Here is a 1,144,490-nt window from a genome sequence, read left to right on the forward strand (position 1 = left end):
CAACCAAATTATGGAAGATCATATAGTCAGTGCAGATAAATTCTTACATGTAAAATACTTATCCTAAAAACTTCTTGTCTGTATGTAGCAGAAATTCATGCTGAACTAATTTCATCACTACCAGAACACGACAGTTGAAATGTTTGCAGGAGCTTTTACTGATGTCATATACTTTCAATCTGGCTGTTCCTCATCAGTTTCTCTGTTTGACTAATGCAGTCCTATCGTACTGCTCAGGAAGCAAGATGTGATCTGCTGCTTGGATAGCCCTGGAAAATATGAAACAAAATTGTTTCAGGTATAAATCAGAATAGAGAAAAACCAGCTTTGTTTTGTTGCTATGCCTTTTAGTATGAATCCTTGTTGTGGTCTGTGTTTTAGTTTCCTGCAATGAAGTGTTTGCAGTTGTCCAATTCCCATTCAGTTATTCTGGGGTGCGCAATAACAAGCTTATGCAATGAGGAATTGCAGTGCAATGACTTCAGGAGCCTAATGTAGAATGTAAAGGAGAAACACACCCCCACTCCCTCTTTTTTTTTCCCCCTGAAATTCTAATTTTGTTTTATGACATATGGTTTTCCATCTGTTCACAGATCAAACAAGCTTAAAGATGGGAGCTTTAAAAAAGGAAAGTAACCTTTTTCTAAAGCAGGAAATAGTAATGCTGTTGAGAAATCACACTGGGTTTGTGTGAAATGAAAGGGAAAAGGCTCTAGGCTCCGTGGTAAGTTTGTTGACTTTACAAGCATAAGCTGTGCTGTGTGCAGGCTAAGGTTTTGAGTTTTTTGAAGCCTCTTCTGTGCATGCTGAGTTAATTGTTTAGTACTTTACTGCTAGTCCCTCTTTTATTTCCTTTCAGACATTAGAATCTTTGGGTATTACAGTAGGCGATTACAGTCAATAAGAGAAAAATAATAATTTGGGGTGGGAGGGGGTGACATGGTGGCTGTGGAGAGCAATGTGGTTTTATATCCATCACCATTTGCCAGGTTAGAAAAGCAGGAGGATGTAAGTAGGGTAGGATTGTGTGGACAACAAGAGGGAAGAAGACCTTTCTCTCCAGAGACAAGGAAGCACCTCAGAGGAGGCAGTGTGACCAGCAGTGAAATGTCAGAGACTCTTGTGAACAAAGCAGTGACTGTGACAGTGGGCCTGGCTGAGGAATCAGTTGGCATTATTGGAGGTACTTGAGGGGCAGATGAGGTTGTTAGCTTAAAGCTTGGATTTGATAGACGCCTGTCTCCAGGCTATTGAGACGTAGTCTGATTTGTGACCACATTTTCAAAAAATGAATCCTTAGTTTAGATCACAATTGAACCTATTACCTTATGCAATCTCTACCTAGTAATACCCAGTAGCAAGTGTTGTCTTACATACAAGCTAAAAAATAGCCTCAGCAAAATAGAATGCAGTAGAGGCTGGTTCAAGAGGGATGAATACACAATAGTTCTGCAGTTTTGAGACCTGAATTTCATTTGAATTATAGGGTTGCCTACACAGTGAGTACTATTTTTAGCTGAGAAGACGGGTTTAATTTACAATAACAGTTTCAGGTGAGATTTCTCAGGTGGATACATTTGCTGAAATGTTAGTATATTTCTATGTGCTACATTGCTTTGACTAGTCCTGAGAACATGCTATGTCTGTGAAGAAAGTAAGGAGTGTGGGATTAGGAGGAGGGCAAAGTGATCTCACTTGAAATTATCTTGGCTTCTTCTTGCAACTAAACAAAGAGTTTGGTGAAAATAGAGATCATGGATACCCCAAAAGTTGAAGTGTTTTTTTTCTTGTTTGTTTGTTTTACTTTACCAAATACAAATACCCTGTTCAGTTTTCTGGAGGTCTATGGGCAGATGTATTCTGTGCTCAATTTTTAATCAAGTTTTAGGCTCCAATTTACTTTCCAACTGACTTGATGCAGTTGCTGTACTTTTGCCATTAGCTGCAGCTGATAAATTACGTCAGTGTGATTTCTTCAAAAGGAAAGACAAAGCTGAATATGGAAATGATGTAACTCACTAATGCTGAACCTTCCTATGCTTCTAGTCACACTGGCTATAAATGCTAACAGTTCCAGTTTGATGAAAGCAGGCAGAGTTACTTTCATGTCAGGCTACGGCACAAATCAGCTAAGCGTTAGGACAGTCAAATTAGGGGCAAATAGTTTGGGGAGAATGTGTGTAGCTTTGTTGCATTTGTTTTTGCTGTATTTCTTCATGACATTTGTGGCATGCATGCACTCCATATGAAAAGGAGTGGAGCTTTTCAGAGGGGTAAAATATGGCAGGAGTTTGCAGAGTAAATGTCAGGCTCAAGCTACTGCATTTTCACATTTATACCTTCTGTAACAATCTATGTAGATTTGGGGTAAGAAATATTCTTTAAGTGGTCATATTTTGGTGATAAAGGAGTTAAGTTGTTACCTAAATGTACCAGCAGTGTGGCATTGCTTCTGCAAGGCGTGTACCTACAATCTGAGCACCAGATCCACTGAAGAGATCATTTAAGCATGTTCTTAGCTATCCTACTTGCAATATTGGCAGTTCCATGAAAATTCTTTATAATGTAAGTCACTGCTTACACCCACCATGATGAAATGTGATGAGGTTGTTCTAGCAGTATGGGTCAGATGGTAAAGCATTACTCTAGTCCGACCAAATAAGAGTCGGTGTTAATTCAGTGGCTATACCAAAGGCTGATTACTGTGTTTAAACCAAAAGTATTTCAGCCAATGTTTCCCCCTACACACACTCAGTATTTTGTCTACATTTGTATATTATAGGGTATACAGCATCTGAAGTGAGTAATTTTATTTTTCATTACTATATGAACTAAGTACATAAATCTGTCAAAACTAACAAACCAGCAAACAAGTGAGAAGTCTACCATATGTTATCAAATGAGTTGGCATAATGCCTGGTTCAAGTTAAGTCTGTTCCCATTGTCTAGGTAGCATATTGTATGTTCAAGTTTTGGTTAAGTCTGATACACATAGTAACAAGATTCAAGTACTTAGCTGCCAGTTTTGTGCCAGTGTGACTCTGAGTTGATACCTCAGTTAAGGAAAAGGAGATTGCAGTAGTAATGAACAAAGTTTCTGGAAAAGGAAGTGAGATTTGTCCGGAAAAAGGGCTTGTTTAAAGAACAAGACAAAACAAATAAATCATTTGTTCATCTGAGATGAGGCGGAACATGCGTTTGTTAAGAAAAAAGGACAGTTTTCTATCTGAAAAGTAGAACAAACAAAATTAATTCCCTGAAGTCTCTTCCTAGAGTGACACCTATTTCTTAATGCATAAGTTACTCGTGGGAGAGGCATTCCATCCAATGGATACCTTGAGTAAAAATAGAGGAAGAGTGGCTCTCCTTCTCTCCTTTTATACCTTGAAAAATCAAAATACGATCTTAGCATGCTTGAGACATCAAAATTCACTTTGAGAAAAGATAAATATGGGGCTGCTTGGGAGCTGAATATGAACCCGTACTGTAAGGGCTCTCTTACTTCGGAACAGTTTTCTTTGTATTCTTTCTTTTACCACGTATTTTCTGACCTGTTTGTTCTATTCTGCTTTTATATTTTAAGTGTTGAGAAGGTTTATTTGTACATGTATTTTGCTTACACTGAGCTCATGTGTTATTGGCTGTCAGCTTGGGTCTTCAGCTTTTGATGATGCAGAAAATTAATGGAGTCTTCAGCTCAGGCATTATGATAATACAGTGCTCAAGGATGTGCCATCACCACCCACGAGACTCAATAGCTCATACTACCAATAAGCTCTTCGCCCTTTGGATTGCTGTATTAATAACCTTAATATTTTGTATTGTGGTATTTTACTGTTGGCTTCAACGCACCTAAATAAAGACAAGTTGTTTGAAATGCACCAGGAGGAAAGGGCAAGGAAGACGTATTTTCTTTTGGGGAGCATATCTCTTTACTGGTGGCATGCTTTCTACAGACTCAAAAGCAAACTTCAAGGTGACTTATCAGTCTTAGCCAGCCGTGGTGAGGGATAACATTTTTAGAGAGCTGCTATAGAGGAAGGATGGCAGTAACTACTGCCAAGGGGATATTTTACCACTGGACTCAGAATAGCTGTGCTGATCTAGATGGCTGCTGAGTTCTCCGTGTACCCAGGTTAATTTGTACTTTTTGTTGTACTTGTTCTGGTAATGCTTTGAAAATAAGATAAAGTGAAACAAGACCTTGGGAAGTGGGGAGAGGGTGTTGAAAACTTTTATACTGTCTTTTTGCTTGAAGGTAGAGAGTGCAGACATAAGACGGGGAAGCTAATGCTGAAGGGAGAGCACTAATATAAAGATGGTAGGAAAATACAATGTATGGAAATCCAAGAGTGGATCAGAAAAGAGTATGGCAGGTGGGTTACTTGGTTGCTGCCTGCAAATAATGCTAGGAAGCTGTGGAAGAGGATTCAGTGATTCCTTTCCTTGCTCTGACCAACCATACAGATAAACATGCTAAGTCTCCCTGGGGAGCCATAGAGGACCCAATACTAATCAAATTCTTGAACTTCAGATGAATTGTGAATCCTCCGGAGCACGTAGAGGCTGCTGGTTGTGATGATGATGTGTTAGATGGTAGATAGTACTACAGGGTGGTAGTCCAAGCAAGTCCGTTCCTGCAAAGGACGAAACACAGTAAGCTGTGGCAGGTATCTCTTTCCCCTTCTTGTTTTATGAGGATGTAGTTTCAGCTATGTGGCTTTTTGCTATTATCTCCTTGATCCTTGTAAGGCCTTAACTCCAAGAATATTCTGCTTTCTTGGAGAAATCCTTCCTTTGAAAGATGGTTTTCTTGACCAAGGAAGCTTTAGAAATAGAAGTTAGTTTTCTTGCTGCCTCCTTTAATGTCAGCCATGCTGAATAGTTGGGCAAATAGGGCATGGTGCTCTGTTCCATGTTTCCAGATCATGAGAGCAATTATTTCCTGTCATGTTTCTATCTAGTATGGAGCCCTGTAACTAAGCAGACAAAATGCCAACCAGCAGGCTGGCTGGAGCAGTTCACACCAGCTCCCTTAATGCCCTGTCCCCCTGCCTCTGTGGAAGTGAAGTGCCAGAAGGCACAATTTGCCCCACAGCATATGAGCCACATGAATATTTTCAGCTGCTTTTAAATCATCTGCTGTCTTGTATAAAAATAATTGAGAACTACAGTACAAAGCCAATAGCTCTAAAATAGCCCGACTCATAGAAGATGGTAATCCAGAGGAAACATGATCCTGCATGACCAGGCATCTCTAGTCTCCAGCCTGCTTAAATGCAGCTATTTTAAGCATTGGGAAGTAGAAAGTATGCTGCTGATCTATAAAAAGCTACTTAAAAATAAAATTGCTAGATCCATATCTTGCAGTGCAGACTTGTATCTTAAACATGTCTTGTATGCTGAAGTCAAAAATAAGCCCTTCAACTTTCTTTTTCTTTTTTCTTTTTTTTACTTTTGCTGCTGGTAGATGGGTTTTGAAGCATATTTCTGGTTTGTTTTCCATAACTATTAAGCTATTTCTGCTTTGGATACATTTTGTTTTTTGTTTTTGTTTTTAGGAAGTTTTCCTATGAACTAAGGTTTATTAACTGAAAGGTGGTTATTTGTCATTTCAGCAGCTGGACTTTCAGGGTACAGCAAAAAATCTGTATTCAGCTAATGCATTCTAACCGAAGGGAATGAGCTTTTGTTTATGTAATTATTTAGTGAGACAAATATATGGGCAAAATATCCCCCAAGTTTAACCAAGAATGGTACATAAGGGATAAGTATTAGCTGGAAGCACAAATAACAGCTATGACCACATAGAGTTTTACTGTCTGTTACTGGTGAAAACCTGCAAATGTTTTCTTAAAAATGAAGCTTCTAAGAGTTCATTTAAACCTTTTGTACAAGACCATTTTTCATAAATGCTCTGATAGCAGATTCACAGAAGGTAACTCAAGGTGCCTTCAAAAGATCCAAAACCTTTCAAAACCATCTGGAACGCTAGACCTGTGTGATTCACCATGCTTTGTTGTCTTTGCTGAAGATGCAGCTATAGAGCTTCCCTGGTGATTCCAGGTTAATGGCCTAAGTGCAGCAAACCCTGGAAGCAGGTTATCATGTCGTCTCCCACCCCCTCCCCCCCTTTCCCTTCCAAAACCAAAGTCAATTAGTAGTTCAGAACGGTGTTTTTCTACAGAAGAGCAAGGCTCTAGGAGTGGACAGAGATGCAGGGAGGTGGTTTTTCCTTTTTTTTTTTGAGGAGTTGAGGTACTAGAGGACTTGTGTCACTTAGCAGGAATGGCTCGCTAACTCCAGGTGATAACAGAGTAATTGGGACAAACTGAGTAAAATGTACTGAGCAGCTCAACACCCATCAGCATTATTAACAGTGGCAGAGAAGTGGTGGTTCCCTGCTTTGCGGGAGGGAGGTAGTGAGCTAATACAATGAACATCTTACAAATTCAGGACTTGCTTCTTCTTCCTCTACCACCTTAGCTAGGAATAAACTTTACCTTGTTATCTTTTCATTGCACTTGAACTTCAGACAAGAAGTTTAAGTCCAGGTATAACTAACCCATCATTCTCATGACTATTCTTGGAAGGCAGCTGTGGCTTTTGATTTCTTTGTTCTTTCTGAGAGGTGGATTGTTTTTTGTTTTGTTTTCTCTTTTTCTCCCTTAATGAAGTAATGAAGTTCCATGTAATAGGAATGGTATCAAAAGCTGAGATTAAATTGGTTATTGAGAATAGCCAGGCTATGAGAAAAGTGACTGGTATTGCAGTAAAGTACACTGCATTAAGCAATAAACTGTGCTTTAGCGATAAGAATGCTAGGAAAAGCTCTAATGTAAAGCAGGCTAATAAGAGCACACACGACGTGCTGGACAAGCAGGTACTCCCTGTTTATAGGAATGAGCAAGCCTGGCTTTTTAGCAAGGATATTTGCTACAGCCAGACTAGTAAGGAGACACATATCCAAACAAAACCCACAATACTGAAAGACAAGCCTCCTCAGTGGTGTGCATGCTTTTTATTAATAATGTGAAAACAAGACAGTTGTTGCAAACATCAGATGTCAAGGTGACTGATACCAAAAGCATCCCACAGTCATGAGGATTCTTTAAGAGTAACACTCCTAACAAAACAGAACTTGTTAACTAACTGTTGTCTTTTGAACCTCAGCATTGCTGGAGGACTATGTAGTCTAAGGGGGTTGGCAAGAACCTGAGGTAATACCTGGAGATATTGGCTTTAAGATGCAACAAAAATGTATACTCTTCTGTGCAATATACCACACAAAATCTTTATCTTAGCTATTATTAGTCTGCCAGCAGACCTACTGAAAGTAGATTGAACAACTGGCTATATACTGCCTTTACCTGCTGCACTTCACTGTTTCCTGCTTCTCACTCCATGTTCTCAAGAGACTAACACAAACCTATATATGTGACTAAGATCTTGATGTAACCATAGTGGAGGAGATCTATGTTGTAAAATAAGTATGCTTTTTTTTCCAAACCCTTTCTTATTTTTATTCTATTTGACAAAATGTCATTTTGGTGAAAGTGGAATCCTGTTGTTTAAAATCTCTAATGAATGATCACTACAGGTTTTGTTGGGGTTTGTTAATCAACAACCTAGAAATTTTAATGCTGTACTGTCCTGAATGGTTGATGCTCTGGCATTTGACAGAGCCCTTTTACCTGAGATAATACAAAAGTCATAGCAAAAAAAGGACTTACAAAGAAAAGATGAGTAAGGAATGAAGTCTGGGAAGACAGAGACAGGGCAGGCAAGACAAGTTTGTTTCTTTTAAAAAATCAATCGAACTGGATTTAGGATTGAAACAGATCTAGAAAAACTGTTCGTTCCAAAGGTACTGTACAGAGGTCTGGTGATAATCACAGACTAAAAGCACTTTGTTACATATATTGAAATATAATATAGTCATTTAACAATTTGCTAGACAGAACAGTCCTGCCTTTGAGACTAAACTGTCATAAGCAAAGTCATTACATTGTTTAGATTCAAGATGTACGTGTAATGTTTTTACACATCAGAATAATGATATATTCCATATTTGTTCTTTTGCTCTGTGATTAGAAAATTTTCTATTGTAATTAGAATAGTCTATCAGTGGGATGTTGTAGGGCTTATGAGTACACTAGGAAGCAGAACACCCATTAATTAATTAAAGCCTTTTAAAGAGCTATTATTGCTATATTGCAGTCATTGCTTTTTTATTACATTCTTAAATCCATGTTGTTATAACACTGTTTCATCAAAAATTTTTAAGCTTATGTATGCATCCCTATTTTGATAGGCCTTGGAGGTGGTTGATTTTCAGATCTTTCAATCTAGATTAAAGCTAAGGGCCCAGACCCTGAGCTAGCATTAAGCAGTCCAGCTGTTTTGATCAGTGTAATGAATCCCAATTAAGTATCTGTACCAACAAACACAGTGCTTAAAAATTCTGTATGTCCTAAACTACATGCAGTTTAGCATTAGTGGTGAAGGAGTACTTGACTAGCAAATGTACGTGGACTTGGGGCACAGTTTGGCACCCTGCGTTCTGCTTTTCACTGGCTGTGACACAGTGCCATGTCTTATTGCTCAGAAGTGCTCTGCTGAAACCTGCCAGTATGAAGGCATGATAGTCTGACACTGCAAAATGAGTACTTTTCATCTCTGTGCAGTTAAATAATCCAACGTCATTTTCAAGTAATTTAAGCAAATGTGAAGTTACAGATTTATAGAAAAGTAAAACACTAATGTATGGTTATTAAATAAGTAGGGGGAAAAGTGAAAAATCATCAGAATTTTAAGAGAGAAGCATAAAAAGTGACAGAACATTAGACTATTTCTCTGCCTCTGAATTCACTCATGACTTGAACAGGATGGATTCTCTTCTTTGCAGAACCTTTTCTGACAGCAGCATAGATTTCTTCTGGCTTCTCTCTTTTAATTAGGGGCTTCTTCTCCGGAGCTTTCATTCTCCACATCACAACAGGATGTCGTGGGCCAGTAGGACTCTGAATCTTGATAATCTTTGTGGATGCAATGTAGGACATCTTCACTGTCTGCACCACAGCATTCATTAAATTTTTGGCAGCCTGAATTAGTGAGGTGACACTATCCAACTGTAATAAGAAACAGAAACATTAGCATAGGAAAGCAGTCTGCTTTTAATCACAATATGCTCAGGATTAAACAACAGTTAAAACCTAAGACTAATATAGTAAAGCATAATTTCTTTGTTTTCTCTTGGTGTGCTTGATCATTATATTCATGTTTCATTGCTCAGAATTAAAGTGATATACAGGAATTTGTGCTGGTGAAGTGTAATGGCTTATTGAGATGTTTGTTGCTTGCCTTTGTCTAAGAAGTGTGAATTCATGATTCTTGTCTGCAGGGTATCACTGCAATTACTCCTGGTGGGTAATGAAACCACCTCCAAGAAGAGCTATAAAAATGTTACCTATTATTTTCTTTGCATCAGCACTAGATAAACGCTCCAGCTGCTCCCATCACATTCCAGGCTTTCTCACGTGCTTCTGAGCATTGCAGGGATACTGTGAAGTGGCTGAATTAGTAGCTGCTGAATGTAGTCTCAATGACCAGAATTTTAAAAGCTAATAAGTAAGTGTGGGCTAGTGCACACAAACTGCAGTGACTGTATGGTCTTTTTTTTTTTTTCATTCTTTCTTTTTCCCCCAAGAATGAGAACCTTGACAGGCAGAACGCAAAACAAACCTCTGTATCACATATTGCTGTATTCAACAGCATGCTACACAGCCAAGCAAGTGTTAAAGGTATTTTCCATAGATATTTCTGGAAATAAAAAGTAGTATATCTTGATTCCAACTGAAAATTGGCTGACTGTAGGGGGAAAAAAAAAAGACAGTTTTAACTACTATGTTATCTTTGCAGTGCTGCTCTGTAGTGGAATACAAAAACTGAACATACCATTCCCTTCTCACCTAAGGCTTGCGTGGTGTGTAGGGACTGAAAGAAGACAGTGCTTTACTTTCTTAGTTCTCTCCTTAGTCCCAGAGCCTTTGGCAGCCTAGATTGAGGCTGACATATCAGTGTTGTACAGTACAGTTGTGTGAAAGGCCAACACAGACCTACGGCATGTGCTGAGTACAGGTATTTTATCCTGACAGAACCCTCTCCCACAGTGAATCTCAAATTCTTGCGTCTTAGTTCCAGCTGGATGGAATTGTTTTCTTCAGAGTGTCTGGTAAGATGCTATGTTTTGGTTCTAGGAGGAAAACAAAGCTTATAACACACTGATGCTAAGCAGCATTGTCCAGAGCCAAGGTCACTCTCAGTGATGGCCACAAGAAGCTAGGAGGGAACAGAATGTGGACAGCTGACTTAAACTGGCCAAAGGGATATTCTGTACCATAGAACATCAAGCGGAAGGAGTTTTGAAAGGGGTATACTGTTTGTGTTTTGATAGTGTTCCCAGGAAATGCTAGAGGCACATATATATGGTATAAATCATCTTAGCTAGTAGCTTTTTATTCAAAGATACCATGCTGTATTTAATTAAAAGGCTGACAATTTCAATTGTGAAGGCATCTCCATTTTGAATAGCTTGAAGAAAGCCCTTGAGAAATAGTTGTTATTTATTTAAATCTTACTGATTAATATTTATTGCTTATATGTGTTGTAACTACAGAAGTTGCTCCAAAGTTAATGCCTCTTAGTCATTTCCAGGAAAACTACTTGAAAAGCTATTTGATAGAGCAAATTCTCAGGTACAAAAAACACTGATTCACAGCATAGTCACCACTGGTAGCTGATTGGAGCAGATGAGCTGATGGAGACATTCTGCATTTTGTGGTGTGACAGCTGTACGTTGCTGTCCAGAATGCAATTTATCTTTCACACTGCTGTCACTACTGCTGAAACACACCACCCACTGCCTCACTGTGCTTGCATCCCCTGCTTGGTCTCTATAAACATTCAGTGAATGTCAATGGGCACCATTTTTTCCGCATGGAAAAATTTAATGATGCACCTTTGCTGCAGATGCCTTTGTGTCAGTCTGCCCCTCTGCTGGCATATGCCACATGGTAACAAAATGCAAGCTAATATTGCTGTAAACAATGTCCACCTGAGCAACCCACCATTTTATGATGTTCTTGCCAAAGTAAGGAAGAGAAGCAATAAAAAAAAAATCATGCAAAATTTGCATCAGTTTGCATCTCTCAAAAGAGAGATGTTGTACTTTCTACTTCTTGCACATGCATTTGTATGTGTAAAGGTGTGTACAGAAATACTTTGTGTACACGCACACAGCACACTGTTTAGCAAACTTTGCACTTGTGTATATACCACTGCTGAAGCTCACTACAGTTTGGAGATAATAGAAAGTGTTATTTCAACTTCTGTGCGTCCTGTTTTGAAACATTTTTCCCTCTTCTGTAATAGCAAGTGAGGACCTTGAGGACTGTCATTTTTAATGGGAGAACGATCTTCAGTTTGATCATGCAGCATTCTGAACACTTTTGCAGTATGAAGATTTGCAAACTGATGTGTTTAGCCCTTAGCCAGGGCAAATGAATTTGTGAGTGAATTGATGAGCTGGGGGGAATGTGTTACTGCCTGCACAGTTGTTTTTGTAACACTTTATCCACCGGAATGCATGTAAGGCAAAAAACAGCAGTAAGTCAGGAAATGACTTGATTTGGATTTTTGGAATCAAATCTGAACAGAAGGATCTGTAGTTAATACTGAACATTTCTCCAGAAATGCTAGGAAAACACCAAAACCATTTTTTTTTTTGTCACAGGAGGTTAAAATGCTAAGAGGACTAAATACACATAAGCTATGAAAACATCTAAAATTTGGCATGGCCTTGAAAGTTCATTCCTTGCTGCAGCACGCAAGATTTTTAGAAAGGATTTCCAGTTTATGTTGTTATATAATCTTTGTACAACTGTAGTTTAAACCAGTAAGACGTATTTGGAGACAAAATGGATGCCACTGGCATTCAGCATTTTGTTCTCAACTGTTGTCTCAACAACTCTAGGGATCAGTTGTTGTGCATATATCCATACAGCTATTAAAAGACTACTGTTTCTTAAAACCTAACTAATCAAAAAAAAATCTTTTTAAGAAAGGTTTCTTTTCTAAAGGTTTTCTTTTCTAAAAAGAAAAACAGATCCACAAGCAATTGCAATTCATGCTTCACTTTCTTATAGTCTCTGCCTAAAGTAAATGTTTAAAAAAAAAAAAAAGAAAAGAAACTCAGATCTGTGATAGAACATATCAGAAGCACAGGAAAGGACAATGTAAATTGAAGATATTTATTTTGCATTGACTGTAATTCATGCCATTTTTCTACTTACAGCAGACATGATGAGCTCTCCACCTAGATTCTGGATTTCTGCTTTAACTTGACTGCAGATTTTCAGCTGATGGGAGTACAGCTTGATCTGTTCTAGGTAAGCCAACAAATCCTGTTTACATGACTGGTCTGGACACTGAGGATTAAAAAAAAAAATAGTAAGGCACATACATTTCATTTCAGACATGATATTAAATACTTAACTGAGGAGTATTCAAATCACTCATACAAACATCCTTGTACTCACTTTTTCTTTTACGCTGCAGGGACTGCTTTAGCAACACTGCTAACCAAATTATTTAATGTACGGAATGACTGCTCTTCTATTCCTAAGAGGTTTTATTTCTAAGGTCTCTAGAAGTAATAGTTAAATGGCAAATGTAAACACAAATGCAAGAAGAATGTTAACGTTTATAAAAGTTATGCTTTATCTCGATGTGCTTTTTTTTTAATTTTATATCCATGTTATTCAGCTTAATGTCAGATGTGCTGTTTCAGTGGGAATAGGAAAATAAGAACAGCTTATGGCTAATTCACTGATTTCAATACTTAAAAAATAACATCCTTCCACCTTTACTTCTATGAGCTCCCACAAATACCTGGAGGGGAAGTACTGGTTTAAATAAACCTATAATGGGCTAAAAGCCTGAAAAAGCAATAACTGTACTTAATCCAAGAAATACTTTACATAAACAACTGATAGTTGTTTAAAATGGGATGTGTTTGTTTAAAGTGCGATGATTCTTCCTGGCTCTGGAGTAGTAAACCAAAAACTTCATGTTTTGGTCTCTTAGAAGAGGCAGCAAAGAATATAACAAATGAATCTGAAAAATTGTTGATTACTATGAATGAAATATCAGTCCTTACCCTGTGTTCAGGTAGATCCACGACTAAAGTGTTCTCTGTACTTCAACATAGTTTAAAAGAAAAACAGAACAGAGTTTCTCAACACCTTCTCAACATGCACCATTTTTGAAGCGTTACCAGTATTCAAATCTCTTGAATACTTGTTTACTTCTTGCACTAATTAGTAAAAAAAATCTGTCCTTCTGGCCAAATGCAGCTGTAACCTCTTTAAGTATCACAACTATACTAAAGGTCTATTTCCTAGAATAAGGTGCTTGCCTTTATATTGCTCTGTGATTTACTTCTCCCCACTGGAAATCCTCAGCAGATAGAAAGACAGAGCACTAATACAGTATCTCATCCACTTCAACTTGTGACAGCATCAATTATAGAAAACCAGAGACAACGCTATTTTAATTTTTTATGTAATACTCTTATGTAACATTTGCAAGTTAGCCACATTTGCTATCTTCCTTTTACATACTTAGGGAAGAAATGCATAACATTTTAGGAATGCCGAAGATGGTATGCACCAAAGATAGGGAAAACATAACCTCCCCAGAGACCTTGAGGTTAAACTACTTCTATCAAAATACTGGTCTAGCGCTCAGCAGCATTTAGAAAAGCAAGTGTAAGGCATCACTGGAAAAAAGCATAAATACATTTCATAAACATGTGGGATAACCACAGTTTTACTGAAATACAGCTTTATGAAAGCAAAGCTTTACTTTACCTGGCGCAGGTAAGGAAGTATCATAAAATACATGCTGTCATCTACTGAGTCCTGTGTATGTTCACTATTTACCTAAAGGAACCTTTGGTCTGACACACTATACCCATTTTTATGTACTTTACCCATAAAACTTTATGAGAAAGGAGGCATTTCTAGGAGTAAAGATAACATTTTACATTACCTTAGGTAAGATAAAGTACAATAAAGAAAATTAAAGTCTCATACCTTATAGCATATCCCAATCAACCATAAACAGATGTTAGAAAGAAATGTACTCTGTGAAGAGGGTATTCCATAAGGAACCCTCTGCGTATTACTCAGAAACATCTGGTACAAACAACACTTGCTTACTAGTGAGACAAAACACTCAGCTGAAACAGAAAATAATTTAAAAATACTGAGATTAATCATTCCACAGCCCATTGATGGTTACCAGTTCAATGCCTAACGCACAGAAACAAGTTCTTAGCTAGAATTCCTGGCAAAGAGTGAGGGCTTCTTTTTGATATACAAGGGCTTCTTCAAAAGTAAAAGTCTTCATTGTATTATGTTGGCCCACAACATCAGAGGTATGTAGAGGTTGAACCACCCTACCAGTGGTCCATTACATTCTTTTGCTGTGCAATAAATGGCAGCAGAGGGGCAGTCTGCCAAATGGTGTCTGATATAGAAGCGCATATGAAGCAAAGGGGGGGGTCACTGAATTCCTCCATGTAGAAAAAAACAGCACCCACTGACAGTGGTGTTAGTGATCATTTATGGAGACCAGCAAATGGATGTGAGCACAGTGACAGGTGCATTTCCAGCAGTGGCAACAGAAACAGTGCATCACCTCCACTGGTGCAGATTTTGGTGAGCACACGCAGGGTCTGGTTCATTGCTGGCTAAAATGCATAGCTAATGGTGGGGACAATGTCAAAAATAGCGTTTTGTAGCTGAAGATTTGCTCTATCAACTACTGCTATTATCCTTTTTGTGTGCGTTGTAGCTTCTGCATAAATAAACAGAAGGCATTACTTCAGAGCATCCTGCATATATCAGTTAGTGGAATGTTAAGGGCTTTCTGTAAGAAAAGAATCAGAACTGCATCCAAGAGCATTCTGACAATAAAGAAAATTGTTCCTACTTTATTTTGATTTCACCCCATTTGCTAACAAAGTCAGCAGCATTTCCCTAGCACCTGAATCTGTCTTCAGCATGAGCAATACTGGGCACATTCATACACAAACCCACTACTCTACATATTTGCTTATATGTGATTTATTGCAACTATTTGTTAGCTGTAAGTTTTTAGGTGAGCTGCTCCTGTAGTTAGATGGTCATGTTGGCACATCTGCTTAGTTCATATCAGCTATTTAAAATATTACAGAATCATAGAGATGGCCGGGTTGAAAAGGACCCCTGCTGTGTGCAGGGTTGCAAATCACTAGACCAGCCTGCTCACAGCTACATCCAGCCTTACCTTGAGTGCCTCCAGGGATGTGGCATCCGTAACCTCTCTGGGCAACCTATTCCAGTGTGTCACCACCCCCTGAGTGAAAGTATCTATCATATCATCAGCTTATGTACATCTATCAGCATTTAAAATGTGATATATTTTTTTAAATTCAGAACAACTTTCCTAGGTACATGACAACAACTTCTTAATTAGGAGATTACCTGATTCTGTAGGAAGAAATGTTTCATGTTGATTGCTACGCTTCCAGAATTTTAAAGTAATTCATGTTTTCTTGCATTGATGTACTCAGTAGAAGACCATTGCACACTGAGGAGTTAGAGATCCACAAAACAGAGAAGCTGAGCCTCTGGCCAGGCCTCTGCACATACCATCTTTTTTGTTTGACGTCAGAAAAGTAGTGAGGTTGTTGGTTTTTGTTGTTGTTGTTGGAAAATAGCTCCAAAGATGGAAACTGGGGATATCTCTTGCATGGACAGGATCTGTCCAGACTGCTTGCATAGATTTAAGGCCCATTTGATGCTGCACAACATTGGGTTTCTACCATCTGATGGGACACAGGATTACTTCCTATTTCCTCCTTATAGTAACTCTGATAAACAGCATTTTAAATGATACCTCACAGTCCAAGTGCCTATCTTATCGGGATCATAATGTACCAGCACCTCCTGCTGCTGAAACAATTATTACTGAGGAGTCTTGTAGTAAAGACCTTAATCTACAGCATATGTCACTAAAAACAGAATGTACTACCTTAATCTTTGGGATTTCGGGTCACAAATTTGACAGTGAATTTGAAATGATCTTATTTAAATTTATCAGTAATATACTTGTGATTAATTTGCCTAAGTTGATGCTGAATGTGATTACGTTTGCAGTTGTTAACTCTGAGTCATCTTTAAGTGCTGTGAATATGGACTGAATTCTGCTGATTCTAACATATAGAGTCCCTTTCTTTCCAATACATGAAGATGTTACAAAAATCAGAATTGAAGAACAACATAACAGAGATGCTGTTGTGGCTGATCATTTGATAAAATACTGCAAATAGAATTTCAGTTATTTTTGGTATTTTTTTCCCCTCACACAAAACTTTACAAAATATGTAATTTCACAGTTATCAATTTCGATTCTCTGAAATTACATAGAGCATGAACAAAAATTGTTCATTTGGAAATGTTTTCTGTCGTGTTTTATCAAAGAGATACAATGATTCTTCATTATGCAGTGATTGCTTTTTCAGGTTTTTTCCCAGGTTTCAATCTAGATGGAGGAAAAAGAGCAAGTTTTGCTTTTATTCCTCACATGTCTGAATACTGAATACGCTCATCGTATGTTACCATGGTCCTGATAAAAGCAAAGGCATAGTCAAGAGTAATACTTGAGTCCTGGGATGACTGTGAAGATAAAACTAAAGTGGCCCAACTAAATGACAATATTAGAAATGATAATGAATAATTGAAGTGATGCTGGGTAAGCTCAATAGCAGGTGTCATAAGCATTACAAGCAAATAAGCATATACAGTAAAATAAGAGATGAGTTAAACATTAAACATGATTCAAAGACATAGGACTGAGTCAGATGTCTTCGTCAGCAAGTTCAATACTTCTGCACTGAACATAACTACAATCACAGCTCGACAGGCATCTGACTTAGTAGAAAGTAGAATCTTGCTTTTACTCCTACTGTCAGATGAATAATATGATTCTCTCATTTCTCTGATCACTAGAAATCTTTTCATTCCCAAGCAAAATCATCCTTTACCATACAGAGTATTTTTCTCACTGTGTTTTTCTTCAATCTACGAGGTATTTGTGAAGACTAACAATTGTTATTGTTATTTATTTTATATATATATATATAAATAAATAAATTTTTATTTATTTTATTGAGGTTATTTTACCATATTTCCTCTGCTCTGCTCTTTTGAAGAAAAGAAGTGTTACATTCTGTTGACTACCTAATAGCTGTTCAATGAATTTAGTTCAAACTGAAGGAACCCTTCAAGAATTTGGTGTCCAGGCTGGAACAGGAGTTTTGATCAAGTTTTGTGAACACCTTTCTCAGTGGCATTAACCTATTTTATCAGTAAATATGCCAGGTGTTCTTTTACATTAAAAAAGCACATTATGTGTAACTTAGAATTGTGTGTAAAAATGGATTTGTATTATTTACTTCAAAAGAAAAAACCAATGACTGTACATCATACCAACTGTCAGGAATGTATTTTAACATAAAAGTCCATGCATTCTTCATGCATGTGTTTTTTTTTCACCATTATATATAAATGCATTGCTGTATTTGAGGTACCTGTGAGATGAGTAAAGTGAATCAAGGCCTGCAACTGTGCGCAAACTCTTACTTAGGACGAACAGAAATTACCTGAGTGAATTTAGTAAAAGAGTTGATTAAATTGTAGTCACATTTCCCAGCAACTAAGGAAACACACTGGTTATCAGCACTAATAATTCATGGCTAATTTGCTCTCACATTTCTAGTCTGGAGTTATTGTAATAATACAAAAATAAAATTTTAGGTTATTAATATTTCTGTAAGAAAGACTGAATTTTCTATTCAAAAAGGAGTAAAAGGTTGTGACACTCATCTCTAGATTTGATACCACATAATTTTCTGCAATATATCAGTAATGATTACAGTTTTGAATTTTAATTTTTAATCGATGAAAGGAATTGATGAAGGATCCAGTTCATTTGAAAAGAGACATGCTGGAAGAACACTTGTCAAGATCAGAAATGGGGATGTTTTACCTTCCCTTTTTTTTTTTCCCCCACAAATTCAGATCATAACTGTGATTGACCAGTTATCAAAATTCTGTGGTATCTCTATCTGGAATTCAGAGAGAAGCGTGACAGAAAAAGAAAACAGATTGTTGCTGCTTCATAGATATTAAGCAAGTGAAAAATCAAAAACGAGGGGTAGAGATAAAGTACATGAGGATGTGGAAGACAGCAAATATACCCTGCTACTCTGGACCTAAAAGCCAGCCACAAAGACTAGGAAAATAAATGACTTCAATACTTGCAGACTGAAATTTCACTGGATTGTTCTTCTCTGGCCTGGTTCTGTAAGGCCCTACTGACCTTACCTACATAAGACAAGTTGGTTGTATTTATTAATGTTGTATTAATTAAGTTACAATGCTGCCACTCTAGCCAGGAAGATGACCATGCCTATGCATTTACATGGATCCTGTTTTGGTTTTTGGCTGGTGGAGTGGGTTTTGTTTTGTTGTGTGTGTTTTGATTTGTTTTGTTGTTGTTGTTGCTGTTTTTGTTATTTAGCTTATTTAGCTAGTAGAAGCTTTTAGAATTAATTGGAAATAAAGTAACTCTCACAGCTGTAGAACTATTCATTTTATGATGATAGATATTTCTTTTCAGTGGTAAGATATCATCTCAAGACTTCATGTATGCAGATAGCAGAATTCTACCTATTGAGGACAGTACTGGGAGAAAAAGATGTCAGAAGGAGAACCTAGATACAGCAGAAAGCAAACATTCTAGAAAATACATGTAATATGCTGCAAAACAAGTATTTTGAAGACAAAGAAGAAAACTAAAATACGCATGGTCCTGAGACCTAGCACCTCTTAACACTGCTTGGAAATACTATGCCACTCGTGAGTTTCCACATCTAAGCTGGTTTGCCTCCTTTTTTTTCTGAGTAATTTAACCAAGGAAGTGAAGAAGGAACTACAATGTTGTATTCACAGCTTAAAGCAGAATTTGAACATGCTCACAGATATACAAGTATATAAATAGGTGTATGTGTATACATATTTGCACATATTCCTAAATGCATATAGACAGGTATTTAAATAGCATGAGGAAGAGAATCCACCTATACAAGACATGGTCTATATATCCATCATCTATATATCCATCATCCATCGTAGAAATTGGGGGGGGGAGGGGAAGGAAAATTAGATCTAGATATGTTGTAGCTATTTCTGTGAGTGACCTTTGCAGGTGTTGGAACTTCTGTGCATAGGTTAAGTTGTGACAAAGGTTAATGCATTGCTACATAAATAACCTACCTGATTGGCAATCAGCCGTGCTAGGATATCCATCCTCGATCCTGACTCTGAAATCATTTTTGCTGCATTAATTACATCAGATGTGTTCTTCAATGGTCCTCTACCCCTTCAAATGAAACAGAATTTATTACATTATTCGAAACTGAGAATAGATCATAGTGATGCAGATTAGGCACAGAAGAACTCAATTGAATTAAAAAAAACAAAAACAAAAACACTGATCTATACAGAAGCAACATTAATTAAATCCCCGCTTCCAAGTGTTTTGTTTTCATGTCCCACAGATTTGCACTGCTTGGCTTCAACTGGATGCAGAAGTACCATAAAAATGTCACACATTTTCATCCTGCAAGTGCAATCCATGCTAAATCCTAAAAACATGGCTTTCTAAGCCCAGTTCCAATATCTCACATATAGATAATTCTATGGGAATGGTGAAGGTTTAGTACAGAGACTGCTTGTGCTGCTTGCTGTAATTATCCTGCAGTTATACAACATTTATGTTCCTTTCCCTTCCAGCAGTTTCCTGCTAGGTATTACCTAGTAAAGTATTTTCCAGTAAATACAAAATAGAAAGTTTATCAGAGTGATGAATTCTGAGACTCACTGTGGATGTCTGGTCAGGAAACTCAGGTTGTTTTATGAAATTGGTGTATGCAAGCATAAAGGAATTATGAACAGGAATGCAATGAAAACTAACAAATACCACTCAAAACTTGGATATGCCGTATCTAAAAATGCTACATAGTTTTCAGAACAATTCAGCGTAACTGTAAAATTCCTCTGAACAATTTTTCAAGAAGCCACCTTCAGGCTTCTTCAACTTTGAAATACGTCCGCTAAACTAAAAAGCAACATTTATTTTACCTCACACTTATCAAGTATGCACCTGTGCTAAATTCAGCTCTGCATTTCAGCTTTTATGACAGATTTGTAGTTTAAACAAACAAACAAACAACGAACTCATTTGCCCTAAAACATTATTGTATGTGGTTACACCTTCAGTAAAAAAATCAGTAAAAAAGACAACAATGGCAACACAGCATGGCTAGTAATTGTTAAACTCTTAATTAAATACAGTGTTTTGCAAAAAACTATTCTTTGATCTTTGGGGGAAAAAAAGCATGCTTTACAAATTATAGCTCCTTATTCTCAATTGTTGAAGCCTACACCTGGAAAAAAAACTAGAGAAAACACAGAACTGGATATCTTGCATATTATTTTGCTACAGAAAGGTATTTCCTTGACATGGAAAACCCACTGAGGCAATTTTCATGGTTGTTTTTACCTTTTACTCTTTAGTAGGACGGAGGAATACTTACACTGCATACTGAACCTATGCAAAGAAATCCTGTAAAGTAAAAATCCAGACTTAACAGTGAAACTGTACAAAAAGTGACTATTATCTACAACTAAAGAACCAGGGAGAGGAGAGTGCGGAGTAAGTAACAGTGATAACTGATTTTTTTGCTCGGATTTACTACCTGGCTCCAGATGCTAAAGATATGCAAGAAAAATCTATGAAAGCCCTTCGTTTTTTCTTTCCTAGTCAGCAGATGGCTTCCTACCAGTTTTAGATTTCCTTGCATTTTGTGTGTCAAATTTGAAGTATGAAAATACACCTTGCTTTGGGAGTCTGCTTCACCGTCATCCATATAACTTACCAGAATTTTTTTCCTGATACTTCACGTGGTTCCGTTTCAGAGACGTTGCATCAATGACCTTTTCCTTCTACAAATGTAGTTCAGGACTATCCTCCACTAGGTGCAAAGTATCCCTGCCTAATCTGTGAAAGTATTATGGTTCTAGTCTTGTTGCTAAAACTAGGTTAGTATAGACAATATAGACCTCCATGCAGAAGCTTAAGAACATTAGCTTAGCACATTCATCCACAGTAGATGTTTAGAGAGAGGGGAAAAAAAAAAAAAAAATTCTTCCTCACACAACTGTCTTAGTTTCAGCTGGATGGAATGATTTTCTTTAGAATGACTGGTATGATGCTATATTTTGGTAGATTCTGCTAAGCAGCGCATACAGAACCAATGTGAAAGTAATGTTTAGTGTGTATTCAGTATTGCAATCATCTTCAGCCTACAGAAACTGTATTATTGATAATTTTACTAATTACACTCTTCGATTTGTCTCCTTGGGGAGCTGGGGAGTCTGGCTATGGAGGATATAGGGGTGGACGCCTTCCAGCAGTTTCTCACCTTCCCTTTCACTTTTCCTTCTTTCCTTAGAGCTCAAGAGATAGTCACAGTAGCTCTTGAGAATTCTGAATATGTGTGGGATTTCAAACCAGCATGCTCCTATTGCTATGCATTGCGAATGTTTTTCAGGCTAAGTTTAATATTTAACAATTATTTAAGAATATCACCCCGAGATCTGTCCCGAGACAGGACACTTCTGAATGACAGGGAGTGTGGGATGGTGTGGGCAGATGGCTGGAGCAGTGGGCACCTCCAGTGCTTTGGAACTTCACCTCTGAACAACTGCAGAACCCTGAAGATCTAGTAGAATATTTGGAAAAGATCTGCAGTTGCCTAGCAATCCTAAAGAGGCACACATCACTGCAGCATGCTGGGGCTTGACCTATGCCTACCAAGCACTGTTCAACACTAATCAGCATCCTCAAGGAAAAGAAAAATACCTCTCAATCTGATGACAATGCAAGGGACCTTCCAACTTCATCAATAGTTCCTGCAGCAGCTCCTGCAGCAGCTCCAAGCATTACATGAGAGCCTGCTGTGTCTCCAGCCCTCATGACGAACCCTGTAGTTGCTCCTGCTATGGGTTCTGTGGCTGTTCCAAGTATTGCAATGAGAAAATGAAAAAAAAAATTCCTCCCAAGGGAGTTGCAGTAAGACAATACCATAAACCATTAGCAGGTCAGCAGCAGTATAAATTTTGTCTTTTACAATGTTTTCCATCTTTTTTTCTCTCTTCTATAAGAGAAATTCTAAATTCTTGGTTGTGGTGCTCATTAATTTTGCTTTTTTTTTTTTTTTTTTTTTTCCAATTGGGTTCAGAGCCTACACTGCACTCTGAATGCCATTATTTGATTTATTGTTTGGAAGATCTATTTATTTCCTCACATATTACTATTTACAAGCACTAAAGCTGTATTAGATAAGTTTATAACACATCCAGGGCTATGAAAACAAAGATGAGACACAAAGTACTGTATTTATGAGCAATTACATGCCCCCAAGGTAGTGATGGATTGTTATTAGATCACTTAAATCAATTGTTCTATCCAATGAGGAGACTGGGAGTAGTCCATAAATAATTACAGTGTGAAGTCTAGCTGTGTCTAACTAGGAGTTTAATTGGTGTCTGTACAAATGAAATCAGTTGAGAGCATCTAAGCGAAGTCATGGAAGAGAAAAAGCTTCACAGAAATGTCTCTTGAAAAGTATAAACACAAGAAAAAGCTTAGAATCTGTTAACTGCTGTAACACCAAAGAAAATACTGAGAGAAAGACCTAAGTCACACAATCTAAACACTCTTGCCCCAAGCCACGATGAACAGCATGTCTGCAGTCACTTCATTTATGCCTGTGCACTGTCTAAACTTAACTCCAATGACTAACAGGCATCACTATCAGACATTATTTTCTTTTTTCCTTTAGTCTGCAATTTCACTCTGTAAAGTAATTATCAAAAATATTCCCTTAATTCTTAGCTTTAACTTCATATTCAAAGGCTTCACCATCATAATCTTCTGCCTCCAAGCAAAGCTGAATGGCTTACTGCTACTCACTGTACTCACCTCAGCAAATGCACTTGTGGAAGGGGATATAAATAGGCTGGGAGGCCAGACTTGCAATTATCTCAAGAAGTATGGAAGAAAATATAGCTATAATTACCAAAAAGAGAACCTGTCCATTCACATAGGATAATTAAATGAGCAGATACGAAAGTGAGGTGTCAGTCCCTATGCAGTGTTACAATAAGAAACAATTTGCAGTTCCAGCTGATCACAAAAGCATCAAGAATTGGCACTAGAATGTTGCAGAAGAAAAAGCAATGGCAAAATGGTACGCACAGAGGAAAGGCAACACTGTACTTTGTACAGTAATGAGTTCTCTGTAGGTAAGTGACAAAGAACACAACATTCCTGGAATGACTTAATTTAGAAAAGAGAAGACCAGACTAGTGGATTAGGTTTGGGTTTCCTTCCTAAAGTGTCTTCTTACAGTGAAGTAAGACTCTGTGAAAAACCTGGACATGGGAATTCCTTCCACTGTAGTCAATAGATTATATGGTACTTGCACTCATGCGGTTACACGGTCCGTCAGTAAACAATGACAATTAATGTAAGATGCACGTCTTCTGTCAGTGACATCTGTTCCATCAAAGTAGCCACCTCCTGTTCCAGAAGCATAACTAGTGACCCAATTTCTGGATGAACCTAAGGTAGATGAGGCTTCTGAATTCAATACCACTAGCGTTTAAGAAAAATTTATGACAAATGAAGTAGAAGACCTTGAACACAGGAACAGCTCAAGAATCCAGACATTTCCTTCTAGTTAAATGGACAGAAGGCCAACTATTACTTCTCTGCTTTCCCAGACTTATGCAGAAAAATAATAATGCAACTGTGGCTAAAATAACATTGAAAATAAATGCCGGCATGAAAAGACATAGTAGTAATTAAATTCTTTATACCAGCATGGTAGTAGAACAGAAATTGAAAAGCACCGTTATTTGCAGCAACTTACCTATCAATGTAACTTTACATCGGTCCTGTGATTTCTTTCCTTCTGTACTCTGGGGCAGACAGATTCTTCTATCTACACTACGCTCCAGTCTACACTTCTATCAAGAGCTACCCTCTTGATCTCCTTTTGTGATTTCCTTTTCTAGGTCATCTTTTTCAATCCAAGCCCCTTGTGCTTTCAACAACTTTACAAAATAAATAAAACTATTATTTAGTGTGCTTCACTCTAAGAAGCACACTCTGTTTCTTTTTGTTGCTCTTACTTTCTTTGTTCTGCCATTTGAGACCAATCACTTAAATTGTTCATTATCTAGTTAGTGGACAGCATAAAGATTTTGACAAATTCAGTGATGAGAGCAATGTCTAAAATTCATTTCATTTCACCAATATCATTGTCATTTATTTTGACCTCTGGAAAAAAAACTGAGTCTTGTGATAATTTCACAGAACATCATGAAAACTCTCTGTTGCATTCCAGTTTTTGAGTGCCATGCCTATGCAACACAGATTCTCATCTGTGGGCCACCAGAGCCACTGAGGCTCTGTGATAGCAGACCACCGTCTCCCTGCCTCTCCCTTCTCTTTGGATGCTTTCAAGTGGCATCTTGCCTGGCTAGCATCTGGAAGAGCCAATAGTCACACCCCTGAGCGTATCTGTACCTCACCTCTTCATACTTTTCCTGAAGCATGCCAGTTCCAACCCTGGGAAGTACTGTGTCACTGCATAGTAGGAAACTATGCACTTGTGTTACTGTTGTGACAAAAGTCTGGTAAAATTAAAACAATGGGATGGATATTTTATTAATATCTTCACATTTGTTCTGAGGAGCTATACCATGCAACCATTCTATATATATGTGTGTGTATGTGTGTGTGTATTCTGTATATATTCAAAAATACAAAATATAAATACAGATACATAAAATACTTTTAAGTACTCTTTAAAATCATCCAATAGAATAATAATATAGCAACAACTAGGTTTGAAAAGCACTATAAAGTTCTTTTCATCTTTGATCACAACTGTCTTCCTGTACTAATTTAGTAACAATAGCTAAGATTGTAACAAAAGCAATGGGTTGCATGGTGTATATAGCCCATCTGAATAAATATAAAGATGTCATTACTGAGCAAATGTCACGTATGAAGTTCTATTAACTGCACTTTGTTTAGTTATAGATGAAAGTTTTACACATGTTGAAGAGGGTTTCCCCAGTTAGTTATCCAACAGTCACCTTTTCCACATGCCATGAGAAATAGCTCACCATGTCTCCCTGTTCATCACATCCATTCACAACAATTTTATCAGTACAATGTAAGACACTACTGCACCATCACACGTGTGTTCTGTTATTTTAAACAAGCATCATTTGTGATGAGGTAAGAATGCTTTTCTTCTCACTACCATTTTGGTTTTCAGTTTCTAAGACCAGCAGATCTTCTTAGCAGTCATGGGCTTTAATTTGGATGTCTATTATTTTAATCACCCATTAATATTTCTGACTACACAAAAGGTTGGTTATTTGCTTCATCACTCTCCTTTTTTCCCTATCACAAACAGAAATTATACAGAGGTTTTAACATAGATAATGTTACTATAAGAAGCTATCCAACAGGATGGATGGTTCTTTTTTTTTTTTTTTAATTTTATTTTAAATCCAAGCCCTTAAGTGGAAACTGCTTGGTTTTGAACAGACAACATTTAAAAATCTAAGCGCACATTTTAATAAACACAGTTTCTTTGCAGTCTGACCTGTACTGTGCAAACCATGGGTGCAATGCAAAATGAGATTTCAAATCTCATCCTTTACAGGAGGGCCAGATTCACTGCCCATGACACTTCCGTGGGTACCGAGAACTTGTCTGCATAAGAGATACTTAGGGTTGTCTCCCATGAGAGCTGAAAGAGTAAACATGGAGGTGTTGGCTATATGGAGTATGTTTCAGACATTACAGTGCTGCCATTCTAGGTCTGCAGCATCTGAAAGCACAGAGGTGAATTATGGTCAGAAAGTCAGAGCTCTCTCTAAGGGCTCCCACTGCAGAGTGGCCCATCTGCTTCCCACTCTTGTAAGCCATGTGTTGAATTTTCAAGAAGAGTTATAACATGGTCGAGAAAAAGCAAGTGTTGCAGCCCAGAAGCAGAAAAAAAGGCATCTGAAGGTTATTAATGAATGAAAATATGAATGTAAGTGCTACTATAGCGCAGACACGTAACACTCCCACTAAAGTCAATTCTGCCTATTAAAATCCCCTTGCTATGCTATAACTTTTAAAAAAAGAAATAAACATTCATTTTATTCTTCAAAGTTTATCTTCCCAATTTTCTGGTGGAGAAAGCAAATTAATTATTTTGAAAGTAATCTATTGTAACCTCAGTCTGTTTTCTCTTAACCTTTTTCTTCCAGACTATTTCCTTATGTGTACTGCAGGAAGGACACATAAAACCAATTAAACACAAGGTAATCCCAGCAGGTAGAGGTTAAAAGTCAATCAGAAAATTCAAAATGGCTGTTTTATGTCTACAATGCTGTAATTTGTTATGTGCATTTATTTCCCTTGTTCAGTTGTGTACTTAAATAAAGTTAAGTGCAGACCTTACCTTTTGATTTTACGGTGCTGTACAAAAGCCCACAAGCAGTTGAAGCAAACGTGTTATGGTTTTCCATAGGCATTCCATGTCATAACATCGTGCTAAACAGAGCTGGGACAGCTGCTGGGAAGTTGCACTTACCACGTGGTTTCCAGGAGGAAAGGAGGTGACAAAACCAAAACCTTACTTCCAGCTGTACCACCATTTCTGCAGCATGGTTAGAAGGCAGCTCACTCCCCCTTGGCTTGCCTGTGGTCCTACACAACCATTCTGCATATTCAACTACTATTAATTAGCCAAACTACACGCATCCTCTGTATGAGATACAAAGACTGTCCTAAGTCACCATTTCTGCATCTGCAGGAGCAGATCCTGCTGGTAATTTACAGAAGGTAAATTGCCTTCTGTATATCTGTGCACTGTTTCATCAGTCTTACAGCAGGAGCTGCCTGAAGAGTCTGGACAGGCCAGATTCTCCTACATGGCTGTTTTGCAACACACAGGAGCTGCTTGGGGAAGTCTAAACACTACTGTAACTTTTACTCAAAGAGATCCTCTGCACCACTTCACTGAATCCCTCATGAAGAAATGCAGCTCATCACTTTGTTTTCAGTCAGTCCATTGATCTAAACCCATCCACTGTCTCTGGATGCATAAAGCTTCCTGGATCACCAGGCATTTAAATGAATTTACTATCACATTCTGTGAAGTGGAACTATCATTTTAAGTCTCTTTCATATTTCTGGAACAAAGTAACATAATAGAGTGCATAGTAGAATCTTTGCCAAATGGATGGCATGTATGAATGAGCAGGCAGGTATTTCTCCCTGGAGCTTCAAGTAGGCATAATCATACCTGGAGACAGCTAATATAAAATAAATCAATAAAGTTTTTGGTATTTATCAGTTAAGTTCACAAAAACAAAACTGCTCTTTTCTCATCTTTCAATTAAAAATGCAAACTGCTGGAATAAAATCACTTGGAATTCTGACAGAGTTTCTCAAGCTATGAAACAGGAACCAGGACAAGGATCAAGGGCTGGAGAATGTTTCCTTTGTATTGTAGCTGGTAAAAAAACTATCATCTTGCAACCAGAACACTCAGCAATTCCCTTCAGCATTTTCCTAGCGTTTCTTAACTGTCTAGGCATTTTATTGATTCTGCCTCTGTTGCTGCATATAGCCATCCACATACAATTGATTACATACAATAGGTATTTCCTGAATATAACATAAGCATTGGAGACTACTGCTATTTACACACAGTGTTACTCGGGGGCTTTCAGGTATTTGGAAAGTGTGACTCCTCAATGGATGCTGAAGACAATGAAATACCTTTACCAAGTCCCAAGACTCACAACTCACATGTTTCCTGCTGAATAGGCATGAGATACTACATAAAGACAGAAAGAAAAGCTGTACTCTATTGTGCAGCCTATGCATGTGTGAACACAGCTGTTGAAAAATCTTTTGATACAATTAAGCTAAAAGCTATATCAACAACATTACAGTTTAACTTCCAAATACTTTTTACCTCAAATATTCTCATTTCCCCTGTCTACATCTTAGAATCACTGAATGGCTTGGGCTGGAAGGGACCTTTAAGATCATATAGTTCCAACCCCCTGCTATAGGTAGGGACACCTCCCTACAGACCACCTTGCTCAAAGCCCCATCCAGCCTGGCCTTGAATGCCTTAAGGGTGCAGGCAACCACAACCCCTTTGGGGCAACCTGTTCCAGTGTCTCACCACCCTCCCAGTAAAGAATTTCTTGCTAATATCTAGTCTAAATCTACCCTCTTCCAGTTTAAAGCCATTTCTTAATTTCTTCATAAACACCATCCAGAGAGTAAAAATGAACAGTGTATACTAAATGCTCGAAAGTATTTTGAGCTTTGTTTACTTCTAGAACTCAAGACTGCACACTGGTCAGGTCTTCAAGCATTTCATTTATAACCACTAAAGTCCAAATCATTTTATTTTTAAACAAAAGCTGAAGGCTCTGTGCAATTCAAAACAAGGGTTGTCTTAGCATAAACAGCCACAGTGACTGGCCTGCAATGTCAGTACCAGCTCAGTACCATGTCTGTAGTAATTTTAGGCACCTCTACAATAAGGGCAAAGGGAAGGGATGACAACTGAAAGAAAAAAAAATCTTCGGATGTGAATCAGTGATCTCAGCAGCTCATTTACTCAGAGGTCTTCAGAAGTAGATACTTTGAGAAAAAACTCATTACTAGATGCAAAAGAAAACTGGAAGAACTGACAAAACTAATCATAGCAATGTAATCGGCTAGGAAGTATGCCATGCTGCAAACAGGTCTTACTTTTGGTATTATTATTATTTATTGAGCTAACCTTCACAAAACCCTGTACCTTTCTTCAAATTCTTTCAACCACTGACTCCTTCCAATACTTCCTACTATAATACTCTTTCTTGCAGGCTTTATTGTTCCATAGAAATGTTGATTCCAAAATTAATCGTTCAGAAAAATACAAAAATAAAAAAGATGACTCTCAGGAGGTACAATTACTAATTTAACTACCCAGAGTACCACAACAAAGGTAGGAGAAAACCCCACCAAAAATAAATGAAAATATGAAATAATTGAGTCAAAGCCCGACTCAGAAACTCAGTTGAGCTATTAACCTGGTTACATTTTTTTTTTTTTTTTACAGAGATTTAATGGCATATAAAAATTATGCCAGATTGTCCTTTCAGACTGCTCATATACTGTTTTGCAAAGATCACAGTTTCTGAAAATATGATGAATGGATTTTAAGTTGAGTGATATTCAGGACACAGAACATAGTACATAAAGAACTTTTTGAGTTACTGAGTTGGTTTTCCAGTATCCGACTACTGTGTCTTACAAATGCATTTATCAGTTTTATATTTTTCATCTTCAGAACACAGTGACAGTTTTTGCCTGGTTCAGACTTTGACATTTAGAAAAGACAGGCATGAAGTGGTACAGTCTACACGATGCACATTATAAAGCCAACATCAGTTGTTGAGCTTGGAGGAGTAGCAGAATCAGGATTATCAATATCAAAACGCTGACAAATAAACCAGTCACGATAGGCTGCAGAACAGCAATTGAAGAAAATAAAATTCATCTTTCAGAATTAGCTCAATTAGTATAATCACATTCTGGAATTTATATGAATACTGTTCTCACGTTGTGTTTTGTTTTTTAAATAGCACTTTCACTGTTGCAAAATCAAACAAATGGCAGGAGATATAAGTAACACACTTTGCAGTAAAAAATAATGTACTCATCAAAAATTTATATTTTATGCTATAAATGCACCTAGTACATCTGCTGTGCCACTGTGACAGATGTTTATTAATATGGATCTTCAATCATATTCCTCGATTGCTAATGGTTCAGTAATTCATCTTCTAAATACTGCTCAAATTTCTGATTACATGTTGAACCAGTTATGAAAATATTTTCATATAATCTGTGCATCTCCGTGGCCTCAGAAAAGCACCACTGACTTGCAGCTTTGTTTCAAAATCAATATAAAGTTCTATCACAGCAATTCCTACACGGAGTCTTGTTTATATGTATGCTTAAACATATGCTGTATGAAAAGACTTGAAAGAACAACTTCTAAAAAAATAACAGAAATGTGTTCTGTTATGAGACTGATCTGTTGATGACTTTCAGAGTCATGAAAGACTCTATAGCACTGAAGGAAAAGGTTTGTGATGTTCCCATCCTCCCAGATCTCCTACTTTTGGGATGGGCCCTCCTCATTGCTCAGAAATACTAATGCAAACAATGTTGCATAGTGTGTATAAATGAAATCTTTGCACTGTCTGCCTCAAGCATTCCAGTATCAGGAGGCAAGATCCACAATACCACAAAAATGGAATAAAGATCAAGATATTTGAAATAATAAATCTGAAGTTCTTCATGCTTGCTTTCTGGTTTCTAAGCCTTCAGGGGTCACACTTTCAGGATCTGCTCAATGGCATGAAATTTATTTTAAAAATGCTGGAGGTGAATTTCACCTACAATAACATAATACAAGTGCCAAGATATGAAATAATATACATCAGAAGATTTCTAGTAAAATTGTGAGTTGTCAGCACTGACTATTGGAGCCTAAGAAGACACCAGATAAAACATAGAAGGTCTTAATCCTTATTCTACTCATCAAGTATCAGTAAGAAAGCTCTCTTGCACCCACATGGAAGTGAGAGATAAGCAGTAGTATGAGAGAAAGACACTGGTCAGTCACTGGCTAAAATCTGTCACTGGTGCTGTTCCAGTATATTGCATATTCCAGTATAAAAGCCTCAGAGGACTACAATGACTCAAAGCTATGATCTGTTTTTAACTCATCAGCAAAAAATAAAAGTTATTTGGAGCATAGGATTACAATTTGTCTAGCAATTACCACAGGCCCATACATTACAGAAGAGACTTCTCAACCCTTACTGCGATGCAGCTATGCTGCAGCTTTGCATAGGTGATGCACCCAACAAAAAAAATCAGCTGCTGAAACCAATGAACAAAACTGACAATGAACTACTGCTGAATGCTAAACAGAAACTCAAGGCATTAGTGTAAAAAGCCAAGTACTTTCTTAGTTTTGATACTAGCTTACATAGCTTACCTTTAGCATTAGGTAAAGATGGTGAGACAGATCAATTTCTGGACAGCAAGAGAACCAGTGACAAAGTCATCAAGGTGGATGTTGGAAGCTGTCCTGAATGGTGAAAAGCAAAGACTACATTCCTCTGCTTCCTCTGACACAGCACTAACTAGAAGCACACTATGTGCAAGTAACCCAGAATACCATGCATTCCAGGTGGTAACACCTGTGACAGTGTGCTCACAGTCTCTCCTTCCCCTCAACACACACTACCCTCAGAAAACCTAAGAAACTAGGATGTAAGCCCTGTTACTTGCCACTCACATAGGAAGAGGGACACACTGTATGTGTCCTTGCAAAAGTAACTCACTAATCTTTATTATATAAGAATGATTTTCCTCCCACCTACAAAAAATAATCAGGCAGGGAAATTCTAGCTGCATAAGAAAGAAACATTTACTGTAGGCAACGTGAAGATGAGAATTTGTTTAGCTCCCTTAAAGAGGGAATAATAGACCTTGTTCCATTGTTGTTATTTGTAGAAAGGACATCTTCCTTTACTACTTTGAGACATGCAGTGCACCAAAACCTTTCAATTGGCTGTAGCTAATCATGCACAGCTACTGGACCTATTTAAACTGCTGCTTAATCATAGTGTGGGATACAACTCCTTCTTGCCCCTAATGTGGGTGCTCAAACCCTGTCCAATTGCCCTGTGGAAAGCATTTCTTTTGGGGCAGGCAGTTCCTTCTAAGTTCTATTTCATTGTTCTGTATCTTGAATGCATTTCCTTTTGATACACTCTCACTGTTCAGTCTATTTCACTGCCAGTGATGTTCATAAAAAGGAAAAATCAATACAGAGCAAATTGTTTAAAATAGGTAGCTATACTCTATATTGGTCAGACTTTATAAACCATCTGCTGTTCTTCACAGCCATCTGTAAGATTTCCTCATATTTCCTCATCTCGTGGAATTGAATTTCTCCTTCCCCAAATAATCATCAAATTGTGGCACTCAAGAAGTTATCTAAGGATCCCGTTTTACAGGTTTTTGCTGTATTTATTTTGCTCCTCAGTATGCTGAATACACGTGAACCTTCCATTAATCCTAAAGACAACCTCAATGACAACCTTAGTTTCTTCATTTAAGGGAATAGATCAGGTGCAGTTGTAGGGATGATCTCAATAATAACAAAATAAATATAACTAGGGCAGGTATCTTCAAACAACAGCTTTTCAATAAACTTACCGTGGAAGGAAGATGCTCCCCTGAGCTTTGAGATGCCTTCCATTAATTCTGGCAGGTTAAACCCATGTCACGTCTTCCCTCTGCCATCATAGATGATAAAGAACTAATAGATGTGTTTGCTCTATTACTGGTTGACATTAAAGAAAACACTCTCAGATGACCTTAAAAATTCAGAATTGAGACAAGTATGCAAAAATAAGGTGAACAAAGGTCTTGTGTTTGCAATCTATGATGCATATCCCAGATGTAGAGTTTTCTACCTTTACTATCTTCTACATACGTAGGTAAACAAACCAGATACAATCTGTCAGCAAAGAACTCACGACATCACTGATGTTGGATGTTTGCTTAAATGAGACTACATTTACATGACTTAGACATTCCCAAATGCTCGTTAAAATATTTACTCACTCTGAAGTCACATATTCTATCTATTCCCAGATACTGACCTCCAAGTCCTCAACTAGCTCCCATAATACCATGAGCACAGTCTCAGTGGAAAAACACCAACTGCTGGCCATCTAGCTTACAAAGACTAGTGCTACAATTCAATCCACTTGAAAGCAAGCTTTATCCATCATTTCTCATTTAACCTCCTTTCAAGCAAATCAGATGATATGTCCCTATACAAAACACAGGACACGACCTTTACACTAAGAAAGCAGAAATCTTCTCTCAGCAAGCATCAGAGCAGTCAGGAGCTTAGGCTAGCAGCTTGGTATGGACATATCTTCTTCTGCCCTGAAGTGTGAAGTGTCAGGAATGTAGTGGGACACAGAGGCCTAGCTATCCACTGACCTTCACAAACAGCTGTAGTACGTAAGAATTGAATTGAGATATACTATGAGAACAAATGCCACTATCAGGACCATTTTAAAGACAAAAAATTGTGACCCCAAGGGTACCAAAACAGCATCCTCTGAAGGCACTGAATAGAGAATGTGTTTAAACATGCTGAACACTGTTGAAGAAAAAAGGTGTCAAAACTACTGCTAGGCTGTGTGAACCTCAAAGGTCCTGGTTTAACTGAAAAAGAGTTGCAACAGAATCTAGTCCTATTTTTAGAAGAAAAACACAGCAATTGAATACTGTTTCTGCTGTTCAGCTTGCTCCCAAGGTGAGCATTTCTGAATAGCTTTTCTCACAAGTACACACATTCAAAAAAGAAAATAAACTACAACAGTACTAAATAAAATGAAGCATACAGAAAATACAGTAAGGATGGGTGTTGTCCTGCAGTTTCTGAAAAGAATTGTATTTTAATGATTGCCAAGCCCTCATCCCAGCTTTGACTCTTCAACATAAAGAAATCAATGGTTTCTCATGAACTGATCATGCAAAGTAAATGCAAGAAAGTAAAATTTTGGTATAGTGAAGAGGAGAAGGACAGATTACATAGGTGAATTGGCTTTATGAAGCTGAAGGCTTCATTTCTCTGAAATAAGCAAGGTTTCATCTGCACAGCAATGACTGTGACTTTATTAATTACTACAGTGCTGTCAAACAAATAGTCTGTAACCCAGTTAAGGGAAGTGGGAAAAGTCACACTAAAACAGTTGTTAGGAAAGACCAGGTTTATATATTGAATGTTCTAACCATACTTCCTCTCTTCACCCTATAAATTTTTTCTGATATAACATACAACCAAATCCAGGCACGCAATTTGGAGAAGCTCTATCTGATATGGATACACTGGGTACTCATACAAAATTTGCTTTTTAGGGTAAGCACATTGGAAAATGTGACTTACTCCTTCAAAGACGTTTAAAACCCTTATAGAGAAACCTTGAAAAACATTATAAAATTCCAGTCCTTTCTACCTGGCACCATCTTTAATCAAAATTTGAGCAGCTGAATATTTGCATGATTGTCACCTCACTAAAATCAAAGCAGCAGTCTAGATTTGTCTGAATTTATCACTTCCTGTTAATCAACAACTATACCTGTGAAACACTGCTGGCACTGCAAAGTCTATACAGTTTCAACAGCATTCCCTTTTACTTTACTAAATAACATCTCACTGATCTGTTTATTTTCTACTGAACAATGTGCAACTACTATCAGTCCTCTTAGTTTGAGCAGTCAGTGTTGATTTTTATGTACCCATGGAGGGTAGTATCTGTACTATCAATTTTGCCAACTCTGCTTTGACACTTAAACTCTATGCTTGTATTTCATCAATACCAGACAGATCAACAGTACAGTAACTCCATAAATCATCTCTTTTCATCCTTGGACAATAAGCAGTCAAAAGAAATGCTGGTATACATCATACTCTGGATGTGACTGATCTCTTGTAGGAGTGGGCAGAACTTTCTATTGAATCAGCAATGAGTACAGCAAAAAAGAGAATAAAATATTATGTCAACTTTGTGGTCAACATTAATTCACTGATGTGCTTATGCTTCCAGTGAAGGGGTTGGTAATAGCACAAGTTTTTCTTTATTTCTTGGAAAACTTCCAAAAGTGTAGCTTCTAATTTGTGCTGATTAATTCAGAAAGAACCTGAACATATGGTGTTATAGCAAGAAATATATACAGCATGTGCAAAATACAGCAAATAAATTCCATAAAAATAGGTCTTACATTGTAGAGGAGAAAAGTTAGGAGAGATGCTCTGCCTTTTTTAACGACTACTACTTTATTTCTCAAAGAGATTTTGCCTGGCATTTTTATCAAACAACAGCTTGAGCAAAATAAACAGACAAGCAAGTCTTGCATCATGCCATGGAAGTACAAAAGACAGGCTTGCTGAAGTGCCAACTGGAAAATGTTACACAAAAACTATCACAGCCCTAAACATTAAAATAAGAACAGCAAACTAATGTGTCAATAATCATGACATCATTTCCAGTTTGGATACTGCCTGATCCAACAGTTTGGACACAGAAAAGCAAAAGAAGAGAAAAAGCACTTCCCAACTGCAGCGTCATGGCTCTGATTGCACAGTTTCAGCTGGGGACTCTTCCATAGCCCAGTGTGCCCACTGGCTCAGAAGCTCTAGTAAAGCTCTGGCCTACACTCCTATCTATCCCCTTTGTCCCTGACCTGATCTGAGTTACAGATCTCCAGCAATATTTCTAGTTTTACCTTCAGAGAGACTTTGGACCTACCTTGCTAGTAGCCTGTCTCCTTGTGCTCATGTTGTGCTCTGACCACTTCTTTGGCGTCTTTGGATGGACCTTAAACCTGCCTCATTAATTACCTTGTCTAGGATTGCTGATTGATCATGTTAGGAGCACCCTGTGTTGCCTGCTACTTTCAGATGCTGTATGACTGTGCTCACTGTGGATCAGTGAAAGCCCTGCAGTAGCTGGCACTGCCCTCAGATCCAGGCTTTCCTTTCCAGGAAGCAGCTGGCTGTGTGGCCTGTGTCCTCACAACTTCAGGACCTAATTCCTGCTGCCTCAAGTGGAAATGACCATGGGTGGAAAATGAGCAGTCCCAGTCAGATTGCTGGCTAACCCCAGTGAAGCCTATTACAACAGATAGCTATAAGCCATGTATGCTGGGTGCCTGGCACCTCTGGGGTGCTCTGCTTCCCCTTGCTAGAGAGCTAATGCTGCTGCTGTCCATCCCTGCTAAATGGTGAATGTCCACAGAGTATGAGGAATACACTTTGCTATTTGAGTGTAGCAGTTCTTAAAGCTGAAGCTCTATTATGCAGTCATGTATTCTGACTTTGTAGTTCATCTTATTCTAGTCCTGGGTGGATTTTATAAAGATGAGTATACAGACAAATATATCTCCCTTACTCATTATTTTAAGTTACATTTTGCTATGTTACACTTAAGATACTCAGAGGTCTTAAAGCATATTAAAGATTTCCTATTAGTATTTTGCTTCATCTTGTGCTTGCTGTTTGCTTACTTATACAGGAGGTATAACCTTAACATGCCAGCAAAAACTGTAGATTTGTACTACATAGAAACACCAAGTTTTACAAATTTAAAATCAGATGAAGGGGAAAAGTTATTTACACTAAATACTGAAATACTGCAGTGTTGCCCAGAGAGGCTAAAAAATATGAAATGTCCCATCTCAGGAATTTTCAACCTTGACTGGACATAGCTCTGAGCAAGCTCATCTAATAGTTTGTTATGAAGGGGCTGGACTGAATCACTACCACAGTTCTCTTCCGACCCTATTTTTTCTATCAGTTGGTAGGAACAGATACACAACAGGATGAGACTGGACTGCTGGATAGGAAGGAAACCCAGGTAATTAACATGCTTGCCATTATTTACCTCTCAATAACATGGACTGTTTCCATGAGAGTTGTGAGGGAAAATAAGGGGCTTTCCAGTAGAGTACAGAAAGAACCTGTTTAAAAATGAAATCTAACAGGTAGCAAAGGAATATGCCCGTATTATGAATGTTATGACCTGACTGGAGACAGAAGCAGTAGGAGAGATGGCAGAAAAGGTTTTGACAATGAAGGCAGGTGGCTTTTCACAGCAGAGGTGAGAATGGAACTGTGTCAGGAGGTTGTGATTAAAGGAACAATGAGATAACATGAAACAGAAAGGAGGCTACAAAAGAAGCAGAAGCATAAAATTTAAATTTAAAACTAAAGCTACAAAAAGCCAATGTGCATGTAAGCACATATATGCAAACTACCTTATTTCCTACTTTGATGTTGACATAGAGCTTCAGTTTATCCATTTCCTTTAGCATCTCTGGTCCAAGAGTAAGCAATGGTAAATTGTTTCCTGAAGACAATTACATGTGGTTTAGCTGCAACATTATCATAATAACGTTGCAGAGGAAAGCAAGCAGTGCTGCATTCATTATTTTGGTCATTAGCTTTTCACTATATTGGTTTAAGCGTTTAACATGCTTTGTTAGCCTGAAAAGAAGCAAAGATTACATTTGGCGTTCTCATCTAACCTCTTTAGCTGCACACTCTATTTGGCACTTGTTTGTTTCACAGTTTGAAGGCAAATTCTGACTACAATTTCTAACAGTATATAACAACAGATTACATCTCAATATTTTACCATATTTATTTAATACTACCACTATTTATGTTAATAATGCATGCTACAGAAAAAAAAAAAAAATCTGTTCAACTTGCAGGAAAATATCTAAATATTTTGACTACAGATTGTAATGGTGTGCTTTCCCACGCTCTCAGCCTGACCCTTATTTCCCATATCGCTGCTCAAGTGATCAACACCAGTGGTGGTCATCACGGCTTCATCCGACTTAAGCACACAACCATCAGTGTCAGTCATAGTGAGTGATCAGGTCATGATGGCATCAAGCTCAAAGTGAACTTGGAGGAACGTGATAACACAATAGCCCAAAGGCTAACTTCTGGCTGTGTGGCCACCTAACCACAGTGCTGGTTAGTGTTATACTTGAGCCTAATTTGGAAGAAACTGACAACTGTAGTCTGTATGCAAATATGACTGAATCAATCACCTTATGAAGTAAATAAGGATAAAATGAGGAGACAAACAGCCTCTTGAGCTCTACTGAACAGTAGTCAGCTGCACAACACGATCTCCTCTCAAGCAGGGACACCCTTGAGGTTACACCTGTTGCAGAGATCCCAGGCATCTTGATGTCAAGAGATTCCTTGCCACTAGAGATCCTTGGTAAGGGACTAATAGCTTAGCAAGCTTTGTAGGCTTTTCTAAGATTATGTCTTTAATTCTGCACATATAACCTATTAGACAGAACCCACTGACCAAGTAAGGGACTAGCAGTGGATTCAGTTACACCCCAGCTCCTTACCCCTTTGGTTCAAGGAATTTAGAAAGCAAGGGAGAATATTCTAAACCTTGTGACTCAATGGGAGGATGTCTTCGATGAGCGTTTAACCTTATTCTCTATACAGTAAATCAAGTATACGTTGCCATCTCAAATCTTGTTAAGTAGCTGTCTTATTAACAATTGAGCATTGTTAAATTACTATTTTCATAGAATCACAGAGTCACTAAGGTTGGAAAAGATCTCTAAGATAATCTAGTCCAACTGTCCACCTACCTCCAATACTGCCCACTAAACCATGTTCTTAAGTACTACATCTACACTTCCATTAAACACCTCCAGGGACAGTGACTCCACCACTTCCCTGGGCAGCCCTGTTTTAATACCTGACCACTCTCTTTTAAAGAAGAAATTGTTCCTAATATCCAACCTGAACCTCGCCCGGTGTGGCATGAGGCCATTCCCAGTTCTAACTATTGCTAGTTATGCAGGAGACGAGGTTGACCACCAGTTCGTCACAACCTTCCTTCAGGGAGTTGTAGAGGGCTGTAAGGTCTCTCCCAAGCCTCCTCTCCTCCAGACTGAACAATCCCAGTTCCTTCAGCCACTCCTCATAAGACACTTGCACAGACCCCTTACCAGCTTCATTGCCTTTCTCTGGGCACACTCCTCCAATACTTGAGGTGCAGCCTCACCGATGCTGAGTACAGAGGGATGATCACCTCCTTGCTCCTGCTAGCTGCACTGTTTCTGATACAAGCCAAGATGCCACTGGCCTTTTTAGCTACCTGGGCACACTGCTGGCTTGTGTTCAGCATTGACCAACACCCCCAGAATCTTTTCTTCTACACACGTTTCCAGCCACTCTGCCCCAGGCCTGTAGCATTGCATGGGATTGTTGTGACCAAAGTGCAGGACCTGATATTTGGACTTACTGAATTTCATCCCATCGGTGTCAGCCCATCAATCCAGCCTGTCCGGATCCTTCTGTAGGGCCTTCCTACCTCCAGGAAGACTGATGCTTCCTCCCAACTTGGTGTTGTCTTGCAAACTTGCTGAGCATATGCCCTTATCCAAATTATCAATAAAGATATTAAACAGGACAGGCCTCATCTACCATGTGAATCATTTGGTCACAGAGGGAGATGAGTTTGATCAAGAAGGACCTGCCACTGACAAACCCATGCTGGCTGTGTCTGATCCCTCCAGTTGTTCCACACATGCTATGTGATAACTTTCAAGATGGTCTGTTCCATTACCTTCCCTGGCACTGAGGTCAGGCTGAGAAGCCTGTAGTTCCCCAGATATAATGTATTAAAGACAAATATAAAGAAGGCATTGAAAACCTCAGCCTTTTCCTTATCCATGGTCGCACTCCCTGCCACATCCAGTAAAGGATGGAGATTCTCCTTGGCCCTCTCTTACTGCTAATATATTTATAAAATCATTTTTTGTTGTCCTTTACCACAGCGGCCAGGTTGAACTCATGACAGGCTTTAGCCTCTTAGGTTTTCTCCCTGCATATGCTAGCAACTTCTTCATACTCTCCTCGAGTTGCCTGTTCCTTCTTCCATAGGAGGTAAACTCTCTTTCTGCCTAAGTCTCAGCAAAAGCTCCCTGTTCAGCCACACTAGTCTTCTTCCTCTCCACCTCATCTTATGGCACAGGGGGACAGCCTGCTCCAGCAGTTTCATCCCCTTTCCCCTTCATACCTACTTTAAAGCCCCCTCAGTGAGCCCTGCCAGCTCCTGGGCTAGGATCCCTTTACCCTTTGAGGAAGATGGGTCCCATCTGCAGCCATCAGGCCAGGTGCTGAGTAAACTGCCCCATGGTAAAAAAAAACAAAACAAAACAAAAACATAAAACATAAAACAATACAATTTCTGCAATGGCACCAGCCTCTCAGCCATGTATTTATCAAATGGGTTTTCCTGCTCCTCTCAGTATCTCTCCCTGACACTGAACAGATACAGGAGAACATCATCTCTACTCTTTCCCCATCCACTAACCACCCCAATGCACTGAAATCCTTTTTGATAGCACCAAGGCTTCTCTCAGCAACTTCATCACTGCCAGCATGAACCATCAGTAAAGGGTAATAATCAGAGGGATGAATGAGACCAGAAAATCTTCTGGTAATGACTCTGACATATATCACTGCTTCAATCTTAAAACTGAAGTAATACCTCTATGACACTAATACAACAAAACCGTATGTTTGAAGAAAAAAAAAAACATGAACCAAAACTACTTTTGGTTCCGAGACTATTCCATTCCACAAGCTGATTGTCAGACTAAAATGAAGTTGTGTAAAACAAAAAAATTAGGTGCTTTCCTTAGGAATTCTATTAAAAATTTTCCTGTCACAAGATGACTGTTTAGCACTTCAAAAAATCAGTACCTCTAAGAATTATATTGGGCCTTCAAAAAATGAGGCCATTGCTATTTTTAATTAAATACTTGCTAGTACACATCCTCAGGAAACACTGAAACTCTTTACAATCAACTGCTATGCAAGACCACTGAAACAAGTATCATATGAATTATCATACGCTAGATAAATATCATATGAATAAAGACACAGTACCATGCACAAAATTCGCTCAGTCAAAATCTTTTGAGATGGAGAAGGATGACAGACACAGGATTTTTGCCTTCAAAACTCTCTATTAGTTGTGAAAGCTTGATTTGTATACGTTTTAGAAGCTCTGACATTCAGAAGGAATGAGCAATACCAGCTGACTGTGCATTACATGATATAATTTAACATGACACATCTTGACACTTCATCACGTATCTGAAGGTCCATGTTTCTACTGGAGGGGAACAACTGCCTCAGGCTACTACTTAGTATACATGCAGTTCTGGCAGGACAGTCAGTTAATCCTGCATGTACTGCAAAATCTTAGCAACAGGATTGCACTAGCTGGAGTAGTTTAAATGTTAACTAATTTTAACAGTAAAACCTCGTGTTTTATCCACTGTGTTGTACCAAGTAAATCCTAGTGATTCTGTTCATCAAAACAAATATTATAAACCAATACAAGTATGTACACACATATAAATTATTCTTGCTTTAGAAATTAATTTGTCTCAAAGCACATTTTTATGTAACTAGCTCAAGTCACAGTTAGCTTCAAGATAGGAATCAAAGGAATATTCACCTACTTTTCCATGAGGATGAATGGCCAAAATAACATTATGATGCCCTGCTGGGACAAGATTTATTTTGAAAAAAAAATCCTTCCAACTTTGGATAATTTTTGATTAAATGATAATGTTTAAAAGAAAATGCATTTTTCTCTTCTTATAATGCAGATGTTGAGTGTCTGGACTTTCAAACGCATCCCGGAATGCTTATTGAAACAACAAGCTATGAATATTCTGATATAAGCAAGGGGGTGGGGGAGGATACGTTTTTTATACATCACAAAACTGAACTGCACACATAACAGCATTCAGTTTGTTCAGGACTTTCAGGAATATAGGTATTATTACTATATTAATAAAATATTAATGATAATAAATATGTAATGCCACATTTTATGGCAGTGACTGGGTGGTGAACCAGAGAGAATAGAATGCAACGCTTTTTCTCTACATACATGGTCTCTTCAACCCCCATTAGGTACAGAATTGGCATCCTGCCCTCTTTTTACGTCCCTTTTTCTTCTTTTCCAATCAAAGATGAGCAGAGACAGCAGCTGAACTAAGGCTCAGGACTGTGGTAGTTATCAGGTGCAGAAATTCACTAGATTTGGCAGCTACACTTGGTGCCTTAACCATGAGTATTACTGAGAGAAAACATCAGGCTACCTTGCAGCCCACAAGTACTACTGGTATTAGGAGAACTGGATGGTTTTGCTAGATTTATTTTTCCAAGATACATTCATTTCCCGTGTTTTGCTATTTTTACTATTTTTCTAATATCAACTTTGATATTGGTGTCATTTTTTAAAATGACTACAGTGCCAAGAGTAAGTGAAAAATTTTCTGAAAAGCTGAGAGCTGCACTTAAAATAAAATAAAAATTCTTCATACAGTGCACTTTGAATCTCAGCAGACCTACAAAACAGATATGGGTAAAACTGCAGAGGCTATTGCTTATTAATTGTATCACAAAAAAAAGAGTGCGAGATGGACTTTATCCAGGCAGTATGAATCCTGAATCCACTGACTGGACCAGGTAGTCCATCCCCAGCCCTTAGGACATGCTGGGTGGCAGCCTAGACAGAAGCCCATTACCAGTGATAGTCTCTCTCAATACACCTGTAAAAATTACTTTGGGCATCGTGGCAATCTCTGCCTTGTATATGCAAAACTTATCACCCAGTAGTATTTTCCCTGTCAGTAAAGTTTGATAATGAATAGACCTAGCAGTAGCAGTGATTTTTGCTTGTACTTTTTTAGCCAAGTTGAAGAGAAATTGAATTGTTTTCACAATTAAAATTATTACAGCAGATAAGGCAATTTCTGGTCATTCATCTTTACAAAAGACACAATGAAACAACAGTAGAGTCCAATTGACAGTATAGTGTAACTGACCTATGTGATTCAATACATCTTCCCCTCCACATTTAAAGCTATAACATCTTTTCAAGCATTTTTTTAATCAGAAAATATTGATGCTTTTTTTACATGGATTTGAAGGAAAATGTAACATGAAAGGACACAAAGAAGAAAAAAATGCATTACACATGCACACAAAGATGTAGATGTAGGCCAGCATTTCTGTTCTTTCACCTTTAACTTTCATTTACATGTCACACTGTTTACTTTTACTGAGAGAAAAAAGTGTATTCTAGACTCTGGATCTAAGCCTACTTATTAGCAGTACATTCCGTCTCTGTAAAATACAGCTTTGAAAAACAGTAACTTGAAAATTCATACGACAGCTTGGAATCAACTGCTTTATAAGTTTTAATAAGTCTTTCCTAAGACAACTCTAAATCAAGTAAGCTTGCTGTACCCTAATATAGTGTATAAGTGCTTTAGAGTGATTTTTTTTTCCATTAAATTGTATTTTCTTTCATGTCACATCCTTACAAGAAAGTTCTCCTTCGTCTGGGGTAAGCCAACTGATTCACAGGCCAAGATTTTAACAGAAAGTACTGTACAGACTCTTCCCAGATAGATCCCACATCCCAACCTGTCCTTAAAAGTCTGCCTCTTCAGATGCCAGTTCCAGTCTATTCGTTTTCATTTAGATAAGACTTGTCAATACAATGAAACATGTCGTGTATTCTGAAGTCTAAGCAGTGCATTAATTTGTTTATATAGATTCTTTCCAGGAACCGTGTGCCCTTCCATGTTTGCTTAAAAGCTTCATCCCTGAGCTATTTTTAATTTAATGAAAGAAAACTCATTCACTGCAGAGACAGAAGCTATTCCTTTAAAACAGTATATTCCCAAACAGCTGTCTCTGCTGAAATATTGGAAGCTCACAACCAGAACAAATGACTCCTGCTTTCAAACTGGTACCCACATGCTCTGGGTTGAGTTCTCATGTTAATGGCCCTTATGCAGCTATGGCATTTCAGATAACACAGAACTAAGAATGCAAAAGGGCTTAGGTGAAACTAAATGAACATTATAGAATTTCACCAAGTCTTCAGCCATGGTTACATCACACACTGCACTGTAAGACAGTAGCAGAGCTCTGTACATGAAGAGAATTCAAAATGGGATCTAAAAAAAAACCCAAAATGCTAATCTTGAAGTCATCTAACCTGGCCAAAAGGAAAAATTATGAACAAGAGAATTCATTGTATCTCATCCTGCCCAGGAAACAGAATTCTTGCAAAAGCTGAAGCAAGTACTGAACTGCTGCATTCTTTCCCCCATAATACAACTGATCAACATTCTCTAATCTCCAGAACCTAAAACTCCAGAAGACACTTGTTAGATTAAAAATGAATGCATTTGAAAGAAAACAGATACATTTAGGTAAATACGTGACACAAACATTGAAAGTCACTATCTACCAGAGTAAATTCTGATGTAATAAACACAAAATGTCATTTTATGTGTTCTATGCCTAAGACCTTGAAATTACAGCTTGGAGTGCTCAGTCCCCAAGGCACACTGCTGCTTGCTGTGGTCTCAGCAGTCCTCATTCCTGGATTTTCAAGGAAGTAAGAAAGTCAGCTGTGTTCCTTGATGTCATCAGCCGCCTCTCATACAGTAATTAGAGGGGCAGATCCACACCAGTTCACTTGTTCATTGGCTACATAAAAGCCTTCATTTTACAAGACTGTCTGGCACCATTAAAGAAGAAAGAATAAGAAGAACACCCAAGGACACACTCACATATAGCATCCTAAAGGAGTTATATAAGGTACAGAAGTAAATAGCTGAGAAAGTAATGCCTTCTATTTATTTCCACATAAACTACAACAGACACAAAGAGTACAATTAACACTATCTGAGCAAATTCTCAGCTGTTTTACAACATAGTCACCACCATCAGCTATCCATTTTTGCCAGTGATGAGCAAGAGCCTGCATGCTCTGCTCATCAAAACCTGCACCAGTGAGGTGACCCACTGTCACCACTGCTGAAACACATCACCCACTGCCTCACTGTGCTTGCATCCACTGACATTCACTGTTGTGTACTGAACGTTTATGGAGACCAACCAGTGGATGCAAGCACAGTGAGATGTGTCAGATGCCACTTGTCAGACTGCCCCTCTGCTGCCATCTGTCACACAGCAACAACATGTAACAGAATACTGTCAGGAAGGTTCAACCTCTACTTCAACACCACCAATGTTACTTAAGACACAACTACGTACACAGTATAGTAAGGACACCTTATTTTCTCTTATTAAAAGTCTCTGAAAATTAACAGAAATCTTGATAGGACATTTTTACCACCAAGAACATACAACTTTAGCATCAAGCATATGGTACAGGAGAGTTTTATATATACTTGCTTATCTCAAACTACATTTATGCAGGAAAACAATTCATGTACTTACTAAAATTAGGAAGAGAACCAAGAAAATCCGTGTTACAGTATTGCAGAGTTCCCTACTGTACACTGAAATGAAGACTAAGATTACTTCTCTCTCTTTCCAAAAGATATTAATTTTTCCTTAAGTTTTTCTATCAGAGTCTCTCCACAGCTCCCAGTGGATTCCCTGGCAGTCAGCAACACTGAATAGAAGCTGGATCTTGAACTCAATAGTGTCAGTTAAGCTGTTTTCAACAAACACAAAACTAAGAGCATGAACTGGCCCTTTTAACCTCAATTAATCTAAAGCTAATAATTTAAAGAATTAATGAATGAGAGAGGTTACCTCAAATGTAAAACTTGACCTTATGACAGAATATTTTCTTTTGCAAAGTTCTCGATACAGATTTTATGCCCTTAAAAAGAATGCAAGGATTACACAGTTCAACACACAATTCTTTAAATCTCTCTCGCATGAAGGAGAATTTGGAAAGACGTAGCACAATTAAATTCTGTAACTGTCTTCCCCTTAACAAGTCTTAGCCAGATCTCAGTTTTAGTAGCTTTTTCAGCTCTATGTAACCTTCTTAATTCACATCTCTGAAGAATCTGTGCAAGAGATTGAAGTTTTTCTTCTTATCTTTTAAGAAATAACTTATTTTATGTGATATGAAGTGTCTTGCAAGAGTGGTTGTGTTTTAAGGCCTTGTGTATCAACAACTATTTTATTAATAACAAAGTGGGGGGGGAAAAAACAACAACAAAAAACAACCACACATACAAGAAAGAAAACAAACCAGTATTTACATCTGGTACAATTCATCTGATGAATTTACTGACCATGTATTCAGTGCACGACAAAAAAAGCTCCTGAACTTAAAATCACAGAATTGTAGCAGTTGGAAGGGATCTCTGGAGATCATCTCAGCCAACGGCCTGTTAAAGCAAATTCCCTAGAGTATGTTACAGAGAAAAGCATCCAGGTAGGTTTTTGAATATCCCTAGAGAAAGAGACACCACAGCCACAGACTCTCCGGGCAGCCTGATCCTGAACTCTGCCATCCTCACAGTGAAGAAGTTCTTCCACACGTTCATATGAAACTTCCTGTGTTGCAGTTTGTGCCCAATGCCCTTTGTCCTGTCACTAGGCACCGCTGAGAAGAGCCTGGCCCCATCCTCTCAGCACCCACACTATAGGTATTTATAAGCAATTGTAAGACCTCCTCTCAGTCTTCTCTTGCCCAAGACAGTTTCATATGTATAATTATTGCAGAGCATATACTGTCAGCAGAGAGAAATATGAGCTTTGAAAGCTATATACTATAGAATATTTTGTTTTTCAAAACTATACAGAGCAGCACGATACAATTCTAATGAAAGGAATGGCAGGTAATGTTATATAAGGTATGCATGACTGAACATATACTGCCAGACATATGCTCTGTACAGTAGGTTTTATGCACATCTAAAATATAGTACATGCTTGACAGCATGGTATGGTACAAGCAGAAGAGTAACAGATGAGACAGAACTACAACTCAGAATCAAAATGACTTTGCTTCTTTTTTTCCTTTCATTGAATGGAGAAAAAGAACCAGAGTTCAAAACTTAAAACTCCTCCCTCAAACATTTCAGTACTACTAGCTAGAGTTGTCAAGCTGATTACATTAGCTTAGCCATTCAACTTTGTGAAGACACTGCCACTGGACATTAAAAAAATATCACTATTTCCTGTCATAACGATATGACAATGGCCTCTAACATATAGATATCTTATTATAAAGATTGAAAAGCATTTTTTTGCATAATTACCTTGTAAAGTCAGTCATCTCCATCATAATCACACACATTCTCTTGGCCAAAACAATTATGTCATTGCTGGTATCATCCCATATTTCAATCTCTGCATCAAGCTTACTCTTGACTTTTTTGAAGTCAGCCACTTGCTCAGCTATCTTCTCTTTCTCAGCCTCTGGCAGTTGAGTCATCTTGGCCTGAAACATAAAATAGAGTCATAGAATGGCTTGGATTGGAAGGGACCTCTAAGATCATCTAGTAGGCAGGGCTGCAAACAAAATAGTGTTACTTGCTTAATACCTGTCTGTGTCAGAGAGGGGTTTTTTTGTTGTTGTGATTTTGGTATTTTGTTTTTGCTTTGTTATTCAAACTAGATAATAGAAAATACATAAAAATAGAGCAACCCGAGCCAACTGTCCCAGCCTGAGTACTTCTGAATTTCAGTATCAATACATAATCACTGGGTTGAGCCAAATAAGTTAGGTTGGCATAATGCAAACAGTGCCGTTCATGAAACTATTACTATTAATGCAGTAAGAGAAACAAGAGAAAATTATTCAAAACAGCCTGTATAAAATATGACTGACATATTTTCCTTTTTTCTTCAAGGAATCTAGGTTTTGTTAAGTATGATGCAGGTGACAAACTGCAATAATCTTTCAGGTGCACAAGAATGAAAGGAAAGGTTTAGTTGTTCTAAAACATTTGAACGTGCTTGTCCTCTGCTAAGAAGGCTCCTCGAGATTATTTCAAGAACTGGGAAAGATCTGCTAGTTCAAACCTGCATCTTCTGTCTCTGAGGAAGATGTTGATTGAAGCCCTAGAAAATCAGTATGTGACTAAAGTTATCAAACCTTAAATGCTAACAGAAAATAACCAACATTCAACTGAAGCCACAGCCAAACTGGGCTCAGGTGGGACACAGCTCTATATTTGGCTACAGTTCTGGACTGAATTGTTTGCAAATATTCCACAAGATAAAACTGTTTCAAATGAAGATTTAGTACAGCCAGAGATACGGTACATTCCGTGCATATTTTGGTTATGGAGTCAGAAAATTCAGTCTACATTATATGCATGTATTCTTTCTACATTTAAGCATGATGCCTTTTGTGTTTGTTTGTTTTTAATGTTAATGTAAGTCTAACATATCAAGACTGACATAATTGCTGAAAATGCAGCATGGTGAGAAGAGAAATGCTTTCCTTAGAACTCTTATTTATGAGCAAGATTATCAGTTTGCTCCAGACAAGGGACAGGTACACTTCTTTCACCAGAAACAGGCGAGAAACTAAACAAAAACAAACCAGGCTTTGCAAAAAAACAACAGAGATAAGGCAAAAAGGTATCTGATGCATGAGGACCTGCCAGAAAAAAATTACAGCTTTCACTTTCCAACAATGCAGAACAAACTATTTCTATATTACTGACCTGATAAATTGTGTAAATTTATTCTAAGAGCAGAAATACAACAAAACTACAGTTTGCAATGAAACCAGTCATTGCTTGGGATTGCGTTACTGCTGATTTGTTTGTTTGGTTGGTTTTTAAGTACTACGTATTGAACTTCTGGATGGAAATAAAAGATCACATACATGAACTAATTTTAAATAAGTCTAATTTCTCATTTTCAGGTGGAATCAAACAGAAGCGTAGCTGTGCTTCAGCTCCCAGTAAACTAGAATGTGTAGTTATGTGGAGGAAATGATTTTCAATTGCAGCATTAATTTAGCTAGAACCAAAAGTTCCCCTTGCCAATCTTCTAACCAGTATCAGCCAAATCAGATTTAATGCAGAACAGATTCCCTGCATGGGGACTTTGAGGAAGTTCATGTTCTTCCTTAGCTCTCCAGACACTGAACCAGAAGCTTATATTCCAAAGTGGCTGTTCCTGTAGGACTGCCTCTCCAGAACAGAGCTTGCCCACTTCTAAATCAGTCGTAATTGAACAGTAGGAATTATGTTCTAAGGGTACATTCTCTTTGGTATCTCTTCACCAAAACTTAAAAGTCCTGGGAGGTGATTTGAAACAAAGCTCAGGCTTCTCAGTTGACTCAGTATATCAAAACAATTAAGGAAATAATTGCTAGAAGTCAGTGAAAGAAAAAACTAAAATCTCCCTAGAAAAAGTGGAATTGCATAAAGCCTTTGCTGACTATCCTAATGATTCTTAAACAACATTACAGTTCATAGGCTGAATCCAATAAGTCACACAGAAGTTATCATGCCCACAGTTGGAAAATATTCAAAACACAGGATACAGAATATTGGATTTGAAAGCATGACAACCACATCAAGATTAAGAAAAGGCAGTTCTATTTATTCAAAATACCTTACGTATTTAGTGAATAACCTCATATACGTCTTCTGACATTTTGAAGAGTGCTTTGTGCATTTAATTTTTGGTTAAATAAAGGAAAGATTGGAAGGACACAGAAAAGTGTATTATGAAAACATCTGTGAAAACATTAAATGCAAATCCCATAGTAAATTCTTCCTTTCAGATTTGTATCTAGAACTCAAATAGAAAAATAAGTATTTGAAAGTTTATCCTGGGTTTTCTTTCATTTTTGCTGCTACAAATGGTCATGTGGGTCATACTGGCTTTGGTACAGGAGCGCTAAACAACTCAGCATGAGTAACTGACTACAGGCAATGAACTTGTGACACAACACTTTCTCTCACGTGCCCTCTCCTGACTCTGACCACTAATTTCTCTACCTGTGTGATCCTGGCTACGGACGGCCTCTCAGAGGGGCAGAAGAACAGCCTCATGGACATCAATTATATATGGACTAATGCCAGGATGACTGGAGGCTTTTTGCTCTTGCTGGCTTTTCTATACAAATTTATTCATTTTTCTTCTTCCTCCCAATAAAGCCTTATCTCAGCAGAATCCCAACTGCCTCCAGTTTTACTATAATTTAAGAAACATTCATCTTTGAAGTATAATTATGTAAATGATTAAATGCATGTCTACAGAAAAGCAAATAAAAAACAGCACATAGATACTTGAAATCGACTTCATTGGTATTCTATGCAGATACCATATGTCCCACCAGGCTGGGGGAACCAAGATCTTTAGTCTTGTTCATCTTGATGTCACTACTGTGTTTTATATCCATCGCCTTCTCTATGAAGTGGTCCACCTCATGTATTATATAAAGCAACTATTAAGACATGTAATTATCTTGCAAATGTTTTGTGGTATTCTTGTTTATAAAACATCATCTTCCAAACTTAAAACAGGAAGTTACAGCAGTGACTGAATTACCAGTTATAATTGATATAATGGGTAATCAGCTTTATACGCACTGCATACGGTTTTCGAGCCATGCGATCTAAGAGTTTTTATTTATGCTTGAATTGTTGTGTCACAAGGTTAATTTTCCCATTTATATCAATTACTGGAAATTATAGGCCTCCCAAAGTATGTTGTAATTGCAATCACTAAATTATAAAGTGTAACTGAGTAATTAAAGGAATACTTTTCCTGTTTTGTTTAAGAGAGAGAGAGAGAGAGAGAGAGAGAGAGAGATTGAAAGAGAGAGAGAGAGAGAGAGAAAGACCTAAAACAAACCTCATAAAATCAAAACACATTCACCTCATGGTTACAAGAGCTTCCTAAGACAAATATGAAACAGACAAAAATAAAGAACTGGGCTACAGAGTCTAAAGAACTGAAGTACCCCTTTTCATGCTGTTTTGCATTGAAAAACGTATGCCCTGATACACAAACCACAAGAAAGATGACATCTTAATGAGGGAAATCTGACAAAGTATCCTATTACAAAAGTCAGTAAGAATGACCTTCAGCTGGAATGAGACACATTATCCAAACAAAGGCACAAAGGAAACCACAATTCTGGACCTCCGTGTCATGGGCAGGGCTGCCAACCATCAGACCTGGCTGCCAAGGGCCCCATTCAATATGGCCTTGAACACCTGCAGGGATGGGGCATTCACTTCTCTGGGCAGCCTGTGTCAGCCCCTCCCCACTCTCTAAGTACAGAATTTCCTCCTAACATCTAACCTAAACCTCCCCTCTTTTAGTTTAAAATCATTTCCCCTTGTCCTGTCTCTATCTGCCCGTGTACAAAGTTGATCTCCCTCCTGTTTATAAGATCCCTTCAAGTACTGGAAGGCCAGTAACAAAATAAAACAAATGTATGCACAGTCTAAGTGTAGATATGACTTCATCTTGAAATAGGCAACAGATACATATAAAGTAAAGATCTAAATTAATCATGTGATATTACACCAGTGCTCGATTATTTTGCCCACTAGGAAAAGCAACTTTTTCATTACTTCTACAGTATGGTACAGGAAAACTATTAAAATTAGGAGAGAGAGAAGCTGTATTTCTTACTTTTCATTTTTCCTTAAGAAAGAAAAGTACCTGCAATATATATATATATTTTCTTTAATTTCCTTTAACTCTTGAGGAGTTATTTACATTACCTTGTTTGCAACTTGACGCTACAGAATAAGGGTAGGGAATCTTTTTTTTTCAAACCCTTTTAAGTTTCAGTCAGTTTGCTGTTACAGATTGAGACAACTTAAGAGATCAGAACAAATTATCCACACGATGACTAAAACAGAGGACCCATAAGAAGCAGCTACTTAGTGAAGATTTTGACTCTTGTCCTACTGCTGCATCATTTGCCAGTGAAATTCAACCTCAAAAATCGGCCTTAGTGCCTGACTTCACTCTCTAAGGATGACTTTTGTATAGACCTACATTATTCTCTTGAATTCTTAAACTGACATGCTTTTTGTTTTCCCAATCCCCTAAAACAAATTATTGGCCAGAGCCATAATGTCAGAATTCTTATCTCTAACATGGAGGTGTGGAGGGAAAGAGGGAGGAAGGGAGAGAAGAGAAACAGCAGAATGAAGCACCATACCTCCAAACAAATGTTTACATTATCAAAAATTTCCTGAGACAGAAACGAGCCAGATATCTCTTTGACAGGGAAGAGCTTCCCTTTGAAAACTATGTAGCATTTCCTCTATTTGTAAGGTGCAAAGTGTTGTGAGACTGTAACTAGAGAATAGGAACACTGTCTTTATACAATTTTGAAGAAATTTAGTGTCTGAAGTGATTCTGTTAACGTCAATGCATCCACTGCCTTTTAAATCACATCCTACATTCTCTACTGAGTGAATAATCACTCACATTTGGAAAAAGAGGTGAAACAGCAAATACTGGATATTAACAATCCATGGCAAAGTGAATATAAAGAACATTCCCTAGAGATTAAATGTATAGGAGTGGAAGCCGGAAGAAGCTGCATTTCTTCAGGTTTACTACCTGCGGTCACCAATTGCCTTTTCCTGGTATTAAGGACTGTAACATACTTCCTGAAGTCCAGCCTGCTTTCATCAACTTTGGTGCCTCATTTTTGCTACCATGTCAAATCCTGTGTATTTTTACATACAGCAAAACTGAATGAAGAGATAATTTCAAAAACACAAATCGTAATGTCGATTTTGCATGAACCTTCACAAAAAAGGTTGATAAGGCAATGCATCTTATTAATCTAACTCCTCCCTGTGCCAGGGAAAAAGGCCTGTAGATAAAGAAGAAACATGCCATGAATCTGGGCTGCATTGGATTGTGTCACTGGTTCTCATGTCCTTCTCTAAACAATCTAGGGAAACATAATCTCTACATAATTGGCATTGAGTGGATGCGACACTCATTGAAAAACTGTTCACAGAATACTTTTCAAGAAATCATGTCAATGTTGAAGGATCAAAGTTGTCCAGATGTGGAGTCCTCAGTACAGGAGAAACACAGACCTTATCACTATTTCAATAAAGGGAAGAAATGTAGGAAGTTAGAGAGGAAATTAAATGCTTTTGACAGATCATGACACCTGACAAGGAATCTTTTTCCATGTATTAAGCATCAAAATTATTATTAGCAACACCTGCTCAAAATCACTGAATTGGCATTGTGCTTGAATTTTTGTCATTGACATTTCCAGAGTCTATGCAGCTTTGCTAAAAATTAATCTTGCATATTATTCTAAATTTGCCTTTTCATTATCCAAATAGCAAAAGTTTGCTGTTAAGTATGCCAGCATTTATAATAACAATGTGACTTTAGATGCAAAGTCTTTCAAACTTGAACAGGAGTAGCTGTCTCATTTCCCCTCCAAGTATTCCCTTCTGACAGTAGCCCTGTCAGCCGTGGGAGCAAGCCCCATTATAAGGTGCCAGTGGAAAGCACATCTAGCCAGTCAAAAGAGATGATTCCTACTATAGTTAGTACTGAAGCAACCTCACCTTGAATACTGTTTGCAGGGATTCACAATGTAAAGAGGATGTTAAAGTACCTGAAAGCATCCAGAGAGCAACAAAGCTGGTTGCTGGGCTGGAATGCATGTCCTCTGAGGAGAGGTAAGACTTTTTTGGATGTCTTTTCAAGGCTGAATATATTTTTAGGTATTTCATTGTATGTAAGTCATAATACAAATAAAACAAGAAAATAATTCATTTTGGATTTTCTCATTCACACTATCACACACACTGAATCAACTCTTCATCAACACCAAACTGTTCTGCAAACATAACATGCAACAAATCTCTACAAATGTAGATCTTACTCTCAGATATTTTTATCTACGTATTCATGTAACAGCCTGAGAAACTGAGAAACAATGTGGGCGGTTGGTTGTCTGAGAACAGTTTTACTTTTCTCATCTGCACACAGTAAAATATTTTGTACGTTCTTCAGTATGATCATGTAACCCCACCAATAGCTTTAAAATTAAGCTAAGCTATTCTCTTTACTAATTTATAACTTCAAGCCCTTAAACTTTCTCTTGCCTCAGAATGCACATTGTCTTCTAAGTAAAAAAATGTACTGGGCAAATACTTAACGTTCTCTTCAACTCAAAACCTGATGATGACTAAGTCACAAACTACCTCTCTCTGATCACAATGGTATAAATTTCCAAAACAACATTTGTGTGATAAATTTACAAAATAATTACACTTTAGACACAGACACCAGAGGAAGAACACTTGGCATATGGTAGATCCAAATTTCAGAGTACAAGGACTGCATTGTTCCTTGGATCTGCAAGTAGCACATGTTTTTGCAGAAGCTCAGAATTTGCTCCTAAAGATTTTCAGGGCTATAAAACTGAGCTACAAATAATTAGTAATGCTATCCAGTTTAATTACTGACAGATCTCACAGCACATGGCAGAGGTTAATCCGCATCCCACCACGTGGGAAGGTGCCATAAGCACTGTCATATTATTCTTAGAGACTGGAAATTACCTGAGGGAAAGACAAGTCAGTAACATTTCCAAGATTACCTATATAGATGCAGTCAGAAATATCAGTATGAGCTTAAGTCTATATCTATTACATCCTCTCTCTAGAGAGATATTCTAGAGAAGTTATAATTAATAATGTATCAATTTTATCTACATGAAGAAAAATGAGATTTCTGAGTTAAGATGTAGCCTTTGTTACCATCAGTGAATGCATATCCAATTTGGTTTTATATGCTTTATGTATGATGAGAGAAAGAAAGAAGTCTCTTTCAAAAGCACCAGCTTCCTATTGGGAACATTGAGAAATCAGACACATGAGAGGATGGAAACACTCTTGACAAAGCAAGTGAAATCAAGAGTGCTGTTATCCAGAACTAATATGGAGAGAGAAATGTGTAAATAAAATTGACTTACTATACTGGAAACATCCAATAGAAAGAACACAAGAAGGAAAAAAAAGGTACTTTGCAATCTTGCCATACTACTTCTGGACTGCAGACATTGGTGTTATCACTGCACCAGAAAGGCTTACTACTGCACAAGAACCCGCTGCCTTGACCAACAAATAAATAAACAAACAAAAATCAATCCAACCCAGTCTAAACCTTAAAATCGATCTTCCCTATACAAAGTCTCCATACTGCTTAATCTGTTACAGGAATAAATCTTCAGATAGAAATCATCAAAAAAGCTGACCAAAGAGGCCTAACATCACTCAAATTTGCTTCAGCAGACAGTAGATTTCATAAAACATTTACTTAAAAAAACTACATATGAAAGTTTCTGTCAACATCTTGATGTGGTCTGAGAGAGTATGTGTCTTATGTAGTCAGAGTTCTCATTTTCTATTAAATTTTCTTATGATGTGCCATTTTACAACCCTTGTGTCATAGTGCGAAATCTAAGAAAATTGTTTCCAATTAAAGGATCAGAATCAGTTATTAAATAATGACTACTAAATAGATCCTCAAAACAGTGAAATGTATGGTAATTGTATTATCTGGGGGAAAAACTGAAGAAAAAGAAGTTTATTTCCAGTACGAACAAGCAACTGTTTTTTCAGACATTTGACCCACCCACAGTTTATGATGAGGTTTGTTTCAAAGAAAATTCCCTTTAAAGAAGTACTTTGTTTTATCTGAGGTGTGAACACAGGTGTGTAAAACAGATCTTTCAAAGCTTTTCTGGATCTTTTTCTGGATCTTTTGTTATTATTAGGATAGCAAACATCTACAAATTACTTTCATATTTTCTCAGTGAGAGAAAAACCTTCATCTACATTCTTTATGGAATATTTACAAAACTATTCCGTATACCATCTATATATTACATTCCAAATGAATCATATCATCTTAAAGAATAATATTTTGAAGGAAAAGTTTGCTTTTCTTAACTGCAGAAAAAATTTTATCCTGTAAAGTAAGGAAAAATCTTTTATAAATGTTACACTGTACACCATATTATAAGAAACAATTGACAGTTAATTAACATGTGATTCACATGTACAAAAGTAAACAAGCTTTTACTTATTTCCCAAAGAAAAAGAGATTAAAATTCCAGTGAGACTAAATACATTGTCCCTCAACAAATCCCATTGCCAAGAATAAGCCTTTTTTTTATTAGATTTGTTAATGCGGCATGAAGAAGTACAAAAGGTATCACAGAATTCTTCTTGAGAACAGAATATAGCCAAAAAAAAACCAAAAAAACAAAACAAAAAAACCACCCAATCCTTAACTTTTTTTTTTTTTTTACTTTTTTTTTTTTTTAATAAAATACTGACTAAATTTTACTCATTGTGTATACATAAGACTTAAATATAAACTGCCAGTAGTTTCTGAAAGATCAGTCAGGAACCATTCTAATCCTACAGTTTTCTTCATAGTTTACCTTGGGTGTTTTTTTCAGAATTCATTTTTTAAGAAAAAAAAATGGAATACAAATGAACAGCTTTCATTTTAGTTAGTATTTTTGATACGATTTTAGGGACTTAATAAAGAAAACATTTTTTGGAGCGTGCTTGCTTAAAAACAAATGTAAGTAGAATGTGAATGTAATGAGATTCAATAAGGCTAAGTGCAAGGTGTTGCAGCTGGGTCAGGAAAATCCCAGATATGAGTACAGACTGGGAGAAGAACTCATTGAGAGCAGAAATGCGGAGAAGGACTTGGGGGTCCTGATGGACAAAAAACCAGATGTGAGCCAGCAGTGTGCTCCTGCAGCTCAGAAGACCAAAAGTATCCTGGGCTGCACCAAAAGAAGGGTGGCCAGCTGGGAGAGGGAGGAGATTGTCTCCTTCTACTCTGTCTTTATGAGACCCCACCTGAAATATCACGTCCAGGCCTAAGGCCCCCAAAACAAGAAAGACATAGAGCTGTTGGCATGGGTCCAGGGGAGACCACAAAGATAGTCAGAGGGCTGGAGCAGCTCTTCTATGAAGAAAGTCTGAGGGAGATGGGATTGTTCAGTCTGAAGAAGAGAAGGCTTTGGGAGACCTCGCTGCAGCCTTTCAGTACTTGAAAGGAGCTTACAAACAGGAGGGGGACTGACTGTACACAACCAGATAGTAAAAGGACAAGGGAGAATGGTTTTAAACTGAAAGAGGGGAGATTTAGATTAGATATTGGGAGGAAAGTCTTGACTCAGAAAGGGATGAAGCAGTGGCACAGGTTCCCCAGAGAATTTGTAGATGCTCCAATCCCTGAAGGCCAGGTTGGATGGGGCCTTGGGCAGCCTTATCTGGTAGGTAGCAATCCTGCCCATGACAAGTAGTGGAATGGGATGATAGGATGATATTCAAGGTATTTCCCAACCCAAGTCATTCTATGAAAAGTGATGTTTTATTGACATCCCTTTTGTGTTAAAAGTTTGCTATTTTTCAACTATCTGTGTTGCTTAAAACATCTATTATTGCAATAATAGTAGACTAAACCAAGTGTGAGAAATCTGTTATTGCTTTAGGTAGTCTAAAAACAGCTAGTGAAATTGATGTTTCTGGCCGCATGGGTCTTTCAGCTTAAAGTCATGAACAGTTTTGCCGAAACAGTATTTAAGACAAAAATATAGATAAAAGTAACGCTTGCTAAATACGCCAATTTTGTAACAAAAAGCTTTGTGGTACTCCAAAATGTTCAGAGGCTCTTAAAAATGTCTGAATGTAAACAATAATCAGTAATATAGTGAAGTTTTCAGGTTAAATAATGATACAAGCTGCAGAACAACTCAGAACTTCCAGAAATACTTAACCTAATTGTCAAACGCTATGTTAAGTTTTGCATACTTCTTCATGAGTAATATAGAATTTTCTATAGAAATTTATGGAATTGATTCACACAGACTCTCAGAATTATACGTCTGTAACTCATGCACAGCAGTGGCTAAGATTACAGATATATCCCTTTCTCTGTGCAGGTGCAGTTACTCACATGTAGAGTTTACGTTTAGTTAATATGCACTAAAGGCTTCAGAAGGACTCAAACATAAAACTTACAAATGTCAATATAGTTTGAACTACTAGAAGTTAGGACAAGACTATAATCTGTTAGAGCTTCATCCAGAAGTATAAGAATTTTTCTAATTTACACCTTCACTGTGTATTTATAAATCACACAGTGTTTTTCTTTCTCAGGTCATACATATCAGTCATGTGACCTCTATAGATTTTCAGGTATCTATTAAGAGTCAAACAAGATTTTAATAACTCACTGTATGACTTTAAGTGGCTTCATAGCAGAAGTAATCCAATAGCATTTTTTACCTCATCAGACTGCTTTTTAAAAAAAAAGTGGTGTAATACATACCCTGTCAGTCTTCCCTTCTGTCTGAATACTAGTGCGACTACGTACATCATGGTCTTCTTCAAGGTCAGATACATCTTCAAGCTCTTCAGGTGTCTAGGAAAAAGATATTGAAGCGTTATTCTCTCTTATGGTTATTAAATTTGGTATTGATGTCAAACATAACTTGGTCTAAGAGAATGTCTGACAAACAAAAAAACAAGTCTTGCTGTAGAACAAGTGTCTACTAAATGCTAATTAACACCACATTCTGTCAGACAGCTCTGAACTAGATGAAAATAGCCATGATAACATTAAAGCTGACTCTTAAAGTTAGCACTTATAGAATTTATTTGATATTTACATCTCATGTTACTGCTGCTAGCAAAGGCATACTACAAACATTTATGTGACCAGAATGCATAGGTTTGTTCTACCTTCTCTTCCCTGTACAGAAACACTAACATGCTCACTGTAATACACTAAGCAGTTTGGAAAGACCCAAACTGCTCATATTTGGAGTATATCTCTGACTTATTGTGATGCACATACTGTACTGTACACACAATCAGAAAAACCTGAACTGCTAACATTTTTTGATACTGATTTTTTCAACTATACCCTGAGCAAATTAATGAAAAATGCTTTTTTCCTTATGATATATTTTCTGTATGAGTCAAACCTTGAAATTTATTTCCTACATTCCCATTTACCAATATATCATGAAAAAAAACCTGCAGGAGTTTTGAATTTTATCATAAATAACTCAGTAAATAAAGTACGATGAACGTGGCTAAGGGACACCCAACGAAACATTCAAAGCATGTTTAACCATACTAACATAGCAGCACACAGTGAAGCACGCAACATTCAGAATTATAAACTATCTAAAAATTAATATTGGTTCTATCAATGCAATGGGATACTCAAGAAAGCTTTCCTTTTGCTAAAGGGATTCATGTTTTAAAGAAACAAATTTACACATAAAGCCAGACTGAATAAAGAACTGGTGACAGATCTGCTGTTGGATGGTCTATTATCAGCTTGACCTCTAGACTTCCATATCAGTCTTAGTACCCCATAAGCCTGATGTGTCCCTAGAGAAACATGAGAGGATAAGGAGAGGATAATAAATGTGCCAAGAGATATGCAGAAAAAAAACACCCTGAAAATCACCATTACTTTTACCCAATTTTCAATCACATCAAATATGTATTTATTTAATCCAGAGTAGCTACGTGTTTTCATCTTTTCATTTTTACTGGTAGGTTATACATAGTCAATATTTGTTGAGAGGAGCACTATAGGGTTGTGTTACTTGATTTTCAGGCCCATAACATAGTAGCAACACTACATTAAACTGTATAAATCCACTTGCATACATTCCAGTCATTTGGGAAAGTAGCTCTGTGGCCAGCAGGTGGTATAGGTGCTGCTAGACTTCAACGAGGTTTAATTAAGGCTCTGGTATTTCAAAGCACAGAAGTTGATTTTACTCACTGAACAAAATAACAGTAATTCAAATGAGCTAATATTGCAAGAAATAAACAAAGCTACTGCCCAGCCTGACAGAAATATAATCCTGGTGGTGAAAAGTACTGCCTAGATATCCTCAAGAAAACAGACAGGCAGTCATTTTTATTTTTTGGGGTGAACACAACTCATTTACCTGCACACACTTTAATCGTAAAGCGGGAAAAAGAAACATTTTTCTTTTCAGGCAAAGATTATCAGTGTTATGAAATATTTTGCCTTTTGTCTTGATATTAGACCAAGTGAGAATTCCACGCAATCCAAATGTTACTGGCCTTTAATTCTGAGAAATTCTGGTCATCTGCAAAAAGTCTTTTTTCAATCCCCACAAAAATTCATTCAAATACACCCCTATGTGTTTAAGACTATAATCATGTTATTTACTGGTTACATGTTACACAGACAGTAAATGTGTGTTTCCATATTTATGATTTTAATAAATCTGCATTCTCACTGGTTTTGCTACTGAGAACTCTAAATTATAGTCAAGTCTAGCATTGATGACTTTTATACTGTTATGATACAAAGTCAATACAACAAGAAAACCGTATCATTCCTCTGATGAAAAAACCTTTACATTTGCTTTACTAGTACAGTGTTATAGAAAATAATAAAACTGAGGTCTGGCCTTAAGTTTTAGATTTCTGCCAGTCCTTCAAAACTGTGCAAGTGTGCTCTTAGGCTTACTTGCTTTTCAATCCATGCTTTGTAGAACAACGTGTCTGACTCTTTTTCATGGAATTTTCTCCAATACACATTTTTATATGTATACACTCCTCACAGATAACTATCCAAACAACGCTATATAGATCATGCACTTTTAAATGTCACATACACTCATCAATCTTGCAAATAAAGGGTGTCTCTTTACTATATCTGTGCAAACACAGAGCTATTTATGGTATGTAAATTCTAGAACAGCAAAAATAAATGCTTTACGTGCACTCTACAAGGGTCAGAATTTAATTCATTATATTGTTCACTGAGAACAGAATGGGTTTAAAGAGATTATCTGCTCTACTTTGAAAACGTGACTAATGCCCATATTAGAAAATTTCATTATGTCAGAAATCACGTCATTCAGAGTAACAATGTACGGCAAATGTTTCACAAATGGGCCCTTCACAAATATTTAGCTAGTGCATGCTATTTCACGTGTTATTCACAGTACTGCTGTTGCTACGTACTTAATACTGCCAGATGACAGGCTACCAGAGTTTCTTGATACCCTTGAGGGAGAAGAGTAAACTGCTAGTTTAATTTATTTTTCCTAATCAATTCATTAATAACCTCATAATCATTGATGTCTATTTCTAATTCACTAAAAGCACTTCTCAGATTTTTGCAAAAGGAGATTACTTTGAGTGTCATTTTAGAAAAAATAAAAAGCAGCATTTTAGGGCAAATTAAAATGCAATGTTCTTATACTGTCAAAATTATTAAATCCTCCTATTTATCATTAAACATGAAAATACATCTGTATTTGGAAACTGTTCTTGGAACCTCCCATTAAAAATATCTTTCTCATATTATTTAAGATATTATGGATGTAAAGTTGACACAATCATTTAAATCAAGGACTATGACTTTGTCTTTGATAGTAGTGTTGTCAACCTGTTGGCAAGGAATTTGTCATCAAGTAACAGTAAAAATATTGTCCTGCCACATCCTGTACACATCACAGATAGTTAATCTTCAAATGCAGGTGATGAACTGTTCTTGTGATTTGCTGTGCAAATAATTTTTATAGGCTTAAGCTGCAATTTCCATTAAGATTAGTAGTGAGAACAGAAACTTCAGTGAAGATCAAACAATTTAGTAGTTTATTAATGATAAGAACAAACGATGATCTTCAAAACAGAAAGTTGAAAGTAGTTTTAACAGAAGAATTATCAATTAGATCATGTTATATGATAAATAGCTGAGGTTTTCAAAATAATGATGTATGAGATATCAGATACCTTTTCACTACTGGATGCTATGTGTTTGCTGTTTTTTTTCTTTCCTCAGTGAACATTAAGTCAGGTTACAACTTTTCACTCAAAGAGAGCAGTACAAAAAAGGTAAGATTAATCACCTTTACAAATCGCTAGATAGATCAGGAGCCTAAGTAGGTGACAATCCTCGTGTTTTTAGTTCTAACTGGGAGTATATTAAGATTTTGCCTGTCAATACCTTTCTGATGACCTGAGGGCACTGACTGCACCCTCAATAAGTTTGCAGATGACACCAAGTTGGGAGGAAGTGTCAATCTGCCTGGTAGGAAGGCCCTACAAAGAGGTCTGGACATGCTAGATTTCTGGGCTGAGGCCAGTGGGATGAAGTTCAACAAGACCAAGTATCAGGTCCTGCACACTGGCCACAAAAACCCCAGGCAATGCTATAGAATTGGGGCAGAGTGGCTGGAAGACTGTGTGGAGGAAACAGACCTGGGGGTATTGGTCAGTGCTCTCCCGAACATGAGCCAGCAGGATGCCCAGGTGGCCAAGAAGACCAATAGCATCCTGGCTTGTATCAGAAATAGCATGACCAACAGGAGCAGGGAAGTGATAATCCCTCTGTACTCAGCTCTGGTGAGGCTGCACATCAAGTACCGTGTTCAGTTTTGGGTCCCTCACTACAAGAACAACATTGAGGCCTCAATGTTTGTCCTTATCACTCTCTACAACCACCGAAGGGAGGCTGTCATGAGGTGAGGGTTGGCCTCTTTTCCCATGTAACTAGCAATAGGATGAGAGTAAGTGGCCTCATGTTGTACCAGCAGAGATTCAGGTTGGATGTTGGGAAATAATTGTTCTCTGAGAGAGTGGTCAGCTGCTAGAATGGGCTGCACAGAGAGGTGGCGGAGTCACCATTCCTGGAGGTGTTCAAAAAACATTTAGATGTTGTACTGAGGAACATGCTTTTGTAGGAAGTATTTTTGGACTGGGTGATCTTAAAGGACTTTTCCGAACTTGGTGACTATATGATTCTAAGATAACATTTATCTCAGTAAGTGGCCTGAGATAGGAAAGATGTGAGCACAGGGATGTAACTGAAACATTAAAGTGTATTTTTGATAAGTGCTTTCCAAAAATCCTTTCTAAATAGAAACTGGGAAGTTGGCACTGCTTAAGAAGTTGGCACACAGAGTTTCAGCACCTATTTTCTATCCAAAGTTACACCTCCTTTGCTGAAAATCTGCATTTCAGCTCTGGTTTCATTCTTCCCTTCCCTGAGTTTGGTTGTATCTCTTGGAATAAGTATGCCACTCTCAAATAATGCCTAGAAGAGTTTGAAACAAGCTTTTCTCCTGATAATGCTGAGTTAGTTATGCTATAGTCTAAGACATTAGGGGAAACTGACCTCCTTCAATATTTACATAGCCAATTTATTACGCACAGTTTGTGTATATAAAATAAATTTCAATGTCTCATGCAAGACATGCATGAACATCAAAACTAGGAATAGCACTGCACACATTAGGGTCAAATGATACATGGAAAATAAGGTTTATAGAAATGGTAGCCATTTTGAACAAATGAAACACTATGACAGGCAAAGCAGCTTATTTTTCAAGAGAATAAATTCTTCAATAGATTCCTGAGGGCTCACTTGGGAACTTGGAAGCCTATTTGCAGATATTTCAAGGAGAGATTGAAAGTTTTCAATGAAGCATGTTTTCTACAATATTTTACAAAACAGTGTAATATCCCAAATAATAATATAATCAAGCACAGTTATAACATAGCTCCAGTCAAGGAATATCCCTGTTTATACTTAAAAAGTAGAAACTTCACCACATTACTTAGAAGTTTCTATTTTAAACTCAATAACAAACAAAGAATATTAATTTTTAATAAAAGATACCTGTTGTTTTGCTTTCTGAAAACATATTCTGTTTTCTCTACTTGGTTGACATACAGCTGCTCCATCTAGTGGGAAGCTAATTATGACATTTAATCTACAATAGAAATATTTTATAATATAATTATTTATAATGGAAATAATTCTTAAGACAGTGAAAAGCCAAATTTATAGTTCGCAGAATCACAGAATTGCCAGGGTTGGAAGGGACCTCAAGGATCATCAATCTCCAACCCCCCTGCCACATGCAAGGCCACCAACCTTCCCATCTAATGCTAGACCAGGCTGTGCAGGGCCCCATCCAATCTGGCCTTGAACACTTCCAGAGACGGGGCATCCACAACCTCTCTGGGCAGCCTGTTCCAGCACCAAACCACTCTCTCTGTAAAGAATTTCCCCCTGACATCCAACCTAAATCTCCCCTCCCTCAACTTAAAACCATTTCCCCTCATCCTGCAGTTATCAACCCTTTCAAAGAGTTGATTCCCCTCCTGTTTGTAGGCTCGCTCTAGGTACTGAAAGGCTGCAAATGAGTTCACCCCACAGCCTTCTTTTCTCCAAGCTGAACAAGCCCAGCTCCTTCAGCCTGTTCTCACAGGGGAGGTGCTCCAGTCCCCTGATCATCTTCGTGGCCCTCCTCTGGACCCTCTCCAACAAGTTCCCTGTCTTTTTTGTACTGGGGGCTCCACACTTGGACGCCTCATGAGCATAGAGGGGAACAATCACCTCCCTGTCCCTGCTGGCCACCCCTCTTTTGATGGAGCCCAGGATCCCATTTGCCTTCCGAGCCACAAGAGCACACTGCTGGCTCATATTAAGTTTTTCATCTATCAAGACCCCCAGGTCCTTCTCCACAGGGCTGCTCTCAAGGACCGCTCCTTCCAGTCTGTATGGATGCCTGGGATTCCTCCGGCCCAAGTACAAAACTCTGCACTTTGCCATGTTGAACCTCATCAGGTTCACCCGGGCCCAATGAGTTGTTCTCATTTTTGCCATAAAACCTTATAAATCATACATGACCTAAAAATTTTATAGTTATATTTGAAACAGAATACTTTTCTTCCAAACATTACTCCAACTGAAAATGAGAACAGAACTTGTTTTCTCTATCAGTCCTACACATATGAAAAAGTACTCTAAAACATCGTTACTGTAGGACTGGCAAACTCCAGATGCAAAAAAGGAGATGCTTTGCACTGTAGTCTTCAGAACGTCATAATGGTTTCTGTTTTCAAAAAAGAAGTCAAAAAAGCAAATTGGGAAAGTACAGTACAGACAGTGTCATTCCAGTCTCAGGGAAAATGATGGAATGATTCCTCTTAAAACACTCTTTTGGGCACATGAAGGACAAAGTGGTGACTGTGAACCTGTGAACAGCCTCAGCAACTTGAATGTCCTATACAACAAACCATTTCTGGGTGAGAGAAGAACAATGAATATCCTTTAGAAAGGCTTTTTTGGCCATCTCCCAGGTTTTGTAACCAAGCTTTGTTATTAAACTTTGAATGGGCAAACAACTAGATGGTTAAGATCTGCTCAGATAACCAGTCTCACAGAGTTCACAGGTTTGTTCAACCTGGTGACTGGCAGCACAAAAAGTACTATAAGGGTCTATCCCAAGATCAGTCACATATGACATCCTTACTATGTCTGGAGAAGATTATGGAGTGCACTCAGTGAGTTTGCAGATGACACCAGATCAGAGGACCAGTCAATACTATTAAGAGTAGGTCTGCTATCCAGAGAAAATTATATGTTTGTAGGAATAGGTTGACAGAAACTTCAAAAAAATTCAAAAAGAAAACGGCGAAGTCTGGCAGCTGTGAAAACCCCTAGCTACAAACAGAAGAAACTGTGGACTGTCTGGCTGATCTCATCAGCTGAAAAGGACCTGGGGATCCTGGTAGATAGCAAGACGGATGTAAGCCTGCAGTGTGCCCTGGCAGTAGGGAACATCAGGAGAACACTGGACTGTATGAATCTTTGTGCAAGCAACAGATCAAAGGAAATTATAAACTCCCTTTACTTGGCTCTTATAGAAAGCCCATAAAATCCAGTTTTGGCTCCCTCTTAGCTTATATCTGCCTGAAGAAGTGACTTCAGGACATATAAGAGCAGCACCCTGCAGCCCCACAAACCTATGAGGAAGTCATCAAGAAAATGGTGCTAGACTCTGTATAAAAAAGCAAAGAAGAAAGATGAAGGACAATAGGAATTAGCTTGAAAAAGAGAGGTTCAGGTCAGGAATAAGGAAAACTTTTTTCCCCCTTGAGGACAGCCCAGCAGTGAAGCAGGCTGTCCAGAGTGATCATACAATTTCTGTCCTCTGAGGGTTCCAAGACACAACTGATTGACACTGTGAGTTAGCACTGAGGAGTCCCATGGAAGGTAGGTGAATCCCCAGAGCACAGGAGATGATTTTCATGAAGATCCATGTAGCTAGCTTCAAAGATACAATGCTTCTTCCTTATGATGGGGACTAGTGAGATACAGAAAATAAATCTACCACTATGAAAAGAGATTTGAAATCATGCTTTGACCTTCATAAACAGACCTTCGTGCAGAAACTCCATTTATCATGGAGAAACTCCATTCCTGAATTCAAAACTAAAAATATATTTCAAGGCAGACTGTCCCATAAAATGTAGGTAAGAAAACTGAAATTGCTTTCAAAAAATAAATAAATAAATAAAAAATCAGTGTGTTAAAAGTAAAGAAGAATACATTGAAGATTGACAATTCAGTGTTTAAGAACTACAAGTAGTAAGAGAAAATACACAACTCAATTCTACAACAAACTTAGCAGATGAATAAAAGCTTGAGCAACAGGCATCAAAGACTTTTCCCTGACACGTCAAATACATCATTTCTGTTAAGTGAATTATGCTAGGTGATCATTCTAAAAGAAGTAATTAAAAAAAATCCCTTGGATAGATAGATGCATCCCTTAATAAAAGGTTTCCCATTAGAAATGCTTTTGTTATGCTGGAGTAGATGAAATTATTACCTAGGACCTGAAGACTTCCTGGAGTCTCCTGAGTGTCAATTGACCTTCTCTAGCATCAGACATGCAAGTAAAATGTGTCATCTTAAACAAAGGTGCATGGAACAGACCTGTCAGTCAAACCTTGTGCACAACTATAACAATGCAGGCTTGAATACATAGCCCAATTCTGAACACGCAACTACCACTCGCTAACATCTTCTCCAAAAAGTCCCACCTATAACTTTTTCCATTTTAGCAGATTCTCATCCATACCACCCTAGCCATAGGCTTTTTTTTTTTTATTAGTTTCATTCCTGCTTTTAATTATTAAGAGTGTTCTGATGTCTGTAACATGCATCCAGCCACATTTAGTCACTCAGTAACCAATAACTGTTCAACTGAGTGATCCGTATCAGCTGAGGAAGAACTAAACAACACATTAAGTAGATCATTCTGCAAACCAGTCTGCATGTCACAAATCAGCAATCTGACTCAAATTTAAGAGGCTATTACTAAGTAGGTTCTCCAAGTAAAGCGGTATTAAAAACAAAGCAAAAACCATCCAAAGCATTAGCTATTTCAGTCCTTGTTATTCCTGCACAATAATATTTATTAGATCATTTGGTTATAATTACTAAAGGTTACATGTACTCCTATCACTAATACATTTACTACTGCATGGAAAATACTTTGTTTTGTATACCTAATTATTTTCTAATTTGGGAAGGTTTTATAACAAACTTATGAAATAGGCAGCAAAGAATCTTCACCTTGAACACACCACGTGAGAAGCTTATTAATATTTCCCCTCTGCGTATTTTTTCAGAATACAGCATGGTAGGCATCTTAAACAGTCTCTTTTGCCCAATGAAAATGGAAAGAGAGATATTAACAAACACAGACAGATAAAATAAACAGATAAAAATGAGCAACTGTTAAGAAAGACACAAGATCCTTAATAACCATGACAGTTTCACAAAATCTGTCTCATATATGAATTGTGGCTAAACTGAATCTTCTCCCATGATGTCAAAGCTTAATCTTTTTCCTCCTATTCATTACTGAACACATGAAAACACATTTTATGCTTAATTGTGCAAAAAAAGTTTCCATATTTTAAAATGGCTATCACATCTTTCCCTTCTCTTTCTCCTACTTTTGCTGTGTTCATTAGGCTAAATAAGACTAACCCATTCACTAATTTCCTCATACCTCACATTTTACCTTAAAGCCACATTCCTCAAGAATAGGATGCACAAAAGAAATGCATCTGATGAAGAGGACAAATGTGTCAAAAAGAATACAACATCTGCCAATCCAGGAAGGGATTGTGTCTGTGACCGTAACAGTTATTTGAGCGGAAGGAAAGTATGAATTCTAGTGACTGTTCAAGGGTGTGAGCAAATCTTTAGAGCCCTAGCTCCAATGCCTTCCCTCTCTAGGGACAGCTCAGGTCTTGCCTCTTTCACCCACATTACCAGAGCATCAGCTCACGTGAGCTCATCCTCAAGTCAAGTACTGCGGTTTCCAAAATAAGGTATACACATTACTGCTTCTATACTACTTTCCATGCTGTAATATGCTCAATCAGGAAATTAAGTAGAAATCCCACAACACCATGCTCTGGGTTACAACAAAATGATAATTTCTATCAACCACTTTATGGTAACGTGCTGGTTTTGATGGATTTATTTTGTTTTTTAAAAGAGCAATCATGTTTCAGTTTTTAGAAAGGCGATTCAAAAGGTTCATTTCTTAATAACAGAAGTCCAGGGCTACTGAATTGGCTTTAATCTTCCAAGCCTTTAGCAAAGTCACCTGGCCAAAAAGAATATGAAAACTACTTATCATAAAGATGACACTATTTTCATTAAATTGCCAACTGTTTTAAATTACTTTCTTAGATGATGGCAGTTGTGGATTCCATCCTGCTTCACCCAACAATTCCCTCATCTTATATGGGAAGGCATGGCAGAGAGTTGTGAATTTAACTCTGGAAAATTGACTGATAACAGTCATTGTTTCATTTGTTTTGTTGTTTGTTTGTTTGCTTGTTTGTTTTGTTTTTGTTTAGCTCAAAAGAATTCCCCAGTGTATAAAATCCATGAAGAACCTAGATTGAGATGGACTTTCAGGCACATGAACGTAGGTGTCTGGCCTTTAAGTGTTGTATTTAACATCCATCTTCTAACCTACATCCATATTCTAACCTAGTTATTATGTTTGTTTTCACTCTTAGTAAGTCTTTCTGAATTGGATTACTGGAGCTCTCTTAAGTGTCTTTTAATATACTTTTGTATCTTTAAATATCATACTTGACTACATTCTTTATTTTATCCAAGTTGGAAATAAGAATTCATGCATTAATTACCCTTTACTAAAGAGACTGGCACCCTGTGAAAATTCCAGCATTCATATTTTACGATAAACACTTCTTATACTATCTTAGTGCCCAGGATTAGAAGTAAATCTGCATTTACATGAGACAAAATATAAGAAAGATTATAGGTGAGAAATGAAAAAGGAATTAAAGAAAGAAAGAAGAGGAAGGGAAAGAAATGAAGAGGATACAAATAAACAATGTTAATGCAAGGCAGGACAACACAAAAGAATGCCTGTGATGAACCACCTCCATTCCAGGAATACTACCCTGTCTTTATGGTAGCATATTCGTCTTAGTTGTTGAGTGGCCCCTAATATGTTTTTATTTAAAGAAATAATAATAATTTCCCTCTGTGAAGGATGCTATTTTCCTGCAACTCATGATGCCCTCAACTTCTTTTTTTCCTATGCAATAGATAAATATTTGAGCTCATCTATTTATCCAAGAATAAACAAAAAGGAAGCATACGATATATCGCAGCCTAAAAGACAATTATGTTAGGAGGAACTGCTTGCCAAACCTATGAGCTATTTGGCAATCCTACAAACTGTGCAAGAGTGAATCATTCCTTCTCTTATTATCCAAACTGCAGCTAATATTTGCTATTGAGTTTTCTGGAATGGAAAATATCAGGAGAAAATGATGGTGTTAACTGATAAACTAAACACAGACTAAAATTTAATCTGGGTTTACTTCCACCAGCTGGGAAATGTTAACTTAAGGGGCAGAAAACATTTTGTGAATTATATAGCTAGTATGTTCTACAAATGATTGGGACAATTTCATATACACACACAAAAAAAAAAAACAACCAAAATAAGCAGATTACATAATAATTAAAAAAACATAAAACAAAAACAAAAACCAAATAAACAAAAACAAAAACCAGCTGCAATGCTGCCAGAAAAGTCTTTTTATCCAGGAAAAAATAACTCTTTCAAATTCCTTCTGCAGTTAAAGGGCACATAGGGTGAGTCATCTGCTTTGTGATCTGTAAGTTTCATATAAGCAATAAAACTAAATCAAGCAGTCAAGCCTGAGAAGACGGAAGCTGTAAGACATGAATTTTAAGACTATAGTAATGTAAAAGAATAGAAAAGGATAGCTTAAGTTTTAAGCAGACACAATCTTCTCCACTGGGGATTGCTTCAGTTTCAGAAATCAGCATTAATCTATTGTCCATAAGTCCAAACCTCAACACAGGCAGGTGACACCACTATTTGCTGTTGTTCTGCCTAGCCCCACTTTACATCTGTTAAGATTTAAGAATGTAGTTACCTCACATCCACTTAACTGATCTCCTCAATAAGCAAATTACAAACTGATTAGAAAGAAGGTAATCAACCCAGAACAGGAAATGGCCTGCTTAATACAATGAATACATGTAGAAGAACAATTCATGTCGGTTACCCAACTCTGACACTGATTATTGTCAGTTCCAATCAGCATGTGGTTGTGCTTTTAAGGCTACAAGCAGACAGCCAATGAAAGAATGGCATTACTTTAACCATGGTGGTATTTATCCCAAGGGAGGAAACCTGGTTCTACTGTAGCAAAGAGAAGAGTCTCTTCAGGAACAAAGGCCGTATAGCTGCCAGGAGTGCAAGGGAGCTCACTAAAGCAGTCATCTGTCATTCCTAGGGAAACCTAAGTGAAACTCTGTGCATCCCCAGGCTGCCAAAACATCACTCTAGGCAATTAAGTGCAGCTCTTTATTCCCAGTATTCTGTATGGATGTTTTCCTTTATCCTAACATGAAATTAGTCATTATTTTTGTAGGAAAATTTAACATGTATCAAATTCCAGGATATTTCCTAAGCTAATAGGAATGGCACAGATAATAATTTCTCAAGATAAAAAAACATTTATGAAGGTTCCTTTTACTTCCAGAAAAAATAATCAGTCCAACTAAATGAATTAGATTTCCTTTTATTTCTCATAACAATATTTGTGTGGACTACCTCAAGGAAGCCTGGGGTAACAGAGCACATGGACTAAGAAACTGATTTTCCGTTAATGTTACTGCTCTGCTTTCCTAATAACTAAAGTACTTGCTATAGGGAACAGCAAGAGAGCCTCAAAAACTAATAGCTTAGTTCCACTGGAAGAATGGTGCTCCAAAGATGCAATTTCAACATAATCCATTTGCACATTTGATGCTCCCTTGCTGCAACACACCTCACTTCAGTGTCAATACATACTGACTTTGTTGGTACTGAATATAACAGAGCATCTCTTTCCTTTCTTCTTTAGAGCAGAATATAAGTCCCTGAGGTTCTCAGACAATTAGGTAGTATCTGGTTTGTCAGCCTCTACAGAATTTTTTCAGGTAACCAGTCTTCTACTTATCAAGCTCAAAGGAGGATACTATTTTTTTTTTTTTTTAATTCTCAGATTAATTTCCTTCCACAGTTTCTGCTTTTTTACTGAGTCAGTCTCCCTACTATAACTATGCCTCCTTCCTTGGTATGGCCTGCTTGCCTTTCAGCTTTGTGACCATGCCTTCAAGAAAATAATCTGGTGGTGCAAATTGGAGGAAAGAAAAGAATAAACTTCAGGAATGTATCATTAACTGAAAGAAATTAACTGAAATACACCTATGGGTTACAAGATATTATAAAGAAAGTAAAGCAAAAGAACTATCAGTAGTAAAAAGAAAGAAATAAATTCTTCCCAAATCTTTTTCACTCTCACATAGCTGCATCATATGCTGACAACTGGACCAGACCTTACACTCTATTAACTCAATGTCAGAGCAGATTAACAGCACTGCTTCTCCTTTCTTATGATTGAAAATCTGAGATCACAACCTAGAACACAGTTAATTTCTACTTTTGAAATACAACTGTATCTCAGTTGAACACTGAATACATTTGCAATGCATCCCTCCTCCTTCATGCTGAAAAGAGTCCATCCTAACTGTCAAATGATTCAACAATGAAAAGAATGGCAACTGAGAAATTTTAATCAGTCCAAGGACTATGCTGATCAATAGAAGTCTATAGCCAAATTAGTACTGAGTAATGAAGATCTCGATATCAGAACTAGAAACATTGACAGAGCAGATTTCAGAGTCAGAACTACTGCTTGAGCTAATAACTCTATCTACTGTCTCCATTTCCAGTCTTGCATTTCTCAAATTCCTATAAACCATGTGATAAGAAACAGATTTTAATAATGTTTTACTGAAGTACATGCATTTGTAACACTTCTGCTGCGTCTTCTAGTCTTAGTTTTAAAAATTTAGTGTTTTTAAGGGAATAACATTCATTCTATTTCTGTAGGAATATATTTACATTAGACATTAAGCTCTAAATGGCAAGGAAGAAATACACACTGCTCTTCTTTGTTACAAAAAACCCTTAGCAAAGATTTTCATGTTCCAGAAAATACACTGCATTATGCGTAAATTTTCAATGAGCCACTAAACTAGAGCTACTAAAACCATTCTGGAAAGCTCTATTATCCTGAAGGAGAGGAATAATATTTTGAACAATTAAATACATAAATATATGTTACATACTTGCAATAGAATTCAAGCTCTTAAAACAGGGAAAAATTGAAGTTTAAAATAGTATGCAACTCAAAATTGTTCATGCCATCCATTCCTGTACAAAACGTATTGGCTTCACAATCTGAAACCAGTAAACCCAGTACTAAGAAACTCGATGGTAAGCCATATTGCAACCTGATGCTGAAAAACTCTAAATTCACAGCCTTGCATGATACCTAAGGCTGTAGATCTTAGGCGGAAGATGATGCAGATTTGCCAGGATGTGTAATTGCAAATTTTAATGGATACAGTATGCAGCTGATTCTTCAGCACTGGTCCTTCATCAGCATTTCTGAAATCATTCATTATGTTTACTAAAAATACCCATAAAACATTTTTAAAAACAAACAAATAAATAGCAAACAGCACATCTTTCCCATTATCTGATGCTTTAAAAACTGGAAACCTAAGGTAGATTTGGAAAAGTAGTATTTTTAACTGAAAAAAAAATATAAAATAGTAGTTGGGTCATAGAGTCATTTATTGACTGCAAACAATCAGGTATAAACACAACAATGGCAAAGTGTAAAAGTCTAGGAGTTGTATGCAATGTAGCAAGAAGCTTGCTTTCATAAGTAAGAGCCAAATAAGAGAAGCCACTCTGTTCCAACTGAGTCTACTAGGTCAATTAGTTCAACTAGTTTCAAGTAGCTGAAATACATGTAATTTCTTTCTTTATGAAAGCAGCTTTTTACATTGTATTTTGTTCTCCATATAGTTAAAAATGTGGGCTCTCTAGGGAGGCCCAAAATACATAAAAGACACTGTCAGCCTTCCAGAGAACTAGAAACTCCCTAACAAAGTAAGAGAATCTAACACAAGGAGGCATTTCAGCCATTGCTTTGGCTAAAACATCTGTTCTGAGCGAATTATTTTACTGTAATACTTTCTAGGAAGTTTTAATTTTGAACCAGACAACATTTTGTTGCATGCTGTATAAACACAGAGCAAGGTGATTCTGTTCCCCCAAAGAAAGACCATCTGGAAAACTAAGTAGAAGACTGAAAAACAAACAAACAAAAAAAAAAACCACCCACAACAAACAGATGAAAAGTAGATGCACAGTGGCAAATAAACACAGAGGTAATTTAAGGAACCACTGTTAACTGCATGTAGCATGATGAATACTGATTTCAACACACACAGCAGTGATGTTCCCATTGTCATGGAATATAATAAAATTGATAGAAGAGTGTTTAGAGGTGAAAGCTTAATGAAGATATAGTAGATATGGAGATGTTTATAGGTAACATTAAGCAATTAAAGAGCAGTTCTGTTAAATACTGTCAAGTGGATATTAAATACAAATATTCAGCAATAAGGTGCACATTCCCTACACAATAGCCACAGAAAGCTGGAAGAGGTGTTGACTAATCTCTTCCCTAGGACAGTCAACCCACATATGGTAGAGATTAATTCAAGACAGAAGAGCACTGCAGAAGCAACTGTGCTGAAAATGACTAGTTTATCAGACAATGGATAATAGTATACCATTGATAATATCTATAGATATAGAATAGATAATAGCCCAAGGCTAAGCCCTGAGAGAAGTAACCAAGAGCTTTGAGAATTTTCAGCAGAATGAAGAGCTGAATGACATTCTGGAATCAACCAAGGCAAGTAAAGAGAGGAATTACAACTGGAAAGTATACAACTAAAGAAGAAAGATGCAACATCTATTATATTAGTGAAGGTGTGATAAAGGGAACTTCACCTGAAACACCCTTAAAGGGTAAAGGAGGATTCCATCCAGCAGGGAGAGTCAAAAAAGAAAATGAGGACAAGCAATACAACTGAGAAGAATGGATAAAAAAACTGCTAAGGAGAATGAATAGAACAGAAGGAGGAAACAGTACTAACAAAGAAGCAAGAAAGGGGAAGTGACAGGAAGGGAAAAAAGCATATATTGGAGATGAGTTTCTAAGATTCTGTCATTTCCTTCCAATATCGTTTCCTAATATTAGAGTAAAAAGTTCAGTTTTGTCACTTTGAAAGAAACATTTCTGACCTCTTGGCAGGAACAAATGGTAGTGAAACACTAAAGCCAAGCAGTAAAAAGGACTAATACTGCATTCATTCAGCCTTATCTTTTGCTCCATCAAGAAGAAAAAATAGCTGGCAGGTCAATGGATGTGATCATGCCACTCTACTCATCACTTGTAAAGCCACACCTGGTGTATTTTTCCCAATTTTGCTGCCCTTCAATCCAAGAAAGACATTAAAAAAAGTGGACAGTGTCCAGCAGAGGACTGCCTGATAATAAGAGGACTAGAGAACTATACACATGAAGTGAAGTTGAAAGAACTGCACTTCAGCTGAGAGGCAGTTCAGCGAGGATCTAATGACAATCTTTCACTGCCTAAAAGGTAGTTACAGAGAAGATGGAGGCAATCTCTTTATGGGAATGCCTGGCAACAGGACAATAGGCAATCAACAGAATCTGCTTCACAGGAAAGTCCACCCAGAGGCAAGACTGAGAACAACTGAACCTTGGAAAACCTTGTCCAGGGAAGAGGTGAAATCTCCAGATATTCAAAACTTGGCTTGACAGGGCACAGAGTCACACTGCTTTTCACGGAAGATGAACCAGATGATCTCGTCAGGACTTGTAAAAACCTTGTATGATCCGCTTGTCTGATCCACTTGTATGATCCACTGTCTACGTTTCTCTCATCTCTTTTCTCTTACTGACAAGAGTGTGAGATGAGTAAAGCGTCTGGCAGAGTGCAAAGTAACATTCTGTTCAAGATACTGTATATCTTGATAGGATTTTCTGGTTAGAAAGAGGCCAGTTAATCACAGTATTTTGGGGGAAAAAAAAATAATTGAATAATATTGAGTAATAACTTTTGGCCATGATCCAAAACAGTGATATGAACTCTGTTCATATCACCAAGAAGGCCAATGATATGCCAGGGTGCATTAAATAGAGCACTGTCAACACTCTGAGGGAAATAATTCTCCTCTTCTACTCTGCCCTGGTCAGGCCACATCTGGAATACTGTGTCCAGTTCTGGGCTCCTCAGATCAAGACGACAGAAATATTCTAGATGGCATCTAGTGAAGGGCTGCAAAGTTGATTAGAGGTCTGGAGCATCTCCTGTATGGGGAAAGGCTGAGAGACCTGGGTTTATAAATATCAAAAGTGTGGTAGTCACATGGATGAGACCAGGTTCTTCTCAGTGGTATGCAGTGACAGGATGAAGGGCAATGAGCAAAAACTGGAACACAGGAAATTGCATACAAATATGAGGAAGAACTGTACAATGTGGGAGACTGAGCACTGGAACAGGCTACCCAGAGAGATTGTAGAGTCTCCTTCTCTGGAGATATTCAAAAGATGCCTGGACACTTTCCTGTACGACCTACTGTAGGGAATCTGCTTTAGCAGGTGAAGTGGACTAGATGATCCCCCAAGTTCCCTTTCAACTCCTATGATACTGTGACTCTGTGATAATATGTGTAATGCTATTATGTGATGGAAAGTACAGCGATAACAGCAGGGTGGCAAAGTCTTTGGCTACAACAAATGAGGACAAGCTCATACACAGCAGCCGTGGATGCAGGAATGAATGAAGAAAAACTGCTTACCTTTGGAAGACCTCAAGTACATAGGGATCTCCAGTGAGATACCCTTGCCTACACTGCCGACCCTTAAATGAGGTCTGGGAAGGGGTAGATCCTAGCTCTACCTCTTCTGGTCTCACAGGTCCGTTGCATGCATCTGAGCTCCCTTGGGTTGGCCCTGCCTTCCCACCAGGTGCTCAACTACTGGCTGAGGCCATGACTTAGCATTTCTACTGCAATATGGAATTCTGAACAACAAAAAGAAAGTAATCAACGTTAACAGATGATAACTAATGGCAGAAATTTGGTAAATATCAAAGTGGTGTGTTCCCAGAACTCCTAAGTACTTCCTTCTACTTAATCAAAACTAGAGTCACCAGAATGGCACATGTACACAACATGGCACCTTCCAGGGGAAAGAAAATCCTCAGTCAGACCGATATGGATACTACTGACATGACACAGCATAACATCATCACATGCTTTCATATCATATGCTTATACACCCAGGTAGAGAAAGAGATCATTTCTGATACATAAGACAACATGTACACAAGACACTATGAAAATATTCATGTTCTTGCTTGAAAGTGTACATCTGATTTTGACATTCTTATACTACAAGTTAACTTATTTATGTACAAATAACATAGCATATGAATGTAACTGGAAAATGTAGGAATTGAACATACAGGGGCAATGGGGTTATTTTTCCACCCACTACTCATTTTATACCTAAAAAGAACCAAAATCTAAAACCATAAATTCCCTGCAAAAAAAAAAAAAAAAAAAAAAATTGAGAGAGATGATCCAAGACAGAAAATACTGAAAATGAGCATCATTCCTATTCTAGTTGTTGATTTTTTTTTTAACTGAAAAACTGGATTTTGTATTTTCTACTATTTTACTGATAAGTCACTACATATTCTGATTCTTTAAGTAACAAAGACCTTTTTGAAATCAGAAGGCAGCAAAACTATGCAAATGGCTGAAACATGGGTGTAGGGGCAGCAGTTGAAGGATGTGCAACAAGCTGAAAGGTAAAAACTCGGTAGTTTGAAAGTGCAGGAATATAGAACAGATGCCAGACAGTCAATTCAATTTATTTGTTAAAAAAAAAAAAAAATCTATAAATCCTCAACAATCATGCTCACTCTACGTCAATGGTTTAAGCAAAGGGGACCTAAAAATGCAGGAGGAGAAGGACCATCCTGCTTTGAGTGAAATAAAAATGTATTTGTGCTTTGGTTTTCATTCTAAAGTTTGAGATTAAAAGGTTGAGCATCTACTTTTTTTCTTATACCTCCTTCCTCCTATCTGAGATGAGAACACACCACCTGTTTCTAAAAATCAATAATTTAATCTGTTGTTTTTTTTTTTTTTCTACTAACAAAGTTTTGAAAATAATTGTGAAATCACATCAACTCTTAAGAACAGATATTCATAGCAACTTGCAACTACTCCGAACTGAAGACATTTCCCAGAGGAGCAGCTTGCTCACAAGTTGAAGACAATGGGATGAAACTTTCAAGAAAAGACAGAGAGTGGGATTTATTTACAGATTCTCTGCTGTGTGCCTTTTTTGCTCTGTTAAGCATCAAAAACACCAATACTACTGTACAAAGAACTGTAATGGTCACTTGATTTGTGGAAGATATTAAAGGCTTTAAACTAATGAAGGTGGCAGAAAATCAGACCCTTGAGTGTATTTTATGTGGTACATAAACCTGAAATACAGGCAAAATGCTGTTTGTAATAGCTTTCCAAAAAACACAAATCAGCCTTATTTATTTGGAAATACAAACTGACCTGGTACTAAATGGAGACTAGCATTTAATAGAATGACAGCATGTTAAATTGAAATGTATGCAGACTATGTCCCAAAACTGTTGCAGTACAGAGCATTTTCATAGGATATATGCAAGGTAAAGTCATAGTAAATATGACTGAGTTTATGGTGCTAATAAAGATATATAATACAAACAAAGAAGTATTTCTACAATATGAGATGACTTCCCAAAGTATACTCAGGGATAAATAACATAAGTTTCTTGATAATGCATATGTAGATAATTTAGCATACAGAATGGAACCTATATGGGACAGAGCTTGGAGTTACTTTTCTCCACGATGGTTATCTCCATGTTGGGGATCCTATCTAGAGATGCCAGCAAACCAAATAATGGGGTGGGGAGAACAAGTTGCAAGAAGGTTTTACTTAAAAATATGCATATTTGGTCTGGTGGTTTAAAGTCACCTCATTTTCCTGATAATGAAACCAAATAAACAAGGTTTCTGCAACATAAATATAACATTCCCCAGTAACACTTTTTATGTGACTCAGAATACAAACCCCAGAATAAAGCAGGTGTCCACATAGCCTTAAGTCAATCTATCAATTACCAGGCTTTAGCCAATCCATTCTACCTTACAGAGCAGTCTGGCAACTACATATTGCTGCATGTTTTGTGAATCTTGAAGAACAAAGCATAACAACGCTACACACTTTGCTTTTAGATACACAAGCAATAGGTGAGCAGATTGAACACAGCAAACAAAATGAAGGGGTAAGTAAACAAATTTAGAGTGATTCGGAGATGAGAATAGAACACTATTTTTTTGCTTTTTCTGTATGGAAAGAAAAGCTTGAAATTATAATAAAAAACAAACACACAAATAAAACATTTAAAAAAGGGGGGGGGGGGGAAATGAACAAAAGACACTAAATACCAGAAAGTTAAATGAAGATCTGAGCAACTCTTTCTGTAGGATTAGTTCTCAGACATATCAGATGGAACTTTCTGCTCTGAAAGTGTTAGAATAGCTGAATCCCTAATAACAAAGTGGTTCCTACAATGCATAAAAAACACCCAAAAATGTTTAACATAAACAGGACCCAAAAAAGCTAAAAAACAATGCAAACCTATAAAAACCACTTCCCTGAGATATTAATCATAACATCATCTAGTACTTTCTTATGGTATAATCTGCCATCCCAACCTGTCTTCCAAAAGACAGAAGTGTGGAACTAAAACAGTTAAATCAGTAACAGAACAGATGTCTTTTCAGGTAGCTTCACAGACTGCTTACACATGGAATAAAAAGTAAATAAGCAAAACCAAGCAAGGTCACAATTCACCCCTAATGTAGATCTATATCTTATTTTGAAGATATGCTATGGATGTCTCATTCCCTCCCAGTATATGTGCTTACAGTGCACTGCAATTAGAAAGTTTTCAAGAATAGTACCTTTCACAATAGTGCACGTCATCTTCAGATACTATCAAAGAATATAAAAGTAGAATTGTCACAGTTCTGCCTCAGTTCCACTCCTTCAGAAATAGTAATTAATCAGGATTAATAACTAATAAACAACTGAAAACATCAGTATGTTTGCGACATGTTAAGTAGACTTCTTAGGCTGAATTTATTTTCTGTTCTACACAACGTACTTCCAGCCTGCACTCTACAGCAACAGAATTATTCAAATACAAACTGAAAAATGCCCAGTATTGATTCCTGGGATGAAAGAATGACTTATAGATCACACATCATAAGCAAGTTCACATTGCCAGTGCCACTCTTTGCTTTGATACAGATGGTTTCCAAGAGCTCTAGGCTACTCAACCAAGAGTGGAGTAGGGTTACAATCTGGTGTAGAGATGTGTGCTATTTTTGACAGACAATGTGTTGGAAAGAGCAGTAGATGTACTACAATTGTGTCAGCCCATTTTTGGTGACTCTACACATAATTGTATGTGGGAGGGAAGGGCGATGACTCCAAGTATGTTCACAAATACTTCCTTCACTAATCTGAATATTCCCACTGCAAGCTCAGCGAATTGATGAAGCCTTAAAGAGAATCTGAAGAACACTGAGGAGGCCCCCTGCTAAACTGAAATGTCTGTATTAACAGTTATTATCAGATGAATGGCATTTCTGGGATCGTTTTTAAATGACACGAGATATCACATCCTTTTTCAGTCATAGTGCATCAAGATACACCAATCTTTGGATGACAGGACTGATAGAATGAGCTAGAAAAGCACCATTTGAAGAAAGTAGTGCATGGAAGAATGTGCTTGGTAACAATCAGTGCAAAGTACATCTTTTCTTAAATAACAAGGGTAGAAAACTCTTTCCTGGTACAGATACAAAAAGAAAAAAAAGAAAAGAAAAAAAAGGATGACAAGATAACAAGTACTGACTACATCTCTATTAGAAGCATAGTGTGTAAAGGAGAACAAGCAAAAACATACAAGAAAATCTCTTTCAGCCAGGTAAGGTGACAAGGAGCTGAGGGAAAGAAAGGTCAGCTCCAACCTAATTAGGTCAGGAGTGGCAGAAGGTGATGAGAGTTGCAGGTCTGCCTGCCTTGCTAATTGCTACTGTACAAATTCTTCCTCTTCAGCAGCTGGTGTAGGATAGAAAAAAATTAAGAAATAAGTATTTAACTGGTTTCCCAATATTTATTTGTAATGAGTCAGCATGATTCATAAATTTCAGACAACTAAGAATGAAGTTTATTAGGTTAATATAAGCTCTTTTCTCACCATGAGTTTTCACAGCTCTCTTTGAAAAACAAACAGCAGTAGGACTGCAGTAAACATGTTTTTCTAATTAGTTTCCCAGCTTTATTTTCTCTACCTTTTAAATAGAGATTCAATTCATAAGTGCTATTGCCTGCACATGGCAGGATCTAATTCAACCCAATTATGGAAATAAAAAAGGGGAGAAAATCCTGCATGTGAAGGATAATCCAGTCATTAATAAAAGCAAAGGTACATTTTAATAGAGACATTAACTGGCTGAAAGAGAAAAAGGATGATAGAAAGGTTTTCATCACTTGCCATCTTCCTTTCCCAGAAGTGTATGGTCTGAATATTCTTGCGGCTCTGCTGGATACATAAGACCAAATTCTGCCATGATGAGAGAAATCAACTGGACTGAAGAGCTCATAATCTCTCTTATCAATGAACTCTCTTACATTTCTTTAAAAATGGGTGAAATACCAGCTTTTGCAATCAAAGGAAGAAGAAAAATGGAATCCATATCAAGGATATTCTGGTATAGCCAAAACATTTAAAAAGGCAATACAGTAAATAAATGAATGTGTAGTTAAACTGCATTTGATTTTACAAAGGACATTAAAATCTACAGTGAAAGACTGATTAGCCAAAGAAACAAAAAGACAAGGAGAGGACTGGGAATACAGTGAGAATCTATTTGAAATAAAATTATGTAGGTATGATGCAAAACCAAAATGCCTGTTCTCAGGGTGAGAGGGACTATAATGATGAATGTGGCACAGAGAATAGCTGCTCAATGGCAATGAAGATACAGTCTGCAGAAGAAACACTCAAAAAGCCTAACACCATAAACTCTGAGGGAATCTGTAACCACTATACTAGAATTCTGAAGGAAACAGCACATAGAATACACATACAGCAGAAAAGATCTATAAGAAATGTGTTAAAATGAGGGGAATACTGCATTAGACAAGAACTGCAATCTCAAAAAAAATTTCCTACCCTCTCATAAAATCTGGCAATAGAAGTTCACTCATTCACTGTTTCTATGAACAAAGATTATTAAAAGCATCTAATAGTGTATATATAATAGTGTATATGAACATTTTGCCTTCCTCTTTCTATCTCCGATAAAACCAAAGAATTCCAGGAAACTCAGAACTTGGAGAATTCTTTGCCACTCCTGTTTATGTATTTATGTTAGGATGACTTCATCACCACTTCAACTATTTGCACTCATTGTATACTTCTAGTTACTACCTCTCTATTGTACCCAATATCCTAATGGGATATTATCAGCTGTTACTTCAATTCAGCTGTCTCATATTATTCAACAAACTACATTTTCACATAAAGCCTGTTGTTTTGTTTTGTTTTTAACATTAAACAACATTTTTAACATTAAGCATCATTTCATAATTACTATCTCAAAGACTGTCCACCTGTTTCTTCCGCCTTTCCCACATTTATTCCAAATAGCTAAATTCTGTCTCTTATCTACCCAGTGTATTGCCACAAAAGCAATATACTGATTAATACACCATCTACAAGTTAGTGTGCAAAATCAAGCCTTTACGATTCAACAAAAATCTGACACTTAAATAATCAAGGAAAAAAGAAAAAAGACAAGGTGCGTGTGATGCTAATAAGCACATGCAGTTAATACACCCTGGACGAAACAGCCAAATTAACAGCTACCAACGGAGGAATTCATCATCCTTGCAAGTGAAATGATGGAAAACATCTTAGAGGACACATCCTGTAGTTTCAGAAGCATTTCTGTTAGAGCTCATCTGTGCAGCACACCATCTAAGTATTTAGTTGCTCTCAAGTGTTACGCACATTATACCTGTAGGACAGGAATTAATATTTTATGTATCTACGGTTAGGCTTGGACCTTGAAAAGCATATCTGATAATCTGCAGTAATAACAGTATTTGGCAGCATTTGACAGTTAGGGACAATATTATAAAAAACATTCACTCTGTGTAATTACATGCTTGAGATGCTTCCTGAGGAACTGATCTGGTGAGTTTCCACTTTTACTCTGATGCTGAAAAATCCCCCCCCTGTGAATCAGCATCCTCATTAATTTACATTTTCAAATTATATTTTGATCAACAATTTCTTTCCTTGATTTAGTCTTGAAATCCTCTGTGATCAGCCACACATTGTTCTTTGGCACAGTATCAGTGAGGCCCTATAAAATCTGGCCCCAGAATGCTTTTATTTCCTCACCTTGGCTGCTGTGCTTGCAGCATAGGTCTGAATAACCATCAGATTTACTAAAGCTTCTTATAACCAGACTGAAATGAAACTGACATTGCCTGGAACGTATCTAATAAGGAATGCAAATAAATCTGTGCTCAAAAAAAATGAATGCCAGGGTTTTCTCCGCTCTCTTCCCGTGCTGGCAGTCAGTATCTCCAAGGGATGGTGGAGTAGCAGACTATCATTTCACCAAACATCAAAAAAACCTTCTCATGACAATTTCTGAAAAATGGCACTCATTAACTAGAAAGCTGCACATGTCCTTTTTAATGAATTAAACTCCTTTTGTTTTCATCTCCTGAGCTTTTGTCATGAGTTTGCAATTGTCGATGCTGAATCCATCCAAATACAGTTGAATACACTTTAAGCCACATTGCTTTCAAACCCATACACATCTTTTGTTTAGGATAATGGAAATTTCAATAAAGGTGTAGGCATGTTGTTATCCAATTGGCCATAACTGCCTCAGACAGGAGAAGTATCTGCTCTTTGCTATTCATAGTTCCAAATTCAGCCAACACCATAATTTCTGATACTTTGTAATTTTTTTGCCTTGTCAAATTACAATTGCAAAGCAAAAGTGGAAGACAGACTGGCTAAGAAATCTTCATACTTATGCTGTATGTTTAGGTGCTGTACAGTGATTTATGATTTTATAGATGTAGTATGCATCTACAAAGCACACTTCTACAAAGCATCCATGCTTTTATGTATTATGCATATGTACAGTCTTCTCAGAGCAAATTATTTTCCCCTCATGCCCAGAAAGAAGTAGAGGGGACATAACATACTTTACTTTTTTGAGTGGCTGTCCAGACATATATACACATCATGGAGGACTGTGAGACTATAAGCTCAGAGTAACCTATCTGGAGTGTCTGTATCTTCACAGAGACTGTGAAATATGTTACACTCCTCAGTTCATTTCCCTCCCCAAATGAAAAACTCTGTGAAGGAGGAGTCAGTCATAATCAGATTATAAGGAGTTCAAACTCAAGAAGACTGGACATATGGGAGATCCAGATCTAACAGAACAACAAGTAGAAAAAAAAAAGTTATAATATTCAAAATGAAATAAAATTTAAAAATGAAACAGTCCAAGTCATATAGTTAGGATAGCATGAACAACATGGGTATTAAACAAAGCTTAACTGATCTAGAAAAAAGTCGTTACAATGAAGTTTCTATGGCTACGACCACTGGAACAGACTGTGCTACCTAAAAGAGTATCTGTTTCAGTCTGGTTTGTTTTGCCAAATAAATCCATTCCACATGAACCACTGCTATGAGCAAGAACCTTCTGCAAAGTGTAGGAACACAGTGAGCAAGTACAAGCCTGTGAGCTGGCTATCCTGAGATTGAGATAGGCACAGAGATCACCACCAGCAAATAAGGAAAGACAGACTCATTAAACTTCAACAAGAACCTTTTGTATCACATATACCAGCATTTGGTTTTCCCTGAGTAGGATGCACAGAATTAAAGGAGGCAGAGGGAAAGAATACAACTGTCCTGTTGTCCCAAACATTTGCATTGTTGTCTAGTTTGCAAGGAAAGGATATTACATATCACTTTATTATTATTATTATTATTACATATATACACTTTTTTCCTGTGTCTAAGGCACAGAGCTTCATCCTAGAATTAATCCAAGTCCTGACTGGACTAGAATTAAAGCCAACAAGTAATATCTGCATACTGATATCATTCACAGTCTGACCACAAAAAGTAGCTGAGATCATCTACCAGAATATCTGAAGTGTGAAGGAGGCAAACGTCAGCCCTTCAGTAAGTTGAGCCTGCTCTTTCATTTCCAAAGACTGACTGCTCCCTTACAGGGAAGAGGAAAACATTCAAAACTCTACCAATTAAGCATATTGTAATAGCAGTGGTTCTCACTGCTTAAACGTGACTTGGCAGATGTTCATCTTTCCTGTTTGATTCTGAAAGTATCTGTTGTAAACCTTCTTTCCTGAAGAAAGGTTATTAGTTCCCCAATTAGCAGATAAATTTCATCCTTTAAAGTATCTGGTTGTGAAAACACATCACAAAAAACGTCCTTTGGAGCAGAAACATCTCCAGCTTGAACTAATATCAAAACATACACAGTTTAAAGGAGCAGCAAATTGAGTTGCTGCTGCCATCATCAAGACACAATGGCATAAAAAGTGAACATCTGGGAGATGTAACAGCAGAAGCCTCCTCAAAAGTAATAGTGACAGGGAGAAACAGAAGGCAAGAAGATATATGAAATTTTCTTGAATACATGTAGTAAAAGTCAGGTTCAAATAGGACTAAGAAATGTAATGAAAAAATGCTGCTGAACTGAAAACCAGAAGAACAGTGATAAAACTTTCACAAGCAGTTGTAACAAAATTAAATAGTACTGGTTGCATCTTGCTTCACAAAGTTAGATGCCAACAAAACAAACAGACCAAGCTTTAGATAACCAAATCACCAAATAGTTCTATAATTTTTTAGGCCTGGTTATATGCACAATGACCAAACAAAAAAAAAAAAAAACAACACACTGACAATCATTCTAAGAATTAAGACTAATTTGTTGGAGAGCTATCAAAAATCACTGTAAGTGAAGTGAGAGCACAGTAAGACATATATCAGTGTTTCAAGATCTTCAGTTCATAAAAAATTTCCTAAGTGACAATTGCAGCAAGGTTGATAAACTTAAAATTTGATTCTACACATTTGAATTCTCACTGAAACTATCTTAGGCATTCTAACATGATAAGAAGAGCCTCCGTAATTAATTTTCTCCACAAATTTTACCATGTAATGTATTTTTATATTTAAAGCAAATAATAAAAATCTATTTATTTATTCCAAATTCATCAATATTTCTTGGAAAATTTATCTGTGCTTTTATTATTAACTTTATTTTTAAAAAAACTACTTTTTTTTTTTTTTTTTTTTTTTTTTTTGCATTGCATTGCATTGCATTGCATCTCTTGAAATTGGATTTGCAGACTGAAAGTATTTGGGTAAAATTCTTCTTGAACTACAGAATAAAAACTAGGATAACTACATTGATTGTATCCATTTTACAGAAGTCAGGCTGTTCAGTGTTCTTGTACGCAACCGGCAAAACTCCAAGAGATTAACAGGATGATACCCTCTGTTCCTGCATTCCATCAAATAAGGTTAAGGGCAGAACTACAATCAGTTTGTAGCAACAAGCTTATCATTAATGAAGATTTCTTATCAACTCAATACACACAAATATTTTTAAAGAATAAAACACATTTTCCTACAACATTCTGATTTGGTAACCTTGTTTTCCACACAAGAGGATTCAATTTCCCCGAGTCACAACAGTCGTACCTCCTCACAACACAAAATCCCCAAATCAGTTAAATCTGAATATGAGTTGTGGGGCTTAGTTGTTATACACAGTTCTAAGCTCTCCTAAAAATGCCCTTATGTCCTGAATTATCTTACAGAAGAACTTTAAATGAACAAATCAAAAACTTACCCGAATCATCATGACTGAGCATCTGATGTTGTGAATTGTATCATAAACCTTCTTAGAAACATCCACAAATTGGTTATCATCAAACAGGTGTACTGTATTCTTGCTTAAGCTTTCCAGTGCAATATTTACTTGACTAATGAACTCCGGAATCACTATTAAAAACAAACAAGCAAACAAAATAAAAAACTTAGAACAGATAAAAACAAAATTCATTGAGGCCAACAAGGATAAAACCTCTAATTTTTCTGTCTGGTGAGCTGCCAGTCACATTAATTAAAATGCTATTTATAAAAGCATTATCATAGTAATGTGGCTGGTTGTAAGCAGGAGCACATCAGAGTGACAAAAATGCACTTGGCATGCATGTAAGCTGTCAATAGTTAATACTGAAGAGCAATAGAGCCTTAAAAAGGTGTAGATGGCAATACTCCTAAAATTTTGCCACTGATTTCAACAGCAAAATCACCCAAGGACCTCACTCAAAGTTGAAACTACTGTTCACCTATTTCACAATTTGCTTTCAGTCTGAACCGAAACATAACTACTTAAAGATCTTTAAAATAAAAAATATCAAGAGCCACTTGGACATACCACGGGAGCTGACCCTTGTTTTCTCAAATCAAACAGAAAATGTAAATTTTCAAGTTAGTTGGTACTACTTTGCTTAACACACTGGTACCACTGCATCTCCCTTCACCCTTTAAACAAAAAAAAAGCAAAGGATACCAAACCCAGAGAATACATCATACACATATCCTCAAACAAGTATAGTTCATACTCATTTGCAACAAAACTTCAAGTACTTCTTCCTATCACTTAGAGGCTAGAGAAACAGAAGAAACAGGAAGAAAAGAGATAGGTATTAACATATGCAATATTCAATAGGAATAATGTATATACCTTTAGAAAGAGAAGCTCTTTTCAGGCTCTACGTTGGTTTCAACTAAGAGTATATTATGCTTTCCATCCCTTCCTTCACAACTACAAGCAAATCCAGGGGTAAAGTTGATAATAGATGTAAGACCTCAGAAGCCTCTCTTTCAGAAGAAACAGGTATCCATTTTTAAGACAGTTGCTTATCATCGGCATCATTTGCACACACAGACAATACAAAAAGACAAAACTCAAATTCTAAAATATATAAATAACAATCTCCTCGTCACATTCTGACATTTCATTTATGCTGTCAGAGGGTTATCAAACAATTCTTATTATTTTGACATTTTTCCTGTATCTGACTTGTTAATTCCCTCAAATCCATGACTCCAGCCTTTTGGTTTTAGAGTTCTGAAGCAAAAGACTACAAAAAGAGGTTTTCTTGGACCCATGACTTATTCACAGCTCAGTGCCATCAAAAATTGTTTACATCATACATTCCTAAATGGGTTAGGCACCTCTCTGAAACATATTCTGCATTACATTGACTAGACCTGCATTAATAATGAGCATATTTCATATATTCTGGTTTATTATTCTAAGCAACCAAAAAAGAGGCAAAAAGAAAATACAGGATAAAAATGGGTTAAACTAGATTTATTTTTTCAACTCTTCAGAAAGAAAATGAAAATTTGAAAAATTGTAAGCAACCTTAAAAATTTCAAGTAGCATAAACTTGAGAAGTAACACTTTTGTGATTTTAACATTAAGTATTCTTTATGAGCGCTGCTCTGAAAGCAACGCCTCCTATATTACGTTGGCCCATGCTGTCACAGGTGGTTGCTGTCGGTACAGCAGTAGAGGTTGAACCTTCCTGACAGTATTCCCTTGCATTTTGTTGCAGTGACAGATGGCAGTAGAGGGGCAGCCTGACAGAATGGTGTCAGACATGGAAGCGTAGGAGAAGCAAAGGTGGGGAAATGAATTCCTTTATGCAGAAAAAAATTGCACCCACTGACATTCACCACTTACTGAACACTTATGGAGATCAAACAATGGATATGAGCACAGCGAGGCAGTGGGTGGTGCAGTGGTGACAGTGACAGCGGTCACCAGCACTGGTTTAGGTTTTGCTACAATTTTTCTTTTTTCTCAACAAAAATTGTGGGAAAATACCTGTAATCCTGCCTTTCCTAAAGCGGAAGACTTAAGAAGAAAATGATTCAAGAAATACTAGTATGGTTCATCAGCAATTGTGAACACCCCAGATTAAATTATAGACTTCATGACACCTGCACACTTCTTGAAATTGCACTTTTTTATTTTGGTAATTTTTCTCTTGTTTAAATAAACAATTATCTTGGCCTTTTCTTGTGGTTCTCTCCTCCTAGACCTCCCTGGACCTTGCCATCTCCAATAAAAAATAACTAATGAACTAATTATATTTTAATAGAAGTCATGACCAAACTCTTAATTCAGAAGCTAACACATCAGTATGCCATGATCACAAAAGGTAACCTGGAAAAGTACATATTACTAATCAATTTATTCCCATTAGCAGCACTATGTCTGCTATTTTTAGTAACAAAGTCAGGAGAACTGATTTTACAGAGAAAGGCTTCTATGAGTAGAAGAACCAGAAAAGGAAAGTCCACAGTATACCCCCTCAGTGAGTAATAAGGGCAGACTGGCAACTGCAGACAAGGAGAAGGCTGACGTACACCAGTACACCCAGGTCTTTTCCAGCAGGGCTGCTCTTAATCCTTTCATCCCCTTGTTTGTAATGGTAATTGGTAACGGGGGTCACATCAGTGGATAGGGGAAGAGTCACTAACATCATCCATCTGGACTTCAGTGAGACCTTTGACAGAGACATGGGTCTGTGGAGCCCATACAGAGAAAGGCCACCAAAATGATCCAAGGGATGGAATGCCTCCCGTATGACGACAGGCTGAGAGAGCTGGGGCTGTTCAGCCTGGAGAAGAGAATGCTCTGGAGAGACCTGAGAGGAGCCTTTCAGTATCTAAAGGAGGACTACAAGAAGGAAGGGGACAGACTCTTTAGCATGTCAGTTATGATAGGACAAGAGGAGATGGTTTCAAACTAAAAATGATGAGATTTAGATTGGATATAAGGAAGAAGTACCGTATAAGAAGGGTGGTGAAGCACTGGAACACGTTGTCCAGAGATGTGATGGTTTTCCCATCCCTGGCAACATTCAAGATCAGGCTGTACCAGGCTCTAAGCAACCTGATCTAGCAGTAAGTGTCCCTGTTCATTGCAGGGATTGGACCACATGATCTTCAATTGTCCCTTCCAACTCAAAAGATTCTATAATCCTATGAAAACATGAGCCATTCTACCAGCAGTTTCTAACATGTATTAAATGATTAAGATCACTCCATCAGCAACCAAGATGGATCAATATTGAAAAAGCAACAGTCTCTATAGTTAAAATTGTATATATGCAGAGTTCATCTAAAAAGGTCTTAAAGTCAATCTGTAACACACACAGACATGAACTTTTTATAGCCCATATAAAAAAATCCACTGATCCTTGACACTAATCCTACTTTTAAAATACACTTACAATATTAAGGTTTCTATTAATAAGACCATATCTAATGATAAAAAAATACATTAGTTTTGTATAAAAAACTGTTACTACAGATCCTATTACCTAGCATCCTCCTAACATTTAATCAGATTCGTGGCTCATTGGCACCTTTCATGCAAGTACTTTTTTCATTATGAGGAAAACTCAGGGCAATAGAATAGCAGAAGGCAGCATCTTTAAAAAACTGTTTTTTCTCTTCAGAAAATATTCCAAAAAACTGAGTTCACTATTTCACTAACCTCCTCCAAAACATCTTCTGAACTTTAAGAATCTAATTTAAAATTTACTTACACCACTGGGGGTCTTGCTTTGATTTCAGTAGATCTGAGAATACAGCAGGGTGGATTTAGGTTTTTTATTAGACCACATATAATTGACACATTAATTTGACATGTTTTCTTAAATACAGGAATGACATGGTCCACCAACTATATATGAAATTCCACTTATGTTCTAACAGTAAAAAGTTACTATTTCAATTTCCAAAAAATATACTGTTGATTCTTCTGATTTTTGTAGGTAAAAACTGTAAGGAGATGTTGATTAAGAGAAATTAAAAAAAATAATAATCAAAACCTGATCCTTTTAATACATACATTTCCAAACTGCTAGCTTTATGTTTTTGATGCTTTCTTTTAATGTTTTAATAACAAGTATTAAAAAAAGGAAGTTTTTTTGCTTTTATACTTGAAATTTTTACGCGCACTCCAGTACAGCTCAGGCAAGCCCGATGTTTTAATAGATAGTAATAGACTAATTCAGGGACTAATCAGTAGTCTCCTGATGTCCCAATTAAAGGGGTCATACAAAGGTTATACAAAGAAAGGAATTACAGCATACGTATAAATCCTGACCACATTAAGTGCTACAAGTCAAGCAGCAAAGACATGAGCATACTTTTCACATCTTAGGTTAATGTTCAAAAAAAGGAACATTACTAAGGTAAAAAAATTTAACAGAAACAAAATGAAAAAGTAAATCAGCAAATCAACAATTACCTTTCTAGCAAGGAAAAAAAAATTGTACAGTAGCATAATTTATGAATTTTTCTCTTTCTTCCTTTCAAATTTACTCAATGCCTGTCAGCAAAGCCTGAGCTTAAGTTTGATCAGGTTCATCTAGGTTTGATTAAAACTGAGAAAGTCACAAAGCAAAGGAACTTCAACTTTACCCTCATAAGGATACTTCTCAATATGATAATCAGGTATACAGAAACTCTATGCTGATCTGAACAAGCCTCCAGGCTGATTCATTTTTATTAGTGAGAATGAAATGTACTACCAGGACTGAAAATTTTTGTTCTAAAGATGCCCTTCATCTTCAGCAAGAAGTTAAGGTGAGTATCCCTGTGGCAGAATAATCACAGAGTTGTGACAAGTGGTGTGTATCTTGAATTTTTTATTATCCTCCATAATCTGATCACCTACCATGAAAGTCACTTTGTTGTGTATAGACAATTTGCCCTCAGAAGATTTTAGTGGTTTCCCAATTGCAGGAATTCACCTAAATTCAAAGGCATAATGGACATCAGAAGTGTAAGTGAAGTGTGGCCAAAAGGGTTAGAAACAGCTACCACTTCAATGTAGGACAATACAGCTAAACAGAATGAATTTTAAAATCTAGTTACTTAACTATACAGTCTTTATTCAGTACTTCTTTGTTTCATCTCACTCTTTGAGACCAAGTAATATTTCTCAAAGCCTGAGATTTGAAAATAAGTACCTACAATTTCTTCTATAGTGGTACCTAAGAATTTCAGTTCATAAGAACAGACCTGTATAGTCTGGTAAACTCAATTTGAACGCTATGTATTATAACTATACTTAATGTCATTTTAATCTACAGTGGTATGTGGAGGACTATTAAAATAAATAAATTATCAAATAAAATCCATCTGAGCTAATGCAGCTGTGCTGGCCAAGGCACATCATCTGAAATGCATGGGCTTATTCTGACATAAGCTTGAGTTATAACACCCAAGCTACACTATTTGGAATGGAATAAACTTTAATGAATGGTGAAGACACCTTCATTATGTGTGTTCAAAAATACATTACTGTAATAATGGAATTACTCTATACAAAGATGATTCTGCACTCACTGCAAAGGGTTGAACTCAGTGACATTGTCTTTTGAAACTCTAGTCATCTATGATTTTATTACAAATTAACACAATACAGTGCTAATATGAATTAGATTAAGCTTTTTCTAAATTTTATTCTATTATTGTACAGACAGTTTCAAGGCTCCTAGTATTTCTCTGATATAATGCCAAATTGGTGACATTTAACATTTCATTGTTAACACTGTGCCAAAAGACTTGCAGAGATATGTAAACACATATATAAGAGAGCATGAAAGTTTTATGAATGTGTCTTTTGCTTTTTCAAATATTGTTCACATTTCAAGTTTCTGTAACAAGCTTGTAGTTTACACTCTGGAAAAGGTATTAATAACTTTTTCTGAACTTGTGAAGACATTAAATATTTAATCTATGCTCCCCTATCACCCCCAATCCTAGGCCAGTATACTGGATAAAAGATCTCTGAACCCACAACCCATCGTCATACTGTCTCCCCAAGCCCAACTGTTTAGAGCATGAAGAATAAAAAAAGACTGTAGTGTTCACACTACAGTTCTTGCATGCTAAAAGTGTATTGCATCAAGATTTATTATCAAGAAGTATTACTCAAAACAGAGTTCTTCTGCACAGAAGAAGCTGCATAATGAAGTGTGATATAGTTAGTACTTGCTTCTATTTAACCCAGAGATAAGCACACTAGAATTACATCTTTAAAATAGAACTCCCAAAAATGAAATGAAGTAGATAGACAGCATATGAGATCACTCCCTTTAGTGTTCTATAGAAAGGGTGAAAAAGCATAGAAAATATCATAGTGAAAATGGGAAGACACCAGTTTCTACTCCATGTTCCCTGCCAAAGATTTCTTGATCACCTTAATGACCAACATCATTAAGAACTGCTGTCACCACTGCTGAATTTATGGCAGCATTCTCATGGTATTTACATGCTTACAGCTACTAAGGGCTAGATTTTTTAGGAACAGAATTTTCAAATATAAAAGTGAAATGATCACTGGCAATGTGAATTACTAATGAATGTCTATCCCACAGAATCCTAGTTTGAAGTAGGAAAATGTTGTAATTAATCCCTCTTTTAAACACACACATAACAGTGATGCTATTCCCTATCTGGAAAACATAAGCACAAAGACAATTAAATGGTTCAGACATACAAGCAGTCATTATTACTCTGTAACAGAGCAAACTTGAACCACATACTATGCTTCCTAGAGTTAAGCCACAAGACCCAGCAAAAGCAGAGAACACAGCTGTCTGAAGCTTCTAAAATGCTAACAGAGCTTCAGCAAATCTTTTCCAAGTCCAAAATTGACTTTCTAAGATAATATGACAAGAAATAATTGTGTCACTCATCAACAGACAAGGGAAGAGCCACTGATGTCATCTACCTTGACCTCAGCAAGACTTTTGACAAAATCTCCCACAACACCCTTCTCTCCAAATTGAAAACATAGAATTTGATGAGTTGACTGCTCAATGGATAAAGAACTGGCTTGCAGGATCAAGTCCAGAGAGTGGTGGTCAATGGTTCAATGTCTGGATGGAGATCGGTTATGAGTGGTATCAGTGCTGGGACTGATACTCTTTAATATCTTCACCAGTGACACTGACATTGAGGTGTACCCTCAGCAAGTTTGTTGATGACACCGAGCTGTGGGCTGTGGTCAACACACCAGAGGGACAGGATGCCATTCAGAGGGATCTGGACTGGCTTGAGCAGTGGACCCAGGTGAACCTCATGAAGTGCAGTAAATCTGCGTGCAATACGTTGCACCTGGATTGAGGCAAATCTCGCTACAATACTAAGTGGGGAATTGGAGGATTGGAAGCAGCCCTGCTGAAAAAGTCCTGGAAGTACTGGTGAATGGAAAGCTGGACATGAGCCAGCAGCATGCTCTCGCAGCCCAGAAAGCCAACCATACCCTGGGCTCTATCAAAAGAAGCATGGGCAGCGGGGCAACGGAGGTCCCTCTACTGTGCATTGGTGAGTCCTCACCAGCACTGCACCCGGATGTGGAGTCCTCAGTACAGGAGAGACACAGAGCTGTTGGAGCACATCTAGAGGAGGGCCACAAAAATGGTGCATGGAATGGAACTCCTCTCCTATGAGAACAGGCAGAAAGAGCTGGGGCTGTTCAGCCTGGAGAAGAGAAGGCTGCAAGGTGACTTGAGAGCGGCCTTTCATTATCTAAAGGGGAGCTACAGGAAAGAAGGGGACAGTCTCTATAGCAGGGTCTGTGGTGATAAAACAAGGGGAAATGGCTTCAAGCTTAAAGAAGGTAGACTTACATTTGGACATTAAGAAAAAAGTCTTTCACAGTGAGGGTGGTGAGACACAGGAACAGGTTGCCTAGAGATGTGGTTGATGCCCCATCCCTGGAGACTTTCAAAGTGAGGTTGGATCAAGCCCCAGGCAACCTGATCTTGCTGTGCATGTCCTTGTTCATTACAAGGGAGTTGACTACATGACCTTTAAAGGTTCCTTCCAACTCTATGGATTCTATGATTCTATGAAATTATTTGTTTTATAATCTGCTAACAGAGGAATTCTAAAAAAAGTAGTAAGTCATTGTGCTAAATCTGAATTGAAAACATTTTTAGACAATGTATTTTCTATATTCCAAGTGATTATCTTAATCCTATTCACTTCTATAGTTGAATTTCTCTGCTGACTTATTTCCTATATGAATACACATGCATATGGAAATTAGGAAAAGTGAAAAAATATCACACCAAAATACCATACATATATGGACAGGAGACACTGACAAACCTTAATACTTGTTAAAAAATAAAATATATTTTAAAAGTTTGAGGTGAGGGGGGCTAGGCAGGAAATATCAATGGGAATACCAAAGTTCCTGAGGAAATAATAGAGGTAGGCTACGCTAGATGAGTATGGATAACTCCTTGTGCCTTACAAATCTGTTAGCCTGTGCACCTTCCCCTATTCAACCTCTCTTTACTGTTCTTGTACAGCATGGCAAGTGCATGAAGCACTGCAGCTCACGTTTAAGGCAATGCCTGCAATTAAACCCCACAGTTAAATGCTTTAGCTAGTGACTTCAGGGGCTCTTTATGCCCCCACTGCACAGATGTCCAGACAAAAATTCTGCAGAGGCTTCATTCTGAGGAGGAAATGGATTTCCTTAGGTATTAGTAGCAGGTCAAAGCATCTAGAAGAGCAGAAAAATACTCTGTGATAATATAGATAATCTACCTTTCCAAAAGCTCTCTACCTTCTTCATTTTGCTTGTCACACTCATGGACAGGCTGATCATGAGATCTCAGATGAAGACGACATTTATCCCCAGGACATACTAGTGACAAACTTCAGAATTTAATTTGTTCCATTCCTTAGGAGACAGTCCAGTTCTTGTGCATCTGATCAGCTCCTTATCACTGCAAGGCACCCAAATGCTACAGAAACACCCACTCCTCCAAAATTCAGTTCACAGTACAGAACAGCATGACCTCCTTTAATCTAACTGAAGTCACAGGGCTTATTTTTCAGGTGTCTGCCCTAAACAGAATGTCCTGTTGTACACAGAAGCCAAAACTAGTGAATAAGTCTGTAAGTCTTACTAAGTCTGTAAGTATACACATATACATATATATACACACACACGTACATATGAACCCTATATCTGTATACATAATTCCTAAGTTTATTTCATGGGAGACATAGAGGTTTCTGTTTAATTTTAATTCAATCCAATTATGAACTACCATGAAATCTCTACGTGCATGTCCTTGCCTTGAAGCTAGCTGTCATGAAGCAGCATGACAAAGATCGATGAGCTGAAACACATGAAAACGGTTGTTTTTTGTTTGTTTTTTTTGCCACACTAGTTTTGAGCTGGTTCAGTGCTCTAGTCCAACATGCTACCAGGCAGGAAAGGCAAAAAGCTAGCACTGGTACAACCAAGGCAGTAGGAAAAGGCACATGAAGGTATCAGGCATAACTGCTATCCACAAAAGCTGCACTAAGCACTGTTTGAAATTACTGAATTAAAGCCTCTATTCCTATGACTACAATTGTTACCATTGATTTCCAACAGAGTTTCTCCTCACTGGCTTTGTTACATTCAAGGTCCAGGTTCTGCCAGCAGGGAGCCTACTAACACGTCAGGCAAATTTGAAAGGCTGAACAAATACTGCCAAACAAATATTGTTCAAATGTACCAAGTAGGACAAATCACCGAGAGAAAAGAAGAAATACTATGCGGAAGTCCCTTTATTATATTTTAGACAAGTTATCTTAACAGAAAACAGTTTTTCCTTAATTTAGGAGGGGAAAAGAAATCTTGATGTTTCAAATATCAATGGAACTTTCAGTAAATAAGCATTATACTACATATTGCTTAAGCCACGGGCTGACATTAACTAAGAAAATAACCAATTCTGCAACTGCCACACTTCTACGCATATTATAACATGCTGTTTATTATTATAGGTTTAATATAATAATCTCTATTGACTTTGAAATCATTAGAAAACACTTAAAGGGGAGCATATAAAGGTATATATATGAAGGTAAGTAGGATTATTTTTGTCTTTAAAAGGATGACATTTTAAGAGGTCATTTGGAAGATATGTAAAAATTTAAAAGCATTCAAAAAGAATTACCTTTTTGACCTGAAACAACTTGTATGTAAGCAAGCGGAGCTGAAGAAATGCATTAAGATCTCTGCCATGCATCAGCTCAACAACAAAAGTTGATCTGTTAGGAACACTGGAAAAGAGACAGAATTCACTTCACAGAGTGAATTCACCACTATACTAGGATAAATGAATCTGAGAAACAGACAACCTGGAATATCTAATATATTCCCAAGTTTTGCTTGAGGTTTTACACATTAATATTGCTAAGAGTAAAGAGTAGATTTGCTCACATTCTTGCTCACAGATCCTGATATAACAAAGATTTATATATGCAGAGACTGACAGTCAGCTCATTCCACGTTTACTGCCATACACAGGAAACAATGGCTGGCATAACCCTTACCTACAATGCCCTGAGCTTGTATCTCTTTAGAGCATTTTCTCTTCAGAAGATCCCCCACAGCATTCAGGCCCTGCCCAGTAAAAAAGGTTCCACAAAACAAAACATCCACCACAGGTTATGGTGGATTTGTTCTGAATGATATCTATTGTAACATTCCAGTCACATTCCCTGTGGCTGCTGTATAAAATCCATGATTTTAAACAAAGAAAAAAAACTCTGCAGAATTTTTATTTCACCTTTTAACTGATAGTTCACAATTTTTGAGTCTTCAAAGACTAGCATCATTTATTTTCTTGAGTACAACAGTAATGCTTCCTGTACAACTTTACCTTTCTATTAAATTGCATAAACACTGTATGTACACATCCACACTCCCATATACATGGAAGACAAGAGAAATAAAAAGAGATTTGAGAGGTAGTACAATCTCTTACTGCTTTCATCTAGAAAAAAAAGAAATCTATTCTAAAGCAGTAGAAAGAGAATTAGCAGTCTACAATGAGGAAAATAATCTGCAGGGATGCAAAGAACTCTGACTAATCTGCTTCCAGCACTTGTTCCCATTATCGGTATGACAGGAGACTGCTCTCACTGGTTTTTCTCTACTTTTGTCATAGTAAGACAGACTCTGATTTTTAATACCTAGGATCTAATTTCTTTTCCAATTAAAAGCTGTTATAGTGGGTCAGATGTGGAAAGTTACTGTTTTTATTTCAACAGTAAGGAAGATGGTTAATTGAATTTAAGCACGCAGAAGTATTGGGGAAGTCTAGCTTGAACAATAAAATCAATGAACAAACACTAAATATCTGTCACTAAATCTCTCTAAGTATCTCACAGCTCAGCTTAGTTTAAAATCACAGGAGAGCAACAGTATTTTTAAATACAAAGTTGTATTCTCTTCCTTAATCTTTCCTAAACAGTCTGTTTTGTTATACAACTTATTTGGAAAAATATTAACAAACAAAATTTATAAAAATAAAATGAACTGACAATTGCTTTTATAATCACAATTTTGGAAAATACAGTGATTGAACGGGTCTTCAGGTAATAGTAAATCTCAAGAATGTGTATGAGACAACGTTACATTCACCAACATGAATGGATACATGGAAATTCATCCTGGAAAAGAGATTCTGAGAAGAAGTTAGTGTTGAGAAGATTATTTATGAATGACAGATATGTGAATTTTACAAAGACCCAAGAGAAACACACAATGGGATTTCACCTTGCGTGGTTGTGAGGGAAAAAAAATATGGGTTAGGGGGTATGGGAATATGCATGCAGAGATTCGCACTGAAGTGACATGGGTAACGTTTGGATAGCTCTAACTCTACGATGTCTGAATTCCTTAGCTGGTGAAATGTGGATGTATTGAATCTGCAGCAATACTTTGCAAATGATGCTGTAAGGGTAACAGTAAATTTAAGAAAGTAGAGAAGAAATAACCGAACACAGGGCAAAGGGTAAAGGCTTCCCATAGCTTAAAAGCTGAAAGTGGTGGGAAAGAAATCTAAAGTGAAAGACAGCTGCTCTGAGCAGCAGTTAGTTAAGCATGCGGTGTCTCAACAGATCAGCAGGGGCAAAGACTGCTATTCACAGGTACTTTCACGTTCACATACCTTGAAGAGTTATTTAAGTATGATGAGGTGTTGGCATCCTTCATTCCCTTAATGCTCCTTATACAGATCATTGGACAACACATCTCTGCTAGCACATACAGTAAGATTCCTGTAGTTTTAAATTATGACTGTTGCTAACACAGACACATTTATAAAGAGAGAAAGCCAGTACACTAGTGTTACTCCAACCAGTTAAATCTTTTTTAAACTCTAACAGCCTCCAAACAAATAAATGCAAAGATTGGAAAGGGAGCAGGCCCTTACATTAGACTCAAAAAGAAAAGTATGGGGCATGCTGCCTTCTGTGTCCTGCCTTTGCTCAACTCTCCCCAAAAGGTCTCAAGATGCTGAGCTGATATAGGTGCATAAAAACAGTGCAGAATGGAATTTAGCATTTGATACCTCACTCAGATACAACGTAACACAGTGATAATACATCTTTTGAAATAGTTCCCTACCATTCCACAAAATAGTGATAGAGAATGAAATGGTTCAGAAGAGGCTCTTAACGACAGAAATAAAAACAAAGACCTGAAGAGGACCAAAAAGCAGAGAAGCATCTCATTTTTTGTACCTGGGGCCAGACTTTTCACTCTATATTGAGCAGTGTTAATGGAATGGAAGTTCTGCTAATAGAAAGAAGTCATCTTCTTCAGAACAGAACAGCTTTTGTCACTTATACCACAGTGGCAAAGAAATTCCAGATCTACTTTTGTCTTGTTATAAATCTGCAGACATAATTTAAACTGAATTGCATCATTTTGGAAAAGCAAAAAAACCATATCTGATGTGCATATCAGTCTTCTCTAGACTTTCCTACGGAAATCTGTTAAACTTTTAATCAACTCAAAAGTGTCAGGATTTTTGTTCAAAAACCCTGCATCTCAGGGTGGCCTTTGTTAATTATTGCATTCAAAGAGCACATCACTTTCAGCAGCTGCAAGGTTGATCACACCAACCAACTTAATGCTGACTGATAGCAGCTTTGCCTAATTTTCTGCATCTCACTGTATTCTCTCCAAGATGTAACTACTGACAGTTTTCAAGCTCTACTTTACAGCAGGGAACTGGGCACTTCTCTAAACTGCAAGTGTAAGAAAGAAAAATAGGAAGAAATGATCTAATCCTGCCTCACTACCACAAGGACCCTCTGTGTCTAAAGTGAGTAAGATGTTACTTAAGCCTGTAATAGATAAAAGACTGGCGCACGCTTTCAGTAAAACAATAAGCCAAACATGCAGTGTTTTAACTAGTGGTTCATACCATCTTTCACATCTTATTTCAGTTTGATTTGCAACACAGAACTGTCAATGCAATCCTGCTGTTCTGTAGTTTTCTACAAGCAAATGAGATGGGGGGTGGGGGGAAGGCAGAAGTTTTATTTTAAGGGGAACAAGTCCAGGTCACAGATTTGCAAAGGAACCCTTACTCTGTACCCTAGCATTAGCCCTGTTTGTATGATCCTCAATATTTTTTATTATACAGTCACTTTTCTTTGCAGGTTCTAAAACCTGCAAGATCACTATTTTTATATATATATTTAATGCAGGAAAAAGAAACACACTGTTGATTTTCTAAAGTGTGCAAAATCATACTTTATGCAATTCATAAACATAAAATACAAAAATACTAAAAGCCAGGCCTTCTACCCAAAAATCTGATTTTTATATCTACCTTTATTTCATATAACTCATATCATTTTGAGACACTACAATGGCAAAAATTGTAAAACACTGGTTTAATAAATAACATTTTAAGAGTAGAGACTATATTTTATCAGACTTCTCAATAATAAATTTGTCTACACAGAGGCTTTAAAAAGTAGATGTATACCCTCTAGAGTACCAAACATAACAGGCCCTTGAGCCAGATATATACCTTCAACAGTAGACTACATGCTCTACTCAGTTACTGGGGGAAAAAAAAATAGAATCATAGAAATCTCAGAATTATACGATCATCAAGGTTGGAAAAGACTTCCAAGATCATCCAGTCCGACTGTCCAGCTATTGCCAATATATCCCCACTTAACCACATCCCTCAGTACAACATTTAAATGTTTCTTGAAAACCTCAGGGACAGTGATTCCACCACCTCCCTGGGCAGCTCATTCCAATGCCTCATTCCAATCTTTCAGAGAAGAAATTTTTCCAAACATCCAACCCTGGCACAACTTGAGGCCAGACCAACTTGTGAGCAGTAATCAACAGACTTTCTGCTCAACTCTGCTAGGAGGATAAAACTTAGAAAGACACATGTAAAGGTGCACCTGAATGGAATCACTGACGACCTCTTTGTTTGATTCTCTTGGAAATCAGAAGACAAGACTGCCACATTTGTCTGCCTTGGGCACTAAGAAATACCTACCTGTAAAATCATCAAATCTTTTACATATAAATTATTACTTCTCAACGGTGATTGAGATGATTTTGTATCTATATGATAAACTTAAAGAATAAAGGAAGGAAAAAGTTATTGTTTTAATGGGCCCCAACACATAGCTATTTGTACTGGAGTTAAATGAAACAAACCTACCATAAAAGTTAGGGACAGACAGCTGTTTTCTGAGTGTCGATAAAAAGTTTTGTGTGAGATTAGATTTAAAAAAAAAAATTAATGAAGCATGAAATGTATGCATTACATTATAAGCCATGTAAAAATGCAAGGAAAAGAATATTATCCTTCCAATATTTTACACAAGTTTTTAAGTAGTAAAACAGCACTTTAGTCCACTGTATTAATTCAGTGAAAATACAGTGGTTCCATAATTAACAGAATCACAGAATTGCCAGGGTTGGAAGGGACCTCAAGGATCATGAAACTCCAACCCCCCTGCCACATGCAGGGCCACCAACCATCCCACCTAATGTTAGACCAGGCTGCCCAGGGCCCCATCCAATCTGGCCTTGAACACCAACTAATTCATATAGTTTCTTTTCCTCATCACAAGATGCTTTATTTTGCAATAAATTCAGCCTCCAAACAAAATCTAATCACACTTGGACGCTTTGTACAAGGAGTTCTTCCTGCACTACGATGATAGCGTGAAGTACATTGTGAAGTCAGAATGTAGGGCTGTAGTCTTAGAAACTGAGCACATAGATTTAGAAGCTGAGCCACTTTCCCAACATTCTAATCCTGCTGACAATAGCTTGGACAACAAAATACTAACAACAGACAACAATCTAAATATTTTATTTGGAAATGTTGCCATTTATTTTGGTACTGAAATAGAAATAGTGTCTTTTTAGAAATCTGGTTCCCCTGGGTATATATTATCATCTTACAAAATCTGAAAATAACTGGATGAGCCAAGAGGGACACTCCTTCACAAAATCCCCAGCTTTCTTTGGCACAAAGAAAAAACATGACAAAATACAACGACAAACATAAGAAATGAACTCCATATTTTCCACAGAATCAGATTCTTTGTTTTTCAGAGATATGTTAGTAAGTAACAGAAACACAGAAAAAACTTCCTTTGCCAAAACACGTTCAGGGAAAAAAGGTCACTATTTTTTAGTACAATGTCTATTATAACAGAGTAACTGCAATAATTTCATCAAGAATAATTACACTTCATGGAAGACTGATGACATTTAAAAGGCAAACACAAGTGAAATACAACTCATTAAACACTAAAACCTGAAGCTCTTAATTACAGTAAAAAAACAATGAACATGCCTTATGGTCAACTGCAAGACTTTTCTTTTTTTTTTCCCAAATACTGCCAGACAAATATTGTGTCTAATCTTGAAATTGAAAGCAAGTCTCAAAATGATTCAGAAAAATCTGCCTCATGACAAACTGTGCATCTAATTCCCGTCTTCAGCACCTTACTGTACTGTGCACTGGTATTCTGCCTTTTTTTTTTTTTTTTTTTTTTTTGGTCTATCTTAATAATGAATGCTGGTAAAATTTAGTAAACAGAACTGAGACAAGGCTTTTGAGACATAATCCAGCAGAGCTGCAGCAATCATTCCACTGATTTTAGTGTGTTTGAAATTAGGTCTTAAATGCTGAATCTGTTGCACCAGCCGCTACACAAAAACTTTCATTATTAAAACATGGTATTACTAGAATTGTTTTAAACAAAAATTGTTGAAGGTATGTTGGTATATGTAGCAAGCATGCTCAGCACATTACAGTAGGTAACCACTTGAAAGTCAAAATGCTATTAGTTGCAGAAATTGAAATTTCACCAGGTAGCCTGTTTGTGCTCATGATTTAAAAAACAAAAGAAACAAAAAACCTCAGGTAGTTCTGCCTAGATTGTTACCATGTGTGTTGAATATCAAACCACTCCAAGAACGTGTCAGATCTGCCCTCCTGCTCAAAGCAAGGTTAAAACTGAACTCAGTGCTAGTTGTGCTGGACTTTGTCCAATAGACTTTGACTACAACCCCTCTAAGCAACATTTCAAAAAGATTTCACACATTCGGATAGAACCAGCCTGTCCCTTCGTGTTAAACTGATTTAGTTATATTTACTGCAAGCTCTGGGAATATTTTACACTTTGTTTGTATATCTAATACAGATAAAACCAAATGGGAAAACTATTCTGAGAATTTTCAAGCGGGATTTTAAGATATGTAGAAACCCAAAAGATCAGGAATAGACAACAGAATAAGCAGATGATCTGATACACTAAAGCCACAGATCACGCAGAACTGATATTAATAATGAAATACAGCATTTTCAACAGTCATTGAAACGACTCCACACTCACTGAAGTGACTCAGCAGTCATTGCTTTCTTAGTTCTAAATAAAAATGAAGAGGAAGAATATGAAAGCTGTCACATACCAGTTCTGTACAGAAAAGCAGTAGCATGGGCTACCATATACAATAAAGGATGACAAAATGGTCAAATATTGAACTAAGAATTCCACTTGTACTTGTTCAACATGCCCGATATCTCAATTCTTAATTGAGAGGCAGAAAAGAATTAGAAGCAAGAAACTAAATAAGACACCTGCACTCAGGATAATCATGGTAACTGCACCTTGCAGCACGTACTGTCCCAGAATAGAAACCTTGCTTTGATCAATCAGCTACCAATGACATTAAGAAGAAAACTCTTCAGTATTTACCTGAAACTTCTTAATCAACTACCATCTGTAAGAGATTATTATTTTGCATCATCATTGTCTCAAAGCTTGCTGAGGACACAGACGAACAAGTTCAGGCAAGTCCTGGGCAAGGGTTGTGAAATCCTTTGTCTGAAGGACACAGATGAACAAGTTCAAGCAAGTCCTGGTCAGGGGTTGAGAGATCTTTTGTCTGGAGAAGTTTGATGGACAAGTCTTGGGCAAGGATTGAGAAATCTTTTGTCCAAGGGTCACAGATGGACTGGGCCGGGGGCAAAGAGAGAGAGATAAGCTGCAGCTTAATAGCTGTGAAGTGGTCTTTTGTGTGGGTTTATCTCAAGGAAGATGGCCATCTCAGGAAGTACTCGAATGACTCCTGCTAAAACGCCCAGGGATGTCACGTAGGCAGGAGGAGAAGCAGGATAAAAAGAGGAATCGAAAACCATGAGGATGGAGGGTTTCTGCCATCAGATTCCTCGCCACGGAATTCCTGCATGCTGACGGACTCTCCTGGGCCTGCTACCTGAATCCTGATGCTTCTCCTCCTAGACTGGCTCTGCGACTGCCTCCTGCTACCTGTTGCTGCCCCAGGCCTTCCACGCTGCTGCTCTCCCCCCCTGCTGCTTCTGCCTCGGACCTTCGGAACGTTGTGCAACGGGTCCGCTGCTGGATCCTGGTGGTAACTATCCCCGCTTCACGGCATTCTTGCTTTTTCCTAGCTTTTCTATCGCCCTCCTTCCCTTCCCCGTCTCCCTAATTAGGACTTATAATAAACTGGTTGGACTAACATATGAACCGTTGTTTCTTAATCTCACACTGGGTATACAGATTATTAAAAGAACCTCAGCTCCCTCCTATAAATTGGAGCGTGACACCATCTAATTAAATAAGGAACATTCACAGTTATCAATACTGATGCTACAATTGGCAAGAAGAAATTAGGAAAGGAAGCTCTGTACAAAAAAAAAAAAAAAAAAAGAGGAACAACGAAAATGATTACTTGTAATATGTACTGACTGTTATGTGCATACAGTCACAGTGAAATCGCAAAGGACTGCTGACAGATAAGGAAGCAAATGTCAGATTTCCTGCTACTTTCAGTTCTACCTACAAAGTAAAGGAAGGATGAGAAACTTTCAAAAAGTTTTTTTTATCCTTTACTTGTGGTTTAGAGCTTATGTACGCTGACTACAAGAATACTTCTTCCTAACATACAATGCAGGTAGAACAACTTTTACTCCAAGATTCAGGAGAACATACTTTAAGATTCAGCTGTGTCAGTTATCACACCCATTCATGAACAGTGGCTAGAAATATACCACATTGAGTACAACACTGCACCTGACTCTGTCAGGATATAAATTCTCAAAGTGTTCTTACTGTACAACTACATACTTAACCTTATTTGTCTCATGAAATAATGCATAAACAGGTAAAAAAAATGAGTAAATCTTGATGATTATATGCTATTCAGAAGAAATACGGTACACTGCTGAAAATCTTATGACCAGCTCTCAAAAAATAAAAATAAAAAACCATTAACAGTTTTCAAGCACTGGAGAGCAAATACTCTACAACAGAGTACCAATAGGCTTTAAAGGTTTATCTGTGTATCCATAAATGAATCCAATTAAATCATACAAATTGTCTGCATCCATTTACAATGTTTCCATGTTTCAGCTCCCTTCTGCTACAGGGTACTTCATGTATGATACCCACATTAGTATTTTGGAGACTTGCAGAATGAAAATGAAGTATTTGCATGTAACCCTTCTAACTTACAAACAAAAAACAAACAAACAAAAAAACCACAACAACCTCATTTCCCCCCCCCCAAAAAAAAAAAAAAGAAAAAAGAACTATCTTCTAAAATAAGGACACTGCAGATTTTTAACAGTAAGCATTTTCTGGGAATCTGAGATTGCTACCACACAGTGTATAAATCCACCCTTTAAAAACATTTCATTACCCAGAAAAGGAGACCCTTAAAACAACTGTGCTTAAGTATCTCCCTAAAATAAATAAATAAGTACATAAATAAGAACACATTCTTTGTATCAACATTTAGAAGAAGGAAAGTCTCCTCTGCTATAAAGCTGGTTCTGGGCCACACAATATTGAAGGCAGGTTGGCTCTTACCCACACAGCATCAGGTTGGAGATTCATGATCCTTGAGGTCCCTTCCAACCCTGGCAATTCTGTGATTCTGTGATTCCCAGACTCATCCAGTTATCATCCCTCTCACTGCATTTAACAACTGAGTGGTCATGAAAAGCAACCGACAGACACCTGTTATCCGAGTGGCAGAGGCTAAATGAGAATAGGGCTTCCAGTGGCCCACTCAGCACACTCAGTAGTTAACTTTCACGGCTAATTTAAGCTAACAGGGCTCTGCTTGGCAAACTGATATAGAAAGGAGCATGCAACCAGCCAGCTGCTCTGACAGCATCTGATTTCTCAGTTGCCTTCTTCCATATTGCAAAGTCCTTTCCCACAATATGTGGAAGTAACACAGAAAAGATAAAAGCTAATGCAGATTTGTCACTTGTTTCAGATACCACATTCACACCATGTAAGAATAAAGTACTTAGAAAAACACCAACAGTTTGATACAAGAAACACTAATTTGCAAATTAAGCTCAGAAAAAAAAGCTATGAATTTGCTTCAGACAAAAAGAACAAGCTCTTGAAAGACTGATGGCTTCTTCTAAGCATTTTTGTTGCTTAGGAGGGGAGCCAAACTGCTCACCACCTAACCTAGCTGTTAAGCTCTGACTATTCCTTACGAGAAGCATGACTGCTGCTTCATATTGCTTTGGAATAGTACCAGAAGGTTTTGATCATGAATACTTTGCAACAATGCTCAAGGTACACTCCTCCTAATCTTCAACTAAAGCTGTCCACCTTTTAAATTTTAGTTCTTAAAAGCAACCTTAACAGAGTATGAGTTACAGATAGTGGTGTATTTCTGTATAAATACATGCAAAAATGATGGATATATTATTTGACTATCTGTTATATAAAGTTTCATGTTAGGAATATTTCTGAAACAATTCACTAGACCATCTATCTGCAGTTGTTCAACAGTGCTGGGTAAAACTGAGGAGAACCACTCTTACCAATTGCAAGCCAAAACAAAGCTCATGGTATATCAGACTTTGTATAGTATAGGCAGTGGTGGAATTTGGATAGAGTAAATAATCTGTTCCCTACAAAGAAACCCTGTTTATCAAGATAACAGAAAGGCTTGGGTTGGAAGGGACCTTAAAGAAAATCCATTTCCAGTCCCTTTTTGATGAGCAGGGTTGCCAGCCACTAGATCAGACTTGCCCAGGGCTCTATACAATCTGGTCTTCAATGTCTCCAGGGATGGGGCATCCATAACTTCTCTGGGCAGCCTGCGCCAGTGCCTCACCAGAATTCCTCATCAAAATTCTTCTTAATATCTAATCCACATCTCCCCTCTTTTAGTTTAAAACCATTCCCTATTATCCTACCTCTATCTGCTCATGTAAAAAGTTTGTCTGACTCCTGTTTAAAAGCTCCCATTAAGCTACGGGGTGCCCCAACGAGCCTTCTCTTTTCCAGGCTAAGCATGCCTAGCAGCCTTAGCCTGTCTTCATAGGAGAGGTGTTCTGATCATCTTTGTGGCCTCCTCTGGACCTTCTCCAACTGCTCAACATCTTTAAAGATCTTTTCTTTAGACATGTTTATAGACATTTTATGACTATAAACAAGATAAACAGAATTATATAATTTTTAATTTCAGCAAAAATAAATTCTCCTGTGTTAACAGGGTCATAATCCATACAGAATGATTTAAACATATATAAATTGCTGTGAATTATGCATATGCTTACCCCAACAAGTTCTGCTACATCATTCCCAAATCAAACACTCTATAGTCACTACAGAAAAAAAACAGTAAGAGCTGAAAGTATGTTTGACTCAAAGGAATCTGGGTGGGACACTGAATATCTTATTTAGATTAGGTTTCTGAATGGCTAATGATGGCAAAATGCTAAATAAGCATATTTTTAAATCACTCAAGAACATGCAATATCTATCATGGTTTGTACATGTAAGACTATGATGAAAAGCACTATGAGTACAGCAAAGGGAAAACATTGCCACAGAGACTCTGGAAAATATATTTACAGTAACGACGCAAAAGGCTACAGAGATGCCTTACATACACAAGAGAAAGGCAGACTACACAAGTGCAAATGAAAGGTCCTCAGCACTAAAAAACAAAAGAATGTAACATTCTCTGTATTAAAGTTGTGGTTGAAGTGACAGAATTACCTCTGATACGGACAGATAAACATTGTCCAAGTCAAAGCTCAGTAGACACTCTAAGTTAAAAATACCTAGTAGAAAATTCAGCAGCAGTTCCTCGATCTTGTTATCAGCTTAAGCCCATTACAAATGGACTGTACGAAGAGCTATTACAACAGTGATTCTTAAGATCTAAAAGAGAAAATGCACCAAAAGGCACAGATTAAGTCTGTTTACACATTGGAAAATGATAACCCATTTCTTCAAGTAGCCTCAAGCAAAGAGAAGCAGTGACAAATTGCATGGACTGAACATATAAAGGCAATTCTATGGGGAGAGGTGGGGGAACCACGAAAATTGTACCCTGGAACACAGCTGGATGCAAATTCATTATACTAATTGTAAGAGGCAAAAGCACTTAATATACATTATTATATAAACAACTTCATTTCCTCTACAGGGGAAAACAGATTTTACTACGGACTAGTGGAATCTAAAGAAAAAAGCCAACAGTGGTGTTCACAGTCTAAGGAAGGGTTATGCAAGTGTTCTCTGCTTCAGAATCAGATTGACAATGCATGACATACTCATTTCTTCTCAGTAAACTGCATGAGACACTAAGCACAAGAGCATTTTGAAGCCATCAAACGAGTAGTTACGGGCATCTTAACTTCTGTGTACTGTTTATAATCAATATATATGTATACATTGTTATTGAAATGAAGAAAATATACTTTTAAGCTACTGGAAATGAAGGTAAGACTAGCAATAAAATGTGGTGCTATGTTCAGAGTCATATTTTGATTAACTGTAACACATACACAAAATAACTGTGATGGCATTTCTTTCTTTTTTTTTCAGAATATTCTTAACTAATCTCGCAAAGAAATGACAATTCCTACAGCCAATATTTTAACAGATTTAAAAGGATTAGAATAAAGTTTTCTTTAAAAAAAGCTTGCTGCAGATTTAAATGAATGAAAGTTGTTGACTACAACAGAGCAATGGAAACAAACTGAAGGATTATTGCCTAAGTTCGTCTTAGAATCATCTTACAGTTAATATATATATATATATATATGTATATGAAATATTTTAGGCTGTCATTCAAAAATCTACAGAACTAAAACACAGATGGGGGGAATGTTTCCCTACCACACTTTTCATAATTCGTATAACTATTCTGTTATAAGAATTTTATAATAATTCTCTGTTGAATACAGTTTCTTGTATTTTGTTTCTTGTCAGAGTTCTCCACCAACTCCAGTTCACAAATTCCATAAGCTTGCATGCTGAAGCCTCACTACAGGTTTTGGGGGTTTTTGTTCTTTTTGTTTTTAAATCAATTTTCTTTCTCTCAATCACTTCCAAAGACTTAGCAGCCTGAGCTTCACAAGCCAGGGTAAAAACCTCTGAATGCTAAACAGAGATGAATAACAAAGCACAGTATTATCTTCAAATCTCATTCTGAGTGAATAAGCAGTGAAAAAAAATGTGTTTGTTTTTTTTTTTTAATACTTTATCTTTTTAAATTACAGCTCAAATGCAATTTAAGTTAAACAAAATGCGAGAGGTTCATCCAACTTATTGTAGCCACCTCAAAGTAAGTCATCCAGAATAAGATCAGTCATATTGCTACCTTTTACGCTACAAGAGATACGGACCTTCAGAAGAGCAGACTCATCACATGTAATCTGCTGACGTGTTTTTAAGCAACTCAGTGAAGTCTCTGGAGATACTTCTCTCCCCATTTTGGCTTAGGTTGCATGTCAAAAAGAATAAAATAATGTACGGGCAAGATAAAACCCATCACAAAGCCTCCATACTTCCTCTTTGGCTGGTGCCTTTCAGTTAAGGAAGGGTAAAATTCTGTAACTGGATAAAATACAGAATCCCTACTGCAAACGATTCTGACAGCGGACAAAGGAAACTGCCAATTACATAGGATAAGCTGTTGCTCCAAGCCCAGAAACCATATTTGAAAAAAAATGAAGTGAAGCACCTACAAAAACACAACATTATTAGGTGGCACACATAAGCATGCAAGACATGGACACAGATGCAAGGAAGATCTAGTCAAATAACAATGATAACTTTTCTTTCTAAGATAAATGATCTTTTCCTGGAGAAAAGCAATGCAGTAGATTAAATCCACCAAGCAGAACCATTTAATATAGTGCCACACAAGAAAGTCCTGTTTCGGGTGAAGTACATTAGTTTAAGTACAGAGGTTGTACAACTGGTCACTTGCAAAGTGAGAGGAGACACTGCAAAGTAGCCAAAATATCTACGTTGGGGTCAAGATGTGAAATATAAATACATTCTTTATTGACATTGGCAAACCATGTGATGTGAAAACACTACCAATAGAGCAGAGAAACTGGGTCAGGAAGAACTGAATGAATTTCAGTACAAAACTATAGAAAAATGTTTCAAAGAAGGTAACATGACTTGTAAATGATTTTAAACGCAAATTAAGTGTCCAAAAGAAGGACTCAAAAGTAAACATTTTTGGCACTCTGTGGCCAAGTATTTTCTAATCCAGGTTCACACCAACAAAAGAAAAAAAAACATACAAACTGGCCACGTACAAATGCTAGGAATTTGAGATGGTCTTTCAATAGAAGTAACAGTCCTACATAGAAGACAATGGGGCCAAAAATTTCCTTAGTACCAAAGTGTTATCTCAAATAATTGTGAATACGTAATACTCTACTGAAAGCTCCTCAAGCCTCACAAAGTATGTCACGGAACTGTAAGATACAAGACCTTCCCTGGTTATGAAATATCTAAAAACCTGTACTTAACCGGATGATGAACCACATAAAAAACACCCGCGGTGAAAACAGCTACTTGTGGTATTTATGTTAAAAAACAGTATTTTATAGCTGAGAATGTTCTCTATCAAACTGTTACTTTGCTCTTTGTACCTGTTGTAGTTTCACTGGAAGTAAAGAGGAGGCCTTGCTTTTGGAGTGACATACATATTTCCGGAGGCAGGAAGAAATCTTCAAATCCATGTATAGCTTTACATTTGGCATCTATTACTGTTCTGTCTTACATATTAAATTGTCTTGATTCATGTTCAGTCACACTTCAGATAGAGCAGGTCAGTATTTTGTGTTTCATCACACAAAACGGTGTTTCTGAATGATGGATGTTTCAGAGCAATGCCTACAGCTGACCTACTGTCTGAGAATGGTTACATTTGTTTTTTATTTCAAAAGTAGTTTAATAAGTATTCCTAAACTTAAAGCTAAGCTGTATACATAAGTGAATTACACAGGGTATTTTATAGTTCTGTCTGTAGTAAGCTGTGGAAAATGGGCAGCCCTCAGCACTGCTGGCATAAAAACAAATGGACTCAAAGCTCTAGTGATTCAGAGTATAATACTTCCACTAGTTCCTTAAGATTGTTAAAGTATTTCTCTTTACTCTTTTCCCTTTTTTTTACATGAATCTTAGATCTAAATAACTAGAATACTTTATAAATGTATGAATACAGACATATGTATGTAAAAAGAATATGCACGTACATCATTATACTTTGCAATGAAAGAAAGCTGTAGGCAATATTTAAAAAAAAAAAAAGGGCCTTTTTACCATAGAATCAGAAAGATGTCATAATATAAATTGTTTATTATTAATTACTATCTGGAAGGTAGTAAAAGAAATACACTAAGTATTTTAAACAGTTATATTATTCTTGCACTGAAATGGAAATAACCTATGTTTTTATAGTCACTCTTTCTTAAAAGTTTCATCTTGCTTTCAAGCAACAGTACACAAATCCTATGAAAATGCAAGGATCTGCATATTTCAATCTAATCCGCTGCCAGCAATTAGGGATGATGGAGAGGTACCAATATTAACACTTCCAGCATTAAACATGTCAGAATCCAGCTTGCATCTCTACCACCTCTGCATTTGCAAAATTAAGACACACAGCACTTGTTTAAACTACTGCCTGCATCAAGTATGTATACAAACGGCTGAACACTCTTTTCTCCAGTAGTCAGTGAAAGTTTATATTAAACTCTGGAGCATGCATTTCCAGGACATGATACTCAATGCTGATTTCCAATCTCTGGAGTGAGGGCTGATGAAATGTTCTGTACTTTCTTTCCAACCCACACTCTCATGTCCTTCCCATTGAAACCTGAGAACAAAAGGGGAGACTCTGTCTCATCTCAATGTAGAACTAGGGTGTAGTCAGAATGCTTGCTCAAACTACTCAATACTGCACCCTAAATTCATCTGTAGCCATGTGAACTTACAGCATCACATAAGGACTCTGTACAGACAGGGACAGTATAAATTAAGCTACTGAATTGTCTTCCTGCATTCTTCTGCCCCATTACTTTTTAAGTAGATACAACGGTCAATGGTTCCCTTTAAAATGTGACACTGATAAATATCTGAAAAAGTCCATCCAGTGAATTGAGTTAAGCAGTCTAAACCAACTGCTTATGACCATGTAAATATAACGTCATAATGCGTGTAAAGCATGCAAAGATAACTTTTATTTTGGTATTAACCAAACTTAGAGTACTGGACTCTACAACTTAACTGGTGTTCTGCAGAGCTTTGTTGTGTGATTGATTGGCTTTTCTTCCTGTTGTGTGAGAAGGCACAGAACAGATGAGAGGCATACACTGAACTTAAAAAAGCAGACACTCCATTATACACGGCCTTAAGATCTATCTGGCTGTTAAAAACAACTGGTATCTGAACAGGATTATACAGCTTGAGCTGGGAACCTAGACATCAACTTTTAACACTCATTGTACAGCTATTACAATATAATTTGGGGAACAGATAACTTTGCCATCTCAAATATATGCAAAGCGTTCCAAAAGATGAGATAGATTCAGACAGATTCTTGTACTTTCACATGCATTTTTGTTCCTTTCCAATTTCTAAGTAGTACACTAATATTCCATAATTTTATTTTCAATAATTGTATACTCCCATAATTTCTCTTCAGTAGCATATTACGTTTTCATTATCCATAAAGGATGCTCTTCACTGCAATGGGTTACTCATGTAAGCTAACTAAAGAGACAATGGCAGAAAAAGTACAAAGTTCTCTCCTAGTGAAATCTCACCTTGCTACTAGTAAGCTCCTGAAAGAGCTGTTAATGACATAGTTAAACTTGAGGGCTGCAATTCAGTTGCATTTTGCATATATTTTAAAAAAGTACAAAAATAAAACCAAATCAAAATTCTCACGTTAATTGATGTTTATCATGGCAGATTATATAAGTAAAAGAATGAAAAATACATATTCCTTTTTACAACTGAATAATCTAATATTAGATTTTTTAGCCTCAAAGACATTTCTTAAAATGACACCATGCTTGACATCCCTTGACACAGCCAGACATTCCAACCCAAACCAGTTCTCTTGTCTCTTCTAGACACATGGGTTTAGGCATATTACATAGTACTGTCACAGCAATGTAACAGAATAGAAACCAGTATCAATTGCTAATGCATTTAAACATTAACAGTTCCAAAAGAAGTGTTTTCGTGTAATTGCAGCTTCCCCTATTATGTGTTACAGTACTTTCAAGAGTTATGAAAACTGTTGAAGAGTTATGAAAACACACCCAGTTCCAGATTCTCTTTTGAAATGGTCAAAAAAGGAGATGAAACCAGACAACTCTATTCCAAAATATTTTCACTATTCTGTTGCTTTTGTATCTTATTCAGTACACCAGTTCACTTGCTTCACAAAAAGGTGCTTCTGTCCCAGAGCTATTTGAACTCATGATGAAAGATGTTGAGGTAAAATAATTATCAATCAAACATAACACACTAGAAACCCGTTTAGATTGACAGAAGATTTAAATGTCTGAGTTCATGAAGCTGGATCCCACATTCTAGAGATGCACACAATTGCGAGAAAACTTCTTAATGGAATTTTAATGGCAGTAACTGCTCCACTGTTAAGACTTCCAAATAAAGAAAACTGGAACTTGAAAAGATAGATTTTTTTTGATTGAGTATATACACTACAGAAGGCAAAAAATTTAGTGTTCAAATACACAAATAGTATTAATACCACTCCCATTCACACGGACACAGCCTCATGGCTTTGAAATGCCCTTTGAAGGCCAAGTAGAAAAACCATTAATTAGAAATGGCTGACAGTTCCTCTTATTTTCTCCTTGAGAGAAATTACATTTCAGACTGGCTAGACAGTCTTTCACAAAAAGCAGCACATATACAGACACAATTGATATATATTCCATCTCTCCTGATCTCCATCTCTCCAGCTTCTGTATCATATTCAGATTTACAGTGTTTACATGAACACCAGAAATCATTTACAGACTGAGTCGTTCACAATCCTGCCCCCAATATGAAGATATTCCAATGTAGAATGCTCTCTTTTAAATATAATAGAAAAGGAAATGGATGCTGCTAAACATTTCCTAAAGTTCCACATTTGCATGGCAAATGGTGAAAATATCTGATGATGTTTAATTCAATAATCCTTAAAGCGGTAGGTTTACACAAACACAAAAATTCTCCTTCCCTGTAAGCTTGCCTTTCATCTGTCTAAAACAGAAGCAGTGAGGCCAATAAAACACAGCAGAAAGCTGCTGCCTGATCAGTTAAAAGTTTCCAGACATTGCTAATAGTGTTTATGTGAAATCTCTAGTGAAGATCTTCCAAATGTTGAAATCCTTATACAAAAAAAGTAATTTAATTTTTAAAAAATATTTTCAAACTGTATGGTACCATCATAACTGGACAGCATTCCGAAAGGAGATAACATACCACACAATGAAACGTAAGTGCATGATTAATGCTTAGATTAGAAAATCACAGTTTCTTTTAAATGTAGCATATAAAAGAATGTTTATACTATTTAAGAAATGGGAAACATAGTTTAGAAATGAGACTTACCACTCTTGGTTAAATACTGAACATTCTTCATCACTCTTTCAGTATAAGCCCCTGGCTCATAATTGTCCATCTCACCCGAAACAATATGAGCTACTCTTGAAGCACGCCCTCGGATTGCACCTGCTGCACGATCTAAATCGTCAGCATTTTGCTCTCTCAATGCAATGATACACTTGTTTACGTCCTCAAGAATATGGCTTTCTGCAAATGAAACAACATTCATTTTTAGATTGCTTGTCTTTCACATCATCATACACATTCTAGACATTGAACTGTGTTTTATTTTTCTTCCAGTTGAAATACATTGTCGAACACAGGCTTGGATAACAAACTTAGAACATGACATCTAAACTCAACTCTCTGTGAAATCCTTGAACGTACTGATTGATGGAAATTGAAGGTATTCTCATACTATCCTATGGACAACAATAAAATACTCAGTTATGAAATGTTAGAATACATCAAACCCATAAAGTCTTACATAAATTATGAATATTTGTAGTAAATTGAATTAAAATTTGAAGGGATTATCGCTATTACTTATTACTGACCCTCTCAAAACTGTGGTGACAAAAGGTTCTAGAAAAAGATTAATCACTGACAAAAAATAATAACCCCAGCAACTCAGTTCTTTAAACCTGCATGTTAGGATCTTTATGATAAATCTTATGTTAATAGAGAAATATATTTGGATAGTATTAAAATTGTATGTTGGATTAGTGCAATACACTACATTATTATAAAATGCACACTGGTTATTTGCTGTAATAGGTAGTAGTACATTTTTATACCAATACTTCTTGTGATATTACTGTGTTATTATGAATATTTTATATCATATTAGTGTACAAATATGCTTCTTAATTAATCAGTTATCAACAGATAGCATCATCAGCCTGCCTTTACAACAACATTATTTCATTAAGTCCTCTCGCCTCACAATATCCTCTCTTCAGCCAACTCTGTCATTCCCCTGATGACACAATTTCTCTTTTCTATTAAGCTTTCATTCCTACAAAATTCTCTTATTAGAATTTCCCTCATTAGAATTCATTATCACTTCACAAACATGAACTACATTTAAAAAATGAGGAAATGTCTTTTTCTTCATCTTCTGTACACTGTGGCAACTGGTTTATTGCCAACTCAGTCTAAATGATTTGACACAGCAGAGCTACAAGCTATTAATTTTAACCTTTATAATCAAAATATATACACATTACAGTGCCTTTCCTCCTGTGCAAATACCTATACATTCTAAATACTACACTCCTAGTATAAAGCTAAACATGATTTTTAAGAAGACAGGGAGATGTTAACCTATGTGAAATACCTGCATGACACAGAACTTAAGAAAGTCACGAAATCCCTTAGATGCCAGTTCCTGTATGAGACACTAGAGGATTTAAAGATGATGTTCCTAGTCAAAAGCTTACACAAAAAATAACTATTCCCAAAATAACCCTATAAAAGGAATTAAAGATGCAATAAAGCATCACAATTTTTCCATAAGAATGTAAGAAAACAATATATATCACAGCAATTACTATCTTCTGAGTATAATGAATATTTAATGCTTACAGAGCTTCATCAACATTTGATTATGCAATACAAACTTGTAAATGGGAGCTGAAGAAGTATTAGTTATATAGTTAACCAAAGAGGTATCCAGCAGTGTCTTTGCTATGGATAGGGGTTGAAGCAAGCTGATTCCATCTTCCTTAGAGATCAAACACTTCCATCTGGCAATCACCTCCTACAGAGACATTTTGGAACTGCAAAGCTGTTTTCACTGTGTTCTTTTTGACTTCTTTTTTTTTAATGGATTTAGTTGCCATACGCTGAGACAAAATCAAATCAAGCTTTTTGACACAGCTTAAGAACTGTAAAATGCTCAAAAGGGACACTTATCTTGAACTTGTCTTTGCTATTTTACTCAGGTCTATGTGACATTATGACCTGACAGAAGGGAGTTTGATGTCAATATACATCAGCCAGAAAAATTGTTAGAATGCATATAAATACAACAGGAGCATGACATACTAGCATTTTCAAGTTACCCATGCATAATGTGAGCACTTTAAAATGAATAAAAACTTGACCAGGGGGGATCAGAACTAGGAAATAGCTGCTTTAAAACTGATAGAAGCAGGTAGTGGGTTCACACAGCTGGAAACAAAAATGCAGATTAATTCAGAAGGGTGCCAAGCAAACAATGTTGTTTATATTTGAAAAGTTATACAACTTCTCTAGAAGAGATTACAATGCTTCTGTCTTTCCGAACATCAGCTTTTCCAGTAGCAACAGTAAAGTTGTATTTCTGATCAACAAATATATAGCAATGGGGGGAAAAAAAAGAACATCAGCAGGAAGGACAACAGATGAAGGAAAAAAAAAAGAAAAAAAAAAAACAGGCATTAAAATAAGAAAAACAGGTCATAAAAACAAAGGGTAGCAGACCTGAGGAGGAATGCTGATCAAGCTAGAGAACATTATCAGGAGCATCAAGAGTTACCGAAAGAATGGGTATGTAGTATGCTACAATTCCAGTTTGTATCAGCAAAGGGCATATTCTATTTTTAGGGGAAGGACAAAGTAATATAAATGTAAAATAAAACTTACAGTATAAAGGGTAAAATATAAATAAAATCTGAATGTGTTTGCAGATTTAAATCTTAAACACTTGAAAGCTTCTGTATTGGTTTTGCTATTGAATTTCCTTTTCTACATAAACCTAAGGTCTGTTGTCTCTCAGAGACTTTTGTACATTAGAAAGACCGTATCTTCAGAATTAGTCATACCATATCTTCAGAAGCACCACTATGAAACTTCTCTTACATTAAACCATAAAACATAATTCAGAATATTTATGCTTATTGTAAACTCAGATTATTACTATTTTGTATTATTAGCACTGAATTACATTTTACTTCACAAAATAAATCGCTAAACTATGATAGCATTCAGAAACATCTCCCCATTCTTTAAGATCAGTAGAAAAAGGAAAGTTTAATTGTAGTAACTTTGTCAGCCCTGCTTGTTCTGTCTGTACATATTCTTAACAACTCTGGTCTCTTGAAGAAAGATGGGAAAAAATGCATACTGGCTGCAAGGCCTAAACCATAAAATTGGATGTACAAACTAATAAGTGATAGTTAAACCCAACCAAAAAGATCCCTATCTTTTACCAACTGCTGCCATGAGAAAATAGCAAGCAAAGAAACTTCAAACAAAAAGTATAATTCAGTTCAGGGCATTCCTATTCTTCCTGTATTTGCATAAAAACAAAGCTGTTTCTTCTAATTCCCACCACTTTCCTACACACAGACATCCAGAGAAAACACTACAACCTCATCAGCAATCTTATTTAACAAATTTTCTTGGCACTTGGACTTCTTTTAGAAGTTTTAACACAGTATCTATATTCTACAAGAAGGACAAGTGTCTTAGTCATTGTTCAAATGAGATCACCAGTAACTACCTAGTGCAAGAAGGAATTTAAAATAAATAAAAATGTGTAGAAAAATTACTCAGAAAAAGGAAAATAAATGTACTCTCTTCCCTGACTGTATTAACTAAATATATTCTACCTGCTAAAATTAAGTAACTACATGATATTTTTTTAAAATTATTTGTTGCTAACCTAGCAGTCAACATTCATTCTGCCTCAGACCAAGAATCGTACTGAGAAACATGCTGCGCAAGTCTGATTTACTTGTGCATTAAAAAAATGCACAGCACATCCAAAACCCTCACTTTAGACACATACAACTAAAGTACCAAATGTATATAAATGTAAATTGTTACATATAACTTAAAAAAAAAAAAAAAAGTGAGAAAGGAGATCTAGGTAGTTTCCTGAAGCATCCACCTCAGTTCCTGGGAAAACGAAGTAAAAAAACCTCACAGAAGGCATTTCCAGGCCAGAGAAGGACAGAAGATGATTAGGAACAAACAGTATTGACTTATGAAGGGCAATCTAAAAGCATGACTAGACTGACTAAACTCAGTGATGGAACATGAAGATGAATGTGGGCAGACAAAAGAGTAGATGGCTCCCCCTAAGAAAGTTACTGAAAGTTCTTCAGGATCTATCATTATCTGCATGAGTCACTGCAGATGACCTTTAAAGGGAGAGAGTAATAATTTTACACTGAGTCCTTTTACTTCGTACATTTTCAGATACTTCATCAGGCAGTATGACACATTATCTTCATTTCTGTTCAGAGGAAATACTAATTTAAGTTTGCTTTTTTTTTTTTTTTTTTCCAGATTTTACCTTAGGGTGAACAAAGTATTGATTGAGTTGGCAGCCTCTCATTGAAGTTTGCTTTCATTTACATATGCATAAATGATTCCAAATCACTAGCTTATAAACTCTGGAAAACTAAAAACAAAACAAATTAACAAAATCAAACAAACAAACTAAATAGCAAAAAACCCAGAGTACTATCAGAAGAAAATCCTTAAAAATGAAAATATTTCTTAAAGACTGTGTCTATTAATTAAAGAGCTGGCATCCCAAAATGATCAGCCTGATTGACTAAAGAAGGTTTCATATTACTAAAAATTTCTCACTCTGTATGAGTAAGAATCTTACAACAACATTAATGCTTTCCAGAGTTTTCTTTGTTTACATCTTTCATTTTAACATCATCTCAGTAAGACGTGGATGGTTTAAAATCTAACAGCTTATATTTCAGTCTTTATTCTCACTTTCTGGGGCACAAAATCCAGATAAATTCCTGGATTGTTAATTTCCCACTCAGCATCCTGATTTATTCCAAAATATCCTGGAAATAAAGGAAAAACTGTCAAAATCTCAGCACGTTAGCTACTTCTGCCTTCCTACAGCCTTCCATGAGTCAGGCTCCAGGGTCTCTGAAGCCAAGAAGCACATTGCAAAAGCATACAGCCATCTATATGCATAGACAAAAACAAAAATCAATGAAGAAAAAAAGAGATAAAAAGACGGTAGACAAAAAGCATGGACATCTGGATAGGCAAGAAATAAGGAGAGCTAAAAAAAAATGAAAATGTAAGCATTCACAGCTGGGTAGAGGTCATTTCTCTAACCACACAGTCCTTTTTTCCCTAGGTCTACAAGATCAAGGAAACTTCCCTGAAGAAACATGCAGTGGTGAAATGAACTCAATATAACTCTTCCCCCACCTCATCATTTGGCCTTCTCATCTTAAATACACCTTTCATAGGTCATCTGAGAGAAAGGATATATTCAAGGGGCTATTCACCTCATCTTTTTTTATAAATTTGTTCAGTTGAAATAGGTCTCAGAAGTGCTCTTTTCCCTCCTTTAGCTATAAAAGTGGCTGAAAATACTTAGATAAATTTTGATTCTAAAACTTAAAGAAAATGTTTCATACTCCAATTATTCATGACAATACAGGGGGAAAGAGAACATTTTTCATGTGTTAGTACACTATAAGATAATGCTGATTTTCTAGGACAAGACAGAAAAATGAATTGAAAACTATAGCAGGACATGAAAGCAGAAGCAGTGAGGCAGTAAAAGAAATGTAGCACTCAAGGAAGTAAACAGCCTCTTTTATTCAGACTATGAACCTGGGTAACAGATTAACAATCTATCTTTCTTAAAATGATTTGTTTTCACCAAAATAACTATAATGAACATTCAATAAAAATTAACCAAAGCTGTAATTTTCCTTCCTAAGAAAACACCATCAAAAACTTCAGCTTCTCAAAGAGCAATAGAATAAACTCCTTCAATTTTTATTTGATTTCCAAATCGTAGCAAGTCCTGAAAACACTGCCTAACAGGCCATCTCAGCCATATTAGGTAGCACTGAACTGCAACACCTTTTCCTTTCTTTTTGTCTCAGTCACCGTAGAAGGACCTTTTTGCTAATGTTATGATACTCACAACACAATTCCTATGGTACATTTCTATTCCTTATATCTGATCACAAATATGACTGACAAATGTCCCCAACTTCCTCCTCTACAGCAAGTAGCACTTTAATTGACTTATACTGCAGAACTAACTACCCCAAATAGCACCAGCACCATTTAAATACATTTATACCTGATACAACATTCCCAGACAGATCCGAGAAAAGATTATTAAATAAGCATATATGCCTCATCTCCTATGCTAGTCAGGAAAGCACACTGGCATTAACAGATGAACTGACTGGTTTTTCCCTTCTTTACTGAGATGTAACGCTAATGAATGACATAATAGCTGATATGAAACGGGAGAAGATCAGAAAAAGAAAAAAAAACTACTAACAAAACTGTGAAGATAATGAGGTCCACAAGAATAATGAACAGATGCTCAGACAGGCTGTGAAATCTCTGCCCTTAAAGCCCTGCTATAAGCAGGAGGTTGAACCAGACCCTCATGTTCCATCCATCCTGAATCACTTTCTGATAACGCGATACAGAGAAAATACAGGAGGAACTTTCACCCAAAAAGGGCAAGGGCTAAACATGACATATCTGGGCTCTATAAATTTCTGAAACAGAACTGTCAGTATCATCAAGTCCTTTTTACAGATTTAGTCATAAAATTCATCAGAACATTTGCTACCACCTGTCAGCTTAATTATTTTTTTTCTTCTCATTTATCTTAAACATAATAACTACTTTTCACACATTTCTTTAAATATTGAGTAATGAGAAATATCTTGCCTTTAAAACTCAGCTTTTATTTTACTTAGTATGTATCATCCCTTGGACAAAATACACACAACAATCATTTTCTTTATCTTCATTCTGGTCTCTTAAGTGGCAGTGAATATCCAAAGCATTTTTTACTTTCCTCATAACATTCCCTTCTCAAATCATGTACAACAGCTTCCCTATTTGCTATCTTTACATTCCTCAGGCTAAAATTCAAGGAGGCTTCTTTTTCCAACAAATGAGCTACAAAAGGGGAGGGGAAAATTGAGACTTCTCCACATCTGCTTTTTCTTTGGTGGGGTGAGGGCGAGTACGTGGTTTGTTGTTTTCCTCACCACTCATTCTTACTAGTTTTTCAGCAGTCAGTAAGAACAGTCTGCGTAAGAGTTCTTACATACAAGAGAGGATTCTTCTTCAGTAAAAGAGAATGTCACGCAATACAATCCCCACAAGCCTTTGCTCAGTCTTTTGTAACCCATTCGCCCCTTCTGAAGACAGAGCTGCTTAAAAAGTTGATGAATTAAAGCAGGCAGAAAGTAGCAAGAAAAAAAAAAATTATTCTCAATGCTAGGAAAGTAGAGATTCAATTTTCCTTACCACTTGCTCTGCCAAAAGAGAAGAGCTGAAGTCTGCAGTTTTATTCCCTTAGCTGAAAAATGACTTGGCCCTAAACAGGGCATCAATAAACTTGTTTTCTGCCCTTCTATGGTTAGGAAATAGAACATTTATTGTTTTCTAAATTCTACATCCAAAATCCAAATATATCTAAAATATTATATAACTTCATGAAAAACTCTCTTAAAACAAGGAAGTTTTTAATATATCAAAGAATCCTTAAGTCTAAAAAATGCCAAAAGCAATGTTTTCTGAATATTGGCTTATGTGAAAGATTTAATTTGTGCCAAGAATTATACAGTTTTTCATTCAGCTCCATTCTTACAGATACTGTTTTTTGAACAGTCAACTAGCTAGATTACAGATAAACAGTTCAAAGCACAGATATTACAAATCAGTGCACAGCCAATACCCTAGTTAATAATTTCAGTGCAGATGCCACAGATAAATAATTGGTAATCTTTTTAGTTTGGACCAAGTAGCTTTAAAGGAAATCTGCATTTATTAAAGAATACTCGAAGTTAGTCTTTGAATCAACTGGAGGATTTGGTCAATTTATCACCACCAGAAAGAAGAAATTTCCCTTGTGGGGAAAAAAAAAAATCTATCTAATGTGAAAACGTAGCACTCATTTTGTTCTGCCAGGAGACTTTGGTACTGCCTGCTTTACAATGTGTGTAACATAGCAGACCGTGTTATGTTAAATGGCAACTATTTCAGTTATACCAATAAAATATTTTTAAATGACAATGGCAACCTCTCACTCTTTGATAATGATTCAGGTGAAAACACTGACTTTACAATAATAATCTCCTGTAACAGCTTTTTTTCTGCTGTACTGAACATCAGACAAGCAGGTATTAATTTGATTTACATAATAGCCAACACACTGAATACATTTTAACAGATGTGAAATAATTAATTGGCGAGGTATGAACTGGAGTACAAAAGTCCTAAATGTCCCTGCAGAAATGAGTAATTCTAAGCTTTCACAAATTTGTACTTTTTTCCTGATGACAGCATTAACGCACATTCATTTTCTGATTGTAGCCTTGTCCATTAGTTACTAACTTTCCAAGTACCAAAGCTGCAAAAAAGAAAAGCTAGCTCGTCACTAAAGCGCTAGTTTCCTGAAATGTAAGCTTAAGGACCATCTATCACACAGTACAATTACTGTAGCACACTTTTCCTTTCTCCAATGGCGTAAGCTACAGGAGTTCATACAGACTCTCTGCGTAAGGCTGTACAGCGCAATTAAAAAGTAAAAAAAAAAAAAAAAAAAAAAAAAAAAAAAAAAAAAGAGGATAACAAAGTGATACTGGCATATGGTTTCAAATTGCGAAGCAACAAAACTAACTGACAAAGAGAAATAACACATTTTAAAAGGCTAGTAATTCAGAATTTTAAAACTGGAGCAGGTTAATACTTTTTGTCTTTTACAGCGTCCAGTAACTGGGAGATCAAAAATACAAACAAGTACCCAAGGTGTGCTTAGCACCAGATTTGCCACTCCAAAGAAATTCATGAGAAATCTTAAAGGAGTAAGACAAGCCTTCCTAGCCCATCAACTTATTCTACTTATTCTACAAAACCTCCTCTGTCATACAACCTAAGCATATCATCAAAAACAAATTCAATTTGTTAGTAATCAACAATATGAAGAGGTTTTCTGATATTTCATGTGAATGTTCACATAAAACGAAAATCATTTCAACGGTAACGCCTTATGTATTTTATCAAATTCCCTACCACCACCATTTATTAACACACTAGTGAACATGGCTCAGAGAACTGGTTGATCAATATACAACAGAAAAATCTATCAGGTATCAGTTTACTAGTTAGTGGCCACACGAAATACAGTAACCAAAAGAAATCTGCAATAGAGATCTATTTTTGCCTCTTTGCTCTTCCTTCCTTCTTTTCCTTGAATCACATCCCTCTAGCTACGTTACTCTGAATAGCAAATCTGAGTTTAATATAGTACCTTCCATAAATGAAGTTTATATTGTATTGAGATATTTATACCGTGTAATACTGAGTGTTTATATTTTTCAGTGCAACTTATATGAATCCTGACCTGGTCGTTTCTTTTCCAATTACTAGCGTTTGTTAGGGACACTAACATCCCACCACGTTCAGTACATAACCATGATACCTCATGATTATATACATGGTCATCTCTATTCTCAGTGGTGCTGTTTTGGGTTTCTCATTTTGTTGTTTATTTTTCTTTTATTTTCTTTCCTTTTCAGGGTAGGGGAGCATGATGTACAATATATATATATATATATATATAAAAAAGAACTGAACGAAAAAAATATTTTACATCTGGAAAAGGCCATATTTTGGAAGCACATACACAAAAAGATCACGAAGGCTGTTGCTCAAAGATGTGTACACAGTGCCATCTGTGTAAAATGCACCCTCAAAAAGTGTTATTATGTGTATGCATGCACGCATTAAAAATTTATCCTGACATTCCAACTATTCGAGAGCACAATTTCTACACTTATAGCAAGACTGCAGTCAGAAATAAGGCCAAGAAAACTGTAAAACAAATTTATCTGTTACTATATTGTGATTCTAGAGAAAAATGCAGAAATGTCAGTGCACTGAGGAGGAACAATCTTTGTGTCTCACTATTGCAGTCTTGTTCCATAGTAATGTAATCACTAGTTCAATACATTACACACAAAAAAGGGCCAGGTTGTTTGTTGTTTCTCTCTAGTTTTTGTTTTGTGATTTCTGTTAAAAAAAAAAAAAAATTCTTTTCTTTTGTTGTTGGTTTTTTTTTTTTGTTTTTGTTTTTTGTTGGTTTTTTTGAAGAGAGAGGGATTGGTTTTTTTCTGTCTGCTTTTATGACATCACGTGTCACTGTCTAGGTCTAAATAAAAAAACACCATTTACATTCACTAACAACAAAAGCTTGGACACAAGTGAGACTTCATGCAATCTACAAATTCAGCTGGGGACTTCTGTCTGTTCTGCAGACAAAACAACTCAGGGTTGTTTTGTGTTTGGTTTTGTTGTTGGGTTTTGTTTTTTTTTTTTTCCATGACATGGCAAGGTTTCCCAGCTTTTAGGAAAATAAAAGCATGTCTTATCCAGTTGCTGGACATTCTAAAGAGCATGTTCCCCTCTAGTCAACAGACAAAAACTCATTAGTATCTTAGTGCTTGTTATTAAAGGGAGCCTTAGTGGAGTGTATCCTATTCAGCAATACATTTTTTCTTAGTTTGTGCGCTTCTGTATGTGTTTTGTAAAGTTTCTTTTTGAAAAACAACAAAAAAGAAATAGCCAGAGGTTTGATATGCTACACACTAGCCTAGCTAACTGTCTTTCAGTAGCAAAGGCGCAGAACATAAGTTTCAGAACTATAACATTACTATGACCTGAGATCTACTATCTCTTAGATAGAAGATTTTGTATTGTGTCCTGGAAACAAGAAAGTCTGGTATTGTGAATCACTGTAGCATCATCACTTTAAACTCTTAGTGTAAATGACTGAAAATCTTTATCATTCGGTTGTGCTTACTTGAATATCTTTTTTTTTAATACTCACGTATGTTTCCAGTGGATCTCATTAAAAAAAAAAAAAAACATCTTCCTTCAAAGCTGCATAGAAACATTAAAAGCTACTGTCACAGTTGCAGCTCAAAAGGAGTTAGTAACCAACTTGTTAGGAAATAAGCATACAAAAAAGTAATCTCAAATTGTATCCAATTCATCCCATCTTACACCGTGCTCCAAAGACTGCCTGAAAATCTGAATTTGGACAGATCGAGGTTGAATTTAATTCCAAATACATCATACCTCAAAATTCTGGCAGCTGGCAGAGGTTATGATAAGAAATGAACCTTGCAGATACCTATAGGTCTCAGCACAAACTCAGTGAAATTCAGTAAAATGTGAGCGGGAACTTAGTGTGGAATTTCAGTTTCTAAATTAAATAATTCCAACAACTGAGTCCAATGCAGAACTGCACTATCTTGCTACTTAGTCCTGCCTACTTCCTGGGTAATTTTGCATATCTTTTCATTTACTCCTCCACTCTGAAGAGCTACAAGAAGTTCATGACTCAGACATCCATATAACATTAGCAATAGGTACAGAAAATTTTGAATTAGAAAATGTACATTTCACATGGCAGGCTTCCATAGTGCAACAGTTGCCAAAACAGGTTCCTAAAATCGGGATGTGATTCTATGTGGTACCTAGCTTATGGAATACTTAAATACGCGATCCCTACTAATGCATCAATTATCAAAGATGTGCCACATCATTACACTGTTTGCCCTTGAATCTAAGCAATCAGTGTTACAAGAGTAATTTGCATTTATGCTGGTGTACTAGGAACTGTATTCTACTTATGGGGCAAGGAAATGCATGAGAGCTGCTCCAAAAGTAATGCCTCATATTTTATTTCATTGGTCAACGACATCAATGGTGGATGTTGGTGGTACAGCAGAAGAGGATGAACTTTCCCACCAATACTCTGTTACATTTTGTTGCTGTGTGACAGATGGCAGCAGAGGAGGAGTCTGACAAAATGGCATCTGACAACATGGAAGTGCATATGAAGCAAAGGTGTGGAACTGAATTCCTCCATGCAGAAAAAAATGGCACCCACTGCTTGATGAATATTTATAGAGATCAACCAGTGGATGGAACCACAGTGCACCACCAGTGGGTGGTATGTTTCAGCAGTGATGACACCAACATCAGCTCAACTGGATCAGCTCAACTGGCGCAGTTTTATGACTGTGGCATGCAGGCTCCTGTTCATCACTGGCAAAAATGCATAGCTAATGGTGGTGACTGTTGAAAACAGTTTTAAGACTGAAATTTTCTCTATCAGATAGTGTTACAGTACTCCTTGTATCTGTTGTAGTTTCTATGGAAATAAATAGAAACATGACTTTTAGAGTGAGCTTTTGTACACCAAAAGGAGGTAGAAAGCAACACTAAATTTTCAATTAAAACAAAATGGATACAGTGAATAGCAACAAGCTACTAGGAATAATATATTAATCCAAGATTTCTAAGGAAATTTAAATACAAATAGTTGAACTACAAGTTGTAGTATTAATTTCTATCAACGTTGATAACACCATCTTTTAAAGTGCTTGGTAGGGAGCATGGAAAGAGAAATCTTTGTATGTCTTGATTGGACAAACTGGTACAGTGAACAGGGAGCATATATGCTTTAGCATAGGTAATTCTTATCTGTCTTGAACTGCTAACAGTCAGGTCAAACAAACTTGAGATAAGCAGAATCAAAACAAATTGTAAGTGCATACATTTCCACATAGATTACTCACAGGCTTACTGTTTCATGGCACAGCATGGTATTTTGCTAGGGCAGATGCCAAGACAATAGCATGAAAATGCCAAGAAGTCACCATGAAAACGTATTTAGGCTTAAGTGTCTGAACAGCATTTTAATTTTTTATTTTTATCTCCATTGCCATGCTGTCAGTAAATCTATAATTAGTAATTTTTGCAATGCACTGATCTATAAACTTGCAACATAGTAATACAGTGAACCAGAACTTTGAACTGTTGATGGAAAACTAATTATATCAAGAGAGATAAGCAAGCCAGAAATCTGATTCATTATTCCATTACTCCTGGTCCAAGCATATGCTGTATGTTTTTGCAGTTTGAGTGACTTCAACAGTCTAGCTTGTTATCTTAATGACTAACTACCAAAGTAATTTGAAACATGAGCCTGATCAGATCAAAAATTCAATCTAAGGGTACTTGCAGATTGAAACTTGGCTTTGCAATTCATTGCATTCGAGCACTATAAAGCAAGTGTTTTGTTTTTGTTTTTTTAACATAATAGAAGTTCTAACAGGGTCACAGGGTTAAAAGAAAGGTAATGACAAGTTTTGCAACAAACAAAACCACAGACACTTTAGATCACTTAATCTAGAATCTTGACTGAATGAGAACTTTTCAGAATCTAAGAAATGGGCATTATAAATATTTGCTTTGCAGATAATAAAAAGAACTCTCTCTCCTCAAAAAAGTCAATTTCTTTAGAAAATTCAGATAACCTTTTCAGTTCCTTGATATGACAAAAGGTACCATGATTGCAGGTTACACAACAGTTACCAAAACAAGCGTTTCTCCTTTCTCCAGGGAAAAAAAAAGAAAAAAAAAAAAAGCGCCTATCCACTATTATTCCAACCATATCCAATCATATAAACAAAACAGCATACAGGAGGTACTGCGCAAAAAAATTTCTATGCTTACCCACAAAATAGGCACTAAGACCTGAAGCTACAATGCACCACTAAAGCTGAACTCATCTAGGAAAAGGCCTTTCTACAAAGGCACAAGTGCTTTCCACATTCTCCAGCAACAGGAATGGTCAGGAACAAGGAGGACTTTCCGTGTAAACAAAACCACAGACCTATAATTACACATCTCATTCTCATGAATTAAATTCTGAAACCTACACAAAGACATCTTAGCTAAGTGGCATCTAAATATTATTACTAGTTGCACAAGTTTAAAAAAGAAATCCTACACACAACATTTAAGTGATGCATACATGTTCCAACAGTGCATTGATGTCTGCAGCCTCTGGTGCAAGAAAGTTGATGTCAATCCTGAACATACCCATAACAGAAAGACCTCTGATGGTCCAACACCATCGCTACATAAAGGTTTATCTGTACCAAGACACAGTTTGCTATAGTTTGATCTAAAGACAAACATATGCACATATTTGCTACAGCACAAACATACTAGGTGTTTTCTTTTATCTGCATTTTTTTTTTTTAACTTGCATTATATGAACAGCTCTGTTTTGTTTTCCTTTAGGTGTAAATGAAAAAAAAAAAAAGGAACCATAGATAATAGAAAAAAATCTCACCGATGTTGATGAGCATTCATAAAATACCCATTTGGTTGGTTTTAACCAACGAAAGAAAAAGGATTTTTATACCAAAAAAATAAATAAATCTGCCTTTTCTAGGAAACATATAGGAAGCATTTCTTGAGAATTCCTTCAAACAGTGTGACGCTGAATAATGTTGAATGCTGATTGAATGCTGATTCAACAGGAGAATAGTCAACAGCAGAGACATGGGAGTATGGTTTTATTCAAGAAATATTACAAAAATTGGCAGTGTACTAGCATTGAACAAAAAAAAAAAAAAGCAAAAATCCACAAATCCATATCATACAATCCATACAATCATACCATACAATCCATATGGAGACCAACCAGTGCATGTCACCAGAATGGGGTGTGTTTCAGCAGTGATAACAGCAAGAGCAAGTCACCTCCGCTGATACAGATTTTTACAAGCGCAGCATTCAGGCCCTTGCTCATTGCTGGCCAAAATACAGAGCTGATGGTGGTAACTATGTTGAAAAACATCTAGGAATTTAATGAGAATTTTTTCTATCAAATAGTGTCATTGTGCTCTTAGTATCTGTTGTAGTTCCCATGGAAACGAGTAGGAAGCATTACTTTTGGAGCAACCTACATAGTCGGAAAAATTAAAACAGTAATGACAGAAACATAAAAGAAAGTAATTGTGTTGGGAGTTGACAGGGAGGAAGACTGTTAACCAGTGGAATGTTATTTGTCCAACTCACCTTGAAATCTAAGCAAAATGTAATGTTCTTGTTTTAGCAATCTGTAACAGAGTAATTTCTTTGAGCACAGGGGATCTTCCAAACACAACTGGGAAGAGCTACACTCCTGCAGGGAGTCAGGAAAGCTTCAACTTGGCATAGCATCTATAGACACTAGGAAAAAAAAGACCACTTTTTTAGGTGGAAAGAGAAACCACCTACTCAGCAACCACTGACTTCCTTCACCTCACATGTATTCCAAACAAAGCTCCTGAAATCTCATAAATCTCCAAGCAGGACATGTCTGTACAAGTACAGGAAAGCACAGCTCTGTGAAAGATGAGTTTGACAAATATATTTATTTTATGTGGTAAAAATTTAGAAGTAATTTTGAAAGAAAGTTTAGAAGATCACTGAAAAAGTTGCAGTCAATGGATCAGTGTACAAGTGGAAACTGGTAACGAGAGGTGTTTCTCAGAGATTGGTGCAAGGAACAGTGTTAACATCTACCGTCCTGGTAGGCAACATGGACAGTGGGATCAAGTGGGACCCTCAGCAAGTTTGCAGATGACACCAAGCTGAGTGGTGCAGCTGACACACTAGAAGGAAGGGATGCCATCCAGAGGAACCTGGACAGGCTTGAGAGGTGGGTCCATGCCAGACCCATGAAGTTCAACAGGGCCAAGTGCAAGGTCCTGCATCTGGGTCGGGTAATTCCAAGCATAGATACAGGTTGGGCAGAGAATGGCTTGAGAGCAGCTCTGAGGAGAAGGATTTGGGGGAGTAAGTTGATGAAAGACTCAACTCATGAGTCAGCAAGGTGCTCTTGCAGCCCAGAAGGCCAACCATATCCTGGGTTGCATCAAGAGATGAAGAGATGTGTGACCAGCAAGTCAAGGGAGGTGATTCTGCCCCTCTACTCTGCTTTCATGAGACCCCAGCTGGAGTACTGTGTCCAGTTCTGGGGCCTCCAACACAAGGACATGGAGCTCTTGGAGTGGATCCAGAGAGCCACGAAGATAACCAGAGGGCTGGAGCACCTCTCCTGTGAAGACATGCTAAAAACACTGGGGTTCTTCAGCCTAAAGCAAGCTCTGGGTGCACACAGCAGCAGTCTTCCACTACCTTAGAGGGGCCTACTGGAAAGCTGGGGAGGAACTTTAGAAGGGCATGTAGTGACAGTACAAGGGGAAATGGTTTTAAACTGGAAAAGGGTAGATTTAGACTAGATACTAAGAAGAAATTCTTTCTGTGAGGGTGGTGAGACATTGGAACCGGTTGTCCAAGACCAGATTGGACTTTGAACAACCTGGTCTAGTGAGAAGCGTCCCTGCCTATAACAGGGGGTTGGAACTGGATGATATTAAAGGCCCCTTCCAATCCAAACCATTCTAAGATTCTATGAACAGAGAGCTGGAGCAACCCTCCTACGAAAAAAAGGCTGAGAGGGTTGGGCTTGTTCAGGCTGGAAAAGAGAAGGCCCCAGAAAAACCTCAATATGCTCTTTCAGAACTTAAAGGGTGTCTACAGGAACACTGGGGACAGATTCTTTATCAGAGAATGTAGAAACAGGACAATGGGTAACAGCTTTAAACTAAAAGAAGGGAGATTCAGATTAGGTGTAAGGAAACAATGCTTTACTCAGAGAGTGGTGAGGCATTGGAACAGGCTGACCAGAGATAGTGTGGAAGCATCATACATTATTCAACCTGGTCTAATGGAGATGTGTCTCTCCCCTCCCTCCATGGCAGCGGGTTTGGAACTACATAGCATTTAAGGTTTATTTCAACAGAAATCATTCTACAATTAGATGCAAAAAGGAAAATGAGAAACTATTTTTCAGCTGGCCTAGGGCAGCCAGGGAGTTTCTGTTCCTGGAGATCTTTAAGTATTCACTCAACAAGACCCAGGAAACCTGATCTAATTTGAAGTTTGTCCTGCCCTGTGCAACATGTTTGATTACATAATCAAGAGTTTTCTTCTAGTATCTTTTATTCTTTCATTCTACTCTCCTGTTTTGCAATTTTGTTCCTGCTGCTATTTGTGTTAATAAATTCCATACAACATCCTGATTCCTAATTAACTATTAAAGATTGCTATTAATTGTAAAAACTGCATTTAACAGCATAGACTTCAGACCTTAAGGGACAGTGTTAGTAAAGAAATGAAGTTGCATATTTACTCCTCCTGTTTTTCTCAGTAAACTATATCCTTAAACCCAAGCTTTTGCAAAAAGACAAGAGAAAATTATTTTTTTCTGTTTGTTTTTGCTACTGTTAAGCTGAGGAAGATTTACTGACACCAAATAAAAACTACATTACAGTAGCAAAAAAAATGTGGTCACTTAGTTCATGTTCCTGTTTGGGCCATAAGGCCATGTAAAATTTGTATTAGTGTGTCATAAAGATTAATATCCACATTTATTCTTACTTTAATAAGCTATCTATAACTGATAGACAGCAATTCTCTGTTCCTAGGAACATCTACCAATAATGGTATTACTATTTGTCACGTTTCATATTTGCAATGACATGTTTTTACACAACTCATTAGCTCTTGTTTTCTTTTAAAAAGAATACACATTCATTTAAATTGGCTATTTGCAATCAGACCTCTTCCTACCTTGTAAGAGAACTAATTTCATTTGTCTCTGAAGTATTGTTTTTCCTTTAACCTGAGTTAACACATAAATAAATAGAACAAAACTGAAACAGATGAACAAAAACAACAATTTCATGAGGATAGGTGAATCAGAAAATAAGACACCCATCTACTTAGAAAAATAAGAGCAGCATAATTAGTACAATTAATTAGTTAATTGTTAGTACCTTTCTTTTCTCCTCCATTTTCAAATGCTCACAATTCCCTTCAGCCTTTTTATCTGCAACAGATTACTGTCTCTTCCCTGTGCTACATCAGAAAAGGACACGTATCACAGGAGCATGAGAGAGTTTTTCGGTACATCTTTTGTTTCAGCAACCCCACAACTGGCTCATGAAGAGTAATGAGGAGGCCTTTTTGCACGGCTTGATTTTTCTCCATCTTTTTAGCTATACTACTCCTAATTCCATTTATTTTTAAGACAACAAAACAACATATTAGAACAGTAAAACAGACACTAATCTACTTACTGCGGAGCTCTGCACAAAATTTTAGCAATGCCTTTAATAGGAGCTACATTATACCTTTAAGATTTGTATAGCAGAAACACACCTAGAAGTGCTCAATTTACCCCTCCAATTCATTAGTAAACCACAAAACTCATTAATAACACTGTTTTATAAATAAATTGCAAACGAAGCCTCAGGTGATGCTGTGTGAGAAGGAGATACATAACATGAACCACAAAATATATGTTCCCAACTCTTACCAGGTTTGGAAAGTATGCTTTCCCATCTGGAAGAAAAATCTGACCAATCGATCAACCAGAGATGCACTTTAAAACAAACTCTTAAGCTGCCAAACTGATGTAAGATTTAGAAACTTGAATTACCAGAATTACTAGGGAAGGTATGTTCTCAGTGTTTATGGAAAAAAATGTATTATGTTTTTATAATAAACATCTACCATGAGAAGACTAACCACTTCCCTTGCCTGGAAGAAGCAATTGCACTCAGCCATTAAAACCAACTATATACATCTGATACTCTGAGAAAGCACAGTATCAACTGTTAAATAAATCACATTATTTGAAAAAACAGCTTTCTTCCAATACATTTGTGTTGGCATTCACTGTAGAAAAAATTCTTAGAGAAAAAAAAAAACAGGTCCATTATCAATCTAATTTTATATTCCTCTGACATTAAAAAAAAATAAAATAAAAATAAAAATAAAAATAAAAATAAAAATAAAAATAAAAATAAAAATAAAAATAAAAATAACACTCAACCTGTATTATCCCTTTGAATGGCTTCAGTTGGAAGGAACCTCAATCATCCAGTTCCAACCTCTTTCCTTCTTTCTTTCCTTTGACTGGCAATCACTAGATCAAGAACTGGATCAGGCTGCCCAGAGCAGCCATCTAGCCTGGCCTTGAACACCTCCAGGGATGGGGCATCTACAACTTCTCTGGGAAGCCTTTCAGCACCTCACGACCCTCTCAGTAAAAAAATTCCTCCTAACACCTAACCTAAATCTCCCCTTGTTTAGTTTAAAACCATTCCCCCTTGTCCTGTCACCACCTATCCATGTAGAAAGTTGATTTTCCTCTTGTTTTTAAGCTTTTTGAAGTACTGGAAGGCCCTTATTTTATTGAATGACTGCACCATTCATTGTAATTAGTCTAAATAATCAGCTCTATGCACTAAAAAAAAAAAAAAATCTTCTCATAGGAAATAAATGACACTGTCATAAGGAAACATCTACTTAGCATTCACTTAAGTGAAAACATGAAATGACAATGTACAAAAACATCCTGAAAAAGCTTACAGAGGATGTTTGACATATGGTTTAAAGTACATGGATGTTCAGTTCTTTGGACCTCATGATAAATAGGCCTGCACACCACTGCTACTTAAGTTATAGCTTCTGCTTTTGTGAACTGTGAAACACTGAATCACTCCACTATACTCAAGTAATGTAGAACAGATCAAAAATTTATGGGTTTACTCTGAAACAAGTAATTGCCCACCGATGGATATATTTTTTTCCAAATGCTAGTGTACTTTCTTACATTACTCTTCAAAACAAGGAAATTATAAAAAATATCTGAACTTTGATATTTAAATAGATTGCATTTGCATAGTCAAAAAGAAATGTTTAATTCAAATTGAATGAAGAATTTTAAAACATAGGGTATTTCATAGTAGGTAGAAGTTTTAGGATTCGATTTATTATTAATGGAGAAAATCGACCTCTTTCTTCACTTTAGTAACAGTTCTGGTATCATTTACAGAAATTTCAGATTTGCAACCTCCCGCACCGTATAAGCAAAAGGAGGGTTTGTAATCAGCATCTATTAAATACAATCTCAGGTTATGTTTTTCTGTACTAAGATGCTTAGATAACATTTAGGACAGGAGCTCAACAAATAGTCAATTCACACTATTTCTCAGGAAATTCTTCTACATTCAAACCTAAATCACTTGGTTAGTTATACTGACCAACCAGTGTAAAGCAAGGAGAAGATCTTATCCAGCAACAGGCAAACTCAGAAGGATCCTGAAGAGCCATTTCAGCTTATGGTTTTTGCACCGTCTCAATCAGTGTTTCAATCACAAGAGAAATACCATTTGATACTCAGCTACGGGGACTCCAGTCCAGCAGTTTCAAGTTACCATAGTAAAGATGGTATTTTTGAAAAAACACAGGAATACACAAGTAAACTTTAGAGCAATCAATATACAAGGTATGACTAGTTTGGGTTATTTTGTTTATAAGGTGTTTTTAAACGTATCAACATTAAAAAGTAAGTCACGTGATTTCTAATTTCTATGTCTATCACAGAAATTACTGTAGAACCAAGTTTTACTTACTTACATAAATAAACAGCCAGCATATAAACATCCAGAAAAACTTTGGATGACTGGAAGCTTAGTAACTGCACAGCTAAAGGAAAAACCAAACTACAGAAACTGATTCAGTGCCACTTTCTTTTTCCTCCTGAAGTCAAAAATCATCAATCAATTCATTAAGTGTCCCAATGAAAGTTTCTGTTGGTATTACCATTGTAAATTACAACAGCTTTGAAGGATCTATTGAATACTAAATTACAGTATTTTTCATAATGTTACATTGGGAGGGAAGAGAACTGCCCAGACAATCTTCTATGTATATACACACTGATATGTACTTCCTTTCACAGAAAAAGACTTCACACAGTGCAGAGGATTTTAAAAGTTAGAAGCAAATGAAACCATAAAACTGGATAAATGCATCCATTCAAATACAGCAATTCTGCTTCACACACATGCAATTTGTTCAAGACTTCTACACTGTACACAGTAGAAACACTTATGCCGAGACATTTAAAACATACAGGAGGCTTCACAAATCCTTAAACAAACTGATCTTGCTGGTTTCCAGTTGAAAAATGACTCTCCTATGAAAAGTTTTTGAAGCACATAGAAAAATAATCTGATTCTAAAAGCTATCATACCTGATACAGCAAGGAAATCATCAATACTTGTTATGTCATCCACAGCTTCAGTAAGAACATGGATGTGATTCTCCCATATGCTCCTATACATCTCCATGTTGTTTTTTACAACTTGACTTTTTGGTCTTGCAGAAAGAGCTATAGCTGCGTTAATAACCTGTGCAAAACAAACAAATAAACAAACAACATAACTAAATAATTATGTATTTTGAAACAAAGTATTTATGTTATTCCAACTCTTCTTTTGCTCACTGCCAAACTATTATCTGTTAGGCATTGCCAAAGCTAACTTCCTTTTTAGCTTCAGGAAATATGAAGAGCCTACTATGGAGTATTTTCACTCAAAGAGATATTATCAGTTTTTATTATGTAAAAGCAGGTTGCTGGGGGGTCAAGAGATATATAATCAATGGCAAGGAAATAACATGTAGGAAATCTATATAAAGGTAGCATCATTCTGGTATTTCTAAATCAGTTAGGCCTAAAAGCAGTAGATATGTTCACAATTAAGAGGGTAGATTCCATCTCTCTAGAAGGAACTTAATGTTAGACAAAATACTAGATCGTAAAGTTACTACTTCATTAGATATCACTTAAATCAGTTAATCAGCTATTGAGCTTTTTTTTTTTTTTAATGTGGCTTTTTATTGATGTTACATTCAAAAACATTGTATAACTCAAACTGCATTATTTATTGAGGGAAGTGGTTGAAATACTATTTAAAGCGAAGAATAGAAAGAATCAAAACAACGTGCCACACTAATCCCCAGAGCTGAGGGTATACATTCATGAAACAGTTCAAGTATCATGCCACTGGAACAACTCCATTATACCAAAGAGTAAGAACTAGGAAATTTCTCATCCTAAATCCAAATGGTGCTTCTTTATACTATTACCAATCCTCTTGACTCTGCTTGGGATTATAAACTAAATGTGTGATGAGTTTTAATCGGTTGGTTTTTTGTTGTTGGTTTTTGTTGTTTTTTCCTGCTTGTTTGTTTTTTACCTATTACAAAATTGGTAAAATTTAAGTAATTACAAATTTTAGTAATATTCATGCTCTCATGTAACAGAAGAGAATATAGAGGCTTTCAGAATAAAACTGCTGGGATTGAGTCTTTTACTAACAGCTCTGGTAGAGAAGAATAGACCATCTTATTATTACTTTGCCAGGTAGCTGGAGAGGGAAGAGGGTATGTAACCACAATGAAGAAAAGAAAAAGCTTTCTTCACCAGTGCATAAATGTACAAAAAAAAAAAAAAAAGAGACCAGTATGAAAGCATCCTACTCTCCAGCAGGAAAATCAAATTTGCAACTGGAAAAACAAACTTAGAATTGGAACCAGCTGGACAGATAGCAACAACAAAAAAATCATTATTACATTACACAAAAATGTGTATTGTATAGAAGCAAGTCTATCATGCCAACTGATTAAAAAATAGAAAATACTATCAGAGAAAACAACAGTCTGAGAAGCAAAAACAGAAACAATATTTGAAAAATCATGAGGGCAAGTGTTTTGCTCTACTTTTGAAGTATTCATCTTTTAAGAGCAGTATCTCATCCATTTCAGAGCGCCATACTTCTAAAAAAAAACACAAATTGTTTCTCTCCCATTTAAGAGAGAACAGCATGAATTATCATTATCATAGGTCTAAAAAAAAAAAAAAAAAAAAAAAAAAACCTTTCACTTTGCAGGAAAAGCTGAAGACAGAGACCAGCTGTAGAGATTAAATGAAAATCAAATTGTAAGTAGGGGAAAAAAGCAACCACCAAAAAAGACACATATACAAAGAACCCACCGCAACAGCAAAAAGTCAAACTAACCAAACATTACCCACATTGAGCTGGCAAAAAGCTCTTCATTTACCTAAAATTCTCTAACATAAAACCAAGAACTTGTTTGAGATTAAAATTACAAGTATACTAATTGCTCAACTAAGGAAGACTGTATAATTAACATTTAATCTGCTGCATATAAAATAGCACCAACATGGTATAATTATACTAGCATACTAAAATGATTTACCATGTATTTTCATAAATCAGGAATTTAATCACCACAAATGTGCTACTTAATAATTAATAATGTAACAAATACACTCAAATATCATTTAATTTAAACACTGTTTGGTTGACTTCTAAAATGCAAGGAGGACTCTTACCACTTTGAATTACTACCAATTAGCAGCAACTTCACAAAATTATTTTCTCATTTGGAAAACAAAGGATATGCAAAATTATGTTTAAAGCTATGAAATACACCAAATAATGCTCATTTTCTAGATTACTAATACCTAAATTACTTAAATTAGACTTTAAACCCTTTAGACAATTAATTTTGTCTTAATATTTATACCATTGCACCATGCAGATAGCCTTAAATAACACACTACTAAGTTTTCACAAATAAAAAATTTTAGGAAAGAACCAAATTATCAAGTTAATATTGATTAAATGCAAAAAGAAAATGCTAGGGAGAAAAGCGTTCAACAGTTGAGCAATTAGAATCTGAAAATAGTGGGTCTTCTTTTCAAAGCTGCACAGCCTGTTTTTTAAATATCTGATTAAAAGCATCACTTGCTGTGCATCTATGATATGATGGAATAGTCTTAAAACAAATCAAAAGCATCGCAAATCCACAATCACCAGCTACAGGTTAAGCTGTTTGCTTACAAAACAAAAGAAGAAAAAAAATACAGCTCATGAATCACACCACATACATTTAAAGACAAGTTTCATCGAAGACTGACACAATCTACTTAAAACAAAGCCACTGACTTTTAAAATAATAGATGTGACAAGCCCACAACAAGTGTCTGACAAAGCAATGCTCTAGCTAGATCCAGAATGGACTTAGAACTGATGACTCTTTTTCCCATTTTAGTTAGAAAGGGGTTTATGCTAAACATGCAATTGTCCCCTTGTTTTCAGACATCTCTTCAACCTATTCCCCTTGCCATGTATTACACAATCTTATTTTAGCCATACTCCAGATCTGCAAAACCAGCAGAACCATCATTTAGCAGCTATATCATCTAGCAGCAGATCTGCCCCAGTGTACAATCCCACCCCTAAAAACAGGTGCACTCATGAAAACCATCATCCAATTCCCCACTCAATTACACTTTTTAAATGCAATTATCAGTAAACGTAATCTGCTAAAATACTTAACGTGCGGAAGGCAACATTTTTTTGAATTTTCATGCATGTTTCTCTCCTCCAATAAAATCTAAGAAACACAGTAAATCCCAGAGAGATGAGAAGACCTCCCAAAATGAATGCCAAGTACAGTTTGGATCACTGCAAAATCATGGATTATTTTATTTCTAACATTTGAAAAAAGTGGGAAAAAATGACTATTTGAAAAATAACAGTAGCACAGCAATGCTGACATGAATAAAAAGATTGGTCATTTCTACTCCATTCTACTCCTTGAAAGGCCTATTTGAAGACAACAGCAAAGGTGCTGATATTATAGGCATAAGCATATCTTCTGCTCACATTCCCATATGCACTATATATTTGCAGCATCATTTCTTTGGGAATATAAGGTCTTTCCCTGCAGACTTTTATTTATGCTCTGATAGCCAATTGCTTCTGGCTTCTCAAGTCAACAGACTGCTCAAACTGCTGAAGGCTTCAATTTCCATATACCTATATTGCTTCTACTACAGGCTGTGCAAGCATGTACTATTTTTTGCAAAGAAGCTGGGAATTTAAGAGGTTATTAGTGCTCATTTTTTAAACATAAGTGTTCAGCGTTTTTCTCTGTTATTGTTATTCCTCTGAATAAAACCTTTGACACTAAACAATGTACTTTGAATAAATACTTCATATAGTATAATGTATAGTACTATATAAATAGTACTACTATTGAATAAATACTTAAAAGTACTATTTATATAGTACTATACATTATACTATATGAAGTATTTATTTAAAGTAGGCAGTAACATATTATGATAAAGCCATCCTCAACTGACATGTGGTTTTACCACTAACCCAAATTTCTCTGTTTATTAAAACAAATACTTAAAATGAAAAAGATGCAACCACACAAAATTTTTAAACTCCACTTCAGATCAGCTTTTCAGTTACGGTGTTACCGTATCTCTCAGTACCTGTATTGATGGAGTCAACCACTTATGATTTCTATTCAATTAGAGGTGATAAAATATAATAAAAGCAAAAGTTAAGCTTTATTTCTAACCTGTAAGAAATTGCACCCAATGGTGATTACAAGTGACTTGGGTAAGACAGTAATGAAAAAATCCTATACGTGTACAAAGGAATACACAAACTAAAGAAGGAAAGGACCTGCACTGAAATCCTCTCTTTTACTCTCTATATCAACAGTATTTTCAGTTCCTAACCACCATTCTACCCATTCTATGCAGAAAGGAGGCATAAGGTGTTCTTCTCAATGCCTCGTTTAAATTTCAATGACGTGAAAAATCAAGAAGGGAAATGAGAGAGAAAACACCATGACTCAAGACTTGCACTCAGATCATGTTTTTAAAAACAGTTCTGCATTTAGTGCTTCAGGAGTACCACCTCTATGGTAGTGCCTATCACATCCTGCAGATCCTCACAGAAACTTTCAGGGAGCATAAAAAGAACATCAGTCTCCTGTTTTATTTTTCACTCATTCCCTTCCCTGCGAGATGGGGGAATAAACACAAAAAAACAACCCACAGAACTCATGACTTGAGATAAAACTTTTTACTGGGATAAAGAAAAGAATAATAGTTATGGCTGTGTGTGCATGCGCATAACAAATGATGCGCAAGCAAATGCTCACCACCTGCCAAACCAAAAATATATAAAGCAGGATTATATATAAACCATGAAGAGTTGATCCTGCATTGGTAGAAGTAAGAAGAGGAAATGTGGACTACGTGATCTTTAAATGCTCACTGAAGGCTTCCTTTCTTTAACCTTAGTGAAGTATCTGCACTTCTGAGAAACCAATTTCAGTTGCTGAGAAGATTACTGCAGGGCTCAACGCAGACAGTAAAAAATGAGAAATAAGGTGGCACTGAACTTACTGAAGAGAGATCCTAGCATAATTCTGAAACAAGTAAAAAATGAAAATTGAAGAGGCGTTTTCATTATTTCAGTTTGAAATATTACAAAAGTGCAAAAGAACTGAAAATGCAGGTAAGTATTCATCATCCACATTTGGGTGTGTACTTTGGAGTTTTTCTGAATGCCTTATCTTGGACCATGTAACTGATTGTCAGACTGTCACAAACTTTGTGTTTATCACTGCACAAATGTAATGTATAAAAGCCACTTCCAGATCATGTTACCTCTCTTTGCCTTTTTCAATGACATTTTAGCATTTTGGCTTCCAGGAACAAATAATTTCAACACAGACTGGTAGTCATTTGCTGCCTTGAAGTTGCTGCTACTTCTATGGAAACCATTTTAAACTATAATTTAAAAAACCTGGAAGCTCATCAGAAACATGAATTGGCCAAATTTGTGAGATTTACCTCTCTACACATCTCCAGGTTAGACACTTCTCTGAAAAACATGCTATTATTCCTAAAACTCACTGACGTCCGCCCCTATACAGGTGATGGAAGGGGAAGGTGGGTGTGAAGAAAGGAAAATTTGCGTCTGCTTTGAAAACTTGTACAGAAGACACTACAGACTGCCAGAAGCTTGGTCCTTAGCTGCAACTTACACATCATACATGCACATACAAGAATGTAGACCAGATAGTCCTAACCCTGGCCATGCTACAGATTTACTGAACTTGTCTCTACCTCATTCACTTTCTACTGTAGTATTAACAGAAGTGAGAAACTTAAAAAAAAAAAAACAAAAAAAAACCCAAAACAACAAAAAAAAACCTACTAAGAATAAAATGAAAAACAAACAAACAAAAACAAAACAAAACAAAGCCACCAAGTATACTAAGCTAGGTTTCCTCAGAAGTAGCTGCAGTGTTACCTGAACACTGACAAACACGTTCCTCTACTGCTGCACCAGAACTTGCCAGATTTGGAGCATCCATCTGTTGTTCCCTGCAAACAATACTGTTAACTGCCTTGAAGGTGCTGAAGCACCCATGAGGATCCCCATCACACACACACTACCGCTGCTGGAAAGCATCCCAAAACTTGGGAAGCAGCAGAGCAATGCTGTGCTCAATATCAAGAAACAAATTTACTGCAAATGGAACCATACATGATCAGTGTGGTTTCAGCTTCTTGTTTCAATAAGAGTAAAATGTTCCCATCTCTGCTATTCATACTTCTCTATTACCGCATTCTACAACTATACATATTCTCAGCTCTTTATTGCTGTCCTCCCCTATTTTCCAAAAAAACATGTGAAAATAAATCTCTTAACAGAGGTATTATTATGCTGTCATGTACTACTCTACGCTTTCCTACTGTATCTCTCCCCTCCCCAGACTCAGTATATATGCTTTTTTTTGTTTTTATTTCAGGTTTCTAACAATGCAGTTTTACTGCCTTTCTTCTCTTCCCTAGCATTCTGCTGCAATACTGCCAGCAACAAAACATGGCATCTTGAGAAAACTTACTAAATCACAATAAATGATGACTTTGAAGACAGAAAGAAATACCATACCAGGAAGAAAGCTTTCAAGTTTTAAAGGTGCATGGAAAAATAATTTCTTTACAGAACATTCATAGCGTTTTTGTGCAACACGCACCTAGAACATATACCCTCCAACAACTTTAAAAAACTTCCTCATCCCTTTGGCTTCCCAATACCTGCAGCAACCACAGGTGGAGCAATCATAAGAGAATAAAACAGAACAGCTTCTGCAGTGCTAAGAAAGATGAGGCCATTCAGCATGTGTGGGTGATATTTTTATTTACATTACAATCTGAGAATTTGTTGAGGATTCTCTTCTTACACAACAGAAACTGAAAGATGAAAGGTAAGACAGAAAACCTCTGGGCATTTTGCAATAAATTATTCTCTAAGTACTATCATAAAAGAACCAAGCAGTCACTTCCAATGTGAGATTTTCAAGGGATTCTGAGAGTCATCGTTTAATTTTTATTTTCCTTCAAACTAACGATGGGCAAAGTTCAAGCCAAAGCAAATATTCAGCTAAGCCTATTAGCATTAGAGCATAAAGCATTAGGCCTTCCAATACATTCTTCTGGCCCACAGCATTAGGATTCTATGCCAGTTAAAAAAAGTCACAAGCTTTACCATCTTTTTAAAATGACAAACTTCAATCTCCACAAACAGGAAAAGGTAACAGCCTACAACTACTAGTGCCAATAACTATGCCAGAGGAAATGAGAAAGGCTCGTATACTCATACAACAAATTGTATCAGAAAACTGTCCTGAATGAAAACTAACCTTCCTGCTCCCTTCCAAACTTAATTCTTAGTGACCTGATGCATACAGCTGAATGCTACTTTGGTCACAAGGGAAGGAAGCAGAAATCACAGCTTGAGAGTAGGCAGGGACTGAATCTCTAGCAGCACAGGAGATGTACACCAGATTAAACTGCTTGTGAAGCAAAGGTGTAAAAGAAGGAATTAAATACAGGAGCATTCAAGCAGACTATCATAGTAAGGTTAATGAGATTTCTTTGATTAACAAGAATTTTTTCATTAACTTCAGCAGCACTGTGCATGACACAGGAAAAAGCTACAAGCAAAATGCATTACTTCACCAAAACGTCTGTGCTTTGGTTTCAGAAATATTAAGTCACGATGTGTACTTTTAATTAATCTCTTGATTCAAAGACTGGAGAAGGTACATAAAAAGATAGCTGACACTGTTAGAGATACTAACATCTGTTTTATCTCTTTTAAAGCAGATGGTAGACAACTCACTGATTTATCACATTCCTGATCTAGTGGTTGGCAATCCTGCCCATAGCAGATGCTTGGAACTAGATCATCTTTGAGTTCCCTTCCAACCCAAGCCATTCTATGATTCTGTGATTCCCCTATTACTTCTGCCCTTACACAAGACTGCTGTGTGTGTATAAAATGGTGTTAAGACAGATAAAAGCAGATGCAACGGAGCCAGTTCAAACAAGATGATGAAACAACGGTGGTTATGAAAGTGATACTGGCAAACTGTTTTTATGACACCTATAAAAAGCTTCTTCAGTATCCTCCACCATTTTATGAGCAAAGAACAAAATGGATGATTGATTTTCTCTGATGAAAAAGCAAATATAGAGGAAATGTAGATTGCCAGTTTCAAAAATCTATACCATCACAACTAAACTACAGTATCTGAAAAGAAATAACACATCAAAAGAATGTTGCCCACTTATTAGCTATGAAGTCTCATTTTTACCAAGGAAAATTTTCAGGTTTGTTCAATGAAGTACAGACTTTTCAGAAAATAATTTAGAAGCAAATAATAATATGCACCAATCTGTGTCAACCTGGAAGAGCTGAACAATTTAAGTGTAAATCAAAATATAACTCAAAGGGAAAAATAAAATCCCCTATTGACTTTTGTAAGGGAAAAAAAAACAGATAAAACATTTAGTTTTAAGAAAATATTTATAGGGGAATTCACATTAAGAGCTTAAGCAAAATATAACAAAAAAAAGTTATGATCATGATTTTAAGAAAGCATACAGAGACCAGGTAGGTCCTTCTTGGACTTTAGAGTTTTAATTGAATATTTGTCCACAAGGCACACTGCTGCAACTGAGAGGCTGCTCAAAGCTTTCATGCTACTTTGTACAGAACCATAGTGTAATCAGTGAAGATGACAACACAAATGTCTGTAGAAGGTATCTAGAGCAGCAGCCACAGACTCAAAAAGCACTCTAGTAAACTCCTGATGCCACTATGTTTCTGAAAGGAATAAACAAAATTTCAAATGACCCCAGAAACATGTAAAAGTTTTATGGCTACCCATTTCAGAGACAGAAAAGAAAGCACCAGAGCTGTGCTGAAATTACTAAAATTCAAAGAGGAAAGGTCTGCAAGATCTGGTTTCTCCTAAGAACCTTGGTAGTTGTTTTTTTTGTTTGTTTGTTTTGGTGGGATTTTTTAATTTTTATTTATTTATTTATTGTTTGTTTGTTTTTACATTCTCCTCACTGTGGGTACATAGGTTAATAAAGAAGCAGTTCCGTAATCCCTGAATACTGCAAATGAATTCCAGATAGTCCAGCTAACACTGAAAAACAGATATATCAGACTTGGATAAACAAATGTACAATGTTGAAGATGATAATGTCAGATCTGTATATGAATGGCTTAGAAACCTGAGGCAGATAAATATGTTCCACAGATCAACTCATTATTTTGAGTAACAGAATAGAATACTTCAACTGGGAGACTTTCAAATCAGAGAGCTGCGCAGATCACTTAACAAGAACAAGTACCAAATTCTGCACCTGGGAAGGGGCAACTCTGGCTCTATAGACAGACTAGGGGATGAAACACAAAAGAGCAGCTCTGCTGAAAGAGATCTGGGGGTCTTGGTTGAGAGTAAGTTGAACAGCAAGTCAATAGTGTGCCCCAGCAGCCAGGAAGACCAGCTGTCCCCTGGAGTGCAAACACAGCACTGCTAGCCAGCTGAGGAAGTGACTGTCTTGTTGTACACTGGTATAGTCTCACCTTGAGTACAGGTGCAGTTTTGGGCACCACCATACAAAAAAGACATAATACTAATAGAAAGTGCCCAAAGGAGGGCTACAAAGATGTTGAACAGTCTAGAGGGGAAGACGTATGAGGAGTAACTGAAGTCCCTTGGTTTGTCCAGCCCACAGTAGAGGACACTGAGGAGAGACCTCATTGTGGCCTATGGCTTCCTTATGAGAAGGAGTGAAAGGGCAGGCACTGGTCTCCTCTCTCAGGTGATCAGAGATAGAACCCAAGGGAACGGCATGGAGTTGCAACAGAGGCTGGGTATCTGGAAAAGATCCTTCACCTGAGGGTGGCTGGGCAAGGGAAACTGTCACAGCATTAAGCTTGCCAGAGTTCAAGAAGCATCTGGACAATGCTCTCAAACATATGGTCTGTTTTTTGGGTGATCCTGTGTTGAGTCAAGAGTTGGATTTGATGATTCTAAAGGGTCCCTTCCAACTTGGATGTTCTATGATTCAGAGATCATCCAGTCCAGCTACCTGACCACTTTAGAGCTAAACAAAACTTAAAGCATGTTATTAAGGGCATTATCCAAATGACTCTTGAACACTAGCAAGCACGGGGCATCAGCCACCTCTCTAGGAAGCCTGTTCCAGAGTTAAACCATCATCACAGTAAATGATGTTTTTCTTAATGTCCAGTCTGATTCTCCTCTGGTGCAACCTTGTGCCATTCCCAAACGTCCTGTCATCAGTTCCCAGGGAAGAGAGACTGCCACCTCATCTTTGCTTCTCCTCCTCAGGAAGTTGTAAAGAGCAAGGATATCACCTCTCAGCCTCTTCTCCAGAATGAACAACCCAAATGTTCTCAGCATTTCCTCATATGACAGCTCTTTTACCACCTTTCCTTTTTGCCACCTTCTGGAGGCCCTAAACTCCTTTAAGATCCAGAGCTTGAACTTTTCAAGGTGAGGCCACATCAATGCTAACTACTGCGGAAGAATCATCTCTTTTGACCAGCTGGCTATGCTGTAGTTAAGGTACCTCAAAATGCAGTTTGCCCTCTGGGCTGTCAGTGCCTGCAGCTGACTCATGTTGAGCCTGCTGTCAACCACCACCACCTGACTGCTCTTCATAAGGCTGCTCAGCATTACAGAACAGAAGGAACTGAAAAGGAAATTGATCTAGCTTGCTTGCTCCGTTTTTCTCCTGGTAGCTGTTCTTTAAAAACTGACATACTGGGAAAAGCGAACAATGCCAGAAGACTATCTTAAAGAAATAAGAAAAAAGGGTCCCAATAATTACGCAGAAGCCTAGACAAATAACAGGCTAAATCATTACACTCAAAAATACACATTTCTTTTCCACAGCCTTCTTACCCTAGCTCCTCCTTTTGTTAGTCTAGCTTGCTGGACATACTTGTTGACCCACATGAAAGCTGATCAGACTGAATACGAGGTAAATGTAAAAATCAGTGGCATTTTAGAAAGAGAAACTGGAACCCTTGTCTACTTATTTCAGATATTCTACATTTAGGAAATTCTTCCACCTCTATATCCAACAGGTTTACCATCTATTGCTTATTTTGGCCTTTGCCATGAGACAGAGGGAGGATCAAGAGACTTCCTCCAATACATCCCTTCAGTGAAACATGAGGGGAACAAACCCAAATCCTAGACTAGAAAATAACTATCATTTTGTACCCTTTCAAAAATATAATTGTTTGCTTGCTTTTGTAGATTCTTTTCCTTTTCTTTTTAACAGATTTGATGACATCACAAATTTGTTTGCATACCGGGAGGGCAAGATGGATTCCCACACTGAACAACAGCAACATTTTATATTTTACCTACTTGCCAACACTCAAGAAAAACCTCCCACTAAAAGCTATTACCATGAACAGGAATTATTTTTCATTCCCTAAAACATATGACAGCAGCACTCTCTCTATGTTCTATTATTATCAATATAAAATTAAATATTTTTTAAATACATTCCTCAACCAATTTCACGAACAGAAATTGTTTCATATCTGCCTTACCATATTTTCTTAGCTTATCAATTTATTAAACACTTTTCTTAGCTTATTTAGTTTATTAAATTAAAAAATATTTACTAATAATCTCATTTTTAAGAACTTGAGTTCAGAATCATCTCTCTACTTTTAAATACAGTACAGTATTATTAAGAGAACATATGCACTTCTATGAATTCTAACAATTACAAGGCTTTCTTCCAGTGTTTGCCAATTTTCTGTCTACCTTTACACCAGTGCTATGGCGTCATGGGAAATTTTGATGCTCAAATCTAAAGATACCATGATGTCTTCTGCAGGTGTAATTTGGTGGGGGGGGAGGGGGGTTGAATGTATTTTCTTTTTTGGGGGTGGTGGAGGGGGCATGTTTGTTTGAGGGAGGAGGGTTTGTTTTGGTTTTCATTCAATGTTTCTTGACTTTAATCCAAACAACTTGGCTCCCTTCTGGCAACATATTTTTTCTGAGCACTGATAGTTTTGTTGGTTTTTTTTACTCTATAGATTTAAGAATACTGGGGATTTCTGCATGCAAATTTCTCCTATTTCAAACTCTAATTGATATGCTCTGCAGGGGTCTTCAGAAATAATTGTTTTCCTATGGAGAATTTTTTAATGATATAGCATAATATGATTTACTGTGAAAATGCAGAAGCCTTACTCTGCTGTTCTTACTTTGGTAAAATACCAATTGCATTCACAGGGAATGATCCTTATCTGAGAAAGCAGCAAATGTTCCACAATGAACACGCCATTAATAGTAATACAATCTTTTCACATGCATACAGCATTCTCCATTTAGATCAACTTATAATCATCAACTAATTCGTCACTGAAATGAATTTAAAAGGTTTTTAAAAGGTTAAAAAAAAAGAACAACAACAAAAACAGAAACAAAGACAATATACACCACGCCAGTGGGAAAACGAAGCAAAACAAAAACAATAACTTTACATTTTACTACAGAAAATTAAATCCTAGCAATTTAAATGGCCACAAGAAAAAAGTAATCCTCTAGTCAAAATTAGCTCTTATAGTTTCTGCTACCACGTGTGATACTGATAATTTTAAGTTTAAAAAAAAAAAACAAAAAAAAACCACTACAACTGGATGCATAATAACATATTGTAAAGGTTCCCTTGTACCCTTGGAGAAGTAAAGCCGCTGAAAGAAGCTGTTAACAAATTCTTCTTACAGGCTAATAATCCTACAAAAACAGTAATGTAATAAAGGAAATAAGCCATTTTATACAGTGATACATATAAAAACACTGAAATGCTACAAAGTTACAAAAAATAGACATTTAAACAATGACTCCTTTCAGGGAGTGTAGTGATAGGATAAGGGGTAATTACCTTAAAGAAGGTAAATTTAGGTTAGATTTAACTAAGCAATTCTGTACAATGAGAGCAGTGAGGCACTAGAAAAGGTTGCTAAGAGAAGTTGTGGAAGCCCCATCTCTGGGAGTGCTCAGTGCCAATGGGACTTCAGGCAACCTCATCTAGTGGAAGGTATCCCTGCCCATAGCATGGGTGGTTGGAACTGGACAGTCCTTAAGGTCCCTTCAAACCAAAACCTTTCTATGATTCGATGATAAGACAGAACACTTTCAAAGTACCACACTTACATACATAAATTCCTTTTTTCTCGTGCCTTGTCTTTTACTCAGTGGGTATAAAATGGACTCCTCAAGCTTGTAATCGAACGTACTGTTAATACTTGTTCTTCACCTTCTATTTCAACTATATTTAGCATTAAGCACAGAAAAGGATAAGAATATTTTGGTCACCGTGTGAACTGTAGTATTCTTCAAAGAACTAATGATCTTGAAATTATGTTGCCTCAAGGCTGAAATAACTCGTGTCAGATTCACACAAATCAACTCTGCTCTTAACAGAATTACGCAACTGCGGAAGTGTTACATGTCTGTAATTCTGAACATGAGAAACACAGAATGAATACACTTTCTGTAAGTAAAGTACCAATAAAGTATCTGCAGCTGTGCTAATTCTTATTCATCTGCTTCAGACAAAAGTTCAAGCTTTTGGTTGGTGATAATCAGAATTAATACTGGAACATTCACATACACACAAAATAAAGCAAGTAATAGCATTTCAAGTTCTGTGAAAATAAGTACTGTGCTTTGTAAAAGTAAAGACACTCCTGATTTGCCCATCATGGTAGGCTATTCATTCAGTTAGGTTTAATTTCTGAAACAAAACAGCATGATTCTTAAATTGTGATCCCTACAATTCCTTAAGACTCACAATCAATAGGCTATACACAATTTCTGTGTTAACCACTAAGAAATAGCAAAAGGATTAACTAAGTACATGCCCTTCATTTGTTATTCAATCTTCATTTAACTACACTAACTGCCATGAGAATTGAATGTGAATGTTAGACTGAAGTAGCATAACTAAACATCTATGTTGTGTAACAAAACACTGTGCATGCTCAGTGCATCGTAATGGGAATTAATTGAAAAAGTCATACCTGTGGGCACAAAGTCTCTATGTGATTAGCTGCCATTTGGACAATTTTCATTCCATCTTCATTTGTTGACAACGAACAAGCAAGATTAGCAACCTTAAATAAACAAATAGTTTTATAAGTAGGTATTCATCCCCATGCTATCAAACTTAACAAAGGCATCTATGCAAGGAAGACTTCATTACTTGGGGAAATCAATTTATCCAACAACACATCTGAACAAGAGAACTCCAGAGAAAAAAAGGGAGCTGTGGGAAGGGGGAGCTGGTAACAAGGAATCTCATGACCTTCTCACCAGTATACCTGCAGTATAATGTTTACATAACTTAAAGAAATTTCAAATTAGGATCCTATGGCTTTTTAAATCCCTTGTGGTTGTTTTGTCACTTGTCAGAGCCTTTCAAATCATATACACAGTTATGTTTTTTTTAAACTTACTGATTTTTAAGTCCTCAAGACCCAGTCAGATTTGCCATGATTTGATACAGTGAAATAGAATGATTATGCTGTGTTATACTCAGATCATTAATTAGCTGTAGAATTACCTAATGAAATAGTCATGTCAGTACAATTTATATTAAGAATATATAAGAAAACATGAAATATATGCAAGTTTGGGTTTATCTTCTGTTTTACTAAATGCAAAGGAGATACAGCTTCTATTATACGAAAAAAAGCTTTCCTACAAGGTTACAACAACTTTGCAAAGATGAAGGAAAAAGAGCACACTCTCACTTAAGTTAACTGCAGCTCAACAGCAACCCACTGTAATGGGCTGGCTTGACAAAGGCACAAGAGTGCCTTTGGGACACCAAGACCCAGTAGATCTTTTCATTGTGCTGAAGCCACGTAAGGCCCTTACATAAATTAGTACACTTTCATAGCTTCTATAACCATTTCCTGAAATAGCTGTATTTACACATCCATCACTCTTACATTAATGTAGATCAAGAACTGCTTGAGAAATAGTCCTCTGTAGTGCTGCAGCTAACAGCACGATACAAAACAAATAGGCATACTTAATCTGTAATTATTCACAAGTCATGAAATGAACTGCATGGCCCAGGTGCTGAACAATAAAAACAAATCTTCATTTATCAACATTTTAATAGACTTTCCAACAAAGAACAATTTAATAATGTTCAGTTATCAGAATTTTGTATTTACTTAATTGATATAAATCATTAAAAAGAATCTGTTAGTCCAAGGACAAGTAAATTACTCCTCCCTTCCAAAATTCTGAAGAGAATGAGGGGTAGAATTCATGGCCTTCCATGCACAGCTGTGTATTCTTAGAGATAATTTATGAACCTTTTCCTGTTATTCCAACAATTAATTAGTTCCCCACCTTAGTATTATAAAAACAGTTTCAGTACTGAAGAATTTCAGTTTTCATAGTTGCAATGAAACTACACTCTTATTTTTAGACAACTGCATTAATATTTTTTAAAATACAATATTTGAGAAAAACTGTTCCTATTCTCAATCTTCTCCTCACAAATCTTAGTTTTATGTATGTCTCAGTAATGGTCTAATCCAATATTCCAAAAGCACAAGCAGGAAACTAAGGATACAAGCATTGGGAACTTACAATAAGCCATTTTATGACTAAAGCAAACATAAGACTACATTGTTTATACTAACAATCTTTTAAAAATCAAAACAGTTTTTAAAAATGTAGTAGTCAGTCACTTTATTATAATATATTAATTGTGTTACAACATTTCAGCTCGGTTTTAGGATTACATATCGCACTGCAATCCCAACAGTGAATTTACCTCCTTGCTTTCATTTTACTTGACATTAGGAAATCTTTCACTGCCATTCAGATAAAATTTTCATCTACTTATGATGTAATCAGCCAACATTATAAACAGGAAGCATTACTTTCAGTGCAGCCCTCACATATATCTTATGTGTAAGTAATAGAGCTCTCTGTCATCTTCAGTAGCTGATTAAATTAAAAGCTATTCCACCTAAAAGACAATCCAGATAACAGTAAATCATTATCATGGTCTCAACCATAAGTACACTAACTCTTAAGTCATTTCCCTTACTATATCCTGAAGAGATCTCGTTGGTACTACAAACTAAAACATAAAATCAAGTTGATTAGCTATATAAGGGCTGCTCCAAAAGTAATGCTTCCTATTTTGTCATGTGGGCCCACAATGTCAGAGGCAGATGTTGTTTTTTATGGTAGAAAAGCTTGAACCTTCCTGACAGTATCCCATCACATGTTGTTGCAGTCTGACAGATGGCAACAGAGGGGCAGTCTGACAAAACAGCGTCTAACACGGAAGTGCAGATGAAACAGAAGTGCGTAAATTAATTCCTCCACGCAGAAAAAAATGTCACCCCTGACATTCATAGGCACTTGCTGAACATTTATGGAGAAAAAACAGTGGATATGAGCACAGTGAGACACGGGTGGTGCGTGTCAGCAGTGGTGACATCAACAGTGTGTCACCTCCACTAGTGCAGATATTTACAAGTGCAGCACGCAGACTCTTGTTCATTGCTGGCCAAAATGCCAAATGGTGACAACGTTGAAAAATAAGTGTTTTGTAGCTAAGATTTTTCTCTATCAAACAGTGTTATTGTGCTCTTTGTATCTGTTGTTGTTTCTATAGAAATAAACAGAAGGCTTTACTTTCAGAGTGACCTATATATTAAGCTGTTTATCATCTATTGCCAGAGTTTCTACTTAATTTTTATATTCCTTATAAAATGCTTCAGGATACCTCCATTTAGAAGTCACACTAGTATTTTATTTTTTTTTTTTTTCAGTTGTTAGTCTTCCGGAAACTATACTGAAAATAGATTTAACACGCATTTTCATGCATTTTGTTGCTATTCCTGCTTTTGCTCACTTTTTACCTTCTACTCTTCCAGAAACATCCCTGACACTGCTAGTTTAACTATTCTGACGCATCATGCATCTACAAGACTGCATACCTATCTTCTGGTTCCCTCTGCATTGCTCTTTTATATGCCTCCATGTCTTTCCCCTTCTGCAGAAGTGAATTACGCCATTAATGCCATAATCACTACTGGTTTAACAAAATTAGCTCTACATTGTACACTGGAGACTAACCACTTCCTCTGTTCAACTGTAACCAACTACCTTGTTAACATGAAAAAACTCCTCAGAGCATTATGTAACAGTTCTTCCTCTAACATTATTTATCAGGCATGCTAGAGATGTTATTTCAGTATTTAATTAATAAAAGGGTATTTAAACACCAACGGACTAGATTCCTGCCTATTTTCAACTAACATAAACCAACAGTCTGTTTACTACAAGTTATACATGCTCAGGTAAGTTTCATTTCATACAAGGTCATTTTGAAAACTGCTTTGATAATCTGGGTCACACACAAAATAAAAATATAAAATTAAAAACACAGCCCATTGAAGCAAAGATGACACGTGTGAAAGTGAGAACTCCATACAATAAGCATTTCAAAAATAACTTTTATCTAAGTGTCAGGCTTAATGCAGAACCTCATTTAGCTTCCTCTCGCTGCTATTGGTAAAACTAAAGACAGCTGAAGAACTAGGTTAAAGATTTCCTCTCCAGATCTCAGCGTGCAGAGTTGGGTACAGTATTATTTTAATAAATCTAAACATTCTTAGCATTATACATCTCAGAATGTGGCTGCGTGCTTTTCCAGTTATGAGACCTTTTCCAGTTATGAGACCTACAACTCCAAGTGGACTGTTCAGCTGACTACATTATTAGCCAACTTCAACAACATTAGCCCAGAATTACTATCAAAAATCAGTGGTCAAAATTAAAGCAGGATGAAGACACTGAACAGGTTACAAGTAGAAAATTCATGGAAACAGAACACAGTATTAACTGTAACTGACAGCAGTTGGCAAACAAAACTGCCCTACACTGCTCTGAAATTTATTATCATAAAACAGATTTATATAAAACAGATTAGTTAATGTTTTAACTAACATTACTGTTACTAAACCTGTGCAAAATACGCAAAACCAAAAATATTTGGATGGGTGCATAATCAGGGCCACAGACACCATTAAACAAGCATCCAGTGCTTTACAGAGTAACTGGTTAGTGAAGTTGCAAATCTTGACAGCACTGACCTGCATCTATTTGTCTGCTGGATTGCTCCGCTTTGTATTTATTTACAAATAAAGCATTTTATACCTTTGTGGAACACTCAGACTCAATACATCTGCCCTCATCACAGTCAGTTACACAAAATAGATACATTCCAGTGTAAGAAACTGTCCTCTCCCTAAACAGCTATTCAACTACAAATATCTACAGTGACTTGGATCAAGACAGCCTTCATTTCAAATCTCAATCACCAAAGAAGGAGATTAAATGGTAGATTTTGCCTTGTTCAGCCTCATTAGGTTCACATAGCTCACTTCTCAAGTTTCACCAGGTCCTTTAGGATAGCATCCCTCCCTTCTGTTTTGTCAACTGCACCACTCAGCTTACTGCCATCAGCAAACTTACTGAGGATGCTTTCAATCTCACTATATATGTCTTTAGAAAAGATGTTGAAGTGTACTGGTCACAAGACAGATATCTAGGGTACACCAACTCAACACTGGTCTCCACTGGTCCTAGACCCATTAACAACAATACTCTGGATGTGACAATCCAATTTTTTATGCATGAAATAGTACACTCTTCAAATCCACATCTCTCCAACTGTAAGATAAGCATATGATGTGGGACCATGCCAAAGTCCAGGTAGATGACAGCAGTTGCCTTTCCTTTGTCTACCAATGCCGTCACTCCAACTCAGAGACCTACCAGATTGGTTAGACACAAATTGCCCTTGGAGCAGCTGTGCTGGCTATCTAGGTCACCTCTCCATCTCAGACATGCCCAGTTTCCAGGAGGATCTGCTCCATGACCATGGCCTAGGCACAGATGTGAGACTGACCTGCCTATAGTTCCCCCGGGCTTCCCGCATTCCTCTCTTACAAACAAGAATAGTACAAACAAGGAAGTACAAGAATAGTACTTCCCTTTTTCCAGCCACTGGGGACTTCAACTGACAGCCACAACTTTTTGATTATATTGGAGAGTAGCTTGGTAATCACATTAGCTAGTTCCTTCAGGACCCTGTGATGGCAAATCATCCAGCCCCATAGATCTGTATACCTTCAGTCCCTTGAGGCAGTCTCTGACTCATTCTGCTTTCACAGTGAAAGGGATTTTGCTTGCCTGATATCTACCTAGAGGTTCAGGGACATGAGAGGCATGGGAAGTATGACTGCCAGCAAAGACAGAGGCAAAGAACTTGTTGAGTACCTTAGCCTACTGTGTCTGCTGAAGCCAGTTCTCCCTTCTCATTTATCACATGGGGTACATTCTCCTTGGTCTATCTATTCTGAGCAATGTACCAGTAGAACCCCTTCCTGCTACTTTTCACATCCCTCGCCAAGTCCAGTTCCATCTCCACCTTGCTTTTCTTGATTTATTCTCTGCATATCCAGATGACATCCCTGTATTCTTTCCAGGCCACATAGCCCTGCTTTCACTGCCTGTACATGTCCTTTCTTTCCCTCCATTTGACCAGCAGGTCCTTGTTCAGCCACGCCAGTTTCCTGCCTCTTCTCTTTGATTTCCTCTGTCAGGATGGAGAGCTTGTCTTCTTAGGGAGGTGACGCTGAAGACCTGCCAGCTCTGTCCCATTCTTATGTCCCCAAGGACAGTTTCCCAAGGCAACCCACTCAACAATTAACTAAACAGCTGGAAGTTCACTCTCCTGAATTTCTCAGTCCTGACTGCTCTTTGTAAGGCCCATATTCCTCAAGATCATGAACTCAACCAGGGAATTGTTGCTACAGCCCAGACTGCCACCAGTTTTAGCCACTTCAATGCTCTCCTCTGCACTGATGAGTGTGAAGTTCACTTCTGGTTGGTGTGTCCAACATCTAGATCAGGAATTGATCCTCAATGGATTCCAGGAATCTCCTGGATTGTTTGCAGCCATCCGCATTGCTTTACCAGCAGACATCTGATTGATTTAAGTCCTCCATTAGATTGCGAGTCTGCAAGTACCATGCCTCGTTAGCTATAGGAAGTCCTTGTCAACAAGCAGGTTTAATCAGGCAGTCTGTAGTAGACCTCAAAGCACCTTTAAAGATGTCCTTTATTGGTTTGGTCCCTAATTTTAACCCAGGTGCTCTGAACATAATTATGACTATTTTTCAAGAGGCAGATGTTCACAATCTCTCTTAACACAGAGGGCAACTCCCCTGTCCCTTCTTCTGCCTGGATATAGGAAGGCCCTACAGAGGGGTCTAGACAGGCTGGATTGCTGGGTTGAGGCCAACAGGATGAAGTCCAACAAAAGCAAGTGCTGGGTCCTGCACTTTGCCCACAGCAACCCCAGGCAACACTACAGGCTTGGGGCAGAGTGGCTGGAAGACTGACCATGTAGAGGAAATGGACCTGGGGACACTGGTTGATGCTCAGCTGACGATGAGCCAGCAGTGTGCCCAAGAGGCCAAGAAGGCCAATGGCATCCAGACTTGTATAAGAAATAGAGTTCCTAGCAAGAGCAAGGAAGTGATCATCCCTTTGTACTCATCCCTGGTGAGACCATGCCTCAAGTACTCAAGTAATGAGGGGCCCAAAACTGAACACAAGAAAGACACTGAGGCCTTGGAGCATATTCAGAGAAGGAAAATGAAGCTGGTGAGACATCTGGAGCATAAGCCTTATGATAAATAGTTGAGGGAGCCGGGATTGTTCAGTCTGGAGAAGAGGAGACTCGGGGTGACCTTATCACACCCTGCAACTACCTGAAAGGAGAATGTGGGGAGGTGGGAGTTGGACTCATTTCCCATGTAACCCGCAACAGGACTAGAGGGGATGGCCTCAAGTTGCACCAGCAGAGATTTAGGTTGGATGTAAGGAAATACTTCTCCAAGAAAGTGGTCAGGTGCTGGAATGGGTTGCTCAGGGAGGCAGTGGAGTCACCATCCTTGGAGGTGTTCATGAAACATTTAGATGTTGCACTGAGGGATGTGGTTTAGTGGGTAACACAGGTGATGGATGGATGGTTGGACTGGATGATTTTAGACGACTTTTTCAAACTTGGTGATTCTATGATTCTTTCCTTTCTATCTCTTCTGAAAAGCTTGTAGTTCTCAATCATCGTGCTCCAGTTGTGCGACTTATCTCACCAGCTGTGTGATAGTTTTCTAACTGTGTCATGGCTTCCAGCTCCTCCTAGTTGTTTCCCACACTGCGTGCATTGATGCAGAGGATCTTCAGCGAGGCTATCAGCAGTGTTAGCTTCCTCAAGAAGCTCCTGAGATTCCTTATCTCTAAGTTTAATCAAATCTGAGGTTCTTCCTTGCTGCTTCCTAAAATGACAACATTATTTGTCCCCTTCTTCATCAAATCTAGTTTAAATTTCTGCTGATCAATCTATCCATCTTGCTTCCCGAAATGCTCTTGTCCCACCTGGTCAGCTATCTCCTATTCAACAACAATGTGCCCAGTTTCTCATATATTTGTATTCACACGCACACATTTTTGTAAAAAAGTTTATGTCAACAAAGAGAAGATGGAAAAAAAAAAAGCTAAGAGCAAAACCACTAGTTCACAGCCCTGAAATTCTACAAACTACTCAACATAAGTTCACAGATGCTAGAAATAGCCGAAGGAGTACTGAAACATACCAACTAATGGGATAAGATTGTGATATCCCACCTTGCTTAAGGCTTACACCAAAAGGTTTAATGACTTCCTAGAATCACCCTACTTTTCTCTCCATATTAAATTAACCACATCAGAACTGCAAATAAAATACACAGAACTATTCAACCCTGTATATCAGCATGGTTAGTAAGCTGGGAAACAACCACAGAATCACAGAATGGCCAAGGTTGGAAGAGACCTCAAGGATCATGAATCTCCAACCCCCCTGCCACATGCAGGGCCACCAACCTCCTCATTTAATGCTAGACCAGGGACCAGGCATCCACAACCTCTCTGGGCAGCCTGTTCCAGTACCTCACCACTCTCTCTGTAAAGAATTTCCCCCCTGACATCCAACAATAGTGTCAGTGAAGGCAACGTCTGCTAGCTAACAATTGTACAAATTGGCTTCTATTATTAAAATTCAAATTAAAAAATGGATTGCAATAATGTACAAGAAAGAAAACGAAAGCAGTTCATACTGCATGACAGGTAGGATGTTACCTGAAACCTTAGGCATCATCATCATCAATCCTGAAAGGCTCTCTCCCTTTAAATGAAAACAAAACATTTTATAACAGAAGACTTTTAACTGATATCTACACAGAACTGTAGTCAGAAGTTCTCCTGCCCTCCAGAAACCAAGTCAATAGAAGTTGTATAAGCTTTTGCAAGATACAGCTTGTGGCAATGTCTGAATTCTAGCAACTTGGGACCTTTTCCTTGCTCTGGGAAGACATCTTCCATCTTAAAAAGAGGACAAAATTTACTGAAGAGAATAAACAGGTCAGTGCCTAAGGCACCTTCTTTAGCTCCCAGACCAACAACTCCTACATCATACATACAAAAACATCAGATGAATTTGATTAATTCTTTTCAAACACCTCTTTCAATAATAAGAAAATAATATTTCAGAACTTCACATATGTCAAATCTTTTAATACTTTCGGAATGTTTTTCTTTAAAGCTACCTTTTCCCAACATTCCTAGCAAAACAACTAATCACAGCCTTATCTTTGCAATTTCACTTCAGTCATTTTCCATAAATCTATGTTTCTGACAAATAGATAATTGTTACAACACAGCAAAACTGATGTGTGCATCAAAGCCACAGCAAGTGGGAAACTACCTTTCACACCAAAGGCTGGTTTCACGAATGAGCGGATTTCTAAAAGGCCATTACAATTCAGCCACTGCAGTGCCTTTGGCCAGCTGCACAGCAATACTCCTATATTAAACATCTCTGGTGCTTTTCTCCAAGCATTGAGACACAATGCCAAGTCAGTGTTAAGTGGTGTGGCATCCTCACAGCACATTAAAAATCAGAAAAAAAAAAAACAAAAAAAACTTGCATTCAGGTAACTTTTTGTTTTTACATATTACAATTACCTGGATGACTTTTTTTTTTTTTTCTCCACTAAGCTTTCCAACAATTTCAATGCTGACAACTGCTGTTTCCTAGAACTGGAAGGAGAATAATTCAGAGAAACATTTGTACAGAAAAGTACCTTAATGATCATCAGAAAGCAGTGACAAAGTCTTTCATACATCCTTGATCAAGGCAAGAAACAGTCACAGAACATACGCGTATCAATTCTTTCTACCACAAACTAAAAGTGCAATTATTTTTTACAGATTCAAAGGACATTATACAACCTAGTATTTTCAGCATTATTTAAAGATCTTTATTCTTCTTCTGATTCCTCTGAGCACGTATTGAAAAAATATACATATCTAGAGAAGGTATATACATATACCACTCTTTCAGAGAGCAGCTTTAAGGGTAAGTAGTAGCAACAAATGATCAAGTACAAATACTGACTAAAATACTGCTCTAATCCAAAGTGTCTCTCTCTCATTTTCACTGGCCATTCACAGGCCATTCATGAGTGCTCCTAAAAGCTTGATATCGTTCACATAAAGTACCTAATTCAAAAATTAAATCATTTTGAACAGCAACTGAAACTAATTATTTAGCAACCTAGAAAAAGAAGGTGTATCTCACATTGCTTTATATTGTTGCTTCATGGACTGATTTTTTAGACCAAAATTTTGGATTTTCTAGTTCAGAAAACTAGGTCTTAAAAAGCAAGGCCATTAGGCTTAGCATTCACAAAAAGTTGAGTAGCACCTCTTAACATTGACAAGTTTAAAAAAAAAGGATGAGGAAATTCAACTTCCAGAACACATAAACCCTTGTTTTGCAATCTATTCTAAAAACTCAATCAAGAAACATGCAACAAAAATATGTATCTATCTCATTTTGCTGGACAAGAACTCAGCCAATCACCATCAGTCACACTGTGCCATAAATTCAGCTCAGTTGCAGAACCTTCCACAAGAATGGAGTGCCAAGACAACACCATGGAGCGCTGCCAGAAAACAATGGCTATGAAGGCACTTGCTAAACTGATGGAAGCAGTGGGAGGTAAAGGTGAACTCGCCAATGTCTCTTACATTTAGTTCTTGGCAATATTACAAACAATCCTGCCCCTTTGTATTCTTTTATCTCTTTTTGTTTTCCCCACTGAACAACATTCAGTTCTGCTGTGCAGGCATGAAAGTCTGAAGCTAAAGTGTATGCTAAACCTGTTGAAAAAACTTCGCATACTAAGTTGATTCAAAATTTTAAATTAAATTTTAAAGCTAAGAACATGAATAGGAAGCTTTTTATGAAATAGACCAATTATATTTACGGTGGTTATAAAGTACTATTATAAGGCAATCCATAATTCGCTCATACTAAAGTACAGGTATATAAGTACGTTAGATAACTAAGGTATCTTTAAAGGAAAGTAAATGTTATACTGATCCAGTGGTAAAAATCTGATCTCCTCCACAGTGTGTAAAAAATTACAGACATTTATACATTCTCTATATTCTACATTTCAAGTCCTTTAAAAACATAAATTAACCCTCTCATTTCTATTTTTCCTTAATTCTCTCAGTTAACACATAAGTAATTTTTCTCAGGGGTATTAGTTTTCCTTCTCCTCCTAGCACATAGTATCATGAGCTGTGCTCCTGCAGCTACTATAAAAGCCATCTATAGACAGCAAATTCCAATAGCAGTGAAGCTGGAAGTAATCTTCTAGCTACAGTTCATATGGAATACATTTTGTAACAAATGTTTCTGTATCACATGAAGTCTTTCTGTCAATTAAGTTCAAATGTTTATAATATGAATTCCTTCACTGATTTGTATAATGCATTATCTATTCTAGGAAACCAAAATTTACAACCAACATTTACATACAAAGTCATTTGGTTTCCACACTGCAGATGAACTCTGTAGCATCCAGGAAAAAGCTTGCATGCGTACTCACCATTAAGCACATAAATATAATTCAAAGACTGCTCTTAATAAATTCACTGAAAAAAAACTCTTATTGAGCTTATATCTTGCTTACAGAATACCAGCCTTGAAAAAAGGCAAATGAATTCCCTGTTTATCATTGCAAAGCGATGAACATGTAAGAAACAGTCCTGACACATATAAACATCCATCCAACAAGATTTACACGGGTTAATACTAAGTTTCAAAGGAAACAAATTTCTGAGCAAGGAAGCCTAAGATTATAACCCATGAATGATTTCTGAAGAAGACTGATGGGGTACTTGTTAATTAAGACAAAACTTGAAAAAGCACCATGAACTTCCCATCACAAAAATACACAGGATATTGCCCATCCACTCCTTTACCAGACTGAGTAGAAGCAAACTGATACTGGTCAACTGACAACAGAGAGAGATAACAAGACTAGATGACGTAATTCTGTCCTGAGTCTAGGAAGAAGGCTCCTGGGGTCTGGTAACAGCTGCCTGTGTTTTTCAGAAGATAATGTTTCAGAAATTTGACATAAATAGCACAATTCAGATGGAAGGGACCTTCAAAGATCATCTAAGTCCAGCTGCCTGACCATTTCAGGGCTAAACAAAACTTCAGTAGATTAACAAGGGTATTATCCAAGTATTTCTTGAACACTGATAGACATGGGGCATCAACCACCTCACCCTCAATGGGGAAGCCCATTCCAGTGTTCAGTCATCCTCACAGAAATGAAATTTTTCCTAGCATCCAGTCTGAACCTCCTGTGGTGCACCTTTGTGCTGTCTCCATGTGTTCTGTCATCAGTGATCAGGGAGAAGAGACTGGCATTTCCACTGGTGCCCAGTATTTCAATACTATTTTAGCACTTATTAAAAAGAAGTTTAATGTTATGATATTAAAATGTGAGCAACGCAAAATGACATGTTCATGTTATTGCATACTGCATCAGTTTGGTTTCTTTTAAAGAGCTTTTCCAGAAGAATAACATACTGAAAAAAACATCTAACAGAAGGTGCCTTTTGTCTTAGCCAAGTTGTCAAAAACAAAAACATCAAACATCTCTGTTGAACAACTATAGCTTGTCTTTCTTATGATGAGAAATTCTAGTCCGTGACATCCTATTCTTCTTCCTAATTTCCTTGTTTTCTTCTTTTTGAGAACAAGTTCAGCTACTATGCTTAATTCTATGTATGCAGTTAGGTCTTCAGTGTGAAATGATTTCTCTTACATTTGCACTTCCAGAATTATTCTGTTATGGGCAACAGGCAACACAGAAGAATTCTGTCAAAACTGAGATTTCTGGGGACATGCCATGGAATCACAATTATCACAATTACTAACAATTTGAGAAACTTCTGGTTTCTGAAGTAATCCAAGAAACAAATAACTGCCAGTACACTTCTGCTCCAGCTGTCTCTATGCCATTAGCAAAAATATTAACCAAGCATGATGAGCTGGAATCTCTGCTGAATCAAAACTACTTCTTAGAAGCTTACATAATTTACAGTACACCCCACCTCAATAGCTGAAAATGTAATATGGTGAATACACCCCTGAGACACAGAATTCTGGTCTTCTGGATGTTTATCTTTTCTTCATTTGCTTCATACTTATGCAATAAAAACTATGATTAAGGGGATTAATGAAAACATCACCAGTTATCACCTGAAGCCCAATATATAACTGGGAACTTGAGCCTTAATTAATGAATTACATAAAGGTGAAAAATTTTCATATTATGAATTCAGGAATTACTGCAAGGTGCTGGAACTTTGTACGGCCCAAAATATCAAGGTTCAAAGCCCTGAAATTTTCCTGTGGTTAAAAATACAGACTTTATTTTAAGATAATTAAATTTTCTCCACAATTTTCTCCATTCACCACTGAGAGAACATTAGCACTCCATTAAGCAACCTTCTACTAACTTTAATATATTAAGAACAAGTTACTATTTTTTTTAAGGCCTCCTTCCATCTTGTCTATTGTCTTCCAATTAATGCTGATAGGTTCCTTTCATCAGAATTATAAGTGTTTTTGCATTTAAAGCATTTGTGCATTTTTCCTGTGCTGCCTGTTACTTCTGAAAAAGCTCCCACATCCCTACAATTACCATTTCCATCTTTACAATACCCTTTTGCATGCTTACTGCAAACAACCAACCAGAGCAACATCCAAAAACATCAAGCTCGTTGGTACAACAATAAGGATGACTACACTCTTTATCGATGGCCGTCACATAAACTTTTAAACCAGGTCGGTTTGTTAGAGGACTCTATTCAGCACGGTAATAAATTTTAGCTTACATAGGAAAGCAGAAGTTCAGGCCTAACTCTTGATGCTGCTGTTTTATTTCTAAACTTTGTATTTTCATTTCTAAACAACTTGCGGAAAAAGTTATCTGTAAGTAAAGATGGGAAAGTTTTGCTATTTTGCATGTTTGTGGGCTTTTTTCATTTGTTCTTATAGAAGCACTGTTTGCTACGTAGTCACAGATTTATATAAAATTAGCATACAGTTAGTAGCTGAATTGCTAAAACAGATGAAATAAAATCTTGGGATTTAACAGAATTAAAGCAATGAAAAACCTACAAGAAAGGAACTCAGCTATCCTATTTTCACTGATGTGTTATTAACTAACTCCAGCCCGAACAAGCAGTTACACACTGGTCTCCTAGAACTGAGCAAGGGGGACAAAAATGGGAATAGTGAAGGGGCATTCTGAAGCACATAGCTGAGAATGCAAGTAAGTTAGCAGACTGAAGGTAGCTTTCATCTCAACAACAAATAATTGTGTTAACTAGCTAAGTAAGATTCTGAAAAACATCAAGAACAAGATATGAAAAAAAAAAAACAAGTTAATTTACCATGGATAGATTGATCCTAGATATTAGTATGGTAATGTAAATCCACTTCCCATCCCACAAGAATCCAGCTTAGAAGTACTTATTTACAAAAAACAAAGAAATGGAAAAAAAAAAACCCCACAGTCCACTTCTGTCTGTAGATTACACTCCACAACATAATCCTGCATCCACCTGTGGGGAGCTGCTGTGCATTGTTATACATGTGAGTTCCATAGATTAAACAGTAATATGAAAATGAGGATGATGATATACTTTGCAAGTCAGACTATTTGTTGTTTTGACACAGGTGTAACTACGCGATGTTACAACAGGAAGTTTATTCTGTATAAAAGAACAACAGTAACGAGTGCTAGCGAAAAGAAAATAAAAAGACAAGCCTCATCTTACGGATGAAATTCCTTAGCATTTAACTGTGTGAAAACTAAAAACCTCTGAACAGTAGTCATTTTTCTTGTCTTCTGATCATGCTCTGAAGAAGAGCAATAAAAGATTCTGCTCTCCTTTGATATTCTCAACGTTAACGAAGATGCTCAATAATCTATCAGTTTAACTTCTACAGATGTAGAGTTTTGCAATTAACAGAAGTAATTTTGTTTTTCAATAGCTAAGTAAAACCAATTCTAAAGAACATGTAAATAAGCGTAAAGATATTATATTTATTTAGTGCTGAACAGTCTGGAACGTTCAGTCATAGAAAAGGGTGATCCCTAGCACTGAGAATACTTAATACTGTCTCTGATAGGTGTTGCAGTAGGCGTTTGCAGGGTATCGGGCTGTGATGCAATAGGACCTCCCCTGCTCTGTGATAAGGGACTGACGCGCGCTTGGAGGCACAGATGTACTAGACATGAGTAAACACACATGGACGTAGTAACATAGATAAGCATGTAAAGTATATAAGTTGCTGTTTCACTTGCAATAAACGCCATCCTGCCTAACATCACATTGGTGTGCACGTGGTGAGATGGTCGGGTCACAGCGGGGATGGCGTGAACCCTGGCCAGGCCATAGAAACACGTGAGGAACTAAGGGTTTCCTACTCGGAAACATATAGGGATGGAAATACAAATCTTGCAGTTGTCGGTACTTCAATACGTAAAGCAAAAATTCATCAATAAATGTGGATTAATAAATCCCACTTCAGTTTAAGCTATCTGCTACAAAATTATGTGTTACCCAGGATGGCATTTTATAGATGCTGTTGGTTTTAATTTTTCAGAATTTTAGTCATTTTTTCCCCATAACTGTTCACTCTGAATAGAAGAAAACTTACATGAAGGAATGTAATCCTTTCCTACCACATGTTTTGAGGTTCAAAAGAGGCTTCTTGAAGGTTTGCTGTATGCTCCACTTAGGAAAGAACAAGAATTAGATGATTTTATTTTGCCAACTCCATTTAGAACTATAATGAGATGTCCTCAGCATCCAATTTCCTGGGCTAGTATAGTTAAAATTTGCCATACAGAGTTAAAAATTACACACAAGTTTAGATTGAAACAAGTTTAGTGTGACAACTGAGAGATATCTTTTCCCATTGTATTTGAAGAGAAGTACTCAGTGTTTTTGCAGAAACTAGTGGCAGATATAGAAAGCTTTTACACAAGGTAGCAGTCCAGTTCCTTGTCTGAGAAAAAGGAAGTATTGTCATGCCATATCCTTTTTAATTTAGCGTCAGTAGATTTCTTTTGATTATCAAATACTATAATTTCAATTCTGCTACGTTTTGCAAATATTTTGATTAATATGTTTGGGTTGCAAATATGCATATACATAAAGAGGCTTTACAAATAAACAAGCAACTCAATTTTTTCATAGAAATTGCACCAACTAGTAGGTTTCTATATAGAAGAATTAATTAAGATAAACCTTACATGGACATTCTTAACCAAGTTGAATGTTGATTTCCAGTTAGATGAATGAATTTATCTTTATTCCAGTCTCTATCAGTGATCCACGTGACAGAGCCATTTTTCCTCCCTTCTTCTACAGTCTATCTACCTAAACTTTTTTTCTCAGGACAAGGGATCCAGGTAAGGGGCCACAGACCTAACTAAGCAAGACGTGCCAGGACCAAAACTGTAAGCAAAGTTCTCCCAACACACTTTAGAAAATTTTAGAAGTAGCTAAAGTAATAAGAGCCAGTAATTTGAGTCTTTTATTTTTGCCCATACTATCATATTTATTAAGAAAATTAAATATTTTTTTATACTTTTCATATTCTCTTTTTGCATTTTTTTCATAAAGTAACTATATGATTCTTTAAGGGTGACAGAGCAGTGGAACAGGCTTCCCAAAGAGGCTTTAGACTCTCCTTCTCTGGAGATACTCAAAACCTACCTGGACACTTTCCTGTGCAACCTGCGTTAACAGGGAACATGGACCACAGAATGTCTCCAGAGGTTCTTTCCAACCTCTATGATGCTGACAGCTGGGGAGCGACTTTTTTTTTTTTTTAAAGGGCATGTAGTAACAGGAAAAGAGATGGCTTAAACAGGAAGAGGGTAGATTTAGACTAGATATCAGAAGAAATTCTTTACTGTGAGGGTGGTGAGACACTGGAACAGGTTGCCCAGGGAGATTATGGACGTCCCCTCACTGGAAGCATTCAAGGCCAGGCTGGATGAGGCTGTGAGCAACCTAGTCTAGAAGGAGGTGTCCCAGCCCATAGCAGGGAGTTGGAACTAAATGATCTTAAAGGTCCATTTCCAATCCAAATCATTCTATGATTCCATGATTCTTATAGTTTGTTATGATGCAATACTGTAACTTCAGCTACAAAGTTACTAAATAATTTCACTATATGTATTTTTAGAACTCAAAAAACTTTCTCCTTTAGGTCTTTTAACATTATTTAGAAAGATCTTCAATACATATGTTGGATTTCTTTCATTAGAAACCTTTATATCAAATGACAATGTTTGTTTGTTTGTTTTTTTTTAATAACATATTAACCCTTGCATGTATCTGCTGTTGTATTTCACTACACTAAAATATGTATGCACTTACACGTATGTGCTACCTCTTACTGTCAATTATCAGCAATAGAATTCACCTTAGAAATCCTAGTTTGTGGAAATCAGTATTTCTTGTCTAACAGAAACAATGGAACACAGTCAAGACAAAAAAAAAAACATCAAGAATTAGGCAGTAGGCAAAACCCTCAAGTTTATGTATTACAGTACTACATCTGACTTCTGTATTACTAGATCAGACTACAAAGAATATGATACATTTGTGTACTGAGCAAAAAGAGATGAGGAACACAAAGTTCACTTCATCATTGCCTCCACTTCTATTAAATCCCTCAGCCTCAGCTTGGTATAGCTGACCTTTAACCACAGCAGCAGGAAATTTGCATCTGTGCCAAAAGAAAAGATAATCAGAGGATTCCTTCCTGCTCCCATCAAATTCCTTTTTTAATCTCAAGTTCACCCAGCCTATCACTCCACTTCTCAGAAATCATTACATCTCTTTGATAGAGCAGCTCAGGAGAACAGCCTGTCAGCTTTCCCAAACAAGAAATTTCCAGTTACAGAATATCTGTTTTTCAGCTTGTATAGACAGCATATTTCAGCCTTCCATTTTACCTATCTTTTGTTCACTATCACATATTTGATCACAAAACACTATTGCATAATTGATCACAATCATAAACTGTTTTCATCTCCAACAGAAGTAAAACACAAGCTAGAATACAATCTTCACTAAAAGCAGGCCTGTCTTAAAAGGCACGATAAGGAACGTACTACCAAGTCCCCTAAAGCTTTTCATGATAATTTTGATAATATTACTAGTGTTTTTTTCTGATTCATTACAGAGCAAATTTTAAAAATCTCTAAAAGACAAGAGCATTGAAGTGTTTACATATAATCAAGTACCACCTTGAGATGTGCAATTTCATTAGAACATTTTAAATGAAAAGGCATTTCAAACCAAAACCTAAATGCATGAAATCTCAAAACAGTTCATTTTCATTTTTTGAAATATCCGTACCAAAATTAATGCATTACATTAAAGAATTACTACTAAAAAAAATAATTTTCTAACCAAAATATACTTCAGGGAATTTATTTTAAGGAAGATTCACAAAGATAAAGACAGAATCTTTTAACCCAAATATGGTTGGTTTTTTTATTATTATTATTTCTACAGTACATCTTGATTTTATTATTATTATTATACAGACAAATATTTGATAAAGTATGTGCAGGATTAAGGTGTAGAGTAGCCAGAATAACCTCCATTTGAAGAATGTATAATGTAACCTTTGATACTTATAAAAATACTTCAGCTACTAAAGCTTCATATTCAAAATCCATCTCCTTGGATGGGAGTTCAGTGTAATACCCCAGGTGGGGCTTGTGTTTTGGCTGGTTGGTTTTTTTTTGTGCTTTGCTTGTTTGGTTCTTTTTTTTTTTTTTTTTTAAATCTATGTAATTAGGATTACTTTGTTTCCTCTATACATCTGAAGGCACTATTTACATTCAAAACCAAGAGATTAAGTTTTGAGAAATTACTGTGCAAAAGTGCAAAGATGTAAGCCTAGGCATCTCAAATACCTTGCCACTGCCTGAGCTCTTCAAACCCCAGCACCATTCACAAACCACCACACTCCACCACTAATATTCCTGGAAGGTGTAATTAAGAGGGCTGCTCTGAAAGTAATGCTTCTTGTTTTGTATTGCTCACCCGCAACACCAGAAGCTGATGTTGGTAATAGAGGTTGAACCTTCCCACCAATATCCTGTTAGATCTTGTTGCTATGTGACAAATGGCAGCAGAGGGGCGGTCTGACAGAATGGTGTCCAATATGGAAGTGCAGATGAAGAAAGACTTGCCATTGAATTCCTCCATGCAGAAAAAATGGCACCCACTGACATTCATTGATGCCCGCTGAACATTTATAAAGGCCAAACAATGGATGTCAGCACAGCAAGGCAGTGGGTGGTGCGTTTCAGCAGCAGTGACAGTGACAGCTGGGTCACCTCTGCTGGTGCAGATACTTATGAGTGTGGCATGCATGCTTTCATTCACTGCTGGCCAAAATGCCAAATGACTATGTTGACTACTGTGACCATGTTGAAAAATTGCATTTTTTTTGCTGGGAATTCTCTTTCTCAGTGTTATTGTGCTCTTTATTGTAGCTTCCACAGAAATAAATAGAAGACATTACTTTTGGAGCAACCTACATAACATCCCAAGCCTCTTAGCACTTTTTTTTAAACAAAAGATAGAACCTCTAGGCCAAAGAACAGTTAATAAAATCAGGAGACAGATAACAAAAGAAAACAAGGAAGAAAATACCTTGAGAAGTTTTGATTTGCTGATGAAAATAGAAACCACAAAGCATCTCTCAATATTTAATGAAGTACTTCTAATTTCCATATCAAATTCCCTGCTGGGGAAACCTTTGCAAGAAAATGAACCTACAACCTCTAACTTAGTTTTCTGGATAAATACAGTAGACCATCTCATAACCTACTATTCAAATATCCTTGATCTTTCAGAAATAGATGGGAAAAAATGCACTAAGACAGTGAAGATATCAAATTCAAAACTGCTATGAGGAGCATACGAAAATGCAACACAATGTTTGTCTACAAAAAAAAAAAACACTTTCCAAGGTACAATTCATCTCACCTCTCCTAAGCTATCTAGAAAATAGAAGCTGAAACTAATAATTCAGACTAAAAAGGACAGGCAGTTACAAAGATAAACCATCTTTGGGAAATCATTATCTTGGGTTAAGAGTAAGTTGGAGTAGATAAAGTCTTATATTGAAAAAAGACTAATACAATCTCAGAATACCCGACTTTTTCTACTTAGAAAGGAGGACAGACCAAACCAAATGAATAAAGCAATACTGGTGGTAGAGAATACTGGTATGCAGAGAAAGGATTCTTATCATTTATTTTAATCTGAATTGAGAAGTGAAGACTTAAACTAGAAATAGCACAAATACCAGTGGTTTGTTTACTTCTTAAAACAGACTTGCATCTCAATGCTACAACATAAAATTCACTACATTATCTATCACCATTGGATGTACTGGCAGCAGTATTAAAATCAATTTCTGCAAAAGTGGAGAGCTGAATATACAAATACACAGGTCTTGCTGGTCTGGATTCAAAAAATTATTTTACAAATTTCTGCACGCAAATGAAAATGTTACGAGTAAAATCATTCAGCAACAGCAGTAATATTTAAAACTGACAATCATAGAAAGTGATAACGTGCACTAACTCCTACAAAGGGCTAATTAGACTAAGAAAACTGTTGATTCAAACGTTGGCTCACTGATGATTTTGAAAATACATTATGAATGCTGTGTTATATTATGCTTTACTGTTTCTGTTTTGAATTGATATAATCTAATTACTCATTGGTGCAACACTAGCATCATCACTTCAGCTAAACAATGTTTATGGAGCATGACCAACTGGAACAGTAATATTTTTAATGAAATTACTTACAGAAACTAATCTCTAGATGATGTTTTTGTTTGGACAGAATTTCAGCTGACAGTGCATACATCTGACTTTACAACACATGTTGAATTGCAAAATTTATCTTTATGTACTAAAAAAAAGCTTTCTATTTCCCTTTCTTTTTTTTTAATGTCATAATTATGTTTTACAGGAGCAATGCTAATATCAAGCAGAAATGGACAGACCTGTTTTCATATACTCAGCAACTGAAACATGGCCTTCATGAGGTTGCCACGAAAGTGCTTGACTGTTAGCTGTATCATGTATTCCACAGTCAGATCCAGGCATGTAGATCCTGCTACTCCTTCAAGAACAACCTAAGCAGCAGAGTAACCAGGAAGTCACAGCTGACAGAGATTTAGCTTTTTCTTTTTTTTTTTTTTCCCCAGACCTCAGAAATAAATCTAGAGGAAATTCAGCAAAAAACTGTAAGCCAGAAATCTCACTGAGGGCATAGTATTGCCATTAACCTTCAATTTTTTATTACTTTTTTTTTCCCCATGGTATTCAGAGAAGAAAATAATTACTTACGAAGATTTGCAAAGAGATATCAGAATACTGAATGACGAGATGGAAAAACAGAGGGTGACATTCAATCTAGAGAAAGTGAACAGTTATTTAGGGGAAAAAAATAAAAAGTATCTAGTATTAGTAGGGTGTGCTTGCAGCCCACGAGGACAACTGCATTCCGGGCTGTTCTCCAAGGCAGAAAATAGGGATTGCTAGCATCTGAGCTGCTTTCCAGGCGTCACAGCTTATAATTAATTTTGAGAGGTCATATGTTCCATAAAGTGTATTTGCACCCCAAAAAAAGATTTTCTTCTTAGAGTATTTTGTATATAATATATAATATGGACTGCTGCATTTCCACCACTGGCTTCTGCTGTATGATCTGTTGCCCACACCAGAACTCCTTATATATGAGAACTACACGTAGATGCTAAAACTGCCTTCCTATTGATATTACAATTGTGTCTGACATCTCATCTACCTTATCTATCAGCTTTTTGATGTATTGTTGCTGTCTTATGTAATTCTTTGCAAGTAATTTCACTTAGTTGTTTAAAGTGTTTTACCTATAATTGTCATGCCCATTGTTATTCCATAGCTATATGGCATATACTGCCCACAGTCATATTTAGTAAGTCACTTCAATTATTCTCAATTACAGGGAAGCTGAAGCTCAGTTCTGCAATGGTGAGCAGTATTCCAGCTTTTTTTATTATTATTATTTATTTCCTAACCTGAAAACTGTAGGAGTACTCTCCGGCAAACATGGAAATAATATGTGCTATTTAAGAACACTCTAATCAAATGCAATGATGCATGAAAACTTCACGGAATCTGGAAACATTCTACAGAGTTAGATCTTCAATTACGTGATATCCAACTCAAAATTGCACAAACAGCATCGCATTATGAAATATATCCCCAACAAAAGTCACGGAAGCCATCCCAAAGAGGACAAGTGATACTTATAAACAGAAGTTTCACCACAGAAAAGTAAGTAAAGTGATAAATAAAATGGATAATACAAGTGCCAAAGATTCAAAACTCATTTATTTCCTTCCCATTTGTCTTGTCTTTCTTGCATGATCAAGCTCTCTGGTAACTCGTTTACCTGTATCTGATCTCTCTGGGCTATCAATTACCCACGGAACCATGTTCGGTTCAAAAACAAGCTGCAGAAAATTAAGATTACTAAGATCTAATTCTATCTACCTGCTGTGATACTCGGTAAATTAAAGCAACGGTACAGTGCAATGTAACTTTCATTTAGAAAAAGAAGTATTTTCCAAGTAACAGCTTTTGAAATGCAAAAAAAACAAAATACGCTTCCAATTCACTGCTTTAGTGTATTCAAATGCTCCTTGATTTATATTAATTGAATTGTGATCTCACTTTCCACAGGACATCTGCCATATTCTTTTTCTTTGCTGACACTGTTGAAAATGACTGATTTTTTATTTGAAATCAGATAAGTCTGCTTGTAGGTACAAGGTCTCTTAGTGACCACTTGCTTAGCCATTAATACTTCTTCATTTTTGTTTGTTTTACTTCTGGTAGGCTAGCAGCTGATGGATGCAGTGTAACTACTATCTAACTAATGTTCTGGTGAGCATAGTTTAACAAAAAGCCACTGAATATCAAACAAGCTCCTGAGAAATAAAGTACTTTAAAGCAATATAAGAATTTTCAAATTCATTATTTCAGTTGTGTTAGATATCCAGAAGGTAACTTCAATTGTACATTCATTTTGAATAGCTGTGTATGATGTAAACACCAGTAAAGAGACAAGTTAGAACAACTAATCATACAACAGCACACAACACTGTGTGCAGTCTCTATGAAAGCCAGTTACTTAAAACATTTCATTAAGTACAGTGAACAATACGTTCACTGTAGGCTCTATATGAAGTTACAACATAAATACACACACACACACTATGTATTAACATATACACTAAGATTAGCCTACTATGTATTAGAACAATTGTCTTGTAATAATTTAAGCTATTACTCCCTAAAAATCACACATTTCATAAAGTTCTCAAAGAATATTTCTGTGGAAATGCATACAATAATTTATCAAAGCAGAATTCCCCTCCATCAAATTTCTACTCAATCAAATAGTATAAATTGTCACTACCACAAAATCCATTATCTTATTACATGCTATTACATATATAAACTATGCACATAATGTACAAAAGTAGAGTATGTTTACGATGGCCCTAGGCCATTAATGCTTTCTTACGTGAAATACCACCTTAATTCTTCCCTGGTATTTGGCACCAAAGGGAATACTGCAGAGGCAATTTACTTAGGCCATGCAGTTAGAAAAAAAAGAAGTGCAAGACCATCAAACATACCTCCACAAGTCTGCTGGTATGTTCTCGAAATATAGCAGCATATTCTTTTATTTCTTTTTCTCTTCCGTTTTTAGCAGCTTCAATGAGAACTAGAAGCGGAACAGTGGTATCTAGGAAGGAGTCTGAGATGTGATCTATAATGGCTTTACGAAGCTGCAAAACAAAGCATTACATTAATATCAGCTATTTATGAAATTCTACTACATACACACTGTGTTACGTATTAACAAACTGCATTTGTGAGTAAAGTTCACTGTCATTATATATTACTATAACATAAGCATGTACACACTGCATTCCTGCATTAAGGGCAGGTTACATGACTAGAACTACAGTTTTTCCATTTAAACAGAAAATACTCTCTAGAGCTAGGGATAGTTTTAACCTACCAGTACATAAATCTGCACCAAATGAGTGTGTGTACGGTAACATAAAACACTTAAAAGTTGTATTAGTCCTCTCAAAAATCAATAGAGTCAAACAAATACTCATGTTCTTTGATGAACAGAATAAACTACTTAAATGATCCCATACATTAAAAGTCACCGGTAGGCCAATTCTAATTTTGTCTCCCATGTTCTTTTACTTGTAGTTCAGATGTCAAGGGAAAAGGCTATTTTATTTTTACAAAAAGTATTCATTTAACTATGTTTTTACTCACAAAATGCTCTGCATCACCATTTCCTAATTGCAAAATTACCCAAACATTTTTCTGCCTTGCTGGAAAACCCAACAATATAATCCAATTAGCTATATGCTACCTTTCACAGTAGTTATCTCCATTGAATTACTAATTATGCCACCCGACAACAGACTAATAGAGCAAAGAGAATTGTAAACAATTCTGAAGTTCAATTTTTCCTTTTTCAAATAATGGTTCTTGAACTTCTCTTCTAAATTATTAAAGAAATATCACATCCAGATACAAACTAGCTCTCTTAAATTAGATTTCATGTAATCTTACATGATTGAGAGGTTAATTTCCATGTTATAAACCTACACGTGCCAACTATTCATTTTAATCAGACAACATGGCATGAAATACAATGATCAAAACTACCCGTGAAATAGATGTGAATTATCAAGCTTACTGACTTTCTTACAGCAAAAAAATATTTTTGTAATAAGTATAGAAGATATTGATTGAACAGAAAAAAAAAGAAACAAAATTATTTTAAGCTCCTACATGCTGGCAGGTTTATTGCTAAAGGAAATGCTTTCCATTTAGCATACAGCCTTAATGTATTTATGTGAAAACTCTGCAAAAGTAAAGATTCATACAGCTAGAAAAACTACTTAATATATAAAAACCTTCAAAAAAAAAATTAGTTTAAAATGCTTAATGCTTTTGTCACCTGACTTACTTAATGTATTGCTTTAGGCAACTCAATCTGGATTGTACGCTCTCAAAAGTCACTTGCAAAGGCAGAAGTTATGAGATACCAACATAGAACTGGATGCTATAATTTTTTTTTTTTTTTGAACAGTCACATCCATACCAGTTCTGCTATTTTAAAAATGAAGACAACCAGGATCAAAATACACTGAACCTCCTGCCAAATCATCTTTTAAAATTTGTGTCCAATCAAAGGAAACTGATACACTCCCCTCAATGTACATCACGTTCATTAATAGTAAGTACATAAATGTGACCTTGAGGAATCAGAGTCTAAAATACAGATTTTCATTCATAATATCAACAGCAAAACACTGTGGAACCATATCAAGGGTTTACAATTCATTATCTCCAAGAGAAATGTTTGGGTTTGGGGACATAACCCAGGCTATAGTAATTTTGCAGTCTCACTACATTATTTTAGGACTGCTAACCTCAGTCACATTCGTGGTGAATTTTAGGCATTCAGTTTTAAAATAGAAGCCTAATTTTCTCTCTCATCAAATAATTATTTTCTGTCGTTTTTTACTGGTGTGGTTGGATTAATTAATCTTCCACATATAAATTATCAGTATTATTTTGTTTCAAGAAATCCTCTATCCTGCAGTTCAGAAAACAGAATATCTTTCTCTAAAAATGATAGTGCTGTGTCTTTGCTGAATACAAAGAAGTTTGAAACATGTTCTTATTTTAACTATGCTAAGAAACACCCGAAGCTGAGATTTTCAAATTTAGCCTGTGTTCTATTAAAGAATGAAGAAATGCAATGTAAAACAAGGAAAGGAAAAGGAACTGCCTGAAGTAGTATCAATTTCTCTTCAGTCTAACCCTAACAATCTTTTTTTCCACTACTCTGTATATCTGTTTTTGGCACTGACCACCTGCAGAGCAAAATGCTAAGAATTAAGTAGAAATATAGCAAGACAAGTAAACAAAGAACAATAGCAACCGCGGCTCTGGCAGGTGCTATCAGGGAAGGTACAGTGGTGATTAAAATTTATCTCCTACTTGTAAGTGAAAGAGATGCAATCAGGAGGAGGATGTTGTCTAAGTACAGGAAGTATTTCTTTATACATACCCTCTAGAAAAATATCAAAAAGCCACAGAGATACTCTGGTGGATGATACTAGTTCTAAACTATGAATTAGCTGAGCATAACTGCATTCAACCCAATCATTTTACAAAGGCTTCTGTACAAATGTAATTTTTTAAAATAAATTTTAAATGCTGCAACAGAGACATTTCTTGAGTCAATGAAAAGATGGAGCTTACTTTACTTGTGGAAGAGACAGCATAATACAAGGGAAGAGTTAACAGAACTCATGATGAACACCTGCATCACAAGGGTGTCTGAACTGAATGTAATTTTGATGAAATGTGAAAGGAAATGAGATAGCTAGTTAACTGCAAATACCATAATACAGTTGTCTTATTTTTCAAGGTTTCTCCTGAATGACCATGGGAGACAGAAAAGATTTATTTACCATCATAAAACATAAGAGTTGGGTTGTAAGACTGTATACAAAGTTGGGACGGATTTTCTTCCACCAGAGAATTGACAAACAGGCAGTGCCAGATAGGATAAAAGCCATGTGTGTTCACATTTTGTGTGGCCATAAATTTTCACACGGATGGCTGGGACTGCTTGGCTGAAAGTACTACAAGCTTTTCAACTCTCCTTTCTAAGCTGGAACTTCCTACACTTTCAGCACCATAAACAATTTTCTCAAAGATGCTTCTTGCAGCTGCAACAATGTATACAGAACTGATTGCCCACTGCTCATGTTCTGCAGTACACCAAAGTCTTAGGATAATGGGATACAAAACATGAGGTTTGACTCTGGACCAAGTATTCCCAGTACCTTTGTCTGTTGCTTAATCTCCCAGAAAAAGGAAGAACAAGACATAGACTCAGTGGTCCCTTCAAGGTATGTATTCTAACAAATATTCAAAAATCAAGTGAATGATAACTCAAGTACTTTTAGAATAAAACTAATATTGTTTTCCAAAGCACATTACCAATATATGCTTCTAGAAAATGTATACATACACACACACTTAGACGTGTGCACAGGTCTACATACATATACTCTGCCAACATCTAAATGTGGTAGGGTTTTTTGCACAGTTTTGAAAATCTGGACATATATGCTGTAATTATCTTCAGTATTTCTCTAACATAGAAGAAAGGTTTATTTACAAAATGTAGTGCCATAACATCTGAAAACTGCAGTTTAGGGAAGTCCTTAAGTCTACTTTTTCTACCGGTTCCCCAGGAGATTTACCTGTCTGCGAAGGTCTCTCGTCTTCTTGCACATACTGTCTATTGCAGTATTCAAAGCATCACTTCTTTCTTTCCTGTCAGTCTGTAATAAAACAGTATTTATTCAGTAATTCCTTGTGTTCTCAGATCATTAGAGCATTTGATAAATCATATATGATATGCTTAAGGATGATTTTTTCCCTAATTTCAATGCAAGTATCCCTGGTTTCTGAAAAATCCCACAGAAAGCTGATTTGTGATGCTGAACAAAATCCAATGAGTCAAAACAAGTTTTACTAACTGTAGGAAAGAAACTAAACAACTTTATCTCCTGAATTGCTGTCAGACAGTAATTTATAGGTCAGAATTACTAATGAAATAACATTAATATAATAATTATTATTGATGCCAATCCATTATCACCATATTGCAAAAAATCACTTTTTCCACTCTACAAGCAATTCATAAATTCAGATGTCCACAGGCTGTTTCATAGTGCTTTAATCCATAATCTTTATTGTACTCCCACAGAGCAGAATGGGTGAGTTTCAAAACTTCCATAACATTGCAATGCAAAGGCAACAAACACTGCCAATGAAAATGGGCAATCCTTCCATTTATCAGCACATTCATTCTCAGTATCAATAGAAGACAGAGCTACTGAAATATTTCAGAGGTTTTTAGAGAATCAGCTGTATACCTTCCAAACAATCTTAACTTTTTATTTATGTCTACAAGCAAAGCGCTTATATCATTGTTAGCTATTTGAAAAGCCCAGCCAGCATTTTGTTCTACTGCCCAGTATTTTTCTTATATGATACTACAATACTAATTGTCCTAAATAGTCTTTTTTCCATGTTAGCATATACTGCTTGCTAAAAATTTTCTTTTAAAATATCAGCAAACAGAGCAACATGCTTAGCATTAAAACAAACTAGAGACTAGAAGCTTTTACATTAAATGTGTAACATCTTGAATGCCTTTAAATGATTGGTACATTCTCTATCAGCAAATGGAACTACAACTTCTAAAAATTATTTCAAGATTCCTTATTAATGCTTGATGTTTTCCTATCATCTTCAGTTTCTGAAATTGCATATAATCTTCACAGGTAGACAATCAAATATATATTTTGGAGAGAGAGATCATTATAGTAACATGATTGTCAAACCAGCACTTGCCTAGGAATCAAAGTAAATAAGATTCTTGTAACATGATTTGCAAGCTATTGTCAGCTTTGTTAACAAAAATCAATCCTTTCTAAAATGCTAGGAAAACAGGCCCAATAAAAGTACTGTGGACATAAGTCAGCTCAATGTCTACCTATGCATTTTTCACATGATAGAAGTTACAGCTCTGCATGGATACATTCTTTGGAAGTCTTGTATTTGTAGTCTTTTTACCAACGATAACATAATCCACGTAAAAATACTGTGATATTTTACAAGTTCCCCTAGTAATCTGCAACTTTAATGGAGGTAACTGATGATACAATTTGCTCTAAGCAAATCTAAGTCACTGAGGCAGCTAATAGGAAAGTACATGACAAATAACAAAACCTAAATATACTGTAAAACAGTTTCCAAACATGAAATATGGACAGATCAAGAATGTGGTTAACTTCATACAGTCTTTATACGAAGCTTCAAAACACATTCCTGTTCAGGTAAATCATTCTTTTAAAGATTTAAATATTTCAGAATTGCGTGAGAGGGACATCTGACTACAAAGTCTGCTGAGAGAGTACACTCAAAGGTCAGTGGCCTTGCAAAGCATTGTCCAGCTTCTGTAAAATATCACTATCAGCCCCAAGTGCCTTTGAAGATGGAATTACTCCTTTCAGTTAAGTCTACTAAGCTCAACAGACTTTCAGATATCTACATGACAGCAGACATTCAAGTTCTACACTTGCTGACCACTTTTTGTGTTTTTTTTTAAATCATCATATTTACTACTTTAAAAGTCTGTGTTACAAACAAAGGCACGTTGAAAGTGAAAATGTCCACGCTATTTACCACTCTCCAGTAATACAGCTAAGATGTCTATACTGGAAATATTCTGCATCTGCTTGTCAGTGTTCTTCTCCTGACTGCTGTATTTAAAAATAAACAAGTTTTTTCTGAAGCAGCTCATTCCTCTAAAGGTGACTGAATAGAGGAAAGGGTTATGGAAATTCTATACTCTAGGTTATGAAAATCATGCAAATGAACTAACTCTTTTATCTCAGTTTTCCTGTACGCAGCTACTGTTTTATTTTGTGAAATATACGTCATAATGACTATATGACTCCCTTGTGTAGGTATTACAAGCAATATACAGCTCTTATTTCAATGCATTTTTAACTCAATACACGTTTTACAAGCACAGAATTACACTATTAACACTTCCATAAATGAAAACAAACATTTTAATTAACACTGCATAGCCTGAAGATAAACGCTGAGTATTGCCAACAATACAGGACTAATTTTTTCATACACTTGCAAACAACTTTAGGTGACTTAAAAATTATACATGATAAATACATTCCTGTCAGATTTTCATATAAAATAGCACACATTTAAATGCAGATGCTCAGCTGAAAAAAGTCTCCAGTGTTTTATCACAGCAGGTTGTCATGACATCACGATACTATAGGTCCTTCTTCACAAGATACACAGATGAAAATGAATACACTTGCCTTGCCTACACAACCCTGAAGGACTCAAGAATACGTTATCAATGCAGTCTTTGGTAGATATATGCCAACGCTTTAGAGTATTAGCAAGTAAAAAAGTAGTTCTTCAGATTTCATACTTTGTTGATTTCAAAAGAGATTCTAAACAAAGTAATATTATTCTGATAAAGTTTCCAATTTCATTTTTCTTAAACTTACGAAGTGCTACAAATGTACACCTAATAGTTGCACTGTGTTTCCAGTCTGAGTGCGCATTAGAGGATTATACAGAAATCTGGGAAGAAGTACCTAAATGATCATCTAAAGTACTCGAGTACTGAGGTTGATCGGTTTGAGCTAGATTTATAATAAGGATACAGCCAGTCACAGGTATTAAAATACTAAATACTGTTAGTATTTACTGTGTGACTTCAAAAACAACATCTCTTTCAGCCATAACCAAGAACTCTGTTACAACAGAGAACGTAAATGCTCTTATTGGTGGGACAAAAATAAATAGGAGCCATCTGTGCGAAATAGAGCCTGTTTATTTGAGTACGCACTGGTGCTAAAGTTTTCACAAGTATTAACTTAAATCCTGCAAGGCTGTACTCCTTGAATTCTCCTTGTAGTCACCAAAGAGAAAAAAGAATCACTTCAGATTACCTTCAAGTGGCCTGATCCCCACTCTAGGCACCACAGAGGTTGGTAAGAGACCTGGTTTCACAGGCTGAAGTTTATAGCATTAATCTATACAGCACTGAAATGCTCTGAACAGTCTATGTCCAGAAACTGAACTTATGCTCTGCTAAGTAGTGTGTGTCTGTTCCTAAATGGTTATACAATGAGGGAAACACTAAACAGGTATAAAAACTTAGTAATTATTTTCATTGTTTATCAGCAAGCTAATAAACAGTATTGGTACAACAGCTGTACCATAACTCAGCAATAAACAACTTTTGATTTACTTCCAAGTTCAAAAGACTATTTTACTTTTAAAAACACTAGGAGATGTTTTGAAATTAGGTCTCCATAAAAGTGTCAACGTAAAAGTAAACAGCAACCAATACTACGATAAGTTATTAAAAGTATAAGTGGACAGTTCAGTGAATAAGACATGGGTTGGATAGATGCAGCTACAGGTTGTTATCAATGACTCTATGTCCAGGGGAAGACCAGCCATAAGTGGTGTTCCCCAGGGGTCCTTTTTGGCACTTCTTGGTGCTCTTCAACATCTCTATCAACGACATATGCTGTAGGATTGAGTGTACTCATCAGTTTTGCTGATAACACCAAGCTGAGTAGTACAGTTGATAAAACAGAAGGGAGGGATGCCATCCAGAGGGACCTGACAGTTTTGAAAAGTGGGCCTACAAGAACTGAATGAGGTTTAACAATGGCAAGTGCAAGGTGTTGCACTTGGGTTAGGACAATCTCAAAAACGTGCACAGGCTGGGAGATCTCACAGAGAGAAGCACTGCAGAGAAGGACTTGGGGGTTCTGGTGGACAAGCAGCTCAATGCAAGCCAGCAGCGCATGCTTGTAACTCAGAACACCATCTGTATTCTGGGCTGCATCAAAGGAGGGATAGCAGCAGGGTGAGGGAGGTGATTGTCCCCTCTACTCCGCCTTTGTAAGGCCCCATCTGGAGTACTACATCCAGGTCTGGGACCACCAGTACAAGAAAGATGTGGAGCTGCTGGAGTGAGTCCAGAGGACTGCCTCTAAGATGCTCAAAGGGCTGAAACACCTCTTCTATAAAGAGACATCAAAGGAGCTGGGCCTGTCCAGCCTAGAGAAGACAACTCATTGTGGCCTTCCAGTGCTTAAAGACACTTTTAAACAGGAAGGAGGTTGACTACTTACATGGTCTGATTGTAATAGAACAAGGGAGAATGGCTTTAAACTAAAAGAGGGGAGATTTCAGTTAGATATTACAAAGAAAATCTTTAGTATGTAGATGGTGATGTACTAAAACAGCTTGCCAAGAGAATCTGGAGATGCCCCATTCCTGGAGGTATTTTAGGTCAGGCCAGATGGGGCCCTGGACACATCATCACACATCTAGGGTACATAGTGCTTATAAATGTTTCACCTTTTGAATTCAAAGGTCACTGTAAAATCTACAGAAAAGCATAACAGTAATGAAAAAAGTATCTCAAAAAATAGTTTCACACTTCACTGTATATTCAAACAATGTTGTCATTACAATGGAAAGTTACATTAATGGGTTTGTGCAAGTCCATAAATAAAATTTGCTTCCATATTCATCTCATGAAAGTGCTGTTGGTACAAATACTTTTCTGCAATACAACAAAGTCAGGAATATTTCAAGCATCTGTCTTAAAACAAACATACACAAAACTTTTTTAAAGAAGGATCCAAGTAAATCCTACTGCACTCTTCATTTATATTAAAAACATATGAACTAACAGAGAAGGGCAAAAAGGTTCATCCCCTTGATTAGTGGGTTTGTGCTTGGCAAAATTAGCAGCAGAGCTTCAGCAATCAATACGTAAACAAAACTCATATCACTACTGACATTCTTTGCTGGAGTAAGACAAAGCACCTGTTACCTGAACGTCAAGTGCAGAGTTAAGAGATCTGAGAAGCAGCAGGAGTGAGTGCTTAGCAGTGAACCAGTCCTTAGAGAAACCAAGTACTGGGCAGCCACATCAGAAGGACAACAGGTCTACAGAAACATTCCCACAATGGGAACAATCTAACACAGCACAGAAGGGTCAAATCAGTGTTTGAATAACCTCTTCTTTACAATTACAGTCAAAAGGAGGTCTGCGGGCATATCTTTCAGGACTGCCTCTGCTCCTGACACCTCCACTAGATGAACAAGCAACAGGAACCAACTAATACGAACGCCACTCCCAGCAGCAGTCTTCCTTCTCATAAATGCACTTGTCACTAGGCTGCTCTTCGAGCCTCCTTCCTTACCCTCACTCCCTGCACTGACAATGCCAGCAGCAACATTTGAACTGCAAAGAGCCAGAGACTTCCCACACTTTTACACTTAAGGCATAAGGCCCTTTACACCACTGTTTCTTAGGGTACATTGAATTTACTACTACCAGAACATGGAAATCAAGTTTCACCTGTCTTCCAATCAAAACTCTTTGTACCCAAATACATCCGTCTTCCCATATTAACAATTACTCTATTGTTGTTTTTTCCCTCCCCCTCTCTTGTTTTAGAGAGATAAAACCTTCACTACCATTACTGTCTTGCAGTATAGTAGGGAAAAAAAAAAAAAAAACCTATCACACACATTTCCAACTACAATTTTCAAGTAAAAAACAAGGTCCCTTGTTGAAACACATAATGACAAGCTAGACAAAACTTTGAGCTTCTCCAAAGCTATAGATCTCAATAGACAATCTTATGTCATATTCAAATACAGAATAAAACCAGCTGGATTTGAGGAGTTTACAATTCTTATTTTCAAGTATGTCTCACACCTTTAAACAATCTTTCAAAAAGGCCTCATATCCCTTGCAGGAATAAAGAGTAACGTTTTTGTTGCAAGTAACCTCATTGAAACAATGGGACTATTTAAACATACAAATAGCTATATTCATGTTTTTTCCATTTTTTTTTTTAATCTTTAAATCTTTCAAGAATTCAGCAGCAGCAGCATCTAATTAACACTGAGTAATCTCTTCAATGAACATTTTAGAGTTACTCAAGGAATCCCATGACAAGACAGCAAAGAAAGAACTCGATGCTTCTGACATTTTAAAGAACAAAAATTCTTTTGAAAAGCCAGAAGATTCCAGACCTTCTCACAAAGCACTTCAGAGTACATTTTTATTGAATATCAAAAGGAACCAAAAGGAAATTCATTTACAAGAATATTTATCATCTCTTTTTGTTAATAGAGGCAACACGCACAAAAAAAAAGAAGTATTTTAAGTTGAAAACACTATCTTTATTCGATAAGATTCCCTACACACTCCTATTAAAATCTAGTGCACATTTTCAACAGACACCCAGCTCAAGGAAGGTACTACATTAACAAAATAATAATAATTGCTTTAATTGACAAGGGCACAAAAAAATCACATGTAATTGAGCAAATAAGGAATGTTTTATGTGAAATTCTTTCTCACTATAAATACCCTACCCTCTTCAGCATCTTCAATACACGATGGTCCAGTTGTAATGGACAGCTCCTTATGGATCTAATGGTGTGAGATGCAAAGTGCTTCGGAAGAAATGAATCACCTCAGCCTATGTCGATATCAGATGGAGTATGGGGGGCTCTCCTCACTGTGTGAATTACCCTTTCTCAACCAGTTCACAAGAAAAATCCTGAATTTAAAGCCCTCTCTGCATAATTGCATTATACATTCAGTTATGACTAGTTCTTAATACCAAATACCAACTTCAATTCTGGATGAGCACAGATAAACAGCCTAAGGAAAAAAAAAATAGAATCTATGACCCCTTAAATAATAAAAAGTATTGTAAAAATCATAATTAATCCTATTTTCTCAGAAATAATGTTGTTGGTGGAAGATGAATCACATTGCACCTTAGTATCAACTCACTGAAATATTGGTGAGACACATGAAGACAGGAAGAGCAGCCAAGGTGCTTCCAAGGACAGAGATGGATCCCTAGTTTCTGATATGAGTATGAGGTCATAAATCCTCTCAAAAGGGGAATGTAGCAAGCTGCAGGAGGGAAAACCTATGTAGTTTTGAGTTTTTTATTGTTTCTGAATACACAGGGTCAGTATCAGTTCTTCACATGCTTTTTCACATTGAAATAGTAGAAGAATTTCAGTCTGATTCCAAGGTGGTCATAAAACATCCGGTATTTTCCTAATGCTCATCTTGGATACAGTCACGGAAAATGAATGTATCACAGCTGGTCTGTTGCATAGCGATTAAAATGATTGCTTACTATTTCCAATGCAAAAATGAAAACCCACACGTACTACTTATTTCAAATGCAACAAATGCTTAGGAAAGAAGTCACACAGGCCAATGGTCCTTTCCTTCAGGTTGTACTTCAGCTTTAAACTATTCGGGGAAATCATAAGGAAATAAAAAAATTCTTCTATTTATTTTGATCAGATATTGTTTTATTCACTGATGATGCAAATATAATCAGAAATAGAGTACTATTTATACTATCAAATTGATAACAAGACACATACTGAAGGTTTATCTGCTTTTCATTAAGGAGCAATTTTTCTAAGTCCCTGGAACAAAAGTTTTTTGATTGAATATCCATCCACCAAAGTATTCTGGCAGCTTTACAGCAGTGAAATTGGAAATTAGTTGGAGAAAAGCTCTTCTTATAGCAGCAATATAAGGCTTTCCTATGATGAACTATCATATAAAGTCCTTAGAGATTATATGCTGTTATGAGAGGGAAGAAGGGGGAGGAGAATTTGAAATAGAATACAATAGTTGCTAAGACAATCCTTCTCATCAGATTGTTTAGAGCTTTTAGCCGCACCCTTAAATCAAAAAGTTATGGTCTTACACTGAAACCACAAATGGGAAAACCTCCAGCCCTTTTTTTTTCCCTTTTTTTTTATTTTATTATAGATAATGGTAGTGAGGCACTGGAGCAAGTTGCCCAGAGGTGGTCAAAGTTTCCTCCTTGGAGACATTCAAGATCAGGTTCAACCAGGCTCTGAGCAACCTGATGTAGCTGAAAGAGTTCCAGTTCATTGAAGGGAGGCTGCACTAGGTAACTTTTAAGAGCTCTTTCCAACTCAAAAGATCCTATGAAATCCTAAGCAAAGACTACAGAATCATAGAATCACCAAGCAAACCTCCAAGATCATCTAGTTCCACTGTTTACCTACCATCAATATTTCCCCACTAAACCATGTCCCTTAGTACAACATCTACATATTTCTGAAACACCTCCCACAATGATGACTCAACCACCTTCCTTGGCAGCCCATTCCAGTGCCTGACCACTCTTGAGGAAAATAAATTTTTTCTGATATCCAACCTGAACCTCCCCTGGCTCAGCTTGAGGCCATTCCCTTTTATCCTGTTGGTAGTTACCTGGGACAAGAGGCTGACTCCCACCTCACCACAACCTCCTTTCAGGGAGTTCACTAGCTATAATTCCATGTAGTTAGGTACGAAATGTATTAGTTAATCCTTATGTAATCCAGAGAAACTAAAGTAATGTGATTTGTGAATCAAGGAGGCTGGAAGAAACTTCAGAATGATCAATGAATGAAAATAACAGTTTGTAGTTAAGAGACAGAGGCAAGTGGCTCAAATCTACAAATTTTCAATTGAACACTCATCAGATTCCTCAACATACAATGAGTTTAGATTGTATGAATTCCTTTATATGTTTTGGTATGGAGGACAACAAGATGTTTTAGGGATTGTAAGAGCAAACAATAGTAGATGAAATCACTTCACCAGTATTCAGCACTATCAGTCACTTCTGAATAAAACATCATTTTTTCAGCACAATGAAATGACTCTGAGCTATTATTCCCTGAAGCCTGAGACTAAATGCTTTCAACACACAAATGTTATTTAAAAAGTCACAACTTAAATAGAGAAAATCTATTCCACTGAAGATAGTCTCTGCTGTTAGCACTCACAGAGCAAAGAACATGAAAGAGATTGATAAAAGAGCACTTGAATGATCCTTTTACACTGACAACTGCAAGGAAAGAGGCCACTGCACAGTCATTTATTTAACAGATTGATTTGGACAGTGAGAAACTTGAGTGTTACTGTGGTAGTTGGATTATACTCTCAGTGAAAGAAGCGTACTGAGATCCTGGGGTTCCACACTACCAAAAGAAAAAGAAAAAGAAAAAAGCCATCTGATAAGTGTTGCAGCTAAGAGGGCAAGGGAGGCTGCATGTGATAGCAAGCAGGGAAGACTGCCGAAAATTACAATCTTCGGAGGGCAGGGATTTGCAAAATAATACACAAGATCAGTAAAGCCATTCAGGGCATACCGCTCCAAGGTTCTGTGCTTGAATTCTCTACTTATTTTTTCTTACTTATTTTTGCATTTAAAAAAAAAATGTGTCCCACAGAATAATTCAAACTCATTTTGCAACACTGCTGACACTTTAATGAAGTGATCATATTTTAAGTTGCAAGTATCTTTCTGCAGAACTTGTAAATTTAACATTTCAGAGACTGTTTTCCTAAATTAGGAATCTTCCAAGTTTTGGAAAAAGAAAATGTAAGCAGAGCAGACTCAGAAGGAAAATTAATAGGTACTATGATGAATAAAGCTAGGAGCAGAAAAAAAAAAAATCATGACAGGTTTAAAAGAGATATGAATAAATTAAAATCTGGAGCTGATGCATCGATTGTACAGAGTTAGCTTTCAACTGACAGGCAGCAAAGACCAAATACAGGGTAATGAACAGTCCTGATATTAGCAGAAAGCTCAAGCAGAATTGCTACGACAGGCAAAAGAAAAGATGAAGGTATGTGGTAATAGAAGGTCAGAATCATGCAATGACTAAGTCTGGAGGTCAAGAAGACAACAACTTCTGGAGGCTGTCTTGGTTAGTGATTTTACTGGTACTATTCATACTTTCTGGTAACTATATTTAATGCAGAAGCGACTAATTTCTCTGCAACAGAGAAATTAATGCTCAGTGAACTGGTGACAGCATTTTGTAATGCTGTTTTTATCAGGAAAAACAGAATCATGCAAGGTATCTGAATACCCACTGGCACACACTGGTTTCATGGACTATTCGTACTGAATGTACATTAAGCACCATAAGCAGAAAGAAAAAACCTAGCATTCAGCTTAGGTTCTACCAGAAGACATTCTTTAAAGTACGTGACTCAGATCTCATCAAGAGGTCAAAAAAAAAAAAAAAATCCTTGGGATCTAGCAAAGGCTGTACTTCAGGTAGACAAGCACTTGCTTCTTAAATATATTTTGGTGCATTTTTGCCAGCATGGTAAGAGATATGTTTGCATACTGCCACCACACAATAGAAAAAAAAAAAGATGAGAAAAGGAGCCTAGTATAAAAAGGTCAGAAAAAATAAAGTAACTTTTTTCACTAATGCAGTAGTTATTATAGAGCTCAGACGAGCATTTTCTCCTTTAATATTTATATACTTTCCTCCACTTTCAATTAAATGCATGGCTGAAATCTAGTGAGTAATCTTTTATTTCTGTAAATGTGTTTACAGATGTTACTGAATTATATAGAAAGTTTTTAATAAGTTAAAAATACATAAAAGACCTGAGATAAAAAAAAAATAGGATCACTGTAAATACTACTTACGAGTTGTAGCATACTTGTAAATTCACATGTAGGTACTCTGGTTGTTACAATCTATCACCTGTAACCCAGGTTTATAAAGATCAGTATTCTGTTTGTGTATTCTACAAGTGGTACACTGATGCACCACTATATGAGACCTGAAAGTTTTCCTCGTATCTACAGAGTATTTGCTCTCATGCCTCCCCCTCACTGATCACAATTTTGTACGTGGATCAGAGCAAGTGCCACTCAGTGACATGACTGAAGCATAATGAGCAACAGGCAAGGACAGGCACAAGTCAAACTTACACACTGACGGCACATTTCAGAGAACAGAAGGCCTTTCTTATTCTTTGGAAGTCCTTGTATATATGCTAACCACAGGTACAGTCAGTTACCATTTTCATTTGTAAGCTCGCAGATCATCTTGGAGTTCCTCACACAATTACCAATGGTAGCATCACACTCAAAAACCACATAATCTCCTGATTCCTCAGAGACACTGTAGCATTCAGTAAAAGTGATGACGGAACTCTACACGACAGCAAGGTTAAAACGTCAAGCCCACACCAAGTTGTTGATTTTTTTGTTTCTTTCTTACTACTGTGAGATGCCTCACTTAAGAAGTGTGCTTGCAGGCCCTGATACAGTCTTCTCAGAAACAGCTAGATACAGATCTTCCAATAGTAAGAATCAACAAAAAAAGAAACTTAGAAAGGGATTGTTCATGGACTCTTTGTTGTCAGTGAAATATGGAGAAAGCATAATATGCAAGCACACATTTCAAGATTGTGCTGGTATGAACACTGCTGAGAGGACATAAAGGATGTGAAGAAGAATCTTAATTCCACCATTTGTCTGCTGCTCACTATATATCTATGCATTTGTTGATATGCATAGGTGTATTATTCAAAGGTGGGAATATTAAAGGCTGCAGTTGTTCATTTTTAACTAGGGTACATGTTCCCACATAAGCAAAATATTTCTACAATCACATGGCAGCATTATATATTAAAAACATCTAAAACAATAATTATACAAAACTGCATTAATGGGATCCAACAAAATATCAGAACAACTTTACACGAAAAGGCTTTATGTCAGATTGCACTGGTAGCATAAGAGAAAATTGATGCTGTACTAAACCATATAACAAAGAACAAATTTGATGTGACAGTGTCTGAGAAGAATGTTAATAAGAGAGAAATCAAAATCATATAAAAAGAGAATGGGAAAGCCAAGCAGAAAAGCCAAAGCAAATTTTCCAGGAAAGGTTAGTTATGTGATAACAAAAGAGAGATCAAATGATAAATTATGAAAGAATTGTTTCCTACACATGAGAGAATAAGAGAAGTATGGGCAACTGAAACAAGTCTGCAAAACCGAGACGGTTTTGCTTGCTTAAGCCCATCAAGCTAAGGCTTTTTTTTTTTTTTAAATTACTGATATACTGCTTTTATGCTTAGCCATAACAATAGCCAATATTCAGCATAATCACACTACACACAAGAAGCCTCAAGTGGGAACTAATGCACAGACTTAACTACTAGCAGAAGCATATACTGACAGGTTAACAATTGGAGGTACAAACCAAGCATAAAAGTGACAAAGCTGAAGGCTCTTCTTAGAAAAGACTTCATTCTCAGTGCTTCACTAAACTACGGTGGCAACTTGGAAAGGTAGTCTGGAAACAGCGAAGATGTTTCCAGACTACCTTTCTTCTAAACCAAGTTAAAAAAAAAAAAAAAAATACACAAAACCCTGAAGGGCCATCTAAAGCAACTATGGCATTTAAAGAAAACCAGAGAGAATCATGCCACTACCTGAAGGCAGATGATGGCAAGCCATCACATGCTGAGATCCACACACACCTACACTCTGTCTGAAGACACTTCATCCATGACAGTAGAGCAAGGGCTAAATAAAGATTCTCCTGCTCCACAGGAATCCAGTTAAGTTCTTAGGCAACTACTTGTGCTCACTGCCTGACCAAGGGAGGACAATAGAAGACCAAGACAGAGGCCACAGCAGCTGCACCTGATTCACATAACTCCAAGGAGACCATTCAAAGCCATTCTCAGAAAAGCACAGAAGTAATTTTGTGTTACAGGACTACTTCCATACTAACCAAGTTCAAACACCAAACCTGTGAAAAGTCCAACAGTGATTTCATTAAATCATAATTATCATATTATTTAGCACATCTAAAAAACAGCAGTCTTTTTCTTGAATAGCTCGCATCTGAAGAGCAGAGCAACAGGTAGACAAAGACTACAGTGAATAGGAAAAAAATGGAGTTTTGAGTTTATGTCAGTTAGATCCACTGCAAGCAGCAAAGCAGGAGCATGCTTTGTAAAGTTCCTAAACAGATGTGGGTTCTGCGTCCTTTGCACTCTCTGGATATGTTTCATCCATATTTCAAAATATTTTGAGAGGGAGAGAGGTTATCAATATTGTTTTTGCAAAGATTCCTTAAATACAAAAGCCCAAAAAAGCCACATTAGCTTTGTTACTGCTTTAGCAACAAGACGACGTAATCACTCAAGCGACAGCAGAAATTACGTGAACAGAGTAGATCAGAAAGACTAAATGAAACATAGCAAATAATAAATTATTTCTCATACAATAAAGAGGTAACGATCCCTGGATATGCAAAACATCCTTCCTCACTTATCACTCTTTCTTATTAGTTATGGTACTTACTAAAAATGTTACTCTTTTTGTGTAAAGAGTAGATTATGTTGGCCACTGCAGTGCTATGAAATGTTCAACATACAATCAAGTATGGTAAGGTTTTAACTAAAGAACCATGAAAAAAAAAAAAATTGGTTCTATCTAATGACATCTAATAGCACAATGAAAGATAAATACAACTTAAGTTCCACTTGGAACCTCAGTTTAAATAAAAACAAGATAAAGCCTAAATATTCAATGCATCTAGTAAACCTACATATACCAGAATAACTTTGCTAATTAAAGTAAGAAAAGAAATAAAAACAAGTTGCTAAGAAGCACAAGAAGTGCTTTGCTGTCATTTTCATATATAATTGAAATATCAAAAAGTAGAATACTCAGAGACCATAAATGATACATGATGGAAGCCAGTGAAGAAAGAAAAAGGAAGCAACCCAAATCAGGCATCAGCTCTACAGAATTTTCAACACAGGGCAGAGAATTACATGAATTGCCAATTCTTGTTAGTTCTGTATTTCTAAAGTTGTTCCACATGACACTGGCATCCCAGAATTTAGAAAATACTAATTCAATTTAAAAAACACCACTCAGACTAGCGTCTCATCCACTTCAAGCACAATATGGACAGATACTGCTGGTAAACGAAGGCACTGTCTGACTCTAGAGACTGACACAAAACATAAGCAGCTTCCCAGTTAGGGAATAAGTTGGGTAATAGAAGAGGGAAAGCTGAATGCAGATGAGCCAGCTGGCAAAATGGCATCCTGGGAAGGTTAACACAGTGAAGTCTATGAATAGGACCTCTAACTTCCAACAGGTTTACTGTCGATATAGGCAGTGATGTTGTAACACAAAGCAGGGCTTTATCCATCTTTTTAAAGAGAAACAGAATTTTGTGGAACAAAACCAAAGACATCTCTACTACTGCTGAACTACATCAATTAGCCCCTGATGTTCCATGGTCCTACTCCTAGCAGCATAGCAATACAAACTGTTACAACAGTTGAACAGACAAAACTGATCTAATTTCTATTCCATATATAAATGAGACTAATGTCTGATTCAATTAAATCAGCAAATGACACCAATTTTATGTACATGCAACATGCATTTATTTTGAGCACAGACAACTTTGGTACCACTCTTGGAATTTTAATTTCAGTGAACGTTAAAAAGTTGTAACACTGAAAAATACTTTTAAATGAAACCCCTTTGTAAGCAAATGTACAGCAAAATAACAGGAGCCAGCACAGAAGATTCAGGAGGAATCTCTAAAAGCTGGTTGTATGATGGTTCATATAAAGGACACAAGATGCCATCTGTTATCTCATGAAGAATTTAACCTGCATCAGTTTTTGGACAATTCACCATAGATGTAAAATCATACTTCAAACATCTCTTCAGTTCTTGGACGTGTACTAGAGAAAAACTGAATCCTTTCTTACTCAATTTTCAAAACTGCAGAAACTCATTCACCAAAAGCTCAATGACAAAATCAGTAATTTGCATATCCAGATCAGTAAGTTGTATAAAATGTATTTCCTGTCAGCAAAATGTTAGACGATGTAGGCTATATTAGCTTAACAATATAAAGGCTGTAAACATCTTGTAGCTCCACTACATGATTCAGATTCAGCCCCTATTATTCTTCGCACCTTAAATAAAACTTAGGTAGCTCAAAAGCTTTTGAAAAATATACCTTGTCATTAAGTAATTACTCAAACTCTCTAATATATGTGTCTCATGACATAGCCCTAGGAGTACACTGATGCTCATTATCTGTCGCTCGTTTTGCGTTAGCTAAGAATTTATTGCCAGATTCACAAAGAGATTAAGGTAACTTTCTCAATAAAAGATAATACCGAAGAACAGCTACCCCTAGTGATCACTGATATGGGAGATGAAGTTCAAAGCTTATCACTGCTAAAAGATACTTCTCATTTTTCTCAACAAGATTACAGACAAACACAAAATGCCAAGGCATTATTTTTATTTATTGAGGTGTTGCAAAGGCAACACTCAGTGCATACACACATATTTGCAAAATCTCTGAAAGCAATTTTACCAGAAACATCTTTCCGAATAGGCCTGAGTCACATCGTTACACCCAGGTCAAAACTCTAGCTTTGAAACACTAACCTACCCCCACCTAGGGACCTGAATCCCAATTTAAGTATCTCTGATCTGACCTCCTGAAACACAGAACAGCAAACAAATCCTTCTCTGTGTTTTTGTGCAATATAAATCCACTTTTATGGGCTAACAAGTAAAGATCAGTCTCTTTTAATTACCCTAATCACTAAGCAAAGACCCTGTTATGAAGAGGGTCACGCATGGGCAGGATATCAGTGTCAGAGAGCAAAATGAAGATCACAGACTGAAGAAAGTAGCTCTTGGTGCAGGGGAAAGGAAATTTAAAGCATGCAAACTGCAGTAATAAGAGAAAAGGGAGGAAGAAATAAAAATCTCAAAAACAACATGAAAATAAATTACAAGCACCAATATTTTCCATAAGGCAGAAGACAGCCCCTCTACAGCCCTTACTTGGAACACTGCAACTTGCTTTAAGCTTTGTTCACCTTCTATATAGGTATCAAATCCTTTTCTGAATTACATTTGCTTCAGGACAGTCCTGCTTGGACATCTTCCCTACTGCTTCTACACATGCTCTGACTTCAGTTCCTTTTTCTCCCCCTCATGAAAGCCAAAGATTCTGTATTGATTTCCTCCAAGTTTTCTCTGACTGATAGTCTGCAGCTTTTACTGCCTATCTACATTTTGCCCTATTCATTCATGGGTTTACAGAACTTCCATGTGGTAACTTCTATGCAGGACCCTTAGGTAATTCAAATCTTGTCTTTTCTTGCACATATTTCACAGCATTTCTATAAGACACAGAAAAGCTACAAGAGAGGGGGATAAAGAGAACATGCACATATCAGTGTTTTGTTCAATTTAACTCCCCCATGATTTAAGTGTCGTCACCCTATGATTTCTCTGAACTCTACAGTGAAATAAGTCAATACAAAAAGAACAAGTTAGACCACAGATGCGTGCTTTTCCCCCAGTGCTCATTTAAAAAAGAAAAAAAAATAACAGCTGAAAACAATAAAAAGCTCATAGCATAGCATAATGGCTACAAAGTAAATAAACAGCCTGAACCAGAATTAGCAACACTTAATCTATTAACACTTTCATTATATGATAAAATCCACTCAGATTATCCAAAATAGGGGAGAAAGACATTTGAGAGCCTAAGTAGAGAAAAAAAATCAATTGTACAGATTATATTTAAATTAGTCACAGGTAATATGGCAGGAGAAGGGTGGGGAGGGGGGGAGGAACAGGTCATTACATCATTTTAGAGCATGCATCTTCTGACCTGAGCATTACATCTAGATGAGCACACCATTTATCTATTTAGATCTCCTTAGAGAAGGGCCGTAAGGGGTCAGAGCACAGAATTCAGTGCACAGAACCAGCCAGAGGCCTCCATGCCTTTCACACATTTAACCTGCAGCCTGGACAATCTGTGAGTGACAGGAATTTATCATACAGTCTTAAGTTCAGACTGAACTGAGAAATTACAGACAAAAAAAGATAAAAACGTTTCCTTTAAAGTAACAACTTCCACTATTTTTTGTTAGATTTTAACACTATTTCCTTTCTAAAAGGATACAGAGATAACTAAAGTGCACTGCGCTGTTCCAAAGCAAGGGAGAACATTTCCAACTTTATCATTTGACCAACAAAGAAAATAAAAAATCCACGTATGCTCTGTGATATCTCTTCAGCAGTAAGTATTAACAGGGAGTATTTTAAGATATAAAAAACAACAATATGTAGATGCAGGTAGGCTCTTAGAAATTCACTCTGGGCACTAAGCAGATGAAACTGGGGAATATGAATACTAGTGTCAGGAAAATGCTTCTACCAGGAAATGAAAAAGGTCAGATACTATCTGGGGGGGGGAGGGGGAATTATTTACAGTTGAAATGCAACGCACAATTTAAAGATGATTTGGCACACACAAGATAAAGATAAGCTGGCACGCACAAACACAGAAAAACTATGCTGAAACACAGCAAGATTTTAAAGAGTGGACAGGATTGGCCTCACCAGTGTGTTCCCACAAGTCACACACCTGAGTTACGTGCATATCCGGACAGAGACCAGCTCTGAAAGGATCACCTTATGTATGAGTGAAATTACCATCCTGCTTCAGTCTACAGGACCACGGCCCTTTATTTCCAAAGATCCAGAGATACTGTGACAAGAAAATTTGAATGATTACTATTATAAAGCCTAACAAACAAACTGTATTTCCATTTTATGTAACTAACTGCCACTACTGTATTAAGACAGTATCCATTATTTCAATAGCCATGTTATCTTCCTGTTTTTCTAATACTTGTCTCTGTATAGCGTAAATACTGCAAAGCCTTCTTATTTGTCTGGACGCAACCACATACACTGCAGCTCCAGCCTGCCTGAAAAATAAAATGTAATGAAGGTAGTAATAATTAACAGTAATGGAGTACTGGCAAACTGTTCTTGTCAGCTTTTATTGTGTAGTAGCTAATGTTGCAAGATTTTCATGAAATGTATGTCTTCAGACTAATGTAAAATATGGGTTGTAATACTTATCTGAAAGCAATGAAGACTAGGTAAGAAAATGGTACATCGACAATTTTGCTGTATCCTTGAAAGTAATTTCTTAACTGATATACCAAACACCTTATAACAACTCACTGTCATGAATAAGACTGTACTCTAAGCACTAGGTTTACTCAGACGTATTTATGTTTCAACATTACAGCTGTGGTAGTTCTTTATAGCTACATATTAAAATGTTTTCACAGGACACTTTACAAGTGTTTTTATGCTAACTGGTAGGAAAAAGCATTTATATAGCCAAGTTTTACTCAGCAGACTCTTTTAGATCCTTGAACACTGGGCAATAACAGACTTTAGCAGACAGGCTGCAACAATTTAAAAAAAATAAACAACAATAATTTCCTATGACAGTAGATGAAGTTGTGATACAACTATAAACACATTAATAAATTTGGTCTCAACATTTTGCCAATGCAGGAGTCTCTAAGGGCCTGAGAAGATAGGGATTTGATTTGAAAACACTGCCTAGGCACTTAAATTGTGATGCAGTTCTTCTTCCACTGCAGATTTAGCTTGCCTGTGCCTTACATCTGTGTTTAACAACAAAGAGTCTCACCAGGACTCTCAAATAAACATCACTATTACATCGATGCTATGTGGCCCTAGTTCTATGAAACATTTTGTAACAACAGGGAGAGCAGCATCAGCACTGAGGCAGCTGTTACTGTGGTTGCACACCATAGCCAGCAGACAGGCTAACACCTTTACTCAAAAAGTCATACAGGGTTTTGGAGATCTATTAATATTTTCTATTATGTCTTTTACCAGTGCTTCATAAGAAAGACCTCTGATGACTGCTGTAAGCGTAGGACAAAGAGTGATGAACTCGTACTCCTTGAGCATTCTCACAACGCTTCAATGATTTCTGGCTCATCTAACTCTGTTGAGGCCTCTTGGACCCGATCTATGTGAAAGAGGGTTCTCTTCATATAATTCTTGCAACTTATTCCACACGCTCTTCGTTAAAGTCTCTGTGACATTATTTTGTTTGCATTTGCATTTACACAATCCGACACTTTAGCTTCCTATCGCCATTTTATAAGTCTTCTCTGGTAGGTCTGGATGTTTCTTCTGGGCCTCGAATATGTTAAGTTCAAACAGTCTCATTTTGAAAATTTCATTCTTAATTGCTCTTTTTAGTTTCTTTCTCGTTTCTACTTTATTACCTTTGTTCCAAATCAAGCACAAGCATATAATGTTTTTACTTTTGTTGCTCCTGCAAATCTTTTCAACAGATGTAGATTTAAAACGAGTTCTTACAAGGGAACGTTTTCAACTAAGTTTAGTATGCCCTTCAGGAGCAATCGAGGGCTTCCTCTTGTTTTACACCTAAAAATAGCTGGGAGAAGGACAAACAAAAAAGCTGAACAGTCAACCAAAGAGATGCGGACAGATATTCAGGAAATACACCAGCTGGCTCCTGTTCTCCATAAGCATTCTCAGTACTCAGTCATACTGCAGTGCTTCTACAAAGATCTGCTAAGTTCACAGTGTTAAAGGAAGCCACTGAATTTCAAAGGGTTGCTTGCGTAGGGTGTGAAGGAGTAATTCAATTTCTGCTCCCACTCATTTATCATTTGGCACATCTGTTGTACCTCACAGTCAGAGTCTCAGCCGGTACAATATTCTGTAGCACATGCTATCCTTGCAAGGTAGATTTTGACCCATTCCTCCATAGTTACAAAGATAATCACAGAGCTGTTAGATTAAAGTCTTAACCAAAGCCAATTTAAGTCAAATTTCAAGAACCAAGTCATACAGAAGTCAGATGTTTCTGTAAATTTGTAAAAACCCATGTGGGCACTCAACCTTTGACTCCTGTGGTCATTTGTTAGCTATAAAGATGGATTCATATTTTCTCTTTAATATAAATGCTTCACAATTAAATTCCCTGAAGCATAAAGAGCTGACCACTTAACAACGTATCTGCTTAATGAGATTAGTTTAATTGTGCAGGTAAAACTGAATATGCAGGTCTTTACTATCACTGACCCTTCACTGCTTTCCTATGTTCCCATTAGAACATGCAGTGGTCATAAAAACAAGTGAAAGGACACCTTATTTAGTCCTTTGGTCAATACTTTCAATCAGCATCAGCATTCAGAAAACAACTCTGAAGTCTGTGACAGTGTCCTACCAGGGATAAGAAACAAATTTTGACACAGGCAGCAAAAGCTATCATGGTTATTATGATAGTCACAATTTCTATACAAAATCTAACTATGGCTACTGCTCTTCCTGCATTTCTTCTCCCACAATGTTAATATATATATATGTAAGTCACTTCACCCACTTCCATCTTTGCTTCTTTCTTCAATGCATCATGATTTAACTTAAACTTTTTAAAATGAGAATTTAAACAGGTAGATAATTACAACAAAAGAAGGAAGTTGTACAATAATTTTTGGGTTTTTTTTTTAAACTTCAGAACACAGTGGCATGTAACCTTGATGAACTTAAGAAATTAAAGAAGAAAAAAAGTATTCTGAATAATTAACTGAAACATAAATCAGCCTAGATAATATAAAACAACAGCTTGACTAGATTATAACTGTTTTTCACTATAGCTCTAATTATGAATTTTATTCATCTTTTTCACTGAAGCATTGTGAAAATAGGCCTTTAAAATGAGCCTATTCTTTAAGAGAGTGGAACAAATTCAGTAAAATCAATTTCCACAAAAATCAAGAAGTCCCACTGCCCACATTAACCACACGTACACAATGCTTTGCTGAATCGGAACGAACCGCTGCATGTCTTCACTTTTTTTTTCTTACAGTAAAATTGACCTATTTATATGACCATAGGTGAGGAAGCTTTGCCCCATACATTTTTCATTAACATAAATATGTGATTTAAAAAAATCATTAGTATGCTTTTAAAAAAAAAATTAAAAACAAGAAAAGAAAACCAGCCAACTCAAATCACAGACAATCCACAGAAGGAATTCAGAACTTAAATTATGTGTAAGTACCTTGCATTTTCTAAAGCAATTGCTAATCTAATTTAAAGATTCCAGTGATTTTTTTTAAGAGTATTTTTCCCTAAAAGATATTTTACAAGGCAAAAAGCCAAAAACCCAAACACTTTGATGTTCTGAAGCAATTCTATGAACTGTCCTGTTCTGAAAAGGCAACTCCTCACAAGGAGAAACAATTTAAGGATGTTAAGTGCCATGTTATTGCTCAAAGAGAAGTCTCTCTTTCATATACATAAGCTTGTCCAGAGATAACAAAAAAAAAAAAAATAGATACAAGCTGCTATGTAACAGTCCCAGCTGTAATACATAAGCAAACTGAAAAAGCAAAGGCAGCCTGGTCTAATAGAAAGGCAGACAACTTTACCTATGAAGTTTACAATTAAAACAGTTAAATTAGCCGTACAAACCATCTCCGAAATATTAGAGGGAGACACACCTTTAACACTGTTGTTTAAACCCACTACAGTTAAAGTCTATGTAAAAATTAAAGTCACATTCCTCCTTCCTCCTATTCTCTCATGGCCTCCAGAGCAAATATTCAGCTTAAGCAAAGTCCTAGTAAGGAGATACTCAGCAACATGAAATCTATAGCAGCTCATCTTCAACCACATCTTTTGATGCTTATAAGCTCAGAAGTGAGAAAACTTCAGGCACCTGTCATAAGCCACAGCTAATAAGCAGAATTCCAAACGTGGTGAACCAAGAAGAGAAGCTACCATCCCATGCCTCACAAACTGCATAAGGGACTCTCCAGAGGAACAAGTACTTGCAGCTCTGTCACAGATACTGCTACAATGCTTTATTTTACTCATTCTGCACAATAACCAGATCTAGTGCAAAAAGATCTTCTGTGGCTTGAGGGAAACATGTTGACTCAACACTGGTTATACATATAATTAGTCTAATGCAGTATATTATTTATACAGTGCTAAGTACCGCTACAGAAGAGGAAGAACTGTAATATAATAGCAATAATTAGCTCTTACACTGAGTATTCCTGTTTTCAGATGAGAAAATTGAGTTATGAAAGAGGGAAGTTACTTGACCATCACCATCTTCAGACCAGCACCAGTTGTTAGTGTAAATAACCCCCCAACAGAAAATAGAACACAATCAGATCTTCAGTGTTAAATAAAAGTTTGCCATTATCCAACCAACAATTTTAACAAACTGAAGAGGCACACACACAAAACTCAATAGACAGCGTCAATTTAACAAAAACAAAATCATTTTGCTTCAAACTACCCAAATCTCTCAATCTCCATACATCCACAATTATCCAGCCAAGTCTGACTCTTAGAACAATTATTCCCACTTCATAAAAGCAGAAGAATCCACCTTTTGCCAGCCTGACTTGCTAAAGTAAAGGGAAAACATCTTCCATGAGCTCAAGAGACATAAGCAAGAAGCGAATTCCAATCTCAAATAATTATAGATATCTCTCTTAATAGCTTATGGATACCAGACAACCAAAATGTAAACTGCACAACCGTGGGAGGAATGAATTCACTATTGGAAAACATAGTATTTTGCAAGTCACACAAACCAGAAAAATTAAAACATATTTATTCAGCTTAACCCGTGCCTTACTTTGTGTGGCACTAGAAGAATGAGTAATTGTTCCATTCCTTGTTCTAACAAGCACCCACAAATCAGATATATTTTCCTGAGCTGACCCCTATAAATTCCAGAAATGTATTTTGCAAATGTTGTAGTGCTGGGGCTATAAAAAGAACCAGAGCTGGCTGGAGTTTTGCTGCACATCACAAACCAAGTCACAAATTAAACATTATAGCTAAAGCTTAAATTTATCCCATCCAAGATAGATGGGTCCCTGCAAGTTGTTTCAATGTCTTCAGAATGTTGTATATCACATAACTTTATGAGCAGTGCCATCCCTTTCCCTCCTGCTCATCATTAAACTAGTAGTGGGAGGAAAAAAAGAAAAAAAAAAAATCACTCTTCACTATTTTGTTCCATGATTTTGGCGATGGATAAATCTTATTTAATATATCTAAAATGACAGTTCTTTCTTTAGATATGAAACTATAGTCCATAGGCAGGTCAGAGCACCATAAGCTATCATTTACAATCTGTGTTTTTCTCAGGTTAGGAATTAAGTCTCAGAATGAAATTAATTCACCTTACACATTCAGTCTTTAGCATTGGAATAGAGATAATAAACAATGATGTCAGTAAACAAAAGCAAGCACCATCCTTCCAAGTGCTGTTGATATACCCTTTTTCAATAAGCTCAATAAACGCAGCTGCGTATTTTAAAGTTTCGGCTTTCCTCTCAATTTCTCTGAAGGCACAATTTAGCCCCATAATCTCTTTCTCATTCTCAAGTACTGCCTTCCTAGCACTTTCAAAGAGCTGTGGACAATCCCCATTGTGAAACTCATCCCATGGAAGCCCAAAATATGAGAATGGAAGAGCCAGTAACATACAGCCCAGCTCTTGACCTACCGCAACAGTAATCTATTCAGATTATGATCAGTTCTGTACATGAACTAATACAAATCCTTCAGAGAGTAGTTATGCTTTAGGCTGGTGCACTAACTGCTGATAAAAACTCCAGACTAAAATCCAGTCAGCTTTATCAAGTTTGCAGAGTGTACCTGCAGTTGTGAGATGTTTGTTATTATCCAACCATTAGTTAATAACTCAGCAGGAGTAACACAGTGCCTCATATAATAAGAAAGGCAGAGTATTGATGCTATTTATGCTTTGCCTTTGTGGTTCTGAGACGGACGTTTGAAATTCTATTTATTGCCATTACTTGCTAATAACAGAAAAGTATCTCTGGACCAGATTTCAACTGGCTTCAACAATGGAAAGAAAAAAAGAAAGAAAAAATCTCAGAAACCTAGAATCAATTCCTTAAGAAGCAATAGCTATACAAAAAAAAATATAAACACAGGCAACTTCCAACCTTTTAGACTGCCAGGAAATAGAGAGTCTAATTTAGTACTGATATACATCTAATGGGAATTTACTCGTGTAAATGTCAAATAGATTTGCTTAAGGGAAGCTATTGTAAGGCATGAGAAATATTTTCTTTACTTGCAACATCCCATGAGATGTTTTGTTTTTTAAAAGAAATAATCCTTTTTAAGGTCTTTCTATTGTTTCTACCAAACGAACTTAACATTACAATTCTGTAATACTTCACTATGATACAGTACCTTTATTACATCCAAATTTCCTTTAATTTACTTAGCCTTTAGGCTACAAATCTTATAGTGCTAAAAGGTGGTTATTTATTTCTTATGTTTGTACTGTTTCCAACCTGATATTCATTTTCCTCCACAGAGTATTTTGACTAGCTTCATACTCATTCCAACTTAGATGAAGGAAAAAAAAAAGTTTTCATCATTTTGCACTTGGCCACTACAAAACTTAAATTTGTTTTCCAGCTGACTGGTGCACTCATAGATCACTTCTCTTTGATTGTCTTACAAGCTGCACAGGAAGTAAAATAAAAGTGGAATAAACGCTGCCTAGGTATCTAGTGCCACATTTGAAACCACAAACTCATATCTCTAGAAGAACATACCTCGTTTAGGACAGTCTCAACTCATATCTACTTGCCATCTCATTTACGAGATCTCAGAATTTACTGTTCTCATCCCGTTTACAAAGCATAGCATTTCAAAATCACTTGTGGGGAGGACAGTAGTATCCGCAAGGGAATGCAAGCATTTGATTTTAAAGGTTAGATATCTTCCAAATTCTATTCCAGCCTTCAATATTTTGATGGAGTTCACTGATCTTTAATGGTATAAATTAACATTAAATTTAAAAGCACTTATCTGTTTTCTAGTTGTCGTTGTTAATATTTGAAAGATTGCAGTGTATCTTCATGTTTGTTACTTTAAATTTTAAGTCATCTGCTTTCAATATCTGGGCCTATTGATTCATCAACGCTTGGAAAGGCACCAACAAGATAACTTTCATGCTGCAATACAGAATAACCCCATCACGTTTCTCACTCCCTTGAAATCACCCGGCTTTTGGTATCTGCGTATCGATATCTGTGCCTGAATGAGTAATGTGCCAGTGGAGATTTGAAACAGCACAAGGAACGGAATTGAACTCAGCTTAAATCTGGCACTTACATTTGGTCAGATAAATCCCTGTAGACTGCACAGACTACTCATTCAGCCCCCTAACACTGCGACGGGAGCCTCAACAGCTAAGTCAGCCACACAGCACTACACTGGAGATGCTGAAAATAAAACAGGATGAGTTCCATTTTCAGCATCCAAAATAAACAAATAAACCCACACCAAAACTACAGGTATCTATTTTTAAATGATTTTGCAGATGTCATTATAAAAATTTATGTCACTAAGTAGCTGTACCACAGTTTTCAGTATTTTCCATACTTCACTTTCACAAAGGAACACCCAAGGAACCCTTGGTCAAGCACATGTAGTCTGCCTTTGCTGGGAAGGCATTTTAAACACCTGAACATATTCAGCAATCAGCAAACCTGGGTGAGCAACCACACATAGAAGGAAGGAAGAGGATTTCAAACATATTTCTCTCAGAGTTTCTTTATTGCAAATATCTTTAAAGAAAAAAAAAAAACCGGGATTTCCTCCTTGGAGCATTTTCAAAAAACAACTATCATCCTACAGAAACGGTACTGGAAAAAATCTCAGTTTTCCATATCCAAAAATCATACCGGTAGGTCTCCTTTTCAGTAGCTCAAACCACACGCTTAGATTTCAGTACACCGTAAGGACCGAGCGCCCCGCTGGCCGCGCTCACACGAAGCAGCGCCACGCCAGCAGCCCAGCCCAGCCCCGCCAGCAGCCGCACCGCGCGGCGCAGGAGAGCCGCCTCCTCCCTTCACGTGCCTTACCTCAGCCTAATTTAGTTCGGCAAAGCAAAACAGGTTTTTGTCTCAAAAAGCAAAAAGTTCTCTATTCCGACCATAAAAGTTACGGGGAAGAAAAAAAAAAAAAGAAAGAAAAAAAAAAAAAGAAAAAAAAAAAAGAAAAAAAAAAAAGAAAGAAAAAAAAAAAAGAAAGAAAAAAAAACCCCACTTTTTCTGTAATTTTAGTCAAAGTAGTCTTACCCTGCAGCACCTTCTCTCTCCTAGGCGCCAGGAACACAAAACACCACCGGCTCCGAGTGGGACCCGCTGGTTCTAGAAGGTTCCGGGCGGTTCTGGCGCCCGCCCCCGAGCACAGCTGAAGCCTCTCAGCCACAGGTGTGAGCAACGCAGCTCGGGAGATGCTGCAGGTGCACGAGCAGGGACAGCCTCAGCCCTGCTGCCCCTGGCCGAAGCAGCCGGGTGGTAGAAAGCAGGCATCGATCAGATAAAAAACGATGCACAGAGGCTGATAGTTCGCGTACCTCTTAAATTCTGCTCTAAGAACTAGTTTTACTAAGTCTGTTTGCTTTAAAGCTTCCCTGCCTCCCCTGATTGGCACAGGGCTCTGTGTGCCAGTCCAGCCCTGAGCTGGAAATGGCAGTGGAATGCAGATATTGCACAGAAATGGGAATCTAACAATATTTATTTTGCAAATCCTCACAGGTTTTCATTGTAGTAACTGCAAAAATACTGACGGCGAGGGGTGGTATAATTCAATTCAAATAACTAATTTAATATTCACTTTTGCTGGTATAAACTGTTTATGCAAGGTGTTTATTTGTTGTCATGGCCAAATCCTTAGCAATATATCTTTAAGTATTGTCTACAGCCACAACCACAATTAGTGTAGCTTAATGAGGGTAGAACAGCTGGCCCAGTTAGCCGTAACCTGAGCCAAAGGGATGAAAGACAGAAAAGTTGTGTTTGCGTACACACATGGTATCTTTATTCCAGTTGTTATTTTTTTCCCCACCAGACTACAAGAGCTTGAACGTTAATTAAAATAAAAAATGTGGGGTGAAAATGTGTGATGAATTGGCAAGCTAGTTAGTTACCCTACTCCTCAGAATCTCTGTGGCATTACATTCTCATTTTCAGAGATGATGTTCCTGTTTTAAAAGTGCTTATTGCCTGTGCAATGTTTGGTTTCTCAGCTGTTTCGGAATGAAGTCCCAGTGTAGCAAAAGATCCTGACTCCCCAAGCAATGGAGCAAACTTCCCAGGGTGCACACCCCAAACTGCATCTCTCAAAAGAGCTGTGGAAAAACAGAGGGGGTAAAAGCCTTTTCCTTGGAGCTGAACTGAGGGTGCTTGCCTGCTGTCAGAAAATTGCACTGGCCAATCATCAGCAGATACACTGTTGACTGTATCCAACAAAATACGACAGTGTATTTTCCCTAAAGACTTGAGTTAATTCATTCAAAGCCAGCAAAAAATAATGCATTTTTCTACACAATTAAGTTAATTTTGCTTATTATTCAGAGCAAGCGCCAGGTGTACTCTACAAGGCACTCATGTACAAGCCCTCAACTGAACAATCCAAAGGAGGGTGTACATATTTATGCAGAGGGACTATAAAAATGGGGAGAAGTATAACATGATAGTATGCACTGCCTTTGTTTTGTAATATATTTTACACTGATAGATTTCAAATAAATGAGCTACTGCTTCACCAGTCACAGGAATAAAACAAAATGTCACATTACAGAGAAATGCTATCTCAAAACAACAGCTGAATGCATAGTTTGGCTACAAATGTAACTGGCAGGCAATCCCAGCAGTATTGCCTATTCTGTCATTCCCCACAGGGAATCAATGCCTGATTACATTTAGCATGGCCTTTCTCTTTCTACCTTTATTTCATCTGCTATGAAATCATGATTCTTTGTTTTCATTCCATTCTCAAGCTTTCTTTGTCTATGAATTCCTCTGATTACTAATTCCCTGTTTGGTTTGCATATCTTTTAAAACCAGAGCCCATGCTGTAGGTCTTTTATGTAAGGATTTCCCCTACGCAAGAGAACCCACATCCTCCCATCACAGAGATTGTAGAAAAAATCTCACTGCACCTAGTCTGGGGCCATCCCACTGCCTTTCAGATAGTTGTACGTGAATAAAGACAAATTGTCTGTGGAGATGCCAACTGATCTCTCCAGGTTTGTAGATCTTGTTGTGTGACTTCAAGGAGAAACAAGCAGAAGTTTCTAGTCACTCGAGGCCTCTTTAAGGCATCTGATGAACTCTGTCCAATTGAAGTCATTCCAAAAGCATTGTTGTCATTTTTGTGTACCACAAAGGATCTCAGATATATTTCTACAGTGCTGTTAGAGTTGAGAAGTAGGACATCTGGCTTTAGAAGTGCTGTTCAACACTGTAATACTCTAAGTCTTTGGGATCTCAGCATACTAAACACTGAACACACATGCTCACTTAAAGCAAAAGCCTGTGCCTTGCATCAAAGAACTTCTTCAGCAGTGGAAGGAACATGCCAACCTCACAAAAGTACTTTTATGTTGCTGGATGGAGGTGTGTGATGCTTATTGTTCACTTCACTTCCTTTAGAAAGGTAATATAAAAAGATGCATAATATGAGAAAGAAGCACACTCCTGCAGGTTAAGTGTGCTCTCACATAAGTATTCTTACATTAGAGATTTACTGTAGCTAGCTGGTGTGCTAAGAACATACTGACATTGCTACCGTTAATGTACAAGGATTTCTTGTTTACTGAAAGCAAACCAATCCATCATAACAAATTCAATGCTGAATACCTTGAAAGGTAAATGGCTTTTGTGAGGTTCATGGAATGTCCTTGAGACTCGTTTATAAATCCTATGTTAATGCCAACTAGTATACTGAGCATTATGCTAATGTTTCTTACAAAAAAAAAAAAAAAAGAAAAAGAAAAAAATATTTTTGTTCTTATTCTACGATATATTCAACACCTTGCTAAATAAGACATGATCACAGAGGAGACAACATAATTTGATGTGAAATTCAAAATGTAGTGAGAGGAAAACCAGCTCATATTTAGGATGCATCATCTTGGCCCTTCTTAGAAGGACAAATAAAGCTAAAGAGGCTTTAAAGAATGAGAACACCTGAGTGTGATTTCCCATGTATTTCTATTGTATGCCCAACACCCTGTCCCATCAGTCAGTTCCTCCTCCCACTTTTCATTCACTGAACTCATGCAGTATGTGAGAAGCCTGCTGTTAAATATGTTCTGGTTAACCCATGCAACTATGCTGACCAGTTCACAGGCTAATGAACACCCTTTATATCAAATGAATCATAATTACTTCATATTCACTGGAAACTTTAATATGGACCTCTCTTCTCCAACCAACAACTGAATTTTTTTCAGATCTTCATCATAGTGACTTCAACACTCAGAGGCTGAAATCAGTTCAAAATTTATCGACGGGGGACATTAGATACCACAGTGGGTAGTGTAATCGCTTAAAACTTTATTTACCAATAATACCAAGCTGAATAGTCATATTTTATAAAAGCCCAAAGCTTTTTCCCAAGCTAGGAAAACACTTAAAATTATTTCCCAATTTTAAGTATGAAAAAATCCTATCAAATAAGCAGTAGCATAGCAGAGGTTTATGGAGTTCAGTAAAACTTTGCAGACCAAAAGGTATGACTGCCCTCACTGGTTGCAACTTTTCTCACTCATAAGTGAAACCAGCATTGAAAACCAATGGGACTGGCTTAATTTAAGCAGAAATTAATGAGTCCATGTCAGATCCTACTCTGATAACAGGCATTTTTCTTTGTTTTTAGAAGTAATTTCATATTCCTTACAATCAAAACAACATGTACAGTATTGTTTTAGCATTCATTTGAATCTACATATGTGTATTTTTCACTTCAAGCTAGAACGAAATTCTGGGATTGGGAGAAATTGTTTTTGAGAGGGATTTGTTACCCGTAAAATAAGGTTTTACATTGCTCAATACTAGCAGCCAGTGTTTTGTTAATGATATCGCCTGCTGCGTATGACAGCATCCGAACAGGAACAGTTAGGAGAAGAGTTCAGGACAGAAAAAAAATACTCACTGTTACTTTCTAAGTTACCTGCTCTTATCTCTTGGCAGTGTATCGCATAGGTGACTTCTTGAGCCAGAGGGTGGTATCTGCCTCTTGGTACAAATCTAGATCTGCAGCGAATAAAATGGTCCTTCTGCTAGCTATTAATAATTCATTGCTATCTATTCACTGAATCTCAAACAGAAACAATACTCTAAGACCTAGACAGCCAAATGCATACCCTGAACAGTTTATGTTCATGGGCTAACATTTGTTCACAAAATGTTTCAACATTTGTGAATAATATGTAAGTGAAGAGGAATGCCTAATCATGAACAATTCACAGCCAAAACAAATGCTACTATGCCAACATGTTTATTTTGTGACAGTGTTTAGCCAACTCTTTGGCCACACTCAGTAAGCTGTGCACTGTTGGTAGTCTCTCTTCACCCCTCCAGGACCCATCAGGGTACAATGGCAATGATCAAAGGATGGGGACTACAAATTTGCCTAAAGTCTCTTCCATTGTTCCAGTTCCTTCCTTTGTGTCACTATTCCCCCTGAAGGAGGCAAACATTAAGTGGCAAAACTAATAAAATAGGAGGCATTATTTTTGGAGCTCTCATTGTATATCTCTTGATATTACTATGTCTCAAGACTACTATCTGAAAGAAAAGCAGGCTGCTGGAAGAATTTCTCAAAGTAATGTCAATGCACAGTGTTTGTATGCCACTTAGCAATGGCACTCCACCTGCCGTATATAATCAACAGGAGGAGACCGCTGTTTCCCAGAGGCAATTCAGAAACATGATGGCCAAAAAGAACAGCTACTCAGAGATAGCCAGTAGAAAGTAACAAAAGCAGAATTCCATCTTATTTCCCTTCTCACTTCAGAGTTTAGATATATGTTTCAAGATATTGCAACTCAGACTGACAGTTTCAGCACATTCTTCACATTTTCAGAACTGTTCCATCAGACTTGAGTTGAAAAGCCAAAAAATTCAGTGACATGGAGCTATAACTCAGATCTCTCCTTCCTGAGTGCACACAGATTCATCCTCCTGCAGGCAGTCACTCACTCACCACTGCTTACAGATTCATTCTGCATGCATAAGGGAACTCTATGCATTGGAGATTGGACTCAGCAGGGCTCTATACTTTCTGTATTTATCTAGATCTCTGGTTTAACCACAGATTTCCATAAAGTCAACAGTTATCCGTCTTTTAAACATAGAGTACAACTCTTCCAAAAAGAGATGCTCTGTAAGCATTCATGTGGCTATTTTGTCAGGGTCCAGTCTGATAGGGAACAAATTTATTTTGGCTCAGTTATAGTTTTTGTGCTTTTTATGCTTCTACAGCATATTTCTGAAGTTTAATATCTCAACTTAAACTAACATAATCCTCTAATTCACATTTCAATTTTTGATTCTGGCATGACAATTCTGTAGAGTTGAAATACTTATCTTTTTATTTGGCTATCAAATGTAGTGCTAAACACTGAAGCTAATATTTTCACACTTTAAACACTGCAACTACAAGTTCACTTCTATAAAATACAAATTTCAATTGCTAGAGATGGCTCGTGCACCTATCATTTCATTTGCCCCCACTAAGGTGAGAATCAGGCAATCAAAAAATTATTGCTTTGTTAAAGTTTCAGACTACACAATGATAGAGTTTGATACTGTTTAAATATCTGTGAAAATGACTGACAAATGGAGACTTAAAATCTAGCACCCCAAGCCTGATCAAACTCTTCTACAATGCAAAGTACTGCAACTATTTCTACTAAAAACTAAAGTTGGTCCTGGGTGTGGAATAAGTATTTGAGAGCTACTCTGAGAAGGCTAAGCAAAGGATCGCAATTAATGCCCTCAGGCCCACTGAGGATTTAAGAAAAGAAACTCACTGAAGTGACACGGATTTCTAGGATCATCTGAGCTTATATTAAAGATTTTCTATAAAATACCAAGTTCTATTACTCTCGCTTTCAGTATAAATCTTACAGGTTAGTTATTTAATCAATGTTAATTAGACAGACCAGTAAAGTAAAATGCATTTCTATCAAATGCAGAAAAAAATATAACCAATTTAAATTCATTTACAGCTTATCTAAAGGCAAAGGCATATACCAAGTATTAATTTAACAGAGAAGTCTGCTAAACACAAATGGATATAGTTTTGCCTACACTGATATTTATCAGTTGTAGGAAGACTTGAGATTTCTATTTTTAAACCATGAAAGCAAATATCCTTCCCTCAATTAGCTCTTAAATACTTTGAAAATGAAGTGCACCTTCAGGGAAAGAGTATTTGTGCAGCCCCACAGACACACTGTGGATTAGAAGCTGTACCTCATCACTGATTTCAGTGTGTCACTTCAGCAGCAGCCACAGGCATGCCAGGGGTGATGGCTGCAAATTGCATTCAGGTCAATCAACCTTAAAAATTTCTTTAGCACTGGTGTCATTTGAAGCTATAATTTGCTATCATCAATACGTTAGTATGATTTATGGCATCATCTCTGAAAGAAAAATAAACTTCTTGATAGAGTGCCTTTTCTAAATTACCCTCACTTCAATATCAAAAATCAAACCATTTGGCTGTCATTAACTGTCACATTTGTGCAGATAAGGAATTTGTATTGTTAAAATCTAAAAGTTTTTAGAATGTAAAATATACATATATATATATATTAAAAACTCCTTTTATTGTTATCGGTTTCATATTTTTGCCATAATGTTAAGCTTCTTGCAATCTCAGGGAATACATGCAATCATGCAATCAAACATACGTTTTAAAATTCAGTGTAACATGAAAGTGCTAATACAATGAGTATAACAAATTAAGACTATTCTGTATGAGTTTTTACTAATTCTTTTTTCTTTAATTACGCTTTAGGTAAATCCAATTTGTGTACCTTTTATAATGGAAATACCTTTCTACAGTCCTGAGGAATTAATTACCATTTGCTGAACTAGCAAAACTCTGAGTAACACATTTCTAACCAAATACTTCTCATTATGTCAATTCAAGTAGCTTCTGCTGTTGGAGATAATTTGCTTGAGATCTGAGAGTTCCTCAGCACAAGCATCCAAGGAAACCACCTTCATACACAATAAGAAATGAACAAATGTTGTTTTTACAAGGTGTCATTCCCACTGCAACCAGACTGGCAAGCAAGGCTCTATCTTCCAGTAATTCCTTACTTCCTCAGGAAACAACTTTTTTGCCATAAAAATTCTATTCCAATTGAATAGAAGCTTCCCTTAAAGAAAGTGAGAGACCTTTTTCTACTGCAGCACAAACTGAATTTTAAAGATTGAGGCCTGAAGTTTCTCATATTCCATGCAGTGTTAAATATCTTCAACCTATGTTACTCTCCACCCAGACAATGCATATTGCTGAAGTCTATTTACTCTCTTCCTCTTGTTGTTATAGTTGATTGCTCAGTGCAGAAATATTTGCTATGCCGTCCTGGCTACCCAGCTATCTTTTAGCACAAACCTAACTAATAAAGAATCAAAAAATCATAATGTATGATGTTGGTTATGTGATACAGAGGGCCTTATGGAGACATGCATTCCCCACTCAGTAGAGTAGATGCCTTTTCAGAAGACATCATTAAGTAAAACAGAGAGGATGGAGAAAGAAATGGGACTTTCAGGATAACACTGATTTAAAAAAGTACCCTGCTTAATAGCACTTAATATTTATCTAAATCAAAATGTCAAGAAATTTTATTCACAGAATGTGGACAATAGTTTGTGTCAAATGTGTAAACATACTAAGTCTAAAATCCAAAGTATAGTCAAGTTTCCCTCTTTCTGTGTCTGATTATTGATTGCCAATGGTATAACACACTTCTCTCATCTGTGCTAAGGCTCATCCTTCATCTAAATGCTGGTATATTTATCAGTATAATATAAAATGCTGTGAAACTGAAGAACCATTACTCTAACAGCACTGAAGCTAATGCTGATACTTTCTGTTTGTTGTGATGGCTTCATGTAATCACTTTACTAATGGCAGCAATTACTCTCAACTTTCCGATACGGTCAGTAAGGCTCAATAATGTCAAACCATCAAGCTGTACAGAAAATCAGCCTGTACAGTCAGAGTTATGAAATGAACTATCATTCCTTCCACTCCTCCAATTTTCTCAAAAGAAACACTTGCCATGTCTTTTTCTCAGCCAGATTATAAATTCCTAGGGCTGGGTTTAACCCTTCCTGTATACTGTCCACTGTCACTGCAGTGGAGGTCAGAAGAAATAATGTACATAACATTAAATTACCAAATTTTTGGAGTTGGTCAAATGTCTGACAACAGAACTCACAGCTGGGTTTGGACTGCACGAAAGTAGAACGTCTGCCATTACTTCATTGTAGCAAGTTTTTAAACTTCCTGACCTAAATGTATTCAAGTACATGAATACAGAAACAAATTACTCCCCATCAGATGACACCTTTCCACTTATAAACTAGAACAAACATGTTGCAACTGCATAACTTATCAATGTACTTATAAATGTTTTATTCATGTAGAGGCAGTGTAACCCAAAGGATCAAGTCAATATCTAGGATAGCCAATGGGGAGAGTAAGCTTTAGTACTGTCTGGACCCTAGTAAAAGTCGAACAATGGAAAGTCCTTATATTAAAATACCAGAGATCCTGTGAGCATGTGCAAAACAGAAAGAAGATTCTGGAGTCTTTAGGATGAGCCTTTAAGGAAGCATACAAGCAGCCCTGTATTAGTGCCGCTACCTAAAAAATCTTAGTTAAAAATGAGCAGCCTGTATTTACTGCAATGTGTCCTTCATTCCAAATCCACTTTAATTTCCCATAGTCTGGTTTTTCCTGTTCTAATAATCAGAAATTCTCTTAACCTTTTCTGCCTGATGCCCACTCCAGAACTGTTGCAATTTTAATCCTTTCAAGAACTTTCCCCTTCTACTCCATGTACTGTCTTACAGAGTTTCTTCTATCCCTTCTGCCCTAAGCTTTTTCAGTTCCTCATTTACAAGAACTGGGCTTTTTCATTAAAATTTGATTGTAATTAAAGCAATCATGAATTCCACATGCTAAGGAGAGGATTATATACTTACAGTTGGGTTTTCACTTTAGGAGGTCTTTGCTCCTCAGAATTCCATCTAGATCCAGTGGCCTCATTTCCCTTTCCTTTCTCCCATCCTCTTGCCACCTCATGCTATAATCTCAATCTCCACGCTGCCCTCAGAGTATCTGGATTCTTCTACTCTAACCCCACAGCAATTACAATCCAGCACTCCATTTGCACCAGTCACTTTCCTTTGATCCCTCTTTCATCCCAGCTGGTCTAGTCCACTACGTGCCTGTACTTTACCTCAAACATGCTCTTGAATTTGTGAGATTTTTTTGGACTATTGGGAGACATAAGCCTTTGGGGGAAAGACAACAGAAGACCAGTAAAGGCCATCTGTTTTGTTTGACTAGAGAAGGCTGAAGGGCAACCTCTCCACAGCCTGCAGCTTCCTCTTGAGGGGAGCAAAGGGAAAGGAACTGATCTCTGCTCTCTGGTGACAGTAACAGGTCCTGAGGAGATGGCAATGAGCTGTGTCAGGAGAGGGTGAGATTGGATGTTTGGAAAATATTCTTTACCAGAGGATGGTTGGGCAATGGAACAGGCTCCCCAGGGCAGTGTTTGTGACACCAAACCTGACAGAGTTCAAGGAGCATTTGGATAACACTCTTAGACATACAGTTTAATTTATAGATAGTCCTGTGTGGAGTCAGAAGTTGGACTTCATGACACTTGTCCCTTCCAATTCAAGATGCTCTGTTCCTTTCTATTTACAAAACATGCTCTGAAAGTTTACTAACTTGCTCATGGTTTACTAGCAGTGTTGTAAGGAAGAAAGAGACATTTAGATGAAGATATACATAAGACCTTTCCGCTGTGAACATAGGTACCAACAGTAGGTGCAAAATGTTTGACTTCTTGGTCAGCTAGCTGGTTGGACTTGACAATCTTGGCATTGTTTTGCAACCTAAATGATTTGTCTATGATTCTATATGGGGAAGAATAGGAACAAAGGAACAACTTTCAAAAGCTTCATCCCAGACTATAATTATACATATACATTAAAAATCTTCCCTGGTGAGATTATAGGGACAATGAAAAGAAAATGTTTAGAACTGGGTGAAGGAGAGGAATATGGCATGGCAATTTTCCCCAGTATTCATCCAAGCTCAATAGCAAATACATCCATTTGCTCTGCCTTGGGCAGAGGGGATTGGGGGAGGGGAGGAAGGGGATGAGAAAGTCACTTTGCAAGATTTTTTAAACTTACACTTCGTTAAATTAAATTCACTCCAGAAAATCTGAGTAGCACTCAGTCTGAATTACTGAAGTGGAAAAATTTAGACTGCTTCAAGCACCCCTCGGAATAACAACTGCAAAAAATGAATCAACAGAAATCTAAAAAGTGCAGTTTAAGAAATTCTTAATCTCGATGATTCACCAGTAAAAGGAGAAAAAAAAACCACAAAATAAAATTTATTGCATGGCAACAGTGAAGTGGTGGGAGTTTTATTAGGAAGATAAAAAATAAGGAAAGGAGTATTAACCGCTCCATGCCTTAAACCAAAGCCATTCTTTATTTTTTTCCTCTTCAAAACCTGTTTTTGTGATTAGAAAGTTCTGGAAATTCCAACATGGGAAAACAGGAAGATAATAATATACATCACTTCAGAGTTAACTTCTTATTGCCTTTCTTGATAAAATTATGGCAATTACACAAAAATTCTTCGGCCATAGACACTCAAATTTAATGTGAAGATAAGTCAATAGTAGCATAGGTAAGACAAACTTTTCTTTGGAGGGGACCTCGGGAAATATTTAGATTTTTTTTCAAAAAACAAATCCACTTGCCCAATCCTCACTCTGCCAGTACATTTTACACCAACAGACCCACAGACATTTCTATTCTTCTGTGATTCTAACCCCAACTACTTCCATATATGAAATCTCCAAAATCATTGAAACTCTTATTTAGTATTGTTTTATTCAGAGTGTCTGGTAAAATGTTATGTTTTCATTCTAGGAGAAAAACAATGCTGATAACATACCGATTATAGTTTATAGTTGCTGCTAGGCAGTGCTATACAGAGCCAAGGACATTCTCAGCCAAGTTGCTGGGAGGGAACAGAATTAGAACAGCTGACTTAAACTGGCCAAAGTGATATTCCATACCATGGGACATCAAGTGGAAGAAGTTCTGAAGAGGGTGGGAGTTCATTTCTCTCCACTGCTCAGAGGGACTAGATGGGCATCAGTCAGTGGGTGGTGAGCAACATCCTATGTACATCATCCTTTCAGTACATGAAGGGAGTGTATAAACAGGAGGGGGAACGACTATTTACATGAGTTGATAGGGATAGGACAAGGGCAAATGGTTTTAAATATGATATGGGAGGTTTAGGTTTTAGGTTTTAGGTTTATGGGAGGTTTTTCACTCAGAGGGTGATGACACCCTGGAAGAGGTTGCCCAGAAAGGCTGTGGATGTCCCATTCCTGGAGGCATTCAAGGCAAGGCTGGATGTGGCTCTGGGCAGCCTGGTCTGGTGGTTGGCGACCCTGCCCAGGGTTGGCAACCCTGGCGACAGCAGAGGGGTTAAACTAGATGATCCTTTAGGTCCCTTCCAACCCAAGCCATTCTATGATTCTATGATCTTTGAGGTCCTTTTCAAGCTAGGTCACTTACAATATATACTTATATATATGTATATAGTTATAACTATTATCCTTTTCCTTTTCTCTATCTTAGAGAATCCACAAGTTCCACATTTTTTCCTGATCTCTCCCCCATCTCACTGGGAAGGGGTGGGGTGAGTGAACAACTGCATGGTGCTGAGCCACCTGTCAGGTGAAACCACAAATGGGCTCAGTCCTGCTGAAAGAGGCTTGAAGCAGTACCAACAAGGTTTAACTCAAACTACTATTTGATTCTTGCTCTGATCAAAGAAACTAGTGTTAAAAAAGAGGATAATCTCTGGCACCAACATTTATCCTTCCTCCTAAGCAATGCTATCAGCAGTACTATAACATTTCACTGCCTCTAATGTCAGAAGGGATACCAATCCAGACATATGCCCAAACACAACTAGAGTTGTGAGCCTACTTTGAGGAGAGAGATTCTTAATTTTACTTTCCAATCCCTACAGTTTCAAGAATGTCTTGTAAATTTTTTAATATGTATAAAGAGAATACCTAATTTGAAAAATTACCAGTAAAAAGAAATATATTCAACTTTCTGGAAGCTTGAGATAAATAATAAATTGCAATAGATGTTTAAGCAAACAACGCACCTAAAAAAGAGACTGCAATATTGTCTATGAAAACTAGTTTTCTTGCTTGCTTCTGCCTAGAGACTTCTTGTCAAATCAGCATTATATATTAAAAGTCTAAGTTCTATATAAATGCACTCAATATCATTTAACTAATACATTAACTGTTTAATTAATCATCCTTTGACTAAAATGCTAATTGATCTAGTCTGAAATGACTTGAGAGAAAACATTGGTCTATGTTCTTCATTCATAGAATATGTTTGAAAGTTTGAATCTTATTGCGAGAACCCCAAAATTAAATCACCTGGTGAAAATGAAAACACTTTCAAATTCAGAGAATTATTTTAAAAGTTGTCATTTCCCTCCATTCATATCTATTTACACATTTCCAAATTATCAGCATATTCCAAATAAGCTGAAACAATTTTATGCTTGCTTGGATATCATCACATCATTAAACAAAACTTAATTTTCAGCAATATTTTTGGAGAGAAAAAAAAGAAAAAAAACAAACTTGATAACCATGTGAATTTCCCCTGTTCATTTCCGATACACAGATCATAAAACAATTTACTAGAACAGCAGCTCTTATGAAAAAGACAGGAATTCCTATATAAATGCACGAACCTCTGAGCAATTCAAAAGCATGTAGAGTCACAGCTCATGCTCCTATAGATGAAAAGCCCAAAATAAAAAAGCAAGATAGGGAACAAAACATAAATCAATGTAAAAAATGAAATTCTTCTGAGAGAAGTGTTTCTTGTTGATAATCCAATCATTTCACCTGTATTTGTGTTGATTTACTTGTTCCAGAGACTTTCTGAGTAAGATAGCATCTCAGAGATGAGACAATGCAGAGACACATTTGGGATGGCAGGAAGTCCTGATTTCAGAAAAAAAAACTTTGAATTTCAAATTTCAGTGGCTCCCTCTTTAGCCACTAAAATAAGCACTGTGCAGCTGCTATAGAACTACCGTTAGTTCAGAGACAAGCTGAAGTAGAAGAAAGGAAAAACCCAGACTTCTACAGGGCTAAAAGTGTAAGGGCTGGAAACATAGTTCTATTTACCTACTAAGCATGATGCCCTTAGGAAAGATTTCCAGATTTTGAAAGAATTACATACACAGAGAAATTCTGATTGTTTAAAATTAGTAAAATGCACTGCCTGTCCAAAGAGAGTAGGAAATAAAGCTATTTTTTTATAGGCTTAGAGAAGCTATTCCCAGTTCAAAGGTGGTAAGAGTAGGGTTGGCTGACATACAATAGCGACCAGTTGGGTAGCAAAGTAAGATACTGTCCTATAGAAAGAAAATTGAAAAGAAACCTTCATCCCATGGGATGGAAACAGGCAGGGTCAGGAGCTAACTAAACAGTCAGGATTCTCTGTTGTTGCGGTTGTTGTTTTATTTTGTTTGGTTTTATTTATTTCTTTTCAGTGGAAAACACGAAAACAGCAGAATTCCTTGTGGTTAAACTAGGTTTGAATTAATAAAATGGATACATTCTTATCTATTTACTATAATCATCTGCTGCAAGCATGTTTTTATTTTCATTTGTGTTTCCTGAATAAGGACTGGATCCTAAGGAGATTTCAGGAACACTTAAGTGTAGGCTTTAAGCAATTTTAATTTTTAATTTTTTTTTTCTCTGTTAACGGGTTAAAAGTTAGACATTACAATTAGAAATTTGCTTAACAAACACCTCTAAAGCTCTTCTTAAGTATTCTATTGAACTAGCAAGAATAATTTTATACCACAGACTGAGATAAAACCATTAGATACAGCAGTAAATATATTGCTTTGCTTTGTCTCATGTAACAACCCTTATTTGGCTCAAGTGATACAAGTGGTCTGAGTCACTGGAAATGCATTATAGAGAAAAGTGCACTGAATTTTCATGAATGTTCTATTATCTTGACAGACTCTACATTACTTTTTCCAGCTATGGTGCTTGTGTCTGTAATAACTCCAATTCCTTTCCAGCTGTGTGCATGGGAGCTTTCAGCTTCTGAATGACTCAGGAACACCACTGAAATTTATCTGGAAGTTGCACAAAATTGTTTGCCTACAAAGAGTTAGAACCAAGTGGAATAATGCTGTGAGCATGGTCAGATCATCTTCAGAAGCCTCTGTTATTGTTTCAGCTGTGATTACTCAGGAATTATAACAGGATTATCGCATTTTCCTTATACTCTGTGTCCAGCTCACTATCATCCTGAAACAATCTTCAAGAAAAACAAAACACCTCCCTTGTTTGCTATAGCAAAATTCCTGTAAATGTCAAATTGATATCTATTTACTCCTTTATGCATTAGAAAGTGATTCAACTTGGATTTCTATATGACTAAAAGGAACAGTAGAGAGACAGGAAACTCCTCAAATCAGAGCAGAATGCCACTGTTACCAAGTTGTGCTGAACCTAAAGGCTGGCACTTTACAATTTGGTACCAGAGCACAGAGTATTCAAACACACAGACTCACATAAACTACCTACTTCAGTGTAACATGGATGAATCTGCATGGCTTAAACCAATCTTAAATTGTAGATCTAAGAAGGAGCTGAGAGTGGTGAAACATGACATCCAGTATTCATAAAGTCAAAGAATGGCTTAGGCTGGATGGGACCTTAAAGACCATCTAGTTCCAATCCCCCTGCCATGGGCAGGGTTACTAAAAAGGGCTGCTACTTAGCAGAAATGAACCTTGCAAGCAAGACTTTTAACCACTACCTGAGGGACTCTTCACAAGGTGGTGAAAATCTCATTATCTCAGTCTCTTTCCCCATGGAATACTAATCATGAGTAACTGGACACAAAAGCTCCCTTTTAGAATGTCAAATAAGTTATCTACTTCAGTTCAAAGTTAATTAAGATGCAAATGAAAGACACAATATTACAGTGTAGCTCCCTTCCCCTAAATGAAGACACGCATTGGTATGAGGGACAACTACTTAGAACAGAAAAACTTTTTCGTGCCATGAAAATTCATATTTAAATTGAATGGTATATACCTCCTGTGGCAACCAGAGCAAACAAATTTCAGCTATGCATCATTTACATGAAATTCATCTTATGAAGGTAGTCTTCTTTGAACAGAGACATTTATCCAGCATTTTTTTTACATTAAATAATTCCTTTTCTTGGGGAAGTTAGACAGAAGTATGGCTGGCTGACGAATACCAAAACCTATTCCATTAAATAATGACAAAGCTCAGGAGGAGCAGCAGCCCTTTTTTTTCTTTTTTTTTTTTTGTGAGCTCCTGACATTCCTGTCACTGAAAGTGTTGATGTGTGACCAACAGGTTGTTTTCAAAACCAGCAATAATTCCTATAGATTACCTTGGACTCCAAAGTTAGCAAATCGCTTCAATTTTGGATTTTGCAAATCTTCTAAAAGCATTATCTAAAGCCCACACAAGCATGTCTAACACATACTCTGGCCAATGTCTGCCAGTTATGAATGTGTAAATTAAAAATGCATACATGGAATCCTAGTATAAATTATGATAGATTAATTGTTTTGAATATCAGGAGTAAAACCATCCAAATGGTGATAGTACATAAAATATTTACCTCTGATCTTTATTCTAATTTTAGAGCTCAAATTATATACAAATAAGGGCAGTGATTCATTCTACAGGAAACATAATCAGCAAAACATACTACCAGCAATTGTTAAATTGTAAAACTCATCATTAAGATCATAATAATGGCCTCTGAAAGAAATTCCAAAATTGTGTGCTGAAGCATAGCATTGTTCTATATACACATCTCTATCAGCCTCACTGATACATCTACTGACTGGCACTCTCAGAAATGTTTAAATGCTATACCATTCCTCAAAACAATGAGTCTAACTGGCCATAGTTTTTAATGCCATTTTTGTGCATGAACATGAGAAATTCCCTAATGATTTCATAAATTGTTTCATACATTTATTCTAACTTTCTTGAATAGGAACAATGGAAATAATGGGGACTGAAACAAAGCAGATTCCTTTTCTGCTGCAGACTGATGTTATGTTGAACTGTGGAAAATAATTTCTGACATAGGTAACTCTCCCAGCCAGCCCCTGACAAGGAAATAATGCATGGCCCTACACAAATTGTTCATAAAGAAGACAAACACTAGCAAAGGGTGACAGAGGCTGTGAACTTGCAAGGCACACTTTTTGAAATATGAAGGCTGCTCCAAAAGTAACGCCTACTATTTTACTTTGTCAGCTCACAACATTAGATACGGTATCATGGCAGCACAGGTTGAACCTTCCCACCAATATTCCATTAAATGTTGTTGCCATGTAACTGATGGCAGCACTCTGACAAAATGGTAACTGATACGAAGTGCATATGAAGCAAATATGTGTAACTGACCTCTTTCATGCAGAAAAAATTGCACCCAGTGACATTCATCAGCAATCATTGAACGTTTACAAAGACCAGGCAGTGGATGTGAGCACAGTGAGACAGTGGGTGGTACATTTCAGCAGTGGTGACAGCAGTGTGAAAGACAAGCCATGTTCCAGATGGCCATGCAGATTTTTATGTGTGCAGCATGCAGCTCTTGTTCATCACCGGTGAAAATTCATAGCTGATGGTGGTGCCTATGCTGGAAAAATAGCGTTTTGTAGCTGAGAATTTACTCTATCAAATAGTGTTATTGTGCTTTTTGTATCTGTTCTGGTTATCATAGAAACAAACGTGGCATTACTTTTGGAGTGTCCTACATATGCTCTAAGCACAGTGGGGCATACAGGATTTGTATTGTTTGCATACATTTTTCCTACAAGTAGCAAATAAAAGGATCTACATTAGCCATCAAGTACTTCAAGTAGCTGTCAAAATAGAACAAAAGAAAGTCATGTGGCAGATTTATTAAATGATATGCTTATAATTTGAGAGGTTAGTTTTGTGAAACTTACAGGATCAGCAAATGTCCCTTTAATCTTTTGGGTGCTTGTTGTATTATTAGTTTATGATAAGATACGGAATTAAATATTGGGGGGAAAAAAAGTGCCAACTGAGAAACTTCTCTCACTAAAATTCTGCAAATGAGCCACTTTCAATTGACAATAATTAATACTATCATCACTTAAGACATTTGACTATGAAAAAATGTGCTACTAAGAGCAGGAATTTTCTCTTTCTCAGCATCTCTGCTCTAGTTTACAATAACCTTTTTAAGTGGATCCAAGTCAGAAGTTTAGCAGCAGTAAGTTCATTCCCACAGTGTCAGTAACGGTCAATACAAAAGTACTGTTCTCACTAATAGTACAAAAATCTTCACAAGCACATGTGGAATTGGTGCACAAATGCAAATGACCAGAGTAGTAACTAATGCTGGAAACCTATTCTAAATCTGGCTTTGGATGAGACTTTGTTTTTAGCAAAATCAAAGAGCTTTGCAAAAGCAATTCTAGCAGTTCAGCTGTTGCAGAACCTGGCATGTTCACCCTTGTGTTTCTCTCATGTATCTTTCTGTATGAAGGGTTAGAATGTTAAACACTGGTCTTTACATGAACATACAAATTATCAGCTTCTTTAAAACATTATTCCTTTGATCAACAACTATCTTATATAGATAAGATGGTTCTTACATAAGGAGAAAATATATTCCAAGATATTTATAGTTTTCTTTTTGGAGACTCTTGGATACAGTGGTTTTCTTCAAGACTTCTAGTCATTTATAGATCATTCTTTTATAACAGGATATTTCCACTTGATTTTAAATCACATAGAAAAGAACACTGAAATTGCTATGCCAGATAAAATATGTTCCAACTTTCTATCTCACTGTGGCAACTACTAGGTATTTCGAACGAAACTGAAAAGATCTTCATAGGAGGCAGTTCTTATTCAATAACAGCCTTACAGTATCTAATTTTTCTTAACACCCATTAGTTCTGATCTTACTTTTTCCTATCCTATGTCAATTATCCATGCATACAAAAAGCACCAAAGAGCTTCACTGCAGAAGGGTCCCACAGAGATAGTATAAACTATATGCATTTTGATGAAGAAAGTAAAAAAACAAAGGAATATTTAGCTTCCCCTGAATGGTCCTTCTTTTCTAACTTTCCTACCAATTTCAGACAAAACATATTGTCATCATTCCATTCATGTTCTGTGTATCGGACTGGTAATGTTTATACTGGTAAATTACAATTAGATTCTCTTTTAGTCATATATTGAGGGAAAAAAATATGTACATTACTGTCCGAGGAGCTCACAGTCTTTGAAAGGAACATAGGAAAGGATTCAAGACAAGCTCAAAAAACTCACGAGTATTTTTTGCTGTGTTAATTATACATCATTATACATTAACATCTGTTTACAATCTGGACTACAGTTTGGCCAAATGACAAATGATGACAAACATATGCTTTAGGATCAAACCAGTAAACTGGGATTTTTGTAATACATAGAGAAGAGATTTGTCTGACACCTACTTATGATAAAAGACGTACCCTGTAGGAAATAGATGGAGACATTCCTATATCCTTTATGCCTGAAGACAATATACTTGATTTTGAAACTAAGCTCATGTTTATATGCCCTTTGTATTTTGTCCTAATTCCTTTTGCCATTTAGGGTCACCTGGGATGCAGAAACAGAACTAGTGACTCACTCAGATTCAGCATCAGTGTTTCCACTATGTAGGCTGATTGGAACTTCTACTTAGTTACTGACTGTCAGCACTTCTTGCTTTCTAAACTTTTCCATATGCAACTAAGCTGTTGAAGATAAAGGTGTGTTTTTTAAGCTTCTTAGCTACTTAGGAGATATAGTAGACTGGATTGAAGGACTTACAAATTGCAAAAGCTACAGTACGCAAAAAGTACAATGTGCCTATCTCACTACTGCTGCAAGAAAGAGGAGAAAGGGTAAAAGCTAATTCTCCTATCCATGTCAGCTTCGTCTCTTCCTCCCTGTGTCTGCAGCACCTTTCAAGACTCTGGTTAAGCAGAAATTAACACTGCAGATATTTTTTGCTTTACATTGTGATGCAGCAGAAAAACGTCATGCATAGCATTTGAGTTCCTTTGACTTGATCATGTAATTTATTTCTTGTCCTGTCCACTAGATAAAAAGACACTGTTAGTTTTAAGAAATAATGGAGTCTGTCACAGAAAAAAAAAAAAAAAAAAAAAAAAAAGCTATAGTAACCAAGACTTCTTGTTTTAGACAATTACATGGGAGTCTGTTACTTTTTCTGTAAACCACATAAACATGATGAGATTTGTTTGTTTCTTTTCGTTTTTTATTTAATCAGATTTCATTTAATACAATTTTATTGAGTAGACATGGCCTGAAAAGATGAACATGAAGTCATGTAAATCACATCCGTTTTCTGTAAAGCCATTTGCCAGACATACCCCTGGGAAAAGAACAAGAAGGCAAATACAGAATGGAATAGCTAGTCAAAACAATTCACCTCTTTGCTTTTTTAACCAAAAAGTTCTAGTTCATCGTTACTGAGCACAGAAGAGCGACCTCTACTACTAATTTGAAGCAGATTACAGGCTAGTTAGCTAAGCACAGCTGTCAGTAATTAAGATTCTTGATCTTTCTCAGGAGCACCAGCTACCACAGCTGGAATATTTGTAATCTGCTATAGCTTGCTTAATTGAAAAGGACTTGATTGAATTATTAAGATTACAGAAATCTACAACTTTTGATGAGACAGAAAATAAATATTTTTTGGAGGATAATAGCAGAAAACAGAATTAGGCCAAAACCAGAGGTGGAAGTGACTAAGCAAGCAACTGTAACCATTTGAAATAAATCATTTTTATGCTAGTCACATTGTGTATGAACATAATTATATGCTTCTTAACTTTGTTCATGTTTTTCTCTTGCATATCTATTCAACTGTCATGTTTAGTTTTCTCTTCAAAATGATACTAAAGCTGTACAATAACACATCATTCTCATCATCTTTGGATTTGAAAACCACAACCTCAGTATACCACAACTGAGTCCAAGAACAAGTACTCACAGAGGTAAGCTGGGATGCTTCTTTGCCCAGTTTTTCGTATAAGCAAATGAAAAGAGAAACTGGAAACAATTACAGAGTATTTCAGCAGGTCAAATGAAATCAAGATATTCTGCACTCTTAACTGTTTATATCTATACACCTCTTTGCAGTGAAGAGAAGTAATATAACTAACAACTAGAACGTAGCTCTACCTAGTAAGAATAATTGTTTCATTTACTAATCGAGGACTGACCCTAAGAAATGCTATGTATATCTTTCTCTTTTCATTTCAACTAATTGAAATATTTCTCTTTTCATTTCAACTAATTGAAATATGTTAGCTACCTTTCACAATTTATATATGCAAAACTAAAGATATTGTTACGTAGTTTTGATTGTTTTCAAAATGAAATTCTTGTAACATCTAAAAAAAGTTCCTACAGTGAATAGAAGTTGACAGCCCTTATCAGCCTATTTTGTCCTCAAAGAAATTTTGCCATAAGAATATATCTTACCAAAGCAACTAATAAAAATTACAAAAGATATGGAAGTCCATATAGATTTGGAAGTCCAAAAATGGATAGGTAGGAAAGAAAAGACATGTTTGAAAATAAATATTGTCAGATAAAAAAGGCAAAGGAAGTAATTTACTATGTTGATCAATTTCCAGAATAATTAAATGCTATTCTCATTCTCATCAATGGAGATACAGAGGTCTAAGGAAAATTAGGGTTTATGATGCAGTTTGGGTAGCAAGTTGCAATATGTTTTTGAGATTTTTGAGAAGGTGTGGTCTTCTTGGCTTTCTTATAATCAAAGTTCTTGCCAGCTGCCTTATTCTAGAAGTCAGAGAGCCACAGCAGTCAACAGATGTTGACCTGATAGCATCAGTAATTTCTCAGTTGCAGCATATGATGAGATCCCAAGGCAGTTTCATTTGAAGGACCAAGGAGCAGTTAGTTAAATGTGTAATAAGGAACACACCTAAAATTCCAAAATACCTAAGTGCATTCTATCTGTGCACTCTGTGCTGAGCAACTAAAAGATACCAATTTCTTAAATAAGCATATATGGGGTAGGAATTAAAGAGGAGAGGTTATGGGAAAGGCATGAAGAAGAAAGGCTAATCTTGAGATTTTTACCTACACATTAATACTAAAAACTGAAAAAGGCTAGGGCTTGCTGAAGAATAAAATAAAAACTTCTTGTTCCTTACCAACCACAACCATCATTGCACAGTCATATGTGATATGTGTCAGTATGTGACATCAGAGCCTAGAGATCCCAGGCTCCTGTATCCCTAGAGATACAAGGCCATATTGTGCACTTTATCACCCCTGACTCTTCAGAGGGCAGCACCGAGCTGCTCCAGGAATGTCATATTTCTGAACAAGGCTGCAAATCTGCTTGAATTCAGTTAAACAATGCCACCAGCTCCATATCCCAACCATTACTGGAGTTTTGAATGAATGAAACTTCACTACAAGATTCCTGTGTTAATTTGGCTCCTCAGAAAATAAATTCACTTCCTATGCAACAATTGTTATAGCATGGTAGAAGTCCCTAGGAGAACGAATTCTATCTCATAGGCAAACCTACCTCATGATGACATGTAACACATTCTGAATGCTTTTAGCTACATAACACGTGTGTGCTGCTGGGACAGTAAAACTGTACACTGCCTTCTGGTAATGGCCTATTGGTTCCCAATAGAGTAGGAAGCAATTGCAAGGAGTGTGGGTTTATTTTAACTTGCCTGGCATCTTCAAAAAAGACTACAGGCAGAACTGCAAACAGAGGCCACTGAGGACATCTTTTATTTTGCACTTGCACATCTCTAAGGCATTTATCATTCATCAGAGCTTGTAGCATTCATGTTTTGCAGGTTGAAGCTAGCACTATGAATAAGATATAATTCATTTCATTTTGTTCATTGATGATTACTTACCTTTTGGTTCTTCCACTCATACTCTCCTTCCACCAACATGCTAGAGGACAAGCCTGAATGACATACTACACCCACTTAAACAGAAGTACCACCTACCAATTTCAGAGAGCAAACAAAATGAAAGCTACACCTCATGTACTTGTGCCTCAAGATGATGGGACTGAAGGACTGGCTGCATGCTTTCAAACAGCTTCAGAATCATAAGGGAAAAAAATCAGTGTCCAATTCCTTGTTAAGGATACAAGAGTTGTGACAGGATCCAAGTCATCTAGCTACTGGCTGCCACAAACAAAAGTATTAGGTTCATATGCAGCATAATTTACTGGAACAGTTTATATCATAGAATGGCATAGATTGGAGGGGACTAGTCACGATATCCACAACAAGAGTGAGACTTAGTCATGATATCCACCTGAAGGAGAGCAAGGGTATCTGCCCCCTCAGGAAAGATGTTGCAATCCTGACTGAATTTGGAGGCAACCATGTAGTCGTCCAGACCTCTGGCTGTGTAGACTGCATGAGCCTTTCCTCAGCATCGTGAGGCAGCAGTCAGAGCAGCTGTGTGAGGTGTGAGCAGGTAGATGATCTGCAGTCTCTCATTGCAAGGCTACAGGATGAAATAAATAGATTAAAAAGTGTCAGGGGGACAAAAAGGAGCAGGGAAACCACAATTCACCCATGAAAAGACGGGTTATTTTAAAGGAAAAAAATCCAAGGCAGTCTGTATCACATCAGGTTGAGGAAAAAAGTTGCAATGCTGGAGGCAAGAAAACAAAGGAAAGGAGTGAATGGAGACAAGTCTGTTCTTGAAGCTGCAAATGAAAACCCTCCTTGCCTGCTCCACGGCCCCAGGTGCCTCTCTACAACAGTTGTGAGGCCCTCAGTATGGAAGGTCCATCTCTGTGTGATAACAGACCACTCAGACTAGACCAACAAGCAAAACAAAACCAGGAAAAGCTGCCAGGTATGGGTAATCTACAACTTCCCTGGACAATCTGTTCCAGTACCTCATTAACAATGCCTTTTCCTAACACCTAACCTAAATGTCTCCTCTTTTGGAGGAGAAATTCTCCATTCCCCCTATTTCTATTACTATCCAATTATGTAAAAATGTCAGTCCCCCTCCTATTTGTAAGCTCCTTTCAGTACTGGAAGGCTACAATGAGTTCTCCCTCAATCTCTCTTCATAGGAGAGGTGCTCCAACACCCTGATCATCTTTGTGGCCCTCCTCTGAACTTGCTCCATCAGCTCCATATTCTACATGATCAAAAGCCTCTGTGACATATCCAGAATGCCTACAAAATTATACAGTTGGAAGGCTTTACTATTCAATGGTGTGTTGAATAGAACTGTGCATGAGGAAAGTGATAGCCTGTGCTGCCCTGCAAACTGTGGCACTGAGGAGATTCTCCTGGCATACAAAAACTGACAGGTGTGTTCCTGATGTCTTCTACAAGCAATCAGATGTTACAGAGATGTTGTTTACTCCTAGAAAGGAAGCATGGCACTTATTGAGTTTTAGATCTTCCCCCATCTTAACATAGAATTTGTAATACACAATCGTTTCACCTTGAAGAGCTAATTGTTCCTAGCTGGAGAACAAGAAGATGTTTTCATTTATCTACATCCTGCATCTACTATTTATCACCATGGTCCTTTAGGTCAGTACTAACAAACATCTGGGACAGGACTCATCCATCTCTCAGCTCTCTTCCTTGTTTCTTTAGAGTACTTTGTTACCTCAGTCTCACTGTACTTCACGTTCCCTGAACTTCCCTTTGCCTCACTTCCTTTTCATTATGTTCACCTTTGGCAAATCCTGCATCCTTCTGAGTTTTCCTCTGTCTTCCCACGCTCTGATACCTGGGAGTTATACTCTTCTAGCTCTAATCTGATCCTCACAGAACATCAGGTTTATTCAATCACTGGCTCAAAAATTGCAAAGATTTTATTAGATTTATCTACTCTTAATGATACAGTGATAGCACACCAAAGTACCCTTTAGAACAAACTTCAATTGCTAACCCAGCTGATTCCTGTTTTCTCTATAGTGAAATAAAGTTGAGGGAAGGACATAAACCCAAACCCTTCATAAACCCAAAAAAGAACACAGTGCAGCACTTCTTATCTGCAGTTCCCCAAAGGAACATGTGATTACACTCTGCTAGACACAGGAGCTCTATCTACAAACAGAAAAACACTGTATCCAGGAGCCTACACTCTGCGCATTAAGAACATAACACATTGTGGCTAAAAAGGATCGTATTGGCTTTCTGAATGAATTTCTATTGGAAGTAACAAAAATACAAACATTTCTTTAAAAAACTCAGTTACAGCAATAATTCCACAAGTGCCGTATTTTAAGGAGCATGCATAAAAGATCTTAAGGAAGGTGATGGGAAACAAGTGACCAAACAGGGGAAGGCTTCTGACTGCTGGTTCACATAGAATCCCACTAACCACTGCTAACTGCTGTTTTCTTATGCTTTGGGAAGTTAACATTCCCTCCCTGCACTTCTCCATCCTCATCATCCTGGAGCCTGGCAATTCTGTCATCCCTCCTTTCCAAATATCCACAGCAAGTACACATATGTGGTTACTGCAGGTGCATTTGTCAGGGTCATAAGGAAACAAGAATTGCTCTTTCACCTGTTCTTTTCCAAAGCATTCAATTCCACACTGGTTCTGTGGAGGTACTAGCTTTCACAGTGAATGTGATTTTTTGTTTGAAGCTTTACTATTCTGGCTGCAATTCAGGTTAGGAAGTAATTAGCTTTTCAGAGGCGTGTTGTGGCAGGGCACAAAGGCCACAGCCAGAATGAATGTAAAAAGAAAATAAACTCAAATTTAACTAAATAAGCAAAACCAAAACCAAACATGAAATTAAATTAAAGCAAATTACTCCAGAGGCTGGCAGTGAGCAAATTCGTACAGAACAATATCCAGATATATAGTCTACTAAATGTTTAGTATCAAGAAAAAAATCTGAGCCATCTCTACTTCGGGATACTGTACCATTTTGAAACATCTTTGAGTTTAATTTGTCGGTCACGCTCATCAAGAAAATCATAGGTTCCACCCAACACTGCCTTTTCACCTGCATAAACATTAAGGCACGTTTAACAACATATCTGCCAATATTTATTTTTTTTACTTATGTCATTTTTAACCTCAGAGAAAGCCCAGGAAAACAAATCAGAGTGATCATGGAAGCATACAACTCAAAAATAATAAGGTATGTGGCATTTCAATTTATACCTAAGGCTGAAACAGAGACTGTGAAAGAGAGTACACAAATACTTGTCTTAAGAGTATTTTCTTTTCAGAATTGTAAAAATTCTGTCTTTGTAAACAGAAGAGAAGAAAAACATTGATTCTCAGTGCTAATCAGTGCTCACACACAGTCAGTGAGAAGTCACTGATTTCTATTATTTGCAGCTTTTACCTCTTGCTCCTGACTTGGAACTACTACTTCAGTACAGCAGGCAGTTCTGCCTAACGCTGATAAAGAGCACTGAACTTAAAACTTCTGTGACTACAGCAGCTAACGGACACAAACTTACACATAGTCTAAGTTAAATTCACATTAATCCTGTAACAAACTCAGAATTTTTAGGCACCTGGGAGCTGTGATATTAAAACTAGTTTATCCATAAGAAACATTAACCAGTTTGGCCTCGAGTTCTTTTTTTTCTCGTGGCATGAGTTAGAAGGTAATGCAGTGGGGTTGCAAAGACATATGAACTGTATTTGAGAGAAGGCAAAAGTTAAATCCCTTACAAAAGGTATCTTCTTATCTAAAATGCAGCTTTAACTTAATTCACTATTTTTCATAGTTTATAATATGGCTATCAGACTGTACTGAAATTCTGCTTGAAATGGTTCATACTGGGAGCAGCTTTATTTCAGCAATTTGAAAAGAAACCATTCAACTGTATGAAGATACAGAAATGTAATTTTAAAAAACTGTTTATCAGACACTGGCACTTTTCCTGCTTGTGTAATTCAAAAAGGATCTCAGTAAAGAAAATTGAATTTGGCAATCCATTAATACAGATTTGATGCTCTCTCTGTTCATCTCTTGATGTCTCACCCCTTTCAGAAAAATGAAAATAACTCATGGTAAAAGAGTGGCTGTTCCCTCACATTTGTCCACTGTATTGGCAATTATTAAAACCCTGGAAAAGCTACTGAAGCTCTGCTGACTCATGGTGGCAGAAAAATTACTTGTTAATTCCATAATGAAGATACAGAAAGAAGACAAAGGAGGAAAAGCCAGAGAACTATCAAAGTCTGAGAAGAAGGATCAGACTGAGCTAGTAAAGTCTTACTGAGATGAAAATTCAGACTTAATTTCAACCCATCTGAGTTTAGGAACCTGAGCCATTTCAATAAAGAGCTCACTTGTCATGGGCATCCTCTTCTGTCAGCAGAGGAAGAGAGTGGCAGTTCCGGGAGACAAATTGGCTTACTGAAGGTCTGAACTGTCTTCCAGAGATGCCAGTCCTGCTCCATCAAGTACACACAGACCTCAAGGCAGTGATGGAAAACCTATAATAAGCACATCAGGACAGGCACATGATACTCCTGCCAGCCAAACAGCTCCCCAGACTATCACAGTGCCCAGCACACCCTGCATTTTTTCACTGGCCTCCCAACCCAACAGATCAGATTCAACAGCTAAAGATGTGCTGTGTTGAGAATGGGAGATCATGATAAATTTAGAATTAACCCTTTATATCTCCACAAAACTGAGCCACACTGGAGAACTTTCTCACGGTGGGGCTTGATGCAGATAAGCAGTTTTGAGTGATGACATGAAAAACGATCACCAGTTGTTATTAGCCAGGGGCAACCATGCTCCTAATTTAGGCACTATAGGTAGGTGCATTAGTCCTCTAGTGCAATTGCCTTCAGCCATAAGTCAGTCACAGACTCAGTACTAGGCAATGCTGGCATTTTAAAACACGGAAAAATTTAGGTTTCACCTTCTTTTAAATTCTTCACTGCTCAAAATCCAAAGCACATTTTTCCAAGGAGTAAGGTTCCTCAGAGGGGAACAGCAGTTCTTAGAGCTGTCTGGTTGCATTTGAGGGAATATCATCTGTACTCCCCTTTTAGCAAGTAGTACACCTCAGGCTTCTACATGTTCTAGCACTACACTGAGCTTTGACTTTATACTTCTCCATCATCTCTGATCACAGTTTTCTTGGTGAAGGAAGAATGCTAACACGGTGCATTTGCTATAATGCCATCTTACCATCACTCTGCCCAGTTAAGAGGATGTGTACTTTCTCTACAGCACACAGTAAACAAAGTAAAGGGAAAGAGGAAAAGGCTCTTTGTGACAGTCCAGAGTCACATACCTAAAAGAATTCTGCATACTTTACCTTCATAAAAAATTCTACCCACGACATAACCTACAGTAAAAACAATTCACCTGATTGAGGTAACACAGCAAGCTGCTAAGTCCCCATTTTGCATGTGTCTGAAGTGTTTGTGCTGTGTAACAAAGTGACAAGTTGGGAAATAAATGAGCACAATAGTCTCTTCTAAACTCCTGACATTATACTTTTTAACAGATGAGGAAAAAGTAAAAAGGCAGAATGGCACCTCCAAAACATTTTTCATGTTGTAAAGTATAGTGTCCCCACTGAAATGCTTGGTAAGAGACACAGCGAAGGGCTGATAAATCACTAAAAAAAAAAATAATAATTGTGAGTTATTGCAAAAAAAAGTCTCGTAAGCATGTCTCGTGCAATGAGGGGAAAAAAACGCAACCCTTAGGACTGGAAATTTGTATCTGTGTCCTACAAATGTCATGTTATCCTTCCAGACAAAAGTCTCAGCGTGCATACAGAGCTATTAAGTTCAAGGATGCAAAACAGCTTTCAGAAACAGTAAAAGAGGCTAAGAGGATTTGGATATTTCAGCATACCCCGCTAATTTACATTGAAGCTGACCAGTCTGCTCCTATTAGTCACTCAGAACAATCACTCTTTTCCCAGCAGAGCTTACTCATTTGCAAGATAAAAGGAAGACATTTCTGCACATGCCCATAATATTCTTCACCACTGGGGGCAGCTTTACATAAGACTGCATTCACTGAAACCAAAGCAACAGTCGGACGGAGCTTTCAGAATGACAGTACGCAGAAGTGAGCAGAGCTTGTTCGTTGTACGGGCTTATTCTACCTGCTATGCTACAAAGCAGCTTCCTAGCCGGATCGGGTACTAAGTAAGGGAACTGCTGTGCTATGGAATACAGATGTGTGAATTCAGATAGCTAAATGGTGCTCGGAAGAATCTAAAATGCTTTCTTATAAAGAGAAATTTTAAAAGCCAGGTTCCTAACTATAAAGATGCAAAAACGTAACATCCATGAAGATCCTATTACCTAGGAAGAATTTGACATTTTTCTGCGAATGCTGTGTTGGGATTGATTTATTCTTGGAGTGTTCTGCATGGCTGGCAAAGAATAATGTTCCAAAATCGGTCCATCTCCCAAGGGGTCCAATTTTTCTTCCTGGGTGTCAGCGAGCCCTGACTCACTACAGTGCAGCTGACAGGGGCTGCCATGCTTGTGGCACACTAAGCAAAAAACAAAAGACCTAAGGACGACCTTTGAACAACACAAAGGATGGGTATGTTTTTCATGTTATTTTTTTAATATACAATTCATAGACACTGCATAGCCTCTGCTTTAATTGCTCCATAGACTTACCTTTATGTGATTTGTGATTACAGTTAAATTGCTTAGGGGTTACACCTTTTACCCAACTGTTTTTTCAGTATTTATAAAGGCATTCTTTAAAAAAATCTGAGTAAAGAAAACAATGTGAAAAGTAGTTGAGACAAGCTAGGGATTTTTAAGTGATTGTTGAAATAAAGATTTTAGCATGATTGAAAGAAATGACTGATGTGTGGGGGGATAACTTTTCTAAGTTGTTTTTATTTCCAGGTTTCAATGTAATTAGGCTACTGAGCGGATCAGCTGTAGCTCTGGTAATAGCCCCTACTGTATTACTGACAATGCTTTCTTCTGCTGAACGAGGATGCCCTAAGGGCTGTAGGTGTGAAGGCAAAATGGTATATTGTGAATCTCAGAAATTGCAGGAGATTCCCTCAAGTATATCTGCTGGTTGTTTAGGTTTGTCCCTTCGATATAACAGCCTCCAAAAACTAAAATACAATCAATTTAAAGGTCTTAATCAACTCACCTGGCTCTATTTAGACCATAACCACATCAGCAATATTGACGAAAATGCTTTCAATGGAATACGCAGACTAAAAGAGTTGATCTTGAGTTCCAACAGAATCTCCTATTTTCTTAATAATACCTTCAGACCTGTGACAAATCTCCGGAATTTGGATCTGTCATACAATCAGCTGCAGTCTCTGGGATCTGAACAGTTCAGGGGCTTAAGGAAGCTGCTGAGTTTACATTTGCGGTCCAATTCCCTAAGAACCATCCCTGTTCGAATATTTCAAGATTGTAGAAACCTTGAACTGTTGGACCTGGGTTATAATCGCATCCGAAGTTTAGCAAGAAATGTCTTTGCAGGCATGATCAGACTGAAAGAGCTTCATCTGGAGCACAATCAATTTTCTAAGCTCAACCTGGCACTTTTTCCAAGGCTAGTCAGCCTTCAAAACCTTTATTTACAGTGGAATAAAATCAGTGTGATAGGACAAACTATGTCCTGGACCTGGAGCTCATTACAAAGGCTTGATTTATCTGGCAATGAAATAGAAGCTTTCAGTGGACCTAGTGTTTTTCAGTGTGTGCCCAATTTACAGCGCCTCAACCTGGATTCAAACAAGCTCACATTTATTGGTCAAGAAATTTTGGACTCCTGGATATCCCTCAATGACATCAGCCTTGCTGGGAATATATGGGAATGCAGCAGAAACATTTGCTCTCTGGTAAACTGGCTTAAAAGTTTTAGAGGGCTGAGGGAAAACACAATAATTTGTGCCAGCCCAAAAGAGCTGCAGGGGGTGAATGTTGTTGATGCAGTGAAAAACTACAGCATCTGTGGCAAAAGTACCACGGAAAGGTTTGAATTAGCACGAGCTCTCCCAAAGCCAACGTTTAAACCAAAACTCACCAGGCCTAAACACGACAGCAAGCCCCCTCTGCCCCCAACTATTGGAGCCACTGAATCGAGCTCTGAACCCGTGCATGACACAGAACACATCTCCTTCCATAAAATCATAGCAGGGAGCGTGGCCCTTTTCTTGTCTGTGCTTGTGATCCTGCTGGTAATCTATGTGTCATGGAAGCGTTACCCAGCCAGTATGAAGCAGCTGCAGCAGCGCTCTCTCATGCGAAGGCACAGGAAAAAGAAAAGACAGTCACTGAAGCAAATGACTCCAAGCACACAGGAATTTTATGTAGATTACAAACCTACCAACACTGAGACCAGTGAGATGCTGCTGAATGGAGCAGGACCCTGCACGTATAACAAATCAGGCTCCAGGGAATGCGAGGTATGAACCATTGTGATAAAAGAGCTTTTAAAAGCTGGGAAATAGTGGTGCTTTATTGAACTCTAGGGACTATAAAGGGAACGTTTTTCTCACTTTTCTGGCACAGCTCTTCCATGTCACTTATTTTGTACATTCATAATACTGGTCATTTTATTCTCATACATAATCAAGTCATTGAAATTTAAATACCGCAATCAATGTGAAGTCTGAGCTCTGGTTTAATACAATACCTATTGTACAAATCCTCTTCTGATTTCATTAAAGTCTTGCTTGTTTTTAAATAGAAAACTTCTTTCATAACCTAATCCACTGCACCTGCAGTGAGCGTGCTTCTGTTTAGGGAGAAAGATCACAACAGTGATGAAAAATAAATAAATCAAACCCAGATCCCTTCCCAGCCCATGCTCTGAAACTTGATTTTTGAGCTAAGGTACTGTAGCATCATAGGAATTCTGATTTTTCTGAGTCAAGAGATGGTGCAGGAGCAGCTCTGAAAAAGTGCCTGATTTCTGCCTAGCACATGACATAATAATTAAAAAAATAAATCAGTCTCGGGCTTGAGTCATCAAACCAAAAACAGAGTAGACTTAATATAAATTTTAAAATAAAAACTGGAGAATGGGGTTTATTCTACTGCATTATAATAGTTTTTCTATGGCTGATAACTAGTAATTGAAACCTGTTTATGTGACTTCATACAAAAGGTGCCAGTGTTTATCCCTTACCCAGTTGCCTTTCAGAAAGTAGTCAAAAGGCATTCATTAAGTGAGGAGCAGAAATTCCTTATTGATGCAATTAGAGGAACTGAAATGTGCAGTAGCAAAAGCGACACCACTTCCTGCACACATTTGTACAAGTGCTCATTAGAAATTCTCTTTTCAAGACTGTCAAAGACATTAATGTAGCTGAGGAAACAATTAAATCTGCCATTTTCTTCTATTTCTTTCTATTTGCTGGGCTTGTTAGGGTTTGTGATGTGTTCTGTACACTGTCTCTCTAGTAACTAAATAAAGCTTCATTGCAGTCAAAGCCAAACAGCGTACGTTTTAGAAAAACAGCAACTGCAAAAGAGCTTTCAGAGAAAATTTGTCACTCACTGATCTAAGAATACCGCATCCAAAAATCCTTAAAGAAGTCAGTAACAATTTTTTTTTCCTCTCTTACCAAAACCCTGATGACATTACGAGAATTCAGATACTCAGTTTTAATGTGAAGTCATTCATCAGCTGTTTTGGACAAAATACAGATTTGTAACCTGGCTCCTCCCTTTCCTCTCTCTATAAAAGCTTTTTTTTTTTTCCCCCAATTGCTTAGAATGTAACATCCTCTCTGTTTGGAAAAATAATCATATATTCTATGTATTTTGATGGTCTTCTGAACAGATATTTTCTTTCATTCTTGGAATAACACAACAGCACCCATATAAAAGTAGAGTTAGTCATGTAATTATTTTGTAGCTTGATTTGGCTTAGTAAACTGCACATCTTTAATCACTTGGAAGAGAATGCTTCTTCAAAGCAGTTACACTGCAGCAGATTAGAGGAAGCAAAGCCTTAGCAGGATGTTCTATTGAATTTTTACTAGAAAAATAATCATCACAGCCAATCACCTTGAAATGTGCTAGATACAACGAAAACAAAGCTATGAATCATTTCTTTAAAGGAACTAATACACTTGAAGAGTATTCAGCTTTAGTTTTGTTGTTGTTGATTATAGCATATAATGAAACCAGTCTTGTTTTCAAGGACTATAGTGAGGAAATATCTAAGAATGGAAGCTTGAGACTATACTGAACCCTGCAACACTGAGATCTCATTTTATTAAACATAGAAAGGATCCTGAACATGGAAGTGCTGGAGATGTTTTAGCAGCACTGAGCAGACTATTTTTTAAGCTGAATTGTAGCTTAAAAGTTGCTACTGAAAGTCAATATAAATTGAATTAACTTAGCTATTACAGGATTCAGTTTTCCACCAGCAAGTCTTGGTAACCTCTGTGCTGAAGGATTGTAAATTTGCTTTAAACTTACTTATAAGAACTATGTCTGTACTTCTATGGTCTTTAGTGCTATCCTTGACTTTGGGAAGTGCTGACTCCATTAAAGAAATAATTTCATATAATTAATTTAGAATTTATGTTATTTAAAAATACTCAATACATATTATAAAATTTCTTATTATACTGTGGTTGTGAATAAGTTGTGAATAGCTGAGTTTGACTTACAAAATCTTTTTAATGCCTTATCATACCTCAATACTCAGGAAAAAAAAAAAATCAATCCCATATCCCCCTACAAAAAGCAATTCCTGTAAAGTTATCACTAACTCTCTTTGAAAAATATATAACTATGGGACTGAAAAAGCAGCTAAGGCCAGTATGTCATTAATCATAGATGAAAAAATAACAAAAATTCAGCACATTTATATTCAAGTAGACATGCTCAGATCAACTGTGTTATTTGTTGCCTGAGAAACAACAGATAGACTTCATATAATGCCGACTATGTACCAAACACAGATGAACGTGTAATTGCTGCTATTGCTGCTGTCTAATTACACAAAATAAAATGCCCAGTATAACTAATTGAACCTTCTTGCACAGCCTGAGGCCTGAGAATTGAGTCTTTTAATCCCACTCTAGTGTCTATGGCTTAGAAAACACTTTTTAACCAGCTTTGTACATTAAAATGTACAAAACCCATGCTTTAAACTGCACAAAGACAACATGAAATAAACTAACCTTAATCCCACTACTGTAGAATTAAACATTATAGAATTGACTTGTTTTGGGAGACAAGGCCAGCAGAGTTCAAATTTTAATCATCTTGTAGGAAACATCAACTTAACTGAGCAACCTTCAGTTCCTGTGAGAGGTTGCCCTTTTCCTAAATACAAACGAAATGATAAAGCTTCAGAGATTTCAGAGAAGAAAATTCTTGTTTGTTCCCCTTTAGTCTGGACATATAGAGTTCTTGTCCCACTTAGTCTTGGCTTTTGGAATTTTTGATGCCAGTCTCTCACAGAACTCTTAAAGTCTTCCTGGGTTGATGCTGAGAGATCTTCAGAGGGTGTGCAAGAGCTATGGTTGCTTTTAAAGCCCTACTCTTCCTTCAAGTATTTCAGGTACCAAGTTGAGGAAGGAGATGCAAGAGATGTGACAAAATGCCTTTTGCCTGTCCTTTAATGGCTTTGATGCTGTCTGTATATTCCAAGTTGAGAAGAGCAAGATTGCATTTATAAGTGTTATTGTCTGTTTTAAATCAACTTCCATTCCTTACCCTGAGACTTATCTAGTGTTACCTAGTGTTTTGGAACTACCATTTGAAGACCAAAGCATTTCAACATAGAAAAAAAATGCAGAACCCCTTAATAACAGTTTTCATTTTTCATTGGTTAAGCAGTCAACAGTTATTTAAACAATGAAAATGGAAATGTCAGGTGGGATCACCAAACAAGGCTGTTTCATCTTATAGCAGTACCCCAACAATCTGGAAAGTTGTCAGCACATCCTCTGCTAGCCATCTACAAAGATCGTACAACAATCTCTCATGTTGAAAGTTTATACGAGGCATGTTGGGAAGATGGCAAAGGAGATAACAGATTTGAAGTAATTTGGTTGAGATCACTTACCAGCTGAGTTCTGGGAAGATAAATCCAGTCACTTTCTCCAAAGGCATCCTCTTAGCCAGTGGACTAGTTAGCTTTCCAGTTAAAAGACTGAGACGCTATTCACTGGTTCTTAAAATACTTGACTGATATTTTAGAATACTAGATAATACAGAATGCACATTTTTTGAAAAGAAAATAACTAATGTACTAAGCAAATTCAAGCAGACTGGTAATGTTCATTCACTGTGCTGAGATTACCTCCAGCAATTGTAGAGTAGAAGAATAATAATGAGACCAAGTGGCTTGAATATAATGAATGCAAGTATCTCTGCTGGCTGGTAGGCTTTCATCACTCGCTATCTGCATTTACACAGTCATCATGGATTACTGTGTTTTGTGGTTTTTTTTTAATTTTATATGAACTAGCAAGCCTTGATATAAAGTTCAATTGCAAAAAATGAACATAAATTTACAATATTTCTGCAAACACAATTAAAAATTCTCAATTTACTGCAAAAGAAAGGTCTTTTCCATCAGCTGCTCAACTCTAGATAAATATTCTCCTAGATGAATTTCTGTGGAACAATAGTGACATCCAGTGGGTAGTAAGCTTAATCACAGGTCTCTATTGCATACAGATTTGTTTGCCTTTTTACTTTGTATTCTTCTGCATAACATGATGACAGCAGCTAATCCTTTCATCAAACTAAGCACTCAATTGTATTTTAATTTCATCTCTATGAGAGTCATAACCTGAACACAGTGAACTACAGAGAAAAGAATAGATGAATGGAAGAAAGAAACGGTCTATCCATTGTGTAAAGATCCACTGTCATTAAAAGGCAAGAAGCACTAAGCAGTAAGAATAGGAGCCGTAAAAAAAATTTTTTTTTAGAACTTATTACCTATAAAACACAACTAAGATAATATAAAAATTTATACTACAAACAACTATTTCAACTTCCCAAAACAGCATAAGATTAAAAACAATTTATTTTTACAAGAACAGTAACAGATGTCAAAAGAAAGGGGAACCAAGCCATTTTAACAAGTTAAAGATACAAATAATGGAAAAATTACCAATGACATGAGTACACAGCATATTTGCTTGGGAGAAGGTTATTTGTAGCAACTTGCTACAAATATGTTCTGTTGCAAGTACTTTAGGCCGGAGGGTACGTCAATACTACTGGCAATATTTTAAAATACAGTGAAGGATATAAGTCAATGAAATCAGGTTTAAAGCTACTGTAGATAACAGTCAAATCTGGTTTCCTTAAGTAGATGCACAAGAATTCATTTCACTCCACACTGAATTAAGTACAGTCATAGTTTTAGATTTTATGTACGTGGGGTCAACTATCAGATAATGTGCAGCCCTTGTTTTTGTTCCTAGCTAGCTTTCTAGAATTGGTGCTATGACAGCAACACAATACAGAACTTTGATGTGATCCTCAGGGCTACAGCCAAACTATCTCTTGGCACAATGGTGAGCGGAACAAAATTGGATGCAAAAAAAGGAAAAAGGGACAGTGTACAAGAGCTATGAACTGACCTGCAAGGAAGCTGTAAATTAGTAAAAGGTAGTATAATCAAGACAGTCCACAATAGATAGCTGGGATTTGATGGCCAGTGTTTTACCTACCAGAAAAATTATATCAAATTTAGAACTAGAACAAGCCTTGTAAAGGTAATCATGAAAAAAGACTTGCAAGGAAAGGTAGTATGTTTTATTTGACCTACCCACTTTAGAGATCACACGTCCCTAAAATTCTTGTCTTGTTCATTATAATAGGCTATCATGGCTACAGCATTAGAATTCAAATGTAAGACTGAGCACTATTTGCTAAGAAGAGATGAAAGGCTTAAAAGACACCTACTCCTTTATTAGTATTTCCTTTCTATACACATGAATGAAATTTACAGTAGTTATTACAGGAAATGTTTTACATCCATGTGAAAGCTACAATTTTAAAAATCTGTTTTAATCAAACACTTATGAGCAAAACAATCTTTAATTCTTACAGTTTCTTACTGTTTCTCACAAGGTCTTTAGTTTTTTCAATACAAGCTAGAGATCTAATCTCAAAAACAGAGATCCCTCAATTACGTCTTTCTAATCCCTAAAATAGTCTCTTCCTATGTTCCTGTGTGACTAATACATTGACCACATGTCATAACTTGAGCTCTTGATTGAATGTTATGTTTCTATTACTTCAACACTAGTGGTAGACTTAAGATCATGTAGGATTTCATAATTACAGTCCAATCTTGCAAATCTCAAAATGTTTCACTGAAACACAATCAGACTTTATTAAAATAAGGACAAAGGAAACTGAGACATTCTAATTACTCTTTTACTTACACTGTGAGCAAAGACATAAATACACTATGATGTTTATTGCTTCACTACATCACTGCAAAATCATCTGCCCAATCTGCATGCAAAACCTTTTCTTATTCAAACAAACCGATTAGATAACTAGTATGGTCTCTTCATTGCTTACTGCTAGAAAATGAACAAACAAACAAGCAACTTTGATATTGGCAGCTGTCTGCAAGAGTTGTAATCATGAAGTCAACCTTTATTATAGTTATCCTTGCTTGACAACTGTAGGAGGTACTAGTGGATATCGTATTGTAGCTGTGCCTTACCTCCTAATGCGATATATGAACTATATGATAACTTTGCATTTTTATAGACACTACTATTTATGTGCAAATTATACTGTGAGATGGAAAATGGAAAAGACTCAGGAAAAGGACTGCATATAAACAGTACCAGTAAAATGTCAAGAAAGATCAGTGAGATTTTCCAGAAGTAAGCAATTTTAAAAGATACAAAATCACATTCTAAGCTAAAATTACAGTGTTAAAATAATAGTGTTTGTACATTTCTTAAAGTATTTGTTGTTTCTTTTTGTTTGTTTTTTAATTGCTACTGACTCTGGGCATTTTGAAATATCAAACAAAAAAGCTTCTCAGTAACTTCTATTTCAAAGGTGATTTAATCAAATGGAGAAACTGACTTCCTCTGATGTAATGTGCCTTTTCTGAAGCTGTGGGACTGAGTTCACATAGAAATACTTTTCATCTTACTGTACCGTTGTCTCTTGTATGATTATTTCAACATCCCTAGCAATGATATAACACTACTTGTTGATAACACGGATTACTCTAGTTGAGCCCATTCCCCTGGCATTTTTTCTGTGCTTTGTGGCAATACATGGACTGCGTCGATGGGTCTAATGTACACTTTGTGATCAGGAACATCATAATACGTTTGAATAATGCTTCTTCTGTAGTCATTGGTGCTGCAGAACTTATGTATCTAATTTTAAATTAAGCACCATATTTCCCACTTCCTTAAAGACTACAAAGCTCTTAAATCAACATCAAAATAACGCAATGAGATTGCCAGCCTCTTCTGCCGGTTCAGCTGTAACTCAGGAGAGAAAACATGCTCAAAATGTTCAAAGGAAGAAACAAAATCTCCAATGGAAACTGGGCACCCTAATTGCCTTTGTAATTCTTCCTTTCACTGTCCACATTATTACAAGTGGTTGTGGATAGAGGAAACCCAAGGCCTGAACATACTTTTCATTATAGCACTAATAATAAGCAATAATGCATTAGTCGTACGATCTCCACACCACTAAAACACAACCATCATAACTGGATTCCTTATTCCAAAATACAGATTTTATAATGTATAGTGCAGCTTACACATTGTTTCTTTTTGCATATTTTTACTTTTCCAGTTATGCAGAAATACCTTTGGCTTGCAGTAAATTGTGCAAAAGCCACAGGTGATAAAGGGGAATACAGTTTACAAAATGCCAACTAGAATCATACAGAAAAATACTTTAGACTTCAGCACCTTACATAATGTTTGTTTACTTATTTTTCAGTTTCCTGTGGATTGATTTGTTTACTTTAAAGCAGGGAAAATTTTCAAAATCTGGGAATGGGAATTCAAGCACAGGGATAATATTCAGTTCTTGCAATAGTTGGACACAAACATCTGATAGAGTGCTACTCTTCTCCCCTTCCCCCCAGAGTGGAATTTAAACAAGACTCTTTGTTAGGTATTCAAAGTGCTCCAACCAGCTTCATGAAGCTGGTGTTAAATATCACCTTGCAGGTCAGATGCAAGTTTTCTCGGAAATCAAAGTAAACATTTGTACCTCAATCGTGCAGATACTGGTAGATACATCTTACTAAGACTGTGTGGGATGTTCATCAAAAATGTATGTGCTTGGAAATTGTCTGCTAAACTACAAGAGGCTTTGCCACAAACTCCTGCCACAGTTAAAATTAACCAACCTTGGAAAAGTGATCATTTCTGATTCAGTTTAAAAACCTACTACAGACTTAAAAGTCTATTTTTAATCAGATGAGTTTATTCCCATATTTCTTGCTAATGACAGAGTAACCTTATATGAAAATATTTAGCTAAAGTTTGAGAAAAGGATAATCTTTTCCTCTTCAAAAAATAGTAACATCAAATAATAATCCAGTACAGCAGAGCTTTTTTAGCAGCACACTGTGCTTTGTAATATAACACTGACATATCATTGTATTAGCCTTCCAGCCATCTGTAATGAGTCACATCCTCAGAACAGTGCAGACTTCACTCTGCATTGCTTCATAGCCAGATTCTCCTGAAACACACTGTACTACCCAGAATACATATACATTACATATAAAAATATTTTCCAATTTAAAAATGAATTTCACTTCACATAACACCTGTGACCCAGAGCGTATACTTAATAACCACCTTCCAAGAAAGGATCACAACACTGGTAGAAACTTTTCAGTGGGAACTTTTCCTAAGGCTATTTGTACCTATTCCAAAACAGTTCCTACTTTTAGTTCTAAATGTTGAGTCTTCCCTAATTTTCATAATCCTTAACAGTTTCCAAACTACTCTGTTGATATAAATGTGGGACAGAAGCAAAGTGAGCAGCATTATTATATGAGCTCAAAAGCTGCTCACCACTTCTAATTAGTAGCCAGTAACTTGTATTCATTAAAGAACCGTTTTCCTTCAAGCATAAGTACTGCTGGACAATCTATTTCCCTTCATCTGTAATGACATTGGCAATACATAAGTTACAATGGCAGATAATATGGAGGGAAGGGGGAAGGGAACTAACATTCTAAATCAGAATTCTGTACATTGAATCTTATATCTTCCAATTTAAAAAGCACATACGTAGAAAATTAACAGTTTACCCTGAGAGAAACAATAAACAGGGTGAGGTAGTCTGCACACAATTGCCAGTAACCAAGCTCTTTTAAATGAGAGTTTGAACTTAGAGCTTATATTTATTTTACAGCTCAAGCCAACAGCCAAAGCATCTCAACATTCCTGTACTTTATACAAATTTATTTTAATTTTTGCTTATAACATTTTTAGTACAAACTTTGAAATATTAAAGTGATAAGCAATTGTATATCAGACTGAGCAGAATAGAACAACATTGTAAGGCAAGTTGACTGTGTGTAGTATGCATTTGATATTAACTTGCATGTACTGAAGTCCAGTAATACAAAGGTTTTTTTTTTAAAACAAAAAAGCTTAATAAACACAGTAACTTAATTGAATATACACAGTTTCTTACTATCCAGAAGAATATAGGCTTGTCTGTAGCTAAAGCATATGCTCAGACTTAAAAGAAAATTTATTTTGTAGCAGTGTAAATTAATTTGCAATCATACCACAATAGGTTGCACTCTCAAATCTAAAATCATGCTGTATTGGGGCTGTAAAAGTATCTTAAAACTTCTATATAGTAAATATAGTAATATAAGTAATGAAAGTAATTCAATTATAGCAATATAGTAATAAAACCAATTTTTTTTTTTTATATCCAGAGCTACAAGAATGCTTTGGGTTCATGTATAAACATGGCAAATTCTAAATTTAACAAGGACAACTTCTTAAAAAAGCCTCATCACACTAATCACATCTATCAAGTATATAAAATACATCTTGTCAGCTAAGAACAGAGGACTTCAATTAAATGTAGAACCTTATTCAGCACTTCAAGATGTTAATGGCTCAAACTCATTAATGAGATGATGAAAAGAAAAGGCTCCTATGTACAGAGTCTATAGTGAGAATTTATTACCAGTACTCATTAATTCCACCTAAGCTCATATACTTAAGAAGCTGTCCCACATTTATGTCAATACTTCGAATACCAACAGAGAAGGATACAAAAATATTCGTGTTTGTGAACGTGCATCTACATATATTTGGGGCGAGAGAGAGAGAAGGATGTTCTTTCTCCCCTAACATAGAGTTCCCAGAATATATAGTGTGATACAATAACCTGCTTCAATCTCTGGTTGATCTGAACCTCAAGACAACTTCAGTCAAAGCTTGCTATCACTATTTGATAACTCCTTGCAAAGTTCCAGCAGTTCATTTGAAAAAATATTTCAAATTTGTCTTTAGACAGTCTGGCTACCTCAAACTGATATTAAAGTTTACCTGGAAAGCACCAGTTTTGCCTCAGAAATAAATATAGAAGAGTTTGTCCTTTGAAGTGTGCAAGTGATGAGGCCTTATGCAGAACAGAGGAAACTATCAAAGTGGCACTTTAGGCTGTCCAGCATTTTGATTTTTCAAGTAATAATAAACAACACTAACAGCAGACCATAAAGCATGCCCAGGCTCATAAAATTTTATGATTATTTTGGACAGCCTTTTATTTAAATTTGATCAGAAAAGCAATGGAAAGATGTTTATAAAACCACAAGTAAACATTTGTTCAACTACAAAAGGACTTTGGTCTCTGATATGAAAAAAAAAAACATTTCTCAGAAACTTATTTCAACTAAGCAGCTTCATGATTCATGAATTTTCATCCTTGTTGTAGACTGCAGGACTTTCTATGTATGCTTTTAACCTTAAGGAAGGCTATTACTGGAATTTCCCAGTTGCGAGATATTCTAAGAGTAGCCTTACTTCTCATAGAAAGGAAAAATATCAATATTCTGATTTCTTTTTCAGATTTCTCTTTCCCAAACCCCTTATTTCCTCTAGCTCACAGTTCCCTTCTTTTGATTGCCTATTTCCTAGGATGAAGAGAATCTAAGAGCATCCTAGAACACAAACATATGAGATGCCCTTAATTTCCAGTCTACCATGTTCTGCAGAGCTCTGCAAGGCTCTTATTTACAAAGTCAGCTCCAACATTAGAACAAAGAAATATTAGAGAAAATTTCTCATCAATTTTACATTACTTCTGCCAGAAGAGAAGTCTCACTGATCAAGAAACAAAATGATAGGGTGAAAAAATCATGCTCAGCTGCTCAGGAAATAAACCTAATACAGTGTTTTGAATGCTTACACCTTCCGCAGAAACCTGTACTATCAATTTTGAAGTGGAATTAAGAATGTTCCAACATTGTTATGCATGAGAAGACAAAAAGTTATCTCAAATTAGGGGCACTGCTGCAGCAGCTTTTAGTTACAGAGAATTGAACTTTTTGTATCAATGCTTTACTTGGGCACTATATGGATAGAACAGACAGAACATGTCATTGTGAAGAGGAAGCTGAATTCCTAAGGTTAATTTCACATTAGCTGAATTATTAATCTCTACCAAATACAGATTTTACATTCCTGAAAAGAACTCTGCAAATAGAGGTTCTCTATTTACAGATAGGTTAGTTTCCAAGTTAAACAGCAATGGTACAACACTTCTTCAGCTGATCTGGTTAGTTAAAATGCACAGTTATAACAGACCCACTTACAAATGCAGCTGAGTAACCCATTATCCCTTTTCCTGAGTAACACCAAACATTTTACATCTATGTAGTAGGGCTCTTTCTGAACAGTTTAGTGAAAAAATTCTGATATATACTCTGGAAAAGGGAATTTTCCCCTCTCTAAAACGTTTCAAATAAAACATTTTCCTAGACTTCCCTTCTCAGTATCTGTAGCCTGCACCTCTTACCTGTGCATTTATTCAATTTAATGCTTGTTTTACATAATTTAATACTTCCACCTCTTTGTATCCTCAACAGAAAGGAAAAAAAAAACACCATCATGTAGTATATTTCCAGCATAAGACTCCAAGTCCAGATTTGTTGAATGAATTCAGGAGAACATATTAACAGCTTTGAAGTGGGAGGGTAGCTGGCAGAACTGCAATAAAACCTGTGCCAGGCAGTAGATGGAACAGGATTGAAAATGGAAATCCACCTGCTACATAGCTTAGCTAACACACTGCAGTGGTGCTGCATGCTTGTGTAAGAAAGTAAAAGATTTGCAAAGGAATATTGACTTTAAAATGTATGGGGATTAAACTGTTTGGAAAACAGCCTGAAATAAAAGAATGCCTCAAAGTCAACCACTCAAAAGTAGCAGAAACCTGAGAACACAGCCTTTCCCTGTTTCTCAGTTTAAAAACCTGTGAGAATTACAAGGCTTATTTAGTCAATAATAATAAAACATAGATACCTGAAAATGAAAATAGTTCCGTTCCAGTTTTGACTGTATCTGAGTCAATACCTTCACATGTTATACAGCTTGCTCATTCACTCAGAGCAAATATTGATCATAGGGCCAAGATAATCTTTACAAGGTCCTTCCAACCCAAACCTATGATTCTATGGTTTATAACAGCCCTCTAAAATGAAACCTTTAACTACTCTAAATCAAACCTTTAGCACAAGATCTGTAGAGAAAAACCTTGACTGGGTTAGCATTTGAGTCCTTTCCAAGGAGAACGTGAAGTTTTCAGTGGCCAAGGAACTTCTGTATCCTTCAGAAAAGGACTGTATCTTTAAATCAGATGATTTGTGGGTTTTGTTTTTTTTTTTTTCCCCTGGTGAGGATTCACCAATGCACTTACAAGAGTTAAACTACGTAACCACTGAAAAGTCTAGAGATCCCAAAGCTAAATCAGCACAACTTTTAAGTCTCATCAGCTTTACATTCAGCTGCCCAATAAGCCTACCAAAAGTGACTGAAAAGAAACTGCTCTCTAGGTCATATCTTCTTTTCTAATGAAGGAATTCACATAAGACCTCTATGGTGCAGTCTGTAAAAGGGCCCCTTATTGGCAAAATCATACTGAATGATTCAAGACTTAGATTATCTTTACAATTACCTTCACTTTTTTTTTTTTTTTTTTTTTTTTTAAATGCCAGTAAAGCAATATGAATGAACTGAAGAATCACTGTATGTCCTCCTTTCCCTGCCTTTAATCTACTTAAGGGTTTGCTTAATGAACAAAACAGTGCACTGTTTTGGTCCTGGTTCTCCAATAGCAGCATTAGTTTTCTCAGGTTAACCATCAGCTCAAGTGCATTATTTTTTTTTTAGGAAGTGCTGTTCTGCTTGACAGTAGTAATACTGACTATAAGAATATATAATAGCGATTGCTCTATGCTTTCCTATTCTATTAACATGCCAGAAATCAAAGCTTGCAGAGCCTGTGGGAAAGAAGCCAGTGACCATTAGCCTTCCTATTGTTTTAAGCTTTTATAACTTTAGGAGTTTATTTTCAGGCTTGCAGCCTATAAGCTGCAGAATTGAGGCTGAAGTAAAATACAGAAATGCAGTAGATGTGTGACAAGTTTAAAACAACTTTTCGAAAATGCCCTGGTTGCCTTCCCCCAGCCCTAACAAAAAAATTATTTCAAGGCATTTGACATTTTTTTTTCCTACTTGGAGTAAATGTTGGAGAGATTATTTTCCAATAGATGTGATGGAGAGAATTTCAGGAACAGTCTTGTGAAATTTCCACTAACTTTGCACCACAGATATTATCTGATTTTGTAACAAAGAAAAACCTTCTGTCTTCACAGTGGCCAGTTCAGTATGCCCCCAGACCTCCCTGAGAAGTCCTGCTGAGTGGGCAGCACCTGACTATCTTCCAAACCCTTAATTCCATGTCAGTGGACTGGACAGAACAGGGCTGGAGCGCTCATCTCTTCATCTTTGCCACCAATACGAATACAGCAAATCCTACTCATACTAGAAGGGAGAAATCACTCTTGTATTCTCATTCTCTCCATTTTGTTTGATTCAGATACTCAATTGGAACATAAGATTTTTCCAAAGGCTAAGTGTCCTACAAAATTCAAAGGAAGAGGAGCTTATAAGGCAGTAGCACAAGGACTCTGCGTATGTTACCATAAAAGCCACAAGGGTATTTCAGAAAGTTTAACCTTCGTAACTAATTCATACATCAAAGCATTCCAAAAGGTTAGCTGAATTTTACAGAAGCCTGTCATATGCTGCAGCTTGTACATCAGCAGTAGGAAAGTAGGACACTGATATTATGCTGACAGGAGGCCTTAGCATTTAACAATTTCCTCACTAAATAAGCATGACTTGTGATGGCTGCAACAAATCCAGTTTTCTCAGTATCAGCTTTTCAGCCACTGAAAGAGGGAAGGAGTGGGGGAAAAGCAGTCAGGCTTGCCAACTTCCCCTCTCAACACAATGCGTGCCCCTTCGATGGCATCCACCCGCTTGTGTGCAGCACGAGGACAAGGCTGGAAAATCTGAAACACAATGCCACCGTTGTTGCAGGGTACACACAGAAACCATGAATGGCCTGCACTTCCCACAGATCTTCACAGACATGGTTCACACTAAGGTGACATGCCACATTAGCCATGTTGAAATTACTATTCCTTATCGATCTAAAATAATTGGCGATTCTAGCATTTAGAAATTCATTGTGATTGTGTTATATACAAGGTGTGAGGAAAGCCAGCACTACAAAGAAAGGATAATTTTGCCAAAGGGACCCTTTGTTGCATTCTATCTTTCAAACTATTTGATTAATTAAATTATATTCATATATTCCTGTTCCTCACAGAAAATGTAGCAAGAGGCAGGCAGGCCAATATGTTCAAGGGAGATGATGAGACTTGTCGTGTCTCCTGGAAATTAGGATCAGATTGTTCAGGCTATTTTGACCTGTAGGTGAAAAACATCTGCGACTACCCTTCACAGAGATTCTTTTCATGGAGAAAAATCTAGTGCTACTCACACTGCAAATGATGTTGTTTTACTGTTTCTGAGTCCTCCAGGCTGACAGCTTTCAGTAACAGACTGTATATGTCTTTATATATTTGTCTTTTTTGTGTTTAATACTTCAGGTGGGAATGGCACAGGCAATGATCTGATATACTTCCACATGTGCCCACCTGCATTCAATTCCTCCCAAACCACACACAAAAAAAAGAAGGCCACAAGATCTCTTGTGGTTTTCTCTGCTGCTAACTGTCATAATGTTGTGTGTTTTGGAAAGACAGTAGATACAGACATAAAGACACGGATTTCCTTGAAATTATGCTCTCAACAAAAATAGAACAGGATAACATCTCTGTTTTGGTTCTTCGCTTGGTGCATCTAGAAATAACTCAATCTGGTATGCAATTGTTTTTCTTACTCAGAATTTTAGCTTGAAACAAAAGCAATCACTTAATTTTCTGTGAATTTCTATTAGAAAGTAAACAGATCAAGTCAGATATTAATTAAAAATTATAACCTTCCTTCCCAACTGCTTCATAATACAATTATTTGTAATTAGAAATAAATATTCCTTTAAGTAATTCTAACAACAAAAATATTGGCACATTTTTCATTAGTCTTGAAACACTTCACAAGACTAGGCAAGCATTATTAATGCCATTTATACAGCAAAGACACCTCAGCTGGTTTTCTTACAGACTATGACAGACCGGGAGCAGACACTCAACCTTCTGCTGCCTCTCTCCAGTACAGGCTGCTAGATCTTTGTGACTGCCTGTTCCACATATCTCAGAGGAATTTTGTTTAATCAAGCCAGAATGCATTTCCATTCCTATCTATACTCTAAAACTAGTACTCAAGTAAATACTGTACATAATCAGTAGGTAGGAAAATGGCTACTCCTTTCACTACTTATTGCATTTTAAGAACTTTTTCAAACTCCACTTGAGATGGATGGGAAGAACAAGTAGAAGGGAGGCTGGAGTGCCTGAGTATCACTGGTCCCAAAGCCAGATATGCCACAGCTCTCAATCTGTATAGCCTTAAATGTGCAAAGGACTTCTCTAAACAGTATAGCCCTTGGCTGCAGTTAAGGAAACCATAATGTGAAGTTCTTTCACCCTGCATACATGTTAAAATCTGCGTCTTCATCTTAGCTATGGTCTGTTTACTTCAGCAGCAGCACTGATCACATATTTGATTGTCAGATTAGCATCATCTCAGTTCATACAGCTAGAAATGTGTATATCCTTATTCCCTTTAAGCAAATAGCTAAAGTTTAGGCATTAATATTGTTTTCTTTTTCTTACAAGAAGTAGAGAGAACCCACAAAGAGTGGGCAGAAAGAACATGAGTCAGAAAAAGTGAGTGAAGGATTAGGCAGCAGCAAGGGAGCAGCTTTAGGCACTATCATCTGAATTTGAAAATGCACAGAATATGTTGAACTAAAACATAACCTTAATCCCATAAAATCATACTTTCAAAAATCATACTTTCAGAAGTGTTACTTGAAGTTCTACAGCCTGTCAACACATAAAATGAAATTACTCAGAGTCTATAATCACCACCACAATAACTACACCTGTTCTGATTTGGCTGATTTTCCTATTACGTTGTCAAGTGTAATTGATAGTTGCCTGCAGAACTTCAAAGAAACTTAATGCTTTACTGCATGACAGCATAATAACACTGCATTGGAAAGTATATTATATTTTTCATTAAAATAAATAAACAAAAAGTTTCTTAATACACATTTCAGGAGTTACAACCACCATAGTAAATCCAGACTTCAAGTTTTTAATTTCAGTTTTAAAAGACATTCCACTTTGTGAATTATGTCTGTTCTTTCTAAAGTGACTCATGATCTGACGAGAATACATGATTGCTAGAGATTAGAGTTCAGTCAGATCACTGTAAAATTATTACTGTGAATGTCTATCCAGGTGAATATTTTCTGAAAACTGAGAAAAATAACTAAATTCAGATTTTGTATTTAACAATCTAATATAAATAAACCTCAGCTGCAGCTGAAATTATAACTTCATGCTAGCAGTGCTAGACAAAGTTCATTGTCATTGTCTGTTAATCCTCACATTTTTATTTCTGTTATTTTCCTATCCAACATGACTTAGAAAGAGCATACTGACATCATGGTTAACTCCAAAAGACTGAAGCTTATGGTTCAGAAAGTAACCCATTTTGATGCTACCGCTAGCAAGGAGCATTGAAACAAACCTGTCTAATTTAACTAATGAAATCCAGATAGAATAAGGACAAGAAATTACAAGTCAGTATTATACTTCAATATTAATACTACATAGGTCACTCTAAAGTAATGCTTCCTATTTATTTCCACGGAAACACAAGAGCACAAGAACAAATATTTGATCAAACAATGTTATTTGAGAAAGTAAATTCTCAGCTATCAAACACTATTTTTCAACATATTCACCACAATTAGCTATGCATTTTGCCAAAGATGAACAAGAGTCTGCATGCCACATTTGTAAATGTCTGTGCCAGAGGAGGTGACCCTCTGTCACCACTGCTGAAACACAGCACATCCTGCCTCACTGTACTCACATCCACTGTTCCATAAACATTCAGCAAGCACTGATGAATGTCAATGGCTGCCATTTTTCCACATGGAAGAACTGAATTCCACCATCCTTCTTGTCACTTCCATGTCAGATGCTTTTTTGCCAGACTGTCCCTCTGCTGCCATCTGTCATACAGCAACAAAATGCAATGGAATGCTGGTGGAAAAATTCAACCTCTACTGCTATACCATCAACATCCGCCACTGATGTCACAAACATAAACAGGGGTATTACTTTCAAAAAACCCCTGTATAGACAGAAATGAATAATGATAACACTTTCAGCACACAAAGCCAGACTTGTCAATACAAAAAGGATAAGGGATTATCAAGAAGGAATCAGACTATACCAGGGAGTGTACTGTCCCATCCTCTGTGCAAAGAAACTGCATCCTTTCAGGAAAGTCCTCCTGCATTCCTAAAAAAAGGTCCAGCTACACAAAGTGCCAAATTCTGCTTTTCCCCCTCCCACACCGCAAAACATGACAGCACATGAAAAGGGGGGTGCAAGTGGCATTTTAAAAGTCAAAAATTCTGTTTCAGTATGTTGACCATTTTAGTGTGACAAAGGAGCTGGAATAATAACGAGAAACCCTAAATCACACTGAAACAAGTTATCAACACAAAAATTTTTCACAGGATTAACATGGTGACTCTCTATTTAAAAAGTCCAGATCATAATGATACATAATACAATAATCTACTTAAATTCAGCGATGCATCAGTAGGAGCACTGACTGTTGTGATACTTTCATCATAAATTAAACAAATTTATATGCAGGGCATTTTACTATTTGGGCTTTCTCCTGAGATAAAGACACTGTATCACACAAGGAAGTCTCGGTGGAGATGACCTATATCTAACAACAGATAAAAGTACACGTTTACAATAGAATATAAGATACAGTAAAACAGTTATATTAAGGGTGAATAAATATTTTTTTTCAGTTTTATCTATTAACTTCATGCATGCTGATCCCATATCATACTCCTATTTTTAAATAGCTTATTTACAGATACTTTCATTATACATTCAGAGATGAAATCTTTGTATATAGAAATTCCATCATATCATCACTAATTCTAGCAGCAAGTTCTACAGATGAATTGTGCATAAAAAGATTAAGAAGTCCTTTTAAAATCAGTAACATATCACTGGAATCAAGTCCATCTAAATGTTTTGTTCAGCAAGCTCCAAATCATTTCTGTTTCTACTTCCTTGATATTACATATATTACATAATTGAAGTTCAACTCATAAGAATAGGTGAAATACCTACAGAGAAGCAATTATTTTCAGTACATTTCTAGTCTATCACATCCATGTCCAAACCCTGCTTTTGTTATCACTATACTCTGCACAAGCCTTCTGAATGAAGTGTCCAGAAGATACCACATAGTTCTTCCTCACAGCTAATCATTTACTTAAGCCCTAGCAACAGACGTTCAAATTATTTCTACTACTGCCAACAGGCAATACTTTACACTTCTCAACAATTTATTTTTCTTGGTATGCTACTGCTTATTCATCTAACTTTATCAAGCCCTGGAAGCTCCTGGCTGCCCTTCCTAAATTTGGCAGATCTTAATAAATGTATCCTATCTGTAAATTTTACCATTTTTTCATGGAAAACTTCAAAACATAGTGCCTGAAGCCAAATTTGAATACTTGAGGGCTCCCTGATGTTAACCCTTAGCTGCATGTGTACACTTCATTCCTTTTCTTCTTGCCTGCCCCTAGCCAGGTCCCATCCTGGAAAACTACTTTTCCTTTCACCACAGCACAATTTAGTTTCCTAAATAGCCTCTCTAGCAAACACTTTCTGAGAGACCAAATAAATTCTGTGAATGTACTGGTTTTTTACCCACATTACTCTGTCAAAAAACATTTATTAGCTATTTTAATGAAGCTGTTCTAGAAAATACAGTTTTCTGGGTAATACTTTTAAACATTTAAGACAAGAGTAGTTGTTCTCCACCTATCACATTGACAAGATAGAATAATTAGGAGACCAATAACAAGCAGTTATGGGCAATATTTTAAGTATCTGCAGCAGCATCCTTCCAGCAAACATATAGGAAGGACATTCTTGGAGCAGTTCTGAATTTTGTTCTTGCACTCTCCAATGTTATCCCTATCACCTGGAGAAGTATAATTGCACACATCAGTACAGGCAGTATAGGTTAGGGACTGACCTGCCAGAAGGGAGCTCTTCAGAGAAGGACAAGAGTGTCCTAATGGACAACAGATTGGCCACAAGCCAGCAGCATGCTCTTGTGGCCAAGAAGGCCAAGGATATCCTGGGGTGCATTAAAAAGAGTGTGGCCAGCAGGTTAAGGGAGGTAATAAAACATTTTATTTGTTTTCTGATTTTATTATGCTTAGTGCTAGGTTCCAACAGGGTGTTTATATTAGGCTAGACACACTACAAAGCACTAAGGTTTAACAGTGTAAAGAAACAGCTGTTATCTTCATACATATGCACTGGAATGAAACTAGAAAATTTTATTACAAAACTATCGTTCTGCAGGGGAAATTCAGTGCACAGTTCTTTTATTTTCTCTTTGAAAATCAGTGAGATGAATATGAAAATCAAGACTTATTATGTTAAAAACTATCATTCAAGCAATGTGCAGAATTAAGTTTGATTTGTCTTATTGATAAACAATGCAAATGCATGTAAATGACAAATTAAAATCCACTTATTTTATAGTTGGCAAAAAGAAGTGCACATAATGCTAGATGAAAATTGTGTACTATACATATACAAACATAGCCAGTATTCAGAGAAAAGCATATTCAGTTCAAGTAATGGCTGTCATTCTAACAACCCAACCATGAATGCTTTATATAGAACAATGAAATTATTAAAATAACATTACATGCACGTTTTGATTATAAGTCACTTATTTGGGATCAGTCATATTTCTTGCTATCCAATTAAGTTACCAACTTACAAAATCTAATATTGTCATCTGAGTTATTTTGCACTAAAAAATGTTTATTTGTCCATTCTATACCACAGACATACCTCATAGACTGTCAAGCATTCCAATTTATACACATCTTGCATATATAAAAACAGAAGCCAGTGCTTATTAACTACAACAATTAAATACCATAAAATGATATTTCCAGGTAACTTCATGGCACTACAACCCAAGAAGAATGTAATTTTCCATGCAAATTCACATAAAAAGATAGAAACCTACATGTTGAAAGCTAAGCTACCAAATCCAAACACAAGTACCTTAACTTCTGTTTCAAAGATACTGTACAGGTGTGAGCTGTGTGGGGAGAACAGGTAAAACACACAGCCTAACTTCACAGGAGCAAACTTGATCTGTAATTATGAATTTTACTTTGCCATCTAAATTAGACACAGTATAATCTTTTTAAAGTAGTATTTGGGGAACTACTTCAACAGGTTGCAGTGGTGGTTCTTTTTGTTGTTATTGTTTGCTTGATTTTTTTATTTTTTAATTTTTTTTAAAGATTCAAGTTATCAGTTTCTTTTTCAGTAGCTAGAACAGGGCTTTAAAAGTTTAGTCCTGGTTTGACAATTGTACATATTTATTTTTCCCTTCTAAGTTCTATATACTGTTCACTCTTAATATACCTCAAATACTCATTTAATTTTTTAATTTAGTTTTTAATATACAAGGACATTTGAATACACCTATTGAGAAAGAAGCTTCAGAAAACTAGCTGTTTTGTGCAAAAGTAGAAATATTGCAGTTTTCATAGCCAATGAAATGCAATTCCTTATTTACAAAAACCCAGAGGCATGTCTTGCAGATGCCAAGAAAGCATGGTTTCTTTTTCTTTTCTGTAATAAATTTATGTAAATTTAAAAAAAAAAGAAAAAACTATTTGCAACTAGGTTACAGAAATCTCCATGTAGTACAGAATATTGTTAGTTCATCTGCCTGTTATTATCAGGCCAAAGCTTAGATATATTTGTGCAAATGCCCTTACAGCCTCCTGGAAGTTTAAATATTCCCTCATATCTGTAATAAATCAGCCATTCTCCACTTAAAAGTGAAAGGTTACTTGCTTGTAAAAGAACATTTGTTAGTGAGAGGAAGGAAGGAATGTGATTGCCATCAGAGTCCAAAATTTGCTGTGACTCAGTATCTCATTTCATTACAGTTTTATGTATCCTAGTGCAGAAATAAGACTGAAGATTTTTGTGCATAATCTTACTGGGATGCATTATTACCAGCACTTTTAAGATTGTTTTAGGAAATTATTCAGTCAAATTTCTAGAGAAAAGCCATATGGAAAAGCAGTTAAACTTAATTGCTTGCGAGTTTACTCTTCACTAACTAGTCAGCATAATGACAAACATACTCTCACTAAAAATACCTCAGTTCCCACTTGCCCCATATTGCCTGCCCTGTAATTCTAAAGTGAAACAGGAACAGTATAAAAAACATCTAAAACAGTCATCATGCAGCATGCCTCAGCGTCACATAGCCTTCTAGAGATTTCAGGGCAAGTCTTCAGTCTCAATCTCTTCAATATACTTATAATTGATCACGGCAAATGTATTTAAGGCTGACTCAGGAATAGATTTTACCAGCTGGCTCAATTTTTTATTAATGTGAGTCACCCATCTCCATACTTGCAAATCCATAACAGAGCATGCACACTCATCAGTTTACCTGCAAAATTCATCTGAATACAGACACTCTGTAAAAGAAGCAGACAATCCCCAAAGAAAGATGCTTTCATGGCAAAGCTTCATGACTCCTTTCCCTGGTCTATCCACAGGAAAAAGGACAGGAAAGCCATCAGCAGAAGACAAACATGAAACAATGAGAACATGTCCCAGAAAAGGCACAAGAGAAAGAAAGGCAAATGAAAAAGACTTGTGTTCCTATCCAGAGGCCGAAAAAGCTAAAAATTGAGATGGGTAAACTAGAACACCTACCTTTAAATGAATGTATGTCAAAGTATATCAAAAGCTAAGGGGAAAGAGAACAACTTTGGGGACATTCATTTCTGATCATAAAGGATAAAGAAAAGAAGCAATAACTTGTGTAAATAGAGTAATCATTTTAAGATGTTAAAACAGCTTAGAATCGGATTAGAAATTGGTTAAATGTAGCAATAAATAATATCAAACCCCACAAAATTGAATGTTCACAGGGGAAAAAAAACCTGCATTATTAAGGACAAGTTAGCAAAAGCTATCACGTCATGCCCAGAGAAATTAAAATGATTGCCAGTAAAGAAAAAACAGCAATAACGGGAGACATTCGTTATTTCAGACATGCTGTGGTGCCAAACCTAATCTTAAGATTGTATTTCATGGAGTAGCTAGATATGAAACCCACTTAATGAAAAATAACTTACAGAATGGTCAGAAGGCACAAGACAAGAACCTCATCAAGAACATTGCAACAAAGAGGACAGTCTGCAAGAGGGATGCTGATATATTTAGATGCAATGTGTCTATTGCAGAGATAAAAGCCCCCCAAATTCTCCCTATTTAGCACTTGACTTTAAAATGGTGAGCTAAATAAAGATATAAACTTCTTGAAAGTAAACAAAATACCAGGAAGTAAGTACTGGTAGTAGCACAAGGGTTATGCTGATACAGTGTACTAAAAGCACACCTGAAAAAGAGCTATTAAAATACCCACAACAAGATGTTTCTGTGTTTAAACAGGTTAGGAAAGGATATTAGAAATAACTGTGTCAAAAAAATATTGTGACAATATGCAAACCAGCATTAATGGAAAGATCATCAAGGTTCACTCGCCACAGAAGCCATGGTGATTGCAGAAAAAACTCCCTGAAAATGCAGAAAATCTGGGAGGTTTCCATAGATTCATCCTTAGATGCTGCAATTGCAAAATTGACTGAAAACGCCATGACAGTAGAAGAGGTTGCAAACTCAACTAAAAAAGTAAATTGTAAAAACTCACCAGAACCAGCCAGAATCCACCCCAGAATTACAAAGAAATTCAAGGGTAAGAAAACTAATCATTGTGGCATGACATATAATGCTTAGAAACTGCTCCAGCAGCAGAACAGAAGACAGCATGCCTGACATTGGTTCTTACCAAGAAACCTCAAATCCAAGTTGCTGGGGATGGGTACATAAAACATTGTCTAAATTAAGTGTTAGGAGAAAAAAACACCTCTAAGTTACAGGGAATAGACAATCACCATGTATTGACAAAGCACTATTGACACCTTTGTAAGGTCATACTTCACAAAGTTATTGCTCCTTTACACAAGAGTCCAGAAACAGCTGGAAGAGCTTTACAATTATTTATTAATTAAAAGCCCAGAAATATATTAAAAATTATATTAAAAACTGTATACAGTGTGGGCAGGATCAGTCACTTGTAAGATATCAAATCAAGATTGTCACACAATAAAATCCTGCATTCTAGACTCTCAATCCCATCTCAGGTGAGATTTTCAAAGTTTAATGGAATTGGGCTCCCAGTGGACACTTGTTTAAATACTGGTATCTAACATTTTTGGACAAGGCGCAGTGACAAAGCTGGGTTCAGTCATTCCACTAACAGTGTCCTACAAGTTACTTTTGTTATTTCAAGACAAAATTAGTTCCTGGAGTGGTGTTATTTTCCTGATTGAACACTGTGATTATACAAATCCCAAGTCATTGGACAAGTTTAAAATAGACACATTATTTTTCTTTCACTCTCACTGCTTCCTTGGGTTGAAAATTCTCTAAGTCCTTTTCCTTCTCTCTCCAGTAGATATTTAGTAGCAGACAGAATGGCAGAAACCTAACAAAAATACACTTCTAAATTTTATGATGAGAAAGATAGCCAGTTTCCAGTCTGTGAAGACCTCTGGACCCTTCTCATAAGCAAAGGGAGGGCTGCTTGTCAGTGGTTGCTCCCAAAGAGACTGAAGGAATTGCTGATGGAACAGGGAAAAAGGACAGGTGAGGCATATGGCCAAAGCTCAGAGTTGCAAGCGGAGTAACCAGCTCTGTTCAAATGCACACAAGGAATTTCTGCTTCTGTTTGCTCCTCCTGTCTCCCTATATCCAGGCTGATGTGCCAGCTTCAGAGGGCAGCTGTTCCTTGTCCCTTTCAGGCCTCCCTCTTGACCCACATATGGGCCCAAGCCCACCACCTCAAAGCAAGCTCCTGTCCTGTTTTTCGGGACATCTCCACTGATGAGCTTTCAAAGGGGGGAGTAAAATGGGATATAGGAAAAAGAAGAGGAGAATCTAAGCACTTTCCGAGACCAAAAGAGATTGAAAGAAAAACAGATGACTAGCTCTGCAGTTTAAAGTAGCAGTGTTAAATGCAGTGCTGAAACACAGATATGGTGCCTGTTATTTGCTTCTACCTTGTAGCAGTTTCCACTTTGGAAGGGCATTGCGTTAATCAAGATAAGGCACAAAAGCCTTAGAGATTCACTAAAGCACTGCAGTTTTATAAATCTAAACCAAAGTTACGCATAGCCTGTCACAAACTCTCTTCAAAGGAAAAAAAAAATGTAAGTGGATCTTTAATTCTGTTTTAAAAACAAGCATGAAGAAAACAAGTCATTCTTTCCAAAACCGTCTGCTATTCACAAACACCACCATCACTTTAATCATTGTTTCTTTGAACAGAGCCTTAGGAAGAATGAAATAAATTTTAGACTAGTTTTATAAGTTATGCTCTAGAAGTTGCGCACCACGCTCAGATTTGGAACAATTTCACCTATCTATGATACCAGCTACTCCAGACTGCTCCCTCTCTGCCTGAGCCTTTTCTGCTGCAGCTTGCATCTCTTTCTGCAAATATCTGGTGGAAAGCACGGTTCCTGGCAAGCTGTCTTAGCTGTGCTGCCCACTGCCTCAGGTATAGATGCAATAGGGATCTTTTCCCTGTCATGCCTGCCCACTCCTCAGCCTTAAACACAGTGCTGGGAGAAATAATACCCCTCTGTTGTGAGGCTGCTCAGGACACTGAGAGAACTGAAGGGTATTAATTTCCTGCTCAGACATGTTAGGCAGTTCATAATAAAACCCTCTGCTACAAAGCTTTTTAAATATTTTTCTATTGACTTCCACAGGATATCTTTTTAGCAGCTCTACTTAAATAGTTCCATTGTGATTTCAAAAAGAACTATTAAATTAATATGCTAACTAGTAGTTCTTCTAAGAATAGTAGGAGAAAAGGAAAAACTTTATAATACTAATACACAAGAGATATGGATTTGGCAATTAAATCTTAATTTGGATTTCACTTAACAATGTAAGAATACTGCCAACTTTCTCAACAGACACTTAATGTATTTGCACTAACACATAGCCCATAATTGCTCCGTGCTTTCCCATGCTGAGCATTCCACACATTTGTAGTTGCGAGATCAGCTGATCCTTGATTGGGCTAGACTCTCCAGTCAGCTTCACTGAATTAAAACAGAATCAGCTCCAAACTTCAGCTTCAGAAAAGCTCTAATACATTATGCTTCATGTTAATTAGAAGCATATGGTCTTTAACAAAGTCCTCAGTGACTCAGCACTGTTGTTCATAGAATGAAGGGCAGCACATCAAACAGTTCTTATTACAAAACAAGACTCTTTTAAAATACTGGGATGAATCTTTCTAATTCATCTGTTTGTCAAAAACAATTTGTAGTTTAAAAATCTAAAAAGGAATAATGCAGCATCCCTTTTGGAAGAAAAAGAGAGTATTACAGCTCCTGCCAACCTCCTGTAAAAACAGTCCCCATGTTCAGGGTGTCCAAACAAGCCAAACAATCAAGTAAAATGTGTGAAGGAAATCTGCTCAGAAAGGTGTTCTCACGGGATTTGTATAGCATTATTACACTAGCATCACTTCAAGAAGGTGAATAATTTAAGGATTAGCTCAGCATATGCATGCTTTGTCACTGATGCAATAAGAAATAATCCTGCTTGCAGTCACCCTTAAAGAAGCCCACTGTATGGTAATACTGCCCATAGATACAATCATCATTTTATCATAAAACTAGGACTGTCCAAACTATGCAGATATTCCAGACTTCTTTTAAAATTAATTCCTTATTATGAGACCAACAACCCTTAGTTCCCAATCATTTGTGAGCGATTATGTTTTCCTGTCCTGAGTTCCAAACTTATTCTTTGATATCATTTTATACTTGTATGCAAGCCAAAAACAGCTGCCTACTCCAGCCGTCAGGAAACAGGAGTTATCTCATACAACTCCTCCATCTAATATTAATAAAACAACATACCTCATGGTTTTGTATTTGGAATTAAATATCAAGGAAATAAATGCATACTTTGGATCAATATAACTGAATATAATATATAAATACAAATTTTATAAATACAACGTTAGAATCCATACCCCAGTGTTTGAAGATCAACAAAAAAGTCTATAGCAAATAATCTGCTGCAAAGGAATTGCTCAGGTCTAGAATTAGTCAGGACTAGTGTCTCCCTTAAACATGTTGTAAATTATTATAAAGAAAACAATCAAAAACAAAACTTAAGGGCAAGACTGTGGCCCAATACTGACTAATGCTAATCAATGGAGATTCCAATAACTCATGTGAGTAACTTGTCTCCACATAAGTTAAGGGCATTACTACCTAGCTAACTCTAAAAACATAGAAAATAAAACTTAAAGATAGCAAAGCTCCTGCAAATCCAAGACTATTCATCCTGTGCAGAGAACACCAGAAAACAAACTATTTCATACCAGAGATCCAACACTCATTATTCAGCAGGCTATTGTGTCAAAACGATAGAAACCCAAAATGATTTACAGTTAATTGAAACTTTAAAATCGCTCCCTTTGGTAAGTAACAGACTTCACAGTGGTTACCTGTGACACCAAAGACTCCCTCTGTCCAGGTTCCACCCCATTCATTATTAAAACCACAAGAAAACAACACGAGGCTATGGCACCATTTTTGCTCTACATAAGGAAGAAAACCAGCCATTCCCATTTTTTTTTTTTCTCCTAGCTGAAAGGAACATTGTACCAAATATTTGGTAGAAAATTAACTCTTAGGTCCTGAGGTCTCCTGAGATAGACAGAGGCAGATTTGGGGGGTGTGGTTTTTAAGTTTTATTATATCTGCTGCTTTTAAATTAGGCAGAACTGGGATTTAAACTATCACAACACTCTCCAAATCAGTATCTGAACTACCCAGCTAACCACTCTTAAATCATTTGTTTGATTCAACTCACCCAGCAGATAAATTTTTATTTATTTCAGGATGAAAAAAAACAAACATTTCTCAGCAGTTTCAGTTTTGCTTTGTTTCCTTGTTCATTGTTAACTACATTAGCTTCCAAAAGCAACTGCAGATGCCAAACTATTCTCCAAACTTCCTGACTACAGAAGTACTTTCAGCTGCAAACTATCCTAGTAGTGAGATGCAAGGGAAAGTCTCCAAGAACAGAAGTAGCTGATAGGAGCCAGGAAGCAACGATGGCATGCTGATAAGCAGTACTGGTGATGCTCAGAGCATGTGAGACATGCTCCAGTGTGCCTCAGGCAAGGACAGAAGATGAAACCCTCAGTGTGTTTTTGCCACTCAAGCTAGACCCTGCTGTTGGCACAGGGCAACTGAAAGTCTGTGCATTCTCTGCAAGGCCAGTGGGAAAACTAGCAGACTAGGTAACAAGAGAGAAACCCTTATCAAGTAGAATCTGCTGATTCTTTCCTCCCCAGGCTGCAGTTTCACAGTTGCTTTAAATTGACACAATTACTCACTGCTACTAAAGAGTACAGGAAACAAAGCCTGAATTTTCTCCTCTTCCCTTGTGTTGGCACTAGAGATGGTACTGCATACACTGAGAAGAACTTAGTGTTTCACAGGGCATCAGTTCAACTGGAAACTTTTTTTTTTCTGTTTTAAAGTCTTGTCAAGTTCCTTGTAGGCTGGGTTAGTTCCCATCTGTCTCAGTGCCTCACAACCATGACTAGATTCAAGGAATCCTGAACCACATGTGGAACAGGTACTAGCTCCATTGAGAAAGACAAAAATACCTGCTCTTATAGCAATCCCATGTGATTCTGAGCAAATCCCATCTGCTACTTTAAAACATTTCCATCCAGCTCAAATTGCTGAGGTATTTTATTCACAGCTGTAGGCTGTGAAAATCCTCCCCGTACCTAAGAGACTGCAAACAAGCAGCTACGATGTATGCAGTGTGTGGTGGAGACAGATTTTAGACTTCCTACAATGTGACACTCTTCAGTGAGGCACTGGGGGAAGAACATTTGGCTAAGAATTTTCCTTAAATAGCCAATTTGGAAAAAGGATGTTCAAGTTCTAGAAATCACTTTCCTTTTTAAGCTATTTCATTACTTTAAGTAAACCAGCTTCATACCTCTGAGTTTTAATGCTGATTTCTTTGTGGGCTTTGGCTGCAAGACCACATGCTTCACAACTGGACAGAACTTAACTAGTGAGACAAGCTAAATGAGAAAACAAATGGCAGCTCAAGTTCTGCAAATTAAGCTGTAAGCATTCCCAAATATTAATATATTAAATTATCTTATAAGCAGAATTTACATTTGTATTTGTTTGTAAACAATTTTTTTTTTGGGGGGGGGGAGGGGATCTTGCTCACACAAGTCATCTTTAAAACTTCTCCTTGACGCTTCCAAACAATACTAAGTAGATTAAAGGACAGTATTCTGGCACTTGTACTTGTTTGAAAGTCACTCTTTCCGGCTTCCCTCTAGCTCCATACCTCTCAAATTTTATTGAATGTTTTTTTTTACATTTCAGTATTTCTGAAAATCAAGACATTTGTTTTATATAGGTAATGCTAAAGAAAATACTACGAACAAACAATTACCTAGCTGCAGCAGGAACAGCAGCATAATCACAATTAAATCCCTCCTGGCAAATGCTAGACTCATACTGAGAGTTTTTGTCAGTCTTCCAGTATGTGAAAAGGTAAGAGGTACCAAGACTGCACTTAATTTTGGGGTTCTGCTGAAACAACCTGGCTTCAGTTGCATACAATTCAGCTTAAGGAACTTTTCAGAAGCAGTCATCTCGTATCAGGGAGACAGAGATGAGGAGGAAGAGGAAAAGGAAGGCAAGAGCTTGGTAAAGAGACTGAAGATGTAATTACAAATCAAAGACAAATCCAGAGACAAAGACATTATTACCAAAAATTAGCATGAAATGATCTTAATTAAAGCTAGCATTCAGCATTTGGGTCTAGCTTTTAAATTCTTCCACTACTGCACATTATAAATACTAATGATATCTGAGAGGAACAGTGCTACTTAGACAAAGTTAGACAAACCCATAAAAGTTAGAATTGAATGTACAGCAACTGACAAACATCTGTGATAGAACTGTCCTTAAAACAGATCTGCCTTTCATTTTAACAGTTTTTATGATACTCTTTGTTGAAGTTAATCATGAAACTCAGCATGTTCACTATCAACCTATAGGAACACTAAAAAATGCTGTATACGTGCAGGTAAACACTGAGAGCTCATCCTTAGAAAGATTTAGGAGCACATAGATCTTAGAAATTTCATTTTAATTAAAGATTCCTTTTCACTCTGAATTCCAGGAGCACTTGGTATTGCATGGTGAACAATAAAATTAAGTGTACCACAAATCTTATCAAAATTGGCTTCTTGGACTTCACTGAGAACTAACAGGAAAGTCATGAAAGATCATTTACTGAAAAGGTTTTTGAGAGATAAAATACAGTCCCTAAACATAGCTGATTTACTGGGATGTGAAATTATATATAAAAAGAGAAGAGAAAGTAACATTTTCCCACAGTTCTTAAACATGAAGAATTATTCTTCTCCTTTTTGCTTCATATTAAAATTAAAGATGATGTAGTGACTCAATGAAAACTAATGTTGTAAATATTGACCTCCATAGGTCTGAAATGATGGCAGGTACCACTGAATCCTTGAAACATGGTTGAAAGAAGTAAGCGGGAAAGTTTGTAAGCTACTGTAGAATTTTCTAGTGCTGTGTGCACACTGTAAAGTCTAAAAATGTGTGCCAGACAGTAGACAGATGTGATTTACAACAATTTCTGCTCAAAAGTAGTTAACACTGAAGAGCTGATTGATCTTCACGTGACATGATTATATGATTTAAAATAAGAACTCTTTTTTTTTTTTTTTATGAAACTCAGTTTGTTAAAGTGCCTTTTTTCATGTAATACAACTGTAGTTAAAAGACATTTCTTCCTCAACATTTCATTGTCCACTTCGGCATGCATTGTGGAATATCTTACTAGTACATCTAAGGAGAACACAGCTTTTTAAATGTTACTGAGTTTAAAGGGATAATTGGAATGAGATGAGTGAACAATTCATTTGTTCCTTCTCCCTGAGGACAAAGATATTTTTCTTCAATGGAAATTCCACTACACAGGGAAACGACTTTGTGAGAGAGAACTGCTTTGTACATAAACAGGCGTAGAGGCCTGATTTAAAAAATAACACAAGTCAGTTAATTCCATTGACCTCCATCAAAAAGAATTCCTACAAAGCTTCAGCTACACAGAAAAGCAGTTTCTAAAAACGATGAATGAGAAAATAAATCTAGACTGCATGTGAAACACCATATTTCCCTGTGGAGATCTTAGCAGACCAAATGTCCCTCTAGGGAAGATGTAAATTGATTATGTTGCTGCCACTGGCTTAATAAACAAATGAGCCCACGACCATGGCTGTTCCTTTATCATGTTATAAAATTCATTGTTGTCATATTTCCTCAATTAGTAGTCAGTAAACTGAGTTCACAACATAATCTTCCCTATTTAAAAATGAAAGAAAAAGAATGGCACCCTGTAGCTCTTAAACTTAGGGACAGGTGCATTCTGCTTCCCAAAATTCATACGCACACAATGCTTGTATTCCCACAAGAGGAAAAGGAGAAAAATGAATCTCAAATATGTTTGGAAATTTTTGAATTTATGATGCAAGCAAACTTTAAATATTATTGATTATAAGTTGTATAAAATAGCACAGCAATAAGATATTATTTATTGATAATACACCAATTATATGCGTAACTTCTCAAACAAAAAAATATCCAAAAATCCCACAATATAATAACACTAAATTTAACTTACTTCAGTACCTTTAATTAAAGAAAAAATAAAGATCAGACCTAAATGCAGTTCAAGCTGCAACTCATCAGAAATAATCCTACTGCTATTTAACAGATAAAACTAGTCTCACTCTGAAATAACTCTTGTGGAAGCTGATGAAAGACCTGCTAGTACCTAATTCATGGGAATTGGATTGTGCCTGAGCTTCATTTCAGTGTAAGAGACCATTTGTTCTTTCTCTTTGTGATTTCAAATGGACCAAGAAAGGGCTGAGTGTTACAAAAAAAAAAAAAAAAAAAAAAAAAAAGATTCTCATAAACCAAGAAATATAACTCTATTTGAAAAGGTGATGGCTATAGCAAATATTTCTGAAATTCTAAGAGTCTCACTAATAATAAATCCAGAAGAATTTCAAGACATCTGAAATAAGGGTCAGATAAAGGGTTAGTGGCATCAAAACTAAATCTGTGGTGTACAAATACTGTGCAAATAGGTCACTAGAATTTATTATGTATAGGATACTGTAGCATTGGTTACTTAATTACATTTCTTCAGAACTACAGATGAATGGGAGCATCCCTTTTCAAAATTCTGCTCCGCTGTTTCAATTAGCCTGCACACTTACATTTATGAGAAAAAAGATTTTCAAGAAGAGCTGAGAATATAGCTGCTGGCAAATAGTACTCAAGAAGAATGATTACATTTTAAAAAAATGGATTGGAGAGAAAAGTACAGATACCAGCTACCTTCACATAGGATAAGCAATTAATGTGAGCTCCAGGATATCTTACATAAAGCATAAGATGTCTAGCAGAATTTTACTCCAATTGGCCTGAGCTGATACACTGCATGCAGTTGCAGATAATGCATTTTAAGGAAAATAAAGAAAAAGGCAAAACAGATGAGAAAAGGAAAATCAGAAGGAATATTGTTAACGTTATGATTAGTGAAACTGGTTTAATTTGGAAAATATTGAAGGAAACAAGAGAATAATTCCCCGCTTGATTTTAAACATTGCAAAAGGATTAATGATCAACATTATCGATAACAATTGAGGAAAAAAGGAAAGAAATCAGTAACTTGCAGTGAACATTTAGGTGCAGTAACAGAAAGCTCTTCTGAGGGAGATCACTGTTAGGCACTGAAGCAAACAAGTCATAGCTAAGTGCAACTTCCATTCAGTTTCATCTGTGTTGAGTTTTGAGTTGCCAGATGTTTTCAAGAAATACATATGTTTCTTGGAAGTCATACGTAAAAACCACAATTTATCTGAGGTTATGCAACTTTCAATAGTTTCTATTTTAAATTAGCAGAAATGGTAATCAGTATTGGGTTAAAATAATGTAATGGATTGTATGTTTATCAATGCAAGTAGAAAAGCAAGTGGAAAACAATAAATTTGTGCATGACAAAGCAAACAGGTAAGTGTGTGAGACAGAGACAGGAGGGCGGTTGTCAGCAGGCTAGAGAGAGCCAAAGTATGTGAATCCAAGATCAAATAATAAAAGCTTCCTTCCCCAGATCCACAAACAAAATCACCATTTATTCCAATAAAGAAAACCTAAACCACTAAGCATGGAAACAGTGCCAACAAACTACAAATGATGTATTCAGCACAATGAGTAATAAAAATGCCTTGGAAATGTAGAGAAGCAGGAGTAGCCAGCTATGATGCCATCAAGCTCATTTAAAATCCACCTACACTAATTATTAGGGGCCAAGCTCATTCCACCTTCCCAGATAAATTAAACTTATGCACCAACTGCATAACCACAGACTGTCCTTTACATAGAGTACCAAGAAACACAATGAAAGGTTAAAAGTTCCTTACTTTCCTGCATCTCATTTATATCAGGTATAAATTCATTTTTTCAAGGCACATCCTTATCTTTAGAAATGGCAACATTAAGTACTATATTTCGAGATTTATTGCCCTGACAATCTTGAAACCACAAGTTAATACTATTAAATTACAAGTAGATTAAAAATTCATATTCCTGTGCAAAAAAAAAATTACATTAACCATTTATTAGTATAAAAGCTTTAAAATACAGCCCTTATACAACTAGTGTGATGTCTGTCATACAGAGAGCCCTAAAACAGTCTTGTATACAAAAAATCCCAAACTGTTCTGAAATGAGGCCTCACAACATCATATTGTACACTGTCACTACTACATTTTTTATTAATTCTTACTTGAGTATTGAAAAAGGTATGAAAAAAAGCAGGAAGAAAGACAAATCCTGGTGGCAAAGGTTGAAAAGGCCTTTGTAAAATCCTAAATTAAATTCAAATGCTTTGTTTGAATAAAAGCTATCCTTCAAATGATCTCCTTACAATTTGCATAGTAGAGAAATTATGCTCACCAAAAAGCAAGCCTATCACATGGGAAAGATATATAAAGACACCACATCCATTGGTCCTTCCCAACCAAATGCTTGTTTTGTGTAGGCAGCAGTAATGGAATAAAAATGGTATGACATTGTTTTGATTGTTTAGGGTGTGTCAATGAAGGGCACAAGCAGCTCAGTGAGGAGGCTGCTAATACAGCAAGGAATTAGGTAGCAAGGAATGAATGCAGCAGCAAGTGTTTTAAGCATGGAAAGTGGTTTAATGATGACTGTGTCCTAATACTGTGTGTAAATACTTATGACTGGAAGAATTTATATACTTGTGCTGTATATAATTTTCTTAAAAGCTAACTTGAAATGCCACTTAGGGGTCTCAGTGAAATCATGGAACTTTCTACCACTCTGGAGTGGAAAGACAGTGGAATACGGACATAAAATAGGATCAGAAAAAAAACATAACTGTGACAGAAGTTACAGATCAATTTTCAAAACAAAGATTTTTAACAAGTGTATTTGATTAAATGAAAGGATAACAGACGGCATTTATCTGAAGTAAATAAACATCCCACCTCATGAACGTGAATTTGACAATTTGCAGGTTTCTACATAGTGCTCCATGCAGCTCTTCCACAGCTCAAAGGCCTTAGAAAAGCTCTGAGGAGAACAGCTCTAATGGCAGAATGTACAGACGTGCGACAATGCCCTAATAGCTGTCTTTCCCTGGACAACCAGGCAAATAGGGCTAGTAATTTATTTTTACTTTCTAAAAAGTAACCTCCAGCTGTGTCACCAACTGTAGCACTGAGGCAGAATTAGCCAGCTCGTGAAGAGATCTGATTAAAAAATGACTGTAGACTACATACCTTACATCCTAAAATGTAAATCTAACACAAACAGACAACATTTGCCAGGCACATCCCTCATGCATCAAACACACAAAAACGAACCAGGAGGCATTACAAGACACAGAGAACTGTTCTGTTAGAAATGACAAAGTAGTTCCAACCACAGAAAACCTTAAAGAAAGCCTCTCTAAAGCCTCCAAAGATGTCCTTTATTTCCCCAATGCAATTTTAAAAAAATATCAAAAGTACCTAATTCTCATTACTGGCCTATTTATCCAGAGAATTCATGGCATCCATGACGTCATCATTCAGCCACCACGCCACTTTGGAAGAACAAGACCAGTTCTCAAACAACTTCAGAGGAATCACATAGCTCGGCATCTGACCACTTGGAAATGGATTCAAACCAAACTCTTTACAAAGAGCAATCACCAACAGTTGGCAATGACCTTAAGAGTTGCCACTTATTGTCCTTTGGCACAGGCTAAAGGTCTTGTGACCACATTTTGACACCCTATTCTCAAGGATCAGGTTTTCTTTACTTTTCTAACTACGCCACATAAAACCTTATTTAGAAAATGTGCTGTGTTTGCTTACTGTGTTGCAGATTACCACTGTCCCTCCACATTTCATACAAGATTACTTGCTTCTGACTTCTGAAAAATAAACACGTATATTAAAATTGTCTTTTCTTGCATTCACACAGTATCCTTCTCTTTAACTTTATCAGGCCTTTATCACATTTCTAGCTGTGACTTGCATAGAGAAAGCCTATTCTGCTGCCATTATTATTGCCAAGCAGTTCCATCAATTTTAATGGCATCATTTGTTTAATAAGATGCTAACCAACATGAGGAGGAATGGATGAATCAAGCTCCCAGTAAGATATCTGGCTCATTTCAGCTAGAATTATGCTTCTGCTAACCACCATTCACATTACATGGTAATTTTCTCCCAACTTTCCCCTGTGCTAGCTTTTCAAGTGGTTCTTAATTAACTCTGTTTTATTTATGAAAGCATATTTTGCTAGACTTTCCCCAAGAGCTTTAGTAAACAGCTGTATTAAAGTTGTCTTTACTTATCACATCTTCTGTAATGCTCTCAAAAGTGCTGGGAGAAAGGAATAATATTTAGAGAAGCAGAGCTGAAGTTTTCTGCCTGTCTCTGAAGCATTATTTCCTTAGGAAATCACAATGGCTTTGAATGCTTATATCTGTGCATATGTCATTCTGCCTCCTTTCTTGCTTTTTTTAACAAGTTGCCCTATTTTGGCTTAATTTTGTAGAGGACAGAAGTCTTAAAAATAGTTCTTACAAATATTGAGAACATAGGGAAGAGAATACACAAGAGAAACCTGTATAAATATTCACACTGAAGGATGTGATAGCAGTGGGCTATTCAGCTCATGAGATGCAACAGAGTTGAAGAGAAGTAACTTGTCCCTCCAAGGCAGGAAAGTCTTCCTCAGCTCCCCAACAACTGGTAATGCTGCGCTTTCCACAAATACTTTAGCAATAGTTGCTAAGTTTGCAAAAGGAATGTGCACTAGTTGCCTTGAAAGTATACATTTGGATGCTCATCACTGTAAAGACAAATTTCATTGGTACTGAAAAATGAGTACTGTCTGCTGGGTAACAGAGTTGAACTTTGCACTCCTCACTTTAGCATGTTATGTCTCAGTTTGCTGTGATACACCAATCATATTTAAAAAAAAATCCCAGTGAACGTTACTAACTATAGTACACTTGTAAATCACTTGTTAGTGAAATACATTTCATTTTCATTATAAATGACCAAAAAAACATACTGATATTATTTAACATACCTCATGAAGATTTGGGACTTGAATAATGCATTCATTTACTTTTCGTGACAAACAAATCTTGTGGACTTCTCCAGATCTTTAAGCTTTTGGCATGTAGTGATGTAAGATCTGATAAAGAACAGTCCATCTAAAGAATTGCCCACCAAAAATAACAACAATATATTTAAAGTGGAGAAAAAAAAACAAAATTACATTTACTTCCACAATAGCCAACCTTTCATATAGATGTAAGAATGAATTTAAGTAATTACTAGATCAAGTCTTAATTTTTTAATTTTTTTTTTTTTTCCCCCACACAAGGCCAGAAGGACTCAAGTACTTACAGTGACCTAAAACCATATAGAAAAATTGATAGTATTTTGAGTCTGTGTTCATTATGTTAAGGAAGAAAGCATTAGAAAAGGTCATTACTCCTAAATTCTACAAAAGGATGCACAATTATGCTCATCACCACAAGTAAACAGTCCGTTAAGCCAAACACTTATTTTTCTAAACATAAATCCCCAGTTAGAAATCACAAGCTTATTTCTAAAAGCGTTCAGGAATTAAAGAAAAAAATATAATCATTTTAGATTTGAAACAGAAAGCCTCTTCAGTTTGTCTTTTGTAACTGCATCTATCCTTTCTCTCTTATTTATGGACAGACAAGGTTGCATATTTGATTTACAGCCCTTCTCCACAGCTGTGCAATCATATAGAAAAAATATGAACATCTTTACCTCACACTGTCTCATGAATCGGAAGTATTTAAATTCTTTGCTTATGAATTTCTAAAACATGTACCAGTGCAATTGTTTATCTAATGTCAGCACACTGACGTAACATGTTCTTCAATACTCACACCAGGAAACAATGGGATAAATACAGAAACAAGCAATGATAAGTGAGAAAATCTAGGCAAATTATTGACAATTACTCCCACGATTCCTTCCAAAGACTTGGGAAACACTTGGGAAACCACGCTAACTCCTTTGCTTCAATTTCCCATGCTATAAAATAGCAATATTCACCAACTTTGAAGTGGATGCTAAACATTAAGTTCAGCATATGAACTGGGAAGAATTAAAACATTAGAATTATTAAAACATAAATTCATAAATCCTTCTTCATTAGAAGAATTAAAACAAAGACTTAAAACATTAAGTTGTACATGTAAACTGCCCTGAAGGTAAAAATAACACTATACAAAGGCTACATATCGTCCCCATAATCAGAAATTCACAGTGTATAATTTCCTCCTCCATACATATGAAGGCAGGAAATTATCCTACCTAGGAGATTGATGGCACCTGGAAATTGTAGGCAGCCACCTGCTAAATTACTGTGGATGAGTCACCAACACTTAAAAGTATTAGTTCTGTGCTCAGTGTGACTGTATTTACTCTAACACATAATGTTAGAACCATAACAGAGTTGTTTGTAAGAGAGACATCATTACTGAAGACTGTAACTAGCACATACAACAGCTGGACCCAATGGTGGAAGAGATGGTTCTATTTTAATATCCCAATTCAAAACTGGTATTTCAGATCATGCAACACAGGAGAAGCTCCACTGGTTTATACAGGCAACAGAGCTGGACCTAAACCGTAATTCAGCCCCATAAGATCTATGCTGCATACACCTATCTGTTACCTTTTCCCCCAGCACCTGCCCTCGTGAAAAAGAACCCAAGAAACACAATTTACATTACAAGACACCCAAATGCATAAGAAAAGGAGCTGCACTGCACTGACAAGAAACATTTACTCAAAAGAAAATTTAGAAAGACTAACTATTCCTGTTTCTCTCAAAAGATTCATAGGCATAACCTCAGCAAGTTTAAATTAAGATAGCTTCCTTGATATTAGTGGAACTCTGTTGATTAACAGTGGATGAAAGGTTATTTAAATTCTTAGAAATAACTAAAGTACTGCTTGAGGTATTTGAAGCTATATATCCATTGAAATTCCATTCCTCATACTGTCATCTTCTGATGGTTTGCATCTGCTGGACTTTACAGGAAATAATTTCACTCTACTAATTATATGACAGCTATGATACAAGGACATGATCTGTCTGGTTTTGATCTTGCATAAATGAAATGATAGTGAGTACATAACAGTGACAGTATACACATTGAAGAGATCAGAAAATTAAGTGTGAGTACTCAGGCCATCTTGACATCAACTATCTCCATCTAAATTCTGAGCTATTGTTTTGGAATTCAGAGGCAATCGAGCATCCACTCAAAGAACAAGGAACTTTAGTTAAAAAAATTTCTTGGACACAACCTCCAAATGTAGTCATATGAATTTCAGAAGCAGCACACTAAAATGAAAACAAAGAAATCTGTGATTTCATTGTATTTTATTTTTGCATTTCACATCCTTAAGTTTGCAGCATCTCCTTATCTCAGTATTTTTCTTTTTTAGCATTGAGTTCCAGCACTTTTACTTCAAGGAATTAAATGGCTAGAAATCACCTTCTTCTGAATGTATTAAGAACAACAGTGTTTTATACATTGAAGAACTGTTTCATCCATATCTAATCTCCTCCTTTAGGATACCCAGCTCTTCCTTTCTTCATAGGTATTTTCTAAGCTCATAATTTTTACTTCTTCAGTTTGTGCCAAACCAGTATAATTAACCTCCTTGCAAGTTAACAGCACCCAAACAGTATGAGTGTTGTTTCAAATATATGTGCTACCTTTGTAAAAATATGATTCTCCCACCTCCAAATATTTTGCCAACATACATTGGCAAGAAGAGTGAATTATATGTTATTAATTCTTAATTCAAGCTATGTTGTCTTGACTACATAAAAAGAGTGAAAGTAAAAATTCCAAAATAAAAGAGACATTTAAAAAAAAAAATCTTATAAACAGATTAATTCCTAATATTTTTTTCCCCCAAAGTTGATATTGGGATTTTAGATAGTCATGTTGATGAATTTGAATGCTTCTGAATGCTTCCCACAAAATGCTGACAGCCAGTCATCATCAGATTTTAGCACAACAAACAATACAGTGATTGTACAGATATAAATTATATTATGTAATCTGTGTTTTTTTAATGTTTCCTAGAACTTAGAAAATGATTTCCATGTAATACAGTTTTGCTCAATAGCATAGAGATAGAAGATTTTTCTTCCATACTTAAATGGAATTGATATTTATGCAAAAGCAGCTCAAACCAGATTTCGCTCATCATCAATGACAAATGTGGTGGTGAGATTGAAAGTGGAGCCATTTAACCCCACTGAAGTCAAGTGTGGAGTAAAAAGCAACCCTGAATTTTTTTATTTTTATTTTTTTAATCTTTGTGGCATCTGGATAGCAAGACATCTACTGACCTGCTGTTCTCTCAGCATCAGAGTGAAAAAAATTGTAATTAGCTCAGTCAATGCTGTGAATGTTATAAACTGATTCTTATCATCACTTAGCACTTCGTATTTCCAGAAGAAAATGAATACCATCAAAAACTGTTCAGGCACAGTTTTTCAGCCTGCACATCATGATTCATTTTGGGAACAATATCTTGGAACGCTGAATCTAAATATCTCATTTGAACTATGTTCTTCCACATGGTCTCTAAGGACAAAAAACATTCCAGGGTCAGAAATTTCATAATATTTTCATTGCAAAAAAATAATAAAAAGTATGTGAAATTCCATCTTCAGCAGATACAGTTCTTCAATTTAACATCGATTTTGACTTGATAATGTTAAGGATGACATGAAAAAAGTAATGCAAATCAGTAGAAGGCACATGAAATATGCCAGTAGAAGCTAAAGGCTCAAAATATGTTAAGTATGAGGTTAAGAAAGCTTTTCTATTCATTTTACTTAACACTGTGTAATAACAGGTGCAAAGATGTTACCAGTGAGCTTTTCTCTTCAGTTATGCCGGTTTCCATGAGTAATAACATCTAATGTGTTTTAAGCTAACTGAAATTCTGAAAATACCGCAAAGGGAAAGAGTCCCTTAATTCTCATGTTACCACAAAGAAAAAATTTAATTTCTATCAGGAGAAGGAAAAAAAAGTAAAAATTGAGGGGACTCCAAAGTCCAATTCACTTAAGTTTGGTTTTCACACATCTATCCAGTGCAAACACTAAAAACCTCTTACAAGCAGTCTCATGTTGTTGTCAGGCTCTTCCTCCTATACAGAGGATTCCAGTTCTACTCTAGAACAGAAAATTCACAAAACTTGCCTAAGATTTACCAACACATAGTCAAGTGTACTTCAGATGGCAGGCACCATACTTCAGCACAGTTCATTTTCCATTTAAAAGCCCCATTTAATCTATGTCCATAAAAGCTTGCTTGAACTGTCTTGCATCCAAAATTCTGGGAGCCCAATAAGTTATATCTTCAGTATCAAAGATTTGGAGAAGAACATGGATGGGTGAATGCTTTGAGTTGGGTAGTTCTCAGTAAAATGCTATAGCTTGTCTGGAAAAGAAATAATATACATTTATCCACATTTCATAAATGACAGGATCCAGTTCACTGCTGCTGTTGAGGTACCAACTCTCTGGATTCTTCCTGAAACATCCATCCTTCCTGCACATTTTGAAAGATGGTACGATCAGGCAAAAATGTTTTCTTTCCCCCTCACAAACAGCCCAACAACCCATGAATTTGACAATTTTTCATTAGCTCAATCTTCCATTACACTAGTGGGCTCATTGAGGGGGGGGGGGGGGGAAAAAAAAAATCAATGGTCTTATTGCTCAGTGTATGCCTTTGCAGTAAAATCACTGCCTTGCTGTTAATCAGTTTTAAGAAGTGTTTAACTAATGAGTTCAAAAAAATTAGACAAATTAAATAGGTGTTGCACTCTGCATCATCCAGATAATTCTATAATCTTGCCTGCTACTAAACAACTTCCAACCAGTGCCAAGCAAGCCACTGGAGCAATCTCTACAATTAACAATCATCATAAAAATACAGCTTCTGTAATGCTCTTTATTTTATTCCAAAACCAGTTACCAGCATTTAGCTTTATTATTTTCTCAGGCACTGAAAAACAAGGACAACATAACTCCACCGAAGGCAATGAACATATTTCAACCTAATTATAACATAATCAAGCTCAAAATCGGGCAGAAACACTGGAAATTCGTGAAGACAAATGCCTCAGTTGCCTAGAGAAAGTATTTGGTAAAACATTTCTAACCTGTATGCAGAATTACTAATATCTTCAATTTTATCAACCATTCCACAATTTTTAGCACTGCTCTATTTCAGATCTTTAGGAAGCTGTCTTATTGAGAACAGCAGTCCATCAGTACTTTATGCCACCTCTTCTCTCACTGCTTACTCTTTGGTTATCCTGGTCTGACAATGGCATTAGAAGACACTGAAATTCTCAATAAGGCACTACTTATTTCAGATGAGTGACTGGACTGTCATTCCTGACAGCTTACACAGTACAGGCCTCTCTCACAGCAACAATCACTGGTTTTCATTAGCTTTAAAATAATTGAGATTAAGATATTTTATAGCATTTTCTCGCAATAACAAGATGGGAGGCAATTTGACAAGGTCCAATTTTCACAGAATCATTTTCAGTGACTTATAGTGATAGGACGAAGGGCAATAACCAAAAACCGGAACATAGAAAGTTCCACACAAATATACAGGAGAACTTCTTTACAGTGAGGGTGAGAGAGCACTGGCACAGGCTGTCCAGAGAGGTTGTGAAGCCTCCTTTTTTAGAAATATTCAAGATCCACCTGAACACCTACCTGTTTGACCTACTGTATGAAACCTGTTTTAGCAGGGGCATTGGACTCAATCTTTAGAGGTCTCTCCCAACCCCTATGATTCTGTGACTCTGTGATAATCGGACACCACAGCTTCCTGAATACCATGATGATACAAGTAGTGAGAACCTAAGAAACTAGCAAAAATAGCTAAAATCTTTCAGAGATGTAAACATCATTAGTGAAATGTTTAGGCTGGCATAAAACTTGGCCCTACAGATTTAATAATTTATCAGCAGACATATTTCAGCATCTTTGTGCAGGCATAAATTGGAGTTCATCATATTTCTGCCTAATGGAAGTAAGCAGCAGCCAAGAATTTGAGTACTGGAAAATTAACTAATCCCCTTCATGTGTTCCCAGAATGCTGCATTCTCCTCCTGCTGTCAAAAGTAATACTTTCTATAGTGGACACAGCAAACAGGAAGAAAAGAAACAACTAGAGCTAGCAACAACAGGATGTAATAAGGATATGACTGTGCTAAAAGCTTAACTTTCTATCACATTACTCTAATATTTCATTGCTAGAGTATGAGAAGGACAGTTGTGCTGTATGTCAAAATATTTTACAACTTGCTCATGTTCCCATGAATATTCACTTAAATTGGACTTCTAATAGGATAGATTGTATTTCTATCTTTCTTCCAGATTCTATTCAACATCTGAAGTACTATTAAGTAAAAATGTAATCAGATGCATATCTTCATTCACTCATTTTCATAACGGGCGTTGTAAAGGAAGCTCAAACGTTGCATACAGAAGTTTCTTACAAACTCTGTAAGGATTAGAAGTAGAAGACAAAAAGAAGGTTTAATTCATGTCCACTACCAGATTGAGCCAACTTTAGGAACATAAAGTTCCATAATAGTTGTTGTTATGTTAACAGTAAGATAAGATAGTAATAATCTGTTAAAGGTTTCTATGTTTAAAAAAAAAATCATGCTCAGTGAGGTGACATAGTGGCAGCATTTTAAACACCAAAACTCTTCCACTTAAGGTTACTTGCATTCATGCTCATCAAATGTCCACTAATTCCCTCATCCCAGGAGAAGCCTGATGAAAATGTCTCTGCTACTACTTTCTCTTCCTTTATAGAAATCACCCCCAGATCAGTGAAAGAAACTCATGCTCATTAGATTTTCAGATGCAAATTGGCACAATGGTGCCCTCTGGAGTGATTTTAAAACTCAGAGAAGGGAGACTGCATGAAGGCTTCCAGCTGGAAGTGTAATTTTAAGTGCTATTTATGGTTCACTGCAAGCAGGACTAGCCTTAAAACTGCAAAGCAGCTCTGGGAGCCCCTAGCAACTCTGACATTTGCTTCAGGTGGAGGAAGCCTTTTGTACTGGTACAGCCATATGTTTCTGAAAAATAGAATCAAAGAAATAATGATTCAAAACATTCTCAAAACAGGTGCTTGATGTTAGGTTGCTTAGACATGGCTCCAACGAAAAGAACTGCACACCCATAGGATTTAAAACAGGCTCTTATGCAGTTGGATTTTTGCAAGCTTTCAAAGCTCTACAGTTCCTTATATTTCAAAAGCCTTCTGCCAGCTTTCTTTCTCCCTTTATTCTCTGGCATTTACCCAGGTCAGATTACCTCCTCACTTGTAATGTGACCATAATCTTGTGCTTCCCTTTACTGACCAATAAGGATACTTAAGGCTTTTCCTCAGCAATTCTATATTTCATCTCTGTAACTTCTTCCCTTGAAAGGATACTACTATTCTGAGCCAAAGCTCCAATTCAGACTTTGACACAGCATCTGCTATACTGCTCGAAAGAACTATTAGTTTTGGTCAAGACAGAAAGATCAGCAGTGAGAATTCTGCGACTGATTAGTTAAAAGAGAAGCAAAATATCAGTGTCTGAAAAGAACGTAAAGGCTAGTAAAAGATTATATTTTATCTCTATTTTTATTTACAGTAAATTAAAATTATGCTAATGAAATTTGCTGATAAACAAATTTATGAAACATCAATAGCAGTGGATGGGAGTTTATACTGAAAGAGAGATACCAGGGAAGACCGCAGGAAATAAGATTAAAATTGATGGGAAATACAAGGTCATGCATAAAGAAATATTTTATCTGTTAAGAATGTGCTCATCCCATTGGAAATAACAGCAGGAAAAAATGATTTGAATGTATTCATCAATTTCAACCTTAATATGAAGTCATAAAACAATACAGCTATGAAAATAGTAAATCTGATCCTAAACATGTCAATTCAGTCAACTTTCCATAATGAAAAAGGGGTATTTACATCACCATAACAGACACAAGTACAGAACTGTAGAATGGCTTGCGTTGGAAGGGTCCTCAAAGATCCAGCCCCTACCCTGCTGCAGAAAGGGATTGCCAAACACCAGTTCAAGCACTAGATCAGGTTGCTCAGGACTCCATCCATCCTGGCCTTGACCACCTCCAGGGGCTTCCACAGCAACCCCAGGCAGCTTGACAACCTCTCTGGGCAGCAGCTTATCTTGGATAATATCTAACTTTGCTGAGTCATACTTGAAGAGATTCAAAGTGAATTTCTGTTGTGGAAAAGAACTTATATAATAATCACGTAAGGATGAAAGGAAGTTTCCAGCTTGGATTTTTTTAGCACACAAAAATTAAGGAAAAAAAGAGAAAACTAGATCTATATCTGTGCTGGTAGAAGCCAGTACTAGAGTCCTTTGTATAGACCTCATAAGCTGGATTCAGCAAAGCATCATTCCACAAGTCTTTGTCCTTAGTTGGGTATCATTTTCCCTAGGTTACATTTGATACTATCTCACAGCGATCACCTTTGCATTTAGACTACATCTTCCCCAGGTTTGCTTAACTAATGCACGTACAAAATAGCACCTCTGGTTATATACTTTGAATAATGGGAAACCTCACTACTCCAACAGATGCTATACCAAATTTAATTTTAATATATACTATAAATGCATAGTGAGCTATTTTTAAGGCATATGTCCTGGGATTCTGGAAGCAGGGATTTTAATCATCACAAAATTTGACCAAACAAATACCTATAGGTAGATACACAGACCTGTTCTTTTCCTCTAGAAGATCTCATTCTAACAACAACAGAATTCTAATATAAGGAGTAGAACTGCTACTAGAGAACCTAGTAGTAGTCTTGTAATCTTGTCAGAGCCCTCCTGTGAGAGAATACCTTTGACACACACTTGTTGTACATAACCCTTTAGGGCACAGAATGCTTAAGGTCACAGCTATGGTTTCCACAGTGAATCCTCTTTTCAGAAAAGAGTCAGAAAAGATTTTTGTGGCACTATTGTATTCATTTACCAAACTCCTCAATGAAGGTGAAATGTGCCCCAGCTGCTTTCTGACTCTGTTTTTCCAGAAATATCTCAGTATAAAATGCATTTCTATTCTCAGGCATTTTAGGAGATGAATAACAAGCCTTAATCATTAAAATATTCCTGAGGAAAAGCAGATGTCAAATATCACACCCTTTAATGTTGTAACACTACTTTGGAGAATTTAAGGATTATATAGAAATCTGGGAGCAGGAGAACTGATGACTTTTCCAGTTAATTTTAATATCTTTTGTTTACAGAAAGTTTTGTAGCTTTCAGGCAGATTATAGTAAATATTTAAGACAAGTAAGATGCTCCTATTTGAAAACAATCATAGCCTGGAAGGAATGAGAATTGTGGTGCTTATCCACTACCAGAAACACAGCTCATTTGCATTATCTGTAGCTCTCTTTATTTGTGCTCACCTTATACCTACACTGAGAGGCTGTCATCCTTGTTTTTATTTAATTGTAGCTGTAGATTACAATACTGGCTGAGGAAAAATACTTTCTTTACATTTGACAAACTCCACAGTTTAAATGGCAGGGAATTTTCACCTTATCCATCTGAACATACACAGCTTTCAGTCTGTCTACGCTAACATCTTAGACTGATGAGACAAGTACTTCAGGAGCCAAACTCATCACATTTTTGGCTGGCACTGTATAGAGGTCTGAAAGCAAAGAAACTGCTCTCCTTTTGCAAGAAACTAAATCAGAGGATGTGCTCCAGGAATGCTTCCAATGCTGCTAGTGCTCCTTCCGCAAGATCAGACATGATCTGAAAGAAAATATGCACAATGCAGATTCTAGGTCCTCCTCACCAACTGTTTCCCTCTACACATCTGCTCCAGTTGCACTAATACAGATGCAGCTTGTGTTTTCTCTCAAAGCTCCTCTAATGAAAGTTAGGACCCTTAGCCCTGACAGTTCTTTCAGCAACAGCTGGAGCTCCGTGAAGTCAATAATGGGCTATGTCTTTTCATTATACAAAAACAAATAATAAGATTAAAGAATAGGAAGAAAAATGAAGTTGTATTCTCCCCCAGGTCCAAGTCCCAGTAACCAGGAGCTACTCAACACATGAATCAGGTCTAAATTCTCAAAATACTGCACAGGTGCTAGTACATTTTATAAAAGCTATATGCATGTTTTGAGCTCATCTCCCCTTTCCACAAGTGTGGAAAAGGTGTAATGAGTACAAAGTACAAGCAGCTATGAAGAGTTTACATCAACACTTAAAAAAAAGACACTTGAATCAATTAAATTAAATGATTGGGTCTTTAACATAAGAAAGCATACATAAAAATCACCTAATCATAATTTCCAAAGCTTTCATTTGGCAAACTAAGGAAAACTGTTCTGTCCCATGTCACAAAAATTTCAGATTTTTTAAAATAATGAAATCAATATGCATCCATTAGATAACATAAATGCACAGAACATACACAAGTATTTATTATTATTATATATGTTTGTTTTTTCTTCTTACAGAATTTCTTGACTGGTAATTTTCTTTGCAAAACACTGCCACTGCAGTTACGGAAAACCTTTAATGTTTTCTTGATTAAAAAAAAAATCTCTCTTGACCAGCCCATTTTTACACAATGTTTCTCCTCAAAATAATTTCAAGTAGGTATTAATGAGAGCCCGTGATGGTATGGCTAAAACATTACACTGCTACAAAAAGTAATGAAAACAAAGAGACTGCGGCACTGTGGCAGAATGATATGACTGCCACTCTGAGGGGATGACTTTAGTCACTGGCCATAGAATCTTTGGGGATGGCACCATAATGACAACACAATTTCATTGCAGTTCTATTAAGTCCATAATACTCTGAAAATTTAATTTCATTGTTTGGCATCTAAATAGAATACTCTCACTGGACAAGCTGGAAACTAATCAAGCATTGACTCAGCAGCACTTTCTCATCAGTGCCATAAAATCTAAAACAGTGACTTTCACAGGAGATGAAGAGGAGAAGGGAAATGTAACAAAATTTGGTTTGCAACTGCTGTGAGAGACTCCCCTAACAAATGAATTCTCCATACATCATAATTACTAATAGGCACAACCAAAAAATGTACTTATTTCTGTGGACATGTGAATTCTGAGCTCACTTGTAGATCCCAAGCAGTGTTTCTAAAATGCTACAGCATAAATCATGTATCCCAGAAATTTGAGCCATAGGATATTGAGATGTGGATGAAAAATCTCACAGTTCAAGTCTAGTCTATTCTTAAATAAATCACTCAAATATCCTGAAAGAACAGTTTCAGGAGACAAGTTCCTCAATTCTTCATTTTAATAAATATTAAATAATACTACAATATAATATAATATTATAGTGAGAACAAATCCTTTTGTCCAAGTACCCATCCCAGGGGGGAAACAAAACAAAAGAACCCTCAATCAAGTAAACATATTTACCTACCATATATTGTTATTAAACGCTATTGACTAATATGAAACTCTTCAAGACAAGAGTTATCTTGCCCTTGTCTACACAACAGCTCGTTCTGCTTTCCAGCCTTTCTGATGATAGCAATATGAGGTAAGTGTTGGTATACTTGTGACATTAAGAAAATAATGGTACCACCAAGACAATCTTTAAGAGCCAAATGAATTACAGAATCACAGAATGGCCAGGGTTGGAAGGGACCTCAAGGATCATAAATCTCCAACCCCCATGCCACATGCAGGGTCACCAACCTCCTTATTTAATGCTAGACCAGGCTGCCTAGGGCCCCATCCAATCTGGCCTTAAACACTTCCAGGGACGGGGCATCCACAACCTCCCTGGGCAGCCTGTTCCAGCACCTCACCACTCTCTCTGTAAAGAATTTCCCCCTGACATCCAACCTAAATCTTCCCTCTCTCAACTTAAAACCATTTCCCCTTGTCCTGCTGTCACTCACCCTTTCAAAGAGTTGATTCCCCTCCCCTCTGTAGGATCCCTTTAGGTATTGAAATGCTGCAATGAGGTACCCTGCAGCCTTCTTTTCTCCAGGCTGAACAAGCCCAGCTCCCTCATCCTGCCCTCATAGGGGAGGTGCTCCAGCCCCCGATCATCTTCATGGCCCTTGTCTGGATCCTCTCCAACAGCTCCCTGTCTTTTTTGTACTGGGGGCTCCACACTTGGACACAGTACTCCAGATGGGGCCTCACAAGAGCAGAGTAGAGGGGAACAATCACATCTCTGTCCCTGCTGGCCATCCCTCTCTTGATGAAGCCCAGGATACCATTTGCCTTCCGAGCCACAAGGGCACACTGCTGGCTCATTAAGTTTTTCATCTATCAAGACCCCCAGGTCCTTCTCCACAGGGCTGCTCTCAAGGACCGCTCCTTCCAGTCTGTAGGGATGCCTGGGATTCCTCCAACCCAAGTGCAAAACTCTGCACTTTGCCGTGTTGAACCTCATCAGGTTCACGCGGGCCCACCTTTCTAGGCTCTCGAGGTCCCTCTGAATGGCGTCCCTTCCTTCAACCGTGTCAACCGCACCACTCAGCTTGGTGTTGTCAGCAAACTTGCTGAGGGTGCACTTGGTTTCATCATCGACATCATTGATAAAGATGTTAAAGAGCACCGGTCCCAAGACTTTTTTTTTTTTTTTTAATTCATTTACCCCTTTTTTTTTAATCCATTACACAAATGGATAAAGTGGGAAGAGGAGAAGTCTCCTCCTGACCTCTGGTCTAGCTAATACTTTGGACTAAAAAGGTATTACAGAAGATCCCACAGCAGATAGGGACACCTTTCTGCTTCCTCATTTCATCTTTCCCAGTATGTTTCACGCCCCTGTTTGAGATTAATTGCCAATAGCAATAGTTAGATAAATAGGATTTTGGTGTGATTCATTATCCAGGAGCACACAATAAATCACATTGCCTTTCAAACTCAATTTCTCCTCAAAAGGCATATCCCATTTCCCTCAGAAAAATTTGTTTGGTAATTATTTGAAAACATTTATTTTTTCTATACGATTCCAGACCTTAACACTATTTTAATTTTGCATTAGACTTTACATATTTGGTTCTTTCCTGCTTCAAAAATGGGAAATACAAATGCTACAATGTTCTATATTTGTGCGCATGCACACACACAAATTTACGGTAATTGCTTTACAGTTCTAGTGTGATGGAAAATTCACAAAAAAAAAATGATGGTTTTAGTAGATGAAAGAAAAAAAGTTTTGAGGCATATAAAAGAACACCTCCAACTCATAAGAACTACCCTTTAAGGTGTAAGGAATGATTATTCTATGTACGTAAGCATCCTGTCACAATAGGTGCATTAATGTTCACATGGCACAGAAAAATGCTGCTGCCTCATGACTATCTACTAATATAGACGTGAAGTCAGATCCAAATGCATTACAGTCTGCACATAAGAGGCTACAATTGGCAGAAGGGCTCCTCTCATAGGTCTGATCATTTAAGCAAGAGCAGAGGATAGGGCAAAGCCTTTCCCTGAGCAACCAGCACAGCAAAATGCTGTGTAGTAGGAAAAGTGACTCCTCGCAGAGTACTGATGCCACACAGCTGTCAACTTGCTCTTTGGTGGAGGATGAGACATTGCCATGCATGGACTTGCAGAATTCCAAGCCTCACAGAAAAAGACAACTACTCCTAATTACATTATCAAGTTAATTTTCGTCAATCTGCTGCAATAAAAAGTGCAGTAAAATTAATGTTTGCCGGGCCTCTACATTGACAAACCAGTAGTTATGTACTCATTTTAAAAATAAAAACTACTTTTTAGACCCCTGATGAGCTTTTAACTATAAACGTACAAATATAAAAAGCAGTTGCAGGTCAACTGAATATACACTGTGTAGGATGGGATACAATGTAAAAATGATGATAAATAATAACGTACAATAAAAGCAAACGTTCACTAAAGTGTGTTTAAGGTAACGAGGCAAAGGCCTCACTCCCCATCCCATTTAAACCTTCATTTTAACACTGAAACAAATCTAAGTAAAATGATAAAAACATTGTGCAGACATAGAAATTATAGGTGTCTATGACTTCCAAATGACATCTGTGTCTATAGTTTCAACCAAACACTTCAACAAGCCTTTTTTTTTCACTACAATCATTTCAATCCTACCATCTATGGTTTTAAGTCAAATACATTCTGCACATTCTCCAAGAAATGTACATTAAACAATAAAATACCACACAAATTAAAATGAAAACCTTGTTGTGCCTAAGCAACACAATTTCAGAATAAGAATAATACTGGGAAAGTATATCAGCAAATCCTTAAATTGAGACTACTATTATTGGGTTAGCTATTCTCTGAATAAATGTATTCTTAATGAAAACTGTCATGGTAAAATAAAATGCAATAATTACATAAAAGCAAGCGCAACTGTTGTCATCTACCCAGACTTGTGCAAGACCTTTGATGTGGTCCTGTACCACATCCTCATTTCTAAACCAGAGAAATATGGATATGAAGGGTGGAATATTTGATCCATAAAGAATTGGCTGGATGATCATAGCCAGAGGGCTGTGGTCAACAGCTCTATGTCCAAGTGGAGGTCAGTGTACTCTAGCAGTCTGTCTTGGGGCTGATGCTCTTCAACATCTTTATCACTGACGCAGACAGTGGGATTGAGTGCACATGACCCTCAGCAAGTTCCCTAATGACATCAAGCTGAGTGGTGAGTTGACACAACAGAAGGGAGGGATGCCACCTAGAGAGATCTGGACCGACTTGAAAAGCAGGCTCATGTAAAGCTAATAAGATTCAATAAGGCTAAGTACAAGCTGTTGCACTTGGTCAGGGCAATCCCAGATATGCACATGGACTGGCAGAAGAACTCATTGAGAGCAGCCCTGCAGAGAAGGATTTCAGTGTCCTGATGGATGAAAAGTTTGATGTGAGCTAGCAGCGTGCACTTGCAGCCCAGGAAGCCAACTATATCTTGGGCTGCATGAAAAGAGAGGGGGCAAGGAGGTCAAGGGAGGTGATTTTTCTCCTTCACAATCTGACTTTGTGAGGCCCCATCTGAAGTACTTTGTCTAGACCTGGGGTCCCTGACACAAGAAAGATGTGGAACTATTGGAAGAGGTCCAGAGGAGGTCCATGAGGATGATCAGAGGGCTGGAGGGCTTTCTCACAAAGAAAGGTTGAAGGAGGTGGGTTTGGAAGAGACCTCATTGAAGCCTTCCAGTACTTGAGGAAAGCTTATAAACAGGAGGAATACCAACTTCTTACACTGTTTGACTGTGATAGGACAAGTGGGAAAGATTTTAAACTAAAAAAAAAAGGGGAGATTTAGGTTAGATGTTAAATGGGAATTTCTTTACTATATAGTAGTGGTGAGGCAGGGGCACAGGCTGCCCAGAGAAGTTATGGATCCCTTCCCGTGGAGACATTCAAGGATAGGTTGGATGGGGCCCTGGGCAGCTTGATCTAGAGGCTTGCAAACCAAGCCAACAACAGGGCTTGTAACTAAGTTAATCAACGTCCCTTCCAACTCAAGGTATTCCATAATGATCCTGTGAACAAATTTACAAATTCTGCCTGCATGTAGATGGACACATAGGGGTTTACCATATTATAATAGCACATTTTTGCCTTAGGATCAGTAAGGACCAGAGCTGACTGATCTTACATACCAAGTAGTATATTCAGCACAAAAGGCAATCGTGATTTCCTAAAGCTACTTAAACACTTGTGTCAAATGTAACTTAAAGCTTGTTTTTCAACTCTTCCATAGTCAGTAGAATTTTTGAAAATAGGCTGCAATAAAAAAAAGGTACTAACACTTATTTTTTTTATACTACAGTTACATCTTTCTCTAAGTCATACAGATTTTCTAATTAGCATCAATGAGAAACTTAAACCCTAGAAGGGGTTAAAAAAAATGTTAAGATATACTAAATATAATTTTGCAGAGATATAAGCACAACTGGTGATATAATCAATGTAAAGGTTGTTATACTTATTTAGGATAATTTTAATTCAAGACATATTAATCAGACTAATTTCTTGCTCAATGCTTCAGACTGAATAGCAGAACAAATATTAAGTATTAAAAATGATATTTTGTACTAAATACATGAATTTAAATCTTCTTGTCCTGAATGATGTTTGAGGTATACGTTTTTTCTATTTTAGCTCAAATAAAAAATATCTGTCTATGGAGATACTAGTAAGTCTTCTATTCAGATTTAATTTTCTTTATTGCTGTAACTATCATAAACACAACCATGAGGAGATTAAAAGCAGGTTATGAAATATGATCGTCAGTTGTTTGATTTGTTATAAGTAATTCTCCCCTACTGCATTTAACAACATAATTAAGTTAGCATTAGTGCTGCTCTCTACTACATTGTGTCAAGAACTGCTGCACTTAAACCTGCAGCAAGGTCACCTTTCTCCAGAACTCTCATAATCCCAAATCACCACATTTTTTTTTTTTTTTTTTAAGAAGACTGCTGTCAGTGACTGAATAGATTTATATTATTTTTAAAAGTCTAATAGAATTACAGAGTTGTGCCACCGCGAATGGAGGCTAAATTTTAAGTTACTAGGCACGTAGGAATATTAGATGCACACTTAAAATGAGCTATGATGCTTTCCACATTCCATAAAAGCCAGCTTCCTCATTGGCTCTTAAAGTGCTTTAGAACAGCACAAAAACTTGCTGGTAAGAGAAATTTCTTATTATGCTAAAACTACTTCACCTGAATATATTTTCTTTGGCCTACTTTAAATAACATCAAAGAATATTTATGAGATACTGAAATGATATGGATATCACAACAGTAGAAAGTAAAATGCTTGATACGTATAAAATATGGTAGATTTGAATACTCCAGTTAGCTTCACACTTGTAGATTAGCAGGCCTATGCAGAGACCTAGTTTAGTCAGTTGAGTTCCAAAATGGCCTTGTCTAGTAGATTAATGAAATAGGGCATTTTAAAATTGTATTGGTTTGTATGTTTTCTGTATGCTGGAAAATTTCCCTAACTGTTTCACTTAAGTTAGCTTTTATTAGGTGTTAGAAGACTGGTAAATTTTCATTATTACTAATATTTTAGGGAATTATATTTGCTATGTGAAAGATTATAAACATATGGATTCCCTCTGATCTCAGCAATCTTCATCCACCCTGTCCCATCTAAGGGTACAAATTATATTTTCAAGTCCTACTTCCTTGAATTAAGACTTCCAAAAGATAGACATGCTAAGAATGGTAGTGGGGCATTTTTCTCCATCCCACATTTCAGTCTAGCTGGTTTTATATACATAAAAAGTACAAACTCTTACTAATGGGAATACACATCTCCCATGCTTGCTGTGGTTCAGATATCAGATACTTGGACCTTTTGCCACAAACATTTTGCATTGCTACTGATTTCCCCCTTCAGATCACTGCTGGCAGGATTGTTCAGAAGCTCTTCAAGTAGTAGTACTTGCATTTCACAGAAAAAAAAGAGCAAACCACAATACAAAGTACACTAGCACAGAACACACTATTTTTGTTTTCAAGTTTGTCATAGAGGTAAATTTGAGTTCTTAAGGACAAGATAATATTTTCATAGACTTCCAGCATTACTGTAGCTTGTATTTCAGGACAACAGCCCCCAAAAACTGCTAACTTGAATTGATCACAAAGATCTTTTCACTAGAGATGTTTATTTCGCTTCATTGTGTAACTACTATACAAAGGCTAGAAGATTATTTAACTTCTTTGAGCAAAGAGGACAATACATTAGAGAAGGCCAAATGATATTTTACTAAATTCTATCACTAGGCAAAAAAAAAGATTGACTTAATCAGTCTGGATTTCTGGAACTTCTCTATTTCTACTTTTCTTTTGATCAAGCTATATGTGTTAAGATGCGGTAACTCCAGGCAGGCCAAATTTACAGACTAGAGCCTTTGAACATCAAAAGAGCTTGCTGGCCCCTTTAAATTCAATTTTATCAGTAATTCAATTATGGAGAAGTTGTTCTCACTCCTTCTCACAAGAAAATATATTTCCATTTATATCATCTTATAATTTCATATAACACCCTGTGGAATTCTATTTCCCTTGTCAACTGTGATCAGATTCTCTAAGAAAGTTTTACAGACTGGAGTTGGCAAAGTATTTGCTCAGAAGGCTTTCTGTAGTTTATACTCCAGTAAAGACAATTCCAAAATCTAAAATAATTCCATCACTTTCAGGATGATTTCATACAAAAAATGGGAAATGCATCTTAGATTTTGTAGGAAAATCATATACTTTACAAATTAAATGGCATATTATAACTTGTTACATAATAGAGATGTGTGGGCAGCCAATTTTGCAAGAAAACTACCTGCTACAAAAAAAAATAAAAAAGGACTGCAATTACTTAGTTAAGTCTAAAAGCAGATGCAGTACCTGCACTGAATACCAGAGTATAACTGAAGAAACAAAAAGCAAACTCTGTTGATATCAATGCTGCATGTACATTATAGCATGAATAACTTCAGGTCAGTGGAAAACAACTTTTCCAACTTGATATAATGTCCAAGAAAAAACTGTTTTGTATTCTGACATATTTGTAAGTCAGTTATAGAAAACAAGTTGTTTCTACCATAGGCCAATATGAAAAAAATATAACGGAATCATAGAATGGAAGGGACCTTAAGTTTCAGCAAGTTCCAACCCCCTATCACAAGCAGGGTTGCCACCCACCAGATCAGGCTGCCTAGGTCCTTGAACACCTACAGGGATGAGACACCCACAGCTTGTCTGGGCAACCTATTCCAGAGCCAATGAAGTTTTCCTTTTTCCAGTCACCGGGGACTTCACCTAACAGTCATGACTTTTTACATATGATGGCAGGTAGCTTGGCAACCACATCAGCCAGCTCATTCAGGACCCATAACACAGACTTCACTGCACATAGCTTCTACCTACATATCAATTGTCTTGCAGATCACTTCATGTTGCTTATTTGCATTGATAAGGCAAAACTTTGCATCTAGTTTATTCAAGTATCTGGACTACAAAGTATCAAATAAAAATAACAAAATAGAATTTTATCAGTTTTGTTATTATCTTAGCTCTTTAAAAGCTTGGGCAATACAGTTGTAAAAAGATTAAAACATCTGGAGACCAATTCACAACTCCTAAATTTGAAGCTAATTTTCAGCAATTGTTTGGACCCGTGTTCTCAGGAAAAAGTATATAGAAAAGAGGCAATTACAGATCTCCTCCTCTGCTTTACATTCAATTACAGATATTCTCCTAGCAACTGTATAATTTTCTTTACAAACAAATACAACAGTAAAAACTTCTCAATTTTTTAATGAATTTGTCCTTAAGCAAATAGCCTATGCCAACTTTGTGCTGTTTCTACATTTGTTCTGCTACAGAGCTGTGAGCATATACAGCTCACAGCCATGTGCAATACAAAAACAGAGCCAGGCCAGAATATGTTATAGGAGTTACAGTATCTGAAATAAAAACATTAGCAGAACAGATGCCTAGCTTCCAAACAAAAATTGAGTAGCATAGAATATATACATCTAATTTTGCAAATCACCCAAGAGTTATTTTGACAAGTGTGCTGAGTTTATTAAGATGCAATGAAATGTATCATGATATTACCCCCATTTTCTTTTTTACATCTACTATTTTATTAGCATACAAATAAGTTACGGTAGATTCCTAGCCATTCTCAGTGGCTCATTGAGGGGAAAAATATCCTGCCTACCCCACATCTTCTGCATTTCAGGCATGACAGCCCTCTGTGCTACTCCATCCCACAGGACGGTCTCACCCAATTACAGCTACACTTTTACCAAGGCCTCTTTCTCTTTCTTTATGGTAGAGGGAAAGAAACTCTGTACAAATTTCCATAGGAAACAGATAGAAATGTCAACCATCTATTTTGAGCAAAAGTACTAGCTCAGCAGAAGCAATTCAAGATAAGATAGAAATAATCTGTTCTAGGAGTGCCTCTCTTCAAGAGCAACAATTCTTCTGGATCTTCAGTGAGCCATTGACAAATACCACCAGGAAAGAGTGCTCAATTCTATGGGTGAGCTGCAAGGAGGCTGTGATGAAATGCAAATGCAGAACTTCCAGCATTTTAAATATGCTGTAGACTCTGCCATACACATGGCAGAGCTATGCCAGAGTTTATGGCGCTGTAATCTATATATTTATACTCTTATACTGATGATTCGGTTCTTTTTTTTTTTTTTGATACATAACTTCAACTGAAGCATGATTTTCCTATTTAGAGTTACCATTATAGGTGTGATTAATACATACTAACATTGACAGATTTTGCAGTCCTGAATAAAGGACTTCTTAGCCAATTGCAGAAAATCCCGGATGGTGGAAGGGTGTTATCTTTCTGTAGAATAACATAAATATTCCTTGACTTGCTCCCCTCTTATTAAAAACAACTTCAAAAGCTCCCCCAAATGAAAACACTCCTGAATCAGGTGATGTTACTGTTAATGTGACCTCTCTGTGACAACTCATTTTATTTGTGATACCTGCATTTTGATGAAAAACCAGCACAGCTTCAGAATTTAACTTTCATCAGTCTATTCTGTCTCCATTTGGAGCACTAACACAACATGGAAGTGAGAAGAAAACATCTGAACAAAAGCTGAACAGATGGAACTTTGGCAAGAACATCCCTGATCCCACACAGAACAGAGATCTAAAATTTCTTTAAACCTACTTGTTGGCTCTACTCTTCTACCTAACAAGGACCATCCTCACTCAAAAAAGTATTTCTATGTTTGTTTGGTTTTTTTCTATTTGTAGAAAAATACAACAGCTTTTATTTTTCTCGGAAGTTTTCTGGGCCAAAAATGGGTTTACTTTCTTTGCAAGGCAGGGGGAATGCATCAATACCAAGGGATTTTATTTCTTTTGATTCAAGGCATCTTTGAAATTTTATGTTTGAAATAAGACTGGAAAGATCTGGGGAGATCACTTGACCCATTACTTGACTCTGGCAAGAACAGCCATGATACTGTTGCCCTTGACAAAATTGTGGCTAATCAATTTCTAACTATTTTCCTACATCGGACACTTAACAACTTCTTCCAGCAACCTGCTATAATACTTAATTACTCCTAATAGAAAAATTTTAATGCTACTGAATGCTGCTTCTTGTTATGCCTACCATTACAGTAGAATATAGATCATCTTGTCTTTGCAACAAATAAAGATTTCAAATCATCCCACTCTATAATTTCTAGACTCTGATGCACCCTGAAACTCTCCTTTAGATAGTTCATGATTATTTTGAACCTTCCTTGGGCAACACTGCTCAGTTCTGGACAGTATTTCTCTCCTGACATGACACCTCAGCGTTGATCATACTTAAAGAATTACTGTACATGTTTCGGCAGTAAAGAACTCATATGTCAAGACTATTTCTTAATAGTTTGCATGCCTTGTGCAATCCACCGGTGCCTCTCCTCCTGAAACACAGCTTGCCCAGGTGCCCCGACTCTGTGGGAACAGCTGATTATTACCACACAAACACAGAAGTTGGAGCTAGAAGGGCATCCTGTATTTTCAAACCACCTCTCCCATTCGCTGGTGAATGTAAATTCTGGCTCTGCCCTTCAACATACCCAACTCCTCCTATTATAAATTTAATATTCCACTCCATTAAACAGCTCCCTTATGACCAAATCCGCAGCAGAGACCTCTGCAGGGGATTGCTTGGAACATTTTCAAAGCGGAGAGTGACATTGCTCAGCTCACTTGTTAGTGCTCCTCCAGCTCTTCATCTTCATCTCAGCACACATTGAGCAACCTTACAGTTTGCATTTCTGAACGAGTCCTCTTTCACTTCCACATTTTTCCTATAGTATTGCAGTCAAATTCATGTACGCTAACAGACCTGCTTAAACTACTGATTTTAACACACATTTAATTACTTTCATGCTATCTTTAAATAAGCAGAAAGACAGCCTATTCTACAACTCCAAAAAGCTACTTTCTAAACATGCTTCTTAAAATACATGTAATGTGCAAAACAAGCATACAGATTAATTGCACAGTATTTGTATTTACTGGCTATCAGATAGAAAACTGTCACCACTGACAGTGTTGACCACAAGGGCAAGGTGTTACAGATGCACAGGATGTTGAAGTGTAAGAAATTTCCTGTGTGGGACATGTCTGCACCTCTGCTCAATACATCCTAGGCTTGCTGAGCCAAATGTGCTAAGCAAGTAATCTGGAGGTATTTCATCTCTGCTTATTGTGCATGCAGCACGAGTGACCTCTTTGGAAATACTCATGCATAAAGTTTTAAAACCATCTCTCTCCAATTTTAATATGCATACATTTGAGAATTCACACAAGAATATGCAATAAAAAAAGAGAACCAATAGTGAATACAATAAAAGCTAATTTCCTTAGCATGCATTTGTCTATAGCCACCATGAAAATTGCTTCAACCAGTTGTAGCTGTAGGCTGAGGATGAAATATATCCTTTCAAAGCTTAATGGAAGAAATAGGCATTAATGAAACACTTTGATTCTAAAAGTAAAGATAAGAAAATTGGAAATTAAAGTTCCTGAAGCAACTGGAACTCTTATATTTTATATGTGTATTGAAGTGAAAAATGAAAGCATATATATGCACAAACAGAATTCTAACAGCCATGAAATATTATAACCACATAACACTTCTTCAGGGGCTGGGTTTGTCAGATTTCTTGAACATTTCCTACCTGAAAATGTTACATACCCCAAGAGATCTGAGAGCTGGATGCAGGAAGATTTCCTTGGAAAATTACTTGAGGAAAAGAACCTTTCATCTGGACTTGTTAGAAATCAGCATTTGCACAGTTATGCTAACCAAATGCACCACTTTGTACTGAGATGAAAAATTCTTCACAGTTGAACCGGTTCTGATAGTAATTAATGACCTATTCAACTTAACATACTGGTCTTGATGAAAAGTGGCATCTATTATGACAGGAGCAGATGTTCTCTGTAACACTTTTACATACCTAATATACATTATAATAACCAATTAGCAAACACTTCAAAACCAAGCTAGTACACACACTGAACTATAGCGCTACTCAGCGTATTTCATTTGAAAAGTTGCAAGTAATAGACAGATGTAATCACGCGGTTTGGACACATGGGAGAGTTTAACATGGGTTGTTAGATATACAGCTAGTTTACAATTATGTTACACCTTTTTAACTCAAATACACTAAACAGATGGTCTGTTTATTTAGATGCTCTGTTTAGCTCATATATTATGCTCTGATGTTACAAATAGCTAGCAGCTCTCTGAAAGATCACTAAACATTCAAATATCTGAAGTCTTGATTTAGTAAAATCTCTCACCCTGATAAATAAGTTGTTTCCACCTTGAAATACACAAGGCCAGATTGTGATACAAAGCTGGGATTTGTAGGATTATTCAAGGATAAAACATATTTGTCAGCGAGAGTCAGTATATCAGCCTCTCTCTATTAATTCATTAATCAGTTGAAAATTTCTATTTGATCAAAATAACTATCCATAACACTTAACAGAACAGCACTGGATTAGATGCGATTACAAGATGACACAAATTCAATTCTTACCATGTGGACATATATGATTAAATCAGACATTAATAGCAATAAAATGTGGAATTTCTATGAAACATTGACAATTAACAGAGAAAAGGAAAGTTTACTGGCAACTCATTTGAAGATCCCCATCCTTTAGTGCATGCCAGATTTTCTGACAATCACCCAGTAAGAGTTACTGCTGAAATAAAGCATCCTTATAATAGCATTTACATTCTGAAGTACTAGAGCGTTAGATACTTGCTAATTCTAAAGACAGCACAAACAAACATAGAATGGCCTGGGTTGAAAAGGGACCACAATGATCATCGAGTTTCAATCGCCCTGCTATGTGCAGGGTCACCAACCACTAGACCAGACTGCCCAGAGCCACATCCAGCCTGACCTTGAATATAAATATGGGCCCATGCTATTCCTAAGGAGGTGAGGCAAACGTTATATTACTTCAATTTTTCAAAAACAGGGGAGCAGTTAAGCACCACCATTTCCTGGGCAGCCACAGCTTGCCACTGCCTGTACTTCTCCCAGCTTATAGCTCAGAGGTCAGCTCCCAGTTGTTTAAAGTCCAGTGGAAAAAAAAAGCAGAAATGGAATAGGAAAGTTTTATGATAAAATCTTTCTGCTCAAAGGCTTCACTCAAAAAGAAAAGGATGTAAAATAAATGGGAGTTCTGTTACTTCGGTACAGATTTATGTGCAAGTGGTAACAGTTCCTTAGTTCAGGCTACAACAGCTGAACTATACCGAAGGCAATCAACATTAAGTTTATTTTGAACAGATTTTTCAAACATCTGATAAAAAGCTCTTTGCATACACTATTAACCGGTCTGTGAAAAAAAATAAAAAAAAGCAGATGAATAATGTTTTGTAATTTAAAAAGTCTGACTTCTCATTTCCTATTTTGCACATCTATGTAAGTAATATGGTAATAGTAATACTGCATCTTCCTTAAGTAGTTCACCGTGAATACCTGGAGTTGCAATACGTTGGTCAAAACAGAAAATGGGAAGTGAAGCTCATAGCAATTTCACTTTGTGATAAGGGCCAAAACCCACAGATTCCAATATAGAATATAGAGCATCTGATTTAAAGATCAAATTGTAGTTATGGTGTTTATGTTAAGACAATTAACAATCATGCTAGTATACAATTGCAATGTGGTAAATGGAATAACCTGCTTGCTGAGGTCAGCTGCCTGCTGACACTTGGGAATTAATAATGGATTGTGTTTTAAAAACATCTTAAAAATTAGCTACTTTTTATGTTACCATTTGCTTGGCAGCTAGTTCCCAAAAGCGACTATCCAAGATGTTTTAAATATTCGCTCATAACCTTCTTCCCCTCCCTCACAGTCATAGCCTCAGAAAAAGCACAAGATGGGTCAGTCTTTAAGGCACCAGCCCAAAACAAGACCAGCTTCTCCCTGCCCCAGCATCAGCAGCTATTCTCTTGATTCTGTAGCATGTAATCCTAACACTCACTTGATGCCCTGGCCATGGAATTCCTCAGTAACAGACTTCGCAATGTAAAGTGGACCCATATGCACGGGCTGGTTTCCCCCCCAGAGTACAGCAGTATGGAGATGCTATTTTCTTAAAGGAAATAAAGAAATAATACTTTTTCTTGAGACATGGAAAGCATTTCTCATCCAATCTTATGGCACATTAACATCATATATGAAAAGTCTGGGTGATTTGGATAAGATAGGGTTAAAATTAGAGATGTTCTTGATTTTATTGTTGCCCATTTTATCTGAAGTGGTGGGGCAATGCTGAGCAAGGGAAAGAATGGCTGACAGGGACAGTAAGAGTATTTTAATTATAAGAATCTACATTCTGGCTGAGGTTTTACGTTAAACAATTTGCTGGTTAAGCAACCACTAGTTCCATCAAGTTAGAGTTGGCCCTGATTGAAGAAAAACATTTAGAGATGCAGTTGAGAAGTATTAATAATCCTCCAACATTTAAAAAAAAAGCACAAAAAAGAACATACAGTTCTGCCAATGAAAGCTGAAGATTCCACAAAAGTAAGGGAAAAATACATTCCAGATTATAAAACAAAATGAAGATAGATGAAAAGCTCCGCCAATCCTCACATTAGCATGTCCATATGATGGAGCTCTTACAGACAAATGAGGTGCTGCGTCTTACACGTACAAATGCATGCCAGTGAGAGACAAGATACATTAACAAACAAAACTGCAATGCTGTATCATCTCAGGTAGAGCAGTGAAGGAAATGAAAAAGCATCTATCTAACTAGCTACCACGATGTGGCAGAGAACTCAATATATTATCATCATAGCACAACAGAGAGATTAAAAGGACTCAAACCAAGAAGAGCAACACTGTAGTAATACATCAATAAATCGCACAATGCTTCAAGAAATAGAAACTTTATCAGAAAAACAGTTTTGCTGATGGAGAGTATTGAGATGATTCTCCAAAAGGGTATTTTCAAAAAGAAAATTAAAAATATATAGCTTGCAAAGCTAAGATTCCCATAGCTGGCAAGCCCAGCTCTACAAAATACTATTGCTCTCATTGCACTACTTTCTTCACAATCAGACAACCACAGCTTTCTAAAACCTTCTTCTTACAACGCGTGCATTTGTGCTGCTGTTCTTCAGAGATCCCATCCCAGCAATAAGATTGTGCTTCCCATATTTTGGCTATGTTGCAATTTCCTTACATTCCTTTATTTATCTGAAAATTAACTCTGTAAGAGTTAATTATTTTCTTCTTTAGGTCAGAAAATTTCTGTACAGCTTTATTTCTGTACTGGCTTTATTTCTAGGCTGTAAGCATCAGATCAATGTAATTCAGACCTTTGGGGCAGCAGAACACTATCAGTGAAAGCAGTACTGTCAATGCAACAGGAATAGCAATCTGGTTTCACATATGCAGTAAAAATTGCATAGCCTAGAGACTGCATTTGCTGCAGGGAAGCAAAAAGGTGATATAAAGCAGCAGCATACATTGGTCAAGCATCTTCAGGGACAGAAAGGAATAGAAAGGACAGTAGACTAAGAATAGGGACTTCAATGCTTTAAGGATAAGGAGGTGTTTGTTTGCACCTCCATTTGCTTTCAGTAAAAATAATTTGCATGAATGTGCTACATATCAATTGAATTAAAGAGAAACTAAACGGAAACAAAAAGAAAAGTAGAAGTTCTTAACTGGGCTGCGGATGTAAAAACACCCCAAGTCTCAAAGACGACATGAACATGTTAACAATTTAATGCAAAGCACCAGCCCAGAAAAACAATAGCTTCTCTTATGTGATTTTTTTGCTTATTTTTTGCTTGTTTAGACTTTGCTTTCTGAACAAAAAAGATAATTTGTGTCATTCATTCAAAGGGAATGGCTACTTTTCAGAAAATTAATTTGCCAGAGTGCTTTGTAAGCTTTATGGTGGTTTTTATATTTATTCTGTAAATTGAATGAGGGCATTTTCTGAAAGAGCTGCATATCTAGGGTGTTGAGTAGTACATCTACAAATACAACCTGAACTCAACTTTAATTATTCCTCCTTTCCTTGTTGAACTCTTCTGAAGTTGACTTATCTTTGGTGTAGGTTTCAACAGGTTTTTTCCCCATCTTTCCTCTTAGTAACATTCAGATAACAGTAACAGCAGTTATCATTTTCTTTTCTTACTTTCAAACCACAAGTTAGTATTTCAATATAACTGAATTTTAACCAATCACTTTAAATCTATATTAGAAGATATGCAAGACGCTATGCATAAACTTGCTCTGTAGAACATAAAACAATAGAGAAAGAATGTACGCCAGTCATGACTGAGTTTGCTTACCAGCAAAACCTGATCTAGTGGGAGGTGTCCCTGCTCATGGCAGGGGATAGAACAGAGTGGTCTTTAAGATCCTTTCCAACACAAACCATTCTGTGATTCCGTGGAAAGGCAGAGGGGTTGGCAGTACTCCCATGACACACAGCCCTATGGCCCGACTACTATTTCTGAGATTTGAGTTAGAAGTTATGTACTGCAGTATGTTCTTAAAAGAGTTTCTGCAACATTTTCACTGGTCTGTAGACTAAAAGATTTACTTCCTTGAGAACTGTACCTTTGCTCAGTTATTTCCAGATATCCAGAAGACTCTTTCTATCCTGTCAAAGGGTTCACCTTCAGGTGTGACAGGTTTTTGATACCACAGGGAACGGGGAAAAGAGATAAACAAAATGCCAAGTACTATTTTAACTGACAGGAAAACTACCTAGAACTACCTTGTATTGAAAGCAAGAGTAATTTCTTGGACAATTATTACAGAATAAATAAATCCGCAGAGCAATTTGCTATAAAGTAACTTCTTTCTCAAGCCATCCCTCACTAACTGGAAAAAATCATACTTAAATTAATGCACTTGACATCTGCAATCAATAATTAAGCCATATATTCTAAAAATCATGACAACTAATTTGTCACCTTTCTCTTTTAACAGATGGCCAAACTAAAGACTACCACCAAGTTCAGAAAGTCTTAAGAAAAAGCAATCTTTTCATGATAACAATTTGTCTTCCCTAGTTCCATTTCTTATCAATGCTAGGAACCAGAGTGTGGATAAAGTCAAATTGTGGATGCCCAGGCTCTGTGTAAAGCAGGTTACAACTGAGGATATGCCCACATCACTGGTTCACAAAGCCACCATAGTGACAAAGACTTGTAATAGACTTCTACATAATCAAGACCAACTGCCTGACTTCAGAGCAGGCTCTACAGACTTGGTGCACAAAGCAGTGAACCATCACAGCAGCACTGAAAACTACATTAGCTTCCCTGGAATCAAATCCTTTACTTAAACAATATCACTATACCTGAATCCTCATGTGATTTATAAAATATTTTGTTAGCATTCACTAGATTAATGAAATGTTGACTGTACAAATCTAAAATCCATTGGTAAAAAGTGAACATGACCCATTCAAACTATCTTCAGTAACTTCAAGATAAATAGTCTTTTACAGGGAATTTTCCAATACAGAGTTGTGAGACTGGCAGGCTCTGTACTAGCCATCTGCATTTTTGGTTAGCACAGCTGAATAGTTCTATGTTCATCTATTTTTAATGTGCAAAGCACACAACAAAAAGAATCAAAATGATCAAGTATTTTATAAAAAGCTGGCAACTACCTCTGTCAAATGAAGTTGCATAAAATATTTCTCCTTTATTCTAAAATCTCACTAAAAAGTCTGTCCAAATATTTAAAACATTGTTTTGTACATTTAAATAAATTTTACCTGTGAAATTTGATTGTGAAATTTGGTCAGGTTTTCAGCCCATCTGGTGTGCAATAATAAAGAATGATGGTCCAGATTTTGAAAAAGTGTGTTCTAGAAATCAATTTTGTTTCGGTCATTCTCATGCAAATTCTTGCAATGCAAATTTTATGCTAAGGTGTTCAAAGTAGATGAATCTAAAGGGGGTTTCTAAGTGGTAAAGTTAGCCAAGACTATTCTCAGTGGGAACACACACTCATCTCTCAAAAGATAAAGGCTTTTCAAATACCTTTGCTGGCTGTTTGTAAAGGCAGTAGGCATTTAGACATATACTGAAAGTTGTCATAAGGTTACTTTATAAAAAAACTGAATAACAGCTGAGTACTCTCTACTTTTGCTTGATTTTATCTAGGAGGTAGAAGCTTTTCCTCCTTCAGACAGACTTCGGGCTCTGTCACCATGGTTGACATCCTTTATGCCAGGAGGATTCATAGGAAAAAAAAACTGTTTTTCATTGTGTTTGTTTTCTTAATTAGAGCAACTTGATACATTTGAAGAAAAGTGCAGCTTTTAGGCACACGGGCCCTTCTTTGAGCCCATTCATATTTTTTGAGTGAAAAGCAGCGCTATCTGCACATTTAAGCAGCATAATGAGCAAGCAGTCATATTGCATTTCTGAGGAGTTCAACGCTGCTTCACCAAGCTTCCAGACCAAACTGCTCTTAATCAGGCTGGGTAGACGCAGGCCCACAAGTATCACCAACCTGCTGCACACTAGGAACCTACAGGTCAACACCTAAGAGGACTTGGGGTTGGCATCTTTTGTTCAGGTGCATTAGCATACACTACAGCATTTTTCTGCTGAGGAAACATTGAAACTGCTGCATGTCTTTTAAAATCAGACCCATTACTCCACCTCGAACATGCTGCACTTTCACAGGGAACAGTTCAAATACATGTGAGCACCCAAACATTTCAAAAATAGTTTTTGAGAAGTAACCTCGTGTTACCTAGGATAGTAGAATAACAAGAGCACTCCACTGTGACTAAACAAATGCAGGAAAATCCTATTCTTCCTTCACTGACAAAATGCTACTTGAACTGTGAATCAAAACCAAGCAAATACAGATAAGCTGTTAGCATTCTATTGTTAGCACTCTAAAGAAGAGACATGTACTAATTGACTTTTTGTTGGTTTGTTTATGCCTAATAAATATTAAAGTTGTAATTTATGATTACATAAAGCCACATTAGTCACATCTTTGGCCTTAAAATTGTCATTACTGTGTAGAATATGCAGCATCAGAGCCCTTCATACGGAACAAGCAAAAGTCCACACCATTTTATATTACTGTACTACAAAAGAAAGAACCAGAAAAGCCTAAAGAAATTGAAACACACAAAAATGGGAACCATGCCATGCACTGGTGCATAACATACTAAACAATGGTTTGCTCAAGCAGCCAGATGATAAGAAAGAACTGACATAATGATTATATTATTTCACAACAACTTAAGTCCTTTGGTTAGTAAGGGTCACTAAACATTGCATCAAAGCGATTAGCAACTCAGTTGCATTTTATATCTGAATCTGATGTTAGGCAAGACATGGCACTACACCACAAACACCATCACACAGAGGGCATGACTTGGCTTTATGAAACAAAGCAGTCTTTGGAATTAATCTTGAGGTACACAGAATTGGCCAAAACCACATGGATAGATTTCTCTGTAAGAAAATTCCAAATAATGAAATATTTTTATTTTTAAAAAATACACCTACATTACACAAAAATGCACTATTATTTTAAAACACCATTGCTATTTTAATCCTCAAATTAACTTTTCAAAAATCAACTTTGAAAATTCATATTATTGCATTTATATTTTAATTAAGATTGTGTGCAACAAAAACAGTTACAATAAAGAAATTCTAATCCATAGTGAGAAACTTTAAAAATCCTAAATGATTTTTCATCCTAACTCATTGCATATCTAAAGTCTCCTGTTTCTGAATTTCCATCTACGTGGAAGTTCATATTCTACCAGCAGTTGTCTGGAATTAGATGCAGGTAGAGCCTACAAGTTTCAGAATGTACATTTATCAACACTGTTAAAACTAGCATCATTTTATTATGTGCACATACCCATTAATAAGAATGGCTCACACCATCATATTTCTGAAATACAGATGGTAATTTCTTTTATGACCCACACAGTGTTCTCTATCTTTATCTTGCTCCTGCAGCCACTGGCAGGCAGTAAACAGTGACACTAAGCCAAGCAGATGGATGAACACCTAGTATACCTCTGCTTAATTTGTCCTTACAGACAGCTAGGCTTTTTAGAGCATCTAGTTCTTGAACCCTTCAAGCTGTTTTCCAACAACTTTACTTGTTTATTCTGGCAGCAAATAAGCTATCTGAACAAAACCTCAATTTCTCTTGAAACTTCTGTAGACGTTTCCATACAGTATTACCTAAATGGAACAAGAAAATGATGAGTTCACTTGTTTGAAAAATACACTCCATTCTTTTCCTCCATTAGGGATGCAGCACGTGACCCATTTTGGGTGTTCCTCTAAATCTGCTCTGAGCTCTCACTAAATATGAAGAGTTTCTTACTGTTGAATGCCTCAGGTTACACGTTCTGAAGAGAACCATTGTCTGCTTACCCACAATACTAAAAGTAGTATAAGCTGCTGCTTTCATCACCTAAAGAACAGCTGCAGATTAAGCACACGCTACTGTGTCTTCCAACATATACTCCAGGAAAGTCAAAAGTTTTGTTTGACTGAGCATTAGAAAAGATCAAACTGATTGAGCTTAATTGTATGGCCCTAAATTAATATCCTTAAGACTTATTTCCCTCACTAGTTCAGGACGTCTTTCATACAATCATAAAATCACCAAGGTGAGAAAAGACCTCCAAGATCACCCAGACCGACCATCCACCTATCACCAATATTTCCCACTATACCATGTACCTCGATACAACATTTAATATTGCTTGAATACCTCCAGCAATGGTGACTCCACCGCCTCTCTGGACAAAGGCATCTCTTTGAAGGAAAATACACATTATCATTAAAAATACCACTGGTGTCAACAGGAAGGTGGGTTTTTAAGGTCCAGTTGTCAAAGATACCACGAAGGGTAATACTAACCCAGATACAGATAGTACAGGTATTCTCTATGCCAGCCCTGTGCAAGTTCCTGCACCACGAGGTCTGTAACAGTGAGCCACAGAGGTAACAGAGCAGCCTAATTGTTTTTGGAAACTCCCGCAGTGGGTTAATCACCCCAAACTCCAATCCCTATTCTCTGAACCATGCAAGCCAGCAATTTAGGTCATTTTCAATGAACCAAAAAGGTCTAAGACAACTTTTTCTGGATTTAACTACTCTAATCAGCTTTGGTCTCTTGCCTGTTACAGTGAGTTGTCTATACCCCCTTGCTATTTAACCATAGAAATAATCCAACGTATATTACTTGGCACTGGAACAGGTTGCCCAGAGATATGGTTGATGCCCTGCCCCTACAGACTTTCAAGGCAAGGCTGGATCAGGCCCTGGGCAACCTGATCTAGCCACAGTGTCCCTGCTCATTGCAGGGGAGGTGGACTAGATGGCTCTCAGAGGTCCCTTCCTAAGGGTTCTATGATAAATATGGTATGAAAACAACTTGAACACATTCAGAGGGCAAGGAGTTTAAAAAAAAAAAGTGCTTAACTAGTAGAAATACTAAATAATATAGTATATATGGACATATTTTAATTCAGGAAAATAAATATTATATTCCACTATTGTCCACTATATCAGAAAATAAGTTTCTTATATTTGTCACATAAACACAAAGAACTTAAGATCCTTTACTGAGAACCGAAAGAACCACATACACAATGCTCCTTATCCACGAGATAAATTATATTAACCTCTGTCATTTTTTCAGCTGTATCCAATGTTAACATTCCATTACAAAATCCTTCCAATCTTAACAAGCATCTCTTTATTTAATTTACTAAAATTATTATGTGGAGCTTATTCGCTAACATATATAGTTGTAAGTACTTCACTCAGATGAGTTTTTAGGAAATTACAGTGGTTTGCAGAAAAAAGAAAACATTGCCATTGTATAGTAGATTCCATAGAATTAGTCTGTTACAGCAGTATTATGTTTGAATATTGAGTATATCTTTTTCTGTTTTTTTGTTTTGTTTTTTTGTTTTTTAAATCATCTACTAAGCTCTATTAATTTTATACATTGTCAGCTAGAAATCTTTAGATTTAGTTCCATCTGTTTGGGGCTGTTTTTCCCAATACTCTTCGGGAAGTCTCTTTTCTGTGGCAACACGTCAATTTGCCTTCTACTAACAGAGAAAGAACTTCATTCCCTTAGGGACAGCCTCTGTCAAACTGCACTATCATTTTGGCATTCTTCAGAGGTGTGTGGTGGGTTTTTTTTGTTTTTTTTGTTTTGTTTGTTTTTAAAGAAACATGAAGATGCTTTTCTTCAAAAAATTTGAGAAGAGCTCAATTCTTTCCACTCCTACTCTGTGAGCTATCTTTGAGCAGCACAAATCCACCTCTCAGAACAAGGACTCCTCCCTAATTGTAGTCTTGTTTCATGACCTGTATAAATCCTGGTACCTCCCTCAGCTTTCTGTGATGCTCTGGAATTGGCCAAGTTTCAACATGACACTAACATACAGCTGCAGATGGCTCTAATTCTGGCCAAGCCAGGATCTCTCAGCTATTGCTTCTGTAGGAAAGCAAAGACTACTGGAGAGCAATAATAAATGAAAAAAAAAGCTAGCTGCCTGTTAGGCATATAAGAAAACATAGAAGCATGAATGGAGGTCAGAGGGAAGATAGAAAGGATGAGAATTCTTGAATTCCATGATGTATGTACTAACTTTTCCCCTGGGAATATACCTGTTAAATGTTACAAGATAAATTAAAAAGAAAAAAACACCTATCATAAACAAACCGCGTCATCAAATAATTGAACCCCAAAAGGACTATTCCAATTAATATAAAGATCAACAGGCATAACACGGTACTTGAAACATCATAGAATTGCTCAGGCTGGAAAAGACTTTAAAGATCAAGTCCAACTATGACCTAACCATACTACCCTAACTCTAACAACTCCCCGCTAAATCACGTTCCTGAGCACCACATCCAAAAGGTTTTTAAAATACATCCAGGGATGGTGACTCAACCACCTCCCTGAGGAGCGTATTCCACTGGTTAACAACCCTTTCTGCAAATAAGTTTTTCCTGATATCAAACCTAAAATTAACCTGGCACAACTTAAGGCCATTTCCCCTCATCCTGTCACCTTTCACCATCATTTGGATCTGAGCCATATAATTCAAGGGGCTTTGGGATAATAAAAAAAACAACAGGATTAAAGCAGTCTTGGTATGGGTTTTATGTCTCTTCTAGGTAAGTCTGGATTGGTCACTGAAATAATACTACTCATATCATAAGCTGATGCAAGCCATGAATGTAGGTTAGATCTTTTAATATTATTTATTAGTTTAAGAGTACTGTGCACCAGAGAACACTGCTTTACTCAAACTGGTTAAAATCTCACATCAAAGCACTGATCATTTAATGCCTCAGTACTACTTAAAACCAGCTGAGAGAATAATTGAATTAGGAGAATACATAAGGTTTATTCCTTGCTCTCGGAAATAGCACAAGTTTTCCACCTTTCAGAGTTAAAGATCTCTTGAGCAAATATTTCTTAGCTCACATAACTCTGATTTATGCCAATACTATTGACAATGCTGATGTCACATCAGCTTGGCCTGCTAGGCAAGTTGCATCCACATACAAATCAGCAAGACCGGACTTAGGGCACTATGAAACTATTTAAATATCAATACTGACAGCTAATATACTCAAAATACAGAACTACAATTGGTGGTTTCACTCTGAAATTGTCTGTGCACCAGTTTGCTTTTCTGGCTCCTTTCCTGGAGTCAGGAGACCATCTTTTGACACTTAAGGCAAAAGAGCATTAGGATACCTCACTAAAAAAAGTAGCCCAAGACAGCAGATTATAAAGAACAGCAAAGGTGAATGAAACAGACAAATAGCAGCAAAAAACACAGTGTAACAGGAAGACAGAGACATTACACAAAATACAATTAACAAGTATGCCTCCTCTTAAAGAGGGAAAGAGGGAAACAACAATAAAACAGGAGAAGAAAGCAAGCTTAATAACTCGATAGCAGAGAGATAATGAACAAAGTATAAAAAAGACAACATCTATGTCTTCATCAATACCAAGCCTCCTAAATGTTTCCTAAGAAGCCCATCATTGGAGCTGTAAGAATATCAGCTTTTCTTCTAGAAAGGTGAGAACACAGTCTTCATAGTTAGATGCAGAAGCTATATAACATATCCATATGCTTTAACATGAAAAAGTGGACAACCAGCTAAAGATAAGTAAGAAAAATATCCTATCCTTAAGGTTAGCAACTGATTTCTCACTCTGAATACTTCATCTTCTGGTTTCTTCACTCTTATTTGTTTTTGTTGCTCTTTAACTTATTTGCAAACAAGCCTGATTAAAAGTCATGAGATCTCCCATCACAGCACTTGAAGGATATTAAAATTGCTCATTACATTTAAATAATTAAAGAAGAATAAAAAAAGAGATCATATTAATCACATTCTACCGAAGTCTATCCTATATATAAGAAACTAACTTTTGAGGTTTATTTTCATTCCCAGAAAGTTCAGAGCTATCTTTTTGAAATCATACTTCAGAAATTATGCTTTCAGCAGAGCCAATCAACAAATAAGAGTTTTCAGTAGAAAAGAAAAACAAAACAGGAAGCTAAAATTGTTAGTGCTTAAAATAGATCTAATTGTAGTAATACTTTTAGAATTTAGAACCATAAACAATTATTAAATACCATGAAGCATATTTCAAACTATGCATAAAGTAAAAGGAGAAGTATTTATTCAATCACACATTAAAACCTACTTCTCCAATTCTATATGCTACAACAGAACTGTTGGCCTGTTAATTAAAATACATACATATAAATGCACATACTAGTAAAGTGCATTCAAGTAAAAAAACAACTACTCAAAATTGCAGTGCAAATATTTACCCTAATAGGTTGGCTTAAGAACACGTTCCTTTTTTATTAGTAGTAGCTAACATCAATGTCGAACTAAGATTTAATAGCTATTGCTTACGAAGCCAAGCAAGCAAGCAATGCTAATCAAGTCACAAATTGTTTTCATCCCATAAATGTCACATTCTTTGCAGAAAGGAAAGATATTAAGCAAATGTCACACTGTTCAAATTTTGAGAAATCTAACAAACATGCAAGGACAGAAGGTCCAGCAGCTAGAAAACAAGTTGATTGTTCCTTGGCCTGAACCCCAATTTACTGAATTAGAATAAAAAATAAAACCTTGTTAGTTATTCATCTTATCTTCTAGTACTACTTTAAAACAGAAAGAAAGGGGTCATGCTCTATAGCAGCTGTTATCAACTGTTCATTTTGGTATTTCAATAACTGTTAAAGGTCACCGTTAAAAACAGTCTATTCAGCTTGCTCAGTTTTTTTTTAAAATTTTTTTTTTCCTTCTACTTTAATATATCAAATACACATTCACTGACCTAATAAAAATCGCCTGTCTTTCTCATGAAAGTGGCTAACAGTGGCTAAATGTTCACTGTATTCCCTCCCACCCCTCAATAAATAAATAAATAATCAGCTTTCTTTGCCGGTCATTCAACATAAAGGTTTCAGAGTATGACCTTTGTTTTTACAAGTGATTTTTATACTCTAGGAATATGCTGCATCATGAATTACTCAAAATCCATGTTAAAGATTGAACAGATAAGGAAATACGATTAGACTACTGGACTTCAATTCTAATCATGTGCTTACTAAAGTGTATGGGTTTTGTATTTTTTGTTGGTTTTTTTTTTTTTTTTAATCAATGCAAAAACAGGGCACTCAGCCACAAGAACTGAAAGTAAGGCTTGGAAACAACAGCTATTTCAATAGGAGGTTTTAAACAATATGGTTCTTATATTGCCATGGAGACAACATGTCCTCATGTACAGTGTGACAGAACAGATGGCTAAAAAGCTTAAAACATGGACAGACATGACGCAGACCTCTCCTCTGTCCTATTTCCTTATTATTCACTTTCTCTAATAAAGAGAAGAATGGCTGCAACACATATTTGATCTGGCATGACAGTGAAGACTAGGTTCAAAATAGTTAAATGGTAAGTAACACTACTGATTTCCACAATTTCAGCAATATATCTCACAGTGTGGAACCTTGAGCTAGGTAATTAAAGGCTAACACACTGGAATAGAAAAATTACCATACCCAGGCAAAACACGTGAAGCATATCACTACTGTGCTTATTGCCCAGATTTACTGAGAAGGAAAACTGTAGCAAAAGCAAGTTATTTTGAGGAACAGAAATTATCATGTTAGAAGTAACGCAACATTTGCAGTGAACTGTCCCTTGAATAGAAAACACAATTCTCCCTCATCAAGAGAGCATTAACATCTGCGTAAAGAACAACTTGTCATTTGATGAAAACTGTGACCATTAAAAGCCTTTCTACAGGTTTTTAACTTCAGCCTGGAGTGAGTAGGAATTTATTTTGAAAGAAGCAGAAAAAAAAATTGAAAATGTTATCCCTTTGTGCTTCCGTCCCTTGTACAACACCTCCATGCCACTCACAGGTAAAACCAGACAAATTAACACCAGTGCCTTGTGACATTTCTGTCAGCATGCTGACCAATTGATCTAACAACATACTGCTTTTTCCCAGGCCATTAGAGCATGGACGTTAAAAGGTTCAAATATGAAGTCACAAGATCTAAAGAACCACCACCTTAGAATACCTAAGTTATTTATATTTAAAGAAAAACCAAGATCCTTAAAAGTGACTGGCAAATTTTGCAAGCACTCATCATTTACAGCTCTTCAAAGGGCTCAGAATTTAATCTGAGTTACTCATTTCCCTACAGTAAGATCACTCAGCATATACAAACACCACCACCACCAAAAAGTATCTACTGGTAACCTCCCCCATGGTTGAATTGCGTTTTGTGAGAGGAGAGAAGGGAATCCGGATTGTAAAGCCATGATTCTCACAAGCTGGCTGTAACAAGTTTATGTACGCCTTCAACAGAAGTTTGAGTTTAATTTTCCCTTGTTTCATTGCACAGCACTAAGTAAATACTTGCTTGAAGAAGCAGACGGTGAAAGAAATTGGCTTCTTTTTCACAGCTACTCATACCAGGCAGCTCTAGGGCTTTCACAGAAAGCCCTTGCATATGCTGCTTGAGAGATGAAATAAGGGACTCATTACAAGCAAGATGTGTCTAAATCACAGAGACTTTAAATGTAGGTGTGTAGCACAGAAGGCAGTGAGAAAAGACATTAAACAACCTGCAGCCATCCTGGCATAATACTTTCTAAGGAACATTTCAAGGAGAAGCCAACTAAGAAGCTGGAATGAATACTGTGGTTAAGTCTTGTGTAGCAATCAATAAGCCAGAATCCTAATTTTACTTCAAATACTCCAAGACATACTCAGCTTATTATGGACAGCTGAGAAAGAGAGCATCTGCAAAGCTTCTAACTTACATTTGGATGTGCATATAGAACTGGTTTTAGTCTGCCAGCATGAGCTGACATAGCTGCTGACCAGACCAAAAATTCAGAGAACTGCTACATACTATCCATGAGCAGCACTGGAGCATGTTTTGGATTACATTCTTATGCAGTATTTCTCTCTATCTTACAGAAAGAGAAGGGAAAGTAAAAACCAAGTTGTTACACTGTTATTAGTAAAATGTTAGTGCAATAGGGCAAACAAAAAGGATTTGGTAAAAATTAGTCCCCCTTGGGAAGGAAAACATTACATAGGAAAAAACATTATGACTGTTCTGTGGTAAAATCTGGGATAGGCATTACATTCCCAGGCAACATTTCATATGAAAACAAAAGGGCACTTGTGGAGGACTATAATGAAATCAGTCAGATGGAAAAATCTGGAAAACTGTTCCACCAGCCTCCTTTTGTGCAAGGTAGAAATTGAAGCAAAAAGGAGGGAACGAGATACGAAATGTACAGATGAGAAACATGAGGAAACAGGAAAGGGCTTCCAATCACGATGAAGAAAAAGGCTTCATGAAGTTTGAACTAGGCAAGTTGGAAAGTTAAGAGAAAGTTAAGACTTTTGCAAGAAGCAAAAACAACATGACAACTGATTTACTAGTGAACAAGGTAGTGAAAAATAGTTATTCAGAGAAGAATCAAAGGTATCTGGGAAATGCTGAATTGTAAATACTATTAAAAAGGCTTCAGTAATGATTTGCTTAGTGCAGCATTCAACAATGAGGTTCATAGGTTTGGGAAACAGGAAAAAAACTAAGATTTTGAAAGGATTTCCCAAATGAAGATAGAAATGGCTTTCATTTTGAAATTCAAAGTCTGAAATCAAGTTGAGATTCATGGAAGAGCCAATTTAGGTAAGGTTACTTAAGTATGTTCATTATAATGTATTCTAATCTATTCCCTATCTAAAAAACCCAAGGTATTTTAATTCTCCAAATCCTTTATTCTGTTTTATATTGCCTAAAATTTTTTTAAAATAGCACTACTTAAAATTTAACCTCTGATAAATTTAAATAACATGCAAAACATGTCACAAAGTCAAAACAATGGAAAAGTATCAGGTTTGTGTTGAGTGTCATTTGAAATAACATGATTCTTCACTGTAGTCACAAAAATTTAATTTTTATTCATACCAATAAAGCCGTTGTGGTTTTACAATGGTTTCTTCCATTTATTTATTTACTTATGTACGGAAGCCAACAGCAAAACTTCATTGACTTCTATAAAGGAATTTGCTTTAGCAGGAGGGTTAGACTCAATGATCTCCAGAGGTGTCTTCCACACCTGCAATTCTGTGATAAGAAGGTTCAATTCTTGTATGTTGAGCATATACTAGTGTATTGTACTCCCATGCCTACATTATAATGACATCCTGTGTATTTTCAGAATTCTATATCACAATTCCATCACTTCCATTGCTTCCATCTTTACCTCACTTAATTCTCATATTCCACTGTAGGGCCTGATTTAATTTGTTCTTCTCATCCTCCCTCTTGCTCACGAACTCTATTTTCTCAGCTCCCTCTCTCCATGATCTCTATGGATAACATTCCTCTTCCCTATCATATTTTCCCATGGTTACATCCTTAAGCTACTGCAGATCTGCAGGTGTGCCCTTAAGTGTTCAGTTTCCAGGGTTCCATGACTGAGTCTTGAATTTCACTCCCAGAGAGTCTGAACACCACATATGCATCATGTTTAAGAAAACACCAAAAAACTGGAAATATTTCCTTTAAGTCTAAATGCAATACAAAAAAAAAAACACATTTCTGTTTCTTATGAAAGCCAAGCCAACGTCAAGCAATCAGATAAAAACACTGTCAGGAAACCAACAGCTCAATAAATACTGCATGTTTTCGCTAGAAATTCACCCATACTTGTTGACTACCAAGATACTTATCTGCTGTTAGAAGCATTCCCCGTCTATCAGTTTATATCTGTTTAGCAGCAAATATACTTCTGCTATCTCAAACAAATATCCTGCTTCTTGCAGCTCTTCATAATTGCCAGAGAGAAGGCAGAAACAAACTGTCTCTCTCTCTTCCATCCTTCTTAAAAAAGCTGATTTTTATGTGGCAACTTTTGCTTTCATGTTCCTATGAGAATTAAAGCAGACATGCTAAAACATTCACATGCCAAAAACTGGATTAAATTCCTGTCTGAATTGAACATAATGATTTTTATAATTTTTAAGTTCTGTTTTGATACACAGTTTTGTATACACACCTTTTAGCTGCATTTTCTACATAAAACAAGCCTGAAGTTTTAGATTTTCTTCCCAGAAAAATATAAGGTTATTGGAACTTTTTCTCCCCTGACACTGTACAGAAATTTAATACTAAACAATGAAGTTCAGCTTGCAGGACAGATGCTTCCCTGAATAGTATATTATAGCTTTCAAACTGCAAATTTGAGATAAGCCTAGGCTTTTGGGATGCTTACTTAATCTAAGCCTGGACTGTGAACAATCTGAAGTTCACACACCTCCAGTGATGAAACAGCATAGTCAAAGAGGTGAGAGCAATCGATACAAGTGCAGCAGTACTACTACTATAGTGTTTTGTGTTTGTTTTTTTAAGTTTAAATAATTGGAGGTATATAAAGGCAGAACTTTTACAGACACTTAGCACTATCAGAAGGAAAACAATAAGAAAATACAAGGGAAATACAGACAGGGCTGGGTTTTTTTTTTTTTTTTTTTTTTTTTTTTTTTTTTTTTTTTTAAATCTAATTACCATGTCATGAGGGTTAACATTACCAGGACTATGATCAGGGAGACTATGACCAGAACTATAACAAGAGAGACTCAGCAGCTGTCAGCAGCCCCTCATTATGCTTACAAATGAGCTGCGGTGTGAACTGGAGTGATCAGGAAGTCTTTTTCCACAAATTCTTAAACAAAACAGAAACACTGCAAATGGTTAGAACCTGGGTACTTCAGGAAAGAAAAACAAAAGGCTGTACATACTTAAGGAGGGAAAGAAGATGCAACAAGAGAGGAGAAGTAGACAAGAAGTAAAACATAGGAAATTTTATAACAGCACTGAATACCACAAATTGCCTAAAATGAACACATTCTGCATTCTACATAAGTGTCCTTTTTAATCTTTTGATTCCCCTAATATGTATAAAACTAAATCTAAAGGTAGAAATACATATAATACATGAAGTTAGACTTCAATATAAGTAATATTTTAGATAATTCTATGCTGAACCATGTGGAAAATTCCTAAGAAAGCAGTCAAAAAGTAATAACTTTTCAGTCTAAAGCATTTGAGCCAAATCTTCTCAAAGAGAGGTTTTCAGATACCATAGCACAAAAGTGGTTGAAGCTACCATCTAACATGGACCTACATTTACTGAAAGCTGCTAGATTCAAATCTATGGTGATGCCACAAGAAACCCGAAGTGTGCTGCTCTGTGGGTATTTCCCATGAGACCAAAGATACTACACACACTGAAGTAACTCAAGCAAGTTCCATTTTTAACCCAAAAAGCCATTTAAATTTCAATTCAAATATTGTATTTATCCCCAGTTGGGTCACTTGATTATATTCTATAGATTGAGTTCAATTGCTTCTTAATACAATCCTATGATTCCTATATCTTACACCCTCAAGCCCATTTGTATTCATTTAAGATCAAAGGTGATAGTAGGCTTAAAACATCCTAGGAAAGACCAGGGTTGGGTTGGGGTGGAGGGAATAGAGGGGTAGAGAGAAATAAAACATCTTTTCACATGTAGAATTCACTTTTAGTCAGAGTTTTAGACAGACCATTACCTCAGCATCAGACTCAGGCAAGAAGAATTGGATTATGCCATGGCAACTGGCTGTTTTTCATCTTTGTCTTTCCCCCAGATACCACTGGCTATGAATGTGTCAACATTTCTTGCCTATGATCAGCCCACGATAAGTTACTGTGGAGTACATCATGAACTGCTTGCTCACAAAGCCTACAACTCGAACACCCAAGAAGAAGCAGTGGAAACACACCTAGAAACTGATCTGGATCTGAGCACAATAACAACAGCAGCACGAATCAAGGAACACAGTCAGCAGCTGGCTTAACTTATGGGGGGTTGGTGGTCGTGGTGATTTTTATTTTTCCCTGTAGCAGAGGCTGCAACCAAATTCTATGTAACATTATCAAGAAGTGAGAAGACATAATATGGATTCTAGGATCCCTGTTTAATTTTTAAAAGATCCACGAAGGTTAATTGTTTCAAGTCTACAATTTGTAATTAGTTAAGTTGTGCAGTATTTTTTGACTTTAAAGTATGATCCTTGAAATGAATCTTTTTTCAAAACTCATCCTACCTGCCTGTATAAACTGTACAGATGTAATGTATTTTTCATATTGTAAAGTTTCAATTACCAAGAACAGCTGGTATGTACAGTACCATAATTTAATTACATCTTACAAGTTTCAGTTTCTAAAGTTTTAAATTAACAAAAGTTATTTCTTGTGTTATTCAGTTACTCTGTTTTGTAGGGATCATTTTATTACTGCTTCTGTGCCCAGAAACCTATAGCCTAAAATTCTGTCCTTTGCAGAATATGCACCATTTTTACCATGTTTAAAGTGTAGAATTTTATCTACTTATTCCAGAAGTAATGCATTAACCAAAAAGATGAACTATTCAGACGTCAAAGAAATTCTTGAAATACATAGCCAATTTTTCTTATAAATGAAAGCCAACAGAAATTTCACAGTTCTCCTCAGACTTCCCTGACATATATTCAGCCTGATTTTTAAAATCAGAAAAATGTAATGACGAACAGCATTTTAAGAACAGAGTTTATACGTGGAACTGTTAATCACTCTTGACGAAGTTTTGTAAAGTCTCACTGTTCTGCAAGACAAAATGAAAAGGAGGCTTCAACAGGCAGCTGTCTTTACAGAACCTGTTCTGAAAGGATGGCCTGCCAAATCAGCATTGGTATTTAACTGTAAAGATACAAGGGTCAAAACCTTCTTCTATCAGACAGTTGTTTACAGATACAGTAACAGAAACAAGCCCTCAAACTTGGAATTATACCAGTTCTGGAATATAAAATATTATTCAAAATCAAGAAGTCTCTATTTGGAAGAAAAATACATTTATTTTAACCCAATGGTGAAGGTTAACAGTCTTTTAACACACTGAATCAAGAGAAGAAAAAAATCTTTGAATACAACAAATGTAGTATTAAGTTTTAACAATTACTACATTGCTTATTTGTTTACATTTAATACTGAAGTATTCTTATATCCCATTGTTTTGTTTTGAATCTCCAAGACTTCTCAATACTGTATAACTTCTACAACATAACCCTCAAGATGTAATCATAAAAGATTACAGAAATTAGATTCATATTATATCATGCTGACTGGGTGAAATATAAAAGGGAACAGAAGCCTTCCAAAAAGAAGAGAAAAAAGTTTCATATGGTGAAGCAGCTTTTTTATAATAAAGAGAAATAATATAACCACAATATATTTTTCTGAATGTTTATCTCACCATATTTTCATGTAGCTTCAAAGCAGAAGACTGAAATTTAAAATTACAGTTCAGCTCTTTTCAGAAAATCTAAAGCAACTATAATGAAAAACAGCTTCAAAATATTGATGAAAAATTAATCTGCATTCACTATCTTTGAAGAGTCAAAATTGTATTGGTTATTTACTTAGCATTTTAGATTTTGTAACATTTTGCATAAATTATTTGCTATTCAAAATATTACTTGCCTTTCAAAGACTGATCTTAAAACTCAACGTTTCAGTTTCTTATGTTTAGTGTGTGTATTCTTGAATTTCTAGTCATTGTCTTCAGTGCTGCAATTTTACTATGCACAGTTTGAAAATACTTTGCTAATTATAAATGGAGAAAAATATGCAGGCATAATTCTGGAGCTGAGTGACATTTGTACTCCAGGAAGAAGTGAACTGCTTTATTTCAAAGTTACTTTAAAGTTTAATGCTCAGTCATTCTGGTCAAAGTTGGTCTGAGATGTTAGGCTTCAACATCATCTTATATCAGTTACTCTTACTCTATCCTCATTCTTTACTTTGATCCACTGCCCTCACAGTGTGTGAATTTGGTTCTGGCATTGATGTAATTACTCAAAGTACACAGGTGTTTCAAGGCTCCAGATACTTCTTGTTGGTGAAGAACTGTACAACAGGAATATTTTCTATTATTATCAGACACTAATGAATTTAGGGCCATGAGTTTTATTATGCTAAGATAAATTATTTTTGTCAAAACTGGCTAAAGAGACAACTGTGTATACACAAACACCTTTACATAATGCAAATATTTCTCCCTTTGCTACTTTCTCTTAATAGTGAGTCATATATTAATGACTTGTCTTATACCCCTCCTGGAAGATTTGCATTAAATCAAGATATCAGTTGAAAATGGAAGAAAAACAGGGTGACATAAATAGCAACAGCACTATCTCAATCAATTCCTTGGGCATTTGTAGAGCTCGGCCCTCTGTAACCCAGTTAGGCCACTCTTTGATCTCATGTTTGCTTCCAGTGCTCTGACAGGCAGACACAGCTCCCCTGGTTGCAAAATGGAATACGTACATACCTACACCAAATGAAGAGTGTTTCTATACCTATAACTGAATTCTGTGGTTTTTTTAAATGGACTATGTCAACCTGGAACTTGCTATTCTCTGCAGGATGGAAGTCTACAAGGACACTAAATGTCAGGTAAGTATCTTCCTAAAATAAAGACAATTAAAAAAAAATTCAGTAAAGCTAATCAAGATAAAAGACTTACTCTTTAGATCCTACTTCTGGAAAGCTGATGTTCATACTCCTGAAGATAACTGTTGGCTATGTACTGATTTGGACCACAAGGAAATAGTAAATAGAATTTAAAAATGTATCATATAAAAAAGCCCTAGGGTGATAATATAGCAAGAAGGAAGTAGGCTAAGCCTGTGGATTCAAATACTTCCAAGTCAGTTGGATATAGCATTTCCCTTTGCAATTAGATTCATAAAATAGAAATAGATGTAGCTAACAATACTAATCTCATTCTCAGTTAAGTGATACTATGAAACTATTCCATCAAGAAAGAGCTGGACAAATTTATTATGCTTAAAATATATGAATTGATGAATAGTGTAACCTCTATAAACCAGCCAATTTTAAGGAAATCAATAAGTAACAATTCACATTGTCCATCAGCGGATCATTGTTATACAGTAGTTTACAGGACTCAAACAGCCATTAGGAAGTTGAGAACAAGTATTTGAATGGAGGCCTCCCTTAAGGAACAAGGTATAGATGAAGATTTATGATTAATCTGACAGATCACCACATATTGCAAAACACCCCAAATACATTCTAGTATATTAAAATTACAAACACCAGAATAACATCAATACAAAGAAGCAAAAGCGTGTTTCAATTAAAAAGTGATCAAAATTTACAATATAATATTTTATACAAACTATTCACAAGGAGCATAAAAATAAAAGCTAGATAATGATCAAGATGGATCACAAATGGCAACATACAACAAACTACAACAAACATACCAGCCTCAGAAGTTGTGTACTGCCTTGCTCTACTTACAACCATGTAGATTCCAGCATCAGGCATTAACGTAACTCAGAACACTAATGCTGCAGCCCTGTTTTCCTCCTAAAGATTTTAGAAACTTTCAGTGGAAAAGCATGGGATTGATAACTCTAGCAAAAGTGATACTAATGATATTGTGGCAAGTTTTAATGAGAAACTGTAAATTTATTTATTTTTAATCCTTAACTAAAATTTATGTCAAATGATGTAATTAAAAGGTTTCTGTGAGATCTAAAGAAAGCACACAGCAATATTTCCCCAAAAAGCCCCATCAGACATCACCCATTTGTAGTGCAGGGACTTAGAAAGCCACAGAGAGTGTTTTAATATCTCTATGAATTTCCTGAGTGCCCTTTGAAGTCATATAAATTTTTAATATTCAGAAGTCCTGCAAAAAGTAAATTTACTTTGACAAAAAAAGTCACTTTTTCTTTGTTCTAGTACAAATGAATGACAGTGTAATAGAAATATTTTTCACTTCCATATTTGACAAAGAAATAGGATTATCATATAATTAGTAGTGACAGACTGATGACTTTCTGGTAGTTTGAATAAAATCCATCTATCCGTCTAAAGCATAGATATTATCTGAAAACCCATAGACTTAGTGATCAGATTTCCCCACTGGGAGCTACTTAAAGCCAATATTCAGCACACCAAATAGCAGAATAATTTTTCAGCTTTCTCAAGTCCATCACAAGCTTGAATGCAAACAAAAAAAAAAAACCAATCATGTTTCTTACAAACTATTGCAAAACACTCTTCAACACAGAAAGAGATGCACAAATCTTGTATTCCATGCAGGCTGGATTACGCGATTCATATCTAAAGCAAATAATCTTTAAATGCCTAAAAAAAATTCACTTTTAAGTGAATTGTTAGTGCTATTATAACATAAGGCCAAATTCTATCCTTCTGCTCTAATTATAGAACCTGATTCATCTGAATTATAAAGTTTCTGAATAAATCAATTCGAACATCAGAGTTCATGATTAATGTTATTTTAATGAATACCTAAGGAATTAACAGTTTGCCACTAGAACCTTGCTCAGAATTTTTATGTGGCTCTGAAGTGCAGCATGTAAAACTGAAAATCCCATATGGCATAGAACTTACAGTCTACTTTATCAACACCAATTTTGTATGCAAATAAATCATTCTTAAAATCATCTCTTTAGATGGTTAACTACAACAGAGCACCAGTCGTATAACAGGAAAGGAGTCTGCAACATGTATTCATTATATGCACTCCTGTTATATTATAAATCTAATACAATTGTGAGAGCACCACCACTACAGATGTGACATGTGTAATCATGGTAATTTACAAGTGAGTATTAATGTTGCATTCATATGGACTTTCTATTAAAATCAAATGACCAATGCAAACAAAAAGCTATTGTAATGAAAACTGAAAGAACTGAAAGTTCACCTATTTCAGAACAGTTTTTCCAGTTTCTATACAGTACCTCTCACTTTCTATTTCATAAGAGACAAACTTTTATGGAGGATGCAATTCAGCAATAACTCTATTTCCAAGATAATCCCGAAGTGATTGCATCAATTAAATACATTTTCAAGTTAAATAATTTGGACTTCATAAATACATGGGCTGCTATAAAAGTAACACTTCCTATTTTATTATTTTGGTCCACAGCAGCAGAGGTGGAACCTTCCTGCCAGGATAACATTATATTTTGTTGCTGTGTTACAGATAGCAACAGAGGGGCAGTCTGACAAAATAGAAGTGAGTATGAAGTAAAGGTGGGGAACTGAATTCCTCCATGCAGAAAAAAAAATTGTATCCATCCACTGATATTTGCTGAACCTTTAAGGAGAATTACTGAGATTAAAAGTGGAAGCGAGCACAGTGAGGTGGTAGGTGGTGCGTTTCAGTACTGATGACAGTGAGTCATCACTTCTGCTGGTACAGATGTTTTTTGTTTGTTTTTAAATGAGTGCAGAATGCAGGCTTCCATGGAAAAAAAATAGGAGGCATTACTTCTGGAGTTTCCAAAATGTCAAGCTTTCAAAAATATAAATACAGTGTATGTGAAATGACTTTTTCTAAAACAGCTTTAAAATGATAAATAAGGACAGAGCGATGCTGTTTGAGAATAAGCAGTATTGATTTAGGTCCTATTTTCATTTTGAAAATGTTAGAATTCATAAGAATTATGCAAGGAACTTACCTACTCTGTGGCTTAAACAGATTTTTATGCTGCATATTCCCTGAATCTTTCTTCCATTTCTTTATTTCTGCAAAAATGCTAGGTATCTTGCTGATGCTGGCTTGAGATCCAGTTATAAGATCCACCCCTGTTCAGTCAACCTGTTCAAGGTTATCTTATCACTGAAATTTCAAGTGCCAACTGTAATACAACTCCTTGAAACTTCATTCTTTTATTTAATATTTGTGTACATTTTGCCATAGAATTCTTGGGCTTCCACAGTTCTCTAGCGGAAAAAAAGCTCTACGCACTGAAATTGAAAACATATTTCAGATTATTTCCACTAGACTACATTCTAGAATCCCCCTTACATAACATGCAAAAATTCTTATTAAAATTATTTCTACTGTACTTTTTACTGCATTTCAATGTACTTTCACAGAAAGAACAAATTATTTTCTGCTTTCAGAAATGAGCAATAATGGCCTATTGTAAAGTTTTGCGCTGTGTCTTGTTTTAAAAAATTCTACAGGAAGAAGTTATACAGAAATACCTTTAATACCATAAAACTACACTAGTTACTGGAATAAAAAACACATATTGATAACTAACACCTGAAATAGCAATTTAAATGCAAGTATAATTGTATGTCACTTCTGAAGACAGATGTAAATAAAGGGGATAGAAGATATCTTGAATGCAACTAAGTTATGCTACAGAAAAAATAACAGTTCTAAAGAATTCTATGGAGCTAATGTTGAAGATATTTCAGGTTGGGTTTTAAAAGGATATACAGGCTGTTAAAGCATTAAGAGATAGAAGTATTCAATTTAATTCTGGACTGAACAAATAGAAGCAATCAACCAGATCATGAAAAAAACTTCCGCCTTCCTTACTAATGAAAACCTTTTACTTCAATTTTTTTTCCTATCATTAAATATTTTCTGTATATCTGAGTAATCAGTAGGACAGTATCATATAAATCATATAAATCATTAGGAGTGATAAAGCTGGCCTAGTATGCATGAACCAGAAGCAGTCAAAAGCAGACAGACGCTATATGCAAATACATACATCTCTATTGCCTAACTATTCCGAGAGAAAAATAAACATATCAGCTTCTTTGTTAACACTTGTTACTACTATTGACCTTGCTCACCTAAGAGTTTACAGAAACTCAGGGAAATGGAAAAGTAAATCAAAAATAGAATTAAAAGGGGAAAAAAAGCTTTTCATGATGTATAGACACAAAATACTGCTCATATGAAAATCCAAGTATATAGAGCCATGACAATACATAATGCTTGCTCATCAAAAGCAGACAAAGGTCTGATACAACTTACTGGCATATTTTCCCACTAAGAGCACAACTTTCAAAACTAACTTATAATGGAAACCTTGGAAAATAATTCAAAAACTAAGAAAATGTTATAAAAGACCAATGTTTAAATTATGAATTGCAGCATTTACTGATGTATAATCAATGAATGTAGATGTTATAATTATGAAATATACCAGAGAGTTTGGCTAAGCAGTTATTATACCCAAAGAGAATAGATAGAACGCTTACCCATATCCCAGGCCCTCTATGAAACTCCAGAGAAGAGGATCTCCAGAAGACATCTTTCCCCCCGGTAGTCAGCTCTTAAATGGGTCTAGGAGAGGTGGAGCCAGGCTCCTCCCCTTCTGGCAGCACAGGTGAATTGCCTTCACCTGTGCTCCTGTGGCTGATTCATTGCTCGCCTCAGGTGATCAATCAGAGGTTCAGGCCATGATTCAGCAGTTCCCATACAACTGATAACTAAGCTGAAATCATATAAGTTGTTCCTTTTCTAAGTTTTCGGTTCTGTCTGACAGACATTAAAGATAAATAAGCAAAACAGCAGTTAAGAATGAGAAAAGGGAATTGCTAGCTGCTAAAAACAGCTCTTGAGATCCTTACAGTTACTACTTGGGCAGAAAGACATTATCTCCTTTAAAGTTGTGCAAAAATGGACCCCTTCACTGGAAACCATCTTCTACTACATCACAAACTTTGCAAAATACATTCAACTAGAATTTTTTTTTTATTGATAGTAGGGGAAGATTAATAGCCCAAAATGAGGAAAGATAAAATAGGAAACGGTAAGAGAAGCAGATGTAAAAGGAAGTTCCCCTGTAGAGACGCCTTGTTTTGGCAGGGGTTGGACTAGAAGATCTTCAGAGGATCCTTCCAACAATTCTGAGATTCTGTGAAAAGATCCAGCTGTGAATAATTCCAAAGAACTTGACAAGTATGAACTTGAACTTGAAAAGTATGACACTGGCCAGCATAGTAGCAGGCTAACAAAAGCAAGTAAATTGGAAGTAATGAAAATCAGAAGGTACAGATTAAACTGCTTGTTTACATTAACCAGATGCAATCCTCTAGAGGAAAATAGTTAACACAATGGCAACTAGATTCAACATGCTGTCTACTTCATCTGCCATTTCAGAAGAAAAGGTGAATGTCATGTTGCATCAGAAGGGTAGGATAGTAACACAAACATACACATATAGAGACACAGACAGAAACTGCCATATGAACTGGTGGCATGTTTTCAGCTAGAATACTTCTGTTTTTAGACATCAAGGTAGATACATTAGTTTTTCTTCAGATAAAAATGGCTCTTACTTTGTGGAAATAAGTTTCAAAACAATAGCTTTTGGTTTTGTTTTTTTAAAATGCATCTTTTATCTTTTGTAAAAGCACACAGAAAAAATAAAATACTCTGTTCTCAAAATTCATACAAAAATAATAGATTTGCAGTCAGATATATGTGATTTAGGGATGATGAAGCAGACTTTGTGGGTTGAAGAATCTTGTGAATCTTTTCTAATTTCTTTTGGGGTAGAGTGAAAAGAGGAACTGTTAAAGGAAAAGATAGATTATATTTGCCTGTGGGTAATAAGGCTCCTGAAAAGGATAAGCAGCATAGACTGAATAGTTACACACAGTTTGAGATGAAAGGAGCCATACAGAATCTAGTTCTGGTCAGAAAATTCACCTACAACAAAATACTGATAAATAACAAGTGAGGAAAACTGAATGAATCACAACATTTTATGCAACTCCTTTCTTTAACTAGTTCGCTGAGCTTAAACAGTAAGTCAAGCTGGAATTTCTTCAATAGAGTGCAGAAGCAATGAAATACCTTGTGCCTTGCAGAAATTTTTCCATCTTACATGAATGTCAGTACAAAAAGAAAATAGCAAAACTGCATAGAGGAAAAGTGAAAACCTCAAAGAGGTCATAATTTCATACTATAAAAAAAAATAGCATTTTAAAAAAGTAATTTTTCTAAGAAAGGTATAAGACATTGTATTGCATGTGGGTGTCTGTCTATACAGGCACCAATGAAAAGCACAGCGCAGCATTAAGTATTCACCAAAAAAACTATTTTCTTTAAAAAGTTAAAAATAGCCCTTTAAAAAGATATATGTACCAGATACTATACAGCTCTCCTTTTTATATCCACAGAAATAAGTTTCACTCCTAGAAACAAAGAGACTTTCTAGCTTCACTAACATCAGTTCAAGTTTCACCACTGGCCTCAGCAGATTTGACATTTAAAAGTAATTGGGATTTTGGCCTTTCTATAGCTGAGAGAATTAGCAGCAGAGAGAAGAATTAGAGTTTTATTTAGCACAGTTTGAGAAAAGCAAAAGCCACAACACACTAGCTGAGCACACAGTGAAGTACTTGCCTACAACCTTCTGAAATTTCTCCTATATTTAAAAGCATATCTCCTTCCATCTCATACTGAAAGAGCCAGCCCATCCAAACAGATTTAAAATCTGAAATTAGAAGCCTTTACAGTGATTGGTCCCTCTCAGTCAGAATTAAGAGCTCTCTCCTCTACCTTCTCCTAATGAGAAGTAAAAAAGACTTTCAGCCACTGAAGGTAAGCCATATCACAACACAATTGTGTAAGAGGAAAAAATCTATTCTGCTAGATAGAAGAAATTAAAAATCAAGTATTGGTCATACAATGCCTCCCTACTCATAACACATCCTTTCTCCAAACTTGTACTCAGGCTAAGTATTCTCAGTGATTTTATTTTTTAAGATGCAAAAATTGGACATAAATCCCATCCACAAAAAAAGTATTTCCTTTCTCTGAAGTACCCTTCAAGAGATACACAATGCCATGCTTGGGAAACTGCAGGCATGGGTCTCAACCGAGTAGGCTCAGCTGTGTTCAAAGAAAGGGCATACTCCCTTCCTCCAGTAAGGCTCTATCTGAACAAGGGCTAACAGAGACCAATAAGAAAAGTTAGCAACCCTTCTCCCTGCCTCATAGCCAAAACACAACATGCAGTAACATTCAGTAAAGAGTACACGATCAAATGGCAAAAATGATACCATCAATCACATAATCCCAGAACAGAAGTCAGAGCTTATATAACAGTCCATAGATCAAAAGTGTCAGAATAAGTTAATTTTTTCTTTTTTGTACTTTTAGGAACTTGAGGCTATTTTCAAGGTTGCTTTATGTACTACTTCAGCACAAGCCAACAAGATATTGAATGAGAATTCATTAGCAGCTGGTCAAGTGTAAATAGTACATCAATCATGTTGTTTCCTTACTGATGGCAAATTTAATTTCAACTCAGGAAAAAGCCTGTGTTTTAAACAGTGAAATACATCACATAAAATAGTGACATTTGATAGTATGTTTTTAGATTCTCAAACCTATAGGGAAAAAAACAGCTTGATGCATAATGAAGCCCTTCTTCCTTCATAACCACCAAACACAATTTGATTTGGAACAAAAAAAAAAAAAAAAAAAAAAGGAGCTTCAAGTAAATGAACTACGGTTTATTCTAGAATAAATTCATTAGTTTTTGTCTAACACTCCAGTAGAACTTCTGGAAGAACTGGTCTCTTTTGTCTTATATTTACAAGATTTCCACCCAGTAAAAAATACGTATTCTTTGCTGTCCATTAAATATCTACCATTCACTATACAGGGATCTTTACTGTGAAAACCTGAACAGGTAGGTCAATAAAAACGTGAAAAAGTGGCACCCACTGACATTCACTGATTCTTGTTGAATGCTCACAGAGACCAACCGGTGAATGTGAATGCAGTGAGGCAGTGCATGATGTGTTTCAGCAGTAGAAACAGTGACGTGAAAGACCAGCCACATTCTGGATAGCCATGCACAGCTGTCACACTACAAAATGATGATTGTCTCAATTAGCTCATTTGTGCAAATCAGCGAATGGTGATGACTATGTTTAAACTAGTATTTTGTAGCTGAGAATTTGCTCTATCAAACAGTGTTCTTGTGCTCTTTCTTTCTTTTATTTTCCATGGAAGTAAATAAGAGGCATAACTTTCAGAGTGAGCTGCATATTAAATGCACACAGAACACAGTGAGAGCATAAACATTTCACAACACACGTGATCTGCCAAGCTGGCTGTTTCTCAGCCTGTTAGCGATTTTCATTGGGCTGACTAAATGTCAGTTATGACAGTCTTCTTGGAGTCACAAGAGAGCAAAGTATTACTACCTTTTGCATATAGACACTAGGAGAAGCAACACTGACTTCTACAATTATTTGATTATTATTAAAACAATACATACTAAACACTGAGTACATTGGTAACATTTAATACTAAATATCATTCATTGCATTTTTACTAATATTCTTAAGTTGTTGCAAATTTCTGTCAGAGGAAATGCTAGCAATTTCTTTTTTGCTGGCAAGGTACTGCTGTTTGTTTGGTGTTCTTGTTTTACAACGTATAATAGCTTTCTTCAGAGAAAAAAAGTTAGTAGGAGAAAACATACAAATGTAATATTTTCATTTAATCTCATACAGCAGAATTTCAATCAGTTCTTTCTTGCATTTAAGTTCAAGTTCATGAACAGATTATGGGATATAAAATTGTTAAGTGGATTCTGAAATACTAAATTTAGACAAATCTTTCTAATGTAGTTATAAATATGGTAGGGTAAAAAAGATTCCCACTAATATGATCAGATGAATCACTGTCAGCCATACTATTTTCATGCCAACAGCTTATGAGGAAACCCTTACTACATACACAAATACTCTCAATAATTTCTTTTGTATATGCATTCATCCTGCCTACATCCTGTGGAGAAAAAGGGCTATAGGAGTAACATGTCAAGTTAAATCTGTGAAAACACTTCCCACAGTTCTTTCATGAGCCCTCAATTCTGCACCAGGTGCAACTTGAAGGTTCATGCAGAGCTGCCCTCCATCCTGAAAAGGAACAGTTTGAGGTCTTGAGAGATGACAGAGATGGGACTTCTCTGGAGAGATAAACTTCTTGCTGTTCTATGCCAACTTATCACACAGCAAAGCACTAAATCGTTGCTTAGAGTTATTTTCTCCTATTCACATGGCATTCAAACTGATTGTTAATCTTCATTTCTCCACAAAAGAGCTAAATATATTCTGAAAGAAAGGAGCAAGGGGAATTCCTTCAATAGTTATTTCCTTTCACAGACGGATAACTCTTCATATTCAATGTTAAGGTTTAGAAAAAATTAGAAACATTGAATAGAAAAGATAATCCTAGATTATTGCTAAATACAGCCTCTAGTTAGGTAGCTGGCTTATCCTTTTCTTCTATCTTTATATAAATTTTCTTTAATTTTTGCTACTGGTAATGAAACTATATTTTTTAAAAAATCATGGTAATCTAAGATCACAAGGATTTTTCAGTAAGAAGAGTAATTAGAATAATTTACTTAATGTATGCAACTGAACTTTGCAGTGGTTTGAATTGAGACATGTATTTTCTCCACACACTCTACAATAAAAACAAAATGCGCCAGTTGGCACCACAGGCTTAAAAATAACCACAAGAGGCAGTTTTTCAGTCCAGCTGATCTTGAAAGGGTTTTTTTTTTCCTGTTGCTGTCTTTTAAATTAATATGGCAAGAATTTGCCCTTCTGTTTACATTTTCAGCCTTCTGATCACATACTACTCACAATTACAATAACACAAGAATGTGTACTTCCTTTTAATTTTTAGTTAATTAGAAAAAAGAAGAGTAGCACATCAGATAAAGAACTATGAAAAAATAATACATTGAAACAATAAGGTAAAACAAAAGGGAAGTGCCAATAAATGTTGTTAATAGTCAAGAAGAGAGTCTTTAAAAGCCACATTTTATTTGTCTTTTCAGAAAAAATATAGAATTGCAAAATTTTAATTTACATCCTCTGGTCTCCAGTCCCTAATTGGCTGAAGTTTTCTAAATCACTGTTTTAAGTTCGAGCTGAACAGTAAAGAAATAATCAGCTTCTTATGCAACTGTTTTACAATACTGTACTGATTTCATCAAAAGTCATTATAACTTACTTCACATGAAACTCCATTGTTCATTCCTCATGAAAACAATGGAAGTTAGGCAAGAAATTATTAACTGACAAGTCAGATATATTCTATGCAGACAGTTCCATTTCAGAGAGAAGTCACATTTGCTGGTATAAGTGAAGAATTAGAACTTTTATGTAGCTACTATGTAAACTTCTTAAATCTGAGGAACTACCAATAAAGTATTTGTTTTTAGCAACATGGAAATTTTAGACAAATTTGAAAATTCAAAAGAAGTTAATGCTTGCTTAGAAACAAGAATCCTGTTTGATACAGATTTGGATTTGTAATTGATTTATGATATCAGTAAATTTAAAGGATCAATGAATTTTTTTAAATAAGAACTGTTATATAAAGTAGTAAATACCTTCAAATCTGAAAGCAAATACAATTTAGTAATATATTTGAAGAAAAATCAGCCACTCTATATGAAGACAATAGAAATGCATTCTGAAATACAGACTTCAACAGTGTCCCTAGAAATGGCATACTAACAGTTAGAAAAATGATAAGTTTAAGATTCTTAAGAAAGCAGGAAAGTGGTTAAAAAAAACTTCACATAATGACAGTAATTTTGCACAAACTGTAAAATATATACATATATTATGTATATATTAAATAGATAGGTGGATGTTCCAATAACAACCATTTGTTATATTTTCTTCCAATGCTTTTTTATTACCACAATCAAGGATTTAATTTATCTTGGGAAGAGGAAATGCTACTTCATTGAAAGTTCCTTAAGAACAGAAAACAGTTTTCAACAATCTGATATACTTCCTCTGCTGTTAGGTATATCAAATTCAAATTAGAAACTACCGTACAGAATCATCTTCTGCAGGGCCATGAGTTGGTCATCACCCTACATTACTGCAGTGAAAGCCCTTAAATTAAGATCAGATTAATCCTAGAAATAGCTTGGATCAGAATCATTAAATGAAAAACAAAGCTTAAGAATGGAAAACCTTTTATTATATATCTCTAGTTCATGTTTGATCCAAGTTTACCAGAAATTCTGCAAGACCACAAAGTCAGGTAAATTTAACTGCAGCTTATTTTTTATCTGTAAATCTATTCAGGAAATGTACTAGATTACTTTTGTTGTTTAAACACACTAAAATCTTTTCCCCAAACATTTAATAACTAATTTCCCTTTATAACTCTTTGACAAAGCCAACAGCAGAAAAATAATTTTCAATTATACATACAAAGAATAAATATAGCTCACTATAGAAGTATTTAAAGTCACCTTAAGTACCTAGCCAATATCAGCAAGAGAATTAGGAGAATTACATGTTTTCCTCAGTAAATGCCAGCATAATATGCCATATGGGCATACTAATTTTACTGGATTTTTTTTTTTTCCTGAAGACATCATATTTGATAAAGTCATTAAAAACCCTGAATAGACAAGATCCGAGTGATGCTTTCCACCCACACATCATACACTGATATTTATACAGTTTATATTTTGCTACACCTGACTTCCAAACTTCTCTGTAAAAGCAGTTTCAGAAAATAATATAAAGAGGATAAAAAACATTTTAATCCATTCTTTCTACAGAAAAATATCTGAATGAAAGCACTGCTTGTACATGTTGCTGTTTAAAAATTCAGGGAAAAAAAAAGAAAAATCCTTAACCTGCTGGTAAAGAGCACTCAATACATAAGTAAAACAAGGCACTAGTACTCCACAGCACTCAAATACATGAGCCAAGACCAAGAGTAAGACCCAGAACTACACCAGCAATAAAGACACCTCATTTTCCACCCTTTTTCTGTTTTCAAATTTCCAGTGTTTGGGCTCACAAAAGTGAACTGCAATTACAATTTGAAATCTATACAGATGCAACTGCACAAGTTCCAACTACCCAGCATGTCTTTCTTACGGCCAGACCTTCCCCATCTACGTCAATACATGACTCTGCCCTACACACTGTTTTGTCGGTTTTTGGTTTTCTTTGAGCAAGAGAGAGAACATGAAAGCTCAGCAGATTACAATTCATTCCCTGTCTTAGGTAACCCCCCGGTACCAGACACCCTTGTTTCCCATTCTCACGTACAATTCACATGCTTAGATCCAAACATGCCTCAAATCCAAATGTGTCCTGTATTGAGAAGCTGTGGACACAAGCCCATGGTGAAGCAGAAAGTTTCAGACAACATTCAGGGAACCCAGAGAAATGAAGTTCCACAGCTGTACTAGCAAGGTAAAATTGATTTTTAGACTTCCCCTGCTTCCTTAGTAGTCTCAGTAAGAGACTGAAACCACCCCTGGTGGGACCAGGGATGGTTTGACTTTGCTCCTTGCCAAACTCAGTATGTATAATACAGCAGTACTACAGTAAGAAGCAGCAAACCATCACCCGTGGCACAAGAATCACAGGAACCTTCAAAGCTGCCAAGAGAGTTACAGAGCTGCTGATGGTTTGTACATTCACACGTGTCTGTGACTTGTGAGCGAGACACTTCTGTGAAATACTTTTTAACAGAAGAAACAATTCTGTGGTACAGATGCATTTTTCAATCTGTATCAAGTTGGCTAGTTTCTTTAGAAAGAACAAAATTTTGTTTTCAGAAACATTTTCTGATATAAATACTTAAGATTTGATACATTTTTCAAGATTACAAACTTTTTAAAATGGCAAGAACAATGCAAGTAATTTTACTGACCTTATTTGCCCTCAATCTTAGGTAATTTTAAAATAAAATCCTAGTTAAGAAACAGGTGACTTTGAAATACACAACAAAAAAGAAATTGCGATATATGAAGAAAGGTATAAAGTATACCATCTTTAGCATGAATAACAAAATACATTCAACCAACACCCTGAAAAATCCTGATAATCTAATAAACTCTAATTTCAGGAAACAACATTCCAAAGAGAAAAAAACTTTAACTCAAGAGATCAGCCATCATAATATATCTGACCTTCTTTCAACATTTTTTCTGCCTTGCTTGAATAATCTAGCAAGTGATCTTTATTCAAATCCACAGGTGGTGCAGAATAATTACTCAGATATGCCATGCCTACTAATGAAAGCAGAGAAAGCAGTGCCTGTCATCCTAATAGATGCTCACTACAGCCCACTTTAACACACATGCACAACTTACAACCTTATTATTCTTTTTCATCACCAGGTGAGTGCATATCCCTATTATGACTGGGAATAAAAGCAAAAGGAAAACTCAAGAAACATAGAGTGAAAATTGCTGAACTCCAACAAATTCAATAATTTTCAGTTTGGAAGGATGAACAGAGACATGACAATAGCTTGTCCTTACAAGAATGCAAGTGCTTATTACTAGAACAAAATGATTGCTCCTATAAATACATTATCCGCTCACCATACTATCATTCTACCACAGATAACAATCCAAATTCACATTAGTAATTTCTGCTATTTGATGTCCTGGAGTGCAAATGTATACTTTACCATTACAGATCTCTGCACAAAATTAAGAGATGATAATAACAGCACACAAATAATCCAGGAACATCCCCAAAAAGATTACTGTCTTTCAAAAGAAGTATAAATACAATATGACTAAATTATTTTGTGGATAAAAAATCTTAAGCTTCTTGGAGACCAAGTGGGCCTCTACTATTTTGCTTAAATATCCATCACATCACCTCATTGTGATACAGCCCCTGTGATAAGTAGCCACTGACATAAAAGGCAGTGTCTGTTTAAAAGATCTTTTTTCTAGCCTTCAGTAAAAGCCCTAAATTTCAATCACTGACCCCAAGAGGCTCCTGATTTTATGTTTTTCTGGCTTATTAGAGACTTAAAATAACTGATAAATATAAAACAAAAATTTAGGAACAACAAAGGCTACAATCCTCATAATGTTTCAAATAGAACTAAATCAAAAGTTCCTGTACACATGTTTAGTATAGTCAGACCTACAGAGTCAAAGGCTTTGCTGAAGTCTAGGTAGATTACACCCGCAGCCTTTCCCTCAACCACCAGGCTGAACACCTGTTCACAGAAGGAGATGAGGTTGGTCAGGAGGGACCTGCTTTTCATGAACCCATGCTGGCTGAGTCTGATCCCCCTCATATACTGCATGATTGCAGTCAAGATTATCTGCTTCATAACCTTCCCCAACACTGAGATCAGGCTAACAGACCTATAGCTCCCTGGATCCTCCTTCTAATCTTTATCATAGATGGGCATCACATTAGAAAGTCTCCAGTCATCTGGGACCTCTCCAGTTGACCAGGACTGCTGATAAATGAGAGAAAACAGATTACTCACCACCTTCAGTACCTTTGGGTGAATACCACCCAGCCCCTGTGATTGTCCAGGTAGAGTAGCAGGTCTCTAACTGCTCCTTCTGAATTGTGGGGAATTTATTCTCTTCCCATCTCTGTATTCCACCTCAGGGGGCTAAGTAGCCTTGGAATAACAGGCCTATTAAACAAAGCATACCTTGGTGGTTACATGGCAAGGAAAAATTCCATTCATGCTCAAGCTGTGGTGCAGAGCCTCTGTACCTCAGGGCACAAATACACCATGAGACCATACATGTGGACTCGCACAAAAATGTATTATGTAGACACTGGGACTTGCAGAGCATGGCAGTGCTCCCAGAGACAGGGAAAGAGTTCACCACCTTTTTCTTAACTTGCACTGCGTTAACAAATGGTTTGTATAACATCTGCAGCACATTCAATTCACATTTCTAACTTACTGAAATGATTAAGACAAGAGACCAGAAAGTAGTAATAAACCAACACACTCTATTGAATTTATTCTTAATTCTTCTGGATTAGAGTTGTAAAATAAAGTAATTGACACCTAAAAATCTCCTCAGTGAAAAATGTATTTAATCCTGTCTCAATAATAGCCATAAACAAGCATTGGTAATGGTATATCCACTGAGTTCAATATTAATTGCATAAGCAGATCAAGAGCACTGAAAGAAACTAAAAATCTTTCAACTCACTCCTGTCATTTAATCATAGTATAACACATTCCTTAATATTTTCCTTATTTCCTCCTTTATACTTTCCCCTCATACTTGCAACCTTATTCAGACAGCGTGTTCTGCAGCTAATTATATGATACTGTCCCTATTTGCCATATTTAAAGAGCTTCTACTTGACTTTCTCAAGTTTGCACTTTGAATTGAGCAATATATTCTTCATTTACCTTAGCCTGCATTATGTAACTCTAGAATTATGATTGCTTCTGAGATAAAAAAAAAAAGATAATCACAGTTTTGTTCTAAAAGTAAAAATTTCAGACCATGTGACTTACAATCATATATTTTGACTTCTTCCAAATATAATTCTACCAAAGAGTTCCTGCAACAAACCCTCAGCGATTTTTTTTGGACTGATACGAATTGTTGTACGTCAAATTAGCATACTTCCACACTTCCTGTCTACTTCAGGTTGTTGCTTTTCCTTACTGAACTTTCTGCCATTTATCAGCAAACTTGATCCAGAACAGATGCTGCAACGGACATTTGCTACAAGAAGGTATCAGATAACAATGTACCAAGCTAACCAGAGCAAAAGAAATCTCACGTGGCTAACCCATGTCTATAGGACCACCATAGGTACAAGAAATAGGTACAAGAACTGTTGTTATTCAGTTGAAACTGCTGATAGATTCTGAGTAAAAATTAGTAAATACGTCTTTATCTCATATAAGGAATGAAAGACGAATTGGAATTCACAGGTAATTATAGAAAAGTAATTCTTCATCTCACTTCTGTATTTTAATTTCAGAAAAAAAAGATTAACAAGGACAATACCAGCAAAAAGAAAATACATCCAATATGCATAAATCATTTTAGTCTCTATGCTTTGTTATCCTAATCACAATAGGATATGACAAAGAAAATACTCTCAGTAGAACAGTTATGGTCTGGTTTAACTACTATGGCTTACAAAAGAGAAAGGAAATTTGGCATCCAGAAAAAAAAACAAACAGCTGTATCATACAATTATTCTCCCAGTGTGGTGGATAAATCTTCTCCAAGTACTCTTTTGATAAGAACTGTATACATATAAAAACTCTCCAGAGGAAAGGCATAATATTAACAATGTGTACACATACTAATATCAGAGCCTCTATTGTTTCATCATTCAACAAGTAAGAAGTGCTAAGTCCATTCTTAAAATCAAATAGTTATTTTAAAAAACTATATTAATTTTCAAAAGCTCACAGATGAATTGGCCTATGAGAATTTCAGACTACTAGATTTGTGGATTCACTGAAAATCCTAGCTTTCTAATTTAGCAATTAAGTCATTTTTACCCTTGTAATTCAATGCCCTTGAACAAATCAAACATGGTGATGTAAACACTCTAAAATTATATCCCTGGCATCAGATTTTAAGAGGAAATAAGAAGGTGAAATTATGATGAAACTTTTGTTCCTAGCATAAGAAGAATCACGTATATTCTGTCCTAGTTATCGTTCACAATAAGTATAAAATTGTATAAACATATATGCCATACCTGTTATACAGCACTTTCCATAGACTGTATGATATAATTGAATTTTTACTCATTCTGGAGGTCCATACTCAGGTTTGGGTTAAATTTATATAGACAAGTTTTCCTTTCAACCTTGTAAAGATCACGATGAGAAATACAGGTTAAACCACAAGGAATTACAAGACAGTCATGCCAAATTACTTCTATTCAATATATATTCACAACAAACATTTCTTAAAAAAAAAGCCTGGTTACCTACATTGTTTATGTATTCAGAAAGCAGGTCTTGGAGAGCTTGACGGATAGCGTTGCACTCAGCAATGATGCGCTCTCGATGGAAATCACGTGTGCAGGAAGAATCAGCTAGCAAAGCTGCTCCACTGATAATAGCTTCCAAACGTTTCTCAAGCGATGGCCTTATTTTCTCTTCACTCACTACAAGAGGGTCCTGGATAATCAAATGCTGGAAAATATTTTTAAAAAGTAAAGGTAAGAATAGTCAGCCTACTGAAGTTGCCTCTTTGTTTTTCATCTGCATGAACCACAGTGACATCAGTCTTCCTTAACTTCCAATTAGCTCTCTCATCTTGATATATCAAAAATACCTTGGACTATGGCAGATCCCAGTCTCCTTACACTGGCTACAGGCACAGCTCATTTGTAGGCAAAGCCAACTTCTCTCTGCCAACAAGATCTCACTAGTTCTAGTCCAATATCCATGTTAGTCAATTCTGCTTGCCTGGATTCAGTGCTAAACTGGCATCTGAGCTTTCCAGCTTGAGCTGTTTCACACCGAAGTGCCTCATAGAATAAGATCTCATCTACCTGCTTGCCACACTGACATCTTCTGACCAAATTACTTTATCTCCAAGTTGTCTTTGTTTCCTATTTTAACTTCATGAGACTAAGTATTTTTCATCCTTTGCTTCAGTCTCTTCTACACCTGCATCTGTCATTTCTTCTATAAGGCATTTCACTGGAATCAGAAACACTATTTGTTTTCTTTATAAATATGCATGTGCTTTTATCTATGAAGTATCTTACTACTTGGTTTCTCATTCTTGCTGTGCCTAACTCTCTTGCTTATTTCATTATTATAACATCTCAATATTATTAAATTATATAATATTCCTTTATATAATTTTCATTGATTATACACATGGTAAAACTAATTATGTTTTTGTGACAAGTAACTATTCTAAGGAACAAAAAAGGGAGAAGTGACGTTTTCATGCACTGCAAAAGCAAGTATAATGGAGCTTCAGCATTTAAAGAAATTCAAACTACTCATTTTTAATCGAACTGAACATCTGAATTTGTCTTTTCTATCCAGATCATCAAGTCTATATTCCACATAAGTCTGCTTAGCTGGATCCATATTCAATGCCATGAGAAAAAAACATATTAAACAAGAAAACCATGCCATATATCCTAATGTGGAATTCAGGTCAGGTGAAACAGAATTTATCTATGCTGTTAAATATGTGAACTACTTTTAAGCCAGAAAATTTTAATTACTTTTCCAATTTAGATTTCAAGTACTGTCTAGCTTAGGAAGTTCTAAAAGTACTGAGGAAAAAAAAAATGTTGTATTACAACAAAAATATCTAGGAAAGGGAACATCAGTTACCTTTAATTTTGTGGTTTATTACTTTTTAGCTCACTATTACATACTATCTAGAGTTAGGGAGATTTAAGTCTTTTTGTTACAGGTTTAATTCTCCTATCTTTTCCAGAATACACAACAATCACTTTGAAACAGCTGTGAGATTCTCCAGAGAAACCAGAGAAAAATCAGACTTCAATATCTGAGTATTTTCAAATGAAGAATTTTAATACTGACATCAGGCAGCACAGGTAATTTCTGCAATGCTCAAGTTTAACTGGAAGTTTGTTATTTGCCATCCTGCTGGAGCAGTGTAGGTTTTTAAATGGTTCACCTTCACTATTGATCCATAACTCTGAAGTCATCAACCACATTTAAAAGTACTCTTACTATTTAAGTACTCTCAGTACATAAGCCTATTAACATATATAACATGATTGGACACCAAACCTTATTAAGTAACTTGTAAAAGTCCTGGGGATAAAAATTTCAGGCTTCTGTTCTACTTCCTATCAGAAACTGGCACTACATGAACTCTAGTCCTCAAATTTCACAGAGTGACCAGAAGGAAAAAGTAGTTCTGAGAATCTGTCTCCACGTTCACCATGTTGATTTGGGAGTTTTCATACCATATCAGAGCATCTAAAAGAAACAAATAAAAGCAGACTGTGCTACTGCCATTTCAATTTACAATTGTCTCTTCTGAGACAATAAAAAGCCTAAAGCTGTATGAATTTGTGTCACTGAGTTTATGAATTTTTGCATGAAGTGACAGGATATATCATTAAAATAGTTTATAGGTTTATGTCAAGAATTTTTATGCATCCAGTAAAAGCAATCTTAGATTAAGTTATAGCATTTCCAAATTCTGTTGGTTTTTTTTTTTAGCTCCATTCGTTATCCAGAAAGACAGAGTAAACCAGAAGGGAGCTTGAATGTAAGCAGGAGGGAAGATTTAGTAATTTTAAAAGCCAATTTAATTGCACTTATCCTATTTGTATCCCTTAATTATTTTCTAACTAAAAGCTGTAGAAAACTAAAATATTCTGACTATGGAAACAATCTCACACATAACTTCAGAAACTGGTATTAGGCCATAATTTTGTTTGCCTCTTGCCTTGCTAACAAAGCAAAGGAATAAAGGCAGTCCTCTCTTTTCAGTTTATTGCAGAAGTAAGGAATTTGAGAATTATTCAACTGTTCCAATATTCATAACAAATTTGATTTCTGCCGTCTCCAAAAGAGAAGAAATACTAAAATTTTGTCAGGGCCTGGTAGTCCCTGCCTCTAAGGGGAAAATCCAAAGAAAAGAAAGAGAGAGAAGGAGCACTGCTTGTTCTCCTTATCTGACGCATCTCCATATACCCTGAAGTCTTACTGGCAGTGGATGGAGCCAGACTGGTTTATCCAAGGCCTACAGCTGGACCCGATAAGAGCAGTAATTGAGCTCTTAGTTAAATATGAAGAGTCCTTTGTTCTTTTCTACAATAGCTACTTCCACATAAAGTTGGAAATTTATCCAAAGATGCATTTCCAGAAGTGTGAAGGTAGTAAGACACCAACTGTTCACAAGTATAACATAGAAACACATTAAGAATATTAATACTGAGGTATGTATTTTTTCCATTTTCTTCTCTTTTTTGAACTTCCTTACAGCAAATGATTGTATGGCTGAACACAAAGGAAAGCTTCACTCTATTTATCTAGGGGCAAGCTAAGTTACTTCGTATCTCAAACATTATGCACTGCAGAAAATTATGAAAATGTACTACAGGAAACTGAAAGAAAATGGTAAGAGATGCCTCTGTGGACTCTGAAATGGAGGAGAAAAAATCCTTTGAGCTGTCACCTCTCTAAGAAGGAATGCATAACTTCAAGATCAGAATTCAAATAGTTCTCAGCAATGGGAACTTTGTTTTCCTACATAACGTGTTTAATTAGTGTTTTATGTCGGTCCCCATTACTTCAACTATATCCAGATACACAACAGAACTATAAAGGAAAAAGCTTGCACTTGATCAACTAGTAAAAACTGTATGAAGCTAGACACTGATGTTTAAATATTAACTGGGGTTTTTTGTTATTGTTTCTATTTTTTAAATTAACTTATATCAAAGAGAGAATGTCAAACTACTCTTCCACAGCAAATGATAAGGGAAGGCATTCTCCAAAGTTAGTGAGCTTTCAGAGGTATTTTTTATGTGGAAGAAAGGTTTATTTTGTATTAGAGATTTGAAATACATAGAATCATAGAATCACTCAGGTTGGAAAAGACCTTAAAGATCACGGAGTCCAACCGTGACCTAACCATGCTACCCTAACTCTAACAACCCTCTGCTAAATCATGTCCCTGAGCACAACAGTTTTTAAACACATCCAGGGATGGTGAATCAACCATTCCTACTCCTGCTTTCAGTAAAGAAGTTCCTGATATCCAACCCCAACTTACCCTGGTGCAACTTAAGGCCATTTCCCCCCATCCTATCACCTGTCACCAGTGAGAAGAGACCAATCCCGTTCACACATTCATGTGTGTTTGCCACATTCACATTACAGCCCTGAATGCCAAATTGTTCTGTGGTACCTCACCTCTGCTATTGTCAAATCCTTCTGGCACTACTCGCTGGATCAGCAGCTTCACTGTTAGATCCCTGTATCTCAACTAAGCATTCTCAACCCTACACTACACAGTGTCACCATAACATAAAATGCACTCAACTAGAATATTTGAGTATAACTACAGAAAGAAGTTGCACTTTAAGAAGTAGCTTTATTACAGAAGATTAAGCCATTCCTGATTGCTACAGTCAGTTAACCATTTAGTTAGCAAAACGACTGTTTTCAAATCTCAAATGAAAATTGGAACAGAGGTTCTCCTAGGAGGCAGTTTGCAGAAAACACACAAAGATGAACAAATAATGCCGGCAAAAAGCTTCTACAGTTCAGCTCTGAACTAAATTTAAGAAAGAAGACTACTAGGCAACAGTAACCAGGAAAATACGATTTAAGATTCTGCCCACAGATTTAATTCTCAAAGCAATTTCATCAAAAAATTCTGATCAGTAACCTAAATGGAAAAGGTAATTTGATTTCCAAACAATTGGAGAATGACAGATACGCAAAAAGTAGTTACACTTCTTTGCTTTAACAGGGTTAATGAGTGTTTAGCTACCTGAGATTTTAAACATAAATGAGCACCTAACCAGAATTATTACTTGGCTACTTTACACCTCATTTGCCTTCTGATCCATGGAAGAGTGATCACCAGAATTCAGATACCAGGTTGCATTTTCTGACATTTTGGACTGATGTACAATAGTTTAACATCTCATATATAACTGTCTTGCTACATGGCCAGGGTCATTAAAGAACAACAGGACAAATGAACACACTGAGTCAAGCATAGATGACCCATATCATCTATGTCATCTATCTCATGTGAGAAATCTCTTCACATTTAGAAAATGCAATACTAGTGAAAAACATAGATAATCTGCACCTACATACTCACTACTAAATTTGTTATAGTTTTGTGTTTAATTTCAAATAATATGTTTATTCATATGGAGCCTATAAGGGAAATTCTTGAGAATCTACTGGTTTAAGAAGTTAACTGCTCTCATTCTTACTATTAGCTTCCCAATTCAAAAATCTGTAATTATAATGATACTGCCAGCACTGGCAAAGGAAGAAATGACATTGCAAACCATCTATATACTAGACTGTTGGGTAAGCTCTGTGATACTTTTCTACACTACAAATATTTAACAAGATTTGTTCCCAACAGACTATTTACGACAACGGTTTATTTCATGGCACTCTATTTGCTGCAACAAGAAAGAGCAAAGGTTATTTCAGGCCTTTAGCCAACAGAACTTTCACTAAAGAAAGAAAAGCACAATCATTTAATTCATAAGATCATTTTTAAAAGTGTAAATTATGCTTATTTAACACATACAGCTTAAATTCCAATTTGTGGTATCTAGGTGAAAATAAATTTAAAATTCCATTAACAAAATGGCTTTTTACTACTGAGACTTCTATGTTGCTATGCTTCCAATAAAACAAATTCAATCCAGACGAAAATTTTTCATGGAATCACTATCAAAATTCTTCTATTTTAAAAAGAAAGATTGTCTTTAAAAGTAAAGACAATTTAAAAATCTCATTAAAATGGCACTGCTCACATATGATAAGCTTGAGGTAGGTATATATAAATTATATATAGTTAAATTCATCTGCAGTCAGATGATGCAAGCACTTTGCCAAATTTTATCTTCTTGAGGTTTTTTTCTGGTTTCATTTTCTGTTTGTTGGTTTGTTTGTTTGTCTTTCTTAGGTTAAACAGGGAAAGAGTAGCTCTAATTTAAACTACGTTGTCTTTCAGGGCATCATCATATCACATCACTTAACACACAAGTTATTTTCTTTCATTTTGTAAAAAATAGTTTATAACTTTAAAACCTAGTGTAAACAGCAAGAATGGCTGACATATGATGTGCAATCACATTCCTTTGGGGATGAAAAAAACAGCATTACTGAAAAGTCTGTTTTGATCAATACGCTACTACTACTACAAGATTTATAACATATAGGGATTTCAAACTTTCTTTTACCATTCATTGAATATTTTAAACAAAATCTATTATCATCAGTCACAATATTTATTCTCTTAAAAATGTATCAACATCCAAGGCTGGCATCAGACAAAACTGAGTTTTTACAACAAAAAAAGGCTCACATTTGCAAATAGGTTTAGTAACTTTCATTTCCTGTTTTGTTTTTTTTTTTTCCTGTTTTTTGCTTTTGTTTTTTAATTTGGGCTTACATCTGCTATAGCGGATGAGGAACGAGTCCATCACCTCATCTTCAGGAGGTCTTTTACCAGTTTTAGCAAGATAATGGAAAATTACACATGGAAGAATCAGAAAAGTTTGAGGGAAAGGGAAAACTCAATGTGGAAGTCTAGAATTATGTTACGAGTAGAGAAAGAGCAGACATTCTCCAAATATTCGGTTAAATACAGAAGTAAAAACATTAATCTGTTAAAGTGTATTTCTCATCTCACTTAATTTAATGTGAATTTAAAAATAAAGACATAGTCAGGTTTCTTAATCTTCAATTACATAAATTACATAATGATCCCATTGACAAGTTTCAGAGTAAACAGCATCACTTTGCATTGCGCTAATTCAAACACAGTCAATGCAGCAGTGATTACAATCATTAGAGAGTCACTGTTATTTATAAACTGAACTTATGAATTCAAGGAATTTCTGTCTCCACCATTACTTACACGCATGGAAGTAATTCTTAAATTCCGTTTGAAGGAAGCAAAATAGTGAAACAAAGACTTAATCGCAAACATTTTTGAACAGTGATTCTTTCCAGTGAAATAATTTAGGGTGATACTATTCAGACTAAGACTAAGGAGAGCATTGATCTTTCACTCAACAGCAATAGATGAAAACTGAAATAACTGAAATACATTGTAGTGTGAAAAGTTTAAGGGTGCACCTACCTCAAGCTCTTCAAGTGCACTTCCTAGAGTAGCTCTGTAAGATGCAGGTTGTCCCTTTTTATTCCCAACTCCTTGGGAAGCATTAGAAATTACATTGAGGGCATTTTGTATTTCATTACAAATTGAATCCTTGCTGGCTGTAAGGGATGCAACATCTGAATGTTCCAAACAAGCTGAACATATTGAATGAAGAAGAGAAGAATTTTCTTTCAGGGTTGCACGTGCTGCAGCAATTTCATCTCGCTGATCACTAGATTTCAAATCCTGTCAGCAAAAGAACATGACATTTATTACCAAGAGCACTTCAAAACTGACAAGTAATGCATAAATGATGTTGTTTGGGTTTTTTTGTTCATTTTTCTATCTGTTGTCTGTTTAAGGACAATTTATCAAAGATTTGGAAAAAAGACTACATCTATAATTGTACTTATAATGGAATCTTCTTTATCTCACAAGGAATGAACAAGATCTGTGGAAAACAATCACATTTTTTAAATCGTATTTTATAACTAGCACTATGAAATATTCACATTTTGCTTTTCTAAAAAGAATTTTCCTGTGAAAAAAGTGGCCTGGAAATCAGCTTTCTCTCCTCTCCAACATGTCTATTTTAATAAGCAGTAGAGGACAGAGATGTAGATAGGCTTAATAAAGGAGTCTTTGATTGCTACATCTAAACACATTTCTTGTGGTTGCATCCCTGCCCTGCTGCCTGTGTCCCAAGTGCTCTGTAGAAATGAACAGCAGCTAGAGATGAGAATTTTGAACTTCAGGGAAATGGAAAACATGGAAGGTAAGGAAATAAAGAAAAAAGTGTCTATGAAAAGCTACTTCCGTAGAGCGCCACTGCCTGTTTCTCCTCTCTCCCTGCTATGTGCATACTTCAAGCATTCAGGGATCCTACAACATTCATCTTGTTCCTTTTTTCTCCTCCTGGATCTGTTCGAAACCCTACAGCCTTCTGCCATCCCAGACAATAAGGACTAAAAGTGAACCTTGAAACTGAAGGTGAGATTCAACTGTTATTAGGAATCAAGCTGTTGTGTTGTTACTTGGACAGCTGAAAGTTATGGACTTTGCAGCAAATATATAGTCAACACCAGTATTGTAAACAGCCTCCTGTCCCAGCCTGCTTTACTGTACAGACATTTTCCATATGCTCTTTCTGAATCTTGTCCATTTGTAAAAAACTAGTAAATATCTGCAAAATGGCCTGCAAGAAGGAAATAAATAAATTCAGTGGAACAGAATTAAAAAAGGAAGGTCAAACAGTACATTAGAATAATAAAAGCCAGCGGTACCAGCTTCAAATTACAAGAAGAAGCACAATGAGAAATGAACAACATGCAAACAGAGCTGATCACAGTTTGCTCTAAAGCAAGTTGGACTTTATTTTCCTTTGCATTGCACGAGGCTTTACACGCATTATTTATGAAAGCATCATAACCTCCACACCTCACTGTATAAAGGTTTGACTTGATAGACAAAGAAAAGTGCATTCAATATTGAATGAACTGGTCCTAGTTTTGAGATTTTATTTTTTTTAAATCTCATTTACTTGAAGAAATGCATTGGATGTAGGGCTGGATCTTACTTTCTCAGTCTTACTTGGAAATCTCAGGGATACAGTAGAGGTGGAAAAAAACAGTGGAGCCCTAAACAGAAGCAGACAACTCTTCCACCAGGAGGTGATCTGAATTAGAAAACTGAGTTATTTCCTTGGGCAGATTAAAATTTAATATTTAAATTTAATATATATTTTAAAAAATTAAAACTAAAAAAAAGAATAAGCCATAATATAAATGAATCTGTGTAGGAATGATTTTTGACCCTTTTGTTGAAATCCAAATACTTGATTATACTCAACTGTATTTATCATGAACTGCAGACTCTTACTCTACATTTCCTAATATTACATGACAAGAAGACAGAGTGCTCCCTTTTTTACTATAATGCAAAGGAGCTACAGATCAGAAGACACACTGGCAAGTCAACATAACATTTTAGTCTCACTGACTTCTATTCCTAAGCACTTATTACTGTGTTCCATCTTACACAGATAATTGAACTCAAAAGTCCTTCCAAAGGACTTTTCCCAATCAAAAAAATACTGCCTAACCTGGAAGAAGTAGTAAAATTGATAAGCCAGCAGCAAAAAGCTGGCAATTTTCATAATAAACAAAGCCCCACAAGTCTTCATAATAAACCCAAAGAACAGAGAAAGAAGTAGGTATGACCTAAAGTAAGTTGTCATGCTCACACCTAGTACCCAAAAATACATTAAAGTTTTGTAGACATTCTTAGAATTTCATGAGTCTTATTATCATCATATTCAATTCTATAAAAACATAGTAAAGAAATGCTGTAAAATTCATTATGAACATCCTTTGTAGATTAAAATTATTTTCCTCTTTTTCAGTTTCTGTCTCTTAGGCTTGTAAACAGAGCAGAATGAGAGGAAGGGAGAAGCAGGATTTCAGTGAACTCAGCTGAGAGATTATCAGAGCTTTCAAGAGCATTTTTTGGGTGCTCTGGGGAAGGAAGAAGGACAGGAAATGGAAGATGCACTTTAGGAAATCTCTGACTAGGATGTCTGTCCTTCCAAGGACCTCTTGAAGAAAAGGAGACCTTGCTCTTGGCAGACCTGCACAGCCACCTAATTCCTACCCCAGCTCCAAAGGAAACAGCATTTCCACAGCACTCTGTTCAGAAACCCCTGAGCAATTTCTCTTGCCTCTAGGATTCCATGAAAGGGAAAGACAAGAGATACACTATTTCACTTTGAGACTTAAGAAAGCATGTACCAAATACACCATTGCATCGTACATTTGCCTCTCTTAATGGATTTTTCATTTTTTCCCTTCCTTGACTGTTCCCTCAATTACTCCTTTGCCAGACACCGTGTTCAACTTTGCTGCACTGGTAGCAGAGAAACTTTCAAGTATTAAAGATTAAACAAAGGGAAAATACATATGTATATGCACTAGTCATTTGGTTTTAACTGAGGAGATAGAGTAACTTTGTGACTGTTGTGGCACAGGAAATAAACTGAGGGAGGTAACAGAGAAGCAAACCAAGCAAAATTTTTATGTTAAAAATAGTAAAACAATTATAAAAACAAGCTAATATCGACTCACATCTTAAATCACTTTCTCATCTTTCAATTTTCTGCAAAGAAATAGGAAAAAAATCTTTGTAGTAGACATTTAAGATTCAAATATAAATTTAAGGGTTGATGTCTAGACAATATTAAGAGACTACAGCACGTATTTTCTGACCATTAGAGTGTATACATAGGGATAAAAACACCCAGGCAAACACTAAAAGCTCCACAAGGTAACTTAGCATATATTACTACCTCCTTGTAACACAATTCACTCAAAGAAAAGTGCAGAAATGCTCAGAACTCAGACAAAAACATCCATTTTACTGTTCACAAAACTGCAATACAAAAATACGTGTAATGGTTTCTACTTGCCTTGTGCCCTTTAAGGTAGTTTTAGTGGTCAACTTGACCCCAAATCCATTACTATCCACAAATCCTCACGCAAATCCTTAAATAAGTAGTTTAAGAATTGAACAGATGCAAATGGAAGTGAAATAGTTATGGATCTTAAAGGCTCATGCGAAAAAAAAGAGCTAACATAAGAAAGCTTTTCTCACAGATTTGAGCATTAGCCAGAAAATTACTACCATTTAATTAATAATTAGACAAAGATGGGAACAATGCCTTGTGTGGTTAGAGAGACAGTGAGAGCCTCGCCTAAAAGACATCCACAGCTCCAAAGCAGAAATGAGAAGCTCCTGTGTTTGCCAAGAGGAAAGGCCAGAATCTCTCCCAATTATGTTAATAAAAGTACAGAGATAGAGATAACTTCCTCACATAAGAAAGTGATCACAAATACAAATCAGGACTATAAACATAGATCTGTATGCATGTATTAATATATAAGTACACACATACACAGGATCCATTGTGAAGGGAACATTGTAGAAGCTCTAGAATAACCACTGCCACTTCTAGAAAACCAACGTAAGATTAACTTCCATAGTAACGTGGGATTAATCAGGCTCTTTGTAGGCATTGGAGGAGTGCTGTCAGATTCCCCTCAAATTTTTTGTTCAAACCAAACAAGACCAGATCTCTCATGCTCTCTTCACAAGACATGGCACTAATCTCAGCCATCCTGAGCTAAGCAGATACACATTCATTTCTTTCAGAGTTTCTAAGCCTGTGTTTTTACAACTGCTAATAAAGCACATTACCAGTTTGGGATTTGGTAGTCAAACACTTGGTAAAAACTTGCTGCACCTTAATGAGATTTGATTTTCAAGAAAGCTGCCAATCAGCAAGGCCCTCTACGTGAGCACAGTGCCATACAGAGTATTGCCATTGCCAAATTACACATTAAGATGAATAAAAACAAGCACTTATTTTCAAATTTATTCTTCAACTGTCCATTTTAAATATTCTGCATGTTACTGATTTTAAAACATAGTGGGTTTTATTTCACACACCATTGTATCAAGTTTTAGAATTGTGGTATAGAATCATTGGTAATGTAGGGCGTTACTTCTGCTCAGTAACACAACCACAGCAAGTTAACCACTGAGAAGGAATGCCCATAAATTCAGAGCAGCAGTGAATCAAAAGGAACATACATTTGTGCATTCTCGATGACTTAATAACTTTTGCTAGTTAAGCTTACTTCAAATCATGATTTTAAGGACTAAGAATTTAATATAGTCTGCTTCTACAAAGACTGTTCTGTCTTCAAAAAACCCTGATTTACAGGACTCAGTTCCCACAAGAAGTGATGCCTTGCAACTTTATATCTACACCTATTTACTATCAATCATACACAAACTGATGCACATTACCACAAAAACATAGCAAAAACACACTAAGTATCAAAACTTGATCATGTCTGATTAACATCCCAGGGTGGTTTGTTTAACTTTTGTTTTTGTTTGCTACTGTTTTTTTTTTGTTTTGTTTTGTTTTTTTCCAGAATTTGCTGTTCAGTTAAGGAGGTATAGTTTATTTAGATGACTTCCTTCTGTCAGACTGCAGCTGCTGCACACCACTGTCTCATATCCTTCATCAACTTTTTCTAGCCCGATTACACATTACAGAGCAACACCTTGCTGTCATTTCCCTATCCCATTATTTCAGAATGCATCTAACAACCTGCTCTCTTAACTGTCTCCTAGATGAAGTTGTTGCCTTTGAAAGGTTGCAAAGAAATTTTTCCCTCTTAGAATTAATATAATAGGACTTTTATTTAAATCTAGCTCTCCTTTTTCTGCACGCAGATACCACTTAATATATTAGCTCACAAAGGTTTTCTTCTAGTTACAGTTGTGGTCATATTTGTCATAAATGAGCATGTCTAGTATTAGAGCAGGAAACATTCATCAGCAAGAGTGACCCAGGTCAAACTTCAGATCTGAACCTCCAGTACCATCTTCAGGAGCAAGAGAGGAGTAAAGAAAGGAATGAAAGAAGTGAAGAAAAAGAGATGGATGAAATAAAGCAGAAATATATATATATATTATATGTATATATAATTTAAAGAGAATTCACTTATTTGACCTCCAGAAGCCCATCCACTCAACGAAATTCAGGACAAACCTAGCTCATTGATTTTTATAAGGTTAGCATCCAGTTCTTGAAAATCATACATTGCCTTAACACTGAGAGCAGAAGGAAATTAAGACTTCAAGATCATTTTAATATGCACTCATCAGGGGAACTAAATGAGCAAACAATGCTTTGATAAACAGTCTTTTTCAAAATGCTTCATAGCTGGAATACCATGACTATGCATGTTTTTAATTATCATAAAAAAGACTGAAAAAACATCTAGGGGATTACAGAGACCTGGTATACAGGCACTGACTGATTTGCTAAGCTTATCAACTGAGATTGCATAAGAACCAGAGGTCCAGAATATACACTAAGACAGTTCCTAATTTCTCAAATATGATTAAAGACACAATAAAAATGTCATTTGTCAAAAAAGTCAGGTTAAGTCTGTAAACATTCATTCAATTTTAATATATATAGAGTGAAACTCAAGATCTTTCACATGCTAGTTATTTCTTGGGTTTGGGAAATTGTATCATCATTCATGTTCAGTACAATGTGCAGGATACAGTTGATGAAGTTTTCGAAAGTATTCCAAACAGAACATTTTCAGTGGAAGATAAATCACTGAAAATTATGTCATAACGACATTTTCCACTAATATAAATTTCTGAAATATTTTTGTCGTTGCTGTAATACACTATTTCATTATTTGCTTTGTTTATGAAAATTTTAAATTAGAAGGAGTTTGGGGATACTTATTAAATAGAAAATATTCTATTCCCTGCCTTAGTAATATTAAGCTGCTTAGAAACTTCTAAAGTAAAAAATACCAATAGCAGAAGATCACATTCTATGTAGTCCACTAGAAGTTTCACTGTTACAGTTTAACAGGTACCAAACTGATGAATCTTTCATATTTATCCTGTTTTGTTTTAGCCTTATTTTTATACATATGATCATATGTAAACATACTTCATCTTTCACATTAGTTGGAAAGAGGTCCTGAACTCAACAGTTCAAGGTCCCCAAGGTATAAGTTTCTCCTGGTCCTAACAGAGCAGAGTTCAGTTTTCATAGAATCTTAGAATCACTAAGGTTGGAAAAGACCCACAGGATCATCCAGTCCAACCGTTCACCTATCACCACTGGTTCTCGCTAAACCACGTCCCTCAACACAACATCCAAATGTTCCTTGATTCGTTTTCCTGGATTTAATACCCAGTGTTAGAGATGTGAAATCATCATGCATAAGCAAGTACAAAACTTGTATAACTGTTTCAATTGAGATTTTCTCATACATTATAGACTCAACAAAGTCAAGGTGCTTGCCACTACGTGTCTGACAAACTCCAGCTGCAGTTTAGTGATTTTAAAATATTTATGATAAATATCTGTCAACAATACAAAATAAGCTGATTTCTTTTTTCCTTGCCAAAAAAACACAAAACTATGGCAAGTTGAGTAAAATAACTCAATGACATATTTTTCCACTCTAAGAAGTATTCAATTCAAACACTGCACAGAACGTTAAGATGCTGGTATGTGAACATGTGTACAATTGATGTGTGTAAAGAACAGCTCTCAAGAAAATGAAACTAAAGTGTTGATCCATCAAAACAAGCTTATTAGCATTACCATTTTCAGAAATGTTAACAGTATGCTCTGTTTTGGCTAATCAGCTTACACTGCAAAATCAGTTTGTTTTGACTGTTATCATGGATAACAGTTTCTCTTTCTTCTTGCATATCAGCTGGGTTTTCTCACCATTGTTTTCTGCATATCCTGCAAACAGTTATAGGATAGCAACTCAGAGCAAGAAAGAAAAAGCCATAAGCCCTTGAGCTCTGTACTGAATGTTAATGCATTGGTATATGATAGATTTAATACAGAACTGAGAATAAATGTCTTCCAGCAGCTGTACTCTGGACCTATAAATTGCTGTAAGTACTGTGAAAATCTATACAGAGAAAGAACGGCTGTATAATTTAAAGCACTGGTATTTGTCAAGAAAAGCTGCAAATCAGAACTTGATTTCTTTGTTTCAAAATTCTTATAAAAATTACAAGTTGCCTTACAGAGATTCTTTTTAGATTCGAACTTTTGTTCATCTTTCCTGATGGAACTTCAGTGCAGAATACTATTTAATTCTTAATAGAATAATGAAATTCAAGAAGAACAAACATCAAATGAGTTTTTAAAAAAAATGCTAGAAGTTTGTACAAAAGAAAAATTAACAATGAGCATTTATGCTCTACATTGAATATACTTGGATAATACGAGAAAAGTAGAGTAGTGATCCAATTTATACTGTAGAGCTTATATATACTATACTAATCCACAAAAATAAAATGATGAAGAAAAGGTTTAAACAGTTGAATTATTATTTTTGAGATGTATCCCTACCAGGAACACTGACAGCTGCATCATACTCCTGTTCTTCCTTACACTTGAGAGATTTTGCACAATCAGTCCAAAAATACAAGCTAAAATACACATTATGCCTCAATAGCCACATAAAATGCTATACCACCTAACCAATGCCTAAAACTTACAGAATTTAAATAAGTTTATTGGAGAAATATAAAGATTTGCGTCTTAAAGTCAAACGTACATTTAACCATCTCTCATTTGCTAATTTGTGAACACCAAACAATGGTTTTTTAAACATCAATGATACTGGAATTTTTTACTAATCAGGGAAGCACAACTTTTGAGCTAGTGGTTTTGATTCAGAAAATAGGAAAAGATTCTAAAATATTTTTCAGAAAAAAAAAAGTCATTAAGAGTTTTAAAAGTGAACACTCTTTTCTAACAGAAGTAATTTTAAGTCCATGAAATAAGAATGCTTTGTTGAAACCCTTTGAAATAGTTACTTTCAGAATGCGATCAACATTGAACTGTGTTGTCAATGTCTGTTATGTTAACAGACTGCTATCTGCTAACTGCAGTTTAAATTGCCATATTTCTTTATGTGCTAGCTTCCAACCATCATAATTGAAATGACTCAACGGGAGACAATATCCTCCTGGACTCACAGCAAGTAACAATGAATACTGTAGCATTTCTTATGTAAGTTCAGGAAATGTAATTTCCTTTATTTCTACATATATAAGAAATAAAGCATTAAAAAAAAAAAAAAACAAAAAACACTGATTTGAGCTGTGCTAAGAAATTTAATTATTATTTTTGGTGTATAAAATCAGAAAAGTCCCAAGAAATATTTATTATTTTTGTGAAGTGAATATTCTATCAGAAGTTCAATTATCTGAAAGCACTTCAAACTGGTCAGAATTCATTTTATAAGACACAAAATAAGGCACACAATACTTCAAAACAAAACAGCAAGTCTTACTAATTATCCTCTCATATGGAACCAGCTGTGTTGAACCCATTGAATTGTAACAAATCTTAATATTAATACAAGGGCTACCACAGGCAACATCCCATAAGACAACTGCATTCAGTAGAAACAGCACGTAAAATATAATGCAAGTCTCACTAATAGAAGAAAGGAGTGGAAAGCAGTCACAGTTTAAACTTCAGCAAAGAAAATTTTGTGAAGACCCTACAGACAGACAGACACTGCAGAGCTCTGAAATTTTTATCTTTGCGATCTGTCCTTTAACATCTAAGTCAGGGCTTTGGTGTTTATCCTTGAATATAAAATAGGAATGCACAGCTGATCACAGTCACCATCAGAAACAAACCTCCACTGCCTTATCTCCATACATTACAAAAAGTCAAAACACCCTTATAAATGTTTTTTCCTTGAAGAAGGGAAATGGTAAGAACTTCAAGCTTCACACAGCAGTGGCAGCAGTTTTGCCAAAGTGTCCCCTACCTGTTCATATGCTGACTTCCTCATTTTCCCTAAATGGTTAAAAATTATTGAATTTGAGTTTCCTTTTATTGTTTATGATGGTATCTAATAATGTGGAAGAACACCAAGGAATTAAAACATGTTGCAGCATTTCAGTACCTAAAGGGAGCCTACAGAGGGGAGGGGAAATCAACTCTTTGAAAGGGTAGATAACTGCAGGACGAGGGAAAATGGTTTTAAGTTGAGGGAGGGGAGATTTAGGTTGGACGTCAGGGGGAAATTCTTTACAGAGAGAGTGGGGAGGTGCTGGAACAGGCTACCTGGAGAGGTTGTGGATGCCCCGTCCCTGGAAGTGTTCAAGGCCAGATTGGATGGGGCCCTGGGCAGCCTGGTCTAGCATTAAATGAGGAGGTTGTTGGCCCTGCATGTGGCATGGGGGTTGGAGATTGATGATCCTTGAGGTCCCTTCCAATCCTGGCCATTTTGTGATTCTGTGATCTAATTAAATGGGATGAAAAGGTTTTAGTTCAAGGTTTTGTAGAATCAATTTCTTGCATTGAAGCAATGTATAATTTTAATTGCAAACTTCTCTGCTTAATAAGCCTTAACAGAATATGCTCATTTCTATGACTTTAGTGGTTTTGCACAGATGATAATAAAGTCAGTTCTTCCATGGAGGAAATGTCACTATCAAACTAAACATTCTCATCAGTAACAGTCAGAAATTATAGAGTGTAGGGAGCTCACACAATTTAGAAAGTCAAAGACCTGACCATCAAGTTCCAATATTACTGGTCTTGTGAAGCTTTGAGATCTTAAGAGATGTGGTGCGACAGATTAAATATAATAGTCCATCTTGATTAAGGGGGAAAGATGTCTTCCACCCCATTCCCCATACCAACTGCCACAAAACATGTAGAGAAATATCAGTTTATCTGACCCCTGGTTTCCTCTGGAATAACCCCTTTTTTTTTACTCTTGCTGTGTTTCAAGAAATAACACAGCACATCGTTGATCAAGAAAGAGGACACAACCATCAGTAAAACTACTAGTACAGAAAAAGCCCTGTATTTTAGAATTCATTTAAAAGGGACAGATTAATAAAATAAGGCCAGGTAAGTCAGTCAAAGCAGCACTATACTTCACATTCACAAATAATTTACTAAGCAAACTACCTCGAAGATACAGCATTTAAAAACTTTTACTTTCAATATTTCATACAGAAACTGAATTTCAAGTGATTATGCTATTAATGACTAATTTTCCATTAATTACAATTTGATCAAACACAGATTTGATCCCAAATCCCTTCAAATCCAAGGGAAATTGCAACATAAGTTTTTGCAAAAAATGTTATGCTTTTTTTTCACATTAACAACATTATTCATAGGACACGCTAAATCTAAGATTCATATGTATTCAGATTGTTTCTCATTTAGAGTTTTTGGTGAGTGGTACGACTTGCTGTGTTGCTGACTAAGACAAAACAAATTATATTCTCTCTTCATCAACTCTAAGCCACACTGCAATCAATATAATGTCTAATAGTTCTGAGGACTATGAATAAAATATTAAAATTGCATTAGAGTTCTTTTATATTGAAGAGCTTAATTAACATGAAAATAACCTTTCAATAATGTTTCCTCTCTTCTAGATTATTCTTATAAAGTATTAATGAAACATTAAAACTTTTCTCATAGGACAATAACTCACTTTTAAAATGATAAATCACTCAAAGACTATCTAATCAATTTCCTTTTTAGTTTATTATTAGAATAACACTCCTAAAAAGTGAACAGAATTTTTAAAAAGTATAATCCTTCAGAGAACTCACCTTCAAAGCTAATGAGCGTAATCAACTTCTGAAACAGAGTAAATCTTTTATACTTTGCTATAGTACTTATTTTTAATATAAAATTGAAGTTATTTTTGCTCAAGAAAAGAGCTCCAACAATTCTGAAATACTTCTTCAAGCCCAAACATGAGATACAGCTGTGCATTTGTGTAGATCTTAAACCTGCCATCCACATTCTTCAATATTGCCTAAGAGAAGCAATATAGGGTCTCCGTTCCTCTGCTGATAGTACAATGTAGGACTGCATAAGATGCAACTAGGATCAGCTCTTCAGCATACAAGAACTGCATAAACCTAACATGATGGTTATTTGTTCCTTACATAAGGCAAACACAGAAATAAGAGAAACTACATTGAAAGATGACAACAAACTTGTGAGCAGAGAGATGTACCATTCTAGCCACACCTTCTGCTTTTTGCTCTCCTCTTAAGCACACTCAGGCTAGAAGAATAAAGGAAATGTTCAGAATTACAGTAAGTTCTAAGCTCAGTAAATGTATATGACATACTCAGCATCTTAATAATAACCAAAAAAGAAAATTTTCTTTTTTTTTTCTCATTTTAAAAGTTAGAGATTGAAAGAACCAGCACAGGATTCATTAGTAGGGAACAAAAGAACAATGGGACTAAGCAGGAAAAAGAGCCATATGGACTACTGCAAGTTCAAACGCTGTTGTGAGGCACCAAATAGTCCAGCTGTGCCACATGCACACAAAACAGTTTGTGATACAAAGCAAAGAAGCCAGAAAAGGAAGGCAAGAGGCTGGTATGTCTAAACCTAGACCTTCTGGTCAAAATGGAGAGCAAGAAGTACAGGTACAGGTGCACAGGTGGCGGAAGCAGGGACAGGTTCCCCAGCAAGAGTATAGGGATGCTGCTAGGCTGTGTAGGGATTGAGTCAGGAAAGCCAAGGCCCAGATGGAACTGGACTTGTCAAGGGGTGCAATGAAGAATAAGAAAGGCCTCTAGAAGGTACATCAACTAGAAAAGTCAAGTCCAGAAGGGCGTACCCACTCCTAGCGAGTAACACAGACAGACTGGTAACAACATGCAAAGAGAAGGCTGAGGTACTCAACAACTACTTTGCCTCTGCTTTGCCTGTTTGTTATCACAGCTCTTCACAGACTGCTGAAGCAGATAGATCAGAAGGTGGGGTCTAGTGGAGCAATGCTCCTCCCACTGTAAGCAAAGATTAGGTTCACGACCACCTGAGAAACCTGAATATCTGTAAGTCTATGGGTCCCAACAAGATGCAACTCAGAGTCCAGAGGGAACTGGCTGATGTAGCTGCCAATCCACTCTTCCTGGTGTTTGAAGAGTCTTGGCAGTAAGGTAAAGTTCCTGGTGACAGGAAAAAAGAAAAAGGCAGTTTATACCCATTTTTAAGATGAGCGTGGCCAGCAGGTCAAGGGAGGTAAAGTCCTCAGTACAGGAGAGATGTGAACCTGCTGGAATGCTTCCAGAGAAGGGCCACAAAACCAATTCAAGCGATGGAATACCTCCCCTATGAGAAGTAGAGAGAGCTGGTGCTGTTCAACCTGAAGAAGACAAGACTCCAGGGAGACCCGATTGCAGCCTTTCAGTATCAAAAGGGGAGCTGTAAGAAAGAAGGAGCAGATTCTTTAGCAGGTTCTGTTGTGATAGGACAAGGCAAAATGGTTTCAAACTAAAAGAATTAAACAAAAAGATTTAGATGGATATAAGACATGCGGGTTTTTGGGGGTTGTTTGTGTTGTTTTTTGTTGTTTTGTTTTGTTTTTTTTTTACAATAAGAGTGGTGAGGCACTGGGAAGAGGTTGCCCAGAGAAGTAATGCCTCATCTTTGGAGACCATCACGGTCAGATTGAACAGGGCTTTGAGCACTTGATCTGTCTGTAGATATCCCTATTCATTGCAGGGAAGATGGGGTAGATGACCTGTAAATGTCCCTTCTAAATCAAACAATTCTATTATTCTAAGGTTCTGTACAGATACCCACTGCATCTTAGGAGATATTCTCTTTCAAAGACAGATAATCCTTTCCTTCACAGATTTTTCATGCTAGTCTAATATCAGTAAAAACTATTTCTATCACATGGTCTCAGTCTAAGGAATATTTTTTCTTTAAAAAAAAAAAAAAAGAAATAATCCACTGAAACCAATGATGTCTGTTTATAAACAGCCCAAGTTCCCAAATTCATTTCAGTGTTCTTCATCCCACTTTTTCTCTACAGAATTATCACCAAATTAGAAACTGCTTTAGGGAATTTCAATACTGAAAATATTCTTCAGTTAAAGCAATACTCATACACTTTAAAAAAAGAATATAATTAGGGAAAAGATTTAATAAAGGCATACATCTTTATTTTGCACTTACTCAACTTCCAACACCCAGATGGCACCTATGGAATGTCTCCTATTACCTATTTTCCCCACTCTTTTAGACACTCTTCTTCTGACTTAGACAAAAATAACTGTCATTATTAAGGAGTCACAAAATGCCAATTTCTCGATATAAAAATTAGTCATATATATCACTTTCACCACAGTTAAACATTCCAAATGTGAAACATTTGAAATTCTTTAGAGGACTCTATTGAACAAGCCCTGAGAACTCAGGCTGTCTGTGAAAGTCAGTGAAATTAATTTGTGAAAGCCAGTGATTTAGTCTGCTAACGCCACAATGAAAACAGGATGCTGCCAAAAATCTAATCACATATGAACAATTGCCACTGGAAAGCAATTTTGACAACTATAATCTCTTCAATCTCTTCAGATAATCAAGAACAATCATATATAAGAACATTATTTTTCTAGCTTAGTAAAATTCTATAGCATTGGTATGTTGCATTCAATAGCTGCTATACTGAAAGGAAACTTTGTGATGCCTTTGGACCAGTATAATCTATGTTGCATTGGGCAAATCTCTCTTTGAGAGACTACTTGGCCTTGTCATCTGCAAGAAATTTTGGATGTTGATTAGTGAGAATTTTGAGTGAAGATAGGTGGCTAAACAACTTATTGAGAATTACAGTGATGATGAAAGGATTCCAGAGATCATGAGTTCACAGTAATTAGACAGCAACTAACAAAAATATAGGACGTTTTATCTGCAAGGTAAACCTGCAGTTTCATTAAAATGTCAAAAATATTTGTATAAATGGATATACGTGACAGAAAATAAAAGCAGTCTGAGCAATAATATAGCCAATTAGCAATACATTATAAGATAGGAGGAGCAGAAGTTCAACATTTCTGCAACTGAAGCATCTAGACACTTTTTCCCCCACACTGATTGTTCTCCAGCCAGAGCTTCTGCAGTAGTATGGTGCACTGCAGACTGTCTGAATAAAAAGAAACCCCAAAAGCAAAAATTCTGGGTCAAACCAGTTGTGCAAGAGAGATTGGAATCTACAGGTTGTGGCCATCTCAGAAGAAGAGCAACATTCCTTACTCCCCTCTGGTAATAAGAGATAAAAATAAAATATGATCTAATGAAAATGAGATAATCAACATTGCTTCCAAATCAGGCAGCTTACTCCAACACAAATGGCAGTTTATTCCTCCTCTGAGAGCTTGTATCTGAAAAGTATCAGTGTGCAAAACCTTGTTAACGTCACTGCTTAGCACTCAAGTGAAGTCTACCGGAAATATTAGTATCTTCTGGAAAGCTTTGACAGAAGTGCAGAGAACCTTCCTCAGACTTGCGTTATGTAAAATGCTCCTATCTGTTGTCCCCTGTCTGAAAAAAACAAACAAACAAACAAAAAACAACCGGATGAGGTCAACATGGAGAAATATGGAGAACCAAGAAAGACCTCTAATAATTAAACACATCCTTGATTAATAGAGGGGTCTACAGCGAAGGAAACATACAGAACTCTTTTGTGCATCCAAAAACACTGACAGACACAATAAATACACAAGACCAAGTTGACTGGAGGGAAAGAGGATAACACAAAAGCTGCCAAAGACAAATTTGCACAGTGTGCTCACCTAACCATAGTGCTAGTCAGAATCAGACTGAAGTCAAATTTGGACAAAAACTGTGACTAAATTATCTTGCCCAATAAATAGTGGGGAGCCCAAAAGGCACTTGAGCTCTCCTGCACATTAGCCAGCTACACAACAGGATCTCTGCTATCACCTAGGTGAGACACTATACCCCTTGAGGGTACACATCAATGTGAAGAGATTCCTTGCCAGTATCAATCCTTAGTAAATGACTAATAGCTTGCTAATCTTTGTAAGCTTTCCTAAGATTATAGCTTAGATTGACCATGCCCATATAATCCTTTAAACACAACCTATTGACAAAGTCCATGACTAGAAGTGGATTTATCCACACATATGCTCTTCACATCTGTGCTGCAAGGATCTTAGAAAGCAAGGAGGTACACTCACAACTCACATGGAGTATCTCCTGGAGAAGTGTTTATCCTCTATGCAGTGAATGATCAAGTAATCTTGCCTTCTCTAATCTTGTTAATTTGTTGTCTTATTTATGATTAAGTTGTGTTAAATCACTATTACATACAATAAATACAGCACTGCTTTTCTCTTATGAGTGAAGTATCTAATTTCATTTGTGACTGCTGTAAAAGGAAAATTGTTTCAAGAACATACCAGTTGGTTTCATAAATAGAATAAAACCATCAAATGGACATTACTAATATCTTGCTCTTTAAACAGGCTCTTTGTCAACACAAACACCAATACCCTGGCCTATCGGTCCCTGTCAAGCTCAGGCTCAGATCCCACAGAATTCCAGTCCAGGAAGAAGTGAGGATGATGACTAAGGTTTTAATCCTTGAGCTGGAAACAGTACAAACCACAGCTTGACCTTCAAATGAGGAATAAGTTGTTTAAAAAGAACAGACCCAAAGTTTGTTAGATTTAGTAATAATTCATCCTACAGTTACTGTCCAGTGAGAGAGACACAATTCTCCAACAGACTAACTATCTATCCATTAATATTGGGAAAATCTTCTCCAAAGCCGTTAATTTTTTTATTTTTTATTTTTTTAAAGGAACTTTTGTTAGTTTTTTGTTTGTTTTAAGATAACAGAGATCTGATACATGACAAACTTAGCATCTACTCTCTACTGAAGTCATTCTATATTCAGGTTCTGATTGATGGAAGGTCAACATAAATCTAACAGAAAACATGAGTGACATCACCAGCCTCTACAGAACTACAGACATACTTTCTCCTTACTTCATAAGAATGGAGATGTGGGCATCTGTAGCCTAATAAGTGGACAGATGACTTCCAGTAAGATAGAGAACAGCTGTCATGTCATCTCTAATCATCAGGAAAATTTTCAGATTTCAACATCTGGCCTTCAAATCTCTATATACTGCTATCAAATCCTAACAATTTATCAAGTATCAGATATGAAAAATCAAAGACTAATAAAGTTTTTGTGGTCAGTAATGAAACCTAAAAAAATACTATTCTGTCACTTAGATGGAGCATATTTCTCAGAATTTATCACATTCTTTTATTTTAGAATAAATTAAAGATTTAATTTTTTCAAATAAGCTGAGGCTTCAGATTGACAGTTTGTATAAATCACAAAAGTAAGACTACAGGTGATGAGCATCATCCTGTCAAGAAAAACTGACATTTTCACTCCAATACAAATAGAAGGCATTCAGCACTTCGTCAATATACAATTCATGACAATAGAATCACAGAAACATAGAATCACCAAAGTTGGAAAAGACCTCTAAGGTCATCCTGTCCTCCCATCCACCTATCCCCCATATTGCCCACTAAACAACGTCCCTCAGCATAACATCTAAACATTGCTTGAACACCTCTAGGGACAGTGACTCCACCACTTCCCTGGGCAGCCCATTCCAACACCTAACCACTCTCAGAGAGAAGTAATATTTCCTAACGTCCCACCTGAATCTCCGCTGGCACAACATGAAGCCATTCTCTCATGTCCTATTGCTAGCTACATGGGAGAAGAGGCCAATTCCCACCTCACCACAGCCTCCCTTTCAGGTAGTTGTAGAGAGCGATGACATTAGCCCTGAGTTTCTTGTTCTCCAGACCGAAAAATCTGAGTTCCCTCAGTCACTCGGTAAGACTTTTGCTCCAGACCCCTCACCCACTTCATTGTCATTCTCTGGCAAGCTTCACGGCCTCAATTTCTTTCTTGTAGTGAGGGGCCCAAAACTGAACAAAGTACTTGAGGTGCAGTCTCACCAGAGCTGAGTACAGAGGTACTGCTCCTGCTAGCAATACTATTTCTGATATTCTGAATTATGTTCTTCAAAGCAGAATCAGAAAACATGCTCTTAAACTAGTGTAAGGACAGTACAAAAAGATTGGCAGAGAAAGAATCCTGGAAATATAACAGTGGGTCAGTCTTAAATGGAAATACATATCAAATATGATTTTTCAGAATATTTGTATATGTCTGAAAAACTCCATATTCCCAACCAAGGTTACAAAAAAGAGAGAACATTGAAAAAGAATGTACAGATAACAAAGGACAAGAGTAAAAATGAAGTTGTTTTGATAACTTCCAAAATGACCCAAAAAGTAAAACCAAATTTGAAAGTAAATATTACAGCAAGTGCAAATGTTTGTACCTATGCTGGAAAAAGTAAACTGCTGGCTGTACTGCAGTCCTAAAAATACACCATCCTGCTTCAAATCTTCTGCTAGTCACCTTCAAAACAACAAATATCAAAGCAAAGTGAATGAACAGATTGTAGCCTGTAAGAAATTTTAGTAACCTTTTGTAATCTTTATTATGGATAAACCCAAGCTGAAGTGCTGGAGGATGGAGGAGGCTGAGGCTGCAATGAGAGAAGTTACAGAAAATATGGATATTTTTAAAATATATTATAGAGGAAAGAAGTCATCTGTTCTCCATGACCACTGTGGGCAGAAGACAATCAAAAACAGACTTACATGACAGCTGGGAAATCTCTGTATTAGATAAAACGGGTAATATTTTAGCAGCAAGAAGAGTGAAGATTGTAGACAGAAGCTGTAGCACAGATAAAGTATTTAAAGAAAAAAATTGTTGGAATTGGTCACTTACATTTAAATCTGATTTGGAATACACAGATTCTGGATGGTATCCTGTGTTCCTTTCAGACCTTCTTTTCTGATTCTATGAACATACACTTTCAAACAGACAACATAAATATCACAGCACTCCACCAGACCAAGCGAAGAGTTTTCACATTCAATACAGAAGGAAATGTGTCTGATCAACAGAAGAGAGTTACAAAGGCAGAAAGATTTTTTCATTATGGGTCAGTAAACTGGATAGCAGTCGTTCTGGTTATGACCAAAATAACCATCTTGTACAGACTTATATGAAAGTGTCAGGCATGCTGACAGTACAAGCCAGAAGTACACAGGGTCTGTGCTGTTGCTGTACTGGCTGTGTGGCTAAACACACCCATGCATGCAAATTTTGCTCAATGCAGCAGCTTGCACTGCCACTAAATAAAATATTACAAAGCATACAGCAATTATATATATGATCCAGTGAGTGAGCTGCATGTGAAATAAACAAATCTAAGACATTAGAATAACTGCTTACTGCACATACATGCTCTTCTCTTTCACAATGCCTGAGCAAGTTCCTTAATTACAGAACATCTCCAAACATACTACCAGACCTAAAATCTTCTTATAGATGCTTGATCACATCTCAACACCTTACCTAAAAACCTCTCCAAAAACACTGCTTACAACAGTTCTGGGAATCAGAACAAAATCCTGTCACACCACAGCTCTGCAAAGCTGTGTGTAGAGGATCTTTGTATTTCAAGAATAATGGAATTAGTGCTATGCTGACTGAAAAGTAACAGCCAATTAGACATGAGCAGGGCACTATTCAGCACTGTATGATTTAGTAGGCATGATTCCCCATTTTTCCCAATTTCCCCATTTAAGAGGTTTTCGTTTATTTGCCGTTTTTACCTCATGAATGATGTAAGCAAATGGTTGATAGACCTTGCACCAAACTGTTCTAATGGTAATACTTTTCACAGTCTTGTTATTGTCTTCCATGAAAGCACATGATAGATGTTTACAAATGTCTGTTGTTACTGGTTTAGTACCACCTTGGGTCTTTTTTAATACGCCAAGCCTGTAATCACCTGAAGTAACTCCTTCCACAGTATGTGCAGACCATACTCATGATAGTTTTTCATTTATCCATTGAGATCTCTCACAATTACTCTTACAAATAATGTCGTAAAAGAGGACTGTAGGATGTGGAACTGCTGTACTGAACTTGATGAGCCCTTGAATATCAGCTAGTCTGTAATCAGTAGTGATTGCAAGGACCTGATCTCAGAGGTCTGTCCTTTCAGGACAGGTACAGATTTTGATGGGGTCATTCACAAGTTCAGCAGCAAGTACTCATGACTGAAGAACAGAAAAAAAATCCAGCTGAGCATCTTCAGTCTCATCCTTAGCAATCATGACACCACGTCTTTTGAAATCCCACAACAGACCCTCCTTTGACAATAGGATCAGGCCTTCATTGACTCAGGCTAAAATCAGTACTATATAGCAATAGCAGAATAAACAAAATGTTACATTCCTTCACAAATGCTAAAAATGATGAGGAACTAGGAAAATACATGGAAAAAAACCTGTAACACTTCTTTGGAAGTTATTCAGTATGTAATGGAAAACACTTCTACTGGTTAGTTCATCTAATAACAGTTTAGAAACTGGTTGAATACACATTCAGAAAGGTAACAAAAATATCTATTTAACCAGCATACTAATTAGCAGATGGGCTTTCACAAGATGCAAAATATTTTTTAAAAAACATTTTTAAATTATTAGGGTATAAAATATACACTACTGGATATACTGACAACCAAATATATATGAAATCCAATAAACATTGTATAAAAGGCATTCTTCCTAAACAACTGTGTTCCCAGCTACGACACCAAGGATTAAAAAAGGGATAGGACATACAGGGAGGAAAAACTACATTCATATTTGTCCTTAGCCATTTATAGGAAGATTTTCCACATCCTCTTGTTTTGCTGGAGGGAAAAAGCCCATTCCCCAGCTGCAGCTGAACATAAACAGACTACAAAGCAGCAAGGGGCAGGGGGTTTGGCAGTCTCTAGTGACATAGCACAAACTACTCTGCCATCCACAAGACAAAACAAAGAGGCAGGATGCCATATGTATGAACAGCACTGTAAACAGCAAGGACTCTTGTTCAGTTCAAAAAAAATAATCAGATCTTGAAAATTCAGACACTGGAATGGATTCTTACAAAACAAACTCTAGAAAAAAAACAAAGTGATGTATTTTTTTCTCTGAAATCATGTATACAAAAAGGAGAAAAGATTTTTAACAACATACACCATTGCTTTAGAGCACATTTACTTCAGAAAGCTAGAACTATACAGCAATACATTAATAAGAGTTTTAGTCATTTCACAAAAACAAGAGAAAAACTGAGAGTTTATTCAGAAAGATTAAAGCTACTTTTGGAAATGCAAGAAAATGATCCAGAAAGAGGTATATTGATACATTAAAAACAAAAAACATAAACAAACAAACAAAAAAAACCTCTATAAATCCAAAGTGAAATATTACTTTGGATAGATAGAGCAAAATATTAAGCATGCTATTTTTTTCCAACATGCATTATTTGCCGTGATCCTTCAGGTCAAGGTAGCAGTTACAATACTTCTGCACATCATGCTCTCAATTTTCAGTATGCCATAGATAGCAACATGGTATAAAGTTTTCTCACTAGCTTTCTGTTCAAAAACATATAAGTTTACATCCCTAATGATTGGCACAGTCATGTGAAAGTTATTGCGCTAAATGTTGAAGTTGGTAAAAAACAAGTAATTATTGTAATAGTATTTGAAGGAGAATGTAAAGTAAATCATAGTGCTCAGTTTTAAATAGGTCATGAGCTAGAAGGAAAACCTACACCTAGGGAGCTGTGTAATCTTAATTCTCAAGTTTTCCCTGACACACTAAAAAGAACAGAAATTTAATGAATTCTGTATTACTTCAGTAGTCCTAAAACAGTTTCATCATGATAAAATTTAAACATTAAAAAATTAAACACTTCAGAAACTAAAATATTTTCTCCAAATGGAATGGAAGATGGCCATATTCCATGGTATATAGTGGCAATTAGACTTCTATTCCTGTAGAACCAGGCAATGTGCAATTCAGCTCTTAAGATTTTTTACACTGCATTACATCTGTACCCTGAAAGATTTAGACCCACCGCCGACCACATACAGACTAAACACTTCTCATTTATTTTTGAGAATTGTTATGGAAAGAATGGGTAATGTTTCAACTTTTCTTTTTCACAAGCTTCTGAAATGGATTTATGCCGGTACCAACAAGAATACTGGCAGCTTCTTATTAAATCCAGTTTGATGCAAAGCCCAATGGACAGACTCTTGCCCGATACCAGCAGACACTTCACCAGACCAATAATTATACAGCTGCCCGTACTTCTGCATTTTTCAAGCATTTAATATTGCAACCATTCTACAGTAAATATGTTTCTCCGAGGAGGTCAAAGGTCCTAACCTTTGCAAAACTCAGAAATCTTTTCGATTTGAGCTCTTTGGAAACTGTAACATATCTTTATAATGTGGTATCTCTATTCACTGATTACTGAACTCTTGCCTGTATAAGCCACACGCTATTTCCTTCAATTTTCATTATCACATGTGTACTATACACTTTCAAAGCATTAGCCAAGAAGAGTAAAAGAGGAATAACTTTTCATTACAGATCTCTGCTCTTTCTTACACTTCTATAGAGTTGTATTTGAGTAAGTTTAGTTTTTCAAATGAGTTCCAGGCATTACTGAAGAGTAAATTCCTTTTATGGTCTGAAATATTTTAATTACAAAGAATCTTCCCAATTTCTTCATCAAAATTGTTGTCAAGTATTTCCTGATGAATGAATGCTTCCAACAAACAAACAGAACAGTTAGTGTTAACACTTAAGCAGAATTTGTATTCCTATATCTAGGATCTTATTTCTGTCTCACTCCAGCTGGCACATCTATTTTAAAAACGGACATGTCTCTTTGCATGTAAATCTGTGCTGTGTCCCTTGAAGTGCATATTACTTAAAAGTAGTTTAAATATCCCTTCCTTGTTTCTAATCATATCAGCAATCTCCAAGTAGGGGAGCAGGAAGGGAGATGTTTTTCAAGTGAAGTTATCAGATAAAGCAAAAGCCTGATTCTTCAAGAAAGTAGGCCACCACCACATCACCGCAGAGTTCATCTGTATCCTGAGTGAGATCACAGGAGGACCTGCTCAAAAGTGAGCACTCCCTCCCTTCAACTTTCCAAGGTTTTACCGCACGTATCTTGTGGCTTTTGGAAAAACAAAGGTTTAAATATGTAATCAGAAGTCTGGAAGCCCTGACCACTGCGTTTCTCAATGTTTTTATTACCGTTACTAGAAGGTTATAGTATTTCTCTCACCAGTTATTTTGTTTATCAAAAACAGAAAATAAAAACACACAAATTACAAAAGTTGATTTCTTCATACCAAGGATTATTAGCTCAAGACCCATCACTGTGGGAATGTGAAAACAATGAGTAGAATTTATACAGATTTAGAAATGTATTTACATCAATTACTAAAAAGTAAAGCTCCTCTAATTCTGTTTAAACTACTTTCTCAAACAAAAAACTTCTTTAGAATGCTTATGGAAAAGGAAAGCAGAAGTATTACCTAAGCTTTCCTACCTATTCTTCACAGAAAAAAAAAAAAAACCAGCCAAAGCTTTCTGCACTCATGCCCTCAATCAAAATTACTGATGAAAGAAAACTAAGGTTTCAATGAGAATATGAACATCCTACTTTGAGAATGCAGTTGAGCAGAAGCAAATCCTCTGCCAGTTTCTTAAAGCAGTGAGATGTTGGGCAAGCATCTAATGTAGTTACTGGGTTGGCTGAAACATCTCTGCCTTAAACACAGATCCAGAAAGACAGAATTGCTGCCAGAATGCTGAAGGCCTACACGTCTCAAGGTTACACATAAGCAGTGGCTCTAAAATTTGCTCCAGTACTACTAGTTTAACATAGCCCTGCAAGGCTACAAAATAGAATATATTCAATTTTATCTAGAAGTAAACAAAATATTTATATATATATATATATATATATATATTTATATATATATATATATATATATATATATATATATATATATATATACACATATATATATACACATATATATATACATATACACACATATATATTTGTGTGTGGGTATATACATATATATGTATACATATATATATGTGTGTGTGTATATATATATATATATATATATATATGTTTCAAGCATACCCATAGATAATGTCTTTCAGCTATTTCTTACATATTATGTTCTGTTACAAAAGCTTTGGGTAACAGTCATTGTATTTGACATTTTTGATACAACGTACTACGTGATTACTTTATTTTCTGCTTGACTATTTATTCTTTAATTGGGAATGCTAAGCTTGAACATGTGGCAGTTTGCCTACTGCACCACACCTATCATCATTTATTTCAAACACCAAGTGACTCGAGATAGTTAGCATACAAAGGTTATTTTTAACTTAGATGTGAGTAATCATTTTGTCTCCACATTACTCCTGTGAGAGAAGCACAATGTCTGAAGGGGCTAAAATAGTCCAAGCCAGAAAGTAACAGTGACAACAAACAAACAAATCATCCTTCTGTATAGATTCAGAAGAGGCTGTATTAGAATACTGGCAGAAGGACAAATGCACAAATATTCAGTTGTCTCCCTCTCTAATATAGTCTAAAAGTGATTTTATTGTGAGAACCATTAATGAGGAATAACAGGTCAAAATTAAGTAACAACCATCAGCAGAAGGTATACTCAAAGGCATTGCTACAATATCTGTTGTCTCAAATGTCTGGAAACATGCAGATAATTTCTAAGTGCAGTAGGCCCAAGAGGGAATAAAAAATTTTACTTCTCCACATTGACTTCTCCATCTTGGCAACACTATCATCGATAGATTTGTAGAACACTATCTTTCCTGCACCATGCTAGGCTAAGGTTAAAGTTTGAATCACGCTCTTTTAGTTCAACATACTAACGTTATTTCATAGCAGGAAATAACTTTTTTCTGAACTATAAATGTAGATCACAAGCATCCTCACCAGTCAAAATATACTACCTTTTGTTGCAGCTTGGCACCGCTAGGAAAATTCCCATTGATTTTGCTAACAGGGCAAAAACTAAAGAACCTTGTAAAACCAGAGCAATACTGCAGGCCGCTTTATATTTACATCAGCACCAAAATACTCAGATTTCTTATCATACTTTTTTTGTGCTACTAGTCCCAGCACATCAAAAGAATTTAAACTGATCATACGCACAACATACATGTTCAAATGAGGTTAACTTAAGATATATCATGGTCACCCAACATAAGAAACACTGGCAGAACACATCTACAAACAAGAAAAATGCAGTAAGCTTGCGTGACAAAGAGTTATAATTAGTACCACTGCACAAACTCCATAAAATACAGTTATCTCACATATCACTCATCACAGCTTTTTAAAATCAACTTCAAAAAAACATCCCTTAATTACTTTCCTAGAATGCAGCTGGTTTGGAATTTTCAGCACTTGCTGTCTTAATATACAAAGACAGCTGCTACAAAACCCAATATACATGGGTTTCTATTCTGATACTAATGTTCTCCATGAGCATTATTTCAATGCCTGGTCATTTAGGCACTGAGGTCTTCATTCCACCAGGTATACCTTACTAATTATTTGGCAACTAGCACTAACCATTTCAAGTGAAAAAAGGTGTGGCTAGCATTTCTGAAGAACAGGCTACTATTTTCCAGAACACTGATTAGAAAACATATACGATACAAAAAAAAATGTAACTGAGAATGTATAACCCTTTATAAAATCCTAGGTAACTAGAATTGTTCAGAAAATCCATAAAGCACAGTATGAAGACATTCGCAGAGAAAAGATAGTAATAAAAAAGAAGATTTCCCAGGTTGGAGCATAGAAAAAAACACGTAGAAGAGAACCACAAAATGCCAACCTGCCTGTCAAATGTGCAGTCAGCTTCATTTACCCAAGAAACTTGCTCCAAGATTTCTAAGTCCCATGTTCAACTGCACACAACATATTACCAGAACTCCTTACTTACATGGAATAGCAGATCTGGCTGTCTCAAGAGAAGATGCTAACTGTTAAAAAGTATTTTGAGCCATGAAGTTTTACCAGCATAACCCAAGAGCAAGATTCTACTCTTGGAAGTTTAACTCTTATACATGTTTGTAATAAATGCCCTCCTTGTGCCACTATTTTTTGTGCGTTACTTCATCATTATTACCACCCTTTCATACATGTAGAAAGAAACATTAAAGAATACTGGATCTTCCTTTTGAACTTTATACCCTCTATTCTGGCACAAATGTCTCAAATACTGGTCTACAGCAAAGTTCTGTAGAATATGATTTAGGAATTAGTTGGATGACTACCTTATTTATACTCAGATGTTTGGCTGATTCGGGGTACCAGTATTTTCAGATGAAAAAATAAACATTAATGACAGTCCACATATTTACAGGATTGAATGAATAATTGCTTCTTTCTTGTCTTCAGGGGCAATTATTTAAAGAGAAACTGCATTTGCCTGCCTGTGGAAGCTGCCATGATCAGGACATAACAGTCAGTCAGGAGAGAAAACTGGAACAAGTAATTCCTTAGAAGTTATCATAAAACTGTATCTAAAAATGGATTTTATATTTGATTAAAATTGAGGGATTGTTTAGAATTATATCAGGAATTAAAGAACATCAGGCTGTGTTGTTTAATATACTCTGTCATTTTAAAAGTAAATTAATTTAATAGCAGCAAAGCACCTATCATTACTATATACCAACTATATAACACACTAAACGAAGATTACTTGCAAGTCTTCCAGAGTGAATTATTTTTTTTTTCCTCATAACTTTATGAGTAAAGGGACTAGACAGTATTTTCTCCTGCATTCAAAATAAGTTCACCTCTGTGAAAAGGTCATCCATGAAAAATGTTAGCCTTAAGGATGAATACTTGCAAAGCTCTGACCGTATATTACAATGACAAAAAGAAAACATTATTGCAGCTCAAACCACAGACTGTTTTTTCTAACAAGCAAATGTATAAGGAGAGAGATATTCTACTATTACTGAAACTCTTATTTCCTCATCAGGAACAGTGACCTAAGGAATTTATTTTTCTCTCAAATACATTAATATTGAAAAATAAAAAGGATTGCTTGAAATGATTTTATCAAATACATATCAACTCCCCTCTAAATGGTACACAATAAAGAAAATCTAACCTAAGATTATGGACAGCACATTTTTTTTAATCTTTATTTACAATACCAATTTGAAAAAGAAATTCATGCACAAACGTAACGCACAAACTATAACAGTGGGTGACAACTGCTCTGAATTTATTTCTACAATTAATATTAAAGCTTGTCGGTAGAATCTTCTTCCTTACACAATATTTCTTCTAACATTGCACTTTTAATACTACACTGTAGAGACAAAGAAGTCTCACTGAGAGCCAATTCAATCCAAAGATCACAGTCTCAAAGTTCACTTGATATGGGAAATTATACTGGAAAACCTACATACGTATATTCCTTCCAGTACTTATAAGTACTAGAAGGAAATATAAATATTTACAAGGGAGCTTATAAAGAGGAAGAACTTTTTACACAGGCAGAGAGCTACAGGACAAATGGAAGTGACTTTAAACTAAAAGAGAGGAGACTTGGATGTAAGGAAGAAATTCTTTCCTCCAAGGGTGATGAGGTACTGGCACAGGCTGCCCAGAGAAGTTGTGGATTCCCAAACCCTGGAGGCATTCAAAGTTGGATGTCGCCCTGGGCAGGCTGATCTGCTGGGTGGCAGCTCTGCCCATGGCAGGGGATGGAACTAGATGACCTTCAAAGTTTCTTCCAATTCAAGCCACTCTTTGATTACATACATACATTTTTTAATTATTATTTATTTACTGAGTTACAAGGGCTACTCCAAAATTAATGCCTCCTGCTTTATTATATTGGCTCACAGCACCAGAAGTGGATGTTGGTGGTATAGCAGTGGAGTTGAACCTTCCCACCAATATTCTATTAAATCTGTTGTTGTGTGACAGAAGGCAGCACAGGGGCAGTCTGACACAATGGTGTCTGACGTGGAAGTGAATATGAAGCTATGAACGCAGACAAACCATCAACTCTGACTGCTACATCATGACTCTGACTGAACTGGGGGCTCAAACTTCCCGAGTCAGGTCAGAGAGGAAGACAGTCTTTCTCTTGCAACATGATAACTCCAGACTTTGTACAAGTTTGAAAACTGTGGAGCACATTCCCAGTCTTGTCTGGACTGTCCTACCAAGCCGACTGCATAGCATGGATTTAGTACCTCCTGACTTCCATTTGTTTAGGCTGTTGAGAGTGACTGTATGAGTAACATTTTCCTCACAATAACACTTTCACAGCAGCTGTGAAACAGCAAGATACTTCTGCTAGTGAGGTGCAGATTTCCACAAGCGTGTCATGTAAGTCATGTAGTTCACTGCTCATAAAGAATTGTGACTATGCTGAAAAAACAGCTGAGATTTTGCTCTATCAAGTGGCATTATTGCGCTCTCTGAATTTGTTGTACTTTCCATAGAAATAAATAGGAAGCATTACTTTCAGAGCAACTTATGTATTTACAGAAAATCTTTTCACACTGTTTCCAGTTTACTATCTCCTATTCCAAGACTGAAATTAAATGAAACATAATCTTCTAAAATCTAGTGAAGTCATAGATTCTCAATTAAGCAGTAAGTATACAGATATATTTTCCCGTTTTCTCATGAAGTATAAAATGTTTTGGGATTTTTTTTAAATTTTTTTTCAATTTCATTACCGACAGCAAATAAGTAGAAAGTACCTTAGGCACATTAAAATTGGAACAGGCATTTTCAGGGATTAACTGTAGAAGGAAGAATAAGGTAAAAAGGTCAAATGCTTCTCATTTCAACGTGTACTTGAGATAATCCATTTGTTTCATTATTTGTACTGAGACATGCTAATCCATTTTGATACCATAATGATTTACGTATGGTTAAATGTGGTGCATATTGCCCATCAATCTTGAATTTTCACTGCAAACCACACATCGAACTACTTCAGATATTTACATGAGACCCAAACTACCTTATATTTCACCTATCTCTGACATGACTTTGTGATTTCACTGGCTTTTGGTCAACCATAGAGGACTGTAAAATACAGCTCTGCTAACATTTAGATTTAAGGATTTAGTCAGAACTGTAATAGAGGGCAAAATAAAACAGTACCCTATAAAGTCTATCAGACAGACTATAAATAACTGCAAGTTAGAGGAACTACGAGGAGCAGAGACTTTTTTTCCCCATCAATCAGTGGTAGAAAAAAAAAAAAATCAAGAAAGAAAGAAAAAGAACTTGATTTCAGAGATATTTGGGGCTCAAATTAATTTTGAATACACCTTGATGAACTATCTCCAAAGTATTTCACAGTATTTCACATTCATGCACTTCCTGATTAGGAATAGGAAAACTATGAACTACGAAGATTTTCTTTATAGAAAGTGACAGCACATATATATGTAAGTCGACAGTGACACTGCATTACTTGCTTCTCCAAATGAGATGCTCACTAGCAGCATCCTAAATAGCAAAGCCTGCTTCTTCTGCAGGTTCAGCTTCTATACTTCTCCCTGCAGACATGCATCCCCAGTTCAGTCCCTAATTCTGGCTTATACAGATTACCACAAATGCATGTTGGATTGATAACTGTTGTTTGCTGTTGTTTTTGAAACAGAACACATGCAACTGCTCCCACAGGAAGAATCACTTTGATTAGCAGTTTAAATTAATGAATAATCCATTTACTAAACACTCTGTGCTTCATTTTTGAGAACAGACTCTCTTCATCATAAAGCCTCCTACTATTAAGGACTGACTTGAAGCATTGCAGAGTTGCAGTTTAAGCTGCAGCAGGTTAAGACCATGTTTTATAAAAATGGAGCAGCAAAGATCTGACAGAATGGTGAACTGCACAATGCTGAACAAATTGAGATTCATCTGACCAAAATTTGTTAAAGCAGTAAGAATGAAATTTTCTCATACTGGACAAACTATGCTGCTTAAACATGACTGCTTCAATCAAGAAGCCCAAGAAATCAGAACCATACTGAGTTTTTAAAAGGAATACAAAACTCCACTGCACACAAGTGTTATGGACTTTTTTTTTTTTAATAAGAATGAGAGATTTGTTTTTGTGTGAACCACTGTTTATTCATACACAGAACACTGCAAAGGCTGACCATGGAAGAGAAACACTATGTGTCAATATACTATTTCAGGAAGTGCTCAATAGATGCGCATGGAAATTACAGACCTGTAAATCTGACTGTGAGCTAATTTAAGAGTTAGTTAAGCACTAACTCTAGTGGAGTTCTGAAGACCTAACTGTTGAGACAGATAAGAGAGATCCATTGGATTACAGGGCTTAAAAATCCTGATTTTGCATCTACAAGCAGTAAAATAACATATTTTAAAAGGAAGGTTAGTTCCTGAATTTTCTGTTCATTATCTGGCAAGAGAGGCAGAAAATGCCTCTGCATTACACTCAGCTGTGATCATCTTGAAGTCTATTACAAAAAGACATGGTTCCAGCACTGCTGAAAGCAGTGTCATGAAGACAGTATTATGGTTAAATATGTTTAAAAACAAGTTCAGAGAGGTATAGTGAAGCAGCTGTTTAAAATATGACTCCCTGGTAGAGAGACTTTACAACAGAGGAGGTGTTGCCAATCACTAGAATTATGTCTTCCAGAATTACTTTGAACCATGCTCTGAGCCATTATCCAGATTTTCTATCTAGGACAGCAGTGTTTCTTGAAATGTCCAGGTCCTCAATAAAGCCAGCTAGGACACTGTCCATTACTGCTGCTGAACAGTACAAGTTATATTATTAGGGTCTTACGTAAGGGGAAAATTTGTGGAGCAGATGAAACAGGTTGTAAGTGTAGATATCACAATATCATTATGCAGTATCTCATATAATCTTGTATAAATACTGTCCCAAAAGGCTTCCTATCTCTTTAGGGTGAAGAACTGGAGATTATTTCATCCAATTTCCTAATTTGTAGTAAGGATATTCAATACAAAAGTAACAAATATACAGCCTCACTGTTTTGTTTTTAGTACATCGCTTCTGAGGGTAGAAACAAACTATGATTTAGCTCTTTTCTGAGGTTCCTTTACAGCTCAGAGCAAAGAAGCCAGAATCCTGTGATCCATTACAAATGTGCTAAGAACAGCAGCAGATGTGTGTCTGTTTATCAACTTTTTCTAATAGTTATTGTCAGATAGACAATTAATTTCAAGAAACTTCCCCATCTAACAACTAGAAGTAATTTTGAAAATATGCTTTCTTCTATTGCTAAATCTTTAGTAAAGGATTAAGACTATTAAACAAAATCTGATCAAAATGAAATATCAAAGCATTTTGGAATGCAATATTTTGATATCTAGTTACATCAAATGCTAATTCATTAGGTCTACGCTCTCAAGCAACATTATGAGTCACATCTATAAATGTTTCAATCTACAAGCTAATAACATTTTTGATTAGTCTGCACATTGGCTAGCATTTACTTTTTATTAATTCTAACTTCCTCTTTGTCTTTTATACAATTACTGCAATTTACATTTGTTATTCTAAAAACAGATTAATACAAAAAGACCATGAGATGACCCACGTAGTCCATAAGTCCACATAACGTTACATCTTCTGTCCAGTGCATGACAGTGAAAAATTTGGAGCAAATACAAAACAGACAAGTGATTTCTTTTAATACCATAGCACTTTTTTGAATGCTAGACTAAAGGCAACAGTGCTATGCATTACAAAAGAATGACTGAGTAAGATATTTTCCTTATTGGTTGACTTTGGTCTTGTTCAGTAAGAAGTTGAACTGCACTGAACTGGCCTCCCAGATTTATTCTAATTAGTATTTCCTTGTCAGCAAATTTCAAAATACAATGATTCAACATAGTCAAACAAATAGATTTTCTCAACAATGAAATGTTGATAGTATTCAGTAAAATAATTTTCTATGTGAGCTAGTTTCAGAGAAAAACACACTGTCTACAACTGAATAATTTCCCAATGTTGCTTCCAAAGTAAACAGAACGTATATTTTTCACAGTAGTTTTGCAATATACAAATGTATTCTTCTGCTATGTAACTAACATATGCATGTGAATCTAGTTACGTTTTAATAGTTTTATTGAATTAGAGCCATGAAAATTGATGTTTTAAGAGCCCATACAGAGGAGTCTCATTCAACTCAATGGGATTTTTTCCACTAAAAATGACAAGGCCATATGGTTTTTTGGCTTGGATTAGATCATCACATCAATATTGACTCTCTATTCTCCTAGGGTCAATTAACATAGTCATGCAATATCCAGTACCTCAAAAATTTATTTGCAAAAAGTAGAGCTTATTCTTTAAAAGTCTGATCTTTCACAGATGTTTCTGAAGTAAAGAATTCAGCTTCAGTCAATGAAGTTGAAACTTTTATCATGCAAATCTATAGCACCTTTTACTGTTTTGTCTCATTTTCTTTACCTCAGCTCCCAAGTTAGGCATATATATTAAAATAATTTTGTCTTATAAAAGACCAGTCCCAAGGTCAGCCATTCCTTTATGCTAACGTGGCTAAACAGGACTCCAATAAAATTGTTCATGTGAATATTATTTTAACAAACAAACTATAATGTTCTGCAAACTTGCACAGATCTAGAGAAAAATATAATACTGACCACATTTCTAGATAGTTGTTATTTCTATCATAAATAACTGCATAATATTTGTATCTTTACAAATATTCAACTTTATAAATACTGTTTAATTCTGTACCAGATCTCCTCAATTCACTTTACTCAGAGGTAATTAATGACTTGCCATATTAACATGTTAATATGGTTCTTTCTACTTCTATTACTGAAATTTTCAGAATGAAGATGAATGTTGACTTGTGCTAACCTCATGCTGCTCTGTACACCTGCAGATTGCATTAATGCTGCCCTCCTGTTGTCTGCTACATCTGTTCACATTTGCCTCCAAAACATATTTCCTCACACTTTGATTTCCCTCACAACTCCTTAATAAAATCTTTATTTTCAAACATCATGGAATTGTAAGCCTTGTCTTTTTTTTTTCAGTGGCAAATATCATATTACCTCAAGAACTGCTCCACTTCAACACCTTGAGACAGCTTTTTTGCTAATTATTCCCAAAAACACACAAGTCACTAAAATATGAATACAAATTATTTCTATATATAATATAAATCATACACGCTTTCATAGATCAGTCTCTCCAGAAAATTTAATATGGTTTGCTGTTCCTTAACACATACTGAAACACCTACATGACAGTAACACTTTGAATGACAGACTGGGGCTATTAGAAGTTCATAGCAAGGAAATTTTCTAAAGCAAAATGTATGGTGACAAAATGCTCCTGGCTTTGTCTAGCAGGATTCCTTACATCATTCTGAAAACATAGCCTACAGATTGTGGTATGAAGTATCAGGATATATATATGTACCAGCTACCATTCAAATCAAGTCAAACCATAATGCTTCATGCACATATATAGCACCCACCTGATCATAAAACTTTTCACTTAATGACGTGAGAAGCAAATGTAAAACTGGCAGTTTCATAACTATGAGGACTGCCAAACATAAGCAATTGATTCCATAAGCTGTTTAACTGAAAGAATCAAGCTTCATACTTTTGGGGTGTTTTATGCCCTACAGAGGCAAGCCAGTACTATATTGGAAACCTTAGGTCTCAGATCCACTCTGACTCATGCTTGTGCAAGTCCCAATTTCAAATAAAGACAAAGTAGGCTAGGGAGATACGCCTTCCCTCTCAACTCTCTCAATGAGATTTTTGCTACTTCAAGAAATAGCATCTTTGAACTAGAGAATCTCTTTTTTTTTTTTCAGAAGGCAAAAATAAAAGAAAAAAGGCATTCATATAAACAACAGGATTCTTGACAGGCCAAATATGTTCCTGACTAGAGGAACTCATGGAGCTAGAGAAAAAAGGCTGACATGCCTTTGGTCAAAAGCATTGCCTACTGGACTAACAAAAATCATTGGCTCTCCTACAACCCCCAAAACCTTCAGACCATTACAACTGTTCACCTACAACACAATAACTAACTTTAAGACTTCATAGTAGGGATACAACTTCATACTGCAAAGCTTTGCACTTCATCTAGGTTTAACTCACCCAAAGAACAACAGTCTATACAGAAAAGGTCTTCTGGGCACACAGAATGAATAGCTTGGAAGAGTCCTTCATAAAAGAAGAAATAAGCAGAATGAACTGACATGTTTCAGGTGGTGATGTAAGAAAGTACATGCATCAAATAATGTCATTCTGATTTACATGCTAGAACATTAAGAAATACACCTTCCTCTGTTAAACACTTCCTCTGTTAAAATGTTAACAGATTAGAAAAGAACAAATGGAACTTAATACACTATTCTACATATTACAGATAATGATCACGCTGTTCACGAAAAGCTGATTTAACTGGAAAACCATGAAGGTGAAGAGAAAAATTCCAATTAAGGAAAAAAAGTGAAAGAAGAAAACTCAGAAAACATGCCCAAGAAAGAATATCCTGTCTAGTAAGACATTACCAACTCTGAAATTACTAGTTTTGACTGGAGAACTTACAATTATAACCAGAGGCATGGTTAACAGGTTAAAGTAAAATTATTTCTTAAGTACGCTTTTAAGAGCATATGAAAGAGAAATGAAAGAAAAAATATTTCCTGATTTGGTACAGTAATGTGTTTTAGACAATCAGTCAATATTGCAGAAAGAAACTGAATAGCACAGTACACAGCAGACAGTTAGACATGAAACAGAAGAAGTTTGTCTTTGCATTGTCTTCATGTTTAAATTTAGAATTGATATTATGTACTCATACATATAATCTGTTATACATTTTCACAGAAAGAAGGAAAGATGTATCATTTTATTAAGCCACAGTCCTGCTCATGAATTAAAAAGCGTAAGAGAAATATGAGTAATTAGAGTTGTCCCAGAGTCTTGTTTATAGAGCATTTATACAAATTTTTCTGATTTGTTTCATTTTTTAAATTAATTTTTAAAATAACAGCAAATGATTCTCTATACCAATGATATTACCATTTCTTCTGTTCCAATTGAAGTAGCAGCCACCTGTCCTCCTTTTATGACAGGATTACAGTTAATGAGCATGACAAAAATACAAATTTGTTTGATATTATGAAAATAACTTTTCTTCTGTGCCGTCCAGGATTTCTTATTTATGTCATAATCAGTTACAATGTATAGTTAAAGTGTTCACAAATTTCTCCAGGTCTCTCTTTCTATCTATGGAAAGTTTTAATGGTGCGGATAGCAGAAATTCTGTTTTATGAAACCTTTGTTTTTTTAAACAAGATACTTGATTAAGTTTACAACTGCAACTTCTACAAACAAATATTCACAGATGATGTAACTTTTGCAGCAAAGGAATACAGGTATCAGACTGTAATACCTACTAAGAATTGTACAAGCATTTACGATTCTGCAGAGAAGGACTGACACAATGTTTAAATACTTATCACAACCCACAGAAAGGGCAACCTTAACTGCAATGCTGGCATAGCATTTCTAAAGAGTCAACATGGAAGTAAGAACAGAATTGAGAAGGATTAAAAATAAAGTTACAGACAGAAATTCAGAGGAAATCAACAAGTGGAAGGAAGTCACAAACAAACTGCTTTTCTTTCTCATGCCAACCTGATTAAAAGAACTACCAATTATAGCATCATAATGCAGTGTGGAAAAACAAATACAGAGGACTTACTGTGAAATAATACAGTGTTTTCCTGTCTAGCGGTTGCTGGATGACAGTAATGAAGAGCACTCATTACTCATATTGCTACTTTTAATTCTTAAGAGTTACAAAAGATAAACCAGGAAACAGAACTTTCCAGACCAGCAAGTATTTGCTTGCTTTGGTTTTGAGACAACTCTCCTGTGCTCAGAGAAACTGAATTAGGCATACTGGAAAAGAATCCATCTTCTAAGACAACTGCAAAGCAATCACTGGAGAAAGATTAAGCTTCTTCCGCTCAAAAGTTAATATGTTAGATTAACCACTGATTTTACCAACCCACTGAATTTAAGTCATTTAGTCTGCCACTGCTGCATATTACAGAACAACAATATGTACAAGATGGTAGGCAAAAGTTTCTTCATCTGTAGAGAAATATGAAAAACTCAGGCAGCTAAGCACCACACAGCCTCTCTTCCCAATGGGATGTGGGAGAGAATTAGAAAATAAAAGAACTCATAGGCTGAGATAACTATTCACTAAAACAGAAAAGGAGAGAAATAATAGTAATGTTTTATATATATATATTTACAATACAAGCAATGTACAAATCAGCTGCTCACTACTCCTCTACCAATGCCCAGACAGTCCTCAACAGGAGACAGATATCCCCCACCCCTCAACTCCCCCCAGTTTTATAGTCTCCACATAATGTCATATGGTATCAAATATCACTTTGGCCAGCTTAGATCAGCTGTCCTGGTTCTGTCCTCCCCTTGTATCTTGTACCCCACCAGCCTTCTTACTGGCAGGACAGTATGAGAAACTGAAAAACAAAAGCATACTTCTCTCTGTACAGCACTACTCAGCAACAACTAAAACATCGGTGTGTTATTGATATTGTTTTTTCTCCTAAAGTAAAAGTGTCATACCAGATGCTATGAGAAAGTAAACTATCCAGCTGAAACCTGGACAATATTTTACAATATTGTCTGTAGCAACATCCCAACCATAAAGTATGCTATTCTGTTTATAGAACATAATTTATAATCTATATGCAATATATTCAATTTAAATGCAATTTCCACAAAAGGGATTTGCTATATAGTTTACACACAAAAATATAGTTCTAAGATCAGAATCCTTCAAATTCATACTTCACTGACACTAGTCATCCTATAAAGATACGAATTTTCCCGTTTAGTGCTGAAATGATTGTCTGGGGAAAATTTTAGGGAATTCAGGGACCAAAAATATCCTGAGCTGTGTTAACAGGAGGCTTAAGTGCTTTCTTGTCATAGGAGGCTGATGCAATGGAGCTTGCTCAGCCTTGGGGAAGGTATGGCTTTGCAAACACGTAATAGCAGCCACTCCAGTACTTCCAATAAGGTCATCAAAAAGCACTTGAGATTGAACAGTAATGCATGGAAGTAACTTGTGAGACACCAGGCATAAATCAGAAGACATTTAGACTGGTTGTAAGCAAAATCTTTTTCTCTAGAAGATATGCAGACAATGGATTGGGTTGCTCAAAGAGGTTGTGCAGTTTTCATTCTGAGATGTTTTGAAGTCATGACTGGATAAAGCCCTCAACAACCTGATCCAATCCCACGGCTGACCCTGCTCGAAGCAGAAGCTTGACTAGGACTCTGATGAAGTCCCTCCCAGTCTGAATAATTCTAAGGAGAAGCTAGAAGACCTGGAGGCAGTAGTCATAAATAATTCATTCTGACATTTTTGTGACATATAAAATAATATTGCACCAGATTGATTGCCACAGTCTTCATAGAGGCATATAAAGTATTTAAGTTTTGAAAATCCTGCAAACTCTGCAACTCACGAAATATTCTTAGCATAGGTATGAGCATAAAGTTTATCTGCATGATAAGATGTATAAATCAAAATGTTATAAAATTAAACAGGTTACATTTCATCACAATTAATTCATTTCATATTTTTAAAAGGATTAAGTATTACAGTAAAGCACATTTGCTAAAAGGCAAGTATGGGTTTTATTATTTAAGTAGCAGTCATACTTCAGCTTTTAACCCTGATTCCTTTGTCTATGTCAATAAATCTTGTTTGTACCAGAAAACTTTACAGAACAATTCTCACCAGTGCTAGTACTGACAACTGCACTCACACTAACAATACCAAAGGAAGCCCTAATTCAAACAAGATTCCTTGACAGGGACCACTCTTCTCATTTTGTCCTGTAAGAACAAATCCCTCCAACTTAACTACAAGAAGAATAAATGTACTGCAAACATGTGGAAACTTGTTTATATTATCACCAAATCAACTGAAGCAACAAGTTACGATTTGGAATTTCTCCTTTTTTTTTTTTTTTTTTTTTTTTTTTTTTTTTTTTTTTTTTTAAAGGGGGGTTGTTTTAAACAGGTTGTCCATATGCTTTAATGTTTCTTTACCTGACTAAATGTAACATAGATCAGTTCAATCCACAAGGCTGCTGTTCCAGAGCATACCGTTAAGTTTTAGGATGTGCATGTACAAACTAACTCTGCTTGTGTCAGAGGAGGCAAGAAGAAAATTTATGGCAGCACATTGCACATTTCACTTTCACACTTTCACTATGTATGCATAAGGCATCAACAAAGTTGTTTGTTGTTTTTTAAAAGAAGAATCTGAGTAACCTATACTGTTTAAACATTTAGGCTAGTACCCTTCTCTGATATCTAGGTAAGATGTCCCATCTTAACTGACCCACCTGAATAGGTCAAATGCAGCCACTTCAGAAAGAATATACAGATTCTTACAAGCAATACAAAACAAAGATTTGGTTTGGCAACAAGCAGGGAAAGCTCTTTGACTCAAGCCCCATGAACAATGATAGTTGCAAACCATGAGTAGAAAAGAATAAGCAGTTAACCCAATTATAAACACATTTCTCTTTATCTGGCTGTCAGGGACATTGTTGCTCAACTAAATATATAGTTAGAAAGCTGTATATTTTTTAATTAGATAAGCTGATCTCTGTAGTAGCAAGTTGTGTAGTTAGAAACGAAACAAACATTGTTTCTTCATTCTTGTCTAGTTCCCCAACACTCAGATGTCCTGCACACTCCTCAGATGTGTCTTTGAGATTCATTACTATTGTAATGCAATAACTAGCTTGGCACAGAAAGCTGAAGAATGTTTCCTTTCATATAGTAAGCCATTCATGAAATCATCTCTCCAGAGATGATAGCTTTTATTGCTGCAGAATCAAAACTGACCTTTTCAAGACCAAAAGCCTGCAGAATACCAGAATATTTCAGGCACACAGACTGACCATATATAACCCCATCTTATTAGCCTGCGTTTGGACATGCACACATAGCAATAGTGGAACTGCATAAGAATTAGTACAGGTAAGCATAACAATTCATCTCTCACTTGCCAGACAGCCTAGTTCGTAATAACAATGATCTAAGAGTGATTATAAAATCTCTCTCAAAAAGAAAACTTGATGCTACAACCAAGTTCCTTTTATGGGCATCGCATCTACCAGCTTGCAAACACTGTGTAGTTATCCCTTACTAAAAAGTTATAAAAGGCAAACGTAGAAAAAACAACAAACCTTTCGAAATCTTGACAAGGAATCACTACAACACTGTACTAGATAAACCAGTGCTGACTTACTACATGTGTAGGAAATATGCTATTTTAATAACAGGCACCGGCAACAATCTTTTATAGATGAAAGCTAATATACAAGGATTTTTTTTTTAAGCTGTCATTTTTTATGACTACTTTTTTCCCTGAAAAGTGGCCCTCATTCTTTTCACTGCTTAATCACTTCATTTGGCAATTTCATGCCCACAGGGTACAAGAACATCCAATAAAATTGACATTACTTCTAAGGCATGGGTGTCCCATAGAAGAATTAAGTACTGCTCCATCAGATCTTTTCTGGTTGCAGCACTGCCCAAACCAGACATTTAAATGAACTTCCATGGAGAAACATCCAAGAAAATCAAGTAAGATATATGCATAGTATGAAAACAGAATCCACTGCAAAGACAGCATTTATTGCAAACATATATATATACATACATATATATATATACACACACACACACGTCTCATGATTAGCAAGAGCACAAAATCAGAGAGACTTCTCAGGAAAGCTATCTTAGTTAACCTGATCATCACTCCTGAACTTTGTTTGAGGTTTTCTGTTTCTCTGCCAGTGCAATTGAGAAGTTTGTATCAATGACTGATAGAGATGATTAAATCTAGCAGAAAAGCAATGTGAAGTTAATGTATTTACTGTACTTTAAAAATGGCAAGTAACTAAGTTGCTCATAAAACCACACATAGTTGCCATATTTTAGATAAAATATCATAATGTAATCACTCTTCTCAGCTCATCTTCCAGTAATAACACATATTTTCCGATTTTTCATTTTCCATGTTCTCTCATGTAGAATACTATCAGAAATTAATTAGATGACCTTCACAAAGAATTTTTGGATGGAGGCAAATGACATTATTTTAATGGGAAGTTCCAGAACCGTTAAACATTTCCAAAACTTGGGCTGCATGACTCCTTCCCAACAATATTTCTATTTAAAAAATACACACAGTAACTAAGGACAAAAAAAAAGTAGTATAAACCAAAATGCTTATGGTTCTTTAGTTCTGAGGTGTCAGTCACACACTGTCCATGCTGTATCACGCTAGCTTTCTCCTACCACAGGAATTATCAGCTCTTGTCTGAACAAATCCAACCACAATTCAGAAATCACTTTCCTCATGGTGCCACTTCAGAAGAATGGATAGGAGTACATCAGATTAGGATTCTTCTCTCTCCCATAAGACTGGCAGGACACCCCAAAAGGCTCTACATCTGTACACATGCTCCCACCACATAACTAAAAAAAAGTTCCCCTCGTATCACACTAAAGATATATAACTATACAGAGCCATGAAGCATATCTTTCATAGTCTCAGTAAAAAAAATTGTGGAAAAAAAAAACAACCTCTAAAAATAAAGTTCTGAAGCACCTGTTAATCCATGACATATTACAAAGCACTTAGCAGCAATCCTTGATGTGATGAATCTGTGTTCAGACATTTCTCAGGTCTAGTAAGAAATAAATGTCATGTTCAGATTCTCTCTGGCAATCCATAAGCAAAATAGCCCAGCACTGAATTTTACCAGCCCTGCTGATGGGACTGCAGAAACTTAAAATAGACTTGAGAAGGCAAAAACTTAAACCAGGCCTAATTAAGATAAATAAACAAGGTCCAGCTGTACCCATTGCAGATTTGCTTACCACCAATCCATAGACTGCTAAGATTTGTGGGCGGTTGGTATCCTCACTTCTCTTCAGGTATTGATTTCTACAGGGAACAGTACCAGTACTCAGTGGACTCATAGCAACTGATCCTTAAAGTTATCTTAAATAACATTTCTGAAAATCTCATTTCTAATAACATTCTTTGTGAGACTTGCTAAGATGAGTTAAGACTTATCTCCACTTCCATTTGGTAAAGAAATATTTTAAGAGATGTCTTAGTAAGACTACCAAAAGCAGAGATAAAAGGACCTACTATAAGCAGTGGGGAAAAAAAAAAAAGAGAATGTGTTGAAATAATTTTGAATTTTCTTAAAATATTTCTCTTGACAGCTCCAATAGCACTCATAAGTTTTTACATTGTTTCTTTTCATAATCATTTCATTTTTGAAATAGGCTTCTTTCCTCCCTCTCCTGCCAACTGTTTCAGTTTTGCAACTATGTCAGAAGCATCTGTCATTTCTCTTCTACACTACTACAGACACTTGAAAGGGAGTACTTTGTGGACTATCATTGCTCACAGTAATGGTGGTAAAAGATTAGGCAAAGATTCAGGCAAGTGTGAAGGCAGAGATACACTTATTTAAATTAATCTTCATTTGTTTTAACCTTTTCAAGATTCTTAAGAGCTTCTCAGCTTGCTCTCTGCAATTCTAATGAATTATCTTCCAGGCAACATAAAAACCTTCACAATTAATTCCCAATAAGCTAAGGCCAAGATCAAGAACTCTTCACTATGCTTTCAACCATCTTTCTCGTTAACTCCTTTCCCTGACCTCCCAGGTTTGATTTTATATATACCATAGTAATGAAACTCTCCACGATGAAATGCAGAACGCTTCTCTACAGAATCTTGAGTTTAGAGGAGATAGGCTCAAGCATATCAGAACACTATGCTATCATTTTACTTGTGCTTAAAAACCGCAGCTTATCTGAAAAGTGGAGAGGAAAAGAAAATATTGCAGCTCATATCGCCTCTGTACCTATATTTGCTTCTCTAATCTACTAGTTTAGCAATAAAACACAATCAGCAGTTCCAAAACTCTGATCTGCAATCAAAGTTTATTTTCATGGACTTTATCACCTCCATTTAGGTCAGATCCTGAATGTAGAAAATATTGCTCTAAGAATGCTGGCATTAGTATTAGTGAGAATGTAACTTTCACCAGAAATACTACCCAAATGCACATGGTGAGCAGCTCATTTCTGGCACATCAATTATTTGTCTACAAACTGATGATCAGTGAGGAAGTTAAAAGGAATGCTGCACATTCTATTCAGAACTTGAAACAATAGTTTACAAAGTTCTGCAGATGAAATACTGCAGGATTCCTAAAGATGCTCATGCAAAAACAAACTGAATGATTAGCTTACTCACCTGAATATATGAAGAAATGTAATATTTCTGTCAGTGATTGTCTCTATTGGAAGTGCAGTGCAACACCTGCATCTATCAGTAAAGATAATAAATAACCAAAACAATGAGCTTTTATTCAATATGCATATTGAAGTTATTTAACATCATCAGCTCCAGTGACTTATGTCTCATACTTTCCCTTCGTCTTTCCACCTTTCTGCAATGGTCACTGGGGTTTTTCAATATATGAACAGTTCAAAGAACTTAATATTTCCAAGTATTTCCAATATTTCCAAGTATTTCCAAGTACCAGTCTGGAGTGCAATTAGGTTTCCCGATACAAGAAATTCAGTAATAGATTCAATCACTCACAGAAAAGACTGAGGAATACGAGTGATAGCTGTCAACACAGCTGTGAGAAGTATTTATAGCTATAATGACTGTTGAAGTTCATTTAAGTCATTCCATACAGCTGTTGTATTAATAAAATCAATGTAGAGAGGATATACTGAGGTTTAAGTCTGACAGTGAAATGCCTAATGCGTAAATAGAATTGTTCAGCATACAGAGAGATCTGGAAAATAGCGATAAGTCTGTCTTCTATCTTTTTAAAGGTTTTCAGGCTCTGACTAGGGAACATACATTAAGACTGGATCATGAATATACCTCATATCTGATTTCTCCATGCTTTTAGCTTCAATTCAACCAGCATTTGCAGTAGCTGCTTTATTCTGAAACCTTTTCTGACTTGACAGTTCTTGAATTGGACTTTTCCAAGCTAGATTTAGTATTGATTGTACTATAGTATTGATCTGAAGTACTTTCCTGGCAATATCTGTGAATTGCAACATTTTATACATTCTAAGCTCACTGCACATTCCTAGATCATCTCAAGATCAGGCAGGCCATCAGCAGCATGCTAATCAGACCTTTTGAATCCATAACAGCAATTCTTCTATGTCCCTTCTTCTCTTCTGGGCCATATTCCAAGTGCAAATTAAATAGATCTCTTTGGTACACTAACTCCTCACTTTAGAAATACCATTTGCAGGAACTGTTCAGAGACCTTGGGTCCCAAAAATGAAAAAGGGGAATCATGACTGATTTCTCAGCTTCCAGTTCTCCTTTCTTTGGAAGGGATTTAACAGTACACTATGACCATGTTTGTTTGTTTGTTTTTAATTCTTCTATACTTTTGTTAATCCAGTGCTGAATTACAGACAATGTAATTTACTAAACTTAGAAAATATAATGCTTTGCCTTTATGGGCTAGCTTAAAGAAAAAGAAAAAAGACATTAAAAAAGTCTCCCATAGTACCTCCCTCTTACAAACCAAACAGAACGCTCATCCTTTTTCCACTAATAACCTACCCAATTACAGCTAAAAATTAATCCCATTGTGGATGTATATGGAAAACGTGACTGGAGAAACAATTAGATTAACCCATATTATCTTTTGTTCTTAAACATTAAAGTCAGGTGGATCTTTAAATTAAAAACTCCTTTATCAAGGAAAAAAACCTTCCTAAAGACAGAAAAAACAATCACCGAATAATTTATTTTCTTTAGTTATAAAGGCATTCTTATGAGCTCAAGATCTGTCACAATATCTTCTGAAGCCATTCTTTCACAAATTGTTCATCGATAAGAAGTCCTGGACACATTAACAAGTGCCGAAAATATCAGAGTACTTGCTATGAAGAGAACACGTTAACCTGAATAACATGCTGGTTAGCCTCTAAGGTATTTTTATTAAAACAACAGTAGAAAGAAAACACATTTGGTGACATCAGCTTTCCTCAGCCAAAGGAGAGCAGTTAGTCTGTTTTTCAACCAAGACATCCTGTTTACTATTCTACTGCTGGAAAATTAGGTATTTTCTGTCTTCTGATTTGATAAGTAAAAGGCAAAGGAAAATTTTCAACTGCAACTTGACAATGTAAATTTTACCTACAAAGAAAGTTTTAATCCATAACGGCCATCTATAAACCCACAATTTCCCAAGATGTCATGAAGGCAGATTTCAGAGTAGACCAATGAGCAATAAGGTCTACACTGATAAGGAACCAACGTTGGCCCTCTCAAACCATGAAGATTTTATATTTCATATTTACATTTTAACAAAAAATTAAAGATAGGTGACAAAGAAAGGAAAATATTAGAGTCTCATGGGTCCCATCAAGTAAGAAGAAAGCCTAATTACTTTCTCCTAAGTCTTTGGGATAAAGAAAAAGAAAAGAACAGGGCTATATATCATGAACAATCAGACATCTTGGCTAAACTAGAACAAGGATCTGGAGCAGAAATGGGAATGATTAATTCAGGGTAGGAACATCAAGATTAGGTTGGGGCAGTGAATAACCCATGTTTTGTCCTCTTTATTCATGCCCCAAATCACTGTAATTTATCATTCCATACATTCTTAACTCATAAGTGCAATACTTAAAAAAGTTTAATACTTAAGACATGTCTATCCAGCAGTACTGTATCTTCTGTGCAAGACTCAGGAAAAAATATAGCAAAACAGTGTATGTATAAGTGAAATTTCTTATTTGTTTAAATCTAATGCAATAAATATCTTTTTGTGAGCAAAATGAATGAGTAAATACTTTCAGAACGAACAAACAGAAATGAGGTGTGGATGACAGATGGCCTTGCAGGAGGAAGGAGACGCTGACTTAGATTTGTGCAGTGGCTGCCTAGGAAATGTAACTGCTGAATGACTAGGGTAAGTTTTAGAGGAAAAATGAATATGAGTATCATTATGTAAACGCAAAGGACAGAATACAATTTTATATAGAATATTTGCTGAAGAAAGGGGGCTGCAAAGGGGGTCATATGTGTACGGGAGAGATGACAATATAAAAAAAATTAAGGACTAAAGGCCCAACCTTGTTATTTCACAAACCACTAAGTCAGAACACTGCCCTGAATTCTAGACAAGACTACAAAGTCATCTGTATGCAAAGTTCTTGATTTCCATTCTTAGGGTTTTGATTCTGCCCTGCACAGTTCTGCTACATCTTAGTAATATTTTCCACAAGCTCAAAGCCCAAGGGTGAATGGGCACTTGAAAGTCAAGGGCCAGAAAATCTATGAATAGGACACATTAGTCCTTTCCTATACACTAAATATCTCAATTTCAACAAATGATATACTCCCTATAATCATAGAATCATAAAATATCTCAAGCAAGAAGGGAACCATAAGGATCATAGAGTCTGTAACACAATGGAAAGCACAACAGTGATAGCAGAGTAGCAAGGTCCCAGGCTACAGCAAGTAAGAATTTGCTCAAATGCAACAGCCATGGATACAGAAATAAAAGAAAAAAGCTGCTTACATTCAGAAGGCCTCAGGCACACAGGAACCTCCAGCAAGATACCCTTGCTTTCATTACCAACCCTTAAATAAGGGTTTGGATAGCTGCTGGCTCTACCCCTTCCAGTCTTTGCATGGACTTGAGCTCCCCTGGGTTGGTCCTGCCTTCCCACCAGGTACTCAACCGCTAAGCCTTGACTTAGCATTTCCACTACAGAGTCCAACTTCTTTTGTAGAATATTCAGAAATATTTAAGACATCTATTTTCTTTTTCAAATAGAACTAATAATCATGCATCACTTTACTAGATTATGATTTCAACCAATGAAAACATACTGAGTTGTAGATCCGTAAGACAGAGGCAAAGAACTCAGCACAGACTTTGGAAATAACACCCCTCAAGCCAAATTTTTATTATTTTCAGAGATATTGTAACAATCAGAAAGATCAACACAATGGAAAGGTGATACAAGAAGTATAACGATAGAGGTACTAATGCAATGGAATGGTGTTATAAGGAAAGGAAAAAGGACTACTCACACATCTCTGAAGATCTAGGCTTATAGAGGAAAATTCCACAAAGGAAGAAAATCCAGAAAGAGATCCTTCCAGGATGGCAGTCAGCCCTTAAATGAGGTCTGAGAAAGGTGCAGCCAGGCTCCACCCTTTCCGGTCGCACACTTGAATTGCCTTCATCTGTGCTCCCAGGACTGACTGGGTCCTTTCGACAGGTGCTCAATCAGTGGTTCAAGCCATGACTCAACAATTACTATAAAGATATATGTCAGCACTTAGACCAAGTCCAAATATCAATGATAACTGTGTAAGTAAAGCAATAAAGTGTTGCTCTATAATTTTTATTTTTAAAAAATTGTCAACATTTCTTAGAGTGTAACACTTTACAAAACATACTATTGCATAAGGCTTATGTAATACAAAAATCAAGACAGGAGCATGAATTAGAATATTAAAATCCATCAGTCCCATGTCCCAGTGATACTGCAAACAAGCTGCTGCATACAAGAGTTCTGCAGGAAGGGACTGGTTAGGAGAGGAATATCTCAACGGGACATTTTACCAAGAACATATGGGAAATCTTTCTGCATGCCGCTCGTAGAAGTTTTCAAAGTACAGGCCTTATACACTTTGAACTATCCAATGGAAAAGGGAATACAGCAGTGCAGAAAATGCTCAACAAGTTCTTGTAATGCTTTAGTGTAGTGATACAGAAATGGTGAGAAGAAAATTCTTAGATTTTGTTTCAACCAATGTGGGGAAACTGAAAGTTCTGAAAGCCATTTTGGCATAACCGTGGCACTTACTACTCTTGGAAGAACAGAGTAAAAATCTGTAAAATAAAGATCAATATGTTCCAGTAAGCAGGTTTTGTTACATTCAGTTGAGATGAATGAATTTCATCCTACGATACTGAATGATTGATGACAAAGCTAGCAATGCTCCCAGTTACCAGTGTTTCCTTGTGAGAGAGCACAAAGACCTCTATGAAAATGGAAAGTGAACAAATTTGATGAGTCTTTTTTCAAGGAGAGAAAGCAAGGATTTAGACCAATCAGTTAATTTTAGTTAAAAAAACAGATAATGGAGTTCGCTATTTAATTATCTAGAAATAAAGACACGAATGAGTAGTAGCCATCATAGCTTACCAAGTTCATCTTATTTCCTTCTTCCTCAGTTCTTGGTATGTACAGAAGTATTTTTTGAGCAGCCCTTGTATGGCTAGATTTTTGACACTCATGTAACTTTCTCATAGCTAGGAAAAAAAACTAGATGAAGATTTCTTAAAAGCAGTTACCAGCAATTCACTGCTGCTATGGAAGTATCTATCAACTGATTTTCTTCAAGGGTACCTAACTTGCACAAGAAATCAGAAAACAAGGATAAGGGACTCTTAGTGTACTGAAGGATGGAATTTGACATCACAAGAACAGTAATTGTGATGCTCTCCACTCATAAGGATGAGTACAAGGCACTATATGCGGCAGAAGCAATCAGCTGCACAATGTATGAGGGATGCTCCAAAAGTAATGCCTCCCATTTTATTGTGCTAGCCCATGACATCAGAGGTAGATATTGGTGGTATGGCAGTACAGGTTGATCCTTCCCACCAATATCCTGCTACATTTTGTTGCCATGCAACAGAATGGTAGCAGAGGGGAAACCTAACACAATGGCGTCTGATGCAGAAGTGTGTATGAAGCAAAGGTATCTCACTGAATTCCTCCATGAGGAAAAATAGCACACACTGACATTCATCAACACTTGCTGAATGGTTCTGAAGAACAAATAGTGGATGTGAAATCTGAGGCAGTGGGTGGCAACAGTGACAGTGGGCAACCAAAACTGGTGTACATCATTATGAGCACAGCATGCAGGCTCATGTTCCTTGCTGTCAAAAATGCATAGCTAATGGTAGTGACACTGTCAAAAAATACAGTTTTGTAGCTGAGAATTTGCTCTGTCAAGTAGCATTATTGTATTCTTTGTTTTAGCTTCCATGGAAAAAAATATGATGCACTACTTTCAGAGCAACCCACATATATGCAGCACATGCCAGTAACAGGAGATCACTTTAAACTGTGAATTGTTCTGCCAGATTTTAAAGATTTTTAAGTTGTCTTTTATAACAAATTTAGTTCATTGCTTCAGCACTTTCTTGCTGTTGATCTCCTGCTCTCTGGCAGTTTTCAATTAAGTTTGCTAGCATATTTATCTTCAGCCCTGTTAGCTGTTGAGAGTCAAGAAATCAAATCTATTCCCACCACTGCTACACAGAGTAAGAGACAGGAAAAATGTTTCAAAGCTCAAAATACTATATGGGGAAGGGTTTATTTGAGACAACTAACAAATTCAAACATAACATTATCTAACAGATATCTAGACCGTGAGATAACACTCTGTTTTCTATTGCCAAAGACATCTATATCTTTGTCTCTAGAATGTCACACAAACCCAAAGACTCAGTTCAGGTGAAAAATCATTAGTCCTGTCTCTTAGCAGTACAGATAAGCAAGGTAAGGTATGGGTGTGTTGGTTATGGTCAGCACATGTTATCCCCAAGCAAGCCAAATACGAAAGTCATCCTGTTGTTCTTCATTCTTCTGCCTGTCTCTGAATTCTGCAACTAAATTTAACATAGGTACCAGAGTTCTCCCAGCATAGTGGCCTACTTAAATTAATTCTTTGCACCAATTTTGTTATACTATCCTCCTTCTTAACTTCTTTATACACCAAACACTTAAGTACATTAAGATGTAATGAAAATTTGAAAGGAAATTTTAGGCGGGAGAGAGTAGTATGCCTCAAGAAAAGTCTGCTTTTTAATGATTAAACATAGTTTAATCATTAAACAAAGTTCCCAAAAGCATTAAAACAGTTTATTTTCCCTTAAAAAGAGGAAGAATAAGAAGATGTCAAGACTCTTTGAAAAGTGAAATACAAGTAAATTAATTGCTAGAAAGGTAGATCAGGCACCAATGGACGTGGTCAGTGAGCACGGCAAGAATGGGTTGGGGTTGGACTTGGACTTCCTAGAAGTCTTTTCCAAACTTAATGATTCTATTGCTCTATAAGAAGAAGAAAAAATAAAAGAGCTCTGCATGAAAAAAATATATATATATTCTAAATCCCGGGCAAGCCCAGGAAAACCCAGACAAGTGGCAGGCCTGCAGCCTGTTGACATTCACAGTCCATAGCATTATGACGACATTTTTGAAGAGTCAGATTATCTTAAGTCACGGATGCTCTTGGCATGCATTATGTCAGGATTTTTGCCCTAAAGATCCTATATAAACATATGGTTAAAGAGGATATTGTTCTCAAAGGCGGAAAGCTCCTGACTGCAGGGACTTTATCTAATGGCAGAACTCCAGGTTCAAAATTGTCTGGCATAAATACAGTAAGACTAGGTCTATGGAGTAGAGCTGACCACTTCTATTTGCTGGCAGTGATTCCTGATGAGTTCATAATACATTTCCAACATTTAGTCTGAAAAAATACTACAGCACATCCACTTGAGAGGAAAGGGAGGAGGTAGGAAAGGAGACCAGAATCATTAATGCATAGAACACCATTGTTTTATGAAAAACAGAACAGTAGGAACAATGGAGAAGGCAAATACAAGCAGAAAAAAATATTTCAGTGATAGAAAAAGTTATTGCAACAAACATAATATATCTGTGAAAACATGCTCATCTTTCTTGTAGAAGAGTTTTGTGTGTGGTTGCTCTGTTGAATTAGTCACATTTATTTATTTCAACTGCATTTGATGCTCTTTGAAATTTCTTCTCTTGTTATAAGCAAGGAAAGATAAGTTCTCTTATCCTTTCTTTTTCCTAATAAATTAAGTTTTAACAGAAATAGAAAGAATAGGTGTTGTTTCATACACAGAACAGATTGCGATAGCTAGACGAAATTCCATTTTCAAATAACTGACCTTATTTTCAGTCTACCTTAATTTTTAAGATAGCTCAAGGATAGGTTAACTCTATCCTAATACGAACAATAAAACACTCCTTCCAAAATGCACTGACTGTAAAAAAAAAAACGCTGCATTTTGGTATATACATATATAAACACACACATGTATAGACATATGGATGTATATATGTGTATATATAGTTTGTGCATTCGTATATATGTATATGTATATACATGTACAAGGGCTACTCCAAAAGAATGCCTCCTATTTTATTATATTGTCTCATGACATCAGAGAGAGTTGTCGGTGGTATGGCAGTAGAGATTGAACCTTCCCACCAATATCCTGTTACATTTTGTTGCCAAGAAACAGATGGCAGCAGTGGGATAGTTTGACAAAATGGCATCTGACATGGAAGTAAATACGAAGCAAAGGTGTGGAACTGAATTCCTTCATGCAGAAAAAATGGCACACACTGACACTAATTAATGTTTGCTGAATGTTTATGGTACCAAAGAGTAGATGTGAGTACAGTGAGGCAGTGGATGGCAGTGGTGACAGTGGCAGTAGCCTCAGCTGGTGCAGATTATTGCAAACATGGCACACAAATTCTTGATTATTACTTGTAAAAATGCAAAGCTAACAGTGGTGACTTTGTTGAAAAAAAAAAAAAAAAATTGTAGCTGAGAAATTGCTCCATCAAATAGCATTATCGTATATGCTCTTTGTATTTGTTGTAGTTTCCATGAAAATAAATAGGAGGCATTACTTTCAGAGCAACCTACACATTAGATATAGTTCTTTTCTTTTTTTTTTATATAGACAGTAAGTAACATATATTTTGTCAATGGAGATTTTACAAATAGCTATAACATGAAATTCTGATATAACAACTACATAATGTAAAATCTTCATATAGAAACTATATTTATCAGGAAAAAGCATAGAGCCATAAAAGATTAACACAATCCCCAAGACACATTCTTAAAAATATTTCGCTGTTACCTCTCTCCACTTTAAGATATATTAGTGCTCCTCGAGATGTGTTGCAACCACAGGAAACTTACTTAATTCAATTGACTGATGACATTTGAACGTAAGTATGTTTGACCTTCCTTAGTTGATGCTGAAACAAGTTACACAGTATTTAACTCACAACTAGAAAGTCTATTGTTCAGCCAACAGAATATATTTTACTACTTAGGTAGAATGCAAAGTTTTAACAAAATGGGCAAGAACACTAAAAGGATACTCAACACTGTATAAATCTATTGATTTATACAAGTGGAGATAAAGATTCTAGAAAACAGGAGTGAAAACACTCCCAGCCAGTCTATGCACAACAGAAGCGAGTCTTAAAACCACAACTACTGGCCTTCCATGGTTTGGGGGCACAAAAGCATCAAGCACAATCTTTGTTAACACAAGGATTAACATTGCCTGGGTGTCCCCCACTGATCACCAGATTGTAAGGTCAGTGCTTCTCTGCTGGCATTTACAGTTATCTTTAGACTTTCCAAATGCACACATAAACAGCTCTTATTGACAACTAAAGAAAATCCACACATACCCACAAGCACACTAAGATGCCTCAAAAGAACACCCAAATGAAAGAAAGACAATCCTTTCCTTCTCTTTCTCTCTCTCTCATCCAACTTCGCTCCCATATTACCACTGCTTCTTTCCCTCTCTAATATGTTCTATCCTAACAAAATAGTATTCAAACATCTCCAAAGAAGTAATCCCATTAATTTTCACACAAACAATAAAAAAGGAATGTTCTGATCCTGTTACAGATCTGATCACATTCCTTGACCAGGAAAATTAGAAGGAAAAATCATGAATGAGAATCGTGATCAAGTTTTTGAGGCAGTATTTTCCATCCTCTCAACTGTTTACTTTCTCTACATGTCTCTCAGATTAAATGATGATGCTATTCCATTCCCTATGTCCTTAAGCAGTCCATAACAAATCAAAGTACTTCATTTCTGAAAAAAGGAATACTAAATAAACAAACAAGAAAAACAAGATTGCTTGATGTTTCCTTATTCCTCTTCTGCCAAAGATGGTGTATCACTTTAAAGAATTTTTCTTTTAGCTGGGAATGTTAAAACATTTGTATCGATTCTATTATTCTTCGGACTTTTCTAAAAGGTAGAATTCTTTGTGTCTTTCCTGAACAAAAAGCTACTCAGAAACTATTACAACTACAGATGCTTTGAAAAAGACAACATGCACACTATCTCAGTACACTCTGAATAGAAAAATACCTGTACGCATCTGCCTATGACATCAAAATAGGAAATTTTTAGCAGATTTTCCATTATCTCAAAGTTAATTAGACAGCAATTGTAATATTGTGTGTGTCTTCATAATATTAATTCTGACTACAATTCACATGAATTTTGTGCTGGTGGCAAATAAAGCTAGGCCCTAAAAAAGGAGGTAAGTAATTTAGTTTTAAAACATTTAACTTCCTGAAATTGATCCTGTGCAATTAGAATAACTTTATTGGTACAAGTTTATAACATTATTAACTTTCTGAAACTACTTCAGATGTAATCCAGTTTAACATAAACGTCAGCTCAGAATGTAGAAATTAAATTTTCAATTCAATTAAAAATGGAAGGAAGATAAGTAAAAATGGTAATTCCCTAAACAATCTAAACAGACTACCTGCAGGACAAAACAAAGTATGAATGGAAAGCAAGCAGGACAGTATAAAAAAGACCTACTTCAAGATGGATCACTTATGGTCCTTGATTGTTTCCCAAATATAGAAATTTACTAAAAGTAATCCTTCTTCATTTACTAAAAGTAATCCTTCTTCAGAGGAAATACCATTAGTCAGAAAATGAATGAAGTGACCTTGCAGTAAAATAATTTCAATGAAGAGGCTTAAACCAATACTATTCTAGCTGAACAATACATTGTTAACTTTCCTTTCACAGCAGTGAGGTCCCATATAAGAAAAATAAATGTGCACCTTTTACTACTATAATCCTAATGAAAAACAAAAATGTGTTGGGATGAGTCACAAAGTCCCCTCTTATCCCATTGTGCATTCCCATTTTGTACTATTTCATTTTCCATGCAAATTTTCATACTACAGATGTGTTAATTCTTGGGTTGATATAAAACAGTGTTCAATGTAAAGCTCATTTAACTCTTACTGCATATATTCCTTTAAATCATAGAGCAAGAGAAAAATTTTACTATTCATTGTGGTACAGAGAATTTTTTTCCACTCAAGTTTCAGAGATAACAGTATCAATAAAAACGAAAGGTTGTTTTCAAAAAATGCAAAAGAATTGCCAGACTTCTCCTGGATGAGAAAGAAAAACTATGTTCCTTAGAGGCAAAGCTCTTCAAATGGAAGACTGGCAGTATATTGATATTCTCAACCAAAAAAGATCTCTAGTGGGTGCAATCCAACTCTTGAAATACATAGAAATATTACGTTATTAATAAGCATCTTATAAGGAAACTCTACAAGAGGTTAGATGGACAAAAGGACATCCATCTGGATGGAGTTGGGGGAGAAAGAGCAAGTAATTTTCAGTCAGTTTAACACACTTTAAGCATCCCTGTGCAGGGTCATGCAAATGCCAGAGCGCATTAACCAGCATGTAGCTTGGTGCAATTCTACACCTGCATCACTTAACAACATTTGCAAGAGTCTGCCTATGTTCAACTGTTGAACAGAAATGTTTTATTTGCTTTTAATCTGGCCTGAGTTGAGCACGTTTCCACATAACTTTTTTAATAAGACATTTCTTTTGGATAAGTATGATAAGCCTATAGAATTGTAGGTGCATCTTTTGCTAACCAGTAGTAAGAAGGAAAGATCTGACATGCAGCAATTCAGAAGAGAACAGACATGAATATGTTCATCAGAGACTGCAATAGTTCAACAACAGCACCCAGATCCATGTTTGTTTCTTGCATACTATTACCACTAATAAAAGTTCGGTCCACATTCAGAGATTAGTTTCAACATGAGTAATTTTAAATATCCTTTTAAAAATTTGTGATTTTCCATCTAACTGGAAAATTTCAATATTGAAAAATTACACTACTTTTGAATGATATAGTTAGTTGTCTGCTTCCGTTCTTCTTTTTAGATAGAGAAATAAAGTGTACTTTACTACTACATAAAGCTGATTTCACCACAAATGGATTCATGCTCATATTGTACACAGTTGTTGTTCATCTCCAAATATATGGCAGTGACTCAACATTTTGGGTTAAAAATATACCTATAATCCAATAAAAGAGCACATTTGTACCTTTAAAGGTACAAACTCTGCAAAGTCAGTATTAAATGTCATAAACTCAGAAGAATTTCAGTTCCCATCCAAATCTGTGCTTTTTCTATAGTAATTGGACCAAATCTTACCCTTTCCCCAAAGAAATCAATTTATTTCCAAAGCAGGAGTCAATTCAAAGTCTCCTAGCAGCTGACATAAGTAGCTTTCCAAATCCTTTTCTGCAGGATCTCCCTCAAGTTCTATTGAGATGAAAATCTCAGTATCATAATTAGTTAGGTTACTACCCCCAAAAATCCACAAATCATAAACCTTCTGAATGGATATGCAATGTAAATTAACTGAGGTACAGAGAACATCCCTAGTTTCTCACTTGCTTTCTAATTTCAGTCTTTGCCTAGTTTGTTTTCTTCATAGCACTGTACAAGATTTTGTAAAGAGACATGCCCTAGTAAAAAGCCTATCCTCTGTCCTGTGATTGAAAGCAGGAAATGATGTTATGGCTAATACATTTCCAGTACCTCCAAATGCAAAACCTTCTGTCAACACATTTAAACACAGCAGAAAGACATAAGAAATAGCATGAGGCGATATATGAATGGCTGATATTAAAAAAGGATGTTGAAATTCTCTAAGTGGCTCACAAATACAAAATACTAAGATAGAAAACATAGTGTAGATCTGGAAACAGGAGAAAAGATACCCTTTTGAAGATGAAATGAAATACGCTATTGAAGCATGTTTAGAGTCTGCTAGATAGTCATATACAGATCTCTTGAAATAACAAGGGTTTTTGTGAAGTTGGGAATGAAAATCCAGAGAGAAATCTACCCCTAATATTAGTGATATCCTTAGAAGCAATTACAGAATTTATTCTTCCCTGGCTCAGAACTACTCTCCAAACCCTTGCAGATGTGACATTTACTATGTTTGACATAATTACAAGAGCAAGTAGCATAAACCCACATTACAGGCTAAAACTAGCATTATTTGTTAGTTGAAACAGTCTTTTGTTTATCAGCAGCCCCATGTCCAAGGGCACAAAGAAATACGCTATATTACTACCAGAATAACTCACCTAAGAAATTGCTCCTTGACCTCATCAGTTCAAGAACCAAAGATTCATGTGTTCAACCACCATCTGTCTCTGAGTCCTTTCCTCATTTTCTATCAAATAAATTACTCAATATAAACGACTGGAAGGGATCTGTCGCCAAATAAGTGAAGTGCTTGACAACACTGACACCAAGTGACAGAATTCAGAAAAATACAAAACAACTTACATAGAAATTATAGGAAGCTTCATCAGTCTGATCTGAGATAGGCAAAGTTGTTTTTTTTTCCACTCAAGAACACAAACATGAAGACCTAACATGAGAGTTCACAATTTTCACAGCTGTCATGCCCAACTTACAGAAAGCTTGTCCAAGATTAATCATGTAAATACATTTAATCATGTACACAAATACATGTTAACAGTGTAATTTAACCTCAGTCTCACAAATGTGAGTGAAATATTGGATACACTTTAAACTTTTACACAATCTAGCCTTGTAAATTCATTACTGAAGAGGAAAAAAAATTGACCGTTCACATGCACAGCAAGTATTTACTTCCATTAAATTTTGTGGATTCGTGTTCGTTTCTCAAGTAAAAACAGTACTTTTATACCCTTTAATTAAAAAGTTTGGTCTGTTAATGCAGTGCTAAATAGTCTCTAAGTCTTATGTGCTTGCTTTACCTTTCTGTATGATAAACGCATCTGTTCAGAAATAAAGTACCATGCCTTCCAACACCATATGTATTATATAGAATTGCCACTCTTCCTATTGATTCATACAATCAGATTACATGAAGCACAAAACCCTACTGATAGAATAATAACTCTATCAAATGTTCTCCTTTCCCCACTTACCATGTATACGCCCAGTGTTCCACATCTTACCACTTGGTTTCCACATCCTTACCTGCTGACGTTTGTATGCCAAATAATCTAGGTTTTCCAGATCCTTTTGAAACTTCTGGTAGGTATTTTGTAGATCAGATTTACTGGATACATTTCTTAATGTTTCAAAAGTTCTTTGAAACTGTGATGGTAAAGAAAGAAATACTGTCACTCTCACCATTTGTGGTTTCGCTTTCGTCTGGTATTTTCCTGCATAAGCATTTTAGTCTACCAAATACTAATGATATAGAACTGCATCTTCTTCAAGTATACCATATTCTAGACATGAATACATTCCTACAATTTTGAAATCAATTCTATAATTCAAAAAAAGTACATATTAATAATATTACTTAATAATATATTAATAATATATAACAATTTCCTTTAGAAAGGGGAATGGGAGATGTCATAGCACAGAGACAGGTGAAGGATCTGACAGATGGCGCCTTTCAACCTCCTTGTCATCACAACAGATCTTGAACCTAATATCTGGCCTGACTTTTGGATGAGCTTTACAGACATAGCACACTGTCTAGTGCTTGTGAGCAGAGACAGTCACAGCAAGTGACCATGCTGCTCGTTTTTACTTTTAATGAAATCATCTACCCCTCCTTAAGGATCTGATATGAATGTTTGCTACACCACTGATATGAAATTACAAAGGTATGTTGTACTCGATTCCCTCACCTCACAAAATAGTAACAAAAATAGGGAAGAAAACAACAAAGAGAAACAAAATCATTTTAAAGTTTGATTTTATAAGATTTTATAAATCTTTTTTTCTCTAGGAGATATGCTTCAGAATATGTTCTTACTCGATAAGCTTGAGAATGTCACTATGGACCATAAAGACTAAAGACATGTCACCTGAACAGGAGGCCAGAAAACAAAAATACAACATCACAAATATTTAAGGTACTTTATTGCATACAACTGGCAATGTTGGAGGAAACATTGTTAAATATGGAGTACTAAGTTTTATTCCTGACAATAACCATACAATCCCCATATAAACAGAAAAAGGCATGGGAGGCAGCAAACACTGCTTCTTTAGTTTATGAATTATGCTATTTGACAAATCACAAACTTGCAGCATTGCTTACATGGGAATATAGCTAATTCATGAAGATGATAAAGCCAAAGTTTTATTCAAGATGAGGGCAGTGAAGTACTAGAACATGCTGCCCAGTGAGGTGGCAGATATCCCAACTCTGGAGACATTCAAAATCAGGCCAGATGGGGATAGGAGCACCTAATCAAGCTGTAAGTGTCCCTTCTCATTGCAGGGGAGTTGGACTTTGAGGGTCCCTTCCAACTCAAACAAGTTTATGATTCTATGAAATGGCCTGCTGCATTTCCTTTACTTGTTCTCACTTTACATGCCTGGCTCAGATTTAGGGCCAGTACTGCAAATGCCAGTTTGTTATATTAAAAAAGAAAAGAAAGAAAAGAAAAGAAAAGAAAAGAAAAGAAAAGAAAAGAAAAGAAGAGAAGAGAAGAGAAGAGAAGAGAAGAGAAGAGAAGAGAAGAGAAGAGAAGAGAAGAGAAGAGAAGAGAAGAGAAGAGAAGAGAAGAGAAGAGAAGAGAAGAGAAGAGAAGAGAAGAGAAGAGAAGAGAAGAGAAGAGAAGAGAAGAGAAGAGAAGAGAAGAGAAGAGAAGAGAAGAGAAGAGAAGAGAAGAGAAGAGAAGAGAAGAGAAGAGAGGAAAAGAGGCTCTCTTCTGGTTTGTCTGAAACCATAAAAGTCAAACCATATTTGCCATTCAAAATATTAATATTATCATTTTCCATTGTGCAGGGCAGCAAAACAGCACTAAACTATTCATTCGTGAAATCTTTATTTTCATATGGATGAGTTAAGGAAGAAAATTTAATTTCTATTCTGACATAAGCAGTTCATTAAAAAAAAACTTATTTTAAAACATACTTCTACTTTAAGAGACTAAATTACAATAAATGTACTACTTTAAATCAACAGTGCTGAGGGCAAAGAAAGGTGCGTACAAGTTCTGGAAACAAGGGTGTGTCACCTGGGATGAATACAGGGATGCTATCCAGACTTGCAGACATGGGATCAGGAAAGCCAAGGCACAGGCGGAACTAAACTTGGTGAGGGACATGAAAAACAATAGGAAGATTTACTACAGGTACATTGGCCAGAAGAGACAGGCCAAAGCGAGTGTACCTCCTTTGGTAAATGTAAAAGGAGAACTGGCTTCAACGGACGAAGAGAAGGCTGAGGTACTGAATGAGTTCTTTGCCTCAGTCTTCACTGGCGGCCAGGATTCCAGTACTTCTCATGTCCCTGAGCCCTGCATCCCTAAACCTCTAAGTGGGGATCGGGGTGGCAAATACCCCCCCCCCCACTGTGAGGACAGAGCAGGTCCGAGACCACCTCATAAGACTGAATGTGTACAAGTCTATGGGGCCAGATGGCGTGCATCCCAGGGTTCTGAAGGAGTGGCTGAGGAGGTTGCCGAGCCACTCTCCATCATATTTGAAAAGTCATGGCTGACAGGTGAGGTCCCGGATGGTGGCCTTCTATGATGGAGTAACAGCATCGGTGGACAAGGGAAAGGCAACTGATGTCATTTACCTGGACTTGAGCAAGGCCTTTGACATGGTCCCCCACCACATCCTTATCTCCAAATTGGAGGGATGTGGATTTGATGGGTGGACCACTCGATGGATAAGAAACTGGTTGAAAGGCCACAGACAGAGGGTGGTCATCAATGGCTTTATGTCCAGGTGGAGGTCGGTAATGAGCGACGTCCCCCAGGGGCCTGTCTTGGGACCAGTGCTCTTTAACATCTTTATCAATGACATCAATGACAGAATTGAGTGCACCCTCAGCAAATTTGCTGAACGACACCAAGCTGAGTGGTGCGGTCAACATAGTTGAAGGAAGGGATGCCATTCAGAAAGACCTCAAGAGGCTAGAAAGATTGGCCTGGGTGAACCTGATGAGGTTCAACACGGCAAAGTGCAGAGTTTTGCACTTGGGCCGGAGGAATCCCAGGCATCCATACAGACTGGAAGGAGCGGTCCTTGAGAGAAGCCCTGTGGAGAAGGACCTGGGGGTCTTGATAGATGAAAAACTTAATATGAGCCAGCAGTGTGCCCTTGCGTCTTGGAAGGCAAATGGTATCCTGGACTCTATCAAAAGAGGGGAGGCCAGCAGGGACAGGGAGGTGATTGTTCCCCTCTACACTGCTCTTGTGAGGCCCCATCTGGAGTACTGCGTCCAAGTGTGAAACCCCCAGTACAAGAAAGACAGGGAGGGCCACAAGATGATCGGGGGCTGGAGCACCTACCCTATGAAGACAGGCTGAGAGAGCTGGGCTTGTTCAGCCTGGAGAAAAGAAGGTTGTGGGGTGACCTCATTGCAGCATTTCAATACCTAAAGGAATCCTACAGAGGGGAGGGGAATCAACTCTTTGAAAGGGTAGATAACTGCAGGATGAGGGAAAATGGTTTTAAGTTGAGGGAGGGGAGATTTAGGTTGGACGTCAGGGGGAAAATCTTTCCAGAGAGAGTGGGGAGGTACTGGAACAGGCTGCCCAGAGAGGTTGTGGATGCCCCGTCCCTGGAAGTATTCAAGGCCAGACGATGGGGCCCTGGGCAGCGTGGTCTAGCATTAAATGAGGAGGTTGGTGGGCCTGCATGTGGCATGGGGGTTGGAGATTTATGATCCTTGAGGTCCCTTCCAACCCTGGCCATTCTGTGATTCTGTGTAACAGGAGAAATGGTTGAAATCAATATCCAAAAAATTCTCTGAAATTCAAATTACTGAAAGCACACATTTATGAAAAAAAGTTGTTGTTCGCACAATATTTTATTCTAATGGAATGTGTAGCATGCCTTTTTATAGAGATTTATGGCCTCCTCCATCCAGGAAATATCAAATAATTTTGCTCTTGTTTTAAGAAGTTTTGAAGACACATGTTTTGGTGATAAGGCAGATACTGTTTTGCATGCACATTCTCATTTCTGCCTCCAAAGCAAAAGTGAACTATAAAATTAATTCTTCTGGGTCAGGATAATCTATGTATACCTGAGATAGAAAAAAGTGTTGATCAGGAAAACCATTCTAGCTTATATTAATTCATTATTATACCCAGAAATAAACTACCAAGAGAAACAGAACTTCCATGGTCATTTTACTGATGTACAATTTGCCCTCCAATATCAGCACTCATAAAAGGAAATTTCAGTGTCACTTCCATATTATTCTCCTATGCAGCACTGCACTTCAGTGTGTTGATGCAGAACAAAAACAGTATAACTACTCAAAAGAAAACAATTTAGAAATGCTCTTTTTTTATTATTGGTTTGAAGGCAGTCTACAACAATGGAGTTCTAGGCTCTGTCTAGACCATGCAGGAATTGTCATAGTCCCAATGAACAAATATATGAAAGCAAACACCTACTAACATCCTACCTTAATTTTCTTAAAATACTTTTCAAACCACTTTACTGACATAATAGATACAATATTGATTTTTTCCCACTTAGTACTTCTAGCAGTTGTGCACGTTCCACATTAAACTATGAGGAAATTATCTCAAAGCTTTACAATTATTTTATATGAAAAAATAATATACAAATATATTTTTATATGTAATAAATAGATATACATTTGTATCTATAAATTATATATAAGTATATAAATAACCAACCCAGAAAAGCTTTACCTCATTTAAAGCAAGTCCTATGCATTCAAAATAAGCCTTATTGCTGAGTCCAGATAAATTCACTTTCATCACTGTTTTCCCCTAGTTTGTGAAAATGACAGGTTGTTGCATATATTCTCTCCATCTCAGAGAAAACCAGAGAAAACCATTGCTGTCTAAGGCAGCCTTTCTCAGATTTAGAAATCTTATAGTTAACTCTTAATTCACCACAAAAAAAGAAGTTGATATCCTCCTTTTCCCAGGCCATGGGAAAGAGTTTTAAGACGGCAACCTAATCCTGTTACTTTATCTTCTTTTGCTAAGGCATAGCATACGGATACAATTATCTCTTGTTTTAATGATTCATGACTCTTAAAAATGTGGTGGCTGAGCAGCAAGGAGGAAGGCTGCTGCGTATTTACCTGCCCTGTCACCTCTAAAGGTGAGGATTTGCCCCTAATACACTGAATCAAGCAGACACTTTGGAAGAAAGGGAAATTATCCTTTCTCTAACCTAATAGGCATGCATTGCTCATGGAAACCCTTATAGGATGTTGGGTAGGACAGAAAACAGTGGGAAAAAAAGCAGACAAGCTGCCTGCAGCTGAAGCAAAGCTATGAATCTTCTAAGCATGAACTCCTAAAGTAGCTGATCCACATCTACACCTGAGATATAAAAACAAAGATGCTTTCACTACATCTAAAGACAAGTCTGAAGAGTCTTCTGCAGACCAGGAAGCTCTGGAGAGGAGAAGGAGAAATAAGACTGATGGGGAATCCCTATACAATAACAAAAACCAAGAAATTGATTTGCTTACAAATCTTTTCATTTAAGTGTGATTTGTTTTCAGATCTTTTCATTGCAGTGTAATTATAACCCAGCAGTTGTGTTTTTTTCTTGAAAATACAGCTACAGTCTTCCTTTTTGTTTTCTTGTGCTCTGGTAAAAAAGATTCAGGAGCCTTCAGGCTTGGTCATTTCAAAGAAAACCTGAAGTAGTTCCACCTGAAGTTGGCCAGTTAGGGTCCATTCAAAGCCATGCTTCTGACTTGCAAGAAAAGGATGATGTTCTTTTTTCAGCAGTTCCCAAATAAGACTAAAACCAGGGATGTTACATAAACTGCATCGTAGCCACTGTGGAGCCTGTTCCCTAGCAACAGTTTGCTAGAGTCATTAAGTGTTGCTTTTTCACGGGGAGCCCTAGGGGTTGGAAAGCTATGAGTCATTAGGGGGTCACAAAGCAGCACAGTCAAGATAACGAGAACAGAAGGGCATTCAGGTTCCGTTTGCAAGCAAGAGAATGTTCACTTAGAGAAATGCAGCTCTTCTTAAAGTAATTCTTAGAGGCTGCTTTTTCTTTGTCATCTATTGCACTTTACAGATTGCCATATTATTTGTGGAGTATCATGATAAACACTGTAACTCTAATTACAAATAACTGTGTTCCATGTGTCATATACGGTTCTCAGTAAGAATCCATTTCTGGTGGCTGATGAGAAAAATATGAGTATGAACCACAGAAGAAGCCAAATCCAATCTCAAACACTCCTGTTAACTTTTAACGTCTCTTGTTTACACAGGCTTCTACTGCTGTGGTGATTGTTCACACTCACCAAAGAAAAGGAAATTTTTGATTTTAAAAACTGACCCTCTACCTCTAGGGTAGACTGAGACTATTTTCTTTTTTTTTCTTTTTTTTTCTTTTTTTTTCTTTTTTTTTTTTTAATGTTGCATGGTACCACAACAGAAAGCAGTCAGGAGGTGATGTAGCATGCAAGTCAAATTCTGCATTAAGTAGAGTTATACAGGTAAAGTCAAATCCCTAAACCTGAAGCATATGTAAGCCTAAAATGACTTAAATGACTTTCTTCTGTGTCACCATACTACCCCTCTCCTGCTAAAAATATTTTTAATGCTTCCACTGCAGGGAAGGGAAGAATATGAAACACTACACCCACAATGCCCAAGTTCTCAATTCACTTCTTATTTGTAGTCATTCTCATTTCTTTTTTCCTGGCTGTAGTTAAATAACTCTAAGCAAACACTTTATGAAGATCCTACTGTCTGAGGTGTTTTTGAAAAATATGAAGACTTAAAAAATAACCCTAAAAGCACAACAAAAAGGGGGAAAAGGCAGAAAAAACACGCTGGTTCAGAATGATCTAGAATAGATAAGAGAAAAACAGACTTTTAAATGAAAAGCTCAGAACTTGTTACGGTTTTGCTGTGCTTCCTTGATCAATAAATTCAAGCAGTTCCATTACTCTGCTAATTCACTTAATTAAATAATATTGAGCACCACTAGCCACAATGAATGAGGCTGGTAATGCAGCGCTGAATCAAATAATGTGATACATAAGGTGGCTCTCTATGTTTTTTGCAACACAGTTTTGGTTAGAGAAGTCAAGCTGTAAACTAAGCATGGAAAATCAGATATCGAGAACTATTGGAAAAAAATCTGCTCTTAAAGAGTGGTCAGGCACTGCAACAAGCTTCCCAGGGAGGTGGCTAAGTCTCCGTCTCAGGAGGTGCTCAAGAAATGTTTAGATGTTGTGCCACAGGACATTGGTTTAGTGGGGAAATACTGGTAGGTAGATGGTTGGACTAGATGATCTCGGAGGTCTTTTCCAACTTTGGCAATGCTATGATTCTACAATTTAAACTCTTGCCTATTTAAAAAAAATCAAGTTGTTTAAAGATGAAACTATTTTCATTAGTGTGTTGTATCTTATTTTCTCAGTCAACTCCAATTAAAATCAGTATTTGCACTGCACTATCATACTTTTATAAGGCTGTGAATTCCACTAGAAATGACTAGAAGTATAGTATGATGGAATATGATCAGTCAGATAGTTCTAATATGCAATAGTTTTGGGTGGTGAAGATACCATAGGACTATGTAAAGAACCAAAATTATCTCCACCCTACTGGTGAAATTTCATAAAAGAATCTCATCTTCACAATGGTTCTTTTCAGTGGTGTCTGCCCAGTGCCAGGATCAGAGTCAGTGAGGAAGATGTTCCATCTAAGCATCAGGAAGCATTTCTGCACTGTGTGGGTGATGGAACACAGGCACAGGTTGCCCAGATATGCAGCACAGTCACCTCCTTGAAGATCTCCTGGCCAACCTGCTCTAGGTGGTGTTGCTGCTTCAGCAGCATTGTTGGACCAGATGGACCCAGATGTCCCTTCCAAACTCAACCATTCTGTATTTCTGTATGGCAAGCACAATACTCTTACAGGCTACAGACTGGAAGCAGTACACGTGGTTCATCCTTTTTCTCAGGTACATGTCAAATGGCAGACATGGCAGATGACAGATAACACTAGAAGAGGCTGTATATGACAGCTAGTCAAACTGTCACTGTTTCTCTCATATTCTTGTACAAAGACTGCAGAGGAAATTAAAGTGAAAATACCCAGGCTGCATTCTCCCAGTAGAAGTAAGCATAATATTAAATGTTTTGAATGACTATGAGCTAATTAATCTAATTTATTGCATGAACAAGAATAAATTCAGCACTCTTTGCTAAATGAGTTAAAAAAAAAACATAAACAGAAAATTCCCCATGGAATACTTTGTACTGGATGAGATTTAAATAACATGCTAACCAAATATTAATATGATTAAATATTAATATTATTAAATACTACTTGAATGATTAATAATAAAATACTGGTATTAATTGCTATTATTTATAATATATTAATATTTGATGATAATGGGCTACCTTCTTTCTCAATTTTAAAAATTAACTATTTTTTTGTGATTTTATGACAATTACAGAGCACAAAGTTTTGGAAATAAAAACAATGAAATGTCACATGTCTCAAATGATTAATAACAGTGTAACATTTTTCTTCACATCTTCGTGAAGAGAAGAATAAAATGGAAGGACTATTAAAATGTTATTAAAAGCTCAAAACAACTGCTAAAGACTTTTTTTAATGAAAGTTGATCTCCTGGTCATATGAATCTGTAGACACTAATAGAGCTGATACAGCAAATGTAAGGTCTACTTTCTATGCTACAGTTACTGAATACAATCTTTTTTTTATGGAATCAAGACTCCATTGAAGGGGAAAAAAAAGGAATTCCTAAGGAAGTTCTAAGATCCGATAGTTGAAGTTAAGGCCTTTGCAAGAATGAAATTCAAATTAAAATACTTAATGAGTTTTATTTAAATCTGGCTCAGCCGGATAGAGCTCAGAATCTTATCTGAATGTGGTTCACTAGCATGTGTTGAAATTACCTCTTCTAAGTCTTCTAAATCTGCTAAATCTACTCTATTTCTTAATATTCTAAGTCAGTTTCCTGATTAGATGTCAACAAGATGCCATGACAACTAATACCAATGTTACTGAGTTTAACAGCCAGTGCAGAGACTAAATAACCATGAAAAATGTATCTTCTAAAGACTAGAGTCATTTTACATAATCATTTTGGAGTGAGTTCTGCCACACTCACTGAGTGTGATTTATTCTGAGACATAAATGAGGAATGCAGTTCACACTCCTGTAGAGAATTAAACTAAAGTATGGAAGAGAAACATAACTGTACTCCTTGCAGTGTTGGAGTTTCTCTGATGGTTCGTTGCATTCGCTATGATCTCCAATTATTATTTGCTTTCATTTTCAAATGAAAATAATGAAATGAGTTATAGAGTTGTTTAGAAATACAGAAACTGTGGAAAAGAAACCTTCCCAATTACAATTCTCTTATGTAAAACACACTTAAAGGGTTTTACAAGAGTGCTTCTAACATAGTGAAAGTACTTATGTAAAAATGCAATGGGTTACCAATTAAAATACAATAATTTAAGATTTTTTTTTCACATAAACACTACAAAAGAGGCCACTTTCTTATAGCTGGGATATAACAATATAGATTTTTCTGCAAGTTAGCACTTATTTTATCCTGTGCTGCACCTCCAGCAATTGTCAAAGCTGAATGTTTTAAATAAAACACTGGAACCCAAACAACATTGTTTTGTTATGAAATACTGCAGTACGAAGCAACAAATCCTGCTGTGATTGGGAGCTAAATTTTTCCCCAAATATTTTAATGTCAATAGAACATGATTTTTTTTTTTTTAATCTGTGTGTAAGATACTAAAATATAAAAGGAAACTTGAAGAGAATAATTCCTCGTTTTTTCCAGAAGAGGAACACAGCAATACATTTTGGGAGTCAGAAGAATGATGCTGGCAACATTAAAGTCACTCAAAGCACTACAGTTATCAGCAAAAGAATTTGTGTAGGCAGGAAATTTTACTAATGTTGCTTAACAGAAATGGACATATTTTGCTTAATTATGGAATAGTAACACAACCGTGTTAATTTTATATGGTAATAGAAGAACAGGGCCATCCTTGTTTACAAAGAGAAAGAGAAAAAGAAGAAAAAAGATGACTGAATACAGCATTATTATAATACAATGGCTACTCTGAAAGTAAAGTCTCCTATTTAGTTATGTTGGCCCATGATATCAGAGGCAGATATTGGTGGTATGGCAGTAGAAGCTAAACCTTCCCACCAATACTCCATTAAATTTTTTTGTCATGTGACAAGTAGCAACTGAGATGCAGTCTAACAAAATAGCACCTGACAAGCATCCCTAAGAGTAAGAAATCAGGAAAATGTGGCAGGAGGTCTACATAGATGAGCAAGGAACTTATGGATAAAATAAAAGGAAATAAAGTAGAAATGTGGAAAAAGAGGGTCTGTCCACCTGGGAATAACATAGGAATGTTGTCAGGACCTGTAGAGATGCAACAAGAATGGCTAAGGCCCTCCTGGAATTAAATCTTCCAAAGGGGATAAAGGATAAGAAAAAAGGTTTTTTTAAGTATGTCAACAGTAAAAGGAAGACTAGAGAAAATGTGGGTCCCCTAAATGAGGTGGGCACCCTGGTAACAGAGGGTGCTGAAAAGGCAGAGATGCTGAATGCCTTCCTTGCTTCACTCTTTAATGTGAAGACTAGACCTTAAGAATCCCAGATCCAGGAAATAAGAGAGTCTGGGGAAAGAAAGATCAAGGTGGATCTGGTCAGAGATCATCTAGCAAAAATCAACACACACAAATCCACGGGCCCCAGAGGGATGCCCCCATGTGTGCTGAGGGAGATAGTAGAGGTGACTGCTGAACAACTTTCTATCATCTTTGAGGTCTTGGTGAATAGGGGTGGTGCCTGAAGATTGTAAGATAGCCAACATCACTCCAGTCTTCAAAATGTGCTAGAAGGAGGACCTGAGAAACTAGAGGCCTGTCAGCTTCACCTCTACTCCTGGAAAGGTGATGGAATATTCTGAATGTCATCTCTAAGCAAATGGAAGAGAAGAAGGTTATCAGGAGTGGTTGATTCACAAGGGGAAATCATACTCAACCAGCTTGATACCTTTCAATGATATCATCACTGACTGGGTAGATGGGGGGAGAGTAGTGAATGTTGCATACTTGACTTCAGCACTCTCCCACAACATCCTTGTTATGAAACTTAGAAACTGTGGAATAGATGAGTGAGTGATGAGGTAGATTGAGAACTGGCTGACGAGCAGAGCTCACAGGATTATCATCAATGGCACAGAATCTGGTTGGAGGCCAATAACTAGTGCTCTGCAGGGTCAGAGCTGGGTTCCATCTTGCTCAACATCTTCATCAACAACCTGTTTAAAGGGATGGCATCCACTCTCAGCAAGTCTGCTGATGATACAAAGTTGGGAGGAATGACTGACACACTGGAAGGCTTTGCTGCCATTCAACAAGAATTGGTCAGGCTGGAGAGTTGGGCAGAGAAGAATTTGATGAGGTTTCACAAGAGCAAGTGTGTTTTGTACCTGGGGAGGAACAGCCACATGCATCACAGGTTAGGGGATGACCTGCTGGAGAGGAACACTACAGAGAAGGACCTGGATATTTTGGTGGACAAAAGATTGTCCATGAGTCAGCAGTGTGCACTTGTGGCCAAGAAAGTCAATGGTATCCTGGGGTGCATTAAAAAGGACATGGCCAGCAGGTCAAGGGAAGTGATCCTCCCCCTCTACTCTGCCCTGGTGAAGTGAAGTATTCTAAAGAATACTGTGTCCAGTTTTGGGCTCCCCACTTCAAAAAAGACAGGGATCTACTAGAAGCAGTCCAGCAGAGGGTCACAAAGATGATAAAGGGCCTGGAGCATCCACCATATGAGGAAAGGTTGAGTAACCTGGGTCTCTTCAGCCTGGTGAAAAGACGACTGACGGGGGATCTGATAAATGTTTATAAATATCTAAAGGGAGGTGGGAGGCAAACAGATGAGGCCAAGTTCTTCTCAGTAGTGCATAGTGATAGAAGTAATGGCCTAAAACTTGAACATAAAAAGTTCCATACAAACATGTGGAAGAACTTACTTTACAATAAGGGTGATGGAGTACTGGAACAGGTTGCCCAGAGAGATGATGGAGTCTCCTTCTACAGAAATATTCAAGAGCTGTTTGGACATCTACCTGTGTAAACTATTGCAAGGAACCTGCTTTATCAGGGGCTCAATGACCTTCAGATCCCTTCCAACCCCTACAATTCTGTGATTCTGGGAAATGCATAACAAAGATAGGTCATTGAATTCCTCCAAGCAAAAAAAAAGTTGCACCCATTAACATCCATCAGTGCTTGCTGAACACTTATGGGCACCAAACAGTGGATGTGAGCACAGGGTGGTGGTGGGTGGCTTGTTTCAGCAGTGGCCGCAGCAACGTGAAAGACAAACCAAATTCTGGACAGCCATGCGGACTTTTTTTTTTTTTTTTTTTTTTAAAGTGCAGCATGGAGGCTCTTGTTCATTACTGGTGAAAATGTACAGCTCATGATGGTGACTATGTTCAAAAATTGTGTTTTGTGGCTTACCTATATATGTACTTCCAAAATAAATCTGTCCCCAAAATGAAAAATTAAGTTGTTTTGACGAGTATTTTCTACTGTGCAATTTTTAAAGATGTGTCAAAATTAGAGCTTTCTAGCTGTTTCCGTCTGCAGTCTGCGAATAAATAGCTAGAGCCAGAAAGCTATCAGGGGCCTTTCTAACACATCTCCCTCCCTCTCCTTGTAGCTTGTCTTTCTCAAACTGACTTGAATACAAAGAGAGACCTTGACCTACTTGGTCTTTTTCCTTCCTAAATATCCACATAAAATTCCACCTTCAAAATTCTCTAGAGATCAATTGTCCTGCACACAAATATCAAGAAGGTTTCATACATAAACAGGAAATAAAGAAAAAGGATCTAAAAATATAATTTTACAGATAACTATCTGCTAAGTTAGATGTAGGGCACTTTTTTTTTTTTTTTTTAATTTTCTACAAATCAACACTTTCACTAGTTGCCAGGGTGTTATGTGTACACACACAAAAAAAAACCCAAAAAACTCACACTTTTCTGGCCAAAGAGAGTCTGAGTTAAGTCAAAATTTACTTACCACAGTTAAATGTTCCAGTAAGTATGCCACATCAACCATATCTGCCAGAATAAGAAGCCGTGTAACAGCTGTAAGAAGAGATCGTGCTGTTTGGACAACTGCCTGCCTCTTAGGCAAATAGCAGGGATCACTGGTAAAAGACTCTGCTGATATCTTTAGAGCTTGACCTGTAAAATGAAGACAAATTCATTTAGGCTATATTACAACACTCAAGAAGAAACAGTTGAAGTTTTGTCAGCTATCATCTGGCAAGTCACAGGTATTACCAAAAAATCTAGTGTGTTTTTGTCACCCTAATGCTTTGGAATGGAGATCTATTACTGTAGATAATGCAGAATATTCTGCATTTTGAATGCTGTTTTTCTGTTCTGAATCATTTAACTCTTAAACGGTTCCTTTGGCAATCACATCATTACTCTTAACTATATACTAGAAAACCAGAGGCTCTAAGTTAAACTTTCCTAGTCACTGCTTTTTATATTATTTTGTACTTACTGTTAAGTAATTCATGGACACAGAAGAGAATCAAATATTACTTTTCTCATTACGAATAAAAGTTAACAGAATGAAAATCTCATACACTCAAGCATCTAACAAATAAAATCTATGCAAATAAGTTAGCAACTATGCAAATAGATAACAAATACTGTTTTCCAGCATTAAATTTTGAAAACTAGATTTAAATGGGCATTGCATTCCTGTCAGCATTCAGTCTCTGAAAAAAATCCCACGCAGTCATCCAAAGATCTTGGCTTTGAATTGCTCTAATAGCATTATAAGCGCCAAAATTCCCTACTACCATCTCCTTCTCTCCTTTAAACTGAGTATTTACCCAATCATACATACTTCAACAATAAAACCATTGCCAGTAAGTAGCAATGAACTTAATGATTAAATTAAGTCTATGCACACAAGCCCCACTTCTGCTGTCCCAACATCCAAGTTTTTCAATAAGCATAGAACAATATAAACAAACTTCTAGCCATCAATATCCAGCTCTTACTGAATACTCGAGTGATTGCTCAGGATGGCAAATGAAGTGAGAAGCCACAGTGCAGCACAAGAAAGTGAATATTTAAGACATGCTCTTCTCCTCAGACATATTCCTGCTGACTGCCTTAGGCAGCTGTTCATTAAGTTGGATCCAGGCTCTTAGCCATAACACTTGCATTGAAAAGAAAAACCAAACACATTTTAGATATTGTTAGCATGAATCTGCCAAGGGTCTCATATCTGGAGAATGTGGATCTCAGCACTGGTTGTTATTTTTTTTCTGCTTCTCTTCTTCTCTGTTTGAAAGCTCCTCAACATTTTTTATGCACTGGAGAGGTCCCTAAAACATTATTTTGCTTCAGGATAAAGAGAGGAAGAGTTGAAACTTAAAGATCAATCATCTAAAACATGCTATATATTTAACTTAATAACACTCTGTTTGCAAGATGTGCCAATTTGCCTGAATTTTGTTACTCTCAGCTTGGAAGCAAAGGTATCCTAGAGTGCATTACTGCTTAGTAAATTAGTATTTTAGCCTGCATGGGATTCCTAAAGAATATGGCATAAGGTTTATAATTCATTCCACAGACATTTCTACATTTTCTTTCTTTTTCCACCACACAGGTGTGAGTTAGAGTTAGGCTACAGAGACATCTGCAATACAATATCTGAACAACAGAATTACTCCAGCCAAGTGTGAAATAGAGTGGTGTCAATCACATGAAACTTTATTCATGTTGAATCTAATTCTCCACTGACAAACAGTGAGCAAAGTCAGAAGTGTCTGAAACATGAACCCAGGAACAAGCTGGCCATTGGCTGAGGTGGTTGAATCAACAAATATATGACAGCCATAGGACCACGACCCCAAAATACAGCTGTGATTGCAGACTAGGAAGAAAGGATCTTCAAGTATACAAGCAGCAGGAAATGACATATCCAACACCAATACAATGTGAAAACATTCTTCAAGTGCTGTAGACAGGCATGACACTGATGCAATTTAATCCATTTTATTGTAAATCCCATCAGGCAGATTTCTCCCCTAATTATATTTGTCAAAAACAATGAAACAGTACTAATTCAGTGGCGTAAATACGGAAGCAGAAAGATGAGCATATCCATCATATTTCAGCTATTTCAGACATTGAAGTGAAAAGCAATTAAAAGGAATGAAGTCAGGATATATATCTTAAATATATAATTAATGGAAGACAGATATCTCCAAGGCACATTTCAGCACACACACAGAGATAGCAAAGTAAATGGTGTTACTACCGTTAGCTGATCAAGACTGCTGCTGCTGTCAAATGATTGCTGTTTTGTAGATTCGCTTGACATAAGTAAATAAATAAACATGCTCAAAGAGAAAGGTGAAAACACAGCTCAGCCATGGGTAATTTTTTTAAAAAGTTAAGGATACCCATGTACTTCTCTCTAGCACCAAGAGTATTTTTAAAATTACCTAAAAATACTTTTAAAAATAAGTCAGTCGTGAGCCTGTTGGCAAGTATGCTGTTGGCAAAGCTGACAAGGGTACACAGACCTGCCAGGCTGCTTGCTAGCTGATGGTAGGCTGTCTGTACAGATACTTGCAGTAATACCGTTTACTGCAGTTAGTGAAAACTCTCCACAGACCGTGATTCAGATCATACTCCAGCAACAGCTAAATGTTTTTCCATGTTTCAGACAAGAAAATCAGAATATTGCTTTCTTCTTTTATTTCTTTGAAGTGATATTCTTTCTTCTATTTAATCCTATCTAAGAATCACATTCTTGTTTTCTGTTTGTTGTTACATCTGCCTTTCTCATTTCATTTGTGGGAGTGTGAAACCCACACAAAATGACTTCGTTGTCAACTCTTGTGTTCTCCCACAAGGAAAGTCCTGGCGCTCTCTTCCCTGAATCTCACCTTTAAGGCTGATGGACTTACAGTCCAAAAGAAAGAGTTGTGAAAGGAAGCCCACTGACCAAAGGAGAGAGGGAGCTGCTGGAGCCAGTAAAAAGAGAAGATTTCAAATCTCCTGGTGCTCCTTGGGGTAAACAGCACACCAAGCATCAAAGTGCATTCTTAGATGCTCAGTTTGCCAACAAGTAGAAACGCAGGAAGTGACTTAAACACGGCTGTGATAGCATAAAGATTATACCAATATGTCACAAGGTATATTTTTACATCTTTTCATATCTACATTTTATCTTGTGGTACACTTTATAATGTCTCTAATGCTATCTACATTTCACAGCATTTTGAGTAATAATGGTGGTAAATCACAAGGAACTGAGGCAGCACACATACATAGGGAAGTGAAGAATCACAACTAAATATGGCCACTACATTTGCCAATAGAATGTATATTCAAACATAACACACCAACTGGCCTTAATCCAATCAGACTGTACCAAACAGTTCATAGCAACAGATCAGTAATGTTTATGCAATTTTAAATGTATTGAGTAAAATGTTTATAATCTGAAGAGTTTTTGTGCCAGGCATGCACAATTACATGGAGTGATTCCCTTGTGCATCCAGCACCATCACAAAGTAATGCTTCCTTTGTAATCCCACACTGGTCTTAAGGAGTTATCTTTCAAGCTGATGTTTTTGTTCAGTAACAGTAAGGTAGTTTTTTTGGGTTTTTTTATTGTTTGATTGTGTTTTCATGTTGCTGTTGTTTAAACAACATTGCTGAAGTTATTTTGCTTCTTGTGCAACACACATGGTAATTATCATTTCTTCAAGGATCATAAATATGAATTACTGTCAGCTACATCTAAGACAGGAATTAATCTTCTGGTTACTGCAATCAGAAGAGCAAATAACCATGTGACTGGTGTTGTCTGTGTATCAGCAAGATTTTCAGTATTAATCCCTCTACAATCACCTTGATAGCCATTGTATAATTTAGGAATTCTAGTCTCAAACTCAAGAAGAAAAAAATCAGTGGTTTATACCAATAGTTGCATATTTCTAAATCCTGGATTACAGTAGTATTTGCAGCCTTAAGTTCCATTACCGGCATAAGCAGAATTAGGACCAGAGGAGACTAGGAGTTAGTTCATATCAGAGCACAAGCCTACACTTTCTAAAAACAAAAGATGAAAAAACACTAATTGTTGGCATGATCACCTGTTTTTCTATCACAAGTATCATTTTTATCTGCTATAGTTAGCCAGCTGGAGTTGGCATTATTAGTGTCAAAGCAAGGCAGATAGATATCTCCTGCATGTTCTTAATATACAATACCATTATAAGTCAGCTTGTCACAGTATCCTAGAGTAGATGTTACAGGACATTTTTCTCCTGCCACAGAGTCTGTTATTCAGCTCAGATACCATTGTATTTTGTTGTACTGCAATTACTTTACTGCTGCATACCAGGAAGTTCTACTTCCACATTTCATACTGCTGTTCCTAATGCGTAATCAGAGCCACCACATACACCCCCAACATGCCTCATGTCCAGTCTCTTAATTCCCTTTTTCACACTTAGGGACATCTGAGCCAGTTATAGATATGCCCAAAGCTCTTCTGCATGGAATCTGTTCTTGGTCCGATGAAAAGGATGTGCAAAACAGGTGATCTCAAGCTTTTGTATCTAAATTCTGCCCCCTAGAATGAGCTGCAAAGTACACGTGTACATCAATGTAAGATGAGAAAACAAAGTTAATTTTTTAATGGATTTTCTGGAGAAAATAAAAATACAAGTCAGCACTATCCCCCTTTCTTAATAAATATCCTTATTTTGTCCTCCCCATTTTTTTTCTTATGTGAATAGTCACATTTATTCTATGCCACAGTTTTCCCTGCCTTTTGCTCTCAACACTTTAAATACGAACATTTGAAAGTGGGTTTTTTTGCTGTCCTTTTTTTGTTGTTGTTGGCATCGTTTTGGGTTTCTGTCTTTTTTAATAATTTATTCTTTGAGGGTAAGGGAAGGCTCAAAATGTAACTCCAGCAAGTAGCATGCTTTCACTATGTTATGTCTGATGTAAGGTTTATCTAGGAACACACTGGAGACATGATAACAGCTAAATGCATACAAGATTGACACTGCAATAGCTAGAAGCAACATAGGCAACAACTGTTTTGTTTCTGACCAAATACAGTCAGCAAGTAATGATGATTAACACCAAGCATTTTTGCTAGGCCTGTACAATTGCTTGAAAACTATGATTCAATCTCATCACACCTTGATATAAATTATAGCAACAGGAAGTGACATGTTTAACTCTGGACTTTAAGATAATGTTTCCCCATATAAATTACATCACTATTTTGTCTCAAAATTAGTTAAGTATAAGAATTGGGACGTTAATTATACTTTGATGCTTAATATCAGCAGTGTTCATGGCTGAATGTTTCTTAATCCCTTGTATAAAGGTTAGTTATTTTACAATTTATAATAGTATGAATAGAAGGCAGTTTATTGTTATATGCTATATACATGAAAGCTGGCAGTGAGATTTTTTTTTCTAAATGCTTATATCTGGATATGCTATTTTTGAATAAAAATGGGGAAAAAAGTGCTCTTTAACAATGCCAGACCAAACCAGATTACCAGGAAAACCTGCCAGCTATGAGGCTACTGGATTTCTGCACAATGCACATAGTCCATCAGCAGCCTCTGCAGTCCTCCGAAGTAACCTGTTCCTGATTTCACTCCCTATAGACTTTCTTTTCATGCTTAAATAAGCCCAGGAGCAACTTGTTTATCCATAGAGGCCTCCCAGCATTCTTGCCTGCCTTCTTTTTCTTGGGTTGCACTGCTTCTGGGCTTGAAGAAGATGGTCCTTGAATACTGACCAATACTGATTACTGAATCAGCATTTCCACACTGGCCATAACTGTTCTAAAGTAGTATGCATTTAATTCTAATGTCATAGTCTCCTAATTAAGAAGCTCAGTGAGCAGTGATATATGATAAAAATGCGAGAAAAGATTTTACATTATTTTTTCCAGACGTTGGTCTGCAGCTCTGGGACTCATAGTTTGGTTCACATCTCAGTGAAATTACCTAGAGGATTGTTTTAGAATTCCAGGCTACATTAAATATAAACTGTGGCCAACATGTAAAAATTTATAACTGGTTTTAAAGCATATGAATAAGAATACCAGCCAGTTACCACAGAAAAATTCGAGCAGAGAAAATTAAATTCTGTATGCTATAATATGAATGACATGTGACTGCATGCAAACTCAATTAATCAGAATTTATGATCCAGATCTTTTCAAAGAGCTTAAAGTAACAAGAGACATTTAACAGCAGCAGAATGCAACTATAACAACAGGGAAAATTACATGCGGTGGGGTACACCACAAATTAAAAATAATACAACCCCAAAGGACTATAAATACCTGTAAAATCAACAAATATTAAAATTTACCGTGTGATTGTTCACCAACTTTTTAAAATTAACTTGAGCAGCTCAGCAAATCCATGGAGGAAAATGGGCTGCCAGCTTACAATTTGTCATTGCATAATGATAGGTAATAACATTGATTTAACTTTCTTTTAAAATGTATGCAGTGTATATAATCTACTTTACGTATTATTTATTTTTGTAGTCATCCCTAGTCTTGGATGAGAATCAATACATAAATTGAAGATGTGAAATATTTTTACATCATCTATGTATAAAAATCAATAGAAAACTATATATTTTTTTCTTGTCGTGTTATCGACCTGGACTGGATGGGCAAACATTTTAAGACTAATCCAAAAATGGCTGATTTTTGAAAAAGCTGAACTGATCAATATGACAGATAACAATGATATTTGCTGGATGTAATGCTTTTAATCTTAAAGTACCTTAAGTTATCTCAGACATTATATGCATATATCAGACTCTGAAATGCAGCTCTTGTTGGATCCAGAAGAATCCAATAGCTAGTAATGACTACTCTGAACAACTGCAGGCACTCAGAAACTCTCCTGGCTGCAAATGGAGAAAGACAAAATACAAAAGAAAAAACAACCTGAAGCTGTTAAATTATTAAGGGCAGAGACCTGACTCAAATGGCTAATGCAGTCCTTCAGGCACAAATTATCACATGGTTTAAGAATACACATTACAAAGCTTAGCTAAAAAGCAATGGAAGTCTACTCTATTGTTTGATAAAACCAAACGTGATTACAAGTTCATTCAACAGCACAGCCTGAAAATAATTTCATGGTGCAGACCATTCCTCTTTGTCTGTTGCTACTTATTTGGAAAGGCTTTCATTGGCTTCTCTTAGTCTGAACCCAGGCAACCATCAGGAGCAACTCACTTCTAAAATTCATGGAGTACTGATAAGAACACGTTTACCCAATGACCAGGCACTAAGAGGACTCTTCTGTCCTGATTTTCCTTTGAAATCTTCTCGTGAATCAATTTTTAAGACTTATTTATAAAGGAACCTGTTTCAGATGTCTATCATTCAGTATGCAATTATTCAAGCCTGAGTTTCTTACTAAACCAACTAGGTCCAGATTATCCATGAACAGAGCAAAAAAATCAACAGAACAACAAATAGCCTAAAAGAATGTGACTAATACTCTGGAAGCCTGTTTGGAAATGAGGAGACAGGCTATCAGGAAATGGACCATAGCAAAAATTAGCCAAAGATGAACTGCTCTGACATAAGAGGATGAGTCTTATAGTAGTGTATGGGAACTGCTGAGTCACGGCCTGAACCTCTGATTAGTCACCTGAGGCGAGTAATGAGTCAGCCCTGGGAGCACAGGTGAAAGCAATTCACCTGTGCTGCAGGAAGGGGTGGAGCCTGGCTCCACCTCTCCTAGACCCATTTAAGAGCTGACTACCAGTGGGGAAGGATCTCTCTCTCTTCGGAAGATCTACTCCACTAGAGTTTCCTGAGCAAGCCCACGACATGGGTAAGCCTCCTATTTATTCTCTTTGTCTTGCTGTGCCTAACTCTCTTGCTTATTTCATTATTATAACATCTCAATATTATTAAATTATATAATATTCCTTTATATAATTTTCAATGATTATACATAGTTGCTTGAAGCTTCTGTTGTTCTTCTGCTAAAGACTCAAAATGTAATTCCAAACAAGCCTACTGTATCTTCACAAACAAAATCCTTACTACTGCACAAAAGAAGGAGTATGTCTTTTTTTTATTATTATTTCTATCTGAAAAGGTCTTAAACTCAGATTCAGGAAAACAGCTCTTTCCAAGAAAAGAAATAAAGCGTGCATTATCTTAAACGTGCACTAAATAGTCAGTAAAATCAGCTAGGGGGATCCTGTCTTCATTAAAAAGAAAGCAAACACTTATTTTTGAAGGCAATACTATCCCTACCATAAGTGCTTTTCCACATCCCTAGCTTGCATGCGCTACATCTTCACCAGTGTTATCTGAGAGCATACAATCAGACAACATAAATTTCAGACATTTGCTCACGAAAACATATTTCTCATGGATACCTCAGCTTCTTTTCCATACCTAAGTTACATGGGTAAGCTAATTCCTTCAAGTGCCTTCATTACATAATACACTTACTTTCTTTCTGAACATCAGCCAGTGCTGCATGAAGTTCCTCCTTTAAGACAGTTGCTTCCTCAGCAATTTTTTCCCCTTTGTCCAATAGATTCCAAGTGGCTTCTTCCACAGAAGCTAACAAGACACGAGCTCTTTTTGAACGTCCCTTTTTCTTACCAGAAGGATTCTGTGGACATTTCACTAGTGTTGTAACCTACATTTAAAAAAAAAAAAGAGAGAGAATAGTGTGTAAGCTCTATAACAAATCAAGAGTATGGCTGATTTCTTCTCACTGATGACAGGACAAGGGGAAATGGCCTCAAGTTGTGCCAAGTTAAGTTTAACTTGGATATCAGGAAAAACTTCTTTACAGAAAAGGTTGTAAAGCACTGGAATAGGCTCCCCAGGGAGGTGGTTGAGTCACCATTTGGATGTGGTGCTCATGGATGTGATTTAGCAGAGGGTTGTTAGAGTTAGGGTAGCATCAAGGTGGACTCCATGATCTTTAAGGTCTTTTCCAACCTGAGTGATTCTATCATTCTAATTTATGCTGCTTTCAAATTAACAAAATAAAATCACAGTTCAGAATAAACCATGGGATTTCCCCTGCTTTAAAGAGAGACAGGCAAGTCCAGTCCACACAGTGAGAACGTGCAAAATTATTTAAGACTTAACCTGATATTGCTAATTTTTTATGTTCTCTCTGCAAGATCAAAGCAAACTCAATGGAAATTTCACTCTCATATTAATCCTGATGCAAGCTGCTAACACTGCTTAAAAAAAACCTCATCACAATATAAAAATTACTAATGCTGTTTAAGGAGGCTTCAGCCAAGCAGGCAGCAGTTCTGCATCTTCCCTCACTTCCCTCTTAAATCACTCAGGTTATCTCAGAAGCAAATATCTGAATTGAGTATAAATACATTTCAAAATACTTTCTCATCTTATATGCTAAAACTGCAGTGGCCAGAACTTAATGCATCAGAATCCTGAGGATCTTTCAGCATAAAAGTTGTACACAGTTTTAAACAGAATGTAGATTACTGCAGCCTTGTCTAAATTACAAATTTTAACAATGCACTTTAACATTAATAAAGTTATTTTTATTTAGCATCCCACTCCACATTCCTCATCATTTGAGCACAGCCTCCACATTCCAACAAAATGTTTGCAGCAGACTGTTCTCTGAGGCATTGTTTGAGTTGTCAGCAACACAGGAACACTCCTAAAATATTTTTAAAGTAAAGTGTTATAATATCTCAAGACATACTTTCTTTTTAGTAAGTTCACTAATCCTCCTTCTACTTCCATTCAGTGCCAAAATGTAGACAGTGTAGAATTAAGTACATTCCTACTTATGGGACTCAATGAACACATTTTCTAAGTGTGAATTGCTTCATTTCATTAAATAGCATTCCACACACATTGAATCAGCCTATTTATTTGTGCAGTAAGAAAACTGACAACAACCTTGCGCAAGGAAAGTTAGAGTTGTGTATGAATTTCTTAGGCCACCAGGCAAGTTTAGCTCATGGCTGCAGTACAGAGACTGGTTTGAGCACATCTGTGGAATAGTGCTCTCTTCACAGGTGTAGGAGGAGAAGATCCAGTGTTCATGAATTCATGCACTCTCATGCTTTCCATGAATCAGTACCTTTGGAGTAAATAAAAAGCATCCTCTAGAAAGCATTTCTGCAAGCCCATCCATCATTTAAAGAAAAAAAGTCTTGACCTTTATGTCATTTATGTGGAATTTGGGGTCAGATAACTAAGACCAGCCACTTAACACCAACAGCCATGGGATGTCGTAAGAAGAACATCAATATAGATAGTTCAGAATCAGTTTGTTAAAAAGGATTTTGGTATTCTGATAAACCAGGAAGGAAAGTAAATAAAAATATTTATGCACCAGCCAGCTCCTAGAGAACATGTTAGGAATTTAAATATCTTCTAAAAAAATAAAAAAATAAAATCCTACAATATTATCTCTAGAGCATTTAATGAAGCTTTAGCTAATATTTTAAGAGATATCTGAAAAGATTATAAACTGATATAAGGAAGTCAGAATACAACTTTAAAAATGAAGCTGTCACAAAAAAAAATATATTAAGAAGTCTTATAGACATCTTAACTATTTATTTTTTTGAGTTTTAATGTAAGTTCATTTTTATGTAAAATATCTGTACTGCTTATTCACATATTTTTTAAGGAAGAAGAAAGGAAACAAATGTAAAAGTAAGAAAAATAACCATTACTGCAGGTGAAAACTCATAATTCTAAGACATTTCATCTCCACTGTTACTGCCAGGAAATATCAAAAGTATAATTTCTATGGAAAAGGGACCAATGTTACTTAACAGAGTCAGCTTTTGATCTCACATACAAGTTAAAATTTGATAAGTACCTCTCGGCTCAAGTAAGTTAATAGATACAGAAGAACTACTTTATTTTCCAACACAAAATCCCAGTGAGGAATACAAAACCATAATGATGATCCTACGCAAAGAACTGAATTAAGCAGTAACAAATATAGCATGCTTTTTTGATCCACTGTCAATACAGGTTGCAAAGTAGTGACAGAACACCCAGTTAAAATGACAGCATTATCAGGCTCAGAATAATTTAAAAAAAAAAAGTGAGACAGAGCAACACACCCCATTAATCTAGCTTATGCCTAATTGCATTTCAGTTACTTTTATGTCGCCACACATATTTATTGCTGTATTCAACCTCCCAGCATTCAGTGGAAATCAATACCATATTTTACAATACTTAAGATGTTTAGGAGGAGAATTACTAAAAGACCAAAGTTTTTAAAGAATATTTTCAAGTCCATATGCCATCACAGTGGCAAATCTGTAATTGTCAGTTATTACCATTATTTATTAGGCTTGTAGAATTGCTCCGTTTTTTGTTTTTGTCGTGATTCACAAATACTGAATGCTAGGGCACTGTGCAGTAATTCTTCTAATGCTATATTCAGAACCAGACCAGTTTTCAAAAGACAAACTGTTAACACTGCAGTAGTTAAAGAAAACAATATTTTCATACCTTGAGTATGAAAATTTTGTTTATTAAAAAAAAATTAAAAGCATCAATCACAAAATAGTTTATAACTGTTGAAAAACCATTTAGGTAAGTAACTGCAACCCCTAGACATTTGACATAAACATATGAACTCAGGAGTCCAATGACAATGGCAGAAGTACCTCCCCACTGTTTCAAATGCTAACCACTCCTTGTCTGAGTCAGATGTTTGGGAATAAAAAAGTGTTGCTCATAAAAATAAATACTGCTTAATCAGTTGCACTGTGTATAAAGTAAATTCACCATACAGAACTAAAAACAGCAGTGAATCATTTCTGTGTGAGCAAAGTTTTGTCAGTATGAGTGACATGGGATTAAATAAAAGCCTTTCTACTTTCTTTATTTTTCATAACTAATATAATACAAGAAATCTTAAAACACATGCATTTGTAAGTATTCTGTAAAACTCAACTCTCTCTCACAGCCATAAAATTTCCATAGCCTATATGCGTGCAAAGAATATAAATATATGGAAAAAAATATGCTTGGTAAGGAAGAACTCTGAAATATTTGAGAAGGATACGTGTACACACATACATTAAGTGTTTGTATACATACAAATAAAGAGACAGTGACAGAATTTCAGACACAGTCTCCAAATAAGTGGCTAATCTGCATTTTACAGGGCTTGCATAGATCACAAAATAAAAGCAGTTAGAAAGTGTTTCCTTTGTGAATTAATGAAGTGATATTAATCTCATCCAGTCACATCTTTCTTAAATTTTAATTAATGTAAATTCAACAGGGACAAGGTCTAGCACTACTTTGCTACTTGTCAGGGCTGAGATAGAGTTAAGCTTCTTCACAGAGGCTCGTACAATGTTGTGCTTTGGATTTTCTATGAAAATAACAGTAATAACACATTGACTGTGTTAGTTGTTGCAGAGCAGTGCATACACAGAGCCAAGGACTTTTCTACTTCTCATGCTGCCCTGCCAGAGACAAGGTCGGAGCACACAAGAAACTGAGAGGGGACACAGTCAGGACAACTGACCCCAGCTGGCCAAAGGTATGTCCCATACCATGTGTTGTCATGCCTATTAATAAAAACTGGGGTAAAGGAGGAGGAAGTGGAAGACACTCAGTGTAGGCATTTGTCTTCCAAAGAAAATATTACATTATTATGCGTCTCTTCTGTCTTAAAAGTGGCTGAAAATCTGCCTACTGATGGGAATGAATGAACAAATCCTTCTTTTGCTTCACTTGCACACACAGTTTTTAGATCATGTAGCAAACAGTCTTTATCTCAATCCATGATTTCTCTTACTTTTACCTCTAGGATTCTCTCCCTCATCCCACTTGGAAAGAGTGGGTGAACAGCTGTGTGGTGTTGAGCTGCCTGCAGGGTTAAGCAACAACACTACAGAAGCAAATTTATATCTAGTCTTAAATGTTATTCTTAGTATAATTAGCAAAGAGATTCAGCAAGCTTTGGTCTCTGAGAATGAGATAAAGAAGGGGATACTTTTCTATTACATTAACTATTTTATGAGTAAACGTTGCACTAGCATGCCAATAGAAATCAGCAGTGCAAATGAAAATACCTTGTGACCTTCTGATTGCCTCACATTACTTGTTCCATGGCAGAGGGCATCTCTGATAAGAGCCCAGAATTATGGAAAGACTGTCTAACCATGTCCCCAACCTCCAACAGAGCAGCTGTCACTAGAATGGTACCAGTTTTGACAAAACTCATTTTTAATGTTTCAGATGTATTTACTGGAAAACCTTGATCGTAGAATTGTAGATTCTATGATTGGGAATTGTACCTAAAAGCCTTCCTTTCAAACATACTTTTCCCAAAATACCTGGAATAAAATAAAAGCCATGGACAAAGACAATCCCTTCTAGTGTTCATTTGCACGAGGGCAGGGGGTTGAGAAAGATTAAAGAAAAATTTTTCCATTACTCTAGGCACAGGGCAACAAGCAGTATGTCCCCATGAGAGTACAGTACAGGAGTATAACACTTGTCATACTAACACAGTTATGCCACTTTCCACATGTGGGTTCCTCCCTCTGCAGAGCCCTGCATAGCAATATTTTAACACACTGCCTTAGGACAGGTCACTTCTTGGGATGCCAAGAGAAAGATGCAACAATACTGGCAGCCCTGCAATCCCCTAGACATCATTTTTTAGGGATACTGTTTCATTGGAAGGGAGAAGTTACCAAGTTAGACGATTGTATGCGAAACAATGGGTTGTGCTATTTTCAGTCTCAAAGTGATCACCACTGTCAATTGCAAATTGCAGCAAAGAGAGAGGGAATCTAGCAATGTCACTTCCAAAATGACTTCTGCACAGGCTACTTGTTGTTTTCAAGTTTCCTTTCATACTGATGCCATTAACCAAATTACTATCCTAAGTCTTAATATAACTAGCCAGAACAGACTTCAAAGAATCATAAACACATGTAAGTGCTCCTATGGTCCTAAAAGACTACTCAGTACATTAGAACATATATTTCAAGATGAAGTTAAATTATGTTCAAAGCAGCAGCTAAGTGAATCAGGCTAGAGCAGTCCTATTGTATTATCTATAACTGTTATGATTGTCTTTCTAATTGTAGATCAATTTCCATTTATTGCCGGTCCAACATCTTAACCATCCTTCAATTAATATTCATTTTCAATCTCTGCTTTTGCTTTTTCAATTTTTTTTGTCCTTCCTCAGCCTTCTAAAATGCAAGTTTGTCTTTCAGAGTTCTATTACAAAACAGTTCTATTATATAACAAAGACGGTTGAGTGTAAAAAAAAAAAAGTCAAAATCATATTCTTCTTGAGCTGAAAGTCTCAATTTTTAACAGTTTCTTAAACAATATTTCAGAATATTTTTTAAATATATCAGCTTGTTTTATTGGGTTTCTTTGATCCAGTAAGATTCAGGCCAAAATTTATATTTCATCGCTTTTAAAAATGTTGTAGCACAAGCTGACCTACAGAATGCAGACTAAACCCATCCAAGCCTATCACTCTAAAACTGATTTTATACAATGGTGAATTTGGGAACTTCCAACAAAGCACTGAGCTGCTACTAAAGTTTTATATGTCAATCATACCATGCAGAAATAAATACATAATAAAGGGAAGGCAAAAGAAGTGACAAGGAGCTTAGTTAATAAAAGCTTAAATTGAGATCATGATAAAAAGATCACTTTCAGAAGAAGAGAATTTTCTAGAAGGAACAAATAGATAAAGAAGGAAAAGATCAATTAAAAAATATTTCCAAAACAATCACTTGATTAAATAAATAAATAAATAGAATTCTGGATGGATGAAATCAGCAAAGACAAATTTTCAAAAGGGGAAATATAACTTCATTAAAGATAAACTTATGTCACTTAAATAGATTTTAAAGCAATTTCTTCAAAGAATATCTGTTATAACACATTATCAGCACTTCTTTTCTTAGGTTTTAGACCATATAGGGCAATTCTAAAAGAAATTACTAATCTGACATGAAAATGCACATACATGTAAGCATCATCACACCAAACATATTTGGCATTCTCTAGTCCTCATCTTTCACTGCTGTATTCATTTTCTCTCCACTCATATCATGTGCTGCCTTTTTAGATATAATCTGACAGTTCCTTTGTATCTGGTCACAAGTCCTTGGCAAGCCCAGATAACAAGTCTGCAGAAGACTGGCTCCCAGAAAAAAGAATGAAAGACACAATCAGAGCAGTGTGTAAAAAGGAGCGCGTTCCTGGAGAAACAAAATTTACCATACGCCAAAGTGTCTGACACAGTCGAAAGATGCCAATTAATGACCCATGGGAGGGGAAAATATACTTTCCTTTTAGTATCTATTCAAGTACAACAGTAGCAGTTGTGGTTTTAATTAAAATGATAGTTTTATTTATTTTTTAATAGAGAAATTTCAGTTATAATACAATGGAAATAATAGAAAACTATATATCTTTTTTGTATATGTAACTATTTGTTGCTTCATTTGGGGTTTGTATTTTTTTGTTTTTGTTTTTTTAATAAGCTGTAAATTCCCAATTGTTGCATTACTATAAACAAAATAATGGCCAGAATACTGGATTTTCAGCCCAGTTATGTTCTGTTTACCTAACCGTTCTCCCAGTTACATTTTTGTTTGCTGTTTACTAACATATACTACTTAACAAAAAGTTATTCTCTTGTAACATGCATTACTCAATGAATTCAAAAAGATATTAACCAATCACAGAAACTAATTCAAAGTCATTATACTACCATTTTTCAGGTTGTAAGGTTGGCCAAAGTATTCTTTGCATATTAGCAAAATTTCTGAATGTGAAATTGTAGCTCACTGTACCTACACAAACTTCAGCCAGAGCAATGACTGGCGTGTAAACATATCCCCAGGCACCAGGAAAAAGAATACTTCAGAAGCAGTGTACAGCAGTGACAGGAAATACAGCATCTTGACAAGACTGAAGAACACTCATAGACAGACAAACTCATGATACACGCAATCGACTAAATAAAAACAGGTACTTGCACATTACTAAATAAAATGAAGAGAGTATTCAATGAAATTGAGATTTAAAATAGAAGATGCACTCTGTGTTCTTTTCCACATAATATATTTCTGTAGAGATCCTTCAACACACTTAGTTACCCACAGTATTTGCAGAATCATGTCAAGTCTTGTGCAAGTACGTCCTTGCCAATGCACTGGATAAAAAATAAAAGATTTCTAATCCATAAAAAATATACACAGAGTCTGTTAAAGATTCTCTCTTTAAGCACAGCATATTGAACTGGTGAATACTTCAAATAAAACTCAAGAATGCAGAACTGTTCCTAAACTGAAAGTTTCATCAATAAACCTGCAAATCTCCCAGTTCAAATTTTCTTTAGTTGGAAGGAAGAGTGCTGAGATATGCTTATACAATACCCAGCAATTATGCAGCTCTTACGGAATCTCTTCTAAAATAAAACAGAATAGTTTGTTTCCCCTCTCACCCCCCAAGAATTCACGTAAAGAAACTCACCTACAGATTTCAAGGCTCCATCCACTATTTACAATATGAAACTTTTCATGATTTGAACTCAATCTGTAGCATACTCCACATTTAAATGTCCATAGATAATACCGTGCAAAAGGCTAGCTAAAATATGCAATAGTTACTATACCATACAACATAGCATTTGCAAAAAGGAAGCGACTTTATGAATTACCAAAGCTGGAAGAAGATGTTCTCTGCACAATTCCCAAGTCAGTTTCAGAAGAGTCATGGGTATGCTTTTCCCAATAGTGTCCTTAGCCTAAGTTCTTCAAATTTATTCATTTCTCTATATATCTATCTAACTTCTTTTCTGCAATGTTAAAATACCTGAATTATAAGTGGTTCCAGTAATTTCTCCACTGTAAAGGTCTGGATCTGCAGATCCTGAGGATCAGTTTTCAGTTTAATGTTCGGTACTTTGGTTGACATTTCACCTAGGAACGAAGCAAAAAGATTTTAAAAAAATTTAGTATACAATTATTAGCCATGAGAACCCACTGCCATCTATTGGTGTTCAGAAACTGCTTCCTGGAGTAAAGGCTTGGTTCCACAAAAGAATTAGGATTTTAAGAAATAAGATTAATTTTTATGATCCCTTGCTTCTAAATTGTGAAAATATATACAGATACTCACATATACTGTGAAATAATAGATTTAAGATACACATAAAAATCTAGAAGAGAAGATATTTAATTTTACTATGTTTTTTTAAAATGCAAAAGAATAACTGTATTAGAAATCCTTTAAATATAAATTCGGTAGTAGTCCATAAAATCGAGCTTTTAAAAAAATATGTATTTCATTATTAGATCTACTGAAAAATTGCATTACTGAATACGCCGCAGAAGAAAAACACAGGTGTTATGTGTAGAAGACCTATATCTTACTTATGTGTTAAAGCACAGTGGTCGTAATAAACAGTCTGAGAACAAAAATGTCTATAGAAGCATATAAAAGTCCTGATAATTAACAGTATGAGAAAATGAAACATTTAGTTATTTTATACCTGCAGTAGCAAATTCTAAGTGTCAAGACAGATTAAGTCAAGAAAACCTATAATTGAAGTTAGTAAGATCGAATTAAAGCTAAGGAAGGTCTTTAAAATGAATAAGTCATTCATTAGGAGCTTGATCCAAAGTTCACTGATGTTAATTTAATGGTTTTCACTGAGTTAACTGGGCCCTGTTTCAGGCTGCAGTGAAAATGAGTGTGCGCCAGCAGAGAATTGCAACTGTGTTTCAGTAGGAAAGCAACTAATTATTGCTCCAAAATAAAAGACACTTTAAATTTTCCAGTAACTCAGCTTCCCATAAAACATAACTCAGCAAAGCCTTTTTATCCAATAAAGACTTCAAACACAAAAATAATGGATACCTGTCTGTTTTGGAGCAGGAGTTATTACAACCACTGATGTTGTATAAGAAAGTAATAAGAAAGTAATAAGATAGCTCGATTGTGCAGGCTGAAGGAATGTATTGTAACCTCCTGGTGAACCTAGCATTGATTTAATACTACGTAGTATGTTTAAGCTTTCTATACCAAGTTGTTGTTTGTCTTATAATAGATATCCACATTTCAATTGCAGGCAATGATAGTAAGGATGATAATTAAAGAATTGAGGTTAGAAGTAATTTAAGTTTTTGCCAATCTCAGTAAAGGTGATACAAGTGCTAAATTTATTGCTTCATTATAAACTACACTAGCTGCAGCACTAGGTTTCCACAGATTCAGTTGCATATAATCAAGTGAGAGTGTATGGAAAGAACTGATTCTTCTGTTTTAATTATATTTACAAGTCAACAGATAAGAGAACAACCCTGACATGAAATTGATGACAGTTTTCCTTCCAGGTAACATTTTTTCTTTTTAAAGGCAACTTTTGAAATGTCACTGCAAATCATTTCACTATGTTTTACACATTTATTTCTTGGACATAAGAAATTTTGTCTGTAACAAAAGCCAAGGAAATAAAATTTGGGACACCAAAAATTAGTTGTGTCAGTGGCTCTCTTTCTGTTCAGTGAATCATCAAGTAGACTGCTCCCACCATTCTAAAAGACTTCAATGTAACTTATCCCTCTCTTTGAAGGGAAGTGACTCCCTTTCTCATTATTCAGCACTTCAAAAATTCAGATGTCTCCTAATCAAAGGGACTGCAGCTCTTCTGCTAGCTCAAACTGCTGTTTATCCTTCCCCATGACAAAGTTCTATCTACAGAAGCACAGAATCATAAGGGCTGGGAGGGAACTCTGGAGATCGTACAGTCAAATCCCCAAGCAAGCATACAGATCTCGTCTCTTACTCCCACCATCTCACTGTAGCCATTAAGAAGTGATTTGAGAAGGACAACTTGGTATCTTTTGCTCTTTCTTTTCCATTCATTGTAAAATACTTATTTACTCGCAGAGCCAGGAGCAAAACAGGGATGGTGGCTAGGGCAAGGTAAAATATTTTTGTTTTCAAACTTTGTTCAAGTAAAGTTTTTAGTATTTCAGTCCAAGGAAAACCACAAGAGACAGAAGACATAAGAAGTCAATGAATTCAAAATATCTACAAGCATGCTGAACATAATAAATGTCTGAATGAGTCAGACCAACAGTCCATCTAGCTCAGTACATTTGTCACCATCAGGCTATTTAGTGAAGATATGTAAGCCCAGCCACTTCTTATGATTCATCCTTCCCATGCACCTCCAGTATCCAAAACTGACGTTAGAGGGCACATCCCTAACTAGTATCCATTTAAGGACACACTGATCATCAATCTGTCAAGACTCTTTTTGAACTTTTTGATTGAAAACAAAAGTAAATATACATACATAATTGTCAAAAAGGCGATACTTAGTAGCTCAATAAATCAAGAGATTTATTATCTCTCTCTTACAGACAGAGTCCCTCTCCATGTTCTTTTCATCAGGCAGTTTAGTAATAGGACAAGAAGTAATGGCTTCAAGTTAAAAGAGGGTAGATTAATCAATCGTTTCCCATCAGACTGGTAACCATTTTGGAATTGAAAACCTACTAGAGACAGAGGCAATAATAATCCTTTGGGTTTTGTTGTTTTGTTTTGTTTTTTTTACCAGTCCTAGCATTCTATTGTGACTATTAATCAACAAACAATTGTTTTGCACTCCACAATTTTGTATGTCCTTTTTTCAGAATCTCCTCATAAAGTAGATGACCACACAGAACTGACCTCAGAAGAGAGGGATGCAATTAAAGAGGCTGTTTTGTTGTTGATGACAAAACAACATAAAGACTTTTATTAAATATGAAAGCATCACTCATCTAACTGGTAAAACTACAACATGGTATGCATGCACTCTGAGATTGATACTGGAATCGTTATACAGAAGGATGGTTTCAATTATCTGTATTCAGAAAAATACTTCTGAAAAGCTGACATATCTAGAACTAACCACTTTCCCCTCAAACCTCCATAGGTTAGTAAGTTCCAAAGAGTGAAACTAGATCCCACAGCTGAACGCTACCTCGGAAAAACATTCAGAGAAGGAAAGTCTCCATTAAGAATTGCGCACGACTGCTTATTTCCATGGGAAAATTAAGCATCATTAGAAACACTTCAACACTTAGCCTTATGTTTCAGTAACAGAACGATAACAAGTAAACCAGTAGCTGGAAACCCTATCTGGCAAGAAAACGGCTGCACATAAAGGCATTAAACTGAACTAATTGATCTAAGAAGCATCCAGTTTTAATCCATGTTATTTATTTCAAATCCATTGAAACATTTCAAAGAAGCTGCAGCCATATGGAAGTTTTACTACTTATTCAAATTAGGCCTGTGATTCATTCCTAGGTTCATCCAGTCACAGAACCAGATTTGGTCTGACAGCTGAATTACTTGAAATTATCATTGACATAAGAACAGAATTTGGCTCATGACTAAAACATTCCTTTAATGTCATTATTATCACAGCCACAATCCTGACTACTTATAAGGAGAGCATAATTCAGGGGCGAAATAGCGGGTAAGTAATCCTAACAATATCTGTTTATACTTCCCTTCTGCTAGGACTGCATTCACTGTTTCAAAGCTCAAATTTGGTTCCTTTGAGTTGTACTTCCAACAAGATTTTTGAAAATGAGCAATGACTTTCTAAGACTACAAAGCTTTGCAGGGAATAAAACATAGGTTACACAAATGCTATCCTCATCTCTGTAATATTTTCGTGACTCCATCATTAATTGTAGCACATGTCCAGCTTCATAAATCTGCAGTTAACTGTTCTACACATACCCAAACATTGCAATGATTAGATGACTTTTGTCATCTTGAGTGTGAAGCGTTAAAAGTAATTCAGTTTTCAAAACAAAGTAGTTCTAAAAGATAAAAATTTTATACAGCTTCTGACAGTATACTCTAGGCAATATCTAGTACTTTCAGAACTATAAAATTTCAAAATTAGTAAAATATTGTAATCAATTTGTCTTAACAGAGTGTGAATGCAATAAAGCAAGAAATAACGCATACTCTCCCCATCTGCTGTTTAGCAGAGGAACCAACAAAAGTCAAACACAGTCATTCAGAGGGCTTCATAAACACACAATTTAAGACACCACGAACTTTAAAATTGCCTTGTTTCTTTACGTTGTGCACACAACATCCTAGGTGATCTGAACTATCCAACTAGAGTTTCTTCTTACAGCTTAGACCAAAGACATCTAATCTGTACTCAATCAAGCAAGCTTTCTTTATACTTTTTATCAATAGTGATTATTAGTCTAAATGTTCATTGGTTCTTCATGCATGCAAACTAAAAACAGAAGTGAAACCAAGTTCTCACCTATATAATTATTTGGGAAAATACTAAATGTATAGTGATTTCAGTTTCTACCCCTCAGTAGTGACAGATTTAGTACAAAATGCCATCTCAGAGACTAACACCTATCAGCTGCATCATTTTATTCTTAGCAAGGAAAATTCAGAGAAATTTCTCTATCTGTAAAGTTCATCAACACTGCAGCTTGTCTATAGGTATAGCTACATGAAAGACTTCCAGCAACTCTCTTGCTAATACAGCAAATGCTATCAATAACCTAGAACATAGGTTCTCACCAACATTTAGACTTCCACACACATGCTTGAATTGAAGACAGCAAAAATTGATGGGAGAGCCTTTATAATCTATTCAAGTGAGCTTTCCTCTAGTACCAACTATTTCATTTGAAAGTCATAAAATATCTGTCATTCAGGTCTCTGTTTTTCTTATCTTCAAAACTAAACTTTTTTGGCAATTAACAACTTTTTCAAGTGCCTCTTCCATAATAAACTAGTAGTACAAGCCTTTCTGGTTGACTCTGCAGGACTGGCACAGAGGGTATAATAGCAGGACACGGGGAAATGGTTTTAAGTTAAAAGAGGGAAGATTTAGGTTGGATGTTAGGGGGAAGTTTTTTACTAGGAGGGTGGTTAGGTCCTGGAACAGGCTGCCCAGGGATGTTGTGGATGCCCCGTCCTTGGAGGTGTTCAAGACCAGGTTGGACGAGGCTCTGGGCAACCTGATCTAGTAAAGGTGTATGTTTGGTGGCCCTGCTAGGCAGGGGGGTTGGAACTACATGATCCTTGAGGTCCCCTCCAACCCAGGTCATTCTGTGATTCTGTGATTCTGTGGTATATGGCACGTCTTTGCCCACCTGTCAGCATGTTGATACAGCTCATGAACTTCCACGCATAGAGCAGAGAAACATCACACTGCTGTGTTTACCCCAAACAAAAAGTCCATTTAAGTCAACAACTCTCCTCTAGATTCACTTGGATTATATCCAACCACATCATACCATAACTTTGAAAAAACATTTTTTCTTACTATCTGTAATTCATTAGTTCTCTACATTGCTCCAAGGAGCCTGCTCTCTACTTACATAAAGACTCAAAGTTTTTAATGATGCTGCTGTTTCACAATTCTTATGTTTGATATAGTTTTCAGAAACCTCCCAGTACATTAGTATTTTTTGAAATACATCACAACAAATGCAAACAGATTACATGCTGTGAGTTCCTTCTGGACCTGATAAAGATCAGATGAAAGGGAGTAGGTAAGAATTGGCTGAAAACAACATTTCATGCCTCTACCGAGATTTGAAAACCTCACAAGATGACTGTCAGGTTATTTTTTCTTCACATACAGCCACGCTTTAAGTTTGTAGAGGCTTCCACTCGATTCACTGATAGAAGGGCATTACTCAAAATTCAAAAATGAGACCTTTGCTGCTGGCAGAGAGCTTCCCCCCCTTTGTCTCAGCACACCTTCCTCTACTACATATCATCTACAGTGATTAGATCTTTTCTAAAATCTGGCAAATTGGTTGTAATTTTAATCACTTTCCACTAAAAATTCTCAAATTTATACAGTGTTACAAATCCAGTTCCATTTTTTAAGATCAGAAAAACCTCCACATGCAGAGAATTTATCTTCTCTGTGTTTGTAGATTTTTAAATCTTAGCATATTATCTAATGCAAATATTTTTATTCTTTGCTCAGCCCTTGCACAGGTTTCTGAAATCTATAATAGTTTTTTGCCTTGGGGCAAGCAAATAAATTATCATTAACTGAAAATCAATTACAAATTTTGCTTTATTGTTTCTGAAAATTTCAATTATAGTCTAAGGTATAAATGTCTTATTTAAAGACTTTGCTACTGATTCTAGTTGTTTGGGGGATTTTGTTTACTTTCTTCTAAGTACAATTCTAATGTTGTTTTTAAGCAGACAAAATAGAAAATATACTTGCAAACAAATGCAGTGAAAAGTGCAAAACTTTACATTATTTTGACACTGTTACCACTTCTTTAACTTACCAGACTCTTGTCAGTATTATTTACCACATTAGTAAAACGCTTTTTGGGTTGATTTCTGTTTGTTTGTTTTTAATAGAGACAAGTATAAAGGGTAGCAAAGAAAAATATGCTGGCAGTAGAAATTATTCTGAGCCTTTTTCTGACATATTCACTTCTTAATTAAGCAGATAAATTTTAGTGCCTTCCTCAAGATATGAAAAAAAAAAATCACATTTTTGTAGGGTTTTTAGTTTGTTTTTGTTTGTTTGCTGCTGTTGTTATTTTTGTTTATTTTTGACATGCGTATACCTACTCCCATAACAACATGCTCTCTAAATACAGTACAGATCTTGACTGCAAGATGTTTTGTTAAAAGGCTGCTTTAACCTCACACTTGGTCATATTAACCTTTACAGTAGGCAATTTCAGCATTGTAGACCAGGAACTGTTACAACACTTAGGATGTTAAGCATGTGTCACCAGATACAGCCTTCTGTTTCCAAACATCCAGTAAAGCAACCACCTGCACTCTTCTACAAGTGCTGCAAACTTAAAATAAGAACTTGTCCTGTTAGCAGATGTGCCCAAGCAGAAAATACTGAGTGCTATGAACTAAGAAAAAAATACTCTTGAAAAATAGCTTCTATCAATTTGCAGTACAGTTGAACACAGTACCTGCACTTTCTTAGATCAATGTGAAAGTAGACTGTATGCAGACACAGACCAACCAGTTAGTGTTAGAAAGCAGAGCCACAGATATTCTGCAGAAATTAAAGAAGTTTAGAATCTATTTCCTGCTAAGTCAGTAGAAAGCTAACAGCACATCACTCACCTATGCTAGAATACAAATGGTCCATATTCAGAACTAAAGCAACTGCCTATGTAATATCCTTGTTTTAGAGAGCTTCAGTGCAACTGCTTTGGCTCACTATTTGGCTTCTGAGGCATCTGCAAGGGACTGCCTGACAAGCTCTCCAGTGTATTTCAGGATGATTGACAGGACATAGTGGCTGCTGGAAGGGTGGCAGGGGGATGGGCATCCTTAAAGCTACATACAAGTGCACAACTACAGAGATATATAGATACATTAAAAAAAATAAAAGATTAAAAGACTTCTATTAAAATTAATTTTCAACAATTAAATGACACGAAATATGCCATTATTCATATTTCTAGTGCTTATTTCTTGTAAATAAATAATTTCTTCTTCTTTCAAGCAAGGCTATTGTTTTCCCATGCATTCTGGTCATATGCCAGATTCCATCTCAAGGCAATGACTCAGACCAGCTTCTGAACTGGACAGCAAAAGGATTCATAAGGCTCTAACCCAATCATTTGGCACCAAATTTGTTTTCTTTCTGCTGTATGTTGTTTCTCACTGGCATACAGTGTATTATCCTATTAATTTCATTAAATGCAAAGGCCCATTGCCTTCTGAAAAATAAAGGAGAAAAAAAAGGAAGACAAGAAAATATATTAAAACAAAGCAGGATGGATGACTATTTGTAAAAAAGATACACATGCACAGGACACCTGAGATTACTAAGACACGATGCATTGCTGAGAGTGTGTAATAGAATGTTTTATTATTTGATCTTAAATTGTCATTTATTATATAATTATTTAATAGCTCTATCAGCTAGCACCAGCACCATTTCAGAAATTAAATTTGTTAGCTTTTTTTTGGTGGTGAGTCAGTACAATGAGAGTAAATCAGATTTTATAAAAGCAACAAAAACAGTAATTGTATTTTTCCTAAATTCTTTAGATGATACTTGAAAAAATAATTTCCAGAATGGGGAAGAAAATCTGTTGAGATGTAATAGTTGGGTTTGCAACATAGCAGCATGAACTTCTGTGGGCCAGGCCACAGACTGGAATGGAGCAATAGATAGGAAGAATAGCATTCATTCAGCACTGGAGAAAATCCATAAGACGTGGCAAACTGGATTCCTATTCAAAGCTGCCAGATTATATCTTAACTACCTCAGATTTTTTCATTTCTTATCATTAGCAAGAGGAAACATCTGCTAATACAAAGGCAGTTGAAAAGAAAGAATAGCCAGAGAACTGGAAAGTAGCAAGATTCAGAGTTATTAATTATATTTATTCACTGCGGGCTACTACCAGTCTTAGCATGTAGATACAAATTTACAGTGAAGTAATCAAAAGATACCTTTAGTGCTGAGAAAGAAAATAAAACAAAACAAAAAAATACTGGGTTTACATAGTCCAGACTACATTCTCTTTAATACACTGGTCACCTTGTAACACATCTGAAAAACCACCTAAATTTCTAGGGAAACAAGATTTCTGCCAAATTCAACATAGCTCTCAGTGTAATTAAGTAGAGTGGCATACATCATCCCTTTAAAAATGAATCTACCAAGGAAAAGAAAACAGTATTAGCCTAGTCCTTACTGTGAACAGGAGAATCCACATGGTGAGGAATAGGTTATGATCTAATTGCATGAAAGGCTTTACTTAATGTTTATAGAAGAAAAATGTTTGAGATGAGGAACTCATTATACTTCAGTTGGTGAACATCTTTCAAAATGTCTGATGTCTAGTGAGACATCAAATGATGAATTTTCTCTAGATTATAACATTCTCAATGCATTCTTTTCCTTACTAAAAAGTTGTGTCTACTTCTCTCATAGTGCATTTCATCAAATCTCTTTTTAATATAGAGGTTATCTTTCAATTCCACACAAGGAAACAGAATCTGAGATAAATTACTTGCTCACAATCACATAGAATGACAGTGGAAGAACCAGGACAGAATCTGGTGATACAACTGTCCACCTAACTGGAGAACCTTACTCCTACAAACTGCAGCCAATAAACAGGCTGAGAAGAGTAAATTATTTCTGAACACGTCTTGTAACATAAATCTAGAGAATATAATCTCTTCTTCCATATTCAGGTCAAAGTTACTCAGATATTATTATTTCTTATTCTTAGTAACATCAGCTAACACATTCTTCTCCCTTAAATATACTATCAAAATCACTGCCTTGGTTGCATGCACTCTTTCACAGTCAGTTGCAACGCAGTGACGAGTTCTAGGAGACATTCCAGCAGAGGTGTGAATCCTATAGTCTGATCAGCTGCACAGCAGATGGCTTTGCACTAGCATGCCAGACTCTGCTCTTCAACCAGCAACAATTCACAAATGTGTGCTTTAGTCCTGAGTCTACAGCCATGACAAGGAAATCCTCCTCCACAGAAGTATCGCTGAAGAAACTTAGAGACCTGACGACAATCATACTATATTAGCAGTAAACTAAATAGAAGTGACAACAGAACCAAAATAATCCTACTTAGGGCTGTTAAAATATTTCTAAGCTATCTTCCTAACACTTCTTCCAAGGTACTTTTTTTCCAAGAACTGAAGTTTTTTGTCTGAGAACTACAGTGCTAATATTTAAGATTTTTTAAAAAATTATTTATTTCAGAAAGAAAAACAAAAAGGAAGCAACAAAAAAGTGCAACAGAGGCAGCATTTCCTTCAAAAAGAGAAGGTTTTCATTATGCTCTTCAGACCCTCTCCAAATTCTTTTCTAAAAACTTTTAAAAAGTCTTTTGACATGAGCCCCTGTTCTATTTTCACTGCGTGCTCTTTGAGCACTGCACAAGCACCCTTTCTCGTTTAAGTGGCACACACTTGGTACTTGGATGACTATCTTGTGCTGGCAACCATAGTTTTAAAAGGTTTGGCTCCAAGCTCTCCTCTTTGTTATCTCTTTTAAAGTGTTCCTATCTCTATTCAGAACCAGAGACTCTGTTTAAATAAAGTTCAAGTTGACCTTTCACTAAAAATAGAATATTGTTCAGTTCTTGTGTGGGAGAAAAAATTAAAAAAAATTACCAAGCATTTACCATTTTTGTTATTTGACAGTTATATACTGTTATATATATATATATGACAGTTATATACTGTAACATCTACAATGTTTTGCTTAACAGATACCTATGTCTTACTCATTTGCAATGGTTTAAAATGCTTTTCTCTTGGTGTAATTGTTCCCCACTGCTGTCTAATACCTGAACAAACCAACTCCAAAATTAATGCTAGCACATGTAATCACTGTTTTTTAAGAATGTATTAATTTATATATATGTGAAAAAAAGAATCTGTTTGCAGAAAGCACACCATGTGGGACATCCGCAAGCAGCACATCAGCTAGCATCTACAACAAGGACAGAGTGTTTAATCAAAACTGTAATCTGACCACACCTGCCTGCAGGAATGTACAGACCTCAGACTCTATCCTAGTAACTCTTATACATAGTAACTCTTCCAAGGAGGCTCCTGGCACCGCATGGCACCTTACTGACTCAACCAGTTTCAACATAAAATCCAGCTCAGAAGAGAAACACTATCTAATAGATTCACCATTTCTTCTAAAACAGTCCCAGAAATAACAGCTAAAGATTATTTTGTCCCTTTGAATGCAAAAGAAGTTGAGGATGCTCCATCTCCGGAGCTTCAAGGCCAGGCTGGATGGAGCCCTGGGCACCATAGTCTAGTTTGTGGCAGCCCTGCTCACAGCAGAGGGGTTGGAACAAAATGATCTTTGAGGTTTCCTCCAACCCAATCCATTATATGATTCTACAGTTTGACCTGCATCCTCATTCTACTACAAAAGACTTCGGCTAATGAATAATCCTACAAAACATTTCTTTGTTCCAAGGCAAATTATTTTCCTACTATTGACCAATCAATAAGGAACAGGAGAAAACAGCAACAATTCATTATGTATTTTTTTTTCTAAATGCCTGACACCAGGCCTAATTCTTTCTGTTGCAAGTATTTTTGGCTTCACTGGCTCTGAACATACCTCACATTTTAATAAGAGGAGCCCAAATGTATTCTACATAGAGAAAAAATGTCCTAACACACAAAGTTTTTGAAATATGCAAACCACTATATTGAATGTAACAGCCCTACTTAGAAATAAGTGCCTTCTTAACTTAATATCAAATAACTGTATACAATTGTCTTTTACAGTATTTTTAATACCAAGGTTATAAATGTACATTTACATAAGCCTTCCTAGCATTGGAAGCAATATCCAGTGAAGTACAAAGAGGTAAACAAAACTTAAGAACACAATTCATTTAACAACTCACTCTTCCTTTAACAATACTCTGACTTTTTTCATAAATAGAAAACACAAAAACATTGCACACCTTTGGCTACTTACTCCAAGTGACATGATCAAGGTGATTTTGAATATTCGGAGTATTAAAAAATATCATGCTTTAACGTTCCTTCTCTAGAAAGTGAATTATTTAAGTAACTATAGTTCAATTCACAGCTTCACGTTCTTTTACTACATGGAAAATTCCCTTCATTTCTCTTCAGTCTTACCTTCCAAATGAAGAATCTAACAAAAGATCCCTGAAAAAGCTTTGTGAAGAATTCCTCTTAATGCTGCTTGATTCTAGAGGCACTGATGGCAGGCGAGCAAATGACTGCCCATTCTTCCTTGCCTACAAGAAATAAAAAAGGAGTGGAAAATAGTCAAAATGGGGAGGGGAGTACCCATTTAGGACCTCCTCCTACTCTGTAAGTTTCCTGACTTTACTGACAATTTGTTGCTGTGCATAGTGATTTAAAAAAGCCCAAGCTCACTCTTAATCTTGAAAACAGTTTGTCACTAAGCTTTCAGACCCTCAATCAAATGCTATTGAAGTCAGCTGCAAAACCCCCTTTGAAATCGATGATTTTTATATTGCAGGTGAGAGGGCAAAGTGGAACAAGGAAAGCAAAATCCATTGCTGTAAAATCTAGGTCAAATACTGTTGCAACATATGTATTACAGCATTTCATACAAACTATAGTGTACGCAACAATCTTAATTTACATTTATGTCACAAAATACTCAGAAGTTATTTCCAGATCCATCTTTATAGTATTTTTCACTAAGGTACCCATTTCAGTTATTCAGTGAAGTTTTGCTAAGTAGAAATCACAGCAGCTTTGAGTACCTTGACACATAGTGTACACAGAGTGCATGTTAAAAAAAAAAAAAAAAAAAAAACAAAAGAAGGAAATTTTGAAAGGGCAGAAGCTGTTCAATACTTCTCTTTATTCTGCTAGTCATTACCTAGTCTGCTGCTTAAGACTTTAACCATTTTAAATCCTGCAGTCTGAAGATCTGTATATGAGGTCTATTTGTCAGGCTGAATTTTCTTTTTGGAAAATTTCAACCAAAGATGTTTAGCTATTTTTAGTTGGTTCAGAGGTGAAAAGGGCACAGACAGCCTGAAGGCTGGGATTATCTGACACGAGCTGAAGAGCATTGGAGAGGCTCAACTGGATGAAAATAGAGAGACCAAGGGAATGAGTAGGTATTCTGACTAATCACAGGTAAGCAAAAGCAAGATTTGGAGAGACATTAAGAGACTGTACTAAGACAGTTGCAGGAAACAAAGCAAAATCTGTCCCATTTCAGCCCTGTCATCCAATGGCTGACTGACTTCAGTTGCACCTTTTGCATTTAAAGCTGCATAGAAGATTTGAAAGTCAGGCAAAATATTATACTATATATAGATCATTTTGTGGGCCATTTTTTCCCATGCAACAGCATCAGTTATTCACAGAAACCAAGGAAAAGTTTCTAGATGATGATTTACTACAGGGAAATGCACCTGGAGATGTTACATTAAATTTACTACTTCATTTATAATTCATTCTTCTCAGAACTTCAAGATTTAAATTTGAAAGACAAGCTTTTCTTTACTCACCTCCAACTCATGAATTTAGAAGGCATGAACAGCCACAGAAAAGAGCAGCTAGACTAAAGTAAAGATTCAGCTTCCCGAGCACTATATTGAAATTAAGATGTAATCCAAGCCTTAATACTACTAACTGCTCCTAATCAAGAAGTTCTCAGTGTTTCTAAGCTCTCCTATTTAATTTGCTATTTGAAAGTTCAGAACAATAAAGGAAATCACTTAACTACAAGATTCAAGAAAAAACAAGTGAAATTAATTTAGATGTTCGCTACTCCATTTTTAAAATTCATTAGATCTTTCTAATCACATCAGTGCTTTTTTTTTCAGAAGTAAACTGGTGAAAGCAGAGCCTCCAAATTCTAATAGATATTGTACATTGTAAAAAATAGCAGTTTTACTTCATGTCCTTTGTTCTGTCATTTCCAACAGATAATGTAGAATAGGAATCAGATGTCTACATTAAACACCTACTGCCATTTTAAATACTATGCAGTATTCATCATACAAGCCTCCACGATGCCGCAAGCCTCCCACAGGAGGTGGATGTGGAGATGCTATAAGAGGCCAAAAGCATCTAAAATGGTCATAGACACACATGCTTGTGCCCTTTCATCATTCCCAAGTTGTCTTTATCTTAACAAACACTCCCAGCAGGTTGCCAGTGTAAAGCTTTTGCACCGGATCAGGCATACCCAACCGATGCTGCAGCCTACCCCTAGCCCTGCACCATCATGGAGGTGGCTCTTCACCACCAAGCAGCCCCATCCAGCCGCAGGTGTACACCCATCGCTCAGCAACAACCAAACATCAGTGCACAATTGGCACTGTCTGGGCTGAAACCAGCATGTAGGGAAGACACAGCACAGTCTGAACTCAAGTCATGGTGAATAATTTTATGCATTTTGATATATTGGCTAAATACAGTTTTGTAGACAGCAAAGCATTTGCAGCCTTGCTTTCCTTTTTTATTCGAGAACAAAGTTCAAGATTGCCAAAAAAACACATCAATTTTTTTGTAAATTTCCAATTCTATTTTCAGTTGACATAAATAACTCACCTGTGAATTTTCAAGCTAAATGCACAGAGTTGCAATCAGATATTCACCTTAAAGAAAAAGTGATCATGTCTCTTCACCAGACTTTTATAAGACCTCTTTTAATAGAGACATCACTTCACAATCATTCCTTAGTCATATCATTGCATTTTGGCAGTATGTAAATTTCTGAACAACTATTTTCAGAAAAGTAAAATTTCACCAAAAATCTCTGACAAACGCCTTGAGAATTTACTAAGAACAGCAGCTGCGTTCATTGAAACAGACTGATGCATTAGTTTCACACAAAAAAAAGTCAAAAATCCCCATAGTTTTATGTATTTTGGGCCCTTTTTTGTTTTAATAAAAATATTAAATATTAAAATAAGGTTTGTTTACCCACATGTATTAACTACATTATATATTTTATGATATAATGATAGTAATGCCTCTTGTTTTATATTAGCGCATGGCATCAGAAGCGGATATTAGCAGTATGGCAGTAGAAGTTGAACCTTTCCACCAACATTCCATTTTACTGCCGCATGACAGATGGCAGCAGAGGGGCAGTCTGACAGAATGGCACCTGACATGGGAGTACATATAAAACAAAAGTGTCTCATTGAATTCCTGCATGCAGAAAAAATGGCAACCACAGACATTCGCCAGCACTCACTGAATATTCACAGAGACCAAACAGTGGATGTCGGTGAGTGGGGCGTTACAGCAGTGTCAACAGCAGGTCACCTCCATTGGTACAGATTTTGACTAGTGCAGAATGCAGGCTCTTATTCATCACTGGTGAAAATGCACAGCTAATGGTGGTGACTACCTCGAAGAATAGTGTTCTGTAGCTGAGAATTTGCTCCATCAAATAGAGTTACTGTGCTCATTGTTGCAGTTTCCATGGAAATAAATAGGAGGCATTACATTCAGTGCAACCTAGGAAATATAGCCCAATTCCTCTTCACCCAATGCAGCCCAGGCAAGCCAAAATTTGGTCATCTACACACTGAGCAATATCAAAATGTTTAACCCAAGAGAAAATAGCCAACAGTAAACACAAACAGAATCAGACCCCCAACCCTTCTTGCCCACTAGGTCTGTCTACAATTTGTCATGGTCAGGTAACTTCAGAGATGCAGTCCAAATCAGCAGATTTTTGCAGAGTTTATCAGTGCTGAGCCAATAAAAATAAGCATCTAGTTACAGATGGTTCTGAAAGCACTTTCAAATTTTGCTGTAGCAGCTGCTGCTGAAAGTTGAGAAGAGTGTTTGCATTAATATACCGGAAAAGGGACAGAAGTGATGGAACACGTTTCTCAAGAGGGTGGATCAACAAGGCAAAGAAGGCACTAAAGTTATCTTTCAGTTACCTCCACATTAACAAAAATGTTTGCTTACTCATATGTTTATATCATTCTTTCTTTTTAAAATCCCAGAACAGCTCTGAGGCAAAGCAGCCAGACCCTTAACACCAAGAAACCTGGAAGCGTTCAGCCTGGAGAAGAGAAGGCTGAGAGTAGACCTCATAACTGCTTCCAAACACGAGAAGTGCAATTGTCAAGTTGATTGGGGTGGACTCTTTTCAGTGGCATACAGCAACAGAATGAGTGGCAACAGGCAGAAATTAGAACACAGAAGTTCCATACTAACACAAGGAAGAACTTCACTGTCAATAGTGACAGCGCACTATCACAGGTGCCAAGGGACACTGTAGAATCTCCTTTTCCAGGGATACTCAAGATTCACCTGGACACCTTCCAGAGTGACCCGCTGTAGGGAACCTGCTTTTGCTAGGGGTTGTATGAGATAATCTCCAGAGGTCCCTGCCAACCCTGCAGGTCTGCAGTTCAATACACCAGTCTGTTACTGGTTGTATCTAGAAACACCCCCCACAGCTACATTCCCTCTTCAGAAAGAGGTAGCATTCATGTATGTCACATCTTTAACCCTGAGAACATCCCAGCTTCCATATCAAAGTGACTGTCTTAGCCAACAGCCTAAGGTGCACTCACCTACACCCCTATTTCCACCTCACACATCCTACTCTCTGCCTCACCCTCCCCTACAGAAGGATGGAGGTGTTCCCGCTCCACTGCTTGACAAAACACATTCAGATAGAGGTCAGGCAGGGCAAATCTGTGATACACGTTGCTCCTTTCTGCACTCCTGCTCCTCAGCCCTCTCTGGCCCCAGTTCGCACACAACGAGAGCACAGCTCTCTGTAATAACTGACGGGAGAAACAAAAGGAGGTGGCTGCGCCGTCTCCCAGTGAGGAATTCCAACGGCCCCGCACGCGCCACCTCACCTAACGGCCCGCACGCGCGAGGAGCCGCCCCCCCCCTCCTCCCCTCCGAATCCCCACAGGCGCTGCGGGCTGTGAGGAAACCCCTTTCCTCTGCTCAGACAGTGCTCTGACAAGTAATTTATTGAGGGAGCATCAGTCTTTTAGCTCACCCAATGCTCACCAAACTGCTGTTTCGTTAAAAACAAACAAACACTTATTTCAAGCCCTGTGACAAACAGCTTGCAGTTTGTTTGCAAACAGTGCTTGCTGAGAAAGCCACGGACCACTGTGATGCTTCCACTGCCAGCGAGTGGAAAATGAAGTACATAAAATTTCCCTGCGCAGATGCTGCTATTGGCAAATCTTCCTGATAGCATCTCTTCCTAAAAGTAGCTGTGAGAACTGAATGTGCAAATTTGCATTAAGCCTATCTGTGGGGTTTTACTTCAGTCAAGTGTTCTATCAACATACATGTATTGCTCCTGACGTACACGGTTTGTCAGGTGGCAGGGTTTTCAGTTGTCACGAATCTTCTCTTTGGTTCACAAGGCAAAGTTCAGTTTTTAAACTGTGCATATTCTTCTGTAGAACAAAATAGAATATTCTGAAATTCTGGATAGAATTTCTGTGAGAGCCAGACCTCACCAGACCTAGCACCTCTGGGGAAGCACACTGAACCTTTAATAAATCTAACCTCAAATCATGGAACAAGGTGTCCATGCCTGCACTGGGGGGGCACAATCCCTAGTGCATCCCAAGCACGATCCCTGGTTACCAAGCTGAGCAGCCATGCTGACTCAGATTTTCACACATCTCGCAGATGTGGGCTTCATTCCTACAGAAGCCAAATAAAAACTGTGTAACAGGAGAAGGCTGAGTCCAGCCCCAACATTACAGCATAGGCAGGATGAGTGACCAGACTCAGGATCTTAGTCTTATCCTGGATCCACCATTGTATGTACAACCATGTTTCCTTAAAAAATGTAGACTATCCTAGACAAAAAAAAAAAAAAAAAGCTCACTTTTAAAATAAAATTCCTTAGCAGCATTTCACACAACTGCAGCAACTTCTATTATTAAGTCATTTAAACCACTCCAAAAATTACTCAAAGTATTGTTTTCCTTTAAGCACATATCCCTTCACAAACAGCACATCTCAGTATTCCAACAGTCCATGTGCCCTCAGCTATACCTGTAAGTAAATTCAGTAATTAATCTTTTCTTTCTAGGTTCAGTTGCTTTACTAATTTATTTACTTCTAATGGAAGTTCTGAGCATATTCAATATATTTCAGATTTGTACATTCTTATTTAATCAGACTTATGAGAACTGCAATTCAATCCATAAGCTACGATTTTAGACAATCAGTAGATAATATTATTTAAAAATAGCCTGCATACAAGGCAGTAATCAGTAGTACCATGAAGCTGTGCAGTGTAAAATTAGCAGGGTAGAAGCTTACGTGACAAAATTAACCATATACCTATGAGCTGTACGAATGAAATGGCAGCACGTGCAGTTCCTAAATCAATTTTAGGTCTTCTGGGAATCTGCACACAGAGAAGACACAAATCTCTAGATTTCCACTGCCTGAGATTTAATTCTTCAAGTTATCTTTTGAAATTTTCACCATGAATATTTTTCTTGAGCAGAAAAATGTAGCTTATGAAGGTGATAGAAACCAAAGACTAAAAAGAACAGAACGTTCACAGAGATCATGTGGGCCTCAAACAGTTCAACAAAAGCACCTTGTCACTGTTTCTCCACTTGTAAAGCAACAGATAGAAAACATCAAAATGCAGACCTATAAAAATCAAGCTTTTAACCCTACCTTCTCATTTAGTGTTCCACAGATATCAGCAGACAAGCAGAATGCTAACAGTAGATATATAATTAGCAGATCTTTTAGGTAGTGATAAATATGTAGAAGCTTAGTTTGAAAGAAAAAGACTACTGAGCAAAAATACTCATGGTAAATTGACTTTAACAGGTGATCAAAGTTGCATCCATTCTATCTGATACAGATATTTTGCTTTACTACTTTCAACATCCTCTTCTGTAATGACTCAAGGTCCACAAAGTATTTGATTTTACATGTGTAAATAATTGCAATGGTTTATTGCTGTGATCTATCACTGAGGCTTAATAGGAATTAGAGTAGTCACGTGCACTGGATAATTGCAACCTGTCAATGTTACAGATAAATTTTATGTTAAAATACAAATTTGTATTTCAGATGGGAGGTTTTCAGGTGAAGGGATTTTTGTTCTTAATTGCTCACTATCAGCTCATTTAAACTCTCTACTAAAGTATCTAGAAATATGGAGGTTCTAGCAAAAATCAGGATATTGCCTTAGACACACTTACAAGTTTTGCCCAGCATCACATTTCTTCTGTTTATGTACTGAGAATGAGAAAAGTAGCCTGTAAAATTCGACAAAATCATTGTTTTTCATTTCAACAATTAAACAGACAGTATATATTCACAGAAAAAAAAAAAAAAGAAATCAGACTGGTGGAATTAAAAATATCAATCTCATATTTTAAGGTTTGAATCATACAAAAGTCTGAAGTAAATTAGGGTGTCCTTACATCCATAGGGATCTTTACAGAGAACTGGGACAAAAGTCAAGCAATATAGAGTCAGTGACAGAAACATATTTTTTTTTCATATAGATGGTAAATATATTATTCTTGATCTGCATGGACAGTGTGGCAGATGTATTGTGAAAGCCAGTTGTAATTAACAGTTCTATCATGAGGGGGTTTTTTGGTGCATAAAGTAGCAGTTTCACATGACATTTAGCATACTCAGGTCTCGTAAACATATCCACTGGCATATAGTATTAGAGATATTTTCATATCCACATAAATTGTTTCCATTTAAATAAAAAATAATTAAAATTTATAGAACAGCTGCAAAAAGAAGCATAGAATATGCTTTTCATATAAATAAATCTGAAAAAATGCATTAAGGAAAAAAGGCCCTGAGCCAGTAGTGTACTTCACACATTCCTGAATATAGTAGGATTGTTTAATTAAAGATATGAATGCAGATAAACATTCAACTGCGTTGTCACCAACAGTGATGTTCAGTGATACAACTTGAAAATCGTGTAACAACAAACTTGACATTTCATTAAAAATAGAACAAGAACTATTAACACCTTTCTAAAAAGGCTCCTGAGTGTACAATAAGACGTCTAAAATGAAAACCACATACAGTTTGTTAATGTTTCCAGAGGCAGATGAGTGCTTTTGTCCCTATTTCTGTAATATATGTGAGAGTCTGCTAAACAAGCAAGCTTATGATAGCAAAAAATTCCATGGAAGCTGCCCAGCAGCTATTACATGGCATTCAGTTTTGTCACTGACAAATTTGGAATGATGAAAAGTTCTATAAATCATAACTAGATCAGTGAGTTCCCTTTGTCATTCGGTTCTTGGTATCTGATAGTTGTAGTTCAGTCCCAGAACAAATTCCATATTCACAAAAATTACAGCCATCCATGGCAGAAAAAGAAAACAACACTGATTTCTTGATAACCTTGTAACCTTAGACAGTGCTAAATCTGGAAAGTATCTGATAACAAATAATGAAGAAAAACACAGCACGGGGTTCTGAACAACTAGGAATAGTAGAAAACGCCCATGTCTTGAAAGAATAAATGTGACCCTTTTTTAAATACATTGTTCTAGAAATCATAGTGTGATGATATGCAGACTCCTTGAAAGTTGACAAGTCTATCAACTGCTTACTAGGAAGAAATCTCACAGAGTATGCAAAAGAAATTATACTAGGTTTGTATCTGATTCACAGGCGAAGTTAATTTGTTGTACTGGTCAGAATTACAAGTAATGAAAAATAGTTTTCATTTTATTAAGCATTCATGTCTAACTTCCTTTACTGCAAGCAGCAACAACAACTTCAAAAAGGTGATAAATCACTCTACTGTAAATAATCTTAAATGATTTTAAGATTAATTTATAAAAAAAAAAAAGAAATGAACCAGAAATAACACATATTTAATCCCTCAGTCATACACCATGAATATAATTATTGCGTTTAAGAGATGGATACAGAAAATGACCCTTAAAAATCTTTCAGTGATACTCGAGATGCCCTAAGAGTTCCTTAAGCTTAGGATACATCAAATACAGAATTTTTTAAATACAGAAGTATAGCATTAAAGCATCATTCTGTACATCACTGAAGTAGAATAATAGTGAGGGCAAGCAACAAAGCAAGAAGAAATTACTACTTACTGGAGCTTAAGAAACGATATCCTTTAAAGGCAGGCTGTGATATAATCTTATATCTTCCCCAGAATGAAAGCAACCTTTGATTCTGTAGCTGAAACTGATCCCCAGAACCAATACCATACCTTAGCACAAAGAATGAGAAAACGTAGCTATAAGGGATTGTCTGAAGTAATTTATTTTTCGTGATCGTAAGGCTTAGGTATTCAGATTTGTTAAGCGATCTTCAGAGCTGATAGAAGGAACAAGTTTACAGAAGGGAAAATAAGTATGCAGCATTATTTGTTATTGTTAGTCATTAGCTTTTTCAGTAATAAAACATGAAATTTGAATTACTTTAGTGTTGCTAGTACTATCTGCAATCTGTGTTGGATTCATTAATTCGCGTGTATTCTTTAAGGGAGACATAAAACTTACTCTTGAATATTTTAAGTTGCCCAGAAGTACTTGGTTACCATTCCACTGACATTGCTGTAAATGTTTCTTAACAGGCAGAATCTAATTTAATTTTTCTGTTGCAAAGATCAGATGCATATAATTAATAACGTCTAATAAAATAATTGCATTTGTAAAGTCACGCTTTTTAATATGAATAAATCCTGAAATTATTGCATTTGTAAGGCAAAAAAAGATTAATTAATTAAATATCAGGGCACAGAGCAAGAGAGTGAGAAGGGATAAAAGAAGTATAACCAAATGAAATCTGAGGTCCAAAAAAAAAAGGAAGAAAAGTGAAATGTTTAAGTGCTTGGGAAGCAGTTCCATATTTGTCAAGACAACTATTTATAGAAATTACTTAATGCTGAAGGATACATTTGGAAACCGATTATCACTTACATATTTTTGCTGCTGGTTGTTTATGATGATCTTCCCATATTTCTATTATAGTTTTTGCAGCACGTACTTAGAGAAGTTAAAGATATAAAATAATATTGGCAAATTTATCCTACTACTGCCATTATTTTGTGTAAGTCTTGAAACTGCTTTTTCTCTCTCCTTTATTAATTCTAATGTCCAGTTCTTGCTAGTTCTAACTGATTAAAGGAGTAGGAATTTTAGGACTCCTTTGGAAGAAAAATTCTCTTTCCAAAATACATTTATCCATTGGGAAATTTTATGTTACCCTATGTTCATTTTCATAGAATCACAAAATTGTTAAGGTTGAGAAAGACCTCTAAGATTAGCTAGACCAACTGCCCATCTACTACCAACATTTCCCACTAAACTCTATTCTTTAGTACCACATCTACATGACTCTTGAACATCTCCAGGGACTTGACCATCTCTAAGCAGTGCATTCCAGTGCCTGACCACTCTTTTGGAGAAGTTTTTCCTAATCTTCAACCTGAACTTCCTGAACAACCTGAACTGGCACAACTTGAAGCCATTCCCTCTTATCCTGAATTTTGGCCTGCTAGAGATTCATTAAAAGCTCATGAGAGATATAAAAGCTTTTTTACTCTTTATGTTATATTTAGTACCATCCTGAACAAAAATTTAAAGTACTAATGGTTTCAGTTTAGCCTGCATTTCCTAAGTAAATATATTAAAATTTCATTTTTAATTCATGATTTTTTTCTTAATAATATAATACTTCCTGAAAGCAGTCAAATGTAAATTGTATTCCCATTTAAAAACAGATGCCATACGTGCAAAATATTTGATATCATAGAATAATATATTTATAAAGCAGTGTTAAATGCATGAATTCTGATAATGAAATAAACCGCTTGTGTGCATAAGAGTTATTCCCACTTTCAGTCAGTGATATATCAAATGCCTTTAGTCTCATGCCTAGCTGTTTTCAGTGTCCTCCAGCAGATACCAGAAAGTATTTCTCAAGAATTGCTCATACCATTCTAAAATAGGGGAACTTAACTACCTCCTAAGGGCAAGGTTCTCCCTCCTTCTAACATCCATAGAAGGTGACCTGAGGAGCCAGCAGAGACATCAAGAAGTCAAGTGCCTACTTGAAAGCTGCGGAAGCTATTCAAACTGCATGAGACTAGTTTTCTATTCCCCTCTCTCTTCTGACATTGCCAGGTTAGCCAGGTATCTTGGACTTAAAGATCTTTAAAAATAAGGTAGTGAAAAATAGATAGCATTCTTTATTAAGTACCCACACCTGGGGAAACACTATAGTGCTTGGCAAGCTGCCTGTTTCTTACAATTTAAGAATTAATTTTAGGATTTTACTTCAGGCTTGTGCCTTTTTTTAGATATTGTTAATGCAGGCGTTCTTGGAAATATTCTTAGTTATTTCCTTTATATTGAGATCTCTTTCTCTTTTGGCAATAATAGTTTTGTAGCAAAGTGCTAGAATTCAAACAGCACTCTGCAAATACCATTCTTCCTCCTATTTGACCACTGTTCTACTACAAAGATTGTGCAGAAGTACTGAAGATTCCTCCTTATATGTAGCAACTGCAACACATCCTATCTGTTACTCTACTTGCAGCTTGCACAAAGAACACTGGAGGTCACTCTAACTCAAGTATCAATTGGAGCGAGTGTTTTTTCAATATTAAATTGAATGTAGCTGGTTAAATACAAATACTGCATGTGTCATTTGCAACAACTTGCCAGCTCTTGCGATTGTGTTTTATTGAAACTGCATCTTTATCTCAAGTCTTGGATTCATGTGAATACAAAATACCTGCAACAAACACATAAAGAAAAATTATGTTTCTTATATAATCTATTTAGGAAGTAAATTTTCCTAAATTCAAAATTTTCCTAAATTCCAAATTGTCAAACACAGGGGACACTGAGTATATTTCTAGGCTTTCTTGTTTTAGGACACCACATGTATATTTCAGATGTCTCTGAGTATTCATTTCTTACACCCTGGCAAAAGGGACTGGAGTGGTCAGGCTATGTAGACTAGGGCGTTTCTTAATCAAGAAAGGCTTAATGCAGTGTAAGAGCTCTTGAGGTAAGTTCCTCGTACTCCAGGTCCAAACCCTCAAGCCTCAGTTGTCTTGGAAATGTGTTGGTTTATTCCTGTATAGCCAACACATTTCTAGGTGAACAACTTGTAAGCCATTTTAAGTCACCACACAAAACTGTGCTCAGGTATACAGTCCTCCCAAGGATATGGACTTACCATTTGTGAGCTCAAACTGGTATTCTGTAGGAGGTCTTTGTTGTTGTTGTTGTTGTTTGGTGTGGGTTTTTTTGTTGTTGTTGTTTTTGTTTTGTTTTTTTCCCATCAGATAAATTTGGTTTAAAGCAGCAGTTTGGATTTGCTGCCAATGAGCAGTGGGAGCATTTCCATTAAATCCGAAGGCTGAGTACAGTCTAAATTCTGCAGACACACCATGCTGATGTCTGTTACTTGCCCACTTTCTCATACAAGGCACATAATTGTCTTTCCAACAAAATTTTCAGTAAATTTAAAATAAACATCTTTTAAAGGAGATTGGGTTGAAAGTTCAAAGTATGGTTCCATTGTTTAATATTGATGCTAATTAGCATAACTGATGAGACACAAATATTGTGCTATTAATCTCTAGGACAGTTATTAGGACAGCAATCAAACAACAAGAGAGTTCTGGTGACATGAGCATTTGTACATTACATTAATTATACCATTCACATGGATTTTGCTTGCAATCAAACCCACATCAAATAGTAATTAAAATAATATTTCTGATTTTCTCTTTAACTTTTTTTTATGCAGGTCAGAAATCTCTCAAGATAAGTTCTACATAATTTCCGTATTTTTTTCAGCTTGCAGTCATTGTGAGATGTATTAGCTATCCAGAATTCTTACCTAAAGAAGTATGTTCTAACACTTGAGTTAAGAAAAAAGATTTTTAAAAATGCTTCATCAATATAATACTACTGTACAGTAGCGTACAGAGTTCTCCAAAACTGCTGTAGTATTACACTTCCTCAACAGAATACAAGAATTGTTTGCAGTCTAAAAACAAAGGCATTTTGACCTAGAATTTAAGAATGATTTTACTGCTATGTTTCAGTTTCCTCAGAAATGGCTACAACTATTACCAAATCTCAACTTTGGTATACTACAATTCAGTTCCCTTTGACTCTGTGTAATAGAAGTGTTCATACATTTCATAGTACTTTCTTAAAACAAGTTACTACTTGTGTGGATTTCAAGTAGTCTATTTTCTGTAACAGCAATGAATCTTCAGCTCTTCCATTAGTATAGAAGTAAACAGCTTTGCTCCTTGTCTTCACATCCTTAAAAACATTGAAATAACATTTGTACTACAAACCTCAACAAGTATTTCCAGGTACTTACACCTGAAAAACACTTGTTTCTCCATCAACACCATCTCTGACTGTCCACTTCTATTTATCTTTGGTATCATATACAACTAGACTTGATCATACTGAAAGCACTGTTTCTCTTCCTCCTGCTCTTCATGCATTTGCTATTTACTGAGGAACTGTTATTTACAAAATAATGAGAATGTGATACAATCCTATTTTTCACCTTCCTGTATATGCTACTGGGTATACCACAGGCTTATAAAGACAGTATCTTAGCAGGCATCATACAGCTTGTGCAAGCCTTACCCAAACAGACAAAACTACGGACATCAACAAAAGATCACGTTTAGCAATCAGCAATTGAAACAAAGGTCATCATAATGCTGAACTAACGAGCAGGGTGGGGGATACAAGGTACAATAATAGAACCATTCCATATGTTCGTACTTAAAAAGTATGCCTCATTATCTAAAACACACTAAACAGCAAGAACACAAACTCAAGATTGAAAAGAAGTTTGGGATTTTGTTTTTAAACATACCCACACTAACACAAAAAGACATACAGAGTCACAGGTAGCTGACAATGGTACAAAATAAAACAGACTCCTAATAGCTGCTGTCAAACACGTAAAGATAGAAATTCAAAAACTGCAGCTTTCTAACTGTATTAACTCAAATTCAAATGATAAAAAGCATTTACTACATACTGCTGAAGTAAAACAAGTTCACTGAGTTCTTTAGTACTATGAAACAGCTGTGCTTTCTCATGTTCAGCTCTCCTGCATATCCCCCAGCTCAGGTTCCATAGAAAGGCCCTAAAAGCTAACGGGATGAGCCTATTTTAAGATCTGTATGAACTTTCCCCAATACCAAAAATATTGCTGGCTTAACAGATTTTTTAGATCAGTAACTCATACAAAATAAAACGGGCCAGGGTGGAATTACACCCAGTACCACTTTGGCTGCGGTTTAAAAAAAGTCACGTGATAGACCACTTTTTTAATACCTCAGAGAACAGAATTAGAGAAAAACAGAAAATGGTATAAAATAACACCACAGTAAAAAAAGCATATCCTGATACACATGCAGTTCATAGGCTCAGTGCTGAATTCAGAGCGCTGCAGAGGCTCCCGAGCACGACTGGTTTTCAGGAGCAAACAGAGCTCTTGTCGCAAACTGAATAAGCCAGCGGCACGGAAACTGATGCTTATTTTCCCGTGATTTATTTTAAATAACCGAATCCGCCCCCAAACGTAGCACGGGCAGAGCGAGGGCGGCAGAGAGCCGCCGAAAGCCGGAGCAGAACGGGCAGTGCCGGCAGCTCGGCTCGGCCGCTCCGTCTGGGGCGGGGCGCCGGGATGCGGCAGCTCCCATTGGCAGCCCGGCGCGCTCGGGGAGGGGAGAGCCGCAGCAGGAAGACTCGATAAGGATTTGTGCCCTGGCGGTATGTAACGAGAAGCAGCGATGGCCGAGTGGTTAAGGCGTTGGACTTGAAATCCAATGGGGTCTCCCCGCGCAGGTTCGAACCCTGCTCGCTGCGGCCTGGATGGGCTATGCTTTTCTTAGGTCATTTTGTTATCTTTGTTTCTCGTGCCTTCTTTGGCTGCTGAACGTGAGTTTATTCTCCTGCAACTCATAGGTAGTTCTTTCAGAGCACTCCTTTGCTTTTATCAAAACAAAACCCAAAAAGCAGTATGACACAAGGCAGGTTTCCAACATGAGAACAAAAACCACCTGTGAAAAGCACCAACAGAGGAGGGGTGGACACTGAGCTGTCTCCCCACGGCTCGTTACAGCTTATCACAGGTTGGTCCTCTGTGGTCAGAAGAGGCAGTGCTCTAGTGCAGAGCTGGGGTTGTTCTCCTCCACCATGTCCTACAGCTGATAAAAATAAGCATTTCTCAGCAGCAAACTGCTCTATCCCAAACATATTTCCTTCATCACACTTTCTTTTTCATGAAGGAAGCTGGGCTGATTGCTCCCGTATTTCCAGTAAGGGAATATGGTGCCATCTCTTCTTATCATTTATAGCTTTCTGCTCATGTGCACAATTTCATACAATTTTAAGAGTGAGTTTCAAAGAAGAAACACAAAAACAAATTCCTTTTCATTTAGAAGAACTGATTTAGTTTAATCCTTCAAGAATGTAAACTCTCTTTTGGTGGTTTTTTTTTTTTTTTTTTTTTTAACTTGGAGATCACACACATCCTGCTAATCTGGAACAGATGTGAGAAGCTCTGTTTTGTGTAATGATGTTTTGGGTAGCATTACAATATTTTGTAATAAAAAGCTTTAAAAGGAGTCAAAAAGTAAAACACAGTGGGTGGGCTTTTTTCTTCTCCACTACAACTCTGAAATTTTTCCCTGACTACTTTAAAAATCTCATTTCCAAAATATATACTTTATTGTTTTATCAATCTAAAGACAAAGCACCAACCCAATAATTGGTTATCAGAAAGACCACATCTTCACTATGTCATTCCACTGGAACCTCGCTAGTGATGGAAGCATCAAATGCCAAAACAAAGGGTTATCTAAAATTTTGAATGGCAAAACAAGAAGTCAGTGTGTCAGAAAAGCAGCACAAATCTCCTACTTGAAACTGATTTTCCCTAAATTTTGCAGTTGAAAAAAAATCAACAAGCAGAAGCAAACACACAAGTTAATTCCCACCCATACTCTTCACTTAGACTTATGAAATTGTTCCCATCAAGACCCTGTAGGGGGAGAGCCATACGGTTTTAGTTGCAGTTACTTTTTCTAAGGGTATGGTTGTTTTTAGTAATTACAGAAGAAAGAAACTGAGGACTGTCTAAGACTATATGCGTATCAGCAGCACTAGAATCTTGGGTTCAGGTCTCTCCTTTGTTTCCCTTTTCAAAGCTCAACAATAAGAATGAGAAAAAGCAGTAGTGAATCCAATGCTGGAGTCCAGGCTCCAAAAGCTACACATGGGCATAGCAACATACTGTTCCATGTGTCTACAACTCTGCACAATTTTCTGCCCCAAACCTGGCTTAGTGTACCTCTAGCAGAGGAATGCTTAAGATATCCAAGCTCCTTTTTGTCATGAGCTATCCATCCTGAAGCAAGGAACTTTGTCCTTTGGCAGTAATAGGTCAAGCATAGTCACGAGAGCCCTGGGAAAGACTCAGATACATTGGAAGCAAGTACAGGTAGCAGAAAGTACCAAAATCACCAAAGTGCAAGCAGCTGGAATAGTCTATTTCTCCTCTGCACTTTACCACACATGATCCAGCTCCCCTTCCCCTAGGTATCATTGACACATTGTTGTTAGATCAGAAAGGAGGAGAGCTGGCAATCAGATACCAAGCAGAAATCTGGAAGCACCACGGAAATCAATTGCTAGAAAAGGACCAGCTCTGACAGTCCTGATAAGTCTAGTTTCTGCAGGGACTGAAATCTGAGTCAAACTACATCTCCTTAGAAGTACTGCAGGCTTTTGGTGCCAAGTCATTGGATATGTTCAGAGAAGTAGCTTTGACAAAGCAGCGTGCAAATCTTTTCATCAAACATGCTGAAAACTACGTTGCACATCAAGAATAAAAATCATCTGAACACTGACAGCAAATCTCCTATTTTAGAAGTAATCCCTCTCATTCACTGCACACACCAAAAGAAGGAAGCAAGAGCAAAACACTGAGAAAATACTATAGAGAAGAAAAAAGTCGTTTTCTGCAACTTCCACCACCTGTGACAGGATGGGATATATACCAGAGACCTAAGACTCATAAAGCTTCTCAATCTCCATGCTCTGCAGCATTGTAATTATTCAGATACAATCCTTTCAAAGCTGGGACAAGCAGAAAAGATCATAAGAGTCTTATTTTCATTAACATGAAAGGAAGAAACAAGTATAGCAAAAGAGCAAACATACACAGTGCACACGTCAAAGTAGAGGCTTGGTGACTCATAGCTGCAGGACAAGCACATACACTGAGCTGCAATAAAAAAGCCAGCATAAACTAACTGATAAGCATCACCTCATCTGACGGGGACAGAAGCTGATGGCTTACGAAGTTGCTTTATCTTTTGCTGTGTAATTTCACCAGCTTTATAACAGCTTTGCTGCTTACCTTCCCAACAGTCTGGTTTCTTATTTCAGGATATTAAAGTCTATGATAGCAATGTTTGTGCTCAGGAAATTAAAGGTCGTCGATATCTGTTTTAATCATCGGGATACTTCTATTATATAGCTTATGAACTGTATTTTTTGCTTTTTTTTTTTCTGCCTTTCCGAAGAATAAAACAACCATTCAGAAAATGACCTTACCTATCATCCAGCTGTACTCAACTTGAGCTTTTTAAGTTCTATACTATTTGTATTCATTGACATTTTAATTCTTACGTTGCCACTTGGGAAATATTAGCAAGATACTTAGCAAAACAAGAAGTTTGTGAAAGACTAGAATATTCTGTCTTACATAGTCAGAAATTGCACAAATCCAGGAATTACAGCAGGAATTTAAAATATATTAATTTTTACAGTACAAGACATACCAAGTCAGATTCCCCAGATATCAAGCAGTTTCAGGGCTCTTTGTTATCTATGTAAACAACCCATAAGAGCTAAACAGGAAAGTAGGACCTCATCCCCCAGTCCTTCATGTGGCTGCCCCCTCCCCAGCTTGTGGCTTGCAGCTCCTAATCATCACACACCACCTGTGACTGTTGCTGGCCTTTCACAGCTGTCACCATTTGGCAAATTAAACTAAATTCTTCCTTTGGCCACTAAAAAGCCACATACACTTGGCTGTTATAATTACATCTTTTCAGAGCTCAAGTGACACAGCATACATCCCCTCCACCAATTTACGTCTAAGCATGAGTCTTAGCCAAGTAAGTTATATGCCTACCAGTGCAGAGGCCAAGGCACTACATTATCACAAGCAACATCACATAGGCCAGCACATCTTCCCATGCTACTAGCAACCAAGCTTCAAAACACAACTAGATATATATTTGAAAAAAATAAACATCTTCTGCTTGAGAAGGAGTAGGGGTAAGGTCCCAGCTTATCAAGCTCTGAGTAATTTGTCAGGTGCCCATTGTTTTCCTCTTTATAATGAGGGTGCCCAGCCATTCCAATTAATTGTTCTTGCTGGTTAGCAGGTGAGGTCCCACCACTACTGCTCCAGAGCAGAAACAAGCTGCACAGATTCCTCCTGTTTTCCAGTACTACTGGGCTTGGTAGGTGTAACACTGAGACACAGTGGACAGTGCAGCAATAACAGCAGAGCAACAAGGTCCTAGGCTGCAGCAAGTGAGGATACGCTCAAATGCAACAGCTGTAGGCACAGAAATAAAGAAAAGAAGCTACTTACCCTTGGAAAGCCCCAGGTACGCAGAGACCTCCATCAAGATACCTTCACCTCCGCTGCCAACCCTTAAATGATGGCTGGGAAGGGGTGGATCCTGGCTCCAGCCCTTCCAGTCACTCAGCTGCACTGCATGCACCTGAGCTCCCCTGGGTTGGCCCTGCCTTCCCACCAGGTGCTCAATCACTGATTCAAATGCTACCAGGAGCAGGTTAATTCAGTTCTATTTGAAACACAAAAGAATTGGAACTTTTCAAATATATAAGTAAGTGTAAGAAATGTCTATATCAGCATACCGGAGCATCAGTTAATAATCTGACTTCTTCATTAGGGTAAATATAAGATTATTGATCCCTAGCAGAAATCTAGCAGGGCTCAGAGTCCTCCTGATATCTGCAACTATTTATTTATAACAAATATCCAAAGGTGTTTTGGCAAAACAGCCCACTTTGAAAGACATAAGAAACAGTTTTATTGTTCAAAGACCTCCTATATGCTCTCATGTCAGTTAGGTGCTAAATCATCCACTAAAGCACCCTCTGCAAATGAAATGGGGAGGGAAAGCTGATCCCAAGTAGGCCAGCTAGTTGTATTTCCATCTTTTCAGAAAAGAGAGAAAAATAAATTATTTTGTATTCTTTACTTGGACTAGTGCTTCTGTTCCTCTCGTTTCACCTTATTTACTGTCCTTCCATGATAAAATGGACTGAAAGTCTTTCTTGAGCAGATACCTTTCCATAGAGAGAAGTATGTAATAATATTTAGCAGATATTACAAAGAATTATTACTATCATCTGTTTTCAGCTGCAAAATATACAAGGGAAAAGAACACAATAATTTTGTATAAGCAGGATGATGCATTGTAAAAATAGCTGTCACTAATGATGTCAAAGTAGGATCAATGTAACAACAGAACCTGTAACAACAGAACAGCATTACTTTGAGCTTCTATAAACAAACTGGTGCAAACACTACTGGAGTTACCACTGGTGTCAGCTCCTGCAAAGAAAACTGGCATCTGAACAACAATACAAATGTATCTAATGGTACATACACATTATCTGTGTTGCAGTGGCAAGTATTTACATTACAGCTTGTCGCAGATGAACACCAAACAGAAGCATGACAGGACAGTCAGCACATCATATTACTAGCATAACAAGGCCAAATGTGTTTCTTCAGGAAGAAGAGATGTCATACAATTGTCTCCATGTTGAGAAAAGGCCACAGTTCTTAGATTAGACTTTCCACAGAAATTGCCAGTATTCATAACTGGACTCCCTTAAATGTTTCCTTGCTGATGGGACAAGTAATAAGAAATTCAAGAGGGATCTCTTGAATTTCATTAAAAAAAAAAAAAAAACAATTCTTTCTGTATGTATGTAATTTTATTTGAATCACTTGCTGTCAGAATCACTTGCCCACACAAAAAAAACACAATGTCAATTAGCTGACGTATCAGTCAGGATTACAAAAAAAGGAAGCAAATGCAAAATAGACACAACACAGAATTTGAGAAGTCACTCAACATTTCAAAAACTTAAGTTAGATTTTAAACACATTTATACAGGCTGGCCTGATTCTTCACACTTAGGGTCATATCAGGATTTTGTACGCTGTCTGTGAGGCCACAGAAGGGAAGAAAGTAACTATTACGCTAGGACAATGCTGGCATACACATACAAGAGGTATCAGATTTCCACCAACAAATCTTAACAAGAAGAGTTTCTGTCCAATAAGGCAAGGTTCTGGAATTGCCTTCTAAAATAAGCAGTTGGTGCAAAAAGCTTACCTATTATGATAGAATGCAAGTGATTTTTGAGAGTGCTTGATCCACCACGGTTAACTGCTGGATAATAATAAGGTTCTTATTTCATTTATATTGCAAAATTACAACTGTCCAACAAGTTAGGCTTGTAGAAGTATTGTGAATGCATGCATTACAAATCACTGCAGTAAGTACAATGCAATAGAGTAGAGAACCAAAGTACATAGTTTAGAAGCAAGCACAGTTTTAAGTTCATTGTCATACAGCTTTTGGTAGATTGTCATTTAATATAGTAATACCTTGGAATCTAGCACTGACTTTTGGTTCTGCTGAGAATACAATTATTATTACCACACAATATTTAAAAACACAAGAAACAATATACAAAAAATTTGATAACTACACCAAATCACTCTACATTAATACTGAAAAGGGCTTTGCTTACTGAACCTTCTCATTAAAACAGACCTCTGCCTGTAATACTCATAGAATGTGTGTTAACAGATACAGACGTGACATTTATTCAAACAACATTCAAATCACAATGAATGAATACAAAATACAAATAACTTAAAACTGCTGCAAAAAATACTGAATTGTTGAATAGATGACCTCACACTACTGTGTATTTTGCATTTTAGATTTCATAATTTCTGAATTTCCTCAGAAGATCTGATGGGGCATCCCCTGACCAGCGGAAGCGTAAGTGCCAGTAGTTTGCCTCCGAAAATCCTGGGGGGGGGAAACAAAGAGAGAGAAACGCAAATAAATTATTACAAATCTATAATACTAAGTTGTTTGAAATAGTAACTTAATCTTCCTCCAAAAAGCAAGTCATAACTTAGTCACTTTCAAGTGCTCGTGACTAGCAGGGACAACCTCTGCATTCTTGGCACCATTTGAACAAGAACCAAAGCAAACACCAAATTTCAAGATATATATCAGCTGGAAAGAGTCAAGGGAGAACAGTAAGAATTATGAGAACTCTAAAAAGGAGAATTTAGAATGAAAGAGTGAACAAAAATCACTTGCTTAATCTGAAGAAGGAGACAGAAAAGGTGGCAGGATTAGTCTCTAAGCATGTGAATGGCAGCAGCTTGAAGGGAAGCGAACTGACTCTTTCTACACACAGAGGAGTTGAGGAGTTTTTCAGCCCTTACCTACATATTTTATTTCAGGCCCAGAACTATATTTTTAGGATCTATTAGTTGGGAATACTAAAACATGATCTTCCTACATCAGGAAGCTGAAACCTGTTACTAGATTTATTGTTAAATTATTTCATTCAGGTTGAAATGCACATGTTGAGCTGTGGTCTGTAACTCCTCTGCACTAGCAGACAGAAACCAAATCTATCTCCATTTCAAATGAGCATCCAGTATTAAAAGTTTTCCTGGATGGATCCAAAGAAAGTTATCAACATGCTAACATCAGGTATATATGTACATATGTGCGCCTTCTGGATACATCAAGTAGGCTTTTCATGGGTTTGATTTTTTCACTTTCAAATCTATGAAGAGCATATGAAAACAAAAATTGTAAGAAAGAAGATGCCTTCAAAGAAAGCTTACTAACACAAGGAACAAGGTGGCATTTTGTTTACTTTGAAATGTAATTCCTTTACAGAAGTCTACAGAGCTGATTTAATTACCTAAATTAACAAACAGTATAATGTTATAAGTTGTTATTTTTCATTACTACATTTTTTAGTTACATCTCACCAGCATTTGTTTGTAGAACTTTATTTTCTGCATTCTATAAACTAACTTTTGTTTCCTCCCAGTTTATCTTAATTCCCTGTTCAGTCAAACTGAGAAGAAATGACAAATGTTTAATAATATTTCTCTAATAATCTTATAATATATACATATACATATATTATAATGTAACATTATGAAACTGCTAAAGTATGAAACAGAACAGAGGGTGGCCTTTGTGGTAAGTTAAATTTGGTTCAGATATACTAACCTAAAAATAGATAGGAAATATTAGCTGGCCAGATGATAGCTTTTGAAATTTATTCTGGTGTGCGTGCTATTTAAAAAAAAAATACAAAAGAAACCTTCAAGCCTAAATTTTTAATCCTCATTAGCTCCTCAGATGCAAATGTGCATAAGTATTGAATGCTGGATTTAAAGAAAAAGGAAAAAAATAAAGGAATCTAAATTTTTATGTAATATGATTTAAAGTCTTGGCATTTGTTTCTTGGGGTTTTTGTTTGTTTGTTTTTGTTTTGTTTTTGTTTTTTTTTTTAATCATTGAAAATAATTTATTATTTTTACCCACTTCAATCTAGCAGGAAAAGTGAGTTTTTCATTTTGATTTAATAACAACTAAGATTGGTTTTACTATCTAGCAGGCAAAGAAACTGGGGGCAGGGAGGGAGAAAGGCCTGAAAGCTTCAGAAACAAGAAAAAACAAATCCTAAAAGCTATAACAAAATCCCAATCCAAAACCACACTAAAAAAAAAAGCTACCAGATGTCTTATTCTGAAGAATTCTTCATGACTACAAGCCTCAGTTTCAGGGCAGTCCTGCCTTCTGCAGTCTGCTGTAACTGCTGGTTTTACTTACTTGGGGAGTCTGGATTCTTTGAAGACTGTGGTTTTACATCAGGAATTGCAACATCTTGCTCTCTGTTCCCATCAGACAATCCATCTTCATTGTTTTCAGTTTTCTGGGTCCAAATCTCATTAGTTAAGTTGTTGCTATTGTTCAAGTCAGGACCTTCCAGCATTTGATCCTTCTTATTTTGGACAGCCCAGTGCATTGACTACAGAAATGCAGAAATAAAAAAAACAATGTACCAATTTCTATGCTTTAAAAAAAAAATTGATTTTTTCTTTCCTACATTGTAATAAATAATCAAATACAGTCTGGTACTAGAGAAGCTTGCAGGTGAACAGGAGAAGGAAACATGGTAACGCACTATAAACAGCATTTGAAAGGATAGCTTGTGTCAGGTCAAGACAAACAACAAAACCTAGATGTATGCCACATGACTTGAGATGCTTTTTAAGAGGGCTTGAGTGACTTCTATTTCCATTTTCAAAGCTGCCTTTGACTTCAGTGTCCCTTTTGAAAGCAAGACAATTTTGAAAGCTTTTATTACTGAAGTCTAAATTATGACTCCTGTTTGGAACTGAGCTATGCTTGGTGAGATGCTTCCATCAAACATTTAAACTCAGGCATAATGATTCAGCTAAAGAGGCTCTCAAACATCAGTAGTAAGCAGAATTGAGGCAGGCAGGACTGGAAAGGGAAACATTCATTCACCTGTCTAAATATCTGACCATGTGAATTTGTAGCAATCATGCACTGCAACAATGCAGAAAATAATCAAACATCATGGAATTAGAACCTAGTAGAAACACACCAGCAAAATTAGTAGGGAAATCAATCCTCAGAACATCTATTTCTAAGCTTTAACATGTAGATAATACACATGAAAGTGGCAATCTGAAGAATTTACTGTAAAACTAACAGCCTAAAACCAGACTATGAATGGTCTTCTACAGCCCTCCAATGTTCCCTCAGAAATCATTCTGCACCATCCCAAAAACCCTGTGGCAGCTCACTCTCCCCCACTGGAGCATTTCTCCTGGGTCAACCCAACCTCCTCTCTGTGTGCTCAGACATAGACAACACCAACCGTTTTCACAGAGCTGCTCAAGGCCTCCCACTGCTGGAAAGGAATGGTGATTTTGCTTCTCCTCCAGTAATCATAGCGCGCTCGACTCTCTTCATTGATAAGAACCTCCTTAGCTTGCTGCAGCTTCTGGAAATTCTCCACTACAAAACAACCCAAAAAGATGCTAAAACCAATACTTGTTCTCAGTGAAATCAATTCAGGTCTACCAGCAGCACAAGGTAAATTGACAAGCAAAACCAACAAGCACATAAAGGAATCTAACTATAGTGAAAAATAATTAAATCGTGCATTTAATTAGGTAGCTTTTCCACATATGCTAAAATGTTGTCTTGGATACCTGACTGCACAAATGAGAGCTCTCACTTTTCCCTACAGGATAATTTTTCATTAAATGGTTACTAAGGATGCAGCTACACATTACTATTTGTAGAAAGGTTATAAAGATTTAGATTTATCTAAGAGCCACCTGTGTTACAGTGATCTATTACTATTATTATTCATATATTCGAGTTTACAAATTAGATTTCTTTTGAAATATAAAGCCCAAACAAAATCGGTGAGCTTAAATCAAACAACAGACGACACGCTGGGAAGGCAGTTCTGCAGTTTCCTTTTCTAGTGTCACAAGTTTTCAATAAAGTTATTTTAATTACTCTTTACTGAGCTTAGTTAAGCTGATGAAATATAAAACCATAAACTTTCATCAGCAATGTGAAAAGGCATTTAACGTAAACACAGAATGTTTGGGTAAATGCGGCATCAAATACTTCTTGATAAAACCTTTCTAACATTTGGCACTTGGCCTCCCCTGAGTTACTAAGCTTCACTGACTTTAGAGGGAGCTGTAGGGCTACGACCATGGAAGTTTCTTCTTACCGCATGAGCCAGAATTTGATGCAAAGTCAATCAAATACTAGTGATGATTGTCATAGTTAACAGGTGGTAGATTGTCTCTCAAACTCCAGATCTCAAGAGGTTCCTTCTCAGAGAAAACCAAAGTGAGACATCCTACCTATTTTGCCTTTCAGCCTCCCCTTGCCAACTCACTGGAACAGGATGACACATCAAGAGGGAAAGGCAATCTGGCTGAGAGCTCTGCTGGAGGCAGTGGGGCGGGAGCCTTTCATAACAGCCGCTGCACACACAGCTCTGCTGTCCCAGGGGAGTGTTTGTAGTTAAACAATTAGGAAGGATCCAAATGAAAAGCTTTGTGCATTAACCAAAATGAAAAGTATACTTAATTATTCTACAATTTTTAGTTGGGACCAAAATTATGATCAGAACAGTTGCAAGAATTGAAGCTATTCAAAGATGAGCACAGATTAGAGCTGTCTTTTGGTTATAAATGGGTAAAACTGTCTTCAAATAATGCAGGTGCTGCTTAGACGTCACAGGTATGGCTTGGATATGATGAACTGTGCGCTTAATTGAGACATTAGCTGATGTTCTGCAAACAGATGGCTACTCATGTGGTGTTGGCTTCTCTTTATTTCCAATAATTAAATTACACTAAAAGAAACTTAAGTACATTTAATATGATTCTGATTATCTTGTTCCTGGACGCAAATTAACTAGTTGACGTAAGTGTGACATTTGAATGCCACTGGCCTTGGAAGCAGTCCAACTTCATAGGTCTAGGACGGGCTACATGCCATAAACAATTTCTGGATTCCTACCATAGGAATAAATTATTAAAGAAAGAAAAAAATCCCAGAAATAAAAAAAAAAAAGTGTCTTCCTGCTCTTTCTACCTATGAGTGTGCAAATGTTACAGAATATTAAAGCCTGCTATTTAAAGACAATATGCTCAATACACATGACAATTAAAATGTACTGTGCAAAAGAGTATTTAGTAAAATATTAAGGTTGAATGTAATATCTTAGTCATCTTAGTTATCTGAGATAAAGATTATTTTTAAACAGAGAAATATACATACCTGCTTTGGGGTTTCCTGGGTGTTTGTCAGGATGACATTCAAGGGCCTTAATCTTAAATTCTGCAAGAATTTGTTCAACCTAAACAGGATATCAGATTTGAAGTGAGTAAACACACAGAAAAGACATTCAAATTTGCTCTTTGAAAGGGGTTGGGAGAACAACAAGGAATGTCAAAAGATTCTTTTCCTATTCATTTCACAAACTTTTAGTACAGGCAAAATAGGCAACAACCACCACCTGTCAGTGACACTAACTTCATTATCCATGCACTCATCCTTGTTTTTGCTTTGGTGAAACTTATATCCAATATAGTGAGTTAGCCTTAAGAAAAACATGTACAGATCACATGTGCACACTAACCTTAGCCAGAACCACATGGGTTATCTAGCTTACATACCACAAAGCTAGACAAAGAACAGATCACAGTCTTCCTGTCAAGTTAATTTTCTGGGCAAAGACTGGTGTGGAATAGAATACATTTGTAATCAATATATGAATATTGACATATATTACTTTCAATTAACAACAAGTTCCTACATTTTATAAGGTCATAAGGTATCATAACCTCTGGAAAAGAGAGATTAAGAGCTAACAAAGCACAGGAAACCACAGTAGCTGCAGTTAGGCTTTGATTTTCAAATCTTCAGATTTTCATAGCATCTTGTTTCTTCCTGTAATTCAGGAGCCAACATTTCTTTATTCCATTCTATATCTCAAGCTTAGACAAGAATTCATCCCAAAATATCAGTTAGCTATTATTTTCTCCATGCTGGAAAAATTGTTCACATAAATTCAGCATCCTTCAATCTGATGTCCATATAAATTTTAAATGACATATTTTAAAACTAAGTTACAACATCATTTTTCTGTAAAACAAAATTACATGTCACTTAAATAGCTGGCCAAATTCTGTGGTCACATGCTGGGAAAAGTTCATGCAACTTTTATACAAAAATACATTCAATTTACATAAAAAAAAAAAAATCAATGACATATTTTACCAAAAAAGTTATCTTATACCTACTAGAATAACACTGTTCATGGATGAAGGATGTAGAATGAATATCACCTCAGCCTCTCCAATATGAAGAGGTTATGAGCCCAATTCTGCAAGAAACCAAGAATGAACACCTTTTTTTTTTTTTTTTTTTTTTTTTTTTTTTTTTTTTTTAATGTAGAGAAATGCTGTTGAAATACTTGAAGCTATTTGTGTTTAAATTGATCCAGGTCAGATCAGTACAGGGCATGAAAATACTATGAGTGTGCAAGAGTAAATTCACTTCTGTACAGGCCTAAAGAAGGGTGCATAGAAGCCTGCACTGCTACAAATACTTGATGCATATAGAAATCAGTGTGATTGCAAAATACCTGGAATGCTTCAAATCTTTTTTAAACACTAGTAGTCACGTACACTGTGCTGAGAGAAGGAATCACTGCACTCAGTCATCTTGTTATCTCAGTTTGCGCTTCCACGTCAAAAACAATGCTGTAACATCTGCTGCTTCTCTCAATAAATAGTACTTGACAGATTATTTTTCAGGACCCACTGCAATTATCCCACCTTCTGAATTTCATTTTGAAGCAATTAGAAAAATCATTATCACATGCGCATGAACTGTCCATTAATTAATAAGCCCATAAGGTATTAACGTGAGCTAGGAGACGAGAAAGCGTTTGCAAAACAAGCCTAGATATGAACTTTAACACTGCCCTCTGCTGGGATGTCACATTAGAAGTTCTCTCAGGGAAAGCTTAAAATTACCCTCTGCAACAGACCTAAGATGCTTATTAATTGGCTTTCAGTGACAGAAATTTTACCAGCATTTGACCACTACGACAAATGAAAGCATCTGATTAAATTTACTGAGCAAAATATAGCTTTTATCCACCCTGAATTTCCCATTCATTACAGCAGAGTAATCAAAACTCCCTTTTCAAAATCTGAACCTAATTCCAGCAGCTAGATTAAAAAATAATACATACCACTAACTCAGACTACCCAAAAACATTACATGGACATATTTAGGAAGAAGAGTGTTTAAGTACAAATTGTACAACTGCTTGCATACCTACAGTATGCATCTGCCAACAACAACAAAAAAAATCTAAAACTTCTTGTAAGTCATTAAAATTACTGTTAAAAATCATTAATATGACGATTGAAAAAGATGCACTTTTTGTTTTTCTTCCCAATAATGTTTTTAAAAATGAAAAAGGAATAAGATAGGTATATACTCGAGAAACTCAATAGCATCATCAGACACTGACAGCTCTGAACTTTCAGTTAGTTGCACAGTTAGCTTCTTCACCTTTTAAAACTGCAAATGTATTCCAATATGTTGTTTGCATGTTGGCAAATTTATGCACTTGGCTCACAATTTAAAACCATACCATATGTTGAACTAAATTATTTAATAAGCCATAGTTTCACCTATATCTGTAATACAATCCTGTTTCATAAGACATTTTTAATGTGAGCCTCATTCTAAGATCTGAACATTGGCATATAGATCAGAAAAACGAGCTTTGCAAAAGGAATTCTGAAAAGAGAAAAGTGGCAAGAAAGAAGGTCTGCAGTACATTTCAAATAGTTCTACCTTTAGGGATTAATAATTTCAAATCCCCCCAGTAGATACACAAGGACATTCAAAATGTTATTAATCTGAAAGGGAGGTGGGAAAGGCTCTTACCGTAGATAGTTCATCACATCCTAGCAAGTTGTAGTAATCTTCCAACTCATCCACTCTGCAGTTCAAAATTGCATCCATCTGGGCTGGTCCAGCAGGCTTCTTCAAGCTGAGGCACAGCGGGTTTAAAATATAATATCAATAGCCAGCTCACAAATAGGTTTAAAAGTAGCCTGGGGAAAGAGGCGATTTCCACACAAGTCTGCAGCTCTCTCCAGCGCTTTTTAATACAGAGAGCTGACACACATGAATTGTCTTGAATTCTCTGCCTGCCATTGGTCCCTGCAGGATGCCAATCCACTTGCACAAACCTGCTAATGGCAGTGCTCCCTGGGATTTGTAGTCACCCAAGTCATTTCAACATCAAACTCCGGGTCTCCTCCAAACTGGATTCTGGATTCTCAGTAAAATCTAGCTGTATTTGAGATACAGATTCTGCAGATAGTCAGTTAAAGTCAGTCTCACTGACTTTATGCTCTTATGCACCAGGGCCTATATATTCTAAAAGATATATTTTGCTTTATTTTTAAGTGATCGCTTCCAAAATAATGATGACTGGGCTGCACACTTCTGTGAATGAAGTCCTAATCTTGCCAAATCTCCTGGTTCTGTCAGTTCCTTCAGCAGAAAAGGTAAATCCTTGTCTGTGAAGGATAACTAGCACACACACGTGTCATTATTCAAAAAACAAACAGTTCATTGCTTTTGTACAGTTGCATGTCTGTCAAAATTAAGCCTATGAAAAGGCAGCATAAAAAGATAATAGCCTTACTGTCTACTCTCAAAAGAAACAGAAGTTCCCAGTTATTTCAAATTGCACCTTAAAGGCTTGTATCATGCACACACCTTCTCTGTAAAACTCATTTGACTTTGAAATGAAGTACATTTTAATTCGAACTATAATTAATGATCAAGGCCTAAGTCCAACAAAGCCTACACTCATGTTTAACTGTATTCTCCTACGATCTATTGATTTTAAAAGGTGATACCTAGGGGTAACAGTAACCACATGCTGGAACCTTTCCTCTGGAGCCTAAGGAGCTATATTTTTACTTTCTCTGTTCAAGAGCTTTGTAATGCAAGATGTTTAAAGTCATAAAATACTGCTAATTCTTTAAACTAACACTAATATTGCCTTGAATATTTATATAATCTTAGATGCAGTAACCTAGGAAAGTCTATGCAAAATAGATACATGGGGTATGATTGAAGCTATCACAGTGCTAAGTGAAGTAGTGAAGGACCTAGTGGCCATTCAGAACCATTTATAAAATGTGGAATACATAATCCCCACATTTATAATTGCTATGGTTTACTCTATGTTACTATTACACAAAATGTTAATCTTCTGAAATTATCTGTGTAATTACCTGCTACTTCTGGCTGTATTGTCTGAAAGGTCTTGTTTTACTGTATGTTCAGATAGCCTGTTAAGATTATAAAATACATAAAAAGCACATGAAAGAAAGAAGCAGCAATATCAAAGCAGCAATGCATGAGCCTCAGTGAAACTATTTAAACTAATTAGAAAACATCGGTGTATTTCTCAGAGTATATAAAACAACTGATTTTTTTCAACAAAGTGAAAGAATGAACAATTACAAAGTTCTCCCTCTTCTCCATTCCTTACTAACAAATCACAAAAGTGTAATAAAGAAATGAAAGCGTTTTAGCAAGAGATCATGTAAATATTTAAATAGATAGTACTTTGGGGGAGGACAAAAAACAAACAGCTGTTCCACATCCCCAGCAGCACTCCTGACATATCGTTCTTGGCCAAGTATTTCTTGCGTATTTGCATAAGGTGAAAGGGAAGGATCTTTTTAACCCCTTTTCCCTGCAGGTTTCAGTGGCTTTTTTGTGCCACGAAGTGAACTGCAGATCCAAGAGCAGGATTCAACTAACAAAATCCTGAGCCTTGAAAGCTTTTTCATCTATATTCTGTTCAGACAGAATGAACAAGGAGTCCAATTCAAACCACAGCAGTGGGCATACTTGTTTTCTCTCCTCCCAGGAATTTCCAGTGCTTGGGATACAAACAAAAGGTTTGAGCATGGAAGCTGCAAAATACTAATACAGCAGATTAGCATTGTCAACTGCTGCTCCTTACCAGAACTACTCATGGAGAATCATCAAAAAACGAGAGGAAGAGAAGCCATGTATAAAAAAATATAAAGATTACCTTCAGGAGATAAGCGTTGTTTGAAAGGGAATCACAGCACAGGAGATGGCACAGTGTGTGTGTATTCACATGTTTTGGTTAGCCTAGCCCTGAATGTACAAACAGTACAGAATGTGAGGAAATCTCATATTTGTCCTCTGTACCCAGCCACTAACAAAATGTTTGTGTTCATTCCCTACACGTAATCAACAATGTTGCTTGCTTAGAGTCAGGAGCAAAATTAAATCCTGGCTCAGTGTAACAGAAGGCTTGCCATCCACTTGTTGGTCCAAAATGGCTATTTAAATATAACAAGGGAGATCTGCAAATCTGTATTTCATTTTATTCCCATATAATGTATCAAATCTTCTAGCACCAGTTCTTCTCAATCAACTTGAGTTGTTCTGCTTCCAAAGGACAGAGCACACAGAATTCAAGGCACAACATAACTCAAATAAGTTCTGCATGTTCCACCTTTGGTGGGTCACACATACTCAGAGATGCAGGAATAGAAGAGGACTCAAGCACTGCCAAACTGACTTCCCAGTTTAGGGGCAACTACTGCAACATCATTGCACACACAAATGCTCGCAAGGTTAGAGTCAGCTTTAGGATCCTTGATTTGTTTCCTCAACAGTTTCACAGAAAGCTTTGTGTCATCCATCTGTGTCAATTACATGGTGTCTGTCTTCCTTAGAACATGGTCTTCACATAGATAAGCATTCAAACACCATTACTAAAGTAACACCTCTCTTTTTATGCCTCAAAATCTGATTCTTGTCTCAACTTCAACACAGAAAAAGAATGCTTTAGAACAAATTCGCAGACAATGATAGAATTGTTCTAATTCACATCTTATTACTTCTTGTTTTGATACACATAAGCACAAGAAATGTTATGTGCAACTTAACCAGAAGTATAGATTTATTACAGCTGATGCTATCGAGGTCTGCAAGGCAGAAATTCTACTTGTCTAATGTTGGTCTTGCCACCAAATTTAAGGATTTGGTAGTATTAAAGTCACTACGGCTATTATGTAAGTAGTTGGTGATATTAAGCAGTAATATTAAACCAAAAAAATACTGAAATCTGTATCCATGAAGTTTAGATCAATATTGCTGTGCTAGTAGGTAATGTAACCAAAGCACGTGCAAATAAAGATAGGCAACATTTCTCTTTAAAAAAACAGATTTTGTTATTGTTGCTGAAAGCAAACATTGATTCCTATCAGTTCAGAACAACTAAACAAATGAGAGGATGCTGTAAAGCCAATTCAGCCACCACTTTGCACAGCTGCCTGAGGTTGTTTTAACTCACCATTGTAGAAGAGAAAGTGTAACACAACTGTATTATACGTTTCTGTGCCTATCTATACAGCAAGAAATACAAGCAAAAGAATTGCAAACATCTTCCACACTGATATTTCCACTGGAACTCTGCAAGGCACAAGAAAGTGAGCAGCAAGCACATCTTCCAGGGACTGCTCTCAGTTTCCTTCATTTCACTTCTAAACAAAACCACCACGCAGAACCCTACTGATCGTGTTAGTGCCCAGTGCAACGCTTTGCCCTCTGAAAGTCCACATTTCAAACAGTCTACAAATACAAGAAAATAACGTGCCTACCCACTTCCACACCGTGCAAGATGCATTAACAACGACACACAAGTGCCAGTCACACCCACCCTCACAGTCAATACCACTCCCACATCAGAAAAGAAAGGCAAGGCAAGAAAAAACCGAATTCACAGTAACGTGAAGTTCAGCACCTAATAACAGGGGCCCAGGCCAACAAACAGCCCCAGCTAACTTGTGCGTGCAGCACCCAGCGCTGATGGGAAACCCGCGGCTGTGGGTAACGGTACGGCACCAGAGCGGGCGAGTTCCGTCCGGGCGGAACTTCGGGCAGGACGCCGCACGCCTAAGGAAACCCGCGCGTGTGGCTCGGGTGAAAACGGGTCACAGTTCAGCATCTACCATTAAAGCAGCAGAAGACTCCACACCAACTCAGCCACGAGCTCCGTGCGCCCCGTCAGGGACGAGCAACGTGACAATGCCTGAGCTCGCGAGTGCGGCGCGGCCAGCAAAGCGCATCTGCGACGCGCAGCCCGGGGCGGGGAGCAGCAACTGTTCGTGAGCGCTGCGTTTCAGAGCCCGCTCTGGAGAACGCTGCGGAGAAGCCCAGAGCGTTCCCCCCTCTCCGTGGCACCGGCACCAGCGACGGGCCCGCGGCGCCGCCATTTGCCAGCGGCACCCCCGCTGTCGGAACGCGTTCCCGCGACGAACCGAGGCGGGCCTCCGCCCGTTCCGGGTGAGCGGAACGAGTCGCTGACCCAACCCCGGCCCCGCAGCGCTCCCCGCGGCCGCCCGGGCTGCGCGCGGCCACGTGACCAGAACGCCAGGCCGCGCAAGGGCCGAGCCGGCGCCGGACGCCACGTGACCCGAGCCGCGCTCCCCCTCCGCCTCTCCGCTCACGTGACCCGGTTTGTTGTTGTTGCGGCCTCCGCGGGGCGGGCGCCCGCGTGGGCGGCGGCGCGGTCACGTGCCGCGTTTAAATCGCTCCCTGGGGGTGGGGGAGGGGGCCGTGGCGGCGGCGCTGCTGCGCGCTGCGCCGGGCGGGAGGGAAGGAGGGAGGGGGGCGGCGGTTGCTTCTCCAAGATGGCGGACGGGGAGGCTCCGCTCCTCCGGCCCCGCGACGGCGGCGGCCCCGGCGCCGCGGCCGAGAGCGCCGAGCCCGCGCCCAAGCGCCAGCGCCTGAACTCGGAAGACGGCGTCTGCGGCCGGGGCGCGCCGCCCGCCCACCGCCCGGACCGGGGCGCGGAGCCACCCGCCGCCGCCGCCGCCGCGACGGAACCTCCGGGCGAGGCGGCCGCCGTCAGCGCCGACGGCGACGTCCTGGCGCGGGAGGAGGACGGCGCGACGACGGAGGGCCGGAGCGGCGCGGACAATAGGGCCGCGCAGCGGGGCCTGGCCCGGGCGGAGCCGCCTCCGCAGCCGCGGCAGCGGGGCCGGGGGGAGGGGGCGGAGGCGGCGCCCGGCGAAGACGCGGCGGAGGCGGCCATTGGCTGCGAGCGGGCGCAGCGTTCAAACGGGGCGGCCGGAGCGCCGGCCCCGCAGCCCGGTGAGGACCCGACCCCATCCCCCGTCCCGCCGCGGGGCGGCCGCGGCTCGAGCCGCGCGGGGGGCGAGGGAGGCGCCGCGCTCGGCCGCCGCCCGTCGGCCGCGGTGCCGATCGGGGCTCGTGGCGGCCGGCGGTATTCGTGCCGGGCCTCGCGGCGAGGTCGCCTCGGCGCTCGCTGCTGAGATCGTCCGCGGCGGCGGCGGCGCGCTATTAAAAATGACAGCCGTGAGCCCCGTCTCCTGACAGCGCTTACTTTCTCTCTGCTTCTTGAAAACTTTAGTGGAAGGGACGGGAGCGGTCGTGCGGACCAGTTCTTTGGGTAGCTTCGAGTTAGTCTTAGGCTTCAGCAGCTGAAGCGCAAAGAGCTGCGCCGTCAGGGAGCTGCCTTTGCAGGTGGGTTTGGAGCACGGCTTGGGTGGTACCAGCGCTGAGCTCGGTCTGCTGTGTTGGGAGCGACAGGTTGGGAGGCTTTGGGGTTTTTCAGGTAGTGCTTTAAAGGTACAAGATACTGCGCTTTGCCTGGGAAGTGATCTCTATTATAATGCCTTATGTGGAGGCTATTCCTCGAGTTACTCAAATGCTCAGGTGTGTTTTGGTTTGTACTGGCTGTTTCTGGCACAAAGTCCTTTTATTCCTTTGAGGAATCAAGAGAACTCCTTGGGGGGTGTTACAGTTTAAACCGTTACTTTAGGCTATCGCATTTTATAAATCTATGATGATGTGACCTGTATGTGCTGAGTCTTTAATGACACAGACTTTGGCTCTTCACATAGCAGATGCAGTGGTTGTTGTAGTAAAATGCAGTGTGCTCGTGGGTGCTTCTCTTATTCATAAAGGTCTTTGTGTAAGGTGCTCACTGACTTCATGCGTTACAAAACAGAATTGTGATGCTTTAAATATGTAAAATCATAATAAGACATAATGTCACAAGAGCACCTGTGCTCTCAGGAGGCAGCAAGTGTAGAAAGCGAATGACTGGCCTCTACCCTTTTCAATTTAATCAGAATCATTTCCGCAATTTACTTATCCAATCAATTAAACAAATTGGACAGTGCAATGCAAAATGCAGTGTTTTTCTTTAAGGGTAAAGGTGAGGTGACCTAGCTTCAGTACGGCACAGGAGTTCATTCACTGGTGTTGGGAAGCGATGGTGGTGATTCTTTATTCTAGAGACTGAGGCTTACTTTCATTTGCTTAGAGATTTTCAACAAATTAATACACTTGCTGTGCCTATTAATAAAAAGATAATTAAAAAAAAATAGTAGCCCATATTGTAACAAACTGCTCAGAATAAAATACGGATTTTCACCTTAAACGTTAGCTTGGTATCGCCTGCTGTGAAATGAGTATCCATTGCTCTCCAGAGTCCTTGTTCTGGGCACTTGATGAAGTTAGATTGGGTTACTCTGGCTGAGGGCCACAAGTGGAGTGCTTGAAGCCAAACCCATCTGCAAGGTACAATGGTGATAAACATAGTGAAGGTGGTTCAAGGTAGCAAGTTTTTCTGTCATGAATGAAATACCACCTAAGTGTGTGTGTGTGTGGCCAGCTACTGCAAGTCAGCTGCAACAGCACAGCATAGCAAAATCCTCTAACTTGTTTCTATCCAGCTGTGTATTTGTGTGTCTTAAAACCCCATTGCAGATTGTTCTGTAAGCTGTGAGATATTGATTTTATCCAGTTTTGCAGTAAGAGCTGAGTGAAGTGAGAACCGTATGAAAAATAAGAGAAAATAATGGTAATCTTAAAGGGCTTCACTCCTTTTTGAAGGTACAAATAACCTTAGTAACCAACAGTTGATACAATGAAAACCTCATTCACATCAATGTCAGCCCACTGATGCCAGTATTAATACAGAAATCCTGCAGTAAATCAGAGGCCTGAAAATGTATTAGTAAGCTAAAAAAAAAAAAAAACCCTAAGTGGTGATGCTATCTATTCGTATGCAATTAAAGTTGAATGCAATGAATTACAACTTTAGGTTTTGTGATACATTTAAATATGCATGAACTGTGCTGCTTGGCTCAAGTCTTGTAACTTCCATTGTTGTGCTGTCTTGCAGATAACTTCCTTTTAAGCGATGAAATCATAGCCAATGGTTTCCACTCCTGTGATAGTGATGAAGATGACAGAGCTTCACATGCAAGTTCTAGTGACTGGACCCCAAGACCACGTATAGGTAGAAGCCTATGCAATTACTCTCAGATGCTGCTTGCCTGTGAACACTTGCTCAGTTCTTCCTAGTCTTCAGTTTTTTTGAAAATTGTTAGAAGAAATAGCAATTATTTATTTTTCAGTAATTATTCTCTGTATCCTGTATAATATTTAGGGGGGTTTAAAATTAACCTCTTTAAACTGTATTTCGAGAAAGAGCAGTCAACAGATTTGTTTTTCTGTAGAAATGCTGCCATAGTCCATATTAACTGTATATACACAAGCTCACTAAATTAAGTAAATGAAACTGGCATATTTCTTACCCATTTACATGGTATTACTCTTACTTTAAAGATGATGAAGCTGATTCTTGTATGATTTTAGCCATATTAATCTGTAGGGCTCGCTGTCCTATGTGACACCTTCATTTGGGTGTTAACTAGTGTGCAGATCAGTCTGTAGTACAGGTGTTGGGTGAAAAGCTTTCACCTCACTCAGAGCAATGCACGCTGCTGGAGTGACTGGTGACTTGAATAGGATGGGCTTCCAGGGCCCAGCGAGGCTGGGACTTCAAGTCTTGTCTCTTACATAGATGTGATAAACCACAGTGATCGCATTGCCACTACTGATAAACACAGCAGCAAGAAAATAACAGTATGGCAGCACAGTGTTCCACTTAAAACCTGACCCAGTCTTTACCAATCTCTTCATTACAGGTTCACTGTCAGTACCTTTTAGGTAAATGCAGTTGCTGATGGTTGTCTTTATATGTAATGTACATTTAGTTAATTTAGTTTAGTTTTAATTTAGTTTTACATAATTTAGTTTGGATCCCCTTAACTTCTTAAGATGTACCTATTTTTCTTCTACTGCTCCATTCTTGAGTGCTTCTGGAGAGATTGGTGGCTATGGAAGATCATCTCTGAAGTCATTAGTTTTAGATGACTGATAGAGCAATAAAAAAACCTGTGGATTGGTAGGCCCTATTTGTCATTAGTATACATTATAATGCATGTATGTATGTGTGTACCCTATGAAACGTTGGAAAAACGCCAATTAAGCCATTAAATGGAGAAACATTGTGAAGGTCTTGTTGCTAAACGTGTATTTGTAAGAGCCATCAAACTATGACTTCTACTCTGACTTTTCAAAAAACGGATTGTGGGTTAACAGAAAATAATCATAAAACCCTCCCTGTGCTACCATTCCTGAATTTAGACCAAGATATATGGGGTTTTTGATGCATGGAATGAAACTGCTTTAATAAAATGAAGTAGCAAGCATTAATAAATGGAATGATGGTTATACTTGTCTGAGTAAATTTCTGTTTTGTTTTGTTTTTCAATTTTCTCAGGTCCTTATACTTTTGTTCAGCAGCATCTCATGTTAGGTACAGACCCACGGACAATTCTGAAAGACCTGCTCCCAGAAACAATCCCTCCACCTGAACTGGATGACATGACACTGTGGCAAATTGTCATAAACATTCTTTCAGAGCCTCCAAAAAGAAAAAAACGAAAAGATATTAATACTATTGATGATGCAGTGAAACTTTTACAAGAATGCAAAAAAATCATGGTCTTGACAGGAGCTGGGGTACGTATTGCCACAATGACAGTGTGAGAGTATATAGTCGGTTAGTTCTTATCCAGAGCTTTATGGCACACGGACAATCTGACAGTGGCAGTATTTGTAAACAAGTAATTGGGAAGAGGAGGTACAGCTGTCCTAGATGATGCACGCTGCAAGACTGGAGCTTAAACTGGAAATGACAAGATCTCTCTTCTGACAAGAAGCTATTCTTAAACATTTAAACTCTTAAGCGATTGCTTCTACGCAAAATAATTATGAAATAAAATCACATCTACCTATTCCAGAATATTTTCTATCCTAGTCTTTTTTTTTTTTTTTACAAAGCTAATGACTTTAAGTCTCAGTGAATTTCATAAAGCGTCTAATGGAACTAGAGGGAGTAAAAGACTGGGGGGAGGGGTTAGGTTCTAATAAGAGTACAATTCAGTTTCGGTAGACAGACTTTTATGTCTGAGGTGCTCCACTATGGTGATAAGACTACTCATGATTTCACTAAACAAAACCTTGAATTGTCATGAATTTGCAGCTTTACACCTGTGTATGAGATACAGTATGAAAGTCAATCATTTTTTACCTCAGTTGACTGCACACACAGGTGTGATGCTATTCAAAAAAGATGGCTAATCCAACTTAGACCAGCTTTGCAGAAAAGCACTGCTACTTCTGTTATCCAGTGTTGTTCTTCCTATAATCGCTATGCCTGTTTTCCCACCTCTTGTTACAGTATTCTGGGGTAGCATGGGACAGTAAATTAGCCCTTATTGACTGTTACTGCAATGCTCAGCTAGTTTATTAGAGGTGTCTTATCATCAGAAGTGAGACTCTATTTTGTTACTGCATTAGCATGGTAAAGGAAAAAAAGATGAACAACTCTTCTTACAAGACTTTAGAGCTTTTAGTACTCAGTATTCTGTTACTGCCTGTGGGGATCGTGCTGAAGCTTTTTTGGACCAGGTTATCAAGTTGTGTTTTTGTGCTGTATCTCCTGCTTGTGATTTGGAGATTGGTTTGATCAACACAGAACACAATCTCTGTGTACGTGAGCGTATGGAAATATGGTTTCCCAAATAGTATCGTGGTAGCTCTTGTTATCATAGTAGCTGTTACAGCCTGATACGTAGTATTGCTTATTGCAAAAATATATTTCAGGTGTCTGTGTCTTGTGGAATACCTGACTTTAGATCAAGAGACGGCATCTATGCACGCCTTGCTGTAGACTTCCCAGACCTTCCAGATCCTCAAGCAATGTTTGATATAGAATACTTCAGAAAGGATCCCAGGCCATTTTTTAAGTTTGCAAAGGTATGGCTTTCCTATTAATCTTATCTTGGTCAGTAAATAAAAATACTTCAGATGCGTAAATGAGATTTTGCATAGCTCTGTTAACAAAGGGTGTCTGTCTCTTTCAACAAGATGGTATTTAATGAGACGCTTATTTCAGTGGCATAATGACTCTCCCCTTGGCAGGCCTTTGCAAACTATTATATCCTCAAAGATGATACTTTAGTCATTGTGTGCAACCATGTATTAAACTTATTAAAAAGACTTTGCAATATTTTATTCTTTTTAAAGCCTACTTTGGCTGTTCCCGTTACAAGTTCACTTTATATGCAACCAATCTCGTGGCTCTCTGATTCAAGGGAGGATAAATAACATTTTGTCATAATTCTAAAAGTCCTTGAAATTCTTAGCTGCAGTTACATTCACTGAAAAATAAAATGAGAAACTTTTTGCAAGCACACAAGTAATGTGGAAAACTGAATCTGAATTTGATGTGCTGTAGCATGCTGTTTCATGTCACTCTGTATGGCCACATTTTATCGCTTCATGGTTAGGAGGAGTGAAGCAGTTTCATGCACTGATAAGTTTGATCCTGTTTCAGATTTTGATGTAGCTGACACGAGGATCTGTATTTAAAAAAAAAGTCTTTCTTACAGGGCCTGTGTTCATTTCTTAAAAGGGAGGATGGAGCAGTTTTCTGAGAGATATTTGCAATATTAAACAGATTAATTAAAAATGCCTCAGAGACAAGAAGGAAATATAAATCAAAGAAGTATTTTTACAGGACCTGTAAGGACTCCTGAGAATCCATCACTGCTAGCTGTGCTTGCTGTTTCCTCCTTTTGCTCGCAGTTTGTACTACTGCTCTGTTATTGATCCAAAGCTTGGAAAAGAAACATGGATGCATTTCTGAGATGCTTGGCTTTCTTGAAAGCGCTCTATCCAAATTCTAACATATTTTGGTGTCCATTAGTATATACGTTGCTTTGACTTTTTAATATGGGAGAAGGGGAAGGGGAACCAACTACGTGAGGTCTGCCTATGTGGACATTTTACCAGAACAGTTCAAATTTAACTTGGCTGATATTTTTCATTGACATAATTTCATCTGGTATTGAAAGCAAACAACAGCAGTAACAACAACAAAAAGCACACCAAACCCTGAAACACAATAGCGACTCTGAAAGCTATTTGCTCTGTCAGAGCAGAGGCTAATTACTCAGCCAACATACTTGGACCCAGAAATTCATTTTTTCACTTTAGTACATACATTTTAAGGCATAGCTACTGTACCTGGGCTTTGCTCTATTTTTAAGGTACTTTTCAATGAGCGCTATTGGCTTTGCCTCATCTCCTGTCTCTTCTTACATCTGTGCCAAGAGTTCCACCCTTTATCACTGTATGGATGTGCATTTCTAGTTGTCTAGTCAGTCTTTTCTCACTATTAGTGCTATAAGCTCATTTTGCTTCCTGCTTCATTGATTCCTCTGTACAAGTGCTTGTTTCCACTCATTCAATGTGAAGTCTATCCTTTCTTTATTTCCTGTAATTATTCTCTCCCATGGATCCCATATTTATTTGTATGGTTAGTGGTGGCAGAGCATGTCTTGCTTTTTCAGACTAAGATAGAAAGTCTCTTAGGACCATATTACATCTGCTGGTAATTTTATAACAGCCTACTCGTAATCTAGATGATACCACTGTGAACAATTGTTGATTACTGCTGCAACTTAAACCAAAGACCTACATAGCTTCAGAAATAAGAGTAACTTGAAATATTTGGGGGGAAAACAAGTACTTTCAAAAATTCTCTTTTGGTTGTGAATGGTTAGGCTGTGGCATTAGTTAAGGGCAGAGCTGTCACGCATAACAGTTCACTGTTGTGCTCAACTTTTTGGTTCAGCTTTCAGTATTTACTAGAAAAGTAGGCAGCTCCTACTTCTTGCTTACTTTCTGTACGAAAGCCTGGGTTCCCCAGGTGAGAGTACAGCCTAGTTGCTGTTCAGTGGCAAAAGACTGACAGGAGAGCAGAGGGCTTCTCCTCTTAAGAGGTGCTCCTGAGCAAGAGGGTGCTGCTGCTTCTAGCCTCCTTGTCACACAGCAACTAGAAGTACTGCCTGGTTGGTCAGTTCTAGGCAGAGGTTCTTTGTGTGAAGCTTTCAGCTAAGTGCCCACATGCATTTTTTCTTCTGGCAAGCTCCTTTATTCACTGAGGAGATGTCAAATCATTCCATAAAAGTGTGCACGTTTCTTCCTATATATGCCTTAGAAATGCCTACCTCCTCTTCCTCGATTTAGCAGAAATGCTGAGCACCTGTGTGGGGCAGTGGAATTGCTCTTCTAAGCCATTTGGTTTTGCCTTAATGACTGTTGTAACTGGATAAATTGGCAAAGCTGGTCTCAGTGCCACCTGCCTTCTGCTTTATGTCCAATTTGTGCTTCTGTTTGGTAGCTAATGAGAGCCCAGGAATGGCTGCCAGTACAGTTGATGAATAAAAACTGTTCATATTTAACCAAAAGACCAGAATCCAAGTTCCTCATGATTATTTTTCTTTTTTGTCTGACTGCAGTAAAATAATGTCTCTAATAAAAATACTGAGGAAGAAGAGGAAGAAAACTCATGTTTTATATTTCTCAAAACCAAAGAAGACCTAGACCTTGTTTTGTGCTGCCTGAAGAACAAACTACCAGCTACTGCAATGAGCAGTTCATCCTGATACAATGAGAAGTTCAGCTGGTGAAAGAAGAGTTGGATCTGAAAGGAAAGGGCAAAATGTAAAGGGGATGATTACAAAAAATGAGTACACAATTGCTGCATTTGGAATAAAGATGCTGTGTATTCATATACACTTTCTAATGTACTTTTGAATTCCGTAGGAAATCTATCCAGGCCAATTCCAGCCATCTCTCTGCCACAAGTTCATAGCTTTGATGGATAAAGAAGGAAAATTGCTTCGTAACTATACTCAGAACATAGACACGTTGGAACAGGTTGCAGGAATCCAAAGGATAATTCAGTGTCATGGTCAGTAATTATAGTTTCCCTTTTCTTATTCTTTATGAGTAGGAACGATGCTTACTGATGTATGTGACAAGGTAATTGCTAGTGGCGTTGATATTTTCCTTAAACTGGTATTTCTCAGAAACAAATATTCTGCTTTTAAAGTAGTGTTTAGAATACTAGGTAAAATTATTACCAATAGAGCAGCTAAAGAAAACACTGCAGAGAGAGAGGCTGAGAAGCATTTTCTTCAGACACATCCAGTAAGACAGTAAGCCAAGGCACGTGTATTTCATGAGCCTCTGCTGCTTACATGACTGTACTTTACAACTTGAAAACGTTGCCTTTTTTTCCCCCCTTTCTTTCTGAGTTAGTTCAAGTAGTTAAAGCAAAAGTGTTTCTAGCAGAAATACTACTTTCATAAGTAATGCATGGTAAGTGGTGTCTTTGTGCATCGGTGACAAGCTTAGACCTTTGTTATGTAATTGGTGGTACTTTATATTCATGTATGAAAACACAGTGTGGAAATTGTCTGATAACGAAATAGATTTAGCTGCTGATTACTTAGAATAGGTTCTACTGAAATCTTAGAATACCCTGTCACTTCGGAGGCTTACCTCAGCTACATCTTATTGTAGATTCACAGTTGTTGAAATGAAATCATTTTGTTACGTTTCAGTGTCAGACACTCTCTAATTATTATACCAAATTAAATGGAACCTCCTAGGTAATTGTTTGATATGCTTACCATTTCCAAAGACTCACAGATGTCAAGTTAAAAGGTCAAGGATATGTTTTTAAGGAAAGAAGGCTTAGAGTTCTAAAGTCTATTTCTTTTATCAAAAAAATTGCTTAAAAGCAACGTTAGCATGTTTGTGAGACCTGACTTAATGCTGGTGTCAGCAGTAGACCTGGAACTGAAGAAGTTAACCTCTGAGTTAAGAGCAATAACCCTTGATCTCCCACTAAGAATATAGAGGGCTGCTGTCCCAGCAAGGGGCAAGAACAAATATCAGGAAAGAAGAAAGTATCACCAGATGCCTTTCCAACAATCCTAACGCGGAGCTAGGGAAGCAGTGGTTCCTTTTGCCTGTAACAGAGCCACTGTTGAAGCTGTACTGTTAGCACGATATCCCAAGTGATCTTTGGATGAAGTGGTACCCTGTTCTTCTTTGCCTTAGCTGTTAGCTGTGTGGCAATGCCAGCCTGGTACCAGAGGTGGCCATCTGCCCATTGATTACAACTTTCTTACAGAGTTCCACTTTTCCAGGGATCAGACTCATCTTCCTCATCTATAGAGCTTAACTCAATGGTGGATTTGTCAATTTTCTTCATTTAGAGTAAATGCAGTGCTCTGTCATAGTAACCAAAGAGAACAGAATAGAATCCACCCCACAGAATAACTGAAATCTCCCTCTAGTTTTCATATGTATTCAGCATATAATGCATTTTCTTTTGGATGTCATTCCTAATTACGAACTTATCACAAAATTCTTACTTAGCTGTGTTTTTGCACATCACCGACACACAAATGTTGGTGTTTTTTTCAGTTACATGATGCAGTAATTAGATTTCAGGCCAGCTTTAGTGTGTATGCTGTATCAGTTGATTTTCAAATAAAAAAATATTCTTTTATTGGATTCTGAGGCTTTTGGAAGTTAAAGTTAGCGTAACTACAGTTATGCTGCTTAATGCTAGCTAATTGTCTAATGGTAGTGGTTAAAGAGAAACTGAAAGTAGTTAGTTAAGGGTATCTCTTTGTTGTCTAGCTGTGAGAGCTTGACACATTCCACTGCAAGGTCAGAGATCGCCTGATTATTTTTTTAAGCCTTGTTTCATAGCTAGGACAAATCTGACAATTCCTTACTTCATTCTTCAACGTTCTGTCAACTTCTAGCAGTACACCTTGCACGGGTACAAGGCCTTGACGGGTAAACATGTGCACCAAAAGGCCACTCTCGTTTGCCACAATTTCCCTCTGTTAACATGTGTTAGCCAGCAGGTAAGGTTTGCCTTCAGGCAACGAAGATAGGAGTGCTCTACCAGATATCAGGCATCACCTCAGCTGCGTTAGAACAGGGCCGCAAGAGCTCCGGAGAGCAGTTTTACCAATGTTGCCAAACAATGAACATAGTAGCCAAGCTGAATACTAAGTTCAGAGCACTACTCTAATGGAAACAATATAGCTCTAACTGTTGACAGTTACCGAGAGGAACAATACTGTGACTTAGTTGCCTATAATGAAGTCCTAGTTAATGTATTTTCATAGTTATTTTGCTCTTTCAAAACCAGTTGAGATGTCCTGCTGCTGATGAGGCAGGGCTGACACCAGTTCTATTAATCCTATAAAGATGGAAAGTAGGGGAATGAATCAACATATTTTGTGTTTTCTTACATGCAATATATCCTCCTCCTAAAACAGAATTTGTCCTGGCTAACATCTACAACTACCTTTAGTACCACAGGAATCTTAATTTTAAATTACTTTTTAAGGACTTCTTTTTGTTTTTGTTTTTGTTTTTTGGTATTTGGTTGTTTGTTTTGGTGGGGTTTGTTTGTTTGTTTGTTTGGTTTTTGGTTTTGTTTTTTTGTTTTTTTGTTTTTTTTGTTAGCACTGCAATTTAACAGTCTTTGTTTCATAACATCTTTGGCAAAAAGACCAAATCTGAAAGTCCTCACTTCTGTCATATTTCCCTCCCCCCCCCCCAGGTTCCTTTGCAACAGCTTCCTGCCTGATCTGTAAATACAGAGTTGATTGTGAAGTTGTTCGAGGAGATATTTTCAATCAGGTAAAAACTTACTTGCTTTAGATCACTGCGGCTTTCTAATAAGCAACTTGATAACAAAACAAAGCATTGCTTAAAAGGTCTGCATTTTTAAAAGGCGTATGACTAAAAAAAAACCCGTCCTGTTTCCTACGTGCCTATCTGTACTTTAGTATTTGCTCTTGTATTTAAAAAACACACTCAGTTACTACACTGTAAAAATAAGGTAAAGTGAAAGAAGTAGAACCAAAACCATTGGAGTTTGTTTCTAATGGCCATTCTCAGAAGAGCAGAAGTTAACGTGGTAAGTAGAGAGTTGGATTTATAGGGTAATCTGAGCTCTCAGTCACACTGAGAAAGTATTTCTAGCTATTTATAACATCAGTTCCTCTTAAAGCATTTACCTGCATTCAAAATGTTGAAATTGTAGATGATGCATGGAGAAAATGCTAATATAAAGCAGCCTCTGAGCATGTAGGATAAGTGAGATGTCTGATTAACACTTTCAAGAACTGCCAAACTATTTTATGTTCTGAATTCCTCACATTTGGATGTGAAGTGCTTCATGACCAAGCCAAGAGTTAGTTCTGCTCCATCAGAGTAGAATAACCTTTGCCTTAATCGGACCCGCTTTGCTTTTCTTCTCTGTCTTTTGACAGAGACAATTGTCTGATAAGAAGGTTGTCTATATAAATGAAAAGGCACTGTTTTTCTGTATTTGCATATTTTCAATAAATACTTGACTCCACAGTTATAATTTTAAATGAGAAACACAGAGAAACATCTTTGAAGCATTACATCTGAAATATCTTATGAAAGGCTTTCGCTGAATTCTATGTTTGACTTCAAGTTTTATGAAGTGTGAATATCAGAAGACTGATGCTTTGCAATACTGAATATGAGGTCTGTTCTACTCGTCACGTTATTCTTGAGAATTTTACCTTAGAGATGTTTGCTGCTTCTTTATCTCAAAGCAAGTTAGTTGGGATTTGGACTTTGTTTTTCTTTTCCTTCTCAACAGCTGTTCCTAAGCATGGTGTAGTTTTCTATTTTGACTGTTAGTGGAAGTATTCCTTCTAACAGCACTTCAATCAGTGCACTTTTATATGCTGAACTGAACTTGTGCCCTAACGGCACGTCCCTGCTCATGGCCAGTTGTGGGAGCATAGGGATGGGAAGAGAAGCCTGCACAACAGTACTTCTGAACAAGGAGATTTTTGCTCAAGGAAGAAACATTCAATCTATGAGTCCTAATCTGACAGTACTGTAAAGGCAGCAGCACGAGTCCCAGATATGCGCAATGAGAAGTTGTTAAAAAAGAGGATGCTCACCTGTATCCGGAGATTCAGGCTCACAAGAAGACCCCACAGAGGAGGGATCTCCAGAAAGATCTTCCTTGGTGGCAGTCAGCCCTTAAATGAGGTCTAAGAGAGGTGCAGCCAGGCTCCACCCTTACAGTCACACAGCTGAATTGCCTTCACCTGTGCTCCTAGGGCTGACCAGGTCCTTTCCCCAGGTGCTCAATCAGTGGTTCAGGCCATGACTCAGCAGTTCCAAGACTTTAGACAGGTATATTTTTCCAGAGTAGGCCATGGCTGTAATACTGTTACTGTTATTTCATAAAATGAATACAGTTATTGCTGAATATGTGTGTGTGTACCTACATACATATAACAAGAAATAGCACCATTGGAAAAAAGAGTATCCTTCAAAAAAAAAGTTCAATTTACCATCATTATCTCTGCTTCAAAAACCAGCCCGACACAGTTGATTTTTCTGTCGTTCTCCAGAATGAATTAATTTCTTAGTTATCAAAAGAAACTGGTTCTGTACTTATGAAATAAAACACTGCCAAATTCCAACAGCTCTGTTTTCTAGAAATGGTTTGGGGAGTTAGTCCCAATAGGAAGCTGTTTGTATTCTCTGCAGTCCTCCACTGCTTGGAAGTTCAGTTATATGTGACCCCAGGTCCTGTTTTCCATAGAAAAGATTAGCTTTCCTTTGCTCTGGTCCTTCCTTTGGCAGTTTGAAGCGCTTCACAACAAAATAAGTCTATTTAGCATCTTCCTGGCAGGATTTCCTTTCAACATATCAGAGATGGATACTTAGAAAACCACCAGTTCCTCACTGCTGCTTTTTTTTTTTTTTTTTTTTTTTGCCAGTTCCAAGGTAGCATGCTACTTCCCTGCAGCATGATTCCATTTCTAGGTTGCTGTACGCAGCCATCCTGCTACACAAGATGAGGCAGTATCTATAAATCCCACAGAAAAACAACACTTCTGAGTAAAACTATTTTTGATTATTTTCAAAAACGCCAATTTCACTGTGCTTTTGACTATTTTAAGCAGTTTCAAGAAACAGCAAAGGCATCTCAGATTTAGGATGAAAGGCCCACAGAAACATGCACCTGTTCTTGGATGTTCTTAAACAGACACAATCTTTACTGATCTTGTTTTTGATACATCCACAGCTAATGAGGAATTCCCATTCTCTTTCATGAGACAAATACAGCAGCAGAGGTGGTCTGGTTCTGGGCCATGCTGCCCCTGGAGGGAGGGAGGATCCTAGGCAGCTGAGCGGCCAGCTATCTAGCCTTAACTTCTTGGTATCAATTTCAGCTCTTGGAATAGATCTTCCCCTTACTGATGACCTTTCTGAGGATTAGCAAAGGAGCTGGTGAGTAGTGTAGTGCTGAAACCTATTTGTGGGCCCCTTTACAGTAACTCGTGATTTGAACAGGGACAGCAGTTGCTGTACACAGATTCATTAAATAACATTATTGGACTTCCTGTAGGAGATGATGGAAACAATTACTATCAGTGTCTTTTTAAACTAAATCAGAAGTTAGAGATCTTTGCTTCCTTCCTAATACAGAACAAACAAATTTAGTTCCTAGATCTTCCAATTTAAAATGCACATGCATTACTTCCTTCGGCAGAAGAAGTCGCAGGGTAAAAAGCATCAGAAAAGTTCCAGATGTTGGTGTGTTGTTAGCTTTCTTTCTAATATGTAAAGATCCAAGGAAAAAAATCTCAAGTTTTGTTGTTGTTTTTTTTTTTTCCCCTACTCTGTTTTGGGGGATTATTTAGTTGTTTGGGCTGTTAACTCCTTACATTGGATAAAGCGATGAAGATTCTCTCTATACCACTTTCTAGTTCTTGTGCTGTATCACTTCTTACACATTTGTAGTAGGGAGATTTCTTCAAAGAAAGATTAGATTATTCAAAGACTTGAATTTTGGAAAAGGTTCTTTCACACCACAGAAGCAGCCTTTTACTTGTGATGCTTTCTCCTAGGGAAAGCATTGTCTTTGGTCCTACAACAGCCATCAAAAACCAGCAGTTGTATATTTGTGTCTTTTTGTTTTCCTACATTTTCTATAATAATAGGTCTCATACATCACTCCATGCTTTTACAAAGCACTAGTTTTCTTGTCATTACTGCCAAAGGACTGCAGCTATGTTTAGCTCCTTAGATTTATTCTGGGGTATTTTACTTCAGAGACTACAGCTGAGAAAATAATTTGCTCAGTAGTAAAGTCCTACTTGCCTCACTCACCTGTTTACTTTTTTTCTCCCTGAATAAGTATTAAATTGAAAGAGGTCAGAAAACCCTTGGTTTCACAAGGAAAAGGACTCTGCTTCTCCACAAACATAACTAGCATCTACTTTTGCTCTGTTATTGAAGGAATTGGAAATTTTAAAATGGAGACCAGACAAAAGATCTTTCCATGTTCTTATTCTGTATGCTTTTTGCTGGACACCTGCTACAGTGCCACGTTGCTTTATGCAACCAAGAGAAAGTAGAGAGGTAACGCTCTATAACATACTGTTTGATTAGGAAGGGGTGTATAGCAGATTGTGCAATGGAAACTGATAGCAAAACCAAAGCTTTTGTTCTGATTAAACAAAAAAATTATATTCCTCTCCACTAGGAGGTGATTACGCATCAGTGTTGAGTGTGACATCTAGACGCTGGCTTAGTTGTTAGCTAAGAACAGAGGTGTAGACTTTCATTGTTTCTCCAATTTGATGTAAAAGGACTCCTTCATTCTTGCTGTAGTTCTATGTGCAGACTAGAGTAAGAAGTGTATTCAGATGTACATCCACAGAAAAAATAAATGAGAAAATATCACTGAAACTCATCTTATGCCAGAGTAAATCACTGTAAATTGCTAAAATCTGAGGCTTTCAAGGTTGCAGCCACAGTAGTGATATAAGCTGTTCTACTGCAGGTTGTTCCTAGATGTCCTCGCTGTCCGCCTGATGAACCACTTGCTATCATGAAGCCTGACATAGTGTTCTTTGGAGAGAACTTACCTGAGCAGTTCCATCGTGCCATGAAGTATGACAAAAATGAAGTTGATCTCCTTATTGTCATTGGGTCTTCACTGAAAGTAAGACCAGTAGCATTGATTCCAAGTAAGTGACTGACTGGAAATTTCTTCTTTCCAAAAAAATAAGATGAAATTAAAATTCTCAGTTAAGAGTTCCAGTTCCGAGTGCTTTTTCTATGCCCAAGGCAGAGTAGAGATCTCAAAGTTATGAATTTATAATCCAGAGAACTATTTAGCTAAAAGTTAAATACCTTTGTTCTGAGATTAATTTATTTATCTCCCTGTTCATAATATGCTTTTGGAATTGTAAGATTTAGAAAGTAATTGTCTTTTAAAAGATAAATGTAGTATAAAAAAATGGAACAGCTACATCAGGTGTCTGAGCAGTAATTGAAGTCAGTACTTTACCCTAAATGATACAGAGTGGGCATTATATAGTATACGACCATTTGGATCCTTAGTTCTTAAAGGTGATAAGAAAAACCATCTGTGCTATTACTAAATAAGTCCTTCAGGAGGGCTGAGAAGATACAATTGCAGGTTAATTATTTGCCTATTAAGCGCACAACTTAACTTGTACTCTTAACATGCAAGCCTGAGAAGGGCCTGCACCAACCACCTGCTGCTCACTGGGGACAGTGCCACATCCAGCACTTCTATAGAAAAACACCTTTTACTGCAAGAAACAGGGAAATCTAGATAGACTACATAGGCATGGCACCTCACACTGCCACTTCAGCTTTGTTACATTTAAGAATTACTTGTATTCCAGATCTGACTGAAGATCTTCAGAACTTCAGAAATGAAGTTTTTTTGGTAGATCTTTGGTAGACAGTAAAACCAAAAATGCCCGTCTTCAAACTGTCTTTTCTATGTTTAGGTTCCATCCCCCATGAAGTGCCTCAGATCTTAATTAATAGGGAACCTCTGCCTCATCTACACTTTGACGTGGAGCTTCTTGGAGACTGTGACGTTATTATTAATGAATTATGTCAAAGGCTAGGTAGTGAATATTCAAAACTTTGCTACAACTCAGTAAAGCTTTCAGAAATAACAGAAAAGCCTCCACGAATGCACAAAGAGCTCGAAATGCACTCATCTGAGCTACCACCTACACCCTTGAACATTTCTGAAGACTCTGGTTCACCAGAACAAATGACTCCACCAGATACTTCAGTGGTGCCCTCAGAACACGCAGCTGAATGTAAGATAGAAAACTGTGATCCTGCCTCTGAAACTAAAGGGACCTGCACAGAGGAAAAGCTTCAAGACACACAGGCATCCTCTGAAAACCCTGAAAATACTACTAGTGAATTAATGAACTCTGAAACAATGAAGGAAAATGGAACCAACAATGGAGAAAGCAAAGAAAAAAATGAAATAGTGAAGAAGTGCTGGGTAAATAGATCTGCAAAAGAACAGATTAGCAAAAGGCTGGATGGTAAGTGTTAACTTATTTCATTCTCTTGCACTTAAGTGTTTATTCTAGACTTACTTTGAAGCAATAAATAAGTTGCCCTTGAGGGAATCAGTGTTTTTTGGTGGTTATTTCTGCTCAGAAAAGTATCTATGTTTTTTATTATCAATGTAGAGTTTATTTCTTTTGGAGAAGCCAATAGGAAAACTGTAATTCAGAATAGATTTTATAATCAGTGATTACTGAATGGTTTTAAACTGAGACAGGGGAGGTTTAGGTTAGATAATAGTAGGCATTCAAGGCCAGGCTGGATGTGGCTCTGGGCAGCCTGGCCTGGTGGTTGGTGAAGGGGGTTGAAACTTGATGATCATTGTGGTCCTTTTCAACCCAGGCCATTCTATGACTCTGTGATTACAAGCTCCCTAGAAAGATCAGAGTTCAAGAGGCAGAAGCTAAGTATCAAAAATAAACCCACCTTTCTTACATTTTCTAATGCATTTCCAGTAAAATTGTACTGATCTTGGGATTTTAAAGCACCACGTTCCAATCTGACAGCTATTTTGGAGGACTAAGGGACAAAGTCACAACACGATTTGAAAAGCAAATCACAAAGTTGGAGCCAGGCACATTCCAAAGGAAACATCAGACTTTCCAAAGAAGCCTTCCCGTGTGCAGTCTGTTAATTGACAGAACAAGTAATTGCACTAAGAAAGTCAGTGAGGATGGAGAACCAGGAAGTTACAATTTCCCTAAAGCAAAGCCTGTTTGAATTCTGTGTGGTGGGTTCCAATTCTGTGGTACAACCAATTGCATTCTTGCTGTGAATACAATGTTTACCAACAGAAAGTTCTGCTAAACATTAGAGTTTAAACACTACATCAAAGGGAGGGAGGAGAGGAACATTTAGCTTCCCAGTAAAGCATTTGTTAAATGCTGTTCCTAACAATACACTGAAGTATAAATTTTTAATGTAATTTGTCATGTTAGCTTAACTTTTGAAAATACATCTGTGCAGGTACTTTTTAACCAGAAGTCTGCAAGACCTTGTCTGAATAATTTCAGCTTTTTGTTTCTGCTGGGCAATCTGCTCTAGTTGCCCCTGCATGAGAAGGGGCATTGGACCAGATGACCTCCAGAGTTCCCTTCCTACCTCAACCATTCCATGATACTGACTTGTTAAATTCTGTTTCAGGTACTCAGTATCTATTTTTACCACCAAATCGCTATATTTTCCACGGAGCTGAGGTATACTCAGATTCTGAAGACGATATGATATCTTCTAGCTCTTGTGGGAGTAGTAGCGAAAGCGGCTCGTGTCGCAGTCAGAGCTTAGATGTGGAGGACGAGAGCGAGATTGAAGAGTTTTACAATGGCATAGAGGATGAGGATGCTGCGGAAAGGGAAGACGAAGCTGCATTTGGGGAAGATGGGGTTGAACAAGATGCAGCTGATGAATCAGCTTACACAAATGAAGCTGCAGGGAACAATCATCCAACAAGCAACAAGTTGTGAAGCGATCACTGGTTACAGGAATTTTCCACCAGCATTAGGAGCTTTGGCATGTCAGGACGAATGTTTACGTCTGGATTTAGAGCAAGGAAACCATAAGGATGTGGTGTTTATAAACAACTGAAACAGATTTTCATGCTTAGTTTTTTACCTTTTTCAATAAAATTCTCTTACTGCACACTCAACACTAACTTTTTTTTTTTAAGGTACTAGGAATATCTAAGCAATTATTACTATGTTCACTTTTAAGTCATCTGTCTGATCAGACATCCATGTATATAATACCTATTTTGCATAATAAATTTCAGCTTATATTATTTTTAAACAGTTTTGAAAAAGCCATTGGAATGTTAAACTAATATAAAGGGAACAGCTAATTTAGACCAAAGAATGGTATTATCACACTTCTTGCTTTGTAACAGTTTGGTTTATTTAAAACTTCTTACGCTTCTGCTAAACCTTTCGTTCTCGCATAGCCTATCATTAAACACTGGCATTTTCTAAGACCGACTGGCAGCTAATTTTTTGCTTTAACAGTTAGTTTGTATGTTTGAGACATACTTAAATGTGAGTAGATAGTTAAAAATGGAAACAAGACAGTAAGCACTTGAAAACTCCTAATCTTTTTTAGACTGATAAGAAGTGCTGTGAAAATGCTTCAGTTACTGAGCTTAATACTTCCTGTGGACATGAAGCTATGTTGACATTGGCTCCTTAGCAATTATAATACTGGAACACCAGTATTTTAAACAAAATGGATTCCCGATGGTCGAAGTTTTTCATGTTGTATACAAAAAGTCAAATATAGTGCAGCTTGCATTAACAATAGGATTTGATCACTTGCCAAGGCTGCAACACAGAGGCTTGGCTGCGCACACAATAACGTTCCTACCAGCACGTGAGAAGGCACGGAAACCAAATCTCTTCCTGTAATACTTAGAGGTAACAGAATCAGAAGAAACTTGCTCAGAGAGCAACAGCCTCTGCTGCTACTGCTGTGTGGGTGAAATACAGGTTAATCACCTCACCTGGAGATGTGCTACTTTGAGTGATGTCCCAGATGGGGAATGTGACTTTCCACCTGCTAGCTCCAACGTGCATCTTAGAAGCAAAGCAGCTATTCCAATGATCACATTGCGTATTAAAGTGCTAAGCTGCCTTAAAACTGGATGTTGCAAATTTTCAAGTGCGGATTGTTTCCAAGCCTTTAGAATTATTTTGTAAAATTGCACAGTGCAGTAGTAAGTGAATCAGCATTTTTTATATAAACCACTTTTTCAACATTGGCCCAAATGAACTCTACGATGTAGATTATTCAGATACTTTGCTTTAATATTTATTACATTTTGGAGATGTATAGTAGCTGTTCTTTGAAGATAAGATACATCACTTAATGAATATTTAAGAACAGCTTTCTGCATTCATCTAAAAATGTTGGCATGTTGTCTCATTGTCCAAATTTAATACAGCTCTTATTTGGCTACACTAAAGAATGCAATATGTTTAGTTTTCACTTGCATGTTACAATGTATTAGTTTGTGCTATAGGAGATATTTTAAATTGAAATACTTTGTTTTAAATTATTTTTACAGTGAGGATTGTTTTCTGCTCTTTTATATTGTATATAGTGTCTTTTATGTAATCTACTGGCATATGTTTTGTAGAAGACTGTTTAAAATGACCGGCTATCTTCCTGCAACTTTTGAAATACAAAACCAGTGTTTTATACTCGTACACTCTGTTCTAAAGTCTATTAAAATCATCATTTGATTTTTTGTTTCTGTTAATTTTTAGTTAGCTCCTAAGAACTTAACAAAAAATGCCCTACGACGTTTTAAGCGAGATCCTGGGTACTACACAATAAATTGCCTTTTCTGTCCGTCACCTATGGGAGCAAAGCCCCAGTAAAGCTGCACTGGTACAGCAACATCTGGAACCACAATGCAGTTCTGTCCTTCAGAAAACTACTTCTCTTCCTTTAAACCCTATGCCGCATTTAGATGCATTCACTGAGCAGTCCTGCTTGTTCCTACACAGTAAGGGGTTCTGAACTAGCTACAGTGACGCGAGAGTCAGAACAGTACCCTTAAAATAGTCACCCTGTGATTAGCGTTTTTAAGATGACACTTGGGCTGCCAGGACTTCCTGGGAAAAGTACTGTATGATGGCGCACACAGAGCTCAGTCAGGATGCAAGGCCCGAGGAGCAGCGAGTGAACACACAGGAAGGCAGATAAAACGAAGCAAACCGTCACACACACTGAAATTGTGCAACTTACTGCCACACGACACTGTGGGAGCTCAAAGTGCCCTGCAAGAGGAATGGGAGGAATTCGGGTGGGACAGGTGGGTTCCCAGACAGAAATCATCTTCCTTTGTGCTCTCCCTGAAGCACCTGGACCTTTACACATGGAGACAGCTTTCAGCCCGGGGCAACCCAGCAGCAGTTCCCCAGCGCTGCTGGGCGCTGTGTGACACCGACTGGTAGCGACAGAGCCAACACTGCAGGGCGCACCCTGAGCACGGCTTTCTCGGCCTCGGGGCGGTGGGTGCACGTACACGACCACACATCTTTCAAGGACTGAATTTCTTAGCACACACCAAACACGGCTCTGTGACACGGCACCGCAGTTCCTTCACTCCTCACCCCTGCAGCCTCAGCGCCGCGCAGCACGGCGTAGCGACAAACTGCCCTTAAGCCACAGATATTCCTGAAAGCCACAACTAAGGAGCTCTGCAACGACATACAGATATCTCTCACTGTTGTTTTATCCCGTGTCTACTACTCCTAACACCTGGAGGCAGCAGAGCGGCAAGCACGAACTGCGGCGGAAGGAAAGCGGCTCTCCCACGCTTCGTGGGCGGCTGAGGAGGAGCCCCCGAGTCACCCACAACTGCGCTCCGCTCCCAGCAACGCGCTCCCCACTTACCGCCTCCGCAGCGGCCCCGGGACCCGGCGGGACGGACCGCCCAGCGCCGCGAGCGAGAAGCGGCCCCAAGAGCCGCCCCCAACACGCCCAGCCGTGCCGCGTTTAAATACAGGCTCCTGAAAGCGAGGCATCCAGGGCAGCCCAGGGACACGAGGCTACCTAGCGGGAGGCTTCTCGCCAGCGAGGTGTTTGAAGGCTCCCGCGAGCAGCGGCAGTCCCTTCCAGCTCCTCCCTCGGGCACAGGTACGGCCGCGTCCCCTCCCCTCTCCCTGTACCTACCGCCAGCTGAAGCCCCGCACCTCGCTGTGCACTGGTAGCTCCGCACCTGGCGGGCACCCCCAGGCTCGCTGAGCCGCAGCGTGCAGCTCCCAGAGTACACAAGCACTGGTTAGGAAGCACACCTAGGTAGCCTCTGTGCGGAATTAAGGCACAAACAAATGAGTTTCAGCCCTACCATCTGGCTAATTGTTTCTGTAGGAGGCTGGGGTTTAGTACAGCCCACTACCTCTGCTCTAACAGCGAGGCTGGGCTATCCGCTCAAGAGGGAAGGAAGCTCACTTCTAGTCTCTGCAAAAGCCTCTGAAGTCAAATCCTTCTGCCTCACACTGCATTTTCCCCTCTCACTGGCAGTCCCACATAACCAGGCACACCACGAGTACCCACAGAGAGCAGCTGTGCCCGCAGGCCAGCCCCACCTCAAGCCTTGCAGAAAATAACGTTACCCGAGTGCTGCACACACCCAACTGCACCAAACGTTATCGGCCCTGTGGTTCACATCCCTGACAAGGTTCAAAGCCTTCATTTTCTTTCTTAATGCTCCTGAAACTGGTGAAAAAAATTAACAAAAAAAATTAAAAGCTTTTAATCCCAGCTTACATTCCTGACATCAACAACACAGTATTCTGCAGATTTGCGAAGACCCATACAGCATCTCAAAGCCAAAAGACAGGCCATGTACAGCAATTATGGCTGCTAGTGTTACTTTATCAGTCCATAAGTCTACGTAGCCCAGGAAAACATGGGTGGGTTTCTTGGAGGCTCCAGCATATAGCGTTACAGGACACTGTTATCCAGTTGATCTGATTTCAGGCCTTTAGAGGTCTAGGGAAGGTTCTTAGAGCTTGTTTCTTCAAATCTGACTAACACAAAACTGAACAGCACATTCAAAGACAAGACAGCAGCCTGATTCACCCCACTCCAGACTGAGCCAGCAACTGAGAAACACCCACTGGTAAGCAGTGGAGACCATCCCTTGTCAGGAGACAAATATTTTGTTCTTCCACCAACAAAAGAGCAATGACAGCTCTACAGTACATAGTGGTTGCACAAGGAGAAAGCCAGAGCCATCCATGTGGTGCTCACCATGTAAAGGAAAGCTTTCAATCTGTATTCATCCTAACTGCAGAAGATGATATGCCTTTAAATAATGAGCTTTGTTTTACAGCTATCTGTATCTGATGGTACTACGCTGCATTCATTCCTGGATAAACCAAGTTTATTGCAACGCAGAGCAGTGCAATGAACTGGAATCCTTCATAGGAGCATAAGACCCTTGAGGGGAATTCTACACGTTGGTGTTCTACATTAGTAACAATCTTAATAGTAGCAACTCCTACAAAGTGCTTAAGTGGAGCTCGGTTTTAATAGTTGTACTGGCTCAGAGCTACAACCCTTCGATTTCCCCCTGGAAAACAATGGGCAAGTTTCTGTGATACAGGCAAATAAAACAGTCCATACAGTTCTGTCACACAGCTGCAATCTGCAGTTCTGTACCTGTGACAGGTGCAGTAAATCCACTGCTATGACAAAAACAAACCTTCCTTCAGTAAACATAATGGAGATGGATACAGCTAACCATTCTCCAACACGAATGCTCATCAGAATACTAATCCTGTTATCAAAACTGTTTTAGAGATTTTTAATTATTGTAAAACATTCCCACTGGAACCCAAAATACTACTTTCCCCCTGTTGTTCACACAATCCTTTTGAAAGCCTACAGGTTTTCCCTGATTAATTGGAGATGTGAGAAGGAGGAAAGCATCTTTCTTCCATAACACCATAACAATTTTATCTAAGAAGGAAGTTGTTTTTTTCTTCTTCCGCACATGACACACAGCACTCAATACTGTAGGCAAAGTGCCACTTCTCTCCAAGTAGGAGAGAAAACACTTCAGCCACCTACTTCTTCTAACCAGAACAAACAAGTAAGCATTTAGCTTTGGCTTAAGTCCTTCACACAGCTGTTACAACCATTAGCAGACCTAAGGACATGGTAAGTACCAACACCTGTGTGACAGAAGTAACATAATGACTAGTCACTGTTCTAGTACTGCATAAAGTCTTTTACCTTGCGTAATGTTTGGTAACAGAGCACTGTTTCACTGCACTGAACGAGCTAACACCTGCACCACAATCAGGAGTGTTTAGCAGCTATTATCCTGTTCTGTAGGATCCAACTCCATTTCTTGCAGAGGTGGATAGAATCAAGGCTGAAAGTGCAAAAATGTTTCAGGTTAGTGCGGTCTCAAGGAACATGACTCTCATCCTGCTCTGTCAGTGGGCTTCCTTCCATGTGAAATTTAACCAGTCATTCAACCCCACGAGGCTTACCAATTCCACTAAAATTCTACGAGAGCACATCTGTCTTTCTGATACTGGAGAAATATGTACTAATTGTCATAGCAGTTTTAGTAAACGTTATCTACAATTCCAAGATGAAAGACATCTAAAGTTTTCTAGCACATCCTCAATTAAGCAAGTGGTCAAAAATGTTAATAAATAAATATTCAATAATTGGATTGAATTCTGTCTCCTCCTATCTTATCTACAGAATAAGGCTATTGCTTATTTCTCACATTAATAAGATAAAGAATTCAATATGGCAGAATGGCTTTTAGGGAAATAAAAACCAAATAGTGCTGGATTTACATGATATGCATTAGAATTAGACCTGCACAACTGAACAGAAAAATAATGCACATGTCAATTGGGTGCACTGAGTGAAGGAAGGGTCCCATGGACATCAGGGAAAGAAACAGCATTTACTCATGTAATGATACACAAGGGAAAACGAGACAGCTTGATGTTTGTCACTTCCTAATTTCCAAGTACTTGCCTTCACAAGTTTGGTGTTCTATAATCTCAGAAATTTTAATATTACCTGGTAAAATGAAGGCATAATGTACTTTTTTTTCCTCCTTTCTCCCACGCAAAATAAGTTTAAGCTGCTGCAGCATTTGTCAGATTCTCATATCTCACAACAGGGAGAACTTGCCAGCCAAGTAACACATGTTGGAAAAGATGAGATATAAAGGCTGCACGTAAAGAAATTATTAGAGGTTACATTGCATCTGAATGCTGTAAAAACATTATGGAAACATTATGGAAAGAATGCTCTTAACTGCACTGACTGCTTTGTATATTTACATCTAAAGACAAGTTCAACAATTTATTCTAATGAATCAATTTCTCTACTTTTAAAGTGAGATCTTGGCACTCTTTATTTACTGCACAGATGTTACCTTTTCACTGAATGCATCATTGATGCATGATGCAAGCATCCATACACATCAGTCAACAAAGGTTTTCATTCAAGACTTTTATTATAGCTTGAATTTTTTTTTGTCACTGCATTTAAAAATCTAAAAAAAATAAATATTTGTTTCACAGCTGCAAGTCACATCATATGCATTAACACCACAAAATCTGGAATTTAACCAGAGAAGGAAAGTCAACTCCAAAAGTGTCCAGCTAAGCACAATTGTCTCATGGTATTTATACTAAAAATAAAATTTTAAGAAAAGGGAAAAAGGGTGTTAAAGAGTTATTTCAAATGCATTTATCTGGAAAAAAGTGAAAATTGTATTAGAAACCATAAACTACACTTTCAGCATTTAAAAATAAATGTTTAACCTCTTGACAGCAACAACTGTCGGGAGCATCTTTTTCTTTTAAGCTGTATTCTTGACACATGGCTGCAGAGGTTCCCAGTGATAAATTAACCTCTTTTATAATTGCGTCCACTTACAGAATCAGTCCTTAAAAATAAAGCAATGTATTAAGTCAGCTCGTCCATCCATGTATTAAAAATGCCATTGTATGCAGGTTTTTGATGCGTTTTCGTTGTTGGCTTTTTTGTTGTTTTTTTTTTGTTTTTTAATCAGCATTAAAGTGACTGCTTCATGGAGCTTGTTGGATTGTACACTGTGAAGATGAATGTCTTTCAAACAATAATTTTCATTATTAAGGTTCTTAAAACAAACCAGAAAAATATATCTTCAGAAATCAGAGTAGTCACTCTTTTTGTTAAAAGCCATAAAATAAGCTCATATTTAATTACAAGCAATAGAAACCATACTGCTATTGGAACATAATTATTTTATCACAAAAATTTATTATTTACAAAATGAAAAGTTACCAAGTGAATTTATCAGGGAAAGACTTAAATATTCTTACTAAGTGATTTGAAAAACTTAAGCAAGTCTCTCATGCACTCACACGCCAAATTGTCTGCATAAGATGAAGTGTTAATTCATGTTAGTGAAACTTGACTCCCACTCACAATACTCTCATTTTATTGCAAGATGGCAAAATCAACATGGTTTTGTACAAGATTTATTAAGACAGTTCCTCATTTTTGTCCCCCCCTTTCTTTCTTTTTTTTTTTTTTGGCTCCAATGAATAACCATACCACTTCACATTTTGCAAATAATCAATTATATTATCATCTCCATCATTTAATCCACTGAATTTACCACCACAAAAAAGACACAAGAAGTTAGTTTAATGATCCCACTTTACACAGATCTCTCGTTTCTGAAGTTATACTAAACTGAAACCTTCATAGTGATCTATAGCCTGGATCAGCTTAGATTTTAGCGTTTCCTTATCTGTGTATTTTGGAAGATCAAGAAGATTAAAGCAAGTGTGAGCTACCGGAAGATAACCTTCTCCACCTCCTGTTGGCTGGATGACTAGTTTAAGACACTTCATTCCAAGGATTGGAATACGATCACTGCCTGTCAGAAACACTGCCAAGAAAAAACAAACAAACAAAGTCCTGAAAGCAGTTTAAGATACAACACTGTGTATTCCACATAGTCTGTTCTAGTCCTTATTCACATTTCTCAATTATTCCAGCTGTACTTAGCTTTTTATGCTGAAATTGTTGAGATAAACTTGAAAACAAGAAATGTCTTAGCCTGATCTCCTGCCTGCATGAGTGAAGCTTCCACCTAACAAGCTGTACACAAACGAAAACTTTTCATTTTCACATATGAAACCAGTGCCCTTGATAGTCAAAAATCAGAATTGGTAACTTAAAATTCATTAGCTGTACCTTTGGTGTACTTCTGAGCATCCTGAATTAGTTTGTTCAGTAAGTCAGCTCATTCACAAGAAGCTTCCCTTGTCTTAGCCTGTATATTTTCCCTCACATCAGTATCTTTAGGTACTGACAACCAGTTATAACTTCGCTATTCCACCTATTTACAATGAAAAAAACTAGAGAATGTGAACCTGATGTCAAATCACAGGGAAAAAATTGTGATCAGCAGACAGATGCCATCAGTAGCTCACACTGTTGGGCAATTCTTTTATTTTAAATGCTGCTTTGGCCTGTGTGATCTTATAAACCTCCAGTACCCAAAACTTTTCAAAACAGCTCCATGAAAGTCATAGACAAGCTTATAATCAATTGCTTCTACCCTGATTATTTTTCCCCTCCATATAGAGTTAATCACGCTGTTACTGTTCTTATTGCAAGAACATGAAATCAGTGATCCTGTTCAGATAGAAGGTTTTGCAAAGTACTGTTGAATACTTACACAAAAACTGTTTTTTCTTCTCCAAAGGCAACTGATGAAAAACCTCCCAGAATATTTTAATTGTAGGATGGTCTGCCCAGTATTCTCCTTTGTATTCCGTATTCTAAAACGAGCAGGAAATTAAGTTACTTCTCAGTATGATAATGCCACAATAAAGTATAAAGAATGTGGTTTGTGACAAGGGATACTGCACTGAAAGTTACACACTGCCATTTCCTTGGGTCAAATTTCTGCAGCTCTTCAGTCTGACTTCAACTATATGGACAAATGGATCTATCTCAAAGCAGTCTCAATTGCAGAGAAGTTGTAACAAAATCTCACAGTGAGTTTCAGTAACCAGGAGTATCTACTTATATCAGCTGTCTGCATTCTATTCACTTTTCCCCTTCTCAACTTAAATTTACAATTGCCTTTCGGTTCCGTGCAATTTTTCTTCCTCTTTGATCCCCCCAACTGATTTCCTTCAAAAATTAGATGAGAAAAATTTGAAGAGGAAAACGAATAGTATCTTAATGTCTTTATTCACTGACAACTTAAAACAAGAAGATTCTCAGTTATGCAGTCTATCCAGTAAAGGCTGGCACTGGCATACCACATGCTAATAGAGAAAACAGAGCTTAAAATGATACTTTGAGATTACTCTTGCATCTTAAAATTAAAAAAATATATATGAAACAAAGAGCCAACTATGTTGTTCGTTTGTTTTTACCTTCTCCAGTTCTTTCCAATCATAATTTGTGTTCCCAATTACCATTGACTGCAACTCGCTGGGCTGGAAGAGCTGAAGAACTTTACCTCCACATACTTTATGGAAGCCTTCATGGAATGCACTGAATAAGGAAGCTACTGATTTATTGAAGATGTAATCCACATATGCATCTACAAAATCTTGCCTGTACAAAGAAAAAATAATTATGTTGAGAGGAGAGGAAAACAAAAGCATGTGTCACCCTTCTATCCTTATAGAAGTAGCCACTTCAGTACAGAAAACTTCATGGGAAGTTGAGCAAAAAGGATCCTAGGCTATTATGTTCTGTGCTCCACATTACAGCCATAGTGAAGATGACCTGAAAACAGCACATAAATGTACTTTTTTTTTGTCCAAGACAGAGCCTGTAATGTACAAGATAAAACCAAGAATGTTTTATGCTACTGACTTCACACAGCACTGTATGCATCACAGTGAACTGGACTGAATGGCAACACACTCAAAGGCTTGGAGTTGTACACACTGTTCTGAAGCCAACTTAGTGCCAAAATTTGTGTATTTTGGCTTTGCTCTGTTTTTATTATAAAGCGTTACCATATGTGCACTGAAGATGAAAATCAATTTCAAGTAGACATTTGAGTCCTACACATTTAAAAAAAAAGAATCAAGAAAAAGTTAGAATACCGAGAAACAGATTGTCTTATCCATGCTTCAGTACAAGGAGTTCTCTCATCTTACTGCAAACACCATCTTCAGCACAAGCTAGTAGTTAAAATCTTCTGATACAATATTGATTATAATTTCATTTATTTATTAAAGGATCCTAGTTAATGCTGTTAGCTTTTGCATTGGCACAGTGACTCCAGTTATTTGGATAGCATCAGCGATAATTTAAACACTGAAGCACATTTTGATGATACACTATTAAGTTGTAGAACACATCTTCCCTATTTTAGGCACACTGTGGAATATTAACAGTGGACAGAAAACTGACAGTAGTAAACTGATTACCATAATTATACTCTGCACTAACATTTTTTCAAACTGATTTTAAAAAATCATAGAATATTTGGGCCCTGAGAAAAAAGACTTCTTCAGACAACTGGGGATGACAGCACAGCATACATTCCATGGACACTCTAAACCTCTTCTCATATTTCAACTCCAATCTCACTGTCACTCTGTGACAAAACAAACCACATCTGGAGAACTTAGAAAACATCATGTTTAAGATAAAGCACCATAAATCCTCAACTATCAGCCAAGGATTAAAGAGAAAAAAGCTGACCAGTGTAACAAGTGACTGCAAGCATCATTAGATGCTTACTGTGCTTGCTTGCTTTTCCCTTCAGTGAAGCTGCTCAGTCTTGCCACTACACTCAGAGCTCTGAACTAATGTATTTCTCTCCAGTAATGTGGATGAAAGCATTCTCACTGCACAGTTTGTGATACCTTCAATCTTCTCTCATTGGTTTTTCCTCTACAAGGATTAGCTACTCACAAAAAAAACTGCCCAAAACATACCCAAAGGTGCTTTTTCTCCCCATACAGCCTAGGTATGCCCTTTCCATTTGATTCTCCCTTCACTCAAGGAGAAGTGAAAGCTCACAGAAGACACAAAGATTAAAGCACTGATGAAAATACATGAAGGGAATGACCAACAAGGAATAGGAAAGTGATAATATTCCACAAGAATATTAGCACCAGACAGTACCAGAAATATTCTATCTACCCTCCAAGAGCAGAAGGGGAACACAGGGTGAGAGAAGCTGCTTTTATAGAACAGAATTAACAGAATCCAGGGAAGGAGAAAACCACACCCCACATACTCATTAGACAATGACACTAAATAACAGACTAATGTATCTGTTCTACAAAGTGAATACTTCTCTGAAATGGTATTTCACATAACAAGAGTTGTCACGTAACAGCATCTAAGTTGATGTTTTCACTGTGACTCAGTAACTTTCTGCAGAACCATTTCTGACCTTCTGAAGTGAAGATTGTGTATTCAAATGGGCACTAAAGAGTTTCAAAATACTTTTGAGGCCAAAGTGAAAAAGATATTGCTTACTGAGTCACCTTAGATGTCAAGTCCCTAACTACAACAGTTATTTACATAATAGACCTGAGAACAGCTTGGAAAAACAACAGTGGCTTTACCTCCCATCACTAGTGTAGCAACTTGACAAAGGATCTCTATAGCAGCCTAGTTATGTTCCCAAAATGGACAGTAACACTGAACTACACCATGATCCGTAACACTCACCTATTTTGTTTGACTACAGGAATGTCAGCACCATTAGGAACAAGTTCTTTAATTTCTGTTGTACCAAAATTTTCCACAGTGATCTATTTAAAACAAAAATAGTATTAATTTTATTTACTGTGTAGAGGACTTCTTCCCACCTCTTAGCTAACAGTATAGTGAATGGCAGACAGATCTTAGCATGTTAAGCACAGAATGCTACAATTCATGACCATCAGCAGCCAATGCTTCTGTTCAAACAATCCATCAGATGAAGCTGTAATACACAGTACAAGCTTTACTAGTAAAACAAATCAAAGATTCCAACATAATGAGAAACTTACAGTAAAATTAAGACAAAATGCCTCTTCTATGTCATCCTCTGGATAGTCTAGTAATTGCTGCATTCCTCTGAAAAACAAATTACAAAGTACTTGTACCAGTGAGAGGAGAATAAAAAAGTTCTACTATTATAATCCAGTTAATAGCTTGCTGACTTGCAGTGCAGTGCTGGGAAATTTCAAGCAAATCACATTGCTTTCAAAAGTATAGAATGCAAAGCTTTAAATAAACAATCGTTGGTTTTCCTATTACTAGTACTGTTATTTCTTTTTGATTCTCTCCAGGAGTTAAGAGAAGACTTGTACCCCAATGTCTAGCTTCAGTCCAGGGAAGGAATTCCAAGACAGAGGTCTTAGCTAAGTCCTTGTTATTAATTGATGGTATTTCCCATTATTACATTCAATTCCTCCTTGACCTATGAAAACCTTTTGCATTCACAACAGTGAAGCAATCTAACACCAACTCCACCACACCACCTGAAAACCCTACCTGTTCAAGTGCAGATATTTAGCATGCACTTGCCTCTAAAATAAGCAAAAACACCTCCTCCTCAGACCAGGCAAAATATACAGAACTCCAATTATGCTCACACTTTTTTATAAAATTAATAGCAGAATCTCAAAGCTTTCAATTTCCACAGATTCTTGCAGAACGATAAAGCACAGGAGAGATGAATATCAAAACCAAACACTTAGAGAAGCAGCTGCTTAACAATAGCACACATGTGAAATGGCATGATAGCTGCAAGTTACTCTGAGATGTTCATCCTGTGTGAATAGCATGCATTTTCTTTAAACCTTCAAAGGAAAGTGTTGAATTTTTAATTCAAAACTAATTCCTAATCTCACTCATTTTTTTCTTGCTTACCTGCCAACATCTGGCATCAACTCCTTTAAATCGTCCAGGGATGGCTTCTTATTCAACAGCTTTTTATACAAAGCCAAAGGGAAGTGAAGGTCTACAATAGTAAAATTATATATTGCTAGCCCACAGACAACACCAATCAAATGAAACAAGTCACTGTCTTCAAAGGTCTAAGAACAGAAAACAGACAGAATATTTTAAAATAAGTTATTTTAATCATTTATAGTCCAGAAAAGAGGTATGGATATTAAAAAAAACAACTGAGATACAACATGTTTTGTATTCCAAGTGATGCATGCTGCTGAAACTACCATATAAAGATTCCATTTTTGTCGGTGACTCGCTATGACAGTACTCAGTCCTTAAATATGTTTTAATTTAAATTAATTGGGAAGGAGGGGTGAGGAGCTCACTGTTGACTTCCTTGGACTAAACAGTTAAGGCTTGGAACACAACTGTGGAAACATTAATATCCAGATATCAGTGACATAAGCGAGTGCTAACTAGAGTTAGTTAGCATGTTCCTCTGATAGAGGACTAAAAAGTCAATGATCAAAACTTCCTAGCAAGTACAACCAGATGACTACCAAAAAGCAGGCCCATAAAAGTGGATGAATGCAGAAAATAAAGGTTTGACATGCCACATCAATTTTCTCCACCATTCTGATTCTGCCTTTGGAGTCTGTTGGCACATCTTCCTACCAAAGTCACCTCAACTGCAGACAAATGGTAAGGAGTAAGGCAAGGAATCAGGTTGGAAAAAAAAAGAAAGAAAAGAAAGGAAAGCTCTGATCTAGCAATGGCAAAAATTAGTTTTTCAAGATCACTTTCTTCAGCTTCTCCTCTCAAAATGAAACTACTGCAAATTCCTATGTCCATACATAATTAATAAAATATTTAAAAGGAAAGAAAATTCATGACTGTTGATAGCACCCTACCTTATCAGAGAACCAGATCAGCCTGGACTCTTCATAATACCTGAACATTCCGTATTTGGGATCTAGCAACTCCCTCATTATGAGCAAAAAAAATTCTTTGCGAACACCCCCAACATCAACAGCTTCTTCCCCTACAAAAATAACCTGAAACACACATTTCAATTAGTGCAGAATTTAAAATGGAACATGAAACAAGGTTTGTCCAAAATATATTCTTAATTACTAGCACACCAGTGAAAGACACTCAGATCAGTATGTACTGGCAGTACCTTCAATGGCTTCTTGTAGTCCACACTCTTTGTTTTTCTTAGGACTTCCACAGCATCTCCTACAATATTGTCTCTTCTCACCATTAATATCAGGCATGGGTTAACAGATTCAAATACTGGCAGAAAAAGAGAAGACAAATTCTGCCTGTGAGCCTGATCAACAGCCATCTGGGAGGGAGAAAAAAAAAAAGTAAAATGTAATTGTCAGTGGGTAACTTAAGATTCCTATCAACACTAAACATCCATCACTCTCATCTTAAAGAGGTCAGAAGACATCAGTGTGACGACCTATTGTGAGAGGTAATGAATTCACCCAAGTTTTCTTCCTATTCCTTTAACCTCAGACAATATTTTTCCTTGACTTATTAGTCTCATCAACACGAATACACTTATGGATGACACAGAATACAGCTTCTGACTTTCCAGGTAAAATATTTTGGATAAGAAAAGGAAGCAAAAAGGAAAAAAATATATAGCACCTCCCTCCTTCTAGTAAAACAAAAAAACACATTTCATTTAACAGGCAAACGAAGCCTAAGGTGTTTAATATAAATCTGGCATGAAAGAGCTTTTAAAAAGTGATTTTAATTTTTGTTTGGTTTTGTTTGTACCTTATTACTATGGGCTAACATGTGAAAGAATACATCCAGTTACCAAAAGGGGAAAAAGTTCAATGGATGTTTATATAATTATTAATTTTATTTCAGCGAGATTCCTACCAGCTTCAGTCATAGACATACTTAAAGAAAAAAAACAGACCCCAGAGGATTGAGTTGGCAGAGTGGGGAACAAATAAGAACAAAAAGAAAAATAGGACACCAACCCTCCAAAGCCACCAACTAAACCCAAAATAAGTTAGATCTTTAAAAACTGATTCATACCTGCATCTGCATGACTGCATCTGTTTGCAGAAGAGTTGTCTTTGCCTGGGCATCAAAAACAAATGGGTACGTGCAAATGGTAACAGGCATATCTGTTAGCTAGAATGAGAAAAACCATGTCATCATTCTGTTTATTGAAGAAAACTCAAAACAGCAGTTAAAAAACAATTACATTTATATTCATTTAATACATCTCTTTTACTGAAAAGAGAAATAAACCTTTATTCATTGTCAGAGGACCTGAAGCATCTCAGAAGAAGTTAAGCAGATGTTCATTAGTTCAGTATTTCAGCCAAGAAAAAACCCACCCCCACTTAACATGTTTTAATTTCACTCCTTTCAAGTTCACTCCTTTTGTTACAGCTAGTAGATATCACCAAACAAGTTTTTGTTTTCAAACTCTGCTCTGAATTTGCAACAGAAAGAACTACATACTTCTGCCCCATAAAAACCTTTTCAGTTTATAGTCCTAACAAGTTAAAGCTTTACTTCTAATGGAACACATCATACAATCCTTGGCACTCCTGTTTCTGATTTCCTTACATTCCGGAAAAGAAACCAGGTTGCAACCCATCTTACCTCAGTTAATCCATGGTTGACATCCTATGACAGCATTTGCACAAAGGCAGCAATAATTAAGATGAAAAAGCAGCATTAGTGTCTGCATTAATTATTCATCTCTGATGTAGAATTATTTAGCTATAGCTTCCCCCCATAAAAGAATGTTTACTGAAAAACTGATAAGCATTGTAAACATTTTAATTAATCTACCAAATACAACTATGCCTTTCAACACCCTGTATGTGTTCTTAAAAGGGAGCATTAGAACACCTTTTAAATGATTATTCCCACACATTAATAAATGACATTTGCTTTCACATGTATTTTCATTCTGAAGAGATTATAGCATGTCGCATTAAATTCAAAACATTTTAAATGAGTAAAAATTTAAAGATAACAAAAAAATCGGTCATTGAATTTCAAGGATTATTTAGACCTACAATACTGCATATGAGAAAAATCAACTGACTTTTGCAATATGAGACAGGCCAATACACATTGCTAGCACTGTGTGGAGACATTCAGAACAAGTTAGGTAACTCTGCTAAGGAACTAAGTCTTGCACCTGGTGGATAAATAAATAAATGTGAAATGTGATTATACACAAGTCTCTGAAGTGCAACATGTAGGCACCTACAGCTCAGCCAAAGTGATGGCCAAAATATCATCTCTGTAAAACATGCTCCCTCCGTATCCCTAATTCCTAAAGGAAACACTTTCAGCAGTCCATTTCTCACAGGAAGATTTATGCAATGCTGTACTCCTGTTGCTGTATTTATTCCTAGAACACTTTTTTCCTCAACTCCATTAAGGATGTTATTTAGTAACTTCAACATTCTCAATTTCTCTCTTGTTGAAAGCATAGCATTTTTTTTTCCCTCTTAAGTTCTTGAAGAACTCTTCTTATACATTTTTGTCTATTACTTTTCTTCCCACACTTCACTCAAGGAACTGAGCAAATAGCTTTGTCTCAAGATAAAAAAAAATGACAGTGGCAAAAGAAATTCTGATTCATTACTAATGGTTCAATAGGCAAGAACCACTAGTTCTAAGGGGATTCTTATTGTTTTACAATCGAAAGCACAAGAAACTAGTGGACATGAAGGCAAGAAAAAGCCATCCAAAACACTGATGCAGGAGATAAGATTAGTCCCATGGAATTTCTTTCAGCCCTATAATAAACCATGGTAACTGGACTTAAAGACATATACATACATGACAAAATAATAAACAAATAAAGGGAAGTCAGTATCTAGTATTTTCTCACTACTGTAAAGATACTGCTCAAGTCTTCTGATTTGACTAACAAATGCAGCTTTAAACTTTAAAATAAATCCATTTTCCAGCTCTCATTTTCCTGTATCTCGGAATTGTTTTCCCTGATCATGACAGGTACAATTCCAGTTTCTTTACATCTACGAAAAGCATAGCTGTGAAGGTCACCATCTTTCTAATTCTCTGTATCCTTCACCAGCATACTCTTCCCTTATTCCAAACATACAACCTGCTTCTACTTCCAAGACCTTGTATTTACCAAGTATTTACCTACAGCTTCTGTTTCTCATTTAATACACTATCTCTGTCAGAAACCAACACCAGCCTACATCAAGCATGAGTTATTTTTCTGAAAAGCCTGGCTGACACAAAGCTCTATGATGGCTACAATATCAACTCATTATTTCCTTACACTCCACAATTTTCCTGCTGTTGCTATTTTACTTTGCAGTTTTATATTCTTTAGCAGACAAGCTATCACTTGCTTTGTATTCATCAAATCCAGAGCAAAAGTAGGCCTCCCCATTCCATGACCTTCTACATACCACTGAAGCAGAATTACATTCATGTAGATGAAACAAGTTTATTAACCTACTCTATTCTTTCAAAACTGAAGTCAGAGTACTGTTTGACAAAATCTTATGCAAGTGATTGTTTCTGTCCATTTACTCCCACTCTTCTATTTACAGATCCAAGAAATAATTATTTCACTTCTTATCACTACACAGTGATAAATAGAAAATGAGGTTCATTATCTGCTCCCTGTAACTCCCTATTCTGTTTCCTGCCTTAGTATGACGGGACACTTGCAGCTTTCTTCAAGTCTTGATTATTCTGACTGAACATAGCTCACACAGTAACTCAGGTTATTTGAGATGCTGACCTACCAAGAGTTTTCACTTCCCTAACTTTTTTGATATGGCAAATCTTAATAGATAGCTCTCTGAGTCACCTTTTAACTAATCCATTAAAACGTTCAATGGTGTCAGTCCTAAGAAAGATGTGTTCTTTGCAGGGTATCAATTTAACAGGTCTTCCTTAACTGGTACCTGACATAAGTTGAGTCATTCATTATCACCGTCTGTCATCATACTTGTATGAAAACAAAGCATCCACATTTAGAGAATCTACAGGCTTCCATAAAAAGACAAAACCAGGTGGAAAAGAAAGATTAAATTAAAGCAAAAGAAGCCTTACCATGCCAAATACCTGCTGCTGGACCCAGTTGACATAGTCATTTCTGATATCTATCAAATCTTGTATTTCATGAATATAAAATCTGTCATACTGGATAACTTGTCCTCTTTCATTTACCTAAAGGAATTAAAGTTTATCACTTTGCATCATCTTTTTAAAAAGGATTCTCTTTTCTATATTTTTCAAGCTTTTGTTATGCCAGCCACAGAAAAGTTCTAGAAAAACAACAATGCCTACAAACAAACAAAAACAGTGGCAAAGACAAGGAAACACAGATTATTCACAATTCCATCCAAGGAGCAAAGAAAAATATCTAAGTGTACAATACTGCACAACACAGTGCTGCAATTCCGACACATCACGAGATCATACAGAAATAGCATTTGCTTATGTACAAGTTTAAGAGGTACAATTCAAGAACTTCAGTCTTACTTATGAATATTATTTCAGTTGCCTGGGATGTGAGCAACAATTTCTATTAAAAAATACTAAGCTTAGAAAAGTAAGAGACAGAAAGACCCTTATACAAAGCATAATTCTAACCCCAAGCCTTCCCAGAAAACGCACTAAATTTGCCTTTCAAAATGACAGATAAGCACCATTAATTATCAAAACAGAAAGACAGGATTTCATCTTTATAAATGGATAATCTGAGTTTTTTTTCTTAAACGACCATCAAAGAAACCCAATCCCCCCAAATAACCCCCCCAAAAAAGGAAATAACAATAAAAAAACAGATAGTAAATTCGTGAAATATCCTAGATACATGTTCTTCTTATTTTCTTCCTCTTACTTTAGCACAGACCTGGTAATTATTAAGAATTTGTAGATATACATAACTTGCTGCCCAACTGTTCATAAATCTATTTCTACATTGTTACTACATATTAGTCAAAGTTGGGCTTCAAAAAACCAAGAATTTGGAAGAGGAGATAAGGAGGGGGAACTTCAGCAGCAGTTACACACAACAGCTTCTCAGGCTTGTGATATTTAGTCAGGTTACTCTGAATCATTCGGGCTATTTTTGTTCAAAGCTCAAAAATTCATTAATTTTCACATATTAAATTAAGATACTAACACCCTGAGTAAACACATCAGAGAAGAAATGTGTCCTGGTAAAACTGTTCAAACCTACCTCAAAATACAATGTGCTCTTACCTTCCAATTTTGACCTTACTATCATTTCTAAAGTAAGAGACAGTTCTTTTCAACATGCCCTCACAGATGCAATTGCTTGGGTCAGTCACATGAAAATAGACAATTCCATCACCATGTCAGATTGGAATCCAGAATTCTAATGTTTTAATAGGTCCAAAACAAACAACTACAGATTCTTCTGTAGAATGTCAAGTTTAAGTATTTAAAACTGTTTAGTTATTTAACTTTCAACAACTACACAGCACACAATGTTGACGAATAACAAACAGATAAAGTAGTCAGTTTAAATTGATGTAAACATACCCTGTGCAGTATTTCTAGAACTCTGAAAGCTGTGTGTAGAAAGTTTGTAAATATTCTTCTTTCGGATGGAGGAATGCCAATCTTATACAACTTCAAGAGGTGGACCACAACATCCTTGTAGAGTTCCACTATTTTGAGGAACAATGGAGGTTCAAGTACAGACCACCAATTTTCTGTCAACAGATGACAAACATACTGATATAGTACTTTCCACTACAACATTATGTTGTTTTTTTTAAATCAAAAGAACCTTTCTTATTTGAAAATGTACTTAATCGGTTACCAAAAACCGTAAGAAGAGATGAGCAGAGATAGAACAACATAGTACTGATGTTCTATTACAAATTCAGCTCTGTACAGAGCAAGATTTAGAGAAACAACAGTCTTCCAACTTTAAAATGGTGCTGGTGTACGACTCCATGGTGTTATCTTCTCTGCCCACCCTGTTCTGGGATTTAAAACAACACAAGGGCTAATAGCAGCTGAGCACACCACAAGCACTACTAAAATGGGGGAAAAAATGGGGAAGCTCTGAAGAACAAAAAGAGACACTCAACAAACTTTGGAGTGCAGAAGTTAGGATAGCTTTTTTCTTTAATCTTATGGAATATTAACCCTTAACTTCCTGACTGAAAAAATTCAACAGAACTGCAAATAACCAGCACATTGTTGAGACCATGTCTTCACTGAAAATTTCTACATGTTTTTATTCCTATATCCTTTTAAGAGTAAAAAAAAAAAAAAAAAAAAAATCAATTTCTTACCAAGAACTTTTAAAGGAGCTTTTTCTAATTTCAGAATTGCTGTTCCAAATGGAATAGCTAATGTTGTGAAATTGTTTGCATCACTCATCAGTGGGCACTCTGGTAGAGTGAGATACAGCCTTAAAGCTTCAACATCTGGTAAGGAGCTGCTCAATTTTGGAATAAGGTTCTTTTCCAAACTAGCTGCTACCTACAGAGCATAATAAAATTCAGTTTACTTTAATACATTTGTACATTTCAACAAAATCTCATCTAGATAAAAAGTAAACTAGAAAATAATAATCAAGAGTTTAAGTTGAGCTACATCATAATATTTAATTTACTGCCTTGGTTCTGGATTTTAAAATACAGATGTACAGTTTGTTGGTGTTACCTTCTGGCACAACACAGTACAGTTTTAATGTATCCACAGTTTAAATATTATTGAGTGAAGAACACAACTAAATGTGTCCAAGCAAGCATAACAATAGTATTTCTAGATAGGTATAAAGATGTTTCCAAACATAAAGAAAACATGCAGCACAAACCTGTTGTGATATATGAGCATGGTCAGGCTGTATAAGTTTGTGAAATAGTAGTCTAGCAGCATTCATATCAACCCCTGAGAATCTAACGCTGGTTTTGTAATGATCGTCATTGCTATAGCAAGGAGAGAAAAATACAGAAAGAGACTGAATCCTGTATTCTCAGCACTCTACAAGTTTTTCACTTTGACTTTTTTAGTCTTGTTTACTGTGGAACTCAAGTTTTATTGATCACAGTATCAGGCAACCTTCAAAGCAATTAAAAAAAAAAAAACATTCTAACTGCCAGGCAATCAAGGAAACAAACACCTAGATCTAGAGCAGGCTATACAATATGTTCCTCTAGAATCATATGCAACTTGCAGCTGTTAAGTAATGAGTTTTGCTGGTTAAAAAGACAGCAGCCAGGTGGCATGCACTTCCAAGAACTGCTAGGAGACATTCTGCATTTGGGCCAGCTGATAAACTACCCATAATAAAGGAGCTAGAAAGTTAAAGCAAAAGCATCTGAGTAATATTAAGATAAAGAAATTGAGTGAAGGTGTTATTGTTGAAACAACAGACATTAGGAAGTTGGTCACAAACTCTTCTGTTCACAGGAATACTTGTTTAAAAGCTGAAACTTACCTCAAAGCCAAAAAGCTCCCATTCAGGCATCCAGCTGAGGAGAACGTACCATCAATTTCACTGAAAGTTTTCACATGAAAGAAGTTACATTTCTTTTGTTTTCTTTTCTACAAAATAGCATTTTCTATTAAAAACTGTATTTAATCTCTAGTGAATTACGTTGTACATAAAATCTAATTCTGACTTTAATCTGACATTTTAAATCATATAAAATCTCCATTCAAGACTGAATGTTTAAATAATGCTAAAAACAAAGCAAGAATCTTCCAGTTCATTTTTCTTTGCATTCCATTCATTTTTCTTTCCTCTTGAAAAGTAATGGAAGTAATCTTTGAGTTATGCTCAAATTCCCTTACATGCACTGTCCTTCTTCAATGCACAACTAAATATTTACATCTTTTATTGAGCTCAGGTGACTAAGCTGTGCCAGGTGAGACATGGACTAAAGGAGCTAAATTACCTTAAGTCAATGAAAGCACAGCAAATATTTTGTGCATAGAAGTCAGTAATTAAAAATACCTTTGCTATGTATGTTCAGACCCACATTCATGCCAAAATCAAATAAAATTATGAAAGACAACTTTTTTTCTCAACAAAGCTTACTTAGCTATCTCTACAGGAAGCCTTCCAGATGGGAAAGTCAGCAATCTTTGAATAAATGTTTCATTCACAGTCCAGATCTGCTTCAAAAGGTCAGGATACCTGAAGTCATCTGGTGGCACCATGTTCTAAAGTTTAAAGAACACAAAGAATCAGGCATATAAAGCTGATTTCCAAGAAATGAGTCCTGTGGTGAAGCTCTCTTTTTCCTCATTGATTGACCATTTGCCTACCCAAAGTATTACTGTGAAATAAACTAAGAGATAAAATTACTGTATTCTAGTAGTTTTGTACTTGCTATGAAAACAGAGTAAGCTATCATAAACTACAACCACTCAGATTAACATGTTAATTCACACCACAGGATCTCTCATGGCAGACATACAAACACTCTTAAAACACGAACACAAAAAAAGGCTTTAGGCAAGAATAGCAGACATCTGCTTACTATCATCCATTGAGTTCACAGCCAGGCCATGAACATACAGAAGAGGATCCATTCAAACTTTGGGTAGCTGCCCTCCCACCCCACATCCAGAAGCCTCTGAGAGTGAATCATGTTTCTTTGTTGAACATTACAGAACTTGCATTCTGATGTACTGCTCATACTGAATGAATTACAGTGAGATTTCTAATAGCAAAGGGAAACAAACAAGAAAATTATTCTGAGTAGAAGTGGTCCAGAAAGGGTTGGCAAACAGCACCAAAACTAAAATAAAACTAGTAAAAACATTTATCTTGAGGATGCGGGCTGACAAACACAGCTGACTTGGTATAATGATGACTAGCTGTTGCCAAAAATCAGTATCCTGATCCCATCCTCCAGGATCTTGCTGTTTCCCTGTCCAGCAGAAATATCATTTAGCCACACAGTGAAACAACTCAGGGAACTGACCTGTCCAAAAATTAACTTGAAAAGAGATCAAGCAGGCCTGGCTGAGACCCCTTAGCTGGCAAGGGCACACGGGTCCTAGGAGTACAGTACTCACATAACTTTGAAAGAATTCAGTGCAAACTGACAAACTAAGTAGTACTAAAAGGGATGCTTTTGCAGCACCAAAGTCCATCTACTGCTAATGCTTCTTGTGCAGTACAATAACTGTATTCATAGAGTCCACCTCAATTAGTCAGAATCTAATTCAGCAATTATGAAACTTGCACAGTAGAATCTTTTTTGAGAAAATAATTTTAATAGAGAAGTTCTGAGCCTTTGCTACCACACCTGTTAACAGCTGTTAAACTTCTATCACACACAGTAACAGTTACCAAAACTCAATCAGAACTGGAAAACGGGAGAAAAACTGTTAATTCTTCACAATCAGAACAGACTGTAGGAATAAAAGATCACGGTCAGCCTGATCTGTACTCAGTTTTGCTTGACAAACAAGGTTTTCCCCTAAAACCTTACTGTTTCCCTTCACTGCCTAATTAGTCGTTTTTGTGTTTGTTTTGTTTTCACTCCACATTTCCAACTCATGTTGCTTCATTAAACCCTACCGTCTAAAATTTAAATCTAGGCTACTATTCAGAAATATCCCCTATACAAATCCAGACATCTCTCTTCCCAAGTCACTGTCTAATAGTGCTTCCTTTCCATCATACTCCCACCTTGCCATTCACCCCTCCAACACACACACACACAATAGAATTTACAAAGATCAATTCTTATTCTCTTAAAGAAAGTTACTGTTTTAACACTAGCACAAAATTATCAATACAAACAGCCACCATTTATCATTTTTAGCTCCACTTGTTTCCTCATCACTGTGGAGTGCTGTATTGACCACAGAGCAGAACACAGCACAGCTGCAGTCAGGACTGAGGGTGGGTGGAGAGGAAGAGCTCAAGTATTCACTCACCTTTTGAGGTTGTCTCAGAGAAGTTGTGCTGTCTCCTCCTTGGAGACATTCAAAAGCCACCTAACCTGGCCCTAAGCAACCTGCTCAGACAGGTCCTGCTTGAGCAGGGGAGTTGGACCAGAGGAACCCACAGTACCCTTTCAGCCTCAATTATTCTGTGATTCCATTAAAAGGGAAGAAAGGCACACATTCACCACTCAACAAAAAGCTTGTGCCAAAATGCTTTACTGACAGCTAACACACAAACTCTATCCCAGTCTTCACCGCTAAACTGCCCCAATGTCTTGTGCTTCCATGCTCTAAAATATTACAACGTAGATCTGCGTCCTCAATATCAAAGTCTCTTTAAGTGCATCAGAAAAAAATGAAGCTGAGTTTTAAATATTTTCATTCCAAAGTATATTTAATTTATTACCTGTGGATAAAAGTAGTGTGCAAAACTTTGGTCCCCACCAGAGAAAATTCTTTTTACGCAATAATACTGCTCACTGTCTGCAATAACAATAAAACAGAGGCAACTGAAAAAGTGACTTTGAGAAATACTCAAGATGCTGCAATAAATACATTCAGTTGGGAAACAGTTCATTTGTTACATAACCTCAGAGTCAATAGTTCTTCACAATGCAACCGTTAAAGCCATCTTTGACAGAGGTAAGCACTAAGAGCTGTAAGGTAATGCTCTAGTGCTAACAAGGCACCTAACCCAACAGCACATTTAAGCAATTTTTGCAAGTACTTCTCACTGCAGAAATGGACTTTAAGAGAACAGTGCACAGTGAAAACAAACTGCTAGGAAGGAAACAATTATAGTCCTATCTCAAGATCTGCAAAACACTTATTAAGGAACACAAGTCCAAAAAGTAAATATGCCAGGTGTTGCTTACCTGCAGGTATCAGGCATTGAGTACTGTAAGGAAGCCAGTTTCCTTTTACTGTGAAGGGACTTTTCCTATTACTGGTTGTTCCTGTACCTAATTGCCCGTTACCTCCAAGTCCAAAAGAATAAATTCTTCCAGATGAAGGAACAAATGCAGTAGTGTGCTGCCTAAGGGAAACAGAATTCAGTAACAAAACTCTCAGCATCACAACATGCTTCGCGCAGGCCAACCTAAGAATTCTGTTATACCGTATCTGAAAGGTCCTGTAAATACTCCACATCTCTATTGGCAATGCACCATCACTGACAACATTGTCAAAACATCTTCCTGGAAACATTCAAGGAATGGAGATGCCAGGTTTTGCCTTGAAGCCTGCAAACAGCTTGATCCTTTGAGCATCTCTCTGGATGTTCAAAAATGTTTAGTTTGTACCAGATAGGCTGCATCCCACCCTGCCCCTGGCTGGATGGTGCTCTGAGCTCCTGATGGAGTGCCAGTTCATTGCAGGGAAATTGGGCCAGACAGCCTTGAATGATCCAATGATTCTACAGTTCCTCATCTGAACACTAGTTGCCTGCTCTCCTATCATCCACTTAGGAACAATCAGTATTGAGTTCAAATGAAACCAAATGAAAAAGGTCAAATTTGTTATGAAGAAAGGATTGCATAACACACATTTTTTTAAAATTCCAAATAAGCATATTTTGTTATCTCCACAAAAATTGCTAGAATTAAGTGTTTTGGACAAGGACATTTTCATCTGTGTTGACACTTCTTCCCATTTCTTGGGTGCTATTATAATATGAATACCACAAAAAGCATTATGAACTGTAGTTTAGTTTTATGGAGCATTCACATAATGAGCTACGCTCCCAAATCTTACGCTTATCCTCACCAAAGAGCATGTACCTCCTCCCCAAACACTCTCTTTCTTTAACAGGGAATAATTAAATGACAGCAATAAGCAAGCACATGATTATTAACATTTTCAGTTCAGATAATGAGAGCTCTCAAATACTGAAACTTTCATACTAGTTCTAGTGAATGTTTTTAAAACCTCACTAAAGCATTTATCTTTCGCTAGAGACTATCTTCCACAAAAGAAAGGTTAAAGAAAAACCAATTTTGTATTAGAATTTACACAAAGTATTGCACAAAATGAGTGTTTATCAGATTCACAGTGCTTGTGCAAAACAGACCTTACCTGCCACAAGTTATCTGTGTGACAAGACTTCCCATCAGTTCAAAAACTTTCCTTGGGTTTATCTCATGGCTGGTAGAGTTGTGTCCCAACTGACCATAGCCTCCAGCTCCAAATGTAAAAACCCCACCTTCCTGAACAAATAAATTATGTGGATTAAAATAATAATATGTCTCAGAACAAGAAAATTGTAAGAAAAAGGAGTTTAATAAATCACCTTGTCTGATAATTTTGGAACTGTAGGGAAAGGACAGAAAATAGATTTGCACAAGAGGTCCCTGAGTCACAGAAAGATCACAAGGTTAATACTGTCGTGAAAATGCAGCATTGCTATCACAGCTATTACCTTATCTGTGTTAAATCTCAGCCTTGTAATTGCACATTAGTATGCAGCAGTTCTGGCATTAACTTGAGTTACTGACAGGCACTAATCCTCATCCTTTCCTCCTTTCCAGACTTCATAATGATTATGATGGTAATATAAACTCATACTATTACAAAGTGTAGTTTGGATTTTAAATACTGAATGAAATTTTTAAAACAATGATTAAATAGGAAGCTGCCTTCCTCAGAAAGACAATGCAGAGTATGACTGAGATAGTTAACTTCATTATTTGAAAAGACAAAACAGAAATTCTCAATGCTGTTGTAAGGCAAGTCAGTTTTTAGAAGTGTTTTTGATTAATTTATCAAGAAATTAACCAAAAACTTAAATAAATGAATATTAAACCAGAAACATTTTCTAAAGTTATACAACTTACCTTACAACAACTTTAAAACTTTCCATTTTGACATGCTTTGAAATTGTAAAGCTGTTTCTTACTCTGCAACAGATTGGACCTCTGCTGGAAATCATCATTAAAATGGCAGCGTCCGCTAAGAAAAACCAACAGGTTCATTAACTGAATCAGAATAACAAATAGTGACAGGTTTTTCTGTATTTCAGAAGGGCTTGAGAAAAGGTCACACACATACATAGTACCATCTACAAAAGTCAAGACCCCTGGTTCTTCAAGGCCTGTCATGCAAAGGGAAATGGATTCATACAGGTAACAAATTTGTAGAATGTACAGTAAATCCAATATTTTGAGTCTATTGGCTTTAAAGCAAGCCTGAAGTAAACTTCCATACATAAAAAAAGGGGGAAAAAAAACGCAAGTTGTAAATTGCTGTTTTCTTTACATTCTGTATTTCCATAACCTTGTATGATACATAAATATCAATTTTAGAAATGCAAAGTTGCCACATCTTTTCCAGCCAGAAGAAGAGAATATTTTATAACACAAATTCTTTGTGAACAGTTTATTTTTCCTTTCACTGCAGAAACATCAGCTTATGTAAAGTATATAAGGTATGGCCACTCTTAAACAGACCGTATTCTTCAAAATTTTTCATTTGTTGCAGTGCAAAAATTAAAACACACACACCAAGAAGTATACATTCTCTGAAAGTAAATACTGATCTTTTCCCTCAAAAATAAAACATTTTAAATAGTTAATTCAAAAATTCCAACACCTCTTACAACATTCTGAATACAGACTCAGAAAATAAAAGCTTTGTCACTTGTCCAAATCTTCATCAGTCAGAATTCTCTACTGCTGCAAGTCCAAAATATTCCATTTATAAATCGGTACATTTTATCTAAATGCTGAAATTGAATTCAAGTATCAGAACACAGACAGGAAGGTACAGGAGTCAAGCACTTAAAAAAAGATGTACGTGTACTACTCTACCCACCACAAATTAAAGCTACTTATCACCTGATGCTTGAAATGCACTGCCCATCACTAAGATGAGACAAAGCTCCAGCGTTACTTTTCATGCCTCTCCTTAAAGTTCCCAAACCTCAAACAAACATGAGACTCCAAATTAAGGGTTTAGCCAAGTTAAGCACGCAGCAGCTTGGTACATCTAAGCTCTCTGTTTTGATTCCTACATCTCTGCATGAACAGAAAACGATTTTTTTTTGTTTGTTTGTTTTTACCCCCACCCCTCCCTCATCACCACCCTCCCCACTGGCCTTGAAATCAATGGCCAATTTTCCATAGACCCTCACGTTAAAATACTTTCTAGAGGATTATGTACATTTCCAATTTCTTAAGTACCTAAGTAGAAAAATGCAATTCAATAAGACAACTCTTTAGAAAACCACATACTGCCAACCCCCTGGGCACGGAGTTTAAATTCAATATTAACCTGATCTGACCGGATAAAAGCAACAATGCTGGAGGTGTTACACTCCAAAAGCAGCTAATCTCTTTAGCATACACTAATGTAAATACCTGCACAATTTTAATAATGCAACACACAGTGCCTTATCAAAAAATACTCTATTTTGTATGCTCACCTTTACCATGCCTGACAAGATTTTAAAACTACAGAAGGATTTTTTGCATTTTTTCCCCCAATTATTTAATCATTCTTCCAGTGTTTCCTCGATTTCATCCAATTAACACTGAAGAAGTTTTATTTGTTATTTCATAGCCAGGTAGCATTTTCTCTTTAAAATATTGAAAATGAAAGCATAAGCATTTTTAAATGTTGTACCTTTGTAAGGGCAGCAGTATGATCTTCTCCACAACATATATGAACAACCTTCTGAGTTCTCAGCGACTTCAGCAGGGTAGGAACATACCTGTCTGAGAGGTTTAATACAGCGGTGGATTGTTTATTTTGAACACACAAAAAAATCAGAAAACAAATAATTTCACCCATTCATTCTTACTGTGTTTCCAACAAAGAAACGTTTTAAATTTGTTAACAAAATACAATTGCTGTGGATGAACCTATACATCTTTGAGGTGGTAATGTCACTACAGAAAAAACAGAATTACTATATTGAGTTATTTTGTAGCAAATATCCTCATTTTCACATGATTGACCATATGTTAATACACAAATAATGAAATACAGAGCAGTGCATCATGCCTGCCATTGGCCATGACAACAGAAAAGAAACAACATGTTTTGAGAAGTTTATGTGTTTCACTATTTTAAAGCATTCCATTATGTACCTATTGGTCCTAGTTCAATGCTACTAAATGACTAATAGCATGGAACATGGAGTAGTCAGCAGGTATTAACCAACTTCCTTCCAGGGTGGCAACAGAGCAACTTAAGTCATCGAGCTACATAAAGTAATGTTTCTAAATGTTAATACTAGTGTCTATAAAGCTGTCAGGTACACAAAGATGTCTGGAAAAAGACCCTATCTAAACATAAGCAAAAACAGATTTTACTGAGGAGTTAAAAAAAAAAAAAAAAGCAGTCATCAATTTTGCAAAGGATTTTGCAAAGAGTGTGTAGAAGAAACTGAACGTTCCCACAAAAAATTGATTTCACCAGAAAATTACAGAAAGTCTGTGTAAATCTCTTATTACATAAGTATGGCCACATTTAAAGCATGAATTCACATGTTTCTTAAATACAATTTTCTGATTTTTGAGGGTGTTGGGAACAATGGACATTGTTGGGAACAAGAGAGCATCCAATCACTGAACTAGCTATAGATTCTATAGCTAACTGTATGCTGAGGGAACATGACAGCATATATTCCTGTGCCCTGGTAGCGTACATATAGAGTAACAGAACTGCAAGAGAAACCAATTTTTGTCTAACCTAACTGCTTTTTGAAATTGTTAAGAAGTATCACCACCCTAATAGAGGAAATTGTGGAAATGGTTAGCTGAAAAATCACAAACTGTTCACTACGTGCGGCCTGAGAAAGGACAACATCCACATAATGGTAATAAACAATGAAGACATCTAATAGCTAGTGCACAGAAAGCCACTCTGAAAGCCTAAGTCACAAAGAAAAACCTACTCACAGGAAGAGAAGACAAGCTAAGCAGACTAGAATTTCAACATAATGCTGCCAGAATTTTCACTACAAAATAGCCATTGGAGCAAGGAAAAAAAAAAAAAGCCTAACTCTGCCTTCCTTATGTAATCTTGCACAACACTGGCACCATCAGAACGTACTCAACAAAGCTTTGTTTTGTCCACTACTATTTCAGGAATACTGGTAGCTTCACATTCACAAACTAGGACTTTAAGCACGATGCTTTACTGTAGTAATGACTACTCACCATTATCATCATTAAGACCCAGCTGTCCAAATTTGTTGCGTCCCCATCCAAAGATGGCTCCAGAAAGAGTTAATACAAAACTGTGAGCTCCTCCTGCTGCAATCTGTGCAAAAGGGATTCCCAGCAGAGATTTAATCACATGCGGGGAGTTTTGTTTTTTATACTCGTAACCTAAGCCCAGCTGGCCATATTTATTTTGTCCCCAGGAAAACACTTCACTTCCTGTTCAAATAAAAAAAAGAAATACAATCAATATAATTTAATTATATAAGATTTATTTACTTTAAGAAAAAGTAAAAGCTAAGTCAGACACTTAATCTCAAATATTTTTCAGTTTGAAAATGCAGGCAAATGAACACTTTTGAAGCACAGCGTTCTCTCATTCAACCCAAGTATTTAAATAATGTTTCCAACCCTCAGCGCTTTTCTCAACATTCCAGTTGCAGTAGTGACAGATAAATGGTGCTCAGTTATCATGAACCAAGATGCCCCTCCATGGAGAGTTCCATCACCACACATACTTTAATGCAGAGAACTCAAAGCTGCATGCCAAACATGCAAAGGCTTCCTGCTTCCAATCACAAGCCTCACTTAAGCTTTTACATGGTAACAGACTTATTTTTCACATGCAAATATTTTAAAACATTGTATCAAATATATAATTGATGAAGAATAAAGTAATTTGGTGCCTTATAAAGTTAAAAATACATAACTTTATTTTCACGAAACACAAATCAGAGACTTATTTATGCATAAGTTATCCCCAAAAGAAAATAATTTAATGAACAACCAATGTTCATTATCATTAGGATGAACACCTAGTAACAAAGACATGGTTCACCTTAGCTAACAGGCTAATTTTCAAACATTAACATTACCTATGTCCCTTCTATCCCATTTTTTTCCAAGTGTTTATCAAGATACCAAACATTCGGGTCTACCTCTTGAAATGCAGGCCATTTCATTTATTGTTTTTATGTATTTATTTAAAATATATATGTCTAATTTTAAATACATTATATAGACATATACACAAATATAGAAATATTTTTAAATATACTTTATATATATAAAACTCAGACAAAAGGTTAAATTTATATCTCAGAATATATATCCTCAAAACAAAGGGATGTCACTAGATTATACGGAGCAAAGCTGCCAGAATGGCACAGAAATCAATACAAGTCCATGAAAAATTACACACAGAATCAAGGCTCAGGTCAGCATAAATTAATGTAAATTTTAAAAGATCAGCATACAATTAATACCCCTTCTCTCTACTTTATGCAGCTGAAATTTTAACCACACGAAACAGAAACACTATCAAACACTACCATCCTTTAGTAATCTGTTCCCTTCTCCCCCCCTCAACACCATGCATTTCCACAGTGAACATTATCTCTGTCCAGCAGCCACTTGTTTCAGAGTTTTTGGACACAACTCTCATTTGTCACAATAAAAGAAGTAAATTTAAATTCATGTTTGTCTTCATTGGCAGTTATATTTAATAGACATGTGATGCTGTGACACAAGTGAGGCCAATTAAGTATATTCACAAACCCAGAAAAGTTTTGAGAAAACATTTAACTATTCAAAATGTGGGTTATCATAGAAAATTAAGTATTAACTTTGGAATCACCAACAAAAAACAACACTTTGCAATAGAAAAGCAGATGGCAGTAAGTGCCTGCGTGCCTCAATAACTGGAACTTACAGACTAAAACAAAAGACTAGCAACAAAGCAGAATGCTAGTGGGGTAAAAATGAAGTGGAATAAGAAAAAGGAAAGAAAAAAATGATTAATTAAAAAAGGAAATTACATGAAAGCAATACAATAAATTAAAAGGCACAAGAAAAAAAAGAAAGAATAATCAATACTGCCTCAGTTTATACATTTGTTCTTTAAATTTAAGTCTAAATGAAACAGAACATTGAAACCTTAGAACTACCAGTTAAGAAACCATATATAGGTCCAGAAGAATCTTGCTTACCTTTGGAGAGTGCAAGTGAGTGATAATAACCACAAGCAACTTGCACAATTTGTATCTCTGATAAGCTTTTAATATTTCTATTGGGGTAAGAAAACAGAGAAGGAATTAAGCTACCAGATCGTGGTATGAAAAAACAAGTCACATTAAAGGATAAAATCATCAAGCGCGTCGTTTCACTGCAATAACATACATGAAACTAACTTAAATACTCTAAAAGCTATTTAGTTACATCTTAAGTCAAAACACCTTTGCCAACATCTTCAGTGATTGTCTTATTTTCAAGTTAATCAATTCACAAATGAAAGATTAGGGAGGCATATGTACTTTAGAGATGCTAGGAAGGAGATGTCATAGCTGAATGGAGGCAATGAATAAAAGAAGCAAGAAGAGATTCTCCCTTTTTAGTTTTCAAAATAAAAGAAGTTTTACAATGTATTACTCTTTTTTAAAATCAATATTAGCTGTAAAGGCTGAATTACATTCTAAAATACATTCTAAAACCTGAATAATTTTTTTTTTTAATCTCTAACATCAACTTCAAATTTGCTTACAGAGCAAGTAGGCATCACACAATATCATCAAGAAGCAGCAAATACATACATTAAGCTACAGCAAATCTAGTATGCTTTCATTTTGATGAGAAAAATGGGAACCCCTGAAAGGCCTGGGACTTGTAAATTTGATACAGAATTAAAGAACCTTTAAATTAGTTATTCCTATCTTCCACACTTTCACAAACAGTCACAGCCAAGTTAAGAATTACTCATGTTCTAAATAATTGTTACTTGGGTTTTTATCTATGTTGGAAAATAACAAACACATTACTTTTCCAGTGTAACTTCCACTCTTAGCAGATGACAATTTATAAACTACCTTAGCAAACCCACTGCATACTTCTCGCCTAAACTGACTGTTTGAGAAAGGAAATAAACAGTCTGAGGCATGCAAGCGTAACAGCTAAAACACACTTCCTAATGAGTGTTCTTAATTGTACCAGAATGGCCTGACTGGTGTGATTGAAGTACACTTTTTCAATGAAAACAACTTTACTATATACTTATTGTTTTTAACCTGGGCACTCTGATGCATTCCTCTGTTCCAGGCAAGCCAAGCTGTCCATCAGCAGCCAGACCCCAAGCATATACCTGACCCTTGTCATTTAATGCAAGAGTGTGGGCTTCTCCACATGATACAGCTACAATATTTTGGGCATCCAGGGCGCCAACGTGCTCTAAGAAAATAAGAAAAGAAATCAGTAATAAAAGAAAAGCAATTAACAAGTTAATGCTATCCACAACAGTTACAGTCATTTATCTCCTAGATGTCCACTGAAATGACACCAAAGCAAGCCTACAATTTTGCCAAAATATCCTTATCTTAGAATTATAAACATGCTATTCTAGGAGAAGTTAAGTTTGCCACCCAAACAAGAGCTCTAGCAATTAACCTGGCACGGTCACATTCAAAACTGCACAAACCCTGCAGATTTTGTTTTTCAATGTCTTCTTCTAACCTTGCTATCTGAGAATGAGCAACAAAATTCGCTGTCAAATGACTACACGTGTAGACTTATGTAAGTGGGAGAACACCTCAACACAGCAAGTTGAATTCACCTATTCATTATAAACAAAAAGGCACTGCAAAACTAGGCAGAGCCAATTAAAGACTGAAGCTACTGATTTTGCAACTAGCTGCACAATATCCTCTTTATAAAGCAAAACACTGTAGAAACAGATCCTAAAGCTTAATTTTTCTAGACGTACAATGCACACCTGTGAAAAGCAAAAACTAAAGTACCTGTGATTTCTTTTCCTGTACACAGTTCCCTCCTTGAAAATCTTATGCCCAGTTTTCAAACGTGTGAATTGTACTATTGATTAAGAATCACAATAAAAACTCCTGTGTATCATCAGTGTAATACAGAAACAGCCTAGTGCAGCCTAATTCAGTTCCAAAATGGTAGTTAATGGTATCTGCAACATGACAGACACTCAGCTTAAATAAAATGTAAAAAGTCAGCAAACAATCACTCATATTGCTAACAGCTGGTGTTATTAAAGAGATTGCCAGCCCAGTTTAGCTCGTAAGGGTCTCTACAGCTCTGCCAGTAGAAGAGGTAATGTTCACACTTTCTAGTTCAGGCAACACACACCACATACATTAGGGCAGACCATCCTTACCAGCTGCTAACTTAGCCAGCCTGACTTTGCAACTAACGTGGTTTAAGAATCATCCACAGAATCTTTGTGACAAGTAGAGCTTTGAGGGAAGGTAAAAGGTAAAAGAGAGCTAAATAGCACTGCTGGTGACACTGGTGGTAAAGACAAGCAGTCAGTGACAAAAGTATCTTCATCCAGCAGAAATACTCCCAGAAGAGCATGCACCCATTTGTAAAGACACTGAGCCTCTCTAGAATGCTCAATTAGTTATCCCATTATATTTTTAAGGGTTAAAAGACAATTCCAGCATCGTTTTCAAAGTGTAACAAGTATTCAGAACAAGTTCGACAAGTTGAGTTTCTATTCCTATTCGCATAACAGAGTTTATGAGTTTATCAGTTTTAACACTTGTTTACTGTTTCCCAACTGAAGTCCAAATTAGTCCTAAGTTACATATCAACTACATGAAAAAATCTTTATTTGGCATCAAATTCAGAACTCTGAACAAGGAATTACTAGAATATTGCATAATAGAGAGGTACTAACTTTGTTTCCATATGAACACTTTGTATCAATTATTGTGCCAAGTAACTTGCAAAACTGCTATCACAGCTACCAGAATGAACTCTTACTAAGGCTTTTCAGCTTGCTTACGAGATGCTTATTACAGAAGCACTGTCAGATGCACTGTTCCATCTCTCAGTAGCATGCAGATATGACTCACATGCACAGCTCTGAGGGGAGCCCATGTGCACACTCCTCTGCATCCCTACAAGATGTTTACCCAGCTCTGCTATAGAACCGCACTACTGAGAACCAGAAACTCATAGTAGCATAGAAAAAAGGAAAAAAGCCCTTGTAAGTTTTACATTGTGTCCTTTAGGTCCTTCCAAATTCTATTCCTCTAACAATGCATGTGCACAGAACTTATTTCATCTGTTTTTAGTTCTTAAAAAAAGAATTAAATCACACTGCTTTCATCAGACGTGCTCTATACAATACACTGCAGTATTAAAAACACACAACGTGCTTCTCAACTGTGCTATGCCAGATATTCATTTCCAGCATGTTCCAGTAGCCAAACCCATCCATATGGGGCAACACAAATCCATGTATTGAAGAAGGACATCCCCCCTTAGGATTACAGCCAGTCAGTGAGTCTTCTACAGCCTTAGGTAAAGCAATTCCACACTGAAAACAAATAGTTGCTCACTCTAGCGGAACTGGTAAAAATATGGGGACACAGCCATGCAATCCAAGCAAAGGGATGTTTTTTCAGTTAAAAATATGACCAATCTTGGAAGTACTACTGTGCATACAATTCAGCACACACAAAAGCACTGGCAGCCTTGGGCTTAATGTAGCATCACAAAGAGGAAAAAATACATCCAAACACAGGTATGCTCTGCAATTCATTTCTTCTAAACTTACCGGGTCTTTTTCTGGCTTTTTCATGCCCTAGTTGTCCTAGGTCATTGCATCCACACGTATAAACAGTCCCATCATCCAGGACAAAAACAGTGTGTCTTAGTCCACACCCCACATCTCTGATCCTTTTATTTAAGAAAAAGTCACTTCTTCTGGGTTCTAAAACAATCTCTTCATCAATTCCACCCAGTCCAAGTTGTCCAAACGATGCATTTCCCCAGCACAACATTTTTATGTTATTGGTTGCTGATCTTCCAGCTTCTCTTTTCTAGAATTTTCTTTATGTGTAGCTGTTCAAGAAAGGGAAAACGGACAGCTTTTCAGTATTGTCCCTTAAATTATGTGCCTACATAGCACATAGTCCACAAGTACACACAAATAATACAAAATATTTATATTAACCTCAGTAAGATCCTTCACTGTTCACTTCAAATTTCAGTTTTAAAATATGCAGGTTCTGGCGCTTATCGAAGTTTATTTCAAGAATTTAAATATTATCCTCTATGGCACTTCTATAATTACTTATTCTAAACTATTCAAACTACAGTCACTGCCATTTCTAGGCAATGGAGGTGACCTCAAACATCACAGGTGCTTCTAAGTACAGGCTAGTTTATTAACCCAGGGAGCTGCTTGGTTCCAGAAAGCTCTCTGCATGGCTTTGAAAAGATCCCCAAAAACAACACTTGACTCACAGCTTGGAAAAAAAAAAACAAAAACGGTCAGCTCTGATCAATGCAGTTACACAACATAAAGAATAAAACACGTCAATCATTATATTTAAACAACTGTGAGTCAACTGAACTTACAATTCTAAAGAGTAAACAGCTCAAACAGAAGTCACAATTTTGCACTAAAATTAACATAGGCCACAGCTTCAGTTACTTCTGCAGTAGAAGAAGGAAGCCACACATATAAAGTCATTCATGTCAGCTCTTACTGCTAGCATGATTAGGTTGCAAGTATTTGTTTCTGTGCTGACAAAACTTTGTGCCTATCTGCACAAGACACAACATTGCTCTTCCCTTACATTTTCAGTATTGCAGATGAAGACCATAGAATGACTTTTTCACTATTACTCTTGCTATACTCCCACAACATCAGTTTCCCCACGTTTTCAGAGCACTTTAGGAATCAGTGCAACACAGTGTAAAATCACTTCAAGTTTTCATCTACAGTGGGAAAACAGAACCAGTAGCACGACCCGGAATACAAGGCACAACCAATGCACTCAATCACACATTCTGCAGGGTCACATATGTATCGCTTCAGTGTAAACCCGCTCAGAGAAGCCAGACATCAGCTAGCACTAGAGTGTTACATAAACCAATGGCACGACTCCTGGCAGCATAACTAGTGGTGAACTAGGGTGAAATATTTTTCTTTGCAAAAGTCAACACAGAATAAGCAAAATGCCTCTTGTTATGATCTCGCAAAAACAAAAACAAACACGCAAACAAAACCCAATCAAACAGCTTAAAATACATTGTGCTCTGTTTACCTATCTCAGGAGGTGACGCATGATCAAATATTTCCCTAGCTATATCCTACCACGTTCAGAAGGGGACACCGAATGGGAGAAGTCTTCAGTTAAGACACAGCCATACAACAGCAACTTTCACATGTCCGTAAGAGCAACTGCAGCGCGGGCTTCAACCTGCAACACAAGTGAGGAAAAGATGTACGACTGTAGTGCTTCAGGGCTCCCAGGGCACGATTCACCTTCAGTCGGGAAAAAACGAAATTCCTGCTCTCTATCCAAGCAGCTACGTACTTCCACAGACGCCTCGTTCGTTTACTGTTAGAGCCAGAACGAAACCGGCGCTGTACTTTAACCTCGCTCCCGGCAGCGCGGCTTCCCTGGCCGCGGGCACCGCTCGCGTTGTCAGCCGCAGGTTCTACTACGCGTGACGTCGAGGCCCGTCACACGCCGCCACCGAACAGACGGCGAGGGTACGGCACGGCTCGCCTCCCGCAGGCACGGGGCACGGAAGGGTCTGGACGCTTCCCGCACGCACGGGCGCCCCACGCAGCTCCGCCCGCCACGGGCACCGCCGTTCTCCCGCCGCCGCCCCGCCCGGCTGCCCTAACGGGAAACGGCCCTAACGGCTCCGCTCCCGGGCACGGCACGGCAGCCCGCCCCGCGGCGGCCCCCCGGGAGCGAACCCGCCGCAGGAGAGGAGGAGGCGGCGGCGGCACACCGGGGCCTCCGCCCGCTGCGGCGGGGCCTCGCCCGGCTCCTCGGGCGGCCCCCGGCGCCGTACAGCCGCCCCGCCCCGGCCCGGCCCCGCAGCCGCCTCCCACCCACCGGCCCTCCGCGCGGCCCCGGCCGCTTTCCGCGCGGCCGAAGGGCGGCTCCTCGGAGCGGCGGCCCGGCAGCGCGCGTCACGACGCGACGGAACTCACCGACGGCCGGACGGGGCTCCGGGCTCCGGCTCCCCGTTCTTTGTGAGGCCGCGCTCCAGCGGCTCCCGGCCCGACCGCCTCGGGCTCCCACCGACCACCGCGAGGGCGTGAACTGCCCCGGCGCGGAGCGCTGACAGGGCCCGACCGGCGCCGCCGCGCAGGCGCGAGATCCGCGGGCGGGGCCGCGGCGCGTCCGCTCTACCGCCCCCGTCCTCCCCGGCCGCGCGCTCAGGGGCGGCGGCGCTGCGTGACGTCACCGGGCCGCCGCGCGGAGGGGCGTTTAACGGCCGCGCCCGGCGTCGCGTTGCTGCGGTGCCGCCGCCACCGCCGGGAAGGGCGGGGCGCGCGCGGAGCCTGAGCGAGAAGTTTCGCGGCGAGGTCCCGGCCGCTTCCCGAGGGCGGGAAGCCGCGGAGATAGACGGGCGATGGGGCGGCACGCCCCCGTTGGCGCCGTAGAGCGCCGGGCGCCGGCGGCGCTTCCGGCGGGGGTCCCGGCGAGGAGCGGAGAGCGCGGGTTCGGCGCGCGTGGTTCCTGCCGTCCGAAGCGTGACTCCGGCCACGGCGCTCTGTTACGGAAGCCGCGTTTCACGAATAGTAAACGGACGCAGCGCTCCGAGTGGCGCGTTCGGTTTCCGAGCTCCTCTCGGCGTCGCGTTAAAGCACTCGTTTGCGCTGGGCGCTTACCTCCAGTGAAGCAACAAAATGCCAGTTAGCGCAGGAGATGGGCTTGCTTAGCCTATTTTTCCCCGAGAATTTGCTCACGTCGGGCGGACGGCTCGCTGCGGTTCGCCCAGTGGGGGGGATGGAAGCAGAGCCGTGTCCCTGCTGCCCGCGCCGCGGCTCGGCCCTGCGGCTGCACGCGGGACCAGAACTTAGCGGGACGAGGCGCCCCGAACGGCGAGGGGTTTCCCGACGGCTGGGTCGGGCTTGGCTTCGCTTTGCCTCTAACACGGAGTATTCTTACAAACGTAAGCAAAGGGGCTGTTTTGGCCGTTTACGTATCCCTTTGTATATCTGAACGGGCGAGGCTCCGTAGGACTGCTGAGGACTTGTGGCTCTAATTGTGTCACTGAAGATCCAAAGCAGAAATGTTCTGTTCTTGCACGGAGAAAACAAGATAGGAATGTCGGCTACGCAGCCAAGTGATGCGGCACTTTGCAGCGTGGCAAATACACAGGTGTATTGCTTGAAGGAGACACGCAAGTGATTTGCCTCTATCCGTTTTGCATACGGAAATGGAAAGTTAGCAGCGGCTGCCATCCATCCCAAGTAGAGGATGACATTTTATTCATTACCTTCTACGCTTCCTTTTCTGTTATGTAGAGACCAGCAGGACAGTAACTGAGTAATCGCGCTGCAGAGTAGACTTTAAATGTTAGCAGTCATTGTGCAATGTGCCCTCTGGCCAGCATGTGGGGATATGTCCATGTGCTTGAAGATAACAGTAATATTCCCTGAGCAACTTTTACATAGAGAAGTATTTTTATTTAACTGGCCTTACAAATTAGAAACATATAAAGCATGAAACAGCGCAGAATGTTATCTAACAAATCTCTCCTCCTTTGCGTAATAGACATAGCTATGTTATTTAAAAGAATTACTTTAGTTTTATATCACTGCAAAATAAGTAAATAAAGCCTTGAACTAAACTACAAATGTATTTTGACTCCACTTACTACCTAGCTTGAGAACTTTTCTGTCAGATGACCCTCATCCTTCCTATCTTAGTGCCCTGAGAAAGTTCCTTCCTTTGTGGGACTAAAGATGCCAAAGCAGTGGGGGAAAGGGAGTGCCACATCACTGCTTGGATCCCCTGCACTCAGTACAACCAGTTCAGCATCCATCAAATGGCCACACTGTGGTTCCGCAGCAGCAGCAAAGAGAACCACATGCTCCTGTGGGTGACCATGCTTGCATCTCAGCGTTCTCAATATCCTTTCCAGTACTTGTAAAAAACAGTATTTTGCAGTGATGCAAAATCCAGTGAATACAAGAAATGTAAATATAGTTGACTTCAGGAAAGTGATTTACTTCTCATAACTGCTTCATCATAGAGGGCTAGCTATGACAGCTGCAGTCTTACTGATGGTCATAACAAGTAGGAAACTTTGCCATTATTAAAATAGTAATGCTTGGTTACTGCCTGGTGATTGCTGTCAGCACAATTGGTTTTTTAATTTGTATTCCAGTTAAACACCTATTTAGACAACACAAAAATGAAAAAAAATCATACAGAATGCTATCCTTATTGTTAGTACATTCGGTATGCATTTGGTATTCATGTTAGCATGCACCCAGTAAAGCATACTTTGTGCTCTAATACTGAAAAATATTAGTTAATACACATGTTTCTGATGCTGCTGTGTTATGGAGTAAAAACTCTGTGAATGGCGAATACAGGGATGAATTCTCTTCCCTCTGTCTCCATTTTCTCCCAGCAGCAGTCAGTACATACTTTTTAAACATTAATTCCTCACTTCAAACCACCTCCCCCTTTTTTTTTAATACTCTGATATGTCAGAGACAACAGAAAATAGAAACATGTGTCCAGAGCAGCTGATAAGATGAAATTAGAGGTGTCAGCTTTTTGCAGTGAGAAATTGCTAACCTTTGTGATAAGCCTTTGTTTAGTGGTGTGTTCTTGATTAAGACAAAGGAAAGGCTTTAAAAAGCAAATGGCATTACAAACAAGGCAGTGACAAATCTTTTTATATGATTTCAGTTTTTCTGTTTTATCCTCACATTTTTCACAATGGATCATATTGATGTTAGTGAATTAATGAATGCACCTATGCTCTGCTGCTTTACAGCTGAGCACGTGGTAGTTCTTTGCCTGCCCACCCTGCACATTGTAGTGATTCTTGCTAGCTCATATGTAAATGTGCTTATCAATAAGACCAATTATTTGGTAACTGATGGCAAAATAGTGAAAAAAAAAGAATTTTCTGACATGTTTGTGAATGTTAAGTCACTACATAGATGCTAAATCTAAAAGATTGCAAGCTCTTTGTCTAACCTGAGGCATGTAATTAAGGGAGCTGTTAATGAGAAGCAGAGGAGTCACACTTCCAAGTAGATAAGAACAAAAGGCTACATTACCCTTCATGCCTCCAGGCCACAAAATATAGCTAAAATAACGCTACTCATAGGATGACAGATGTACAGAAAATGGAAAAGCAGCGAAGGACAACCGTGGATGCTGGACAGGAAGACCACATCGAAGGGAACCTGACCTTTGCATGAGGTATGCAGTTCTTGTGCTCACAGACTTCTGAGCGGATCCAATATCCCCAAGCCCACACAAAGAACAGCTGGGACTTGGAGCAACTACCCAGTTTCCTTGGCAGTGTGGCAAAAGCCACAGAAGTGCCAGGTCATCTGCAGGCTGGGGCTGAAGAAGCTGAATGTTTTCAAGCATCCCACACAGAGAGGGTTAGGAGTGCAGCCCCTCCTGCATGTGGCACATTCTTCTCCTATTGCTGAGATATTTCACACTATTACATTAAATTTTCTAGTATATAAAAACAATGGAACAGCAGGCTAGGAGCTGAATGATCACCAGGAAATTTCCATGTTGTCTTTTGTTTGTTTTTATGTTTGTTTGTTTGTTTAAGTTGGATGCTGACACACCAATTCCCATGTCATTAAACTGGGCTTTTGGTCAGGCTGGAATACTGATGTTTGATTTTTAAGGTGAACTCCTCCAGAAGTACAAGATAATATTTGAGAGCCGGTTCAGCCCTGCAGACACCAATTTGAGGACATACTGAACCTCAGCTTACAAAATAGCAGCTCCAAGTGGTGCCACATGTAGCTGATTCTGACATGACACTGTGTCTTTGCATGGCAGGATGATGAAGCACCCTAAAATTAGCCGTCTTACTATTTCGTAAAGAGCAAGCAGAAAGGTAGCAGGCTGCACTGAGGAGAACAAAGAGGCACGGGAGAGGACCAGGACTGACTCTCATGCACAGACAGGTCCCACCACTTCATGGTGAGCACTCTTGGCTTCTTTGCAAATTTCCATCTTGGACTGTTTAGTGTAATTTCTTATCCTAAGCACAGGGTGACCTTACTGTGAAAGAAGAAAAGTGATTGTGCAAATGGTGAGGGGATCTATTCTCTAAGTGGGCTTGGGAAACAGTAGGGAGGAAAATGAGTGGTGAAAACAACAGTGATGATCTATTTTCCTTTTGGGGGAGGATGGGGGGGGAGGGCAGAACTGTCATGTAATTCACAGAATTAAGCTTCATGTTCATGGAATAGAACTGAGAATAGAAGAAAAAAAATAGTACTGTTATGGGATCCAGAAATACCATGATAAAGCCACCCCTCTCTGCTGAGCCAGACTGATAGTTTCCAGAGATTCAGTTCTCTTTCCACCCCATTTCTTGGCCTTTACAAAGAATAAGCTTTGAGAGAAATAAACTATAAGGCAGTGGGAAGATGGACATGGATGTGTTTGGGTATGACAGTAAAGGAAGTTTCCAAAACAACATGAAATGTGCAGATGAGTGGCAAAAAGAAACTGTTAGGAAACATTTGAATACCAGAGGGCACAATAGGCAAAATAACTAATGGATGTTAGGACTGATTGCAGGGAGAGAAGAAAGACAGCGTGATTCCCTAGGAAGCAGAGGACTCAGTTCTGTGCAATAGTCTGTGTGGCTCTGTAACTACGTGAGTGTCAGGACCTGCTTTTTTCTCTACTCCTATGGTAGGACACTGTGGAAAACTAGATGGGAGTGAAATAATTGACTGTGAGACATAAAATGTGACCAGAACTACTTCTGCTGGTAGTTCTCACAAATATGGGACTGTTTTGTGACAGATATTTTTGTTTGGTAAAGATGGTTAGATAGTACTGCTTGCAGCTTTCATAATTTAATTCAGGATGAGACTAATGATTTCACAGGTATTACTGAAACCCAGAGGGACACGATACTTTAAGATCTATTTTGGTGCAGTTAGCAAACGATATTTGGTACAGCGTGGACTGTGCCATTGGTATCAACTTCAGTATAGGAGATCTCTGCTCAAAAATGGATTCAATATTTACTGTGGATTAAGATTCCTGGATAGGTGGAAAATTAGATTTTTCTTGCACAGGTTATTAAGGGCCTCCAGAGAAATTATATGTGAGCAGTCAGAGATTGGAGCACTTGGAAGAACATAACTCTGAATTTCCTACAATATAAGTCTCAATATTAGCATTGGAAATAGAAGAATTCCGAAAATGTTGATAAGATTTTGAGGAGAGAAGCACAGTAAGCTGCACAAGATCAGCAATCAAATCCTTGTAACTATGCGAAAAAATGGAATGCACAATTTGCATGCAGAAAAATTTAATGACTGCTTATGTTCCTGGAGGTTTTGCATCCCAATAATTAACAAGCTACCATTTAGAAAAGGAAAACTGCCACAGACAAGGTTTTGTTTCTATTTAACAACACTGGAGTTGTGCAAGATGCTGACAATTTTGCTGTTGATTTTTTAATGAGCAATTTAGAGACTTATCTCCAGAAAATCATGGGATAATGTTTTTAGAAGACTGTTCCTTTGTTTATTTGGTCTGCCAGCACAGGAAAAATGGCTTCAGTTTAAAACTTCAAGCTTGTAAGAGGAGGCCAAAGCAACTATATATCATTTTCAAGCAGAAATAGTAGAGCAGTCACCTGTGCCAAACCTCCATTGCATTTAGCTGGCATTTTTTTCTTGGATAAGGAGGGTGGTATCAGTGACTCATCACCCTTGTCTGATTGACGAAGGCTTTCTTGTCATTAATGTCAGCAAGCCACTAGAGCACCACTAATTATGATCATTGATCCCAAAGAGAAATGATTAGTTGAGGGGTCCCTCAACTGGATAGTCCCCACTTAACACAGACATATTTACTTATTTCCATAAAAGAATGATACACAGCTACTTCCATCCATATTTCCAGGCAGGGCTCTGGAACAGCAAAATGACCCTTAAACACACATAGATATCAATCTTGTCATTAAGATGAAGATACTCTCGTAGTCCTAGGGCTTGGATCTCTGGTGATTCAAGAGAGATTGTTCCTGAGACTCCCTCAGGAAAAGGCACAGCATTTCCACACCATCAAACTGAGTCGCAGCAGCTTCTGTACACCTCATGACCCAGTGGAGACACCCACCACCATACAGATTGCCAGCATGAAATTCCAATTTCATCACAAAACACTTCCGCAACATTTTTTATCTTGTAAATTTGTAAAGTTTTTATCTTCTAGACTTGTAAAGCTTTTAGCTTGCAAACATGTACAAAGTATTGTGTCCAATGTGACAAAACTTTTGCAAATACAAGCAGTTCAGCGCAAAGAATACTGCATGTTGATAAGCTTGCAGCAATTTCAGCTAGGTAAACACTCTTCAACAAACAATATACATTTACAAATTAAATTCTTCTCAAAATAACAATATAATTGTTTTTCTTTTTCTTTTTTCCTTAATTAACTTAATGCTTATTTGGCCTAGTAGATAAGTGGTTGCTTTGTAATAAATGGTATAAAGAAACTACTTTTCCTAAGAAGTAAATGACAGATGATCTTTATATTTTTCCTGGCCTCTTGTTCAAGCTTGAGCCTCTAAATAGCTCCTCGCCATTATAAATCTGCTTGGGTTATCTTCTGAGTTTATAATAACCATAAGCATTAAAATAGTTTGTTTATAACTCTAATAATCCCTACTGGCTTCCCTGCAGAATTATAATAGACGTGAACCTAGAAGCATTTTGTTTATGACCACTACAACTAATCATAATTTCCAGTGAGTTATAACAGCAAAGATCTATTGTTCAAGATTGCAGTATCTGCTCATCTTCAGGGCAAACTGATGGCTGAGATTTAGTTTGGAATATTTAATAGGAATGGATAAAATTCTGAAGTTTTCACTTTTACATTTGTTCCGGTGTACCATGAGTATGACAGCTGATTTTAGCTGGATACAGAACTCACTATTTGCCCCAGTAACAATAAAACATACTGTTTTTATATTAACTTTCTCAATGTTTTCTAACAAAACCACAAGCCATTTGACAAAATTTTACATTTACATATTTTAAACTGAAATTTCAAGTATGAGAAATATACATGTTTATATTCCTTCTGTGCAGAGAAGTCAAAAAACTTGAATGTACTTCTCACAAATTCTGTCTTAAACTTTTTTTTTTTCACTCACCCACCTTAAATCCTATTTAACAGCTTTATATAGAATACGTAACTTGATTTTCAGAAAATAGTGAAGATTCAAAGATTTATATGACTGCCTCTGGTCATCTAAACGTCAAAATCTTGGCAAATACCAAGTTACATAAACACCACAATGAGAATACACAACAACACAGGTAATCCTTTAGCTTTTCAACAAATATGTAAGAAAATTGAAAGTATATGTTTTAAACTATTTTATGACAACATAGGCTTTGTCTTCATAGCCTGTCTTTGAATTTGCAAACTAGTAAATATTTCTCCACAAAATCTATGTTTTCCTGATTTAACATTAAGCACATACTTTAAGAGAACTGTCTACAATTTTGTTCAAACATCAAGTTTCCACAGTCCCACACCATTAATTAAGCAGACCGTAAAAGGTTTTTTTGTGCTTTAAAGGGCTTTTACTAATTAGATTAAATGAAAAACACTCGTCGTAATATTTGCATTTTCTTTCTGAGTGTCAGTTTGGAGTTTTCCAATATTCTATCTTTTCTAAAACAGAAGGAATTAAGACATTTTTTAAGAAAGCATATTCAAATCCATGATAGACAGAAAGAAAATTCATTTTTATAACCTGTGTGATAGCACATGGCATTACTACATGTCACAGAGGTACCAGTTGGCCAAAACTTGGCTTGTAATACACATGGTTTGTCAGACTAACACAGGTGATATGTCTTTTGACTCCTTCTACTGAGTAAATTGATATTTTGACTGTTCAGAGAGTAGACAGTTCTAGAGACTAGCACAAGAAATAGGAAAGGTTTTTTCCCTCTCTTGCTCTTTCTCTCAGGCATTGTATTGCTCTTGAGACAATGTCTTAAGAAAAGATCACAGTTGGCACAGGAAACAATTTTCACAGCCAGTCTGTATGGACAGAATGGTCAGCACCTCATGCTGTTGTTTTACTTTAGTAATTTTCTGGATCATGATCCTTACTTTGGTAAGTGAGCTTACATTACCTGAATGTCACTTGTTCTTTACCTAGACAGAGTGATTCAGATACTACTGGTGTTCAATATGCTGGTCTTTTCAAATGACTTGAGTTCTCATATCTACCCATTCTGAAAGTTCATTTGTGATTTGCCAAAAAAAAAAAAAAAAATTCAACAGTTTTTAAAATTAATTCTGTCAGTAATACTGAATCCTAAGAAAAAAATTTTGAAGTTTCACTAGCATCTGTAGATATAATTTTTGCAATGCATCTTCATATAAATGTTCACAAATTATCTTATAATGGCAGCGAGTTTAAAATTACAATGAAGAAAGCAACATTTAAAGTGGGAAGATGACTCAGTGGCTTGGGGAAAAGGAGTTCCAGACTGATGAGGCAGCATAAGGGGCAGGAGTGCCAGAATAACTGGGAGGGGCAGGTAAATTGATCTCAAGTGAGTATAATAAGGTGACACTTCAAAGTGCTGGTAAAATATTAACTATTTCTGCTAGCAATCGTTCAATGAGATTCAGAACTTGAGAATTCTAACCAAGATATGTTTTCATTAAAAAATAACCCTGCTTTAATTGGAAGGAGGGAAAATTTAGAAGCCTTAGAACTTCTACAGAAGTTGTTTCTTTCCTTTGTCCGTACAGTCAGACAGCAGGGTAGTGTCACTGCTTTTGAATGCTATACACAAGGGATCAAGTAATAGCATCCGTCCCGCTAGCTACAGCAAGGCAATACCATGCCCCTAACCCCACTCACCACTATTGCCATACTTTTCTGCTGCCACCGTGTGTCTAGATCATAGCTTCCATGCGAAGTGCGGATACGGTACCTTCCCCCAGCTGTAGGACTTTAGACAGGACTATTTGGCAATTCATTCTGTCACGTCATTCTAATACACTATACGAAGTCTTTCCATGGAGTTTGTTCCAGTAATATTTTAGCAAACTCTCATTAAAATAAAAAAAAAAAAAAAAGTTTTCCCGCTATCTGATTTATGCTTATCAAGCTCTCTGCTTTAGTTAGTTCCTCTAGCCACATCACTGGTCAGTCATGGTGCTGTCCTCCAAATTGATCAACTCTGGCCTACCTAGCTGCCATAAACTGCCATAAACATTGCTGATAAACCACTGAAACTCTCATCTGCGTGTGCTTGGGAAGCAAGGCATCTCTGGAAATTATTTTTAAGATGTAGACCATCTAGAGTGCCCTCTCCTTATTCCCTTCTGGCAATGAGCCTTTAGTCAGGATACCAAGTTACTGAATGTTTTATCCTATTAAGCATTTGCGTAGAGCTGATTTTCTCTGCGGGTCTGCTGTCTGTAACAGGTGCCAAAACCTCTAGTGTTCACCAGACATTAACTCTGGTTTGAGTTCCTCTAAGATTCTGAAGGTCTTGATCTGCACTACCATTAGGCTGAGCTGCCTCTGCTTCCTACCTGTCCCTTTTGTAGATAATTTGCTGTAGGCCTCAGGGCCTCACATAAAACAAAGAAATACACTGGAAAGCCATTCTATCTAGTTACAAAAAAAGACATGGAAGATACTTGTATTTTATATTAATTGTATGTATATTACAGGTGCAGACAAAAGGCAAAAACCTGAGTATTTTTTTCTTATTACCATGCAACTCACATTAATAGGCTTCCATAAATAATAGCAACACTTACTTGGCTCTTTTTTGTTGGAAGCATTTACAGTTTCTTAGTGAAGCCTCTCAGTTCTTTAAGGATTTTGGAATTTATTTGTAAGAGGCTTGGATGAAATTCTGTGCTATGCCATTTAAGTGATAAGAATAAAGTCTGCTCTGTAAACTGTTGTTAGACAAATGCATTATTGGCAGTGTGGTTACAAATACACCTCAGTAGACTGACTCTTAATCCAATTTTAAAAATACAGTCCATAATGCATTGTTGTGCTAATCTTAACCCAAAGTCAAAAGGCATTCATGTGTATGACCCTGTCACCAGACAACATTACGCAGTTAACAAAGGCAGACACTGTAAATGTCATGTCTGCTTGAATTCAACCATAGAAATAGCTGCAATGGAAATTATTTAAAATTATTCACAGTACAAAAGGAGAAAAAGCTCAAATACTCAAAATATGAAGTTTACAGTACATCCTTCACTTTAGTTAACCATCCCATGTTTCCTTTTCCTTCAGACTCAGATAACAAAATATCTCCTCTATTTTTATCAGTTCTAGTGACAGTCTGTTCAGTTGGTATTCAACATGGCCATAAACAACCTTATTCGGATTTTTGGATGTTTATGTTCTAGATGAAGGTAAAGAAGCTAATGGAAATGGATAGATCTGTAGCTGCTAGTGTCTAAACGTGTTTTATCTGAAGATCAGATTAGATGAGCTGCTAAAAGGGGAGACAAAACTTAGAAAAGAACAGAAAAAGTGAAAGCAGTGTTTGGCTTAGTGCCTTCTCTTACATATAATCAAAGAAGACAAGTCCAGACCATTGCTACGTCAGCTACACAAGATCTGGCAAACCTGTACCTGCACCAGACTTGAGCTAGGAGAGAGTCACACAGGAATGCAAATCTTGCAAAGCACATTAGTGTCCCACGTTAGCTGAAGACAGCAGACAGCTATTGTCAGATACCCTTCTCTGGTTTGTTTTGGACTAGACGTGCCTTGCAATCAAGACAGTGAAACTTATAGTGTCAGAATAGATCCTGTAGTCTCTGAAGATGCTGGGAGTATCACACCACCTGTAAATCTCACATCTTTCAGTCAAGATGGTTTTTTTTGGCATCTATGTCAAATCAAGCTTCCTCATGTTTTGCTTGCCCAAAGAAAGTCATGAATTGAACAACATACCCCCTCGATATTTTTTTCAGCAATTAAATCCAGTTTTTGGGTTTTAAATTTTGATCCACTGACTTCTGATCTTTTTTCTATTGATTACTAGGCATAGTCTCCACTAAGTCACTGGATTTTGTAGATAAGAGTCCTAATCAGTATTATTTCCTTTTTTTTTTTTTCTGTTTTTTTTCCTTTGTTTTTTATTTTTCCTCCGTTTTTTGAAAGCAGTCTCACATAACAGGTTTCATCAAACTTTTGATTCTTTGGGTGACTGCCAGCCTCTATGTATCAGTACTTGCCGTGTGCTCTACAGATCATTTTGTCTGATAGCAATGACCCTGGTCCAGAATGAAGTTTGATGTGAGCCAAAACCTGTATCAGATCCTGGTAAACTTCAAGGAGAGCCTACTCAGCTACATGAGCACTTCCAGATGAAGCTTGTGCATTTTATATTTGAATCACAAACAATCCACATTAAAATTTGAATGCTTTCAAATTAAAGAACACAGGTGCTTGTAGAGTGTTGTTAAGATATTCTGACTTAAAAATAGAAGTTCCCTCACAAAAGGAAGAATGTGGGAGAGCTCAGTAAAATATTAACTACACAGGAAATAGTAAAATGTGAAGAGTTTATCTTAATTTTTTTTGTGTTATATACTATAAAAGATGGTATTGTACAAAAGATAGCAGAGCACAAGAAAAAAAAAATAATTTGAACTATAGACTTAGAATCCTTTTGTTTTTGAGGCAAAGAATCCAAGTTAAAGAGATACGTTCAAAATTGTATACAAGTTTGGTTTTTTTTAATGAAAAAGGTATGTTACAAATCCCTATTTCCAATCATCACCCATAATGTAAATTATTTCTTGCTGGGGACTTTCTCTATTATTTTCTTTATTGTTCTGAGGATTATCTCTATTATTTTCTGGAAATGCTGATAACATCTTTCAGCTGTACCACTCCTACTGTATCAAAGCAAAATATTTTTTATTTCTGGACTCATTTTGAAGGGTGAGAGATGAGGGAATGTTTCAGCGTTAATATTTGAGCCTTCTGCAGAAAGGAACTACCATTTCTCTCATCATTCTGATGTCTCCACTTCTAAAACTAGAATCTGATTTGGAATCACACAATACCTGGCAGACTTATACTAAGATATGCACTGCATAATGATATGAATAGGAAATATCCAGCTGATATTGTTTGACACAAGGCTTGCAAATCACTTATGAGTTTTCTTCCTTTAGGTACCCTCAGGTACCTTTTCAGTAGCTGTGGTTGATTTTTAAGCAAAACTATACCAATTCACAACAATAATAATGTATTACCAGGCTAACATAAAACATACCAAGCACATAGCACAAGAAAAGATACTGCTCTTTCATATGTCAATTCCTCTTCCTTTCTGTGCTTAACAAGCATCTTATTATCCACTATCAGATACACCAAAAGGTGTAGTAGCACACTTTATGCACAAACACTCAATGCTGTTTGTTTTTTAACTTTTAAAACATACCCACAACATTCCCTTGATTATTTTTGTACCGAAAAAGTTGCATTTTTAAACCTCTGTGAAAACAGGATTCTTGAAATTAATTCAATGTTGTTTCATTAGTGTCTGGTTGGGAAAAGTAGATTGTTTCTGGTTTACTTTAAGGGAATTGTGAGAAATATTATCACACTGCCATTAGCTCACATGCTAGAGATGAAGGCATTTATAAAAAATTAGGTAGATCTGATATAGGCTTTATAGGAATAAAAGCAGAGATTGGTAAAGCATTTAGTTTGTAAGATAGCTGTATAAGCACTGTCTTGCTGCTCTGTATAATTTAATGTCACAGGTTCATGGGCAATTGTCTGCACAGTTTGCTGCTGTATCAAATCTTGAATGTTTACCATGCTTCACTCAGAAGAATACACAGTAAAACTTGTGAGCTAAATGTGGTTTTTTTGGTCTTCTCTCAAAACATTTTGTTATGTATGAAAATAGAAAACAAAAGTATAATATCATAGTTTCTTTTGAATGTCTTTTCTTTTGTAGACTGAGCTTTAATAAAGTGCATTTGAAACCTAAATTGTATCTACAGACAGTATTTGATTTTAAAAAGCATATATTATGTCCCTCTAAATCAAAAGCAAATTGATGTTGTTTTGTATACCACCTTTATCAGCTTAATGGCAGGAATTAAGGTGTTAAAATGCATACTTCTGAGGACTCGTGACAGCATGGTGAGACGGTTTTATGACATACATGATACCACCTTTTCTTCATAACAATTCGATAGATTTGTCAGCCTCAGAGAGGCTGTGAGCCATGACTTTGCTGACAGTCCAAACACTGATTTGTCATTTCTACCATTTGTGTGTCAGTTCCTGGTTTCCACACATAACTGGAGGATTTTTATCTGTACAACTCCCAGTTATACAGAAAATGCAGACCTTCTCATTCTCAAGTGTCCTTTTAGAGCAAAGAAATTGCCCACTGTTGCTCACAGTACAGAAGTCTACTTGCTCTTCACATTGCAGAAGCAGCACCAAACCACCATCTTCTTCTTTTGTTGTTAGTTTTTTTCGCCAGTGTGAATGTGTAGGCTGTATCAACTATCTCTGGATCTGCCTCAGCACCCTTGCCTGTCCCTTGCAGAGGCAGACGTGGCAACAACATTCTGCATTTGCCCATTGGCCAACAATCTGAGTACAAAATCACAACCTGTGACATACCTCTATCTTTAATCATACTGCAAATTCCTTTTGATCCTTATTGGTTTAAGAATGAAGCCAAGAGATTGTAATAGATAAAAACTATTTATCCTGTAGACACTGGTCACACTTTCTAATGCTCCAGAATAAGTATACTGAGCACTGGTATGTTCTTCTGAAATAATAACAGAACAAAGGTGAGAGGATATTAGAATGAGCTGTTGTTACCAGAGACATGGCCACATATGGCAGTCACAAACTACTCTTGTAAGCAAAGACACCAGAGTATATCCAGGCCCTTGATGATGATAGGTATTTAACTTAAACATTGGATGGGCTGTGAGGAGCAGCACAGTTCTGGGTATGCAGGGGAGCGGTAGGCAGAGGTTGCTCACAGTGATTGATCAGCTCCAGAAGGAAGCGTAATTGTAGCACACTCTGTGACTTGTGGTTTTGAGATCTCTCTGTGACTTTGAAGTTTGTCCAGCAGTTTTTCATCGCTAGCTTCTGTGAGAAGTATCAAACTAATCAGAGATGTCAAGTAATATATGTCCGAAAGCTTACTGCCAACCTGCAGCTGTCAGCACAACGTCCAGCACTAACCCCTAAAGCCAAAATAAAGCTTTGTATATGTGTAACTGTGAAATTGAGGTAGCATGAAGCAGATAATTTCTTATTACAAACTAATTTGGCAAATATATACTATGTGCTAGGTAGATGATACTGTCTTATCTGTGGGTTTAATGGTGACCCTGGAACTATTGCAACCTTACGCCCCAAAGAAGTGCTTGTGTGCTTCTGTTACACTGGAACAACAAGCTCAGCCCTGCTGCTTCTCTGAGCTGTTTCAAAAAAAGGATTACTGTTGGAAAGGACAATTACTTCTTCAGATGCTTTTCTTTTTTACTTTCCAAAGCTCTAATATTCTCTTATACCATGTTTCAGGGGGTACTTCTCAGTCACAGCCGTATTTGCAGGCTTACTGTCAGACCAGACAATGTGTGTGGTATTAAGGGATGTTTTCAGGTGGCCACCAAAAGACAGTGTAAGCTATCTACATAATTTTGGGCAGTCCCCATGAATATCTACCAACTGTCTTCAGCTGAACAATGTGTAACCCATTTCTTTTTTCAATAAATGGTTCAGCACATGCTATTAATAGGATTGTAGTAACTCCATCATAATATCTAGAAGATCAAGTATTTTCCAATAATGATAAATGCTGAAGGTTTACAATTACTGTCTGATAATCCTACTGTGGAATAACAGCCAGCCAGCTACATATCAAGTTCCGCTTTGAGACTCACTCCTTGTGCTTGTAAAGGTACTTTGGGCTTTGACAGACAAGATCTGGTGAGAAGTAGTGCTCACGTATTTTATTCTAGAACACTACACCTAATGGTAGAGAGACAGATGTCCCCTTCCTCCAAAAGACAAAACGACATAAAGCTGGAGGTCATGTTATCTTCAAGTGCCACAATATGACTTTTAGTACTTGGTAGTCAAAGGTTGCAGCTGACTGTCCTCTAAAAGCAGTCTCTAAGGTACAGAAGTATTTTCATGGACTCTTTTTTTTTTTTTTTTTGCATATTTCTTATGTTACTTTCTGAAGATGATGGCTCTGTAGTGACCTGCACATTTAGCATATGCCCTGATTTCTTCTGCTTCCTGGAAGTTTTACCCTTGTGCATCCTGCTGTTAAGATGGTCAGTCTGTTAGTTGCTCAATTTTAAGGTTTCTCAGTGCTGTACTTTCTGCATAACCCTTAGTTAATTTGTTGCACAGATTGTTAAATGCTTTTGAAATTCTAGCACCTCTCAATTCTCTCAAAGTGGAATTTATTTATTTTTTTTTAATCAGATTGAATAGCTACTTTGAATTGCTTAATTTTGTGTGTCATAAACAAACACCAGCAGCTCACAGCTCCACAGGACTCCCTGCACATTTTGTAATAATTCTGTTTCAGTCCAGCTCCGTATGGATATACAGTTATTTTATCAGGTATGCCAAACTTTATTTTTGAGCTTCAGACTTAGTAACTTTCATGTACAGATACTTTAATGTTCAAGCACAGTAGTATGCAGTACTGTATCCACACGCAGTTCCTGTCAGCACTCTATGGATCACATCTACTGTTACAGACATTATAAAAGAATACATTAGATCTCTGATCCAGTTATAATGTTACATTAGACATCACAGAATCACAGAATCACAGAATCGTAGGGGTTGGAAGGGACCTCCAGAGATCATCGAGTCCAACCCCCCTGCCAAAGCAGGATCCCTACACCAGGTCATCACTGAACCCATAGAATGTTTATCCTGTCCCCAAAAGAAGATCTGACTTCAGCTTTGCAATTCTTCCATATCCCTGAAGAAACCACATCACGGGATGATGTTCACAAGCTATTCTAACAATGGTATTTACAAAAAGAGAGAAACAAAAGATAACCACCTGCAGCGCACCAAGGGAAATTTTCAGAAGAGAACTGCTTTTACCTCTGATTTTTCACATTGCTACACCTCACAAAACACCTCTCCGAAGAACCACGGGAGAATCCCTTTTCTGGCAAAAGAGCTCACTTGGTAACGCTCACTGGGAGAACGAGAGAAGGTCAGACAGCCTGTTAGTTACATCACTAGTTGTCAAAATGGCTATAATTCAACTCTTCATAATATATGCACATCATTTTATTAATATTTTAAAACTGGCATTGTAGTGAGAATTTTTAGTATTATATCAAAAATCAAGCAGCATTTTTTGTAAGCTGAATGATGTAAAATTTCAGATTCTGTTATTGCTGCTGCTGCTAAGATGATGAGTAAAAAAAGAAAAACTACTCTGCATTTTCCATGGGATGTGGCAGGATTTAATCAGTCATGGTTTTAACTGGTAGCTCAGTTTTGTAAACTATATTCTTTGTACTGCTTAAAACATTTTGAAATTCTTCCACATCTCTGTTTCATTTCAAGCCAAGTTTCATTTGTCTTCTTTAATTGCTTTTCCCTCAGGAGTTTATTTCTGTGCACTCAATAACAAGTTTAGAAACAGTATTTTTAGGATTTGTAGTTATAGGCCATCCTCAAGGAATTCTGCATAGTTGTTCTATGTGTTTATTAAATTAAACACTTGAAGAGGTCAGAAATATTCTACTATTAAATCACATTTGCTGAGTTTGCATTTGGAGTTGCAGAACTTTTATACTGTTACTCACTAATGTGTTTCCCAGTGACAATAATCTTCAAGTTCTGACCAAACTGTAAAGACAACAGCAGTAATAAATAATCCTAAAAGGCTGAAGTATAAACCAGATAACAAGATGCCACAAAAGTGCCTCTTGGATGCATCTGCAAAACGTACATAAGCATCTGTAGGGTCTGTTTCATGAGTGAGGAGAAGGCACTCGGTGCCCATAGGTGCTGTGGGAGCAGTGGATTCCCTGTGCTCGATATTCTCCTGTCCAATGAGGTGGAATGCTCTGCAGGCACATGGTTTACGCTGCTCAAAATAACTTGGGACCTGCGAACTGACAAATGCTATTGCTCCGGTGGTGACAGGTTGTCCAGCTTCTTACAGCCATCCTCATAACAACGAAGGTTAACTTCTTTCACTGCATGGACTCCTAGCTGCTTGTGTTCCTGAGGACTGGAAGAATTCCCTCGCTTCCTTACCTTTAATCTCACACTCGTGGATAACTGTCATCACTACTAACTGCCAGCATTGGGCAGCAACACCTGGAGGAATTTAAAAAGGTAATGCTTCAACTTTAGATTGGTCTACATTTTGATTTTGCAGCACAGGTGCAGAAGGGTTTGATGAGCATGTATCTTTAAATGCTAATTATTGCTGATAAGACATATACAGGGAACAAATCATTTTTAAACTGACGGACTTAAATTACGCCGAGACGTGTGCATTACAGTGAAAGAGAAACAATGTTCTGCAGCATTAGAAAGGGCTTGAATAGCATTGGTGGGGTTCTCAAAATCCCTTGGAGCCAGTCTGACTCCTCCAGAGTCAACGGAAGATAATAGTGACCTGAAAAGTTCATTGCCAGGACAGTATTCTTCTTTCAGCCTTTTTTCCTTCCATTCTCTGAAATATTTACAATCTCCTGTTCAGCCTTAAACTGAGACGCCATAACGTGGGAAACGTTAAAATATTTTCTATTTATTTATTTATTTATTTATTACTCCATTTATTTATTTATTTTGTCATGTAAAATGACCCCACTGGCTATATTTAGTGCTGGGAGATCTGCTCTCTGGATTAATGTACACAACAGCTGCAGAAACAGTCCTGCTAGAAGGGCATAGCTCTCCCCCTTGAGCTCTGACTATCTCTCCTGCACTCTTTTTCTCTCTCAGAGAGTATTTGACTGTCAGTAGCAAATGTTTGGCTCAATATATTGCAACATTAAGCAGTAATCAGAAGCCCATCTTAAGTTTTACAAAATAATTTGCCAACAATGGAGAAGACAACAGAATAGCTCCAGAAAATTATACAAATCATGTTAAAGATACTGATTACTTTATCAGTATCTTTTGTTGTGGTCATGAGGTTTACATTTGTGAAGGCGCTGTAAGGGTCCAAGAGTGGAAACAAAATCAGCAAGTGTTAATGGAACAATTTCACAAACTACAGCACTGCTCTTCTCCCACTCCTATATCCCCTGAAGGTTTCTAAGGTCAAAATATTTCCTTCTTAATTTTTCTGGGTTTTTTTGTAGGCTTTTTTTTTTTTTCAGAAAAGGTGACAAAATGAAGCAACGATAGGAAGTATGTTAGTTCCCATAGCTGAGCAGTATGAAAGCAGTTACAATATTTGACTACATTTATAGTCAATTGAGGAGATAGGTTTTATATTTGACAGACTATCACGGAGAAAGAAATGCGTTCTGTGCTGTTTTGCTATTCCTGTGCACTCTCTGGAGATTTTACAATATGTCTTGCTGTGCTACTGAAGAAGCTGTTTCTTATCAACAGCTACTAAGAATTAGATATGTAGTTGTGTCTGTAAATAAATGTAAGATTAAGATGACTTGTTAAAAATGTACATACACAGAACTATAAGAGCAGTTGGACAGTACACCCTAAATTGTCATCAAATTAACTGGCCAAAAAAAAGTTTACTTTGCTGTACTTGTTTTCATAAACAATAATATTATATGAGTATGGGCAAATTATTCCACTTACGTCTCATTTAAAGTATAATAGTTTATAATTATGATTGAAATGTGGAAGTTTTTATGTTACAAAGCTCTGACTGTGAAAAAAACATAAAAAGAACAGCAGATAAAAAATACAGTAATAGTTTGAAAAAAAAAGAAAGACACAACTGAGCCTTGTTAGAAATACTACAGCCGGATTTCTTTTGTGCCTCATTTAAGGCTTCAGTTCCTTTTTTCACTACGAGCCAATATTTACATGAAAACTGAATGTCATCCTAAAAACAAAACAGCTGATAGATTTGAAATCACCAGACAAGTAGATGTGCAAAGGCACATCTATTTTGTTTGCATACCATTGCTTTTCAGGGCTTTTCTTTGTCCAGTTTGTGCTTATTCAGGCTGGCTACACAAGCAGTCATTTGTCTTGTCTTCAGATACATGTGCACAATTCCTTTGACATCAGTGCTGTTTACCCGCATGGGTAGAATAGAGAAATCTGCTCAGCATTTAAGTTGTGCAAATTCTCATTACAAGCATCTTACGGAGTGTTGTATTTTGTCAGAGTAGAGTGAGGGTATGGAGTACTCAAATCACTTATTAACTAAAAGAGCCAAAATAGAACTTTGCAGTAGCCCTCAGCCTCACGCATTTCTGGATTTTTGCACTGCTTACACATACTGATAGCAGGAATAATAGAAATGACCTAGTTTAAATCACTGGGGTCACTGTCCGTGAAAGTGGATTTGCAGTTTTAGCCATGAAAGGCTTGCAGTGCAGTGTGACTGTCTGGACCCGGCTGAAAGAATACTGTTGCCTGTTTGTTATATTTTCCATTGTGGACCTTCGCATGCACATTCAGCACCAAACTATGGACTTCTGCTCTGTCTTTTTGGGCCCTCTGTATAGGCTGTTTCTCACACGGGCAATCTCCGAAGGAATCTGGGTTGCATACTTAATAAAAACTTGTCCTGTATTACTGGCATTTGAAGTACCACAATCAGAGCTTGTACTAGCAGCTGTGGCCCTGCCTTCACAGGTCAGTGGGAGAGGAGGATCCCAGGCAGTCCTCAAAGACTACCCTCATCTCTTTTTCTTTTCAACTTTCTAATTTAAAAATCAGATGAAGTTTCTTCCAGTTTCAACTTGACTTTGCATGGAGTTTAGCAAAGATATTGTTTAACCTTGTAGTTCAGGCAGATTCACTAAGGAGCAAAGAGAATTTGAGGCATGGCTTAAGAATGGGTCTATGTTCTCATTATGAGAACTACTGTACGATGATTCTGTGAACATATAAAGACATCTTTGTGATCAGAGTAAAAAAAAACAATGTTTTTTTTCATTATGATAGTATGAAGGAAATGTGCTTTTTATGTGAAGAAGAGAGAGTTATTTTACTGTTCAGAGTGCCCACTACTGCAGCACTGAGGTCATGGAGTAGGTGAAAAAATATTCAAGGGCACGAGTCCAAGTGCACATAGGTCTATTGGAGTGTCTTCTGCAGAATTATTTGGAGGTGGGATGAGGGTTAGGTTATCTCATCTCATTTCTAAGTTGATAAATTCTATTTTTTTTCTTTTGTGAGCTGTGCAGTTATGCTATCAGTAAGAAAAGGAAGAGAAAATAGGGACAAAATACAACACATTTCACCTCTCACATTTCTAGCACTATTTGCTTGCAAAACAGGTGCTGATAAGTCTTATCAGAAGTTTTCTAAAGAAAATTAGGTGCTTGTAAGGCTCCACCATCTGAACATTTTGAGTTGCATTCAAATGTCCATGAATGAAATACTGAACTTCTCCAAACAGGATAAAAAGAGCTGTGTTAAAGGAGACCAACATCACTACAAAAAACATCAAGGTAGATTCTCCACCAAAGTAATCTAGAGTCTTAAATATTCCAAGCTACAAATCACTTGGATTTGGTTTGATACCAAACCAATTTACATCATGTTCATAAAAAAAAAAAAATCACACTGCATTATATGTGACTATATTTACATTTAATTATTTATATTGTTTAATGTAGATGACGTATAAGTGCATTTAGATAGTAATTCAGTTCTATATTCTTCAGCTCCAGAGCCACTAAATGTTAAAAATAATAAATTTTCCCCTATGTTCTAGAGAATTGGTTCCTCAATTGCTACCTTTTTTCCTCCCTTTAGCTATATATAGGTAGCACTTCTCAAAGTTTAAAGATTTAAATTTGTAAAGAATTTTGTGCGTTACCCAAGAAACAATTAAAACAATTAACTGATTGGCATTTACAAAGAGAGGGCTGTGAGGCTGGGGTGGGTAATCCTGTTCAAAGCTGCTTCAGGTAAATCCTGGGCAGTTTAAGTGAAGTCACTCCAGATTTGTGCTGCAGTGTATCTAGGGGAGAAGCTGGCCTATCCAAAGTGCTATTTACAGGAGGGGGCCTGACACTACTCCTTTTTTGAGCAGAATCAGTAGTACCAATACATCAGTTATAACTAAACATTCTTTAAACTGTCGATATTTACATGAAAGCCAAGTGCAGCAATATGTGAAGATATTTATTAACACCACACCTGTTAACAAATTAATGTTACAGTGAGCAGTATAAAGATACCAGCCTCTTTCGACTTGCACTCAAATGAAGCTTTAAGATCTGGAAATTATTATATGGAAGAAAAAATATTCTTAGAATACTAACAGGCTGTTCAAAAATACACATGAAGTAGAATATTTCCTAAACACAGACCTGTAGCATGCTTGTTTTCCGGTGTTTTTATTTCTGTCAGAAGCTATTACACTCTTGGGCATGGAAGATCTCTCCTCATTTTCCACTATTTAACTACAACACTTCACTTCATTACAAGGAATGGAATGCAAAACTACTAATGTGCCTAAAACAGAGAAGTAAATCACCTTATACACAGCTTTCTAAATGCAGTGATTACAAGTACCTTATTCTCCCATCCCCAAACACACACGACTGCTACCCTTAGTCCTCAGTTCCAGCCTAACCTTTTATATTCTCGAGTCTCTATCTGTCCTCCAGCAGCTATCGCACATCAACAGACAGCAACCGGAAATGGTGACAAAGGCAACAGCCAAGTGAGAATTCCTGCAAGCACATAAGAATGTGATTGTGATCTTTAAACACGTGGGAGACAGAGCACTTGTGTCATCTCTTAGCTTGCTTTGCATCGTGCACTCCTACAGTTGAAACACCCATAGAACTGTTAGTGCTCAACAGTGGATGTGTAAATGCAATTTATTTGCAATTAAAATAACTGAAAAAAGATAAAGCCTATAAGATCTGCTAAACTTTCTAGCTTCCAAACAACAGTGCTGGACATACAGGTCCAGAATCTTGATATGTAAAGCCTACAGAAGGGCCACTATGCAAATAAAGAACATTTTGGTGGGTGTTTGGATCCTGGGGTTTCATACAAAAGCAGCCACAAAGTAATGTTAACTTGAAAAGCCAGAGAGAAGCAAAATATTCTGACTAAAACTATTTATTTTTAACTACAACCGAAAGCCAGAGAAAATGTTTAATTTTTTTTTTTTCATTAAATCTGCTATTTGTGGATAACTTATTTTTTTTATTATGGTTCAGGCACTGCGGCCTTCCAGTACTTAAAGGAAGCTTACAAGCATGAGGGAAACAGGCTTTATACATGGGCAGATAGTGACAGGACAAGGGGGAAAAGCTTTAAGCTAAAAAAAATGGAGATTAAGGTTAGATATTAGGAGGAAATTCTTCACTCAGAGGACAGTGAGGCACTGGCACTGCTGCCCAGAGCTGGGTACCCCATCCCTGGAGGTGCTCAGTGCTACGGATGGGGTCCTGGGCAGCCTGAGCTGCTGAGGGGCAGCCAGCCCACGGCAGGGGTTGGGGCTGAGTGGGCTTTGAGGTTCCTTCCACCCCAAACCATTCTGCAGCTCTATGATTCTATGATAAGTGAAGGTGTTTGAAAAGGACATCTTTAGGGCATTAAGCATTCAACACTATTTCTAACCAAACAAAATATAGGACATACACTCAGATATACCTGTGATTCCCTTCAATTTTGCTGAGATTTCAGTACCACTTTTTGCTTAGGAAAAAGCTTCAATTCTTTTAGTGATGACTCAGCAATAGGAAATGAAAGGGTATGGCATTCCACTGCACAAGCTCCCTGGGGTAATTTTCCTGCCTTCCATATAATGATTTTCAAGCTAAGCTATTGCCTAAACAATCTTTGGAATCTAATTCTACCTCTGCGCGTATTTTATCTTTATAAAGACCACTTGGCTAATAAAAGAACATTGCTGTAAATGTTCTATGTAGGCTCATAGAAAATCAGAAAGCTTATGCAGTTAGTTTTCTTGTGGAATCTGATTTAGTGAACCGCAGAAGTAGACGCAGCCAGTTTATGCAGTCAGTTTTGTTCATGACATTCTTTGATGCCTTTCAAGAAAATAGGTGTCCAGTGTCACTGCTGTAAGTGTCCTGGAAAAGCAAAAAGCTGCCCCCAGTGTATCTGTTTGCTGCTATAGGTAATGAACCAGTTAAAACTGGAGAACTGCTGACTGCTGAAGTCAGTCATCCCATTTTCAATCCTAAGCAGCATCAGTTTATTGCTATTATTCATAACTATTATTCACTACCATTCATAACTAAACATTGCAATCCCTTCCCTTGATAGCAGTTCATAGAGACATTTTTCCAGTTTGCAAAATTCTTAGTGCTTTCACTGACACTACAGATTACTGCTTACTCTATTTGTACTAACGTCTGTCCTCCCTACTGATTATTCTTTACAGCTCAAGACAGATACTTGCAGTTATGGTGTACTTGTCGCTTGCCCTGTGATATTGCAGACATATGCCATGCACTGACTCACTCCCAGCAATCTGTGCCACTACTGGGGGAGTATGGGATCATTTTTATGTAGCCACAAAGACACTTTTGTCTCAAAGTCCAATTAGGAAAAATTAAAGAGAAGGCTCGGGGCATATTGAGGCCAGTTCCACATCAAAATCTAAACAATACAAACAGTCCAGGAAAGAGAAAGACTGGATTCAAGCCCAGGTCTTAACTTTGGAGCTTACATACTTATTTTGACTATATAATGCCTGCATTATTCTTATATTAATCAAACCTGCAGTAGCATAGTTTTCTTTTGGTTATATATTTTTGCTGACTGGAAAGACAGTCCACATATGTATTTTAGAAAATGTACTGAATTTGGCCTTAGTGCTATCTGGCCCCCAGACCTTGTCAGGCTGAATGCTTGGTTCATTTCAAACAAAGCCAGTTTCCATCAACTGTGAAATCTGAATGGCCTCAGCCTACCCAGTGCTTCTTTCCACCATCAGACTTCTATACTGCTTGAAGAGAAGAACGCCTTTTGGAGTGGGAAGAAAAGGACAGAAACTGGGCATCTTGTAAGGCATGCTTGTAACTGGATTGTCTGTCAGTCTCACAGCAACATTAGAAATATCACATCATTCAAAATGTCTTAAAACTTCAGTAGTAGCAAAGCATTGCTTCAAAATGCTACATTTGACTAGTACCCAACTTCTCCCTTACTAAAAATAGAATTTAAAACTGTCTTCTACACAAGCTGAAAATAGAGAAGAGTTAGTTATATTCTGACCCTGTGAGCTAAAAAAAAACAAAAACAAAAAACAAAAAACCACAAAACCCACCACCAAGGCCCTCTAAGCACTAAGAATTTGGCATCAGATTTGTTTTCATCAATATCTTGCTTCCCAGCACCAGAAGGAGCAGTCTGCTCTTTTCTACCCCTGTTCCAATGGATATAAGGAAGTTGTTCCAGCTGATTTCCTGGAGAACTGTTTGTTTTCTTCCACTCATGTCTGCTCAGTTGTCCTCAGCTGGGCAGAGACAAGTTTGAAACAGTGATTTGTTCATTTGCTTCCTACATGTCCTCTCAGAACTGTGACAGACAAATGATTTTGCTCTGCCATGTATGGCTGCACTGTCTAGCCTGGTCATGTGAACAGAAGATGCTTTGTCCAATTGTATTACAACTAGTCAAAACGAACCATCAGTGTAAGGAGGTTTTTATTTGATCACTTTCATTTCCTTTATCATTTTATATTTTCATCAGCTACAAGTATTCACAATGTTGTTATTTTGCAGTAATTTACTTCTGTTTTCCCTCTTTTGGCTATCAGACACTTGCTTATTCACTATACTTTTTCACAATCTTGAATTATAAAACTATTTTTCCAAACTAAACTCACCTGCTTTGAGAGTCTCCCCATACTGCAATGGCAGCCCTTCAGAAAATTAGCAGAAACTATTTCATGTTTCAGTGTCTTGTTCAAAAGATGAATAGGAGACATACAAGACCCAAAACAAAGTCTCAACCGTATGGAGCAAACAGTTGCTTTACTATGGCTAAGTGCAGAAAAGCTGCACTGCACTTAACAACTTCTGTTGAAATAGACATAACCCCTACGTGAGAAATTAATTAAAGCAATATCTTTACAGCAGAGGAAAATGAAACCCTGTGTAGACAGTTGATTTTTATAAACTCAATCAATAACAGTAATGCAGAAGTTTTTTTTACTTGATTTCAGCAGGTTTTGATCACACATTTGCATTTCCTCTGAAGACTTTCCACTGTTCTCTAAGGAACTGCATAGCCCTTCCTCAGCTCTAATGACATTTACAGACTCTGGAGATCAAATTACAACATGCCATTCTGAAATGTTTCAGAAAGAGTAGCCAAGAAAACTAGCAAGCTAAATTTTGCAAATAAGTTATACCTCTCCAGCCTCGTAAAATACAACCTTCAGCTGCAGCATCTAAAAGCACACAAAGATACCTACAGCTAGATGTTTCCATTCACCCATTGCCACATATAGAGGTTAGTGCAGAGCTGTGTCCTTCCAGAGGAATGTAGAGAGACTGTACTTCCTATGACACCCTACTAGAAGTACATGCTGCTCTCTTTTTTTTCAGGCTAACACAGCTGTATGGTGCAGAGAAAAGAACTGGCTATGACTCTGTTTCTTTCCCTCTGTTTTTAAGTAGAAGGCAGCGCATGGGAAGCAGTTCAAAAACCAATTTGGTCCTTCATTACAGCTAAACTCTATGTCTGCAATTCATTCATGTGCAAGCAAGGTTTGCCTCCCAAGCTATGAACTCCTTACATTAGAAGGTATTTAAACACTTCAGAGATGAAACCATAGATTTAGCTTTGACCTATACAGTACAAAGTGTGCAATCAGCATATAAACAAGATAATATAGCCCTTTAAAAGCATTCAGCTACAGTAAGGTTGCACAGCTGTTTAAGAAGTAAAAGCTGAGCAAGCAAAAGTAGTACCCAAAGTACTGGAACTGTATGCCTTAGGGAAACCTCTTTGTTCTCCAATGAGGTTATATTACATACTCTATCCAGTCATCAAACAGCTTATAGCATTACCTCATGTGGGTTTCCCAAATCAATGTTCTCTTATACACCACAGCTTCACTTCAACACTGTGCCAGATAATCTAACACCAAGCACCAAGATCAGTATTGCAGACCCTGGCTCAGTTGCAAGAGTGAGGCAGGTGTTGCTTTACAGCTGGAATTTGCACTGGGGACTAGATGGGTTATTTAGAAGTATATAATTTATACAGTATTTGAACTGTAGTTTTTCCCATAGGCACGAACTTATCAATATGATCAGGTGTCTTTATTGTCTTACTGAGTTTGATTGTTTCATATTACCAAAACAATGAAATCAATACAAATTAAAATGTTAAATATTTACATAGAAAATAGAACTTCATCACAACAAATTGTGCGTCAGCCAGAGGGATTTAGGTCTCAAAACACACATCAGAATACGATAGCTTTATGATCATTCACTGATGAATACAAGAAGTGTAAATAGAAGCTTTTCTTTTTATAAATAAGGAAGGGCTATTTTTCATTGTCCTGGAACAGATACTATATCAGTACAAGATATTACAATCTCATTTGCTTTTTACCATCCCTTTTCCAGGGACAACTGTTCCTCTAACAGAAAGGAAAGACTTTTACAACAGAGATACCTTTTTTACTTCTCTTTCACTGGCAACAAAGGCTGTCACATAAGGCTATGACTGGAAATGGCTGAGGAAGTGCATACACAATTCCCTTTCTTGATGCCATTACAGGAACAGAACCTACAGTGTGACAAAGGAGATACCTTGGAGTAGGAGTAGTAGAAACCACCACAGCAAGGCTTCCCAGGCCATAGATGAAAAGATCCTGAAAGAGATACTGTGCACTGCCCGTGTTCTGAGAGACAGATTCTGCAAAAACTCATGCATTTGTTTCAGCACTTGTGAGATGTCAGCTCTGAAAGGTTGTGAACATATTTATTTTTCTCCACCTTAAGATTAGCACATTAATAAGATATCTGAATCACTCTACATTTAAAATAGCTCTTACATAAATAAAAAGTATAATAACTGAATTAGGTATTAAAAGGAATGACTTAGCTACACTTATCAGGAATGCAGGATAAAAATGGACTTCATCTTCTCATGTGGTACATTTTTTTTCAAAATCTGGATGACCTAAGATAATGATTTTAAAGACCCATAGTACAAATTATGTTTGTATTGAATAATGACAAAATTCTCTACTTTACTTGAAATAGATAGCTTATTAGAAATAATGTTTAATTTAAGAAGGCATTGTACATTTAACATCATTATTGTTTCCTATAATGCAATATCTTTAAGAATTTTAAATGAAAAATTGTCATTATAGAATATATTTGTTCCTCTCTCCCCTCCGTCTTCCTTCCCCTCATCCCTCAAATGTTTTTTGAGGATTCATTTACTTACTACTTCAATGTCTTTAAAGGTAAAATTCAACTTAATTTAAAAGTACTGTTGTTCCTCCACAACTCTCAGTCCTTGAAATAGCCAGCATTTAATCTATCTGATGAGGTTGTTTCTAAGCTCACACAGCACCAATGTGAAAGATTTGACACTGAAACTTAATCAATAATTCTATAGCTGAAGTTTTGCCTGGAACAGTGTATAAATTATCAAGCAATACAGTAGCAATACAAGGCTACCAATGGTAGAAAGTTGTAAATGATGGATTCCTCTGTGCAAAGGTGATAGTATCTGGCAGCATGTACTGAAACAGGACTTTAAAACAAGGCCAGTTAATATCTAGCAAACAGTTGCACTTTGAAAACGTGTTCTGCTTTTCAGATTCTGTGCAATCAACAAATTTGCTATTGATAAGGTGGTCCTATTTGTCCTTTTTATTGGCAGCATGCAAGACGACAGTTTAGAATCCTCAACTTCAATATCTCAACTTCTGAGAGAAAGTTATTTAGCTGAAACTAAACATCAAGGGAACAGTGAAAGAAGCAGATCAGAACCAACTTCACATAACTTTCTTTACGGCAACAGTTCTGGTGATTCAGATGAGGTAGTTGCCCAAGATGACCTTCCAGATCTCTCTGCCTTTTTGAGTCAAGAAGAATTAAATGAAAGTGTAAACCTAGCAAGACAAGCTATCGATCAGAATCCACTGGAAGCTAAACAGGATGAGCTTCATCTCCCAGATCAACTGAAAAACACTGGAAAAAACAAACAAATGGCCCACTCTACAGCTTTAAAAACGTCAGACAATGGCCTGCCTGCAAACTTTTGCCAGGACCGTGCCACAGATATAAAAGGTTCCAAAGGGAGCCCTCAAGATCTAAAGAAACACCTTCCTTCTGAATCAGAATCAAAGAAGGAATTCCTAAACAAGGCAGCAGATTTTATTGAGGAACTTTCTTCACTTTTCAAAGCTCACAACTCTGAAAGGATAAGACCCCGAACCTGCAAAAATTACAGGAGCAAAATTGATTCTAAGAGCAAGTCTGCTCAAAAAGCTAGCTCTAGTCTCTCCAGTACATCAGAAAACAGAGAGAGGCTTTCCATTCCGCTACCTCTAGACTTGGAAAACAAATCAGAGGAAACATTTGAAAAAATAGATGATCAACTAGCAGAAAACTCGGAATCTATCAACAAACTGACAAGTGCGGAACTAAAAACAGAGTCAGAATCTGCATATTCTGATGAGCCTATTGGACAGCCGCCACGCTTCACTCAAAAACTGAAGAGCAGGGAAGTTCCTGAAGGAACCAAAGTGCAATTGGACTGCATTGTGGTAGGAATCCCCGCACCTGAAGTCAGGTAAACACGTTCTGCATAAACATATTGTCATTTTGTGTATCTGTAATGGTAGGTGTGTGCCTTACTCTTTTCAGATATTTTAATGCGTATATTTCAGGAATCTGTAGCTGAAGTCCCTTAATCTTCATTATTGAAATTGATTACAATGAAGAAATGCTTTCTTTAAATCATAACAAAGAACAGTTACATTTTAAGGCGACACTTTCTTGGGCATATTATTTTCTTAGAGTTTAATTGAACTGTTTTTAAACACTGTATTTCCACAATAGAAAAAAATACTAACTTCTGCGCGAGAAGATAATGGAAAACAAGACTGACTGTGTAAACTGGCTAATAAAAACACCAGTAACTGACTTGAGATTAAGTACTTTAGTCTGGAAGAGGGTAGACTGGACAATAGGAAGAAGTTCTTTACCATGATGGTGGTGAGACAGTGGAACAGTTGCTCAGAAGGGTCTTGGAGCCACCTCCCTGGAGGCATTCAAGGCCAGTCTGGATGGGGCTGTGAGCAACTTGGTCTAGTGGAGGTGTCCCTGCCTATAGCAGGGGGTTGGAACTACATGATGTCAGAGTTCCCTTCTAATCCAAATCATCCTATGGTCCTATGAGCAAACAGTTTCCTATAGGCCAAAGCCCTCCATAACAAACAGAAAAGAAAGAAATGCAACTGAGTTATTATACAACTATCAACAGCTCAATTCTAAGTCAGATTCTAACAAAATTCTGCCATGAGCTCAGAAAAATCAGTTCTATCCTATCAAGAGCAGGACACATTAATTGACACTTATCCACATTGGATGAATTTAGCCTGCTAAATCTGACCACTTTTCACCTTTATCTATGAGGATTTTGAAGGTTAAATAGGTAACATTTGCAAAGATCGCTGAAGGTGAAAGGAAGTGTGAAAGAGCTGCAATTTACTCATCAATGAGAAATAGATTACTGTGCATTTTAAATTTACCTTGAAAATTCTCAATCTCAGTGTTTTGAAATCTGAATTTGTTCTCATAGAGATAATTAGCCAAATTTACCCCTCAGTGATATTGGTGGAATCACATTTCCTTTGTTGGGACCATATCAATACAACATTAAGGAAAATTCTATCCACTTTCTAGAGAAGTACAATACTTATTTGCAAGCTACTGTCTGCAGTATCAGATTCCTTTGTGGGCATTCTAGAGCTGTGTCGTTTTTCTAAACAGTGAAAAGAACTGTTTGTGTTCAGCATCTAATTAAGGGACTGTGAATTTTACAGATGGCCCACTTTCTCCAATTGTCAGCTCATTACAACAGTTCTTGTCTTCCTAATATACTCAGACAAGGCTGGATACAGCACTGCTGCAGTCAGCGCTATTATTGTCTTTCCCACCAAACTAATATGCAACATTATCAAATGAAAAATATTTAATTTTCCAAAGATGGAAGCTCCAAAGATTTCTGCAGTAAACAATCCTTGCCTTCCGCTCTCTTGGTTTTCTGGCACATCAGATACTATTTTTCAGAAGGAAGAATATTTTACAGCACATTATTGAGTATATAGGAACAAAGATCTACAAATGAGTTCTCTTATATTCAACTCTCTTTAGTTATAGACAGTCTTGCCATGAAGAAAAGTTATGATACCTGTGGGTGACTGACATCATTCTACTCCACTAGTGCCTTCATTAGAATCATGTCCTCAGTCCCTAACACAACTTTGATCCATGGTACCACATAGTTTCTCTTGCCCGTGACAGTAATAGGAAGGACTCAATGGTTTGGTTTGAAAAAGAGGTATCTGAGCTGAAGTTGGAGAAATAACTTGTTTGGGAGGAATATGCTTTCTGTCCGTGGTCACTGCTGAAACGATCCTTTTGAAGCATACTTATGGTGGAGCTCATGCATTCAGCCCTTAAGTACAGAGTAGTCTGTCAAAAGGAGAAAACAGTGCCAGAAAACAGACAGGACATATAATTCCCCAGATACTAGCATGCCTCTCTGAATACAACACTTATAAAGGCTTTGAGACTTATCTGTCTGAGCTCTTGCCTTGATAAATCTTCTTGATATTAAAAATGTCACTAGGATGCATGGACATGAGCAATAATTTCTTTTTCTTCTCTCATTCATAATTTATAATACAAAGAGAATAAAGAAAATTTTCTCTTATGCATATAGGCCTCTACACAAACCCAATTCAGTTTTCTTTGTGTTTAAAAAAGGTGAACACCAATTTAGTTCATAGGCACATACTTTGGTCCACAGTATTAATAAGTGTTTCTTCAGAAGGCCACAGAATCATCCTTTCAAAAGGCTGTTATACTCACGTGTTTGACACATACATAAAAATGAAAAGGTATTCATGCCTTCTAAGTTTGGGTGTTAAACAAGTATCTGAATTAGAAGCTGACACTATAAAGTTACTGAAACTTCACAAGGGCGAATCAGAGAATCCAAGAACAATGACTCATCCTATGGAGTACTCATGGACATGCAGAATGCCTACCCACCTAATTCAGGGACCATTTCATTCCATGGAATTGAATTTTTGTCCCATCAAAACATAAGGTTTTCCACTGAAATTTATTTAAATGTTTAATTTTATTTTAAATAATAATCTACATAAGAGCATGACAGTCAACATGGGAGCCGTTACATTTTCATGGAACAGGTATCTGGCAGAGTTGTCCAAGGATAATACACTGCTGTCAGGCACTGTACTTCTCCATCATAAGGATGTACGTGGTTTACTGGCTCTTGCTTTTAAGAAGGATAGGGTTTTTGAAGAACAGAGAAGACCAGAAGGGAAGGAATACCTTTCTAGGGGCATGAACACACAGACAAGTTACTGGAGAGTACAAAGCATGTATCTACCAGTTGCATTAACTGCTCCACTGAATGCTCCTACTGTGAAGTAAATGACAGAAGGGAAGATACCTTGCATTCAGTGCAGCATGTTAGGGCACGAGGGTTTGAGTGCATGACAAAAAAACAGAGGTTATTTCAGAATTACCCACTCACTTGCTGAAGTCCCAAGGCCAAGGTAAATAGAGACATGGAGAAAAAAATCCCATAGAGAAAGCAAGTCCCAAGCAGTCAAGCTCAAGAAAAACATCGGGCTTCACTTCACAGTTTCACAATTCAAAATAACAAATGAAAGATTTACCACAAGGGTGCAAGTATAAACCTTCCCTTTTTGTCTGTGTGTGTATGCATGCGTTGTCAGCTGGGAGAAAGCTGGGAATGTTAGCTGATTATAATCATCTGTTATCAAGATTTGTCCTGTTCATCCAAGAGTCTTTCAACTCCACCCATGTGTAGGAGTTACACAAAGAATGAGTGTAAAAAAGTCATCTGCATGAGTAATACATATTCATGTGCTTTCTGTCATCATAGCCTTTTAAATCACTGCTAGAAGAGGAAAACAGAAAATGTAACCAATTCTGGGGTATGTGTTCCATTAACCACAGAGACTGTGAATGTTTCTTCACTAAAAATAGTGCTCATCTTTAATCTGCCGTGTAGAGCTCCCAGAACAGGGATGAAAGCATCTTGTTGGCCATAGCTGTGGAAGCTGTGGAGCTGTGCTCACAGCTGGTAACTGCCCTGCTTTTGGAGTTACAGTTTTCTGGGGTTTGTGGTGAATTAGTTTGGTATGCGTGAAGCTGTGCAAGAAGAGAAGAATTCTAATAGATAAGCCAGACAGATACAAAAATCAGTAGACCCAGGAATTCAGTAGTTAGCAAGGTGGCAAACTGATGAGAGAAAGCTAAACGGTGGCTGGTTCTGAAGTAGGATCTCTTCTTTCCTCCATCTAGCTGAATGCTCACAAATAAACAAGTATTCCTTGGACACTTGTGCTATTTCATATTTGCTTGTGTCCTGGGACTTACACTGGCCTTCTGAATCACAAAAATAAATCCCAAGTTACTCATAATGCTTGTAACATTTACACTTACAATGTTGTAGTGGTATTTTGGGAACAGAGCAGTGTGAAACAAGAAGATTCAGCAAGCTCTACAATGTTATTTCTCAGTCAACACTTGTAGAAATCATGTAGTTAAACTATAATGGTAATTATGAGGGAGGAAATCAGAGAGAAAAGATTTAGAGAGAAGCTGATCACAAGAATGGATAGGACTAGAAAGTATGATGAACATTCAGATACCACATTTGAAAGCACAACAGTACAAAACCAAATGGATGACATAAAAACTGTAAGTTCCTTTCATGATGGATCAGGGTCAAAATATCATTGGCAGTGATAGAGCAGTATAACTTACAGGCTTGGTGGGTAGCTGTCTAGTGCATGAGAGCTCACGGAGGGACAGAAAATTGGATGGAGGACCAAGAGGAAAAACTGGAAACTGATAGAAGTACCCCTGTACAGAAAGCTAAAACCTTTCTGAATTAACCCAGATAGACCCATCCAATTACTTTTAAGATAACTCAGCTTAATCTAATGAGCTGTTACAGCAGAGGAAGCCTGTTGAGACTATCAATCTAGAAAGCAGTTTCAATTAAATGTTAGCCTTTTTCAGTATCATCAGTTGAATGCAGTGACACATAAGACACTAACAAAGACTGATGCTATGGTATAAGGGCCTGCAGCTGGTGCAAACATTAGCTCACATCTAAAGAGCACTACTACAATTACTGTTAGATTACTGACTATAATGCAGGTAAGGAATAAGTATTTAAGAGCCATGTGTAGCATATTTGCTCCTTCCCATGCTTCCTTGTATAGCTCTGTTTCTTTATGAGTAATGATAGGTATGATAGTCACCTCTTTCCATGAGGCAAGCACTCCTTATTTTCTCAAGCTCAGAGGTGTCTACATTTTTCCAAACTGTCTGGCACATCACTCTTAGGTTAATTTTATTTATGAATCACACTGCATGGCATACACAGCCATCCTGGAAGTGTCATGAGGATTTAAAGTTCTAAAAACAGGCTGTATGTCACAAGGTTTCCATGAAAGCATTCTTTAACATAGGCACACAAAGCTTAAAAAGCGTATTTTAGTGCCTCTTTGTTTGAGACTAGATCTATAACTAATTGCAGATTTTTAAAATTCTGGAGTCACATCAGACTGACTAATTTTTTTTTTTCCTGGCTGCCAAATGAAACCATTTATCTGTTTTAATGCTCAAAACCTAGAGAGCCAAACTTCTCTTACATAGAACTCCAATCAAGTAGATGGATTAATACTTAGGATGACTTTGGCACAGCAGATGACACTGCTTGTGCTTCATGTGCATCTGCGTTGTATGATGAAGCTATCACTACAATTTGTGGCAGGAATGAAATGTCAGTGACAGAGAATATTGCTACTCCAGTCATGCCACGTATCTCAATGTCAGAACTCCCTTTGTAACTGACATTTAATTGCTACCATGCACAACATTTTTAATCGTAAGAATAAAATAAAAATGTTAATAAGCAAGGAATATATATGGCCACACCAAAGGTTTACCTAAGGCCTAGTTTTATAAGAGCGAATTGTTATTCACCTCTAAGAACTGAAAACAAATAACATAGCACACAATCAAATTAAAAATAATTTCACACTGTGGTGAAGATAGTATCTAAAGAACACACTGCATAGGAGAACTAAACCCAGATTTGAAACAGAAATTAAATGCTGAAGTTTTAAATCACTTTCATTGCAAATTTTGGAATCAAAGGGAAAAAATAAATTTAAAAAAATAAATCATTCTTCATCATTTCCATGAGTCTACTAAAGTAATATATTACTTATATACTAGTCACATAACTGCATGATATAGTTTACACGATGTGTTTAATTTTGTTTAAAGGAATTTAGAATTTGCCTCACAAAGTCATGCATTACAGACTTATCTCTACAGTAACACAGCTAGAAAAGCTCACCAGGAAGAACACAAAGTTCTTATACCTTACTGATGATTGTATCACAGCATTGCATGTATTTTGCATTATGGGTCACTTGATTGAGAAGCTACATTTGGGTGGACACAAAAGTATAATATTATTGTACTATGTAAGTTATTTTAATGTTCTGAAAAGATGCTGCTAAAATCATATTCTATAACGTGGATATTCTCTTTGATAGTTTTTCATATCTGCTAAAATTAACATGCTAAAACAAGACTACATTGTAAGGAAGAGGTATGAGGTAGGCATATAAAAAGACATGAGTAAGCGCCATGACTCAGCTCCCAAATGTATACAGTTGCCTACATGAATTACCCTTCTAAAAGTCTCCTTGTACATCCAAGTACACAATATGTGCTTGCAGTAACTCGACTCTGTATGAGCACTAAGTTTTCTCTTCTGAAAACATAAACATTACCAATTGCAAATCTTAAAAAGAACAGAAAAATAAATCATGTTATATACAGAATTTTAAAAAACCCTTTGAGAACACAGGAATCCTATATAATTTCCTAGTCTGGAATCTAAAAATGGCACTAATCAATTTCAAAGTATCTGGCTAATCAGCGCTCTGGTGCACATTCCTGCATTTCTCCCTTGGGACTGCTAAAAATTTCCTCTACTCACAGCTGCCAGAGTTATTCTTTTATCCCAGGCATTAGAAGTTTGTGTTCTGAATGACAAGGGCCCTGCATTTCATCTCCACTATGTTATGTCTGTATCTACAAGTTTGTAAGGGCATCACAGAACAGATAACCAAAGGTAATACTCTTGGAGAGCTAGTCAAGAAGAAAGCTTTATCTAATTACTCATAGGACAAAGACTGCAGCTGTAGCCTCCTGACTGTCCCACCCCTTCTTTTACTGTTACTTGCAGGTATCAGAAGAGGCATAGAAGAGAATTTGTATAGTTCAGTTATCCTAGATCTGCATGTCTAGTGCTCTTGTGCAAACCCACTTTCATCAGACCAGACCAGGGACAGATGGGCCCACAAACACATTTGAACCTGTCATCCTTTCTTCACTAAGAGGACTCCAGGAAAAAAGTGAACATTAAGATGGTAACATTTTAAAGCAATGCTGCCAGTGTCTGCAAGAGCTTGTCTATCAGAGTTCTATAGGCTCAAATGGAAGAGAACTGGATGAACCTTGGCTGAAGTTCTCTGTGTAAAGCAGCACCAGTTTCACTTTGGTAAAACCCTGCAAGAAGGATGTAGATATATTTTATTGTAGGAAATCTGTACTTCAGCTGTGAAATGTCATGAAAGAGAGAGAGAGCATTTCACACCCAACTAGCATTTTCTTTTAACATGATGATATTTACTACATACCTGCCTGCTGCAGTCAGAAACATCAATTTCACAAAAATTGTTATATTAGAACTTTCATTTCTCGTTACAGTGGAAGCTTGTAAAAGAAGATAATCAGGCAAATGTAAACACAAAACAAGACTTTTAGCTCTATCTATAGCAGATTGTCTTCCTAAAATTCATGCTACAAATTGGGCTACAGCTTGATACATCCTCACTAGATAAAGAGGAGGGGAAGGGGAAATTGTGTTAAGCAGTATAATTCATTCTACTGTTCAGGAGATTCCCACCATAACAGGCGGACATGCACAGTTTCCAGGCTGTCAGTGAACTGTACAGCTACAGATTACAGTAGCATGCAACTTGAGGTGGACAGGGAAATACCCTGCCTACTTTAAGCAAGCCATATTGGGCATCTGATACTGATTGTGCACAAATAGTATAGTTTACTTCTTATCTAATCAGTATTTAAGTTCCAGTTCCGTACTTCCTTATACCTCACAGTCCTTTTGAGGCTCCTTTTTCCAATTGTAAAATATGCTTCTATTAAGTTCTGGTTTTCCACACTATGGACTTCCTTATAGCTTTTTTTCTTTTATCCCCAGCATATTCATTTGGGGTTTTCTTAGTGAACATTTTGCATCACAAGCTGCCATAAAAAGTTGTTTCTAAGAGGTGAATGTAACTGACTGGTTAAACAGATTTGTGTTTTTTATATACCTAAGGTGGAATTATACCAAAACAATTTACAGTATGAGCTTGAAAATAGGAAATATTACAATTTAGTAGTCAAAATATCCTTAGTCTTTCTTCAACAAATCCTACTTGGTGCAGCATATAATAGTAAATGCATTTCTCATTGCTTTGATAGCATCTCAGAGGGGCTTTTTAAGTTTAGCTAGTTATTTAAAAACAGCTGTATTGCTGAACATCATCCCAACCTTTTAACTTTGGACTCCTATACATAGTACTACACCTTTTCTATAAAACCTAGGCTATCCTATAAAATTTGAGTCTGGTTCTGCAAACACACATGGTTTTCTGCTTTTGTTGTGCATTTTCCATTTTATCAAGCAATAATAATCAGGACTGTTCTCCCCTCCTATTAATTCTCAAAAATTGAGCTGGTGGTTTCTGTCATTAACACATCTCAGTGAGTTGTCTGTTGAGGTGCTGTTTTTCCTTGGGGTCCTACATTTGCTGAAACCACATTTCTGAAAACTGAGGGAGTTAAGAGCACGTAGGAAAGTCTTAGATGAGAATGGGAAGTCTCTAAAGAACCCAAAACACTTGAGGATGATTAGCTGGGTTTCAAAGACAAATACAGCAGTGTCATGCAGAAAAGAATTTAGGATCCAGATTTCTTACTGCTATTGCCTTGTAAGGAAGTATCACCATATTTTAATAGATCACTTCTATTTCTGTATTTATGTGCTTTTTTTTTTTTTTACTAATAGCAGATTTTCTTAACTATTTCACAAAATGAAGAGTAATATGAAATTTTCTGTAAGTTCTGAGACAATATGAACTTTGAAATCACAAATTCAAAGGAAATTTGCTTCTTTAAGGATTGTTTTGTGGGGTTTTTTTTTGCTACACTTTAAGCTACAACACAGATCTGAATGCACCTCAAGAGAATTCAGAGCTAGACTGATAGTGTTCCAACCTCATAGCTTCCTTTTCTTCCACCCTACTATTGAATTCTATAAATCAGGAAAAATACATCCCTTATATAAACTAGTTTGTTAGTATGTTTAAAATACTGCAAAGAAAGGAGCTCTATTATTTGCTGTACCTGAATATTGTGAAAACCATAAATATTTTATTCCTATCACTGTTGATCCAGCGTGCCTGCAGTACTCTGTTGAAACCTTCAGGCTAAAAACCATCCATTTTATCATCAGAAAGACTTCCAGTGTTGTCATTCTTGTTGTCAAGTTGCTTTTACTGATAAAACCAAATTTTTTTTTTTAATTATTATTATTATTATTATTATTTTACCTTGCAGGTGGTACTGTGAAGGCAAGGAGCTTGAAAATTCACCAGACATTCAAATTATCCAGACAGGTGATCGACACTCACTGGTCATTGTTGAAGCTTTTGAGGAGGATACAGGACGTTACTCGTGCTTTGCTTCAAATATCTATGGAACAGACTCCACATCTGCAGAGATTTACATAGAAGGTAACATTATAAGTTGTTTTAGAAATGGTTGCTGAAATAAGTAATACAGAATTAAGATAAAATTATGCATTTTGTATGTTACCTGCTTATTAGATTTATCACAAAAATACACAGAAGTCATTTCAGTCACTACTAACATACGTATTTCATTGCAAGATCAAAGTCTAAAAACATTGAGATTCCAATACCAACAGATGTTTTCTGCACATGGTTACTCTAAATAAAACAAATCTCAACTTTGTGTGTAATTTTAAATCAGCCCCTTTTCCCTAGAGTCATTATTGTAGATTGAATATAGGATAGCTCATCAGAGCTGGTCTTTTTACACAGGAAAAATTTTCAAGTAGCTCAATCCTAACCTATTATTGGGATGCTGTAATCAAAATGATAAAGAACGTAGAAGCAATTGGATCTTTTACCTGCACAATAGATGCTGTAAACAAAACAAAATATGTCTCTGCAGATTGAAGTCTATTTTTTTTCTCCCCTCCTTTTTCTACTTAGCATTTTCTCCTACCTTTCCTAAGAAAGGTCTATATGTTATCTCTTTATAACACCTTTTTAGTAAGGTAAGGTTTTAGATTGTATCCATCACCACATTAAGAGGATTACAAATTTAAAATAAGCATGTAGAATTTCCCTCTTTTTTTTTCTTTTTGTTTCTCAGACAGATAATTATATTAGTATGAGAGACATCACTGACAACAGTGTGACCATTCATAAATTAAAAGCACCTACCCCACTTAATACAAGACTACTTTCACTCTATCATTATTCTTCGTTCACCTCTCTAATCTGACAGCAAAAGGACAGATCCTTTTTTAGTATCAGCACTGCCCCTGACATTAAAGAGAGATGTCTGTGCTTGGCAGAGGTTTCTTAGTCCTTAACACTAGGGCCAAAGCCTGCTTTTACCTAACTCAGTGGATGCTGGGTGGAAGACATGGCAGACTGAGGTGCTCATTAGCAGAAGCCACACAAAAAAATGACAATTCCAAAGTCACTGAAGACTGCATTAGAAGTGTAACATGTCTCAAGAAGACAGCTGTAAACCGTGCTGATATCTTCTCTAAACTGTGCTACAAAGCACCAATATATGAACAATAGCTATGATCCCAGGTGGTTTTTTTTCCCCCTTTTTCTTCTAACCAGTGCTTGAGAAAAGAAGCTCTTATTTGATCCACAATGGCAATTAAAGACTAATCATAGTAGTGGCATTTTAAATAGAACCTGAGGAGTGCTCAGGTATGCATTCACTCACAGATGCTGTTTTGCTTATTTCAATTGATCCTCATTCTAAATCTGTTCTATGTCAACAGCAGTTCTGCATCTTGTACTGTATGTAATGAGCAGCATGGTTCACTTTCACTGCAACACGATCTTGCATTTTGGCATACCTTTGTAATAAGTACTGGTACAGCATTCTTTAAATGCTCTACAGGAATTCTTTATACTGGTTTGTATGATAAAATTCTCCAAAACCCACACCACAAAATACATTTTTATTCTTTTTGGATTTTCATAGGAGCCTCTTCTTCCGACTCTGAAGGTGAAGCCATCAAAGACGAAATGGATCAGTAAGTTTAAAAGAAGTTATATTTCTTTATTTTTTACAGCTAAAAAACCCACAAGTGTAGATATTTACATTTGTATTTTGCAACTTCTAGGCTTTTATTTGGGCTTTGTTTGGTGTCAGATATAATCTAATATCTGGGAAATTGTTTTATTTTTCCTAAACAAAATCCATTCCCTGTGTATTTAGAACCTCATCCAATGCTGTTAGTCTTTAAAAATCAAAGTTTTTCTGTTAACTGGAAATGGAATCAGACAGGTCAAAAGGCAAAATAGTCACTCTGTTTTGAACTCCTTCATATGCATTAATTCAATATGAAATGCAACCAATGCTTTATAAAAAGCAAACTTCAATTAGATAGACTTATGCACTCTGCTTTTTCCCCATAATTTATCAAGAATAAAGTATTTTCTTTAAATCAAATACAAAACATGGCAGTATGATTGAATTACTTCAGCCTGACATAAAGCAGATCTTGTCTTAGGTGATTTTTACCTCAAAGTCATAAAATATACCAGATTGGATTGATTTATGGACTGTGATAAGCTTAGAGGTTTCATACAAAACTTAAGAAAATCTCACAGGTTTGGAGATCAACTGCTAAGTTTTTCTGTCGTTTTAGCTCACAACTTTCCAAGTGTCTCAGGAATAGCAGTTTTTCCTCAACTAATGTAGTGTTGATCCTGATCCTAATTCTGATCATTATCCTGATTACTTGACAGCATCTCTTGAGTCTGCTAACATCATTAAATTTTGAAGTAACGTATCACATTCTTGATTACTTAAGAACAAGAATGCTGTTCTGACATTGTAGATGGATGTCCTCAAACAGTAGAATTCTGAAAGATAGGTATAATCAAGGTGTCTTTTATTTTTGCTTAGTTTCCAGCTCCAGCTCTTACCACACGCATCTGAATACCTATAATATCTCAGACTACCTCCTGGGGTTTGAAGGCTGACTTTCCTGAAGGAATTTGTGGTACATTTCAGATTAGCCAGCACATGTCTCAAAATGAAGTGTTTTTTTTTGTTTGTTTGTTTGTTTTTTGTTTTTGTTTTGTTTTGTTTTTTAATCTTAGTTCTCTGCATCATTTTACTTCATCAGAAAAATAAAAAGTCAAAATTCTTACTTCCATGTAGGAACACACAGAAGAAGTGAGTAGTTGTCAACCCATACAGTAACTCTGAATGACTTATTGGTCAGAAAACACACTCCTCTCTTGTTTGGTTGATTTTTTTTGTTTGTTTTGTTTTTAAAACTTTTCATCAGAGAATTGTTGAATTTGTATCTAAGTGGACCACAGTATATTCATTAACTTATGAGCCCAGATCTGCATACAAACTTAGTGAGCAGTGCAAGAGAAACTGCCATCACCCTTTCATGCTACTCAGAGCTGTTAATAGCAGTTTTCAAGCTACAGCTGGGCTAACCCAGGCCATGTTATTACATTTGGAGTATCTGAGCAAGACGAGTGATTAAAGTATCAGGATATGCAGACTGATTTTTCCAAAATGAAGTTTACCTGGTTGTACATACCAGAACTCAATCTCAGAAGTGCTGTCAGGGTTGACACATAGGTGGAAAAGACACAACCAAAGGAAATACATGTAGCTCTAGCTTCCAGTTAAAAAATTTCTTTCTGGTTAACACAGCAACCTAAAGCCAGCTGACACCTCCTTGAAGGTAGCACCTCCTGCTACCAGAGCTGCAACCAAGCCTCAAGAAACTTCCAAGGCACCATCAAGCGTGGTTCAGCCGGCATCTGTACCTATCCAGTCTATGTCTACACCAGTTAATCAGGTAGGAGAGACAATATATTTTGTATCAAGAATCAAAAGCAAGCTCTTAAAATGCTGCTTAATCCACAGCCTGAGGCTCAGAATCTCAACATTTTCTAGTTTTTGCTTCGCTGTTGTGCTTAAGCTTCGAACCTCGCAGCCATTTAGTAATTGGCTATGCAGACGAGATGTCCGGGCTGCCAGCTAACCTTTACCACCTGGCAAAGGGAAGGGAACCTTTCATCCCTGGGTACAGGCATCTCTGCAGCAGTGAGCAGAAGGAGCAGCTGCTGCTAGCTCAGCCAGCGGCAGAAGCCTGTGTGCACTCCAGCAGGTCAGACACTGCATGCCACGAAGGGCACTTGGAAGCATAAGTCAGCTCCCTGGCGTCTTCACATTGCAGACTGACTCAATCACTTTCAATACCAGCAGCCTTTAATTTTTTTCTCTCCCTCTCACAGCAGTTTCTCATTAATGTTAGCATGCAGTTCTGGACCTTTTCATTCCAAGCTATGAGAATAATCATAACTGTATAATTGTATGTTTTACTCTGGACTTCACTCACCAAAATCTCTTTTGTATCATTCCATGAGCATAAAGCACATTTTATACCCCTCAGTGACCATACAATATTTGCCTTGCAACCTGACACTCACTCGAATTTCTTCTTCCTTTCAGAACCTATATTTTCCATGTTTCTTGTATACAGCATCTGAATAATTCTCTCATCTAGGATTTTATAATAGCAATGCTTTTTAAAATTGATGTATTTTTCACTTCTCAATCCCAGAAATTATTTAAACTAGAATAAAATTCTTACAGGAAGCCCTTTTCATCTAAAATTCAAGGGGGGAAGGGGTGGGGGTGCCTGAGCCTTTCCATTTTCAAATTATTTAATTAGATTGTAAAGGATGTGTCACATCTCTCCTATATATGGAAAAATCTTTTGTCCTGAACATCATGTTGTATTTTGCAATCTACAGGCTGAAAGCCCCACTAACTATTTGCAAGGATTGGATGGAAGACCTATAGTTGCTGCTCCTGTGTTTACAAAGGTAATTTGTTTCATGACATGTTTCATTAAGAGATAAATTAACTGTATAGAGAAAAAACTTTTCAGCTGTGAAAGGAAATAAAGGAATTATGTATTTCTTAAGGCATTCAAGCACTCAAGTCACTTTATGAACCTTACTGAAATCAGTATTACTTCTAGTCCAATAAAACATGTACTGACTGTGTGTATTCATTTTCTTTGTTAGATGTTACAGGATATTTCAGCTTCTGAAGGGCAGCTTGTAGTCTTTGAATGTCGGGTGAAAGGAGCGCCTTCCCCAAAGGTTGAATGGTATAGAGAAGGAACTCTGATAGAAGATTCTCCAGATTTTCGGATATTACAGAAAAGTAGGTTTCTTATAGGCAAGCAACAAAACTGCTAACATAGGAACACTAGGTTTCTTACTACAATGCTAAGAGCCTTATAAGCCATACTTAGAGCAATAAATCTGGGTCCCAGAAGCCAAAACTGTGGATGAATTGAACTGCTGACAGGCAGTATCTGTCTCAGATTCCCTGAACCATCGCATTGTTTTGCCTTCTGCTTTGATCTCCTTTATAATACAGTGTCCTTTTCTAATTCAGCCTTAATTCTGCTGTTTCTTTTTCTTTCTGTACCATTTATGTAGAGTTTTGTTGCCTATGAAGTGCCTCATCTTTTACTTAAGTGCCACTATACTAGTGCTTGCAGACAGGGGATTGCTTACTTCTCCACAAAAGTAATGTGATGTACGCATTAGCATTCTCACATGTACCTGTTTGCACATAATACATGATTGGTTGTAAATATATACTTCTATTTCCCTTTTCTAATACAGCTGAAATGCCTGTGGCTTTCACATAAGTCATTAGAATGCTGAAATTGCTAAAACTCAGTAGAAAATCCTTAAATATCACACTAAATCAAACCTAAATGAAAGGCTGTTTTATCATAACTTGATTTCATGTGCGTAATAGCTTCAGAAATCATCAACACACACACTGAAGTAAAACTAAGAATGCAAAAATCTCCTTCTTGCAGAATTTATTTTCTGTCTGTAAGTGCTCAAAAGTGTTCATAATGTACCATGGATTTGACATACTGCTGAGTACAAGGCTTAACTGTCTCTGCCAGCCCCTAAACAGAACACTGCTCCAAAGGGAATACTCTATTATACAGAGAAGATCAGGCTGTAGAGTTAGCGTTCAAGAAAAAAAATATATTGGCAAAAGAAAATATATTTGATGTATTAATTCTGTTATTCTTCCCTTTAGAACCACGATCTATGGCTGAACCAGGTGAGTATCATCAAGAAGCTCACACTTTATTCACCATATATCACCATGGTGATTTAACCTCACAAAACATTAAATAATTAAGCTCTATAATTTAATTAAAGCAATTTCTTAATTTACTCACATCCTATAGCTATTAGTGAGATATATTTAACTACAGAATGTTCTGTAAACATAGAACTTGACTTAATTACATCACTTTTGAAGAAAATAACGTTTCCATTCTGGTTTGACCCAGTTCTGTCCTAGGACCTAACCATTACATGTTTACGTGCTGGGGATTAACAACATTAATGTATCAGGGTCCCCTACATCTGAGGTTAAGAAGTACACCAAATGATGTAGGACTGCACTATTTTTATCTACTTCACCAGTTGGGGATATTGCATCAGATGTTTAGCCATGTCAGCCATTCCCTTTGCTCCCTACCACGGTAATACGAGAGTATCACATCAGGTGTTCCACCCCTGATATCAGCAAATCCTAAAAAAGTGACTGGATTTGCTCACTTTAAGTGTCAGAGCGGAGCACAGACAACTCTGCTTGATTTGAACAAAGGAGTCTTATAGATTTTGATTACTTCTCCATAAAATAGTCACCTTCTCTATTATATTTCTCACTATTAAAAATAAAGTAGCCCCTCTTGAGACAGAAAAATTACCAATCGTGGAATAGAGACTTGGATAACTTTTCTTCTTGCCATATTAAAATATTTTTACCCCCAAAAACATCTTGAAATAGACTCTTGTGAAATTTATAGGATCATCCCTCTCTCTGCAATGTCTGTGCCTCTTAGATTTAGGAATGAATAAATTGAACTTCTACCAGAACCTACTGATGCCATTCCTTTACCGTCCAGTGGCATCACTGCTGAGTAATGTGAAGCAGTTTTTAGTGGGTAACCAGTTGGGTGCAGTTGTCACTGCCTCATCACCTGCTGCTCATTCAGAAGGAATCTGGATTTCCATGCATGCAGTGGTTGGCAAATCCAAGTACTATAAACTAGATACTATAATGCCTTAAACTAGTTCCTATAATCCTACTACTATAATAAACTATTATTCCTCTGTAGTTCTTAGCAGATAACCTCTTCTCTGCTACTAGATTCTCCTTAGGGATGACATGAAAATCACATTTAAGGATGGTACAGTCTTCTACAGAAATAGTCATAAAATATTAATCCTGTGAAGCTTAAGGAACATTTCTTGCAAAATGGTAGCAAAGTAGTCAATGACTAAAGAAAAAATGCTATCAGCCCATGTTTTGGCACCCTCTAGATGCTACCCTCCCTCCTCTTCCCAGCTACCTGAGGAAAAGATGTAAATAAATAAATAAATAAATAAAAATCACAGAATGATTGAAAGAGACCTCTGGAGATCATCTAGTTCATTTGCTTTATCATCTGTATTTACCAGCTGGTAGTGCTGCCTGGATGTCAGATACCGCTCAGGCAGTAATCCCTGATTGACTATTTAGGACATAATTTGATTCTCGTGACAAAATTTTGCACTCACATTTTTCATACCCACAAGAGCTTTCTTCACATAGAAGGAAAAAAGCAACTTTCTAAAAGCGCAGTCACCTCTATCTGCAAATCTTCACCACTACTTCTGAAAAATGCTGGCCATGAAGTGTGTCTCTCACTTTTCTTCATCTCACAGAGTAACTCTACTTGGCTTTTCCCTGTTAATTATACCTAATCTTTCAATTTGCAAATGTATACACATATATTTTTTTAAATGACTAGTGAAGAGAGTGCGTGATGTTTCTCCAAATTCAATTTTAAGTTCTTCACAGAGAAAGTCAACTTCACATGATTAGGAGGACATTCTCCAATGTTTTCCAAACATTGCTGCCACCTGTTCTCCACTTTTGCTGGGCATGCTGGAGCACAGAGCGTACCAGTTGCTACAGACAATGCTGATAACAGCTGCTGCACACAAAGGCTGCCAAAACTGATAATAAAGATGAATCAAATCAAACTGAAAAAGATGGCAAACCTTAATGTAATGTCCCCTATGGTAATCAAAGCTTTGTGTGTTTGTTCACTGTATGCTCATCTCAAGTAATAATACTGCTCTGATGTTTTGCAGAGGAAATTTGTACTCTGGTTATTGCTGAAGTATTTTCAGAAGATTCTGGCAGTTTCACCTGTACTGCAAGCAATAAGTATGGCACAGTATCTAGTATAGCTCAGCTAACTGTCAAAGGTAAGAGATTGCTTTAGTCCTTTGCTTGCTAGTGAATACAAACAGGGCACACTGTTGCACTGCGTGGTCCAAGAAGCATATCCATATCAGAAATACAGAATGCTACATCTTTTCAAAGAGTCTTTCCCCAGTTAGAAATGTGAAGGAATTAGGAACGTTAGGGAATGAATGCCCCACATCCCTTCCCACAACAGGGCTCTTGCTAACTTTAAGATGTATGCAATAGCCATTTCTGGAATCTGAAGGGCTCTCTAGTTGGCTGTTTCAAATGTCCTTCAGTGCTGAGCCAGAGGAGGAAATTTCCAAACAGATTATTTTATGCTGCCAGCAGGATTCATGCTGTCAAGGCACTAAGCAGATAGACAACCAAAGAACCAGTTCAAAAAACAAATAACACAGCATGCTTGACTCCAGTTCAACTCAAGGCCTGTGAAAGTACTCTTCACAACTAAAGAGTTAGAGAATTCTGTGAAAAGAAAGTTTATATTTCAAAGACACTGGTGGAAATCACAGGGGTGTGGCTAAAGAACACTACTGGATCTTCCAAACTAGGGCTCTGGCAGCTCCTCCTGCCTCTTTCCCCTTTCCAGTATTTCTTTGTTAAGGGAGTTCATTGTTAAAGGAATAAGGTCAAATTACTCTTTCCAACAGCTGGCAAAGACATTAGTCTTGAGTTTTTCCAATTTTAAATTCCCTAATTTCAGTTCACCATAATTTAAGGTATTTATCATCAAAAGTTTGATATTTATTATTTCAGCACCTGAAGACAGTAATAATGCTGCTGCCCTTCACACATTGAGCTCAATCAACTCAATTGCTACTGAAAATCAATCACCCCCACCTAATCCTTCCCAGCGCGTAGTAAATGAAAACCCCAAACCTAAACTTGAAGGTGTTCTTGTGAACCACAATGAACCCAGATCGAGTTCCAAGATAGGTCTCCGTGTGCACTTCAAGCTGCCTGAAGATGATAAAGGAAGTGAATCGCCACCAGAAGATGGACTTGGCACTACAAACAAAACCAGACCCAGCTATTTTCACGACAAGATAAACGGACAGCCAGTAAAAATACCAGAGCCAACATCACCATCCAAGGAACCTCCTCCAGTACTGGCTAAACCAAAGCTGTAAGTAAAAGGTATTCTAAGCCTCAGGAGCGTCACTGATATTATTTAGTATCTGCATTATCAAGTGTCTATTCATAGACCAAGAGATTGTTGCACTAAGGCACAAGACTCAAACATGGAACAAGCAATATCACACAGTGCTAATCTAATTAACTGTACTCTCAGAAAACACGTTCTAAAGAGATGTATATCCCTTTTGAGAAAAGCATTCTCCAAATATAAAGAAAATACTTACCCCTTTAAGGTTTGTTTAATTCTACACTGTTTTCAGCTGCAAACAACAGATAACATTGCTTCTGTTAGCAAGAAGCAAGCTTTTCAGATATATCTCACTCAATTCTCAGTATGCAGTTTTGCCGAAAGTATTCATTTTCAGTCTTGCCCACAGTGTGGGCAAGCAACTAGCTAGCAACCAGAGTTCCAAAGGCCATGCCTCAAGACTGTGTCTTTCCCTAAAAAAAAAAAAAAATGAAAAAAAAAGGATAAAATACTTGGTGTTTGGTAAGGTGAAATCAACTGAACTAAAAAGCACCCGCATGATTAGTGCGCTGAGTCCAAGAGAAAAGTTTCAAACAGCTGTGTAATTCTCTTACAGAAAAATCCTGGAACATACGCTGCAGTGTATTAAGAATCCTTTCAGCATTTTTAGAACCTCCAAAATCTAGCTTAACAAAAAGCACACTTCTTAAATAGAGAGAAGCTTAACTAAAGGCTAGGGAAGGACTTCATAAGGTAATTCACTGAAGCTTTTAAGCAGGGATGTAATTTCATAGGATGAAACATTACAAGCAAGAAAATAACTTTCTAAGTGGCAGAGGAAGAACCTGGAGCAGTGTTTTTTTTTTTATTTATTTTTATTTTTGAAACCCAGCCTCACAGTCCTATTGACTGGCAGAGCTACAGTGCATTTAAGAGGTGAGCAGAAGCAGTGTTTATGTTGGCCATGACTTGCATCACTGTCTATAAACCATGATTTCTCTCAGGAAAAACCCACAAACTGTAACAAAGGAGTGCGTTCTTACGCAGATTTATGTGTAGGAGACAAATCAAGATTGTGCAACTTCTATTCTTTCTAGTTCTGGAAGCTTGAAATTCCTACCTTAACCAGAATTTAATGTGATTTTTGTTTAGTAAATTATAGAAACAATAATTCCTTTAAGTAAAAATAACTTTGGTTAACTTCATGTACTTGGTTTGGCAGTGCCGTTTAGTTTCTGCTTCTATATTTTTCACTTTTTAACAGTATTTATTCAATACAGGACAACACATTACACGATCATTTTCTTTTAAGTTCTTTCTGGGTTTTTTGGGAAGGGGAAAAGCTAGAGTATTTTCTGTGTGCTGTATTTCCATATACATATTACATTGTGGTTTATTTTGTTAAGTATTTTTTTCTTAATTGCAAAATAAAAAAGCTTTGAATACAATATGCAGAAGATAGCATCTAAGAAATAACAATTGCATGAGTATTCTCTAACTGATCACTACTGCCTGATCACATTGACATCAAATGTCAATGTGAATTATCACAAAGCCTTATTAGCTAAAATGCTGTTCTCAGAACTGACTTAAGCAGGAAACAAATAACTGCATGCAAATTCTGGCTTGCAAATTCTCATTCCAACAAACCCAGTCCTACTTTTTTAAAAAAAAAAACACAAGCAAAGATGTCCAAGATGTCCTAAGGTAATACACAGCAGAACTGGACAATGCTAGCCCTTAAATATTTTCAGGTAAGGTCTTCAATTGTATTTTATATGTTGAAGTGCAAAAACCATTTTCAGCCAAATAATTTTCAAAGCACTTTGATCATGTTCCTAGCAAGGAACAAGGAGGAAGGAAAGTACAGAATCTAACTAGCATAACACTCTTCTCGTACTGTTAGAGAATGTCATTTAGCAACTTGCCCTAACTGTTACTCTATCACTGGACAGTCTTTTCTCTTGCAGTTCGCATACAGAAACATAGCCAGTACATTCAAGTTTTCACTCAGGGTTATGACTAATCTTGCTCATCTTTGTTTTGTATGCAGCGATCTGACCCAGTTAAAACAGCTTCACAACCAGGTCTTGCTTGAGCAACAGCAAGTACATCAGACATCTACAAGAGATTTGTCATTCAACACAACTTTATTGAATTCTGCTACTTCACTCAGTCAACAGTCCACCTCAACCACATACAAGCAAAGCAAAGCCTCTGTTTCGCAAGCGTTCAGCTATACCCGACCTAAGCAGTTCCTACCATCGCAGACCACAGCACCTCTCATTTCCTCTTCTAGCTCCTCAGTGACAATATTCAGCAGCGTCTCTCAAGGAATTCAAAGAACAAACAGCAGGGAAAACATCACAGGAAATCCTCCACCCACACAATCAAGGTCATCAGGAGGATTTACAGGCAAAAGTGAACAGCCTTCACCAAGCCCTAAAGAATCTACAGTCCCATTAACACTGTCTACATCCAGTGTAAAACAGTTTCAGCCACAAAGCGTGACTCCTGCTCCTGTCTCCCCAACTGGCTGGATTCAGAATCCAGTAGCTTTCCTTAGCGCTGTGCTTCCTTCACTTCCTTCTCCACCATCAACCAATGCTATGGGGCTGCCCAGAAGCACACCAGTGACGTAAGTAGCATTAACTGTACGTGCAGAAGCAGAGACATTAAGGAAAACTAAGATGCATTTCTGTTTGAAGGTTCAGTGAGGGGTTTCCTGAAATGCAGGTCATTCATAAAATAGAAGAGTGAGTGACATATGTTCTCATTATTTCTTCTAACGTTCACATTCAGTTAAGAAGAGAGAAGTTTCTATAAAAATAAGCTTGTATATCTTATTTATCTTCTCTTCGGAGCAAGATAAATTCAAGCTAAAGGGAGTTTTCAAACAGATGCCTACAACAGTATTGGGGCTCAGTCAGAGATTAGTAGGACTATTCTACTGGGAAAAAAAGAGATTTAATGAGCTTGCAGGATAAGTCACTCTAAGACCATTTGCCTACATCAGCTACAAAAGCATTCTGACATATTGTAAGCACTTCGTGCTAGCACTATTGTAAGCACAATTTTTAAAAGGTACCTTGCAACATTTGCTATTTCCTACATGTGGTAGATATAAAGAAATAACTTACGGAAAATTTTTTTTCTGGTTTCAATACTTCCTGTATTTAAAACCTCATAGAAAATCTCAGAAGAATTAATGGTTTGCACAGATCTATTTTAACTGACAGCCAGCATGATTTCTTGACACAATGACAATAGCACCATACAAGCAAATCAGGGTGCTGATATGCTAGAAAGATTGTGGCCCTTGCAGTTCCTTTTTCACATATAGAGTTAAAGTTACTATCCTTTTTGCAGATACTGAGTTCTGCGTTAGCATGGTTAGCATCTGTACAACTCTATTCTTACAACTCCAAATCCTGCACAAAGGGAACAATATTTCCCACTTCTATTAACAGTACGCTTCAGGTTAGCAATAGCCATCAGTAAGCACAGTCTCCTACTTATCTTACTGATAATACATCCATGGATCTGCAGTTACAACAGAAAAAGTGCCACCGTATACACAGCATTCACCACCTTCTGTGCCAGGAAATCCTGGCTTCAAATCATTGTTGCATCCCTTCTCCTTCACTTCCTAGTTGCTCAGCACAGTCAGGTAATGAGAATCACCCTGTGGCACGAGCCTGGAATCTTTTATGGCCCTACCATTCTGGGCAGACATACACAACAAACCTAGCAGGTTTTAACTGTAACCAACTCTGGTCTTTGTCCTGCTATTATAACATTGCAGCAGCAACCAAAATTGAAATGCAATTACTCATCCATTAGTCTTCCTCCCATTCAGAATTGGTGCACAAGAGCTGAAGCACTATTCTTTTTGCATTAATAACACAAGGTGCTTTCCTTTGCCTGTCGTACCAAATAAACCATTACAAAGGCATTACCAGCAAATCCTTATATTATGCCTACCAGATAGTTTAACAGTTTCCTACATTTCATACTTCCCATGTGTGCTGAACTCTTATGTAACCAGAGCTCCTTATACCAAGACCCCAGTCTGAGCAGTTACAATGCCTGTGGAACAATCCACAGGGAAGACACTTTGCAACTTTGCACAGCAATAGTCAGTCGTGCCACTTACCTAGACCTCCTGTGATTAAGATCTTAGCTACTGGAAATCTACTAGAACATTGCACTCTAATATCAAGTGGCTGCTGTGTTTCAGTTCTTAAATGACAGTCTAGAGATTGCTATTTTCAGACCTCACTAAAAGAAAACACGCTGCAACTACAAAACAAAAATTAAAAGAACTGATTTATATGTGTCATAAAAAGGTGAGACAAATGAAGGAAGGTGATAGAAAGTAAGTGATCACTGATGATGTGAGATAAAAGCCAATATAAAATTGTACTAACTTTCTAAATTACTGCATGATATAGTAAAACCTACAAATTGTATAATCATGGCAAAAATTCATTGCAACATCATTCCAGGATACATCAAAATGGAACCTAGAATTTTATTATAATGCTATAATATTTATTCTCTTTAAAATTTCATTCTTGGTAGCATTAATCAGAATGAGAAACACCACAAAAATACTACCCCTCCCCCCCCAATTAAAAAAAAAAACACCTATATTATGCTTTGGCTTATATGTAAATAAATTTTCCAGACAACTGAATCTTAATATAATATATCACACAGGTGAATATATGTGTATAGTATGCATATAAGAATTTTCTTTTAATAGCTCAACCCAGGGAGTAACAAAGAAAAATCCAAAGCCTTTGCAGTTACCAACAGATGAATCTATTCGGGAAAATAAAGCTGCACTTGTGAAGGACCTGGAAAGAAAACTACATTTCAGAGATGATACTAATCAACAAAGTAGCCAGCAGGTAAGAAAATCAAGTATTACAAGGTAATTTTTTCTTGTGAACTAAGTACGTAATACAGCTTGTGGCAGAAGTGGTGTTTACACAGTTAAGCTGCTATACTACTTTGCAAAGTAAGCTTTTGAGGTAAGTAGTGTTTGGAATAGCAAAGTGAAGCTTTAAAAGGGAAATATGAGGGGATTTAGTTTGTGACAATTTAGCATTTTTCATTTCTGGTAATCTTTATCCGAGAGTGGTAGGAATGCAGAACTTTTCTTCTCACAGAAGCTAATGCACATTGAATTTCGTTTTTCTACTTTGAGTTGTTAAAGCTCAAGGAAGTACTAATCAGTTCATTCGTAACTGGAATCAGTCTGGGCAGTGTCTATAAAATGACAAAAATTAAAAATGAAATAATATTTTGAGGTTAAGATCACAGTAAGTCAGGTTCATTCACCCTTGTAGGGTGTCCTAAGTACTTCCAGATAGCTGGTGTGGCCAAAGGTGATCACAGTTCTTACCTCAGCTGTGGAGTCCTCCATAGTCATCCCATCAGCACAGACTTAACACAGCAAGTATTGGTTTATCTGATCTGTCATCAGTAAGGTAACTTTTCGTGTTTATTAGCCCTTCTGACAAGGAACATCCAAAGATAAGCAAAAAGCCATCTTCTGGAATAAGTTATCCTCTCTGAACAATTGCAGTGTAATGCCTGTTTTGGGGTGGGTTTTTTTAGCTCTTGACCTTTCCTTCTGACACATCGCACCAAAGCACTTTGACTAAAACAACTGGCAAGCACTGTGTTTTGCAGATGAATCATGAGTGTTACAATTTGTACTTGCTCTGGTACTAAGAGAAATTATATGGGAAGCTACTGTGAAATACCAATCGGTCTTTCAAGTTAACTGCATGATAATCTCTTCAGAAACAATGATCGCCACTAGTGTCAAAGTTATCTGCTGACACAGGAGTTATTTATATACTCATTTACTATTCCAAATGACACCAAACAAAAAACTTAATTCCAAAATCCCTGAAACACTGAAAAAGTTTGTCTAATTTTTCCTCCTCAGTGAAAGCAGCGATTAAAGAGACTAGTTGCGTAGCACTGTTCAAAATTCCTATTGCTTTGCTATTTATAAGACAATCAACGCTATGAGAATCATATTTTATAGAGCTGGATTTGCACTCATTTTGTTCTGTTTTTACTTCTTGTAGTTAAAACAAATTTTAGAGTGAGACATTTTCATCTCATATGTTGCATGTTTGCATTAAATTGATTGTTATGATGTGAGAAAAGAACCTGATTCACTTTTTCTTAAATACAAGTGCAACTCTACTCTGTATAAGAGATGATGGAGTTAAACATCCACTAAGAATCCTCACCTGGCTTCCTTGTATCTTCTACATGCAATTTCAAAATATCCTTCTTATAGGAAGTGTCCTATAGCATTCTCTTTATTATAACCTCAAGTTTCAATAGCAGCATTTGACCTCATTGACAGTATCTGCAGAGCATGTAGAGATCACCCAGAATAAAAACGCAGATGATCATGTGTGTCTTAAAGTACAGGTATTTTTTTTTTGTATTACTGTATAAATTGCAGTAAAGAATGAGTGATTTACATCCCGATGCTCTATTTATTATCTATTCATTGCCTTCTATATGAAGTGTTTAGCTTACAAGTCAAGACTTTCCTATGTGTCAGCATTATGCACTCAGCATGGTATCTAATAATCCAGATGTACTCCTTCTGTTTCATCCAGTACATCATTCATCACCACCACCAAAGAAATCTAGAATCAGGATGTAGTTGGTAATCTTGCTGATGTTGCATAAAACAGAACAGATTCGTCTCCAGATTTGTACAGCTATGATAGTCAGGCAGAAATACAAATTTGATTTTGCTAAGATTCTAACCTGCAGTTTTGATGAAGCACATGCAATAACAAGCTGTTGTTTTTATTAGAAAAAAAAAAACACCACACTTGTAACTTACGTGGATGGTAGCATGTTATATTGCCAGGTGAACATTTATACAATTAGGAATGTTGGAGAAAAAAAAAATGTGATTCAGTTATTTTAAACATCTGAAATCAGATTTGCTCAGTTCTTTTAAACAGAAGATACACTAATTGAGTATCAGTTTCATCCAATTGCAGCAAGACTCAGGAGACTTAACTCAGTTTCTTCCTTGATCTGAGGACAGTCAAGTTTACAGCTTTTAACTCCCAGGACAGCTTAACTCCTTGCCAGTGGCTACAGCATACTGTATTATTCCAGACTGTAGCCCAGACAATTCTTCACCAGCAGGATAGAAATTCTGCCTTTCAGAACAGCTTCCTGATGAGGAAACCTAAGTCTCTCTCTCACCTTTTCCAGCTCAGTAAACAAACAAAACAAACAAAAAAAGAGTTTCAGACAGTGTGGAACAGGCCCTCATTTAGTGGGATATTTCAGCTTAATGGTTAGGATTGTCTACCTAAGGAAGCTGCTAAAATTCTTTCTTCTAGTTTGTGCTGGATAAAAAAAAAAAAAAAGAGAGAGAGAGAGACAGATACAAACAGGGACATGGAGAGAAAGAGAAGGACTCTCCTGCCTAGGAACTAGGACAAACACCTGGATTCTTCTTCTTGCTCTAGTGGTTATTTCAGTATTTACGCACAAAGAGAACAAGACCTTCCCTGCCTTCCCTGTTCATTCATCTCTACCTCCATAATGCCTTAATAGAACGGAACTTAGAGGTTCCTCTTGGGAACTGAGTTGGATGTTTTGTTTCACAGAATTTCAAAGACTGATAAGATCAGTGAGCATCCAGGCCACTGTGCTATTTGATGAGCAAGGAGCACAGCCACAGTTATGTGTACTTCCCCAAATTTTCACTCTAATCCACTGAGCCTTTCACCTTCCTTGCAAATAAAATATCTTCACAACATTCAGCCAGAAACAATGTAGAAACAAGACTAAGCATGGGAAGAAAGGGGCAGACAATTTTAGGAGATTTTGGCAAATTGAAAAAAAATATATAAATCTGTAATGAAAAGTGATCATTCTAAATGGCTGGTTAAAAGCATTTAGTCTTCACACAAATGGGACAAAAAGAGGGAATTATGTTTTGTGGACAAATCCCAGAAATGAATGACATTATCTCCTTTAAAATTTGCTATAGTATACAATATACAGTATACAGAAATATACAATAGAAAACAGAGGTAAAGTAAACCTCAACATTCTGTACAATGATAAAATTAAAGGAATTAGTTGTGCAAAAATAAAGATTAAAGTATTATGCCTCTTTTAAAACAGAAAAAGAATATTAACTTGTGCCCACATATCTATGTCATTTCCTGTGAAGAACATCACGTGGCACTGCTCTTTGGTTGTGTTATGTAAGATACAGACTGCCTTACTTTTAGGGCAAAGAGTAAAGCTATAGCTGTTTAGAAAATAATGCCATTATTTCCAGCCATCATATGCATATTCTTTACTTTTGCTAATGAATACTTCACAATTAATTTGAGAGTAGAATGCATGCAGGGTTTGTCCAAAAACTTTTAGATCATTAAATAGCATGGCCTCTAAAATCACATGCAGAACCTAGTTCATCACACAGACCACATCACCACTAACACTTCAACACAGAATCATTTTCTTATAGTTTCCATACTAAGTCAGCATCAGAAAGGTCCCAAAAATCACAAAGAAATCTGTTCATTGGAGCATAATAATTATACTTAATTCAAACATTCCAAAAAGCCTGCTCAAAAAATATACCCATCATATACTGGAGTCAGCAAACGCAGGTAATTTTGGAAAACAGGTGGGAATTAAGTCTCATGGATTCCTCAGTGAAGTTTGTTTGCTCTAAACTAGAAATGAAGAGGGATTTAAGAACCCAAAGAAATCACAAGATCCTGGTATTAATAGGCTTAAACTCCCAATAGTCATGGCAATGACTACTTAAACAATCACCTGCAGATGGCTTTCTCAAGACCTGGATCTAATCAACAAAATACAGATACTTTGCTTCTGGTAAGGATCCTGGCTTGAAGAACTCATCACCTAGAGGAGGAATCTTGAGCTGTTCATGCTTTTAAGCTGATAAGCCTGTGGCAGTTGGAGATATAAACTTCATTTGCCTTTTCTTCTGTTTTCATCTTGTTCAGTCACTTTGAGCTGATCTGTATTTTGACCATTGTCTGTGTACCACAGATGAATAACTAGGCTCTTTGAGTGTCCATATTTACACATGGATGCTATGACATTTGTGCTCTGTGCCATGCAAAAGGGCCAAAATAATTCATTTGCAAGTAATAAATTGCTTCAGTGATAATGATCAATGATGAGCTGTATTTTAATCCTGACTTCCAGGGCAGTGGTATGGGGGAAGACAGAGAGGGAACCCAAACTAAAAAGGAGACTTCAGTCAGAAGATTTTAAAGCCAAGTTGTTACAGCTTGGAAACAGACACTAAGATGCAATATATGCCAGCTTCTTATACAAGTTGTTAACTGGATTTAGAATAACTCTGCCAAAAAACCAATCTAATATAAGTTACAACACTGGGATTGAACTGGGGAACTTGTAGTTGGAGTTGGCAATGAGTGATAATCAGAATAAAACCTTTATATAGTGTATCTGAATCATCATTCAAGTAAGTTTCTCTAACCTTTACATCAGTAGTAATTTCCACGATTATTTGACCACAACACTTTTTACATTCCAGAAAAGTTGCCAAAATGTAGCTCACTCTCTATGTTTTTGACCCAGAAGCAGAGCTGGAACCTTTGTACTCATTCCCTTAGTCTCTTCAGTATGCTGAACTCTAGCCCAGTTTTAACAATGTACCCACTGACCAAATTGATTTGTTCTCTGTTCTTGTTCACTTGACAAAATACTTGTGTGAACCACATCAACACGAACACTTTGCCCTACTATGCTTATGTAATCATATTCAGAAATAGTTTTATGGCTTATGTGATGAAAACAGTTCTTCAGAAAGCCATATTAACAGCCATTTTCTGTCCTTGATAATCTTAGAAGGAAATCTATCACCTATGCAAAAAATTGTGAAGATTATATTCCCTATGCAATTATGTATTTCTCCTTAATTCAGGGATTTCTATTCTTTAAAGGAAGTTTAATGTACCTTCTTCAATCTATGTATGCTGGTGTTAAAATTTTAACAGCAGTGTTAATTTAGCCAGTGTTAATTTAGGTGGTTTATGTAAAAACATACAAACATACGTATGCACACTATCAACACATTTAAAGACTAAGAGTGAAGTATGAATACAATACACTGTAAAAATCCTAATATCAACATTTTTTATTGCAAAATATATGTCCTTGATTATAAGTCCTTAAAACAGGCAAACATGTGTCCAAAACCCATGCAGTCAGCCCACAGAGTTTCTGGCTTGGGAAACAGGTTCACCTGCACAAAAAGAAAATTACTTTTGTGGCTTCCATAGACGAAGGTGCAGAAGCCAGTGATAAGAACCCAGTGTTGATGGAGACAACCTGTTCCAGCGCCTCATCATCCTCATAAAGTAAATAATTTCTTCCTTATTTTTAATACTTCTAATCTTCATTCATTTTATTCTTATCTGAGCTCAGAGGTCTTATAAGAGTATAAAGTCACCGTGGATTTACCGTCTAGTTTCTGAGGTGACAAATTTCTGGGTTACCTCACCTCCTCTGTTCATCAACCCTGTTGCCCTTGAAAAATACTTAACAGTACTGAAGTTCTAGACATAGTAAGTTAGAAACATATCAAAAATGCTGTATTTGGCTTTATAATTATGCTATCATATCAGCGATATCCAGAAATAGTTACACAATTTTTAAAGGCTCTTTACATAAAAAGAATTAACAGATTTAAACAGGCAGGCTAACACATCTGCTATATTTTATTATGTGACAGATCATTGGTTGAAGGGAAAGAGAAAAAGAGACTACATCTAGTTTAATTAGTCTTTAATTAGCATACACATTTCCAAAGGCCACACAGCATGTGAAAACACTGAAAATAATTTCATTCTTAGAATTATGTATAGAATCAATAGGTCCTATTGGCTGACCCAGGGAAAAAAAAAAAAAAAAAAAAATCCTTTCTCAGAAGAAATTTTTTTGCCACAGATTTTGCTCTCTGCTGTTAAGGACTGCATGAGCAACATGAAGGAATATATTTAAAAGTTCTCAAGGGAATGGAAGGGAAAAGAGCCTCCAAATGTTTTTTCTAGTACACTGGCTGTTTGAATTACTTAGTTTATGGGAGACTAGAATCAAAATATGACTGCAGTACCTTCTGGTGACCAAGCCGTTTCTTAAAACATAGCAGTCACTCCCAGATTCTTACTTGATTCTTCCTTCCTGAAAACATGCAGACCTTTTCTTAATATCAAAGCTAGAAGACTGATTACTTAACTTTCCTCTTAGAACACTATAACTGGCTCTTGCTATCTAAAGGGAAAAACGATAGCATTGGTTGAACAGAAATCAGAGCATCTTTGATTTTTACTGTCTTAACTGATATTAAAATTTGATCTATTAAAGTGATTTTTTTGAGACATGCTGTGTGAAACAAACAAAAAAAGCTCAACATTTGAAACTTAATTATTTCAAATTGTTTGCTGACCGCCAGCAGCTGATCTGCCCACAGAGCAAACAAAGCCTACCAAGAAAGTGAATGGTACCACCTAGTGGCTGACTTTCACTCTGTGGTGAATGTCTTGCACACTCGCACAGATTTTTATTTTTTTTTTTAAATAACTTAAGTAAGATATTCTCGCAGCTGTCTGTGATAGCATAGCTAAGAAGCATCAGGTCTATCTGTAGTGCTTCACAACACCCAGGATAAATACAGGTATGGTATTAAAAACTGAACCTGGTAGTTCATGTGAAGATTAATGTCATAGCAACACATTTAATCAAATGTTTCTTGGTCTTGACATAAGACCTTCTAATGCAGAACAGTGCTGCTAAGAATGAGAGATGTCTAGATGACATCAAGGGATTATGGAAGATGCTCATAATTACAAAAAACTATCTGGAAGTGGTCATTTATACAGAGATACTAGACATAATAGTGTCCTGTTTATTCAGTGCTCTAAGGGTTTATGGGCTTATGTTTTGCTTTCTCTGCTACAGCAGAGAGGAACCTGGTCAGGTTATATCCTGAAGGTAAGATACAGCAAAAACATTTCACTTTTTTGCCAGCTTTCTCTTTTAGTAGGTATGCTATGCCTTACTTAGCTCTCAATTGAAATACGTAGCAGTATTCATTTAAATAACTAGCAGGTGACTAATTTTTGAGTTCCTTAAAAATTCTGTTTCAAAGTTCTTTTTTTTTTTTTTTTTTTTGATCAATGGTGTAAAACTATATTGACTTTTCTTGGGAATTTTGAGAAATGATTTTTTTTTTTTTTTACTGCCTTAGAAAATACTTAGTTTCATTAGTTAAATTTCGCAAAGTTCAGTTGCAGAGAATCCATGTCTGCAGAATAAATTCAGACTTTTTCAGAAGTCTTAGTTTATATAGGCTTTTTTATTTTCACTCATTTATCATTAATCCAGAAGTGCAAGTGACTGAAATTACCACATAACATGACTCATCTTGCTCAGATGCTATGCCTCTCACTCTGCAGGAATACAAGATTTCAAGTTTTGAGCAGAGGCTGATGAACGAAATAGAATTTCGCCTTGAACGTACCCCTGTGGATGAATCAGATGATGAAATTCAGCATGAGGAAATCCCTACAGGCAAATACATAGCACCCATCTTTGACAAGAGACTCAAGCACTTCCGTGTCATGGAAGGATCTCCTATCACATTCACTTGCAAAATTGTTGGGATACCTATTCCCAAGGTAAGTCATTCTCAACACTAGCAGTAAAGGGATAAAAAAGAAAAAAAAAAAAAAAAAAATCAACCACATCTCTGAAAAGTTGCATTCAGAAGAAAATATTTCTGTGAAGAGAGCTCTAATACAAGTTATTTCCCCCAAACTGCTAAAGTAGCAATACCTGCTCCTGAGTCTGGATGCACTGTATGGACTGCGTTACAACCCCATTACTTCAAGAAAATGTCACAAAAACAAAAAAAATAACTTCTCAAAAAGATGAGAGCTGATCTGAGGTAACCAAAAGAGCCTGACAATCCCAGCTGCAGAAAGGAGTCATACAACTTCCTCAGTTCAGCCTGGAATCATTCTAGTTCACACTGTCACCCATCTGTAAGTTTGTTAAGATTCTAAAACTTGTACAAGCAACTGGCAAGATCCTGTAATGTTTTTAATCCATGTTACTACGGTCACTATTTCACTTCAGAGCAAGTGTAAGCCACTGTTTTTTCCCCCCATCAGATATACTGGTTCAAGGATGGCAAGCAGATTTCAAAGAAAAACACGCATTTCAAAATGAGCAGAGAAGAAGATGGAACATGTTCTTTACATATTGAAGCTTCTACGAGTGATGATGATGGCAACTATACTATTATGGCTGCAAACCCACAAGTAAGGCATTCCTACTTCTGACACCCTCACCCTGCCATTGCAGTCAGATATTTTTTGAGATATGGTGACAAGGCAGACATAATGTTTCAGGCAGAAAGAGCAGAGCAAGGGAAAACAAATAAAATCAAGTCTGAAATCATTACTAAACAACTATTCTTTATCTAGGCTGCAAAAATATGGATCTGCAAATAGTTTTGTGCCCTAAACCACTCCCCCTCGCTGTGCTAGTTCAGCTTGCTATTTAGAAGCACAGACAACTACATCAGGCAACTTCTTCCAGTTGAAGTTTTCCCCTGAATTCTGAATTATACTTCCACCCAACTATTCCTCAGTTTCCACATGGCTGCACAGACAAAAATTACACTAGTTCAAAGTCAGTATCAGACAGTACCTGTGGAAATACAGCAGCAGGAATGAACGAGTAGGGACAGATGCTACTTAAGCTGGTGTAATGCTGTAATATGATAGAAAGCACAACAATGATAGCACAGTAGCAAAGTTCTAGGCTGCAGCAAGGATACACTGAAATGCAGCAGCTTTGGGCACAGAAATAAAGGAAAGAAGCTCCTTACCATTAGAAGGCCTCAGGTAACAGGGATCTCCATCAAGGTACCCCCCCTGCCTCCACTGCAAACCCTTAAATGAAGTCTGGGAAGGGATCCTGGCTCCATCTGTTCTGGTTACTCAGGTCCATTGCATGCACCTCAGGTCCCCTGGATTGGTCCTGCCTTCCCACCAGGTGCTCAATCACTGGCTCAAGCCATGACTTAGCATTTCCACTACAGCTGATTTACATGGAGTTGTTGCTAAATGTATTGTTGCAGCCTAGAAGAGTTGGAGGAACACATCACTCTAAGCAGACAAAAGGACCCCTGTCTCATCTGTAGTCCACTGCTTGTTGATAGCACTTGCTTCTAAAAAGCAATTATACTTAATTTGCACATGATAAAAACAAATTCTAATGCATTGTAAATATTAAATATTTATGCTTTAGAATTGAATGAGCTATTAACCAACTATTAATTCTTTTTCCATTGTGATTTGCAGGGGAGAGTAAGTTGTTCAGGCCACTTGATGGTTCAGAGTATCCCTGTTCGGGGCCGACTATCAACACTTCAGCCTCACAGGTAAAGGTATTCAAAATAAGTGGCAGCTATATCTCAACACGTTCTATTTCATTTCTCAACCCAAATGTGAAAATAAAGGCAGCATTTCCCTCCCAGTACCTCCATTCTAGAATATAACATTTTTGAAGGTCATCTTCAAATGGTTGGGTAAAGTATTATTTTACTTGTTGCGCTGGAGTTAGAGGAAAGGGTTGGATTAGAAAGATGAAATTCAGCCAAAAAAAGGCAAAAAGAAACAAAGAGCAGCTTGGAAACCCAATGATATTATGTGATAGAGTTCACTTGATAATCTCTCTACATAGAAAATATGCAATATTCAATCATAATGTAATTTTAAATTACAATCCATGCATTTCTTTCTGCCCTTTAATTTAGCTCAAGCTATCTTCATACTCTTCTACAATTTTCTTCTTTATTTAACATTAAAAAAGGATGTGGCTTCCAAATGTATACATACAGTTTTTGTGTTGCAGAGCACGCTCCCGGGTGCCGGAAGGAGGAGACAAAGAAGCAGTTCAAGAACGCTTTTTCAGGCCATACTTTCTACAGGCTCCAGGTGACATGGTAGCACATGAAGGGCGACTTTGCAGGCTGGATTGTAAGGTATTAACTCTTTCCTCTGTTTTTTGTTTTTTTTTTTTATCCCTGCTTCTATATGTGTATTGTTAGGTATTTTTATTGCTAGCATGATCACTTTCTGTTAAAGTTTTAATACTTCCACGTTTAAAATTATTGCTTATTGCCATTCTCTCTGAACTGATTCAGGGGATTTCTTTTCAACACATGCTAAATGGTATGAAGAACGCAAAGAACACAATCCCCAAAAAACAAAGGTTCAGTTAGGGGGTTGTTCAAACTGCTAGATTTGTTCACCATGTCCTTTGACTGTATATCCAGATTCTTAAATTTACAAGAAAAGAATATTTAGCACGTTGTGTTCTGTTCAAAATAGTGTTCCCATGGCATTAGACTGAAGATTAATACTCCTGAAAAAGAGGGAACAAAGCCCAGTTCATTTTGTTTCCCTAGCTTGAAACATCCCAATTTACATATTCAAATCCCCACATAACAGAGTTGTCACAGATTACAGTATGCATAATAAGCATCCAGTTATTAACCAGTATTAAGAAATTTGTCTGCTCCAACACAGATTGGTAGTTGCTCTATATCCCAGTAGCACAAACAAGAAGGTGGTGGTAGTGCTGACCCTGACCTCTTTGAAGCTCCGAAATGTTTCCTACTCTGAAGAGAGTAGAAGCTATGGAACGGATGTTAACACTTCCCTGAAGATGAATAAGGTCAATTACTATTTAATTTATAATGTGAAGTTTGCCAGGGAATGTGCCAAAGAATTTAGCTATTCTTAGCTCTGCTATCCAGGCAGAGCTTGTGAAGCCTTGAAGCATGTCTGGTATTGCACAGACCTGGAAGAAAGCAGTCCTTGTTCAGGCAAATTCCACTTCCTTCTTTCTCTAGTTTGTAGAATATTGTATGGAAAGGAATATTTTGGACATAAGTAAGTACATTTATCTGTTGGAAAGATCTTGAAAAGTATAATACAGTCTTCTTTCTAAAATGCTTCATCTTGTTACAAAGCATGCAGCTTAAGAGCTACAAATAACCTATACTTTTCACCAAAAAATATAAAATACAAAGACATTTGTATAAAATACTTTTTAATGTCTGTTAAATTGAGTGGGTTTGATTTATTATCATCAACTACAACAAAAAAAGTAGCATATACTTAGGATGGAATCTGATTATGTAATCAAGTTTTGTCCTTTCTGACTAAGAAAAATATGGGTATTTCAATGTATGTTTCTCCTGATATTTGTTTTTTGCTTTTATCCTTTTTGGAACTAATCAGCAAAAAAACAGAAGCTGACATTATTCAGATTGTATCTGAATTAAAGCTCACCCATTAACTTAATAAAATATGTTTGTCAGTTTGTCATTTCCTTCTATCTACTTCATTGTCTGTTAGGTGAGTGGATTACCTACGCCAGACCTGACGTGGTTTCTGAATGGCAAACCTGTGTTACCAGATGGTACCCACAAGATGCTGGTCAGAGAGACTGGAGTTCACTCTTTGCTTATTGATCCTCTCTCACAAAATGATGCTGGAACTTATACATGCCTTGCCACTAATAAAACAGGACAAAATTCATTTAGTCTGGAGCTTACTGTTGTAGGTAAGAATCATTGGAAAACTATTCACAGTACTGCTGTTATTTTCAGAAATCCCCTGCCTAATCTTCCTACTGAAAAGTATAAAAAAATAGTTAATTCACTTATAGTAGAGCTGTTAAACGGCAGTGTTAGAGCTGCAGGAGACAAATGGACCTGGTAGGTGCATTCCTATTACTAGCAGAGGGCTGTAAGAATTCTGAATCTTCATTACTTTACTGCTCTTGTCTTGGAAAAATGGCATTCTTAATTTTCTCCCCAGAAAATGCCTAGAGTCTGAATTCATAAAATATGTATAGGTCTTCTAGATGTCTATCCCAGTTTCATTGATTTTAAAAGTATATTTGAATAGTAGAAATTCAAATTTGAATGTTTTTCTATAATAAAGCCTTGCAAGGTGTGAGCTATTGAAATCCATGGATTGGGCATTAATTTCCTGCTATGGTAGTGGGTTTAGACCCATGCCTACATACATGCATACATTCTTTAATGAATAACAGCTCTGCATGTTACTTGTTTTATGTTCTCTTACAGAGGCTACAGTCATGGCTTTTCACTTTCCTTCCACTATCCCATTAAAAAATTTGCAGCCTATTTCAGTACCACAGCTTTTGATTGCATTCTTCTACACTGTTCAATGACAATCAAGTATCTATTGTTCACTAGTTCTGTTTCTTTTTCCAGCAAAGGAAGTAAAAAAAGCTCCCATGTTTTTGGAGAAGCTTCAGAACTGTGGTGTTCCTGAAGGGTACCCAGTCAGATTAGAGTGCAGGGTTGTGGGAATGCCACCTCCTGTATTTTACTGGAAGAAGGATAATGAGACCATCCCATCAAACAGAGAAAGAATGAGGTACTGTAACAGCATACCCATGATTGAAGTTTCTTGTAGCCAGACCAACTGTTTTATCACACAGCTTTTTACTGAAACAGGTGGTGCTCTTCTTAAAACTATTTTTTTCTCCCACATTAAGTTTTAAAATGGTGGCTTCACTGTGTGACATGAAGACCTATGTCCTTGGTACAGAAAAAGGCCTGGGGCATAATGTGCCAATGCCTCAGAGGGTAGCAATAAGCCTTTTGGGCCACAGGCATGATAAATATCTTGTTATTGAATTTATTACAGTATTTTTTCATGGGTTTTAGCAGCAACTTTGCTCTCTAAACTATTTTTTCCCCAGTTAAGCTCTAAATATAAATGAATTCAAACTCAACAATTAGAATATGGTTATGAATGCTACACAGCATGGAATAACTGAGAGCTTAGTACATCAGATATGGAAGTTGATAACAAAGCTTGGTCACAAACACAGGCAAAGACTTTGATCCTCTCTTAAAAAATGCAACAGTGATCAGGTTCAGCTTTTCCATTCAAATACATAGCTATTTTTTATTTTTCAAAAAACTTATTAGTGTTTGTAGCTGAGATTAAAGTAATTGTTTGCTTAAAACAGTTGATACTTCAGCATAGATATGATTTAAGTTGGCTCCAACTACTGATCTTATGCAGACATTGGCCGTTTGCTATCAACTACAAAAAGCACCTACTTTCACATGTGTAGCCTTCAGTCTCTCTGCAAAGAAAACTGACTCAGCAGCAGCATTTGTTGTGACAGGAAAGTTTACTTGATCCAATCTTCCCAAGAGTTTTGGGTTCCTCATTACAAGAAAGACGTTGAGGTGCTGGAGTGTATCCAGAGAAGGGCAACGAAGGTATGAAGGGTGTGGAGCATATGTCTTATGGGAAGTGGCTGAAGGAACTGGGATTGTTCAGTCTGGAGAGGAAGAAGTTCAGGTCAGACCTTATTGCTCTCTACAACTCCCTGAAAGGAGGTTGTGACAAGGAGGGAGTTGATTTCTTCTCTCAGGTAACAGCGACAGGATGAGAGGTAATGGCCTCAAGTTATGCCAAGGAAGGTTCAGGTTGGATATTAGGAAAAAATTCTTTCCACAAGAGTGGTCAAGCGTTGGAACAGGTTGCTCAGGGAAGTGGTACCTCCACTATCCCTGGAGGTGTTCAAGAAACACGTAGATGTGATGCTTAGGGACATGGGTTAGTGGGAATGGTGGTGATGGGTTGACAGTTAGATTAGATGATCTTAGAGGACTTTTCCAACCTTAATCATCCTGTAGATCCAAAAGATCTTCTTTTGTGTCAAGATATAGACACTCATGAGTTTCTGTACTACTCTTCTTAGCATAAAGCAAATTATGTAGCACTGATAGCGGAGGCTGAATGTTCCTGTTATTAGGAATTGCCTAAAGCACAAATTGTCCTCTTTACCTGAAATTTTGTTTTGGTGTTTCATTCCAGTTTACATGAAAGCAAAATGCCAAGTTTCAAAACATCCTCCAATTACAAGCATGCTGATGTGCTTATCTCCCACTTCTTCCCGTATATTGAGGGAAACATTTGAAATGATAAAACAACCACAGCCTAGAGAACAGAGGAACCTCAGTTCTCTGATATCCTACCAAATATTATTTTTTCCTGAGAACTGTGGCCAAAAAGTCACAGACTGCTTAAGAGCAAATGAAAAAGAGGCAACAATGAAACAAAGTTCACTCTGAATGTTGTCCAAATTAATCTTCAAGATTTTGCCTTTCAGGCATTTCTCTTATGGAAAAGGGTGCCATGAGAAAGTTTGACTAGCTCTGATTATTGTTGTGAAAATACCACAACTTTGTACAAATGTTATTCTTCTAGCTTCTGGGCTTGAAAAAAGATATAGTATGACTCACCAGCTGGAGCTTATTTCATTGGAATTCAATAAGCAATTCCAATATTAGCACATACAGAATAAAAACACCATGGCTTTTCACAGCTGAAAGGAGCAAGAATAGATTTCAGCTGCTCAGATTATTGTCTGGGGCTATCCTGGAAGAAAGTCTATTGAATGTAAAGGTCACAGTCTAATACTTCTTTGGGAACAGAAGTTGTGACTTTTTTATTTCATAGCTGATATACATATTGCAAAATCTCAGGGATGACATGCTCCTGACAAATTCTAACCCTAAAAAACTTGTTTTCCCAGCATGCACCAAGACACAACAGGGTATGTCTGCCTTTTGATTCAGCCTGCCAGGAAAGCAGATGCTGGCTGGTATACCTTGTCTGCAAAAAACGAAGCTGGTATTGTCTCTTGTACTGCTAGACTTGACATATATGGTAAGTACTGGCTAGTAAATAAAACAAATCAGAATTTATTTTCTATGACAGTCCTAGCTGTCAACTAATTCTTTGTTCTTACGTTACCAGTTTTGCCATGGATGAGACATTAAGCTATCACTGCATGACTGCATTTTAGCATGGCCACCAGGAGGAGATAGAACAATGCACTTAAATTATGAGATTACTTGCCATCAATCTGATGTGGGAGAGGAGAAATATTGTACAGTATTTTTTACTTTCCACCTTCCACAGACACGTAAAAGTACAATAAATGTGTATTCAGGTTAAACCTTACCTCTGTTCCTTTAGAGGCACATAGCAGTGCTACTGCACTGATCTGAGAAAGAATAAGAAATTGCACAGTAGCCCCTTCTTTCAGGGAGCATGTATGATACAAAGTACACCTAAGTAATGCAAGCTAGCTAAGATGATAATGTGCTGATTGAAGACTCAAAAGGCCTAAGCCTAGTTCAAGAACTATGGTACAACATTTAGCTTCTCTGTATCTATGCAAGATGCATATACTAGCTAAGGTAATTTGTATAGATCAACAACAACAAAAAAAACTTTGATTACTTAAGCAATAAAAATAAAAAAGAAGACGGGGTTATATCCATGCCCTCAAAAATAGTTTTCAATCTTGTTTTCTTATTTAAAAAAAAAGTGGAATAATGAAACTTTTCAGGGATAACCATAGGTCATCAGTGCATCTAAGTTTTCTGCCATCTTGTGGTGACACAAACAACAGCAATTCAGTATTAAGAGAGGGCTGAACAGAGATTGATTCAAAAACAAACACAAAATGAAAAGTAATTCCCCAGGTGTCTAAATGTGGGCAGAAAGAAATTAAGGTTTTATATGAAGGATGAACACTAAAAACAAAAATAATAAAAAAAAAAAGGCGGGGGAGGAAAGTAAGAAACGTGTCCTGATTCCAGCTGTATTTTCTAAAGAATCTACATGTCTTGTATGCCAGAATGACAGAAATTACTTTTCTTCATGCAATTTCAAGTGAAGGTTTGGTCTAGTATTTACAGTTCTATTTGTAAAGAACAAAGTACAGTAGTGAGAGTATTGATTTCAAAAATAAATACCATCAGAAGAAAAGCCAGAAAGAAAAGTCCTCCAAGGGATGGAATAGTACAAAATGAGAGTTATTTCCCATTTGTTTATCTCTGCTCATGCTGTATTGTGTCTTTTCTTTTGCTTGCAAGAGCTTGGAGAAAGCTTCACAGATTAAATGATTCATTTTTGGACTTACTGAAATTCATGTGAACATTCCCATTGAATTGAAAAGGGGTGGAAATTTGTCCATTAATATTTTAATAAAAATACTCAATGTAAATTATACAGATAGCAGTATATGAAGGAACAGACTCTAAGACAGGGAACAAATTGCTGTGCTCCCTTCAAGGATGTTGGAAGGAACTTAGACTTAGCAGTTGTGCACATTAGCTTCTGTTGTTTCATTGCTAATTTATTCAGAGGTTTATGCAGCCTATTCTGTTTTTGTTGCTTCAGCTCAGTGGCATCATCAAATTCCACAGCAAATAAAGCTTCGACCTGGGAGTAGCCGGTATGCAAACCTTACTGGCCAAGGACTCGACATGTATTCTGGCTTCCCTGCTACTGAAAGCCCTGTGTTGTTTTCATCCCCAATTCAAAAGATGGTGGAAAGTGATGAACTTTGAAAAAAGCAAATGAACAATGGTTCCAGTTACACTTGCAGAAATACTAGAACTGAAAAAAATAAAAGAGGTACAAGTCAAGATGCTCAAGGTTTACAAGCAACCTGTTTGTAATTAAGTGTACTGCTGCTGCAAATTTTGCAAGTAACGTATACAAGACTTTCACATAGTATTTTTCTGCAGGATAATTGTGGTATGGAGTGTTGTGCAATAAATTCGGTACTGTGTAGTTTGCTAAGAATTACATAGTAAACATAGTTTTCAGCACTTAAAAGCCAATACCACTTCTACTGCTAGAATTAAAGCTACTCTCCTGTAGCAAGCTACGTTAAGGATTGATGATGTTTTGCTGGAATACTGCCCAGTGAAAACACTGATATTACAATAACAACAATCCTGAATGAGGGTAAACAACATGACTTTGAATGTAATTCTAAAAAAAGAAAAAGAAAAAAAAAAAAACAGATAATTACAAAGCACAAGTATAAGGAAACAGATGTAACTCATTTTTATATATGATTAAGCCAGATAATCTTGTAATTGCTGAACTCAAGTCTAGATAAGTATAGAATTCCATATAGGTACAGCTGTATACCTTATATATTTATATTTGTGTGTGTGTGTATACTCCATGAACTGTGTACTCATGGCATAATGATTCATAAAGTAAGGTACAGGACATGTGCCCAGGGCTCTAACATAGGACACTAATCTTCCTGTAGTCTGAAGCATGTTCTGTAGAACTCATAGCTGAAACTATTTTCCAGATGTGCTTTGTATTATTTTTTTTCCTTACATTGGTAGCGATTCTCTGCTTTTAAGCATAAACTCATACCAAGCTTGTAACTTCAGGGTTTTCAAATATCAGTCTCTTTCTTCCCATTTTTAATGTGACTGAAAGAAAAGTATCTACCATATACCTCATTTTTTCCTCTAACTGAAAAGGAATTATGATCTGCTGGAAATCAATGATTTCATCATCATTTAGGAAACAATGACAAGTATGGTGTCTACTATTAAGACAGCAAATTCCATTAATACACAAAAATCTATGGACTTAAATTCTACTATAACTATTAGGAGTATATAAGAATCTAATGAAGATGCAACAGAAGGTGTTAAGAACACTTAATTGATTTAAATACATTTAGCATCTGCACAGTTGTACAGCATTTAGAATCTGTGACTAAGATTATTTCTTGCCTCTTTAAGTTATTTTTATTCCTCTTTTCTGGATAAGAAAAATTAAAAGATGAAGAATGCGAAGAAAAATTAACATACTATTGGTTTAGATCTTATTTGGACTTTTTGCAAAGTTAAAAGTGTAACTTTATTTACAAATGCCAAGAAAACAATGAGGAATTATCTTAAGAACAGAAGGATACCGGATATGGACAGAGACTTGAGAAAGAGAAAGCCTTTCATTCCTGATTTATTTCCTACAAAAGCAACTTACGATATCACTAACTCTTGGTTCCCTAAAGATCTGTGGGAAGTGAATTTATTGTACTATTCCATTTCCTATGTGAGTATCATAACACATATCACAAAAACACCATAATATAAACTCACCATTATAACTTCCCTGCTTTTGTTAGAAATCTCAGGTATGATTCACCCCAGACAGAGCAGATCAGGAAGCTAAAACATATTCTTATCCTGACAGAAAATACAAGATACAGTTACTTCAGTGAGAAAGCAGAAATGCCAGTTGTTGCTGATGTTGTATCTCCTTTCCAGCAAGTAAGATACAACTAATCGCTATGAAAAGCAGTACGTTAACTCGAGTGATTTCAGTTATGAGATGCTCAGTTTAAGACAAACTGAGGGCCTCCAGAATAGAGAAGCCCTTGTTCCTCTAATCTTCACTTGTTTTTAGGATGGCTCACTAAGTCAAAATTGGTTAAAAAAAAAAATAATAAAATAATAATAATAAAAAGATTCCCATATTTGTAACTACTCTTGAGAAAATAATCCAAAGTTATTGGATTTTATTTAATTCAGTGCCGTTGGGAAGAAGGATGAGAGGAAATTAAGACACAAAAGATCTAATTCCAGTCTTCTCATTATTTCATGTCAGAACTGAAAAGTGGATTTTGACCCAAAGTATTCAGAATTGGATATCGTTCATCAGTCTTTGTTAGCCAAGCTCTTTTCCTCTTTAGATCACAACAATGGGTCTTTTGCCTAGCTTTAAGGGATTGGACCAGATGATCTACTTAGGTTCCTTCAAACCTGAATCATCTCGTATGTCCTACATTATTTTACTTTTCTCTGCCTGTCTGTATGTCCTATGTGGATAAAGTTTCCTATTGACTGAGTAGAAACTAAGAAAACAAGGAGGCACAAGCTTCTCCTTTGGGCTGTGACATATCCCACTACGCAATTCTAGAAAGAAGGGTAAGCATAATGTCTGACTTTTTTTACATAGTTTAAAATAATAGTACCTATTGTTTGCAAATACTTGGTTACCGGTTCTAGAATCATACCTGTGAATATTACTGACATTAGTAGTGATTCTCACATTTTATAACATCAGACATCGTGTCCAAGAACTTGGCACAAACCAAAAGACTAAGAGCACAGATAAAAGATGTAAACCATCTCTCTTCGTCATTTTTTCAGTAAAATCTCTCCTGATTTACATAATTATGATTTGAGCAGACAAGCTGAAGGATAAGTCCTACATTTTTTTAAATCTACTTTTTGTTCTTGCTGTTGAGGCAGACAAAAGCTTTTCCCAAAAATCTGTATAAGAAGCATTAATTCTAAGTCATTAAATAAGAGGCCCCTGCAGATTCACAGCAAACTAAGCTACAGAGGGCATCACCAAAATCTGTCACCTGAACTATAAATATTCTCTCTTTGACAGTATTTATTTGCATAAGTCAGAGAAATTACTTTCAGTGCATCTGACGTAAACAAAATCAGAATCTGATCCCAAATAAATAGTCTGTAGTCATTAATTTTTGCTTATTAATTGCTACAGAATGTTTGTCCTTTGCATATTCTGAGCCCAGACAATGAGTGTGTAAACAAAGCTTAGTGAATGGATGTAAATGCTGTTAATTAGCAGAACTAATTTGCTCATCATAAAGACACAAAAACGATGCTTATATTGTTGACTGATGGAAAAGCCAACAGGAAAAATTGCTTGTGTAAGCAGACAACACTGAGTTGTCACAAAACTTGATGTCATTAGAGCTCATGTGCCATGAGGGTATCATACTGTGTCAAGATGCACTACACACTATGCAGTTGTGCTCTCTTCTGAACAGCTTGACTTTTCATTGTTTTTGTTCAATTGAATAGCTGATTTGATTTCACACTAACATGATATTTCATTCTCTGATTTAGGGCAGGCTCCTGCAGCAGTAAAAATCAATGTTAGAGCATTTACTGGAATCAGTGTTAGCTATTATCTTCCAAAAGTCCATTAAATCGCCACAATGTGAAACATAACATTGTATCAATGAGGTACAGAAATGTTCATTTCTGTAAACTCTCAGTAACATCATTTTTCTGATGCAGATTCTCATAGGTTTATTTAATTTCTTGTTCCCTTCCAGTCCTGTTTTTGTACGTGACCAGATGCACAATACATTTCAAAGAATGGCAGAAATAACTTCTATTCTGTGATTCTAGAAAGCAGAAGCATTATCTTTGCTTTAAAATTTTTGGCCCACCTTGGTACAGACACAGTCCTCAGCAGCTTCATATAACAGTTTGCATTAATACCAATAGACTTCTTGCCTTAAAACAGCTAGACTGAGATAATTTGCTTGCATGCAGACAGTGGAACATACCTACTGAATGATTCCCATACACTAGTGTAAAGAGGAGAGCACACAATCTAAATTATAAAAATCAAGTATGCAGCCTCTTTCGTAATTGCAACTGTTTACAGTAACAACAGATATTGCAAAGAAACAAATCTGAAATTAGAGTTACTAAAAGAACTGTGCTTTTACTGCTACAAGGTTAAAAAACATTAGTTTCAAGACAATGTCTTCATAGAAAATTATTAGTAAGACCTAATTAAATTTTTTTAATTGTTAAATATTGAATGAGTGATTCACTGTTAGTTGCCTTACTATTTCTAACACAAATTATGTTCACTTTGAGCCTTAAAATTCTATTTTATATTTTTTTCTTGATTAAAGTTGATATTTTTTATTTTTTGATCCAAAGTCATTCTCTATGGAAAAATAGTGCTAACATCAGTTTTCAAGTACATTAAGTGCGTACGAAAGCAAGAAACAAATGCCCAAATGTTCAGGAATGTATCTCTTTTCATCTCACCTTAACTTAAATAAATGCTTCAGAGTTGCATACAAGAGTGTGTCCTTGATGTGTTTAAGTAATTGGGAAAGCGTGGAGCAAAACCAGAGGTTTCTACAGAACTCAGCTGTGACAGATAATAAAATTAATGCATTTAGGCTTACATTATTTAGAAAACAATCATAAAGTACTGTCAAGTCAGGGATATGGTAGACATGACGTAGCATATAGCTGTGACATACAGTTGCTGTTTTTTCTAAATATCAGTTTGCTCTTGTTTTAAATTACACTTCCTTTATCCAATAACTTCTTTCCTCAATCAAATTTTAAAAGAGCAAGTTTTCTCAGTGGAACCAGTGCAGAAGGTAAGGAGTCTTTAGGACAATCTTAATGTTCAAGAGATCTGTAGGGTTGTCAGATTATTACCATCTTGTAGACTTCACCTCCAACACCTGTATTTGGGCATATCCTTCTATTTTACAGACTGGCAGGGATGAATTCCGCTGTGTCTCATAAATTCTTGTACCATGTTGCACCACGTTCAGCCAGCACCCACACAACACCCACAGAAATGCCCAGTTATTGGATCTAGGACCAAATCTCTTCTGTGCAGTAAGTAGGGCACTGGAGAGTGTTACAGAAGACTTATTATTTCAGCCTTTAGCTCTGTATCCAGTTCTTCAATAAGTGAAAACTGAACAAAGCTGCAGAAGCAAAGCTAATACTACAAAGATGATCTTATAGTCTTATATAGAAGACAAGTGGGAAAAAAAAAAAAAAAAAAAAAAAAAAAAAAAGATTCATTCTATTACATTTGCTGATCTTGATTCTACTGTCCCATTTAACCATGTTTCTCCATTCCTGCACAGACTGATTCTTGTGTACATCTGTAACTGCTAGATCAGAGGCAACGTTCATAAGAACATTTTAGCCCTGCTACAGCCCCACAAGCTAAAGCAGCTCCCACACGTAATATCATTTCCTCTGAGCAGTAAAAGCTGCTTTTAACAATGCTCTCATACTTCAAATCCATTATAGTTACAAAGAACTAAAATCCTACAAATAATCCTTGGGCCATCCATGCTACAAATTTAAGTGGAAGTCTCCATTTATTTCAGTGTGAAATCATGTTCAGAAACAGACCATTAACTAAGATTACACCATCTTCTAACAGTGTGTGACTACTTTTTTTCTTTTTTAAATAAAGAACTGGAGAAATATCAAAGACATTTTGAAATTTTGAAAAACTGACTGTGGATTTCAGACTGCAGGAAGCCATTCTAACACAGACTTCTTTTTATTATTTGGAGTTACATATGCAGACATCTTATGCAAATTCTGTGTAAGTTAAGATTTACTTTGCATGTTAATTTCTGTACAAATAAAAACTGAACAACAAATTGGAAAAAAAAAACTTCTAGTATACAAAATACTAAAATGTATTATTTGGTAGAAAATATTTAAATATTATACATATGGGTTTTGCTTTGGGTTTTTTAAAACTATGTTTTCTTGACACTTAATTAAAGTTAAAAACATAAAGCTTTCTTTTTTAAATGAAATCAAATGTCTTTAATATCTATGTAGAGGAAGCATTGGACTGTTTCTTCAATGAATAAATGTGTTTTTGTTCTCAGTGCATTTGCTTTATTTCCTGGGTATTTTATAGAGATACAACAACTTAGCAAAAAGAAACTGGTTTGAAAATTCTTAGTGAGTTTTTAAAGTTTAGATAAAGCCATTCCTAAATTAAAACTGAGAACTGCATCTGTATTGCCAGCCAAAATAGACTGAAACCTATATGTAATGATACTCATCATCTTAAGGCAGAAGCTTATTTTGGAACATTAAGAATACGGCAGGAAATCATGTTCTTTTTAATTTCTGCCTAGCAAATCATACCACAACAGAGACTTCACTGAGGATTTCACTACAGAAGTTCTGCTTAACAGAGTCAGGAAACACAGCTAAAAATAAATAATAATAATAATAATAAAAACTAATGATATCCATGCTTTCCTATGCAAAAAAGTTGCAATGTCACTGACCTTACAAGGCTATAACTAAAGCTAGCAACATTTTTATTTTTCATAATGCACGTATTGCAGCCCCATTTAGGCATTCCAGTCAAGAACTGAGCTTTGTCCTTTATGTGTGTATAGTAACAAATGGTCTGTGCCTTAAAAATGGTGCAATAGAAAAGAGAAACCTAACAAGCTGGAATTAATTGAAGTGATAAGACATATCCACTGGTAGCCGCAATAGCTAGACAGGAAGAAATCGTTCCATTTCCAGACCATGAAAAGTCACTGCAGTTGAAAACATCTCTCCAGTTCAAATTGAAAAATAACTCTGGCCACCTTGTAAAAAAAAAAAAAAAAAAAAAAAAAAAAAAGTGAAATGACTCAAAGAATCATAAGAATAAGACCACCTGTGCTAGTTCAAAGAGTAAATACCAGGTTGCAGTTTGAACCTTCTAGAAGAGCAGAGGTTAATTTCCCACAGATACGCTGAATTTCAATAGTGAAACACATATGTGTTTAGCAAGCAACAAGTATTTAATGAAGAAAGAATTTCTGATCCTCTGTGTATTCATAATGTGATTCTAGAACTACTGTGTACTAATATTACAAAAAGAAATATCTCAGGCTTGCACTTCTCAGTGGGACAGAAGTCTTTAAGCAGAAAAACTCTATATGTAAGAACACATCAAGTTCTGCACATCTGAAGTCATTTGGAGGCAGATTGGAAGCAATAATTTATTGGGGGGAAGTAGGACGATGTCTTAAGGACTGGTACAGAAGAAAGGTCACAGTTATTGTCTGACAAGCAGTGGGAAATAAATACTCTGGAGCAATGATGAAATCCATGTTAAATGGTCAAGTGATCATTTCACAGAGCTGCTGAAATATTAGTGAAGAAAAGCAGTCAAGAGAAGCCAATGACTTCCTGGATGGTTATGGAGTTTGAGACATCTGAACCACTGCTTGCTCTTCACATTGCAGTCAAAAAGAACTTTTCATGTTTAAAACTCATCCCCATCTCCCTCAGAAGAGCTCTGACAGATAATACATAGACAGCTATGAAGAACTTACTCTACTGCCATCAGCGCTGTAATAAATTAGAAATCCCAACTTCCAACTCAACACTGCACTCTCCCGAGAAAAAAAAATTACTGAAATGCACCATTTTGCAAAAGCACATTTCAGTCACTAATTAAATAGTTACTAATTATTATTTCTTAAAAAAGAATTAAACACTTCTCACTAGCAAAATCAAATTTAAGGAAATGGGGATTGTATTATTCAATGGCACAGGCTCTGTCAGACTACCTACTATTAGTAGACAGTGTATTACGATGCTGAATGGAAGAAACAAAATGGATGAGACACAGTGGTTACATACTTTTATGTATGCTGCATATAAACTGCAGCATCATATCCCAAAAATAAAATTATATGCCAGCAGTGCAGAAACACATTGGTACAGTTCTCATACACTGCCCTGGTTTTATATTCATATAAATTTGTACACTCCCCACATTGGGTTTAGAAGTCTATCTCTCGGTAAGCCAAGATCTTTGTGTCACAGAATTGTACATCTATTTGCATTATATTCCTCTTACAGGACAGAAAAATCCAATGCTGTGCAAGCAGTGCAGTTAACACAATTTCTGCCCAAAGTTTACACTAATTAATTAGTCTAGGATGGCACATCATTCATATCATTTATTTGAGGACTGCATTGATTATACCTGAATATGACAGAGAACTTCTTTAACGTGAGGGTAACAGAGCACTGGAACAGGCTGTCCACAGAGGCTGCAAAGTTTCCTTCTCTGGAGATATTCAAAACCTGCCTGGATGCCTACTTGTGTAACCTACTGTAGGGAACCTGCTTTGGCAGGGGATAGGGCTTGGTGATCTCCAGAGGTCCCTTCGAGCCCCTACGATTCCGTGATGCAGAGAAATTGGTCACTTAACAGTAACAGATTTTCCAACAGTATTAACTCAAGTGCGTGACAAACAACTACTTCTATTCTCTCTGTATAAACTTCTGTAAAGAAATCAGCAAATAACATGACTTCGTATTCCCAGAAGGCTGAAACTCCATAAAAAGCAAACGTAATTCAAAAGAAAAAGCTCACATTTTAATAATTACCCTAATCACTATTGAACTTAGAAAAGCCAAAATATACAGTAAAAAACATTCCTGAATACCAGTGATTAAGGGAGAAATCTGCTCAGAATTTATTTGTTTTCTATATTTGTTTAACCTAGACCTGAAAGTCTGACCCAGCAACTTTTACTCCAAATTCAATCCAACTTGTGGCTTTGGGAGCGTACTATTCCGCAAGACACTGATCAAAGGTAAAACGTCAATGAAGGTTCAGGGAGATGACAGATACTAAAGTCAGGTCTCTCTCTACATATGTAGCAGTTCCTGTAACAGCACTTAGTTTTTATTGCTGGCTCTATTTTTTTTAATTTCCATTGAAAGCTACTTAATTGTTGCAAATAGCTCTTATCAAAACTTCCACTTTTATTTTAGGATTCTGTCAAATGACAGGATATGGCAGCAGGCAGCAGGGAACCTGCCAGCCTTCCCTGCTGGAAAACTACCACCAGTTGTTTTGGGACAGCAGCCCCTTTTTTCCTTCTCCCAGATGGCTAACATTAGCAAATGGCTTGTTTCTGGAAACTCCCAACAGCAGCATCAGCAGAAGTGTCCTTCATCTTCACAGTCTGCCACCATCATAACAGGCATCTGCAGTCAGACCTTTGTGGACACATCTGCTGTTCTGCTCCTACTCTTTTTTTTTTTTTTTTTTCCCCACCACGTTCCCAGTCTCCTTTTCCTAACTCTTCTGCCTTTCCTATCCAAATCCCTCTATCTTCCACAATACAGGCAGAAAATAAATAAAAAGACAATTGAGGGCATCAGCAGGGCTGAAATAAAGCACACGTTTCAACAAAACTTATCTTTAAAAGCTGTTTTTTGGAGGGTACACTACACACACCTCCTCCTGTAACTGAGTGACAAACATCATTTGCCAGTTTTTCCTGCACACTACGCTGTCAGGGCTGAGGAAGCAGTGAAATACTAAGGGAAAAAAAGTAAGTAATTTCTAGAGTTGGAATTCAAGGTAGTATATAAGGACATATCATAGAAAACACTTTATTTATGATTTACAAAATCTGTTACTGTCTCTAGATAACATAAAATTAAAAAATGAAATGCAAACTACAAAATCCAGATGTTTAGGTTGTTTTCACACAAGCATCTCATTCACAGTATATAACCGCATGTGCTTTTACAGCCACTAAAAATAAAAACATTTTCATGACTTGAAGCTAGCTCTTTTTCGAGCATACAAGAGACACCGTAAATTGGATTAAAGCAAACCTACACAATTTTGGAACCCATATATCAAACTTACAAAGTTTAAGACAGTTAGTTCTCCAAGGACTAGAACTCCAATACAATATAAAACTTTTTCCATGGGAGTCTTTCAAGGGAAAACAAAACAAGAATTACTTTAAAGCTGACATGAAAATAAAAACGTAGAATGAAATTGATTTGTAGTGTTACTCCATTCAGTTATAGCAAGGGTCAACCTGGCCCCTGACTGGTAGGAAATACTATCGTGGATCGTAATTAAATAAAAAGACTTATTTAATTAAAGGAGCCAAATTAACTAGCAAGCAATAGTCTGTAAGATTTCAAACAACTTTCTATCAACAGTAAAGAAATTCATACTTCTTAAATGCATATTGATTTAAGTGCTCAAAGCAAATTTATTTTGTCAAATTAGTGTAAGACAGAAACACGAATAAGCTATTGTAATGCCAATATTACCTTATTTAAGCAGATTAACTCTTGCTAATTATTAAATTACACATCTGGCCTGCTGCATATTTTTAGCTCGTAATAAGTTCTAATTAGCTATTTGAAAGTGTTCAGGGTGATAGCTGAATATTCGCTGTGCATAAGGATCACTGTCTGTCGCCACTTTTTGTCCTGTATAATGGTGGTAGCTCTCTGGATGAAAGTGTTCACAGTGAAGGTTAATCCATTCTCTTTCAGTACTGTATCTCTCTGCTTCAGCAAGTATTCGTGTTAGAGCCATGATGTAACTCAAAGCCATCTGAAGGGTCTCATATTTGGAGAGCTTCTTATCCTGACCCCACTGTGGAACCACCTTCCTCAAACGATCAAAGGCTGTGTTCAGTCCTTGCATCCGCCTTCTCTCCCTGGCATTGGCAGCCAGTCTTCTCTTGGCAGCACTCTCCATTCTTTCTGTGCTGCACTTCACAACGCAGCCTGGTCCACTTCTGCACTGGATGTCCGATTCTACTCCTGAATCCAAATGACTGGATTTACAGTTTTTCATATTTATTGCAGCTGCAGCTTCAGACACATATAGAAAAACTTTAAAAATGAAGTGTCTAAACAGTTGTAGAGAAAGTACTCCTATAAGTAGCCTCTGTACCTCTTGAATCTTTTTCCAGATATTGTTGATGAGATATTTATCTTAGCATAAAAAATAAAAAACTCTTCCGGCTCTTCTGGAAGTGTCTGAAAATTGCTTATTGTTTAATGAAAGAATAAAGAGTTCTCAATGCCTTATGCTTTCTTTCTTCTCATTTCTGTAAACTCGATGACGTAGATAAAAAACAACAAGATCTCCATCCTCAAAACACGAGTTAGTGAAGAAAAAGGTCCTTTTAAGCCAGAAAGGATATTAACGGATTAAAAAGACATCCATTCCAATGGCCATTTCACTTGGAAGGAGTTCTGATTCAGTTTAGGAGGATGTTTTGATAAGATGAACTGTTGCGATCTGAAGATGTAACTTCCTAACAGAAATCTCTCCCTTCTTGACTGCCGCTGGTAAGCAATGACCGTGTCTTACAGACTCGAAGAGGCTTTATAGAAATTGCTAAAGCTAAACAGGTGGTAGCAGGTGGGCGGGCGGCACTCTGCTTCCATCCCAGTACCTTCCCAGCCTGGGAACCACAGGGGGAAAAAAAAAAAAAAGCAACAGTAAAACCCGAACATTACAGCCTTCATCTGTTGAGAAGTCTTCCAAAGCCATTCTGTCCAGCCCTAACAACTTGCCATCTGGAGCCGTGTCTGTCTGGCCCCACAAGACTCTGAGCAGTTAAGCAAAAGATCCTTTCAATTGATAATCTGTTGCAACTCAGGAAAAAAAAAAAAAAAAACTCTCACTGTGCATTGTAGCATTTGCACTTTAAAAAAGCTGAAAATTCTGGTAGGTAGTATTAGGAGTAAAAAAAAAAAAAAATGAACAGAGGAGAATTAGCTTGGTGATGTGTGGCAGACAATAGTACTGTGCTTCACTATATAATACTGAAGCAAACAGACTCAAATTATCAGGAATCTTGTAGGACTCAAGTAAAGACCACTGAGAAGAGAACAGTATCTCGAGAGAAACTGAAATTATATATTTGCATGTCAGCAATGTTATGAAAATAATTCAGAACAAGTTTAAACAGTTAAAATATAGCTCTGGATTTATCTAATAATTTTTAAAGTATTTGGAGAGGTTGTGATACAGACATGCCAGTACAAATAGTCTGAAAACTGTCCTTTTTAATATGCTTTGCATAATGTATGTATGCATATTTATGTGAATGCAAACATAGAGTGTGCCCTCTTAGGAATATCCCCAAATAGGTAAGGAGAATAAAAGAAGGTGTGGAAAAGATGAATCTGCTTTCTGGCTGTAAGAGCTCGTTTGTGCTACTAAATCTAGTGACAGTTAAGTCACCATTCAGGCACACAAAATATAATCTTGGTTTTACAGTACTTATACTATTAAAAACCATTATCTACATAAATTACAAGGAAAAATCATATGAACATGTTATCTTATACACAAAAGGTTAAAAAAAAAACTGCCACACGATGATTTATTATCTGTATTGATTTCAGACTTAATTAAACTGTTACCAGCATTCATAAATTACTAAGTTTTTTCATTAGAGACTGAATACTGTATATTTATTTAGAACTATTGTTAGACTCAATTGTTTTCATTATGACTCTAAAACTTGAAGGAGTTGTAAACAGCTGATTAATCTCTAGCAGAAGCAATGACAATGAAATGAGGTTGAATAATCCAAAAACAATAGGATGCAATTGAACACTAATGGACTCGAGCACGACAGATGTTGAACGTAGGCTGTTACGCCCAGTTGGTCTGCTCTTAATATTCTGAATCCTAATGGTCTTGAACAGAGATGATGGTTGGGGTAGGGAGTCTCCATTATTCCATTATCAAAATGTACGATGCATCTTCAATATTTAAAGAAGTACAACTTCATCACATTTCATTATAATATTCAACATTCCTATTTGTGTGCGCTGACCTGTTCTCCCGAATATAAAAAAAAGCACTACTGCACATTAATGTGTTCCTTTCTGAAGGACAATTTCTGAATACTTGTGAGTGTGAGAGAGCTGAAAACAGCACATTTCCAAAAACCGCATAACCATATGTCTTTCACAGAAGGATCAGCAATTAGACCTTGCAAGATGCTTCTTTTTCTGAAGACATTTCATGGGCAGCAATAAAAAAAAAAACAACCCACACCTTTAATCTTCATGCAATTGCTACAGCATATTGTAGTCCTGCAACTTAATATGCTCAAATAATTTTAGTTGAATACTTTGTCACTTAAAATGAATCTCAAGGGATTTTTAATGTGTAAGAAAACAATAAAATTAAGACGTTCTGTAAGTTGATAAATATTGTGCATCCTCATGGACATTTACTACTCGGTTCAAATTATTAATCACTCTTTCTATGAAAATAGTGCTGCTAACTTCATTCCTTAAGTATGAAAAGCATTTCTAACTTCATATCCTGCAAGTATGAACTACAAAGACTTCAAATATATCACAATTCAGAAAAACCTAGTTTACTCCACTAATGAATAGTAAGACAGCAGATGACAGTACCACCAATTATCCTCCTTTCTAATTGACTCTCCATCATTATCATTCTTTGAGTAACACATCGATACCATCTCAAGAGAGGAGCTGAGTTTTATGTCTCTTAAAGAACAACTAACTTCACTTTGTGTGAATTACTACGAAATCACAGAATCAGGGCACAAGTCCATCTGGTTGATGAATCTTAGGGCTTATAGGTAAGGTTAAAAATTGTTCCTTGGAAGGTCAAAATGGTTTCTTTCCATGTCTTTTTTTTTTTAGTTTCTGCTTTTCAATAGAGAAAAAATATATATTATTTGATCATACATTGTTTTTGTTTGATGATATGCATAAGAAAAAACATCTATGCTCATCTAAAAAGGCTTTTTTCCACAGAAAAATGAGTATTAGCGTCTTATCCACACAAATAATTATTTACATAGTCCATTAGCCATATGAAAATACACCATCTCAAGCTAGAAAACAAACTGCTTTACCGCTCAGATAATAATAGAAAGGTTATCAGTGACATTTTCCCAAGTCTCCCTCACCTGGCATGATTTTCTCATTTTTCCAATTTGCCCTGAGTATGACTTATGTAATTCTACTCTCTTCTCCCTTTATTTTTCCTTGCTCAGAGATACTCTTCGTGAAATTATTCATCCAACTGTTCACAGAATATTCATGATAGCAGTTTTCAAAAAACTGATCACATACTCAGGCATGATATACTGCTGTTGTGCTAAAAACAAATCTAGATTTCTAGCTCCTATTAGTTTCATCTTTGTTGTATATCAGTGATTTCCCAAAAGTTTCCCTTCTGCTCTTATTTTTTGTATCAGAATATAATTTGAAGCCAGAAGAAACACTGAAATGTTCTGTGCCTATTCACTCACATTTTAATCTTTGAATCTCTTAAGCAGTTACACACTCAGTTCTACTCCATAGCCCCAGCTGCATTATTCCTGACTTCCATTTTAATTCTAAAATGGTGTTTTTGGTCAAAATATTGTGTTTTACTCAGAGAAGAAATAATTTTTAAAAATAAGATGGGTAAGCATGCTTTTTTCATTCATAAAACAAATTTTATTAACTTTAAGTCACCAGTGATATTAGCAAAACAAGAGATACTTCTAGCCCACTGCAAAATAAACTAGGTTTGGGATTTATGACTAGATACAGAAATGCATTAAAAATTTTCTGCTAAACACACAAGATAGTAACTCAGATGATCATCACAGGAACCTTTAAGAGGACCATGATATCTTCCACGTGCATTACTATGAAAAATACAATCAAATCACTCTTGTAGGGTACTAATTTTAAAAGGAAGTGAGAGTAACACTTTGGGTTAAAACTATTTCCAGAATACCATCTCTCCTCTAGTCACACTAAAAGTAACAGAAGTAAGCAATACATCAAAGCAAGAACCTTACCTTTTCCTTCTAGCCAGATAACACTATTTTATTTCTGGTAGGACCCTTCTAAAAGCCACATCAGTTCTTACCCCACAGGAGCTTCAAAGGTAGTTTATACTGAGCAAGCCAAAAGACCTGAGTGCACTGGTCTTGCAGCTTAATTAATAGCAGGTGAGTAACTACCAAAATGTGACCACTTTTAAGGGTGCAGTCTTTCACAGCATTTGCTCTCAAGATAGACTAACAATCTATGGTGCAGGGAATAACATACTTTCCTTCCCTGGTTATTTACACTGTTTTCCCTACCACTCCAATAGGAATACTTCCCTATAGGTCTATCAGCAAAAGAAAAAAAAAAAAAAAAAAAAACTCTCAAGTGAATGCTGGTGTCCTCAAGAGAAAATTAGACACTTATTCTTATTGGAAAGTTTAATAGCAATCTAGAGCAGTAAAATGAGTTTGCAGTAATTTTACCTAGTGCTTCCCGGTGCCATACTGCACACTTCTCAGCATGTTCTTACAACAGTTCATTTTATTCTAACTGCTCTCTGAGGTGATCACTTCCTTTAACAGTTCAACAAGAAAATCTCCCAGCCACATTTAAAGGTCATCGGCCATACTACCCCTCCACTATTGCTCCTTGTCAATTTGTCTGTTTCTCTTTGCCATTCATCCTTTTCAATGCCACACTTTTTAAGTAGCTTTCCCTCAGGTGAGATGTGAGACTTAAAAAGCCCAGCATTCCCACGGATCCTATAGAGCAGCCCTTCAATGTAACTTTGTTTTAAAACATGCTTCTACAACTGGAGGACTAAAACAGACTAAAAATAATCAAACATCAAAAAAGAGAGGGGGCTTGTTTTACCAAGGTATGACAGGAACATGTTTTGCACCTTTAACTATCAAAAATGTTTCTCCCTTATATTACATATAGATGATGATTACTATCATATACATACAGATATACGTGCATACTAAAAAAAAGACAGCTCATGGAAATAAAAAGTTACCACTGAGAATGATGTTGCTACCTTTTGCACTGCTAATGAAAGACTTAAAAAAAAAAAAAAAAAAAAAAAAAAACAACACCTTTAACAAAATTTCACAGATTCTGCAGACATGGTGGCAAGGAATGGATGAACAAAAATTTAACAGGAAAATCAGCTTATGGAGTTTTTCTATAACCAAAAGATGTGGTCAGACAAATGTAATGTAGTTTAGGACATCCCTCTTAGCAGAGGGTGTGATTTGGTATTATTACCTCTTACATGCTAAAACTTCAGGCTTTCACTGAAACAGGTCGTCCTACTCCTTTCCTATTCCTAGGGGCTGACTTTGTCTCAAACACTGGCAGGGTAAACCATCACACAGTCATAAGGCAAGTCAGTTCCCAGGCTGACTGAAACACTACTCCCTTACACTGTAGTAGAGTTCTCCACATTGACCATTTGCTGAACTGATTTAGCCAATAAGTCACATGGCCATTTGTTTCAGTGTGTAGGAAGTGGCAGAACCATGTGGCTACAGGAAAGCAGGGATGGAGCAGAAAATGTAGGCATTATCAGGATATGCCATACTATAGTTACATGACATGAGGTTATATATATCACGGTCTGAGACATTATAATAGATCATGTGTGTTCTTTTATCCTTCTAATGTAAATCAAAGAGGTCAGTTAACACTATCAGGGAAAGCTGCTATTTGTTAGTCAACCTTTTCAAAACAATTCAGCCTCAGGCAGATATCCAGAGACAAAATTTCTGACTAGTTTAGCAAAATTATAAAGAATAGAAGAAAGGAATCTGTTAAAGAGCATGCAAGGATGATCAAGAGAAGAGCACTACTGGTAACCAGAGGTATGGAATGGATATTGCAGGAGGAACAACTAAGTTAGAATGGACTCTTCAGGCTGGAAAAGAGCCAGCAAAGTGGGGATTTGAGAGATGCTGGCAAAACGTAAGAAACAAAGTGCATCAAATGAGGTTAATTAGAATGAGGTTTGAAACAAAAACAAGGTAGGTCTTCACACAGTTAGTAGGAGAGATGTGAATCTCTCTGCGATGTATCTGTGGATACTAATAGTTAACATAAATTAGATGATGGACTAAATAAATTAGAGCCAACTCAGTGAACCAGACAGAGCAGAATACAGTCAGGCTGAAGAGCTGAACAGATCTAACAGCTTGTGACTGTGGAAAATAGGAGGTCTTACCATTCCTTCCTCTCTACCCCCTTCCTCCTTTTTTTCTTTTAAGGCTAAACTCCCCTTCTGCACATTCTGATGCTTATATGACTGGACAGTCACATTAATCCCTCAAGACCAGGAGAAATATTTTTTTTTCAAGGGTTGGTTTTCTGCTAGATTAATAAGTTGAATCAGCTGTCCATGCAGTCAGTTAAGTAGGTCTTGGTGTGTTGGTGGGACCACCTGGCAGATAATGGTAGAAGAATGGGAAAGATCTTCCCTTTATGGCTCTAGTAAAGCTATTAGACATACGCATCTAAATCATGTATAGTGCTCTTGAACACATAATGCGACTGACTGCTATATTACCCTGTAATTCCTACTATTTTCTCTGCTATCTGAACAATAAGAAACACACTGTTATTGCAGAAAATCACTGCTAATTTTTTTTAAAGTTTTAGTTGTACTAACTTTTTCTACTTAAAATAAGAATACCAAGATCATTAACAGGCTAATCCTTAAAACAGATTTTTGATTTGGAATTCAGAACAAAAACTATTAAAAAATCTCAAATTTAAAAACTGAACAGGCAACAATGCTGAGAAACAGTTCAGAATTTCTGAATTTCATCCTGAAATGAAATTATTTCCCTCGAGGTATCTATACCCTTTTTTCTTTTTTTCAGTATATTATATTTACGATATTCCTCATAATCGTACCTAAAACAGTAAGTGCTGTAATTTCCAATTCAAATGTGCCTGTAACCAACCAACTTGCTAATAGTTGTAACAATGGATTTTACTTAGATTTTGTTGCAAGCACTGAGTTCCAGCCTTCACAAGCCCATGGGCAACAATGCTACCTGTATGTAGAAGACAACCTGGTGGCAGGTTCTTAGCAGTTGTTGGACATTAGAGCCCTCCTAAGCTAGTTATTGGAGATTATTTATTGACATGTGAAAAGGCAGTTTTTTTCAATTTTCTTATATTTTTATTTTCTCTTAACACATGGGGATTATCTTGCTGGCAAACAAGAAAAAGCAAAGAAAGACAATGGAGAAAAATAAAGGCAGGAAGATGAGACAGAGGGAGAGATACAGGCAAGCACAGAAAGTGACAATACTAGGTAAAAAAGATTAAAAGTAAGGTAAGGATTCAAGTGAGCTGAGCAACATGAATTTATAGTGGCTCGGATCTAGAGTCTATAGTATCAGGAATTTTCTTATTTTTTCCTTTCTGACTTGTAATCTGAAGAAAAGAATGTAATCCACCTTGGAAACAAAACTGCAGTTATAAATCTGCCAATTTACATTAGGAAGAAGACTCTCAAAATTCTTTGTCTTCAAAACATAATTAAAGCTGCAATTATTGTTGTTTGCCCAAAACAAAATAATGTATAGTTTATGCCATACAGTCTACTGACTGGAATAAAAATATATAAAGTAACAATAAAAAGGGTGATGACACATGATAGTGTAAGCTTTTTCTGTTTTTATTATTATTATTTTTCACTTCAGGAGGAACTACTTTCTTGTGCAAATAGGCATAAAATTTCTACCAATTGCCCTGCTTCTAATCGATTTCTACTTGGCACAGTTTGCCAGATGCTGTTTGGTCTCAGTGTTGCCTTGACCTCCACTGGTGACGCTGGCCCCTTTTTGCTTTGTTGCCCAGCATTTTCCCAGCAGGGAGGTCCCACCCCTCTAATAGTTCAGTTGCAACTTTTGCTGAAGGCTTATAGGTTACCCATATGTTGTAGTGGAGGGGCCAGCATGACAGGAATTAACTCAGAAGTGGCGTCCAGCATTGTCGCAGGAGCTCGCCCAGGGGAGATTATAAATGCCCCAAAACTAATTAAATATTTTGTCTCCTGCTGGTAAACAAAAGCGAATGAGGGCAAAAATATGAAATGCCTGATTTAACATGTATCTTTAAGTAGCTTGACAAGAGCAAGCCTGAAGTCAGTGATGCATGATTTAAAAGCCCCTAATGGGTCAAAGCTGCTAAATAAATGAGACTTTTGTCTATTATTCTTTACTTCGTATATTTGCAAAATGTACTTACAGTTGGTTTTCTGAGCATTTCACAATGGCAGTTCTGAAGGAAGAGCTACACAGTCCAGGCTTTTAGAAATATTCGTAACTTTAGGTTTTGCTCTGAAAAGAATACAAAAAAAATATGACCACTCACAGACATACATACAAGTGGGAAGTGATTGTGTTTACAGTAATGTCCCACAGACTTGAACTGTCAAATGCTGCTTCATAAAAATGACATGCAATAATTCTTCTTATTTAATAACATGTTAAAGAACATGTATTTTTTTAATTAGTAGCCAAGTGACATTTTCAATGAATCAGAACTATTTTAAAAATCAGTTAAACTATTTCAATAATTGTTCAAATATTTTTGATACTTATCATATAGTAAATTGTCTTAAATAATATATAAGGATATAATTTAAAATACACTACTGCAGACAGAACTCCTTTTACTAATAAATAATAACAGTTATCATCTAAATATTCCATGACTATGTTTTAGAATGTTAAGTACTGTCCTTTCAAAAGCCTAGTAGTCAAGATGTTAATTCTAAACAGAATTCCCACATACTAATTTTATATACATGCTTAACCACGCGTTTATATAATCCAACTGCAGTTAATGAGACTAAACAAATAAGCAAAACTAAAAATAACAGTGAGTTTTGGTCATCATCAATTTATAATGCTGTTAGAGTGAACCAGGCAGGGACTGATCTAATGAACGAATATTTTTCTGGGATGCTAAAATCTTTCTGTTTTCCAAAATCATATTTTTACTTACTTTAATTTTTTTTTTTTTAATGATAAAAAGAAAGTTATCTTTATTTGCTGAAAGATGGCAAGAATCACAAACATGGGCAAAAGAAAAGGAAACACAAAAAACAAACTGGTGTACATATATGTGTATTTTTTATATATACAAACATATCTGTTTCATTTTAATAATACTTTACAGTTAGATTTTGACTTTATAATTAAACTATTATGTAAATTAAGTAATGCGCACTCAATTAAAAAAAAAAAAAAGGTTTACACTGTTAACTGTAAGGCTTGATGTTGTAATTAATGCTTTCCAACTTAACAAGGAACTTTTGTAGCTCTATTTTTTGTATCTGCCATAGGCAGATGAGCACACACGCATTCACGCATACAACACATCTGCTCTTTTGTCCAAATGGACAGCAGGACGCCACAGAGGTTTTTCCATCAAAAAGAAATGCAGTCCTGAAAGATTAAGATGTTGTAGTCAGGCACATGGTAACGTGTGATGTTTCAGATTTTCAGATCTCCCAAGTGTCACATTTCCAAACTCTAATGAATTAGATGTGATGGATATACTTTAAAGCCAGTAGTAAAGACAGCTGTGAACAGAGGAACAATGTGGTAACCAATCAGATATAATGCTGGATGGACTTAGAATGCACAAAGGACAATGTTTCCCACTAGGTACAAACTGATACAGAAAAAGGATTGAATATTTAGTATCAAAAAGCTTGTTATTTGTTTACTGTTCTCCTGTGGAACTAGCTGATTTTTTTCATTCCTTACTGTTTTAGAGACACCAAGAATCTCAAACGACAGCATTATATCAGATTTTACCAGCTTTTTCTCTTGAATGATCCAATTCCCAAGTTCAGGAAGTTTCCTCAGCCTTAATTAATATCACAGTGGAAATTTCAAATAAAAAGATTTTTACAACAATATATGCAGTCACTTCTGCTAAATATGAGTGCTTTGAAATGTACAAATAATTGTGTTAATTCAATTGCATATATCACCACCTACTTGTGGACTTTAATTCCTAACACAAAAAATGCAGTAAGGCAGCCACATTTCTACTGCAGCTGGTCTTCTTCAAATGCCATCGAGAATCAAAAAGATAAGTATCACTTTGTTTTTCCTTGTAGCTCAAGAAATGTTTGAAGATGGTAACATCTACAATTTTGTAATCCAGACTGGCTGACAAATGTGCATTTAATAAAAGTACTATCAGTTAGACTAATTAGTCTTTTATAATGCAACACCAGGAAACTGTCCAGGCCAAGTCCTAACACATCAAAATGTCAGGAATGCAAGCTTTAGAGCAATAGCTGCTTAATCTAACAAACCAACAAGAAGTTCCAATGGGCTCAGGACAAAATTGGAAAATCATGAACAGGAAACACAAAATATAACTTATCCAGGAAATGCAAACATTTCCTACACAATTTACCAAGCAATATTAATAGATTCTTCATAAGCTTACATTTTCATACTAAATTCGGATGTCTTTCTACTATACATAAATTACAACATACTGGCTTCAATACCTACATTTCCCTGTGAAATATCACCTTCTGTGAAATGCATCGAGGCCATCACTTAGATAGTGGTCTTTTATCTACTATCTATGAAATGCAGAAAAGACTCAAAATTACCAAAAATCCAAGACAGCAATCCAACAAACCTGAAACTATGAAGAATTCAGGCAAATTGCACACAGCTTAAGTTCTCCTGCTATCTCTACCTTCTTCTATAGGGAAAGAACACACCTTCTTTAAGCCATTAAGTGCAAATAAGTCATTCAGAAAATATTTAAAAAAAAAAAAAAAACTGTAAAATTTGAAGTGTTCATTGAAAAAGAAACAAAGCCAAATATTTTGCTGGTATCACTGAAACCCAAAACACACCACTATGTTATTCATTGTCTTCCTCTGAGATTTGCACAAAATAGGAATGTGGAAGACTGCACAGGGAACACAAGCATGTATCCTTTTTGCTTTCCAGAAAGGATTTAATGAATTCTACAAAGGTAAATGGATGTAAAGATAACACTAGACTCAATAAATTGTACAAGGCTTCTAGGTAAGTGCACACTGGGTAACACATATGAGAAAGTTCATCTCAGTTAAGAAAAGATTGGCATAATCAGTCTCAGGCTTCAATAAGAGAAGTAAGATGCCTGAAAAGAGAGTAAAAGGGAAAACAAACAGACAGAATCTAGGACCTCTCTTTTTCTTGGCTGGCATGGTATGAATTCATACTGTACTATTTTAGTGATCAATGTTTTATCAATGTTTTATTCCTTTTTGTCTATTTCATAATCCTGGGGCACAGAGCAATTTAACGCATACTCCCAGTTATCAGAATTATAACTTTTAAAGTGCAGCTCCCAGTAATTCTTCCTGGACCTGTCTGATTTCACTGTCTTTCAGTCAGTGTTGGTGCTTGAGGAGACAACTTATCCTTTATCCTAAAAAGTCCTTTGTTAAGAACTTCTAAAATTGAAAAAAAAAAAAAGTAGCAATTAGTTGGTATTCTGACTGGGACAAATGCAAAGGTGTCTTCTAGTACCCTGGGATATGGCGTGCGCTACTTTGGAAAGAATCAATCAGTCAGAGATTGATGAAGGGGTGCTGAGGTCAGGTTTGCAAACACAGAACCATCTGCAGAGTCTCCTGGGTTGGTACCTGCAGCAGAGTAATTTACAGGAGCAGGTGTTTCCTTTTAATCTTTTTTTTTTTTTTTCTGCTGAATTTGAACTTTATTGAGAAAATGCCTGCAGTTGGTTATTAATAGCAGACTACATCTATTGATGCTATTAACTGCTAAGGTTTCTGAAAGTTGCAGTTAGCATACTACTTAAAAACATCGGTAAGAATGGAGACTGTGATATTAAATGCCTGCATCAATCAAATGTGTTTTCAGAAAGTTACTACACACAAATCTATTAAAGTCCAAAGAGCTGTTTTTAAGACAATGATTTTTGTTCAGAAAGGAGACATAGAAATTATCATAATTATCATTTATTTCAGTTTATGGCTATAAACTGAATATATAAAATAAATATATTTATGACGGAAAACTTTCTGAAACAGAATAAAAATTCAAGAATGCCTAGTGGAATTTCCCACCTGAATTGAGCTTGGCTGGATGGGCACTCAAGTAACACACCTTTGGTTTGGATCCAAAATGTGTAAGCAATAGGTCAGTAGAGAACACCTGGATTCAAATTCATGTTTCTGGATTCCTTCTACCTCAGAGTTCAGTTCCAGCTCTGCTCAGCCTGTACTCCCCAAACATCCAAACTGTCAGAGCATCACTAACTTCAGTTAGTGACAGACATAGGTAATATGCCTAAGACTTAAAACTGTACTCACATGGTAATCTCTAAACAGAGATATACATCCTTTTCCACCTCACAAAACTCACTTAATTTATCCCCTACAAGTTCCTTCTTCTGCTCAGTTACTGAAATGTTTGAAATTGTATTGTCTCTACTTAATGAATTTTATCCATACTACAGTTTTTAACAGAAGAAAAATAATGTATGGGAAAGTGGTTCCTTGGTTTGAGAGTATCACAAAAAAAAATCACTTGGAAACACTGGGAAAGTGCATAAAATTTATCCACATGTGACTGAGAACACTGTAACCAGGCGATGTTCTATCTCGCCAACGAATAAGGGAAAAACAACAATCAAATTTAATTTCTCTCTACAGAAACCAATGAATTTAGAAACATTTAGAATTCAGAGTTATAGTGCTCTGCTTTAGATGCTAAGTCTAAACATCAAAGGCTACAACTGACCTCCAGTCAATTTTTCTCCCATGTTCCTACTATTGAGGATGATGATACACCACATCCACATTCTTTTGAAGCTTTACAGGTAGAGTTTGCAGCAACTTTTAGGAAATGAAGGAAATAAAGGAAAATGAAGAAGGAGTAAGGAAAGAAGGAAATTAAAGAAAGAAGGACAGTGACTCAGCAATGAAAGTAAATTCTTTGTTCTGTCCTTTTGTATAAGATTGGTAATGATTTTAAGACAGATCTATCCCTCTGCAAACACAAATTAATAAAAAGTTCCTGAAGTCAGAATCAAACTGCTTAATTTGGGTATTTCTCAGTTAATAATTGAACTAATTTAATTTTCATTTGATACATCATCGCCCTCAATTTTCTTCTGTTTTCCATTTCTTCTCCTGGGAAGGTTCCCTCTGTTTCTGGCATGTTTCCTTGTCACTCTAATGAGTACTGAGACAAAGAAATCTTTCATTTCCCAGAAATAGCCATCTCATCTGTTGCTAATTTCCCTTCCTATTCCTTGTGAACACATGGCTCCTGTCTACAGCCTCTTGTGCACACATTTGTGAAATGTTCTATTTCAACTTCTGGCAAAATTTTCCAATTTCAGAAAAAGCTTGTTAATATATGCAGTCAATTTTCACCTGGATAACACGGAAGAAATGCAAAGGATTTTCATTAATCCTTAAAAAAAAACTGTTAAAAGGCTTATTATATATAAAACTGGCTTTCTGTTTTTCTTTCTTCCCTTTTATCTGTACTTTCATTTCTATAGCAGCAGATTAATGGTTTCTATTGTTTGATTGATTATTTTCTTATTCTGCTTCCTTCCTCTAAGTCATGTACATTTTCCTATCTCCTACATGAGCTGGGCTTCTGAAGCACATAAATGCAGTAAAGTGAGCAAGTGTGCTGAAATTTTCATGTCTTGACTCTTGGATCCAGCCAGGTCTTTATTCAAAACATGGAGTGCCTTGTAATGTAATGATCCTACGTCAGAAATTTGCACAGTAAACACTTGAGTTTTACATGATCATTTAAATCATACTACATAGTCAGTCCAACAAAAATGTTTCTTAAACTAAATTGTATTTAGTTAATGTGAAAGACCTAACAACTTGCATAAAAAAGAAGGAAGTCCACAGTGACGGCATCTCCATGAAATTCTTGCAGACAAACCTCGTAGAGTTACAATGATCTACAGTTCGCGCTGCTTAAGCTGAAGATGACTTTTCTTCATAGAAACCCATCTTTAAGTAATGTCTCCTTTCTGCTTTTTTCCATATTGAATTTGGCTCCTAGTAATTAACTTTATTTACACACTGTGTTCCTCCTTTTGATGTAAAACTCATGTAACTTTAAGTCTCATTACTCATTTCAGGTGCAATGAACATTACATTTGGCACCACAGTAAGTTAGCAACTATCAAGTAGCATCCAGAACCTTGTTCAAAGTTAAGTCAGTAAAGTTTCATTAACGATACACTACTAGCAAAACTACTGGGTAAAAGCTTTGAATGAAAATGTGAAACAAGACCACACAAATTCTAACTAATTTTGTTTGAAGTTCACACAATATACTGTTTCCATTAGGAAAGCCAGACAAAATTTGTTCCAACAACCAATTTTGTTTACCGTTGACTGAAAATGTGCAATGTGCTAAAATAAGTCTTAGTGAGTAATTAGGATCACCAGGTCAACTGTACAATATTTCATTACAATAAAGTTGCTACTTAGAAAATCAATGCTCTTTTTCTTGCCACTCTCAGCAGCCTTGCTTGCTTTGCATATGGCTGCATGTTTAATTAGCGATCCTTCTGTAAGTGTCTGCAATTAGCACAATGATGATTAATAAAATAACTCCTTTAAAGCTCAATTTAGGCAGCAGAACTGCACAATAAGGTATAATTAATTCATCATTAATTAATCATGGCTGATTAACTAATCTGTTGATTAAAAACACATTACTGCATAGTATCCCACCTGAGCTCTGGTGATTTTTCTATCCAGAACTGAAAGAGACTAAGTAGTAGTAAACCATTAAAAAAAAATGCATTAAGCAGCAAGTTTATTCATTTAGTCAGGAAATTTAGATAGCAGAGATATATAAAATTTCCCAGCCTTTGTTCATTATTAGCATCCCCTGGGAAAAAAAAAAAAAAGAAAGTAAGAAAGAAAAAAAGTACTATTTGTTAAATGTCAACAGATGAACAATAATTGCTTTTTTAGATCATTTATATTCTTAAAGAGGTGGATTGTTGTTTTTTTGAAAGCATCTCAGACAATGGACTAGACTCACACTTTTATAAACCAGACTAAAGGAGCAAATGCAGCAAAACAAGCTTGCAGGAAGGCTCAAGCAGGTCTAAGGCACTAAATGGAAAGTGGTGATTTGCTTTATGAGAAGACAAGGTCAAGGTGACTGCAAAATATGCCACTGCAACACTGCTGTTGAGCTGTCTCCATTGCAGTGCCTTGCCTACAATGATTCCATGTTTATAAATTGTACATATGGTCCCTGAACTTCAGCAAGCCTGAATACAGGAAAACATGCATTTCAATTTGTTGACTTGCTTGCCACCTAGTTCTCAAGCTTTGTGGTGCATTTAAATCTCATATTCAGTAAGTTCTGTGCAGTCACAATAACAAGGAGCTTATATTTTAATTAAATCCTAGGATTTTCACACTGTTATTTGCACCAGATACTTGGGCTTCAGTGAGTTAAAACTTGTGTTGAAATTCAAAATAGCTGGAACTGCAACAATTTGTCACAAGTAACTTCCTCAGCATTTATAAAGGACTGTATATAAGATTCAGTTGTTCCCACACTGTGACAATGCCTTTGAATTCAAACCACATTATTTTCAGGCACTGGAATGGGCTGCCCAGGGAGGTGGTGGAGTCACCGACCCTGGAGGTGTTCAAGGAACGTTTGGAGTTTGTGTTGAGGGACAATGTTTAGTGAACACTATTGGTGATAGGTGGATGGTTGGACTGGATGATCTTGAAGGTCTTTTCCAACCTTGGTGTTTCTGTGATTTTTTTCAGCAATGCCCAGCAACAGGACAAGGGGCAATGAGCACAAACTGGAACACGGGAAGCTCCATCTGAACATGACAAAGATCTTTGTTACTGTGAGGATGACAGAGCACTGGAACAGGCTGCCCAGAGAGGTTGTGGAGTCTCCTTCTGTGGAGATAATCAAAACCCACATGGATGCTTTCCTGTGCAACACACTGTAGGGAATCTGCTTCAGCAGGGGATTGGACTCTATTAAGGAATTAATTCAAAGTTTATGAAAAAGGTGATCTGAAAGGGAAAACAGAACTTCAGTTGGAGTACCTCAGTTACTTTGGGTATTCCTAATGAACCCAGAGAAAGATAAGAACAGCAAAGGAAAAAGTGACATCTGAAGCGGCATGCTCAATGAAGAACATTAGAGAACAAACTTTTAATTTAGGAATAAATCTTCGGTTCTTCAAAAGCAAGTGACATTACAGTAACCAATAACATTTTCTCTTTTAAAAATTTTTAACAGTCTTCAGGGTATCACCATGTCAATCTCTTAAATTTGTTATAAATGTGAAGTGTTAAATAAGCAGAAGAACTGTAAGTCGCAGCAATTACATTTACCCATGAGAAGTACCATTCATAAAAAAGAGCTCTATTTCTAAACCTTTTGTATTTTCTTCATGTTTTAATTCAAGTAAATTAATGAACATAAGAATCATTTCAATATGTGGCAGAGAAAGGAAGCTGACTATAGTCAGTTTGATTGTTTTATCACATAAAGAAGTTTATAAATCAATCCAGAAGGTCAAGTGGCTTTTAATGGGAAAAAGAGAAAAAAAGAATTATTTAAGAGCAGAAAAATAAGAGGGATGTCCTTGGACAATTTCTGAGATCAATTTACAGGTGAAATCCTGAGATGAAAGTGAAGGAAACGATGCCAGGGATCTTCAAGATTAAAAGTGAACGTTTTCAAGCAATTTTTAAAAATGGACAATAAGTAATCAAAGATTTTAGGGAACAGTGGTAGTGCACTGCCCAAAACTAAGATATAATCAACACAATATGAGTAATGTAAAGGTGTGATACACGATACTGTTAGTGTCAGTTTCTTCATAAAGTCAAGTTTCCTTTCAATACAATAGCAAACTGCCCCGCAACTTCAACTCTTCCATTATCATGAAGTGAAATCTTCAACTCTCCTCCACGTCGAGAACATTGAAAAGCTAAATGGAAACAAGAATAACACGAATCCAGAATTAAAACTTTAGTGTTACAAATCAATTTTTATAAAATGTGTGAAAATTCAGGCTAACGTGGCCTCTGTATCTCAAACTAGAATTTGACATAGGAGTCTGAAAAAAGTGGTATGTAATAGCAAGTAATGAAGGATGGTGGTTTACTCTGTTGTAATGAACTAAGTCTTCTTTGTACATCTAGAAATGTCTTAATGTGCCCATTCATGAGATAGACCATTTCCCTAGCCAAGAAGGAAGAATATTATTATCTGCATAAGAAGAAAGAGCTTCACAGTTAATGAACTAGAACTAGACACTAGGTTCAAAGAACTCGTTTAGTTAATGAGTAAGTAAAACTAAAGTAACCAGTCTGCAAAGAAATATAGATGCTGTTTCAGCTGTCACAAACTGAAATGAAAGTCTTACACAGACAGGAACAAATTTATATAACTTCAGGATTTACATAATCCTGAATATATCATTTAATACACTTGGATAAAGTTTAATGATAAAAGCTCTCCACTGATAAATAATCACAAATCTAATTTTTTTAATGAAACTTTTTATAGTCATACTCAGTTGAGAAGATAATGCTTAGCATGCTGACTCTGCAGTCTTGTTTCAGTCAGTCCAATGTTAGTTGCAGAACTACTTGATCAGAGAGCAGCCAGGTTAGGATGGCATCTAGCAAAGGTTAGAGTTTCATACTGTTTTGCTTTTGTAAAAGGCTGCAAATGGATGACAATGTTTAGTCTCTCTACCTAATGAAATTCCAGCTGCAAAAGTTGTTGAAAACTAAAGGGAATGTGATACCCTCATGATATCCTAAATTTATAACTGAGTAGAGATTGTATTTGGATCCTGGCAGCGTATAACAGATGGTATATATACTGTACACTGTCAGATCATTTCTTAGCAACGGTTGACAAGAAAGCTCTTATTTATACAAAGATATCAGACTCTTAGACAAAGCAAAGGTTCCCAAAACAGTGCAAATAGGAGCTACATGACAGCTATGGATGCTTCCTGGTCTTTTCTCTTTAATGAATTACTAGTCATTGATTTTAACAAGAGCAGTATTTATGTATGAACAAATGCTTTCAAATACAATATTTTGGGCTGTTAATGGTCCATGCCACACTAAATTTGGTGAACTATTATTGCCAAGTGCAGATACACAGCTAAACTTTCCCACTTCTTTGAGATTGCAGATCTAAAGAAAAGAGCTAAATTATTTCTAATCTTAGAGGTTGGTTAGATTTTGCTTTCCCTTCTTCAAATGTGGAACCACTGCTGTTTCATGGCAGGCTTACTAATTTGATTTTGCTCCATTTTGTTTTATTTTTAAAGAAACCTGCAAAACATAAGGGGAAAAAAGCCACAAAGATCTTGCTCAAGACTATATGTAAATAATATTTGACCATCTTCTCCTTCTCTCACACAGAAACACTGCTATTTCACAGTGTAATTGAAAGGAAGCAAACCGGCATGGAATATTTCATTAACGAGATGATTTCATTGAATAGCAATGTCTTCAGAGAGATTCAAGCATCTCTGATGCTTTTTGGATCATGCAGCTTTTTCAGTACGTTATGATCTGTAAAAATTACCTACAGTAATTCAAGTCAGTGCCCTAAATTCCTTTGTGATTACCCTGAGATAGAGGAAAGTACAATAGTATGTACAAACAACTTCACACACTTACGTGCCATGTTGCATTCAGAAGGGGGTCAGTGACCCCATACCAACATTAACCTATTGTTTTGAGGAGCCTCTTATTAGACTAGGCCCATTTACTTGACCACTGGTTACAGAATTTGAGAACTACTGGATTTTATTTGTGATGTCATGATAACGACAAATCAGTGCTATTCTTGAAAAAAATATCTGGTTTTAGAAATCATGGTTGTTTTGATCAAATCTCTAATGCCTACAAAAGGATTGGTTAAAAAGTACTTGTACCTAGCCTTTTGTCAATATCACTGAAGTGAAATTAAGACCTCTAAGACTTATATTCCAAAAAATAAGGTCAACAAATCTTCTGATTGATGGAGTGAAAGACCTCTCCTTTGGCAGAAATGCTACACTTGTGCATAAATCTGATGCAGCCCAGTGAAAAAGAATACTAAAAAAAGCAGTGAATTCTATTGATCTATCTTTCCTGTTAATCTCATCATTTAAAAACTGTGATTTTAACTGTGCAAAACTCTCTACTTCATGAATCTTTGAATGAGCAATTCAACAAATTCTAACAAATGTAGATTTATTCTATCTTATGAAGCAATTTCTTCACAAAAAAAAAAAGTGAAGAGACTAAAAAGTTAAGAGACAGGACCTTAAGTTGAAAGAAATTCTGGCAAATGTTTTGAGAAGGTGACCTTACAGTTACAGTAAGATCTGCTTCCTTCCACTCCTCATAAACCTCAGAAGATATGGTGAGCCTGTTCTATACTGGTAAGCAATCATAGAAGTTAGAGGCAACAACAAAAGCAATTATCACCACACATTAATTTAGTTAACTGGATTAAAGAGGTTCAGAAAGATCCCCCCAGCTTTACCAAGCATTAAAAATTGTCCTGAATTAAAACTCTTCTCTTTAAATAAATTTGGAAAATCTTCTACAGTACGTTTGGGTATATTAAATTTCTTATGTATGTTTATAAATGACATAAAGATACACAAAATGACATAAAAGATACACAAAAGACTGTATACAGACACAACTGCTAAATAGTGTAAATACTATATTCACTGGCAATTATGAAAGTCTAAAATATCTGATATTACAGATTATCTTTATTAAAAATATATATAATACTATTTCAAGAATTCCTCAAATGAAGAAAAGGGTAAGGACTGATAGCAAACTCCCATTTAACACATATATTTATATAGCTCCAGGAAAAATGAGTGAAGTATCTCACCTTGTAAAAAGACTGGAAAATTCGCTTTGTAGTTATTGAGAGTGTTTGTTGTTTGACAGTTTGGTTTAATAAAGATAGGAAGAGAACCCAGACACAGGATATTATGTCTGATACTTCAGCAGAGATGTAACTGACCTCCTCCTAGAGGTCACAATACCCAGAAAGAGCTGATAACAAATTTAATGTTCCTCTTTTTTTTGTATACAATTTCATATCTCATCTATTTTGGAACGAAAGACTTTCAATTTTAAATGGAAGAAAACCTTTATTCTTGCAATAAAAGATAGTGCAAAGGCACTGCAGAAGTTTCTAGGTAGTCAAAAGATGCTTTAACTTATTAACCTTCAGTAATGCATTGACTGCCACCTTTTCTAAACAGTCACATCACAAATGGAATTCACTCCAGTAATACCTAATAACCTTCAATGCACATGGAAGGAAAAGGTTTTTTTGAACATATGAAAAAACCACAGGTTGATAAGATGTCATATGAATTTGCCCTCTTTAAATCTGTTTTGTATTATTTCCACCACACATATTAAAAAAAAAAAAACAAACAACCAAAACTGAAGGCATTGATGGCAGCAGTCATAAAGGATATTTATCTATTATGGGAAAAATACTGACAACTAGCCTGAGAACAAGGCTTGTGAGTCAGGAGCACCCCTAGAAAGGCACAGCTGGCTTTCCTGAGGCTGAATGCCTCAGAACTGTGGACATCCTGCAAAAGTCGTCCATAACGGAAAAACAAGGAACTGTAACTGCAAACTATTGTCAGGACAAACGGGACAACAATCTGGGACAGTAGGAATCAGCAACTGGTATTGGCAACTTTAGCCAAAAGAAAAGAAAGTGGTGGGGAAAAAGTAAAATGTCAGAGAGGATAGGAAGCCACACCAGCTGTCTCAGGTGAAAAAAAACAAGCAGCACTGTACAGTCTAAAGTGTGCACTCTTGTGTCTGTGATATTAAAATCTGGTATTTTCTAAGCAAAACGGAGCCTCTTTGAGAAGTTCCTGTGTTGCACAAACTTTTCTTTTTCCTAGAGAATTTCCTAAACAAACCAAATCTCTGCTGGGAATGATCCCAAAAGCCCATGACACAGATCGTCTTTGAAGTGAGACTTTGTCTATTATTTAAATGGTCCTACTTGTGAGGGTCAAACTCTTCCTAATTAGACCCTTCTGAGGTCTATTTGACACCCACTTCTGGGAATGGTTTGATAGCACTCACTACCAGTAACATTTTAAATATATGTGCATATGTAGGCAATCAATTGTAAGCATATTTGTTATTTTACTAGCAAGATATTTTTAGCAACCTGCAATACCAGAATATGTATTTGCTGCTATGTTATTTGCTGCTGCTATGTACATCTTATATATACATATATATACACACACAAAATGCATATACTTTCTTTCTTGTTAAGAAGTCATAATAGGTTGAGGTACAGTTGCATTATTAATCATAGGTATAATCTTCAGAGGTGATTTGTACTCAAGTAGAAAAATACAGGAAATAAAACCAATGTGTCTTTGTATATAATAAAGTTCTACAAACACACTGTTGTGATCTCCACCCACCTACTTGTCAGGTAACCCTTTAGACTGTGATAGGTATATTTGCACAAAATATGAAGAAATCCTACCTTGTGGTAATACGGGATTTTTTTTTATTTTTTTTTTTGCTAAAAATATTAGAGGAGATGATTACAGTATCAATTGCCTTTGCAGCTTAAGACAGTTTCTCAAAATAAGAGGTAAAACATGGTACCAGTAAAATACATGAAAACATAAAAGTAAAAAATGCCACCTAAAAATGCAGACAGAATTTCTGCCTATTATTTAAAGAAACGCTGTCTACAGGTGGGATGAAAGTTTCTGATCCCCACATTACGATCTGGAGCTGCTCAAGACCAGGTTGGACAGAGCCCTGGGCAACCCACTCCAGTACCACATCTGGAGGTTGGTGGCCCTGCCTGTGGCAGGAAGTTGGAACCTGATGATCCTTGGGTCCCTTCCAACCCAAGCCATTCTATGATTCTATAATCTTAAGACAAACAGCCAGTCCATCTGGATACAATGCCAAAGACAGTTTCTCCTTTTCTTTTCAAAAAGTATGATATTTTCTCCCCTTCTCCCCCCATAGCTTCATGGAAATTACAACAGATCTGTATGATACAAGTGCAAGCATGAGATCTTCAGAACAGATTGCAAAACTTTTCCTTCAACTCATGATGGAAAAGTCTCAGTCATTGTGGATTATCACATCAAGCTATGGAGGTCTAACAGATCCTTTAAAGAGCTTATCAGTGTCAAGAAAAGTTTGGTCTCAGACTCTTTTGGCTAAATATAGGAAAGCTTATATTCAAGGTAGCTGTTTGTTTTGAAAGACATTTACTTTAGGGATCCTATTATATTAAGGATCCAACCCTTGTTTTAGACTAAGTGACAAGAATTGTGTCTTCAGTAACAAGCACATAAAAGAACAGTATTTCCACCACCACCATCACCTCCCTCCAGGGGAACCAGAGGGTTATGAGGGTATTTCACAACTGCTTCTATTCTTCCACTTTCCAGCAAAGCAACAGAAACGTGAGAAGAGGCACTCAATGCCTCTCTATCTAGCCTTTCAAATGTAACCGTTTCTCCCAGGTTTTCTTCCCCCATCACTCGTCTTCATTATTTGCTTAGCAGTAAATATGTGATCCACTAAGCCTATCTTTTCCAAAGACAAAACAATTATCAATAATAAATCAGCTCTTTCACTTAAGATCTGGTCATCTCAAAAGTAGAACTGCAAATCATACTCATCACAAGTAAATGAAGTTGCCAGTGCCCACGCACCTTGTCTCCATTTAAATATTTAATGTTGGATACATTCAAATTGATTACCTTTTGTTCTATCCTTTCCTGCTACCATATAAAACATTATCACCATAAGAAAACTAATTTTAGGACAGAAGAAAAAACTGTACCACAAAGCACATCCTTTAAGTACAGTCTGAATGCACCATCTCCTCTTATCTGACTATAAAAATATGAGCCACTTTAAATCATGAGTTTTCTAAAGAACTCATTGAAGGAATTAATCTCGACTAATTTCCCTCTAAAAATCCCTAAATCAAACAGAACCATTTTTTCCATCTCAACACATACATGAATGGAAAGGAAAACTCAGTGATCCCTATGGTCCCATCCAACTCAGGAAATTCTATGATTCAATGCTTCTAAATTGTACTGAGAAGTATACACATTGTGAATGAGAATAGTGACTGATACCTCTTCCCAATAAAAAAAAGCAAGCTGTAAGGAGCAAGAAGCAAAGTATAATTCATTCAAAACACACAATGAACATCAACTAAAGCTCACCAAGCTTCAGTCATGATGAAAGGTCATGATAGTAAAAATATAAAAGTTGAGATCAAAAACCAACCACAGAGTTATGATCCACACGCTCAGATTCCCTACAGGCATAACGTGTCGTGCTGGGAGGTAGGAAAGAAAGCAGTTTCTTAAGGATTACCTCTCACAAAAAATTTTACTATTCAAGTTGAGAAATAGATAAGGAGTTATTACAATATTTTGGTTGTAGTTTTTTTGGTTTTGTTTTTTTAAATAGATGAACAGCTTTGCAAGAAAACAGTTCCTCTTACCAAGCATTTCTTTCTTTCCCAGCTGCTCTGACCAGTAGCTGCTTAGAACAGCATGGGCAGATCCTTAAAAGAAATTGGAACAAAAAGCACAGAATTAGAATCACTATTTATAGAGTGATTACATTCAAAATGCAAATGCCATACACAAATTGAATGTTCCATGTCTGTATGTAAGAGTAAAAATGCCTACGATTTTGCAAAGCAAACAGAACTTAAGGCTTCTGCATTTCATTTGTTTACAATCAAGCAGTAGTACTTCCTCACCTTCCAGCTTCAATGGAAATTTTGCCTAAGGGCTTTGTAATTAGCCTCAAGAATAACAGATAGTACAAGTTAAAACATTTGAGCCAAAGTATTGACTTCTGGTAAACAAGTGAGCTTTCCTAATAACCGAATCTCAAAACATTAAAATTCAATAACATTATTTATCTAGACAGTGTGTTATTCGATGGAACAAATAGCTAACCACAAGAAAAGAAAACTGAATCAATTTTTGGATATTTTTTAAGACTAGGAACAGGTGGATAGATGTCACTATGGAAAAAGAAAGAATTCCCTCCCTTAACGGTTTTCACAAACAAAACTCTGTTTGTACTTTTTTCCCCCAGTCTTGAACACTGTTAAGTATCAGGACGTAGCTCAAGATCTTTTAAGGTCTTGCTACAGCCTCTGGAAAACCAACTTATTGTATCCCAATAGGCAGATATCTTAAAACCCCAGAATGACTTCTCAGATTCATGTTGTGTCAGTGCAAATCAGCTGCTATAGTGAAGACATTCTCTGGAAACCCACATGTGAAGCAAGTGTAATTATCAGGGCTCAGGGACACCAGGATATATAATGATTAAGGGATTATTGCAAAAGAAAGATAATACAAAGTCATAACACTGTTAAAAGTATAAATCAGCTATACAGGGAAGAGGTTGTTTCTATAAAAGAACTTACAGATGCAAGACAAGCAACTATGAGCTATACGAGCCTAGAATCTCAAAGGTTCAGAAAACACCCAGCTTTTCCTATATAACAATAATAAACAAGCTCTGGGATCAGATACATCTATCAATCTGCCTCCTGGCTGTAACAGAAAAGTAGGACTAGAAGTTAAAAAAAATATATATCTGAAACATGTGGCTTATATTTCCTTGTAAAACCTTCTGCTAGAAGTACACTATAACCACCATCATTCCAATAAAGAAGTTTTCTATTCAGCAAAATATGTAATGAATCTTTTTGATCAAGTTCTCAGCAGACTAACAATTAATCTGTGATCACCGTGTACCTAAGCAAATAACATTACTTTATTCTGCAGCAAACATTATCACAGAACATAAAAGAAACTAGAAGTTCTGCCTCTAAAAATATAACTAGCTAAGTACATGTTACTAATAGGGCTTAGAACATCACAGTAAAGAGTCCTTAAACTAGAGGAGATCTCAGCTGAAGTACCACAAATATAAAACAATGACAGAAGCGTATGTGAACTTCTTCTGCAGTACTTGCTGAATTGCACAGTAGTCTTTTGCTTTTCTCTAATTTAATACATCAGGAAAAAGTTATGAAAAAAGAGGCAGGAATATCTGGCCTGATGACAGCAGGAAGCAAATTTTTTCTGAATGAGTTTGGAATCAATAATGAAAGTTTTCCTGCTGTCCACAGAAAACAGTACTTCATTGGAAGAGATGCTTTTAAGTATAAACGTACATTAATCAAGTTTAATAAATGCCTTTCAACCGAAACAAGACTAAGCCATTTACCATGCATGTGCTCACACACCTGTAACAGGGTCTTCCAGCACGCCATACCAAGGTGCAAAATATCTGGAGTAAAAATCATGGCCTTTGTCTTTTCCATTGGGCTTTCCCTTCAGAGTGAGTATGAGTCCTTTCACTTTCCCAGTTTTTTCAGCTGACAGAAAACGTTGTGCACCCACTTGTAGTTTTTCCAGCACAGACCTTGAATTTAATTACAGAATTTGAATATTCCATATTCTTCATTTAACATGAATTTAAGTTTGGAAAAGCATCAGAAAACCATGACATTGTCATCCCTGCACTCCCAAAACAGCCACAATAAAGTGTCAGAGTAGAAAGATCCCTAGCATTGTCCTCTCAAAATCATTTCATATGACTGCCCGGAACGTGTACTATACTCCTAGCAAGCAGAGGAAAAAAGATCAAACCATGCATTTCCTATCTACTTATGAAAACAGAGTGCCCAAGAATATAACCTCCAAAATGTATACTTTCATGTCAATCTTTTCATCCCTGAAAAAAGATATTTCATCATTACAGAATGCAAAAAATAAGCATTCCTACTTTCTGAATGAGCAAGCTTCTTCTATTACTCAGATCAGAGAATTCTAAAGCACTCTACAACTGGCTCAATTCTGTAAGTCATAGATACTTCCCTAAAAAATGAAATTTTGGAAAAGTAAAAATACTGAGTACTCTGCTAAGAATATTTCTTATTTGCCCATTAGCTCATTCTGTAGCCAGTAGTTAGGCCAAACTTCAACTAAAAACAATTGCAATTTAATCTAATTAAAGAATTCAGGTCTGGACAATGTATATACAAATTGTTCAGTATAACAATGAAATTCAGGTCTCGGAGATTAACAAATGCTGCGAAATGACTTGAATGGGAATTTCCTCTGTAAAGCTACTTACGATGCTCTAAAGTATGTGTAAGCAGATTAGTCAGCCATAGAGGCATAGGAACCCACAGCAGTCTGTCAGCACGTCCTGTCTCACTAAGTGCACCTGTACAGCTATGCAACTAATACTTCTTCAGCTGAGAACCAAGACCCCCAATTTCCTGTTCCACTTTTGACTCAGAAGATTGGCAAAAAGACACCATCACCAAAACTGTTTCCTAAGCCTCCCTTTCTTGAAGACAATTTTCCAACTAATCTTGTTTAGCTTTGCCAATTCCGTAAGCTCACAGGGAAGATTAAAGAATTATTTAACATGGGAGTTTAAATTTGTGCTTTCAATCTCCACCTCTTTCAAAAATAGATAAGTGAGCCATGTAAAGAACAGTGGTTATACAAAAAGACTCAGTTTCTGTACACTTGCTTCAAAAAAGTACCAGGTACCTTTCATAAGCATCGCTGAGACGGACCAGGAGTTTCTTTGTGTCAGGAGAATAACGGAGATCTTGAACAATCATGTCACCAGTGGCAGCCTGGTACAAAAAAAAAGTTAAAGAAACAAAGAGAAACAGTGTCACTAAAAAATAAAATATTTACTTACAATCTTCCTACAACAACAAAATCCCTGCTAGAATAGGGCTTATGCAATGTCCTTCATGCCACCCTCCGGTACATACAAGCAAGAAAAGCAAATGCACTGTGTGCATGAATGGATACATGTAGGTGCTAAGAGCTCTGTGTATGTCAACCTGGAAAAAAATCCAGGGACTAAGAACAGGTCAAGGACACTAGATTGCCCTTACAAGCATACAGCAGGCCAAAAGTGCCCATGAAACATGACATCCTAGCCAGCAGAAGGCAAAGTTTAACTACAGCATATTGGAGAATTCCATCTCCTGAACTACAGGACTCAGAGTTCTCAGTTTTGTCAGCCTCTGTGCACAGTACCTCAAGCAATGTGAATTTACCACTTTCCAGCCATTCTAATATATAATTATAGCTCATTTAAATGCATTTCTAAGAGAATATCTCTCGTTGTATTTACCTTTATTAACTCTTCTACTTCCTGAAGTTCCTAAAGAAAAAAAAAGAAAACTGTAGAACATAGAGTACTTACATGTATATATCTACCCAAGTAAAAATAGGTAGATATGTATCCAAACACACATACAAGCAAATATATGCTTTCCTTGAAGGCCTTTTATGAACAAAACCCTGCCTAACCTGTGGGTAGGTTGAGTAAAGCGGTAAGTCCAGCACAATATGGTCTTTCTCTTGTCTTGTTTTCAGCTCCCCACTCAAAGTCACAAAAGTAAGAACTGAGTTTGGGTTTTCTAGAGAGAGAGAACATTGCAACAGTATCAAACATAACAGTATGTTCAAAAAGTTATGCAGCTAAAAATCTAATAACTTCAGTAAACTTGTATTGCAAGGCAAAATTCCCAAATGACATTTGCATATTCAGCACTGTTCTTTAGGAAGAGAGATAGTGGGGCATCAGAACCAGTGCAGACATCAGACTACAGCCTGACAGCAGTTGGTAAAAGAAAATACCTAAGGTATCTCCACACTTGTTCTCTAAATGTTCTGAAGACTTAATTGTACAAAAAGAGAAATTTTCTTAATTAGAAACATTTTTTATAACAAATACTAAAATAACAAATAGCTTGTAAGCCTACTTTTTATGTGAAATAAAACAGCAGCTGAGGCAAGTGTAGCATGACCACAGAGAGGAACTTCATTGGCTGGGGTAAACCATCGGAGTCCAAAGCGGGAACCTTAAAAATAAAGTTTGTTTTTAAGAGGAATTGTGTTTTCTTTTCCTTTTCAATTTATTTCTACATTTTCTATGGATTAATGGCACTTCAGTCAATCAAAACGCATGTTATAATCAGTCTGGGTCTCAAAGGCTCCTACAACTCTCTTTGTTCTGATTCTTGGAATACCTATTGCTTTTGAGACAACTGGGGTCTACTCCTAATAGAGAAAAGCTACTTTGTTGCAGGAGCAAAGAATCAATGCAGCAGTTTTGCTTAAAAGCGCAAAAACAAACCTTTAACCATATGAGTGAAACAAGGCACGCCAAGGGTTTTGCTGGCATAGCAGAATCTATGCCACAGCTAAGTCAGTCATGAATTATTTTGCTTAAGCCACCAGTTGGTACTGATGAAAGACTAAAGTATGCTAAGCCTTCATTTTACTAAAAATCCTATTGCTATTAGTTGTTCAAAAAATAAAACCTAAGAACGAGTATGCTAACCGAAAATGAAACACCAGGCTATAGCCATGGCTGCAAGGCGAGCAGATTCAACAATCTGATTCAGCTGAAAACTAATCTACCAAGTGATTCTGGATGGGCTCTAGGTGCAATTTCAGGCTTCTTGGTTTTGCTAGAAACCTGTTTGTTCCAGTACCACCTCCACAGAACCTCTGAGACTTTGTGACAATCTCCAGTAAGTGATGATTTCCTAAACAGCCAAGCCAGATTCCCTTTGCAGTCCTTCACATACAAAATAAGCTTTGTGTCTCTCTTCTCCTGGTTGTACAAGAGAATTATCTCAGGAGATAATTAGCAGGAATAGGAGTATTAACAGAAGGACCTTTGCATAGCACTTTCAGGAGACTTTCTGTACACAACCTGCTTATTTTGCAAAAGGCACTAAAACAAATGATTGGATTTATGAATAGTGTTTGTGTACTGTAAAACGAATTGGAAAAGCTGAACAAATGAATCTATGTGCAAAAGGCTTAATAATATTATTAAAAGATGCATAACAACTCTGCAACTTTGCTTTTGCCATCTTATACATTAGCATCATTCTTTATAAATGCACCCACAGTTTTTTCCTGCTTTTTCTAAGAGACTGCAGGGTAAACAGAGCCACTCACTTTTGGTAAAGTCATCCGTAGGGTGCAGTTTTTTAATGAAGGCAGTTTCTGAGAGGTTCATTTCTGTCGCAATTCTTTGGTGCAAATCTTCATCCAAGTCCTAACAATGAGATGACAAACCCATTTAAAGGCAACCGATAAAAAAACAGAATCAAACTATCTTTCAAATCAATTCAGTCATCTCATTTTTCTGTGATAATAAAACAGATTTATTTTTAGTTCAAAATATTTTGAGGAAAAAAATACAAAAAAACCTTGCAGCATAAAATAGGCTAAATATTTAAATCATTGTGGTATGTGGGCATTACCCACATCTCGTCTGTAAGCCCACAGATCCTTGAACAACATGGGGGATAGTTAAAAAATGCTAAAGTCAGTCATTCCAGAAGGACATATCTTTCATTTTGATTAAAGGCACAACAAGAAGTCATTGCTAACAACCTAAAAATAGCTACAGCTCTCCTTTTTACTTCTGAGAAACCCACGTTAGCAGGGGGAATGTCGCAACGGCCAGGGCAATAACTATGGCAGTTTATCAGCACTTACTGCTGTACCCTCAACATTACTCCTTGAGCAACAGGAACAATGTGCTAAGTCAGTAAAAGTTGGAATGAGAAACTGAACTGAAGGAAGAAACATGCTGGAGCTCACTGCACGATTGAAGGGCACACGAGGTATAGCAACAGTGTAGGCTGTTACTTCACTCTCATTCCTTTCCCCACCATCACACAGACCAGCCAGGTTCAAGGGTCTGATCTATTAAAAACTAACATACAAATGAAAATGTACTAAGTGGACCTGGCCAAGTTCAACCTTGGACAGATCGAACTTTGCCCTGCTAACTTGACTTTTTCCCCTTAATAACCTTAATTCTTTGAACCAGGGATCCCATGCTATTGATACAGAACAGTTAGTGATAGGCATAGCAGACCGATCCTTCCACGGTGAAACCTATATGATGAGACAACACTCTGACCTTTCACAGCCTTTACTTTAACCCAGGAAATTAGCACTTGCTACAGAAATACCAAATTAGAACAAAGACCAGCCAACATTTTGCTGAAAATAATAGAATTTTACTGGTATTTTATAGTATTTTTATTGAAATACTGCCATCATGTGGCACTTCTGAACCTCGGCAGGGGCTTGTATCATCGCTCCTGTACTCCAGTTTTTAAAAAGCAGCTGTGAGGCTTGGAAAGGAACAGAGAACAGAAGCAGCGCAAGGTGCTCCATATGTTCTTGGAGCTCAGAATAAAATTAATTAGAACTTCAGCTTTAATGACCCTGAAGCCTCTAGCCTGCAGAGGAAATGTTAAAACCTCGACATGCCATAGGCAACATGTAAGTCACCTTCTGATCGTATTAACATAATAAGTTTATAAGTTTAAGGTAAGTGCATTTGGAGAGGGGGGTGCTTTGATTTTAGATAGCCGAAAACAGCTCTGAAGTGAGATGTTCTGTGCCAACTTGGCTGTCTTGGTAAGCGTGCTACACTGCATGAGGTCTGTGGGGGTTCGGGAAGAGCTGGGCAGGATTCAGATGGCCAAGGTGAACCACTAACAGGCTGCTCCATTTACCTTCCCATTCCTAACGCTTTCATCAAGTGATGCCACACAAATAAGACAAGGCGCATACGTTTCTAATCCGGCCTAACAGCTGCTTCTGGGGAGCGCCGAACCAATCGGCACCACCTGCTCAGAACACCTGCACGAGAATGACGGCACCGCAAGCGCCGTGCAGCCTGCAGCAACACCTGCCTGGCACGGGGACACAAAGCGACTCGGACACAGGGCTGTACGTGTCTCTCTTCTCTTCCACAGGAAACAAACAGAAAAACCCACCTCATGGAAAGGAAAAAGGTAACAAGGGCTAACCCGCCCCGCCCGGGGCAGCAGCCCAGGGCAACCTCGCCACAACGGCAGCCACCGCTGCAGCCCTTCAATAAAGATCCGTCCGTTTCTTCTGTAGACTTACATTTTCGAGCAGACAAACTGCCGCGGGGTTTCCGCTAAACGGCCGGTTTGCAAAGGCATCAACCGTGAACACGGGGACCTGCATCGCCGCGGCGCTGCCGGCCTTCGCCCGCTGCTCCCTATCGCGCCCTGCCCGCAGCGCGGCGCCGTTTATGCGGCCCGGCGGCAGGAGGAGCCGCTCGTCACTTCCGAGCTCCTCCCGCGGCCCGCCGCCGGCTCTGCGCGCGCCTCCCCGCTCCTCGGTGCCCCAGCGGGCCTTTCCGCCGCCTCGCCCCAAGGCGATTCCGCAGGCGGGAGCCGGTGAGGTTCCCCAGGCCGACGTTAACCTCGCGCGGCTTTGCCGCAGCTGTAACACTGAGGGGAAGCGAGCAGCCGGGCTTTCCCATCTCCTTTCCTAAGCCGACTCTAGGAGCTGAAGCGAGCAGCGCCCGACGGGCCGCGGGCAGCTGCGCGCGTGTGGGGCACCGCCTGCGTGAGGAGACTGGCGGACACCCGCTGCGGGTTTCGCTACGAGCGCTCGCTGCTGGCGGCACGAGGCGAGGCTCGCGCTGCCGCCAGCCGCACGGCTCGGCGCCAAGAGCGCGCGGAGCGCAGCGCGCGAACGCAGCGCGCGTGCGCCAGGTGACGCCCAGCCGCGCTCGTGAGACGAGGGGAGGCGCCGTTCGCTCGCCGCGCGTGCGCCGCTGGCTCTTGTTACCAGAGGCGCGCATGCTCCGCCGCCGTCCGGGAGGGCCGAGGTGTGCGGCGCCGCTATCGCGATAGTCGCGCGGTCGGGACGCCATCCTGCCAGCGGCGGTTGCGTAGGCTCCTGCCCGCCGGTCGCTCGGAAGCGAGGGGCTTCCTTCCCGGCAGCAGCTCCCCCTGGGACGCGTCGAGCAGCGCGCGAAGATCTCCCGGTGAGCGCGGGGGGAGGAAGGCGGAGAGGGGGCCGCCGGGCCGCGTTGAGCCCCTCCGGGCCGCTTGCGGGGTGAGCGCGGAGGCGGCCCGGGGCCGGCCCGGCACTGCGCGGCGCGGCGCGGCCCGTGGGGGGGCGGCATGGCGCCGCGGGTGGGGGAAGGGCGGTGCGGCGCGGCGCGGCTCGCGGAGCCTCGCTCCCGACCGGCCGCCATTTTGAGAGCCGTCGCCGAACGCGGCCGCCGACCCGACGAGCCTCGGCGGCGTAGCGCTGTCCGCGCCCCGAAGCCGGGGCTGGGCGGGAGGGAGCTCGGCGGTCGTTCCGAAGCGGAGAGGTGGCGGTGGGGCGCGTGGCGGGGGCAGCGGCGGCGGCGGTCGGGGGTGGGGGGGCGGCTCGGGGAGGCGCGGTAAATGGCGGCGGCGCGGGGCGGGAGGGAGCGCCACCGCCCCCCATCCGAGACGGGCCGCGCGGCCGCGTTGGTTCGGGATTAACGGCCGTGGTTCCGGAAGGGGAGAAGGAGCGGGAGCGCGGCCGGCCGGGCCGCGATGGCAGACAAAGGAGAGGCGGCGCTGCGCGGTTGCGGCCCCTCTGCCGGCACGCTGCGAGAGACAAAAGGTTACGGGCCGGGAGCGCGCCGAGCGCCGGTGCGCGCCGCTGTGCCCGCGCTGCTGCCCTGCCCGCGTCCACGTGCTTCTGTACGAGCGAGTGAAATTGCGGTATCTCCAGGGAATGGAACGAAATATCCACAGTGCTGCTGAAAGCTGCGGTGTTAATGAAAACCTACCCGATTTGTTGTGTTTTTGTGTCTCAACGTTTTATTTTTTTTTCTTTCTGGTAGCGTTTGATTTAGACAAAAATGGACTGGAGTGGAAAGCACAACGGGCCCACCGATACAACCAACGATGGGACGGTGGTGCGGCTCCGAGGGCTGCCCTTCGGCTGTAGCAAGGAAGAGATCGTTCAGTTTTTCCAAGGTATCTCTAGTATAGTCAAAGCATAAAGACCGTGTGAAAGATAAGTCGATGCTTTGCAAGCCTGTAACTTGTAATGCCCGTTAGTGGGGTGGAGGGGGGATCGCTTTGACGTAAATTGCCTTGAGTAAGGTGTATGCCCTGTTCAAATAACTGTAGATGTAGCAAAGTTGAATACATGTCTTAATTTAGCGAAGGTGGTGAATGTCTTATGATTATAACCTGTACGTTAGCGTTTGGAGCGGTTAAATTGCTTGATTGGTAGCTTTGTTTTCTTCATGTAACCTAGGTGGGTGTATGTTCGCGTAGTTAAAACAAAAAACAAGTATGGCTAAATCCATAAATGTTTAATGAAAGATCGTTGGCTTGTATTGTTGGGTGATGGGGGAACTTAAGAGCTTTTTTTCGTTGTTATTGTTTAGATGCTTTAAGTATTTTCTACAGATGGGAATGTTTCAGCCTTTAACACTGTTCCCCTTGATGGGGTTATTTGTCCTTGGGTTAAAGGGTTGGAAATCGTGCCAAATGGGATAACATTGACGCTGGACTACCAGGGGAGAAGCACAGGGGAGGCCTTCGTGCAGTTTGCTTCAAAGGAGATAGCAGAAAATGCTCTGGGGAAACACAAGGAAAGAATAGGGCACAGGTGGGGATGGAGAGTTTGGGATGGTGTTAAATGGTTATTTTTGGGGGTTGTGGGACAGTAATGCTTTTGGGGGGCTGGGGACTATTATATGGAATGGGGTATTTTAAAGAATTTTTATAACTGATCCTAAATTAACTTGGGAAATATGGTAGATTTGGGGGGCGGGGGAGACAGTATTACTCTGTGTAGATTGCTAAACTTAGAATGTTGTTTCAGTCGTTTTTCGTGTAGGGTAATTTGTGATAAGTGCTGCCATAGCCAGACATTGTTTTTCAACAGTATGTTTCTCATACTGGAAAGACATGTTTTATACTTAATTTCTACAACTAGAATTTTCATGTTGTAATTTTTGCCATTGTAAAATTTTACTTTGATACAATTAAGATTCTTAACGGTTTTGAGGAGGAACTTAAGTTCTGTGGTATCTGTAGTCATTTTTATCACATTGTACATTTAGTTATTTTTCTACTGTGCAGACAGCTTATACGTGTATTCTTATTTCTACCTTGAAAATCCTCTCTTATTTAGATACATTGAAATCTTCAAAAGTAGTAAGAGTGAAATCAGAGGATTCTCTGACATGCCGAGAAGAATGATGGGACAACAACGACCTGGACCATATGATAGACCATTAGGAGGAAGAGGGGGTTATTATGGAGCTGGGCGTGGAAGTATGTATGACAGAATGCGTCGAGGAGGTGGTGGATATGACGGTGGTATGTTTATCTAATGATAGAGGTTCTGTTGTCAGTTTCATGTTTCTGACGTCTTTGTCAAGAAATAAAGAAATGGCAGTAGCTTCCTGTTAGGTTTGACATGCTTCTTCAAAAGGAATTTTTTTACTTGTAATGTGTGGGGGAAGAAAAAATGCAGCTTAGTATTTAAGACTAATGGATGTTACTAGAAAACTGTGTATTCAGTAGAATTGATATTTCAGTTCTTGGATCCATCAGTTCAGAAATGAGTTTTTAACACTTTGCAGTGGCACTTCCAGGTGCCCAAAGACTGAAAAATTGACTCTTGTGTATCACTTTGTAATTTCTCAATAGTAACGTAATTGCTCTTTTCTTTCTGTCAATTATATAGGATATGGTGGCTTTGATGATTATGGTGGTTATAATAACTATGGCTATGGAAATGATGGCTATGATGACCGAATGAGAGATGGGAGAGGTAAAAATACATATATATATATACATATTTTTTTTAAATAGTAAAACAATATTCCCAAGGCATACATTGTTTTGTTTTTATTTTCTTCATTGAATTATTTTGTAAAGGAAGATGATTGGGGTTTTGTTGTTGTTTTTTTTTTGTTGTTGTTGTTGTTGTTGAGGTGGGGGTGCTTTTCTTTTTATAATTTATTTTTTTTAAAAAAAGTGTGTGTATGTTGTCTTCCACTTATCTTTCTTTCCTAGGCATGGGAGGACATGGCTATGGAGCTGGAGATGCAGGTTCAGGTTTCCATGGTGGCGGTCATTTTGTTCACATGAGAGGACTGCCTTTCCGAGCAACAGAAAATGATATTGCGAATGTAAGTAAAACAGCAAAATCAGGCTTTCTAATACCAAGAATTTCTGTGTTCTTTTCTTCCCTATTCCAAACTTGCTTATGGCTCTCCATTGATAGCTCTAATACTTATTAACTGAAGTCTTAAGCTACTTATGCAGGTTCTACAATACTTAATTCATACTAAGTGAGGTTTTTAAAGGTAATGTGTATGGTAAGGTTACTGAAGAAGCCAGCTGAATTACATTTAACCCCTGTATGCTTTTTCGTTTCCAGAAAAAAGAGACAGATGTTGAAATCTGTATCTTCATAAGACTCAAGTTTAAGCTTAACTGAAGATATTAATGTTATTTAGTAGAAGACTGATAGTAGATGTGATTATGGTTTGCACATTTGTATGTTGCCATGAACCTTGTTTTAGGAAGACAAAGCGCTGTGTTTGTTTGGAGCGGAAGGCTCACGTTTACCCATGAGAGTTCAAATAAAGGACTTGTAGAGAATTTCAGGAATAATGCACCACTGTATCCTTCTAATAACTGCTGTAGGAAGGAAGAGAAATTGACAGCTTTTTCTTCCCTTTTCAGGGCGGCATCATAGTAGAGCATGTTTCTTAAAGAGAGGTGTGTAGACAAGTATTTTTGTTTGCATCTCTGTTTTACAGAGAGCTCCTTAAGCTCTGCAGTTCTTCCATTTGTATGATAGAAGCCTCTAAGTAATACCTTAGAAACAAGTAATTAAATTTGTGTGACAGGATGAGAGAAAATTAATACAGTGCTTCACAAACTACTGGGACACCAGAAGACATACCTGGCTTGAAGTCTAAATTCATTTGATCTTTTTCTCTTTGTTTTTATTCTTAGTTCTTCTCACCATTGAATCCTATAAGAGTTCACATCGATATTGGGGCAGATGGAAGAGCCACAGGCGAGGCAGATGTGGAATTTGTAACACATGAGGATGCGGTAGCTGCTATGTCCAAGGATAAAAATCACATGCGTGAGTGCTGTGTTCAAATAAGAATTTAATCAACTTGATTTCTGTAGGGAGTAAATCAGTACGAGGATTCAAACTGAAGTTACAGTGCTTTAAATATAATACTGATAATGGACTTCTTGTTGCTGATCAGAACAAGTAGATTATCTCAAACTGATTTCTTGTGGATTTTCAACTATTGTATGCAGGGTAAATATTTTTTTTTACTGTGTTTTTTGAATCAAAATACAAAGTAGATTTTATTTCCTACAGAGCATCGATACATTGAGCTGTTTCTGAATTCAACTGCTGGAGGTGGCTCTGGAATGGGAGGCTATGGCAGAGATGGAATGGGTATGCATCACTTCCACATATAGCTTGTTTTGCAAAATGTGATGGAGTTGCAAGGTTATAAGACTGCACCTTCTGCTTTTCAGATCAAGGTTATGGCTCTGTTGGTAGAATGGGAATGGGTAATAATTACAGCGGTGGTTATGGAACTCCTGATGGCTTGGGTGGCTACAGTAAGTACATATTTCTGTCTTAATTTTATGATTGTGTTACTGTGTCTGTTCATATGGGATTTGGAAGGGTGGGTTTTGTGGACTGGGAGAAAAGGAAGGGGGTGGCTTAAATTATAAATCACTGGGGCATTTTTTCATAATTTGGCTATTGCAACAAATGTTTTTTCTAGAAAAATAGTGCTAAAGTATTGTTCTAGTATATCTTAAGCTGATGCTGAACAGTTTTTTATTACCCATCACGTTTTTTTCTCTTTTTAAGGTATGTATACGTGACCTTGTGTCAATTGTTTGCAGGTCGTGGCAGTGGAAATAGTGGAGGATACTATGGGCAAGGCAATATGGGTGGAGGAGGATGGCGTGGGATGTATTGAAGGATAGCCTTGCTTCTACAAAATACCCTGGAAGAAACAACAGTCTCTGGTCTACTAGACTTTCTTACAAATTTTAATTTCTTTTGTATTTTAAGAACTTTATAATGACTGAAGGAATGTGTTTTCACAATATTATTTGGTAAGCAAGAGCTTGTGATGGGAAAATCTGTTTTCTGTAGGTTTTATTTGTTGCATACTCTGACTTTAAATAAATTTTTATATTCAAACCACTGATGTTGATACTTTTTATACTAGTTACTCCTAAGGATGTATTACATATTCAAGAATACAATTGGTTTGAGATGTTGTACTATGGTTCAATAAAGGTGGTTGTACTGTAACTCCTATGAACACTGAGTTCTATGTACTCTTGGTGTAGTAAGTGAGTTTGATAAATTTTTTTGTTTAAGGGGAAAAGGGTAGATGAGTAGTTAAGCTTACTTGGTAGCAAATCCTTCCTAAATCTTTTTGATAAGTTGTATGTAATAATTTCTCAACATAGCATTAAGCTCAAGCTGTGGAGAAGTCATAGATCTGGCTTTCTTCCCTGTAATATCAGTGTCAGCTATGCTCTTCAAATGGCGTGATTGCACAAATGCATACTTCCCAAGTTCTGTCATCCACACCACCAGGCTACAACTGTTTGCTTCCATGCTTTGCTGTAGAACTCTTAGATATTCATTACACACGTTTAACTTGCAGTGCTGTTGCTAATCAAATACTAGCAAAACAGTCAAATACTAGCAAGTTGAAGGTACTTTTGCCTTTTTTCTTCACAAACTGCTTTGGGAAGACAATTATTTGAAGCAAGCTAGAATTTTCCCAACACTTGCTTCAACACCATTGAGCTTTTTTTTTTCCCTGCACATAGCTGATTTGTCTGTATTTGTTTAAAACATGGCAACCATTATATGAGTTTGTTAGAAGCCAGGTATCTCTGAAAACAATATTTGTTAAGTGACACAACCCCTACCACATTGGAAAAAAAAGTTTTTGTGCATTTGTGACATGTAAGATGTGTAAGAAAAATTGTTTGAAGACACTTAACATACCTGATGTGTAATAAGGTATTTATTCTTCTGAGCCAGTGTGATCTCCCAAATTAACTGCTTTGTCCTCAGCGCCTCCCTTAAAATGTCGAATGTGATCTTGGGTATTGAAAGTCTGTCACCTGTTTTGCTAGTACTGTGTTATATATGTAATAAATGTCTTGCTCTGGGAGATAGTAGAATGGAGTTTATTTCACTAGAGAGTGCGTGCTTGTGTCAACGTTATTGGAAGTAATAGCAGCAGGGCTCATCTGCAATAGGAAATAATCCAAATACTGAAGTATGGGGCAGAGTAATGGGAGGAACAACGACTTGAAGTCAGCGTAGCAGTGATGGTGCAGGACTCTGTTGTAAGTTGGAGCTTGCAGTAAGTAGTGCATTCTTAGTTGGTGAGGGTTGTATGTCTTGTAAAACTGAGATAACTAAGGGTGGGATAAAAATTAATCCAGGGGCAGGAAAAAATAGCATTCAGTGAGGCAGAGTACCTCTACATCTGACAGATTTCTCTGTCAGCTATCTAAATAGGTATCATAGCTCTATTTCCTCAAGTATACTTTGCATTCTGTTTTCTGAGAAAGAACACTCGCTATTGATTTAAGACTGACATACCTGAGAACAAAGTAGTCGCACTTCAAGCTATTTGGCATCACCAAGCAAGTTAACCAGAAGTCATTCTGAATCTGACTCTTGAATAATACAGTTCTGTTCTGGAGAGTGAATGTCTTATGCTTGTCCAATCCCTATTTACACATCATCCTGTAACGAGAGCAGTGTACAGTACAGACCATTTCAAGGAACTTCTCTGAGAAGAAAAAAAAATTTTTGAAGTTCATATTTGTTGTATGTAAAGCTGAAATACTTGCTGCAAAGTATAGTTCTTTTAAATTGGTTGGTTATCCACTGAGAAGTACTGACTGGTTCCTGCAATCTCTTGTGTGATGAATGCAGGCCATCAGATGGACCTCCTTCTCTGACAGTGAAGGAAAATCCAAGTATGTTAACCACCTTTGCAAGAAGGTGAGACAGCCAGTATAATCAGTGGGGGAAGGGGGAGGGGAGGAGAAGCATATTTTCTATTTGTTAATGCCCTTATATAGTTAAGTTAGTTAGAAGGAAATTACCTCCCCCCCCCCAAAAAAAAAATAGGTTGCTCTGATAGGAACAATTACAATTTCCTTTGAGGTATGCATTAGGTACACCACATACCTTCATGTACTTGGTTCAAGGAATATTATTTAGAATCACAAGATAATCTGTCACAGAACAAAGTTTTATAGAAAAACAAAATCATTACATTATTAATGGAGTAACGATAGTGTGGTCCAAAAACCTGCTGAAAGTGAGCCAGATACACAGTTCGATGCCAAAGGAAACCTGGATGCCACCTGGAACAGTGTACAGCATTCTTTAGTTCAAGGCAGCAATTTCTCTCAACATAAAAGCAGTCTAAGTAGGCTATGTACCATTCAGTAACATTTTTCCACGTAAACAGAGGAATGGAAGAGTTCATAGTTAGGCAGTAGGTAATTGATTGCATCTGTATATTACAAAAGTTTCAGCACTGGCAGTAACTGCACTGTATTCTTATTTTAAACTATTGCCTATTTTAAATTAATTTGTCCAGTCGCATAATTTTTGAAAAGATACTGAAGCAGGACTGACAAGCATGTTCTATATCCTACATCAAACAGTTTGCCTTCATACTGGGCCCATAAAAAAAAGAAAAAAACACTTCAAAACACTCAGATCGAAGTACCTTAATGAAGCAAGCAAGCAGCACTTCGTTATATAATTAGCAGGGCAGCTCCCCCATTGCCCAACAAAGGCAGAGACTCTTTAAGCAACGTGAGCAAGTCAACAAAACATTCAAAGTACTCTGCAATGCAAATTTAAATAAAGCCACATTACTCCCATCATCACATTGAAGATCAATTAAATTTATTTTTTTCTAAAAGCTATTTACACATTTACAAACATTTGTATTTTACAAAAGAAGTTATACTAGCTACTTTTAAAAACATTTTTCTTTACAAAAGCTACATAAGCAACTACACTGACGTGTCAAAAAGAACAGTTAGTTAGCTCTTGGAATATTAGCTAAATACCTATCCTCAAAAGACAGCTAAGCTAAACAAAGTGCAAGAATGACTAAAAGAAAGACCTGTTTCCAAGCTGCCGTGCTCCTGTCAGTAGGAATTCCAGGCCCATAAATGAACTACAGAGCTGATAACTGCCAACAGCTCACCAGTACTGACCAGAGTGTGGAGATTCCGTGGCTGGACCCATTCACATGAAGGGCTGAAGGGCAGAGGGCAGGTTGATTCTAGAGCAGTGACACGACAGCGAGGCTGCTGCTAAATACAACCCATCAAAGGCTGTATTTTTATTTGGCTACTAGAAGAATTGAAATGTACATTCCAGCAGAAGTTACCATGGAACACCAACATAAACAGTGGTGGGATGTGTCAGACCTAGCAGAACTCAAAAGCTCTCTGGAAAAAAAGAAAATATTTAGGAACAAACTGACCTTTGAGAAATAAGATAACAAAAAGACAAACCTTCTGGTCCAACACAAGCACCACAGAAAGGACGTGGTCCACAGCTTTTAGTGTCTCCTGGCAGCAGGCTGATGCTGCCTCTAGAGCTAAGCATGATTTTCCTGAAGATAATACGAAGACACTTCCTTGAGGCTACAGACAACATAAGGCATAAAAAAATTGGATGGACATGACAACACTCATAAGGTCAAATTAATAGCTAATTTTACAAAATAATTTGGCAAAATGCACCCCCTTTCTCCCAGTGCCTAAAGACACCGTTTCTCACCTATCTGACACCATCTCCCTCTACTCCTCTGACTATAGAATTGTCAGTGCAATATTCTTGGATGTATCAAATCTTAATAACTGAGAGGAAGCAAATGACTAAGGTATTTGGCAATAATTTACTGGGCCATCTCCATTAATTTACTTCCTTACTTCAAAGTACAGTTAAAAACCATTACTTCCATTTTGCTTCACAGCAGCATACTACAGGCAAATTCTGCATTACAATTCAGTTGTACTAGCCTGTAAAATCAGATAAATAAATCACCCTCTCAAGATCATTATGACTAGAATACCAATTAACACTGAATCTCCTCTATAAACTGCCCTTCCTTCCTCCAGAAGAGCTTCCAAGTCATTTGTTAGACTAATACTGCAATCTGTAATTTTAACATGTTCATTTTTAAGACATGCATTTTGTGGTTTTGCGTCCCATCCTCTCTATTTGTATCAACAGAAATAGTGCTGTACATTCTGCAGCTGTTCTTTGTTTGTTTTGTTTTACAGAATTAGCTAAATACGCAGGGTAATAAATAACTTGTAAAATAATCTTATGGCACATTAGAAGAACACCTCTGTATAAGTATTGCATGGCAGGAATCACAGACGCGAACAGGCTTTGGTGAGGAAGGCAGAGGCAGTTCATTGTCGGAACAAGCATTACAGAAGATCTCACCACAGTTTCTACAATGGTGCTAAATAACAGGGAGAAAAGCAGAAAAAAAAATCACAAAAATTAAAAATATACAGTGGAAATACACTTGGTAATCGGATATCAATAGATCACACAGAGAGAACAATCTGAATGTGTGATTCCTTCCAATTGTTCAGTCTGAGCATGGAACCAGTTTTCAAGAGATAATTCATCTAAATCTAAATTTATGGTGCAATCCTAGACAGACCAAACATATAAGCTTTGAATCCCTAGAATAAGACAAACTAACATGCTTTGCCAATTAAGAATATAAACAATGACAATGGATGAGAGCCTGTCAAGCAGCTCTTAAAATTTTACGTAAAAAGTAGGTGAAATAAAAATTTCTGCATATGTTAATAAAGCTTAACAATTAACACTGCTTTAAAGCCCCAATAGGCTCATTATTTCTTAAGACTAATATATATATATTTTAAAAATGTACTAAGGCTTCCATGTGTCAAATTTTAATAGCGCAACTGCTGCCAAGTACATGAGACAATGATTCCACAAGATTGGCTGAAGAAGTTTAAGTACGGTCCTCCACAGCACTGCACTAAACAAGCAACATTTCTTTTGAAAGTAGGGCCCAGCTGTGCTGCGCAAATCGAAGAACATCTCAAAAAATATCTACACATTCATCTGAAGGTTGACATTTCATGCTGATCTCATCTCTAAGACAACTGACATATTTCTCATACTATGCATAAATGAGTTGGAAGAAATTTCATTTGAGTTTTACCTTCCTTTTGGAAAGTGAGAATTCCTTTTCACATAACTTGCAATGTGTAGCCTCTTTGTCCTTCAACCAAACCTGCCCCTGGAGGAAAAAAAAGTGACCATAAATACGTGTATGGTCACAAGTAAACTTTGGGTTCAAAAGGACAAAACAAATCAATAGGAGTAATTTTTACTGCCTGAATTGCTGAATGTCCTGAGACCACTACAATGTCACATAGACACTCTGAGGCAGTACAAGCTTGCTCCAAAGCACTGATAACAGTGGGAATAGGTACAAAGAAGACATGCTGGAGGCACTAAAGATTGTCTATGGCAGAGCTGGGAAAAGCAGTAAGCTATCCAAGTCTCAAAGCTGAAACCTATTTCTCTACTCAATGAAGGAATATGTGAGGTCACACATCTCATGATCAAACACATGCCAACACAACCTCTGCTCTCAAGATGCACAATCCTCAAGTTCCCAGCCTTTCAGCAGTACAGTTCATATTTTCATAGACTTCTGGATGATCAAATATTTATTTATCATTAACAAATATACTATACATTCTGTAAAATAACAAGGGTGTACCTTTGCAATAAAATTCAGCAAAATGTGTAACTTATAGCAAACAATAAAAATAAAACAACTGAGTATTTTCTTTTGCTGAGTCTACAAAGAATCTGTGCTTCTCTCCCATCGGAGAATATCATAAAATGAGTCTCTTCTGAATAGCTGCTGCTGAAGAAGGGTCTTCTCACACTTGCAAAGCATTTCAAAGGGACAGTAAACACAAACATTTCTCTTTCCTCCAAATCCTACCAACCTGCAACGCTTTGTTTGCCTCTTTTATATCTTCTATTTTCAGCTTGGATCTAAAAAAATAAGATAATATTTCAAACTGTTATATTTTCACTTGCGGTCTAAAAATATTACAAGGCTTAGGTATTTAAAAATTAAGTGATGCATTCTGAACTTAGTGTTTTACATTACAGCAGCATCTAGGAGATGTACTAAGTACTACACAAAGACAGGCTCTGCGCTAAGAGCTAAGAATCCTCTGAATGGCTGCAGGTATGTTTGAGGTTATGCTGTTAAGGGCACCAGACAAGCACACAGCATTGCTACAAAACAGGAATTCAAACTTCTGGACTGTCTTGCCGGGGAAATCAGTTTTCCCACAGCCACCCAGTGCCAACCCACTCAGTACTGTCTGAACTACAGCATATATACTGTTAGTTTACAGGGCATAAAAGCCCACACTAGTCATGGCAAAGCAATTTAGAAAGCACATCCTTAAATGAAGCAGAGAGATATGGAGAGTAACAATTACTGTGCTCACAGCTTATTGCTCACCACAGTCTGAGTAGGTTTTGATAAGGTAATCTTTCACATAGCCTGAAGACATCGCAATAAACAATGGTCTAAGAGAATCTTCATCCCATCAAAGAAAGGAATCCATGAGCATGCAACCTCATAAAAAGATAAGTACTATCTTGCTGAAGTATAAGCTGTTATCTCCTACTTGGATTATTCTTTAGCAAACCAAGACATGCAAACTAGTCAACAACTTTCAATGCAAAAACACCTACTAATGTCCTGCAGGCCCTAAGATCTAGCTAAGATTTTCTTTCCAGAACACTATAATTGCATATGAGGTCAAGGTCACAAACCAAAGAGAAAAATCAACACATTTCACCTAATTAGAATTATTTTCTATTGATAAGTGGCTTGGTAATATTGCTTTATACACAGTAGTTTGCATGACTGCCATCCTATTCTTTTTCTTAACTCATATTTATAAGACAAATATAATATCAGGAATAATGAAATTACTCGCTCAGCTTGGATGCCAGTTCTTGGAGAGCAGCTTCTTGGTCCTGACATATCCTTTTCAGTTGCCTGTTCTTTTCCTGAAGTTTAATAAACTCCTTTAAAAAACAAAACAAAACAAAAACATAGATATATATATACAGATACACATACACCTAATATGCCTAGAAAACTGGTCCTAACCAAAGCTGATCTTACTGAGAAAGCCAAGTGAATGGATGACTCATCAGCCCCACTATAAAGATTTCCAAATTGAATTCAAGCAGCAACACTCAAGATCACAGTCTCTTAGGCCCTAAGAGATGACACCTACTTGCTTCTTCAGAAATCAAATACAATTCATTGCAGTCATCAACAGCACTATGTAGCCATGTACACAAGTTAGAGAGAACCTGAAGCAATTTCTGGCCTATCATGAGAGGACAGTCTTCAATAAAACTAAGAAAAATAAGGATTCTGGTTTTCTTTAACCAAAAGACAGAGTTCTGATTTGAAGAAGAAATGAGTAAAAAGAGAAACAATGTTTTCAATCTTTTTTCATATCTACTTGTGAGAATACATTAATCTAATCTTTCTTATCTGGTTGCAGAAATTCTTAGAAGTCCCACGTCTAAGTTCACAATTAACTTTTCAGTCAATTTCCAAGTTACTGTTCAAGTTTTATTGCAGACTTTACTTTTTTCAGGTTAATTATTTCTTGGGTCTCTATTCGCAGATGAGATACAGTTTCCTTTTCCTTTTGAAGATCATCCTCCAGAGTTTGCCGCCACTCCTTTTCTATCTTCAAATCTGTTTCCAGCTGGAGCCTAAAATATGCAAAACAAAGAACACAATCACTGTGCAAAACAGTATCGCTTTTAAAAATAATAAAAAGGAGATTATTTCTGGATGCAATATATTGTTGCCACAAACAGCCGCTCAGCTGATGTGTTTTTTAAAACAGAAACAATGCAGCAATGTTGTAACATTTCAGACATCATAATAGGTAAAATGCTACCACTTAGAGAGTGCTTTTGAAAAGAAACGCATTTAAAAGGATCAAGATTGTGGCAGCATTTTGAGAACATGACCTTAGTAAGCAAGAGAAGATTAACCACAACATTCTAAGGTGTTTTTAATATGTGAATGAAAGGAAGCCCTCCCCTTAACTCTGCGTAGTTTGTTTCTACGCAACCACACTGCCACTGATGACACAAAGAAGGACTGCATGCATCCCTGGTGCTCATAAAAGTTATTAAATATTGTATCTTCAGGTGTTACATCTTTTTGTTTAGACAAAGGCTCACGGAAATTTGAACAGAATCGAAGATAAAGAAGGAAAGACTTTAAAGTGCTATTTTTAATTGAGCTTCCTACATCGCTGAGGTTCAACATGAAGAGGGATCCAAACCCTATTAGTTTAACCAAAGTCCACTCACTGGCACTAGGGTTATTCTGATGCAAAATCACTCTAGCTGGAATTACACGATCATGGAAGAGCTGGTGTTTACAGTGTTACAGAGCAAACAGGACGGAAGCACACTGCTCAGCCTTCAACTTCCAAATCTTGACAAAACAACACAAAAGGAAAAAAAACCTGAGAGTTGTCATGCAAGGTTTTTTTTGATGGAAAAACCTGTAACCACATTAATTTTCCTGTTTGTTGTTTTTTAAAATCAAAATCATGTTTAAATGAAAGACTTACATTCGGGACACTACCTCAGCATCTGGTTGGGAAAGATCAGAAGTGAACATGACCTTGAGGTTTCAGAATTGCAGAATTCTAAGGTTGGGGTCTGAACTGTTCTTTTGCCAAAATCTGCAAAGATGACTGCAGTAGTAAAGTGAACATTTGTCACGACAGTTAAACAAGTTTACTGACATTCAGAGTTGTAAGAGAGGCAGGATAGGTTAGTAATCAGATTGGAAATCACTATCTTTTAAGCTCCAATCTTTGTGTCACGGATTTGCCCAGTCTTCAATAACATAGCTGTTATCTCCCAACAGGCTAAACACCTGCCCATCTGCAGGGAGTTTTTTTATACAGGTACTTATTTAGATCACTAATGAAGAATTTAACAAGAGGAAGGGAGGGGGTTGGCTTTTATGTTACATTTTATTATTTATAATTCCTGTGGATTAATTTTTTCTGCAGTGGCAAACTGAACAATTTTTAAAGGATTTTATCTTATTGATAATCTTGATCAATTAAACTATTCTTACGCCATTTCTCTTCGGGTTCACACCACTACACAGTTGAGAGCTTTGTTAAAAGTGTGGATTACTGCTACTGTACTAGATATTTTCTCTTGCTTACAATAGTTTCCTCATGAACTAAACCAGCACCTTCAGACAAAATATACTGTAGCTCCTCCCCCTCCTTCCAAGCTGCACAGCACTTCAGAGGTGCCCAAAGGTAGCCTGACCTTGGAACAGCATACTTTCTTCCATCTTGCCAGCATGTAACATTAATATCTTTAGTATTTACGTTCTGTTCAAAACCAATTATTAACAGCCAACTTGTATGAATGCACAAAACATTACTGCTGAATATTTTTTCAAACAGAAGAGATATACTTACAGCTGTTTCTCCTTCTGAGAGAATTCTTTCTGCAGACTTTCAGACTTATTCACATATTCCTGTTTAAGTTTCTCGTCCTCATTCTCAGCTTCCAATTGAGCCTTCTCTGCTTGCTGCAATCTGGTGTAATTCAAATCAACTTTGGGTAAAACTGAAGCTAGAATTAGGGTGTAGAGGATGAAGAAGACAAATAAAAGAAAAATGGGGAAATAGAAACATTTCTAAATAAAAACAAAGTTTGGGGGAAACTCACAAACTCAAACGAGAAATCCATACAATGCCTACAGAACTAGCTCCTGTTTTTCATACAGTCAGAGAGTGATCACTGTAAGTAATCAGGATTTTTATTTTATGCTAATCAATAACAGATGCCAAAGCATGATGATACATATTTTAGAATTGCAGCATATATCTTAATGCTTTTTTTTTTTTTTCCTTCCTCTTTAGCATATATTTCTGTGTTATTTTTGGAAGCTTTTTTTTTTTTTAAATAGCCCCAGTAGAAGTACTTTGCTTGTACTTATCACCCAGGGCAGGATGCGTGTTGTGCAAAAGCAGCTCAAAACAATTCAGGCATAAGGCTGAATACAGAGCACTGCAATCAGACAGCAAAACACTTAACTAGCCTAACACAACAAGACATACCCCAATAGGTCCCACTACATTTACAGAACTACCTCAATTACATCACGTTTGTAAATGTAAACAGTCTGTATTAAAAATAATGCATTCTTACACTAATTAAAATAGCTCCATACTAAAAACAATTTAAGTAAAACTGATCAGTCAAGAAGTGAGGGGCTGTTTTTTAAATGTAATCTTTCCTTTCTGAATGCCAGGGGTTTGTTTCTGCTTCAGGTCCAACGCCTATGGAATCCATTGTGGTTTCTCTCTGCTTTACCACCTCTTCAGTGCAAAAAAACATAGGGGTACTGTAATAAAAGTAAAGGTGCTAAGATGGAACTTGCCCTGAAAAAAAGGCAGGAAGTGGAAGTGCCTGTAAAATACCACTGAAAGTCCCCACCTGCTGCATCTTGTTTAACAAAAATGCTTCAAGTGCCCGCACAGGGAAGTGGGGCAGAAAGCTCTGATTCATTCTGTGCTTGATTTCACAATTCCCAGCAACTAGCTGAATGCAGAGTCAACTCACAGCTCCCAGTGTCAGCTAAGAAGATATCAAGTCAGCCACCTGTCTACATTTGTGCTTCAACTGATAATGTTGCCCCGGTGGGAATTTCCAAAAGCTGCTAGCAAACAAGCGATAAAAGCCTAGAACTAAACACTTCACAAAGAGTGCACTGTCCCATTCTACTATACCTGCTGTTGTGAGCACCTTCACAGACACATTTGCAGTGATAGAGCACACAGGCCCAAGCCAGATGGAAAGGAGTATTCTAGGACAAAGCAGGGCCAATTAACTGGACAAAGACACTACATCAAGCTGCACAAGTCTCTAAGTTACAGACTACACCACAGAGCAGTTTGCACAACCAAGGGAGAAAGGGAGCTTGCTGCCCAAGGTACATGCTAGCCAGCCCAGGCTACAGCATTGTATGCTAAACCAGCACCAAGAACGACAGCACAGCTGCAGTGCAGACAAAGGCTGAGTGGGACTGAAGTCTGCAGCAGGATTTTAGATTCAGATGACACTGAGTCAGATAGATACTGGTTTGCATAGAGTGACTGTGAGATGGTTAATGCTCCCATTTCTACTACAGTCTATTCTTGTTTTTTCGAGGCAAGGGGATTTTCCTTTCTCTCTTTTTAACAGAAAGATCGTGTTAAAGGCTCTTTCTGGTTTCAAAGCAAGGAATAAGATTATATATTATCACGCAGCAGAAACCCTTCTTGTATTATGGTGCTTTGCCCCTACTTTTGCAAACACATTCCCTCCCGCTGAAAGACTCAAAAGATTTTTTTCCAAGTCAACTCTGTGTTTGCTTTTCAGAGGAAATAAGGGGAAGTGCATCAAGGGCAGCCCTAAAACTCTTATTTCAGCAGCACAGGCAAGCAGCAATTCAATGCAGAAATATGATTTGCAAAGACTGCCTAGCGATGGGTGGAGAGGGAAAAGGGGTTGGGCAGAACCATGGGTTAGGATTATAGTACTGACACAGCCACTGCCAAACAAGTTAGACAGGCACCCTAAATGTAAATCCCATCATTACTACTGCTGCCATTCTAACTGCCCTGGCGCAGTGGAGGCAAGAGCTACAGCCACATTATTTGCCAGGCCCTGCGGCCCTTTCTTTCTGGAGCCCGAAGTCCAGGCTCCAAACACAATGTACTTCCAGGAAAATATGCTACTCTCCATCACATCAGGAGAATGGAATTGTGCTGTAACTGCTTTATCCTCAAACCCTGGAATTCTTCTACCATACGTACCAAATGTATGTTTACACCTCCTTTCCTTCTTAAAGGTACTATTGTGATACAGCACTCAAACCCCTTCCCCCAAAAGCCCTGATCATGCTGTTCAAGAAAGCAGTGCTAGTTACAGTGGAAAAAAGAAATAAGAGAAAAAATGAACAGAGAGCTTGCTTTTGGGATAAATATAGCCCTGAAAGTGAAAGAAACAAGCAGAGATGAAGAGAAGTATTACTCAGAAGGGCAACTTTTAAAATCTTTTAGTGCCATAAAGAACAGGAAAAATTGCCAGATAAAAAACAAATGTCATAAGTAAGTATAGTCCAAATGAAGATAGTTGATAAGCTTTTTGACAACAGACAAGTGAATAAATAACATTAGAAAACTAGCTTACATTTTCTTAACAGTAGTGCAATAATTTATGTTCTCTCTCTCTTTCTTTTTAAAAGAGGAGCAAAGCCAGATCAGAAATGATGATCTTACAGAAAACAAAACAGAACCCAGTTACGATCAGTTACAGCGCAGGATTTCTAGTACCACTTTCTATGTCAAACTGTCACTTTACAATTCTGAAGTTGCATTTTATCAGTAATATTTAAACAGAAGAGAGCTGGAGGAGCTTTCAGAATGATATATCTTTGACGAGCTTATACTGGTGCTGAGCTTCATTGCTGGCGCATTTGACAAATGACATTGCAATAGTCCTAGTTTGAGTTAACAGATCTTTGTCACTTCACAAATGCAGTGGACAAAAATCAAAGACAGATGAAGGCAGCAAAATAGTAAAAACAAAAATTAGGATGAAGGATAAAAGAAAAAGAAAAAAGAGGAAAAAGGATGTCAATAAAAGAATATTCATGTCACTAATTTTTTTTTTAATATATAACCATGTTTTTAATAATCAAATTTAAATGAAAAAAAGACATGTCAAACACCAAGATGACAGTGCTTATGGATGTTATATTCCACAATATAGTCTATTAAAAAAGACCAGCATTGCACGTAGGCCACTAAATTAAACACATGAACCACATTTTAATGCTACGTTATGCATGCAGTCTAACGACAACAGACATTTATATAGCAGAGTTTTAGTCTTTCACTTTTCAATCTTTCAGTGTAAAAACTCCCCATAATAAAAGTAACGGTTGTGCTAAAGCAACTGAATGATTTTTAATAGCTGCAGCAAACTCAGCAGTGATCCATTAAGGAGTAAACGCTTATATCAAATAATCTTGCTTATGGAATAAGCTTTGTTTACAATTGCATTTCATTCAGATGGAGAAAAAAAAAAAGGTAACATCGAATCCACATTTGAAACAGCTGAAATAACAGCTTTTGCTATTAGCACAAAAACCGAGGAAAAGAAGAAAGACAGCAGACAAAGAAAAATGAAAGATTAAGTTTTTACTTAAAATAAGTGCATTTGCTAAAAAGAAAAACAAAAATCAATCCATAAAGCACTAGTTACAGTTTCAGGAACTTTCCTTTAAAATTTTCTAGTTGAAAGTTACATTTCAGTGGCAACAGTGTGGGAATGCAGTAAAATATATGGGGATGGAGAAATGAATGAAGGAAAACAAGGATGGATCTGTACCTTTGTTCTAGTTGTTTCATAGTAGCGTTAATTTGATTGGTCTTATCCTCTAATCGACCAATTATTTCATTCTTTTCTTTCATAGCATCTTCAGAAACCTGTGTTACAAAGAAGGTCAAAGACAAAGTAGTTTTGCATTGTTACTCCAAGGAGATTTTTTTTCTTCTGAAAAAAACAGAGCAACTGTCAGAACAATACTTACACTGAATTTCACACCTAGCAAACCTGTAGTTTACTAAGGATGAACTTTTCATTTCAGTTTGCTTTCTTAATCATTTTGTAAGTCAACTTAAATTCACTGATCACCTTTTTAAGTCGCTCACTAGACCTTACTAATAACAAACCAAGATACCGAGACCTGGAAATGACAAAGGTTCTCTAACTGTTATCAGACTTTACCTAATGTGCCTGCAAATATTTTAGGAATTTTCCTACCATGCTGTACAATTTTGATTGCTTGCATAGCTGTCACAATCCCAGCTTGAAGACCCAAATACAAGGGAGAGCATCACCCTTGCAATACAGATCAACACTATAACTGGATCCCTGAACATGACATTGGGCATGATTGAACTGTTTGATTGACTCAAAAATGGGTATGAACATTATTATGTAAAATCACCTTCCCTAGAAATTCAGCTTTAAAAAACAAAAATCTACAAGTCCTGATTACATTCCCATCTTCTTTTTCTTTCTATTTGCATTTCCCCTCGTTGAATCCAGCTTCCTCACTGTTTTCAGAGGAAAAATAACATCCTGTGTCCACTACCTCACTTAATTCTCTGCAGCGTTATTTTTCCCCACTCACTCTACCAGAATTTGACTGTTTTCTTGTGTTGTTTTTGATTATTTCTTCTCTAAATTAAACCTTCTGCATAAAGAATTTAATGCTCAATTTCCCTGGTGCTTTGTTAAATTGGGTCTCTGAAATCCATATTCTCTCAAAACATTTTTTAGCTTTGCACATTACAGATTTTCTTTATTTGTTAACAGCAAACAAAACCTTGTTTTCAAAATGCTTTGCACTGCTTTGAATGCTCACATCTTCTCTTTAATATCACTATACGACTGCACCTTTTGTATTTCTCATTTTCCATACAGGACAGGTCAAGGAGTATGAACATCACTAGATATACAACTATTCTATTCCATACAAGTTAAAAGGCCATGCTCTTATTTTTATGCTTTGCTTTTCTATAATCTCAAGAAAATGAAGTGTCTGCCTTTAACAACGCTTTGTGTTAAATCACAGCAGCATCAGTAATGTTCCAAACAAACATGTTGACCTAAAAAAAAGCAGTAATTAGGCAAATAGCAGTATCTATAATGGAAATGCATCTCTCTTACTTCTGTCGTTTCATCAGATTAACAGCAGACCTTACCTGCAGCTTTTGGTACATTTCCATGTTAATTGCTTTAACTTCATCAAGCTGCTGCCGAAGGCCTATGAGTGTGTCCTGCTTCTCGTGGATGTCCTTCTCCAGTAACTTCATAGCAAGTTCTATCTCATGTTTCATGCTAACTTGAACTACCAGTTCATTCTCCATATCCTACAAAACACACAGACGACACAACACAAAATCCTTCAACAATTATTGAATGTTTTATCTATGTTTTGAGAAGGAGAAGAGCTAACAGAACTGCAGCAACATCATTCCAACACAGAACTCTCTGTAACTGTGCAAAGTAATTATCTACTGCAATAGCATTACACTCGTGTACTTAGTGACTTACGCTTGAAAAAAAAAAAAAAAGAAAGAAAGAAAAGAAAAGAAAAAGAAATAAAACACTTTTGGATAAGACAACTCGCATTACACAATACCACATCATTTCTCATAGACACAGAGTTAAGTATTAATTACAAAAATACAGCTACAGGATTTCTATTTTTGCAAGAAATACTTAACATACATACAGAACATGCAGTGCTCCTTATCTAAAACATTCTCAAAGAAATTCTATTTTCCTGACTGTGTTTTAGCAACATTGTTACAGAAATGCTAAGGCACTGACTGCTTTTTTAGAAAACCTCTCATTATCTGCTGTTATGGAAACAACACTCTGGATTAAAGGCAGAGCCTAACCAGAGCCAAACCAAAACTAGAAATAATTATACACTGACTCAAGTATCACCTTTCCTAGAAATGCTGGCTACTTCAATGAAAGAGCACTCACCTGCCGGAGCTGTGATTCTTCTCGAAGCTGCCTCCGTGCCTCATTGTACATCTCATCTAACCCCTGCCTGGAGTGTTTGTATGTCTGAAGTTCTGCTTCAACATCCACTTTAGTTACCTAGAAAGATATGCAGAATCTTTATTCATTACGAGTTTAGCCACTAATACCATAAACTTCAATCATGGTACAAACAGGAAAATAGCTACTGTTTCTGCTTAGTGGTCATCAGTTTTATGAGAACTGAGTAAACTAGCAAAATAAGCTGTACTACAGTATGCCTTATCCTTCAGTAAGTCAATCCAAAACAATACTTTTTCAATATTGAGCAATCCAAACACACAACAGATCTGTACTTTTACCTGTAAAGGGAGTTTACTTCTTATCCTTTACAAGGATTTACATTTGGAGTTACAAATCACATCTTAAAAAGCAATTGTACACACATTTTTATTCTAAATGATGTATCATTCTTTTAATAAGAAAGGTCACAACGCAGTTCACCAACCAAAACATACTCTATTTTGACAAAATTCTCAGACAATACTCATAGATGCCCTTAAGATACAGCTTTAAATATATATATATATATATATATTATAAAACAACCTAGAATCCTGTAGCTTCAACCTATTTAAACCATTATAAAGCTTCCCAAATTTAACAGGTTCTTCCCATAAGAACAAAAAAAGCTGTTTTAAATTTGGCCAACTAATGCTTTCTTCAAGATGCAAAGGAAGCACAGTTAAATGACAACAAACCACACTATATTAAAGTAAAATTGGCATACCTCTAGATGATGCTGTGTTTTCATTAAGATCAGAGTATTTTCACTTCTTAATTGATGATTTTCTTCCTGAAGTTTAATTATATTGTTTTTGGCTATTGCTAACTGGAATAATGATAAAAAATAACAAAAAGTGAGCACTGTTATAAGCAGGAAGAAAAATCAAAGCATTCTGATGAATGTGAGACCAACACATGCTCTGTCCTGTTCTTGCAGCCTAACAAAGAAAGGAACAGCATACATATCCAAGATACTTCATTATTTTATGTCTGACAAAGAAAAATATGCTTTCTTTTCATTGTTTCATTGTGATTCAAAGACCCTCAATCCCCTTTTCCCATCTTATATTTTTCTCTTTCTGTTTGAATTGAAATATATCTGATTTTGTTCTTTCTGGACAACTTAATGTATCATATGGAGCAATTTAAATAAGAAAGGCTCTTCTGGATGTAGAGAAAAAATATATACAGAAAACATTATAACTGGGCCCTTTATTATATATCCTAACACCGGGCCTACAAGCCAGCTGATCAGAACAGATGGATGGCTAAAGATGATGGTTTGTAAAGGAACCCAAAAACTCAGGACACTCAGGACAAAAAGTTTTCCTCTCTCTGAACACACGAGCACAGTAAGCTAGCTATCCCTTCAACAGGGATAGCTGAATTCAGACATCCACAGTTTCCACCTATTTCTCAGTCAGTTTGTGTTAAAAAGAAAGGCACTCACTCTTATAAAGCTAAAGACTTTAGAATCTAGTGAAGTATCAAAGATAACTGAAAATATAAGAAATAAACGCAGTACCAGATCCAGACAAATGTAAAGACTGTATGTGGTAAATAAGCAAGAAACAATCGTTCAGCTAATGCTGAGAACTGTAAGAGAAATTGCTTACTGAACTACTTTCTGTGTATCAACTGGTGTCACCCATTGAGCACTAATCGGCTGCACAAAATCAGCCTGACAGCCGGCCTGAAGAAACGCTTACTTTCTGTTGCTGACCCAAGTGGGAAATTGTCATGCTCTGTAGAATTCATTTACTGATGCTGCATGCTACCTAAGCAAGCTGACTGCAAGCTCCTGCAGCTACTGTACCTTTTCTTCGAGATAAATTAAAAACATCTGAACATATTCTAGACTGAAATAATTTAAGCATACTTATTTAGAATGTTTGATATCAAAGCACATGTATTGTATGATACTAAAAAATAATACCTCTTCAATCAGTTTAGTGTTTGACTTCTCTAATGAATCAACTCTTGCATGTAGGCTGCTAACTGTGCTACTGAGAGAGAGAGAGAAAGAAAGAAACCATTACTCAGAATTCTATCAAAAACCAAGCTCAAAAGCTTTAATTGACATACAGTCATTAACCATTAATAAGACCCAAAAGATCTTCTCCCATTATTTGAGGTTTTCTTAAACAGAAGGAAATCATGCTCCTCTGCCCAATGTTAATATACTTCTGTCCAGTGCTCAATGTCATCCTGGTCACTTGAACCAGTTTTTGAACCAGATTTTGTACCCAAATGTTTAAGGAGTTGGCTTAAAAATGAGTTTGCAATCTTCTTGTCTTCCCAGCCCCCAACCCATATATAATGAAAATCATGCTCTGGATTCTCTTCCTCCAAAAATTTATTTTTCTTCATAAATTCATTTTTCTTTTATAAGACCATCTGTTTCTCCACAGTTTTTGATACTATTCTCAGAGTCCCTCCTCCTTGCTGCTTCTTGCCTTAATTTACAACACTTGTCAAAAAAACTGAGTTTTTTTATTCTAATTTTTTAAATCAAAGGACATCCTTTGACCAGAACTTCTCCATCACCTGACAGCCCATCTCTGCTCTAAGCATATTTTTATGCTGCCCTTTCTGCACTGAAAAAACACCTATCCTGAAACACCACTTATTTTCCCACCTATTTCTGTGGTGGGGTCTATAAAAGCCATCAGTGCATTAAGAATGGCAAGGTAGAAGAAATCTACACATTTCATGATGTGTGGAAAGAAATAACCAACCTTAAAAATGAAGAGAGCTATTGAAGCATTGGTTTGCTAGTAACTTTGTGCATAAACCAGCGTACAGTAACATACAACAGCTCTTACCTGAATGATGACAGCTATTACTAAGCAACCACCGCCGTGCTTAACTGTGACAGTTCTTTTCGCCTCAATACAGTTTAATTTTGCTTGTATTGGATACACAGAGATTCTGTGTCCTTTAGGACACTTCTGCTCAGTGACTGACACTGCTTCAAATCAGAGTATCCACACCCCAACTGCAGCCACATAGTGACCAACAGATGAGACCATCAGCATTACATGAATAAATACAACTGCATGTCAAAAAGGGATCAAGATCAGCTACACTACAGATTCTACAGAGGGAGATCTGAGCAGGTTTTTTTTTTGCCAAGGCAAGATGTGAAACCACAAAGATTCATCCACAACACATGATAATACTTACTGACAATTGTTAAACAGACTGCAGTTAAAATGGTATTTCCGACAACGCATCCAGATCAAGCTTTTCTTTCATTTGAAGTTATAAATCTTGAACACCACAACCAATTTTGCCCTGCTATTTCTTTCTCAGAAGGTTCTGACTATCAAAAACAGAAGCATGAAAACACATTTCCTTCCTCAGTCTTCCAAAAGACAGACTTCTTTCAGCCTCTCTACATCCTCAGTATAAACATGAAAAATATTCGCCCATTTCCCTGAAGTTCTCTCTCACAAAGCTGTGGTAGAAAAAGAGATAGAGGCATTCTGCCTGTAAGCCTGAACAGACATGCATACTTCAAAGTAACACTTACTTCAGTTGTCTATTTAGTTCTTCAACATAATTCTTTTGGTCCAAAATTGCAGCAATCTGTTCATTTCTGAAGCAAGAAAACCATAAATTGAGCTTTAACAAAATGAAATAGTGAATTATGTTCTGAAAGTTTCAAATGCAAATGTTCACATTAATTGTACTTTAAAATAATAATAATAAAAAGAAATTTCATCTCACAGTCTTGAAGTGAGTAACTTACATGCTGTGACAACAGCGAGAGACAAAAAAACCCACTGCTTTAACTGCAAATAACTTCTGTTTACTCAGCCATAACTCAGGTTCTTTGAAATACTGAATGCTCCTTTACTCAGCTAACTTGCAATCCTTCAGTACTGTCCATCAAGGTCAGTGCAGTAGGTGAAGTTACTTAGCCTGGCTCCAGAGAGCACACATTCTGATAACTAACCAGTAATAGGGAACAGTGTACTGTGCCATTCTCCTCAAGACTGTGTTTCGCTTTTAGGAAATTTTGTTTCTACAAAGGACAGCTCATCAATCAAGAAATTATTTGTTAATATCCCAAATCTGAGGGACTTAGGGAGGACATACCTTTCCTTTCCTCCAATGTCATCGTCACTCTTTAAATACATAGAGAAATCGATCACACCAACCTAGGAGCAAACAAATGTATACAGTTTCATATGGTGAAAGTAACTGTTGTCCAGGATTCAGGGTTTTGTATCTATTTACTAATACCTCAGTTACATCAGCCTTTTAAAAGGTTTCAGTTTATTTAAGTGAAGTTCAAAAGAACTGAACAGCAACATTTTGAGCCAACAGGCCCAGTCTCATTGATTTGTTCAAAACGTTTCCTTGGAAACAAAAATAAACCATGAACCAAATCCTTCTCATTATGAAGAAATGATGACTTCTCAAACCTGAACAAGCTTAGCCAAGAGCTTATAGGAAAATTTCCAGTACTACTGAACCCTATAGGTGACTGAGGAGGCTTGAGATAATTAGTCTGCAGTATTTCAGTATTTCACGTAACAATCTTTCACAGCACACCACCCATGATGTTTCTCCCATGCTTAACTTCTCAAAATTCCATGCCCAATAGCACTACCTCTCTGCACCTGCTGACTACCAGGTATGCACACACAACTTTCCATTTCTACTTTTAAACCTTGCTAAATCTTAATCTTTACTTTCTATTCAACTGTAATTCAATCATGTATACCATAAATATCATCACCTTGAGCTCTGCTTCCAAGTCTATTCACAGATCTCTACGTAACTCATTCGCTTTGCCAAAAGTATTCCTTTCTTATCTCCATCGCTACAATAATATTTCCATTTCTCTGATGTACTGCTTCTTTCATCAGCTCCATTTAGCTTCTGCATACAAATAACTCACTACATTTCCTTGGATTGCACATTGCTCTCCTATGCATTTCCTATCATAATCTTCTGTCTGTTCTTTCCACATCTTTTCTATAGAGTCTCTCCTCCAAAAGAGGATGTGTTTTATTTAAACATATTTAGCAAAATATACCTTTTACCTTAAAAATATACCTTTAACGTTTTCCTTTAATCCTCAATGTGAACACACATCTCTCCACTGAACAGGAATCTTCCAACATACCAAAAACATACTCCCAGATGTGATTCCAACCATCCTTTAAAAGTCTCTTTCTACTTAATTCAGCTTACTGTTCTTGGTTTCTCTGAAGATGTCTTATTTATGCTACTCTTCACAAAAGGAATTCCTATAAAACCTCACCATGACATCCACAATTACCTTCCCAAATCAAGTCTTCTCTCCCCTCGTAGAACCTTTAAAGCCACTGAGTGACCTAGATAACAAAGATGCAGCTAGCAATAGCTACTTTGTAATTTATAACACACAGTAATTCTCAGTACTGAGAAAAGCACATTGATAAGGCTTTTATAATCACATGCTTTTCTGTATTGTCTCTTCTGGTAGGTAATATCAGTACCTAAAACCTTAGAGAATTACTAGCATGAACACAAAACCTATTAGCTAGAACTTTTCTTTGACAGAAAAATTGCATTTTCAATCAAACATACTGAAATAAGTAATTAACATTTAAACTACTCAGAAATTCTCCAAATTATCTGGAAAAAAAAACAATCAGGGCTGAGCACAGCTTACATATATTTATAAATACTTGCATGTATGCCTTTAAAAAGATTCCATCAAGATTCACTTAGAAAAATAGGAGTTGGAATTCAAAGCAGCCTGCAAAGCACACAGAGCTCTACTGACACACTACTGATACTGCTTGTTTTGCAGACAGAAAGCAGTCACACCCTCTCGTAAGGTCTTTTATTACACTAAGTGAAGCATGCTAGTTTTTCTTTTATTCACATTCCCATTGTGTTCCAACAATAAATGGATCAAATGGGATAAACTGAACATGGAACTATGCCCAAAGAAAAGGATGATTTACACAATTAAAATGGAAACAACTCTCCCATTGCTACTACTGCATCCATTTGACAATGAAACCTTTGCACTCTGATGTTTATCACCATCCAAAGGTCTGATCCAACTGATACTGAGGCTAATACAACATCCCCACTGACCTGGGATCATGCCCTGAGCAATCTAGTCAGATTTCTAAGTTCTCTGCACGCAAAATGCTCATTGCCTGCACGCACGTTACTTTACCTGCACTGACTTACTTGTGAATCCAGGTCTTCGCCCTTTACGCACAGGTTAGCATCTATTACATTCAGCCCAACCAGCAGCCCAACAATAACTGCTCCTTCTTCTTCCATCATCAGAGCATGATACTCATAAAATTCACTGTTAAATAAAAAGATGGTCTCAATTGGTACACTCCATATATCTATGTGCAATAAATTATAACATTAAGTGACACTTGAATCTGAACTTTCTTTGATTCTCATCTTCCTCCAGCATTCCTAAACATGAGCCAGGTCTTTGCACATTTTGCTTCCACAAATGTTTAAAACTAGGAAGCACACAGTTTGCCTCAGAAGCTATTCAAAAATACAGACAGACCCTTTGGCTGCAGAAATCTAACCCACAAGCTGGTGGAGGGCTGGAAAGTTTTGGCAGGAAGACTTCTCTTGCTTTTAAATAAGGGTCTTCCCTATACGCTTGTAGTAGCCAGTCTGGACATTAATGAAGACATACTTGAAATTAAATAAGCAAAGTAAGAGACTAAAGGGTTTAAGAAAAACAGGAAGAAATGAAATTATGTAAAGGTTTTTAAAAGAAAAATACTCCACCAAGCCACAGAATATCAATATCCTCCTTGCATTCTCTAAATAAACTTTAGACCCTATGAAACAAACTGCTCATTGAATGGAAAAGTCCACCACTGCTGACCATCAATGTCATCCTGACACATCAGCATTATTTGAGGTAAATAACAATTCTTCAAAATATTCATAAGTGACAGAACTGAAAATAAGATGGTAAGTCCTTCTTTCCTTTGTGCTTCACTCAGCTCATTACAAAGGAGGAATTATACTAGAAGAAAGCAGTGTCAGATTTAGAACTGTGGAAGGAAGGGCAAATTCAAGTCAACAGTCCTTTACACAATGGCTGCTTAGTAGGAAACCACGCATATGGTAAAGGGTGAATTAATCTCCTCTCCACATGCTTCTAATCCACATTCTGCATGGCTGAGGAACACAGCAGGAGCCCTTCCCCATCACCCCTCCAATGAAAGAGCAGTCAGGCACACTGCAGATGATGGGGGGAGACGTCTCTTCATCCATCATCTGGCCCTCAATCTTCATGAGACAACAGGGTTTGGTCTCTTGACCACAAGGACTGGAGGAAATCAGCCCAGTTGCCGGAAGCCATGTCTTGATTTTTTTTTTTTTAAGTATATATTAAAAAGCAGCAAATAGAAAACATTATTTTTTCAGGAGACTACATGTATAAAAATAAATTCTAAACAAAAACTATTTACCTGAGAAGCTCTCTCTGAATGATTAAACAGCGAAGATAGTCAGCCATTTTCTTCTGCATTAGTGCCAACCGTAACCAGGCCCGGGCACGGCCCAGTGGTGTTCTGGAAAAAGGGGATGGAGAAAACACACAGTCCAAAATCAACAATATATCAATTAATTTACTGTCTTGATTATCTTATCAGTCTACCGGTAGCGCAATTAGCATTTCTGAAACTATTCTGTTTCAGAAATATAGTTTTTAAAGTACTGAATGACACAGCACAACTCTACACGACTCACATCACATTCTAACTTCAAGTTGTACATCTTCACAAACTGTGGTATCTTAATAAGATAATTCAAATAAAATGATGGCAAATTTAGCTAGTAAACATTAATATCTAACAAATTAAACCTCAACATTTTCCTGTAAGTATGCACTTACATACTTACAAAGTGATATGCATATAGGTGGAATAGGGAGAAAAAAAAAACAGTCAAAACCCACACTGATATGCTATATTAAGATGGAAAGTGCAACAAACATAACCAAAGGTATTATTTCATCAAGCTTGATACAAGAGTAAATAATAATTAGTATACCTATATGCTTTAGATGAGGTCTAAAGCTAAAAATTATAACCTTAATGCTACCACATAACCATCTCAATGTAAACAAGCCCTTTCAGAATTGAATATGTAGTCAACTACACAGCTAGATGCAAAAGCAGTGCAGAGGGATGGAAGGAGACTGTAGCCTATAGCATAAATTCATATTCCAGAAGGATCCTGCACTGAAGGATTCTCCTATGGGCATCCAAAGAGCTGTCCAATTCTTTTCACTTCAGTATGGTACCTTTTCTTTTCATTCAGAGTATGTGTTTGCTACAGTTCTAGACTGTAGACTGTGATACAGAACCTATTCCTTTTTGTACTGTTTTTGTCCACCACTCAGAAAAGTTCTCTCCCAGAAATATCAGAAAAGCACATAGAATTCCCACTTTTGTAGCTCTTTCACATGGAACATCAGCAGCTAGCAAGATCCCCCCATGTACTCCCCCAATATCATGTGCTAGCTGTTCAAAGGCTTGATTAATGCCAAATTAAATGATTACAACCGTATTCAGATCCCGTATTTCTTGCAGTATATTTTACCAATACAACTTACTTGAGGCCAGGCAAATCTCTGACACTTGCTGCTATTTCCTCAGCTTCTGGATATAATTTCTCCACAAGTTCCAAAGGACCCCAGATAGTTTTATTGTAACTTAAAAAGGATTTTCTTACTAGGAAACAAAAAACATCACTGAGTTAATTGAAATGCTGGAGCAGTTTCCTTCAAAAATAGCTGGCCAGTTCGCCAGTGCCCAGTCATCTTACAAATTACTTTGCTGTGAACATAAAACTGCTGCTGCTAGAACAAGACAATATGAACAAAAAAGTTTAGTTAAACATACATGCTACACGTGTACAGATGTTGAATCCCTGGATCACTCACAACAACAAACGGTTTACAAAGCAAAAAGTTGGCAGGCACAGAAATGCAAATTGTAAAGTACTAGGGACAGCATTAATTAAAGAAGGAGAGAATTTACATACTTTACTGTCTTCTTAAAGAAACATGGCACACTTAGATCTGATTCAAGAGAAAAAGGAAGAAAGACTGCATGTTTGGGATGAGAAACATGCATCCAGAATAACCACCACACCTTTAAGGCCATGCTTCAGACAGTGCTCCATGACAACAAAGAACTGCTGCAGAGGAGGGTAGTCAGAATCCAGAGTACGGCCAAAGCTCAAAGCTGATTCAATGAGTCCTTTGATACTCAGTTTGGCCATGTTCAGTAAATTTGCTCTTTCTACAGCTGTTGGATCTTTTACAGCTAAGGCAAGAAAGAAAAAAACGTTATGGTTCAAGTTTTAGAAGGATGCAAAACAATGAAATGATTCATAGCTGCTTTGCTCAAAGAAAGCTTACCTTAAACTAGGTAAATTCAAAGGTATAATTCAGTAAGTGCTACAAGCCACCATGTCATGGAGAGGTGGATGGTCCAGAACAAAAACCTTCACAGATCCTATGCTGTTGTAACAGGTGAATCAGAAATGGAGGCCAAAAACATCAGTTCTCAGTTACCTTGTTGTCCTTGCACCTCTCAGCAGCAGTCAGAAACAGCAAGATAGCATGATCATCAATGCTGTGCTAAAATGCTCAGCTGCTTAGGAGCAATCAGAGCCCTTACTGCCGTATCTAGGAAGCATTTCTGCTTGGTATATTGTAGCATAATAGGCTCACAACAGTTCTCTCCTCTATAGGATTATTCTCCATGGTGGCTCTACTTTCACAATGATTAAAGGATACGTTTTCCGTTTGAGGCTGCATTTACTCTCAGTGAGTAAATCTAGAGTTTTTTCTTAACAACAACAAAAATAAGTAAAAATAAAAACCTAAGATCCTTGTTATGGATAGAAAATATTTCCTGGGCAGAAAAATCTAAGTGTAGGAAATAAAGCTTTTGCCAATAGTTCTAATTAGCAATGCACTCTCCAGAACGTACACGAAGAAATTTACATTTGGGGTTAAACCTTGTCAGTAAGAGTCCCACAGCTTTTCAAAGTCACTCTAATCAGACAGAACAGACAAGGTTCTTCTCCTTAGAGCTGCAGCTACTGAGAGCAGAGTGTTTGGGAGATTCCTAGTTCATTTTCACTCATAATGAAGCATCTCAAACACTCAGGCTGCCATCTATTTTACCAAATGGAAACGTGAGACAAAGCCACACTGTTCATTCACCGGGATCAAAAGGATTGGAAAGAAGCAAAAGAAGTTTACGATGTATTGCTTTCTGCTGTTTGCAATTAAGTATTATATGAGTGTGTGTGCATTTTCTTTATAGCAGCCAGTTCCTCACTGCGTTCCTCCAAGAGCAATCAAATCACTCGTCTGACTTCTTTAACGGCACTGCTTTAGGCTTTTAGATATCAGAAGCTTAGAAAATCACCTTCTTAACGTTCTCTATTCCTAACTGCCCATCAAACACCACAGCAGCACACAACCCAGCCTACCTCACGTCTTCTAGAAAAGAAGCATTACTGAGGTAACGCACCCAAGACAACCTTAACAATTACTTCCATATTGCCTCAGCTTACAGGCGCTTCAATGGAAAACACTGTCACACGCGGGGACAGCTGGCAGCACGGAAGGGCTGGCGAGGTGCTGAGGCAGCCCCAGCCCAGCGAGAGCACGCAGCCCCCCGCCGCCCCCAGCACGACCCACCCGCACGCCGCTCTTTTCCCTCACGTGGCCGCCGAGACGCAACGCGCGGGCTGCCGGCGGCCCCCCGCCCCACAGCCGGGACGAGCGGAGCCGAGCCGAGCCGAGCCGCGGGCAGCGTCCGCGCGCGGAAATCGAGCGGTCTCCGCACTACGGCTGCGGCGGGGTCCCGCCCGCGCCTCCCACCGCCGCCAGACGCCGCTCCGCCCTCCTCCGAGACAGCGGAAAGCCCTCGGCTCCCGCGCAGCAACCGCCCGCCGCCGCGGCCCCTGCCGCGTTGCCGCCTCTCGAGGCCCAACAGCGGACATTTTCCGCTCGCGGCCCCCGGCCCGGCGCCGCTCACCCATGGCTGGAGAGGAGGAGCCGCCGCCGCCGCCCAGGCCGCTCCCTGCGCGCCCCGCGCCTCCTCTCGCCCCGCCCCGCCCGCTGCTGCCGGAGCCCGGTCCCAAGGGCGCCCCCTGCGGCGGGAAGACCGCCCCCACTGCAGCTCGCAGTTATCGCGATAGTACGGGCTGCGCGTGATGTTAGCGAGCCCCGGCTCCGGCAGCGAGTGAGTCCGCTGCTGGGGAAAGGGAGGAGCGGCGCTTCAGCTCGGAAATGCGCTGTTCTGGTTATGATCGTTTTTACTTTTAGAATTAGCCCAGGAAAGAGTAGAGCACGGAGGCGGTGCTCAAAACCTGGCATCACGGACGCTGCCTGCATGAGAGAGCTCTGTTTCAAAAGTGACACGGGGCACAGGAACGTGAATCACTTCGTTCCTCGTTTATGGGATTGAAACAACTCCCGGCCCCAGGCAGAGCTGCAGCCAGGGAGAGCTGGGCCGGTTCCTTTCTTGCCCTCGAGCTGCTCGGAAAAGGGCATGCAGTGCATCAGCATCACCCTTGTCCCACATGCATGGAAAAACCAAGGGATTACACAAATGAGCAAGGCAACTTCAGTTGAGAGATTCATTACACTATGTATACAAATATTAAAACATTCTGTACTTAAAAATCAAAGACCATGAGGCTTTTTTCCCCAAACCACACAAGACAGCATTTTAATTAGGAATGTTAATAAATAGGGTTAGTAGATGTGACCTACATTTTAATGTGTAAAATCAAACTGGGTGCAGAGAACTGTGACTCAGTACAGCACTGAGCTCTGCACAGCCCTCCTTCTCAGATATCCCCCCATTCATATAAGCAGAAAAGTGTTTACCACGAGAAAAAACGAGCATAGAAACAGCTAAAACAGGACCTGAAGGAACGAAATACTTCACATTCCTGGTTTGTTACACATCCCCTAGTTTTAAGAGGACCAACTCAACAATCAAGTTTATTAAAGAAATGTCTATCATTACTTTTACTGGAGGAAACATTTAAAATCATTGAAAGTAATTGCAGTTCTGGCTTCATTCAGATTGAACTGTGCATGTCAGCACTCACATTCCACTAAGCAATAATTTACATTCAGCAGCACCAGAAGAAAATACACAAGAAATGTCTTGTAAAACACTCAGTCTTCACACTCATAAAATGTTACATTGGTGGATACTTTCATGAGCCCCTGCTGGAAGATTGAAGATGTAGGAAGTTAAGGAAGTAGCTCTTAAGCATTCTAGAAACAAAAAGAGTGTGTACGAATATGTACTGGTGTCATCTGTAAAGAAAACATCTAACTTTCCTATTTAAATAGGAGATGTAAGGAGCTGAAACAAGAACAAACTTGATACAGTGCCAGAGAGAATGAAGAAAAAGATAAACAGGTCACAAGTTTTCCAATCTAGGAACCTTCATCCTGAAGCATTCTCTCAGTAGCTACTTAAATGGTTCTCCCAAAAGAATAATCACACTGACATGAAGATGCCCCAAAACTTAAGATGACCAGGAAAAAGCAAAAGCATTAAAAATCTAGTCATCAAATTTAAAATTAAAAGCTATGTCAAAGTTGATTTGCAGATCACCATGGAGTTTTATTTCTACTTTTCAAGACAGAATGGAAGTCCTAGATCTGCCTATTAGCTTGTCATCAAAGTCTACTTCTGGCACATATTATACTGTGCTGACAATTACCATTGCAAACAATCTAAATGATCAAAGGTCTTCCCATTCTTACCTCCTATCCAAGGGAGTCTTACCTTTCCCCTTTCACAAAACAGTGTTGGAAAAGGATATCATTGCCTCAGACTGTAGATGGCAGAGCAGCTTCTCCAAAGGAGGGTAGCGGCGGAGCGATGGAACGCAGCCCACCATGATGAGTTTGTGCTTGGCTCTCGTGATAGCAACATTAAGTCGTCTCCAATCCTTCAGGAGGGCACCAAGCTGATAAATAAACAATCTGCTTTTATTTTTCCTATGTAAGTTGCAGAATTGGATGTAGATAATTTTCAAAATGTATCTAAATTTAAGGTTCAGGATAGTTCTTAAACTGGAAGTCAAGTTAGGATGAACAACTCACATTTTCATCGTTACTGTTTCTAACAAAAGACACAATTATGATACTTTTGTCTCTTCCTTGGTACTTGTCTATAGTGTTGACTTCCACTCTGCTCTCCTTCAGTCTTGCCATCAAATCGGTGATTACTTTCAACTGATGTCTGTATGGCGATATAATACCAATGTCTGAAGGCTTACAGCCAGCCTAAGAGAAGCAAAAACAGAAAATAGTCATTGTAGTTAGCTTGATTTTTTTTCTTGTTTTTTTTTTCCCCAGCTGAAGAAGCCTGCAGGATTATTTTTTTTTTTTAATAGTGCTGCAAGCTATCACCTCTGCACTAAGAAATCAATGGAAAATATTAATTACTGCAGGATCCCAAGCTTTGTCTTAACCTAGCATAGACAGGTATTCTCAAAATCCTCATTTTTCTTTCTTCTTCAGACTGGGAAGTAAACATGCAGAACTATTCATTAGTCTGTAGCACCCCTCAAGTTGACTAGATTATGGCCTCAAGTTGCTCTAGGGGAGGTTTAGGTTGGATATCAGGAAAACCTTCTTTACAGAAAGGGTTGTTAAGCACTGGAGTAGGCTCCCAGGGAGGTGGTTGAGTCACCATCCCTGAATTCGATTAAAGTCTGTTTGGATGTGCTGCTCAGGGACATGATTTAGCAGCGGGTTGTTAGAGTTAGGGTAGTGTGGTTAGGTTGCAATTGGACTTGATGATCTTTTAAGGTCTTTTCCAACCTGTGCAATTCTGTGATTCTATGAAATAAGGGAGAAAGGTAAATCCCTTCCCCTCCCCTTACAAGGAAGCCAATCCTCATCTCTTAAGGAATTTAGCACCCAGCTTTTTTTTCATCCCAAACTCCAACCAGGCATGAGACAGGGAACTGAATGCAGACTTCAGGCCCCTTATGTAGGGACACAAAGCCAACCATGAACTTACCCTCACAGTTATCCCTCCAAGAATAACCCCACACACGTAGTCAGAATTTCTACGGCAATATACAATTACAGAACCGTCCCTCTTGAGCAAGTCAAGTAAAAGATACCTTAATGAATAAAGTCGTGAGGAAGAACACTAGTTTGGCTTCTGTCACATTACATACACCACCTTTTTCTGTGTGTTCTGGTGCTGGGAGCTTAAAAAATATAAATGGAAAATAATGACCATCTCTGAAAGTGCACAATATTCTAATTCTTAGCTCATCATATCATAGTGTTTACACTACTTTTTTTTTTTTAAGGTAGGGGTAAATGCTAAATTTTACAGAGTATACCTATATCAGAAATTAACCTCAGAATAGAACATTTACAAAGCATGTTGAAACAATTTGACAAAACTTGTTTCCAGTAATAGCCATTTCATAACTGCAAGTTTCTAGTAAGAGAAAGACACTTCAAGAAACTGTCAAGGCTCAATCATCTGATTTCACAGTTCATACAATACATATAATAAAAATAGACTTTCTGTGGTGAGGCTTCTTCTCATTTTGCTTGACTGCTATAATACATGAATCTTATATTGAACATGGACTTCTACATTTGAGATGGATTTTGTAGCATATAAAAAATTTAAATGGGAGACAGATAAATGAACTTTACCTTCTCAGTGTTCAGAAAACATACGGGTTTATCTGGCTCAAGTACTTCTTTCAGCCATGCTTTTGAAGCATCTACAAGCTCCAGTTTCAGCATTTTTAGATTTGGCAAATTAGCAGTAGCATTTGACACCTTCTCTGATCCACATTCCAGTTTGCCTTCATACACTAGCTTGTTACTCAGTGACATAATTTTACTAAGGATGAAGAAAGAAGTGGTGTCAAATCTTGCAATTTCAATCCCACGTTTAAAAAAAACAAAAAAGGAACTGCTGTAAAAAAAAGAAGTTTAGCATACCTGTTCATTCTGTATTGCACAGTCAACTGGACAACAGCATTTTGGTTTTGCTCCAGCCTTTTAAATAAACTTTCACTCATACCAAGATCTCTAGTACAAAATAAACAATTCACAAAAGCATGTCAGACTACACAACATATTGCAAAAGCCCTCCCAGAATTCAGACTACTGGTAATTGTCCAGCAAATCTCACCTTGCTTCCGAATTCTGTACAAGCGGAGGCAGCTGCTGATGGTCCCCTACCAGCACAAACCGTTTGGAGCAGAACAGTGGGCCCAGACAGATGGGCTGGCTTATCTGGGAAGCTTCATCAACTATACAGAAATCAAACTGCTTCTGAACAAAGATGGGGTGATTTATGCCCATGCAGGCTGTTGCTACCACTGGCTGAAAAAATCGAGACACACTAATAAGAGAAAGCTTCAATCCCTCTACAGAACATTTTTCGGGTTAAAAAAAATTAAAAACATTTCAATTAGCTAAAGATAAAACCAATAAATTTTAGCCCTTGAAATCAGTGCCACTCACGCTGCACACATATTGACCTTATGTTCTTAAAGTCTTGCAATCTTGAAATTTCACTCTTTCAACTAATTTATTTTGAAGTTGCCACCACCTGTTTCTGCAATTCTTTGGGAATTATGAAATGTAATTATTATTTTGTGTAAACATAAAAAATGCTTTTCAGCTTTTAGACTGCTAGAATTAGTCATTCTTGGCTGTAATGAAATTGCAATAATGCAGGAATTGAGCACCTGGTTCAGCACAGATTTCTCCTGCCAGCAACACACTCTTGAGATGGGTTCCTAGCTCTACAGCATCTGAAAAAACAGAGTACTAACATAATATCCATTGCAGGCCTTGCAGAAACACTTCTCTCACCTGACTGTTGTAGAGCTCTTCCAAATCCATTACAGATTTAATTGATTTGGACCTGCAAATTTCTTCTTCTGTAAATTTCCGTATATCTGGATGAACCTTCTGAGCTCTTCCCAAACGCAAGAAGCCTACTTTGAATTTGGCTAGCTTCAGCAGGATATTGTCCACAGCAGTGTGTGTAAAACTAGTCAGAAGAACACTGAAGCCACAAGCAGAGAGAATTCTCACCTAGTGAGTGGAGAAGAGAAAAAAGAAAATGCTTTTAGCTTGCAGACAGACTTACTGTGACCAAGGCTGGGGTGGAACACTAAGTTTCAGATGGAGCCAACAGCAAGTACGACTTCATGAATATAATTCTTCCCAGCCAAATCAGCTACTGAGCTATTGTCAAGGGAATATGAGCAACAGATCTGATGTATCTTCTAAACAGCAGGCTTACTCTTCTGTATCACGTGTAGTTAAGAGAAGAACATCTACACACACTTGCAAACTACATTAAAAAGGCAGTGCGTCAAAGAATATCAATACTGTATGCAGAAGCCTTGCAGACCAATTCTGGAAATAATTTTTTCCATGACAGTTTAACATCAAATTCAGTAGAATGAGCTGATCTGGTAACAGCAGCAGCTTTCTCACTCTTCATCTTCCTCTTGCCCCACCAGTTCTCATGCAGCAGGGAATGAAAGAAGGCAGAAGACAAAACACCCATTCAGGAAAGATAACAACTGGGTGTGAAATGTCACTTCTTTCAGAAACAACTCAGCCCACGGCCTGAACCCAGTAAGTTCCTGCAGCCCATTTTTGCGGAGAGAAACCCACTAGAAGAGTCAGTGACCGGACCACACAGCTTCAGCATCTTGGGTTTATACAGCTCCCATTGGGCAAATTGTGGACTTCCCCAAGGAGTCCTTTCTTTGAGCTGCAATTCAAGACTAGAGGACTTCTTGTCATTTAGGGAAAAAAATTTTATCATTAAAATGTCACAAAGTGATTAAGTATTACTTCAATTTCTTCCCTCTCACATATTCCCACAGAAGCAAAAGACAATCCTATTCCACAGAGCAAATTTTCAGTTCTACCAAACAAAAGTTCTTAAATTAAAACAAAAAGTTTCCTTCTTTGAAATTATGCAAATAGCAGTACACTAAGTTAGGGCAATTACTTGAGAAAAGCATTAAATGTGTTTAACGCTCTCCAAATCTCATGAATCTTTTCAAAATCAAAGCACAGGATCTTACCAGAGCACATATTGTAGTTGTTTTTCCTGTTCCAGGCATACCCACAATAAGCGTGTAGTCTTTTGAAAGCAACACTTGTTTCATTGCCTGTTTCTGAGGCTTATTCAGACCTTTAAAGAAAAAAAAATAACAGTAAAATGTCCATACTTCATAATTACACTTGCTAGAGTAATAATGATCAACTTTGCAATATGCAGACAAGTAGTACAGGGTCTGTACTACTATCTTAGAAACAAATCATTGAAGATGTTTTGTGAACTCCTGCAGCTTATTTTTTCTGATAGCCTAAATGACCACCATATGATATCTCGTTGCTATTTTATTTTCCATTTTTCTTTTTATCATACCCATTTTCATTTTCAAACATGCAAAGTGAATTGCACAGATAGCATCATCTTGCTTAGAAAAAAACAAAAACCAACACCACAAGAAACCAGAGCTGTGTTTCCCCAGTCTGATGCAGATGAGCAGTATAGTCTGGTTATTTGGATTAGGCAAAGCTCAAGCAAAAACAAACAAATAAATAAATAATCAAGGTGCATGTAGAATTATTGGTGTCTTACTGAAAGCCAGGTTTTGTTTGCAAGTATGGGAAGGAACTGTTACTCCCTGTCTTCCAGTATTTGTTAATCCATCATTCTTCAGTTCTAGTATATACACCTTCCTCTCATTTCCTTCCCCTTTCAGTGGTTTGCTAGAAGGCTGGGCAAAATTCTTATTTGAAGCAGACCTCAAAGCAATAAGCTGCATCTTTTAGTTTTCAGAAAGTTTTTATAACAACTTATTTGCTTTAAGACAATTGAGTTAAATTTCTGTTTTCAAAGGCATTTCTGTCAGCAGTAATGAGTATTTTCACTGACTATGACACTATCACATACTCTGTTAAAAAAAAAAATCAAAACAAAACAGAAGTGCCACAAAGCTTCATATATTACAGAGTAGAGAGTAGTCAACTAGTAAATAAAAGTGCCTATAGAAGTGAATGTTTACATCAAAGCCCATCTCCTTCCTCCCACTCCCTCAAAGTCCACTTTCTCTATCCCAAGTCTTCCTTGTTCCCAATTTTGTAACAATTAGAGAACACTAAAACTGCATGCTACAGGAACTATTATAACAAAATTCTAAGCAGACATCTAGTCAAGTCTTTCAAGTAGCTCGACTGATTTAATCAGAGAAAGACACATAAGGCCAGAACTTATTTTTAAACAAAGAACTGCTACTAGACCGTGTTGTAGAAAAAGAGAACTTGTATTAAGTGTGATAAATGCTTCGGCAATAAAAATATGCCATTAATCATAAGGCTTCAGGAGGAAAAAAACAAAGACTTAATACCCTTTAAAATACTTGCAACAGCTTCCTTTGCTTCTGGAGGAAGGACTGAGCTCAAATGCTGAATAAAACGAGGTTTGTGGAAGTCAATTATCAGGTTGCGGAGCTTTTCACTATGAATGCAAAAATACAAGAATCACGAGTTTGTCATTGAGTATTTTTAGGTATTTTCTCAAAGTGTGAAATTAATTTGATTCTTCATACCTGACTGGGGAATCTTTCATTAGTTTAGAGAGGTTTTCAAAGGGAACTCCTATACCACAGTCTCCTTCTTCATGATCCAACCTAAAAGTGGTATTCTCGGGGAGCTTTGATAAATTCCTGAAGGATGACAGTAACACGCACAGATTAATTCTGTTTACAAGCAGTAAGTTGATGATTAAAGTCTCATTAATAAGGGCACGTTTCAAGGCAGCGTAGTCTGAATAATCAAAGTTACTAGTAACAAAAACAACGAAAGTATCCATAGAAACTTATGTTGGAGATACAGTTTGCAGGTATTTTTTTTAATCAGTCAACATAGGCAAATACCTAGGCATAGGGATACTGATCTGCCACCTTCAGTCAGGATGCAGGATTTTTGTAAAATCCTTCCCCGAGCCAAGCAAGAAGAGTCAGACCATTTCAGAGCTTTTTTGAGGCCTGGGAGTGCCTTTCTTGAAGCCCGAATCACAGTGCTGTCAAGCAGATGTTTTTCCTTTTGTTCTATTACCTGCCCAACAAACAGGAGATTTTTGTTGCACTGATTTCTCTCACATAGCCAGTAGCCAAGCCAAGCAAACCATTTTCTTCTCCACTCACAACGACTCTATCACCAACCAATAGGTTTGCTCCAGGTACAACACCATTTCTACGTTGGAAAGAATGCAAATATTGTCCTTCGGAAACTTCCTGAACTTGATCAATTCTGATCATGTTTCCAACACAGTCTCCAGCTTTCTCTCTGTGAAGACATTGCAAAAAAATTTAATTTTATAATATAAGATCCCCTCAGTAAGACAAATATTTTATATAAGGAAGCGAGAAATAAAGAATTTAGTCAGTTTTCAATAGCCACTCTGACCAGAAAAGAATTGTCAAGATATATAAACACCTTATACTTGCTTCAAGAAAAGACTGATACCTATAATAAAATTATAGATAACTTTGTTAAAAACTGAGCACTGAAACATATGGATACACTTCACTAAAATGTTTGATATTTGCTTAATAAATTGCTTGTTTCACCTAAAACAACACATAAACAATCTCATTTAAATGGGCCTTGTCATGGTTTTACGTTTTTTGGTTTTCAGTATTCCGCATCATAACATCATGTAGCACACGGGGAGTTAAAGTGTTAATGCTCCACTTCCAGGTACCTATCCCTAGACATTACAGAAGTCATGGGATCTGACCCTTCTGGGTGGGGCGGTCTGTTACTGCCTGGCAGTGGGTGCTGGAGGTGCTTTCCTAGCCGTTCCAAGCTTTTCAGGTTTGACTCGGTTTCAGGAACACTCTCTCTCCTACCTTATTTGATTTATTAGTCTCAATTTCAATTAGATTGTATTATATTGTGTTATCTTGCATTCCGATATCATAGTTAGTAAAATAAGTTTTCCTCCATAGATTGTTGCCGCTGTTTTTTTTTTCCCTCCCTTCCTTCCCATTTTGCGGAGCCGGGGGGGGGGGGTGAAGGGCAGGGTCCTACTGCCCCCTGTCACAGGCATAGATTGATCTAGTTAACTCCATGACAGGCCCACAAACCACCCATTATTTTTTGCATAGCTACTACGTCCAGGGATGTAAGACAGAATGTAATTGAGCCATCAAGAGCCCTTAGTGTTTATCCGCATTCTCAGGCAACCATAGGAGCAGAGCCCAAAATACATCATTATTTGTCAATAAAACCCTCAGAAAACCAGTGCAGTGAGCTGGACTCACAGCCAACATCCAGTGTCAGCCCTCAGGAACCGAAACAAAATGATACAATTTCTACTTCTGAAGGCTGAGACTGCAATTAAGTCATGCACAGGAAGCAGTAAGTTAATAGCAACAACAGAAAAACATATATCAAAAATATATAACCTATAAATGTAGCAAGCTAATGACTTCATCAGCTCACATCTCAAACTCTACCTTACAAGAAGTACATCTGATTACTTCTACAAGTAGTAGAAAACATCTAGGTTCCCTTGTGGGGAAAACAAGTTGACAATGCCTCACTTCCAAGCACTCATTTGTACCAGGTTAGAAATTCATCTTACCTTTCCAAAGAAGGCATCATCCATATATTTTTATACCCCTTTTTACTGTCTCCACTTTGCATCTCCAAGGTTAACATCAGATACCACAGACTGAAATACTCTAAATGGGAAGGTTTCAGGTGCTGTGTCTCTTTTTCAATAATGGGTATCATAGCAGGAGGAAAAGACACACCAGCCATCCTTTCTTCTACAGCTCTAGGAGTAGAAGCAAGCACAGGAAAGAATCAACTTCCACCACATTTTCTGTAAGTCAATTAGTAATGACTTTTGTCATTTTTGTAATGAGACAAATTTAAGTTTATACTGAAACACTGAAAAATATAGCATTTAATTTATCATCACTGAAATAAAGTTGATTACATGTCCTTTGTTCCTACAATCTCATTTAATAACTTCACATCATCTGTAGGATTTTAAATTAGGGAAAATAAGTAGAAGACCAATTGAAAACATCCCAAGAATAGTTCTGCAATTTAAGCATTTCATCTTCTATTTCTTTTTTAGTAAGTTATGAATACTATGGTGATACTTATTTAAGCAAATGGGATTTAACAGTTAATACAAAAGCAGCCTTCAAGTCAACTTACCTTGAAACTAAGCATCAATAGGCATTTATACATAATCATGCATATAAAAATGCAAACAAAGTGAAAAGAAGTTAGTTCAAAAGTTGTTAAAACAGCTGGTAAATTAGGAATAACGTAATGCCGCAATAGCTGAATGTTACAATGATTTAGTAATTGTTTCATAAATCATATTACACTTGTGCATAAGGCCAGTTCCCTCAAAATTTCATTCTTGAAAAAACAAACGGGCAGATCAAAGAGAATGTAAGAGTTATGTTGGAATTTATACAGTGTTGTTTTGGAGTGCAGGAGTTGTAATAAAGAAATAATAAGCCATCAAATCACAAAGGTCAAATAACAGTATGAAAGGCTGAAATTATTCTACTTTAAAAAACAAGAATCAAACTAGGGTTATGGGATTTTTTTCTTACCTGCTATATAGAAAACAATTGTGTATTTGGGAACAGTATTTACAGGCTTGACTGTCATCAATTACAGGAGGCAAAGCAGCAAGCTGTGACTGCTGTCTTCCCACAGCAGATTTATATGTACTGTGCATTAAGTAGAAGGCCACCTGGTTTCTTAGCTTTATTAATTCTGTCAAAAAAAGAACAATCTAAGCTGATATTTTAAGTGTAACTTTTAATCATTCTTAATCCAAAAGAAACCAGGCATCACACTTAAGTCAGCTAAGAAGTAGATACTCATATAGCAAAGTCCTAATGTAGTATTAATAAAACATATTTAAGTTTTGAACATCAACTTAATAGAATAAATAAAATTATGACAAATGATACAACCAAGTATAACTTGGTTCACAAGAGAAAATCCTACTTGCTCAACTATTTCTGAAATGCTTCATTATAATTAAACTAATTAAGTAGGTTTCCAGGGCAGGGGGACAACGTCACCTCTTCTATCCATGCGAGTTCCAGTAACAGGATACATAGTACCAGTTTTAAGATAAAGAAGAAAACCAGCTTCAGGATCCATTCTCCTTTCTAAATTCAACAATGTGTACAGGATAACCTGCAAACATTTTATATAAAACGTACTGCATGTCATATATATAAAAATACTAAATACAGCTTCTTAACATGATTTATGTAGCCATTACTATTACAGATAATTTTGAAAGCATAACTAATAAACACCTAACCAAGCATTTGCATTAAAAGGCATCTTCCTTAACAAAAGCTTATACACAACTACCCCTCACTCAGACCAGCTATCTGTCAAGATGCACAATTATAGTTTTCCAAGCTCTCTGCCTCGAGCTAATACTCAAATGCGTAGTAAGAAGAGACTAATCAACAGTTTTTCAAGATAAAAGCCATAAAGGTGTTTGAAAGACTTAAATAAGCATACATCCCACACCTCAGTTAATTTTTAAATCATCAGCTTTAAGCATGCCAGGGTTGGTTATCCATAAATCCAGATTACACCACATACAAACCAAATGTTTCATATTCTTGAAGTCAATCATCCTAATATGACAGGTTGCTTATAGCCACCAATAATCAAATTACACTTTTTTTTGTACCTGACTCCTGTGCTCTATGGAGTTTGATTCCTTGCCAGATTTGAGCTCTAATGGCATTATCCTGGACTGTATGCCACACTGACGATGAATTTTCACCCTGGCTGTAACATCAATCTTTCCCTTCAATCCAAACCTGGGAGACCAAATGTTCTCTTCAATGTCTAAGATATCCACAATTTCCACCTTAGAAGAGCAATCTCCTGTTTTGTCTTCACTTGGCCTAGGAAGAAACCAAAGGAAGGGGGAAGTTAATGATTTTCCTCAATATTTCAAGATTAAAACACATTGCAGTATGCATGCACTGACAAACTATTACATTTGAATAATAGTTTAATATTCCAGATTTTAGTCTTTTAGCATTTTCTAGCTTAGCCAGCTGATTAAAAGAACAAGGATGCTTAAGTACTAAGCATCTACTCTCTACCACATTGTTTACAAAGATTTTAACATCTCTGTGATTTTTATGTCAGTCCTCCCTTAGCCTTATAATAATCATTATTAATGTCTTTCCCACTACTCATAATCGTAACTAAATATGGAGCTCAATATTAGCTATTTAGGTATCAAGGCAATGAATTGCTCCATGTCAGTTAAGAGATTTGTATAAAAAGCACCCTTCTAAAAAAAAATAAAATTGAAAGTGTCCCAGACAAGATGTACAAATTAGGATAATTCCTAATTTTGGATTCTTACAGTTTCAGTTGCATTTTATTTTGGTTAGCTGGATTGTGCATGAACTCTTCTGTCCACTTAAAAAATGAAGGCAAATATTCTTCTATCTCCTGCATTACCTCTGTTTGTTTCAGCTTTAAGTGATACCTACAAAATAAGCCATTTACATTAGTGCAATAGCAAAATTAGCTTCACCTTTGGTACCAAAGTACTTCACATTCATGGAAATAATTGTCAAGTTTAAAGAACCATCTTTAAAACACAGATAGCAATACATTCACATCACCCAATTGATTCACAAAACTACAGTTGGAGCACCCATTAAGAGAAATAAACTACATTTCCCATTCAACTCTGGCAGGGCAGGCATATTAAATTACATTATAGAACAGGGAAATATAAGAGATACCAAAATCTCATTAAGATTGTTTGGTAAGATGCTCCCCTAATACAGTAACCATTTGTTAAAGCATCTAATCTTCTAAACATAAAAACAGATACTTGCAATGTACTTACATTTCTTTGAGATACTTTTGCCCATAAACAATTTTATTTGCTAGTTCCTCTACTTTTTCAGGTGACAAGTTATTTGTTATGGATTGCTGGAAAATTTCATGAAGAATTGTACCAATGAGTGTTTGCCGTGAACCACACTCAGAGCCCTGCAACACAAGTTATACAGTACAAAAAGTTTAAGATTCATATTCACTTCATGCAAATTTTCCACAGAATTTCTGGGCTTATTTGTTGCATGTGACACATCCCAATTGTTGTAATAGCAAAATCATTAGATCTTTCATCTCACTTATTAATTGACTGCAAATACAGACAAACTGCAGAGAGTCGCTCCTATTGCTTTATCTCCCATTTTTATTCCAAATCCACTATTAGGATGCAATCCCTAAGCAATTAAACAAGGAATAAATTCACATTTTAAAGTGTATTTTAAGCACATTTTCTTTGTGAACAGCATTAACAGCAGCATTTCCTAATGCAATAATCTTTACTATCCTAGAAATACTATGTTCACATTATCCATATTTGAAGCAATTTCCTGCATTTTATGAATTCATATAAAATTACTCCAACATCAGAGTGGCTCAGAAACCCACCTAGCTCAGTGACAGGAATGGATAAATTATGACTTCTGCATAAGCCCCTACCAAACAGCTGGAAAGCTTATCAGTTTGTTTGGAAGTTAATGGTATCTTTCACAGAACTGGCGATGTGGGACCTGAACACAGCTCAAGAGAGGTGTTATCAGAGTCAGGACCCTTTGTGTTGTCCCATCCCAACAATTAAGCTATTCCCATTACTCCTCTAATGAAAGCCTCCTGTTGACATCTCTTTTCAGTCTGAATGTCCTGCACTTTGATTTCTTGCTCTAGCCACAGTTCCCCAGCCAGCCTGTTTACTATTTCCCTTGCCCATCTGGATTTACATTCTCCTCATGTCTAGCTTTTCTCAGCTGGAACTGGCAGCCATTGCTTCTCTGCCACTCACATATCAGCAAGGACAACCACAAGAACCCTTTTCTCACTTTGAGTTCCAGCACAGTTGGATACAGATTCCAGAATTAGCCCACACCAACCCTGACTACAGTAAAGGTATACAGTAGCTAGATCTGGAGTAACACATGCTTCTCATGAGGTACCAGAAAAACCTTTGCCAAAATGGCTGATGTTTCAGAAGCTTTTTACTAGCCAAATGAGATTACATTTTCATATAGCCAACAAGAGGTGCACATCTAGCAAAAACTTCTTACGCACAAGAAAACACGGCTAGGAACAAAAAGAGTATAAAAGAAGTTGCCAGAAAATTAGAGTGAGAAGAATATTTTTGTCCCTATTTTCTGTATTAGGGATACAGAATAATTTCAACCGAAATTCTGAAACAAACAAACAAACAAAACAAGAGAAGAAGAAAAAAAAGTAGTCGAAACAGAAAGTTTTCCTTCTGAAATGCTCTTTTTTTGTAAACACTGTGACTAGCTACTGACGTTTTACAATATCACATCTGGAACAGTTTTAGTATTGAGCTAAGCCACCATCCTCAGCTGAAACATTAACCCATTAATGCTACAACATCGGATGTTTTAACACTTACCCTAAACCTTTCGCTCAGCACCGCTTTTCTCATACATCGAATGCTACTGGCTATCGTAGTGCCAGAGAGCAGCAAATCTGGGTAAAGAATGAGATATCCAGACTGCTCGCTTATTATCCAGGTACCAGAGCTACAGTCCCCTTCTAAATGAACAATGTCTCCTGGAACAACTGGAACAGACTCCCTGTAAAGCAAGACATTTCATCAACAATTTGCAAGCACAGGATACCACTTGAAAGAAGTGAACAGATTCAACGTACTTCAAAACCTAAGGTTTCTATGAGCTTTTTACTGATAAAACTTTAGTTGTGAGCACCAGGTCACGGATCAAACCCACGTTAAGAGAAATCCCGATGACACCAAGTCATTCCAGATTCGTTATTACAGATTCATCCTTCCAGCCATTTCAGAACTGATGTATTTTATACCGGCATACTATACTTGATCCTTATGCGATCTCCTCTTATTTCAGGGCTTAAACTGCTTCAGAAGCTCAGCAGAATCTCAAAGCACCGCTCACCAGCTGTCCTGAAGGACGCACAGCTCCGCATCCCGCGGCGAAGTGGAAGCGCTGACCGCCAGGTGCTTCTCAGGGTCGCGCCCCTCCCCCCGCACCAGGCGGACCTCCAACACGCGGTACCTGTTGTTCAGCCCGCTTCTGAGCGCCGCGTTACAGGGGTCGGTCATCGTCTTCTGAAAGCGCAGTTAACGCTGTTAAAACCACCGCGGTGCTTGACGAGGAAACAGAGCGGCACAAAGCCGCCACCACCACTGCTAGAACGCGTGTCAGCGCGGATAAACAGACGACTACAGCGTGCTTGTTAAACTGCACGCAGGCCTTCCCCTTCTCCCTCCCGCCGCCCAGCACAGCAGTCCCTCCGCCGCACAGCAGCCAGCGTCGCCTCACCTCGGCCCCGCAGCACAGCGCAGCTCAACCGAAACCCCCGCGCCGCGCTGCGCCTCACCGACCTCCACTCACGCGCAGGCGCAGCACAGCCCGCCTCCCTCGCCTGCCCGGAGACTCCACCCCCAGCTCGAGCATTGGTGGGGACGGAAGGCAGAGCAACCAATGGCAGTTGCCGGAGGGCGGCGCGAGCTTCCCGCGCGCGGGATGAAAAGCAGAAGATGTGCGGGCGGCCCGCGCTGTGAGGAAGCTTAACGGTCACTGTCCGTGCGGCTGCGGCTCGTCTGTCGGTCAGCGCTCCTCATAACGGGGCGGCGGGAAAAAGTAGAGTTAAAGGTGCTTTTCTCTCTCAAATGTTTGTGGGTGAACCTCAGCCCAGGATTTGAGCTTTCCTTATGACAAACACGAGCCGGTCAGCCAAGCAGCAGTTCTCTGAGGTGATGCAGCAGTCTCAGAGGTGCACGTTTGCCCCCTTTGCTTCTTTCTGGTCACAAGAGCACTACTTCGGGAAACTGTCACGTCGAGCTAGGACTAAAGAACGCAGGTATTCAGTCTACTCTCGATATATCGGTATGCACTTAAAATACCAGGAAAAAGAACAGTGAAGTAATTGGAGTTTGGCCTTGTTCCCTAATGCAGCCAGACACTGGGAAACCGTGTCCCCATGCTCCAGCCCTGGGAAGACAACGTGGCCAGGGGTCCGGCACCCAGCAGGAGGACCCAGTTGGACGTTTCAAGGGTAAGATGGCACTTAAGTGAGCCCCTTTTCTTAGGGGTAACACTCAAGTATGCATAGCCTATGTTTATATAGCTTTCCCTTGCAGAACTGCTAATATTCTGTCTGCTCTGTTAAACACACAAGCACACAAGTTAGTACAATAATAAAACAGATTAATGCACAGGAGCGTTTTACTTTGTACATGTGATAACCTTGCATTCTGCAGGCTCTATCTCTACATTTCCTGTGCAGAGGGAATAAAACAAAACAACACAGACACTGGAATTTAGCAGTCTAAAAAGAAGATTCAAATACAAGTTTTTCTGTGAAGTAACTGCAAACTATATAGGTAATACATAAATAAATGCCTCCGATACAGCAAGCAGAAATTTCCATTGTAAGGATAAGGAATTGAACTTTATTTTAAAGACAGTGTTTAATAACTGGAAACAAACCATCATCTGAGATTTTCAGGACATAGTATGGATAAGAGATTCTGACCTGAAGGAGTTCTGAAATGGAAAGGCTTCCTCTTCCACTTCTATATCTAAGGGTATCTGAAATAGCTGGGTTGAAAAGAAGTAAAAAGTAGTACCCAAGGCTGCATTACCAATTCTTTACAGAAGTAACTGTTTCACTGGGTAGAACTAACAGTTACAAGACTCCTAAGAAGCAGGTTTTCAGGAAATATGGCAATAATTATTATACCCACTTGCATTCAAGCCTCTCTGTATAATAAAGATATAATTGGGGTAATGACATTTGGGATAATGATCTACACTTGCAAATAAAAACTACACTAAAAACATCTTGAAATTGCAAAAAATGTTTTCTAACATGGTTGTTTTGTGGGATTTTTTTTTTCCCCACACAGAGAAAGCTTTTAAAATTGATTTTGAAGCAACTGTATCAATTTATAATAACTTCTAAAGTTCCTAGAAAGGATGTGTACAAACCTGTTCAATTGCTATGCTGTGAAACATCTGGCAAACTAGAACTAGATTGAAAATAAAACCATAAACTAATGACCACCAGCTTCCTTAACATTTAATTGCTGACAGTCCAATAACTTCAGTGTGGTAACAGAGTGGTTAAAAAGAAGTAACCTCACCTTCTCAAGTAGGGACAATTTAAATGGAAGATGAACTCAAATCCAGCATCTTGACTAATGAGAATGTTCTTCAGTAGCAATGAAATACTTCTCACAGCTTACATATATAGAATATATTTAAATTATGTGTATTTATTAGTATTTTAAAAGCAGAAAATAGACACTTCAAAGTCATAGTAAAATGGACTACCATGGGCAATACAGCCAGTCAGATATATGAAACACGTTTGTCAGATACTCAAAATAGTGTCCTGATTAAGAAGTATATTTAATAATAACCTTTTCAAAAAAGGTTAGAAATATCTACCAAAAAAATTAGAAACAAGTCTCCTCCCTTCCAGCTCCCTTTTTCCCTTCGTAGACCTTTCTGAAGTATTGTAGTACTTTCAAGTAAAATTATTAATACACTTGTAAGTTCTGCTTTGAAAAAGTAATGCTGAAGATACAGCATTGTAGGACTGTTTTTCACATTCAGTACCCTACTCAGTTGTTTTGCTGGCACATTCTGCTGCTTTCTTCTCAAGTGTATGTTGGATTCTGCTTTACACACACACAAAAATCACACAAATATATTCATTCAAAATTTTTAATAAAATAAATTCAAATACATCTTGTTCTCTGCCAGTAACTGTATTGTTAAATATAAAAGAAATAGATACTTTTAAGAAACCAGAAAAAAAGTCATAAAAGTTGGTTTGAGATACATAACTCAAAATCCAGTCTGTCAAATTTTTCAAAATTAAGCAAATTGATCACATAATCCACCAGTTTATTTAATACAACCATTACCAATTCTTAAAGGACACTGCTAAAAATATTGCAATAAATAAATAACTTATATCACATCAGTAAATGCTTTACAGCTTCCCAATTCAAGTGAATAAAATCAGGAGTACCAATGCAAATTATGTATAAATGAGTCTGAACGATAACTTCTCTACAAGGAATTGAAGGAGAAAAAGTATAATAATGTATTGCATACCATACTTTAGAAATAACACATACACACATATACAGACTCTAATATAATCTTCATTTTCCTCTCCATGTGCCTAAATGGTCCATATGCCTAAATACGTAAGTGCAGCAGCATGCAGTCCTGTTTGTCACCACATTTTAAGGTAGAGACAGACCTGTTTACAAGAGCCAGTCCTTCAAAGTACATTACGTACTCAATGCCTTCAATAAACTGAATTGAGAACTTTAAGCTTTACAGAAAAGGTACAGAAATGCCTTATAAGATTACATGCTAACTGCCTTAAGATCTTTTCTAGCACTTATCACTGTACAAGTTTCCCATTTTCATTTGTGTAGCTATTATTTTTAGAATAAAATGCATGCAAAGAAGCTGGCTTCTAAATTGCAGGATTATCAATGATGTTAAATACATCTTGTCATTTGTTACTGAAGAGGCTGAAAAAACTCCCTTATGTACCCACACAAAGATACATGCTTTGTTCTTACCATACAGAAAACTTGTACAAAAGGCAAAAAGAAAAGATGGTTAAGTTGTGGTCTACCGAGTTCAGCTTCAACAGAGTTGGCAAGTAGTTGAATAAGAAAACTGTTCCATTATATTCAAATAAGTTTAATCAATTTAAATGTTAAGGAAGAACAGATGTCTAACGAGTAGCTCAGAAAGCAATATAATCATGTGTTTTACTCCTGGAATGGTGATAAAGCTAAACAACTAACAGCTTGAAACCTGTATAAAATGTGGGTGTAATTTCAAAACTGTGCAATTCTTAACGTTTATCTAATGAAGCCTATAGGATTAAGTGCAAAAAATGTTTCTCACTAACTAATGCTTATTATGATCTGTCTCCTAGTTTGACTCCAGGAAATTAACCACATTTTGGCAATTAAAATTAAGTTGTCCGACAACAGCAGTGCCACAATATATATTTAACTTCAAGTAATTTATTCACCAATATAACTTTTACATTAAAGCTTAAAAAAAGTTCAGTTGAGGCGCAAGAATTGTTTCATAAGTTCATACGTGGTAAAAGCCACAGCCTGGGAAGGGATACAACGAATATAATTCAGTGATAGACCACGGTACAATCCTCTTCGTATTCCATGTTGTTGATACACATATTTCAGTGTCTGCACCATTGTACTGGAAAGACAGGAACTTGAATCATTATTGAATATACACATTCGATAGTTAGAATCACTTTCTTAAATATAAGACATTATTTTACTTGGTTCTTAAAAGCTACATATGGAAAAACACGAGTCTCCATATAGCAGAGCACAACAATCCTTTTAGGACTCATAAGATAGTCTGAGTTTCTGCAAGAAATCTGGACTCAAAGGCTGGAAACTGGGAAGAGGATGGTGTGGTTCCATCTAAAGAAGCTTCAGCCTAAAAATAATCTGCCCTAAAAGACATAATTAGAAATTTTATACCAGAATGGTGGCTACACATTGTTCTTTATCTGTTAGGAAGCAGTTGAGAAGCACCATTTTTGTCTTACAGAGTAGAACAATAGTTTAATCTTTTGTAATAAGGACTAACAAAAACAAATTTGCCCACTGCAGTGCACACTTCTTACATTAATCATCAGTATTCAGGTTTTGCATCCCATTCTTTTTTTTGTTTGTTTGTTTGAGCACAGGTCACACATTAAAGTTTCTGTTTAGCCCTGTAGTCTATAACTTGCATGTGTACAGCCTCCCTGCTCCAAGCAAAAACTTTCTCAAGTTTCTTCTTGAGATAAAGGCAACAATTTGTGTTAAGTATGATGTTTGACGTTATTTGTAATAGAATTTGAAGTAGTTGTGCAAGCAGGAAGATTTTCCTCACATACCTATATTGAAACTGAAAAAGCAGTCATTAAAATGCAAAGCCTTTGAGTAAAAATCTGTAAGATGCTCAACATTTCCAAGCTATTAAAATTATTACTCCTTGAGAACATCTTCAATATGCTTCAAAATTTCAAGGTTTCCTTCTTCTATTATTCTCCCATCCTCTAAAGATAAATGGCTACTACCTACTCTCTCCAAACAATTATAACAGAATTGTTAAGTGGGAAAGCCTAATTGTAAAAGTGTGAGTTCTCACAAATGCAGGAAGCAAAATCCAAGGACAATTAGCACATTCTTATTTTAGAAGCACCTGGACTGGAAAGCAGTCATCGGAAAAACCTTACTCTGCTAATGAAAAACAGTTTGAAGTTCAGAACATTTTCCACAATGACACCTAATTTAATATTAGATTTTAAGAATATTATGATACTTCATCCTCTACCGGACTGAAGCACGTAACTAAAGAAGTGTAGGAACTCCAACTACAATCAGTGTGTGCAATGTTACTGTAATTGAGGTTAATCAAGCAGGTTAAATAATGTGGTATTACATAAAATAATATTGAGAATAGATTCTGCACCATTAAAAGTATACCTTGAAACAACATGTCATTTCAGTAGAAGCAGGTAGTTTGTCCCTTAGGAATCCTAGTGATGCTAAGGATCAGCTAGTTGAGTAAAAATACACATAGCATTTTTTCATATACAGTATTAGTAACAACACAAAAGCGTGCTTCAATTTTGGTGTTTATTTTTGAACCTCAGCTTTTGTCCAACTGTGTGGAAACATAACATCTCACTAAAAGCATGAAGAAATCAACAGCACAAGAACTTTTTTTTTTTTTTTTTTAAACCAAGAATTTAACATCACTCAGCTATCGAAGAATTCAGTTACTTAAGATGAAAATACTTACAGGCACTTTTCAGAGTCCGGGAGAACTGCTCCTAACTGCATTCGCCTGCGAGTTACATCAAGGGGATATCTACACAGGAGATATTTGAACAGCAGTTCAACCAGATGTGTGATGACTATACAAATATTGTTGTGTTGTTTGTTCATTTTTAATTAAATAAATATAAATATATATGTATAAAGAAGTCCATCTGCAACCTCCAAGCTCCCTTTTCAACGAGTCAGGAATTCGGCTTAGATTCTCAACACAGCTGAAAGTTCTCCAAAAAGGGAGACTCCCCCTATACAACCAAAACCAGCAAATCAGATCTCTTAATATATTCCATTTGGCACGATTAAGGAAGATACATGAAGATCAGATGAGAGTATAAAACAGTCTGCAAAACACTGGAGGGAGAAGACGCCTGAAGCAAAAATAAAATTAACAGTTTGAAGATTAACAGAAAATGTATGTTACGTATGTAATGTAATGCAGTGAGTGATTTAGTGAAAAACTGATGCCATAGAAGTCCACCAAATTGATTTGATTTGTGGCCAAAAGAAAACATGGCAAGGACAGTATGAGAATGGAGGAAATAGGCAAAGTAAGAAGAAAGTAATGCCAAGCACAATATCTTAGGCTTTCTTTTTTCAATTCATAGACTTTGCAGGTTATACCACCTTAAAATAAACTGGAATAATACAGTTATGCAAATGATGTTAATAGTCCAAATTCCATAGCATACCAAACAAGATTCCAACTGATTTTAGTTTTATCTGTTTGTTTTAATTGACTCAGTGCATTTATCTTTAAAGCCGCTGAGGATTAAATAGATATTTAAGTGAAACGATATGAAATAACTGAATCACAGTGTCTGACTGAAAAAAACCTTATAACACTAGACTTATTTTAAAAAATCATATTCTCAGACAAAACACTTTTTTCTAGAACATCTATATAAAAAATAGCAATCAATACCCAAACTTACGATATCGTCTGAGCTATTGCTCCAGCTATGCCACCACACAGCAGATTTATGTGTGTTTTCAAAACTAAGACATCGGGATTATCTAAGGAAGGCCGTCCAAGCAAGTTAGGTGCTTGAGCAAGTCCAATGCTCTTTAAGGTACCAAAGGTAAAAAAAGAAAAACCTAAAAGGAAATTTAATTTTATGTACTTTCATAAAAGAGCAAAATATTTCTTGATGTACTTATCATCATCATAAACAAAAAGCTGCGATTACAAAAATAAGTTATTTTCCAATCCTATTAGAAGTTTTTCTTAAGTAAGAGAAACAGATAAATAATACTTAGAGCTTTACTGTAATTTCTGTTCAAATTAATTACTGGTTATAATTAGCATTAAGAGTGCTTTAAATAAGCTCAACTGTGGCTTTTAAATTACTGGTTTACTGTTAAAAGTAATCCCTAAGATCTGTTTAACCAAAAAACAAGTCTCATCATCTAAAGATGAGTGCAGTTTCAGCAGTCATTTCTGATGTTCCTGCATCCCATGTCACCCACTGCTTTAGCTTGGCTAAGTATTTATACAGAAGTCACCAGGAGATGGAGCCAATAGAGAGCCTCTAAGACTCTACCATCTACAGGGCTCTGCCCTCTTATGAATCGACGTGGGAGAGACAACCTGCACACTTTTTTGGGGGTAAAACTGGGAAACAGACAAAAGAACCACTACTTTCTCTCTTTCACTCCTGATTTCAAGAAAACCTAAATTTTACCTACTGAAGGCACTTCAACACACACTGATCAACTTAGGTAAAGACTGAACACCCACAAATGCTTCTAGCTCTCTGTTCAGTAAAATACAAAAGCCTTGATTTTAATGTAAGCTACTTAATTTGATGTGCAAATATATTAAGCAAATTCAGTAGTGCACATAAATGCTGAGGGATTTCTGTGTTCTGTTTTTAACTTACCCGCATATGGAGCCATTCCTACAACAGTTGGCATCAGCCCTCTGTAGAACCCACTAAAACCACCTTCCTTTGAAAGAAAAATACATTCACATTTGTGGCAAGAAACACAACAAATGTCTTAAGCTACACACCTGTTTGTACAGATTCACAACAGCAACCTCACTAGCATCATGTAGCAACAAGGAGCTAACACCAAGTTGCATTTCTTTTGTCTGAAGAATTGTTGGGACAACTACCTAGCTCCATAGGAGACACAGAAAGGAAAATGAAAAAAAAAAAATCTACATCCGGCATCATAACCTCAGAGACATTTCAGCATTACACATATCCCTCCTCCCCAAATATTTTGGTAACATTTCTACGTGCGATTGAAAAACAACTTTTCTTTGTTTTCAACTCCCACTTATATAAGCCTTAGCTCCATCTTAGCAGCCTAAGGAGAAGGAAGCATCCAAATAATTTTTTACATTAAGTTCAACGTGCACGCAGTGAACTCATTTTCCACCAGGTAACTAATTTCAGTGCAGTGCAACATCATTTAAAGAGTATATTTTGCTTTCATAGGACTGAAGATTAAAAGAAAAAATACCTTTGTGTAAATCATCTTGAATGCATGGATAATTCCCATGTACTTGTGTTCCCCTTTTACTTGGAATGCCAGACGAACTCTAACCATATCAAGAGGGTAAGTACAAATCACTGCTGTAATACCTTTATTAAAAACAAAAACAAAACAAGCAAACAAAACTCACCTACACCTTATCTGTTTCTAGGATTATTTTGAAAATCAGAATTTCCTTTTGTGCCAGTGAATGTAATAGCATACACAGATTATTTTGAAAAAATACTTGAAAACCCACTTATCAAACAAGAACCTCAGCAACACACAAAGGATTTATATTTATACTTGGTGTTCACTGAAGCTGCACACTTGTGCCTTGATTTTTCCACAAAGTTACAGACTTAACCGTTTCACATAAGCAGTCTTCTTCATAGCTCACAAACATATGGCTAGTCAAGTGCATCAGCCCTTACTGGATTGCAACCACAAAATCTAATCCTACATTACCTAGTAAATAAACAAAGCACCATTAATATGTTTAATTTCCAAAAACTTGTGTCAAAATTCAAATATGTGATTACTGGATGTATTTATCTACTGCACCTGAAAATACAGTATTTTAAGTCAATTCAGGAGCCTACTTGTGAAGAGTACTGAACTGCACTGCATTGCTGTATTTTTATAGTTCACATTACACTACCTGTTTTTAAAACTTTAACTAAAACAGCTATTTCTAGACTTAACAAGATGTTAAAAAAAAAAAATAAAATCTTATGAGTCAACTTATCATTTTGTAAACAGACCTCTAGTACGAAGAGTAACTCCTCTAACCGTTACCTAAACATCAAGTCCTTCCTACTGCTAGTCTTTGAGTTAAGCCACTCAGTTACTGTAGGGAATGGTTAAAACAGATTATTAAAAACAGATTATTTTCGGGTGTTATAACACTGGCACTGATAAAAATAAAATAACTGAGAAAAAGAGAGAAAGAAAGCAAAAGCATTTGTAATTCGCATTCTGCTTTCTAGCAGCTGCTTTTCTGTATCTAAAGAACACCCTTAAAATTGATCCTACAGAAGATGAGCACCCTTTGAGCATTGGTAGGTAATTCCACTTCCTCTCAAGTTTTAATAGTCTGTTAATCATATCTCTTTTTGTATGTGCATAATTTCCCATCTCTTGCATAAGGTCAAGAGAAAGCCACAACAGGAAAGAGATGAAATTTTAACAAAGATTAAAAAAAAAAAAACAAAAAAAAACAGCTGTTTCATCAAAGTGTGCTAACTTTCATATTTGAAGAGAGAATGATCAATTGTTGAAAAGTGGCAGGTAAAACATCAATATCAAATGGGGGTTAGGGGAAAAAAAAAAAAAAGAACACAATGAAGAGGCTATGGAAAAAGCTGACACTGGTCAACCATCAACTGAGTTTGTGCCTTTCTGGAATTTCCTACCAGTAACATTTATTCTAGAAGACAAAAAACATCTTTTTAGATATTTTGGACCGTTCCTCCAAACAAAAAAAGCAGGCAACTGCAGCTGATTTTTGATGCAGTCTCACCCACAGGATTCAAAAACTGGAAGCTGCAAAACACCAGAGCAATGTTAGGACTGTTTCCACTAACCTACGTTATTAAATTCAATCCCTGCAGCCTTTTCCCAAGGAATTTTCCAAGATGTCCAGAAATACTGTAAAATTGACAATTCAAGTTTCAATAAAAGACTGGAAAAAAAGAAAAGGCTTTTACGGAGCTTAAAGAGTTCACAGGAAAGTTATCCTAATACAAAACACAAACTTATCCCCCTTCTTTTTTCAAGTCATGCACTGATAAGCATCCAGGAATATTCTCTGTACAAAGACAAGCAAACAGACCAACCAGGAGTACTAGTGCTCAACACTAAGTCCAAAAACAGCACAAGTGAGGAAGAAAAAAAATCAGACTGGACTGAAAGAAGTAATATCCAGTAAACAGGACCTTTAAATAGGACTCATTTTTTCACTTTATTTTAAAATTGTGTAGCTATGGATTCTGGAGAGGAAAAGAAAAAAATAAAAAAGGATTTATAACCCTTGCAGTTTGAAAAAGCTACAAAATATGCTTTCCTGAAGCAACTCAGAGTGGCATGTTACTGCTTACTGTTCATAAGAGCTAAACGTTACATTCAGGAAGGATCCAGACTTCCTTTGAGATTGAGGAGAGACATTATCTCACTGTAAGGAACTGTAGTCATGTTTGGAGAAGTTTACAAAAACACTAATCTCATCTTTACTCCCTAAAGACTACGACTTAACAGAAGACAGACCAGAACACCTTAAGGTTGATTCCCTCTCCCAAGGAAACAATGTTTTTCAACTAATGTAAGTTTATCTAGAAATCTCTCCCATGGTTGGTTTAACAGGAAAGAATTGAAAGTCTCTGCCCAGTTCAGAGACAGGTACAGCAAATACCATCTTGTCTTATCTGAAGATATCTTATCTGAAATCTTATCTGAAATAATCCTAATAAGACAAATACCATTCCTCCTCCTATAAGGTACTACTTCTTCAAATACAGCAACTTTTTCATTGCAAATGTTTACTCAGAAGTACCTACCCCACTGAAGTCAAGAAATTGTCACAGAGAGAACATTTTACTTAATCACTTCTTCAAGAACCTCTGACCACTCTTGGGGACAAGATACTGGGTTACACAAACTTTTACTGAGGCTTAGCACAAATGAAGCACAACAGGTATTAGATGGTTCATGCTTTGGAAGTTGACAATGAGACTAGCTGTATAGGCAAATAGCTGTCTCACAATTTCCCTACTATTCCTCATTTTCTTTCCTTGAAATAAAAAATAAAATACGTAGGGTGAGGAAATAACAAGTGAAACAGGCTAACAAAGATCAGGTACCACAAATATATTTGATGCAAATGTTTTTCTGAATTCTACATCATGCTCTACATAGACCAAATTAGTACAACCAAGTTATTCTGAGGTATACAGTTTCAAAAACTAGAAACAGAAGTCACAACCTTCAACTGCAGGAGGCATATTCCGTCACAAGTATAAAAGAGATTAATTTATCAAGAAAGCATGTTCCTAAAAGACAAAGCTTTGCAAACTATACGAAGGCAGAAAAAGCTGATGTCAAAGAACATGCATCAGACAGGTCAAAGAACTGCATGATTTACAAGTCCAGGTATGTCTAGACACTTAGTACCTACTTGTATTTCTTGCTAAATTGCACCTGAAAAAGTAGACCCAGTTTGTTTTAAAATGTTGACTCGACTAAATGACTTATTTACATCCTATTTAAAATTGACATCGCATCATTCTCCTAATCCATAACATTTTCCAATCGCATTTATTAAGTAAAACAAAATCAAACAAACAACCACCAGGCTTCCTGTATCAGTGTCTTTGTCAGTTCGTTTGTGTATTTGGTTGGGTTTTTTTGTTTGTTGGTTTGGTTAATCAAGTGCAGGGGAGAAAAATAGGCATTTCTGCATTTTCTTCACTTTTTTTAAGTAGGAAAATTGAAAGATTCAGATTTGCAAAGCCATTCTGTAATACAGGCATTAGCTGACTACTTCGTTTCCTAGACCTCACTAACATCTATGATTTCTCTGCCTTCTCCTCAGTCCTGTCTTTACTTAAAAGCAGTTATAAGTAATTTATCTGTTAATGAGGTGTTACAGCTGACATTTGAATCACACAAGACCCAGGAAATTCAGAGTTGAAGTTTCCCCAGTAACTTTAGCTCGGCCTCCTTAAATGTATGCATTACAATAGGTTCTTCTTGACTCTCATTCCACTACCTCCCTGCCTTGCCTTTCCCTGTGGATAAGCCTTTGATCCCGTTTATCAGTTACAAAAGATACTCAAAAGTTTCCCACCATTTTGAAGCTGATTCAGGTCTGCTGACTGTTAGCAATGTTGGAAACACTGACAGAAGCAAGATTTAAGTAACTCATGCACTCATGTGAATGCAAACAGCTGGGTACAACAGGGACAAAATGAAATACCTAGCCATTTTCAGCTGCTATGAAACTGTAAAGACCTCTCTCCACCAACACTAAGGTGCATGAAACACATTTTCCTTCAGTCATTTAAACACAGATGAAACAAAATAACATCCCCTTACAGGCGCCCTAAGTCATGGGAGTTAAAACAAGAAATATCCCTAGCTGCTTTTAAAAGTCTTCTCATCTTGCTTGCGATTCCAGAGAACTTCTACTATCTAAAATTCTGGGCTGTGCTCTTCTTGGTAACTCTTTCCTCCCCTGTATTTTGTTGGCATACAAACCCTCTTTATCTAATGCCAGTGCTACCTGGTAAACAAATACCTTAGTAATACTCAGCAATGTCATCATATTACTCTACCTGCATGCTATATTCATTTTCAACGCACACCTATGTCTAGCTCAGACTCCTGAGTATAGAAACCACATTACTCATTTCCTTTGATCATGGTTACCAGACAGCAATGTATATTGATTTTATGTATACTGATTTTACTTCTGTCACTCTAACCATACAAAACTGATTTAACTAGAAAGGTACTCAAAACTATGCCAGATCCTATAAGTTTATCTATGGAATGAATTCCTGCATGTCAACACTGACAAAATTAACTGATTTTTCAAAGTTTTCCTAGATCTTAAGATCTCTGAATTGCCTCTTTTCATTCTTTTTCCCTTTTCTCAGATGGCATGCAAAACAAAATACTTTCATATGTCTTTCTAGTTTAACTAATAGTAGCATTTGTTTTTTCCTTTTCTCCCCCTCAAAAAGAAGCTACATTTTCATACATCACAACTAATGAAGGACTGTCAATGGACAGTATAAAGACTGCTGTACAATGTAAAAACGAAGAACCACGCTGACCAAAAATTTGCTCACTAGTGTTTAACTTCCTCTCTTTACTCTGAGCTACTTTGGCTGAGAAATGACCAGCAGGAGAAAAACAGACACATACAACTACCTTATATACTGGCAGCTTACAATCATTTTTTTCTTATTGCTACTGCACAAATTCCTATGTTGCACATCAAAAATATAAACATTTCTCAACTTTTCTGGGTTTACATTCAACTTAACAGCAATGGCTGACAGGCTGATGAGCCAATTCTGCTAAAACCTCTATCTTTATTCTTCATCCTGATGGCACTGGATCGTTCACTTTTCAGAAGCCACAATGAACACCACAAATATCATGCTTTACATCACAGCAGGGAATTCAGTGTTTGAACAGTATCAAAGAATACACATTTTTCAATTAGGTAACTGTTACATTAACCATTTACAAGTATTTTTACTTAATACAAATTTGCAAAAGTTAGACCTGAAAACTTATTAAATCATCCTTTGAATAAATATTGACTTTTCAGTGAGAAGGATGTCTGAAATGCAAGTACAAAGCTATACCTGCCATGGATCCAGCCATCAGTCGATGCACATGCCCTGAAATCCCAAGGTGCTTCTTTATTACCTACAAAATACGGAACATTCGTGACAGTTTTATATGAGCAAATACAGGGAAACGCATCACAGCGTTTGCATTCATGTGCTAGTAAAACTCTGCAGCTCCCATAACAAGTTTACAACTCTACAAATTCAAACCAGAGCACTTAATCACTGCTAAAAACTTTTTGAAAATTTAGGTTGGTACCAATTTCTTACTAAGAACACTGAAGGACTAACATTCCTCTAGCGAGGCAGAACGATCAGTTGAAATTATTCTGAAATTATCAGAAGTTTATTGACTGCTTCTTGAGTTATCAACCTGGTTCAACCAAGGCAAACTGAATACTATCTCTTTCACATTATAGAGTGCAAAGAACACTGAACAAAGTTTAAGACTTAAACATTTGATAAGAAAAATAGTTTTCTCGTGCAGAGCATGTGTGAAACTTACTCTAATAAAGAAACTTATGAATTCAACTTGATTTAAAAAAAAAAAAAAAAGAGGGAAACTGAGCAAGTATTGAGAACAAGAACTTCCTAAACTACATTAAGTCTTGCAAGAAACTAGCTTTCAAACTTACATCAAATAACTTAGAAACTTTAAGAAGTGGCTAATCTTATAATGAATCAATCATAGGATCATTTCATATGTTCTTTCTTTAAGAACTGCTTTGTTGGTTTTGTTTTTACCTTTTAAACTCTCCTGCAAAGCATCTTTAATGTTTGTTGTTAATGGATAAAAGAAAGTGCTATGAAATTAAACAATTTTTTGAAATTTGTGGATTCATAAATCATCTTCTTATAAAATATATCACATACTCTTTTATTCAACACTGCATAAAACAAGCATAGTGTTTTGATCAACGGCATTTATAATTACCACATAAAAGAACATACCAAGCTCACTGCAGTTAGCTCTTTGTATCACCCTGCTGGAATTTGCTCTTTTGGAAAAGGAATCCCAATCTGAAACTTACTCTCTAGTGAAAGTTCTACTGTTTGCTTCAAAGGTACTAAATTTGTCCTTTCAAATATGAAATTCCTCATAGCTAACAGCAACATTGTATGTTTCACCATGTAGAAACTTAAAAACACATGATGTTAGTCATGCTAACAACTGATATTTCACAAATGTTGCAGGGATTTTCTATGAATGCATTAGGAAAGAGTAAATGCATGAGAATAAAAAGGAAACATGCACATTTTGCAGGCCACTGAAATAAGCATATCTTTTCTTCCAGTTCATTTTTACCTACACTGACAGTCATTTCCCAGGTCAAACATAAGTCATTCAGCCAGACAGACTTGCAAGTTAAAGTTATTCTATCCATCAGGTACTAAGAATTCCAACACAGTATAACAAACATTAAAGAGCTTACATTTTCTATTTTCTTCCTTTTTCATTTACAAAGCACTATTTTTTAGCAACACAACAGCAGACTTAAATATATATATATATATATATATATATATACATACATACATACACACACATGCACACACACAATATACAATACAAAGCTACAAAAACTGTTGGGAATTTTGTTTTCCTTAAGCAGCACTGCAAACAGTTTCACTGTTGCCCTGACATTTTTAAGGGTTAGATTCAGATAAAAATCAAGCAACCTTGTGGAAGATGCGCAGAGAAATAAAAAGACACAGAAGTTTCAATATTAGTTTTTATCACTTAAAAAATATCAGTATTCACTGTAACCAGGGGAAAAAAAGAAAATAAATTCTACTACCTTTTTGTATTGATCAAACGCCATAAATTGAATTGCACCATATGGAAAGATTCTAATCATCATTGCCCCATTTCCTTTATACAGCCCAAGGTAACCTTCCTTTTTGGGGACAGCACACAACGTAGAAAATACTCCTGTTAGCAATGCAAGAAGAGGTATTCAACAATTACATTGGGGAAAAAAAAAAAAAATCAAGCAAGTATTACTGACAACAGGAAAGTATGCACAATAATAAAGCCCAACCTCATTGCTCATGTAATGATGGAGAGTGGAAAATGCACTTTTCCATGCCCAGCCACTAACAGAAGGAAGAGGTTTAAGGTTACTACCAACTTTCCCACCTCCCAGATTCAGTGAGCTTTCTGAATTCCTGCATCTCAAGTCCCATGTTAACTTGGACTACCAGCAATCCCACTACAGATGATAATATTCACACACAAAAGCTACAATTAGCAACAGAAGGAAGCAAGCTGAGTTGCATTTCAGTTAAACCAAAAATCAATTTAAAATAAAAATCTAAAATAATGGGCAAACATTCAACTGTTGTTACATGCCAAACTAGAAAATAAATACCATTACTGAGGAAATTAATTAAACAAGTTTAAGACTCTCATTATTTGCAACTTAGGCATTTTACACTTCCTGTCCCAGAGACATTGTAAGAAGAAGCAATCCTACTCTCTCTTAACGGGTGTTAATGCAAGATCACACAAAGTTAGGGCAAAACCTACAGTTTTATGTTGAATGCATTTTTAATTATATCAAATTGACATTTGGGTTTTTGGGGGTTTTTTGCCTTTTTTCTCTCAAGTAAAGGAAAAAACTATAATAGTAGATCAGTTTTCACATTTATATGCAGCTACTTAATAACAGTAGAGCTGAACCTGAAGAAAGTTTACACATTTCTTCTTTTCAGGCAAAAAAGACAAGAAAGGCTGATTATAAGCTTCCATTTAAAAATTAAATCAAGCAAATGTTAGTTTCAGGGGTTCTAAGAATACAGTATTAAATCTATTATAATATTTTATGCTTATTACATGCCTCTAAAAATGTTTATGCTGTAACTAGAATTGATGAGATACTGTTTTTATTTCTTACAGCACATGCTCTGAGATCCACATGCCATGAACTCCGCAGAGAAAGGGCAGGAAACAGATTTAGTGAGGCCGTGATGAACCAACCTACTCTCTCTCTGCACTAACAGGTATGCCATCCATATAATTTTCTTCTTTGCCTACATGTAACAGGAACATTCATTCAAGTCAAACACATTTCTAATGATCAAAATTATACATAGCACCATACGTAGGAACAAATCTAAGATTTTGCTTGCCAGCTATGGCACTAAACAAACTAAACAGAAAATAATAATTTAAAATATTAGTCAAACCAATTACTTCAGCCTTCAGTTGTCAGGCTGCACATTTGAATGCATACTTAAGTGACTGTGTTACCAAGCTGTCATATGCCTCTTGTATCCCTTCCATTAACATACCACCCTTGTATTCCATTTCAATATTTATTTCTGCAGAAAGATGATCTTTAAATTAAAAACTTCTAAATGTCATTACATGTAAGAAATTAACTAAATCAAAAACATTTCTTCTTGATACACACTTGAGTTTCTGAACGTAAGTTATGACATATTTGAAGAACATATGACATCAAATATCTCCATATTCCGCACAAGAGGGCACTGTTACAGCCCCACAGAGACTAGTTCTAACATGCTGCCAGTTCTGAGTTTATTCTCTCACCGTGATGCAGCACAGATGCTGAACACATCATCCCATGCAAAGCACAAGTCCGCTTTTCTTTTCAATTTGGATTGATCACGCTTCTGTCTGCAGCATTAAGTGCAAGAGTCTTGCAGGGCTCAGCAGTCATGGCTCTGTAAATACCAGCCCCTCTGCAAGGACTTCCAGGCTCTGAAAAGCACCTGTTCCCACAAGCCCTGCACACTAGTACCACCTATAAGGACAGTAGGTTACCAGCGGTGGCAGCTTTTACATACACAATCTTGAGCTTGAACCTCTGATTACCAATCTCCTGCTGACTTCAGTAAGAAGAGGATCAAGCTATAGCTCTTACGCAGTATCAAGGATTATTCTAACATCTCTAACCCGTCAACCAATACCACTTGTACAGGCTCAATGCCTCTTATTTAAAGGTATTCTTCAAACACTGTTGTGTTTTTTAACACAGTATATGGCAAAGGGACCAGCCAGCCAGAAACAATCCACTGTCTGGTCAGCACTTCTCTTTATCACAGTCGGATCACGTAATAAATCAACAAACCTATGATAAATGATACATACCACACTTTAAAAATGCTGATGACACAGGCAGTAGCCATCTTACCTAGATGTTTGTAATGGTGGTTATGAGCCTGCAGCAAGATCTTCACTCGATCAAGTGGTGCAGTGGTTGTTTTGGCACAGCATCCCGCAACACCTTTCCAAAGGGAGAGAAAAACCAATAGGATGCCAAAGCTCTTTGACTCAGCAAATAAATAAGGGATTTTCATAAGCTATTTTTATGGAGTAGGTAATGAGAAACTTGATTAGTAAGTCGCGAAAGCCCCAATTAGGAACAAAAGGCCCCTATTAAAAGTATGCTATGCAACTCTTCAAGCTCGACTGAAAACGGACACAATCTGCTTCTGCACAACCACACGGCCGAGGCTGGCTGCTCGGGTCCCGGCAATAAGTTCCAGAGAAAGCTGCCGAAGAGCAACGCCTGCTTCCTCTGTGCCAGCCCGAGCTGTGTGTGGGCAGAGCAGCTCCCAGAGCAGCACGCTGCATCCACACACGTTCCCCTGGGGCACCGGGCTGAAAGCAAGAACCGCAGCGAGAGCACGAGAAAACCTCCTTTGCCACATTACAAGACACCTGTGACAACACCCCGCAGGGAGAACACGACGTGCTTCTGCTGCAGGGGGCTGGCGGCGCGGTTTGGCGTTGGCTTGACTTCCTTCGCACCACCGCAGCCCGACAGCCGGCAGCTCTCGGGGCACCGATAAGCGGGCTGCCCTGGAGTCAAAACAGCGGCTCGCGGCCTTTGCGCACACAGCCGGCAGCTACGCCGGCCTCTCACCGACTCCGAAACGCACGCAAGCCACCCGCCTGTACGAAGTTAAGCGCGTTAGGGCGAAAATAACAATAAATTTTAAAAAGCCCACGCTTCCCGAGGTCACTCTGCCCCGGGAGGAGCGTTACGGAACCCTGACGCAGAAGCGGCCCTGCCCCAGCCGGCCCGTAGGACGGGCCCAGCGCCGGGCACAGCCGGCCGGGACGCCGCGCTGCGGAGGGCCCGCACCCACCTCCGGCGATGAAGGAGCGCAGCCAGTAGAAGTCGCGGCGCGCCGGGCCCGGGGGCAGCGCGGCGCCGGGCCCCGCCGCCGCCGGGGAGGCCATGGGGCAGCGGCGGTTCCCTCAGGCGGCGAGCGGGCAGCGCATGGCGCCGCGCGGGGCCGCCGCCGCGGAGCGAGGGCGGAGCCGGGGCCGCCCGGCACTCTCTCTGCGGCCGCGCCGAGCCACGGCCGGGCCGCCGGGCCGCGCTGCGGCGCCTGCCGATCGCGTCAGAGGCTGCGGGGCGGCTCGGCCGGACCGTGAGGCTCGGGCACGTGGCAGGCGTTCCTTCAGCGAGTACGTGACCGCCTCGCCCTGCAGCGCCGGGCTTTCCTAGGACCTCGTACCCTACGAGAATGGAAACGTTCGGTGTCCGTGCGCAAGTTTCAGAACGCGTCAGAAAGGGAAGTGGGCGCTGCAACAGCAAAAGTTATGTTTCACAATCACGGTGATAAACACCAGAATCGTCTCCGCAGATGTCAGCATTTTTCTTGGCGATTTTTCTGGCTGCCCGCAATGCCTTTGCTGAATAGAACACGTAGAGCTTACCAGGAGCCATTCGCTTCGGTTTATTTTCAAAAGCTGATGACAGAAGTTTGTCCTTAGGTGAGGACAGCACACCTACACAGCACTGGTCAGAAAGCCAATGCTGGCGACTGCCAGTGTATCTTTGTGACCATTGTACTTCTTGCCCCATACTCTTCCAGCCAAGTTTCAAGAGTTCAACATCTTGAGTTCAACGAGTCAAGATCTCGTTTTTAAAGGTCAGTCTTTCAATAAGAAGGAAACAGTCAACATTTGTACAAGAAACTCATTTCCAAACAAATCTGCTGGAACGTTTTTCTTTCTTCTCATGTCAAATTGCATTCAACAGAAATTAGTATTTTTTTCCTTTAACATTCCTTAAAAATTAAGTTGCGGTATTTGGAAAACTTTACTTTGTTTTGTTTGATCATTACTTATTTGGGGAGCGGCTGCTACAATGTGCATTTTTTCCCAGTCATAAAAAATACTTAGCAAGGGTGTGCAAGGGCTTCTTACTGGGAAAATCTGAAACTTGTACTTTGCAGCTGCTAACTCAGCCTTCTTACGTTTGTAATACACCAGGGAAACTCAGTTGTTGCTCAAGTTATCTAATCAAGTTGTTCTCTAATATGAAAGCAACTATCCTAGGGTTAAGTAACCAGGTTTATAGCCACTGCTGGTATGGTTCTACCCCAGCCAACTTGTATTCTTTTGGGATTCTGCTCAGGAGAAGGTCTCACTGAAACACAATCATAGTGCTTTGACAGCTCCAACAGTAAGCTTCATTTCTGCTATCTACTGTTTTCTAACAGAAGCATTGCAACAGCACCAACATCTGAAAGTTTTATAGAGTTTCACAAGCGACTAGAAAGGTCTGGTAACTGCATAAATGGCTGCTACTTACTTTCAGCAGAGGTGTGGTATTTTGGAAGGATACTTTGTCAGACCTTGTGAGTTACAGAAGCATGCACCACACACTTTTTAGGAAAGAAGTAAGAAGCTTGTATTGTGAAATTACACCAAATGTATCAGACGTGCACTAACAGGAAAGGAGAGATGCCATCCACTGGGACCTGGACAGGCTTAAAAAGTAGGCCCATGTGGATCTAATGAGGTTCAGCAAGGTCAAGTGCAAAGTTTTACACCGGGTCAGGGCAATTCCAGATGTATCTACAGACTAGGAGAAGAACTTATTGAGAGGAACCTTGCAGAGAAGGACTTGAAGATTCAGGTGGATGAAAATCTGGTCATGAGCCAGCAGTGTTTGCTTGCAGCCCAGAAGGCCAACTGCATCCTGCATCAAAAAAAGGGTAGCAGCAGGGTATAGGAGGTGATTGCCCTCCTCTACTCTGCCCTTGTGAGGCTCCACCTTGACTACTGTGTCCAGGCCTGAGGACCCCCATAGAAGAAGAATGTGGAGCTGCTGGAGTGAGTCAAGAGGAGGACAATGAAGATGATACAAGAGGACTGGAGCACCTCTTGTATGAAAAAGGGAGTTGGGCTTGTTTAGGTTGGACAAGAGTAGGCTCTGGGGAGGCCTCAATCCAGCCTTCCAGTACTTGAAGGGATCTTACAAGCAAGAAGGGGAATGACTGTTTGCACAGATAGTGCTAGGGCAAGGGGGGATGGCTTTAAAATAAAAGAGGGGAAGTTAAATGTTAGGAAGAAATTCTTAACTCAGATGGTGGTGAGGCACCCAGTGAGCAGGCTGCCCAGAGAAGCTGTGGATGCCCCATTCTTAGGGAGGGATCAAGGCCAGGTTGGATGGGGCCACGTGCAGCCTGATCTAATGGTTGACAACCCTGACCATGGTAGAGGGATTGGAGTTTGATGGTCTTTAAAGTCTCCTAATCTAAGCCATTCTGTGATTATATTGTTCATGCACAGTCATGCAGTGAAACAAAGCATGTTCCAAGGACAGTGAAAGTAGGGGAAAGCTACTGCCCCAAAGAGGGCATTCCATCTGACTTACAGCCTACTCTCAAGTTGTCATTTTCAAAGGAACATGGAAAGCTTGGGCCATAGCTAGAAGACTTGTTTACTATGCTATGTATCATCTGTCAGCTGCAGGGCAAGAATATCCAATCAAAAATATTTAGATTACATTCAAAGGATCTGAATAAAAGTGAGGCAGAAGAGGAAATCATAGTCTCACAAAATAGTATTAACACTTAAACTAACTGTATTCAGCATGCTTCCAGATCTTAACGTACTTCCAGTGCCTATCTCGCAGGTAGATACTATCTACAGAACAGGGGCCAAGAAAGACTAAATAAGGAAGTCATTGTCAAAACCACAATTAGAATTCTGCATTGAACACATGCTATTCAAGACTTCTCTTTCAGATATTGCCAACTGACAGTTCTGCAGGTGATTTATCTGTATTGCAGATACAAAGACATTAAAAGTGGTTGGCTTGTGCTCAGCTGGGCTTGCAGGCACAGCACCACATCAGCACAGCGTATGGCTTCCAAGGACATGTCTGGTCTGCAAGCAGATCAACTGCCTTCTCTCACCGCAAAGCCAATAAATATGAGAAAGCCTCTGCAAGGTAGATGCTTTAATCTATGCTTTGTAGTTGAACAAGGGACCGGTTCTTATGTCTCAGCATAATATTTCATTTGGCCCCAAAAGCCAACATAGACCTGGAAAAATCTAATCTTTCCCCTACAGAGCAGCTTAATTGTCTTTGCGGTGTAATTCCTAGGGCTTTTGGTTTGTGAAAGGCTTTGCTAAGGTTTGGCATCAGGCACATCTAGCCCTTTCTCACTGGATTGATAGCAGATGATCGGAAATCTGATCTGGATGACTCCACAGGAGTAATTTAGGGCCAACATCCCTGAAAAGTTCTGTCTTCAGTGTCAGAGCACTGACAGGTCTTCATGGCCCTGGTCAGCTGTGTTTGGGTCTCTGCACATACTCTCTGTCCATGCACACAGGACTTCTATTTAAGTTCATACTTGGAAGAGCTATGGAGCCAATTGATCTGAGTTTTGATGGCAGTCTTTTTTGGCTACTCTGAGCTCTGTCCAGCGTTCACTTAGATTATGTCATGTGTTGTTTTCTCATTGGGTTCCTAGATCTGATTATAACCCGTAGGCTGACTTCTTGGTTTGGCCTCAGGTCTGTCCCATCACCTGGAATTTCAGCATCCATCAGGACTCCTGGATTTACCTGCTATCCTCAGACCTATCCTGTTTCCCTTGTGTGAGTACAGCAGGAATAGGTGCTGGCCAGTGTGGTCCTTGCCCTGCTGGTTTGTTTCTGTGCTTGGCTCCCTGCTCCTCAGGGAGCAGCTGCCCTGTGTGGCTCCCTGATGCTCAGTGCAGACTTCTTGTGCTAAAGATGGCAGCAATGTGTAGCTACTAAAGGTTTGAGCATTTTATTCTTCAATATTTCAATGTCCAATTGTATCTGTTTTGCAGGTATCATTCTGATACTCCATTGGATAAAAGCACAGATACGGTAGTCCTGTGCTAGGCTGCAAATCTGCTTGTGACAGTCAGCAGCATATCTCTGGAGGAAAGCTGTAGTAGACATGGAGCTGTTATCTAAAGAGACTCTTCTACCTTCCAGTAATGTCTAGCTAAAATGGCCCTATTCCATTAAGTAGATTTTGATTCAACATTTTCCCATTACTGTTGTCTTGAAAAAACTTTTTAGCATCTGTGGTGTTGTGTAGCAGTTCTATGAGTTCTATGGTTTAACAGTGCACTCTATGAAAAAGTAAATGTCTTCTATTCTGATATTTGATACACTGACTTGATATCCTGTGCTTCAGAGAAACAGTGATCACTGTGTTAACACTTTCTATGCTGCTCTTGTTTATATAGCGTATTGTTTGACATTTAACCTTGGAGAGTTTCATTGTTCCTTACACTGTTGGTGCCCTTTATCACCCTTGTGCCTTTTCGGGTTGTACTTTACCACTTTTAAACTATGTAGATGAGAACTGCAAAATATATACAATAGCAATGTTCCCTCTTTTTTTCTCTCCTCCTTTTTTTAATGATTCCTGACACTACTGAGCATACTTAAGAGTTTTACAGAGCTATCTGTAATAGAACCAGGATCTCTATTTTGAATTGAAGTGGCTAATTCAGAGGCCCTGGTTTCCATCTTTCCCCCATGTGCTTCACTTTGCATTTTAGCAAAAGAATTTCGTCCACCATTCATGTTGCCCGGCCAGTGATTACTGTGACCTTTATATTCAGCTTTCACTGTAGTAGGCTGAGTACCTTAGCACTGCCAGATAGGATCGTCCCTCTCTGCTGCTCACCTTCCAGCTTGTTGGCACTGAAGACCACAAGCATCTATGTTTGTGTTGGTGAAAGTGAACAATTGATAGTTTTAATTTGTTTCCTAGATTTTAGCAGAGTTTTGAATGTAGCAGTGGCTGTACATGCTAGGGTTTGTTAGTTCCTGTTATATTTTATGTTCTAATCAAGCCTTTGCCATCTTGCTGCTTGCTTTCCTCTGAGTTACTCATTTCTCACCTTTTGGCTCAAGCCCACAACTTGCAATGTATTCCCACTTTCCCAAGAACCATGCTCTGTGCTTATGTGGGGTTTTACCATCAAGTTCCAGTCGTCTTTCACTTATACTGTGTGCAGCACTTGGACAGCAATAGTTTTTACTTTTCAAATCATGTGTGTGGTTGTTACCTCTTCTTTTTAGCAGGGCAGGCCTCCAGCATGACAGAGCCCTTGATATCCAGCATTGCTCTCAAGTAATCTCTGGTTACAGCCAGAGCAGAGAACCCCTGCACTCAGTTTAAGTTAGCAGCCAGAGAAAGCTGACCAGGCAAATTCTTGAAATTCAGGTATACATGGGTTCACTTTATTATATCTGAAGTGTCTGTGAGCTTGGATATGGTTCCCAAGTATTCCTTTTTGACTGTAAGGAAAGGAAGGGGAGGAGAGCAGAGGATGAAGTGACAGATCAGTGATGGATACCCATCACTGAGCCACTGCCCACAGGAGCTGGCAGTGACAATAAGCTGCTGTCTCTCCTTTCTCGTGTGCAAATGAATAGCGAATGAAAATAGCTAACGAAATGCGAACGTTCAGAACATCCTTGTAGGTACAGAGATGGGCAGTGCTGCTGCTCTCATACATAGCCGAAAAGCCTCCTCGCATCTGAATGGCTTGCTTCGCATTTTAAGTGCTTTATAGTAAGCAGCAAGGGATTTAATAATGACACTTTAAAAAACCCGTGCTGCTAGGGTGTATTGTTTCACAGATCCATTTCCAACATCTGTTCTCTGAAGGGACATCTGAGGGGACAGCGGGTTGGGAGCCGCTTTGCACCCTAACAAAAGGCTGCCGTGATAACGACCGGGGAGGAGGACGAGTGGTCCAGCCTTGATATTAAAGCATACTGCTCACCCCTTCTCTCGGGAAAGGAGCAGCAGAAATCATGGATGGCTTTTAATGGAAGGGGTGGAAGTGGGGAGAGCAGGGCAGGTTTCCCCTCGCAGAAGGCCGTTTCTCGCTGTTCGGTGCGCTGCCTCAGGGCCCTTCGGCCGCTAGCGAGGACGTAAAGAAGCTCCCTCTTCCAGCCGAAACAACAACAAAAAAGGATTTCTGTGTCACCTCCTCAGCTGGAGAGCTAGAGGCGGAACGGAACACCCGCCTCCCTTCCACTGCCTCGGACGCGCTCCCTCTCCAGCACTCCTGGAGCAGCGGGAGCGCAGGAGCCGCTCCCCCGGCCCCGAGCCCGCCTCGGGGTGCGCGGCGCTGCCGCCTGCCGCCCGCTGCCCGGGGGCGGGCGGGGAATCCCGCTCCTGCCGCGGGGATCCAGGGCGCGTTTTGCCGCCTGCCGGGAGGGCTCGGTGCGGCGAGCGCCCCGCCGAGCCGCCCCCTCCCCGCTCCCTCCCGGAGGGTCCGGCCAGGGGCGACGCCGAGAGCACGTTTCGCGGCCCGGCGCCACCGAGGCTCCGTCTGCCGCGCTGGGCTCACCGCGCCATGGGGACAGGCAGCGAGGCGTGAGCATGACCCGCTCCGAGCCCAGCCCAGCCATGCCCGCGTCGCCCCTTCCTGTTAGCTGCGGTACGTACGTGGGACGACGCGTTGCTTTCTCCTTCTCCCTCCCCCCCCCACCCCAACCCACACACTTTTTATTCTTTGCCCCGTTCCCTTCTCGCCCGGCCCGGTGTGGAACCGAGGCGGGGAAGGGAGGCCGCTGCTGGCCTGGGGGGAGGACCAGTCCGGTCTGCGCCGGAGCCTTCCTGGAAACGGAGAGACGGAGGGGCGAGCGGGGCACGTAGCCCGGAGCGCCGGGACCCTCAGCCGCTCCCGCAAAACGGCAGGGGAGCGGAGACGCGCTGCGTTCTCCTCCTCCGAGGGTGCCGCATCCCCTAGGCGAGCCCCGGGCTGCGGCGGGAGCGGCCCCAGCCTCGGCCCCTTTGTCTGCCCCCTGCAGCCCCGCTGCGGGCCGTGGGGCCACGAGGAGCCTCGGCGGGCCTGCCCCTGCCCTGCCCGGCCTCTGTCTGCTCCCGCAGCGGGCGGCGGTGCCGCGCACAGCCACGCGTGGCCAGGGCGGTGCAGCCTCAGGGTCCGGCCGGAGCCCTTCTTGCAGCAGCTGAGGAAACGTGCGCTCGCAGAGCTGGGTAGCTAGAGCGTGACCGAGCAGGCTTACGGGGCAAAGGTGTCTCTTTAAATTTTAAAGGAGAGACCTGTGAAAATAATTTTGAAAAATCATTCGAGTAGTGGCTCATCCTTGCTGTGCTCGGTGCTCTTTTTAAGGCACTTTTGTGGAGAGGCAGAGAGCTCTTCCACGCAGTAATCACCTTGTTTTCATTAATGTCAGTCAACGCAAATTAAGCGTGGAGATGGAATCCAGAAAGCGTGGCGTTGGCCATGGGGCTGGGCGGCAGCCCGGTGCCCGGCTGGGAGAAAGCGAGGCGCTGCCCCCGAGCGGTGCTCCCTCCGGCAGTGCAAGGGTGGGAGCGAGGCGGCTGCCGGCAGGAGGGGAGTCGGGGAGAGCGGGCAGGGCCGGGCTGCACTCAGCAGGTAATCGGGGAGGAATTCGTGGCGAGCACCGAGGAGCTGGCTGATATCAGGGACTTATGTAGAAACTTCTCTGGGTAGTAATTCCCAATCGCCACTGATAGTATTTTATCGTGGCTGTCCTGCTATCCGTGGTTGCCGAAGCTGGTCTAAGCATTTCCATCCTGCTTTCAGTTACTTACATTTCAGAACACCTTTCAGGCTGAAAATTTCCAGGCTTAATCTTTGCCTGAAGGTTCTCTCCTCCACCTCCCCCTTCTTTTAATTGAGTCTGAGATAAGGTGATCCAGTTAGGGTTGTTTTTAAAGGTAAAGTCTTCAAGGAAGGGAGTCAAATATTATCAGAAATAAAGGCACTGTTTAAAGCATCAGAAAAGTGTATTTAAGGGGGGAATATGATTAGCTTGGGGGTTTTCATTTGCTATTTTTATTAGTAAGTACGTGGAGCTGTGTGGTGGAAGGGTTTTGATTTGATGAGCCTCGAGAACTTAATTAAATCTTTTTACTTTTTTGCATTTCTCCCCATTAAGGTCAGTGTTGGGCCGTTCAGAACAGGTTAAAGTGCAGGCACGCTCCTGCCTGGCTCCAAGGAGTGATGCTCGCACATGCGGCGCAAGCCTTCACAATGGGTTTCTGCTGCCAGTAGTTTGCTTGAGGTTTAATCTGGTTTTGTGGTTTAAGCATGCATGGTTCCTTGCGACTTTTTTTTTTTTTTTTGGTGGTGTTTTCCCCTGGTTCACTCACTGAGCAGGTTTCAAAAGTTTATACTGAAGTCATTACACTGCAATATTCTAGATACCCTCACTTCCTGCTGAAATCGGTGAGCCAGAGTGTATGCTTCACTGCTGCCCTCTGCTCCCCCTGCAGTGGGGGAAGTAGGACTTGGGGGCAGTCCTGCTTAAGTCATGTGGCACCTACTGCCTCTAGAGCAGAGGTGGGATTCTGAAGCCAGGAGGGACAAAAAGTAGGATGAAGCAAAGGTCTTGGTGCATGACCTGCTGAACATGTGCAGGAAAAGGGTTTTGCTTTCAAGATGCATCCTGCAGTGCCTGCCCCAGGTTTGCTGTTAAACTGCTGGAAAATGTTGTCTTAAGTCAAAGTTTTACGTATGTGGATAAAATATGTCCATTTTGCTCAAGAGTGGTAATGATCATGGAAAGCAAGATGGCAGGTGTGTGCACAGTAAAACAGCAAGCAGCTCCTGAAGGGTGTACGAGGCTGCAGCCCTGTTTGAAGCAGTGTTTCTGCAGGAGAGCTCTGAGAGGCTGCGTGGCGGTGAGCAGCAGGCAGTGGGCTGTGCTGCCAAGGGACAGCCTCTGCGAGAGCGTGCATGAAACAGTTCCTGGTCCTGAGTTTCATTTTTATTTCTTAACCAAAACCAAATGGATACTCAAGGATTAAAGAAGGGGGAGGGTAAATTAAAGCTAATTCCCTCCTCTTAACCCATTTCCCTTCTTTTCATATACAAAGTGTTATACAGAACAGTCAGTAGTTGCAGAGAATGGAGCAAGATTGAAAAGTGGTCTGACTTTAGTACAGCTGGGAAGAACATCTAGATGATATGATACAGTTCCAAGAGGGCTGAAAAAAGATTTTGTGCATTGCATAGGGTCAGCTTTTCTAGTTTCTGTCTTCCAGTGTCTGTTGTGTCTTCCTTTTAGAACACTTGCTGCTGGTAATGAGATGCTTCTCAATTCAAAATTGTAGATAAGAGGTTGTATGACAACTTCTAAGTCAAATGGTGACCCCTGTTGCTTGGGACCTGTGTATTGTTATTTAAAAAGGCTTTTATGAAAGTTCCTAGGTCTTGTTCCCCCACCAGGCTAATCTCAAGTGACTTTTTAAAAGACATTTAAACACTGAAACAAAGTGCATTAAATTGGTTCATTCTGGCTGTAGTGAAACCAGGCTCAGCTAGTCCTAGCTGTGTGATTTTTTTTCCCATTCAGCTGAGTTTTTTTCAAGGGTCACTTTCTTTTCTGATGTCAGATAAAGGCTGCCACCATTTTATGAAAACTCATTTTTAAGTTTTCCACCTAGTTATGAAACAGGATCTTAATGAATGAAAAGAAAAATTCCTTTCTTTTTATTATTCTGTGCAAAAAAAATGAAAAATGAAAGAGAAGCATTTAAAAATATATATTTTTTTAATTGTTTTTCCTGCAGGCATTCTATAGGGTTAAATCCCCCCCCATTGCCTTGTAGGCAGTATTCTCATTATACCTGTCTAGAATTTTGACCTGGTTAGGACTAAAAGATTTAGCTCTTGATTAGCTTTTTAGCGGTATTTGCTGAGGATTATAGCAGTCAGTGGGATTGCTCCAGATTTATTACTGAAAGCAAAACTTAAGATACTGGCCTTACAGCCAGCTTTTGGTTTTGCACATGAATCAGAAGAGAAATCAACTCAAGTCACAAGCAGCTTCAGGATGCACTGTTACTGTCTGGGGCAGTTCCCTGCTAACCCTCCTGTACTTACTACCCACATTACTTTATAGGGACTGTCCTGACTGACTCTGCTCTCAGGGAGGGACTGAGGGGGGAGGGTCCCATCTGACTTGGAATTCAGAAGAGACACTGAAGTCAGTTTTTCTCACCAGGATGATGAAAACTGACAAGTGATTGCATTAACCCATTAGATTTGTATTTGATAATCCTAGAAATTGACATGGGTGTTTTGGTAATAGGATTTCTTGGTTTGAAATGTGACTGTCCCTAAGAAGTGACATGAGGCGATTTGCAACTGCTGCAGGCATCAACATGACAGCATTGCCAGCTGTTTACATGGAAAAGGGAGGGTAAAATATTCTGTAGTGCTACAGAAAACAAATCTCAAATACTGGACTTGTAGCTAGCTAATATTGTGATCTTAGATGTGGCAAAGTAAACATAACAGCAACAACATAAAAGTAGTTTTACTAGAAACTTTGTTTCTTCTTTTTTTGTTTTTAATCTAGCAATTGTGGTTATTGTGGCAGAGCAGTACTCATCAGGAGTATGGGGGTTTCTTTAAGGGGAAGCAAAGCCCTGTTGCTGACAGGCATTTCTCCCAAGAGGCAACCATCACCTTGGAGGTCAGCTGCTCTGTTCCAGATGGATAAAACTGGAGTCCAATATTAAAAGAAAAAAAAAGATATATGTCCTTTAGAAAGCTACTGCCCAGATCTCTTCTAAAGTAAAATTCTTTCCAGTGACAAAATTGATACAAAATGCATAAAGTCGCTACTGTTTTCCATATGTCCCTGTATTGTCTCTGACAAACGCCACCAGCCTTTTCCATCACAGTACTACTACAGTATTATACATTCCTTCCAGGCAGGTGTTTGTTTCTTTGTTTCTTTGTTTTGTTGTTGTTTTGTTTTTGTTAAAAATGAAGCAGGATGATCTTGCTTCTTCAGTCTTGAAGCACCTGTGTTGAAATCTCTAAATGCAGGTAAAGACATATCACATAATCATGATTTTAAAGAATATTAAGTTTTATAAGATTGTTATAAATGAAACTTCTTATTGGTAATTCTGCAAATAATGCTTCCCAAACTTCTACAACAGCAGTGCCAAATGTTCATGTAGAAAAGTAGCATGAACAAAGCATTAAACACATTCAGTATCTTCAAAAATCCAGTCACTGTTTCCATTCTTGATTTCCTGTTTTCTCTCACCCTTCTACTTCTGTTTCAGAGCTGATAAAGAGAAAACGCTTTATCTCCTTTCTTCTGCTCCTCTCCTGATTCACACATTTCCATGCTACCTGGCCCTTATTTGCTTGCTTTCTTCCTTGCTCTCCTGGATATAGTGTCTGAAAGTGGTTCACATTTCCTCTCCTACCACTGTTATGTAGCACCAGACACTATTGGCTACCAATGGGCTGTCTGCTGCTTATTTGCAGCTGGCTTTGCAGCCCTCCAGGCTGTCCTTTGGAACCTGGTTTCATCAAAACCACAAGAAAGTGGGCAGCCCTTTGCAGGCTGCCAGCAGCTGTTTCATGGACCTGTTAACGTGCTGCTCATGCCTCTTTGATGCTCAGTTTGTTTAGTGACTGGTAATGGCCATGCACCTCTTCCTCCATGCCATTCCAGAAAAGGGTAAGGGAAGGAAGGCACTCAAATTACTTTAACTTCAGGTTTGTATTTAATGTATTTCAGTGCCCAACCCAACTTTTGTGGAGCATTTCTTTGGGAGCTGTTTAGGTCTTTTACCTTTGGCCTTTGAAACATTACCTGCAATTACGGATGGCTATACATGTGAATTTAGTCACTCTGGGTCAGATCTTCTCCTGCAATGCCATTAGCTTGTTTGATGTGAGTGGTTAGCTTTGTTTTCTGATGTGACCTTAGAAGTGCATTGAGCCTTTTGCTGTACTGCAGTGCTGACTCCAAAATGATGTTTGAGTGCATGGAAAAAGTGCTACCTCAGTAATGTTAGTTTGGTATGCTCCTTTAAGATGCAGATGAGATATGCATGAGAATGATCACAGCATGTTTACATAGACACATGACATACATGTTTTACATTTTGTAGCACAGAACATCATTCAGCTTACTGCTGAACAGATGAGCTGGGCTTCAAAGAGCTTTAAATAAGCTGCTCAGAAGAGAGTGGAGAGTTACTGTTAGGTTTTTCAAGTATTGTGACTGTGCAGCCTGTTGATGGCTGTGACAGAGTTAGAGACAAGTTTGCTGCCAGCATGCTGGCTAGGAGCAGTGGGAGCTGGGTAGTCCTGTGCAGCAGCCATGTATGGGGTGGATCTACTACACCATTTGTGCTTAGAGGGGTTCTTGTGTTCTGGGGATGTGTTCTTGCAAACAAAGAACAGCAACCCATCTTTTGGAAAATTGTTCTGGAGCCAGAAGAGTCTGTTGTTTCCTCTAAGATGCATGGGTTGTGTTTGGGAGTTTGGAGGCTTTTTCATCACAGTCATATTTGAAGACAAAAGCTTAGGATAAATATTATGGTGTTTTGTTGATGGCAGATATGACAGTAGTCATGATCATGAAGCAGAGGTGATTTCTTACGTAATACATTTGACGTTGCTGGAAAAGACCAAGGCTTGCAATCTAGTACAGCATGCTTGTACATGATCCCAGGAAATAACACTTGGAAAGGCAATTCTTCCCTGATCCAGTTACCCCCATGAGTACAGGTTAAATGTCTTTAGAGAGGTATAGTTATTTCTCCAATTTTAACCTAGATATGTATCATGATGAGCAGCCAATGGATGAGATGTCCTTGTGGTGGACACCAGCTGAACTCAGCTTTGTTGTTGTTTTTTCCCAAATGACCTTACTGTAATAGCTTTATGTTCCACAGCATATCTGAAGATGTAAACTTTAGTTGTCCTTACCCAAGGGGAGGGTGTGGTTAACAAACCCACCAATAAGACTGAGAATGTTCAGACATCTTAAAATCGATGTAAAATGGTAAATATGAATCACTGCATGATCAGTTGAACTTTGTTCACTTCTTTATTAGTTTTCTGTGCATTTAGGCAAGCTTTCCATTTTGCAGTCCTTTCGTGCTGATTTAGCTTAATGTCTGATACTGGTGTTTCAAGTTCTACCTATGTATTTTTAATCAGTCAGCTTCATATACATGCTTTCTTCATTAATTAGATTTACATTAATGTTATTTTATCTTTTTCTGTTTCAGAGTTGACTCTGTATTGCTACAGAGACCCGCAATGGGAGCGTGCAGTTTTCTGTTGAAAAATTCTCTCAAGAGCTCATGATTTTTTTCCATCTCTCCTCTTAACATTTCTACTACTCCGCAGACATGGCTCACCACGCAAGGCCTTCCAGATTAGCAAAAAAGGAAGAGATAGGCAAAAGGAAAACTAACCAGGGTAAAAAGAAATCTAGCCAAGTGAGAAAGAAAACCACAAAGACTTCCACAAAAGCTGTTAGTTCTGGAAAAGGCAAAAAGCCGGCACAAGAAAAAGATGTTAAGAAAAAGCAGCAAGAAAAGAAACCAATCATGAGCTCTTCGGGTAGATTTCTCAGGAGCAGTGTCACCAGAACCTTGTCTGGAACACCTTGGGTGAGTTTGGAGAAAGCTGACAATATCCTCTTTCATAGCCAGGAAGCTTTCAACATCAATGGTTTTACAATGTCTCTTCGTAACCGATCGTTCTCCCGTAGATTTTCTCAAGCTCCAACAATTGCAAAACCCAGAAAAGCTGCAGCACAAAAAAAGCTAGAAACAAAGGAAAAACATGAGCAAGCTCTGGCAGTAGTAGAAGATAAAAATGTTGAAGTGTCCGAAAAATTGTTGGAACAGAATTTAGCACAAGATGAATTAGTTTCTCTGCCTGTAGAGGATATTCCATGCAGTGTAGATGAAGAGCCTGCTGCCATGTGTGCTGGTCGAGAAGAGGGGGGAGAAATACCCAAAATGAAGAACTCTGTTCCAAGCACCCAAGTGACTGATGACAATACAGCAGTGTCAGAGGTGGAGTATGAGCACGAAGACCTGCCCTGTGAGCAGACACTCATTGATCTCAATGCAAGTAGTGCAGCTGAAGCATCTGTTGAAGATGCTGCATTGGTGCTTCCATCTTCTGATTCCATAACCACCTCTGAATCAAACTCGAAGGTGTGTATAGAGACTCCCTTCGATCTGGTGCCTAACAGTAAAGAACCTGACTCTGGTTCTATCGATACCTCAGACCCCAGTTCAGCCGTGCTGTTAGAAGAGTTGGTCCCATTTGTTGAATCCCACACTGAAGCAGAGTCAGACCTGGTGCTAGCCAGTGAAGAATGCAACTCGAATTCTGCACCCACAGTTACCTCTGAGTTAAATTCACAAGAATGTTTAGAAGATCTGAGTTCATTTTCAGAGTCCTGCTTAAAAGCAGATGGGGATTTGGAGTCTGAGAATGAAGATCTTGATTCACATGAAGCTGCCACTGGATCAAATTCACTTTTACATTTTGAAAGTGTAAGCTCACTTGTGGAATCCGACATGAAACTCGTGAATTTTGTGCCTGTTCACAAAGAGCTTGATTCATATTCGGATCTGAGCTGTACAGTAGAGAATACAGAATCAGACTCAAAAAACATATTTACAGTAAGCGAACCAGTTTCCAATACCTCTTTAACCAATATTGAAGTAGAGGATATTGAACAACTTGTTAAATGTATTGATGCAGAGACATTAATTGTGAATTCAGGTTACGTCCCTGCTTTATCATCAGATATAGAAAAACGAGCAGTCGATAGACTCTCCAGTGAGAGTTCCAGAAAATTCTCTGAAGGTTTTGTTTCAGAGTTGCCTTCAAGCACAGAAATCTCTGTTCTTGCCTTAGAAAAAGCCATTAACGCAGATTTGCCAGCTGACTCGAGACTGCAGCAGAATGATTATTCATCACAGCTGGAAAGTGTTGGAATAAGCTTGAATTTGGTTCAGGACAACGTGAGCAACAGCACTCAAACAGTTGAGGCCTCAGGGCCATCCTCTCTTACAAATCCGGCTGGCGGTTACCCTCTTGCATATTCATCTCTGCTCCCTATGTTAGAGAAAAAGAAACGAAGGCGTTGTGGAGTCTGTGAGCCCTGTCTGCGGAAAACAAATTGTGAAGAATGCAGCTGTTGCAGGAAGCGCAAAACCAGTCACCGGATATGTAAAAAGAGAAAATGTGAAGAACTGAAAAAGCCACCGCCACCAATCACACTACCTCTTGAGGTAAGCCAGAAAAGTCTCAAATTAAGTCACAATTTTGAGGATTGCAGTATGTCTGAAAATGTCGCAGAAGGGGGGTTGTTGTACAGATTTAGAGAGCTTAGGGTTTCTTTTGGAGCTAGCAAGTTACACTGACTTGCTATCCAGACACGCATAGATTAAAGTGAGCTAGAGTTACTCTTGTTCCTGCAGTGTGGATGCAAAAAAAAAAAAAAAAAAAAAAAAAGAGAGAGGCAAGCATGGCTTTAACTCTGTGTTCCAAATACTAGCATACTGGCTAAAGCAATTGAGGGCATGAAAAGGTGAGAAAGATTTAAGTGCAAAATGTGAGGAGTGGGGGAGTGAGGATCATCTTAGGATACCCTAAGCTCTTAGGGAAAGGGTCTGTGTTTCAAAATAGCTAAGAAAAAGAAGGTAAAAGGTAAAATAAGGAAGGCTGTGTGTTCTGTAGAGTTAGTGATTTGCTTGTGATTACACACTTGCTGGGAACAAATCAATAAACTTCAGGATAGGATTTTAGCTGCCTTTTTCCCCTTTCATATCTCTCTGCCTTTCTAATTGTCTGTTCTTCTGTTTCTTTCATTTCATTTTCTCTGCCTCTCTTACCTTGTATATCTTACCACATCTCCCCCACGTGTTCTCTTTCTGTTTCTTACTCATTTTTCTGATCCATCAGTGTTTTATAACCCAGGTCATTACTTTTGGACCAAAGATGAGGGGAAAAGACATTCTGTATGCCCTTGTGATAACACCCCTGGCCTTCTGAGAGATTTCAGTTCAAGATCAGGCATTAAATCAGGTAAGTAGGGAATTGAACACAGATTTCCCATATCCCAGCTGAATTCCCTGATCTCTGAGCTGCAGAGTTAGCCTCTGCCTGCTCCCGGAAGTTCATATGGTTGAATAGAGACTGAGCCATGGAGAGGGAGATGCTGTCGTAGTTGTTAAGTTGCTGGGACATTTGCCTTGGGATGTGGGAAACTCGGGTTCAAGTCTCTGCACGAGCATGTGCTCTGTGCTCTCTGAGCAGTTCACACTGCAGGGAATGCACCTGCAAAACGTTTCTGAACAGCAGCTTCATTAAAACAGTGTGTTCTTACAGCAGGTAGAAATCCCAGTTTGCTGCGGGGCTCTCAGGAGACCTCTTGTTTCCAGCCCTCTGTCCGGTACTTGCTAAGGTTTGCAGATGTGCCTGTTCTGTTTTCACAGTAGGCAGGCAAGAAGAGTCCCATAGCAGTGAGGGGTCATGACATGTGTATAGGCTTTGGGTGGGAAGTGTATTTTAAATTAAAATGCTTAGGGAAGAAGATTTAAACAGGTGGGCTTAAAGTTCATTAAAAATCCTTTACGTCTCAGCTGCTCATAGAGAGCAAAGTGAGTGAAGGGACAACTAACACGTGAAGACGTAATTAAGCAATAAAGGTGATAGGGACTGGTGCTGACTTCTTGCAGCAAGAGAGTAGCAACATTAAAACCTTGGCTAAAGGAGCTTGTGGAAGAGAATTGATGGAACTGATGTAGGAAGTGATTGAAAAGCCATGATTTAGAAAAGGTTTTGGCAGGGTCAGTGAAAGAAGCACTCCAGCTTTTCTGTTGACCTTTGTTTTCTAGGCTAAACATTCTTCTTTTATTGTTGCTCAGTCTGACCTTCTCCTTGCAGATATGCTTTGCCCCTTTACCTCTTTCCTCTTTAGGCACTCCTTTTTCTTTCTTTATGAGGAATTTCTTGTTTATATTTCTTTGGCAGCTTATTTCTTGTGTGCTTTTATTTTATTAAATTGGTCACGTTTTGTTCAATGCATTTAGAACTGCACCAGAGGCCTCTTTCATTTCTTGTTAAATTTTGTACAAACTTTGAATACTGCATAGAGGAAATGAAGTATTCCTGACATTTAACAACATGTCAGGTATTTTCTCATAAAACTGTATTTGAATGAAACCTGGTGCCTGTTCAGATGTTCCTAGGAGCAAGTCTGGTCTCTCACCACTCAGAGGAAAATGAAAGAGGAAACTATTTCTGCAACGTGTGTGTGTGTTGTGAGAGCGCTTTGAAAATGTTGAGATAAAGGGGGTGGCATGGGGGGGATGGGAAGCACTGTGCTGCAGCTATCCTTCAGATAAGATTTTAGCACTCTGAAAGGGAATTCCGTTGTGTTTTCCCAGATTGAGATGGGATTGAGACTACAGCAGTTGGGATTTCCATGCCAGCGGTGTGTCACAAACAAGAGGGCAGCTGGAGAAAAAGTCTGTAGGTCTCTGTCCATGGTATAGAAAAGGAACAAAGGAATTAAAGAGAAATTAGGTTGGCTTCAGTACATTCCTCATTTGGAGGAGCTGTGCGTCTCTGTCTCGTGTTGGTGGAATGTAAGCATTTTTTGGAGGTGATTCACTGGGAGGAGGGTGTAAGGGGATAGACGTTCTCTGCGTGAGCATAGTTTAAACATTGATGTTTTGCCTTAAAGGGAATTATTTCTTTTGACTTTAACTAAACAATGCAGAAGTCGGCAAAGTGGATGAGAGCTGTGTGTTGAATGGTTCTAGGACAGCTGGTGCAGGAGTTCAAAGTCCCTGAGTGCTGCTTTAAAAAGGAAAAAAAAGGTTTATGTGGATGTTATTTTTTAAAAAGCTACCATGCTACCTTGTTGAATGGAATGGGGTTTTCAGGGATGCAATGTGGGGAAGTTGCAGAATGGTAGTGTTGCTTCTCCAGCAGCACTACTGCAGGGAGGCTTGCTTAGGCATGGGGGGAGAAAACGTCCTGCAATATATAGGTAAAAGGGTTGGGTGTCACTGCTTTCTGGGGGAGCAGCCAGGTAAGTGAGAGGTGTCAGTAGGCATTGAAAAGGAGAGGAAGAAGGTTTTATGCTGCATTACCACCCCACTCTGGGTGAATAATGCAGGAACACTCCGCAGTGAAAAGAGCATTTTGACAGGTTCCACCTACACAGGAGTGTGGAAATTTTACATTTTCTCTTGTCTCCGAGTCTGCTGCATTCTGCAATAACATGGTAGTTGCTGGAGGCTGTTTTGCAGCTATTTTCTACCAAAAAGCCCACTTTATCTCAAGAAGTGGTCTGGTTTGCTGCTATCGCACCATCGCGTACACCTTGGCGGTGTGGATACGTTGCAGGTCAGGGCTCAGTAGATTGCAAAAGCAGCATAGGAGGGTGGTGCGGGATTTGTATTGCCTTCTCCTGGGGAAGGAGCATTAGCAGGGGCCGGCATCGCCGAGGTACCTGCGTTCTGGGGCTGCACTGGGGCGGGAGCCCTGTCCCACTGCCAGCTGCTCCTGGGGAGCGTTTTCCTGCACGTGGGTGACAGTGACGGCCCCGGGAGGCTCCGTGAGACCCGGCCTCAGCCAGGTGCCCCGGGACATCTCATACGGCGGCTATGGTCTGAGTAACGGGGGAATACGGAACAACAATATGGCCTGTTTCCTTGTGGGTTTTAACGTGCCGCCCAAAGCCCAGGCGTATTTAAGGAACGTGCTGCAATTAGGGGAGGCTGGGAGCTTTCCAGCAACCGCTCTTCTGTTTTGAATGGGAGATGCTGATTTAATGGAGAGCCCCGCAGATGCTCTCTGTCTGGGCTGAGCCGTCTGGGGAAAGCTTCTCGGGGCCGACGTGAGATTCCGCTTGAGCCTCACCGAGGGCAGAGGGCTGTGCTGGCCGGGGCGCGGTGCACCTGGGCTGCAGGACCGGGCGCTCCCCTTCTGCGTAGATGCAGTTAAAGCCCCTCAGCGGCGCGGCGTGGGCTCCCCCTCCCCGCCCCTCCCTCACGGTCGGCCGCGTGCACGCGCCGCGCGGGGGCCGTGTCCTCGCCTGACCCCGCGTGCCGCAGCCCTCGCGAGGCCGCGCGGCGCGGGTGGGGGCCGCGTCCGGGCTCTCGCGACCCGTCGTGCGCGCGCCTAGGCGGGAGCGCGCGGGGGCGGCGCCGGCTCCGGGTCCGCGCCGCGTCTTGCCGGCGGCCGCCCGCACAGCAGCCCCTTTGTCCGGACGGGGCCAGCGCGAGGGGAGGCCGCGGGGGGGCGCTGCGGCGCCGCGGCGTCCCATTGGCTGGGCCGGACCTGGGCTTCGGGCGCGCGCGGCGCGGCCTCGCGAGGGGGCGGGGGGGGGGGAGCGAGCGCCGCCGATCCACGCGGCTCGTGCCCGCGCCGCCGCGAGGGGAGGGAGGGGAGGGGAGGGGAAGGCTCCGCTGCGGCAGGAAGCAAGATGGCCGCCTGGTGGGCGCCGCCGTGAGGAATGCGGGGCACCAGCGAGGTCGGCTCCGGGGGGGCGGCGGGGCCTCTCCCCTCTGCCGTCTCCGGCGTCGCCGCGTGTCGGGGTGGCGGCGGGGGGGCCGCGTAGAGCCGCCGCCGGCCCGCCGAGGTGCCGCATGTGAAGCACTCGGGTATTTGAGAAATATTGCAGTTCGATAATAAAACTGGAGGCGTCTGCTTTTGTGACCACCGCTTATTCTGCAATTTGATGTTTTTTTAGGTTCTAACTGAAAACAAAAGACCTCAGAGGAGGAAGCAAAGAGTTTTTAAGGTAACCGATGATTGCTTTCATATTTCTCCCTCACGTTAAGCGGCGTTTGTCGTCACGTACAGCAGGAGATCGAGGGTTACGCGCTGGGACGCGGCGCTTCCAGCCCTTCAGCAGCTTAGCTAATTTAACGGCACAGAACGCGTTCTTTTTCTGCCTCTCCCTGTCCCCTCTTCCCCCTCCCCCCATCCCAGCATGTTGTACGCACACCGGAGCCTCTGTGCGGGGCGCTGCGGCCGGGACGTTGGCTTCCCATTGTGCTGTGAGCCGCTTCACCCTCCGTGTTCCTTCCCCACTTGCAGAAGTACCAGCTGAATGCTGGGGGTGTTCAGCATTCGATCGGAGGGCGAGAAGTCTTTGCTATCACGTAAACTGAATTAATGGCATAGGAAGCTTCGTGCTTTGGTTACGGTGGTTTTGATTTCCTTTTTTCTTAAACTTTAGAACGCCTCAAGTGAAACTGAAAATTCTATAAACTTACAGGGGCCTTCGGTTCACGTGGTAAGGTTTCAGCAGGGCTCTTAAGATGGCTATCTTGCATAGTAACAAAAGATTGGTGCTTCAGCTCAACTGTTTCAGCTTGTTGTAACAAAATACAAGTTTACTACATTTGTGCCTAACAGGTAGCAGATCCGTACCGCATTTTTCAGTTTGCTTTTATTTTGTATAGAAATAAGTTCTGATTTCTGTTCTTTCAAGCTAAAATGCTAAAGGGTGGATGCTGAAACTGAAAAGAAGCTAAAGAAAATGAGAAGTATGTAATGTTTTTAGACTTATCTGACAGGTTTTTTTCTTGACACAGAGTGCAGCTGAATGTGATCTAAGTTAGTTTAGCATTGTTTCAGTACAGAAACATTTCAGAAATTGTTGGACGTGGTGAATGTGATAAATGCTGAGTGCAATGTGATTTTATTTGAAATCATCACGACTCTGTAGCAGCTTTGTCTTCACTGTTATATATCAGAGAAACTTGCTCAAAAGAGTCCTAAGTTTGTAAGACAACGTTAAGTTAAAAGTTAAGAATAAGTAAGGAGCAAATCAGCTCACTTGGCTTGCAAATGTGTCTGACCTCTGTGTGTGTCTCTCTCTGTGTGGGTGTAGCTGTGCAAACCATCTCCCCATATGCCTACAGGAATAGTGATTGTACAGCACTAACAAGTGTTCTTCTTTTATAAAACATATTAATCCATGACATTTAAATATTTCATTGAGTCATAGATGTGCTCTTAATTGCTTAATTTTAGTGGCTGCCTCCTTTACAGAATAGTACATAGGTGTAGTTAAAACTTCAGCATTTGTTCATTTTGTGCAGTTAAGGAGATGGTGTGTGAAATAAAAACTTGTAAACCAGTCATTCTGTTTTGTAGTGTGGAATTGGTGTACACTTGTAAGAGGAATCTTTCTGTCTTGGGTAGATCTGTTGTGTTAGATGTCTGTCCGCAGTCAGGGTTCATAGTGAGTCTTCACATTTTCTCTTGAACTTATTTTACCACTGTTTCTTGTTTGATGGCAGGGGAAGTTGCTATGTAATATGATGCTGTCATTCCTATCCTTTCCAAAAAGCCTTCTGAACAGTTTTGTGTTTTTTTTATTTTTTATTTTTTTATTTTTTTTATTTTATTCCCCTTGGCTCTTAAATGGAAAAAGGCTCGTCTGTTTTTGTGTGTGTGCATAGTATCATATGTTAGTCATTGGACTTGTGTTTATTTCTGGTTTGACTTTTCCTCTGCTGAATTGATTCTGCAGTGTTTCTTTCCCTTTGGTTTTAGAGTATTCTTTCAGTTTGCTGGTATTTTGTCTTGTGGTGCTGAATTGTATTTGCTGAGTTGATTCACGTGCGTGCATCAAGAAGGGCATGGTGCCCCTGAAGGCATCTCATGGAAGAGGTTGGGTTGCTGCTGGGGAGGTTTTGCTTTGTTTTTGGTGGGGTGAGTTGGTCATGTTAAGATAGGTTGCATTTCTGTCAGCTGCAGGAAACCCCCATTAAGCTTCACCATTTACAGTCATCTTCACAATGGCACTTCAGAAATATGATGCTCTGGTGTGTGGCTGGCCTGCCTTATTGGTGGGACTGCTGTGTAGAGCGGTGCTCTATCTACTGAATTATAACCTCAGTCTTTGTTTTAATGGTCAGCAGTGGTCGAGTGAAGCTAAGCAATGACATGTCAAAAAAAATGATGCTTTGAATTATTATTAATATTCTTTTATAGTTTTACTGGGGTTTTAGTTGTGTTTTGCTTCAAAAAAAAGGATTGTAGACTTTCTTAAAGAGGATTATGTAGCATTGTGCTCCAGTGATATGTGGAGTTCATCTTTTTCCAGTCATCCTAAGTTTGTATAGATGCACACTTATTTATTTTGTGAGTTAGCAGTTCCTCTAATTATACTTTTATGAGCCAGCGTATTCTTCTGTACCAGGTTAAAATAAGCAATGCTTTCCTGTTGAAAACAAAGTTTGACAGATATAAACATTATAACCAAAAGTGATAAATACTGTTATATTGTAGCTTTTATTGACTGTTTTTTCATTTCCATGAAAAACGTGCATGCACTGCTTTTTCCCAGCTATTGAAAGAGGAGTTATTTAGGAAATTCTACTGTGCTTCGTTCTCCATACTTATTTTGAAAGGATGTCCAAAATATTCATCTCTTTAATGAGCAAACTCTTTTTGAAGAAAGAGTCATCATGTGTTCATAGAAATAGATAACAAAGAAGGAGCACTCATGGTTTTTATTCCAAATTATATATTGTATATTTTCTCTATTTAAGTGGAAACTTCTTATGCTTTATCACTGATAATAGAAAATCTAGAAAGAAGGGATTTGTACTTAAAAATTTGCCTGCCTGCATTTCAGAAGGAGTATTGTGCATCCTCCTTCACTTAGTTATTATCATTCTCCTTTTAGCAGTGTGCTCTCTCAATTTGGGCAGTGCAGCACACCTCTTCTTAACAATGTTGGCGGTCACGTGCAAATTTATAAATGCAGCCTGGGCAAACAGGACAGTTGAAGAAGGCATTGTGTTGTCAAGGAGATCTACAGTTAGCAGTAGCACCAGTAAGGAAGCTGCCTCCAGGTCAAGATATAGCTGATGAGAGGCACAGTCTGTGGTCTTTCTAGTAGGCTCTGGGGAACTACAGCTGCCATTTGGATGGCTGCAGATGTTTGCTGCATTTGTGGAGTTATTAAAAAAAACAACAAACAAAAAGGGGGGAAAAAAAAGACTGAAGAGAGAGATCCACAGTAGTATATGCAGTGCGAAGTGAGTATTGTGACTGCATGCCCATTCTTTGTTCTCTGTCTGATTCTGTTTTTGTGTTTATGCATAAACACTGTAGTGGTGATCTGTGCACAAGGAAAGTGTAGACAACACCTGCAAAACTCTAAAACCAATTTGATTTAAGTCAAACCGAAAGCAAGAGCTCACTTAATGTCTAGAACTTTGGGTTTGTTGGTAAACTTTGTACTTAGGAGCTAGTAGGAGTCTCATTTCCATCAAAGCTACAAATACATACTTGAGCACTCTCTTTGATTTTTCTCCTCGATGTGTACAAAGCATGGTATTTCATATCAAAAATAACGTTCAGATATGAAGTTGCTATGACAGACCAGCTGTTGTTAGCCCTTTTTAAAGTGTGGTTTGTTTTGCTGCTTAAATTGCACTATTTCAACCTAATGTATGTGTTAACAAAAGTTAAGAGAAGCAACTCTAATATGCACGCTAATGATTTGAATGAGGATGACTTGAATGGATTTTTGAACATCTAAATATAATTTTTTTTTAGCACAAAATGCCTGCCAGAATATTTAGCTGGAAGTAATTCAACTTTTATTTTTTTTCCTTTTTAAAATAAGATATCAACAAATCAGTGGATGAAATTGCAATGCTGTGGAATTTGACAGAGGAAGAAGACAGAATAATGGGAGTTGGAAGGGATGTTGTACAGAAGACATGCTTTGTGATTTTTAAAGGGACTTAATCATCTTGGAATGTACTCATTTGGAAAATACCAATTAAAATTGCTTTGAGTACTGGTTGGATGTATCTGCCTACTTAGGAGTTTGCTTTTGGCACATGAACAGCTTACACAAATTATCCAACTCTTTTAGAACTACAAAAACTAAGGAGTAACTCAGCAGTTGAATGCTTTTAATTTTGAAACCTGGGAAACAGAATTGTGAATTTCTTTCACAAACGATACCTAGATTACTATCTTTAAGGACTTTTTTGATAGCTGGATGTGTGTTTAAATGGAATTATTTTGTTGTTGTTGTTGTTGTGCTTAATAGGCTCGTGTACCTCAGGTGAAGTAAGCAGGCATGATTGTGGTTGTAATAAATTACCACAGTTTGTGCAGTCTCCAGTGCTTCCTCATGAGTAACTGTATTTCCTTTGTATGGTACCATTAAGATGTCACCTGTATATAGACATTTTTTTGAATGGAATCTTTAGAAAGAAGGTCTTTGTAAATGGTCTGTAAATTAGTTATCTTACCCCATATCTTGGAGGGGGTTGAAGCCAGTCCCTGGTGGGCTTTTTGCTGTGGTGCCGATAGGGCTGAGCAGGATGCAGAGATGCTCTTCTTCCCTTACAGCCCCTGTCCTACAGAGCTCCCTGTCAGTACTACTTCCTCTCCTTCCCAGAATTGGAAGCATCCTCCAACTCACTGCTGGTTGCATGAATCAGCTGTGGGTCTAGTAACACTCCTCTGCTTGCTCAGGGAGTTGCTCACGTTGAGGCTGGGCCAGGTAGAGCCTGGTAGTTAGGGTGTTGGGGGGTGGGAGGGTTGCACGTGCTTTGAATCACTGTTTAGATCTTGCCTGTTACTACGTGTGGGATGCTGAAGGTTTCACTGTATTGAATTTAGAGGAAAGAGCTTCTTAAGAATGCCTGTGATCAAAAATGTTAGTATCAGTGAAGTAGCATTTGTGGGAAGGAAGGAAAATGTGTCAGCATGTGCAAGTAGGGCAGGTTTATAGGTATGTCTGTTCATGGTTTACATATTTCTAAGGAAGTTATGACAATACAAAATAAATTCTGCTTGCTTATTCTGGTGATGTTTTGTTGATACTAGTTATTAATTATGAAACTAAGAACTTTATTGAATACTTGCTACATGTAATGTAAGCAAATAAGTACTTGAAATAGCTTTGCAGATTCCAGTATTCAGTTGCCAGTGTTTGATGTTTGATACTCGTACATTTATAGATAATAACAGTATCTAAAAAGTGTGAAAAAGAATGCTATTCATTTAGAACCCAGTATACCACATTGCTAAGCAAGTTTTTTTCTGCTTTCAGTAACTATTGCAGGAGAAAATCCACTTAGAAGTCTCCACCTTACTTGAATGGGACCAGATTTTCATTTTTGTGTGCTTTTTTTTCTCTGTTGTTACACTAAGATTTTAGATATGACATTAATTAAAAAAATAAAATCTCGAAGATAAGATAGCAACAGATTTTCCCATGGGCATTAGTATTGTAAATACTGAATGATTTAACTTTCACTACAGTAGATTTATATTTGGATTTGATTTGATTTGGGAGATATAAACAAAGGATCCATGCATTCTTACAGAGGTGCTTTCTTTTGAAATGTCAGATACATGAAACTTAACCAATGTCAAGAAAAAAGAAAGTAGTACTTACATAAAAGAAGCCAACAGTAATCAGTTGTCATTGATTTCTCTAAAGTTAGTGTATAGAACATGCTTGTCTGCCTTCTTGTCCAGCACCTTAAGCATTTGGCCTTTTGTAACGTCAGAATTTTTCAAGGCAGACTTCAAACTGAGTGCCATGTGTTCTGACACTCAATTTTGAATTCCTTTTTCAGTGTTCTTGTCCAAATTATTCAGAGCATTTCATTGATGCTCTGTAGTAAAAATTTAACTCTAAATTTCATTTTTGTCAAATAAGATTTTATTGACGTTGTAAATTAGAGTTCCCATGTATTTAAAAATGCAAAGCATTTAATTTTGTAACAGATGATCATTGCCTGATCACTGTTATCACTGCAACCCAAACACTGTCATTTTGGCAGTGCTGCTTCGGACCGTTGTTGTTCTAGCTTGTGAGTGGAAACTGGTCATCCTGTAAGGAGGGAGTGAATGTTATATGTGTAAATTCTGTTCTCAGCTTTATTTAAAACTCTAAGTCTGGTAGAAAAGATACATTGTTTGTCGTTTTTAGGCTTTTTTTCCCTCATGGGAATAAACAAAACATAGTTGCAGGATCCTGAATAGTGCCTTGTAGCTGGGTAGCCTGTCTGATCAGTATGACTGTCTAAATTGCCTTTCGCTGGGCCTCTTAATGTAGTTATCTCTGACTTAGTTATTCTTTTAGTCTGTTGCCCTCTCATTGGCCTTAAACCAGACTAGAATGTACGTGCAATGTAGATGTTGGAATTTGGAAATGAGTTGGTGAATGACTTGTTTCATTGCGTCTCTGGGAGCCGGGGCTGGTTAGCATTGTTAACTTACTGAGCTGTGTGTCCTTGGTAGACGTGGTCTGAGAGCTGCTATGCTCACATGTAGCAGGTTGTGAATAATGTAAATGGTTGTGGGACAGATGGTTAAGCACTCAAACTAAGTCCTGTGTTAAGGAGCTGAATGTGCTCCTACTTAGATTATAGGAATTGGGGCATTACCTGAAGCAGCAGTTCAGATCCTTAGTGAGCTGAAACAGAGGGCAAGGGACTTACATTAGATTGGTTCACATACCCTAAAGCTGTGCAAGGTTTTTGTGATCTTTTGCTCTTACACTTGGGGATTGCAAGACTGAATCAATTTATGATGATTGAAGCATCATGTTTTCAAGTTCCTTTAGGTATTTTTTTACTTGTAAATTCCCATGGATGAAAATCGTGATAAAGCATCTAGTGACACGCTTAACAATTTTTTTTTTTTACTCTGTACCTCTACAAAAATGCGCAACATAGTTTCAGTTCGGACTTCCCTTGCTTTAACTTAAAGTCATTGAGTCTTGTTATACTTTTGTCTGCTAGAACAAAGAGCCTTCTGTTATTAGCTTTCTTTTCTGTGCAGGCTTAGCAATAGTTTGTGGCCTTTCGATTTTCTTTGGTAAATTGTAGAAAGTGGACTTGAGGCTTTTACTTCAAGATATTTCAATCTTTTGTTTTTCTCATGGTCTTCCAAGACCTGTCCAGCATATCAATGTCTTGCTTGAATTGGGCATGCCAGGATTGGACGCTCTGCTCCTCTGGCAGGTGTAGAAGTGCCAAATACGGGGTATAAAATAATCTGTCTTTTCCTAATTGCATTGTTATTTATGCACTGCAGAATCTTGCTAACTGTTTTGGCCACAAAGTTGCAACAGGAGTTTCTATAGTTACTGTGCAGTGTTTTATTGACCATGTTAATGCTCCTTCCAGGGTCATTGTTTCTACGATAAAACCTGTATTATGTACTTACAGTCCGATGTCTTTGTTGTTAGATACACAGCTTCACCTTTATCTGTCTTGAAATGTTTGCTTGCCAGCCAAAAAATCATGTCTAATTTTATCACTATTTGCTATTTTTCTATCAGAATTAGTTTCACTTTTCTTCTAGGTCATTGCTAAGGATCTTATATAATATAGAGTTGTGATAAATTCCCCAAGGACCCAGCTAAGAACACTGATGATTCTCAGTTTACAGTTACAGGCTTAAACATATGGTGATGGCTTCATAAATGAGTAAGCTATAAGAGACATTAGCTAGGATGAGTAAGTTCAAAGACAGATTTTATTCCATCTCTACCTTTTAATTAAAGCACATTAGGGGAGGGTTGTATTAGGGAATAAATATTGCTGGTGATTGTGGGTTGAGTGCTATGTTTCCCAGAGCTGTCAGTGTTTCTTCGAGTGTTCAAAGATAAATGATTGAATAAATCAGAACATCATGTAGAACAAACAGAAAAACTCAAGCATGATACTAGTTTGTATTGGCTTCTGTAGCAGAAAAGATTCTGTAAGAAGTTTTCCTTTAACACCTCCTCTTGTGGGAGCCTGTGTTAGGGGAGCAGGGTGTCCATGGTGTGTTTTTTGCGGTTTTGCTTTGCACTTTCACGCCCTAGAGCACAGGGTTGACAGAAACAGAAATCTGAGTAATCTAATAAATACACTTTTCTATGGGTCACAATATGAAACCTTTTGAATCTGATTAAGTGTTTTGCACTTTGTTTGTTTATTTATTTATTTTTGCTAGCAGCTGCATCCTTTAGGGTCTTCTTGTAGAAGACCTTGTAGGTCTTCTTGTAAGTGGTCTCACTGAAGTGTTACATAAGATAAGCTGGAGAACTGTGGTGGTGGTGTGGGGGAGAGAAGTGAAGGGAGTGAAGATACTACAATATAGTGTCACTATAGCTCATTCTAGATATAAATATAGATGACAAAATCCTCACACTGTTAGGTAGAGTGGATTTGCTAGCTGCTAAAAGATCCAGCGCGAAGTCTTACTTGCTGTGGTAATTGAGTGGGTGGGTTTGGGTGGGCTGGATATTCTGGGGGACAGGGGAGTTGTGAATGAAGGGGATCCATTCAGCAAAGCAAAGCACAGTTGAGTGATTTTCTCCAGCTTCACAGAACTTATAGTTGCCTTGAGTTTCCACACAAACCTGCTTACACTTTTTTACATCATTTTGCCAAGAGCAAAGATTATTTGCTTTTGTGGCTGTAGCTTCTAAAATATGGAATTGTGAGCCTGCTGTAAATGCTTGCTCAGTGCCATTGTTCCTGCAAGGAACAAAACATACTGTATGGGCAGGTTATGTTATATTATTGTAGGATCCAAATTGCTCTCTTTACCTGAAGATTTGTGGGAAATATGCTTTCTGTGAGCTGCTGTACAAGCGTGGTACTGAGAGACGCATAGCATTTCATGGCCATGGTTAATATGTAATTGGTGATAATAGATTTTAAGTTTCTGGTGAAGTTAATGGGAATGAGCCTCGGCTTGCAGCTGGGCCCCTACTTAGCTGTCCCTCTCTGTGGCCTGGTTGCCTTCCCAGAAACTCAGCTCAGCCTGCAACCTTCGGCAGCAACTTTTTTGTTGTCTGCATTATGGTAGTCAGTGACCCTACACTTTCCACAGCATCTGTTCAAACCAGTGCACAGGGTGACTAACTTGGTAGCACCCAACATAGACGAGTGTTTCCCCAGTCTGGTGCTTTCTGGCTCCCTATCCGTATCTTCTATCTCACATCTATCTTTTTATCCCCATATGATGGTCCCTTACTTACACCTCTATTAGGCAGTACCCACCCTGTATTCCATGGAGTTGCTACGTATCCTGGGGGGCAGATGCTGGGGTTATTAGCACAAGCTAATAAGTGTAATCATTATTCTCATGTTGAGAACTCTGTTCCTATGGGGGTGGAGGAAAAATATAATCGGGATGTGTACTTAGGGGACATAGCCTGTTGTGCAGCTTGTCAAGACTTGCTCTGAGAACCATTTTGTCAGTAGTTGATCTAGATATCATCTGATATTTCTGGTTTACAAGAATAATTACTGGCTGTTATCTTCAGTATAAAATGTGTTGTTACCACCTATACAGACATGAAGTGAGATATAAACCTGCAGTCTACTCTCAATTGTACAGAAAATGTGGAAAAGTCTTTAGGTTAGCCTTGACATTGTATTTTGATTGTGAATTACTGAAATCTTTGCATTACTTCACAGTCATGTTGTATTAAAAGAAAAATCAGTGTTACAGTCTGACTCTTTTGAGAGTGATTTGCTGTAACTGGCTTTTCATGTATGCTTGGAAGCATTACCTCACGCAGTGAAGTGTGTGTTTAAGAAGAAAAAGATAAACTGGGCTGTACTCTATGGTTCTTCTCCTAATAATATTAACTATTGCAAAGTTTTATCTTGAGGATGATTTGCTAGTGTTCTATATATCCAGCTAAAGAAGTGCTCCCCTTCATGAAGAAGAGAGGAAATTACTTCCACTGATCCAGTTCATTCTACCACTTTCCATTACCCTTGTATAAAAGCTTTAAAAATCAATTGGATCGGTCTTATGTGCTCAGCTTCCATGAATTTTAAGACTGTTGCTTGGAAGCATAGTATCCTGGACTGTAGTTTTCAGTGCTTTGATTCAGGACTGGAAGATAGACTTCTCCAACCAGGTTGTTCTGCTGCAGAAGCATTTGCTGAGCTATTGCTTTTGGTCTGCCAGATTTTGGCTGAGGAGAAGAATCAAATGACCTCTGCCCCTTCTAGTATGTCTGTATTTCTTTTTATACAGGGAAACAGTAGCTTTACCTATTAAACAGAAAAGGCCACAGGAAAGTCTGGTAAGAGAAGGAAAAAAAAATATGTATATCTAGGATTCATTGCAGTACAGTAACAAAACAGGAAAAGTGGCACAGTGCTCAAAAGGAAGAGGAGTTGATTTCTTTTTAAGTCAAGTTTTATATATTTATATATATATATATTAATAATTCTAATTAATTGCATGGAAAAATACAATCTGAAACAAAATCAGTGATATGATTCAGCTGGTTCTTTTTTTTTCTTGTTGCACGTAGGCAACTTCCAGTTAGTGGAAATTATGAAATGCATAGGGAATAATTTTATTAATAATGCCAGTTTGCTGCTAAGATCAATTGGGTCTTATGTGGACACAGCACTGCACTTGTATGCTTCTAGCAGGTAATGTACCGAGTATTTTCAAGCAGTTTTATGTCGGATAAAAGTACTTTACTGAGGAACGGCGTGGTTGACAGAGAAGTGGGATGTATTGCTGATGGTCATGCTTGAACTGTCCTCCTTTCCCTCCATCTCTCATTACTCATTTTGCAGACTTAAAGATTTTTTGTGGTTGTATTGAAAACCTGTAAGCTCCAAGGAATGATTTTAATCTATTTGCTTCTATCTCCTCAGCTTCCTACTCAATTAAGTAACTTTAAATAGCAGTTTTACATAGTTGGGACAGCTTCTGGACTGATAGAAGTATACTTTTATTGGTGAAAGATCAGTAACTTCATATTATGGTTCTTTCTGAAGTTAAGTGCAGAAGAAAGAAGCTGGTAACTAAAGTGCAGCCTTTGTGTAGGCATAGAATTGTGTGTTTTTACTTTTTAGTGATGAATTGTTCCAATATTCTTTGATAGTTAGGAAGCCAATGTTAATCCTTTAGCCCTGTTAACAATAGATTTATTTATCCATTTTTGTGGAACTCTTAGAAATTGCTTGGTGATCCCCTGGGTCTTTGGATCATTTGATGAATCCAAATCCAGGATCCAGAGGAGTTCAGGCTCAGAGACTAGAGTCAGCATCTGTGTGTAATGGAGAAACATGTATGGTGTCTTTCTTTCTTAATTTCCATACATTTGACTTAGCTGCAGAGATGTTGGACATGTTTTTACATAGCATTTTCATAGTATTTTGATGCCTATAATATTTAGGACACACTAGGGATTGTCTGTTATGTTCTTTATCTATTAGTGATCAGTTGTGAGGTGGATATTGGGCTCCAGATGGAATTAGGTCCATATGCTTCATTTTGCCTAGGGATTTCTGAAAGATTCGCCTTGATGGTTATGATTAATCATAAATCCATTTTACATTTGTTCTCGTTTCTTGGAGAAGTTCATGCATATTGGCTATGGCTGCTAAATTATGTTTGATTTAACTGCTTTAAATTTGGTGCTAAAAGTGAACTGCTAAAAACTTCTGTGCCAGTGTATGGTTAATTAACCAGTTCTATTGCTTGTGTGTAATATGAAAAGCAGTACTGTTTTCTGTGCTAAGTAGGGCTGAAAGCTACAGAATATTTAAATAATTCTTAGATGCTGCAATAAGATTACTACCTCAAATGAGGCCCATCTGCATACAATCTCCAGGACAGAGTATTCTGACTTGGTTGGTTTTGAAATTGTTGTAGCCACGTGAATTGTGTTGCGTCTGGGAAGATGAAGGATATATTAAACTAAATATTAAGAGTTTGCTAAAATAGTAATAATGCTAGCTCAGTTACCTGAAAAACTGTTCAGAAATCTGAAAGATACCATCTAAATGTACAAGGCAGTCACAGTGTTTACATGATAACTTTCAGATGCACTAACACCATAGCTGGCTTAGTAAGCATCTCACTTTAACTTTTGTCAGTTTTGGAGGAGTTGCAGCTAACCCAAAAAGCAGTCATTCTTGCTAGAGTGTCCAAACAAGTCGCATGTCAGTTTGAGTATAGCTGTAGAAGTATAATTATACCAAACTTTGCGAAGTCCAAGCTTTTAGATTTCAGTCTTGCTTTGAATTGGACTGAGACTTTCATCTGCTTATGCAAATTCAGCAAAAAATTAAATCCTTAGGTCAGAATCTTTACCATTTAGTGAAGGCCTTTATGTACTAATTCATTTTAAAGAAATTTAAAATTTTTCCCTACGCACAAGCTTTCTTCTTCTGCATACCCCATTAAAACACTTTAAAAAATACCTTACTATAAATATGGTCAGGTTTCAGGTTTTTTATGACTTCCTGTTTTCTTTCAACATCTATGCCTGTGCTTAATTAGGATATTCCTCATATATTCAAAGTAGGGTTTAATTGCTATAAGTAATATGCTTCTTATTTTTAATGCTTTTGAGCAGCTGTTACAAGATTTTTTTTTTTTTTTAATTATTTCATAGGCAAATTTAGAAAACAAACCAGTAAATGGCCGCAGACCAGAACTCATGGAATGCAGTATATGCGGTCATGGTGAAAAATACAGGGTGAAAACAAGCCAAACACAACCCTTTGAAAATGCACAGTCTAAGGAGAAAGAAAGAATGACAGGCTTAGAAGCAGAGAAGTGGGCACATAACGAGAAGCCATCTTTTGGTGTCCATGTCAATGGAGAAACCCATGGAACTGTGACAGGCCACGAACACTTCAGAAATGCAGAAGAAAGTGAAAGAGCGGTCTCTCCCCGTCAATTAGCTGAGCCAAAAAAATCATTTGCACAGACCATCAAAAATGGCATAAAAACCCTACATTACTTATCACCAGAAGCAGTTGCTTCACTGAAAAAAGCATCTGGAGTGGAAAGGACAGATTTGACAAGCAACTCCCATGCCCAGTGGATGAAGGCTACCAATCTGAATGACATAGTCAGCACTCTGACAACTAGTGTTAGCTGTGTTCACCCAGACAAACAAGGAAATCTTTTCATGAAAGAGGAAAACTGTACTTGCAGTGTCTTTCAGGATTCTGATAAGTCAGTATTGCAAACCAGTTCTGTTTTGGATCTGCAAGAAAGCACGTGTTATCCTCCTTTGGTTAAAGAGGAAGTGCATGGAGAGGATGGCTTCAAAGTACCTAACACAGAAACACAGCATGAGAGTCCTTCACTTCAGCCAACTTTCTTGTCCCTGATTAAAAACAGAAACCTAACTGTGGAGCAGGTTGTAGCTATTGAAGCTTTAACACAGTTATCTGAAGTCCCTTTAGGAACATCTTCCCCAGCTAAAGCTGAAAATAGTGAATGTACAGAAGAAAGAACTTCCAACTTGCTCCATAGTTATAAAAGAGATATTTCATCCTCCTTTACGTCTTCTACATTACAAGAAATCAAAGACACTTACTTACAGAAAGAACAACAGCTCTTGACTCACTGTGCTCACTCACAAAAGCAGCTCCCAAATAAGCCAGTGTTGTACAATGGCCAAAGTTCGATTTCTGAATTGCGTGATAAACCTGCCAATCTTGCTAGCGAGATGTATAAATTGCAGTTATCCTCAAGAGATACCAAAACTTTATCTGAGTTGAAATCTAATGCAAAATCATTTTCAGGACTTAATACCAAGAAAAACTATGACCCAGTCACCCTTTCACGGTATTGCAATGTTCAACATGCAAGCAACAACTTGGATACTCTTGGCCAGGTAGATCAAAAGCCAGCCTGTAATGATTTGAGCTTGGAAACTGGTTCTTTAATTAAAGAAGGAGGAATTCACAGCCAGGATGAAGAGGATGTAGCTGCACAACTAACTCAACTTGCAGCATTAATTGAATCAAACCGGGCAAATCCAGAACAGAAGAATGACATAAAGACATCACTGCTTAACTTAATATCCCATGAGAGGCAAGCAAAACATAACCAAGATCTGCTGCAGAGAAAAGAATCTGTATTTTGTAGGCATAATTGCAGTTCCTTACTGTTAAAGCAAAAACAATCAACAAATAAAAAAGGAAGTGCTGTACCATGGAAACCAAGACACAAAAAAAAACCTCAAGAAGCACGCTATCAACAAATTAATCGAAACCAACTAGAGTTGTTGTCATGCCAGCATAGTGAGTTACAGGACATTTGGATATCATCAAAACTGCACAAGCTTGGTCAAACTATGCCACAGGACTCCAGAATAGCTCTGTCTGAAAAAAAATCACCAAGAACCAAAGTACAGAAAGCACTGAATCAAAATACACTAACATTACAGGAAAAACCTAGGTTGTTTCTTCCTCAAACACAGATAAAATTCCATAGATTATCTGAGGTACCGCAGGACAAAAAAAAAGACAGGTTGTTTGGCTATGAAGTGGTGAATGAGCAAATCAAAACTGCGGGCTCCAGTGACCCACCAGGCATCATTCCACTGAAAAACGATGTTGCTGCATGTAACCAATATAGTGATCTGCTCTCCCGTAATCCTCTGTCAGTTTCACAGTTGAAAACAGCATCCTTGTTAACCAGACCAAGTGAAAACACACAGATGTTTACAGAAAAATGTAATTCTCAGGTACAGCAGGCAGTGAATGTTGGTCAGACACATCCTTTGCCTCAAACTTTTAGTCAGTCTAACCTGAGAGCTAGTGAAGCATGCAGTGAAGATAAAGCCTATGTCCAGCAGGGTGCTGTTGATCAACAGGTAGATCCGAAGTTGCAGATGCTGCCTGTTTCCTGCAGTGCGGGTCAGGTGCCAGGCACTGTGGAAGCTCTCAGGAACATGGAGTGTGCAGGTGAAGTTACCATTCTACCATCAAGAAGTTTGGGTACTGACCATCCGCAGAGCACAGGCGACTCAGGGTGTTCTCCAGCAAAAAACACACTCAGCAGTTTTCTCGAATCACCGATGAAGTTTCTCGATACTCCTACAAAAAATTTAATAGATACACCTACAAAAAAAGGACAGTCTGAATTGCCAACTTGTGACTGTGTTGGTAAGTCATCCTTTCTAGCTTTTGCTTGTACCTTTCACGTGGGCATGTGTTTGTGTTGCTCCCCTTAATGCTTGATGCATAGGTGTTGCAAAAGGATACTTGTTTTGCTGTTAGGAACTAGAAGAAAATGATTATTTCCCTTTCTGTAACCTTTGCCTGGTGTTCTTCAGGCCTGCAAATAACAGCAAAATTCAGTATTTTTGGCCTTGCATCTGATCTATTTAAATTCAAATTGAGGAAAATGAGTTTTTTCTGTTTGTTTTCTTGTTACTCGCTTGTATGCTTGTAATTTCATCTGAGTATAACAGATCAGGATTTCTATGGTCTCAAACTAGTTTCTGCTTGAGATGAGCTGGGCAAAACTTGCCCAATACCTTTTAATTGCAACCTAAGTGCCTCCTGGCTAAGCAGCAGGGAATTGTCGAGGGCAGTTGTGTTACTGTCACGGTTTGCCCTGAGGGTGATGGGAGTTTCTGTTAAAATTCCGTCAAAGGCTTGTAGATGTCTCATCTCAGAGAGAAGAGGAGAGATGGAGATTAGGTGATAAATCCAGATACGGAACAGTTTGTGTTGTAGCACGAGGTGTCGGATTGAACTCGGTACTGAGAATTTTGCAATACAACTTGATTGATGGTATTGGACATGCTGTGTTTTCAAACTATCAAAGCACACAGATGGGAAGGAAAAAACCACTTCAGGGACTTAACAACATTGTACACAGGAAGATTTTTTTCATCTTTGCTCTAATGTTCTGCAGCAACAAGCTGCTAGTTAAGAGGCCTGGATTGCATTTTTTGTTCTGTAGTATGTATATGACTGTCAGCTGATGTTTTTTGGCCTCAATTCTCCATTGTCTAAAATGAACTGATAATGTTTGCCTACTCGCAGGGGCACTGGGAAGCTTACGTAGTCAATATGTGTCAGGTCCTGCAATGAACATTGATAAAGAATGCAAGATAGTATTATAAATAGGATCTATTTGTAGCACCAAGAAAGAGAATCTACCAGTAGATTAATAGGAGAAAGCAAGCATAAAATAATATAATTTTGATGTCTCTGAGGGGAAAAATCAATCATACTACTTATTCATTGCATTTCAGGGGCAGATTTTGTGTATTTAAGATGTTTCTATAAACCATTTCTGTGCTGTCTTGTAGTGATGTAAGAAATGGATGTGCAAATTTAATTTTCTCAACCTGTTTATAGAGCAAATTATTGAGAAAGATGAAGGCCCATATTACACACATCTTGGGACAGGACCAAGTGTTGCTGCTGTGAGAGAAATAATGGAGAACAGGTGAGAAAATGTGCTTTTTAGTGCTAACAGTATCTTTGTGTAAACAGGAAAGAAGAGGAGCTGTGAGAAAACGAGTGCTGTTTGGCTTTGTTTTTCTAATACTTTTGCTGTACTCATTTGTAAAACATTTTCCTGTTCTGATATGCTTGAGGGAAGCTCACACATTCCAGTTCCAAATTCATGCATCTTGTCTGAGCTCCAGCAATTTTAGCCAGTGTGCTCGTAGGTGCTGTTGAAGTCCATAGGGATGACAGAGATTAGCAGCTGGCAGGAGTAGGCTTTCTGGTGTCCTGCATGCAAACAACCTGTCTCAAATTGGACAGAAAGTGACTAAGTGCTCTAGTATTTTCAAGCAGATAACATTTCCTTTCCAAGTAATGGAAGCCACTTAGTGACAGAAGCCTGTTACTGGAATAGATATTTCAAAATTGCTTTTGCAAATAGGACTTTGAATTTAGAAATGTTCTTTGTTGTGCTATATATTTTTTTCTCTTCTCAATAAAGTAAAAAATAAAATTGTTGTTCTTGTTTTATTGAATGTGTTTACTGTTTTAAAATATGTTTTCAGTTCCACTCCTGAACTTTCTTAATGCAGGTATGGAGCAAAAGGAAGTGCTGTGAGAATAGAGGTAGTCGTTTATACAGGAAAGGAAGGAAAAAGCTCTCAGGGGTGTCCGATTGCCAAGTGGGTAAGTTTTTATGTTACAGTAGTAAAATTGGTTTTTGTGGCTTTTAAGATTCTAATGATGTGTAGTCCTTGAGCTTATATATAATCTGATCTTTAATCAAGGTCTGTTTCTTCTTCATTTAATTGATTTACAAGTCAAACTGAATGATGAAGCTAAGAATATCACTTTTTAATCTGTGGTGCTGTAATTAGAATGAGTTTGAAAGAGGTGCTTCACAGAGCTGGCAGAGATGGGCAAATCAAGGGTAAGAACACTTGGCAGTGTCTGGGAAGCTGCAGGTCTTGTGAAGTAAGCTACTGAGAAGTGTGAAAGAAAAGAAAAGAGTGTTGGAAAACCTTACAGTAACTTTTTTTTTTAAAACTTCTTAATTGTATGAACTGTCTCATATACCATGGAGTGTGCTACTTGCTTTGAGGAACTGAACTCACTATTTCAAAACATAAATGTTATGGTGATAGTTTTCACCAAAGTTTTGTCTCACATTGCTTCATAGGAGCCAGGAAATGAGGTAACAGACAAGCTCCAGGAAAGAGCTTGGAAAGAATTGATTGTCCTTAATCTTTGCTGAAACCACTGAGGGAGGTAAAAAGTAGACTGGAAATCTTATACGTTGAGTTTTGGAAATAAAAATAATTTGCTTATTGGAATATATATATATATTTTAATTGTTGCTGTATTTAGGAATTTCAGACTTAACTGGCTGATCTGATGAGAATAACTGTGGAGTTGATAGAGTAGCATTTGTAACTAAGTAACTAAAATAAGACTGTGAATGGTACTGCATGTATATTTACTGCTTATATGCTTGGAACAGTTAAAATGTGTTTTTCGTACTCCATATGTAAAATGATGCTCCGAAAGGATTCTCCTATGTGTATGTTGCTTCAGATGATATTTAATAACAAATAGGCATCCAATAAAAAAAAGAAAAAATAGATGGTCAAATTTCAGAATCAACCATCCCAAAAAAATGGACTGTTTTTTGTTTGGTTGATTTTGTTTTTAGCACTTCAACTAAGCAAAAAATCCTCAATTTTAACAGAGGTTGGGAATTAAAATTCTTATCTTAGCAAACAGTTGTGAGCCTTTGAAAGAAGGAAGAGATTTAAAACTAGTTCTTAAACTTTATTTTGCTGTTGCCAGTATCAACATACTGCCTTTTATGTAAAACAGAGATGATAGATTCGATTGTGCATCTGCATGGGTGTAGGTGTCCAACATGTGTGTGCAATACTACAGCCAGAAAGCACTCAGTGCATATAGAAAAAGCTGTTTAAAGATTATGGTGCAGTTCAGTTAAATTTCTACATGTCAAGCATTTGTGGGAGAAAGCTTTAATGTTAATTGAACTAAATTCCAAATGTCTTTTGTGCAGCAAAGACTTTTCGTGTGCAAGCTCAGACCTAAGAGGAATGAATGCCTTTCCAAGCCTGCTGTGTGACTGCATGATACAAGAGAAGGAAGGAAATAATGGAAATCTTCTCTATTTTTCATCCTGTATACAATCCACATTTTTTTAGTTGGTATTTTTAATGTGTGAGTTAACTTCCGATTGGCAGTGCTAATATTAATCCTTAAAATGGAGCATATTTCTGTTTTGGCTATGACCAAAGAAGTATCATTCTGAAATTTGTTTGGAAGCATATGGAAAAAGTTTGCTCTACTTTCAGATAATTGCAGTCACAAGGTTCGCTCAGCTGCACAGAGACTTTCACTTGCTCATTACAGTGCTCTCTGGGACAGATTCATTTCTGCTTTGCAGATGGACAAGCTGTTGCCCCTAGGGCTCTTGAGAGACTTGCTGGCAAGAGCACCACTATGGAGCTCTGCTGAAGCAAATGTGAAGAGGAAAAAAATGAATATAGAGTCATATTTAGCTATTTTACTCCAGTAATTTTCCCTTTTACTATGAGGTTGTTGTTGTTTATCAGTTCATTAGAAACATCTTGGAATCAAAGGCTGTTTTATAAAATGTGTATATATGCATGAATATCCATATATATTATGTATATATTTATACATGCAATGCATGTATATAATATACATCTTATATATAAGAATATATATATATATATTCTTCTTTAATGGCTGTGTTTCATAATAATCATTTCCTCCTAAATTGTTTTCACCTAAGTGGCTCCAAACATGTGCGTAATGTATTAAACACTGAATGAGACAGGCTTCTTTTTTCCAATACGAGCCTTTTTCTTCCTTAGTTTTTAGGGTATAATAAACTTACAATATCTACGTAAGTGATAACTGTGTGATTAGAAAATAACAATCATTCTGTGACGTATGCTAGGGGTTGTCTTTCTTTTTTTTTTTTAATTTCTTTTGCTTTTTTATTTTGTGCAAGTCTGTCCTATTTCCGCTCAAGAAGTTAAAGGAAAAAGAGCTTTGAAATAGTGAGATTGCCAGCCCGTCTTTCTCGGTTAGACTTTTCATATAATCACGTTACAGTGCCACCCGTATCACCAGCCAGTGATGAGTGATTTATGTCATTCCCATTGCTTTATCAGTACTTTGTTTGATAATGGATGTGGCCTATCCTTTATTTTTTTATTTTTTTATTTCTGCTCTCAATGTATCTGATGGGAAATAAAGATTACCTCAATTCATTTAAGTGAAAAAGGTTTATAAATCTTCCATCTGTATGATGTTCATAAGTAGCTCACTCTAGGTATGATCCTTCTGCACTAAATTCAAAGATGATGTCAGTGACCTCAGAGGACAGCTTCAGGTCTTAACATTTCGGGATTAAACTCATTTCCTTCAGGTTCTTTCTACTTGTTTCAGTGGATGTTGGCCTGGATCAGCTTTCTGTTGTCTTCATTCAGAATTGCAATGTAATTTCTAAGGCTCTGAGTTGGAATAAAGATAGGAGATGAGAACTGATAAGAGCAGCCAGGTTGGGTGGGAGGTCCTTCTTGCTGACAGCCTGTCTCCAGTGCTCACTGATGGCAGAAGAGCGGGGCAGCCAGCTCTCAGAAGACTCACTTATTTTCCAGTAACTCATTCATCTGAGGTTCCCTAAGCTGAAGGCAGTGGCTTGATATTCCCTGACATAGATGACTTTGTCTTTATTTCTTCTTTCTTTTCTTTTTTTGCTCTCTTGTACGTGGAATTACAGTGGTAGTATAGTAATGCTTTCAGCCTTGTGCTCTGTTCCCAGCAATTCCTAGCTGTTGCTTTTGCTTTTCTTTCTGTTGCAAAACAGTGATTTCTATCATTATGTGAAATTCTCATTTCTGCATGGTAATGGCTAACCATGTGCATTAAGAGTGGACACTACAGTGAATTTTAACTGCCATTCTTACTGCCCCCTCAGCAGTATGAACTCATCTTTCATTTGTTTGCAGATTGTGCTTGTCTTTTCTCTGAATTACTTATCTACTGTTGTCATGCTTTTATTTGCCTTTGACAAACATAGAGAAGAATACAAACTTGAGCAGAGTTCTGCAGAGCTCCCATCAGACAGACACATACCAGCCTTTGTTTCTTGTCTTTTCAGCAGTTATTCACATGTTGTCTTTTCCTTTGTCCCAAGACATATTAATGTTTGCTTTTTTTTTTTTTTAAAGAGTCTTTACTAAGGAACCTTACTGAGTGGCTTCTGAGAATCTAGAAAGCCATGCAGTATGGCCAAATGATTCACTAACGTTTGGTGTCTCCCTGTGCATCATGCTTATCAACGTGATCGCTGGTTTGTGCCACAGAGCTCAGATCTGCTCTACACAGACAATGGGGCTAATGTTATCATTGGACTGGGATATTCTTCCTTGGACCATTTTCCAAACTGTAATCTCCAAACCTCCTGATATTGACGTATTATAAACCAAGACTACGCATATTGCATTTAAAAGTTCAGTTGTTTCACCACTGAGTTTCTGGTGTGGATTTCATCTGAGCTTGGCAAATCATGACTGTGCTTTGGGAAATAAGTGATTTTTTTTCTTCTGTCACTACTGTCCTATAACTGCTTCTGTGAGGGCTTTTAACTTTGTAAGGGGCACAGCCAAAGATGTGTTTTTCTGAAGTGGGAATCCTCTGAGATGGCTTTTTGTGAACACAACAGAAGTGGTTTTTGCATATCTGGACTTAACTTCTCTGAGTGCTTTGTTTTTTTGTTTTACACCTGGATGATCTTTTGACCCCTCAGATTCTGTTAGCCTGCTGGTGGCTGTAATTTGTTTGAGAAATGTGGTATGGTGCAGCTTTTATGCCTTTCTCTAACTCTTTCACTTCAGTTTTGTTCTTGTTCCCTTTTTGGGCTTTCTACTTACAACTTAACAGCTTTGTGGTCTTTTTTATAGTGGCAGTATAGCCATTCAAAAAAAAAAAAAAAGGAAGGCAGCAGACTAAAAAGAAGAAGGAATTATAAATGCTTTTACAATGTAAATATAGTTAGAAATATAGAATCCTTAGAGTTGGACTAGATGGCCTTCAGAGGTCCCTTCCAACTGCCCTTGAAGTGACAGCTTTCTTTTAAGGACGTGGACTTGATATTAGCCACTGAAATTGATCAAATTTTCAAAAAGTAATGCTTAGACAATGCACTGTTAGAGCAAAGACTTTACAGATCATTGACCTAGTAGGAATTTCTGCCTGAATACTAGAAACTACGTTTTGTAGAGTGCTCTGAGCTTTTGTTAACAATTGATTCTCTGCAGAAAAGAGTGTGTGTTTGTTTGTTTGTTTCAGTTTGCTAGCTTGGCTTCAGTTCAGAAAGAGATTGGGAATAGAGAAAGTAAGAAAACTGAGAAGGTACTTGAGCTTCAAGGCTGCCTTACACGTAAGTGAGGGTTAGAAGGGGTGTGCAATTTATTAAAGAAAATTTAGTGATAAATGTGCAAAATACTGTGCTCTGGCATAGGTGGTCATTACTAATCAACACTATCCAAGGACTGCTTTCTGTGGAGTCCAGCACCTCTAAGCAGGTTTTATTATTTCAAGGTTTTATTTCGTATGTTAAACTCTCTTTATGATCAGATGGTGATCCGCATTTGAGAAGTCTGGAAGGAAAACATTTCTGAGAGTGGTTGGTGGTGATTTTTGGACACCGTTGTATTAGAGCAGCACTTTCTTGCCATCCTTCAACACATGTTGAAGGTAGCTTGTGTAATGGGTGTGATACTATGGAGGCACTATCTTCACTGTTTGTATGAAGACTTCTCTGCTGAACACAGAACTAGAGTTTATTTTGGATGAAACATATTTGTAATATCCAAAGTCAAGCTGTTCTTTATGTGTTGCAGTGCTCTGAGATAAAAATTATTATAAATTTTTACACGGTTTCTTAAACATCTTAAAATGTCTTGTATTTTGAAAATCTACTCAACAATTAGAGTAAATATAAAAAAGCTAAGGTAAGGTAAATAAATCAGGGAAACCAAAGTTTGCTCCTAAAGGAATGCCTTCAATTTATTTCCATGGAAACTACAGCAGATAAAAAAGAGTACAACAGCACTGTTTGATAAAGCAAATTCTCACGTACAAAGTAGTATTTTTCAGCATAGTCTCTGCAGTTAGCTATGCATGATGAACAAGAGCCTGCTTGTCGCTCTTGTGAAAAATGTGCACCAGTGGAGGTGCCTCCTTGTTGCCATTGCTGAAACACACCATGCATCCCACACTGTGCTCACATCTGTTTGGTATCCATAAACATTCAGCAAGCATCAGTAAAGTCACTGGGTGCCATTTTTTCCATGTGGAGGAATTCAATGACATGCCTTCATCCTCACTTTTATGTCAGACACCATTCTGTCAGACTGCCCCTCTGCTGCCATCTATCACACAGCAACAACGTGTAGCAGGGTACTGGTGGGGGAAGGTTCAACCTCTATTGCCATCCCACCAACACCTGCTTCTGAGATTGTGGGCTGGCATCATAAAATAGGAGGCATTATTTTTGGAGCAGCCCTCATATTAAGAAAACCTCAACACTTAAGTTGTTGTTAGCACTGCGTTAAAACAAATGGTGATATCTGAACAAATGGAGCTTAGGTTCTTGTTTGTCATCCCTATCACAAAATTTATCAGTGATGTAAACAGAAAAGGAAGTTTGAGAGAACTAAGAGGGGTAACAGGGCACCAGGAGGTGAAACTTGAATTTTGGCATCATTTCTGCAGCATTGGTTGAAGAAAATGTATTTATATTTCTGTTTACGTTTTTGCAGGTTTCCAGTATTTCTTCTAGTAGAAATTTTTAAGTGAAAACACTGCAGTGGTGCTCTAGTAAAATGAAGTAACTTCACGGTATTGATGGCAACAGTTCTGTTTTAACTTAGTTGATGTAGTCTGCTGGTAATCTTGAAAAGAGAGTAATTCAGAAAGTTAAATTTTTTGCATTTTAATCTCTCTTAGATATGCTGAGAATAAAAGGATATAACACCATGCAGTAAGAAAAGAGCTTGATGTCATTTATCAAGTGTGTACGTATGGGAAATTAGGAATTCTATGAAACTAGAGGGCAAGCTTGCTTCTGCTACAAACAATGTTTGTTTCTGCTCCTGCTGCACAGCCTCACCTGCTAGAACAGCAATTCGTAGCAGCATTGCTTTTTCATTTTGTACGGATACAGGTTATTGTGGAATTGTATCGTCGCAGATCTCATACTATGTAGGACTCCAGTAGGCAGACTTCCCACTGAGGCAAAATCTAGAGATCAGAAAATCTTGAGACAAACAGTTGTAAATGAGATGCCTGTTTCAGGAAATTATAGTGGATAATCAGGATGTGTTCTCACCTTAAGACCATCTACTGCTACCCTGCAAAGGAGACAGCTATTTTACTGAAGAAATTCGGAGTGGGCTGGAAGGATTATTGCAGTGGAACCACATGGAGACAAAATAAACCTAAAAAGGACCTTTTTGTTGGTTGATTTTTTTCATCCAGACTTGTTTTGTGTTAAAATACAGTTAAAATTTTTTGTATTTATTTGCTAGTGGTGCCTCATTTATATGGAATCAAAGTTGACACAACTATTCTTGTGATCCTAAATATGAAATTAATTTCACATCCATATGGTAATTCAGCATCTGGTATTGCTGAGCTTCTATAGAGTCCTGATTCTTAGTGACTTTTATATAAGTCATGTACACAATAAGTTAGACTGGCTTATGTTTAGGACATCAAGTAATATTTATTCATAGTGCTCCTGCCAAGAGTTGAAGCAGTGCCTTTAATGACCTAAATGAAGTAATTCAAGTAAGCAGAACTGAAGCATTTGGACAGTTGGAGCAAGTTTTATTGATAACCTTTATTGATGCTGTTCAATATATTCAGAAATGATTTGAAAAAAGTAGAAAATGCTGTGGTGACAAACTGCTAAAGATACAGAGTTGTTCCAGGTAATGGAGAAAAGAGGGCCAGCTATTATGAACTGCAGGAAGAGCTCACTGTGCAGGATGGACAACCAGTAAAATGTTAGCTAAAACTCACTGTTGAGAAATGCCCATTTATGCAGGGAGTGTTGTCCTTTTATGTATGTCACGATGGACAACAAGTTTTGTGTTACTGCCTGGGGTAAAAGTTTGTTAGACATCCTTAATTTCTACCTCTGTGGCTTAGAGGTTTAGCTGTGGTAGCCTCTGATTGTATTTCTGTCCTGGCTGGCAGCCCATGCTTCACCTCAGGGGCTTGCTCATATTGACTGATTCTGCCACTTTAGAATATGTGGGCTAGTTAATAAAAGAAATTACTTCAATTGCCATCTTTATAGATGTTTGCATAAATAAGAACACGTGGGAAGCAGTAATAACACAGAACAGGCATGGTACAGAAAATGGTGGTGATGGGCACCAGACTGCAGCACAAGAGGAATGTACAATTTTTATTTTTATAAGAGATGAAAACATATGGATGTCGTCTTCTCTGCACTGGTGAGACCTCACTGGGAGTACTGCGTCCAGATGTGGAGTACTCAGAACAAGAGAAATGCAGATCTGTCAGAGTGCATCCAGAGGAGGGCCACAAGAATGAGCCAAGGGATGGAAGACCTTACAAGGACAGGCTGAGAGCTGGGGCTGTGCAGCCTGGAGAAGAGAAGGCTCTGGGGAGAACTGAGGGTGGGGCATCAGTATCTACAAAGTGGTTCTAAGAAAGAAGGGGACACTTTCGCAGGGTGTGTTATGGCAAGACAAGGGGAAGTGGTTTCAAATTGGAAGAGGGTAGATTTTGATTGGATATATGTTTTTTTTGCAGTCACAGTGGTGAGGCACAGGCTGCCCATAGAGGTGGTGCATGCCCCATCCCTGCATTCACCTAAGGCTGGATGGGGCTCTAAGCTCCTCATGGAGCTGGAAGTGTCCCTGTTCATTGCAGGGGAGTTGGACCAGATGATCTTTAAGGGTCCCTCCCAACTCAGAAGTTGATTTTATGATCCTACCCAGATGAGCTACCTGCAATGATGATGGCTGTGTACATCCAAGCACACATGCATGTTAATAGATAGCTATTCAGGAGGTGTTTGTCCCATGTGTTTTTTTCTCTTGTCCCTGATGTTGTGATGTTAGTGGACAGGCAAAAAGCAGCTTCATGTCCAGTTGAAAAGGATACAGAGCAGGGCTGGCAGGTATCAGTGAAGTGCTGGGGGAAGTTTGTCAGATGTCTGTGTTGCAGCTGAAACAAAGTATTGTTGTAAATGTTCTGATGGATACCCAGTACTGCTGACAGTTACCACTTGCTAAAGTGTGTTCAGGGATGATATGGGCCTGTGTAGCTACGAAAAGATGATGCCATCACCTAAGTGTTACATAATTCTTTACAAACTTCATACAATTCTGGGTTTTCTGATTGTTATTTTTCTGTGTGAGACACCATGAAACCATGGGGATTTTGGTGTGCAGTAAGTTTTTAGTTAGCCACTTTAAAAAGCTCTATTTAAAATTCTGTTGCTTAACAAGCAGTTATTTTCTCATTCCTCCTTAAGAGCATTACAGACCAAAGTTAACCAAACTAAAGTATTTAATTATTTATTTGAGCATTTTTTTTAAACTACACATGTGAACCATGCAGAAGTCATGGGCAGTATCTGCAGCTTTTGGAGCTTAGGGAAGGTCATGGAACAAATCCTCCTGGGAGAGATCACACGGCTCTTGCGTGGCGTCCACGGGATCAGGCCCAGCCAGCATGGGTTCATGAAAGGCAGGTCGTGCTTGACCAACCTCATCTCCTTCTACGACTGGGTGACCAGACTGGTAGATGAGGGAAAGGCTGTCGATGTAGTTTACCTAGACTTCAGCAAAGCCTTTGACACGGTCTCTCACAATATCCTTCTGTGGAAACTGGCTGTCCATGGCTTGGACAGTTTTACCCTCCATTGGATAAGGAACTGGCTGGAGGGCCGTGCTCAATGGGTGGTGGTCAATGGAGTTAAGTCCAGCTGGCAACCCGTTTCAAGTGCTGTCCCTCAGGGGTTGGTGCTGGTTCCCATCCTGTTTAATATCTTTATTGATGACTTGGATGAAGGGATTCAGTGTACCGTAAGTTTGCACATGACACCATGTTGGGAGGTGGTGTCGATCTGCCTGAGGGTAGGGAGGCACTGCAGAGGGATCTAGATGAGCTGGATTGCAGGGCTGAGGTGAATGGGATGAGGTTTAACAAAGCTAAGTGTTGGGTCCTGCAATTTGGCCACAATAACCCCATGCAGCGCTACAGGCCTGGGGATGAGTGGCTGGATGACTGTGAAGAAGAAAGGGACCTGGGGGTGTTGGTTGATGCTCGGCTCAACATGAGCCGACAGTGTGCCCAGGTGGCCAAGAGGGCCAACGGCATCCTTGCATTAGAAATAGCGTGGCCAGCAGGAGCAGGGATGTAATCGTCCCCCTGTACACAGCACTGGTGAGGCCGCACCTCGAGTGCTGTGTTCAGTTTTGGGCCCCTCACTACAAGAAAGACATTGAGGCCCTGGAATGAGTCCAGAGAAGGGCAACAAAGCTGGTGAGGGGTCTGGAGCACAAGTCTTATGAGGAGCGACTGAGGGAGCTGGGATTGTTTAGTCTGGAGAAGAGGAGGCTCAAGGGAGCCTCATTGCACTTTACAACTTCCTGAAGGGAGGTTGTGATGAAAAAGGGTCTGGCCTGTTGTCCCAGGCAAATAGTAGGACCCGAGAAAATGGCCAGAAGTTGTACCAGAGGAGGTTTAGGTTGGACATTAGGAGAAACTTTCTCTCAGAGGGTGGTCAGGCACTGGAATGGCCTGCCAAGGAAGGTGGTGGAGTCGCCATCCCTGGCAGCGTTCAAGAGGCGCCTGGATGAGGAGTAACGAGATCTGGTTTAGTAGATTGTGGTACTAATAGTAATAGGAAGGTGGTTGGACTAGATGATCTTCCAGGTCATTTCCAACCTTGTGATTCTATGATTCTGTGATTCTATGATTAGACTTGCCAGTTGACTTGTGCATTGTTTGCAGTCTGAAAAGCATTCAGATTGTTATGCTGCATTTTTAATTCAATGTTCAGCTTCTGAGTGCTTCATACAGAAGCCGTAAGTGCACTGGGAATTATGTTTACCAACTTCCAATAGCACATACGTGTATGTTTTGAATTACTGCATGAAGAATTGATTTATAAATTATATTAGCATTGTATTCCATGGTTGTTACAGCATACTAATTCCATTTGCCTTACTGAAGAAGACCACTATATCAAATACATGCTAAAAAAAAAAAGAAAAAAGTGTAGGCTGAGACTTCGTGTGTTGCTGTGTGGATGACTTTAAGATGATGTTCCTGTTGCATGAATTTAAGATGTGTGATGTTTCCATAAAGTACCAGGGGAGAATAGTTGGTTAAAACACTGCCTGGTCTAGGGATATTTAAGGGTTAAGAGATCTTGGAACTATCCCTAGTCATTTCAAGCTACAGAAACAGGGACAGAAATAGAGAAATATCTTGGAGATATTTAAAGTTAAGAAGATTCAATAGATCATCAATCAGTAAAACCTTACTAGGTCCATTACTTGGAGAAGCAGTGAAAAATCTGGCCTGTTAACATATCAAGCAAGATCTCGATAAGCAATGCACAGCTTGTGCTCATATTTTGGATTTTACCAATTACTCAGATAATCTCAGGTTCACTTAAAAAAGCAGACAATTTAGCTTAAAATTTTACCACTTAAGTTCAGAAATGTATTGGATTGTTCATTACTGTGAGAGTGGTAAGGTGCTGGAACAGGCTGCCCAGAGAGGTTGGATGCCCCATCCCTGGAGGTGTTCAAGGCCAGGTTGGTTGGGGCCCTGGGCAGCCTGGTCTAATATTAAATGGGGAGGTTGGTGGCCCTGCATGTGGCAGGGGGGTTGGAGCTTCATGATCCTTGAGGTCCCTTCCAACAAGGGCCATTCTGTGATTCTGTGATATCAGCAAGTACTAGAAAACAAATGACAAGTTGGAAATAACTTTGATTACATCAGTGTTAATGGAACTAATAAGTCACTGAATCAAGGAGCACAGTAGGAATTTTCTCCATCAGAAAAGCTGTTGTCAGGAATTACATGGTGTTTCTGTTGGCTGGGCTTGTCCTCCTCAAATGTGTTGCTCTGTGTATTAAAGTTGTGTGGTATTGCTGTGGATTTTTTATTATTGCAAGAGAGGTTCTGTTTGTTATTGCCTTGAGAATAGCATCTGTAACACATGCATGGACATCACCAGTTTATTTGGGAAAAGCAATGCGGCTCCAGCTGTGTTGCTGGCTGCAAGCCCTGAGGAACTGCAATTGCTTCAGTGCAGATTGTGTTCTTCTAAGACTAACAGGTGAGGAAAGTGCCTTATCTCCAATTACCTAAGGACAGGAGTGCTCCAGTTGCAGCACTAACTTCTTAAGAGCCACAGAAATAAAATCCAGATAACTCATAAATCCTTTAGTCACCTTTGTGGCCTGAAAGATGGTGGATTGCAGAATGTTTGTGTGTCCAATAAGAGCACTGCATTATTTCTTGCATGCACAACAAAGCAGATTCCGTCTGTGTTTAACTGCAAGGCGGTGTGATACTGGTTTGAAGTAGATTATAAATTGCGTCCCTGTCCATTTGTCTCTTTTTCTGCACCCACTTGAGGACTATGTGAGAGCTCATGAAGAGCACCCTGATGTTGTACTGAGAAACTAAGAGATATTGCATCTCCTCATTGAAGTTACAAAGTCTAGAAACCTAAGAAAGAGGAAAGAGATTAAAAGCATCACCCTTCATGCTGAGTAACAAAATTAAATTCCTCTGTTTCTGACTGGAAGGAACTATGCTGCCTCAGGAACGTACAATTCACACTGATGTGAATAACCTGTATTATGGATCAACCATAATAGATTTTCTGTAAGTCTCACTCAAATGTAAATGAGCTGCATTATTTCTCTTTCTTTACAGAAAATACTGTACCAGTAGTTCAGTCACAACCAAGAGGAATGGTAACTCAGATGCATTTACTTTTCTCATTCGGTTTAAGGCTGATTGTGAGACTGTGTAATCAACTTGAAAAGGGCGATTCTTTCTCCCTTGACACAAACTAACTTGCATCTTGCTTCTTCCTGCAAAGCAAAAATGCATTGTCCGAAACTTTTGGTCTGTTGAAAATCCTTTCATTTGCAGATTAACTGCAAGGGTATTTTGGTTCCCACTTTTAATTAGTTTAAATAATTTAGATATTCACAGTTGATCAGGCTAGGGGTCACATGAATGACCACTAGCCACGTGTCTGGCAACAAAGAAGCTTTGAGATCAGTCTGATAGAGAATCTACTTGAAAACCCAGACAGCTGGAGACATCCAATGAATAGGTGAAATTGTTGCCTCTCTGCTTTTATAGTCTATCATTATTAACATGGCTTATCCTATGAAGCAGTGCTTCTGACAAGTTCTTCACACTACCAGACAAAGTATTGTTGGGAATACCAATAGTGTCACACAGAAAAAAAAGGTTGACTCATCCAGCTGGCAATGGTGATCTCTGGTTGTAGAACACTCCTTTCAAGGAAGCAACCTTCATCTAGGAGATGTTCTCCTTCTAGAGGCTAACCCTTAAATAAGCCCAGAGGAGACTGAGACCCTGGGTTCACCCCTTCCTGTCACCTGGGAAGTACATGTAAATTGTTTGCACCTGTGCTTCCTGGCCAGCCATATTCCTTCACCAGGTGCTCCATCATCAGTTCAAGCTGTGACCTAATGATTCCCCTACACACACTTATCAGCCTTCTACCAATAGGGGGTGGTGGTTGGTAAAGCCAGAGTGGCCAACTGCTTGTACTGAGCAAGTGTTCTGCTGCAGAGCTGGAAGAGTATCTGCAATTGGAAGGGCTCACCAGCTGCGTAGATGTATCTTTTCTTAGGAAGAGAAAGCTACTCATCCTCATCCTAGAAATGATAGAGCAGGGGAGGGAGATTTAGCTTCTAGCCATACAGTCTTTGTTTTGAAGCTCTGAACGTTGAAGTGTAATGCTGAGGACTTGACCTCTTTCTTGTTGGAGGCCTCATATGGGCTCTGATGGGTCAGACGTGTCTGAAGAATAGGTAATGTATATCAAAGATTATATTCTATTATTACCTAGATTTAATGCATTTTTTTTTGTTGTTGTCTTATGACAAAAATTTGTGTCAAGCTATGACAAAACCTAAATATGTGGTATATCATTTTTTTTAGTTCATTGCTATATTAAAAGCCATTGTGATAGTGTTCTGTATCAAGTTAGTCTTTTATGTATTACATGGATAAAATTGACAAAGAGTTCTTTCCATGTCATACAGGTCACTAAAATATTTCAGTGCTCTGCTAACTACTTTAATGTTACGAAAAATCTTTTTGACTCCTTCACACAGTTTATTTTCATTGCTTTCATCTAATGTTATGTTGCAAGATGGGGATAGTTCATTGTAATGGTATGTAACTGTAGTAATCATCTTAACGTGAGTGTGTGTTTGCTTTTGGGGTGCAGCTTATGTATCTGCTTTCTGGGTTTTGACAATACTTCCTCACTATTATTTCCAAGGTAACTATTAGGTTTTCAATGGCTCTGTCATTGCAGGGTTGTTATATACTTCCAGTGGATATTTTTTTTTCTCAAACCAGTCATTATTGTTTGTGTAGAACATCTAAGATACTCCTTCTGCTATTTCTTTTATAGGTAAAAAGCAACACAAAGTCACATGCTCCAAGAGACCAGTGTGTGATGCTTTCCCAGCCCTATTTGCTGACAGACACTTCAGACAGCAGTTTTATTTTCTTGTCTGGGCCTTATGTGTTTCCTAGTTCTATCTTAGAATAAACAAAATGATTCTTTCAGGTGATACGAAGAAGTAGTGATGAGGAGAAGTTGCTATGCTTGGTACGTCAGCGTGCGGGACACCACTGTCAGACTGCTGTCATAGTGATTCTCATACTGGCATGGGAGGGGATCCCTCATCTCCTGGCTGATACGCTGTACAAAGAGCTGACGCAGAGCCTCAGAAAATACGGCTGTCCCACGAGCCGCAGATGTGCACTGAATGAAGAGTAAGCTACTGAAATTGTCACCCACTGTTGTGTTACCCTTCGAGTGTTGTTCTGAGTTTAACAGCATGGAAATTCAATAGTAGTGCAACTGATAAATCCAGGAAAACTTATTTAAAGTTACAAGCCACTAGGTGTCATTTTAGTATAAAACTTTAGTTTCTGGTCTTTTCTACAGACCAGTCACTAAGGGCTACTTGTACAATGGAAGCCCAGTGAAAGGGTTGGCAGTGAAATTCTCTTCTGTGTTTGTACACGCATTACACATGCAGCCACAGTAAGGAGCTGCTAAAAAGGTGATTCCTGACTTCCACCACACCTATGAGCCAGGCCAGCCAGTTGTGAGAGGAGGGCGTGCTACCTTTCCTCCTGTGCATGAACATTCTGCATCAGATCTTTCAGAGGTCTTTGAGGACCGTCTCCCTCCAGGCAGTGCACCTCTGCCCACCATAGGAAGTCTGGCCAGGATAACTGCAAATGTGCTTTGTTTTCAATTGTAATAGATAAATGAGAGAAGCAGTAGTGACAGTAACTGTCAGCTGCCTCATATTCCTCAGCTAATGTTGCTGTAATTCTACATAGGTGTAAAATTAAAAGAAATGGTAAGCTCAAAATCAGGGTTTTCTCTGTGCCTTTTAAGAGTGGAATTTAGTTTAATGGCCAAGATGTTGTTGCAGCCAGGGTTCTAGAGTAGAGCTGCCTTTATGCTGACTTTTTCTGTAGCCTACATTTAACTGGTCTGTAATAGCTGTGCAGTGATCTAAGTCTAATGCTTGTGTTCTTGAATGGCCAGGGTAAGTAGGGTTATTCTGCTTTAAATATTGGATCAATTTGGAGATAATGGTATTGCCTCATGTAACATATTTACTGTATTTACAGGCAACCTTTAATAGGAGTGGTATTTTTTTGTACTACTTGTATTTGGAGAAGTCAAAATCAAAAAAGCATGAGAGTATGTTTAGGTAGCTATGACTCAGTTATCTATTTCCTGAGAGTGGGACTTGTGAGACTTCAGAGAGTTGGAACTGTCTGTAAGGGAAGAAAAGTCCTCTGCACACAAATACTTCAGTAGCGGAAAATACCTCATTGAATTACGTTTGTAAATTCCTGCTTTGTTTTACTATGTATTTCAAAAAGAAAAAGCAAATAGCATTGACCATTAAGAAAGAGGCAAGCAGCATCGTCAACTGACTTCTCTTTATTTCCTTTCACAGCCGTACATGTGCATGTCAGGGACTTGACCCAGAAACGTGTGGAGCATCATTCTCATTTGGCTGTTCATGGAGTATGTATTTCAATGGATGTAAATTTGCCAGAAGCAAAAACCCCAGGAAGTTTAGGCTTCTCACTGATGACCCTAAACAAGTAAGATTTATTTTATTGTTTTGTTCTGTTTGCCTCCAAATATTTATTCAGATGATTTTAAAGACTAGAAATGGAGTCCACAGATACCAACACTCTCTCACACATGTCTGCATAGCTTTTCATACAGGCATCCGATTGAACATTTTGGAACTGCAGCAACCTGATCCTTTGTCTGACATCCAGAATAAACTGGACGACATTTTTCTGAACTCTTGAGAATTACAATAAAATATGATGCATCCAAGTGATCCTCTAAGTGCAGCTTATGAACATTAGTAATGATGTAAAGCTCAACACAGAAAATAGGACAATGGATACGATGCAAAACAATGTACCTCTTAAAAGAATTACTTGTCTCATGATGAAGGAATAATGGTGGTGTAAATAGATAACCACTGCCTGATGAACATTGAGCAGAAAGATTCTTCAGGGTATCTCAAAGGTCCCTTTTTTTCTGGGTGTAGATCTATCTAACCTCATTGCCCAGTGGACCTCCCAGATAAAAGAATTAGGTATTTCCTAGCACATCTGACGTGCTTGAAGAGGCATGTAGTATATAGCAATCTGTTGCCTATTTCTCCTTCTGGGAGTATTTCTTTGTCAGCTCCTGAACTCTACTGTTGCCAGATACAGAGAAGACCTTGCTGGTTGGAGGCCAGGTAGTAGTAGAAGTATTTTGCTATTTATAATGTTTAGTGCACATGTGTAAAGAAATATGGTGTTTTTTGGAAGAGAGATGTCAGTTTGTTCACTGGAGCTAAATATTCCTTGAAAATTTTAATTTTTTTTCATAAAATAATTGATTAAGCATCTTTTATGCTTATGTGCATGAATGCAAACCCTTCATTCTCCTCTTAGTTGTGCTGTCCACATCATGAGTATTCACGAAATTCATTAGCCAAGAGTGCTTATGGGGCTTCTGCCTAAACAGATTAGGGCACACACCACATGTCCCTCCTTGTTCATGGTGAATACCTGACTTAAGGCAGTACAAGCTGAAAATATTTCCACTTTTCTCAATTGCCTTAAGGGTAATAAACTTCCATTTTACAGAAAGATGTGTTTATTGGATTTTCTTGTTCTACTTCTCCTTTGTCCCTTTCTATTTTCTATGTTTTAGGTTCCCTCCCTACTTACTGTTGTGTTTGGAGCATTCTGTGCATGTAGGTTTGTAACGCTTTTAATAACAGTGTCTTGGGGATCAACAAAGTTGGCAATCGTCATATGTGCTGCCTAATGAAATTTTAGTCTGCATCCAGATCTCCTAAAGGACAGCTCAAATAGATTTCTCTTTCAGATCAGAATGCACTTCACAAGGATGCAGGCTCAGCTGGCACTGCTTCCTCTGTGTCCATGAAGTTGCCACCTTGAGCTGCAGAGCTGCATTCAGACACTTGGTTAAGTATAGCAGCATTCACGGTAGCATCTAGAAATGCTGCCCCACCAATGGGAGCTGTTTTGCATTGCCTGTTCACTTGACAGGTAACTGGAAGATTTTTGGAGGATAATACTTTCTATGACAGTATATTATCAGTTGACTGAAAGAGAAGGTTACTTTAACCAGCAGCGGGACATGTTCTAGATGTGTGATCTAGAAGTGCATTCTCTCATTTCCCCTTTTCCATTGAAGTTTTAAAACTCCTTAGCTTCTGCAGCAGGGAGCATGAGGGTTGCAGAGGGCACAAGTACTCGTGATGTTTGCCTGTGCAGGCAGTACGTGCACCCTTAGGCTACTGCTATGCAAAAGCCTCAGCTCTGGGTGCCAGTGGTGCCTGGGTGCCTGCAGTGTGTGCTGATTGTCACAATGTGTTAAAGAACTGAGATTACCAGTAAATAATTTTTCTCTTCATTTAGTTTTGTCATTACTTTTCTTAGCAGATAGTTCTTCCAGCTAACTGGATATTAATGATTTTGCAGATGACATAAAGCTAATAGAAGAGAAGTTAGTTTGATGTCCAGAAAGATTTGGATCATTTGATCATTTGAGGCACTGGATGGAGTGAGATGAGGTTAAGGGTGTAATTTACCTAGGTAAGAATAGTAGTAGATAATTAAGGTTGCATTACCTTCAGGATGATTCAGAAGTACATGTGGTAGCAATCAGCAATTAATAAACTGCTATTGTGCAAATTAAAAATACAGAATCATTTTGTAATGTAAATCACATTGAAAAATGTGAAAATAAACTTGTAAACACTTATGTATGTAAAATATATAATATATAATCATTAGTTGTTTTTGTGTAACAAAATAAAAGTAAGCTGTTCTAGACTATTTACTATTACAGTAAGCTGTTATAGACTGGGTGACCTTTAAATGTCCCTTCCAACTTTGTGGATTCTGAGTCCGTATTTTACCACTACACAGTATGCAAAACCGAAGCTGGAAGTGTCCCCAAAAGCCTGGCACTTGCAGGAAAACAAATTAGAAGGAGTATGTCACCCTGAATTCAGCCTGCCACCTTTTCTTTCACAGCTGGTTGGTGTTTTTCCCAGAAAAGCAAGAATTTAGGAATTGTGTTTCTGTAAATAAGAGTTTAAGTGTGCGCTGCCATACAGCTAGTTCTGTGTATATATGGGCTTCTCCCAAGGAGCTGAATATTACTTTCAGTTCTAGTAGGTGTTTCTGTAGCAGAAACTTATCAACAGAAATGAAGGCCTCATAAACAGAAAGCTTTAAGAAGGTATGGGTTTCCATATCCACACAGAATGCGGTCTAATTTTTCAGTATTCCTCTATTTTTTGTGGAATAGATCTCTTTCCTTGATTGTCTGTATATGAGCAGAAAGAAGTGATGTGAAAAACAAATTCCTTGCATACTGGGTTTCTCTACCCTACCACACATCCTCTGTTGCTATTTTCCTGACTTATAATGATCATTTTGGGTATTTTAGTTGTGCAAGAATAGGCTTGTGTACGTCCAGTGATGAAAGACTGAGGCATGGAAGCCTTATTAATAAAATAAGATAGAGATGGACATTACTAGCTTTGCTGACTTCTAAATTCTTCTAAAATAAATTGCAGCCCTCTAAGCATCATCTTTCCCTGCAGGAGGAACTTCTTGAACATAATTTGCAAACATTAGCTACTGATGTGGCTCCGGTTTATAAAAAGCTTGCTCCTGAAGCTTTCCAGAACCAGGTAGGTCTGATCTTCAGTCAGTGTAGCTGTACCTCTAAACAGGCAGTGTTGCTGGAAAAGAAGATGAGACCCCAGAGTGTGCTAACGGGTGGAAGCGGCAGATCTCCAATGTGATGAATCCCACTGCTTACCTGCAGCTATTACTTCACCTGGTTAGTTCTAGAACAGTGTATCTTTTCTGTTTCAGCTAGTGATTAAGTCATGCCCTAAGCTGTGCATTTGTAAAAGTCATACCAATAACACTGGGGAAAAAAAAAAATATTTAGAGATGTTTTGATTCTGGCGGAGCCGATAATCTTGTTGACAACAGTAGTAAGTATTGAATGTTTCATGGGAAAATACATGCTTTCTCATTATTCTTACTGGCTGTATTTATTCAGCCATAAGTGCATTTGTGGCTAATGGGGTTTTAAGTCATACACTTTCAGTCCTAAGTACCTGTAGTTTATTTTATTTTTAGGTGGAAAACGAACACATGGGCCCAGACTGTCGGCTCGGTTCCAAGGACGGTAGGCCTTTCTCTGGTGTCACAGCTTGCATAGATTTTTGTGCCCATGCCCATAAGGACACACATAACATGCACAATGGAAGCACTGTGGTATGTACTTAGGTTTTTTTCTCTTTTGTACTATTTATCCTTGTGATTATTGTGTGTTCTAAAACATTGCTTGATTTAGTGGGTACATTTGCATGAAGTTTCTTTCTTTAAGGCATTATAAATGACAAAGTGCAATTCATTTTATAAATTCCCATGCTATTTACATCTATTTATTATTAATCTACAGAGGACATAATTTCATTTTGTTATAAAGCAAAGCTAGTGAGTGATCTTTCTTTAAAAAATACCATGATTCTTTGAGGACACCCGAGCCTTTTGGACAGGATTGTCCATGGGACAGATAAGTTATTCAAATTATTCAGAGTAGAGGCTTGATGTTCAAAGGCAAATAACAATCATCTAGGGAGTTGTCTGTAGAAGATCTTAAGCAAACTGATTATTAATTTACTTCCATCAGCCTGAATACTTTTAAAATTCACTTTTTAGTTGCTCTGTGTACTTATCAGACCCCACTGTTAGTAGTTACGAGTCAGAAAATACAAAAGAACAGAGTCGTGGAGTAGGTGGTGGAGTCAGGTGCCTGGTGTAATCCTTAAAATTAAATTTGATTATCTTATTAGGAAAGGAAAATTCACAGGTGTGGGTTATTTCCGTTTTGGTTTGATGTTAAGTACCAAATACCTAGCTAGTTTGCTAGTGAGAGAATTAATCACTCAATTAAGTGATCTTTTAGAAACTGAGACCATAGTAGTGAAGAGGGACAGGCTCAAAAGGAAGCAAGATGGAATAAAACCAACCATGCCTGTGTAACTATGTGGATTTAATAGTTAGAATATTGAAAACATTTCATTAAAACTTCTTGCTCATCAGTGGAGGTGACAATCAAGAATAATTTCTCTACCAAAGGGTGCACATACAGAAAGAAGAAACACATCTAAAATCTCTGCCCTTTTAGAAACAGATACAAAAATAGAAATTCAGTTATGATGTTGCTATGATTCAAAATAGCATTGTGTTTAGGCATACACTTAACAGCATTTTTGTGTACAGTCAGTGAACTGACTGGAAGGGTTGTTCATGTTAAAGCTCTACTTGTATGCTGGGTAAATGCCTGTTACTTTGAAGCATGGAAGCAGATCTCAGTATTCACCAGGAATGCCAGTCCTGAATAGACTACTATTTTTTTCCTAACTCTGAATGTCACTTATCTGCAGGTATTTAATAAGAACCTGCTGAAAGCAGACTTTATACATAACATTAGGAAGCTGCTGCAAACAAGCTCATGTGCAAGGACAGTCACTTCAGAGCTGCTGAAGCACAGTAATTCAGACCTCTTAAAGATCCCAGATTTGAAAATGAGACTTTCTTTTCATGACAAAACGCATGGCGCGATTTTTAATTAAATGTAATTTGGGTATTCCTAAAAATATTATTTTAAGTGCTACGTTGTCTCTTAGTATAAAGACAAAATGGAAACTGAGCTTGCTGCTCGTTCAACAATATTGAATCCCAGAAAGAAAACAGTTATCCTCTTGGGGGAGTTATAATGTATGGCCAGAAATGCCTGGAGGAATGATTAGATCTGGGGTGGTTTGTGTTGTTCCTTGTTTGTTTGGGGTTTTTGTTTGTTTGTTTGTTTGTTTTTGAGGAATCTATCAGGCACCATTTCATTTCTATGACTGTGTATTTATCTATAATGGTCTGATGTTATTTCGCCTGCAGATTATGCTTGTTGGTATTTCTTTCTGTGGATTGTACTTGCTTTGCTTGCTAGTAATTCCACATCTAAGAGGCGTGGAAAATGGTGGTCTGTGTAAGGTATCTCATTACATAGGCCAGAACTCATCCCTGTTTTCTTCAAGTCCTGTCAAACTTTTAAATATTGCAGAACACTAAAAAAAAAAATTGGTTTAACTGCTGAGAACTGCATCTTGAATTGTGATCTTCATCAGATATTTCACTCATACAAATAACTGTTGTACATTTCCTACTCTCTCTATTTAGGTTTATTATCTATTGATTTTAATATACTTGAGACAATGGGCTGTATATAAATAGGAATGGTTGCAAATGTTATTATGTAAATTCACTGCTTACAAAGTCAGCGTTTTTTGGCAAGAAGGTGGCGTTCAGAGCAACCTGATGATCAACATACAGCCTCCACAGTAAGATGTGACTGTGATTCATAGGATGTATAGGCTGTTTTCTATTAGTGTATCTAGATATACAGTTACAGTGATGCATATGGAAGCCTAAGGCAAATAAATAATTTTGTTATTTTGCAGACAAAGTGATAGGGTATTAGGATAGGAAAGAAGGGGACAGACTCTTTAGCAGAGTCTGTTGATAGGACAAGGGGGAATGGTTTCAAACTAAAAGAGGGGTTTCAGACTAAAAGATTTAGATAAAAAATTTCTTCTTTACATATTTCACGGTAAGAGTGGATTGGCACTGGCACAGGCTGCCCAGGGAGTTGGTGGTGCCCCATCCCTGCAGACACCCAAGGTCAAGGTTGATGGGGCTCTGAGCTCCTGATGGAGCTGTAGGTGTTCCTGTTCACTGCAGTGCAGGGGAGTTGGACCAGATGGCCTTCAAGGGTCCCTTCCAACTCTTAATGGTTCTAGGATTCTGTAATATGCTGGGCTTTCTTCAATCTATATCAGATTGTTGATCATCAAAATTAGGATTGTTAATTTTGGCTTGTAACCAGATCTGGTAAGCAAATAGGAAAAGTGGTGGTAAGCACATCAAAATTACCATGCGTGATTTTAACAGCTGTCCACTCATCTCCTACATTCCCATCTAATTCCAGCAGCCTGTTTAGTCTAAAATAAATCACCATTTCTTATAGGCCACCAGAGGTAATGATGGAGCCATTTGCATCTTAATTGTGACATATTTTGTGTGCAAAATGTAGTATGGAATATTGCACCTTACTGAGGTGACTGCTAGCATTCTTATGAACATTCTCTAATTGTTTTCTAATAATGTGCCAATAAACAGAATGAGAATAATTTTTCCTGTTTTTCCACCCTCAAACAAAGTTTACTTACTGTTTTACTCTTGTATTTCTTTTATTTGATTTAAAAAATATATATAACTGCATCTTGCAGTTTTAAAATTTGTTGGTAAGATTGCTTCCCTTTCTTCTTACTCAGACACAAAATCTTTATTTATAAAACCCAAAGTTCCTCTAGACTAAAACAGTTGAAATAAATACATGACTGGATGGTGTGTGTAAAATGCTGCCAGCTCTATTACCAGTAGTGATGGCATAAGTGACACGTTTTCATTTCTCCTTTCAGTTGTTGGTGAATCACTTTCACCACAAATATGAAAGGAATACTGCTCAGTGCACCAAAAGTAAAGGAAAAACTGAATATATTGAAATGGTTTAAGTCAGACACAGACATGCAAAGCACTGGAGTGAGCTTAATGACCAGCATGGAGTTTACTGTATATTTAAAAGAATATCATATCTAATCAGCTGCTAAGAAGAATTTCCCCTCTCTGTCTCTGCCAGAAAAGCAGAAAAAGCATTCAGAAAAACATTCCTGTGTTATTCCAGGTGTACAAGTTTTGATGATCAGCTGAATAACTTGCATGTGATTTTGAAAAGAAATGATTATCCTTTTTGCTAGCAGTGGAGGAAAAAAATCTTGGAAATGTCTTTTGTAGATACAAGGTAGAGTAATACATTTTAACTTAGAAAAATTGAGGTTACTGCAGGAATTTGACTCGCTGAAAATCTTTCCTGGCTAACAAAATCACAGCCTGAACTGTGCAGAACTGCCTTCTGGAAGAAAAGCTAAAGACAAAAATGGGTATTTCTTGTTTGTCTCGGTAGCAGAATGAAAACATTGGGCATTTCTACAGAGGTGTGAACTGATGTGTTTATCTGGAAGAAGCAAAAGCAATCTCTGCCTACGGATTGAGTTTTGACAAACCATGAAGTCAGTAAATACACCGTCTATGACTTTTTGTCATCTTTTGGTGTTGTCCTAAAGGCCATCAATGTTACAGTGCAGTGCTAGGATACGGTGTTGCTTATAGACTGTAAATGAGCAACGCTTAAGTGAAGGCTTTATAGTTGATAATGGATTCTGTGAAATGCAAGTCGTTTTTAATGGCTTAGCTGCTAAGGATTATATTCTTAATATTTGTGCAAATCCATGTAAGTCACAGAAATAGGAGGTTTCACAGCAACGAGAACAAAATGGTTAATGAAGGCTTTGCTCATGGTGTACCATGTATGGCTCTCTCTCACCATGTGGGACCTGGAGGAAGAAGAGAACAGCTGCAGTTCTGTGTAGACATTGGTGCCACATGATCCGTAGCATTCACTGTGGAAGAAGGAAGGAGAAAAGAGAAATCTATGCTTTGTAGGCTGCTACCTTATAACATTTATTAATGGCAGCAGAACCATGTAGTGTCAGTAAGCAAACTGCCCACAAACTTTCTCTTCTGTTTTTTCTGTTATATTTTTAAGAAGATTCTCTGCTGCTGTAGTGAGTTACTGTATTTCTGTTTTTACAGTTCATCAAGTTATCACTGCACGTAGGTCCAGACCTTCGCAATAGTGACAGAATGTGTCTGGCGTTGGTTGATGGCTGCATGTTGGATCATGTCCATGCTGCTTTGTGAGCTGGTGGGTCAGATGGTAACTGATCAGGGAAAGGGTAAACCACAACACTTTAAGGGAAGGATTTTTGTTGCTTTTTGTACTGTGAAAATGGAGAAATGCTAGAATTTCTCTCCAGTAATCTGTGAGCTCCCAGGCAGCGGGTGGTGCACCACGTCATGTTGCAGCACACAGCGTGGCAGTGCCGCCTGACGTGTGTGTAGCCAGCAGCTGCTGTTAGCTTAACCTCAGGTGGTCCAAGGGAGAAATGTCTGGCGTTCCCTTTGCTGACTCAGGGATTTACACAAGCTTATTCAGGTTATAACAAGCCAATAAATTGGTGGTTTTTCAGCTGTAACAGAAAAGAAAGCAAATCTGTTTGTATTTGTGATGATGAGCAGTGACCATGCATCATCTCAGAGTCCCAAGTGGCATCCCCTCTCCTTTCCATCTGCACGGGGAAGATGAGTATAGGAAATCTGATTTTCATCTTTCAAGGTTACAAGTACCATTTGACTGCTTTTGCTACATCCTGAATTTAAAACATCTGTTCTTATGACACAGTGGAAAAGGCTACATCATTTCTGCATGTGAAGTTCAAGAGGCCGAAGGCAGATCAAAGTGGCTCAGAATTATGCATTCAAAGTTGTGTGGCTACAGATGTGTAGGAAATTTCATGGAGTTCATGGGTGCATTTCAGTGGGGAAAAAAAGTCTCATGAATATGCAGGTTTTTCCATGACATCACAAATCCCAGCATTAGGCCTGGATTTGATCACCAGGCGCTCTGGAAACATCAACAAACTACCTGACCAACATTTTCTTTGGCTTTTGAGTGGCCTGGATGATTTAGCCGCACATTCTGGAAGAAGTATTGAGCCTAGCAGGACATGCAGACTGTGTGTGAGGTTTAACTGAGTCCATGATTCTCTCGTGGTCAGTTTTAGTATTGGGCAGTTTGCACGCACTGTCAATACCAATGGAAAATGTTGCTTTTAACTTCACACCTATTGCTTCTTAGTGGAAGATTTTGCACAAATTTCAGCATTAGGGTGGCTTTTGAAACGGGCGTTTCACATTTGGTGGATTAGTCTGCTTCAGCTGTATATTGCCAGGTCGTCTGTAGGGGCCTGAATTTGTAACATGTCTCCTGGTAACATGAAGTTTTGGGCTGTCCTCTTGCAGTTATGTCCTTCTTTTTATCATAAAATACATTGTAAGAGACAGTGACCCTGAAAAATTACATGCATTAAGTTTTCTTTTATGGTTTTTAGGCTTCAGGTGTACTGGCATTCAATTTTTTTCTACGTGACTTTTAATACACATTAATTTCATTTTATTCATTCACTAGTTAATATATTGCACGTTGGAGGTACCTGTTACCTCTTCATAGTCCTGCCAAGACAGTACGGCCCTTACCTTCTCTAATTTCTCAGGAGTTCTCTGGCTTCCTTCTTGTTCCTTGTGATTGATATTGACCAATAACTTATTTCTACCTACAGGAAGCTCTTTTACCCAGTAGGAGCTTAGATTTTCCTCTCTGCTTACATGCCTTCCGCAGGTCAAGCACTGCAAACATGTACATTTCATCTACTGTTGCCTCATTACAAATCAGATTAAAAGTAATAGATTTTTAAGAAAAAAATCTCTTTATGAGAAAGAATAAATCTAATAACTGTACAAGATAAGATTTCCATCAATATAACTGGTGAAATTTGTGAAAATGCAGACTGTAAGTTGGGTGAGGGCCTTGATTTTCAAAATAAACAAGATTATGTAGATTTGAATCTTTAGGATTTAGACATTTTTCAGACTAGCAGATGGGTTCAGACACAGGATGGGCAGAATTTTTAATAAATGAGAATGGGGCAGTTTTGAATAAAAACAAATAGAAGCTAGATGACTTTCATGCAAACTTCTTTTTTGTTTTTAGTTTGGAAGTAGAGGATACACTGAGCCGTATGCAGTTGTGCTCTCTGTATATCTTACCCTTTCTCCCCTTCCTGAATAACTTTGAATCTGATGGCAAGTTTCAACTAAATTTCACTGAATTTTGCAGAAACTTGCCTTGGAGACTTCAGCCTCTTCTTCCATGCTTTGCATTGTGAGAATCCACTGCTGAGTGTGTGAGAGTCTGGGGTTATCCTGGCCTGTAGCAGGAGGCACGGAGCACCAGCAGGGCCTGCTTGCTGTCGGCTGGTGCAGTGAGGTGGCAGCGAGGTGCAGAAGGGGAAGAGATAACGGTGCTGGGATCGGGTGTGTGGGAGTGTGGGGACAAAGAAGTCCGTAGGAAACCAGGTGTCATTTGCTGCTCATGGAACAACTTGTTGTTTTTTCTAAATCTTCCTTGTAGTCCAAAGGCTGCGCAGTAGAGGTAAGTGCGCATGGAGCAAGCAATCAGTAAATGCTACTCATCAGCTTCTAATTGCCCTTTCACCTTGCCTTCTTAAGAGCCCTCTCTCAATCCTTTTAAATGCCACCTGAAAAGCTCTTCTCCTTTGTCTGTGCCCCTCAGATTTTCTCCTTTTGCTGCTCTGCAACTGTTAAGCTTTGCATATAGCTATTTCTAAAGCCCTAACCACCACTTTATTTATTTAGGATTTTTAGTTTGTGATTCTGTAATTCTATTGTGAAAATAAATCTGTGATGCTTTTATGTGAAAGCTGTGCTATATAAAACATTTGTTTTTCCTAAATTATATTATTATTTTCTCCTGTAATGTTAGGCATGGTGGCAAGATTTTGGAGAGTTGAATTAACTGGTGATATGCAGTACATTCAACCTACGCAATGATGGATGAGAATGCCTCTATTTAGGGGGAGGATCATCTCATCCTTGGATGGTGCTCAGATTCCTTGTGTGTGTTTAGTTAGTGACTCCCCATGAAATAGAAGATTAACCACGCCGTGATATGAATGCATGGCTTTTTAGTAATGCAGTACATTGTGGAAAAACAGCATTGTCCTGTGAATTTGATGAATGAAATTATTAATGGTGATTATATGGACTCTTGCTTCCAAATGCCTTGGAAAGCACAGAGTGAAGCCATGTGAAGGTGGTCTGCTCTTCTGTTTTTAAGAAGGAGATTTTTTTGGTGGTTGGTTGGTTTTTTGTTTTTGTCACTAGAAAAAAAAAAAAAAGCATTTGTTTTTAAGGTGAAGATTTAATACCAATTAATATTAATAACTGCAACTCTAGAAGGGCTGAAAATTGTAAAGTACTGAAAAGGTTCAGCAGCGACTTGGAAAAACTTTAATAAGAAAATCGTTGCAATGCATTTGGATATTACTTCACATTTTTGATGTGCTCTTATCAAACTGGATCTAGCCAGCATTCTCCTCTTGGCTCCAATATCTCACAGCAACAAATAATTTAATAAGAGAAAGTAGGTCAGTGGCCTGAGAGAAACCAAACGTCTGCTGGGTCTCATGACTTTGTTACAGCAGACAGAGCTGGGGGAGTTTGTATGCATGTAGGCAGAGAGCTAGAGCTGAGATTTGTGTTAAAAGCAAACAACAAAATAAGCAGCAATATGGATAACTTCATTTGCCAACTAAAGCTGTGTCAGAGAAACTTCTGGTTGAAATCAAATTAAAATATTTTTGTGTTCATATCCTTTACTCTTAAAAAAAGATTTTGAGCATCAAGCACATATTAAAAAAAAAATCCCTATCTTTACAACTATCTTTACAACTCAGATTATTTATGGGGTTTGACAAATATTTGTGGGTAGTGTGAGCTGAACCAAAGTTGCATTGTTCCTCTTCAAGACACAACGCCCTCACCTTATCCTTCAGGTACAGGTAATTTTTCTGCAACACCATCATAAATCAAACAAAATACTTGTCAGATGTTTCTACTTGAAAGACCTATGGCACTGAGACTACAAAACATGAGAAAACAATGAAGTCCAGGCTGAATGCATAAACGTTTAAATAACTTCTGTATTCTGACTGTATTTGTAAATGTTCCCATTCTTGCCAGGTCTGTACGTTAACAAAGGAGGACAACCGGAGAGTTGGGGTGATTCCAAGCGATGAGCAGCTCCATGTGTTACCTCTCTACAAAATTTCACAAACAGATGAATTTGGCACTGAAGAGGGATTGGAAGCTAAGATAAAAGCCGGAGCCATACAGGTGCTCACAGCATTTCCCAGAGAAGTACGGATGTTAGCTGAGCCTCTGAGAGCTACAAAGAAAAAGAAACCTGACACAAGGAGGACCCCAAGTGAAAAGCAACAATTAATGGATAAAAAATATTCAACACCAATAAAGCTGAAAACTGAAGCGCCAGAAAATCTCAGTAACACTTTGCATTGCTTAGGTGAGTGCTGCCCATCAAATTCTGCTGGTTTCTTCTGATATGGTGTTGTGACTCACCCATCTCAGGGGAAGGAAAAGCTCCTTCATACTCTTTGTTGGTTTTTTTTTCCAAGATATTTCCATATTCCGCATCTTAGGGGCTAATGAACAGTAGTTCAATGTAGTATCAATGTAGTTGATATTCTATTGGCACAGGAAAAAACAGGTGAAGTTTGTGGTGGTGTGTTAGCAATTGTGAGTAATGATAATGAACCAATGAAATGTTTTCAAGACCCCGCATTCTGATAAATAATGCTAGTAGAAGCATCTTGAAATACCGTTCTGGGAATGTTTATTTAAAGAACAGATATTAAATTCTATTATTTAAAAGTACAAGAACTGCTGTCTGCTTTGTATGAAAGACAATGGCTTTCTGACAATCAGAAGAGCATTTCCTTCTGATACTTTCAGTGACACGGATTCTCCACAGAGCAAAAGGCTTGCAAAAAAAAAGAAAAAAAACAACACAACAGTAAACTTTTATTTAATAAGACAATACTTTTCACATTTTTCTTTGAAATACTGTCAGTGAGGGTGAGAGTAGGTGAAAAGTATGCTTTCTGTGTTACAGGAATGTCATTATGCCCACAGAGTCTTCTGAAGCAATATGTGCGTGTGCAGCATAGAGCTGCTCCCTGACCAAACTGTGTGTAGTTGCTGCCGTACCTCAGGTCAGGTTTTGGACCAGCATTTTGGAGAACAAAATTTTTATGTGGGACTTTTCAGTAATGAAAAGTAGAAAAGAAAGGAAGCCATGGAGTAAACTCTGATTAGAAGGGAGGTAACAAATCTACGGCATTAAAATACAGGCTGTCTACCTTTGGGGAAATATAGTGGAGCCTAAGCCTACCTGCTGTAATTTTAAGTTTTAATTCATGAGATACGTGGTGATAGATTTAATGTAAGGAATGATAATCAAATATATTTAGAAGAGTAGCTATACTTTCTAGGAAAAAGATTGTAAACAAAACCAGAGTCTATTTGACATGTCTGTAATTTATACTCAGTACCCCGACTACATGTTTCCCTCGGCAGAATCAGGGCAACAAATAAGGTTTTGCATAGAGCAAGATGGAATAATTAAATCCTAGGAAATTAGAGTTAATCTTCGTGCAAGTTTGGGAGATGCAGTCCAGGCTCTGAATATAAAGGTTCTTCTCAGGCCGAGGACATCATCCAACTCTGGTGCAGTGATTAATAACTTCCAGCGTGCTCCGGGTGGACTGGAAGCCTTGGAAGGATTAGAGGACTCTGGCTTGTGAAGGAGTTCTGAAATCGTTTGATCTCACTGGAAAGTTGTTATGAAACATTGAAATAGCTGCCAACTGTCTACCTGCATGTGACTCTGTAGTTAAGGCATGACTTCATAATTTGAAAACCATGCCTTGAATTAGTGGTAGCTGTCCAGAATTTTGCGATATGCTTTGGGAATGTAAGATTTTCTTCACTTAAACATACAAAAATAATTAAATAACTGTATAAGCAAGTAAACTTCCATAATTTGTTTGAGCTTGAAATATTCAGGTAATTTAAAGGGGCTGCTGATGATAATAAGAGTGATGAAGAAATACTCGAAGGAGCAAGAAGGTTTTTTAGAGATGGAAAAATCAGAATATGAATTAAAAGATTTTGCTTCTATCATGAAAGCTTTTGTCATGGAGATTGTGACAGTGGAATCCCTGAAGATTCTGTAAGTGGAACACACAGTTTACGTCATTATGTCTGACTCTAGAAGGAAGTCAACACAGTAAGCCCAAATCTGCAGATGGCACATATAGCTGCAGATAGACAAGATTAATAACCGAAAGCATTTATGCACATTGTGTGTGCTTCCTGTACAGGGCAATGGCTGATTTTCACTGTAAAGATCTCTGTTCTGCCTCGTGCTGAAAATGTAAATGTTTGTAATTATGAATTTAGAGCATTATAGCATTAACTTACACATACAGCTTTTGCTGTAATAGGGGATCTGTCCTTTGGTTGATCCTTTCCATTTTGCCAATGGAAGGTGTCATTTTAGTCCTGAGAAATAATGAGTCTGGCAGAGATTATTAGGCTCAGTATGAAAACAAATCAAACAGTCTATGAGACGGAGGAGCTGAAATTAGACCATGCAGCAGTCATCACTCCTGATGGTAAACTGGAATCAATTATTTAATAGTACAATAGCCCTCCATATAAGCAGTGGCCATCAATTCCAGACATACCATTTAAACATTAAAAAAAAAAAAAAAAAAAGTTCAGGAGATAATGAAAGTGTGGAAAAACTAAATTGGGAAAGGTTACTGCCTATAGTTTTAGGTAAGCAGTGAACAGAGTACTGCTTACAGCTTCTTTAAGCACGTCAGATACTGCTGCTAAATTCTGTACCAATGTAAGAAGAAAAGAATGAATGTATTGGAAAGGAAAAATGTAACGATGAACAGTATCTGTACTTACTCAGTTTACAGGTGAGTATAAGAGTTTTAGAGTATTGGTTTTGCTTTTTAAATGAAAAAGATATGGAAAATGTGCAGTTAGATGAGAACCGTTGTACATGCAGTCATTCGTGTTTTAGGCCATGTGAAGTCAACACTCTTTAGTGTTGGCCTGGGGGGATTTTGGAGTCACAAGGCTGGCTATTTGGTATTGTCCATTACTATTGCCCATTATCCACACAGTATTTGGAAAAGATTTAACAGTCGTTTCAAATTCAGTACTGTATTCCCAGCTGGAAAGAGAGATCCCTGTAACCTGCATGTCTTCATTATACACAGAGCTGGAAATTGAGAGGTGATAAGACAGGATTATCTTCTAGTTTTACCTAGCAGCAAAGATGATAGTGAGGAGGACCTTTACGGCGCTGAAGCCAGCTTAGGTCTGCCTGGTAGTAGAGCATGCATATGTGAAGACATAGTCTGAATCCAAAATCTGCCAAGTCTTTTGTAGAAATGCTGTATGTTCAGTAGGGTGCATATATCATGCAACTCCAGTCAATATCAAGCAGAGCAACTTGTAATTTTTACATTTGTGCTCATGCTGAGAGCCTTCAAAATCCTGAACTGTCACAAAATGCATAGTAAAGATAAAAACCAGACATCCTTCTTTATCCATCATTAACCACATTATTCTTTAAGACTAAACTTTAAAGATGGCAGTGTTATTTTGTCTCCTTAAATATTGACAATTCTTCTTGGCCTATGTTGGATATAACAGGGGAGCCAGCTGCTCAGTTGCCCACAGTAGTGAAGTACCTTAGCCAGCAGATCCTGCTGGAACAGGAGGTGTTTTGGGGGAGAGATGCCATCTGAGCTGAACCTGTACTGTTTCCTCTATCTATATGTTTGAATTAACTTCTGCTTATTAACATCTGTAATATTTTCCTCCTAATCAAAACATTCTCTGACTTTGCTTTGATCTTACATCCAAAGGAATGAATACAGTTTTGTATCTTTCTAATATGTATATTCCCTATGTAGAGAATATTGATTCCAACTGATGCTGTTAAGTGTACTTTCAGTGTTCCAGATGGGTTGCTAGTGGGAGTATATTGCTATGCAAGTAAAAACAGCAAAAGAATAGGAAATTCTTTTTCACAACAGGACTTGTGGCAGTGCAAGATACCATTTGAATTACCATTTTTTACATTTAGTTAAAAGTTAAACCAGTACAAAACCCAATCCAATTTAGAAATTGATTAAGTTATGTTTTCAATTACAACAAAATGCACCTCCCCAAACTGTCCTTTCCCCTGAGACACTGCTGCCTCTGTTGCCTCATATCGCACCTTCTCTCTTCCACTAACTGTGCTGCTGCCTCAATCTCTGCTCCTTTCCCGCAGAGCAAGGAGCTTCTGGCAGGCAAAGGGGAGTTTGCTGGACTTGCTGCCTGAGTGCTTGCTAGAAGTATATTTTCAGAATACATAGCTCTCTCTTAAGAGATGATGAAAAAGTGCTGTTCTCAAGCACTGCATTTCAAGTCTTTTGAAGGAAGGCACTGTTTTGGATGTGTTTTGTTTTGTTTCTTAATTAAAAGAAATGCTTTGAGTTTGATTTCATAAAGAAGAGTTGATGCAGTTTCCTCATGTTGCCCTCAGTTACAGTATTTGTATACTAACACTTTCCCTTTTTTCCCTCACTTCTGAAAGAATATTGAAAGTATATTTTTTAATCCATCACTGTTAATAAATTAGTAGAAGAGAAAATAGTTCTTCTATATTTGGTAAAGCAGTTAAACATTGTGTATTTATGGAACAAAGAAACAACACTGACAGAACCAGTCCTTTATGAGAATGTGGAAGAACTCAGTGACACAGCTTTAGGGTGCGACGCAAAGCCCATCAGTCAATGGAACCGTTTCCACTGCTCTGTGGACTCTGGCTGAAACTTAACTCATGACCAGAATGAGTCATTTGACACAACTTTGTTCCACAAATGAGCAGAATTGCAGTGACCCAGGACTAGAAACGGGGAGCTGATATAAACTGAATTAGTGATCCCCCAGAAATTTGAAATAATGAATGTTTGCCAATTAGATGCAAGACAGAGCAAATCACACGCTGCGGTTTGAATTTACGTGCAGTATGTTGCCAGATATGTTTTAATTCTAAGCAGTTAGATGCTAATGAGCAAATTGTAATTCAGTAACTTCTTTTTCTGTGATGGACAGGATCTGTTAAACATGCTTTCTCCTCTAATAAGCTGGGGGTCGATCATTTTTGTTGTTTTGCAGGCTTAGTTTCAGACATACATTTCAGCAGCTACAGCAGCTACCTAAAATCTTCTGTGCATTGCTGCCTGGAAGAGGGAGCAGTGCTGAAGGTAGGCAGCAGCTGCTGGGTGGCACCTGTGTGAACTGCAACTGAGCACTGAATCGATTTTACCTGTTTATTTTATCCATCCCTCTGTGAAATACCTTTCTATTTTCTATACCAACAGTCTGGCTGGAAAAGGTTAAGGAAGTAATTCAGCAAGGTAATTATATATGTAGTTTTAAGTTAAAAATCACCATTTTGAAAAATGTGTAGCGAGCATGAAAATACCATCAAAGGTATGTTTAATTAACCGAAGAAAAGTACTTACCCTTTGGTGTGCATTTCTTTTAGGGAACAAAGCAGATGCTTTAAAACCTGGGATAAAAACGGAGACTTCCGATCACCTCTGTGCCATGAAACATACAGCAAACACTACTAAAAATTGCTCCTTATTAAAACAATGTACGGCTTCCTCCCCTTTTAAGGTGGATAGTTTACATCCTTATTCATCGTTAGCACATAAGCCTGGCATAACAGCAGTGACTAATATTCAACAAGATTTTTCAGTTCCCTACGGGTATTTTGAATGCAGTAGTAAGCAACCTCACGTGACACCTTATATTAATTGTAAGAACTTTGATGTGTCTGTCAAAGATTATACTGGAATTTTGCTGAATGATAAGATGAACGGTGTGCCGCCAATTCTTCCAGAGGTCACTGCTCCAGGCCCCCCAGCCCACAAAGATCCCCCACCCAATATACTTGAACATCAGCCAGACAAGCAGAATTGTCAGCCTCAGTCAGACAGTTCTCCTTCACAGATGATCAGCTCTTGCGATCTGTCAGTACCGTTAAGCTCTCCAGCAAAGGACACAGTTGGAAATGAAGCTGACTGTTCCCACAGGTGCCCAGTGGAAAAGGGTAGCTCCCATCAAGAACAGATGTGTGATTTTGACTGCATCGACGAAAAGCAAAACAGTGCATTGGGACAACCGACTGATTCTGAAGAAAAAGCTGAGGAAATGTGGTCAGACAGCGAGCACAATTTTTTGGATGATGACATCGGCGGCGTAGCTGTGGCACCTTCTCATGGTTCCATCCTAATCGAATGTGCGAGACGTGAACTCCATGCTACCACACCTATTAAAAAACCCAACCGCAATCATCCCACGCGGATCTCCTTAGTTTTCTACCAACACAAAAATTTAAATGAGCCAAAACATGGTTTAGCCATGTGGGAAGCAAAGATGGCTGAGAGGGCAAAAGAAAAAGAAAAAGAAGCAGAAAGATTAGGAACAGACAATACTGAACTGAACTCCAGCAGCAGGAAAACAAAGCAAACAAGTGAAAACAGAGAGATTTTTTATGAAGACAATGAGTTCAACCAAATTCCATCACGCAGAGCATTAACAGTAACTAAAGATAACGTAATAACAGTATCTTCTTATGCCCTTACCAGAGTTGCAGGGCCTTACAACCATTGGGCATAGGCTTTAGTTTCAAATGCCTCCTCTTGGTGCAGCGTTACGCAGTGTTTCTTTAAGGTGCTGTTAAAGAACAAGTCTTGTGTCGTTTACTATTTGCTCATCTCAACCATTTTAAGGCTGAGGTAAAAAAAAAAAAAAAAAAAAAAAAAGGGGGGATTTCTTCTTAAACTGTGACTTTAACATTTGGTGGTGCTCAAGCACATTTTAAGCAAAAAAAAAAAAAAAAAAAAAAAAAAGTTGTATAGTTTTAATACATTCTAAAAAAAGATTTTGTTTAGGTTATTAACCTTGATTGAAATCATTCAGTTTATTACCTTTAGGAATTTATATTTTGGTGCTTTAAATCAAGTCTGTTTACTACAAAAATCATTTATAAGGATTTTAACAGGTTCACATTTTATGGTGTTAAATCAAGTTATACAGTAATAGCTCTACACAGCTCTTGGTGCTTAACCACATCAAACAGTTAAAATAAATAAGCTGAATTATTACTTCATGGTGCCATTGCTTTAACAACTTCCAACCATTGCTATGTAGTACAAGTTGCAGAGAAACCTTTTAGAAAACCAATGATTCTTTTTCTCTAGATTTGTCCTTCCACATGAAATGAAGTTATTGGCAAAGACGGCTGGAAGTTGTTTTTAAGCTGTAAATATATATTTTAAAAGCACTTTCTATTTTTAAAATTAACTTGAAATAGTATAGTATAAGGATCATATTGTCTAAGGTTTGTGCATACTCTACAGAAGAAATCATTTTATTCTTGCTGTGTAGAGTTCCATATTGTTACAGCTGCAGTATGTATGCTAATAGTATGTGATTGTTTTTAGACTTGCCCTTTTTTGTGGAAGATTTTATTACATATAAACAACTTATAAAGTGCAGAAACATTTTATTATTTGAAAGAGAGTGTGCAAACATGAAATTAGGAGACATCAATACGTGTGTTGCTATTGAGGAGTTACGATTTTTGTTTTTTTAAAGGCAGCATTTGTTACGATTTCTTTGAGCAATAAGTGCGTAAGTCTCGTTCATTTGGAACATTATAAGTTAACGTGACAACCAAATGTTCCTAAGACCTCAGGGGTAGAATTGTTTTGGGATAAAGAATACCCCCTAGAGTTGCCTTATTCTATTCTGAAAAAATATATATATTAATTTGAGGAAAATATAAAGGAAGTGTTGAAAAAGAATAACATTTCTAATATTTAACAGCAAATTTTTCATTGAGAAAACCCATCTGTAGTGTTCACCAGCTAAGTTCAGGTTTTTTACAAAAATGTTTTGTAAATTTTTAAGTGATTTATACATTTTGAGTAGAAAAGGTTGTATTCTTCCTTCCAAGCATATGAGTTTTGTTTTCCGGTTCTGTTGAAAAAGTGTCATATCATGAAACGAGTATTTGCCAAACCAGAGAGAAAACAGGCACTCCATTGCTTTTAAATGCTGTAGCATCCCACTCTTCTTTCTGATTCTCCTCTCCTATGTATTTCCTTTTAAAACTTATTTATTTAAACAAATTACCAAATGACAATGTTAGCTAAGGACTGACCTCATCCTGCAACTTCCTCCATGAGAACAGTTCCACGTAGCCGTACCTGCCAGTTCGAGCGAGGAGCGCTGCTCAAACCAGGCCTCCTCTCCTGGCTGAGAGCTGCAGGATCAGGGCCCAGAGACAAAGCTGTACCTTAAGTCTGCCTCAGAGTCCTCCCGGCTGGGTAAACCCATGGGCTTAACGAGGTTAGAGTTCTCCAGTGTGAAAGTATACTAATGATATACTTGATATTATTATACTGTAGTGGTGCTGTAACAGAGGAACATGAATTTTCTAGATCTCCTTTATTTAAAATCTAGACAAGGTGCTTTTTCCTTGAAAAGATGAACTGTAAATGCAATGTTTACAGTTTTGGTACGAAAAGTACTTAAATGGTATTTTTAACATATAGTGCCAGTCAGTGAGGACCTTGGTGATACAAATACTTAAATACGGCCGTAGATCATTGAGACCGTTCTCCTGCATAAATGTATACACATGTAGTGTTTGCAGGAGCAAGGTCTGAAGTAGCAATCACTATATAATGACCTGGGGTTCAACTGCACAGATTCCTGTCGAAGTTAACAAAAATATTGATGGCAGAAGATGGCTGAATTGAACCCATTCTTTGTATCTTAAGTAAAATTTGTAAAAACCGGGTATGCTGCAAATCTTAGTTCAGAGCTTAATATTAGTTCAAATAGAGGATATGAAGGGATTGTAAATAATAATAAAACAAAAACAATATTACACCATCATTTTGTACCAGCAGTTTTATGCTTCTTGACTACGTAATATACAGTATACATCAAATCATTATGGTATTTTGTGTGCCTTAGATTTCCATTTTGAAACTCGTATATTTTTGGTGAGCCTAAGACTAGTAAGAACTCCGGCTGTCCATACAGGAAGTAGTGCTGTATGTTCTGTAGCTATTCCATTCACATATTTGCTGTCTGGAAACCCTTGTCCAAGACCGTAAGCAACCATGTACAGGACATACTAGTTGATTGGTTTCACTGTGAGCGCTGATGGCTTTAATTTGTGTAATACAAATTGAAAATACCATTCAGCACTCCTATATGAGTAACAACTTTTCTACACAAAACAATGTTACAGAGCCATCTACTTACCGTTAGAAATGTTCTGATCATTGAAGTGGATCAGTTTCACTTGAATCACCCCAATAAATGTCCAGGTTTAACTTATGTATTATTAGAAACTTCAAGATGAAAACGTTCCAGCTAAAAACCAGCAGCTTCCCTCAAAGAAGTGAGAAAGAAGTGAAAGGTGGATCTGAAAGGATACCTCCAAACATAGCTCGTGGCAAGTCACTGCTCAAGTGACAGCACCAGAAGAATTTCAGCAAGTTCAGGTCTACCTTATTTAAAATGGCAGTTTTGAGAGAAAAGTTTATCTTAACACAATAGTAATGCTATTAACTGATAGGTGCTAAAACTCAGAGTTACTACTTATTAAGATTACTTATATGAGAAATATATATCATCTGTACAATAGGTGCTCTTTCCTTGATTGTCTGTAATGTAACTACTTTCTCAGTGTGTATCTAACAGGCAGGTTAGCTGGCCACTTCTGTTTCCTGCTGTGGCACATAGCAGGCTGTGATTTAAGAAGTTAGTATTTTCTATTGCTGTACTGCAGTGTGAGAAATACAACCATTTACTGTTTTTACAACTGTGTGCTATTTATTGTAACATTTCAGAATATTTATCAGCCTTGTATACAAACTACGGTTTTTGTTTTTTGGTTTTGGGTTGTTTTTTTTTTTGCGAAAGGTTATCATTTTTATAACAGTATTTGTCTGTTAGAATTTGTAAATCTATGGGTGTATTGCTTTCCTTCACAGCCCACATCCCTACATTGCCACTTGCAATTTGCTCTTACCCCATAAGAAAGTCCTTCCAGGATGGCCAGATCAGAAACTGGATCCAAAGTTAATGTAGATGGCTAGGCCAGGCCCACAGATTGTACTTCGTTTCTGACAGCTGGCATTGTTCCTGGTGGGAAAAAAAAAAACAAAAACAAAATGGATTCAGGTATGGGCTGCTGGTGGGATGTGGTTGCCTTTGGATCCTTTTTCACAGTTCTCTAGCAATAGCTGTCAAGACCCAACGTGGGACACCTTTGATTTTCTGGGAGAGATGTCTCTCATCCCTTTCCCCACTGGGTCCAGGACCACCACCCCACCTTTACTGTGAAGGAGTGAGGAGAGAGTAGTGCTTCCTGCAGGAGCCAGTTCTGTGCGAGACACTGAGTCCATCCTGGGTTACTGCAGTCATGCCCGACTAAATACTGAATTTAATCCATAGAGGTTCTTCGTGTTCCTGTTTGTAACATCCCATCTTGCATTACAGAACACAGCAAAAATAATTTCTACAAATATTTTAGTCACAAGATCCAAAAAGCTTTGTAAGAACTTACAGATATTAGTGACCTTCTGGCTGTAACAGTTGTATGCAGTTTTACTTTTTTTTTGCAAGGACTTTCTAAGCTAACTCTCTTACTTAGGAATAACTGCTATTGTAAGTCCTTATCTGACCTATGACAGTACTTCTCTATACTTAGAACAGGAAATAACTGTAGTATCTATAGTAACATTTTATGGTAAGCATGGGTAAATTACGACTTTGTTAGTTCTAAAGATAATCCGTAACATACAACTGTTTGGATTGGTTTTTTTGAAAATGCCTTTATAATATCATTGCAGTATTACTCTAAATTTGATGGGTTAAATTTGGATCTCATTTGGGTCATTGCTGCAGCCCTGTTGACTGCAATGTGGTCATTTATCAAACTTTCATGCAATTTTCATATTTAACATTAGATGGATATGGGTACAGTTGACCAAAGTCTGTGCCAACTCAGACCCTTGCAACACTTCCACAATGAATAGCTCTTGCAAGGACAGATGCAGAGAGATTTGGAACCAATGTACATCCTGTTAAATGCAGAGGTTACGTTGTTTGTAGCTCCAGAAGTAATTCCTGGTCTGTAGAGACTACATTCACCTTGAGTTTCACACATGTGAGCAGATCTCTTTCAGACCTGTTTTGGGCTTAAGTTCTTATCAGCTTTTTAGACTTTTCTTATTTGATAGATTATCCAATGACAAATTTTAATTGAAACCCGCTTAGTAAAACTACATTGTCATGATTTTATATTTAAGACTCATGGTTCCATCTTGTTCTTTAATTTCCTATGAAATTCCTCTCTTTGAAATCAGCTCATTTTATCAAGTAGTCATCAATTTTATAATCTTTTCTTGAAACTATAAATATGATTACTCTCTTCTACTTTCTTCTCCTCCACACAAAATACTCTACCTTAGGCTAACAGGAAGAAATGACCGCACCCTCACAAATACAAAAATCAAAATTGCATGTCTGCTTCTCACTTGCTATATGTAACTACAGATGTATTCATGCAGTGTTAAGTGAACTCTCTTTCAGGTCCACTGTGGTCATTAAAATTCAAAGTGAGGTCTTTGTGATGCATCTTCCATAAAATTGTTGGTTTTATTTCTTATGTGTGAAAAATGTCTGCCCAGCTGTGCCCTGTGATTGCCTCTCTAAAGTAATTTAGAGATAAAGAACAGTCCAATCACATGTGGAAATACTGTCTGGCCTTCTTAATTTTTTCAGACCATCTGACTTTCAGGAGAAAGTGAGAAGGAATATCTTACTTTAAAAAAAAAAAAAAAAAAACAACTGCAAAGAAAGCTTGTGTTGACTGCTGTGACACCATGGTACTGCACTGCAATCTGCACTGCAGCATTGTTTCTAACCAGTAAAAGGACGTGTCATTGCGTCCCACGGCTGTGGATGCATGAACGCATTTGTCTGCTTCCATAGTTCTTCTAGGGACAGTAATTGTTGCTTTGTTCTCTGCCTGAGTATGTTGGTTTTTTTTAAGGAACAATAAAAGAAAGCAAAAAACAAAGAAGAGGGAGAGAATGTTGGTCAGTGTGTGTAGACAGCCATAGGCAAATATGTAGTAGGTACAGTACTTCTGAAATGGCCTTCTCTGTTCACATGGTGTGGTTGCTAGGGTACTTCTTAACACTGACCCTTATCTTGGTACCTCTAATTTTAAATGCAAAAGCTTTTTAAAGTCCATGTTATGTTTATGTCCTTCTTTAACATGAAATAGAGAGGCTGCTTAGTGGAACAGTTCACAAATTGGTTTTGGTGTCTTCTACCATGATCTGATCCATAGTGAGCTTTCACAAGTTGTCCACTTGGTGCTTGAGTATGTTGCAGCAAAATGTAGAGATTTACATTTGAGGTTTTCTCAGAGACCAAGGATTTCTAATAGTAATGTCTACTCAGGCGCCAGTAAACATAGAGGTCATTTTTTTCTTCTAAGTCTTTGAAAATTGATTTGAGTGTATTTTATCATTGTCTAATTAAAACACTTTTAGTCATGTCCAAAGAGTGAGCTAATTTTTTTTCTTAACACTTTGCATTACCTGCTTGTTAAATTTAGACAGTTTTCATGGTAATGCTGTGTTATCTCCCTGAGAAACACTTCATGTGATCGGTGTCAATGGGTAGGCATGCTTTCTGCCCTATACAGACAGGACCGAGTACTACAGGCAGCTTTCTCATCCCATGGTCTCTTTATGGATCATCTGTTGTGGCAAGCTGTCGGCCCTAGATGATGTTACAACTAGCTGCCAAATGCTTTAAGCACTTCCAGCTGCTCCAGAAGTCCTTTCTATCACTCTGCAGATCTGCTTCAGTACTCAGCAGCAGGAGTGCAGATGTCAGCCTGCTCATGAAAACTCCCCCACCTGCTACTGCTTTGTATGTTAGTCATCCAGCCTTCATCTCAGGAATATCATAAGAATTTATTATTCTTGTGACTGTTCCAAACTCTGTTTTCTTCATTCACCTTTTATTCTGTATAAGGTAGTTCTATTTTTCTAAATTCATGTTCTGTCTTAGAGAATCCAGAATATTGCAGTTGGATACTTTTTCATTCCAAGAAAGAAGGACATTTCAGAATCTTTCACCCTTTGGTGTTTTCTTGCTTTTTACATGTTTTTCCAGTTAACTTCAGATCTCTTGCTGTAGCTGTCATGCTGCTGTTACACATGCATGCAGCTAAAAAAACCCTTTGCTCACAGCCCTCACTCTCTAGAGTGGAAGATTTTTCTTCCTGTTGCTAGCACCTCTGTGAAGTGAGCCCTCTTTTCTTCCAAGTTACTCTACCAACTCCACCCGGGCCCTCACACGAGGTCCGGCAGACCTTGCACCATCATAAGAGGAGTATTTCTTTACATCTTGCAGCTACATTCTTGTGCAGAGGTTAGTTATCATCCTTGTGAGAAACCCTAGCATTGTGCAAGTGACATGCCTTAACTGCCAGGACTGCTTGGAAAAAAAGGAGTGGAACAATGGTGTTTTTTTTTTACTTTTTATTTCTTTGGTACTTTCTCTGTAACAGCAAGTGGAACTGATTGAGCTTGAGCAGAAAATAATTACATAGTAACTGCCTTTTATAAAAGGGTTATAGGGGTGTTGCCATTGTCTTTCTGAGATTCAAAGGCTTTAGGATTCTTTTTCCAACTCAGTTCCCCAGTTCATCCCACTGTTTGTTTATGCTGCTTCACCATGTATTTGTGACTTCAGCTTGTAAAGATGTAAGATGCTTCTTAATGCTCTTTTCTGAATTCTTCTAAAACAGCATATTTTCTTTTTTCTACTGGACCACTGTATATGTCATTTTTTGTGGACAGTTATATGAAAACGCTAGAATCTTCCATCAGTGTACTTGCAGTGAATGCAAGATTAGGGTGCTAAATGACTTACATGAAGGTGACTTGTTCTGTATGGTGTGACAATGCTGTTTTTACCACTTTGCACACTCTTGCAGCTTTCCTCATAAAATGAGAGGACACAGGCTGTAGATCTGAAAAACCTACACCTGTAAGTTTGGACAGATTTGTCAGCTAACCTACAGAGAGTTACCAGTTTTGGCAGATAAACTGAATTCCAAAGAAGTGCTGCTGCAGAGGTGTGAGGGAACAGCGAGTTTGATGTTCAGTATTGCAATTGTTGCCACAGAACATTTTAATGCTGTTGTGGAAAGTTTTGTGATCTTATCAATATTTTACATGTATGTCTGTAGTTTTATTACGTTGTAATGGAAAAGGGTCTAGGATCTGGGAATCTTTTTTTAAATTAAGAATGAAGGATTTGATTGTCCTTTATACCACTGTCCTTTGCACCATGTTAAAAGTTCAGAGAGGCTGTAAATGGATGCCCACTGAGCTTACATCCTTTGGAATACCCCATTATACTGATTGTGGTTAAAAGGTCATTAGTATAAACTGAACTGTTACCCACAGATGTGTACAACCATGGGAAATCGATGTCTTGATAGCCCTATTTTGTGCATATTGGCCATTAACATCCAGATTGTTCTTAGCTTAGAAATACAGGTTGAAAAGAAATTTCTCTGACCTGTTTTGTAAAGAATACTTAAAAATTTGTTTATATTGGCTGTGCATTTCCCAACCTTGTCTACAAAGAGAATGTGGTAGAAGATTTATACCTCAAAATAATGACCCGGCCAGAAATGTCACGGAATTGTCAACAAGACTATTTCTGAGCTTAGACAGTTTTTCTTAAAATGCTTCCTTGCTTTTATTGTTATTTGAACCTTTTACACAGTTACATAAAATGGGTTGTGAGAGTGTACCGCAGTCCATGCCTTTCTGACTTAGTCCCCAGCAGGGTGTATGGTGCTGTGTGACGTTGCCATGCTGGGATAAGTTGAGAGACAAAGCTAAAAGCCAGCATTCTGTGAGTGCCCGCTGTGTGGCACTGAAACTGCTGGCACTGCCCTGCTTGCTTGGGCCATGCAGAGCTTCCCTTGCTGCCAGTGGCAGTGCCATTTCCCATACCCTTGTGATAAATATTTCTTTCAAAAAGATTTGAAGAAAAAAAGTCTTATATTTTAATTTTTTTAATTTCTAAAGTGCAGTGATACTGCAGAGCCTAACAAAAACAGATTCCGTGCTAACTTTGTGGATGCCAGATCCATGCAACAGAAGGGGCAGTGTCTGAACATCACAAATCTCTTGTCCTGTGAACAAAAAACAACTGCAGGCAAGAAAAGATATCCCAACACCACTGAAAGAAACCCAGTTCTAACCAATACAAACACTTAGACATTTTCAACTTCAACAATTAATCAGTCTAAGGCAATTTGTTCGGTCTAGAAGAGACAGCTCTTCATAATGTGACAGTATTATACCACAACATAAATGTTGTTCAAAATCTGCTATCATAACAGCATTAATTTTTAAGGACACACTGTACCAAAATGCTATGGCTAATGAATTCTTTCCCGATGTAAAAAAATTAAAAGATTAACAATATGCCAAAAAAAAAAAAAAAGTATTTTCTGTCTTTCCTTCTGTCCTTCCTATCTCTTTCCCTGTTTTTCTTTCTCTCTTTCCTTGGGATGCATTTGATATTTATTTTTCAACTTTGAGGTTTTGCATTATTTCATTTAACAACCTACTGTATTTAGATCTGAAACATAACTTTTATAAAGCAAAAGATGATGTACAGGGAGAAAAAAATCAGAAAGAAAAAGCACTTCATTATGTCACCGTATCTACAGGAAAAAGTGTAAAAATTACTTCTTTTCTCAAAAAATATCTGGGGCCTGATTCTTTCCTAGTATAACTGAGCATAGCTTCATGAGAGTGGTGGAGCTCTGAAGAGTTACACTAGCAGAGAAACTGAACCTTACAATCTTTGCAGACAAGGGAACCCTTACCAGCAGTACTTGAAGACTTGTGAGTTGTGACTGCATGTTACTTGAAAGATCTAATTAAGCTATGTTTTTTGGTGCAAGCAGTTGTTGTACATGATTTCATGTTTATGTAGCAAGATGCATTGAAATGTTGATACTAGTATTGAAACATACATGTAAAAATTGTTGTTGTGGAAATTGTCTGTTCTGTTCTATTTTTCTTGTGTGTCTCATCTGTTTAGAACGTAAACTTTCATTTTTTTTATTGTCCTAACTGAATAAGGCTAAATGAATACTGTAATTGAAAATATATTTTAAATCTTGTCATGAGTTTTTAAAAAGACTATTACAAATTGTATCATTCCTGATTACACAGAACTTTGTGGGTGGTTTTAAATAAATTTTATACTTCTATTTTGCACTTAGTCGTCTAATTTTTCTTTCCTGAAGTGAAACATAAACATTCTCGTAAAATGCTTTGAGAGGGGGAAAAAAAGTTTTTTTCCCAATACAAAACAGAACAAAATCGTACTGAAGTAACTAAAGATTGAAAATGTATACCCTACAACCTAGAGCAAAGTTAATGCCCTTCTTCATAATACAGAATATGAAGTTATACGCTCATTTGTGTGTATGTATAAACATCATCCAAATGTATGTATGCATCTATAATGTATAACCCATTGTTTACCATTTAAAACACATTTATCACTCAGCTGTCTGGTTACCTCTGTTGTCTGTCTGCCTTTCCTCACCTTTCCTCACTGTTCTGTCCCACGCAGGGCTGTACAGTAATAGAAGCTGTCAGAAAATCCCGGAACTGAAAATCTGAAAAGAACAAAACAGTTTGTGATGATCATACAAACAGTGACTCGCTATCCTACCTGCCTTATCTGGCAGAGGAAACTTATGGGGATCATTACTACAGCTCTCTCTTTGGTTCCTATCAGGGAAGGGGTCCAGTTTTTATTTGCTTCAGCACAGAGGTTACGTTATTTTTTTCTAAAGACAAAACAGACTGTGGCTCTAGACAGCTTTATTATGTAACATTTTAGTGTAGAACAATATGAGGGAGAAATTCTGTTTTTAAATCTGAAGGAGGAAAACAACTCTGAATGTTTGCATTTGCTTCTTTTCCTTTCCAAATAAATGTAATAGCAAAAATTATCCGTCAGCATAGTAGTCTTCCAGATAACTTGACTCTCTCAGAGGGCAGAAAAATGCTGCTATCCTCAGGCTCCAGTAACTCCCTAGCATTGTAAAATACATTACATGGCACAGCATGTTGAGAACTGAGAATGGTAATCCAATAGGAATGCCTTTACCCTGCTGTGTAATTTGCTGTGCTTTTAGAGGATAATCATGAATGGGTTTTCATAGCAACAGATCTCCCAAACTGCCCCAGTCCTTCTCCAAGCAGTACTATCAAGCCTTTCAAGTAGTACGCATTCCGTGGTTTGATATTAGAGCCAGCATCCTTATAGCACAGGTGTCTAAGAATGCACATGGACTTTGAATGGTACTGAAGACTTAGGAGCAGACCCAACAACATGAGGGGCAGACATGGTTGAGGTGGCAACATTTTCCAGCTACTTTTCAGGTACTGCCAACCAGCTGCATCTTGCCTTGTCCTGGCATTGCTGCCACCCAGCTTGTTTCCTGTTAGAGCTAACTTTCTTTGTGTTATAGAGCATATTAACTACAGAGATTTTAAAACACAGCTTCCACCCATAATTGTGGGAACAAAACCAAACCTAGGCTTCTGTTTTTGCACAATGATGACCCTGACTCCATCCGAAAAATTCCTTTGGGAAAATGAAGCATTAATCCTGTGTTTCTATGGCAGATTCTAACTCTCTTCCTTCATAGCAGGTAGCCTTGTTAGGGTCAGCCTGAGTCACAGCTGCTCCAAATTCCAAAGGGTGAGATCTGTCCGGCTGTTGTAAATTACTCTCTTCACAGAGGGCAAGAGGCTGTAAATGGCACAGGTGTGCCACCACTTAACCACCCTCACCTCAGGCTGCAGCTCTTGGGAGAGCTGGCTAGCAATGTAGTCAAGGGAAAAAATAAAAGGAAGGAGACTTCTCTCTGTTAAGGGCACATCAGAAAGTCTTGCAAGTGCCAGAGGAATCTCTCCAAAGAATACAGGGCAAGCATTCCCTTTGAATGAAATGTCTACCGCCTGAGCAAACTGAGTGCAAACCAGAGCCTAAGTCCTTCTCCTTTGCTCCCTTATGCTGAAGGAGTGCTGTTGGGGGCTGGTGCTGCACAAGCAAGTTCTAAGCATGTTTGCTGTTCTTCCCATGAATTGCAGCCTGTGTAGCAAGCTAAACCTCTGAATCTCTGCACTGTGCTGCACCACATCATGTCTGCCTGTCCTTCAGATCAAAGGTCTTTGCCCTGCTGTGGGAGGAGGCTAAATACTGCGGGCAGTACTGGTAATGAGTGGTTCTGATTGAAATCAAATGTTAAACAGTAAAATATAAAGCAAGTCATAAGATTTGACTTTAGTTAAGACATTACTTTACTCTTAAAAGATGTGGCTATACTTTTCTGAAAGAGATTTCCCCCTTTTGCAAGAGTGCATTTCTCTGGAATTTCAACACTTTTATCCAAAACAACTTTCAAAAGTGTCCTTCTAATGCATCCTTTTAATCATAGGAACACTGTTCTGTTTTAATTTTGAAGTGTCAGGTGAGGTTGTTCATAAGAAAAATATTGGGAGAAGATATTTAGTTGCTTATTTAAGATAACTGACAGAGCATTGGTTCAGCTGAATGAAAGCCAGCCTCTCACAGACTGACAAAACAGCTGCAAACACAGACCTCACAGATCTCTGTGTGGGATCTGAGTGTGGCAATTAAATGGCAAGGCAGCAGCCACTGGACTGCTGGTGAGCCACCCTTCTAACATAGTGCAGAGCTGGCATTTCAGCTGCACTTCACCTGGCCACTCCTGTCAGTCTACTCTCTCCTCTCGTTTCCTCAGAACATCCTCTAAGTGTTAAGTTTCATTTTCTTATTGTTGCAGTTCAGCTCATGGTATTTATATAACCACAGAGGCAGCCAGCAGCTACAGCTTTGGTAACAGCTGGGCTCTGTTGAATAGCACCTCCCCTGCACGGCTGCTGCCACGCTGCAGCAGCTCTGTAAAAGGCATTCTTCACTTCCACCTAAAGAGCCCCCTTTTTCCTTGGGGCAGCACGACCATATTAACAGACTAATTTTTATACATCATTTTTACCCAATTTCAATTTTTTTTCAGCACTATTTCTCTGAATGTAATTACTTCATAATTTAACTCTAGCTGTGGACACGGCTACATCACAATGAAAATGCCTTCAGCTCTGTTAGGCATGTTTGTGAATGGAGCCAGCCTTGTTTGCATCACAGCAACAGTAACAAACCTGTCATGGTATATCTCAGGAAACTATTTGTATGAACTGTATCACAGACCTTGCAGGGTGAAGTATTGAGAACTGTGTTCTACTCTTCACATAATTCTGCAAACATCCAGCAGCCTACATAATCTGAGAGAGAATTCTAGGCCGACTGGGTTTCCTCCAGAAAAGTATGCTGTAGCCCCCTGCGCCAGGAGTGATGCTGGACACTCCACTGAGGCTATATTATAGCTATTAAAACCAACTAGCCTTAATAAAAGGGTGGGGTTTTGTGTTGTTGGTGTTGTTGGTTTTTTGTTTTGTTTTGTTTTTCTTTTTCATGCCTGGGAAAGGCAGTCATTGCATTTACCTGCTAAGTTCAGTGTCTAACACCCCATGGGAGTTAGAGGGTTTTCTTCCCAGAAGGACGGTGCAGATGAGATGTGGTAGAAAACCAGCATTGTGCTGGCCTTTCTTAGTACTTTAAGACTTTTATGAGTCAGTTCTTAACTCAGAATGATGAATGTTCACACCAGAATTTACAAACAAGCCACTCAGTAGTCATCCTAATTCTAGAAGGTGGACCTTTTACAGACTGTCACCTCCTACTGCTTTGGCAATGTGAATAAATGAGGACCAAGAGATAAGATTCTCTTCTTTGAGCTCCCTGAACACATGCTTTCTAGTCGTTTTACTGATTTACGACCTATTCCCTTAGGCAGTGAACTTTACCAGTTAAATGCACTGTGTGTGATGATCCCTATGCTCCTGGTGTGTGTTAACTTCAAAATAATTAAAAGTTGTTTTATTATCTGTACCAATCCATATTACTACAGTACATCTATAGTAAGTCACACTTTGTCAGAAATCTGTTCAACTTCTTTAATTTTGTCCCAATACAACAGACCATAAAAACCTTTTTCTCCTTGCCTTGGGACTCTTAAAAACAAGCAAACACATACAGAATGATATCTGCAATCCACTAAACCCATGTTTTTGAGGGGTCATGCCAGTTCAGAAACACCTTTGTCAAATCCTCTCTAAAGCAGGGAAAGACTACAGCAGAAAAACCTGTCAGTCTCTCTAAGGGTTCTAGACTACAAATGACTCCTGCAATTTGTGCACAAAAAAAGCCATTAACTGAACCATTGTTATTATCAGATATTACTGGATATCTGCAAATGTAAAAAGTTCAGTTCTCCTAACTACATAGTATGGATACAGTCAAAACTGACTATTTTTCTGACCAAAGGTAAGCCTCTTACACATCTCCTTCAATGTTTTTCTTTTACAGTTTGCACCTGAAGTATCTCAGTTAGTTCTACATGATGCAGGAAAATATCACAGTATCCCTTATGCTGCTGCATAGTGACAGCTGGTTGATAAGTATGTTATATAAGTTATTATTATTTTTAATGAAATTTAATATTTAACAACTGTTCAGCCATAAAGTATTTATTATGGCATGTAAAATATCAATAACATACAGTGATTTATTGTAGAGTAATACTGAAGCAGCCTGTGGTAGTGCAGATAGTGCCTCTGAAGCACATGTTTTATTGTGTCCTTACAACAACCTCAGCCCTGCCCATATTTTCAAAGGAAGGATGAAGTGTTATAACAGTTTCTTGTTTCATTTTATTACAAAAATAGGACTTCTGCTTTTCCAAGGCTGTCAGGTATAACTTATTTCTCAAGGCACTGACAGTTATTGTTTGCAGCTGATACCCAGTTACTCCATTAGACAGTAAAAGCCCTGCAGCAAGTGTTCTGTTTTGTGGTAACCTCATGATACAATCACAGTAAGGAGATATCTCAGAGGTGCTTTGAAGACAGTAAGGATTTACTTAATGACAAGTATATCATTATTTTTCTGTGGCTTCAACTTCTCTGAAGAGAGATCTGAAGTTGGAGTCATTTGTTTCACTAAGGTCAAATGTTTGTACCTCTAACGTAAATTATAGGACTTATTTGTGTGTGTGTGTGCCTTCCTTCACTTGAACGTGAGATACTGCACTAAACAACAAATACAGTGTAGCAAATGCTGATAGATATCAACATCAGTGCAGGTGTAAAACTTATACCATATACAGAACCAGCACAGCTCCACAGTCCCTGAGCTGATGAGGAAAGCCCTCTATCTCAAAGCAAGTCACACGTGAGGGTTTTGAACAACCAGCATGCTCATTAGAGACCTGTGATATCCACATCTATATCTGCTCTGGTTACTCTTGATACAAAGATCAGCATGCTTCCCATTGTGTGTTTATGATTTTTGGTGCATTGATTGTTCCTTCTGCACTGCTGAATCAGTAAGGCTGCCTGCTGTTGTCACAGTGGAAAATGTATCTATTTCAGTGATTGTGCTGTGACATACAAAGAGGTGTTGTTTCTGAGAGCTCTTTTAGTCACTGATTCTTAAGAACTACAACCAGAAAGCTGTTAGTGTTAAACACTTTGCAATAAGTGTTTCATTTACTCCCAAATGAACATCTGTTCAAAAAGGATATATATTTTTTCATTCCAAAAAACTTCTGGATAATAAAGAGCATGCTCACAACTGTGGATAGTAGCACAGACCACCTTCACAGCTCCCCTGGGCAAAGCTAGGCAGCAGAGTATTAAAGACCAGAAATTCCAAATAATAACTATTTGCACCCAGAGCTTTTACTGCTATGTAGCATTTCCTGATACCACAGTTGTTTCCTTTGGTCTTCTGCAGTCATCCTTGCTAAATGTGGCATTCGTGCCAGAACACATAGAAACCTCTTTATTTATAGTATCTACAAATCATCTTTCCTCTCCACAATATCCCCAGCTTGTTCTTACAGATTTCTGTAACCACCAGGAATGCTGGATGCCAGGTACACAATATAGCTTTTTACCTTTTGATTTCTCACTTTCTCTCAATTTGCCCAATTAAACTAACTTGTAGAACTGTCGCACTTTCCAGTCTTCTGTTTCTGTATCACTTGTCTGAACTGCCCAGTGCACTTAGAATACATTTAGGGCTTGGGGAAAAGAACACAGAACATTCATTTAAGCCTGAATTTTTTTGTTGTTTTGTGAATGTTTTGTTCTTGTTGTTTGTCCCTTTCTTCCTTTAAAAAAAAAAAAAAAAAAAAAGCCTAGAAGCATTTACTTTCCTTTCCCTCACTGTTTCCCATTTAAACTATTCCTTGTCATAACAGCATGGTGGTTTATCTTGCAGAGAGGATGCAGAACCCAAGAAAATCAAAAGGAGTCGTGAGTTTACTCTACAGGGCAATGGCAGTATTTGCCAGCTATGGCAGCAATATGCATACATGGAAAGGAGAAAGTACATGAAGCCATCCTCTACTTAGACTTTCGTACCAGGGGCTAAGGTTTTCTCTGAGAGCATCATGAAGAGTTAGGAATCCTCAGATTCAAAGGCCCTGGCCTTAAGGGCTGAAGAATAGAGCAGCTTTGTACCATTCTGATATTTGCTGACAAATTTCTGCTTTATAAAGTGTTGCCACTGTCCTTTCCATTTATAGCATTACATAGAACCTTTTTAACCTCTAAACCCTGTTTTTGGGTCATACAGGACAGATCCTTACTCAAGGCAACTGCATTTGATGTAGTTATGTCAGGAAGAGACATAAGTAATATTTAAAATGCAGAAATACTTAAAATATGAAGAACCATGCTGATTGGTCAAAAGCATTTAAACTTCTGCGTAAGCTCCAAGGCAGTTGTGTCTTTGTGTACTACTGAGTACGAAATGCTGAGAGGAATTGATGTGGCGGTCTCCTTTTTCTCTAGCTACCCTCCTGCAGCACAAGGCAGCCCTCTACCCCTACAGGACAGCCTGCTTCGTGTTGTTGTCCCTCAAGATCTCGTTCCATTGCTAATTTTTATTTCTAATTACAATAAAACACCATGAAGTCCTGCTCTGACTCAGTGTCTTCCTGACTTTGCCCTCCAACTCCAAGTAACACCCTGCCTGTGTATTTCACCTCAAAGTAAACTTGGCTTGAAAACGCGCTACTTGCGACATCATTTACAGACGGATGAGAGATGAGCGTTGCCCTCACACTACTTACTGCAATGGTTTCTGACTGCAAATTGCCCAGAGCAGCTCCCTGGGCAGCCTGCTTTCTGCCACCTCAGGCGCTGCCGTCACCCCGCGGGCGTGAAGCTGCCGTACGCGTCCGTGAGACACCGTGAGATGACTCTCCTTTCTGCCACTCTCTCAGTGGCTTCGCCGGGCCTGGAGGCGGCCGGGCTGCCGGGACAAGCGCCTGGCGGTGCGCTGACACACGCCAGCGGAGAAGGGACAAAGGGAACGAGCCCGCCGCCTCCGTGCACCGCAGGAGAGGCACTGCCCACACCGCAGCAGCCCTCCCGCCCGCAAGATGGCGGCCCGCGGGGGCCGGCCCGCCTCGGCCAAGATGGCGCCCGACGCCTCCCCGCCTCACAGTCCCGCTCGCGGCGGGCCGGGCGCGCGCCCAACTGCCAGCTCGGCTCCGCCCCGCGCCTGCGCGCCGGGCGCCTCCCGCCCCGTCCAGGAGGGGGTCGTGACGTCAGCAGCGTGCGCCGCTGCTCGGCGCCGCCCGCGGGAGTGCGCGCGCCTGCGCAGTGTGGGCGAGCGGAGGTGCGGGCGGCGCGGAGGGGCCGGCGATGGCCGCGGTCGGGCGGCGCTCAGGTACCGGCGCGGGGCGGGCCGGGCCGCGGGGCCTTCTCGGGGCGGGCCGCGGGGGGAGCCGGGGCCACGGCGGGCGCGTGGGACGGCGCCGGTGGCCGGGGGAGGAAGAGGAGGAGGAGCGGTGGGGGGAGGGCAGGCGGGCGGTCGTCCGCTTCCCGCCCGGGCCGTGCCGCGGCCCCCGTGGCCCGGGCTCTGCGTGCGGGGCCGGCCGTGCCGAAAGGTGTTTTGTTGCCGCCGCTTTCGCTTCTCCTTTGTACTTCTGGCGTTGCCGTAGTTAAAAATCTCCTCGTGGCGAAGGAGCGGCGGCGGGCTTTCCTCGAGGCTGCGCCGCACCGTGCGGGGGCCGCCGCTCCGCGCCCATCTCTTCCCGCCCGCGGCTCCGGGAGCGCCGCGCTGCTTTGCGGCCCGGCCCGCCCGCGGCGGCGTCTCCGGCGGCAGTTTGTGTTTCCCGCGGTGCCGCGTGCTGCCCGCCGCGTGCCGGCACTGAGCGCGATTCTTTTCCTTTTTCTTTTTCTTCTTCTTTTGTTTGCGTGTGTTTCAAAGCTCGCCGCTGCGCTCTATTCTCGTAGGTTGCGGTTCCAGAAGCTAGACGCCGGGAGCTTTGCCTTTCGCCATGGCTCAGTTCGGAGGACAGAAGAACCCTCCGTGGGCCACTCAGTTTACAGCCACCGCCGTGTCCCAGCCAGGTCAGTGACTGCACGGCATCTGCGCCGGGCTCCCACGGGCATGCAGCCCTGAAAGGCAGCAGCGTTTCGTATAAACGGCTCGTGCTGGCTGCTTCCCACACCGGACAGGCGCTTAAAGATATTGACTTAATATCCGTTGCTCTGTGAGGGGAGATGAGTAAAATCGCGGATGGATTTCTGTTGATTCTCAGGGTTAGTGAACAAGAAATCAAGTTATTCATATCCAGTGCTGCGTAAATCACACCGCGCTGCTCCGTGTTAAGTAATGTCAGCCCCAGGAAGGCACTGCTGTTCTTGAAGTGCTGCCAGAGTTTCATTTCCAGGGCAGCCTAAATCGGTGCTTATGAAGTAATTCATCTTATTAATACAGAAGGCATGCTTTGTACAGTGAAGATGTCTCTGAAGTTTGCTACTTGGTGGGGAGCAGCTGTATATATGCGTGTGTGTGCGTGTATATCTATATATATTTAATGCCAACCCAGAGATATCACCCTGCTAATAACGGGGTGTCTTTTTGCTTTACCTGAGAGGCCTCTTTGATTGCAGCACGGTATTTTTGAAAACCAGGCAAGCTATACTTTGTTTTCACGTTGTTTTATAGTGCTGAGGGCTTTGAGCCAGAAATATGAAGCTTGCTGTGTGGCAAACTTCAGGGCTGCTTTTTTCTTCTATATACAAACTGTTTCCTTAATATTACAGGTTGCCTGATGTGAATAATGGTAATAATGGTTCAAAAAAAAAAAGCGGGACATCTTCGAGGACTCAGGATAAAGAATTGTCTGTTTTCTGTGCCATTGTCCCTGGAGTCTTACTCCTGTTTGATGTGAAGCAGCATGCCATCCCTCCCTGGTCAGGGGCTTGAGTTCTGAGCACAAGTTGGGGATGCATGCCTGTGATTTACAGGAGCTGTGTGTCTGGACAGACAAACTGACATCTCTCTCTTGACTCTATTTGCTTTCCCTAAGTTACTTCATCTCCAGATTTTCCCTTGGGTGCTACTCCAGCCAGAAGGCATACTCTAAGGGCGCTGCCTGTGACCTCAGCTGCATGCAGTCCCAGGTTACCCCTGTGCAGCCCTTTGCCTCTGCTGTTGCTGTGCCCCACCAGCTGGCTGCGTGCAGTTTTCCTCATTTCTCTGAATAACTCATGCTTCCCTCATTCAAGTGGTGCCACTCCTCTGAGAAGTTGCTTACCAATGGGCAAAGGCAGCTGTAGCGAGCATGGGAGAGACAGATGTTGCCTTTGGTTGTGGTGTCTGACTTGGTGCCACCTTGGAGCAATTGAAGGACAGCAGCCTTGGGGCTGGGGCCTTCTCAGGAGCCAGCGCATCAGGGAGGTGGGTACAAGGCCGGCCTGAGGGCTGGCTCCATGCTTCTGTGGAGGGAAGGCCACACAAACCTGGAGAGAGTAGCTGGCAGCCATCTTACACCTCCCAAGGCGAGGACCAGAAGGGGCCCTGAGCAGATGGTGGGTGGAGCGTGGGCACTGGAGGCACAGCCTGACTTCTGATCCCTAGTCCTGTTCCTGCAGCTCTACCTTTGGTTAGCCTGCTTCTCAGCCTCCTTCAATTAAACGAAGTGAAGAATTTAATTGGGATAGAACCATCAGTTGCTGCTGTGTGAGGTGTTTCACCAGTTAAATGAGGACAAGGAATCTCCCGGCATTTTCAGCTGCTCATCTAATCCAGTAGCACCTGATGCTAACATAACAGCCACTGAAGACTAACGTTTAATTGCAATTCAGCCACCTTCTTGCAGTGTTTCCACTGTCCTTCGTGATCACTTGGAAGCATTTAGCTCCTTACATCGCTCTCTGTGGTCTCTTCCTTTTCCTGCTGCTATTCACAGTTGCCAAGTCTGTGTCCTCTTTCATTTTTGTCTTTATTACTGACTCCAGTCACTGGGATACTGCCACCCTGCTCCATTTGTAGTGCTCACGTACACAAAGTTCCCTTCTTTATTGGCCGACCTGATTTGTAACAGGAAATGCAAGAAACCTTTCTGAAAAACATGTGCTCCTTGGCATGTTGAGAGCTGAAGCACTTCAGCTCTGAGCTGCAGTTGAGCAGCCCCCCTTCCTGCAGCTTTCAGCATGGAGGTGTGCCTGCCTGTCTGCTGGGCTGCTCTGCTGATGGGGGGTGCTGACTGGCATGTGGTGCTTCTCACCTGCAGCTGAGCTCAAGAAGTTGTGCAGACTGGCTTCAGTAAATCGTTATGTTCATGAACAGATTGAAGAAAAAAAAAACCCAACATTTTGTAAAAGCTGTTAAATTGATTTATGAATGGCAGCTGTTTTTAATGGAGTGTGGGCTCCTTCTCCAAAGCACCAGGGTGCTTGCATACTGGGGAAAGAAATCCTGATTTTCATAGTGCAAGCTGTGTCATACGGAGCTTTTCCTAAATTTTGGTCACAAGTGGTGACTGATAATATTGCAAAATCAATTTGATTGTTGCAAAAAGATAATTTCAGGAGGATTTTTTTTTTTCTCTTGCTGACTTTAATAGTGTGTTGGCCATTTCTGGTGAAGAATCACAGAATCACAGAATTGCCAGGGTTGGAAGGGACCTCAAGGATCATGAATCTCCAACCCCCCTGCCACATGCAGGGCCACCACCATTCCACCTAATGCTAGACCAGACTGCCCAGGGCCCCATCCAATCTGGCTTTGAACACCTCCAGGGACGGGGCATCCACAACCTCCCTGGGCAGCCTGTTCCAGTACCTCACCACTCTCTCCGTAAAGAATTTCCCCCTGACATCCAACCTATATCTCCCTTCCCTCAGCTTAAAACCATTTCCCCTTGTCCTGCTGTCACTCACCCTTTCAAAGAGTTGATTCCCCTCCTCTTTGTAGGCTCCCTTTAGGTACTGAAAAGAAGAAGTCACTATACAAGTTTGGACTTCAATTATCTCTAGAGTACATCACTCTAAGGTAGTTGTAGAGTTACATACCATGTAATGAAGTGTTCCTGGGATTGTTCTGGGACAATTACTTACTAATTACTGTCTGTGCCTCTGGTGTTAGAAGACAGGTAATTCCAGGGGCCACTAAATGCCTGGTGAGGAGAGACTCTGAGGAGCCATGAAGTGAAGTTGTTGCTCTAGTGGAATGGTTTTGTGCATTGCATAACTGAAAACAGAATGAAGTCCCTCCTATGCTGGTTCAGAATAGTTAAAGCGTAGATTGTACCTATTGCAGAAACTTGAAAGGTAGGAAATAAAAAATGTGAAATTTCTAGATAAAACAAAGTGCTTGTTCTAAGTACTTCTGATTCGTGTGATGATGCGTGAATTCCTCAGATGCCTTCCTGTTCTCTCAGTGTGTTTTGTTGGTGGCATGGTGCTTAGCATGTGCTGTCTTCAGGATTGAGATGTCCCCCTTGTGTTTTGGAACCTGTTTTTGTGGAACTGAAGTTCTGGCTGATGAGTGTTTCCTTCATTGCTGTATCGAGACCTAATGTAACAGTTGTGCCCTGTGGTTGCTGGTGGCTGCTATGAGATGACTGAGAGAAGTGTCAGCGAAGGACAAGCGTGTGGTGGGAAGTCACATTTGCTGTCAATTCCGAGAGGCATCCAGAGCCCTTGGTAGGCAGGGTGCTTATTTACAGTAACACGTAGATCTATGTCACTTACCTCTGGAATTGAGAAGCAGCAAGAGGAACTGTTAAATATTGCTTAACAAATTAAAAATTTGGTTGTAGCAAGAGAAATTTCTGTTGGATGAAAGGATGTTTGAGCTGCAGCCTAGGTCTCAGATTTGGCCATAGGAGATTTAGAATACAACTTTAGAGTGAATGACAGTAGCTAATGTAGCCAAACAGATTCAAAGGTAATAGCATTAAGTGAGCTCATGTGCTAATAGGAAGTTTTGTTCAGTGTTTAGAAGTGAAAATAATGCATTTGGTGGTTGGTTTGTTTGTTTTTGTCCTGAATGAGCCAGCAAAGTAATATTAGACAAGAAAAGTGGAAGTTATTCCAGGATAACATCAGCAGAGCATTTTATTAGATCTAGGGTCTGTTTAAGGTGTGTTTTATAAGGCATTGGTAAGAGTGTGCTTCTAGATGGTCAGAAACTCAGGTTGTAATTGGAACTGGCAGAGGGAGAAGCAGCAGTAGGTGTGAGGATGGAGGCAGTGCAGGGCCTGTTGTGGGAGGAGTGCCACGTTTGGCTTACTTGGCTTCTGAAGCTAAATGAATGTTGGAATTTTCCAGGGGGAAAGTGGCATCATATTGGAAGTACCGTGATTCTGCTGTACTGTAGAATGGTTGATTTCACTGTTTACTTCCTGGAATACTTATGTGAAATATTTGATATAAATCATAGCAGTGATCATTATTTTCATGGTTCTTAATGGATTTCTTACAGATTTCATTCCGAAATTGTAAGATGCTTAATGCCATTGACTTGTTTTCCAGGTATTTTTACCTTCCTGCGGAGAGCGGTGTAGCACGGGGGATTGCCTCATTCAGAATTTGTTATGCTGATTACAACACCTGTGTGTTTTCTGTTGGTCACTAAGCACAAAGCAGTCTTACTGCATCTGTGGGTCAGAAGTGACAGCTTCATTTGGGGTCAGTAGGAACAGTGTCAAGTGTGAATCCGCAGGTAGAAAGCAGTGCTCGTACTCTTAATATCATTGTGTCTTTAGTAGCCCTGTTCACCTTGAATGTTCTGAAGGTGGCTGGCTGTCCCATTTTTGCTGGCAGCATGCTTCTGTGCCGAGCTTCTCTTTAGTTCCGTTGAAGCATGTGAACCAGACTGAGAGCTTGCTTAAATGATATTTGGTCACGCAGTTGAACATAGCTTGCTTGACAAACTCGTGCTGTAGGTGGAGCAGGTTTCCACATGGATTTGCATTTCTTTACTGAGATTTGCATTCTACAGTGTTTTCTGTACCTAGGAGTTCTTAAATAAAATCTAATTGTTGGAAGAGACAAACCACGTGGATAGCTGCTGCTTATGATTTACTTCATATTTCACAGTGAATTAAAAGCCGATGTGACAATAAAATTATTACTTTTTTCTTTCTGTACGGTGTGGATTTGTGCAGCACAGACTCTCTAGTAAGTGCTGGAGACAGTGTGGCTGGCTCCCTGTATGCGTGAGGAGTGATGAAGCTCCCTGTTGTTACGGGGCTGCTCACTCTCTACCAGCCCCCACAGCTATGAAATTCAGCTTGCTCTGGGACAAAGACAGCACTGAGTGAAGCGAAGCCTTGTGCATTTGCAGAGCACACGTTCTATAAGCCTCAGCCTCAGAGCTGCTGCTACAGAAAGGATTTCTCGCGCCCTCAGAATGAAATGCTAATTGATGTGCAGAAGAGAGCAGCAATCCTCACTGTGCTCATCCAAAGCCTGAAACGTGCTGCATCTTTTCTTGAACGTATGTGCTGGGAGCCCGCGAGAGACGGGGCTGACTGTTACTATAGACATGCAGTCATATGCAACTTGAGAGAAGGGATTCAAGTCTCTGTGCATCTGCTGTAGTGTACTATCTGTAAGTACATTTAGTAAAAGAGAGTTTGTGGCGTGATCCTTTATGCTGTTTTTTTCCCCAAGCGGGATTATCTACTTCAGGAGCTTGACTGAGGAGTAAAGCATCACATACTGCATCTAATATAACTGCGAGCAAGTGGATCTGTTTAAAGCCACTCCTAGTGCTGATGTGCGCCTTCTCCTTTCAGCTGCTCTTGGTGTGCAGCAGCCGTCGCTGCTTGGAGCCTCTCCTACAATATACACCCAGCAGACGGCGCTGGCCGCGGCAGGGCTGACTACACAAACACCAACCAACTACCAGCTCACTCAGACGGCCGCTTTGCAGCAGCAGGCGGCAGCTGCAGCAGCTGCCTTACAGCAGGTAAAGAACAGAGCGTTTGCGGTTGTCGTTAGGAACTTAGAAATATAAGACACTGGCTTTGTGAAGCAGAAGTATGTATAAGGAAAGAACATGGGGAAATACTTACCTTTGTTTTGTAAACTCGTTAAAAAAAAAGAAACAAAAAAAAAACAAAAAACAGTAGGATTGTAGGTCTGCAGCTATTGACAGATGGATGAATTGGGGAAGGTGGGAATTTTGGCTGTGGAGGTGCTGACCGTTGGCTATGGAATGCAGTCCAGGAATAGGAGTTCTGCCACACCTAAGCTGAGTGTCTCAAGTTGCAAATATCTCCACTAACCATATGTAACTTGATGTCATTTTGCATGATTTCATGCAGATTCTACTGTATGTGCTAATGTAAAGCTTTGGCTAGGAAGTCCAGTCAGAATCCAGTCTAAAGATGAAGAATATTTGTTATAAAAGTAGTACATATTGATACTATTTCTATATTCTGTTGTTACATTTGAACAGTTTTTATCTCAAACATGTCTAGCAGTTAATTGGATTTGATATTTTGGGCCTAATTATACTTCCTGTTCATGAAATATTTTGCTTTTATCTGTTTCAGCAATATTCACAGCCTCAGCAGACTCTCTATAGTGTACAGCAACAGGTTTGTCTGATTCTTACTGTGTACATCACAAACTTGAAAAATAGTGTTGGTTGTGCGTATTGTAGGTGTTTATGAAAACATCCTCACGTGGGAAGTTATTAAAGTAACATTTTGTGTAGTGAAAGAGAGCTTGAAGTTTACAAACTTGGAGAGATATATCCAGAATAGAAGCCTGCCTACCTTAATGCAAAAAGAAAATAAAACATACATACTATTCCATGTGTACACGATTCCTTCTAAACTTTGCTCTAATCAGGGCCGTGTATTTTAACTGCTGGAAAGATGCTGTCCAAAACAAGTTCCCTTTTACATATTTCATGGTCTTTGAATTTACAGGCCATTGAAAAAGACTAAAAGGACGTGGGAATTACAGGCCTAAGCTTCTCCAGCTGCCGAAACTTTTTTTTGTATTCCTGTTAACTTTCAGTTACAAGGAAACGTCTGCTTACTGAATAAATCTGGATTACGCATTGTTACAATTAACCAAATGAACACAATTTTATGAATATGCAAACTGCTTAAATGACCGAACCCCCAAAGGACATTTAGTGACTCAGATTAAGCAAAAACTGCTCTTACTTGTAAAGAGGAGGTGAAATTGTACAGTTTCCTTAAGCATATAAAATTAATTTATAACTTTATTTATTTTAAGTTGCAGCAACCTCAGCAGACCATTTTAACTCAGGTTAGTTTGGTTTTATTGTTTGGTCTTCACCCCCAAACACAGATAATACAAGAGCACAAATTTCTGACTTCTGAGCATTTCAATCTGTAAAATGAACTAATACGAGTGGACATCTTATTGGTATAGGTTTATTTTATCCAGATGTTAAAATATGCATAGCCTTGGTTTCAAAAGTTTAATGGCAACTGCTTTTCCTTCATATTGAAGGAAATGTATGTTGAATACTTCTTTTTTGTTTGAACTTCAAGTATTCAGTTGTTTTGTAGTAAACGGGGAAAGTCCTTTAAAGAGGAATTTGACTTTGTGCTAACCTTATTGCAGTATGAATACTAGAGGTCTACAAAGAATCTTGCTGAGCTTGAGAAGGTTGAACATGCAACCATTTTAACACTTGAATTGGTTCTAGTACTGTTTACACTTAACATAACTGTTCTTAGGGGAAAAAAAATGAGGTAAAAATAGTTTACTTAATTTCAGTAATTCACTGTGTTTTAATAAGAAGACAAGAACTTAAATCTGTTGTGTTAGAGAAGGGCTCTGTTAGCCTCAACCTTTAACCAACTTGGAATAAATAGCTGGGATACAACTGGGGAGTGATCAGTAAGCATGTGTTACCAGCAGAGTTAGCATTTCTCTCTCTTCAAGCCACTGTATGGGTTACTTGTAAACAATAATGAAGTCTTCATTTTTTTTCTAGACAGTGTTAATATTTTGAGAAAGTTTACTTTTTTAAAGGACAAAGCCAGACTCCATTCAAAGTAGAAAAAAGATTGTCTTCAAAAGTAAAACATAATAAAAAAAAAAATAAAGACTTCCACCTTCTGAAAATCTCTGTTCAGGATAGTTGCTCTAGAGACTTCATAAGCGTTTCCCTACGTGGGTTAAAAATTGTTCCTTGTAGACATATCATCTGGTTATGAGATTTATAGTTTTGTTTATTTTGTTTACAGCCAGCTGTTGCACTACCTACCAGTCTTAGCCTATCTACTCCTCAACCAGCAGCCCAGATAACTGTTTCTTACCCAGCGCCCCGTTCAAGTCAGCAGCAAACGCAACCGCAAAAGCAGCGCGTCTTCACTGGGGTTGTTACTAAACTGCACGATACATTTGGTTTTGTGGATGAAGATGTGTTTTTTCAACTTAGGTAAGGTGCAAACACTTGTCTGCTGTTGTGTTCTGTGCTTGCTAGATAAAAGGTTTATGTTACTGCATTATAATTCTGTGACTCAACTCACGGTGTCTGCAGTTAGCTTTTCTCAGTCAGACCTGAGTCAGATGCAGAGTTAGTAGACAGTAGATCTGAGTTCCTTCCATGAATTTTTGAGTTTACTTAATGCAAAATCCAAAGCTAAGAGATGCAGAAGATGGTGAGCTCCTTATAACATGGAATTGCAGAATTTGTGGGTGATTAAATGTACATATTTTGCTATCTGCCTATCTTAATACAATATAGTTGAGGAATTTGTGTTAGAACCAAAGACAGTTATTAAATTCTTTTGTGTACTCCAAACTGAATGTACCTGTTCTTCCTCTAAGCCTTCTTTGTGAACTTCTATCTGCTTTTCCCAACATCAGACATAACTTATAAATGTAAAAATAGTTTCTGTAGCTAAATGAGACTCACAGTATGTTTGTTGCAATATTTGCAGTGCTGTTAAAGGAAAGACACCTCAGGTGGGCGATAGAGTTTTAGTAGAAGCTACTTACAATCCAAATATGCCATTCAAATGGAATGCACAAAGGATCCAGACACTTCCAAATCAGGTAGGAGGGTTGCCCAGTGTATCTTTTACTGACCTCTTCTGGTTTAAGCAACTTCACAACTCATTTTCTTTTCTGTTACTAGAACCAGACACAGGCTCAACCATTACTCAAGACACCTCCGGCAGTTCTTCAGCCCATTGCGCAGCAGACGGCGTTTGGTGTTCAGGCACAGCCTCAGCCACAGTCCTTGCTGCAGGCACAGATATCGGCAGCTTCAATCACACCTCTGCTTCAGACACAGCCTCAGCCATTGCTGCAGCAGCCACAGCAAAAAGGTGCTCCTTCAGCATGCTAAGCTTGTTCTAGTCCTTACTGTGCTTAGTGTGATTTTTTTTTTTTTTCTGTCAGCACAAAGTCTGAAGTAACAGTTGAAGTAATGTGGAAAGAATTCCACAGAAGGGCAGGTTCATAATTTTTCAGTAAGAATATGCATCTTTTTGCAACGATATGCATGGCACATTGCCTCCACTGTTAGCTCAAGAGTCACCTGGTTAGTGACATTCCTACAGACTCTTGTCATTCCTACTAAGATGTCGTAATCTGAAAGCAAATTTGGTATAGTTTTTGTTCTGATACTTTTGCAGACAACGGGGAGTTGAAAGTTGTGGTAGCGTTGTAGTTCTTCAGCATCATTTGGAATGTTCAGCAAAGTCAGATTTTGCATAATGGTGTTCTTAAAACTGTTATTTCTATATTAGTGTTTTATTCATTTCAGTCAGCCGCATTGACATCTATGAAAATAAAAATTACTGAATATGGCAGATCTGAAACAAAGTCTGTTGCGTTATCACTTGATCTTTGGGTGGCTGACAAATCGGTAATAGAATTGATGATAAGACAATCAAGGCATTGTCTTCCTACCCACAAGAAAAGCAAGGAGAGGACATCATCTAAGCAGAACTGTTTTGGATAAGTGCTTATTACAGTCTAACTGGTCCTAGTTGTTCATCAGTGTTTATTTGCTCTATTTATAATCAGTTAAATGTGTATTGTCTTGAGCCAGCAGAATTATATGTTTGGGAATTGATACGCCAGGAAAAACAGATGATATAAGAGTAATTTTTACGAGAAGCTAGTTGCTATTCATAGGTAAAAACATCATAAATAAGTTGTAGGTTTTCTTTATTTTTTTGAGTATGTCATATACCGGTCTTAAAAATGTTACTTTTCTAAGAGAAGATTTAGGTATTTACTAGGGTAACTACTATATGCTTAGATTTGTGTTAACTTCTGTATTAAAAATATACTTTTAAAGCAGTTTTGCTTCCTGAAATACATTCTAGAGGCTAAATTTGTATCAGTGAAGAAAAGCAACGGTCTCTTGAGTTTCTTAGTGAGGATGATGTTAATCAATAGATCAGTTTGACACTAGAGATGTTTTAGAAAACGTACACGAGGAAAATAACAGTAAAATGGCAGTGTTTTTAGGGACTTACACAGTTGTCCTCTGCTATGTACTGATTCTGTATGTTTTTGTTCCAGGTGGTTTGTTACAGCCCCCTGTCCGTCTAGTTTCACAGCCTCAGCCGGCTCGAAGATTGGACCCACCATCCAGATTTTCCGGGAGGAATGACAGAGGAGGAGATCCTATGCCAAACCGAAAAGATGACAGGAGGTGTGCTGTTGACAGATCTTCATAGCATGCTCTGATTATAATATAGTCTAATAAAGCTGAGCTGCTTTCTCTAGACTGGGACAACAATATGCACAGCTGTTTTTAGCATTAGATAACTGATAACATTAGTTAAAGGGAACTCAGTGAAGAGTTCTTACCCGTTTGAAATAAAATAATTGGATTTATCAGTCTCTTTTGTAAAGAAATTCCTCATAGTTTTCTTCCGCAAATTCTCCTTTCCCTTTTGTGAGTCATCCCTGAGCACTCGAGCTTCCTTTGTGGTTGGAAGCTTTGTGTGTTACACATGTGCTTTGCATGTTGCTGTCATGTATGCATTTTCTTTTAAAGCCGTGAGAGAGATCGGGAGAGACGTCGATCTCGGGAAAGATCCCCCCAGAGAAAACGCTCCAGAGAGAGATCGCCTCGACGAGAGAGGGAGAGGTCGCCCCGAAGACCACGACGTGTTGTTCCTCGTTACACAGTTCAGTTTTCTAAGTTTTCATTGGACTGGTATGTTTATAACACCAGATTTTCACTTAAAAATCTCATTTTAATAGTGGGCACAAATTACTGTGGGAAGCATCAGCAAGTGTATTTAGTGAACCTTATGATCGTAACTTCAAAGTAGCATCCGATATGTCATGGCTGAGAATCGTGAGTGAAATCTCCGGGGCTCTCAGTTAACCTTTTGGTGTTAATGCAAAATGAATTTATAACCCTATTGTTTAATGAGTATTCCCTAGTTTGTAGGCACCTTTAGTAGAGGAATGATTAATAGTTTTTTTTTAATACCTGACTCGTTAGATATGTAACTCTTTTAGATGTCTCCAATTAAGAAGTATATTCATACTTACAACTATGTGCTTTTCTTCCACTTTTTATTGCTGTACCTTTCAAATACTGTTGTTTGTTTCAGCCGCAGCTGTGATATGATGGAGTTGAGGAGGCGTTACCAGAACTTGTATATCCCAAGTGATTTCTTCGATGCTCAGTTTACATGGGTGGATGCTTTCCCAATGTCTAGACCATTTCAACTGGGAAACTACTGTAACTTCTACGTGATGCATAGAGAAGTAGACCCCATAGATAAAAATGCTGCTGTCCTCGATCCACCTGATGCTGATCATCTGTACAGTGCTAAGGTTTGTACAGTTTCCAGTGTTACAACTGCTCCTTAGATTTTTTTTTTGCCGGTAGGGTGAGAAAAAATATATATAACTGAACTGTTTTTTTTTTTTATTTGAGCAAAATACAGTATTTTAAACCTTTTAGTAAACAGCTAGTAGATTAAACTTGAAGAATTATGATGGAAACTAATTGTTTTTTCTGTTACTAGAGCTGCCTTAAATCTTGGTTTTACGGAGATACTTTTGTATTCTCTGCACCCAGGAAACAAAGCTGCAGGATCTTTGAATGCATCTCTTAGGCAATTTTTATCTGAACCAGTTCCTAAAACCCTTTCCTTTGATAGCTCTTCAATTAAAATGTCTGAAATTTCTGAATCAATTACATTTAGAAACAAAACTCTATTTTAGAAAGTCTTAGTGTACTGACTGTTTTAAAAAAAAAAAAAAGGAAGCTTTGTCTAAAATATCAGGTGTACTGTTTTTTTCATTCTACCAATGCAACTCTTTCAGAAAGTTGAGCTTTAAAATACAATCTTTAAATGAGAAAATAGCTTTCTGTTTCATAATATCAAGCTATTTAGGTTATTAAGAAAGCTTATTAGATTTGGCAGGGCCAGTGAGATGCTAAGAAGGTGCAGATGAACGTCAGCCAGCTCTTGGGATCCCAACAAAATGGGAGAAGTCTGTTATTTAAATCAGGAATGTACTCAGTACTTTTCAATATAGGCTATTTGGCATATAGTGGAAACATGTGAAGAAGAACAGCAGTCTGCATGTTCCTTTATATGCTTTCAGTTGTTTTTTTTTTTTTTAAGATCACACGGCATGCATATGGAATAGTGAGGGACTGAGAGGGGTCTTTGGCAGACATTTTAAGCTCAAGTTCTATGATTTCTATTTACTTTATTCTGATATTCTGTGATATTAAGAAAAACGTAGGTGTGTATGTGTTCACAAGTTTTAGTCATTGTTTACCAGTTATACTGGGAGACCTTCACAAGACTGACCTGATTTACACAACAGGTGATGTTGATGGCTAGCCCTAGTATGGAAGATCTCTATCACAAGTCCTGTGCTCTGGCTGAAGATCCCCAAGAACTTCGTGATGGATTTCAGCATCCTGCTAGACTTGTAAAGGTAAATATGCCAGATACTCTTGGCAATGAAGGTTGGTTATGCCAAAAAGGGAAGTTTGTAAGCAGCTAAATGACTTCATTTCCACTTTCTGAAAAGATCTAGTTTGGATATTACTTCTTTCTTCCAATTTAGTGGAGTTTTAGCTTCGTTGCTTTTATACTTTGTTTTCTTCAACTCACTCAACGTAGGTGTTTGGAGAAACCTGTTTGTATTATTAACTTCGTTAGCCTTTTTTACAAGTGTTTAAACCTTTTTAAGGTCTCAGCTGTGATAAGAATAGTTCAGTAACTATTGTAGTGAAACTTAACAATTGTTAAACTGAACAACCTGTAGGTGCTATGATATTTCAAAACAACGTATTTGTTGTTTTTCATTAAACTCCATCCTAAAACTAGTGGATATATCAAATTTGCAGATATAATGCTCTTGTGATCTTATCTTTTGTAGCTGTGCTTTATCACTTCTAAGCAGGTACATCTGTAAATGTGTGCATCAGAATTAAGACACCATTTAAATTAGTATGTGTTTGTTTTTTGTGTTAGAAAGGTTTTAATTGCAGAGGAACAAGCCTCTACCGATAAGGAAACTTGATGGAAAGTCTTGAAAAACAAGAATGAGTGATGATGTTTTAAACCTATTCCATTTCTGAAATAGTCTGTGGAAAAAAAATAACTGAACTCTTTCTTGACTGACTTTCATTTTCAGATTTCAAAATAATCTGAGAGTTTGCTCACGGATTTCAGTGTGTGTGCTATGAAATATTCTTTACGCTTTGGGAAGATAACTTTTTACCCCTAGAAGGGAAACATTCAGAAGACTCTTTCTGTCTAGTTTTTAGTGGGTATGAAAGGCAAAGATGAAGCTATGGCTATTGGAGGACACTGGTCCCCATCACTAGATGGACCTAATCCAGAGAAGGATCCTTCGGTGCTGATAAAGACGGCTATTCGTTGTTGCAAGGCTCTTACAGGGATTGACTTAAGTGTGTGCACACAATGGTAAGTACTGTACTGCAAAGTAAAATAGAGGTATTTTTCTGTTATGAAAAAAATAATAATAATAATTAAAGGAAAAAAAAGAAGACGGGAAAACTTTTTTTTTCCTTGCCAGCTGCTGTTGGTAGTACAGGTAAACTACTCAAAGGGTGTTCTGTTTCGTAATAAGCTTGATTGGTGCCTAATTTGCTGTATTAAGGACTCATTAAAGATTCTGAATTTATTCTGACTTGTTATGCTGTAATTTTTAATGAATGTGTGTTGAAAAATATTTTTCATTTTGTACATAGCTGAAGAAGATCGCCAAGAGAACTTCATTTCATTGTTCTTTTGTAAATACTTAGCGGTTGGTTATAGCCATATTTTCTCTTGATGAGTTTATTTGTCCCGTGTTAACGTAATGTTATTAATATCACAAAAATCTGTTGTGTGCTAAATTTCACATCAGTGCCTCTTGCACATCAAACCTGCGTGTACTAAATAAGCAGTATGAAACAGGATGTTGTTAGTTGTCTTCCTTTCCAGTTGCGATGCATCTTTACAAACATGCCGAAAGAGAAAATATGGCTTCCATAATTTTTTTCTTTAGATAAACTTCAAGGTCTTGCAGCAAAATTTCTTTACTTGATGTGCTACAAGTGATCTAGGCTCTTTAAAATGTATTGTAGAATTTTTTTTCCAACATGCTTCTTCCCTTGCAACAGGTACCGTTTTGCAGAGATTCGCTACCATCGCCCTGAGGAGACGCACAAGGGGCGTACAGTTCCAGCTCATGTGGAGACAGTGGTTTTATTTTTCCCGGATGTTTGGCATTGCCTTCCCACCCGCTCAGAGTGGGAAACCCTCTCCCGAGGATACAAGCAGCAGCTGGTCGAGAAGCTTCAGGGTGAACGCAAGGAGGCTGATGGAGAACAGGCACTGAACGCTAATCCCTTTTTCTATTTCTGCTTCTCACAGGCACAGGAACACAGGCACAAAATGCACATCACATACTACACAACATACATACATAGGAAGAACATAACTGGTAACAATGACTGGTAAACCAGCTTTCAGCAGTGTAGTGAATGTTGGTTTTTATTTTTATTTCAGCTAGTTTACTAACTTTAACTGTGTATGCCGATATCACAAATGGAATTAAATTGTGCTTACGATGCGCAGAACAATCTTTATCATAGAAGTAGTTGCTGGAATCTGGGACCAGTTGTTGAGTGAGATGCAGTTCATGAATAGCTGTCTTCAAACATTTTGCCATTTTCTAAAATTCCTAAATTCTCTCCTGTGGCCAGTTCTAATTGTGATATTTGAAACTCAACAGACACTAGTCTGAAACATCTGAATTTCAGGCCACGTGGCTGATCAGCATCTTGGATTAAGGGAAGGTCTGACTGAACAAAGAGTAACTTTGGGGATTTAAAACTTGGGGGAAGATCACACACTGTGCGGTTAATGGAGACCGGCAGTGTCTGTGTAACCCCAATATTCTTTGTGGTGTTGCTTATCACCCTTTTGTGTTCCACAGATCTGGCTTGTATTGGCTGAGTGGCACTGTGATCATTTATGAAGTGGTAGAATGTGTGTGTGAACTTGTCTAAACAATAACTTTAGGAGAAGACTGTCTGAAACAGTTGTGACCTTGCACAGATCAGCAACAGAATTTTAAAAATTACTGAAATACTTTCAAGCTTTCTGAATGATAAATTTAAAATTTTATTTGTCAGGATGAAGAGGAAAAGGATGATGGGGAAGCGAAAGAGATCTCTACACCTACACACTGGTCTAAACTGGATCCAAAAACGATGAAGGTAACTACATTTCTAAACTTGATTCCATCACAAGTTTTCTTTTTTAAAGCAGAATCTGAAATACAGCTGTCATTCCCTTAACCAAGGAGACAAATTTAGTAGTGTTTTTTGTTCTTTGCTGATTTTCATAAGTGTTACATATGGCATTGCAATATAAAGAGTGAGACTTTTGATTTGAGTAGGTGATTATGGGTAATTGAAGCTTTTGTGACTTCTGAACTTTGTATAATTAAAGCTTGTCACATGTTGCAGTTTAACTGGAAAATGAAAGTTCTGCGTTAATCTGGTCATATCTATTCACATTTTAAAATGTGGAGTCTAAAATAGTTTAGTTAAAAAGGCAATAATGAGATGAAAATGTATGTCAGGAGACATGATAAAAAGTTTCCAGAAAAGAGATAATAGCCTTAAACCACCAAATCTTTTCCTGCCTCTGTGAAGCCCTTAAAAAAGGGGTCTGTAAGGAGAAAATGATTATAAACGTAATATTTTGTATCGGTACATATTGGTGCTACTCAGTAGAGATTTTTTAAAAATTCACTTGACTTTTCAGCAATCTTGATCTTTACTTCACCTTTTCTGCTAATCACGTGTTTTGCAATGTCACTGGTTGATACCACTTACAGAGCTTTTATTTACCAGGTAAATGACCTTCGCAAAGAATTAGAAAGTCGAACTCTTAGCTCTAAAGGACTGAAATCTCAGTTGATAGCTCGACTGACAAAGCAACTGAAAGTAGAGGAGCAAAAAGAAGAGCAAAAGGAGCTAGAGAAGTCTGAGAAAGAAGAGGAAGAGGAGGAGGATAGGAAATCTGAAGATGACAAAGAGGTTAGGTTTTGGATATATATGGTTTAAGTCTTATTAAATATACATAAATACATAAAAATATAGATATAAATTGGTTTAAATATATAAGTATAAAAAGTACAGGACTATGCCTTATTTTATAGTTCTCAGATGGCTATGCTGGGAACTCTTGTTGTAATTTGAGATGCTGAATTAGATTGAAATTTTGGCGAGCTTCAATTCTTGTATCAGCAAAGTCAGCAGAAATATGCAACTGCCCTAAAGGTGACTGAATTAATGTCAGAAAATAAACGTAAGAGGAAAAAATTGCAAACTTCCCCCAAAATGCTCATTTGCAAACGTGTGAATGCATTTAACGAGATCTTAAATTCTTAAACCTATCTGGAAAGTAGCTGCTTAGTTCTATCTGTATTTATTGATGTTCAAGCCATAGGGAGTTACTGTGGAAATGTTTATTTCACTCTGTAAAAGGTTATAGTATCTCAAACAGTCCAGTTCTTTCACATGGCTCCTTTTTGGTTGTTTTTTTCTGTATCATCAAACTTCATTTTTCACTTTTGGTTAAACACCCTGTGCAGTGAAGTTTCCCATTGTTGTAGCTGATAATTGCAGTACTGCTAAATTTGTTTTTATATTTCTTGAGAGTGAGCAAGATCTGTGTATAATATAATAATGCCAAAGTCCAGCCACATCGAAAGGGCATAAATGCGTGGAAAACATTGTATTACTTGCTTTTAAACCTGCATTTTTGTGTATTCTTACCTGCTAACTAGCATGGGATAATTTGGAATTTTGGACATCTGTGTAAACCTTTTCCTTGTCAACAGAGCAGAGGCTATGTTATTTGCTTACTAATTCTTTCAGCTGCTGCCTTCTTCCAGAGTTTGGATGAGCTGAACAGTCTTGGGATTCCTTGTGATATCTTCCTTCTATGATTAGGAGCAGGAAGATTTAAATGTTTGTCTTTTGGAGAGCGAAAGCTCTGCCATGACTTATGTACTTGTAAGACTTTAATGCTCCTGCCTTGGCAATTGATAAGCTGCTTGGTATTTTACCTTTAGCCTTTATTCAAATTTGCATTAAGGATGTCTCTGTAAATTTCGTTTCCCATACTCAAAATTTGAGTTAATCATTTTCTGCTAGTTGTTGAAGCAGTGCTGGATAACTTTGGGAAATTATTGAATAAACTTTATAGTCTTCCTATGTGAGAAATAAGATATGGTAAGATTTCCATGTGCTGCTCAGGGTAAATGAAACACTCATCCAGATCTCTGACTCCTTTGCTGGTTTACCTACCATTTTTTGAAGTAAACTAGTTCTGTTCCTTCCAGTACTGAGTGAACATGCTGCAGCTAGAACCACAAAATAGTTGGAGGATGCTCATTGCTTTGAGGTTAAACATCATGGCATGTCCTGCTTTGTGTTGCTCAAGTTTCCAATCTTCACTCTTAGGCTGGTGTTGGCAATGGATGTGGAATACATTCTGTAGGTACTGGTGGGCAATGGATGTGGAATACATTCTGTAGGTACTGGTGGAATTTCTGTTATGTATCTGTTATCTGCCTTACATTTATCAGTCTTAGGCTTTCCTTCTCTTTCTTCAAAGCAGTGAGTCCTAAAAACTAATATAGATAGAAGCTGCAACTTTGGGAATATGCTTTGTGTTATTCTTTGCCTCTTCAGGAAGAGGAGAGAAAACGTCAGGAAGAAATGGAACGTCAGCGGCGGGAGAGACGGTACATCTTGCCTGATGAACCAGCGATCATTGTGCATCCGAACTGGGCAGCAAAGAGTGGGAAGTTTGACTGTAGTATAATGTCACTCAGTGTTCTTCTGGACTATAGGTTGGAGGATAATAAAGAACATTCCTTTGAGGTAATTTAGCTGTGCTAGTATATTAAAGCAACTTTTTATTGGGCTATGCACTGTAACGTGTTGGAAAAAAAAAAAAATACTGCCTAGCAAGTATTGCACGTGTGTTTATAGTTAGTTATTCTTTCTTTTTAATTCTGTAGTAATTGTGGTTTTCTTAAATTCACGAGAGCAGGATGAAATAAAGCTTAATGTAAAATGAATTTTGTTGTGTAAGACCTGGAAAAAGCAATCCAGTATTTGGTAGCAGGTTTATAATAGCAGTGTAATCAGGTGTAATATCCAGAAGGATCTGAGATTATAATTTGTACAGCTAGTATAGGTCCTAAACTACTGCAATACAGGGGAGAAATGTAAAGTTCTTTAAGGTTTGCATATGCAAAACAGATAGAAAGGAGTATCAAATGCATAGAACTCTGACATGGTGAATATGAAGATAGCACCTCATTACTTTTTTAATCAGAAGTGTAAAAATATTTAATATGCACATTGGAACTTTGTCAATTCTCATTCTTTATGTGCAGGTTTCATTGTTTGCAGAACTCTTCAATGAAATGCTTCAGAGGGATTTTGGTGTCAGAATTTATAAAGCACTGATTTCCCTCCCAGAGAGGGAGGACAAAAAAGACAAAAAAAGCAAAAAAGATGAACGAAAAGAAAAAAAGGAAGAAAAAGAAGAAGAAAATGATGAACCAAAACCTAAGAGGAGAAAATCTGGAGATGATAAAGATAAAAAAGAAGATAAAGATGAAAAGAAGGTCTGTGCTAGCTTATATTTGAAGTACCATCCTGTCTGGATCAATATTGAACTCTTACTTGATTTTCACTTTGTTGTGTTCTCAAACTTAGTTTTTATGGTGTTAGTTAATTGATCTGACTCGTTAATCTGTTTAAATAAGTTCCATTCAGTCATTCAAAAGTTTTACAGGTTTATTTGAGGATTATTTTAAACATCTCTCCCTCTCTCCCCTCATTTACCTTTACCACTTAGATTTGACTGTGTGTGGTTTTAAGTGACTAAACACAAGCGTACTCAAATTTAGAATGAGTGCTAAAGTGATGTTTTTAACTTTGCTGTTTTTCAGTTCTGACTGGATTAATTTTTAGAAACTTCTGTTACAGAGGGAAGAGAAAAGGAAAGATGATTCCAAAGATGAAGAAGAAACTGAAGATGACAATAATCAGGAAGAATATGATCCAATGGAGGCAGAAGAAGCTGAAGATGAAGATGAAGGTATTTGGGAAATCTTTGGCTTCTGGATTTTCTTTCAAGTTGGAAAATGCACTGAAACTAGAAATCTAAAAGTGCATTATTGCACTAATTCTATTTCAGTAATTCTGACCAGTGCTGCTTAACATGAGCCTTTCTGCTAGGCATTTTATTAACATAGCTTAAATAAATCTGTAGCTGTGGTATGTGGTAAGGCGTGCATATAGAAGTGGTTTTATTTTTTTCAGAATGCAGACCACTCGCAACTCCCATTGAAGTCAGTAGGAGATGTGAGTATTCAGCACCTCTGAAAAACCAAGCCACTTTGAAGTGCATAACTTCATATTCATCAGTTGTAAAATGTCATCCTGTTTTTATTAGACTGGAATGTAGTGTGGGACATGTTTTATGAAGCTGTAAGGAGTTGATTTCTTTTTGAGTGGAGTTAGGCTTGCCTGAAGAAGTGGGAAAAAGGACTGGGGAACGTTTCTGTCTGCACAAGCAGCAGGTAGCCCTCTTTCCCACCTCAGAGATTCAGGAAGATGTAAAGCATGCTGTGTGCTTTTTGGTTTGTACTTTTCAGGGGGACGAAGGTGCCAAAACAGGGTTTTCACCAGAGACATAGCTTTGAACTTGCTTACATATTGCAGTCTCAGTGTTTTCTAGCAAGTGTTTTCAGTTATATTTTTTAGCAATTATTGTACCAACCTGGAAAATGAGTGTTCTCTCTTCTTTTTCCAAAATGACTCTTTACTGCTTGTAGTCTGACCCCTGAGCACATGCCCTGGACTCTTCTGTGCAAATGCTGCTACTCCCCATTATCTGCCCTTGTGCCATTCTCAGTGAGATTTGGTGAGACCCGATCTAACTTCCCATGGAGGTGCAGGAGAAAGCTTGTAGTTGCTAGAAACATATTGGCAAAATTAGAAAAATGTTTGCATATGTAGCTTTTACGAAGTTTTCCTCACAAGAAAGGTGAGCAGTTTCATAAGGAAACTTGCCATGTGATTCTGTGACAGAAAAACTTGCAAGGTACAGAGCTGCATGCCACAATACGTCTCTGTAGCTGTCACATTCCTCTTTCTTTTAGATTTAGTTTCACAGTGCTGTCTTACCTTTTTAAAAACAAATAAACAAAGCCGCTGCATTTGGTGCTTCATATCTAACAAGCAATGCAATCCATAACAATGAGAATCTCAAGTTCAGGATCAAATACAAGAGTCGTACCTCAGTCAGTCATGAGTATAAACATGTTTTTCATATACAGTTGTTACCGTTTTTATAATGTAATCTAAAATATTGAAGAGTAAACAACACTTTTTTTTTTTTTTACCTAATAGGAATAACCATAGCTGAATGTAGACTTTGGCAAGCCTCTTTAGGAAGAAGTAATTTTCTGCACACCACTTAAACAGATAGTGATGTTGGCACAACTGATTTTGGTCTGGTTAGCATTTATTTCAGCTCTTCTATCCTGTGTGTGTGATAAGTAAGAATCTACAGGATAAAATAGTCAAATGTTTTAGGTTAAAATAGGGTTAAGATAAGAACAACATCTAAGAGGAGTGATTTAATCATGTCATAGAATGTCTTGGGTTGGAAGGGACCTTAAAGATAACGGAGCCCCAACTCCAGCTGTGGGCTGGCAGGCTGCCCAGGGCCCCATCCATGGCACTGTGTGCCTCCAAGGATGGTGTACCCACAGCGCTGGGCAGCAGTGCCAACACCTCACCACCCTCTGAGCGAAGAATCTCTTCCTGGCATATAACATAAACTTGCCATCTTTTAGTTTAAAGCCATTCCCCTTTGTCCTGTCACTTTTAGACTTTGTAAGAAGTTGCTCTCCATCCTACTTATAAGTTCACTTCAAGTCCTGGACGACCACAATGAGTTCTCCCTAATACATGTCATTTGTTTTTTATTTTGGGGGGGAAATATAATGTTTTCAGATGTTTTAGGGGCTTATGTGAGCTTCCTAATGAGCATGTATTTTTGAGATGTTTATTGAATCATTTACTGTGGGAATGTTGAATTTTCTTTCTGTCTCATAGACCGGGAAGAAGAAGAAATGAACAAACGAGAGGACAGAAGAGAGGGAAATAAGCATTGTAAAGAGAGGTCATCTAAAGATAAAGTAATAAACATCTTTCTTAACATCATATAATCTTGTATAAAGATGTTATAATCAGAGTTTACCTTTGTTTTCATTCTATTTACACTCTTGATTAAAGTGAACTTACATAAAGAGGTGTGACAGCTTGGGGTAAGGTGCATGACAAGATGCTTTAATCTACATATTAAAGATTGTTGGATAAAAGCTCTTGGAGCAAAGAATCTTGTATAAATTTGAACTGATTTGTCTGAGCATGTGAGAGGCAGGTGATTATTTATAGTTTTCTGTTGCTGTATTCTTACAAAAAAAAAAAAAAGTTTAGCGTGACTAATAAAGTGGCGCTTTTTTTTAAATCTTGCCTCCATAGGTTAATGTTAAGGAATAGCATAGGTTAGATTTGTTATGTTTGAGTTTTCCTTATAAATGCTAAAATAAAATGTCCAACCCTTTTATTTTGCCCAATGGAAATTAGGAGATGAACAGAAATAAGGGGGAAAAACAGATTACAAAACTGTTTTACCTGTGAGAGCTGTGAATGTTCATTCATTATAGGGGCTTCATTTTGGAAGTGACTCTTAAATGAAGTCTTTGGCTGGGGAAATAAGGATTTTTTACTGTTTTTTCAAACTTTGAAAATGAACGTCATATGAATGACACATTAGTCTGGACAAAATGAAGCTGGCTGCCACGTGCTTCTGTTCATTGTGCTGCAAGTCTTCTAAATAATTAAAAGAATACTCTTCCTAAATAGCTTGTTTATATTGTATTTGAGTTTAGTAGGTAAATTTAGCTGTATTTAAACCCTCTTCTCTAAGAAACAATAAAAGGAACATGGTATAATGAACTGGGTAAACATCAGTTATCTGAAATGTGTACTTATTTTTAATATAGGATGTGGACATAGTATTTCTGACTTCCTAATGATCCCAATATGAATTTTCTGCAGGAAAAAGACAAGACGCAGATGGTAACTGTTAATAGGGATCTTCTGATGGCTTTTGTTTATTTTGACCAAAGTCACTGTGGGTATCTTCTGGAGAAGGACATGGAGGAGATACTGTACACTCTCGGACTACACCTGTCTCGTGCTCAGGTTTTGCATCTCCTTTTCCTAGCTTGTTTTCAAACCCCAGTATGTTAAAATTCGAAAAGTTGTGTAATTTCTTTAGTTAAGGTTTTCAAGTTAAAACACTCTTGCGTAGGTAGTTTAATTTGTGTATTAATCCCATGCTTCTTTCCTGTGTTTTAGGTCAAGAAGCTACTTAATAAAGTAGTACTTAGAGAGTCCTGCTTTTACAGAAGACTAACAGATACTTCTAAAGATGAGGAAAACCAGGAAGAATCAGAAGAACTACAGGAAGATATGTTAGGTAGTACTTTTTTATTTTTGAAACTTATTGTTCCTGTGTGAATGTTTTGAGAGTTGTGAGATGCTTGCTTCCTTACGGTAACTAATTCAGATCTGCAGAGAACTTGCCAATTTGGAAAAGTAAATCTTGGGCAGTTTAACAGTTCCTAAATTTCTGTATTCCTGGCTTCCCTCAGGCCTTGTTGCATTTACTGGATCAGTCTCAGGGTCCTGGAACATGAAGGAGGGATATAGAGGTTAAAAGTTGAATGTTGGTTAACAATGTGTTACTCATTCACAGTAGGTCTGCAGTCAGGAGGATCAGTACTGTAGGTAGTAGAACAGAGTGTGTTGTTTTCTGGGTTTTTTTGTTTGTTTCTTTAAAGACAAATTACTGCAAGGAGGAAAAGAAGGATGGCGTGAAATAAACTTTATTCTTTTTCCCCGTGTAGGAAGAGACCACGTCATAAGCTTGTCTGTGATATTAAAGTCGTGACTCTTGAAGTTAGTATGGAACGTTGCTTTTAAGCTGATGTAGGAAGTTGGAGGTTGATCACTGGAACTGTAGGCAACCAAAAAATGCCAATGATTATTTATTAATATTAATCTAATTTAGGAAACAGATTGCTGTTGCCATCACCTACAGTAAAGCAAGAATCAAAAGCTGTAGAAGAAAACGTTGGCATTATTGTATACAATGGAGCTATGGTGGATGTTGGGAGCCTTTTACAGAAACTGGAGAAGAGTGAAAGAGTGCGGGCAGAGATAGAACAAAAGCTTCAGCTGCTGGAAGAAAAAACAGGTGTGACATTGCTTTGAAGGTGTTACTTACATGAATGCAAGATACTGAATTTTTTTTAGTAGATCAACTAATTTGTGATCTAGATTTCTTACATCTTTGTATATTATTAACTCATATTTTCTGCTTTCCAAGTCCTTTGTTCTTGCACACCAGTAATACTTGAAGTACGATTTGTTGCCATGCTTTGCCATAAGGCTCTGAAGTATAGTTAGAATTCAATATGATAAATGGTAATTCAATGCAGACTTTAATGTTCTTTCAAAAAATAGTTAGGTGTTGGCATGTAAATGGAATGTTGGAGTGCAAAATGTGGTGTTGGAAGTAACTGACTACTTTCTTTTTTAAGATGAGGATGAAAAGACCATACTGCAGCTGGAGAATTCTAACAAAAGTCTGTCTGCGGAGCTCAAAGAAGTCAAAAAGGACCTTAGCCAGCTGCAAGAGAACTTAAAGATCTCAGATGAGAAAAATTTGCAATTTGAGAGTCAGCTGAATAAGACAATCAAAAACTTAGCTACTGTTATGGATGAAATGCAGAGTGTGCTTAAGCAGGTTCGAATTTTTTTACTTTCATTTTTGATGGTTAAAATTATGTGGTTAAAAAGAAAATACAACCTTCAAAACAAACCCTTTAAAATAAAATTGAAAATTCACATGAATTCAGAGCAGTAGTGTCTCAGTGTATATTAGAGGCTCACAGATAATGATTTTTTTTTAAAGAAAACAAGTGCAGTGTACTTTCTAAAATGGGAACACAAATTCCTCCTGACTTAAATATGAGAAATTTCATAAATTTCAAACAATCATGTTTTCCTGTTCTGATCTTGTCTTTCTCCAATAATCCAAATCTGCTGTTTCATTTGATAAGAATAAGTTTTCAAGGCGGAATGTAGGTATTTTGATGCTCCAGAGCATCTTCATCCTATATGGAAAGTTACTTGCATCATATTCCCTGGAAATGCTGTGGAGACCCTGTAAGTAAGGCTGAACAGCTGTAGCTAATGAGGGCAGTTCAGTAGTAAACTGGTACTGTGAGGGTGCCTTGCTACTGCTGGTGTCAGTATAGAAACTTGCCAAATGTTTTGACGTTTGTCTCCGTGTAGGATACAAGTAGTGCATCAGGTAAGTCACTGTAGCTTATTAAAGTAGCTGTAACTTGCAGCAGTCAAACTACCATCGGTATTGTTACACAGTGCTGCACCTCACTGTGTATCCATAGTAGACCCATTGCTCTACCAGAATTGGCTACTAAGGGTGCTGTGTAATTCTGTTTCCACACTTCGTACAGTTCAGTAGCCTTGATGTCATCCTGCCAGTACTTCAGAGCTAAAAATGTTCTGTGCCTCATGCTTTCAGGCCAAATCAGGTGTTTTGTGTTAGAGTTGGTACATGTTACCATAACTTAATGGGTTTGGTCAAAACTGTTTTTGTTTATTCATTAAAAAGAAAAAAACATATAAAGCAAAGCTTCTGGGGATGGCTGTGCGCTTATTTTTATAGGTAGGTCAGTCAGATTTAATTTCTGTTCCATCCATTTTTCAGGAAGATATGAGAAACGTGAATTAGTTATAAGTGAAGTTAGTAATATATGGAATTACAAGTTCTTAAGTTGAAACCAAACTGTATTCGTCTTGCACTGCTTTATAGTTCACATGAGAAGTGTTACTTGCAGAACTCACACTGTCTTCTCCCTTTTTTCTTTTAAAGGATATTGTGAAAAGTGAAGATAAAGATCAGAAATCCAAAGAAAATGGAGCAAGTGTATGATAAAACTGCTGCTGTTTAGAAGAATGGTGTTACATAATGTAATATAAAATCATGATACCAGAATGTATGGGAAGTGATGCATGTTTGATTTTAGTAGTATAAATATCTTAGTTCCAAAAAGATGTATAAAGTTTTATGAAAGTGAATGTCTGCTTCTGGAGATTGCTTGTAATTCTTAGCAAATTTGAGACACTCCTTGAGTGAAAATAATTTTGCATTGCAAAATGTTTTAGGATGAGCTTTGTTACAGTTTTAGCCCTAATAAAGTTCATCACCGTAATACACAGTAGCAAGTATTTAATTACCAAATGTTTTTCATAAAAGTCTAGTGAAATCAAAATTTTCATTATTTATAGAATGCCATTTTTAGGTTTTTATTTTTATTTCAGCCTAATTAGTCTTTTTAAATTCAAATATAAATCACAAAATAGCATGCTGCTTAATTTTGCCAGTAAAGATTTTTTTTTTAAAGAGCTTCTTGGATTTTTTTTACTTGCCAAGCTTTTCTTTTCCCTTTGCAAATGTAACTTCCCAAGAGCCGCTTGTATTCAAGCTTCATGATATACAGTAGTTCAGTTAAGTATGAGTTAAGAAAGCAATAGAAACCTACCAAAATACTGGTGAGGCTGTGAGATTTATATGAAAACATACGGGCCTGTTTTCATGTTTGTCGTTTGTGTTTCTTTAATTGTTCTTACCTTTGGATTAATATATACGCTCCTTTTTAACAACAAATGTGGTGTATTAATATGTATGGTTGGATGCCAGGCCAGTAAGTGTCAGAATAATGCCTTACATGGAGAAAATGCTACCATTGTAAGCCAACTCTAATTAAATTTGGATTTCTTTCCTAGTATGTGTAATCACTTCAGATACTCTAGTCCAGCAAAATAACGGAAACATAAGTGTCTATGCCATGTTATGATTCCTAAGGAGCAGGACACAGTTTTTGTTGCAAGTGGGTAAGATTGCCTTTCCTTGATGTTTATAGGTAATCAGATATCTAAACTTAAAATGTAACATGACATTTGTTGAAGGCAATGTACGCAAGTGATATGAAACATGAACAACTGTAATTTGGTGCTACTTCCCGGAAAATTCAGGATTTTCAAGGTTGGAGCAGGAGTGTTTTATTACAGAATTGGTTAATTTTAGATATATGTATACATTTTTTTTTTTTAGTCTGGGTGGCCTAGGTAGCTAAATACCTGTTTAGGAGAGTCTAAGTGCCATAACATTTATGAATTACTTACATAAAAGCTCGAGTAAGCTCAAGTAGCTTTTCTGAGAAACACATTAAAATGCCTGAATTTATGTTCAAAAAATCAAAGCTGGTGCTTTTGTCACTTACCTTTCTTGGCTCTTTTGGAGTCAGACAAGTGAAATTTCTCTTTTCTATTATGATAGCGTGCATAAACTTCCCCCTCCTTCATTTCAGTTGAGTAAACATTAACTGTTTAAACTAAAGTGGGAGTTGATAATAAAAACACTAATTATTCCATACAAGTACTCAGAAAATGCATGCTTTATGAATTGAGATAACATCTAAGAGTGAAGATAGTTGTAAATAAATCTAATGAGAAGCATCAGCTGGTATGCAGATATCATGAAGACAAATTCTTTTGTACTCATTTTTCACCTTTTCCTTTGTACAGACTGACAGTATCTATCATTAACATTGAGCACCATTTAAAATATCGAGGAAAGGATCAAGTTGGAAATACTTTTTTCATGAATTTTCGGTAGAACGTGAGAACATGCAAGAGAGTGATTTTTAGAGTACAAGAGCTTTTAGATGCACTGTGAAATTTCTGTTGGAATCTCTTGCTGTTTTTTCTTTTGTTTCTACCTTACATGGCTGATATAAAAGCAGCTGTCACCTCAAACAGGCATCGTTTTGTGAGATAATTGCTAGTGACACAGATTTTTTACAGATTTAAAAAATAGTGCTCGAATGAGTGTAATCTTGTTCTATATTGCTCTGATGTAACAGTGTTTCAATGTTATGTACAGTTTGCATTTATGTTGGAAGGAAAATGAAAGGTTAAAGAATAAAGGGGAAAAAAGCCTACATGGAGCTTGACCGGTGTCCTGAAGAACAATCTAAGGAAGAACAGACAACTTCACAGCGTGTTACAGTAACCTCACCAAGTGACATAAGGTTCTGTATATACATAGCACCCGTGCTGGTCATTAGCTAAAGCCTCTGGGTAACATTCCCAGGAATGTAGGTAGTTCTTAGAGAAATTTAATGGAGTATCACTGGTGGGATTTGGAGAGGCAATCTTCTATGTTTCAATTTTGAACAGTGTTTCTGCATTTAATGTCCACGCTTCACCCCTCACAGGCTTTGCACTGCTGACTATCACTGGGTGACAGTTGCTGGCTGGTCAAAGAGCCAGAGCCAAGTCTTAGCTCTCATATTGTTGAAACGTACAATTTATTTGTAGTTTTGAAGTCATGATAGAAGTGCTTTGCCAAGTAGCAGATCTAGGAGTGCCTTGTTCTCTACAGGAAGCACTGCTACACCAGATCGCTAAATAGGTTCTGATGTCAGTTTATAGATGGATATATTTTTTCCCTTTGTATTTCTCTAAAATGATTAAATTGATGACATGAACCTTTAAAGAGTGATTCTCAGGCCAATGGATGCCCATGAATAACGCTGGGAAGAAAGTTCCTGTGATCCAGCTGCATGCAAAGTGATCTAGAGTGGAGTGGACTCACTGGTCCTTGGCTTGCTCTGGTAATGAAGGTGGAACTGCATTGATTCAGAGCTAACATAGAAACTGTGGCAAAAAGACTAATAAGTGAATTTTTCTCAAAGTTTTCTGGAGAGCTGGGGATTGCTGGGGAGATGAGGGACAGATAATGTATTGTTGCTATAGCATCTGGGCACTTCCAGAGACACTTCCCAATTGTAGTTCTGTTTCATCTATGCCCTACTCAGCCTGTGGAGCCCCGAAGGGTAAATGCCAAAGTTAGTTAGAATTGTGCTGATGACCGCAGATTTCCACAGATCCAATATTTGCAATTGAGTCATTTCAAGACGTAGCTTTATAAAGCCTGGTTCATGAACATAACAATTTTTCAGTATTCATGCTGGAATAACTGCTCTGGGAGAGAGTGGCTTTCAGCCCATCTTTCTGCTGAGTAATGTACTGCGTGAGTATCTCTTTGGATTTATGTAACAGTAAACTTTCTCTGAAAACTTTATCAGGAATGTGCACAAAATGTGTTTTGTCTTTTCTGTAATCTTTGTGTACCCAGGTCAGATTTTTAAATCTGGAGTGCATTTGTTCTGTACAGTTTATATTTAGAAATACAATTTTTAGTAATTGAGTCTTATGGCCACTGGTTGTGAAAAGCATAGATGGGCACAGGCAGTGCACTTTAAGAAAGCAGAAATGGTTCAAATAGAAATTTGACTGGAACGTGTATGTTGCCATGTAGTACAACAATAAAAGTAGCACAAATAATAAATACCTTTATTTGGCTATTGAAACTGCCAGTGTTTTCCCAACAAAGTGATGTTTCTGTCTACTCTGGATGTGTTGCACTGCAAAGAAATTACAGTGAAGTATCTTTCACTGTAATGTTACTAATAATGTTAATAAACAGCACAGTATTTTTTAAGCTATTATTATTCATGATCTAATCAGGGCATTATGATACTGTCCATTTGTTTAGTGGTTGTTTTGTGTGCTGGGTATGAAGTTAGACTGGTGGAGTTTTTCTCTAGTTCTTGCAGTGATGTACCAATTACACCCCTGCTACTCACAAAGTATATTAAGCCACAGACGTGTCAGTCTTATTTTGCCCTATTGTTTAAATACTTTGGTGTCCTACTTAGAAATAATATCTATATCAGATTCCCAGATAATTTTTCCTTAGTCTAGTGCAAGGTACAAGTGAAAGGATCCTGCTGACTGCATTGTGCATGTTTTGTCATGAATATGTCTGCGGAGAAGGATGAGTGAAGAGGAGGGACAGAGTGAATGCCAGCCTGAACCCCACCCCCACCTCTGTGTTTCAGCAAGTATTTTTAGAGTAGTTTATTTTGTTAGTTGCTTGCATTTTTTTTAATGATATACAAAAGCTTGCATATTTGTTTTCTTCCCTGATTTACTGTTTTTTGGTCTTCTTGACAGAGGGTCATCTGGTTACATCCCTGCTAGGGCAGAAGCATATGGTGAACATTGCCCTTCATTTCTGGTCCCTTCTTAGCAAGGCTGGGTGGTAGCCAACAGATTTGAAAATTAGAAACAGAAATCACTTCCACATGTAATAGCAATGAACAGTTGGAGATAACGATACTGGTCTCAAAAAAAAAGACTCTCAGACCAACACGACTTACTGAAAAACAGACCTATGCACACACACAGCAGCATCAAAGCAGAATTAGCTGGTTGCCACTGCATGCCAGTAAAATGTATGTGCTGATGGGAAGAAGGGTTGTTGGCTTTCAGCTTAAGAGTTTAAGATTTAGAGATTTTCAGATGGTCTCTTGATGCCTTGTTTTATCCAAGGGCTACTCGAGCAAGTTGAAGTACTTTTAATGAGTACATTACATTAAACATAAAGTAGCAGTTGGATCATTCACGTTGTAAGTTACAAAATCACAACGAACAAACAATTTGAGTGTATCCTTAAAGTATCTTTCCATGAAGATAAACTTGTGATTATCTTCTCTGATATAAGGAAGCCTTGCTTGTATTGTATCACTAAACAGCTGAAAATGAGTAGTTGCTTAGCAATGTTGAGCTTGGTTTTCTGCTGTGGTCTCTGTCCTGAAATCAAGCCAATGACCTCTTATTTTTTGTTGGAGGTGGGGTCAAGGAGGAATTATCTTCTTAGACCAAGGAGAGGAAAAATATATGACCTATATGACATCGGTGGCAGCCCATCTACACATCCTCTGGTCATCCATGGATATACTTACAAGGAATATATAGTCAGTATTTTCAACCTTGTGATTTTGGATATAATGATGCACAGCATGAGATGGGACTTAGATGGGTTATACAATGGATAGTAATCGTGAGCCACTTGCTAAAGCATGCCATTTGGGTGGTAGGGGCTTGGAATTGGTGGAGCTGGGGGGAGGGGGTACATTGCAGTGAATTCATTCAGATATTTATTTTACTTAAAGTCTGAGAAAAAGGAAATAGTCCATTCTAGGTCCACCACATTCCAAAGTGGGCAGTGTCTGTGCCTTGCCTGGTAAGGGTTTTCCCTTGAGAAGAGGCACTGTGCAGATTTGCCTGTCAGGAATGAATGAATAAAAATGTGCAGAGCAATACTAATGCTGAAGTGTGGCCTGCAGCCTTGCAGGACTGCCCTGCCTCCTCAGCTGGGGCCTCACTTCCTGAAAGCGTAACCTGAGACAGGGTGAGAGCCATGGTTTGGGGGAGGAAAACACGACAGTGAGATGGGAAGAGGGAGTCTTTTGTCTGGTTGAAATTTTAGTGCAAAATTGAGGCAGTTTTCTCCAGTGGGAAGAGAGCCCCATGTTGGAGCAGCAGGACAGGAGAGCTGGGGCAGGGCAGACTCCAGTGGCTGCAGATGGTACTCCTCCACAGACTGGAGCAGGCAGCCCTCCTGTGCCACTGAATTTATTTCCTCTCTTCTTGACTGTTGCTTATCATCTTCACTGCTTGCCTGTGTGATCCCAAAGGTGAGATTCTTTCTGCTTTGCAGAGCTGCTGGTTGAGTGGGCAGCTTGAGCTGCCATTGGAGACTTTATTTGCTGCAAGAGCCAAACCACACTCTCAGAGCAGGTGACTTCTGCCTGTGTGGCATTTTATGATTAGCAGCATCGCTGTGAATCCTGGCAGGCTAAAGTCCTGCAGCTGGGCTGCTGGAAAACTAAGGGAGCAAGCAGGACAATGCTACCATAGCCCTTCTGCAACATAGATGTCTGTGCAAACCAGGGTTTAATTGCTAGTGGCCTGGTTTGCATATTGGTGTGACCTGGTGAGTTGTTACAGTGTAGACGTGGGAAAAATCCTATGGAAAGCAAGCTGTTTTAGGTTTTGTGCAAGTTATGTTGTTTCCTGGAGCAGGTGGCTGTCTGGAGAGTGATGCTCGAGCTACCTGGAAGGTGTATCCATAACCAGTGGAAGACTAATTCACTTTCATTCATCACGAATGGTTTTAGACAAAGGATGATGCCTAGACTGAATCACTGATGCTGGATGTTACGGATTGACTCAGCACCAAGACACCTGAGAAACTGCTACAGTGCGTGCTGCCACGGCGCAGGGAAAGGTAGAGGGTGCAGCACTGTGGGGCAATGACTGCCTGACGGGGAAAGTATTTTCTTACCTAATGCAGATGTGATGCTCTGATCTCAGCTGCTGCTTTTAGCCTTAATTTCTCTGGAAATGTCACCAAAAAGAAGCTCCAAAGTAATCTTTTAAAGTTTTTCTGAAAATACAGAAAAGAGAAATTGATGAAAGATCTAAGATGAAATCAGGCTCAGAAATATTTAGTTTGTTACCTTAAGTATGTAATTATTCACACAAAAAAATTGAGTTTGGCAGATGATGTATTGCAGCTGTAGCTGTTTTGGTCCCCCCTTTCATTTTCATTTATTAACGTTAATAGAATACACAGAGAACATACTATCAGATCTGGCAGTAGGAACAACAATGACACAACAATCTTGGGGGAAAATTGGTAAGTATTTTTAAGATCATACTGGTGAATATCGTATTTAGCCATCATTTCTGTTTATTACCTGCAATTTGTTCATATTCAATTAATTGCACTAGTGACTTTTCTAGTCTAATGAGGCCAGGCTGCAATTAACAGATTCATCTAATACATAGAAGTACAAATGCTGGACTACTGACTGCTGAAATGTAGTGGTTGCATTGAATTCTGCTGTTGGTACCAAATGCTGCCCTACAGCTCCTCAGTTTTTATCTGAGGTATTGTTTTTTGTCAGTAAAGCCTTTTTTACTGTTGCCATTCCTAGAGGGGGATGAACATCAGTATGCTGAATCTGTTAACCCTTGAGACTGTTTTCACCCCTTGGTCCTTAAGAGCTTGTACTGACTTGATCCTCCAAGGATCCTGTAAGGCTGTTTTTTTCTGACTGGTCCGAGGTGGCAGAAGGCATTATCGTGGTGCTTCCGTAGATTTTGGGTTTTTCTGGGTGGTTTTTATATGGTTAATTATTGCCTTCTTTGGAAGATGATTAAGGAGATGATAAGTTTTAAGTGATAAGTAAGCAGTGTAGTTCTTGCTTTGTAGTTCTTGCTTTGAAATGGAGTTCTCTCCATTTCTTTTATCAAATGCCGTTGAAGAAGTTTCTTTGTGCATTTCCTTTTTTCAGACATTTGATGTTGAAGGGATGTTTTCATGGTTTGACTTCTACCTCTGGAAGCTCAACTGAAACCAGTTTGCAAATCAAGTGTCTTTATCTAGGTGATTTTCTGGTGTTGTATGTCTCTTCTTCCATCACTCTTCCTTCCATTATAAGGACCATGTTCTGCTCTGGAAGGCTTTTCTCCATCCCTTGTGTATATTTTGTTCTAGAAAAACCAGTGACAAGTTATACAACTGAAATGCAAAGTGGAAAGATTCCTTGATTTTATTATTTAAAGAAGTTGACATTATTTAAAAATGAAGTTATTGGTATCACATTCTGTCTTCATTTTATAGAGAGAGATTTGACTGCTTGTTTTTATCTGCTTGCTCTGAAGTTGTTGTTTGCAGTGATAGGAAATTCAAGCTACGTAGATTTCTCGTGCTTCATGACTAATGACTGCGATGTAGGGAACAAAGTCCTAAAGAACTCTCGGGAAACATTCCCTTACTGCAGCACACACGGCAATAACAGTGCCTGCAAACTCCATTATCTTTGGGTGAATTTCTACAGATACCTCAAACGTCAGCTGTCAGCGCTGGGAATCATTTACCCTTGTCCTGTTATATCTTCGTCTGCGGCCACAGCACATGAAAAAGGGCCAAGATGAGTTTGCATGCTGTATCAACAGGACTGGGTGGGAGCTGTTATATTCTCCTCCCGAGGGGACGGAGAGGAGAAAGGAGTGAAAACTACGGCAATCCAGATCTTCCTCGGAGAGTTAAGAGGGAGGCGAGGGGGTGGGAGATAGTTTTGAAAACGTTTTCTTTTGATCTGATAGCTGAGCAGCCTGCGTGAAAATGCTAACATCCCTCCGCCAGACCATCTCCGGTGCTCAGTTGAGATGTGCGGCCAGTTGTTACCCAAATGAGGGTTATCCCTCCCACCCTTCCTAAGCAGCGCCTGGAGGCGAGCAAGGGACTGAGATGAAAGCGTCCTGCTGAAGATTGGCGTTGAAAGGACAATGCACCTTTCTGTGAAGGTGTATTTTTTGCTCCGGGTGGTGACAGAGCTGTAATGAGATCAGGCAAGGAACTGTTTTATGTTCTATTTGCGCGTTTAATAGAGTAGTCTGATAGGTGTGGCTCGTCGGCTCTCCTCTTTTCCTGCTGCGAGTCTCTCCTAGAATTTAGGGAGAACTGGACGCGGAAAGGAGCTAAATATCTCAGGAGTGGGCAAAGATTATCGCTGAAGCTTTGAAGATTCGAGGCGTCTAATGCTAAATCAGGATTCAGATTCCCTGTGATAGGAAAGGGGTGGAACTGATTTGGCAGGCTTTGAAGACAGATACATTTTAATTCCAGTAAGTTAAATTTGTTCGCAGCAATTAAAGTCAGTGTCAGCAGCATTTCGCTACAGTCTAAGGAAACCACGGCTGAAATTACGGTCGTCTGAGAGCAGACTCTGCTTTGTCACTTCTGCGTTTTGCCTACGGCCGGCGATGCCACCGGAGCGAGCTGTTTATCGGGCATGGGAGCAGACGGTGCTCGTGAGGACTGCAGCTCAGCAAGAGGCTCCCCAGCCTGCTTCCTGGGATTCCTTTCTTCTGGAGACCTTTTCTTCCATTGACTTCCATCCTGCCTCACCAGAGGGGATGCAGGTTTGCAAGTCAAAGAAGAAGAATCTTGTATTTCAATGGTGCTGGCTTCTGCAAAGTGCAGCTCACAGTAGGTGGTCATGCCTCCTATAGACTGATAAGGATTGTTCAAATTTCCGTTCCTTTTCATTTTCTTCAGGCTTGAAAAAATAAGTGGATGATGATGCTTTATTTTGCACTGGCTGTCTACAAGCTGTCAGAACACGAAGAAAGTTCGAGTTTGCAAGTGTTTTATTCTCAAGCATTGCTTTTACTGTTCTTTTCAGCGAGGCCTCTGAGTCAGAGTTTAGCTGCTTGGACACTCTGTTGTAATTGGGGTTTCCTGGTTATCACAGTTGTTTCAGTGGTGACTGTCAATGCATCTTCAGGAGGAAAAAAGGAAGAAAATATTTGTACTTCTCAAAGGACAACTTTTTATGTGCCTCGCTGTCTTTGGCTTACTAAGTCAATTCTCCCAGACTAATGGCTAGGTAAATCTCATGTTATTTCATCATTTGAACTGATAGCAGCAAGGTGTAATGTTCTTCAAAATTGTGATGGATTTCCTAGATCTGCTCAGTTTGGATTTCCTGCAAGGCTGGAGCATTTCTGTATATATTTTTTCACTGTTTCAGCAAGCGTGCTGTAGTCACACTATTGAAAAAACAAATACCACTGAACAGGAGTGTATTTTTTTTTACTATTATATATAGTAGGCTCCACTCAATGTAACTTACTTTTTTTTTTAATTTACCTTTAGTAAGATTAGTTGTGCAGAGCTTCATATGTACTGTATATTTCTCAGTGCTAGAGATTTTCAGCAAAATAAACTCCTGCTTCGGTCTTTGGAGAGAGAAAACAAAACTCAGGAACACAGGTTGAGCTGTGCCTGCATTTTGCATTCTTCTGCATTCGTGCTCTTTGAACCCTGAACTGTAGGTTTTAACTCCCTTAGTGTGGGTGAGGGTATCTGAACAGAACTCATTTGCTGTTACTTTAACATCATGCAGTTAATGAAATAAATTACATGCATTAGTCAGTTTTAGTTGTTGATACGGGTTCAAAATCAGTAACTTTATTTCAGGATTAGTTTTAACTTCTCTCTACTGCCATCTTGCCTTAGCACATGTCCACTTCATCACTGAAGGGCACCAGGCCTAACAACAAACACAAGCAGATGGAGTTTGGTTATGACAAAAAAAAAAAAGTTACAAAAGCTCTATGGAAGTTGAGGAGGAATCCAACAGTCTTTCCACTCAAATGCTGTTTGCATGGCCTCATTTACAACATGATGTGAAAGTGGCCATCACTGCTCTTTAATCTCATGTAACTGAAGAAAATTTCACAGCAAGCCGAGGTCAGAAGCACTGTTGCAGTGGCTTGCAGAAAACAGGGTGGATGAAGAGGCTGATGAGGATGGCTGTGAGAGGCACAGGCACCGCTGTCCAGATAAGTCAGATGAACTTGCTCCTGTGAGTCTGTCCTGTGTCCTGCTCCGAGTGGGGTCAGCAGTAGGGTTGGACCAGATTGCTCAGGGCTTTATTGTTACATCTTGTAAACTCCTCGGAACTGGAAACAGCAGAACTTCTCCGGGCAGCCTGCTCTCCACTGCTAGGCTGTCCTGAAGGGTAAAAAGATTTTCCTTACAGCCAGGCTGAAGCTCTCCTGTTCCAGCTGATGCTTGTTGTCTTTTGTCTTCCCGTCATATACCACTGTGCAGGGACCAGCTCCATCTTCTTAAGGGGCTGCTGTCACGTCTCCCCTAAACCACCTCTTCTCCATGTTGAACAAGCCCCATTCTGTCAGCTCCTTCTCAGAGTGTTTCAGCTCTGATCATTCTGGTGGCCAGCTGCTGAACTCAACCCCACATACAGATGCCTTTTCAATACTGATAGACCCAAAACCAGGCTTACTATGCAAGATGTGGTATAGCAAGCAGTAAGGGTAGGTGAATAATCACTTCCTCTTGTCTGCTAGCTCTGATCCTGTTAATTCAGCCCAGGATGCTTCATTGCTGCCACATCACTCCTGAACGAACTTAAGTAGAGAAGCTAGTACTGCGTATCATTGCTGTGACTTACACAGTAGGTTTACAGCTAAGTGAGAATTCAGTGAAGCCCCTGGGAATAATGCATGACATTTTTTTTCCTAGTCTGCTTTATCTTGCATTGATATATCTGCGGTGATCCACAGTCCATTTGCTGGCAGCTTCCAGCTACTCAGTAAGCAACCTGATTGGTACTGAAGCAGAAAGCTTTCTGGACAATGACACAATTGAAAAAGCAACTGCCACTTTTTTTGGTAAACTCAATCTGTTTGCAAGCTGAAATGCTTATGTTCTGCTTCAAATTGAAAGTAAACCTCTGAATTTTATCTTGCTTTCCTAAAACAAGCCTATGTTGGGGCTATGTTCTCTTTTGAATAACTGTGGGTGCTGTTTCTCTAAGAGACCAATGTGTTTACCCCTGGGCTGGGATAAATGTGAGCTGAAGCCACGGAGAAATGCAAAGTGAATTTTGGTCCATTCTGGGAAGGAGGACACAAGTGCAGTTATATCTTACTCCTGTGATTGTAGCCTTAAGTTGTGTGCTTCTTTTGTGACTGCCTTTTATGTGGCAGCACGTTTCCAGGCAAAGCAGTAAACTTCAGGAATATTACAGCAGTTAGAGCTGACCTTTAGCTGAATGCACAGGAATGTGCAACTGCATGGTGGAGGTTTTATAGCAATTCTTTCACTATATGGATCTACAGTGTCTAACCAGCAGCCAGTAACACCTTCCACACAGGACAAACATTTTGACATTACCGAGTTACCTGGATGGTTTGAGATTTATTGCAGAAGGGGGTGGGGCTGGGAGCAAAGCAAAGGCAGAGTAGTTTTAGTGAAGAAATCCCAGGACTGCAAAGGGACTTTTTGGACCAAGCCAAGTGGAAAAGATGTGCTTGTGTTAAAATCCTGTAGCACTGGATGGCAGCACCCGCAGGCAGTTACAGGAGCCAGAAACATTGCTGCTGATAATGACTTCTACTGTTTGCCTCCCTGGGCTGGTTGCGTGGTTTTTGCAACTTTACTGAGACCACGTCATTTTATGTCACTTTTATCTCCCTGCAGTGAAGCTTTTGAATCAATCTGGAATTTTTTTGTGCCAGAAAATGAATGCTGTATCAGTTAAGGGTGATTTTCCTTGCTCTGAGCTGTGCTGGAAGTATCCAGTGCTACATCTGATTTGACTGAAAAACTGTAGGCTTGTTAAGCTATAATAAAAACATCGTCTTGAGTGCTGTTGCTTTGCCAGTTATGCTATGAAGAGTGCCCCAAAGGCAGATGTGCTTATATGGCTTTGTTAGTTGGCTATTTTGCTAGTTGTTGTAGATAAAACAGATCTCTAAGCATTGAACAGTTTGCCTGCTAATCTTCAACTAGCAAAAGTGCTCTTCTCTTTTCAACAGTCTGTATGAAGCTGTATGCTTGCTTTTGTTTGAGTTAGTGCCTTTGGAGCTTGAAATCTGCTCTCAAGATATTCTTGGAGCAAAGTGAATATGCCAGTGGCCTCAGCAAGAAGGCTAGTTGCACATTTCAGTGGCAAAAACTCTTTCCCAATAAGCTTGGTCTAAGGAAAATTGTAGTAAAGTGAACGTGTTTCTGACTGCTGTGTAACTTGTTCCTACTTGGAGTATCAAACCACAGGTTTCAGGAAGGAGCTTGATTGATCTCAAAAGCCTTTATTTCTTTCCCTTCTCTTTTAATCCTGCTTTGTGTTCACCATATCTACCTGTGATGGCTATGAGTGGCTTATTAAGCACTGAGATTAAAGTAATTGAAAATGTTCTACCAATCTTGCCTCTGTTTTTTAACAATAAACAGAGAATTTTTTTTCTTTTAATAAGGCCTTGAAAATCTCCATTAATGTTCAAAAAGTAATATTGCAAAATTTCTTCAACTTTCTGTGTTCCTATTTTTTCCTGCTTAAAATCATCCCTAGTCATTAATTATGAAACGTGATGTTTACTATAAAATGTGGCCAGGATGCACTTGAGTCTATAGAAAAGAAGAAGCCTTTCAGTTTGTGACAGAACTGTACTTGCTGCTAGCTTTCCTCATGCATTTCTGCAGAAAGTGAAGTGAATCAAACACAATAGGGTTCTCCTGCAGGAAGGAATAGGATCAGTGGGATCATTATCATAGAATCATAGAATTACCAAGGTTGGAAAAGACTCCAAAATCATCCAGTCCAACTGTCCACCTACCACCAATATTTCCTCACTAGAATACTTCCCTTTATGCTCGGCTTCACACTCCTAGATAGACTTCTCTGACTACAGAACAGAATTTCTAGTTGTACTTGTTATTGTGTCTATTCTGTCTCAGTGGAAGTGGAATCATATAGTAGAGATTATTCCTGATTTGTATTTATTTTTTTCCCTAGAATTATGTGCTGTTAACCCTTTATGGTTATGAAATTGTTTGTCTCAATCTTTAAGAGCTAACTTGAGCTCTGGTGCAATAAATTGTGTCTTTCTTTACTTTCTCAAGACTTGCATGAGAAACAACTTGCATTTCATTTTTCTTAGAGGCTGGAGATGCAAAAAAATCTGCAATTATTAAACAACTTAATGAAAAGTGGTAGAGTTCATGTTACAGTCAGGACAGAAAAAAAACTCACTTTGTGTTAGTCAAGAACAACCAGAGGCTTTCCTGTGCACTGAGTTCTGAGGCTTTTCCTGTATACCAGTGCTCATGTTACAGACGACTTGCCCACACTGTGATGGATATGGGCTCAAAAGGGTACTCTTGGGTTTTGAATGCCCAGGTAATGAGCAGAGTTTGAATAGACTGGCAAACCAAAGTGAAAGATAGTAATACATGACTGCTGGCAGACTGCCTAGATAGGAGTTGGTAAATACAATTCTAGCTTCTATTTCAAAGTCAGGAGGGAATGATGTTTAATATTCCTATTGTTAGCACTATTAATCTCCACTGGACATTTTAACTAAGTTTGCACTGTGAAAAATGCGATTTCAATATATACTTATTTTCCTTCAGTATCAAGCTGGTTTTTGCTTACTACTTTTCTTAAATGCTACCTTGAAAGAGCCCTCCCTTAAAGAAGACGTGGGATTTGAGGCTGGGAGACAGACACAGAGAGTGATGGAAGATAATTAATATGAATAAAGATAATACATTCCAATTACATTTGGTGTTTTACTCCCTGGCTCTACAGGAACAAATGGTAAAACTAGCTGCAACACTGTGCCTACAGCAGAGAGCTGAGACAGCAAATTGTTCTCAAGAGTTATTAGTGAATGCTGATGGGTTTTTCCCATACAAAAAGAAAGATTGCAATGGTTCCTGCACCTGCAAAGGGTATCCTAGCAACATCACCGGGGAAACCGTGTGCCAGGACTTTTTTTTTTTTTTAATGCTTTTTGTTGAAAGTAACTGCAGTTGGAAAACAAAGGTCAAGAGCAATTTGAGCTTTCCCAAATGCAATAGCTTACCTCATTACTGAAAGAAATGTTTGTGTTGTCGTTTTCTGCTGAAAGGCTAAATATCAGGTTCCTGAGTCAGCCACCAGACTATCCAATTGCAGCTCAGTCAAACCTGAATGTCACTCAATCTCAGATGTCACCTCTCACTTGCAGGAAAATTACAGTTAGCATTTAACTCCAGCTTTTGCCTCATGAAGGAACCAGCTGGTGCTGAGGATAGCTGGAGCTTTTCCTGCGACAGAGAACAGGGAAGAGACTGCAAAATACCACCAGGTGTAGGGAACAGAAAAAAACCTGTTTTTTTCTCATCTGAGAAGGTATATGTTGTCCTGTTGTAATGCACACACAGACCTCAGGTAAGTTCCTGCTTTGTGCTTTGTCATCAGCTTTCAGGGAAAGTATTAATTTCAGGTTTTCCTACATCATTCACATTTGACTTGGATGTGGATGTTTTTCATTAGTTACTCTGAGAACTATATATTCTGTATGGCTTCATACATAAACAGTCATAAAGAAATCAGCAGTTATCAGTTGCACTTCTCTCTCTTGACTACCTGATTACTGAGCTAAGTTAAGGCTTAAGCTAGACTTTAATACCAAACAAACTGTGCTTGAAGTAGCCTTCTGCCTCCATTGTTACAAAAACACCTTCAGTATTTAGAGCCACTTGTCTTCCCCGATAAATCTTTGAGTGCTTTGCAAATGAAAAGTAATTGAGAGTAAGGTGCTGGTTTTGAAGCAACAAAAGAAAACTAATTGAAAATTAGCTATGGCTAATAGAAAAATGAAATACTATTCCATTCAAACTTCTTGTTTTCTTCTTTTTTTGTTCCTTCTGGAGTACAGGTGGTACACTCCCTGCTCTGATGAATCCGTGCTCACTATCACAGTCTATTTCTCTGGTAAAAGGAATCTGCTGTACCATATCAGACATGAATGCAGATCAAACGATGGTCACACAGAAAACTTTAGTGGAGCAGTTAGTGAAAAGGTATCCAGGTAATGTGTTTGTTTCTCTTTCCTCTTAAAAATGACTCTGTCATCAACCTTGGGTATCTATTGATATTGGATGAGCAATGCATAAGAATATTAGCAGGCAGATGAGAGAATACTTGAATATGTATACAGTCCTTATCAATCTGAAAGCAACAGTAACATTCCTTTCAGTATGAGGATTAATAAGGGAACTGGGAGCAGCAGTGTGCTGAGAGTATGCTCCTTCTCGAGAGTGGGAAATAATACATGAGGTATTCAGGGAACAGGTCTGGAAAAGCACAGAACAGACTGTTTGTCATATCAGTAAGACTTGGAGTTCTCTTTAAGAAGCAGAAACACATTTGACTTTGGTGGCAAAGGAGTTTGCAGCAGGGGAGCTACAACCAGCATCTGCTGTTACAAATGCAAGTGGTCTCAAAATCAGGTTTGTTGGTCCAGCTCCTCCTTTCTTGAAAGCAAGTTTATTACACCAAATCCTCCTTTAATGATGGGACAGCAGACACTTCCATCCAATATTGCATTTTCCTTCAGTGTGAAAAACATTCAATTTCCCTCAGGTTATTGAAGTGGGGTGTGGGAGTGTATATGTGTGACTCTGTAGAAGCTCATTATAGCCCTTTGCAGGAGGTTGTTTGGTTTCATTCTAAGCTTTCTCTTTTGAATCACTGTAATCTCATAGAGCTCTGCAATTGTTATAGGTAAGCTTTCCCATTACTGGGAAAAATTTTAATGCAACCCCATCAACTTGTTCTGAAAGCTGCCAGCAATGTGTAGCCTGTATGTGAACTGAGATTCCACACGGTACCACTTACAGCTCAGCTGGAAGGAGCACTCCATGTTTACAGAAGGAGAGAATGTTTTTCTTGCTGTTTTCTCCTTGTTTTGGGAGTCTTCATTCTTGTGGGCCCAATGATGTTTCCGTGCTGCCCTCACCTGGCGAGCCCAGGGGGGTTCTCCTTGACTCAGGGCTGCAGTCTGCTGTCCTCAGCCAGATTTTGGGGCAGTCACTGCCATCTTAAGGGAGCCTCAGGCCAGTGGGCGGCAGACAGCTGGCTGCTAGCACTGTTGCTGGCTCTGGTGGTGTATTAAAGAACAGTCCTGCTATTTGTCCTGAGGCATTTGACACTTTCATGTTGAAATTGAGCATTTCCTATTCGCACTTCAGTTGCCACATCAATTTCAAACTTCTTTCTGAATCCTGCAAATGAATTACACTGGGCGCTTCATGTTGACTCACTCCCAGATCTGTTGTAAGCTATTTTTTGACCAGTTCTCATTTTATTTGAAAAATCTTTTCTAATTTGAAATATGTGTACCTTTCTTGTAGGCATTGCAGTTCCCTCCCAGAAAATCTTATACAACATCCTTGGCACTCTAATTAAAGAAAGGAAGATCTATCACACAGGAGAGGGATATTTCATCGTTACCCCCAACACCTACTTTGTCACAAATGATGCTGCAGAATACAGTAACAGGGTCTGGCGGACAGACAGTGAGGACGCTTACCAGGCAAACTGGGAAAGCTGTGCAGACCCAGTGAAAGAAAATATTGCTACAGTATCCCGTTGTCTCCCAGGCCAGAATATGCTCTGTGAACAAAGACTTGAGCAGCTAATGAACCAGGAACCAATGGGAGGAGGCAAGAAAGGCTGCAGTGAAGGGGAGCCTTTGATTCAAACTCAGGTCATCTCTTCATCAGCTGAAAACCATTCCTGGAACACTATGAAAACCCTGACATCAGTGAAAGAGAAACTGAAATGCAGAAGATTTGGCATTGGCCTTTTCTGGAGAAGTACTTCTAAAAAAGAAAAACATAAGGAGTACTCTACATTTTCAGCCCAGTTTCCCCCCAGGGAGTGGCCAGTCAGAGATGAAGATGACTTAGATAATATTCCACGTGATGTTGAACATGAAATCATCAGGTGTATTAACCCTACTCTTACTGTTGATAATTTGATTAAACACACAAGATTAATGCAAAATTTTGAGGAGAGGAAAAAAAATACTACTAAGGATACCTCGGCTGAAGTGTTAACACTAAGGCAAAAGTGTCTTTCAAAGGAGTGTGTTCAAAAGACACAAATTAGAACATCAAAACACAAAAGGAAAACAAAGCCAAACAAAGAGAAGCAAATCAGCAGAAACAACAGGAAATCTCATGTGCACGAGCCAACACCCCAAAGTGAGAAGCTGGAAGAGAACATTTCACTGCTTGTCACAAACCAACAGCCGCTGGATGCAGCGGTGGAATCCCAGGTCATATATAAAAAGCAAATTAAGAATCCTTTTCAGGGTCTCTCATGGAGACGCAGCTTTTATGCAAAAGCACACAAGGGTCGTATTAACAGCCAGTGGAAGTCCAGGAGACGAAAGCAGGAAAGGGATTTACAAAGGTTTACAAAGTCTTTGGACTCACCCAGAGCTTCTGAATATGAAGCTGAACAACTGCTTGCTGAAATGCAGGCTGACAACACTAAGCAAAACAAATTACCCCAAGCTCATAGGTTTTCTTTTCAATTAAAGAAAAACAGTTTAAGTGACAATGTTAGTTATCTGCACAGCAGTACTTTGCGAATAGATGATAAACATAAATACTTTCTGGAGAGTAATGTTTCTGAAGACAATGTCTACAGAGGAACTGTGAAAAGAAATCCTGGAGATATTAAAAAATCCCCAGACTTCTACACTGAAGATAAAAGTGTGCGTAAAGAAAAAGCAAAACATTTACTACATCTGAAAGGTGAATGTTGCAGGTACAAGGCTGATGCTGAATGTGAGTTGTTGGACCAAGCAGCAAATGAATTTCAAAACGTCCATCTCTCAAATTATACAACCAGTGTTACAAGGGAAAAAGAATTTAGTGTGACATACAGACAAAAGACTGATAAAAAGAATGAACTTGTATTTAAATATGACTGTACCAACTGTCCTGCATCAACGAAGTTGGAAAGTGATAGATTTAACAACAAATGCCATCTTCAGAACCAGAAAGTACATGATTGTGACAAGTGTAGTTTGTTGCATCTGGATGACAAGTTTGAATGCAAAGAACCACATCAATTGCTTTCTTGCCGTGCATTTTCAGTCACAAGAGACTGGAGTAAAGCTGTGCAAAAGGTGGGGACTACTCTAAAAATCTCTAAGCTTAATATTTATCCAAACCGATATAATACAACTGTAAATAGACATGAATCTGGAGGGTATGGATATAAAGGAAGTGCTGATTTTGCAGAATCAATTTGTGGCTCAAGAAAGCATCAAAAGCCAGACCTCGCAGAAGAAAGTTGTTTGTGCAGCCAGGTTCTTCCAGTGGTATCCAGAAAGGAGGAAGAAACCAGCTTTACTGAATGCATGAAGGCTTCAGCTGTAGATTTCTGTGACACTAATGAGGCTGACGCTTTGCAGAACCGCACCTGTGAGATGGCAGAAGTAGTGGCATGCCACAGTCTGGGCCCACAAGCCAAAGAAACAAGAATCCCCCCAGGAAAAACCGGTCTCATTTTAAAGAATAAATACACTGTGATATCAGGACAGAATCACACAGAAGGGGTAGAAAACCACAGCATTACAGGAGACAGTGGAATTGACTCCCCAAGGTAAGAAAACACATGTAACATAGTCATAATCTAATTAACAACAATCGTATTTGTGTAGACCTTTTGCTGTATATCCCCAGCAGCAAAACTGGTATTATCTTTTACTTATGACCCAGAAATACTCAACATTTATAGTGCTTCCATGTCATATTCCATAAACTTTCTGCCTAAACCTGCTATGCATATGCTACTGTTTGTATTTTGCATTTACACTCATAGTACAAAATGGAGATGCAGAAATGCTCAGGAACATGGATAAACTCAACGTGTTTTGTTAGCAAGACTATCCAGCTTGCCATATGCCATTATAGATATTGTCATAGTTACCCTGGTTGTAGGTGAAGAATAAAATGTGTTTTATAAAGATGTCCAATCTTTGTAATACTTAAAGTACAAAATATCCATCTTGCTCACAACAGACAGGAGAATGTGCACACCACCTTGAAGGAGAGGCTCGCTTTGTCGGGTACCTGTAGCCTGTAACTATGTACTTTTTTGAAAAGATTTTTTGGAAGTTTCTTAATGGAAAACAAATTGATATTAAACAAATTTTACATAGTTGCACATGGGTAAGACTTACACAGCTGTTAACCTAATTGGCAAGAACCTAAGTTAAAATGCTGTGTGGGGGAAAATTACATCAATTTCTGATAGCATTCTGTGTTCTTAAGGCCTTAAATAACTGGTGCTTAAGTGCAATTAAATCACTCAGATCCTCATTTGGTACATATCATCACCTTGAACAGCTTATATATACAGAAGCAAATCAGATCTTACCGTTTTTAAGGAAATGCTGATGGAGTGGGGTTCTGGTTGTTTTGTTTTTCCCTTAAGCAGCTTTTTGGCACAGTTCTCCTGTATTCCTTGGACGCGGCCCCTTGGAGCCCGTCGGTCAGTCTGGTGGTATTGACGCCACCCGAGGTAGCAGAAGCCAAGCCAGCACAGCTTTGTTTTTAGACCGTGAAGTCTGACATCTAATAATTGTTCTTTTAGATGGACTGAAAAGAAGATGAAGCTTCCTGCCAAACTCTGACAGCAGCAGTAGCAATGTATAGAGAACAGAGTGGAAGGGCAGTGACAGAAAGTTCCTTGTTTCAGCTAATTCTAGCCAGGAAGGCTTGCTAAGTTTTTAATGAGGTGTCAACTTTTTATTTCTAACAGCGCAAGCATACTGTAACTGCACTTGCTGATGTCTGGGGGTGATGCCTGTAAATATAAGCCTTTTGTTAACGTTTTGGAGATATCAATAGCAGAAACGTGGGTGTGTGTTTGTTTGTTTGTTTTTGCACCTCCTCGTCCAATAAAAGAGAGGGCTGACACGGTGCACTCGGGGCGGGCTGGGGGAGGGCACACAACTGTATTTGACCTGAAAATTCCTGAAGGCGTTTCCTTCTGGAGCCACGACGGGCGCTGCGCCTCCTGACAGAAAACGACGCAGAGCCGCCGGATCGGCACGCGCCTGTTCACCCGCCGCGTCCTTCGCCGCCGGCCGCGTGGGGGCAGCCGTGAGCTGACAAGCTCTGCAGTGTGAGGGAAGGCGCCCAGCCGCGCGCCCCCGGCTTCTTTCACGGAGGGAGAGCGCGCCCTGCCGCACGACGGATGATTTTGATGCCTTATTCCCGCCTTCTTTCTCTGCCCTCACACCAGTGCTTTACACAAGCGCGGCTGCGCGGCACGGCGCCAAACCATCCCGCCCGAGGGAAGCACGGCCGCGCCGTCGTGGCGGGAGGCTCGCGGCTGGGCCGCGCGCGGGGCACGCTGGGACTTGTAGTCCGGCCCGAGCGGGGACCCCGGGGCGCGTCGGGATTTGTAGTCCGGCCGAGGGGCGGCCTCCCATTGGCTGCGGGACAGCGGCAGTTCGCCGGGATCGGCACCGGTTTCCGGGGTGGGGTCTGTTCCTGTCACGGCGCGGTTGCGGCGTGGTGGCCGGCGAGCGGCGATGCCTGAGGCTACGCGGATCCGCGCCGGCAGCGGGGCCGAGTCGGAGCCCGAGAGCCCTATGGAAAGCGAGGCCGCACCAGACGGCAGTCGGCGGCGGCGCAAGGTACCGGGGAGGGTTCCGAAGCCTGCCGAGGCCGACTCCGGCCCGCTTGTGCCGCTCCTCCCGCGTGCCGGCTGTCGCGCTTCCGCCTCCCCGCGCGGCGGGGGCTGCCCGGGGCCGCGTCCCTCCGGCGGAGCTCGGGCCGGGCCGGGAATGTGCCGCGGAGTAGCCGGCCGGGCCGGCCACGTGCGTGGCCTCCTGGAGGCCTCGTGTCGGGCCGGGCACGCGGGGTTGGCCCGGTGGGGCGGCTGGCCGGGTGGGTGTCCTCGGGTGGGGGCTGAGGTGGTGGCCGAGCCCTACGGCGTGGGCTCGGCTGTCCTGATGGCGGGAGGCGCCCGGCCCGCCTCAGAGCGGCTGGGGACGCACGTGTGCGCGTCTCTCTGACGGCCTTGTTGCTTTTGGCTCGCCAGAAGGAGAAGAAAGAGAAGAAATCCAAGCGGCACGATAAGGCTCGGAAGAGGAAAGCTCAGACGGATGAAAGCGAGCAGTCGGAAGAGGAGAGCGACTCGCCAAAGCTCAAGAAAGCAAAGAACGGAGGGAAGCAAAATGGGCACGTGAGGGAGGAGAGCCCAGAGAACTCCAGGCTGTCTTCAGTCAGTGCCAAATCCCCCCACAAGAAACAGCACAGTAACTCTAGCGAAACGTCCAGCGGGGATGGGGACAGTGACCAGGAGCAGGTAATGGTGGTACCTGGCGTAGAGTGGTGACAAGGGGAGCTTTCAGCACCTGTGTTATAGTCAGCCTACGTTTAGAGCAGGTTATCTTCATTTCTTCGTGTGTGCTTTTCCCTCACAACCAATGGGAAGACTGCCCTGATTTTCCAGACTGAAAGCTGCTTGGTTGTGCTTGCTGGCATTGTTTGCAAGCAGTTGGAATTGTGAGAGCCCTGGCGTTCTAGATCAGCGCCCTTGGTTTCCTCACGTCAACAGTGCCAGTGCCATTGGAGCTGTTGGTTGCTGCCTTCAGGCTGCACGCAGAGGGCATCTGGATGTGATTTAATGGCAGTGGCTGTGATCACTAGAGATATGTTTTAATTGGCTTCTTGCCAATATGAGTTCTGCTGTGGTAAATTTTTTTTATTATTATTATTATAGTTAGTGGAGAGAGAAACATAACACTTTTTTTTTTTTTTTTAATGTGTGATCTAATAAATTGGTAGCTCTTAATGTGATAAGATCTACCTTAGTGTAATAAAATATATCACTGTAACAGTTCAGTGTTTTTAAACCCTCTTATAATAATGTTTTTATTTTTTCGGACTTTAATTCTACCTGCTAAAACATATATTGAAGTGAGGCACTAGGAAGATTTGCTGGTCTGCCTTGTTTTGTTGCTCCTAGGAATCAGTTTCTGTCTGGAAATGACTGTGCTGTACAAGTTGGGCAGTAGGTGGTTAGCTGGGTATCAGGCTTGTTTTTTGCCCATTACAACATACTCTTGTTGCCTGTCAGTAATTGTTTAAAATATAATCTTAAAACTTGAGAATTTTTGGAGGTTGTGTTTGGATGTCTTGCATTATTATGCCATTATATTTAAAGCAAAGCCTTCATTTAAATTACAGGTTGCTTCTGTCTAATTTTGAAATACAATAGTAAGTAAAACAAAGAAGGTTCTTCAGCTACAGCTATGATGTTGTTACTGAAAGTGTGACCTTTGGCTCAGACACCAGTGTGTATGCTGTTATCCTATGTTTTCTGATCATCACATATGATATTCACAGGAAACATTTTATGAATTATTATTTACTTAACAGGAGATGACAGAAGAGCAGAAAGAGGGTGCTTTCTCCAATTTCCCTATCTCAAAAGGGACCATTCAGCTTCTTCAAGGTAAATTTCTTTTCATGATGTGATTTGCCCAGCTCAGGCTTTACAGTAGGACTTCAAATGAAAGATATCTCAAAAAATGGTGTGAGAAATTTTCAGTTCAAAGTTATTTCATGGCGTGTAAAGGAAAACCAGTTATATTTAGCATCTCTGACATTAGTGTGTGAATGACTTAATGTAAAATTGAGAGATGAAGTCATTTTGACATTTTATATGAAAGTAAAAGTTTTGCTTAGCTAAATGGGGAGCACTACATAAATACAGTCAGGGTATTTAGAAGTTTTCATTAATGGCTAGTAATTTCATCTGTCCCTGTGTCAACTGGTTATGGGCTGGTTTGGCCCCGTTCCGTGACCAGCGGGGCGGAGGGATTTCACATAATCTGCGCCTCCGGAAAAAGGGAACAGGGGATCCAAAATAATTAAAAACAGCGGCAACGATCTGAGGAGAAACAAACTAATTTACTAAATATTGTATTGGGATGCAAGATAACACACTCTAATACAATATAATTAGAATTGAAGCTAATAAATCAAATATAATGAGAGAGAGAATGTCCGAAAGGTGGATAGGCCTCACCACAACGCTGAGGTGAGATGCACAGGCCGGTTGAGCAGCAGGGAGATGGGAGGAGAGTCGACGAAGAAGAGCCCATCAGGTAACCTTGCCAGGAGTTGTATCTCCTCTTTGTGACCGCAAAGTCCCCTGGGGAATGTAGTTCTTCTTCTCTTCCAGGCAGGTACCCAGAGCTTGAGCAATAACAGTTAAACTCCCAGTGTCCCACATGATGCTATGATGTAGAATACTGAAAACCAAAAATCACAAAACCATGACACTCTGTCTCTGGTGCTATGAAGTAGAAGAGTGAGGCAGGCAGCCCAAGGTTCTGTCAGGATTAAATCAATCCTCTGTGATTAAATAAATCAGGGGAGGTGAAGATGCAGTCCTGACTTGTTCTAGACTTGTTTGGTGGATGTTTGGGATGACCTCCTTTGAGGTTATATTAAAGCAGTCTATTCTAATTGTTGCAGCTCGAGGAGTGACATACCTGTTTCCTGTGCAAGTGAAGACCTTCCACCCGGTATATTCTGGCCAAGATGTAATTGCTCAAGCACGAACTGGAACAGGGAAGACTTTCTCTTTTGCTATTCCGTTAATTGAAAAGCTTCAGGCGGACTCAGAGGAAAGAAGAAGAGGCCGTTCACCAAAAGTAACTATACCTGGCTAGAATGCTGGATTTGCATTTGTCCTGTGCCCAAGTGATTCACAAGTTTAATTCACTGAAAAAGTGCTTCACATCGATGCAGGGTTAAAAGCTATCTCCTTAAATTAGTTTGTTGAAATGGTGGGAGATGTTAAAAATACTTATTTTTCAGTAGGACCAGCAAAAGATGTTGAAACTTCTGTTCCAGAGAATGCACGTTCATTACGAGATGTCAGCATTCTGATCAACTAAGTTTATTCTCTTAAGTTTATTTTACCAAATTCTTATAAAGTGTCCCCAAATTACATAGGCCAAAGCTGATCATATCCTCTTCTGTGGTGGAAAATGTTTTGTCTGTGAAGTTCATCTTGTCACTCATCTCATGGGCTACCTGAAAATTAATTGAAAAAACTAAAAAGTATTAGGTGCATTTTTTTGCATCTAGCCATCATGTTGGCTGACTTGGGAGAACTGACTTGAGATTTGGTCTTGCAGAGAAGAGAGAGGTTTTTATTGAGGGAGTCTCTGTTGTCGGATTTGAGAATAGTATTGCAACTATTAAAACTCCTGTAGTGAGTCCATCATCTGCACTGAAGCCTGTGCATTGGGAGAGAAGAAAGCTGTTGGGCTGCTTCAGTGGGGATATCAGTGCAGGTTGCAGAACTGTGCTGAGCTCCAGTTTACAGACCAAATGTATGTTTCACTGAGAGACAGCTGATATCTTTTGGTGGCTCTTCCTTACACCTTCTCCCTTCTCACAGGATTGTAAAGGAGTACCAAGCTTGCAGGGCTTCTTGTTTGTATGTTTTTGAAGAAGCTTTTCTTCTCCAAATTCTTTGATCTTATACTCAAGCAATTGTTCAAAAGCAAAAGTAGATAAGATTTTAGTATTTCCTATCTAATAATAAAAAGTCTGCCCTAAAAAGGGCAATGTGCTGAAGGAGATGAATACTGTTATGAGAATGTTAATCAGTGTGCTTCCTTAATCTTTGCTTAGATAACTATTGAAACCAATTTTCTTTTTTAATGCTGTTATGGTCAGACCTAAACTGGTGGCTGAAAGTCTAATATTGACTAGCTTGCCCAGATAAGCTGTGGGTGCCCCATCTCTGGAGCTTCCTAAGGCCACAGATTGGGGCCCTAGGAAGCCTGAGCTGGTAGGGGGCAGCCAGCCCATGGCAGGGGTTGGGACTGGATGAGTTTTGAGATCCCTTCTAATGCTAGCCATTTTATGATTTTGTGACAGCAGCAGCTAGGTAGAAGCCATGTTGAGAGTTTATCTGTTTGTCATCCAATGTAGGTTTTGGTTCTTGCTCCAACAAGAGAGCTGGCAAACCAGGTTGCCAAAGATTTCAAGGACATAACGAGAAAGCTCACAGTAGCTTGTTTTTATGGAGGAACACCATATAATGGACAAAGTAAGTGCCACACCAGCAGTAACTGACGTGTCAGTTGACTGGTGTATTTGAGAAATGCAATTGGGTCTTTCCAAATGCAAGCATTAACTCTAGATCTGAAGGGCAATTGTGGAGTATTCAGTGGTTCAGAGTATTTTTTATGGTGGGAAATAACTGCAGCTCTCAATTATATTCTTAGTGTTCTTTGTCTGCTCTCATATTTTGAACCAAAGTGAAAGAGCTTGTATTGTATACATAGGGTATTTGGGTTAAGTTCTTATAAACGTTTATATTTTGTTTAAAAAATGTGAAGTCTTATAGCTGTGAGTGGGTGTGGGTTTTTTTCCTCTTTGTGATGAGGGGCATGTACAAGATTTGTAAAGTGTAGAAGAATTTCTGTATTTTGCCTGCATAATTTAATTTGCTGTGTTGATAGCTTTAAACAAGACAAGTGCAGGAATGAGAGTAAACTATTTTCTTACAACACATCTTACATTATTAGGAATGAAATTTCCTTTTCCTGCATAACTTTGGAAAATAAATTATTTCAATAATTTAGACAGATTTTGTTTGTTTTTCAAATGTGGCTAAATTAAACTATCTGGAAAGATGCAACTATTTCCCAAGCACGTTAAAATAACCTTTTTGTTTGCAGCATAATTTAAATCATAAGCAAAATGAAGGGAGATGGGGAAATTTTCTATTTTTTTTTTTTTTCCAGGGAGGGCAGTAGAACATCTGGTATCAGTTTTGTTATTTTTCCCCATTTTTTCCTCCTCTTCATCACTTCTCACTTGTTTGTAAATAAAGTACTTACAGGTGGTTTAAGAAGCTGTTATTTGATTGTTCTTCTGTTACCAACTGTCTCTAATGTTGAAAAACCTCATTAGTTCACTGCTAACTCATCTTCTGCTCTTTCTTCTTTATCAGTTGATCTCATTAGAAGTGGAATTGACATTTTGGTTGGGACACCTGGTCGAATCAAAGACCATCTTGAGAATGGCAAGCTAGACCTTACCAAGGTAAAACATGTTGTCCTTGATGAAGTTGACCAGATGTTGGACATGGGATTTGCTGAGCAAGTGGAGGACATCTTACGAGTTGCGTACAAGAAAGGTAATCTCAATATTTTATTAAATAGTAGGAAATAAGCAATCGTTTAGTTTCAGAAAATATGCTCAGGTTTTAGCAAAGTTGCAATCTGGTTTTATTTAGAAATGATTGAATAGTGCCTTCTAGGAAATGTGAATGTAATGTGTGAGGAAGTATGGTGAAACTGGGAATTCATAGGGCCATCGCAAAGCTTAAAATCCAGTACCCAGGAGTCTGTAGATAACTTTCCTTGACATACGTCTAGAAGTTGTACTTGATCTCTCTCCTATTAAAAGGAATTTGAAGCTTTTCATTCTTTCCATCACTTAGAAACAGACTGGATTTTTGTTCATAGTGATTTTATTCTGTAATGTTGAAAATTCTTGTAATTTTTAGAGGATTTTTTTTTCCTGGTCTTGATAATGCATAAATTAAAAAGCAGATTTTCCTTCTGTATTTTTAGTTAATGAGATTTGGTGTCATATTTTTAATAAAGGTGTAATAAACTAGTATGCATCTATAAAAGAAAAGGTACAAAGGCTTTGAAACATTATTATTTGTTTTAAGATTCTGAAGACAATCCCCAGACGCTACTGTTTTCTGCAACGTGTCCAAACTGGGTCTATGATGTGGCTAAAAAATACATGAAGTCTAAATATGAGCAGGTTGACTTGATTGGGAGAAGAACTCAGAAGGCTGCTACAACAGTAGAAGTGAGTAATCTGTCTAAAGAAAACATTTTCAGACCTTATCACTTTCACTTTTTGACACATCATCACATCCTAAAGTGCTTTATCAGGATGATGTTGAAGGTTTTTGGAGTTATTTTGTGGAGATCTATTGTTTAGTATTGTAAGTATTGTCTCACAGTTACTTTGATAGATCAGTTGGAGACATCATAATTGAAAGAATGTTAATCTTGAGCTTGAAAAAAGCTTGTAACACATGGTATTTGTTTCACTTTATCTGGCATAAAGCTGTAGCTACTAGAGCTGTGTTAAATTCTGCACCTCTTTCTGTCCTCCAGAGAAATAGTATTTTAACTGCAGTTTTTTAAAGCAAAGGGAAAACAGTTTTGAAGACTCTTATTTTTTTCTTCTTACTGTTATTTACTTCACTTAGACTGATTATTGTGTTCATAAAGGCTTTATGAATCTTGCATGTTCCAAGAATGTTTTGCTCAACAAGAAATTGTATATATTGTATATTGTATAACGTTGCTGGATTTTCCAATTTCAGATGTTTTAAAGAGTCTTGTGGGATTTGTATAAGCTAATCTCAGGAATTCTTTTCCATAGCATTTGGCTATAGAGTGTCACTGGTCTCAGAGAGCTGCAGTTATTGGAGATGTCATTCAGGTCTACAGTGGCAGCCATGGGAGGACCATTGTATTTTGTGAAACCAAAAAGGATGCAAATGAACTGGCTCTGAATGCATCAATCAAGCAGGTATTCCATCATTTTTATTAAGAAACAAGGCTGTCACAGAAATCAATCCTACATTGATACTGGACCAATGCTGAGTTAAGTTTTAGGGTGACTTTGAAAGTGAAGGAGACAGGATTTTGCAAGTGGTCAGATCAAAACAAACCCTTAAAAAAACAAAAATGGTTGAAAGTTGATGCATTATAGTCTTCTGGACTAGGCTGTACTAACAGACACTGGGCTACATTTTTCTTCGGAGTTCTTGCTGACACTAAGTGAAGAAGTTGTGAGTTAGTTTCTGTCCTTTTAGAGAGAACTGTCTCTCTTGGATTAAAACATGGTGACTGACTTGGAGACCTATTGGGATGGTAGCTTATGGTACTGAAATAGCAGTTACTGAGCTGTGATGTTGATGTTAATCAGTACTGTCAGAGGGCCCCAATTAGGATTTAGAGCAGTAATGTGTCAGAGGCTCTACCTGTATCTCATCAAGATGTTTATTAGCTGCTGTGAAGAGCTTAAAGATGTCCACGTAGGAAGAATTCAGTCCTGCTGTTTATCTCCTGTGGATGAGCTTTAGTGTTTTTCCTGAGATTTATGGCACAGCGCAGTGTCATTGGTGAAAAAACACTTGTGGTGCATTGTTTATGATGTGCTGAGATGCTGGGACTGCATGCTCCTTTGGTGATGGTACCACAGCAGCCACTTTTTCTATATGTATTTTCATTAGGGAAATGGGTTAACCAATGTCTAGAAAGCAGTTTAGCATTATGTTCCTAGGGAAAGGAGAAGCTTGTTGAACTGCCACAGCTGTGTTCAGGAGTGTTTCTCCTACGCTCCTAGATGACCTCACTAACAGCTAAACCTGAGCGTGGAGCCTTTTCCTGCGTTACTGGTGGCGTTAGTGATATCAGATCTTGCATAGGCAATGCAGAACTGATCTTGGCAGGTAAGAGAAGTGAATTACTTAGACGTTTCCATTTTTGCACTTTAATGCTCACCAGCAACATATATGCCTATTCCACTTATTAGGTGACATTAATCCAAAGCTGTGTGAAAAACTTTTTGAATCCTGTTGTGACTCTAGGATTGCGTTATGATTGTTTGTTTTGCTTTGAATAATTCCCTGCTTACATGTGGAAAACTAAACTGACTATGAGTAAAAGGTGAAATTGTTATTGTATGTTTTAGTCTTTGCACTTGTTATTGCTGTAATGCTGAAGAACTTCAAGAAGTACTAGATTAAAAAAAATAATAATAATTGAAACCATAGGGTGTTTTTTTAGCAGTACTTCTGTTTTAATCCTTTAATTGGTAGCGGGGGCAATTAATACACTAAGGGGGATTAAGAAGCAACACTGTTTTGGAAAAGATGTCTGAATTAGTGCTGTGACTAACTATGAAGGAATATTGCTGGAAATGGTCAGTTTTTAAACAACTAAGCCTTGCATAGGGAGCCTGGTTGGAAAGTTGAGGCACAGTTGTTTTCATAGGTCACAGTAGTTAAAGATGGAGATGAGACACATGTTCCTGATTTGTTTTCTTTCTGTTGTTTAAAAGTCTTTGAGATACATAAATAAGAAGGACTGAGTACATATTTTGAAACCTCTGAAGTATTAATTGGCAAACTCTATTAAGTGTCATAGTAAGATAGTAAGTCATAGTAAGATAACAGTCAGAAGTGACCATAAAACAGAGCACCCATATTGCTGAATTTCAGTAGTCCTGAAATAATGCTGTTTTTCAGGATTGCCAGTCGTTGCATGGTGACATTCCTCAGAAGCAAAGAGAGATCACACTGAAAGGTTTTAGAAACGGTGCATTTAAAGTTCTGGTTGCAACCAATGTGGCTGCCCGTGGTTTAGATATCCCTGAGGTTGACCTAGTTGTACAAAGTTCACCACCGAAGGTAAGTTGAGTGCCTTGTAATAATAATATATTGTCTTGTTTTCAAGTAATAAGTGTTAGCAATTGATAGTATTCACCACAAAGTTTATCATCATTGCATTTAAGGGTAAGGAATGTCTCTATATACAAAAGGACCTTCTTTGAGGATTTTTCAGAGTACATCAGTGCCTAGAATATTTGAAGATGTTTCTTAAAATGCTTTCTTTTATGGCTTTCTGAAGCCTCTCCCTCCAAGGCTGTATTCAAGTCTGGAAGCAGCAAGAAGCAACGAAAAGCTGCTGGTCTTGCAAGAGTAACTAGCAAAGGAGGGGCACGTGTGAGGAGGAGACCTCAGCAGCGAGAACAGTGCCAGAAATTAAGAGAGTTTAAAAAACACGTTATTGTTTAATTGAATTCACTTTTAATAGCTCAGAAACCATGCTTTCAAGCTGATAGGCAGGAGGTGTGAGAGGAATACACACCATTTTTTGTATTCTCCGTCCTTTTAAAGTATTATGGAAAAGCTTGCTCTTCTGAATTTAGCAAAACAGAATTTTTTAACTTAATTCTTAGATACAGTTTTTGTGCACTGCTCAGACTAAATTGTCATAGTTTCTATGAAGATGTGTGAATGCAACTGATGAAATTGCAGTGAGCTGAGTAAGTCATAATGCTGTTTATTTTGAAGGATGTGGAGTCCTACATCCATCGTTCTGGACGCACAGGTCGAGCTGGCCGCACTGGGATCTGTATCTGTTTTTATCAGCGAAAGGAAGAAAATCAGTTAAGATATGTGGAACAGAAAGCGGTAAAGTACAGTTTTCCTCTGTTCTTGAGCACCAAATATAATGTTTTAGGGCAGCATATAAAATCCTCATGTCATGTTTTGTTTATGTCAGTAAGAGTATGCTATATAAAACATCCAGGTGAGGTTCAGTTATTCTGCAATTTGGGTATGCTGTGTGGAGCAGGCAGCGCACTGCAGACCCTTGTACTCACACTTTCTCAACAAAGGCCATAAGATTGCACCTCTGGAGATAAGAAGGGCAGGCAAAGGGAAAGCTATGACATGTTCATTTTGGTGTTCGCCCTGGACTTACTGTGTGACTAATGGCTGGTATGTGTGTAGCTTCACTGTCTGTGAACTTCCAGCAGTGTTCCATAGGATGGTTTTCTCATACAGTTCAGATGAGATGATTTAGTCTCAGGCATGTAAAACTTAGGTTTGCGCTGAGAAAGGTGGCATAATTCATACTTGAATTCTAGTCTGATCTACTTGGATTTCTAATTTTGTTTATAGTTTGTGGGCTTTCCCACCCTGGAATATGTCAAAATGGTCTCTATTCTTTTCAGTTTAAAGCCAGTGAATCACTGGTACATAAACAGTGTTTGTGTTATCCATTTACGATAAGCTTGGAAGTTTTCAGTAACAAAGCAGGGAGTCAAAATGATAAAAGCACAAGAAAAATGTAAGATTGAAGCGGTTGTTTCATTAAGTGTCCAACGCTATTTCTTTAAAATTGAATTATTTATAGCTACAACTTTCATCTGTATTTTGCTTTATAAATTTCAGGGCATTACGTTCAAGCGAGTTGGTGTTCCTACTGCAACAGATATAATAAAAGCTTCCAGCAAGGATGCTATCAGGTGTGTTGGGTGATTCAAGCTCTACTATATTTTCCTATCTTTCTGGTTTGGAAGGGCTGGTTGGACTGTCCATTGCCATCCCTGAGCTCTACGAACTCATTGCTGTTAAAGTCTTGGACTTCTGGTTTTTATTTCTGCTTCCAGACTAGCAATTTTTTTCTTCTTAGATGTCTGGATTCTGTTCCTCAATCTGCTATCGAGTATTTCAAAGAGTCTGCTGAGTTGCTAATAGAAGAAAAGGGACCAGTTAATGCTTTGGCTGCAGCTCTAGCACATATTTCAGGCGCTACTTCCATTGAACAGCGCTCCCTGCTGAACTCAGATGTGGTAAGTGTGTATAGCTTTAAGGTTTGTCTTTGAAAAAGCAAGAACAAACAGCTCGCCTCGCGTTGCTTAAATGGAGAGTTATTTATGTCTGCTCTTGGAAACTGCATTTAAGCTACTAACTGCTACTATTTTAGTTAAGAATGTAGGGCATTTAAGTATGCCTGTTCTCTCATAACAGAAGCTTCTTGAAAACATAATTTATCAGTGGTAAAATAGCAGGTGTTTGTCTGATAGATGAGCTAAAGCTTATTCCTCTGACTGAATGGAACATGTCCCATTTCTTCAGGGATTTGTTACAATGGTACTGCGCTGCTCTGAAGAAATAAACAATATGAGCTATGTTTGGCGAAAACTACGGGAACAGCTGGGTGGTGATGTTGACAGAAAGGTGAACAGAATGTGTTTCATCAAGGGAAGAATGGTAAGGGTTTTTTTGTTGTTGTTTTGTGTGTGTGTGTGGTTTTTGCTACTTTACTCCTCTAGTTGTAGCCTTTTTCCTCAGCAAATGGATAGGTAGGTAGTTAGTCTTTCCTGCTCCCGTTCCAGGCTCTGATAAAGATATGATCCTCTGACAGAAGGATGGCCGCAATCTGGTCAGTGGTCACCTCAGCAGCTTAGGTTTCTGTTCCACTGATGTGTTAAGAAGTACAGTGCAGTGTAACTGGTGTGTCCAGAGAGGTAGCAGTACAGGTAAAAGGTACAAACTGTATTTGCCTTTATGATAAAATATACAACAGAATTTTTCAGGACAGTCAATTCTGATAATGCACGTGTTATATTTCTGTAACCTAAAAACAATCAGAAAGTAACTTTTTGGTTTGTGTTACATGACAGCTGTACAGCTACTGTTGCAAAGCAACACACAGCTACTGCGGGACAGTATTTTAAGCAAAACTAATTTTTCTTCCTCTTAATATCTCAGATTCCACATGCATTTTCACAAACGTGAAAATGTGATAAAAAGGTCTGGGATTTGTGGTGACACAGAACAAGGAATGCTTCTGTGAGCTGTTAGATAGTGTTGCTGATTTGCTCCATTGTTTTGCTTTTTTGGATGTATTTCTTGTTTTTCAGCATGCCCAGATCAGCAAAACTGTAGAGAGACACTGTGACCTTGATGACTTAATTCATATATGTGCTATCAACACCCTCATTCTTTGATCTCTTCTACTGCTCTTATTTTTTTCACACATATACATTTCCATACATCCTTCATTCGTATCAGTGCTCAAGTTCCTATTGCAATGCCATGTGCCAAGTATTAAGAAAACAGTTTGTGTTTGCCAGTTTTTGTGTGGTTTGTTAGCCTGGGATGGGAAAAACAACCAATAAACTCAAAACAAATTGAGAAACAGACATATACTGAAGGTATGCATTTCTTAGTATTGGAAAAACTTTGATTCGAGAGAATTTACAGATGAATAATGACAGATGTGATGAAGACCACAATTTGTGAAACACTGGTTCTACTCTTTTAATGATCAGAGGTTATGAAGCATCTTAATTCAACATAAAAAGCTTTAAAACTGAAAGCTTGTGTTAGTACAAAGGTTTGTAGGTTCTGCTAGACTTTTTTTTCTTTAGCTAACAATCAATTAAAAGGCTAGATTTATATTCATTGAAACTGTTCTCTCTTTTTAGGGTGTGTGCTTTGATATTCCTGCAGCAGATCAAAAGGACATAGAGGTATGTGCTTCACTGAAATTTCTGGTCACAGTGGACTGTGATGAAACTGGCAGGGGCAGGACTAGGTTAGGCTGAAAACGTTACCTAGGCTGTGTCCTGCCTCTTCTAGTAGCCAAAAGGGATGGCTGTGATGGAACAGAAGAATAAAACAAGCATCCAGCATTCCTTTCCTAAATTATTCATGTACCCACTGAGAAGAGTGGTATGAATAACCCACCCCTTCTTAATCCTGCTGGATTGGTCTTGGTATGCAAAATATTTCGCTTAAATATCCCTCTGTTTCCATCCACCCCTCAGTTCTGTTCATCAGAGAAATCAGTTTTTTGTCTGGCAGAATTAGCATTCTCATGCCAAATTCCCTAGACTTCCAGTCTTTCATTCCAGTGTTACTTCCTCAGTGCATCTCCATTCCCTCATGCCCCAGTGTTTGTTTGCTCCTAAAACAACAACTAATTCTGGATCAGAGGTGGTGAAGATGGAGACTGGCGAGTGGTGGGTCAGTAATAATTCTAGTGATATTCTTAATGAATGCAAGGTGGGGTAAGAGCTGAGGCTGCTCTGTAAATCTCTGTGGTTGGTGTTGGTTCTGGTGTATGGTGTCTGAGGCATACACAGACAGCTGTAGCTTCTATGCTGGAAAATTTTGAAATCAGTATTGATCAATAGATAGAAACTTGAATACCCTGTATTTGTTAACAGATCTTTTATTGCTTTTCAATTTAGTAATTAGGAAATATATCATATTTGCATTCTTCAAATTTAATTTGATACATGTGATGTTATTTCAACAGGAACGATGGGAAGATTCCAAGCAGTGCTGTCTGTGTGTGGCAAATGAATTACCTGAGCTTGAAGAATCCCAGCGAGGAGGAGGAAGAGGAGGAGGAGGAGGAGGAAGAGGAGGTGGAGGAGGAGGAAGAGGAGGAGGAGGAAGAGGAAGAGGAGGAAATAGCAGAAGTTTCTCAGGCTCCAGGAATGGACGGCGGGGTGGCTCGGGAAGAAACAGATTCAAAAGCAGGGGCCAGAAAAGAAGCTATGACAGAGCGTTTGATCGCTGACCTCAGAAGCCAGGAGTGGAGAAGCAGGACAGCAGTATTTTATAATGTTTTAAAATAGGCTGTTCCTGTGTCTGTTTGTACCACTTCAAAAAAACATGTCATTCATTTTTTGGGGCTTTTTTCCTCAGTACTACTTTGGTCATAAACAAGATCATGTTGTTCATTTAAAAGAAAAAAAAAAAAGCAGCTGTTTCTTTCTTTACTGCCATTTCATCTGTGTGTAAAACCTCCATCTCTGTTCCAGAATACATGTCGCATCCAAACCTATAGCCCAGCTCACTGTGTAAAATACAGATCTTAACTGATGGCCAAACCTGTACATTTTCCAAAAAGGTTATAAAAAGTAAAATATTATTTTACAAACTCGTTTTGTATGTGAGATGCTTTTAACGTAATGCTGAGTAGTTTGAGAGAAAGAGATGCATCTCTCAGGATGCACCTTACATGGTATATACGGGCAGCAAGAGGTGCCTGAAGAGTGAAGGATAGCCAGTGTCAGTCCAGTCTCTAACAAGGGCTGGGTGGATGAGGGTCGAGTGGGGGATGTTGTGTACCTTGACTTCAGCAAGGCGTTTGATGCTGTCTCCTGTGACATTCTTGTGATAAAGTCTAGGAAGCGTGGGATAGGTGAGTGGACAGGGAGGTGGACTGAAAACTGGATGCCTGGCAGAGCTCAGAGGGTGGTGATCAATTGCTCAGAGTCCAGGTGGAGGCCTGCCATTTAACAGTGCTCTCCAGAGGTCAGTGCTGGGTCTGGTCTTGCTCAACACCTTCAATCAGCAGTCTAGATGAAGGGAAGGAATCCACCCTCAGCAAGCCTGCTGATGATACAAAGCTGGGAGGAGTGGCTGACACACGGGAAGGCCGTGCTGCCGTTCAACGAGACCTGGACAGGCTGGAGAGTTGGGCAGAGAGGAACCCGATGAAGTTTGACAAGAGCAAGTGAGGGGGTCTGTATGCGTAGTGCGGACGTCAGCGCACACAGCGGCACTCGGTTACAGGAGCCCGCAGCACTCACCCCGTTCACCACGGCGCGGGAGGCGGGAGCTGCGGGCGCGGCCGGCCGGGCGTCCCGGAGCGGACGAGGCGGCTGCGGCCCGGTACCCGGTTCCGGGGCGCTCCGGGCCGGGGGAAGCCGGAGGAAGGGACCGCCGTGCGGTGCCGGCGGAAGGGGCGGCGCAGAGGCTGCATGGGCGCCGCGTGGGGCCGTGCGGCGCGGCTCGGGCTGCCCGTGGCGGCGCGGACGGCGGCGGTCCCGGCGCGCGCGGGGCTGTGCGGCGGGAGGGCCGCACCCGGGCCGGGCCCGCTGCTGCTGGCGGCGGCGGCTCTGTCGCCCCGCGGCCCCACGCCGCGCCTCGCTCCTCACTTCCTGCTCGCGGGGGCGGGGCGCGGCCCTCGGGGCCGTGCCGGCGAGGCGGGAGCGCGTTCCGTCAGCGACCTCTGCGGGGAGCAGCCGTCCGCCATGCCCGCCGCCGGGCCCGCCGCCGGCCCCGCCGAGCCGCAGGCGCCCGCGGACGCCGAACCGCTGCGTCGCGGCCGCCGGAGGAAGCCGAAGGTGCTGGAAAGGGCGGGCGGGCGCGCGCCGGCACGTGGGGCCGCGGGGGCGGCCATTTTGCTCGGCGCGGGGCGGGCGGCGGCGGCTCGTGGCGTGACGGCAGCTCCGTTCTTTCGGCAGGAGGACGCCAAGGGGAAGAAGCCGAAGCGGCACGAGAAGCTGAAGCGGCGCGGCAAGGCGGAGGGCGAGCAGAGCGCGCCGGAGGAGAGCGGGCCGGGCGACGGCGGGCTGCGGCCGCCCTCGGCTAAGAAGGCGAAGAAGAGCGCGGACGAGAACGGCGCGGCGGAGCAGAACGGGTCTGCGCCCGCATCCGGACACGGCGGGGCACCCGCGGCCGTGGAGCCCGGCAGCGACGCTGAGGTACCCGCGGTTCGCGGTGCCGCCAGGGCCGCTCCTCCGCCGGCAGCACGTGGCTGCCGTCCCCGCTGCTCCGCTCCTCTGCTGCTCCCTGCCTGCCCACGTTTGGGTCTCCCCGCGCAGATGAGGCAGAGCTTTTCTGGTGTGGCTGTGTAGGTTGTGCCGTTTGGTCGCCTTTCAGGACTAATAAGTTGTTTTTTTTTTCTCTTGTCTTCCTAGGAGCTGACGGAAGAAGCCAGAGAAGGCGCATTCTCCAATTTTCCTCTCTCCCAAAACACCATCAACCTGCTCAAAGGTCTGTTAAGAAGAGCCTTCTGTAGCTGTTTGCCCAGCACTGCGCTCTGCTATTCGTACAGGCAGACTGAAGCCAAGGGTTAATTCCCAAAATCATCCTGCGTTTATTAAGCTGTGATGACACGCATGCAAGCAGCCACTGTAGATTCAAAGATCCTGTTGTTATTAGTGGGAACCAAGCTTCTGATTTGCTCACTTTCAATCTGGACTTTATTGTTTGGAGTAGGGATGAGAACAAACAGGTGTGTTTTTCATAGAATCATCACAGAATGGCTTGAGTTGGAAGGGATCCTTACAGGCCATCTAGTCCAACTTCCTGCAGTGAGCAGGACACGTACAGCTCCATCGTGTTGCTCAGAGAACTCGTACCTGCTGTGGAGCGCAGGATTTGATGTGATTTGTCTTAACGTGCTCAGTCCAGTTCTCAGTTAGGGCTTCAGCTGGGTAAATCAGCTTGCAGGAGATTCAGTGCTGCTCAGTGAAACCTCTTTGGATTTACCTTACAGCTCGAGGTGTAAAATACCTGTTTCCCGTGCAAGTGAAGACTTTTCAGCCCATATATGATGGCAAAGACCTAATTGCTCAAGCTCGGACAGGAACTGGGAAAACATTTTCTTTTGCTATTCCACTGACTGAAAAGCTTCAGAATGACTCACAAGATGAGAGAAAAGGCCGTTCACCAAAGGTAATTTATTAAGGGTTAACACCAAAACTTTTGAGTATGGCAAAGCAGATCTTTTTATTGCTTTGAGGATTTTTTTTCTCCTTTGTTTATGCTTGTTGTTCTGCATGCTTTGCTTAAATCAGTATGTACAGTGTGTCAGGTTTCAGACACCACATTCCCCCACAAATAAAGTGTGTATACTTCATACTGAATAGTTGCTATAGTCTACACGTATGTTGTCTTTAAAGTTAATAACAGACAACATACATATTAAAATACTGTTGTCTGAAAGATTTGTAGGAGTGAATTTAATTATTTATCAGTTTGTTCTTAAAATGTGGGTGAAAGGAAAGATGCAGGAAGGCAGGTAGGTGAAGATGGAGGGTACGTGGCCAGGGTGTTTCATGCTGTGTATCATTTCAGATCTAAACTATGCCAAATTGTTCAGCATTACTTTTTGTTATTTCACAATGAGCATTGCCTTAAATGTCCTCAGTGATGTTACTGAAATGTCTCTTTCACCTGATGTTAAGAAAAACATTGCCATTCTACATCTCACGTTATCTTGTAATGGTTTTCCTTGTTTCCTCTTGCTGATTTTGAGGCAGTAATGCACAGTTTCCAGGTGTCAGGAAATGTAATTGGGATGATGGGGAGTTGTACCACCTTTGCAATAAGAATAGCATAAAATTGAATCACAAACGAGCAAAGAAACCCTACAAAATGGTATTAGTTCTGCAGCACCACTCCCTTGTTTGACTTGAAAGTGAATCTTGTTCTCTGTGCCCTCTCCCAAGCACAGCTGCATGTTTTATTTCTTGTCACTCCCTCCAGGTGCTGGTTCTGGTTCCAACCAGAGAACTGGCCATTCAGGTCGCCAAGGACTTCAAGAATCTCACAAGAAAACTCTCAGTGGCATGTTTTTATGGAGGAACTCCGTATAAAGCACAGTGTAAGTAAACTCTAAAGATGGGAGTTGACTTCCTCCAAATGTATTTCATGAGTTGCTCTTGCTTTTCTCCCCATCAATTTCTCTTCAGTTAGCCATGATGTTGTCTGTAAAGGGATCGCGCAGTGGAGTTGAATTTTTTTACTTGTAATAAATATAAATTTAAAAATGCAGCTGTAGATCTGCCAAGTACCTAATCCTCCTTGTTGCTTCTTGATTGTGAGTTTGTGTTTTGTGAGTGGGCATGCACTGGGACTGGTTGACTGTCCAAAGAAAAAAGAGAACCGTGTATGTGAGTGTGACTCTGTCTCCACAGCCAGCAGAGAAAAACTTAGCTGAAAAAAAAAACAAGCTTTTTTTTTTCTGTGATAAAGCTGTGGAATTTTCTAATGCCAGCTGATTGCAATTTAGAAATCAGAGATCTTCTATAAACTTGCTTGTATGTGGATTCCTGGCAGAGAACTTGGACCACCATTTGGCTTGCTTCTTTATTACTTGGGCTGAATACTATGCTTTATTCAGAGATAAAAGTGCAAGACAGTACTAAGATTACAAACGTTGCTGATAGCTTTTTTATCTTTTGTCTCAGCACTCTGGCACAGTTGTGTTTCTCTCTTTTTTTTCCAGTTGATCTCCTTAAAAGTGGCATTGATATTCTTGTGGGAACTCCTGGACGGATCAAAGACCACATTCAGAATAGCAAGCTGGACCTTTCCAACGTGAAGCATGTTGTTTTGGATGAAGTTGATCACATGTTAGACATGGGCTTTGCTGAACAAGTAGAAGAAATCTTAGGATTTGCTTATAAAAAAGGTAAGTTCTGGGATCAGACATGCAGGATTTGACTTGTTGAAGTTCATGTTACTGTAGTTTTCCATTTTGTGTGAAAAGGATATTAGAAATGTTTTCATTGCTTGTAAGTTTTCTTCTTGTATCTGACGTCCTGTACCTATAAACTTTTCAGTTTGAGAGAATTCACTTGCTTTGTTTAGTCAGTTTGTGTAGTCTCAATTGTGAGTCCATGGTGATGGCTGAAGTTGGTGATCTTTCTTGCCAGGTTCTGAGAACAGCCCTCAGACATTGCTGTTTTCTGCAACTTGTCCACGCTGGGTATACGACGTGGCAAAAAAATACATGAAAGATGAATATGAACAGGTAGACCTGATTGGAAAGAAGACTCAGAGGACTGCCACGACTGTGGAAGTGAGTGATTCTTTTGCAGAGTTGTATGGGTCCAGAAAGCACATCGCCTGGGTGAAATGGGTTCCACACTGGCTTTCTCTGTGAGGGAGTGGAATTACTTTTCCCTTAATTGATACATGAATTTATAAAGCAGAGCTTTTGTGTAGGGGCAGTAGTCTACAATTTAAAAATAAATTAAGTACAGACATCCTATAACTGAATTCATTTTCCTGTTTGGAGCTTAGATTTAACATGAATACTTATTATGCTTCTTTCCCAAACAGCACTTGGCTATACAGTGTCGCTCGTCTCAGAGAGCAGAAGTTCTTGGGGATATCATTCAAGTCTACAGTGGAAGCCATGGGCGGACGATTGTCTTCTGTGAGACGAAAAAGGAAGCAAATGAGTTGGCTTTGAATTCTGCGCTCAAACAGGTACTGGGGTCCAAATGGAGAGCAGATGACCTGAAATAGATTGGAGGTTGCCGCTGCCTGGATGCAGTTATTTCTCCATGTTTTTCAGACTTCTGAAATCCTGAATTCTGCCTGAAAGCAGAGCTTTGCAGCTAAAATACCCTCTTGGTTGTGGTCATACAATTATTCCTTCAGCTTGAAAATCATACAGAACCAGATCAGTAGGGAAGTGTGCAGCTTTTGCTGAACAGCCAGGAAATATTGCCTCTTAATGGCACCTATTCTTTGATCAATCACTATTCAAGAAAATCCACCTAATACAGTATTGGTATGGAATGTTCTGTTGCCTTTGGAAAGTCATTTCATGGTTTGTTCAGGCCTCAGGTGATAAATTAAGCAGGTTTTCTGTGCTTTCTTGAGTTACTACTGTCTTCTGAAGGTGGACAAAGGTGCTGTTTTTGTTTTGTTTTGTTTTTTCCCCCTAGAGAAAAACCTGTTTGATACAAAAGACCACTAATAAATTAGTGATGGGAAAACATGTTCCTGCAAGATTTTCACATGGATTGTATGCAGGAAAACAATTTTGATCTGTCTGCCTGTTAAATTCACATCCAATAACAATTTTGTTCTTCTTCTGTCAGTATGTTATATGTTAGTTTCTTGTATTGTTAAGTTCTGTTTTTGCGTGTTGTTTGTTTAAATTCTGAGCTTGTGACTCTGTCCTTTCTCCTTAATGAACACTCAATCAGTCTCTGGTCCCATTAGAAAGTGATGTGGTTTGGATCACTAGGAAGGTTTGGCTGTGCCCTGGAGACCTCATGTCAGTGTCTGTGATTGGGGTGGCTTCCCAGGGCAGAGAACAAAGCTTGTTGCTTGTTCTTTACTGTAAGTAAAGTTGCTTCCACTTGTTCCAGTGGAAGTGATTGTTCCAGTCACTGAACAGCCACTGTTCCTGTGTCCGCTGTTGACAAGGCAGGTTGGAAATTGCATGTCTTCTGTAGGTATGCTGCAGATAATAACATTATGGTAAAACACCACTGCTTAGTGTTAATGGCCCTGAGAAAGATGAAACCACAAAGTAAGGTGTTCTGTATACCCTTGCTATCAGCCATGTAATTCTTTTCAATCACTGCACTATATATATATATATATTTTTTAAGTTAAATATCTCAAGCTGTTGGAGCTACGTTCACTGTTAAATAATATCTGAATGGCTTGTTTCACTGACAGGAAGCCCAGTCATTGCACGGTGACATTCCACAGAAGCAGAGAGAAGTTACACTAAAAGGCTTTAGAAATGGTGTGTTTGAGGTTCTGATTGCAACAAATGTAGCTGCCCGTGGCTTGGATATTCCTGAAGTTGACCTGGTTATACAGTGCTCACCACCAAAAGTAAGTTATTAGAGAAAATAGAGTAAAATGATTTTTTTTAATATTATTTTTTTGTGTCAGTATGGTGGGCAGTTCCTTTTCTGTTGCATGGCAAAGTCTTTAAGTTGCTTTAGGCATTTTTTCAGTATTTCTGAATCCCTTCTGAACAGCTTTGGGCTTCGTTTTGTTCCAATTCTAAAGTACTCCTACAGCCCTTTTTCTTATTTTGAAACTCCACTGGAGCTTCAGCAGTGTGTGTCAGCAATATTTGTTAAACCTAGGATAACAGATCTCAAATGGTTTGTGTGTAGTTACAAGCTTGGGTATAGAAACGTAGCATTCCATAGCATTCTGAATCAGAATTTTAGCTTACACTTTTTCTCTCTTACACTGTATAAATGTCAGTGGTTTAAATGATAGAAGGTTTTCTCATGTTAATCTGGATTTCTGAAGGATGTTGATTCCTACATCCATCGTTCTGGACGCACGGGTCGAGCTGGCCGCACTGGGATCTGTATTTGTTTCTATCAGAGGAGAGAAGAAGACCTTCTGAAGCAGGTTGAGCAGAAAGCGGTGAGTTCTACTTTAGACTTAATGGAATAATCTGAGTCCTGAAGAGACAGCGGCACTCTTAGATTAGGCTGATTATGGTTGCATGAGGCCAGCATGGTAGTGGATTGACCTGAAATGTTGGCATTTAAGTGCTGGATAAATGCCTCAGCATCAGCTTATTCTATGGGATCTCATTAGTTTGCCCAAGCTGGCAGTACTCTGTTGCTGTTAGCATGCAGACTGTAGCAGGAATGTATGAAGGAGACCATGCCTTTCATTACAGTCGTCTTGTAAATTGGTATAAAGTAGCTCCGGATTAACAAAGGAAGCAACTTAAATAAAAACTTTTTTCTAGTTTTAGAAATACTTTCATTTAAGTAAAGGCTTGTTGTTGTAAACATCAAGTGAATGCAGGTCTCAGTAATGTGACTCGGATAGAGTTGAATTATAGAGTGCTGAAAATACCTTTGATTGTAATTTGTTTTCTTGACTTCAGGGGATTACGTTTAGGCGTATAGGTGTTCCGTCTGCTACAGATATAATTAAAGCTTCAAGTGATGATGCTAAGAAGTAAGTTTATCTGCCTATTCTTAAAATACTAGACTTCTTCCAGCAGCTGGACTGTTAATGGAAAGTTCTAAGGTTCTAAAGTTCTGCACGTCTTTCCCGTGTTATACAAGTCAGCTGCTTTGCCTGTAACACTGACCATTCTTTCTAAGATGATACCAGTAAATCTCTGTGTGCCTAAATGTAGACCTTTTCATAGCACTAATTGTTCTCTATATATTCTTTCTAACGTTAACCTGTTCTTATAACACAAAAATCTATTGATAGCAGAACAAGAAAATTGCTGTCATGGAGAAACTGAGTTTAAAGGGCAGTACTTAGTAAAGCAAAGAGTTCCACTGCTCTTGGTGAATGGTGAGGGTGTTGTAGCCCATCCTGTGTTTCTCTGTCATTTTATTGGCAAAGGTCAAGCGTTTTGTTCTGTGCAGCTCTGGTTACACTTGCTGCCCAATTGGTGGAAGTTGTTTTAGTGAAGGTTTTGGTAATGGGTGAGGATTTCACAGATATAAAGGAGATCATAAGCATGGTCTTGGATTCACCTTGTATTTTAAAAGTTCAGCAGTTGCTGTTAATCTCTAAACTGAAATATTTGTGTTGTCTTGAACGTGACTGCACTTCACACTGACAGTCAGTGTGCTGATCTAACTGTTTGTTGTCAACATGCAGGTGTTTAGATGCCGTTCCTCCTTCTGCAATAGACTACTTCAGGCAGTCTGCTCGAGAGCTCATAGAGGAGAAAGGGGCAGTTGATGCCCTGGCAGCAGCTCTAGCCCATATTTCTGGGGCATCTTCCATACAGCAGCGCTCCTTACTCAACTCAACTGCGGTAAATAACATTATAACTGCTTTAACAAGAACAGATAAAAGGATTGCTTGAGTTCTGTGCAAGTGTGGCATGTTAGCACCTTCTCTTCAGGGCCTTTCAGTATCATTTCTTAGAACTGTTAGCTCATTCTAGTTTATTTTTTGTTCTTTAATGGAACTCAGCTCCTACTGGCATGCTGCAGGAAACTAAAGAAACTTGGTATCAGCACATTTCCTTGCAATGAGATGTCTGGACATCTAAGTAACTCAAGACTTTGGTGCTACAGAAGAGCTTAGTTAAGGAAACTTTACAGTCTGATAGGTTGGTTCTTGCTGTTGTAGTTTTCCTTTCTTAAGAAGCACCTTAGATTTCTGCGTATTTCAAGTAGCATAGAAGTACCTCATTTCAAAGAAATCCTGATAGGTGAAAAGTTCAGTGCTTCTTTTTCCTGATGCATTTGTGGAGAACCTGGCTCAGTTCATTGGGAATAGCACATGACAGGACTATGCTTTCTATATTAGTTTTTTAAATCCCTTTTGTAGCTGTGACATTCCGTATGCTTTGAACAAATCTTTGCTTCCAGATGAAATGCAGAAATGCTATTGGCTGTCTACATTGGTGGGCAGTCCTACGTTAAATGGATGCCTTTAGCTTCTTAAGGGGCTTCTGTTTGCTTCACTTCTGAGAAGCTGGTCTCTTAGAATTAAGTACTACATCAGAATACCAGGTTCATTATGGTTACTGAGCTATAGGCTGTACAAGCAAGTTCAGTCTCCTCTTACAAGTGTATTTTTCTGTTACCCCTGAAGGGCTTTGTGACCATGGTGTTACAGTGCTCGATAGAGATGCGTTCCATGAGCTATGCCTGGAGAGGGCTGAAGGAGCAGCTTGGTGAGGAAATAGATGGCAAGATATCTGCAATGCGTTTCCTCAAGGGAAAGATGGTAAGATAGCCCATCCTTTGGGGAGGAGGGGTGGTGGTGTTGGGGTGTGTGTGTGTTCAATTCTATGTTCTGGGATATGCTTTTGGAAAGAAAATGTCACTTTATTTATTTATTCACTTGTTGCTATAGGGGGTGTGCTTCGATATCCCTGTGGACGAGCTGAGCCACATACAGGTATGTTACAGTTGGAACTTCCATCCAGGGGTGTATGCAAAGCAAAATATACAGCGATTGTCCTGTCTGAGGTTTTATGCAGGGTGGGTAAGAGGATGGGGTGTGTGACATAACGGGATGTTGCACTGAGAGATGAGCAGAACCATTAGGGAATGAATTCCCTCGTGCTTGCCCTTCTGCTCTGTCCCTGTGCTGGGATTTGGGGCGGGGTTGGTGCTGTCCTGCCGGGGCTGCGGCACACGCAGGGCTGACGGCTGGCTGTGTTGGCAGGAGCAGTGGCGGGACACGCGGCGCTGGCAGCTGGCGGTGGCCAAGGAGCTGCCTGAGCTGGAGGAGCAGCCGCAGGACGCGAACCGCGGGCCGCCGCGCTTTGGCGGCTTCAAGAAGAACGGCAGGTTCGGCGGCTGGAAGCAGGGCCGGCCGCCCGGCAGGGCCCTCGAGTAACGGCGGGACTGACCGTGTTTTTTACCCACGAGTAAAGAGCCGTTGGACACTTAGCGGCGTCTGTAGCTCGGGGAAGCCGCGCGGGTCGCCGAGACAGCGGGGGGGGGGGGGCAGGGGCGGGTCCTCCGCGCTGCACGGCGGCGATTGGCTGGCTGGGTGCACGTGACGCGGGGCGGACGAGCGGCGGCGACAAGATGGCGGTGGCGGGCGGCGGGTGGGCCGCGGCGTGCGAGAAGTTCCGCAGCGCCAGGACGCTGTCGGCCGTGGAGTCGCGCAAGGACCCGGAGACGGAGCCCTACCGCTCGAAGTACAGCGCCCGCGCGCTGCTGCAGGAGGTGAAGCAGCAGCTGAGTGCCGCCGAGGATTGCGGCGAGGCGCGGCTGCTGGCCGTGCGGCGGGCCGTGCTGGAGTACGAGCTGGGCGTCAACCACACCGACACCGAGGAGCTGTCGGCCGGCGAGGAGCACCTGCAGCGCTGCACGCAGCTGCTCGAGCCGCACCGCCTGTCCCGGGACTGCGTCTCGCTCTACATCCAGGCCCAGGTGGGCGGGGGGTGCGGGGCGGGGGCTGCGCGAGGCGGCTTCGGGCGGCGGGGTGACGCCTCCGGGCTGAGGGACGGCCCGCTCCTCGGGGCTGGCGGAGGTACGGCACCGCAGGAGAAGACCGGTTTGCGACCTTATTGCGGTCCCTTCGCTTTTACTTGCTGCCCAAGTGGGGTTGAGGGACGCTCTTGTTTTTCATCTTACGGGTAAGAAGAAAACACTGAAGAACGTGATCACATCCTTCTCTGAATGTTCGTGCGGTGACCTGTCCCTCGTGGCAGACTCTGTGCATTTATACGCACGCACACACGCTTTCACTGAAGTAGAGCAGTTGTCTATGTGTCTGTGTCAGAAATGGCTGCTGTGATTTAGGAAGGGCTCGCAGTACTTCACTGCCACGCAGCGTAAAGCTGCGGAGGGACTGTGTGCTCTTGTGAAGCACGGATCAGGCAGTGGCTTCTCTTGCTCTACCTGAGGAGAGGCTGTAGTGAGGTGGAGATCACCCTTGGAGCAGGTAATAGCAATAAGATTGGGATAATTGCCTCAGTTTGCACTAGCGGTGGTTCAAGTTGTGTATTAGGAAAAAATTCTCCAAAAAGAGCAGTGATGCAGTGGCACAGGCTGCCCAGGGACGTGGGGAAGTCACCGTGCCTGGAGGTGTTGCAGAGCTGTGGGGACGTGGCACTGAGGGGTGTGGGCAGGTGGCGGTGGGCTGGCTGAGCTAGAGGGTTTTTCCAACCCTGATGACCCAATGGTTAAATTAGTTATCTGGGATTGTCTCGCTCCAATTTATAGGAGGGAGAGGAGGTTCTTTTAATGTCTGTATACCCAGCGTGAGATTAAGAAACAACGGTTCAAATGTTGGTCCGACCAGCTTATTACAAATCTTAATTAGGGAGATGGGGAAGGGGAGGACAGATACTATTATGAATTAGGATAATGGGGAAGGGAAGGGGGATGATAGAAAAGATAGGATAATGGGGAAGGGAAGGGGGGCGATAGAAAAGATAGGGAAGAAAAAGCAAGGAGTCTTTATAGGAAGCAAGAGAGAAAGTCACCACCATGGATCCAGCGTGGGTCGTATTTCTGTCATTGACCTTCGGTAGTGGTGGGCCATCAGGCATTGTTGTTCTGTTGAGACAAGGCTGGCAACGGCAACCATGGCAATGATGGCCCCTTTTCATGGTTCCTAAGTGGTCGAGTCAGCTGTAGTTGGAGTGGCAGCTTCTGGCTTTGCGATCTCAGTGGAAACTCCTTTGTTCCTATCTTCCTGGCCTTGCCAGCAGATAAGAGGGAGCAGGGAGGTGCCAACTTGTATCTTGCCTTCACAGGATACAGTGGCATCATCCCCCAGTTTCCCATAGCAAGCTGGAGTTATTTAGTCACAGGCCAGATCTTCCGCCAGTAAACACTCCTGAGCACTCTCTTCCAAAGGTAAATAGCTCCAAAGAAATGCTTTTAAAAGTAAAATTGTCCACACAGTGATGTTGATTGCCACACAGCAACACCCATCTCTCATCCCCTAGAGTCTTATCAGAAGAAATACCTCAGAAAGCAAGCTTTGAGCCAGAAAACAAAGAAGGATTCTCACAGGGATTCATAAGGTTTCATCTGCTCCTTGTCCTTCAGAGGCATGGTTTGGGCACTCTGCTGTCAGTCTGTTACCAATGGTGTGATCTGAGGTTGCCTGAGAAGCCAGGCAAAACCAAGAAGCATCTTCTCAGTGTTTGCATGAGTTGCTCACAGCGTGCTGTTGGGGCATTGCTGCCTTTGTGGCTGAGGGCCAGGGTTTCAGGTGCCTTTTTAAAACTTTTTCATAGAATGGCTTGGGTTGGAAGGGACCATGGAACCCCAATCCCTGCTGTGGGCTGGTTGCCCCTAGCAGCTCAGGCTAGGAGCACTGGGCATCACCACGGATGGGACACCCACAGCTCTGGGCAGCAGTGCCAGTGCCTCGCTGTCACTCCAAGAGAATTTCTTCCCAGTTTTTGCTGATGTACTGGAAATAACACCTGAGTATTTAAATAACAAACAAACAAAAACCAAGCCAAAACACAACACTGAGTATCAAGGCTGTTGGTAGTCAGCAGTGGCTGTACCTGTACATGAGCACGTCTTCAGTGCTATAAAGTACATTGTCACCTCACTGATGCCTGTTTGGCAAGGAGCATTCCTTTTCCTGCCGGGCCTGTTTCTGTAACCCTTCTCATTTGTCTTTCTGCATAAGGATGCATGTGGTGATTTGTGTCTAATTAAATTTGGTCAATTCCATTGCACAGCTGTGGGCAGAGTGGTTTTGTTCATAGCTGTCATGATACATGGGGCTTTCTCTCAAAACATAATAAAATAGAAGGAATTGAAAGGGCTACAAAGCTGACATACAGCTACACGTAAGAGCTTTCTGAAGGTTTTTTATTTCCATTCCTATTAGATTTTGTAATAACACATGCTAGGAATTAAATTAGTCCATTAAACATGGACCTGTAATTAACATCTTCATCTTAATAGTAAAATCAGGGTTGTTTTTTGTAAAAAGTAGGTGCAGTGAGATGTAACTTGTACTTTGCTGTGGTATTCCGTACTGCCTTTAAGCTTATAGTTTTTACATCACAGCAGTTTTTAATTTCCTTGTCAAAATGTCCAGGTTCATTCCTTCCCCACTTTTTCCCTATTAGATTTTTCCATGAAGACATGATGACAAATTTCTACGTCCTTGACTCTCCTTTCAGAGTTGCTTGAATCAGGTGTAGAACACACCGTGTAGAAAAAGCTTTTTATATGAACATACCAGAGATAATTTAGCAGGGTAAACACAGAAAATTGCCATTTGTGAGGTGACTTTGTGTGCTTGCCTCTGTGAGAACCCTTCTCTTTGAGCAGCTTACAGTAAAATGTGTGAGAACAATTTTTGCCTTTTGTAATCTGGTATTTTAGGAGTGTGTGTGTATGTAGACACGTACACGGGGAAGAAGAGTGATAAATTCTTTGGAGAAAATGTTTAGTGCAAGTGGAATTGATTGGAAAATAATTGTTGTTTTTCTTTTTTACTTCAGAACAATCTAGGTATCCTGTGGTCCGAAAGGGATGAAATTAAAACTGCACAAACTTACTTGGAATCTGCAGAAGCCTTGTATAATCAGTACATGAAAGAGGTACAGTGCTTATTAATCTGGCAGCAGGTTTTACTTTCTTGCACCACTTAAGTTTTGATAATCGTGGAAGAAAACATACAATAGAACTTGTGTTTCTGAGCTTCGTGGTGTGATGATGCTTCTGAAAAGCAGTATGACTTGTTTGCTGGAATAGGAGGATCACTTGATAATTTCAACATGGATCTGGGAAAATAGTTTGTCTCAGGAAATAGTGATCCTTGTTATGGGGTCTTTGAATTGATACTCCAGTGCTGAATTTGACTTTTGATTAAGATCATCCTACTTTTGTCTTGGGAATGCTATAAAAGGTCAAGCAATTACTTTCAGTAGGAAAAGGAAAACAAAGTGTAATATCTGCATGGTTTGCTCTGACTGAGCATAATATCATGCTGCGCAGAGGCAAGTAGTTCAGCTTGTGTCAAAGGGGACAGCCTTCTGAACAGCTAAACCCCATTTGCATGTTAAATGATGTTCTGAGTTGTGGATTCTGCTGTGTATCAACAAAGGCTCCCTTGTGCTATTGTTACCTTCTTTGCAAAGCCTTTCCAACACGGACTTGCTTCAGGGGCAGGGCAGTTGTTGAGTGAGCTGAAAGTATTAGTGGCCTTAAAGGAGCAGTGTTCCATGTTTCAGATTAAACAGAAGGTAGTTTCATGAAATTATGGTTTTATGGGAATGTGGCTTACAGTAGAGGTTACTCTCATGGGAATTTTAGCTCATGGGTTATTCCTTATTGGTTATTCCCTGCCATAGTGCTGCCTTTGTAGCTGTACTAGTCTGTGGTTACGGAATAGGTAGTGGATATAAGGAACTAAAAAATGCCTGTGCTAAAAGTCTTCTGTTTTCTGCCTTCTGGATCAGTTGGTCTAAGTAGAGATAGTACATCTCTCCACAGACCCTCAGTAATTAATTAATTAATTCCTGATGTTCATCTTTGATATTTATACCCAGCCAAGCGTGATATTGTTAGCTTAGTTTTGTTAATTCCAATATTCCAGCAATATCTTTCTGTTCCTGTATGAAGAAAATAAACCATCTTGTACATATCACAAGATATGTCTACATAAGGATTCGGACAGAGTTTTTTGTTTAAATAACAAAAAGCCACTTAATTCAACTTGCACGTGGGTCATGTAGATCAAGATTTAGCAGCTTCATCCTCCAGGTACATTGCCTGCTGTCTCACTCATACAGTTGAATAAATAGCCTCACCAGCTTGTGAATAAAAGGAGTTGGAGTCACATCGAGGCAGCACAAGCAGTCTTTACAGCTGAGCACTCCTGACGTCATGTTCCTTGCAGTACTTCCTGCACAATGTTTTCATGTTGCAGATTAGTGCTGCTGGGCATATGAACATTTCATGCTTGTAAACACGCTTAGTAGTAAATTGATGCTGTAAAAAGCATCATGTAAAGCCATTTTGCCGCTGTATAATCTACAGACTCTCCATTGTAGTCCTGTAGAATTCAGGAGTGAGTATTTCTGAGGTGGATAGCATGTGTTATTTTAAACTATGCAAACAAGTTATTACAAGCTAAACACCTCATTTCCATTTGAAATCATGGCCTTCTTTCCCTAAATTTCTTGAGGTTTGTAGAATTGCTCCAGAAGTGTGACAGTTAGATAGCAGTAGATGCATTATGTGAAGGTCTGTTCAGTTTAGAAATGGAAAATGGGTAAATAGTCTGCAGCCAGAAGAGGGAGTGCTATGTCACAGAGTAAGAGAAACGTAGCTTCCTGAACCTACCGTGTACCCATGCAGGATGGAAATCCTCCTCTGGATCCCAGTGAACATTTCATGGCAGAAGAAGAAAAGCTCACAGACCAAGAAAGATCAAAAAGGTGGGTGAGTAACAGCAACCTAGATATTTTTATTTCGGAAGGTGTTTTTAGGGACTGAAGAATTAAGAAGTCTGAAGAGGTGTTTTTTTTTGTTTTTTTTTTTTCAGATTTGAAAAAGCCTATACACATACACTGTATTATCTGGCACAAGTCTACCAGCATCTGGAGATGATTGAGAAGGCTGCTCAGTACTGCCATACTACTCTTAAGCGACAGCTTGAGTACTGCGGCTACTACCCGGTAGAATGGGCACTCAATGCTGCTACCTTGTCACAGTACTATCTCTCTAAGGTAATATACCTCATTCTTTTCTGCTGTAATTATATAAGAAATTGTTTGCCTCCACACATCTTTATTGGCTCTAAATAATCCACTGAGCCAGGAAATGCTTCAGGTTTTTTTTTAGGGGTTATGTTCCAGACTACACAGGTACTTTTTCCTTCACTTAAGTCTTCTACCATACCTAGGTCAGTTAATGCTAATTTCAACAGCAGTTCATGATTTCCATGTTTTTTGATGCATTGACAACCATAATCATTAAACAAGGCAAATATGAGTAAAGAGATCTAAATCTGACTTGTGATTTTGACTTGTTTGTCCAGCTTATTCTGCTTAACGCCCTCTGATATCATCAGAAGGCAGAAGGAAGTGATGGTAGCATAGATCAGAACAGTACGAACATGTTCACAATTATTCTTGTGGCTGTGGTAGCACAAAAAATGCTTAGCTAAAAATACTACATTCAGTAGTAGGTGTGGAAAAAACGTACTTTCTTCCAGTGTCCTGGAGAGCAAGCTGCTGAGCCTCAGTTCTGTAGTTTATCTTGTGCCCCTGTTTCTTACTGCCTGTGGTGAGGGGTTTAGCTGAAAGCAGTCTTTCCGTTTCTTGCATTGGTGATAAACTGTTGTTTCTGTCTCTCTCAGCAATGCTTTATGGAGTCCCGACACTGTTTAGCAGCAGCCAGTGTCATCTTCAGCCAGGCTGGACAGGTGCCATCTACTGAAGACAGTAAGTTCATATATAAGTGTTCAGTGATAAACAAGTTGAATTGTGCACAGTTAGTACCTACGTTAAAATGAAGTCTATGTATATGTACTAAACTTATCCAAGTGTTGATTTTCAGCAGTCTTTTTCTGTTTACAATAAATTGGTTTGTGTGCAAAATTCAGCTTACCTTGACTTTTGAATTGTCAGAAAACAGTAATTCAGTGATTCAAAACAAATGCTTCCTAGGAATGATTTTTACGGGGGGGGGAAAAAGAGAACTGACTATAGCTTTTAAGGATCTGTGGTTATGTGATAGCATCAACATTCAAATTCTCTGTTGTAGGCTTATGCTTTCCTTATCTACAGCATAGCCTTTTACATTCCATGTCTTGGGCAAATGAAAGTTTCAAAATGACAGAGCTTAACTCATGGGGGGTGAGCAAGCACCCATGGCAGCCCTAGAGTGAGTTTTTAACTCTGGCTTATAACAGTGTGTATTGTTCAGCTTCTAATGGTTTGACCTGTTCAGAATACATGCACTTTAATCCAATGATGTTATTACACATGAAATAGAATTTTGAGTAGGTTCAGCTGAGTTTTATTTAATCTGTTGTTACTGAACTTCAGTTAGTTTCATTGCTTTTAGTATTTCCCTTAGCTCAGAAACACAGAAATCTGTGCAGTTGCCTTTGAGGATGGTATCCAAAAGACTTTTAGGTTCAGGGAACAGGGCTGTTAGAGTTGAGTTATGCTTATCTGTAGGCTGTTTTCAGACAATATGTTTTATGAAACATTCAGTAGATCTGAGTGTGTGTTTAAGACTTCTGTAGCTACCTGCCTGCACAGTTTTTTGATTTAATATAATTCATGAACCAAAAATGGAGGTTATATCTTCAGTAGGAACAGAACACAGGAGCACGCGTGCAGTTATGTTGTAGAATTCAGATGTGAGACTGAAAGCGACAGAGAAGAGTCTTGGTTGTACTTGATAAATTTCTTGTGTGACTTCTGGGCAAGTCAACCAACATTTATCTCAACTTCCTCCTACACTAAACAGTGATATTTGAGTCTGTTTGGTGGAGTGAATTTTTCTCTGATATTCACTTTTCCCAGAACAGAGAGCAGGGCCATGGACCTGAAGATCACTGTGCAGAATGCACTAGCTCACTGAAAAGGCTAACACACAGTTAACATTGGCTACTCTCAAGCACTTTCCTTCTGTCTTGTTAATCAGTATATAAACATATTTAGTGAAGGTGCCTTTTTAAAATTAGCAACAATTACTTCCTTATAAGAACAACCTGGTTCTTTTTTATGGAAAATAACAAATAGAGCAGATCTGAGTCTGACTTTTTATTTGATAGCAAGGAATGCTCGCATTCCCCTCATTGTTCAACAAACTCAGTACCCCCTGCCCAGAGAATGGGAAGTTAGTTCTCTTTGAAACCCTTTTTTTGTTTTGAAAATGAAATCTCAAGACTATTTATAGCAGTGGAGAGATCATGGGGAAAAAAATACTGGAGTTGTAGAGCTAATAGATACTACATTGGTACCAAAGGCATTTCCCTTAATTTTGTTCCCTTGTTTGACATTGAGTCTGGATTCTGTCATTGACAGAAGCAATTACTGATCAGGCAGATGAATCTTGGAAAGCAAACTATTATTTTTTCTTCTGCTACAGAGAGACATGAAAAACTTTTCCAGTAAGACACCTCCAGAATCAAAAGCTTTCTAAATGTGCATTCCTTTTTGAAGAATTCATGCATGACACATCCATGTTAATCTACACAGGTTTCTGCCAGAATGACAGTTCACAGACTTGTTATATGCCCCAACAGAGAGAATGCGTCTTTGTCTAACAACAAGGAAAAAAACCAAATATAAATAATGTATTCTTTGCATAACATTTGAGGTTATTACTGGAACACTTAAGCTTTTCTGAAGGCTATGTGCTTATGTCCATTAACTAGATGAAACAGAGCAAGACCAGCAGGACCTTAGACAGAGAAAAGCTGAAATTGCAAGGTGCTGGATTAAGTATTGCTTGAATCTTCTGCAGAGTGCTCGGAAATTACTTGAGGTAACTGAAACTTTGTTCTTTCATTGTTGTTTAAAAAAATCTATTTTGATGCTTATAGCAGGAATTGATTCATAGCTGGTAGCAAATGATGAACAATTGTCCAATGAATAATTCAAGAGATGCTGGAAATCTAGCAGGTACTTCATGTCATGCCTAGACTTTATTGCAGTACTTAGAAATAAGAACAAATGGGAAATCAGCTCTATAGCGTGATCAGCGTGCTGCTTGTGCAGCTGTTTCACAAATTCCCTTCCTCTTTGTTGAGTTTTCTCATGCCTTGATTTTTGGCAGAATGGTTTCTTAGTCAACAAGCATAACATCTTGCATTTCTGTATGCTCGTATTTTCATGCTGAATGCTTGAAAATGAGCATTTGCTGAAATGCTCTACTAAAACAGGAGCTTTCATGATTTGGCTTTGTTGTTGCGGGGGGTGGGGGGGAACATAAATTGTTTTAGCATCGTTATTGTTTTTTTATAGAATGTAGATGTTATCAATGTGGTTTTTAGTGAATATAAGGTTAAATAACTAATGTGTCTTGTCTTGTGTTTGGTTGCTAATTACTATGTCTTTGAAAGATAACTCAGAAGAAAAATGATGCAGTGCAAGCTTGTCTTTGCATGGCACATGTGTTTTTAATTAGTATGCTTTATCTTTTCAGGATAACATAGGAGAGCTGGATCCAGACAGGCAATTGGAACTTAAAGCCCAAAGGAAGAAAGAGGAAGATGAAAAAGAGAATGGCAGGAAAAAGGCTGTGCTTTTTGGGACAAGTGATATATGTGATTCTGTGTTAGCCATGGAAGAGAAAGTAAGCAGCGTATATCCTTTAGATTTTCAGGAAGCCAGAGAAATCTTCCTAGTGGGTCAGAACTATGTTCAGGAAGCAAAGGAGTTTTTTCAAGTTGATGGTTATGTTACTGACCATATTGAAATTGTTCAGGATCACAGTGCTTTGTTTAAGGTACTTGCTTTCTTTGAAGAAGACTATGAGAGACGTTGCAAAATGCACAAGCGTAGAATAGACATGTTGGAGCCTATATATGCAGACTTGAACCCACAGTACTACCTGTTGATTAGTAGGCAGCTTCAGTTTGAACTAGCAGATACCTATTATGAGATGATGGATTTGAAGGTAGCTATTGGTAACAGGTTAGAAGAACTAGATTCGCACACAATAAAAAAAATTAACTCTCTGGCTCAGTTAGCCATCAAATATTATGAACTCTTCTTAGATTCTTTGAGGAACCCAGATAAGGTGTTTCCTGAGGAGCTCGAGGAAGATGTTCTTCGCCCTGCAATGGTGGCTAAATTTCATATTGCACGATTGTACGGTAAACTTATTACTTCAGATAGCAAAAAGCAGCTGGAAAATATGCAGACGTCGTTAGAGTATTACATGTTTCTGGTAGACTATTGTGAGAAGCACCCAGATGCTGTCCGTGCTGTTGAAACTGAGCTAGAACTCAGTAAGGAGATGGTGGGTCTTCTTCCAACGAGAATGGAGAGGCTAAGAGCAAAACTGTGTCCATTCATATGAATATTTGCCTTGAAGGAAATGTGTGCTGTTAAAATGATACCTGTCAAAATCAGCTTCTGGGCTGATTAATAGAACTTAAGCGGTTACAGTTTGGCTGTCCAACTAGAACCTGCAGTAATACAACCTTCTGGAAAAAAAAAGAGCTCTCCAACTTAGTAGCTCACCCACACTAATGGTGTAAACCTTAAATGTTAAGTGAACGTCCAGCTGATGCATTGTAATGCTTGTCCTGTATATAAATATAAACCTTTTCTTCCTTTTGTTTTTTTCCTTTGACTTGGGATCTAAGTGTAGTGCTGTACAAAAATGGTTTCTTCTGAGACTCTGCTCTGGGAAAATTTTTCTAAGAAACTTAAGGCATGTTCTTCCACATAGAAAACGTTTTCTTTCTTCTAACCTTTGTCCCCAGAAAACCCTATGCACATGAAGGGAATTGTATTTTCTATATTTATTTCGTGATGCTAGATGGTTTTTTTTTCCCCTGTTAATTAAGATGTAACTGATAGAGACTCAATAAATGAGTAGCTTGGCTAAATATTTTTCAGACTCCTTCAAATTCTGTTTCCTTTTGTGTTACTAAGATATATAGTGCAACTTCTGCCAAAATACATAGTGATGGAAGTGTTTCTGAGCATCTAAACTGCCAGAATGCTGAGCAAGAGAACGGCAGACTTTATGAATGGAGGTGGGAGGGGAAACCCTGCTCTTAATAATCCTAAAGGGAACTGATGGGGTAGAGGTACTATGATACAGTGCTGCAGCAGATGCTAACATGTAAAGGCCTGAGAAGCCATTAGTGGCTCCTCGTGTTGGTTGGAGCTGCAAGTGAAAGAACTGGTTTCTTATGGGGGGGGAGGGTGGGAAACAAGAAAAAAACAGTAGGAGGGAGGGCAAAGGGCATATGCAAGCAAGCAAGAAAGTACATCTTGTACATGTGGTCAAAATCTGTAGTTTGTAGAATCCTGTATAGAACTGGCTGGCTGACTGCTAATCACAAACAGGCCAACGAATGGGTCCTGGAAATGAGAGATGGCAAAACTCAGAACTGGGTCACCTATTTGCATGCATACAGAATAAGGGAGAGAGTGTGTGTGAATATGTGTGCGTGTTCATTTTCCTAAATAAACATTTAATCAGCCTTTAAAAGTTTCCCCTCTCAGTGTTTTAATTCAGTTTTCCCTTTGCCTGATAGTAGGACAGTCCACAGTTTCTTAAAGTAGCAGTACTCTGTAAGTATATATATTTAATACATCTGAAATTTAGACTTACAGAAACCAATAATGTCAGTTCTTCGTCTCCTACAGCAAATAGTGAAGACAGTCACTGGCTGAACGCAGTTTATTGCTGAGACCATCATGGCAGATGCTCACTGCAACACATTATTGCATTGGTACTTTTAAGGCATGTCTTTTTCATGGAAACCTTTTGAATAATTCCTGCTTGTGACGTGATTTGACAAAAGGAACTAAGATCTTATATTTAGGTTTACAAAAAAAAAAAAAAAAGGAGGGAAGTGGGACGAGAAGGGGCTGGTTGGATTAGGCAACAAAGCTCCCTTCAGGAATGCTGAGTTCTAACTGTGTGAAGTATGTGTGAGGTCAGGCGTTTATTTCAAAGATTAAGTGAAGATTAGATTCCTGTGAACTCCATTTAACCTGCATTTTTTATTCCTTTTTGTACAGAAAAAAAAAATCTTACCACTGAAAATTCCTTAATGTTGTTCTACTAGTGTTTTTTCTTTACCCAGCATAAAGCAGTCAAGTTTTCAAGACACCCACACTTGTGCCAAACACATATCAAGTGTAAGATCTCCAAAACATGGAGGCTGCAACCTCAGCATCCTCTTGAAACAATGCATAGTACTTACTAGAGGTAACGTGCTTTGGTTAAAAACAGCTTTGTTATAACTGAAATGCTCTCAACTCTTGTTCCGAATGTGTTATGTAGCATAAATAGGGTTGATCCAGGCAGATTAAATGTTTCAGGACCAAGAGAATAATGATACTGGTGCGTTGTTCTGGCTCTCCCTGCAAGCCCCCCATGGAAGGAAACTCTCTTTTTTCCCTTGAGGAGAGCAGCAGGAGAAGGCCCTCTCCTTCACCATTCTCCCCTCTTACACCTGAAATACCAGGGGGAAGTACGAAATGACCCCTCACTTTCACTTCTCATCAGGAAAATGTGTTCCCCCGTTGCCAAAGGCACAGGCGTACGTCTTGGCAAGGCAGGTGGCTGCCTTCTCTATCTGCTGAGTGGAGATGCCTCCATGTACCAGTGCAGTGCTGGCACTGGGTATGATTGCTGCTATAGCTCCGTGCTCGGAAACATTGCAGGAGCCTGATAAAGCTGAGCATCAGACAGTGAGATATCGGACTGATCTGTTTTACTCATGCCTTAAAATGTTTCAGTTTTGCTTGGGGTTTTCCTTTTGCTCAGCACTCAGTGAAGCTGGGTTTTACTTTTTGAGTTTATTTTAAATGACTGAGGTAATCACTGATACCTTGGTGTTTTCCATGGAATTTTCATTGTAGAATGCCCTGAAGCAGTCCTGTGAAGCAGGTTCTACCAAGGCTGTCATCCCTGAGGCCAAGTCCCTTGGAGTCTTGCAGTTAGAGACCTAAAGACTGCTACATTAAAATCAAGCTCATAAGTTTGTGGCTGGAAACATTCGTCAACTTATTCTTCTTAAATTGCAACATTTTAGCTTACCTCAGGGCTTGTCAGGAATGACTAATGCTGATTTTTAAATTCCTTATAAAAAGTGTGTTATGCACTTCCTAGTAACTGTTGCAAAGTGCCTACTGGCACTTTCACATTTTGCAGTTTGCCTGATGCTGCACACCTCTTCCTCATCCCAGCCGGAGCTGTGGGCACTATCTGCTTTCCTAATGAGAACCATTTGCCTGCCTACCTTTTTCCAAAATCTTCTGATGGTGTCTTTACAGCCAAAGATGGGGGTGATGCACTGGAGACAGTTCAGAGAAGGGAATACTAAACAGTGGGGTTTTTTTTCCTCTAACATGTCTGTGGTGTTGAGCATTTGTCTAGAGAAGTGACTGATAGCAATGCAGTGCATGAGTTTGGAACAGCAGTAATTGTTCAGGAGCTTCGTAGCAGCGGTTCAAATGTGTAATGCTCGAGTTTTTGGCACCTGCTACGCACATGACATTCTCTGTGTTCTTGTTGCTGTAAAAGGGACATTGAACAGTGATGCAAGCATTTCCCTGGTAAAGCTGTTAATACAATTTGCCTCTAAACAAAGAGGAATTGAATGAGTGACTCAGTGTGATTGTGATGGAGGGAGAGGACTATGAGTGCTTGCGTTGGAGAGCCTGAAGATCCACAGTGGAAATATATGGGGTGAAAAGAAGAAAGAGTGAAATGACTTCCTGTAAGCAGACTGACGGGGTGGGGAAGAAGAACCAGGAGTTCCCAGGTGTGTTCTCAGGACCCAGGGTTGAGTCCATCCCTCGTTCAGAGCTTTTGATGGTGACAAGAATTGCTGGTGAGAAGAAGCCGTTGGCAGCTTCCTGTGGGCCATCAGCTGTGCTCAGTGCTGATGCAGTTGTGGCTTTTGAGCAATGATCTCTGACCTCTATCATGGGAAAAAACAGAGAACTGTTCCTCTGTGTGATCTAGATGGCAGCAAACGTTAGATTTCTACACAATGCATGTCAGCTGTAATGATTTCTTGTGAGTTCTGAATCTTATCTTCACGGGCCAGGTCCTGATACTGCCCTCAGAGGCCAGAGGCACAGCACGAGAGGCAGAGATGCCATGTGCTGGAGGGCCCCATGCTCAACATCTCAGGTGCTGGGCTGAAGATCCATCCCAGCTCCAGGCTGGACTCAGAAATCCCCTGTGGTGACCCAAATCTACCTCCTGGGCTCACCAGCTCTTTGCTATTTGCCCCAGATCCCACCATGGCAACAGGAAGAAATCTCTCCTGTCTCCCTGAAGAATAAGATAGGAAAAAAGATGCATTCCTTATGTTCTGCTCTACTGCTGTTCATAGAATCGTAGAATTGTTTCAGTTAGAAGGGACTGTTAAAGGCTATCTGCTCCAACTGTCCTGCAACGATCAGGGAGTCCTTCAGCTCTATCAGGAACTCAGAGCTCTGTCCAGCCTGACCTTGGATGTCTCCAGAGATGAGGCACCCATCACATCTCTGGGCAATCTGTGGCAGTGCCTCACAGCCCTTAGTGTATAACTTTTTCCTCGTATGCAGTCTGTATTTGCTTTCCCCTCAACCCTTGCTCACTGTGTGACTTTTCCCTTTTTTGGCCATTCATCTCCCTTTAGCCCCTTAGTGCTGATCAGCACAGGCACAGCCTGTCTGTAGCAGCCCATGCCCAGAGCAGGGACCCACAGGAGCACACCGATGTCTGTGTGTAGATAACAGTCTGACTCATGGGAACAGGGACCTGGCAGCAGTTGTGGTCTATCTGATTTCTGAGCAGTTATGAAAGAGGAACTTCTTTATTGAGACCCCGTCTGGATGGGTGACACCTTGCCCCCTGCACCTGGATAACATGGAGCTGCTGAGAAGGAATTTTCCTGAGTGAAATTCCCTATTGACAATGACAGGATAGATATTCCCATGCTAGGCATGGTCCTAGCATGGTGATGTTACTAAATTACACTCCTGAAGCAAACTGGAAAATAAAAACAGCCCTGAGAGATATCCAAGGAGCAGTTCATCACCTGAGATGTTTGTTCCCTTCTTAGGGACTACTTCCAGGCATTTTGGTCATCTCAGGAGGAGTCCCAGGTGTCTGTATGAGAAGCTGGAGGCCCGGAGCTGCAGCAGACCCCTCCTTCTCCCTGCCCCCAGATTAATGCCTTAGAAAAATGCAAAGCTCTTAATCTGCTTTACACATGATGGGAAAGCAGCAACAGTGCTTCAACACAGCAGTGGCAAGAAATGCCCTCTTCAATACTGATAGTCGTACACTGACACATTTCAAGGTTATTGTTCTGATATGGTGCAGCCTCTGTGCTGTTCCTCTGCCCACATGGGGACTGTGACCACGGAAAGTCAGAGGTGTGACAGCATGGACCACTTCCGCACCCACATCGCTGTTTGCTGCTGAGCAGAGCCTGACAAAAAAATAAAAAAGAGAGGAAAAAAACAAGAGAGTTGATGCTAAAAATACAAAGTAGAGAAGAAGTCACTACAAATAACTGCTGCATGCAAGTTGATCTCCACGTGGTGTTTGGAGTCTCCTGTTGAGAAAAAAACATGAAAACACCTAATAAATGGCAAGGATGCTCAGCCCCTTGTCTCGCAGTGGATCCACGGGAGCATGAGACAAGCACAGGGAAAGTCACTGCTCACCAGAAGCACCGCCAGAATCTCGGTAGACTTTCCTCCATGAAAAGCTGTTCCACCACATGGCTGGCACTGCTGGCCTTGCTGCTGTGGCTGCTGTGGCGCTGGGCCCCGCATCGCTCCTTGGTTAACCTGCTGGAAACAGGATGAATAAGAAAAGCCTGCTGCTGCTGTAGTTGTCTTGCGCCTAACTCGAGCTTGGATGGTTGAATTGCCATCACAAAAGCACAGTGTGCTGGAGGAAAGAGCAGTGGGCAGAGATGTGTGCCTTGGGTTTGCTTCTCCCCACAGCCAGCAGCAGAGTGGAGATTTTGGTGCTGGGTGGGAAACTGGGGGGCTGGAGCTCTGGGCTTTTCCGCAGATGTCTCACTTCAGTCAATCAGGAAATGGTGACGCAGGTTATGGGTTGGGTTTGAGGTTTTGGAAACCTTGTCTAAAAGTCGGTTTCCTTGCCCTGCCGTATTTCTGAAGCGCGAGGCCGTGGTGGAGGCTGGCAGGGAGTGGAGGAGCACCGGCCAACATGCAGCTCCCGGTCAGATGTAGCAGGAGGATTTTCCTGGCTGTTTGTGTAATCCTCTTTGTGGGATGCACAGTGCAAGGTAACACCGAGCGGTTGTTCTCTCTGCAATACTCTTACTGTGCTAGGCAGTGCGGGCTGAGGAGGCAGCCTCCAAATTTAAAGGAGAATATTGCAAATCGACCTTCTGGGAGGAATAAGGTCTGCTTAGGAAGCCTGCTTTGCTAGAGTTCTGTTTTCTGGAGGGGGAGTGGGAAGATAAGATGCCTTTTGCGAATGGAATATTTCTGTCTCTCTCACCTGGCCCGTATGAGAAGAAGACCTTATCAAGTAAGCTACTGTATGTAACACACATCTCAAATGTATATACCAATGTATATATTTATCCAGCTCTCTCTTAGGAGTCTGGTTATGCCCTGCTATTCCGTTATGCAGTTACAGATTAAGCCTGTTGCAGTCCCCATGTCACAACTGCTCTGGTCTCCGGTCTACACTGGGGGGGAGGAGAGGAAATTGGGTATGAGGAAACTGTACGGTTTATTGGGTACAGAAAGTATTGCAACACGCAGCACTAAAACAACGAAAAGGAAATGTTGATTCATGACAACAAGTGCCCTGTGGAGTCATTTCTCGCAAGAGAGAAGCACTTAGCAAGCGTATGTAGGACAACTCTCCACCAAACCAAGGCTCTGACAGTGAGGGGCTTCCATTAGGCACCTCCTCCTGTTTCTATCCTGAGGATGGTCTTTGAGACCTCATCTGTAGCCTCAGTTCTGTGTAATGCTTATGTTCAAAGTACTCGGCTGCGGTTGTTTCTCCTGTTGCTGCTGGTATTACAAAAACATCAGTCTTCTTAATAAGGTGCTAAGAAAGGTAAATAAAAAAGGGAATATGCTGTGAAAGCAGCAGGAGAGTTTTTTTTTTCTCTGGCAGAAGAGTGTAGGAAGATGATGAAAGTCACCTAGCACTGTACGGCAATACATAGGGCAACAGAGAGCCATAATTACAGGCAGATATTCCCAAGAAAAATTAGATAAAGCGCCAAAAGGAGGACAGCGTGCCAGGGGGGTTAAGAACAAGTTAATTAAACGAGGCCGAAAGGAAGGATCCTCGCTTCGGTCCTTCGGGTCCGCCAGCGCCGAGCCGAGGCAGCAGCCCGGCGAGTTCTGCTCAGCTGCGGAGTGACGCGGGCTGCTCCCGCCAGGTGCCCCCGCGCACAGGGCGCGCTACAAGCGGCTGCGGTGCCGGCCCGACGCCTGGTCCCCCAACTGCGTGGAGGAGACGGGGCCCTGGTTCCAGCTGCCCGACGGCGCGGACAACAGGATCCTGCCGCCCGTGGCCGGCCCTGCCCTGTAAGTGCGGGGTCCTCGGGTGGGCTCGGGGCACGCGAGAGGGAAGCGGAGCCGGTGACGGTCTGGTGTTTCAGGACGAAGAGGTACCCGGAGCTGGGCGACGCCTTCCCGCTCTCCGAGGAGCAGTCGGGCTCGGGCTGGGAGGCGGCGCTGGAGCCGGGCTCGGGCTCGGGAGCTGAGGCCATTCCCGCCGCCCGGTCCGCGCGCCGCCCGGCTCTGCCGGCGGGGCTGGGGCAGAGGCTGCAGGAGGAGGCCCTGCTGCCGTAGCGCCTCGGCGCCGTGACGGACGGTCCCCGACCCACCCCCGGCTCAATAAAACCGCTGTCTTACGACCCTCGTGGCTTTTGTGCACTGTCTTTATTCAAGCTCGACCGTTCGGGGTACGCGTTCGGGGGGGCGACGAGCGGCGCACCGCATCACCGCCGCGGCCCCGCCCCGTCACCGCACCCCCCGCTCCCGCCCCTCCGCCGCGCACGCGCCGCCACCGCCCCTCCGGCCACGGGGCGCTGAGGGGAGGGGCGGTCACGTGCCGCGGGGGGTGGGCGTGGCGCGGCCGCGCGGAGTGTCACATGACAGGGGCGCGGGCCGGCTGCTGGTGGCGCGCGGCGGCGGCGGAGGGCACCGACCATGGTGAGTGGGGGCGGGGCGGCGGCCGTTAGCCGCCGACGGCCGTCCCGCGCGGGGCCGCGGCCCGAGGCGGCCGCCCGGCCCGGGAGGTGCGTCGCCGCCCACCTGTGGCCGCGCGCGAGGAGAGCCGCCCCGACGGCCCGTCCCCGGCCTGCGGCGAGTGCCGATCCGCCGCCGCGCGGCCGGCCTCGGGCTGCGCCTCACCGGCGGGAGCGGGCGGCGCGGGGCCCGCGGGCGGGGGCGGCGGGGAGTAACGGGCCGCAGCCGGCGTCAGCGTGCGGTGTGCCCGAGCCTCGCCGTCCGCGCGTTCCCCTTCTTAGCCGAGGGTTCGCGGCGAAACCGCCGCGGCTGGCCTTCGGTGCGGCTGCAACGCCGCGCGGCGCTTCCAGCCCTCGAGCGGCAGCGTCCCCACCTCCTGCACGAGGGCTGGAGGCGCCGTTGCGTGCGGCTTCTCGGAGCCCGGCTCTGCCTTTATTAAGCTGGAACGCAGTAAGACGCGGCGTGGGTTCTCGAAATAAAACGTCTTGTCTCGCATCGCTTCCCTGCGGCAGTATCTGCTGGCAACTGGAAGAGCTGGCGGCCGCTGCTTTCGCTGCTCCATATGCTCACGTCCTCCCGGGCTGACATCGCAGCTCGTGCGTGAGGGTGTAGCTGCAGCGTGCGAATGGTGCGCTGGGCAGCGGTGCGATACGGGGTAGGGCTGGCTGGCTGCTCCGAGTCATGGTGCAGCTTCGCAGGGTGGAAGGTGCTGTGTGACCACCCTGTGTAATGCTCACCTGGAGGTAATGCGCTTCCTTGTGTGGTCTGGGAGGGGGTGGAGACACAAGCTAACCTGGAAGACAAATACAAAACTGAAGAAAAGAGAGAGTGACTATGCCAAAGTAACTCATGTGACAGTTTAACATAACCTAAAAATCTGAAATCTTGTGTTTGTTTGGTTTTTTTTTCTGCCTCCCCCTTCTGCAGGAGCCAAACTCAGAACAATTCTAGTGTGCAGTTACTTAAAAAAAAAAAAAAAGACAAAACAAAAAAAACCCTAAACAACACAGCATTAAAACCCCAAAGCCTCCGTTCTTGTTTCAGTAGTGAATGCACCTGCGTGTGGTTGGCAGGCACTCAGAGGTCTGTTCAGCCTTGGGTTTGACCACCCACCCGCTTGTCTGCTTTTGCTTTCCTCTGAGAACGTGGAAGAGATGTACGTAGGTCTGTAAGTGAAGCCTTGTAGCTGTGTGGCTGGCTGGAACTAGGGCCACTTGCTTTCTGAGCAAATACAGAGCTGCTTTAGATGTGTGTGAATGGCTGTTTTACAGCTGCAAATTGCACCATGTCTTGCAGCAAGTTGCTCAGCATTCCTGCTGCTGGGCAGTTGCATTTGTTTTGTTTGTTCTTGTAGGTTATTTTGTTTTCAGTCCTACTTCAGGATCTCAGGTTTTGGATGTGTTCCTGAGCAGCTGATGAAGCAAGAACGATGATATTCCGTGTTCATACAGCTGCAGTGGATGCCCTTATCCAGAACTGAGTGTAGCTTCTAAAAACAAACAAACAAAAAAAAACCCCAAACAAACAAGTGCTTAACAAATAGAACAAAAACATTGCCCTGAGTTAGCATTTAGTACATCAAAGCAGATTAGTGCCTGGTTCTTAAGAAAAAACTGTGGGATTTAGCATGGAACTTACTGAGCTTCCATAGAACAGCTACGCTGCTTTGTGGTTTGTTGTGAGAGATGTTTGAGCAAGGTCAAAGAGTGAGGCTTGTTTGATAATAGTCAAAAGTTTGTGCCTTGGGAGTGCTGTTGTAAGGTGAGGACAAACATTTAATGCTTGCAGTATATCAGCATCTGGAGCAGTGTTACAGGTAAGCAGAAACACCTGCTGTATCTGATAGCAGAGTGGCATAGCTGAGGTAGATCATATGAAAAGCTGCTGTCTCCTGTACCTGTTGATGCTCTCTTTCATTCCCAAGAGAATGACAGGGCACAAGAGGGGGCAGCAAATAAAAGTTCCTTATTCAACTTTTTCTAACCAGGGGATTGCTTCCTGTGTTCTGTTAGATCCCTGTCTAGCTGTTTTCACCTTGCTTTGCTCCATTACCCCTCCTGCTTCTGGTCATCTGTTACTGCTGTTTATGCAGCGAGTTCCAATGGGTACAGACCATGCTGAAAACTACACACTGTCCCAAATCCCAAACGAGGCAGAATAAACTTGTTAACAAGATTTTTTTTTAAGTGTGATTAAGAGAGATTACTTTTTTGAAAGTGAAATCTGTGCTCTAACAGTAAATATGATTAGAAATTGACCCGATTGCAATTACTTGCTAGGTGAGCAACTGTCCATCACTGCTAAGTTTTGGGTCTTGAGTACAAAATGGCTTTGTAACTTCATGAGAGCACAAATGTTTTTCCTATGCGTGGGACACAGCTGCAGCTAAATACCACATTTAAAATGGGACATCTATTGGGAAGTAACTTAAGAATTCTTTATTGCAGAGTTTTCTTGGAGGCTTCTTTGGTCCCGTTTGTGAGATTGATGTTATTCTTAATGATGCAGAAACGCGAAAAACAGCAGAAATGAAAACAGAAGATGGTAAAGTAGAAAAGCATTTTCTCTTCTATGATGGTGAATCTGTTTCAGGAAAGGTAACTTTTTGCTATTAATTACTTTACTGATGCTGATGGTAATGCATGTAGAAAATCAAAAGAAAACACATAAGCAAGAGCTGTGCTTTTGGGTTATTCAAAGAGAAAACACTATCTTCTTTTATCTGATCTTCTTAATCATAATTATTCTGGCAACTGGGAAGTCTGAGCTCTTTCAATAGTTTGTTGTTTCTGATAATCTTTTCCGGTCATCTTGACTTTGTGAATTAGCTGCTTGTGTGACCACGTGCAGTCTTGTCTTTCCTTCTGACAAGAAAACTATTCCAAACTGTATCCACCCCTCTTTCTTCCCTTTGAACTCCAAAATCCACAACTCCATGTGCATATGAGTAATTTTTGGCTGGTGCAGCCAACCTACTTTGCATACCCTGAAGCTAAGCCTTATGTTTCATGCCCCGAAGTGGTTTCTGGAACTGCATCAGAGGAGCAGTGTGTTAAGTTCAGCTGGCTGTTGAGTCAACAAGAGTTTTTCTTGGTGGGGTGAGGATTGTCAGGTGAGAAATGAAGCAGGGATTGCCAGAGGGATTCCTCATCTTTCAGTATCGCACACAGGGAGTTCTTGCCATCATTCTTGTTTTACTAGAGCCATTCTCATTCTCTGAATATTTCAGTTAGGATTCGCTTTTCCTCCAAGAAGCCTAAGTATTGGTTTCTGACACTGACTTCTAAATACCTACTTCAGTCTTGACTGACTTAATGTTACTAAGCACCTTCCTGCTCTTATGTTGCCTTTCCATACTAAGATCTTGGTTCTCTACAAAGATCCTTAAAGGGATGTGAAACTCTCATAACACAGCCCTTAAACTCAGGAAACTGAGGGAAACAACTTTTGTATGTTCATTGGCCTGATGACTTGTTGCTTCGACCAGCAGCAGCTGGGTGGTGCCTGAGGGGCTCTGACAAATAAAGGCACGGTGGCATCAGAAGGCTTGGAAGAACAGTAGTTTATTGCCTCTTCCCTTCTTTTCACTGTAGTGAAAATCATTCACTTAGTTTGCTTTCTACTCAGATATTAGCAATGTATTGGATTTTAAGATACAGGAATTTCTCTAGTAATAGCTCTCTAGTGAGGAAACTTTTGCATATGCTTTATACCCATGGAAAGTAACATTATAGAATCTGTTTTTGTAAGGCGGAGGTCTATTTATGAAAATCAAATTCAAAAATCTTGTTAGCAGATGTTGTCATTTGTTGCTTTTGCATTGAGTTCTCTAAACTGAATATTTTGCTTTCTGCTGAGGAAGAGGCTTAAGTGCACTTGACTTGAAGTGATTAAATGAGTTCTTTTTTGGACTCCCAAATGTGACTGTTGGAAGATGTTTTGAAGCTCTCTTCCTTCAAAGATGGCAAGGAGGTCACTGCAAGCTTACACGAACACAGCTGAAGCTCCAGCTTGGATCCTGAATTGTGAGACACAAATGTTTCAGGTCTGCCTAAGTTCAGTCTTGCAGATGGTTAGATTTTTCTTAGAGGCTTCAGTGGGACTTTAGTAGGTAGTGATTAATTTTAAAATCAACCATCTGATTTGATTCAAGCTCAGGTAATGCCGTTGAGAAGCTATTGCAGTTTTCACAGGCATGTAGTAATGTATTTTTGTTTTTTTCTAAGACCATATATTGAGTAAAGATGTTAAACTTTTAACTCTTGCTTTTTTTGTCTTTGTAGGTAAATGTCTCTAAGCAGCATGGCAAGAGATTAGAGCACCAAGGAATTAGAATTGAATTTGTAGGACAAATTGGTGAGTTTTGAGCTGTGAAGAGGATGGTAGGTAGGTGTGGTTTATGGAACTTTGCATATGTGGCTGCAGCAATTTGGCTCATCTGTTGCAACCCTGTCAGGTCAGTGGCTGACAAGTATCAAAGAAAGATTATATTCTACCCTTTTTAACACAAATGATGTACTAATATGTCTTAGTCAGAAAATGGTGGATGATGTGTGAGGGAGAACTGGGATGGCAAGTATTCTATCTCAGACGGGCTGAGAATTTGATTAAGAACCACAAGAGACTTCTCAAATCTTGGAGCCACAGTGCACATGGGTAAACCTAAAGACACGGAGTTCAACCATTTTTAACTTACGGTCTCCAATGATGCTAATGTGAAAAGTAACTCAAAGCATTTCAATTTTTTTCTTTTCAGCTTGTGTCTTTTGTATTTAAGGCTCTAAGCCAAAATATCAGTTGTGCTAGACTTCTGAATTGTAGTGGTCTGTCTCTGGAAGAAGAGACATGGGAAAAAAAGAAATGATGGAACAGCAGGGGGTTAAAAACAAAGCTCCTATATGTCAACTTCTTTTAGTGTATCCTCTAGTAGCTGTATGTGTTCTTTATCTGCTGTGGCATAGGATTTGCATTCTCTGAACTACTGTAGTTAGATATAGTGTTTTTTGAATTTTATGCTTTTTTTTCCTGGATCTTTTTCTTATGCTACAGTTCAGAAATTCTCAAGATGTTATGCAGAGGTGACTTCAGCTACTGTTTCTTTTCTTAACTTTTCTGTATTTCCTTTAAGTTTTTATACAGTAATACGAAAAACTTCCCCAGTAGCATGACTGCATTGCTTGGAGATCAGCTCCAGCTACATGTTACAAATACATTTCAAGTCTGCTCCTGTGCTTTTCTGACTGATACAGTAAATAAAACCTTGTATCACTTCAACAGTTATTGTAGCAAGCAAAGCACACCTTTCTTTGTGCCTGTATTAGAAAATAAGTAGTTACTAGTGACACATGCTTCTATCGAATTGGCTGTAATGAATTGTGAAATTATTTGCACAGTTATTCTCTTCTGGAATGCTTCAATCTGTTTTAAAAAAAAAAAACAATAACAAACAAACAAACAAAAAACCCACAACAAAAAACAAAACACCTGAAGAAAGAAAAAAACTAAAACCCCAAACCTCATTTCTGCTGCTGCCTATGTGCTTGCCTGGTATTTTTAGTAGGTAATTGTGGAGAAGCTTGTTTTTTATATAAATAAAGTGATTTTTTTTTTTTTAACAGTAAGATGTAGCTTTATCATCTCAGTGGGAATCGCATGACATAGATCTAGGGATGAATAATAATTGCAATTAATGTTTTAATTTATTGTATGTATTATTTTTGGTTTAAAACAAAACAAAAACAACAACAAAGCACTGAAACCTGCTCTACTTTATCTTCCTCAACTGTAGAGCTCTTCAATGACAAGAGCAATACACATGAATTTGTCAACTTAGTGAAGGAACTCGCCTTACCTGGAGAGCTGACCCAGAGCAGAAGCTATGACTTTGAATTCATGCAGGTTGAGAAGCCATATGAATCTTACATTGGTGCCAATGTCAGACTGAGGTTTGTATCTGTTAGGACTTCTTTTCCCCTCCTACCCTTCAGGGTATTCCATAATTTAGCAATTGTGTTGTTCCTCTTCTCTCCAGTGCTGGATAATTCTGGCTAACTTTGTGGCTTTCTCCCTAGGTATTTTCTAAAAGTGACAATAGTGAGACGGCTGTCAGACATAGTGAAAGAATACGATCTGATTGTTCATCAGCTTGCTACATACCCAGATGTAAACAACTCCATTAAAATGGAAGTAGGCATTGAAGACTGTCTTCATATAGAATTTGAATACAATAAATCAAAGTAAGTGTGACTTAGATTGAAATGTGCTAATAAATACCTTGGAAGAAAAAGGTAGAAAACAAAATACTTAGGAGGAAGCTTTCCACACAGAGGGTGCTGACACACTGGAACAGGTTGCCAAGGAGGTTGTGGGTGCTCCATCCCTGGGTGCATTCATGGCCAGGCTGGATGTGGCTCTGGACAGCCTGGTCTGGTGGTTGGTGACCCTGCTTGTGGCAGGGGATTGAAACTAGGTGATCTTTGAGGTCCTTTTCAACCCAGGCCATCTATGATTCTACTTGATGAAGAACCTGGCTTCTACAGATTTGAAATTTAAAGCAGCGCTTTCAATGACTATTGTATTGAGCTGTTTGCTTACTAATTATGATGGCCTTCTATGAGGAATCCTAGTCTGTTTTGCCTTTAGTACTAATGGGAAAGTCACTGCAGATATTTTGGGTATTTTTTTTTTTTTTTAAATAGAACTGCATTACTTCCTTTACTGGTACTGCAGTGATAGAAATGTGCTAATTACACTGGTCTGGTTGAGATGCTTAACTTGGTAGGGAAGTTATATCTGAGTAAGAGGTGGATAAGGTAACTGCCTGTGTAACTTATTTTGAAGAAGGTGTAAAAGGAATGCTTGCTCTTTAATGAAAACCCCTGTTCATTTCTTTTAAAGGTATCACTTAAAGGATGTGATTGTTGGAAAAATTTATTTCCTCTTAGTGAGAATAAAAATTCAGCATATGGAATTGCAGCTGATCAAAAAGGAGATTACTGGAATTGGTAAGAAGAAATCCAAAAGAGATGACAACTTGTATTGAGCCTTGTGCATACTTGGAGAATGAAGTCAGTAGTTGCAGCTTTGGCTGAACTGATGCTCAATGTGCTTGTTTCTCACCGGCATTTGACTGTCATTTGCATCTTGTGCAAATTAACCCCAGAGCAATGCCACAGACCCTATGAGTGTTGGAGAGCTCTACTGACTTAAACCACTGTAAATGGAGCTCATGCTGAAATATGGAAGAACTTAAGCAGTCTTGATTTGATAATGAACAAAGAAAAAAGAATAAAATGCATCTTGAAGATTGCTTTGTGTCTGCAGAGATAAGCTGATGGCATGAAATCTCTTTTTTACTGTAAAAATGTATCCTCTTCCATTAGCCTAAATGAGATATGATGGAAAATACCAATAGGTTTTTAAGGAGAAGGTGTTTGGTTATTGCATATTGGGCTTGCACACTGCTGGTACTGGGAAGGCAGTAAGAGGTTGTGGCTTATGACTTCCTTCCCAAGTGGCTGGGGCCTTGGTGTGTTGGTTGTGTGGAGAACCTGCTTCTGTAGTAGTAGAGGAATGGCAGGTAGTTGTGCTTTCTTTCTTTTGTCACTAACCTACGTGGTGCTTCATCTTAGGTGTTGGAGAACAGTGGCTCTTGTGCTGACTGAAGATGTTTCAGGTTTTTAGCCTGGCCTACCAGTATCAGTTGCTAGTGTTGGCCTCTGAATGGAGAAGTTTCTTACCCTGCATACTTGTCTCTTATCTGAAGCCTATGTACTGAGGGCCTCCTTGAAGAGGCTGTAGTGAGAGATGCTGTGTCAGTACTGGAAGGAGATAGTAAGAAGCAGTTATTCTTTCTGGGAGATGGTTTTGCTTGCTTTAATTATGTGTGACTGAAAAATAATGGAAGGCAAAAAAAAAAAAAAGTAATTCCAGTGCTGCAGAGTAGAAATTGCTGTGGTAAAACTTTGTAGGTAGATAGGTTTAAAACTAAAGCGTGTTCTCAGTGAAAATTTGTTTTACCAGGACCCAGTACCACAACAGAGACTGAAACAATTGCCAAGTATGAAATAATGGATGGTGCACCAGTTAAAGGTAAATACTTGTGATACTATTTTGAAGAGTCAGCATTCTCAGTTAAAATTGTACTTTAAAGAAAAATCAGGAGGAAAGTGGCTGGTGTAAGCTTCTTTTGGAGAAAATTCTTTCCTATTTAAAACTGATGTTTTCATTGACTTAAGGAATTTCACTGAGATCCTGGTAGTTCTTATGTTTATTTAGCATTCAAAATGCTGTGTCTCATCAGTGTAACACTTTGATTCAAGCTTGACTGCGTGATGTAGATCAGCTGTTGAGAGTTCAAGATACAGTTTCACAGAATCACAGAGTAATCTAGGCTGAAAAAGATCTCTTAAGGTCATCGAGTGTTTTGACTTCTACCTTTGATTTCACACTTAGCTCTGTGGATGTATGTTTTATTATATTTTTAAACCAAACATTCTATCTCTGAACACTTGCTGAGTCCTGAAGTCAGCAGCATCTGAGTGCTCGTTGATGCCTTAGGCAGCAGCAGTAGCATAAAGGTGCTTTGGTGGCAAACAGTGGTGTAACTTAGGCCCTGTCTAAGCATGATGATTAAATCTTAATCTAGACTCCCACTTATTACTATCTGTGGGAGCTGGTGCTGGTGATATGTAGAAAACCTTAGACTATCAAACCTAATGAGAGGTGCAAGTTGCTGGTGCTGTTGCCTTAGATACTGGAAGTCTGTTCCCTTCTGTGAAAAGAAAGGGCACAGTGCTTCGGAAGTTGCTCTTATTTTGCATAGATTCTAAACCTGTTAATGTTATCTAGTTTTCAGGAACTAATTGAAACTTTCCTCTTTAAGGTGAATCAATTCCTATAAGACTATTCTTAGCAGGCTATGACCCAACTCCTACAATGAGAGATGTCAACAAGAAATTTTCAGTGAGGTACTTCTTAAATCTAGTGCTTGTGGATGAAGAAGACAGACGATACTTCAAACAGCAGGTATGGTCTAGGTGGATCTTGTTGCAGAATTCTGGAATGTTCTGCATGCTGCTTTGAATGTTCAGCATATTAGAAGCCCACTGTCCTTCATGTATGGTGTAAATAATGTATTGAAAGATGTACAGAATATCCTAGTTTGCAGAATAGTGAAGATAACTGACAGTAAGGATAGAATACTGTATGGGAACTACTGAATCATGGCCCGAGCCTCTGGTTGGCTACCTGAGGTGAGCAATGAGTCAGCCCTGGGAATGAAGGCAATTCTCCTGTGCTATTGGAAGGGGTGGAGCCTGGCTCCATCTCTCTAGACCCCTTTTAAGAGGTGACCACCACTGGGGAAAGATCTCTTTTGGAGATCACTCCTCTTGGAGTCTTCTTAGCGAGCCCAAGACGAGAGTAAGCTTTCCATCCATTCTTCTTTAGCGTGATAACCTGTTTAGCCTAACTTTCCTGTATATTTCTTAATTATAACATCAGTATATTCATTGATTATACACATGCTAAGTGCCATAAAATGACCGTGTACTTGAAATATCAAGACTATATGATTAAAATGAGTTACTGATGCATTTGCTTGCTTGGTTTTTGTAACTCCTGCAGATAATTTCTACTCCCAGCATTTTCTCAGGTTTGAAACTACAAAACTGTAGTAAGAGGCAAGACATTTGACTGAAAACTGTGAGAACTTACTAAGGAGGGGAATAGTGAAAAGGGTTGCTGGCATGAAGCTATGTAAGCTATGACAAAGTCTGTCAGAATCTTTCTTCCAAAAGATAGACAAGGTGATATGACTTTAGAAAATGGAAGGTAACTGGAGCATACAATTTCTATTATGGACTTTGAATCTGAGAAAATGAGGATTATCTTTCTAATATCATCAGTGAGCAGTAGGATTGTGAAGGAAGAGGTGACTGCTTTGTATAGATAAATGTGTGTTTGGGCTGCAAATAAATAGGTAAACTGAATGATTCGTGCTGTCCTTGTGGTAACAACAGAACAGTACAGTGTGTATGGAAAATAATGGAATACAGAATTTTTCCAAAAGCCTTTACCTATTCTGCCTAAAAATGTCTAATGATGCTACTGGCTTTGTGGTAAATAGTTGTTTCATAAGTGTTTGCTTCCTCAAATAGGAAATAATTCTATGGAGAAAAGCTCCTGAGAAGCTGAGGAAACAACGAACAAACTTTCACCAGCGATTTGAATCTCCAGAGTCACAAGCATCTGCTGAGCAGCCTGAAATGTGAACTGGTACATGGTGAAAAACTTTGCAGTGCTTCAGCAGGTTAAAGATGGCAGCAGCCTGTGGGAAAAGAAGGCCAAAATTCCCATTACAACTGTCTTCCTTCATCTTACAGTGCTGCATTTACCATACTACTAAAACGTTCTTCAGTTAAACATTCAAGTATGTATATACCTTTAAAATAAAGTGCTTTCTCAAACACTGGAACTTTCTTAAGCTATTTTATACTGCATATTTACTTTTATTTGACAATGTTATATGCACTTGGATATGCATAAGCTTAAATCTAGTTATTTCCATGCATGGTAGGCCGGTGTATTTGGTTTTGCAGGTCACGGTGTAGATAAAAGCATTTCCTTTTTCATATTGGTTTATTGCATGTCTTTTTCCAATGTTGCTTATTTGCATTTATTTTGATTTGAAATGGCAGTAAGACCAATAACTAAATCACACTAAAAATCAAGGTTTGTGGTCTTGTCCTAAGATTTCTAATTGCTGTATTAGACAGGGTTTAACTGAAGCTGCATGTATATGCACTGTAACTGGAGCCTTCAGACACCTTATCAAGGTTTCTAAGAAGCTTTGAATTTCAGTAGCAAAGAACGTTAGTAAACGTCTTTGTCCTCCCTCCCCCCAGTTCTCATTTTGCCATTCCTCTCTTAAGCCTTTCACTTGAGTCACCTCTGACTTTTGAGGGTTCATTGCCCAGTAACTAACGGCTTTGGGTAAGTTCTCATGACTTCACCTTCAGGTGGTGAGTGGGTAAAGTATCAAAGTGATTCTAAACACTGGTAACGTTGATTTGCAAATACACAGTTACGTGGGTCCTTGTAGTTTTTTTGTTTCCACTTCTTTCACGATCTGTTTCCGCACTATCCTGATAAGAGTGGCAGAATACCCTCAGAGGAGATCCTCTTCCTCATCCGTCTAGGCCTGTGAGGATGGTAAACATGCTTTATGTGCTCTTCTAGGAAGGTATTGTGAAGCCAGGCAAGCTCCAAAGTGACGGGAAGCTTGTCTAGCACAGCAGATTGTTTGTCTTGATCATCTCATATGCATTTAGTGTTTGAAGAAATAGCTTAAACAGGTTAGCCTTCATCTACTCCCAGTGAGCGTGTAGTCTGCTCGCAGACGTGGGGCTTGGGCGCAACGCGAGGCCTGCTGTGTGGGAGGCTACTTGCGCTCGTAGTTCACTTGGCCTTTCAACCGAGGCTTCTTGACTTCAGTGCAAGTGTCATTGGTAACCTTACTTTATGAGTAAGCAAATAATTGAATTACATTTCTGTAAGAACTGTTTTATTACTGTGGCACTTTGATAAAGCAGACAAAGACTCTGTGTACTTTATGCTAGGATACTTCTCTTCACGTGGGTATCTTCGAAAGAAAGCGAATTTAACTCCCTCATGTAAGTGCCTGTTGAGAAATTTAAAGAATAAAGTGAAAAACAAAAAGCCAAATATTTTCATGGTCACTTGCATGTTGTAATCTGAAAATTATTCTGAGATATTTTGAAACTGATTGTATTTAACCAGCCTCAGATTGTGCAACCATGTATAATAAACGAGAAACGTACTGAGCTGCTATTTGACTTATTAAAACAGCTGTATTCTCACTAAGCATTGCCTTGTCTTTGTTCGTGGGGGGGTTGCTTAAACTGCTTCCAGCTCTGCCTTTGTGGTAACGTGAGTTTTAATTTCGCAGGTGTTTTGTTGTTGTTGTTGTTGTTTTGTTTCTTTTTTTGCTGTCTCAGCAGGGACGGGGCAGGCCGGCTGGAGTTCCGGCCCGCAGCCAGGGAGCGGCCCGGCGCGCGTCGAATCCGCGCCCTGAGGACACGGCTTCCGCCCGCCGCCATGTATGTTGACGGCCGCCGTGGGCGGGCCGCGCATGCGCGGCGTAAAGCGGGCGGCGCGCCGTGACGCGCTCCCTGTGACGCGCTCCCTGCGCCGCCGCTGCCCTTCGCTGCCGATGAGGCGGTGCGCGTGGCCGCTGCTGCGGCTGTCCGCGCGCGCGGGGCTCGCCCTGCGCCATGGCGGGGCGATCCGCCTCCGCCTCGCCGCCGCCTCGTCCTCCTCCTCATCGTCGTCCTCGGGCGGCGGCGGCGGCTTGCGTGCCCCCGACACCTCCCTCTTCGTGCCCGTGCCGCTGAAGCCTGTCGAGGGCGCGGCGGAGGAGGACGTGGGCGCCGAGCTCACGCGGCCCCTCGATAAGGGTGAGGGGGCGGCGGTGAGCCGGGCCCGGGCTGCGGGAACCGTCCGTCCGACGGCGGGGTGGAAGCCGGGAGGAGGGGAGGCCGAGCTGCGGGCTTAATTACGCGTTGCGGTGGCCTGTTACTTTCGTTGTTACTTTCGTTAAACCCGCTCATAGGAAGCATAGGAAAGCGATCTCGGTTGGTTTGGATCTCCGGGGGGGAGCAGGGGGCTGTGCTGAGCGCTGCTCGCTGGCGAGCGATGGCAGAACCCAAGGGGAGGGCGTGGAGCTTACTGAGGAGGGGCGGGTTGGACATCAGGAAAAGGTTCTTCACCTGGGAAGGGCACAGGAACGGCCTACCCACGGAAGTGGTCGCAGCACCGAGCTTGACTGAGTTCAGGAAGCGTCAGGGCGATGCTCTGAGATACGTGGCCTGATTTTTGGGCAGTCCTGTGTGGAGCCAGGAGTTGGAGTTGATGATCCTTTTGAATCTACTGTGTGGGAAAGCAGCACATCACGTCGTGCGCCTTCACAGTTCTAGATGAAGCTGCTTTGTAGCTGTAACACTCAGCGCACTGAAAGTCAGTTGAATGTCTTCAGCTGTCAGAGCATGGGTGTGTGTTTGCTAATGAGAGGTGGAAGCTGAGGACAGTGGGTGTTGTCAGCAGCTCCTGCATCAGAAAGAAGAGATGCCTAAATGAGTGTATTGGTTGGTCGCTTGGGTTAGGCCACGTAAGTCTGATTGAAAAATTGTGCTGCAAAATCAGTAACGCTCAAGTAACTGAAGAATGTGAGCTAAAGTAGCGTTCTAGAATGAGAAAATTGTTGAGAGGAAACTCTTACAACAGAAGTGAATGGTAGAAAGGGTAATTAGTGATTGAGGTAGGACATGTCTCTTGAGTATCTGCCCTGGTTGCTAGTTGTTGTTGCAGTCATAGTTTTGACTATGTGCATCAAGTTATGGCCATACCTTAGTTGGTTTGTGATGGCAATATTGTTTTGTTTAGATAGATCTTATTTTTAAGATGAATGTTTGTGCTTAGGAAGGATTGTGACCTTTGGGTTTAGAGCTGTGGTGGTCATGTTGCCTTGGATAGTGACACATGTCTGGCAAGGTTCTGACAGACCTTTTCATCTCGCAGTAAAGGCCATCAGGTTGTGAGTTCAGATATGTCTGATGTCATGTTAACTGCTGTCCCTTCCTAGAGATGCTTCTCAGAAGAACTCATTCTTTCTCCTACTGTGGTGTTTTCCAATCTGTCTTCGATTTCCTTGGCCCTTAACCATTCTCTGATGAAGATATAGATGGCTGTTCAGTAATATTTGCCTGCTGACAGCAGCCTTGGTCTTACTCAGTTACCTGTGTGAGCACTCCAGAAGCAGTCTACAGGCTGTAGTTGGAAATCCATTCATAACAGTGCTGTAACAGTGCATGGGGTATGGGATGTAGTCACCACTCTCATGCTTCTGGCTCTGGCTGCATTGGTTTTCTGCTCTTGTCACTTGGTGGTTTTTGTTATTCAAAATAGGCTACCTCTGCTCTAGAATGTAGTTTTTCAGAAAAAGAGGCAATCTTCTGGTTATTTAATGGGAAGCTTTCCATGTCATGGCAGAGGTTTCAAATAATTAGGTAGTTAATTGCAGAGAGTGCAGCATAATGGTGTAGCACCCCAACAGAACATTTTGTGTGAGCCCTGGCATTGTGTCCTACAGACTTCGTAGACGTTGATTTTAAAAATAGCATAAGTTTGTGGCTGGGTGCTGATGAGATCTGTGGGGCTGGTATGAACTTCTGATTTGCTAATGATGGGAATGGGGCACTTCTGCCATTGTGATTTAACTAACATTTAATGAACTGAATTCAGAATGTACATTGGTGAATGTTTTTTTTTTTTTTTTTTTTTTTTTTTTTTACAGCTCAGAACTTCCCTTGCAGGGAAGGGAATGGGCTTATTAATAACTTCATAGTAATTGGATGTTCATGTCAAATCTCTTAATTTGTGATCTATTTGAAGGAAGCCTGCTAAGTTTTCTTCTCCCCACCTTTATTTTAGCAGAGAAATAGGAAGAACTCTGCACCTGGTTTGCCAGATGTTCCTGAGTGTCTGTCTTAGAAGCAGAGAAGGTCTCTGAGGATGCTCAGTAAAAGCTTTAATTGAGTGATTCAAGCAGATTTAATTTTCACATTAAAACCTACTGCTCGCTGATAGGGGCCAGAAAAAACCAGCAATACAAACCGCCCCCAAAATGTACCTCTTGCTTTGTTTTGCAAGATGCTTGCTGCAGGTTCCCTTGCTTATGGTTTCCTGTCTCTACTGAGAGAAGCTGTTCTACTGCAGCTTAAGATTGTCTTCCTCCACAAAAGCCTTAATCAGTGACTGTGGTTAATACAGGGAGAAGTCATTTGAGATGTTCAGCATGGCAGAGAGTCCCTCTCTCCAGAGCCATGAGACTGCAAGCCATGAGCTCTGGATCAGCAAAATGTGACCTCATTTTGAGCAAGCTGAGAAATGTTATTCTTTTTCTGCAGGTGAAGTTCTGAAAAACTTAAATAAGTTTTACAAGAGAAAAGAAATCCAAAGGCTAGGAGCAGAAAATGGATTAGATGGTAAGAAAATATTCTAAGATTTTCTTTTATGTGAAATCTGGTTTTATTTGGATATGATTGTTAGTAGATTGGGTCTTTCATGATTCTCACATCAGTGGTTATGTTGCTTCTCTCACTGGGTTCAAATAAATAACCTTAAATTTATTTGCAATATTTCATGTGAAGGAATAGGTTTTTGGTAGACCACATCAGTGTTTTGTTCACAAATACAGTGTTGTGATCCCACTCACATTCAGATTTTCATTATCTTTTGCAGCTCGCCTGTTTCACCAAGCCTTTATAAGCTTTAGGAAATATATCATGGAATCCAGTTCTGTGAGTGCTGATTTGCATATTATTCTCAATGATATATGCTGTGGTGCAGGCAAGTATCTGGAGTGCTTCTAAGATAATGTGCTTTTTTTTTTTTTTTCCTGTTTTTGGCTTCTGTACTCACCTGCCTATCTGTGAACCCCCCTACCATGCAGAACACAGGCTGTGTTCTGTCTTTAAACCTTCTGAAGTGGGAACAAAAGAGGTGGAGATTTTAGCAAGTGGAAGCCCATTGCTTTGTAGCAGCTGCTCATTGCTGAAATGAAAACTGCACTGTTCGATGTGTTCCTTTATCACTAGGGGGCACTTTGAGAGCTTTCTCCTGCCCTTGAGAAACTTGGGAACACAGCTCTGTCGCCGCTTTCTGTTTCTGTGTGGCACTAGTGGAATCAAAATCATAGAATGGTTTGTGTTGGAAGGGACATTCAAGATAACGTATTCCAACTCCCCTACTATAGGCAGGGACACCTTCCTCTAGACCAGGTTGCTCACAGCCCCATCCAGTCTGGCCTTGAATGCTTTCAGGGAGGGAACATTCACAGCCTCACTGGGCAACCTGTTCCAGTCTGTCACCATCCTCACAGTAAAGAATTTCTTCCTAATATCTAGTAAAAATTTACTGTCTTCCAGATTAAAACCATTTTCCCTCATCCTGTAGTAGGCAAAAGTGTTGCTTGCTTGCTTACTGCATTATGTGTTGTAGTTAACAGCACTTAACCAAGAGGCAATGCTGGCTGGTAACTGTAGAAAAAACTTTCTCCAGAGGTTGAACTTTAGCATTGTATGTATGTTTTTAATGATAGTAATTTAAGACCCCATGTCTGCTCTGCAAGCAGAACTGTGAATGGTGAACTTGGATCTCTTTTCTGAATTGACTTTTTATTTTTGATTTTTAATTTACTTACTTAGCGGTTAGGGTCTCAAAATTCTGAAATAGGAACCCGAGCCTTTGTGGCTTCAGGAAGCTACAAACTATTCTGGAGGTCCTCTGCTTTTCTCTGTTTATCAACAAACACATTCTAGAAGCTTTTCCTCATTCTAAGGCAGCACGTATTTAGGGAGAAAAGACTCAGATCTTGGGACAGAAAAAATAATTTCTCACCCTGCTTTTTCATAGCTTCTTATGTAGAAGTTCTGTAGTCTTGGAGACTAGCAAGAGTCTGAATGAACTGATCTAAGATATTTCTCCATGCTCTTTTGTGAGCTCACGTGCTCGTGTTAGTTTCTCGTTTTCTACAGAGAGCCAGAAGCTGAAAGCCTCACATGAGCGTGTGGTGGAAGTAGCACTGAGTTTTTTCAGAATGTATCATGAAGATGCCAGCCTTCAGACAAGCACATAAGCTTACTTAAAAACGTTTGTCTTCCAGGTCACGTGGATGATCTCTTTCCATTTTTCTTGCGACACGCAAAGCAGATCTTTCCAATGCTGGACTGTATGGATGATCTGCGCAAGATCAGCGATTTAAGATTGCCGCCCAACTGGTCAGTGAGAACATCACAAGTGATTGTGATGATTCCTTTTCTTAGTGACTTGGAATTTCAAAGTTTGTGGACTAAATTTTTTTATGTATGTTTGCATAATGTTTTCAGTTTCATTCCTTTGTTTTTATAATAGCTCATGTCGGAAATTCTTATCTGTGTTACAAGATATATTGCAATCAATTAAGAGGAAAGTATGGTTGTATCAATTGTGAAAATAACTGAGTTGGTATTGGCTCTCCAGAAAGCTGTCTTTTGGCTGTATCTAGGAATTAGTATGTTGGAATGTTAAAATGTTAATGTACCCAAAGAGAGAGACCATCGCAGCGAGAGTCATTTTCAACACTGTGTAAAATTAAATCTAAATTTTAGAAAGGATTGTATGATTAATGCAGTGAGTATGTAAGACATGGGAACCTCTTTACACTGGTGTATTTAAGAACTTGATCTTTATGTTTCCAATACCCACTAAAGTCTTTAAGCTTTTAAATAAATGTTTAATAATAAATGTTTAAGAATGTCACCTAAATCAGTATCCAGAACATCAGATATAGGTTCAACAGATCTTTTTTTTTGTGTGTGTTTTAGGTATCCAGAAGCCAGGGCTATTCAGAGGAAGATAATATTCCATGCTGGCCCTACAAATAGTGGAAAAACATACCATGCTATCCAGAGATTTTTGACAGCAAAATCTGGAATCTACTGTGGTCCACTAAAACTTCTGGCTCATGAGATCTTCCAAAAGAGTAATGCTGCTGTCAGTATGTTATATTACTTATCCATACGCTTAGTATTGGAACAGTCTCATGAATGCATGTTGTTTAAGTACTGTAACTGCTTGAAGCAGTCCATGAAGCAGCATTCCTAGTACGGTGCTTTTGGCAAACTTGTAGCAGTATCAGTTCCCCGCGGTCGTTTCAGCTTTAGGCAGAGTAGAACATCGCTTTCTCCAGAGCGTATGCCATCTTGCCATCCCTGTAACATGTGTTCATTTTCTGTTGCTATTTTCTCTTTGTGGGTTCAGCCTGGTTGTGCTGTTAACTGTAAGTTGTAGTTTTTTTGCAGAAATGGAGGAGGACATCTAATTAAGGATATTACCTCTTCATTATGCCCTTCAGTCTAATAGGACTTAAATACAGGGCACAAGTCTCAAAATGCTGTGGAGTTATTTTCTGGATAGCTTCCAGAATACTGGCTTAGAAGCTGCTTAAAGAAACTGATATCTTCCCCCTTTGGGAAGAAGATTATGTTGTAATGAAGAAATTTAACATGAGTTTTCTGAATTCCTGTAGAATGTGCCATGTGATTTGGTGACAGGAGAAGAGCGTGTGTATGCCACTGAAGATGCCAGACAAGCTTCTCATATTGCTTGTACCATTGAAATGTGCAGCACAAACACACCTTGTACGTATACTCAATTGTTTCACTGACTTCTATGGGATCTTTGTGTGTTAACGCTGAGACACTGTGAGGTAACACAGCTATTCCTTTTCACTCCTGTTGGAATCATTTCTGTACTTTATTAGAGCAGTTTCAGTAAAACCTGGGTCATTGTAGTGCAGCATTTTTGGTGGTAGAGGTTTAGCTTGATTTCAGCAACGTTTTTTGGAAAGCATTTGTGATATTTCTGTGTAGTACTGCTGCTCCTTGATGCATCAATTTTTTTTTTTGCTGTTTTTAAGATGAAGTTGCTGTGATTGATGAAATTCAGATGATCAGAGATCCTGCCAGAGGATGGGCTTGGACAAGAGCCCTTCTGGGTAAGCTTGACGGTGTTGGCAATTAACTTTTGTTCATGGGTAGATAAAAATAATGAGTTTTTAATATAATGTAAGGTGAAATGTACAGTCCTCAATTGTTTAGCTGCAACATGTAGTTTTTGGGTAACTCTTTATGTCAGCCAATCTACTTTGGATATAAATGTGTAATGTTTTGTATTTTGTTTCACTGGGTCTTGTTTAGGACTCTGTGCAGAAGAGATCCATGTTTGTGGAGAAAGTGCTGCCATTGATTTGGTGACAGAGCTCATGTACACTACGGGGGAGGAGGTGGAAGTAAGCTTTTTAGCTCTGTGAAGTTATGGATAGAACATCAAGTTCTTCTTGCTGGGAAAACAAATGTGGGCTCTTGTCTAGGATACCACTGATCAAACTTATTCTTGTTAGAATGTTTCTCAATTCCTGTAAACTGAAGGAAATGTTATAAAGTGTTTGTATTCTTTTTGTTTTATTTTTCTTAAAGAAAAGTAATCACTTTGCTGAATTCTCCTTAGGGAATGCTGCAGCTCTGTAGTGGCTTTCTTTGCAGTTCTGTTCTTCCTAGATGGAACTGTTTCTCTCATTTTGCTCTGGTTACTTGATCTGTTATTCCTTATACGATGAGAAAAAGAGTTAAAAGAGCTTTCATCTCTAGAAGAAAGCGATTGAAAAATCTCTGAAACCCAATTTTCGTATCGTAAAAGCTGCTGTCTTCAGAAAGCTCCTTTATGAACCTTATTAAAAACATCACAATTTGATCCTAAAAAAATCCAGCCTGCATAATTCCTAGTGAATAGGTGTGGCTTTACATATCTGTGATTGCTGGGTTGTGTAGCTGTGAAAGGGGGCCACTTACAACATTTGGATGACTTGAAATATTGAAAACAGACTCTTATTTCTTACTAGAATGGCTACTGTTATGTAATCCATGTATTTCTTCACTTCAATCTAGTTGATGTACAGATTTGTAGTCTAAAGCTTGAGAAGTGCTGCAAGTATGCAATTATACGTTTTTTCCAGTAATGATCTGAAGAGATAATTATGGTCTGTGAGAGGTCCCTCAGTGTTATGGTCAGTTGGGATGGTAACTGTGCTGTATGATCTTCCAGAGGAATTTTTCATCTAAAATCATGTTATCTTTGATAACTGCTTTGATTCTAGGTCCGAAACTACAAGAGACTCACTCCTCTTACTGTGTTGGATTATGCCTTAGAGTCTTTAGATAACCTCCAGCCTGGGGACTGCATTGTTTGTTTCAGTAAGAATGACATTTATTCCGTCAGTCGACAGATCGAAGCTAGAGGATTAGAATGTGCTGTCATATATGGCAGTCTGCCACCAGGTAAAGCATTCTTCCTTTCATTTTTAAAAGAATCTTCTGATTTTGATGCTTTTGTAGAAAAACTTCTAAAATGAAGTTTTAGTTGCATTTAAATATAGTGAAAGATTTTTGTTGACTGATGTTGTAATCTTGGTGTTAGACGTTTTATTATTTAGCATTTAATACTTAATATTGTTCTTTATATAGGCTTAATTAAATTATGTCTGTCAGCAGCTCTGGGAATGGTTTAAATCTCTCCTGTTCCTCTACCCTCAACCACAGCCAAATACCAACCAAATAAAAAGTTTTTTTTTTTCTCAACTTACTTTAAAGTCATTAATCTTAGTGATGTGCTGTATTTCTTTTATAAGAAGAATTTGCTATGTGAAGTTTTTGTCATTCTGCTTTAGGAACAAAACTTGAACAGGCAAAGAAATTCAATGATCCCAATGACCCATGCAAAATCTTAGTTGCTACAGATGCCATTGGAATGGGACTCAATTTGTAAGTACTCTGGACAGGTTATAGTATGATTTTTTGGGATCTAATACCTGTGTTAGTTTCCTCACTTCCTCACACAGTACATAATAGTTTCATTCTGAAGTACTGATAAATTTGACTGTGAAGAACTAAGCTTTAAATTGAATGGCTTATTTGACCTAGTTCTGCGTTATAAGATGGGAGGAACCTGCTTCAGTCTAAACCCACAGAGGCTTAGATTGGATGTCATGAAGGATTTCTTCACAGAGTAGCTGAGCATTGGAACAGGCAGCTCAGGGAGGGTGGGAGTTGCCATCCCTGGAGATATTTAGGAGAGTGTGGATGTGACTCTAAGGGATGCGGTGCGGCAGTGCCCTTTTGAATATGATATATTCCTAAGTAATGTCTGTAGCCATTTATTTTACAGGAGAAGAGGCCTTAGAAAATAAGGCTTTCATTCTTCTGCAGTAGGTTATGTAGTGAAAATGGTTTGCAAAAAGGATTTCTCTCTGTTTTTGTTCATATATTTCAGGTGTATAAAAAGAATAATTTTTAACTCAATTGTAAAGCCAACCGTCAATGAAAAAGGAGAGAAGGAAATAGATTCAATTACAACCTCTCAGGCTCTGCAAATTGCAGGCAGAGCTGGGCGTTTTGGCTCGTCTTTCAAGCAAGGAGAAGTCACTACAATGCACCGTGATGACCTGCTGCAGCTGAAGGAGATCTTGAGCGAGTCTGTGCCCCCTGTGAAGGTGAGAGTCTCACTAGCTGGTCTGTACAGATGTGCTTCAGTTATATTGAAACTGCTTATATTTTTAAGAATTAAAAGCTCAGACATAGAAGATTTTAAGTTCCAGATAAGTATGCTCTAAAAAAGGAATTCTGTAGGGTGCTTTGAAGTTTTGCCTTTCTAGATTTTGTATCTGATGCAATAGCATAAGAACAATGCTGAGAATTAATGGAAAATGTTGTCTTTATTTTTCCCTTTAGGCTGCTGGCCTACATCCTACTCCTGAGCAGATAGAAATGTTTGCTTATCATCTCCCTGACGCCACTCTATCTAACCTAATTGTAAGAACAATTGAAATTATTAGCTTCCATAGCATTGTTCATTGTTGCTGTTTTCTTAGAAACCAGTACATCAGGAGCATGACAGCTTGTGAGGCATGCATTGTTTGCTGATGTTACAATGTTATATAACAAAGTATACAGTTTCTAATCTAGAAATAAAAGATGATACCTGGAGATCTGGAAGATTTAGGCTGGTAGGGTGACAGCAGACTTTTAAAATTTGTATATTTCAGGGCTAGCTTGTAAGTACTGAGATTTATTCAAGGAAAAAAAAAGTCTGTTATTGATATCTTTAAGTATTCAGTCACATATCTTGTTAAGAAGATCAGTGCTTTTCTAAAGAACTTTAAAAAAAATCTTCAGAAGATATACAGCAGAGAAACTAGTCTTGTAGGCACTTAACAGCACAGGGCATTTCTTATTTCTCCAAACCTTGGATAATTGTCAGGTGTTCTTTGGACTCCTCTTTTGCAACACTATATTTATCTTTTGATTCCTTTCTTCTTAAAATAGATCTGCTCCTGGCATTGGCCTAAAAATAGCTCAGTTGTTGATTTTTTTGTACTGTAAAGTCAGCTTTTTGCGCCATGCTAAGTGGCAAACCTGGAAGTAATTGATTTTTATGATAGTATTCTTTCTAGCTAAAATGTACATTTCTTGAAAACTGCATTGGGTACTTAGAAGACCAGTTGAAAATGCCAGTTGAAATTATTAAAGGACAGTGAGTGCATTATGTCTTCTCTTCTGAGCCTGTGTCAGAGAATTTAATGAAAATCACATTTCAAAGAGTAGAGGTAGTTCTTCTGATCTTCCTACTCCCTCTTCCCCCTCCTCCTTTTTTAAAAAAAATTATTACTGTGGATTACATTTGATATTTAACTGTTCTTTCAATATAACCAGCATTTAAACCACCAAATCCTTTTTTTTTTATTATTTTGGTAATAAAAACTTTCACAACTCCTTTCTGTATTAACAAACCTCTTTGTTTGATGATGTTCTCACAGGATATTTTTGTGAGCCTCTCACAAGTTGATGGGCTTTACTTTGTCTGCAATATCGACGACTTTAAATTTCTAGCAGATATGATTCAGCACATTCCACTGAATTTGCGATCACGATACGTCTTCTGCACTGCACCCTTGAATAGAAAAGAGCCTTTTGTGTGTACCACATTGCTGAAGGTCAGTTATTGTTTGTTCCTCAGAAAATGTCAACTTTATTTTAGACTAAGCATATTGTGGTGCAGTGAGCAGCTGTATTTATTGGGAGTTTTGTCGTTAGGTCATTTGAGAGCATTCTTAATGCTTAATTCTGGTCATGAAAAATAGTCCTTTAAAAGGTGGCACTAATTCAGGGTGTTAGCTTGTCAACAACCTAGGGGAGTGTGGGATTTAATGTGATGATTGATGTGAAAACACAGTTATGTAGAATTGAAATCCCACAGGATGTAATCCTGTGAATTTGATGTCAGAGTTGCATCAGTTCAGCTTTCAGGCCTGGATAAACTCTTTTCCTTTCGGGAATTTTTAGTCAGCTGATTTCAGTTTTTCAAAATTAATAATTTCTTTCAAGTGTGTTTACTTTTTACTTTGTTTGACACTATCATCTTTTTCCCTTTTTAGGGATTATATTAAACATTTTTAATAACATGTTGTGACCTCATATCACAGATGTTATTTAGACTTATGCCTTTAAAAAATGGGTGCTGACTTTCCTTAAAAGCTTATCGACCAGTTTAAAGAGTTTAAAAAATGACTTGTCCCTTCTTAAAAAAAAAAATACCAAACATTCAGATCTTGAGTAATAGAGGCACAGGAAGGCATAATGTAGTACTGAAGGGAAGTGCACTGTTAAAGGCCTATGTGAATGTAACCCCCATTGCTATTAAAAAAAAAAAAAGCTGGTATTTTATCTATATGTGGTATTATATTATATATTAGCCAGCTAGGAAGTAGTTACACAAATTCATCAGTGCTCCTGAGTATTTTTTTAATTTAAATCTTATTTGTCTTGCTTATCTGTTAGTAAAAGAGCAGAGATGTCTATCTTTCAGAAGGGCTGTTATTGCAGATTAATCTGCTTGGTTGTGAATAAAGCATTTGCTAAGTCAAGGAACACATTTAATATAATTTTCTCAATCCTGAAGATTATGAAACAAGATAATTAATGGAACAGGAGCAAGAAGAGTAGAAAACACGAAGTCTGTTCTGCTAGGTGAAATCATATGTCTCCACTGTTATGTTTTTCTGGATAGTTCTGTACTTTTGCAGCTTAACTTTGTGCATGGTCCATGGACAAATTGTGTTAATGAGGTCTGGGAAAGGAGAGATGACTCCTGGGTTAAGTAATTAAGTAAAAGAATGTGTGGCATTTGGGCTGTGTAAAACAAAGCAGGTATTTTCTGGAGTATTGGATACAGACTCAAGGGAATTTAGTTCACTGGAATTACTTTGATTTGGTTAGTGGTTGTTCCTTTGATAATAAACTGGCATAAAAACATTATCTAGGTGCAGACTACACTACTAAGTCTTCATTCAGTTCTATGCTCTGAGGGTTTCAGTAGACATTTGCTAGAGTGTAGCTATTGGAGTACAAATGGACGTTCAGTCAGTTATAAGGAGTGTAAATAGCCTGTTTGTTTATAAGTTGAATAATGCAATTCATTCCAGAAACGATAGTTTGATTTCTTCCCTTCTGAATAACTGCGGATTTCACTGAATTCACTTTTTTTTGTCTTCCCTCCCCCCCAGTTTGCAAGACAGTTCAGTAGGAATGAGCCTCTGACATTTGACTGGCTCTGTCGACACACCAAATGGCCACTAGCCCCGCCAAAGAACATCAAGGAACTAGTACACCTCGAAGCTGTTCATGACGTTTTTGACCTGTATCTGTGGTTAAGGTATATGTAATTGAGATTCACTTTTTTTCTGCTAATATTTGTGATGTATAGTCCTAGAAAAGCAATGTCTTTCCAGGCAGTGTGTATGTGGCATAGTGTGGGCTCACCTTTGAAGGTCTTGGGAAATGCTGATGTAGCTGTATTGTGGGAGCAAGTCATGGGTTCTGCAGAGAACAGTGTGTGACTGGCAGAGAGCTAGGAGCATGGGTATCCCAGATTGGAGCATACCAAATACCACTTTAAATACAGTCATCTTTCCATACAGCATTTAATACATTTTCTTTTTTACTTAACATAATATATGTCTCTATTTTGTCCCAGTCAGTAGTTCTTTAATGTAAAGGTTTAGCTGTATATTGTTGTGTTTCACCTCTTCAGTTACCGCTTCATGGATATGTTCCCTGACGCTGCCCTCGTCCGGGATATTCAGAAGAAACTAGATGACATTATACAAATTGGTGTCTGCAACATCACCAAGCTGATCCGAGCTTCCCAGTCTGGTGCTGCTTCTGGAGCAGCAGAAGTTACGTCAGAAGGCTTTCCTCTTTCAAGGACTAAGAGAGATGCTAGGACGGTTTCAGACCATCGTGATGTGAAATCCACAGAGCCACTCTCCATTGCACTAGAGGTTCCAGGAGAAAGAAGAGGAAAGAGCTTGAGAGCCTATCGGTCTGCCACAAGGCAGGAGGATCTGAAAAGCCACGGACGTGGATCTCTTGCCAACAGGTTGCTACGTGAAGGACTTCTAACACAAGAGATGCTGAGACAGCTGGAAAGCGAGTGGCAGGATCAGCACAGGAGTGGTAGATATGGCCTTGCTTCAAAAAGAAATGACCAGAGTAGTTCAAAGGAAATGCGAAAAAAGAAAAAATAGAATCCATGTCCTGATTCTGTTTAGTTTTTATTCCTAAAATAAAATACTATTTTAATAACTTCTTTGGCATTTCATGTTTACACTGATGCAGGTCCTTGATGTTTTTCCTCCACCTGTGACTAGTTATGTGAAGCATTCAGAGAAACACACTCATGTAGGCTGAGAGGCCTACCTTTGCTTTTAGCAATCTGCTGTGCACTTCTTCAGTTGCGGTGTTCAGCAACGGTGTATGATATGCTGCTCTGTGAAAATTTGAACCTGATGCCTTCTTGAAATATATCCTCACATCATTAATAAACATCAGATATTTCACTGGTAATGAATTAGCTACTCATTCCATACCTTCTCAAAGGGCAGAGTTTAGTAGATAACAAGCAGATAACAAGCAACCTGACAGGAAATTTGGTCAGAATGGTGATATGAGTCATGTGCTTCTAACCTTTGTCTCTTGTGAAAATGTGGGAGGAGGCAAAAAGCATTTGTGTTAATACTTGGGGGTTAAATCCTGGTCACAGGATTTGTTTAGGTAAATTCTGTTGTGTGAAGGGCAATTAAACCTGTCCTTGCTCTTTGAATTTTTTTTTTTTTTTTTTTGCTAAAAAAAATTCAAAAGGCAATTTTTTAAGGGGAAAAAATTATGTGATTATTTTTTGGGGGAAAGGTGAAGATGTTAGAGGCATAGATGTAATTGATTTCTGAGAAGTTCATGTCTGTTTCTGCTAATTTAGTTTTATACAAGCAATTTTGTTATGTTGCACTTCATAAATGATACATGTATAGATATATATTTTTTTCTTCACATTCTGGCTTGTTTGTGACAGGTGGATTTGGAGGGGATATGTGTGAAATATTTCACTTAGAACAGTAGACTGTTCATTGAGCTTTAATAACAGCTAAGGTTTGGTACTCATGCCATTACCATTCCCAAATACCCATTTTATTATGGCTAGTAGGAAACCTAAATGTTACTGCTGGGTAGAAAGTGTAGTTTGCTGGAACCAAGTTCTCAGGAAGCTGTTGTTTGTTTTTCTTTTCTGCAGACAGTGTCACTCAATAACGTTTAAGGCAGTGCGACACCAGGCTCTGCTTCTTTCACACACGTGCCTGTGCTCTGTTGCCCTGGCACATGTTTTTAGTGGAAGCAGGCTCTTGAGCTCTCAGTAATGAGGTAATGGGGAGTGGAAAGAGTTGGATGCTGAGGCTGCAGCGTGTGTTCACAGAAGGGGGTTTCGGCTGTTGCTGTGGCTGCATGGAGACAGCCGTGTTGCAGCAGCTACGTGTGTGCTAACAGTTTTTCACAGCTGTTTTCAATGTATTACACACGCTTTTTGCATTTTATGCAAGCAGTGCATAAATGTTGCTAGTCCATGTGATTTCATGCCAATTTCAGTGCCAAACCATCGTAGGGGGAAGTGTTCCTGTTCTTCTGCAAAGCCCCATCTTTCTTTCCTCCTCCAAGGCAAAAATAAGCAGCCATGAACATGTGAATTTTCTGGCTTGAGGATGAGTAATTCTGCTTTGCTTCCCAGATTGATGACAGCCTAAATACAACACAGCTTGCACAGCATGCAACACTTGTGCAGGGATGATTCCCCTCTTCTTTCCCCTGTCCCTATGGATGTGGATTGCAGGAGACTCATGTTGCCTGTGGGTTCTGCTAGACTGTTTTGATGAATGTACCCTTTAATTGTATGTGTAGCTGCATGCTAGCATATATTTTGAGCAAGGAAAGTGTGGCTGGGTCTGGGGGTGTAAGCCAGTCTTGCAATACGGAAGCAAAATGCCTATAAGCATTCTTTTTTGTATTTTGGTGAGATTAGTGCTTGGTTTAACTCGTGGCTTGTATCCATAGTGACTCCATAGTAACTGTTACAAGAGCTCTGAAGTGTATTCAGGCATTTCCAGGCTGACTTTTTACGAAAGTTTTCCTTTCTTCTGAGCTAATGATGTGACTGTCATTGGCTGCTGTTAGTATGGCTGCCAAATGGATCCCACGTGGTAAATCTGGACTGATGTGGTGCAGAGGGATGCATGCTGTGCACCGTGAACATTCCATGTTCAAGCAAGCCCCTGGGGGAGATGGAGTGGCTCTTCTTAGGAGGGGGGCTGTGCTGGAAAGTGTTTTTTCTAAACAGCAGCAGCAACATTGTTCATTTGATTTGGGAATCACATTTGCAGTACTTTGTTTTAAAGTGCTTGGATTTCCAGATTAATTTCAGTCATTCAACTTTCAGATGTTTGGAAATCAATTTCTGTGTGTGTGTACATGTTTAGCTGTTGTACTTTTAATGGGAAACGATGCTAACAGTGCTGTTTGGTAAAGGCAAAAACAAAGCCGCCTTTCTCTTAAGCCAGTGAACTTTTTTCTGTCTGCACTGGCTCTTCTAAATATTGTCTGTCCTTGGGGTGCATTTTCTGGTTGGTTGCCTCAGGTATTCTGCGTTAATTCTGCAGCCTGATGCTTTCTCTGCTGTGAGAGGGAAAGGGGGAAGCTTCAAGCCTCCGTGTGGCAGGCAAGGGGAGCTGATCTGTTCAGGATCGTTTCCCATTTGCTGGCCAGAATATGTACAAAATGGCCATTATGTAGTTGGGAATTCTGCAGTCCTTAGAACACTGAACTGCTGCCTACATGGCAATGAAATAATATCTTGTCTTTCTGTGCACAACAGCTTCTTTGAAGCTAGGATGCACCACGGATGAGCAATTGATTCATGCAATGGATCTGACACATCATGTATTTGACAGTGCTTGCTGCCAGCTCTGTAACATTTAGCTCTTTAAGACCCTTTTTCAGTGGCATCTGTTAGAGAAAAAAAGAAAAGAGAGAATGAGAAATAAATCTACTGTATTACAGTCACAATGAGCTGTGGATCATAGTGGGATGGAGCTTGAAAGGTGATGTTTTCAGTTTTGCTGGCCAGAGGGGTTGTGGCTCTGATGGTGTGGGTAAACAATGAGGAGAGAGACAGTCCCTCTGGGAGTCAGTGTCTGACTTAACGAGCCGGCAGTTATTGGAAGATGAATACAGGAGAAGTGAACCGTGCTTTCTGGCTGGTAGTGTGGCTTTTTTCTTCTTCCTTTTTTCCCTTTCTCTTGAAGATCAAAAGCCTAATTTTAGACCAAGCCTTATTTGTGAACTGTTCAGCCCCTTTGCTTTACTCTTGCTTTTCTTGTTTTAGAATAGTGGAAAATAAACAGAGCTGTTGGGATCTCCTAGTGTCTGGGGCTAATCCCTGATGCAAGTCAGGCAAAAGGAATAAAAAAGGCCTCAACCTTTCCTAGCAGAGCTTTTGTGTAATTTGTCTCAGTGGGGCTGTTCTCTACCTTCCCTCAGCTCTTTAAGTCTTTCCTTGTGATCAGAGACTGAACAACTGCTCTGATGTTCAGCAGAGCTTATCTCCTGATCTGTCTGTTCTTGAAGCTGCCAGAACTGGGTAGAGTCCTCTTCCTGAGACCAGTGCCGGGTAGAGCTGAAGTATTGCGTGTCTGTGAATTTACTCCTCTGTTCATATGGCTCTGTTCAATCATACATATACATATATATTTACAATAGCATGAGGCTGTTGGGTCCTTTTTAGGCTATGACACGTCACGGCCTAAGATCTTTTTCTGCTAATTGGCCACTTCTGCCCTGCTGTGGATCTTTGTAACATTTTTGACTTCACCCAGTACAGAATCACAGAACTGTAGAGATCAGAAGGGACCTCTAGAGACCACTGAGTCCAACCCCTGCTAAAGCAGGTTTCCTACAGCAGGTGAAGCAGTACCTTTCTGTGATCTCTCCTGTTGCTCAGCACGTCCCACCTTTCCAGCTCCCACTTATCCCTTCCCAAGACTGTCGTTCTGATTAATCATCAGAATTTTGGATTATGATATTTTTCTGCAGAATTTTGGCTGTAGGTTATCTGCCAGTGAAGTAAGTGCTCCTGCTGGGCAAAGCAGACTGTAGGAGTAGTTTGGAGTGAGCCTCCTATTGCTCTGTGCCAATGCTTTTCTTTCCCCTTTCCCTGGGTCAATATCTCAGTTCTTTTGGGATCTTTCATTAGTGCATATTATCCAATTTAGTGATAAAACCCTGGAAGCACTTGTGTATTAAGGGTAAACCTGAAGAGTAATAGTTAAAGGTTGTGTCAGATTCAACTCCGATAGCGCAAGGAAGCAGTTTTGCCACAAGCACCGGGTGCTGCCAGTTAAAGGTGCTTGTTGCACTGAGTGCCAAGCCTGATATCTACTCTGTTGGCTGCCAGTAAGTTTATTCTCTCCCCAAGTTTTGCAACGCTGAGGATCTGCATTGGCCTGAAACTTTGCCTTCAGAGGAGGGCTGAAGGGAGGGTAATCGGTGCAAAACCTTTCTGGGCTGGGAATTGCAAAAGAGGTGTTTCAGCTGGGGGTGGGAGGCTGTGTGCCTTCCCTCCTTACTGCGGCTGAAGCTTAATCAAGAAGGGCTGGAGATAAGGGTGCACTGTGTGGGACTAGAGAGGAGTTAATTCATGCAGAAGAGTGCAAGTGGGAGTGCCAAGCAGAGGCAAGAAACCTAACATCCTCTCTCAGCTTTCCAGATTCCCTGCAGGACTTTGCGCTGTGCCTCTGTCAGCCCAGGGGAAGGAAGCGATGTAAGCAGGGCAGGCTGGGTGCGTAGCAACTACATGGCAAAGTGGTTACCATTCCCAAGTGTGGCTGTAACAAAATTGATTTTTCTCCCCTTCAGCTTGGCAGATCTCCAGGTGCCTGCTTGGGCACAATGGAGCGCGTAACTGAGAGGGAGGGACTTTGGGGTGATGTTGGGGGAGATACAAAGAGACAGAAGTTTAATCATTGAACTGATCACGCTGGATGGATTTATTTCTGGACTCAATTTCCCAGGAACTCCACTGTCTCGCCTTGGGGGAAATGCCTCAGCTGAAGTTTCTCTAGCTCCAGTTTAGTGAATAAAGACGCAGCGCTTTGGAATTGCTCAACAGCAGCTGTCACTACTGACACATCCATCTGCCTCGAGAAAATGTTTGCAGTCCACTTGCTAGCTTTCCATTTTGCAAAGCTAAAAGAGGATCAAATAAAAAAGGTAAGTTAGAGCAGTAACTGAGATGCCTGTTTTCAGAACTGTTACTCATGCTCTGCGGGGTCTGCAGTGTGTAATGCAGGCTCGGTTATGGCTTTTTCTACTGCTGCTATGGAGGCAAATGGCACGAGAAGCATTTGGATACAACTGATGACTGTGAAAATAGGTCTGGTTAGAGCTTTTCCCTGCACAATTATAAATTGCAATGGAACAAATGATCTTCAGTAAGGAAAAGTGGTATTTAAACTTTACCTGGCATGGTGTGGTGTAGTCCAGAGGGCAGGAAGGGACCTTTCTTTAAGTTGCTTTGTGAGTAGTGTGGAGGATGTGATTTTTAAATTTGTGTAGGTGCCTGATTCACTTACATGGTAGTAAGGATAGGAAGATCTGCTGGGGGCTTTGGAACAGGTCTTCTGTGATTCAACACACAGTTCCAACTAGTGGTGGTGGAACTAGAAGTGGTAAAGCTAAAAGTGAACCCAATCAGAAGCTGTCAGTACTGGAAGTGAGCTGCCTTTCCCATTTGCTTTCATGCCTGGGCTGCAGTGGGTTGTGGACCACGTGTGACCTGTAAGTTTGAGTTAGAGGCACTCTGGTTTCTAGACATGTCCTCAGAGGTGCTCTGTTTTCCTGGCATCTACACAGAGTGCTTTGTGGCTGTCACCACCCAGCCCTGTCCTCTAGTTTTACAGCCAGCTGGAAGCGGAGAACTCTGCAGGTGCATGGCAGGAGGTAATGCTGCCTCCATGGCAGCACTGGGGTTTCCTCACTGTGCCCGTGCTTACACATGAAGGTTAGATGTCTCTGATGGCCACAGCCCTTTTTGTCCCCATGTGATCAGAAGGGGCCCTTGTGCCCCTGAAAACCAGATCTAAGGTCTCTCATCTGGACAGTGCATTTTTTCCCGATGTTTTTACAAAGAAACAGAGAGGCCTTGTGGAGCACTGCTTGGGTAGAATGGGCTCTTACAAGAAACACCCAGTGTGTGGCTGCGGGAGGGTTTTCCTGAAGTGGGGACAGTGGAGAGGGGGCAGAAACATTTTGTGAAGCTCTTAGAAAAAGAAAATCTTTTTGGTAGGTGCAAACTAGTCTTGCCTGAAGGCAAGAAAGTGTACTGCTGTGCAGAGGTTTCTTAGGAAGGAAGCCCAGTGTAGGCAGTATGGAGCAGAGCTGATTTCTCTCTAATTAGAGAGGAGTGCCTCCCTCCCTATCTGCCCCTAGCTTGTTTGCCTTTTGGTGTCAAGAGCAAGAGCCTCTCTGCCATGGAAACATTGCTGATTCTATGTTGAAGTAAAACGTTTAAAAACAAGGACTGTGCTTGTGCTGGAAGGGAGGTGGTGCAGCAAATTTTGGTGTTCCGTGACCTGGCCATTCCTGCATTTGTAAGCCACTGATATGGTAGTGTGCCCTTGTTCTGGTTGTAAATCATGCTAGAGAGCAGGCAGGCTGCGCCTTATCTGGCTCCTTGGAAAGGATTGTCTCCTTCTATGGCTGTAGGTAAACAGGGCAGAGAACACAATTTCCATGGAGTGCAGAGAGCTTGTATGTGGTGTCTGCAAATACAAACATGGGCATTTTTATTGCTCTTTAGTTTTATTTCCTCAAGGAATTATCTCAGATGGTTTTATGGGCCTGTGTGAGAGTGCATGGCTGCTGCATGCCTCGAGTCATTGCGTTTCCTTCTTTCGGTATGCCCAAGAAAGAAGTGCTAGTGTCTGAGCTGGGATGGTGAATCCTACACAGTGGCGGGGCCTAGGAAAGCCCTAGAGGTAATCCAGTGGTTGTCCAAACTGGGGCTACAGAGAAATATCTAAATAATGGTCTTTTCAAGGCATGGCTGTGTCTTAAGCAATTGCTGCTTCTTGACAATGGCATCTTGTATTTTGTCTTTCTCTTGCTGCTGGGTAAGGCCTGCATTATTTCCAGAGGGCTGACACTCTCAAATGGGTCACTGCTGACCATTCATTTAAAACAGGTCTGTGAATATGTAACCAGGTAATTGGTTTGTGCCTCATTAACATGGGTGGCCAGTCAGTTACAGAATGGGCCAGTTTATCCACAACCTGCCTTCTTTGTTGTCATGGTTTTGTGATTTTTGGTTTTCGGTAGAACCAGCCCGTATACCGTTGACATTTGTTTAAACAGTGCCACTTCTTAGATCCTCTATTTCCCTCTAATTCCACTGGCCTTTATTTTGATTGTGTGTTGTGAATAACGCACTCCTGAGTAGGTTTATTTATTGCACCCAGAATTGTTTTCAGGATGTAATCCTAACATCACAGAGAACAGAGGGCAGAGCTGGGGTGAGAAACAGGCTTTGAGCTCCAGCCTGGCATGCCAGCAAAGTTAATTGTCTGTGGAGTGAAGCAGTAGCTGAATAGATGTTTTCAGACTGTAGCCGACACGCTTGGGCACTGACGGCATTTTCTGGACCTGACTCAGAGGGGTCAGATCCTCACCAGCTTTGCAGTTCTAGTTCATTATGTGAGCAGGAGGAAAAGATGGGTAAGAACAGCCTGTCGGGATGTAGGAGACTTGTGGGCATGTGGGGGGCAGACGTTATTGGCCCATCAGAAAAGATGACTTACTTTCTGTCAGTAAGGCTCATGAAAGCAGCAGCCCTGCAGCCAGCTGCTGAACACTGAGCAGTTGGCGTGCCTTCCAAGTAACACCTTCCCTGCTTGCAGGTTGACAGGTACCTGTACCACATGCGTCTCTCTGATGATGTCTTGCTGGACGTGATGGCTCGCTTCCGGGCCGAGATGGTGAAGGGCCTGGGCAGAGACACCAACCCCACGGCAACAGTCAAAATGCTGCCTTCATTAGTGCGCTCGCTTCCTGATGGCTCGGGTGAGTTCCCTGCTCCCACAGCAGTGCTGGTTTAGGGAACAAGATGTTGCTCATACTCAAGGACAGCGCAGCAAGAGCACGGGGCAGCCGGTGCCCTACTTTACTGCCTTACCTCATGCTCAGCAAGCAGCTGTCTGCTGAGGAGACTTGTGGGTGTTGGCAGGGTTTTTTCCCCACACCAGATGCATTTAGGCCAAGTGCTTGTTGGAGAGAAAGGCTTAGTTACAGATCCTAGCAAGCAGCCTCTTTCGTCTGCAAATGCGGCTGTACCTATTGCAGGCCTTGTAGCAGGAGCTGTGTCTGGACATGGCAAGGGCAGCCTCTACAGCCCAGAGCCTGCAGTGCAGCGTGCTGCAGGAGTGGGGAAGTGAGAATTGCTGGTTCTTGTCATTGTCCAGGTATAGGATCTAAAAGCCAGTTCTGTTTGGAGACATGCACACCCTGGCTCAGCTGGTGCCAGCAGTGCAGACTGACAGATAATTTTCTATCCTAAGCAATATAATTTGGTTGTATTTTTTCCATATAACCGAGCCTTTGAATTTTTGTAAGGCTTAGGTGAGGATGCAGTGCATAACACCTGTTGATGCAGAGGAATGTAAGAAATGCTGCTCTGTACATCATTTCCAAAGGAATTTATTCCTTCTGAAGTTAATCTGCTCACAGTTAAATGAGAAATAATAGCTTATATGGCATAAAGGGAACATTTGGTGGTAGTCCAAAGTTTCAAGGCAGTCCTTTGAAATTAAGGATGTCTAGACATAATTCCTCAGAAAGTGCCTGGCTGGAGTTGAGTGTCCTTCCTCTGACTGCAGCCTTCACCAAAGAAAACTAAATGTTAGCTTAGTCTTTGTTACCTCTGTGGCCATCAGGTCCTACAGTCTCGTATGACACTGATCCTATCTGGAAGTTGCAGGGAGCGCCTAAGGTCAGGAGATTTGGGAAATTACATGTCATGTCAGCATTATTGCAAAACTTTGTGTTCCTCTAGGCCAACGTTGGACAGTAGTCTCTTGGCCTGTGTAGCCTTTCCTGTGTACCAAGGACATACTTTGGTGTCATGCTGGGCTATGTGTTCTCGATACACCCATTTTAGGCATGACATTGATTTTTCTATTTTTGTTCCTTTGCTGAATTCCTTACTGGTCATTATGTTTCCAAAGAAAACTTCCAGCAGGTTCAAACACCTCCAACTTGGCTGGATTATGCTATTTGCAATAGCAGTAAACTTTCAGATTTTTCACTGCCCACAGTATTACTACCTGGAATGACCTGTGTGGAGCATCATTAATGATTTAGGGATTAATGATCTGACTAATGTCATGGTTTACTGAGTAACCCAGTTTGTCTCGTCACCTCTATCATATGTAGCTGTGGTATTACAGGTGTAATTTCCCGCTTCCTTCCCTTTCAGGGTCATGTTTGATAAAATTTAGTCAGGTGCTTGGACCGTGGAACAAAGATCATGCAGGGCTATGACATGCCAGTTGCATTTTCCTTTGACGAAGGGCCTTTTCACATGGGATGGGTAGATAAGTGCTTTATTGTGGCAGTGAGTACGAACTGTCCTTGGGCCCTTCTTTCCACAAAGTTCATCCTTCTCCAGCTTGAAAACGTGCTGCTGAGAAAGGAGCAGAGTGGGCAAAACCAGGCTGCTAGAACATATTAATTAGGGCATTGCAGGATTGCAGCCTTCCTGGTGGTGGCTCTAGACCCAAGGTGCTGTGGTCATGGTGAGGCAGGAGCTCTGAGCTGCCTCCTGGGGGATGCCTGCTGCACTGGGCCATGCTTGCCAGCCATCACCACTGATAGCTGCCCACTTGTGTTGCAGAGAAGGGTGATTTCCTCGCTGTTGACCTGGGTGGCTCCCAGTTTCGTGCCCTCGAGGTGAAGGTGTTTAACGATGGGAAACAGAGCAGCCAACTGGAGAGCAAGTTTTACCCTACACCAAAGGAAGTCATACAGGGCAGTGGAGCAGAGGTAGGCCATGCATGGTCTTTGGTGGTGGTGCCGTGCTCCGGGAAGTGTCTGCTAGTCAAAGCCCGACTCTGTTCTCTCCTTTCTCCCCCAGCTCTTCAGTTATGTTGCTGACTGTCTGTCAGACTTTATGGAGTCCAGAAACCTGAAGCATAAGAAGTTACCTCTTGGCTTTACATTCTCTTTTCCATGCAAACAGACCAAACTGGAAGAGGTAAGGTGCAAAAAAGATATTGGCAAGCCTAGCTTGTTGCAGAATCCTTAGAAGCTATTGCATGGAAGTGTTACCTCGTGGCCCTTTCTGAGGTATTGGCTATCCATAGCACTCTGAAGAAGGCATGGATGAGCCTTTAATTACAGTAATTACCATTCAAGGACTTGTCCCTTATCTCAGGGCAATAGAATCTTAATTATTTAGCTTAATTAATATCTTATTCCATAGTAACCATGTGCTTGTATGAAGTCTGCTGGACTTTAAATCACATATTTTGGGGTTCATCCTTTGTTTTTGATCCCTTCTCATTCAGTACAATTGATAGTAATTAGGAAAGACTTGTAGCAGAGGTGCTTGAAAGGAAGAACTGGTTACAAATATTTTGTAGCCTCTTATTATAATTTTTCTTCCCTTTCTTGGGATCTGTGCTTTGGGTTCCAGTGCCGCAAGTGCTTTGTGCTTTATGCTGTTAGTGTGTTACCAACACCAATAAAGCCGTGCATGCTTTAAATAAAGTACAGGGAGGTGCATTCAGAGGACTGGGACTTCATTTCTATGCCCATTTAGTTGCTGACATGCACCCAGCTGAGGGTGAGATCTTTCGCTATGACTTATTTTTGCCTAAATATTTATGTGTGTAGAGAGATAGTAGTCTTCCCATGGGTTTGCATACCAAGGCTAGAACTTTTGGGTCAATGAAGTTTTACTTTGCAGGGAGTCCTTCTTTCCTGGACGAAACACTTCAAGGCCCGAGGAGTGCAGGGCACAGACGTGGCAAGCTCTCTGCGTAAGGCCCTCCAGAAACATAAGGCAAGTTCTGTATCTGAATCTGAGTGGCTAATCTTCTCTTGGTGTGTGGGTTGTTCAGGGAATTGTTGGATGTTCTCCAAGGGCAGCCAGTAACAAGCAACATGGCTGTACACTGAGTAGATCTGGCTGCAGGCCTCAGAGGGATGGAGTGATTGATGGTAATTTTTGAAGACAGCAGTAAAACTTGATTAAATCTGCCTTTAAACTAGTGTATTCCTTTAAATAGCATGCTGTTTAATATTTTGGGAAGTCTTGTTTTTCATACTCCATGCTATTGATATCATAATCTAAGAAAAATCATATCTTGGCATCTCTGTAGTAAAGAGGAAACTCTTTTGTTTTCTCACATGGCAAAAATACAGTCTTCATTTTGGTTCACTTCTTTCTCTGCATCAGACTTGCTGTAGTTAGTAAGAACAAAAGATTTGAGACTTCCTGGGTGAAGTCTAGACCCCTACTTATGTTGGCATCCATGTTACAGGAATAAGTAATAACTTTGACCATGCTTAATCAGTGTGAAAAGGGAACTGCACAGCTTTGTCGGAAAGGCTTTCTGCATGTGTGTGACATTGCTGCACAGCCTTGAATTGAATAGTTAGATTTATGTCTTCGTTTACTGCCAGTTTTGCCTGGTGTCAGTTTGTCAATCTGTCACTTTGGCAGGATCTGCTCATGGGGTGGGATGTTGTCTGAGCCTGATCAAGCTACTACAACAGCATGTAAGGACAGCCACACCAGTGTCAGTATATCACAGGGCTCAAACCAAAGACGTTGCTCTTCTGGTAAAAAAGGATGAATGACGTAAAAATAAGTCATGCAACCAAAGATCCTGTCTGGCCCATCACTTGAGAATCCTGAGGAATCTTCTGCTTTACAGTGTTGTAGGGATAATGTAGTAAAGGACATGTATCTTTAAATGGAAGAGTTTTCCTAAACTAATCAAGTACAAAGGCTTTGTAAGTTTTTTTTCTGTTAATTGCTCATCTTCCTGCTGTCAGGACATAGACGTCGATGTTTTGGCGATGGTCAATGATACCGTAGGAACCATGATGACCTGTGGATACGATGACCCACGCTGTGAAGTTGGACTCATAATTGGTAACTTTTTCTGCTCGCTATGCATTGTCTTTTTCCTTGTTTGATTAATCCTAATGAATCTTGAGTAGGAGGGAGTGTCCCAGTACCGGAAGGAGCAGGAAGGAAGTGGAAAAGAACAATGGCTGATTTTCAAGCACGGCTGCCTTCTATAAAGCAGCTGTTTTTATGCTGATCACACTGCCATCAAATACCACAGTCCCCATTTTGTCTGGGTTCAGTTGTGACCAGCATACTAAACTTTTCTGCTGACTGCATTGAAAATTACTGTCTGTCTGTCCAGAGAAAGCTGAATTCATCTCACGTCTAGTAGTTAGGATCAGCTAGGCTTTCCATAACCTTTCCACTTCACACAGAGTGATGACTTTTTAAAGGCACATGGAAGTACATTTGAAATAGGGAAAACAATGATTTTAAACGAGTCAAACCTTAGATGAATTTCTCATACTTTCACTCATTGATAAATGATTACTTAGCAAGTATGGGTGGCTTGGTATTAGCATCCTTACCACTGGGTTATATGTTTATATTTTCTTTCAAAGGCGATATATTGATTTATTTGCAAACCTGTGGGCTTAAAACAAAAAGTAAGCCTGAGGCAAATGGCTAATTTAACCACACTGGCTCTAACACAAACAGGGACTGGCACCAACGCATGCTACATGGAGGATATGAGGCACATCGATTTGGTGGAAGGTGATGAAGGGAGAATGTGCATTAATACAGAGTGGGGTGCTTTTGGAGATGATGGTGCTTTGGATGACCTCCGCACAGAGTTTGATCGGGAACTCGATCTGGGATCTCTCAATCCTGGAAAACAATTGTAAGTGACTCCCTGGGTGATTTGCTTTGGCCATCTGAGTTCTCTGAGTGCATTTCTGGCATTTCCCAGAAGTCCCTTTAGAACAGGAATCCAGCTGAGCAAACCCTAACAAATGTGGCCTTGGTCCTGTCCTATTCAAATCTTTCTCTTCAGGGAAGGGTGGGTTTCTGGGAAGGTGGGTGTATCTCTCTGCCTCCCAGGCCAAAGGGTTGCTGCTGCAGTCACTTACGTGTCATTAAAAATAGGCTGTTGCTCTGGTTTTTGAATAGTCTTTTTGATTACTTATTTATCTTGAGATAGAGTTGGGTCCTCAGGAAGGCATCACATCCACAGCTTATCTTCTGGTCCCCAGTGTAGATGCTTAAATGAGATCAACCTGCATAAGAACATTCTTGAAGTTGCAGTGGCTTTGGTGAGCTGGTGGATGCATTGTAATCCTTCTTGCTTCCCATTCCAGGTTTGAGAAGATGATCAGTAGCCTGTATTTGGGAGAACTCGTAAGACTCATTCTCCTTAAAATGACAAAGGAAGGTCTGCTCTTCAATGGAAAAGTGTCAGCAGCTCTGCTTACTAAGGGCAAGATTGAAATGAAACATGTGGCTGCAATGGAAAAGTAAGAGCCTAACCTATGTCCTTTAACAGAGGGGCTGTTAAATTTTCACAAGCAGAGCAATGATAATTAACGTTTCATTATGATCAGGGAGTGCTGGGAGTTGATTGTGAACTGTTCAACTTGATTTTACTTTTGCTTAGGAGAAAAATGGATTCTTCTGTGAGTAGAAGTGATGGAGGATTGAGTTTTAACAAAATATCACAGTAGCAAATGTATTGTTAACCATCACAGAACACAGGTTCTTTAAATAACTTATTTGGAGACCTGAGTAAGTGGGGGGATTTTTCAGCAGTTTTCAGATGTTTAAATATTAGGGCTGTGGAGGAGCAAGGCATGCTCTAGGTCACCTAGTGGATGGCTGCATGGGAAACTGAATCTTGATCTACATTGTTACTTCAGGAATAATTTCCCTTCTACTGAGTGAAGCTGCTGTGCTCTTCTATGAACTAAATATTATATATCCTGTTCCATACCTGGTTCCTCTCTGTATGTCTTGCATAAAACTAAGCTCCAGCCTCTTAAAAGTCTGGTCTCTCTCCCAGATACTTCTGGGAATAGTGTGGAAAAGGCACTACTGATCTATGGAACCAATTATGACACTGCTCAGTAGGTTGTGCCTCGGTCTTCTCTCATTTGTTTGAGCCAACATGCAGATACTGATTTAAGTGCTGCCTTAGTATCTTTGCATTAGGTGATCCTTTCCTTTGTTTTGGATTAGATATAAGGAAGGTCTGAGCAACACAAAAGAGATCCTCACGGAGCTGAACCTGTTTCCCTCTGAAGATGACTGCATCGCCGTTCAGCATGTCTGCACCATCGTGTCCTTCCGCTCAGCCAACCTCTGTGCTGCAGCCCTAGCAGCCATACTGACCCGACTGAGAGAGAATAAAAAACTGCTACGGCTGCGAACCACTGTTGGGATTGATGGAGGACTCTATAAAACCCACCCCCAGTAAGCAGCTAAAGAGGGTTTGATAATTGCTGGATGCGTGTTGATGTTGCAGAGTCTCCACCTGCATATAAGTGTGAAGAGCTTGTTTTGCTGCAGGGTTGGGATGAGATGTGGTGGAATGTAGAGGGTCAGATTGGCCTCATTATTGCAAAGCTGCTTCAAGAGCTTTAGAGATTGGGGTGGGACTGGGGGAGGGAACAACATGACATGGCAGACTGGCATCTGAGTAAGAGCAATTGATTTTCCAACTGATTCCTGAGCATCCAGGACACCTGCTGTTCATTCCTTCTTTTTGTTTTCCCTATGCTTACATTTCTCCTACTCTGATGGCTTATTATCTGCTTTCTGATGGTGGGCTCTCCATTCTTGTCTGGCTTTGGCACTCACACTTGTTTAGAGGTATCTTCACGTTTCCGTAAGCACACAGCTTCTGCAGAACAGCAAGAAATCAGAAGCATTGTGCCTGTCTCCTGGTTTCTGACTCCGTGCTCCTGTGGCAGCGCTTCAGTGCTTGCAGTGTTGAATACATACATGCATTAGAAGCAAATGCAAAGCAAACCTTGCGTGAAATGTTCTTTATTCCTGTAGATATCCTAAACGCCTGCACAAGGTGGTGAGAAGGCTGGTCCCAAATTGTGATGTTCGGTTCCTCCTCTCTCAGAGTGGCAGCTCAAAGGGGGCTGCCATGGTGACAGCAGTGGCATACAGGCTGGCCGCTCAGCGCAAGCAAATCGATGCTGTTCTCGCGCCTTTCCTGCTATCCCTGGAGACCCTCAGAGATGTAAAGAACAAAATGAGGACCGAGCTGGAGTATGGGCTAAAGAGAGAGACACAAGACAGGGCTACAGTGAAGATGTTGCCCACGTATGTCTGTGGGACACCAGATGGAACAGGTAAAGTTATTACCTGGTCACCTGGAGATGGTGCAGGAAAGCTGCTTGTCTGGCAAATGCCACAATTTCTGTTGGCAACCCAATGCTTCCTGCAGTATTACCTGGCTGGTCCATTAGCCCCTGACCTAACATACAGATGGGATAAATGCTATAGGGAGCAGTGTGCTGTCATTGACCCAGGTGAAGTTTCTTGCAAATGTCTGGCAAAGTATGGCATTCTGACTGGAAAACATGCTAAAAGAAGCACCAACATGAAATATTTTTCTTCTCTTACAGAGAATGGAAAATACCTTGCCCTTGATCTTGGTGGGACAAATTTCAGGGTTCTGCTCGTCAAAATTAGAGGTGGAAGAAGGAGATCAGTACGAATGTATAATAAAATATTTGCCATTCCTTTGGAGATCATGCAAGGGACAGGGGAAGAGGTAACTTCTAAAGAACACTCAATTGATCCAACTGAGCCCCAGTGCATGGGAGCAAATGTGAAGTGTACATGCTTTTTCTGCCCTTCCAGCTCTTTGACCATATAGTCCAGTGCATAGCAGACTTCTTGGAGTATATGGGGATTAAAGGCGCCCGCCTACCTCTGGGTTTCACGTTCTCATTCCCATGCAGGCAAGCCAGCATCGACAAGGTAAGGACTGCAAGAAAGAATGAGTCAAATGGCAGCTGGTGTCATTATGGGAGAGGATGGCTTGTTGGTTGGGAGATTACCAGCAAAGACTCTTCTTTTGAATGTTTTCCTCCAGGTGGGACTTGGCAAGGTTTTTAGTGAGCAGAACTGAATTTGCTTGTTCAGAGCTTGGAAGGGTTGGATCTCTCTGACTTTAATTTATCAGTCTGGCACATATGGCTTTATGACAGATCTCATACCTTTATCTTTCTGGATCAGATGTAAGAATAGTAATTACAATTAAAAAATCTAATTCAGAAAGAATTCATTCTTGATTATTTTAGTTCATTTTCTAAAGGGAAGAAAAGAGGTTTTTCTGCCTCCTTCTAGTCAAATATTTACCACACATTGGGAAATGAGAGACTACTACTTTACTGAATGTTTTCATGTCCTGGTGGTTTTCGTAATAGTCCCTAAATCTTGAGATTAGTCTAACCTGCCTCAGTTGTCAGCTCACAGTTGTCATTATAGCAGTAGGAGTTGTCTGTTTGTTGGAAGACCACTCAGTACGCTTTCCAAACCAGCAGCACAAGATTTAGATCTTGGCAAAACATGAAGAAACAATCTCCACAGCAGTAATGGTGATCTGAAATGGAGATTTTTTGTTTTGTTTCGAAGGGCAGTTTTTTCCTCCAGTCGTCTCTTGTTTGTTTGTTTTTCCTGTTTTTGGACAGACAGTGCAGAGTCAGTCACCAAATGAAAGGCTCATTACTTCACAAAACCTGGAAAACTGCTTCTGTTGAGCCAGGTTGTTGTCCAAATAGAAAACAAGCAACACTGCCTGGAGTACTGATGGTCATAACAACTGTTATTCAGTGAATGAGCCTAAAATTAATAGTTGACATTCGTTAATGTTAGTTGTGTGTTTATTTATCACAAACAAATTTTTTTTGGTAGTCTTTCCCCCACAAATGATGCAACTAATTTGTGCACAGAAGGAGGTGAGATGGGGACGTTTTCCAAAAGAGAAAAGAGTGTTAGAAGGCACTGAGTTGATAAACGCCTGTGTAAACCTGAAGTCAATCCTGTCTGTAGTTGAGCCATAAAGATATGTGGATGTGCACTCTGCACTGGGCACTCACTGTAGCCCGGCAAGGGAAATAACAGTATGTAAAAAAGTAGAAAAGATAGTTCAGGATCAAAGAAAAAAGGGTATATGATCTTCTCTCTATCTTCATTTTATGATTTTCTCCCTCTTCTGTTTCAGGGAACGCTTGTGGGATGGACAAAAGGATTCAAGGCAACTGACTGTGAAGGGGAAGATGTTGTTGATATGCTGAGGGAGGCCATCAGAAGGAGAAATGTGAGCTATTCTTTTCTGAGCTTCCTGATGTATTTAATGATTTAATTCCTGATGCCTCTTTCTCCAGAACTCCACTGGTGACTGTGACTGTGTGTTCTAGGAGTTTGACTTGGACATTGTAGCAGTGGTGAATGACACTGTTGGGACAATGATGACTTGTGGATATGAGGATCCGAACTGTGAGATCGGCCTTATTGCAGGTACGGCGATGTTGAAACCACCACTGTAAGCAGCTGCTTGACTTCACACACTTGTTTAGAATTTGTGAAACAATGTCCTTTATTTGAGTTTGATATATGGTGTTACTATTCACTTGGGATTCTTGGCAGATCTGTATGGTATTCAACAGAGCAGACAGCACTGACTGCAGATAAAATCAGCAGTTCAACAAGTTGAGGATCTGATGAAGCCCAGTAAGTGGTGCATGGTGAAAGAGTATGAGAACAGTAAATATAGCGTGGCTCTTTGTTTTGGCAAGTGGTTCATGGTGTATTACAACCAAACTGGCAGCAATGACTGATGAGTGCTTGCCAATGGCTACCAAAGCCATTTCTGACCTATAACAGGGAATCCGTGTTCCTCTGCACTGGGAATATTCTGTGCTGGACCCACTTCATTCAGTAACGTTTCTGTTGTAATCCTGTACAGCACGCACAATTAGGGAAGCATTACTGCTGATGCCTGCTTGTCTAAGACCTGGGGGGATCTTTGAATGGAGAAGAGAGCTTTAAAGATGATCACTGTAATCAGCTTTCTTGTATTTAAGGTGCTACTTCACTCTTCTGACTGAACTCTCGACATTTCTTTTCTCCTAGGAACAGGTAGCAATGTGTGCTACATGGAGGACATGAAGAACATAGAAATAGTCGAAGGGAATGAAGGAAAAATGTGCATTAATACAGAATGGGGAGGATTTGGTGATAATGGCTGCATTGACAACATCAGAACAAAATACGATAAAGAAGTAGATGAAGGCTCGCTAAATGCAGGGAAACAGAGGTAAATGTGATGATTCTGATGCTAAGAACCAGATTGAGTGAGTCTTTGAGACACTGCCTGCTTTATGAAATGAGAATAATGAAAATAAGTTGAAAGGAAACTTCAATACTGATTCATTTGGTGGTTGAAAAACTGCTATTGCTTTGAAGGTTTTACTGCTTTCCTGAGTTTACCATGCTGATCAGATGTGTGTGTACCACTCCTCTTAAATAACCTGCAACCTTTTTAAAAGCACTTTTCTTCTTTAATATTTTAACAGATACGAAAAAATGACCAGTGGAATGTATCTAGGTGAAATAGTGAGGCAAATTTTGATCGACTTGACCAAACAAGGACTGCTGTTCAGAGGACAGATTTCAGAATCACTCAGGAAAAGAGGCATATTTGAAACAAAGTTCCTATCTCAGATTGAGAGGTAAAGTTAATTAATTTACTTGCTATGATTTCTCAGGGGCCAGTAGAAAAATAATCTTCTGTGAAACTGTGGAGCCTTTTCTTCAAGAAATCAATTATGGTTCTCTCCCTTGCCCCAAGCCCTCAGCCTTAACCCAAATGATGAATCATCATTTAATTTCCACACAGCTATCTTGTCTTCAAGTACTTAGCCACTGAACACTATTGCATGTGGAATCTTTCTTTGTAGATCTTCAACACTTAAAAATAATTTATCAAAAGTCAGTGTTATATAAATACTCCCTGAATATGTGCTTACCTACTTATCTGTGCATGACTACAACAGTCCTCAGGGGTGTTTGAAACACTTTGACTACTGATAAAACTTGGAAGGTGTTGTCTTGGACATTAAATCGAGGAACAACACAGTCAAATGACTGATCTGACAGCTTCCTCGTGGCACTGGGAGCTAGGTGAATAGCTGGAAATACAGTTGAACGTAACAAAGAACAGGCCACGAGCAAGTCTGGGATCTGGACTGAAATCTGCTTTAAAGCAATTAGAGGATGTGAGAACTGGAAGCGGTGGTCCCACTTCCTTTGGATAATGACAGAATCTCATCTGAAAGGCTTTAGAATTTTTGTACCTGCCAGAGCTTTTCCATAATACCGCGACGCTGCCTGTGTTTCCCTTTGCGCAGCGACCGGCTCGCCCTCCTCCAAGTTCGACGGATTCTGCAGCAGCTCGGCCTCGACAGCACGTGTGAAGACAGCATCATTGTGAAAGAGGTGTGTGGGGCTGTTTCCAGGAGAGCAGCCCAGCTGTGTGGGGCAGGACTGGCGGCCATTGTAGAGAAGAAGAGAGAAAACCGAGGTGTGGAGCATTTGCAAATTACCGTTGGAGTAGACGGGACTTTGTACAAGCTTCATCCACAGTGAGTACCTTGATGTCCACCCCTTTGCTGTTTGCTCATTTCCACTGTGAACACACACCGAGTTCTACTAGCCTTCTTCTGGAGTAGTCAAAAATGAGAGAGGATAATGATCTAACAAGCTTCCCTGTATCCTGTCATTTCCTTCACCTAAGCAAAGAACTGAAAACTGGAAAGAAAAGTCCAATTACCAGTTGAAGGCTCTTGCTCTGTGGGGTAGTGAGGAAACTTTTCTAGTATTTACTTTTCAGTGTTTCAGGAGATTTCTACAGTATCTGCGTATTCCAGAAGGAAAGCTGTGTTGAAATTTTAGAACTGGGACTGTCTTTTGTGAACAAGGATTTGAAATAGATGTATTAACTTTAGAGTTGTGAGAAGAGGCAACATGGAGTCCTGCATCCAGGTTGTGAGCACCAGCATAAAAAAAGATGTGGACTTTTTAGAGCCATGAAGATGACCAGAGGGCTGGAGCACATTACATGTGAAGGAAGCTAAGGGAGCTAGGCTTGTTCAGACTGGAGAAGAGACAGCTCTGGAGAGACCTCATTGAGATCTTTCAGTACTGAAGGGGGTGTATAGAAAACAAACAAACAAACACAAAAAGGGGATAGCAACCTCTTACACAGATAGATAACAATAGCACAAAGGAGAATGGCTTTAAACTAAAAGACCTGAGATTTAGATTAGATGTTAAGAAGAAATCCTTCAATCAGAGGGCGGTGAGACACTGGCACTGCTGCCCAGAGCTGTGGGTGCCCCATTCCTGGAGGTGCACAGTGCCATGGATGGGGCCCTGGGCAGACTGAGCTGCTGGGGGCAGCCAGCCCATGGCAGGGTTTGGAACTGGATGGGCTTTAAGGTCCCTTATGACCCAAGCCATTGCATGAGAAGTGCTTTCTCCATAATCTTTAAAGGCAAGAGACCTGTCTGATATGTTCCTGAACAAAATTAAAGAAATACAGAAATTAAAATCTGATAGAATATAAGAACTTGTTTCTGTTTTGTATAGAAGGAAAAACAAATGGAAAGGAATGCTCTGGAGAACCAGTAGAAAGTGTTGGTTGAGGTTATGGTTCCTCACCAGTAGATAAATGCAAAGGTCTCAGATCAGAAAAGCACTCCTGGAATATTCTTCTCTCCCTTTTCTTTCAGTTTTTCTAGGATCCTGCAGGAAACTGTGAAGGAACTGGCACCTCGGTGTGATGTTACTTTCATGCTCTCTGAAGATGGGAGTGGGAAGGGAGCTGCTCTCATTACTGCAGTAGCAAAAAGATTCCATAATATTGGACAGAAGTAAAAATAAGAAGTAAATTCATTTCAACACTACCTGGCATGTGCACTAGAGATTTGTTGACAAGTGATTGAAGACAGCTTTGCCAAACACCAGCATACAGGTACCTGTTTTTCAGGGAGCAGCTGGTTATTGAGCAGCCAGAATTGTGGATTTTTGTCCCTTAGACACCTCTTGGGTCTGATGTTTCTTCTCCCCACCATTATGTCTTGAAACATTGCAACGTACTCAATTCTCTACTTCCTGAAGTGCATCTATAACATGTATGGGAGAGTCAGACAAACAAAAAAACCCAATCCGACCAACCAACCAAAAACCCAACAGTGTATTTTTACAATCATTTAATTAAGCTACCGTAGCACAAGCAAACCTATCACAAGTTTTGTAGATTTGGTGTGGTTTTTAGTTTTGACTTAGCCTGTCTCAAGGAATGTTGAGATCTAGTGCTGCACATATCTAGTGGACATGTATGTTTAATGCATCCCAGGTTTTACAATAGATCTGCAAGTAAATAAAATGAATGGGCTTTGGTCAGTGATGCTTCCCCCAGCACCCAGCTACAGTGGTTATGAGTGTACTGTAATGTAGTAGTTCCCTGAAGTATTGGAGTGTGTTTAATGACGCAGTGAAAAAGAAGGGTGATTCCAAAGAATATCTGTTTGTGCCAAAATATCTTAGTGCACTTCAGTGCACGTAGACATAAACAGCACTGAATGATTTTGATTGTGACTACGTTTATTTGATTGTCGGGGAAAAAGAGGATGTAGAAACAGCTACAAGGTCTGCCACGTGTGTGTTAGATCTGTCCAAAGGGTATCATAATGGTTCATCTTTGGGTCATCAAAATAGCTTTGTAGAGAGGAAAAAAGAATCACTTGGATTTCTGAAATTCTCCTATTTGTTTTCCCTCAGTGATCTGTGTGTCTGTTTGAGGGAGGATACCTTCCATTTTGTGGAAGGGACTTTATCTTTGCTTTTCATTGTCTGTTGCCTGCTGCTCTGCTGTCTGCAGTTTGTTGTAAATAAATCCATGGTGCTGTGAGTCTTTGCTTCTCTGTCTAGTGCCTCTTCTGAGCTGTGGGAAGAGCATACAGGTGAGTTGGAACTTTCTTTAAATCTATGTATAGCAGTACTCAGCAGCACTGCAATTATTACAAAAGTGGCTTGCAGACAGGACCTAACTGGAGCCAAATTAACCTCTACACTGATAAAGCACTGTTCAATTTATCATTAGCTTACCCAAAGGCCTGCAAACATCAGGAAAATAACTCATGCTCTTGTGTTACCAAATGTCCTTCCCCTGATGTACACATTTCAGAGTAAACTGAAACAATAATGTGGTGCAGAGAAGCAGCAGGTCTGGAGCTTGCTATTCTGTTCTCAAGTATTGCAGGATCTCCTGAGATCCTCTATTCTTGAGTATTTGCTTCTACTCAGGCAGGCAGCAGAAAGTGGGGCCAAAAAATATACTGTAGGCCTTAGGTGGGTCAAAAGTAACTATTGTGCAGGGGGATAAGCAGCTGAATTTATATAAAAATCTGTAATAAGCTGATGGGTCTAAATTTAGCAATGGCAAATACAAAAAGTGAAGATACCAACCTTTTCTATTTTGTAGGTTTTTTTTTTAGAAGAAACATGTCAGCATCTCTCTGTGTGTGCTGGGGCCACAGGATGGGTAAAGAATAAGAGCTGGAAATAATTTTTATTTTCGGAAGGAATTCCTCACCATACAGAGCTCCCTGTACAGGGCAACTGAGAAGAGATACGTTATGAAGTCACACGTACAGTTTTTCTCCTTCTGTCTAGCAGCTTAGTATTTTAATTTTGTCTTTATTTCTGAGTCCACCAAGTCACAGAAACTGAAGCTTGCTATGTAGGGGGTGCAAAGTTATTTGGAGCTGGCTGTTTTCCTAATGATGAACAGACTAAACTCAGTGGAACTAGGTACAGCAAAAAGCCGTCCTGGCTTGGGGCTGTGTGGAGTCTAGAAATAGCTCTTCTGCGTTGGCTGTTTCTCCCCTGGGCACTCTGAGATCTTGTATTCGTTGTGTACTTCTGGGTCCTTTTGGGGGATTGGATTGTGCTAATCTGCAAAAGTGCGCCCGTGGGTGAAATATGTCCCTCTATAGCTGGAGGGAGGTGACATGGACTTGCCCCAGGATGGCCACGTGAGTATGCTGCAGAGATCTATTGCACTTCTGTTCTAAAGCCTGCTCTGCACAGCTGGAATGCAAATCAGTAGCAACACAAGGTAAACCACTTGCACAGATCCTTGCTTTAGAAATTTAAATCTGTATTGCTTTGGATTTTCTTTTTAGTCTTCTTTGGGAAGTTAAATATTCGCACAGCTTATACCTCAGCTGCAGTAGATTAGGCCCACACAACTTAAAAATATATATATTTTTACATCTACAGGGTTTATTTGTTTATTTTTCTTTCTGTTTAATCCGTGGGTGGCGTGGAATCTGATCACATGAAGTTGAAATGCTGCTTGCAAAGTGCCTGCTGACTTATAGCTCGTGTTGCAGTCCCTAAGGCCCAGGACACGCATGTTCCTCCCTTTCCTGCAGGTTGCTGCAAACTCAGGCAGCTGCCACACGGCTCTGTTAACACGTCTGCTGGGCAGGGAGATGGCATCTGGGCTGGGAGGATGCAGCACTTGTGTCCCCGATTGTGCTGATGTGTGGAAACTCAAGGAGTAACGCAAACTTGCATACTGTCTTCTATGGATTTTAAGCCACCAAACCCTATATCTTTCTCTACGTGTTTTATGTGGTGATTCAGTTAGAAGCCCTGTTTTAAAATAAAGGTGGAAGCCTCCCATTAACTACAAAAGATATTTTGAAAAACACATAGCACAACTGGTTGCATAAAGTTGTTAATTAATGTAAAATAAAATGAGATTCTTCTGGTTTCACATTTTAGATGTGTGTTTCTACTGTTTTCTGGTTTCCTCGTGATATTTCACTCCTGTGGGTTTTGTGGGATTTTGTTCCAGTCCATGTGTTTGGCACTTCTAGAATTTTCTCTTTTCTTTTGTTGCTTCTTGAAGACATGAACATCATTTTTCAGCTCTGAGTCCTGTGTTTGATTTTGGAAAAATGAAAGACCTTTGAACCACAGGTGTGAGCGTGGCAGAAGTATTACTGAGTGGAGGAATAAAGGTTTTTGCCTTCTAGAAACTCCCAGTAGGTTATTGTGGTTACCCTTTCAGCTGCAGTGAAATAATGATCCTTAATACACTGGTTTGCTTGCTAGAGGAGCATTTCAGTGGCTGTAGATTTGGACAGCGCTGATGCTTGACTTGTAATCCAGAGAAAATGCAGTAGCAGCTCGCTGGTGACATGTTCCTCTTGTCAGTGCAAAAGTAAATATGGGATCATGTGTAAAGCCTGATTAGCATAATCTCCATTCTTGGGAAGTCAGTATTATGGGATTAGCAGATTAGCGCAAAGGAGTGAAATGTAGACAATATCAAAATGAAAGTCTTGTTGTAACTTGTTTCTTTGAGTTTGTTGAAGTGAGCTGGCTCTTGTTTGGGGGTCTCAGATACAACATCAGCGTTGTGCTGCATGGAGAAGGGAGGAAGGGAGGTTTGGTGAGTGCTGTCCTGCCAGGTACAATTACACTTAATCATAGCATCTTTGAATCATTAAGATTGGAAAAGACCACTAAGATCATGAGGTCCAACCATCAACCCATCACCACCGTGCCCACTAAGCCATACCTCTCACGATCCTCTGGAAGGAGTCTGCACTGCCTTGAAGTGTCATTGAGGCCCACCTGGAGCATTTCCCAGACTTGTCCATTGGGTAGCTTGTCAAGTGATTCTTAAAAAATAATAAACAATATACAAACCAACCAAAAGCAACCCACAAGCAAACAAAAATACAAAACTTTTCCTGCACTTGGGCGTGAAACCCCTGTTTGTGATGTGCAGAGGCAGGGAAATCAGTGCCTGCTTTGCCCCAGCACTGCCTCCAGTCTGTAGGTGTATAAAAATACCAAATGTTTAATTAATGTTTTCTCCTCTCTTGTTAATCCTAGTACACTGTAGGCACACACTGAAAGTGTGTAACGGTGATGGTCAATGCGTATCTGAGAGAGAAATGCCAGCGTATTTTGATTTTGTCCTGGGAGTGGATGGGCAGAAGGAAGACAGTCTGTTTCACTGCCACCACGTCTTTTCTCCTTTTTGTTGGAAAGGATAAAAGCTGTTTGAAGAAGAAGGGAGGGATGTGAGAGGGGTATGGCACATCAGCAGTCAGAACTTCCCATAGATTTGTAACTGCAGTTTGGAGCAACTTTAAATCACAGTAATGGGGGAAAAAGGTAACAGCAATACAAGATGTGATGTGTAACAAGCAGCAAATTGCAAGGACAAGTAAGGGAGGTAACTAAGACATTTGCCTCAGATTTCTATTGTTTTGTGAGCAAGAAAAAAGAGGAAGGATGAGAGGGCGGTTGTTTACCAGAACCCTTCTCCTTGGGACTCAGAAATGTGAGGTTGCACCCAGCCTTGGGCATATACAAAATACCGGAGTTCAACTCTCAGAACACCGGTGCTGTTGATTCAGTGCAATATTTTTGTGCCTGCTATGTGTAACTTTGGCTTGCCAAAGGTTTCTGTGCACCTGGAGAGGCCCTGGGAAGTCCCCTTTCCTATAGGGCAACCATATGGTCATGATACTGGGCCATCTGTTTAGCTATGGGACCAGGAAAACTCCCATGAGGTTGCTGGAGAGGATTGTTCTCCTCGCTGCCAGCTGTGGCTCCTCCTGGGAGCTACAGAGACTGTCCTGGTTTGGTACAGAAAGCTGGGAGGGCGCACACTGTCTCAACAATGAGGAGAAAGGCACCTTATGGCTGAACCGAGGCTGCTCTGGCTGTGGATGCATGCCAACATCCATAGAGCATGGTTAGGATGGCGAGAATGGTTGTTGGGGCACAAGCGGTTAATGGAGCAGATCAGCTGCTGATGGACAACTGTGTTGTAGGGGGGAGCTCTCTGCAGGAGGAGAAAATGGACGGCGGGAGGGCAGGAGCAGGAGTCGGTGAGGGGCTGAGCAGGTGAAGGAGGAGGAAGCTTTCCCAGCAGGCGTGTCCTGAATGCTTCACAGCGGAAAGTTACAGATGCTGATTTGGGAGCTGCGGCTGATTCTGGAAACAAATGGGATAAATAGTGGCATGAGAAAAAAAAAAAGTTGAAATGCCCGAAGGGCGCATCTGCTGTGGCCAGCAATTCTGCAGGAAATGCACCGAAACTAGAGAGAGACGGGGAAGCTGCAGATAAACACGGCCCCCAGCAAAGCCAAACGAAGGCCATGGGCCTGAGAAGTGCCTGCAATAACGTGCTGAAGATCTGGCTTTCTTTTTTGGCTCTCCACTGAAGTAGCTGTGTTTAAAGTGGGCCTGAGACTGGCTGTACTGAATGAATTTTAAAGGTGTTTTGCATTCTGAGCTCGGAACCTCTACTCTAGAGACTTTTCTGTTGCTTTCAAGGCTGTGTTTGAAGAGCAGGGGAGTAGCACTGTAGGTCTGTTAGTCTGAAATTTGAATAATTGCACGGTCATTACATTTTGCACAAAAAGGAATTGACTCTAAAAGCAGCTGATACGTTATCATGATTAGAGCAATAGCAATGCCCTCTTTCACTGCAGTGAAGTTTCATTGTTAGAGAGCATAATTGACATTTTTTATTGAAAGATTAAGAAGAATTTGTTTACAGCTTGCAAACAAAGAGGTTTTAATTCAACAAACTGCAGCAGGAATAAGCAGCAAGTGGCATTTTCATCTGCTGGCTGGTTAGTGCTTTAGCTGCAGAATGCTGCGGATAGAGAAGTATGAAGGAATTTGCAGCTCAATATCTGCCCAATAAAGCGTGCACCACACTGGCAAATGCCAGAAAGCTGACGGGGAGAAACCTTGAGTGCAAAGAAACAAAAGGCTATAGTTAATATTAGCACCTTTTGGGAAGACACCCCGGTTTCTGGAGATCGGCTTCATGACGCCTGCTGCACAAAGGTCAAGATATGGCACTTCTGAGGATGCTTTTGCCACGGAGCCATCAGGATAACACCTGCCAACTCGACTGGGTGCTGAAGTAGGTATCTGAGTTATTTTTGTATCTCTGGGTTTATTGTTTCATGGTCTAATAGACTCAGGAGCTAAGTGGTACTGGCATTTCAAAGTGGCATGTTGTGATTGGAAGGGGATGCTGTGTAAGTATTTGGAAAGCGGATCCAAATGAAGCACCATTGTCACCCGGCTGCAGAGAGAGGCTCTTTGCTCTTTAAATATGTTTGGGATCCTGTTTGTGCTGCTGGTTGTGTCTTACTGACCAGATTGCTCTCCTGATAAAGACAAGGGTATGTGAAAAATTCAGTGTTATTTTTATGACAGTTTCTATTTTGCAGTTGAAAAGCAATCAGATTTATCGTCCCTGCTCTGATCAAAGTTTAAGGAGTCTGAATTGAGCCCTGTTGTTCTGAAAATGCTCTGCTTCAGAGCAAAGGCAGAAGTCCCCTTTGTGTACTCGGGGTGCCGGCAGAGCACTGTGAGAAACGTGCTCATCCCAACACCCAGAAAGCATCTATTGAGCCACATGCAATGCCACCACCGTGCAGGGGGGGAAGGAGGGGACTGACCAGGCCGATACTGATAAGCCTGAGACCTCCTGACCGGCACGTGATGCACATCCCTGCCATGCAGATTGGTGCTGTAGCCCTGAATTGGTAGTATCTTATATTGGGGGCGGGCAATAGAAACACTGATGGGATTTTCAGGGTTTTGAATGCTGAATGGTAGCTGCAGACTGTGTTGTTGCCATTACCTAGCCAAAATCTGGCTATAGATAAAAGTGGTCATTAATGCGTTTGTTTGTATTGATGTTAAATGTCAAGCTGAACTGACTGTAACCCTGGTGGGAGACAGGGGTGCCCTGAGCAAGAACATGGGTCACCTGTTGCTGGGTCATGTCCCATAGGGGATTGCTGAGCTCATTGCAGCTGTCCAACAAGTAGTGGGGACAAGTTGTAGTGGTCTCAGACATCACAAAGCTATTCTGTGGGGGTAGCTTTGCTTTGCCAAGAATTATATCCTCTGTGGGGAAGAAAGGGTGAGAAGCTGGAGGAGGTTGTGTATTGCTGCAGCGACTGCTGGGGGCTGCTGCAGAAATCATAGAATCACAGAATTGCTCAAGTTGCAAGGAACCCTTAAAGGTCATCTAGTCCAACTCCCCTGCAATGAGCAGGGTTGCCTACATCTCCATCAGGTGCTCAGAGCCATGTCCAGCCTGACCTGGGGCCAGAAATGTTGGCTGGGAGCCCACATCCCATAGGTTCTCCTCCCTCTCTGCTCTTCCCTGGGGAGGCCACAGCTGGAGCATCATGTCAATTCTTGGCTCCTCAGTTTAAGAAAGACGGGAAACTGCTGGAGAGAGTCCTGTGGAGATCTACAAAGATGATGAGGGCCTCGAGCATCTCCTGTAAGAGGAAAAGCTGAGAGACCTGGGGCTGTTCAGCTTGAAGGAGGGGGAAGACAGAAGGGATCTTATCAGTGCCTGTAAATACCTAAAGGGTGGGTGTGAAATGGGTGGACCAGGCTCTCTTCAGTGGTGTCCAGTGACAGGACAAGGGGCAATGCACAGGAAGTTCCATCTGAATGTGAGAAAGAACTTCTTTAGTATGAGAATGACTGTGCACTGGAGCAGGATGTCCAGAGAGGCTGTGGACTTTCCTTCTCCTGAGATATCTGAAACCCTGCACAACCTGTAAGGCCCTCCTTTAGCGGGGGTTGGACGAGATGATCTCCAGAGGTCCTTTCTAACCCTACGATTTTGTGTCTCTGCGATAGCAGTGGGTTACCCATATAAAGCACCAAGATGATACAGGTTCAACAGGAACTGGGATACCAGGACACACGGGCACATGGTTGATGACTTTTTCATTAAAGAAATTGGTGTTGTATTCAGCACTTTTGCTATGTAAACAAAATTTTCCCTCTCAAAGCCCCTAGCATGGATCTCAGATAACTTGTGTCTTTCAAAGAAAATCATATCTGAGGTTTGTCTCCTTTTCAGACAGGAGTCTCTGTTTACAAAACCAAATTAAGTTGTGCTTCTTGTTTTACACTAAAACAAGATGCCCACCAGGATTTCCTGTTGCCTGTCTGTTGTAGCTATGTCGTGAAGCCAAACAATAAGTTCTCCTTTCCCACATACAGCAGGAATTCCACAGCTCTGCTTTGCTTGGATCCACACAAAGGCCAATATTTTGCCCACACGTTCCCCGTTTCCACAATTATTCTGAGCTACACTTGCTGTCCATTGCCCATGTGCCCCCACGTTCCCTGGTTCTTGGAGTGGTGCAAACCATGGGTTTGTACCTGCCATACCCCAGCCATTGGATGGGCTTGGAACAGAGCACCTGACTGCAAGGCATGTGCAAGCCTGTGTGACATTCATAGGCATCCTGAGGCTGGAGGGAGATAGGAAAACCCACAGTTCTGCCTCCTTTCTTGTTGACAGCCCCCTGTGATGACCATGTGACATGGCAAGAGGTGCTCTCGCTATGGCCGTGCGGAAGGAGCCCAACGCCTTGGATGTGTCTGGCTACTGCTGCTCCCCGCTGTGCAAAGTAAGTCACTGCCTCAAACCTCTTCCCAGCTGAGGGGAGGTGGGTGTCATTGACACGGTGTTGGAGAAAGCTTGTTATTATGTGTGTTTTAACCTGGCCTGGAGTACAGCTCTCTTGCACTGGGTGTGCTGAAAGAGGACTGTGACCCTGTGCCTGCGCTACTGTGGGTTTGCAACCAGCAATGCAAAATGATTTTTACTAGCATGAAGTGGTGGATTGAAGAGAAATGCTCTTAGACTTTTAGACATTTGCTCTTAGACTGGGCTGAGAGGAAATAGTGCCTTGTTTGGAATCAGCTATTGCTGGACAACAAAAAGAGGGGCGGATCTCATCCTCCCTTCTGTACAGTACAAGCTCTTCATTAGGGTTTTAATGCTGATGGAGAGAAGATGCACACAAAAGCCTTCTTGGGACAGTGCTGTTTCTTTAAACATTCTGTTAAGGTTAGAGATTAAGTAGTGTATCAGAAACCTGCATTTGTGCTCGTTTCAATTTGCTGCTGTGAAGGGATCCTTTACAAAATGAAACGCGTACTTCACCTTCTGGTCAGGAAAAGCCATTAATTGACTTCAGGTTCATCACCATAGGAACACAGCCCTTTTATTGCCCTGCAAAGTGAGTTTGCAGAAATGCTTCTGTGTGTAGATGTGTGCACACCCACGGTCTGCAATGATGACTTACACTAGAAAAAACAGTTCCTCAGTGCAACAATTTTCACCTCGATGGATTCACCACAATCCCCATGTTGAGCCAGAAAACTAGAGCAGGTATTGCTTTCCTTTGGGCACATTTCCTTCTTTCTTCCCAATTTTCTTTGGCACAGGGGAGAGAGAAGTTGTACACAACATAGGAAAGAAGAAAGATGAGTTTGGATTATACCTCCACTTCATTTTTAGTATATAAGGAAAGAGCAAATAGAGCAGACTTGCATGTGAAGTGCTCAGGGATGTGAGCAGTCAGGCTCTATGTTGGGAAATGATCATGGGTTGGAAAATCTGTCGGTGTAATTTATTGTAATTAGCGTTAATACACAACTCAGCACCTTGTATGGACAGGAGCACTGTGTTCTACGTTGGCTGGTTAATTGTTTAGACCACATGCTTCCTTGGCTGAGTGATGGCAGCACAGCTGCTGGGGGTGTGGATGGACAGCAACTAATGCCTGCACCTCCCAGAGCTGCCGCTGAGCTGCACACGCAGCCGTGTTTCTCTGCCTGCAATCATCCTTAATGCACATCACAGCACTGATTTCACTTTCTCCTGTGAGGAAGGGAAAACCTTTAGGGTAGTAGTTCCTTGGCTTATCTATCAGCCCCACAGGGAGAAGGGCCTTTTCCTGCAGTGGGTCCCCTCGCTGCTCTGGGGGTGCATGGGGCACAAGGGGATGGTGCTGCCCTTCTGTGGGTGCTCTGTGGTGGAGCTGGTGGTACACTGCTGCAGGAAGGGAGTCTGTCCTGGGGCAGTATTTGGGGTTCCAAGTTCCTTTGTAAACATTATAAAACACCAGAGAACTGGAGATGATTGATGTTCGTATAAACATGGAGTGACAATGCACCTGAGTTTGAGTCTTGAGTTTAGAGATGATGTTTAGTTGTAGGTAAATTCCTGCCCGCCTGCAGCCAGCAGGGGATGCTGGGGCACCAAGGTGCTGCTGAGCCACCCGTCCACCTCTGGTGATGTGTTCCCTGTTGAAACATAACACAGATGAACACTAAAATGCTTAAAATTATTAGAATCTTTGTCATACAGCTGCAAAGAAATCCCTGCTGTGCAACACAGGTTCTAGACATGAAGTGGTGTGACAGTGTGACTCTGGGGAGCTGTGGGTGCCCCATCCCTGGAGGTGCCCAGTGCCATGGATGGGGCTCTGGGCAGCCTGAGCTGCTGGGGAGCAGCCAGCCCACGGCAGGGGTTGGGGCTGGGTGGGCTTTGAGATCCCTTCCAACCCAAACCATTCTGAGATGTGTCACCTGACATCCTTCTGTCGTGGGTGAAGGTGGCTGTCTGCTCTCACCTCTCCTGTCCAAGCAGGGCCTGCTGGTCCCTCTTGGCTCAGAGTCATGTTTTGGTGCAGGTGGAACCCGTGGCTCTTTCTTGGCTGGAGCTGTTGGCTCGGTGAGGTCTGTTGAGCCTGTTCTGGCCCTTCCTTAAGGTGCCGGCTCCATGCTTCCCAGGGAAGCACTCAAATCTGGGAAACACACTGTACTTGGAGCATAAAAATGTGACGCCATAAAACCCACTTTTGAAGTGTGTTCTGCTATATCCACATGTGGCATGGCCTTTTCCGTGGAATGAGCTCCCCTCGAGGTACTCTAGCTAACTGTGTTAACAGGGAAAAAAACAAGGTAAAACACCATGATCGGTGGTGGCAGTGCCTGCTTTTTTTGCCTCCTGGCAAGGTCAAGTTGCACCATGGATTTAACCTCACTCAGCTGAGTTTCTTATCGAATCGATATCTGTGCTGCTTGCAGGTTTTGTTTGTTGCTTCTGCACCGGGTCCAGCAAAATGCACAGTGAGTTCTTTTGTGCATGTATTGAGGAACTGGAACTTGGAAGGCTATTACAAAACCCTCGTTAGTCAGCCAGGCTGCTGTGAACTGGAAATTAGTGTTTCTTAGTGATGGTGCTTTCTTTCACATTGCTGTAAGTATTGTGAAGGGGAAATGCCTTGTAGGTAAATGTGGGTTAACTGGGAATCTACAACAAGCAAACAACAGACAACTCAACAAACACAACTACAGCTTGATTGTTTTCATGACAAGAGAAAGAGGTATTTAGCTACTGAGTGCATCAAAACTATGCAATGGGTGTGACTGATAACAAAATCCCCCCCATCCTGGAATATTTAAATCTGAACATGGACTAACATAGAATGTAATACATAGTATTTAATGAGGATAGTAATGAACATAGTATTTAATGAAGAAATAGGTAAGGAAGGGAAAACAAGCCAAGAACTGCCCAGGAGAGCTGGTGCATCCAACGACTTCAGACAGCACAGCTAAACCTGGGCAATGAGATTAGAGCACAATCAGAATAGCTGCAAGTCATCAGGTGTCGTGCTGAGCCTGCGGTCATTTGTCTCACAGCATGGCGGGCTGCAAAAATAGCCTGTGGGATGCCTGGCGGCACCTATTAGGTGCTGCTAATTAATTGGCTGCTGAATGGATCTCTTGCAGTAAAGCAGAAGGAGAGAGCAGGGCTGCGTGGTGAGGAGGTGCAGGAGGCTGGCAGAGGCCCTGGCACACAGAGCTGCTGCAGGTGCTGCATGGATCCTGCGGGGTACCCAGCAGCAGCACCTGCATGCGGGGCTGTGCAGAGGGCTGCTGTGCATGTGGACATGCTGAGCTGCCTTTCTAGCTGGCAGGTGGGAGGAAAGCTCCTTCATCCAGCAGTGCTTCCAGCATGAAAGCCTGTCAGGCGCTGCAAGGAACAGTGTGGAGATACCGAATGTTCAAACAGCTGATGGGCTGTTAATTTTTCTGTAACGGCTTCTGGAGTGCAGAGTTCTTGCTGAGTGCCATGCTCAACAACTGAAGGCAAACCAAAGCCACCTGCTGCTTAAACATATACTTTTGGGGTTTGTAGTATGTGTGGGTTTTACTGTCACTGTGCAGAACTCAGAGGTTTTCGGAGTAGTGATGTTCTGAATTTATTTATTGCTTACGGTAAACATGAAGCAGCTGCACTTGGCAAGCGTTGAAATATGCTCCTGTACAAATGGTCAGCAGAGACAAAAGTCATCCTAATGATTTGTGAAAGTTGTGATTTCAATTCACTTCTGAGTCACAATTCTGGCAGGTGAAGAAATCAAACTTCTCCTCTCGGTCATTCAAACCATTGTTACTCACAACCAGTTTGGGTACTGTGGGCTGCTTGGTGTGAGCTGGCTGGCTTAAGTTCATTGTGAGCCCAGAGGGGACAGTTCTAACCCCTTTCATTTCCAACCCCATCAAATGAAACTTCTCAATTCAATGAGTTGAGAAAAACTTGCACTTGTCCATGTGCTTTAACTGAGCAGACAAGCATTCCTGTGTACCAAGTAGTTAGGTGGTGGCTGTGTGGTGACAGAGGAGAGGACTCTTACACCTCATGCAGCAGCAGCACAGCTAGCACTAAGCCTGCAGAGCTGGGCTGCATTCTCACAGTACCAATAGGCAAAAGGGAAGTGCCTACATGAAGAAAGTGACTTATTGCTTTCAAACCCTGCTGTGGGCTGCTGCAGGGCTGCTTTGGGTGAGGACGCCACTGGCAGCAGGGGCCAAGGTGGGAGAATCTTGGTGTCCCAGTTATTCTCAGAGCCTCAGGCGCTGTGCTCCCAGTTGGGAAGGGGTTGGTGTTGTATTTCCAGTTTGAGCTGTGCATGTTGGCACAGGGGCTTCAGCCTTTTCTGAAACAACTCACCGGGCATGTTTAATAGAGACACTTTTGGAGTGCAGTGCACATGGAGAAAGGGCTGCTAATCCAGTTTGGTCTTTTCTTTCTGGCAAAGGAGATGCTAAGGAGGGTCCAGTTACCTTCCTATGTATTTATAGCCAGTGAACAACAGGAGTTTGAAGTGTGAGCTGAGCTGAAAGGCAAAGGTTAGGAGATGACAGATGGACTGAAAGCGGGAGCAAGCCTGGGCTGGGAATTAAGGTACTTTCTAACCAGCAGCAGAGGAGAGGCCCAGCAGAGATCTGCACCCAGATGAGAACTCTGTTGGCTGGTGCGAGGGACTGGGGAGGTATCACTGGGAATAGCTGGATGCTGCTGCCCTGCTCCAGACTGCTGTGTCTTCGGGTGCCTGCAGCCCGTGTCTGGAGCACAGTGTGTTCACTTGTTGGCTTGCCAAAACCGAGCATACAGAGCAGCGGAACACTTGATGAGAAGAGCTGAAGCCAACGTGCTGAGGTGGAGGAAATCCTGCCTGCCCTGCTGCAGTGACCGGGGCAGTCCAAAAGAGGATGGCTGCCAAAGAACTTGTGGCATTCACCAGTGTGGCCATTTAATTGAAGTAGCACTGAAAAGGAAGCCGGAAACTCGAGAACCAGGTTTTTTATCACTTGGACTTCGGCAGACAATGCCTATGCAAATCATGCTTCCAAGCATCAGTGCTGTATGCATGGCTGTGCATTCCTGTCCTGGGGAAGGACAGGGTGTGGGTGCAACACGTGTCACCTCGGCATCTGCCTTCATCCTTCTGCTCCCAGGGGGAAGCTTCATCCTTGCTTACGTGGACTTGGGCTTTGCAGTGGCTGGCTCATTTTTGGGGGTGATGATGAAGAACACAACGACAGAGGAATGGCAACAAGCTTTGGGAGACGGGGTCCCATCCTGTCCAGCAGCGTTGGTGTGGGGATGGCACTGGTGAAGGAAGGACAGACATGAGGTCCAGGAGCCAGGGCTGTGTCCCGCTCGCTCGGTGCCATCACACGTCGAGAGGGGATGTTCGGAACTGCCCCAGCATCAGTGTGTGGCGGGGGCCGTTCCCACCGCGTTTGTGCTGTTTTCTCAAACGCTTCTGAATGGAGAGGCTCTTCTGAAAACAGCTGTAGCGCAGAATTTCCGAAGTTTTTGTTTGTTTGTTTGCATTTTGCTTTTCCTGTTCCACAGCAATGCAAGCCCCAGCAGCCTGCATTGTCTTTCCCATTGCTGGAAAAGACCATTTCTGTAGCGCTCTCCCTCTCCTCGCTCGCGCTGCCTCCTTCCCCCCGCAGGGCCGAGGGCTCCGTGCCGCACGAGCTCCGCGAGCGGGCGGGGCCGGGGCGGCAGCAGAGGAGGAGGAGGAGGAGTGGAGGAAGGGGAGGCGCCGCGGCCATCCCGGGGCGCCGCATCGCTGCGTGCGCGGAGCCGCCCGCTGCAGCCGGCAGGATGATCGCCGCCCAGCTCCTGGCCTACTACTTCACCGAGCTCAAGGAGGACCAGGTCAAAAAGGTAGGGTTCAGCCTCGAGGAGAATGGGCTGCATCCCCGACGCAGCCCAAGTGCCTGCTTTTTTTTTTTTTTTTTTTTTCCCCCCTAAATTATTTATTTTGCTGCCGTCGTTGCTTTGTCCCCATGGCCACCCCGCTATGGGCGGCACAGCCGTGAGCCTCGCCCAGCCCGAGCAAGGTGAGGTGGGCACGGCCGGGGTGCCGTGCTGCTGATGGGGATGGGTGCAACCCCAGGGGCCGTTCCTGGCACCGGCATCCTTCAACAGGGCATTGCTCCTCTCCGGGCCGCCGTGGGCATCCATCGCTCAGCAATTGCTTGCAGATCGTTTTTGAGTTACATCTCGCCGTGGCTTCTGAATGTATAAACCGCGATGCTTGGAAGGGAGAAGTTGCTCCATGGGTATTTTTGTTTCTTCTCCTGCATTAAGCAGCACGGTTGGCGGTGGTGATGCACAGCACGGGGTAGATACAAACATGGCAGGGAGGTCCTGGCTGAGCATGCTGCAGGGCTGGGGGAGCAGGGAGCCCAGGGCTGGGGATGTGGGGATGCAAATCAGGAAAATAATTGCGAATGTCACCAGGCCCCGCTGTGCTGCCGGGCTGACGTCACAGAGCGGAGGCTTCCCTTCCCTTCCTTTCTGCCACCTCCTCCGGCGCTGCTACGTGACCCGCTCGGCGCAGCCCAGTGCCCACCAAAGGCATCCATTCCTACTGTACTGTGGGGAAGCCTGGGCCGTGGCATTGGCAGGGCTGCTCTATGGGGCTCACCCTGCAGGAGGGGGCACCTCCTCTCTGTGGCTCCTGCCTGTGCCCAGGGGCACTGCCCTGCCTGCCGTCCGTTTGTCCCTTGCATCACCCCCAAGCAGCACCCCTTTTGCTCCCCATCTCCTTCCGCTGTTTTGCTTTTTGGCTCTTCCGTTCTGCAGCTCTTGTGAGGAGCTGGAAGGCCTTCAGCCCCCGCAGTAGCAGCTCCTTGCTCCCAAAGGCCCTTCTTTCCCTTTCCCATAGGATTTGTGCACGCTGCAGCCGGTGCTGGGCCTGCGTGCCTGGGTGAGGCCTCCCCTGTCCGGCTGTGCTGTTATATTTAGCAACCCCAGATAAGCGTAGGGTTGCATGCTGTTGTGCTGCGTGGGGAAAGCCGAGAGGGAGCAAGTAGGCCTCCAAGGTACTCTTGGGGGTTATTTATTGCAGACTGGTTTGGTAGCATGAGCTGCTGATGGCATGGCAAATCATTTGGATGGGGAGCAGTGAGGCATTCTTCGGTTTGGAAACTAAAATGAAATCCAGTAAGAGAAAAGCAGGATGCCCGTTCTGGAGGACTTCAGACATCTGCTCCTGCCTACATGACTTTTGGGCAGGTGTTGAGCCCCCTCGCTTGGATGTCCATAGGTGGAGTCTCTGTGCTGCTCAGCCCCTGTGTAACCCCCAGGCTGGTTCCAGGCTCTTGATTCAGACTCCCTCAGCCTGAGGAGCAGCGTCTGCTGCTTCTGTGTTGCTGGATGTTAGGCGCTCTCTTACATTTGAGAGGAATTCTGGCCCCACCTTGCAGGTTTTGGAGCATTGTACAGGGCGAGTCACAGCAGGCAGGAGGAGCAAGGCAGTGTGTAGGGTGCTGAAGGACACGCAAAGCCTTGCACACTTGCACATGAGCCTGCTGCGCAGAAGCAAGCAGGTGACGTGCAATGCCATGTACTACCCAAATAGGGTGGTTTGACTGGGTCATGACTGAATGCTTTGGTCCCAGCAGGTTTGTGCCTGCTGAGCTGCCTCTGGAGTGGGGAGCACAAGGTGTTGCCTGATTGCCCTGTCAGGGGAACAATGCCTTTTTGTCGTGTTGCCTGACACAAGAAGAAAAAAATCTTTTGAGAGTGACACCAAAATTATTTACCTTGAAAAGAATGTGATGGAACAGGGCATAAAATGTAGGTATTAAGAAAACCCCTAGAGCTCTGTCCCGTTGTGTAAAGGCTTCTCAGAAACCAATCTGATAAACTAAGGTTAGGATGGCTGAGCTGCCTGATGTAACGTGTAGCTCCTGGTGAATCTTTCCGAGGAGCACAGATCTGCAGGAAGGTGTTGGCATGGGGATGGGCTTTACACAAAGGCTATGCTGGTACAAAAGGTGTTAATGATTTCTGAAGTTATGGGAGTGCCCTGCTCTTGGATGCTGCTGGCAGTGTCTGAGTAATTGGCTGTGTGTTACGTAGAATCACAGAGCCACAGAATGGTTTGGGTTGGAAGGAACCTCAAAGCCCACCCAGCCCCAACCCCTGCCATGGGATGGCTGTCCCCCAGCAGCTCAGACTGCCCAGGGTCCCATCCATGGCACTGTGCACCTCCAGGGATGGGGTACCCAGCTCTGGGCAGCAGTGCCAGCTCTTTACCACTCTCTGAGTGAAGAATTTCCTCCTAACATCTAACCTAAATCTCAAGTCTTTTAGTTTACAGCCATTCCCCCTTTTCCTATCACTATCAGTCCACGTAAAAAGTTGCTCCACTTCCTGCTTATAAGCTCCTTTCAGGTACTGAGAGACTGCTATCAGGTGTCCATGGAGCCTTCCTTGTCTTCCGCAGAGTGTGTGAGGATGTGCCCTCAGTGCTATTTGTTGCATTATCCACTCACGATGATCCACACCTTCCCATGGGGCTCCTGCAACATTCAAAATTTCCAACAGCCCTTTTCTCCCAGTACAAAGAGTCTTTTTTATGTGACCGAGAAAAATTACCTGTGTGTGGTTTGGATGATGAAATCCCATTTTTTTAAAAAAATATTTGCAAGTTCCGTCTGGCTGTTAAAAAACATTTTAAAAAAATGGAAATAAGGAAAGCTCCTGGAGGCTTGCACAGCAGCAATGAGGGAGGATGCCCATCCTGGAGGCAGCTACATACAGCAGTGTTTTCTGCTCCTTGCTGCTTGCACTGTGTGCAGGGCTGTGCTTGGCTGGCTGCTACCAGGAGTCCCGTTGTCCCTGCTGCCCTGCTGCCACATCCCTTTGGATAAGGCTGGGATTTGCTCTCTGATCGGCTTTGGCCACGAGCAGAGTGGGGTGTTATTAAACCTCCCTCCCGTAATCCAGCCCCCATCTCCCTGCCCAGTTATTCACTGATGTTTGCTGAGGGTTTTCCCTCAGAGGAGTGCTGCTTTTCCCTTTGGCTGTCCTGATGAGATGACTAACCCTTTTCCTGCCTGGGAGATAATAGCTATTCCCCCCGCCTCCCTCCCCAAACTAATACACAGGAGCTATTTTGTTTTGAAGTGTGGTTCTGTCCTCACCTCCCCTCCTCCCTGCCCCATGAGTGCCAGCCGTGGAGATGGCTTCAGCATGATGCTCCTAGCCTGGTGAGGCTGATGGCTCTCACTGGCCTTTCAAGGGGAAACCAGAGCCCTGCCTCCCATTTTTCCCCACTGCAGGAGGGCAGCTCTAGGAGCATGGGCTTGCCTGGTCCTGACTGTGCAAACACCAAAAGCTGCACTCACGGCTGGGTGAGGTGGAACTCAGGGCCTCAGCCCTGTTTTCAGAAGGAGGGTGCAGTGTTGTAAGGGGGTGTTTTCATGGCATGATGCATTAGTGTAGCTGTCACTGGGGGATTTGGGTGATGGGGCCTCTGAGCGGCGGCGTGGGCTGCTGACAGCCATGATAGCTCCAGTCCCCTCCCTCCTTTAAAAGGGAATAACCTCGGGCTCTGACATCACTGCTGAGCAGGCTCTGCTAAAAAAAGCTCTGGCGGCATTTGCAGTGGCAGAGAGAGACCTTCCTGCAGTGTGGCACCAGCCTCAGCACCTGTCTGTCCACACGCTGCTTGGTGATGTGGAAGGTCTGCTCTGCCCGGCTTTGCAGCCCCACGTTTCAGCCCCCAGCCCTGCTGTTCTGGATCTGGCTGGTGCCATCTGTGCCCCTTCCTTGGCTGCACAAGTACCTCTCACTGGAGTACATCTGGTTTGGGTTGATACACTATCTGGTACTGCAGAATTGCTTTTTGCAGAGCAATCCAAGTGGCGCCGAGTTTATGACCAGCTTAGAGTCTAATTATATTTTGGCTGTCTGTGTTTCCTTCATGTTTGGCATTATCCATCATTTCCTGTATCAAAGTCCCAGGTATATGGAGTGTTTACATATATACACTTTTCAAGGGGGTGTTTTCTTGTTGCTCCTGCTGAGACATAACATCAGCGGGGAGATGAGTGCTCTCGAGGCTTCCACAGCAGCAGAGGAGATGCAGAGCCCCTGCACAGAGGTGTGGCTTTGGATCAGGTGGTTCTTTCGGTTTTGCTGAGGACAGAAAACATGAGCAGGGCTTTATTTCCTCGATGCTGCTAAGCTACGAGCAAAAGCAGTCCCAAAGGTGTGGCTTCAGTTTGAACCTTTTGTGTGCCATTTGCAGAATCAAGTTTCTGAGGCAAATAATAAATGAAGGCATGAATAGACTGGCAGCTTAGATGGACGGAGTGGGACATACATTTGGCAAGGACTCCCAAGGCTGAGTTGTACTTCTGAGGTGCAAAACATCTCTCACTCTTCCTGGTGTTGAAGATGGGTGTAACGTTATGGAAAGCAATGTTACCAGGAATCTGGAAACATCTCTTTTTTCCAGGGTGATGAAGGTCCTGTCTTCGGAAGCCAGAAGGGAGAAGTCAACCACTTTTAATTTGACATTTTGTGTTGAGGAAGAAGACTCAACCTGCCCACAGCAAAGTTCTGCCTCTGCCCAGCCTCTGGCTGAGATGGTTCTGCAGCAGCATAGGGAAGGTGCTCTGGTCCTCGGGAATCATTTTTCAGCTATTAACATAGTGCTGAAATTGCTGCAGCGGGTCCTTAGCAATTGAAGATTTCAACTCGAGACACTTTGGTGCGTTGCAGCAATGCCTGCATCCCCCCATGTAGGATGTTTAGCTTTGGTTTATCAGCTTGTGGATAGTCAGGAGAGATGAGAGGTGGGGGAAGGCTGGCAGTAAAGGTGTGAGGCTTTGGGTAAGTTTTTTTTTTTGTTGTTGGAAAGAGAATGCAGAGTGATGTGGAGCTGGGCCTTGCCTTGGGAAGGTAGCACTCGTACTTCTTGGTTTTGTATCAAAAGACGAGGCATGAAGTGCTCAACGGTGTTGCTGGCTTTTATCTTTGTATTGTCCGTGTAATTCAGGAGTAGTACCTCGTATAGCTCTGCTTGGGCACCTTGGGACATCTATTCTTGTGTTCATCTCTCTCCCCAGATCGATAAATACCTTTACGCCATGCGGCTCTCCGACGAAACTCTGATAGACATCATGGCTCGCTTCCGGAGAGAAATGAAGAACGGCCTCTCCAGAGATTTTAACCCAACAGCTACAGTGAAAATGCTCCCTACCTTTGTGAGGTCTATTCCTGATGGCTCAGGTAAGGATCTGAGAATTTTCTTTATTGAAGATGGCGTGCTTCATGGGATACCTGTTAGAAATGGTCCAAAGCACTACTCAGAGTAGTAGTTGGAATTGTCTGGCAGGTGGAATTCTTTGATAGCTCTGCTATCTGTTGTGTTCTTGCCACCTTATGCTTTTTTAATTTCAACACAATTTTCTGTTTAAAAAATAAAGATAGAACAAGCACAATTCCTGTGTCTTCCTTAATTTAGCACTGCTAACTGTTATGTTGCAATGTTGTGTGGAAATTTGCAGCCTGTTGAGAAAGGTAGCTGCTGCATGCAGCTGGGTCATGGACAGGGCTTGCTCTAAGGGACTGCAGGAGAAGCAACCACATGCAAGTGCTGCTATAGTTTTGTAGATTGTTCCATGAATGAACTGGGGATGTGGTGTGGCACGGGGAAAGGGGCACTGCCTGGTCCCTCCTGCTCCTCTGGCTCCAGCATCTTTGTGGTATAAAGTTTAGATTCAGTGCTGCTAGGTGAGTTTCTTTTCCTGTCCAAGAGGAAACTGTCACTTAGCATACAGAAAGCTTTAGGTTTTGTTCAGAGCAGTTCTTTTTAATGCAGAAGGATAGCTCTTACTAAATGTTACCTTGCTATGAGTCTGGCTGGAAATCAGCAGCACTGATCTGTCAGTTTGCTGCTAGGGAAGCTGTTTCTGAAGTGCAGGATTTGTTTGAAGTATGTACTGAGGTGCATTTAGGCTTGAAAAAAGGCCATCTGGCCTAGTGTTGATTTTTCATTTATTTATTGAAGGTAATGGTATTTGCATTCAAGAAATGATACCCTGTAACGATAAAGCTTATTCAGGTATTTGGCTTAATGAGATGCTCCTGGTAAATGTTTGCTTCCAGTCTTGCCCTGATGAAGGTGAGGGACTGAATCTGTGATGCAGACCCCAGTAGGAAAACTGCATGTGCAATTTGGATGTGTTCACATTTTCAATGACATCTTCAGCGGTACAAAGCAATTCAAAGCCTCAGTGTTCAGAAGCAGGCAGACAGGCACTGCACAGTCCTTATCTCAGCAAACTGAGTTTGCCCATGTCTTAGGCAGTGTGAAGAGAAGGCTGCATTGCAATGCAGTGCAATTCTAAGGGCTGGTAGGAGTCATGGGCTCCACTGTCTTTTTATTATATATTTTGTAAGCAGGCTGTAGCTCTTTGTAATTTCTTGTGTGCTGCTGTTTTGTTTGCTGTGTTAGACCACAATGTTGCAAAACCATAAGGGCTTCTGCAGTGCGTTTGCCTCTTTTGGCTATTGGAGGGCTTTGCTGAGTGGATCAGGGCTCCTGGGGTGGTGGGGTGATGCGGAGGAGCTGTGAGACTGGAGAAGTCGTGGCCTGATGTGGGACAGTTATCTCAGAGGTGAGTTTGAGTCTGCTAATCCATACGGTACATTGCATACCCTGTGTTTTGGCAGCAGTGTGGAGTCAGACAGCTCTGAGAGTGGAGCTGAACTTCGAAACGGCACGACACATCAATAGATATTGATCTTCTCAGCTGCGAGAGCTCTTTCCATGTAGAATTTAGTTAGAAGTGGAGAAATTATGATGTTGGGAATGGCCTTCCCATAGGCATAGAATAAAGTTGGAACAGCCTTAGGCGCAAGCATGAGGAGTGCTACGGGATGGAATTGGCAATATGGAAGGCAGCTGGGAGGTGAAGCTCATCCCACTTGCAGTGCAGAATACTTCTGGCGCTGTCAGAAAGTAGAAACCAATAAAAAACAAGGGTGAGAAAGCACTGCGTGCCTGTTCTGCTTCCCTCAGAGCAGCCTGGTTGAGCCGTGGATGCTGTGCGCACATGCAGGTGCTTGCAAATAGCCTCAGTGATTAGCTGCAGCCTGGCCACACATGGCTGTTTGCTAAGGTGTGCTTGCTGCTTCCCCAAATGCTATCTTTTCGCAGACTTCAGTGATGGCTGTCTTTGTTTGCTCCCTCTTTGATAAGACAAGATAGCAGGAGCAGTTCAGTCAGATGGTATTTGCCTTGCTCTCCAGGGGTACTGACAGTGTCATTTCCCAGATAGCTGGAACTCAGGTTTGTGTATTTGGCTTCAGACTTCTGAAATACTTCCCAGTGCAGAGGGGGATGGAGGCACCCCCACTTCTGCCCTGCTCCTGGCGAGGTGCTTAGGAGCTCTATGCAAAGGCTTGCAGATTCAAGTAACTCCTGCAGCAGCACAGGGCTCTGCGTGGTGTTTCAGGTTGCCATTTCTCTGACTTCTGTTATATGACTGCAGATTGCACTGAATCTCTGCTTCTAGGGGTGGAATGAGTGACTCCTGCTTAACTACATTTCCCTGTAATCTGTTGATTTCAGAGCAGAGCACAAACCAGCCACTATTCGCTGCTACTTGCCAAAGTGACACAGGCTTACTTACAACACAAGGCGGGCTCATCAGTGCTCTGGCATCCCTTCATTTCCTCTTCTTTTTCCAACATCCTTTCAGCTTTCTCCTGAGATCCTTGCTCTGCCAGCTTAGTCATGAGATCTGGATACAAACTGCCCGCTCTCGGTTCATTCTTTCTGGATGAGCCCTCACTGCAGTTACCCAGGCGTCAATGGCAGCTGTCCTTGCCTTTGCACCATTTTCATCTTCAGCTGCAGGGAACGAAGCTGATGCTTTGCGTGGATGCCCCACAGCTAAAGACTTGCTTGCCATAAGCACTGTGCATTTCTCTGTGCATTGTAATTAATAGAGTTTATTTTTTCCCAAATGTGTGTTGCGTGCAGTTTTTAATCACCTGTGTTTTGTTTTCCACATAGAGAAAGGAGATTTCATCGCTCTGGATCTCGGCGGTTCTTACTTTCGAATTCTGCGGGTGAAAGTATCGCATGAAAAAAAGCAGACGGTACAAATGGAAAGTGAAATTTATAATACACCTGAAGATATCATTCATGGCAGTGGGACACGGGTAAGTGCCTCTTCCTTATGACTCCTCCCTAAAGATTCACCGCTTTCACTCTGCACTTTTTGGAAAAGAGCACAGAAATGACCAGAGCATCTTAACAGTTCCACGCATGGATGCCCTACAGCTCTTTGTCAATATTGAGAATAAATAAGCTGTAGTTAGTAACAGAGCATTCATGCCTGCTACTGCTCTGCTGTCATTGTGCAGGAGATTTTTGGCTGAATTAGGAGAAAATAGGCCCAGAAATAAAAAATCCAGTATTTCCAGCATCTCTCCTTCCAGAGATAGGAATGGAAGGCAGGAAGATGACTTAGTATTGTAGGCAAATGGCATGACCGACCCTGCAATTCTAACACAGTTGAGACTGGATGGAGGAACAAGAGGGACAATAAGGAGAAGCTGGGAGAGTAGACGTCAGCTCTGCATTCTTTCCTGGGCTCTGTTGTGTTTGTGTTTTGGTTTTTAAATATCCCAAGGCCGTTCTGCTGTTGGGAGCCAGCAGCGTGGAGCTCAGGCTGATAGGTTCTCTCATAGCTTTTTAACTGGGAGAGGGAGCAAGGATGGCTTCCAGTGACTCATGGTGGGCAGTACTTCTGGTATTTAAGTAACAGGAAAAAGAGGGCTGACCATCACCAAAATTGCATCCGGGTCGTAATTGTCTTGTGACAATATGTGACCACGACTGAAATGCTTGTTGTGAGACTTGACAGGAAAACATGGCAGATGCCTGGGAGGCACACAGGCAGGTGATGATTTGGTACTTATGAGTGATGCATGTGGCTGAGGTTTGTGAGATCTCTGAGCCAGATTAGTGGAATACTTGGACTGAACTGCCTGCACAGGGTAGGCTATGAATATGTTTTTCAGCAGACTGAGTGATTAATTTTGGTGAGTTATACTCTTTTAGCCTAATCACCTTATTGAAGGGATTGCATTTTATGGCTTCGTGCCTTGCTGGCACAGTATGTTTTGATATTTCCTACTTTATTGCATTCAAAGTTCTGCTTTTCCCCATCTGTCAGGAGCGGCCTGACAGCTTTGACAGTTGGAGACAGTTCGCTGTCAAAGTCAAGGGCAAAACTCTCACTGACTCCTACAATGTAATAGCAGGTCTAAAATTTGTAAGAAGTCTGTGTTTTGTGTCAGCACAACAAATGGGAGCACATGTGATGCTTGATTTCAGTGTTGCTTTCTGTGTTGGAGGTAGCCCTTGGGTTTGTGACTGTTCTCCAGATCTGAAGGTTTCCTTGCTCCTTTTAAGTCCTCCCTATTCAGCAGTCTGAGCCTGAGCTCAGGTCTGCAGCTGCCTGCCAAAGCCTGCTGGCTGCCCACTTGGTGCATCCTTGAGGAAACCTCTCAGGGCCCAACTGGAGCAGGCGACGTCATGGCCAGAGTCATGGCCTGGATGCTTGGTTGTGATGAGGTGGGGGGGTCAGCCTCTGCTCCCAGCCAACAGCAATGAGAGGCAGTGGCCTCAGGTTGTGCCAGAGGAGGTTCAGTTGGGTATTAGCACGCGTTTATCCTCTGAAAGAACAATGCTGCAGTGGCACAAGCTGCCCAGGGAGGTGATGGGTTCACTGTCCCTGGAGGTATTACTGAGCCGTGGAGATGTGGCACCGAGGCACATGGGTGGGTGAGGGTGGACTGGGGTTGGGTTGGCTGAGCTGAGAGGGCTTTTCCAACCTTAATGATTCTATAATCCTATCTACAATACTGCTGGGCTTTCAGTACTGCACACCTGCGGGTGGGCAGTGATTTGGACTTTTCCTCCATCTGCCTGCCTCACTTGTGTGAAATCCTCAAGAACTTGTGATGTTGCCTCTACCATCCTAGCAGAACTGGTTATTTGTGAGATGTGGATGTTAGTATGGATATGGGGAGCACACAGATTCATCCTTCAGTCCTCTTAGGAAACAACGTACTGCGCTTAATGGCAGCAAAATCAATAAATGCCTCCCTTTTTTTCCCCTTCTTTTGAGCAATGCCGTTGTTCTGTGCTTTACTGAAAACAGTAGCACACCCAGAGCATGCATTATTGAGCAGACACAGCTACTGTAACGTGAAGAATGTAGCTAATAGTTAACTGGATTTGCCCATGCACGTTTTGGGTCGGAGCGGTGCGCGTGCCTTGCTGCGTGCCTCCTGAGTCACCGTGTGCTGTCTGCAGCCTGCCTGCCTGCTGACCTGCAGAAGGGCATTCCAGTGGGCTGCCAGGGCCTGCACAGCCAGCTGCACTGGGAATGCTGAGGGATCTTCTGTAGTCAGACTTATGAAGCATGCCCTGTCTCTTCTTGACGTGGTCGTGATTTGTTGCATAAGAGAGGAATTTTGCAGCAATGTCTTTAGTCAATATCTCTGTTTCCTGCTCTCCAAACTCCTGAGGGGTTTACACTTGGCCCCTGGCTGTTGCCTGTAATCCTGCTAGCAGCTGGAGCTTTCATTAGAGTATATGGCAAGATACTTTCAAATGAAAAACAAAACAGAGATGTAGGCTGGTGTTATTACTGTGTGCCTCCCGGAGAAGCCATTGTGTCTTATTACTTCACTGTAGTTGTTCTTTTCACATTCAACTCTCCCTCATCTGGACAGGAGTGCAGTGTGCCCATGCTGTATCACTGTGCATCCAGCAAAGTGTCCTTGATCAGCCCCAGACAGAAAAGGGCAGCGTCTTCCCTGGGAAACCACCATTGCTGGGCTTAATCAAATTAGATCTCATTTTAGGAACGAGTTAAAGGTGTTCTGTTAAATCTTAAGGTTGCACACACCACTCATTGACCCAGTTCAAACAGCCAGACATTCCTCTTGGTGTTCATGATCGTCTGTAGTGCTCTGCTGTCTCTCTGTAAATTGTTCTCAGTGAATCTGCAAGGGCTAATTGCACCCAACAGATAGCTTTTTGTACTCCCTTCCAATTATCCCCCTCAGTGTTTTAAATAGCACGGGACATGTATACGGCTTGAGAGTATTTCTGTAGTTCTGTCAATAACATCTCTAAAAATCTGGAGTAGATCTTTTCCCCTTTCTCCTCACATGTTGTGGAAGTGTGCTCTCCCTCAATCCGTACCTCTAATCACGGCACTTTTCTGCTCTTCTTGCAGCTTTTTGATCATGTTGCTGAATGCCTGGGAGACTTTATGGAGAAACAACAAATCAAAGACAAGAAGTTACCAGTTGGGTTTACCTTTTCTTTCCCATGCAGACAATCTAAGCTGGATGAGGTAAGAAGACTGCACGCCTTTCTTAACATGCAGAAGAGCATGTTATTCAAACAATGCTATGAAAGCAGAATCCCAGACAGGTTTCATGTTTTTGGAGTAAGTGAGTGCTGTGCTTCACTGTCAGATTGGTATTTGTGCTTCTGTGCGAAGAAGCCGGTTAGCAGATGACAAAGAGGCATCTGATGTTTTATACAGTCTCTGCGGGAGCTCCTCAGGGTTGTGGTTTGCTGTGTAAACACAGCAGCAGGTTTGCAGCCTTTCACCTCTGTGTGGGGGAGAACTGGGAAGGGCCCATCCCGCTGCTGTACTTCCCAAGTGCACACACCGATTCAACTTGGGGTCTTCCTCGCAAGCAGTGGTGCTGAGCCATGCCCGCCTGGATATACTGCCTGGGAGCAACATGCTTTTGCATGCAAAACCCAGCCTTGCACGAAGTGACTGGTGTGATTCCCATGACAAGCGTGCTACAATATTTTCCTTCTTTTGCTCTTTATAGCACAAGTGACTCAGCAGCCTCCTGGTGCAGCGTTGCTATGGCAATGGCGTAGCAAATAGATGCAGGGAAGTCAACCCCATGTTGCACCTTTAGTAAGAGGTTGTGCTGTTAGAGCCTGACCTGTTTGCTAGCTTGCAGGGCTGCAGGCACCCTGGTGCACATCTCCCAGTGCTGGCACTGAGCAGGGCCAGTTGAGGCAGTGCTGATTACATTTCTCACTGTTTGAGCTGTGCAATGTATTTGAACTATGCTGTATATCAGGATTTTAAATAGAATTTATCATATTATACATGCTTTTTGCTGAGGTTCTTCTTTGTTTAACTTTTACATCTTGTTCTCTTGCCTCGTTTGTACTTATTTTCATTCTTTTCAGCATAGAAATTATTTTCATGCTTAGACTTTGTGTCTAAGCCTTGGCTATAATGACTTTTTATTTGTGTACATATGTTAAATATACACCTAATCCCAGTACTTACCTTTGAGCACAGGTACATACATAGGTGTTTAAGCATTTTAACCCTTGCTACATTTGCAATATTTCCATTTAAGAACAGAGACCCATAGATGCTGTTGAAGAACAAAATCTTGTTTTTAAAGGGAAAAAAGTAAAATTGACTTGCTTTTATGGTGGCACTGTTCTAAGGTTGCTCTCTCGTTTCATCAGGGTATTCTGATAACCTGGACAAAGCGCTTCAAAGCGAGCGGAGTGGAAGGAGCAGATGTTGTGAAGCTGCTTAACAAGGCCATCAAGAAACGTGGGGTAAATTGGGCTTTGGTTTTTTGTTTTTTTTTTCCTCTCTTAAGCTCTTCATCATAGCAAACTGGTGTTTCTGTGTCACAGACCTCTGTTCGCAGCACTGACGAGCACGTGGTGTGAGTGATGGTGCACTTGCATGTAGACGTGATGTTTGCTGGGAAAGATGAAGTGATCTCACCATTACTTTGTGGAAGCTGGAAGCTGTGATGCTCCTCGTAGCACAAAACTCAACTACTATGTTGTAGTTTGTTGCTGGCAATCTTCAGCAATTCTATCACCCTCTAAAAACTGAGGAAGTGCTGCCATTTGGGGCCACAGCTTTTCAGCAATACCCACACATTACATTCCTGAGAAACTGCATGTCATGGTTTGGGCTCCCCTGCAGCAGCTCAGCAAGTTGTGCTGTGGGCTGACATGGGAGAGAAGCAGAAGAGAAGAGGAGCTTTATGCTCAGTGAACTGTGTTCCTTGCAGTTTCTCACTGCTGATTTTATGGAGGGTGACAATAACCAGGTTGCTGATTTTAGACAAAGAGGCCTTGAGCATGAGATGGGATGAATTTGGGCTCATATAGTGAGATGGGGGTCAGCCTCTGCTCCCAGGTAATAGCAATAGGGCAAGAGATGATGGCCTCAAGTTATGCCAGGAGAGTGTCAGGCTGGGCATTAGGATATATTTCTCCTCAGAAAGAGCAGTGATGCAGTGGCACAGGCTGCCCAGGGAGGTGGGGGAGTTACTGTCCCTGGAAGTGTTGCCAAGCCATGGAGATGTGGCACTGTAGGACGTGGGCAATGGGGGTGGGCTGGGTGAACTGATAGGGCTTTTCCAATGCTAATGATTCTGTGATTTTATGATTCTCCCCTCTTCCTGGTGGAATTAGTTCTGAACAAACCAATGACAAACACAAGCAGTGGTTTCCAAAGAAGCCATATGGTACAAGTACTGTTTTTCCTCCATCAGGACTACGATGCAGATATCATGGCTGTTGTGAATGATACCGTTGGGACTATGATGACCTGTGGTTTTGATGACCAACGTTGTGAAGTTGGCTTGATCATTGGTAAGACGCATTTCTGCTGCAGAATTCATGGGGCTTTTTTTTCCCTTTGCCTGGCCTGCTTAGTTAGTACTTTCATGTCCTTTCCCTAAAGGCACTGGCACCAATGCCTGTTACATGGAGGAGATGCGGCACATTGACCTGGTGGAAGGGGACGAGGGCAGGATGTGCATAAACACAGAATGGGGGGCCTTTGGGGATGATGGCTCACTAGAAGACATCAGGACAGAGTTTGATAGAGAGATCGACCGTGGATCCCTAAATCCTGGCAAGCAATTGTGAGTAAGGCGGTTACTTATGAACTTTTGGGCTTTATTTGACGTGTGGTATGGTTCTGGCAAAATGTTTGCTCTCACCAGCAAAAGGAGGTGGTGGAATGGTCCAGGCATGATCACATTTTGCCTGCAGTTGGCCATCTGACAGGATGAGTGGTTGTTCCCTGTGCAGGTGGTCTTTGTGCCTCATTTTGTCTTTGCTTCAAAATTGCTCCTTTAGCAGCCCTGATGCAGACAGGTCCTTTCCGGAAGGAAGGATATAATCAAAGTTACCAAAGTCTTGATTAGGGCTATTTACTCCATTAGCTTCAATTCACAGCTTATCAACACAGCCCTTCCTGGAACCAGACAATTAAAGTTAACTCTTGCTGCTTTTCTTTGCTGCACTGCGTTCTCTTTTCCACTCATGTTGTGAATCCAGCAGTTCAAGAAAGCCTGACTTTGCCTGTGCCAATGCAAACCACTGTCTGGTGCATGTGGTGCAGATGCACAGCTGGTCTGTGCCTCTTTGTTTTGCCTGTGAACCCGTGGGTGACTGCTCTGCCCTCTCCTGCAGGTTTGAGAAGATGGTCAGTGGGATGTACATGGGGGAGCTGGTGAGGCTTATCCTGGTGAAGATGGCCAAGGAGGGACTGCTCTTTGAGGGAAGAATCACCCCTGAGCTTCTCACCAAAGGAAAGTTTGAGACAAAGCATGTTTCTGCCATTGAAAAGTGAGTACTCCCTTCTGCTCTGGTTTCCAAATGACTCTGAATGTTAGTTTTCCAGTCTCTTTTTTTTTGCTTTGCTGAGGAATGAGCTGCACTGGAGATGGCAGCCATCCTCCAGCATGGGTGCATATTGAACATGCGAGGAACCACAGGAGGCAGCCAACACCCTTTTCCCAAAGCCACCAGCCCCTCTGAGCTGAGAGGCAGCAGGTTTCTCCCTCTGTGTGGTTTGGGAGGCATGATGAAAGCCTCCCAACCACGCTGCTACAGTGTATGTACTGTGCTCTACCACTCAACCAGCTTTCAAAGACCTAAAAGTTGCTACCCTGCAGCTAAACGTGGGAATGAATTGGCTTAGTGCCTCCTCTCAAATACTTGTGTTGCTTCTTGCTGTATCCACGGGATCGCTGGGCAGCAAGAAAACAAGTGTGACAAGGCAGAGCATTCAGTCTCGTAGGCAGTGCTGGGCGACCTCTGAGCTATGCGCCAGTTGGTTTCTTACAGTGTCATCACCCTTTCGGTCAGTGCTTACTGGCTCTGTCCCCCCACGTTCTAAAAATTCACATCACTGGGGTAATTGTGCTGTAGTGACTGGGCCAGCTTTTCTCTTTGAAAAGCTTCCGATTTTGGTGCTCGTGTATGAAGGTACTGTTGATTGTGAGTGCAGTGCCAAGGGGACAGGCAGTGACTCCTTGCAAGCTGTCTTGTCTGAACAGCTTTCCAGTGAATGTGTGGGTCCATTCGTGCTGGCCTCAGATCCATGTGGAGTCAGTGTAGTGATGAACAACAGTGAGAAAAAATGTAGATATTGAGGAACTTGGTTATCAGGAGCAAAATTACTCCTGAAATTCTACCTCACCGCCCAAAGAGCACTTTGGTTGTAAGTAGGGGGCACATTCCTGTGCAGCTTCAAATTTCTAGCTGGTGCTAGCTATGTGCAAGAGTGCTTGAAGAGATGTATGGGAGTGCAGTGATGACAGCAAGATATACAGCTCTTGTTTTTGTCTTGGAAATGACTGAGCTGCACATGAGTGAGTTTTGCCAGAAACTGCTTTCAGACTGGGTTCTAGCATGGGAAAATTGAGTGTGAGAGGCAGAAATTCAGTGAGATTGTAAAAGTCTGAAAAGAGAGCCATTAGGATGAATCACTTAGGCAACCTTCACTCAGGGTTTTGTTTTCCACGCTGCTTAACTGAATGGGTGCTGGATTAGCTATGCACTCAGACCTGTGCTGAGTGGTGGGGCTGGTGCTTCCAGCTCCAGAGAAGCTGGTTCAAGTCTAAAGAGTTGGTCTTCCTAGCCCCTTTCTCATATGCTGTGCAGCAAGACATGTGGCTGAACGTGTCTCACTCCTATATTTTATAGCCGAAGGAGTTCTCATTACTACCCTTTCTTTGTAGGAGCAAAGAAGGTTTGAACAAAGCCAAAGAAATCTTAACCCGCCTGGGGGTGGAGCCGTCCCACGAGGACTGCATCGCAGTCCAGCACGTCTGCACCATCGTGTCCTTCCGCTCGGCCAACCTGGTGGCCTCCACACTGGGTGCCATCCTCAACCAACTGCGGGATAACAAAGGGGTTGGCCGCCTCCGCACCACTGTGGGCGTCGATGGCTCCCTCTACAAGATGCATCCACAGTGAGTTCCCCTGCTCGGCTCTAACCACAGCTTCTGTTTTGCAAAGAGTTGGGTGTGTAATCCCAAGATGTCACCCAGATTGGATGTGAAATGATGAGGTGTCCAAAACGTGGCTGTGGGGCATTCAGTCTGAGATGGGGATCTTATTGGGAAGGAAAGATGCCTTTAACTGAAGAGTGAGATTAAAAACACAAACCAACCAATGAAAAAAAACACCAAACAAAACAAACAACAAAAAACAACACCCAAAGACAACAAAGCAGCCAAAACCCTGAAGTGATTGCATACTCCAGTGTCAATGAAAGCTATGGTAGTCTCTGAGTAGATATTCTCTCAGAGGGTCTCAATAGATGTCTCAGAAGGAGACTTCGTTTACACAGAGTATACAGCTGTGCAGATGGGTTTGGCTTTGGGGAGGACCTACATTAAGGTACTTAGGAATTCAGGCGGAAAGGGACAGTGAGGAAGAGCTGCTCTTCCCTGGCAGTTTACCCACTTGAAAGGCTGTAGCTCGAGATTCTGGGGCGCAGTGGGGAGGCAACACATAGGATGAACTCACAGCCTCTCCCTGCAGGTACGCTCGGCGCTTGCACAAAACCACCCGGCGCCTGGTGCCTGACTCAGATGTGCGGTTCCTGCTGTCAGAGAGCGGCAGTGGGAAAGGGGCGGCGATGGTGACGGCGGTGGCATACCGGCTGTCGGAGCAGCACCGGCTCATCGACGAAACGCTGGCTGAGTTCAAACTCACCCATGAGCAGCTGCTGCAGGTGAAGAAGAGGATGAGGACAGAGATGGAAGCAGGCCTGAAGAAGAAGAGTCACGAGACTGCCAAAGTGAAAATGCTGCCCACCTTTGTCCGCAGCACGCCAGATGGCACAGGTATGGGACTACCATAGCTGGAGAGGGGGATGCGACTTGGCTGCGGGGCACCCAGTGTGAGCTCCCTGCAATGAGATTTGGGTTTGGTGAAGGGTGAGCAGATCTGTTGTAATGAAAGAGAAGACTCCTTCAAAAGAGAAAATCCCAGTCCCAGGCACCCTGTGTTGCATTTGTGCATTTGTGCTGCAGGCAGCCCAACCCCATGTCTTTGCTTCTTGTTCTTGAAATGTATACGCACATGTATTCTTTTACAGAGAACGGAGACTTTCTGGCACTTGACCTTGGAGGCACAAACTTCAGAGTGTTGCTGGTGAAAATTCGCAGTGGTAAAAGGAGAACAGTTGAAATGCACAACAAGATCTATGCAATTCCTATAGAGGTGATGCAGGGTACGGGAGAAGAAGTGAGTATCCGTGTTTCTCTTCCACAGCACTGCTGTTTTTTTATGTAGCTTTTTGAAGAGCATTATCGTGATGTACAACTTCAAATACTTGACTCTTCTCTTTAAAGCTGTTTGACCACATTGTTACCTGCATTTCGGACTTCCTGGATTATATGGGAATAAAAGGTGCACGGCTTCCTCTTGGCTTCACGTTCTCCTTCCCTTGCAAGCAGACCAGTCTGGATGCTGTGAGTTCCTTAATTTTTTTGAATCTGCTTTTGTGCTTATGCTAGGCCTGAATTCTCTGCCTTTGTATCACCCATTGGGCACTTACAGGGAGGTCGTAAGAGGGGAGGGTTCATGCTCTGACTATGACTAGTACAGCTTCTCCTATAAATAGTTTTTTTTTAAGGCAGTGATGCAAATGCTGGTTAGCCCATGGCTGTGACAGATAAGAGCATTTAAGTTTTCCATGATGGCAGTATGCCTTTTTTTAATGCAACATGTTTTTTTCCAACCATATAAACACACTGGACTGTGGTACTTCCCTGGTTATGTGAGCAGTAAGCAGCACTGGCTCTGTCCCCCCTTGCTGCCAGATGCTCCTTCCCAGGCTGATCTGGTTCTGCCAGATGAACCAGGGACTGCTCTAGCCTGCAGTTCCTGTCGAATTCTTCTGCTGCCACATATCACCACCAATTCCATCTGTGCAGCTGTTAATAATTTCTTGTTCTCTTTTTTTGTTGTTGTTTTTGGAAGAAAGTTGCGTTCTTTATTTTTTGAGTTTGTTGTGTTGCTGCAGTTTGGGCAATAGTTTTGTCTCCTGGTGTGATGGCTTTGTAGCAAGCTGTGCTTTCAAAAAGAAGTAATTTCTGTCTCGAACTAAGATGTCTGATGTTTTGCTTTTTTGTTTTAACTGTCTTCTTCTGTCTTTGGGCATGATGCAGAATGATTCACACATTAGCAAGTGTTTCTGTCCTGGAAATCTGGAGACTGAGCGTGGTTAGTAGTGTTAGATGCAAATTCCAGAGATAACAGAACCTGCTGTATAACTACATACTAGAGCACTTCACATTTCGAGTGTATATGCAGGGAAATTATTAGGTAGAAGTACTCAATGATGTTCCCTTAGAGGGATATGGGATTTGGGGCACTCTGCAGTACATCAGGAAATGTGATAACCTTTGCTTTCTTTGTAGGGTATCCTTCTCAACTGGACAAAAGGATTCAAAGCTACAGACTGTGAGGGAGAAGACGTTGTGTATTTGCTAAGAGAAGGAATTAAAAGAAGAGAGGTGATTTTACTTTTCCTTCCTCTTAATTCTCCCTCCCCTGCCTACAGAGCCTACAGAGCTCCTGGTTAGGCTGGCTCCCTCTGGTGGGGCTAGTGTGCCTTGAGGAAGCAGGCTGTGCCTCCTGCCCTGCATGGAAGGTCCAGACACAGCAACTTTGGTGGCTTGTGGCTCTGCCGGCCACAGGTCCTGGTCACCACATAGGGCAGTCTAGGAGAAATGTGACAGTTCAGCCACCAAACTGCAACTGCTGCTGAAAATGAACCATGCTGGGGAATTTCTTTACCTAGTTTTTTTTTTTTTTTTTTTTTTTTTTCCCTAGAGCCTTCTGACTTTGCTAAATTGAACAGAGCTTTCAAAGCAGTTTTCAAGCCCTGTGGTGATTGCCACTGCATCAGAGCACTGAGAAAGCAGGAGTATTCAATGTAGTGGCTGTAGGAATGCTTCTCAGTGCACCCTAAATGGCAGGCTTTGCCCCTGTAACACTTGTTCTGTAAAAAGCTTCAAGCAACTTAACAGATCCTTTCTAGTAAGGGAAGAAAATAACCAGAGGACAGCATGAAATTTAACTGAATTTTATCAGCAAGTGCTGCTGGATTTGCTACTACGCTATTGAAATACAGAATGGCAATAGCTCTCTGCCATGTGCCTGTATATAAGATCTGTACTCAACTATGCATAAGCCAAAGAGAACAACTGGGAAAGTACTTTCTTCTGTTGCTACAGTCTTTAGTAGGTAGAGCATGAAAGGTGCCGTAGCTGCTTGCTGGTATGTTAACTTCTGACTTCTGCACATGTGAAATCAGGCCAGTACTTGGTAGTGTCCCCTTTGGTGTTGCCTTTAGTGTGGGGGGTTTCTTCAAACCCAGAGTTCTCACTGTTATTTTTTTCTTTTCCCAAGGAGTTTGACTTGGATGTAGTAGCTGTAGTGAATGATACGGTGGGCACGATGATGACTTGTGCTTATGAAGACCCAAACTGTGAAATTGGACTCATTGTGGGTATGTGTTTGATATACTTCTGTCTGTATTCTCATGGGGACATCCCTGTGCTTTTCTGAATCAGTGCACACAAAAGAAGGTTCTGATTGACAAAATGCATTGGCTACCAGCTCCCTTCCTAGCAGTTGAACAGCTGAAATCACAGAATCACAGAATAACCAGGGTTGGAAGGGACCACAAGGATCATGAACCTCCAACCCCCCTGCCACATGCAGGGCACCAACCTCCACATTTAATACTAGACCAGGCTGCCCAGGGTCCCATCCAATCTGGCCTTGAACACCTCCAGGGATGGGGCATCCACAACCTCTCTAGGCAGCCTGTTCCAGCACCTCACCACTCTCATAGTAAAGAACTTAACTCCACAGGTGACTGCTGATGCCTTTGCACATGTCATGCCTGGGCTTTGGCTATCCCTATGGCATAGATAGTGTGAATTAACAAAGTTCTCCAGAGGGATGAGTTCTCTGGCCCTTTCCCAGTGAGAAAGAAAAGAGATTAAAGCATCTGTGAGCTTAAACAATGCTTTCACATTGGCTTTGAGGAAGATAAAATATTACCAATTACTCCTTCAGACAGCTGAAGAATGTCCAGGATGAGTCAGCACAGTGCAGTGTGGGTAGGAAGCCGTGTCTGTGCTGCTCCATCGCTGACATGTTTGCAGGAGGAGTTCCCTGCAGGAAGGGCATCACGTCCTTGGGATGCTGTGAGCATCCTCTGTCTGTGCTGCAGCCCTGCCAGGCACACTGTGCAGCTGCTGTCTGCGTGCAGAGCAGGGACTTGGTAGGTGGCCTGGGATAATGAGAGCAAAAGCCCCAAGGCTTTAGCAGCCCCCTGTCCCATGCTTGAATTGTTTTGGCCACTGAATACTTTGGAAACTGCCACAGGTGAGACTGGGTGTCTGCTTTTTGTCTGCTGGCAACAAGAGATCATCTACAGCCTGTCAGTCTGCAATTGACTTTTGTGCATCAGAAAAAAAATCACCCAAGAAAACAAGCAAAAACTAAGCAATACCCTGCCACTAGCCACTAAAATCCCTGGGGCTTTCTTTGCTTGATGCCTCAGAACTTCCTGAAGTTTTCCCTTCGCCAGATTTTCCCCCAGATTTCACAGGTCTGTGGGCTTTGTGGAAGGTGACTGCCAGGAATTTCAATATTTTTTCAATGTTTTCTCTATTCAGGAACTGGCAGCAATGCCTGTTACATGGAGGAGATGAGAAACATAGAGATGGTGGATGGTGAGCAAGGACGGATGTGTGTGAACATGGAGTGGGGAGCGTTCGGGGATAATGGATGCCTGGACGATATCAGGACAATATATGACAAAGCAGTTGATGACTATTCACTAAATGCTGGAAAGCAAAGGTACTGTGGGATAAATGCTGTGCTGAGAATAAGCCAGGCTGCCTCAAATGCTCTTAAGGGAGAACTGGATTTCTCCCAGATCTCAGAAAGGAGAGGTTAAGAGTGGAGAATGACTCCGTTCTGTACTGTGTGATTTCTCCCTTCTCTGCTTCTCTTTTTCTAGCCTCCAAGAGAGCAAACATCTTCTATATCTTCTACTGTCTTCTATATTGGCAGTTGAGGTCCTTATCATTGCCAAGCTGTTCTGCAGCAGCATCTCTGTGTCTTCTTTACAAAGCCCTAAGTTCATTTAACTACTATCAAATTTCTTTGCCAGCCCTTTGGGTGGGTAGAGCACTTAGGTCCACTGAGCGTCTGCCCAGTGCTTGTTTGCTGCTGTGGAACTGTGGTGGGTTCTTGGTGAGAGTCTCAGGAGTCTTCTGATTAATGAGGCACCCTGTTTCTCATCCCATGTTGTATGCAGGGGTTTAAGATGGCTTGTCATTCTTGTGCTTTTGATCTCAGTTCAGTCTCTTTTAGCTGAACTCTCTCTGTAAAGAGCTCTGCCTCTTGGAATTGTAGAATTACATGATGGCTTGGGTAGGTACAGACCTCAAAATCATCTAGCTCCAACCTCTGCAGGGCTGAAATGCTCAACCTAAACCTGCTGGCATGGTTTGGAGCTTAAAACTGGTCACTGTAATGCAGTTATGAGCTCTCTATCAGTTGCAGCCAATTCTTGTTTGAGGCAGATTTCTGGGTAATGTGGTACATTAGAGGACCTGCCTTTCTTGGCCCCATTTTTTGGGGACTCAGCTCTTGTGTGAGCAAGTGTTTCCCTGTGCCCTGCAAGAAGGGGCTGACAAGGAGGTGGACCCAGCATGCCATTACTGTGCTGACACACATGTGCTGCCTCATGCCCAGACTGCTATTTTTCATTTCTCTGCAGCAATGCATAAAAAAACTGTGCAAATAAAGTAAATCTGCCTGGGAACCTCAGGGATGTGTGCAAGTAGGAAGGTCCCTGGGGAAGCTCTTGGGAGGTTAGAGTGCAGACAGACGCAGAGGGGCAGACACTGATTGAGGCTGATGCAGCAGTGGAGCTGGCATAGAGTAAGCAACCATAGGTGGGAGGCTGCCAGGGAGAATAATTGATTCCAGAAAGAGTTGGGCACTCAGGGCCCTTACTGGGTACAAGCCTGGGAGAGCTCCTGGTATTAAATGGACTGCATGGCCTGCTTCCAGGTGGCTGCTCTGCTGGGCTCAGTTCCCTACAGGGCAGGAACCCTGCTTAGAGCTTCAGGAGGTGAAATAAAGGATGCATCACTGAAAGCACTTTTCACTAAATGAAAAAGTGTTCAGTTCTCATTGCTAAGGGCACAGCTCGGTTACGGAGCACAGAATGCTCCTTTCACACCAGAATGATGCTGGAAGGGAAGGAGAGCCAAACAGACTCCTGTCCTCAGCACAGGGCTGCCCACGGCCGCATGGAGCACCACTACTTGGTGTGTGCCAGGAGGAAGTCTGCGAGTGGAAAACATTCCCTCTCTGCAGACTGGGGTGGGAAACTAGGGTCTGTGTGCTGAGTGAGAGGTTCGAAATGGCTTGGTTCCTCCTGCTGGCTTTTGAACTACTTAGTTCCCTACTGGAAATCAGGTGCTGGAATTAATTGAAAAGCCCAAACCAGCCCTGGTTGCCTGGATTGCTAACATACAGGTCAGTGACCCTGGGAATGTGCTGACAATACCTCTTCACTTTTTTTTTTTTTTTTTTTTTTTTTTAACTGTCAAGGGGTATTTTGCAGCACTCCCTTAAAAATGCTGCACTGGGAGTGATCATACCTCGTGACTTTGCTGTATTTTTCCTGCATGGAGCCACTGAGCTTTTTCTACTCAAGGTCCTATCCATGCTTTGAGAGGACTCCCCACACTCTGGACAATGGCTACAGGTTTTCCCCGGGTTCTGCTCAGCTCTTTGCTAAGGAATGCACAGCAAACAGCTTCCATCCAGACACCATTTGGCTCTCTGGCAACAATTTTTCATTTCTTTTGTCTGGGAGAAATATTAGCTGTCATTAACAACTGCCTGCCTGGGGGGAAATGGACATGAGGAATATGTGAGGTACTTTTAGATGGACTCACAAGGTTCTCTAGTGAGTGTTTGTGCTTTTTCTTGGCATAATAAATGACTGTTCTTTTTCAATTGGTTTGCATGTTTCATGCCCTGCCTGCACATGTTCCTCTGTCAGGTGTGCCTCTGAGCTGTGCTGCTGTCTTACCTTGTAGGTATGAGAAGATGATCAGTGGGATGTACCTGGGGGAAATAGTCCGCAATATTTTGATTGACTTCACCAAACGAGGGTTCCTGTTCAGAGGGCAGATCTCAGAGACGCTGAAGACCAGGCATATCTTTGAAACCAAGTTCCTTTCACAGATTGAGAGGTAAGGGCGTCATGTGGGAGGCTGTGCAGAGTGAATCAGTGTGGTAACACTGGTGCTGCTGGTGGAGCCTGACAGTGGAAGCAGCTGTTGATGCAGTGAGGCTCCTGCCAGTGGCTCAGCTGAGGAAAGCCTTTAATGCTGTGTTCTTCTGCTCCCACAGTGACAGGTTAGCCTTGCTTCAGGTGCGAACCATTCTCCAGCAACTGGGGCTCAACAGCACGTGCGATGACAGTATCATTGTCAAGACAGTGTGCGGAGCGGTGTCGAAGCGAGCGGCTCAGTTGTGTGGTGCCGGAATGGCTGCAGTTGTAGATAAAATTAGGGAGAACAGAGGCTTAGAGCACCTGGAGATAACGGTTGGTGTGGATGGGACTCTGTACAAATTACACCCACAGTGAGTATTCACCTCTGTGTTTGTTTTGCGACCTGTAGTGCGTTGCTGCATGTTCTTTTCCCAAGTGGTTTCACTTGTTTGCTAGGATGAGAGCCAGGGAAAAGAGATCTTAATCAGGGTTGGCTGGAGCCTTCTAGAGGGTTATGAGAGGATCAAGGAAGACTTGTGAAGGACTCAGGGGGCTGTTACAAGCTGAAGGTGACACAGCTTGCTGAACAGGTTTGAGGCCATGTAGCAAGGGAATGGTCTCTTGGCTATGTACAGGCAATGAAAAGCAACTTGAGTGCCTGATGCCTCTCTGGGAGATGGCTCTGCTCATCAGGGGGAGGGGATGGACCACTAGGAAGCAGCAACAGGCAAAGGCAGGGGGTCTAGCACAGCTAGGTCCACAGGGAGGACAGGAATAGTACCTGTCTCCAGTGTAAGGGCATAGATGAGAAGGAGAAGAGCACACAATATTTTTTTTTCCACTTTGCTGTGGTTCTAGTGGTCCAGGTAGCCCCATGTGAAGAGAGAGAGAGAAAAGACCTCTGCTCCCAGTCTTCTCACCCACTATAGTTTCCAGCATTTAGGTGCCTCTGCTGTGCTAAGGGGAGCACTGCAAAGGCCTGCAGCAGCGCTGTGCTCTGCAGGTGCTGCAAGACCTCCCTTGTTCACTGCCATTGTTTCCCTTTGCAGCTTTTCGAGGATTATGCACCAAACAGTCAAAGATCTGGCACCCAAGTGTGATGTGACTTTCCTGCTCTCGGAGGACGGCAGCGGGAAAGGGGCAGCGCTCATCACGGCGGTGGGATGCAGGCTTCGTGATGCCGAGCAGAACTGAACTCCACAACCCTGGCCTTGAGTCTGTCTCGTGAGCACCTTCTCCTAAAGCAGCGACTGCGTAGTCTGAACTGGTTTAAAAAAAAAAAAAAGGAAAGAAAGAAAAGAAAGAAAACAACAGAACTCACTGCTTTATCGGGAAAAAAAAATGCAACTAATGACATAAAAAGAATAGGATACAAGATAGAATGTGTGCTGTTAATAATATCTCCTGTTTATGGACCCCAATCTGCATGTTTCTTATTCACCTTGTTGGTACCTTCCCCATCTGTAGGTCATGGAAAAAACTGGTCTATAATTTCTGCAGTTACAAAACAATCGGTTGTTGTCCGAGATGAAATTTCCCCAATTGATGTGCGTTGAGATCTGCCACTGCGTCGTACCGAGTGTGACCTTTGCAGCTTCCCTGTGAAGTGCACTGCCAGCACGCTGACCACCATGCCCGGGTGCTGATGCTTTCTGTGAAAGGGAAGCAACAGTTCCCTCCCACAGATCTACCTGCTGTTGTTTTGTTTAAGGCCACTTTGGAAGAATTGCGGTGTGTCGGCGCTGTGCACGCACGTAACTCTATAGTGGGATTTGACAACGCGACTTACTTGCTTTCTTGATGCCTGTTTTGTCATGGTAAAATTAAAGTAAACGCCCTTGTCCCACTGGTCTGGTTCCACTGGTATTTCCCCTCGCTTCTGTGAGTGGTGTTGTGTTACTGAGCAAAATCTGTAACATTTTGGCACGAAATCCCTACGGAGTCCAACAAAGCGGCTAGTGATTGGGGTAATCCAAATCTTCAGACCCGGGAAATCAGTAAACCTATGGTCCCTGGGCTGTGCTGTCTTCATCTGTTTAAAGAGTTCTTAGGAAAGTTATTTTTTATCTCTTCTTGTTAGTTTAGCTCAGGGTGTGTGGCTGCCCTCCTAGGAATCTGCAGCTCAGTAGTATCGCTCAGACTGTACTTCTGCCTCTCGCCTTAAATGGGTATTTGCTTCCACACAAAGCTTTAATCTTTAGTACTGTTAAGCAGGCACTCAGAACACGAGCATTCAGCTAGAGTTAATGACCAGAAAGGAACGTGAGGGCTTCATTTTAAGCTTGACGTTGAGGACCTAAACAAACCACAAAGACAACATCAGGCCCGGCTTATTCCAAGGACTAAAGCGATGACAAAGACCGTGTACACTTGGCGCATCCTGCCCTCTGTCGAGTCGATGCCATTATTGTATTTGCACAGCAGTCAGTTGCATTACTTACACTGCGAAGCAGTTAGGAAGGCAAAAGCTAAATAACACTTGCCAGTCGCTCTGCTTTCTGCAAGGAGGGAGACCACGCAGCAGTGCTGAATTCCCACTCTTTTACCAAAATACACGTGAAGTCTCTGCATGGTTCTCCCCACTCTCTTCTCCCGCAGAAAGTAGCTGACAGCGTGCGGGCTGCTCCTCTTCGTCCTCTTGCCACCCCTAAGATTTGGATTGCCCTACCTATCGATAACATTTCAATATGCGTTATGGTGCACTGTGAGTGAATGTTGTAAAGTAACATGTGAGTCACAAACAGTCATTGCAGCTTTAAGTGTGTCTACCTGAAAAATTGCATGCCTGACTGGTTTTGCAAAGGTAGAGAGTCTTTTTACTTTGCACACTAGTAGCTCTGATACTAGTGTTACGTGGTTTTTGTGACAATATTAAACTTTTTGATGTGCGTTACCTGGTGTTTAGTGGTTCTTTCTGGAAGAGGTGCTGTTGGCTGCCAGCTTAGTGCTTTGGGAAGAGTTATTGCGCAGGGAGAGCCAGAACCTAATCCTGGTAGTGCCTGTTTTTAGTTAGTTAGTTTGTTTGTTTGTTTTGTGTGTGTGTGTGTGTGTGTTTATTCCAACAGGGTGCCTGTCATGCAGGCCTCTATGCCTGGTGCTCCCTCTCATAGCTCAGCAGAGGCACAGAGCTGACAGCACCCTGATCTTAGAGTGACTGAGTTTTGGAGGTGAAGAACACAGGTTTGTTGGATTTTGTTAGTTGGATGCAGCTCATAGCAAGCAGGAAGGGAGTTTGTATTTCTAACTGTGTGACCTTCCTACCACAGGCTATGTACTCCATGAGAAACAGCGGGACCTTCTGGGGCTTCCATTTCCAAACTGCTTCTTACCCTTAGAGAATAGAAGTCCTCAGAGTCTGCTGCATGTGAGAGAGGTTTGGCTTGTGAGAATTAAAATACAGAGCTCACTGGGGAGGTGTTCTTTGCTTCTCTGCAGCATGAGTCTGCACAACCTCTAGACCAATTTGAAATAATTGGATCTTGTTGATGTTGTAGGATCTTCCTGCATGCCAAGGTATGGCTCTGTAATACTACATGCAAACCTATCATGAAGGGTGAAGGGGATTGCAAGGTGCTACTTATTAACCTGGTATAAAATACTGTGTCACATTATATATCACTTTTGTATTTCAGCTTCTGTTTTGCATACGTGCACGTATCTCAGGCTTTGAAGATGACACATTTCAGCCTTTATTTTAGTATCTGAGGAGGGAAGACGGTGATGACAGAAATGGGTAAGTCTAGAAGGGGACAACAAAGGGGCTTCTGTGATGGGGACCTGGCAGGGCTGCTGAGGTTGTGGTACAGGCAGCCTCAGAGTATAAAGCTCAGAGATGCCATGGCTATTGCACACCCATGTGTCACACCATGTGCTGCAAACCTGGCTGCTCAATGTGGCGGCTAAGGAGCTGCCCACAGCAGGTATTGCTGAGCACCTTCCTCAGGGACAGGAGCTCACAGGCTCAACCAACCCTGTCTGTGACTTCACAGAGAGCCAGTCCCCAACTGGGTGCCACAATGAAGGAGTTGAAGGTGGAGGAGTCACCTGAGCACAGTTTAACAGGAAAATTACATCATATTTTGGTACAAGCTTATAGAAATCCATGCAAAGATAACTCTTTAGGGAACCATTTCTCACTTCTAATTGGTGAGAATGGAAGTGGCAGGCCTGAAAACCCCAGAATTCAGAACAGTTCTGGGCAGGCTTTTCAGAAGAAATCAAAGAGTTTGCTGGGTGAGGGTAAGAGAGGTCTTCTCTTTCTCATTGAATTGAGTTTCAGTGTTGGAACTTGATCTTCTTGCCTTTCTGCGGGTCGACTGACAGAGAGATGGGGCCGTGAGTTTAAGCTTGTCTTTCTCAGTTGCTTTTATGCATGGACACCACCGGAATGCTAATTTGAAACCAGAACGAAACCTGCAAGCATAAGAGAAGAAAATAAATGCAAAGATCTTTTCAATTGCACAGAGAAAGAGCAAACATGCATCTTGATTCTACCCCTGAGTCGCCATGGAAATAAAAGGTACCGCTCTAGGGTTGGGTGTTTTATTGGTGGTATCCCAGTGAAACTGGGCTGGTGCTGCTGGAGGTGTGCAGACCCACATGAGCATCATGCCCATGCTGGGGGCTCAGAGGGGAGCAAGAGACTGAATCAGCCTGGTGCTGGGCCAGCAGATGCAATGAGGGGATTGCAGATTCTTCCCTCCTTCCTTATACAAAGGCATGCTACCCACCTTTGGTTGAGACAACAGTAGATGATAGGGTTGTACATTGTTGAGCTCATGGCAAGCAGAAAGATGGTGAGATAAACCTGCTGAATATACTTCTGCTGGTAGATGTCTTCCTTGAAACTCCCCAGGATGAAGTATATGTGATAGGGCAGCCAGCAGACAGCAAAAATGATCACGACCACCACCATGGTCTTCACAAACTGGGGAAAGAAACAAGAAGTGTTCATTATTCCTGGGTCTCTGTCTGGCTGAGCTTGCTGGGATATACAAAACTCTGCTACCATTCTAGGCCTGTTTTGGCCCCACGAAATGCTGTGTGTGGGCTCTTTGGGCAAGGAAACCAGTGTCGGTGGAGGAAATGGAAGGCATGTGGATTCACCAGGTGTGGAGTTCTGCTGGGCAGCCACTGATGTGAGCTGCCTTCTTTGGACCCTGGTTGGGGTGTGGAGAACATTGCTTTTACTGCTCACTGGGTGATGCCCTTTGCCCCTTGGCCTAAGATATAGTCCATCAACCTTTGATGCCCAAAGATACCACAAGATTTCATATCAAATGCAAGCTCTAACTGAAGCAGGAGCCAGAAAGGCTGCTGTGCTGAGGGTACTCAATTTTGAGTCTCACTTCTGACCTTTTTTTTGGCGTTGACTTGATGTTTGTATCGGACTCGATTAACATGGTTGCCTGGAACCGCGCTGCTCCACAGAGTAATTCCTATAATGCTGTATGTAACAAACATCACCATTAAAGGCAGTAAATAAATCAACACGATCACGGCAATGTGATACCTGCAAAAGAAAAACAAGCACATTTCCATATCAGTGTGTCTCCTGAAGGGATCTCCAGAAGTTGTCTGGCTCCCATCAACTTCAGTGCCAAAGCATCATCAAGAAATTTTGCCTACCAACATCATTACAGGGGCTTCTGTGAACAGAATCATGGAATCATGAGGTTGGAAAAGCCCTCTCCGCTCACCCAGCCCACCCCTGCCTGCCCACTGCAGCAGTTCCTGTTTGTGAGTACACACACCATGAAAGCATTTGTCACCAGCACACTACTCCATTTCTGTTTCAGATGAAAGTGCTGCCATGGTCTTCGGCTGTATGTGAGCTCTAGCCCTCCCTGTTACCCCACAGCTCCTCTGCTTGGGTTTGACTATTTTAAGCGAGCACCATTTATGGGGAGGGAACAACCCGCTCACTCAATTACAGTGGCTGTCAAATTAACATAAACAGTGTGAAAACTGGGATTAGGAAGGAGGGCCGTGGCACACGCTGCTGGCACTGCCCACACAAGGCTGGGTACACATGCTTTTTCTCTGCATGACAACGCCATGTAACTCCTCATTTCATTAGGAACCAGGCTCAGCTGTTCTGCAGAGCACCACAGGGATCGGTATCAGGCTGCTTGCTGTTGTTTGCTCTGTGGGATAGTTGCTCTGTTGCCCACCTCCTGTAGCTCTGCCTCCCCATCCTTCAGGTCTGAGGCTGCGCGGGAGCAGTGAGCTGGCAGATGCACAAAGATTTATGATTCTGGGCAGGCTGCAGATCAGCCAGGCTCACACAGAGCTCCTGGAACTTGGCACGTAATTGTGTGACAACCAGTTACAGTGGCAGTGAGCAACCACAGGAGGTGTCCAGAGTTCGTAGCTCCTACAGCCACTTTGCAAAGCAGGGCAGGACTGTGTGTCACTCTTCACTTACAATGAACATGATCACATGGCAGCTGTTCCCTCACCTGACTAAAACTAAGCTTGAATGGGCTGCCGCAAACCTATTTTCCCCCACTATGCAGTTCCCCAAATTTCCCCCTCCCTAAGCCCTCTGCCCCAGAACAGTCTGCAGCCAACAGCTCAGACATGAAATTAGTTTGGTAACTTTTTTGTAGAAATGGTGAGTTTTCTCCTCTCTCTTACGTGAGCTGGTGCTTTGACCCAACGTCATCCGGCCAGACGACGATGCACTTTGTTGTCCCGTTGTCCATCATGATCTCAGCATAGAAGCACTGTGGGAAGGCGAGCCCAAAGGCCACCAGCCAGATTATCCCAATGATAACCCTGGTGTTTCCAGCAGAAAGCCTGGGCTTGAAGGGATGAATTATTGCCACATACCTGCAAGAAAAGTGGGTAATACATTTACGATTGCATTGGTAAACTTTGCAACAAATACAAGAAGTGTAAAAATTCACCCAACGATCTGGTGGGCCTTATTTGCAGAGCTATTCTGGTAGGCTCCAAGAGCCAAGTCCACTTTAAAGGGAACGACTGCAAGTCTTAAGGTAGGATGTTAGTCCCATGTTGGTGGATGGATGGATGGATGGATGGATGGATGGATGGATATCTCTGGTGCAAGGAGGAAGCACCACCGATGCTGTCTGCACACGGTACTTCTCAAGTATTTCCCTTGCTTTGAATTATGGGTGTTTTTTTTGTTTTTTTTTTTGCTAGTTCTATTTTTAATTATTTTTTAAAATGCTTTGTATATTTGGTCTAAAATTTGTTGCTGTGAACTGTTTGTCTTTGTTTGGAGTTACGCACTGCTTTTCTTCCCTCCTTGACCAAAGAGACCTAAACACACTGTTCCCACTGTGTCAATCTCATTTGATACCGGGTATCACGAAGACAGCAGATTGGAGCCTCTATTCTCATATCCTTTACTCTGCATTTTTTCCCACTGATTCTTAGCAGTGGGAAATTGTTGTGCCATCCACCTCTGCCTGCCAAAGCTGGAGCCCTTGTGATTTAAGGGACGGGCTGCCCCTTCTGCCCCACACCTGCTCAGGGCCCTCACGCCACATCGGACTATTGGATTACTTCTCTGCCTGGTTTTAAGTTCCCTGAGCAGGAACACATGGGATCATAATGAGTACATAATCAATTATGCATTTCTTGTCATGCTTTCCACAGTCTTGTCACAGTTGTTACAAAGGCGAAATAGAGTGGAAAATGCGAATGGAAATCTGTGGATCCCGTGCTGTCTGCTGGCTGAGCTGCTGAGAGGGAGCTCCGCTGACACTGCTGCAGGACAGAGGGTGGCTGCCCACACAGGCAGCACGGTCAATAAGCCAGAGCTGCACACAGCAGAGCCTTTTTTAGCTATAAAGTGCTCGTGTCACCTTGCATTTTCTTAGCTCATCGCAGCGGTGTTACACAATGCTCAAACCTGCTCAGGGAAGCATGACATGGCAAATATTCTCCAAAGCGTTTCCCAGACCCATGATCTGCAGCTCTGGTGACCAGTGGGTGCCACGTACAACTGCTGTGCTGCTGGAGCAGCCTGACCAGCAGCCCATGCTGCAGGAACCCAAAATCTCACTGTGCTTTCCTCCCTCCTCTTGCTGTGCAGATCTGCCTTTGCCCCCTGCTTGTACCCCTGTCCACGGGACATCCCAGGATGTGGATGTGAGCAATTGTGGCCACAAACGTCCATGCAGACAGTGATGACGAATGGATTGAACACTTCTTGTCCCCCTTCCTTACAATAAACAAGTTCTAAAGACAGTGTTCTGTTAAACCTAAGCAATGGAGCCAAAGAGGACGTGAGTTCTCATAACAATAAATGGAAGCTGTGAGTTTCCAGGAGACTGTGTCAGGATCTATTTTAAGGGTAAGCGAGAATAGCTAAATATGGTTTGTGGGGAGATGCCAAGTTTTCTTTCTGATCCTTGCCATGTGACCAGGGAGATTTTGGCTGTATAGATACTTCCATCGAACGTCCCTAAGGAATGAGAGTGGGGAGTCATGGGGACAGGCCGAAATGGGGTTATTTCAAAGATTTTTGGCAGACTACATGTATGAAACAGCTGTTACCAACAGCCCTTGATTTCAAGCCAGGAAAAGCAAAAGAGTATTGGAGTCTCAGATGGAGCTGCTGTTGCATCTAAATACAGCCTTGCTTTCATCTGCAGGGCGATCAACACATCACTCATCCCCATGCTTATTACCAACCCTTCCAGCCGCTACGGCAGCCGCTGCCCCGTACTTGGCAAGCTGCAGGGCCGGTTTCTGGGCGTCATGCATGCAGGGCAAGGCCTCCTCTCGCCAACTGGTTTGTTTATCCGCTGCGATGTGCCTGTCTCCTGCTTCCTGCTGCTGGGTGCGTGGGGCGAGCCCAGCCCTGAGCGGGGCGGGAGCAATGGACTCACCCCAATGAGTCACAGAGAAGGGCTTCTCAGGGGGGTCCCAGAGGGACCATTTCCCTGGAAGAGCCTTTGGCAGATATGCACGCTTGATAAGAAACAGGAAATCGGAGGGGAACTGTGGGGTCAACAGGAGGGCTCAATAAGGAAGCAGCAGTACTTCTGGACGCCTGGGGACAGGCCTCTGCCGGAAAGGTTCCCAGAGTCAGGCAGACAGCGGAATGAACAGAGGGAGGGTGGAAGGACGGGAGGAAGGAGGGCAGAGAGTCCTGAAGGGCGCTCGGCTGCTCCATGCCCTCACTGACTGCCTGCAGGGCAGGAAATTCCCACAGACTTCTGACCACTTTCTAGTAAAAAGAAAAACAGCGTCACGCTGCTTACCAATGAGGTGTAAACACAGCCAGTGCCCATAGTTAAGCTCGAGTAAAGAGGCTTGGCAGATGTAAAGAGTATTATGAAAATGCCAGTTACCTCAGAAATCAAACAAAATCACTGTGATTACTTCCCTCTCTCTTGGAATGTGCCATTCTTATGAACCGTTGCATATGCAACCGACCGCCGTTCCTGATCTGCTTCCCACTGTTGCTGGGGGTTTGCCAGTGCACTGGGCTAGCAAGTGAGACTGCGGTTTACAATGTTATCAGCATCCCACAGTGTGTTCCTATTGCTGCAGCTCCATCCCAGGGATGGCTCCTCATTGTTTGAAAAGAAAGAACGAGATAACACGATGGTAGGGGAACATTTTATGGTCAGTAACATGGGAACAATAAAATTTCAGCCACTTCCACTTGTTATAGACTCAGGGTGGAGATAAGCCAGAAGAGCACACTTTCATGCCAGGTCTAGCCTGTAACCCCATAGCCTATTTGCCTAGCGCTCACCCCACTCTTCTGATAAGGCACCTGACACGGTAGGTGGGGCCGATCGCACAAAGCATTGCAATCATGGTTTATAATCCAGAGAAGGATTTTCAGATCCTAACTCGCCCCTTTGCCTCTTACCTCTCCGCTGCCACGGCCGTCATGGAGTAAATGCTCACAAACATTGCGGTGATGGGGAACCAGTTCTGAAACCTGCAGAATTCCTCGCCGAAATACCAGACGTTGTGGCTGGCATAGATAAAATTGAAGATGGTATTGAAAGCAGACATCAGCAAATCCGAAAGGGCCAAATTAACGATGAAGTAGTTGGTGGCAGTCCTCATTCTCCTGTGCGCCAGGATAATCCAGATGACGGTGACATTGCCGATGATGGAGGCGATAACAATGAAGGAATAGGTGATGGCCCACAGGGCGATCTGCCATCCTGGCTGGGTGAACTGGGTGACTGCTGTCCAGTTGTCATCGTCCTCGAGGTAGTCGACCTGCGAAATGTTGCTGGTGTTTGAAATGGGAAAGGTGCTCATCTTTTCTTTCCAGCTAAGCACAGAACAAAATCATCCGGCATCTGCGTGCTTTCTTGCAGTCAGTGTTGGTGTTATGAATCCTCAATCCAATGGTTCAAGGGCCGTTAAAAACACGTTGGGATGAGGTGTCTCGTGTCCTCTCCTCTTGTTTTCTGAGTGAGGCAGCAGAGTGCCAGGAGGAGATGATCGATAGCGAGGCCCTCCTCCCTGCCTGGCATTGTAACCTGCGTGCGGAGAGCGGAACCAAGAGAAGAACTCTTCCCACTTGCGCTCCTTTTTCCTTTAAAATAGGAAGAGGGGTATTTCCCAAGTCGGTGCCAGGCAATCTCTTCCTTTAGATTATTGGAGGGCCAAGGAGATACTGATAGATGTATCAAGCCACAAATCCTTCCAATCCAATGGGAATCCCATTGTGTGGTGGTGGTTTTTGGAGGCGCCGGGTGCCCAACTGCTCCGCAGCACTGCGGGGACGCGGCTCTGCTGGTGTGCTGGGCAGGAGCTGCACTGGGATAGATGTTGTATGCGGTTTAAGGGGACTCGGAAAGTAGGTGGAGTCTCACAGGCAAAAGCTAAACAACCAAGTTGGCATCAAATGAAATGTAGCGAAGTGGTGCTTAAAGTTCTTTTCCTCCCTCTGTTTGTTTGGGAATAATCTCTGAAATGGAAGTGCTGCTGTATCAGCGTTTGGAGGCTGAGATCAAGGGTGGCTGCATTGCTGTGGTCCCTGTGTATCCAGGGCCTTCGTGGGAACTCCTGCAGCAAAAAGGAAATGATACTCAACGAGAGTTGAGCAAGTTGCCCTCTGCAGCTATCTGTCAGCTTATCAGCATTTTGATACTTTTCACTAAATGGCGACTGTGCAATGCAACATGACTCAGCCGTCAATGTTTAATAGATGGCGTATGATTTAATTTATGCAAATAGAAGCAGCACGTCCTGTTGGTGCATGAAGTGCCTATTGCCACAACCAGATCTGAACTTCAGGGGGATGCTGGTTTTCAGAGTCCATCTGAAGAAATCCACCAGAAATCTTTCCAGCTACTGAAAATTCAGCCCCACTTCCAGCTGGTGCAGAAAAGTGTGTGAGAAGTCTGGGTTGAGTGAGCACAGCTCTGCTCACTGTCAGAGCTGGAGCAAACTACATAAATACAAGCAGCATGGCAAGGCTGAGGTTTCAAAGGCTGTTTGGCAACAGCTCATGCCTGCTCTGCTGGAAGCAAGATGTGTTTCATGTGTGTCATGCTGTCAACAGGGATTTGAACTCACTTCCACCCATCACCCTTACTTGCTGGCTGGCATTGCTGTGACAAGTCCATCGGCCTGGCACCCGGCTGGCTGGGAGCATGCACTCTTGGCCTTTTCACTTCCAAACTGGAGTGATTTTTGCAAAGGCAGCTTCCTTGAGAATTCACGCTTGCCCATGGCTGTGAGCAAAATCTGTTCCTGCAATGTTGCTGGGGACACAGCAGGGAAAGGGCAACCTAAGGCAGGGGTTGGGTTTGGCTGCTGTCATTGTTGCTTTTTCTATCAGAGTAATAGAGGCCTGAGCAAAGGGTGAGAGATGCAAACAAAAGATGTGGGGCTGGAAGGTCAACGAGTGTGAACAAGGTACATTTTGTGTTTTGGAACGATAACACAGAGAGCTGGTGGAGGCTTTCACTGTATTGCACGTTGGCCTCAGCTTTGAGAGGAAGGCCATTTACTGCTGACCTCTATTAGTTGTGTCCAGAAAGGTGTTGTTTTGGTGTCGAGGCAAAGCCTGGGATTTAGACAACAGAGGGTTATTCAACTATTTTCATATGGCTTCCTTATAGAAACCCCAGAGTAACACCAGTGGACAAATGGATGATGCTATCATGCAGCGTCCCCATCCAGCACGTCCTGCTCTGAGGTTATGTTTGCCAAAACTGGAGCACGAAAACAAGGGAATGTGCTGGGAAAGGGCAACCAAAGTCATGATTTATTAACCAGGGGTGATGCCGAGGGACATCCAGCTGTGAGTGATGCCAACGGGACGAGGTGTCAGAGGCATTCAAAATTGGCAATAACTTAGGCAAGGAATACTCGGAATGATTGTTCTATATTATTGGTGTTATACATTCCGAGCTGCTCTGCCGCTGCCTGCACCGGGCAGCCGGGGCGCCCGCTGAGCCGAGCAGCTCCGCGCTGCCCGCACCGCCGCTTCCCGCAGCGAACCGCGACTCTGTGACGGCATCGCCGCTCCCGGCCGAGCTCTTTCCCGGCAGCGCGCAGCCGCGGCGCTCGGCATCGAGAACGCGCTCATTGCCGGGGACGCGCTCGGTCCGGGGACGCGTCCCCGCTGCCCGCGCCCTCCGCGGGCGGAAGCGGCGGTGCCGGGAGGAGCGGAGAGGAGCGGCAGGTGCTGCCGGGAGGCGGTGGCGGGATGGCGACGGGGGACGCGGAGCAGGCGCGGTACTGCGCGCGGCTCTCCTACCTCTGCCTCAAATTCAGCCTCATCACCTACTGCACCGCCTTCTGGGTGAGCCGAGCGGCCGGGGGCAGCGGTGGGGCGGGGGCTGCTTTGTCCCTGCGCGGCTACGGGGATGAAACCCGCCCGCGTTTCCTAGCTGCGGTGGTTGGGAAAGCAGGGCTGGCCGCTGGGCTGCTCTCGAGCCCCACTTTATCTCGGCACCGGGGGCGCGGGATCCCTCCGGCCGCACGGCGCAGCCCGAGGCGGAGCTCCCCGCGGGACCCGGGCACCTGCAGCCGCGCCTGGGCCGCCTCCTGCAAGCGACACCGCCCGTGTTCGCCCTATGGAACCCTACGGAGCCACCCCCCGCGCTGTGATCGGGAGGCGCTGCCGTGAGCGAGCGCTTTAAGGAGAAGCGCTACCCGTGCGGGGCTGGGCGGATAGCGCTGAGAAGTCGCTCCTCTTCTCCGTGGGAAAGCCCCGCAGGCAGCCCCCGGGGTTTGCTGGGAAAAGCGAGCCGAGGCCGGCTGCTGGCTTCCCTGCGGGCCGGCGGGATGCGGGATGTAGGCAGGCGGGTGCCTGCGGAAGGGCTGCGTTCCCCCTCTGCTCGCAGGAACGGGATCATCCTTACAGCGTCGCGCGGTGCGGAGCGGCTACCGCCTGGTGAACGGGCGGAGGGTCTGTGTGCGTGCCGGAGCGCAGCGGGCGGTGACGGCTGGGATGCTGCCGCTGGTTGCGCTTGGAGGAGGGCGGAGGAGCGGCGCGCAGCTCCCCGCTATCCCTCCCGGGTTGCAGCCTGGTCTCGCAGCCCTGCCCGCTGCACGGGATGGGGACTGGGTGGTCTCGAAGGTCCCCTCCGCCCTGAGCCGTCCTGTGATGTCCTGAGCCGGCTGCTCCCTGGTGCCAGCAGGGTACGGGTTGTCCTGGAGGCATGCACACAACCCCGCAGCCTCGAGGTGCCCACGTTCCCAGAGTGCTGCTAAGGCTGTGCTGTGCTTTAAAACGAGAATTCACATGGGTTTATTCAGGTGACAGCAGGTCGCAGATCCACGTGACCATGGATCTGGTACAGCAGGAGTGAAAAACATCATCTCCATGTTCTGTTTTCATTCCAGGTGATCGGGGGCCTTGTTCTCGCTGTTGGGATCTATGCAGAAGTTGAAAGACAGAAGTACAAGACTCTAGAAAGTGCCTTCCTAGCCCCAGCCATCATTTTAATCCTTCTGGGCATTATCATGTTCTTTGTGTCTTTTGTGGGCGTGCTGGCTTCCTTGAGGGACAACCTCTGCCTTCTTCAAGCAGTAAGTGCCGTTTGTTTCTTCTAGTTAGAGTAGTTAGAGCTTATTGCTTTGTATCATCACATAGATTAGATTTAGAGCTGGGTCCCTTCCCAGGTCTACGCTGAAAAGTATTTCATTGCACTCCCTGACTTTGTAGCGTGTGATTTGCTGCTCAATGGGCATGGAGGCGCTGATGAGGAATGGGAGTCTGGAGCTTGCTGTATTCCAGAAGGCTGGGGAGCAGCTGTGCTATGGAAACATCTCCTGTGAATCCTGTTGGGTGGTAAAACCTGGATCCTGAGGTCATCTGTTTTGGATGGAGGGAGCCAGGCTGCTTTTTTAGGGAAGCTGCTGTTGAAAATGCAAAAAGTGACCTAAAAACCTTTTGTATTTAGAAGGAGCAGATTCCAGGTGATAGCAGCTGATTCCCTGCTACCCTGAGAGATTGGCTTGGAGCCATGATACATGCCTGTTTCCCTGTACTGGGGACACATTCAGGGGGGTGAATGATGTTTGGAGTGCTGCCCCATAGCCGGAAGCCCCTGAGGTGTGGCTGCAGCTTCTCAGGGGGTTCTCACAGCCTACCGGCTGGGGGACTGAGGAAACACGAGGCACAGAGGTTAGTTCTGGGCACGGTGGTTCCTCCAAGAAGTTCTTGTTTCAACCACAGGCAGCCACAAGAGCAAGAACCAGCCTTGGTCACACTGCATGGAGATGGCTGGGGCCCGGCTGCTCCTAGCCTGGGGAGGAGGTGGGGGAGGATGTTACATAGACCAAAGCAAGAGATCATAGTGAATTTTGAAACTGTTTGCTGGATCTTGGCTGAAAAGTGTTGTGCTCTCCTTGTCAAATGACTGAGAACCCGACCTGGGGTTTGTGCTTCCCTATCCGGCACAGAGCACGCTTTCTGTTCATGCTGTGGGAGTGAGCCTGGAAGTCCCTCAGTCTGTTTCTTGGGCTGATTTCCCATTTAGCAGCAGCAAAGACATCTGTCTGTCTGGTAACTTGCAAAAGTGGTACTGCTGTGTGTGGGTGGCACAAAGCTGAAAGCAGCATGGCACGGGAGGATCTGCAGGGAGAAGTCTGGGGAGGAAGCAGAAGACTTCTGCCTTGGTTAAAGCACTCACTACTGATGTGAGAGCAGGGACTCCTGAGGCGGTGCTGCACGTACCCTGTCCATCCAAAACAGCTGAGCTCAGAATTTGGGCTTTAACACCCAGTGGGTTGTGTCCAAATTACACTGATTGGGAAAAGCCTCCTCCTGAGATCAGCCATGGGTTTGCTCTGAGACTGCTGGAGATTGTGAAGCTTCTGTGATGAATTTTGCTGTTATGAAGGGACAAGACATACACAGGTAAATGAATGGAGAGCTATGCGCTAAAATGGAGCAAGGCCAGAACTTGGCTCTGATTTAACACTGACAAACTGATAGAAAATGGCTTGGATTACCTTAAAGCAGCACTTTACCAAAGAAATGAAAACTAACAGGTAATTGCTGTCTTTGGAGCATTCTGCGTGTAGCTGAGCATTTATGAACTTTGCTATGAAGCAGGGTGCTCTTGTAGGTAGAAATATCTCAGCATGATAAATGCACCTCCTAGTTCTTTTTTCCGTTCAAAGCAGGTTACAGATTTGCTTACTGGGAGAAAAAGAAATCAAAGCGAGGAAAGAAGTCTTGTCTGTGACATGAGCAATTTTTATGAGAACAAAACAAAATCTATTTTTCTTTGAACACATTTCATATTCAGAAAGTTGGCAGTGTTACAGACTTGATCACAGTCGTTGAAGGAGCAATTCTGGTTTGTTGTAAGATCTCACTTGCTGTTGTTTCTCTCCAGTTCATGTACATTCTAGGTCTGTGCCTGATGATCGAACTGGCTGGTGCTGTCGTGGCCTTGATTTTCAGAAACCAGGTGAGCTGGGGTTATGAGTGTGGAGTCATGGCTATGCTGCTGATCAAAGAAAGGTGTTCAGTTTGTCAGCGGAGCTGAAGGAAGCCTGAAGATGAGCACAAGCTCCTCAGGGATCTTCAGGTTAGGGAAGGGTGGAACCGGTCATCAGTTCTGGAAATGAACTCCAGGATGGAGAATTTGAAGAATATCTGTGTGTGGTTTGGTACAGGCAAAAAGGGTGTTCAGCTCTTAATGTATTGCAGAGCATGTGTGTATTTTCCTTCTGTCTCTCAGGTTGCCAGTTTAGATTTGCATTTGGAGACCAAGTGATTGTTTACTGACCAGCATGCTTGACCTGAGTGGCATCTCTTCCCTGCCCACATCCATAAGCAAAAGAGCTCGGTTCTATAGCCGACATCAACATTTACAAGCTTACTGCACCTTCATTTAAAAAAAAACAAAAAACAAAAAACCAAAACCATGGAAAAGGATAGATTTTTTTTCTTTGAGTTTAATAGTAAGAACGCGCTCTCCATGGCTCGCTTTGGCCCTGCGCACTGTGCTCTCGTGAGCCATGGTGGGAGCACTGCAGCCCGTGCGGTGTAGGAGGGGATGTCATGAGTCAGAAAGTGAAGTAAACACCGAATGGTATTTGCTGAGAGGGTGAGGAGGAATAGTGATTGGCTTTTGTACATAGAAAGCACATTGTTGGATTTGCTTGCGCTAAGCAGTTTCCCAACACGCTTGTTGGCGGCAGTGCCCAGGGCCAGGGCTTTGTGTTTGTGCTGTGAGATGAATGGATGCGTTGGGGTGAGGATGGGGAGGAGAAGGAAGCTTTTAATGGAAGCTCAGGCTAAGAGCCTCCATGTAAATGCTGATTGTTGTATGTGTCCCAATGTTTTTTTCCTCCCCCATTTATTTCCCTATTCCCCTCTCAGATATGAGGCATTCTATTTCTTTTCTTTGAGCTGTGCTTATTGTAAGAAATACCCTTCAGTGGTGTGTATTTACAAAGAAAGCATTGCCTGTACATGCGAGCACGTGTCCATTGTGCCCATTTGCCTTGGTGCACTGGGGATGCGGGACAGCTGGTTGTCATGGGTTCTCACTGGTTGTCAACTGCTTGTCCTTATTGCTCGCATCTGTTTGGTGCTCTTGAAGGACAGAGTGTGTCCCAGGATCCCAAGGGCAAGTATCAAGCCTTGGGGTGTGATAAATGGAGGTGGCATTTCTAATTTCCAATGTGATAACTATTCTTGTCTTACCAAAATAAATAAAAAACAGGCTGTCCTTTTGTGCTCAGCACCCACAGCTGGCACTTACCAAATCACAGAATCCTTAGAGATGAAAGAGACCTCTGAAGGCCATTTGGTTCAACTCCCCTGTCGTGAACAGGGATACCTACAGCTCCATCAGGAGCTCAGAGCCTGACAACTTTGACCTTTTCTTTAACTTTTGGCATTTGTAACTGGTGAGTCTTTTTGCTTTTGCCTTCTAGACGATCAAGTTTCTGAATGATAACATTAGAAGAGGAATTGAGAATTACTACGATGATTTAGACTTCAAGAACATCATGGATTCTGTTCAAAAGCGGGTTTGTTTGTTTTTTCCTTTTTTGAAGACTAGCTCAGTCCCAAGCAATGCTAAGATGTGGTGGGTCCTCGGTGATCCAGGATGTGGCATTCAGATTCTCAGTGAGCCCTCAAGTGTTTGATTTTTCTATGGGATCCATGGCCACGTTTGGACAAACTCAGCTTCAGTTCCACCCAGGTTCTTCTTTGTGTTTCTGTTGGCTTGTCCAAGACATCCAAAACCAATGGTTAACCATTGGAAGCGCTGGAAGTGGAGAAGAGAGGTGGCAGTGGGGCTGTTTGAACCTGGTTGGTGTGTTTTCACTCAAGGGCACATAGCAAACCCTTTAATAGGGTGGTTATTCAAATGAAATCCCTGTGGAAGTGTATATACCTGCAATTAAAATTCAGAAATTGCAGTGAGCACAGCTGAGCATTACTTAATGGCACGTGCAGTTGACTCACAGCCCTATTTTTTTTTAATGCTGCTGTGTTGAAATGTTTCTTGGCTTAGAGAAGAGTATTGCCATGCAGTTCAGGGATGACAGGAAAAGCAGAAAACGTTCAGAAATGTGCTTGCAGAGCTCACGTGGTGCCTGTGGCCGTCCCAAATAAAAAGTACTGAAAAAATTAGGTTAGAAAATGCTGTGGAGTTCTGCAACATCGCTATGGTAAGGGCAGCCTGCTTTGAAAAACAGAGTCAGCGTGGAAAGTCTGTCAAAACCAAAGTGTTCTGAGGAAGTTTTGTCATAATACTTCATAATGCTTTGAAGTTTCCATGCACTGCCCCAAATTTTGTATATATGCAGTGAGATAAATGGTAGTGATGAAGTAAACTGCTGCTTCTCCCTTCCTTTAAAACACAGAGTGAATATTTGTATTAAGCAAGTGTAAACTTACAGTATTTTATTTTTGCCAGATCTCAGTTCTACTAACTAAATTACGCCTGAAATATTTTGATATATATATATTTTTTAATACTTTATATCAACACTTTTTTTCATTTAGACGTGATCAGAAATATTGTCAGTTGAATTGGTAGTCCATGCTGAGCTGTGCTGGCTTGGCTGTGCCACTCTCAGATATTTTAAATGCCAGTTGGGTCTCTTTCTGCCTTTTCTGTTTGTCTTGAGCATGAAAGCATTCTGTTGTTGATCCTTCACACATTGGATATGACTTTATATAAGATATATTATTAAACAACGTTTCTACTTGCAGTCAAAGAGTCTTTTCTTCCCCATTTTGCACTGACCTCCATAGCTTGGCTGATTCAGAAAGCATTCAGGAGGTGTAAATATTTGTCGCTCCATCTAATCAGAATTTTTTTCCCCCTTTTCTTACTTATTTTTCTTGTGTATATACCTATACTTAACTAGTACGTGTGTCTTCCTGGGGAGCTGCCCTATCCCTCAGCGCTCTTAAAACTGCTTTACTCCTACTTTTCTCTCCAGTTGTTGGAAGAGTTTCTGTAACGATCTGCAATCTGCCTTTGCCTTCTGTGTCGTGTTTGCAGTTTAAGTGTTGCGGTGGGGAAGACTACACAGATTGGTCAAAGAACGCTTACCACAACTGTGCTGCTCCAGGACCTCTGGCCTGCGGAGTGCCTTACACGTGTTGTGTCCGGAACAAGGTGAGCCCGCCATCTCGTTAGCTGAGCCACCCTCCGTCCTCGCAGATGGAGAAATCCAAGAATCATTAGGGTTGGAAAAGGCCTCGAGATCATCAAGTCCAACCATCAACCTATCACCACTCAGTCATAGAAAGGTAGAAGCATGGAACTTGGAAAAGCCTTCTCACATCCACCCCCCACTGCCCACGTCCCTCAGTGCCACATCTCCACAGCTGTGCAACACCTCCAGGGATGGAGAGTCCCTCACCTCCCTGGGCAGCCTGTACCACTGCATCACCGCTCTTTTGGAGGATAAATGTGTCCTAATGCCCAACCTGAACCTCCCCTGGCACAACCTGAGGCCATCACCTCTCATCTTATCTCTGTGCCAGTGGAGGTGAGCCACCGCCACCACTGCTGAAACGTGGCAGCCACTGCCTCCCTGTGCTCACATCCCTTGGGCCAGTAGTGAGCGGTGATTCCCACTCAGTGCCAGCCCTGCCACTTGTGTCAGCACCTTGAGTCTCGTTTCCTGAAGCTCTTCCAACAGAGACCTGTGATGGATAGCCCACCGGTGCCTGCTAGGCGCTGCCCTTTCCTTGTCGGGCTCGGGTGTTTGATTAAAGAAGGGAAGAGAAACGCAATAGTAATCTCAGTAATCCAGCTGGATATTGCTGAGAAGTGTGTATAGTACAAAGGTGTCTATTGCTTACACTTACACATTCTTGCGTGTCAGAAGAAGTGTGTTTAGATCTGTGCTGAGCTGAGATTTATTCTGAGGAACTAAAGCTAAACAGCTATGTATTAAGCCCAAGGTGTTTGAGAAGTCGTGTATCTGAAAGTGATGTATGCTGATCCACAACTGTGTGGAGCTGGCAGGAGAGCCCGGGCTTCTGCCCTCCATTGGTGATGAAGGGGGGCAGGGGCGGCTCAGAGACAGCAGTCTGGCTGCTCAGTATGGTTTCAATGGAGCGCTTGTTTTTCCGAGTCTCGCCCTTCTCAATTGGAGCCTTATTTTAAAAGCTCAGTTCATGTGTGTAGAATTGCAGCAGCACTGTGAAGGGAAATGCTGTAACAAGCAGTGGCTGTTGGTGCTACGCAGATGTTTCCTTTAGAATTATTAGGTCGTGTGTTTGGTGCGTGTTCCTTATTTTACGCAGTGTTTGCACTGATGGATTTTGTAACTGAGCGAGTATTTGGATTTGTCTGTGACAAATGGGCTCTTCCCGCTTCTGTGGGGAACAGAGATAATGCCACATGCCATGGGACAGGTAATCACATAGACTGTGTATTTCAAGAACAACCCAAAGTCAGGAAAGTTTTAAAACCAAGGAGTTCTCTAAGGAATGCAATGAGTTCTGTTTTCCCTTGTTTCACCTACAGCTGGGGAAGGAGGGATGAGGTTTCTTGCAGAGGAGATGTAGCATGTGGTTTGTTAACTCAGACAAGTTAACTGAGAAGTGTGGAGAAGACCCCAGATGATGGATACCCCCTTATTTAATGTTGGAGAGCTCAGCAATATGCTGCAAAGCATAAGTGCTGGTAGCTGTGCTGCAGTTGCAGGGCCGTGCATTGGGCAGGGCAGTGTTAGCAGCATGGCTGTACAGCCTGCTGCCTTTGGAAAACATTGGGAGATGCATCAATCTTGGCTGGCTGACAAATGCTTCCAAATACAGGCTGGTTTCTGTCCTGGAAAGCCACAGATACAGTTTGTAATTACTCAGTAACTCTGTAGTCATGGAAAACTCCTGTTCGTGTAGGAGGGTCGACTTCAGATCTGTTTTAAAAGCCTTGTGCAGGATGAGCCAGGCCCTGGTCATGCTGCTGTTGAGGCAATCTGAAGGAATTATTGTCCAGTCAAAGTATTTATTAAAGACTTACACAAGTGTAGCTGAGATAACAATCCATCCCCGGATGTATGCAAACTTTGGTTTTGAATGCATTTATCTCCATTGAGCACAGTTTCTTGTGCCATGATGTCTTGTTAGCAAATGTTGTGTTTAAAATTCAGCGATGATGTCATGAAGTTCTCTGGTGTCCAATATTTTGCTGGTGGCCATGTGTTTATGTCAGGCTCAAGTGCTGTGAGAGAGGCGGTCCCCTCACAACCGTGCCCCAGTACTGCAGCTGGGACCTCTGCTTGTGCCTTCAGAATAGACAGGGAGAGCTTCTACGGAGTGCCCCAAACCTGGCTTGCCTGCCTGTCACGGGGTCAAGGGGGATCCTGGCTTTTGGGGTGCATAAAAGATGTGACCCTGGCCACCAGGACTTAGAAATCTCAGTTCTGTGTCTTTCCTTGTGTTGGGGTGTATAGCAGCAAGGTAGAGTTTGCTCTGTTTTATTTTCCTCACAACCTTTTTCTCATTTGGCTTTGTCACTGGCTGTGTGCATTGCTTCGTTTGATCCCGGTGGGCTTTATGTTTGGTTTGTGAGTCGAGGGCAGTACTTTCCTATAAGCCTTGTTAGGCCAGTTGGGCTTCACAGCTCAAGCAAAGCATTAAATGGCTGCAGAAAGTGTTTTGGTAATCGTCTGTGAATGCAAACACTCAGGCTTTGGGTTTGTAATGTGTTCATGGAAGCGTTTGTAGTATTGGAAATTATTTAGGTTTCAGGTATTTCCAAGTTGAAAGTTGTCATCGTGATGGAACGATGGCCTTAATCCCCAGCTTTCTTAATGTGACAAGTTAAGCCATTAAAGCCTTAAAATTAAAACTGGCTGTTGTATGGAAACAGCCGTAGCTTAGAGGTCTGTCGTGGCCAGCTTCGGTTTGTGGCACTGCACTCCTTACTGGATGGATAGGGGTCAGCTGCCTCGTGGAGGTCTGACCCTGGGGGTCCTGGGAGAAACTCTTGGTTCTCCCCGCTGTAATCATTATTCTGCTTTCCCCAGGGCTGAGCTGGGCACAGGTGTCACTGCTGTGGGCTGTCCCTCCTTACTTCCCGGCTGTGTTGTGAACTGAAGCAGTGTGGTGTGGCTGTCCCCAGCCCATGACCTGGGGTGGTGGCACCTCTGGGTTTTTGCTTTACTCTACATTTTATTTCTTGTTTTCTTTTCAGACAGACATTATCAATACCATGTGCGGATACAAAACCATTGACAAAGAGGTAAAGTAACCAGCATGGTAAAAGGATCTGATTTTCTGAGCTTATTCTTCTCAGATCTTCTGCATGCTTGAATCTACTGAAAAGTTAAAGCAACCATTAAACTGATTGTACTTGATTGCGCATTTTCTGTGATTCCTTGTTTGACACATGTGTGAAGCATTTCTTTCCAGAAATAATCTTCCACTTACAGTAACTGCACAGCAAAGAGGGAAACATCAATATTCAACATAGTGATGTGATTACAGTCAATTTCTGTACAGCCAATTTAGGACATCAGAATGAAATACCCACCACTGGGATCTGAAATACTTGGAAAGAGCTCTTCCCTGGAAGAGGAGCAGGGCTGCTGGGCTGTGCTGTGGCACGCAGCCTCTGCTTTGGTTGCAGACTTTTTTGTAGGCTATTGCAAAGCTTGTCCACAATTAATATTTTTCCACTGCTGCATTTAAAACTTGGAAGCACTGATAAAAATGGCAGAGACCCTTCTGTCCTTCCTATGTGGTCTACAATTAGAATGAGATGCACTTCTTTTGGGAAAGCGGCTTAAAAGAAGGTGGCTTTTAGTTTTAATAATGTCTGCTCTGTTGCTTTGCAGCGCTTGAGTATCCAAGACGTCATCTATGTCCGCGGGTGCACCAATGCAGTGCTCATTTGGTTTTTGGACAACTACAGCATCATGGCTGGTGTTCTGCTGGGCATCCTGCTCCCCCAGGTAAAAAGGCCATGGCTCCACAGGGAGTGCTGCTTTGTGCCGTGGGAAATCTTTTGCCATATCAGCTGTTCACAAGCACTATTCGTTTCTCATAGAATGGGTAGGGTTGGAAGGGACGTCAAGAATCATCCAGTTCCAACCTCCAATATCTTGTATTTTCTCCTACATGCAAAATCCCCATCAGAAATTTCAATATGAGATATTCCACTTCTTGTTGTGGTTTAACTGGGATGGGAGCTTTTTGGGCTTGCTCTCCGTGATCCTTATGAGTCCTTTCCAATTTGGGATACTCCACAATTCTATGTCAGTATGCTATGACCTGCCCCTCTGCCTGCTCTGTGTATGTGCTTTGTGCAAGCAGTGCCACGAGGTGCAGTGAGCAGCGTGCGATGCCCTTGTTTTGCAGTTCCTGGGGGTGCTGCTGTCCTTGCTGTACATCACGCGGGTGGAAGACATCATAGCTGAGCACAAGCTTGGCGAGAGCCTGTTTGGGGAGATGCGGCAGCACCCCGATCCCGAGTTTGCCAGCACAGGCTGCTGCATGTGCTACCCGGGCTGACAGCAGGAGCCTCTGGAGCCCGTCAGCCTGCGTGTTGGTTTGTGCTTCTGTGACCATTACAGACATTGGGTGCGACTGATCAACTCTAACTCTTCTTTGGTATTTCTTTTTAAGCAGAATACCAAAAGCAGAGTCTCTTCTTTACCCCGTGGTCTTAATATTTCTAACATTTCCGCTGCCTCTGGGTGTGTGTTGAGCTCTTACGAGACCCCTGGGTGCCGTGCTCAGGTTGCTCCTAGCTCTTTGGGAAGCGGACCAAGTAACCGCCGTGCCTACACTGCCATGGAATCACCATATGTGCCCCATTCCACGTCGCCTTCCTCTCTCCTTGTCCCCTTCCTCTCTTTGGAGGGGCTAAAACCAGGCAGAATGCTGGGGGCTGCCCACTGACCCCAGAGCGGGGTGCTGCTGGTGTCATGGAATGACAGCGTTGCTTGGGTTGGAAGGGACCTTCAACACTTCCAACTTCCCGTGCACCCTGGGGCCTCACTGCAAGCAGGGTGGCCTTGCCAGCAATTAAAGCTGTTGGCTGTATGCTGGAAGGTGAGGCTGCAGCTCCACGTCCTGGGCAGCCTCTCTGTGCCCTTCCCAATTTCAATTTCTTACTGGTTGCAAATCGGAGGAGAGATTTCTTGCTGATCTGAAGGGTGAATATTAAACATGTTTAATGACTTTTTTATGCTAATCTCGATTGATTTACTGACAGTAATGGATGTGACACTGAACACTTCATTGCTCGGTCCTCTGTGCCTTTTAATGATGGGGCAAATGCCAATGTTGGATTAATCAGGTAATGCTCGATAGACTTTTAATGCAATTTGTTATTGTCTGGCTTTTGTATCAGTTTATGAGATGTTTGAGTCTTGTATACGTACTGTATTTTTCCTTATTAGTAAATTAAGTGTTAGAGAGGATTGGGGGGGAATTATCTATGTTGAAACGTTTCTGAATTTGATTCTTGTCAAAATAAAAAAAAATATATATATTTTTCAAAACGATTTGGACACTCAGTGCTGAGAAAGTAAGGGCTTCTTCCTGTACCAAGGATTTCTGAGGAAGGTCAGTGCTTTTCCAGCTACCAGAAAAGTACTCAGGTTGAAAAAGCCCTCTTGGCTCACCCAGCCCACCCCCACCTGCCCACTGAGCCACGTCCCTCAGTGCCACATCTCCACAGCTCTTGGAAAGAACTTGGCCCAACCCTTCACTATTGTCAGCATGGCTGATGGTGGTTAGAGAGGTCAAACATCTCTCTTGCCATCAGCAGTGTCTGGTTGTCTCCTTCAAAGCACACTCTGGTCTTTGATTGGGGAACGTGGGTAAGCAGGGGGCAAGAAAAGCATAGCTAGATGTTGGTTATAAAATAATGGGAGAATCTTTGGGGTTGCTGGGGAGCAGCTCTTCAGCACAGCAGGTGCTGAGGCACAAAGGGTTTGGGGCCACCCACAATTCCTGGCACAGCGTTTGGGAGTAGGCTTTACTGGTTCCTCCCTGCTGGTGCTCAGCAGGAACTGGGGACCCATTGCCAGCACCTCATTCAGTGTGCCCATGTGGCTGTGCTGGTCCCAGCAGTGGTTGCCTCTATGAGAACCCACTGTGGCCCTGCTCGTGGCACTCAGCTGGACTCTTCCCAGATAGCTCCTGTCCTCCTGACAGGATGGATACCGGCGTGGAATGGTTCTCTGGTTCAGATGGGTCGGATCCAGCAGCACTTCCTTCCTCCTGAGGTTGCTGAATAGTGCTGAACATCGCTTACCTCCAATCTGCACCCCCCCAAAGTGCTCTAAGGAGCTGCTGCTTCTGTGCCAATGCGCGATGGAAACCTGCGGGGCCGCGACAAACAGCCTCCCTCTAGCGGTGTGGATTTGACGGCACAAGAAATCTTTTTATCCCAGCTGCCCAAGATCTCCGTGCTGTGCATCCTTTGGTGCTGCGAGCGCTGGTGTCTGCTTTGTTCGTGCCCTTCCATGAGCAGCTCTCAGTCACGGATGGGGAGGGGGTGTGCGGGCGGCTCTGCTGCGAGATGGGAGCGGGATGAAGTGGAGGTGGGCCTTGTGGGATGGGTGCTGTGGGACCCCAGACCGTCTGCAGCCCGGGGGCTTGGCGATGGCTGAGCGTCTCTGCTGAGAATGCAGGGGCTCAGTGGGGCTGTGTCACTGGAGCTCTGTGCCCACGTCCAGCAGCAGGAGGCAGCCGCACGCTTTGTGCGTCACGGCAGAATTGGGGAACAGCGATCAGAGAGAGATTTGCTGCCGTCTGCCGACGCGTCGTGCCTATGTTTTCGTGGCTCATCGCTACCGGCAGCATCGCGGCATCGCTGCGTCCTGCTGCTGGACCCCAGGGTTACACGCAGGCACAGGCACTGAGCTACTGGAGGCCATTGGAGAATCTGCGTGCCAGGCTTGGGAGCTTCTGTGGTGTTGGTTTTTTTTTTTTTTTTTTTTTTTTTTTTTTTTTTAGTTTATACTCAAGTGGCTTTTCCTCCCCATCTGTCTCAACACAGGTGTCAGTGCTCTCCGCCCTGTGCCAGGTTCCTGTGCCGGAGGAGGGTAGGGACAGGTTCCAGGGCTTCATGCTGCTGCTCAGAAACACGGAGGAGCAGTGCAAGGCTGTGCTGAGCCATGCAAACGCAGCACTGCTTGGGGGGAGCAGCCAAGGGATGGGGGGAAAACGCACTGAGCAGGGAATGTGGAACCAAACCTCACTGCCCATGCCCATGCTCTCCACAGCCAAGGGGATGAAGGGCTGGGGATGTGCAGACCCCTTTTGCAGAAGGGAAGGGTAGAAGGAAGGTTGATGCCACAACATGTGCTGCCCCTGAACCCCAGTGCCCACGAGTGGGGCAGGATGCGGCCCTCAGCCCCCAGCCTGCAGCACGCCGGCCCCGATTATTGTTGGGTGTCGAAAAAGACATTGAAAAGAAAGGAGGAGAGCTGTGAAGAGGGTCACTTTAGTGGCTCTTTCATTTATTTTTTTTTTTCTCCCCCGAGAAGGAAGTTAGAAAAGCAGAGCCCTCAAAGCCGCATTGAAAGGGTGACAGAGACGGGATAATGCGTAAGACCAAGGGAAGGAATCTCAGAGCACTCGCCACGGTGTTTTAATGATCTGTTAACAATTACCCCTTTCAGGGGAGAACATATGGTAGATGGTTTGCTTTAAAAAAAAAAAAAAAAGAAGAAGAAGAAGAAAGACAAAAAAGGAGAAAAAAGATTGCTCCAGAAACTTAAATGATGTTGGGAAAATGGTGGGGAGCACTGTGAGAGCTGGGGGAGGGAGGGACATCCCTGCACGGGGCATAGAGGCTGTGTCGGGCCGGGAACCCCAAAGCTGGAGGTGGCTTGGAGCCGTCCACGGAGTGTGCTGGGGTCACACTGCTCCTGCTGCTTCACCAGTCCAGGCACCACTGCCCTGCACGTTCACAACACCTGGAAGCAGGTGTTGGGTGATGGTACCCCCAGGTGTGAGTGTAAGGGGGAAGGCAGCCTCAAGTCCCCTGGTCGCCAGCGTGGGGCGGGGACCAGCAGTGGACTGGGGAGCATTGGAGCCCAGTGTGGGGCATGGCAGCAGTTCCAGCCAGTGGAGGGGGTGAACCTGCACTCCCTCCTTACGTTTTCCGATGACGGCCCAGCTCAGCTAGGGCATGGGCTCAACAAATGCTGGTGGCAGCCTCCATCCTGGATAGGTTTGCAGGATCCTGTCCTTGGTCTCTGCACCCTGTAGTCCAGGCATGGCTGGCAGGGAACCACTGGTCTCCCCTTACAGTTCAGAGTCATCTGGCTCCCCAGACAATGCAGGCCTGGTGAGGTGAGTATTTGCGAGGTTCCAATCTGAAATCACCACCTTTCACAGCCTTTTGGTACAAGGTTGGAGCATGACTTGTTGCAACTGCAGTGCCCAGAGCTGCATCAGGCTTGGTGCAGGTTCTCTTTCAGGGCTGGGTGGTGGTAGAGTTATGTGGTATGTACTGCAAAGTGCTTTGGCTGAAACTACCCAGATTTTTATTGAAAATACACGTCATCTTTTCTCCAGAGCTGCCCATTCCCCTTGCTGTCTCCCTCCCCTGCACACCCCACCAAAGCAGCACAGCCAGACTGGGGATGGGCACCTCCTGTGCAAGGGACTCCTGGGCTCATTTCATCCATTGCACACTTTGTCCCATGGCAGAACACATTTCCTTTTCTCTGGGAATAGCCTTGTCCTGGCCTGGCCTGGGCAGCAGGGTGGGGAGGACTGGAAGGAGATGGGGAGCATCAGGGCTGGTGCTTGGTATCTGTTGGGTACCTTCCTGGTGTCCTAAGTGTAACCAGAGAGGCTCCAGAGCAGAGCCAAGCACAACTCAATTCTTCTGTGTGCTTGATGGGCAGCTGCTGAGAGCATCCTGGATTGTGCCAGTCATAAATCCACCGTGCACCTGCAAGGAAGAAGCTGGGCTTTGCCCTGCAGCTGGGAGTGCTCAGGGGTGGCAGCCTGAGATTGCTTTGCTGGTGGCAGAGATCTGTGCTTCCCATAGAGCTGTTATGAGGTGCGGGGTGCAGCACTGGGGGCTCCTTTGAGATCCCTCTCAAAGCTTGTGGAGCTCAGGCACAGCCAGAGAGCTTAAGGAGAGCAGCTCTCCTGGTGATGGTAAATCAGCGTAGGGCCACTGAGTGCTCTCCACAAAGGGAGCAAACCTTGAGGAGCTGGGGCTGGTGGGAAGTGGCGACCGAGGACCCTGCAATTCCACATCGTGCACGTCCTGCATCGCTGTGGAATGCCTCAGCAGAACAATTCCACAGCACCCACCTGTGTGCACCACAGACCCTGGCTACGCTGAGCGCTCTGTGCTCGGCACCTGCTGCCTCTCTTTCCTTCCCGGTCCATTTGGTTTCCCTGCTCCCTACAGCCCTTCTCCTCGGACACAGCCTTAGCTCAGCCGCTGGCTGTGCTCCACGGGATCCGGGTGGCGAATGGGGCCGGAAGACGCCCGGGGACCCTCTCGCGGAGGCGACTCGCCCCCTCCCCCGTGCCGAGCGCTGCGCGGCGGTCCCCGTGCGCCCGGCGGGGCGGGACGCTCTCCCATGGCCGCTTTTCTCTCTTTCTCCTATTTTCTCTCTTTAATTCTTTTTTCCCTTCCTCGCCCCTTCCCCTCTCAAGCCGTGGGGGGAGGAAGGGAGAAATATTGTTCGCAGCGGTCGTTCACAAAGCGGCATCTGCGCACCGCGCGCCTGGCATCTGCGCTCCGTGCGCGCCCGCACCGGGATGGGGCCGCGCGCATCTGTCGGGCGCCTCCGCAGAGTGACAAAGCGCAACGCGGAGCTCCGGGGGGGACGAGAGGATCGGAAGGAGCCTCGACGGGGGGCGCGGGGCCGCGCTGTGCGGGATGGGGGCGGCTGAGGGCCCCGAGAGGCTCGGGGGGAGGCGAGCATCGTGTCCACCCCCCCCCGTCCGGTGCTCAAACAGCGGCCGGGAGACTGCGGCTTGCGAAACGTCTCCAGCGCCTGGCAGGCGGGGGCCGCGCTGGTTACCATATGTTTTCAATAAAATAAGACAAATAGGGCCGGGAGATAGGGCTTGCAGTAAACCTGTTGTAAAGGAGCATAAAATGGGGCAATGTAAACGCGGCCGAGGGCCGCTCGGTGCCACCCCGCGTCGCTGGACCCGGCCAGGTGCGAGCGGCAGCACGACGCGGAGCCCCCGCGGGTTTTTATCACGTCCGCGGCGATATTGTGCCGGTTCTGCCCCCGTGGGTAAACACACCGGGCGGCTTTGTGCGACGCGGGGCAGTTATCGGGAGGCGGCGGGGGAAGGTGATGTCACAATGCCGCTGTCCCGTCCGCCAGCAGGTGATGTCTGCCCCCGGCCCCGTGATTAATGCTTCCCAAAGCACTCCACTTTACAATCTCTTGTAATTATTTATTAAACGAAATCTATTTATTATTATTTTAGCAAACAGCGGTACCAGGTGGGGCTTTCTTTTCCTCTCCAGCTTTTGTTTGAAGGACGTTTGAAGTGGGCAGTCTGAGCCTTGCAAATTCGCTCGCCAGATTTTTTTGTCATCCAATTGCACAGGCACAAAAAAAAAAAAAAAAAAAAAAAAAGGCCCCGCCAGGCCCTCCCTATTCATCCCCCGCCGCCCTCTCCGCAGCCCCTCGGCGAGGGCCGCCTGGGGCCGCAGCCCCCACCCCGCGGCCTCGCTCCGCCGTCCCCCGACCGCCGCCCGCGGGGGAACGCCGCCGCCACGCGCTCCTGGAGAGCCCCCGCGCCCCGCGCCGCCTCCCCGGCGGGCACGAACCGCGGCCGGGGGCTGCGGGCAGGCGGAGGGGAGAGGAAGGCGGGGCCCGGTCCTGGGCTGCGCCCCCGGCCCCGCCGCGGTCCGGCCCGGCCGTTGGCGGAGCCGTCGTCCTCTTGCGGGCACCGCCGCGCCGTTTTGGTGATGGAGAGGGGGGCTCCCGCCCCACCCGGACTGCGCCCCGAGGCCGGACCCGCCCGCCTCACCCGAGGGCTCTGTGCTGCGCGGGGGACTCCGGCCCGGTCATCCGTGGACCCCTGCACCGCGCCGGGCGAACGAGGGCAGGGAGGGGACCGCTCCCCGCCGCCCACCGCCGTCCGTGCGCAAAGCTCTGGACGCGTTTTGCGCACCGAGCCCCGGCGGTGGGGCAGCCCTCCCCAGGCCGAGCGCGGGGCCGGCGGGGCGCGGGGGGCCGAGGATACCTTGGGAGGACCCTTCCCCGGCTGGGGGCTGCTCCCGTTTCCCGGGGTGCGGAGAAGAAGCGGCGGGAGAGGGCAGCAGAGAGGGCTCCCCCTCCCCCGGGCGGGTGCCGGAGATCGGAGCCTGGGGGGCGCGGGACGGGAGGGGCCGCGGGGGCTCTCGCTCGGCCGGGCCGGGGCTGCGGGCGGTGCCGGGCCGGCACGCTCCCGGCGGGCTGATAAGATAAAAGCGTGCCAAGGGGTGGGTGCGGGCGGGGGGGCGCGCACGCCGCCCGACCGGGAAATCCCCATTGTCTGCTGGCCCTATATATAGGGGCTTAACGGCAGTCGTGTGCCGGCCGCGCAACCCGTGCTGCCCGCGCTCGAGGGACGGCACGGGGCGGTCACGAAGCCTTCCCCGAAGGCGCGCAGGTGCAGTCGGCGGCCGCGGGGCGCAGCGGGGCCTCGGGGCCGGCTCCTCGCGGGCCGACGCCGCTCGACTTCGCACGATGGCCCCGCAGAGCGACCGCGCCCCGGGCGCCGGGCAACCCTACTTCGGCGGCCCCGACACCGCCGCATCCCCGGGCGCGGGCGGCTCTCCGGGCGCGGGCAGCCGGGGCGCGTCGCCCGCCCGCAGCGCGCTGCCCCCGCGGGAGGTGGCCCGAAGGAAGGGGCTGGGGAAGGCGCGGCGCGGCCGCGGGAAGGCGCGCGGAGAGGGACCGCTCAGCAAGCAGAAGCGAAGCCGGCGCATGAAAGCCAACGACCGGGAGAGGAACCGCATGCACCACCTCAACTCCGCCCTGGACGCGCTCCGCAGCGTCCTGCCCACCTTCCCCGACGACGCCAAGCTCACCAAGATCGAGACTCTCCGCTTCGCGCACAACTACATCTGGGCGCTCACGCAGAGCCTGCTTTTGGCCGAGCAGGGTTTGCCCGAGCCTCCCCCGCCGCCGCCCCCTGCCGCCGTCGCCGCCGCCGCCTCCTCCGGGCCCTGGAGCTCGCCCTGCCCCGCCGCCCCGCAGCCCGCCGCCCCGCGCCGCGGCCCCGCCGCCTTCCCCACCTTTCTCTGAGCCCGTCGGGCCGCGCTCCGGCGCTGAACATCGCTCCCGGCCCGAGGGTTTCCCCGCGCACTTTGCGCCAGGGGCGGCGGCTGGGCCCCCCGTCCCGCCCCGTCCTGCCTGGCGGAGCAGGCCTGAGGTCGGGCGGGCAGACACAAATCACGGTTTTGTACTCGGAAACGGTAAATTATATTAATTTGTCGCTACCTGTATTTATTGATTATATTTCGTAACAAATATATATTTTGTATATAAGAGTATTTTTGGCAGCGGTGGTCCGCATGTTTGTACCGTTGGAGGGGCCGCGGATGTATTCTTTTCCGTATTATTTTTTAGTTACTATTGGAAGAAGAGGAGAATAAAGTGTGTCGCGGTCAGACCTGTGCAACCCGCTGCTTTTCTTTCCAACAAGATCTTTCAAAATAGCTCGCAGTACGCGCCGGGGAAGACAGCACTGGCCGTGTGGAGGCCTGTGCACTGTGTGCACGCCGAGCAACTCAGCGGGGTCCTGCGCCCTTGAGCAATCCGCCGTGCGCCCTCCGGCATCCTGCGCGCACTTCGCTCCGTGCGTCCCCCGATTTTCAGAGCCCGGTTCGCCCTCCGAGGCAGTTTTGGGGACGTCCCCGGGGCGCAGCTCTCCTGGAGCCGAGTGCCCGCGGCTGAGCGGCACCGGCGCGACCCCGGCCTCCCCAGGAGGGCTCAGCCTAACGGAGGGTGCCGGGCTCGGGGCAGATCCGCAGAGCCGGTGGGAAAAGGAACAGTGCCCACGTCAGCGGCCCCGGGAGGAGGGGATCCCGCGAGTCCTCCCTGGTCCTCTCCTCCCGCGACTCAATTTGTAGCTGGAGATTTACGGCCGGGCGCCCACCCCGCTCGGTGCTCCCCGGCGGGATGGTCGTCTCTAGACAAAGCGCCCTGCGAGGCCGAAAGCTCATTGTGATGCTAATTGTTCTCAGCTGAGCCCATTTGCCAGCAGCAAAGAGACGCTTTTGAGGCAATTTGTAGAACAAAAGAAATTTGGTTACTGGAAACAAAGCCCCCCGGCCCCGCAACGAGAGGAAAAAAAAAAAAAAGAGGCGAGAGCGAGGGTGCGGGATTCCCGGACGCCTCATCCTGGATCCGGTTGCCCTGCGCGGGATCTGCGCGGAATCTGCGCGGGCGGCCCCGCTGCCGTCCCGCGGCGGCGCGCCGGGCCCTGGCCATGGTGCTGAAGGCGCCGCCGTGCGCTCCGTGCCCGGTCCGCGGGGCGGTAGGAGGGCCGAGAGGGGCTGATGCGCTCGGAAAACTCTGCCGGGTTATTTTGGGATGTATACGTGTTTTTTTTTAAAGAGATCTGCTTTTTCTGCCCCTCGGGGAACGCAGGCGGTGGGAGAGGCTGAGGCCAGGAGCGGGCAGCGTGTGCCCATCTGTGTGCGCTGCTCCCGAACGTAATCTATCTGCACCGCAGGTCAGACAGGCGGAATGAAAGACCTAACAGTATTCCTCCCCTTCCCCCCTTGCTGCTTGAATTGCTTTTTGTTTTCATACCCTAACAGTTTGCAAAGTGCTGCAAGGCCTCTGTGTGTGGCCACAGGCAAGAACCCGTGGTTATTTGGGTGATAAAATCATTTAATGCTTTCCCAGCTCCTCTCTGTATTGGAGAACATCACTCTTCTGTGTCTGCATGTGCCATGGGACAGGGAAGATAACTGGACAGGTGCTGCAAAGGCAGCATTTGGCAAAGCAGGCAAAAGGAACTCAGGGTACGCATGAGCAGGAGAAGGGATAAGGAAATGAAGCCCGGTGGGCAGCAGGTGTTAACAAGTCTTGAAAGGGGATGGCACAGCTGGATTTCCAGAATGTGGCTGCTGCAGTGGACTTTGTGGCATTGCAGATTCTTTTCTCTGGGAGTTTGGGATGCTTCTGGTCCTCTGTGGGGCTATGTGTTGGGGGGGGGTCGGATTTACTACCTCAGGAGAACTAGTGACTTCTTTAGGGGCTTGAATGCTTCCCCCCCCCCCCCCCCCCTTTGCCTCCACATTATTAAGTTAATCATTGCTTGAACTGGTTGCTATGGTTTTGGCAAACCCATGGAAACTTGATAATGAAGAATGAAAGACTCCTTTTCCATTTATCTTTTTTCTATGTTCAGTGCATGATGGTCTCATTTCTCCCTGCGGGGCTGTCCCAGTGCCAGTGCCTGCCTTTATGCCACTGCACTTTGTGGTGGGAAGGGACAGGTGGCTGCGGGGACCCACACTAGCCGGGCTGTAGGCTTGTGCCAGGCCTGTGCATGGAAATCCTGTGCAGAGTGCTTGCCTTTTCGTTTTGCAGATGGAGGAGGGGACCCCGTCACTACAACATTTGGATTTAGATAGGAAATTTGGAATATGTAATATTGTGCTTACTACTGCCACATCAATGCAGAATTTTGCTGGTGGTTAAAACAGAGTTTCGACAGTGAGTGACTGAGACCAGCACCCGTCCATCCATACGTGATGTGCATGTCTTGGAAAGGTCAGGCTCATGGCCAGGGCCAGCCAAGGGGAAGCAGCGTGTCCCTTTCTCAGGGCAACAGATGTGTCCCTGCTCCTCCTTGTTCCCTTGCCTCCAAAACGGAACCAAGTGCAGCGGATACTGATGGGCTGGCACTTCCCAATCCCATGGCCTCTCAGCAGCTGCAAGCATGAGATGCGCCTGTGCGCATGGGATGCTCCATGGGCATGGGATGCTCCCATGTGCGGACCCAGAGCTCCCGCACTGCTGCACACTGCAGTGGAGCCACGCTCGCTGGCAAAGAAAAGGCAAAGAATTGGGATTCTTTCACATGGCCAGCGCTCAAAAGTCTGCCTTCCCCCCCACAGCCCCCCCCACAGCTATAATGACAATCCAAAGAGTTCCTGATAGGGTTTTAAAAGATGCTTATTCATTCACCGTCCACCAAGCATGAAAATCCAGCTCATTTGTTCGTTTGTTTCCATTCTTTGCGCAAACGACCCCACAGGGGCTGGAGCCTGTTGCCGCAAACTTGTCACTCACACTTTTAACTTCTTTTTGTTGTACTCCTCTTTATTTCATTCTTCTGGGTCCCCACCTCCGCCACCACTCCACCCTCTCCTCCGGTCACAAAGGCAAGTCTGGGAATCTCTTTAAAGCCACAGTGCCCCCTTTTAAAATTGATACAAAAAGCGATAGCTGAAAGGGGATCCCGAGCAGTGCGAGGGGGAACGCCGCCCGTCTGGGCCAGGGCTGCACTCGATGGGGAGGGCAGTGGGGAGACTTTGTAGTGTGAGACAGAAGAGCAAATCAAGGCATGTCTGCAGCCAGAACCTGGTGCCCGTCCATCACTCGTGAAGCCTTCAGGTGCCAGCCTGTGACAAGCAGACAGCTCGTCCCCATTGCTGCTGCTCCGTCCCCAGCTGGGTCCTTGCACTGAGGGACGGGGGAAGATTGATGGGGCAGGTGCTTGGCGTGAAGGGGCCCCTTCCTGATAAAGTGGGAGCTGATAACACCAGGTCGATACTTGATGCTGTGCTGTGGCCACCTGGAGCCCCTGGGGGGTCTTGGGGAAAGGAGGCACAAAGGGGACAAGGGTTGGGGCCAGCCTGGAACTTAGTGCTCGGCTCCATCCCACTCTCTTTGAACTGGAGAGACAGCGAGAGGATGGCTGTGGTTTGCACCAACCCAACAAGCACGTGGGCTTGGGGTGATTGTGGTGAGGAGCCCCCTGCATTAGGGATCTCTCAGCCTTGTGGCTCTGGCAATGATTTACCCCCCCAGCATTGTGGTCATAAACCTGTCAGGGAGAAGCAGTGGACACCCCACTACTGCCCCGGACCCAGATGTATGGATAAAGCCAAGGTGTCAGCCTTCCCAGTGTTAATAATTCTTCAGGCAGCACGGTGCAGCCATTTATCAGCCCTCCTTCCAGAACCAGCTGGTGGCTGTGTGTCCCCTCTTTGTACTCCATGATGCCCAAAAAAACAAAGGTCCCACTGCCAACCCCTGCAGGTGAGATGTGGGTCAGTGCTTTGGGGCATTACAAGCTCAGTGCAGGGAGCTCGGCCAGGAGATGGTGCTGCCTCCATGGTAAGGCACTGAGTGACACGAAATAACAATTTTTTGTGGGATTTTTTTTTCCCCAAATGCACCGTATGACTGGATAAGGTGAAATTATTTGTGGCAAACAATGGAGTTGATAACTTTTTCCGCTCCTAGCTTTCCTGCAAGTAAACATCCATTATTCTTACTTTCTACAAAAAAAGCACCCGGGCCCCGAGTGTTCAGCAGCCAGTATTGTTTTCCTCCAGCCTGGTGCCTCCCAGGCTGCGAAGAGGCTTCCTGTTGCCTGCCCAAATTCATCATACACCAAAGCCGAGTGCAGCTTTGCTGTGCTGGCACGACCAGATATCCCTCGATGAGAAGCAAATGGAAGTGTGGAAGTGCCCCGTGTCCCCACAGACAGATTCAGAACTGTACGGACAGACAGATGCTTGCACGGTGTATTTCCCTGGCATCCTCCCCACTCTGCAGACACGTAGGTTTGGGGAGATGCTTGCCAGCGTGCAGCCCTGTCTGTGGGGTCCCCCTTGGAGCCACAGATAAACACAGCAGAGCCTGGTAGATGCAGAAGCCCTGGATGCACTCCTGTGTGGTGACAGCACCGGAGTTGCAGCCCACAGCTTCCACTCCAAGATATTTTTGTTTCTGGAAACAGAGCTGAGGAAAGGTGTGACCTAAGTTTGTATTCTTTCCTTTTTCCCCCTGAACTTGGCCATGATTCTCATGATGGGCTCCGATCTGCAGACAGCTCTATGAATTCACTGTGGAGTCACTGTCCCTGGAGGTGTTGCAGGGCCATGGAGATGCAGCACTGAGGGGCATGGGCAGTGGGGGTGGGCTGGGGTTGGGCTAGGTGAGCTGAGAGGGCTTTTCCAACCTTATGATTCTATGATCATATGAGCCATCAGGCCTCCAGGACTCTCTATTCACAACCTGTTTATTTTTCCTCCAGGTCCCCAGCTGCCATTTTTCACACCCACGCTGGCATTCCAAATGAACCCACTGGCTCAGGGGACTACCTTCATTTTGGCCACACTGTTGTTCACTCACTGGTTCCTTTCCTGCGGGGCCAGGCAGGAAGCTGCTGCGTGCTGCAGCACTGCCTGATTTAGATGCTTCCTGGCCCCAAGGTCCCCATGGCCATGGGGAAGGGCTCCCACCACCCATGACCCATATAGGGAAGTCACCATAGCCCCAAGGGATGCTCCTGCCCTGCCAGAGCTGGATCAAGTCTTGTCCCCACGTGAGGATGTGCCCAAAGAGGCCTGGCACATTCCAGCCATTCCCCCTAATTACTTTAATTTCTTACCCCACCCTTTTTCTGTAACTCTTCTGCGTTCTTAGCGATGATGAAAGGTATTTTAATTCCCAAAGAAAAAACAGAGCCTGAGAATCAAAGTGACTTTTTAGAGCTTCCTGGAATCACTGCGGCTGGGGGCTAATAAAATCCCGAGTTATGATGTGCGGCAGGGCCATTCATGGTGATCCCATATGGAACAAACAGGAACTTTCTGTGTACCTGCTGCAGGCAGGGTTCAAGCCCAGCCCTTGGGGCTGGCCCTGTTTGGTGACTCTTGCAGCATGAAAAAGTGCTGCTTTTTCCATTTCCCATCCCAGCTGGAGGATCTCCATGCTGGCTTTGTAGGGCGTCTCTTGGGTGGCACGGTCATGGCCAACTGGGTGCCTAGTGTATGACAGTTGGGTTTTGGCATGGATGGTACTGCGTGGCCAGAGTAAAACCAGCCCACATTCCATGCATTGATAAAGGGGAGGCTTCCATCCTTCACCTATCTCCTGGTGGGTGAGGAGTTGTGCTTTGGAGATGAGACATGAAGGTGAAATAAGGTAAGGCTGTCCGCTGGGGCAGCGTGGTGATCCGTGAGCTGCCGGGTTACCGTGGGTTGCGGTATCCCCCTTTAATGCAGGAGATTTACAGCACATCAGTTTGCATAATGGCCTTTCCAGAGCTGCGGCGTACAGCCGCGCGTGTATGGGAATAGGTTTGCTTGGGAAAAATGTTGTGTTCGACTAAGTGCCCCAGAGGCTACTTATTTCTTTTTTTATATTTTAGGACATGATATTTTTCTGCATACTTTTCCTGGTCTGTTGGAAATTTGGCATTGGACAAGGAGCGTTACAAGGCTGAGCTGCCTCTCCTGGCAGGGAATGGACAAATCCACAGAGCAGAAGATGCTGGAGGGGGGGTTAACCCCAAAACGAGGCGAAGGCCCTCGTATAATGAGAAGGCCCTTGGCAAATGCTGATAGCAGAGCAGTGCTCATTGGATGCTTGTGCGTGGGACTGGGGACAGGGACAGAGATGGACAGCAAGGGGCTGCAGGGCAGGTGCAGGGAGATGCAACATATGTTAACCAGCCCTGAGGAGCCTTTCAGCCCTACGTTGTAAAGAAATGCCCATTTTTCTCCCTGTGTTTAATGCATCTTTGTATGGACACTAATTCCTCAAGTATCCACACTGGGGTTGACTTTTAGTGTGTTTGTCCAGGCAGGCTGCCAGCCAGCGGCTCCAGCACGGCTCCCTGGCTCCGACATTTGTTAGCAGTGCTGTAAATCACAGCAGCTCTTTGGACAAGGTTTGCCTTGACAGAGCAGCGGAGGGGAGAGAAAGAGAGAGGAGACCACAACAAATGCAAAGGGCTTATTTAGCTTGGAGAAGAGCAACCGGCACCAGGGAAGCAGATGGGGTCAGTGTGGGAAGTGTCTGGCTCCATGCTCCCTGCTCCCCCTAAGTCCCCTGGTGGCCAACAGTAGGGAGCCAGTGTTGGTGCTTTGGGAGGCAGTGAGTGTTGGCTGGCCATGGAAAATCCCCTGAGATTTAAAGGTTTTAGGGGGAAGAGCTGTGCTGATAATGGTGTGATGATGACCCTAAAATCCCTTGTGCAGAGACTCTTTCTGTATTTTGGGGGATGTGTGATGTGACTCCTCTGCAGCTGGATGGGAAGGGGATGACAGAAGGTGGGGGAATGTCTCAGGGCTGTTGGATAAGTAGCATCATCCCAAATCAGCCACCCCACAGCAGCATCTCTCCCCACAGTGTATTTATTTATCCTTCCCTGCCAGCCTTCTGCCTCCTCCCTTTCCCCCAGCTTATTTATGGCCGTTGCCTTTCAGCTCCTGGCCACCGCAGCCTGAACTTGGCCATTGTGCACAGCCCGTCGCTGAGGCCATCAATCTGTGGGGCCAGCATGCGGCCCGATGGACAGCCCTCATCACCATCAATTCTTCCCATTGAGGTGTCCCTGTGGGTGTGGGGCAGCTGTGCGTGTGCCACTGGTGGCTCCCAGCATTCAGCATCCATGCTGAATGTCATAGGCTGCTCAGGTGGGTCAGTGCGGTCCATGTGCTCCTGAGCAAGGCTGGGACACCTTGGGGAGGTGACCTGCAGATGCTGGAGGAGCCACCAGGCCATTTCTCTGCTTGATGCATTTGCCAGGAGCGGAACATGACCTGCAGTCGTGCCCTTGCCCATCTCCTTTCCTCTCCTCCCTCCTCCTCCTGGAAAAAAAAAATTCCAGTGCTGGAGATCCATCTGGAGAAGAGTTTTAGGAGGGGAAGGACATAAATTTCCCTCTGGCTCCCCGACCTTTGTGGAGGGAGAGGAAGTGTCTTCCCTGTGGTGGTGACATCCAGAATGGGGTCCCCCCCTTGCTGAGCCAGATGTTTTATAGATCTGCAGAGCTGAACTGTCGGCAATGAGAGGTGCCCAGAACTTGCAATGAGGTCAGGGATATTTGGAATGTTCAAAGCCAGCTGCTGCTGTGCTGACCCATGTAACCTCTGCTGTACGAGAGCCCATTTGCGCTTCATGTCCTCTTGCTGTGGCCCTTGGATTGGTGATAGGCACAATGTGGACACTGGGAATATTGACTCCCAGTGACTGGAAAAATAGCAGGTATAGAGCCGAATACACCTTCTACAGCTGCACCTGGTCTTGTCCTCGTCAGAGTGGCACCACCTGAATGCAATGTGTTTTAAGGCTGAGTCAGCCTGAGCACCTTTCTCTACATTTCCTGACCTTCTGTTGAGCAGGAGAGTGCTGTTCCAGGATGTGAAGGATTTCCCTGGGCACCCCCAAGGGAAGGCACAAAGCACCCTGTTCCCAGGCAGGAAGAAGGGGAGCTCCTAGCATCACAGGTAGGATTGGTCTGGGTAGTGTCTAAAAGAGCTTTTCTCTGAAGGAAACATTCTGCAGGGGAGCAGATCCCATGTGCTCTGTGTGTGCTGGTGTGGGAGGAGGAAGGGAGCGTGTATTCTCCTCCAGGGGCTGCTGTCACCCATGGCTTCAGCACTCAGTGAGGATTTGTAAGACCCGCCCCTGTCCCCCTGCATGTGTGTGCCCATAATAGGGAGATGCCACTGGCTGCTGTTTTGCAAGCAGCCCTGCACCTGTTTCTCCAGAGGGGCTTAAAGCATAATAAAAGGATATAAATACTGCAGTGACACTTAGGCGGGCAGCTCCTAGCCCTGGCATGGGCCATCAGCAGTGCCTTTGTGGGTGCCATCATTGGGGGATGGCAACCTGAGCGCTTTGGCCACACGGCACTATGGAGGGATGGCTGAGATTTTTATTTTTTTAGTGAGGGGGAACAAACAATGCTGTTTGATGGTTTCCTCCTAGCAAAGATGCTGGCTCTGCAGTCAGGAGGGGCCATCACAGAAGGATGGGGCCAGCCTAGGGCAGCAGGTGATAGTAGTAGCTGTGCTTACCTCTGGCTCACTGCCCCAGCACGCTCTTGCCTCTCTCTTGAGGAAGGAGCCTCTTTCCAGGAGATGCCAGCAGCTTTTTGAAGCTGGGGCCAAGTTTCCTGCCTGCTCCTGAGGACTGGAGATGTGGGAGTAATAGGGATAGAAGAACCTACCTGGGGAGCTGCAGCAACTTGTGGTGGCACACCAAGATGTAATGTTCCTTTAGGGCTCCCTTGTCTCACACAACACATCACTAATGCATGTGGTTATTCTTTTTTTCTTTTATATTTTTTCATGTCCTTATGGTTTCTCTTTCTGTGTGCGTGAAAAACATTTAGAAACTTTACAGGGCAACAGCCTTCTTGCAGCCCCTTGATGCATGTGAGCGCTTTCAAAACGTGCAGGGATGCAGGTACTGTCCCCAGGCTGCCATGTAGCTGTTCAGGCAGGAGGTCAGCTGTCACTTCTCTTCTGTGTGGGGAAAAAAACATGTTGGCAGGAGAACCATTGGACCCAGGTCTGCTGGAGAGCCGTGCTTAGGCTTTGCCCAAAAACTAGCCCAGAGGTGGGAGATGGAGCCCAGCAAAATGGAGTATCCTCCAGAGAGCTTGGTGAGCTCAAGATGTAGGGCCAGCTGAGCTGCTGAGAAGAGCTGGAACTTTCCAGGTTCTGCACAAAACAGCCTCCCACGGAGGGCAAACCCCAAATTCCAGGGAAGAAATTAATGAGAATAGCACAAATAGCAAACGGATTGCATTTTATGGTGATTTCTTTAGATCTTGGTGCCACTGAGCAATCTGTTTGAGGAAAGCAGAAACCAGTGCTTGCTTCCTTCATTCCCATAAGTCCTTTGGGGCCTGTGGAGCAATGCTTCAGCAAACAATACGGTCCTCAAAGCTTTACCAGCAACATGTGCATGTTTGCTCTCACTGGGCTCTTCCTGGCATCCCTGGGATAGATGTGGCATTGGCTGCATTTCAGGGTGGGGAGTTTGGGGCTATATTGCTTTGTGCTTCTGCTTTTTGGTGATGACAAGGTCCCCAAGAGCTTCCCTTACCTTCGTGTCCTGGCTCTGAGGAGCAAAGTACTGCTGCTCCACCCCATGGATGTGTCCCACTGCGAGCTGCAGCTGGAGGCCAGGCTGGGGTAGTTGGGTGCAGTGACCAAGGTTGGATGCATCCAAATGGGCAGGGAAGATGGGTCAGGTTGGGGTGGCCCTTCTACAGGGGTCTCTGTCATCTGGGAACTTGCTTGTTTTCCTTCCATCCTTTGATTTCCCACGTGCATGCAGCAGCAGTAGCCCCAAAATTGCATCAGGAAGGACACCTGCTGTGTGCCACATCCATCACCTGCCATGGTCCTCCTTCTTCTTGGTCCCCTCCTCTGCAACATGACCCAGCTCCCCCAGCCCCAGCTGACACTTCCTCGCCTTGTGGCTTTGTTAGTGGCTCCAGAGACAGCTGGAGGATCCCTGGGCTGCACAGACATGCACTGCTCATAAATAAATCCTGTCTGTCAGTCTCTCTGGGTGTCTGTCTGCTGTCCCAATCGCTAGGATGGGAAGAAATGGGGCTGGGGGTTAGCAGAGGGCTTGTCCCCAGTAGGGTGTCCAGAGGATCTCTGCTGGGCACCACGTTCTTCCTCAGGGATTTTCCCTGGTCTGATCCAAATATCTGTCTCATGGTTTTGAAGAATGTGGGTTTTGGGGAGTCCCTTAAGATATGAGTAGAAAAACCATAAAGGATCAGGAGGATGTGAAAGGAGATAGTGTCACCCATATGGCACAGGCTATGTTCATCCATGGATTCATCACAGCTTGTGGTGCTCTTTGAGAGCTCAAGGGTTTTGAGTTCATTCAGCAGCATTGGGGTTATCTAATCCTTCTGAAAAAGGAGGGTAATGATAGAGAAATTCCTTTATGGGGTATATGTAAGTCGGTTATTCTAATGGCTGCATCGTGTGTTTGTGTTATTGCAATGAGTCCTGTTCAGAGCCCTGCCCCTAGTATCCACCTGTGTAGCAGGAGGCATGAACTTCAGCATGCCAGGAGCAATACGAAGGTAATGGTTGGGATCTTGGGGTCAGTAGCCTGTTATTAGGTCTTTGATAAGAAGTGTATTTCCCTGCCTTTTAACCAGACAATGTGATCTGAACGCCTAATGGTGCTTTATTTAAACAGGAGCAAGTGAGAAGGGAGCAACTCTCCAGATGGCAGCAGTGGGGCTGTTGGGAGCCAGTTTGCAAAGTGAGGAGTGACAAGGCACGGAGGGACTGCAGCCAGTGAGCTGCTTCCAGGGGGCAGGGTATAAATAGACAACAAAGGCCTTCGGTGTCAGTAGTGCCTGTGCCGTCCTGATGCCACTGCCAGCCCTGTGCCAGCAGGCATGAGCAGGGACTGTGGCTGGAGAGCTGCTCTGAGCAGGATTGCAGTGCATATGGGTAACGTGAGGCTGAGACAAGGCATTTAGCAGATTGCTAAGGCCCTCCATCCATCCACACCAGGCTCACTGCGGCAGTGACTGGCCAAAGCAGGTGGCACTTGTACAGCCCTGATATCTGTTAACCCCCACCACAGCCTGGAGCCGCCAGCATGGGGGCTGCTTGGGCTTGCAACGAGCTCAGCTGCGAGGATGCTGGGGGATGGACAGATGGACAGGCTGACAGCGGTATTCAGGGCTGGGAACAAAAAGTGGGACTGCTCCCCTGCTTGTCAGCCCTGTGGAATTCCTGGGATATGGAGGGTCTTTTGTGTGGGGATCAGCTGTCTGCTGGGGAACTTATTTTTAGGGTGGCAGATCTCATGCTATGCGAGGGAAAGCTGGGGGTGAGAGGTGTGTGGGGGCACAGATGTGTGCTGTGAACAGACCTCACCTGCACCTCTGCCCTATGGGGAGTGGTTTGTAGTGTGATCACAGCACTGCTGTGCACAGGGCTCTGCTGTGTTCTCCCAGCCGGCCAGCTTCACCCTGAGCAAAGGGCAACAAGGGAGAAAGATATCCCCAAGGTTCAAACTCTGGGAGGGTTTGTGAAAACAGGTGGCCTTGCAAAAAATGTTAAAAAAGACATCCTTCCATGTTCTGTTGGAGGGAAGGGTTGTGTGTAAGCACAGCTTGGACTGGACACTGGTAAGCCCAAGCCAGATGGTTGAGGACAGAGTGCATGAGCTTTCATAAACTGTTCTGCTAGGCAGCTGTGCACAGAGGCACGTATTGTCCTGTGCAACTGGTTCCACGCTGCGTAGATGGACTTGTTCCTTATAGCCAGGTGGATGGAAGCGCATCTCTGTGTGTAAATACAGCTTTTGGGTTTTGCTCGCTTGTCTCTAGGTGTGACCTGAAAGAGAGCTTTGCTTCGATGTAGATGTAAACAAACCATTCGTGAAGTAAAACCACACTTTGCATCACTCACGCTGAGGAGCAAGGAAAGAGCCCAACTCTGGAGTCTGTATAGGAAAGCCATGCAAATGCAGTGCTGGAAAAAGGTCTCTGCCAGCAGCTCTTGGCCATACGTGTGCTAAGCTGCTTGAGATGCAGCTGAATTTCTTTAAACAAAAGGCATTTGTTCAAAAGCATTTTGAGGTAAGTGTTGAGAACAGGTTTTTTTTTCCATAGGAAGCAAACACATATGAAAGCATCTTTACGTAAAGTGTGGTTTTCGGTTGCATGAAAGTTATATGTACACGTTCCTTTCTCATCTGTTTTTCTTTCATTACAAAATATTGTTTAGTCATAAAAAAGAAATATATATATTTTAGTCCCTTTTCCAGTAGACAGAAAGAGAAAATGAGTACAAAGGGAAAACCCAAAACACTTCACCTGCCTTGTCCCTCAGTGCTTTGAAGGCCGCTGTAAAGTCCCTTTCCTGTGGAAGGGTGCTTACTTTTGCACTGGGCTCCCATTATAAGTTGCTATTCTTGAAAAGGATTTCCTAAAAAGGAGCACAATTGCCTTGTCTCCTTGTAGTTCTGAGCAGCCTCTAAAAATACACAGGCAGAAGTTTGGGTAAGTCAGGGTGCGACTGTAGGGCAACGTGCTGCTGTGCTGCAATTTGGAGAGCTGCTCAGTGCAACACGGAATGAAGGCAAGGAAGATTGCAATTGGTTTCCCTTGTATTGACTGATTATCAGGGCTTGAAACATACAATAATAATATGTTCACAATAATAATAAGGGTTCTGAATATCTCCAGAGATGATATTTACAGGCATTGGTAAGATCTTCCTCTGTCTTCCCTTTTCCAGGCTGAACAGCCCAAGTCTCTCAGCATTTTCTCATACAGGAGATGCTCCACTTGTCTATCCCACACTTCCTAAGTTAACCTGTGTGGATGTTATGGGAGACAGTGTCAAAAATGGGGTAGGACACATCTCCCTGCTCCTGCTTGGGTAGCAGAGGCTGTGGGGGCACACATTTTCAGGATAACTTCTGTGAGAAATGGGACAGCTTTAAAGTGGGGTTGCACATAGGTTAGCAGCCAAGTGCAGAGTGCTCCAGCAGCCTGCTACTGAAATCCCAGGCACCCAAGGGTGGTGGTTCTGGACCACAGCCCCCTTCTGAATAATGCTGGTAATTGAGAACAGCAGCAGTGAAATGAAAACTCAAGGACAGCAGCTGCCCAGCTAGAAAAAAAAAAAAAAGAATAACAAAAAAAATCCTGGTTCTGGGCAAAGAAACAGCAGGGGCTTGCCAGCACCGGTGGCTTGCAGTGAGCCTGGACGTTTGTAGAGCAGTGGCCAGGGTGTTATGGTTTTTGACTAAATGAGGTTAATGGAAATTACATGTATTCAAATCCCTGTTCGCTACTTTGGAAATGCAGGAGCTAACAGTGGTTATTTATTGATTTCATTTTGTCCTCTGCTTTGCGTGGGAGGTTGAAAGTAAGCGAGCGGCCGAGTGTACATGTGAGTGTATGAGAGGAGAGGGAGAACGCGTGCGGGCGGGTATGGGCTGGCTCTGTAGGAAGCCCCTAACCCTGGGGCTGGGGACTTTTCCAGGCACTGGTTCAGATCTGTTGGTGGGGGTCTTGCTTCTGTGTGTCCCTCCAACCTCAGCCATACGGTTGCTTGCCGCGTGTCGCCTGCAAGCTGCCCGCCGCTGCAAAACTTGGCAGGACAGAGAGCGTTGGAGCCATGGGGTGAGCTTTGGTCCATAGGGATACCAGGCCAAAGAGCCAGGAAAAAAGTAAACTTGAGTCAACTTAAAAAAAACAGATATTTTTTTTTTCTTTGCATTTAAGAATCTCAGTCTGCAAAACTTGGCGGGTCCTCAGGGCGGAGGAGGGTGATTTCTGGTTTGCATGCACATTGGTACCCAAGCATGCCCGAAACATCTGTCATCGGTACAAGCAAGCATTGCTCTGGCAAAGTTCTTTCTTTGCAGTAAAGAACAAGCAAATTTGCTTATTTGTGGTTAATGCTTGTTCCAGATGGTCAGGAATAATGCATGACACACAGCCTCACTATTGCCCAAACTATGGAAGTACTGTGTAACATGTTTGCAGCGCAAAGGCAAGCTGGGGAGATTGTTTAACTTACTGGTCTCCAGTTCAGAGCAATTCCTCCAGCCACAAGATAAATGCAGGCTCCCAGCAAGACTAAACTTTCCCATTGGGGAGGGCAAAATTTGCAGAGAAGAGCTGTGCTCCAGCTTCTTTACAAGTTCTTTACAGAGAGAGTGGTGAGGTACTGGAACAGGCTGCCCAGAGAGGTTGTGGATGCCCCATCCCTGGAGGTGTTCAAGGCCAGATTGGATGAGGCGCTGGGCAGTCTGGTCTAGCATTAGGTGGGATGGTTGGTGGCCCTGCGTGTGGCAGGGGGGTTGGAGATTCATGATCCTTGAGGTCCCTTCCAACCCTGGCAATTCTGTGATTCTGTGATTGTGGCCTTGCTGGCCTCCAAGCAGTCATCTTGGTGGCATCTCTGAAGTCAGCATTTTCTGTTGGAGGAGATGCAGACCCTCCACTCACTGTAGCAGACCATGGCTTTCCTCTTTTGTGTTGGTACTGGGAAGAGGTATCTCATATCATACCTGCTTTGTCATACCTGTGTTACATACACAGGGGAGCTGTGCATGAGGCAGGTGTTCTCATTTGAACTTAATCAACTTTTCCATCCTTGCTGTTGACAAAACTTGGGGGAGTGAAGGAACTTCCTACCTCAGCACCTGATGCCAGTCTGATTTACTGCTCCTGTTGCTAATTCGGGTGCTTTCTGTTTTTGTGGTGCAGACAAAACCCTAACTTGACAAAATCAAAATCATTGGCTGTATGTGCTTAAATGAAGAAGCATTTTTCTAGTAAAGCCCTACCCTCATGTGTATCCATTGCAGGCAAAGGGTTACTTGCTAAAGTGCATCTTCGTATAATTAAGAGTAACAACATTTTCCCCTGCACTGAGATTTGTTTTTTGAGAATTTATCACTTGGGAGCATGACCCTGAAATAACTGCCCAGGCCAGACTTGAAGCCCCATGCATTAACCCTTTGCTCAGCCCAGCCCCTCATTCGGCTCCCAGATGAGTCCTGCTCTGTGTTGTGGTCAGGGCAATTGCCAGCAGCTAAATGCAGCCGGGACATCTCAGATGCTTTCAAATTGGAGAAAAATGAAGTGAAGCCTCCATGTGTCTTATGGTTTTGACCCCAAACAATACACTGACAGCATAAATTAGGACTTGGCTCAAGCTCAATTGAAGCCTGGCCCAGGTTTGCTTGAAACTCAGCATAATTTTGCCTGAAAACAAAGCTGGGAGAGAGGAGCTCTGAACTTTGGGGGGGGGGAGGGGGGGAGAGGGTTGCTCGGCAGGTCAGCTCATCCTCAGCAGTGCTGCAGCAGAAGAGAGGCAAGCAGCTGTTGGGACCCCCCATTTTTCAGAAATGGAGAAGAAAAATGATGGAAAAAATTGCAGTGGGTCTCTTGAAGAGGAAAGAAATGCAGTGGGGAAATGTAGGGGAGGAAGTGGATTGCAGGGCATGGGGATGCTCTGGTTGCAATTTGGCGCCCACAGAAATGAGGAGCTCAGCTCATACTGCTTCAGCACATGGGAAGGGCACCTGGTGCTGTGTGAGGGGCTTTACTGAGACTGGGGTCAGCTGGGTACCTGGGGCAGATGGATCCACCAGTGTCTTTTGGTGGCTCTCACCCCAGCAAAGCTCCCCTGAATTCCAGGTGAGCTGTTTCCACGACATGCTTTCTGCAGTAATTTTGGTTTTATTGCCTTGGGGAGAGGGCTCCTGCGAAGCAGCAACAAGACTCGGGCAAGGGTGATAAAAGGTGCAAATTGAACTGGCCTTATGCAGTCCCTGGGAAACAACACTGGATGAAGCGACTTCCCACTCTTTTAGAGTTCTCTCCTCTTTGTAGTAAATTGGTATTGAGGTGTTACTGCAAGGAAAACAATATTTTTCTGATGGTTCCATTAGGGTTGTGACCATCCCCTGCGGAGAGCCCTATGGACTGGTGTTTTCTGTTCATTACACCTCACTTCACTAAGACTTGGTTTCCTGCCGGCAGTCTCATATCCCCTATCCTTCTTTTTCTGTATTTCCCTAAAAAAATAGAAGGGCTATTATTGTTTCTTGTACTTCTGCTTACCTCTCAGCTGGTGACAAGCAGCCCCAAATGGCACCTTCCTTGCTCATGGAAAGATGCAGAGGTGGAGCAGGCATTGAGATGGCCTCTGAGCAATCCCCAGGTCTCCTTCACCTGTTTTTCTGAAGGAGCATTTGAGAAAGGAGGACTGTGGAGGGAAGGAAGGAGAAGACCCTCCATCTGTCCTAACCCTGAAGAACCAGAGCTTGATGATGCCCCGTGTCTCTGCCAGGAACCACAGCCATGATGGTGCATCTCTCCCTGCTTGCCTGTGTCTTCAACTCAGCTCAGGGTTCCAATGGACACTTTGCAGCCTTTCTGTGACTGTTTGGGAAGAGGAGCCAAAGCTAAGCTCTTCTGGCAGCGTTTCCATAACAAATCCCTAGCTCCCAGGGAACGTGGATGTTATTAACCCAAACTGAATCCATGGGGAGTCTCCGGGCTTGTGCTGGGGGCTTGTGTTGGGGGCTTGCTTCCAGCTGGCAAGAAAGAGGGGAGAAGATAGTGGCGGTGGCTCCTGCTGTTCCTTGCAAACTCTGCTTGTCCACAAAGAGCTGAAAACCTCACTGTTTGGTTGATGAGACTAGCGTAGCACAAGTTCCCTTCAGGGCTATCTGCTTTCCATTTAGTAGGATTAAGGTCTGACTGTCCATCCATGCTTACTGTTTGTTGGCACTCCCCCATTTGGCACTACATCTCACTGCTTTTTTTTCTCCTTTTTTGAAGGTCTGTACTCCACCCTGACAGGAGCTCCTGGTTTTGGAGGCACGAACATCCTTACCGAGCTGTGTCCAGGCTGTGATGCTAACATTAGACAACAGAGAGGTGACTCAGCCCTTTCAGTACATGTTTCCGTGTTCCCAGCTGCTGTAGGAAATAAACAGTAAGTAGTTAACATCACCAGTAAGACATGTATAGAAGAAAATATTGTCCTAACAACATCAGATCTATGGTTTAAACTGGTCAATGGCAGGAAATTTGGAATTAAGGCCGACCGCTTGTCTCACACTTCTTCATTTGTCTTGGGAAATAAAAATAATTCAGGCACAAAGTGAATGAAATGGCACTGGAAATGGCATATTACTACATTTCCTGGCTTTTATGGCAGGGAATGAAGAAGGAAGAATAAATGAGGTCTTTTGTGTCCTTCAGTTCAGACCAATTTTATTCAGGTTTATCACTGTGTTATGTAGCCAAGACACTAGAGAGGTTCTTCCTTTGAGAGCAATTATTTTCTGTTCTTTTAGTTGAGCAGTTTGCTGGGCTTTTTTTTTTTTTTTTTCAGGCCTGCTGGGAGTTACTTAGATGTCACAGAGAAGGTTCAATCCAAAAAACTCTCACGTTTATGAAGGTGCAGACTTTAGAAGGTTAGAAATATTTCCTGGTCAAAGAACAAACTCTTGTGCTATGCCTATATGTCTATAAGCCAGGTGCAGTCTTGCAAAGTCACTTCTAGTGCTTTTGCTTATGTCATGGAGCATTCTTTCCATGATGAGCTTCATGGTCGTTGGGGGGACTGTTGCAGAACATGGACTGAAGGGTAAGGGCCAAAAAATTCATCTGAATGATGAAAGAAGCTTGCAGACTCTATGTAGCTCTCCTAGGAGAAAGTCTGTGTGCTTCTGTAACAAGCTGCTGGTGCAGAGAGCCATTAAGCAACCCTGTTGACAAAAAGAAGTGGCTTCTGTAAAGTGGTAATGACTTATTTGTTTTCAGTTCAAAGGCGTACCTGGGAAACTTCTATGAGTTGACAAGTTTGGACCACGTTTACGTTGTCTCCCAAAATACATGAGTGGGAATAATCCAGTTTAAAAAGAATGTGAACTGGGTCTTGTGTCAGGGATGTTGTTTTCTCCATGTGTACCTCAATATGGAGGAGAGGTTTTTAAGGCTGGCACAGAGATGGATACAAATACAAAGGCCTTTGGGCTGGAAACGCTGTGGGCATGCCATAGCATTTGCTCTTCATCCTTTTAGTTGAAGAATGGTGTGCGTGGAGATTCAGTTGTTAGCTGAATGAACAAGAGTTCAATATTGGGCTTGTTCATTCTTTTGCCTTCCACTCCTCTTGAAACTCTTTACTGCCCTGCCACTAATTGAAATAGTGGGAGAAACATGGGGACCAGCCATGAACACTGTCATTTCCTCCATCCTAATTTCACCATCAGGGCATCTCCTCCATGGAGAATGTGCATGCATAGAACAACTAGACTTCACAAGCATGTTTTTTTCTGATACAATTTGGTCACCACATTGTAGCATGCAACATTTGAGGCTTTAGGTGTATGGTGACATAACTCCTGGTAGTGTTGTGCAGGCACCCAGCTACCTCTGCAGTCAGTGGAGAGCAAGCAGGGTACTATGTGAGCTGTGTCACTCAGCAATGCACCAGAACCCCAGGTAGACGTGCAGATAATGCACGCTTGTAACACACACACAATGCCTGCTTTCCTCTGTGATGCCCTTAGCTGTAGATTCCTTCAGGTAGCTCAGCAGGGTTGTCACCACAAAAGTGGCCTGGAGACAAAAGCCCAGCAGCCAGCTCCCATGCCAGCATGCCAAGCAGATGTCCTACATCTTCCTCCAACACTGAGGTATGCTTTCTCGGCAGTTCAGCACCATGAGTGTTTTGGTATGTGATGTGTGGGGGTCTGGGAATCTGGCTGCCCTTGGGCCATGCTGTCCAAAGTGTGGGTCTGAACAATTGGTGTGCATGCATTCTGTGGCCACTCGGAAAATGCTGCCGACTGAGCCAAATTCCTTCCTGCGACTTGCACGCAAACAAACCACTAATTTCACCAGCAGTTGAATGCGCATATCTGAGGGCGAAATTTGGCCAGAAGCCTTTGGTCAGAAGTTTTAGCATAACCACCAAGAACAAAAAGATGGTGAATTGCAAGTGGCATTTTGCAGAGAAAGAAAGAGGGTGGGAAGGGGGTGGAGAAAAACCCAGAAATCAAAGCGTTGAAAAGCTTTTCCATTAACAAAACTCTTCTTCATTTTTTAAACAGCACAATAGCTATTGATGGACAAAAAAAAAAAAATCCAAGACAGCATGTGCTCTTGAATATATTCTGGTCACATTGGATGGACTCTGATATTTTTTTCAGAAGAAACCCTTGAATAAACACTCTGTCCAACGTGGAAAGACACATAGCATGTCATAAAAATCATTTGTAACACGTTCTGGGAGACACACCAATGCTGTCAAGGACAGAGAGCTGCTTAGTTTCACTTTGATTTACAGATAAATACAGCATGTCTGGGGCTCCCAGTTGCCGACTGAGCAGGCGAGCTCCCGATTACGTGCTGTGCTCTAACTCCGTGGGATTAATTGGGACCACCTGGAAGCATGGCAGCAAGCTCGACCTTACTGGTCATGCAGGGTTGTATCTGCTAAGGAGCTATGCTTGCATTGAAAGATGGGGCTTAGGTCCTTCTGTCATGGGTCTGGGGACCTAGAGTAACCTGGAAAATGTATATTACAAAATCAGGATTTTCTGTGTATTCTCACGTAAGACAGAGCTCTGAGCATTGGGTATGGATATAGCTTCCCATTATTATTATTACTTTTTGCTATTATTTTTAACTCTGGTGTGCATTCTAGTGTTTAGAGGGTATACATTTTAAGATTTTCTGCAGGTTATTGAGATGAAGAATGACAGCTGCTGTCCAGATAAGATACTCTGATATTTCCTATGACATAGTGCAACTCCTGTGACCACTTTTGCCCTTTAAGCCCATACTACAGGAAAAGAAATGGTGGGGGTGGAGCGGCCTGGAGGAATAGGGGATAGGGTTTTATGGAAATACCATAGCAGCAGGTGATTCCATTTGGGCAATGCAGTGGTTCACACTGGCCCTGGTGATTTTATTACTTTGTTGGCTTCTGTGCAAAGGTAATGCATGCAGAATGATTAGCTGGGGCTCTGTTGGTCATTAATTGCTTGGCTTTTTCTCTGGAATTGGCAGGCACTGTTCACAAGACCTTTGTATGTTAACAAAGGGGCCACGACACAGCGGGAACAACGTGTTTCTTGTGTAAGTAAACGCTGTTTTTTGGTACAAGGTGGATTTGGGAAAAAAGCTGGAACTTGTGGGAAGGAGTAGGGCAGTCTGGAGGATGTGCCATGGAAAACAGCTTTGCATTGAGAGGCTTTTTTTTTTTTATACGTCCCAGCAAGGATATGAAAAAAAGTACAAGTGGTTCTGTTGGAAGACTTATAACATTGAAGAGAAAACCTCATGTCTTGCAGATGGAGAGAGGATAATAAACTCTCTGTGTGCGCGCAGTGAACAGGAGTGAGGTGAAACTGCCTTGTATAAGAGCAAGAGCTGCTTACAGGTGATATTTCACTGCACTATTGTGCATTGCTCATGTGGCACAGGCCAACTCTGCACAGGGCTGTGATGGTGTGAGCACTTGCTAGCAAAGAGCAGCTGCTGAGCTTTCTCCCAGGGCTTGGTTTGTGAGCCCAGCCCCAGGTGTTCCCCCAGCATGCAGCAGGTGTGGATCATTATCTCCTCCTGCAGTGGTCTCTGATTTTTGCCCACAATTGTTTTTTGCTGCTCCTGGTTCCTGCAGCTTGCTTATGTGCAGGCAGCAATGGGGACGTGGTGCCTCTGTGCTTTCCCAGGCAGGAGTGTTGTGCTGAGGCCAGTGGTGAGTTTGTCAGCATTTTGTTCTTCCCACTCTGGCTTTTGCACTGGTATCTGCTTTGCTAATTCTGGGGAGGATACTCCTTGTTGGATTTCCAGCAAGGAAACACACAAGTGAAGATGAGGATATTTCTCTAGCACTCAGAAGTGAAGCAGCCTGCAGCTTGGTACTGGAGGATGGTGGACCACGTGCCTGAAATAATGGGGCTTATGCTCACTACCTCAAACACAGCATTGTGAAAATGTTGATCAAAGGCACTGTTGCTCTTCTTTTTTGCCTCCCCCTCTTTTTCCCCAAGGGACCTCTAAGAGCACGTCCCTTCCACAGGTCTTCTCTTCATCAGTTTACCTCCCTCCCTGCCCTCAATTGAAGACAGATGCCAGGAAATATTTCTGCTGTACAGCTGAAGTGAAAACATACAGGGTGGGGGGGTTGGAAGGGGATTGCTGCATTTACAACTTAATTACTGCCATTTCTAGAACTGTGGGCAGAGGTAGGGCCAGCGATGTGCAGCTTCCCACATCCCGTCGGGTGCTGAGCTGGGGCGGAGGCCAAGCACTGTGAGACTGAGGTGATCCCCAAGGCAATGGCTCCTTGAGCATGCACGGAGACTTATTTTGGGTCCCCTGACTGAGGAGAACTGGCAGGGAAGCATCCTCCTTGCCTGGTGGTGCTGAGGGGACTCATTTTGAAGCCTTCCGGAAGGTTCCGGAGAGTTCTTGCAAGCTTTGGCTCTGCCCTCCCGCCTCCTCCCTTCAGGAGCTGAGGTGGCACCTCAAGGGAAATGGGCTGAAGAAATGGCAAGAATGCTGTTTTTTTGCTGTGTTTTGGCAGCAGAAATGTGGGTTTTGTCTCTGAGTGACAGACCTTGGAGCACTACCTCAGGTTGCTGGGACCCCTGAGGCTCCTGGCTCAGCCAAAGGGAAGCATTTGAGTGGGTTTCCAGTTTCAGAGCACTCGGCATCTCAGTGTGGAGCCACGTAGGTTTCACTCATGGTTTTCTATAATCATGTAGGAAACCCTTTGTGGTGTTAATTCATAGGAGTGAGAATGTGTTTTGTCTAAGGAAAGATGGAGAAAAGTTGCTTTGATGCTTGCAACGTATTTTGCAAGACAAGCTGTTTTGACTATGGAGTGTTTAATAGATAAGTGAGAAGTTAACCAAGAAGAGCATAATTCCATTGCTATTGTGATGTGAGCATAGATGGCAGCTATGCCAAGAAAGGTATCCCTCCCTCTGGTTTACTGCAGGATCATATTTGCTCTATGTATGAATTAGCTGGTTTAGAGCTTAAAGGTTACTTTAATTCTTTGGATTATTCATCTTGGTTTTGACCTAGTGAGTCTGGGAGCACAAGGCAGCTTGATTTCCTGAGGGAAGGAGGCCTTGTTCTGTCTGTGAAAGATGCTCCTCAGCACAGTGGGGTGGGAGCTGGTGTGTGGCACTAACAGGTAGATAAACACGTATGCTGCTAACGCTGTACCATTCACACAAATAGCAGACAACAGTCTAAGCAGTGGGGCAGGAGGGGTTGTGGGTTCCAAGCCAGACCAGGATTTTTCAGCAGCTGCTGTCAGTGGTGATCTGCAACAGCCCTCGTTGCTGCTGAGTAATGCCGTGCCATGTCTAAGCATAGCACTGCAGCCAGCCAGCAGTGTTTGTCAACAAGGATAACTGCTTTATGTAGTTTTTAATGATTTCTTCTCCATTTAAGGGTGTTTTTTTAATATCAAAAACATTACTGTTTTTTCCTTTTTTTTTTTCTTTTTTCTTTTTTCTTTTTTTTTCCCAAAGGCACCAACAAACAAGCCTTCAAAGTGAAACAAGCCTAATTATTCTTTTCCCTCAGGAAACTATTTTTCCATCTTTTCAGGAGCCAGTTCTATCTAGTCCCTGCTGCTGGGCCTCAGCCCTGCATGAGGGAAGCATCAAACAGGGCTTGGGAGAAGCTCTGGGAGAAGACTTTGGGAGAAGCACTGGACTGCAATTCCCTGTTTTCCAAAGTGCCAGTTTTCAATAAGTGAGAAGAATTTGCCTGGGTTTGACTTGGAGTATGCAGTGTAGGTCCCTGGTCCTTGTGGCTTTTTTATCCACTGGAGCAATAAGCATTGGTCTTGGAACTCTCCTGCACACCTGCAATTACTGCTCATAGTTTAATGTGTCAGTTCTTATGCATATGTTATTTTTTCACATCTGCTTTTGTAGACATCATTTGATTTACTCTGCAAGGAGTCCAAGGACTTGGCCATAGAGCGCAGGAGTCAAAGGCAGAGCCTGCTAAGACGGCAATGTCCCTTGTGAAGTTGGATGGGAAAACACTGCATGCCTGCAAATATCCCAAACAAACAGTGGGCAGTTTCAGAGAGGTGCAGGCAAGAGAGTGAAACCAAAACAAACTATTGCTTTAAAAATAATATACGGGCCTAATCGTTGCTACGGTGGACTCTGCAATTGTTTGGGCCTGAGCTGAAGTGGCTATAAAGTGCAGCCACTCAGTTTGCTGGTGGTTTATACTACTGTGCTAAATATGTGTCCTTAGAAGTGGTGCTGCAAATGGAAACCCAGGAGGTGAGTGGGTGCTGTATGGTGGAGACATGGCTGCAGATATGTCCATCTCTGCTATGTGTTGATCAGCACCTCAGCTCTCCTGCACAAGAAACATGCCTGGTTGACTCTTGTCCTTGCCAGCCACTGTGCTCCTGCTCTTGTGCAAGGCAGTGCTGATTGCCCATCAGGGCAGAAACCACCCACTTGCTTTCAAGCTGCAGCATTGGCTTTTAGGTGTGGGTTTCTCATGAAGGCTTTCAGGTGTGATCTTGCTCATTCAGCTAATGACTGGCAATCTTCTCACCTGCTTTTCAATCTTTGGCTGTCCGCAGATGATAACTCCAAGGAAGCTAATTCTTAAACTCTTAACCTTTCCCCCAGGATCTCATTTTGATTCCATGCATGTTTCTAAGCAGAGAGCTCCTAGAAATGTGGAGAAACTTGAGGAGGTTGCAGAAGGCTTGCAGTGAGGTGGCTGTGCTTCTATTGGTATCAGACGGACCACTAATAGTCAGGGGCCCTTGCTCTGTGCTGCCCTGAAGGAGTTCTTAGGTATCCCACAACACGACTCTTCACTTCCCATGGTGATGATGGCATGTGTGAGGTGAGCATCAGCAGGCTTAATTGGTGCCCTGGTGTCAAACAGCGTTAGATTCAGGATGCGTATGTAAGGGAGAGCTTTGGTAATTCTGTCTGGAGGTGTTCTGTGGCTGATGTTTTATCTGTCCTTTTTCCCCAAATGATAACCCTGGTCATCATTTTATCTGAGAGCAGCTTATGGAGTAGAGGCACTTGTTTCATGTTACAGATAGGGAAAGAGGGATGGTGATACAAAGAGTGAATGGCCTTTCCCAGTGTAACCAAGCAGAATAGTGGCAGAGGTGGGAAAAGGGTTTTATTGTTGTTTTATCTATCAGACCATGTTATTTTAGAACTGTGTGTGGCTTGAGAGATCAAGGCTAAAAAGATGAGAAGTGTCACAGGGACTGGTGAGGAAGCCACAGACAAAATGCAGGTTCACATCTGTCTATGGTGCAGAAAATTATGTCTTTGAATGCTGTTTCCCCAGTGGATAAATACAAGCAAATGGCCAGCCCCAAGCTGTGAGATATGGCTTGTGTGTCTTACCTGGGCTGGTGGACATGTGGAACAGGACAGCTCTGAGACATGCTCCCAGCTGCATGTGGGGCTTTTTCAAGACAGTGGCTACCTTGCCTCACTGGCCCCCCTTCAAAGCAAGTGACCACTCAGGCTTGTCACCATCAACAGCAGCATTTTAGCTCTCTGTTGCTGTGAGCAATGTTGGAGTGCCCCATGCATAACGTGCTGCTGGTCAGATCCTGGCTGTAACCTAATCCAGGGCCAAAAGAACCTTTGATTCTGCTCTGGCAGGAGAAGAGAGGATCTTGTGCCATGCAAATCTTTGCATGCATGAAAGCGACATGGCATTAGCTTTACTTTAACGCTATCCTGAATCAAAAATAATTTTAACAGGTTGAGCAAGCGTAGCAGAGTCACCCTTGAAAAGGCAACCTGAAAGGACTTACCCTGGGAGACAAATCCCGAATCTGGCAGCTATCAAGCTACAGCTGTTGAATAGGCTTCTAGGAAAAATAACAGGACAGTGAGGCAGGGCTGACAGCTGAACTGGTACAGATGGTGGAACGTGATGCTGCCTCACCAGGAACTGCTATGACCATCAACCTCTCTTCAGCTGGAAAAGAAAAGGAAAGCATGCCGCAGAGCAGGCTTTGGAGTGCTAGGAACAAAGCTGATTTGGGATCCAAACACACTGGGATACTTGCTGGTAAGTGCAACTGGATTTCCCATCTGGAAGGCATGACTGCCTGGCCCAGAAGCCAATTTAAAGTACAAATTAGATCGGGCTGTATGTCAGAATCTCCTCCCCGAAATGCAATAAGGACAGGGTGGTTATATAATATAAACCATTCTCCGTGATTTAGTGGTCCTGAAACAACAAACAAGCCAAGGAGGAGAAAAAACGCAGAAGAATTCAAAGCCAAAGGATTTGGGTAGAGGAATTCAGTCCATATGATCCGGCAGAGATGTGTGCTGCTATTCCTGTACGTCTTGAAAGGAAACTGCCACCAGATCCTCTGCTATTTTCTCTTCACAGGGCCCTACTGATAGGCGTGATATTTCAGCCTCCTCGCTAACTCCCATGCTCCAAATATGCAGGGCCAGTTGTGCGTGGCCCAGCATCCGCAGGAGGCAGCTCTCTTCCTACCAACTTGAAGTGAAGCCCTCGGGAATGGCAAAACCTGTGCAGATGGCACGGGCTGCAGTGGCTTTGCCCATATTCACTGTGGTGACCATGATGCTGTACGCTACCTGTGCAGGATGAGCTTTTGCAAGGTGGGCAGTGGGCAGCAGCACCCATGAGGGGAGTTCTCACCCTGCTTACCCCTTTTAACATAGAGAAGCGATTCTTCTTTACTTCATTGGTACAGCATATGAGCAAAACACCTAAATATTTTGAGCCTGAAGAATGTGAGCCACTTTACTGGCTAATGTCCTTAAAGGAAAGTTGCAACGGTGTGTTTACTACTTCTTAATACTCATCTATTAAGCATTCATGCTTTATTCCCCACTGTTGTAATTTGCAACAGGCCTCTTAAATTTGAAGCAGGTACCAATGCTCAAATGCAACTTCCAGTTATTTTTACGTCTACGTGTACAAAGCAGATAGCAATGATTTATTGAGAAGGAAGAGGGAGAAGGTTGTAAAGCATCATGAGGCAGTTTCAGATGCCTGTGGTAAGATGAGGAGGGAGGCTCAACTCCTCCCCCTGTGTATGTAGAGTTTTGTGGCTGGAGCACCCGACTCTCCCATCTTCTCAGTGGGACCTGTCACAATGGATTCCTTTTTACTGAACCAGCATAAACTGGGAACAACTACACTGATGTCAAGCCAACTTGAGATATATAAGACAAAGCCTAGGGAAGCCAAAAGTCTTTTTTCCATGGGCTGTAACAAGTCCCGAGTGAGAGGAATTGGGCCCTTTCTCTTAAAACAAGTTGTTTTCTTGGCAGTCTGCTTTAAATGTGCCCTTGGGCACACCAGCATTATGAGAATGCAGTGTCCTGAAGGAAGACCACAGCCTTGGATGTGGACTTGTGAACCAGCCTTGCCAGAATTCATTTGGGGTGCAAAAGCATCTTTCCATGCTCCCCTTGCAATGCTGCTGAAAGGATGCAAACTTGCAGTGGCATTTGAAAAACTCAAGGAGTGGAAAGAGCCTACAGATGGCTGAGGATTTGCTGATAGAGCTGCTTATGTCAGGCTAACCTCCTGGCAGGAGGATTTACATCAGGTACTAGGAAAGCAGTATTGGTGAAGGGGAAAATCCCTGAAGTAAGGAGATATGCTGCTCTCCAGCACTGCTCTGGTCTGAGGTCAGGGGCTCGTATCTCCCCTTTCTTGCTTTTACTTTGCTCTCCTGCTGGAGTGCAGGGATGAGCTGTGGGGTGAAGGCAGAGGGCACAAGCAAGGGCCTACCCGGCGTAAGAGGAAACTGTGGTGTCACAGAAGGACACTAGCAGCGTCCCTTGTCTCCTGGCTTTCCTTTGTGAGCAATCTCCAAGGAAATCAAACCTGACTCTGCTCCATTAGCTGCTAACCTCCTGGCTGCTGGGCCTGTCTTTTGCATTACAACGGAGCAGAGCTGCTTGGCACATTGCTGTCAGGATCCGAATGAGCTTTGATAAAAGACCAAGTGTTAGAGCGAAAAGAACTTCTTACCAAAAGTTGTTTTCAATTTCCTGAACTAGTTATATCCACTCCCCTTTGCTCCTGGACTCAAGCAATCCATCTTCTGGAGGAGCCTTGCTTCATTATTTTTACTTCCCTCAGTGCAGTTGACACTTAGTCTGGGTTTCCCAACCCTCCCAGCTCCAATTCATTAGCTTCAAAGGCCGTACAAAGCTGCTGTGGGTTCCCCAGCTGCTCGCACATGGGCACACGCCTGCCTTGGTTCTGTAGGCTTTGGTTTCCGAAGTTGAGATGTGACACAGTTCTGTCAGTCTCAGGATATGAGTGCTGTGTCTCCTGTGGGCAGGGGCACGTAGGTCTTGGCCGTAGGCTTTTGGGGTTTCCAATTCATCTTGTAGTGTGTTCACCCTGTGTGTATTGCTTTCTGAGCAGCTTGAACTGCTGCTGCCAAAGGTGAGAGAAAAGGGTGACTTTGAAATGTGTCCTTGGAAAATAATAGCTGTGGATGAACAGGACCCCTGTGCATGGCAGAGAGGTAGAGTAGAAGGAATGTGGTCTTTGAGGTGGATGCAAGAACCCAGCTGGGCAGTGAGTCTGCAGGCTTTCAGTAGTAGTAACCTTGCACAAAACTGTTTTAAAGCAGTTTTCCTGAGGAAGGTATCTCTCAGTCCTAAGCAAAACCCATCTTCCACAGGCTGCTGTGTGTATTTTTAAGCTAGCAAAATTGGATAATGCTGCTGCAGAGGCGTGGAGGCTTTTCCTTCTTTTACTTGTAGCAATGTCATTCTTCTTAATTAACTTCTCTTCCCCTAAAAGTCTTACCACCCAGGTTCTGTAAGAACCAAGATAACAGCAAAAATGAGGCCAGCAGAGATGACCATCTTTACAGACTCCCACGGCACCCAGCACGACCCATTAAAAATCAGCTCCAGACCAGGCGGAAAAAAAACCTACTGCTAAAAAGGGAATAAAACTCTTCCCCACCCCCTGCTTGGCCATGAATTATTTCCAAAGAAGAGGCAAGAGGTTAGTTGAAAACACAGGGGAATGTGGGCAGCTAAACTGTGCATCCACCTCTTGCTGCCTGCTGCTCTTACAAAGATGATCGGGGATTTCCTTTGGGGGGCGGCATGGGAGATGGTGTGGTCAGCATTTAGGAGGGGTTTGTTTCAAACTTTGCAAAACCAGGGTTTGCTTTCTCTTCCCTTGGAGGCTCTGACCCGGACTCTGCAGGAGCTGCTGGTGGCCAGGCTCGTATTCTTCCCCTGGCACAGCCCAGCTCTGTTCTGTTGTGTGGCAGCTTATTGCCACTGTAGTTGCATGAAGCAAGTTTGGCTTTGACAGGAGGAAAGCAAAATTGAGTATGAGCATTTTAAGGTTATGAAAATGTAAAGCCCTGATTGGCTATGGCTAGCTTTGCTTCTGTCTTGTCTGGGCTAGGAGTTCATATTGTTCAGTGAGACCCTTTGTTTTGTAGGGATCAAGTGATTGAAAACAGCCGTGATATTACTATGTGTGGACAGTACGTTTTTTCCATGCATTTTCATAACCCTTTTCCCAAAGGATCGGAAGTGTCTTTATTCTATAACTCCACAATGAGTTGGAGCAGCTCCTCAGGCGGGAATTGTTCTGCTCCGTGGACTACTTAATGCTTCCTATAAACTACTGCCAAATTAGGTAGGTAATACTCAATATTTCTGACGTGAGCAGCGAAGTATTTGTAGCTGTGTATCAAAGGAGAGACAGGGCTGGAGGTGCTAGAGGTGAGCCTGGGGTTACAGAAGAGAAAATGATGGCTGTAAAGAACGTGAGTTTATGCATTGTAAGCATATGGGTACGGACACATTTCCCTCAGAAGCTTTTCAGAGAAGTTTTGGTATCAGGGCTCTGTTGTACCTCAGTCACCTCTGACACCTAAGAGAAAATGTATCTAGTTGAGAGTGGAGTTTCACTAATGACGTGTGGCTTATATTTTTAAATAGACGTGCCTACGTAACTTTTTCCCCTCTTAACACTATGCATTTCTCTAAGTATTGTCTAAATATGAGGCGTGGAATCATTAAGAGATCATTAAGTTAGTGTAGGGCCCCTTGGTCCTTCACAGCCCTTGAGTGGGAACATCCCACCTCGCTTGCCATTTGGGAAAGGGCTCCCTGTGGCTGATGGGGCTCTGGTTGGTGTCCCTTAGAGATCCCAGGCCTTACCTGCTTTGTGCCCCAACCGAAAGGCAAGTGGGTCACTGTGACAGATGCTGCTAGGCACAAGCCTGGTATTCTGTGGGACACAGAACAGCTGAGGACTGGGATGCTCATGATGAGGAGAGTTCATTTTACAGCCCCCCCCGAGACGTCCTGCTCTCCCTGCCTTATGTAGGAGTGACGTGGCTGCACTGTCCTCAGCCCCTCGCAGTGCTTCTTCTGAACAGTGTTTTGTGAAGGGATGGTCTGCAGACCCGTGCACTTCCACTTGGAAGAGTCCTTTTCTTCCCTCTTGTTTTTTCCTCCCTCCTCCCTCCCCTCCTTTGCTCTCAGAAAACATCTGTTTCCAGATGTTGTTCTTGAGTCTAATAAACGCAGCAAAAGGCCTTGAGTTCATATATTTACAATAGCTGGAGATGTCAGCTGCTAGTTAATGGCTCGTTTGAGCACATCAAGACCCCCACATTTCCTGGGGGGTGGGAGGAGGATAAAAAGAGAAGTGGGGTTGGGCTTATTTTCTCTCTAGTAAATGGATTGAAAAGGAGAATCTCTCTACAAGGCAGTTTTAGAGATTGCTGATGGGATTGAGTGCACAGCCATCTCCATGCAGTTGGCTTCCAGTTAGTGACAGGAAGAGCGTGTTTGCTGAGCGTGTTTGTGGTGGTTTTTTTTTTTTTTAATGAAAAGCTCCACTTAAAGTGAAGTGTATTAAGGAAGGTCTGCTGCTGTTGCCCACCCTTTTCCAGGCCAAATGAAGACTCTCTAGGTAATTTGCTGGCTTGACCTGTGTGCGGAAGCTTGAAATCTCATCTGTGCCTGGCTCTTTCCTTTCTGACTAGCCGTGTATGGTGGCATCTTCTGGAGTCAGAGCGCTCATGGTCTTCTGCAATGAGACCTCTTGGTTGCCTGCTATGCCCTATGAGGAGTCCCCACACATCATTCCCCTTTGAGCACTGTGTGTCTGTAGCAGAGAAGCACTGAGGAACCTCTTTGTGAAGGACTTTGATGCCCTCATACGAATGTCCCAGGGTGGATAAAGTGCTGGTGCCAGCTACAGACTGACAAACCTGGAGACTCTCTTACCTGTATGTACTTGTGTCCAGTACACTGTTTGACCCAATGCCATGTGCTAGATGTGAAACACTGTATTCTGTTGTATGGATATATTTGGTTGTCTTGGAAGATACATATTTCCTTATATTTGCTCCGGATTTTGTTGCATGTACCTGCTGAGGTCTGTAACCACCCCTGGAGGACCAGTTATGAGTGGTGTAAATGTATGGTCACTGTCCTTGTCAGGAATTGGATCAGCCTCCTGGAGAAGAGATGGACATACCCGCAAGCTCAGCAGTCTAGTCTGCTTTGAGAGTTGCTGCTCAGTGAAATCACTGATTTGTTGAGCATCTACTTCTACTTGACCAAATTCAAGAGTCACAAACTTGCAGGAGGGCTGGTTTCAGGCTGGCACTGACCACCTCTTATGCTGCACAGGGAGCTGAAGGTTGGGCTTAGCTTAACTCCAGGAGCTATGAGATGACTCTGTGTGCTGGGGCGGTCTCTGGAGGCAGCTCGTTCAACAAGCAGTGTTGTGTGCTCTATATGCACAGTTGGCTCAGGTTTGTAGCTAAATTAGCCCATTTGTACTGGCATGGGTTGACAGGCCTCCTAAATGCCTCATTGATAGAGAAATTATCCCCTTGCACATCTATAGCCCAGGCTTCCCTGTGAAACCCAGCTGACTGCAGCTTCCCAGCCTGCAGCAGCTATAACATATCCTGTAAGTGAACTGATTAGCTGGAGAGGAGCTGGCGGGGAGGCAGGAAAAGGCACTTACAGAGTCATTCAGGCAATGCTTGTGACTGGACAGCAGGATCTTTACTGCAAATCAGAGTGAAAGAGTAGAGAGCTCTCCCCAGCTGGTGCAGGGAAATGAAATGTAGGCACCCAGCAGATTTCCGCTTTCAGCTTAGTGGGTGCATTTTCCTGATTTCTGGTGCTCGGGGTGGTATAAATGAGACAGCCTTCAGTTAAAGCCATGTATGATAGAGGCAGGTTGCTGCTGTCCTCAGCAGCTGAACCCTGGCCTTTAAGTCACATATTTCAGTGTTCTCTGCGGTACCCAACATCCCAGTTATTTCCCCATGTAGATCAACAAATTTCCAAATGTTTTATCCTCAGCTTCTCAGCATCTCCCCTTCACTTCTCATTGTCCCAATATTTAGAGAAAATATTGCTATGATGGCAGATGGCACCGTAGGTGGCTCTGTGGACCAGTGATTTCTGTCCTAGCACCAAGCTGCAGAGCTGTAGCCTATAAGAGTCCTCTCCCTCTGCCAGGAAATAGGCTGTTGTGAATGTGTGTGTGTCTGTGAGTGACCGAGCAAGGGGTGTCAGAGGGGGGAGCTGCACCTCCTGAACAAATAGACACCCTTTATGCGTCTGGTCTATGTGTTACACAGCCCTGTTTGCTCATATGAGAAACTGATGAAAAGCTGCAGCCATCAGAGGAGTGTTCTCCACGCACACCAGAGTGGTGAGGTGAATTCGATCAGTGAGATGACAACAAGCCTGCTAAAAGAAATAAAGAATGGATTTCCTGCCTTGCAGACACTAAAACCCCATTCTGGGAAGCGAGTGGCTGCAAAAGGCATGAGGCGGTTCAAAGAATTGGGGCTGTGTGCTACCGGGCCCTCCAAGGGTTTGTCTGGAGGAGAAGAAACAAGTCTTGCTTGCTTTAGCCTGCTCCCCGAAGGTCTATTTCTTCCAGCCCTCCGAAATGGAGAGCGGGCGAGAGATGAATATGAGTTTTCTCTGCCAATAATTTCCAGCACAGACTGCACGCAAAATCTTCATTTAAAATGTGTAAATGACAGCGAAGGAGCCACAAGGGAGCCAGATTTTAAGAGACCAATTTGCTGCCCGGCTTTTAACGAGTGCTTGCAGCAATGGGCCCTGTGCTGCTTTGCTGCTGCGTGTGCACAAGATGTAGATCAAAGGATGGACGGACAGGCAGGGGCTCAACAGAGCCCGCGTGTCACTCTGGAGGGTAAAATATTGTATGTCATGCTTGGAAAACCTGGGGGAGGAGGGCCGCTTACTCTTGAAGAACAGAAAGGGGCTTTGTTTCCTGGATGCATGGCTTGGGACTCCCCTGTAGCACGTTTTGGGGAGGCTGCTCTCTGCTGAGGGGGGTTCTGCCTGTTGCCTCATGTCTGGTGGGACATGGGGGAGATGATGGGAAGCTCTGCTTCACTAGAGGGCCTCAGCAGATTAATTCCTCTGAACGTCTGCGTTCCCTGGGCTTGTCGGGTCTTTGGACCAGCTCAAGCCCCAGGCGTTTCCCACCTCGTGCTGTGGTTTGCCTGCATGGGGCATCGCTCTCCTCTGCTTTTGGTTAAGTTTTTGCGAGCATCCTTGACTCTTGGCTTTGATCCCCAGCTGTTTCTCTCTGATTCTCCCCCTGCCCAACTGCTCCTCCTGAATCCTGGGGTCAAAATACCCCAAATACCCCACGGCCCATTGCCTCGGTGCTGCCTTGGGGTCTGGCCGGGGGCTCGGCAGCCCACTTGTTCCATCCCATTTGCGCACTCTGGCTGCCGGGAGGAAAGTAAGGCGCGGGCTGGTGCGAGCCCAGCCTCTGCTTTACAATCTCTTTCCTGCCGCTATAAATAACCTCAGCGAGAGCCACTTCAAAGGGAAGGGCTGGCGGCGGAGAGGTGGTTCGGAGACCGAGAGGGACCGGGGCGTCTCACAGCCCGATCCCACCCCGGTGCTTTGCATAAATAAATAAATCATGCGGAGAAGGAGAGGTGGAGAGAGCGGGCGAGCAGAGGAGGTTACTTTGGGAAGCCGCGGCTCGCTCATCCCAGCCCCGTCTTTTGGAGGGAGTGTGTCATGTTACAGAGGAGCCACGATCAGCCAGAGCGCAGCGTCGCCGGAACAGCTGAGAATTACCTCTCTCTAATGGGGACTTTCATGTGTGAGCTCCTGGCCGGTCTGCGAAGGAACTGAAACTGGCAGCTTAAAAGGAAATCAAAACCTACCAGCGACTGAAAAGACTGAAAGACAGAAAAAAAAAAAAAATTCTCATAAGATTTTTTTTTTCTCTCTGAATCTTTGCTGCAGTTGGATCCGTATTTTTTTCTTTTTCTTTTTTTCTTTTTTTTTTTCTGTGCCCCTTTTTGTATGCGTGTGTTTTTATTTTGCATTTTTTAGACACCCCCGTCCACTTTTGTCATTCTTGCTGTTAACTGTCATTTGCTGGCACCGGGATCCCCTTGGACGTTTGTTTTCTATGCCTTCTGGATTGTGCTTCTTGGAATAGGAGAGAGGCTTTATTTATTCTATTTATTTATTTATTGTTTCTCAGGACAGGGGGGGAATGTTGGAGGAGAAGAGCTGGAAAGGTGTCGGCGAAGCAGCTTTTGAAAGGGGGTGCGTGGCTCCCCCCAGGACCAGCGACGGGGAGAGATGCTGCCGCCTCCCGCTGCTGCTGGGCTCGGGGCTGCCCGGCATCTCCCTGCTCTCTCTGGTGCTCAGCCTCCTGCTGTACTTTCGGACCTCTGATCTGCAATCCCGAGTGTCCCACTTGGAAGCGGACAGATCCACGCAGCTCCCTGCCTGGCTCTCAGCAGACCAAATGGAGACAGCTATTTTGGGAAGAGTTGACCAACTGCTTGATGAGGTTGGTGTGCTTTCATTTTGCATGGATGGTATGCCTTACTATATGTTTTAATGCATGTGCACACACACATTTGCACTGCATGTTTCTCCCCACTTTAGAAATGTATTTCTGTGGGAGTGATGCTGCTAGGCTGAATTTCCATTGCTTTCAGGTTCCTCCCACCTCTCAAACCTGCCTGGCGTTTGCTTCCCTCAGCCCTAGCCCATGCTGTGTCTGAGCCCTAGCTCTTTGCAAAAGGGGAAACTCATTCCCATTCCCTGCAGGGGTAAAGAGCCTCCAGCACTCTCTGTTTGGTGACTGGTGGCATTGCCTGCTTAGACAGCTGAGGCTGGAGATTAAATTTGTGAGTTCAGTGTAGATTTGAGACCTGGGAGAGGGACAGGCAAGGTACACTGTAGCTGGTATGACCATGGGACGAGGGAAAGCCCAAGCTGTGCTGTAGCAGCAGGTAGCTGCAAAAAGGCCAAAGTTGTGACAGGCTGGCTTCTCTGTTGTGCTAGCCCTGACCCTTTCTGCTGTGCTTGGCTTGGGAAATGAGATGTGCTGGTGCTGCCAAGATCATTTCTGCTACTGCTGGGGCATCACTGCAAAGCATATGGCCATCCTACACCCGTTTGGGTCCCATCCAAACCCCACTAGAGCCAACAGGCTATTCCTCTAAGGCTGAGGACAGGAGAGCTGCTGCTGAAGAAGCTTGAGCTTGAGCCAGTAGTGAGAGCGGAAAAGCACAAACTTCCACCGCTGATCTGGTAAAGCCTTTCCTTTTACTGTGCTGATGCCACTGGGGTTTGTTTGGGGGTCTTTGCCCCTGGAGGGAGCTTCCTGCAGAAGCCCTTGCTTCATCAGGACGTTGAAGTCATTTTGATACATCAGAGGCTACACAGGCAACATCCCAGAGTGGAGAGCTTTGAGGAGAGTAAGCGCAAGTGCCACTGGCCAGACTGGTACTGCACAGCTGCACCCTTGTGCTGGGGTTGCATTCCCACCAGCGGGCAGAGGATGATGTGTAGCGTCCTCCTCATCGCTGCTTGCGTGAGTCTCACGGGAAGCCAGGGTTTATCCTGGGTGATTTGAGACGTGCTACAGGACCCCTCCTGGGAGCAGTGCCGGGGGGCCGGATGGACAGAGCGTCCTCATGCCTGTGGCACCTTTCTGCCTTTTTATAGCCCAGCTTAGCAAGGAAATGGGGCTATCGCACTGCCCACATGCCCGGCAGCACCACTGCTTTCTGAGCAGCCCTGTGGTGGTCCCAGCCCCACAGCCGGTGCAGGGAGCAGCCACAGGACAGGGGCTGCTGCTTCCACGACTGATATTGCTGGGACTGCCAGCTGTCTGCTTGGCCAAAGCATCAAAAACAGCTTGGAGAAAGGCACCAGAGCCTAAGCAGGAGATGCCTGGCTTGGGTCTTGAGTTTTTAACATCCAGGGAGAGCTGCTGCCTGCAGGAGTAGCAGGAGGGCTGTGCATCCTACTGCAGAACCTTCTTTGCCCTCTCTGCCTGCTTTGGCTGAGCTCCTGAAGCAGCCGTTTTGGAGGTGGTGGCATGGGACAAGCAGCTCAAGGTGCAGGGTGGAGATCTGCTATGATGGTGGGGCTTTTGCTTAGGGAAGGAAAACACACACATCCCCACCATTCTTTTCGTTATGTCTGAAGTGAGGTTAAGTTTTATGGTCTCCCAGACTGGGTGGTGAGGGGCAAGAAGGAGAGAGCAAAACAGAAAAGGAGGAAGGAAACAGGGAAAGGATGAAAGAAGAAAGAAAGACTGGGAAAATAAGCGACAGTGGTGAGTTGGGCTGGGGAAATAGTGGCTGTGGCCAGAATGGCTGTGGTGGGTGTGAATATGAGATATTCATTCCTCCTCCTGCCTTGCTGCTTCACTGCCACAGTTTCCTCCTGTTTTGACCTTAATGGGTTTCACAGCTTCCAACTCCGCATTATCCATCACACATACACACACACACACACACACACACACACACACACAAAACCCAAAAAAAACAAACGTAGCAAGGCTTTAAAGAAGCCTCAGCTTTACAAGGAGCTCACCATGATGGGTGGGGAAGTGGGAGGTGATGGACATAGGAGGGCACTGAAGCAAGGCTGAGGTCAGCCCGTGAAATTTGGTGAGTTTGGTGGAGTGCTGCTGGTGAACATAGCAGGAGAGGGCAAGGTGCTGAGAGCCATTGGCTCTTGTCCAGGGCATACTCCAGCTTTTGTTATGGGTGAGTTAAATCTCTGTTGCTCCTCATTGCTATCCATTCCCTATCCTATCTGCCCATGAGCTGGCGAAACCTGAAGAAGCAAAGCTTCTGAAGCCTGATAGAGGAGCTCTAAGGTTGTTCTTAAACTCATATTGCTGTGAGATAGAGCACATGGTGCCCTCCAGAGTGTGACGTCTTCACATCTGGGTGTCCCCAGGGTGTGTGGGCAGCCTTGGGGACACCATAAGGATTGCACCAAGAAGTGCAAAATGCCAGAGATGTGGCAGGTGCCTGCTGGACAAACAGAAATAAAGCAAAACTGACAGGGAGAGGAGATGGGTTGGTTTGTATAAAGCGTTAAGTTTAAGCCAACTGGTGGGAATGTTCCATCTCAGATCAAGCAGGGAGAGGATGGCAGATTATTTCTGTGAGACAGCCTGGCCAGCACTGCTTTGCTTGCTACGGTAAAAACCTCTTCCTGGTGTCAGCAAACACCAGAGGGGAGTTTTCTGCAAGGCACAAATTGACTGTTTTCCCCCAAAAATGTCTGCGTGGAGTGGGCCAGAACGGGTAATTCAGAGAGAACTTTGGCTCCATGTAGGAATTCCTCTGCATTTATGGGGCAACAGAAAATCATATAAAGAGCACAAATAAACTCACTACTGGCATTAGTAGTAGAGAGAAAACCTTCCAAATAAGAAAACAAGGTCCTTTCCCATGCTGGGTAACATTTGGTACTGTTTTGCTTGCCAAAAGCTTGGCAGGGTGGAGAGCAGGATGGGTTTAATGCTGCAGGCGGGGGAAAAAGAGCAGGAGTTGTGTGTGGGTAAAACAAAAGCAGGTATCCTCTAAAGCCTGGGGGAAGATCAGATGCCCTTCTGTTCCCTGATGGATGCACTTGGCTTCTCCAATTTGGATCAAAGGTATTTGTCACCTGCCCAGTGATGCTATAACGAATGAGGGGCTGTTTCATGAATGGGAAGGGGGCTTTGGTCATCGCTGCTGTCCCAGTAGTCTGATTTCCCTAGGACACTCTCCTTACTTAAGCAAGCAAAGGAGGAACACCTGAAAACTCCCTTTCTCACCTCACCTGAAGCTTTCTTTCTTTCTTTCTTTCTTTCTTTCTTTTTTTTTAATCATTTGCATAAATATCTTCAGAACCATAGTGAAAAATGTATTCCCAAGCGTCAGAAGGTTTTCCTCTAAACCTTGCTTCTAGGAGTAGAAGATGTTAAGATAAAATCATGATAGTTCTGTTTTTCCTTCTGATTCTTCTGCTAGCTAAATCCCCCTTTCTTTCATCTGCCTGCAGATGAACCTGGATGGCATTGCTTCATGTTTTCTCTCCATTCAGGAAAGCTCGCTGCTTGCTTTTACTTCTGACACGAGGTCCCGAGTTTCTAGGGACTGGACCTTTAAGAAAAAACAGCAAAATTGGAGATGAAAACAATGAGAGTTAACAGAACCACCAGCCCTTGAAATCCTCCTGATGGTTGTAATAGATTATCTATTTAAGACATGTTTCTTTTAGCTGCTGGAGATAGTGGTGGGAAATGATTTCACCTCCCCGGGTGACTGCAAACAACTGCTTCTGCTAAAGAGCTATTAATCTGCCCCCTTTGAAGAAGTGCCCTCTCTTTCACCTAATCTCAAGTGCCCATCCAAAATAGACAGTTGCAAGCCTTAGGAGGCCCCTTGTAGGAGCTGGTCAGCTCTGCCGCTGGCACGGGCTTCTTCAGACACTGTAATATGTGTAGGGGGAAGACAAGTCACTGGAAAACTTGAGAGGCAAGAGCAAGCATGCCATATGGGCAGGCTGATGTTCTGTCTAAGAAGTGTTTTTAGCATTTCTGCCTGGGCAAGATGAAGCCAATGTCTGTTCTGATGCTTTGTGCTCTAGATATCACCCAGGTGAAAAGCCAACTGCAGATCCCAGGAGATCACAAAATCTTAAGATTTCCAGAGACCAAATCATTTCATTTTTGCTTACAAAAGTCAGCCTTTGCCCTAAAATGACTGCTTTCTGTTGTGCTGGAAATGCTGCTTTTAGAGGAAAGCCTTTTCTTTTTTTGCTGTCTTGAGCAAACCTAGCTTCTCATGCTGGACCAGGCAGGATTTTGCACAGTGGTAATGAGGGAAGCAGAGAACGTTGGGAATTTGTTTTGCTTTGCCATCTCGGCCCAAATTTGACCTGAGGTCTCTGTAAGCCAAGGATTTTTTCTATTGCTGTCAGTGTTTGTTCAATAGACTCTGCAGGAAACTGAAATCCAGGCGTTCCAAAATTCCTGCCAGGTTTGACTCCTGCCAAAGAGAAGCAATCCCACAGCAGCACTGCCCTTTGCACAGGGCCTGTGGAGCTCCTGGGCTCTGGGGAGGCACCTAGATGGCCAGGGATGGGGAAAATGCCCAGCACTGATGATTGCCTGGTGGACTCTTTGTACCAGTGCTTGCCCTGCAGAGTAGCACCTCTGTCTTCCCTCCTGCAGGGCCTGTTTTCCATGGGGAGGCTACTTCAGCAGACCTGGTTGCTTCCAGTCCCCCAGCCCTGCAGATAAAGTTGTGGGGAAATGCTGTCATTCTTGTTCCTCTCCTGGTCACGCTTGGGTCGTCACTTCCTCTGATAAGTCTGGTTATGCTGTTCTTCTCCTTGTGTGTGAGCAGAGATGCAGCAGCCAAGGCTTCTTGTAGCAAATCCTAACTCTGCCCACCCATGGACTATTCCTCGCTGGTCCTCAGGGACCTCTGTGTTCTCTGTGTGTTTTCTTGCAGGGTCCTGCTGTAGGCAGGGTGTCAGACCCTCACTGATTAGGAACTGACTTCCTGCCCCAACCATGTGAACCATCAACTTTTTCTGTATAATCATGAAAGCTGTGTGAAGCCTGATTCCCAAATACGGGAACCTCTCCCAGATGTGGCAGTCTCATGTTGAGACATTTTGGTTGGCATGTGTGTAGATGGAAATGAGAATGCTTATGTCTGCATGCCACTGAGTATCCAAATAAAGGCTCTGTTGTCCTATTTGTGCTCATGCTTGACCATTAGCACAATATGTTCAAAGCCAGACTGTGCTGTGGAACAGAGCTGTGCCATTTGGGGTGGCAGCTAGATGGGAACGTGCCCAAATGCAAAGATTCAAGTATCTCTGCTTTTAGACTGAGACAGCAGACGCAGATTAAATGCTATGTGGGAACTGGCAGCTCTTCTCGTGTGAAACCTTCTCCTCTCCCTGATATCAAATCAAGTCACTATCAAAACATTTCAGCATACAGTGCAACAAAGATGCTCTGGAAATATTCAGTTTCTGGTCAGTTCTAATAAGTCATTTTGATTTAGACTTGCAATAAGGAAGCCAGTCCTTTCAAAGTGAAAAATAGAAGCATTCCAGCCAGTTCTACTGGTCTCTGACCTAGGAAGAAATGTGCCATTGTTTTCCTTCCTAAAATAAAATGTCTCCAAACTGATGCTTACTTGCAGGATGCTTCTCATTAACTTGTGATAATCAGATCAATTGTATATGATCCTGGGCATGCTCTTCTTTTAGCCCAGCATAGGACTATTTCTTTCTCAATATCAGCCCTGACTATGAAGTAGATTGGACTATAAGAAGATGCAGCTTGCACAGTTGGGCTTGAGGGTTACCTGGCAAGAGAGAGGATCTCCTTAGTACAACACCCTTGCAGCTCAGTATTCTCATAGCAGCTCAAATCATTAACCAAGTGTGATTCACGGGCATTAATAAATAACTTATTTGGATTGATTTGCATTTTCTTCACTAAATTGCAGTTATTTTAATTATGTCTACAAGAGGTAGTGTGGATGTTGACCCCAAAGTGCATTTTGTGCTGGATATGGAACAGTTTTATTGACATTTCCATTGAGCAAGGAGGCTGTGGCCATGGGTAGACCAACACACCAGGTCTATTAGAAATACTAATTCATTGGAAATGAACATTTTGACATGATTCCACCTCGTGAAGGCTCTCAGTAGGTTTTGTTTTGTTCTGTGCTGTGGTAACATCAAATTTCAAAGCCCTTGATGGTTTAATGAAATGCCATTGTTGTTTTCAGGCCACTTTCAACTGTAATTTTTGATGCAACCTTTCTGCCTGTCCAGGTGTATCTGTGGGTATATGAAGTCTACCATGGAAGGAAGAGTACCTTCTTCACATCTCTGTTTTTCTGTCTTCCAAGTGGGTCTTCTGAGAAACGCAGCTTTCTCATGAGGATGTGATTCCCACTAATGGCTCTTGACTTTGTAATGCCTGTCAGGAGGACCACATTTGGAGGCCATTATGAAACTCTGTCAGTCTGCTTCTAATCAAATCCTAGTTAAAGAGTATGAACTCTAATGCCTCTTTTCATTCCCAAGCTGGTCTGCTCTCTCTCTCCCATCTCTGCTTGGGTATTGTCTCTCAATCCCACTTTTCCAAGAATTTGAGGCTTTGGGTTTCAGCAGTGCTAGTGACTCCTTTTACTCTTTTTCCTTCCTTAACAGAAATTGAAGTTTCACTTGCCGAGACATCGAGAAGTTCGAGAGACACACCAGCGATGCAACTGCCCAGCAGGTAGGGATCTGCGACTGCGTGCACCTTGGAAGGGTGTTTTTTGTTTGCTTCTCATTGAAGGCTTGAATAATGCTGTATTGTATATGAATGTGAAGTTATGCATGCTTGGGCTATAGGAAATGATCATGGACAAGCACGTAATGAATATGTACATAAATACTAATTATGCATATGAGAGAAGCAGCAGGAAAACCTACAGGTATCCAGAAAGTCATCTGGATAGTCAATGAAGAGAGAAAGATGCAACCAGGGGGCAAATGTTCCCATTAGCTTTAGATATCAACGTTGAGGAGGGCAGAATGACTCTTAGGAGTTGTATCCTTTTGGGTAATTTGAGAAGGATTTGAGGCACAGAGGCTAGACCCAGTGCCAAAGCTGAATAGCTAAATTTTGGTGAGACAAAATTGCTCTGAGCAAGGAGATTTGAATTCCTTGGTGTTATACAACTATCTGAGGCATCTTGCAGAATAATAGCCTTCTCTTACAAGCACCCGTATGTTAGGGTGGTTGAATGAAGTGGTCACTGAAGATCCTACTCACAATATACAGAAATCTTATGGGATTGCTTAATTACATTATGTTTTTAATCATGCTAATATCAAAAGGCTTTTTGAGACACTTCTTCTGAAGTGGTTTCAATACAATAAGTGACAAATTGCTATGGAAAAAACATTTGTGAATGGCATTTCGTTCCATTACTATGAATCATACAGCCTTCCTCATTGTCTTTTGGTACATTTCACTGTGTAGAAAAATGGATGTGAAGGGTAGCCAACATTCTTCTAAACTTGTAGAAGTTTTGGAAGATCTTGAATATGTATAACCAAACCGAGTAGCTAAACTTCATCTCAAAAAGAAAGGGGCAGGGAAAGTTGTGCTTAAATAATTATCTAAGACTTGCATTTACATTTTCTGTGGTTTCTTTCTTGGCTCTGTTGGTACCTGATGTGAAGTATTTTACAGTGTTTGGTAAAGTAAATGTCAAAGTGCATTTTAGTATGATCAGCAATGGGACACTTGTAGAAGAATTGATAAAGGGGCCTGTCTTCAGTCAAAGAAGTGATAAAAGAGATATAGTCTTTACTATAACTAGTATTTGCTCATGCTCAGCGTGTTTAGGTCTTTCTACAAGCGTAGGAAGTATATTCTCTTTTCGAATTAAAATGGATTTGTAAGGTAGCTTGCAAAAGGGATGAGCTGGGATGAGCTGCCCAAGGAGGTTGTGGAGTCTCCTTCTCTGGAGATATTCAAGACCCGCCTGGACGCCTACCTGTGTGACCTGGTGTAGGGATCCTGCTTTGGCAGGGGGGTTGGACTCGATGATCTCTGGAGGTCCCTTCCAACCCCTACGATTCTGTGATTCTGTGATTCTATGTAGAGCTCTACAGGTTTGTGATGTAAGAGAACTAAAATCTAGGGTCCAGATCTGCATAACAATGGAAAATGTCCCTTAAACAACAGGAACCATTTTGGCTCAAATTTAAAAGACCACGCAAATAAAATGTCTTCTCAACTTCTCCAAAGATAGATCTAAACTGTGTTTACCTGTTTTTAAGTTTCACCTTTTTACTTCAATGGAAACACAAACTATAGCTCTACTCCATTTTCAAGTTCCTGCCTGGACTTGACTTAGAAATGCCATGAAACCACAGGAATGAATATTCTCCTGGTGTTTCTGAGCCAGCTTGGAGAAGCAGTTGTAGGACTTAAATGCAAAATAGGATGAAACAGAGATTCCCTGATCTTTGAGGCCATCTGAGTGTGACTGTCCAGCAATATGCGTGTGTGATAAGATTTACAACCTGGGCATTTTCAGCATCAAGGTCATAATAGCTGGTTACAGATACTCACATTCCTTTTGTGAAGCCCTGGAAGCTGTTGATGCTGAATTTCTTGTAGCACTTAGGTACCTGCTCATTTCACAGAGCTCACTGTATTTCTGAAAGACAGCTATGATTTGGAAGGGCAATGAATGTCTCAAAAAGTCAGGCTTCCTGGCTACCTGTGAAACTTGCCTGTCTTCATCAAATAGTCTGTGGCCACAGATTCTATTTCTAAGAGTCCATATCCTACACCAAATTTTCCCTTGGTCCAAATGTGAAGTTGTGGCAGGTGAAGTCTTGGTTGGCTGTGAGCAGTGCAGAAATGAAGGTACCTTTGGCCAGCCATTGTCTCATCTCAGATATTTTACAGTGGGATGTTTCCCTTCAGTCTCTGGGCCAAGACCTTGGGAATTTTCTTCCCCACTGCATTTTTTTTTTTGTGTGTGTGTGTGTCCAGATGCCCTGAGGACCAGACAGTGTGATCCTTCTGAGACATTCGGAAGCGTTTAAGATGTTGCAAGACTTGGCACATGCGCATTGCTTCTCACCGGCCTACTCCACCACCTATAAACAAGCACACATCATGTTCCTCACCAAGAATAAATGTTTATCAGAAGTGACATTTCAGTACATCCCTAATTCTGAGTAAGGTCTCTGTGTGGCAAAGAAGGGGAAAAGGAAGATAAGTTCATCTGCTGAGCTGTTCAGTACGGATGTGGAGGTCCTGGGCAGGGTCACCAGTTGCCATAGGAGGGCTTCAGGACTTGAGAGTCTGAGAATGTAAATGGTTTGGGAAAGCTGGGAACAGGGGAGCAAAAAGGCTGTGAAGTGTGTGACTGTGCCGTGGCTATCTGAGTGCACACGATAAGGACTGTAAGAATAACATGGTCAGGAAAACAGTACAGCTGTATTTATAGCAAACGATAAGGAACTATATGTTTCCTTCAGCTGGGAAGCTGGTACTTCAGATCACTTGGGCTGGGACTGGGCGTTACTACCTGTGAGTGAGATGTTGCTCTGTGGCATTGTGCTTTTCAAGTTCAGAGGTCACAGTGGGATTCTCCACCACTTTGGGAAGCTTCATGCAGGTTAGGAAAAGGCTCTGAAGCCTGAATGGCAGCAATAACTGTACTGAATTGCTCACTAGCTCCAGATTTTGCCTGGCAGCAAGGTGACATGTAGGTGGGGATCTCAGCACAGGGCAATACTTGTGGGATTTTGATGGGGCATAGGTCTGATTTCTTGGATAGAGCCTTCCCTTGTAGCTTTTGTTTATGTGAGGGAAATGTTTCTTTTCCACATGGGGTATGGGCATGGCTGAGAGCTCGGGACAGCTACCTGAATTTTGGAGAAGCCTCTTGTGACCTCCCTTGATTTCTGCCACAGAATAACACAGTAATGAAATGCTGTAAGGGAAAAGCGTTGTGTTTGAGTTTGACAGAGTGAAACACTGATCCTTACTGGTCTGATCCAGACCCAGTTGCAGTACAGACCTTGTCTGCCTGGACAGTCTCAAACAGCCAAAGATTACCACCAAGACCCCCTCCCACAGCCTTCCTGGTGGAGGTGGGCGCCTGTGTATTTTATATACTGTAACTCTTTTTATTAGACTTTTCCCATCTCCCTCTCTTCAGCTCCTATTTTCACAGTCCCCACATGACTGTTTTTCACTCTGCTGGCTCACTACTCCAGTCTTCAATATCCCTTAAAAAAATAAAGGGCTGGCTCCTTTCCCTCTGCCTCCGCACTGCTTGTTTTGGTCCGGTTTCTCCTTAAGCAGGTTGGGAGTCTGCAGTGCTGGCAGCGGTCAGCTGCACAGGCGGGGGAACAGCTCAGGGATGACAAATGGCTTTTCCATCCATCCCAGGGCACAGGAGGGAGGTGGGCTTGGGGTGACGGTGGCTCTGGCCCTTCAGCTTCTGGGAATGGGTGGTCAGCAGGAGGTCACTCAGCCCCAGTGCAGCTTGATGTGCCTTCTGCTGTTAAAGGGGCCTGGGGTGGGCAGGGAGCAGCTGTGGAAGTTTTGGTGTTGGCTGTGAACTGAAGTCCTCTTGGGAATGTCACTGGGTCTGGGCAAGAGAGCACCCTTTGGGCATTTCTTCTTGCATACAACCTCACCTGCGTCTGCCATTGCCTGCCCCAGCCTCTTGCCTGTTCTTTTCAGCTCTGTTTGATCATTCAGTATTACTAGTAGTAGCCACTGCAACTCAGAATGTTGCTACATTTACTTTGTAAGGTGGCTGGTGAGAGCAGAGGTGCAGTGGTGGCCCCAGAGGTAACCTGGGCTGTGTAATGCATGGCGTGCACAACTTGGTCCAAGCATCCGCTTGTCCCAGGAGGAGGTCAGCAAGAAGTGTCGCAGGGCTGTGGCGGGGCCTTGGCTCCCACCCAGGATGTGTCACCCAGTGTCGGCAAGGCCAGCTGGCAGGAGGCAGCAGGATTTCCCATGTCCTGACCCCTGCCTGGCCCGGCATAGGGAGGAAACATTGGGAAGGGCACGGCCAGGTCTGGCGGATGTGGATGGTAGGGATGGGGACTGATTCTGGGCAGTGTGGGCTGAGCAGCATCGCAGCACCCAAGCAGGATTTTGGAGCCCTGATGTGGAGTGGAAAGGTCAATCCGTGGCTATTTAAATGCCAGGGGCTACAAGCTGAGTCGGTGGTTCTGACTCAGAGCCAAGAGAAATGTGAGGCAGGAGCGGATAATGAAACACTCAGTCTCACAGCCCCTCTGTCAGGAGGTGTGTTTGAAGTGCTGTGTTTTTGTTTGACCTGTTTTTGGATGATAAGTCAGCAGTTTTCTGTGCTGGCTACACAGAGGATGTTCTGGGATGTAAGGCAACCCTTTTTCTGCTTTAAAAATGTCTAAATGCAGCTTATTAACAACCTCTAAGGAAAAAAAAAAAAAAAAAGAGAATGAAACTTTATGCATCTCCTCTTTTCCCGAATATACCAGCAAAGCCCTTGTGAGTGGGCTGCCGAGGCTGAGCATCCAGCAGTGCTGTGGCTGGAGCAGCACATTGCTGCATCAGAAAGTTCTGTTAGCTGGCACAGCACCCCATGGTGCAGCACGTCTGGAAGCGAAGTTGCAGAATCATCATTGCTTAAATACTTCTGCTCTTTCTCCCTCCTTTTTAAGAATTCTCCCTGGGAATTCTATTATTCCCTGAAATTTAACTGTGTTCCCCCATCCACATTTTTCTGGCCCTCTAGAGTATACACACACTTCAGCCTCGAAGGTTGCTCATGCGCCATGGCCTGCTGGCTGTATTTTGGGTTGGGGTTTGTTTGGTTTAGGCATACTGTTGTTTCATTTGTTTTGAAGATGCAAACCACACAATGAATTCCACAGATTCTGAGAGCAGTTATGAATAGATGGGGATGAGCGACTTAGAAAAAAACAAACAAACAGTTTGTTTGGTCAACTAACTCTCTTTCTCAGAACACGTAGGCAGCTGTGCTCTTACACAACCGCCTGGGGCAGATTGAGGCCTCCCCTCACCTTGTGCTTACCGCATCCACCTCTGAATGATGGTAGCAGGGAGCAAGGATGCTCCTTGTTCTCCTAAGCATCAACTCATCCTGCTTAGTCTGCATTTGGGGGTGTAAAGTGGCTTAATTCACGTTTGTTTAAGTGATTTTAGTGAACCTGCTGTTGTGGGCTCACGTGAGCAGTTAATACAGCTCAAAGTGTTGCTCAGGCTGCAAGACAGCTGGCGTACAAGCTCACTCTGATGCTGCTGTCACCCAGTCTAGCTAGGAAGGGAAGAACCTCTGCCTTCCCTCTTTGTTTCTAAGCATCTGCTGGACAGAGTTGATGCAGTCAGAAGAGAAGGTGCTGAGGTACAATGATGGACACAGGTGCTCTGCGAGAAGGTGGCCTGTTTGTTTGGGCCCATCTGCTTCTTTGTGTAATTCCCTACTGCCATGTTTGGGCCTGTCTCCTGGGTAACCCTGGGCTCCTCTCTTGACCTTCTACTACTGAAGGACTGCATTTGTAAGAGGAAACTGTCCCACTGTGATCTTTACTTACTGCTGCCACAGACATTCAAATAATGGGCCTGGTGGGGATTGGCACCCTTTATTCAGAGCAGGGCCCAGCAGGTTGCCTGCAGGACACCCAGGATTCATGAGGATGGCTGCGGCAGAGAGCTTCTGCATATTTGATGGGTTTGTGTACAGATGTTTGGTGGAAGTGTTTACACCATTGCGTGCCTGTGCTTGCAATGTATATGGTACATATGGGCATAAATCAGCGCTGTGACAAAGCAAGGCAAAGACATCCCAGATGGTTGGGGAAACCCAAGAAGTGCATTGCGTTGCTACTGTACTTGAGGGCTTTGATTCAGTGCGAGCGCTACTGGGGTGGAGGAGTTTTCCCAGGCCTGGGCTGCGTGCACATGGCCGGGCTGGTTTGCGTCAGCTACTGACGCATGTCCGGGCCCTGCGATGCGGGTCTCGTGTGTGCTGCCCATCCCAACAGCTTTGTGGTGGTGGGAGGAATGAGGGTGAGCTGCACCATCCGCCAGGCTCTATGGCAGGGCACTTGCGCAAAGCGTGGGTGTCTGCCAGCCCACGAGGAGCACTGAAAATATCCAGGATGGGCCAAAGGGGATGTTGCAGGTGCCAAGCAGCTCGCTCCAAAACTGTTTGCAAGGGGACTTTGCACTGGTGCCAGTGTTAGCTGCTGCTGCATGCTTAATGGTGATGGGGAGGTACAAAGCAGGCTGCTGCTGGTGGGGATGGCTCTGCTTGGTGTCCCCACCCGGGCAGGGAGCAGGGTTTTGCAGTGGGGACACGAGGAGCCCTGTTCTGTGAGGCGTCAGGCGATACCTGATTCCCTCTCTGCTCTTCCGGGCATCTGCTTGTGTCTTCGCAGCCGTGGGGAGAGAGCAAGGCTGATGCGCTGGTGCCCAAAAGGTGTCCCAGGGTGCAGATCAACAGGAAGAGCGGCGGGGCAGCTTTCCTCCCCCCCCAGATCAACTTTCAGCCTCTGTGCCAGGCGGTGGGGCCACAGGTACAGCTGATGGGGCTGGGGAGAAGTTTAAAAAGGAGAGGTTGCATTATGAAGGGTTAGGAGGCTTTGGGAGGCAGAGCTGGTAGAGGCAGAAACCTCATCTGTTAAACACATACCACCCGCCCCCCCACCCGGGGAACATTCAATCCTCCCTTTGATGGACGTCCAAGAAAATACTTCTTCCACATCCTAAACTTGTTAGCACCAGTTAATCATCTTAACCTTTTCCCCCTCCAAATGCACACTCCAATGAGTTTCCCATCGCTGGCAGCCATTAAAGATGCAGCAATGCTTTTTGCACAGGCAAGTGTAGGGACATTAATTATTAAACGTCCCGGTTGTCCCTCAGGTAGCAGAGCAGAAGCTCATGTGTTGTGAAGTTCTGAATCCACTTCAAAATGACTGCCCACTGTGTTGTTTTGAAGGGAGATGCTCCTGATGCAACTCCTCTTGTCCAGGAGCTGAACCAAGCTTTGCGGTTGAGCTCCTGCATTCAGCCAGGACCCCACTGGGGCTGTAAGGGAAAGCAAAGGGAGGAACTTTGGTTCCAGGGTGCAGTTCTCTCCTCTCAAGTCCTGGAAAATGACTGTAGGGTGTTGGTAGGCAGTACCAGGTGTGATGCTTGGTCCCAGCACTTTCTGCTGCAGAATGTCCCAGATTCATTGAACCCACTTGACACAGGAATGTGTCCTCTCTGCAGGGAAAGCTCAGTGGCCCTTTGCTCTCGCATTTTTCCCTGCACCAGCCCCTGTATAACCCCTAGCTCAGAGGTCTCTCTTGCTCGCATACTCGCTGATGGGCTCACCATAGCTCACACCCTGCTTTCCTGGCATGCTGCTCTGCTCTGTGCTTCTTCTTTGACGTTTGTGAGCATTGTGAAACATTAGCCCTGGAAAACATGTGTCTGCATTGGAGCAGTGCTTTGATGCATCCCATGTTTAGCGTCACAAAATGCCAACAGCATGACAATTGGAGGGCTGAAGAGATGCACTCATATGAAGGGTCTGTTCTACACGGGTGGTAGCTCCCCCATGGGAGCTGAAGGGTGGCCTGCTAACACCCAGGCTATCAGGTGCTGCTAACTGGGCCATTTCATATCATCTGGCAATTTCTCTCATTTCCCATCTGGAAACATCTTTGTTGTATGTCTTCGCTACACTTCCTCAAACCAGCTCCCTTTTCAGATATAGAACTGACCCTTCAGTGCATCCATCTCCTCTGTGATGCCTGTGGCTCTGGTGGGCTGGTGATGTGCCCTCTTCTTGTGCGTGGGCATTCAAGAGGCAGCCCCCTTGCAAAGGCTCCTTGGACTGATTTCACTCCCTGTTCCCCAAACGTGGCTGGAGGAGTTCCTGCTCTGCTCTCCCATCCTGCTCCAACTCAGCTGCTGAGGCTCGCTGTCTGCTCTTTCTTCATGCAATGTCTTGGGCGAGCAGCGTCGTGGCTGGACCATGCAGACGGGAGGTAATTAAATCAGCATATCCCCCAGGGAGGAAGCTGATTAACAGCACATTTTCCCCACGCCGGGGGGCTGAAGCACACACGAACAGTCTCAATCTATCGGTTGCTTCATTCCTCTCCCTTAGGATGTCTGCCTTTTCTTTTATTTTTTTTTTTCTTTTTCTTTTTTTCTTAATCTTTTATTTCAAAGAAAAGATGAAGATTATATCAACCAAACTGGAATTTGAACTGACAGTGCTTTGTGTGAGGGACTTGTTTATTATGATTTGGTATAGCTCCGGGCAGCACGCACGCTACGCCAGGGACCACCCAGTGATCCCATCCACATCAGCTCCCCTCACTGTGTGGATGAGCCAGCAGCAGGTAGAGGGTCTTGGGGATGTGGACTGTGCTTTACTTTGGGAAAGGGTCCTTCTGAGGGCAGACCCAGCACTAGGATGCAGCCGGATCCCTGTGGTTGTTCAGTGTTTGTCCTCCTCCATCATCAACTGCTGCTGTTCGAGAGATGTTGCTGGAGGCAGCAGCAGCTGTGGAGAGTTGTGTGTTGGTCCCTAACAGAGCTGCAGCACACAATGGGCTGGGATTATTATTTTTTTTTTTTTTGGCCTTTTTTATTTACTTTTAAAATATAGCTCCTTAGTAGAAGGATTTTGGCAGCAAAAGGGAAATAGTTTTGTCTCCCCTAAAGGTAGCCTACACATCAACTCCCCTGTCAGTGCTACTATGTGCAACATGAAAGAACGACTGAGCCCTTAAAAGTGCTCAGCGCTTATGGGTCTGTGGCACAATCTGAGGAGTTGCTGTGATGTTGTGAAGTTCTGTTTGGCATCTTGAGTGCGCTGTGATTTAACTTGTTGTTAAAAACAGAAGGAAAGGCGAAGTGGAAAGAAATGTCTTTTGGAAAGACGTTATAACTTGTTGCTCAGTTCCCTGCTGGTTTGTGTGTGTGTTGATTTTTACTTTTGCTCACAGATGACCTGTGCACTTATGGCAAATTTTATTTATTTATTTGGGTTTTTTTGTTTGTTTGTTTATTTCCCCTGGGGAAACAGTAGGGAATGGGGGCTATCGACTGGCTTGTGACTTCCTCTTTTCCTGAATTTCAAAGGCATCCCCGGATGGGTTACCATCTTTTGCCACCGCATTAACCTGACTGTTGATGGGAAGGGGTCCTGGAATTTTTGGGAAGATGTTCTCAGGTCCTTTAGGAAGGGGAAGGTGGGAAGGAGTTCTCAGGTCCTTTAGGAAGGGGAATTACAGCTGTGCAACTCTTGGATCAAGGGCTGGTGTGGAACATGTTCTGTCCTTGGACTGGTTGGTTCATTGTGCATTCAGCCTTTGTCTTCATTGGCTTTCTTCCAAGTTATTTTTCCTCTTCGCCAGGGGGAAATATCTCACTTTTCCATCTTCATTGCTTTCTTTTCTTCTTGAGATTATCAAGATACTACCTTAAAGAATAGGGACTTGTATGATGAAGAAGAAATTTTTTTGGCCTCAAGATGGAGGCCCTGACAGGTGTATGCAGCACTTGGGCAAAAAAACCTGTGTAGAGTTTAGCAAATTTATTCATTAAGTTAGATTTGCGAGAGTGAGAAGACAGAATACACATGCTTTCTCAAGTGTGGCAAGAGTGTGGCAGAGAGTTGGCTGGGGGCTGTTTTTTTGGTGTGGGTTTTTTTTTTTTTTTTTTTTTTTTTTTTTCCTTTCCAGTCCTGTAACACAAGCTGTGCAACACATCTGATTTGGGCACTGGAGGTTTCATGGAAGGGATCTGCATGTCTGTTCATTCTAGGCAGGGAAAGTCATGAATCCTTTTATTGCTGTTAGCCAGCATGGGTTGTCTCCATCTGTGTGAGCTGCCCCAGCCTGCTTCCTGCGAGGCAGAGCCCTGCAGAGGGGTAGGAGCCAAGCTAAGCAAACCTTTCAGAGTCTGAGGTGTGCTAAGAAAGTGTTAAGTAGATTTGAATGAATGAATGGGTGCCCTCCTCTTCCTGTGCAATAAAACATGCTGTGCAAACCCGCTTGGGCTCAGAAACCCTGTCACATTTTTCCTTTTGAAAGGACTAGCATCAGCCCTGCTCTCCTCCACATGGTCTGTTTGGAAACAAGGCAGCACATCAGGAAAGAGCCCGAAGGAAGAATTTATGGTGTCTTTAATTAGTCAGTTTGTTCCATCCTTGAAGAAGAGGATAACAAGCGACAGGGATGTATTGCTGGCCTCTGGAGGAAGAGCACTGTGGCTAGGCTTATGTCCAACTGCTGATAGGGTAATTAGTGGTAACTGGGAGCTATCAATCAACTTGGGTGGAAAAATGTCTCAGCTAAAGGAAAGACCCTCCCAAACATTTTTATAACTCAAAAGGGTGTGAGACAAGATCTGGAAGACGGCACTGGCAGTCCACAAGGTATTTGAGGAAGGAATCTATTATAAATAAGATAAATGGAACACAATAGTCTTTTGTTTCTTCCTGAGTAGGTGACAGAATTTGCTGTTACAAAAGTTGCAAAATATTTTGGAAGGAGGAAGGAAGAAGAGAAGAGTTAGCAGATGGAGAAGAGAGAAAAAAAACAAGAATTAAAGAAAAAATAGTAACAGTGCACTAAAATAAACTACAAATTGCAAAAATGACGTAGGAAGAAAATTAATGTATGAAATTTGACAAGTGAAATGCATCATTTGCGTTTTCAGTGTGGGATTAGAAAATGGATTTAAATAATTATTAGCTGCAGTAAGCTCCAAATTTCTGCTGTTCCCAGACAACAGCATTACGAGAGAGACTTTCAGCAGGAAGTAAAAGTGCAGTGGGTTTTGTTTTTCTCTTTACCAGCTATGATTTACTTTGTCCAGTTCTTCCTTGTGGTTCTAATTCTGCAGCTCACAGGGGAGTAGGACTTGTACAGGGACCGACCAAGCAGTGATGAAGTAGTCAGCATCTTGGTGGAGGAATTTCAGATCTTTTGAATAACCAGATGTGATTTTCAAACCAGCTTGGATCTCTAGAGCTTTCAGACACCATCTTCCATGTTTCTGGAGTGGAATAGGATGTGTTGGAGGATGTGTTAGATATAGAGTGGTGGCTGCAAAAAGACTGTCAAACATCTACTCTGCCAAGAGTAGGATTTCATCGGGCTGGTAGCTTTTTGCATTGGATATTTTCAGATTACAAGTTGTGAGGTGCCATGCAAATGTCCAGTTCTTTGAGATGGGCTTCAGAAGTGCAGAAGGAGCAAGAGAAATAGTGTAGTGGGGCCTTGGGAAGGATTTGAGAAGAGTGAATAGTCAGAGGTATGCGCTGAAACCATCCTGGTTTAAAGGATATAGGAAGGAGTCAACAAAAGAAAATCACATACTCCTCAGTGAGCTGGGATTCATGACAGAGGAAAGTGAAGCAGGAAGGATTTGAAATAAATGAGTATGCAGGAAGAAAACTTGAAAGCATAGTACACAGTAGGACTATCAAGGACACCAAGAAAACACAGAAGTTTGTGTTAAGTGAGGAGACCTTCTGCAGTGGAGCAGGGAGTGGACACTAGACACAAGGACATCAGGCAAAGGCAGTGTCAGGAAGAAACTCACTTTCCCTCTGTGACTAAGAGCTCATGGATGAGGTATGTTGACACCATGTCTTCTGCCTTTGCCAAGCCTTCTGCCATTGACTTAGGCAGCAAGCCGATGAGAATGACCGGAGGTCCAGGAAGCATGGCTGCTGCAGAGGGACTGGAAAAATTAGGTTTTGTTTAGTCTGAAGACAAGAGAAGACTAGTGGGAGCAGGAAAGCAGACTTCAAACATGTAAAAGGTGACCGCAAAGAAGAGAGAAATAAAACAAGTCTGTTCTTCAAGCCTGCTGTACATCAGAGAGATCATCGGTTGGCTTAAACAGCACTGGAAATTTTGGGTAGCTCTAAGAAAGATAATAAATAGGGCCTTATGAATCAGGGCACGAGTATTCCCTGGACTGGATCACGAGGCAAGAGTGTGGAATTTTACATCTGCAGAGGGACAGGAGCAGGTTAGAGAAATATTTGCCCAAATGGGCTAGGTAGAGACTTTTTTTCCTCTGGTTGCTTTGAAGATGTTCCCTTCTTGATTTCATGTCCCTCTCATTCCCCAGGAATCTTTTCATCTCTGTTTGGTTTGCCTGAGGGAGGCAGGAGGGGAAGAGAAATGGGACAGTTGAGAGATGTGGATTTCATCCGGCAGTTTACAGGAGCCCAAGGGCACACCAGCTCTTTGGCAAAAGGTGGTGAAGCACAGCAAGCCTGCTGCCATCCGGTTTTAATTTACCATCCAGGGGCCTGCACTGCTTCTGGAAACCCAGAGTGGGCCTCCAGATCCCAAGAGAGAAAACCCACTGACTGCGCTGACCCCAGGGGCCCTTCCCAACCCTGTTTTCTTCGCTTTCTGTGGTGCTAAGTGCTTCAGCATGGCAGCACAAACACGATTGTTTGCTGCTTGGAAAGAGCAAATTGACCCATGAATGCCTGCCCAAAGCAAGTATTGTTCTGCCCCACTCCAGCCATCCCACTGTGTCCTGTGGCAGTGCCAGTGGTGCTGTGCTAGCCTTGGGTGGAGCCATAGCACCCCGTGGGCTATCTGCTCTGGGCCCTTTCCCTTTGTTTTCACGAGGGACTCTCCCCGATGTTTTTCAGAGTATTTCTGTTCCCGATCTCTTGCCTGTGAGCATTTTACTCTGCCTAATGGGCTTGCTGTGGATGGCCCAGATTTTCCTCTTCTGGCTCAGGAGGCTCATTCGGCTCCTTTTGTGCTTTTAGGCATTTCTTAAAATATGTGGATGCTCAGAGATGCAGTTTGTTGCTTAACTTCAATATTAGACTCCCTCTACTGTTTTTGCAATTGCTGTTAAATCAACTTAAAAATTTATCCATGAGAAATTCATTAGTTATTTCTCTTCCTTGCTGCTCACTTTTGACATGGTCTTCTTTCCGGCTCTCTGTTTGATGGTTCCTCCTGGGCTGGGGCTGGTGGTGATGCACGGGGATGCTCGGAGTGCCTGAGCAGTGACTTCTATCCTCAACAGCTGCTGATATCAACTGCTGAGGCTCGGTGATGTCATGGGTTTGATTTCAGAGGCGAGCATGAGTGACTGGCATAACTTGGTGCCACAGCTTAGCGTTGGTCACATTTTTTGGCAGTGAAATCCTGCTAGCCTTTTTGCTGTCCAACATTACTGTGGTTCTTTGAAGAACCTCTTGCCTTGCTGCATGGAGCTGTTCTGGGGACAGGGCCTGGACTTTGGCAGAGGTTGGTGCTCTTTGGAGGAAGTTTTACACATAGCTGACATAACCTGAAGCAACTTTTCTGGGGGCCGTGCTTTGGGAAATCACTGCTGATAAAATGTTTTCTGTTTTGAAGCTTTCAGTTGTCTTTAACTTAGAACTAAGATTATTGAATAATGGCAAGTATTTCCATTGCTACCAGGTAGGCACGTGCTATTTTTGCCTTTTCATTTGCAGCTCTCTGAGTTAATGCTCCCTCCACCTTCTCTTGAATCATTTGCAAAATATCTCCAAAAGACTATGAGAACTTCCCCAGGCTTCAAAATTGTGTTATGGCGTTATACTTTCAAAACAGGAAAAATCTACCATCCATGCTCCACGCACCCAGCGGGGGTCTGCCTGCCCTGAAATGGGGCTGTGCTGCTAAAAGGGGCTTCTTGCCCCAAGTAGAGTTGTGCTAGGGCTGCTGACATTTCAATCAGCATTTCATAACTAATTGCCTGGCCATGACTATCTTGTTATCAATTAACAGTCCTGAATGTCAGGAAGTAACTGTATCTCTCTAACTCGCTATGGCTTCCTTCTGGCTCTGGAAATGGCTGGATTTCCTTGCGGGGATGGATTACATGTTTACATTTCCCCTCCTGCTGCTGTGTGTAGTGAGGATGATCCAAGGAAGAAATGACAACGTCTTTATGTTTTTTCCCTACCCTCCTTATATTGTTTGTACCATGGAGTATTAAGAAATTCTTCATATGTGGAGAATATTCCTCATGTTTGGAGCAAGCTGGAAGACGCCTACATTGTAGACTGACTGCAAGAAGCCAGGGGAACAAAAATTTAGCATCAGCATTTGAGAGTGTTTTAAGAATGGCCACTTTTCCAGATGTTGGGAAATGTCCTTAAATGGATGGAATAGTTTCAGTGATCCTATCAGCCTGGAGAGAACTGCTGGGAGATATCTCTGCCATCAGCAGAAAGGTCTCACACCATGCTGACCCACTCTAATGCTGTCCAGCTTTTAAGATGCAGTGTATTGGGACATGGGACTTTCCAGATTAGGATAAATATGACCCACTTACAAAACTAAGCATCCCCTATTCTGGGCCCAAAGAGGCTGCACTTTGGAGGGTGGCTTTTTATCTCTTAGTGTGGCTGAGGGAAAAGGAGTCACTGCAGTTTTGTTTTAGATAGAATCACTGAACGGGCCATGAAGAAGGACAAGAGTGGAGGGTTCTGTGGCACAGCCCTGCAGCTCACTGCAGGCATGCCTCCTCTGTATGTGCAATATGGTGGGCTGCAGACTATGGCTGCTCTTTCACCTGCTCAGCCTACAGGAAAGGCAAAATTTCTATAAGGAGAGTTTCTATTTGCCTAAAACCAGCACTGTAGAGAAGGGACGATGCAGATGTTGCTAATTTCCAGAGGCCATATGTTTGGAGGGACCCCAGGTACCCCCACAAGAACTTTTTGTTATTCAAATGTTCCTTTTCAGAGGTGCTCTGGAGGTCTCCTCTTTGCAGGAGGCTGGCTGCTTCCTCCCACTCGTCCACTCCCAACACGTTTGCTCCGTCCCATCCTTCTGTCCCCTGCTGCTCGATGAGCGCTGCAGCTGGATAAACAGTGATCACTTACAGCCCTCCCTAGCCTTTCAGCCCTCCTGTTGCGGTCTTTTGGTCATGGTGCAGCTTTTGCACCAGTACCAGGAGTGCTCTGGCCCTGATGAGGTGGGTTTCAAAATACAGTGACTCTATGGTGACTGCTGCAGTTCACCTTGCTTTTTCTGAGCACCTGTGCAGTTTGCTCACCTGTTAGAAGCAGCACAGGCAGCCTGTGGAGCTCTGCTGAGCTCTGCCCAGATGTGCAGAGGCGCTTGCTTGGTTTTGTAGCTCTGCTCACAAGGGTAGTGGGAGCAGAGGTGTGAAGGTCCCCTCCCACCTTACTCTCTTTTTTCTCTAATATGCATTAAACTAATTGTTATAGTAAAGACCGAGCCTCTTTAGAAGCTCTACTTAACCTTCTTATCAATCACTGTGACAGAACATAATAAATCTACATTGCTGAAGCATTATTTCAATTTGTAAAATCCCTGGTGCTCCATGGCAGCTCATCCAGCAGCGCCTTTTCCTTCCTCCTTCCCTGCCCTATGCAAAGTAACGATGCCTTTAGGAGTGACTGCAGAGCTTCGCTTTCTTTTGAATCACACAGCATTTGAATCCCAGTCCCTGGATGGTCTCTATGACTGAGTTACTGCAGCCAAAGCCCTGTCCCCGTAGCTCACGGATGTGTGTTTATACAAGACTGTACAGCTCCTCTTTGTGTAGCCATTAATTTTATAGAGGGCATATAACAAAGATGGGCCTCCAGTACGCCTCCAGCCTTTGATCTGCCTGGGGTGCACAGCCCGATGGACCCAGAGCTGCTGGCACTGCTGGTTTACTCTGCTCTGTGGACGCAGCTTTTAGAGCAAACACAAACTCATGTTTTCTCTCAGCAGTACTGCAGTACCATTGTCGGTTTTGCTGCTGTCCGGCTGCATTTGGTATGGAAGGGCAGGGGTAGCTCAGGGTTTGTTTGCTGATAATGTTAGCTAAGCAGTTTGGTTCATGCAACCCACGGGTGCCCCAAAGCCTTGCAGACGGGTAGGCGGATTATTAAGGGTCTATACTGTTGCTAATGGAAATAAAGTCCGTGTATTGGCAGGCTGTAAGCAGTGACCTTGTGGCACGGTGCTCACTCCGAAACAAAATATCTCCAAAACAGTTCTCTTACAGAACCTCATTGTCATCCAAGCCCAACTCAAAAAAACTTTTTTTTTTTTTTTTTTTTTCTCCCAGTCTGGCAGAAATTGGGATTCCTGGATCTGAATCTGACCTTGTCCTCCAAAATGATCTCTGGTCAGAAACTCTTTTGTTTAGACGTGGCACATGGTGTAGGACAGTGACCAGTGCCAACACTGGCAGAAGGCAATTGCTGATCAACCAAGTCTGGTGCCCACTGAGTTCCTGTCCTAAGTTTGGGTAGAGTTGTTCTCATTTTGGGTTGTTGAGACTTCTGGCTCAGCCCTAGCTCTGTTGATCCCCCGCAACATGCTTAACTCTTAAATTTATTTTATTTTAACAGAAGACTACCCTTTTTTTGATCAACCTAGATGAAAGCTGAGCACAAAGCTAAAAACGTTTGACTGTGTAATTTTAGATTACTGAAGATAGATAGCCAAACTGTTTGCTAGCATCATATTGATGAGACTTTTCCAACGCAGAAAATGTTTGTTCATCTAAAGTCTCCTATGCTTTTTGGACATTCATCCACGGGCATTTTCAGGATGACAATGTATTCTGCAGATGTTTGCCATGACATCTATGCCCTGTGCAAAGTAGGGGTTGCTGCCTGCTGCCTGTTATCTGTCAGCTTGCCTGTTATACTGCTTTACCTCTTGGCACTTGATGTGGAGACAAAAAACAAGGAAAAAAAAAAAAAAGGGAAAAAGAGTGTCTAGGAAGTATGGAAAATGTAGAAACCCCTGACAGTTGTATTGTGTGTCTCAATTCTCCCACAGAGAGGAAACCACAAAATAGTGAGTCCAGGGATTTCTTTCTGCACACAATATCTGTCAGGGTTTTGAGGAAATTTCAGGGAACTGATGAAAGAAGTGTGCTGTTTAAGCCCTTGTCTGTATGGTGCAGTGGTTCTATACGAGGGAGATGCAGTGCTCCACACTGGCAGCTTCCGCAAGACTTTCCAATCAAAAATAAACCCGCAGGTTTTGAGGGGATCTCTTTCAAGAGGGCAGATTGCCTCCTATGGGAACAGAGGCAAAAGCAAAAGAGAAAATGAGCTTGAACTATGGAGAAAAGGCACCCAGTGTGTTCAGTTGCTATAGTTTTCCTCATGAACCTTTGCGGGTTTGCTGATGGCAGATGTGTGGGCATCTTAGCAACACAGGGGATCTCACCTTCCCAGGTTTAACTTTCTTGATTCTGATGGGCAGGTGGGATGTGAGGGGGAGTTCTGTGTGTAATGAGTCCCCCATGCTTAGCAGTGTCATGCTCAAGGAGACCCCTGTGTGCCAAGGGACCAACAATGAGCATACAGCCTGACTTACAGCCTTCCCAACAAGGTGCTTTCTGGGGCTGCCCTGTACTTGTGGTGACCGGCAAGCAATGCTGCTAATTGTGTGAATACCTTAATTAAGGACCAAGGAGGTGGTTGGAAGTGCATCAGGAAATGGGAGCAACATGAGTTGCTCCCAAAAAGACAGTGACAGTGTGTTTAATTAGCCATTCTCCTTAGGATTTATTGCATTAAAAATTAATTCCTGTTTTGTTTTTGTTTTTGTTTTTTTTTTCTTTCTCTATTTCAGGTCCACCTGTAAGTACTGAGACTCTATGGTGTACGAGCTACTGACATGGTTTGTGGGGCATGAACTGGCAGTCTCCTGTCTGTGGTGTCCACCTTGGCATCTCACAAACAGCAAGTACTGTGGGTGCTCAGGACCTGTGTTGGGGTGGAGTTGTTCTTTGCTATGTCACAACTTCTGAGGGTGAGACAAAGGGATTGCAGGGCTGGGACAAAGCAAATGCGAGGGCTCTGAAATCTGTGCGTTAGCACTTGGCCCCACATACCCCAGGGGGATCAGCTGCGTGTGCTTCACATGCATTGGATGCCACACGCTGAACGAGACATGTTTGTGAAAAACGGAAAGACAGATCGCAAACACATGGTGCAAGCTGAGCTGTAGGGACTTGCTTGCTGCTATCACCCAGGCTTGCTGAACTGCTGGGCCTTCAAATGTAGCTGGGTAACTATCAATTTCAGAGGAAGAAGTGTGTTGACAGCTTCCTTTTCAAATGTTAGCTAATGCAAAACCTCAGCGCGGATGATTTAGGCTGCAGGAAAACACTAGGTTATTGCAGAAGTTTTCTTACAGCTATTAAGAGACCCACAGTGAATCAGAAGTAATGCAAGGAATGAGGCCATGTATCGACATCTCACAGGATTATAAAGAAATGTTACATTGTCTCTAGCACAGTCCTTCCAGAGGAAATGGCTTATATTCATGTACAATAGAGTAACTATACTTGGTTTGTATGAAGGAACATGAGAAGTTAAACATACGGTAGTCATCTTTTGTCTGTTCTTGCAAAAATGTCTTAAACAGTTTGCAGATGACGTTCTGAGGAGAAGTAGTTGCTGCACAACCTATTTTCCCCTTTCATCAAATCAAAAATGCTGTAGACTGGATTCCCACAGATAGATGAGCACAGTCCCTTTTAATGGCAGCAATCTTCCGAAAAGTTGCACCTTCCACACCGGAAGGTCTGAAAGGATTTTACAGCTGGAAGCCCTGATACACGCAAACCTTCGGCAGTCATTTATCCCAGGGACTTTCAGAGCTGGCCACTGAAGTGAATGTATTTCAGCATTAGATTTGGGTTACAGGGAAGAGATCACGACTCTGGAGGGAGCTGCCCCAGGCAGGCGCATACTGATGCTAAAGGGATGTGGCACTAAACTAGTAGCGATGTTGGCATTTATATTATTGCCGTTAGAAACAGGAAAGAAAGCAATAGGTCAGTGCAGACATCTCCTGGAGAGCAGTCTGTGCTTTTGCAGGGCGAGGAGGACGCACAGTCCAGGCTTTCTTTGCAGCAAAAAGGGCTAGAAATTTAATATCATAATGAAAGATTGAAGTCTGGCAGAAACGCGTGGGACCACCAGAGAAGTGCTGACAATGTATGCTACCGTATCCTGGCTTCCTGCGACCCCTGAACCTGTCTCCACATGCAGACTTCTAGGACGGGCCGTGAGGAGTGTGACAGCCAATGGAAATAACAAGAGGAAGTCAGGCAGACTGAGCATCTTTAGCCAAAGTGGAATTTGTCCTGAGCTAACAGCACCTTTGTCTCACTCAGAACCTCTGGGTTTCCAAGAGGCTGGCAAGCGAGACTGATTTCAACTGCTGTGAGCAGAAGCTCGTGGCTGAAGAGACGAGCAGAGTCCTCTATGTTACCATAGGAAATATTTGTTCCACACATATTCCTTATTATTAGAACCGGATGAAAACTCAAGCTTATGAACAACAGACAGGGGCTCCTGCCTGGGTGTCTGTCAGACATGTATATCATTCTAGATAGCGACCCCGAACCACTGATGACCTCACACCTCTCTCCCAGATTTCTTTCTCAGCTTGCAAAAGACAATGTGTGGGGTGTTAGGGCTGAGGCCCTGGTGCTGATGTTGGCTAAGCATGAGTATGGACAGAAATCCACTTTAGAAATGCACTGAGCCTGGCTTGTAGTCTTGGTCAATTAGGGGAAAAGCTGAGGAAAGGATGAACAACAGCCCCAGGAGCAAAAGGAGCCTTTACACTCTCCTCTTGCCCAACAGATCCTCCCTTTGTTGTCCTTGATGTCAGCCAAGGCTTTGGTGAAGGCAAGGGCAACCCGCAGTCATGCAAGAAATTTGGTGAGATTGGGACTGAAATGGGTGAAGGAAGGAAGGAAATGATGAAATCGTGCAATAGTACTGAGGTTCCCGGACTCTTTTGCTGTCTGGACCACATCCGAAGGAAAAGATTCTCTCATGGATGTTTTCCCTCCCATTTCTGAACATGCAACATTTCTGTGGCAACTGCAGCAATTCCATACATGAAAAATTAATATTTAACAGATGGAAACTAAGGAAGAAAGTCAGAGCCCTGTAATTAGCTTGTTCTCCATGGACTTGCAGATACCTTCAGAGCCTATGCAGGCAGCGAGCTGTGGGTAGAGCCACGCTGAAATGAGAGAACATTTTACGAACAGGTGATTAGGAAACCAAAGCAATCAGAGCTCATGGTCGACAAGCCGTGGAGAGATTTTTAACTGTTCTGTTACCTAAACCCTTACATATGATTTCTTTATATCAAGCCTTCCCATTGGATTGTCAAGCTAACTTTGATTTTTTTGTGTGTGTGTGCGTGTATTCTGTTTCAGGGTGCTACAGGAAGACCAGGACTTCCGGTAAATACTTCATTCTTTCTTTTTTTTGTTCTCTCTTTCTGTCTGGCAATACATTCATCAATAGACCTCCAAGGTTTTTTAAGCAGTGAGAAGGTAGCAATCTCACATAGATTACTAATGAGGAAAAATAGCATACTGCCAACAGGTCATGGCTCCTAACAGTATAGGAACAACAAGAGCTTTGTGGTACCAAAATAGCAATGTAGTCCTTATGAACCCTCCTACATCTGGGATACATTGCTTCTGAAGAAGCCTTTTTCACCTTGAAGTGGTGCAGTGTGCTATTTTCTCACTGATGGGGCTTGGTAATTGCAACAGGGTTTACAAGCCCTTCGTGAAATTCTGCAAATGTGAAAGTCCATGGTAACCATATCTGCACCTGGGATGGTTGTGAGTAAGGAAGGAGCACAGATTTTGGGATCACAGCAGCTTCCTTTCCTGGTGGTGGTTCTTCTATGATGCACAAAGAAACCTCTGCATATACCCAGGAAAAGAGTGAAGTGAATTTCTCTTCTAAAGATTTTAGGCTATGTTCATACACACTGGAAGTGGACAAGGCACAAAGAAGTGACAGCAGTGGGTCCAGTGTCTCCAGCTACTGAAACTAAAAATCCAGGGAAGCAGCTAGGGGAAAGAGACCACAAAGAAATCACAGACATTGCTGGAAATGGAACTGGGAGGTTATTGTTGTGTCATTTTTACAAAACAGCAAAAATTACATGCTTATTGAAGCCATAGCAGCTGATTACTGCAAGGATCCTTATGACTGTCTTTCAAATCTGCCCAGAGCTGAGTTTTGGCAACCAGGAATGCAGAAAGGGCTGATATTTACTTTTTTAAAAATGTATGAGGTAGAAATCTGCCTTATAGGTAATGGCTGAGGAAAATTGCTGTTGGTCTTATGGTATATGTGTTCATATGTTTATAAGACTCTGTTCAGTGTCATCTGACCCAAAGTCATTCCCTAAACTGCTGTAGGATTGTTCACACCCTGACAATTCACTGAGTAGTATCTCACAAAGGGATAGAGGACACTGAACACAGCCACTCATATGTCTTCTTCCAGACATACTTTTTCCTGTGTCAGCTTGTTTTCCCACATTTTTTTTCTTGCTTCTGGACAGGAGCATACTTTCAAGTCCAAGAGTGATAACTCTATAAATAAATAGCTTACACTAGAGATGACTTGAGTGAAGAAAGAGAAAAAATGTGACACTTGACTACTGCATGAAGCTGGTTCCCAGGACCTGGATTTTGTGAAGTGGAGAAAATTGGAATTAGACTTGGTTAGGTTGAAAAAATCTCTTGCCTTCCTTTTCCTGCCTAAATCATTATATGTTATTTCTGTTGTGAGATGTTCTGGCTTGCCTTACACTCAGGCAAACTGGTGACTTACACAGATTCTTAAAGACAGGTTGGGGTCCCCACAGACATACTTTCTCTATAACTTGCTCTCTTCCTCTCTCAAAATCCCTGGACACTTGCACCGCAGCACTCAGCTGCATCCGTGGCACAGCTCATTTGTGCAGTTTTATGACCTTGCTTTTGGCTGGTTTCCAATTGCCTCTGGTTTTGTCTTCATTGCCAGGGAGACAAAGGCGCAATGGGGATTCCTGGGCGGCCGGTAAGTCAAGACCTCTAGTGTTCCTTGTTCTCCCTCTCCTCTTCCAACTCTGAGATGTCAGAGTACTTCCAGGCTGACTCTGGGATGGTGTCAGCGCGAGGAGAATCACCCCCTCCAAGACCCACACCTGAGGAGGCTCTCCTGGTAGTCAGGAGAAGCTGACGGGGCAGTCAGCCCTGTAAACCACATACATGTGAAGGATGTTTCCTTCCATTCTGCTAACCACGGGCTTGCTAACATGCACCCCTGCCCACTGCCTACTGCTGCCCTTTCCAAATAACCCTGCCCCAAGCAAAGGGGCCATGCCCTGCCTGGCTGAGCACTGCATTCTAGGACTGCTCTCCACTCAGGCAACCGGGGTTAAGGGTGGGAACGAGGGCTGGGGTGGGGACTGTGGCTGCCCCTCTTGTTCTGGCCCTGCAGCCCGGGTTTTGGGGCAGGGGAGTGTGCCCTTGCCGCTGACGCCTGTGTTTGTGTCTCTTTCTCTTTCTCTCTCCCCTGCACCCTCTTGCATGTGGCTGTGATGGGTGCCACTGACCCAGGGACTAAAAGGGCAACCTGGAGAGAAGGTGAGTTGGCTCCTTGCAGCCCTTAGTATCTCTGGATGCCCTCCTGGAGGGCCAGCCCAAACACCTTAGCAGCAGGCCTGGCCACTGCAGCCAACTTTGGGTTTCCACACCCTGGGATGCCTGCTCTCCCCCAGCAGGGTAAGTTTATCTCCCAAATTCCTCCCAGGCCACTCAGCCTCCAAAAAAGCTGCGTTTCTTGTTTATGACGATTTACTAACAGTGTATGAGTTGGCAGGCACATGCAAGGCTTCCCTCAAGGCTTTCTGGGTGTTAACCACTGAGTTTCTTCTACGCTGGCAGCACTGCTTGCCCTAATCACCCTTGCAGTTCCTCTCTGCCTCTTGGGTCAGTACAATCTCTGCTGTGAGCCACAGCAAGGAAAACGGGATGGCAGGCTCCTGTTTCTGACTTGGCATCCACAAGAATAGTGATGATGTGCATTTGAGGTGTGTGAATAACTGGGAATCTGCGGCCAGAAGCAGCAAGTTATAGAAACTAGGAAAAAGATGAATATTCTCCTAGTAGGGTGAATATGGGACACCACCATACCAGAGACATTTGCTCCTTTTCATCAAAGAAAAAAATACAGCAAGGAAGAGTGAGTTAGGATGGAGAGTCTCTCTCCTTGCTTTCAGGCTTCTGCTTGTTCGTTGGAGCCTATAAATGTTATCTAATAGACCAAGGTTTCACTCTTAATTGCCCGTACTTCCCTAAAGCCCTCTGTGAGGTCCTTGGCTGTCCCAGCTTGGTTTTGCAGAAAGTTCTGTTGCTTGCAGGCTGCATGGTTTATGGGATGCTCCATCCAACGGCTGCCCTGCCCTGGGCACTTCTGGAGCCGCCTCTCAGGAATACACAGTGCTTTCTAAAGACACAATGTTTCCTGCCCATTGCACATCGTGGGTGGCTAGGACCTGGAGAGCGGCTGTTTGCTTTTCCAGCAAGGGATTTGCTGCTTTCATCCTCATCCCGTCTGAGCTGATATGCACACAAACGAGGCTCTTCCCCAGTGCTGTCAGGAAGCAGCTGACCAGCTGCCCGTGGCTCCCATTTCCCCGGAGCTCACCATATCCCTTCTTCTTTTGTTTCTGGTGCAGAATGTGTGAGAGGCTTCCTGGATATGCAGGTTATCTTGAACTGTGGGAAGGAGAGAGCTCAGCTGCTGTTCTGGCAACTGTTAATTGTTTGTCTCTTATCAGCTGCCTGTTACTGACTTAAGGACTTGTTTCCATGTCCACTTAGTGCAGTTCACGCTTTAAAAGAGAAAAAGCCTTGGGCAAATTGTGCTGCACTTTCACCAGCAGCTTTGAGATTGTCAGTCAAGCAGATAGAGCCCACAGACCTGGCTGGTCCTGGCTCTGGGTCAGCTCTCAGCGCCTGCTGCAAGAATGAAGGCAGCCTGTGCCACTACTGACCCAGCCCTTGCATTGGGGTCTACAGGGCATGTGTGGTGTGGGGGATTATTGCTGCTGGGACTTCTGCACTGAGCCCTAACTGGGCTGGAAATCAGCCCCAAATTCTCCAGCACTTCTTGTGGTGCAGCTTGGTGTAGGAGAGGCAAGATCTCAAGTATTTCTGTATTGGTTTTCAGGTACTAGAACGGTCTAGAATTGATGTTTGTCTTAGGATCTAGCCCAAACTGAATCAGTGTGATACATTGTTAATTATACTGCTTGTCTCCATGGCAGACCCAGTTTCTTCCAGAAACCACAGTTGAGCAGGCCCTTTATTTTCTGGATTCCCCCTTCTCCACTCTGAACACACACTTTATATTGTGCAGCATGTGAAGCTGCTTCAACCTGGAGTTATTTAATTTAGACCTAAACTTTTGCATTCCTGCCCGGTCATGAAGTCTCAATTGACCTATTCATAGAATAGCTAGCTTTGAAGTCAAAAAACATGGCCAGCTCATGTAATCTTAGTCTGTAAGAGAGAACATGGACTTTGGTATGGAGCTCTCCAGCCAGTGTTTCCATATTGCCTACAAAGGACGTTCTTAGAAATGATCACTGGAGAATATTCAGAATCTGTGGGATTTTCTTAGGTTATTTTTCCCCACATGTTTTTGTCTGTTTGCGGAAGACAGGTTGCTTTACAAAGAATATACAGGATGGGCAGAAAGCAGTCACTAAAATGGAGCTGTGTCTGGGGAGGAATGTGGAAAGTGCTTATGAAGTTGCAAACTGTGGGTGGGGTGGGACCAGGGACTGAGAGTGAGAATTAGCAATGGAAATTACAGAAAAACATTAGTATTCTCTCAAGCTGAAGTTTGACCAGACATATGCTGGCAGCAACGGGGGTTTCAGGCAGTCTTTCACATTTGCAAGGGGGCAGAGCCTGTGTTTTGCCAACAAATGTTTTACGCATCTATAATTTTCCTTGCTCACAGCTTCCATTTTTTTGCTGTGTACAGATAGTCCCAAATGACGTCTCTCCTCCCAGAGTGAGCAGGGGGAGGCCAGAATAGCAACTGCCGCATGAGCCCTGACATTCTTATACCTTGAGCAGCCTCATTAAACCTCAGTCTTGATGGAAATGTCATTTTCATTGTATTTTCACCTTTTCTCACCCCTTTTCCTTTCCCCATCTCTCTGCAGGGTGCTCCAGGAGAAGCAGGCATGTCTATCATTGGGCCCCGTGGTCCACCCGTGAGTGACTTTCCTCTATTTTTGACTGATTCAGGATGTGGGCAAGTTACAGGGAAACAAACATTTAGGAGGGGCAGCAATACAGCATCAGCTGGAGAGAGCAAAACCTCTGTATAATGTGGTTCCCATGCTGAGCCAGGCTTGGTTTTATACTGCTATTATATACTATATATAATGAAATTATAGCTCATACTTCAGAACAGACGAAGAAGCCTCTCCTTGCAAGGGAACTATAGTTCTGTATTTGAAAGGAAAAAAACATATTTCCTTCTTGCAACAGGACCAATCCTGTTTTTGAGGAGAATGTGCAATTTGCCTGGCTGATCTCAGCCTTTGGTTTCATTAGTGAAGGACAAACCCCCCTGATTTTGCAGAAGATCAGGATCAGAGCTAAGCTGGTGGCTAGAGAACTCACAAAAATGGATAGATCAGAGTTGTCCAGAGGTCCCTGTCAGTACCCAAAGCCTTGGAAACTCTTTGCCAGTGTAGTTACTGAAATCTTGCAAACCCCTTTGCTGACTGGGGAGCAGAGGAAAGGCAAGGAAGGATTTTGCACCCCACTCCAGCAAAAAGCAAGAAGTCAGCTAGACAAAACTTTTTGCAAGTGTAGGGTCAGTAAAAACAGGCCAGCACTGTACTAAGGGCTGGAGCACTTATGTGAGCTAAACACTGGATGTTTCTTGCTCTGCAGTTCAGCCATCAAGCCTCTGCTTTTGTGCAGATGCAGCCAGTCCTCCTCACTCCATCCCTGTGCAGCCTTCTCTGGAGATTTCCATGAGAAAAGACCCAGGGACTTAATTCTCTCCCTCCCTCTGGGCACTTCCGATTTTGATTAACCTGTGAAGAGCACTGTCCTTGACCTGCCAAGAGGATGGGCCGCTGGCGACTTTTGTTTCACAGCAGAGGTCAAGTGAGAGAGACCTAGGCAGCACGAATGCTTGGCTACATCTGGCTTTCCAATTAGCTTTCCAAAAGAAGAGTTTCTAATAAGTAACAGCTTTGTGGGCTCCCAGGCCCACCTGCGCGGCACACTGGAGTTTGGAAGCAACAGAACTGAAGCAAAAGAACTTCCTTAAGCATTTGTTACACAACAGATCAGCCCTGGTCACTTGGCCAGGTGAGGAGGGTGGGCTGATGGGTTCCTCCATGCTAATCTCTGAGAAAAGCCACCCAGTGCCACAAGCAGTTTTTGGAGGGTAAGGGCTGCACGTTTCGAAACCTAGTGGTTCCCATCAATGTAGGACCTGCAAACGTAGCTGGGCACTGCTCTTTCCCTGAAGGACACGTGCCTAGTCTGCAAGACAGACTTAATGTCTCTTTCAGTGCAGCCTCATTGCCTTTACTGCCATTTGGGAAAGCAGAGAACACGTTGCACCTCAAAAAAAAAAAAAAAAAAAAAAAAAAAAAAAAAAATCCAAAACAACCAGAAAATGTAGATGGCAAGTGATTTTAAGAGGAGTTTTTGCCTAATTTGGTCAGAGCCCTGAGGTGTGAAGAGTGGGGCAGCTCCCTGCTTCCCCCCCATAGCCCTTGTGAAGATGATCCCATTTCCAGGGGAGCTGGTGGTAGGTCAGAAGGATGGCTGAGCACTGAAGACAAACACAGGAACCCCAGCCAAGAGGTCACTTGGGAAGATGTGGGATGAGAAATAGTTTCCAGATTTTCATTTGAAGGTTAAAGTTTTTGCTCAGAGCTGCTTAACTCCTGGCCAGAGAGGGACAGTGTGCCGATAGTGGCAGAAACAGATGATCTCCATGATTTGGCAGCTCCCGGGATTACATACTTCATAGGATCAACATCTTAAAAAGACAAGGAAAAACAGCTACCCAACAAAAACAGACTCTTGGAATCACTCACTGCTGAACTGTTGTTTTGGCCTGATACCGTGCAAATCACTCTGCTGTCCTCCAAGGAGAAAGAGGCAACAGTCTGCAGTCTAGAGAGGAAGCCAAATTGCACCATTTCCAGATTTTCTCCTTAATTCTTTTTTTAGCACTTCTTGTCTGAGGAGACTTCCAGCAGGGAGCCAGAATTAATGAATTGCGGCTAGGCTCTACTTGATTTTCGCCTTTTCAGAAAGCAGTGGTGGACAAATCCTTTAATTTATAGCCTATCTTCCTTCCTGGTCACTGGCCAATGGGACCAGGTGGTTTTATATGTATCTTGCAATGCAAAGCAAAGTTGACCAAGTTCAACTTAGCGAAACTAAGAAAACAGTGCAAATGTAATCAGGTCCTGCTAGCACTGTGTATAAAAACAATTGTTTGGTGCAAGTCTAGGCACTCTGTGGTAGGGGCAGCCCTCAAATTGTGCAAAGAGGTTATTTATCCTCAGCAGGACTGAGTCCCCACTGAGCCTCTCTGCAGGGGCAGGGAAGCTGGGAGAGATGTAACCTGAAGATCTTACCTCTCCTGGTGACGAGGCTATGAGCTCTCTCCCAAGGGGACAGCATTGCTTTGCTATGGCAAACCTCATCAGCACCTTGCAGCCGGGCCAACCTGTACTGTTCTTCCCCTTCCTTCAGATTGCTCTGGTTGAGGTGAAAAAGCAAACTCTTTCTTATACCCACATCTTTCCTAGGAGACAAAACATACAATAACAATCCTCAAGTAAACTGGTTTCTTTACTGGATGCTCAAAGACCTAGGGTATCTGTGTCTTGGGATGTCAGAGAAGAATTATGCAAAGAACCATTTCCTCTTTTTCTTTTTTGTTTCTACCCCCACCTCTCACCTTCCCCAGTGTGTTTAAGTGAGTAATGTAGAAGCTATTAAATACATTGCAAGTGTTTACTATAACTATTCTCAAAGTGGTAGCCAGCTCTGGCTAATCAGAAAAAGGCAAGGGTAAAGAACTTGGGGCTCACATTCCTTATAACGCCACTCCTTTTTCTCTTAGCTCTTAGATGAGAAAAAGCAGCCAAAGAGAAAAATCGTATCTTGGCCAGAATTATTTGTGAGGAAAATGAATGCACTGGGACATGACACAGGGGAGGGAGGAGACGAGGAATGGCTGTATTTAGACACCAGTGACCTGCAAGGTTTGTCTTGCACAGAGCAGCATCCTGCATTAAACGCCTCCGGTTTATGGCAGCAAGAATTGCCATAAAATGAGCTCAGCCTCTGGAACATAGTCCAAACGGCTCGTGTATGGGCTAGGGACACCCATATAATTAATGGAGAAACTTCAAGGAAACTGCTTGCAGTCCAAACTGGACCTGCTCCAGCATTTTCCTGGCCCTGTATAAATTGGAGTGGGAATGTGAGATTTCCCCTTCTTCCCCAGCCGCATTCTCCTTGGAGGTCTTGGGTAACTTTCTCTATGGGTAACTATGGGTATTATTGGGTAACTATGACTCTTTGGAGAGTCATAGGATAAAGGGGCAGAGGCTAGAGAAAAAGTTTCATAGACAGAACTTAGGGTCCATAGGAATCCCCGTCAGTTCCTCTAAGCTGCTATCTCTGTTTCATCCTTTCCAGGGACAGCCTGGAACAAGAGGTTTTCCTGGATTCCCGGTAAGTGTAACTGCTAGATTGATGAGGTACGTGTGTGTGGTATTACTATGAAGTGTCATTAGTGCTTGCTGTACCTTATCATCTGTCTGATGCCAAGGATCTGATCTGATACTCCTGGAAAAAGTAATTTTTTCTTCATTTGCTTTCTTTTTTTTATGTTTCTTTTTTTCTTTCTTTTTTTTTTTTTTTTTTTTTAAATTTTAAGTGATGCTTAGGGAAAAAAAAAACAAAGCAAACTAACCGTAGTATGCTAAAAGGAAATTAATTTAAAAAAACAAAAACATAAGTGTTAAAATAACATAGTTGAAGCCCAATCGGTTTAGTAAAAGAAAACCATCCTGAGAAAATACTCCCCAAACAAAGAAAATAACCCTTGGGTACGTGAAATTCCAACCTTAGTTGAGCTTTTAGGTGATTTTGTAGTAGCAGTGAGCATCTGAAATCCAAACAGGGCCCCATGTGATGGAGTTCGGATGGGAACTGGGTTGAACACTATGGTCGTGCCAAAGGGAAAGAGCAAAAAGCACAAGAGGGGGGGGGATTTTTCTCCAATGTGAAGTTACAGATGGGTAAGGGAATGAGAAACAAGCCTAAAAGAGGACAAAGCACATTTCATTTCAGCTTTACAGTTGCTGACAACGCTCTGTGGAGCATCAAGGCTGATGGAAAACTCAAACGGTTGCTATTTATTCTTATGCATTTCTCCCGGACAGCTAGGAAGCCTAAGGCAAATACAAACAGCCCTGGCTCCCGTCGAGCAGCTCAAGCTGCTGCTCCAGGACACACGATGTGCCAGAGCAGGTCTTCAGAGGAGGCTCTGGCCTGGAAAACAGGAGGAATTGGCCACTGCTGAGCCATCTGACCAGACTCCGCAGCTCTGCCCTTTGTGAGAAGGGGGGCTGTGAGCTGCCCTGAGGCTGAGGAGAAGCAGATCTCTCCTGGCCCTTGTGGTCTTTGGCTTTTGGAGCAGCAGAGAACAAATCAGCCCAGCTCATGAGAAAGTGTCGAGTGGGACGGCGCTCCATGGGGCCTGTTTTTCATCATATCGTACCTTCAAAATGCTGCTGAGCTCTATGTCACTTCTTCCCTGGCACACTTTTATTATACTGTCATTTGCAAAAATTCCTCTTTTCCCAATGATGGTTGCCTTTTGAAATCCAAATCTCCAGATAACCGTGGTGATTTTCAATTAATTGATGAAATGCTGCAAAATTTGAAATGCTGAGGGTTTTTTTTTCCTGCAAATTGCCAGTGGATAATCTCTCCTGCATCCCCTTCTTGTGTCCAGCTTTGCTGCTGAAATGGGCTGACAGTGAGAAGGTCCCAGCAGAAGCAATCAGGAAGCTTGGGTGGTACCCATCTCTGCAGTTTTGTGGCACATAGTTTTTGCTGGGGCAGGTGGACAGATGCCCAGGTGAAAGCATTTCTCATTTTTTCTCCTCTTTTTTTTTTTTTTTTTTTTTTTGTTTATTGTTTTCTTTCAGGGTCCTATTGGCTTGGATGGCAAACCGGTAAGCAAACAGCCTCTCTGGAGGCTTTGTGCCCTGCCACCTGCCAGGTCCCACTCTCCTACCAGCCTGCATGCGACAGAGTATGTTTTTAAGAGGATTATTTTGCAGTGTCATGCGCGTGCATGGATTAAATGAAAATCAGAAGGTTGGCAGGCAGGTGGATGCCACAAATGCCTTGGGGGAGTTGCAGGTGGTAAGAGATTAGGGGGAGAGAGTGTGGCTGCTTCCTTTCTAGGCAAACCTATGAACCAGCACCTCACAAGGACAGCAGCCAGCCTGCTGCAGGGAAAACCTCAGTGTTTTTGGGTGTTGGGGAACAATGTAATGTTAGTCATGTGAGCAAAGCTCCATATGTGTGGCATTGCATCTCTCTTGAGAAATAATAATGGCTGTGAGTACCTCTCAAGGCAAGGGGTAAGCAGGTAAAGCAAACATCTTTTAAAGGTTGCGGTGGCTGAAGCTGAGAGATGTTTTCTTTCTTTTGCAGGGTTATCCTGGACAGAAGGGGGAGATGGTAATAACAACAGCAAAAATTATATATGCTAGTGGTTGATGGATTGGTTTGAAATGGCATTGCCTCTCAGCTAGAAATAAGCTTGTAGGCAGACTAGTGGTCTTAGCTTCAGCTAATGGTCTAGCTACGTACCTAATTCTGTAACTTCATTGCAGTGTGGACATGCACGCCTGTAATCTTTACATTATGGCTATCAGATTCATCATGTCACAACAGCAACTCTGTAGTTATGCATGGGATGTTTTCCTCACAGTTAGCAATTATGTTCTTTAAATATGCTCCGGGAGCTGACATTTTTTGTGGTTGGCCTCATAGCAGAAGTAAAAATTGATGGAAAGTTTTTTGAAAACCCATCTGGTGGCTTTCAACTTACCTAACAAAAAAAAAAAGTGTATTATTTGTTTTGAACGCTTTTCTTTCCCCTCTTGAAGGTCTGTTTCATTTGTGCATTGTACCAAAATGCTTTCATTTGGGAATGATAAACTTGGGTTATTCTTCATGGGAACCCAAGTGTGATCTTGTTTCTCTCAACTTCTCAGATGATGAAATCCCCAAACATGAGCACACCAAGGTAGCAGCTCTGTAGTCAGATTTGCTCAGTGAACTGCTGGATGTTTTCTTCTGCAAATTCTGTTTCTGGAGCCCAAGAGTCAGTGTAGCCCTCTGGCAAGCACATGCTCCCTGGCAGAGGGTGAGCTGCCATCCCTCAGTTGCACAACCCTAGCTCAGGCTTCAGTCCTGGCTGCTGCTTGTTCGATCCCAGTGCGTCAGCCAAGGAGACGTGCTGTCAGCTGAGGTCCAGGGAACAATGAGGGTGTGTTTTCCTGATGTTTTTTCCCTCCCTCCTTTTAATAAATCCCCCCCGTGGTGCAGCCAGAACATATGTGCATTTTTACTCCTCCCGAGTAACACACGGCACCCAGAGCTCTCTTGGAAACTGTTCTCCACAAAAGTTTGTAAAAACGGAGGTTCCACCTACTCTCTATACTGAAAGCTTTTGTAAACCCATCTTGTATTCATGACTATGTGTTTCTTTAAAGGGTGCCACAGGTCCCAGGGGACAGCCCGTAAGTACCCTATCTTTTGTGTTTGTACCTCCCCCATTCCTTCCCTCTTGCATGTACAGAACCTCTCCTTTACTGAGAGCCTATAAAAATCTCATCTCTTTTATAGGGACCCCCAGGACAAAAAGGAGAAAAGGTAATTTTAAAGGGCAATATGCTGAAAATTGAATGTAAAAAAAAAAAAAGAGCAGAGAAGTGGGCTGGCCTGGTGCTGCTCCGTTTGTCTTTGAGTGACTGAGAGATACAGGAAAAGCAGAGGGCTGCGGGGTCAGTGGGTGGGAGGTAGGCTGCTTATCGAGTGCAAATTGGCATAGTCTCACTGAGTTCAATAGAGCCACCATGATTTACACCTTGAGGATCTGCCCTCCAATGTCTATTTTGGTTCTCTCTGTTCATGGTTTAAACTCTTTCCTTTTAATCCCCTTCTTACACAGGGTCAGTGCACAGAGTACTCCCACAGGGTAAGTCATTAGCGTTATTATCGTCTGTCCTGTGCCTTCCTGAATGTTAATCCCCCTTTCGTTTGAATGGCTTTTTGTTGGAAATATAGATCGTTTCATGAACAAGATGCGTCACCCGGGCCTGAGAGCAGCGCTCGGCTGATTGATGTGTTTCACAGAAAAGCTGCAGATAAGGACTTCCAGGAGGGATCTTGGCTCTCCTCTCTCTTCCTGCCCACTGGGGCTGACCCCAAGCTAAATGTTGTCATTGCTTCTTTCTGGAGAGCCTCAGTGCTGCAGCATGGGGGGGGGGGGGAAGGTTGGTGTCTTCACCCTCAAACTCAGTGAGACCTGAAGTTTCTGTAGGAGAAGAGAGCACCGGCTCAGTCCCACTTCCACAGTCTGCCATGGGAGGACTGGTGGCAGCAGCCTTTTAACGAAAGCCAGGCTGTTGCCCCCTTGCCTCTGTGTCCTGGCGTGGCCAGCATGTACTGCAGCCAAGAGAGGAGAGTACATCATGGAGTTTGAGGGGATTACAGAAGCAGAATTTAACCAGCTCAAAAAACAACTGGAGTGCTGAAAATCCATTGGAAATGCGTTGGAACAACATCATATGAAGTGGCTGGAATTTGTAATCTGGGTGTACAGGGAGACAGGCTTAAGGGCTTTCTGTTTATTTTTGATGAGCCTCTGGACAATTAGCTGGGCTCTGGTGCCTGTCCCCAGGGGAGCAAGGCCCTGGATGCTCTGCGTAGCGGAGGCAGGAGCACGATCTCAGCTGGCAGCAAGAGAGATGGGAGCTGTGGGCAAGTGCCAGCGTGGGTACAATAATAGCAGGTCAGCTGTGTTTATTTAGGTGAGCCTGCTCACTAGATCGTTATGTTAAAAAGAAGCTAACAACAGTGTTTGCCCAAGTGGTGTCCTGGATTCTTGTTACAATCTTTGACTCCTGCCTGTCCTCAGAGCTCAAGGTGAAAAGCAGGCATGGAACCGGCAGCAACACTGCAAAGCAAAGGTGCCGGTTGTGCATCACTGGGAGCAACCTGAGGCTAGGGCACACCGGTTTGGTGGGCTGGGCTGTAGGCACCCTTGGGTGATGTCACAGGGCTGGGACAGCAGGGAAGAGGTTGATGCAAAGGCTCGCGTCCCAGCAAAGCCTTGGTGATGCCTCCTTGGCTTTGCTGGGGTGCTGAAGCAGCAAGCTCAGCACTCTAAGAAACCCTTGGGTCCTTCCAAGGCAGAGATGTGCTCATGGGAAGAGTGGTTGCCACTAGATCAGCTCTAGGGTGGGCTATCCTGGAGTGTGAGGCCATAGGCTGCAAGGCTGGGGCTAGTGGTGCAAGGCAGCTCAAAGAGTTGCAGTTCCTTGTCTTCCTCCCAAAATCAAAGTGGGAATGAGCCTTGCCGTACATGTGCCCCACATTTGACTGAATTGCAATTTCTTGTTTTATTGGTTGATGAATACTTTTGTCAGTTTTTTTTGTTTTTTTTTTGGGGGGGGTGGGGGGGGCAAGGAGGTGAAAACCAACATCCTGAAAAGCCAGAGATGTTTGTTTTGTTAGGTCTTTGTTTTCTTAGGAAGGAAATGTAAGGTTAGGATGTATGCCTTGGCTCATGTTGTAGTTTCCTATTTTTCCTTCTGTATGGCCTGTGGCTCTGCAAGAGATGATCCCAGGCAGGGGGCTGCCCCAGAATGCCACCCGGGGCTTAGCACTGGGAGGAGAGGAGCAGCTACACTCTGTCTGCTCTCGAAAACAGCATGTGTTTCACTGATCCCCTGTTGTGTGTCTTCCCTATCCCCTAGGACTACCTAAGTACCACCCTTGCAGCCCTGCGCTCTAACCAGATCCTTACACTGAAGGTTTGTGGGTAACGGTCTGATGGAACAGTGCTGATGCAAAGGCACAAGGCATCCAATATTGCGCGCTCCTCTTTACATTGGGTCCAGAGGGGCAGGGCTGGCTGCAGGAGGTGTCAGGCTCCTTCTGTAAATGATCCTACTTGCACCCAAGTCCATTGTTAGATCTTGTTTGTTTTTGGAAGGGCTCATACTGCTTCCCTCCATTTTCCCCTTCATCTTTTTCCCAGTCCTCCCTCTGCTTCCCTGTAAGCTGTGTAATATTTCAGAATCAGTGTATTTGAACACGGCCACCTGAGCACAGGGTGGCGATGCTGCAATATTGGATGGCCATTTCTCTTTGCAACAAGACTGTGTCCTGGCTTTTGCTGCCAGAGCAAGGAGTGGCATTTAAAGGGAATGAACAGCACTGCTGGGGTGCGCGGTCATTGTGGTGGGAGACCTGCAGGCAGACCTCTGGGATCCAAGCACAGCTCTGTGGGGAATGGCTGCACACAGGGGCACGGGCTTTTTTGCTTGAGCACAGAATGCTCCTTTCTCTTCTCCCTGTGTAAATCGAGAACAGCTTCAATGGAAAACTGATAGGAACAGGAAAGCGGATCAGGCCGGAGGAGCATTCCTGGGCCTAGAGCTGCCGTGGTGACTGCCAGGCTGACAGCAGCGTGTATGCAAGTGGAAACTGGATACTGCAGGAGGATGAACAAATGCTCCTGAGCTTTAGTGCATTTGATTGCTGTGTGTCCGGGTCAGCTTTGTGCACTGGGGCAGCATTCCTGGCTATAAGCAGTTGGAGGCTGCTGTTACTGTTAAGTGAGGAAAAGCAAAGTGCAGGCTACCAAGGCAGTACCCTGCTCAGGGCTCAGAGACACCGAGTTCTTGTCTTCTCCCTTGGCAGTCTTCATGTTGCCAAAGGGACCGTTCTAGCACTCTTGTGTTGGCCCCGAGCCCTTCTGCTGACCCCAGCCAGCCATACTACCAGCTGCACCCCAGGGAAAGGTGAGGCCCCCGGATACTTTCTTGTAAGGGAAGAAGGAAAACAATGTGAGAGCACACTTGGAAAAATCTTGGAGAAGATGAGCTTTTTGATAGCTGTCTCAGATCTGATGATGAGAACTGAAGAGCAGAGCCAGCGTGGGGGTGTCATGCAATAAACATTGCCTGGGAGTGGAGCTGAGAAATCCCCTGGGTGAGCTCTCTCTGAGCAGAGGAAGCTGTAGCAGCTCTGTGCTGCAGGCCCTGGTTGGCTCGGGCTGGTGGACAGCACATCCCCAGTGAGCAGTGCATGGTGCACAGGAGCTCGGAGGTCTGCCGGCAGGTACCCGTACCACGTGCGGCTGCACGCAGTTGTTGACTTTCACAGCAATCTCTCTGTTCCCCTTTTCTCTGTTCTCTCCCCCGGCTGCTCTCTGACTCTCCATGCCCTAATGGTCTCCTTTGCCCTGTGACCTTCTGGTTTGATCTCCAGCTGTTGCCTCTCCTCAATTCAGTGCGGCTGGCTCCACCTCCGGTCATAAAGAGACGCACTTTCCAGGTAGACCTCTCCTCCTTGCCTATGTCTAAGTCTATTCTGATGCTTGTGATTAATCAGCTTACTACTTGTCTGTCTTTTCCTACAAAGGGGCTTCCAAGGGGCTTGGGCAGAGCTGAGCGATGTTGTTTGAAGTGGAGGAAATCTTTGATGTGATAATGTGGCTAAAAAGAAACACAGCAGAGCCAGTTCTTAAGTCTAAAAGAAATGGGCCATGAAACTGCAGCCAGGACTGTTGACAAGCAGTCTCCTACTTTGCAGAGTCAGGTCCTGCATATTCAATCTCTAGAAGAGGTTTGGAAACCTCTTGCTGAAATGTAGCTGATGTCTGTAAAGTTTAACCGAGAAGAATGAATAGCAAACACTTCTGAGGGCTAGTCTGGTCTGAGATGCTGGGGAAAGCGTGTTTAAATAAGCTTTTATAATTATTTCATTAAATTGCATTAAATCTTGGTGTAAACACATTTATTTTGGTTTTCAGGGCCATAACTCATGTTTATTTTAGTTATTTTGGTAATGAATTCATAAAATGAATTACGGTCGTATGAATAGTGAGTAAGAGCATCCATAGTCAGAGTTCATGTGGCTTTTAATGAGCCCACTAGAAGCATCCCTGTTCCATCAATTGGGATGGACTTTCCTGTGCGGATAAACTGCTGTAATTACCACACTGGAGTGTGCTGGGCACCCTTTATGAAGTGGCTGGTTTTTGTCACCCCGCTGTCTGCACTGCCAGATGCTAGCAGGGCACTGCAGTGCCACGAGGTGCCTTCCCAGCGCTGTGAGAAATCCTGGTGTTATCACTTGAGACTGTGCTCTCAGCCCAGTTCCTATCAGCTCAATGTTCACACTGCATAAAGCCCCACAGCTTGCATGGGTTGGCCTTCAAAGTAACAGTCCAAAGAGCCATGCCAAGGGCTGACCTCTTGGGAAGGCTTTGAAAGCCGAAGTTCCTATCCGGGATGAAGTGGGAAAGTTGAATAGCTGCCCCGTGTCTTGTCATCAGCCAGGGCTGCAAATTCCCTCCATCCCCAGAGGCCAGCTTCACTAGAGAATTTTGCTGTGATGTTTTGCTGCTGCCTTATTCATTCTCTAAGTGAGACAAAGTGTAAACCACTCCTACAGATCTGCCAGCACCAAGCAATTCCAGGAGCTCGACATTTGAATACTAAGAAAAAACACAAGGCTCTAAAGTAAATGCTAGTGCTTGAGGGAAGAAAATCCTGCTGCTACCTCTGAGCACGTCAGCAGGAGCCCTTTGTGCATGGGCTTGGACTGAGCAAAGGCTGTGTTAGGAGGCTCCATGAGCATTGCATTGCTGAAGCACAATGAGGGTGACCAAATGGCGTTTTAAAGAGCTGAAAAATGGCTTCAGGCAGCAGCTAAAAATACAGAATGACATCTGATGACTGTGACACCTGATATCCAACTTACAGTACCCACTTACAGTCCAGTTAGATCTGTGGGGTCTTTTCATGCTGAATGCATTAATAAGAACATAATGATGTGGCGATAACATTTTGTGTGGTTAGGGATTTGTGTGGATGGGCACACACTTAGACACACTGTGCTATGCTAGATGCAGCTGAACAAAGGCAATGTGAATGGGGCTTGGTGAGTCCCCACTGGTGCTCCCATGCAGGGGCTTCTGCTCCCCTCATCTCCCTGACCTCTGCTAGGGGGACAGCACACATTCCCAGTAATTGAACTGCTCGTAAGCCTAGCCCGCACCTTGGAAATTTTCTTCCAAATAGAGCTCATGGCAGAAAGGATGAAATCTGCACCTTATTTCTTTCATGTAGAATTCTAAATAAAGCAGACATCCCTGTATCTCCTTGTTTTACTACGGGCAGCCAGGATAAACAACACCATGGTTAGGAACACATGCAGGGGACAGATTTTATGCCATGCACACAAGGCTGCATGATGGCAGCCTTGGCTCTACCCAGCAGCAGCACCGAGAGCATAAATGCAGCAGAGACTCAACCACATACCCGTTGATTTACAATTGAAAAATCACCATGTTTGATTTCTAGCTTTCTGTGGAAGAAGAGTTTTTCAGATGGAAGCAGGATGTTGTGATATTTTATCTGGGCAGGGCAGTTCGTGAGACAGCAGCCTAGCGTGGGTGCCATGGGGCCGTAGGAGTTTGCTGGATGCATCAATTATAGATCAGCAGTCTGGTATTCAGTGTGGCGCTTCCAACCCACTGTCTCCGCACTGCCGCTTAGTCCTGAGTGCTGGTCCTTTGGGCCAGATGGCATTGCTGAGGGATGAGCCACAGCCGCTGAGTGGCTACTGAGGGGCCTGGGGAGGAACCGGCTGGAATGGCTTTCCTTGGAGAGCTTAAAATGGCAGGTGGCTTTGCACGCACTCCCTTGTTAAATCTTACAGAAACAGGCTCTGCCTGGCCGACATAGGCCTGCTTTGGGCGAGCTCCAGAAATGCCATGATGATCATGTTATTTTCTTACGGTTTTGTGGCATTTCCACTTTTGGTCCATGGAAAAACAGCAGGAGCGTTGCCCAAAAAATAGAGCGCAGGGGGAAAAAATAGGCTGAGGTAAGATGCTGCGGCTTTGCCAGGAAGTGCCAGCGTGGTCACGAGAGGCTTTGCTTCACATGTGACTGTCAAGTGCTTTGGAGAGCCTCTTGAGAAGCCCAAGAAATGTTGGCGTTTGACATGCATAGAGTTTGGGCTGCTTGCCTACCTGTAGATCGCTTGTAAGCAAGCACTGAGAAGGTGGTCTTGGATGTCTTTGCAAAATGTGGGGTGCTGGCTCCTGGGCAGCCAGGCTGTCCTTGGCAGGTCTCTGCCTCGCTCTTGGAAGCCTCTCTAGGCACTAACCTGGGACTTTTCTTCTGCCTCTTCTGCTTTGGCCACGCTCACCTGCCTTGGGCTCTTGTGGTGGTAGTGTGTTGAGTTGGCTCTGCCTGCTGGTAATCCTTCTTTTAACAAACCTCAGGGTGAACAAGGACAAGCAGGAATCCAAGGTCCTCCGGGGCCACCCGGCCCGCCAGGGCCCACAGGACCAGCTGGACCCGAGGGAACCCCAGGAGTGCCCGGACCAATTGGGCCACCTGTAAGTCCAATTACAAAAAAGCCTTCAGCTTCCTCTTTCCTTAGGGTGCACACAATTTCCTCTGGTCTTTGCTGCCTCTTCTGAAGCCAGACAGCCATGGACAGGGGAATGGCAGGGAAGATGGGTGTGCAGGGAGGAAGAAGTTCCCAGGAAAGCCCTGCACCGTTGATAGCTGTTCACACATATGTGAGTGGGTCACACCATCCTCGTTTCCTCCTCCCTCTGGCTGTCTGCAGAGGAGGAGAAGTAATACACAGGGTGTAATTATCCTACTTGCAGCAGAAATCCGGCTGATAAAATCCCTGCCATCCCTTTGAAGTCCTGCTCCTGCCCTATTCTCAGGCGTGTAGCAAGCAGTCAAGGAGGGCAAAAAGTAAAGCACATTTTAAAATACAATCTATTGCTAAACAGCAGGGGGTAGAGTGCTAACATACTTCTCTCTTGCAACAGGGCAGAGCTGGAGAACCTGGGAAGCCTGGCAGAGATGGAAAGGTGGGTGCCAGAAACCAGCTCTGCTCTTGGAGCTTTGGGGAGAAGTGTGATGTGCTGGCCCTGCAGTGGCTGCAGTGTGGAAGGAGTTTTCCATCTGTGAGAGATTTCAAGGCCTTTTAGAAGAAGGAGCCAGTGTTGTTCCCTGAGACAAAACTGCTTCTCTACATGTAATAGTTTCAGGTGTCCTCATCTCTCTTTGAGCTCTAAGGAGCCATGGATGTGATGAATAAACATTTGAATTGCTATTGTCAGGCAAAATCAGGTGTAGTGGAGGTATCAGAGCCTATGTAAGGTAGTTTTCTCCTCTGGTCTGCACACATCAGGAAGGCAGCTCCTGTATGGATCTTTTGTATATTTATATTTGCACTCACGCATATCCGGTGTTCTTCATGGTTCGTATCAGGTAAATTGTTTGGTTATTTCTCATTTGAAAACACAAGTGGTTTGTTTGTTAATATATTCTCTCTATTTAGCTAGTCAGAGGAAGCTGCCAACCCCTGATTTACTCCAGAGCTGCACAGCGGGCCATGAACAAGTTTCCCAAGCAAAGCCAGAGAGACAGGAAAGATTCTGGGGCACAATGCATGAGGAGAAGCAGCTTTTCAGTCTTCAGATTCAGAGAAACCAGGCCTGGGAGAATGGAGCATTATGCACATGAAATAATGAAATGGAATTTGAGAGCGTGGGTTAGAGTAGTATTTATGTGAAGAATAGATCAGGGATGTTTGAACTCATTGCTGCAAGTCATCTCTGTAAAGGGGCATTTCAAACCAAAGGAGTCAACATCCCCCATCACTTTGCATAGCATTGTCTACATTTGCCAACTCCAGTGTCTGTTTTGATTTTATTTACAGGGCTTACCTGGGCCTCCTGGACCAAAGGTGAGACATCTGGCCTCAATTTGAGGAGCAAAGTGATGAACAGAGAGGTGGACTCTCGCAGCACGGAGAGATGTGTAAATTGTGGAAGGTGAAAGACAGAGAAAGGAGGTTACATCATATAGCTGAGAAAGATTTCTAGCCCAGCTCTGTATTGGCCAGGGGGGCCAGCCTGCATGCTGACTCATGGGTTTTGTCCTGGCAAAATGTCCGAGTTGCATCTCAGCAGAGTAAGGCACGCCTCATCAGCCCCTCTTGCAAAATTCTTTGCCACACACAGCTTTATTGGCTTCTTCCACTCTCAAAGCATTTACCAGCCCTTCAGGAACCGATTTTGCAATGCTATTGTTAACTCTACCGCAACTTCCCATTTATTCACTTGCCAAAATGTGAGAGTGGGGGGGTAGTGGTGGTTGTTTTTCAGCTGCTGCTGCCCACCTCCCTTTTTTTTTTTTTTTTGAGATACTTCACCAGGGTGAGGAGATAGGAATCACAGAGCTGGAGCATGGAGCTAGCATGAGTTACCTGGCTGCTGGTGCTAATTGTGCCTCTCCTCCTAGGGTTCAGTCACTGTAGGTAAAAGGGACCCCAGAGTCTGAAGGCTCTGGGACTCGGTGGAGTCATTTTGAGCTAAAGGCCTTGTGGAATGGCCCCAGGGGACAGGGCAGGGATTTATTCTTCTCAGGCCAAACCTCATTTTATTTTGTCTTTTTACCTTTTGCAGGGAGACCCTGGGATTCAAGGATACCCTGGCAGAAAGGTAAGGGGGTAGTTCCAATACTGCTAAATGAATTAAGTTGCATTGACGTCTTGTGGGATGACAGCTGCAAATCTCTGGGCTCCTCTGGAGCTCCTTGTTGAGCTCTTTCACTGGACCAAGGGCTGTTGCGGGTCCATGGATCCCCTAATGCTCACCTGTGTAAGGAAAGTTGGGACCCAGAGATGTCTTTAACCCTCTGGCAGCAATAATACAGATTTCTCCCTACCCATACCCACTTCCAGACTTAGATCTAGCTATTACACTACTAGAAGGGGCCAAATCTTGGCTATGTATGACTTGAAAGTTGATCCTTTCCCTGGTTAAAAGGCAGAAGCTGGCATTGCCTGCTGGTCTGCAACAGCAGCTAATTAACAACAGTGTTGAATCAAGTCTGGAGGGTGTAATGGAGAGACAGGGAGACGGGGGAAAGCGTGAAGGAAGATCAAAGGGGAAAGAGGGAATGAAGAGGTATTGCTAAAGGGATGTCACTGGGAGAAGGGGAAGGCAAATGCTCCCAGCAGGCAGGAATGCCATGTTATCTCTGCACTGCTTTATGAGTGCTCTGTGGGCAAAAAGGCAAGATCCGAGAGTTTTTTAATTAGTTCTGTACAAACCAAGAAGGTTTTGTTATGTTAGGAAGTGGAAATTATAGCCCCCGTGGACCACAGCCCACTCCTGCAGACAGACACAATTTATTGCCTCCTCTTGCAGTGAACCATCCGTTGGTTTTTCCATTCAGAATCCATCCTGTTCTGAGCGTGCTGGGCGGGTGGCTCTCAGTGTGTGGGGGACAGCAAGGGGGTCCCTGTAGTGACCTCATGGCGAGGGCCTCTCCTTAGAGCTCCTCTCACACAAAACAACTTGCCTGGCTCATTTACTCGCTGAGAAAAGGTTCTCAGGAGAATGAGCCCAGGGTTGCAACCTTCCTCTGGCAATGGGGAAGGAATGGATGAAAGTAGGGAAGAAAATCCTTCCTTGGTGTGTGGGTCAGGGAAAGGGACAAGAAGGCAAAGAGCTGAGCAAAGATGTTAGCTCTGATACAGTGCAGGTCTGTGGGATCATTTCCTTCAAGTCACACTTTTTGCATACTGAACACCTTTCTTGATGCAGAATGGTGCTCCTGCCCTGGTGAAACCCGGAGGGGAGGTTGGTGTGTGGTGGGCACTTCAGTGTAGGACATCCCTCTTCTGTTTTTTCTGACCTGGGCATCCCATGTGCTCTTTTTTTTTGCTCATCACTGTGTTTGCTGCTTTCTCTGTTTCCTTTCTTCTCTTCCTCAGGGTGAGGCGGGCATGTCAGGCCTGCCTGGTGCGCATGGCCTCCCTGGAGCTACTGGCCCCAAGGTAACTCTTAAACATGGCACCAGCGAGGCTGTCTCCCAGGGGCAGATGAGTGGCACAAAGCCTAGAGATGCTAAAGAAATACAGTGAGTTAGGGCTCAGGTGCAGATTCTCTGTAGCAGAGTGCAAGCTGAGTGAACAGAGACTTGCTCCTGTGTGAAAGGTCTGGAGGATTTTTGGCCAGAGCAATTCCCCACTGTCCTGAACCAGGACAAGGATTAGCCCTGCACAGGCCCCTGTTTAAGAATAAATCTGACCCAGCTTTTAGATGGTTTTATGTTAAGGCTGGGTCTGCTCCATGAAACAGCTTGATGGTTGATTATCCTACATCCAAAATATGTAGGAAGCATTAGCATGGACTATCTCCAGCATCCACTCCAGCAAGGTGCACTGCCTTGCAGTTCCCAGGGAGGAATGGGTTACAGCCCATGTTGAGACTAGTGTTGTGGTCTCTCTAGAGACCTGTGCTTGCCTTTATTACATAGTCCCTTCTTTGGCAGTTTTCTCTTTAGCCCTTGCTGTGAGGATTGTTCTGCTTGCTCAGTTTCTCCTCACATTCACTGTCCCTCTGTCTGTTTTCTCTCTGTCTGTTCTTCACTGGGCAGGGTGAAAAAGGGGACACTGGAATAAAGGTAGGTATAAGGTTTTCTACCGTGGTAGATATCTGGGAGATGCTGCTCCTCGGGCTGATGGGTTGTAAGAGGAAGTTGGGTCTGAGCAGCTCTGTGGGATATTTAATGGAGTACACATCTGTGCTGTGATTAACCACAAACAGACTCTCCAAGTTCAGGCAATAAAAGCACCCTTTATCCTTTTGGTGGAATTTGATTCTTACCAAAGGCATTTCTCTGACTATGAAGCTTGCAAATGATTTGTTACATCTCTCCATTTGATGGGATGGGTTGGGGTTTCCTCATAAGATCTGGTTTGCTGATGCATCAAATCCACTCTATCTCTGCAACTCAGGCTGGGGTTTGGCATCAGGCTCTTCTGTTTGTTCCTGGACACTTTTTACAGACTTATGTGCTCTGTGCCCAGATGTTAACTGTTTGACTAAAGTTTATTGTATCCATATATTTAAAGTATATAACTTAATGTAAGTTTTGCTTAAAACATTACAACACTGGTAAGTGTTCATTGAGTCAGAGCATACTCCATCACACCATACATTTTAAACATCATGAGAAAGAGCTGTTTCTGTAATATTTTAAAAAGCATTAGCAGTGACACATACATTTAAAGTATTTTGTATGTGTCATGCATCTCATTTATTGTGCAGCATATACACTTTCTGTATTTTTTCCATCTGGGTGGATTACTATTTAAAGGCCGAAAAGGCACCTTCAGAACTTAATGTGAATGTGTTACATAGAATTTAAAGAAAAATCCTTTGGGAACACAGGCTTTGGTTTCATAGTTGAATATCACAGCGGTAATTGCCTTCTGATAAGGAGGCAATGCATCTTCAGAAATAATACGGTGCATGTAAAGTCCAAAGGTTCCCCTGTATCCATCTTCGCATCAGTGTAATTCCATCGAGCACAAAACTCCTGGTCTGTGCTAGTGTAAATGAGAGAAGAATTGCACCCAGAACTAGTGTGTTTTGGGAGCTACAAATTTTCTGCTGTCTCAACAGCCAGATGCTTTCCTGCTAAGCTGAACTGCAGGACTGAAGTTGGAGTGTGGCTTAGATGGGAGATGTGTCTGGAAGGAAACACTGCCTTCCACCTCTACTTATTGCTCCCATGTTTCACAGTCAGCAGGCACCTGCTCTGCCTGCACCCACATACAAGGGCTAATCAGCCCCTGATTTATTTTCTGGAACACTAACAGAAATTTCTTAGTCCCAGATGAGATGAAAACAAACCGTATGCAATATATACTGAATCTGGGAAGGCTTCCTAAACCTTTTCATCCACTCCAATTGAGTTTTTGGCATCGGTGTGTTTTGGGGAGATCCTAGGGTCTCCTCATGAACTCCTCTTCCTATTTTCTCAGTGGCTCTGGGAGGGGAAGAGGGGCAGAGATGGGGAAAGGAATTGGCACCTGTTATTGCAGGGCAGCCTGGACCAAGCAGAGAGGGAAGCAATCCTTTCCTATCACTGTTTCTACACTCTGCAGCAATTCTGCCTGCTCTTTGTATCTGGGTTCTGGCAAAAGGAAAGTCTCCAAGGCTTCAGTGATATCTCAGGGTCATGCACACTTGAGAAGCTTCTCTGTCCTGTTAGAGAGTAATGACTCAGTGAGAGCTACTTTGGCTCTTACTCATCTTGTTTCGTAAGACTGGAGACAAAACCTGCTGTGCTTTCTGTGCTAATACATAGGAGCTCCATAGGGTCACCTCCCAGTCTCAAACCAGCCTATTCTTCCACATGCAGACTTTCATTTGTTACTGTCAATATCACTTTTCTCTCTTTCCTTTCTTCTTTGCTCTGAGGGATTGAAATACAAGTGCAGAGATACCCCTAAATCAGCAGCCAGACATCAGCCAGTAGCAGCTCCTGAACATCCACATGGTGCTTGAATTTGTTGCCTTTGGAAATTTCTTCTTTCCTGTCTGCCTCCCTTCCAGGAAGGCCGTTTGGGACCCTGGGAAGCTTTTAATGTTTCCACCTTTGGATTCAATTACATGGACCAGAGTCTTTTTTCTTTTTGTTTGGGGAGCCACTTCAAATACTATAGGTGATTCATAGTTTATCTGTAGGGATCTATTTTGCATAGCTTATCATTGCTTTTTCTGGTAGCGGAGAACATTACAGGCCCTGCCCTGTTGAAGAAGCTTTCAGGTTGTATTCAAACCTCTTGTTCCTGACCCTGAGGTAGACAGTAGTGTTGCATGAAGGCCATTACACAAGCTGTAAGTATGATCAGCTGGGTCATTTGAATAAGCATTTGATTTGCTGTCCCCAGGTTAACCATCAATTTTGGTCTAGCTGATGTATATTTTTCTCTTTTTCGTGATGGTCCTTAGGATGAGGCTTTTTTCTATGCTCTGAGAAAAAAAGCAATAATAATCTGGGGATGTGAGCCGGGTATTTTGCTTCTGGCTTCTGTCCTTGGTGATACTTCTCAGTTTCTGGCTTGCCTGCCTTGTTCTGGTGCTGGCTGTGGCACCCTGTGCAGCCCTTCCCTGGCTCAAAGGACACGGCAGGACCAGAGAAGGCTCAGCATGCTGAGGCCTTACTGTACAAAGATTTCCAAATAATTAGGGGCTTAGAGATATTCTGGAGAGTTGCTTTTCCTGTTTGTCCTCTGGCTTTGGCCCTGAGTTTTCTTACTGCTCTTTAATGATGCAGTGCCATGCTTGTTTCTGCTCTCTAATTAGTTCTAGCGCCTGTGTGATCCTGCAGGTGTTAATGAGGGCTGTGTGAATGTGCTGGGGCCATACTCAGGAAATGTCAAGGTAGTGTGGTTGCTCTGTAACTTGCTCCCTGTAAGAGGTTATCTTGCTCTCACTGGGTTGGCTTTGCTTTTGCAGGGCTAAATAATTAAAGAGCCTTCAGACAGGTAGCATCTCTCAGGAAACTCTCTGGGATGGGTGATTACTTCCCTGTGCAGGGCTGCTCTATAGGGCTAGACCCTGCAGCGTGGGTGCTGCCCAGCAGACAGCATTTGTCTTGTCTCATTTAAGAAGAAAAACAGCACACAGCTGGGAAAGAGGGGCACAGGGTGATCTTCACTTCTCTAGTACAAAGCATTCATAATTACTGGTTTATTTTTCTTATACTTTTCTTACAATATACTGCATAGGATGAGAGGTACTCAAAGTTCCAAGAAAGGACAAAACACTCAAAAGAGTCAAAAGGCCATGGTGCCCCTGAAGTTTATAGGCAGAAGGTGTACTTGGCCCTCCTCACAGGGCCCTGGGAGGACTCATGCTGTATCTATTGCTCTTTTTCTGTTTCTTGCTCTGCTTCCAGGGGGAGAGAGGCATGCCAGGGCTGCCAGGAAGACATGGCATGAAGGTACTTTGTGAACAGTGGAGTGATGCTTGTCTGCCTGATCTCACCCTTACCCTTATCAGCTGTCCCTGATGCACAAGCATCACCTGGATTGGTGTGTGTGTCTGCTGGTTGATGACTGTCCTCAGCTGAATTCTTTCTGCTTCTAAATTGCAAAGTATAGGGCCTAATTCATGACGGTCACCATGGGGAGAGAAGTGTTTTAAAAAGCAAATGGCACACCCAATGTGATGCTGTCTTGCAACATCAGGAACTTAATGCTCAGTGCTAGTGAGAGCAGCCAGCTGCCAACGTTCTAGGAAATTGGCATTTCATAAAATGGGGGTCCCAATGTGTTAGCCCGCTGCAGTCAGCAGAGTTATGCAAGTGTGAACCTGGGCTGATGCAGCGATGGATCAGGGCCAGTATGTGTGAGCAAGCCTGCATGTGTGCATGGCAGCTTTACAGTAAGTACTAGAAAATATTGTCTGCATCCACTGCCATTTAAAGGCCAAAGTGAGGAACAGGCATCCCAAACGTACCATGAAAGCCTAACCCAAGCCACTTTCTGCACATAATCCCTTTCATGACTCTAGCCCATATTCACTAAAACCTACTGACCCCTGAGAAATTCTGGAATGCTTTTTTCCCCTTTTATTGCATAGAATCCCTGATTTCCATCTTCTGTCCTTGTGTTTTTTAGCTTTGTCCCTGATTTGTTTCAGAAAGCTGAGAGGTATGATCCCGCTGCTCTCTGGCTCCCCACTCCTCCTTGTTTGAACTTTTCCAAGCTCTCTTCACCTTGAACTTGGCTCCAGTCCTCCTCTCTGCCTCATGTGCTACATCCCACCTTCTAACACTACTTTACCTCCTCCCCCTCCTACTTCCCCTCCTTAGACCCGTTATCCCTCATATTTGCTTTTGTAACTGGACATATTCACCAGGCCCTAACTTGTACTAACACAGAGATTCCAGAGCAGAGGGTTGATGCCAGACTTGCATTTTTTTTTTCTGCTGCTGAGGAGAAGGTGCTCAGGTGCTCATGCTTGGGAGTCTTTTCATCCCCTAGGTGGCTGGCTTCATAGCTCTCCTGAAGCCACCTTACTGCAGTGTTAGTCCCCTGAGATGAGAACAGAATGTGGGTAAATAAGACCAAGGCTCTGGTGTTACAAACTGGTGTTCCTCGGAGTGCTTGAGCTGATGTATCTGGGATCAAACTGAACGGAGTGTTTGGTCCTCAATCTGAGTTTGCTTTCCTGGATTACTTGATTTGATGCTGCTTGTTGGCCTTGGCTTCGCCAGCAGGGCTGATGCTCGGGGTGGAAATCTGATTTTCCTAACTGTGTTGTGCCCATGTTATCTGTCTTTGGGTGAGCTTTTTGGAAAGCAGAGCCACTGTCATAGGTGAACGACCCATACAGGGAAGGAGGATGTGTGCTGTGTGGTGTTACAGCATTACTTCTGAGTTTTGGAAAGGAAAAGATGTGGATTTTCCCTTCATAGTTCCACTTGCTGATAGTGTTTTGTTTCTTATATATATATATATAAATGTATATACATATACAAAATAATTAATTCAGTTTCAAACAAAGTATTCCTGTCTTCTCTCTCTGTCAGGGTGCTCCTGGGATGGCCACGGCAGGGATGAAGGTCAGTTCTGCTCTACGCTTCAGTGTCTCAAAAAGGGTGCATTTAAGAGCCAGGAGAGCTACGAGAGTGAAGGAAAATGGTCAAACAGCTCCCACTGAAGGGGAATGGCAGAACTGCTGTAGCTTCTGGCAGAGAAGCTTGATCTGTCCTCAGCTGCATCTGCTGCTCCGCAGCGCTCTGAGCAGACAGGTGGCACTCCACAGCAGTATCAGGATGGCAGCTGAGCAAAAAGTGAGCTGGGTGCCAATGTAGGGGCTGTAAGTCATCTTGGTGGGGCTGAGGTGAGCTGTCCTGATTGATTCCAGCTGCTGAGGAAAAGGCAGAGATAAAGAGGTTATCCCAGAACTGGTGGGGACAGCTTTTCTCCCTGATGCCGCGCTGTTCCCATATCGACACGTCCCCCCATTCTTGCCGTATTCTCAGCTTAGCTGGGCTCCTGTGCAGATATAAGAGTAGGTAAAATCCTTAGTGGCAGCAGGTGAGTGCCAGCAGATAAGTCTTGACTTACTATGGTAAGTCTTCTCTTGAAGGTGGTCATTCCATCTTGCTGTTTATTTTCAGCAGTCCAAGAGCTGGCCAATGAAGACGAAACAAGCTTTAGGCAGAAGTACTAATAGGCATTTAAAACATCCTCACACCCCAAGACCTCCACAGATGAATGCTTTTTCCTCCACTCTAGGAGCTCTAGGAGGTTTTATGCTCACTTTCTATTTTCTCACTTTATTTTCTTGTCTCTTCCTTACCAGGGTGAGCCTGGGACTCCAGGAGAAAAGGTACTTGGAAAGCATTGCTCTGACGCTGTTCTTCTGTTTTGTTTGTAATTTTTTTTTTCCCCCCACTTCCCAGAGAAGCTGAGGAATAGCTCTGTGCTCCCCAAGGCACAAATCCAGGTCTTAGTGGCATCTGCCAGCATAAGCAATGGCAATAGTAAATGGCAAGAGTGTACAGAGATAGCCCATCCTGCAAACAAATCCACTCCCTCCCGCTGGTGTCTGTTGGTGGGATCTCCTTCCAGCTGCCTTCCTCCCCTTCTCACTACCCCACAAAATGCCCACAGCACACTTTGCTCAGCCAGCTTGCTTTCTCTGCCTCCCATCAGAGGTACTGCCACAGTTCATCAGGGACTGTGGGACATTGTTCTTCTGTCACATGCTGAAGGCTGCCCCGTCCTGCCTCTGCTCATGCACTGTTTCAGCATAGCGTGACCTGGCGTGAGACCCTGTGGCAGGCACAGTACAAAAATACCCCATCACTCTCCATCACTAAGCAGCCAGTTTGGTTTCTGAACAGCTGGCTCCTCTTGTTTGAGGCACACTGGGTTGTGTTACAGCATGCGGCAGCCATGTAACAGACGCTCTCTGTCTCTTTTCTTCCCCATGAAGGGAGAGCCTGGAGTCCCAGGGAGGATGGGCCCCCCAGGTTTGCCAGGGAAAAGGGGGCAGCGGGTAGGATATTGTGTGTTTGGGCTTGGTGTGCTGTGTTCCCTGGGAGTGGGAGCTGGCAGCAGCCTGCTTTGCATTGCATTGTTGTGCTTGCAGGGATCATGTGTCCTTTTCTGGCTCTTGCCCTGTTGGTGAAGTGTGTTTGTGTGTTCTTGCTTGCAGGAGGTGGGGGGCTGGCAGCAAGCAGGGTAGTGTGAAGTACCTGGGACACAGTCTTTTCCTGGGAATAATTAAAGGCAGTCCTGTGTAGCCCCTACAGGCGTGATCCTTGAATGAGAAGTATGGTATCAAAAGCAGAGAAAGGCAGAATGTGGCTACGAGGAGAGAGTTGGGTGGGGGCCTTCCAAGCCAAATCACCTTAAAGGAATGGGCCACTGCACTCCAGAATTGCCTAGAACAAACAAACAAACAAACAAAAAGATTAGTGCTTTTTAATTATTTTCCATGGAAAGTGCATGTCTGTTCTTGGAGCACTGATGCAAGCCCTCCACATGTCAGATGTGTGCCCCTGAGTTCTGATGAGACTGGTGTGCGGCACCTGTCTGCACAGGCAGCAGCATGGCACCAAGGGGATCTTTGTGCTGGCCTTGTTGGTCTGCTGTGCTGCTTTTGTGGAGAGAGGGCAGAGAAGAGAGGTTTTGAATTGTTCTTTGTAATCTGCACAAGTCAATTTTGGAGACATGAGGATTGCAGGTAAGAAAACCTTTTTCTGATTATGCATTTGAAACCTCTCTTCCTGGCAATGAAGAAAGCTCTGTTAGACTGTCCTTATAAAACACAGAGTCCCATGCAGCAACCTGTAGCTGAGAACCATGGGTTTAGCAGTTGGGTGGAATGGGCAGAACAAAACTTAATTTCAGGAGAAATACCACAAATCGCTTCCCAGTAATTCAAAGGGTGATCTGAATGCCATGGTGAACTAAGCAAAGTCACTTCACCAAGTGGACACCCTCTTTGCTCGTCTGCAGTGCTTTGCACAGCTCACCTGCAGACCATGCAGGTATCCACCAGGCATCACATCAACAGGTCTCAAACCATCACCTCTTCTTGCCATTTTTGCCACTCCTTTCATTGCTTTTCACCACCACTGTGTGTCACAGAGCTTGGCTGATAGCTGAGATGCTGCACTGCTTTCATTTAAAGAGCATGATGAAACTGGGGTTTGGAGCCAGGAGCAGGATTCATTCCATTGGGATAGGTGTAGGAGATCCTTGCCAAAGCAGCATTGGCCACTTAAACTGGGAGGTCTGAACAGTGAGAGTTGGGAAGTGGACAGTTTGTGTAGGAAGATCTGAACTCTGTCAGGGCATGGAGAAAGTCCTTCATTCTGGGCAGCAGCTTCTCTAGGTGTGTGGAATGGGGAGAACCCATGCTGAAGGGCTGACAGGAGAAAGGGCTTAGCAGATGAGCAATAAGAAAGAGAAAAGGGGATTTATTTTCATTTGGAAAGATATGGCAGGGATATGTGGGGATATGCAAAAACACAGGAGAAAGCAGTCACCTGCTTGAGCATGTACTGCTGGCAGATGCCTTGGTTTGCCTAAAATAAAGTCCCTGAAAGGAAAGGACAAAGGTTTGAAAGCAGGAGTAACTTTTCTTGTCAGGGACAACAAAAAATATGTTTACAGATATATAAGAGGAGGGCCAAGGAGAATCTCCATCCTTTATTAGATGTGGTGGGGAACTTCACTACTGAGGATAAGACTGCCCAGGGAAGTGGAGTCACCATCCCTGGAGGTGTTTAAGGAAAGGTTAGAGGTAGTTCTTAGAGACATTGTTTAGTGGGCAGTATTGGTGATCAGTGGACAGTTGGACTAGATGATCTTAGAGGTCATTTCCAACTTTAATGATTCTGATTCTATGAACTTATCCTTTGGCTGCTTGTCCAGGACGACCTGCCAAGTCAGCTCCCGACTGTGTCTGTTTCCTCCACAGGGTGAGAAGGGCCGAGCTGGTGACCCTGGGCTCCCTGGCCTGAAGGTTTGTATTTTCCATGAGTTGGAGATCACTCTTTGTCTCCTTTCCTTCTTCCCTGTGCCAGCTGTGTGCAGCCCTTTCCCTATGATATTTTTTATTTTTACAGGCAGAGATGTAGGTAGCAATCATACCTTCAGTCAGACTTTCACCAGGAACTTGCCCTTTGGAAAAGGGGACAATGCACTTAATGACAGTGACCATGTCAGGAAAGGATGAGGGTTTAATGACAATGCCATGTGAACATTGCTTTCCTCTTACTGCTAGAGCCCCCAGGTAGAGCTGTACTGGCCTGGCCCCTGGCCACACACAGCTGGTTGCTTGGGGTAGGGATGTTCCTGGGTTATCCTGAGCCCAGCTGAGGGAAGGACTCTCTGAGCCAGCAGCTTGGCAAGTGAAATTAGAGAGATGGAATGAGATGTGATTTGTTTTTCTTTGCACACAGGGAGAGAAGGGAAGTGGTGAGAATGCCTTGGTGGGAGGCAAAGGGGAACCTGGCCCTCCTGGTCTGCCTGGGCCCCCCGGACCAAAGGTGAGTAGTTTACCCTTGAGTGAGTTTGTTCTCTTGGTAATGGGTGGTGGAGAAAGGTATTGGGGTGTGAAGTTGTGGGTGGAGATTGAGGTTAACTGAGGAGGTGTGACACACTGGAGTGGAGTGCAGTTCTTTCTATTGGGAAAGCAAAGCCAGCAGTGGAGTTGCACCCTGCCCATGCAATTCAGTGCAATCCATTTATTTTTTCCTCAGGGAGAAGCTGGCGATGTTGGTGCTGCAGGATCACGGGGGGAAAAGGTACAGAGGGCTTGTGGGCAGACCAGCTCTGGGTTTGGTATTGCAAAAATATTCCTATATGTTGAAAACTTAGCAGAAATGAAGCATTTTAAAACTGAGCTGTCTAGGGTGAAGATGAAAAGCAGAAGATTAAGCACAGGAACAGATTTGGCCACCACTTGAATTGGTTGTCCCTATGTTAATGGAACAGGCTGACCTGATCCCTCAGAACCAGCTGTTCCAGCAGCAGCTGCTGGTGAAGCACACTGAACCTCTGGTATGCCAGAAAGTATATCAGGCTGGGCTGGGGAACAGGTGCACCTCCAGGTATTTTGGAAGAATACTTTCTCAGAATTAAAATCTACAAAGCTACTTTGTGGTGTTACTGAAGTATTGCAGGTTATGTGCAAGGCTTTCTATTCCAACTTAGTTAGAAATCGTTTAGAGGACTTGTAGAATCCAGTGGTTGCTGGAGTTCAAGTAGTAGTAGTGATGGACATTGCTAACAGCATCTTCTTGTTACAGGGAGAACGTGGTGCACCAGGAGAGCAGGGACCCATGGGGCCAAGGGTAGGTGTCCCTTCACTAATGCTTTTGTATAGTTTTGGCCCTTCAAAGAGGTCTAAGGAGAGTGGTACCACACTGATGGTCTAGCTTGGGCTTCTGCTTTCTTAATGTTCTCACCATCGCTTAAAGGGCTTACAAGCTGGGTAGTGATTAAGTTTGCAGGCTCTTTCTCCGTACCTTCATTAGAAGATATTTCTCCTTCAGGGGAGAAGACTTCCTAAGCTCATCAGGGTGAATGCTCTGCTCATTTGTAGGAGGAGGCAGTCTGGGCACCCAGTCTGAATTCAAGCCCTTGGCATATCTGCAAATGGCAGTGCAAATCTGACAGTGAATACAGTTCATGGATTCTGGCCTCAGCTTCACCATGTACCAGACTTGTAAACTCTGACAGTTATGGTGCGATAACCTGGAGGCCATCTGGCTACAACTCTATAGTGTTCCCTCTATAAAATACGCTTTTAAGAGCTTTGTTCAAGAAATGAAAAACTGGATCCTTGTGAAACAGATCCCTCTCTGAGGCTCCCATTTTTTTAGGGTGACCCCCATAGCTCCCAGGCTACACCATGGGGAAGCCGATCCCAAAGCTCTGACTGAAGGTCGGATATTTTGCAGGGCCCCAAAGGAGAGCCTGGAAAGGATGAAATGATGGACTATGATGGTAACATCAGTGAAGCTCTCCAGGTGAGCACTGTCCTGCTATCCATGAGGTGACTGTTGGTTTCCCAGGGGATGCAGAAAACCCAGCACAATGTAAATCTTCCTCAGCACTAACAGCAAAGAAAAATATTTGGTTATTCTACAGCACTGTTAGTCCTACAGTTCTCTGCATACTGTTTTGATAAATATCTGTGTATCTTATTTAAGTGAGAAATTGAGTCTGGCAGACAGTAAGGCCATGGGAATCCCCTGAAGAGTGGGACAGGGATTGAAGCCTTAGGGTAGACTGGTGAATAAAAGCACTGCAAAGCCTCCTCAGAGCTGTGTGCTTTGAGCAGTTGTGCCCAGCTTTGGGTTAGTCTGGGTTCTGTTTGGGAGAAAAAATTGTTATGATGGTGGGGAGAAATTGCTGCATCGCTCCACGTGACTCAGAGCTGTTTTTTGGCTTCATTTCATAGGGTCCTATGAAACAAGGTCTGGGAAGAAGCTTTGTTTTCAAATGACTGTTACCCTTTTTCTATTTCTTCACTTTCTTTTTCTTCTAGGAAATACGAACCTTGGCCTTGATGGTGAGTTCCTAGCTTCACTGTGTGGCCCTAAGTGATTAGCCATATGTTCATCCTAAGCAGATACCTGCACCATTTTTGCACAGCTAAGGTCTATTTAGCTGTTGGGACAGTGTTGACAGCTGAAGGAAGAGCTCGTCTTGCTGTCTGATCTTGGCATTTGAATTATGGTCAGGTCCTTTATTTCTCTAAGAGGTAATGTTCCCTGCTCAGAAGGGGCAGGAAAGAGTAAGGGGGTCTGACCAAGATAAAGAAAACTCATTGGCAGCCCTTGGCAGACACTTTGTAATGAGAGAGGAATACATACTTTCACCATTGATAAGTATTACTTGATATATGTCCCATACAAAAATAATTTAAAACATTAGTGACAACAACAACCCCTTTGAAGGGAAAGGCAAAGTGATCACCTGGAGCCAAAGAAGAGGGTTAAAGCATCTGTGTATTTTGTTTCTTGAGACAACAGGACACTTGACTGGGGGGAAAGGCTGGGCAAAAGAAAATGGGTATAAGCATCTAGGCTGAGCTGCTGCCTAGGTCTCCCTAAAGCAGTAATTGCCAAGATTTATCATCACTCTTGGCTCTGCTTAAGCTGCACATGGGATCTAAGAAGTGTAGTGTTTCTTATGTCTCTATTAATCTAAAAATATATATTTGTGGATGGGAAGGGAAAATCCTTGTTAAGTTCGTCTCAGTTCTAAGAGTGAATCGCTTTAGTCATTTTTGTTTTCTTCCATGAGAAAGTAGAAGAATGCATAAGTATCTATAACTCTTTTTGGATTTGGGCTGTAGCTTAGTAAGTCTCTGTACTGCTTTGCTTTCCAAGCAAATGCAATTTTAGGAGTCTCCAGGAAAATTCCCCTTAAACGCAGAAGAGATCTTTGGTTACAAAACACAAAAATGAAAGCCCTGATGATATTTTGAAAATGAATTTTACTTTGTCTAGGGACCGCCAGGACTTCCAGGTGTGGCTGGACCTCCAGGGCCACCAGGACAGAAGGTACTGCAGAGCTGGAGGAAGAATTCACACACATCTCTCCCCAGTGCTCCTCTTCTTCCTCGTCAGCACTGTCAGGCCATGTCCTGCCAGGCTCCACTCCTCCTCAGCCATGGTATCCTGAATCCCTTTTCCCACAGTGATAAGGCATTATCTCAGAGATGAAGGATCCTTCCTACTCACCCTCCCCCTTATAAAACATCTTATGGGAATTGGTGTTCGTTGGAGACTGTTATAGCACTGGGACCATGAACTGTCATTCTGGGTAAACAAGGCTGCTTTCAAATGGCCAAAATAACAATTTTGTGTTTCAGGGTGAAATTGGCTTACCGGGTCCTCCAGGCCATGATGGAGAAAAGGTAAGACAAGCTACCTCTGTGGATTGTTTCATCTTCAGTAGCTTTAATTGGAGCTAATTTGCACTGATACTTATGCATGGTTGCTTTTCCACTTGGAGGTGGGAGAGGGAAGTCATTTGGCTCCACAGAAATGAGCATTAGTGGCTTCTCAGAGTATTAACTTCTATGGAACAGTTGGAATGGCAGGGCAAACCTGGTTCTTTTTTCCTTTTTTTTTCCTTTTCCTGTTTGTGATTCTTCCGGTTGTGTTACCATGAGTGAATGAGCAGCAGAGGCTCTGAGCTGGGAAGTCACTCTGCAGGGCTAACATTTCTCTTACCTGTCAGGGACCACGAGGCAAGCCAGGAGAAATGGGTCCCCCTGGACCTCATGGACTGCCAGGAAGGGATGGACCACCTGGAATAAAGGGAGAGCCAGGCCAGATTGGGGCTGCAGGAGAAAAGGGGCATAAAGGAGAGCCAGGACAAGCAGGCTCACCGGTGAGTACATTGGAGCCCCTCAGCAGTGTTCTGCTCTGTGGCTCTTCAGGTTATGGGCATGAGCCGTGGGATAACTCGGAGCCCCTAAGCAACTGGGGCAGTGCCCAATTTCCTAGCTTGAGCCTGTCACAACTTCTGCACCCTAACACTAGTCAAGAGAGTTTTATGCAGTGAGTTTTTGCCTCTCTGCAGGATTACTAGGATAAAGCTCTTGCAGTAACAACAGCTAGCTATTGGAGTGATTTCTAGCACGTACTCCAGCAAACTGCATAACCACAAGCAGAACTTGGAGGCAGGAAAGCAGTCCTTCATTGCGACTCTGGGGAATGGCACGTCCACAATGACAGGAGGGTGTTTCAGGCACATTACTGTCTGGTTTCAATACCAGCAAAGCCCTGCCTTTCCCTGTGTACTTGAAAGCTGTCTGGGTTTTCCACTGTACTCTTGGAGTGCACAGGGCACAAGTCATTTCTGGCAATGATATCTGTAATACCTGCAAAAAAGTCTTGCAAAAAGCTGCAAATCTTTCTTGATTCATAGGGTCTTGATGGCCCCACTGGAGAGAAAGGAGAACGAGGTGACCAAGGGATGCCAGGACCACCAGGATTGCCGGGTCCCATTGGACTTCCAGGATTGACAGTAAGAGTGAAAAAGACAGGCTCACCTTTCCTGCTCAGTGAATTAAAAACAGTACAGAGCAACACATGTTTCCCAAAGTGCAGTATATCTCAGGATCCTTAGACCATCCCATCCCTTGGAGCTAGGTGCTTCGGCATCAGCAGACATCTGTCAGACCTCCAGCAGCAGGCAGGCAGCCAGCCGAGCATTAGTTACCACTGCTCTCTGGAGGTGCTGGACTCTGGAAGCTGCCTGTAAAGCCTGTACAGCTAAGGCAGCCGATACCTAGTTTGCTGTCAGCATGAGGCTGCTTCTGAGTGGCTTGCTGTGCTCCCTTCCTGGTAGGCTGTAGTGCAGCAGAGATGTCAGGCTGTTACTGGGGAAAGGCAGACAGAGTCCCATGCTCCCCTTACACAGCCCCAGGACATTGCTCCCAGAGAGCTCCTGTTTTGTAAGGTTGTCATCTCTGGAAGCGGAGGTGCTGAAGAGACATCAGTGAGCTGTTAGAAGTACCTGGTATAGTCTCAGTCCTCCTTTTGGGCACTGTTGCTTTTCAGCATGTGGGTGGTTGACACGTGGCTTCTGATGGAGTGAGACTCCAGAAGGCAGCTGGCAGTGACAGGCTGTGTTGTTGTGTGCAGGGAGAGAAGGGTCAGCCTGGGGAGCGTGGAGACAAAGGAAGTCCAGGAGAATCGGTAGGTCCCCTGCCTCATTTCCTTTCTGCAGTAGGGGAGGGATGGCTTTGGCAGCAGTGCTGCTGAAAGCCAGCACATCCTCTTGTGATGCATCCCACAAGCTTTATCTTGTGGGACTGAATTGCCAGAATCGCTGGCCATCTTTAGCTCCTGATGCCCTACTTTTCTTCTACATAAGAACAGTCTAACTCATGAGCAATCAATAATGAATGCCTAGGGAAGAGCACAAGACAATTGGAAGCACAACAATTATTTTACTCAACATTTGTGGTGAAGGATTTTTCTAAAAAAAATACCTGCCTGGACCTAGATATTTTCAATATATGTTGGCTTAATGAATTTGCCTTTTTTCTCCTCAAAGCTCACTGAACTTCCATCATGCCCTGCAGTGAGGGGTCCCTCAGGCTATCAGTACTCATGTTTTTAGAGCCAGCTACCTTCCTTTCTATACTTTGAAACAGCTAGCTGAAGTAACAGTGGGAGACTAGTGGAAGCGTATTTTTTTTTCTGTAAAAATATCACTGCTTTCCTTTCCTCTAAATCTCTGCAACTGCTGCAATAACATTTCCAGAAGCTGCTGCTTCTTGGCCACTCTGTCCTGGATTGCCATCGCTTCTGAATGCAGCCCTCTGGGGCAGTCTAGGTTTCCAAGCCTGGTGGAGCTTAGCTGCTCCACGTGCCCTGCCTCCCCCCTGAGCGGTTCCCCTTCTCATGCTGAGGCCAGCAGCTTGACACTGACTTCTCTTGCATTCTTTTCTAGATGTCTGGCCCCCCTGGACCTCAAGGCCCACCAGGACCTCCAGTAAGTGTTGTGATTCACCTGAGGAGAGAGGCACTGGAAAGTGTGAAAGAGATGAAAGTGGCTGGGGAGGATTTGGGGTGCAAAAAACTGCCAGAAACACTGCAGCACTGAAGCAGCAATGCACTTAGTGTCACTTCCAGAACTACCTCCAGGGTAGGTCAGAGCTACGATGGGCTGGGAAGTTAAAAGGTGAGAGGTTAGATTAGCCTAAGACGAAAGGGAAGACAGTAGTGAGATGGGATGGACAGGATTAAAAAGATCAAGTGCAAAAAATGGTCTTAATAGCAAGCCTGGCCTGCTGCCAGGTTGTTCTTGGCGAGATCCTCCTCACTGCCAGATGAGAACAGTACGTAAGTGCCCTTTACACAAATAAAGAGGCCTTTGGGCTAAGCATATGTGCCCTCAGTGTGTCAGGAAATGAAAGCTTTATGTTGCCCAGTGAGCTGGCATGCCTGGGCTTTAAGGCACGCCCTTAAGCGTTGCTCATATCTTGTTTCTCATTCCAAATACAGGGTCTTCAGGGCCTTCCAGGACCAAAGGTAAGGCTGTCAGATTTTCAATCCTGAAATTTTGCTAGAGTTGTCCAAAATGCCAGAATTCCTCTCAGCAGCAGCTTCCTAGCTTTTAAAGTTGCTGTTCTTCCATTTTGGTAAGAGAACAAAACTGTCTGTATGCTATCCTGAAGGGATTGGATTAGCAGCATCCATCCAGAATAGTGGTCATTTTCTCCTGTTCTCAGCTAGAGAAGTGGGAAGCCTCTGGCCCTTGGAAATCTTCCCATGAGAACATAGCTGAAATTTCTGTCTGAAGGGTAAAGGTCTGTACAGCGGGATGGACAACCTGCCTTACAATCCAAAGCAACTGAGCTCTATTTTAAAATTAGCCAGGTTCAATATGCTGTACATCCTGCTGCAATGCCATTCAAGAACTTCACTGTTCTCAGGGATTTCAAGCTTTCTCATCTCCATCTACACGTGCTTATGCTCAATTTGTTCTACTGGCTGGCAGGTACAAAGGACAGGGAAAGTCTGTTTTCCAAAAGATTTTGACTTTTTTCAAGGCTTACAGATACCAGTCATTCCCTTCCAATGAACCTACAGTTTAAAATTCAAAGCTGCCCTATCAGATCATTGCTGGGTACTTGCATTTACCTGACACTCCCTGCAAGAGCAGGGAGAACAATACAGGAGGAAGATCTTTTCCCCTTTGACCATCTTTAATTATCCTCTGGACCTAACTGTCCTCTTACTAGCATTGATTAGAACAAGTCACTTTGACTGATGCTGGTTTTCTTCTGATTGAACCAAGAATTGGGCTAAAGCACAGCTCTTTCTTTGCTACCTCTCGCATTCTCTGCTGCTTCATTGCTCTTGAAATGAAGGATTGTTTGTTATATAAGTGCTGTCATGGTGGATTTATTTTCTCCATCCTTCCTTTAGGGGGAAGCAGGGATTGATGGAATGAAAGGAGAGAAGGGTGTCCAGGGTGAAAAAGGAGACAGAGGGCCACTGGGATTACCCGTAAGTATCCAGGAAGCAGGCAGTGCTTTACAAGCCAAACTGGTATCAGCCGTAAAAAGATCTCTCAGTAGGAGATGCATGCAGGGATTTGATACGTAAAGTCAGAGAAAGAGATGGTCTATAAATAACTGTGCCATTGCTTCTTAAACTCACAAAGCCTCCATTTCTCTACACAATCTGTGATCCTTTTAGTGATCCTTTTAGTTCTTCCTGCTTCTGGCAGCTTTGGGAAAAGCAGTAGCTTTCCCATAGGTCATTTATAACCTCTGTTACTGGTCTTGCACCATTTCCCTGAAGCACAAAGATGTGCAAAAGTGAAAAGGAGACACTTTCCCAACAGTTTTTCTCCTGGGCAGGCTTTGTACTAAAGTTGTGGTGTTTCTGAAAGCATCCAACCCTTGCTGTCCAATATTTTCCTATCACTTCTGCAATGGAAATGATGCTTTCCCTGATGCAGGAGAGGCTTCCTGTGTTCCCTGCTGAAGATGAATTCAGTGTTAGAGTAGTGCTAGCACACTACTTAGCTTACAAGGAGGGATTTTGGCAGAATGGTAAAATTGCACAAGCTTCAGATACAAACCTGAGAATTTTGCAACAAAAAGCTCACATTTCATATCTACTGAAAGCCTCTACACCTGGTATCTGAGTCTCATCTGCTGATGATGAGTTAGCAGTAACTTAGTTCTACTCAGTTGCTCTACCAGTCCCCGGATTCTCTCCTCATGTGAATGCACTGATGGTAAAGCACAGCCTCTCCCTTCACTGAATGGTACTGACTGGAAACGAGCACTGCAAAGAGTGCATCTCGTGCTTTATGATTTTGTTGTCAGCTTTTGTTTGATCACCCAAAGCTGACTTTGGCTGAAATGTGCACGTCTTTGTTTGTAAAATGTTTTCCTTTTTCAGCGGTATTTATAGCAGTTACCTTCCTGCCCCTGGTGCACTTCATCTGACTGTAGGCACCTAACTGAGCTCGTAAGGGGTGTTTTTGCCATGGGCTGCATGCATGGCCAGTGGGGAGAAAGTGAGGCTTTCAGAAGGCTCTAATCTGAAGGGCAGTGAAGCCAGGAGAAGTAAAGCCTCAGTTCTCATTCTGCTCTGAGAAATGCAGATGGGAGCTTTCTCTGCAAAAACAGCTATTCTTTAAAGTCTATGCAGTACTAGGACAGGGAAAGGAGGTTCTTGTGGCCGTCTGAGCAGAAGACACCCCAAGAGTTACCATGCATTGAACCCCATCAGCCATCAGGGCCCCATGCCTGCATTCCTGCTCTTGGCCTTTTGACCTCTGTAGTCCATCAGCATCAAAGCCCCCTGGCTCACAAATGTTCCTGAGCTGTGGAGTGGGGAATGCTGTCTCAGAAATGTTCTTGTTGAAATGTTCTGTTGGACCAATGATAGCAGCTGGCTAACTAAGCCCTGAATAGAACAACTGCTAGGTTTCATGCTGAGAAAATTAAGGGCAACCCAGTTCTGCCACAAAGTCAGTGCAGGTTTCAGCTGTCACGTTGTCCTGGTCTGCAACAGAGCAGCTTCTTCCTCAGAGATTTTCTTGATGGCACAGAAAGAGGGGAAATTTGCATTCTGAGGTGGATCCAAATGATACAGGCAATATTATATTATATGTATTCAGTGTTTCTGTGTTTTTGTTGGTTTGCTTGTAAGCACCATCATCTGTCCTTGAGATCTTAGCTTTTGTTGATTGCAAGTGTATGTTTGTCTGGAGTCACTGCTTCACTCACCTCACCTCTCCCCTCCCCTCTCCCCCCTCACCCTCTTCCCCTTTCCTCTTGCCTTGTTTTTGTTCACCTTTCCCCATCTGTTCAGGGTGCTTCAGGTTTAGACGGCAGGCCTGGACCACCGGTGAGTTCCATTTCTCCATTGCCCTATGTTCCTCTCCCCCGTACTGTGACTTGTCTCGTCTTTTTCACCAGTCTTGTTTACAACAAAAAATAACCTTATTTTCTCCAAAGCAGGTTTGGGAGGGGGGTTAAACTTAAGGATGAGTAGAGATAAGTCACAAACTTGTCTCTTTTGATACTGTGAGTCTGTCCGGATCCCAGCATCATAGCCTACTTGTTCCACTTCATCTCAATAACAAGACAAATTCTGCATGGTTTCATGACACTCGGTTCTCCTGTCTGCTTTGTTGTGAGGGATCTCCATCTCCATCTTGTCATTCTCCACAGTCACCTTGCTTGCAGCCTTTTCACAACAGCAGCTGTTGCCCTGTGTGACAAAAGTACACGCTGTTCAGTTAGGAAGGTGAATGCCTCACTGTGCAATGTACTGCACGGGACGGATCTGAAGGCTGTGCTTTATCTAGGCTGCAGAATGCGGTCTGGAAGAGTTGAAGCAGATCCTTCAACAGGCAGTGCTCCAAAACAAGTTTCACAGGCGTCTTTCGACTTGCATGACTGGCTGCAAAAACTTTTATTTTTGCCAATTCAGCTGACACTGAGGGGAAGGAAATGATAGAAAGAAAAGAGAGTCACTTACTATATTTCTAAATAGCCTTTGTTCTGCTACAGCTTTCAGCCTTGTTTGTGACAAAAAGGAGAGAAAAAATCCATCATGGCAGCAATAGAAATGCTTACTGTAACAACTGTCAAGGCATAGCTTCAAAATTAGAAAATGATGCTCTGTGAGATGGTGCTGGTGCAGTTCCCATGCATGCTCTTCAGATGGCATGCAAGAACTTCTCCAAACCCACCACCACCATCACTGAAAGCTGTAGTGGTACTCAATGCCTTTAAACACTGGACTGTCCTTCTCAGCTGTGCTTTTTCCTGAAGGAACAGCAGCATCTCCTGGCTTTAACAAAGCCCCACAGTAAGAATGACCTGATGTGTTTTCCTCCCTGCAACTACAGGGTACTCCAGGACCAATTGGGGTTTCGGGACCAGCAGGACCAAAAGGAGAACGGGTGAGTTTGGTTCAAAACTGAACAATGCTTTATAACTTCTTTGAAGATATGACAGCTCCTTAAAATGGAGAAGATCTAAGTCTTTCTAGGAGCTGGATTTTTTCTTTCTCTGTGTATGGAAGACCCACAGTTAGCATTTTTTACTTCTGTCTTTTTCTTGGGGATTTATGTGCTTTAAAACACATCTTTTACATTTCCTCTTTAGTATTTTGTTAGTCGTTGTGCTGCCTGTTCATACTGAATGGGTGTGTAACAGTTTCTACTCTTCTGTCTCTGTTTCAGGGTAGTAAAGGAGATCCTGGAGTTGTAGGACCAATGGGGCCAGCAGGACTTCCTGTAAGTACAGGAGTACTAGGGATTTGTTATCTACAAGTACCTATTTCCTTGTGCTTGACAGCTTAAGTTACTGCTGCAAATAGCATTTCCAATTTCGGCTAGGTTAGGTGTTAAATAGATAAGTTAAGAGCTTAAATATCCTATGGGAGCAAAAGAAAGAGCTGAGTAGTTTCAGAGCACTTATTCAGAATGAGGCAGATGAAGCTGAAGGGAACTGTTAACTTACCACAGTCCTCAAACTACCAAAAGAAGCTGTGTGAGACTCCCAGGATTTGTATCTTAGTCCAGAATCACAGAATTGTAGGCGTTGAAAGGGATTTCTGGAGATCAGGAAGTCCAACCCCTGCTAAAGCAGGTTCCTTACAATAGGTTACACAGGTAGGCATCCAGGTGTCTGCATTGAGAAGACAGTGTCTTTTCATCACAGTGACAAAAATTGCCTTCAGTGAAGTTAATTCTCTGTTCTTTCAGCTCATCTTCTGTCTTAGAGAAAAAGCAGTGGTGTTTTAGCCTGGACAATCTAATAGAGGTGGGAAGGAACTTGTCTACGGGAAATGTTAGATTTTACCATCTACTGATCGATATAAATGAAAGGGACAAACTCTTGGGCACAAATCCTTCTTTTTGAGTGGGCATACAATTTTAAAGTATTTCTATTTTTGTGCTGATGTATTTCAGGGTTTACAAGGTTTGCCAGGTGACAAAGGAATCCGGGTAAGTTACCAAGCAAATTTTGTTCTTTGCACAGTGGTTATTTCTGGGCAATGTAAAGATAGCTAGCATGTAATTCTGTCTGCTAGACCTTCACATTAATCACTTTACTACCTGTATTTTAGATGGTGATACCTGTAGTTTATGTCATCCTCTAGGACATCACAGTATATCTCTCTGAAAGATGCAGGATGGATTTTCTGATGTTTCACTGTTGTCATAACTCTGTTGCCACTGAAGCACAGGGCTTCATTTGTAATAGAGTTAAGCCAACATGTCACACTTTAGGAAATCCTGCTCTCTGTTTTGTGATGTACGTAGAGAACTATGAGAACTACCATGAGAACTAAGTGAGACACAGCTGCTAAATCTTACTACGTTATTTTTGAATTTGCACTGAAGCATGAAAAAGAAGGTTGACCTCAAGCAAATGATTCTTCAGAGAATCTGGAAGAGAGAAATTCGGAGATGATAAATTCATGTACATTAAAGAATTGGACATTAAGTCTTCTCAGGCTTTGCCCTGAGTGGATGTGCTGAAGAGTTGGGTCAAAACAATTCTGCCTAACACCTGTGTTCTAGAAGGATAGCCATGACTAAAAAGCATGCATCGAAGCTCCTCTTCCATTCAGTTCTTAGTGACATGAGGAGTTTTTTGTTTGCGAAGGCCCCAAACCTTTCTGATTAAAAACAGAAAAAAGACCAACAGTTGAATAGAATTTATATTTAGAAATGTAAATGACTTCTGGATTATGGTTTTAAGATTACAATTGTGTAAATATATCAAGCAGTTTAATATAGTACATGTGTATGTATTTTTGTGTGTATTCACACATACAGATGCATACTTTCTTTCATAAGACTCTGGTATCACCTAAATTTACCTGAAAATAAGTTCATATGCCCACGCAGTGATTTCATGATATTAATTTGCTTTTTGTACATAATGAGTGTTCTCTGTTCTTATCTGCAATGTATTTCTGATCTTACTCTGCATAGAGTGAGCAGTTCTGAAAAGCAGTAGCCAATTGGCATCTTAAACTAGGGGAGAAAGGTATCCTGGGAGCTCCAAAGTTCTCCCCTATTTTAATTATTCCATTTCTGGCTTTGCTTCTTAACTTCCTCCTTATTAAGATGTATGATGTTTTGTTTTACGTGGCTTCTAAACAGAAAATGGCTGTAACAGAATTCCTAGACTTCTTCAGTTGGGTTTTCACAGGGTTTTTCACTGACTGTAGATAAGCTACTATGATTTCCCTGAGCTCTCAGCTGTGTTGTCTGAATGCCTCCATCCTTTTGAAGTCATTGCAGACATCTTACCAGCACCATTTAGGAGAGCTTGACCCAGTGCTTGTTCCCTAGGATTTGCTCTGCTACCTGGTATTCCCAACTGAGCACTAGTTTTCCCTCAGTGAGGCACAGCTGTGCCAGAACCTCCTCAGAAGTGAGGGACAATCTCCTCCAAATTAACTGCTGGCAAAACTGTGACAGTTCAGCCAGGAGACCTCAAAATGAATGAGAAGAAATCTGTGAAGTTAAAAAGAAGGCAACTCTGACCTGACCTGTTCTACAGGGGGTGGGTCCAGGGATACCACACCTGGCTTTTTGGAAGTGGGAGATGTGATCCCTTGGGAAACCTCACTTCATTTTTTTTTTTTTTTTCCTGGACAGCTGCAGTATGCATGGCACTTTCATATGAAGCTTTTCAGCATTGAGTACATTAAAAATTGAGAATCAACTCTGTTAAGCTTCCGAACAGTTTGCCAAAACCCTCTGTGCAACCCTCTTAGTTCCTTCAGGGCAAGTAGTGCTTTTTAAACTCCAGCAACCCTCCTGCTGCCTGTTGTTCAGTGCCTGGGACACGTAGAGCCAAGATGGTGGCACCAGGTTACAACGGGAGCAGACAGCCCTTCAGAAAATCCATCTGAAAAAGTGTCAACCCTATCTTTTGCTACTAAGCTGATATCTTTGCTGCTGTTCTAATGCCTGTATTTTTTTCTCATGTGTGTATGTGTGTCTTCCTCGCTCCTACAGGTCCACCTTTGTCCCCTTTATCCCTTCTTCCTCTTCTGCCTTTCTTCCTGGTTCCTTCCTCCTCCCTCCAGAGCAACCCATGCTGCATTTTCCTGGATCATTCTCTGTTCCAGTGCTTGGTTCTGGGTGATTCCGTCTCGTTGCTTCTGCTCTCCCATCCATTTCTCCTGCCAGCTTTGAGTTTAACACATTTTAAAGAAGAAACAGCAGCCTGTGCTGTCTGATGTTATCCCTAAATTCTTTTAACCTTCCCCACAAGGACCCTAAATTCAATTCCCTGTGCAGCAGCCCCTTTCCCCGTTTATGCTCAGCAGCTTTGGTAATTTCCTCTGTTATACAGAAAGATTTGCTGTCAATATGACCAACAAATACCCATATAACACCCAGCCTTGTTGACCTGCTGTGGGTAGGACATATCGTCTCTCATTGGAGAGGAGCCACAGGATATCTGGGCACTGCCTTGGCCACAGCTGTGGCTGGCTTTCACTGACCCACTGCTTCCCCTTCCAGGAGAACAAGGCTCATCTTTGGTTATGTTGGTGGCTTTTTTCTCCTTCTAAAACGTTCCCATGGATGAGAATTTATTTCTGAATGAGAATTCAGAGAAGTAAAAAAAAGTAACATTGGCATAGGGAGCCGGGCCAGCAATGCCTCACAACCACAACAGGAGGTCCTGATTGGGCTCTGCCTCAAGGCTTTTCCCCAAGAGCATTACAGCCCATTACCACCTGATGAGAGCAAGTAGCATACAATGTCTGGAGGAGGTTTTCCCATCCTCTCTTCCCACTGTCATATGAGAAGCCCAGGGAAGTGGTTGTAACAACAGTGCAGTGCTCTGCTGCTGCTATGGCACTCCACCTTCCTTTGATGCAGTGCCTGCATCATCTGTCAGTGTGGGACTTTAGGAATGGCCCTTATGTTTGTATAGCTTAGGAAAGGTTAGTAGTACCATATGTTGCTCTTCATTTACCATCTCAAAGGGAGGTTTCTCTTCTTTTAAAATGTTGCCTACATGTTCATTTTTAAACTATCGCTGACATTTGTTTGAAATGGATGATCCTAAAGCTTTTGTGTATTCTTTTTTTCTTGGACTAAACTGTTATTTACAGGGGGAGAGGGGCAAGAAAGGCTCTAGAGGGTCTAAAGGGGATAAGGGAGACCAAGGAGCGCCTGGATTAGATGCACCCTGTCCGTTGGTATGTTCTGTTTTATCAAATGTATTGTTTTAAGATGTGTTGGTGGGGAAAAAAGGACTTCCTTTGCTGCTAGCTATGGTTCTTCTTTGGAAGCGTTCAGTGTCATCATGTCTCCATAAGAGCAAAACTGGTTTTGTTGCCTTGGAGTAGCAGCCAGCTGATGTAATCGCCTGAGAATGACACAGGACACCTGAGCCGCGTCACCCAGACGGGAAGCACATCTCAGTTATTTTCAATGGGATGTGTTTTGCCAAGATACACTGTCTATAAATCTAGATGAATAAATTTATGAATATGTATACATTTTCATCTAAACTCATGCACTGCAGTGAACGTGCTGCAAGAAATGACCATAAATCCCAGGAACACTCGTGCTTCGTGCTTCTAGAAATTCACATGCTGGAATTTCCAGGGAGGGTAGGAAGAACGGATGATTTGAAAACAGATTAGACGCCGTTCCCATCACCTCCAGTTTAATTCAGTTTCACTGATTTGTAGATTGCAGAAAAACAAGCGGCTGATCACACAGACAAACTAAAACAGAGAACAGTGCCATACGTGTTCTGGGTCTGCAGCAGAGTGCCCTGTGTCAGTCCCAGTGCAGGACCGTGCCTGTCCTCCGGTGCCATGGAGGTGACTGGCATCAACTGAAATAACGATAGTGGTTGATTTCATAAACAGGGTCTCCGAGGTTTTAAAGGCGAGAAGGGTGAGCCGGGGTTACCTGGGCTGGACGGGCTGGATGCCCCATGCCCATTGGTATGGCGTACCTTCCCTTTCCTGCATGTTTGTTTGCTTTTATATCTTGGTTGTTATTTTCTGATACCTCCATGTAGTTGCATGCCCTAGAGACGTATGACAGCTCCTTCCTCACCTCTCTCCATCCCACCTCCCTCACACCGCTGTTGTCAGAAACGGTCTTTTTCTTCCTATGATTCACAGCTGCTGCCAGTGTTACTTTATGGCGTGAGGGAAAATGCAGCAGGAATGAGAATTTTAATGCTGCTTCAGTTCTCGCTTTGCCTTCACTTTGAGAACATCTGTTAGACTAACACACGAAGGCTGCCTCTGCACTAGCTTGGTTTCTGAGCCAAGGAGCTGAAATGCTTTCATCCTTCATTAACATTAATTGCTTGTATGTGTTTAGCAGTTTGACACTGCTCTGTGTTACTCAGTCACTCTGAATATTGACTGGAAAAATATAGCTGTTAGAGGCCCATGTGAGACGTTAGTAGACACCTCCCTCAGCTCCCACTAGATAATTCCTGTTTGTGATTCTTCCCTGAAATGAAAACAGTACCCACAGCATCCAATGTCTTGAACTTGGAATCACCTATTTTCCCATATCTGTCTCATTCTAATATTAAAAAGCGATCACTGTATTAGTGCTTCATTTAACCCAACTACTGTAGCACAAAAGGTATTCAGGAACACTTAACCTCAACTGATTTATAAGTATCCCATTAAAGAACACCAGTTTACTCATTCACAAAGATCATTTGTGGACGTGCTGCATTTGGGTGAGGTTGTTGCCCCTTCCAGCTGTCTGCACCATTCCATAATACCCTGACACTTGTGCTCTCCTGCCCTTCCCGCCCCCATTTAGCATGGCTAGGTTTTCTTTTTTGCTTGAGGATGACCTTTCCAAACCTTATATTCACTTAAAGATGTATGCTTTCATTTGCAAGAGATGTGGTATCAGTTCCTTCAACTGGCTGGAAAAATGTATCCCAAGAAAAACACGATACCATATTTAGCAGGGCTTTCTAGTTTCCTGGGGAAACTGGCCCTGGAGTTGTCATTATGAAAGCCTCCATTATTTGGCCTCTGTGAAATGCTAGTGTTACTGTTCCTTCCAGCACTCCCTCCTCAGTTTGCTGCCATTATCTCTTCATAGCAGCATGGTGACTATTTACAAAGCCTCAGTTGCCACTCTGTCAATTCCAGGTAGTACAAAGCAAACCTCAGAAGCGAAATCATGCCTGTAAAGGAACAAAAGCCATGTGTTTCACTTCCCACTGCCAATAGCCAGAATTCCTATGGAGTAAGTTTGGTCTGAGTACAGCACCTAATTTCACAGGTGCCAGGCACAGATTCTGCCTGTGCCCCCACAGACTGCCTTTTGTTTGTCTCTGCTTTTCATGGCCAAATTACAGCGCACACCTCTTCATGCCTATGTTTTTTTAGGGAAACTTGACAGAAAATCTGGTGAAATACAGATGCTATTTTTATTTACACAAACAGCATACTGGCATGCAAGCTAGCTTGAGAACTTGAGTAAGCATGGGTTTTGATCCAGCTTGTTTAAAAGCTGCTGACACATCCATGTGCATAGCTTATGAGGCCATGAACTAATGATTTACACATCTGATACGTGGATGGAGATACTTGATACTAATAAGCATGTCCCATTTCCATTCTCCGCAAATTAGCCTGCAACAAACACTTCCTTATGACCCTGATCTTCCTTTGATCCCTACTCTGTAACTCTGCCTTTCCATTCCTTCATGAACCTAACTTTCCATTTCCTCCTGCAACGCACTGCACCAGTCACTCCTACCACCACCAGAGTACCAATGGGAATGCCACAAGTTACCCAGTAGTTAATTGATCTAAACTTCAGGATTTCCCCGTAGTGGGAGGAGAGGGGGGTGAAAATATACCACAAGGGGAACCATAGTCCAAAAAATTGATTCAGAAAGCAGTATGGTTAGAGCATCAGGACACTATCACTTCATGAATCTCTTCTAAGCATCTTTCTGATAGGTAGTTTTTTTGTCCCAATATGCTATTGTGCATTTGCTTTTCTATTTGTTTTGTTTTGTTCCCTTCTCAAATGGGATGATGTACTTTCTCACGAGGTACTTGAGGAAGTGAGAACTGAGTCATTTGACTGAAGAAATGTGCCTGCCTGGCTCTTTGTACAATCTCACTGCCTGCAGTTGGGTTCTCATGGGGAACAGAATCAGCCCCAGAGCTTGACACGCAGACAAGAAGTATTTGACTTCATGTTGTAGCTGTAGCTTCTTGGGCCTGACTTTTCAGCAGCTCATCTGCTCAAGAGTACATTATTATCAACACTGGGTTCCTGTTTTCTCTTGTTACATGCTAATTAATGTCAGTAATTCACAAACGCATTTCACAAGCGCATTTCCCAACTGCTTAGTCTCATATATTTTAGTGGCAAAGTCCTTGAAGTATCCAACCTTCAACATAGAAAAATATTAAAATTGCATCCTGGCCTTGTAGGCTAAGGTTTTGGAGTTGCAGAGTTGAAGGGGGTATTTTACAGAAATTTCACTGATTTTACTGGGGCAAAAAACACAAAACCAACTATTCAAGGAGCCAGCTGAGACCCTGCAGCAGGAGCCTCTCAGAGCAGAGGGGATAGCTGAGCAGTCTGCTGCGTGATGAAACAAACCTTTCAACACAGGGCAGAAAGGAGATGGAATTTTTTTCCAGGCCCTCCTCAAGAGCCAAAGTTAGCACTGCCCTGGGGTTTGCCTGCCCTTGCTGTGCCAAGCATGATAACCCACCTCAGTGCTATAGAGCCAGACCTAGGATATAGACCTGCCATCTTGTGTTCTCCATGGCCAACCTCCTGCTATACTTCCCTAGCTGAACAGGACCTCCTCTGTTCCTCTCTTTCCCCGAGGGAAGCCTGCTCAAGCACCTTCCTTGGAGAAATGTGCACAAGCTTATGGCCCTGGTGTGAGCCTGCAGGCAGCCCCTCCAGCCCCAGCCTTGCTTCCAGCTGGGCTCAGTCACAAACCTGGGTCACTGCAAGGGGGTGAGGAATATCTGTCCGACTATTCCTCCAACCCTGGTTCAGACTGTTTGTTGCAGCTGTAATAGTGAGCCCATTCTTTCTTTCCTCGTTCTTTGCACTGTTTTCTGTGTTCTAAACTGCTATTTCATTCATGCTTCTGCAGGGAGAAGACGGCCTTCCAGTTCAAGGCTGCTGGAATAAGGTAAAACAATCTGGTGGGGCTGTGCTGAATTGGCAGTGCATGCTGTCTGGCTGAGAGCAGCATAGGTGTGGAGGCATGCATGGGTTTTCCAGGACCATACCTCTGAGAAGCAGGAAGCAAACCTCTCCTTTGTTTTACACCAGTGTTCAGTTTCATGGGTCGAAAAAGGAGAGAATTGCATTCCCCGTGGCTGAGGAATTGGCACTAACGTTTGTTTATCTTTTCTTTTGCAGTGATTGTTCTAACCCTGGACTGGCCTGTGTGTGTTATTGTACATAGAATATTTATTTTTATACAGCATTCTTCTCTGAAATGCTCAAAGTTATGCGTTTTTACACATTATCAAGAAGCTGCGTATTTTTTGTACAGGAAATACTAGATCTCCCTTCATCCCTGTTTGTCAGTTCTCTGTGTATGTCTTCATTATGCTTGTTTTGTCATGGAGTACAGCTGTAATATTTACATGATATGTGTGTGCACATGATGGATATAGGAACTTAATAAATTATTGCATTAAAAGTGCCCAAAGGAACTGCCCTGTATACCTTCTAAAGCAACTTTCCTTTTTTTTCAAGCTGGAGTCATTCAAGATTATTTCAAAATATGACATATTTTTATTAAAGAAGAATGTTCACAGGTTTTTGTTGATTTAATTAAGGTATTCCTGGGAAAACATGCAGTATAATGGGAACTTAGAGATTCTCTGACTCATGGTTGTGGAACAAGATGATGTTTCATGAGCAGATTCAGACAGCCAAGTGCAACCCACCACAGTTCCTCAGGGCGGCCCAGTGCCCGTGCAGGGAAGGGAACACCTCAAAGGCCATACTGGGTGACTCTTGCCTCTGGCTTTAGCAGTTACTTACCTGGATTAACTCCCACGATGATAAATCCAGGAATTTAAGAATCTTCCTGAATCATACGCCTGCAACTACCTTAATTAAAGCTTCATTTAAAATCAAACATATGGCCGAATACCTCAATGATATCCTAATGAATATTTATTAGATAAACCAATCCACGTGGCTCTTTTAATGCTAACCAAAGTTGCATGGAAATTTGCAGTGCGTCATTATAATTTGCATGTGTACATCTTAACAATCCTCCTTGTCCTATCTTTGTCAATGTCTAAAGCCTAAACTATCCATCAAGAAAATAATCAGACTAAATGAATGTCACGACATGCTGAGAAAGTAAGCAGAAGCGTGGAAACCTGAAGTGAGTTTCATCCAAAAAGCAGCAGAGTTTCTACTGTCCCGCGTCCTTTGCTCCCTGCCCCACAGCTCCCCTCTCAGATTGCTCTGGGAGTCAGAAACTCCCTGTAACGTTCGTTATTTTTACGAACGTGTCTTTGTATGCCAACATTGTCCTCTGGATGAAACTCTTCCACGTGCAATGAGATGCTCGGGGTGCTGGAAAAGAAAGAAAGCAAACTGCGGAACACTGAGAGATTCTTGTTTTCTCAGTACCATATCCCATTAATGTAATAAGAGCAGTACTTATTTAAGCATGGATGCCATAGAGCTCCAGTGTTTTAATTAGGCACCTGTTGAACACAAAGCAATAAAACCCCAACCAGCTGGCAGGATTGGTTTGGGAAGGTGATAGCAGCAGCTGTAGTGAATGTCTTATCTGGTCGTATAACATTGGGCTCTAAGGTAGGTAATTTGAATGCTTCACTCCTCCCTAAAAATGCTGGCTATAGTTCATCCTCAAAAACATACAGATCCGTGGAAGAATCTGCTGGTAACTTCTGTTCCCTTTGCTGTCTGTTGTGTTTTTCTTTTTTAACTGTTGCTTGTGGTTGTAACTGCATGAGGCTGCCTTTGTTTGGATTTGCTCCATCATAAAAGAAACATTGGTGTTGTCTTCATGTAGCTGCTTGCCTATCACAAGACTAGGAAAACAGTGACATGCGTGGTGGTTGCTGCTGACCACAGCCTGCCTTTGTTGTGTATTTTGAACTGAAGCAGATAGGTGTTTCACACTGCATGAACGTGAGGGCTGTGGGAATAGAAAACTCATCATCTGATGTAGATAAATCAGAGGTTGCAAATCAGAGTGCAATTGTGCCGACCCAAATATAAGTGCCTCACAATTCTAGAACAACCCCCAAAGAACTGAAGTTGGGTTTGTGCCGTGCCAAATGCAATGGTTCCATTTCTGGATCCCTGCCTGCTAAAATCTGTAGCTAGGCTGTCACTGTTTGTTGTTAGCTCTGACTGGCCGTTCTCATGTGAAATCCTTTGTCTGCTGCTTCAAGGGTCAAACTCCTTGGCTGATAGCCAAAAAGTGAGATGAGTCTGAGAGTGGAGAAGCTTGAGAAATGACAGCAAAAAAAAAAAAAAAAAAAAAAAGGCAAGAAGGACCTTCCTGAAGATTTGCTGAGATGCTTTGCAAGTTCCCTCCCTGGAGCTTAGGAAGAGTTCTTCAACTGCACGCCAGGAAGCTGTGCCTGGATAACGGCACCGCGGGAGTCAGCGTGACAACACTCTTTGCTTTGCTTCCTGTCTCCTCTCAGAGGCCAGTGGCAGAGCTGGAAAATGACACCGTTTATATTATTAATATTTTTTCCTTTGGTCCTTTTCACTTCAGTTTATTATTGTGGTCAGACTCTTCAGATGAAGAATCAGGCTCCTGTCCCAGCAATCGCTGTATAAGTGAGTGCAGGACAGACAGTATTTCAGTGGGGGGATCTTTTGATCCAGGAAAGAAATCCTCTTGAACAGTTGTCTTCCAACAAGTCAGTCAAGCCCCACGTGTTCAGTTTGGAGTGCTGCTCTGAGAGGGCGTGAGGAAATCTTTTCCTACCATCTTTGGTTACCGGCTGACAAACTTCCACCTATACCTTTAATGATTCCATCTTTAACCTTTTCATCACACGCCACCTTCTCCTGGTAAAGGAGAAAGGATCTAAGCCTTTTGCTGAAAAGGGAAAGCCGTGCTGGATTTTGAAGGCGTGAAGTAGCTTGTCAGAGAAAGAAATGAGGAGTATGGACAACGGAGTTTCACTGAACGGTTCCTTTGCTTCCTGTCCTTTGCTTCCTGGAGGTATTTTGTCTGGAGCCCTCATGGAATACACTATTCTGCTGTCCTACTGAGGCCCTTCTGGTGGGTACCTCTCCGTAGGTGTACTTACAGATGGAAATTAATGATCACAAGGGTTGAGTCCCACAGTGACGTGTTTTAATACCTTCAGGTTAAGGAAATCATGATTTGGCAAGGTGCTGCGGGGTGCCAAGGATGCTTCCCAGCCACTGGAAGGTCAGGACATCCAGCTGGGGATACTTCTTATCAACCCAGCTTCCCTCGCTCAGTTCCCATTGCTGAAGATTAAATTCCATTTGCATGTACTCTGTAGTATTTTTCCACCAAAGCTCTTGCAATATGTTAAAAAACTGAAATTAATTACTGCAGATGTATACTGCAGACATGACTCATAACATTTCTACTCCATTGAGTACCTTGGGAATCCAATTTATCCAAGCATTAAAACACATATTTAACTTTGTGCGTGTGATTCCCGTTGGCCTAAGAGCTACTAATTGCATATTTAAGTACTCTGGTGAATCAAGGCCATTATTACAGCTAATAATGTTATCTAAGCCATTAGGCAGAACTAAATCATAAACCACTCTTGTTTCTTCAGAGAGAAAGAGCTGATTTTGAGTTCATAATGATCTATTTTAAAGTCGAGGAAGCCCCAGATACTTCTGGGGCCTTCATTCGTTCTGTAACCTTCATTCGAATAGCCTTGGTCAATTCAGCTGGAATAGTCCTGCCCTTCTGGTATCCCATGGACACCTCACCATTGCACAGAAAGTATACTGTATATAATGTAACTCAAGAATTAACAAGTCCTACTTCTAGTCTCACCTGAACAATAGAACCCTAATTGCAATTTTTATCTTTACACCTACGAGATTTATTCCGTAAGTACAGTAGAAAGGGAATATGTTGTTCAGTTAGGAACCAGGCTGATGAAAGGGTTACTCTATTTTATTTGTAGTTCTTATTTTTATGTGTTTGTTCTTTTTTTGGGGGGGGGGAGAGGGGAAGGGGAGAACCTGACCAGAACTGCAGGCGGTAGGTGTGCATTTTTCCTTCTTTTTTTTTTTTCTTTTTTATAGCAAAACCAATTATGTATATAGTTTGATAACATTACTTCTACATTTCTTTTTATTAATGATATTTTTGGAGCGATGTGTTGGCTCTTTTCTAGAGTTTCCCTTTAAATATATTTTTAATGGGCTTCTGGAATAAGTTTGTAGAAGTTCCCGACCCAAAGTGTCCTGAGGACATTCCTGTTGTGTTGTTTATTTTTTCTCCCTAAGTGCAACAGTAAGATGGTGCTTTCCATAGGCAAACCAATTTTCAGCAGGGATGAATGCATCCCCACAGGCCGTGCCTAGGGACCAGGTGCCAGTGACCTCTCCCGGACGAAATGGTTTCTCTAGAACTCTACACCTAGAGAACTTAAAAGGGCTACGTGACAGGCCAGCTGATTGAAAATGGTCTCTCCTGTTCTTAAGTGGTCTGTCATAACAAAATGAGTCTGGCAAGAGTCACTGTGTTCTCTTCAGTAGCATTCTACAGCCTAAAATCTCACCGACTTAGCTAAGAAGCTCTGAACCAGCAATGAAAGATGTTTCTTGAGAACGGCACACTCTTGGTAGTTACTTACTACATTGTTGCTACTGTTTTCCCCTCTAAACCCAGCAGTTTACTTCCTCTTGAGCTCGTCCTTGGGCTTTGCTTCACGCTGAGCATGCTCAACAGGATGATGCTTTGCTGGACGAGGGCAACCATTTCTTCTACACATTTTGTTTCTCCCTTTGCCCCGTATTGCTTCCTGTTTTTCATGGCCCAAGCAAAATGGGTATTTTCTCTTCTGCATTTTTAGAAATGCTCAATTGATCACATTTTGATCGTTCTTCCAATCACTTTTATTTATTTATCCTTCCCGCCCTCTTGTAGCCCTTTGTTGTCAAAACAGAACATGAATTAATACTGTAGCTGTTTCAGGAGTTGACTGTAAAGCTTCTACTGTTTAAAATGCTACACAGCAAGACCAGTTTAGCTTTATAGTTTTCCTTTGATTGTTTGCTTGCTGAAGTTATCAAATAAATACTTTTTCTAAAACAGAAAGAATTAGTTTTATTGGAGGTTTGTTGGTTTTTTTTTTGTTTGTTTGTTTTTTGTCATTTGCTTATGAAAATCCTGCTAGACTCAAGGTTAGTAAGTTAAATGTGTTAGTGATAGATGCGAGAGGATCTTGTATTCTTGCTTTCTCTTGGCTGTGTTTGCCAATCCATTGTTCCCAGCAGGGTTTGCCGGGAGCGTGAAATTCCATTTTGTGATAATTCCATTGTTTTCTCACAATATTGTTTCAAAATATTTCTTCAGTAAATCTTCCCTTCTGCTCTCCTGCAAAGATTTGCTTTTACCCTGATGTTGCACGCAAGTGGCAGAGCCACGGAGAGAGCAGCTTCACCCTTCTGGAGAGTCTTGTAGAGAAAGCATGCCATCCCTTGGTGCTTGCATCTGGAACGCTCACGTCATTGGCACTGCACCCAGCTCTCACCTTTGTGCAACCTGGGCACCACATCATCTGATGCTGGTCAGATGTGAGTTCATTAATCCCTGCAGGAGGATGATTTCTGAAGCAATTAGTTGTTGCATAAGTGGTTTCCTTGAATTGTACGAGAGAGATTTTTAGTTTTTCTTTGGTGGCATAGAACGCACAGTACTTAATACAGCCGTAGTGATGAGTTATGGGTAAACACTGACAGGGCATTGCTTCTGTGCGTCTCTTGAACACTGTTTGACTGAGACATCTGAGTCTGTATTTGCTTTTTACACTGCTTATACTGAACTTTTATTAATATTAAATATAGAACTCTATTTGGCTTTCATTGCTGTAACATGATTTTGTATTAGTGGTCATTATTGTTGTTACACTGCTGACACTAAGGCGTTATTTCAACTCCTTTTGATGCAGCTTGGAATTTTTAGGCCTTTAAGAAAATTCCACACTAAATAATTGATCCGAGGGAGAGAACAAAGGCCTGTTCTTTCCCATCATCTTTTCATCCTTAGCGGGAGCTTCTTCAGCCAGAACGAGTATTTGCTGTTTCTTTTCTACTTTTTCCTTGGTAATTCAAGAGCTTTGATTGTTTTTTTGTCTTTAAACCATACGTATTCCAGGACAATCTGCATTTGTTACGTATGATGTACATACTTTCTTTTCCCTTTTATAAAAATACCTGTTTACTTATGCATAGTTTGTCTTTTCTTTTAACGCCAGCTGATAAATCGTGAATTCTCTGACCCCTTTTCTCACTTGGGGATGATTTTCAGATCAACATTGTAAGGAAACCACGCCATCTGCTGTTAGTTGGTCACCCTGCTGACTGGGAACTAGGTGGGTGACACGTCTCAACCCATTTGGTAGATGGACAGAAGTCCCAAACATACTCGTACCACCGCACCAACCTCATGGAGGTAACTGACTACAGGACAGAGTCCCAGAGTCCGACTTGGTGCCTGTGCTAAGGGAAAGGCAGCAATATCACTGGAGCTGTATTACTGGAGGCCAGAGATCCCGAATCCTCCTGCTGCCTGACCAGCCTTATCCTAAAACCTGAAATAACTCAGCCACAAAACACAAAGCTACTTGAGTTGTGACACTGAGAGGAATTTAGTAAACAGGGAAATGGAGCCAAGACCAGAGGAAGCAGAGGCTGACTCTGAATGGCTATGCCTGTACTTCGATCACCGTGACTATCGGTTTGGCGTGACATCCTGTTTCCACTAAATACTGAGGCAATCAATAACAAGGCACATGCCATTCTCAAAACCCAAGAGCTGTTGGCTAAGGGACCTGGCTCAAGTAAAATCTGATCTTTTTTTGTTTTCTAGGAATGATTAGGGAGAACAAACAAAAACCCAAAAAACTGAGCCTTTGGGGACGGCAGAACCTGGCCTGTTGCCTTGCTTTTGGCAAGGCATGGTGACAAGGGGAAGGTTCCTTTGGCTTCGAGTGCCATGACAGCTATAGTAGTGATCGCACTGTACCCAAGCAGTACATTCATCTCGTCTAACTCGAGACATCTGAAAATTAGACTGCTACCCCAGAGCACGCTCCTCTTGGCTAAACAGGAGCTCAATATCTGAATAGCGTTCCTTTAGAGGTACGGAGGGGTGAGCAGAAAGAATCAGCTGTGCCCTTTCAGTCTCTTTGCTCAAGGCCCTAACGTGTTTAATTATTCAGAGGAGCCATTCCATACGTGCGATCACCATGCCACCTCTCCCTGCACCTTGCCTGTCTATGGCTATTGTTTCTGAGCTCTGGAGAATAAAACAGATTATTCCTTAACCAAATATAATATTTCCTCTTTTTTTTTTTTTTCCTCCCTCATTCTTTTTTTCAGTATTTCCAAAAGATATTGTTGTCAGTCCAATGATACACTCCTATTTTAATAACAGTCTACAACAAGAGAGTTCTCCAAAATATGAGGATTTAGCTTCTCTACTCCATTGAAGTGCTTGCTGTGCAAAACCTACTGGCACCACAAAGCCATGCACACTGCAGAGGATGGAGGAGGGATGACTGCAAATGGAAAAAGCAAAGTCATGACAGAAATATGGATTACTTGCAGAACTCAGTTATCTCATGCGTTATCTACTGCCATAATATATACACACATCAATTTTGATCGTATTAGGCTATCCTAACGACATGACAACACTTGTACTGATTTGATAAAACTCCCGGATTATATACATATCTAAGTCAGAGCTTCCAGAGAACTTGACATCAGCACACTGCCAGGGCTCCCCTGGATGTCTGCCAGCTTAAGCAAGAGTTGAGGCCATAGCTTTCAGTTCTGACGTTATGAAATATTCATTGCTATGTTTGAGATATAACAGCTTCTGTCCAAAAGCGAGAGTGCCATAAACAGGCTGTGCTTCTGCTCACTGGTGAGTGAGGCATTCAGCAGTCTATAACTGCTCTGTCAATAGATAGGTTGTTTATTTTGACAAAGTAACAGCCTGTGTTTGCGCTGAGAAGTCAACCAGCAGATGGTCTTTGCATAACCTAGCAAGGGCAGTCTCCGCAAGCTCTCAATCCAACGCTGTCCATTTTCTGCCTGAGGAATGCCAGTTGTTAACAATTTTCCCCCAGTGACTAGTTTTAACAGACCAGAACACGAAGCTACCCCGACCAAGAACATCGGGTGGTCAGTCATCCTCTGCACAGCAGGAATGGCGGAGAGAACCACCTTCATCACGTCCTCACTGTGTAGCGCAGGGAACCCCACCGCCTGCTGCTTTTGTGTGTCACAGCTCAGCTCAGCACTGACCGTGGAGCTGGGAACTAAACGCACTTGGATCCTTTTTTACAAAAAGACATGAACCTCTGCTATCTCACTAAGCAATAGGATGGTGCCCCATACATCTACCAGTAAAGCTGCAGTCAGCTTCATCCAGCTCTAGCACAGAGATTCCCATCTCTAGTGCTTCCACCCCAGGAGACCTGCACAGCCAAGCACCCAAGGAGAAGAAGAGAGAAGCCCCTTGAGGCAGGGCTGTAATGAGAAACCACTCCTCATCACGCATCACAACCATTCTGGGCCCAGAGTGGGGGAAAGAGAAGCGATTCCAAAGCATGAAAGCACAGGTGTACGGTTCTTGTTGAACAACTTGCTTTATTTCCATCCTAAAGCCCAGCCGTTGTGGGCAGAGCATCTCAGTAGGATCACAGCGAGGGGCGCCCGGCTGACACCAGTCACACCCTTTCCTTTGGGAGACGGCGCGATCCGCAGCGTGCGTAACCCGGAGGAACACCTTATAGCTCGAATTCCTTACCGAGCGCAATTGCATAGGGGCACAAGCGTTTCCTCCGGCCGAGCCAAGCTCCAGCTCCAGCCAGCCGGCAACCCTCGGCGGTTTTTCCAGCAACAAAGAGATCGCTGGATGCACGGGTGCCTCCATGGCCGCGCTGGAGCCACCTGCTCAGCGCTGCGCCTTCCCTGCAGCCCCCCAGCATCACCCAGGAGAAGGCAGCGCGCGGCGTCAGCGCACGACCGACACAGCACCCCGTTACACGGCAGGCTGCCCCCGGGATCGCGCACTCAACGGCGTTAAGGCGCCCGTTCGCTTCGGCACCGCCGACAGCCGTCGGACTCGCTACGCCAGCGCTCGGGGCGCAGCGCAGAGGTCTCCCGTCCGCACAACGGCGGGGAGAAATAAAAGCAGGCCCCGCGCTTTCGTTCGGCCGGCAGCCCGGCGGCGGTCGCTCGCACGCGAAGCGAAGCGCTCCCGCGACACAAAGGGCGCCGGCTCCCTTTGTTCGGGAGGCGGCCGGGGCTCCGGCCGGGCCCGCTGCCCGCAGCCCGGCGGGGGAGGAGGCGGCGGCCCTGGGGCCCGGGGAGGGCGGCGGCGAGAGGGGGGCTGCAGCGGGGCCGGGGACTGACTCCTCCTAGAGGCGGTATGCGGCGCGGGAGGAAACCCCTGCCACCCCCCTCGAGAGGAGCCGCCGCCATCGCCATCCCAACGTACGGCACGGGCGGGGAGCGGCGGCTGAGGCGGAGCGAGCGGGGGCCGGGGGGCGGCGAGAGACCGAGCGCGGCACGCCGAGAGGAGGCGGCGGGAGCGGCAGGTGAGGGGCGGCGCGGGGCCGCGGGCGGCACTTCTCCCCGCCCGGAACCCCCTCCTCCGCCGGTCCTTTCTCCGCGCCGGGAGCGGAATGGCGGCGGCGGCGGCGCCGAGGGGAGCGACGGCCGCGGGGCGGCCGCTGGGGCGCCGGAGGGCGAAAGGCCTCCCCGGGGGAGCCGCGGCGCGGCGGGGCTCGGCGCTTCCCGTTCCGGCCGCGGCCGCCGCCCCTCGGCGGGGAAGCGACGCGGCGGCGGGAGAGAGCCGGGGGGGGCGGCGGCGGGGGACGGAGGGGGGCGTGCGCGCGGGAAAGCGGCGGCAGCGCCTCCCCGCCGCCTCGCCGTAGGGCGCGTGCGCGCCGCCGGCCAATGGGAGCGCTCGGCCCGGCCCGCGCGCAGGTGTGGCTGGCGCTCCGGCCAATCCGAGGGCGGGGCGGGCGCGCGGCGCGCGTGCTAACGGTCGGCGCCGCCTCGGGGCCGCCCCGGTGGGCGTCGTGTGAGGGGCGGCGCGGGGTCCTGAGGGAGCGGCGCGGCTGGGAGCTGCCGGCGGCGCGTGCGGGGAACGCCTGCTTTGGGCCGGGAGGAGCGGGTGTCAGCTGCGAGCGGAGCGGGAATGAGGCAGAGCCCTTTGCGACGAGCGCGAGGAAGCCTCTGCTGGTCGCCCTGGGGAGGGCGCAATTCCCGGAGGAAGGCCCGGCTTACAGAAGTCTGCCTTATTTCCTTTGTGTTGCACAGCTGTGGGAGACCTGGTGGCTGTTAAATCCCCCGTAGCAACGCGAGGGTGTTGGTGTTGCAGTGGAGTAGGTGTGAGGCGTGACCAATTAGGGTGGGAATACTAATTGCTGTAAAGTGCCCGAGCCTGGTGATGTGGCGTTAGCCACGTGTAGGCGCTGCTCTGCCAACGCAGCGAGGATGGACTTGGAGTAAACGCCGTGGAGGTGGTTTTATTGGAGACTTCAGTTTATAAGGGCAGACCCAGAGACAGTGCATCGGTTGGCGGTGAGGGAGCTGGTGTGGGTGGACTCGAGTGTTTTTCAGCTGATGAGCCCTCGGCATTGAATTGCGTCACCTAAGGAGAACGGCTGGGGCAGCGGCGCTCAGCTTGTAGCCGTTGGCAGCCTTGGTGCGGTTCGGATGGGCACACGGTGTAGCCGTGTCAGGGTGAGCAGGTGAGCGTCCTCACAGGTAAACCAGGCCCCTGCCTGTGGGAGAGATGAGCCACCCAGGCCCACTGTTGCACTTAGGCTGATGGAAAATTGTGCACGTGTTCCTGCTCTGATATCTGCAGCATGTTTGGAAAAGCACCTGGGGAAACCGAAGGCTGCCTTGAGAGTAGGGGAAGAGATGGGTGAGACTTGCAGAGACTGAGGAAGTAATTTGAAGACAGAAGAATGAGCCAAACATCTAATTGCACACAAAAGTGTGTGTATTGTAACAGCATGCCTGGAGCAGTGTGCTTAGTTGTTATACAAACACATTTTGGTTTTCTATCAGATCAAGCACAACCCAAGTATTGTCTGTGAATGCAAACCTCATGATGTTTGCTTTTTGTATTTCATTCCTTTTCTCCCCGTTGATTTACAAGCAAATGGGATTTGGATTACTACAGCAAATATATGAGACGTTAATACAGCTTAGATGCGTGCTCCTTAGTTGTGTATTCTTTGGTACAGAATGCTGACTGCCGACCTGTCCATCTTGCACAACTTCTCACTCCCACATAAATGCAATTAATGCATTGCTTGGGAAATGCTGCCACTTAGAGCTGCTTCTGCCTTTTAATCCCCACCTGTAAATGGAAGTTTATGAGCTCGTTTACCACCCCTGGCAATCCCAGGCTGGTGGTGCTCTGGGAATTCCAAATGGGATGATGAGCGACATAAGTTTTGATGTGTCCATGTCTGGTAGGTTTGCTGGTTTAATCTTTTCCAACTTGTATTGTTGCACCCATATAATTTTCTTTACTGCGTGCCATATATTATGTGGATGATAGATGGGGATACACCAGGGTTTTATGGACCACTGCAGACCTTCTGGTAGTTGAATTTTCTTGACATCACGAGCAGAATGAGCGTTCAGGTCAGGTTGTTGCAGACACCCACCCTTGAATTTGGCTGTCTGGGGTAAGCTGGCTTCAGTAAATGTCTGGGATAAGTGACCCTCTGTGCAGAAGAACCAATTTGTCATAAGCTCCTCATCGACTTCAGAGGAGCGGATCTTGATCTGTTACATTGTAACAAAGACCATAACTATGCCGAAAGCAGTGACCAAAATGGAACTAAAAACAAGTTTTGGAAACAGTTAACAGCTTCCATGTTATTTGACCAGGAGTGAGAACTTCGCTACTCTTTAAGACCAGTGGCATGCTAAGGTGATGGGGCTGGCTCCAGGCTTGCCTTTTTTTTTTTTTTTATATGGAAAAGCAAGGAGAAAACAAGATTTATTTTTGTTTCTCCTTTGTACAGCCTGGAGTGGCTCTTGATGTGGAGAAAAAGGCCTTCAGAAAGTTCAGCTGAGCCTGAGTTTAGATTTCTTCTTCTGGAAGAAAAAGGTGATGATGTTTAAAGATGTTCCTCACTTGCTGAGCACTGATCCTATTTCTTTTCTCTTGCAGCTGTCAGCTTGGAGCAAGGGAATAAGAATCGCTAGCAAACTGAAAAGCACAAAGCTGCAAGATGTCAGGCCGCAGTGGGAAGAAGAAAATGTCCAAGCTGTCACGCTCCAGCAGGGCAGGTGTTATTTTCCCCGTGGGGAGGATGATGCGCTACTTAAAGAAAGGAACGTACAAGTACCGGATAGGTGTTGGAGCACCGGTTTACATGGCAGCTGTCATAGAGTATCTAGCAGGTAAACAGAGAGCCTGATACTGGAGGTGCTGGGTGCACAGTGTCTGTGGGATGAGATGTGAGCGTGCTCAGCACCTCTGAGAAGTGCGGGATGTGTTGACATTTGCTTAAAATGCTCACAGCGATGAATTTGCTTCTGGAAGAGGCTGAGGATGGCAATCCCCTCCTTCAGAAGTGTGATGGTTGGTCACTGGTTGGAGGGGTTGCTTCTTATTGCCATGTGAGTGAGGAGTTGCGTGGGGTAGTTTGTAAGAGAAAACTACATAAGGCTTTGTTGCTTCACCAACAGGAGAGGACAGAATGCAAGCTTGCTTTGTGCATGTATGGTGTGTTTGAAGTGAGCAAACTGTTGTGTTTCTGTCCTTGCAGAACAGTGTCAAAATGTTATGAAATAAGGAGGTGGTTCATTAGTATTAAAAAAAAAACAAAAACATCTTTTTGGCTTGCTTTATGAAATCCTCCTAACAGAAGGTGCAGGTGTCACGCTGTGATACTGTATGGTTTGATGTATTGCACTAGTTTGGCTTGCCCTCTGAACCTCCTTAGTTAGGTGTGGAGAACAGCTCCTTACCAGATTGTTGCAACACCCAGTGGAGAGAGGATTCTAGTTCAAGTTGCTTACGAGTTACAGATCAAGACTGAGGTGCATTAGAGAATCTCCATCTCCTTTAGGAGTTAAGTATGGAGTTGGTTTTAAAACAAAACACTATTGAAAAGCAGAATTGAAATCCAAGGTGCTGAGCGTATCTCCCTCTGCTTTTTGTGTAATACCATGTAAGAGCTAACGTGTTTGTATTTTCCACTTGCCTTCCTTCATAGAGTAGGATCAATTCTAAATGATTTTGGAGGAAACCCTTCTCTTCATTACAAACATTCGTGTGCTTGTAGCTGCACAATCACGTTTCATGCATTAGAAATCAAACCTTCCAACTACAGGAATCTCGCAATGGAGCTGGTGCATTTGTGTTCTTCCAGGGAAATCCATAGCTTGCAGAGCTTCCTTTGGTGTCTGTCTCAGAAAATTGCTAGATACGTAGGCTTCTCAGAAGCAGGTTGAATTGTTTTATTTTGCTATACTAAAGCATGTTAAAGAACTTTTCATGGAGCTGATCCTTACGAGATAAGAATGCTGACATAAGAGGCAGCTGAGGGTGCTTCTGTTTAGTGGGGAAGAGTTGAACTGAGGACTGGGGTGGTAACTGGCAGAGGGTGTCCAAACAGCGAGACACAGCACTGGAGAGCAAGTTGGGAAAAGAGGGACTGGGAGAAGGAAGGTGCTGCTGGTGAAGAGCTTAGCAAGAAAGACCAAGTGTGAGAAGAGTAGATGGAGGCAGAAATGAGGTCCAGGAAGGAAGCTGAGATAGAAGTGTCAGGTGTAGGTTGCTCAGGGAAGGAGGATAGGCAGGGAAAGCAGTCATGGTTGGAAAATGGGCAGGGTGGATGAGGCAGGAGGTGCCAGGTTGGTGTCTGTGTAGAACATAGGATGGACTCTTCCAGGAGTGTTCAGCCATGTCTGTGGTTTATCAATGGCTTGAAGTGCTGAGCCTCTTGACTGGCATCTTCCAATGGTGTGCACACTCCCCTGAACATCCTCATTCCAGCCACCATGTGGTCTGCTTTTGGCTTTGGGACATGTTCTGTGCCACTAGATCCCCCTTTTCCTTTGCAAGAAGGGTTGTGGCTGCAACCCATAGCTGTTACTAATGCTGAACTTGAGACTTGGCTTATCAGCTCCATTTTAAAAATGCCAGCAATGAGTACAACATATCTTGAGAAGAATTTCTTTTTACCTTGACTGATTAGCTAATGTGAGAAAGATCTTATCAGGGATCTAAAGCTTTTTTTTTTTTAATCTCTCTATCATGTTTCATATCTTAGGCTTGAGAAGTTATATTGCAAAATTGCAGCTTAATTTCTATCCAGAAGCTTGTGTTGTATTGTGCCCAATGCTGTTGGGCTCCACTGCCTTCAGAATCAAAAATGTGTGAAGAATTGACCTCAATCTCATTGGATTAGTGGACTTTGCAACACATGTGTGCCAGTTGGGTGTGGCTGACTTTAGTCATCATCATTTAAGTCAAGCATCATTTGAATGTGTCCCATAATGTACCTTACCAAAATGTAGGCAGAGAATTTGGACAGCTCTTGCTTAAGAAGCAGTAGAAATACGAGTGGTGTGCTGGTGAGAGGAGCTGACAACACCAGCAAGGCTTCCTCCTTCAGAGGACATCAGCTGGCACACTCCTTGGTCAGGCTGTACTCATGTGCTGTCAAGAGGCAAATGGAGCAGATATTTCTCCACTTGTGAATGGACAAAACTCCATCTGATACATCTTTGCAGGCCAGAGGTGTTAGTGGGCAGATTTGTACGTGGAAAGGTTACTGGAACTGTCAGAACTATCTTGAAGTGTCTGAAATCCTTTCACTTCTATAATCAGTAGCTGGCATTTATCTTCCTTACCAGTCCAGTGCTTCAGAAAAGCAGGCTGGGCTCAACTGAACATGCAGCTTTGATTTGACTGTGATGCTTTTTGTTCCCACGTGGTCCAAATCAGTTGATTCATCAGCTAAAAAAATCTCTTTTTTCCTGTGTGTCACAGGAAAAGAAGATGGAATTCCATTCGGGTTGTAGGTTGGCTGCTGCTTTTGTTGGTTGTAAAACAGGTACTTTCCTAGTCCTGAACACTAATCAAACAGGGTAAAAAGCATCTATTAAAAAGACTTAAAACATCTGTTGGAGTTCACTTACGCAAGTCCAAGATCCAGACACAGTAATGCTCAGTATTCTGTACTATCTATTAGTCAAGAGTCCAAGAAACTCCTTGATTTTAAATGCGGGTAATGTGATCACCTACATCTGAGCTTTAATCACGTGTGTGTTGTGTGGAGTTGGGCCAGTCGAAATTTGAAGTTACGCTTCCAATGTGGAGGCATTTTATATGAATTTTGAATCTTAAGGGAAGCAAGGTTATTTCAGATTTCACTTCAATTTTTAATGCTGCTCAGACGTAAAATAAAATAAGTCTGAGAACATCCAGATCCAGATTTCAAGAGAGCTTCGTGTAGTGTAGGGCCTTGCTGTGGGAGTTACATTCTCAGACTGCTGTCTCTGTAGAGTTAAGATGACCTCAGCTGCCAGTGATGTTTCTGCTTGAAATGTGAAACAGTTTCTTTAGGGATCTGTTCTTACCAGCAGAGGATATGATAGCTTCAGCTTCCAGATTTAATAGTTTTGGTTTGTTGTTTTTGCAAGTGCCATTTTGTATTCTTAAGACTATGACTCCCTACCTCCATTCTGAAGCCTCCAGCGTTAGAAGAATATGCATATAAAGAATCATTAGAAGGAGCTAAGGCAATTATTTACCTATGCAAATAATTGGCATCCTTTGATAAGTTATTTATATGCATATTCTGCAGTCTGCCCTACATCATCTCTGCCTTGGATCCCCTTCTTCCTGGTGTCCTATGGTAGATGAAAAGTGCCTGGCATTTGAGTGTTCTGCCTTTTTTGCTCTCAACATTAGGCAGAGGACATTTGAATGCACCATCAGGATGCTGCTGGCCAAAGGACCCAGAGCCTGGGGGAGTGGGGTGAGCACACGGTTAGCAGGATGTGCTTGTTGTTGGCACATCTGAAAGAACTTCAGTTACCACACAGGTAAGTATGTCTTCTTTTTTTTTTTTTCTTCCTGCTGCAATTTTCATCTGCTGTCAGCATAAATCTGCAAAACCTGCTGGAGAAGTATGGGTCTCTTTTCTTGCTCTATGCTGGTCTGCACACTGGATGGCAATCTGTTCCTGCTGTCTGCTACTGCATTAGCTCCACTGGCAGAGGTCAGGGATCTGAAAGCTCCAGCCCTGCAGTCCCATGGCATGTAATTTTAAACAATGGCTTTTACATCTTCAACAGTTAGTTACGTATGCTCTGTAGGAGTGAAAGCTGGATGACAAGGTTGCACTTCTCTTATTCTCACTGAGAGAAACGGAAAGCTGGTCTCTTTCCCATGATCCCAGAGCTAAACCTCTTGTTGAAATCCTCTGGATTTTAGCCTGAGAGCGTTAGGTGGATTCCCACGAGATTTTTCATGGAAATTCTTCAAATAGTTACAGTTCTTTGTGTAATTGATTAAATGGGAGTAAGATACCTTCAGCAGAACATTGATGAGCTGTAACTTTTTTTTACCCATATTGTTGACAAAACCAAGACAGGAGCACTGTCCCAGGAGGCACAGAAAACTTTCTACCAGCAGTTCTTACATTGAAGCTCTTATGTTGTCTCTCTGCTTGCATCTAAGTCAAACCTTTCATATCTTGTTTTGAAATAAAGCTTTTCACAGATCTTCAATGCCCTTTAATGCAAAATTGCAGCGTTGCCTGGCTGGTTTGCTGGCTTTCAAAGTATTTCTTTAAATGCACCTCAGTCTTTGTCTTACTTGGTCCTGAGAATCCTTGCTGTTTTGTCAGAACTGTCTGAACAAAGTTTGGGGTTTCACTGCATGCTTTGCTGTTCTGTTGTTACAGGTCTGTTGCTAAATTTTGGACTGCTTATGTACATTTTTGAAGTGTTTGTCCTTTTTTTTTTTTATTATTACTTGAAAGAGGATTCTGGTGTGAGAGTCATTAATGAAGTTATGTGAAGCAAACTTAGTTTCCTACTAACTGTCCTTCAGGGAATTAGGGAGGACAAATGATTTTATGTAAGTTTACAAATATATTGGCTGTCATTTGTTGTCTGCGTTTCTGTGTCAAAGATCATTGAAATGGGGAAATACCCCTGAAAAGGTAAATGGATATTGAAAAGGAATGTGAAAAGTGTATACGGGGTGCATGCAAGTTGCATTTTTATTACTCCCTTTTATCTCACTGTTTCTTGCAGCTGAAATTCTAGAACTGGCAGGAAATGCAGCGAGAGACAACAAGAAAGGAAGGATTGCCCCCAGACACATCCTCCTGGCAGTAGCAAACGATGAAGAGCTGAATCAGGTACTCCCTTGTATTGCAGTGTGAGGGTTGGCTGCTGTAGCATGAACATGATCATCTCCAGTACTTATCAAAAATATGCTACATAGGCGACATGCTTCCAAAAGCTGTAGAAGTGTGCATTTGCTACTGCACTATGAGGCTACTGCACTACTCCCCACCATCTTGGGGAGGGTCTGGCTCACTCTCTGGTATAGCTGCATCCAGGACTGCATCCCCTTCTAAATGCCTGAGTCCCATTAGCACACAGACCGTTGTTTGCAGTGCTTTGACTTTGAGAATTGACTGTGGAATACTTCTGCATGCCTGCAGATGCATATCTCCTCTCATGCTCATCCACTGCTTGTGGGTCACCAAGATAAGCAGAAAGACTGCGAGACTGAATGTAAAGCAGCAGTTCGCTGGGGTGTGCTGACTAATTTCACTGGGATGTGCTAGATTTTCTTTCTTAGTGGGGTTTTCTTCTGATACACAAAGCGCATTGCTTTAGGAAGTGTGTGCTCTACATGGGTGTAGTGCAGTCAGCAAAGATTGCTTGAGTGCAGACAAAGAGAAACCATAACTTGCTCCTTTGTACTGCTTTTCCTTGCAGTTGCTAAAAGGTGTGACTATAGCAAGTGGAGGGGTCCTGCCCAGAATTCAGCCAGAGCTTCTAGCCAAGAAACGGGGTGCCAAAGGCAAATCTGAGACAATCCTTTCCCCTGCCCCTGAGAAGAAGGGAAGGAAATCCATGGTGAGCAAAAAGAGTGGGAAGAAAGCGAAATCTAACAAGGCCCGGACACCTAAAAAGGTAAACTTGGGGCAGATATGGAATTCAGGGTGTGTGCCAGAAGAATTGGATCCAAACCAGCTATGATTATGAGGAGGAATAAATTTGTGCCTCTGCATTAGTTATTTGTTGATCCCAACTGGAAACGGGAAGTAGGAGTTGATAGTAGACATATCAGAAATAAAGGGGAAGGTGATTTTTGCAGTATTTCTGTAATGAATTTCCATAACAGAAACCTTTAAAACTCAAGAGGAAACTTTCCAGATTTCCACGTCACCTCCAAAGTAGTTCTTTGATAACTATGTAGAATCTTCATACTAAGTGTGTGGCTTCTAAAATACAAGAAACTGTATTTTACATCTCTTCCTATTTGAGAGATGTTATACCTTCAGCCTTCTTACAGGTACCAGGTTGCTGTTAAGTATATATCAGTGTCTTGAAAACTCGTCATAAATGACTTTTATGTACCATGTCATGGCAAGCATTCTGGTTCGTATCTTCTTAAGGGTGCTGTATTAAATGGTTTTTGACAGAATTATGAGGAGAAGAAGAAATGAAACAGAACTCTACCACTGCACCTTCCCTCTCAGTTGCCCACTGTCCCAAATCTATCACTATCCCAAATGGTTTAATTTATTAAAGCAATAAACAGAGAGCTGCTTTTAGTTTGTTGTTCCAAAGCTTGAATGTTAAACATGACTAATCCCTACAGAGGGACCTGGACAGGCTGGATTGCTGGTCTGGGGCCAGTGGGCTGAAGCTCAACAAGTCTCAGTGCCACAACAACCTCAGGCATTGCTACATGCTTGGGGCAGAGTGGCTGGAAGACTGTGTGGCAGAAAAACATGTAGCACTAAGGGACGTGGGTTAGTGGGCATGGTGGTGATGGGCTGGGGGTTGGACTAGGTAATCTTAGAGGTCCTTTCCTACCGTAATGATTCTATATGAGTCTATAGCATTTTGTCACTTCAGCTGCTTGTATGGAGGTGTGATGGCTCACTCTAGCATGTAGAAATGGAGATCTGATTCATTAGCTGAGTTTATTATTTCTTTTACATGATTTTTTTTCCTTCAGATTGGAGCATTTGACTTGGTTGCTGTTTGATTTAGTATGAGCTCTGTTTTTTAGTAAAAACAAGCTGTAAAAACAACCTATCCATAAATACAACCTTAATTATCAGAAAAATCACAGATGGAGGGGTGTGCCCTGAACTCTTAATATGTTTACAAACATATGCAGTGCCTCAGAAGTACCACTAATGTTTTAACATTTCCATTTAACATTTTATAAACAGTGGAGGCTTATGTTGTTACATCATGTTTGGGGAATAGAAAACTATGAGTAATGTGTGATGAAATTTGTCGTACCTGATTAAATCTGTCCATTACTTGGATAATGGTAGGCACTGATTTTTTTTCCTTCAAGATTTCCTGTTTCTTCACCTCCTCCCCCCTTCTCCCCTCAATTAGAATAAACAGAAGGACAATGAAAAGGAAGGAGCTTCAAATTCAACATCTGAAGATGGACCCGGGGATGGTTTTACCATCTTGTCCTCCAAGAGCCTCGTGCCAGGACAAAAGGTAATACAAAGTATAATGTAACAGACTGGGATTATAGCAGTGGAGCCTAGCATAAACAGGATGTTGCTTTCGATCTAACAGCAGTAAAAAATCTTCACCTCCTTCCTTAGTGATCCCACATGTAAGACCAGAACTCACTTGAATCACAGGTGGGCAGAAGGTCTTAAAAACTTGTCCGCAGATAAAAGATTCATGTGAATAGTGCTGGTCAACCTCTCTTCTCTAGAGAGCCACGCTGATTAATTTCATGGTTCGACAGCAGAATTCTGTTCAATTTGGACTTGGCTGAGTTGCGTCTAGCATAGCGCCAAACTGGATTCAACCTTCTAAGCTATTTATTATTCATAAGAACAGACAAACTATTTTAATTTGATTCTTTCTACTCTTATTCTTATCTTGCAGCTTTCTCTGACACAGAGTGACATCAGCCATATTGGTTCCATGAAAGTAGAAGGCATTGTTCACCCCACAACTGCTGAAATAGACCTCAAAGAGGAAATAGGTGAGGCTGTGTTGCATGCAGACGAAGCAGTTCTAAAGTTGGCTTTTTGTTTTATATGATCATTTGAGAAATGATATCAGGAAAGTACTGGGGTTTGTATGTTATGAAGTGTGGGACTACTACTCAAGCCAGGGGAAATGTCCTTACATGTTTTTCAAAACCAGTAATAAGTAAATTTTGTCATAAACATCAACTGCTGCTCATAGAGGAAAACATGGCAGTATGTGCACAGTGGTTTTTCTTTTGAATCACATAGAGTTGTTGGTTTGGTTTTATTGGTGAAGACAAGGCCTTTTTGTTCTGTGTCCTTGCAGGCAAGGCTTTGGAAAAGGCAGGAGGGAAAGAGTTTTTAGAAACAGTGAAGGAGCTTCGCAAATCTCAAGGACCTTTGGAAGTTGCTGAAGGTAAAAAAAGGACAATATGCCCAGTTGGAAAAGACTCATCCCATATTTTCTTGACATTCTAATCTGTTCTTGATTACATACGTGCCTTTGCTTATGTGATGTGTTTTTGTTTCTTCCTTTAAGTTGTTGCTGGTATGGACAGCCTGTTTGAGGACAGGGAGTTGAGGGGGAAAGGAAGAGGAGTAGGATACCTTTGTGCTGTATACATCCTGTCATTGTTCTTTGAAGCACCACCTTAAGTTGTGCAGGCAGTTCCCATCTGTGGGAGTCTTAAAGTTAAGGGAAACTTCTGCTTTCACTTTTGTGCTGTCTTTCCTCTCCTATTTGCACCACATTTCTTAGTGAGACTTAGGAATGGCTCTCAGCCTAACCTATGAGCTGTATGAAGAACAGTAATTTATAAAATATCCTGCTTTATACTGAACAACATAACCAAAGCAACTACCTTACTTTGCACACAAAGGCACACAACTGGCATGTGTTTTGAAGAGCAGTTGGTACTCTTCTCCCAGGCATTACAGCTACATTACTGAAATATAAATTACAGAAGAGCTAGAAAATAGATTCCTTTTAGCTAGTTCCAGGAAAGAAGATAATCTTAGTTTAATGGATGGAAAATTGTACTCTGTCAGACAAACACTGTTGTTGGTATTTTTGAATTTACCACTTCCACTGGTTTTGAGGCAAGTAATAATAAATGGGTTTTTTATCACTGGAGATCTACTGCAAACACTTGAGCTCCAGCCTAACAGGCCTTGAATTCAAGTGCTGTTCAAAGGATACCTGTGTTGTTTTCAGTCAGTTTTCTCTTTATGGTTAAAGTTCTTCTCTTCTGCTTGAAATTTAAGGAGCACGGTGAAGCATTAGGTAGAATTCCTCCATGGTGGTGGATGGGAGTCTAGATCCACATTCTTCACTTTTGGATGTTAATTGTACACCTAGATTCTGTGCATTCAACCTGAGATTCCTAAGGCCCAGATTTTTAAAGTGCTAATTTCTAATTGGACATAACCAGTGGATACTTTCAGTAAACATCTTTGATTTCTCAGATTATTGTTTGAAATTGCCTAGCTGTGAAGGAGGTCCAGATATTACTCCACAATGCTCCAGAACTGTAATGGTGATGCAGGATTTGTGCAGAGCATTTAGATGAGGCTGTGATAGCACTGCAGAAATGTCTGTTGGGGAATTAACTATGCTGAGTTCAGGGTGAGGTTTCAACAGTTTGCACATTAAAGAAAATATCCAGAGGCTGTGCTGAATGAGAGAGCCTTTAATCATCACTGAATAACAGTTAATCAAATGAACCCCGGGTTCCTCTGTCCTCAAAGAAATAATAATTGATCACACAAGTAATGACAGTACAGATTATGAGTCATTGTGGCTTGCTTTAATTCCTAATGGATTTCTTTTGAAGAGGTAATGTCACGAAGAAAGACTGAGATGATTGATTAGATTGAAATGACTCATTTGAGAAGTGATTGCAAGGCGTTTTCTATTCAAAACTAATTGTTTTGTTTTCATTTGTGGTAGCTGCACTTACTCAGTCCAGCGGGCTAGCAGCAAAGTTTGTCATCCACTGTCACATCCCGCAGTGGGGGTCAGACAAGTGCGAAGAGCAGCTTGAAGAGACCATCAAGAACTGCTTAACAGCCGCAGAAGACAAGAAGTTGAAGTCTGTGGCTTTCCCCCCTTTTCCCAGTGGCAGGTATGGCTTTTCCTGTATAAGAGGATTTTGCGTTGTGTAATGACTGTTTAATGAGCTATCAGAGCTGCTGCTGTGATAGAAAGCCTTGATGGAGGGAAATTAGCTGACTCTCAGGAGAGCTGTTTTCTGTTATGAGTAATTTCCATTCTTCTACTTTGGATCGGTACCATCTCCAGTTTTGTCCCTTCCTTTTACTGTGATGAATCTTACTAAAACTCTACTGATATTGATAAGATTACACTGGCATCATAATGAAGTTGAATAACAGTGGTGCAACAGGAGCTAGGGGAATGGGAGATCTTTACTTAGGTCATCCCAAGAGTATATATTAAACAGGCTAGTCACACACGTGTCTTCTTTCAGAAGAAAACCACTCTTTCTTAAAAGTTCAACATTAAAAAGGCAACTTTCAAACCAACTGTAAAACTAAGATAACTAGCAAAAAAAAAAAAAAAGCTTAACTAAGAAATCCAAAGATGGTGGTTTTCTTGGGTGTGGGTTTTTTCTTTTCCTGTTTTTTGTTTGGTTTTCCTTTGTTTTGGTTTTTGCTCTTTTTTCTTAAAAAGCTGGGGCATTGCTAATCTTGGTGTCCAATTATAAGAAATCATACATAAGCCTCATTGGCACAGTTGTTACTCTTTCCTGATAGTGTTTGTGAGTCTAGGATTAATTTGAAATGTAATAACTGATTTTTTTCTTAGTTAACTTTGGGGTTTACTTAAAACTGCAGCTAACGCTGTCTTAACAGCAGGCTGCAGTGAGTACAGCTTTATGCCTTTCAGCATTACATGTGTATAAAGCTTGCGCAGGTGACTGATGCTCTCTTGTTTTGTTTTCTTCCCCATCACATAGAAACTGCTTCCCAAAACAGACAGCAGCCCAGGTGACTCTCAGAGCTATTTCCACCCATTTTGATGGCACCAGCTCTTCCTCCCTGAAGAACATTTACTTTCTGCTCTTTGACAGTGAAAGTATTGGCATCTACGTGCAAGAAATGGCCAAGCTAGACACTAAGTAGCAACAGCAGCCAAATGAAACTTTATTTTTCAACAAACTTGAGTAGCATTAAAAGCATTAGAGGTGGGTTTTATTTTTTCAATGTGGTGAGGAGGGGGAGTGGTAGTAGTGTGATGTGTTGTGACTTGATGAAGAGCTGTGACTAGAGATGAGAGGGGTTTAGTCTGATTTCTTCGCGCTGTCAGCATCTTCTAGCCCTTTGTGCCACCTTCAGCAATTGAGTTACCATCTCTTTTCAGGAGTTTTAGTGTCCCTTGTTACTTTAGTTTAGAAGTTTATAAAGAGTAACTTCATTTTAGATTTGTAGTGATGAAGTTTTCATGCACACACTTTAGAGAAAGCTCTTAAAAATATTCTGCTCCCTTTTCTCCTCCCTTGAGGGTGGATGTTAAACTTTTCCTCCAGCCCACAGTGGAGGGGAAAGAGATATTAGAAGTGATGCATGAGGAGCTTCTGTTTTGCTTTTTACTCACAATAATCTCTGTAATTACTGAGAATATTTCATGGTGATTTTTTTTGTTTGTTTTATAAGAAAAAAAGAAAAAGATTTGTGAAGTGTGATTTTTGTTATGAACCTCATTTTGCTCTGAAATTTGTCACCTTAAAGAGGGTAGGGAAGGGAACATCTGCAACTGAATACTTACTGTAGCACACTTATGATACAAGTAACCAGCTTCTGGCAGAAATGTAGTGCCATGACATAATTAAAGCTGCTGTGGAGAGGCTGACACAAAGCTGCATTATATTCTGTTGAGTTCCAGCATTACTGGAACCTTTTCACGGCTTCAGGCAGGCTTTTCACAGGCACTGTACTCAAGTAATACGCAGAGACTTTTTAGAAGCTAGAGTAGAGAAAGCCAGGAAAAACCCACGTAATAAACAAGCTACTACCATTTTGAAAACCATAGTGTTTATTGTTACAAATTAAGGTAAACCAGGTTTCTTGCCCAGAGCTGTCTCAACAGAGGATGAAAAGAAACAGCCCTTTCTTTGTTACAGTGAGAATTTTGGTGCTGATTAACTTAGAAAGTGCCTCTTTCCCCATTGCAGTAACACTCCTTTGATGCATTACACTGAAGAACATCTTCAGGAGCTGCTGCAGGAGACAGCAATTCTCTAAGCAATAAAAGTGCACCTTCACCTTCTTCCAGCAGTTGAATTCCTCACTAGTTCATTTCCGATCCCCTCTTAAGAGGGCATTGTCTGTCCCATTGTTTTCCAGCTCTTTGAAACAAACAGGCCCCGACTTTTAGCAGTGGTCACTAGGAGGCGTCCCACGTAGTATCCGTTCACCTGGCCTACACCATCATTCCTACCCATTGAAAGCAGGAATGTTAGTGATCCTGGAAAGAAGAGGCAGAAGTTTAAGTTAGTATTTCACAGCTAAATACTGAATATACATATACAGAGCCACTCTCTGTTCAGGCTTTCCTGTTGTGATGGAACTGCACAATGGAGGGGGAGAGACTGCCCTTCCAAGAGGCAGACAATAAAACTGAAGTAGGAAAAAAATGTAAGCAGACTGGGAAACCTTTAAAAACCAAATGCTTGCCCAGGTATCTTCCATCCAGGTGGAGCAGCTTTCAAAGTAGTTACAGTATTTTCAAATCAGTTACTTATCAGTGAGACTCATCACCTAGCTAGAGTTACTTTTTAGATGAAATTTTTCACTTTGTTTGTGTTATAGTTTAAGGGGAGAAGGGAGGGGAGAGTCAAGTCCTCTCGTTGTTCTTAGGATTTAATTGGAACCAAGGTTGATGAATGGCTGAAACCCACCAGTATATTTATCAGGAAGACAGCAGTAAGGAAAGGACACGTTGCGTATGCAGATTGACACAGGTAATCAACTTCTACAGTGTCTTTGGCAAGAACTAAGATGAAGGCTGAGCTATAAGCCTATATATCCAACCCCAGCTGTGGGTTCCTTTGCCTCCAATTAGTATCCCAGACAAGTTCTAAAACAGCTGTTCTCTGCAGAAAAACAGCTCAACAGCTAAAACGAAGCACTAAGAGATTATGTTACCTGGTTGGTAGGTTTTAAGCGGCTTGTGTGTCAAGCTGTTGATGATATTTGACACTACAATGTTGGCATGCAGCCCAGCATGGTATGCCATCTTTGGTTCCTTCAGGTTTGCACAGTCCCCAATGGCATAGATGTTGTCATAGCCTTCCACCTGGAGGTGCTGGTTAACATTCAAAGCTCCGTTACTCGCCAGTTTGTCTCCTGTTTGGCAAAACAGTAAGTTTTGAGAAAGTGCTTGGTGTTGTGTGCTGTGGCCTGAGAGCCCAAAACACCGTTGTTATCAATGTGTCGATGACACAAAGTGAAGAGTTAAGATTTTCACTCTTTTTCTACATGTGAGGCAAGAGATGCTTTCTGTCTTGTAATAGGTAATTATTAACATTCTGATGAGTGAGTCATTCTTTGGTATTTCAGTGGAAACACAGAATGATTAGCAGCTAGCATGCATGGCCTGAGGGAGGGTCGAGCAAGTATGAAATCCTGCCCTTGGCAGCAGGAATTACCATTGACTACTAGGTGTAATCTGCCTGCTGCTGGACTACAGTGCTAACATTCCTTGGAGGTATTAGCAAAAGGAGCTGGAGAAGACTGAGGGCCTTGTCATCTGTAAGTTTCTGAAGGTCACATTTCACAGCTAAGTACTTAACTTGATGTTAGGGCATTTGCTATGTCATGAAATACTCAAGCAGAAGACATTGAGAACCTGCTATGCTTTCCCCCACGCAGCAGCTTTTCACTTACCAAATGCAGTGGCATATGCCGAAGAGTTAATCTTTATCCCCGTGCACAGGACCACCATATCAGCAACAACTTCTATGCCCTTTTCTGTCCTTACTACCATGTCCTTCTGGAACTGGTTCGTTGTGAGATTTTCCACGTTGCTGACCTTCTCACCTGTTGTGACAGAGAGCCCTGGGTAACAGACCTTTACTCAGCTGCTGTTTCCAGCTAGCCCAGATGTTTGTAGAGAAACAGGAATTCAAGGGAGCCATGCTCAGTCCCCAAAAAATTAAATGGGGAATAGGTGATCAAAAAGAGGTGCTGTGGCCAAAGGAAGAGCAGCTTAGACTTAGTGTCGGAGTCTAGGTCTTCAAAGGCATTGTTAAGTACATACTTAATAGGAGGCGAACTCCTTTCCTGAGGAGAATCTCTTTCACCTCCTGACGGACGCTTTGTAGCAGCTCTACATCAGCTAGTGCAATTTTTGAGTGAATGAGGGTGACCTGTTGGCGACAAAACAGCAAATGGGAATGGTATGGGACACCCTGCATGTGGGAGTAGCAACAGACAGCTTCCTTCCACACTGCCTAATGCCCAGGGAGACTGAGCTTAGTGAAGGGCATCTAGTGCCAACAGTTGCAGGTAGCGGGCTATAGGGTGCTCTCAGAAGAGAAGGCATTGTCCAGAACTTCCTGCCTTGCACTGATCTCAAATACCTCCAGCAGGACCATGGAAGAAGAACAGCTTCAGAGGCAAGTCAAATGTAACTAATATGCTCCTACCTCTTTGGCTGGGTATTCTGTTTTGATCTCTGCAGCCATCTCGACTCCAGCAGCACCACCTCCCACTACCACGATGCGCTCAGATTTTTCAATCTTGAAATAAAGAAGAAACTGATGTTACTCAAGCTCAACTAAGGCAAGCAATGCTTCCTAAGAAAGAAGTTGGTCCCTCACCTCCTTAACCATGTCTTCATAGGTCTGGATGGCGCTTTCCATGTCAATGACCTTGTTGAACTTCCCAGGGAATGGTCCATCACTGCCAGTTGCAAGAATAAGGTGGGAGTAGTGAAGTTCCTGAGGGGGCAGAGGGTTGGACAGGATGTTAGACCTTGTAAAATGCGAGCCTAAAACACGGTTGTTGCCTCCAAAGTACTATTTACTTGTTCCATCTCCACCAGCCCCTGCTGATAACTAGGAAAATATTTGCCACTGTCAGAAGGTGGCTTTAGGAGGAGATCTGATCCAGCTGAAGCCATGTAACTGCCTTCCTCAGGATCTGAGAGGCACACAGATCTTCAGATGAGCCCAGTGCTGTGAAGAATCTACTAGAAGCTTACAGGAAATAAGGCAATTGCTGTGCCAGTAGAGGTTGCCACCACAGCTGAAGTGCTGAGCTCAGAGTCCAGAGGGGCACAAGTGCATGCTGACTTCCCTCCTTCACTCCCTTTGAACAGAGGTGAGATGCTCTGGCTGAAAAGAGTTCCCAGAGCTGTTGCCAATATTTGATATTTTTTTTTCTTCCTGTGGTTAGATAAGGATCTGAGCTCCAGGGTTATCTGAGCTTCAAATCCAACCCTGAGAATAAAAGCTTATCTCAGCACTAGATGGGATGGAGTGCTTACAGCACACCTGTAATTCAGCACAACTCTAGGCCACTGATCTTGGCTAGAGGTGATACTGCTGTTCTGTGGAAGAAGGGGAAGATGGTCTGTTTCCAGGCTGGACAAGGATAATTAAGTGCTGTGCTATTAGCAGACGTAGCTTTTAGGTTTTAGAAGAGATGGTTGGGGGCCTGCATTTCTCTTTGGCAGTTCTCCATATGAGGCCACTTGTTTCACTGCTCAGTGCCTGCCCAAAGGGCCCGTGCTGTGGCTTGTCTGGGATCAGGTATTTCAGCCAAGCTGAGGGTTAGATCAGAACAGGACCCGCTGTATGTGTGAGCTCTGAGCCCAGGGTGCTGGGTGGAGCAGGTTCATGTGCTTGGCTGACCTAAACTGTATGAGATACAGCACCCAGACTGACTTCCACGGAAGGCAGCCAAGCTACCCTGACAAGGCACGGCATCACCCACCTCACCATCGCTGAGCAGGACCTGCTGCCTCTCGGGGTCGATGCCCACCACCTTGCCTTGTCGGAAGCTGTCGCCAAAGGTGATGGTGTAAGAGATGAAAGTCTTCCTAGCAAATCCTGTGGTAAGAAGAGGGAATAAAGAAAAGATCTCCTTCCATGGAAGTTAACAGACCTTCTTCCCTCAAGAGGACCTTTCTGAAAGCACCGTATGGTAGTGTGGGCTGGGCCTCTCCTGCATGCTCTCTGCCCTGAATTCCAGGGCCTTTCCCTTGGAGCTGGTGATAAAGTCAGCTCCTGGGAGATCAAGTGACAACCCCAGTTACACTGTTTTATCACTGCTCCCTGTATATGGTCTCTTACTGATTTGCCAGTAAGTGCTCCACGGCCTTTCAGGCAGGCTGGCAGGATTTTTTTCTGTTTGGATAAGCTTTTCACATTACTTTGATGCTTATTCCCAGCCTCGAATGCTATGTTCCCCCCCTAAATCCTGGACTAGGGGAGCTTACCCAATCCTCCCTAGATGAGCCCGAGCGGATGACTGACAGAATTTTGTCACATACAGCCTCAGGGCTGAACTCCTCAGCATGCCACATGCTGAAAGCCATGCCATCCGCTGCCCTTCCACTTATTGTGCATTTCAGCTTAGCCAGCTTCTCAGCTCAAAGAAAAAGTAAATAAAAAGGGCTGTCCAAATAGTTATTATTTCCTTCCCCTGCAGCCCAGGGGACTAACGTGGCACAGACAGCACGTAGGTTTTCCCAGAACCAAGTCATTATATTTTCATCGGACGGGGGCAGGAGAGGCACTGTGTGCCTCCTCCCCTCGCACCGAGCTGCCGCAGTGGGGGACACACAGATAGCATCGCTCGGCTTACCGCTCTCCACGGAAGCCCGGAGGGCAGCGACGTTGTGGTGGAAAGCATCTCTCATGTCCACCAGCACGAAGGGGACGGCCCAGGACTTGAGCTGGCTGGCGGCCGCGATGCCACCAAAGCCGCCGCCGACGATGACGACGCGCACTGAGTCGTCCACGGACAGCTTGGAGCCCATGGCGGCCGGCGGGGCTCGGCCGTGGTGAGACGCTCGGGAGGTTGCGTGGGCCTGCAGGCGGCCGAGACCGTCGGGTGCTGAGCTTTGGGGACGGACGAAAGGAGCAGCGCTGCCTCTGCCCGCCCCGTGACTCAGCGCTGCGTGCGATGGGCGGGCCGTGCGGGACCGAGCCGTGCTGAGCAGAGCTGAGCTCTCCCTCCGACACGGGGCGGGAGCCAAAAAGAGGCTTTTGTTTTGCTTCTGAAAGTTGATGAAGAGCGGGTGCTGTCCGCCTTTGCCTTGTCCCTTGTCAGCTGTGAGTGCTGGTTAAATGGATGTCGCTTCGGAGCCTCTTTTAGGATGGCTGGCTTGTCGGGAAACCCGCACGCGGGCTGAGACTGCGGGGCGGCTGGGTGATGGCTCGCTCCCTGCATCCAGCGAGCGCTCCTGCAGACAGAAAGGATGGGGAATAAGAGAGGGTCTGCGGAAGGACGAGCCCAGCATCGCCGTGCTGGAGACAGCGGGATGGCAGGAGGGGTTGCAGACAAAGGGACATCCGGACCCTGCTGTTCTGAGGGACAGGAGCTGCCCCCGAAGACTTTGGACTCCTGTGGCATTACAGATGAATACAGCCGGGTAAACGTAGCTGCCGCGCACACTGCAGCGCTGTGAGCCGGCAGATCTGCCCCACGTGTCGCAGGCTGGCTTGGAGGCTGCTTCTGCCCCTCAGTCCTCCTCCTGCCCTGTGCCAAAGCAACCCCCTTCAAACCCCACGAGTGGGGGAAGGATGGAGGAATTGGCAACTTTTCAGGACTAACGGGTTCAGGCGGCCCCTGAACTGAGCGATGTGCCCGCCAGCCGGCTCGGGCTGCGGGCTCCAGGTAAGCCAGGGGCAGAAAATCCCTACCCTGTTCACATGCGAGAATAGAGCAGCGCCGTGCGCGTTCGCTGCGGGGATGCTGCGAAGGCTGCGGCCGCCAGAGGGTGCAGGCGGCCCGGCCGCGGGGCAGTGGAGACTGAGCTCCGCTGGTCTTAAAGCAAATACCTCTGCTGGTCCTAAAGCAATACCTCGGAGGCAAAGCGAAATGCCCCTGGGCATTGCTACCAGAGGGCTTGTTTTTCCTCTTCTTGCCTTAAAATCAAGAGTAGAGCCAGTGGCAGGGACAGCCCTCCACGCTCAGGTGCTATTTCTGCTCCCAGGCAAGGGGGGAGATCAGGTGAGCCCCATGTTACGTCAGAAGATCAAGGCCACCTTTCATAAGAAAGGGAAACTATTGGAGCCAGTGAGCTGGAGATGCACCAACAAGACAAGGCCAGCAGTGCAAACAGGACCCAAAGCAAACTGCAGTGGTAAAAGGAGCCTTTGTGAACACTTCAGGAACCTCGTGTCCAACCTCAGGCGAATGGGAAAAAACTCTGAATGTTCAACAGAGTGTGGTTGGACGGAGTTCTCTGCGCACAGGTGTGTGCTTAGCATTGGCTGACATGTTGTTTGATGGTGTTTATCTGTCTGTCTGCAAGCAGGCAACTGCAGAAAGAGTCAACCAGTGTCAGAGAGGGCTTTGTCTTCTGCCAGCAACCTGTATGGTGAAGTCACCCATGGAGGCTGATGGCAGCTCTCAGCCTGCCCTGCTTCTTCAGGCTCTGGAGCTCATCACATCTGTCTGTGTGATGCCCTTGTTCTACCCTGAAGATGCAACGGGACCAGTGAGTTAGCATGGCATCTCCTGAGGTTCTCAGTCATGGCACAGGGAATGAGACATGCAAGGGAGGGGATCTGCCTCTCTGCTCTGTGCTGGGAGACCTCACCTGAAGCACTGTGTCCAGATGGGGAGTCCTCAGTACAGGAGAGACATGGAAATGTTGGAGTGCATCCAGAGGAGGGCCATAAACCTGATCCAAGGGATGGAAGACCTCCCTGCAAGGACAGGCTGAGAGCTGGGGCTGTGCAGCCTGGAGAAGAGAAGGCTCATAGCAGCCTGTCAGTATTGAATGGGCTGTAGGAAAAAAGAGGACAGACAGTTTAGCAGGGTCTGCTGTGATAGGACAAGGGGAAATGGTTTCGAACCAGAATAGAGGATATTTACAGTGGATATAAGGAAGAGGTGTTTTACAATAAGGGTGGTGACACAGTGGCACAGGTTGTCCAGAGAGGTGGGGGAGTCACCATCCCTGGAGGTATTGCAGAACCATGGGGATGTGGCTCTGAGGGATGTTGGCAGTGGGGGTGGGCTGGGTGAGCTGAGAGGGCTTTTCCAATCTCTGTGACTCTGTGATTCTTTGACTCAGTGTGTGGGAGAAAAAAATCCCTTGCAAATACAGAGAGCAAACAGCTAATCCAGGACTTAATGATAAATGTTATCAAACTCTGTGAGGGTCTGTGCCGCAGCTTGGGGTGGGATCAGGTTAATCCAGGGCAAAGATTTGCCTGGAAAAACCAATTCAGACCAGTTTCTGTCTGCTCTTAAACATCAACAGCGGCTGTTTTTTTTAACCTTATAAGTAAAATTTGCTTTTAACAAAAATCAACAAGGCCCTGTTTTGTTTATTCTGTCTCCAACCAACCTCAGTGACCTCAGCTGGAGAAGACCAGCTGCTGCCCACTTCCCTCAGTCACTGCCCTCAGCACCATGGGCACCTGGTGCTGGTCAGGTGGGACAGCACAGCCACCTGTACTTACAGAGAGCAAAGCCCACTCCAGATGTGAGTACCTGGGCTCACCCGAGGTTTGGGCACTTTGGGGGTGTGGGGTTCTCCTGTCCCCTGGGGGAAATCCTGCTCCAAAAGCCCCCGGTGACTGCCTTTGGTTTTCACGTTCTGTGCTTCTTCACCACCCCTTTTCACAGCAATGCCATTTGGTGGGAACTCAGCACTGATTGCGGTCTGATGAAGGCAGGTGCAAACAGCAGCTCGGTCAGCTTTGTCCATCTGGGACATCCCTGGCAAGGTCCTGCTCCTGCAGGTTAGGGGTTTCACCACCTCCCCCCCATCCCAGGATTTCACTGCAGTGAAAGCACAACATATAATAAAAACATATCCTTAAAAAAAATCAGTCTCGCAGACAGGCAGCCTTTGTCTGAAGGTGTAATTACAGAATAAATATGGGATGCAGACCAAGAAGTGCGGTCTGGTCAGGCATGCAGCCTCTTAAAAAAAACACAACAGAACACAAGGCTGTCATTTAATGCTGAATGTCCACGTCTGCAGCCCCCGGCCCCCTTACCATTAGGTACGATCTCATTCCCTGGTGGTGCTTCTTACTGAAAATGCACACCTTTTCTTGCAAACCTCTGCCCTTCCTGATGTGGGGAAGGCCCAGAGCGAGGTCCTGCTTACTGCTTTAACCTCGGAGGAGCCGCGTGTCTGTCCCAGTGTGCCTGGCACCCCACAGTGCAAATTCCGTGTGGGCGTCATGGTTACATGTGTTTAATGAGAGCAATTAGTCGTCGTGAAAATCCTCATGGATTGGGGGCACGTTTTCTTTATGTCCTATGACATTTTTGAGTGGAAGCTGGAGAGTGTCCAGGAAGAAATGCTGCCGCTCAGCTGGAAGGGGCAGCCTGGAGCCAGGCAGTGCCATGCTGCAGGTGAGAGGGGCTGGACCCGCTCCCTGTCCTACATCAGCATGGCTCGGCCAGCCCTGCCCTGTGTATCCCTCAGTTTGCCCACCCGTCTGCCTTCTCTGTGTACAGTAGGAAGGGGCTGAGGACACTGGGCCCTTCTAAAACCCTGTTTCTGGGTCTGTCAGTCAGAGATGCCTTTGCCTTGCATTGCGTTTCATTTAAACTCTGTTTATTTGCTTCACGAAAGCAACGGGTACCCTTACGTGGAGGCGAGCACAGAAAGAACCTTGTTGAAGCCTAAATAGCCTTCCTCTGCTGTTTGCTCCTGGGAGCTTAAAACTCTGCTCCTCCAGCCCCTACTCCTCTGTGCGCTTCCAACCACCCACAAAAGGGGCTGCTTGTTTGCATTCCCCTTGCTTTGTGCCGTGGCAGTGTCCTTGCTGTGCCAACAGCTCGGTGGCATCACGCACCGCTCCCATCCCGGCGTGCAGCTGCGGGATGTGCCTCCCATCCCAGCACCCCTCCGCCTTCCCAGCAGGAAGCTGCCAAACAAAACAACATTCACTGGGGAAGCCAGGATGCTCCTTGTGCCGGGAGCTTTGTGTATGTGGGGTGAGAGAGGAGACCAGCCCACCTAAATGCATGCACTACATGTAAAAATCCCTGCTTCTGCACCCTCTCCCAAGCCAGGCAGTATCCTGTGCCCTGGCCCTGTTGCATATTGAGGCCAGATGAAAGCAAAGCAATGGGAGAAAGGCAAACCCTGCTGCTGCAGGAGGATGGCTGCAGAGGCAATGGCATGGCTGCTCCCCATCGGCTGCTTTATGCTGCTCAATGCCACCTCTGTTCTCTGCTCTGGGTCGAAAACATGGCTTTGTGAGCTAGCTGAGCTGCAGCTTGCTGCTGAGTCTGGGCGGTCCCAGCGGCTGATTTTCACTTATTTATTTTTGCTTTTGTCTAATGGTGCTGGTGGTGGGGCTGAGCCATGGGTGGCCGTGCTGAGTGGTGTGGGGACAGTGGAGCCCCTTGCTTTCTCTGTTGGGTGTGCAGCCCTTGCTGAGCAGGGAGTGATGGCTCAGAGTCAGCTTTATGGCATAGGGGTTGTGTTCATGGTGTGCCTGTATTGTTGACATCAGGGTTGCTGCTGCCCAGGTCCCCATCCTGTCCCTGCCCACCAGTGGCTCCCTGCTGCTGGCTCCCTCTCTTTGCCCATGTGGGATTTGCTCCCTGACTGGCCTTGGATTGACTTCTTCTGGGGCAATATAAGGGCAATTAGCCCTATGGAAAAGAGTGATGCTGGCACTGATGGAATTAGGAGGACTTGACAGTGGCCTAGTGCTGCTCGGAACGAGGGCTGGTCCCTTTGCTGAGCACTCCAAGACACAATGGCCACCCTGAGCCAGGTGCTCTGCAGAATGTCTGAAACACCAACTTCCATCACACTGCTCTCTTTGCTCCAAAAACCTGTGCAGCTTGTACCCATGCTCAGTGGCAAATGCCTTGGTCCTTTTGTGGGCTCTGGGACTGGGGGGGACGAACACCAACACGACAGATGTTTTGGACTCTGCCTCTTTGTATTGCTTTTTTGCCCATTTCTAATGAAGTCAAGTGAACAAGCTCCCACCAGGTGATGAGGTTCGGTTGCTCTGGGGCAAGTCATGGGCTCTGGAGA

General features: G+C 39.9%; 30 protein-coding genes, 4 long non-coding RNA genes and 2 other non-coding genes across 117 annotated transcripts; 24 read left to right on the forward strand and 12 right to left on the reverse strand.

Annotated features, from left to right (window-relative positions):
* Positions 1-8,832: 8,832 nt before the first annotated feature.
* Positions 8,833-456,023, reverse strand: CTNNA3 (catenin alpha 3). Of its 12 annotated transcripts, none has more exons than XM_090144866.1 (19): positions 455,653-456,023; positions 437,110-437,231; positions 425,260-425,366; positions 416,863-417,055; positions 408,361-408,527; positions 395,264-395,383; positions 339,354-339,617; positions 332,486-332,689; positions 176,849-176,929; positions 173,168-173,320; positions 149,907-149,999; positions 135,809-135,965; positions 114,835-115,035; positions 86,324-86,475; positions 58,190-58,282; positions 47,110-47,291; positions 19,446-19,551; positions 12,354-12,488; positions 8,833-9,131 (listed from the first exon to the last, which is right to left on the reverse strand). In XM_090144866.1, exons 3-19 carry the CDS (start codon positions 425,359-425,361, stop codon positions 8,844-8,846), a joined length of 2,691 nt encoding a protein of 896 aa, XP_090000992.1. In that variant the 5' UTR covers positions 425,362-425,366; positions 437,110-437,231; positions 455,653-456,023; the 3' UTR covers positions 8,833-8,843. The 12 variants fall into 12 exon arrangements, with proteins under 12 accessions (XP_090000992.1, XP_090000991.1, XP_090000993.1 ...); XM_090144865.1 differs by lacking the exon at positions 455,653-456,023 and adding an exon at positions 441,531-441,816; XM_090144867.1 differs by lacking the exons at positions 149,907-149,999; positions 455,653-456,023 and adding an exon at positions 441,531-441,817.
* LRRTM3 (leucine rich repeat transmembrane neuronal 3) lies at positions 231,062-312,803 on the forward strand. 2 transcript variants are annotated; one of them, XM_090144881.1, is made up of 3 exons: positions 231,062-231,912; positions 232,230-233,761; positions 312,492-312,803. In XM_090144881.1, the coding sequence occupies exons 1-3, from the start codon at positions 231,909-231,911 to the stop codon at positions 312,699-312,701; spliced, it is 1,746 nt and encodes a 581-aa protein (XP_090001007.1). In that variant the 5' UTR covers positions 231,062-231,908; the 3' UTR covers positions 312,702-312,803. The 2 variants fall into 2 exon arrangements, with proteins under 2 accessions (XP_090001007.1, XP_031458703.2); XM_031602843.2 differs by lacking the exon at positions 231,062-231,912 and having other exon boundaries at positions 232,181-233,761.
* On the forward strand, positions 386,261-391,042 carry LOC149917019 (uncharacterized). The gene is made up of 3 exons (XR_016468733.1): positions 386,261-386,813; positions 390,050-390,124; positions 390,825-391,042. It is a non-coding gene; the product is annotated as an uncharacterized LOC149917019 (long non-coding RNA).
* Positions 416,009-421,923, forward strand: LOC149917020 (uncharacterized). The gene is made up of 3 exons (XR_016468734.1): positions 416,009-416,230; positions 420,805-420,937; positions 421,208-421,923. It is a non-coding gene; the product is annotated as an uncharacterized LOC149917020 (long non-coding RNA).
* TRNAS-UGA (transfer RNA serine (anticodon UGA)) lies at positions 451,766-451,847 on the forward strand. The gene has a single exon. It is a non-coding gene; the product is annotated as a tRNA-Ser (tRNA).
* A 978-nt stretch (positions 456,024-457,001) lies between the features above and the next one.
* On the reverse strand, positions 457,002-491,979 carry DNAJC12 (DnaJ heat shock protein family (Hsp40) member C12). Of its 12 annotated transcripts, none has more exons than XM_090144894.1 (8): positions 469,828-470,273; positions 467,874-467,956; positions 467,062-467,118; positions 465,695-465,800; positions 463,004-463,082; positions 461,067-461,206; positions 459,989-460,187; positions 457,002-458,146 (listed from the first exon to the last, which is right to left on the reverse strand). In XM_090144894.1, the coding sequence occupies exons 4-8, from the start codon at positions 465,770-465,772 to the stop codon at positions 458,052-458,054; spliced, it is 591 nt and encodes a 196-aa protein (XP_090001020.1). In that variant the 5' UTR covers positions 465,773-465,800; positions 467,062-467,118; positions 467,874-467,956; positions 469,828-470,273; the 3' UTR covers positions 457,002-458,051. The 12 variants fall into 12 exon arrangements, with proteins under 12 accessions (XP_090001020.1, XP_090001019.1, XP_090001015.1 ...); XM_090144893.1 differs by having other exon boundaries at positions 467,874-467,962; XM_090144889.1 differs by having other exon boundaries at positions 467,687-467,962.
* On the forward strand, positions 470,453-490,818 carry SIRT1 (sirtuin 1). Its single transcript, XM_031602853.2, has 9 exons — positions 470,453-470,971; positions 473,034-473,150; positions 474,480-474,721; positions 475,868-476,020; positions 478,877-479,024; positions 481,710-481,789; positions 486,000-486,186; positions 486,982-487,542; positions 488,711-490,818. Exons 1-9 carry the CDS (start codon positions 470,509-470,511, stop codon positions 489,028-489,030), a joined length of 2,271 nt encoding a protein of 756 aa, XP_031458713.2. The 5' UTR covers positions 470,453-470,508; the 3' UTR covers positions 489,031-490,818.
* Positions 491,980-495,537: 3,558 nt separating the features above from the next.
* Positions 495,538-527,241, reverse strand: HERC4 (HECT and RLD domain containing E3 ubiquitin protein ligase 4). 4 transcript variants are annotated; one of them, XM_031602850.2, is made up of 26 exons: positions 527,054-527,241; positions 526,199-526,304; positions 524,651-524,937; positions 522,132-522,291; positions 521,061-521,137; positions 519,070-519,291; positions 517,529-517,620; positions 514,985-515,115; positions 513,787-513,947; positions 513,318-513,394; positions 511,047-511,171; positions 510,444-510,503; positions 509,820-509,931; positions 509,293-509,482; positions 508,529-508,701; positions 507,068-507,184; positions 504,614-504,637; positions 504,035-504,133; positions 503,154-503,321; positions 502,885-503,028; positions 501,950-502,116; positions 501,085-501,151; positions 500,762-500,844; positions 498,493-498,676; positions 497,784-497,886; positions 495,538-496,988 (listed from the first exon to the last, which is right to left on the reverse strand). In XM_031602850.2, the coding sequence occupies exons 3-26, from the start codon at positions 524,874-524,876 to the stop codon at positions 496,780-496,782; spliced, it is 3,171 nt and encodes a 1,056-aa protein (XP_031458710.1). In that variant the 5' UTR covers positions 524,877-524,937; positions 526,199-526,304; positions 527,054-527,241; the 3' UTR covers positions 495,538-496,779. The 4 variants fall into 4 exon arrangements, with proteins under 4 accessions (XP_031458710.1, XP_031458707.1, XP_031458708.1 ...); XM_031602847.2 differs by having other exon boundaries at positions 526,149-526,304; XM_031602848.2 differs by lacking the exon at positions 527,054-527,241 and adding an exon at positions 526,422-526,796 and having other exon boundaries at positions 526,149-526,304.
* Positions 527,242-528,989: 1,748 nt separating this feature from the next.
* MYPN (myopalladin) lies at positions 528,990-597,904 on the forward strand. The gene is made up of 21 exons (XM_031602860.2): positions 528,990-530,297; positions 530,904-531,047; positions 555,181-556,095; positions 565,308-565,483; positions 567,009-567,060; positions 568,710-568,857; positions 569,819-569,890; positions 570,095-570,236; positions 571,143-571,166; positions 573,257-573,373; positions 574,131-574,500; positions 576,533-577,117; positions 579,248-579,395; positions 587,022-587,243; positions 587,739-587,888; positions 588,936-589,015; positions 589,489-589,618; positions 591,000-591,207; positions 591,887-592,052; positions 594,235-594,368; positions 595,893-597,904. The coding sequence occupies exons 3-21, from the start codon at positions 555,182-555,184 to the stop codon at positions 596,060-596,062; spliced, it is 4,008 nt and encodes a 1,335-aa protein (XP_031458720.2). The 5' UTR covers positions 528,990-530,297; positions 530,904-531,047; position 555,181; the 3' UTR covers positions 596,063-597,904.
* On the reverse strand, positions 565,373-638,072 carry PBLD (phenazine biosynthesis like protein domain containing). Of its 5 annotated transcripts, XR_016468721.1 has the most exons (11): positions 637,856-638,072; positions 635,879-635,978; positions 634,669-634,767; positions 634,214-634,323; positions 634,035-634,064; positions 633,434-633,522; positions 632,113-632,291; positions 630,340-630,402; positions 614,969-615,060; positions 574,736-574,952; positions 565,404-565,462 (listed from the first exon to the last, which is right to left on the reverse strand). XR_016468721.1 is itself a non-coding variant. In XM_090144883.1 (10 exons), exons 1-9 carry the CDS (start codon positions 637,937-637,939, stop codon positions 615,014-615,016), a joined length of 801 nt encoding a protein of 266 aa, XP_090001009.1. In that variant the 5' UTR covers positions 637,940-638,072; the 3' UTR covers positions 565,373-565,462; positions 614,969-615,013. The 5 variants fall into 5 exon arrangements, 4 of the variants coding, with proteins under 4 accessions (XP_090001009.1, XP_090001011.1, XP_090001010.1 ...); XM_090144883.1 differs by lacking the exon at positions 574,736-574,952 and having other exon boundaries at positions 565,373-565,462; XM_090144885.1 differs by lacking the exons at positions 565,404-565,462; positions 574,736-574,952 and adding an exon at positions 584,793-584,809.
* On the reverse strand, positions 605,503-606,750 carry ATOH7 (atonal bHLH transcription factor 7). The gene has a single exon (XM_031602870.2). The coding sequence runs from the start codon at positions 606,732-606,734 to the stop codon at positions 606,279-606,281; it is 456 nt and encodes a 151-aa protein (XP_031458730.1). The 5' UTR covers positions 606,735-606,750; the 3' UTR covers positions 605,503-606,278.
* A 499-nt stretch (positions 638,073-638,571) lies between the features above and the next one.
* Positions 638,572-644,963, forward strand: HNRNPH3 (heterogeneous nuclear ribonucleoprotein H3). Of its 5 annotated transcripts, none has more exons than XM_031602865.2 (10): positions 638,572-638,750; positions 639,588-639,723; positions 640,228-640,366; positions 640,895-641,037; positions 641,453-641,539; positions 641,785-641,900; positions 642,736-642,871; positions 643,121-643,201; positions 643,285-643,371; positions 643,666-644,963. In XM_031602865.2, the coding sequence occupies exons 2-10, from the start codon at positions 639,606-639,608 to the stop codon at positions 643,740-643,742; spliced, it is 984 nt and encodes a 327-aa protein (XP_031458725.1). In that variant the 5' UTR covers positions 638,572-638,750; positions 639,588-639,605; the 3' UTR covers positions 643,743-644,963. The 5 variants fall into 5 exon arrangements, with proteins under 5 accessions (XP_031458725.1, XP_031458726.1, XP_031458723.1 ...); XM_031602866.2 differs by having other exon boundaries at positions 638,573-638,750; positions 640,895-641,082; positions 643,631-644,963; XM_031602863.2 differs by having other exon boundaries at positions 638,574-638,750; positions 640,895-641,082.
* Positions 644,964-646,707: 1,744 nt separating this feature from the next.
* RUFY2 (RUN and FYVE domain containing 2) lies at positions 646,708-670,790 on the reverse strand. Of its 5 annotated transcripts, none has more exons than XM_031602861.2 (18): positions 670,687-670,790; positions 668,782-668,955; positions 668,241-668,358; positions 667,093-667,194; positions 665,828-665,951; positions 663,728-663,789; positions 663,159-663,224; positions 661,560-661,629; positions 660,348-660,449; positions 659,561-659,677; positions 658,768-658,935; positions 657,386-657,483; positions 653,422-653,541; positions 651,538-651,667; positions 650,865-650,959; positions 649,855-649,903; positions 649,053-649,130; positions 646,708-648,311 (listed from the first exon to the last, which is right to left on the reverse strand). In XM_031602861.2, the coding sequence occupies exons 1-18, from the start codon at positions 670,688-670,690 to the stop codon at positions 648,168-648,170; spliced, it is 1,821 nt and encodes a 606-aa protein (XP_031458721.1). In that variant the 5' UTR covers positions 670,691-670,790; the 3' UTR covers positions 646,708-648,167. The 5 variants fall into 5 exon arrangements, with proteins under 5 accessions (XP_031458721.1, XP_090001003.1, XP_090001005.1 ...); XM_090144877.1 differs by having other exon boundaries at positions 661,560-661,626; positions 670,687-670,766; XM_090144879.1 differs by lacking the exon at positions 670,687-670,790 and adding an exon at positions 670,347-670,675.
* A 58-nt stretch (positions 670,791-670,848) lies between these two features.
* DNA2 (DNA replication helicase/nuclease 2) lies at positions 670,849-686,239 on the reverse strand. The gene is made up of 21 exons (XM_090144864.1): positions 686,147-686,239; positions 685,760-685,929; positions 685,240-685,423; positions 683,650-683,795; positions 683,155-683,280; positions 682,462-682,681; positions 681,830-681,947; positions 681,350-681,515; positions 680,353-680,547; positions 678,819-679,049; positions 678,311-678,427; positions 678,110-678,219; positions 676,778-676,887; positions 675,543-675,767; positions 674,854-675,047; positions 674,661-674,750; positions 674,367-674,559; positions 673,814-673,903; positions 672,783-672,965; positions 672,498-672,646; positions 670,849-671,908 (listed from the first exon to the last, which is right to left on the reverse strand). The coding sequence occupies exons 2-21, from the start codon at positions 685,924-685,926 to the stop codon at positions 671,854-671,856; spliced, it is 3,069 nt and encodes a 1,022-aa protein (XP_090000990.1). The 5' UTR covers positions 685,927-685,929; positions 686,147-686,239; the 3' UTR covers positions 670,849-671,853.
* A 2,292-nt stretch (positions 686,240-688,531) lies between these two features.
* SLC25A16 (solute carrier family 25 member 16) lies at positions 688,532-704,891 on the reverse strand. Of its 3 annotated transcripts, none has more exons than XM_031602877.2 (9): positions 704,694-704,891; positions 703,733-703,825; positions 701,372-701,505; positions 699,588-699,651; positions 694,201-694,322; positions 693,612-693,678; positions 692,664-692,826; positions 691,697-691,765; positions 688,532-690,091 (listed from the first exon to the last, which is right to left on the reverse strand). In XM_031602877.2, the coding sequence occupies exons 1-9, from the start codon at positions 704,785-704,787 to the stop codon at positions 689,935-689,937; spliced, it is 963 nt and encodes a 320-aa protein (XP_031458737.1). In that variant the 5' UTR covers positions 704,788-704,891; the 3' UTR covers positions 688,532-689,934. The 3 variants fall into 3 exon arrangements, with proteins under 3 accessions (XP_031458737.1, XP_031458739.1, XP_031458738.1); XM_031602878.2 differs by lacking the exon at positions 704,694-704,891 and adding an exon at positions 704,263-704,557 and having other exon boundaries at positions 688,538-690,091; XM_031602879.2 differs by lacking the exons at positions 703,733-703,825; positions 704,694-704,891 and adding an exon at positions 702,470-702,580 and having other exon boundaries at positions 688,535-690,091.
* TET1 (tet methylcytosine dioxygenase 1) lies at positions 702,493-776,329 on the forward strand. 2 transcript variants are annotated; one of them, XM_090144863.1, is made up of 13 exons: positions 711,061-711,296; positions 717,902-719,932; positions 724,408-724,458; positions 737,092-739,603; positions 740,810-740,900; positions 741,496-741,589; positions 755,856-756,064; positions 757,276-757,426; positions 760,477-760,566; positions 761,027-761,164; positions 768,099-768,119; positions 769,730-770,069; positions 775,191-776,329. In XM_090144863.1, the coding sequence occupies exons 2-13, from the start codon at positions 718,025-718,027 to the stop codon at positions 776,327-776,329; spliced, it is 6,744 nt and encodes a 2,247-aa protein (XP_090000989.1). In that variant the 5' UTR covers positions 711,061-711,296; positions 717,902-718,024. The 2 variants fall into 2 exon arrangements, with proteins under 2 accessions (XP_031458731.2, XP_090000989.1); XM_031602871.2 differs by lacking the exons at positions 711,061-711,296; positions 768,099-768,119 and adding an exon at positions 702,493-702,575.
* Positions 768,126-793,493, reverse strand: LOC116235008 (uncharacterized). Of its 8 annotated transcripts, XR_016468725.1 has the most exons (6): positions 793,098-793,493; positions 786,407-786,479; positions 779,766-779,878; positions 778,994-779,118; positions 775,168-775,214; positions 770,269-770,546 (listed from the first exon to the last, which is right to left on the reverse strand). It is a non-coding gene; the product is annotated as an uncharacterized LOC116235008 (long non-coding RNA). The 8 variants fall into 8 exon arrangements; XR_016468726.1 differs by lacking the exons at positions 770,269-770,546; positions 778,994-779,118 and adding an exon at positions 768,126-768,867 and having other exon boundaries at positions 793,098-793,485; XR_004168264.2 differs by lacking the exon at positions 778,994-779,118 and having other exon boundaries at positions 793,098-793,485.
* Positions 793,494-793,591: 98 nt separating this feature from the next.
* Positions 793,592-820,203, forward strand: CCAR1 (cell division cycle and apoptosis regulator 1). 5 transcript variants are annotated; one of them, XM_031602881.2, is made up of 26 exons: positions 793,592-793,699; positions 794,269-794,385; positions 800,070-800,242; positions 800,832-800,876; positions 801,529-801,561; positions 802,512-802,705; positions 803,211-803,325; positions 803,408-803,600; positions 804,808-804,940; positions 805,289-805,450; positions 805,857-806,082; positions 807,091-807,204; positions 808,036-808,202; positions 808,904-809,114; positions 809,921-810,004; positions 810,647-810,832; positions 812,495-812,686; positions 813,208-813,441; positions 813,806-813,917; positions 814,142-814,183; positions 815,945-816,027; positions 816,953-817,099; positions 817,256-817,376; positions 817,971-818,156; positions 818,503-818,708; positions 819,864-820,203. In XM_031602881.2, exons 2-26 carry the CDS (start codon positions 794,313-794,315, stop codon positions 819,921-819,923), a joined length of 3,492 nt encoding a protein of 1,163 aa, XP_031458741.1. In that variant the 5' UTR covers positions 793,592-793,699; positions 794,269-794,312; the 3' UTR covers positions 819,924-820,203. The 5 variants fall into 5 exon arrangements, with proteins under 5 accessions (XP_031458741.1, XP_031458742.1, XP_031458744.1 ...); XM_031602882.2 differs by having other exon boundaries at positions 801,535-801,561; XM_031602884.2 differs by lacking the exon at positions 814,142-814,183.
* On the forward strand, positions 807,820-807,884 carry LOC116235123 (small nucleolar RNA SNORD98). The gene has a single exon (XR_004168291.1). It is a non-coding gene; the product is annotated as a small nucleolar RNA SNORD98 (small nucleolar RNA).
* Positions 817,386-839,820, reverse strand: LOC149917021 (uncharacterized). The gene is made up of 3 exons (XR_016468736.1): positions 839,734-839,820; positions 826,251-826,352; positions 817,386-817,585 (listed from the first exon to the last, which is right to left on the reverse strand). It is a non-coding gene; the product is annotated as an uncharacterized LOC149917021 (long non-coding RNA).
* Positions 830,057-840,662, forward strand: STOX1 (storkhead box 1). Its single transcript, XM_090144897.1, has 4 exons — positions 830,057-834,720; positions 835,211-835,363; positions 836,688-838,956; positions 839,950-840,662. Exons 1-4 carry the CDS (start codon positions 834,702-834,704, stop codon positions 839,987-839,989), a joined length of 2,481 nt encoding a protein of 826 aa, XP_090001023.1. The 5' UTR covers positions 830,057-834,701; the 3' UTR covers positions 839,990-840,662.
* Positions 840,663-840,788: 126 nt separating this feature from the next.
* Positions 840,789-854,900, forward strand: LOC116235013 (nucleolar RNA helicase 2-like). Of its 2 annotated transcripts, XM_031602888.2 has the most exons (15): positions 840,789-841,000; positions 841,408-841,674; positions 842,751-842,826; positions 843,855-844,033; positions 845,328-845,445; positions 846,355-846,540; positions 847,084-847,229; positions 847,815-847,964; positions 849,688-849,849; positions 850,516-850,635; positions 851,401-851,474; positions 851,642-851,801; positions 852,088-852,222; positions 853,443-853,487; positions 854,279-854,897. In XM_031602888.2, the coding sequence occupies exons 1-15, from the start codon at positions 840,896-840,898 to the stop codon at positions 854,543-854,545; spliced, it is 2,190 nt and encodes a 729-aa protein (XP_031458748.2). In that variant the 5' UTR covers positions 840,789-840,895; the 3' UTR covers positions 854,546-854,897. The 2 variants fall into 2 exon arrangements, with proteins under 2 accessions (XP_031458748.2, XP_031458750.2); XM_031602890.2 differs by lacking the exons at positions 840,789-841,000; positions 841,408-841,674 and adding an exon at positions 841,684-842,062 and having other exon boundaries at positions 854,279-854,900.
* Positions 854,901-855,734: 834 nt separating this feature from the next.
* LOC116235011 (nucleolar RNA helicase 2-like) lies at positions 855,735-864,869 on the forward strand. The gene is made up of 15 exons (XM_031602886.2): positions 855,735-856,100; positions 856,221-856,460; positions 856,677-856,752; positions 857,258-857,436; positions 858,250-858,367; positions 858,992-859,177; positions 859,422-859,567; positions 859,831-859,980; positions 861,190-861,351; positions 861,784-861,903; positions 862,379-862,452; positions 863,116-863,275; positions 864,064-864,198; positions 864,328-864,372; positions 864,643-864,869. Exons 1-15 carry the CDS (start codon positions 855,735-855,737, stop codon positions 864,814-864,816), a joined length of 2,331 nt encoding a protein of 776 aa, XP_031458746.2. The 3' UTR covers positions 864,817-864,869.
* Positions 864,870-864,965: 96 nt separating this feature from the next.
* KIFBP (kinesin family binding protein) lies at positions 864,966-875,511 on the forward strand. Its single transcript, XM_031602891.2, has 7 exons — positions 864,966-865,358; positions 868,412-868,510; positions 870,273-870,352; positions 870,460-870,643; positions 871,276-871,360; positions 873,310-873,419; positions 874,080-875,511. Exons 1-7 carry the CDS (start codon positions 865,011-865,013, stop codon positions 874,956-874,958), a joined length of 1,785 nt encoding a protein of 594 aa, XP_031458751.1. The 5' UTR covers positions 864,966-865,010; the 3' UTR covers positions 874,959-875,511.
* A 5,218-nt stretch (positions 875,512-880,729) lies between these two features.
* SRGN (serglycin) lies at positions 880,730-882,497 on the forward strand. The gene is made up of 3 exons (XM_031602893.2): positions 880,730-880,887; positions 882,010-882,157; positions 882,232-882,497. The coding sequence occupies exons 1-3, from the start codon at positions 880,809-880,811 to the stop codon at positions 882,422-882,424; spliced, it is 420 nt and encodes a 139-aa protein (XP_031458753.2). The 5' UTR covers positions 880,730-880,808; the 3' UTR covers positions 882,425-882,497.
* A 160-nt stretch (positions 882,498-882,657) lies between these two features.
* On the forward strand, positions 882,658-894,709 carry VPS26A (VPS26 retromer complex component A). 2 transcript variants are annotated; one of them, XM_031602892.2, is made up of 9 exons: positions 882,658-882,787; positions 885,271-885,420; positions 887,107-887,179; positions 888,612-888,768; positions 888,895-889,059; positions 889,721-889,827; positions 890,846-890,914; positions 891,708-891,850; positions 892,984-894,709. In XM_031602892.2, exons 1-9 carry the CDS (start codon positions 882,785-882,787, stop codon positions 893,095-893,097), a joined length of 981 nt encoding a protein of 326 aa, XP_031458752.1. In that variant the 5' UTR covers positions 882,658-882,784; the 3' UTR covers positions 893,098-894,709. The 2 variants fall into 2 exon arrangements, with proteins under 2 accessions (XP_031458752.1, XP_090001024.1); XM_090144898.1 differs by lacking the exon at positions 885,271-885,420 and having other exon boundaries at positions 882,703-882,787.
* Positions 894,710-895,027: 318 nt separating this feature from the next.
* Positions 895,028-908,400, forward strand: SUPV3L1 (Suv3 like RNA helicase). The gene is made up of 15 exons (XM_031602894.2): positions 895,028-895,302; positions 897,811-897,888; positions 898,145-898,252; positions 899,568-899,682; positions 900,268-900,436; positions 900,972-901,083; positions 901,362-901,439; positions 901,642-901,733; positions 902,598-902,778; positions 903,168-903,261; positions 903,770-903,989; positions 904,228-904,308; positions 905,313-905,489; positions 907,059-907,207; positions 907,586-908,400. The coding sequence occupies exons 1-15, from the start codon at positions 895,059-895,061 to the stop codon at positions 908,079-908,081; spliced, it is 2,394 nt and encodes a 797-aa protein (XP_031458754.1). The 5' UTR covers positions 895,028-895,058; the 3' UTR covers positions 908,082-908,400.
* Positions 908,401-913,027: 4,627 nt separating this feature from the next.
* LOC116235018 (hexokinase HKDC1) lies at positions 913,028-929,996 on the forward strand. Of its 2 annotated transcripts, none has more exons than XM_031602897.2 (18): positions 913,028-913,143; positions 915,828-915,990; positions 917,819-917,967; positions 918,059-918,178; positions 918,893-918,988; positions 919,987-920,086; positions 920,723-920,906; positions 921,364-921,519; positions 922,238-922,471; positions 923,060-923,364; positions 923,641-923,789; positions 923,879-923,998; positions 925,245-925,340; positions 925,441-925,540; positions 926,156-926,339; positions 926,599-926,754; positions 927,433-927,666; positions 928,816-929,996. In XM_031602897.2, the coding sequence occupies exons 1-18, from the start codon at positions 913,081-913,083 to the stop codon at positions 928,958-928,960; spliced, it is 2,754 nt and encodes a 917-aa protein (XP_031458757.1). In that variant the 5' UTR covers positions 913,028-913,080; the 3' UTR covers positions 928,961-929,996. The 2 variants fall into 2 exon arrangements, with proteins under 2 accessions (XP_031458757.1, XP_031458758.1); XM_031602898.2 differs by lacking the exon at positions 913,028-913,143 and adding an exon at positions 913,606-913,710.
* A 13,351-nt stretch (positions 929,997-943,347) lies between these two features.
* HK1 (hexokinase 1) lies at positions 943,348-970,211 on the forward strand. Its single transcript, XM_031602899.2, has 18 exons — positions 943,348-943,505; positions 948,710-948,872; positions 951,667-951,815; positions 954,911-955,030; positions 956,191-956,286; positions 957,243-957,342; positions 957,434-957,617; positions 958,171-958,326; positions 959,724-959,957; positions 960,532-960,836; positions 961,091-961,239; positions 961,347-961,466; positions 962,418-962,513; positions 963,412-963,511; positions 964,692-964,875; positions 967,140-967,295; positions 967,456-967,689; positions 968,368-970,211. Exons 1-18 carry the CDS (start codon positions 943,443-943,445, stop codon positions 968,510-968,512), a joined length of 2,754 nt encoding a protein of 917 aa, XP_031458759.2. The 5' UTR covers positions 943,348-943,442; the 3' UTR covers positions 968,513-970,211.
* Positions 970,212-971,400: 1,189 nt separating this feature from the next.
* Positions 971,401-979,799, reverse strand: TACR2 (tachykinin receptor 2). The gene is made up of 5 exons (XM_031602902.2): positions 977,181-979,799; positions 973,958-974,152; positions 972,674-972,830; positions 972,049-972,245; positions 971,401-971,731 (listed from the first exon to the last, which is right to left on the reverse strand). The coding sequence occupies exons 1-5, from the start codon at positions 977,582-977,584 to the stop codon at positions 971,536-971,538; spliced, it is 1,149 nt and encodes a 382-aa protein (XP_031458762.2). The 5' UTR covers positions 977,585-979,799; the 3' UTR covers positions 971,401-971,535.
* Positions 979,800-979,853: 54 nt separating this feature from the next.
* TSPAN15 (tetraspanin 15) lies at positions 979,854-991,699 on the forward strand. Its single transcript, XM_031602900.2, has 8 exons — positions 979,854-980,084; positions 981,131-981,316; positions 983,134-983,208; positions 984,686-984,781; positions 986,272-986,388; positions 989,425-989,472; positions 990,068-990,184; positions 990,591-991,699. Exons 1-8 carry the CDS (start codon positions 979,989-979,991, stop codon positions 990,741-990,743), a joined length of 888 nt encoding a protein of 295 aa, XP_031458760.1. The 5' UTR covers positions 979,854-979,988; the 3' UTR covers positions 990,744-991,699.
* A 6,216-nt stretch (positions 991,700-997,915) lies between these two features.
* NEUROG3 (neurogenin 3) lies at positions 997,916-998,476 on the forward strand. Its single transcript, XM_090144611.1, has one exon. The coding sequence runs from the start codon at positions 997,916-997,918 to the stop codon at positions 998,474-998,476; it is 561 nt and encodes a 186-aa protein (XP_090000737.1).
* An 8,074-nt stretch (positions 998,477-1,006,550) lies between these two features.
* On the forward strand, positions 1,006,551-1,059,442 carry LOC116235108 (collagen alpha-1(XIII) chain-like). 7 transcript variants are annotated; one of them, XR_016468742.1, is made up of 7 exons: positions 1,006,551-1,006,656; positions 1,010,535-1,010,786; positions 1,015,518-1,015,674; positions 1,018,764-1,018,832; positions 1,028,677-1,032,614; positions 1,039,310-1,039,379; positions 1,041,660-1,042,873. XR_016468742.1 is itself a non-coding variant. In XM_090144919.1 (6 exons), the coding sequence occupies exons 4-6, from the start codon at positions 1,032,312-1,032,314 to the stop codon at positions 1,057,324-1,057,326; spliced, it is 417 nt and encodes a 138-aa protein (XP_090001045.1). In that variant the 5' UTR covers positions 1,006,551-1,006,656; positions 1,015,518-1,015,674; positions 1,018,764-1,018,832; positions 1,028,677-1,032,311; the 3' UTR covers positions 1,057,327-1,059,442. The 7 variants fall into 7 exon arrangements, 2 of the variants coding, with proteins under 2 accessions (XP_090001045.1, XP_090001046.1); XR_016468740.1 differs by lacking the exon at positions 1,010,535-1,010,786 and adding an exon at positions 1,016,077-1,016,158; XR_016468739.1 differs by lacking the exon at positions 1,010,535-1,010,786.
* A 403-nt stretch (positions 1,059,443-1,059,845) lies between these two features.
* On the forward strand, positions 1,059,846-1,110,585 carry LOC116235025 (uncharacterized). 19 transcript variants are annotated; one of them, XM_090144906.1, is made up of 42 exons: positions 1,059,889-1,059,923; positions 1,061,512-1,061,547; positions 1,062,090-1,062,116; positions 1,064,711-1,064,761; positions 1,068,240-1,068,275; positions 1,069,760-1,069,786; positions 1,070,274-1,070,300; positions 1,071,341-1,071,367; positions 1,071,474-1,071,500; positions 1,071,799-1,071,825; positions 1,075,128-1,075,193; positions 1,078,156-1,078,272; positions 1,078,723-1,078,764; positions 1,079,619-1,079,645; positions 1,080,367-1,080,402; positions 1,081,683-1,081,745; positions 1,082,348-1,082,374; positions 1,085,663-1,085,707; positions 1,087,301-1,087,333; positions 1,088,080-1,088,106; positions 1,088,716-1,088,778; positions 1,090,711-1,090,755; positions 1,091,195-1,091,281; positions 1,091,495-1,091,539; positions 1,092,044-1,092,088; positions 1,092,698-1,092,766; positions 1,093,288-1,093,311; positions 1,094,255-1,094,308; positions 1,094,620-1,094,664; positions 1,094,991-1,095,143; positions 1,095,684-1,095,782; positions 1,096,403-1,096,456; positions 1,097,217-1,097,258; positions 1,097,771-1,097,797; positions 1,098,698-1,098,778; positions 1,100,603-1,100,638; positions 1,101,648-1,101,701; positions 1,101,984-1,102,037; positions 1,102,716-1,102,751; positions 1,105,892-1,105,978; positions 1,109,911-1,109,949; positions 1,110,183-1,110,585. In XM_090144906.1, the coding sequence occupies exons 2-42, from the start codon at positions 1,061,527-1,061,529 to the stop codon at positions 1,110,183-1,110,185; spliced, it is 1,995 nt and encodes a 664-aa protein (XP_090001032.1). In that variant the 5' UTR covers positions 1,059,889-1,059,923; positions 1,061,512-1,061,526; the 3' UTR covers positions 1,110,186-1,110,585. The 19 variants fall into 19 exon arrangements, with proteins under 19 accessions (XP_090001028.1, XP_090001032.1, XP_090001041.1 ...); XM_090144915.1 differs by lacking the exon at positions 1,105,892-1,105,978; XM_090144901.1 differs by lacking the exons at positions 1,075,128-1,075,193; positions 1,110,183-1,110,585 and adding an exon at positions 1,073,609-1,073,665 and having other exon boundaries at positions 1,109,911-1,110,174.
* An 8,737-nt stretch (positions 1,110,586-1,119,322) lies between these two features.
* MACROH2A2 (macroH2A.2 histone) lies at positions 1,119,323-1,133,469 on the forward strand. Of its 3 annotated transcripts, none has more exons than XM_031602905.2 (9): positions 1,119,323-1,119,613; positions 1,122,220-1,122,452; positions 1,127,328-1,127,434; positions 1,128,024-1,128,221; positions 1,129,671-1,129,781; positions 1,130,184-1,130,283; positions 1,130,598-1,130,687; positions 1,132,221-1,132,395; positions 1,133,248-1,133,469. In XM_031602905.2, exons 2-9 carry the CDS (start codon positions 1,122,281-1,122,283, stop codon positions 1,133,411-1,133,413), a joined length of 1,119 nt encoding a protein of 372 aa, XP_031458765.1. In that variant the 5' UTR covers positions 1,119,323-1,119,613; positions 1,122,220-1,122,280; the 3' UTR covers positions 1,133,414-1,133,469. The 3 variants fall into 3 exon arrangements, with proteins under 3 accessions (XP_031458765.1, XP_031458766.1, XP_031458767.1); XM_031602906.2 differs by lacking the exon at positions 1,119,323-1,119,613 and adding an exon at positions 1,120,084-1,120,774; XM_031602907.2 differs by lacking the exon at positions 1,119,323-1,119,613 and adding an exon at positions 1,120,781-1,121,509.
* Positions 1,133,470-1,133,677: 208 nt separating this feature from the next.
* Positions 1,133,678-1,139,388, reverse strand: AIFM2 (AIF family member 2, ferroptosis suppressor). Its single transcript, XM_031602904.2, has 8 exons — positions 1,139,102-1,139,388; positions 1,138,229-1,138,344; positions 1,137,112-1,137,231; positions 1,136,938-1,137,030; positions 1,136,550-1,136,658; positions 1,136,177-1,136,329; positions 1,135,436-1,135,636; positions 1,133,678-1,134,755 (listed from the first exon to the last, which is right to left on the reverse strand). Exons 1-8 carry the CDS (start codon positions 1,139,274-1,139,276, stop codon positions 1,134,601-1,134,603), a joined length of 1,122 nt encoding a protein of 373 aa, XP_031458764.2. The 5' UTR covers positions 1,139,277-1,139,388; the 3' UTR covers positions 1,133,678-1,134,600.
* Positions 1,139,389-1,144,490: the final 5,102 nt, after the last annotated feature.

Source organism: Phasianus colchicus, chromosome 8 (assembly GCF_987193195.1).
Source record: "Phasianus colchicus chromosome 8, bPhaCol1.hap1.1, whole genome shotgun sequence".
Taxonomy (NCBI): Eukaryota; Metazoa; Chordata; class Aves; order Galliformes; family Phasianidae; genus Phasianus; species Phasianus colchicus.

Excerpts from the sequence above, each read along its gene's own strand:
- TSPAN15 (XM_031602900.2), top strand. The coding sequence starts at position 979,989 with ATGGCGACGGGGGACGCGGAGCAGGCGCGGTACTGCGCGCGGCTCTCC. Across the intron at positions 983,209-984,685 it reads CCTTGATTTTCAGAAACCAG|ACGATCAAGTTTCTGAATGA; the intron begins GTGAGCTGGGGT and ends TTTGCCTTCTAG. Across the intron at positions 986,389-989,424 it reads CGTGTTGTGTCCGGAACAAG|ACAGACATTATCAATACCAT; the intron begins GTGAGCCCGCCA and ends TTTTCTTTTCAG.
- PBLD (XM_031602869.2), bottom strand. The coding sequence starts at position 637,939 with ATGCAGGTCCCCGTGTTCACGGTTGATGCCTTTGCAAACCGGCCGTTT. Across the intron at positions 635,979-637,855 it reads CAGTTTGTCTGCTCGAAAAT|GACTTGGATGAAGATTTGCA; the intron begins GTAAGTCTACAG and ends TCTCATTGTTAG. Across the intron at positions 634,065-634,213 it reads TTTACTCAACCTACCCACAG|GAACTTCAGGAAGTAGAAGA; the intron begins GTTAGGCAGGGT and ends TTTTTTCTTTAG.
- SRGN (XM_031602893.2), top strand. The coding sequence starts at position 880,809 with ATGCAGCTCCCGGTCAGATGTAGCAGGAGGATTTTCCTGGCTGTTTGT. Across the intron at positions 880,888-882,009 it reads TGTGGGATGCACAGTGCAAG|GTGCCCCCGCGCACAGGGCG; the intron begins GTAACACCGAGC and ends TGCTCCCGCCAG. Across the intron at positions 882,158-882,231 it reads CCCGTGGCCGGCCCTGCCCT|GACGAAGAGGTACCCGGAGC; the intron begins GTAAGTGCGGGG and ends CTGGTGTTTCAG.
- HK1 (XM_031602899.2), top strand. The coding sequence starts at position 943,443 with ATGATCGCCGCCCAGCTCCTGGCCTACTACTTCACCGAGCTCAAGGAG. Across the intron at positions 957,618-958,170 it reads CTAAATCCTGGCAAGCAATT|GTTTGAGAAGATGGTCAGTG; the intron begins GTGAGTAAGGCG and ends CCTCTCCTGCAG. Across the intron at positions 958,327-959,723 it reads CATGTTTCTGCCATTGAAAA|GAGCAAAGAAGGTTTGAACA; the intron begins GTGAGTACTCCC and ends CTTTCTTTGTAG.
- MYPN (XM_031602860.2), top strand. The coding sequence starts at position 555,182 with ATGCAAGACGACAGTTTAGAATCCTCAACTTCAATATCTCAACTTCTG. Across the intron at positions 556,096-565,307 it reads ATCCCCGCACCTGAAGTCAG|GTGGTACTGTGAAGGCAAGG; the intron begins GTAAACACGTTC and ends TTTACCTTGCAG. Across the intron at positions 587,889-588,935 it reads TTATGGCTGCAAACCCACAA|GGGAGAGTAAGTTGTTCAGG; the intron begins GTAAGGCATTCC and ends TGTGATTTGCAG.
- VPS26A (XM_031602892.2), top strand. Across the intron at positions 887,180-888,611 it reads TGAATTTGTAGGACAAATTG|AGCTCTTCAATGACAAGAGC; the intron begins GTGAGTTTTGAG and ends CCTCAACTGTAG. Across the intron at positions 890,915-891,707 it reads GGATGGTGCACCAGTTAAAG|GTGAATCAATTCCTATAAGA; the intron begins GTAAATACTTGT and ends TTCCTCTTTAAG.
- SLC25A16 (XM_031602877.2), bottom strand. The coding sequence starts at position 704,787 with ATGGCCTCCCCGGCGGCGGCGGGGCCCGGCGCCGCGCTGCCCCCGGGC. Across the intron at positions 692,827-693,611 it reads AGGAATGGCTCCATATGCGG|GTTTTTCTTTTTTTACCTTT; the intron begins GTAAGTTAAAAA and ends ATTTCCTTTTAG. Across the intron at positions 691,766-692,663 it reads GCAATAGCTCAGACGATATC|ATATCCCCTTGATGTAACTC; the intron begins GTAAGTTTGGGT and ends TCTCCTGTGTAG.
- HNRNPH3 (XM_031602863.2), top strand. The coding sequence starts at position 639,606 with ATGGACTGGAGTGGAAAGCACAACGGGCCCACCGATACAACCAACGAT. Across the intron at positions 641,901-642,735 it reads CAGAAAATGATATTGCGAAT|TTCTTCTCACCATTGAATCC; the intron begins GTAAGTAAAACA and ends TTTTATTCTTAG. Across the intron at positions 643,372-643,665 it reads TGATGGCTTGGGTGGCTACA|GTCGTGGCAGTGGAAATAGT; the intron begins GTAAGTACATAT and ends AATTGTTTGCAG.
- STOX1 (XM_090144897.1), top strand. Across the intron at positions 835,364-836,687 it reads GTTAGTGAAAAGGTATCCAG|GCATTGCAGTTCCCTCCCAG; the intron begins GTAATGTGTTTG and ends CCTTTCTTGTAG. Across the intron at positions 838,957-839,949 it reads AGTGGAATTGACTCCCCAAG|ATGGACTGAAAAGAAGATGA; the intron begins GTAAGAAAACAC and ends TTGTTCTTTTAG.
- RUFY2 (XM_031602861.2), bottom strand. Across the intron at positions 653,542-657,385 it reads ATGAAACAACTAGAACAAAG|ATTGCAGCAAGCAGAGAAGG; the intron begins GTACAGATCCAT and ends GAATTACACCAG. Across the intron at positions 649,904-650,864 it reads CTGGCATCCAAGCTGAGCGA|ATCCAAGCTGAAAATAGAAG; the intron begins GTAATTTCATTA and ends TTATTTTTTTAG.
- KIFBP (XM_031602891.2), top strand. The coding sequence starts at position 865,011 with ATGGCGGTGGCGGGCGGCGGGTGGGCCGCGGCGTGCGAGAAGTTCCGC. Across the intron at positions 870,353-870,459 it reads GACCAAGAAAGATCAAAAAG|ATTTGAAAAAGCCTATACAC; the intron begins GTGGGTGAGTAA and ends TTTTTTTTTCAG. Across the intron at positions 870,644-871,275 it reads CACAGTACTATCTCTCTAAG|CAATGCTTTATGGAGTCCCG; the intron begins GTAATATACCTC and ends TGTCTCTCTCAG.
- LOC116235018 (XM_031602897.2), top strand. The coding sequence starts at position 913,081 with ATGTTTGCAGTCCACTTGCTAGCTTTCCATTTTGCAAAGCTAAAAGAG. Across the intron at positions 921,520-922,237 it reads CATGTGGCTGCAATGGAAAA|ATATAAGGAAGGTCTGAGCA; the intron begins GTAAGAGCCTAA and ends GTTTTGGATTAG. Across the intron at positions 925,341-925,440 it reads AGGCCATCAGAAGGAGAAAT|GAGTTTGACTTGGACATTGT; the intron begins GTGAGCTATTCT and ends TGTGTGTTCTAG.
- MACROH2A2 (XM_031602905.2), top strand. The coding sequence starts at position 1,122,281 with ATGTCAGGCCGCAGTGGGAAGAAGAAAATGTCCAAGCTGTCACGCTCC. Across the intron at positions 1,128,222-1,129,670 it reads AGGCCCGGACACCTAAAAAG|AATAAACAGAAGGACAATGA; the intron begins GTAAACTTGGGG and ends CCCCTCAATTAG. Across the intron at positions 1,130,688-1,132,220 it reads ACCTTTGGAAGTTGCTGAAG|CTGCACTTACTCAGTCCAGC; the intron begins GTAAAAAAAGGA and ends CATTTGTGGTAG.
- CTNNA3 (XM_090144866.1), bottom strand. The coding sequence starts at position 425,361 with ATGTCAACCAAAGTACCGAACATTAAACTGAAAACTGATCCTCAGGAT. Across the intron at positions 339,618-395,263 it reads TGGCATACAAACGTCAGCAG|GATTTGAAATCTAGTGATCA; the intron begins GTAAGGATGTGG and ends TTTTGCTGACAG. Across the intron at positions 150,000-173,167 it reads ATACCAGCAGACTTGTGGAG|GTTGCTAATCTTGCTTGTTC; the intron begins GTATGTTTGATG and ends TGTTTATTTAAG.
- CCAR1 (XM_031602881.2), top strand. The coding sequence starts at position 794,313 with ATGGCTCAGTTCGGAGGACAGAAGAACCCTCCGTGGGCCACTCAGTTT. Across the intron at positions 800,243-800,831 it reads CAGCAGCTGCCTTACAGCAG|CAATATTCACAGCCTCAGCA; the intron begins GTAAAGAACAGA and ends TATCTGTTTCAG. Across the intron at positions 804,941-805,288 it reads AACCGAAAAGATGACAGGAG|CCGTGAGAGAGATCGGGAGA; the intron begins GTGTGCTGTTGA and ends TTTCTTTTAAAG.
- SUPV3L1 (XM_031602894.2), top strand. The coding sequence starts at position 895,059 with ATGAGGCGGTGCGCGTGGCCGCTGCTGCGGCTGTCCGCGCGCGCGGGG. Across the intron at positions 901,084-901,361 it reads GTGCAGCACAAACACACCTT|ATGAAGTTGCTGTGATTGAT; the intron begins GTACGTATACTC and ends GCTGTTTTTAAG. Across the intron at positions 902,779-903,167 it reads ATATGGCAGTCTGCCACCAG|GAACAAAACTTGAACAGGCA; the intron begins GTAAAGCATTCT and ends ATTCTGCTTTAG.
- LRRTM3 (XM_031602843.2), top strand. The coding sequence starts at position 232,181 with ATGACTGATGTGTGGGGGGATAACTTTTCTAAGTTGTTTTTATTTCCA. Across the intron at positions 233,762-312,491 it reads CAGGCTCCAGGGAATGCGAG|ATACCACTGGCTATGAATGT; the intron begins GTATGAACCATT and ends TCTTTCCCCCAG.
- DNA2 (XM_090144864.1), bottom strand. The coding sequence starts at position 685,926 with ATGACCGACCCCTGTAACGCGGCGCTCAGAAGCGGGCTGAACAACAGG. Across the intron at positions 683,796-685,239 it reads TGCTGAGCGAAAGGTTTAGG|GGCTCTGAGTGTGGTTCACG; the intron begins GTAAGTGTTAAA and ends CTTGTGTTGCAG. Across the intron at positions 683,281-683,649 it reads CAAAAGTATCTCAAAGAAAT|GTATCACTTAAAGCTGAAAC; the intron begins GTAAGTACATTG and ends CTTATTTTGTAG.
- DNAJC12 (XM_090144889.1), bottom strand. The coding sequence starts at position 467,814 with ATGAGTAGTTCTGGTAAGGAGCAGCAGTTGACAATGCTAATCTGCTGT. Across the intron at positions 467,119-467,686 it reads CCTGGGAGGAGAGAAAACAA|GCTATCTGAACATACAGTAA; the intron begins GTATGCCCACTG and ends TAATCTTAACAG. Across the intron at positions 458,147-459,988 it reads AAAGAATCCAGACTCCCCAA|GATTTTCGGAGGCAAACTAC; the intron begins GTAAGTAAAACC and ends TCCCCCCCCCAG.
- HERC4 (XM_031602850.2), bottom strand. The coding sequence starts at position 524,876 with ATGTTGTGCTGGGGAAATGCATCGTTTGGACAACTTGGACTGGGTGGA. Across the intron at positions 503,029-503,153 it reads ACTACAAGAAGCCATTGAAG|GTTATTTTTGTAGGGGAAGA; the intron begins GTACTGCCAGTA and ends TGTGTGTTTCAG. Across the intron at positions 497,887-498,492 it reads ATTGGAAAGAACTGGAGAAG|AATACGGAATACAAAGGAGA; the intron begins GTAAAAACAAAC and ends TGCTCGTTTTAG.
- LOC116235108 (XM_090144919.1), top strand. The coding sequence starts at position 1,032,312 with ATGTTGGAGGAGAAGAGCTGGAAAGGTGTCGGCGAAGCAGCTTTTGAA. Across the intron at positions 1,032,615-1,039,309 it reads TTGACCAACTGCTTGATGAG|AAATTGAAGTTTCACTTGCC; the intron begins GTTGGTGTGCTT and ends CTTCCTTAACAG. Across the intron at positions 1,039,380-1,057,282 it reads GCGATGCAACTGCCCAGCAG|GTCCACCTGTAAGTACTGAG; the intron begins GTAGGGATCTGC and ends TCTCTATTTCAG.
- ATOH7 (XM_031602870.2), bottom strand. The coding sequence starts at position 606,734 with ATGAAAAACTGTAAATCCAGTCATTTGGATTCAGGAGTAGAATCGGAC.
- LOC116235011 (XM_031602886.2), top strand. The coding sequence starts at position 855,735 with ATGGGCGCCGCGTGGGGCCGTGCGGCGCGGCTCGGGCTGCCCGTGGCG. Across the intron at positions 859,178-859,421 it reads AGGATTTGCTTATAAAAAAG|GTTCTGAGAACAGCCCTCAG; the intron begins GTAAGTTCTGGG and ends CTTTCTTGCCAG. Across the intron at positions 862,453-863,115 it reads TCAAGTGATGATGCTAAGAA|GTGTTTAGATGCCGTTCCTC; the intron begins GTAAGTTTATCT and ends GTCAACATGCAG.
- AIFM2 (XM_031602904.2), bottom strand. The coding sequence starts at position 1,139,276 with ATGGGCTCCAAGCTGTCCGTGGACGACTCAGTGCGCGTCGTCATCGTC. Across the intron at positions 1,137,031-1,137,111 it reads ATGAAGACATGGTTAAGGAG|ATTGAAAAATCTGAGCGCAT; the intron begins GTGAGGGACCAA and ends CTTTATTTCAAG. Across the intron at positions 1,135,637-1,136,176 it reads GGCATATGCCACTGCATTTG|GAGACAAACTGGCGAGTAAC; the intron begins GTAAGTGAAAAG and ends TTTGCCAAACAG.
- SIRT1 (XM_031602853.2), top strand. The coding sequence starts at position 470,509 with ATGGCGGACGGGGAGGCTCCGCTCCTCCGGCCCCGCGACGGCGGCGGC. Across the intron at positions 473,151-474,479 it reads GACCCCAAGACCACGTATAG|GTCCTTATACTTTTGTTCAG; the intron begins GTAGAAGCCTAT and ends CAATTTTCTCAG. Across the intron at positions 474,722-475,867 it reads TGGTCTTGACAGGAGCTGGG|GTGTCTGTGTCTTGTGGAAT; the intron begins GTACGTATTGCC and ends AATATATTTCAG.
- TET1 (XM_090144863.1), top strand. The coding sequence starts at position 718,025 with ATGGCTCACCACGCAAGGCCTTCCAGATTAGCAAAAAAGGAAGAGATA. Across the intron at positions 739,604-740,809 it reads GCCAACTTGTGACTGTGTTG|AGCAAATTATTGAGAAAGAT; the intron begins GTAAGTCATCCT and ends ACCTGTTTATAG. Across the intron at positions 770,070-775,190 it reads TAACACTTTGCATTGCTTAG|GGAACAAAGCAGATGCTTTA; the intron begins GTGAGTGCTGCC and ends CATTTCTTTTAG.
- LOC116235025 (XM_090144900.1), top strand. The coding sequence starts at position 1,061,527 with ATGGGGATTCCTGGGCGGCCG. Across the intron at positions 1,079,646-1,080,366 it reads CTGGGCCTCCTGGACCAAAG|GGAGACCCTGGGATTCAAGG; the intron begins GTGAGACATCTG and ends TACCTTTTGCAG. Across the intron at positions 1,092,767-1,093,287 it reads ACATCAGTGAAGCTCTCCAG|GAAATACGAACCTTGGCCTT; the intron begins GTGAGCACTGTC and ends TTTTTCTTCTAG.
- LOC116235013 (XM_031602888.2), top strand. The coding sequence starts at position 840,896 with ATGCCTGAGGCTACGCGGATCCGCGCCGGCAGCGGGGCCGAGTCGGAG. Across the intron at positions 850,636-851,400 it reads GATATGTGGAACAGAAAGCG|GGCATTACGTTCAAGCGAGT; the intron begins GTAAAGTACAGT and ends TATAAATTTCAG. Across the intron at positions 853,488-854,278 it reads CAGATCAAAAGGACATAGAG|GAACGATGGGAAGATTCCAA; the intron begins GTATGTGCTTCA and ends TTATTTCAACAG.
- NEUROG3 (XM_090144611.1), top strand. The coding sequence starts at position 997,916 with ATGGCCCCGCAGAGCGACCGCGCCCCGGGCGCCGGGCAACCCTACTTC.
- TACR2 (XM_031602902.2), bottom strand. The coding sequence starts at position 977,584 with ATGAGCACCTTTCCCATTTCAAACACCAGCAACATTTCGCAGGTCGAC. Across the intron at positions 972,831-973,957 it reads GGGTCAAAGCACCAGCTCAC|GTATCACATTGCCGTGATCG; the intron begins GTAAGAGAGAGG and ends TTTCTTTTGCAG. Across the intron at positions 972,246-972,673 it reads AAGTCAACGCCAAAAAAAAG|TTTGTGAAGACCATGGTGGT; the intron begins GTCAGAAGTGAG and ends TTCTTTCCCCAG.